Genomic DNA, 936,064 nt, shown 5'->3' on the forward strand with positions numbered 1-936,064 from the left:
AAGAATTAGAAATGGTATAGAATTAAAAAAAGGCAACGGGGAAGATTATCTGATACAATAATAAATTTGTAACCTTCATATTTTTACGTGTATCTTGCAAGCTTTCAGTTAAGTTTTCAAATAACCTTTTTTCCGGTTTTTTGTTTGGGGAGTTATTTTTTACATTTTTCCCGGTATCATTAGTTGTCCCTGACTTACTTTCCACATCTGTGCGCCATCTTTTCTGTAGCGGATCTACTGATAATATAAAATATATAAACAGCCTGCATAATAATTTCAAAGATAGATGCGAGATGTGTTTGTTCTGAAAAAAACGAGGATTTAGAAAGAGTTGGACTCTAGCCAAAATTTAGATAAGCGTTCAGCTACAACTTTGTGACTACCCAGCAAGAAATCAGGCAGGCAAATATGACGTCGTGCTCTGTGTATTAGCCTGACGACGGCGGTTTTCCTCGGTTTAAAACTGTGTATCCACGCCGCTTGTATGTGTTCGTAGTTTTTTCAGAAAAATTAAATTTCCTCAATGTTCTAAATTTAATCTACATCATTGTTATGTAATGTTTAAATTACACATGTTATGTTTCGAAAGATTACCTGTTAGGAATTTGTCTGAAGACTGTTGTTAGAGTGTGTTTGAAGTGTTTTTTTATTAACCTACAAGATAAAACTGTAAGTGAGGTTTTATATTTACCTATACAGTTTGTTAATTTTTCAGTTTTAACTGTCGTTATTCGAATGCGTTAATAAGCTGGGTCTATATATAGATAGCAGGAATCCGTAGCTATTGCACTTGAAAATTTCTTTTTATTTCATTTTATAATACCCTGACCCACAAACCGACAAAACTATTATCTTTGATCACTATAACTTAGTCACTAAACTTTGTTTCATAATTAAATATGAATTTTTAGAAAAGTAAAGATCATTGCTTTCAATTTTGAATAAATCAAATAATATTAAGTTTGAATTTCCGTCGTAAACTTCATTACAAAATTTAGTGTACAGCTAAATGACTATTGAATGTCTAAAAGCCATATATATTCCAAAAACGTAAAATGCAAAGTGAGTATGTTTTTAGATGTTATCAAAAACTATTTCTGTCATACATGAATGTAATATTAAATCTGTGTATATTTGTATTTAAAAATATACATCCATAGATCAAAGCATTTAAAAACATATTTTCAAAAAATGTTTTGTCTTTCATCAACTAAAAGTGAATGGTAATTTAAGTTAGATATTCATGGCAATGGCTTTCGATAATATGGTGTGTTAATATCCAAAATAAATGACCACACAGATTATTTATTTGATTGATTGTAAAAATAATAAAATATTTCAGAAGAAATGAGAAAAATTGAGGTAAACAAACTAAATGAAGCTTGACGAGTTCCTTGTGGCTATAAACGCCAGTAGTGTCATCTATATCACAAAATAGACGGGGAGGTCGATAAACATCCCCCGAATCTAAGCTGAACGAAAACGTGGCGACGTATGAATGGCAGCAGGGTGATTGCTGTCTCGAACGATTCCCTTGGAACACCTGACCTTACTCCGGCATGCGGGGTTCTGCTGTAATAGACCAAACTTTCCCTAGCTACTCGTGGGATTAACCATGGAGACAGATAAAAATAAGAGAAACAGAAAAAAACAGTGGGAACACACCCCCTCTTCTACGAATAAAAACTTGCGGGAATCTGGACAACCAGGAGGCAGAGATGACCCACTGATGCGTGAACTGAGCGTGGTGGTCTGCCACAGCAATGGGCTTACAACAGAGGAAGCTAGAGCCAAAGCATTGGAACATAGATTCATACAGGGGTTGAGACAGGCAAAGACTTCTGGGAAACTATAACCAGAGTAGATCTGCTGAATGTATCAGCCTAAGTAAAAACAACCTACTAATACCAATAGAAGTTCTATCGTGGCACTGTCGCCTCAACAAACACTTGAAGACGCTAGATGTAGTAGATAATGCGGCGTGCAGATTTTGTTGCACAGAGGACGAAACCTCTAACCACAAGCTCTCGAAGTTTGAAACACTACACCTGGGAGCGCTTGAAATAGAAGACGAAGATCTCTGGCAATTACAGCTATCCCAAATTCTAGACTTTTTAAAAGGAGTAGGGTTTATGGATCAGCTGTAAAAACTGGGTTCTCCAGTATCGCAGCAAGATAATTCCTTTGAACAGTCTCGGTAACTCAAATTCTCTACCCAAATCTCATTGTGTTGTCAACGTTCCACTTAATTTTTTTAATATAACCTTACATTAAAATGGTCATTGCATTTCTCTAATCATTTTTTTTCTCTATTTGTACAGATTCTCTTTTTTATTAGATTATGGTTTAAGGTTTTCACTATTTTTTTGTAATTAGCAAAATCCATTATATTTTTGGAATTCGTTATAATACAGAACAGATGTTTACTGCTATTTATGTTAGATACTCTTTGTATTATCGTCGTAATTCTATTCAACTTTAAATTAAACTGGAATCCCTTGGATTCAAAATTAATGTATAAATTCATTTGTTGAAAGCTTTTTTCTCTGGTTTGGTTGCTTCATACACTAATTAAATTCAATTCAAATATATTTGTATATGAGGTGTGTGTAAATTATAAAAAAGAAAAACGTCAATTGAATAAGGAATAATGTCTTAATCCGTATGATTTTAATAATAATGTATACAGCCTAATTGTAGAGTCAATTTATTTATGTAGATTATCTGAGTTCCTTTTCATATACACGTAGTCTGCGTTGTATTTTAGTACGCTAAAAATATATTAGAAAACCATCTATTAGTAGTTACTTTGTGCTAGATATGTATTTAGATAACTATTTATGTTCCCTTTTTATTCATCTAACTTTATGCAGCGTCTCTATCGAAATTAACCACAATTACTTTAAAATTCATTGAAACATTGTTTCTAATTACGACTACGATTAGTTTTTTATTTAAAAATATGTTCATAAAAGCAGCAAAAATACTAAAACCATAAATATTCAAACCTAGACCATTTTGAAGGTACTGAATATCATTTATCTAAATCAACATTACTCTTATCACTAATTCATTTAAAAAATTTAATATCCAGTGCATAAGAGGTTTGGGTATCTCTAATTTCTATCACCTCTAGTTTGACCATCAGCTGGTGGTCTAATTAATTCTAGGAAGCCGTAGTAGCCAAAAGTGCAATATTTTCTGTCATAAGTCATATTATTAAATTCGTTCCGCTAGTCTGAGTTATCATAACAGTTAGAATTAAAGAACGATCATTTTGTTTCAGATTTCCATAAAAGAAAATGCACCATTTGTATCCTTTAGCAAAAGGTGACCCCCTTTGTCCACTGGGCTTCCACCCTCAAGTCAGATGGCCAACTAGATGTAAAAGATGTTTTAGGTAAGATTATTTATCATGTTGAAAACTCTTGCAATTAACTTTTACCAGTATCCTACCAGTGTTTAAAATTATTTTTGACGTTTCCTCGTAAATATTTTGGTGTTTGTCACAACTTTCATATATTGTTTGCTTATTGCCAAAATTTAAATTTCAATATATGGAAAAAAGCCAATTATTCTCCTTTTTGTTTTTGTATTTGTATTCTTTGTTGTTTTAGAATTTGAACTGATGAAATATTAAAGTATTATGTCCTTTCTACTTTATTCTCAATTTCATATAATTATACTAAATTAATTTTATAACTGTTGAAAGAGTCCTTATACATAGTAAGGATAAGTCCTTCACATGATATATTTAAGAGATGTTTAAAGAGAAAGATGTTTAAGAGAGAAACAGTTTTTAATTTTTCCATTGCCGTTTAATGAAATTATTAATCATTGAGCGTTTTTGAGAAATAGGATAACGTGAAAAATCTGAATAATTGTAGAACCCAGTTGTTTCTACACCCGTATATGTAATACTCCTATGTGGACAGTTGGTATGAGTAAAAACGTCCCTACGCTACGGTGCCGACAATATTCATGATCTCTCTCGTTCGAGACACTTTATCTATACTACGCATGCTTGAGAATGCGCAGTACCGAGCTGGAACCTCGGAGGATAGAGAAATTATTGTCATTCTGTCTTCCTTAGTCGTCCATTTAAAGAAACTCTCCATATAGAAGAATTACAAAATGTCCATACCATACTCACTCTTTTTGTGTTATTGTTAAGGCATCAAGAAATTAATATTTATTTTTTATCGATATTTTATTTATCTCAAATGTGGATGGAAGTATTTTATGATCATAATTAAAAATTTTCAATTTCATGTGTGTACAACATTCACATAGGGGAAAAATGATATAATAAGATATTGTACTTTCACATTCTTATGGTAGGAGATCTATTCATCTATATATCAGAGTTGTTAATGTCAGGTCATAAACTATGCTAAAAACGACAAGACCCTTTTTAAGAATGAAACAACTAAAGGCCAATTTTACAACCTAGGGTAAAGCTGGAGATTAAGCTAACGTTTAAACTGTGGTTTCAATTCTAGTTTAAGCCAAGAATAAACAAGATCGCTCAGTTTTACAGGTCACAGTTAAAAAAACATTTTTCTGCCAGTTGTCACGAATATAACCAAATTTTTTGCTTTTGATTATCCTTGTGAAGAAACAGTCGAATCCAAAAAAAGGGGTACGGTAACTTGCAGAAAAAATTTTGGGATGAGCTGGCAAAGGATTTAATGATGAAAATAACAAAAGCGGTAATGTTTTCGATAGAACCACAACAAATTTAAAGAATGTAGGATAATTTAAAGATTCGCTTTAGAACGTTTTCTAGTTGTGTCGAAAATGTTGATAATTTCTTCATTATAATCGTCGAGTTCATCACATATAACTTGCAAATCTTCAATCATTATACCAAAACCCTTCATAATATTGTGAAAATGTAACCAATTTGAAACCGACGGTTGAGGTTTAAACTGTAGATAAAATTGGACCTAAATGCTATGAATTTAAGTTTCTTCCATTCATTCAGCCATTTTCCATTCTTTCCAAAATCTACAGCTTTTAACTACTATTTTCGTCTGTTTCCATTTACTTTATCGTTATTTCTGTCTTATGGTCTTGGTTCGCTTTGTTTCCTATGATTCATGAACTTGAAATGGCACATGACACATGAAATTACATTCAACTCATGTTAAATATCTTCTTTTTCAGCTTATTTATCTTTACTCTCTCACTATTTATCCTCTCCCTCAATTTTTCAATCATTAAGTGCTAGAATTTCAAAATTTTCTCCATATACCGGGATGTTTTTGTATTTTTTCACTATCTCCCATCTTCGTTTTCTTGTTCCCTTTCGGAATAAAATTAACTGTAGATTATTTCTTTGATTTCAGGGATTACAAAGAACATGGGGGAAAGAAAAGAGAGAGCGATTCAAATTTATACAAGGATGCATCCACTGTTTCCACACCCAGTTTATCATGGAGTACTAGGTATGTAACCATCTACTACAAAAAAAAACATTCAAGAAGACAGTAATTGAAGCATAATTTTTCAAAAGATGCGAATAGCATATTACGTGAAAATATTGGAATTTAAACATTGAAATTCAAATAATAATTAACGTTTATACGTTTGATTTTTGTAGCAATGTATAATTACTTTTAATAATTATATGTAGTCATATCTGATCCGATTTAGTCCGCGTGGACTGACTGTTAGATGTTTACCGAATTTTATACGGGGAGTAAACATTATTTTTCATCTCTTAATTTGGTATGAATGCCGTGCGTATTTGTGAAATATTGATTGTTCCTCGCAGAACTGTCTTAATATCGATATATCAAACTATCGCTATTTTTTCAAAAATTAATCGATAAATATCGTCGATATTTTTTTATCTTGAAATATCGATATTCGATATTAATTTTTGAGTATCGAATTCGATATTTTTTTAAGAAAACTTTATTTTATTTTACTATATACTAACTTCATACTAACTGCCTCTATGTGTAACCGTGACAACCATAGCTGTATTGTATTATGTTGCTTGTGTATGTGTGTGTAGTGTACAGTAAAATGGCGGTAAGCGACATTACGTGGTGTGATTTGCTGTGTCTTTTCGTTGTGTAATTGGATTTTTTTTTATTTATAATGTCTGCAGTGTGAAATTTTTTTACTAAAAATGGGAACAATCAACCTGTTTCTTGTAATTTATGTGGTAACACATACAAAACATGTGGAAATACGACAAATTTAGCGACGCATTTGAAAACAAAACATTATAATGCTTTTATAAAAAATATCAACAAATTCAAGATCACTAAAATCTGGAAATGGAACTAAGGATCCTATATTAAGTAGATATATAGATGGATATAATCATAATGTAGTCTTTACATCATGGATATAATTTATAACACTTTATTTAAATAATAAATAGAACTGACGAAAATAAAAAATGCATTAATTTTTTTAACGTTCGAATAATTCTTTTATTTTTGAAGACTCGACGATATTTTTTACGCTGCATCCATCCATATTCTTAGAATATATCAATACGATATAATCATCGATTTAATCTTTTCATTCGCCCATCCGTAGTGTCGTTACGACCTTATTATTCCTTTTTATTAAATATTTAATACATAATATTGCACCTCACTATTTATCCGCTGAAGCTGTACATTTACTGAAATTTTATAAGTCGCGCCATCTTCATCTTCCAGTTACGAACCATTCACACAACCTTCTACGCACCCAAACTAGTGTGATATTGCGCAGACACGTTCTGTATCTCTCTCTCTCTCTCAAATTCTCTTTTGTTTTCAGCGTCGTGTGAGAAAATATAAATTTCAATTCATGATATACATATAATATTTTGATCACAAGTTCTCTATTTTATTTGGAAATATAGATAAAATTGGATGTCGTAAAAGTAATATTAAATCATAAACAGGATTAATAAATTCATAATGACGTATAAGTTAAAGTTCTTTATGTTACGTTAAATTCTATATTTGATTTAAAAGAAAGAAATATGTTAAACATTTTGAAAGTGGGGTTTCTATGGTTATGACTGAAACAGTTTTGTCGGTGAATGAAACATAATTCGATTCTCTTGCTTCAATACCTGTATATATACTCGCTTTTTGATATAACGTAGTTTTTTAGTATTATTCAATGATTAAAAATAATCCATATTTATAATAGGAATAAACTTTTTCTCATTAATATAGCACCTTTTTTAAGACATTTCAGCCGAACTTGGGCGTTTTTCAATATATAATTTGAAAGTTGACAACCAGTGTTGCCATACGATGAATTCCGTGGACCTAGGATTAATACTAATACATAAGAATTAATATTGATGATAAAAAGAGCGGGATCTTGGTTGAATTATACTATCGGAAGAGAGTGAAAAAGTACTGGTTTAATAATCTCTATCTATTCGCCATTAAAATCAAAACTTGTTAATCTCCACCTTTGCCATTCCCATCCCCCCACTGAAGACAGAGAATAGTATACGGTTTTTCTGTCTCGTTCTATCAGCAGTTCGAGTCCACTTGAACAAACTCCCATACTACATTCGCTTCCTCTATCTTTAGCGGCCTTTATAATGTAATCATTCTTGCATTTCTTTTTTTAATGTAGATGTTGTTGAAACCTTTTCTACCCTACTTTTTTACAATTTTAAACATAATGGCATTCACCTGTTTCTAATTCATCACCTAAGATTTGTTTATCCAAATTAACTACATATGTTTTGATTCTATGTAGACGATAAATAGAATAAAATTACAGAGCTCTTTTTTGTTAGGGGGGGGGGGGTAAATGTCTTCTGGTACATGAATTATCTGAGTCCATTTTCAAATTAGTCCCGCCAAAAACTGTTTTTATATATTAATAAAACAATAAAAAAAACCCACGAAAAAAATGCACACTATTTATTTACAATTTTATCTATTGTCAATTATATTTCAAAAGTTCTGTGTAAAACCGACCAATTAGTAATCTACAAAGCTGCCAACTTAAATTCAAATCAGTCCTCCTAGTAAATCAGGGTAAAATCTAAAACTAACTTTTCAATACAAAAGTGAAATAAAAACAAATTTGCAAATCTTAACTAAAACTCTAACCACTATATACTAAACAAAAAAAAATGGAAATCTAACCTCAAACTCTCCAGTCATCTGTGAAATAAGCTGAACTGAGTTACTTTGTACAACAATGGTTGCTAAAGAATCGGTAAGGAGGGAGGTAGTAAATATCTGAATGTTCAAATGCAATCTCACACACCGCCCCTCGTATAACTTGCTTTTCTGTGGACTTCTGAAAAAAACTGAAGAAAGAGAAAGCGATGCTGAAATAACACCTTTAACGGGTTTGAAGGATGTCCAATACTCTTATTAGAATAAAGGATAGGAGGAGGAATGAATTATGCTTTATTACAGGCTTTTCAACACCCTGATAAGTATACATTTATGTATACCTGTCAGGAGGTTGAAGAAAACCCTATTATTTTGATCTTAACCGTCGTAATGACAGATTATGAACAACTCGTCTCTTGTAATACAAGCTCAAGCCGTTCAGAGCCCGGGAACCGGACTAACTGTTATGTAATCCACCGCTACTATTTACTCGCTTTAGCTGTATCTTTACTAAAATTTTATAAGATGCGCCATCTATATTTCCAGTTACGACCCATCATTCAGGTATACAACCTTCTATACACGAATAGTATTCTATTGCGCATGCACGCTCAATATCTGTTTCAATCTCTCTCTCTCTTTCTCTCTCATGTACAAGATCAATTAGGTTATTTCATTAAAATTTTTAATCATAGAAATATAGTTAGGATTATAAATCTATTGATTCAGTTAATATTTATAATATTTACGCTTCTATGAGACGTTACATTTTTTATGCCAGAAATGATCTATTTATTTTGTAAAAACCACTTAGATATCGTATCTTGTTGCTTCTAGAGTGTCATAAACTGGTAATTAATGCCACCCTTCATAAAACAATGCTGCTAGAAGGGCAGTTGGATATTACACAAATATCAACACATACGCTTTGATCCGCTTCATACTCCGATAAGAAAATTTTATAAAGCATTATAAAGTTGATCTATTTAATATTCCTATACTACCATAAGGGTTTTGGAAAAAGATGACGACCAAATAGTCATATATGTAATTTTAATAAGTATTATTTATATGCAAATAGTGCAGACATACATACATCTGTCTCAGCCATTTACAACCGAAATGACATGCGCATGCCCAAGAATGGAGCATGCTCACCAGCGCAAATGTATGCAATGTCATTTTATAAACCAACTGCTTATATCAATAAAAACGAGAATGTTGTTAGAATCATTACTGGAAATAACCAAAAACTATCATCGTGTGTTTCTTACTTCATGTGTATGTTAATTGTGTTACATAGATAGGTTGTTTATACAAATTCAAATATTTGATTATATATTAAATACTTTATCTATCATTTGATAGATATTAGACAGATCATATTCTTGAACCTAGATACTTTTATTTTGAGCAGGGTAAACATCTTCCAGAATAAAAACTCTCCAAAATTAACAGGAAACTTTAGAGATAATTTGATTTTCCATATATTTCTACATTTATTTCCGTTAATCCAAAAGGGGGTTAACAATAATTAATAAAAGAGTGCTTAGATATTCATTTTCTCGAGACCAATACCTTAAGGTGAACGAATTGTGTTTGATATTGTGGACTTTTTTATTTTCAAGCAATGGTATCTGTTCGATTGAAAATATTTCGATAACGCCTCCCGCTAAATCAAAAAGTGGAGTAAGAATCTAGTGGGACAGTTATGCTACGTTTACATGCTTGGCAGGCCTGTACTAGTGTCCACAAATACATATGTGTACACGGGATGTTTGGCTTGACTTGCGTGAATTTATGGCCGATCCAGGCTAGTCTTGGACAGTTCTTATGGGAAGAAACGTCTTCACGTTACGGTGCCGACATTTTCTCTCTCGTTCGAGACACTTTATCTATATTGCGCATGCTTGAAAATACGCAGAACCGAGCTGAAACCTTGGAGGATAGAGAAATCGTTGCCTTTCTGTCTTCCTTAGCCGGAACAACTTCAGCTTATAGAAACATATAGAAATATAACATATATGGTTTTTTAAGATATCAAAAAACAGCTTTTGTCAAGCTCTTAAGACATTTTTACATGTTAGCGCGGGTTTATTGTCGTTCACGATGTATCGCTGAATGGATGTGTTCACGTTGTTGCTTGGTCTGCCGAACATTTTGTATCTTTTGTTCTTACTTTGTTTATAAATATGTTGAACATAGCGAAATCGCCAACAAAACTTCCGCGTTCGCAAAGTTCGCCTGCACAGCTGTCTGTTCGGAATACAGTGGAGAACACGCAAACTAATAAATGACATCCAAGCATTTGTGGACTTTTAGCAAAGTTTCGGCAAGCATGTAAACATATAATTAAGTTACTTACCATTTATCGCAAAGTTCTCTTGAAATTTATATTGTTAGTAGATTGGAAATCCGTAATTTTTTTCGAAAAGTTGACACATTTATTCCTTTATTTATTTATCGAGTTGTTTGGTTAGGTTTGGTTTCGAAAGGCAATAATTCTACGTAAATGAAAGAGGACCACGGACAAAAACTGTGACAACCAGCGATTTCATCGAAAAAATTCAACAAATGGTACTTGTCGACCATAAGATTTTTTGCGTCGATTCATAACTGTAGATGAAACCTGAATCCACCAGTATAAACTAAACTAAAACTAAAAAACTGTAGACAGTGGATTACAAAGGGCGGACTTACTCCGAAAAAAGTAAAAACGGTTTCATCGGCCGGGAAAAGTAATTGCGACTGTTTTTTGGGATAGTCATGGAATTGTTGTCATCGATTATCTTCAAAAGTAATAGAAGAGTTTTACGCATCATTGCTTTATAATGAAAGGAAAAAATTGCAAACAGCGACCACTTTTAAAAAAAAAAAAAAGAAAGCGGCAACAGGACAACGCACCTTATCAGTTATCGTCCTGGCTAAAATTCGCGAATTGGTTGATCACCCACCATATTCACCAGATCTGACCCCCAGTAACTTTTTCCTGTTTCCAAACCTTAAATTTTCACTTTCCTAAAAGATATTTTCATCAGACGAGCACGTTATAGCATGGTTAAAAAGGAAAGTGTGGAAAGAAATGTTTTGTTTCTTTATTGGATTGGAATCTTTTCAGAAGAAGCCTCGTATGTAGTATTAGTATTTTTTCTAATGGTAAGTAATTGTAGAAAAAAATTTGTATCAATTATTTGTTACAGGGATGGTGAGAGCAAAAGTAGAAACTGGATGTCAAGTACTAATTTATCAGAAACAAATGAAAATAATTATAGTGAAAGTAATGATTTTAATTCTCCATCATCTTGGATATCTACTCCTGACTTAGCTAATATGAAAGATGATGCACAACCACTTACTACTACTGTTAGTATATCTTTACCGAAAAGAAGAATAAAACCAATAGATACTGGGCAACGAACAGGTAATTTAAATGCAAGCGATTAACTTCGAAATAGCTTAAGGATAGATTTATAAATATAATAATTTAAATAAAAAACTAAATTCCCTTCATGAGCGTACCTACGCGTCAAAATAGCGAGTAAGATAAAAACTTCTTACTTTAATTTTTTATAATAGGGGGGTCACGAAAAACACTCTGTTCGGACGTTGAGTTAAGCCGATGTCACACAATGCTACGATTACCCTTCAACGTTTGAGGCATTGTAAACAAATCTTTCGTTATTTACGCTTATGAACACGATTGAACCTTTGTTGGTATTTTCAAGCCAGATTAAAGAAATTTGAAGAACTTTCAAAAAAATTGTCGTTAGACTTGTTCCACGAATACATTAGTCTATAAATAGTCTAATAAAATCTTACTTAGTACGATCATTTTAAATATTTTACAGACTAATATAAATATTGATCTTTTATATCCATAAATTGTAAAGAACAATGAAAAAAAGGTTTGGACGGACCAAAAGATTACATAGCCGCATCTTGACATTTTTTTTAATAAGTACTTATTTGCCAATAAATTCTAAAAATTTTGTTTTATTTTAATTCTTTTCTCTCTTTTAAATCCCAACAAATTTCACGAAAATCACGATTGTAAGTTTTTTCATTTAGTAAGAAGATCCAAGTTAAGTATTCTCAACAGTTTAGTTTAGAACTCCGACGTGTAATGATGTTTCATTCACATATCGATGCAAAAATTTTGGATCGATCATGAACCCACTTTTAACAGAGATCTCACATACCCAAATATTCATTCAGGATATATGTCTGATACATTTTTTTGTCTAAGTCATATCAATCTCAAAGTTTGATATTTTCTTTAATTTCTTATTTCTTGGACCTGTTGATATATTAATGCATTTTGATGTTTTCGTTGGGGACCCACTCTTTGGGACGTCTACTTCGTGCATCATCCTCGGTTCGCATTTCGTGTCGTTTAAACCACTCCTCAATGATTGATTTTCCTGGGGCAAAGTCCGAATAATGTTTACTAAGCCAATCCATGGTTTCAATAGTGATTTTTTAAAAAACCAATGTGTTTAAACACACCATATTTTTTTATCCATTTTTTCAAACCAACATTGCCTTGCTCTAAAGCAATTGAAATAAACAGTAAACTAAACTTTCTTGGTGTTAATTTTTTAGTTTATGCAGTAAATTGAGGATAACTATAAATTATTGGTAAACCCATAAAAATTCCTTGTATGGGTCCTTTTTGTCATACAAATGTGCATAGCTCTTGACACTGTCTATCTGAGCCTAAAGGACATTACTGACTTGTAGACATTGCTTTTCCTATATATGTAGTTCTGCATGAACTGCATGAAGTATTATTTCAATGTCTTTCATCTAGTAATTTAATTTGATAGTTTAATGTTAAATTTTAATTTTGGATGCATAAACCAAGCTTAAATACTTTAACTGACAAACTAATTGTACGACAGCTGTTAAATTTATACAAATGTCTATTAGGGGTTAGGGCTAACTGAAAATCATGAATTAATACTAGTATCGCCACCTATGTGTCTGCCTACGAACTTTTTTCCACCTAATAAATTTTTGACAGCTTCTGTGCGAGTGCTTTTTGAAAGGATTTTACAGATTTTGGGATGATTTTTACTTTCTGACTAGTCTAAACCAAATCAAATCAGCAGAGAATATTCGTTAGAAAAGGTTTAACTACTAAGTACTGGCAATATTGTGATATCTATGTTAAGTTTTAATTATTTGTTTCACAAATAGGAGGACTGCAGATTTCAAAAGCACATTTATCGAAAATATTGTAGTGCATTGAAACCTCGCATTAGTTTCAGATAGCTATTCATTACAAAAAGAAAAAATATCAACAACATTCAACAGAAGTGACAGCTTAGCAACTCGAGCGAATAAACTTAGAGCAATAAAGGAATCTTCTCCAAGTCCGCCAAAAGGAAATAGAATCCAAATAAAAGAAGTTAAAACGATCTCGGAGGAGCCTACAAACCACGATGTACAATTTCTTATTCAAGTAATTCAGTGTTTGTATGTGTGAAACCTATCCCATCCTCAAAACAGCACATATTTCATAGATTAAAGAAGATATGTTTTTTAAATAAGTACTGTTTCGAAGCATAAAATACATAAATTTTTCAGAGATGTTTTCTCTATATGAAAGCCTATAGCTTTATTTATTTTCAACATAATTTTCACCAATATTCAGGCACTCATTGTCTAATTACTTTCAGTATTCCGTTAGCAAAGAATTCTATCGTCTGTTTTGACACCTACTGCAATACAGATATTGATGCTTCGTCTTCAATGTCAATATTCTCACCACTCAGGTGTTTCTTAAAAAGAACGAACATGTGGTAGTTACTGACCTGAATCTCGTATGTTGATTTGAATAGCGAAGCGAAGTTTATTGTCTCTCTATGAGGCAAAAACTTCTACCTGCAATACCTCCTTTTCCAAGATGGTACACAATGATTTGATCATGTGAACTTAACTATATAGTTGTTTTGATTCTGGTGTAACGAAGGATAAAAAGAAAATCAAAACACTGTCCAATCGCTTGGTGCCATTATTTCGTTAATACTTTCAGATAAGGATAAAGTAGTAGAGCGTCTATTCTCTTGGAGTTTTTTCCGCAAATTCGAGAGTAATGATAAGCGCTTTTTATTGTGCACATCTTTAAGCGCGCTTATCAATTTTATAACCATTCCCTACAGAGTTTTCTCCATACATTGCACAGATCGTAATGAATATCGATGGCTTTGAGGCTTTTAGCATACAAAGAAAACTGATAACACCATACTTCACAGACATTCGCAAACAACAGTATATCTCATAAATAATTTTGGTTTTACTTTGTTTATAAAATAATCATACAAAAAGTAAGCCTTCATATTCAAACCATAGCCCAACGAATTCTAGAGTTGTAACATAACATTCAGCAAGGACTTTGAGACCTTGGTAAAACCTTTATTTGTGTTGCAAAAATTTGGATCTCTCCTTTTGGATTCGATTTTTTTACCACGCCATAGATCTGAATAAATAGAAATCTGACAGTGCAGGGTCCGGACCGCTCTTTACGACGAATTCTAGTAATTGTCCTTTGCCTAACCACTATTTTTCTGTTCGGGTTGCTTAGAAAAATCGACAACTTTTACAGATTTTTTAAATGGTGATGTATGGTATCTTCAGAAGGTCCAAGGGATTTCGATAATCGGTGAGTGCTGATACTAGATTGGTTTATTACTGCTTCCCTTGTAACCTCAATATTCCACGCAGGTGAACGATCTGAGCGTGGACGATCTTCAAGCATCAAATCACCACCATTAAAACGATTACACCAACGCTGTAACGTTCGTTCATTGACTGTGTCTTCTCCTACAATTCCACATATTTTCCTTGCTGCGACATTTGCTTTAAACTTTTGTCTCCAATAATGTCTTAACAATACACAAATTACATATTTAACGCGTTCCGTACTATTTATTATGAAAACATATTACACAGTCGATAAACAAAGAAAGAATGATTAAAAGAAAGTGGAGCCATTGAAGCGTTTCTTACAAAAACGACCATAGTCCTAAAATTCGGATCTCGCGGCTTAAATTGACACTTACAAATCAGGGGCCACCTGTTTGACCGGGAAAGTCTACAAAATTATACAATAAGAACCATAGTATGGGTTTACAGCCGCCAAAAGATCAAGTAGTTCTACAAAAACAGCCATAGTCCATCCGCATTCCTGCAAAAAGCACCGTTGTCCCGGTCTGTTTGATTAGTTAGCGAGTGTTAACGATATTTGTAATGAAAGTAATGTTACAAAGTGGCAGAAAAAAAAAGAAAAAATGTGTAGAGAAAGAAATAGTTATAAAGGAAAATAAAGTACGTGGTGTGGCACATATAAATCATGTGGGAGTTCCGGCTAGAGTTACTGGCGCTGATTGAAGGTATGTCAAAAACTGAATATATATCTAAGTATTCATGTTATTATTGAATAGATCTTTTGTTTTAGGTGTTCGCGTTTAAAGTGCTTTCAAAATATTAACGAAAATCATCGACAGACTTTGATAACTCTGTTTAATAACATAGCGACAAAGGATGAAAAGTTTCTTATTTAGTTGGCTTAGTATCCATAAGTGCTCCGCTTCGACGTAGATCCAGAAAAGTTAGCAATAAAAGTGATGATGATTGAAATTGTTTAGTAACAGTGCAGTGTTTTCTTACAAGATAAGAGTGGAAGGCAAAGAATATCCAGTGTGTTTAAGGCGTTTTTAAGCATATTTGGTGTTACTAGAGGGAGAGTACGAAGACTACAAAATAATCTTTTGCTTCAAGGTAAATCACGACACGATAGAAGAGGAAGGCATAATAACAGGCACAAGAAAATACCGGAGCCCGTAGCGAATTTGAAAAACCATATCCAGTCATTTAAAGCTTGGCAATCACATTATTTAAGACTAAAAAATCCAAACGGATTATACCTTCCAGAAACACTTTCTATCAAAGCAATGTTTTTAGAGAAGTTTCATATTAATGTATCCTACAAAGCATATTGGTCAGTTTTCACAACATCATTTAATATTAAGTTTGGATTGCCGAGATCTGACATGTGTACCATTTGTAACAAATTTATATCAAAACTAAACTTGCACTGACTTAGAAGAACGTGTTAGTATCGAAACAGAGGAAAATCTTCATCCTTCTCCTTTAAGATTATGAAAGCAGAGCAAAAAGGTTTTTTAATATGACTGAAGCTCTGAAGCTATTTTTTATGCCAAATCTAAAGCCGCCTGTGAAAATAAAATCAGTAAGAGTGATGCGAAACCGGAAGAAGCTTAGTACCAAACTAATATTAAAGCCCCTATATCTAAGAAATATTGCTATATGCCTGAAAAATCCCGAGAATGTCCACGATTATCTCAACCAAACCTTGCTCAGCTCAGCACCAAAACTAGTACTGAACCTGAAGTTGAAATAGACAACGAAAACAATAGAAGTGGCCCAAAAGATTAAACAATGATGCCGATTTTCTTTGTAGTTATTACAACTTAACATTGTTTAAAAATAAACATTTCTCTTAACCTTTTGCATATTGAAATCCTCAGTTTCAAAGAAATTCCACTAAAAACAACCATTGTCCATAAAAAAGGAAAAACTACGTTGCTATTTGAAATATTACCAAAATTTTGATTAATTTTTTTTTTGGTCGCCATTCGCTAATTATAAAATAAAATATGTCTTACACAAGAAAAAATTAAATTAAGTAAAACGTTGGGCGACATAAAGTTTTTCCCACTTTCCCATAAAAATCAAAACTGGACTGTGGTGATTTTTGTAAGAAACGTATCAATTGTATTTTTCATTAAAGTAGATACTAGTCTGAACAAGTTATGACATGTTTAAATTGAGGCATAGGAATTTTCACATATGAAAACAGATATTTCGAATCGGTACTTACTTAAAAAAACATGCCGTAGTAGTAGTTGCCAAAAGTAGACATAGAAGTTAATCAAACTTAATAAATGTACAGGGTATTCCATTCCAATTAAGAAGATTGATATAAAAACAAAGTTGATCTTGTCTTTGATCCTAAACATATTTTTTTAAAATGTCTCCATATCTAGGCTGTACCAAGGGTAAGATAGTTTTCATTCTATCCAATATCTATCATTCAAACTAATTGAGAAAATCACCGATGATATTAATTCTAGGTAAATAATACTCCTAATTGAATGGTTTGTAAATAGGTACCTCGACTACACATACTTTACACTCGTTTATTTTCATCACGCACATCTAATAAACTTTCTTTCATTCTTCCATTTACTCTGATTTACAATATCTGTTGTTCTAATAGCATAATCAAATTAATGGAATATTTAAAAACAATTTCATTGGGATCACCTTGTATATTCTTATTAAAAAATTTGCTAACCAATATTATTGCTTTCTATCAATAAAATTCCAGTGTGCTCCATTTGTATAATAAATTGTATTAATATTGTTCTAACTGTATATTTAATAATTATTGTTGCTTACAATGATATTTATGTCATTATGGATCACGCACTTTCTAGAAAACGTAGAGAAAAGTTACGAATTATGTTTATCCATCAATAGAAAATGTAGTAATCACAAAAACAAAAAGATATTTCTAGGGGTTTCATAACCTAGAACTATATAACCCAATCTAATGAACGACTTAAAACTTTTTTGATGTAACTATACATCTGTATAAATTTATAAAGTTTGTTTTGAGGTATTCAAGATTAAATTCCTATAATCATATTCAACCACTATTAAAAAGAAAAAGCTGGAAAATTATTAAAGTTGAGACATTCTTTTAAAACGTTTGGCTTGTTCCAACAGAATGATATATCGTTATACTAAAATCTCAAACATAACCAAAAACGTTGGTCTTCCCAATCATCTCTACGGCTCACAATCGTGAAGACTTAGAGCTAAGGAGCGCAAATATATTGTATCGTTTGAAATGTGGTACTACAGGAAATTGTTTAGACCCTAGACTGCGAAGAGAACTGACTTCAGTCGAACTGGAAGAGTTTAGTGTAACCACCAGACTATCATCATTGTGCAAGAAAAAGTGTTGCAATATTTTGGACACGTAACTAGAAGACTGGATGACAACATAGACAGGCTGAAGATCACCTATGAAATGGTATGATCAAATCAAACAAAACTCAGACTAATCCCTCTACGTATCGTTACACCAGGCTGAAGATTGAGAAATATGGAAGAAGACAATAAAAAAGGGAGTAGAGACAATCCAAAGCGGTTACGATCCTCATCGCTGACGAAACGAGTAGAAAAGATGTTAAAACCTAAAACATTAAATTTACATAGGGATTTTCTCGCTTACTGTAGAAAAATATACCGCATCGAATGGTTGTTTTCTAGTTATATCGTCTTCACTATCATCACTATATTATTTCATCTACATTTTATCATTATCATTTAAGCTCCGGCTTCCAGTATCCAAATTGCTTGCTTCGATTTCATGGTAAAATTGAATGTTTACTGGAGGTATATATCTTAAGAAGTGGGCGATATTTGAAACTTGTTTTTGGTTAAAAGGAATTGTATTGTCGTACTTTTGTTTCACAGCTTGAGTCATCAATAAGGTGTGTGTCTTTTCATTATCTTATTGATTGACATATCAGAAACATGCTCCTTAATCATATTCGATTACGGAATATCTGTGTGCTCTTCTTTAGGATTGACAGTAACTACCCAATATTTTAGTTAAGATGAATCCGTGGTTAGAAGGAATCATGTCAAAATATTTCCCCCTTAGTAGGAATACCTAGAATTCGTATGGTGCTAAATCTGGTGAATAAGGGGAATGTTCACTGATAAGATTTTAGCTAACAAAAACTTCCGAATAAATAGCGACCCGGGAAGCTTTTACGCGATGAATAAGAGCACTCTTTTTTCGCAAAAATTTACCGGTGTTTCCACTGGAGCAAACTCTGATCGCACTATCATAAGAAAAAACAGACCATGATTCACGGGTTGTTTAAGGACAACGTGAATCGTTGATTTTCCTTTGAAATGATTATCTTGGGGTTATAGCCATAAACAGATTTTAACAATTCGTGAGTTTCTCTGGTTATTTTTCCTAAGTAAATGTCAGGTTCATATTATTCCAGTTCAGTAATCCACATTATTGCAGTAATTCAAAAGCTATAATATCGGTAACACTATAGTGACAATTCTGTCAAGAAAGAAGCTTAGAAATTGTTTTGAAAGTGTTCAACTATGACTATTAGAAGAAGTAATTAATGTGATGGAAGAAGAACTGAAAAGAAACAAGGCGGATTTGGGTGAGGAATTGGATGAGTGGAAGAAATGAAAAATAAGGCTCAACAATGCCATATAGAATTCTTCAAAACAAATGCGTGTCCACTGTTCAACTTATAATCCAACATTCGAATGAGCGAGGTGGAATGAAAAATAGACCATCATTCCTGGACTGGATTGATCACACTGACGCTGATTTCGATAACTAAGGTATAGTCTTCAGAGACTGAAACTAAACTAATGGTACTAGTTGAATTATATGAAGCGTAAGTAATTGCTGCAATAAAAGTATTCTGTTCTCAACGCAATTTAATAATTTTTGTGGTTGTTTTCAATTCTATTTTCTATCTTCTTACGACCTTGTCCAATCAGTGTCTCCCGTTCGTCTTTATTTTATAATTTGTGCGTGATCCAATTGTCCAAGATATAAAACTAATAAATTTGAAAACAATTTAGGTAAAAGCTAAGACTAATAGAGATTCATCACAAGACTCTTCAGATAATGACGATGCAGTGAGTTTGGCGGGTACCGAAACTACGGACACAACGCTGGTCGACACACAAGAAAATGAATTGAAGGAACAACTTGAAAGCATAAAAAAAGAATTGGAAACAACCAAAGCAAAATGCGATAGGCTAGAAAGAGAAAAAAGTGATATTTTACTAAGAAGACTTGCCGCCATGGAATCTACAACTAGCAAAACTAGTGCTTCTGAAGTACTGAAACTACAACAGAAGTGTAACGAACTACAACAACAGCTAGAAGACTATAGAGATGAAAAGAGAAGTTTAAGTTTGAAAGTGAAAGAATTAGAGAGTGATCTAGAAAATAGACCTACTGTACAAGAGGCACAACGAATAGCAGATGATTTGCGATCGAAGCTTTTGGCTGCCGAAACGTTATGTGAAGAATTAATGGACGAAAACGAAGACATTAAAAAAGAACTTAGAGATATGGAAGAACAAATGGATGAATTACAAGATAACTTTAGGTACGTTGAAATTGTTACGAAGTTTGTCGATATAAAATCATTCAATTCCAAACTATTGATCAATTTTCTATGAATGACTATACTATTTTTGTTATTAATAAATATAAAGTGTTTGTTTAACAAAATTCATTAATCAGATTAGTCTATACGTTGAGATTATCCATAAAAAATCTATAATTTAAATATAAATATGGATTATGTTTCCATAATACAGATATTGCCTCGTGCACTTTGGTTGAAAATGTGAATGGAGCTGTTTCTCCCAAAGGAAATTAAAAATTACCTTCGGATATTAAACATTTTAACAAGGTTCCGGTATACCGCGCCGTCGAAATACGTCTGTCTACTTAATTTGACTTAAAAAAATTGCTATACGTTTATGGTTGTTACCATAGAGGGTCACATGAAAATATTTTTTTATCGTTGTTTCGCAAACCGTAAAAACGCTAATACTTTACAGGGAAGACCAAGCAGTAGAATATACTTCTATAAAAAAAGATTTAGACCAAACAACAAAAAATTGTCGAATACTGTCTTTTAAATTAAGAAAAGCCGAAAGAAAAGCTGCACAATTAGAAATCGAAAAAGCCGAGTTAGAAAAGAAAATGAAAGATGTAAGATTGTTTTTGATAATCTGTATTTCGAAATGTAATTAAGATTTTTTAGATAACAGGAAGTGGAACAACATTATCCCAGATAGAAAAAATAAAAGAACTAGAACAGGAAATAAAAGTATCTAACGAAGTTTCTGTTCGATTGCAAAAGGAATTAGATGAAGCGAAATCGAAAATAAGTAAAGTCGAAGATACAAAGGGACCAACTAAAAAAAAAGCTCCTACATTAGCAAGTATAGGCAAAAATCCTTCAACAGATGGAGTAAGTATATATTATCAATTCAGTTTAATCAGTTAATTTACTATATAATTATATTCAGTACTTCCAATATTAATTTTATTCATAACAGTCTATTCTTTGTTAGTTGGCTAAGTTTTTAATTCCTTTTTTCGCAGAAAGTATCACGAGAATCTCTTACAAGAGGAGGATCGCAGGATGATCCTGTTCAGCTCCTAAGAGATCTTCAGGATTCATTAGAGAGAGAAGCAGACTTGAGAGAACAACTTAAATTCGCCGAAGAAGAGGTATAGTATGTAGATTGAAATATACACACTGTTTTTCATCAATATTGTCGATTAAATTATTATCTAGTCTACTGTCTCCTGAAAAAGAGTGGTTTGTTTAACGTTTTCAATTTCAATTTCGATTTACAGGCACAAAATTTACGTAAGAAAGTTTCCAGAATAGAAGATGATAATGAATCATTGGTCTTACAACTGAAAAAAATGGCCAACAGAGCCAGAAGTACGTGACTATGCAAATCCTTGAGATAATCCAATTTAATATTTTTGGTTTTCTAACAAAATCGGGATAACGTCATTATTAGTAGTTTTGTCAACATCACTTTTTACGAATCCCTTCCACCCCGTACTATTTTAATTACTTTAGGGCTTTCCGTAAACCGTGACCCTGGGTCAGATAGGGAACTTATCAGCTAATTACTAATCCTAAACCATAGAAAAAATTTTTCTAAACATTCACATCATGAGCCCTATCACATAGTTTTCGCAAAGCCCTAATTTAGGTCAAGTAACATGTAGTTTAAGAACTCTCCTCCATTACTATTCCAAAAGAGACATTCTAAACTATATTTCTGACTTTGTGACTGGAAACTTAAATTAGTGCAAAGCTTTTTGTTCTTACTTTTGATCAGAAGATCAAAAAAAATTTCAAAAATATTCTAATAATATTTGAAACTAGAACATTCTGTTTAAATTCACAATAAATAAGTAGAAAATTTTGTGAAATATGAGTAGAAAATGGGAATTTTCAAACGACATCTTACTTGACACATAAATTTATGTACTTAAAAGGATAAAGTGGCAATAAGACGTCCTTCTTTACTAATAACAAAGGCGTTTGTCTAAACTGATCACAAGTTGCTTTCTTTATTACTAGATATAATGATAAAGATACATTTTGTAGTATAGTTTTTGTACAGTATTATTTCATAGTTATTGATGGTATAACAAGCACCAGTAAATAGAAATCTTTCCACGCATCTGCTAAGAGAGTTACTTTTCCAGTTTTTACAATCGAAAAATAGATGGCGATAATAAGTTGTGGCATGTTCTGAAATTTTATTAAAATTATTGAAGTATCATTTCACTGTTAAAAACCGATTTGTCCAAATTTCAGTGGAGTAAAAAAATTAGTGCTTATACAATATTTAAAAATTATTAAATAGTTATGATGATAATATTACAAATTTATATTTTTGGGATTCAGTTTTCAAAATTTGTTCTTATTTGGATATATATTTTGTATCAAATACTTGAGTTAGTGATATTTAAATTTCGCGCTTTTAAAATAAAATTTTATATTGTTTTGTGAGAAGCTAGTATTTGAGATTTAACCCCTAGATGGCATCAATTTGGTCAGAATAAATAACAAATATAAGTAATCTGTGGTGGTAAAACTGATTGTAAAAATGACACATGATTTCAGTATTCATTTGGAAAAACAAGATAAATCTCGAATATTTGTGACAATAGAAAATTATAAAAATGAAGTTTTTTAAGTTTGGTGTAGCAATGATTTGGATCAATATTAAAAACATAAATAGACACAAATGGCCATACCCTGATCTAGATTCCGCAAAAAAACTTGTAGCGCGTTGGGAAGAAATACTAACTTAACCTAACGCTTGATGTTTATTGCTTCTAGTAGTACAAAATTTTCATAGTAGTCATAAAGCAGACATGTATGTAGAATTTATGGAAATTAAATTTTCAAATTCTCCATTGTAACATTAAGTTTACTACCCCAGCAGTAATCTTGATCACGTTCTCAAAAATTGGCTGAATGTAGTTGAAAAGGGAGAGAGATTTTCTATTGGGATATTAAAAGTATGAAATATTGATATAAAAGACAATAGGATATGAATATAAAGACTAAGCTATGCTACCTTAGTAAAATCCAAACTGGAAAAAGAAATTTAGAAGTGATAAGTGACTGATGTAAATTTTTTAACCAATACTTTATTATAAATGAAACATAATTAAAAAAATAGATCTCATAGACAAAATTTGAGTGCTATTTCTTCACTGAAAAATTGAATAAGAACAGTTGAAAACTGTCTGTTGCCATTTGTATTATATTTTATTTCTTTACATTGTTTCACCATGTACTATTTGTACCCGCTGCACTTTTAACTTTAATAAACTTTCTGAAATTACATGATTATTGCAAATCAGCTCAATACAAAACTCAAAATGCACATCAGTCAGTACATTTATGTTGATTTTTTTCTCTCTTGGCTTGAACTTTGAATTTTAACTTGTATGTCGCCTACTAACATAATCGAATCACAATATAACGAAAATTTAGAGATAACATTATTTTTTAGCTCGAAAATTGAGCCCTACAAATCAAAAGTTGTCGCTAGAACCAACAGAAAAATCAGATATTTCAGAAGATGATGATCCAGCAGAAATAAAATTGCAATTAGAATTAAGTGAGCAAGAAGCTTCAGTTCTTCGACATAAAGTTGAAGAATTAGAAGGAGATAACCATAAATTGAAATCCAAAATAAAAGAATTACAAGAGCAAGCTTCCACTAAAACTTCGAGCAAACGTACTCTATTGAATAGTGAGAAAATTAAAGAAAACTCGCTGCTAAATCAAAAACTTAAGGTAGTATTGTAAATGAATTCATAAATTATGGGTTGATGTGATTTTGGTTTCTAGTTGATTGTTAAATAATTAGTTTTCAAAATAATAGTTGCTAATTATTTTATTTAGGTCTTCTTTTCGGGATTAAGATGCAATAGTTGAATTTAACCTGAGTTGCACTCACTAGACCCCTAATCTAACCTAAGCATGATCCTGAAAAATCTTGTATATCCACAATCATTAGCTAAATTACTTATACAAGCAGTGGTTGTAGGTTAGGCACATTACCCATTGTATATGGCAAATTATTGTAAACCTCAACAAGATTTTTTGGCTGATTTTATTCCTGTGTATAAGTCCGCACAGCAATGGTTTCTTCAGATATCCTCCATTATTCATTTTCTTATTTCTTTCTTTGTGTTTAGTCCATGGAATAAGTTTTGTTTCATTTCTGCTTTATACACTTTGTATTCTTATATTAAAACTCTGTATATTTTTCTATTTACTAAATATAAGTACCTCTTCAGGTTTTAGAAGATGAAACAAATGATATACGGAAAAAACTTATAGAAAAAGAAAGAGACTGTGAAAGACTCCATGCAGAACTCAGCCTTACTCAAAAAAGATCAAAAGGCATGCAAAAAAGCAAGTGAGTAAACATATTTTCTAATTACAATAAATGACGCTCTCAACCAATATATTTGGTTACAGATCTTTGGATCTTGATCAACAAACTTTGGATCTTCGTAGGCAACTCCAAGTGATCGAGCAGGAAGCATCGGTATTAAGAAATAAAGTACAAAGTTTAGAAGTTGAAAATGAAAAACTTGATAACGAAAATAAAAAACTGGCATTAAAAACAGCCAAAGGCACTAAAGGAGACAAACATTTGGACAAATATATAGATCAAATAGCATCATTAGAAATTGAAATGTCCGAGAAAAATGAAAAAATTAAGAGTCTTGAAGAACTTCTTAATATAACAGAGAAAAAGGATAATGTTCTATTATCTAAGGTATCTAAACTAATATTTTCCTCAAATCAAATAGTAATAGTCTTAACTATAACAATTTTTTTATATATTTCTGATGGGTACGATAAATACAGTATATTTTTGTCTTTCCAATTTATTTACTCACTTCACTAGTGTACAAATAACTATTTCAAATGCACTAACTAATAATTTATATTTACTTGTTAAAATCTTTTGTTACACTAGTTAAACTACTGACTCTTCACTCCATAGTATTCTATTAGACAGGGGTGGCTTTGAGAACTAAATATGTTAATTTGTAATAGTTTTGCTCGATTATCTAAACTTAATGATTCTTCCTGAAAAGTTATTCTCGAAATTGATTTTCAATTTTATTCCAGTTATTTAATACCATTACATACCATACAGTTATATGAAAATACAGTGCTTAACCCAACCCCCGTTTGAAAGTAAAAAAAAATTTTTATCATATTTTTAGGGCGATTTTAAAAAATTCAGTCAAAGGACACCAAAAAAAATTTCAGCGCTAACTTCTAAAGACCAAATGAGGACAATGATTAGTGATTTAGAAAAAGAAATAGGAGAAATTCTCCAGGTTCTGAAAACTAATGAAAATGAAAAAATAAAACTTGAGGAGGAAGCCAATTCAAAAGTAAAAAAAGTCACTTATGAACTGGAAGAAACAAAAAAGAAAATAAATAATTTAATTGAAGAACTTGAGGATGAAAAATTAAAATCTAGTGCAGCTGTCACAGAAAAGGAAGCACTTAGTATAACAATAAACAAACTTAAAGAATCTTTAGATAAATATTCAACAGAAAAATCTTCCTTACAGACTGAACTAGATAAATTAGTCAAAGACAAAACGAAACTAAGCAACGATAAGAAGTCTCTAGGGGAAGAAATTTCAAAATTACAAGCTAATCTCAGTAAGATTATATAAAATTGTATTTTAATATTGTTATTTAGTATTTCGTCTTTTAGAATCTTCAGCAACGAAGCAAAATGATTTAAATACTTTAACACAGAAAGCGAACTCACTTGAGCAAACATTGGAAGGAAAAGAAAAAGAAATTAAAAAACTGAAAGAAGATTATAACAAAATAACTAATGAGGTTTGTATTTCAATTTTTATTGTTCAAGCATTATATAAGGTGAAAAGTTTATAGCCGTTTCTTACAAGCTGCTTCTTAAGAAAAAAAAATTGTTTTAGTGTAGATTCTAACAATGTTAGTTAATGAAACTCTAGTAACCAAACAATCAGTCATACTGCTCGGATCAAATTTATTAAATTGAGCTCTGCTATTATGTTTATTTTTAGTAACTTACACTTACTTTGGTTGACTAGTGCATTAATAGTGATCATAAAAAAGTTTAGTGTTGGTTGCTCGAACTAAATTAGTATCAAGGGGGGTATCTATCGTGGCTTTATTTTGTTTTATACCAAAATAATTGCTTGTGAGTCTCAATTATGAAGCTTCTTACACATTACTTTTTTTCAGATTGAAAAAGAACGGCTTAAACTGCAGTCGCTAGAGAAAGATCAAGCAAAATGGGAAGAAGAGAAAAAGAAATTGAACCGAAAAATAGAAACATTAACAACGAAAATAAATGCATTAGAAACTACTATTCAACAAAAAGATAAATTGGTGAAACAACTGGTAATGGAGCAATTCATTTCACAAATTATCAAAAAATTGCAACTACTTTATTTTTGATAAAAAATATAATGAAATGATTGACTGAAACTTAATTATGTTACAAAATGAAGGTCATTAGGCAAATTCAACTCTAATAATTTCACTGTTTACAATTTCATGGAATAATAATCTCATAATAGTCCAATGAAATTGGGAGTCAAGTTACCATTTTAAAGGCGACTCTGCATTTCCAATAAAGTTGATTTCACCATACATTTGAATAATTTATTAAAAAAGTTTAATTTTTATTTGGGTGGTAGATAATACTCCAAAAATAACTTTTTAAAAATATCTTGAAAACATAAATATATAAAAAAAATTTTTGGATAAAAATTGTACAGATTAAAATTTTTATCTTTCAAGTTCAACTTATTTACCATAGAAACGGAGTTATTTCTAATTAACTATTGAAATTCATAACACAGAATCAATAAATGTGAATTTTTTATTAACTTATTCAATAGTTATAAATATTTCTATTTTTAAAAGATGTGGTTTTCATCCGAAATGTTTTTAATATCAGATTAAAATGAGAGAAAACGTTGTAAAATTCACTTTTTCGATTTATTCATAAAGTTTTTCAGTATTCTATAAATTTTAATCATTAATTATTATGCTAAAATCAACTTGAAGCTAAAAAATTCAAGTTTAAATTTTGTATTAGAATATTTAAAAATCAAATTGATAGTTCTAATTTTTAGGAAACGAATTTAGAAGCTGAAAAGGAGCTTGTATCAAAAACTAACAAGAAAGTAGGTGAATTAGAAAGTGCAGAAATTGCTAAATTAAAAGAAGAATTGGACAGAGTAAATAAATCCTATAAATCTGTGGAAGAAAAATTATCTAAAGCTCAGCTCGAAAATAAAAATGGCAAATTGGAAAACGAAAAAAAAATAAAAGAAATGGAAATTGATTTACAGGTTTGCTAATTATACTCAGTTTATAATTCATCATTTAGCATATGAATGAAAGTATAATTAATTCATTAATTCTTTCACATATTTCTCTTGGTTAATTGAAATTAAAATTTTCTTTCAACTATATACATATGGGGTTATTTAAATTGTATACTATATTCTTTTGCAGAATGAAAGGAAAAAGCTAGATGTACTGAAAGCCAACAACGAAAAAGAACAAAAAAATAAAGAATTGGCAACGTTAAAAGAAAAGATTAAAAAGTTGGAACAAAACAAATCTGGATCACCAGAAACCAAAACATTGCAAAAAACTATTTCTGAATTAGAAGCTACAATTACTAAAGAAATAAGAAAATATGACGAATTAACAGCTAAATATGAAATATTAGAGGAAGAGCATGTGATTACCAAAGCTAAATTGGTCATGGAAAAAGAAACTTTAGAATCGTAAGTAGCCATGTATAAATTTTGTAATCAGAAAAATAATTTCTATTTAAATTAACATTTTCATAGTTATGGAAGTAAAAAAGTAATAGACCATGAATATGAAAGGTCAGTGAATTTGCACCAATAGGCTATGAATACTTTTCTTTATATCACATCCTCCAAAAAACTACAGCTATTTATATAGGGAGGTATGGGGTAAATTAAACGATACAAACAACCCACATAGGAATTTTCAAATTTTGTACTTATTAAAACTATTGAAGACATTAATAGTAAAAGGTTCTAACAATAATTTATTTACCCTTTTTCCTACCATATATAGCTATAGTTTCTGCAGGATTATGGTAGAAACAAAACCATTCAGAGAGGAAGTTAGATGACCTTACACACAATCTGATTGTAAAAATTATATCACGAAAAAATTACTTGGCATAAATAAATTTTAATTCTTCAATGAATTAAGGAATGAATTTAGTATTGTATTTAATTAGTTTATAATATATGATATTTAGTAGCTCAACAATTAGGCTCTAAATTATATGTAACTAAAATAATATTATTGATAAATTATAAATATTTATTTCTTTTATGTTTCAGACAATATAAAAATCTCAAACGTGAGACAGAACAACTAGAATCAGAATTAAAAACTCTAAGAGACACATATAACTTCAAAAACGATACTTGGATCAAAGAGAAACTAGAACTGGAGTCAAAATTAAAATCAAGACCAAATTCTATTGGAAGTGACTCGGATAGACAAAGACTGAAAGCGCTGCTCGAAGAAAAACAATCAGAGTATGACCAACTTAAAAAGGAGTATGATGCTATTCATGGCCAAATGGACTTCATGAGAAAAGAAAGCGATGATCTTAAGAAAAAATTAGACGATTATGACAAAGTTAATAAAATACAAAGAAATATTAATGCAGATAGTAGTGCTATGGAAAAGGAAATTAAACAGCTAAGGATAAGGTATTTTATATTTCTATTAGAGAATAGCTAACTTTTTCAAATACTATTTTATTTTTAATGGGATGGTTATCTCAAATCTATTATGAAGAGTTATACGTCGAACCCCTAGCTGGATTAGGTCCGCCTCAACGTCCTCCGACCAGCGAAGGCGTGGTCGTCCTCTCAATCGCCGTCTTCCAGGAACTACATACATGGCTCTGCGACGGTATCCATCAGAAATCGCCATGAAATCCTCCAGATTCTCCACGCACCGTTCTCGCAAATAGGGCCAAAAATCTTTCGTAGGATCTTACATTCGCAGCAGTTCAAAATCCGCTCACTTGTCGTCGTAATAGTCCATGTCTCGCATCCCTATGTAACTACGGAATGGATTATTGTCTTGTAAATTGTGAGCTTTGATTGATTTTAAGTCTTATTGCTTCAGCTGCTCGCTCGAACTCCTCAACCGCTACTGAAAGAGCAGAAGTGGTTCTTGCTATGATGTCTACATCGATCTTTGATTACCATAATAAAGGCCAGTTGGTTTAGCTAGTCTAGCAAACTAATAACATTCTTATTTCATGTGTCTAGATTTAGATCACAATGGTTGCTGTAAAATTTGAGAAAAGAAAAAAAATGTTTGTACAAGATTGTGGAGAGCAATGTTTAAGAAATTTTTCACTGATGCATTGTAAATGAGTGGGACTATTGAAATGTGGGAAGAGTCAGCTGACACATCCAAGAATAGGCCTGGCGTAAATCGCTTTTATGATGTTCAAGAAAATTCAAACGTTCATCTACAGGTGCTTATACGAGTTATCTGCAAAAATTCTTGACCAAATAGGATAAGTAATGAATACCTATAGAACATAACTGAAGAAAAGAAAATAGACATAAGGATTACAAAGCGAAAATGATAGATCCACTATGAAAACCAGAAATAAACATAACCACGTAAGTGTTTAATTATAATACAATAGGCAGAATGAAAAGAGGTAGACCTGTACAAACATGGAGAAGAACTCTCGTGAAAGAACTGCAACAGATCAACTTAAAATTGAAAGAGGCTACAGATATAGCCTGAACAGAAGAAAATGCTTTAAAAACTATAGAAAACTAGGAAACCCAACAAACAAATTGGGAATAAATCGGACGTTTGATATTTGTACTTGTTGTTGAGAATTGAATTGTTTAATGATACTCCTATTAACAGCTGAAATATAGAAGGTAATAAGAAGCTAACAGAGTATAGATAATAACAGTAGACAGCAAAAAAGTCACATTCGGATGAAGAAATCTCCAAGAAAACAGAGTATCGATTCTATTCATACTTTTTTCATATTTTTCTAATCAATTTACCACTCATTAAATTGTCAAACACAAATCCTACCTGCTAATATACCTGAAATCTATTCATGAACCTAAATCTGAATATTATAAGAAAATATGAATGAATACTTTATCATATTATATTGAAAACACATTTAAATATATATAGCCTATTTCTAATGTAATATATAGTCCAAAAATTAAAAAAAAAGTCTTCATTGCTGGCTGAGAAGCATAATTTAAATATAATTTCTACATAAACACTGACTACTATATTATATTTTAATGTTAAATAATTAATTAGACGAAACCCACATAACGACGCATGAAGAAAGCGACCTCATCGTTTCACCACAGATGCTGAAACATCGACAGGTACCCTTCGCTCCACTGGGAGCTATATGACGATGATGATGAATCACTTCTACATTTTTTTTTACATGTAACTAAACTCAGATTTAGATTCCAATGGTAGCTGTAGAAGTTGAGAAAAGAAAAGTGTTGATACAAGATTGTTGAAAGAAATGTTGAATTTAAAGTATTTTCCACAAATACATTTTAAGTCAGTGGAACTAAAATGTAGGGAGAGTTGACAAAAATTCTATCAAGAATTTTATTGACGCATCTAAAATTTATTCACTTATTCAAAAATGTAGGTGAAGATAATTTATATGAAAAACGTAGCTTCTATTATTTAAACCGTTGAGGTAGAAATCTTTACACTAAAGTTTTGTTTCTTAAAAGTATTGAAAAACTGAACCTATAATTAGGTTTTCCAAAATTACCGGCCAAAAAAATTAGAAAACTTCTCAATTTTTTTTGTTCATATGAAAAGCCCAATATGGGAGAATTTTTTCATTTTGCAGAAAAAATTGTAGCAATTATAATAAGCTTTTATTTAAATGCTGTACAACTTATGTAGGCTACACAGTTTACTACAAATCTTACAAACTGAAAATATGAAGAGTGTGGCTATATTATGGAACAAATTCTTTATTATCCAAAAAATTTACCCTTTACAAAAATCCTGAAATATGTCGATTTTTTAAATAAAATGTGAACATGGTAAGTTCACCGAATATGGGTCTTGTAATTCCTAATTTGACAGATTTTTTAATATTGTATTCAGTAATGGCATAGTTGGTTAGGTTTTACTAATGTATTCTTGGAAATATTTCACAGGCTAAATAATCTCGAGAAAAGTAAGAAATCTGACCTAGCGGAACTAAAAATGAGATATGAAAGTCAAATGAACGTTGTAAATGGAGAATTACAGTCCTTACAAAATCAATTGAGTAGATTTAAAAGAGAGAAAGATACGTACAAACATATGTTAGAAATGGCTCAAAAAACTATTGGAGATTTGAAACAGTCACCAAAATTACCCAGAACAGAGCCTAAAACTATTCATTACGATGAGGTAAAAACAAATATTTACATTTAATTTCATTTAAATGGATTTTTCTTTATTTTAGCTAGAAGAATCCAAGTTGAAAGTGGCAACATTGGAACAGCAAATAAGTTGTATGGAAGATGAGTTATCAGAAGCTAGACTAGAGGCTTCAAGATTGAAAACGGAGCTAGTTTCAGAGCGTTCATCATTTGAAGTTAGATTATCAGAGATGCATTCCAAAATAAATGAGTTAGAAGAAGAGAAAGTACTGAATAGTGGTAGGACAAAAGTGGTAGGTATAAGAACAAGAATGGAATTGGCATGGCAAAAAGAAAGAGAAGAACAGCAAAGACTGCTACAAGAAACGGCTACATTAGCCAGAGATTTAAGACAAACTCTTTTTGAAGTTGAACGAGAAAGAGACAAAGAGAGATTAGAAGCTAAACGTAAGTTAGATCAGTTAAAGAAAGCTTCGGAGGAAGATCAAGATGAAAATAAGAAAAAAGTCACAGAACTGCAATGCGATCTTTTAGAATTGAGAGATGCTCATGCGAAATTACGAACAACTAATGAGAAGTTGAGAAGAGAAAGAGAAAAATATGACAAAGAGCGAGAAGAATATCGATCAATTATGAATGGTAAGAAAAAACTTGATCAACAAGGTGACGACAGGAAAATAAATACTTTAATTGAGCAAATGGATACATTGAAACAATTAGCTCCAGAACTGTTTTTTTCTAAAGAAAATGAAGCTCCTTATACTCCAACTCCTCCAAGGAGAACAAAATCGAAATCTAGAGAGACTTCTCCTGCTCTGGAAAGGAGGGAAACTTCTATGGGACCAGAAGAGAAACAGCAACAAATTCAATATATAATGCAAAGACTTGTCCACACAACTGAAGACCTAAGAAGATTTCAACGATTTTCAGAAGACGATGCCGAAAGGGAACGTATTAGAAGAACAATGGGTGTGAGAAGAGCTACTTCCACAGAACATGACAATGTTGTCTTAAGACATAAACCTGACCTAAGAAGAAGCTCTGGACTTTCACAAGGAAATTTAAAACGTAAAAGTATCTCATTAGAACATACTATTCAGACAGAACAAAATATATGGACCAATGATAATAGTTTGTCTAGTCTGAATTCATTGGATCTTCATTCAGATGTTGAATCTGGAAGAACAAGAAGAGACGCAAGTTTGGATAGTAGGTTATCAACTGGTTCTACGCAAAGTGATTCAGGTGAAAAGAAGAAGAAGAAAAGTTTAATAGGCAAACTTAAAAAATTAACCAAATCAAGAAGTATAGATGATAAAGATCCAGACACTTTTCCACCGATGAGACCGTTATCGTCCAAGGTATTCAATTACATTTATTTTACTAATATTAACTAACAGGTTAGGATATAAAAGTTTGGAGTATGTTAAAATTGATAATGATATATTTATCTTTTGATTTGTGACTTTATTTCGATTATTATTAAATTATAATCTTTTATAGCAGGTAAATATATTTTTACTAAGCTTTACTTCCTATATGTTCATTATTTATCCAATTTCTTTATTGTTAGATCATGGTAAACATTTAGTTGTTCTTTACCCTGTAGAGGTTTTCGATACTTGAGCTTTGGGATTTCTATTTCACCATTTCTTGTGTTTTTAATCCATTGATACTTGAGGTTTTTTTAAATATAGTAAAACTTGGTTAGGTGGGCTTTGGATATTTAAGAAACCATTATTTTTGATAATAATTACGAGGTTCTGACACTTCTGCACTGAAAGACCTTTATTGCTAGGAATTTTGAAACCTTTTAAACTGATTTTTTAGATTATATATATATATATATATATATATATATATATATATATATATATATATATATATATATATATATAAATGTAACTCACTATTTTGCTATTTTAGACAAATTCGGGAGAGAGCATGGAGGACACTAAAGGAAGTAAAAAAGACTTAAAAGAAAGAATTACTGGCATATTTAAAAAAGCAGGCTCTACATCAAGGAGTAACAGGTATACTTTAAACATAAGGATTTTGCAGAAACCTTTAATTAATGCTGAAACATATGTCTACACCTTAGCTATTAGTCCAATTTCATAGAAGTTATACGAGTTGATCCTCTCGTTAATAATTTCTCCTTCTTACTCCTTTTCCTGTATTTCTGGAAAATTCACTAGCAGCAAAGATTCATCATTTTCTCCTGATTCATTTATCAAACAGAATTGAGTTGATTGCAATTCTGCTTTTAATAGGAATTAAAGATGATTATTTTTTATGTTAATGAATTTTTTTAGTGTTGAAAGAGGAATCGAAAAAAAACATGAGACTAGTTCTACACAAAGACCTTTGGTGAGGAATGGCAGTAATGGTCATTTAACAACATCCAGTGTAAGTACTTCATTGGAAAATACAAAAAGAGTATATACATACAAGTAGTATACATTTAATTACATCAATCGGAACGTCTGAAATAACCCCATTACTTTTTAGGATACTGAAAGCTCAAAATCTAAATCAAGAAGAAGCTGATACTAAGGAAATTCAAAAACTAATACATTTTCTGTAAAGAAAGATATTTTATTTGGTTTCTAATAGAATTGGTTCATGTTTATATACAAAAAGATTTATAAACAGAATAGCGTAAGAAATAATTTATTATAAATATATATAATAAAAGATTCGTCTAGTCTGGAATATTGTTTTTTACTTCTAAGATTGTTCAGACCCTTGATACGTAAAAGCTTCAAAACAAAAACATATTGATCATACCTCGTACATCCTTGAAAATGCGCTATATTCATTCAAGAAACGAAAAGTCAATTTTATTCTTCCAACTTAGAAATAAGATAGTCCCGTTGGTTTGTTTTTTTAATGGGATAGAAATATTTTTATGTAGGATAAGGTTAATTTCGGGAATGGCCCTGATATAAGAAAACTTTTCCTCTGCTGAGCTGAGATTGTGGTGGTTGTTGGGATATGTTAATCGTATTAAATTCGCTCATTGTGTGTGCGTTTGCATACCACCGTGTGAGGGATAGATCATAGTAAAGTATTGGGCGGCCAAGGATCGTTAAGCACATAGGCCTGCTAATAGACCCGACGTGCCCCACTTCAAAGTCCCAAGGAACAGTGTGCTCTGAAAAGCCAATCAGGTGCTTTGGCTTCAACTGAACTAGTATGTGATTACTAACTAGCCAAAGAGAGAGAAACTACGGTGGCTTGGTTCCGCTGTCAGATGGAGACTGCCTGATAACCAGAGTCACCACGTAGAAGGAATTCAGCGCATGTTATTCTATGAAGCCGGTGTCGGGCTGTCCCGCCCGACTCATGGTCAGCTACAGATTCGATCGTCCCTCCGATTTCGCATCGGGCCCTACTAGAGGTGCAGTGTTACGGCTTTTGGAAGCTCTATATGGAGGTTAAGGAACCCTTAGAATCCGGGGCCGTTATACCCTAAGCTGTCTCGTCAGATTTAGCCTTCTGATATTGCGGCGTTTGAGCCAGGCCTTGTCAGAAGTACCGGTCAGAGCTTCGACATAGATAGATGCCGATGCTTTGGGGTAGTGAGTTCCGTGGTGCCAGTTTGCTCAGAGCTGTCGGGGGGAAGAAGATTTGTCGGGGTCCCTGCTCTGGCAGGACCTTTGGAATTTCACCAGGGTTCCCTCAGACAATGTTTGCGACACCTGATTCGGTCTCAGGTACCATTCATCCCTCAGCACGATTGCTTCTGTCTTGGATTAAGCTCATAAAAATGAGCCGTCTTATGCACTGGTCCATCTCCTCATGCTTACGTAGACGCGCTCGATGAGGGCGGTCGCTGCGCTCCCTCACCAATGTCAAGGTCCAACGGCTTCTTGAGGGGGTGCATGATGAAAAAGGACTGAAAATAATGGGAGCAAAAAAGTGGATCGACAAACCAAACAGCTTTTGAAGTTGATTGAATGAGTGTTGTTATGTAGAGGCGTGTACAGCTGCGGCTATATTATTCCCTATCTCTAGCCATTTGGCTAATGAACGAGTTCACTATATTAGAGGAAAGTCGTAGAAAATTATTTATCCTTGTGTTTATCTAGTAAACGTATACGAATTAGGCAAATTAGAGATTAATTGTATATCAAAACCAATATTTTGAACGTTTAATTGGATTAAGCTTTGCCTTATCTGTAAAAAAATGCCGGAGAAGTTCAGTACGTCATATTTTGTTCGCTCGAATTACACCGTTGGAAATCGTTTCTTGCCACTTATACCAGGGTATTCAGTCAGATCTGGATTTAAGTGATCCTGTATATCCGTCTCTATCTCTTATATTCGTAATAATTCGTACTCCTTTGGTCGCACATAAAGTTTATAAAATTATATTAAAGATCTGAATAAAAGAAGAGTGATTTTGTACATTTTGCACATTTTCATAGAAAAACTTAAAAGCCATTAAGTTTTTGCAACAGATAATGAAAAATAATAAATAATACTATTTACTAAAGACCAAAAAAAGTGTGTGCTATGTAAATTTCTCGATTATCAATTTTAACCTATAAATGATGATTTTCATATAATTTTCTTGAATTTAATTTATATATATATATATAATATTTATATTATTATTTTAACTTAATTGTTATCCTTTTTACTTGAAAGTGCTTTTATAATATAGTAATAATGGCGAGTGTATCGTATCAAATAGCGAATCTTCTTGAAAAGGTAAAGTGGGCTTTTTGCACTACTAAATTTAAAACAAAATTGTTTGACATTGAAAATTTTGAAAATATCTCACAATTGACATATTATTCGCAAGTTTTATTCATTATACAATAAACTGTGTTAATATAGTTTAAATTGGCAGATATTTCCACCACAGAATTAATATTCAATCATAAAAAGCCAATTTGAAAATGCACATCTTCAAACTTCTTGATATGTTGCAGATGACTTCTTCAGATAAGGATTTTCGTTTTATGGCAACTAATGATTTAATGACTGAGTTACAAAAGGATAGTATTAAATTAGATGATGATTCTGAAAGGAAAGTGGTACGAATGCTGCTAAAATTACTTGAAGACAAAAATGGAGAAGTGCAAAACCTTGCTGTCAAATGGTAACTAATAATTTATTTTAATTACTTCTTCTAATACTTAATGTTTTATGTTTCAAGTTTGGGTCCACTAGTGAATAAAGTCAAAGAATACCAGGTTGAAACAATTGTTGAATCTCTTTGTACAAACATGGTTTCTGATAAAGAACAGCTAAGAGATATTTCGAGCATTGGACTAAAAACTGTTATTGCAGAACTTCCTCAAGCAACTGGCGGTCTATCTGGTAATATATGTAAAAGAATTACTGGTAGGTTAACAACTGCAATTGAAAGAGTAAGTACTTTTTAGTTTTTTCTTCAATCCTTGAAATAATTGCACAATCAACCATATGATTTTCACACATATTTTCATGATTATTAATAACTATTGTAGCAAGAAGATGTATCTGTACAATTAGAAGCATTAGATATAATAACAGATTTGTTGCTTAGATTCGGTCCAGTCTTACAAGCATTTCATGGCTCTATTTTGACAGCGCTTTTACCTCAATTATGCTCTCAACGTCAAGCTGTTAGAAAACGCACTATAAGTGCATGTAGTAATTTGGTACTTTCTTGTAATAATACATTGTATACTAAACTCATTGAACATCTCTATGATGGTTTATGTTCAGATAAAAACAGTTCTCAGGTTAGAACTTACGTTCAGTGTGTTGCTGCAGTCTGGTGAGTACAAAAATTTTTTATTTAGGAATATTTTATTATTCATGCTTAAAATTATTGTCAAATTTCCTTGATTTTGTCATATTACTTGAATATTTTGTCTTCCGATGATGTGTTAAGAAAATATTTATACATTTTGATAATTCTAATATAAGTATATTCTTATTTTCAAAATTACATTAATGAACACGTTCATTCAATATCCAATTTGGATTAAACTGAAGATTAAAAAGAAAATAAAGAAGCAAAACATGTTGTATCGGCATTCCATTCGTGTAACACATTCTAAATAGCTATAGCATGATTTTCTGCAGATCCATATAAAACTTTAGGTATTCCAAGAAGCTGATTTACTTTAATGGTAGATAATATAATTACAACTCTATCAACAGAAATTGGATTCATAATAGCAAGAATTATATCATCCCAGTGGACAATGTAAAGGTCTTCAGTTTTAAAATCTTTCATGTGATAGATTATCTAGATTATTTCTATTACTGACACTTGCTTGAGCAAGGGCAGAAGTGGGTTCAGGAGTTATAATATTAGTTTTGAAAGGTAAACTTTACTGGGTAGTAAAAACTTAACAGTCAGAAACCCTTTTCGACTGTTGTCGTTTATGTGGTAGATATTGATTGATTTTGTGAAATAATGTTATTTCTTGTAGCATTGTTACTACTAGCTGCTTGTTGATTGAGATCTATAAGGGTAACACTTATCAGTGAAGATTTCTTATCAAAAACATAGAATTTTATTGATTAGTTTTTTTGTGCAAAGTAAGCATTTACCATCAGTATCATTGGAATTTTTCATTTAATTTTTCATCAAATTCAATTGATCAATATTCTACACGTGTTAAGGAAATAAAGAGGAAATTTATTTTATAATTTCAATATGTTGTTATTTTCATAGTCGCCAGTCAGGGCATAAATTTGGTGAAAATATTGAAAAATTTGTACCATTAATCTTAGAATGCAGCCAAGTAGATGATGATGAACTTAGAGAATTTTGTTTACAAGCATTTGAAAGTTTCATTAATCGATGCCCAAAAGAAATTTCTAAACATATACTCTCAGTAAGTGTCTTATATGCAAATATTTTAAATTGTAAAACAAAGTAATTATTATTATAGATCACAGAATTATGTTTGAAATATATGGTGTATGATCCTAATTACAATTATGATGAAGATGAAAGTGCAAATGGTGAAAATGATCCATATGATGATGATGAAGAAGATGAAGAAAATGATGAGTACAGTGATGATGATGATATGAGCTGGAAAGTTAGAAGATCAGCAGCGAAATGCTTAGAAGCTATTATTTCTACAAGACATGAACTACTTCCAGAGTTTTATAAAGTCCTATCTCCTGCTCTTATTGCTAGATTTAAAGGTAAAAAACAGTTTTAAAATGTTAGTTCAAATTAAATAATTGATACGTGTATAGTTTCAAAAAGAAAAAAGAGAAGTAATATGGAGTTATGTTAAAAACTGAGGAAGATTCAGTTTGTAAAATGATACGACTTTTCGTTTGAAGATGTTTTGTCAATGGCAAAGGTTACAAAATGTATTTTATTTTTGTAAAATTATTTAGCCCTTTCATTTGTTATTTCAAACATTTGTTCATCCATATTTAATTTTAAAATGCCGAGTTTGGTACACAGCAAATCATTAATTACATAATTGATACGAGCTGAACACACTGTTTACTATCACTAAACTCACACTTGAAATTACACTGTCTAATGCTCGTTTCGATAACTAATTTATCATTTTAAAAATATCCTGAAATCCAACTTAGTAATTATAACATACGGAATCTCTAAAATGAAAATTTAATAATGAAATGTTTACTTTTATTTTATAGAACGAGAAGAAAATGTCAAATCAGATATTTTTCACGCATATATTGCGTTACTTAAACAAACTAGATCAACTGTTAATGTAAATTTGGATCCCAATGCAATGGTTATGGATGATGAAGAGGAAACAGCTATGTCTCTTCTACAACAACAAATAGAATTACTTGTGAAAGGTGTACAGGGTCAAATGCGAGAGAAAAGCATCAAAACTAGACAAGACTGTTTCCAATTGCTTAAAGAAGTTTGCACTGTATTGCCAGGTGCCTTGAGTACTCATATTGGGGAATTGATACCTGGTATACTGTATTCACTTAGCGAGAAAAATGCCAGTAGCAACATGAAGATAGATGCATTATCTTTTATTTATTGTTTGTTGACCAGTCATCAACCTCAGGTTTTCCATCCATATATTAGCATTCTTCTGCCCCCAGTAATTAATGCTGTTGGTGATAATTTCTACAAAATTACTGCTGAAGCATTGAATGTATTACAAGAACTTGTGAAAGTCATCAGACCTTTGAATACCAGTCCTAGAAATTCCGAATTTGATTTTACCCCATTCACCAAAGATATTTATAGTTGTACATTGTTGCGATTGAGAACTGCAGATATAGATCAAGAAGTCAAAGAAAAAGCAATATCTACTATGGGACAGGTGATATGTAACTTGGGTGATCATTTGAAAACTGAATTACCACATTGTTTACCTTTGTTCCTAGACAGATTGAAAAATGAAATTACTAGACTTACTACTGTAAAAGCTCTGACTAAAATTGCAGGATCACCTTTGGGTAATTTATTTTAAAATATCAATTTTGATATCATTGAAACATTTTGTATTCTAGAAATTGAATTGCCTATATTGCCAGAAGCTATGCCAATTTTGGGACTGTTTTTGAGAAAAAATCAGAGAGCTCTCAAATTGACAACATTACAATTGATAAACTGTTTGATAACAAATTATCATGATGACCTAAACGAAACTCTGCTACATCCCATTGTAGTGGAAATACCACCGCTGTTAGATGAGTCAGATCTACACATTGCACAGTGGACTCTTATTATTTTAAAATCAATTGCTGTATATCACCCCAGAGCCTTACAGAACATTAATGACACCATTATGCCTCAAATTATGGTGCTTGTAAAATCTCCTTTACTGCAGGGTAAGTTTTATGATAATTTTAAATTTTGTAATGTTATAAAAGTATATATATTTTTACAGTTACAAATATATATGCTCCTAGTCAAATGTCTTTGCCCACCTTATAGTTTGCGTAATACACAACAAATAAAAAGAGTAGGATCGATTTTGATATTTATATTTTAAAGAACATAATGTATAGATTAGAATATAATAATTTTGACATCCTCTGTAACAAATTCGACAGATTATTGTCGTCTATTTGGTTCCATTCATTTTCCAGGATATTTCAAAGATGTGAAGTGGAAGTAGAAGACTACTTTCTGACTTCCTTGTCCAATTTGTCCCACAATAACTCAATCAGGTTGGGGTCGAATGCCTGTGACGGCCAAATAGTTACTTTTAGTACATTTTACTTTTCAATTCTTTCAATTGCTCTTAGTACAGCTTTGAGAAATGCTTGTGATCGTTATCATGCTAACAGATTAATTTTCTGACCAGAACGTATATTTTCCTTTAATACATTTTAATAGCCTTCTTTTTTAAAAATCCCTCCAATTTTTACCAGGTCAATCTTCCTCCAAAAAATCCCCAAACTATCACTAAGCCTCTGCCGTGTTCTACAGTCCACTCCATAATACTCTCGCCCACTCTTTATGCATCCAGTTTTTATGTTCTTTAGCCCACTGCAACCTCTTAATTTATTTTGACATTTAAAAGAGGTTTATTTACTACCACCCTTCCAAAAAGTCAGCTTCTCTCAATCTCCTTTTCACTGTAGAAGTACTCAAAGGTAGATTCATTGATCTAAGCTGCTATCTCTGGTCCTGTGAGTCGTCCATCACGTTTACTCACCAATACGATACGTTATCTTCAGCAGTTGTGGTTTTTCGAGGTTACCTTTAACGTTTTCTATCGTGAAGTTTCTCGTGGATACATATTTTTTCACTTTGTAGTCCAACGGTATGTAGAAGTATATTTAATTCGGCAGCAATGGTACGGTTACTTTTGCCTAGACTATAAAGACTTTCGTATTCAAATTTCACAAAAACCTGTCTTGGTATAAAAAGTATAAATCACAGCACGTTCTTGCGTCGCACATAGCTAATGGGACTAAACTACAATCATAAACACCGAAGAAATAATTCACAGTTGAAGAATAAAAAACAAATCAGCCACATTAACAAAATATAAATATGTGCTTGTATAAAGTAAACAAATAACGGACACTATTATTTTTGGTTTGTAAGACACTGTTTCAACTTTCACTTGATAATATGAAAGAGAAATTTGTTAAAGTGTATTATTTTGAAATTCATTAAATGGATTATGGGATGTGTAAAAATTTTTGACTAATTTTTTATCTCAATGCCTCGATATTTCTTCTGTTTTTGTAACCTACCTGTACTTGACTGCATCTTGATCATTTTATTCATGCAGGGAATAAATTAAGTTAGGCTCAAGTTCCCCTTGTCATAGCCCTTCAAATGTTTCCGATTCCATGTTCTTAGCTCATGCGATATTTATACTATTTTTATATTATTTTTATACCTCTTCATTGGTTAATCAATTTATACAGATAATGTATTTTTGGTCAACATAAGCAGAAAGTAAGCACAAAATAAGTTTAAAATCCATAAAGAGAAAGTATATGCTTGCGGCAGAAAAAAAAACCAGAAGGCTAGGTATGGGAGATTACAAGTTCGAAGAGATTGAAACATTTAGATATTCGTGAATAATTAAAGGATGAGTATAAAGTACAGGATTCCGGAAGGAAATAGAGCATTTCGTGCCAATATGAGTAAAAACGCCAATGTGAGAATATATAAAACAAAGAAAAATCTGTGGTAACTAATACAATATGAAACTTAGTTATAGGAGAAGAAAATAAATGAAGAGGTATCAAGTCCACAACGAACTTTAAAATTTACCATTTATTAAAAAAAACATTGTAAAAAGATTTGTCTCAAAGAATTAGTTGGTATCAGTATATGTTTAGATAGAAAAGTGATAAGTAGGGAGGAAGAAAATAAAATGGAGACCACAAATAGAAATTCCAAAAGTTAGAACAGAATATAATTGGAAGAAAAAACTGATAGCAAATTGGATAATAGAAAGAATGGAGATTGGTAGATAACAAGACCAAGGCACACCAAAATCAGGACAAATGTGTTTTGATCCTACACTGAGACTGGATTAAACGAATTGCATAACAAATACAGTTTTGCAACTTATTCAATCCAGCTTACTTCTTGGATCCTCTGTAATTGTTACATCTTTTATTGCCTTTATTCATATATATCAGAACAATTAACCTTTAAACATAAGTACAATCTTTAGATGCAATAATGTCAGCATAAAATGTTGCTATTTAGTAAAAATTCAATAAATCAAAAATTGAGTCTTTACCAAACTATACAGTAAAGATAAGGTGCTGTATATTTGTTTCTATTTGCCTATGTATTATTTTAGAAAATATATTAAAATTGAGTAAATTCGATTTTTTTTCATAAATGTGGCTCATGGTAGCTTTATATAAATAAACTGATGAAAATTGTTCTCTTCTAGCTTCTCCAGTTTATGACGACAGTATTTGTGATATTATTCATGGTTTAAAATGGTCCATATTAGGAAGATTTAATTTCCAGGAAAACATACACCCTTGACCCTATTCCCTTTCATTCCAAGTCTCTTTTTTATTTCATTGTATGTATATGTTCTACATTGCTGAAATAGGCGATTCAAATAAAATATTTAAACAAACTTATAGTATTAGTAGTAATAATTATATAAATAAGAAAGGGACTATTCACTATGGGATGTTATGAAATTTTCAAATTTGAAACGCCTATAATTTAAGTGATATTATTTAAGTTTACAATTTTTTTTTTAAATTTTCCTCTGAATTAATCAAATTGCGTTTTCACGTTGAGGTCAATAATTTCCTTAATCTAATCAAATTCCTCAAAGATTATTTGATTGTAATTATCAGCAATTAATATAGTAAATACGTGATTTGACATAAATTCTGAGCCAATATTAAAGGTGAAAAATATATGCCAATAATTGAACTAATACTACTTTTTACTTTCTAGGTACAGCCCTACAGTCAATGTTAGACTTTTTCAAGGCTTTAGTTCAGAGTAATCTTCCTGGTTTAAATTATGATTCATTATTGAGACTGTTATTAATGCCAATAATGAACCTTTCGAGCAACTCACCTGCTGCATTACATAAACAAGCTTTTTATTCTTTGGCAAAATGTGTTGCTGCTATCACAGTTACTTTTCACTCTCACGCACTTCCTGTTATCCCTCAATTTATCAACGAAATTCAAACTGCAAGCACTGACTCGAAGCAAATATTTGCATTGCTAGTTGTAGGTGAAATCGGAAGAGAAATGTAAGTATTATATAATTGCATATTTACATTACTCAAGAATTTATAAACCATTACTGCTACTTTAGTAACACACAGTCTTATCATTATCTATTTTATTTAATTATTTATATATAGGCTTATATGCAGAACATTTAGGTTCATATCCTTGTAATTTCTCTCCACCTCTTTTGGTCCCTTGCTTTTTCTCTCCAGTTCTGTATGTTTTTTCTCTCTAATGTATTCTTCCACTACTTCCTTCCTCCGTTTTATTGGTCTACCTCATTTCCTCTTGCCCTCTGATATCTTCCATGCAATTCGTTTCAAAAGTCTGTCTTTGTCTATTTGTTCTAGTGATCTAGCCATTGTAACCTTCTTGTCTTTATAAACGTTTAATTGAAAAGTGTGTAAATTCCATGGTTTGATCTTCTCTCCCATCCTAAATTTGTTTTCCTCCAAAAATTCTTGTTAGTATTTTTCTCTACTAGATGTCCAATTTCTGTTTAGTTCTTTTTGACATTATCCAGGTTTCATAGGCGTATGTGAGGGTGGATCTCAAAATTGTCTTATAAATTCGAACATTCGTAGATCTGGATATATCTTTTGTTGTTAATATTCTTCTAAGGCTGCCTGCACAGCTATTACTTTTGGCAATTCTTAGTTCGATTTCATTTTCTTCTTGACATTTATTATCTAGTAGTACACCCAAATATATAAAATTTTCTACTTTCTCAAATTCTATTAATATCCCATCATTTATGTACTTAAATTATTTTTGGCTTGTTTCCACATTTATTCTTTACTCCCATAAACTTTGTTGTGTGTGGCTATTAATGTCATTTTAACTAGTTGAATTAGTTTGGAGTATATAAATCTCGTAATATTTGGATTAACTTTTTTCTATCATAAGCTCTTTTGAGTTTGTGTTTTATTAAAATTAATTGTTTATGGATGAATAACTAATTTCCACCAGACATTGGTCATTCTAACAATAATTATTTGGAATACACTTCTCACTAAAGAATTATTTTTTATTTGGTGTGATCAAGTAATCTTCCTGATGCCCAGATTTATCTCCAAATGATTTTTTTCTACAAGAATTTAAAACATATTTATTGATATGACTAATTAAAAACAGTATAATCCAACTTAATAGTATAATGTTAAATAGGTAAGAGATATGGGACTATTTCTGTATAATGGAGTTTGATATTGTTCAGCTAATTCAGAATAAAATTTTTTAATTCATTAAGCTTATTTTGGAAAGTTATTCTTCAGATATATTTTATAATAAATATTATTTTAAAATTTACATAGATTGGAAATTATTTGACGATTTTACACAAAAATTTTCCAATATATGACAAAATTTTGAAGATCTTCGTGCATTAATAATTAAATATGTTTTTGTTGTTTTGTCCCGTTGATAATGAAATTTCAAAATGTTCTTGGTTGTAACTATGAGCCTTTTACGATGCCATGTAGTGTTAATTCCTATTCTCTTTTAGGTCTCTAATTTCCACTTTTCAATAAAGCAAATTTTTATATTATCTAGATTCTCTCAGATATAACAAGCAGTCTTCGCATCTCATTACCCTACTTTTTCCTTTTTCGCAAAACATATATTTTTGTTCTCATTTTTCACTATCCTCGCTATATGTTGTGTATACACTTTTTGTTGATAAATTTATATTATTTATTACAATTTTTTTTTCATGAACATTTCAGTGTGGAAGCGGCAAGTTTGTTGTATATACACTAAATATTTTTGTTGTAGATTCTACAAGTTCGATTGTGGCAACAAAACAATGTTACAGGTATTTTAATTAAAATTTTAATAATTTTTTGTTTTTAGTGATTTAACTTCAATTCCCAATTTAAAACAAGTCATATTTCAATCATTTTCTGCACTGTCTGAAGAAGTAAAATCAGCTGCGAGCTATGCACTAGGTAGTATATGTATTGGTAATTTACAACAGTATTTGCCTTTCATATTGAAAGAGAGTCAGGATCAGCCAAAAAGACAATATTTGCTGTTACATTCTTTAAAGGAGGTGAGTTCATGACTGCATAATGATTTTTCTTTAACGTTTTACTTCTTGGACCTTTTTATTATATGTTTTTTGTGATAATTTCTTGTTTTAGATCTGTTTTCTATGAAAATCAGATATTTTTTATATACCTCTTATATATTCAGTGTTACATTCAGCATGAGTTGTCAATGTACAATAATTGATGGATTGTATTACTTTATTCTTTTGTAATTTAGGTTATAACATGTTTATCCCAAACTCCTGAAGGAATTAACCAATTGCTTCCGTTCGTGACTCCTATATGGCAACAATTATACAGACATTGTGAATGCGTTGAAGAAGGAACAAGAAACGTCGTAGCAGAATGTCTTGGAAAATTAACCTTAATAGATCCTACAAATGTTTTGCCAAAGCTTAAACGTTCTTTAAATTCTCCATCGCCTCTAACTCGAACCACTGTTGTTACTGCAGTGAAATTTACCATTTCTGATCAGGCAAGTATATGTTACTCTTAATATACTTCTAAGTATGTCTTCAAAGTAAATTATTTTATTCCAATTTCAGCCAGCTTCAATTGATCCATTATTAAGATTATGTATTGGGGAATTCTTAAATACCTTACAAGATCCTGATTTAAATGTCAGAAGAGTGGCATTAGTAGCCTTCAATACAGCTGCACATAATAAACCGTCTCTTATTAGAGACCTACTAGATACTACTTTACCTCAACTATATGGAGAAACAATAATCAAGGTGAGACATTTATTTATTATTTATTTATATTATATTAGGGGTTTTATGTTATGAGGATTCCAAAAAAGTTGTCAGTTTTCAGGAAAAAAATTATATCGAGGGGAAAATTCACTCAAGAAAATTCAATTTTTCGACAAACCATACTTTCCATTCAATAACTAATATGATTTTTGGAATCTCTGGTAAAAAATAAATGGTTCTTCAGATATACCTATATTTCCCACATTTTAGCACAAAACCGCAAGATTTTGAAGAAATGTTATACATGTTCATATATAAAATTGAATAAATCCAATATTTCGAGACATATCGATGTCTTATAGCATTAATCAATAAACAAAACGTGTACCTTACTCAATAGTCCTACTGCATTTCCTCATTTTATACATGTGAGAATTATACAGGACAGGAGAACAGGATCCACTGTTCTTTTATCTAGGGTTTTAATAAGTTAGTTACAATGATATATACTAAATTGGATTTATTTATTTAAAAAAAATGTGATGACATTGTTGAGGACAGTTTTTTCTTTTTTTTTTAGAGAGATTTAATCCGAGAGGTAGAAATGGGTCCATTTAAACATACAGTAGATGATGGATTGGATATTAGAAAAGCAGCCTACGAGTGCATGTACACCTTGCTGGATTCTTGTCTAGACAAAGTAGATATCTTTGAATTTATTAATCACGTAGAAACTGGTTTGAAAGATCACTATGACATCAAAATGTTGACCTATCTTATGGTTGCTAGACTCTCTCAAATATGTCCTGGAGCAGTTTATCAAAGTAAGAATTTATCCAAAATTGTTTGTTTGATTATTTTGATGTTTTTTTTCTATTTTAGTGTTAGATAAGCTAGTTGAACCTTTAAGGGCTACATTAACAATGAAAGTTAAGGCGAATTCAGTCAAACAAGAATACGAGAAACAAGATGAACTGAAAAAATCAGCAATGAGAGCTGTAGCTGCTCTTTTGCGCATACCAGATGCAGGTAATTAATATACATACACAAGATTTATTTTATATGTGTTATCAAGGTGATGGCCATAATTGTAAATTATTTCAAATGATTTTTTATCTAATTTTCATACAAAATTAATTTCTTATTCCTGTCAATAAAAATTGACTTTTCATTTTGTTAATTATCTCTTCAAATTATGTTCCTACATAATACTTTTTTTCAATCAACTTTATATAAAAATTGATCCAGGAATGTTGTTTGTTTAATGTTTAATTTGTTCTTACTAGTCATCTCTCAGTATTATATCCTTTAATTCTTTTCTTGAAATATTGTCAAATTTTCTGAATGTGAAAGAGAATCAATATAAAATCGTCATAAAATTGATTACAATCTTCCAGACTAAATTTCAATAGAATGTCGCTAAAATCACGTTTGATTCTACTGATTAATTTTAATGTTATAGCTTCCTAAGCTTTCATAAGGATTCATATCCAGAGGACAATATCTAACAATTGGAGTTTTGTAACGTGAAAGTTAGAAATTATTTGGAAAATGCAACAATAGTAGAATTATTTCTTCAGATGGTGTCAACAAGTGGCCTGCCAGATTACCAGATTTATCTCCATAGGATTTTTTCTCTGTGATTATTTAAAACAAAATGTTTACTAACATGGTTTTGTATGATTTACATATCTTAACGAATTAAAGGAAAAAATAAATCAACTGGTAGAACTACAGCTAAAAAATCTGAGAAATATGAGAATATCTCTGAATAATAGATACTTTTATTGTTCAACTTAAAGAGGTGGATTGTTTCAGTACTACTTATTAAGATGAGATCTGGTTTAAAGTTGGTTTTCGTCTTTACTTTCATTTTTTAAATTATAACTTCTTATAATGGCAAATCAATTAAAAATTTTTTCAAAGTTAAAATATTTATGACTATCTTTTCAATTCAATAATTATTGTTGAAAAATTATGATTTGGTGAATTCCGCGTACACCCCCCATCCTTTTTTGCATTTTGTCTTTCTATGCCAAGGTGCTATGTAATGCGACAGTGTTTGGTAAAAAGACCAAACACCAATTTAAAGTCGTCTCTGAACATCTCAAGAAAATCCCCAGATTGATTGCCATGTCAAATGAGATATTTCTGTTCATGTGTCATCCCCAAATGTGCCTGGTATGGGCATTTAGAGCTTGTGGAAGATCTGTTTATACCCATTATTTTTTTTTCGATTTTAGAATTTTTAGGTGCCCAGTCAGATTCTCTGACTTCCATTCAAATATACAGATATATTTTCAATTTAATTCCAACAGTTTCAAAATTGAAAAATATTAGTCTTATCAAAAAGAATAAATATGGTCAAGTAATGTTTTCATTCTAAATGCAAATAATTTACAAACTTTGAATTGTAAGGTCTGCCAACAGCACCATTAGTCATTATATTTCTTTTTTTCAGATAAAAATCCACATCTTAATGAATTCGTTAGCCAAATCAAGGGTTCTCAAGATTTAGCTCCAATTTTTGAGTCTGTGCAAAAAGATTCTTCTAGTTCCCATAGCGACTGTCTTTTAATGGATCAAAGTTAAATACCCATTACTTTTTATATTACTTTCTGAAATTTGTAGAGGCGTTCGTTCTTAATGATATTATGTAAATTCAATCAATTAAACCTTTTTATTTCCTGATCGATGTTTTATTACAAACCTTTAACCCATAAAAAGTCTATGGATAGTATATGCTAAGTTGTAATACATTAAACTGTTAAGTATATCCATATTAAACTCTGTTCATTACTGCTATTGCACCACTTAATTACACTGTGTGGTCCTTCGTATAGGTGTGAACCAGTGATCTATGGAAGACTCGATGGAACAGCGTAATTGTGTATGTTAGTAAATTGTACATAGATTTGAAATTTTAAGTTTGTCAGATATATCTGATACAGAAGTTTTCAATTTTTACAAATTTAAATCTACAATGAAAATCCTTTAAGATTTTCACATGTAGGATAGAGGATTTGGACAATAATAATTTAATCTAAAACTGTTGCAGTCAGACAAAAAAAATTTAAATGAGGTCAGTTGCCGAAACATTTTTTACTTCTATATCTATGTAGGATAAAAAGCAAATATTAAAAGAAATTTACGAAGAAAATCCTTTGTAACATTTTTACATGTATATGGATATAGGATTCAAATAATAATTCAATCTGAAACTGTCGCAATGTCAGATAATAAAAAAAAACTTTAGATTTGTACAAAACTTAAAAAGGGGAGTCAAGATCGATGAAAGCGATTTCTGGCATCTGTTGTATAAATTGTGCCTTTAAAAAATAAGACATAATATTCGATCCAGACTAGTGCTAGTGCATTCAAAGAAGCGCCTAGAAAACATATGAAATTACCCAAGACTGCCTTCAGCTGTGTACCAAGACTAGCTTGAGTCTATAAGAAAGCAACAGCATGGGAAAAATTATATAGGTAACCTTGAGCACTTTCAATAATCTGACAATCACATAAAGTAATAATATTATATACATAAGAAATATATTGCAAACCCACATAAATAACATTTCAGGAGTAATATTCATAAAAGAATTATTACCCACTGGTTTAAAAACTCTCCGATATTGAAACTACTCACAGGTTTATCCAGTGGTTATAAGAAATATGTACCCCATATAATTTTAGTTATCAGCATGTTTTATTAAGATAAAAAGATATTAATTCATATTTACAACGTTTTAAAAAATATGTACCATATATTATGTTAGTTATCAGCGTGTTTTATACAGATAAAAAGATAATAATTCAAATTACATATATAACCTTTTAATTCATGGTACATCAAACACGAGGTCAAAACAAAATGGATGCGTTCACGTCATCTCCCGACCCCCTCTTCATAATAATACATTTTCAGTAACCGGTATTTCATTGACCATGAAGTGTATTTTTTGTCATAGTATTGAAAAAATGTAAAACGGGGTCAAAATTAACATGTCTTTTGTTAATAATGGTGAGCTGGATGGATAAGAATAATTAACCAATCTTGTACAGTGTTGTCACAAGAAATACTATGTAGCTAACTTTATTATTAATATGGATCTGGTACATTATTTATTATGAAAAGACATTTAAATTTGAAGAAACTAATGCAGTGCTTTTAATGATCAAATTTATATTGTATATACTACCACACAATGGCAACATTACAACAATGAATCATTCTACAGATTGCTATAATTGAATCGAAAATAGATTTGTGAAATTGCAGTAGAGGGCGATATGATGCAATCCATTCCTAAGAACATTTGGATTCAGTCACATGAATTAGAATTCAATAAACAATTTTTATTCATACAATTTATGAATGTAGAATTCTATTTCTATGATACAATTACTAGGAAATTTGATATCAAATATTAAGTTTTCATAATTTCAATTGAATGTTATTAAAAAAAATGCATTTATATTTTGATCTTGTTACAATTACAAATATTACAAATACTAGTTGTTTATTGTTTCATTTTTGCCAGAAATTTGAGCAATAAAATTTTTAGTTGATTTCTTTTCAAAGATTTAGTAGGGACTTTTGTGTTTCATTATTGGCAACAGACCGTTCATTTTATCAGTTGGTAGCAGCGTGTATGGACAGTTTGGCATTTTGTGATGTGAGGATTTTTGTTGAAAGTTTTTTTAATGGAATAATACACAAATCCTTAAAAGCAATTGATGTCGTTTATAAGCTTTTATAATAATAACTTCAAATACAAAGAAACAGATTACTATGCAATGTCTTGGAGACCCAGAATAGCCTGTATGCGTCCCTTCAAATTTGGTTAAAAGATGAAAATAAAAAATGATGGAATGCAAATAAAAACATTAGAACATATGTGATGTGAAACATAATTTAGTGCTATTAAAATAAAAGGAATGACTATAAATAAATAGTGTTAATCTCAAAAGATTATAATACTGGTAAAAGACTTGATAAGTGAATGGTAGTAGTGTTAGTGCAACATGAAAGGAAGGGGTATGTGATAAAAGTGCGAAATGATCAAGGAAAAACCCGAAAAAAGTTCGGATACAACAAAAGATGAAGCTGGCAGTTCAGATAAGGAAACTGCTAGCACAGAAGTACGAGTTAAGAAAGAGGATGAGACTACCGTTAAAAAAGAACCTTGTGCGGGACCTATTACTAAAAACGGGGGTATTGTTGGTTCAACGAATACAGGTTCCTTACAGACAACACTGGATCGAAAACCTGAAATACACTCAGAGGACTCATTAAGTGTTCCCAGTACTGACAATAGTTCACTGCCCCTTAAACAAGAAGATTGTATAGATGGGGAGTTAGGAGGAGATGCATTTGGACTGGGGTTGCCTACTACTGGAGGTAGTTCACATCCACAACCTCCAGAAGGAGTGCAACCCCTAGTTAGTAATGTTATAAGTAAGCAACCTAATTCTATGGAAGTAAACTATATGCAACAACAAAGCCAGATCTTTGTATTTTCTACTATGTTGGCCAATTCAGGTGCAGATGAAGTGCTGCAAGGTAGATATCCATCAATAATTGCTTATCATTGTGCCCAACCTGGTACTAAGAAGTACTTGGAGAAGAACCCACTTAAGGTAACCCAATTTAATAGACAAAATCCAGCACAGTGGCTTTCAAACATTGCAATGATGAAAAATAAAAGTTGTACAAGAAGCCCAGGACTTGGGCCAAAACCTCCCACTACTTTAGTAGATAATTTTCTGGGACCTGACCCATTAGATGATATGGTAGGTTTGGACGAAACAAATATACCATGGGATACAAAAAATAATCACTTAGAAGGTTTAGATGCTGCCGTTTCTAATGGATTACCTGATGTGGTGCCTGATATGGATGCTTGCAGTCCTTCCTTAGCAAATGTTCAACCCTCACTGCAGGGTGTCAAAGTGCCTGACGAGAATCTCACCCCCCAACAACGGCAACACCGAGAAGTACAATTGGCAACAATAAGGAAAATGCAACAAATGTTATTTCCTGAAAGTCAAAGTATAGATGGAGTGCCTAGTGGAGGGAGTGCCGGAGGTGGAAATGGTCCTGGGGCAGGAAACAATGGACCTTCTGATCCAACTATTCCTTCAGGAGCTGCAGCACCCTCTGGTGGTGGGCAATCAGAATGGCAAAAGTTACATCAATTTTATGATGATCCTAAAAGAAAACAACAAGGTCCTGGTCCTGTAGTTCCAGTGGGTCCAGTAAGTGGTGGTAATACTGGTCAAAATATGCCAGTGGGAAGTGGGGGACCAACAGTAATGCCTAGAGGTGTTCCTGGGCCAGGGCCGAGATTACAAGGACCTCCTCCTCCGTATCACCAAACACCTCGTTCAGCCAGTGTTCCCATAGCATTACAAAGTCCTAATCCTACATCTCCTAATAATCCTACTTCTAATTTATCTTTACCATCACCTAGAGCTTCATCAGCTCTAAATTCGCCTGCAGATCCAAATAGACCTTTTGGATTAAGTAGGCATATGAGTACTGGACAAAGCCCTACCTCACAAGATTCTCCCTCTGCACCAAGACTTAATCATAGTAACCCTAGTACACCTTTATCATCACATCACCTGTCTCCCAGTGTAACTAGTAGTAGTACTGAACCAATTTCTACCCATCAGTCTACAGGTGAGTAAATATATTCTAATAAAAAATTATTTTCAATATCTGTTGTCTAAATATATATATATATATATATATATATATATATATATATATATTTGGGTTAAAAAATAAATGTCTGTGTAATAATCATTTAAAGAACTTTTAATTATTTGTCAGGTATTTTTTGGTTTAGTGGTCATATCATGATGTAATTGCTTGTAATATTATATTACTGTTATTTCATCCTAATTGTGTCTTTGAAGCTAATACTTAAAGACTAAAAATAACAATTCAAGTTATATATATGTTTAAATTTACTTAGTTAACAGCCAAAATAATGAACCTGTCATAAAAATTAACATAAACATTTGTTTATGTTATCTAGCCACAAAAATTTTGTGATGGTTTTTTAGGATATATCTTCTTAAACTTGTAACAAAGCAGATGCAATTTGTTTTCATATCAAAAAGTATACATTCTCATTTATCTAAGAGTTTAGTTAAAATTTCCAATAATTTAATTTATCTATTTCAATAGGACAAATGTAATTAGTATACAGCCCAGTAAGTCTTAAGAATTTACCATCTGTATGATTAAAATTAACTATATAATTTCAAACAACATGCTTACAAATATCCTTATTATATATAGATTCTTTTCTCAAATAATATAAGGTGGAAACGCCTTTGATAGCTCATAATAGTTTCAGGAGAAAACAACCTATTTTGATATACATTTTCAAGTTATGAATGGGAGTTAATACAGTAAAACAATTCATAAAATTAAATTGAAAATTTTGATCCAATACTTGGTTTACATGATTTTAATTCATTTGAACGTTTGAAGGGAATCTATCCTATTATATACATTTTATAAAAGACTTAACATTTAATACTTTATAAAACAAGATATTTATAAGAAGGGTTGAAATTAGGTAAGGACTGTAGTTTTTTATTTCAGTAGATGGCATGTTTGGTAGAACTTTGCAATCCATGGCACAACAAAAACAACAAATTAGTACTTCAACCACCTCCTGTGCAACAACACCAACATCAGGTGTTGGTAAAGAACCAAACCTCATGCCTGTACCTTCCCCACAACAAATACAGTATCTTAACACATTTGAAGGGCAAGAACTGATAATCCAGAAGCAGCCAAATACAAGTTTAAAAGAAGGAAACATCATATCACCTCCGTAAGTTACTTCTTTTATATAAAATATTTGATTTAATCATTCAAAAAAGAACTGTTTATATTCAGAATTGCTTTGATAATATCTGTAGTACGAGCTCTGAATTAATTTCAAAATGGTTTAGTTACTTTTCATTTTTGAATAAATTAAAAGGTTATCATTATTATGATTATTGTTTAACCAATATCTATGGCTTTAGATTTTCAGTAACATTGATTATGTCCTGATTTAAAAATTGTTATATTTATAAAATAATTACTTTTAAATATTTTCAACCCTAATATTTAGTTTTTAAAACCAAATATACACACATACATAATGAAATAATTTTAGATTACATATTAAATATGGTGATATTAAGTTGGGACTCTTTTTTTATGTATATTATTAATCATTATTTTTTGTTACTAATAACTATTTCTCAAGGAACGTAGAATTATGACAGTCTATAACTACTGTTGGAAAAACATATTCTTAAAGTAATTATCAATTACTGCTTGTATACTTTGTATTAAATTGGCTCAAATATTTTTTTTTGGAATTGAATTTGCAGTCCTTAGTTCTAACACAAGATATTCATTTTACTTTAATCTCATTTATAATATAATTTGCTAAAAAAAATTGGCATGTGTTTAATTCATAAAATTCTATTTGTTCTATTTATATATTTAAGTCTAAACATGTTCACTAAAATAGATCTATTTCAATACGTTTCCCATATTACTTAAGATTCCCCAATAGATAACCCATATTGTTAAATAGAATATTTAATTACCCAAAGGTTAAATTAAAATCCAATTTGAAAATATGAAATGTGCCCCTTATGAATAAAAAATTGTTCAACTTTTAAAACTTAAAATTCATTAAATATTTATCAATTTCAGTAATTGCTATTGGTTATTAATTAACAACATTAACTTTGTTTTTTTTTAAGTATACATGTATGGAAAAAAATAATGTGAGCTAAGTTAATTCTATTTTCACTTTTTTTTGTTATATAAGTACTTGTGCTTCTAATATGCAGGGTGTTTCTAAATTCATACTACAACATTTAGGAGGTTATTACTCTTATGAAATTAATATGGATCTTTCCTATAACAAAATTTACTCAGACCACCTCTTTCCGAGATATCACCCTTAAAAGGTGATGACTAAAGTTGATTTTCTATTTTTTTTTCTAAACATGTATGGCAATCCAGCATTTATTGTGAATCGTAATACATTTTACATCTTAACTGTTACAAGTTTTTTCTTTACAGCTATTGGTTTTGAAAAAAACATAATATACAAACACTAAAAAATTTTTTGGACTTATAATTTTATTTCATAAAACTATAATTTAAAAAAAAGTTTTGATATAAAATAAAGTAAGGGTTGCTCTTTTCACACTCGTATAATGTAACAGGAATATTGAAAATATAAGTACCCGTGGTTAGTCCTTTGCGGCTGCACGAAAATTACATAATTTCAAGTTTTTACTTCTACTGAAATTTTTGGAAAAAAAAAAATAAAAACTCAATTTTAGTCACCACCTTTTCAAGGTGATATATCGAAGAGGGGTGAGCTGAGGTCATGTTTTTACTTACAGTGTCAAAAGTTCTATTCTTTTTTTAATTTGAATTTAACCCAAGAGGTTATGGGCCCAGATTTACGTGAACTGTAGGAGTTGAATTTTATGGATGTGCCTTAATCAAGTTTGTTTTGTGAACCGGTGTGTGACTGTGTGATAGTTGATCATGAGCACGTCAGGATCATTTGATTTCAAGGATTCTATTGAGAAACTGGAGAATCGGAGCAACTGGTCGCGTTGGAAAAGGCAAATCACCTTATTGCTGAAGCATCAAAAGGTTTTAGATGTCGTTTTTGGTATATTGACTGCTGATGTTTCCAATAAGGATAAATTCGAAACCAAGAACTCGCTTGCTCAGCTCTTTTTGGTGAATACGCTGAATGCTAGCTACTCACGTCTTTTTGCGAAACGGCCAAAGATGTTTGGTCCAAGTTGAGTTCTGTGTATGAGCTGAGATCAAGTCATAGATTAGATAGGCTTCTTTGATCTTTTTTTTATGGAATCATGAATGCTCAGGATGGAATTGTCAATCATGTTGCACGCCTTCAGCGTGATTTCAATGAGCTAAATGTCAAATTGAATTAATATTGTTGGGGCGGATCATGTCAACTTTCCCTCCCCCTTATTTTGAATTTAACCCAAGAACAACAATAATGGTTAAATAATTAAATGCATTAATGTTAATATAGTTTTAAACTGTTACTTGCTAGTTTTATAAAACTGTAAAAGGTGAAAGCGACTATTTTACAATATCTATTTTTTAATAACTAGTAATCAACTAATATTACCTTTAATCAATCGATACCCCTACATAAAAAAGGGGATGACCTAATGTGTGAAAACTACAGCGCAATAAACTTATCCTCATTTGGTTTAAAAGATATACGAGAGCCATAAGAAAATACATTGAGTGAATAGAGTGCATTAAGAAAAGGAAAACAAACAATAGATAACATATACATATTAAGGAGCTTAATAGAAAGAACGAAGGATGGAGAAGGGGGTAAAACAAGGAGACAATATTTGAGTTCTTTTGTCCATACTAATAACAAATAGAATGATAAAAACAATAAAACAGAAAAACTAAATTGGCTGCAGAAACGTAGAACCGGTAAAAATAGACGGATTAGTATATGAAGATGATATAGTAATAGAATTGGATAAATTAAGATTGGAAAATGGATAAAGACAATAGATGAAGAATTGAGAAGTATATATATAAAAAATGCAAAAGAATGGTGGTAACCGAAAAAAGGATTAATTTAATAATGAAAGGACAAATAATAGATGTGATCAATATTACAAATGAATGAAGTAGCAAAGGATTAGAAAGAGGGACAAAAATGGATACAAGGAGAATGAAAACTAGAGCAAAATAAAACCCTATACTCTGAGGCCTAAAAAGAATTGTAAAGAAGAAGATTAACTTTAATCTTTTTAGTAGGCTTATTATGAGGATCAAATCTAAAATGGATTATTAATTTCCATTAGTGGTTAATTATATCTATAATCTATTCTAGAAGAAAAATTGGTTCTCATGAACAAATTTTTATATTTTAACATCATGTCTTCTATACATATACAAACAATTTTGGTTTTTATAGTTTGAGATTGAAGCCGAATTTATAAAAATATTTTGTTTTCTGTTTTTATAACTATATCTATAAACGAGTTATTTTAGGCCAGTTATGATATATCTTAGGTTTTTTTGAAACAATATCGATAGTTAATCCTGTGAAAAGCAATTATCATCAAAGTCACTCATTTTACTTTTAAAAATGTATATACGGTTTATAGATTTTTGTTTATTGGCTTCAATTATTGACAGCCAATAGACCAATTAAGACAAAAATAGCAAGAAATAATTAATAAAATTCGCACTTCATACATTACTAAAATTAGGTAAGGTTTGAAGTGAAAGCACAATGGATAATAATCCATTTTCTATGCTACGTTTAAAATAATAACAGGAATATAAAATTATTATAACATTACATTTTATATACTATTTAATACCTCATGGCTGTTTTGTTGCACTTTATTCAGTTACTTATCAATTAGTTCGACTAATTTTGTATAAATATAATTTTGTTGCTAACAAGGTAGTAAGATTTGTGACCCTCTATATATATATATATATATATATATATATATATATATATATATATATATATATATATATATATAATCATTCTCCTTTTTCTCATTAAAAAGGTTGATATTTCTCCTTCATTCAAAAATACTCTCATTATCACAGTTGTCAATTATCTAATTTCTCGTAATTTTTGCTTAGATGAATCAAATTTGTATTACCTTCTTAGAACCATATTACTGATAAAAGTAGGCATCAAACTATTAGAATAATAAAATTTAAATAATTTATTTATCACCATTATCTATGTAATATTTTTATAAATAACACTATTCTGATTATTCTCTTTTTAAATAATAATAAATGAAGACTTCCAGGAATAATATACCATTTTTTTCAGAGTCATACCTACAACAATGGACAGTGGTTTTCCAGTTACAACGCCAGATCTTCCACATTCAAGGGTCTCAGGTCCAAACACTCCTACCTCAATTGATGTAGGTCCCCGATTTCCTCCCACCCCTTCGGAGGGATGTCGCTTCCAGATACCCAGTCCTCATACACCCACTGCCGTAACAGCAGGTGAGTTCAATTAACATATTTTACTGAGTGCCTCTGTTTTGTTTTATTCGACCAGATTTTTACTGTAAAGAGTTTAGATGTGCGAATTATCTTTAACCGAAAAGTGTCTAAAAAATACTGCAACAAGAACCTAAAAAAATCATTGAATTAAATGTCTAAAGCTAACTTTCTAATTTCTATTCCCCCAGTATGATCATACAATTTAAATTATATTCAGCGACTTTGAAGTAAGTACTGATTGTGTGGAGGAGATACTGGTATAAAAACAAAACAAATAAAAAAAGTTTTTGATATATTAGCTACCGCTGTACTTCATTATAGAAATTTAATGAAAATTTTTTATTTTTTAGGTGATAAACAACCTCAACGACTTGCTGGAGCCCCAGGTTTAAGTCCACAAACTGTTCCTGGTCCAAATTCGGATCCATTGAAAACTGATTTATTTCCAACTCCGAGTCCGCACATGATGGATGTACCGAGGTTTCCAGGACCAAATGCTTCTCCAGGTGCTAAAATGGGAGGAGGTTTTGTCAATTTATCACCTCAAGCCAAACCGTTGGATATGCCTAATTACGGATGTGTTAGAGGAGACAATGTTCCTTTAAATCCTAACTGCACAAGTACGATGTCTGGTAATCCTAAAGTATCGCATTTTGATCCGATTTCTTCATTGGCCCAAATGAGTCAACAGTTAACCAACAGTGTAGCAAGTTCTCTGAATGGTCAGGGAAATCAAGGTCCTCCAATGATGAGTTTTGGTTCACCCTCAATGCATATGATGGACATGGGCGGATGCCATGGAATGAACGATATGGATCAAGGTGCAGGAGGTATGATGGGCATGCCAATGCAAGGTCCTCCCCACGGATTTCATCCAAATTCTCCGATGGGACCCATACGCTCTCTCTCGCCTAAACTGTCAGGTGCCTTTCCAAATCATATGCCTATGCCGAGGATGATGGGACGCCCCCCAGGGCCAAATCCTTATAATGGAGCGAATGTCCAAGTCAAGCCTAACGCACCAAATACTATACAGTATTTACCGGCAAAATCTCAAGTAGGACAGGCTCCTGCTCCAAGAGGACCACCTATTGTAGATTTTCTGGCACGTCTTGCCACTCCTATGAATATGATGGAATCTAAAATGCAATCACAAAATATGCAATATTTCTCTTCTTGTGGTCCCAATAATGGACCTATGCAAGGTGGTCCGATGCCTCCACATATGGGACATATGGAAGGACCTATGTCTCAGGATGGAGGAATGGGTCCAATGAGTATGAGTAGTCATATGGGCAACGGACCTGGACCTATAGGTGGTCCAATGGGTGGAAATATGGGAATGCCATCGGGTATGATACCCATGATGAGAGGTCCTATGAGACCACCAATGGGTATGAGAATGCCACAGATGGTTTTCAATGGACCACCTGGAGGTCCAGATCCGATGTTCAATCCCGGCCCTAATATGGGTAATCCATCTGCGCAAATGTTTGTTAGCGGACCCAAAGGCAGTCCAATGGGTATGGGCGCCCCAGATGCCAGTCAACCTCTTCCTCCTTCAATGGGACAAAATAATAGCTTTAAAAGTTCACCTTTTGTGTGTCCTACAACAGCTGATCCCAACTATGCACAACAGTTTCACAACTTCCAGCAACAATTATATGCTACTGGTACTCGCAGTCAAATGGGCGGACAGACAATGGGTCCCGGTCCCGGACCGCCACATATGCAACAGCCTCCTTACTACAATCCCAAATAGCAAATATGGTGCTGAGGGTATGAATCAGAGAATTTTGTTTTATTTTTGATATTACTAATGAGTAATCCGGCAATAATAAAATGTGAGATTGAGTTGTATATTAAGTGTTACGCATCGAATTCAAGTGCAGTTAAAGGTCGTGTAAAAAGTTGCCTGCCTGAAGGCTCAGTTTGCCTAAATACTTAATGCTATTCTGGATTTGTATATTTGCCATAAATCAACTAGAAAGACTTAGTAATAATAATTAAGTGTTGGACTTGCTTTAGTCCTTTTAAAGACGGAGGTTTCACTATTGCTCATTAATTTGTTTCTATCCTGTTATTCGTTTATTGTACATTTTATGAGTATGATAACAATAAAATTCTATATTATATATTATGTTCTCTTATTATTGTTTCTTCAATAATAATCATCATAAAAAAGTACATTTATATGTACTGAATATGTTATATTAGTTTGTATAATTTATTGTAAGTCAAATTTTAACGGTAAGGATATTATTAAATTACTTTCAATATAATTTGTTTAGAAAATCCGAATTAACTAAAACATTCATGTTCCTAATTCCTACAATACCCATGGAAAATCAAGTTTCAGATTAAGAAATAAACAACAGTGGATATTGAAAAATTACATGATAATTGCACCTTATATATTTTCCACATAACCCATCTATGAAAAACTTGGAAAAAATTTATCTAAAAAACGAAAATACTTCTCACAATATTTACTGTAGAATTGGCAACATTTATTTAATATAAAGAGTAAGTTAATAATATTTATTCAATGTTCAAAAATTAAATTGGTTCATGAGAATATTTGCATTGAAACAGTTTCGAAATTCCTATAAAACACTACTCCACATGAAAATTTATATCAGGAGACTTTAGTTACCAAACAACTTTTGAAAATTGGGTTCCTGGTCATACAAGAATCAAAAACCAATACACTTGCTAGAAAAGGAGCATAAATGCATTTAATTGGCCCGGACTACGAAAATGCTCCTATAAGAGTTTTGGAATAACAGAATTAAAAGAGAGGTATCTTTCGGGGCTTAAGTACTCCAAAAAATTTGAAATCACTCCATCGAAAAGTATTGGTTTCCTTGCAATGAGCATCCAATGAAATTAGCTCTAGTAAAAACTAACGAGTGAAGATTCCGTGGGGAGCAGAATGAAAATGTAGGTTACCAGTTGTAAAATAGCACATCATTGGAGGCATACATAAGGAATGCTTCGAATAAAAAAAAGGAGTTAATTATGAAACTGGAATGTAACCTGTAGATATCTGGAGCAGCTCTGATAAGGGAGCACAAAAAACTGAAATTTCAATATTATATTTAAGGGTCCTATACAAATGTTGGTGAACATGGGATATTTTCATTTACATAATCATATACCCATTACGTAAATAATTATTATTGTATTCCAAATAAATTTTTTTGTAATACATGCTCTCGTTTATGGATTTTTTCGAAGAATTAGTATTTTTTTTCATATTGATTTCTATAAAAGTTCAACTTTATCAGGGATTTATAGCTAAGAATAATGATAACTATGCCTTTCAGGTAATTGGGAAACAACTGCATATAAAGTGTTCACATTAATTATTAAAATCTACATGTTCCCAACTTATCATTGAAATAATTGAATAAATCCAATCACATTGCTGGCTCTGGTATTTAACATTATTAGCATTGGTCAAGAAACTTATTTTATTATTGATGATCTCCCTTCAATTTTAAAGGAAAAAATATCATGTCTTTCTATCCTAAAATGGAATAGAGACAACTAGCTGAGATGATTGTAGAGTCTCTTGGCATCACATGCTTTGTTTGGACTACTCGCTGTACAAATCAAAATCCGTTTTAAATAGGTTTGAAAGAAAATTGGAAAACGTTTTCAGATATATGTGTTGGTCCCTAGAAATTTTAGACAACTGAGAAATATTTGTGTGTAGAGGGACATTTTTTCGCACATTTTGATCAAAAGCCAGCTATGACAATAAGTGATATATGTCATAAACTTCAACAGTAGGAGTTGATATGAAGGTCAAACATTAATAGCCAAAGCTAGAGACACAGATTATTAGCTCAAGAAATCGTTTCTCATGGATAAAGGTAACAGCAACTTAGTGGTTTGTAGAACATAGAAAGATCGAAGAATTTTATTAGCATGGAATTCTATAATTTAAAGTGGTAAATCAGACTACTGCCTAACATGCATGGTTGCGAGCATCATAGGCTTCATTTTTGCTTATGACTCGAACTCAGCTTTAGTTCATCATTGACTTTTATCTGTAAGGTCAAAAATATGTAAAAACTATTATCAAACTTTCAGGAGTGGATGAATACAAACGCTTAATGTATTAAACATATCCAAGCAAAATTGTCTAGTTTACTAACAAGACATTCATAATTTTAACAAGTAAAAACTTTTTTTTCAAATATTTGTAACAAGAAAATAGAAAAGTTTTGAAATAGATAACTTAATAATTCCAATTTTAAGCCCTGCTGTGAATTCTTTTCCTACAGAAGATAATATTAATTTTTTGTATGATTCAATAATTGAATTATGAACATATTCAATTCTTAAATATGCATACGTTTTTTTTTTAAATTCATGAGATCCATCATAAAATATAGAAATACATATACTTCTTGCTTATAACTATGCCAATTTTCAATTCTGTACCAACAATTGTTTTAATTTATCTAGAAAAAAAAATAGTTTGAATATCCTTTCATATTAATCAAGATTTAAAAAAGTAATTTAATTTTCTCCCTGTAGATACTCAATTAACTCATAATATAAATACAGTCGACACAAACTATCCATATAGAAAAAATCTAATATATTGTTTGACCGGTTTCTGAGATAAATATTATACGGGTCATTAACCTTAGCTAAACCAGAAATTGACTAATATGACATCTACTTGTGTAAACTGTAGTTACAAAAGAAGTTAAAACTACAATGTGAACAATTTGGTTAAACGATTTTCAAAATGAAGAATATTAGTGAAAACTTCACAAAAATGTGAAAATTTTTCGATTATCATTAGCAAAAATATAATGAAGTAATAAATATAAGGTAAAAACTACACTATTTATCAGGTCAAGAACTCGATTTCTTTCACGTATGATATTCTAGAATTGGGATTATACATTGAAATTGAAAATCTAATTAAAAATAGACAGAATTCTTATTTTATACATTTCATCGTTATTTTTTTGAACTTTATTTATAACGCCATTATTGCAGGGTATTCCAGGAAAACAAAAAATATTGGTTTCTATTTATTTTGCAAGAGTTTCAACTTTAAAAAATGACTACTTTCATAACCCTTTAGCAAATGTATAAGTTTGACATGTAGCAGCGGGCACATTTGAAAATGAAAACATAAATTGCGCATGTCATATTATCGAGTGTAATCATAGTTTAGGGTTCGTGATTTAAACTTATTTCTTATATTTTTCATTTTCAAAATTATTAATAAAAATGTCAGATGCCACGTCACGAAAGGTGAAAAGATTTTCAGAATCTGATAGAAATTCCGAATTTGATGCTGCAACACAAAAAGCTTTGGAAGAAATTGATGTTTGTCAAAATGAAATTGATAGTATTAATGAAAAATCCAGTGAAGAGATATTAAAAATTGAACAAAAGTACAATCGACTAAGAAAACCGTTTTATGAAAAAAGAAATAATTTGATCAGCAACATCCCTAATTTCTGGATTACAGCTGTATCCTTTACAAAGTTGTTATATATAACCTAAAAAAATAGAATATATTTTCCTACTAATGATTTAGATTATGCTCTAACATATTTATGTATCCAATATCTTGTGTGATCAGCAGGATTTACTTGAATTACTAGTTGTAAACATAGCATTATCTATTCTCTTTTAGAATAATCAATGAGAAATTTATCCTATTTCTTTTAAGTTTTGTGTTATTTTAAAAAGCAGTATAACAACAACATATGTTTTTTTTGTCTAAAATTTATCGTATTTTTCTTAACGATTCTAAGATTATGAACCATCCTGATTTAAGTGCTTTACTGGATGAAACTGAAGAAGATTGTCTTCACCATCTTACAAAATTAGAAGTAGACGAATTTGATGATATTAAATCTGGATATTGGATAAAATTTTATTTTGAGGAGAATCCATACTTTGAAAATTCAGTTATTACTAAAGAATATCATTTAGATAGCGGTAAATAATTATTCAATTTATATGGTTTCATTTATAACATGTTCAAATTAATTTAAAAAATGCTATTAAAGCCTATTTATCCATGTAGTATTTGTTGCTAAAAGTAATAACCTGCTAAATATTTAGACTACGAGCCTAATGACAAAATTTGAGGGGTCATTTGAGCCACCATGAATCATTCATTAATCAATAGTACTATATGTAACAAACAAGTTAGAAACTATGTCATCATCTCTTATCGGAAGTACATAAGTAAGGTAAACCTAGCACTGAAAGGGGATACTTTTTAGTCAAACATATTTGTACGGCATTCAGAACTTAAGTAAGTTATACATAAAGAATACAAGGAAAATTTTTCAATATTTTTGAAAGGCATTAGGTCATATGTCATTCTTTTTGTTTTACCTACTTAAGTTCTGGATGCAGCACAAATATGTTTGACCAAAAAGTACCTCCCCTTCAGAGCTAGGTTTACCATGAGTACTCACCTGTACCGATAAGAAGAAAGTGACAGCATAGTTTCTAAATTGTTTGTTACATATAGTACTATTGGTTAAAAAGTGATTCATGGTGGCTCACATAACCCCTCAAATTTTTCCATTGGGCTTGTAATCTAATATTGCCATTTAATATTTCTGATATGTCAAAATGTCCAATCCTCTAAGTAAATTACAAGGATATCCCATAATTTAGTATCTTCCCTATAAAATGATTATTTCAGTTATATTTAAATGATCATTTGACATCTATTGTAGTAGAATAATTTATCTAATTTTGGTAAAATATACTTTTAATACAATTTGGATTTGATTTTTAGCGACACCTACTTCAGAGAGTACTCAAATAATCTGGAAAGAAGGTTGTTCTCTTGCTCAAAATGTTGAGGCAAATAAGCCTGGGAAAAAGCGTCGCCATGAACCTGCTAAGACATTTTTTAGTTGGTTTAATGATAATGTAGATCCCTATACCGATGACATAGCTGAGATTATTAAGGATGATCTTTGGCTCAATCCCCTTCAGTACTATCTAGTACCTGACGTTGAAGGAGATGGAGAGAATGGTGTTGATGCTGAAGAAGTAAGTAGCAGTGAAGATGATGAAGAAAGGGAAGCAGGAGAAGAAGAAAGTAGGAATCAACGCAAGTAATTTCCTTGTGAAAAGTATCTTCGGTGGCTATAAATTTTTTTATTTTGAGAAGTATCACTTGATATACAAGTCATATTTTCTGCATTCTTATATTATTAAACAATATTTACAGTTGCATTTATTCAATAGCAACTGTCATAAGTAGTTCATATCTTAAATGATTAATGATAAAGATATGCATTAATTTTTCAATTTCTGCATAACAAAATTTTTAAATACATGAAACATATCAACAAACAAAATGCAATGTGTCTTAGAGTAATGTCAGGAAAATTAATATTCCCATCATATATTCATATTTACTGTATTTATGGAAACGTCAGTTATACAAATATTAAACTTTACTACCAGTATACCAACACTCACAAAACACTGTCTAGTCCTTTGAGTCTGGTGTGAACCAGTAATCTATGGAAGTTTCCAAAAACCAGATGGTGAACAGTGTGTGTAGTATATTTGACAGTGAATAAGGATACAAATATAATTTTCTTCAAATTTCAAATTTGTTTTTGACAGGAACAAAAATAAATTTGATTGCATCTTAATCTATTATTGTTTTCTTTACAAAATTTTATTTCTCTGAGGCTATTTGCTTTGGTTACAATGATTGTGAAATGCTGCAGTAGATAGCTATTATGTAAATCTGTATTATAATTATTATAGTTTTACTATTTTCAAAAAAATTCAGCGAGTTGTGGTCAATCTGCAGTGAGAAATATAAATGTACATTATGAAAATATAACCAAATATTTACTAATAGATTAACGAATAAAAATAACTAAAGTAATTTATCAAACCGTTGATAATATTCATATTGAACACACTAAGTAAAACTTCCATTACATTAAAACTCACAGTAGTAACTGTATACCTTCAGTCTTGGTTGATTGAAACGCTCCTCAGACAGTGTAGTGGTAGTAATGAGTGTGTTCATTATGAGTACAAATAAGTAAAACTCTATAGTGTAACTAAATTATTGTCCTTCCTAGTATGTTATTTCGAATGGTGGTGTGGGTTGAGGACTCAAAATAAAACTGTCTAAGAGTTTTTTAAAATGCTAACGTTTCGACAACACATATGGCAGAGAGCCTCGATAAAGATCAATTAAAAGATCGAAACGTTGGCATTTTAAAAAACTCTTGGACAGTTTTATTTTGAGTCCTCAACCCGCAACACACACACATATATATATATATATATATATATATATATATATATATATATATATATATATATATATATATATATATATATATCAGTTATCAGTTACATATTATTCGGTTCCGGGAGGTGCAATTCAACTATGTATTAAAATTGTAAATTCTATCACGTGCTCTAGAAGCTGCAGCTTCCAAAACTTGCATATCCATAGTTTATTCAGATGCTCTGCTCAACATGAGTTGGTGTTTGCCTACTGTATTAAAATTTGTTAATCATGAAAGTTTTTTGAAGATCACAAGTAAATCCAAAGTCAATTGCTTCACTTTTTCTAACCTACTCAACTGTATAAATATTAAGAAACTGATGAAATATTAATTTGTATATAATTAATTTGATCAGTATCGTATTATTATCAGTTCTTCTTGTAAGGGTCATGGGACTAGGTGAAACGTTATTTTGTTAACTAATTTGATTTCAACAAGGAAATTAGTTTCTGTTAGTATTGAAAATATGAATATATTCGTTCTGATGCTAATATGTACTATTTGATTTAAGAATTTTATGCATCTTTGCTAGAACTACTTTTTTGGTAAAACATGACAATCGATTACCGCAAATAGAAAGTTTTAAAATCAGGCATGTTAAATAAGTTTTGTTTTTATATCAAAATGTGCAGTTCTAGTTGTTTAATATTTTTTTTGTCCATTTGGGTCTAATCAGAATTATTATTTGATTTTTTTTGTAATTGTTCTGTTTGGAGTGTAAATTTTAATATAAATATAGCTTATTGGTGTTTTATTTATTCGAATTTCAACCATCACCTACATTATCTATGATAGTGATACTGAACGCGTGTCGTCAGGCAGTTCGTGAGTGTTATGTAGTCCAGGAAATGAAGCTCAAAAAAGGCAAAACCTTGCAATGTTTTCATCCTGAATCGATTTGTCCAAAAATTTGGATTTAGGCTCATTTCACCATTTAGTTCATTTTCCACATTGTGCCGTTGTACGCTTTTTGTTTCTAATGGTGAAAACTTCCTAACTGTAAAAAATTATAAAATAACATTTTAAACCTTAAAATTGGTAAAATCTGGCTTTGATTAGTTAAATAAGGATTGTTTTAACTGTAGGATACAATTTCATAATATTTCAACCCTTTAAAACCACCCTTAATAACAGTAATTCTTATAATATAATTCAATTGATCTATAACGTTGGCAACAAAGTACTTTCGCTTTTTGCTGATAGAGAGCTTCGCTTTATTTTTGGAATAACTTATGTTGGTGCTGTGCTTTGCCGTTTGTCACATTGATGTAAATTTAGAAGCAAGTAGTGCGTGAGTTTTATCAAAGCTATTAATTGTTTAGTAAATTTAAAATTGAGTGCAGAAACGAACACTTTCGTCATATTTTAGTTTTTTTATTTCCGTAATGGAAAGAAAGCTGCTGCGGCTCACAAAGAAATATGTGAAGTTTATAGAAGTGATTGCTTAACAGAGCGCACGTGTTAGAATTGGTATAAAAAATTCCGTTCTGGAGATTTTTCCCTCGAAAGATGAGCAACGTTCTTGTCGGCCTACTGAAGTTGATGATGACCAAATCAAAGTCATAATTGAAGAGGATCGTCATATAACTGTTGGAGAGGTTGCGAAGAGGATACATGTAACGCACACAACAATTGAAAAACACGAATTGGAAGAAATTCATTCAACACAAAGAATCAATATATGCGATATGCACCTTTAACGAAATGAAACTGATCCTTTCTTGAAAAAAATCATCACTGGTGATGAAAAATGGGTCCTGTACAGTAACATAGTTCGAAAACGATCATGAACCAACACAAACCACATCGAAAGCTGAAAAACAACAAAAAACTATTGGAGTTTAGCTAGGAAGTGATGCCACATCCCCTAAGCTGCAGAATTCTTTGAATGGTTAGGTTAGGACAGTTAGCATACTGTAGAGTTCTTTGAATGGTCAAACTTTCACAGATAACGATGATCTTCAATCACACCTGGTTCAGTTTTTTGCCAATAAGGACCAGAAATTTTATGAGCCCGGAATCATGAAGCTGAAAGGTCAATGAGCAAAATATTAAATATATAATTGATTAAAAACTATTCTTTGTTAAAAAAAAGTGTTTTATTTTATACTACTACTATACTATACTATTTTGTACCAACCGAATAAATAGAAAAAAATACATTAACACATACATATTCATGCATTACATACAATGAAATATACAAATATGGTTCATTAATTTTATCTAATGGATCAACAGTGGGCAGAAGGGAAATTATCACAGCACTTGTCATTTCTTTCGAACTTTAGAACACACTAGTGAGGAATCAACGAAATATATAAACTAACACATGCAGTCACGAGCAGATATTGCTTCTTTTCTATTTCGATTTGAGTGAAGTAGTTTGAAGGGATCGAATAAGGAGGTGTTTGCTGGTAAATAGAGGTTTTTAACGGCTATATCTCGCCAAATATTCCTTGTGTACAAAATCTACAAAAAAAATTTAGTCCTTAAAAAAGCTGTTATTTAGTATACTATTATTTTTTCGGTATCTCCAGTATTTTCGGAGATATTTTGAAGTAAAGGGTGAAAAAATACTAAATATTAAATGCCAAAAGAAAATAGTCTGATGTTTTATATATTATTCTTCACACAGCTTATCACCATCTCAGGAAGAAAATTGAAGGAATTTCGAATTCTTAGCTAACAATCTTCTCTAGTTGTTAAGGCTTGGGAGTAAACCTCTTGTTTTATGTGACCCCATATAAAAAATCTAAAGACGTCATATCGGAAGAACGAGGGGACCACCGAAAAGGACCATTATTTACTAACCACCTGTCTTCAAATTGCTCTTCTAAAAATATATTTATGATGAATAAAAAAAAGATTGTTTAATTCGTCTGGTGGCAAGGTCTAAATAATTTTGTTTTAAATTTCTTAAAATATCAAGATATCTTTCACCTAAAAATAAAACAAATAACATTAAAAAATATAAAAACAACGTTTTTTATATTATTAATTAAGAATAAATTAATTGTGTTCCCTAACCATTAATTCCCATCGTAGAAATGAAGTATTTGATTATTTCTAATAGCACAAAAGACATTGAACTGCCACCGATCTTTGGTTAAATGAAGATTATCTTGACTCCAATAATGGGAATTAAATAATCCATTTTTCGTGATTTTCGATGCGTCGCACCAAATTATGTTTTTTAAAAAATCTTCGTCTTCCTGGCATTTTATTATTAAAAATTCAACAAATAATACTCGTTTAATAAAATCGGTTGGTTTTAAATTTTGACACAAATTGTAAGAATAGGGATGCATTTTATGTTTTCGTTAAATACGGTAAATCGACGATTTGCTTACTCCAAGATATCTTACGGCAACAAGTATTGATACTTCTTCAGTCAAATGAACAACAACATTAATTTCGGCATTATTATTGTTAATAACGTTTAATTCGATTAACTTTTTGGTTCAAATGAAATAGTGTAAACCCAGCTTAACAAACATGTCTATTCGATATCCACATCAAGTTAACACGTATTTAAATGATATTTGTATATACATTTTTGGATAAAAATATATATTATATAATAAAAAAAATAAATATGATCCAATAAACAGAATATTGATAAAAATAAATATAGGGACCTTTTTCTAGATGCGGTTGGGTTAGTAATTTCAACCGTTAACCGTTCAAGTATTGAACATTCGTCAAAAATTCAACATTTTGACATTAAATGACAGTTGGTAGTTATCTACTTTACCGATTGAGGTTTCTGATTGTTTCGCGAAGTGTGCGTGATGCGTTGAAAATAAATTAATGTAACAATAAAATGTAAACTTTAAGGAAAACAGAAATGGGTCGATCAAAATTTCCTGGGAAACCCTCTAAACATATTCTTAGAAAGAGGGTAAATGTTCTTCCACCAACAGGAGAAATAACTAATGTTGAATCTAATAGTTCACTGACAGTTAGTTCTGTTGTAGAAAACAAACAGGTAAACACTTATATATTTGCAAATTTTAAGATATTTATGGTACTATATTTATGTAATTGACTAGACAATTGTTATCTTAAGCGATTTAAATTTATTATATGTTTTATAGGATGAAGATTTGACCGACAGTGATGGTGAAAGTGCACATACTGAAACTACTATAAACAAAAATGTTTCAATCAAAAGAAGACTGACTAGGAAGCTAAAATCTTCAATACGAAATAAAAATGTAACTAAAAGAGCCTTGTTATCCAAAATGTGCACTAAAGCTTCTGTGAAAACCAAACTAAAAACATCTTTATCCAGAAAAGCAGTACACACTTATAATACATCTTGCCATGGAAAAGTGACAAAAGAATCTACTAATCTTGTCGGTAAATTCGTTTTACCAACAAGAAGTGTACATTCTTCTCGTGTAATTAAACCCAACAAAAGATTTATAAGTGATATGAATGAAGCTGTAACTTTGAAAAAGAAGGTTACAATTGTGAAAAGGCATTGTGTGAAACAAGAAGATAGTAAATCAGAGTTTTCAGAATCTGGCAGCTTAAATAGTGATAGTGATAAAACAACGTTTACAAATGGACATAAAGTAGTACTCAGACAAGCCAGACTTAAATTACCTAATGAAATAGGCTTACAGGGTCCTTTCTCAAGTAAACCCAATTCATCTTCAGGGATTGTTACTTGTGGTGTGTGTGGTGCAGTTAGATTTTACAGGTAAATACATTTTCATACGTTTTGCACAAATAGTAGGTGTGACTACTGAGTTTCTGTTGAAATCACTAATCATGATATAGATAAAGAAAAGTGTATTTGACATAGTTATTTGTTAGTTTAATAATCAAGTTTTCAAGAAGCTCTAATATTGTCAACCATTTTTAATATCTATATGAAATTGAAAATAATTCAATTATTTTGAATTCATCATGATGTGTTTTTTAGATTTCTCAAGCAAGCCAGAAAGTTTAACATCTATAGTTGTGAGTCATGTAGAAAGTTTATTGCAAAAATGATCAAAAGGCAAGCATGCGGTAACAAAAATAACCAAATAACTTTAGTTTGCAATAAAGGACAAGGCAACTGCCATGTACCTACAGCTGTAAAAAACCAGCAATGGAGATTGAGTAAATGCGGCTATAGATGTCCAGCTTGCTGGTTAAAGATATGCCTTCGTGCATTTCAAATTCCTCCATCAATAAAGCAAGGTCTAAGTGGCATGTTACCAAAAAATATGCAAGGGTCAGATATTGACTCAAACAATTCCCAACCTCCCTCTTTATGGCAGGCAAATGTTGAAACAAAAATAGTGATAGAGAAACCACAAGAGACAACGACTTTAAAACAACGACCTGTAAGATTTAAAAATCCAAAAGCTCAAGCAGCACCTTCCCTTCCTATTTCTAATTCAGATATTAAAAGACAGAAAATAGATCTTAAAGGCCCCCGGGTGAAGCATGTCTGTCGCAGTGCTTCAATAGTATTAGGTCAACCACTTGCCACTTTTCCAGAAGGTGAGAAGAAATGTGATAACCAAGAACAAGTTAATGATATTAAAATAGCTGATGAAAAGATAGTGGGTGATAAAACCATAAGTGATGTTAAATTTACTATCCCTAATAAAAGTGACTCAATACTTAGTGAACCAGAATCAAATTGTAGTGATAGGACATCAAAAAATTCTAGCAGTGATTCAACCGATTTTACCACTAAGAGGGAGAAACTCTACAGAAATGCTACTTTTGTACCGCAAAGCTCTTCAGAGGTATGTTGAAACTTTAATGAATATTTTGTAGGTTGTAGATTTATTTTCTTTAATTGTGAAACTATAATAAATCTTCATTAAAAACTCGTTTATTACAGAATTTATTTAGTTGATTTATAAGTTTAAACTTATTTTAATTGTTGTGTAATGTCATTTAAACCTAAACATGTCAAGATACTTCATATTCAACTTTGACTACACTGCTTTTGGATATAGCAGACCTCAGGAGTGTCTGAATTATTTGGTTTTTTATACTTTTAACTTTTATTTTAATTATTGATGTATTCAAAAATTATACTTTATTTATTGAAGAAAAATAGTAAATTAAAACATATTCACCAATAGTGCAGTGATCAGAGTTGTAAACACCTAAGCCGAGCATGTAACAGGACCAAGTTTAAGAAATAATTTGCAGTTTCATACAGCAGATTAATAATATAAATTATAAATATATATGCATAATTATTATTAAAAAATATACAATATATAAAGTTTGGAGTAGCAGAATGCAGAAAAATCTTTTGTGTTTGTGTATTGAAACATTAAAATAAAATCTTCATTTTTTACCTCAATTAACACATACATAAAAGATTTTTCCACATTCTGCTATTGTAACTCCAGAAAAAGAATATTTTATAGATTTGTATCTATAAGGCTCACTATTGCTTTTTTAATATTTGACTCCACATTTTGCAATTATATTAATGTACTAAGAAATCCTAGCAGAATTTATCTTGTGTTTGATCTTTTTTGTACTGAAGATCATAATTGTACTTGGCATCCAATATTACATTTCTGTTTAAGGTTGCATATCTGACAATTTAATTTAATTATTTGTGATGGCAATACCATTTAAAAATTCTTTTAAAGAAATTTACATTACCATATCAAATTTAGAGAGGTATAAACTTGTTGAAATAATGTGAAACTAACTTCTGATTCTTGTAAATTAAGCACAATGTTAAGTAGATTAGATAATTTATTTAGTAGCACTAGTTCCTGAACATTATTCATAATGACATGAGATAAGCAAAATTCTACACAATAACATAAATCATATTTATTAGACAGAGATATCAAATACTGAATCAGCAGGACATTAAAAAAATAAATACATAACTGATAACACATTGAATGAGACCAAATTGATGGTGGTGAGAAAAAATGCTACCTAGAATTATTTCCCAAGGCAATAAAAAATATAAAGAATTGGTTTGGTGGATATGAATTGGTTACTCAAATCACATTTTCAATGACAGAAATGCACTCAATACTTTTTTGACAAAAATCTCAGATGTTAGACATTGCTTGATTTTGTTCTGCATCATAAAAAGATGTATATAAAGAAAAACATTTCAAATATTAAACAACTTATTTGATTCAAATCTTTTGGGCTCAGAAGTGACAAACTTTTCTTAAAATAAATAAAACTTCAAGAAAACTATTCCCTGAATTTTGAAAAGTGTATTTAAAGCAAACAACCTAGTTGTAACAACCTACTTTTGTATATTCAAGAACTATTTTTAGATTTCTTAATATAAAACTACTCCTATGCTTCTTTTATTTTTTTTCTTGGGTTAATATCATTCATTCTATTTTAAAAATATTTGTTACCTCTTAATTTATAGATCTCTATGATATTTATAATACAAAGGAGATGATTTGAATAAAATCAAACTGGTGATCTCACTCTTAATAAATAAATAAATGAATTTTATTTGGTGTAAATTAATTTTATTATAACTTCTTCAGTTTTACTGATATATACACTATTTTACATAATTTTATTATATTCTCTACATATATTTTGGTGCAAATATTTTGATTAAAACCACTTATATTATAGCATATTTATACATTTTATAATGCAGTGCAACTGAAAAGATCTTATGTATCTATAAAAATTGCCCCAAATGACAGTACAACATCCCACGAACAAATAATTTATGTACTTTTTCAAATGTGCCTGAGGCACTTTCTGTGAAAATATGTTGTACAATTTTGTCAGATTAAGTGTTTTCAACATTCAATTCAATATGCCCATACCATTACAAAAAAAATCCAGATCAGATGACAGAGCTGGTCATTGGATTTTTTATATTACATTTTCTGAACATTAAAAAAATTATGATCCACTTATTTTACCTTATCGTAGATTATTTGGAGGGAATGTACATATTTTATATTCTTCAATAATGACAATTTTGAAAATGCCAAAATACCTTGATATTTTGTTTTGGATAGATTATTATTTTTTTGTATTCCTTGAAATTAATTATTTAGTTGAAAAATATATATTTGTTGTGTTATGTAATGCAAAAAATTCCCACATTTATTTTTTTTAATATCTCCAAATACATGGTTGAAAATTGCTTTAAAATTTCACCAAAAATGTGTATGCAGTTTCAACGCAAATTTACAGAACAAAATAATTTAGTTACAGAAAATTACAATACATTTTGTAAAATTTACTAAACGGTAAGAGAAAATTTGATTAGTAACTTTACTATATAATTTTTTAATTTTATTCAAAAATTCATCATAGCGATACTTAGTAAATTTGAAATGCATTGTTGTGACTATACAACTCAATTTGAAAAACTCAAAAGTTTTTTTTTAATTTACTATACAATAAACAAACTATCTTTCTCTGTGAAGCTACTATGTTTTAGGTAGAATGATATTGTTGTGGTTTATTTCAGTTTTATTTTGATTATTAAAATCATCTCATCTAAATAAGAAATTTGATAAATTTATTTAGAAATTAGAGGCTCAAGTGTTTTAGACTCAAATATACTAGACATAAATGCAAATGGCGTAGGTAGCGCCATTTATCAAATGTTTCCATTGTAACTCAAATTACAAAATAATTTTGTAATTTTACAGTAAAACAGTGTTAATCAAAATACTAAGAAATCTTATGAATTTTCAAAGATTGTTATTACACCTCATCTCAGTAAATTTTCTCAAATGTTTAAGAAAACTACTCAAATTGTATTATAATTTGAATTCATACACACTCCTATCTTTAGCAAAACATTACCATTGTATTACAGTGTGAATATAGACAGAAAATAAAAAATCTTGAATATAATTAATATCTCTATAAAGCGTGAATTTTAAACTACAAAATAATAGTTCTTAATTTGTTTTTGGTGATTCGTGATGATGTAATGGATAACCTTGAATTTTCAAGTTTAGAGTTTATTGTACCCTAAATATTACAAATTCAATCTAATTTAGCCAATAAAATATTTAACAATATCATATAAAGAAAATTTACCAGGAAAGGTAATGAGAACAAATGAAAAAGAATGCAGTATTTCTTAGTACATGTGTAAAAAAGACCATGATATATTGATAGTTTTTATATCTAATTATTCATCATACTTCTTATAAGACCGTTAGTAAAAACTTTACATAACTGTTATACCTTTTTATATTATGTTTTTGTAAATGCCTACCCTTTCAGGGCTATTCCAAACATTTTTTTGACTTCATTTTCAAATTGTAACAAGAGACATTGGCTCATGTCTTCAGTTTAGGTAGTTTAGCACATTGATAGCAAGCTACTGTTCTCTAATATTCCAACAACAAAAAGTGCTCAGTGTTTACTATTTATTCTTTGATGTATATCAATTTTAATATAAATCAATGAAAATTCCAGAGATTTTTTAATACTACATATTTTTCTCTAGACTAAAGCACCTGAAAGAAAGAAGAATCTCGTCGACCCTCAACTAGGCATACTAACTGACTTCTGGGATGGTTACGATCCAGAAATAGTGTGTCAAAATGGGTTCTGTATTATTGGATCTGAGCAATTTACCATGTCATCAATATGTTTTCTTTGTGGAAGCGCTGGGCAAGAACCTATGCTGTATTGTTCCATTTGTTGTGAGCCATATCATTCCTTTTGTCTCGAGCAAGCTCAAAGTTCACCCATAGACAAGAGTTTGAAATATTATATGTGGATATGTCCACGATGTACCACTTGCACAGAATGTAACAAAGTAGACAGACAAAAAATCAGTTGTCAAAAGTGTTTGAAAGCATACCATCCAGAATGTTTCAATTCCAAATGGAATAATGATGATAAATCAATGGTAAATATTAAATTGATGTTTCATTCTAGTTTTTAATTAATATGAGTTTCCCATTATTTAAAATGGACAACAATATATAAATAAAATGTTTAATTCTTGTTTTTATACAAATCGGGGTTCTGGAAATAAAGTTAAAACAATTGATTAATGAAACATGTATTAATTTATCATTATATATATTATTATTATTATATTTGAATCTAAAATACACATGTTAAATTCTTGTGTACCAGTTATTTAATTATTATTTTTTTTAGGTTTGTTCAAAATGTATGAAGTGTAAAAGTTGTGGAACTTTGAGTATAACAAAATTTGTTGGGAATTTGCCACTGTGTATAACTTGTTTCAAATTGAGAAAAAAAGGAAATTTTTGTCCAGTCTGCCAACACTGTTATGATGATAATGAATGTTGTTCGAAGGTAATTAATATTTACTAAATTACACACTATAATTTTTAAAATAATGATAAGAAAAATAAATTTCAACTATTTTAGATCTTAAAGAGAAACTGTTTTTCAGATGATGGAATGTGCAAAATGTTCAAAATGGGTTCATGCAAAATGTGAACATCTAACAGAAGAGCAATATCAAATGCTGAGTATTCTCCCAGAGTCAATAGAGTATGTGTGTGCTATATGTTCTAAAACATCAACACCATTGTGGAGGAAGGCTATTAATAATGAAATGAAGATGTGCTTTAACCAAATTCTGCGCCAGCTTAGTAAGAACAAAACGGCTAGGTATTTATTGAAGTTGAGTCCGCTGAACAATACAACCTCATTAAATAAAACTATAACAAATGCTAGAAAAGTGCAATTTATGGATGAAAGTATGGATGTTGATAATAATAACAGCAGCAAAGAACCATTAGATATAAATAAAATTTATTCTTTTGAAGAAAATGAAAAGTATGAAGCCAGCCTTAGTAAAGTATCTAATGTGTTATCTGTAGTAGATATAAAAAATAAATTACTCTCAAATGAGTACACATCCATAAGGGAATTTAATAAGGAAATTGAAGAGTCGTTAAAATTAACAAAATCTGAGCAGTTATTGAAAATTTATCATTCTATATTTCAAGATGTATTCCCTTGGTACAACCAGTCACAAAATGACGAATTTTCTGGAGTTTTAGAAAAAGATCCTGATAATGAATCTCAAAATATGATGGTAGATGAAAAACCTTTTGTGAATCTTTCTTCGATAGTTGTAGATACTCGAACATGTAGTTTTTGCAAGGGTGTGGGAGATGGTGTTAGTCATCGAGAATCTAGACTTTTATATTGTGGGCAAAATGAATGGGTGCATGCCAACTGCGCTCTTTGGTCTTCAGAAGTTTATGAAGAAATTGATGGATCTTTACAAAATGTACAAAATGCTTTAAATAGAGGACGTATGATTAGATGTGCTCATTGTAAACAAAAAGGAGCAAGTGTTGGATGTTGTTACAAAGGATGTCATGAAACTTATCATTTCCCATGTGCTAGATTATCCAATTTAAAATTTATGTATGATAAAACTGTGTATTGTGCAACTCATGATTTACCTAAAAAGAGTCATACCATTAACGCCGATAAGGATTTTGACATTGATAGATGCGTGTTTGTTGAGTTGGATCAAAAGAAGAAGAAATACTCAGAAATAGATAAGACGACTGTTATGATTGGGTCATTATGTATAAAAAACTTGGGAAAAATCGACCCAATTGTTTCTGATACATCTGAATATTTAATACCAGTAGGATTTGTATGCACAAGATTGTTTTGGTCCACAGTAGAACCCTGGAAACTAGTACCCTATACTATTACCACTTCAATTAAGAACACCATTAACAATACACTTGTTATCGATAAAAATTTCACAATTGATCATTCCTGTGACAAAATCATTGTAGATAAATTAATGCGAGAAATAAATGCGTGGCAAAGAGATATTGACAAAAAAGTTTGTGATACAGAGTTTGATGATGACGAAGAACAGCAAAATGGTGCTGATATTCTATCGCCAGAATTAACTGATGCTATTTTAGAAGAGTTACCTCATGATCTTTTGGATGGCATTTCAGTACAAGATATTTTTCCAAAATTTTCTTATGACGAATTGATTGATTATAAATCTGATTTGAATAATTTAGAGGGCCTTAATGAACCATTAAAAAGAACTGATTTAGATGAGGATGTAGATACATATTTAAAGAGTAAAGATACTAAGAGAGGAAGGATTGATCCAAATAAGATTGATTCTCTATGCAAATCCCGTCCATGTCCAAAAACGTGTAGTTTAACACTGAGCTGCAAATTAGACAGTTCATTGTCTCCTGCAATGAAGAAAAGAAAAATGGCACCTGCGCGAGATAATAACGTTATTTATCAGCTACTGCAGGTTGATGGAAATTTTGATGATAGTAGTTCCAGTGAGTGTGGATCTCCTACTGGCTTAACTACCTCTAATCCGTGGGGAACTTATATTTCAGAAGAACCAGTGACGTGTAATAAGTGTCAATCTACTTATAGAACCCAAGCCAGTTATCAACGACACCTAGAATCATGTGAAATGCTTTGTACAAGTGATAGTGATTCAGAAGTAAATACTGAACAAGAAATTGTAGCTACATACATTAATCAAAATCCTAGTTTAGTAGAAAACCAAGTGATGGTAAATGCTAGCGAACCAGTTGTGATATCTTCATTTGAGTCTTTCCAAAGTGAAATACATACTTCAGTCCTTAACACTCAAAGCTTTGTAGCATCCAAATCAGCATCAGAAGTAATTCCTGCCGAAATAGTTATTCCAAACATAACACAAACTACAGAACAAAAAACTATATTGCAAGCTCTTCCAATAAATACAGTGACTCCTATAACATTAGAAACTACTCAGTCTGATCCGAATTACCAATCAACTATAATAGGTGATCCTTCTATTTCAATTCAAACTAACCAGCCTCAGTTTTGTGTGAATCAAACTGTGCCTTTATGTGTAAATCAACCAATTACCCTACAACAAAACAGTATTCAAGTTAATCCTACCTCAACTTATTCCGGAAATCCCATTTTATCTATAAATCCTAGTGGTTCTATATCGTTAAATCCAGTTCAGTCCAGCAATTCTATAACCATAAATCAAATAAATCAGCAGCCCATTCAACAACCCATAGATTTCCATCAAGCACAGTCAGTTACTATTCAATCAATTCCTTATAATAACCTCTTGAATGTAGGATCTCAAAATCAATATACGTTGAATAGTAAACTATTAACAAATCCAGTATTACAATCTGTCAATATCCCAAATACACAGTGGGTAAAGCAAGTTACTAAACCAACATTAATAGCTCAAAAAGCTGTGAAAACTAAGACTCGCAGTAGAACTTTAGCAGCTAAACGGTCTCATTTTGAAGAAGGAGAAACAATTATTCTTCCTCAAAACTCCCCTGGTCAAGTAATAGTGCAACATTTGCCGTCCACGAATTATGTACCGTTTGTTGATACATTTCAACAACCAGGTCAAAATGTACAATATGTTGCAACTATTACTCCTCAAGTTAACACTGTGCCTACTCAGTCCTTAGTACAAATACAACCAGATAATAATATCATAAGCATAGTTCCTGGATTACAGCAAGCTATGTATATTCAGCAACCTCGAGTCGAAAACCAATTAGTTGTGGATAGTAATGGTACACTTGGTTGGTCCCAACAACAAACAGTCCAGCCAGTATATTATGGTTTTGAAACTATAGTTCAAAATACTGTGATGCAGTCTCAACAGTTCCTGCCAACAACGATGCCTGGAGTTTTAACAGCCAACAGTAGTTACTCAACTACTACTCAAGTCTTTCAAACCAGTAAATTGGAACCAGTATTGGATGTATCGTCTAATAGTTTTGTTTTAGTGAATCCAGGACAATTGGTAAATTCACAATCAATCGTTAACTCGCAACCCATAGTGAATTCACAACAAATTGTAAATTCTCAATCACAAACTATTATTAATGCACAGCCGATAGTTAACTCGCATCAAACACTTAACCATCAACCTGTGGTCCACTCTCAATCGATTGTCAACTCACAACCAATGGTACGGTCACAATCAATAGTTAACTCTCAACCAGTAGTTAGTTCACAACCAATAATCAACTCTCAGCCGATAGTTAACACGCAATCTATCAATCACCCGATAGTCAATTCACAACCAGTGGTCAATTCGCCGTCTATAGTAAATTCACAAACAATGTCTAGCCCACAGTCAATAAGAAATTCTCAACAGCTCCATAGTCAGCAATTGCCGGTCATTTCGCAACCAGCAGTAAGTTTGCAGCATATGGTGAATTCTCACCCTTCATTAGTTAATAATTCACTCCAAACACCACAATCATCCAATAATAATAGTCATACTTTAACGAACCCAGTAATATCTCAACCGCTGATTATTTCTCATCCTGTAGAGTTTCAGCAAGCTCAATCTATAAAAACAACATTAAATAACGTGTTACCTCACAGGCAAGAATTGAATAATGTTTTGCCTAATAGACAAGAAATTAGAATACAAGAAGTAAATAATGTAGTACCTCAAAGACAAGTAGTGAAAACATCACGCCCTCAAATACAACTGAAACCATCACAACCACAGACAATTAAATATTCTCAAGCATCACATAAACCCATGACCCCTGTGATAGGTCATGGAATTTCACTTCCAACTGCTCCTTTTGTATCAGAACAACGTATACCTACAAATATTGTTACACCAATTCCTAAACCATCTTCGACTCCTAGTCGTCCAATGAGTAGGGTGTTGCCAATGCCCACAAATAACACCAAAGAAGCAAAAAAGTTTATTTTCGATGATGAAAAACTTTTAATTTCTGAAGAAAAGAAAAGGGCCTTACAAGTGCAAAAAGTTCATGAGATTAAAGCTAACAATATAAAGACTGTAAGTAAAATAGATTCTAATAAGAGAATTGAAATAGTAGAATCCAAAACTATTAGACCGGCTTTCAAACAATTACTGCCACCTAAACCTTCTCCAGTATTGAAAGAAGAAAAGAAAGACGAATGCGTCAAACCTGAATTGACTAAAAACTGTGTCAGTATTGAAAAAGTAAATCCGTTAAAAATGGAACCTTTAAAAATAGAACCTATTAAAATAGAAAAATGTCCAAAGAAAGAAATAATAAGAGAAGAAGAGGAGGAGAAACCCGTTGAAATATCTATACCTGAAGATACAAGATTAGATAAATCTTTAAAATTGATATTTCAAAAACAAGGGCAAGATGGGACATACAAAATCAGTTCTAATTTTTTTACGAGACAACCTATACAAGTCGCGCCATTAAAACCAATTAAATCAAGTATGTGTACTCAAAACCAACCAACTTCATTAAAACAAACAAAAGAATTAAAGTCAAAAATGAAGGAAGAACCAAAACCTGTAGAAAAATTAGAGAAAATTGAAGATACTCTCAAACCACAAGTTACTAGAAAAGAAAATGAAAATACTCCAACAGTTCTGTACACAATGGAAACTCAAGATGGCTTTAAATATTCTTCATCATCGGTAGGAGATTTATGGTCGAAGGTTTTAGATGCTGTACAATCAGCAAGGGCAGCTCATAACATGCCTCCTTTACCGACAAATAATGGCAGCATGCTTAACTCCTTGCAGATATTGGGCTTTAAGCCCAATGGTTCGAAGTATTTAATAGAACAGTTACCTGGAGCTAATAAATGTACAAAATATAAATCAATTTTCAACTTCCCTCCACATCCTAGTGATATAGATAATGATTTAACCCAGGACCATATACATGGAGCAATACGTTGTGCCCCTTACGAGAATAAAAAAGACGAACCATTTGATATGTTTGGGTGGCTGTCTTCACAGCATCGACAGCCAGAAGAAATATCTTTGGATAATTTGGAAATATTGCCCAGGTAATATTTGTTTCTCACAAATTTTGTTAAATTCGAAATTGAATTACTAATTAAGTTAATTATTTCATAACCCGGTAGTATTATCACTTCATTATTTTTGTATTTTAGAAGGGTGATAAATCTGCCGATGGCTATGAAGTTCAGGCAGTTGAAACTAACTTCCAAGTATTCTGTAGGAGTTTATCGATCTTGTATACATGGAAGGGGCTTGTTTTGTTTGCGTGATATAGAAGCGGGTGAGATGGTTATTGAGTACGCTGGAGAGGTAATTTATACATATTTATTGGTATACTAATAATATACATCTTGGAAAGTGCTTTTATATTGTCGATAAATGATATCAAAGAAAGTTTCCATTATTCATAATCATTAGTTTCAGAAAATATCTAAATCACTTTTTCTTGTCAGTTCATTATTTAAATTGTATATGAATTTTCATACTTTTTTCTGTATTCAATTGATGGTGCTCTAAGTATCAGTTTTGGGGGCAAATAAAATAAATTATATTTCCATTGTATGCAAATATTTACTTATTTCTCTGATTCTTTGATATTATTTGTTTCATTAAAATGATATTATTATCGATTATAAAAAAAGTATTTATTTAACAAATCACTCATTAAGTCGTGTGATTAACCAAGAAAAACACATTTTTTTGTCAAAAATTAATTTTATGCATCAATATAATCTCCTTCCAAGAGCAATACAATCATTCTAATGCTTCTGTAACTTCCCAATGCCATGCTTTTAAAAGGATTTGTCTTTTGCTTGAAAATAGGCTTCAGATTCAGCAATTACTTCTTTATTTGAGCTGAATTTCTTACTGGCGAGCATTTTTTTGAGATCAACGAATAGCCAGTAGTCACTGGGAACCAGATTTGGACTATACAGTGGACGAGAAAGCAATTCGAAGTGTAATTCGTTCAATTTAACCATCGTTACCATCGACTTGTGAATCGGTGCATTATCTTGGCGAAACAGTGGTTTTTTCTTCGTCATATGTGACCGTTTTCCCTTTATTTTTACATGCAAATGATTCAACAACTCTATGTAGTGTTCGCTATTGATTGTCTCTTCCTTTTGGAGATAGTCGATGAACAAAATTCCATACGCATCCGAAAATACTGAAGCCTTAACCTTCCCAGCTGCCTGTTGTGACTTTGGATGCTTCTAACGTGGTTCTAACTGACATTATTTTTTTTTTCATCAAGAAATGGCTGTCACTTTTTTCTGACTAATCGAAATGTCATGAAATTTTTTAAAGAGTCTTTTGAAATTCAGTAGTTCATGAACGTTGATAATCGTCGAAACGTCATTGATAATGGCAGTGTCAGTCACATTTATCTGTTGTCCATTTTAACATGATTAATTGATTTTCAAAAACTTAAAGTTATTTTTTGTTGCATTTTAGGTTATTAGATCGATTTTGACTGATAAAAGAGAAAAATACTATAACTCTAAAGGTATTGGTTGTTATATGTTTAGAGTGGACGACAACTTTGTTGTTGATGCAACTATGAAAGGAAATGCAGCCAGATTCATCAATCACTCTTGCGATGTGAGTATTCGTTTCGTATATTATTCATAATGTATTATTAGTATATAGTGAAATTTAAATAATTCAACTTGAATTTTTATGAAGATTTTTATTGATTCATGATTATCACTTCGAATGGGATGGTTCTGTCCATAATGCTAAGCATTTGATCCATTAGTTTGCTACTTCTTTTTAGCTTTATCGATCTTAGAATCTTCAGGTGACCTGTCAAGTTCCCTGACTTTAATTTTTCTCTCTGTATTGGCCTATGGTCTTCTCTAAATTGCTATTTTTCCACTATAATGTTAAATTAAGGCAGGCTTAGCAGCGTTTCTTGTGAAACAAACAGATCATCCTTTGATTATTATTCACTTTGTATTGAGCTATTATTTGTTCAGTGTTCAGCCACCAAACAAGTGATGCTTATATGATCATAGGCTTGATGCCATTTGGTATGCTCAGTGTACCATCTTTGGCTTAAGTTCCCATGTCTAGGAGTTTGCAACAAGTCCATAAATTCGCAGTGGCTTTGTAGATTACCTTGTTTATATTATTATTTCAAGATTTTTAAATTATCAATTGTGTTTGTATCCTAGCAGAGATTGCTTGTCACATACTACCACTACCATATCATAGGCATAGCCTAGGACTGTGAATCAAGTCTAGAATTTTGTTCATTACCAATGACTTCAGTAGGAATGATAAAATTGCGGACAGCCCTTCACTGTAGTAATAGTGGAGGTGTTCTGTTCTCTTCTGTCGTTACTCTTCACTATTGTACGAGGGTTGTCTATAAAATAAGGTTCTGAAGATGCTGCGGACGCTAGGAACGCTGTTAGGCGAGATTGGCGTGTAGCTTGTCTCCCAGTTCTCGCTCCAGCGAGCTTAGATTTGGATGGAATACTATCTCACACCCTCTTTACAGCCCAGACTTGCTCCCTCCCTGTGATTATCTCTTCCCTAATTTAAAGGAATACTTGGAAGGGACGCATTTGAAAATCTATTAAGAGCTGAAAGAAGAGGTTCTAAACTATCTTTGCGGTACGATTCGGGCATAAAGTCGATTTTTCATTGTGAAAATTCGTTTGTAACCATTTTTAATGGTCAATCCTCATAGCATAACTTCTGTCCATTTGAAATGAAGGTATATGCAGTTTCCATTACTCTAAAGCCCTTTTTATTGGATTGAGGTGAGATGTTGTCAGATCATTTTATGCCAATTAAGGCTACTAGAGCTATACTGTTTATAGCATTTTCTATGTCTTTAACTAGACAATGTAGTGGACTTGCCTTATTGGAATTCTATCAAATGTTTTCATTCTCTAGTTTCAGAAAAGTACTGTTAATCTTTTTTACTATTTCAATGTTTATTGATCTATTAATCTTTTCGAGGAAAAGATATTTGTGGAAAGCGAATGAATTTTGAATTTAATTTAGGAAATAAATGTTTCGTTACTATTATAAATTTAAATTTTTTTTATTTAGCCCAATTGTTACTCAAGAGTGGTTGAAATCCTTGGTCACAAGCACATTATAATCTTTGCATTACGAAGAATACTTAGTGGAGAAGAACTAACATATGATTACAAATTTCCTTTTGAAGAAGATAAAATTCCGTGTACATGTGGCTCTCGAAAATGTCGGAAGTTTTTGAACTGATTTACAGTGAATAAACCTGTTAATATTTGTAAATTTTTCATTGTATTTATACTGTATATATCTCAGAATTTTAAAATCTTTTGTTATATTTCAAAAATGTTCTACAATTCAATAGATAAAGTGCATGTTTTTAGTTACCTGTATGAATTCCAAATATTCATACTAAATATTTTAAGTGACTAAAATATAGCATTAACATAAAAATATTAATTTTTTGGGCAAATATAATCTTAATTCATGTTTTTTTGCATATTTTTATTTGTAAAAATGCTAGTAATTGCATAGCTGAGGATTTTGATCAATTTTCCATCTTATATTTTCTCATTTATCATTATTTCCAAGTGGTTTGCTACAATTTTTTCAATTTTATTGTTTATTCATATATTGCAGAACAAATGACATTTAGGTATAAGAATTACTAATTAAATGTTTATGTTTTAAGAAATTAATATGTAATCAAAAATTAATCAAAAGTCGACTGTGATTCTTGTAAATTTCTTCACTTTAATATTAAAAAAAAATCTTCATATAATCAAGTATCTTGATTTAAACAAGAATTGACATGCTATTTTGCGCAATATTTCAATAGCAGTTTCATTATATATTTTTGAAATATAACAAATTGTAACTTCCTTCCTGATGTAGCACCTATTATGGCCATTAAAGATTAATAACATTCTCAAATTAAATATAAGTTTTTGTAAAGTCAGTATTCAAAAATTTTGTAAGCATTTTGGCTGTGAGGATATATATGCATTTGTGCCATTGGCTCCATAGGTGCTATATATAATAAATTTTGATAAAATAATACCATGTGATATGTTGTGCATAATATTGAGGAAACTTTTTCACTTAATACATTTACATATTTCAACGTATTTAATGCTCGTTCTTTATTTGAATTTAGTTTGTTTTTCTCGACATTGTGTAAAAAACGAGCTAGAAGTAAGTTTGTTTTTGACTGTATTTTGTGAATAAAATATTTTGTTTATACTACGTTTTCATCGATATACACAATTTTACAAGCTTTCACGTCAAAGCCTTTTAATACATTGCCACACAATTTTAAAAAATATTTTTTTATCACGCCTCAAGTTTTATAAATTTCGTATTTATGTTATTTCAGTGTTTTTAAACAGAAGTTTCTGAGAGATAGAATGTATCTTCATGGGCAATACTAAAAATATTACCAGACTTTTGGGTTAGAAAGGTTGTAATGGATTTTAAACACAACATAACAGTGTGTTAGTGTATCCTTGTATACTGATAGCCTACTTTTTGTGACACTTATCTGTCATTACTGAAATAATACTATTTCTTCTCATATCACATTAATTATCCGTTATTGTCGAGATAATATATTTCAATATCAATTATCCGGATGAATATTTATGTATTTCTTCTCAATGATTTAGCAGCAATGAAAGCGCTGTTGAAATATGTTGAATTGAATACATTTAAAACTTCCTAATTTTCATAATTTTGTTTTCAGAAATACTTAACTTTCATTAAGAATCCAATTGCTAAAATAGTGAATCACCTTGATATATTTATGCATTTACCAATGTATTCATTACCCGTGGTAATGCTCTCTACTATAACTGTTTTATAAAAGCAGCAACGGCGCCAGATATTGAAATTCAGTTACCTTATAACGTGTTGATCCGGCTTAAAGAATCAAAATAAGTAGGAGTACACTATTATTGATGTACCAAACTCCCATACTTAACCTTGCGCAACTTAAATGATTGATTGTACCATACAAGCTAACATCAATCTCAGAGACCTTTATATGAAAGTGGTACATCGTTAGAAGGCAAAGTGTTGATAATGTATCATTCATAGTAGAGAATAAAGCATTCTTATTCATAATCATTTTCTTTATTTATCATACATAATTATATTAAACGGAATTAAACAAATTTCTGGAAAATTAAAGTAATGAACTTCAGATAAAAGTTTAAAATTGAAAATTTATTATTATTGTAGAAGAAACCAAAGTGAGGATTTCCTAAATGTCAGTCTTTCATTTTAAAAGCACAAACTATAACAATACATTCTTTGCATGCTGACGTTACATGTTGCAAACATAATTTTTTTACATTTATAGCACTTTTATTTGGTCTTTTTACTTTTCTTACTTGAACAATAATAACATCGGATACAGAATCTAGTGGAACCTCATTTGCGGTGTCAGAAATTTTGTAAATATCCCCAATTCTCATCTTTATGATTTTTAGAATGTTTTTGCTATAGAAGCATAGCATGTCGTTCAATCAACCGGTTGCACAGAAGAACACTCTTCTGGGTTATTTTCACTGTACATCACATATAAGTTAATAGCTGCTATATTTAGTGCGCCATAAAAAATTACCATCGGCCAACAGCGCGAAATTCGCGTGGAGTTGTATGCTGCGCATAATTTATCTACGGTGTCTACGCCACCTTTAGTTGAGTTGTAATCAATAATCATATCAGGTTTAACAGTTGCTCTGTCTATGATATCATCTCTATGCATCGTAGAAAGAAGGAATACATTTTTGTTCTTTCGTGAAATATATGGCACCAGATGTCTCATGAAAAGCGAACATAGAACTTTTCTCAGGATTTTTTAACTTCATCTCTTCTGGAATCTTTGGTTTATTATTCCTTAGGGTACCTATGAGTGTTAAGCTGAGTTCCTTGAGAAGTTTAGAAGTCAAATCAGTGCTTGTGAAAAAATTATTCATTGTTAAGTTGCTTTAGATCCCCATACTGGTTCACACAACCTGGGAACTAAAGATGTGTCAAGACAATATGGACCTGCTGGTTATCGTCCAACATATATTTCCATTTTACCCATCATATTTTTGTCGTTCTGTTCTTGTTGTTTTATCGTCAGGTCGGAAATTTTGAAGTAAGAATTTAAATCTTTCTAATGACATTGTCAGCCTGAATATTTCGGATACCATGCCATCTGTTCAAAAGAGATCGAGAATGTTGTGATAATTGTTTTTCATTTTACCAGCAATATAAAACAATCCAAGCAGAGCTTTTATTTGATCTCTGTCCGTTGGTCTTGCCGTTCTGTTCGTTTCTGAGTATTGCTTACTTTCAATCTGCATATTTGTGTGTGCTACCATATTTTCTTTCATGCCATCTGCGATAAATAGACCATATTTCAGTTGATACTGTCTTATTTTTGGATTCTCCTTTTACTCCTGGCAGCTGAGTTGTCAGCACGAGTTTTGATATTTGAACATTTTCTTCCATTTGGTGCCATCTTTTGATATAAACAAGGTTCACATGGTCTTCTCAATTCAAATGCATCTATCAGATATGTCTTGTTCTGTGTCAGAATTCTCATCTTGAATTTCGACATTATCTTCTTCAAGATTGTTCTCACTGTCATAAGCTTCTTCAATTCCACCTGATTCAGCTTCATCCCAAAGATGCCGGAGTGAATTGCAAATACTATTTAAAACATCTATTGTTAGTCTCACGTATTACTTTTTTTTTCGGCTTTGTATTTATAGTAACTAAATTTTTGTATTAGGCACTGTAGCCACTTTTACAGAAAACATGTTTTTTATTTATATTATTTTACTATCAGTGGATTGAAGATAGGTTATCCTTAACTCCTTTGAACTTATTAAAAGTGTTAAAAATATCGTAGTATATCCAGTATTTACCCAAAAGATATGCGTTTTATTTTTACTTATAAAAAAATTGTGGAAAATGTTGTTCTGAAGTGTTTTTATTTTGGAAACTTCGTATGTGAATCTTATCTTTTAGGTTTCATACCATAAACTTTTCATTGACCTCGGCTTTTATATGTATACTCAACAATGTAAGGTTTATGGTAAAAGATTTTTTTTTAATTTTTTTTATATACAAGAATTGAATATATTTTGTAAAAAATAAAACAAAAATAGAGTATTTTATAAAAATATATTTTAGATGTTTAGAGTTTTTCGCGTTTATTTTGCTGTTTTGAACAATTCGTATTTGGATAATTTTACAAACACTTTAAATTATTTTAATTATTGATCAAATAATAAGCACCACTTAGTAAGGGTTTGTTTTCACTGGTTAAGTTACCAAAATAAAAATTATATCTGTGGAGTTTATTATAATTTCGGACAAAATTAAGGATATAGCTACTAATTGTAAATTATAATATGAGATGCCTATGCCTCGGTGGTTGTTTGACATAATTATTTGAAGCCAGTAACATTTTCTCCCATTATTAAAACAAATCAATGTCTATTGTGTTATTCGTAGGTAGTTTCTCTATTTCTTAGATCATATTAAATGCTCTCCTAGTGATCAGGATTGACGTCGGTCTTCAGGACAACTCTGACCATGTAGGCATAAGCTATACTGACAGAAACAGCCATTTGAGCGCGTCAGTGATTCTTGCTTATAAGTCAAGGCTACCAAGGTAAACATGAGATATTACCTCCGATTTCCATGAACCTGCATTGATTTGCATGAAAATATGGAATTAAGCTTGACTTACCCTTATCTTAAAAATTACCCCTATGCCAATATTTGCTTATTACTCTTAGGTGTGAACACTACCCCTTATTACAAAAATCAATAAAATGGTGAGTATAATCATTTAATGAGTAGAAAAATAATTTTAAGGTCTTAATAAAACTTTTTAAATATAGTATTCATAATTTTTTAACCCTGTTTGATGTATTTCATCCATTATAGAGCACCCCCGGTTAATATAAAATTCTCTTATTTCGAAAAAATTTAAAAAAATTATTAAACGTATTTATTCATTTTGATGATTTATTTATTTTAAATGGTTATCTTTTTGTCTGTTGTGACTTGAAAATTTGATATTTAGAATTTTCAATCCCTATAAATCATCTACTATTTCGAAAAAGATATTCACAGAAGTACTTATACAATTTTTTGATTGATTTATTTCAAATTGATATTTTTTATCTCTTTTAACTTGAATATTAGGTATTTAAAACTTTCATCCCCTAAAAATCATCCCTTATGACAAAAGTATGATGTTTTGTCTCGTGTATCTCCGATGCATACTTTCAAAAATTCAAAATCTACCTGCTCCGAAATTAAAATAAAAAGTGTATTTAGTTTTTTTGGTAAATCTTGGTTAACTTTTAAGCAAATTAGTCGCGCAACGCGTAGGAAATTTTATAATCGTTTTGAATTTCTTTAGCTCCCTCTTTTTTAAAGGGCGACGTGTAAAGGGTTCGAAAATGGTATCCATCATACGTTAAGGTACGATTTGTAAGGTCATATATCAGTTATTTTAGAAGTTACAAAAAATTCAAAAAAAGCAAATATTTGCTTAAAAAAATATTAACTTTTTGTTCACTATCAATTTTCATGTATATTCTATAGTTTTTCAGTATTTTTAAAAAAAGGAGAAATATTGAAAAATTTCGAAAATGATTTTTCGACTTAAAACATAATTTTTCTCGAAATGATGCATATAAACTTCCAGAAATCATTATTAGTGGACAAATAAAGTAAATCATCACTGGATTATATTTTTATTGCAATTTGGGTACTATTGCTAACGATAAAATTGAGGGTTTTTTTCTACAAAAAAAAATATAAATCGATTTTATTTCGGACATAATTTTCTTAGTTTTTATGCTATAGAATGCCACTATCTCTCATTTTAAAGCTTTTAAAAAGATAATATGCAATTATCTCGAAAAGTTGACCGTTTCTAGGAATATTTTTTGCTTGAAATTTGGTCCTCTATCAATTTCCGCGGTTATTTTAAACATAAAAATTTTCACCTCCTAGTTGGGGTGGATAAGGCAAAAGGCGTAGGGTAAATTTTTCTTTTTGAGGTATTTCCTGCATGCTGTCAAAATTTCATTAAAATCGATGTATGTTCATAGAAATCGGAGGTGAAAACCTTGGTATCTTGGATTGTATCCAATGCTTAGGAGAAATATAATATGTATACACATAGAACATGTGGCAACAGCAACTTACTATGTGGAATCTATCTCATGTTTATATAAAAATAATGAATGCAAAATCCGTCAAGACACCACAGAAAGGCCTTAAAGTTAATTTTTACAGAGCATAGGAATTGAATATTTTTTTTACTTGCCTAAAAGTACTTATTTAAGAGATGAATTGGCGTGTTTAAAATTTAGTATGGTTTTCATTAAATAAATTACAGTTTAAAATTGGCAAATATAAGTGATATTGCATTTACATATTTCATTTGTATTAACCAATTTGAAATCTTTCAATTTGTTCCAAATTTATGTCAAATTCCTAAGATGAAAATAGTTTATACACTCTACAGTAAAACCATATGAACTTGAATAAATATTTATGTAAATTTAGAACTGTTATATACTATCTGAAGTGACAATATTAACATATCAATACTATATTTAGTAGAATACGATTATTCTACAGCGTGATAAGTGGCCTTGTAATGTACATACATCAATATGGATTGATTTTTCCAGTGTCTTAAGATAATGAATTTTAACAAAACTAATCATACCCTATTTGGTGCTTACTACTTGTATTTTTTTCAGCAGCTGTGCTATAAACATGTATTTACTTTGTCAATAAAAATTATTCAAACACCATTAACGTTATTTATTTTACCTAACATTGCCACACCAGCAATCTAGATTCACCAACTTATTAACTAAGGGCTAGAAATGTTTTTAATAGACAATATTAAGGAAATGGTTCTTTAAAATAGATTTTCTCTTTTGAAGAATATCTGGCCACTTGATTTCACTACTGCACATTACTCCCAAGAGAGTAGAAAAATTGGAGAATTAACTTTTTGAAATTATAGTTATCCTGATGGTTTAATCTTATAAATTATTTTATCAAGAAGGTAAAGTTGATTCTCTTCTGATGACATGAGACCTTACTCCACGGTACGAAAACTCACTGGTACGGGAGGGGAAAATGAACTCTTGGTTCATGAGTACAACTAATACTTTATAGATTTGATGATATGTAATACTAGGAGCGATGATGTCAGGCCAATCACAGAACAGGTACTTTTTTTGCAAGGTTATAGAGATATGGAAAATGAAAGGCATCAGCAGCCTTTCATTTGTCTCATTTCTGAAGCCCAATTGAAGATGAAAGTACATTTAAGACAAACTTTCGTCCAGTTACTTTTCGAAACAATTCAATGGAGTTGTATCAATTAAAATGATAGTGATGGTTTTGGTCGATACAACTCCATTGAACTGTTTCAAAAAATAACTGAACGAAAGATTTGAATTTGAAGTATGCTGCCAAAAGCAGAAAGGAAACTGTTGTTTAATGTACGTTTAGTAGTGCTCATGAACCAAGAGATGGCGCTGAAACAACTCGAGTTGGCTATCTATAGGATGTGGTTCACCTGTCTTACTCTACAACAGGATTAGTGTTAAATTCAAACATTGTCATTGGGAGACAAATAAAAAACAATATATAATAAAGAGAAATTTATTTAAACCTATTATTATGATATATAAACATAACTTAATATTACATACAAATCACATCATTGCTAAAATGAAACAGTTAGTTAAACTTAGCAGTTAAGTGTTTTTGCATTTTGATAAAGAAAAAAATCTCGACAAAATGTAAGATTTTATTAAATTAGGAGCTTTTATTGTAAAAAATAAGTAACAATAAGAGATCAAGCCCTTCATGCAGCAGTCGGCAGTTAGGGGCCATAATATGTACAAAAAACGAGCACAAAAGGCCCCACCAAAATTACGATAATCTACAGCTACTACCTTAGATCTAAATTCAACTAAAAATTATACACGTCAATATTACAACATATTGCGATATACAGAATAATCCAAAATTCTGTAATGTAGCATTTTTTGATTTTATTAAATCATACAGCCATTTTAGAGGTTGTAATCAATTAAAAATATATACGGACTGGTACAAAAACAACCAAGGAAAACTTTGAATTTGGAATATTCTGAAAACTAATAACCACTTTGTATGCAGAACTACATAACAGTGCGAATGTCTTAAATATACAATATTTTGTAATGCTGCTTGTATTTTTTTGTTTCAAAAATTGGCTCCAATAAAAATAGTATTCATATACTATTTTCACAAAGTATTGCATAAAATTATGTCTCAAATTTTTATTAAAAATAATAACTTAACAAATAATGCACTGTATATAATACGTCCAAATTAATTATGATAAGTAGACATCTGATATATGATATATACAGGGTAACACAGAATTAAATCATTAGACATATAAATATCACACTTCACATTTTAGATTCAGAATCATATTTAAACCAAACAAAATAGAACTGATAGGTGTCAATTTCGAAAATTTTTCTAATTTTATTTTGCATTATTTCTTTATCTATGTACTTGATAAATTTTTGATATGTTCTTGTTTGGTACTAATAAACATTTCATTTATAGCTAATTAATTTGTTCGATTGCTATTCTAGAACGATTTTTAAAATTTCATATGTTTTACTACTAAAATGTGAGGTTTGAATATACTTGTAGATATTTTTAAAACCGGTCTGTTTACCTTTTTACCCTGGATACGTGTACATCAGAAGATACGTTTATGATACACATCTCATAAAAAAGAATTGCGTAAATTTAATTTCAACTAATAAATTAGATAAAAGTAAAATTAAATGACGAACACATGAACATATATTTCGAAAATGCGTTGACAATTATAAATAAGTAAAAATATTTGGTACATGTCAAATTAGAATAAAAATACTGCGCAATTATGTATAGTTCGACTAGGTAGTATATTCCAACTATATGATGTGCGGATGCGAATCACAGAAAAATAATCAATCATTTAAAACAAATTTCCTATAGGATATATGTATATACATAATTATATGTATAATAAATCAGCTGCAGCTACTAAAGGTAGTAAATTCAGTAACATAATATTATTTAACTGCACAAAAAAGTTGATATATCCCCTGAATTGGACACCATAAGCTGAAAAACCTTTTTTGGTTTAGAAATGCATCATTTAGGACATGAGCATATGGCAGTGAAACATTATTTGGTATTAAATAAAAAAACTGTGTATTGTTAATAATAAAACATAGTTTTGACTATTATTTTAGTTTTATACCAAAATTGATAAATCAAACTGTATGCTAAATACGTTGAATTATTTAAAATTGCAATTGTTTTTAAGCTTACAATGTTCCAGATAATTATTACAATATTTCAAAAATTCACATAACATTTTTACAATTTTCAATAGGGTGAAAAAAATAAAATAAACAATATCAGTGGATAACTTCACATAAGCATAGTATTCTTTTTGAATATAAAAAGATAAATTTGAATATAAAGAAAAATGAAGTTGAATGAATAAAAATAAAGATACAATCAACTCCCGTTAATTCAAATCTGCGATAATTCGAACCTCTCTATGATTCAAAGTTATCACGAGTTCCATACAAAATCACTTTATATTTCGAACTAAATCAATACATTTTTATGTACTTGGTAATTCGAATGAAAAAATCATTGCTATAAAACAAAACAACGCGTTAATTCGAACTCATAGGCGCAATCACTCGACAATTCAAAGTTGCAGAGAAAGAGGCGTAGTTTGACTATTTGACACACACGTCTTACGAATGAGTTTGATCAGTTATTCAGTTACTGTTACTCTTTCGTCGGTATACTGATAAAAAGTTTGTCTTAGTTATGAGCTCTAGAAAGTATAAATGTTTAACGATTGCTGAAAAGAAGAAGTTAATCGAAAAGTAGAGGAGGGTGAGAAGAAAAGTGATGTTGCAAAAGAATTTAACATTGCTCTGAGTACTCTCTGAACCATAATGCAGCACATGTTTTAGTACGGAAAAGAACTACTAAAGGTGAATTTCCTCGTCTGAAAGAAAGCCTGGTCATTTAGCTAAGACAACGTAGAGGACAAAAAATGTCAATTAGCGGAAACTTGTTGAAGGAAGAAGCAAAAGAGTTCGCGTCTACTCTAAGCATCAAAAACTTTGCGGCAAGTGAAGGGTGGCTTACAAATTTCAAAAAGGGAAATGGAGTTGTTTAAAAAAATTTGTGGGGAAAGTGGAAGTGTTGATGATGCAATTTGCTTAGATTGGCACGGTAAATTGAAGTCCTGGATTGAAAACTATGATACCCAAGACATTTTTAATACTGATGAAACTGACCTATTTTTCAAATGTTTACTGGACAAGACGCTTACTTCTAAATATGAAAAATATCATGGGGGAAAGCATAGTAAAGAGAGGTTGACACTTACTTGCAGTAAATATGGACGAATCGGAAATACTTAAACCCTTAGTGATAGGAAAAGCAATGAAACCGCGATGTTTCAAAAGAAAGAAATCGTTTCCTACTGATTACCGTGCTAACAAAAAAGCTGGATGACGACAGAACTTTTTAACAATTGATGGGGACATGAAACGACAACATTGTCCAACGTGGGATTCTACTTGTTTTCGCCAAATACAACTTCCAAATTGCAACCATTGGATTAAGGAAACATCCATAATTTTAAGACGTTCTATCGCTAAGCTCGTTTTAGAATATCTCGACAAGCAGCCAACTGCAAATATCACAGTTCTGACAGCTATTTTACTGATTGATAAGACATGGAGAGCTGTAACACCCCTAACGATTCTCAACTGCTTCAAAAAATCCGGCTTCTTAAAAGAAGATCTTCCAATACTTATGAATGATAAAGAACCAGCAATAGAACCATTCGTTGATATCAGTGGTGTGAGTTTTTCTGACTTTGTTCAAGTGGATTAAGATTTTGCTGTCTCATGTTCACTAACCGATGGCGAAATTTCATCTGTGACAGATACGAATGAAAAAAGGTAACGATGAAGAGGAGGACGATAGATCAGAACCTTTGGCAGAGGTGTCAGTTAATGAAGCAAGAATCTCATTCGATACCTTACAAAGCTTCTGTCTACAAAACGAAAGTGATGAAAAAGCATTTCAGGCATTTTTTTTATTAAAAAGTTATTGAGCAGCAGCAATGTGTTTTGGAGTAAACCAGTATAACAGAGTTCCTTCGAAAGATTAATTAATTTATGTACGTTATGAATACATGTATGTACCTCTAAACTTTCGACATTGTTATAGAATGGTAGTTAATAAATAATAATTGATCAACACTTAATAACTCGAAGTTTTATTTATTTTCTCTCACTAATTTCGTACCATTTGATATTTCAAACACTCGATAATTCGTAATACATTTTAAAAATTTTCAAGTTAACGCGTGTCGACTGTATGTATGTAACGAAACCAGAAACCTTATTGCAGTTCGAATAGTTAAACATTGGGTTAAATTAGAGGAAAAAACTCTTTCTATAAATACAAATTCAGCTTAAAACTTTTATATCCTTTTATAAAAAATTAAGTTTTCTTATTGAATCGAACACATTTTATACCTTTTGTTGCTTCTGTATTTTTATCCACTGATTAAAAAAATTAAATAAATATATACTACGATTATCACAATTTAATGACTTCATCGAATGAATATGATAAGAGATGTCACAAAAACGTATGAGATTACCGAAATGAGCTGAAGGGAAGTAAATACATATGTGCGTTTTTGAGATATACCTAATATGCTCAGTCAAAACTTACCTAAAATTAAAAAATAGTAATCACACTTCAAAAGTAGCGCTTTAACATTTTATTACCGATCATTTATTGGTAATTTGACATTTTAAAATAGGAAACATAAAATTAAAAGTCGAAAAACAAATTTTTAGTTAAAATGTAGGTTGCCTAGTTAGCAAAAAACAATATTGTTCCTATAAAGTAACAAGTATTTAACCAAAAACTAGAAAAAATGCTTATCAATATATACAAATAGTTACAAAATTACTTTCAAATATACTTTTTTAGTTAAAAACTTGTTACATTAAATTGTTGATATTTACTTATTGACTAACTAATAAAAAATCAATTGTTCTTTCATTTATAAAATTGTTAAATGGTGATATTTGATACATCAATTAGGCCTCTTATACAAAAGTAATTGTGACAAAGAAATAGCTTCATTATATTTAAAGCAACTTTGATGAGCGAGTCGACATTAACAAAAAATTTGGAATTATTTACTGATGTTTTAAGCACATGTCTAAAGGCGGTATTGTTACACAAGGGAAATAAGTATGCGCTAGTACCAATAGTATATTCAATTGTTTCAAAAGAAACACGAACTTTATACTTAATAAAATACAAAGATTACTGCTGGAAATCACTATATCACAAAAAGAATTGTGATATGTGAAACCTAAAAATATCATTTTACCGTTACTCTAGATGAAACTTTGATGACAAATTTGTCAATGTTATGAATAAGGAGGGACGTAACTTTTTATATACAAAAAGTATTTTCAAATTTAAGCCGAAATACGAAGTTCCACAAATATTTAAATTGATGAAACACTAAAATTTTGATAAAAAAACTGGCAAACTGACAAGGATCTCGATGCCTGTTGATCATTAAAAGCTATGAAAGGATTTTTTATGAACGGCGCCGAACTGTCTACGATATAGAGAAGCTTGAAGAACGACCTCAATGGTGTCGGGACACAAATATAATAGAATTTTCGCATTTAATTATATATTTTCAATTCTATCTTCCCCCATATCTTGTCTGCATGCACTAAAAAAATACAGAAGATCACGAAGACTCTAAATATAAAATTCTGTGAACCACTTGCTGCAAAATATCTACAAAACCTAGAGAAAAGATTTGATGAGTTTTACACTCTTTCGAGTGAAACTAGTAAATATGCAGCTCTGTGTTACCCAAGATTTTTAAAAAAAGTGGCTAGTATATCTAACTACCGCTGATCAAAAGAAGTGAACTTTTTAAAATCAGTCGTAGGGAAGGAAAAATCAGAAATCCCAGAGCTTTAACAGTCAACACTGCAGCCAATAAACACTCCACCAAGAAGACGAGTTTTTTTATTTTAATTCCGACTCTGGCAGTGAAGCGGAATCAGTTGATGTTAAAAAGAGAGCGGATATGATCATTTCAAATTTTTTTGCCGAAGGAAGCCAAGAACGAGAGCTTCTACAAAGTTATCCTGTTATCCTAGGCAAAGTGTTTATTAAGAACAATACTACACCAATCCCGTCCACTGGCTCGGTAGAAAGAATGTTTTCTTTTGCAACTATGCCAAATAAACCTGGGTCACACAAATTATCTGACGACTTATTTGAAAAAAAAGTAGTTGTGAAATGTAACTTGAACATCAAGAAATCAGAAATGTAAAGATCGGAGGTTAGTTGATTGAAGATATTCTTCAAAATTAATATTCAGTGTATTTGAACGTTAGAAATTATTTTTTTGTTCTTCGAATAATTAATAAAAATCATTTAAGAGATGTGTGTCATTATTTTCCTTCATTCCTTCTATATAGAATTAATAACATTGATTGATATATTAGTTCAAAATCAAGTTAATCAATTAATGATTAACGTCAATAATCATGATTAAGATTACTTTCTTAATCATGATTAATGTAATAAGATTGAACTTGATCAAATCAATTAATTGATTGAAAAATTAATGGATGAATGCCAACACTGGAGCATAGTCGAACTACAAGCACTAATATGTCTCCTATACTTGGGTGAAGTAATAAGAATAATTGCATGAATACTGAAGATCTATGGAGAGTCGATGGTACTGTTGTTGAAAGATTAGGCTTACCATGTCTCTACAAGATTTTAATTTCTACTTCGACATTTGCGGTTTGATGAGTGTGACACACAGGAAGCTATAAGGCCTCTAGATAGACTGGCATCGACTTAAGATGTTTTCGACATGTTTTAAGAAAAATGTAAGAGGATTTACACCTTATCATTATGTTATAGTAGATAAAAAATTAGAGAAATCTAGTGGTAGATGTATTTTCCATCAATACATATCTGGTGAACCGAATAAATATAGTTTAACGCCTTTTGTGATTCTAAAGATTTTTACACTTCCGACAAGGAAGTATATATTGGCAAATAAAGATCCTTCAAAGCCCAAAAGCAAATGTTACAAATAAAAATTATTTTTTATATATAAACTATAGAAATAAACTTGATCAACGTAATAAAGTGTGGTCAATTTTAAAAATTATTATTAGTACTTTCAATTTTTAATATAATCTTTACAAAAGAAAAATTAGACGTGGAAAAAAAGAAAATATATTTATATTTGTATTCTTACTGCATTGAGAATAAATGAGAAAATATGAAATTTCATTCCCGCGCATGATGTACAAAGGAAAAATGAAAGTTAGTCACCTTGTTAACAAGACCAGAACTAAAAGTACCACAAAATGCCGAAATTTTAAGAAAATATAACTTTAAAGCAACTAAACGGTACTGTATAACAAAATATATTTGAAAAGGATAATCATATATTTAAAATCACATAACGAACAACTGATTTATAGAATATATAAAAATATCCTTACATAAGTAGTAAATGTTTAGTTAACACAAATCCTGTGATTCGATAGATCGTTTATTATAGTTGACAATCATATATATACGAAACGACAATACGCAGATTATACGAAAATTTTTGAAATAAAAAATTTTTAATATTTTTTTTATACGGGACCTTGACACTTAATACAAAACCACGCATTAAATGTCATCTTGAATTTCATTCTAAACATCATTACGTAATTCCTAACAATATACTTACGTTGGGGTAGCAATATAGTTACAGACAAGCGAATATGGCATTTTTATTTCATCCAAAATGTACACTAAAAATAAATGATAAATCAAGTTGACAATTTACTAATTGTAGAAAATTCCTTCAGATTCACTCCGCTGACTGCCGGTACTATCCAGCAAAACACAACGCTACGTGAAACATGTTTTAAAATGTTGAAAAAAGGCAAGCTGAGAGAGAGAGGGTGAGTGACACATCCTTAACCTAGGTAGGTAGGCTTGGTTATATATACCAAACATATGACCAAATTCATTGCGCCGGCGACTTTGATAAATGAACCACACAACTGTTGACTGCCGGTACTATCCAGCAAAAAACAACGCTTCGTGACGAAATCTTTGAAACCTTGAAAAAAGGCGAGTCAGGAGTATACGAGCATAAAGAGGGTGAGTAACATATATTTAGCAAGCTTTCTAGAACGCGCAAAGGAGATATAGGAAACATCTTACTTCTATGAGGATACGCTTCTATTATGCATACCAAGCAAGTAGCCAACTGCGGCCCAACGGTCGACGACCCGACCAAGCTAGAGTCAATCAAATGCTGACGACAGAAGCAAAATCTTGAAGTGCAATTCCATAGGTCAGAACAGTCTCTAGACTGAGCGAAAAAATACTACAGCTGAGTTGAGGGGTGATGTTAAAACTCAGGAACACATCAAATCCCAGAACACGGGAAAGTCGGTTGTCACAGATACAATACAACCAAGGCATTTCATCCGACCAACGGTTTTTTTTGTGATAGAGAAGAAAACTACAACAGGCATGATATAAAACCCTTAAAAAGGCGAACTGCTCGGAAGAATAGTACATAAGCGCAAAAGGGTGGATGACACATATTTCTAATAGAAAGTTACGATTCTGATATGCACGCCAAGGAAGATACGCTTGGTATTGCGTAACAAACTAATTACCATCATGCAAGCGCCCAACCGTTTGAAGACCTGATCAAGCTAGGAGTTAATAAATTGCTGACAGAAGCCAAACCATGAAGTGCGATTCCATAGGACCGACGAATCCTCCAGACTGAGCTGCAGCTATGTTGAGGTTGTCAAAACTCAGGAACATCAAATCCCAGAACACGGGAAAGTCGGATGTCATAGATACAATACAACCAAGACGTTTAATTCGACCCTCCGTTTTCTTTGCAATAGAAGAGATAACTATGACAGACATAATCTAAAACCCTTAAAAAGGCGAGATGGCTGGGAGGAGAATATATAATCGCAAAAGGGGTGGGTGACACATATTTCACCTAGGAAGTTACATTTATGGTATGCATGCTAAGATAGTCGCTATACTCAATGAGGGCCATCGGACGACGACCTAGATAAATGTAGTGGCTGTACTCAGTGGAGGCCATCTGCAGAGGGCCTGGATAAGTTTGTAGCAAATAACAGGGTCCCAATTTGCAAAGCTACTCCATAGGTTAGATCAATCGCAGGAGAAGAAAAAGTTGCTCATTTCAGATACAATACAAGCAGGGCCGCAGATCCAACCACGCAGTGCGACTCCATAGGTCAGAGCAATACAACGGACTGTTCGTAGGAAATATTGAATTTGATTGAGAAATAGCATAAGACTTGGGAAGGCCTAATTGCAGGAAAGCAGAAAGTTGCTTATTTCAGATACAATAAAAGCAGGGCAGACGGTTCGGACTACCAGTTCGTTGCAATAGAGAACGAAACCACAATACTTATTCTCTGACACTTTTTGAAAAGGTAGGCTTGGTGGAGCATGAATATACAAGCGTAAAGAGAGTGAGGGATACATCCTTACCCTAGGAAGGTAAGCTTGATAATGCATAACATGGATAAATCTAGAGATACAAAACTGTTTAGTATCAGCAAAGGACAACACTACGTGACACACTCTTTGAAACCGTGAAAAAAGGCGAGCTGATTGGAGCAAGAGGGTGAGCGACACATCTTTATCCCAGGAAGGTGCGATTGGTTATTGATACGAAAGTAATTACCATCCCGAATGCGCCCAACGACCTAGCTGAATCTAGAGATACAAAACTGTTTAGTATCAGCAAAGGACAACACTACGTGACACATTCTTTGAAACCGTGAAAAAAGGCGAGCTGTTTGGAGCGAGAGGGTGAGCGACACATCTTTTCCCTAAAGAGGTAGGATTGGTTATTGATACCAATGTAATGACCATCCTGAATGCGCCCAACGACCTGGCTAAATCTAGAGATACTAAACTGTTTAGTACCAGCAAAGGTCAACGTTACGTGACACATTCTTTGAAACCTTGAAAAAAAGGCGAGCTGATTGGAGCAACAGTATACGAGCGCGAAGAGGGTGAGCGACACATCTTTACACCAGGAAGGTACGATTGGTTATTGATACCAAAGTAATTACCATCCTGAATGCGCCCAACGACCTGGCTAAATCTAGAGATACAAAACTGTTAAGTATCAGCAAAGGACAACAAACACTACGTGACACATTCTTTGAAACCTTGAAAAAAGGCGAGCTGATTGGAGCAACAGTATACGAGCGCGAAGAGGGTGAGCGACACATCTTTACAACAGGAAGGTACGATTGGTTATTGATACTAAACTGTTAAGTACCAGCAAAGGTCAACGTTACGTGACACATTCTTTGAAACCTTGAAAAAAAGGCGAGCTGATTGGAGCAACAGTATACGAGCGCGAAGAGGGTGAGCGACACATCTTTACCCCAGGAAGGTACGATGGGTTATTGATACCAAAGTAATTACCATCCTGAATGCGCCTAACGACCTGCCTGAATCTAGAGATACAAAACTGTTTAGTATCAGCAAAGGACAACACTACGTGACACATTCTTTGAAACCGTGAAAAAAGGCGAGCTGTTTGGAGCGAGAGGGTGAGCGACAAATCTTTTCCCTAAAGAGGTAGGATTGGTTATTGATACCAAAGTAATTACCATCCTGAATGCGCCCAACGACCTGGCTAAATCTAGAGATACAAAACTGTTAAGTACCAGCAAAGGTCAACGTTACGTGACACATTCGTTGAAACCGTGAAAAAAGACGAGCTGATTGGTGCGAGAGTATACGAGCGACACATCTTTACACCAGGAAGCTAGGAGTTAATAAATTGCTGACAGAAGCCAAACCATGAAGTGCGATTCCATAGGACTGACCAATCCTCCAGACTCAGCTGCAGCTAAGTTGAGGTTGTCAAAACTCAGGAACATCAAATCCCAGAGCACGGGAAAGTCGGATGTCATAGATTCAATACAACCAAGGCGTTTAATTCGACCCTCCGTTTTTTGCAACAAAGAAGATAAAAACGACAGGCATGATCTAAAACCCTTCGAAAGGCGAGATGGGTGAGAGGAGAGTATATATTCGCAAAAGGGTTGTATGAAACATATTTCACCTAGTAAGTTACACTTATGGTATGCATGCTAAGATAGTCGCTATACTCATTGAGCGCAAAAACAGATGGTATTAAGATAAGTTAATGAAGATAAATATGGAGAGTGCAGACGCAACAAAAAACATTGAAATAAAGAAGCGAATGTTAAAAGCATGTCAGAAGATAATAGGATGCGATGACGCGACCATAGAAGTTTTGACAGAAAACTCCGTCTGTAACATACGGTCTATTGAAAGAAATTCTAGATCAATAAAAGACCCAAACCCACTCATGTCAGCCATGTCAAATGTCAACATGAAATACCCAATAACTTATATACCCGGGTTACTCCAAAAGGGTTGAAAATCAGACCCTAAATTATTTTCAAATATAACAGATACCAGAAGAAGAGGGAGAAAACTATGTAAAATGGAAGCAATTAACCATTTAGTTGTTCACTCACCGCCCGTTTCAAACACGAACAAAGAAGCAATTGATGTCTTGATGAGAACCAATGTTAAAAGGCTGGAGTTAATAAACTCTATTAATTGGGAGAGAACACGCTTTACAGTAGGTGAGACCTCATATTCAAGACAGTTGATTCCCACAAACCTAAAATGTGTGGAGGTGCCAAAAGAAATTAGGAAACCAGCTATAGCCAAAAGCTTGGATCTAGAAAATTACATAGAATATGAAGACAACCCAGAATATTACCCGAGAAAAGTAAAAGACATAATTGGGACCAGTTCACTCTCACTAACTTCCATAACAAACATAATAAAATTTTGTACAATCCCATATGGACCCGATATACAAACATCTACCAATAATTCAGGGAATGGACCCCAATGAAATCCACCTCGCTCATGCAATTGTTACACCTAACTATAGAATTACTGGAATCAGAGAGTTCTTTAACAAAACCACAACCCACAACAAAATAATAATAAAATTCTGCATGAACATATTAAAGCACGCTCAAAGAAACAAATCAGACTGCCTAGTAATAAATAAATTGATTGATTCAGGGCAGGGTTTAGTACCAGCAAAGGTCAACGTTACGTGACATATTCGTTGAAACCGTGAAAAAAGTCGAGCTGATTCGAGCGAGAGTATACGAGCGCGAAGATGGAGAGCGACACATCTTTACCCCAGGAAGGTACGAATAATTATTGATACCAAAGTAATTACCATCCTGAATGCGCCCAACGACCTGGCTGAATCTAGAGATACAAAACTGTTTAGTATCAGCAAAGATCAATGTTACGTGACACATTCTTTGAAACCGTGAAAAAAAGCGAGCTGTTTGGAGCGAGGGGGTGAGCGACACATCTTTACCCTGAAGAGGTAGGAATGGTTATTGATACCAAAGTAATTACCATCCTGAATGCGCCCAACGATCTGGCTGAATCTAGAGATACAAAACTGGTTAGTATCAACAAAGGACAACACTACGTGACACATTCTTTGAAACCGTGAAAAAAGGCGAGCTGACTGGAGCGAGAGTATACGAGAATAAAGAGGGCGAGTGACAGATCCTCATCTCAGGAAGATACGCTTGGTATTGCGTAACAAACTAATTACCATCCTGCATGCGCCCAGCGGTTGACGACCTGACCAAGCTAGGAGTTAATAAATTGCTGACAGAAGCCAAACCATGAAGTACGATTTCATAGGACTGACCAATCCTCCAGACTCAGCTGCAGCTAAGTTGAGGTTGTCAAAACTTAGGAACATCAAATCCCAGAGCCCTAGCAATCATACTATTGATAAACCTGAATCTAGAGATACAAAACAGTTAAGTATCAGCAAAGGTCAACGTTACGTGACACATTCTTTGAAACCGTGAGAAAGGCGACATGATTGGAGCGAGAGTATACGAGCGCGAAGAGGGAGAGAGATACTTCTTTACCCCAGGAAGGTACGATTGGTTAATGATACCAAAGTAATTACCATCCTGAATGCGCCCAACGACCTGGCTGAATCTAGAGATACAAAACTATTTAGTATCAGCAAAGGACAACACTACGTGACACATTCTTTGAAACCGTGAAAAAAGGCGAGCTGACTGGAGCGGGAGTATACGAGAATAAAGAGGGCGAGTGACAGATCCTCATCTCAGGAAGATACGCTTGGTATTGCGTAACAAACTAATTACCATCCTGCATGCGCCCAGCGGTTGACGACCTGACCAAGCTAGGAGTTAATAAATTGCTGACAGAAGCCAAACCATGAAGTACGAATTCATAGGACTGACCAATCCTCCAGACTCAGCTGCAGCTAAGTTGAGGTTGTCAAAACTTAGGAACATCAAATCCCAGAGCCCTAGCAATCATACTATTGATAAACCTGAATCTAGAGATACAAAACAGTTTAGTATCAGCAAAGGTCAACGTTACGTGACACATTCTTTGAAACCATGAAAAAAGGCGACATGATTGGAGCGAGAGTATACGAGCGCGAAGAGGGTGAGCGACACATCTTTATCCCAGGAAGGAACGAATAATTATTGATACCAAAGTAATTACCATCCTGAATGCGCTCAACGACCTGGCTGAATCTAGAAATACAAAACTGTTTAGTATCAGCAAAGGTCAATGTTACGTGACATATTCTTTGAAACCGTGAGAAAGGCGACATGATTGGAGCGAGAGTATACGAGCGCGAAGAGGGAGAGAGATACTTCTCTACCCCAGGAAGGTACGATTGGTTAATGATACCAAAGTAATTACCATCCTGAATGCGCCCAACGACCTGGCTGAATCTAGAGATACAAAACTATTTACAGGGTGCGGCAGCATAACTTCCTTTTTTAAAAAGTTCGCCATTTAGTCGGTAGATGTCGTAACGGAGTGCTAGTGGTCTCGTTCGAGAGGGGGGACTATAAAGTTTTGTCCCGGCACAGTTCAGTCGCCATCATGCGTTGGAACAGTGAGGAGCGTGCGTTTGCCGTTGAGGTTTACTTTTCGAGCGGATGTTCTGTGATCGCAACCCAGCGCGCCTTTCGGAATCGCTTTAATTTAGCCCCCTTGGCCCCTGTCCCGGACCGGAAATCAATTGTTACGTGGGTCACTACGTTCAGACAAACTGCAAGTGTGACAAGACGAAGAACTGGAGTCCCTCGGCCCATTAGATCACCGGAGAACATTGAGTTAGTTAGAACTTCAGTGTTGCGATCACCACGGCGTTCTGCGCGCAAACATGCGTCTGCCCTTGGACTTTCCGATCGTTCTGTGAGGAGAATACTTCATGATGATCTTCATTTTCATCCATACAAGATGGCAATTGTGCAGGAACTTTCTGAACGTGACTTCAATTCTCGGAGGAACGCGTGTGAGGTTTTTCTGGAAGTCGTTCCTGAGGACGCTATTGTTTTTTTTAGTGATGAAGCCCATTTTCATTTGTGTGGATCCGTAAACAAACAAAACATGCGCTACTGGGCTGATACCAATCCTCGACAATTGCATCAACGGCCTTTGCATTCACCTAAAGTGTGGTGTGCAATTTACTCACGTGGAATTATTGGTCCCTGGTTCTTTGAGGAAAATGAAGTCACAGTGACAGTGAATTCGCACCGGTATGTAAACATGTTACAGGAATTTTTTTTTCCACGGCTAGATGAGTTGGACTTAGGGGACACTTGGTTCCAACAAGACGGAGCAACGGCACACACTTCAAGAACATCGATGGCTGTTTTGAGGGAACACTTCCCAGAGCGCCTTATCTCAATTAGGGGCGATTTGGAGTGGCCAGCCCGCTCTCCCGATTTGACCCCTTGTGATTATTTCCTATGGGGTTTTTTGAAATCCCGTGTGTATGTGAACCGTCCAAGGACCCTACAAGATTTGAAGACGAACATCCAGGAAGAAATTGCCAACATAACGCCTGCTATGCTGGCAAGAGTCATGACAAACGCCAGAAATCGGTTTACTCAGTGTATGGAGAATGGGGGACGTCACCTAACTGATTTGATCTTCAAAACTCAGTAAAACAAAACTTTATGTATGTGCCTGTATTATAAAAAACGAATAAAAATTTTCTGATTCATACAATAAGTTTTATTAACTTTTGAAAAAAGGAAGTTATGCTGCCGCACCCTGTAGTATCAGCAAAGGACAACACTACGTGACACATTCTTTGAAACCGTGAAAAAAGGCGAGCTGACTGGAGCGAGAGTATACGAGAATAAAGAGGGCGAGTGACAGATCCTCATCTCAGGAAGATACGCTTGGTATTGCGTAACAAACTAATTACCATCCTGCATGCGCCCAGCGGTTGGCGACCTGACCAAGCTGACAGAAGCCAAACCATGCAGTGCGATTCCATAGGATAAACCAATCCTCCAGACTTAGCTGCAGCTAAGTTGAGGTTGTCAAAAATCAGGAACATCAAATCCCAGAACACGGGAAAGTCGGATGTCATAGATACAATACAACCAAGGCATTTAATTTGACCCTTCGTTTTTTGCAATAGAGAAGATAAATACGACAGACATGATCTAAAACCCTTTAAAAAGCGAGATGGGTGGGAGGAGAATATATGTATATTCGCAAAAGGGTTGTATGAAACATATTTCGCCTAGGAAGTTACACTTATGGTATGCATGCTAAGATAGTCGCTATACTCATTGAGCGCAAAAACAAGATGGCAAAAACAGATGGTTTATTTTAAATTAAGAAAAGTTAGTGAAGAGAAACATGGAGAGTGCAGACGCAACAAAAAACATTGAAAGAAAGAAGCGAATGCTAAAAGCATGTCAGAAGATAATAGGATGCGATGAAGCGACCATAAAAGTTTTGGCTGAAAACTCCGTCTGTAATATACGGTCTGTTGAAAGAAATTCTAGATCTATAAAAGACCTAAACCCATCAATGTCAGCCATGTCAAATGTCAACATGAAATACCCAATAACTTATATACCCAGGTTACTCCAAGAGGGTTACGAACCAGACCCTAAATTATTTCCAAATATAACAGCCACCAGAATAAGAGGGAGAAAACTATGTAAAATGGAAATAATTAACCATTGGGTTGTTCACTCACCGCCCGCCTCAAACACGAACAAAGAAGCAATTGATGCCTTGATGAGAACCAATATTAAAAGGCTGGAGTCAATAAACTCTATTAATTGGGAGAGAACACACTTTACAGTAGGTGAGACCTCATATTCAAGACAGTTGATTCCCACAAACCCAGAATGTGTCGAGTTGCCAAAAGAACTTAGGAAACTAGCTATAGCCAAAAGCTTGGATCTAGAAAATTACATAGAATATGAAGACATCCCAGAATACTATCTGAAGAAAGTAAAAGATATAATTGGGACCAGTTGACTCTCCCTAACTTCCATAACAAACATGATAAATTTTGTACAGTCCTAAATGGATCCGAAGTACCGCCATTTTCCAATAATTCAACCTAACTATAGAATTACTGCAATTGGGGAGTTCTTCAACAAAACCACAAGCCACAACCAAATAATAACAGAATTCTGCATGAACATATTAAGGCACGCACAAAGAAACAAATCAGACCGCCTAGCAATAAATAAATTGATTGATTCAGGGCAGGGTTTAGTACCAGCAAAGGTCAACGTTACGTGACACATTCTTTGAAACCGTGAAAAAAGGCGAGCTGATTGGAGCGAGAGGGTGAACGACACATCTTTACCCTAAAGAGGTAGGATTGGTTATTGATACGAAAGTAATTACCATCCTGAATGCGCCCAGCGGTTGACGACCTGACCAAGCTAGGAGTTAATAAATTGCTGACAGAAGTCAAACCATGCAGTGCGATTCTATAGGACTGATCAATCCTCCAGTCTCGGCTGCAGCTAAGTTGAGGTTGTTTCCAGAATACGGGAAAGTCGGATGTCATAGATACAATACAACCTCCGTTTTTTTGCAATATAGGAGATAACTACGACAGACATAATCTAAAACCCTTTAAAAAGGCGAGATGGGTGGGAGGAGAATATATATTCGCAAAAGGGGTGGATAACACATATTTCACCTAGGAAGTTACTAGGTGACTCCATAGGTCAGAGCGATACAACGGACTGGTCGTAGAAAATATTGAATTTGAAAACGAAATAGCACAAGACTTTTGCAGGAAAGTAGAAAGTTGTTCATTCCAGATACAATAAAAGCAGGGCAGCCGATTCGGACTGCCGGTTCGTTGTAATAGAGGAGGAAACTACGATACTTATTCTCTGACACTCTTAAAAAAGGGGAGCTTGCCGGAGCAACAGTATACAAGCTAATAGCCATATTGCGGCACGGTGGCCGATGACCTGGATAAGCTTGGATCACATCAAGTCTTAGCAGGTACCAAGCTTGCAGTGCGGTTTGATAGGTCAGACCAATCCATCAGATTGGTCGAATAAAATATTGACAAAACAATGCCTAATCGAAGGAAACGAGAAAGTTGTTCATTCCAGATACAATACAAGCAGGGCGGCTGATCCGGACTGCCGGTTCTTTGCAATAGAGGAGGAAACTACGATACATATTCTCTGATCCTCCTAAGAAAGGGCGAGATATACAAGAATATACAAGCGTAAAGAGAGTGAGTGACTTATCTTTACCCTAGGAAGGTAGGAATGGTTATGCATACTCACAGACGCTACTTTACACATTATCTGAAACTGTTAAGAAAGACAAACCGTCTGGAACAAGAGTATGCAAGCGTGAAGCTAGTAGCCCGTTCCTTGAATAGAGGAGGAATTTCCGATACATATTTACTTAAATTCTTGAAAAGGGGAGTTTGCTGGAGTAGGAATATACATGTGAAGGGGGTTAAGGAATGCCGGTATATACAACTGAAATTGTCAAAACTTTCATAGGAAACGGAAGGAAATCAATGCTTTAAGCCGGTGACGCTCGAAGAATGGTAAAACAAATAGATTATCCGCGTATTTAAGACTGACTAGTTATACAGAAAATGAACTTAATATCAAAATCTATCTAGAAGTCAAGGAAGTATTAGCAAATATTCACGGTTGAGACTTCTGACATATTTTCAATACGCTGGAAGGAAAGTGTATACCAAAAATCTCTATTTATAATGCTAAAATGACTGAACTATATGTATGTCTCAGCGTTTAATCAATTAATTTTATTTCGGATGAGTCATTCTGCCACCTGGTATAAGAGTTGTCCTTCAACTAAAGACTAAGTTGAGGAATAGTGTAGGCTAAAACACTGAAATGGATAAAAATAAGTTGATAGGAATGAACATTTTGGATGTACATGAATGGTGGACCAGTGCAAATCCCGTTTTTGTCCCAAAACTATGCATCATTGACAGATTACATTTGGTGCGTAGTGTTTTAAAATCTACAAGTGCAACTTAAAAATAATTTGTTTGCTAGAGGCACTATCTGTACACAGCCAGGAGAGAAAGCATAAACTCAAAACATATAACAAATCGCAAATTTCAAAAAATTTCCGATATCACAAATATAGTATTTTTCAAAAACACGGACTACATTGACCGATTAATAATTATTTGTGTACATTCAATGGGTTCTGATTTATGTCAGAATACGATGGGATTTAGTTTACAAAAATTTAATTGGTCATTGTTCGTATTTCAAATATTTTATTATAGATAAAAAATGTATTTATCGTAAATGACAGTGTTTAATGTTGAAACAATCTTTTAACTCAATCAATCACTCATACATAGTATCGATTTAAATCAATAGTATCAATAAGAAACAAATTTCCAGAAAAAACACCATACTAGAAATACTTTCAATTCTTATCAAGTATTCAAAAGTATCTATTTCTATTTGGCAGTTTATTTAATTCGTTCATACAAATAAATTGAAAACAATGCATATGAATCCTCAATACAGCGAATTTGGACGTAAAAAAATTCCGAACTCACTGAACTTGATCTAAAAAGGTACAGTTCATTCCAGCTTTGGTTTGTGAATTGGGATTTGCTAGAAATATTAAATTCTTAAACAATTAAAACTATTTTTAGTGCATATTCAAATCCCAATTCATCCTTTTATTACTACAACCGTATTTCTACTACAAACAGTGAATCTACTTTTTTTAAATATTGATATTGACTTTTAATTGATACGTTTTCAGGTTATGTACATATTATTACTATTTCAACTTTAACTACTGGAATTTACTCACATTTATATGCATTTTATATACCTATTCAGTTATAAATTTTTAAAGTTAATAAAAAAGAAATTCCTTCCATATACAAAACTTCTCCAATATGTATTTATATTCTTTGAAATATTCAGGATAATTCTGCAAAACATTCAATTATGAATCTAAAAAGGGCTATAATTTATTTGTAGCCAGACAATTTAAGTACCCACATATTTTTACAAAAATATTGATAGGTTATTAACAGAAAAATTAAATTTTTCAATTTGGTATATTATCATTACCTAATCATTAAAATTATTTAAAAAAACAGGTTATACAGTAGTATGCATTAATCTGATTATAAAATTTCTAAAGCTCCATCAAGGTGCCGTGATGAGTAGGGTTGGCAACAATATATCGATAAATTTTATATATCGATATTTGAATAAATGTATCGATATATTTATATCGATACATGAATTGCGGTATATCGCGATATAAATCAGTAATTTTAAAAATATATCGAAAATTATTATAAGATAACCAACATCGCCGCACACTCACTGCCATCTAGTACTACCCTGAAGAAGTGTAGGTTACAACCCAACGTTGTTGCAGTAGGGAACTAAACACCAAAATTGTCACTTGAAGACGCCTGATATTTAGCTAATTAGGTTTCTCCCCTTACAAAGTTGATATATATTTGTGATAAATACGCCAGCAATTGTTTTTTCGATAATACCACAGTTTTCATCTACTTATTTACAGAGTTACAAACGTATTCATTGTGAAAAGCGAAAGCAGTGAAAAGAGTGGATACAAATAATGTATTTGTTTATCGTTCGTTAAAGTAAAAATGCCACTGACAATATGGCTCCACCGCGAAGTAATATTTGGAAATATTTTCAAAAAGTTAGTGACAAAAATGCTAAATGCAGCATATGCCTAAAAGTTTTGAAAACTTCGGGAAACACAACAAATTTACAAACACATTCATCTATTTTGAAACACTTAACTGATGACGGATTTGATTACGATGACCCACAGACATCTAAGAAAAGAAGCAAAACTGTTGGAAGTAGTCCTACACTAAGCCAAGATGAGGTAAAGCTTGATATGATTTATTTTGTCTTATTTAACATTTAAAATTTGCAGGAAAAGTTAAATCTGTAAGATAGTGCTCACCATTCTTCAACTTCAACTATAACAAATTCGGATTTTGAGTCAGATTCAGAACCAAGTACTAGTGAAGGAAATACAAACGTGAGTTCGGGATTCCAGCAGACTACAATTTCGTCTACATTCAAAAACATTGCATTATACCAAGGTACATTTTTTATCTACAATGCATCACCTTTTGTGATTTTATTTCTGTTTCTTTTTAGACGGTGGCTCTAAAAATGTGAAGGTGACAGATGCAGTAGTGAAATTTATTGTCCAGGACAATTTTCCATTCAGTACTGTGGAAGGAAAGGGTTTTAAGGCCTTGATGAAGCATATAGTACCTCTCTACAAAGTACCAACTAGAAATACAATAAAAAACAATGTGGATAAGAAGTATGAGGTGATTTCAACAGCATTTAAAAATATCTTGAAGAAATGTAAGTATTTTACCATCACTACCGACATATGGACTGCAGATATGCAAACTAAAAGCTTGGGTCTGACTGTTCACTTTGTCTACGATACAAAGTTAATGTCAGCAACAATTGGCATTGTGGAGTTAACACAGTCTCATACAGCAGACTATATTGCTTCAAAATTAGGCGATATTCTTGAAATGTGGGGAATTGATTCTAATAATATTATTGCTGTAGTGACGGACAATGCAGTTAAAATGGTTAAAGCCATACATGACAAATTTGGAAAGAATCGGCATATTCCGTGCCATTGAAAAGGTACGATCGACTGTCTAACAGAGCAGTACAAAAGTTATTCGCCGTTGTATGAAGTAGGTGAACAATTAAAAGCAACTTTATTGAGAAAAATTGATAAGAGATTCGGTGCCATCGATAGATCTTACCTACCAGCTATTTTCACAATACTGGATCCTCGATTTAAACAAATAAATTATCATCGGAATCTTCCGAAGAAGGAAACAGATGATTTTGATTTATGGGAACACCATAAAAAAAGGCTCACGCCAAAAAAAGAGGAAAAGTCAGGTCAGGAAACGACACCGAATTGGCTAAATATTTGAGCTTGCCAGTAAGGAATTTAAAGGATGATCTTCTCCAAACCTGGGATGAAATGAAAAAGGAATATCCCTTCTTATCCAAGTTGGCCGAAAAATATTTTTGTGTGGTGGCGACATCCGTACCGAGTGAGCGGCTATTTTCCAAAGCTGGAGGCACCGCTACTAAAAATAGGAACCGTCTCACGGGAAAAAGACTGTCGAAATTATTATTTTTGAGTTACCTGTAGTAAGGCCCTACGTGAAATCGGAGGGACAAGCCCGGTAGTTTCACGGAAGAACAGCTTTTGGATTGCATTGTTGCGTTGACTGAGGTCAACATGCGGTTTTCATCCAAATTCATCAAAATGTTTAAGGTGACATTGGACATTTATCATTGCTTCTTGATGGGAAAAAATATTGTACAAGCTCAGCAATTGTTTCAAAAGTATTATTCGGACTCTGTTCCATCGAAAAAAACCTTTTGTTATTAGTTTGCCGAAGTGGGTGATGCGCATGGAATATTGTTCATCGACTATCTCCAATAGGGAGAGACAATCAACAGCGAATACTATATAGCTGTTGGATCGTGTAAATGCAAAAATCAAGGAAAACGACCTCATATGTCGATGAAAAACCATTGTTTCACCAAGATAATGCACCGATCCATAAGTCAATGACAACGATGGTTAAATTAAACGAATTACACTTCGAATTTCTTCCTCATCCACCGTATACTCCAGATCTGGCCCCCAGTGAATACTGGCTATTCGCTGATCTCAAAAAATGCTCGCTCGTAATAACTTCAGCTCAAATGAAGAAACAATTTCTGAATCTAAGACTATTTTGAGGCAAAAGACAAATCCTTCTACAAGTACGGCATCGAAAGGTAAGAAAAGCGTTGGAATTATTGTATCGTTTTTGAAGGAGATTACATTGATGAATAAAACCTTTGTTAGTCATACGACTTATTGAGTGATGCGTTATGGGGTATTTTGGTTTCACTTCTAGACAAATAAAAGAAAATTTAAATGTAAAAGAAAAAAACACGATCTATTCCAAATTTCAATTTTATCTTCATACCACGTATACCTGTTAAATAATTTTAATCATCTCATTCCAATTATTAACAATGTTTCAACATTAATTATAGTTATACGGAACGTATGTGAGTGTCATAGTGTTTAGAAGCCTTATCAACATCTACTGACTTATTCCCATCGTTACTATCCTTCTAAAATATTTTTTTATCATTGACCAAATTAAATGGTTATGTTTAATTTTTAAAAGGAGAAATTTTCACTATCTACAATTAACATAGCTTTATAATGAATATTTCCGTCGTATGTTAATGAAATGCGGGACAATGATCAACCGGGGATGGTTGTCGTCCAAAATCCCCTACGACACATATTGCTAATTGTATAAGGCTTTTATTGGCATCTTTCATTGCGTGAGTATTTGTTGTGCTACTAGGCCGTCGTAGAAAAAAAACTATTGAGCTATTGCTACCAGTGATTGCTGAGCTGGGTAACCAGTCGGCAGCCAATACGTGGCTACGCGACTGTATCCCTTCGTGTAATAAGTTCTAGTCAACAAATTCAAAAACGTGATAAATAGAGATGAAGGTCCTAAAAATTAACTCTAGACAAATGTTTTTGAAGGATTTCGGTGCAAGTAAAAAATTGCAAATGTTACCAACAGAACATGAAAACAAGATGGTATTTAGTTTTTCGGTAATAACTCGAAAGATATTAATATTTGAGCAATTTTGAAAAAAGCTCATTAAAGAGAAGGAAATCTCAGATAAGAAAGTCATAACTCCGGAAACTCTAAATCCATTATTTATAATTTTAATTTGATTATGAAAATAGGGCTCCACCCGTAGTTTCTTTATAGCATGATATGTTATTTTAAAAATTTTGGAAAAACTCTCTGGAAAATTACCTCCTCTTTAAGGAGCTTTTTTCAAATTTGTTTAAATATTAATATTTTTCGAGTAATTAATGGAAAACTAAATACCATCTTTTTTCATCTTATTTTGTTAATAACAATTGCAATTTTTTACCTGCACCAAAATCATTCAAAAACATTTATTTTAAGTGATTCTGCATCGAATGAGATATTGCTTATATTTTTAGGACCTTTATCTCTATTTTTCACGTTTTTGCGTATAAGCGACTAGTTACACAACTTGACTGCCTCGCCTAATAAGGGCCTTAGTTATGACGAAGATTTTTTGGTCAAAGCCGGAACAACATTTTTTAGTTGTAAACTAAGACTTCAAGTCAGACTTGAGGGTTGACCTAGAACCTAGTATCGCCGGTGCTTCGACGTTTGACTATATAACGTATACAAATTATCAGTTGTTTCCTCACAATTATTTTACGAGGGTGAATCAAATATAAACGAGACTTTTGGACCTGCGCGCGCAATAGTGGAAGAACGTTCCGCTGTTATTGGCTGTTAGGTTGGTTTGTCAGGAGTGGGGGAAGCACGTGACTCATCATCATAGACTCGCTCAGTGTCCATCGTTACGATGTCCGAGCAGGAGGTACCTCCCTCTATTGCGCAACGTATTGTTATAAAGTTTTTAGCTGCAGAAGGTGTAAAACCTGCCGAAATCTTGAGAAGATTGACTGCACAGTTCGGGGAAAAGACGCTGTCGCGAGCTAGAGTGTTTGCTTGGCATAAACAGTTCGTGGAGGGCCGTGAACGTGTTGAAAATGAGAGCCATGACCGCAGACCCCGCACCAGCATTACAGCGGGCAACATCGACAGTGTTCGTCAACTTGTTGAAGGTGATAGGCGTCTAACAACTTCGGATATTGCAATTAAGGTTGGAATAAGTTATGGGAGCACTTACTCTATACTCTCAGAGGAGCTAGGGTATCGCAAGGTGTGTGCCGGGTGGGTTCCTCGTCTTCTGACAGTTGACCAGAAACTGAATCGTTTTCAAGTGTGTGAGCGTCTTCTTGCTCGATTTCGGGAAGAAGGAGACTCATTTCTTTCTCACATTGTCACCTGTGATGAAACGTGGGTGCATCACTACACCCCTGAGTCGAAACAAGCGAGTATGGAGGAGAAACCGGACCAGTGAAAGCCAAGTCACGATTATCGGCTGGCAAGGTTTTGGCTACCGTTTTTTTTGACCAGTGTGGCCTGCTGCACCTTGATTTTTTGCATGAGCGCAACAATTAATGCGGCGTACTACTGCAAAATTTTGACTGAGGTCAGACTTGCATATCGCCGCAAAAGACGACACCTTCCAATGAGAAAAGTGATTCTCCTCCATGACAATGCTCGCCCCCATACGGCAGCCCTGACAGTACAAAAATTGGAGCAACTGGGTTGGGAGACACTGGAACACCCTCCATACAGTCCAGACCTGTCTCCCTGCGACTTCCATGTCTTTGGTCCTCTCAAGGAAGCTTTGGGAGGGCAAAAATTCCACAGCGATAATGAGGTTGAAGCATATGTGCGCAATTGGCTACAAACACGACCTGACTCTTTTTACCTGGAAGGAATTAAAAAATTACCTATACGCTGGGAAAAATGTGTTTCTAAATCAGGAGATTATGTAGAAAAATAAACTATGATTGTTTGTGCGTTTAAAATCAAAATAAATATTTTAAAAAATAAGTCTTGTTTATATTTGATTCACCCTCGTATATATTTTTTTAAAACCATTTAATTTGAACAAACTAGTAGAAATATAATTATGCAAAAGCGTTTACGATTCATAAGAACAAACAATCTCAAACATTTTTATGTGTTTGAACTAAAAACAATATTTTATTTATTTATTATTTACAGTAAGTTTAAATTCTCCAAATACGGGGTCTGGCTATTAAATAACGACACTGCGCGTAGAGGGCGCCCTAGACGGGTGGGGTAAAAAACGAATAGTGCGTTGGTTATCTAGATATCTTATCTATGCACGCCCCAAAAACACGTTCTGCCACTATTATATATAAAACCATGTAAGCAACGTATCAATCTCAAATTTCTCGTTAAATTAAAAAAAAAACTCCAATTGAGTGCTATAAATTGTTGCGAGAGTACTATGGGGACAATTCTCTATCACGTGCGCGTGTTTTTGAGTGGTATAACCGCTTTAGTGAGGACCGAGAGAGCAATGAAAATGATCAGCGCCAAGTTCACTCCGTAACTGTTTCAACTCCGGAAACAGAGCCCAAAATCAAGCAAATTGTGCGTGCAGATCATCGAAAGAGCATCCGGATGATTGCCGAGACGTCGATAAAGAAACGGTTTGAAAAATTTTACATAAGGAATTACACATGACAGAAGCCTGTGCGAAGTTGGTGCCAAAAAATGTGACACCTGACCAAAACCTATTGCGTCAACGGATCTGCTCAGATTTCCTTGAAAGCTTAGAAAAAGATCTGCTTTGAAAGGGACCCGATGGAAGCGGTAGAGCAAAAAACGACAGAGCTTCTTGAAGCCCTCACCAAGGAAGACATCCAGCACTGGCTTCGATGAATGGGAAAACGTATGGAAAGGTGTGTGGTACGAAGAGTGGAGTATTTTGAAGGGGACCATTCGAATGTAGAATAATTTTTATAATAAAACCCTTATTCGTAACAAGTCTTGTTATTTAATAGCGAGAACTCTTATGACTAAAACAATATCAATTAAAAGGTTCAGTTATTGGCTCCAGCCAAACCGAAATACTAAAATTCATTCCATTTCGCTTTCACACTATATAATGAGTGATGTAACACTGTCGAAGAATGTGCCACTGAAGATCAACTCTGAGCTAATTGATCGAATTCCAACTGGGGCAGATTTGGATTGTAAAAATTATAAAACGCCGTGGGAGACCTTTGACGAGCAACATTTTAGCGAGTGGGAAGTAATAATGCCCCGAGAAAAGACAAATTGGTTACACAGCACATGCAATTGTCCAATGTTTCTCAAATATTATATTTGCAAGCACCTAGTTGTAAAAGAACTGACTTTCACGATTTTTTTAATAAAGGATTATTGAAATTGTGAGAGTTTTATTTTTTAACCTTTTGTTGAATAAACTCGAAACAACTGAACCGATTTGGCTAATTTTGGTCTAGAATTATTTGTCCAGGAAGGTTTAAAAAGTGAATAAATATGAAAACGCTCGATATTAAATAAAAACAATAGTTTTGTATTTCCTTGATGTTTTGTCACAAATTAAATTTCTGGACGCAACCACAATATTTGACATTTGGCAACCAACTAATATGTCGATCGATACCTCAGACAAAGAGTGCAACCTTCTATCTTTATGAGTGACGATTACCACTACGTGCGCGAGAATTTTTTTTATTTCGGTTATTGTGACATTCCAAGTTATGTGATCTTTTTTTGTTGATCTTTTGTGATAGTAACACTTTAATGCTAAGTGCACGAGAACTTTTCTCACTTTGATTAATTACAATTTACGGTGCTGAGAAGAAGACCTGATGACCAGAGAGAGGCAGATCAAAAAAATAGTCGTATTGCTATGTCAGGATTGCGAACAATCATAAAGGAAAATACAAAAGAGAGAATGTCTGATTCCGCCTATACCGATGATTCAAACGGATTTACCATTCGATTTAAAACGTTTACAATTTCAGGTACGTCTAGTCTTTGCGATGACCATAAATAAATCGAAAGGTCAGTCATTGGAAGTTTGCGGAATCAACTTGGAGTTTCCCTGTTTCGCGCGTGGACAATTTTATTTATCGATTGAGGCAGTACGAAATCTGCTAATAAAATCTAAAAAACAGCAATGAAAGAGCGAACTTGGTCATCATAAAGGCATCAGATTGTTTTTAGTTACGAGAATCAAGCGGGTTAAACGTGAAAATCCAACACAATTATTTGGGGTCAATATGTATGGTCTTCATTGACGGTAACCTAAGCACAGCTGGTTACAATGCCAATGTGCTGGAAAAAGTTGCGCTTCCATATCTTCATGAATTGATAGAAGCTACAACTCGTTTTTTGGTACGGCTTGATTGAACTTATCGCAGGTGCGATCTGTAAGGGACACTCTCCAAATTAACTTACACATCATGGGTGCAAGAATCTTCGGTTGATAGAGATGACTTGATTGGTAGCATGTCTAAACGAAGGTACTTTTCAAATTTTATTCACTACTTTATTTCGTGAAAATAGACATTAAACGTTGAAATTTAGAGATGGCAGCGGTTTTTGAAATGTACTTTGCAACTTACTTGGTTCATTCTCTTAGAGAATAATCAAGTTTTTAATATAATTAATCATTTGCATCACATGAATTTAAATTCGATTAACAGTGGAAATTCTGTAAAGGTACCCTGTATAATGAAAACCGTTAGAAGTAAAATTCGTTGTAAGGCACATTACTTATTTTTCAAAGTAATTTGTAGAGAATTTCTGTTACTCTATTGAACTTAAGTTCTAATTAATACGTTTATCATATGCAGTTTGTTCTGACAGTAAAGATATGCACAAATTGATGGAGATCTTTGTTCAAACATTGAAAATGGTTGTCGATGTTATTGAACAGTTTATCAGCCACATGAAAATTGCGAGATGGAAAAATAGTAGTACACAATTTAATTAATTCTTTGTCTTTGATTCACATAAACCTTTTAAAAGCTTTTTCGTAAATGATCAATATGTCCGTTATTGCTACAAGTATATTTATAACTTCCAATGTGAATGTAATGAACAATGTTGGTATTTAAACAGTTGTTTAAAATGACAAGGATTGTTTGTTTCAACACATTTGCGGCCTATAATTTTTAAAAATTAAATAATATTACAGAAATGTAATTTTTTTCATAAATATATATCCATCACGTTGAAAATAATTAAACTGCCCAAAACTTGGTAGGGATCAAAGTCATTTTTTTTTGTTTTTCCGCAAGTCCTTTTTTGCTTGTTTGTATTACCTTTAGCCAAAATTTGATAACCAATTTCATGTTTATTGCCTTGGTTTTGGTTATCATTGTAAAATATGCCTCAAAGACGTTTAGAGCCTATTCAAATGCATTAAATTATACAATAGATCACCTAAAGGTTACCGCAATGTGAAGTTTTATTCGCATCAATAGGACGTTAAGTAACACCACTGATAATAATTTCAAAAAAATAGAAGAAGATTACATGTGGAGGGTTTAAATGCAAGGAGTGCACCATATCCACATACCGCAACTGGATGATCAACGGAAATGTTTATTCACGGTCCACGAACTTGGTTTGAAGGGAATGAAGCCAGAAATATAATGAACGATTCATGGTTCTCATAACTATTTTTAGTGGAAGTTCTAACAACTTTGGAGTGGAATTCGTTCTAATGGCCATATAGACTAGATCGTATTTAACAATGTCACAATGACTGCTCAGAGAAGTAAAAACATAATTATTGAACCAATTATTTTGTCATTTGCATGTGGAAGCCAGGAAAATTTTGTTTATCTTGGTGGCGAAAACGTACCACAATTTAAGTTGAGAATAGACAGTTACTGCAATAAAAACCCAGCTTATAGTTCAAGCCGCATCAATAGAGTATTAAGTAACGGATGGCTTAAGGGCATAAAGGAGACTAGACTATCAACTATCTTGATTTGAAGGAAGAAATATAATGGGCTTCGAAAACTGTTTTGTTGGAAATTCTATCACGGTATGACTGTTCGTAGAAGCAGAAACATAGTGATTGAACCACGGTATTGCAAAATGCATACAGCATGTCTGAACCGCAACGTGTATAATAACTGGATATCAAAATTGATGATTTACCAGAAGTTTTCTTACAAAGCTGGAAAATTTTATCGCAAAATCAATTCTATCCAGAGTAAGCCTAATACACACCACTTGATCTGCACATAAAAGGATTAGCAGCTAAAAGTGCTCCCAGACTGAGGGAAACTGGGCTGTGGAAACAATCCAACTATGTGCACACAAGGATACTAAGGGAGATAAAGAATATGGCCGATACAGTAGACAAAGGTGTGTCGAAACAATGCACCGACTACACTACCGCCAGACTGACTTTTGATATAAATTTGAGCATCCTCATACCAACGAGAAAGGAAGAGAACCCAGGAACAGTAAGTAACTCGATATTCACGGACGGGTCCGTAAAGGACGAACGGACGGTAGCGGAAGAATACTCTGAAGTTCTGGAAATAAGGGAATCCTTGAGGCTTGAAAATTGCTGCAACATACTGCAGGCCGAGCTGCGGGCAATAGAACGAACCGCGGAACTAATCCGATGCAGAGATGAAACGGTGCGTGACATCACAATCTACACGGATAGCCAAGCGGCTCTGAGATCACTAGCCAAATTGGGAACGACCAGGAGCGGGGACGAAGCGGTGGGCTTGCCACTACCACCGATCAAATTGCTGAGAAATGATAGATAGAACATTAAGAGGGAGAGCACGGCAAGAGATGGAGTAATAGAGATGACTGTGTCATTTCACGCTCCTTGTAGCCGGTGCTACAGAAGAGGAAGACAACAGAACTGCTAGGCTATGGGAAAGCCTCGATCCGAAGGGTGCAGTGATTACCGGTCACTGCACAGTAGGCTCTAGACTCAGAAAAATGGGTATCAGAACCGACGATCCCTGTACAGAATGCAGTGAAGAGAAAGAGGCAGCGGAGCTGGGTATTGAGGACCTGATCACTTCATTGCAAACTGGAAAAGCTTGGGAAGGGGGCAAGGACCTGGCAACGGAAGAGATAGGGAAGGGGGGTGAAATGGTGCTGACTGGAAAGTCAGCAAGGGCATCACAATGGGCCTAAGGCCTCCGAGTGGATCTCGTCTGAAAAGTGGAGATCACCCTGTTAACCTAACCTAACATAAGCCTAATACATTAAAACTTATGATCCTTAGCAATTTTTGAGCATTGCATTAACAATTGAATAAATATTTAGCATTTGAACATTCATTCAAATAAAAATAAATTGAGAAAAAATTGAGCAACATTCAAATGGAAATTAAAAATATAATCCAATTCCAAAGCAATATTAACTATTCTCCAGTATGGAAAATGATTTTTAGGTTATATTGATTACAAGTAAGATGGATTTTAAACTAAAAAATTGCAAGTATTATTTTGTTATTTAGTTCCAGTGACTAACATCTTCAACAGCATTATCAGAAACTATGTAATACAACTAAATTATGTATTTGGGACTTGACAATGGGTTAGATATTCAGAAAGTTCTTTTAGAGAGGATTGAAGAAAATAGAAGCATCGGAAAAAACTCACTGAGGAAAATCAAAATATGACAAACCTCGACTATGATGTGCTTTTCGGAACCGCCGCCCATGAGCGGAACGACTGCGTAAATATGACAGGTGAATATAATAAAATTTGTTTTTTCCTGATAGTTGTAGATAAAGTATAGTATTCTATTCGCGAAAAATGGCGATTAATAGCTTATTGAATATTATTAATATCACTGATTTAGGTGAATATTGGTTATTGTGCATTATAGAATTGGAAATACTAGTCACATTTCGGGAGATTACGAGACCATTGAAAACAATAGAGAAAGTTGGAGCAAAAAGAAACATTTAAATTGAAAGTATGAAATAGATTTATCTGAGTATAACAGCTTATCGTACCAATTGGAATCTTCAAAACATAACCAACAAATGTCGAGTTTAGTTTTTTTGTAACATACATTAAATGTATTTGATTACCAGTAACAAAATACGTAGATTCTTGGAGAAAAATTCATATCATATTTATACCTTATCTGTTTTGATTGTACAGGATCCGTCACGGGAAACGAACGTTTTTTGAGTTGGTATTACGCATCCGGTAGAGTTCAACGCCGCTTTCGTCGAAGGTTTAAAGTTCCTCGGCATGGAGACATATCGAGCCGAAACATCATTTTGCGATGGGTTGATGCACTTCGTAATGGAGGTAGCCATCGGGACCACGTCGCACAGTTCGAGCTCCGGAGAACATGGAGCGTGTAAGACAGGCTATTTTAACTAGTCCAAGACGTTCAGTTTGTCAGCATGCTGCCGTTCTACGAATATCCGATAGTTCAGCGCGGCGAATTCTACACAGAGATTTAGGTTTTCACCCTCACAAAATGTCAGTTGTGCACCAGTTGAAAGAGGGTGACTAACCACAACGTGCAGCTTTTGCTGAAGCGATGCTCCGAATTCTGGAAGATGAAGCTAATGCGATTTTGATAATGAGCGACGAGGCTCATTTTCATCTCAATGGTGTTATGAAACTTTAAAACTTCCGATACTGGGCCTGTGAAAATACTCTCACATTACATGAATTACCATTACACAGCCCCAAAGTTACGGTATGGTGCGGCGTCCGGAAATTTGGTATCGTGGGGCCCTACTTTTTTGAGGAAAACGGGAACACAGTAACCGTAACAACTGATCGTTACGTAAATATAGTAACCAACTTCTTGAAACTGAACTGAGACGACGACGGATCAATCTGCCAGATGTTTATTTTCAACAACATGGAGGCTACTGCCCGAGTGTAAATGGCTGTAGTTAGACAAATGTTCCCTAATCGCATTATCTCTAGATTCGGTGATCTGCTTTGGTCCCCTCGTTCTCCATACCTTTCGATGTGTGATTATTTCTTGTGGGGATTTCTAAAGTCTCGTGTATATGAAAACAAGCCTCTTACGTCGGGCGAACTGCGACAAGCTATAGAGCAGAACGTCGCTCAGATCGATCTTCAACTATTGGAGAGAGTGGAAGCTAACTTCAGAGAGCGTCTCCACATTTGTCAGCGTAATAATGGACACCATCTTAATATTATTTTTCGTAAATAGGTTAATCAAATTGCACGTGCAATGTGCCAATAAACTATTTTTAAACTTAAAAATAGTGGAGTGTGGTCCATTTGAAAAACATCCGTTTCCCGTGGAGGACCCTACAATGTAATTATTTTTATCTCGTACCTTATGCCGTCTGAGTCTGAGAACAGTATGTGTTAAATCTTGACATCAATAAACGAAAATATATTTTTTACTACTTTTATCTTGTTCATTACTGTAAACACCGATTTACTTTTGATACTGATTAGCTAAAGATGAGAATTAATTAATTATATCTACCAATTAAGAAGCAACTAAAGTCTATTTATCAAGGAAAAATAGTAGACCAAAACAATGATCAGTGCGTGATCAATACGTGAACAACCCAGGCGAAACGCGGCGTGGTATGGTTATAGGCACAAATCAGTGGCACCATAATGCACCAATAATAAAAAGCCGCTTGGGAGGGGCTAGCGCCGCGTCACTGAGAAAGCCGTTAGATTAATTGTGGTATAGGGACGGCATCGTATTATCGTACTTCAATGATAGTGTTTATATTTTTCTATTGCGTAATTTTTTTAAACATTGATACAGCTTATGAAGTTGTTGACATTAGCTATACTCCGCCTAAGAGAACTAAAAAGCTTCATTCAAATAATGAATATTTATAAAAATGAAAATCATAAAACTGTTGATGATATTATTTCCAAAACGGCAAATATCTCGAAAGTATATTCTTCAAGTGTTCAAGGTTGAAACCAAAATGTGGAATATAGACCATTGTCATTGATGTGCAGGTTGAGCTCAATGTCATCTGATGGGGAATAAGAAATTTGTTTATTGAGATTAACCCTGCTAGGATGCGTCTAATTGGCCGTAGGTATGTGTTTCAGCAAGATAATGACCCAAAGCACACATCTAAACTGTGTTTCAACTATTTAGAAAATAAAGAAGATAGTGGTGAGTTTGAAATAATGAAATGGCCCCCACAATCTCCGGATCTAAATCCAAAAGAACTATTGTGGAATGAACTGGATCGGAAAGTTAAAAAATTGAATCCCACTTCTTTGGATGAAATTTGGAATGCTCTTCAAACGTCTTGCCAAAAAGAATGTCACGTGTGGTTAGAAAATTAGTGGCGGCCAGAGGCGGTTTCTTTGATGAAAAGAAAGTGTAGCAGTATAAAATGAAAGACAAAATATGTTCATAGTTTTAATCGTAAAATTGTTTTAACTTGATTTATTTTACTTTTAATAATTATTATTCTAATAAATTTTCATTTTATCTGGAAACTTTTTGTCCACAGTGTATAATCATTGGAAAAAGTAGAAATTTTAATATTAATACCTGAATTTTCAAGTGAATGTGTTCCATATTTTTGCCGTTCACTTTGTATCTATTCCAAACTTCACGGTAACATTGTATATTTTTGTAATAATAATTATTCATAATTATTATGCTGTTTGAAACCCGCAAATAATTTCTTAAGTGCGGAGTGCGGTCCTGGTAAATGCCCAGCTTTGGCGTTTTGGTTTACTATTTTTATTCGATAATTTTGTTTAAATAAGGTAGTAAATTCAATAACTTTCATTTTGCCTGGGTACTTTTTGAATTATTCTTCACTTTTGCCGTGAATACTAAACTATCATTTTCAAAATATACTAACACAGGGTGGGGATAAATTTGTATAACAAGCCGAAAAATAAAAATATCCACATAGAAGTTTCCTACACTTTCAAAGTTTGTTAGGTTACCTTAACAAACGTTCTCCTTGTATAAAAATACTAAAAGAATTTAAATTCGTCCTATTCCTTAGTATAATATAATTTACCATTTCGGGACAACCTACATATACGATTTGGAAATATTACGATGAATAATGGAAGAAATCAATTATTTGTGAAAAAAATACAGATAAAAGACAGTAGAATATTTAAAAAAAATTGTGTAGGTACTAAGCAGGTTTTTTTTGAAATATCGATTTTCATTCATAGTAAGATCAAATTGCAAATTTTATAATTTAATTGTAATACAGGGGGAATGAAAATATGTTGCTAATAATTGGGATAAAAATAATGCCTAAAGACCCTTATGTTAGAAGTCAAAAATTAGTAAGTATACAAGGAAAATATCTACAGCATATAAACTACAACGTTCATTTTATTTTTCGTTTATACTTCAGTTCTACAGAACAGAATTGATTAAATATTACTATTACTGTGACCAGTAAGCAGTTTAACTACTACCATAAGCTACCCCTAGTTTTTTCAGAGATTACATTTTTTTACATATGCTTCATATATTATAATTAAAAACTTTTTTTTCCTTTTAATCTTTAAAAAAAGCATTGTCAAAAATTTATGACAATTTTGACGTGAACTGTTTCATTTTATAATTTCCTAGATTCCCCTGTATATTAGGATTCTGAGTAAGTTCTGACAAATCAATATTTCTTAATAATCCTTTGACGTTACAAAATGACAATCTCAAGCAAATATGATTAATATAAATTCAGGATTAGTAAAAAATAAGGGAGATATGGGCAAAAATTTGCTCAAAATATACTCAAATTATAGGAATTTCTATATTTTTATGAAATTTCGCAATTTGTTAATAATATGAATGAATAGACGATAAAATAAAAAAATAACCAAGCTTATTAAAGTAAAAAAAAATCCAAATATAATAAAAATATATACACATATATATGTATATAAAAATAAGAATTATAAATGATATCCCCCTTCTTCGTATTTTTATTTTTACATTAATCATAGAAAAAACATATGCGATTAGAGCTTCATAATTCAAAGAAATCTTTGAAAATATCTCTACGTATTTAAATGAATCTTACAATCTACTCTTAATATCATTTTATACAAATTTTCCATTTACATACTACCAATATGTAAAAAATACAAGAAACCAATGAAGTGGCTGTGGTTTGCTTCGACCACATGTTAAGATCTTATTTTCTACAAATTGATGCTTCTAATTTTGGGTCAAATACTATTGTGGAAGAATTGCAGCTTCAATAGATTATTAGTCGCATATAATTAAGCCACAATATCCTATAATATATCCAAATATTTTAATTTATTTAATTAGTTTTTAATAATTGTATCTATAATTATTACAAGTGCCCTCAAAACTGGGGCAATAACAAAAAACGAATCATTTGAGGAATTTTTAATAAGTGATGGGGTAAGGATGGACTCTCAGCAGTATTGTTTAACATTGGAAGTTGAAGGTATGTAATATCAATAGAAGTATCATTAATAAATCAGTACAAGTAAAGCAAATATTGATGGTTTATTTTATTAGCAAGGAACTGAAAATTGTCTTGAATACACTTAAGGAAAAAATGTGAAGAGAAGTAGGAAAAAGATTATTGAAAATAAATGAGGAAAATACAAAATATATGGAAATTGAAAGGAAGTTCACAAACAAGAAAAAGTATAAAGATAAGTGACCTCATCTTCAATATAGTCAAAACCACAATGATAAGCTAGAGAAATGACACAAAGAACGAGACAAGACAAAGAATTCATGAGGGATGTTAATACAAAATTATGATTCAGAGCAAGAGGATAAGCTGAACAACTAAATTAAAAGACTGTGATAGAACCAGTAGTTACATACGCCACTGAAACTATGAGACTTACAAATATACACAAAGAACAACTAAGGATATATGAGAGGAGAATAATTAGAAAAATTCATGGACCAGTGAAATTTGAAAATAATGGGAAAACAGGACTTATGAACTATAAAATTAAGGATATATTAGAAAATGAGGATATAGAAACAAAATTAAGAATTCTCATTGTGCATTAAAAAAATGGAAAAAGGGTACAAGGAAAGAAAATCACAGAATGGAGACCGAACGAGAAAAGATTGTCTGGTAGACCAAAAAAAAAATAGATGGGAAGATAAAATTGTATAAGATATGCTAAATCTGAGAGTATGTGACAGGAACAAACAGATGCAGGACACTTTATGTCCTGTTATGAAAAATAATAGTTGACGATTCAAAAATAATTAAAATTTCTAATTTTTCATATAAATTTAGTTTATGAGATTTTGTACAAACATGATATCTCATTAATTTGTAGATTAAGTTATTTTAATACTAAAATTCAGTCATCACAATGAAGAATTTAATTATTTTAATTTTAATTTGTTCAAGTTATTTTGAAGAAAAAAAAATTGTCATTTATCTTACTAAAATATAATTTTTAATATCTAAAGTTTTCTTATCCCATCGTTCAACGAACCATTTAAAGACCAAAATATAGTTTTATGTTACAATGAAAATAATTTGTACAAAATAATATTATTACAGTAGCTTAAGGGTGTCTTTTTATAAATCTTATTCTAAACTCGGATTTGTTGTGTTTGATCATATTTTTTAATAAAATTAATAATGAATAAGTGTGGTTAAATAAAGACAAATCGTCACTTCAGATCAGAACTAGTCTATGTCCAAAATTTCTCGAAATTAGCTTCTAGCGCCACCATACTCCAGCGTTCAGTGCAGAAGTAGTCTAACTGCAGAGCGCTCGATCGGCTCACAAAGCTAATATTGGTTAGAAGTCTATGTCACACAACGATATAATATTTGGTGCAGAAGAAGCCTAAGTGCCACTGATAGTCTATGTATCTTCGAACGGTGGACATAAGATAGTTCTAATAAACATGCGATATTAGAGTGCAACAGTTTAAACGGACTTTCTGACTCAACAAGTTTAGACTCTCAAAAATTGGTAGCGGACGTTCTGTGTATTACGTAATTGTGCAGTTTTAAACACACTAGAAAAAGATGTATAACGCAAGAACACGAAAAATTTTTGATGCAATTCAAAATAATTATTCAGAACCGGCAGAAAAAATAGGTATGTACTCTGTAAATTTTCGTTGTTATTAATGAAGCTATCTAATAGCTAATTAGTTATTGTATTACATTTTTGAGAAAAAAGATGATTTTGATAACATTAGATACTTCATCATGATAATTATGTCAAAAATATGTAATCTTGTACTCGTATTGATAGATTCTACGACGAAGTTTTAACGTTATCTGGATCATTATTGCTACACTTAAACAATTCTCATTCAAAATTATTCCCTCTACCCTCTTTATTATTTTCTTAGCAAGTAATATGTATATTTTTCTTCATATGAAAAGTATAATGTAGGAGAGAAAATAAACAGTGTGTTGTTTTCAGGTTCAAAAGTAAAAGTAACGTTGCAGAATTCAGCTAAAATTAAGAGACCTTTAGTACTTGAAGCGTTAATGACCAATAGTACAAACTTGATATTACCTCCGGAAGAGGACAAGAGTCATTTATAATTTTAAATCTGCTAGAGAAGGGTAGAAAAAAAATGAAAAGCGTTACCCATGAATACAAATTAAAGACATTGTATAACAAACCTACCCCACTTACCAAAAAAAAATACGATCATTTGATATTCCTTTGTGAAAAGGGTATTATTGGTAAGTCATATCATGAGTTCTTTCGGAATCTACCATTTTGTAAGCAAGCAGAACAGAATTATGATTCTGATAGCGAATAATGGTCATTGTCTCTTTTCCATGTCCTGTTTATTTTGGAGGACTTGGCGTTTTTTTTGTATTAATTAGGCATCATTTGAAAAAAGTTGTGTTAATATTTCTGTAACTATATTTCTTTTTCCTTAATATCTTGCAGGCCTCACGGTATCGTTTTTAAATATAAATGTTGTACGCATAATTTTTCTTTGTATTTATTACTATTATTAAAAAACTAATTTAGCACCTTGAATTTACCTATTTTTTGAAAAATTGTTTGTATTATACAATGGTGTTATTAATTAGTGATTAAAATGTTCTTTGCAATTATGTTTTGTTTTTCTTTTATAGTCTTAGGCGTTTAAAAATTAAACTTTACATAGTCCAAATGTTAAAAATTAAAACTATGAACTATTCTATGTCCAATGTATTTCCAAATCCAGACCAAATCCCCAGTATCTTATAGTGATGGACATAGAATATGTATCCAACTTGCGTTAGGTAGCCTATGTCCATTAGTTTTTAAAAACTATATAATAGGTAAAGTGTGTTATATACTATTTTGTTTTAGCCCCCCCAATGACGATTGGATTTAAATTAGAGTAATATACTTCAAAAGGTTTTTCGTTTATATGTGACATTGGCTAGTTCTGATCTCAAGTGACGAAATATGTTTCTACTATTTTGGAAGCATGAAATATTTTATTTGTATCTCATACCAAATTGTAAAAGATGGAAATGCACTTTATTAATAAAAGGTAAAATGAAATTATTAATTATATCATTAATGAGACAAATTATGCCCAATAATGCCAGTTCCGAGAAAATCAAAATTCGAAAACGTCATAAATTTGAATTCAAAGAGAATATTGTCAAAATTTAAAATGCATCTAAAAGTTGCAATTTATATATATTCAAAGAATTATTTTTATTTGTCACCAAAAGATTAAAATATTTAACATTATTGGCAATATATCCGGCTCAATATTTTAAATATCTTGAGTTTACTAGAAACAACTATAAACCATGATGAAAAGAGTTGTGTTTAAACTTAAAATAAAATGTCTTAGCTATGAACATTTATTAATAGAAATTATATTAATTATTCAAGGACAGAAATACTGTACAAACTAGAGTTGTATCAGTTTTCAGTTTTAATATTTTTTAAATGTATGTATTCTGGTTTTTGAAGTATGACCCATTAGGGGATATCATAAATATATTCAACAAAAACACGTTAGCAGAATAATCAATTTCTGTTTAAAATCGGATTATTGCACGTCGTTACCATGAAGGAAATCATTGAGAAACAAATTGAAAATGAAAATCAAATCACAATATTCTAAAAGTACGAATATTTATCCGGAGGATAGACGGACCGAGGCCTAAGGGCTTATCCAAAACACGCATTACAAGCTAAGTAATGTATACACAATAATTTCTACCAACTGACTCGATTTCTTTTAAACATGATGCAATTATTTTTCAAAACAATGGTTTCAGTCATATTTCAAAACCACTAAGCATATTGTTAACTGTATTTTTTGTCCATATTTCTGTTATCGATAAATATGATTTGAGACAATAAAACATTATATTAAAGATCACTAAAGGAAGACGAATAAAAACTTTCAGGCCACAGGGTAGCTAGATTTGGATTAGAGTTTCAACTAATTACATAAAAAATAAAATGAAAATGCTAAGAAATGAAAATAGATGTGATTTTAAATTAATTCAAATTATCTCAACTGATTCTAAAAACTGGATAAAAATCTAAGGAGTTTCAAATCAACCAAGCTGTGAAAACATAACCACAAGGTCAAGAAAAATTTATGTTTTATTATAGATGTTTTTTTCGGTATACTCAGTTAAAGCACAACAAATTTTCAATTTGTGCCATTAAATAAATTGGACAGTTAAAAATTTGAGCCACACTGTAGAAAGTGTGAAATAGAAAAAGGTAGTAAAAACATTTTACAAAAAAAATATGATAGAATTATTCAATGCTGATTGAAAGAAAAAATTTTAATTTACTATTATAGCAGTAATAAAAGTTTATGTACATATTTTAATCATTCTACTGTATAGAGGATTCAATTTATTATAAAAAAGTAATTTAGTTAAGTCCTTGAATATTCACATATATAAACTGTTAATGAAATAATAAGATATTTCAAAATAGTGGAATCTCCAGATAATAATGCAAATAAAGGGTAGAGAACATTATATGAATCCTTTATGCAAAAGCTAACGAAGCAGAAATATGAATGAATGAATAATGGAAATCATTAGAGGTTATAGAGAGCTGATGGTCTACATATAAAATAAGAGTGCAATTATTATCAACTTTGATATATGAAGAGGTACCTCTGACACTCAACACCCAGCACTGCAGAGGAGCAATTTCTAGATCAGGACTCAGCAGAACAAATCCTCCTATAAAAATTTTCGTTATCCTACCAAATTTTATCCAACGAATATATCTCTCTAGACTCAATTCCTTCAGCTCCAATGAACCAAAAAACATATTAATGTTATTGAGTACCGATTAAAAATGAATGATACAGACTTGATTGTAAATAAAATGAAAAAGTATTACACCTAGAAATTATATATTATTTGTTAGATTTAATGTTTTACTTGTCTCAATACTTGAATATCTTAAATTAAATGTAATAAAAAATTCAGTTAAAATTAATCCTGTAGGTCATAGGTTTTAGTAATAATTAAAATTTTTTGTTACATAAGCTAATTAGAAATATTAATTTTTTGAAATACATATAATTGGCCTTGAAAAAAAATATGCATCAGCGTATGAAGAAATGCAAAAAATTATAAAGTTGGACAAACAATTATCTAAAAAAAATAGTAATTGATTCAGCATTTAGTCAGTTGGAATAACTGATGTAAAATATATACTTCCGATATAAACCTAAATTTAATTTCTAACCTGGATGAGAGAACTAAGGAAGGATGACGTTTGGCTACGTGACTGGTGGTAATTTGCCCGAATGTAGAGTTGACGATCTGTCATCATTAAGTTGAACACGATTACTTGAAAAAATTCCAGTCGATTTAGGGGTTCTAGGTCCTGTAGGTGTTGATCTAACAACCCCCGCACTGTTCTGTTCCTTTTCATTTGGAGGTCTCGGTAGTCTTCTTCTAAGCCAACCATGTCTCAGCGCAGCACTGGGTGTCATCCTAAGGTCTGGATCCCATTCTAAACATCGTTGTATAAAATCGAGAAACAAAGGGTCATCGCATCCTTTTAACGCCCGTTTCAAGTCTTTTGAACCTGGTGGACCCCTAGGTTTACCTCTCCTACTTAATCCACCACTTAAAATAACTGTACCATCTGGTAGTGTCGAACATGTACAATATCGAGGAATACCCTTGGAACTAATAAAGTTTTTTGCACGTTTTGATTGGTCTAATAATCTCTGTGGAGGCAAACCTAGGAGTTCCATTATACAAGCTAGTTGATCGGCTTCATCTTCTCCTGGCAGGAGAGGAAAACCGGTCAAAAGTTCGGCTAAAATACAACCCAGTGACCACATATCAATTGGCATACCATACCGTGCTCCTAAAATTACCTCTGGAGCCCGGTAAAATCTCGACTGAATGTACGTGTACACTCGATTTTGCTCGTAACATGAAGAACCAAAATCGATCACCTGAAACAATAAAATCAAGTTGCAAATTACATTTGCTGAAGCGATATAATAGCGAAGAATCTATTATAAAAGTGAAAACTTCGACGTTAGAGAGAGTTCTTGATCTAGCATTAAACATAAAATTATAAATAATTACTTATTGATAATCGTAAAATAAATTATATGTTAGATGAGTTTTATAATCATAAGTTTTTTCTAATAATAAATATATTTTTATTTCAATTTAAAATATCTAGTATAAATTGTTTAGTTTATCAATGTCACCAATTGAATTCAATAAGATACACCCAATATTAAATTTGAATTTCAATTATTCACATTAAAATATATTAAAGAATGAAACCTACTTTTTTAATTAAAAATAATAAACGTAAATTTAAGATAAACAATCCAAGTTGAAGTATCATTTGACTTTCCTATCTTTGGATAGTATTTGGTATGAAATTTAATAAAACAGCAATTGAACTCACATGAAAAACCTGTAAAATAGAAATAGTTTTTTTGAAGACACATCCAAGACCTAGTTCAAGAACAAAATGATGATTTTTTCCACCATAAGAGAGGGTAGTCTGAAAAGTTTCCGTTCTAACAATGAATTTTCAAAATAGTCTCTTTTTAAACCTATACACTTTTTTCAGCGATGCTTAAACCTTCTTAATCGTTTCAAATAATAGTTACCGTCTTTTTCCTCAAAATATACGTTTACGTATGCGATAATGTCCACCTGTGATGAAAATCTCTTCCGCAAGTAAAACTTTAATGTTTGAAAACAAGAAAAAGTCTGGAGCAATGACGCGATTAACACAATCCCATTTAGTGTCCTAAAAACAAACATTTTAGTCGTCTCACTTACACAATAGTCATACAGAAACTAGCGTTCAAAATGGCGAAAATTTTAGTGAGAATCTTTAAACGCATGCGCACACATATTTCCTCAGAAACCTTATCAAGCAATGATGCGTAATACTCTCCTGTTTTACCTTTTTTCGGGCAGTCGATGAATACAATCTCATGATTATCCTAAAAACGGTCACTGCTCCGGCTTATGAAACCATCTTTGCCTCGTCGTCAGTAAAGCCGATACGGCCATATTCGAATTCAGTCTCCTACAATTTTACGGTCATAAATGATAGTGCAGTCTCCATACACGATATCTAATTCGTCTTTCAATAGCGTAGAGGTTTTCATTGTTTCAAACACAAACATTTCATTGCAGTTCAATACTCATTTTATATATTTTCAGAAAAAACTTCATAGCGACACACACACACGATGGTCAAACAGAAACTAAGCGTCCAAAATGGCGGAAGTATTGAGAATCTCTCAACGCATGCGTACATAGATTTCTCCCTCCACCTCATCAAGCAATATTTCCTGTAATATTTATCTCCCCAATCACCAATTCAACACCATCCTCCGTTTCATAGAAATAATAAAACTTATTTTTGATAAATGACTTGAAAGTATGAATTTCCCTTTTATATTGACAAGTGATTTTTAGTTTTAGGTTAGAATACAATGAACTAAATGAAAATTTCATTTTGTCATTCCATTTGACCTACCATAATATTAATATGAGAAAATGTGAGCTGATGAAATCAGTTCAAAGTGAATTAGATCATTCGCAAAAGAAAAGTTATTTTGTTTTACCTTTTCGAAGATAGTCGATGAACACAACCTCACGATTATCCCAAAATACGATCACGTTTCCTGCCGTTGTTACCATCTTTGCCTCGTCGTTAGTCAAGCTGATACGGTCATGTTCGAAATCAGTCTCCCACAATTTCACTATCACAAATGATGGTGAAGTCTCCATACACATTATCTAATTCCCCTTTCAATTGCGTAGGGGCATTGTTTCAAACACAATCATTTGATTTCAGCTTAATACCAATTTTTTATTCCATTTTCAGAGAAAATTTCACAACGATTCACTCACACAATGGCCAAACAGGAACTAAGCTTCCAAAATGGCGGAGATATTGAGAATCTCTCAACGCATGCGCACATAGATTTCCCCCCTTCACCTCTTCAAGCAATCATACGTAATAATTTCCTGCGATTTGAAGCCTTCTTTTTGTATGAGACCTCAGATAATTCAAACTAATTTAAGAGTAGCTCATTTAATTCCACGTTCTATTTAATTTCATTCCAATAAGATAATTAAAATATTTACCTCTCTCATTATGGATTAAACACCAACCTCTGTTTCACGGAAACAACACCTACAGCTTATTTTTGACAGATGACAGAGTTTGAATTTCTCTTTTAATTTAACAAGTGATTTACAGTTTTAGGTTAGAATACAATAAACTGAATGAATATTTCATTTTGTCATACCATTTGACCTACCATAATGTCAATGTGAGAAAAAGTTAAATCAGATCATTCACAAAAGAAAAATTATTTTGTTTTACCTGTTTGAATATATTCGATGTACACAATTCCACGCTTATCCCAAAATATAGTCACTGTTAGGGCCGATGTAACCATCTTTGCCTCGTTGACAGTCAATCTGATACGGCCATATTCGAATTAGTCTCCCCCAATTTTACGATCACAAATGAAAGTGCAGAGTCTCCATACATAATTTCTAATTCCTCTTTCAATTGCGTAGGGGTATTGTTTCAAATACAATCATTTGATTACAGCTTAATACCAAGTTTTTCTCAATTTTCAAAAAATATTTCACAACTCACTCACACAATGGTCAAACAGAAACTAAGCGTCCAAAATGGCGGAAGTATTGAGAATCTCTCAACGCATGCGTACATAGATTTCTCCCTCCACCTCATCAAGCAATATTTCCTGTAATATTTATCTCCCCAATCACCAATTCAACACCATCCTCCGTTTCATAGAAATAATAAAACTTATTTTTGATAAATGACTTGAAAGTATGAATTTCCCTTTTATATTGACAAGTGATTTTTAGTTTTAGGTTAGAATACAATGAACTAAATGAAAATTTCATTTTGTCATTCCATTTGACCTACCATAATATTAATATGAGAAAATGTGAGCTGATGAAATCAGTTCAAAGTGAATTAGATCATTCGCAAAAGAAAAGTTATTTTGTTTTACCTTTTCGAAGATAGTCGATGAACACAACCTCACGATTATCCCAAAATACGATCACGTTTCCTGCCGTTGTTACCATCTTTGCCTCGTCGTTAGTCAAGCTGATACGGTCATGTTCGAAATCAGTCTCCCACAATTTCACTATCACAAATGATGGTGAAGTCTCCATACACATTATCTAATTCCCCTTTCAATTGCGTAGGGGCATTGTTTCAAACACAATCATTTGATTTCAGCTTAATACCAATTTTTTATTCCATTTTCAGAGAAAATTTCACAACGATTCACTCACACAATGGCCAAACAGGAACTAAGCTTCCAAAATGGCGGAGATATTGAGAATCTCTCAACGCATGCGCACATAGATTTCCCCCCTTCACCTCTTCAAGCAATCATACGTAATAATTTCCTGCGATTTGAAGCCTTCTTTTTGTATGAGACCTCAGATAATTCAAACTAATTTAAGAGTAGCTCATTTAATTCCACGTTCTATTTAATTTCATTCCAATAAGATAATTAAAATATTTACCTCTCTCATTATGGATTAAACACCAACCTCTGTTTCACGGAAACAACACCTACAGCTTATTTTTGACAGATGACAGAGTTTGAATTTCTCTTTTAATTTAACAAGTGATTTACAGTTTTAGGTTAGAATACAATAAACTGAATGAATATTTCATTTTGTCATACCATTTGACCTACCATAATGTCAATGTGAGAAAAAGTTAAATCAGATCATTCACAAAAGAAAAATTATTTTGTTTTACCTGTTTGAATATATTCGATGTACACAATTCCACGCTTATCCCAAAATATAGTCACTGTTAGGGCCGATGTAACCATCTTTGCCTCGTTGACAGTCAATCTGATACGGCCATATTCGAATTAGTCTCCCCCAATTTTACGATCACAAATGAAAGTGCAGAGTCTCCATACATAATTTCTAATTCCTCTTTCAATTGCGTAGGGGTATTGTTTCAAATACAATCATTTGATTACAGCTTAATACCAAGTTTTTCTCAATTTTCAAAAAATATTTCACAACTCACTCACACAATGGTCAAACAGAAACTAAACGTCAAAAATGGCGAATATAAAGCGAATATCTCAACCATATAAGTAATACATCTCTATGGACTGTTTCTATAAGAGGAAGCTGGCAACCGTTGCCTGGCAACGATTTTTTTATCCTCCAAGGTTCCAGATAGGTTCTCCGCATTCTCAAGCATGCGCAATATAGATAAAGTGTCTAGAACGAGAGGGGAAATTAATATTGTCGGCACCGTAACATAGGGACATTTATTCCCATACCAACTATCCATATAGAAGTATTACATATAGGATCTCAACGCATGCGCAAATATATTTCCCAACTTCTATTGATAAGTACTGACATCTTCAGGCTGATGTTGGAAGCTTACTAGATAATAGTTGCATATCTGGCAACAACACGCTGCCAGTTTAATAGAATTAGGAATTATAAACTTATATACATTTTCTTAAATTAGTTATTTTTAAAACCTTTCAATTTTTATTTAAAAATAATACATAGTAAAAAAAGGCAGATATTGTCCGATTACCTTGAAAACAGGTTGCCCCGAGAGAAGTGTGAAGTATATAAAATTAACGATAAGTACAGAATTTAACGTCACCCAAAAAACCTGCTACATAGAAATCAAAAACTGATTTTTTTATCAATAAAACGAGAAAATGATAACTGGCCAACATGCCGAACTAAAGAAGACTGAGCAACGATTGTGGAAGAAAGTAATTTTGTTCCATCTCGACAATACGTCTACCAATTCGTTTACAAGTGTTGCATAAAAAGCTCCAAAGTTATGAAAATCGATTTCACGATAATAACGAGGTGATAGCAGAAACAAAAAAGCTGATCTGGAGTGTATATGGCTAAAATAATAACATCTTTTTCATAGAATTGTCAAACCGCCCTCGTAATTAAAAAAAATTTAATAAAAACAGATATAAAACCACCTTGTACTCGTTAAGGCGTAAATCAAAACCTGAGCCCTTTCTGTAACAGCAAAATGAAGAAGAGCCACCGACTTAGCACCTGTTACTTCCTGCTTATATCTATAACTGTACCACCGGTATGTACATCTGATATTCACTGTCCATTCACATAATGTACGGAAGTTGATGATTCCACAACGCAGAAGCGTTACAAGAAGTTTTTAAATAGGATTCGTATTCAATTTCTAAATTAATGTCTTTCCATCTAAATGAGCGGCTTCTTAAAAAAAAGTAACTGCGTCTGGGTATCTCAATAACAACAAAAGTAAGACTGTTTCAGATTAATGTAAAATATATTTCGGCAATATAGGGCCGAAACTTGGACATATAATAGAAATACGTTGCAAAAAATTCAAACGTTTATCAACAGGTACCTACGAGTTATATGCAATTTTTTTGGCCAATGGATGAATAATGAAGATCTTTGGAACATAACGTAAGAAGATACTTCAATTCATCTACAATTGCTACATTTATGCCAAACCGACCTCATCGTTTTACCACAGCTGCTGAAACACCCACAGGTATCCTTTTCTCCACCGAAAGCTATTTGACTTTGATGATAAAGATTAAAGTTTTAGTGTCTACTATTTCAATTCCTTCATATTTCTCTGTAGATAATCCCAAACCGAGAAATTCCCTTCTCTTTCCTCTGAACATTTAACTAAAACTTATGCCCAGATACCCAATAAAGAAATTATCGATACATTTATCGATTTGAATTTAGAGCCGGCAAAAAATTGATAATATGATCTGTTAATGAGCATCTGAATATCCTTGGAATCGTTTCACAGATTGACGTTGATATAACCGTTAAATATTAGCAAAAATTTGTTATTAAGTACTTTTGGTAAATCAGTTCATGATGCATATGATGTTAAAAATAAGAGATTAACATTACACGATATTTAAATTGCACAAGTGAAGGTATTGTTTTCAACTAATGAGACTTCCGTGAAGGGACAGAGAACTAAATAAAGCGCAATTTCAGTAGTAACCTGTCGATCTGATATTGCGATATATACGAGATGTTATCAAATATGTTGCGAAAGAATCTATAGCAGCGATTTCTTACGGTTCATCTATTTCAACTAATATGTATCATATCTTCATGTGTTAAGACAAGTAGTGACAGGTTTTAAATCGTTTAGTTTTGAAAGTCTTCTAGTATAACAGCTTTAGTGAAATTTGCAGTATCTATGGTGAAAAGTTGACAAAAGAATCTGGTGAAACATTAAAAGTTGTCTATGGTGACAATGTAGTGACTATGAAGACTGTTTCAAAGTGGTGTCACGGATTTGCAAGTAAAAAATGAGTCAATTAAGAGCGAAGAACAGTCGAGACGTTTTTCGATATAAAAACATTTGAAAATGTACAAAAAGTGGGCTGACTTTTTAATTGGTACACCTGATTCAGCACCATGTAACTTTTTGTCAAAAGAGAAGCGTTTTTTCTTATCAAATAAAGACTCTGGGAGGTAGAGAAAAAAATAACAATCTGTGTCTATGAAATATGCGCGCCACATAAGAACAGGTAAATTTTAAAGAAAGCTCCAAATATTATTAAGGCCCTGGACAACGCAAGTTGTTGAAAGTTTCAATAATGAACTATGATATTAAATTTTTAACTCTACATACTTCAATTCATCTACAATTGCTACATTCATGCCAAGCCCTTTGTCTACACCAGCGTCATTCTGGAAGGTTCTTGAACTATACTAAACATTTTTTCAACTTTTCCCCCATATGAGATACTCCTCCTTCTTTCTACCCTCCATAGTTATGACATAGCAGATGTAAGTTTTTGAGAAATGCTTCCAAATCAATTAAAATGTTCTGTTACTTTTTTAGAATGTTATCAATAAAATGATTCATAGTATTTTTGTTTGATAATTTTTTTGATTATGCTTAAATGATATCAAGAAAAAATAAATTATACAAAACCATAAATCCTAATTTTTTTTGACGAAACCATGTATCAGTGTAGTCTAATCGAGAGTGACTAATAATAAAGAACCTCCAATTTCTGTTGCCTGATTATACAACTGACATTTATAAGTTATGTGAACAATTTGCTTTTGATTACATGGTTAAATATATCCAAGTAGTAAAAATCAATATCGTCTCTAACGTATCATGCCAATAATTTAAAATATTCAAAATTTTCAACTAAAAATGTCATTTCAATTTTGTAATATACCTAGAATATTAGAGCCGGACATAAAATATAGTGTTATCTATGAATTTTCCAATATATTCTAGCAAACGTTCTTTACAAGTAGAAGACATGTTTCCAGTACAATTCAGTTTTTCCCAACTCCTTTAGAAAGTATTTAAATTTTCATAATATTAAAAAATTACGTAACCAAATTATCTTAGGCCAATAATTTATACCACTCCTCTGTAAACATTTCATAACACACATAGATACCACATTACTCAATGAGTCGTGAGACTAACTAAGAAAAATACTTTTTTGCCAAAAATCGATTTTAATCATCAATTTAACCTATTTCAAGAGCAATACAATCATTCCAACGCTTTCCTAACTTCTAGATGCGATGCTTGTAGAAGGATTTATCTTTTGCGTCAAAATAGGCTTCAGTTTCAGCAATTGCTTTTTCATTTGAACCGAATTTCTTGCCGGTGAGCATTTTTTTGAGATCAGCGAATAGCCAGTAGTCACTGGGGGCCAGATCTTGAAGCAATTCGTTCAATTCAACCATCGTTGTCATCGACTTGTGAATCGGCGCATTATCTTGGATGGTTTTTTCTTCGCCAGATGAGGCCGTTTTTCTTTAATTTCTACATTAAAAGGATCCAACAATTCTATGTAATATACGCTATTAAATGTCTATCCCTTTTGGAGATAATCTATCAACAATTTTCCATGCGCATCTCAAAATACTAAAGCCATAACCTTCCCAGCTGACTGTTATGCTTTTGAAAGCTTCTGACTGCATTCTACAATCATGATGATCTTTTGATTCCAGACTCAAGTGATGGATACATTGTCGCAAAAAAATCGGATTTATTACGTATAAACAAAGACGAGCACTGTTCTGAATAATCAACAAGTTGTTGTGAGTAAATGAGGCACCTACTTTGAAAAAAGCTTTCTTATGGTCAAATGTTCATGAATAATTGTAAACACACTGCCTTCTGATATCTTTATGGCCTCAGTTATCAGATGCAATTTCAATATACGGTTAAATATAATCAATTTGAGGACTTTTTTGATATTTTCTGGAGTAACCACCTCAATTGGACGACCAGAATGTTCACCATAATCGGTATCTGTACGACCACGTTTAAATTCAGCAAACTAATAAACAATAATGGTTATTTTCGATGGAACAGAGTCTGGATAACACTTTTGAAGCGATTGCTGAACTAGTACAGTATTTTTTCATCAAGAAGCAATGATAAATAAACACACGAAATTGTTGGAATCCATTGTTTCGAAAATAAAGTAGCTTCACTTAAATGGCTGTCATTTTTTTCTGACTAATCAAAAGGTCATGAACTTCCACACATAGCCTTTTGATTTTGAAAGTTGGTACTTCATATACGGTATATGACTAATTGAGTGATGTAATAAATATATTAGATTTTCATAAACCAAAGATTGGATCACTACTAGGTCCAAAATAAAAGTATCAGTGAAAATCTATAGAATGTTTAAATACTCATTTATCTATTCTGGAAAATATATAACTTCTAAAGAGAAGTTATATTAAATGACAATTAACTTGATTTATTGGATATAAGTGCCCTGATGTCGATGCAGAAAAATGACATACAATGTTCGCATTATCATTACAAAGGAATTTGGTTACAACATCTAACACTTGTATACACTGACGAAATTATTATTGCTTGTAAATCGATGATGAAGTACCAGTACCCCCTAACTAACATTGTTGCGAATTTCGGGTTCTAATGTAGTTAGACATAAACGCCATTTTTGATTGAGCTGGTGAAAACACCTATGTGATTGTCTGAATAAAAACACAAAAAAGAGAAATATAAATATCTTCCAAATTAGAGCCTATTTTCTACAGAAACTATTCTACCATTATATTCTATCTGAACAGTAGAAATTTAATTTTTCATTTCCTCACTGCCAATATCTCCAAACTACAGGTACAATTTGACTTCAAGAACTTTTGCATGATTTGTTATTAATTACTTGAAAAGAAACTAGATGTAATTTTTTAAATGGTTGTACGAATCAAAACAGAAACTTCTTTCTAATGGACAGTACCTACTAGTATAGTTTCTACCATCAAGTTAAAAAAAAATTGGATGAAGAATGAAGAGATCTCGCACAAGAGGTTTTCTACAAGTTTCATTCCTAAAAATTCTTAATATCATCTGAAAAATCTAATATTTACAAAAATTATTAACTGGTATTACCAGTAGATTGTCATTCATTTTATGAAAACTTGCCCCATGATGATTGAAATATTTATTTTTAAAGTCTGAATACCATTTTTTTGTTATTGTTGATTGGTTTAGGACATAATTTTAGATTTACAAATGGATAAGTGGAGGTATTATGACTAAGAATGTTAAACTTTTCACTGTACTCAAAGAAGAATTTTTTTGATACCAATACATGTTTTTGCACCCATAATATACCACCTAGTTTGCCTTACAATCATTAATCTTGTATAAATACAAGTTTTAACAAAATGCATCTTAGTTCCCTTGAAATAGATAGTATAGAGTATTATTATTCCATAATTCAATGTAGAATACAAATTTTACAATGTTTATTCCCGTAAAATTGCATTTTTGTAGATCAGTGTTAATGCTACTTCATTGTCGACTTTTAGATTAAAATGGATCAACAAAAAATGAATTCAATGGTACAGGGATATACTGAGGATGATTTAATGACCCTTTTTTTAATTGGATCAAGTTTGAAGTTATGATAAATCACAGCTTGAAAGTTTTCAGGTGATTAATTTTACAGCTTAGTCTAAAAGTACTTCAATATGTTCTGTTTACCTACAATGCGAAAAATGTCGAACTTCAAGATGACAATGACATAGTGTTCCTCCTATATATTACATTAGAATTATTGCGACACTATAAGAAACGCAATTGTTTCTGTTATGACATACTTTTAATTCATGTTCATTGTTTTTCAAAATTATGAAGTAAAACTATTGTACTTTATATTGAATCAATTATTATCCACTGAATTCAATTAGTTGCTACTTATATCATTTTACTTAATATAGGTACCCTTAGAAATTTTAGTATCTTTGAATGATAAATTTATTAACAATAGACTATTTGAATAAGTTTATAGCCCACATAAATATGTCATTTAAATATCAGCTGAATGAATAGAGATGATCATATAAAAAATTTTTATATTATGTTGAGAAGTTGCATCTTAAATTATTTATTAGTCATTTTTTAATTCAAGCATTCTTGCTTATCCTTTTTAATACTAATTTCCTATAGTTTCTCAAAACAAATATTCCACATGATTCTATGTAACGATTGAAGGATAGGCTAAATATTAACCAGATACAAATTTTTTAGCATACAAATCTTGTATCATATCATTAATTTTAATTAAACTACCTTTGTAATGCATTAAAAGCTATTGCACATTAAAATCTACTGAACTTTTATTCAAAAAAGCAATTTATGTATTCAAACCTGTCATTTATGTCAACTTCAAAGTAGATTAATTTTGTGTGTAAAATGCTCAAATTAGTATAATAAATTTTCTTATATACATTCTTAACATAGCTAACAACTCTGGAAGTATATTAAACAAACTATTTGAGAAAGAAAATCTCTGAATTGAAATCTCTTATGAGTATTTACTTTTACTAATTTAGTATTAGATTTTGCAAATAATCTGAACTATTTCAATACCACATCAAATTATAACCTTTAACAGTTTATAATATTACACATTAACATGTTAACCCTTAGCAATTGCTAAAGCTGAAGCCAATTTTGAGGCAATAGACAAAAACAAGCATGACATCCAGTGTTTTTCTTAGTTAGTCACACGACTTATGAAAAATTCCAGAAACTAATTTTTTTTTATTTGAGTTTTGTAAGTGTAATAAAATTGGAAATTCCTAACAAAAATTATCTATGTTTGTACTTATCTATGTAATTAGAAAATATATGGCAATTCCTGCAAAAAACCACAGGAGATAATATTTACATATTACATATTTTTAGTTGATTTAAAATTATAAATTTATGAATGGAATGAGATTATAATAATTAGTAATAATATCATGAGGCAAGCCACCTTTTAAAGATATAAAATATATATTGATAATTTGTGCAATCAGAACTTAAATAATTTGCTGATATTAAATGGTTAGAAGTAATCTTAGCTTCTTCTTAAGAGAAAAATATATTCAATTTGTAATTGCAAACAAACAGTATATCAAATACTTGTAAAATTAATGCCAGCCATTTATATATATTTTTATGAGTTTTCTATCATTCTAAAAACTTTATTCAATAAGAATTTGATATAGCTACTGATTGCAATTAATGCAATAATGTATGAATAAGGAAAATGATACATATATTATACCTACTCAAACTTACATCACATTTTTATCTCTTATCAAGGTTGCAAGAATGCTGATAACACCAAAATGTTTATTAATCAGGGTTGCTCTTAAAATTTTGTTGTTAATTATAATTTTTGATATTGGGTATTGATTACCAACTTATATTCTAAGTATGGTACAAAGTAATAATATAGAATATATAAATACCTTGAGACCACTTCTGCCCTGTTGTTTAAGTAATACATTTTCTGGTTTCATATCGCAATGGATGATTTTATTCCTATTAAGAGCATCCAAACATTGAAGTAATGAATGGCTAAATTTTCTAACAAGCTGCAAACTAAAACCTTGAAATTTGTTCTTTTTGATAAGTTCATAAAGATTGATAGAAAGTAGTTCAAATGTAATGCACATGTGATTTCTGAATGTGAATGAATCTAACATGTGTATAATATTCATAGTGTTATCTTTATCTTGTTTCCTCAAATGTTCTAAAATACGGACTTCTTCTTGTGCTTGTCTATGAAATCTTTTTTCATTTCTCACCATCTTTAGTGCCACATGCATATGATTTTTATGATCATAAGCCTTAACCACCTGTCCAAAAGAGCCTTTGCCTATCACTTTAAGAACCTCATATCTATAGGCTACATGGTCATGGGGAATGTGTATATAGGAGCCTTGATCATTGTCATAATCACAGTTATTTGGATTGCCAATAATACCAGGCCTTTTCTTTGCATTGGCACCAATAAAATATACTTGAGGATAGTTGAATATCTCATGATGTTCATAAGGTGTTAGTTTATTTATGTACAATTTCATAACCTGTTCTGGCGTTGCGACCATTGTTTTAGGTTTGCATTCTGTTGTTGTAACTGGATTAGCTGAAGTCTTGACTTGGGATAAAGATACACCTCTTGTTAGATGGGACTGCATACACTGGAGAACACAAGTGCCCCCAACTGATAGCTCTGGAAGACCAGCGGAATTTGCTGAAGAAGCTGTGGAGGCAGCAGGAGGGCTCTGTTCTTTAAGTGAACCTTTGTTTAAAGGTGGTAAACTTCCTCCACCGCCTTCTTGAATATAAGAATGTGATGAAATAGGAAATAACTGTGTTTTAGACATCGGCATTTTCACAGAATTTACCACAACAGCACTAGACATCTCTAGGGCAATGTTAACTCTCCAAGAGGTTGATGGCCAACCATTAGAGCGAGCCCGAGCACCCGTATCCGTAAAAGCACCGTGGCCACAAATCCATTCACCGGCCAATGCAATTATTGCTTCTTCGATGCAACACGCCACTTGACTTGATTTTCACCACTCTCCGATTCACGAAATTTCACCCCTCTTGCTTCGAGTATCCCTCGTTGATTCACACCACACCATCAAAACCAAAACACTTCAAATTTTCATATCACACACATTCTTCTATTCTAAATTTGTACTAATTTCTTGCCCTTCAACTATTTTTATTGTACTTTTCATTCGAAAACATTGCGATTGAAACAAAGGGTCATTGGTTACTTTACAGCCATATTTCCATTCTAGCCACAATTGACAGGTTTTGTAGTAGGGGACACAACAGAAAAGCGGAGGGGGCGCTCGCGCCGCTTTCTTTCGATCGACACATCGATACCTATCGTCACTTTTCGTTTCCTTGTGTTGAAAACCAGAGTCGTATCTTTGTGAAAAAGGGGATTAGTTTTGAACATTTATTATGATATAAACCAGTTTGGTTAGATTCTGCATTTACAGAAACTGATGTTTCATAGCTGTGTTCATATTTACAAAAATACAAAAAAGGACCTGAGATTTTGGATGCATAATTATTTATTCTCCGTAAGATTGAATAATATGTCGAATGATTTCACCCATAAAATTTCGAATGCGGTGCATAATTAAAATTTTTTAGTAGAAGCCTCAAAACATTAACTCATACTTTCTCATTATATATCAAGATGAGGACCAAAATTATGTATATATTACACTAATAAACTAATAAAATTCCTTTATAAATATAAATTTGTTGTTTTGATAAAAGAAAAATTTCGAAAACCAGTTATTCTCGGACGTCACGTTTTGTTCTACTTTCCTATAAACTTTTATAGAACGGATTAAAAATTATTTTCTTTGAAATAATACATTTACTAAACACCTCTCATATTATACCTAGATATGCCACTGCTTTACAGTTGATGATAATTTGATTGGTCAGAAACTTCGTCTGATGATACGTCAAAGTATATATTCCGCGGGTAATATGAAATTAATTTTGTGGTTTACGTACAACTGAAATTCGGTACATTGTCCTTGACTAAATATATGTGTAGGTCATTGAACTATTTTTAGTGTTTTCAACCGATGCAACCGATTATGTCAATATTCAAAAAACAGTAACAAAGATACATCAGTAGTAATTCAATTAAATGTTTTTTAATTATCCACATGTACAAAGCAGTATAGATTTTTCATATAAATTTTTTTAACATTCTTAAATATTAAATTGAAGTTGTTCGTCGACCCGTTTGCAGTTTGAAAATTTGTTGCATTACCGGTTTTTCGATGCAAGCAAAAAGAATAAAAAAGGCAGACAAAATAATGTCACATATTTAAATGTTAAGATAACTGTAAAATAGTTTAAAACTATAGAAGGTATTGTTGTGATTATATCAATGTTTTATAAACAATAGATATAACCAATAATTATTTTAGAAAGTTGCTACTAAATTAATGTGGGTTTGAATTAACACTTTATTTTTGACAAAACAAAGGTATACTTAGTTCAGAGTATGGTAGGTGTATCCTATTTTTATATACTTTAATATGAATTATTCTTAGCCAACATTTCAAACTGTTGATAGGACCAATGTTTGATGTATATTTGGAAGTAGAATAATAAAAAATGCATATATTCAAAAGTGGGAAGCAACAATATGTTTAGGAGTCTTCAAATAGAATCGTAAAGTTTAGTATCATCCTAACTCCTCTATTTATTAAACCAATCACGTTCACGACCACGATCTTTCCCATTCCACTTAGTCCAGAGATGGTCCAGAGCATTATAATAATCGTAAACCCAAGTGGAATGGCTTACGAGGCATTTTGAGCGTTGAGATAAATATTAAGTAATGTCAAAACAGAAAGAATAAAACGAAAATTTTAACAAGATATGTTATAATTTGTAAGTTATTGAATTTTTAGTGGAGTGGTTAACTAATTTACATTAAAGTAAAATCAAAATATCTTCTGCGGCGATAGTAAAATATTTATTGATGCTTCAAAAGTACTTATAATATCCCATATCGCATCAAATAATGAGGTAGATTCTCATGGTTGCTATCTGCGCTAATTCTTTCTACGCTCACTTCGACCACCTCTTGACAAGGAGCGTGGTGAACGTTAGGAATGGTCACAGAATATACCCTAACGGTACGGGCATATATGTAATACTTCCATATGGACAGTTTAAACGGGAAGGAATGCCCCACTATTAAGGTGTCAACAATATACTTTTTTCTTTTTCGTTCCAGATACTTCGTACAGGCTGCGCATGCATGAGAATACGTAGAACCGAGCTGGAACCTCGGAGGATAGACAAATCGTTGCCATTATGTCTTCCTTAGTGGGAGCAGCTTCCACTTGTAGAAACTGACCATATAGATTACATATATGGGTATGTTCTGTGGTAATAGTCGCATTCAAGGTGTAATAGTCTCTATTACACCATGGTCGCATTCAGTGGACGTAGCGTTTAGCGCTACTCACAGAGCACACCCATCTTAGCGGTAGCAAGCCGTTTTCGATTTATGTCATATATGTAATACTTACATATGGATAGTTTCTATAGCTGTTCCGACTAAGGAAAACAAAATGGCAATGATTTCTCTATCCTCCGAGGTTCTGCGCATTCTCAAGCATGCGCAGTATAGATAAAGCATCTGGAACGAGAGAAAATGAATATTGTCGGCACCGTAACGTAAAGACGTTTTTTCCTATAAGAACTGTCCATTTAGGAGTTTTACATATATGGTTCAAATGGGTTCTATAATAACCCATTAAGGTTTTTTTATTATTTTTCATTTCTTCAATAGTTGTTTTAAAAGGTAATAATTCCATTATTCGTCGCCAAGCTCTACTTTGCGTTCCGCGATTGTTGAAACTTTGTAGTTTCGTATCTCACAAACATGGTTCTATTTGCAGAATCTCGAGAAATGCAATTATTTCCCCGTTACTCCCCTCCATAGTATGTATTTCAAAGACAAACACGTGCGATCCCGTCGCGCTTACGACGCACACCTACAATACGTAGTATGGCTGCTTCATGGCATTAATTCCCGCGTTAACCTCTTAGATGTACCGCTACTTGAGCTATTGCCTAAAGCCAAACGGCAATGTTAATGCCGTTGTTAAATTATCACGTTAAGTCGTGGCTACACCTACGGTTAAGGTCCATTATCGTGATAATTAATGGCATTTATCGTTAATGTGGCCCCAAAGTAAGAAAGGTTACAACTGAGGTTTGAAACATGGCGTTCTCTCCAGAATGTGTTGAATATGGAGGATAGAGGTAAAGAGAACCTATGCTACAGAAAGTGTCCATCAAATCCTTTACGTTAGGGAGGCGCTACTATAGCGTTAGTGTAAATTTTAAATGAAGCACTAGAAATTTAAGAATAAGGATAGAGAAGGAAAGAAATACAAAAATTCTTACAAATTCACAATAATTAACATTCAGCGTTATGCCACAGTAGCTTTTCTAGGTTATATTTACAAAATTATTTTGGAGTACGTGAATAGTTTAGATTTTGTATACTAATATTTAATTAACGACTCTAGTCATTTGAAATATTAAATTTTCTAACACTACATACTTCACTCTATCTAAAATAACTAAGTTCATATGATATCTCGTCCGACAGGCGCACCATTCTGGTCAAATTTACCGTCTACAAGCGAACAGTTTTTAAGTTAAACCCCCATATGAGATAGTCCTCCTTACCTCTACCCTCCATAGTGTTGAGTTTGTAGTGTATGTGTATGTGTCACCGAACGATTCCTAGAATTGTACAACAGTTTCGCCCCTTGAATGCGATCAATATCTGTTTTTATCCAAATTGAGTGATGTCCTATGAAACTTTGTTAAATGTTAATTTATAGACTTGGCAAAACAACTTCAAATTTTTTGAAACGATCATATTCACAAGTTATAATTGGCATTATCGCCCGCTAGGTGGACAAGTTCCTAAATAATGTCTATCCCTATACCTAGTGTTTGAAGTATATATTAGCATATTTTAAATAAACTGAGTGAGCACAAACAGGTTCATATAATTTCAATTATTAAGTAAAAATAAATATCGATAAAGCAGGAATGGTTTTATTTAACATCAGTATAAATTCATATCACATTTCAGTAACGCAAATACATTTCAGAGATCTTGCATCACAAAATCCAAAGGCAGTAGTAGAAGGCAGAATTAAGGCAGCAGTCTATCCCAATGAGGTATCAAGGAGTATCGATTTTTCACATTACCTAAAACAGCTGCTTTCGGTTTACCCTTATTCATATGATTCAAAGAAATAATATCCTGAAAAAAAAAATGAATTTATTAAATATTTGTTTGACTTTCCAGTTATTACTTTAAAAATTAAATAAATAATTTCAGCTAGACAATTAGTTAAGTGTTTATGTCTTGGTAATAAACAGTGTGAATATAACTAATTCTCTATCTAAGATAAAGGAAGTAGATCATAGAGTTTTGAATATTTATTTTGAAAATCCCATCAATATAATCCGTTGAATGATTTCGGTGTCTCCGAAACGAACTGTTGGACGCAAATAGTTCCGTTTTCGACAGCAAAAGTCGTGGCATTTTGTGGGGATAATGTAAATGTCAATTTCGGAGGTGGAGCTACCCGAGGAACTAACAATGTGTTGTTATGAACGGGTCCGCCACATGGGCCACGAAGCCGGTCCCATCCGGCTAAAATCAATTTCGAAAATTCGGCGATATACGTTTGATATACCGCGGAATTCGTTTGATATATGTTTTATTTCTTTATTTTCTAGAATTTTTGAGAACTTCTTATTAGATATATAAACGAGTTTGTTTAGCGGAATGAGTTTAGTTTAAAATAAATAGTAATAGTGAGAAGAACGAAATAGAAAAGTAACCGAATAATGTTAATAAATTATATAAGTTAGTTATGTCTAGTGTTAGTGTTTAAATAAATTAAGTTAGTAAAAGACAGTGTTTATAAATTCACTCGAATATGCGAATAAAAAGAGTGTAAATAAATAAAAAACATAACAGAATTACAATCATCTATGGAAAAAGAATTAATAGGTATTGGCCCATGTAATTCAAAATGCAATAAAATCTGTTGCAGATTTGCTACCCGTAGATTACGAAAGTGCTATTGGTATTCATTTTTTTTATATTTTCATGATTCAAATGAAAGCTCCAAAGAAGTTTTGTGCCGAAAATGACACGGAATATCAATAAATGCTCGGTTATAGTAAAACCAGATGGCTTGCTATTATGCCTGCCTTGAAGAGGGTTTTAAAAATATATCAGTGTTAAAAAGCTACTTTTTGAGCATTGAAAAATGTTTCCTTCTACTAAAAAACTTCTTTAAAAATCCCACATCCGAATTGTTTTCATTAAACTGTCTAGAAACTTGAAGGTGAGACTGTAATGGCAATTGAAGCTGCAAATGAAATCAATAAATTAATTTAAGTTAACTTAGAAACAAACCAATTAGTTTCTTCCATTTATGGTCCGTCAATTAATGTTAAAATTAAAATATAATGGTACTGATGTCAATGAAGAGTTTGTGACGGTTACAGAATTTTATAAAACACGCCGTGAATATCTAGAGCAGTGGACTTGCTTTCTTACCAAAGAAATGGGAGTTATTTTATTGGGCAGATTTAAAAAAGATCCCCACAAGAGAATACATTCAAAAATCTCTGGAAGTATGAATTGAGAAGCAATATATTGACTGTAATAAAGATACTTAAGTTTTTGAAGAATTTCATCGTTTACTTATTACATTACATAGCAAAAAGTAACAGAATGGAAATAATTTAAATGTTTCCACGAAAACCGTTGGGTGGAAGTATTTAAGCATTTTCACGCCAACAATCTTCAGCATGAAAACTTTTTATTTTAATTGAATAAATTTTATGTTCAGTTGCCACATATGATCCAGTAGAAAGAGTATTTTCTATTATGAACAAATTGTGGATATCTGAAAAAACCCAGTTACAAATTTCAGTTGTAAAGACGAATATTAATATTTTTAATTTTAATTCATCCTGGAGCAAATCAAGCAAAAATTCGAAACAAATGATGACCCAAACATAAGTTTTTCATGTCATAAATGACTGAACACAAAGATAATTATAGAATATTGAAATTCCTTTACTGACAATTAAGACAAGTCAAATTCAAGTACAGTTTTCAACAGTTGATGATATCTAAATTGGAATTTCTGGAACCGTTGGTGATATTCATACTGAACACACTGTTTACACTTCACCAACACTCACAATTACACTGTCTGACGCGCGTTTCGGCAACCAAGTCATCGTCTTCAGAGACTGAAGGTAAACAGTATAACTTCAATCCCTGAAGACGATCACTTGGTTGTCGAAACGCGCTTTAGACAGTGTGAATGTTAGTATTGGTGTAGTGCGGAATCAAAATGGGTACATTATGTTGCTATTTTGTATACAGAACCACGTTTTTATTTTTTTAATGGAGCCAAATACGAGAGCTATATTATTAATATTAAGGTGAATATAAAAACAACGTGCTAAGAGTTTAATTTGTTCTTCTGATAATATAACTCAATGTTTTAAGTACCTATATTTTTTGAAAAAGTGTTTTTTTTTTCATTGACTACATAATATTTGACCTAAATAAACCTACGCCCCGTTTTGAGTCAAAGAATAATTGGTCACGTTACATATACTACATATTATTTTGTATCAAAGCATATTGTGTATTTTGCTGATACTATGGCTCTAAAGGTACATAATGAGAAACAGTCATATATTTAGCTTTATGCTTGAACAAATACTGTATTAAAACAAGTCAACAGACAGCTTTCCTTTCCAGAGTCATTAGGAGACCTATATTACATCACTCAAGAAGTCGTATGACTCACACGCAGATGGCGCTGCCATTGTCAAATCCATATGACGTTAATGAAGTACCAACATTTAAAAGACTATGTGTAAAATTTTGATTAGTCAGAAAAAAGGGACAGCCAATGAAGTGAAGCTACTTTTGTTATTTTCAAAATAATTTTGTATGTTAATTTATCATTACTTCTTGATGATAAAGAATACTGTACTAGTTCAGCAATCGCTTCAAAAGTGTTATCCGGACTCTACCTCTATCGAAAAGAACCACTAATGGTTATTAGTTTGCTGAATTTAAATGTGATCGTTCAGGCACTGATGATGGTGAACGTTCTGGTCGTCCAATTGAGGTGGTTACTCCAGAAAATATCAAAAAAGTGCACAAATTTGTTATATTTAATCGTAAATTGAAATTGCGTTTGATAACTGAGGTCGTAAAGATATCAGAAGGCGTAAACTCACAGTCGATCAAAGGCAACGTGTTGATGTTCAAGAGCAGTGGACTGCACTGGGGGAACCACGTCCAAAGGCACAACAATCAGCTGGAAAGGTTATAGCTTCAGTATTTTGGGGTGCGCATGAAATTTTGTTCATCAACTATCTACAAAAGGAAGAGACAATCAATAGGGAATACTACATAGAGTTGTTGAATCGTTTGAATGTAAAAATCAAGGAAAAACGCCCTCATATGTCGAAGAAAAAACAACTGTTTTACCACGAGTAGGTTCCGATTCACAAGTTGATGACAATGATGTTTCCTCATCCACTATATAGTTCAGATCTATTTCCCAGTGACTACTGGCTATTTGCTGATCTCAAACAAATGCTTGCCGGTAAGAAATTCAGCTTAAATGAATAAGCAATTGCTGAATATGAAGCCTATCTTAAAGCAAAGGACAAATCCTTCATCAAGAACGGCATTGGGAAGTTACAGAAGCCTTGGAATGATTGTATTGCTCTTGAAAGATATAACATTGATGAATAAAATCGATAACCCGTTACATTAGAAAAGATACTTTTTTGATTTAAAATGTTTTATAAATAGTTTCAAATATAAGTAGGAAATGAATCAAAAAATTATATGTGTTTTTATGTAACAGTTATAAAAATCAATGGGTACACTGAATTTATTAGGGTAAATGTTTGAAGTGAACCTGAATACAGTCAAAATTTAAATTTATAATGGAATTAGATCAATTTATTTATTACGAACATAACATATTGAAAGTATAGGCAATGTAGACATGAAATTTAAGATATTAATTATAAAATTTATTAGATATTCAAAAGTTTTTCATTCAACATTATTTTTCTCATTTTATAGAAGTCAAATTTTGCCTGATTTTGTAATTTATTCTGTATGGAACTACTGATACCAATGTAATCCATTTTTCAATGATGTTACCTCCACCTGCTTCCTATTTATATCAAATAGAAACCAACGTTCCAGTATTAATAATGAACTCTCTACATGACTAAAAATTTAATATTTGTAGTCGGTAATGTGACTATTGAATTTGAAACATCAAATGAAATCATTAAAAGTTACAGTCTGTTTTTTTTCTTTTCATATTTGATTAAGGAAATCCTGAGCATTGGATAACTTAAAATTTTCTTTCTAATCTTATAAGTTTACTATAATGATAAATAATATTTCCTAACACATGTTTTAGAACCCTGTTTTTAGTTGCTTTTATGGAATAACCCAGTTAAAAATTATATGTATTTGCGATTATTTCAAGCCAAAAGATTATCCAAGGTAAGGAACCACAATAAAATATGATAAGAAGCACATGATCATTAGCGAACATTGTTTTCTAAATCAAAACTTTATAACTAGATGTCAAATTGTCAATAAAGAAATGTTAAATAAAAGTTCTTATAGTATAGCATTGTTGGAAAAAAAGTTTAATTTTATATTACACAAAAGGGAAATCCTACCTCTTTATAAGGTATATATTCTTCTGGTTCTAGTTCATATGCCATTTTGCCTATGTGTACTTCGACCTTCCCAGATTTCCTGACCAAAATTTTACCTATCTGTCCTTCTTGCATATCTCTAAGACAAAAATCGAATATTTTTTTACAATTTGGATCATCACTCAATCCTTTCCCAGCGAATGATGGAGGCATCTGGAATAAACACAATGTTTTCATAAAAAAGTGAGAAATTATAAGGGGGAATCCATTAATTATATAAGCCATTTTTTAATTAGTTTAGACTCCCCTAGCGCTTAGGTGAGATTTGCCTGGATCCTCCCCACCCCTTACCTGAGATGGACGCTAAAGATATTTTAAGCAAAATTTTTAATATTCTGATAGTTAATTATAATGGGTAAACAGTATTGTTCCATCGAAATAAAGCCACCGTGATTGTGTCAAAAAAGGAAACAAACCTATTAAAAAAAGTCTGTACACAAATATTTATGTAAAAGGATTAACTCACTCCCTCATATGTGGACAGAAAAAAATTGAATGTGTCAAAAAATAGAAGGAAAGTGTCCCACTGAAATAAATTACTGGGGAGGGCAGTAGCAAGTTCCAGGTTTCAATGAGGGTGATCTTTATTTCTATTTCAGATTGAAATTGTCTAATATTGTTATATACAACCCGTATCAAGGATATCCACACATATGTTTGTAATAACACAATGAGTAAATGACGATTGTAACCACTGAGAGTTTTTTCAGAAAAAACGTAGTTAAATGTGATAATTTTCATTTCCAATCATACAACTTATGTTAAATTTCATTAAGTGAGTATATATATAAAAAAAATCATACAATCTTTGAAGCAAAATTAAAAAAAAAGGTACTTATAGACCAATTTGCAAAAAGGGACATTTAGGGATCAAAATAAAAAGAGGAATTTTAGGTATTGTATCAATGGTTTTATCACCTGCTATATTACTCTCAACTGAATGATTTTAACAGCCATGAGATTTATTTTAGCTGGCAAAATGAAGTTTTAAAATAATTTTTCGTTGATATCTATAATATTTTTTATTTTGTTGATTTCCAATTATCCCCCCTGGGTTTAAATAAGATTTGTGAGATTTCGATGAACCCCCCTTCAATATTCTGAGCTCATGTAATTAATGGATGTCCCCTAATATATATTTCATGAGAAATTTGTCAATTTCTCATTTCAAGTTATTCACTTCTTGGATTCTTCAACTAAACATTCAGAGATATCAATTTCAATTGTGCATCAATATATTTAAGTTTAGTAGAATTATTTTGATTTGTGTCCATCTTATTTCATTATTCAATGATAATTCTCATATATTACTATTAAAACCTAATGTATTAATATAGCACTTACAATATGAACTTTTTGCAAGATTTTATAAATGTACTTACAGCCCATAAAGACATTGAAGGATGCTCAGTGTTCAGATGTTCTTCCTTGATAAACTCATTTGATAATAATTGTTCAGGTTCCAGTTTGACTGTAAAAAACAATAAAAAGAGTGGTATTGAAGAAGCAGCACTTGAAATACTTACTTTTTTTTAAAATAGGTGTTAGTGTTTTTTCAGATAAGTTGTTTTGTTCAACTTTAATTGAGTTTTCATTCTTGATTAAGGCTAAAAAATTATTAATTACTTCAGTTAATAAATTTGTATGTATTTTTGTATGTCTCACATGATTTTTTCAGTTGATTTTGCCAAAAAATAGGTTTAAAAGGCAGTTTTTCATCATCACTTTCTTCATCACAGCCAGTAATTTTATTGAAAACATTATCTTCTGTTTTCTTGTCAACCTAAAAATACAAATTATGGATCATTATATTCAAATATGATTCATATAAACATTAAACCTGGAACGAGTTCTTTTTTATAGTGGGCATGGATATAATTGGAGCATTGTCATTTTCTTTATCGCTCCGGCTTCCTGTCCACCTATTTGTGCGAACATCACTTCCCACTCCTTCAGAAAACACTCCAGATGATTGAACATATTTGGAGGAATTATCACGATGCTTTTCTTTCTTTTCTTTAACGCGCTCTTTGCCTCTTTCATCTTTCTTATTGAATCTAAAAACTCATAGTTGGTTTTCTAAAACTATCATAATGTAGAGAACTTACTCTTTTGCTTTATCCTTATTTCTTTTTACATTCAAATTGGGCACAAATACTTTTTTGGTTTGTTTAGGAGCTCCAAGATTTAACTCACGAGGTAGTTTCAATGATTGTAATCGTACATGTGTACCAGGTTCCTCCTTTATCATTTTTTTCAAATCTGGAAATTTGTTTTTATTCAATCCTGCCATAATTTTGAAAAATGTGTTAAGTATGCTCGATATTCAAACTTCTACTTTGAGGTTATGTTCACCTCGTGCACCACAATGTCAAAACACAAAATGCTATTCAACTCTCTCTTTAACCAAACTATGATTGAAAATCTCAAATGCATTTGAAATGTGGCATTCAACTCAAGATTTTTGTTATCTTTTGAAAAATTGAATGTTGCAGAAATTTCAGCTTTAACTCGGAATTCATCATATTTTACATTTGAGTATATTATTTACTTATTTTATTATTGTTACTGAGTGTATATTTGAAGATAAAATCAACTCTATACACTGGAACATCTTGAAAGTAACGCTCGTTTTTAAAAGCGATATTGCCATCTTTCTCCATGTAACAGTTTATTCAATTGCCTAAAAAATAAATTAGAAAGAAAACCGAAAAATATATATTTAATTTTCAACTATAATTGAGTTACTTTGTGTGCTGTATTTTTAATTTGTATATGTTGTTTAAAAGGTTTTAGAAACAAATAATGAGCAAGGCTCAGACAAAGCACTATTTTGGAAGCATCGAAAAAATAAGAAATATTATAAGCTATTCAAAGCTTGCTAATTCTATAAAACAATTTAACATCCATGGTTTTTGTAGAAATGCTGAGGAGTATGACCGTATCTTTTACTAGAATCATAACTTTTGAAATGAATTTCGTGGGAGTTGGACCAGTTCCACTTATATCTTACAAATTTTTTTCTACGCTTAACTGTATTTGTACATATTTTTAATTTTTTTAATATTTTTATACAATTATGACAAATTAAGTTACGTGAAAGTGGTCTATACATTATCATTGATATATTAGTAATAAAATAAACTTGACAACATGGATTTACAAAACATGCGCAAAAAGCTCTGTATTTAATTTTTATTCCCCACTAGAGGATGTATTACTGGTTGCTTGACCAATCTTCAATAAATTTTATTTTTGTTTATTGTAAATTCAAAAAGTATATTCGTATATGATTACTAAAAAATAGTAATAAATATGAAGGTGCTATTCCGAACTGATCTAATTATTTGAATTACTCTTTTCGCTTTCAAATGACGAGTAATGCTGTATTCAGAAGTTTAACGTCTGAAATGTATTAATAAATCCCTTTACTACATTCATTGCTATTGAAGTGATACGTTCAATTCATTAATTGGATATTTGATTCAAGCAGATCAGTATATTAAGATAAAAGCTTGGTATAAACAGCGTCCCGGCGCGCCGGCGTCGGATTTGTTGCGACATTGACGTCCACCGATGCTGCTACAGTAAAAGTATCTAGTATCCACTTCACGCCTCTTTAATTATGGCAGAAATTACAAAGTACTACAGGGAAGAGATATTAGTAACAAATGTAATACAATAAATTTATCAAGCTATATAATGTAGAAGAAGTGTCAGTTAAACAACAGGTGAGCGAGAAATTTTTGGTGAAATTAAGTTTTTCTTGATTTTGTATGATTTGTGGAGTTTGAATAGTTGTCTTCTCATTATTTTAGATCAGCAAAATGTTTGGGAATAAACTGCGGTCTTGGATGGAAGCAGTGAGGTCGAGAAAAAAACAACATAGGAAAGAAAAACAGGGAAAAAGTAATAATCTTGTTTTCGGTCATAAAAATACTGTTAAATGGGATACTAATTGTGCCACTGTTCTAAATGAACACACAGTAAGTTTTTATAGTATATTTATATATATTTAAAGGAATTGTGTTAGATTTAATGTATATTTGAGATTATTATTTTATGTTAAAAATACTTTATTTTTTATTTTATTTTAGTTTTCATAGAAGAGGGATTAAGGATTAATTATTTTTAATATAATAATGTGATATATTTTAAAGACATATTTTTCATAAATATTTAAGTACGAGACACACAATGTTGAAAAACATCATTAAAAACATCATTTCACTCATCAAATTAATTCAGTAAAAACCACGCAATTTGGTTAATAGCGTCAACCAAAGTGAGCAAGACAATTATTTGGACTTTTCATTTTTTGAAAATCGATGTAAAACAGTAGATAATTTAAAGACCAAGGGAAACATTAAATAGTTTGAGTTATACCTAGAGGTTTTTACTTACTAAGGGTTTAAGTTAGAGTTCTTGTTGGTTTATATTTTTACTTACAAAGGTTAAATGCAAATGAAACTTTGACATATTAAAAGTACGAGTACATAAATACTTTTTTTTCAGATTTAAAGGTACATTTATTGAAGGTTATTTTATTCTACATAAAAAATTAATAGTTTAAGTTTGTCTGTACCTATAGAATTTGTGTGTTTCCCTCCATGACATTTTTCATTTTTAAATGTTAATGTTTTGACAGGAAGACGTTTGAAAAATAGTCCCGTTTCGTCAGCGTTAAAAACATCATCAGTGTCGTATCCATTCAATAAACTCTCCAATTTACTTTTGCATTCTGTGCAAACTTCTTTGCTTACGCTTGCACTTTCACCGCAAACTTTTGTGAAGGCCAGAACCAATTTGTAGTGATTTAGCAAACTCATCAGCCTTTTCCATTAGTATAAGTCTTTCGTGTATTACCCTGTTTTGCAACTTAAGTTTAAGTCTAGTCATCTTCAAATACTTTTTTACCAAATCAAAAACATTCTATTGGGATAATCTATATTTTTTTTAAATTTTGTTTTTCCTTCAAGTTTTTGAGTTAGAAATTTTTGAAAAAATTGCACATTTTCTGTAAGATTTACAACTTTTCTATCGAAACACCACTCTTTAAAACAGTTATAACGAATTTTATAGTTTTCTTGATTTACTAGATAATAAGTTTAATGACGCGGTGTTTGTTATTTCACTAACTTCTCGTGGAGCGACAACAAATTCTTCTTCATCACTATCATCTATTTTTCCAATAATATTACTCATTTTTAAACTTTCTTTAATTGTCAAAATTTATTTTTGACTGACATTTCTAGAACTGCAGAGTTGTATAATCCAAATCATAGTAGTCGTGATCGCGTATATTTGAGGCATTTACGTTTGTGTTTATAAATTTTAATCGAGTAATTTCGTAATACAGTACATAATAAATATGATTGATAATAAAATAAAATCCGCAATTCTTTGAAACGTATTACAATCTCCCTAAAAAAGGACTAAATATTTCGCTCCTTTGAATGTTTATGTTTGTCTTGATCACAATCCTCTGTACTAGTGCGATAAAAATCCACTATTTTCAGTAAATCTAGCTCAATGAACGTAGAAAAATTCCTTCATCACTCTATCTTTGCTTAGATTGACTGGACTGAATTTTTTTATGGAATATTTGGAACTACTAACAAAAAATAAGTCTCTAGATCTATTATACTTTTATTATTTATTTTTATAATTCATTCATCTGACAAATTATTCATAAATTACCTACTGTTTTGGAAAATTTGATTAAACTAAATATTTCCCGATTTTTGGTTTTTAGACAATAAACTTCATGCTTTTCATATATAAAAAACGATCCATTAACCCTTGTCGTGAACAGATTATATTTTTTGAGTCTTTCAATTAGTTGCTGTTGGTGAATTTCTAATATTTTAATTTGAGAGGTAGATATCCCAGTTTACTTTGTATTTGATTTATTATAACTTGCTTCCACAAGGTAATTAATCAAATCTTTATGTCAAAAGTTTTGTTGAGAGAGGGCTGAAACCTTAAAATATCTTGTAAGATGGGAATTAAAGTATCAAAATGTTTTCTGCTCAATCAAGCACAAAAACGTCACAAAAAAACATAAAATTTAATATACCAGAAAATATCTTTTTTACGATACATTTTAGTAGGAAAAACATTACTTGAGATAATGCTAATTCGCCATAGGATTATGTGATGTATCAATAGTATACACGCGAAATGTTATTATACATAGTGTTTCATAAGATACAACATATTTATTCTGGAATTGTGTCAGACCTATTTTTCTACTTTTGTTTGAGTTGAGTAACATTCAAAGCAATAGCATTTTTCCACGCGATATATAATTATAACGAGTGTATAGAAATGTAGTAATGAGACGGATTGTGTTTATTTTGGCACTTTGAATGTATTTTATCGAAACTATTTTCTGATTTCATTGGTCTTTATAGTGAATAATTAGAACAATATAGCTCCATTGCACGCGATATGTAAATATTCAGAGTGGTTGTTGAAAATAAGATATATTTGGAATTTATTCTACTTTGTTTTTGTTGGCGTTTAGTTATAAATTTTTTGCGATGTCTACGTTGAACATATGCATTGTGAATAGTAGAGAGACGAAGAACAATCCGTGTATATGTTCATAGTTCATAATTAATTGTGCCCATGTCCTTTGAGAAATCGATCAAGCGCTTTGATTTGAACCCTTTCATATCATTTGGCATACACCAACGGCACTCCAAATTGTCCGTGATGCCCATGGTGTGCAGATGGTGTCCTAGATTGCAGTGCCCGGTTAGAAGTCTGGTCACACATTTCGCGCCTGTTTAGTTGGAGCAGTTGTTTGGTGTGGAAACGCACGAGGTCCATCTATTTGTGCCTTCGTTTGTCTCATGCCAGGTGTCACTATCCATCTCTGCCGAGCTTGCCTTGCAAGTACACCGTTGAGAGATACGCAAATTTATAATATGCGTTGATTAAAAGTTATGATCTTTATTATTCATAATAACAGTTACGACAATTCATTTGCCTAATTATTTGCTCGGTTGCGGGTACATGAATTTTTATTAGATAGTTAAACTGTATCGAGTTCATCTAGTATATCTCATTAAGATACGTAGTGACAACTTCGAATCCGCTCCGGTTTGTGAGTCTGCTACTATAACAACTTTGGTGAGACTGCGCTTGCATGTGTGTTGTGAAACGTGGATCTTAAACAAAATTGTATTTTAAGTTGACCAACATTGCCAAAGAAGCTAACGATATGTCGAAATCTATCATATTGGAATAAGTAGCCAAGGACAAAAGTTGCATTTATATGTTATCTTTTTAATACTTCAGTGTATTTTCTATCACATCTCCAATAACAGTACAAATAGTTTGATTCATTTTTCCAGGGGAACGAGAGATGTGCTTCCAAGAATCATCCGCATAAAGAAAATCAACCTCAAACCGGGACTTCATCAGGAGTGTCAAATTCGAGATATTCAGCTAACAACTTATCATCTCCAGAGTCGGCCTATTCTACTGGTTATTCTACAGATGGTACATCACCTGGAGCACCTCCTGAAAATCTATTAAATACGTCAAAAGTACCAGGTAGGAACTAGATTTCTTTACATAGCTCTGTTTGGGATTGAAAATTAGTAATACCAATTTAGTTATAATAATTCTCACTTAAATTATTTAAGTTAAAAATTTCCTGTATTTGTTTACATATCCTATTCATTTCGTTGCGCATTTCACTTTGTTTTCCCTAATTTCCTACGCAACTGAAAATGTGCAAAATAGCTAATAACAACCCTTCCAGATTGTTACCCCTTCGCAATAATTCTCAGATACCTGAACAAGAATGTTAAGTTTTATTATTTACTCGCCAGCGTTGAAAATGTAAGAGGGTCTAATGTCTACATTGGATCGATAACTGAATTCATTTTGAGCTCATCATCGGAATCTTTTGCATTCAACACGTTCAAATAAGATTATTTGATATCTACGCTAGGGCACTTACGAAAAATGGCTTTTGGTGATAAAATTAATAGTCGAAAAAAAAAAAACAACCCCATCGTGTTCTAAGGGTTAAATAAAAGTTATGTGCATAAAATTTTTTGTCTACGTGTTATTTTTTTAAACAATAAAAACATCAAAAAATAGGTACAAATGTGGTTTTTGTGTTTTGCGCTGAACCTATGCAAGACTCGTCTTTGTTACTATGGGCAATATTATAGAGAATTGAAAAATCTTCAAAATAAGGTTTTATAAATTAACTTTCGATAATTTGCTGCTTAGATAATTTAACCGAGAGAAGAAAATTTTTTAAATTGTTCATAATTTGTTCAATTTCAAATATAAAGGTTTCTTATTTACTGAAAACCGAGATCTCGATGTACTTAATCCATGCTCTAAAGATTGGCCCTGTGGCCCCAATGGTTTTTGTAAAATATATATATATATATATATATATATATATATATATATATATATATATTTCTCCTTTTAACTTTACGCATTTATTCCAGCTAATTTTAAATCATTTCAAAACTAATCTTTCGCGAAATACACGTTGTTGTCTCTCCATTGACCTCCTCAATTACTTGAGAATACTTTCCATCAACCAATTTTTTCAGTTTATGAACAGAAATCGGAGAGAACTAGATCAGGTGAATACGGCGGATGAGACAGCTTTTCATTTTTCATCAATAACAGCTTTGTATTGGATATCGAGTCAACCTTATCGGAATTTCGGTGCATGACTAAAAAAGGTTACCGTAATGATCGAAACTTCCGGTCATTTTGAATAACATTACAGTATAATCTAAATATTTTCCTAAAATGCTCATAAATGTACCTGAGCTACAATATTTTATAACAATAACCTGTACACAGCAATAGAAAAATGTTTGGACAGGCCAAAGCCATTTATTTTGGAGATTACAAGAGTGTAACATAAGATTTTTTTCAATAAGTACCTTTTGGCTAAAATCTGATGATTTTTAAAACTGATCCTCGTTCAAAAAAGCTACTAACATATGATATATGCTTAGAAGTGTCTGTACATAAGAAAAACTAAGCAAGAATTAAAATAAATATGAGTGAAATGGAAATGTGAAATTACGAGTATAAAATAATTGGGAATCGTGTCAAAAAGATAACCTCGAAATTCGAACCTTCCCTGTATATATTTCTTCCTCTTGGGGCAATTGATTGATTCAATTGAAGATAAATTTCTTGTTATCAATAATTTTTTTTCGAAAAACTGATAACATTTGACAAATTTGCACTTAAGCGCGATTTTTGTTGGTTTTCAAAACATTTGGAAAACAAATATTTGTTTGTTGAGATTTTGTTGAATATATTTATTAATTTCATGAACATTTCTACTGGCTTTGATAAATTTGATATTAAAAATCAGTACTTCTTACAGTGTCTGATATTTATAGAGTTTATTATATAATGATTTCTTTTTTGTTCACAAAATTTCCCATACAGAAATACAATGAGCCTGTCAAATATTTCTGGCACTCATAAATAACTCAATAGCCAGAAGGAGTTTTAGATTCTGTTATTTTTAGAATACTTTGATTGAGAGGCCGGAAGCACACTTTTTGTTTTCTGTTACTTTTTTGTATGAATTACGTATTGCCATACATTAAACTGTTTATACAGGGCGTCAAGATGATAGCAAAGTAACAATTAAGCTTAAATTTCTGAAACCGTTGGTGATATTCATACTGAACACACTGTTCACACTACCACTACACCAACACTCACAATTACACTGTCTGATGTGTATAGTTTCTGATATTCATAAGATATTCCTTATGAATATTAACAACATTTATATTTGATTGGTTTTGATAAACATTCTTCGTTTTTAATCAATTATTTATCAATTCTTCCGTTTAATGGGACGGTAATAGAAAAAAAAAAAAAACCTAGAATTGAGCCTAGTAACATAATGATGTATTATTTCAGATATCTGCCATCCTCGTATTGCAGTCTTAAATCCTATTCAAAATCCCAATGGAAATCTTAAAGTCCCTGCGCAGCCCAATGTATTACCAAGTTCAACAAACGCATTACCAAATGCTCTTAAAGATCACCATACTCCAGTTTTTAAGGTAAGCCCATTACATTTAGTTTAATGTTATATAAGTTTGTCATGCAAATATTTGATGTTAAATAATGCATGTTTTAATCTTGTAGTTTGACTTGCAGAATTATATGTTGTTATAATTGGTGTGGTTAAATTTATACAATTATACTTATTTCAATAGGATCATGATATTTTATATATTCCGACCTTACATGTACTACTGAAGGACACTGTTCACACCACCACTACATCAACACTCACAATAAGACTAGGTTTGTTCCAACCTGCTAGTCTTGGAACGGTTATTGGAAGCTTTTAAATGATATTTCCTGCGCAACCTCCGGCTATGCAAGGTTCTTGCAACTTGTAACTTGCTATCAACCAAGTATCGTAAAGATCGTCCTGGAAAAGGTTCACAAACGATACCTAAGTCAGTTGGTACACAAAACAAAGTCGCCAAGTTGGAACACGTAATTTCTATTGCGCATAATCGTTATTGTACCAAGGACGGTTTTTTGATAGATGGGAACGAACCTACTGTCTAACGGGCGCTTCTACAACCAAGTTATCGTCTTTGGTCTTTGAGTATGAATAACATTAATGGTTTCTGAAATTCCAACTTAGTTACGTGGATTGAAACTTTATTTAAAAGGACTAACGAGAAAACGATCTGGCACGATTCCGCTCGATTCTATATTCCATTGCCTGCCTTTAATCACTACAAAAGATCAGTTCATGTAACTGTTTGCCCATAGATTGTGACGTTTCATAATTCAATTTAATTTTTAGACATATTTATTCGTCAAGCATAAAATAATAACTATAGCAAAGCTACACAAGATTTTTTTTTATTTGGATTCTCGGTTATTGAGAAGGAAAACGGTTATGTACCTAGAACAGCCTTTTACTGATTGGAAATCTTTTTGTAACATGAGAAAATGAACTTACAAAAAAGACTATGAAAAAGTTCTTTCGGAACCTAATGCTGCAAGTACAAGAAATATCTGGATCGTAATAAAAAATATGTGGCATCTTCTCACTAGATTTTATCATCTCACTACCGACTCAAAAAACATCTAATGAGTCTAGTAGAAAATAATCACAGACTTTGTAGAGAAGAGAAAGAAACTCCGGATCATCTAATTACAGAATGTCCTACCGTAATAGTCAAGATTCCACCGCTTGATATTGCAGGTATCTGTTTTTTTGATGAAATTAATTGTAAAGGAATCTTGAGGATGTATGGAATGGATTCAGGATAGGTTTCCTTGTAAAAATTAGCGGCAATTACTTGTAATTAATTTTAATGTCATTAAAATATTAATACGACTTGCAGCTATATGTTTTTTCAGTCGATCTTATAGCATTTGAAAGAAAATGATGTCACAAATCAAAATAAAAATGGTGGCCAAGAGTAAATAGATATGTTATTGTTAATTAACTGCATTCACCGGTTTTTTAAAGAAATTTTCATGCAAAATTGTTTTATATACATTGAACATGAAAATCCATGGTTGCCAGTTGCACAATGGCCGCAAACAGGGGTTGCCATGATTTTTGTGAACGACTCTCGCTCCAGGTAAGTGTTTACACCTGGAAACCCTAATGCTGCGGCCGACTAAGAGCTGGCAACCATTTGATTTGTTACATCATTTTCTTTCAAATGCTGTAAGATTGACTTAAAAAACATATAGCTGCAAGTCATATTAGTATATTAATGACATTAAAATTAATTACAGGTAATTGCGGCTAATTTTTACAAAGCAACCTATCCTTAATACATTCCATACATCCTCAAGATTCCTTTACAATTAATTTCATCAAAAAAACAGATATCTGCAAGATCAAGCGGTGGAATCTTAGACTATAATAAGATATCACAGAAACTGCTTACTCCTTGAATCGTAGAGTGGGGAGGTTTTGAATGACCAGCGATGAAGGTAGCTCCGATGGGGGGTTTAACTGAGTGCAGCATTACCCTTTATAGATATATTTAAATTTTTAAATCTACGTCTCCATGAACTAGAAGACGTTTTTTGCATTGATGGTTTTTTAAAATATACTGAAAGTAGATAAGGGAAAGTAACAAAAAAAGTTTCCATCTGATTCCTTGAAAATGCAGAAATACCAAAAAGATCAAATTGTTTCAGATTGTAGGTACAGAAAATGCCATAGAGCATTATGGTGAAAAATTTAGAATAAAACGTGAGATTCGTAGATGGTTTTATAAGATATCTGCTAATTATAAAGGTTTTTATGCATGTTGTGGTATATTTTCGTTGTAGCTAGAAATTTTTCTGTATATTGATTGATTGTACATAGATGGCGTTCCGTGTCCGCATGCTATTATATATTTAATAATAACTCATAAACTGGAATACTAGCAGAAAAGAGAAGTGGATGAATCAAAATTTGCGGCAACCAGTAGAATCAAAGAGAAAATCATCGGAAATCTAAGCCCTGCTCTCGGAATAACTTCGCCAAGGCAAAGAAACCGTATTAGGACCAATCCATGGTTACCAGGAAGTACACTGAGTCCGAGTCCTGTGAAACATAATCACAGCAAAACAATGGTTCCAGCAAAATCAACTAGAGACAGTAGTCCGTAAGTTATTATTCTATTTTAAATTAATATACATGTGTTGTATCCTTTGTTTTCACACTGTTGATTCTCGTCGCCACCGGTGAGCTTCGTTTCCTCGTTCTATTCTTTTCGACCTATCTTTTGTTGGTTTTTAACACTATTTCCATACTCTATGTTGATCATATATATTTTTTCATTTTATAAACAGTCAGGTCTCAAGCTGTTTATTTCACTTTGTAAGTCAAATGTTGTTTCATTCGATCCTTAATTGTAAATTTCAAAGGACTTCTGTAGTTGCGTTCTGTAGTATGTAGTTGATTTTTTTCATATTTTTCACTGATAATAGTGCAATACAAGCTTAGGAGCTATTTCAGATAGTATACGAGGATATATTCTGAAAAATTCTTAGCCTACTATAAAACCAAACAAAATTTCAATGTCAAAATATTTTATTACTCAACATATTCTCCTCTTAATTGGATAAATTTATTACAGCGAACCTGCAACGTCTCTAAACCTTTAAACAAAATATGTTTCTTCTTGCTCTGCAAACCAGACCTCCACAGCTCTTATTACCTCCTCGTTGGAAGAAAATTTACGACCTTTTAAACTTCTTTTCAGTTGAGGGAAGAGATTATAGTCGGACGGAGCCAAATCTAGTGAATAAGGGGGGTGTTTTAGTAATTCAAATCCTAAATCACGAATTTTTTGCATCGCAACATGAGATTTGTGTGCAGGGGCGTTGTTCTAGAAAAACAAAACACTTTTGGATAGTTTTCCGCGTCTTTTCTCTTTAATTTTTCCTGTAGAGTGGTCAGTAATATCGAATAGTAATCTCCAGTTACTGTTCTACCCTTATTTAAAAAATCAATCATGATTACTTCATAGCAATCCCAAAAAACTGAAGCAAGAACTTTTCCATCAGTTTTTTGAAACGAAATTTCTTAGGTCTTGGAGAACCAGAGTGTCACCATTCCATCGATTGTTGCTTAGTTTCTGGATCGTAGAAATGTACCCAAGTTTTCAAATCGAGCACAGATCGAACGCGATGCTTCTACCCTTCCACACTTTTGGTCAACATTCAAACATTTGGGGATTCATTTTGCAGCAATTTTTCTCATGTCCAAATTGACGTGAACTATATGAAGGACGCGTTCGTATGAAATATTCAGTGCTTCAGATCAGATCCGTTTTAGCCCAATTCGACGGTCTGATAAAATCATGTCATGAACTGCATCGATATTTTCGGGGACTGACATAGAAACTGGCCTTTACGATCGGTCATCATTTTCAATGGAAAATTTACCTCTTCTGAAGCTTGCAGTCCAATTTTTCACAGTCGCATACGAAGGACATTGATCACCAAGGGTATTAAGTATATCTTCGTAAATCTGCTTATCTCTTAACCCTTTTAAATACAGGTACTTGATGATGGCTCGATTTTTTTTTTCTTTTAATTTATGGCGTAAATCTGGTTTACTTTTTTGACGTAAAACTTTACAATGACACTTCTAATAAGTTATTGTTCGTTGCTATGGTAATGCAATATTATGTTCATGCATGGAAATGGTCTAGGCTAACTAGATATCAATACATCCTCGTAAATTTAATAACGAGTAACTATTTGCCTTTAATATATTTTTTCTCTCCTCTAGTGGTATTCTTAACCCTTTTAATGAGTTTTGCAAAAAATTCGTCAGTGATTTGTGAGATGATTCTTATAATTTTGTTTCTACAGGAAACTTCGTAGGTTTTTAAGTCCTGCAGCAAGTAGACGACGGTCACTATCGTCTTCATCTAGTTCTTCACTTAGCGCAACTAGTATTCAGTTGGAAGTTCCTCGACCAAAATCTCTAAGCGACGAAGACTGCACATTGAACGAAATGATGGGAAAATATGATGAAAGTTACGTTTACGAAAAAGAAACTGATATTTTAAGTGATAGCGATCCGACAGATTGCGAAACTGACATTGATACAGGTCAAGATGGTGGCGATGAAGACGATCCTTTTGAAGGAGAGTTAGATTTCATCGACAATGGTTCTTTCTTAGATTATGAAGCTAATAGAGCAGATTTAAATACTGGCCATTGTTCTTATTACAACTATGATGTTCAAAGAAAGATTTCGTCTAGAAGACGTACACAGCGCAGGAATAATAAAACAAATGAGAAAAAACGTAGGTCTTGCTCAAGTAAGAAGAGACAGTCTAAACAGTTTGAGAAGGAGAAACGTATTAATATATATATCGATGGTTCTAAAAGTGCTGGGGCTACTCCCATTTCCGTCCGACGTGCCAATTGTAGACCCATTTCTAAGTTAGCACTAGATGATGGCCTAAGAAAAAGATCAAATTCGGTAGGTTTTTACCGAGATCCCATCAGTACAATAGATAAAAGAGACAAAGAAGCTGATTTAAAATATAGAGAACTAATAACCGAAGCTGAACAAATTCTACATGCGATGAAAAATAACGGGTTATCACCTAGAAGATTACCTGGCCCTGCAAACAAAAGAGTGGAGCTATTGAGGATAACCGAATCTGCGAAACCTGAGATATTTGTAAACAACAGATCAGCTACTGAGGACACTGTAATCACTAATCCCTTTTGTTCTAAAATTCCGTCCAATAGTGGTTACAATTGCCCTAGATTTAGCCCTAAGAAGAATCATATCACTAAATTCATTATAAGTAATTCACCAGTTCTTGCTAAGAGAGAATGTGAAATGCCATCACATATTTACAATTCTCCAATATCTAATAGGAAAACGGCAGCCCATGTCTCTTTGAAAGATAAACACACTGAAGTTGTTAGGATGAGTCCAAAACACAAGAAGAAAATAACTAAACGTGTAACAGATTCAAGTTCTGACTCGGATGACGTCCTTAGACGAAATAAATTGAGTGGTAGCTGCCCACAGAGTGAACCAGTTCGAAGAAAGGTATACTTTGGCAACCAAAAAACAATTGGAGTAAAAACAGTAGCCTTCAATTTGACAGCTAAAACATTAACCCAAGCAGAGTGTACCGTGAGTAACGAAAATTTACGACAGCAAGTTCTTTTAAACACAATAGTGAGTTTGAAAAAAAACTTGGAGGATCATTCAGCTTCTTTGAAGCAAGTTTATAGGAGCTCTCACAATATATATGCCTAGAAGTTTCCATAGGGTACTGTGCAATCATATATTTTATACCAAATACTCCCAAAGAAGCCTATTTATTATATGATCAAGGTAATATAAATACTTTCAAATATTTGGTGATACCAAATAGTAGGAGCCTACTTTAGAAATATGAACAGATTTTAGCAATACTCTACTAAAGGATTACTTAAGGTCTTAGATACAATAATAAATTACTTCAGTATAGATGATAACAAAATAATAATTAACATTTTATTAGTGATTTTTTTAACTCATTTTGAAGTATTTTATCTTCATTTTTATAAGTGTTTCAATACTATTTAATCTTTAAAACTGCCCAGTCTGATTATACTCAGTATTTTTGTCATTTTATGCACTGGTAAGTGATTTATAAGAGAATCATCATCGAAAGAGTCTGTTTCCTATATGAAACTATGAATGTTGTTTTATATTTTTTCACCCTGCATCTATGAATATCAAATGTATATCTCCCGATCAAATCCATTCCTTTCAGAATGCAGCACTTGAAGAATAAACGGAAAGAGCTATATCATCCCCGATTTCATTTGATGGGGTAGTCAGCCTTCACTGTTCTTTACTCTCCCTTCAACTTTCCTAGGATTGATGTAATTACGAATATCTAATAATTTACATTATGTTTTGACTTTCGCGTTAGTATGTGTTTGTCGTAGCCAAACAAATTTGCGCACTTATTACCAGTAGAAATACTCATATAGAATGGATCCTCTTGTTAAGACAGCAGGCCCTCTGATGAGTAGTTCCTCTTCTTTATTTCTTTAGGGTCTCTATTAGAGCATACGGAATCAGTCGGATTGTTAGTTTATTTCAATTTTAGAAATAGTTAGTTTGTTGTGATGTATCAGGGGACATCAATTTCTTGCCTCAGGTTGATATTCTGCTTCTAATGTGTCTTCCTTTTTCTTGATTTTTTAGTTTTATCTACTAGGTAGTCGACGTGGTAATTCCTCTTCCGCAATCTATGTTATCTTTTCGTCTCATTGTACTTCCTGAAGAGTATTGTTTCAGTCTGCGTAGGCCCTCTGTACCACATCTATGTCTACCTACCTTTTTTTAATTGAATCTTAGTTTCTTTGAACTAGAACACGCTGATATTCTTTGAAGGGATACGTTCCCACTCGGATTGTACTGTGTGATCGAGTTTTCTTGATATTTCATCAAAAATAAATGGATTGGGCGTATAATGAGAGTGGAATAATTTTTAGAAAATGAGTATATTTCAACCTTACATAAATAATTTCAGGAAATACAAAAAAATCGTTCATTTATATATCAATAGATATGTTTATATATGATTGAAAATGGTTGATTCGATGATTGAAAACAAAAGACTGACATACCGAGTTGCTGATTTGAATAAGGTACAAAAATAGCTAGTTTTTGAGCTAAAGTTTATAATAGGTATTTCTAAAGGAGACTAATAATCGCCTACTATGGTAATGTTATTAGTTAAATATTCTTTTTTGTAGAAGTGAATTCCTCTTAGTGAAGGGAGAGCTCTTTATAGAATTTACCAAACGGGGAAATTCATGTATCATTATCACTAGTAATAGATATATTTTGTTAGAATTGGATAGCCAGCCTGGCATCTTTTTATGCTAGTTAATGTTAAGCAATATCTGAGGAATCTCTATTTTTGTTTGTGACCCTACCTTTGTCGTCATCTTTCCTTGCATTATTCAATATGAAACAAGATCTCAAAATATGTTCACAGTAATGAAATTTATTGATTTTAATGCTGTTCACTATTTCCTTTTCACCCCTGTTAGGACCTCAATAACCGTGATTCGATGTAACCATTTGATTCTTAGTGTTCTTCTGGAAGCCTTATGACAAAATATTTATTTGACAAACTATTATGACTCAAGAGAATGCTATGTTGCGACTTATTGCAGTTCAATTTCTTTAAAAAAAATTAACATACTTTCACCTTCAGATTAGAAAGTTAGTAATTTTCTCTTTTAAATATCGTGAAACTTATATTATTTGATTAAAAACACAAGAAAAACTTTTGAGTAACGTCATCTCTAGAATTATACATATTTGAAAAGACTTTTTTCTTAAATACAAAAACAAAAACAAATAACAACTTGTTTCGAAAAAAGGCAGTTACTAATAATAAATAAAAGTTTGTTTTTGAAAAAGACAGTCACTTAAAACGAATTGCTTTTGCAACAAGCAATTTCTCAATACAAATAAAGGTTTTTTTGTAGAAGGCAGTCTCTTGAAACAAATGTTGATTTGCTTTTCTAACAGACAGTCTCTAAAGACAAATGTTAGTTTGCTTTTGTAACAGACAGTCTCTTGATACAAATAACAGTTTTTTTGTAAACGGTAGTCTATTGAAACAAATGTTGTTTTTTTTGGAAAAACCAGTCCCTAAGGACAAACGACGATTTGATTTCATAACAGATAGTTTCTGAATACAAATAACAGTTTTTTGTAGAAGGCAGTCTCTTGAAACAAATGTTGGTTTGCTTTTCTAACAGACAGTCTCTAAAGAAAAATGTCAGTTTGTTTTTGTAACAGTCTCTCGATACAAATAACGCTTTTTTTGTAAACGGCAGTCTCTTGAAACAAATGTTATTTTTTTTTGGAAAAAACAGTCTTTAAGGGCAAACGACGGCTTGCTTTCATAACAGACAGACTCTCAAGACAAATAACAGTTTTTTGTAACAGACAGTCTCTTTATACGCAGTTTTTGGTAAACGGCAATCTCTTGAAATAAATGTTGGGTTGGCTTTGTAACAGAGAGTCTCCCAAGACAAATAACTGTGTTTGTAACAGTCTCTCAAAATTTTTGAAAATGGCAGTCTCTAAAAACTAATAATGGTTTGTTCCTAGACAATTTCTTACAACAAATATCGGTTGGTTTTTGAAAGCAACAGCATGCGAAATCGAATGGTTGTCATTTTAGTTCAATTTTAATATGACGAATGGTTAAATTCTTCCTCTTTGCTATAGAAAGGATTATCTGTATATTCGGTTTTTGTTTCCAATAGTTCTTCGCAGTGAAATTTAGTTTTTTGTGGCTGATTTTCATTTAGTCTCACTTTTTTTGGAAAAAATCATAACAAGCAATCGCAGTATATTTCTCAATACTTTTGTATTAAAACGTGCTAAACATCACTTCTCTGTTTCGAAATCTTCTGCAAAATCCAAGGCGCGGCTTACAAGATTTTATTCATAAAACTCTCATTCCAATAAATTGTTAGTTTCGTTTATAAATCTGTGCAAGGAAATTAACGATATAAGACCAATGAAATAACCATCACAATGGTTGATATGTCCAGAGAAATGTTGGTAATGGGATACCATAAAACTATCATATTGCTTCTAAAAATGTTTTACAGAAAATTTGTACCATATTGCATTCACATGAATATCTCTGTTTGATTAATCTCAAGAGTCTTTTATAGTGTTTTTTTTTGTTGAAACTATGTAGAAATATTTTTATTTATTAGTAGAAGTTGAACATTTACTCAGTAGTATAATACTCTAGCATTAGAAAAGATTAGTTACAGCATTAGTTTTTGGCTCACATTCAAATAATTTTAGGTACAGTGTTAGAATGTTTATGTTTTGGGTGTATTGTTATTTGTTATTACCAAAAATATTGCAGTTAGCAAGTAAAAAAAGCATTGTTGAAGTTTTCGTGCAATAAAATATTATATGTGGGCCACAATTAGTAGTAGTAGTTTACCGATAGTATGGTTTGATCTATGTACTTAATAATACAAGTATATAACAAAAGGACGTTCATAGAACATGGCAACAGCTTATTTTTGGAATTAATTTTGTTTTTTTTCTGAAGTCTACTATTTTATTGAGCCATAATTGTAAATATTTCATCATTTTTATGTCAACGCATACCTGCCCGATAACCTTTTCATACAGTTTTGTGTGTGTCCGTGTGTATGTTCCGAATGAACTCAAAAACGAGTCAACTGATATTCATGAAAGTTGGCATATACAGTTTGTCAACTTATGTGGACACACTGTATATGTTATTTGGTACAACTTGATAGGATAGAATAGTTATTATTTAAATTAATAGTCTCAATAATTAATAATAAACTGATCATCAACGTTGATTCTTGTTATTAATCGTAGTTTCCATAAGTCTGGAACAGATGGCGCCTTAAGCGAATTTCTTTACAAAGAACTGTAAAATTTTGTCCTTTGCACTGCATAGATGACGCCACACTTTATATTTATATTTTCTTAAACTACACACTATACATGTCTTATTTTGCCTATACCACTTAAAGTCGCTTCTTTCAAATCACTCTTCATTTTGTCTTCGTTGCGTACATAACTTGGAATTATTTGTTTTTCCTTCTAACTTACAGTTATTCAGAGAACAGCGAAATTCATTCACATTAAAAATCAATTACTATTTTTAGTAAAATGCCATCCAAAAAATCCAACCTTAATGCCCGTAGCAAGAAGACTCGATGTGCACGTGTTGAAAGAGCTCATGAATCAGTCGAACAGAGAGCAGAAAGAAATGCAGCTAAAAGAAATCGCACAGCTGACATTCGTGGACGAGAACAGCGTGATAATCGTCGACAAGAAAACGCATTGAGAACCAGGGTGGCACGTCAACAAAACATAGATGCATATAGAGAATAAAACCGAGGAAATCATCGAACCAACCGTCTTGCATTTAATTATGAACCAGACATCAATTACTCGGCTGATTCCTAAGTTACTATTGGTGCGATGGAAAAAATATGCAATTATGTCAGGCGTCAAAATTTCGCAATGAAACACCCGGCGTTTATTGCGCATCAGGAAAAGTTGTATTGTCACCACTTCCTACTCTACCTGAAACTTTGAAATCCCTTCTTTCTGCCATCTCAAATGAATCAAAATTATTTTCGCGTAAGGCCGGGACTGCTAGTATGTATAAACTACAAAGGGTCATGTATTGAGACAAAAGGCGACTATAGTGAGATACTGTTTGCAGTATGGTTCTTGAACAAAAAGTTTTCCTCGAAATTGAAGAAAAAGTTCATACAATGTTGAAATCTGCTTGAGGTAACTATAGTGACTTTTGAGATTGTTCACCAGTTAACGAGTAGCGAATTTGACCTCAAAAATAGATTAAAATTTACGTGAAGTAGTTGAAACAAACATTGGTATAATTTCTAAACGGTGTACCAAGAAAGAGGTTCAATGGCTCTCTTCTATATCATAGCAACGATCTGTGCCACCACACTTTTGTTTCGAGTGTTTATCCACTTTACTCACCAGATTTAACACCATACAAATTCTGGTTACGACATTTCGAAAGAGGAGATTGTGTTTCAATGAAATAATTAACTATATTTTTGATTATAAATATCAATGTTAATAATATTAATAACCTACTGATTATTGTTTATGAGTTATAGAAGGTGTCCCATGACGAGTTAAGACAATCTGTATATGGCAAAATATTTATAGTAGTATAGTAAAATCATGAAAATTTCTACGTTTGGGCTTTCGGATACGACATTTTTAACTAAAATATTTTCAAAGATGGTCGACTTCCGGAAGTTCACTGTAACTTTGTTATTTTAAATAGAATACCCTGTATATTAATACATTTTTGAAATCTATGTAAAATTTTAGTATACTTTCTTCTAAAAACTTTATTCGAAAAATGCATACTTTTTGTGTTATTAATTTTTTAATTTGACCGTTGCAGACCCTTATAAATTATTTTTTTACGAAGATACCCTTAAAGATATGAAAGTGGTTTCTTCATTTTCTCAATTTTTCCATTTTAATGTATTCAGGAGTCAAAAATAAGGCAAATTCATGTATACTTTCCTATACCTAAACCTCACCGTTATCCATATATTAATGATGTTTACAGATGTTTTCTGTAAATTTTTAAAGATGGAGGTGTGGTCTAAATTTTATTTTGACCCGTTAATACAAGCAATTTTTGGGACTAAAATAGCTTGTTCACGTGCCACACATGACTAATATAATTAGCTTTTAAATCTGGAAATATACTTTCAATTGACGCATCTTTCGTATTCACTATGTTGCGCAGAAATTTTCTGGCAATTTGATGCATTCTGTGTCTCCATGCAATGGTATTCTTCCCTTTCTTATGTTGAGCAATTGCTCAAGAATGGAGAAGGAGTCGTTTTGCAGTTGAGCACGTATACGAGGTCGGACTATTAAATAACGAGACCGGTTACGAAAAAGGGTTTTATTATAAAAATTATTCTATATTCGAATGCTCCCTTTCAATATTCTCCCTTCCTTTCACCACACACCTTTCCATACTTTTTTTTTATTGATCGAAGCAGTGCTGGAAGTCTTCTTTGGTTAGCGCCTTTAGAAGCTCTGCCGTTTTTTGCTTTACTGCTTCCATCGACTTAAATCGGGTGCCTTTCAAAGCAGATTTTATCTTTGGAAACAAAAAAAAGTCGCACGGTGTCAAATATGGTGAGTACGGCGGGTGTTCGGAAACTGGAGTGCGCTTACTGGCCAAATAATGCTTCACAGACAGTGCGTTATGGGCAGGTGCGTTGTCCTGGTGCAAAATAGGGCCGTTATTTACGAACTCATTCTCGCAGTGTTGCCGAAACTGACAAATAGCAAGTCTGGATGACAGTACGACCCTCTGGAACCCATTCATTCATCACGATACCGTTAATGTAGAAAAAATTGATCAACATTGCGTTGGATTTGGTTTGCTCTTTCAGCCCTCACTAAAGCGCTTACACCACTCAAAAATACGCGCACGAGATAGAGAATTGTCCCTATAAGCCTCTCGCAACAATTTATAGCACTCAGTCGGAGTGTTTTGCAATTAAAAGAGAAATTTGAGATTGATACGTTGCTCCTGTTTTTCGGCGCGAGAAAAAAACACGTTCGCTATTGGACAAATACTATAATAGTGGCGGAACGTGTATTGGGACTTGCATCGATAAGATATCTAGATACCCAACGCACTAAACGTTTCTTACCCCGCACGTTTAGGGCGCCCTCTAGGCGCGCAGTCTCGTTATTTAATAGCCAGACCTCGTAATTGTATTTAGACATAATGTACTGATATAGCGCGTGGAATGACCGGCAACGTCTGCCTAAAATTACCGAACAGCAGCAATAAAGCACCGCCTGGTGTTATTATTTAGATTTTTTATCATTCTATCGAGAGCTTCAAGTGAATGCTTGTGGGCCATTCATTCCAGATAATATGTTTGCATTTTTGCAAAACTTTAGCCATACCGGAATATATTTTGATGTTGCACGCTGCATCTGGATTTGTGTGAATGTTCAACAGCAACTGGAGTGTTGATTTGCAGTCGGTCCGCCATCAAGAAAGGTGACTGCATTACCTGATGAAGCAATTGCTAACGCTTTTCCAGTGTCACTTGGTGCGTTCAAAAAAACAAGATTCTACCTTATTCTGCTACAATTGACAAATTAATTCGATCGTATACATTATATTGTTCATCAGTGAGTAATTGCAACTACATCTACCATTCTGATTTAAGTAACTTTTCCAGGCCGCCACTTGAATACATACACAAAAATTCGATCCAGCCGTTTAATTGCAATATAGATAAATAACCTAGATATCGATTTGTGGAACTAAATCGTCCAGACCTCCACTTGAACATATTAAAAAAATCATTTAAATCAAACCAGCCGTTTAGTTGCAGTAAAGATAAATAACTTAGATACCGACTGCAGCGCCATTTGCCCATATCTGATTTGTGTATCCAAACTATCGAGGGCGCCACCCAAACGCATACGAAAAAATTCACTCAAATCCGTATAGCCGTTTAGGAGGAGTTCAGTGACATACACACGTACAATGGAATTATATATATAAAGGTAAGTAATTTGAATCCTACTATAGGAAAAGAAATAATCGGCAGTAGGTATAATTTTATAGAGTTTAGATGAATGATTTATACATTGATTTTTTTTATTTTCTCTTATATTCAGAGTGCGAATTTATGTTTTAAAAAATCTAAATGAACAATACGCACCCTAAATATTTTTTCTTCATTAAACATTCCAATTAGTTTTGCGAAATAATTAAATACACATTCCAGGTTTAGTATAAACGAATAATGTTCCTAGCCCATACAATACTAAAAATATAAGTTCTATGAATGTCTTAATATATTCACTATTGTGTATTCTATCAATTTTTAGCGTGGGTTTTTGAAAGCTGTTATCCACAGAAACCAGTGCTTACCAAATATCTACATTTATATTTTCATTTCAAGAAGTGTCAAAATTTATTTAACTGTACAGTAGAGTTGAACTGGCGCCTTAAAAGCTGAACATGCAGTTTGCAGTTAAACCTCGATCTGATGTTATTAATTGGCTGTTCAATAAGTTATGTCGTTCGATAAGAGACGACGCTGTCAGGTTCGTGTAAAACCTCTTCAAAACCATAAAGTTTCATATAGATGAATAAACTCATTCATATATTTCCAGTGGTCCAAAGCTGACTCATCACCATATTTTTGCATAAAAAAAATATAAGTAGCCTTGGATATCAAATTAGGTATTGTGAGAAAAGTTTTGAGTTACAGAAAGATCTATGTTTTATAACTATAGATGAGGATTGAGTCCACCACCAACATTCTGGAAAGGATAAGAAGTGGTGGGAACCGCTGCATAGAGGACAAGAAAGTTTTAGCATTAGATTTTTGCTTATGGATTTCCTCGACATTGGTGAAACAAGAAACGTAGATTGAGTGTGAAAATTACGAGGAAAAATATCTGGTCTACAGAAGCATAATGCACCCTCTCACACAGCACAAGAAACCATCCACAAAATTAGTGACTTGAGTTACGAACAACCTCTCTATTAGCCAGAATTGGCTTCCTAAGATTTATGGTTATTTTCTCACCCGAGAAAATTCACGCTTGGAAAAGGATTTCCATCTCACTTCTAGAATATGAATTTGTTAAATTCGAACAATATCGCGTTTATCTTGACGAACGGAAAAAACTCATTGAACAACAAGGTGGGACTCTTAAAATTCGTTTCCACCGAATCATAATGAATAAGATATCCCTGCAAAAGAGAAAGCAGCAAGGAAGACTGTTATTTGAAAAATAAAAAAGGTTAGCTAGTTCAACTTCTGTATACCATATATTAATAGCTCCCCTCAATGTACTTAATAAGTAAAACTCCAGGGTAATAAGACTACTACAAATCAAGTGAAGAAGTCTCGTGATTTGAAAAGCAATTATTTTTTAAATAAAACCTAAAATGTGTTTGGTTGTTTTATAATTGATTATTTTTAATTTTGAGAGATATGTAAATATATTTAAAATATTTTGTACATTTTTCTTGGACTTTCGGTTTTATTAGGGCTTCTCCACGAATTCTTCCATAAAAAATGAAACTATCCATAAGTAATGACATTTTGAATGTCAATAAAAAAGTTGAATCTGAAGTTTTTGTTTGTGTCTTCCTCATGTAAGAAATATTATTGTGAATGTTTTCAAAGACAATAAAATTTCACCATCTATATTTGTCTCTTGTACATTCGCAGCCTAATATTATCGGAAGTTAAAAAATTCAAACCCTGTAAGTAATGTATATCGAACTGGCCTATTTTTGATGAAAAATTAACTTTAAATCCAAGCATAAAATATTTTCTAAAATACATCAGGACAGCAAACTGAGCTTACTAATTCATGTTGTGATCTACATAGATATTTCATTGTTAAATTTTTACATTGTTTACTCCGTAAGTACAATAAACTTATATAAACAAATATCTGTTTCATTATTTTCCATATTTTAGTACTGAATACATTTAAATCGTCTATTTCATTTTAAAAAAGCTGAAATGAATATATAACATGAATCATAAATACTCCAGAACATGTCAGTTGTGATCAATTGAGAGAGTTTGTCATTTTATTGATACGACGGCTGCTATTTGAGTTTTGAGATAAATAAATAAAAACAAATATAAATAATGATAAAGAGAAAGATAAAAAGAACTATAACAGGTCCAGCATAACACAGGATGGAGAAAAGAGAGCAAAGAAAAAATAGAGAAAGAGCTGGGGAAGGAAAATATAGTGAGTTACATAAAAGCACAAAGACTCAACTAGGCTGGGCAAATATAATGAGAAGAAAACCAACTGAAATCATCAAAAGAATAACCCAATGGATCCCATTGTGACTAAGGAGAAGGGACAGGCCGAGAAAGACTTGGAGAAACAGAATAGAGGAAGATATAAGAGCACTTAATATAGATGGAAATAATAACGAAAGCAGTCAAGACAAACGATAAACTAAATAGAACAAAAATAGAAGACGATAAGTAATCCACCTCAAAAAAAATAAAGCTATAAAACCGATAGCCATAATCCAAAGCCTTGATGATGATTATATAATTAGATATGGCTTTATCGTGTCTCAAAAGATTCTCCATTAATATGAATACACTCTGCATGCGTTTAAATCAATTGTCGAAGCATTTTTTCCATTCCAACCACTTCTTTAGGTGTAGAAGAACGTTTGACTGTTCAAAAACGTTTTTGTTTGAACTGATGTTATAGTGAAGAATGGTTCGTCTTCTGAGTTTGGTTTTCCTGATTTTTTCGAACAAATGCAGGTGTACCATTCATAATTGACCGTTCTACGTTGCTCTAATGCTCTATATAAAAGGTGGCGACATGTTCAGTTCTTCCGAAAAAACATGCGATCATTTGTTTCGAAGTGCTTCTTATTGGATTGTATATGCATAGATCCAGGATTCGTCGCCTGTCACGATCTTTTGAAGCACCGCAATTGATTTTTTCATAATTTCTTTGTAAATTTTTGCGAATGGAAGTATGCCTCAATCTCACGTTGTGTCACATGACGATCTTGTAATATCAGTGCACGGACAGCATCGATGTTTTCTGGCACAACAGCTGATTTTGAACGACCAAAGTGCGATCACTATTGAATTCGGGCCACCAGAGAAACACGGTGGCCGGAGATAGTGCTTCATCACCAAAAGTCGAAACGAGTTCATCGGCGCACTGCTTTGGTTTAATCTGCGTCAAAAGTCATAGAAAATAATCGCATGAAAATGTTTGCGATTCAATTGCTTTTTTTGACCAAGATTAATGTTCCAAGTATCTGTGAACAGCTGAAATAGTACTTTCATCATTAAAAATTCTTTATAATGATAATGTCAGATTTGACATATGCAGTGTTGCCATATCTCAAAACTTAGGTAGCAACTGTCGTATTAGGATCCTAACAAGTTTTTTTGTACAATTTTTAAAGTCTAGAAAGTGATAATTAAATGAGTTGAACAAAAAAACAAATTACACGGAGGCGAATTTGAAAATTACATATTACGGAAAAATTTTGATTCTTTTGAGTGGAGATATATGACGATATTTGTCATACAGCAGTGTGCGGGTAGGTGGTAAAAACTACCACTTCCCAAACGGTTCGGGACGATTTAAATGTCCAGACCGGAACTTTGAGTAATTTTTATGGGCAAACAAAGAGTCTGCATTTGATATTCACAGGATCTGCCACTAAGTATTTCGCCCTCTTTCATTTAGTTATTCTTCACAAAAATCAAGAAACTGTTACATGCTAGAAGGCCCACAATTCATATAACCTATATCTCATTTCAATAACCTGATACTTTTTAAATACAATTCTCCATTGTTTTCGTTTATACGGAGTGATCCAGGACTTTATGCAAAAAATTCAAAAGTGAGTAGATGACGTGAAAATAATGTTGTGTCATGAAAAAAAATTTCTCATAGTTATTTAAAGTTGCGCATTTAAAGTTGCGAAATCAGAACTTATATTTAAGTATATTTTCTAAATTATACATTCGAACATTACGAATTTTTAATGGATGATTATTTATATCTATGTCGTGTGTTTGGCAGAATAAATAATTCTACAATACTCTCTAAAGGATAGAGGCGGCTCATGCCCAATGGTTGACAATCGGTAACTTTTATAGGGACAACCTGTGCAATCTAAAGATAGCAAAATAGAAATTTTTCAATCGATTTTCAAGCAAAAAAGTTCTATGTTCAACTCGACAAAATTTATGGTTTAGGAGGTATGTAGATTTTTAGATCGTTGTAAATACCAAAGAACCATTCGCCATAAAGAGACATTCTGAAGAAAATTATCATGAATTGTAATTATTTATTGAAAATAGTTACAGGAGGTATTAAAAATAATCAAACATTCCTAAATGAACTGTATGGAAGATTCTGCCTTATAGCGTCATAATGGAAGTTTATTATATCGATCAAATCATTTTCTGTGTTTACAGGTGTTACATATACCAAGATTTTAAGATATATCCCAAAAAATTAATTCATTATATTTAATTAAGGGGAACGTGGGGGCTATGCAAATGGATCTTCCCGACCAATCCATCTATTAGGGAAAATGTTATTTTTTACATCATTCAGGAAGTGGGAAAGGGAAAGAAATGTCAAATAACCTTGGGAATAACCGTGGGAAATCATTTTGGAGAAATTGTAAGTATCGTGAACCATTCAGGTTATTTTAAAAAAAATATGGACCTAATGAATTTTTACCTACTATTCCTGCCCACAAATTAACGCAAAATCGATGTTGATTCTTTATCGAATTGTACCGTGAAGATTTTCATCTGCCCATAAATTTAAATTATGGGGATTAATAAAACCCTCTCGTGTGAAACCAGTAAACCAGTACTTTTCGAATAAATGTATTTATTATCAACTCGTTGTTTCTCTTTAAACAAACGATTGTAGGCCAATCTTGCTGGATAATCCTCTCCTTCCATCGCAAGCACTTTCTGGATGTGAAAGGGGTGAAGAAGCTACTCCTGAAGAATCTTAGTAATAGTTATGGTAGATACGATGAATTGTAGTGACATTTTGCGTACACTAGGTGTGGGATCAGCATCAACTGCATCCATTTTCTTTGTCTTTAAAGCTGGTGTTCGTATTATTCATTGTTGACTTTATATAAAAAAAATGAAAATTAGTTTACTTAATTTATGTAGACAAACCTGTTTTCAATATGCTGCGATCAACCCTAACAAAAGTTCTACAGTCGGGTATAATTCTGCCCGAAAAGCGTTCAGCATACAACATTCTGGCTTCTGACGAATTACCACAAGCCAAACCATACATCAAATGCAGCAAAGGTAAATTCTACCATATTGAAACTTCAAATATGATGTGATATCAATAAATAATTACAATTCATTATAATTTTCCTCAGAATTTCTCTTTATGGCGAACGGCTTCCTTGGTATTATCTTTTTGTTAAAAAATCGATCGAAAAATTTCATTTTTGTTTAGATTGTACAGGTTGTCCCTGTAAATTACGGTTTGTTTGAAATAGGTAATCATCAATAAAAATTCATAGTATTCGAATGTATAATATAGAAAAAAATGCTTAAATATAAGCTCTGATTTCGAAACTTTGAATGCCTATAATTCAGAAACGAAGGGTCGTATGAGAATTTTTTTTCCATGTTACAGCATTATTTTCACGTTATCTTCTCACTTTCGAATTTTTAAAATTTACATAAAAATAAGCAAATTAAAAGAAAAAAAAAGTTTTCCGGAATGATAGGGAAATTTTATCCTTCAATAACACCCTTTAAAAAGGTAAGTCAGGCTGGAAAAAATTGATAAGCCAATTTTTTTCATTAATTCACAAAATTTCCTATCGAATAGACCGTTTTTTATCGAAATCCGCGATGACGGGAAAACATTTTTGCTTTTTTCTAAATAATTATTTTTTTTCATACTTTTAGCCAAATAAATCGACGCTTACCGAGTGCATTTTGTTCCTCTAATTGATAGCTGTCGATTTATATAAAAATTTTGCAATTCCGCGATCACGGGTCTTTTGAGATTGCCGGCTCCGGACTATAATCACTTCACATCATCCTTTGTGACCAATCCAGAAAACGTAAATTGTTTATTCACTAGACTATTGTAGATAATGAGGTAGCTATAGAAAGAAACAATTATTATAAATGAAGACAACAAACGTATATTTTATATTTATTTTATATTTGACAAGTGATCTCGATTAATTGTGTTTCTATATTGAGAGGTATACTGTGTAGTGCTAGTTGAAAAAAGGATGCAGGTTGGGAAAAAGATTGTATAAAGGGTTTTGGGGGCGTTGCCTCGCCGTGGTCGAAGATACATTACGTAATATATCACATATTTAAATATTGTAAAAACTCGGCGGGACTTATGACGTAGGAAACTTGGAATGGTGTCGAACAGAAACTATACAGTATGCCTAAATTCATATTCGGTTTTTTGGATTACTCAGTATATATATATATATATATATATATATATATATATATATATATATATATATATAATAATTCCGAGAGATTTTCATTTTCTACAACAAGCATCTTTTATACTTTAATCTAAAAATCTAAAAGTCCCAACACCAATTTCTTTTTTCCGTCAATACACAATTTTTTATATTAAAATTGACATCTAATATGCATTATGCATAATATGCAATTATAATTTGAGAGTATTACTTTCGATTTACTTTTTGTACAAGACGTTATTGCAATTGGTGTGTGGCCATTTAGTTTGAATAAACAAAGAAAACATTTTAATCGGTTGTTTGTTTAAATAATTCAAATATAAAATTGCTCTCAAGTATACTAGGATTGTTCTTTTCATGAGAAATAAAGTTTATAATTATTTATCTTCTATTTATTTTATTATTATTTCTATTTAGCAATCAACGAAATCTATGAATAAACAAACGAAAGATGCTGATTATAATCTAAAACGGTTGTACTTTATCAGAATGATATGAAACAATAAAATAAGTTAACTAACCTAATAGGGATGCAACAAGAAGAAAGCATGTCGTCATTGACTTCCTAAATAAAATTTCAGATGAAGGAGTCTTTCACCTTATGTAGAATCTTGTGATATTTTTCTAATAAATCTCAGTAATCCCGCTAAAATATGTATCAAAAATATTAGTTAATTCAAATGAATGTCACTGCATTGTAACATACCACACCGAAAATTTTAGTATCAAATACAACTCATAGATGGCGGTTGATTTTAGAGAGTTCAAATTTGGCGTGTTGATAAAAATGACACTTGGTCAGTTTGTAGCATTTCTGTTACATTGAGTGAGTATGGAAATATTAATTGTGATTTATGTATGTTGATATTGATGTGAAATTGTTTTAAAATGGGGTCAAACTTCCTGAGGGATCGTGAAATATGTAGCATCCTGCGCCAATATGATAGCGAAGATGGATTAGAAGACAATAATGACAGCGGCACGAATACGATTTCCGTGGCGCCTTGATTTGACTATGCCACAAAATAAGTTGAAAATATGGAATAAAATTTTTCGATATCTCGCTTCGTTTTCCATATATATACCGATACTTGAAGTTGGAAAAAATTTATTTATTTTGAAATTTTTGTTAATATCAACCTAACTTAACCTAACCTAACCTTCTCGTGGTGCATTTTGAGTGCAAAAAATTCAAAAATCGTGAAATTTTGCATCCAAAATTGTCTAAAAAAAATTTTTCTTCGCGTGAGGATTATTCTAGTTTTATTTTATTATTATTTTTTTCATGGGACTTCGCCCCTCGAGCCCACCAGCGGCTCCGCTCCGGACCCTGGTCTGGCCAAAAGCCACAGGCAGCGAGGAGCGGGTGAGTTTGAAAAGTGGAGATTGGGGGCAGAAAAATTAAGAGCGGGTAGATGTGCAACAATTTTTTACGGTCCTTTTTCTTATTCGGTTGATTTTGAAACTTTTGAAAGCATTCAGAACGTACTTTTTGCTCGAAATTTTTACATTAAATTAATAATTAAATTTTCAAACTATCATTTAATATTTTTTTTATTTTATAAATAATGAAAAACAACCGACAATTCTTTATGATAAACATCAAATTATTCATGTATTTATCGTATGTTAAGTTATACTCATCACAGAGTAATGAAAGTTATCAAAAATGGCTCATTTTGCTATAAAAATCTGTTTTTTTCAATATAATTTTGAAGTATCAGGGTAAAGAATATAAAAATTAAATAAAAAATCTTTTGTCTATTGAATTACAAGATTCATATTGAATTTGAAGTGATAAAATATTCTTTTGAAACGAAGTATTGAACGTCATCTGTTCAATAGAGCTAATTTGGAACTACCGTTTGATTAAACTTTAAGTATCGATATCTCGAAAACGAAGCAACATATTCAAAAATTTCAATCTTCATTTTCGATTTATTTTGGCTTAATTAAGCTAAATTCGCTGTTAAATCGCGGCGCCACGAAAATCGTACTCTCCCCGATCCAGATCCAAATTCAGAACGTGAATGCAGTGAGCCTATTACTGGTCCCTAATCTGCAGATCCTGGACAGCAAGATAGTCATTCAAATAAAGTTTCCACTAATCAAAAGCGAAAATAGCGGCAATTACATGGAAAAAGGAAAACCTATTTCTAAACGATAAGCAGTTATGATTTACAGAAGCGTTATGCTACAATAAACAAAATAATTGTTTTAAATCCTTCCATACCACATAAGTAGATTTTCTTTCTAATTTTTGGGAAATTAAACAGTAATTTAAAATTTTATGATCTTCGACTACAAAGGAGAAGATGCAAATAGAAATGATAATTACAACTACAAACAGGGGGAAATAAGCGAAACTTTGAGTCAGGGAAACCCCTGGGAAACAAAATAATTCGAATATCTGGAAGAGGTCAAAGACAACATTGACAGTATCGTAATTGCTTATCATATTAAGTTTTTAATTTTCAGTAGGAAATTTTTGCATTAAAGTGTTTTAATGAAAATGTTTTCTTTGGTTTTCTAATAATAAACGAAAATATAATATAAAAAATTATAATTAAGTTATAAGGATTGTTATGTAAGTTTAAGTGTTTTGATAGAGCTACAAAAAAATCTGAAATTTCAATTAATTATAAAACTTTTTTACACCAACAAAATTATACAACCCTTTTCAGGGTAGAGACAGTAATACTCAGAAATTAACAAACTATTTCAAAATTATAGATAATACTTTTGAAAAATCTTATTCTAGTTGTGCGTGTACCCCATTGGTGTGTTTTTCATTGATTGAAATAGAACAGGTTTGCCAAATAGTATATATTAAGTTCAAACATTCAATCTTCTAGTTTGAAATATCTAGACAATCTGTCATTATTCACCAACATCCATAAGGTTTGTCCCAACCCATCAAAAAGCCGTCCTTGGTACGGTGACGATTCTGCGCAATAAAAATTACGTGTTCCAACCGGGCGGTTACCGTTATAAGAACGATTCTTATATGTGTTCCAACCGACTTAGGGATCGTTTGTGAACCCTTTCAGGGACGGTATTTTCGATACTTGGTTGATAGCAAGAACCGTGCATAGTCGGAGATTGCACAGAAAATATCCATAAATGCTTTCCATAACCGTTCCAAGAATGGTCCAGACTATTAAGTTGGAACAATCCTATATTCAAACATGGTCGGAAACATTTAAGACTTCTAAGATGATGAATGGCCTTCTCTAGATATTCCTTGGATAGAACGTTTAACATTAGATAATGTAGTATGTGATTTTACTCCGGAAATGTAAGTAATATAAGACCGTGGAGTAAGAAGGTAAGAAATGTTCTATATACTTATTTTATGATCGTCGCCAAAAAACGATACGAGATATGGATAATGAGAGCGGATAGTGTATTAGTTTATCTTCCAATTTCGCGCTTGATGACACATAAAATAATATCTATAAGGAAGAGAAGAAAAATCAGGTTTTTAACCCTTCTAAGGTAAGGTTAGGTTGGATCCGACACTAGCGTCAGTTTTTTATGAACAGCAATCGCGCAATAGCTTTGAAGGGTCTCTGCACTTTAGGTATCCTATCCTACTTTCCACCTTCCCCAGTTAGTTGAATCTTTAAAATATCGCTTAATGTTTTGATCTTATTTATTCGAACTACTATGGAGATGAAAAAGTATATTTCAACACCAGAAGAAACTTAGAAGAAATGCGACATTAGCAAGAGGAATCCCAAATGAGGCTTTTCTGTCTGTTGAATCGAATTCTGATGATGAAGATTGCGTTCTAATCAATATATAATATGATTCACAAACCATTTCATAAGAACTAGAAGTTTCGAGTTTCCAGAAATACTGTTCTTTATTTACTTGGGCCGAAAGAGGAATCAGATGTGAATTGAAACGTTTTTTATTTTTTATAAGCAAAGAAATCATCGATTATTGTTCATCATGAAAATGAAGGAATAATAAGCGATACTATTGAAATCAAACCCTTAAAAGGGTAAAAGTTATTTCTGAAAGTACAGGCTCGGATCCGATCTCATCTTACCATGTACGAGTCTGAAATTGACCTTACCCACAGAGGGTTAAGAATAGAAAGATTGTCGCGGTAGCTCCATTCGTATCACTAAAACATTCAGATTTGAATAGAAATGAGTATTAGTTATCATACAATTCGTATCAAACCAAATAATGAGAGATTGCATTATGCCTATGTTGAAAAAGGTTTACGTGAGATGTTCTTAACAATCAATCTGCACTTATTTATACTAAAATTTGTACTTGTTAAATTCATTCATTTCCACAATTTTTCACAAGTATTGAATGTTACACTTGATTGTCAATATACGCCAATGATTTTAAGTACATTTTCACGTTTCTCTGAAACTAATATTCAACCAATTGGTAAAAAGTAATATTAGTTTAGTATATCTAAAGTCAATGCGAAGATATTAAAAACAAGGTTATCAAATATATTTACTATAAGTGCCTATAAAATAGTTTTCAAAATTACAGGAAACATGAATAATTGAAACGTTTCGGAAACATTTTGACATTATCAAACTGAGTACTGAAGTAACAGGATAATTAATGTGGTCTCATTAAATATTTTGCTTTGGTATGAACCAAGAACTGTTGACTTTATGGTATTCTAAGCCCCCTTTTACACCAAACGAATCCGAATCAATCTGGAGCACTCCGAATCAAGTTGAATCTGAATCGTCATCTCCACTCTTTCACACCAGCTGAATCAACCTGAATCTATATATATATATATATATATATATATATATATATATATATATATATATATAATCTTTCCTCCACACAGAAGATATGAGATTTCTGCTGTGATCTATTTTCATTAACTTTTAAAATTAGTAACTCCACGTCCATCTCGTATGGTTGTTGATTCAAGACTGACCGGACGAGGAATCTGACAGGTTGAATCAAGTGCGACCTCGAATCAAACCTGATTGAACCAGATTCGTCCGGTCTGAAGGCGGGAAAAGTTCCTTCACATTTAAACGGAGCGCTCGAAGCCGAATCTTGGTCAATCAGATTCAACTTGATTCGGAGTGATTCTGATTGATTCGGATTCGTTTGGTGTGAAACGGCCCTAAGTAGGTAGAAAAGGTCCAAATCGCCGTTTGGGGACAATTGCACATCTACCAGCTAGTACTATTGTTTTTATTATTATATTCAGCAGTAGCAGCTCGTCGTCGTTGGTATCCAAACAAACATGTGGATGCCAATACAAGCTTCCATGCCTCTAGCACCCCCGGAGCTTATAAAATTAATTTTCTGCAGGTGTAAAGGAAATTGTGGAAGCATATCTAGCTGCAGAAAAGCAGACCTCAAATGCTCTGCAGTATGTCTTAGAATATAAACTTCCAACTATGACTCCAATTTTAACTCCCGTCATTCCCCAAACCTTTACTTTTGACACAACCTGGACCATCAAAAAGAACTAAAATAGAGGTAGTACAAAATTTCACATAAATTTAATAATTGTTCAAATCTCTCTCACCCACAATCCATCTGTGAATTAGGCGAACTGGGGATACCACGTAAAAAAACGCGCCTATGGACTCTACCTCCAAGGTGGTGGGGAAAAGAATTTATTAAAAATAATAAATTATATATAAATCTTCAGAAAAATGTGTAAAGAAAAGAAAAATGAAACATGGAAATGATAAATATTTTGTTTTTGGCACAATGTGGTGAGCATAGACACGCCTCGGCACTTTTGGAGCGCACTATCAGCCACAAGAATGAGTGGAATTCCAAAAATCCACATATAAAATTAATCCTAAAAGAACGATCTAAAAAATTGTTCTGAGGTAATTTTATTGGAAAATTAAAAAATTATTGAGCGAAAAAGAAATTGTTGACAAAATGTTTGCACTTTTTTGCTCATAACTTTTTAAATTCGTGGTTAATGGCAAATAGTGTCCAAAACAATTGTAGGCAAAGCGATTTGCCACAATTTATGTCTTTAGGAATTTTTTGTAGGGATAATAGTTCGCGAGATATCGGAAAATAAAATTGCGTCCTCAAAAAAACGCAAGGTCCACTATAACATTTCAATGGACTAAAAGTGTTTCTCTGTGGCTTTTCAGCACTAATTTTTTTTCTAATCGATTTGTTTTTATTACAACTATTTCCTGAAAGTCGAGAAGTTATAAATATAGTTTACTAGTAATTAATCATCTTCAAGAGATCAATTGTTCGGAGAGATCTGTTGTGAGAAGCATCACAATTAATTGATAAAAAATGGTACTGATAGAAGAGCCCAGAAAAAATTCAAATTATTTTGTTCTGAATATATATGAGTCTTTGAGAAAAAATAGGATTAGCAACTCTACAAACTTGAGAATTCATATTTTTTAATGACTAAATATTTTTTTGGGTACGTAAATTTGTTAATAATTATCATTTTATTGAATATTGACTAGTACTACAGTTGAAGAAAATAACTGAAATTATATATTTCTATACCTTAGACCTTCTATATTTATATTTATGTTTCTAAATCTAAATTAGTTTTTTTTATATATTTGAGAGAATAGTTTTTTTCATATTTTTTGTTAGACAGATAAAAATTTGACTGAAAGTAGTCGAAACTAATCTCTCAAATGGCAATGGACAGGACTCTTGGCAAGCCACGAGACATTAAAAGACCCAGAAGAAGACGAGACCATGATATAATAAAAGCTAGCAGGAACAACATGGGCCCGACTAACCAACGATAGACATCAATGGGCTGTATATATTGGAACGAAATAGTTTATGAATTTGATAGTTGTGGGAATGTGGCAATCAAACACTAAATTGTATCTACGTTTTTAATATATATTCTCGGCTTATGAATACTTATGTATTCATCATCAAGTATTGGTAATATGGTCTAAGTATAATGTGAAAATATGTTCATTGTACAAAAGAAGAACAAGATTAAAAATTACTTGCATTAATTAATGGAGAATTGTCGTTTCTTGAAATTTTCAAAAACCATTAGATTCACGTAAAAAACATTCTAAATGACACTTGACATAAGTGTGGAGTTTGTTGATTCTTGTTGCTATTAAGTTGTTATGAATGAATTAAATTTTCATAGGCTAGATAATGGATGACAATAAATTTTCATAGGTTAAATTACGTTAACAAATTGATTATTTATAGATAATCAAATAAAGAGCAAATAATAACAAAAATAAAATAAAGAGAGAAAAATATAAGAATTAAAAAAAACATATTCTTACTAATCATATACCTCCCAGTGGTGGGTAGACAATTTTCCAAATGCACAGTCTAAATGAGCTTTATCTACAATAAATTGTATCACAAATATTGCGTATTGATTTAAATTAACTTAAATAATTCAAACGAAAAAAAATATATAAATATAATTTTCGAATTTTTAACGTTATTAGGCGACGTGTGACATCAACATCACTCATCACATTGACTTAAGGTAGACTATACATTTCTAGTTAATACTATATATTTTGTTTTATAAGAAATACATGAACCGGTAGTAGACTATTAAAAACAAATTTAAATTCTATTTATCGAAGAAAAATAGTAAACCAAAACATATTCACGCATATCTCACGTGATCAGGGTGCAAAACGCTACGAGCATGTAACAGTACTGCACTCCGCACTTAAGAAATAATTTGCGGTTACTCTCAGAACTCTATCCACTATAGTTGAGTCGTTAAAAAAATTGTGGACAATTGGTCTGATGGCGCTTCTGCCGAAATCATCAATTGAATCGTTAATCCGATCCGGTAAACACTTGACGAAGATACTCCCGAAATATTTGCCTCCTTGCAAATAAGGTCTTTTCTTTTCATTTTTATAAATATTCACAATCATTTGTTTTCCACTAGTATTATGATGAAGCTTTTTAGCTCTCTTCTTAGGCGGAATATAGCTAATTCCAACAAGCTGTATCCATGTTAGACATGTTTGACATTATGGTGCCACTGATTTGGACCAATAACGATGCCGTGCCGCGTTTCGTGTTCACGTGCTGATCATTGTTTTGGTTTACCATTTTTCATCGATAAATAGACTTTAGAACGTGGTGAACTTTACAGAAACAAAAATAAGGATAACCAGTTCATAATTTTAGAAAGAACATACTTTACATACTGTTACCAATTATTAACTAAAAAAAAAAACAAAAAACAAAGCAATATTACTTGAAAGTTAGCTACTTGATATATCACATATAATGTAATTTTTACTTAAACATCTATTTGTGGAGATGTGTAATGGTTCAATGTCAAATCCTGAAAATTGTTTTCATTTTTCTAGGATAAAATTAACAAAAACATGATGGTTAGTTGTTTAAGTGTGCCAAGTAATGTTGATTTCCAAAACCCGTGAGTTCCTGTCCTGTTCGGAATGTAGTGTACAATTATTAAAGGTGGTACCTAGAATGCTGATAAATATCAGATAATACATTTTGAGACCACAGTATAGAAGAATTTCAAAAAGATAGGCACTATATATTGGCTTTTTTGTTTATTTGAATATGATTTTATTAATATTATCTTATTGCATTATGGTATCTTTCTAAATAAAGTAATTGAGAATAATACTTCTTAGCCGTTCAATCCTTTCATTTTGGAAATTCATTACCCATCCTTTTTTTCACAACTATCGAAATGTAGCAACCATAGTCCTTAAAATTTTGGGTAAAGACACATGGCAGCACCATCTTCTAATCTCGTACTTTCAAGTGGAATATTTGGTATTTGTTGTGTTCTTATCTGTGATAATATCTTGGTTATTCATGACACTATGATTTAACGGACTTGTGTGATTGTGTCCTCAAAATAAGATACTGGGATAAATGGTTTCCTTCCATTCTTAGCTCGAGGCGTTAATTTTCTAGTTTGATAACATTTTCCATGAACAGTATGCTTGAAATTTTCTACCGATCTCATTAAGTTTTTTATATGATCATTTCTTGGTACTTCCCGGATTATAGGCACTAAGGCAATTGTATTACTTAAATACATTATACACTTCACAGTGTTATAATATTAGAGGTGATCTTATTGAAGTAATGAAGCCCAGATGCTCTAATTAGTTCAAGTGCTCATATATCATATTATATTATGTTCAACAATGTAGTTTAAGAACTTTGGAAAAACCATGATTGAATCAAAGGATAAGATTTTTGATTGGGTATCTCTAAAATAATCAATTACATCTTCAAATTCAACAGGAATTAATAAATTTTTTATACATGAAGTTGTATTATTAGGTATTCTCAAAAATTTCAACAATCAGAACGTGTCAAAGTGCGAAGAAAATTGAAGCTGCGGAATGCTTGGCGGAAAATTATTTTGCCAATAGTTCATGAAACAACTTACTTGTTAGGCGAACGGTCCCCTACAAACCATTGAGCGAAAAACGTCTGGGATCTTTTCGAGAAACATTGGTGAATCAAAAACAGTAACTGCTGAATAGTATATCACAAAATGTGTACCGGTAGATGATGGAATAACAAACAGCGTCCAAGAACAGATTTGCGTGGGACTGGCATGATAAAAATGATCCTGCTCATGTTTCTGCAAGAACTATCAATTTTTTCGCTGAACGGGGAGGTAAATTGCTTTTTTACTTCTTAAGGCCGGACATACCTATCATTCATCCTTCCGATTGGACTACGATCATACAGGACTAGGGTTTGAGAGGGAAATGATGAGAGAGTTTGAACAGCGATACGTGTCTGATACCACTTCTAATCGACTCCGATCATGCAGGATGCGTATCCGTTGGAATGTGTAATAATTATTTTTTTAGTTTTTGCAGTGTTTGTTTCTTTTTACTAAATTGGCAATAATGCCGGGTATAAAACCGAAAAGCTTATTGAAGAAGAGAGGAGATATCCAGTATTGTATGATCAGACAAACGAGCAGTATCGGAAACGTCGACTACAAAGACATGATCTGAAAAAAGTTGCGAAGGAATTAAATGTCAAAGGTACACTACAAATTGAAATATTATCCTTACTTTTTATATAAAAGTAGAGGAATCATCACAATTAAATAAAAAAGAGATAAACAATTTTTTCGAATAGGAAGCACATTGTATTTCTGTTATAAATCAGGACTATAATAAGAAAATAAAACGGTACTCAAAATCTGCATTTTCCTCTGTTCTCTATGAAATGTCTCTGGTTTTCTTCTTCTTTTAAACAAAATGCCATTATGACTAAATCGCTGTTGCTGAAAGCATTTCGCTGGAGTTGGAAATCGGAAAAGCTCGAAAGCGTATAGGATACTCCTTCCGATACCGAAACGATCCTGCACCGATTCGTTTTTTGATGCAAAATCGGACCGCAGTCGAATCGGAATGATGTATGACAATTGTGTCCCGGCCTTTATCGTTGAAGAAAAGCTACGTGGTCGACAAATAAATTTCAGAATAATGCTTGTCAAAAGTTTTTGGTGGTTTTATCGAAGTTTATAGAGTTTAAGGGGGATTCTATTGAAAAAATAAAAATAAAATTATTCAAAATAATTTGTTTAAGTATCTAAACATGTTTAGCATAACCATCGTATATTATTTGGTACAAAACGTATTTAGTATTTCTTCAATAAAACAGATTAACTTCTGAATTAAATATTATTGACAAATTTTTTTAACTCTATTTTTTTCATAGTTTATATACGGATGAGAGTATTTTAAATATTTATTTATATAACAAAAATATAAAATATATAAGAATGAAGTACATTAAGACCAATAAATGGGATGATATATTATTATTTATTGTAAAGAATTTTGAAAGTAAATAATGTAATATGGCCAGAGTACTTTGTTTAGATCGTGAATACATTATGTTAGATTTTTTTCTTAAAACATATAAGATTCACGATATTTGTTTATGGGAAGCTTTCGGTAAGCATCCAGAAAATCTCATTTTACGTATACCGAGCAATCTCCTACACTAATACTTATATACCGTATTTGTTTCTATTACTCCCATCCCCAGAGTCGGGTAAAAAAGACTTGGACCCTAAAGTTTATCAAAACTAACTAAATTTTTCACAAGTGGAATAGGTTTTCTAAACAAATGTTCATTATAAAAATATGAATAGAAGTGTTTGAGCATAAATTCTCATTTATACTTACCTAATTTTTGACATCTAAACTCGTTCTTTTACAGGCCTATAGTACCTATCACCTACTTTTTTCAGGAGCTTCTGCACCATTATCTATTTTAGGTTATTTTCAGAACGAAATTATTTGCAAATTGCAGCTCTAGCAATTACATTTAGCACTAAACTAATAGAAACATTCGGAAAGTCGTATTCCTCAATAACCATGACATGTTATAAAAGTTTTAGTTAGGTGCAAAAGAACCTTCACATTGTTTTTGTTTACATATTAAGTTTACTTATTATCTAGCTCCGTTGTTGAAAATTTTGTAGAAAAATGTGGGAAAAATTAAGCTCTCTTTTCTAACAAAAACTGTTATTGGGCTTAAACGCAATCTTAAAGACTGACATCCAAGTTACATTTCTCATTTTGAACATTCTAAGTACATTTAACATCACATCTATATAATATATCCTATAAGTCTTTACGTTTCAAAGCAGCATTAGTTACTTATTATTTCCAAAAATCCATCAAAATATTATCACAACTTATTTCAACATAACTTGTATACTATATCGGTAATAACTATCATAATAATCAGTTTATCTATGTATTCAAAGTGATTCGATAACTTACTATATCTTATCCAATTTTGAAATTGGCAATAAGTATTAACATTCTATTACATCTTATGTATCTGACTACAGTTTTCTCGATAAGATTACCGGGCCAATGTGTCTTAAATCATATCCTAGAAAGATAAACTCAAATGTCAGTTATTATTGAAGCTACTTTTGTAAAACTCAAATAGCGTCTGTTGTAGATATGCTATATGTAATATGTGGTTAGAAGAATTTGAAAAATTTGTTGAGAAGCAATCATTTGTATTCAAAAATGAGTACGATTTTTCAAAATCGAGGATGCCAAAAAAGTTTAATTTTCGAGAACGACGCGACGATAGAAATTGTGATGTGATAATTAGGATAAAGTTGATCAATTGATTTAAACACTAATAATTAATTAAGCTATTGATGATGGAGAAGAAGATTTATCACCTTATGTGGACCCAATATGAAAACAAAAGAGACCAGCCACTTTTCTCCCAAAAGTCAATTTGAACCGCGAAAAGGTGTCTAGAATACCGAGCTTTAAATTTAATGTAGGAACAACTACGAATTATAGCCCAAACTTTGGAAATGTCAATATTTTTTGAAGCCGAAAAGACTCTTTCAACCATATTACCACCGCTTATAGACGGGGAAGATACGGCATCATTTTATGTTTAAAACACCACTCCCAAAATAATCTCAGAAATACAACGGGACTAATAGCAGCTAGTAGCACGTGGCTAGAAGTACTGACGCAAATTTTCGCAGATTTTCGAATAACTTATTCATAGCACTTTCTCTCACAAACAACATAAGTTTTGAATAGTTGTTATGATTAAATTAAGATTGGGACAAATATATCTTACATACTTCCTATCCAACTCCGATTATAGAAGCGGGCAAGTGTCTGAGGAGTAAATTGTACTTGGGTTCCAGTGGTGCAGTTCACATTTTTCTAATATATTTCCGAACAGTCTCCTACTTGTCTCCGATCATGCACCAATGGTTCAGTTTATTCGTTGTATAATGGGATGTGTGTCGCTGAGCTTTTTTTGTCGATATCACTGGAAGAATGTTCTCCAGCAAATAATATCCTTCTGTAGATCTTGTTTTCTAAGCAAAATATACCAAAAATCTGCGTTTTCTGATATCCCCAATTAAAGATAGATAACACGCCTATCGAGCAAGTGAAGACGTTTAAATATCTAGGGATAACTATAAATGAGAAATGAGACCCTCAGCAAGGCAGGCATTCATTAAATCGATGGTTAAATTGCGAAAGCTCGTAGGTCGATTTGTTGAAATTTTATAGAAGGAAGTCTACTAAAGAGGTTTCTTTCTTTATATATTTTTCATATCAATCTTGCTTGTCACTACAAGTACTAAGAACTGTTCGTGAACTTACTAGATTTTGCAGTTTAAAGGAATAATTTATTTAAAAAATTTTCACATTAAAAACCCATAAATGATGAAAATTGACGAGGTTTTGCAATTTGACCATAAAAATTTAAACCGATGTTGTATAACCGTAATATCTCCTTTGACCTTCGGTTTAGAATGGAAACATGCATATTGAAGATATCGTCCTTCAATAAACTAGAAGCCTTCGAAATGTGGATCCTTCAAAGAATGTTGCGTATACCATAGACAGACAGAGTGAGGAACGAGGATGTACTAAAAAGAGCGGGGAGCAAAAGGTCGGATAATTGGGTCACGTTCATAGAGGAGAAATGTATACAATACCCCAATTGATCATACAAGGAAAGATCGAAGGAAAGAGAGGCGTAAGCCGAAAACAAATGCCATGGCTACGCAATATAAAACCCTGGACAGGCATATATAATACAATAACACCGTTGAGCTGTGTAATGCCGCTATAAACAGATGTCTCACCATGAGATAATCGCCAACGCGCTGTAGATGCAAGGCAATAAAAGAAGAAGGAGATTATCTTCAGCTTCCTCTTCCAAACAGTGCAATAATTGCCAAGTACTAATTGTTTGAATCAAGACTAGTGATAGTTACGGCTAGTTTAACCGAAAATCGGACTTGAGCTAGAAGCTTGTATGATATATATGTTTAATTATACCAATCCCGCACCGATCCGCTTTGAGGGGGCACAATCGAAGTCGGATTGGAAGTGTATATGATATATAAGTCCTAGCCTTCATCCAGTCAACGTTCCATTTTAGCTCAAACATTGCTTGACAAACAAACAACAATGTGCGACTAGTGTCTAGCCTAAGCGAACGTGTACACTCCGCTAATAACGTGCTAATTTACTAGCTCTAGTAATTACGTGACGATCTCCTCCATTTCTTAGCGCTTGTAATATCAAACATGTCAAAAGCGACTAGCAGCGAGTAAACTGTTAGCGTGCGTACTAGTTGTCATTTTCGGTAGTGGAGAATTTGAACGGGTTTCATTTAGAAGCGCTAATCAATTAGCTACTAATATTAACCATGTCTTCACAGGCCTGAAAGCACGTTCACTAGTCGCCAATCGATGAGTTTACTACCTTATAGTACCCTACTTATACACATTGCCGTTATAAGCTAACATGGATACTTATGATCTATGTGAAAATATGTGGCAATATTTGTAATCGCGTTCATCTGCGAACTGTTGGTAAATTTGTAGTAGGAAATTCCTACTCGTGATTACTTGGATTTCTGATAGGGGCGCCGCTTCCACACTTATATTAAAACAGTACCAAGAACTTTGTTAAAAAGCTTTAAGTAGAAATCATATTTTACTCCAGACGAACGACTTTTATTTAGGGTAACATCCACTACGTTCCCTTGCGTCTTTAATCTCTTCGCATATCCGACAAATAGCATAGGAAAGTGAGTTTTTGATTTTGTGTTTATTTATAACGCTTCAACGTTAGACTCTCGTCGACAGTATTGACCAATCTAAGGAGGAACGTTTGCGTGAAACTTATGAATATGTGCGAATCGAAACGCAAGTTTGAGGCCTCTAGTTGGTTACTGAGCTCCCCACACCGGTTAGCAGCAAAGTTTTTCGTATTTACTCTTATATACTGAATTCAAAATCGAAAATTGATGAAAGAATGAGTTGACCAAGATAACAAAAACAAAGAGAAAAAAACATAATTCGTAAGACTAGTGCCTATTATTTGAAGCAGATGTTAACATAAATAATTTTATATTTGTATCTACACTATTAGTTTTCTTTTTTATTGCTTATTGATCATCTTATACATAAAATTTTTTATTTTAAAGAAGAAATATTATTGCAAATATAGTTGGATGATACATTTACGAAAGAGGCTGTTATTTATAATCCTATAAGAAGGGGTGATCACGCTCCAAGCTACAACATTTGAAACCTACATATTGTAGAGAAATAAAACAATTGGTATAATGTGGGAGTTTCTTCGAGATTCGATTTCATCCACAGTCAAATTGTGGTAGTCTATGGTGGAGAAGCATTCAGTGGGTATAATTCTTCAAATATCAATTGCAGAAGACAGTTATGCGACTCATACCAAATTAAGAAATGAAAAATAATGTTTACACCCCGTATGAAATATCTAACAATATGTCAGTCCACGTGAACTCATCATCTCCACTGTTTACCGATGTAAATTGTAAACATAAATGATTTTCTATTGGCTGGAGCTGTCTGAAGGCATATGAGATTCATTTAATTAATAAATTTATTTGAATAAATAGAAATATGACGTTATTTACATCAGCGGTTATAAACCTGGGGGCCGTGCCCCCCTGGGGGAGCGTGGAAGGATTTCAAGGGGGGCGTGAGCCCTCCTAGAAAAATAAAAATAAAAAATAAAGCAAAAAATTCCGCAATTAAAAGTAGAATGACGTAATTAAATTGTTTACCAGCGGCAAAAATGAAATTCCATTTATTTTTCTAGCCCAAGACGTTTTTCACTTGGTTGATGTATGAGCTTAATATGGTGGGTTCTAAAGGGGGCGTGGGGCAAAAAAGGTTTAGAGCCCCTGCTTTAGACCATGGACGAATGAAGACAATGAAATTGCACAGTGTAGTGAGAATAAAGACAGGTATGAATTTAATAATGAAGATTTATATATACAAACACAGCAAGTTATTCCAAATATATTCGAATGTTTAAAAAAGGAAAATTTTCAACAATCTGATAATGCAATCATAATAAAAATTGCTGAATTAACTAGAGTAAATAAATTTTCCGTTTATCGAGTAATCACGAAATCACGAAAGTTTGACAGTCACGATGTAGTAAGTTTCGGTTGGGTTGACAATAATAAAAATTGTTGTTTGAATGAACGCAATGCTCTATTAATATCTGCTAAAAAAATTAAAAACTGTGCCTCTGATTATCATGAAGATATGACAGAAGAATTATTTTAACTAGTTTAATGAACAGATTTTACCTAACATTCCACCACAGTCAATAATCGTTATGGACAACACATCCTACCACTCGCGGCAACTCTTTAAGATACCAAATAGTAGTTGTAACAAAGCTCAAATTTTAGCATTTACGTCTGAAAAAAATATTGTTCTTCCTGTCAGCAATCGTAAAAAAGGCTCAGCAAACAAAGAATTGCTTATAGAGTTAATATGAGCAAACGTAGAATCAGAATTACGAAAATGTAATCAGTCACCAGAATTGAGAAAAGAGGTTATAGAGCTCGTAAAGAAAGTTGACCGCCAAGAGCTTTGGAAAAACTGTGTTGAACATGTTATCAAAGAAGATGACTATGTGGTATCACCCTCTTTACAACCCTTCATAGTTCAATCAAATTGTGACTTTACTTCAGACGATTCTGACTACCATGATTATTTGGATAATTTGGAATTGAAATGTTTCTTTTCTTTTGTTTTATTTGCAAATAACTAATGTTCCTTCATGGTTTTTGCTTTGAAATTTCGTTTTCCAGAAGAAAAACGAATGGGGTAAAAAAGGACTCAGTTCACGTCTGGTACCCTATTTAAACCAAACTCCCTTACAGGCAGGTACATTTTACTCGTCTATTTACGTTTTATAATTCAATATTCAGTTGTAACAAGTTAATGAGGTGCATTGATGTTTTTTTCCAAGTAGGACTACAATTAAGTGCATCTGTCTAAATAACGGCCGTCCAATTTATAATGATTCGATTGCCTTTCACGAATACATAAGATATACACATCTTTAAAAGTATTTATAAAAATAATATAAAATGAGGTATCTAAGTCTATGATAGACCAATAAACAAAACTGTCGGCAAGGGTTTTTATATAAGTTTTTATAATCTGCAATTGATATTGGAAGAACTATAACATGTATGGAAATTGAGTTGCTTTTTTCCGTCAGGTAGACAGTCTCCACAATATAGCGAGGAGTGGCGAAGCTCTTAAAAGACAGGATCAATGCAGCAATAGTTGAAGAAATGTTTCTAACGTATTAGGTATGCATGTCTTTGAATTACTTCTTATATTTTCTACAAATTGTTAATAAATATTTTTTTTATTCGACTTGAAACCTTTTTTGACCACTCCGCGTATTTTCGATGATAATGCAGATACAATTATTACCAATAATGAATCATCACTCTGTTCTATGGCGTTTAGTTATTGATTTTTTGATTATGTTTACCATTGTGAATAATTATTTGCTAGGAATATCTTGGAAATAGTTTGATTTTCAATATAACAAGTAAAATCTGTTAATTTTTTCTTGAGTTTCAAAAACTTAATTTTATTTCTGATAAAAAGGATACAATATATACACATTCGACATTTCTTATACAAAATATACATTACAAGGTAAAACCAAGAACAACAAGTTGTTACAGAGTGAAACATACCTTTTTCTAAAATTTCCATAATTAATGTATCGAAATTTTCGTGAAATTATATGTCGTATACCAAATTTATCAGATTACTACAACATAATGAAAAATATGACTTCTCTGAGTCAAAAAATTTATTTTTGCATTGCTTCCTACATATATAGTGATTTATAATTTTCTGATTAAAGTAATTGATCAGCTAAAGTTTACAAGCCTTGGAATAATCGTGAGTTTCACGCACGATCGATATTTTTCATTCTTTATCAACACAGTGTATACAGGATTAAACAAAAGTAATAAAATGGCTGGTGAAAAATTAGGAATACAAATATAAAAGGCAGTAATTTTAATAGATTATTGAGGTAGGCGTCATTTGCTTAATCTATTTCGTTTTCTATTACAAGTAGGGTTGAATAAATCGTATTTTGAATTATAAAAAGCTTGTTGTGTTCTACACTTGCTAATCTAAGTGCTACCAACACCCACGTGATTGTGCAAATGAGCCAATAATAACAATAATTAAAAAGACTTTAATTGCGATACTGATATAGTTACCGCATAAAAAAATTTACTTATCATTTTATAAACTGAATTCGTGTTCAAAATTTCAATTTTCAAAATTATGAAAGAGCTTTAGAACGAAAAGGGTATATAAAGGTTTATTTCAAATAATTTTCATATATGATTAACTATAAAGACACATTATTTGTAACTGGTACTCTCCATTCTGGATTCTGCGGTTACAGTGTAGTATAGTACGAATAAAATTGTTTTAATTTAACGTAAACCTTATTAAGAAATCAACTATTCTTCTGGAGGTCTTCTCTTTTAATGATAAAAAAAGACATTCATATTCAGTAATTCAACTTCTACAAATTCCGAACTGCTTTTCTAAAATTTATCAGCACAATGGGATCATTATTCTTCTTTATGAATTTTCTGTGGGCACAAATGAAGATTATCAATCAAATATTTATTGTTCGAGAAATGGGACTGACTTTCGTTTAACAATAAGGTTTACGAATGAACAGTTAAATTTAAACGGTCACATCATGCATCAATATTTGACAGACGACTCGTGGCCAGAAAGCTCTGTACTGAAGGATAATCGAACCCAGGATCATGAGTTAAGTAATTTTTTTTTCGAAATTGTGACATGTTTTAAAAGGATATCATTTTAGAACTCTGTAAAACGTTCTAAAGACTGTGACCAAAAGTGGGAACAAGGATTCTCCGGTATATACAAGCTGCCCAAAGATACACCTTTGAGGGTCTTTGTCTTAATGTTGCTAATTGCATAATTGTTTTATTGCTGTAAATGTATCAGTTTCGCAAAATATCGTATAAAGTGATCATGAAAATTTAGTTAGTTCGACATGATGATAGTTCAATCGATACCATCCAACTTTTTTACCCAGCTTACAATGAGATGAATCATATTTTCGTTATTATTACACAACACTAATTTTAAGAAGTGAGCGACTATTAGGTCCAGTTCAGAGAAATATGATTGCTATTGTACAAAGTGAACATGTGCCGGAAAACTGATTTTACGAACACATCTAAATCTCACAGCGTCCTGTGTTTATGGGGTTTATGCGGCGCCGGCGCTGTGGCCCTAAAACGGTCACATGTCACAGTGCACTGTGCGAGGAATGCTCCGAAGAATCGGCGTTAGGCTTCGAGTCGGCTGCGGCAATCTTCTTTTTTGAGACGCCTTGTAAAGTCGACTGTCGCCCGCCGAGGTTATTGTCGACTGTCGTGTCTCTCGTTAGGCCGCCTTAGTTGAAAAGGGTACGGCGTTAACCGTCCTGTTTCCTGAAAAAAATATATTATTTATTTAACTATATAATTCTAACATTTTTCTACTACCGCGTAAAGTACGTACTTTAGACACACTTTCGTGTGCGTAAAACTTCACTTTACGCACTAGTGCGGTGAAAAACATACTTTAAGAAGTATTGAGTAAAGAAAATTATTAATAAGTTCTCCATAGCGTAATGGCTAGAGTACAAGGGTCACATCACAGAGATCCAACGTTCAAGTCGCGTTTATTCTAATTTTTTTTTACTTGTGTAGTAATAATTATAAAATTTAATAACTGCACAAAGTGCACCTTGAATATTAGTATAATTACTAATTGAATTCGTCTGTTGCTTTCTTAATTTGTTCCAATCTTGATTAAAATGTTCAAAATATTAATAAATATACAGGGTTTTTCAAAACGTTCGCATGCGTGTTATATCACTACATTTAGCGAAAAAAATCGATTAAAAATCACCAAACAATCACATGTCTGTAATGCATAGATTAATCGTAAATTAACAATAAGGTTTAGCCAATCAAAGCTTGTGGAACGTTTAAGTACCTCCCTATCGAGCGGTCGAGAGAGTCATAAAAGTATTTAGCTGCTGCCGCATTTTTGAACTTACCTTTGTTTCTAAAACGTACTCGAAAATTTTTCGGCGCATATTATTATCGATCGTTGAACTGCTGCTGGCTAAACCTTATTGTTAATTTGCGATTAATCTATGTGTTATAGACATGTGATTGTTTGGTGATTTTTAATCGATTTTTTTCTCTTAATGCAGTGATATAACTCGCATGCGAACGTTTTAAAAGACCCTGTATAGATTATTTTATAAGGAATCAATAAAAGCGTTATAGTTTCTTCTAAATAAAAATTAGGCTTACTTTACGCACTAGTGCGTGAAGAAACATACGATTGGTACCCTTATGGTTACTTTTCGACATAATCACCGAAGAGATTGAGACATTTGTCATATCTGTGGACAAGCTTTCCAATAACCTTTTCAAAGAAAGTTGCCGTCAATAATTTCAAGTAGAATACAATAGAGACCTTGAAACTTTTGGAAATTCCGTAGACGAAGCATTAATAGTGAATCTGCGTTTTTTTAACCATACTGTCGACTCGTTGTACCAGGTCACCTGAAACGACAGATTTGCATCCTTAATCATGCACATCATTATGGCCATCTTTAAACTTTTGACACCATACACACGACTCATTCTCCTATGGATTTCTGCAGTACTATGGCCTTCAGTCTGTAGAAATCGAATCACACTCCGCAATTCACACTTGGCGGGAGCATCAATTATGGCGGACATGTTTACGTGGTTGTAGCACAAAGCCGACTGACGCCTGAATGTCAATAATGGCGGAGTATGTAGTGCAAGAGCTTCGCAGTCGCTACAGCGCATGCCCGCTTTCGCTTTCTTCTGCCCGCGTAGCGTCTGCACGGAGCGATCGGAGGTTGAAGAAAAAAACGACCCTCGTACTTTACGTGTTAGTGCATTAGTGCGAGAAGAAAATTACCACTAAACTTCTGTATTTTGATAAAATTTTCGTAAGTAGAGAAAATAATGTGTGTAATTCATGTGTAAAGTAGCCTTTTTTCGAAAAAAGGCTACTTTACACACTTGTTACATAAATAACTATTTCAGTTTACAGTTCCATCTACGAGCTCAAATTTTTTTCAAAAATACTTTTTTGAGAGCGGATTCTACAAAATACAATTCCACAGAATGAATAAACAATGATTCTTTATTACCTTATAACAAAAGCTAACATCGATTTTTTTAGTTTAACGTTAAGAAATATAATGAAATTTTGGGTAGTTATCTAGATTAGGTTACACCCCTCCGATTTCATTAGGATTTTAGTATGTTATAAAGAAAATTACGCTGAAAGATTAGAATCAAATAATGATTTTTCAGTGGTTGTAATATTTGAATTAATCGTTGAAACCTAACCTAACCTAATCTAACCTAACCTACATACTTCTCTACAAAATGAAATCCAATCACAAGCAGGGGTTGCTGTTATCGAAAACTCTTCCATGGTTTTTTCTTGATGAGGTGGTCGACAATAAATAAAATACATCATACTAAATTTTAACGAAATCGGAAGGGTGTAACTTAATCTAGATAATTTACAAATTTTATTCAAGACCAAGACTGGTTTAGTCTTGGACCTAACCTAACCAAAATTGAAGTAGATACATGTTTCTTTTAATATAATTAGCAACATTTTTATAGATTCCAAAATTTTATTTTAACAGTGCGATAGTGACCAAGTTTTATACTGTAAGTGGTAATTGCGGATTATTTCCCATGTTTCAAGTGAACTTTCAGAATTATATTGACGTTAATTAGGGCTCTTTTGAGAGAAGAAAGCTACTGTTAGAATACTTAATTATTTTAGATTTTCCTAGGTCTTCTTTGCCTTCTTTTCTAATATCTTTTTGTTTCTGTCACTCTTCTTATTAGGCTTTGTGGGTTCTCTCTATGTTTCCGTACCAGTTTAAATATCTTTTAACTATCTTGTTTCCTATTGGCTCTTTTTTCTATAATTCTATATAATTACTTCATTTCTTATCTTATCCATCTCCGATTTCCTCGCTATTTTCGTTAGTTATTTTACCTCCGCTGCTATTATTCTACTCTGTGTCTTTTTGTTAATTATCTAAGCTTCACTTTCATATATTAACGTAGTTACTGCTATCGAGTTATATACTTTTAATTTTATGTTTTTACCTATTACTTTTTTTCCGAAAATGGTCTTATTTAGAGCACAGTATATTTGATTTACTTTTATAATAAAGTTCGCTTTTTCTATATCTGTTTTTCCGTTTTCTATGAAAATGATTCCCAGGTATTCAAAAGATATGTAACTTGATATTCACTTCCATTCTCAGTACTCCTATTATCTTTATTTATATGTCTACTTTTTCTTTCATTTTTTAAATGTATCTGCTACTATTACTATATCGTTTGCATATACTAATCCATTTATTTTTACCGGTCCTAGGTTTTTGTAGCCATGTATTGTATCAAATTATAGTTTTGATCAACGTTTAAAGAAAATGTTGGACTCAAAAATATCGATTCTAGAATTTGAACGAATAACAAATTGCGAAAAAACCTAAGTCTTGCATTTTCATTCTTGGTTTTGCAAAAGTGGTACTGCTCGGTCTTGGACCTGTTTTTCTTCAATCCAGGCTTGCTCATCATGGTGTGAAACCAATTGTATGTATAACTTTTGAAACCGTTGAATAATCTGGAGAAAGTTTTTATCGTTATATTGTTGATGAACTCAGAACGAAGCACATTTATGAAGACACAAGGTGGTCAGGCTAAATTACCATAAAATTATATAAACGAATATATAGAGTATTCATTTATGCTAGAGAGAGTTACTATGTTACTAACATTTCGAAATTCCTTTCCTAGAGTATTTAAAGCTTTTCTCACCTTAAAATGTTGAAAATATAGAGGTTGGTTATGGTTATTGATTTAAAAATAAAAATCCATAAACACTACCTTAAACCTTTTATCGCGTTCACTGCCTATATAACCGTACAAAAAAACTATAAAAGCTCTTAAAAGCATTGGATTGATTTTAACACCACGGAAGTGTAGTCATTTTATGATATACGAGGATATGTTAAAAAATTCTTAGCCTACTTTCGAACCAAATAAAATTTCAGTGTCAAAATATTTTATTACTCAACGTATTCTCCTCTTAATTGGATACATTTATTATAGCGAACCTGCAACGTCTCTAGACCTTTAAAAAAAATCTTTCTTCTTACTCTGCAAACCAGACCTCCACAGCTTTTATTACCTCCTCGTTGAAAGAAAATTTACGACCTTTTAATCTTTTTTTCAGTTGAGGAAAGAGATGATAGTCGGACTGAGCCAAATTTGGTGAATAAGGGGGTTGTTCTAGTAATTCAAACCCTAAGTCAGGAATTTTTTGAATGGCAACATGAGATTTGTGTGCAGGGGCGTTGTTCCACAAAACAAAACAATTTTGGATAGTTTTCCGCGTCTTTTCTCTTTAATTTTTTCCTGTAGAGTGGTCAGTAATATCGAATAGTAATCTCCAGTTATTGTTCCACCATTATCCAAAAAATCAATCATGATTACTCCATGGCAATCCTAAAAAACTGAAGAAAGAACTTTTCCATCAGTTTTTTTAAACGAAATTTCTTAGGTCTTGGAGAACCAGAGTGTCACCATTCCATCGATTGTTGCTTAGTTTCTGGATCGTAGAAATGTACCCAAGTTTTCAAATCGAGCACAGATCGAACACGATGCTTCTACCCTTGCACACTTTTGGTGAACATTCAAACATTTGGGGATCCATTTTGCAGCAATTTTTCTCATGTCCAAATTGATGTGAACTATATAAAGAACGCGTTCGTATGAAATATTCAGTGCTTCAGATCAGATCCGTTTTAGCCCAATTCGACGGTCTGATAAAATCATGTCACGAACTGCATCGATATTTTCGGGGACTGACACAGAAACTGGCCATTCCGATGGGTCATCATCTTCAATCGAAAATTTACCTTTTTTGAAGCTTACAGTCCAATTTTTACAGGTGCTTGATGATGGCTCGATACTCCAATTTTTCGATTTTCACAATTTTGGTGGACATCTTTTTTCTTTTATTTCATTGCGTGGCTCTGGTTTACTTTTTGACATCAAACTTCACACTGACACTTCTAATAAGTTATTGTTCGTTGCTATGGTAACGCAATATTTTGTTTATGCATGGAACTGCTCTAAGCTAACTAGATATCAGTACATCCTCGTACATAGGTAGAAATAGGTGCAAAAAAAAGATATTTTAAAAAATTAATACTGGAAAAAAATATTAAACTCGGAGCAAAAGTGTGATTTACAAATTTTGAAGCTGAACAAAAAGTAGTCTTTTATTCTGAAATAGCCGCTGAGCGTATAGATATCATCTTGTTTGTCTCTCTGATTGTAATTTTTAGGCCTGTAGCTTGCTTATTTTTCTCAAATAATGACTTATTTTTATACTTATCAACATCACATTAAGCTTTTGAATACTACTATCTCTACGAGTTCCTGCTTCTGTCAGAACTTCTTATTTATATAATATTTTTTTTTAATTATAAATCCGAGAGCAGTCAGTCTTTAGCGAGCTATCTAGAGGGGTGTACCAAAGTATTTTAAATACAGAAGGGTTGAACGAAGAAAAAACACTATTCATGTTTCATTTGCCGTTCTGAGACAAATTGTGAGGAATTTTCAAAATCTCAATTCCTGTTCTTTCAAATCTAAAAATGGATTTTTTTCCATATAACTCAGTTCTCTACAATCTACGTGATTTTCTAGTTGTTAGTATAAGAGATACGCACTCCAAAACCAAATGATGATACCACATTAGCTCAATTAGATGATCAATGTTTAACAAATACAATGGATAAAAATGGAATGTTAAAATGTGCATTGATTTGTTGCACACAATACTTGAAGTTGTCTACGTGTTGTGCCTGTATACGAAGGTGAAGAAAATAATGGCAAATATAAAGGGTGTTTCAACGATTTATAATAGACTATTGGGTATATAATTATTGATATTTGCCACTTTACTTACCCCGAAGAAGCCGTTGTGACCATTGATGTCGTCACAGCAGATTGGGGAGCTGAAGAAGCATTCTGTTGTTGAGACAATGATCGGTATAACGGTGAGTTGACGAAACGTGGATAACTATCCCTATGCATTAGGGTATATATTTGAAGTTGTGCCTCTTCAAACATTTGTGGAGTCGGTTCCACCATGTTACGATTTACAATCTCACGTACTCTCGCATCCAGCGACACCTATATCAATAAGTAACATCAAATAGCTCAGTTGATAATAATAAGTCACTATTAATAAAGTTACGATGAATATGTTATAATATTAAAAAGGAATTTGACTTTTGTGTATCGTTAAAACAAATTCTTTACTCTGAAGTTTTGTTTCACATTAATATTTTATGGAATACAAACCTCCTTGGGAGAAAGAATCGAAATATAATCTTCGTAAATAATTCTTGCTTTCTCTTCTACTGCCTCTAAATTCGTTTCCCGTTTGAGTTCTTCACACGCTAACCAAAATAATATATTTTCTTCCGAGTATTCTCCTCTTAGAAAATCCCTAAATACCTGCCGACCCGCTGAAAATATATTTTACAAGATTATTAATGAGATATGAAATAAGGTAACAAAAGTGGGAAATATATAATATTAAGCACACTGTATAAATCTTAAGTAACTGTCCAATTTTGGATGGTGTTGGAACATAATTAAATTTTTAAATCAGAGGGTGCCTCTTAAGTAATATCGGTTTTCTTATGTGAAAAACTACGCCTCAGTTTAAACATGCGTATCTTGTTAGACTGACTAGTCTCTAATTCTATTAAAACTTTTATCTTTTAACCCTTCTATCTTTGATTATTTATGAGGAAGGGCGAAATTCATGTATTGTTAAGACATCATTCGAAACAAAAAAGTTTATAATAGCCGAGGTAGTGAAGAAAATATGGGAAATTAAAGAGAAAGATACAGTTTATGGGTAGACGGCACAGCGTTGATTCAATCGTTTTAATAGTGGAGATTCGACGCTTATTCATACTCAGGTCGTACACATGCGCGGAATATTTAGGTTACAAGGGAAGTACCAGCACTCGCCGATTATTGAAGTCCTTTGTGTCTTCTAAAGAAACCATATTCAAAATTCAGGTAAGATCAATAAAATTTGTCGAATAACCGAGATTCAATGAAACGTCGTATCGAGTAAGGGTGTGTAAACAGCTTCTCATAGTACGGGATCTCGCTGCAAAATTATGACATGAAGAATGTACACAATAATCAATATTTCATTTGGAAGTATTTTTACGAGTGGTGGAATGTATTTTTCATAAGGTGCCAATTAAAAATTACCCACGAGTACTATTAATTAAAATCTAATTAATTGACTTTTAGTAATACATTTCGTTTACATCTTAAGGAAATTAAACCTATAGCACTTTACAACAGTGATTTTGAAAGATTTTAAAAATTTTAGATTAGATTTTTGAAAGATTTTAAAGTCACAGTTGCTGCTGATTGGTTAGCCATAAACTCTGAGCACCCAGGTGTAAACAAGTATGATTTCGTAAAAACTTCTCGCTCATTATGTATATTCATTTAATTTACACCACATTAAAGTTATTTTTTTTTCTGTATTTAATTTTATAAAGGTGCCTGTAAAAAAACCTCAAATCGAAGTTTCCTTAATGTATTTCACACACAAAACTATAATGTATGTGAGGAATTTATTGAATATTTTTAACCGAATCTTACAATATGAAATCGGAAAGTTTTCAATTACCTGGACTTTTCATGAGTTTTTCGAAAGATCTGCCCCAATTCCGGATCTCTTCTAACGAAGGACTGAAAATATATTTTATTATTAGAGTTATTTTAGAGTTTACATTGAAGCCATATACTGTGGAGACCACTAATAGTATGTACCGGGTGGACAGACTATATTATGGCTTTAGGAAAAAAAAATAATGGCCTCTTTCCAATATGTGAAAATTATTTTCCGAATTTCAGGCGTATTTGAAAATATGAAATTAAAAAATCATTTTTTTAAATTTACCCATTTAAGTGGCACTTTATATACGATAATCGATTTCTTCAACAAATTCTGTGCATTTTTTATTTAACAAGTTTTTGTCTATCTCTTCAAATAAGAGGGGGGAGTGGGAACGTTATTATAAAAAATGCCTGTAGGTTCGATTCCGCTTTCCGATTTTTATGAACTTCGAAGGAGCTTTTGTTCAGCAATACAAAATATATAAATTCTAATTTAATAAGTAACGTTAATGCTAGAGGGCGATGTTTCATATATTTTATATATTTTGATTTATTTAATTAACGGATGTAAATGTCTTTTTTCTTTCCCGAGAAAATTGCCACAATTTTTTTAAGCGTATAGTTGAAGCTGTTGAAGTTAGTTGTGTTCAATTTTATCTATTATTCAAAAATGTTTTATTTTTTGTCAGTGAATTAAATCACAACTGACTATTAAATATGATTCACGACGATATAATGGTAGAGTAAATCGCCATAATATGCACTACTGGTCTAAAACGAATCCCCTTTTGGATGCATAAGATCCAACATTAGGGTCATTGGTCTGTAAATGTGTGGTGAGGCTATGCGGACAAACAATTGGGCCATTTATTTAAATGATACAGTTAATGAAGAAAAATATTAGTTCTTAGTTGTCCATCCAGTACTTGGTGAAACTGGAAATATTCATAATTTCCGTAGAGAAAGAAATGCGGTTTTCTTTCCATAATTTCATTCAAAATCTCAATACCTATTATTCGTAGTTGACATGATATAGTTTGTCGAAACCACATTTTAAAAATACGAAAATACAAGTTATTTCATCAATAATACAGAGTATTGTGTCGTAGTTTTTCATTTCACAATGATTCCCGAACTATAAAGTAAAAACCAATTTTTTTTCTAATAAAATTTTTGGGAAATATTTAAGATTGAGTTTTAAGACAATCTTAAGAAGTCAATTGTGCAAAATTCATGGACAAGATGATTTCTTTCACCTAAGAATTTCTTCTAATATATAGCTCAAAATTGTTCTGTCACCTGGTTAGTTTTCGAAGAATACTGCTATCTCATAAGTACGTTATGAATGATATTTTGAATTTTGCGAAGGGATTACTAAAAATATTTTTGATTTTTATAAAATGTGTGGTAGAAAAGTATTAAAAATAAGAATGTAGACTACAAAACTCTACCTTTTTTGAAGATAGATGGATCTGACATGTAGTTCTAAAACATTCTCGCTGGATACACTGTTGTCAGATTATCTTTTTTATTGGCTGATATGTGATATTTAATCGAAATACATACTCATTACTATATTAGTAATTAATTACAAGTAAAATATGAATTATTTGGCCTTTATAGCTACATATAAATACGAGGTGGGATAAAAAGTATGGTTCGTGAATCCTTATACTTTCAACTACAGTTTGCTACTATAGTCGCTTTAAAAAAACGGTTTCTGCGCTGACTATCGTGAAATATAAATCTTAAGCAACGCGTCAAGTTTTACCTGATTATGAGAAAACAGGGGGAGCATTTGTAATCTCAGAAGTTAATAATGGTGTGTTGAAACATATATTCTCCATTGTGACAATGGCTCTTGCTAAAAATAAACGAAGGGCTGAAAGGGAAACGTGAAATGAAAAACTTCCAAAATGCTTCAGCCATAGAATTATCATTGGGCTAGGTACATTGCTAGCAGGGCAGTATGTAAAGAGATTAATTCAAATTTCATATTAGTTACTTTGTTTTAATGATATTAAAGTCTTTTTTGATGAAACCTCGTAGAAAGAAATATGTGAGTATGCGAAATTTTCACTAGATACATAATTCGACACGGTATTCATTATCAAGTTCAACATTTGGAAATTTGTTTAGAAAAAAATTTACTTATAATTATTAAAAATGGATAGAATATTTCTGATTCTACTTACGGTGGTTCTAATTCACAATTTAACATCACATCCGAATTATTTGAATTTCTATTAGGTCCGTTTTCATCGTTTGCTTTTCCACCAGGATTTGAACTGAAACAAAAGAAAACTCAATATTATATTGGTAGAAATAGTCTTCAATTTTCATATAAATTTTGTTGTACTTGGACACCTCAAATCTTTTACAAACTTCGTACACTTTTCCACGCGAAAATGAATATTTTTTCCCTAATACATACTTTTGAGGCTTGATACCAAGCATTTTAAATTTAATACTTAATGTAGGAGGATGGTCCCAGAAGTACTTGTCCCAACAAAGGAAATACAATAATTTTAGGAAAAAAAAATATTTATTTTTCAAGGTAATCTCCTTTTAGCTACATACACTTTTCTAAGCTATGTTCGATACCCTTTTTATAATAAGAATCGTCAAGCTCCTCAAAATAGCCATTAATTGCCAACATCACCTCTTCATTGTCGAAAAGTCTTTGACCATGGAGCCAGCTTCTCAAGCGTGGAAAGTGAAAATTATCAGAGGGGGCTAAATCTGTCGAATTTATTTTGATCGTTGCAATAACGGATATGTGAGCTGGTGCATTGTCTCGATGAAACAACACTTTCTTCTTAGCTAAATGTGGCTGTAGCTTTTTTGCTTGATTTCTTCGCTCAAACGTTACAACAAGTAAACAAAAATTTGGCTTTATTTCTGTGAAACAACAACAAAAACTCAATGGAAATATCTCTGTTTTTGTTCCAAACGCGGCACCCATCTTGCGCATGTCTAAATTTTCAATTAATATGCGATGTAGCGCAACTTTTGAAATTCCTACTATTTCTGCTTGCTCGTCTACTTTCAATCGTCGATCATTCATCAACATCTCTGGAGTCATGACCACATTTGGTCGACCACTGCGATGCTGGTCTTTACAGGGCGTATGGCCTCGCTTAAACTCCGCTACCCAATAGTTTACTATTAATAACGAAGGAGCCGTCTTAACTAGAATAGAATCTAGACAAAATTTTATATTGGTTGGGCGAAGGTTTTCTAAATAAAAGTATTGTATCATATAACGACGACCAATTTTTTCCATGTATACAAATTCACTGAAAATGTTCACTATTGATGGCTGCCAAACAGATACTAAACAACGTGGTGTCTTCAAACTTGAAACATATGCTTTATAGATTGTGTATTTTTGAAGCAACTAGCGCCATCTTTAGGCCAGGCCAGATACTTTTGGGACTATCGTCGTATATCATATTTTAGGATTAATTTTACTGAGATATTGAAATTCATTCACAATTTTTTTTTAAGTCAATAATCTTTGTGTGATTATTGTAAGTTTTAAGACTGAACATAATGAGAATTCGATGATAAGCTCTATTACTAGTATGAATTTCGTTGTTATAATCAACAAAATCCAATAGAAATCAGATTATTAGTAATATGTGTTCAGCTGGTTTATAGTATAAAATAAATCGATTGCTCCCCTTACAGCAAACTGTTGAATGCAATATCGTAAAGACAAAAAGTGGAATAAATTAACTTGAATTTGCAGAAGCGTAATTTGATTCAGTTTCCCAAATGCAAATGTCAATACGAATCTTCATTAGAACGTATACGACTTATTTTCATGAATAAACAGTTTATGTGGCATAAATAGGTAGAATTTATGATTAATAAATGTTTGGTTATGTGTGATTCCATTACAGTATTTTATATTCACTAAACTTCATATACTAATTTCTTTCTTTCTTCCTTTTCTAATAAATCGATTAATTTCTACTAAATTATTTGACAATTGAAAGTTGGATGTGGATGTCATAACAAAATAACGGATATAAAATATTGTTGATTAAACAGCTTTATATTTACCAAGGACACTTGCAGCAACAGCACCATAGGAGGCAACAAGGCTTTGGCCGTAGCGGAGCACCTTGAGCACTTGATTGTGGCCCATTCTGGGGAGCACTTGAAATCGGTATGCTACCCCTGGAATTCGGTGATGGTGCTAAACTCACATTACTTGCGCCGGTACCTCGTAGCCTACATCCTGTTCCAGTTACGGTTACGGTTGTCCCTGTAGGACCTGCTCCCCCTTGGGGACCCACAACTGCGCCTCTGTTATCCGGGACCCGCTCAGTAACGCTACAAGACATCTGCAATAGAAAGAATAAAAGAAATATTCTCCAATACAGTTATAAGTGGGTAATACATCCATATAAGAAGTCAGAAAATCTTTTTTTTTTCTCGAATCGTGATAGAAAAAACTTTTTCTACATCATACATATTATTAAATAAGGAAAATTTCCATTTTCACATTTGGATTAATATAAATTTCAAAATCGAGGACATATGTAAGGGGTTTATTAAAACGATTATTAGTTTGGTCGATCTTTTTTCTTATATAACAACGTAGAAAATTAGTTCAGTGTCAGGATCCAAATAAATTACAGTAAATTTAGATTAACATTTTATTGGATCGTGAAGTTTGAAATAAGTTAACGAATAATTATTATAGAACGATATAGTACATTATATTACTAGGAGTAGAAGGCATTATTGTCGAGCTCATATTCTTGCTCTGCCGAGGCGTTTGCCGAGGCTGTGCAAATTGGGCGAAACATATGATGGGTCTTCTGCTCCGAGTGACAATACTATTTTTTCTTCAAGGGTAAAAATAATGCAATTTATAAGTAGAAATAAATTGAAAACATTGTTTATATCTCAACTATTTATTAATAAAAATATGAAATTAAACAATTATGGTTTGCATAAGCATTATCTATTTATTAATTGTAATATTGAACGTGCAGTTTTGTATACTGCAGTTATTTAAATTTAGGCCAATGCCACCGCTTTCGGCTTCGACTTCACATTCTTGTCATTAGTGTAAATGTTATGTTTAGTAACGTGTTTGTCTATATTTATTATGTTAGAAATATTTTCATTTGAAAGGTTTCCTGAATGTAAATCTCTTTTGATTCCAAAACTCGAACTTGGTTGATCTTTCCAATGAAGTAATTGTTGTGCAGTTTGTTTCTTGCTGAAAACAGAATCTTCTAAGTACCCTAGAGCAACACTGGTGGATTTCCATCCATCATGTCGTTTTAGAGCGGTAATGTCCCATCCGTTGTCAACTAAAATAGTTGGTGACAAATATTATAAATGTGAAATGTAAGTTTGTTTGTAACTACTCAAGATATGATCATACAACTTTGTACACATATTCTTGGAGGTATTGGAAATAACATAGAATACTTTTTATGAAACAAAATTATTTTTACGAGTTAGTAAACAATTTTTTGTCAAAATCTCAAAACCTAGCATTTTTAACGCCATCTAGCATTCCAGTAATGGAGTTCCAGCCCTGAGTACTGTAATACCATTCCACTGTATTACCATTCCACAGTATTACCATTCCACTGTATTACCAACGGTCACGATAATATCTAATCCAATTGACTATAGTTTCAGTAAAATAAGCAAGCATAACGTTTTCTGTGTATCTTCGTCAATATTTTCTTTGCATTATTTTATAAATTTTTCATAAAAAAAATCATACACTTTTCTTGACTCCGTCGGAATTAATGTTCCAATAGTGAAAATAGCTATTTCGACTAATTCCGGAGGTGTACATTGAAATTCTTCTCCTTGAGATATTTTTACAATACACTTTTCAAAACCGACAAATATCAAATTCAATAAAAATTAAACGACAATTTCTGCCTATTGTCGCACGAGAAACCGCAGCTCTGAAAATATCTGTAGGCCGAGCCTATGTGTAAATCTTTCAGCCATGAATTTTCTCTACGGCTGACCGGCATATCGCCCACCTTTCATTATATGTCTTGAGTACTGCAACTTTATCTCCTTGATTGTCGTGAGAAGTTACCCATTTGCTGAAGGACTCTATGTTTGTCTTATGTTCCGTCCAAGATATCCGCAGCATTCGCCTGTAGGCGTACATTTCCTGTGGCCGCATCGATGGTCCAACTTTCGTATCTGTACAGAAGAACAGCAAAGATGTAACAGCGAAGCATTCTGATCAGGAGCTCCAGGCTGAGGTTGCGGTTTGCCAGAAGTGTCCTCATGTTGTTCAGAGTTTTCCGCGCTTGCTCAATTCTTGATATTATTATGAGTTTTGGGTAGCATTGCAGGTTGAAGAGCGTGCCCAGGTATTTTAGAGATGACACTAGTTCAATGATCTCTCCAGAGTCTTAGGGTTGCGTTTCTTTGTATTTTTGAGAATACCAATAGTTTCGTCTTGGACGTATTCGTATATAGGCTGAATTGCTCTCTATATTCTACAATAACGTCAACAAAATATTGAAGTTACTAGTACAATATAAGCGTTCATTATTTTACTAGTAAAAGAATAGCTTATTTCTACGCTCTGTGTTGCGAAAATAATATAGATATTATTATACGCTTGAAGAAAAACAAAATTATTCTGTATACACTTATAATAAGCCGAAAGCATCCAAGTTTAAAATAACTTAACCTTAAAATGTGTGTTTTAAATCGATTTACATATATAAATATAACCCTTTGGAAGAGTTTGTTACTAAAGATTATCTGCTTCACATAATGTGTTTTCTCAACTTAAACATGCCTTTAAAATGATGTAATCACAACAGATCTATTCGCCTCTGGAAGTTCAGGTTGGAACGAAATTTTGTTAGGAGCCTGGATATTTAAAAATGACGATTTAACGTCATCATTAAAACTTTAGTCGATTTGGAAAAATAACTGATTCAATCAAATACTGATCGATAAGGCCAACCCAAACATTAATCTCAAAGTCACGTTGGAAATGTCGAGGATTCATTACAAGAGGATTTTCATCTGAATACTCCTGATTATGCATAGTTATGTATATTTGTAATATTTCTACGAGTAAAGCAAGCCTTATCAGCAAAAAGAATTTTCTTTTGAGAAGGAATGTATTATCATAAAATGAATCGACTTATTAAACAAAGTCTTGAGATAACTGTTCAACTTTTTGGAAATGATATAGAAGGATTAAATAACTTCTAATAGCTCAGTGTACAGATGAAGTTTTATTAATAATATGCCGTTGATCGTGTTCGACAACATTGAACTATACAACTTGCGTCTCATAAATATAATAATTTGTTCCATCAGCCATATAACTCCATTCTACAGTCCCTAAATACTGCATCCGCTGTTCCTCTACGGCCACTCCGCAGACACTTGCAAACCTATCTGTCCCCCTTGCGGTGCATCCGATCACAAGCCAGAAAAGTGTTTGAGTCACACTCCCCCACATTTAAAAATTGCGGTGGATCTCACCCCGCCTTCCGCCCCTGTTGTCCGAAAAGGATGGAAACACCTAAAGCCCTCCAGGAAACTGCCCCAGTCACCCTGGAAAAACCTCAAACCCCGTACAATCTCTCAACAGACACCAAAATCCTCGGTGCTACAAGTTTTCTGCGGTTTTGCTGCAACCTGGTGAACCGGTTCTCCAGCCAAATAGCCGACAATAGGGAATAATGCAGCCGCAGCTGTACCCGCCCTCATCAAATTACACCAAATTAAATTAAAAAAAAAAAAAAACAAAAAAATAGAAAATTTCAAAAAAAAAAACAAAAAACAATATAATAAAACCACTCAAAAAAAACCGTTTTTACTTGCAAGCTCCACTTCATATTTTCGGCAAAAATACCCCGCTAGAACAGTTAGACAAACACATTACAACAAAACCACCACAACCCCAGACCTGCAGAGGAGCAATTCCTATATCAGGGCCTAATCAAACAAACCAAATTCCTTTTAAAAATCATCCTTATCCTACCAAACTTTAACCAACGTATCTCAGTCTCTCTCTCTCTCTCTCTCCATCAGCCACATAATTTTTAATAATTCTACTTAAATATTAATTTCAATATCCTTGATAAAATTTACTAATTTTTAGTTTTATATAAAAAGCGACTATAACAAATTGTTTGTTTTATGAATGTTATTGCTGCATCCGAAAAAATGTGATTGAGATCAGCACAACAATGATCATCACAGGTACATGCTAATGATTACATAATACCCAGCTTTGCAAGATGGGCTGAGTATCTCCCACCACCACACACCAGTATACTTCCCAGTGTTTGTGCCAGGATACGTAAATTTAATCTTTAATCGCATCTCTTCTTGTATATACGTTACAAAAAATTCCATGAAGTACTTAATCTTCTACTAATCGATCAGCTTTTTCATTACTATGAATTCCAATTCGTCCTGAGTGCTGATCTAAAATCAGATAAAATCGCACCCACATTTTTTATTTGACTTCAACTAGGAAAGATACTGTAAGACGGCATACAGCTCCGTAGTATATATGCTGGGAATATCAGGTAATTTGAATCGTAGAGAATCCTTTGTGTCTGAATGTTTACTGCACATCCAACTCCATCTCTCATCTTAGATCCATTAGTATATATTATTGTCTTGTCAGCCACCTCAGCTAATATGGATTTCAACATGATTCGAGTTAATGCGGCTGGCTAGATTCCGTATAATTAGGGATTATGACTTTGGATAAAGCTTGACAAGGAGTGTTATATATCGATAAATTTCTGTTGGTTCTGCATATATTATTGAATACATTCGTTTGAATCAAAGCTTCCGCCGTGAGGTTCCCTATGGAAATGCCACATAAATTATGTATCGTTATGTATCGTTTGAGTTTAATTAAATATTTCTGAGACAATAATTGCCGCCGTATAAACAAAGGAGGTTCGTTACATTCTGCCTATAATGCGTTCAATGATGTTGATTTCATTGGACCAAGACAAATTCCAATATTTATCTAGTAGTATTTAAACTCGTTTAGTACCGATAATGTTAGCCCACACAGAGTTAGGTTATCCGATCCAGTATAAAACATAATTGAGCATTTTTCAGTTGAATGGGTCATACCAGTTTCTTCTTCAGTCCACTTGCATCATATTTTCCAAGATCTTAAGACCCCCACCAGTTTCAAGTCGTTTCTGGTCATCATTAGAAGTTCCTTTGCTTTCTTAGCTGATATGGTTATGAACCTTTTGGATTGTCTTAGGCCTGGAGTATTTATTCAGTGAGACTACATCTGATTCTTTAGTGATCTGATACAAAACATGGAGTCGTTGCCCTTTTTTTGTTTTCTTGTTGCTTGGTAGCCACATTCGTATTACTTTGTTTCTGTAAGCTAGTACTTTAAGAGTTTTCATTCTCACACTAGTTTGGGCGTTAACTAAATAGCGTTCAAAATCTTCAAGATCGCTTGGTTATATGAGCGAATATGAATGTGCTTTTTAGAAAGGTTTCTATCCAAACATTACTAAGCATATTTGTTTATTCCTAACAACTCTAACTGAAAAATGGCGAGTGATACTCCTGGTGGTATGGAGAGCTTTCATTTTGTTCCACGAATTCCTAGATTTAATTTTACTCTCTGGATTAGCCCTTACTATAAGATGTATTATTGTTTTTTGAATATTAGCTCAATCGACTAAACAAAAAATTCAATATTCTTAAACAGTAAACATATTATCTTCTATATTTAGACCTGTATAGAAAACTCAAAAATATACAAGGAGGACAGCTCATGCGTGCATTTTTATAACATTTATAACATAATTTTTGTTGGTAGACACTGAACTGAGATCAGGGATATAATTGTTCTATGCGGCCGTTTCTTGTGCCCAATTGGAAAAATCCTTCTTCGGTTTTATAACGAAAGCTGAAATAGATTTGACATCACCTTTTCCTTTTTCAACTTCAACCCGACAGAGACTTCAGAATCAGATTTATCCGACATTAATTTCAATTTTTCGCGTGAATTTCTAAACATTTTCTAAACTTTTCTCTTGTTCTTTGAAAATTGAGTTCAGTAAAGCACAATTTGCACATTTTCTGCTCTACTTCAGCTTCTGAAACATAATCTTTCGAACATGATATATGGATAGGCTCCATACATTTGAAGCAAACTATATCTTCACTGCATACTATACATACAACACATACTTTCGAAATGGGATTATTCAATACTGATTGTTCAACTACTTTTTCATTATCAGGTTGAGAAAAAACATTCATTGCAGTCAAAGTATTTTGCAATTGATCTGCGTGGCAGTTGTGGACAGTCCAACTCTAGCTGTGAAACCAAATATAGCCTCGTAAAGGGACCTTTTAATACCAGAATGCAACGCTCTGTTCTCCATAAACTGGATGAATTTTAACCCGTTACTCCACGAGGTTGACTGGTTGTCTTGCATTCAAGTTGTCAATATATTTTCTATATTCAGATTTGCTCTCTTAGCACTGTCTTGGTTTGCCATACACGATCTTAAGCTCTGACCAAGTTACTTTTAAGTCATCAATAAGTGTGTTACAAAAAACAGAAATATATCAGGCAACTGTCCTGCAACTTCTTCTCCTCTCTTTGTTTGAAGAGGTCTTAAAACCAAAAACTTTGTAAGGTGATAAACTAAAATAAATTTATAGTTTCCATCAGGCTGTGATTGAAAATCTATGAGGTCAACCTGACATCTTGAATTCATATGTGAAAAAAATGGGCTTAAAAATAACGAATTTTCTGCCTGCTTTGAGTTGTCAATATTCACAAAAATTTAGGAAAATCTCAATATCGTTATGAAATAACTAGTTAAAGTATCAAATTGTCAAATTAATAACATATTACACACTTTAACGCAGACGATCAGCTAGTTATGGAATAACTAGGTATTATATAAAATAATGGATTTCATACTTTAATGTTTGTTTAGTTAGGAAAAGGATTTTGGTATCATATTTCTGTATTATCGTTCAACATAATAATTTGTATCAATTGTTCAATTCAGTATTTCTGTAAAAACAAAAATTTTGTTTGTTTTTGTTTTCAAATAACGGTTTCCATCACGAAAAACAATAATTTGTGAGTTGTTTTGTTCCGTTGTTGGTCAGTCACCTTAATGGTGTACATAAGCAATCATTACCGATAAAAATAGTACAAAATGTTTTCAAAAAAGGATTTTAATTTCTTGGGAACCAATTATTTGACTTACATATAATCAAATCAATGTATTGGATATTTCATCTGCTGTTTTACATTTTACAAACCTACCGATTCAACATTTTCGCAAATTCCGAATACTAAAATGGAATTCAAATTTATTGAAAACAGTTATTCATATACAAGTGCTCGTGGGGAATATTTTAATTAACGTGAGTATGTCTAAACCTCGTTCTCATTAGTAAAAGTAGATAGAAGATTAAAAATTCCAGTATAGGGAAAGCTGAGGGGAAACTCATCCAACAAGAAGAGGAATGGATTCACCTCACAAACTTGTTAGTCCAGAATTGCAGTAATTGAAATTTTTGATTACTGTCACGTATGGGGCGAAGAAAAGCTTGTAGAAATGCTTAAGAAAATATCCCGGATTAACATTTCGAGTAGTGTATTCATTTTGAGTAGTGTATTCTGCCTCGAAAAAAAGATTATGCTTGGAAAACAATAATCATGAGCTGAGTTACAAATAAAGTATACAATTATCGAAGACTACTATTATGAAATCCATATGATTTTCAGTCATTATTCGAAGTTTCCTCCAGGAAAATCAAACGTGGAGAAGTGGTTTCGTAAGTTTAAACGAGACTAAATGAGCACCGAGGACGATGCATACAGTGAACGCCCCAAAAAGGTTATCACCGACGAAAACATCGAAAAGTACAGGAAATAATTTTGAAATGAACTTAATGATAGCTTAGACCCTAAAGATATCAAAAGAGTGTGTTGTTGATTCAATATGTGACAATGGATTCTTTACATAGAAGCCCAATTAATAGTCAACCGATTGTATTGCACGTGATGAACCGACTCCAATGTGTGGAGAGACGCAAGTCAGCTGGCATCCGTATTTCCAAATGTACATGGTATAATATTCATCAACTATCTTAAAAATGGTAAAATTAGAAACAGCGGCTTTTATGTAGCGTTTAAGTGAACGAAATCGAAGGCACATTGAATGAATTAAGCTTTTAATAGCTTCAGAATGCACTATCTTCTCCAGAACTGGTCCACAGCGATTTTTTCTTCTCAGACTTCAAGAAGATGCTCGCCGAATAGTCATTTTGCGCCGATGAAGAGGTTACAGCCGAAACTGAAGCTTACTTTGAGACTTGAGACAAATCATACCATAAAAATGGTATTTGTATGGCATCCAGAATGGTTGTATCGCACTGAAGACAACTATTCAATCCACCTGTTATGAGGTTGAATTTTTGACTCAATTTTCGTGAGACCCTATATTAATAGCCGACGTTTAGATTGTGTTAAATTAGCAACTTACTGATATTTCTTTCAAGTTAATCAAACATCAAGCAATTGTTTTTCCAGCTGTTGATAACCTGAAAATTCAAGATTACCTGATATCACTTGTAGAACTAATCGGTCCAAAAAATATACTATTCACATCGAGGCTGTCAAACAATAGAATATGCATGTACCTCGCAAATGAAGATACTGTAGACCGCTTCATGACCTTTCGTAAAGGGCTGATCATTGTCAACAACACTTCGATTCAAGCCCGAAAGCTTATAACACCTTACGAAAGATTAATACCCTCAAATGTATGCCCCACCATACCACACTCAGCTCTAATCGATGAACTTAAAATAGGTCTCAATACACTCTCACCAATGTCTTTCCTCAAAATAAGCTCCACAATTCCGGAATATAACCACATCTACAGCTTCAGAAGACAAATCTTTAATACACCATCCACAATCCAAATACTCAACTGTCTAATGATTACACACGAGAACACTAGCTGCAGAATTTACCTATCCCAAGACCGTCTACTATGTTTTACATGCAAAAAACCAGGTCATACTGCACCAAACTGTAAAAACTTCCAATTACAAATTTATGAAGAACCCCAAATAACTGAACTACCCAACCTTACCAGCAGCCCCAAAATACCGAAGTCAATACTCCCTAAGCACACACCAAGATCCCATCAGAAACCCCTATAACACTTCATTCCCAGAATGTACCCGCCATAAACATAAAATAAATTCCGCAAAACAGCACCAAACGCAACTACGAGCAAATAATTACGCCTCCCCCTCAAACAGAAGGAATTAAACCAGAGAACCCTAAGAAACCTTCTTTCCCCAAACCAAATAGGCCAAGTAAAAAGCCTAAAAATAAACCAGACATCTCTACAGAAATTCTCATTGAACCAATTAGAAAAGTCATTTCAGAACAGAATCCTCCTTTCATATTGGACCAGAACCAGATATCTGACCTTTTTGAAAATGTCTACGGTTCATCTGATCCAATTAGTATAATAAAGAACTACACAAATGATTTTACTGGATTAATAGACATGCTAATATGCTAATAAAAATTTACATTTTCTTTGAGCACAGATCTATCAAAAGCAGATGCACTGAACTCAAGACGAAACTGTTCTCTCACCTACAAATGAACATACCAGAAACAGATCTCCCAGAAACAGAAAGTGAATAATCTCAAACAAATATTAACTGACTGAACCAATAATTTAGTTTAATATTTTTCTCCCCGTATTCTCATGGACTTTACATCTATACTACAATGGAATATAATGGCTTTTATAACAACTTACCAATGTTGCAAACCATTTTATCCAAACAGAAATGTGAAGTTATTTGTCTTCAAGAAACCAATTTCAAATACAATAACAACAAACCGCTCAGGCAATTTAACAGCTTCTACAAGAACCGAATAAATACTGAAATAGCTAGCGGAGGAGTAGCAATATTTGTGGAAAAATCTCTCCACGCTGCAGAAATCACGATCCTTACAAACCTGGAAGCCGTAGCTATCGAACTACACACTAATCCAAAAGTAAATATATGCAATATATATATCCAGCATATCAAGTAGATGCTAAAGAATTAAATGAATTATTGGAACAAATTCCTCAGCCTAGAATAATAGTCGGAGACTTCAATGCCCATAACACCATGTGGGGATCAACATCAATAAACCACAGAGGTCGCTAACTGGGAGATATTCTTGATGACGCAAATCTCTCCATCTTAAATGATGGGATGCCAACTAGATTTAACATACAATCAGAGCAGGGTTCATGTATTGACCTCACTATCTGTGACCCAACTTTGACTCCAGCTCTTTCCTGGGATCGGCTGGAGTATACCTACAACAGTGACCACTATCCAATCGTCATTCATAACAATAGAAAACCAAATCACAATCACTTATATCCAAAATGGAACTTAAAAAAAGCAGACTGGGCTCTGTTCAAAACAATTATCTCAGAAAGTTACACAGTGACAACTTACACAATTACAACAGATATAGACGAAGCTTTAGAAAACCTTATTAGTATTTTTCAACGAGCAGCAAACATATCAATCGGAAGAACTACAGTCTGAAACGACGCAATCCTGTGCCGTGGTGGAATAGCGACTGCGAATCAGCAATTAAGAGCAACAAAAAAGCTTTCAATAGATATAAAAGACAGAATATATCAGCAAACAGAATCGAATTCTTGAAAACCCGAGCCGAAGTTAGACGTACAATAAAAACTGCTAAATGCAAATCCTGGACAGAATACGTCTCTACAATAAATTCTGAAACACCCTTGACGGAGGTATGGGAAAGAGTGAGAAAAATATCAGGACTTTACAAGCACCATAATATACAAATACTAGAGAAAGACGGACGCACAACCACAGATAACTCCAAAATAGTCTCAATACTAGCTACCATTTACAAAAACCGCTCCATCACACGCAATTACGATAATACTGTTATTATCCATGAGAGAGAATAAAAGGATGAGATAATGATACAGTTCGATGAAAACGAACCCATCAATTTACCCATTACCACCCAAGAATATGATGAAGCTCTTTGAAGCCCGAAAGAAACGTCACCAGGACCAGATGAAATACCAGTTGTCTTCTTGAAACATCTCCCCTTAATTGCTCTAGAATACATCATTAACCTGTTCAATACCATCTGGCTGCAGCATAACTTTCCTGGAAAGTGGCGCGAATCTATAATAATTCCTATACTGAAACCACAAACCATTAGAACCCATCCTGAATCCTATAGACCCATATCACTCACATGTGCTATGTGCAAACTAATGGAAAAAATTCTAAACAACAGACTGTTCTGGACTCTAGAAAAAAGAAACTTTATTATACCCGAACAAAGCGGATTTAGACAACATAGATCAGCCCTGGATAACATAATAGACTTGGAAAGTGAAATCAACGAAGCATTTGCCCTAAAAAACAGCTGTCTAGCTATTTTATTTGACATTAACCGAGCTTTTGACATTGCAAGGCATGATTACATCATAAAAAAATTCTACGAATTCAACATACATGGTCACTGCCTGGATTTTATCAAAAACTTCCTGAGAAATCGAGCATTTAAAGTTAAAACCAACGGCACCATCTCTGAAAAAACATATTTTAATAATGGTTTACCCCAAGGATCAATCATAAGTCCCACACTCTTTATCATCGCAATCAACGACATCCTGAAAAACTTAAAGTTACCAGTAAAAGCTCGACTATACGCAGATGATTTGGTTGTTTACTGCAAAGGAAAAATATTAAAAACCTCTTCTCATAAAGTCAGGCTTTTATCCATAACTTAGAACTGTGGTCTCAAAAAACTGTTTTTAATTTTTCAACTACGAAAACTCGCTATATTCTTTTCTCAAGACAAAAGAACATACCAAACGTACCAGTATTGAAACTTTATAATGAAGACATAAAAATGGAAACATCAATAAAATTTCTCGGAATACTATTCGACCACACACTAAGCTGGAACTATCATATTAGAAATTTTCTCCTAGCTTGCAACAAACAACTGAACTTACTGAAAACGCTAACGAACAAAGAATGGGGTGCAGATCGACAAACATTACTAACATTGTACCGAACACTTATTCGATCAAAACTAGATTATGTATCAATTGTATATTCAACAGCAAACAAATCGCTTCTGAAAAAACTCGACAGCTTTCACAACTCAGCCTTACGTTTGATAACAGGTGCATTCATAACAACACCAGTGGAAAGTCTGTACTGCGAATCAGGGGAACCATCCTTGGGAGACAGAAGAATATATTTGAGCCTTACATATGCAGCCAAACTAAAATCCAATCTGACCCTCAAAAACTGCTTCTCCAAGAAATTCCCAAATCTTTTTTCAAATAAACCCAGAACCCCCAAACCTTTCTATGCTAGAATTCGATCATATCTAAGCGAATTAAATATCTTTATTCCTGAATGCCTTCTCAAACTCCACCATGGACAATAGAAAGCACGAAATTCATTACCCATCTCACCTCTTTCGACAAACACCACACCAACCATAAGCTAATCGAAGGACACTTAAATAACATACTCAATGAGTACAAAACTTTGTACATATTTACACAGACGCATGAATATCTCAAGACGGTACGGGGATCTCAATCATTACACCAACCTCCAAATATATGATAAAAGCTCCTCAAACCCTATCCACTTTCACTGCTGAATTATACGCTATATATCCAGCTACCCACTTCGCCGCTTCATCAAACGAGCCTAATCATGTTATTCTCACAGACTCTCTTAGCTCAATCCAAAGTCTGCAAAAAATTCACATCACAAATCCATTAGTAATCAAAATCAAGCAACAACTGCAATACATACAAGATCCCATGACACATTGGAATAAAAGGAAACGAAGAGGCAGACCTGGCGGCTAAGGAAGATGTAATTAGTGATAATGCGGAGTGCGTGAACTTTTTAACTACTACCGATATTAAAACAATCCTAAAGCGTAAAGTGTTTAATGAATGGGAGATCAAATGGTCAACATTCACACACAAACTTCGTGAAGTGAAAGACTTAATAAAACCATGGTCAATACTACCGAAAAATCGCAGAGATGAAGTTCTTCTAACACGTCTGTGTATAGGCCATACGCGACTGTCGCATAGCTACTTATTTGATGCGAAACCTAAGCCAAAATGTAGCAACTGCAATTGCAAATTGACTATAAAACACATAATCGCAGAGTGTCCATCTCTTAACTCAGAAAGATCATCATCAAATCTACCACTCGGAATAATACGAGAAATTTTAGGACACAGATCTCTATCATAAATTTAATTTAACAATTATTCATAGATAAAATACTTAATCTTTACTAAATCGCTGATAACCAGTATACGGTTGATGCGAATTTTGTAATAAAAAAAGAGCTTGCAGAACGTTGGGTTAAAACCATAAAATACGTACGTTGAAAATCGACATTATATATGAGACACCCTTTATATAAAAAGGGGTGATACCATGTAAACTCTATCACATGTTATAATGCATTAATGTAATCAGAATTTTTGTAAAAATATTGATTTAGGATTGAATGCGCTGAATTTAGTATCGTTTCAATTAGTAATTCATTCAGCGTACGTGTTCAACTACAATTTCTACCTTTTTACTAAAAATTGGCGTAGCCTCTTAATTTAGCGCCTTCTCCATTTTCCCTAATGTTATAACCTCAAGTAAATATTGTTATTATCAAAGATATAGAGAAAAGACAGAGTATTTTGTTGACAGAATTGAAAGAAACAACTAATCACGTATCTAAAAAAGTAGTCTAGGTTTCAACGCTTGAATGAATAATTCTATATATGTATAATTTACTGTGAATATCCAATATATGTTAAGATACTCTGTCGCCTGTTAACATCCATGTTAGTGGTGAATGACCTTTATTTATCCTTTTCATGACAATTTCGGTCATTCACCGGTGACTGTTATCATAGACACGAAGACTTGGTCAATGTTCATTATGACCGAAATTATGATGCCTGCCTGATTGATATAGAGAAATAATGATATGTGGAAACAGAAGTTCTGGGCCAGTATATGACTCATGAAGCCACAATAAATAAAATCACAAATAGATGCAAATTGTTTACTAATCGAAATCATTAAAACAACCTACCTGTACTAGGTGTAGGTAGGTAAGTTAGGTAAGGTAAGGTTAGGTTAAGTTAGGTTAGGTTAAACAACCTCTTTGTTACTTGTGTTAAAACAAAATAGCGCAGCGACGCATTTTCTACTGTGGTCAGTGAGTAAAGAGAGAACAGTACATATGATGTTGTCAGTTTTCGAACAAACACTGGCGTTTGTTAACTTTCACACAAATTGTGAATCACCGAATCTAAGGTTCACAGTATCTCCGTGTATGTTAACATTCACCGGTGTATGTCCAAAGAGCCACTGCCTTCTGCTTTTTGTATTATCATGAAGCAACCATTTTTCATCTTGAGTCATCAAAGAACTGTTGTGTATGGTGCCGTTGAAGTAAAACGTTACAAATGATTCATCGGCTGGCTTTGTCCTTTCCGGGTAAATTATGGGGTACTCAAATACCTGCTCTGCTTATTTTTTTAATACCGCAGATGTTCTTGGATTGACAACCGAAATTAGTTAAGGGTGTTGGTAGATTTGTCGATTGTCTGACATGATATGCTTCTACTTCTGCCCACAGCATGCTGTTTCCTAATGTTTTTGGTTTTCCGTATAGATAGAGAATCATCTTTGGCATTTAAGATTGTCTAATGCACTTGGATAAATATCGGGAGTGTTTTTGTTCGAATTTGTTGCGTTACGAAAATCAAGAAGTATACAATTCTGGTATTTGATTGGTTATTGCCCCTCTACTTGCAAAAAAGTTCAATTATTTAGGAGTGAGCAAGTCACAATAACCTCGAGAGGTTTTTGACACGAAATGAATAAATAATGATAAAATGTCAACATACAACATCACGTTCCTGTCCTTTCAATATATGATGATCAATATTTCAAGTACTTCCATATTTCTCTACTACAAAACATATTTCTTTCATTTATGTTGGGTAGAATAATTCTGTACTCTGAAGCTTGATACGGTTTTTCCAGAAAATATATATTGAACCATCACTAAAAAAATTACATAAAGTAACCGCATCAGTACAAGCCAAATGATCGTTATTTTTGAAGAAATATGATTTTAATAGAAATGCTAAGCCGATTTGTATATTGTGGTTTCAGGACTGATGCACCGAAAATAAAAGAATTTCTAACGTTAGTTGACAAAGCTTTCCAGATATCACTCAAAGTAGCTAACTGGCTCTGAAGGTGAAAAATATTGGCAGAAATTTCAGCAGTTAGTTGAGCTCAGCGTGAGCAATATAAGAAAAATTAAATAATGCGTATTTTAATAGGAAATAATTTGTAAGAAAATGATAATTTGTTTGTGAAACTAGGATGTAACAGCTCTTAGCTCAGGACCATCAGAATTTACGTAACTCTCCTGATCATAATGCGTCATGTGATAATAGTAACATTATAAATATCGGGAATTTACATTAGGATAAAAAAAGCGATTTTATCAGGATTGGCAAATAACACATGATGAACAAAATATGTATTGATTGTTTATTTAGCAGTAATTTATATTTGGAAAAACGACTATCGTGATTTAACTTTCGAGTTTAATCGATATAAGTTAAAAGCTTTGGCTCCATAGCTTGCAGTTCAGGATAATATCGATATTAAATTATATTTTAATACGCTGAAATGAAATACAATAATTTATAATATCCTTATAATAAATCAATAGTGAAAACTTAGTTTTTCTAAACGAACCATAAATATATGTTGTTTCGCAGAAGCAATGAAACATAGTAATATATATATATATATATATATATATATATATATATATATATATATATATATATATTGTTGTATTTACAACTTTTTTGATTACTGGATTTTTCAATTGTGCTCATTTATCAATTTTTTTAGTTATTTATGTTTTGATACTTTCTAAAACGTAGAGTATCAGCTTTATTTCATATATTGACATCGTTAATCGCATATTATTTGAATATACGGTCTGACTATTAAATAACGATACTGGTTACGAAAAAGGGTTTTATTATAAAAATTATTCTACATTCGAATGCTCCCCTTCAATATACTCGTACTCGCAGTGTTGCCAAAACTGACAAATAGTAAGTCTGGTTGATAGTCTGACCCTATGGAACCCATTCAGTCATCAAGATACCGTTAATGTCGAAAAAAACGATCAACATTGTCTTGAATTTTGATTTGCTCTCTTGACCCTCACTAAAGCACTTACACCGCTCAAAAAGACGCGTATGAGATAGAGAATTGTCCTCTTGGGCCTCTTGCAACAATTTATAGCACTCAGTCGAAGTTTTCTTCAACTTAACGAGAAATTTGGGATTGATTTGTTACACATGGTTTTCGGCTCGAGAAAAAAACAGGTTCGTTTCAAACCGCTATTGAACAAATACTATAGTAGTGACGGAAACGTGTTTTGGGACTTGCATAGACAAGATATCTAGATAATCAACGCACTTCTCGTTTTTTACCCCACACGTCTAGGGTGCCCTCTAGGCGCGGAGTCTCGTTATTTAATAGCCAAACCTCTTCCTAAAATTTCCATAATTACTTAGTATATCAAAACTTTCATGAAATTATATTCCAAATTTATTACATTACTTCAACATAATGAAAAATTTGATTTCTCTGTTTTATCAAAAAGTTTGGCCTAATTGTTAACGATCCGTAACTTTTACAGGGACAACTTGTAGAATCTAAAGATAGTAAAAATGAAATTTTTCATTCGATTTTCAAGCAAAAAGGTACTCTTTGTTCAACTCGATAAAATTTATGGTTTAGGAGGCATGTAGATTTTTATACTCCAAGAAAACCGCCATAAAGGGACATTCTGAAGAAAATTATCATAAATTGAAATTAATCAATGAAAATACTTACATAAGGTGTGAAAACACAATCAAACATATCTAACTGAGCTGAATACTGTCGAACAATGTGGGTAAATATTTAGTAGGTCCTCATTTTTTTATAATAACCTGAATGGTCAGCGATCTTAGAATTTCTTCTAAATTATTTCCCACCCATGGTCTATATTGGCTTTGAATATGAACATTTGTAGTGATTTGGAACGTTTATTGAGTGCTATGTGTTTAACTGACATTTATATAAAAACCATAACATTTTTCAATAATTCAACCTCCAACGGCCGCATACAAAGAGAACAAAGGAAATAATTACCTGTCAATAATAATTTACGGCAATTTGGGAAAGGCGAAATAAATTGGTTTTCTCATTTTCATTGAGAAGTGAGTTTCTACATCTATGCCACCCAGTGATTTACGGAGATTGAAAATTTCTAAATAAATTTCCACAAGAAAGCATACACAAGAGCGCAGAATTGCCACGAAACATAAAACGGGGAGAAAATCATTAAATGCTTTTTGCATTAAATCTGGAATATAACTTAACCACGTTTTGAAATTGCGTAAAAATTTTGTTCCAGGCAAACATTTTTTTTTTATATCTCTATTTATCTATGGAATATTTTGATAAAAACTGGAATTACGTCGAAACATGAAAAATATATGCCATAAAAATAATATTCATTAAAATATTTAGAAACTTAAAATCATTTATTCAAGATAATATTCATAAAAAATTCAAGAAACGTATAATTCGACAATATTTGTTTGGTAATTTGGATATACGCAAATAAAAAAAAGGTAGAGAATTACTGAAAAAAAAAATTATCAAAATATAATGATGAAGGTAAACCAGAATATTATTTATGAAAAATTTATGCACAACAAATTCCCCAAGATTAGTCCTTTCTGGGTTTCTTCGTCCTTATTTTCGCCATCATGTTCAGGGGGGTTATCTACATGCCTTCTGGAAGAATCATCTATATCCAAATTTTCGGGTTTCTCTAGCAATTCAGTAACTGAACTTGTTGGTCATAGTTGGGCAAAGGCTTGTTAACGATCCAGCTAGCAAACACGGTTCATCATTCACGTTCATCGTACTTAAATAAAATAAAATGGAGACATTTATTCACAAAAGCACCTAATACAGATATAAATATTAATATTTGAAAAAACTAATTACACGAATTACGTTTTCGCGATGCGCCTGGGAGTGAGAATCCGATGAAGCAAGTACGTTCTTCTAAATGTACGTTCTTTCAAATGTACGTTCTTTTAGATGTACGTTCTTTTTGATGAACATTCTTTTTATGTACATTCCTTTAGATGTACGAAAATTTTACGTTCGTAGAGTCTCCGTACACTAACCGTCTAACTACTACTCATTTGCGTAAGCGTATTGCCTTTCAAAAACAAATTCTTTATGACATCTCCATAGTCAGTTGTTTCCAAGAATCTCTCAATGGATAACCAAATATTTTGATTATTTTTTTAAAATTTGTATTGATCAGTGCTAATTTCTTCACGTTGAGGTGAAAAACCTTTCAGATAATCCTCCCTTGTTAATCTTCAAATTCCTTCATTGTTGAATGAATATTTTCTTTATTAAAATATATCTGATTTTCCTCAGCACCATACAAATTTATTTCAAATATTTCTCCTTTTGTTTACCCCAGTTACTTTTCTCTACTATTCAAAACTCTCAGATTTTTAAAGTTACAGCAACTTACAAATTTCTTATACATACGAATTGTCAAAATCTTAATAATAGATTCAATTGTCATTGACAATTTTGACAATGCAACAATAGGTGGCATTAATGAGTTGTGAACATTGACGTTTGTTATTGCGAAGCCAGTTGTTGATAATTAAAGTTTAAGAGAATAAAGTTTGTACAAAAATGGAAATCGCGCATGAAGGCGAAATTTGGACGATATTTCATGATTTTAGAAAAGGCCTTACTCAACAACAATCCATAGAATCGTTCCGTGCAACTTTCGGTAATGAAGCACCATTAGGGAAGACTTTTGACATACGTTTGTAGAATTTCTCCATGGTCAAGAAGGTTGGCCAAAATCGGTTGTCTTTCTGAGAAACATCGATGCCATGGTCAACATGATTGAAGAAGATCGGCATGTGACTTACAAACAGATATCGCAGGATATCGCTGGCTGCAATACAATCGATTTCTCATGAACAAGAACAAAAAACGTTGCATAATTCTTCATCACGACAATGCCAACCCCATAAAGCGCGCCAAACAACTGAATATATGAAGGAGAAAACATCGAGCTAATATCTCATTGCGTATTTTGTTCATTATCCCAAGAAGCTATTGAAGAGCTTCAGAATTGCCAGAATTGGCTTGAGCGCATGCAAAAATATATAGACCTTAAGGGCGAATATTTCGGAAAGCAATAAAATAATTTGTTTCGAACTTTTCCGTTTCTGTTTCACTTTTTGTAAAGGCCGCTTCACATGATACAAGACAACGTGCAATGCAATGCAAGACGCAATATTTCTTGATCAAAAGCATGTGCAGATGAAGTTCAGCAGATTGTTTGATGCAAGATTCCGCACTTGCAACATTATCGGGGTTTAATGCTATTTTTATTGTGGGCAAGTTGGAATTCTAGAGAGAAATGAGTTAAAATCTGTCTGATACTAGTGTTTCGCCAAGGATTTCTTAGTTATATTATGTTTTACTGTCTTTAGGAGTTTTTCAAATGTTTCTTCATCATTTCTCAAATAATTTTTGTATGTTTTTTCGTCTAATTCTATAGCTAAACCATGTTTCTCCTTCTTCTACCTAGCTAGGATCTGGCCCACCATCGCCAGGGTGCGAAGAAAAGATCTTTCCATCAGACTCCAAAAACAAGGCAACAGCACATAATGGCAATAATTATTGCCAGTGATGTATTGACACTTTTATGCTGTTTTATTTACCTAGATTTGTTATTTTAATCTTTTAACCGCCCACAATTGAATAAAATGTGAGGTTAGGGAATTGTTTACTTTTACTTAGGGAATTTTGATGAGTGGCAACCATGATGTAATGGCAAGATTCTTACATAATGTCAAGCAACGTGCAATATTCGTCTATGCAGTATACTGATCTTGCAAGAAATTACATGCAACATGTCAAGTGACCTTAAAATTTAAAAAGCAGCGCGTACTTGTAATCACTGAATTTTGTTTCGTGAATTCACAAACACCCTGTTAATGAACATTATTTTTAATAGCATACTGATAGCTTTGATATTGTACTTATATGTACAATGAAGTCCAAAAGTATCGTTTAACTCATTTTCTATTTAATCAAGTCATATTTGTATGTGCTACGAAACAAAATTACTTTCTGACGTGCTCAATATTATTCACAATAATTGAAAATAGTGATATTTTTGGAAATATTTCAAATTTTCACTAAATACAGCGTTTCCCCACTGATGTGGTGTCATGCTGGTGTTTTTATGTTTAGATACATTCGCTTATTTTGCATTTAAAATGAAAAGTTGAACCTGTTTTCTTGCAAGTTTATAGTCGTGTTTTGCAATATTTCGCAGTATTCAAATGTTGCTTCAGTTTCTTTAAATACAACACTGTAACAGTCTAAAATCACAGGTTTGATAATTCTGAACACGAACAGCGTTTGCATTTAAATTATACATAATTGTTTGGATATGATTGATACAAACTGCCATTAAAATGCGGTAAAACCGAATCAAGAAGACTATATTATAATGTTCATTTCGCGTGTGTAAAAATCGGGGTATTTATAACTTCGTTGTATACAATCTGAATACAGGATCGCTACACTATTATTAAGTTCAAGTGAAAATTCAGTGACTGAAATATGCTAGAATAAATAAGAAGTTATTTCACTAATTAGATCTCACAAACTTTTCTATATTGTAGTTCATTTACGACGTTCGATTCTGGTACTTTACATTAGTAATTGTAACGAAATTTACTTAATGACATCAAGAAGTATCTGAGTATAAATAAGCTCAATTTAAACGTTTAAATAATACATGGGACTTGAATAATGTTTGAACAAATATTGATTTCGAATGCATATTTTGACGGTAGATTAGCAAACCAGACAAATTTCTTCAATCAGTCTAATAACACTGGTCGATAAGATTTTCGTAACATAGGCGAAAACTTTAGTTTTAAAATGGAAATACCCGTCCAATAATACAGGCGAAATCTTTATTTTTAAAATGGAAATACCCGTCCAATGATAGAATAAATATTTATTAAGCCCTAATACGTACCACTTTTCAATAACTTAATTATCCCTGTTTACATTAGCTGGTAGGTAATTTTATAAAGGGGCGGTTAATGTCGGTAAATTTTATGGCCGAAAAAATACCTGAACTGTATTATTGAGATTAATAAACATGAAAAATTAGCATTCTGTTGAGTTTCATAGTAAGTTGTCCTCTGTTCATAGTGCAAAAAGTGATTATAAAGACGAAAATGTCCAATCAACCGCGCCGAGTTGCAAAGCTTCTTCTGACAAATTTTGCTATAATTGTGGAGAATTTATGGTGAGATCGCAAGCCAGGTCATTTTCCGAAAATATCAAAAAAAGCCTATTTAAAATATTTTGGTACTTTAATTGAAGACCAAGACAAGCAGTGTGCCCCCACGCATGCTGTATTAGTTGTAGCATGTCATTGGTGCAGTGGATGAATGGGAAGAAAAAAAGCATCCCTTTTGCAATTTCAATGGTATGGCGGGAACCTACTAACCATTTTGACGACTGCTATTTTTATCTACAAAAACTGAAGGTTGTATCATCAGGAAGCTCCGAAGAACAATCCACCGAACCTATTTTTACTCTAAGTACCAGCACCGGCGAGCCACATTTGATTGTTCAAAGTGAGTTAAATGATTAAGCACGTGATTTGGGGTTATCAAAGCAACAGTCTGCACTTCTTACTTCCCGTCTTGAGCAATGGAACTTCTTAGTCAAAGAGACAAAAATTACGACCTTTAGAAAAAGAAATGCTAGATTTTCTGCATTCTACAGTATGGAAAAGTCGTTGTGTGCGTGTACGGATATTGAAGGTCTAATGAAGGAACTTGATATTGAGCATAATCCCAGTGAGTGACGTCTTTATTTATTGACTCGACTATATACAGTTTAAAAGCAGTGTTATTACATATTGGAAATTTAAAACCATCCATACCAGTTGCTCATTCTATGGAGATAAAAATATTTGCTTGCTTTTAGACAAAATTAACTACAAGTATAAGTGGCAGATATGTGGGGACCAAAAAGTGATTGGAATTTTGATGGGACTTCAGGGAGGGTTTACGAAACATTGTTGTCTATGGGACAATCGGGCAGTAGATCAACACTACGTAAAAAAATTGGCAGACAAGAAGTGAGTTTCAACTGGGATCTCAAAATGTTAAGTTTATACCCCTTGTAGATCCCAAAAATGTTCTTCTGCCCCCCCTACACATTAAATTTGGATTGATGAAAAACTTAAAGGCTATGGATAAAGAGGGTGATGGATTTAAATATTTTAGACAAGTGTTTTCCCAGTTGGGTGATGCCAAATTAAAGGAAGGTATTTTTATTTAGCCACAAATAATTGCTGGACGATGAAAATGAAAAAGCTCACCAGACAGGAACTTAAAAAATGGAAAGCATTTGTAAGGCCCGCCGCAAATTGAACCTAGCCCACGAACAGCACACGCGAGGGCCAGACCCAGCCCATGTCCACGTTTTTTAATAGTAACGCATATTGAAGACAGCCCACGCCCAAGATTTGTACCCAAATCTCCATTAGTATACAGATGACAGCGAGCAAGCAACTTCTTCTCGATCTGGAGTATGAATCTGAGGATGATAAAAGATTTATTATGTTGGAACTACCAACAAAAAAAAAGTAAATCAAATGAGTATTTGCGAAAAAGAGTGAGTTATGGAGAGTTCAAGTTATCTGGTTAAATTCCAGAAAATATGTTCAAGGAGGCGTTTCGGTTAAACATTTTTGAGTCAAAAGAAAATGTTAATGGATGGTTTATTTAAAAGTAGCTATCCACGACCCACGAAACTGTGTTGCAAGTACAACTCGGTACCACGCGAACCAGGTTTGGTTGGAGCTGGTTGTGGGATGGGTTCAATATGCGCCACTCCATTTGAAACAACGTTCTATAAAATAATCCACGCATGTGCTACGCGTGTGCTGTGCGTGGGCTGGGTTCAATTTGTGGCGGGCCTTAGTAGTAGCGAGGGCATTTTTGGGCAACAATATGGACCCAAACTACCAATAGTTAGTTGATAAACTTCTAGACGTCTACAAATCCCTTGGTGTCCGAATGTCATTGAAAATTCATTTCCTCCATTTCCATCTGACATTTTTTCCCGAAAATTTGGGAGCTGTCAGTGATGAGCAAGGTGAAAGGTTCCACCAAGATAGACGAAAGTTTTTGTTTTTAATAGATGTGAGGCATGTTTATTAGATGTAAACTATAAATATTGTCTCCATATACGGTTTAAAAATCGTGAAATTATGTTTTTAATAAATATTAAATATTTTACCAATGAATACGGTTCTATTAATTAAAAACCTTACTTGTTACAATTATTTTTTTCATATTTTCGTATTTGTATAGATCCATTTAATCACAATATGCTATTCATTTTCGTGTCACACTGGTCACAGTGTAATTTTTAATTTTTCTAATAATGGAAGCCACCCGATAGTAGCATTTGCTTTTGCCAAGTGCACTACAACTGAATTACTGTTATTTTGATTGGAGTGTGTAGTGTTGTTTAGTCTGAGGTCAAATAATGATTAAAGCTATTTTATTTTCTCCAAACAGTGCCCTAAATTATTAGTCCGTTGTTTTTTTTGTAAGAAAAGTTGTACCCATTAGAAAGAAGGTTTTTCATGCTCAAATGTTCATGTAAGATGGCGTCATATGATATCTTCGTGAATTGTACTATCTCTCCACATAACTTCACTTCCGTTTTACCATCACGTTTTTTATATGTGGTATAACTGACTCTTGTTGCTTGTTCAACCATTTTTAAACTTAGCATTTCAGTCAGGGATGGTTGATTTCATTGAAGAAGTGACACCATCATACCTTTCATCTCAAGCCTTGGCCTTAATAGTATTTTTTCCATTTGAAAAACAGTTCTTAATGAATAGAGGGAATTATTTTGTTCATTGTTTACAAAAACTCAGATGTTTTTCACTTCAAAATACTCTAACAAACAAGGATATAACTTCTAACTTAGACAAGTAACGTTGATAGATCAAGGAAAAAAGGGAAAAATTATTAATGGATGTTTTATGAAATTTATTATCTACCTAGTCTTTTATTGTAAAAATTTCTTTAAAACGAATCGTTCTTCCAATAAAAAAATATCTATAATGGAAAAATACGTCTACTAATTTTATTTTGATATTTATTAACTAATAACCGAATATCGAGGATATTAAATAAAAGATAACAGAGTAAGATACAAGCAATGGAAATGGAGTAATTAAAAGAAACATTTTTAGTAGAAAAGGAAAAGGTTATAATTGGAAATATAACCATTGGAAAATATCAAACAAAGACAGCTGATGATTTAGAAACGTCAGTGAATAGCATGTAGCGTTTTTAAGTTTTTTATTTCTTTTGCAAAAGGCTCTTATATAAAATAAGATTAAATTGAATTCCCATATTTTTCAAAATATTAAGGCTGGAATTCATTTGTATGTGGGGGAACCACCGGGCTCGAGGGGTTAGAATATTTGTTGGAAAATAGTTGGTAAATTGAAGTTATAGATCAAAGTTTCTTCTAACTTTCTCGTAGAATAGTGGGTCCAGTCTTTTTGTGCTGTATGTTTTTTAGAAACGATCTAAGAACGTATTTTATAAACTAGCGAGTTTGGAAGCATATGAAACACATAGGTGTAGGACTATTCTCACCCCAAATACAATCTCAAAATTAAATTTCAAACAAGTTTCTTTTTTATATCTCCTATCCTTATTATGGACTCATTCCAAACACTTATTTTCACAAAATCCAATTGTCTCACTGATCAACGCAGAATCAGCGTATTCAAAAAATGAAGATACCATCGTCGAATTTGTGTCTGTGTCTGTCTAAAAGGAAATAAGGAAATAACCCGATCAGCATCAAACTCTATCCAAATAGATAATATATATAATTATGACTTGAAATGAACGCGTTTACTGCGCACTGCAAGTAAAAGATATGGAGTGCAATATAAATCAATATAAAAGAAATCAAACAATCAGTAAAAGCCCAACCAATACGAAACAGACCACACCAAGTAAGAATATCTCGCTCACGACAGGGTCTCAGCAATTTAACCCATAAAAATCTTATCAAACGAACTGATTAAACAAAATACCAAGCCTATGGAGGATATCTTATCATGAAATATATTGAGTATAAAGAATATGAATCCACAAGAAAGCAATACAACATTTCAGTATTTTAGTGAATAAAGCGGAGATTCTAGGTGAATTGTGCGGTTCGTGGCAAAATCGAACACCAAAGTGTACTAACTCTAATATATTTCCTGTTATGAAAAACCCTTGGTTTTCTATTTTCTATTTCTTCTTCTTCTTACGTTAGGACTAGGTCCTGTATTTTCATCAAGGGTTTGCCAGGAGTAGTTGAGATGCTGAGGAACAGCTTTCATACCACCTTATAGGTGGTCGTCCAGGAGATCGAGTTGTGTCTGGTTTCTTTTCCTTTGCAATTTTTGCTAACCGTTCATTTGGCATTCTGTCAACATGGTCTCCCCATTTTCTTCTGCGGCTCCTTGCCCATCTTACTACATCCCGAATATCGCACATGTCCCTTATTTCTTCATTTCTCTTCCGATCGAGTAACGTATGTCCTGTTATTGATCTCAAAGTTCTCATTTCTGTTGTTCTTAGGAGCCGTTTAGTGGTTATTTTCTATTTAATAGAACAAAATAAAGTTTGTTTAAGACATCACTGTATTTTTGTCTCCTTTCCATCGGACTATCTAGACCTTATACTATATATTGAATGTTTTTCCATTCCTACCCATTGTTGCTTGGTAACAATGTAAATATAAACAATCGCATAACTTTAATTGAAAATCAATTTTTAACAGCTGTAATAAGTATTTTATTGTAGCGGTTATTGATTCTAACAATACATATTTAAATAGAATTTATAAGATAGAGTCTGATAGTTTTCATATTTATTTTCCTTCCAACAACCAGAGTTTTACCAACTTTTCGATTTATGAATAAATTGTGCAACCTTGATTGATTATTTACAAATAATCCTGCGAAGACAAGCAAATAGCAATTGTTTTCTCCTTTTATACTATCATAGTTTCAGTTAACGAAATTGATTTGTGTCTAGCAATTCTGATAGTGATTAATGAAATCTTAATTTGTTTAATCATGTTGCTAAATAAGTAGACAATGTGTGCTTATTAGTAATCATATTTGGGATCTGATTCAGAAAGTAGAATGATCAGATGTCTGATTTCTTATTTTGTAGTAGTAGATATGAAAAAATAGCCCCTTGTCTATATCTCTAGTATAATAAACATACGAAAGTTGTTCGTAGTATTTAAAAAAAAACTGGTGAATTCAAAGTGCACTAAAAATAGAATTCTTAGCATACATCTTTGTACATTTGGTCTTTAACAATGATTTAAATGATAGATGAAGACGACAAAGTTGAAAACGAATATTATGAACATGAAGATGAAGTAGAGATGGCGGTAATTGCTTGAAAAATACCACTGTATTAGGAAGTACACAATGTATACAGCATATGTTTTCAAGTTTGAAGACGCCATGTTGTTTAGTAATTGTTTGGTAGCCATCAATAGTGAACGTTTTCAGTGAAATTGTACAAATAGAAAAAATTGTTTATCGTTATGTGATACGATACTTTTATTTAAAAGGACGTATCCCAACCAATATAAAAGCTAAACTAGTTAATACTCTGGGTGGGATTGCTTTTCTTCGTTATTAACGGTGGAATATTGGGTAGCAGAGTTTCAACGAGGCCGTACGACCTGCGAAGACCAGCATCGCAGTCTTCGACCGTGGTTCATCTATGGGTCGACCAAATAAGGTGAAGACTCCAGAAAATCCACAAAGCGGTACTGGATGATCATCAATTGAAAGTGCACGATCTAGCAGACATAGTAGGCATTTCAAAAAGTGCAGTACATAGAATTTGGACATGAGAAATCTGTGCGTAAGATGGATGCCACGTTTGTTTAAAATGGAACAAAAACACCATGGTGAAGATGTTGCCATCGAGTGTTTGGTAATGTTTTGCAGAAATAAAGTGTCGTTTCATAACCATGGATGAAGCGTAGGTCTATCATTTCTCACCTGAAACAGCAGAACTATCAAAACAATTGACTGAAAAGGGAGAACCGGCTTCAAATAAGGTAAAGTCCGTTCTAATTGCAGGCAAGGTCATGGCGTCGGTTTTTTGGGATGCATATGGGATAATTTTCATTGACATGAAGCTATCAAGCAAAAACGACCGCATTTGGATAAGTGGAAAGTTTGATATTGCAATGGCCAAATTTAATGAATAGAAATGAATTGCTACCTCATGCATCCCATTCGCCAAAGTTAGCTCCCTCGGCTTATTTTCTGTTACCAGACTTGAAAAAATGGCGGCAATTAATGGATATTTTGAGGATCTTGACGATTTTTATTATGAAAGGGTTATCGAAATTATTGAGCATAGCTGGGAAAAGTAGATTACGTTAAGACAAATATATTTTTGTTCAAATTTTTTGTGTTTTCTTTGTTGTGCCAGGTACTTCTGGGAACAACAGAACAACACAATGATGTTAATTCTGGACTGCAACACTTACAGAGGCTGTCTGAAAAGTAATGTCGGTTTTCATATGTGAAATTCGAATCCAAGGGACATGTTGAAAATGCAGTGCGACAATGTTTTGTATTTTAGCCCAAATAATGGTTTTACCAAGCTCTCAAATAGTACCCTAGGTAAATAGTACGAGAGGCTAAACTTCAAATATTAAGGCATTCTTCTTTTATTACTATATCATAAATACAATGGGGTACAGTCGAACTGCAAACAAAAGTTGGATAATTTTAAAAATATATATGTTATAAAATAACATCAAGGCAACTTGAAACAGTATTCTAAAAAATAATTCTGTTCTCAATAGAAATATGTAAGTACCAATAGACACAAGCAAATTTTCTTCTTATGCTGGAAACAATTGCACTTATAGCATACACGTAATTGAAACGGAATTTTTATCTTCTATTCTTGGTCTTTCTGGTACTTTTACATCGAAAATCATTTTTAGTACATTGCGGCATTTTCATCTCAAAGTTTTAGCTTCCAAATGACTTTTCATTTGTAGCTAAAGCAAAAGCAAATAATCTGGTCTGGTAGTGACATTTTCTTTATATGGTGCATTATATTACGTAAAAGAGCCAAAGAAATAAACATAATAGCTATGGGCATGTCTTTCTACTGGTAGAGTAACATAATTTGGAAATAAAGTATATGGAGTTAAAATTTCGATAACGTAAATGTTTTATATAATTCATTAAACAGAAAAATCTTTAAAAGAGAATTTTTCCGTTCATACTTCTATGAAAAATAATAATAAATCATGTTAAAAGGTTAATTCTATTTTAGATTCATCCGAAATAAGGTTATTGCATACGCACATGTTGGGTACGGTACGGTACGCCTATATTAAATTAAACCACTTTCGAAATAGATAAAACTTAATTATTACTGATAAAATATAATATCAGGAAAAATAAACGTTCTTATGAAAAAGTAGGTTGTGTAACCGATTTTTCATCAATAAAATGGATGCATACACGAGAAACATTTCTAATTGGATAACTGAGATTTCTTAGTTACTTAGTGAAAATACTGAAGAATAGAATTCATTTAATATTAAGCATTATACATGCAATTGTTGGATATAATTAAAAAATTACATAGGGTGTTTCATAATGTTGGTTTCCATTTATGAACATTCCTACACCACAAGACTAGTCTATGAATCATTCTCTTTTTGTTTATTGAGGACGAAGTGCGTTTTTATAGTAAATACTATGAACTACGATAAATAAAATATTCAAGTACTGTTAGACATTATTAGAAATGAAATATGAAGCAGTCGTGGCAGTAAAGAAAATATGTAAACTAGAAGGGGAAGACACTATCAATGAGCAACGGCACAATGTTGATTTCATCGTTTTCAAAGTGGAGATGCTTGAAGATTGTTCGCGCTCCATACGCCCATCTAGGTTGAACCTAACCAAACTAGTACAAGCATTCACCGATTATCGGATTCCTATCAATCCACGAGTATATAGTGGACAGTTGATACGATATAAGTTTAGTTGACAGAAAGCAGGTTCTCTTACAACAAGACAATGCTAAACGGGAATGTTACGCGGAATACGATCGAAGAATTTGGCGGTATTGAACTCCTACCATATTCAGCATTTAGTACCAACGTCGTACTGTCAGATCTATATTTATTCGGCGAAATTCTTGCGTGGGAGAGAGTTTTAATCCAAATGATATGTTCAAAATAAAGTGCGACAAAGCCCAAAGAAGGTACACCAAGGTCTTAGAGATTTTGTAAAACGTGAACATTGGAAGTTTTTGACCTTCCTTTGTCGTTATGAATTTAATTAGCCTGCCCTATTTGGACCTATTAGAAATGTCACTTCACAAAACAACAAAATATTTGTTTGTATCCTAGTTATGGTTGACTTTGATCATTGCTCCTGTGTTTGCGTGATCATATGACCTGGATACCTGTTTTCATTGGCTAGGTGCGGGAATGCGAGCGTCGATCATAAGTTCGCCATCTCTCAACGCGAATTTGAAACGCAAACGCCGGCTTTTGAGTTTTATTTTTGTTGAACGCGAACGACGGCGTCAGCGTATGCACGAGCGTAGAAGTTTATAAATTTACTTTTATTGTGGTGGTTTAGTGATTAAGAGTATTAGGTTTTCAAGAATTTATAATGTACATTTGGCTTTTGAAATTAGTAAATCTATTAACACAACTTTTTTGTCCAGGAGAATGCGTAGAGTGTATGCGATTCATCAGGTGTCTCAGCTAAGAGAGGTTAAAGTGTTTGGGTTATTTACCAAGATTACTTTTTTGGTGTAATATTGGATGACGTATGAGTTGAATTAAAATTTTGATAAAAATTGAATAAATCTAACCTCGAAAAAGATAAGGTCAATACTGACGCAGCACAAGGTAGAATGGCAACTTATTGCTATCTATACAGAGACAATTCTTAGGTAAAAGAATGTAGACGGTTGCCTGGTATGACGATATCATAATAGAAACGTGAAAATGGAACATCATACACGGATAGATCCACAACCTAACCAGAAGTTATATCACAGTAGTTCCTGGTTGGCGATTTAGTGTGGCGGTTTAGTTCCACATATTCATCAGTGCTCCTGATGGAATCCGTTACTTAGATTCTCCATCTTCTTAAGAAAAAAAAACGTCAATACTTCCAATACTTCTTGGTACTAACTCTATTAAAGTAAGACATAAAAACACGCATTCCATTACAACCTTGCCAGTAGTCTAGGCAAAATCAGTAATAAAATTGCGTATAATTTTTTCCTTCAACGGCCTGTGTGTTGAATACAGATACCGTTAGGAAAATTTTTTACCAAGCAAATTATTTTTCAGTTTTATACCTATCCTAGAGTCACCTTTATTTGGAATTACCTGTAGTGACAGTGGCTTTGAAAATCCTAGAACGACCGCAAAAGATTGAAGCTTTTGATTTTTAGATTTATCTGAACCCGGGCCATTGCAACTCATTGGTTTAAAGAACATGGAAGGATGATTAGTATGCGTACAGTATATCGTTGGATACGGTCATCTTTAGTAAGACTAGAAAGCGTTATATCACTACACTTTGTGCATTATATATGGTATACTATTGGATGATAATTCATTTTCTTTAGAGGTAATATGACAGCTCGAGATTACGTTCAGAAAGTAGTGGTAGCACATTTTATACATTCACATTAATAAAGATTCTATTTTTTGGCAAAACAATGTCAGACTATATTAACAAAGAATCTATAGTCTTGGTGGATTATCACCACATCTACCGTTCACCATCCCCTCCAAGATCTCCAATTGGACATGGCGCTACGTGATTGTTGAGATGCTGTTGAATTTTGAGTTTATTTGACAGATTTTGCAGCTCTTTCTCATAAAGTTGAATAAAATATACAATCAAGTTGTTTATGTAAAAAGCACTGAATATCTTTAATGAAAATTATTATAATTGATTGAACATATGTAGTTATTTATCTTTTTTCACAGTCACTATATTCGAGCAAAAAAAATACAATATGCTGAAATGTATTGAAGTAAATAAAAACACTAAATTTTACTGTACTATTTTTATTGAACTATTAGGAGAAGTGAGTTAATTCCTTATTCATCGGTCGCGTTGATACGGTATAAACTATTGTAATCAAACTATTGCGAAATGAGATACTAACATGAGGAATCAGAGTTAAGTCGATGCGAAAATCATATTAAATGGAAGCGAGAGAATATTAATATCTGAACATTAACTAAGGTACTTTAGGATTTTGTAAGCGTAATTTTCACTTTCCCTTCCCTTGACGGCATTTATTCAAATAGTTACTAAAATTTAACATTACTGTCCCAATATTCACAGAAATTTGATATCATTTTCAAAATAATTCGGTTATAGTTATACCATTTAGATGGTGCGTCTATGTATAGTTATATTTTTTTAAAACTAAACCTTTTATGTCATCATTATTTACCGAAGAATGTCTAAAAATAGAATTGCTGAAGGTGTAATCGATAAATGTTTAATGCTGGGAGTTGGATTTTTATGTTAAAGGAATTTCCCGTTACTCACACTTTGTTTTTGATAATTTTTTGATGTTAAGGCAATGGTGAACCATTTCTACATAAATTAAATAATATTGGTTAATTGTAGATTATTCTTGAATTTACAATTATATCAAGTTTGCATCAAAATTTTTAATTCATTGTTTATTTAGGGCGTATTATACATGTATATGAGAAAGCTTTTTTTTTGGAATTTTTAGAATAATAAATTAGTGTTGTTAGTGTTTTTTCTAAATTTTCCTAACAAACGTGTATGGTAGAATGAATAGTGAATAGCACAAATTTCAACTTATTCCAACTTCTTGAGATGAGAATATGAGAATTATCATCGTTGAAATGGAGGAAACACACTTATGTACGAGGCCTGGTTATTAAATAACGAGACTGTGCGCCTAGAGGGGTGGGGTAAAAAACTTTCTCGTTAAAATGAAAAAAACTCCGACTGAGAGCTATAAATTGTTGCAAGAGGCCTAGGGGGACAATTCTCTTTGTCGTGCGCGTGTTTTTGAGTGGTGAAGATGACCAGCGCCCAGATCGCCCTATGACTGTTCCAACTCTGGAAACAGCCGAAAAAGAAAATGTTACAAAAATTTTAAATGAGGAATTACACATGAAAAAAGTCTGTGCGAAGCTGGTATCAAAACATCTGACTCCTGACCAAAAGTTATTGGCCAGTAAGCGCACTCCAGTGCTCTAAAACCCGCCGTACTCACCAGATTTTGTACCGTGTGATTTTTTCTGTTTTAGAATATAAAATCTGCTTTGAAAGGGACCCGATTTGAGTCTATAGAAGCGGTGAAGCAAAAAACAGCAGAGTTCCTACAGGCCCTCACCAAAGAAGACTGCGAATGTATCCGAATGTAGAATAATTTTTATAATAAAACCCTTTTTCGTAACAAGTCTCGTTATTTGATAGTCATACCTTGTATTTTTATTTTGGTTTTTCAATTATACAATTTGTCTATAAATGACTGAAGGTTAACTTATTTTACAAACGAAAGCTAACCAACTGGCTCGTAGAGAGTATTCCTGTGGAAACTCTCCTTTAGAATACAAACAAAAATTGTTTACTCAGTCAATTCAACTTAATCTAACAGTCTTTTCAAAACTTGATAAAAAGGTCGGATGGTTTGAACTTTTTCAGACAACTTTTCTCTTTTGGTGGCGAATTGTTAAGGTTTCTGGCAAATTTTTTTGGAAATAACGACACTCTATATAATTCAAACACCTATTTGATAGTGTCCCTAACAAGCTAAAGTTTTAGGCATTTGTGTTATAGTAACGGACCACCCTGTATTACACAATAACAATCTGCAGTGTCAGTATTTTTGTACATTTAGTATATAAGCATTGCAAACACAATTTTGTAGGATTATTAATTTTGTCACAAAAGATTATTAGTTTGTAATAAATAAAGTTTTTTAAAATCTCTACGAACTTTATAACTAAGTTAATTAGCATCTTGTTTTAATCCCTTTGAATGATATACAATGTTGGCGTTACTAGCGGAGTCCTAGAGTTGTATAGCATAAGACCAAATTAGTGTGAAGATGACTTTTAATAGAAGTAATTTGTTTTCGGGACTAAGTTGTGATTACTTTCCCATTAGCCAATAGTTTTACTCCTAAATGCTTCCTTATGGAGAAGATGTGCTACTGCCAGGTTAGTCTTCGATCTATATATATACCTTAACATTTAACATGATTGAAAAGTTGAAGTAGTTAGAGTTACCGAGGCGCAGTTACCGCGTTTTATATGTCACGTGAACAGATTTGCTGCTATTGGTTTTTAAGCGCCATTTTTCTTACCAACTTTGTACTTTGTCCAAGGCTGTTTGAATATTTCTTGAAGTGATTTCAGATCTAGTACGTCATTGAGTCAACAGCGTAGGCTGCTACAAAAGTTAACTCTGTTGGTGGTAGATCAACAGTAAACAGTAAGTACAGCGTTGGCCTCAGGATACTACCTTATGGCACTCTAGTTAGTAGATATAGAAAGCAGTATTTCGTATATTTTGACTTAAAAAATATAGAACATCAATTAGATCTACAATGACATACACGGCAGAGACAAGACCCGATACAACTAAGACAAAAATACTACTAGAGACAAGGGACATGAAAGTACCCAGGAAAATAGCAGGGAAAACACTTTTAGACAGAGAAAAAGTGGAAACATAAGAAATACGTGCAAGGTAGAAAATGTAATTGACTGGGTACTAAAATGAAAACAAGAATGAAATAGTCACATTAGCAGAATGACAAGCGAAAGACTAGTGCGACAATTTGGATCCAGGAGGCTAAAACCGAAGAAGAAACAGGTTTTAAACCTACCATACAAGAAGGAAGAAGAGGAAGACTCAAAAAATCTTTGATGTAAATAGAATTTGATAATTTTACAAAAAGTATATGTTAAGTATTTGGATTTTATATAGTATAGCATCGTGCCAGACTTTATCAAAGGCATTATGTCCAGTAAGACGACACAGCAGTATCTATCACCTTGTAAATCCGTATTGATTTTGTTAATTACACGATGTATGGTTCCACGTACCGTGCTTACTTCGAAAACCGAACTGATTATTTGGTATGAGTTTTCTAACGCTCACTTTTTCTAATAATTGTTTGAGTATCATCTTTTCATTTAACATTGAAAGTATTTTTAGCAGACTAATAGGTCTGTGTGAGTTTACATCTTCAGCTTTTTTCCAGGCTGTAAAATCTTAATAACTCTCAATGGATGTGAGATTTATTCATCAGAGAACAGTCCTGAGAGAAAAAATCATTTGGTAAGGTTCTTGAATAAGTTCGTTGATTATTTCTAGATTTTAATCTGGAGGATTTATTTAATAAGGAAGACATTCATAATGTACTTTGCAAACACCGTGGGTTTGTCTGTATTAGTCCTTGCCCACCCGCTTAGAGTATTTGTATAGGTGGAATTTGTAGTTGAGCTCTCTTCATATATTTAGACAATTTCTTCCATTTTAAGATTATTTATGGAGACTCTCAAGTGCGGATATATGATTAAAAATATTTCCTATTCACAAGTAAATGGTGATCTGGCAACGTCTAGCTAAATATATCGAGAAACCCAATTCAAGTCTTCGTCTAGGTTATGATTCGCAGCGAATCAATTAGTAATTATTCAGCTTAATGTATAGAGTCAACAAATCTCCTTTTATACATTTTCATTTATTTCATCAGTAATTTGTTGTTGGATATTATTTATTAAAAGTAATATTGCCAGATCACTGCAACCGAAAATATCAAAAAGTACATGTAGGTATCTATGTAAAGAGGCTCACAAAACTAAATAGGTACTGTGAATATTATGTAACACGCTGGAAATTCAAACTATATCACTAATTTACTAACGCACTTAACAATATATTTGGATAACTTTACGTCAATTTAACAGTTACGATGTATAAATGGAAAAAGTGCAGTTCTATTAATATTTTTATACTGCACCTTCAAAAACACTTTAATCAGACAAATAATGTCCTACTAAAAATAAACAACACAAATTTATCGTATTAAAAAAATCTTTAGAGAATTGGAATAAAAAAATTAACATACAGTAATACATTTGTATTATAACAATACACAATTAAAACTTAATCTAGAGAAGCAAAAACAGATATGAGGAGGAATGGAGAAAGAAAATAGACTTTACAATGCCTGTAGTGCTAGTTATGTATGTACGAGGATGGTCCCAGAGGTACCTGGTTTGACCTAGAGATGTAGCTACTTGAAAAATACCTCTGCACTAGAAAATACACAATCTATACAGCATATGTTTCGAGTTTAAAGACGCCACGTTGTTTAATATCTGTTTGGCAGCCATCAATATGAACGTTCCCAGTGAATTGGTTCGTTATGTGATATATTAGCCCAACCAATATAAAAGCTGAATTAGATTCTACTCTGGGTGAGACTGTTCCTTCGTTATGAACAGAAAAAAATTCGGAAGCAGAGTTTTAACGAGGCCGTACGATCTGCGAAAACCAGCATCGCAGTGGTCGATCAAATGAGTTGACGACTCCAGTAGAAAATCCACAAAGCGTTACTGGATAATCGACTGAAAGTGCGTGAGCTAGCAGACATCGTATGCATTTTAAAAAGTGCGGTTATCCCATAATAACTGAAAATTTGTACATGAAAAAGCTGTGCGCAAGATGGGTGCCGCGTTTGCTCACAATGGAACAAATTAGCGTCAAGATGTTTCCATCGAGGGTTTGACAATGTTTCACAAAAAAGCCGACTTTTTGGGCCGTTTTATAACCATAGATGAAACGTGGGTCCATCACTTCAAACCCTAAACTAAAGAACAATCAAAAGAATGGACTAAAAAAGGGAGAACCGGCTCCAAAAAAGGCAAAGACCGGTATTGGTTTTTTGGAATGCACATGGGATAATTTTCATTGAGTATTTTGAAAAAGGAAAAACTATCATCGACAAACTTATTGAAACGTTTGAGCGAAGAAATCAAGTAAAAACGGCCGCATTTGGCTAAGAAGAAAGTGTTGTTTCATCAAGCCAATGCACCAGCTCACACATCTGTTATCGCAATTGCTACCTCATGCACCCTATTCGCCAGATTTAGCCCCCTCGGAACATTTTCTGTTCCCAAACTTGAAAAAATTGCTTGATGGTCAAAGTTGTTCCAAAAATGATGAAGTGATGTTGGCAGTTAATGGCTATTTTAAGGAGCCTGTCGGTTCTTATTATAAAAAGTTTATCGAACTTATTAAACATCGCTGTTGAGCTAAAAGGAGATAAAGTTTGAAAATAAATATATTTTTTTCCAAGATTTGTGTGTTTTCTTTGTTGGATCAGGTACTTCCGGGACGATCCTCATATTGCATCGTAAATTTTAAAAACTTGAATAAACGTAGGACCCCGTTAAATAATAATATTTCTGTTAAATAGATGAAAATGGAAGGTATATTTCATCAAATACAATCTCTGTGCATTTTACTTGAAAGCATATTTCAAAGCAAAAATCTATTTTTCATTTTTCAACATTATCGCACCGTCAAGTTTACTAAAAGCAAAGCTGATTCCGTCTCTCTTCCCTACACGTTTAATAGAATTTTATTTTCCCCGGATGAAAATTTGAATTTTCCTCAAGTAACAATCATTTTAAGATAAATAACAATCTTGAAGTATAATATTTCATGTCTTGCCATTCTAAACGACTTGAAGTACTTTGATGTTCAAAAGCTTTTCAAGTAATTTTCTATTTTTCGTAAATCAGTGCATTATACAATATTTCTTGTTATTTAAAAATTCGAATTACCTGTATATAGCTATATTCATTGAAAATTACCCATTCTATATAATGCCTTTAAGAGTTTTACGTTTTTCACAATTTTTCAATATTTTGGTGTGTAAACAAACAATTTTTCTGATTTTATTCTTTCTATCGACAAGTTTCTTGAATTGATGTTTTGAAGAAGGAAATAGAGTCCATTGAATTTGTTAAGTTTTATTTCTAAAGTTTAAGTGATAATTTCCAATAATATAAGCAGAGACTTTATCAATTCATTGTAAAAATCGCGAAATATTCTGAGATAAACTGACAAAATATGAATAAACAAACTCTCAAAATCTGAGTTGACGTAGAGGACGAAGAAAATATCGATAATCCGCATAAACTTGTTTTTCGGTATCTATTTCCGATACCTTTGATTTATTTGATGGTGTAGATCAAAACGCTTAGATAACAAAACTGTCATAATACATAATTATAATTTATTATATTTCTTCCAAGAGTTTTGAGAAACTCTATTAGTTCCTGTTGTATAGTTAAGTGTTTTCTTGAGGTTATTCTCCGGATTGAATGGCTGGTATGTCTTGGACTATTTTCTGTAGTAGGTGTGTGTACGATTCACCGTCACGGTACCATGACATCTATGACATCAGATAAGAGTTTGTATATAAATGAATATTACATGGCTGGTTATAATGCTGTTATACCGTTACTTCATTGCGCCAAAATTCTCGGAAAATTTTTTTTGACGTTGTGATCTACAGTTTCGTTTCCATTGTTCCCAATGTAATGGACGCCAAATGAGAGACACTGTTATATCTCAATTTTAAACTCTCGGGTGGTTCGTGAAAATATACACCCCACAAAAATTATCGCATCACTCATTATTTTTCAAATATTTTAAATGTGTTTGCCTGTTTTTCCAATTTTATTATTATTACGGATTAAAACAGCAATAGATACGCCTTTTGCAACATTTATTTTATATCAGTTTAATCTACAGAGGACAAAAAGTTTGATTTACCGAAACATAGAAAATATCGAAAAAATTGTAAAAAACATCTATACAAATAAATGAACGGTGCTTAAACTAAAACCAGCCAATGAATTTCTTATATCGTGTGTCGCCGCTCCTCGCTCTAATTACAGCTTCCATTTATCTTGGAAGGCTTCTAAATAGGTTTTGGACGTATCCTTGCGGCATGTTTTCTCAGAAGTTAAAAAGAACATTTTGAAGATAATCTAGTGTTCTTATTGGTGCCGGAAGTTGCTGAATTTGTCATCCTAGATGGTCCCAGACATGCTCTATTAGGTTAAGGTCCTTGGTACGTGGAGGCCAATTCAGGGTGGGTATTTCAACCTCTTCTAAGTACTGCCGAACCACTCTACCAGCGTGTGGACGAGCATTATCGTGCATTAGCACAGAGTTGTCACCGATATGGGGCACTATAAGGCACTACAAGGGGTTCTAGGATATTGGTTATGTACCTGTCAGCATTTAGTCTTCAATCATTCTCTGGTACTAACTCCATGCGACCCTCGAAAGAAATTCCTCCCCAAACCATGATAGAGCCACCACCAAAACCACCAAAGCTTTCAGTTTGACAAAAATTAACCTGATCCTATCGTTCACCACGTCGCCTATATACTGGTACACGCCTATCTGATAAATATAGACAAAATCTTGAATCCGTGAATAAAATATTGGATCAATCTTGAATATTCCAATTTGCGTGTTCTCGAGCAAATTCCAATCTTGCTACTCGATGTTCTCTGGTAAGACGTGGACCTCTAGCTGGCACTCTGGCTCGTATACCTGCTTCTCTCAACCTATTTAGAACTGTTTGTAGGCTTATTCGGACATTACGAGCAGCCAACAGATTTTTTTGCAGCCTTCGAGCGGTGATATGCCTAATTCTTAACGCCGTTAACCGATCATCCACTATCGAAGTTACCATTCTGCGACCTTGTCCGGGTCTTCTGGTTAGCTGCCCTCTTCCTTGGTAGCGAATAACAACTTTGGATATGGTGCTTTGTTGAGCTCCAATTACCCCGGCGACGTATCTTTGACTGCGGCCATCTTGTATGAGCGCGATGATTCTAGCGGCTTCTTCATTCGTCACATGTCTTGTTAAACTTTGAGGCACACCCATTATTAACAAAATAAAATTAAATGGTCACTATACAATAACACAATCTGCTTAGAAAGTTCTCGATCTCAATGCATTCTTCAAGACAGAAATGATTTACTCGAGCATTTATGCTTCAAAAAAAATTTGTAACAAATTGTGATATTTTTTGCCCATGATAAGAAACCAAAAATATCTATTAAGTTGATACATATACAGATTGTCCCAAAAAACTAAAATTATTAAAAATATCCTAAAATACTAGTGATGCGATAATTTTTGTGGGGTGGGTAGTTTCAATTGATTGAATTGTGGAATTCAAAAGTCTCCCAGGATTCAAAGCATATTTGGTGAAATTATAACAACGTTACAGATCATTTGACCTCATCTACTCTACCATGATGAGTGGTGTGACCCTATTTATATTAATAAAAAGAGTCACAGGAATATCAGGTCTATAGGATGGGTGCGACAATATTTTAAACAAAAACGAAAGATCCTGTCATTGAAATTTAGGTTACACTAAAAAACACGTGCTTTCAGTCTTTTCAGGACATAACATAGAGCTGTCCAGTTTGGATGGCAAGGACATATTCATAATTAATAATGCCGTGAATACCATAAAACAAGCAACGTTCTCTTCAGTCGTGATTATGATATCTTCGCTTTATCTAAACATCTTCTATTCTCTTCTAACCCACTAATGACTTTGTTCACGGATCTTGAAGTGAAACTCATTCAGCTTCTGCCATCTCTCTGAATAAGGAAAAAATAGTTTTTACTAAAATAGGAAACTACGCTTAAAGTATAAACCAAACCTATTATTGGTTCCATGCTGGACGTAAAACTGAGTTGGTTTGCTAGGTGGATTGGGACGGAGTGCGCAGTATGTTCTGAATAACTCAATATCCAACTAATTTTTATGTGCATAGGAAATGTTTGATATTGACACGATACAGTCGGTATAGAATACATTTCAATTAATTCCACGTTTATTTTTATTCTTATCACATGGTTATAGCTGAAATGTTCAAAAATGTATCAATGTATAATGAACTGTCGACTATTTGGTTTACTGTGAGTATGTTGATCAATAATTATTGTTAAAAATGTTTTCATGTCTTCAGATGAGGATGTTTCTAAATAGTCACAGTCTATCAGTATCGCGTCTGACTGTGACTGGATAAACAAACAACTGGCGATTTCTGAAAATAACGCACATTTATTTCACATCAAAGAATGAAAAATCGTTCGTGCTTTTGTCGGATAGATTTATTTTGTCATAATTCATAACAAAAATCGCAGAAATTGTGGAAATCTGAAATCATTGAAAAAATCTCCTCTTTAGACATGAATGGAATATTAATTAGTCTCAATTACATGTAGTTTGATCCATCTAAATAAGTCTAACGAAATTGGTTGAAACTCGTTCGTGAGCCGTTAATTGCAGCATCGCTTTTCGTAAATTAGTCGATTTACTAATAAATCGCATGGATGAACTAATCTGATTTAAATTATCTCGTTAAGAAATTGTTATTATTAATTATAATATATATTTCCTAATCCCCAAGTCAAATATTTACATAAAGTTTCAACTTGCTGCTTCGATTTTATTATAGTAGAGCTCGAACAACCAGTCAGTCAAGTTATTTTGAAGAATGTTTCAAATTGAGTTTCGCACTAAAGAAGGATTAACACCAACAAAAATCAGAAACAGAATAGAGGCTGTTTACGTTGACCATTGAATATTGGTCTGAGTTGTTTCGCCGGGGACAAGAATCATTAGAAGATGACCCACGTGCGGGAGGTCCTATGAAAGTGACTACTCCAAAAAAGATTATATTAGTTGCAGAAATTGTTCTAAGTGGCCGGCGTCTAAAAAACAAAAGAAATTGTACCAGAGCCCGGCATATCCAAGGATTCTACAGGAGCATTTAAATATGACAAAAATTATTGTAAGGAGGGTGTCTCAAATTCTCAGCTCAGTGCAAAAGCAGCATCGAGTTTTATCATGATCCGACACCGAAAAGAGATTCCATGGAGTGGCATGAAAAAGCAAAGGTCAAAAAATCACCCAAAAACTAGAATATTATGGAACTGTGAGGCTATGTTTTTGATGGACTTCAAGGAATCAAATACAACCGTGAACGCGGAATATTACTTTAGAGGTAGTTGCGTCGAAAAATTATCGAAAGAAAAGCTTAGTAAAATAAGCTGAGGTATATGATTGCATCATTTGTTATTGAATAACACCACCATTGACGTCGTTGAATCTGTAAATGTAAAATTCTTAGGGCAGTTTCCAAAGAACTGAACTTATTCACCTCCTTAACAGTCTATTATGCCCTTATTGAGTCGCATCTCCGATATGGGTCAGACCCAATTTGAGCGAATCTTCCTTCCTTATTCATCTTTGAATCCGTTTGCCGTTAAGCACGCTTCTCCAATTTCAGAAAGATCGTTGCTATCCACTTAGGAACGCGGAGCACGACCTACTTACTTACTCCACGTTCAGAATTAGTTAATAGCTCAATATTTTACAATGCAAAAAAATGCACAATCACTTGCTAATTGAAATCAAATCAATATCATCTCTTCCGCATTGCGCAATAATTTCAGGCCATATTTACTGGAAAGTGCCTTCTACTCTGTAAACGACTTCTAATCTGATAATAATATTTAATCCGGAAATGCGGCATATTGGTTTAATTTTTGCTATGAATTTATATACGACTTATATACTTATTATTATTCATTACTATTACTTATACATTTGTAGTTTTCTTGTGTATTTTAATTTTAACACAACGTGTCTCACTTGTTGTGTCTCAAAGGCGGGATAAGACTTTCCATTTATAGTAATAGTTACTGGCAATATGGCAAATATTTTGAGTAAATTATGTACTATTGAAGCTAGAGTAGTTTTGCCACACAAACTTAGCGCTTCAACAACACATTTCTGATATATTTCCTGTTGATTGACGTTCATATACCATACCGAAATTCCACGTAATACACCATCCCCACTGCAATCGACATCAGTGGCGTACTTGGCAACAAGTTGTTTCACTTCCTCCTCGTTCTCTTCAGGTTATGCCAATTAATCTTTTGTTGGCAATATGTATTGAAAATATTTCAACGTACCTTTGTGTTAAATAAACTGAGAATACATCTAAAAATGGCATAAATACAGCTATTCTGTTATAAACTTCAAGGTTCCTGGTTTCTACATTGCTCCTTAGAGTTAGAAGTGTTCTAAATCGCTGACACTCACTTTTAAGATGTTGTTAAAGGTTGTGTGAATGGCTGAGATATACAGAAGGGTTGATTACAGACCACCTGACTAAGGTGCCAAAAACTCATGCAAGGCACATACCGCCCTTGACGTACTCTGTCATTGACAAGACGGATGAGCAGAAGCCACTACAGCCCAAGCAGCTGCTCGGAACAAACTTTCTATGTTGTGTAGTATAAATAGTCAAATATTAAATATAGTAAAAATCAATTTATGTTTTTATCTTCCAATCTATTAGTTTGTCTTCTCATTTGAACCCTTTTTTAAGTCCTAGAACCGATATTTTATTTAATTGAAAAGCTCTCTTCCGTCAAACCTCCCTCGTATATACCACTTATATCTGCATCCATTCAATTGTTACCCCTATCCAATTGAAGTCGCTCCGAAACGTCAGTTCCAGCATGTAATGAAGTTTTTGATTATTTCATGGTCAGTTTAGCTCATCATGCTTTGCCTAAAACAGCAAATCGTGTTTGGTCACTCTATTAACCGTAAACTCAATAGAAATGTATAATGGCTTTCTGACTCAGATTATATCACATTTGTCAATTATTCATGCTCCCTGTACCTAATATCACTAGTGGCCATTATATACACATATTCAGTCTGGCTTTTCAATATGGATAACCTCCATTATTTAAGTTTTTAATAAATTTCAGGTTTTGTAATATAGCTAATATTATAGTAAAAAGTCTATTGATGTCAGATTTTGGGTTTATTTGGAAATATAATGAATATTAAGATGACTATGATTGCAACAGTAACAATGCTTCAATAAACTATTATTGTTGGTGTTCATTTATAGTTACATGGGCTCGTTTAGCCGTGCGATATTTTGAATAATCTTTATCCCAATCGAAATTACATAACAAGATCTATCATCAAATGATTTAATTGAAAAATGTGTCCAGTTCAAACTAGATAGGATCACCAACAGGAGATCATAATCCTAGCCAATAGCCAAGCAGCTCAAACTTCCAATATTATAAAATTGAAACTACTTTGATTAGGTTAGGCCTGGGCAAGAAAAATATAAGAAACGAAATAGCTGACAGACTCGCTAAAGTAGAGGCAGACAAACCATTCATAGGTATCAGCCATGATAGCGGATACCATTTGGTATCAGCTACAGACCAATAGAGTAAGTTTTGGAAAAGAAGGTAGATAAGGCCTCAATTGACACTACAGGCGCTAGATTTATCAGATAATGAAGCCTGCAGATTCTGTTGCGCAGAGGAGGAAACATCTATTCACATTCTCTGGAAACAGTGAGACACTACGGACCTCTAGAGTACTACACCTGGAAGCGTATGAAACAGAAGACTGAGATCTTTGGCAGCTACAGCCGTTTCACATTCTGACATTCTTAAGAGGAGTTAGATTAATAAATCAGCTGTAAACATTAAATTCTTCAGTATTGCAGCAATGCAGGGGAATACAATAGATCTGTACCCTAATATACACATACATAATAAGTTGATTGGAAGGATTGACCAAACTGGTGCCGTGAAAGATTTATCCAAATCAGGATTTATAAAAACTACATCAAATCAAAACTTATCTTTATATATTTGTGTGATTCTAGGAGAGGATTTATATTTGAGTTCTAGACAAATATCCAAATAACCTTGATATTACGCTAAAATCCGCAAAGAACATTTTAGGTGATAATAAATTTCCTTCTACAAAATAAACTCAGTACAAGGGTTGTCATATAACGATTGTTCAAGTTCTCTTATTCAATAACAAATGACGTTATTAAGCTTTATATTTGAGTTATCTTTAAGTAGGATTACGTCTTTATAAACATGTGTGAAGAGTCATTCTCAGTTGAGACGTTACAGTATTTTTTGTGAGAAAATTTCAACGTAACTGTAACAAAAGATTTTTCAAGGACTGAAGACAAATCATTAGATGTTTATGTCATGTTAAAACAAAGCCCACATTTGACTAGTTAACAAATCAGGACCATTATTTGAAAATGGTCCAAAGTCCATTTAGATCAATACAACAAACCATGCAAATTTCCATGTATTTATCTCTATGGTGATTTAGGAGTCTTTCATTCCTGAATATTGGCAGGTTTTGTTTTATAGACAGTGTTTTCTTAATTTACTGCACATGAAAAATAGGTGATTGCAGGGTCCATTCGATGGAATCCTTTCCATCTATATTTTGTTAAAGACACATCCATCTTAATGCAGCCAAATATTGTTGTATTGGATATTGTTCTTATTTGAAAAATCCAAATAATGAAATTTCTAATTTAAAAAACAATTAATAAATATTTAGTTGAATTTGGAAATATTCCAGCCAACCCAGATGTAATACTATCTACCAATAAATATAGATACACTTTAATGAAAAAGGAACCAATCATTTTGTTGCCTATTATTCCAGATCATAAATTAATTTATTGTTTCTCTCATCTAACAAGAACTCTACAAGTATGATTCACCTCATTCGAAAATCTTATTTAAAAATTTCGTTTGGTTTCGATCTCAATATTTTTACATACATTCGTTATCTAATGTCACACAAACATCTGAAGATTTGTTTTCGCTTTTTCCATTCTTCACTTTGGATAATTTTTGTACAGCGGCATTTTGATTTTACCAACTTACAGTAATGTTATGAGATTTCGGTTAGTATATAAATTATTAGAAAATTACCGAATTCCTGTTGACTACCCTATATGCTAATATCATTCATTCTCAAATAAACGATCCATTGCAACTATCAATAGACAACTACTCTAGTAGTTTATTGAAACGACAACGTTGTTGTAGTCATAGCATTCTTATAGTATAGAGACACACAATAAGACTGGAATCGACTTCTTTTTGCGACGAGTTCTGATCATTTTCCTTTGTCCAACTAATGAGTTTCCAAGTTCGAGTTGTTAAGATAAATTCATTTCTTACCGTAAGTAAAAATGAGTCTAATGAAACGATCATCGTTCAACAGGACAAAGCTGTTTATACACCTCTACTCAATATTTCATTTGGATCTCGGTTACTTCGTGTGGCAATAATCGACAACCTTTATAGATCTTACCTAATGAAGGAAATGGTTGGTTTTCTAGAGCTTCCCTTGTAATCTCAATATCCCACGAATGTGGATGAGCTGAGCGCGAACGATCTTCAGCTATCTAATCCCCACTAAAACACATTTAAAACGATTGAACCAACGCTGTGCTATTCGCTCATTAACTGTATTTTCCTCTTGAATTTCACATATTTATTATAAAAACGTACTCGTTCTCAATAAACAAACAGAATTGTACTCTTCATAAATTGAATTAAATTGGAGCGTAGGAATTTTCCCATATTGAAGCCCACATTGCTTATGAGACATATTACGTTTTATTTCAACTTAGGTTAAGTTATAAGGACAAAATTACAATAAAAAGGTGAATATATGTGGGAAAAACTATTTTTTATTACACTTATCTCAAAACACTTTGTTTTTTCTGTTTTTACAACGTCTTAAGGTGGCATTTTCAGAACAGCGCACGTATAATTTTTCCCGATTTCCAATTTTTTATTCCGTGCGCTAAATAAAAAAACCAATGAAGTTAATTATGAGAAAAATTATGAGAAAAACAATTTATAGTTATTTATAATACTTTTTTTAAAATTAGAGCAACATAATTAGTATCTTTAAGAATCGTTGGTATTAGTATTTACATTTATTGTACAATTTGTATTGAAGTAGAAGTTCAGTCCCTTCGGTATTTCATTCTTTAGAACTAAAGATGTGAAGAAGACGGTTCGCAGATGTTTTGATTTTCCTGATGGAATGTCACACAATTTTTGTGATACTCCTATTTTTCTTTGCATGGATTCTTCTATGTATCGTTCTGCTACGTTGAAAGAACGCCATCCTCCGTTTCTTCTTAGATTGAGCAAATCAGCGCCGCTTTTCACCAACATGCTTACCGAAGGGCGTTCTAGCCCATGTCCGATATATTCTCCAGAATGTTTTAATTTCAGATACTTCGCAACATGTTTCGGAAAAACGCTGATGGTATTAGATTCAACATGTTGGGCGTAACACCTACGATTTCGGTATGCAACAAATAATCTTCTGCTGTTCATTTTTCTAGGCCGTAGATCTGCATATTTACGGTGAAGTGCATATGGTTCGAATGTACATATCTCATTGGTCATGGTAAAAATTCTTGGCACTCCCACTTTGCATATTTGGAATAATAATTTTTTATTTTATTTATCTGTTGTTAGTTTTTAAACTATTGTCACATTCACAAACACCACCTCAACAGTCGGTTTTACAGGTTTTCTGTTGTTTCACTTTGTCTTGATGAACTCGTTCAGCTGCCAAGTGGCCAACGACACTAATTAGTGCAGCTGCAGTTCGACTGCCCCTTTCTATGCTAAAAATATGCTAAGTCGATCGGAAAATTTAATACTCAACTACCCTGCGGGTCAAGACACGCATACCCGTGAAGCAACTTAAAAGCATCCCAACTGAAATCCTGCAAAGGAAAAGAATCTCATCCATTCATTCAAATTCCGCCAAATTCTATTGTGAACATTTCTAAAATAATAAACAACACGAATCCAACCAGCATCTCTATTTGCTTTCGTTTAGCTTCTTATAAGAAAGCAATATTGTTGCATTCTTTTCCCCTATAGCAAATTCACAACTATTTATTTATTTATTTTTACAAATGACCCTTCCTACATTTGATTAAGGTTGAATTATCTTATACTAAACTAACAGATTAAATTGAAATCCCGATAATGAATTAGAGTCACACACAATATGAGCTCAGTCAACTCGACCATCTGTATAACAAAGTGTGGCATGAATTTATATTTGGAGTTATATTACTTCATGTCTCCTTTTCACACCATTAACTAAATGTATTCTATTATAAGCCATTCAGTATAGTTAGTATATGGTATCGTTTCATTTTACTTGTAAGTAGTAAAATCTCCAAATTAAACTAAGCTCGATAGTATTGAGTTTGAATTATTCATCAGTTTGTATTTATTACAAAGACGTAACTATCTGTTATATAATCAACATATTGGTATATTTGCTATTAAATTCCAAAATTCCAGCCCTGCAATACCTGTGGAAAAGTAGATCAATACTGTCTTAAATACTTGCACGAAATTGCATTTCCCAGTTCTAGAGGATTTCACTTCACTGCAGATTTTGATAAAAGTTCTGAATTTAACAAAAGACGAATAAATTGAAAGATGTACTTTAGTGAATGATTAAACCCATTATTGAATATAATAATTCAACAACACAATGTGAACATGCTTGTCTCATAGTGAGAGTATTGATCCAGACACACTTGCTTCTTATATGTATTTCTATTCTATAACAAATTTAAGGATGAAAATTCCGTATTCGAACCGAACAATATTGATGTCAAAAAGGTTATTTTTAGATATAAATGAAAGTGTCAAACATTCAGATATGTTGAAAATTGTCTAAACTGTCAATGTGCTCAATTTTATAATAGAAAGTAGTCCACGAATAATATAAACGAAATGTAATGTGGCGACCACGCCATGTATTTCTCGAAACATTTAAAAAAATACAATTCCGTGATGGCGGAGAGGTAGCACAAAAATCAAAGTACGATTAAATACTTGAAATTTTTAATACAGAAAAGTTAATATCGTGCGAAGGCCGCTGTGAAACTTGGATAGATACAAATAGTTCGGTCAAATTGGAACAAAAAATAAGAGAAAAGCTACTGAGCTGAAAATCAGTAAAATTGTTTAAAATATAATTAGAAATAAAATTTGAAAGTTCCTCATCATTCAGTATGGCAACAATTTTATTCAAAGTCAAAGGACAAAAAATGAGTTTTTCAGCAAAACGGTGAGTTTTATTAAGAAAATACCTTAGACAAAAATTATAGATCATAGAATTACCTACAAAAAACATAAGAATACTTTTTTCCTTTCAAGCCACGGTTTCTGAGATATAACGATTCAAAAAGTTCTAATATTTGTAATCGTCATAATATGCATGACTACGATACATATGTCGTATATACATATCTAGAGTTGTAATATGTGTTAAAATATTTTTCTATAGATCATTGTAACTTAAAATATAAAATATACATAAGTTATAACTACAAAAATATCCATCTAAAAAACTATTTTCTTCCCAAAACCAGGGAAAGCTCAACATCAATCGGAAATCTATTCATCAAAAAGTTTATTTACTTTTGCAAAGTGTCAAAATCATATATTACTTTAACACGCAATAATTGACTGTGACACGACACCTGCATTATACAGGAAGGGTAAAATAACAGGTTTCAAAATGTTGAAAAACAATATTTAGTTCAATGTTCTGAAGATTTTGAAAACAATCATGCAACTCGACAAGAAGTTAAGTTAAGTTCAATTGGTTTCTCTTCCTCCAACCTCAGTTGCTGGTCATTAACATCTTTATCGGGTGTATTACCAAGTTCAAATGTGGCTTATTAATCAGCTACACCCTACACACTGGGGCTAGAAGCTGGTCAACAACTTTACTCCCATCTGTACCGTAAAAACAACTTTTTGCAGCTGCCGAAAGGGCTGCACCGCTAAATGTTGTTGTAAATAAGTCAGACTGTTTTTTCTCTGGCATGTACACCTTGTCAAGGCCGGTCGTGCTCTAATATTAAATTACCAACAGTAGAGAATCAGTTTGTTTCCAACGAGGCGACATGCGATTCATCGCTATTGCCGCAATTTACATGCACTCAGAATAAAGATGAAGAAGAAGAATTTGAAATTTTTATGACTCGGACGATTAAATTTCATTTTTTTTTAAAAAACCTGCTAAGTAAGCTACCCCATAGGTGGCGTGGAAACGTGTGCATATTATGACGATTACAACTTTAACAACCTTTTGAATCATTATATCTCAGAAACGGTGGCACGTAGGAAAAAAAGTATTAATACGTTTTTTGTAGATAATTTTACGATCCATAATTTTTTTTGAGATATTTTTTTAATAAAACTCACCATTTTGAGGAAAATCGGGAAAAGATCATTTTTTTACCTTTAACCTTGAATAAAATGTTTTCCCCATACATGGTAGGGAATTTTCAAATTATATTTTACCAATTTTCAGCTTGGTGGGAATTTATATAACTTTGAATGTCTAAATTAACCGGACTAAAAATGTAAAATTAGCCGTGCCTAACCTCTAGAAGCTGCATAGCTTGGCTAGAGTTCGAGATGCGTTCGCTGCAGAGCCGGGTGGACGAATAAAAAATTTCCTCCTTCTCCAAAAATCAATCAATATTTAATGAATCCTTGATTTTATGAAAAATATTCTAAAAGCAACGGTAAACTTATAACAGGATATCGATATTTCGAGATAAGAAAACTTCTGGGTATGCAGTTGAGAAATATATAATTTGTTTTACAAAAAAAAGTGAGATATAAAAGGCTGTTGAACCCAAAAGCGAATCATGTAATCTTTTCCTTATCTCAAAATACTGAAACTCAAATAAAGTGCTAATATAAAATAATAAAACAAAAGTATTTATGAAAGAGTTGAATAAAAACGAATGTTTAAACAAGATTATTATATATATATATATATATATATATATATATATATATATATATATATATATATATTATAAACAATATTCTGTGTGATCTTATTGGCATGCTTTTCACCAAGTTGTCCAATAAATTTTGTACGCTTTCAATCCGACCATCGGAAGTGCTTTAAATTACAATATTAAATTTTAAGCCAAACTTGGAATGGGGAATAAACAATAAATTTTTCATTCATCATTCTATTCTAATTTTAATTTAGTTAGAATTAAAAACAATACATAGGAATGAATGTTACTTCCATCTTGTACATAAAAAAAATGATTCAAGAGGAAATATATTAATACTTTTCCCCCTTTTTATCATTGGAAACGCTACATACTTGAATTATAAAAAGGTGCACATACACGGTGTGTAAATATTTACTTCTGTTAGTAGATTAAGTAACGTGTTATGTATTCACCAATGTATTTTAGTGTATTAATATTTTAATCGGTGAAAAATGGTGAATCGTAAAAAAGTATCATATACATTATATACGGAACAATTTAGTAAATTCTCTTTAAAAAAACAGAATAGTACATATTCCTTTATTATTAAGAGTATTCGTTTCTTTTGCTTTTTGATAAAAAGAATTTTTTCCAAACCTTCAAATACATTGTTCATTATCAATATTGTATCGACAACTCCTTCAGACTAGAAGCAGATCAGAAGAATTTCAACATACAGACGTGAAATAATATTGATTTTATTCACGTAATAAACTAATTCCAATTCAATTTTCATTTTTTCACGATTTTGGTTTCTGTTGTAATAGTCGTTGAAGATAGAAAGAAGTAACAAACCAATGGTCCAAACGGATAGCATGATGGACAATGACCGACAATCATTGGTCAATAAAGATCGAAATGTATCTCTCTGGTATTTGAATAATTCGAAGCTAGAGCAAAGAGCTAAATTAGGCAATTTTGGACCAATATGCAAGCTTTGCATATCCCTTGTTAAATCACATACTATTTTTCAGACATTAAACATTTGTACTCAGGAGTGTTTGAAAGAAAACTCGATAGAAAGCACATTTACATTCTCACCGATAGTTAAGTGGTATTGAAAGCCCTGAAACTATTAACGGTACGTCCAATGGGAGTGTAAACAAAGTCTAAAAGAACTGGTTAACAGAAAAAGTAACGCTACCAGCCACCAGCAATGAGGAATCAGACAAGAATCAGACATCAGAACAACGAACAAGATGGCTTACGGATCAGGTTGAAGGAAAGGAAAGTAGGACAAATAACCTCCTTTTTGGAGAAATCTACATATTGGGGAGGCATGCAGAAAATATCTTCTAAGGTGTAGGTGAAGAGTGGTTAGAAAGCCAAAACGACCTCTCAAACAATCTACAACCGTTCAATTTTTAATTATGTGTCCCAAAATGCCGTCATATTTGGAAAGTTTTAAATGAAACTAATTTGCATTGTTGTTGTAACAACTTTACTTGAATTATTCTCATAACTGACATTACCACGAGCATACAAAATCAATGAATGGTAGAAAACTAGATGTTTTGATAATTAATAGTTTTCTTTTATAAATCCGTCACTGTCCGGAACATAAGATAAAATTATGAGATGCAAAGATTTATCCTCGTTTTTGAATATAATCGCTAATAAAAAAATGCCAGATAATCGTACATTCTAAAGATATTCCAAGAAAGATTATGATTAGCCAAGGAAGTGTAAGCAAAAAGATAAATATAGATTACATATACCGCTGAAACAATGAATCTTAAGGGGAAAACCGAGAAAATTTGAAATGAATATGGAAAAAAGTACCGAAGAACCTAGATTACTGGGTACTGAAAGACCTTTCAGACGATAGATTCGATGTGATGAAGTATGAAAGTGTTTAGTTATATTCAAAGATTGGAAAAAAATAAAAACCCTAAAAAAACCTAAAAATCATGTAAATAAACTCTTTGTAAATCGAGACAAAAATTCTGAAACAAACAAACGGAAAAAATACGCGAGAAAAAATACTAAAAAATTGGTAAACTAAATTTTAAATTCGGAAATCATATAATGTATGTCTGATGTTACAACTTACTTTTCGTATTATTATTAGATACGAAAAAAAAATGATTCTTGATGGTAGTATTCTTTTTTCCTGTATAATCGCTTGTACGTGAATATTTTCATCTGTACTGTATAAACCATTGAAATGTAGGAAAATATAATGGAACATATGCAAAATATCCTATATATTCTGGTATTTAGACTTGAATAAAAATTGTGAAACCACTTACAAATATTTTACATTCACTATACTATCAAGTCTGAATAAACGTGACGGTCATGTATTTATACTAAATGTAAATAAATAATAAACCTTCAACTAAAACTGATATACAGTGCTTCGGAGTCACATACTTAACAAGTGTATAATATAAACAATTAACAGTCGTGATACAAAACATATATGGTATTTCTTGAAATATTTTTCATTCGATATTGAAAAATTGTGAAATACTTAGTAAAAATCAGAAAGAACGTAAACATGCGGTTTTGTTTTGTAGAAAATATTTTCAATTTCAATAGTTATGATGTCGAGTGTCGTCAATGTCGTCAATGTTTATGTTTATCTTACGTGTGATGCATTTCGAAATTTATGAATGAAAAGAAATGTTTTGATTTTGTTTGGTCTGATTGTTGCGTGGTTTGTCGATACGAAGTTTTGAATATAAGATTTAGACATGTAATTATGTGAGGAAGTTATTAAGGATGTGTTAAGATATAAGAAATTAAGTGATTAAAGACATTGAAGCACTTGTTGCGGAAGCGCGGCTGTGGTAAAGCTCGACCGGGAAACAGGTTTAGGAGGCTCGTTCGTGTATTGATCGATTTGAAATGAGAACGTGTAAGCAAAAGCCAAGAGCAAAAGTAGAGCAAGCAAAGATAAGGGTAGCAGTAACAGAAACAGCTTGAGGTCGCGTGGACCAACTTGACGTCACAGCGTACCTTTATCAATGGCCATGGAGGTAGGTGACGGCACACGTGCCCGCTGCACTCTCTGGAAATCGGACCATGGCACAGGGTGGTCGACGGGACCACCTGGTGCTGCCCAAACAATTTCTACGGTTCAAGACACATGACAAATAAATCTAAAGCCGAAGAGACCTGTCTTTTGAGGTCGAGGGTTGTTGACTCACTCACAAGAGCAGCACATATACACAATGCCTCACTATGTTCGATTTCGACATCTGTGATGGCGGTATACCCATGACCATGGCGGGTGACGGTTTGCCGAAGACGACGGCGATCCCGTAAGTGTTGAAACTAGCCACAACCCGTTCAACCGAAATGCTTATGGGCTCGGCCGTACCGCGTTCGAACTGCAAACAGTAAATCAGATGCGCCTTATGTCTTGCGCGTTCCCAACATTCCAGGGACGCGCAGCGCATGCCGTAACCATGGCGCCGACGCCGATAGGCCACCGTCCGCGACGACGCCCGACGCCCGCCACCTGATATTCGCGTCCTTTACAAACATTAAATACAGAGCCGAATCAGCGGATGAATTTAATAAATTAAATTATTTCGTTTCTGCATAAGGTACATAATAATTATTCGATTATTTCAATGAGAAAATGAGACGTGAATGTTCTATACACGTTTCAAGGCAACTCATTAGTATTCAAAATATATTAAAAACGATGGTTAATTACAATGACAACCAATTGATTCATTCAATCTTGAAGAAATTACTTTTTATTCTGCAAAGTTCGTTGAAGAAATGTCGATATTTGAAGCAACTATATATTCCTAAAGATTATAACTAAAAAATAAAACTCAAATTAATTTTGCATACAGGATATCAATTTGGAAACGTACAACTCTTTATATTTCCGTCCTTTTGGGCTTATTCATAAGGGACTCAGTTTTAGTCCGGTTTTCAATTAAATTACATGAATTCATTAGCGCGGATGAACAGTCTGTTAAAATCTCAAATAGCAATGGCTAAATATTTTTTGAGAAATCTAGTGAAACCTTGAGGATACTTTATATATTAAGTGTTTTGAATTAAAAAAAAAATATTAAAAATAGAACTCATGTAACATTACGGAAAGCTTCTGTTCGAAGCCCTTCACAGCAGCTGTTACTATACTTTCCACATTTTCCAAATATCGAGACTATGATATCCAGAAGAGGGTTATATTGATGGTTATTTTATTTTAGTACAATACTTCAGTACCGACAATTTTGATCGGAACATACCAATTAACGAGAAAGATACAATCATCAGGAAAGCAAATATTGTTCAATATATTCTGGTTCTCAATTATATATTATGCTTTCCTAAACTATTTCGTGAGACATACCTACAAAGATGCATGAAGGGTTTTGAAGGCCTAAAATTTTATGCTGCATCCAAAACACGGTAATTATTTCTTTTTGTGTTAGCAAATGAAAAAGTATCACTAAACTCAGCTAGTAATTTCAGACCATAGTTATAATTTAAATTACTATTTAAATATCTTCCATTGAACCTCGTTGATATATTTTTTTATGGACTTCTTAGAATTTTCAAATGTGAGAATAATAAAGAACATCCAGCACGCAAATTGTACAAAAAACTGATACTGTGTAAAGTATAGTTTAGGAGAATTACCTAAAAATTTATAACTACATATTTAACTTCCAATATTATGACTATAGTTTCATAAATTTTTAATTATTGAAATGATAATTCAAAGTGTTAGTGATACCTACAACTTGTTTCACAGTATTCATTTAATTTTTTTCAGGCTTCAGTCCACACGTTTCTTGATTTTAGGGGTTGTATTTGCTCCCGTAAGAGGAATGATCTAGTTGATGACCAGTACGTTACTGCCCCCCCCTGAAAATTAATGTGACGGGGCTTTGCATGTTTTTGAATTTAATAAAGTCCACAATATAGAGGGTTATTCGTTTTGAAATTGACATATTTTTTATACTTCAAACTATTAATTGTCTCGCTTCACCAACTAATTATTGATAAGATTTCATAGTTGATAAAATATAGTTTTTCTTAATTATAGTATAATTTCAGAAGCATATAAAATGGTTCATTATAAACTGGAGGGTGTGGAAATATACCATGAATGAAAAATCAATTTCAATGTGTAGTTTATTGATTATAGTTTTGACATGATAAGAAACTTGGGACATACATCAAAATCAAAACTAGGTTTAAAATTCTTGTAGATGTATACTGGATGATAAAAACGACGTAATTTGACTCAAATCACTTGTAACTGAAACTCATTTTTACATATTTTCAGTAAAGAGATTATTGGTTATAAAATTTGCTCACAAAAATCATTTCCATAAAGTTTTAATGATACATTACCGGTCAGTGTAATCATTTTACTTTTAAATTTATTTTAAACAAAAATAATTTTTAACGAACAAAAAACGTTTTCCGGTCCTGATAGCTCTCGCGTTCGTTGCCGCTTCTCGTTCATCTTCCGTCATCCAACATCGTCACCAACAGCGATCCCACGCCAATTCACAAATCCACTACTTCATAGGCGGAGACATATGGTCCGTGGAGGGAGATTTGAAGTAATTCCTTTGTTTGCATTTACAGCGTAGGAGGGATAAAACAATTCCTCGTATTTTTTTAATCAAAATAAATTGTATTCCTTGTCTCTGTATGTAAACAACAAACATTTAAATATTTATCAAGGAAAAGAGAAACAGACATGCACTAGAAGAAATTTTGGTCAATATTTTAGATCAATCCATTAACTAAATTGAAATATCTCATGTGATGTGTCCAATTTTGGAAATATGTTTAAGGAAAAACCACTATGGCTATTCATAATAGAGTTAAATGAATAGGACATGTTTATGTAGATAAATAGAAACATGAAGAATCTTCTACAACCTCCTGAAAATTGCTAGCAACATGACACGATAGAAAGAAGGCCTGAATGGTGAAATAAGCTCCCAAAGGAATAGATAATGAAAAAATAGAAAGTTGTACTCAATAACAAAATTAATTAATGTGATAGAAAGACTGCACTACGTTATTCGTGATCCCGCAAAGTCCAATTCATAGTGCTTTGAAGGCACTTGTTTTTTCTTGTATATTGTAAGCATTGAGAAAGATGGAAAACGACAAATGACATTGGAAGGAATTATTGACAATTGACAGTTAGGTAAGACGAAAAAGAACTAGCGATCATTGATATCCATAGATGCTCAGAGGACAAAACTTTTATCCACACTCTCTCGAAGTGTGAAACACTACGTTACTTCGTGGCACTTCTCCTAGAAGCATATGAAATAGAAGACTAAGATCTTTGGCAGCTGCAGTCATCCTATATTCTGGATTCTGTAGAAAGGTGTGTTTAAACGTGCGAGTCCTGAGGGCTCTCACCGGAAATAGAAGTGGAACTCTCCGAAAGCTCTCCCTATTGCGTCACAGTAGCAGGTGTAAACGATTCTGAGAGTTACTCTCAGAAATTAAATTCTAGTTTGACTTTCTGAATGTACTCTCAAGAATGTCTTCACCAAAAAATGTTTTTTTTTTTATTTTAATTAAATCGTTTTTATTTATAAATCTTTTAAGTTTCTTCTTCTAAACAGATATTGCTTCTCTAATTTGAGTGTTCTTTTTAAAAATTAATGGTCTCATTAATTGTACTAATAATTCAACTTCCACACTTGAAAATCTACAAAAATTTCGAAGCTGCTGGGCGTCTTCTAGTTCCAATTCACGGGACAATGTGTAGTTAGCAGCTAAATGTCTTTGGACCCAAGACCATTTCTCTCAGAACTAATAGAAATCGCCCGTGTAAGCAGTTTGAGGGTACTCTCGAGAGTTGCCATGGCGAGTAGCTCTCCGAGAGTGGACTAGGGTTAATTTCACTCTCACATGTAAAGGACTCCGCGAGAGACTCTCGAGAGTACTCTCGACGAATTCCTCTCACGTGTAAACGCACCTTAATAGGAGTGGTAATAACAGATCAGCAGCAAGAAAGGGATCACAATAGATCGTTTAGATAGCAGTGTATATGATATATCAATAGATACGTGTACATACATACAATATCCATAGAAATTTATTTTTTTCATCCTCGTAATTTTATGCTAATATGCATTTTGGACGTACGCCTCTATCAAAAACACGCTGTGTGAAAAATTTTGGCCTAAGCCTTCAACGGAATCCATTTAGTTAATGTAATACAATATATATGAATAAAATAAGTTTAAGTAATTTATTTATCATGGAACTCTAGTTTATTATCTTCATGTGATAAACTCGGTATTTGATTTAATTGAATTAAATTGTAAATCATGTACATAGGAATAATAACAGATGTGGTGAGTATACGCAGAGAGAGGATAATGGTATTTTTCAAAGTTTGTAATCTTATGATTATCTTTTAAGTTATTTTTAAACGAAATAAAATTGTTTCCATTGAAATGTTTATTACTAGTAAATATATATTTAAAGTATATAAACCTATTAGATATCCAAGTAGTATAATAGAACTTGAACTCTATTTACGAGTACGGTATACACATTATCTCGAAAAAGACAGATTGCTAGTTTTTTTTACAGTTTTACACACGTATGCTATCGACTGAAGTACGCTGAAGAAATTGTATGTTCCATATATTGATACTTTTGTGTAATATCTAGAAAGGAAATGATTATAATAGTATATGTTTTAACAATCGGTAATAGAGGTTATAACTCACGCAAAATTCATCAAGTTATGACCATTACCGAAAGTTTATAATTATATTTCATCTAAAACTAAAGCAATCAAAACTAAGATTCAAAAATTTTTTTATTAATAACAGAACAACCATGAAGATATGGGTATAAATTATGCTACTATATAAGTTTTGTTGTATATAAACTGGCAAAAAAATTTTGCCCACCTAATATTCAATTCATTGAATTTAAATATGATAGATACATTTTAATATTTTCATATGGTAAAGCAAAAACGAGCTGTGATTAATGCTTTTTAGACCAAGACATTTTTTTGGGAAGTTTGTATACGAATTGTTTTCGTTCTCGCAAATTCAGACTTGTGAGTTTTAAAATGGTTAAAAACAAGGAACTATCGGTTGAAACTCGTTCATAATCTTCGTAGTTTAGGCAAAAATAGCCGTACCATTTCCGCCGAATTAAAAATACCTCGAGGTACCGTGAACTACCTCTTTTGTGGATTGCAGTCCAATTTTTCCCGGTCGCATACGAAGGACATTGATCATCAAGGGTATTAAGCATATCTTCGTAAATCTGCTTATCTCTTAACCCTTTTAAATACAGGTACTTGATGATGACTCGATACTCCAATTCATTTAATTTGTTGCGTAACTCTGGTTCACTTTTTCAACGTCAAACTTTCCACTGACACTTCTAATAAATTATTGTTCGTTGCTATGGTAACGCAATATTTTGTTTAAGCATGGAACTGGTCTAGGCTAACTAGATGTCAATATATCCTCGTATATAATACTGAAGTCTGATGATTAGAGGAATGCTCCTAATTTACCTATTTCAATTGTTTCTGAGTAATATTTTCCATTTTTAAATTTAAAAATAATATCCTTCGCAACGTATCGATAGAACAAAGATTTAAAAACTTGACAATTTTTACGTTTCCTGCGAAATCTTCAAATAACCCTAGGCAGAGTACAACTTCGTGTCGAAAACAAATTACTTATATATAAATTGATATTTATACCAATTTGGTCTTATACTGTCCCACTAGTAACTCCAACATTAATATCATTAAGAAGTATTAAAATAGATGCTACGCATAATAGTGAACACGCTATGGTACCTTAGAAACAGTGAAAGCCACAAAGACCTAATAGTTCCACCAAAAATATGTGAATCATTTAGTGCAATAGTATACAAATAAATTAGAAAGAAACCGCCAGAAGAGACAAGACGACTGGAAAGCTCAAACCATTCGAACCCTCTCACTAGGTTTTTACTAGACTAATTTCCACAAGAATACTGCCTACAAGTCAGTTAGTTAACATAATTTTGTAAAATAAGTTAACCTCTAGTCATTAAAAACACTTATTTTCACATGTGTCTCATTTGACATATTGTGTAATTAAACCAATAATAAAGTTTTTCTTTTTGTATTCTACCCATAATCATCATAATACAACTTAAAATAATGTAATTGACAAGATGATGAAAACGATTGAGTTATTGTGAGATCTATTTTTAAAAGGTTTACATCATAATATTTATTAACTAATTTCATCTGTCACGACCAAATTTAAAATAATTAAGTAAAAATTTAATTTAAAAACGTATTATTATTATTTTCCTCAATAACAATAATTCTGTATTCCTTTTCTGCCAATCGGTTTGTACAGAAGTTGACAGCCACCTTGAAATTTATTTCGTAAATAATTCAAAGAACCTTTTCCGACTCATTATAGTAAGTTATAACTCATGTTATTTGCTTATAGATACTATCAATTACTCAGAAGTAGTTGAATAATTAATATACAACTTCAGAGTCGATCCAGGTGCCCGAACGCGAAGGGCAGAAACAATGGGCGACCACAGACTGCATCAAATTTTATTATTCAAGCAAATTTTTTGAAGTAAAATCCTATATAAAAAATCAGTTATATACTAATCATGTCCTCAACAAATAATTATAACCAATTCTCTCTCCAAATTAATCTTTCAATTATTTATGAATTATATATTACCCATAAGAATAACTAGTGATAGAAAATCAACACACTTAGTAAAATAAGCTGCCGCCACCACAATTATGCCTAAAAATGAACAATAAGAACCATTATATAGTATTCAAAAGATACATCTGACAATAAAACTGAGAAAATATCTTCATTTCAACCAACCTTGTAACGCTGTCTACTTCTTTCTAAATATTGATCTCCAGCAACGTCAAGACTGAAATAAAACAAGCGTCAATGATATTCTAACAATTTAGTACCAAACTACCATTATCATTTCTCAAATACGAGTTCTTTAAAAAGGGAAATAAACTTGTACCACCTTTTGCAAAATTGCAAAATTTACATAATTAGTGTAATTAACCAATAGTAATTAAGAGGAAATGGCGGAGGGGAATGAATCGAGGTAGACCGCATAGTGAGTTGGTGAAGGATATCAATGAGATAAAAATTAAAAATTGCATAAGCAAAGGCAAAGAAGAAAAGGAATAATGAAGTCATGGACGTTCTACAATTGCATTGGTAATAACTATAAATAAATTGAAGGAAGAATAAAACGAGATAGATCAGAATGGGTTGAAGAAGGATAAAAGCTAAAAATTGAAAATGAAATAAGCAGAGCCAAAGACAGAAACAAGAAAGAAGTTAATCGAGCCTTCTACGTTTGCATTGCTAATAATCAGACATGCATTCGTAAAAGAAAGAAGAAATCGTGTTAGACCCCATCAAATATAGGAATAAATGAAATAATATATCAAGCCATTTTTTTAGAATTAAGTTCGGAATTGAAAACAAATGATTTGCCATCTCTATTTTTGAAAATTATCTTTGTACATTTACTTCAGACTGTCTCCCACTATTCTGCTCTACTTCTTTTTTGTAGACACTCGATGCTTTTGTTTTTCAGTGATTTGCAAAGACATTTTGATAAATGGGTTGAATAAAGTAGATTAAATATTTCACATCGAATAAGATTTCTGCTCGACTTTCGATTGCTACAAACTGATCCTAGCAAATCCTTATGAATGAGTCACTATTTTTATGCGACATTTTTATTCTGTTCTTGCCTTCTAATCTCGCGCTTTCACACAAAACAGTGATTGATTTTGATTAAAAATAAATATACAATAAAAATAAATATGGTACGAACATTTAATACGATTACTTTTTGGCAATTGTTAATTTAATTATATTTCCAATTAACCACATTATTACAAAAATTGGAAATTTTCTTGAAATATCTCAATTAATTTTGGATATTAAAGGTGGAAAATCGTGTAACAAATGCACCCATTTCTGATTTTTTTTTAATTAAACATACATAACTACGCATGAACTATTAAGAGTTATTAACATAGGGGGAGACATTTACAACATAGTTGTATAATTTATAATAATGAGATATTAGATTTTAGATATCAAATTTGTGTCTTTAAGATAACATAGCACTTTGTTTCTGGATGAAGAGAGAATTGATTTAAAATTTTTTCATAGCTTGTAGCGTCTTCTGTGTTGTTCATTTTGAGGACATTCGATTAGTAGATGCTTCACTGTGAGTCTGGATTGGTATGTTTGACATAAAGGCTCCGTTTCTTTTGTTAGAAGATATTGATGTGTCAAATCCTTAAACGATTAAGGATAACTTGTTCTCTTCTTTTTTTTGAGTAGTGACAGTTTTGTTTTAATTTCGAGTATAATTTGTTTTGAATTTGTTTCGGTTTCTTCCCAGATTGATTGCCATTTTTGGTATATGTGCTTTTTTATTGATAATTTGTGATCGATGTGGAATTTCTGATTTGTATCGTTAGAAATAATTCCTTCACCGGGAACTTTTTTGTTATTAATTTAAGCGATCTCTTTTACACGATTCCAAATAAATAATACTTCTCCAATGGTATATCATAAGTTAGCAACTCAGTTACTATTGATTGGGCCCCTATAGGAATATATGGAAATAGCGAAGCGGATCAAAGAGTGGAGCAAACTGAGGGACCTTGCTACACCAAATCTATACAATATGAAATCAAGGAATTGACAATACAAACTTGGCGAAATAACTAAAGAACAACGCTACCATCCAAACATGACATGGAGATGAAAAGCGGTTATGAAAGAATTGAAATAGGTCACATTTGACACATACAAGGTGTATACAGTTAACCTGTATGTTAACAGGTTAACTTTACCATTACCATATACTTTGTAATCATCAAACCTTGTAATTTTACTTCAAATAGTTAAAACATGGATAAAATTATTTACAAATAGGAAAATTTTATCATATTACTGAAATACACTATTATGGGTCAAATTTTCAAGTTTTATCTATTATTCCGCTTCTTTCTTATTGTAGTTTTAGAACTCTTCCTTCCTTCTCCGCATTTACTTCTTATCTATTCTTTTCTCAGCTTATAAAACTTGCTTTTGGTTACTATTTCTTATTATACAAATAATGTTCTATATTTTTCATAGTGGTGGTTTTCATAGAATCTTCTTAGCTTCAGATTAGTATTTTTCTTTATTCAATATTGAAATTCAACCCAATTTTGTTATGTGTCATTTAGGTATTGTAGTATTAATTTCAATTCATAGACCTACGAGGATGGTCCCAAAAGTACCTGGCCTGATCTAGAAGTGGTGGTAGTTGTTTGAAAAATATCACTGTATTAGAAAGTACACATTCTACACAGCATATGTTTGAAGTTTGAAGACGCCACGTTATTTAGTATTTATTTGGCAGTCATCAATAATGAACGTTTTCAATTAATTTATAAACATAGAAAAAGTTGGTTATCGTTATGTGATACAATATTTTTATTCGTAATGCCTTAGCCCAACTAATATAAAAATTGAACTAGATTCTACTCTGAATGAGACTGCTCCTTCGTTATCAACAATAAAAAATTCGGAAGCAGAGTTTTAACGAGGCCGTACGACCTGCGAAGACCAGCCTCTTAGTGGTCGACAAAATGAGATGACTATTCCAGAAATGTTGAAGAGCATCCACAAAGCGGTACTGGATGATCATCGATTGAAAGTGCGTGATCTAGCAGACATAGTAGTTATTTCAAAACGCCTGCGGTATATCGCATATTGACTGAAAATTTGGACATGAGAAAGCTGTGTGCGAGATGGATGCCGTGTTTGCTCATAGTGGAACAAAAACAGCGTCGTGAAGATGTTTCCATCGATTGTTTGGCAATGTTTCACAGAAATAAAGCCGAATTTTGCACCGTTTCATAACCATGGATGAATCGTGGGTCCATCATTCCACTCCCGAAACAAAATAACAATCAAAACAATGGACTGAAAATGGAGAACCAGCTCCAAAGAAGGCAAAGACCGTTCCATCTGCAGGAAAGGTCATGGCGTCGCTTTTTTGGGATGCACATGGGATAATTTGCATTGAAATGAAAAAATAAAGCAAAAACAGCCGCATTTGGCTAAGAAGAGAGTGTTGTTTCATCAAGACAATGCACCAGCTCACATATCCATTATTGCAAGGGTCAAAATTTATGAATTAAAGTTTGAATTATTTTCTGTTACCACACTTGAAAAAATGGCTCGGTGGTCAAACATTTTCCAACATGAAGAGGTGATGTAGCAGTTAATGGCTATTTTGAGGAGCTTGATGATAAAAAAGGTATCGAATTTATTGCTGGGAAAAGTAAAGTAAAGAGCTAGAAGGACATTACGTTCAAAAATAAATATATTTTTTTTCCAAAATTTTTATGGTTTCTTTGTTGGGCCAGGTACTTCTGGGATCCTCGTATATAGTAATCAATAGTAGGTCGATCGCAAATCTTAATGTCCGAAAAAAGCTACAACGATCTGTAATTTGAAAAAATATCATTTTTCAATATTTTAATATTGTACCCCTCCCAATGATCATGAAATGTAGATTTCAATGTTAAAGATTCCACAAACTAGATTCAAAACTCAAAGTATACATTTATAGATATGTGTTGAATTTATAAGCATAATTATATATTTATATTTTGTCCATTCTCCAAGCCTATTTTACATTAGGAACTGAGGTCGGCAACCTCTTTCGTGTTAAAATTTTACCTCACCCTTACATTTAAGCTGATTTCATATAGGGTGGAAAGAGGGACGAATGTCATAAAAATTCAAATCTGTATATCAAGGGTAAATTACAAGTGTGTGAAGTGTTTCTGTTCTAAGCTAAAATAAAATATAAATGCAAATTTGAAACAAAATAATTGGCGATATTACCTTCGACATATTTTTTCCATCGGAAAACAAATGATGGTCAAATATGGTTCAATATTTGAGCTATACGGATGCATTGAAGTTTCCTAAACAAGTTCATCGAATTCATGGTGTGGTGAAAAACCTTAAACATTCTCATATACCATCCATCTGTCATGGACCGTTATTATTTTTGTTTGATATGCACATTGCATCAGCCTATGAGCCAATCTTTCTGAATTAGTTGATCAAGTTCATCAGCTTTTTCAGTAAGAGGTCAGTCGGAACAATGCAAATTCTTCCCAACTAAATTTGTACCACGGAAACATTGAAACTGATTATGCATGGTACGATGAGCTACAGAATCCTTAGTATAAGTATCCCAAACATGTCTGCACGTTGGTAATGCGTTATTGTCTTTTATGTAGCGCAAAAGAATCATATAGCTTTTTTCTCCAGAAATTTCATTAACATTGACAAATATATTCTGAATAACAAATTCTACTTGCATAAAGTAGGCTCAATTTGGCAAGTGGTTTTTGATATACCGCCACTAATACCACTCGACGCTCATGAGCTTGACATAAAAGACTCAATTGGAACAAACTTTGTTGCCATACAAAAACAATGAAGCAGCCACAGCTACATCACACCCCACTTGGGACAGAAGAGGGTAATTGGGCTAAGACTAACAGCGAGAAAGCAGCATTGTTTGGCAAGCATTTGCAGACAGTTTTTACCATATGGCAAGTAACAAACGTTATCAAGACAAAGTTAAATCTACGTAAAGTCCTTGATAGGATCTAATAAAAGCTAAAATACTGCAATAATTGAGTCCCAAAGCCTTAAAATATTTAAATTATATCTTTAATGCTACGTTAAGAATGGCACACTTGCCATCACAGATCGCTATTTATTTGTTAACCATGACGAACAAATACCACTTTACAAAATGAACGCTGGAGCTCCTCAAGGCAATGTCTTGGAACAATGATGTATTCGTAGCTACATTTTCAGTTGACACCGCCATACTAACATCACATAGATACACTTTAATTGCATCTAATACATTACAGCTTCATTTCAACAAGACAGAAAAATGGCTGCAGAAATGGCGCATTAAAGCAAACAAATCGAATCGCTCCAGGTTACCAACTGCAAACGCAAATGCCCAGAAGTCACTCTAAATAATCAAGCCCTACCTCAACGTAATGATGTTAAATATCTTGGCATGCACCTGGACAAGCAATTAACCTGGAGGAAATACATATGCAACAAACGCAAACAATTCGGTTTGAAACTAAGGGATTTATACTGGCTGATAGGTAGGAAATTCCAATAATCTTTAAAAAGCCCTCAAGCCCATATGGACCTACGGAGTGCCATTATGGAGATCAGCAGCCAATTCAATTATTAAAACTCTGGACCGATTCTAATCGAAGGTTCTACGAATTATCGTAGATGCTTCATGGTTTGTGCCAAACTTTGTCATAACTCGTGACCTCCATAAGTTATGAAAATAGGTTAAGCCTCCACCCAAATAGACTGGTATCTAACCTAATGATGCCTAGTTCACCATACACTCAAAAAGTATGTCAATTTGAATTGGATTGTCACATAATTGTAATAAATCTTATAGATTGCAAATAAAGCGGGCAGTTGAAAACATTGATGCGATGTCCAAAATACAGGAAATTTGAAAATAAAGTATGAATACTATGTAAGGGTTTCTTTGATTTATACTATATATACATCAATAAGTAATAATGCAAATTCACAATGTGACTATTAATCCAAAATGTTGTTTCAGCATCAAGTACATCTAAATGAATCGAAATTGATTTGAAATGAATGCCCGCATAAAATCAATTCTACAGTTTGTGTTTAAAATACAATTTTGAAGCTTATGGAGCCAAAACATTCATGTGGTGTTTGAGTGGCTGGCAATGCTCCACGCACAGATCTTAAAAACGACAATTTGGAACAAGTGTTTGAAGCATTGCGCACCCATGGGCTTGATTGGGTGCTCAAAGTATGTAATTGGAAAGCAACTAAAATAATCTGTCAATTATTTTAATCAATTCTATTTTATCTGATGAGCAAAAGTGAATTTTCAACTTTTCATAATAACATATCGAATGAGAAAGAGAGAGAAATACTTTATTGTCAGAAAATTGTTCAATTTGTAGACAAAAGCTTGTAGAAACATAATAACTAAATAAAGATACAAATAAAATAAAGTTTCATTATGCAGACGAAAACCACAATGAGTAATAAAATTATAGGTAATAGTAATAGGTAATAATTAGTATATAAGTCCATAGCAAAAATTAAACCATTATGCAGCATGCCCGGAGTTAAATATTATTAGAATAGAAGTCGTTTACAGAGTAGAAGGCACTTTCCAGTAAATTTGGCCTAAAGTTATTGCGAAAGGCGGAAAAAGATGGTATCGATGATTTGATTTCAATTAGCAAGTAATTGTGCATTTTTTACATTGTAAAATATTGAGCCCTTAACTAATTCTGAACGTGGAGTAAGTAGGAAAAGGTCGTGCTCCGCGTTCCTAAGTGGATAGCAACGATCTTTCTGAAATTGGAGAAGTGTGCTTACGAATTAAACAAACGGATTCTAAGATGAATAAGAAAGGAAGAGTAAGAATTTTTAATCTTTTAAAGAAGTCCCTGCAGTGAGCCCTGCTGTCCGAGTAAATATCTAACAGCTTACTTTTGTAGTTTAAGATTCGCTCAAATTGAGACGCATCACGTACCCCAGAAGGGGTACGTGATGCGACTCAATAAGAGCATAATAGACTGTTAAGGGGGTGGGTAAGAGAGATCAGGGTTGCTCCAAGAGAAACTAGTATTGTCTGAAAATAGACATAGTATGTACTGAGCCTCCACATTCTATTGGATTGCAAGATGACATCGTTGTATCAACCCTTACAAGCTTCTTCTGTTGGTAAGGTATGATTTAAACCATGCGAGAGGTGTACAATTGCAATTGAAGGTTTATGGAGAAGTTACTAGTGACTGAAAATTGTCGTCTATTGCGTTTGAGAGCCGCTTAAATATCAATAACTCACGAATTAATTCTAACCACTTTTAACGATTTTATTCTAATGCAACACTCGATTAGTGCCGAATTGAAAGCTTATTTGCTCGCTCAAGATATGCTAGAGCAATCAACAAGAAGTCTAGTTTTGTGGTAAAGAATTCGTGTTTTGACACACGATTTGTCAATATTATATTCGCAGACAAATTTCTGCCAAAACCTATCATACAATTACCTTCATAAAGCAAAGTTAAACACAACTTACCTACTTTGCATACTTTGAAAAAAATAAAATAAATTTAGAGGACATTGGTTTCGTTGATCGGTTAAATATTACTCAATTCACCTAAGTGTCTCTAGTCTTAGTTTTAGATATATTAATAATATTCAATAAGGAGAAGTTGTGTGTGTTTTTGTTGAAAGTTTGGAGGATTAATTGAAGACGACACACAGAAGGAATCATCCAGTGGCAACAAATAGTAACTAAGTGAATCAATATCTCTTTATAATCACTTTATTTTCCCAGCCACCAATCAAGTAGATAATTTTTACTGTAATTTGTCGACGGGAAAGTCCCAAAAGTGACAGTGTCTGAAAGGGACAAGCTAGACTAGAAATAAGGATTTTGTGTAACGAAGAAATAAAGAATTGAGTCTAGCACGAGTCAAATTCGAGGGGAAGTTTCTGGGTCGTGGGGGTTGCTTGGCAACCAAAATATAATGAACAGGAAGGGGAGAAATCAGGGGGTACGATTCGAAGCTTCTGAGCATAAAACAAAGAGAGGATATAAATGAACACGAAAATAGAGGGTAGTAAACATACACCTACACTATATTGGCCGCATGAATGGTTGTTTTCTGCATTACGTTACATAAAATCGATTCTCTGAATAAACTCAAATTAAAATCTGCGATTGAATTATGTTTGTGAAAGGAAAACAAACTACATAGTATACAATTTTCCACAAAAATACGTTTATTCTAAAAATATATGAGATATTGTCGAATCAATTCTTCATTATAGTAGATAATAAAATATTACGGTATGTACAATATAAAATGTACAAATGTACAAATTTGATTTTGTAAGTTCGATTGAACATTGAATGATGGAATAAAAAACTTCGAAAGAGACGAGAATGTATAATTCATTTGGTTTCGCTCACAACGTGGGAATATAATACAAGGAGTAATTGAAAGAAGGTCTGTTGTATTGGAAGACGAAGTATTTAAGGGTCACAACCCGTAGTGAAGACCAAAAGAAGAGGAACCAGGATGTGGAGAATGTAACGTCATTTGAAACTTTTGCTTGCAGTTCTTCATAATAATATAAAGGGTGATTTATCAATAGCGAGTATTTCCAACAATTTTTGAAAATTGAGAAATTGCATTATCGTCGTTGCACGGGTCCATATTTAAAATATTACATATATTTTTTTCTGTTTTAGCGATATTTATATTATTGTTAAAACATATACAATTGATTGCAAAATTAAAATAAAAAAACTCTCGATTCCTATTAAGTTGGTACAAAATTACCAAAATATATAGTGTGTGTGATTATTATGTTTGCTCCTATAGCAAGTATGTTATTTTGTATAAATTCTATTTTTGTTTTAATTGACCTGAAGGCTGTACTACGTGAATCAATGTTTGATAAACGATAAATTTATTCATAAGAAAAAGCTCTATTTGAACCAATAACCTGTTCTTAAATCAGATAATACATGATTTAACATTTGAAAATAATTTTGGGTATGTGGTCAGCGCAGCGCAGTATCTCTTAGTCTAATTTTTGGCTACTTTTTCGTATGTCATGAATAACACGAATAGTGTTGGTCTCCAAGACTTCACTTCACGTGGAACCATAGAGAGGTGTCAAATCGGCAAAGATCGATGCAAATAATATCAGTACCAGCTAGGTCTTATACCAGTGTAGACCGAGATGTCAAAACAAAAATTTTCAAGTATTGAAGAGAGAGACCGCTGATGAATACATTTGGATATTTTGTCTCACTTTCGTTACAGAGGCGATAGTTTATGAATTTTCCGGAATTTTCATGTTATTGTATAAATTAGATTCACAATTTAAAAGATAGATTTTTCAGATCAATCATTATGAGCTCTATAAAAAATCAGTTCTATCGGGCTTAAAAGAATAGTTAAATTGAATTGTAAAAACATGTTACTAAATTTGAAACTGCAAAATATTATTTCTAGACTAGCATAATTACTATTTAAATTACAGCTGACCGTAAATCATGGCTCAAGCATACTTTTTAAGTGGAGTCCCTTTTAACCGTCAGGTTATTTGTAATACCGTGTCAAAATCAGAAATTATCTTGTAGGCGTCGAAACGATTTTCGTATCATATTTACATATAATTTAAAATTGATAAAAAGTCTATTTGGATGTCCAATGGATATGTTCGTTCAACCAGACCTTTATATATGCATGAGATATCTTGTTTTTATCTGAGGTATTTTTGAATCAATGGAGGCAATCATCGGACGTGATTGCACGCGTTTGTCGATATATTTAGACTGGATTGAGAGATCACTCACGACAACGCAAGTTCACGTATTTTGCCGATATTTTTAACAGTATTATTATATTAAAATTATTATCATTGTGCAAAAGACTTATTAGCTTAAAGCCTGTTATCATTTACCTATCCCGGATACTAAGTATCAAAATGATTAGGCTCGGTTTACACAATAATTGTGTAAACTGTATCTATTACAGCCTTCTGGATGTCGTCGAAGACGTTTATCGTTAATACTAGTTTGGCGATCCTATAGTGTAGGGGCTTAGACACGACGCCGGTTGCTGACGTAATTACTGGGACTATTTCCACATTTTCGCTGTGCCACATGTGTTTAATATCAATCGTGTTATCCGCGTCAGGTCTGTTATTCGTCACCTGTCTACCGGTGATAATGAACCTATCGTAGTATTACTAGTGGATGATGTTGCACACTTGGTTAGGCCGGTGTAAATAGTCGGTATTAGCTAACACACTAGAAGCAGATATTAGATGTTGAATGATTTCTGATGTTTGTTGACACTTTCTGCATTTGTCAGATTAAGTGTTCAGATCCTTATTAACATTTTGCTTGTAGTTATTCGTATTAATAACTTGATCCTAGATAGCTATCATGAAACCTTTCTTTGTCAACATGCGGATGATTGAGGTCATGATCACTGTTCTAGATTCTCGGTGTTCAATACTATATTCAAATCAGATTCTGGCGATGCGAGGCCGAAGGGTGAGTAATCCTTATCCGCCTTGGATATAATCCGATGTAGGGCTGAGGTAGTTTCATTACCTGTCAAAAGTGCAAAAGAAGGTCGAGCAATCCTCTCCCACACTCTTTTAGGGGCAATTGTTCTAATAGTGGATGGCTTCGGGTGGTGGTTGTTATTTCTCGTCATCATTGTTCGTGTCAACCTCTGAATACCCTCTAGCTTTGTTTTCGTCCTCTTCAGGATTCCAAAATAATACGTTAAAACAGGCGTGGCATAGGTATTGATTTCTGGACTAAGTTCCCTGCGTTTAATTCGAACTTCATACTTTAAGTTTATTGATCCTGGATTCTAGCTTTTACCTGCTTGGGGTCCAGTAACTTAGCCTGTTGAAATCCTAGATATTTGTATGTAACGAAAAAAGGATTTTATTATAAAAATTATTCTATATTCGAATGCTCCCCTCCAATATACTCCCCTCCCCTTGCCACACACCTTTCCATACGCTTTTTCCATTAATCGAGGCAGAGTTGGAAATCTTCTTTGGTAAGTGTCTTTAGAAGCTCTGCCGTTTTTTACTTTACCACTTCCATCGATTCAAATCGGGTCCTTTTCAAAGCAGTTTTTTTTTCTAACCTTTCAAAGAAATCTGAGCAGACCCGTTGACGCGAGAGCTTTTGGTCAGGTGTTAGATTTTTTGGCACCAACTTCGCATAGACTTTTGTCATCTGTTATTCCTCGTGTAAAATTTTTCTAACCGTTTCTTTATCGGCGTTTACAGCCTCTTCAATCATCCGTATGCTCATTCGACAATCTACACGCACAAATTGGTTAATTTTGATCACTGTTTCCGGAGTTGAAACAGTCAGAGGGCGACCTGGGTGCTGGTCATCTTCAGTAGTCTCTCGTCCCTCACTGAAGCGGTTACACCACTCAAAAACACGCCCAAGAGATAGAGAATTATCCCCATAGGCCTCTCGCAAGAATTTATAGCACTCAGTCGGAGTTTTTTGCAATTTAACGAAAAGTTTGAGATTGATCTTTTGTTTCTGTTTTTTCGTCACACATGGTTTTAAGCACGAGAAAAAAACAGGTTCGTTTCAAACCGCTACTGAACAAATACTATAATAGTGATGGAAACCTGTTTTGGGGCGTGCATAGACATGATATCTAGATATCCAACGCACTACTCGATTTTTATCTTACCCTTCTAGAGCGACCCCTAGGCGCGCAGTCTCGTTATTTAATATACAGACCTCGTATCCATTCAATATCTTTGTATAAAAAGAGGATCAGAAACGACTACGTATGGACCGAAACTTCATCCAGTAATTTAACAAAAAATTATGTTAATTTCTGGTATAGGTGAGAATCCATTGGAGCAGCGGTTGTATTAGAGTGTTTTCTAAATATATTAATACAAGACTTAGAATCAGAGATCTTACCGTAAACACCTGAGGGCTAGCAACCAATCATCAGCGATTGCCTCACCTAGTGGTAGTAAACAGCATCAATAAAAAGCTACATATCATTTTTAACACTTATTTGATTATTCCTTCGGGGTTTTGGCACTACGTAATCAGGTCATATCTAGGATATTAATAGAATTAATAGCAATAGATTGACTATTTTTTAAATCAAGGTGGATGGTGGTGATTGAATTACGAAAGTAAAATTCTTTTTTGTGACTCATCAATCCTTCCCAAATATATCAAATATGTTTATTCTCTTAGCGGGACAAATTACCTGACTAAAAGTTATAGAACGCCACGAGATGGCTCTCTCACAAATAAAGTCACGTATACCCCTAGTTTTATTGTTTTATAGCTTGATCACCTTATGTTTTCATGAATCTATAACTTGTCCGGTGAATTAACAAATAACATTAAATATAAAAGAGGCTTAAACTACGTTCAGGGAAATAATAATGAATAATGTATTAATGTAAATTGAAAATTATCATGTATGAAATTTCAGCTTTATTAATTGATCCATTTTACAAGCTCATGATTACAATATTCATTGATTAAATATATTATTGACAGAATATGTTCTCTTTGTTGCAGAAGTATTATTATGTGTTTAAATAGCTGATCGAAATTTTTCCACAAGGTATTGCAAGATTATTAAATTTATTACCGTTATATAATATGAATGTGATGAAAATAATGTATCTATTTAAGCTAGTGATGTTATAACTGATTCAAAAAATAATTTTGAGAATGAAATAATTTAGATTAGATGGGTGGCTAAGTGTTTAGGTGTAATTTTGCTTCTGATATTCTACTATCGTAAAAAAGATCGAGAACAAAATCAGGGATACTGTTGGAAAAAGGAACAATATAGAGTCGTCTAACTTCACATGGAGTTGTTTCAATTACTATGCTGGTTTACAAATAATGCTCGCCTACAAGTTACAAACTAATAAACTCAAATAGAAATAGAAATTCAAATAAATCTGAATCTTTAATACATATATGACCTACCTATGTTGGTTAGGGGATATCAAAAGTATGATAGTAATTAATCATTTTCAATAATACATTCACTTCCTCTTGGTGAAATCGCGAGTGGATCCATGGTTTTTTCCGTTAATTTCGCTGCTTTAAATACATTTCTACAACTCTTTATGGAATTTTCTAATCAAATCACTATTTATTGATCAATTTCTTTACTTAAAATTTCTCAAACTTCCTTGCTTTTGATTGACAATAAATCATACAATAAAAAAATAATGAAATATTTAATAATCGATTTTTAGAGAAAGCTGAATGTTCTATCTCAATTTTTATCTTTTTATAGTGATTTTTTTCAATAGAATTAACTTGATTTTAGAATGATCGTAACGATTTTTGCAAAATAAATTATATGAGCCTTTAGATTAATAAAGCTTCAAATGTAACATAGCTTCGATAGCTAAATGTTTCATTATAATCCTGTGTTTGGTAGATCGAATATCATTAGGAACGTTAATAAAAATGTCAATTTTTCTTTAAAATACTCTGAATTCTTCCCCTGCATCTATTTTAATTATACATTACATACTTAATTAAAATGTACTAAAGCTTTTGGCGTTACTTATGCTCAAATTGGTCTCTAAGAATCATTTAAATGATGATGACAAAATTGAAAAAGTTATTTTGAACATATATAGATGCTTTACACATGCCTTTTAGACACATAGCGAAATTTTTGTGTAGAAAAAAATTTAAATCCGAAGATGATGTTGAAAATGCAGTGCGTCAATTTTTTACATCTAAGCCTAAATAACGGTTTTACTAAGGTCTCAAAGAGCTTGCTGAATTTGGATCGGAACTATAGAATACTTCAAATATAAATTTGAAAAATTTCTTTGTGTATGATTATTTGATAAACAAAGTAAATATTGAACACCGATATTATGTCTATAATTACTCTGAGGTACATTTATTCAATGAAGTATTTTATATGTTTTTCCCTGTGTTCATCCTTCATCTTAATTAAAATATTGTTGATATTTCTTCTAAAAATCAAAATTGAAATTGTTCTTCTTTGCTTAATATTCAATCAATGTCTTCTTATACACAAAAATTTATCTCCTTATTCTCTTGTGAGGTTTCGCTTTTTTGCTACAAAAATACCATCAGTTGAAAATCCTTGATAAATTACATAATTCTTTCAAAATGCTGTTGAAACACGCACGTTAAACAAAAAATGTTTCAGAGGACGAACAATATTTACACTATATTTATAAGTAAATTGGTATCGATTAATTTGTTTAACAATTTCATGCGAATTATTAAAATACATCTAATTTTTTTGTACTGGTAGAACATAACCTTTGCAAGTAAATAACAGTTTCTATTTGTATAAGATCAGTGGCGTACGAAATAAAATTTTAAATAACTTCAAAAGTATTGCTGTTGAAAATTGGTTAAAAAAATTTACGCTGTGGAATAGCCAAATGGAATAAATTCGTTAAAAAAATGAATGTTTTGGAAAAAAAGCTTGAATATTGATTCATATTTTCATTTTAAGTGCAACTCCCTGTATATGTATGTATATGTCGAATTTATCTAGTTTATGTACTTAAGTGTAACAAATATATTTTAGTTTGTTACAAAAAAAGTCCGAAACTATTATGCCAGAAGGTTAAAGGGTTACACCCATTTTCTAGGATACGATATTTGTACGAATGGGGTACGTCTGTATAGTAGTTGGGGTACTTTCGTACGCAAAGCCGATTAAAGCCGTTAAATTTTTATTAATTATTACAAAAATATTTATTTACTAAAGAACTAACTTAATAATATGTGACTTGACATAAAGTCATGCATGACATCCTTGAAAACAGTCTTTGGCAATTCAAACTAAAGTAGGTGATTATACATTTGCTTGTTACTTAGGATCATATTGCACATTATAATTATTTAAATTAACTGCAAAACTAAAAAGTCTGGTCACTCTACCTGGTTAAGAATTAGGGAGGATCATGACGACATAGCTGATATACAGAGTGTGTATGTCTTCTATATCAGGGAAAAATAATAAAAGAATAATGATAATGATAATCCCGGTTTCTTTCGAATATAAGATTTTTATCTTTGTACCCGAATAATGACTGGAGCTTTTACGACCTAATAAATAACAGAAGTTTTTTTTAAACTTCACCTAAGCATAACAATTATCTTTAATATTAGTTGGTATCACACTTAAATTATCATTGATACTACGATCATCGATCTCTTCGTAAATTTCAAATCAACTGGAGATATTGAACTCTTCCGCAATCTAAATTGCTATATTCCAGATTCCTCTGAATCTTCATCGCTTCATATTTAATTAATTTATTTTTCTTTTATCTTGGAACAAGTTCCCTCAAACTACGTTTCAATGCTTCGGCTCTGGCTTTCCTTTCTTGTTTTTTCTGTCTATGTTTTTCGTGTAGTTCAATTTTTTCAGGTATATCTGTATATACACGGGATTTATCCGGTTTTTCTCCTTTATTGGTTTTTCTGTTTCTAGTAGCTGTAGGATAAGGTCTTACGACTTCTTGTGTTAAGGGAAGAAAAGAACTCGCTTCAGATCATGCCTCAGCCGTAAAAATGAAAGATTCACCAGTTCTGGTAACAATTACTTGAGGATTTTGCAGTAAAGAAGGCAACTGCGCACGAATATCTATTACCGGATTAGGTGGCATATGTACCGAATTATATGAAGTATACACGACAATAGGAACAAAATCTGGCTTTTCAAACCCACTTATAATATTTTTTGCGGTGAAAGATTCAAAATATACAATTTTTACCAGTTTAGGAATAATATAAATGTCTAACTGTCTGAACGCACAAAATTGAAATACATCTATATAAATATGCCGCAATATAAAAAATTAAAGCTCAAAATAAACAATCTTTACATTAACCAATCATCACCATTTTGTCAAAAATATAACAATTTTCTTTACTAAGCTTACGTAAAAAATTGGTGGCTTGTATGTCTAAGTACAAAAACGGCGTTCTTAGTTTTTCTATTATACTGACTGAGTAGGAATGGTGACCACTTTCCCCTATATCTATTTGGAACCTTATCCTACCTAAAAATTATCCAACGAATCTCTCTCTTTCTGAATAACATAAAAAAAAACAAAAAACATTTAATGTCAATGTGAGAGGTTTTCAAAATGGCTACTAAGAGTGATTCGTCTTTTTAAGACATTTGAATTGAGGGGTTTAGTTTTGTATACAATATTTATGACATTCCCACAAAAAAGTCTAATATCGTCAGATCAGGAGATCGTGCTTGCGATTTTATCGATTTGCGCCTCCCTATCCACCGATTTGAAAAAATTGGATCAGTTACTGCAGGACATAGACATGACAAGAGGGCTGCACTTCATCTAGCTGAAACCAAATAATATTCGCAGGAAGTTTGGCTTTGCGGGATCAGAATATGAGTTTGGAGCAGTTCTAAATATTCATCTCCATTTGAGTTGCCATCAATGGAATGTTAATTTGCTCTTATCAAAACATCTTCCAAATGGATCACATTCTTATCTAACATTGCCATTATTGGCTCCTATCGAAATCGTTTTCCTCTAGCTCCTGAGATGTAATTTTTAAAGAATGCATTATTGCGGTATCTGAAAACAAATAATATTTCCATTTACAGTTGTCTAGAATTTTCTGAAAAAACGAAGAAAATAAATAATATACAGGAAATTTGAAATTTTTCCTAGCTTCGATCAGCAACGAACGAAATTTTATCATTGTAATACAGTTTAATGGAAGAAAACAAATTTCAATTATACCCTTGAACCTGCGACTTCGCCAGAATACAAAACATAATGCTGCACGTTCATTTTCATTTGTTTATTGACAAAAGAAGTCATTGTATATTATATGATACAGAAGCGATTTCTCTTACTGTTTAATGAGATGATGAAGTGAAAAAAGGTGGATATTTATGCTATAATATCAATTTACTTACATTTAAGTGTATAATTTATGTTCTTTTAGTTAAAAATAAAAATCGAAACCTAAAAATTGGACCCCATCTATGTTCTCTCTAGTTCATCTATCTACAGATTGTATGAAATACAAAAACGATTTATATTATATATTTGAGAGATTTTGTTTTCTAATGAAGTGTTTTTGGATATTTATAAAATATCTTACAATATAGCCATTTTTGATATTCTAGTTTTTACTGTGACTATTTGTATGTAGATACGAACTTCTGGAGAAAAGCCGAGAGCAAATTCAGATGGATAAGAAATAACAGAATAAAGAAGATAATGGCAGTCAGACACACATTATAGATTATATCAAAACCAAACAACTAAACTGATATGGTCAGGTATAAATAATATCAGATAACAGAATACTTAGATAGGTCCTAAAGTCGACGCTACTAAAGAAAAATAGTAGAGAAAGACCCCGAAGAAGCTGGAGAGAGGGTATAGATAAGGAAATGCAGGGAAGAGAACTAATAAAAGACCTATATTAGGATAGAGATAGATGGCAGAACCAGAACCAAAATATACATGTACGTATAAAAGTTATTATTGTTGGACTGTGGCAATCAAACACCAAAATGTACTCTTTTCAGTACATATAGCAATATTTCAAATACGAAAATTGCGGTGAGATATATTTTTCATAAAATTTTAAAACCATTACGTTCAAAAAACAACCTTCAAAATGACAATGGGGCTTTAAGATAACGAATCATCTTCATTTTCCAATATGATACCAGCTAATACACTGATAGCACCTTCAAAATCTGCCATGATCACTATAGAAACACGCAAGCTAATTTCCTCACCACAGCGACTCATCGACTCAAGATAGATCATACTTTTTACCTTAACCAAAATCGCAGCGACTACTAAACCGCGTCGATTTGAACTTTACTCGAACATTAAATCAGGTTAGTTACTTCTTCAAAGATTTATTGAGAAATCTTTGACAGATTCATGTATTTCAAGATGACGGCTGACCTGCTTGTTCACAAAGGATTACTGATTGGCAAGTTGGCCTACTAGATTCCCAGACCTTACAATGATTTTTTTGTATGGGAAAGGGTAAAACAAATATTTTATCAATAACCCATTTCGAATGATAGTGAAATATTGAATAACTCTCGCAGGTTGATCAATTACTAGAGAATAAGTACAGGCAACTTTTGGACAATTCCGAAAACATATTGGAAAATGCGATATATTAAAAAATGGATATTATAGTTGACAACTGAAAGAAATTTTGTATATTGCCCTAGATGTCGATTCTAAACAGCTTTTTTTCATATTTTCTACATAAACTACCCTTTGCTCAGTTTTTTAGAAATTTGCTAGGTATGCTCAATTTTTTGTATTGTAATTACTCTTCTGTCAAAAAATTAAAATTGGAATCGAACCTATCCAGGGATACATCATGTATATTAATTCAGAACGTTTTTGATATTCTATTTATTTTAGTCAATAGACTAAATTGCCCCTTATCCCAAATAAATTTACCGTGAATGGAAGATTGCTGCGTATTTATTCGATGTCCTACAAGAAAATACATAATCGTATATTATATGCAGAATACAAACACATATTGCGTATGGGATAAAAGAAGAGTAGCTTCTTATTGTGAAAAGGGGAAGAGGTGAATGGCAACGTCGCTAGTCGAGGGCTGTATAGGATGTTAGGTGGGTGGTTGGCAAGGGTGGTCGGGCCGGGCGCAATAGTGGGGTGGCTTTGGGGTGAGGGTGAGGGGGGGTAGGAAGCCCTAGGCGGGCAGTGGGTGCCGCAGTATTGGGTGGGTCAGACATCGTAGGAGTAAGCGTTTCATGCGTTTGCTCCTCAATCATTATTTTCTTTCTATAATCTTATAATTACTGTGAGATATCGAAGTGTCACTTCGTGTGTGTGTGTGTGTGTTTTCACCGATTGTATGCAGATGCTGTCATGTTATTGTATACGTTATACAACGTGGTAAGTCTCAATGTTGATTCGTTTTACGTGACATTGGTTGAATTAGAAATATTTTTGACAATAACAACAGTAGAGTCAATTCCGATTGGCTTTAAGTAAAATGTTTTGAATGATAATTTCGATCAATCAATGAAAATAAAATTGACAGTGTTGACAGATGTCAGTGCGTAATAAGACAATATTTATTCATATGCGTTATTGAATAATCACGTCATATTGATGTTATTAACATTTGTCATACATATATTTGATGGAAAAACAAATGCATGAGCTTTCATAAATCCTTAATAGGATTTTTACTAAAACGACATAAATGCATAATTTAATTATTTATTTAGTTACATTGAAAAAAATTTCGATAATTTTTAAAAAGAGATAACAATCTTTTTGTATGTACCTATGGTTATTCTGTCAAATTCAACACTAAATCGAATATCCGTACTACTAACACAAACTCATTATTCACTATCATACAAAAATGTTTGATATCTCATACAAAAACATGTGTTAGTACATAAGCGGAAAAAAATATTTTTTTGGGTTCTCAAATGTTTTACTGAGCTCCCTTAGTATCAAAGTAAATTTGTTAAAAGTATAAGCGTTTTCGTAGCGGAAATGGCAAAATCGAATAACAAAGTGTACTAGCTCTAATATATTCCGAGCTTTCGAATACTTATATATTCATCGCCTGGGAATCTATTAGTTAATAATTGCGGTGTGATAAATTCTGTAGTATTACTTTATAACCAACAACTTCAAAATTCAATATTGAAATTAAGGCTTGATTGGAATATTTCTATTTGAAGTTGATGAATCTAATGTTTTTTGAAAGATATTATAAAATGAATCACTTATATATACACGATTGTCACTTCATGTTTATTGCTGTTTTCTGACGTGATTGAGGTTGATTCACATCAATTCTTATATATTCATGTGAATTGCCGTCTACTTTTGTCAGATATTGTCGATTAACGTTCCATTCCATTGGAGCGGATTGAGGTCGATTGTCACTTCATGTTTATTGTTGTTTTCTGATGTCTATTGAGGTTGATTCACATCAATTCTTATATATTCATGTGAATTAGCTTCTACTTTTGTCAGATATTGTGGATTAACATCCATTTAAAGCTGATTGCCATTTGATGTTATATATATATATATATATATATATATATATATATATATATATATATATATATATATATATATATATATATATATATAGCAAGAGTAGAGAACTACTAAATTTTATCAAAGTTCCTTTCTTGCTTTTATTGTTTATCTTCATATTAAACAAGAAGAGCTCTTCTTAACAAATATCGATATATTTGCTTATACAACTTCAAGTAACCCTCAGACTTCTATTGATTATAAGCGATTTGTAGAGTTTTACGTCAGCAATATGTTCTCTCACACTTGTTCAAACTTTATTATTCAAGTCTTGCATTCTAGTTTCGAGAATTCCTTTTATTATTTTCTTATCTCTCACTTGAAATTTTTTGGCCTGTAACGTTCATTGGTCTCAACCATAGACAAAGTAATACTAGACTGCGCTTTCAATAAAATTCGTGTTCCAATATTAGAATGAGAAATAAAGAAAGTTACGGTAGAGCTATGTTTGTCAAGTTCTCCTTTTAATTTCTTGTATCATACTCCTTATATTTCCTTACTCGCTTATCTCTTTTCACCGCACAGCGGAATAAGGATAGCTCTACCTTAGACCAGAGGCTGTTTCTTTCTAAAATTGGTACTACTTTTCAATATAGAAATTTTATATATATTCAGCACTCTATAATTACTATGTCTATAGTTTCATCTCTAGCTCCTTGTCATTACTTGGCCATTTATTGTTAGTATATTCTTTTCTTTGACTGTCAATTTTGTTATTCTCTCTTGTCCAGGGATTCACTGACTACAACTATTTTAACATTCTGTATTTTGTTTACTGACGTTCAAATGGGAATATTAGAAACGGAAAACGGCGAATTATTTTAGTTTCAATAAATATAATATATAGCTTACGATGGGTAGATTTTGGCAATAGAATCTTAAATAGAAGAAGGTCACATTTTAAATGGCGTTAAATTCTATTTTTTGTGAGAGGGAAATAAGCAACAAATAAAAAATCACAAATGTAAAATAGGAGATGCAGGAGAGTCAATACATACAATAATTTGTCTTTGCACGGCGAGTGCTAATTACTTTTCAAAGTTTAGAGCGCTATTTTTTGCCATTGGAAATATCATTAAATTTCCATTAAAATGATGAGTCCAAATATTACAATAGTACAAATATTATGCATTAAAAGTGCCATCTTTAGATCAAGGTTGACATTGATATTGCATAGTATTGACTAGAAGGAGGATATCATGTTTTTTAATTCATAGGTTTTGTGTATTGTTTAATTGCTTGAAATTCATGTTTCATTTCACTTTTAATTAACTAATTGCAGCATTATTCTTATAATTTGTCTAAAATATGAACTAAATATTGTTGATATTTGTCTGAATTTCACAGTTTATGATCGGAAATTTTTGAAAATCATTTCATACATATGAATATGAATATTTAACGTACAAAAAATTATTGAAACATTCAAAACTGTAGATTTTTATAAAGCATTTTAAGAGTTATCTACTATTATTATATAAATTTTAGGTTTTAAACCCCCCTCTGTGAGACGGTTTCTCCACTATGGAAGTGGCAATGCCTATGACAGGTAGTGCCATCGATTGTTATGAGGATATGTTCAAAGAGATAACCAGAAAACTCTATGGAGAAGATGGTTTACCAGAACTAAGTGCCAATGAGAGGTTAGCTTCCACAAGTACAGATCGGGGTTTAACGCCCATAGAATACGAAGTAGAAAATCCAATTCTCAAACCTGAAGAACATTTAACAGCATTTGGCTTGGCTGCTTTAATGCAAAATGGTTTCCCACCCAGCGGTATACTCAACCCTAATTTCCAATGTCATAAGCCAAACAACGGAACAATTTTAAATACTAATTGTGAAGATAAATGGATATCCAGTGAAGATAATTTACAGTGGACACAATCTAAAATAGCAACTTATAATCCCGCTCAAAAATTGTATAAATGTTCAGAATGTGATTGTGTGGGTTATCTTCTTAGAGTAGCTGAACATTGGTTAGGAACACACTCTTCAGTGAGAGCGTTTCACTGTCCCCAGTGTCCTTACGAGAGTGCTTGGGCCAGATGCGTTAGAATACATTTAAATAGGCAACACAACATTAATACTGACGAATCATGCGATACATTAACCAAAGATAACCCCGTAATTCAAGAAATTGTGAAATATTTACAAAAATTAAAAAACAAATTAGACAGTAATTGCAATAAAGTTCCAGCATCTAGTACTGTACAAAGTGAAGACTATCACAATCAATCGATTAATAATACTTCAACTATTTCAAATAATTCCCAAGTATTGGGAAATTCATCATCTGCTAGTCCTGAACAAACCAGTACTTCAACCAAACGTTATAGCTGTACTTTTTGTCCGTATGCAACAGATAGAAGAGACTTATTTACTAGACACGAAAATATTCATAGAGAAGAGAAACCTTTTCAGTGCTATGTCTGTCAAAAACAATTCAATAGAGCAGATCATGTCAAAAAGCATTTTTTAAGAATGCATAGAGATCATCCTTACGATTTGAATAGGATCAGGAGACATCCTCCTAAAAATGCGTCAGGAATGTCTTACTATCAAAAATATAATTCCAACATCACAAATCAAACCAATGATTTGTCGACAATAAGTTCCTTATCTATTCCTGGTTTTAATAATATGTCGAGAGCTCCTCAAATGAATACGCGAGTTCCACAATCCGATATAAAAACCAATGTCAAAACTGGAAATATTTCCCGAAGTAACGGAAAGAAAAAAGGAGAAAAACGTTTTACGTGTTGTTACTGTTCGTGGAGTGGCGTGGATAATTGGTGTCTTAAGAGACACATGAATACGCATTTAAAACCATTTGTTTGCAGTTTATGCGACTACAAAGCTGCAAGATCGGAGAGACTTGCCACTCATGTGTTGAAAGTGCATAACAAGAGAGCCTGTAGCAAATGCCAGTTCTTAGCTGATGATTTAACACAGTTGTCCGTACACCAACAGGAACAACAGTAAGTATAATTTTAATTTTCGGTTAATTACGTTCTTAATTTATACATGGTTGTTGGGCGTTGAGTAGTTTAATTTTAGAGAAATAAAAGTGAAAAAATTCATGCTTTTCTGATTTGAACGATGACATACCTTTTTAATAACATCCAATTTTCAATAGGCACGTTGTTTGTTTATTTATTTATTTATTGTCTAATTAGTTTTTTTCATATAAGTGGTTATAAATAGGAATGTTTCTCAACCATAAAATTTGTCGAGTGAATCTCACTACTGTTGCAATTTTAGGATTAGGTTATATAAACCGTATTTTTTTATTTTTACAGTATATGGTGTTGGTATAGTTCTTCCAATATCAATTGCAGATTACAAAAACCCTTGCCGACAATATTGTTTGATCTACCAAAGGCGTAGATATCTAATTTTATAAATTTATCATTTTTATACTTTTGAAATTGTAGTCCTACTTGTAACTTAGACAAAAATCATTATTATACCTCGTTAACTTGCTACAACTCAATATTAAATTATAAAACGTAAATAGACGAGTAAAATGTACCTGCCTGTAAGGAAGTTTGGCTTAAACAGGGTACCAGACGGGAACTGAGCCCTATTTGTACCCCATTCGTTTTCTTTTTGTGGAAAACGAGATTTCCAAGCAAAAATTAATTCTTTGCAAATAAAACAAAAGAAAAGAAACATTTCAATTCCAAATTATCTTTATAAATAATCATAGTAGTCAGAATCGTTTGAAGTAAAGTCACAATTTGATTGAACTATGAACGGTTGTAAAGAGGGTGATACCACATAGTAATCTTCTTCTTTGATAACATGTTCAACACAGTTTTTCCAAAGCTCTTGGCGGTCTGCTGCTATAACTTTCTTTACGAGTTCTACAACCTCTTTACTCAGTTCTGGTGACTGATTACATTTTCGTAAAATTGATTTTACGTTTGCTCATATTAACTCTATAGGGTTAAATATGCAATAGTAAGGAGGTAGTCTGAGAAGAGTATGGCCCTGTTATTTGCACAGCTTGCCTATTGCGTAGTCCAACAACAGAGAACCATTAGCTGTGAAAGATATTGGTCCAGCAAGCCAATGTGTTGGTCTACATATTACCAGGGATAGAGACATTTACATGCAACAGCTGATTGGTTATCTTTTAGTTTTTCTTTGAATATAACCTTTGTATTTTCTTCAGAAGTAAATAAAATTAAGTCATCCACTCATATAGCTATAAAAGTATTCTTCGTGTTCTAAATACGCCTTCATAATGAATTTCGTTGTCGCGAAGTTTTCTCTTCCAACCAGTTTCTCTAAATTAAACATATTTGAACCCATCTTGCAGGATTTCACCAGAAATATGTAATTTTCAACTTTAGACGTGGACCTTTTTTTCCAAATTTAAATTGCGACGACAATTTTTCTGATTGATGTTTTTTCACTTTCTTGATATTTCACCAACAGTACCACTTCGGAACCACGCTCTGCTACCATAAAATAATATTATTTACTGATGGCTCGGTGACATTATACATAAAATAATTTCTACTTGACATATGCACGGATGTACCCGAGTCTAGAAACCATTTATCATCTTCGATGGTTTCGTTGATGGTCGCTCAAGATGCTGCTACAAAACTGGAGCTCTCTCATTTGCTTGCAGATTGTTTCTTTGGCTATTTACAATATTTAGCAAAATGACCACTTTTATAAGAATTGGAGCATCTAGGTCCCTTTGATTTCACTGACTGCGCACTATTTCTTGTTTTCTTAGTTTTTATGTATGAAGCGGTTGACTTTGATGTATTAATCTCTTATATGAGTTTGGATTTAACTGCATCAGCACTGATTTGAATACCAGAACTCTCTAACCCCATTATCATAGGCTTATTCCTCCGGCAAGCCTGCTAACATCAAATTGCCAAGCCACTCATCATTGACATCATATCCAATGTTACGCAGTTTGTAAGCATTGCTCATTATCTTACTAACCTAATCTTCAACACTATTGCTCGACTCAAGTGTAGTATTTATCAGATCTTTAAGTAGACCTACTCTTCTGGTTAAGCCGTTGTCATCAAAAACCCTTTCTAACTTTTCCCATACTTGTTTTGCAGTTTTGTACACATGTACATACACATACACATGAACATGTACGTAATTTTGTGGACCCAATAACAGTAAGCGATTCTTCATTTGTTGCGCCTTTTTGACGATCGCTGACAGGAATAGGAATATTTTTTTCGGACAAAATTGCTAAAATTTGAGTTTTATTACAACTACTATTTGATATCTTACGAGGGTAACGCGAGTGGTAGGATGCGTTGTCCATAACGATTACTGACTGTGGTGGAAAGTTAGGTAAAAGCTGTTCATTAAAATACTTTTCAAATAATTCTACTGTCATATCTTTGCTTCCAGGGTGTACTATTATAATACGTTTCCCTATAGAACATGACCCATTAAAACAGCAATTATTACTATTGTCAACACAATCGAAATTTACTACATCGTGACTGTCAAACCATGTTTCATCTAGATAAATTATGTGTCTATTAGAACTTTTGTCTAACACAAATAATCTTGTCGCCATCGAACGATCTTAACAATTCGTTATTGCCATCCGTTTATATTTAGTTTTTTATGTTCAAAACCACATGCTGACAAAATCTGACGCAACTGGTATAATTGAATAATCTGCTACCTTTTGCTGTATTACTTCTATTGTCGCAACCCCTCTTTATAAATACTATAAATTGTCTTACGTATAAAATCTTGAGTAACTTTGTCAAATGATTTCAGTTTCAATTATTCAAAAATATAGTAAGAACCGGAAAATACAACATGGTATTTTCTGAGAATGGTACAAATATATTCTAGGATTTTAATTGACATGGTTGTCGGTTATAAACCATCCAATGCAAGAAAGAGATAAAATAATAATTAAAAAAAAAACAAAAAACCCGCCTGCATGGATAACTACAATTAAAAATCAACTGAGAAAACTGAAACAGATGAAAATTCAATGATAAGGTATTTTAAAAAAATAATGATTAGGTACTTAAAACCAGAAACATAAATTGAAACAGTACCAAACCAATGTACCTGCATATTGTACACTTAGAAATATCAGCACGGTAGTTTTTTCACTTTTTTGCAACATTATAAACAGAATTACATTCGGAGGCATGCACAAAGAGATAATAATTTATCATAGCATTCAATTTCATGCCTCCGACTGCAATTCTGTTTATAATGTTGCAAAAAAGTGAAAAAACTACCGTGCTGATATTTCTAAGTGCACAATATGCAGATACATTGGTTTGGTACTGTTTCAATGTATGTTTCTGGTTTTAAGTACCTAATCATTATTTTTTTAAAATACCTTATCATTGAATTTTCATCTTGTTTCGGTCTTTTCAGCTGATTTTTAATTGTAGTTATCAATGCAGGCGGGTTTTTTTTAATTATTATTTTATTTATGTCTTTTTAGTTAAGATTACGTAACCGGATTAATTCCTTGAATGAGTTTTTGTCATGTGGTTGATTAAGCAATTTGTTAGGGTCAAGAGAACTACTAGCAAGTCCGGAGAGGGTCTTCACTTTGCTCAAAGCAACGTAAGCTTGACCTTTTGCAAATAAGTTTCTACTTAAATCTTTCTGTCATAGTCGCGTTATATGCATCAACCAATCTAATTGTTGGGAAAATTCTGACAGCTTCTCCATCGTCATATGGCCCTATAAATGGTACTCTGCGGTTTTCTATGATAGATAACTGCTTCATTGTAAGTTCTCCAACGCGAAGACTGTTTAATATGTCCACAAAAGTTGTATCTCCAGCTTGCCTCATATTTTGGGGCAACTCACAAAAACTGAATTCCAAAGATTAATTTCAGCAGATAACCTTTCTGGCTGACGCAAGCAATAAGATCCCCCAGAAACCTTAGACACTGGAGGCAACTGCATAAGATCTCCAAAAAGTAAAACATTAACTCCGCCGAATATAGCTTCATTTTCTTTATATTGTTGAAGCCGCGAATGTACATTTCGGAGACTTAAATATGGCACCATAGATATTTCGTCTATTATTTATCGTTCCATTTAATATTAAAACTGCAAGTTATATACATATTTACAATCATTGTTTAAAATCCTTCATTTTGATACCCAACTCGATATGCTTGGTAGTAAAAAAAATTTTTTTACCTTACAACATGGCGTACAAATTCCGCCATTTTAGTTTTTTTTAAAGGCTCCTATCTAAGAACACTTGGGCTAATGAAACGAATCTAACGATACCTCATGTGAAAATCCGTTTAGCGGTTCTGGAGATACAAGGTAATAAAGAATATTACATACATACATACAAGATACGCGTTAAAAACATAACCCTTCCTGGCAGTCGGGTAAAAAATGAAGCCGATGGTATGACTATGGCTATTTTTGTACAACGGGAAAATATTCCAAATAAAATGCTACGTTTATTTCCAATTTTTTATCTTTATTCAATAATTGAACTAATCATAAACTAATGGGAACAATTTAATTTTTACATTTCGAATAATGAATTGGGTATTAATGACTGAATAGAAAGGGAAACCACATTTTCTTTCAAAAACAAAGCTCGTAATTGTTGTATTGACCTGATAATTGGTTACTTTACTTTTAAATTCTATTTTCATGTTTACTCACTCTGATTACACCGTTAACAACATTACATTATTCATTATTTTAGCCCGTTGGAACAAAGGAGTAGGACAAATAATAGTAATATTTTAAGAGCAAACACTTTTAATGGAAGCGCTTCCACATCTACTTCCAACTCTATTACTAATTCCAACCCTGGACCTTGCAGGTAAGAAAAACATGAAATTTTATTATCTCTGCAGCATGTTCGAACATTATCGACTTCCTTAATTCCAATTCGTATGTCTAATCTCTAGGAGATGAAAGTGTTTTGATTTTCATACTTTTACATGTTATATTAATAATTTTTATATGAATAAATAAATAAGTTTATAATTTGTTGTAACAAGCAAGGAATGTTTTTTCATTTCACCAATGAGGAAATCACTTTTCCTCACATCTGCATAAATAACTACGCGTACAGTAACGGAATGGTAACTAGAGTTTTGGAGGAGATGACATTTCTGTCAAACTTAATTCATATCTACACTGAATAATTTTTATCACTATCCAAAGTATTCTTTCGAAAATTTTTAATAAAAAAGGGGGTCGTCTGGCACCTTCTTGGAAAGGAATGTGAGTCCTCTGTTCAGCAATATAAAATTTTGATAATGTCTCTATCACAAAACTTTACGTATAATATTTAGAATGTATTTTACAATGTACTTAACAATTAAATTAAATGTTCAAAATGACCACCATTCACTTCATGACAATAACAGAGGCGATTTTGGAATTCTCGTACAACATTTTCTATGATCTTAGGGGTTATTCCGTTAATATCTTCTGTTGTCCTAACTTTTAAATCAGCAATATTGTCTGGTACTGTTGAAGTATACTTTAGAAATAATCAGGTATTTTCGTATCTGTTCTGCTAAATATCGCAGATTTGCATTTAATAAACAAAATAGTTTTTACTGACGAAGCGACGTTTCATTCAAACGGAACGATTAACAAACAAAACTGTTAATAGTGGCTCACACTCATCAACAATAAAATTATTGGCCATTATTTTTTTGAGGGTACAATTAATGGTGAGGTTTATCTAGAGACTTTTTCCTGATGTTAATCATTCAAATGAGATAGATCGATCTATTTACTACCAACAAGACGGATTCGAATACGTGGAACGATCGATTGGCCGGCTAGATCCGCCCGATTTGACTCCTCTCGATTACTTCTTATGAGGCTATTTAAAGTCTGAAGTATATTTCAATAGACCAGGCAATATTGCTGATTTAAAAGTTAGGATAACGGAAGAAATTAACAAAATAACCCATGAGGTCATACAAAAGGTTGTAGGAGAATCCCAAAATCGCCTCGGTTATTGTCAAGAAGTAAATTTTAAACATTTAATTTAATTGTAAAGTACATTGGATAATTCATTTTTGTGTAATTCAGTTTTGTGATAGATACATTATCAAAATTGAAATTGATTTCATACATCTGGACCACATTGTATATACACTCGTACATACATTGTCCGACTTACACTGCAGTTAATCTCCTAAACTTGGATTACCAACTGTTTTTAAAGAGAATAATTCAAGTCGGATGGTGTAGATACGAACTTTAGTGTAGTGGTAATACAAAGTGCATTGTCCATTATGAATATCAACATTTCTATAAATTCCAATTAAATAATTTTATATTTGATTTTTTATATATATGATTTCTTTCTATTTTCCAGCAGCGTCCAATCGCAAGGTCTCTTTAAAACACATGATTTGAGTACAGCAGCAGCGATGCTTCAACAAAGTAATCGATTCCTTCAGACAGATGCTAAAACTTGGAAACATCACATCCCTAAACAACATGGAGCAGCTCGTCTTTTTAGTTATATGGAAGCGAGTGATGGATCTGAACCAGAGAGTGAGCCAAGAGTAGCTGAAGATATGAGTAGGATGAATCTTACCCATAGAATTCAGTCGGATTTTCCTGAGGCGGGAGATGTTGGCAATCAGGCTGACGAAGAAAATGGAGAAGAAATGGAACTTCCCCTTTTCGTCTGCCAAACGTGCGGTTGCGAGTTTGAAGATGATCTTTCTTTAGAGTCCCATCAATATACTCACCGGCACAGTGCAGCATCTCCCGCTAAGACTGAGCATTCAAAGGAGAATGTGAACCCAGATTTAAAATATCATTGTCGTTTATGTGATGCAGCTTATGAACACCAATCCTCTATCATAGAACACATGACTATTCACTCTACTTTGAGTGCCGAAACATTAGGTCCGCCTGTAGTACCAAATCACCGATCAAGAAAACAAAATCGACCTAAAAAGTTAGTTTTGCCATTTTGGGACCCAGATGAAATAGATGTATTGAGACACTTGAGTGCAAAGCTAAGAAGATGGAAAGAAACATTATCAGCTTCCACTTTTGGTGTTAATAGGTTAGTAGATAAATATATGGCTAAGCTGGTAACTAGAAGCGGCCGGGTGTGTATATGGTGTAAAAATACCTGTTTAAGTAGATACCATACCAAAGCAACTTTAGCTCTCCATCATTACTGGAGGCATACCAGAAAAAAATTCAAATGTGAACATTGTGATATGGCATTTAAACATCGATATCAATGTGTATTACATAGCAGTCGTGTACATACCAATCAGAAGTCTCAATTCGTGCCTATGGTGCTTCCCAAAGAACCTACTCATTCAGCACTGAGTGCCGAATCTTTGTGCTCTTCCCAGGACACCAGTCTCTTCTTTAGCAACCCTCATACTGTATATGTACCTGACGCAACAATGTCTAATGCACATAAACTGGGAATGTCTTTCTTTGATCATTCTTTTATTCATCCAACTAACGCTATAAATAACCACATGCCAATTATAATACCAACATTTCCACCCAATTAAGTTTGCTTGAATTTCATTAATTATGCATAGAATTTTCCTGAAAATAAAAATGTGTAAATATATAAACTTCATCTAAAACTTCATTCATTGAAATTTGTTGTTGTTAAGTAAAAAAATATTTATTTTGATAATGCAATTGTACAAATATGTCTCATGATAACATGTAATTGTCATTTGGGGAAGTAATTTGGATTTTAGTGAATATCATTGTAGATCAATAACAGTTCAGATCAAATTTAATATCACTGTTTATTGACTCTTTAATCGTTCCCCCGCGTTCATAAAACTTTCATTTCAATTTCTAGCTAAAGGATTAGTAAACCTAACTTGAGAAGACTAACTTTGAAAAATCTGAGATCAGTCTGTCTTACCTCGGTCATTAGTAATCTATATCACAGCGGCTAAATTCTCTTATATTATATAATGTTAATCTTCCTTGTCGGTTGAGTAGAATTGAGAAAATCGTTAATTTCTTATTGCTCCTTCAAAATATAAATTTGGAAAATATCTTATGTTCACAACTGTTAGTATAATATATATGGAACTGACAAGTTTTGAAATGAAGATGTAAATTGTTCTTCCTCGTTTCCTTTCTAGCAAACATGCAAAATATATAAACTATAATCCAAACTATAAAAATCTAAACCAAGCTGAGAAAGTAAAGAATTATTAAAGACTGTTGGTAGATAGGGTTACCAATGAAAACTTGTTCACTCAGGACAAGCCTTTAAGAAAATCCGGACAAAATCCGGACGTATAATTTTTTTAGCATTGCAGCAATGTTCACATTATCTACTATTTTCATATTAAAACGAGTAGAAAAGAATTTAACTTTTTATTCGAAGCTACAAAGTAAAACAAATTAAACACAACCAAAAAAAGTAACTGGTACTTACAAGTATTTTTCGCTGCTTTGTATTTTATTTAAAAGAGTTAAATTTTATGAAAAGATAACAAAGTTATGAAACTCAAAGCAGCTTATATTTTTTAAATCATAAGTAGTCATAAATAAGTATTCCTTTCAGAGAAGATAAAAGTAGCCTGTTTTTTTCTTTAGCCCACTGGGCACCAATAAGCGAAAATATTCTCTCGACCTTGGCATTTTGAGATGGAAGTGCAAAAAGATAATTGACTGTTTTTAGTAACTGTGTAAAAAATTTTATCAGAAATACCTGCATTAAAATAGTTTGACCATTTTTCGTGAATAGATAGATTGTGGTTATCGGAATCAAAATTTTCTGATATATATATTTTTTAAATTAGATAATTCATCAAAAAATTTAACGTCATCTATTTTGACTCCTTTTGATACTAAATATAGTAATGAGGGTATAATATCCTTTTCTCAATCACACTTGGTAATATCGTTTAGGCTCATCCATTTAAAACATTGAAATTCTTCAAATGTTTTGAGCCAGTTTTTTAAGTACTAAATTAAATTATGATGCAAATAAAAATTCTAATTTTAGTTGGTAACATTCGTTCCAACCCCTTTTCAATGAATTTATTTAAAAGTTAGAGCACTTTTAAAGGTATAAACTTGTTAGCTTCTCTTTCATCTAGAGTAAAAAAACAATTGTTTCAACCACAGAATTAGAGGTTCAATTCTCTCTATATTTGTGTGAAAAACAAGCATTTAATAATGAATAAAGAAAAGATTAGCTTTTGAAAAATCGTTTTCAAAAAATGAGTGTATCAGGAGCAGCATCTTGACGTATAAAATATGCCTTAAGAGCCTCAAACAATTTTAAAACTCTTTCAATAACTGGAAACAAAGATAGTCATCCAGTCTTGGAGCGATATAAAAGATGTGTCCACAAAATTCTTTAAGTGATTCAGCTCGTACAGTATAAACAGTTAAACATTTTGAGCACTATGCATTCTACATCAACTTTTAATTTATCACACCTGTAGTGCACTGCATTATTAATTACATGAGATGGCAACCTACACCAACCAAATTTGCATTTATTTTGAATTTTCATTGTTTATTTTGACCTTTTCTATCCATACCACCAAAATTTGTATTGCAGTTATCTCCTGAGAATGTTACACATTTTTTTAATCTGTTTGTCTTCAGAACATCTGAATATGAAATCAGAAATTGTTTCATTTTGAGGGCTCCTAATATCTAATAATTTAGTTTGAATTCCTCCATGTTTGTAATCAAAATATTGTATCAGCATTGGAAACATTTTTAATGCGTTATGATTGCTTGCGTCTGTAGCTACACAAACAAATGATACCTCATTTATTCCCTGAATAGTCAGTTGAAGCGTGTATGCTTCAATTATATTATTTACAATCGCCTTAACTTTAGTCAATCCACAAGTAACCCTTTCAGCTATAGTTGAATCATGGTAAATTTTCTTGTTTGACTAGAAACACAAATATAAAAGTAATAACCTACACTACTCACATAAAATAATAACCTTCGTTGTGCAATCCATGGACTGATAAGATTGATTCTGACAGACCGTATGAAAGGCTAGCTTGGTTTCTCCAGAATTTTGTAAACCAGAAGTCCTCGCTTAAGCTTTCAACATTGGTTTGTGTTTACCCTTTTCTATATGGGTCTCAATATCAAGCTTACTTTTATGGGCAATTGATATTGAAGAATTGCAAACATTGTAAATATGTCGCTAGTTGTCTTTCTTTTCTTAAAGGAAGGATACAACCGAAACATTTCATCCGAATAAGTACATGTGTAAGTAACGTAACCATAAACCCTCGACAACTGACAAATAAATGTATCGGTGATCCCCCGAAATCCCGAAATTACATTACTCCAGTTATCGACGATTTTTATAGAACTACATTTTTTAAATTTATTATATTTTTGCCCGACTTGTGTAAATCCGGACGTTTATTAAAAATCTGCCTGGACTCACCGGGACGTAGTAAAAACCCGAACATGTCAGGATTAATCCGGACGTCTGGTAACCCTATTGGAAGACATACTAAATTTATAAATATCTACTACATATATGGTTCTAGATTTGTGATGATGTTATGAAATAACAAATACTTTTATTAACGCATTATTGAACTGAAGATATACAAGTAAGAACAATATTTTTTCATTGAAGTTGTAACTTGTATGCCTGTAATGCTCATTATTTTTCCTAAATGACATTTTTATCCAATATCTTCAAAAGATCATAGTACAATAAAATTGAAATACATATTGTGATTATCTGTTGGAAGATTCTATGTATTCATATGAATTTAATATGAATTTAGCTTTATAAACAAAATTAGAATGAAGAAAGTGACCTTCAACATTTTCTTGATTTAGAAATTTTAAAAGGTAACTCGAGCATTAATAATATTCCAGGTATAACACTTCATATAACCTTTTATAATATTTACAATAATGAAAATAGGAAGATATATTTGATTAACACTAAATATCAAATTTCTCAAATTTGTCCCATATTTAAATGTATCCTTAACAAAAGAAGACATTGCTTGAGATATTGAATATTTGCAAGTATGTAGTTAGTACTAGCACCAAATTTTCAAAAAAAACTCTTTTTCTAGAAATTATTCTCTTCTATGAACGATATAATCGATTGTAGGTTATAATATTTTTAGAAAAATCTTTCATGTAATTTGTTTGTAATTTCATGTTTTCTCAAATTTATCATATATTTCGATTAATTGTTTGGAAAATGTTTTTTATATTTATTTATTTATTCAAAGTTATCAAGCAGTTACTATTACAGGTGGGTCAGTTATTAGTCTGCGCGTAATGAACTTACGTTGTGGGTATTAAAAGCAAATTCAACTCTAATTTTTATGTATTGCAACATTTGTCAAGGGGGTTGATTAGATCTAATATAATGAAAGTATATTTATATCTTTGGTGCTAATTAAGTTGGCCAACAAGCAGAATAATTAACTTGCTCGTTTTATCTTTTAAAATAGTTTTTGGTTTAAAATTGAGAATCACATCAATACTATAATTAGAAATTTTTATTTTCCTTATATCCGCCGATTAAGAAATGAAACGTGTGCAATATTCGTTTATGAAATTTTATATCGTATTTTCGTATGTAGATGTTTCAGAAATACACAACACTTTGTTCTTGGTACGTTTTATGAAATCCAAAATATATGGTACTATGTTAGGTTAAGAGACGTGGGGCCAAGAATTGTAATTTTTACAGTGAATATTAATCAGACTCCCTATATATAGGTAGTTGAAAAGTATTGTGTTGATTCGATATATATTTGGCATGTTACCAGTTTCAGTTATTTTTTATATAGAATATAACGCTCGGGACTTGATCTCAATGAGAATAGAAAAATCAATTAATTACTAACAATTCTCAATATTTTACATGAACGTTTTCAAACTTTTTTTATATATTGACTTGTTCTAGTGTTGCATTCATGACTACAAGTGCTCTCATTATTAACTCCTTTAGATTTCCTTAATTTTCGTTACTGTCATTTTCATTGCATTGTTGACTATTTCACTAAGTCATATATGGAGTTTCTAAGTGGAGAATAGAAACTATACCTAAACATGTTTACAAATATATCCACCTAGAACCGTCTTATTGAACATACTGTTTACACTACTACTACTACACCAGTACTCATAATTACACTGTCTGCCGCGCGTTTCGATAACCTAGTTATAGTCTTCAGAGACTGGAGGTAAACTAAAACCTAATAACTTGATTTACCTGTTTTATACTAAATATTCCCGCTAATGAACCTTCTCCCGCGAAAATTAATTCCAGCGAGTAAACCTCTTTGACGGGAATCTTCACATTCATTTTTTGACTACTAAAATCTAGAGTGAGCTGTAAGGAATTGACCTTGTGTCCCTGTTAAAGCGCTGTACTTACATTTATCAATTTCAATGCGTTCAAATACATCTAACCATTTATTATTAGATACATTTTTTAACAATTTCACAATATTAATATTTATATGTCATGGTTGTGACTGGCAGCATGATCAACAGTAATCGATTTCTCGGTCCGTCCATATTTTTAATGAGTTATATGCTCTATAAATCGGACATTAACGGATCTCTTAGTCTGTCCAATATATTTTTGTCACAATCATTATAGCTAATTTAACTCTAATACAAATTTGGTATTTTATTCTTAGGATTACCCAACAATTTGTTCCTTTTTTTGTTTTCCATTTTGAGTTTGGAAAAAAGTGGTTTTACATGAGATTTCTTGAACCTATGACAGCTAATTAACCTATTTATAATTCTCTCATTATAACCGTTGAGTTCAGCTACATCCTCAATAAAGGTCCTTTCCTTACTGTATCTATCGATGTTAAGTAGAAAGTGAATTAAACGATGTACCAGAAAATGGAGACTGGCTATTTTATGTTGGATACAATGGAAATAATCAGCCGAAATGTACCTGCACGTAGCGGTGTTTTTCCTAAATACATCAAATTCAAGCCTAGTACTATTCTTAATTATTAAAATATCTAAAAATGGCAACTGTCCATTATTTTCCATTCTTCTTGTTGAATATAGCGAAAATATCATCCACATACCTGTACCATAATCTGGGAAAATACTGAAACTGATTTGCTTTTCAAAATGACTCATGAACAGTTCAGCCATAAACGGTAATGGGCAATTACCCATTGCGGTTCCTTCGTCTTTATAGAATTCATTTCTGTACTGGTAATAGTTTTTCTCCCTACCATTTTTGTTAACTGTAAATATTCTTCGATTACATCCGTCCAGAATATTCATAGTATTCCACATTTCAAAGGTTTTCAGATTTCTCATTATTGCTTTGTTTAAAGTAGCTGCTTCCATTCCATATAGAAGGATCTCTTTTTCAATTCGTTATTCAAGTTTTTACATAGAAAGAAGTTTTTCATTTTATAAAATGCACTGCGAGCAATTTCAATTCTAGACATTTGTATTTCTGTACTTTTTCAATGTGGTTATTTCCAATTTCTAACTATGCATTCTGATCTTACATTTTCGAAAGGTGCATGTATTTAGTTTTATTTAAATTCTTCTATATTCTCCACTATTAAGACAGTGTCAGCAGCATATTTTATATTATTAACTGGGGCACAATTTACTCGAATCCCCGCTTCCTCATCTGCTAGTGCTTCCTGGATAATAAGAACTGTGTTAGCGGATTTCCACCATTGAAGAAAATAAGAAAATGCCAAGCAGCCGCTAAATAGGCCGCAGCGCTTAGGAAAGGCTGTCTCAGGCAGGTTTTTCATTGCTTGCCTTGAGATTTTGTCCCGCCCGGGAGCGGAGTTCTTCCCAACTCTGCAAGTCGGCCTAACGGCATCGACTGTGAAGGTTGTGAGAAGTAGAATGTTCTCTTTTAGTTGGGTTATCCAGTGAGGGATCCGGGTTATGTGTTGGGTGAAGAAATTGGTTTCATAGGCAAAGTCCCTCAAGAAATAAGGGTTGTCAGCTGGAGTAAAAACATTTTGAAGGCTGTTTTTGAAAAGGGCAGCTTTGTCTTCGGATGATAAGTATTTTTGTCCCTGCACATTAAGGTTGCGACTAAACATGCTTTTTTTGGCCAGTAAGTCAGTAGAAATATTGCCAAAACGCACAACCTCGTCCAAGTCGGTAGTGGAGGTCCTCCACCTTCTCCGCTTCTCAGCGTTGATTTTAAGTCTTTCGCGTGATCCTATGCCTCATTATAATTACTTCGGAATATATATTAAAAAGTATCGGTGATAATATGCAACCCTGTCTTGCTCCACGTTTTATATATATTTCTCCCTCTACATTAATCTTGGCTGTCTGGTTATGATAAAATGTTTCTATTATATTGAGGTCTCTTTAATCTATTTGTTTTTCTTTCAGTATCTGTATTAATTCTTCAAGTCTGATTATATCAAAAGCCTTCTCCTAATCAATAAAGCTCGTATGAACATTTGCCTTCTAGGGGATTGTTATGAAAACGGTTGTTACCCAATTTGATGGGATAGTGCCTGTTTTATAAATAGTATTGAAAATATTTGCTAGTATTTGTAATTGGTCTTCCTCAAACAGCTTAAGGGGTTCTACCGGTAGTTCAACAGGTCCAGGTGCCTTGTTATTTTTCATATTTTTGAGTGCATGTTTGACTTCTTCTTTTGTTATATCTAATCCACTTTCCAAATTCCTTGTTTCTGATGTTAATCTAGCTATTCCGTTATCATTAAAAAGTTGTTGTATATATTCTGTCCATCTTTCTAATTTCCTTTGTCTATAATTATTTAACCATCTTAATCCACTAATAAGCTGTTCGGTATTTGCTCTGGTTTCTAATATTTCTCTTATGAAATAACAATATATACCTAATTGATAACTAATCCACGTGAATCTATTTTACAATTGCACTTTTTGTTCAATAATGTTCATTTTGTATAACAATGCATAACGCAAATCGTTCTGAAATTCGGGATTTAAATAGTATTTGAGATCATTAGAATATGGATCGTTTATTCAGAAAAGTTTCCATGCAAGCAAATATATGTTATTCAGTGCCTGAAATTCACCGGATCTGGAACGAGTTGGTTGTTTTCTTTGTGCATTTTAACAATTTCAATATAATTGCAACAAACTTACTTTGGGATGAAAAGAGTGATGACATTGGTTTTACCAATAGGTACTGTTGTACTGGACTTTATATCTTAAGATTATTCAACAGTAAAAACACAAGAGCTGTTTTTTATCGGATAAATTTCTTTTTGTCGAACGAAATCATTTTGCCAATCAGTAATTTTCCGAAAAAAAATAAAATCTCCAGTCCGAAGTTGGAGTGATTTTGTCAAATGTCAATTTTTCGAGCAAAATTACTGATGGAAAATTTTTAGTTAAAAAGGAATTTATCCTTAAAAGAGAACCTCGATTGTTTTTTGGCAAGAGAAATTAACGATCGAATATATGAATGAACAACAACCATAATTATCTATATTGATATAATTAAATTATTTAAATGAACAGTTACTAAATACACAATTGTTATAATTTGTTTGGTTTGGTGTACTGATTTCAAAATTTTCTTTCTGGTATTCACACATGTAGAATATTCATTTTGATTTTCCCACTCGAGGCTCGTAAGGAACTAATAAGATTTTCGTGATGTTCAGGATCAATTTGGAGGTAGGGTTTAATAGAAAATTATGTTGAGTGTCCTGTTACCTTTATAAGTTGTCACTGTTACTCCTGATTTGGCTAACTAGGAGACTGTACTAGCACGGTTCGAATGATTGGTAATTTTATTATTTGTAATGTCGAGTCCAATTTTAAGTGTAGTAATCGTATTAATACCAAGTGGAACAATTTTTTACCAACCGTTAGAATTTTTGTTTTTCAAAAGGGATTTGTAATTAAAAAAAGTCGTTCAGATTTTATGTTTTCATTTCTTTTTTGTTATAGTAATTTTAACAATGCAACGGGACCTTCATCCATTTAATTTTTTGTTATCCATTTGCTGTCTGCCTACCCTGTGTCGTCTTTGAAAATATTATATTGTATTCAAATCTTCTCCATTCCTCTTTTTCATATTAAAGGCCCAATCCATTAATATATCTGCTACTTTTTGTAACTTAATTATTTTCGACAGTTTGTAATTTGTAACTTAACAAAACTCCATATGACGCTATAGTATTGTTTGTGGATTGCAGGATTGCTTTTTCTATATTTTTTGTTATTTGTTGAGTCGCAACTTCCCTAAAACGACTCATGTTGTAATGTTTCAGTATCAATTAACAACAATACTTAAATAACTGTCAGGGCAGACATTAAAGTGACTAGATGTAGACGCTTAAGAAGAATAATCGTTTTTATCGGTGATAAAAAACGATGCACCTTTTTTATTGCTGTCAAAATGACGGTCGTATTTTAATGACACGTTTTATATGAGTTAATTTATCTGGAATTAACAAATATAATATGGAAACGTTTAAATTGGTGCTTCTGATAAGTAGAAATTGATTTCAACTGTAGAATATAAATTTTTCAAGAATTTTTTTTATGAGAAGAATATAAATTTTTTAGCGCCTTAAGAATAATCAAGTTGATTAACCGAGAGTAAGTCATATTGATATTAATCTTGTAATTTCTGTTAATACTAATATAATTTTCTATTTACTATACAAACCAGTTTTAACTATGTTATTGGTCACCAGTTCATTTTTGTTTGTTTCTTATTGTTTACTTGTGTTTTGGTGTTGTGTATTTCTATTTTTATAGGTATCTATTTACTGTGAAGACTGCAATATTTTACCGAATGTATGTTTTTATGTTATTGTTTTATCATTAAAATGATATTTTGTTTAATATTATATGTGTAATGTGTTTTGTATTATTATTGAAAAATAAACATGAAATGTGACGGGCTTGTAGCCTTTATATTGAAATTTTCATTTTTATTACAGTATTCTCACCTTTCCAGTAATTTTCAGTGTAAATTATAAAAAATGTTGAAATTAATTTGTTCACCTCAACTGATATACGACGTGTAAAAAATGTAGTGAATTATCTTTCAGTAGCACCTATTCAATTTCGACTAGTATCTCGCGTTTTCAATTAAATAACGAGACTGGTAGTATAAAATATTTTATTTTGATATTACGTATATTTTTTATAATTTTTTATAATCACCTTCAATATAGAGCCCTCCTTTATCGCTACATCGCTCCATGCGAATCTTCCATTCTTCGAAACAGTGCAGGAAGTCTTTTTCTATCAGTTCCTTCAGGACTCGCACTACTTCTTCTTTCACAACTTCAACAGAGTCAAATCTTGTTCATTTTAATGCAGATTTGACCTTAGGAAACAGGTAGAAGTTGCACAGTGTAAGATTCGGCGAATAAGATGGGTGGTCTAGCTCGGGGATGTTGTACTTGGTAATCAAATGTGAGGATTAAGGCACCAATTTCGCACACTTTAAAAAATCGCACGAATACTCAGCCGACGGTTAAATCGAATAAGATTACCAACTTTTTCAATATTTTCATCCGCTTTGGACGTGGAAGGACGACCCGAACGTGAATAATCTTCAACATCTTCTAGGCCATCTTGAAAACGCTTAAACATTCATTGCCATACACTTCTTTCAACAAATTATAAGTTTTAGTTGCAGTTTTTCCAGGTTTCATGTGAAATTTCACAACAATCCGTTGCTCTACATTTACTTCGATTATTTTTATGGTAAAACAAAAAATCCCCTCAATACAAACAAAGACCAGAGTTACACTAGTTTGTCAAAAGTCACGGTAGACATCGCATTTGAAAGAATAGGCTTAAGGATAAACAGCTGACAGTCGCTAGTCTTTGGCACATGCGTACTTTTTCTGTAGCAGCGCTAGCTTCGTTACTTAATAGCCACACCTCGTATATCATCAGTGTGCTACTATGTGTGCTTTAGTTCTAGCAGTGCCTATCTGGGAACACATATTTAGAACAATGTATTAACGTTAAAAAAGAAGCTCACAACATATATATAAAATATCTGTAATGGAGTAGCTTTGAAGACTATTTACAAGTAGTATGAGTTAGATGGGAGAACTATCAGCACAGTGCCTTTCCCATGGTTCCTACGAGGCCTGAAAAATCTAGAAAAGTTCTGGAATTTGGCTCTTTGTCTTGGAATTTTATTTTTTTGTTCTGAGTTTTTAATATTTGTCCTGGAACTTCAATTCCTTCATTTGAATGTTGGAATATACAGTCTTTGTTACCACATAATGTTCTCTTATTTTCTTTTTAAAGCTTTATTTACTTAATATTTTACCACACTTCTCAATCAAAAAATAATTTTTTTTGAAATATAGGTTAATTTACTGATAGTTCTTAATTTTAGATTAGTTTTTATGTTGAAGATAAGACTTTTAAAAATGGTTTGAAGAAGTCTTCTGTTTATTTTTGTTTTTGTAAATAATAGATAATAATCAAAGGAGCTATTTTTCAGTAACATTGTAAAATATGACATTTCATATTTTAACATAATTTTGCTTTTTATTTAAAACCGAATACAGTATGAAAAAAAACATATTACGATATACGTCCGTGAAGTTATTATTTCGGTACTCGATTAGATATTCTTGACTCGGCTCTTTCATCGCCTCGTCCATAAACATCTATCTCGTAACGTACTAAATCACGTCCCAAACTTATAACGAAAACCCAGAAACACTGGGTTCTCCAGTATCGCAGCAAGAAACTTTGGGTCGCAATGTATACGAGACCCCAAATCTATAAATACACACATACAAACAGTAAGGATTTTTTATATATAGGTGTTGGATAATTTGAAGTGAGCTAAGTAAATCTGTTAACATTAGACAAAGAGACTTTTTTGATTCTTTAATATGAATGAGTGCTGGTAGTATTGCCTATAATTCCGGAGTATATGAAGAAGAGACTAGTGTGAATTTAAATTTTAAGGATGTACCTATTGGGGGTAAAGTTGGCTGCTTCTATTCTGATGATTTGGAAGCTTCAGCAAACATCATATAGTCGTTGTGATAGTTCTGTATTTCTTCTAAAAGAGTGTTCAATGAGATTGAGTGGAATTTCCGTTTTTTTACCATATTGACATTAATTTCAGGTATAGGAATCAACCAGGGTGGAGGTGTTTGAATATGTTCTGGGAAAAAATTGGGAAATAGTTGTAGATCATTGAGTCTTTCGTAAAAAAATCTTGTTGTGGTGTATATTTTTTAGAAGTTTCTTTATAAGTTGGGTTTCTTTATTACTAGCGATTTTTTAAGCATATGAGAAACGCAGATTTTTGCACTGCAAGTGAGGCCAACTGAATCGATCCCAGAGCTTGATGTGCTAAAATTATCGTCAAATCGTGCTCTTAAAATAAAGAAATAAAGATCTTTATCTTGGAAAGTTGAATGCATTAATTGCGGGTAAACGAGAAGAGTCTTTTTGCCTGACGAACAAATGGCAAATATCGAAACCGAAGCACAACTTAAAAATATTACCGATACTTTTAAAACCAATATATTTAAATTATCTTGAAGAAACCGAAAACCTTATTCTAAAGGAAAATATTGAAGATAATTGGAAATCTACCACGTTTTCACATCAAGTTCTGACTAAAAAACACGAGTTAATTCCTATAAAAAGAGCGGCCGCGAAAGAGAAACAATTTATTTCCTCCTGCTCAATTGGTGATACTGTACGATGACGACCATGGTCATACATGTAACCGAAATGTGTTAGCGACTCTATAAGATTGCAAATGAAAAAAGGTACCCGTTACACACCATAATCCATTCGTAATTTGTAAAGAAAATATACTTTCCATAGATGGGATAAGTTCAAGAAAGAAGTAGCTGAAGCTAATTCAAGAAGCGGTAGACCAGGCTATACACGCTGTTATTGCAAAAGAAAGTGTTTCACAAATAAATGCAGTTGTAAAAGCAAGGGCCTCTTGTGTCAATAGCTTAATCTGTTGCAATATATAAGATTTGAATCACCTGTTTTATTAAGTCATTTGTCACTATTATTTTTATTTCTCATTTAGGCGTAGTACTCTTCTAGACATTGCTACCTTATTTCTGGGGTAGTACAAGAAAATATTTTGTGAAATGGAAATATATGAATATGGGACTACAAATAGAAAAAAGTATTGTGACAAGTTTGAGGACAAATTCGTCTTAGAGTTTTCTGTATAATTGATTTATGTTGTAAAATATAATTCAGTTATAGATAAGTATGAAATGTAATAAAACTCGGAATCGAATAACATAAAGTTTTATTCTCCAACAAAACATAATTATTATAATTTACAAGATATAATTTTATAATATTTGTTTTATTATATATTCCTAAACTGAGTTGTTGTTAAGAAAAACGAAATGCAATGTACTTTGTAAAACTAGGAAATAATATGTTTGCATACATACCATTTCTTAAATATTATTGCATTTGAAATCACACGAAGCACATTCCTAATCTACTGTTGCTTCAGTATACAGGAAAAGTAAAGATACATCCCAGTTCTGGGAAGGTACACCCGTATTTGAAATACAATCTCAAAATAACCACGTACCCACAATTTTTTTTGAACATAAAGTGTTTCACATTATATTCAATTATCATGAAATTCTCAATAAAAATTTTTATAGTCCCATAGGTAAGGCAATAGAATCAATATGTAAAAATTTTACATTAAAATTGTTAGATGAATATTTTCAAAACTCATTTTGTCGATATATGATTCAATTTGATTATTATAGAGATTGAATTTGCTTTACTATTAATGAAATTGGAAGAGAATATGTTTTTTCAGGAAACATAAATTGTAAAAAAATTTTAATTTACTAATTTCCAATAGTCATCAATTGAACTAAAAAAACTACAATTTCATTTTTAGTATAATTATATAAAAAATGGGGATTAAAAAACATTCATAACTGAGGCATTTCCTATAGTGTATTTCATATAAAAAGCATGGGAAACAATATAACAAAAACTTGTGTGTCCAATATATTAATATTTTGATAGGATTAATCGATCTTTATTTTATATTATTTTATATTGGTGTAAATGAGTTGACATTCAAGACACACTGGAAAAAAATTTAATATCTGATGGAAAGTTATCTACGATTTATACAACATTAAGTAACAAAAATACCTGTTTAGCCATAAGGTTTCAACAAGTTAAGTCTTCTTGCTATAAAAACAAAATATATGTGGTTCATCGTACATAAACTACAGACAGGTAAACTCAAAACCAATAATAAAAAATCAAAATAATATTTATTTTGGATTTAGATTTGATAAAGGTCTTACTTTTATTTTTATCAAAGCTAAATCACTGAGAGTAATTAATTAATAATAACAAAAATAGCAACTATATCCTTATAGTCCAGTTATTTTAGGTTTTATCTGCGGAAAAATTCCTAGTGACCTGAATTTTTGTATACACCTTCATTATGATGTTGTAATGAAGATGTGAAAAATCGACATCGATATCGTACCGGCTAAAAAGGGTACCTTTAGTTTCTCTATCAGTAACAGCTGCTGACAAAACATCGAGTGGACTCATTTCTAGATTCACGTCTTCATCATTTCCAACATTTGCTGACCCCGCGTTTAAGCTTGACTGGCCACATCAATGTCCATAAACTTTTGAACACCTCAATCCATTTTTTTGCATCGACATTTGCAGCCTCAACCTTTCGTACAATTACAAGAGATGGTGTTAAGTAGATCATCGGGTGCTGGTGATAATAAAGTTGTTATTGACTGTAGTATTTCATTTTTTAACTCACTATTCTGGATCAATTTCTCTTCTAGACAGGTTTGTGTTTCATAATATACTCGATAAATCTGCTGTTAGCTGCTGAAGATAAAGTAAAGTTAGATAAAGGAAGTTTCACAGCTGTACTTTGTTTTGTTACAGTATCTGAAATCATAGTGGAAAATGGATTATATCATTGATAATGACACCCCTATGGCAATTTTTTTGTTGAAATCTTTCTGTGTAATTGTTCTTTTCTCAAATATCTTCATGATTTTCAATTTTCCTCTCCAAAATGTGCAGAAATTGTATCACATCACGGCATATAGAAACAAAATATTTTTCTAGCAATGTGGATAATTGTTGAGGCAATCAGTCGAAAATATTTTTGTTACAGCAATGTTTCTTCCTGGATTTTTGAATATAAATGATGTAAGTTGATTAAGTATTTGTGTGCATGTATCACTCATTATGAAAATTGATTGAGAACAGAAAACAACTAAAATAACGTGTTTAACACTCCAGTTCAGATGAAAATTATTTTTTGAATGACGCAGTCCGACGAGCAGTCCCAAGTATAAAGGGACGGGTCTCGTAACATTGAAATACGGAACATCTTCTAATCCTCTACGCGGCCCATATTCGTCCAACTTTGGAATATTTCACGCACATTTGGAGCTTGGCTCCCAAGCATACCCTTGGGATGCTCGGCTTAATACAGAAGAGAGCAGTTCGACTTATAAAAAATCCAGAGTTGATCAAGAACTCGGACAGCTTATAACATATAAGAGAGTTGCTGACCTGATTCTGTTTTTGTTTTTAAACAATTGTTTACGGTACTTCTTGCAGAAGGACATATATTTATAGACTATATGATTTAGAAGAGTTTATCAGGTACCTTATATTAATTCATTAGGATAGTAACAATGATAAACATTGCTTTTTGGAAGTGCTACTTATTGTGCACAACCATTTTTTGAGTATTTATAAGTTCTTCAGAAAAATAGAGGCTAAGCTACTAACAGCACAATTAATATAGATTCGTTTCCAATTTTTCAATTGATTGTTTCAAATATCGTACAATTTTTTAATTACTTTGTCCAGTTAATGAATAACTGAGTCAAAAACACTGACGTTTCAATTTTAAATCAATAAAATTGACATGAATCACAATATCCCCGGAAGCGCTATTTCTTGTTTCTATGATAAATTACATTTTGTGCAAGTTTTTGGCACACGCATACATTAATCTATTTCTATAAGGGGACACTCCTAGTTAACATCAATTTAGGGATATTACTACAGTTACTAAAAACACACTACCTATCAGTACAAGTGCAATTTAGAATATATCTGGATCTGTGTACTGCTTTTTCCAGTAATCCCCATTGTAAATCCAATCCTCTTGTTTCGTGTAAGGATTAATACCCTGATGAAACCATCTAAAAAAAAAGAATAGGATTGAATAATATTGAAAGTTATTTCTATGAATTTGAGTGATGATCTAGAGCTGTTTTCGACTGCTTCAACTGGTTGAAGGAAGATTCTCAAACATTATATAATACCATCTCCATATAACTCATTTTAGTGATAATCTTTGTGATTAAATATCTTAATCTCATTATATAAATAATGATATCATTGTATATGTAGAATATTTAATGACATTTCATCAAATTTCCTGTAGATAATACTCGTACCTTATTACTTCCTTTGTCACTCTTAACGCTGGAGAAAACAATGAAAATCCTAAATCAACTGATAATAGATCCTTGGAAATACTAGCATATTACAAAATATATCTCAGAATAAATTTATGTTGATAATTGGATTTGGACCTCCTTGTTGAAAATGAACATACGAAGTGTGTGAGAAAAATAATTAGATTTATTTTTTTCAAACAGTATTATTCTCCTTAAATAAATCCTTTTGGGCAACTCTACACCAGCGGAGTCGTTCTTCCCAGTATTGGAAGTTTTCAGTTTATAAAGCTCAAAAATATTTACGCACACGTTCTTCGATTGTCTTTCTGTTGTGAGGAGTTCGCACCATTTCTGCACGAATTGTCTAGATGTGAAAAACGTTTGTTGAAATCTGATGTAGATAAGAGTTCTGACTCCATAAGCGCCCTAACATGGCTCCTTTAACAAAAAAAACATCTCCACTAATGGCACTATCAAAAATAATGTGTCAGCTGTACAGTATTGACGCTCCACCTGAAGTATCAATGCTTCTTACACACGCCATGTATACTTACTCCAACTATACGAAAAAATGAGTAATTTTTCAATAATTGATTAAAACTCAGAAGGAACATTTACAATTGTTTTGCGTATTGAAAATGGTGTGAAATATTATGTTTTTATGTCATTGTATATTTGGAACTAAACAATGTGAAACCGTTGACATATATTTTCATTGAAACTTACTAAAGGTAGATGCTCACCTTGGAACCCACTCGGGCGTTTTCTTATTTTTTCGAGTCTTGTTAACATCTCTTTGTTTTTCTTCCAATCTCGTTTTTTCAATAGCTGCACCATCAATATCACCTTGTTCGAGTTTTCTTATATCAGGTCTCAGTCTAGAGTCTGTCGGACACAGCTGCATACCTTTCTCAATTTCATTCAAAGACATAGCAAATTGAGTGAATTGGTAATACTAAAAAATGAAAAATAGTAATGAACCTATTAAAGTAAGTATGAGATTTATGTACAGATAGAATTATTAAGGAGGCGAAGACAGAATAAATAACAAAAGCAAGTAACAAAATTGAACCAATAACATGAAACAAAATAATAGCAAAGAGTATATCAAATCATCCCATGAAATTCATTCAAAATATTGTTGAAATTGATTTGAAAACTTGCAGTTACTTGTCATAAAGATTTTCACACGGAAACAATTTACCACAAATGATCATTTACTTACATCGCCACTTTGTACTGGCCTTGGATTAACTTTCCATATTGTTGAAGAATTTGGAATATCTATGGAATAAGCGGAATCACTTTTTGGAACAGAATTTTCACCTAAATCTGCAGTGGAATCGTCCATACTCTATAAAATAAAACTTCTACAATTTACTTCGATAAAATTTTAAGAATATCGAATTGTTTAAATAAAAAATATTCATATCGAGATTATGACAAAAGAACTCGGTTCACAGGTTGAACCGCGTTGGAATTTTGAGTCATCAATGATAAATATCCAATGAACACCATGGAGTGTATGAAATCCCCTATTCAGTTTGCCCCATATTCTATAGTGTCCAGACAAATCAACGTCTTTTCTTCAGAGCCAAAGAACACTTGTTGTCTGTCACTAATTCCGATATTACCTTCAGCCTTGCCCAACGTCGTGTCCCTACCGGATACACAATAGATTTCAATAGAACCAAAACCATCGACCCACTCCGCTCCTTCAAGTTCAGGATTATTCGAGAAGCTATCGAAATAGAGAAACGTCCAAACTCTCTGAACACAAGGGACTATTGCCAGAGATTACCCATACCCACAACTTGGAAATACCTTCTTGATCCACTTCAACAAATCATCCTGTTGGTAAATTTTTAATGATAAAACCTCATAACATGCTGCATTTAGATAAAAGTATAAAATTTTGTACCAACAGACACCACACAAACCAGTTACTTTAACAAAACATCATCATTGTTACCTCAGTAGTGGAGATTGATTTGTTGAATGAGCCAACTTTGAGACTATTAAATTTTTGTAGCATTTTTCTGGAAGTATGAGATGGAGAATCATTTGGACTTTTACTCTTCGAGTTGCTAGAAAATTTCGAAGAATTATCTCTTACATATTCTTCATAGGAATGTATGTCTGTACATTTAATAAACTCTGTCCATTTGCCATATATAAACAAAATTTTCTGCTTTCTAAAATAAACAAGAAAATATTATTAAACTACTAAATTCAAACATGAAGTGGAAATTAGAACGTACATAATATATATATATATATATATATATATATATATATATATATATATATATATATATATATATATATATATATATGTACTTACGACTTATCTGTGACAAATCCCTCAACTCTGTGTAAATCCTTACTGTTTCCTCCAGCTTGCTTAAAAGTTAAATGTGCTTTATGTCCAGATAAAAAACTGGAAATTTCCATAGTACCCACTTGCTCCATCCAAAGTTTACCTACAATAATGTTATGAACGCAACATTGTACGTTAGTCCACGTATAAGCTTCTTTAAGTCTAAAAAATTTGAAGAAAACTATATTACAACTTTTCTTGCATTAAGAATGGTTTAGGTTTCAAGCAACAAAGTTTAAATATACGGTTCTGTGATGAGAATAGATGCAATCAACAAAATCATGTATTATCAAGAATATTTAATATCATTACAGATATATGTCAATACAATAAATTATTTTAGTTTCGTTTGTTAGTGAATTTTTTGATTTACAGTACTCTCAAACTATATAATTTCGGACTTAATTTATACTGTTAATTCTGTATATTGATAAACTTTGTTGAAGATAACAAATTCTGTTGTATTATACTTAGGAAACTCCACGGTGACAACTCCTTTGGGTTGAATCTCGACGCTTTTCCCCCAAAACTTTAGTTTCGGATGGATAGACCCATGGAATATCCAGTCTCCATTTTCTGCGTGGAAAGCCGAGACTGGCGGATGATGACTCACTTGTTCACAAATTATCTTGAATTCTTTTCTCTCCAATTCGTATGTCTCCCCTAAAAGGGGGTTGAATGGTTTTCCAAGTCTTTCCCAATTTGAAGCCAAAGCACTTACTGCAAATCCTGGAGAAAGAAAAAGAGATCAGGCACATGAATTTGATCTAAGATTGTTTGATATTTAGACTGGCTATCAATTTATATCAAGAAAAAGTGGAAAATGGGAACGGATAATATTTTTTTCAATTACATAATGCTTTGAACTTTTCTCTAACAATTTGGAGGTAAAAGTATCGTAGATCCATCTGTATGACGACAATTAGTTTTCCGTTTTCGTAGCTTCGGACCCATAATCCCACCAACCATCTTCCAGCTTCATTCCTTAAGAATATGACTATCAGATTTGTTAGCATTCGGAGCGACGAAAGGGAGCGGGGAGGGGTTCGTGGCGTCCACCATTTTGTGGAGTTTTAGTCATGATGGAACAGTACTCGGGGACACATCGCGCATTTTGCGAACGAGCGTATTATCGTAACGATGATTCAGTAGTAACTCCTCAACGTCTGTATCGTGCGGAATATCGTACACGCCACGCGCCAAGTGACGATAGCATTAGGAAATGGATCAGGATGTTCGAGAATACAGGTGCGACAGTTAAAATTCAAAACTCTGATCGCCCTCATTCAATTCGCGATGAAGAAACAATTGAAGAAGTTGAGTCGTCGGTTCGTCGAAATCCATCTTTATCCATCCGAAAGCGATTTGATTTTAAAGGAAGATTTGCATTTAAAAGCCTATAAAATTCAATTGGTTCAAGAATTGAAGGATACGAACTATGCTAATCGATAAGATTCAGCGATTTAACAGCTTTGCACAGCCCAAAGGTCGTTGTTTGGGCCGCTATGTCTGCTAAAGGAATTATTGGTCCTTATTTTCATGAAGATCAACGAGGCCGTGCATCAATGTGAATAGTCACCGTTACTGCGATATGTTACGTAACGGCCATCATTTGGATAACATCATCTTTTCCAAATAATTTTCCAATTCATATGGTATCAAAAAACAATAAAAATTTTTATTGCTTATAAATATTTTTTATTTAGTTGAACTTACAAATACCCTATATCCTTTCTGGACACCTTGTACAAGAGAGTAATTTCTTATGCAAAATTTGATCGATCATTTTAAATATTATTACAGAATACTCTAAACATTTCCTAAATTTTTCATATATCTATCTAAACTAATACAAGTGTTCGGGTTTTTATTGGTCTTTTATAACCTCTACAGAAAAAAAGAAAAAGGTTTGAATTGGTCAAACGCTCTGTGTATTAAATATTAAGTACCTTTTTACCAATAAAAGTTATAAATTTTGTTTTATTTCAATTTCAAGAATCTCTTCCCGACAAATTTCACGGAAATACGATTTTAGGTTTTTCCATATAGAGGTCCAAGTTGTGTATTCTTAAAGGCCGCTTGACATAATGCAATATAATGTGCAAGAAAATGCATGCAATTTCTTGCAAGATCGAAATATTGCTTAAACAAATATTGCACGTCGCTTGACATTATGCAATTCTCTTGCATTGCATCATGGTTGCTTACTTACTAAAATTCCATAAGTAACAAACAAAATAACAACGATTCACGGAAGTCAGCTGATCTAAGACTAACATTTGATGGTTGTTAAGCTAAAAATAACTGGATTTCTCCGTAGAATTGCAGCAATAAAAATTCCACAAGACCGACAATGTTGCAAGTGCGAGATCTTGCATGAGCTGAACTTCATCTGCGCATGCTTCTGATCAAGAAATATTGCATATTGCATTGCATTGCACGTTGTATTGCATCATGCCAAGCGTCGTTAACAGTTTAATTTAGTTGTAACTTGAGAGGTGCAGTGTGCAATCTATTATTAATTCTAGTTTAATTATGGAATATTTGAAAGGGCCGCGTAAACAGTTTAACAGTTAATGAAAAAACCTTAGTATTTAATTGTTGTAAATCATTTATTCGAAAGTATTCATGACACAGTGAAATAGGTTAGTGGTACGCGTGGTGTTGGAAAATCTACGATTTACAGTGTTATAAAAGGAGAGAGTGTGGCGTTTATCTTTAGAAAAGAACTTCCGACAGTCGACAAAGTTCATGTCACGGTTCAAGATGATAAGTATACCCTGAACTGAGTCGAAGCACTCAAAAAAAATAGGTTGTTGTTAGAAAAAGCATTCCAGAAAGTCTATTTGAATAGAAATAAACAATATTGTATTAATATATTTTATTTAGATGAAACCTAGATCAATGAGGGACATACATAAAATAAATTTTAGCAAAATGAAGCTGTTACAAGTCAAAATATGCCGCCCTATTAGCGTATTTTGTCGAAATTTGATTAATGAGGCGAGATATGAGGTAAATTTGTAGTCTATTCGGATAGAAAAGTACCTATTAATATATTCTGTCGTTTTTGCGGCAAGCGGCTTATTCTTTATTATTACCTATTTATTATCTTTTTTACGCCGCCCGATTCGCCTAAACGCTCAACGCACTATTTTGGTATTGTTGTAATAATAAGAAAACAGTATTTCGGTGAAATGCCGCTATAAAAGAAAGGCATTTACGTCTAAATATTTTTTGCATGATGGGGTTCTGTTTTTTTTTATTTTTAAAAACATTTTGCTGTTTACCGCCCCGTGTGTTAGTGCCGCCTGGGTGCCATGCACCTCTTGCACCCCCGGCACGGTTCGGCCCTGCAAATAATTTATTTACTGGTTCAAATGCTCTAACAGGTCAGAGGCGCAAACTGATAATAATACACGTCGGCAGTTGAAACGGTTTTGTTAAAGGTGGTTTATTAACCCTTAAATCTACTCGTTCCAGTGACTACCATGAGGACTTGAATCCTAATATTTTTAAAGAATGGCTTGAACAAATGATAGATCTTCTTGCTGAAAACGGTATAATAGTAATGGATAATACATGTTATCACTCGCCCAAAACCAAATGGTTAAAAAAAGATTTACAGAATTGGCTAAATTCAATCCCGGCTTGCGAGCAGGGAACTGTATTCTTTGAATTTCCCAATAGAAAATGATTTTTTTGCTGATATCTTTTTGGCAACACTGTTTATGACAGATCACGCGTGAATCGTGTCTTGTGTCATTGTCAAACTTATTCAGTTTCGTTTATAATTTAATCATAAATCGACTTACGAACGAACGACGCTTGCAAATTATTGAATTTTACTAACAAAATTCATGCTCGGTTAAGAGAGTACTGAAGGAACTATTCGGAAGTTTGTAACTAAATTTCGAACCCAGTTTACACTATTGGACATTAAACCACTAACACGCAATCGTTCAGTGAGGACCGAAGAAAAAATTGCATCAGTAATACTGTATCCGCCAGTGTTACTGATAACCGTGAAATGTCGATTCGCCGCCGTTCGCAGCAGGCATCTGTTACTCCACTTCGTGGAAAATTTTGCAAAAGGATTTGGGTGTAAGGCCTTATAAGATACGGCTGGTGCAAGAATTGAAGCCACACGTCTAACATTTGGTGAATAGGCGCTGGCAAAGTTGTAGGAAGATCCATTTTTTTATCGAAAAATTGTGTTCAGCGACGAAGCTCATTTCTGGTTGAATGGATACGTCAACAAGCAAAATTGCCGCATCTGGAGTGAAAACAAGCCAGAAGCATTGAAAGAGCTACCAATGCATTCCGAAAAAATCACTGTTTGGTATGGATTATGGGTCGGTGGCATCATCGGGCCGTACTTCTTCAAAAACGACGATTGCCGGAACGTTACTGTAAATTCATCTCAATCGTTTGATTTAACGCCTTTGCACTATTTCTTGTGGGGCCATGTTAAGGCTAATGTCTAAAGGTCAACAATATGAAGCCTGAAAACTGGAAAAAGGTAGTAAATCATATGATTAGAAAAAAGGTGAAAACATGGAAGTTAGACAATATTACAAATGAGCTGATCGAGCCACTCATTTTAAATATTGGTTGAGATATTTCAGCTGATTCCGATTATAATTTTTAAGAAGTAGCTCTACTGATACTGATCATTTTATTACTCTCTCATTCATAAAAGTAGACTATAGAAAAAGGATCAAAACACGCCTTTGATATATTACGGCTATACCCAATTTTCATTATTATCTAATCATCTATTGTTGATATAATAAGCATTTGTTCATAAGAAATTGATGAATTCATTAAAATATATTTCGATAAACAGTTATTCGGCTTTAGCTTAGGATTTACGTAGCCTTTTCCATTCCCTCACTACCCCATTTAATTAGTGGATGTAATGCCTACATCATTAATCTTCTTTTTTCAAATACGAGTCGTTATAGAATGATATTTCAAATAAAAACGTTGAATATCTAACGAGCTTGGGACACGAATATACTAAATCCAGTACGAAATCTTGTTATCTGAACTAACTTCTATTCTTCCAATTTATCGTATCATATATATTCATACTACAACCATGTTTTATCCTGTTATTGTTATTGCGTGATGAAGAATCGTAAACAAACACCGACGGTTCGATAATCGATTTATAATAGAATGTTGAGCAAAAAGGAAGCAACATTAGTTTGAGTCACAGTTTAAAGGGTTTCTAAAATCTGATTAAAAACAAATATGCGTAAGAAATATTCTAAAACAATTTAATGTTCACTTGGAATGTTATTTTATTACTATTTGTCATCAAGATGAATATTATATGGAGAAACCTAATATCTACCCCACTCATTTTCTAATTCAACTTTATACTTGGAAAATCCTACAGAAATATTTAAATTGAAAAATGTTTCTTTGACAGCTCGTAATACTCACCTATGACATATTGCATTCTTAGAACAGGATCGTCTTGCTCTGAAGCCAATCTCAAGAGATGTGCATATTCCATGTATTCAGCCATGCGTTGTAAAAAACTTAAAGGTTCGTTGAATACAACAGGCATTGTTATCTTACTCAATTCTTTACCTATGCAATTTTTCAAAACTGACCAGATGTTGTAATCATTGTGATACATAGGAACCGGTAAGACATGTCTAAAAATACATTATTATTATGTCATTAACAATTAGTGTAGGTACCAAAAATTCTAAATATTAAGATTCTAAAAAAAATTCTAATTCTAAATATTAAGTTCACCAAAATGGTTCTTCACTACATGTAAATGTTCATTTTACTACAATATACGAGTATATATTGAAAAATTCTTAGCCTACTATAGAACCAAATAAAATTTCAATGTCAAAATATTTTATTACTCAACATATTCTCCTCTTTATTGGATACATTTATTACAGCGAAACTGCAACGTCTCTAAACCTTTAAACAAAATATGTTTCTTCTTGCTCTGCAAACCAGACCTCCACAGCTCTTATTACCTCCTCGTTGGAAGAAAATTTACGACCTTTTAAACTTTTTTCAGTTGAGGGAAGAGATGATAGTCGGACGGAGCCAAATCTAGTGAATAAGGGGGGTGTTCTAGTAATTCAAATCCTAAATCACGAATTTTTTGCATCGCAACATGAGATTTGTGTGTAGGGGCGTTGTTCTAGGAAAACAAAACACTTTTGGATAGTTTTCCGCGTCTTTTCTCTATAATTTTTTCCCGTAGAGTGGTCAGTAATGTCGAATAGTAATATCCAGTTATTGTTCTACCCTTATCCAAAAAATCAATCATGATTACTCAATTTTAATCCCAAAAAACTGAAGCAAGAACTTTTCCAGCAGATTTTTGAAACGAAATTTCTTAGGTCTTGGAGAACCAGAGTGTCGCCATTCCATCGATTGTTGCTTAGTTCTAGATCGTAGAAATGTATTCAAGTCTCATCTATAGTAACATCGTTTTCAAATCGAGCACAGATCGAACGCGATGCTTCTACCCTTACACGCTTTTGGTCAACAATCAAACATTTGGGGGTCCATTTTGCAGAAATTTTTCTCAAGTCCAAATTAATGTGAACTATATGGTGAACGCGTTCGTATATCAGTGTTTCAGATATCGTTTTAGCCCAATTCGACGGTCTGATAAAATCATGTCATGAACTGCGATATTTTCGGGGACTGACATAGAAACTGGTCTTCCAGATTGGAAGGATGGAAAATTTACCTCTTTTGAAGCTTGCAGTTCAATTTTTCACGATCGCATACGATAAGGACATTGATCAGGGTATTAAGCGTATCTTCGTAAATCTGCTCACCTCTTAACCTTTTTAAAAACTTAAATGACATTCAATATTAATCTATGAAATATTTTAACTTTGAAAAAAATTGCATGGAATCTCTTGCACGTTGTCTTGTACCATGTCAAGCTACCTTTACCGGTTTACTACTATGCAATATCATATACCTTCTAAAATTTTTTCTCGGGTATTTAAAATATATTTGAAACAATCTTCAATTGATAAAAATGATGAAAATTTAATTTAATCATTGTATCAATGAAAGAAAAGTATAAACCAAATTCTTGCAAAAAATAACTTTACTGCTAGCAACTCTTATTGGTAATCTATATCGCAAAGAAATAAACTATTTTGAATTGCTGGATTGGAATTCTTGTATTGGAAATTTTCCTAGTTGATTCATATTATCAGATACTGATCGTACTTAGCTCCAAGAAATACTAGTTATTTCAAGTGCAAGAATTCATATAATAAAGGGCAAGCAGCGAAGTTTTCAACCAAAAATCTGAAAAACATTTTACTGAACGCTAAGAGCTGGAACGTTATGTGTCGGATTGTGTGAATCTGCAACCTGTATATTAGTTCATTAGAAAACGTACTAACCTGTATATTTCGGCCCCAATACAAAATTCAAAAATATGCAAAGCCATTATTATTTATTTATCAACTAATTTAACTAAATTCTCGAAGGTTCTACACAACTTTTTCAGCAGTTCACGAGAATTATAGTTTAAGGTATCAAAAACACTTTGTGATATTGTTTCAATGAATTAAAATCAAATCTTCGTAATACCGTTAGCAGGGAAAAAAGTTTCCACCTAACATTTTTATTTTTCAACATAGTCTCCTTTTAAATCTATTCATTTAGTCCAGCGAAGCTTTAACCTTTTAACCCTTCCAAATAACATTAGTTAGCGCCATTCTTCTCAAAATAGGCATTTACATATGGGTGGTCAACCAATTTTTACTTCAAACGCGGTCGTTTACTTGCAAGTTCTCCCTTTACCATATCAATGATGCATAACACCTCCAACAAATGGTCGCAATCACTTTTCTGGACGATAAAACCTATTTTGCCATTTTAGCATCAGGCTCGCCATTCGAAATCCACTGTCTCGACTGTTTTTTTGTTTCAGAAGTGTAATAATGGTGAAGTCAGGTTTCATCTTCATTTATAAATAGACCGAATAAATTCGACTCATTTGAATTAAATCTTGTCAATAACGCCTGAGAAATAATTATTCGAATGCGCTTTTGGTCCAAGTTAGGAAACGCGACACCGAATGTACACATAGCTTGAGCATGCATAATTCTTCAGTCAGTATATTGCAAATTCGTTCTTTTGATATACCGATAGCCTCTTCTATCCCCCTAAACTTAATCCAATGGACGTCCAATAGCGTTTGGTGAACTTTTTCGATTATATAACTGGTTATTGTAGTATTTGGCCGTCTCGAATGCTCATAGTCAGTCAAGCTACTACAGTCACTTTTAAATTCAGCTTTTTCAACTTAATGCCGACATATTTATTAGTTGTTCTTTTCTTTGGAAAATTGAGGTAAGTCTATTTTGCTTGATGTTTTATATAATTATTGCCAAATTTTAATTGATTATTTTTGTTAGCCTGAGTTACCTTTTTAAAAATTTGGATAACTCATTTCATATTTAGTATTTGGATAATTCATATTTACGATATTGCATCTTGACAAAACGACCATGTGTTTTGTATTTTTTAAATTGGGGTGGGCCTGACTTTTCCACATCCAATGAAGCAAATGTCCGCAAATGAACATTTGAGGAAAATTGATCCCAAAATTTTTGTTGTATATTCTGGACCCTGAGGGGGCAGCATTTGGTACATGAATAGTTACCCAAATCAACATCTCATTTCAATGACTATAAAATTATCGACATTGAAACAATTAGCTCGAAAACAACATCTGCGGATGTTTACCTCCATCCCTAGTTTGCAAATTTTTTATGATATCTCCAACGCTGCAAATAAGTAGCTCTTTTCATAATTCCCTTTCAGATCTACACAAAGCATCAATAGTTTTATTAGAAAATAGAATTTTTATCTCTTATTATCTATTCCTTCTCTGTGTTTCTTAATACATAGAAAAACAAAACAGATCTTAATCAAATTTTCAATCCCGTTTGCAATCAAAAATATAGTGAGCAATTGAAAAAAAAAGCAAGCTCACTGGCTAAGTATATGGTTGAATTCAAGTTCCGTAACTTCTTGCTCACAAATAATATTCAACAGCATAAAAAATTTCAGTTGTAAACCAAGTAATCATAGGTTTCAGATACTTTTAGCTATCAACTAATATGAATAACTTATTTTTATTCAAGTCTTCGATAGAAAGCTTTTCAACAACTTGAATAGTATTATTGATTGATAGCTAATAGTACCTGTAGACACTTAGTTATCTGAAATTACTCTGAGTAAATTTTTTGTTGATTCAATGATAAATTCCAGTTAAACCTAACATTAGTCATACGAAAATTGACATTGAAATTATAATTGTACCGATTATTGATTTATGGCGTGGGTATCAATAGACTGATGCTAATAATAACACATAATAATCGAAATACCTTACATATTATCCTTCAACGTAGAAACTGAATAGAGACTACAACCAACTGTTGAATCGAATGTTTTACTGTATTTTATAATAGAATATATAAAAGCTCGAGGAAACATCCAAGCCCGAAGATTAAACTTTAAATTTGAGTATCACACAGCTCATAAAAGATTTTGGTGGCAGCGATTTCTCAAATTTCAAATAGCCTTCATAATTTGTCTCGCAGAAGGAATCGAAAGTAGTCGAAGGCGAAGATTTTATACTGTTTGATATAGATTTTCCATAATTTTAATGCCTGATGGAAAACCTCTGTCCCTACAAAGTTTTCTGGAAAGCGATGTGACTATGAAGTAGTGAACCTCATGCTACAACTAATAATATTAAACTTAGATAGCATAGTTTTCAATAGTTATGCGTGATTTTCTGATATACGATTTCCAAGAAAATTTTATACTGATTGAATAAATGAATAACGAAGGTTAGTTAATATTTCTTTCGAATACTGTATAGGTCTTACTGCAGAATCTAGATTGCGGAGTATATCCGTTTATTTAATACTCTCCTTTGTTCAATTAGCATCTACTGCTTTTCCAAATAAATGCCAGTATATACAAGTGAAATATTTTTTCTGTTTTTCTCCAAAGTATAACATAAATAACGATGAGATGCTTAATATAGCTACATATACTTATGGATGTTTTGAGTTCAGCGTTTTGATAGTATAGAAAAACTTCATTTACATAAACTCGATTGACTGATATTTAAATTAGTGCGGATAAAGCAGGTTTAGGACGGAGAAAATATGAAGAAAAATAAAAAAAAAATACTTCAATATAAAACGTAAAACGTAATATAGAAGCTGATATGTGGGAATTATTAAGATGCATAATTTCAATGGTACAAATTTTTAAAAAAACCTTATTGGTATTATTATCAAATTTCCCTATAATCAAATGATTTTACTGAGCACACTACGAGGATGGTACCAGAAGTACCTAGGCTGACCTACAGATGGTGGTAGTTGCTTGACGAATACAACTGTATTCGTTTCAAGTTTGAAGACGTTTGAAGAAGAAAATTGGTTATCGTTATGTGATACGTTAGCCCAACCAATATAGAAGCTGCACTAGATTCTACTATGGGTAAGACTGCTCCTTCGTTATCAACAGTAAAATATGGAATAGCAAAGTTTAAACGAGGCCATACGACCTGCCAAGACCAGCATCGTAGTGGTCTACCAAATGAAGTGACGACTTCAGAAATGTTGAAGAAAATCCACAAAGCGGTACTGGATGATCATTGACTGAAAGTGCACTAGTTATCAGACATTGTAGCCATTTCAAACAGCATATTAACTGAAAATTTGAACAAGAGAAAGCTGTGCGTTCGCTCACACAAACAGCGTCGTGAAGATGTTTCCCTCGATTGCTTAGCAATGTTTCACTGAATACAAGCAGAAACTCATTTGAATAAGAAGAAAGTGTTGTTTCATCAAAACAATGCAAAATCTCACCCATCCGTTATTTGCAATAGCCAAAATTGATTAAATGAATTTTGAATTGCTACCTCATGCATCGTATTCGCCAGATATAGCCCCCCTCCACCTTTTCACCCAGTGGTGAAATATTTTCCAAGAATGAAGAGGTAATGTCGGCAGTTATTGGCTATTTTGAGGAGCTTAACTATTCTTATTATAAAAAGGGTATCGAAGTTATTGAGCGTCGCTTACGTTGAAAAATAAATATATTTTTTCCAACATTTTGGTGTTTTCTTTATTGCGCCAGGAACTTTTAGGACCATCCTCGTACACCATCACTCACAATAACACTACCTTCAAAGTTTGTAGGTAAATAATGGATATTTACTATTTTTAGATACTTTAGATAGCCAGTCTCCATTTCTTGGTACATTTTCAATTCATGTTCCACTTAACATCGAAAAGTATTATAGGGAAAAGACTTTTATTGAGGATATGGCTGTACTTGAGGGTTATAATGAGAGAATTGTAAATAAGTTAATTAACTGTCATAGGTATAAGAGTTTTCCCTGTGAAACCACCTTTTTCCAAAATCAAAATGAAAACAGGAGCAATTTGCTCTGGGACCTTTCAATCCTGTTTTTACAATTTTTTATTACATTAAAATGCTTATTGGATAATCCCAAGCATAAAATACCAAATTTAGCAGACTAATTACGTTAATTTCTAGTATAATATTTAAAATATAGACGGACCGGAAAATCAGGTTTTGCCTACCACGCTTTTAGTTATAATAATGACATGAATACTATTAATGTAAAATTGTTAAAAAATGTTAACAAACAATAAATTGTTGGATACATCGAAAGCATTGAGATTGTTAATTGTAAAAATAGTTTAAATGGAGACAAGGGGCCTATTCCTTATAGCTCAGTCTCTAATTAATTAAATTTCCCGTCGTAGAGGTTTTTCCCGCTGGAGAGAATACTAAAAGAAAAATAAAAGTGAAGCCTATCCAAATGTAAATACAAAAGAATTCTCTCCCTTATTTAAACATATTGCAGTTTCATACAATTCACTCCAATCCAGCTCTGGATACGTTATTCTTACAAGGAAGTCATAGTCCTTGTTTTAAGATTAGTTACTAACGAACCAATATATTCAGAAAATAATAATCAAAATAACTATTGATATATTTTTCAGTCATACAACAAAACAAATTAAAAAATATATATAAATTAGCAAATCACAATCAATACTGATACTAAATAAATATTAATGTGCATAATTGATTATTTTGAACATACTTTATAAAGCTGATAACCATATATAACCTATAACACTGTAATCAAGTATTGACATATGTAAATAATATAAACTAATTGAACCATAATTTGAGAGTATTTCTAAAACATAGATGTTTTTATTCAGCAAAGTTATAGAAGAATATTGCTAAATGCTATGAAGTATTACAGGCATCCGAGACTCTATCAATTATTGAATTATATTAAACTAATAGATTCGTGAATTTATATTGAATAATTTTTTAATAATCTTAATAATCATGAAAAAAATTTACCTGTATTCCTTCTCTTCTATTTCCATTCTGTTGGTAACAAACCCTGTAAATTTGGAACAAGAATAAAATCATTTGCCTCTAATCCTTATTTTACCATCTACATGTGGTCTAGTCTACAAGGCACTGAAAAACAAACCGTTACTATAGAAGTATCGATTAACAAATTGCATCGAATGCCACCATACAGAAACTCAGATTTTAATCTCGCGGTAACTTTTTGATGCCATACATCGATCTACCCTAATTTTATTGAGAATGTATGGAAAACCCAATGTTTTCGTCTCCGAATACTGGGAAATGGTTGGGAAAGCAGAAACAGGTTTCAAGGAGATTCTCACAAGGACTTCCAATCGCGCATGCTCTCATAGAAATGATTTTTGTTATGCAGTTTATAAAATGTTACCGAGTCAAGTCCGTCTGTTCTGTCGAAAATTCAATTATAGCCTTTTAAATATTCAAATAATTTTCACATGAACAACTTTTATGAAAATAGTGAATAGCTTTAAGCGAATAAATTTATATTATAATTTGTTGTAATTATATCAGCATATCAATGAATACGAATATTTTACTTTGAATGAATTCAAAATCTCTGGAATAGATTCAATAGCTAGGATCTTTTTATATATACCTGTTAATAATAACGCACATTTTTCGTAAGAATGTAATCGACAATTTGAGGAAAAATTATGTTTTACATAACACTGTATCTTGATACTAAGTAGAATTCCGATAACAACTGTTATTATATCAGTTGATATAAAGAAAACTTCCGCTGGGGAATTGATTTATTCAATACATTAGATAAAGAGTTAATTGATTCAAAGATAATTTTCAATTCAAAAGTATATCATTTAATAATTATACAACCATTTGAGAACAAATTTCACTTCGGTGGACAAACACACGTAACTGATTATACAAATAAAGGATATATTAAACAAATATCCACATTTTATATAGATCTTTCATAAATAGGTACACAAAAGGGGAACTTTTAAACGAATCGATAAGAAAAAAATTATTTCAAAACTATTCGTTACATTTTGCACCTATTATTAAAAAAACTCAAATTTTTAGTTTTTTTTTTTAATAACCCTAATTATTGATCTACAAATTTCTATTGCGAATACGGCGAAAGTAATTTCATTCAATCCTTGCATTTTTTAGTTGCAACTTTTTTATATATTTCAATGATATTTTTAAGAAAGGGATTATTGCGGTAATTAATTATTATTATCTCCACCTCCCAAAACCTTCAAATGTATGCTAAAGTTAACTATGGAAATTCCAAAAATGTTAGAAATTTTGTGAAATTGGTAATTTTATAAAATATTTCATGTTAAATGTTGGTATCATTCGATAAACTGATGTAAAAGTGATGGCCTAAAATTAAAACCATGCTGTATGAACATAAAAGTTTTCCACACGGTTTGTGTCTGTCGCATAGGTTAACAACGTAAATCCCTGGATAAAAAACACATACCAAAGAAGCAAAAAGTATTTAACGATGTGTAATATTCTATTTATACGGGACAATGTTGGAAAAATAATAAATTTCTTTTCAGCGAGCACTGTTAAAGTGCTCAAGCAAACATTCTGTAAACATCAATAAAAATGATAATTACACGTCATGCTAAAGATATGTTTGGTATCATTTCAATTCTTCGTAATTTTATTACCACTATATGTTTTTGTACAAATATATTTATTAAAAAAATAATGAAATCATTTTGCCTAATCTCTGTCTGCTTGCAACTGAATGTTTTAGTCATAAACCATAAGCGTAGTCTTTTCTTATGACCAAATAACATAACTAGGTATTTTTATGAACAATGGCAAATTATTCAATTGATTAGCTAAACGGAAAAAAGTTTAAAAATTAAGATACCTGCAGCAAAAACAAAATGCATGACCACCTCAAAAACACCTATCAGATGCAAACTGGTTGTAGATGATGAAATTATACAACGAAAGATGAAATTTAAATATCTAGGCATAGAAAAATATCAGGATACGGTGATATCGAAGCGGAGGTAAGAAACCATGCGGCAAAAGCAGCACGAAACTCAGCTTACCTGAACGATACAATATTCTGAAACAAATATATCGGAATCGAGCCCAAATCCCGAATCTACAAGGCTGTCATCAGGCCTATATTAACATACACAGCGGAAACCAGACCAGACACATCGAACACAAAGAAAATATTAGAAACCACCGAAATGGAAATAGTGCACAGGATCGCTAGAAAAACACTTTTCGGCAGGGAGAGAAGCGAGAACATTAGAAGAACATGAAGATTGACAACGTAAACGAATGGATACTGGGAAAAAATAGAGAGTGAAACAAACACAGATCACAGCTACGATGACTTTGAAAATTTAGTATGTTGTACAGTTTTTGATGCTGAACAAGAGGGATTAGGTTAGGTTGGATTTTTCGTATTCAGAAAGAGTAAATGCACTTTTTAACGAAATGTCGGCAATGTATCCTCTAAACATTAAAAAAGTGATAATTGAACATGCTTTTTTTATTATGTCTGAACCTTACTCTTCAATAATTATAAACAAATATTCTTGTTCAGCATAAAAAACAGTACAACATACTAAATTTTCAAGTCGGAGCTATGAGAATTGAACGATACAATTACCAAAATATATAATAACAATGAAGATGTAACAAAATTTGTGTGAAGTGCCACTTCTTGGAATTCATGTACGTTTTATTGATATGGCAGTTTCGAAATTCCGGTTGCTAATAACGACCCTCTTTACGGAGACCAAGCTTTGGTTTTCTAGAAAGTTGTGCGATCGAATTCAATTATAGTTACTCAGTCCTCACTGTGTTGATTGTCCATTGGTGGAAAAGGGACAAAATTTTTTTGTCTTTCTTATATTGTGAACAATGCATTTTGACAATTACCAAAAATGTATCGATTGCCCTTGACAACGGATTGTAAGTCAACTTATAACCATTAAATTTTAAATCAACTTACCACTGAGTTTTTTTTGTCTGTCTGGGACTGGGCACTTACGTAGCTCGCCCATCTTTTTTATTCTGAATATTTATTATTTTGAATCGAGAATAATCAGACAATTTGGCAAGTGTATAAACTTCAAATTAAATCTGATTGCCCAAGTAGAACAAATTTGATTACAAACATAAAGGTGGGACTAATAAAATCATTATATGTATTTCAAATTCTAGTGCGTAATGTTGAAAAAATTAGGCAATACACGAACTTAACACTAAAATTTAACATTAATAAGCGGAAATGCCGAAAATTATAAAAACCACAAACCTCAATAACCTGTCATGTACGCTACGTTGAGAATTAATAGTAGTCAGCCAGAATAAATACTTTTTTAAATTTAAAAAACTATAGACAAATGAAACATCCTGTCAGCCGATCGCATTTATCCACTGGTCTACCTGGGTAGAAAGGATCATATCATATGATTCCAATCCGATAATCCCGGTCAGTTTCCGACCAGATTGTATACAGAATCTCAAAAGATAATGTTGATGAGAAACTTTTCAATTAATATTTCAAAAAGTGGAAAAATTTGTTTTAATATATAGGATAACTTTGATAATAATAATATATATAATGGAGGTCATATTTCTTAAGTGCATTTTCCAATTTGACTATAAAAACAGGAAAGATTCCATATTTATTGTTAGCTACGAATAAAGAAGTTTATGATATAGAATGAATAAATAAGAATTTGTCTAAATGATAATAATTGGAATTGGAAAAAAAAGTTTCAGAATAACAATGAACTATCTTATTTTAAGAATATTCCATCTTATAAAAATATTACTATTCCCTACAATAACGTAATTATGTAAGTTAGATTTTTTGTTTTCAAAAATTTTCAAATGAATTCCGTGGTTCCTAATTACACTTCAAATCCTCTAAAAACTTTTAATTAGTAGATTGTTCAATTGAAATCGTTAAACTTTAGCAAAAATAGGACGATAAAAATATCTGTTGTAGCTAGATTGTATGAGCTGTTCTTACTACATAATTGGAATGAGTCAACCATTTGATTGCTATGGAATTGTGGTAATGAAACACTAAAGTGAGCTCAGTATATATTCCCTAATGATGAATATATATATATATATATATATATATATATATATATATATATATATATATATATATATATATATATATTGCGTACGAGCGTATTATAGTAACGGTGATTCAGTGACTGCTCAACGACTGTATCGTGCCGAATATCGTACACGCCACGCGCCAAGTGACGATAGCATTAGGAAATGGATCAGGATGTTCGAGAATACAGGTGCGACAGTTAAAATTCAACACTCTGATCGCCCTCGTTCGTCCATCTTTATCCATCCGGAAGCGATTTGATTTTAAAGGAAGATTTGCATTTAAAAGCCTATAAAATTCAATTGGTTCAAGAACTATGCTAATCGACTGAATTTTGCGAACGATAAGATGTAGCGATTTAACAACTTTGCACAGCCCAAAGGTCGTTTTTTGAGCCGCTATGTCTGCTAAAGGAATTATTGGTCCTTATTTCATGAATATCAACGAGGCCGAGCAATCAATGTGAATAGTCAGCGATATGTTACGAAATTTATGATCCCAGAGCTGCAGGAGTTTGCAGGTTGCAGCTCAAGAACGTGGTTCCAGCAAGATGGGGCCACTTGCCATACCTCGAATGACTCTATGGAAGTTGTGAATGAATTATTCCCTAATAAATTTATTCGCGAAGGGGTAACATCAACTGGCCTCCCAGAAGCCCCGATATTAGCCCGGTTGACTATTTTGTATGGGGATACCTTAGAAGTGCGGTTTATCAAAATAATCCAAAGAAGCTAACCCAATTTAAGGAAAACATCAGGTCAGAAATGGCAGCAATATCAAGAGCTTTGTGTCGACGTGTTATCGCCAATATTCGTTCCCGTTTAGAAGAGTGCCAGCAACGTAACGGCCATCATTTGGATAACATCATATTTTCCAAATAATTTTCCAATTCATATGGTATCAAAAAACAATAAAAGTTTTTATTACTTATAAATATTTACTTGAACTTACAAATACCCTTTCTGGACACTTTGTATATTTGTCACTTGTAATATAAAAAATTATTTGTTTTTCAATTTATCATCCCCTAAAATGTTGAGTAGTTATTATATTGGAATATCTATTACATTTTTTAATTCACCCTGTGTTTATTAAAAAGAAGGTTCCACGTTGTTTTATATGTATATAATCCTTACATGGTGATTGTTTGCAATAAATTTCGACTAATTACATTAATATTTGATTGATAATGATAGAAACTTTTGAAACCCTAAAATGTTTTCCTATGTAATTTCCAAGAAAACTGAATATTCTTTGATAAACTGTATAGTAGTGATATTGTGAGCTAAATGAATAGAGGATGGTGCTAATGACATTTAACGTTAAAAACGTTAAGAAATCCCAAATCTAATTTATAATAAATCATTTTTCCAGACAGCCCGATCTATTTTGATGATAAAAAGTAACTGAATCGTTCATTAGTTATTAAATACCCTTCACGGTACTGAAAATAATCTATGACTGCATTTTCGATTACAGTGTATCTTTTATTATGTAATGTTGTCAAGGGCAGTGGATCAAGATCAACAAATGTTGAGAAGCGTAGCAATTATTTATCAAACGATCTCATTTTTCCTATTCACGGTCAATATTTGTTTACATGTAGTTGGTTTAATACTTACCTACCTTTTGATCATCGTTATTTATTGCGTCTTCCATTTTTATATACTTAACCGATGTGGTACCGAAATGATTTATCATTTTGTTTGAATTTGGGTAATGGGGACTCATTCAATCAGACGTTAAATTGATATAGAGACCATCCCAGTCCCTAGAAAATACGATGAAACAAACAACGAATGGGATCACTGGGTCAATCGGTTGAAACCAAGGTATTTCTCGCAACTTTTAAGATTAGAACAACAAAAAAGAAGCATTTTAAATCGTCAAGACCAAAAAAGCCACGTCAAAATCGTAGCAAAGTGAAGATAGTTGTTGTATTATGTACCACGAATATGCTCCGAGATACCACTGGATCATTTAAAAAAACTACGTGAAGCTACGCAGAAGACTGAATGACGCGGCCACAACTTTGGACAAGAGGTTATTGGCTGTTTTATAATGATAATTGAATGGGGTTAATATTTAACAAAGCACCAAGTTTTACTGGTTTTGCCGCCATCGTACAGTCCTGACGTATCTCGCTGTGATTTTTCAATTTTTTTCTAAATTAGAATGCACCTAAAAGGACGCCAAATCGACGAGAGATGGTTGAACCTGGTGCGACGAATATACTGAAGAAATTACTATATTTAAAAGATCTATATTTTTGGTTAGGTTGTACTGGGTGGGCAGCTAAGAATGGCCGTCGGTCATATCTCACGAACAGGTTATATTACAGCTTCAGGGAAACAATTATAACAAAAATGGAAATTATTTTCAGAATTTCAGGTCCAGTACTAGGCATATTTGAAAATAAGGAATTAGAAATACTTTTAATTCCATATTTTGATTAATTTTTTAAAATTCACGCAATTAAGTTACACTTTATAAGATGTTAGATCTTTCGCATCCAAAGGTTATTAGTTTGAACCAGTAATACATATTATGGCAATTTACTCTACCTATTACTATGAAACGTAGCCTCACCTGTCCACAAAATTTGTGTTCCAGGACAGTCGTTAATCCTATTTAACAGCCAATTGCAATAATTCAGCTATCTAGCAGCAATAATAAGATTATTATGAGAAACATTTATATTACTGCAGGTAGGCCATCCAGAATAAATTTTCAATTTCCGTTTGGGCGAACCAGTCTGGTAGACGTTTGAACAAAAATTTTCGCCGTTCACACATTTCATAAAATATCTCGAGACGGAAAAAAGATGTCGACATACAGTTTTCTCTATTTTAATGTTAATTTAGTTATCTAAATACCTACTTAAACTTTTTGCTTTTAAATTTGTTAAGAGAAGTCACGATATCTAAAATATATGAAACAACGCCCTCTAATTAAATTATTTAGAATGCATACATCTTGTATTGCTGGATAAAATCTCTTCAAATAACTTAAACTTTATAAAAATCGGCTAAACAGAACCGGAAGTTTTCATAATAAAGTTCCCACTCTCCCCCAACTTTTATTTGAAGAGATATGCTGAACCTTATGGAACAAAAAATACTCTAAATTTGTAGAAGAGTTCGAGTTCGAGTTCGTTTAATTTCATATTTTCAAATACTTCCGAAAATAGTTTTCATGTGTTTCTCTTTATATTATAGTTATATCACCCGTAGCTGAGATATGGCCTACGACCGCTCTTATTTGCCCACTCGGTAAATTTGTCCATAATTATGAATCCGTATCTTTTAATTAGAATTAAATTGTTTCAAGTGGAGACATGAACTATTATTTGTCTTGTAGGAAGTACCCACGAGGAAAGTCAGTGAAGAAATGGGTAAGCGATTGAGGACTGCATCAAACAATGAATGGCACAGTACCACATTATATTCAGCGCTCAATAGTTTATAAATGTTATTTTTCTAGAGCTCTTAGCTTAAATTAACTATACAATAAATAAAATATCATTAGTCAGTACTAAATTTAATATAAACTTTTTATTGACAAATTTTCTAGTAAATCAGGTACACTATATATTTCAGGCATCGAGTATCTTGTCATTAGATAAATATTAGTTGAAATTATCGTTATTTATGGTTTCAAATAATGTATTCACCCACAACGTTCCACAGTGTCGTCAGATTATGCAGTCATCATAATATTCCCATTAATCTATTATTAAATAACATCGTGCGTCCTGATAAGCTGGTCAGTGTTTCAAAGTGTATCAGTCAGAGAAGATCACAGTTCCGTTATATGTGAACAGCGCAAAAGATCTCTCTTAAAATGATGAACGATAAAACTAAAGTGTCTTCTGATTATAACTACTTTGGTGATCAAAAGAAAAAGCCTCTCAGCTTTTATAGTACATACGCTGTATCTTTTTTGTATATATTAGTAATCGGTCTATTTGTTTTCAATTTTCTTGCTCTGGCAAAGATAAAACTATTAGAAACCGAAGTGGAAGTTTTGAAACAAACCCTTTCAAATGTGAAACTTTTTGATGACAATCTTATAAAAGAAATTATTGGTTTCGAAGATGAGGAGGTGAGTGGGTTTTATTTTTGTACATTTTTTGTTCGGCCATTAACCTAACATTTAAACCTATTAATAAATAAATCACTTTAGAGATATATTCGTTAGTTTAGACATTTAGAATTTTTTGCAAAAAGATGTTTATATTTCCCAAGCTGATGAAATTTAGATATAAATAATAATTATTATTTATATAGGATATGCACTAAAGTAAAACATTCAATTTTAAATTTTTCAAAATCTATAACCTTAAAAGTGAGGACCTATAGAACACTGTTATACTCAAAAACTAACTATCTATCTATCTATTTATTGAGATTCAATATCTGATTCATTAATTATCAAAAATATCATATCTAATCTATAAATAAAAGGCATATTAGTTGGCTAGATATTTTCTATAGCCCCAACTCTCCAAATTATCAAATATAGGAAACTTTACAAAGTACATAAATTATGATGGCATTTTAAGGTACGCAGAACATTTACAGACACTTTATTCCTATTTTCAAAACCATTTCCACAAAATTAATTGATTTATGAATTAAAAAACTGAAATAGGAAAATGTTTCATTTTTCATTATTCAACCCTGTATCTCGTGAAAGTCTCTATAATCCGATAATTAGAACATGTAAAATTCATTACTAGATCGTTATTTGCTTTAAATATGGTAACAGTTATTTTACTACTATATTTCAAATATAATCTAAAGCTATAGGTTATGGGACCTTATACGTACTTAATCCCTTTGTATATTAATATAGTATCCTTAATTATGATATTGAGTAGCAATATCCTAGTCTCTTGTTACTCATTCTCACATAATCAAAAAGAATTGTAGGCTTATTGTTTGAGAAAATATACTAATTTTGAGTTTAATATTAGCTGCTTTCCGTTTACATTCAAGTGAACTGAGCCACTCGGTTATGTGAGTATCTTATACTCAGATAATGACGTCAATACTCAGTGAATAAAAGGAATGTGTAATTTGAGTTATTATTCTCAATAACCACATAAAATTCACCATTATCATTGGTGATCCAACCCAATCATTTCGCAGCGAAATAAACTCAACAACATAACTCAAATAATATTATTTACATCATTTAGTATTGTGTACTTTCTTGCTTATTTGGATGACAAGATCCGACAATGTGATGTTTTTAACCTCCCTTCCAATTTTGAGTTCACAAAACTTACTAAAGCACATGGTCTCAAGCTTGTGCAGATTGCTGGTAAAAACTCAGTTAGGTCTCACTTATGAGACTGAAAATAATCTGAGTTTTGATGTAAATGGAATCCAGCTATTGTAGACTGCTATCTCAGTACTTAAAAATATGGTTAAGAATTGATCAAAGTTAGTATTCTTGGTATATTAAAACAGACAGTGAATCGGGTGGAATTGAACAGAGAAATTAAAATATATATGGTAATAAGGACAATTACCTCGACAAAAACAAAACAGATTGGTATTATTCAAACACCGCCTCACCATTATTGCCTCAGGAAATGAATAACTCGTTATTAAGAAGAGAATAATCATTTAATATTATTACAAAATAGAAATCACCTGACATATTAACAAATGATAATTAGTTTTCTGAAATTAGAAGAATTTAAAATAATATTCCAAGTTCGGATTTATACAAAGCTTGTGTGTTGTAATGTGGACACTCAGACAGAATATGATTGTCAGCTTCTTGTAACAATGTTGGTAGAGGAGATATGCTGACATTAAATAACTTATGTGAGTCGAGTGTGGCTATTGAATAATAAGTAAAGGAAGGAGCAATAAATAAAAGGATTTGCCCAGGATATTAGTTGCATATGACGAACGGCAATATTCGTTTTACCATATAAGTACTATATAAATATATACACAGCTCGATAGGCCTTATAGGCACAAATCTTGGAATCGCTCTACTCCTTTCCTTCTTTCCTTTATAAATGTCTTGTAAATGCTTAACTTGACGACTCTTGAAATATCTTCTGATTTTAATAGTCCTCGTAGGGCTCCAAACATTCTGTTTCCTCTCGCCAGTCTTTTGTCGATTTCCCTGGTTTCCTTGTTTTGCTCTATCGTTACTTTTAATTGGTTGCAGCTATTCAGATTCCTCCCCATCTCCATATTCTTTTGCTTTCTTTTCAAAGAGTAGGAAATTTTTTTCTAGATTTATTTTCGTTGTACTTATTAGTACCACATCATCTGCGTAGGCAAGGGTTTGTGTTTTATTATAATAAATCATCACCTGGATTCGGATGCCACTATTCCCAGGATAATTTCTAATACAAGGTTAAACAGCATTGTTGATAAAGGGTCTCCTTGCTTCTAACCTCTTTTTGTTTCAAACTTTTCCGATCGGTTTTCTTCGACAGCTACTTCATTCTCGGTGTTATTCAATGTCGTTTTTACCGAATGTGATATTTTCTTAGGTATTCCGAGTGCTACTAGCTCCTGGAACAAAAGTTTTATACTTATTGAATCATACGCCTTCTGGAAATCCACAAAGAGGAGCTTCAGGTTTAATCTTTGGTCATAGCTATTGTTCTGGAATACTTTCAGTATGATCACTAGCTGACTTCCCCTTTTTAAAGACCCCCATATACTCGATCACTTCTTCGGCCAAGTAGGAGTGTTATACAAAAAGTATTATGTAGTAAAGAATAGAAAAAATGACCGTAATTTAGAAAAAACTCTATCTTTATAAAAAAAAAAAGAATATAATAATGTCCCAATGGAGTAATGTCAAAGAGCATTATATTTTTTATCTTCAAATTGTTTGATAACTCTTATTATTACTATTATTTTGTTTTTAATAAATTTCATATTTTTCATACTTATTTTTTTCTATCGCTAAATAATTTTCTAGTTTCCGAATTTATATACTTTTTAAATCATCCTTTTTTGCAAATCCATGATTTTGCTCTTAAATTTCCACATGGACTAATAGGTGTTTCTGTCCTGAATTATATTTCATTGGGAGAGGCATATCTTTTCTTTTTTAACAAACAAACCACTTTATTTTTTTTTCTATCGCTAAATAATTTTCTAGTTTTCGAATTTATTTACTTTTTGGCAAATCAATGATTTTGCTCTTATATGTTCACATGGATTTATAAAAGAACTAAGAGGTGTTTCTGTCTCAAATTATTGCATTAGTATTTTTGTTTCCAGATGACTCAATGACTCTGGCCGTAAATTTATAGTTGGTAAAGAATTTGTGCATATTGCTATGCGTGAATCTGTATGCTGTTGCGAATGTTTGAATGCTTGTAAGATAGCAAATAGTTAACCAGTGTTAACACTACAAAAAGAGAAGATTCTATAAGAGTCGATGTCTTTTTGTGCCGACGTTACAGAACATCCAACTCCAATAATTCAAAATTATCTTCATATGCATACTTCCTGTATGTATAATCAAGAACAGTTGTGTTTAGAATTATTTATTAGAATTGTATTGAATTATTTTTTGAATCGGTACATATTAAGATGGTTGTCTGACCAATCAATTTTATGTTATCTAACAAACAACTCGAAAGAATATTTGTATTTGTAAACTTTTTCATAATGACCTCTACATAATTGCAGAATGTTGAAGTCATTAAAATAGAACGTTATCACAGTATCAGCAAATAATAGATGACACTCCAAACAGTACATATTTTCTTTTGCAAAACGTACATATAAGCATGTCAAATTTGAAATTAATTAAACTACGAAAACCCTAGAAATTCGTTCCATATATTAATTTATTGATTCAAATCAACTTATACAATATCCGCACGAATTGTTTAATTAACTGTAAGAATTGAGCTTGTAAACTTACATTTTGATATTCCTAAATAATTGAATTGCGTATCTTGAAAATGTAATCAATAATCGCTCTCCCACGTGTTCAATAAGGCATACTTCATCTTTATACAAAGATTAATTGAAATAACTAAAAAGTTCTGACAAGTATACGATACAACTTTGTTTTTGTGTTTATATTTTCCAGAGTACAGTTTAAAGATGTTGTTATTTGAACAATAATTGTATCAAAATTATAAATACAAAAAGATGTTTTCATTATTTTATCGCTAAAAAACGCATACCAGAACGGTACCAGAAGTACGTGGCCAACAAAGAAAACATAAAAATTTTGGTTAGGTTAGAAAATATATTTATTTTTCAAAATTATCTCATTTAATCTCCATACAGCCGACATCACCTCTTTATTGTTGGAAAATCCTTGACCTCCGAGCCGATTTTTCAAGTCTGGGAACAGAAAATAATCCGAGGGTACTAAATCTGGAAAATGAGGTGCATGAGGTAGCAATTCAAACTTTAATTCATGAATTTTGGCCGTTGCAATAACGGATGTGTGAGCTTGTGGGTTGTCTTGATGAAACAACACTCTCTTCTCAACCAAATGCTGTCGTTTATAATTGATTTCAAACGATGCAATAAGCTCACATAATACTCGCCGTTGATAGTTTTTCCTTTTTCAAGATGAACATTATTCCACGCGCATCCCCAAAAAAATGACGCGATGACCTTGCATGTAGACTTCTGTCTGCATGCATGCGGTCTTTGCCTTCTTTGAAGCCGGTTCTCCCTTTTCAGTTCAATCTTTTGATTGGTCTTCTGTTTGAAAAGATGGATCCATATTTATCTATGGTTATGAGTCGTCACCTCATTTGGTCGACCACTACGATCTCTGCCTTCGCTGGTCATACGGTCTCATTTATACTTTGGTACCAAATATTTTACTATTGATAACGAAGGAGCAGTCTCACCCAGAGTAGAATCTAGCTCAGCAGCTTTTATATTGGTTGATATAAGACCTTTCAAATAAAAGTATTGTATCACATAACGATAATCAATTCTTTCCATGTGTACAAATTCACTGAAAACGGTCACTATTAATGACTGCCAAACAAGTACTAAACAGCGTGGCATCTTCAAACTCTAAATATTTGCCGTATAGATTGTGTAATTTGTGACACTGTGGTATTTTGCAAGCAACTACCACCATCTCTAGGTCAGGCCAAGTACTTCTGGGACCGTTCTCGTATAAAATAGAATCTCAACAAACCATATATTTATCATACTTATTTATCTATGAATATTCTACATTTTTACTCATTTTTCTTCCCTTGTAATTTCACAATTCTGTTATTCTTCTGGATTGCTACATTTATTTCTCATAATTTCAATATTAATCAATCTTCATATGTCTTGTTCTTAGTATTTTTTAACATTATTTTTCTCCAATTTCAGCATGTTTTGGTATTTGTTCAAAATATTTTCTCGGTGTGCCTTTTTTTATAAAAACATCCGTATCTTTATCTTTTGACTCTATTAGTATACCATATCGTACAGGAATACCACTTCTGATTATAACATAAGACGATTCCGATGAACTATTCAAAATATTTTTGTTCTTTGTTTTGTAATTGCCAATCTTCACTTCTTCTGTACTACACAAATATCATATGTATGAAATAATTTATAAAAGTATTGAAATTTCTCACTCTATTTAAGATCTTATCGATCATTTCGCTTATGCATATGTGAGAGCTCAATAAATTATATTTTGAATGAATGTCAATTATTTGATTAACCATTTCCGTAAGATAAATAGTGGTTATTCTGTGAAAATACAGCCGATGTAGATAATCATTCCCAGAATAATTAGATCGTGATTCATTCACTGAAAGATCTACTGTTAACTACTAATGATCATTAACTTATCTTAATGAAAAGATTGGATAGTTATCTTTGATAAAATATCTCAAAATAGACGCTTCATAGAATGTAACTAAATATGATACAGTTAAATAATTACATTGACACAAATTGTGATATTTTTTATATGTTTGTGTACCTAAATACGAGGGTTGCCTTTTAAGTTTTTACAATCGACTTGTTGGCGTTAATGAGTTGTGGTAACACTGTAAACATTGACATTTGTTACTACAAAGCCAATGGCACTATAGAAATTGACTAAGTTGTTGATAGTGAACTTAAAAAGAAGCAAGATTGTGCAGAAATTTATGATTTTAAAAAAGTCCTCACTCAACATCAGTGCATAGAATCGCTTCGTGCAACTTTTGGTAATGAAGCACCATCAGAAAACACTGTTTACAATTGGTATGCAGAATTTTTACATGGTCATGCGTCCGTTATTGATGAATGTTGAGAAGGTCAGCCAAAATCAATTATCATTCCCACAGACATAGGAGATCGGCATGTGACTTACAGATAGATTTAGGAGTCTCTTAAGATATCACAGACTGAGATACAATTTATTTGTTATGAACATTGACAAAAAACGTCGCGATATTCTTTATCCCAAAACACATCAATCTAATGCCTCATTGCCCGTATTCACCCGATTTATCACCTAATGTTCTTGTTCCCCACTGTCCCCACTATCTATACACCTGTCGTAATCATATTTTTATGATGTGCTAATAACTAATTGCTGGGCTTTTGTTTCTCATCGGTCAATAATAAGGATTATTACCTGAGGTTACGTGGATTTGTTCACAAACAATTTCAATTAGTCTGAACTTGTGGTTTTTGCAGTGAAGACGTCTGAAAATAAAAGCAAATACAAATGTGAGATTGCTTTATAATTAAAGTTTTCGAAGACTTGTGTTTATGGCGCAATTACTTCATACAGAGAGTCAGGGAGTTTTCAAGATAGTTCACGTTCGGGAAGGCCGAGAGCTACCACGTCAAGTGAAAATAATTTTATTGTTGTTACCAGCAAGAGAAATAGACGCTTAACTCACCATAAATCTACGTTGAAGTAAACAAAACCTAATTAAACCCTTATCATCGACTATAGTAAACGACGACTGAGAAGTGCGATGTTGTATGGTCGTGTCGTCGATCGAAAACCTTTGCGAAAGCCCCAAGGCAGCAAAAAATGGATGCAGTGGGCCCTTGCCCATCGAGATTGGGTCGAAGAAGATTTTAAAAAAGTTCTTTGGACCGATGAATCCAAGTTTGAACTATTCGGTTCAAACGGAATAATTGCAGTGCCCAAGAAAATATGATACCAGACTGTGTAGTCTCAACAATCAAACATGATTTGGGTTTGCTTTTCTATCCATGGAACTGGCGATTTGATCAACATTGACGGAATTATGAAAGAGGAACAGTACAAAAAATTTTAAAACAAAATGCCGTTCCTTCCTTGCGATTAATTGGGGATCGACTCATTTTTCAACAGACAATGATCTCAAGCATGAGTCCAAATTATATTTGTGAAAGAAAAAGGCACAAAGGTTGTTCGTAAACATGGTTGAGCCTCTTCAGTGCCTGCATCTCAATCCCTTTAAACTTTTGTGGAAAGAGCTTGATCAGAACGTCCGTAATAATGGTCCATCTTTGAGAGATGGAATGTTGAATGCTTCATACGAAAGTTGGAGCAATATATCACAAGACATTATTAACAAATTAATTGCTCGTATACCAAGACTTGTGAAAAAAGTCATAGGATGTAAACGTCGATTTTTTGATGAAAAATCAGTTAAGCTAACTATAGCCTTTTTTAGTATGGACTGTTAATGTTTTTCTACGCTTTTCAAGTTTATTTATTGTCCAAAAGTGTTTTATTGGATGATTTAACAGTTTAATTGAAACCTTCATGTTTTATTGGAGTTTTATTTAATTTTCCTACTTTAATTCAGGTGGTTTTAAACATTGGGCCTGCAGTATATACTCCAAGTTAATGTGGAAATCATTATTTGTTACGAAATTCTTCTCCAACTTCTTATGGTACATTCATATATACCTTCCAATATCCAGATGCAAAACTAGCAATATTAGGTTAAAGCTTTTCCTAACACTTTCAACAATTTTCCTTATCTAGCCCTCTCACTACACTTGGAGTACCCTTCTCTAAGTCTATGATAGCATATAATCAATTTTGTTGTTCCTTCCTCATCATCTAAAAAATTATGATCGTGATTCATGTCTCCAAAATCATACTTGTCACCTTTGAACCTTCCTACATTTATTTCAATTTTAATATTTTAGTATATTATAATTATTTCAATAGATGGAGTAATTCAACTAGTATTCCATTTATGTTCGAAGCTAATTCAAATACACACATCTCTTGACCGTTCTATCTAATAATCAAGTCCATTAATCACTTTTCCGAGATTTCACGCATTTTATACGTGTTTTAGGGATTCTAGATGTTATTGATGATTAATTGTAACGTCAGAGTCTAAGAGCTTCTTTTTATTTGCCATTCTGCTATTTTTATTAACAATTTGTACTATTTACCGTAACACATTATTAGATAAACGACATATTCTGATGTGTATTTAGATACTAAGTTAAGTACTTTCTTTACATTTAGTACAAATCTGAATCACAAATTTAATATTCCACTATTGTAGGATTTGGAATCTAATGATTCCGACCAATATTCTAAAGTAGTTCTCCCTACCGATTGGACACCAGAATATGATGATTACGAAACATACGATCAAAGTACACAAAATGATTCGAAGCAGTTGGATTACTTTGAAGTACTTCTAGAGAAGTTGAGAAAAATTGATAATAATTCGGATACACCATACAGTTCAACTATAAATTCAACTAACGAAGAGAAGGAGTTAAACAGATCAAAGAGAAACATCGTGGCTGCTACAGATGACGGAGTTATAATCAACAGTGAATCGTATGCAGAGAAAAAATCTAAAAATCTCACTTCGAGGTATCCTACAGGAGGAGGTACAGTAGCACAATATCCTGCTCAACCATCTGCAATAGGGTAAGCAAATGATTAAAAAAAATTTTCTTTCACTATATTACTTAATATTGTAAAAATATATTTTCATTGATCTGTTGATTTTAATACAATTTCAATCTGGAGGGTAAATATAATTGCATTTATGTTATAGCTCTCCCTGGCCTGTGTATACCTATCCCTACGGATCAACACCCTCTTACAAGGTTAACGTTAACAGAAGAAAAACGACGAAAGCTCCCTCTGTACTTTCTAGAAGGTCAAGAGTAAAACATTACGAGGATGGGAGCAAATCTTTCAGAAGAATAGTTAAAGTACCTGCATGGAAATCATTAGGATCGTATCTGGATTCATATGTAAGTTTTCTTTTCAAAAACAAAAATTCTATTATATATATGATAAATTAAAAATATCGAAAAAGTTGTGGTATATAGTTCCGTTGGATGTAGTTTAACTTCAATGGCTATCGTCGGTATGCAATACACTTATTGATCTTTACTGGAGCATGCCCCTTGGGGCTGAGATACTTCTATACCGGACACCGGAAAATTTTAATGTAGAATCGTCGAAAGTAAAAATTCTCACGTCAACTTTTAATAGACCTGGCGATAAACTTCATAAATATTTAATAATGGTGACTTACATATCCAATATTCCTTATTTTAGTATTTTCATCTATTTATTCCATTATAATATCCGACGTCTGAGAAGGGAGGAGGAAATAATTAAAAAAAAAACATACGTTGGTCAATTTTTTTTAAAATAATATTCTTATTTAGAAGATATTCTACTTAATTGCAAATATAAATGGATAGATTTCCATAAATATTGTTTCATAATCTACTATTTATATTTAATCTTACATATTACTAAAACATCTCTTAAAAAACTGAATTAAACTTGTAGTTAGATAAATATCACTTAAGTTTTGAAAAAATACATTGATTGATGTATGAATTTGGCTAAAATGACCTTCCAAAATTTGACATCCTATTATAAAAATATTACGATTGACAGTTCAAGGTATCCTAAATGACTTCAGTAGCTTGAAATGAATTGATTCATCGGGATTAGACGCAAAATTTAGGTACATCAAACCTTATTCAAAGTTTTCTTTGAGACTTTGAGACAAGAATGTGATCATATAAGTTGTTCCATTTGGTTTGTTTCATTACTTTTGGGACATTCTTTATCGCTGAAAATAATTTAAAGCTGTGGGAAAAATTGTTCAAAAATGACAGAAATCAAATTCTATTTACCTCGATAAACCATTGCCATAAAGGTGACTTACTTACTTACGTAATCCTTATTTCTATTCACTCTTACATATCTAAGATTTTTTCCTCATTAAATTTTTGTTTATAACTCTCTATTCTAATATCTTTCTCAGGTCTTCTCTATTTATTATATCGAATGCTTTTCCAAGATCGATGAATCTCTTTTCTCGTATCGCTTTCTCCACTATTTGTCTCAGTATGAATACTAGAAGAAGCTCAGTTTAGATTCCGATTCAATAGAGTCAGACAAGATGCGATGTTCAATGGTGCACGTACTTACTAAAGATTAACTAACTAACTAAAGATTAATCAGTCTATCTGTCAGATCCTGTATGTGTACTTCCGTCACATATGCAGTTGGTATCACTTCCAAATGATTTTTTCCTATCTTCATTAGAAAATGATTTTCCATTCCATATGAGTTTAATTGTACTCACGTACAGGGAGCTAGAGCTAATTTTAGACTAATCTTTAGTCTTAACAATAGTCGTGAGAATTGGAAAACCTCCAGAAATGCTACAGTCTATTGGTGAGAATCATATTTAAGAAAATATTGGTATGCTAAAAATATGACATCATCTACAAAGCTTTCGAAGTAATATCCTACTTGGTCTATGAATATTTATCATAATAAGAGAATTCAAATTTCAGTGGATATAATGTACTTCCTGACTATACATCGACAAACTCCAGTTACTTGTTAGGTCCATTCTACACGAGCGACAAAAGCGCGACCATTTAATCGCTCAAACGCGTGAAAATTTGGCTCCTTCTACACGAGAATTTTTTTTTTGGCCCCGTTAACCAACTATTAATAAAACACCTCAGATTTGATATGATTCAGTCGGGTGTGTTGTGTATCGACTAACATTATTGGGAATGTTAAAAACGTAAAAAAGCCCAACTTGGTGGGTACACATATAATTAGAAATACAGTTTATGAAGAATATGTTTTCACATTTTAATAATTTTAGCTGCAAATGTAAAAAAATGATTTTTCCTTTCCACGTCGAATCCTTACCAATATAGCTTCGGCTACATTTATCTAACATTTTGATTTTGAATCTCGGATTAAATACTTGTTGCCATTCAAATCATAAAGAGCAGGCTGCATCTCCACTACCTACCAGTCAACATACAAGATACAACTACGACAAATACACAACTAAGATACGAACAACTTAAATACTTTAATAATTATTTTTATTCGATTTAAAACGTGTCAAAATTATACCATTTATTCTATATCTATATAGTTTCGTTGACATTCTTTTCTTTCTATTAAGTAGAATAAAAAATTTATCTTGATATTCAGATCTGGTAATAGCACACGTAATTATTTGCAGCTTTTCATTTTATGCGCAATTTTTTTTCTATGAAAATTTTCTAACTGGCCTATAAAATATGTTATTTATTATATAAAAATCTGCAATCGATTGAGTGACATTCATCTATGTATATGGTTATTTTCTACTTGTTATGATGTTGATTTTAGAAGCTCTATTCAATGTTTTAATGAGTTATGGTCGAATATTTGGCGTCCAATATTCAGTATTCCCAAGTTTTAGTACGTTTTATCTCAAAAACTCATTTTTCTAATATCAATGCGTAATTTTTTTTTGGTTTTATGAGTGGATATATCATAAAAAAATTCATTTCTGATTTGAAGGAAGATGCGACTACAACTTCACCTGATTTCACAGTAGTTAACTTTAACAAAAGAAGAAGAATATTGAAACCTTTGCCATCAGCACATTATAATGGCGATACTTCAAACTATGTAAACGGCCAACATAGTAATTATTTTGGTGAGTAAAATTCAAACTTCTTTTATTGTGAATAAAAAGTACTAACTGATTATTGTCTTAAGAATAAAATTACTGATGAAAAAATTGATGTCACTATTATAAAAGCATAGGGTGCTTTTTATGACATGTTTATGACGTTTTGTAACTGATGGATCTCAGTCCGGGGACTACCTGAAGAAATTTTTCGATTACTAAATATTATTCACTAACTAGGACTTCCTTTCCATTATTCCTTTCTTTTTCCATTTTCTTAATAAGCTTAAAACGATTTATTGAAAAAATTATTTGATTTCTTATTTCAAATATTCCTTCTTTTGAGTAATTCTACAAACCTAACATCTTTTCCGCTCTAGATTTTTCTATTTTCCGTTACGTTTATTCCAATGATAGGTGAAAAAAATTATTATTTTAGTTATAAAATACGAATGCATTGGTCAATTCAAAGGTTTTGATATTAGTATAATACATTTTATCAAGAAAAATATTTTTAAATAATAATTTATTTACTTGGTATGTTATTAAAAAGTATAAATGGTACAAAATCTCGGTTAATTGATTGTGTCTGGCAATCACACTATTGAAATATCTTACACAGCAATTTTTCATAAGTAAGATACTGAAAGTTTGTGTTTTTGAGTTTTTGATATCATTTTATTCTGAAAAACAATCACAAGACCTATAATTACCACCATATTCACATATACAGGTTTTAAATAGTTGAAGAAAACGTTAATAAGCTAGAATTCTAGTATTTTATAAATGTATAACAATATTAAAAATTTAACTAAATATTGTTTCTACTTTTCGTCATCTCCGTCTGCTTCCCAGTCCGGGGACTTTTATTTTCCGGGGACTTTAATAAGCTTGAAATAATTTATTGAAAAAATTATTTGATTTCGTATTTCAAACATTCTTTCTGTTGAGTATTTTTACAAACCTAACATCTCCTTCAGCTCTAGCTTTTTCTATTTTCCGTTAAGTTTACTCTGAAAACTATTAGAAGAAATAGTATTATTTTTTCGCATATAGCAATATACTATAATAACATATATAGCTTCTTGAGCTTTCGGTATGAATCGATAAAAGTAATTTTGGTTCGCCATAAATCTTGATTCTTTGATAAACGATTTCATCATATTCTTGTCAGCTTAAATGTTTCTTTTTGGCAAATATCCAATAATTTTTCCATTTTTAGAAAATTAAACTAGTTAATCGATTTATTTTACATACGATTGAGTGCACTGTTAAGTTTAGGTGTAAATTATTGAGTTCAAATTTGAGCTTTTGCCAAGTAACCCCGCTTTGTCTAAAATTGAAATATTGACAAAACTAGTATAAATAATAATTGTATAAAGCCTTTTTACCATCAAGTTTCCAAAAATATCAAAATTAAAGCACTGCTATTTTTAATAATTTGACGAAATGGCGCATCGCTAAATAATAGCTAGCGTCTTTGTCAAATTAGAACTTGGAAGTAAAAATATTCGTATGGTATGTTATGTAAATTGTGAGAAAGTTTAGAAGTACTAGCAGTAGTGTTGAAAATGAAAAAAAGAAAATCCGAAAATTAAGAAGACAATGCAGCCATTAATAGCCACAGTCAGTTACTCGAATCATTCCTTCAAAGCTACGATCATCAAAAATAACTTATATTTTAGTCCACCAGCTGAGGCTCGTTGTCTTAAATAATTCTGTTTGTATAAAAATTATGGAAACAGGAAGTTAGATTAGCAGGAATTATCAGGCACCGCAACTTTTTGAGGAGTTGGAAACAATAAACTAAACCATTTATGTTGTTGTTTCGAATTATTTATGAAATCCTCTCAACACTTGCACTAAATATTTGACCTTTGTACATTGCACACATCGAGTTGGGTGATTTGGTTACATAGAGTTTCCATTGAGAATTAGCTTACTGTTAATGATTAGAAAACAGGGGAAAGGGCTACTGGAACATTTGCATCGCCGTTAAACTTCCTCGGGTCAACGTATTATAGAGGTCACATATCTTAAATAAACGAACTGAGGGCAAAAAGAGACAAAAAGATAAAACTATTGACCAAAATTGTACAAGTACACTTGAAAAGTTAAACGGAGAAGTAGATTTTTAGTGATTTCTCTGATAGAAGTAAACGTAACTCTTAATTGCAAAATAGTCCAGTATTTTTGGGTTTTATCTACGACAAAATTCCTAGTGAATTGAATTTTTGTATACGGTGTTATAATGAAAATGTGAAAATTTGACATTGATATCGTGCCGGCTAAAAAAGTTATGAAGGTCAAAACGTCACGAAAATCAGTTATTTGCGAAAATAACGGTTATTATAAAAATTGTTCATAGTAAATTTATCTACAAAAAAGTCTCTTTTTTTCTGTAAAATCAACCGTCTTTGGAGTAGAGCGGTGAGAATGCGATTATATGCACTCGTTTCCTCACCACCTACGAAGTAGAATGCAAGGCGCGTTATATAATTTTTTTTATTCATCGTCAACATCTTCATATTCTCTATCAGTAATAGTTGCTGACAAAACGTCAAGTGGACTAATTTTTACATCTACATCTCAACGTCCTCAAACTTTTAAACACCTCAATTCAATTTTTTTGCATCCACATTTGCCTCCACAACCATTCGTACAATAACAAGAGATGGTGTTCAGTAGATCATCGGGTGTTGGCGGTAATACAGTTGTTATTGGCTGTAGTATATTATTTTTCAACTCCCAACTTCACTGTACTGAATCAATCTCTCTTTCTAGCTAGGTTTGTATTTGATAAATATTTTTCTTGTTGGAATATTCGTACTTTTTCTCTTTTTTTTTTCTCTCAATCAGTTCACTCGCTTCTTGTTCACAAAACAAACATTTTTTGATATCGAAAGCGCTGATTCTTTTTTTTCGTGGTTCTGCTTGGCTTCGCTTAAAAGCCGCAAAACTTAATTTGTATAATTTTTAAAATAATTACTATGCACATTCAAGAAATTCACAGTATTTAAAAATTTAAAATTACCATCACTTCTAGCAATACTAGCATTTTTTAATATTTGTAAACCACGACAATTTATACATCAGATGTCCAATTATGATTCATTACATATAGACCATGTATCAATTCCTAAGCCTCTATAAAATAAGTACGAGGTCTGGCTATTAAATAACGAGTTTGCGCGCTGTAGCGGTTTGAAACTTCGACTGAGTACTGTAAATTGTTGCGAGAGGCCTATGGGAACAATTCTCTATCTCGTGCGCGTGTTTTTGAGTGAGCGCTTTAGTGAGGGCCGGAACAACAAATCAAAATTCAAGGCAATGTTGATCGTTTTTTTCGACATTAACGGTATCTTGATGACAGACTGTCAACCAGATTTACTATTTGGGAGTTTTGGCAACACTGCGAGAACGAGTTTGTAAAAAACGGCCAGATTTTGCACCTTTGCAACCAGAACAACCCACCTGCCCATAACGCGCTATTTGTGAAGCAGTATTTGGACAGTAAGCGCACTCCAATGCTTGAAGACCCGCCATACTCACCAGATTTGGCACCGTGCGACTTTTTTTTGTTTCCGAAGATAAAATCTGCTTTGAAAGGGACCCGATTAGAGTCGATGCAAGCAGTGAAGCAAAAAACAGCAGCAAGAGTATTCAAATGTAGAATAACTTTTATAATAAAACCCTAACGGTAAACAATCTGGTCGGTTTCTCAGGGCTCTACTCCGAAAACGGTTGATTTTACAAAAAAAAAATGAAACACATTTTTTGTAGATAATTTTGCTAGGAACAATTTTTATGATAACCGTTATTAATCTTCGAGCAATAGATCGCTAGATATTTGCGAAAAACTGATTTTCGTGACCTTTTGACCTTTATAACTTTTTTAGCCGACACGATATCGATGTCGATTTTTCACATCTTCATTACAACACCATAATAAAGATATATACAAAAATTCGTCATAAAGAAAAAAATTCGTTAATTAGAGGTATTAGTGCTTTTTTTAATTTTAAAATTCATTAAAAATGTTCGCAATGTAAAGATTTATTGACCCTCGTGGACAAATCAAAGGCATTACGAAGAATTTGTTAAATCGAGGAAGTAGTTCGATTTGTTAATTATATATGAATGAAGGCGATTAAATTGAAACCACATGTTATTTTACATCCGACGAAATACAAATATATTTATTTATCCATTACAGAAATGCTTATTTTAAAAATGTTGTTTATACGATTTGCGCACATTCTACTCGTAAATATTGTGTAATCATTTTTGGCAAGTGATGAACTAAATCAGACAAAGCAACTTTGAATATATCATTTAACTACGCAGCTTTCAAGCCGAGTCGTTTTGTTGATTTTTATCGATATGCTGAGCCTCGGAGTTTATTGTTATAATCAGAGCTTTGTTTATGCACAAGCACACCTGTTTCAATGTTTAATATACCGTACATTGCACTTTGTTCCATATAAAACAATGATTTAATAATCACATACTAGATTTTTCTGAAAACGATCGTATTTAAACCGAAATTTTGCGGTCGTTGACCCAAAATTATCAGCCTCGTTTCGGGAATAACAACAGATTCTTTCTTAAAAAACAAAGTTGTGAAAAGTATATATTTTTGAAATTTGTTGCAGGAAATGGTCACCTAAGACACCCGCAAAGCAGATTTATTGATTGGAAAGCATCTGACTGGGTGCAGTCCTTAGGCATGGAAGACCACTTTAATTTGAACAATGGATATTTAACTATAAAAAATCCTGGTCTATATTTCATTTACTCTCAAGTTAGTGAATTATTTTTATTACTAAATAACTTTAGAAATAGTTTAAGACATAAATATTACTATAAATTTTAGGTGTATTATCTTGATGAGCATGATACAACAGGGTATAAAGTGATGAAAAATAACCAAGGTATCCTACAATGTACCCTTACTGTTCATTCTGTAGAAAGAAGGTTAAAAGGAAATACATGCTTTACAGCAGGAGTAGAATATTTTGCAGCAAATGATAAACTCTCCATTGAAGATATTACTGAGGGCATGCTATCTAAGTTTGAAGTGGGAAAGTCTTTCTTTGGAGTTATAAAACTTGGAGATGCCAAGATACAATAAAAGATCAAAATAGTGTATAAAGCAATTTATTATTTATTATTATGTGATTCGTATGTTGTTTCTAAGATGCCATGGATTGATTTCCGCTCAGTTGTACATAATTTTTTCATAATAACATAAACAATAATAAGCTTTTATAAAATTATGTAATATATACAGAAAAATTCCATTTCTACAGATAATAGGGTTGATCAAATAACACAATTCATATCAGGATCACATTTGGAAACAATTCGAAGTGTTATACTAACACTGTTTTTTTTTTGTAAATAATAAATAGAGATAAAACTTATATACCAAAATAAGTGTCATATTATACATATAGTTTCATATTTTTTATAAGTATAATATATCGTGTTATTTCTAATAATGTTTTAATGCTGGATATATTTTATAATTTGACAATAATAAAGATTACCAATATATGCAGTTTTATTCCCATATTACAAAATTTTCATTATACTTTATTGACTATTCAGTCTATTTTATTAAGTATAGAGGCTTCCAGCATCGTTTTTTAGGAAATCCCTATTGTAATTTGAAGCCAACGAAGTGATAACAAAAATATACTGGATATGCCATTCGCTTGTTGCGTTTTTCTTGAATATTCCTTTTTTCACGTATTGTAGCATAGTAGACACTTCTGATTTATTTATTCTAACATTCGAGTTTTTGAAGAAATTTGTTAACCTCCCACTTCATTCTAAAAATTCAATAAAACCTCGGAATATATTCGAATTCTTCCTCTACCTATCTACACTTAAATCAAAGTAGATTTTAGTAAATTTGTGGTGATTCAATATCTAAACATAACTCAGACATTTGTTTGACAAGTCTACATTTTATTGGATAAAAAAGATTATCGATACTTATAATCTTGATGAAAAATGAGAACGATCTTAACAATATCTGGTTTTTCTCTAGTTCTTTCAATTCTTTTCTATTCTTCTCAATGATCTTTGCTTCCTCCTATTATTTTAGTATTCTTGCTATCGTCTTGTTACATGTTTGGCATTCACTTTCGTTTATTCTATATATATGTTCCAATTATATGTATTTTTGTTTTTCCTATATTTTCTATTCTTAATAAATGTATATCTGTCTATATATTTCTGTACTTTTTATTCCTTATTTTATCTATTTTGTGGTTACAAAATCTGGTCTTATACCTCAGCATCATTGCTTATATCTACAGTGTATTGCCCTTTTTTTTGTTCCAGAACATAACCTTACCATAATTTTTTTGTATATTGTTTCAAAATCTTTTAACCTGATCTTGCAAGTAATTTATTGATATAGGCTGTCCTATTTCTTGGTTTATGTCATCTTCTTTGCTCCCACTTTATCGATTTTTACTCCCGAGTATCGAAATATTCGTCTCTTATTGTCATTTCTACCGTTTATTTTTTGATTTATACTTTATTTCATATAATTCTAATACTTCGTTCGATATTGCTAGGTTCTGTTGCAGGTGTTCTTGCCTGATAAAAATACCGTCATCAGCTAATTCCTGTTCCAGTCACATACTCCCAGATTTTGCATATATTGCACAATTTCATCTTCCCATCTATATTTTTAGTCTACCAGGCAATCTTTTCTTGTTTGGTCTCAATTCTGTAATTTTTCTTGTACCCAAGCATTCTTTTAATGTATCCGTACCATTGTATTCTTTTTGCTGTAATTGTATATACTATTCCCTCATTTTCTAATATATTCTTAAATTAACTCATTATTTCCAACTTTCGCTGATCCATAGTTGTTAGTCTATTAGTTTCAGCGGCGTATGTAACAACTGCTTTTATCGCAGTCTTATAGACGCTTAATTTGGTTGTTCGGCTTATTCTCTCACTCTGCATTATAATTTTATACTTATATGTCTTACATCCCTCATGAATTCTTTGTTTTGTCTCATTTTTTGTGTCATTTTTGTTGCTAATCATTTTTCCTGAGTACTAAAAGGTGTTGACTATTCAAAGAGGAGGTCATTTCAATTTTCATATATTTTGTATATTTCTCATTTATTTTCAGTCCTCTTTTTTCTGCCTCACTTACAGGTTTTTCCTAATGTGCTCTTAAGACTCTTTCGGTCCCTTGCTAATAGAGTTAAATCATCAGCATGTGCTATTATTTGTAATGATTTATTAATGATAGTTCCATTCATATTACAATCACTTATTATGCCTTCAACTGCAATGTTAAGCAATACCGCTGAGAGTCCATTACCCCAGCATTTATTTCAAATTCACCAAATGGTCCGTTTTCTGTTATTACCTTTGCCCTAGAATTTAGTATACTCATTTTCGCCAATCGTATCAACTTTTGGGGTACTTGTAGTTATTCCATGTCCTTTATAATTGTCTTTTTCAGACTATCGAATGCTTGTTTGAAATCGATGAAAAGCATTTGGATATTAATTTTGTACTCATAGCTTTTTTCGATCACTTGTTTTATAGTATGTATCGCATCTACTATTGATTTTCTTTGTCTAAAACCTTTTTGATATTTCTTTATTTCTTGCTCCACTACCTTTTTCAGTCTTTCATTTATTAATGTTGCTAGTATTGTGTGTACGCTATTAAGCAAACTAATGCCTCTATAATTGCTACATATATTGGGATTTCCTCCCTTCATTATCGGTTTAATCAATCCAGTAGACTTTCTCAGTATTGCTTCTGTTTCTCATACCCTTTCTATGATCTTGTATATTTTGTATCTTAGGTTATTTTATTAGTTCATTCACTATTACGTCTGGTTCTCCTGTTTTATTGTTGTTTTATCTTCGTATTAACTGTCTTCTTCCGTTTTAATTAATTTTTTGAAAAACTTGTTCTTTTTCGTTAATATTTGTACATCATTACTTTTATAATCATTTTCCATACTATCATTTAGCCATTTTATTTTTTTTGTTTTCATTATCTTGTGCTCTCGTTTCTAATTTTTCTATATTTAATGTTTCATAGATCGTAGCTATTTCATCAGCTAATGTTCCTCCTAATATCTCTGTTCGGTTTTTTGTGTCCTACTTATAATTTACTGCTGCTTCTAGTACATATTTTAATAAAATTAACTGTTTTAAAGTCGATTTTAAACTTCCTTCTTTTTATAGTCCTTTCATTGTTTCAAACGTTTCTTGATTCCACGTTAGTTAGCTATAGAAGCTAAAAATTTTTTACTCTTTCTTCAATGATAGTTTCATTTTCATTGTATTTAGACTTTCTCTCCCTTTTTATTAGCTGTATCATATTTTTATGTCTCCTACGTTATTTTCAAAAATGTCTGATAGATTTACTAGAGGTGAATCGATAAACGACATTCATCACCTATTTATCACCTATTGCATCCCACATTTAAAAAATTGGTATTAATGAAGGAGTTATGGAAACAGGGTTACAATTACCAAAGATATACAATCTCTTAATGACGTTTTAAACTTAATTATTAAATGAATTTAATCAATATATAACATGTTTACATCCCTATTAGACGTACATTTACTAGGTATTGAGATTTTAGATATGCCGATTTTAATTAAAATTTCATCTGTATGTTAGAATATTTTCACGTGGAATACGCCCACTTGCATTAAAACGTAATTAGGAATTTTTTACATAGATGTTATCGACCAGATTCAAGAGACATGCGCATTTCTATAAACAATCCCTTATTTCAATTCTGGGCAATATTCCTCAGTAGAAATCTGCCAAACTCGTTTGGTGTTCCCTTAAGTACATAAGTTATACATATATATGATTTACTAGGGGTAAGTCGTATATTTTAGGTGTGTTTTTTGATTTACAACCCTTTCCCATTAGATTATTTAACGGATTTATTATTCAAATTATCATAAAAAATAAATTTCCTACGGCGTTTTTTATTTACTATTTAAACTGAGTAATAAAACAAATTTTATTCAACAGGTTTTACAACGAAGCTTATTGATCTGTAACATACGTTATATATTCCTATAAGATAAGTTAATTCATATAAAAATGATGAATATACCTCGTCATTTAGTGAATATTTTGAGTGGTAGTTACCTTCAATTTTTTTTTTTAAATTTATTAAGAAATCATAAATAGTAATCTTTGTCTACGAAAAAATCCGTTTAGCCAGAAAGTATATTAGATGAGAAAGGATTTTAATTGATTTTATCATTATAAACGTAATTTTTGTTGTAGCAAAATAATAATTCTTAATTTGTGAAAAATATGTAAAAAGATATCACATGAAAACCCATTAAGTTTAATAGTAGTTATTTAAAAGAAACATTTGATTTCTAATAATCCATATTATATTATCTGCTTGGAGTTTTTGGTTAGCATATGGTAGGATTATGCAAAAATATTTGGGATATCAAAAGTTTATCCTAAATTTTTAGAAATAGTTACGCAATATCTAAATAGTACTAAAGTAGTAGAGGATAATTGATTTTCTACAGTTAACTACTAGATTTCCTCAATAATGATTGTGCAAATTTGCAACCCATTTTGTTATCATGGAATTGTTAAAAGTTGATATTACGTTTCGACCCCTAGATAGTTCAAAATCTCAAATCTATTTTATTTCATTATTTCACTTTACTTATTTCCATTGCCAATATTCCGTGACGAAATATATAGGTACTAACATAAATTTCTTATTTCTTAGACCTTTTCATATATTAATACAACTAAATGTTCTTGATTTTAGGTTTATTCTGATTTAAAATTAGTTTCTCTGATAATTTGTAATATATATATATATATATATATATATATATATATATATATATATATATATATATATATATATATATATATATATATATGGGTACTAATCCTCTGTTGGTGAATAAAATCTTTATCTTTGTTACAAGTAGTTGTTATTTGATCTTGATCTTTGAATTCAATTATTAAATATGAAAAGTACCATTGTTATTGACTTCAATTTTACTTTTATTGATACTGTGTATCTGTCATTTCCACAACACTTGATTAATTTCGTTGAATATTTCTTCTCAAAATGACACGGATCATTATACAGATTTAAACGAAAACATTTAAAAATTAAGGACAATGCCTTGTGCTTGAACTCTATTCGGCCTTATATTTCAACTTTAAGGGTATATTTGTTACAGATCTTCAATTTTGAAGAAGCTGTAATGTTTTTAATGTATAAATTGAACAATTTTATATGAAAAAAAAATTTTTGTCACTTAATTATAAGTTTTTTAGTCAAAATCAAAGAGAGTTTATTTCGTTAACAGAAAAATCTATCCCATATTTCAAAGTATTTGAAACGTTTTCGAGACTATTTAGTCTATTTTATCAAATAAAGAGTCTTCCAGCATCGCTTTTTAAAAAATCTCTCTGGTAATTTGAAGCCATAGAAGAGATAATAGAAATATCTGAAAAGTATTTTAGGATTTGTCAAAAGCACACAAAAATTTCAAAAATATATCTCCGATTCTAAGCTCAACAACCTGAAATTTCTTTGAGCGTTATATTTCTTGCATCTTCAATTCTTAAACAGCTGTTTTTAATGTAGAATTTGAAGAATTTTATATGAAAATGAAATTTGGTAACTTAATTATAAATTTTGCAGCCAAAATGGAAGAAAGATTGTTTCAATTCGTTGATTGAAATTGATTTATTGGTACAATTTGTTAATAAAAAATTTTTTGATCGTTTTATTAATTAGAACGAGTTAAAAACTATGGAATCATCAATTTTTGTGTGTATTAGACTCATTTTTGTTTATATTTTCGCATCTTTTCTAGTTGTTTTGCTGTAAGATTTTGCATCTATTACAGTGCAAGTAAAATATATTTTTGACAATTTTTTAATTATAGTGTAAAATTAGGTAAAGTATACTAACGAATTATCTTTTGGAGACGAAATTACCAATATAGGAGTTTGTAATATATCAAATAGCAAGAACCTTAAAATACACAAAAATTAATAAACAATCTCGTAAATAACTAACTAATATACCCACATTAAAAAATATGAAGAGAAATGTAGATACATCTGATTTAGTTACGTAGAAATCCGATTTAAATTTAATAAACAATAAAAATTGTCGTAATCATAACAAAAATACTTTATGTGTCCGATAAAATAATTACATTCGGCTCCATCTCATAAATAAAATTTCAAGAATGTAATTGCAAATACATACTACCAAGCAGAAGGAGAATAAGACAAGGAATGGCGTGGAAAGATAGTCAATAATCAATAACCTTAAAGCGTTTGCCTGGCACGTTTTTAATCTAACAAGAATAAATATAAATACGTATAAATGAGAAAATCCAGTATTTAATAAAAATATCTTAACATCTGTACAGTCAACTTAATTGATAGAAAAATACTTTGAAGAAATGACTCGAGCTCAGCCCTATTTCATATCTTGAACCAACTACACTGTTAGTTTTTCTAAATGATGCGTTTCCGAGTCACCTTCAATAAATATATAATAATATAATAATCAATAGTATCTTTGTTGAAAAATTTATTTTCATTCAGCATTATCCGCAGCACTATGCGTACTGCTTTATGGACTTTACTTATTATTGCCATATTGAAAACTTCTATTGGCCAAGGAGATTCTTTGCGGAGTGCTTTAAATGCGATCGATAGACGACAACGAGATTTAGGTGATTATGAGGACAGTGAGTATGGTTATACTTTAGAACGACCTGAAGATCTTGTATTCCTCAATTCGCCTGGATATGGTAGAGGTAAAAAAAACTAAAGCATTTAATTATTATAAATACTCATTATTAAATGTCCGTGATCAATTTATTATTTATAATTATTCCAGAGAGACCATACGAGAGACCCTTGTTAAATTATAGAAATGAAGACAAATATGAGGCTGAAATAAATAAGAGAATTTCTTCTGCTTTTCGAGAAAGGGTTGAGGAAGATAACCAGAGACAACAGTTAGAAGAAATGGCTCAAAATATTATTAATAATATGGAATCCAGAGGAAGATATAATGTTGAAAACGAAGATTACGATGAAATTTTGAGGGAGCTTTGGGATAAATATAAAATACCCTATGAGAGAACTAAAGTTAACTTATCTCCAGTCGAGAAACGGATGATGTACCCTAGATTTGGTTTGGACAGCGTTGGTTTGAAAAAAAGGAATCCTTATGGTGAAGTATACGACGATAACTATGGAATTGGCGATGAATCCTACGATGATGATGGCGAAAGCTATTATCCGTATGCCAGAAATCGATATTATCAAGGAAATAAGATAAGTAAATTTAGACAGATGTACGGAAATCCTTATTCTCAAGCAAAACGTTTTCCTGTTACCAAACGAAGTAGTGAACTCAAAGACATTCACGAACATAAACGTTCTACAACTAAAAAACAAACTGATCCAAAAGTAGAGAAGGATTTGAGTAACATATTCGGTAACCCCAAAAAAGAGGAAAAAGAAACTACGACAAAAAAGCCTCTAACAATTAAACCAACTACTCCCAAAAAAGAAGTAGTAACTAAAAGTCCTAAAGAGACTAATGCGAAAGTAATCCCTGCGAACAATGAACAATTCACGCCAGTATCCATGATAATTGAGAAACCATTACAAATTAAAAAGAAATCCATTGACTGGTCTGATTATTTTGGTCTCGATAGACGTAAGAAATCTTCTGACCCTGACGATTTAGATAAGGAATGGTTAATTGAAAGATACCATAAATCTATCAATTTATCTAACAAAAAACGTAACGCTGACTTACCTCTATCTTCTTTTCACAATCACGACGATCCTAGAAAAAAAGCCACCACAAATGAAAAAGATAAGTATTCATCTGAAGAACAGAAAATAAATGAGATGGATGCTAAACTTCAAAGAATGGAAGACAAGATTGTAGATGATACTCTGAAATATACAGGTGCCCATGAAGGAGAGACCGATCCAAAAGAGGTACAAGAAATAAAAGATAAAGTTATTTCTAGACTTGCTGCAGCGTACAGTTTAGAAAAAATGAGAGCAGCTTTGGGAGAATATAGATTGGCGGTTGCCAAAGAAAGAGAAAAATTAAAAAGCAAAATACCGACAATAGAAGACGGTTACCTCTTTTCAGAAGAAAAACGAACAGCAGTCCCTAGAAAATATGTAATTGATAAAGATAGGGAAGAAACTCCAGAAGGAGATAATAATATTAAATGTTCAGAAGGGGACGAAGACTGCCACGAGCAAAATTATAAAACTCCAAATGAGATATTTGAAAACCATTATGGAACTGGTAAGTAACGCGCCTTATCTTCAATAGTATCTGTACGAATAGTATTTTTACAGAAGTATGTCCTGCAATTGTACGAAGTTGTAATGAAGGCGCAGTTGTTGCTGGGGATTACGGACAAGTTTTCAAATCGGCTTGCCACATGCATGAAATGTGTCTTTTATGTGTAAGTATATTTAAATTATCAAAAAGGGAAAAAAGTTGTAACTGATATAGATATTTGTCATATATTATATATTATTACTAAATCCTCTCAATTATAACACTGAAATAATATAGATCATCGCAAAGTTTATTTTATTTTACACAAGTAAAGATAAAATCATAAATAAAAGTTGATTGAAGCTCATAGAAAATTGCAATTACTCATAAAATATATTATATACACTTTCCTGCGTCAGCTATTTATGCAAATTTAGACACACCACTCGTTAATTGATTAAGAACGCTATAGCTGTGATTATAATGTGACAGAATGTCTTCTAGCTGATTACCTTTTTATAGAGAGCTCTGTAAGACCTAGACAAAACCATTCTTTGAGCTTGGATGCAAAAAAATCTGAAACTGCATTTTCAACATCTCCTTTGGATTCAATTTTTTTTACGCAATAATTTTGGCATGGATCTAAATAAATACCAGTCTTACTATGCAAGGTCCGGGTTAAATGCTGGATGTTTTAAGAGTTAAATACCACCAAGTTCATCGATCTTATTCCGCATAACTTTCACAGTATTTGGTTTAGCTTTGAGAACTATATACCTCGGCATTTATAGCTCGACCATTTGGAATGATATAGAAGTACACTAAACGCTCATAATTCCACCAATCACATAACAAGACTTTGCAATGGGATCTGGTAATTATCCTTTGTCTAACCACTGATTTTTCATATTCAGGTTGTTTATATAAATCTATTTTCCATCGCAAGTACCAATGAGTTTAATAAAACGATCATAATTCGGTACGACAAGGAACTGTTTACACACTTCTGGTTTTCTAATACTTGCCTTGTGACCTTATTGTCCCACGCACCTGCTTCAAGCTTCAAATCACTATTAAAGTGATTAAACCAACGCTGAGCCATACGCTCTCTAACTGTTTCTTCCACTTCCACATATTTTCCTTACTGCCACGGCTGCTTTAAATTTTTATTTTCAATAATGTTTTAACAATACACGGATTTCATATTTATTATAAAAACTACTACTACGTCGTCAGTTAGCAAAGATCTTCATACTCTTCATAGAATGAGATACCGGTCTTAACAAGTTGCGATATGTTTAAATTGAGACGTAGGAGTTTTCACATATAAAAACCGACATCACTTAGGAGACAATCACTACATCTACTTTTGCAGATGAAAACTGCACACTGTTTATTATGCTTGATTCGCATGCTTGTTGTACCAAATTAATATTTATTCAAAAGATGAAAAATTTTCGACTTTCACCCTACAGGATTTTGTAAAGCAATTAAAAAAATAATATAATTTCGAATAAGTCTTGAAAAAGTATGACAAACGTTGGCATTAAACAATAGGATTTATGGAAGTGCAAAATGAAGCTAAAACAGCTACGTTTATTTTAAAACAAACACTTCTTCTTTATTATCTTTTCTGTATAATGGTGATTTAATACGTTATAAAACTAAAAAAAGTTTGAAATCTACGTTTATTATATTCGATTTAAAAAATTTTACTATCTATTAGAATATTTCAATATTTTTGGATAATATAACGAATCAGGGTTTGTTTTTCCCAAGGTTTGAAGATAACGAACCCTTACATATCAAATGCTGTTCAAAGTGGCAAGGAATTAATTTAATAATTTAATACTCAGTTTGATGTCCATTATTTTTACTGACAAAAGATGGGCCAATCAAAGAGATTTTACCATGCATCAAGCAAGACTATACAATGTTGATACAGATATAAAGAGGAGAATGTATATAAAACATTTATGCGTGATATAAATGATGCCAGTACCTATTTACAATTAAATCTGTCCGATGCAACACATTAGTTCTGTAAAATTGATTGTTACATTTTTTCTAAAAATAAGATAATAGGTATTTGTTTTTTAAAGGTTGTATATAATTTTGGTCTAGAATGCTCATAAAGTTATTAATATTTTCAGAGCAACAACAGCTGGTTTCCTCCGACCCGTCAGTGTCATTCACTATTTCTAGCAAAAGCTTTTGATTTGTGCAAAGGCGATCAAGAATGTCAGAAATTCATCCAACGTTCCATCAGATACTTATTAGATGTAACACGTTTTTTACATGCAGAAGAACCTTCAGTAATCAACGACTGTGAAATGTCCTGTCCAGAAACAGAAGCTCTGTTGGAACCAACATCTAGATAAATTATCTGTCCATGTATCATTGATGTTTTCCACTATCATGTAATTTTACAATAAACCCAAGTAATTTTATTGTTACATCGACAACGGTGTGTTATTCATATTTATATAATATGTTGATTGTAAACACAAACTGTGTATACAATTTTTTAATTTGATTCATTGTTTTTGCTAATACTGTTTAGTCTTTTTTTCATATAAGTAATAATCCATCTCACTGTTATAATATATGGTTTTAAAAAATTCAAAATACGTTATATTTCCAATCACTGATATTTACATAATGTCTACAATGATCAACCACACAAAGCTTTTGAGATTTTTTTATATTTCAATGAATAGAATAGATTATTCAGTTTTTTAAATAATTACTTGACAATAAAATCAAACGCTTTAACTGAAGGAACAATCAGTACCAAGATAATAACATTCCTTCAGATCTTATAATTTACTTAAGCAAGGAGAACGAGTATGGATGAAAGTGACAGTTGACAATAACTGAAAAAATGCTGATAGAAAATATAAAAAAAAAAACACTGTTCATTAAAAAATTCGTAACAGAAGATTGTCTTTAAAAAATTTTCAGTTCCACTTTTTTATTTCAAGATATGTCCACAATATCAATTTCGAGTATAAGAAAAATTGAAAACTAGAATACTCACAACTCGTAATGAAAAAGTCGGTAAATTGTAAAGATTTGCATTTCTATACAGTAATTGAGGTGCCTAGAATCGAAAACCGCCAAGTACATATTTTTTCGAAGTTGAGTTTGATATTGTTTCTTATAGATTTTCCCATGCTGAATTCAGTACAACTGTAAGTCCAAAGCCAATTACGCCATTTTCAATTTCAAAATCCGCCAAATCCAAATCGGACAATAGGAGCACCTAGTTTCGTCACGTGACTATCCATGATTTTGAAAAAGAAGGACACTATACTTAAGCCAGAAGAGTATGAAGAAGTTCTGGGGAAACATGGAACCGATTATCATGTTGGAATCACGTCTGGAAGTCTGAATCTGAAAAAGTGCAAAAAAAATCGAACTTGCGGCACTTCAAGTTTAATCCATCAAAAAGCATTATGCTAAAAAAGAACAACAAGAAAAATAACATTCTGATCCAGTTATAGAACTGAAACTTGTCAAGCAAAATCTATCATAAAACCATAGTTTAATTTGTCTCACATAAGCCCGTCAACAAGGGGGTTAGCCTTACAGATGCAAAAATAAGGGATGTTGCGAAACTGCTAACAAAGCACTTTGGACAAGGGCGGAGAAACCACGAGACGGTAAAATTTTATCGAGATCTGGAAAACCAAAAAGTCGAAGGTCTCAATAATGAAGCTAAAGATGTCAACAATGAAGAAGATGAAAACATTATTGTTAATGAGGAAATCGATACAGATACTGTGTGATCTAGTATAAAAATAAGGACTTTGTTTACTTTTTTTATTTGTTTCGCTAAGCCTTACGTAAAAATTACAATTAGTATAACTTTTATAGCTCAACCCCTTTGCAGCCTAAGCTTATTTTTGTTTCAAATCCCGCCAAATCCCAATCTTAGTATCAAAATCCGACAAATCCACGTATTGATTTTAAATTTTATTAAATATTTATGAAACTATTTTGTTCCGAAAATTTCTTGAGATGGACTTGGTGGATTTTGATTCTAGGCGTCTCAATTCTTTTGTATATGACACTAATCTGAAAGAAAACCATTTTTTCTATAGTTTTTGCAATTATTAGGATCTCTTTGTGGTGTATAATTTCTAGCAGGGGTTGCACACTTGTAAATCCTTATTTCTTTAAAAAAATTCAGACAACCCTATTAAATTTTTACCGGATACTGTTGTATGAGGTATGATAAGAATTGTGTAAAAAATGCAGCTGGTAGATGATTACTAAGTTTTAAAATTTGATTTAGTGCCTAATTGATACAGTAGCAAAAGAAATTGCTTTAGAGAAAACGTAAAATTACATGGATAGTATTCAAATTTTTCGAAAAAATCTGGAATTTTGTTTTTAACATAAATTCTCCTGTTGTACGATTATGTCGTATCTAAGAAGAATTGAACCGAAGTTCAATGCTAATTATCATTATAACCTTATATGTACCTATAGTTAAATGTAGCTTCAGAAGAAGTATTTAAATTGTTGTTACTTGATGAAATATATAACCTAATTGTATAAAATTATTATTATTATTTACAAAACTTTTATTAATCTCTAAAAATTTAACTTGACTCCTTCATAAAGGTTTCAGATTTATTTTTATAACATATTTCCATTTTAAGGCAGCAATTTACTAGAAAAAATTAATGAATGGCTCTATCGGGATTGTGTGACCATCAGTAACTGCTGTCTTAATTGAAATCTATATTTTTTAGTACTTTTCCCAGTAGGTGAGATTAAGTTTGTCTAAATATTTTGTAATGTTAAACTTTTATTAAATGTAATAAACGCATACTGGATTTAATTGCTCACCAATATATAATTATGTCTACCCTCCAATCATTTCTGACATCTGGCGAATTTGAATAATTACAAACATAGCTAAACTGGATTATCATTTGCACTTATGCAAATGCAAGTTCTACGATCCTGGAATAAATTATCAAAAACTACCCAAATAGCATACAAATAAACTATTACTAAGTCCAACGTCACATCTTTATCTAACTTCGGTTCGAACTTAAATGGAAAGTCTATGAGGAACGTCTGCAACCGCACGACCTGCAACCAGAGCCTCATACTCACTGACTCATATACTGTGTCCCCGGATGAATGAATCGACTCTTGTAAAAGATAAAAAACTCTGAACTTGAATTTTCATTTTTTAGAGTCCAACCCTTTCCAAAAAAAAATAATTTTTCAGTAAAAGAAAGTGTTTTATGTGGCAATTAGGATAAAAAGTGGTTGAGATATATTGTTTAGAATCGACATTTAGATCTCTATACTGAACTTCAAAATCAAAACAACATCAAATATTATAGTTAACGGATAATTTTGATGTTTCACATATCAAAGAATTTATACTTGCAACAAAGATTGCAAATGAAAAATAGAGTTTCTATTCGTTATAAGAAGAAAGATACAAAAGCTTATGATGAAACTAATGCAGTTACTTTAATTCCTTTAATTTCCATACATGGAGATCTCAATATGTTGAAGAGTAATTACAAAAATAAATAAAACACATTTACAGATAATGTTTCAATATTCTACAACAACATATTTTGTTGTATTTTCACATTAATGCTATCGACAATCTCAACATCAGAACAACAAAATAAAGGCATAAATGATTAAGACATGTGTTCAACAATAAAAATAAAAGACTTATTGATCAATTGTTATTAAACTACTCATCGATAACTGAATGTGTTGATGTTGTATATGGAATGATCAGATGTCTGATAAAGTTGTTGACACAAGTTTAAAAATTGAATGATGATTACAGGTATAAAACAATCCGTAGATTAGATAAAGAATATTATCCTGATAAGAAATATGATACTGTGGTGTTTATTAGCGAAGTAGAAACATAATAGTGGTGTAAATTTGATACAAGAAATATGCAAAATGAAAATCTGTATAGCAATATGGAAAGTGAGTCGATTTTAATTATACAAAATATTAGTTCTAGTTCTGTCGAAAATGATTCAACTCAAAAACATATTTTTTTGTTTACAATAATATAATAATTTAAATATCTTGATAAAAAGCGTTGTACAACAGATATACCTACCTACAAATGGAATAAGAGTAGTAGTTATGATTTACTTTAACGGCATCATTCAATTTATAATTTCGGTTATTCTAAAAGAAAACTACATTTTTAAATGGCATATTCTATGCATATAATAATAGAATTAGAAAAATTATGAAATTTTTGAGTGAGATTATAAAAGTATTGATGCTACAATTAGTTTTTTCACACTAAAACTCTTCTTGCACATATTGAGATACCAGATTAACATTTTTTGGTTAACTTTGTATTGAAACGAAGAAAAAATAAATATTTATGTACTTCAGAGAAATTATTTTAATACAATTATGTTCATTAGCTTTGGTGAACTAATTTATCTGTGGCGTCAAATAAAATAACTTAAAATTTTTGTTGATTATACTAATATCATCATAGAATTTTAATAATCATAAACTGTTGTACATGAAATTGAATTAAAATAAGTCTGGTTTCACCGTAAATGATAATTTTTTTTGACTTTTCCTCTTTTTGGCCGAACGGAACAAGCTTTGACATATACTTTTATTTGGGTTTGTCGATGTTTCTTACTAACGCTGATTAAAAACCCATTTCACAAACATGATACATCGCAACTGATCGTCAGTAGCGATTGTTGCTTTCGCGTGTTCTTGTGGTCAGTCATTAACATGTTCTTGATGAGACTATGGAAGGTAGAGGTAAGGAGGACAATCTCATACGGGGGCTTAAATTAAAACTCTGTCCGCTTGTAGAAGGTAAACTATAATTCAAAATTTAACCAGATTGGCGCTCCTGTCGGACGAGATATCATATGAACTTAGTTATTTTATGTAGATTGAAGTATGCAATGCTAGAAAATTTAGTATTTCAAATGACTAGAGTCCTTAAATAAATATCGGTATAGAAAGTCTAAACTATTCCCGTAGTCCAAAATAATTTTATAAACTTAACCTAGAAAAGTTACTATGAGATAACGCTAAATGGTAATTAGTTATTGTGAATTTGTAAGAATTTTTGCAAGTAATTATGAAGTTTCAATTATCGATTTACACTCATGCTATGGTAGCGCCTCCCTAAAGTAAAGGATTTGATGACACTTTCTGTAGCACAGAGATGGTTCTCTTTACCTCTACCCTCCATAGATGACAGCACAGCATCGCGCTATTGCTGCTGTGTGCGTAATAGAGCGGTTAATAATATAGAGACGAAGAATAGAACGAAATTCCCGAAACATTTGATTACAATTTTTTGTGTATTTTTGGATGTTTATGGTTAGAAAATGACCTAAGTTTTCAGATCGTATCAGTGCTTCAATTTCTTCAATGGAAAGATTAATTATGGTATTTTTATTTTTGGAGAATACATAAAAACCAACACCGTATTTAAAAATGCATGATATGTTGCACGTGAAAGCTTTTTTATTGTAGAAAGCTTCCACCTTAACACCTCAACACTGATGATCAGTCCCTTGTGAACCGGGTTTTAATACGTTAATACACTTTCAAAAATTTATATGTATAAATATTCATGATGAATTAAATAAAAAGAAACTCTAGAAGAAGAATATAGAAATGTTCCTCGAGACACTTTTTAATTTTTTTAAAATAATTTATTTACAATAAACGATTTTTAAATTTACACAAAAAGTCACAAATCAATACTTTATTAAACCATAGGCAATAAGATGATGAAATGAATCTTTATTAATTACATTGAAGTTATATTTATTTAATTCGTGTTTGGAAATCCGCTGACCATGTGAATATTATTTATTTTTCACTGGAATCCGCTGATCGTTAGACAGTGTCGGGGACCTTTCATATTTCTATCTCTATTGCTAAAAGTTCCAAGTATATATATATTTTACTTACTTCGAGAAACTAACACATTAGAAATCGTTTCATGAAACTTTTTCTGTATACTTATAATTAAAATATTTTTTATAGATATTTCATTAGACCATTTTTCCATGCAGGACAATACATACCCAGGTAATATAAATCGGAATTTGAACATGATCTCGAATCGATATTTATCTATTTACATCAGTCTATTCAGTTAGAGGGCATTTATAAAAAAACAATGCGTGTTAATAGTAAAAATAAATAAGTCCATATTAAATTTACAATAAACCTAAAATAAAAATTGGAGGTTGTAAATATAATTAGACAAAATCTTAAAACTAAAAGTAGTGTGTACAAATACGCTCTTTTATATTTTCAGTATATCCTGAATATAACCAGGAAACAGTTATAACGCAACAACCGACTGAAAACAGTAAGTGAAAATATTTCAAATATTTTAAATAAATATATAAAAGATATAGTAAAGATTTTGGGACTATAAAGTATACATTATAAGGATAATATGAAATAAAACTTTTGATATAGAAAGGTTTTTCTTTTATTTTCCAGATTATCCTGGTTCTAGAAGACCAATCCCTGTCTCAGTTATTGAACAAGATTTTAGAAGAACTATATCTCCTACCAATGGACTAGGCTTTTTGCTAGATGTGAATCAATTAATAATACAACAGACTATTGAACTTGTAGATCGTAAGTATTTGAAATTATAACATAACTGAACAATGAATATTTTTCATAACTGTAATTTATTCTGATGTACATAATCCTAGTTGGTACAATAGATCATTTTTCTTATTCATGGTAAATTTACTTCATGATATTTTATCAGTTGTATCACAACAACAGTTTACACCACAATTCGTTACTGTAATTTTACAGCTTTTACATTATGAGTTCAATCAAAGAAGCACTTCTAAATCCATTTAAAAATACAATATTTTTAGTTATTGCAAACGTAGCTTCCGAAAATCGATATACAGTAAAAGTACCTCGAGGTGATACCATTTATTATGCAACCGAAAGCTCTTCAAATTTCCAAAGAAATTGTTTGGGCTCAGGTCGATCATTTAGTATGAGACTATATGATAAAACTCAACAAGAAGCTTTAATTTTTGAACGGAGACTGGCATGTGGTACTTGTACTTTTTGGTGTTATCTTCAGGTAATGGACCACAATGAAATAATTTAATGCTTTTTTTTTATTTATTAACTAAATTGATGTTAAATTCACACGATAAAGTCGAAAATCATTCAGGTCAAGTGAATGATATTATTAAATTAGGAAAGAATACTATAGGAAGTATCACAATATATTTATAGAAAGTTTGCAAGTATTGTTTAAAAATTTTATTGTAATTGTATATGCTTACATTTTTAGAAAATGGAAGTTTGGATTCCACCTGGAGAATTAGTAGGAACAATATCTCAAAATATATCGATTTCAATGAAAACTAGTTTTAACATCTGCAATAGACACGATGAAATTATATATAAAATAGAAGGTCCAAATTCTTTTGGATGCATATTAGGAAAGTCTCAAAACTTTCAGGTATGATAATATATTTACATTATTGAAATAAATATTTTCTCAGTAAATTAATGGAGGATTACTATGGAAACTGAAATTCAAAATAAAACTTGGATAGATTCCAATGACCGAAAAATACAAAAAAACTGGAATTTACACTACTTTGAAAATTGTTTTGAATGGTCAAATTTATTACCACATGGAATTATTACAGCATCGAGCACAGTATTATCTTTTACGTAAATACTGAACACTATCATCCAAAAACATAAAACACTTTAAATAAAAGTCTTTATATGTATTTATATTCAGCTAAATTACGTTCTGTCAAGAGTGACATAAACATCCATGGCCAACAAAGCACGATACCATTAAATTTATAAATATTTTTTTAATTAACACGCTAGTTACTTATTGGCAAAAAAAAATAAGTTAGAGTGCTTCACAACAAAATGCAATGTCAAATTAATATATAATTTAACAAATGTAATTACATAAGTCAGTGCCATAAAAAATTAAAAGTTCCTCTTTATTTTCATATTTCCACAACTCATAAGGATAGTTCATTTCAAGGTGCAAAATGAAACATTAATTATAAAAATATATAGTTGAGTGCGAAACATATATAATTGCAAAATATACTTTGTTAAAAATATTTTCTGTCAAATAAACATTTTTATTAAATTAGACCCAATATCATCAAATAAATCCATCAAAATTTAAATCAACGTCTCTATTAGCTGAAAATGTGAATTAATATTTTCAGATATTTAATTATGACGGTTCGACTCAGATTGGAAGTATAATATACCAGTGGGATAATATTCAAGTATCTTACAACCTCTTACTACAAATGCCGAGTAATATTACTGAAACCAGACATAAAGCTCTCTTATTGGGATCTGCGTTTCTATTGGTAAGTTCAATAACTAATATCACTTATGAAGTTCTTTTATTATTATTATTATTTTCATGACACAATAGATAAAAGCAATTTATTGCATTACTACTATCATTACTCCAATCAATAATCCCATTAACCTATAGGAAAAATTGGAAATTCATTAAATTATATGTCCCTGATAGGCATATCTTGTAAATAACATTTAGTGATATTTGTCATATGTCATTAGTTGAACAAAGACATTTTCAATTTGAGAAAGATCGGGCGATATTGGTGACCAGGGTACATTGTGGGTGTAATGTTGACCCATGAAGTTTCTTCGGCAATATGTAGTCCATCTGAAATAATAGGACCTTTTAATGTGTGATAGTGTGAAATTTACCATGGCTCTACTACTGCCTGATGTAGCACGACGCTTTTACTATACTCCAATATCATCCCATAGTGTTATTCACACAGAGTTCTCTATGAAAGTATGGATCATGGCTGCCTCTATCTTGGCTTCTCACCGTCAACGATGATGTTGAATTTTACAATTACGCCGGGACGGCACGCCATATGAACGATAGAAAAAAGTACCAAAATCATTTGACGACATATACTCTACAAATAACAATCACTATTCCTTCTTAAGCGGTCCTTTATAGCCAAAAACTTCAATCGATTAAACGGGACGCCCAGACTATGAAACTCTGTGACTTCAGCGTACTTGAACTCCTGTTGACACTTAAGTATAAAGTTGAAGGAAAATCAAGCAAGTAGTTGTGCAGTTACTATTAAATGGTAACCACTCATTTAACATGAATTAGGTTACTATCGATGGGCGAGCGATATGTAGTGACAATGCATACAACTCTACATCCAAATGAGAGGTAGTAAAAACTGTCTAATCAGTAACCCCACAAATGACTGCCTTAGTGGTATTTATTATCAAATTACTATTTGGGTGTGCAATACTTTCCTTCAACCAACAACTACGGTAATCAAGTGGTGTGGTTGTTCTGTTTAAATATTTTAATCTCACATGGGTAGAAGGTATAGAGTAATTCTTGCTTAATTTCTGCCGATAAATTTTTAAAGTAAACAAATAATGAGTTTTAGTTGGAAGAGTATAAAAAACGAGTGACAATTAGAAGTTTCATTTGTATTAAACTGACTATAATTTTTGATATTATTTTCTTCTTTTTTCTTTAGTTAAATAAACAAAATTATGAACTTTTTCATCAACGTATGCCATTGCTAAATGTGTTCAGTGCAGTTTTCACACAATGGTTTGTTTGACTTTTTTTAGCATTTCACTTAGATTAAAATCATTACTTATTCTTTGTACTTTGTACTTTCCAAATACTATTAAATTTTCATTTTTGAACGGTCTCGTTCTCGTCAGTTCTTGTAAAATACAATCAAGGTCTCGTCTATCGGCAAATCATTGTTTAATGCTCCTTTTATTTTGGATCATGCGTTCAATTCCATCCTATTTCCCACCATAATTTCAGCTTTTCCTACTAATTTTTCTTAAATACACTCCACAACATTGGTGTTTATGTCAGGATCATTGTAAATTGCATATGTTTCAATTAGTTTTTCGGTGGTGTTGGTACATTTTCTAATTCGTTCATAAAAATTAAAATTAATAAATTATCCCTTCCTTACTCTAGTAAAAGATAAGGATAGAATTAAAAAGGAAAAATAAGGAGCTTGGCACATACAGAAATTTGAAGGCTGAGTCCCATTTTTTGTCCCTCGTAGATCGTAGGTCATCGCACTATGTATTAAAATACTAAGTCGAACTTTTTATCACGATAAAGCGTAAAACTACACGACCGCACGAATCCTACTGCGACTGCGCCAATTATAAATTTCACTTTCGCAAATTTCAAAAAACTTTAGTTACAAAAAACGCTTTACAATTTTACAAATGTTAAATGAGTTTTATTAATTCAATCGTTTGAAATAAAATTTCGAAAGTGAAATTTATAATTTGACCGTTATCACCAATAAAGTCTTCTGTTGAACAGTCTTAATTAGAAAAGTCTATAATGAACCAGATTTTAAAACAGAGACAATGGCGACTAATATACTTCATGCTTTTGTTTTAGGAGTACATGTATTTTGAACAGTCCAAGAAGAAAACGTATTGCAGATGCATATGCTGAATATTTTTATAACACTTGTACGTTTGTATTACAGTTTGCAATAAATAAATACACATTGAATGTAATCTTTTATTTTAATTGCTTGTAGGACCACAGCTACAAATAAACTTTAAAACTATCAAAATATGAGGTTAAAATAATTTAATGTAAACAACAAAAATGTACACATATATATAAAATATTTTTTTAACTATTTGTATCTAAATTACATAAAAAACAACAAACCTATATCGAGTGGAAACAAAAAAGCAAGTTTTATTTTTAGAATGATCAAATTTTGGTATTTACATATTGAATGTACAGGATAATACAGAAAGACCAAAAAACTTCCTCTGAAATTATTTATTATAATGTATCTAGTGTTACGTAACTGTCTACACCTTTTCCAATATATTACATTATTATAATTTAAAAATATATCTGACGATTAGCGGCTACTTTTCTGGTCTTTTCTGCATATTTGTGAATCTGCCTATTTAATGATACAGAATGTAAATATATTTAAAACATTTGTTTGCAGAACTCGGATGATACTTTTAAGATATCAAAGTTAAAACTAAATAGAATGATATAAAGTCCCTAGTGTTGAAGTGTTTTATAAAAAGAATTATTGTAGTTAATATTTGCAGAATTTTTAAAATAAATAAACTTACTGTGACATAATTCCTTCTAATATATCTTGTAAAATGAACAATATTTTGCATCAAATCAAATAATAAACGGTCAATAAACGGAGCAAAAGGCATTACATATTCGACAATGTTGTCCAATTAACATTGGGCATTTATAGGGAGCAATTCCGTACGAGCATCGAAGCAAATTCCTCCCCAAAACATTTTAGAGCAACCACCAAAAAGAACTTTAGGAGAGATATTACAACCGGGAAACTTTCTCCTTGTCTTCGCAAAACACGCTCACGTCTATCTGGAACTTTAAGGCTAACTCTAGTTTCATCAGAGAACAGAGCCCGTTTCCAATCATTGATGGTCCAATTCTGATAGAGTCTTGTGAAATTTAATCTCCGAACTTTGTGTTCTCTGGTAAGCAAGGGTTTGTGGCTGGTATTCTGTTACTTAACTCTGCTTCATGTAAACGTCTTCTAATCGTTCGAGACGATATATCGATATTTCGAGCATCTGACAATTCATTTTTTATCAGATTGCTGGTAATTCTCCTATTACTGAGAGCAAAACCGATCATCAATTTGATTAGTGCAACGTTTTCACCCTTGTCCTGGGCTTGATGTCTTCCTAACAAACCAGGAACATATCGCATTGAATATCCTTCATTCATGAGAATCGTTGCTCGCACTGCCTCCTCCATTGACAAATCTATTTGGCGGTTCTTTTCTACTTGATATTCTCCCAAAAGAACTTACTAACATGCATGTAATACTGTCACTGTCAAATAAGGTCGATGGCCCACTTGTCGTACAGTAAGTTATCAATAAATAAAGAATATCGAGAAAAATATAAGTGATGTGTTAATTTTGGCCAGGAGTTTATTTATTCAATGGTAATAAATGATTACATTAAATGAAGTCATAATAATAAACAATGAATTTATATTACATACAATTCATTTTGGTTTATTGAATAGCTGACAAAATAGTTTAGTATGTTCATAAGATTTGGAATATGTCTTAAATTTGTTAATGAGTATGTTACTTATTTTAAAAATTCATTTGTATCTTTAGAGCAATCACGATTAGATTTGATTGTAGTTGACAAGTAAATGATTCTTATTCTCACACAGATCATTTTATAATAGTAAAAAATAATGTTGGTTTAATATAATACACTATATTATATAACAAATTGGACAGAATTATTTAAATTGGACAAGAAAAGGTCTAGTATTTTATTTTGTTGACTGGGATAAATGACGGAGGTTATGAGAATGATAAACAATATTAAATTCGAAACTCAGATAGATTGTTTATTAGGGGGCACTCTTGATATATTTGCTCCTATCAAAGACGGCGCTAACAGTTTTTACCTGAATGTTAAAGCACTAACTAATTTAAGACAACAAATAACTATAGTTTCTTGAGATGCGTTATTAGGTACGAATCAAAAATTGCAGCAAACTACAACACTATGTTTTGAATATATTAAAACTCAGAAATTTAATCGTTTACAACTAGTAATTTGTCTAGTTAGCAAAAAGCTACTATAGTAGTGTTTTTAAACTATGTGAAGAAGTGATTAGTATTGATAATGAATTGAAATAAATAAGTTAGATTAGTATTAACAATTAACTCTTGTTGTATGAACGAAATAATACGTTTTAATTTAATCAATATTTTATTTAGAAAAAAATAAAGTTAATGTTGTTGACTTATGGCGAATACCCTTCCATATGCTATTGAAAAAATGTTATTTTTATTATTCATAAAATGCAGTGTTTTATACAATATTGTTTCATAGAAGAGTACAATGAATAAAAAAATCGACAATTTCTCAAAAATAATGTTAAATCAGATTTTACAGATCTCTTTTTTTGTTATGTCGTATGGGATGACAAACACAGAGTGTATTTGAGTACAGAATTAATTACCAACATACAAAAATATGATTGTTACTTGTTAGCTAGATTATACATTTAAAAATATTCTAGTGACTATATAGTATTTCCCCCAAATTAATCTCTTATATTTTTTCTAATAAACTAAATAGTTTTTACTTGCCACCTTTTAACATTTGGAAAAAATTGACTGTATTTTATCATTCTTATTCCTTCAGTCACAGTCAGTGGACGACTAAACCTTAAAGTCGCTGAGCAGTAAATAAACCACAGAGACTAGATTATATTGCAATTCTAGAATTAGACACTTTTTCTGGAATGTTATTTTGTGAATAGAACTAAAATGATACTGTCAAATAAGGCTAAAAGCTAGTGGAAATTAATTTTCTATGGAATGTTAATAATCAAATATAGTATTAAGAAGCAATAATGAAGTATTGCACAAGAAAAACAAGCCTGAAAATATATTTTCGTGAATACATGATCCTTACTTTATAGGTATCTATTTTAATAAATTATGTATTTTACCATAGTGAATATTTTTCACATTTTGATGTTATTTTGGTCTTTATCAAAGTCCAACTTGACTGACAATCACACGAATCAATAGATCATCTACCACTCGAATATTAAAACATTATCTGTTTTTAGCTATCCTGAATTCACAATATACAAAAAGGAACTATCAATTCAAATCAATCATAGTTTCGTTTATTGAAGATTGAAATATGACATAAGATTGAAAAATATTTGGACAGAACATACCAAAAAGGTCATATTTGCACAGTACATACCAAAAAGAAGGTCAACTTGTATGTAACTCTCGGCAATACAAATTTAGTTCTGCCACCTACCAATCGTGACGCTACTGTAATAAAAATGTGTTATTACTGTCAATGTCAATATGTCATTCGCTATCAATTTTTTAATTCCTGCCACATTTCCTCCAGATTGTATGTAGAGAATATATATTGGAACTAACTGAAAAATTAACAGCTAAGTATTATTTTCTGTAATTTTCCATTTAATATTTCAGGATGGACTTGAAGGTAAGTGACAGAGTAAAGTATAGATGTAAATTTTCAAGGTGCAATAATAAATACATGGAAGGGAAGAAAAATTTTTTTACATTTGTAAAATGCTTTCCTGATGTGTTCTAAATAGGAAAAATTGTGTTAAATTAAATGCTCAACACCAAATTATCGCTTCAGTGAAAATCATTTTCTGGAAACCGATTTTACATATTTTAATATAAAACATTTGAAGTATGAAGCTATCCCATCTATTCCTACCTCTCATCTGTCTTCATTGCCTACTTTCATTTATGAAGATCACAGTTGATTGTATACTAAACCCAGAACATGCATATGTTGTAAATACAGGTATAGTAAACACTGATATGATTGTCGAAGAGCATCAAGTTGATAGTTCGAGTGTTCATACCCTAAAATCTGACAATTTACCTATAGAAGAGCAATTGGAGTATTCAAGTAGATTTTCAGATTCCATGTTACAGAGGAAATTAGTAGTTTTGACAAATAAAGAACGGTTTTTTTGTCTGTAGCTGGAACCAGCAAGAACACTTAGGGAAATGGTTATGTACAAGTTCATGAAATAAGAGCAACAAAGATCAGTTAAAGAAGATGTATAAAATTGGAACATTTGAGTGTATAGAAGAAAGTTTAAATAATGTAATGAAAGAATTCATTTATTCATAGATAAGAAATATTCTTCGACAGCAAAACGATGTACTATACATGATAACTTTTGCTCTTTCTATGTACAAAAGAAGTCCTAGGTGAGAATACCTGGTATCATGGAAAAAATGAAGCTCCATGTGAATAAAATTAATGAACTTGATCACCTTTCATGTGGGATCAAAATTTTCTTTTGCTTATTATAGAAGACTGATTTATTTTATTTTTATTGGTTTATGTTTACAGAGGGCAAATTTATTTTTGTTTACTTTAAAAGGCTGTATTATGTGTAATTGGCTTCATTTATTGTTTTGGTTTTGAGACTCGTTTTCAGGACTTTTGTTTGTTCTGTTCAACTAAATTACTGTTTTATTTCTGGTTAATATTCATTTCCCTATTACACTTTTCAATTTTTTTGTTAGAAAAATCTGTATTTTGTCAGTTTTCATTTTAAAAGTGATATTATAATCATGTCTACTAATTTTACTTGGTTTAGTTGAAAATGTAAGTCAATATTATTTTGTAAATGAACGTGTCCCAGATATAAGGTGTTTTTTTTATCATGAATTCAGGAAACTGCGAAATCGGAACTGAATGGAAACGGACAACATAGAATACAGTAGATATTCTTTGTTGTAAATTGAAATGAACCGCAAAAATCGATTAGTTCTGCCACCTACCATCGAGGGCACTGACATCGAAAATTCGCCATGTTGTTTCCACTGAAAAACAACTAAGTTTGCATTTCTTCTTAGAATACCTATGTTCTGTGAATATTTGTTTAGTTAAAACAGATTTTATTACAGTAATTATCAGAGATGTCAGTGTTTTTATCTTTTGAGACCGAAATTAGGTGGAAACGTCATAAATAAATTCTGGATTAAATGGTGCATTATTAAAATAAACCTACAATCAGGATTAAAGTTCTAATATTGACCTTGGAATGCTGAATTGTTAATTTTACTTTTATCCAGAGTGCTTAATTCGACTTTTAAAGTAGTTCTGATGCACTGAAGTTATTAAAAATATTTAATTTAAATTGACGTTTCACTAAAGATAAATATAATAAAATTAGTCAATAGGTAAAAAATCCGTATACTTCATAGAAATAAAATTATAATTAAAAGTGCCTTCCAATTGCTCTCATTTTTTTATCACAAAACAAATTGAAAGATATGACTGTAAGATTGATCCCTTGTATTAGAAAGATTAATAACCTTTAAGCAATAATTGACAATATCACTGAAGTTTTCTTCTCATAAAATTAGACATGGTCGAAACAAATTTTCACTACTATTGCATCTACATCTTTATCTTAACACTAAATTTTTCTAGAGACACATAGAAGTTAAATACTTGTTGTAAGCTACAGTTGTCTATTACAATTACATAATCCTATTTTAACTCTGTTCAAGTATACAGCAAGCAAAAAATATGTCTAAATTAATTCACAGAATATGTTAGAACCAAAAAACTCTGTGTACACTAATTATCACAGAAAGAAATGCTTAAATAAAAAAGTGGCCAATGTTGCATAGAGGAAACTAGACAACATATTTAGTGCACAACTTGCAAATATTTGCTCTGACTCCATTATTCTCAAAAATAATGCGCAGAACGTCTCCATAACAAGCCAGTTAACAATGAAAGTAATTAATTGAAAATATAACACATTGATTTTACCTGATATTATGTATCAGTTTGTCATAAAAATAGTGTATATGTAGTGATAAATGTAGGGGCACAATTATGTGGAATTATGGAGATTTGTTGAATTGTTCTTCTCTAAATACAAAAGTATTGCAACCACAAATTAGCCATAAAGTAACTGGTATATAAAAAATACTTTGTATATATATATATATATATATATATATATATATATATATATATATATCTATAATTAGTAGCATATTATTTATTCTGTTTATATTTTGTGGTAGCATTTCTTGCTCTTCATTCTTAGCACTATTATTTTGCGAAGTTTCCTTTAAATTAGAGAAAAACATGTTCAATGTTCAACAATGCCAAAGTTATCAGTTTCTGTTTCAAACAGGAGGTAGATATTTGGCTGAACTTAAAGATTCTTCTGGTGTGCAACAGAGCTTAAATATACTGTAAAAACATTTATTCATGATTTTAAGGTTACAGCGAGAGATTGTGTATAAAATTATATCTTTTTTTTTTCAAAAAATATACCTGGTCCCGCTGTAACTTTTCAATACATGGAGGCATTTGTGTGTATAAATTACTAGTAAATCAGTATAATACCAAGCCAAGTGCTCGCAGTTTTAAGAGTGCAACCAAATATGCCTAGTACAATCATCTATCGACCTAATTCTTTCTTTCTTTCTATCAACACCATAATTCTCCATAAGAACAGTGTTTTCGTTCTTGAGACCTTAATAGATGATTCTGTACAATGATATTCTATGTATATAAGAAATGGCAAGGATAAATAAATAACACTACGCCATGTAAATGGACGGCACACAGTTTGTGTCGTTAAACACGGCAAATGGCAATAAATAGGGTGGATTAATGATAAGATGGTCGAAATATTTGTCTGTTCTATTTGGCCTTTGAACTCGCTCTGGTACCTGCTGTATTCAAACCATTCCCTCGAGATTTAGTTCGTGAATCTATAAGAAAAGAACATATTAATTTCTATACTTTCATAATAAATTATATTATATAATGCAATATAAATTGATGCGGAGCATAGCAATATGTAAAATGTTTTGCTGGCATAGTGGTGGATGCAATGCATCCACTTTGGATGCATTGCACTAAGCACCCACGACGATCACGTTCACTACCACGGTATTTCCTGTTCCACTTAGTCCAAAGGGTTATAATCGTAAACCAAAGTGGAGAAGCTTTAAGAAGTTATATAGCAATTTGTAAGTCATTGAATTTTTTCCGTGAAGTGTTTAAATAATTTACATTAAAGTAAAATCGAAACGTCTTTTGTGGCGTTAGTAAAATATTTGGTTGTGCGTCACAAGAATGCTTCAAAAGTACTTATGATATCCCATACCGCATCAAAAAATGAGATAAATTGTCATGGTTGCAATCTGCGTTGCTTGAGTTTTGAAAATTCCGCTAATACTTTCAATGCTCACCTCTTGACAAGAGTCGTTAGTCATGTTAGTCATGACCTCATGAGTGACATTCTCGCCACGACCACAACGATCGTAGTTGTTATGTGGATCGCCCAAAAGAGTATTTTAAGCGCCGTGAACGATTAGTGGAATGCACCATTTTTAATGATTGTTATTTGTAATAGAAGTTATTGAAATTCACCTGAATGTTTTATTATGTAAATCTGGATTTCATAAATATATATCTTTTAGAAAATTTTATCAGTTTTCGTTACATTCCTCCTTATTTGCTTCATTTCATATAAACATTATAATTGATGATGAAAACTGTGAATATAAACTCTACTAATTATAACATTACCTTTACTTAATGAACATTTACTGTTGTTAGCAAGAGCTTCAGCTTTATCAAGCCTCATAGCACGACCTCTCCTATCCAATATCAACTTATCTGCTCTTACAAACATCCCATGTTTAGGTTTGCAAGTGAAGTAACGAATGCCTTTGATACTTCCGTCATTTTTACCTGAGATTGAAATGTATTTATAATAAAATTCTTTTAAAACTCCATATTTAGGTAGAGGGTTACTTTTAAACTTTTTATTACCTTTTGGGGCATCCAGTTCCACCCCTATCCAAGTTCCAGTAGAAAACTCAGTTTCTCCGATAAAAGCGACAACTCCAGAAGAATTATAAGGTCTAATAAGCACACTTTCTCCTAACACTACCCAATCAGGGACGGGAACGTCATGAAACTTAGTGAGGTCAGGGCGGGAACCAAAATTATCATGTTCATCTGAAATCAATTTCCATATTTTTTATAATAGCTGGTGGAAAAATGTTTATAACTATTTATTACCTTCTAGACGATCGGTGGAGCTATCCATACTATCGTCTTCAGCTGATAATACAAGATTATTTTTACTACCCAAATTATGTGCTGATTTACTTTCTGACAATAATGTCCTACTTTGTGGAAAAGATGCTCTATGATAATGACTACGTGAGCTTTGCTTTTTCCTTCTGACGACTCTTCCTGGAGATAAATTTGTTTTCACGATAGAACTTGATTCATTAAGGTCACTTCCTGTTTGATTTTGATTAGAATCACTGTCTCCACCATTAATCACATCATCTGAGCTTTCGTCATTGGGGGTCAAATTTTGGTCTTCTTCCACAGATAATCTCTGAAAAAGTAAATGAAATTATTGTTTTTGATTATTCACTATTTCTTATTCGTATTCACATGGTTAATCAAATGTTAAGATTTACTCTTATTAAATATATATGTTACAGTAAAAACGATAAATCGGTAATTATATATAATTATTGGTGATTATACAAAATCACCACCGAATTTGATATACTATTTCATATTTATCAAATTTACCAGTTAGTTTATAAAAGCTCCAACTCGTAATGGGGAATGTGATAAAAGCCCCTAACTTTAGGAAAATTCGTTCAATATTATGATATATTGGCAGTGTTTTTGATTTTTTATTTAAATCAGATTTTTTTAACAAGTCTTCAAATTTATAGTTATTCATTACTTTATATCTGTAAAAGTAATACAAATCTTAAACAGCATCATAAAATATAATTGAAGTAAATTTAATGCCAGAAGTTATGCCTTTTATAAGTATATATAACATCATTTTCAACACTGACGGATGATCATATTTAAATCAACAAACCATGCTTATTTAGTTAGTAGAATAAAGTGCAGGTTTTTTTTGAGAAGTTACTACCTAACCTAACCACTGTTTGTTTTCTTAGTATCCATAATATGAAGTAATTTGGAATTAAAACACTCAAGCACACCAGCCATTATTAACTGTTTTATTTTTGACGAGAGGGTACATGCAACAAAATTAGAACTACTTCTGAAATCGTGCCAAGCAGTTGCGCAAACTGAACGAATTTTCCTAAAGTTAGGGGCTTCACATTCTCCATTACGAGTTGGGGATTTTATAAACTAATTTATATATTTAATAAATATGAGATAATTTAACATATTTACCAAATTCGGTTGTGATTATGCATAATCACCGGTAATTTTATATAATCACCGAATTTATTACTTTTACTGTAACTTATATATTACTACTTACCTCAACTCCTTTTGAAATGTTGGTCATTTCTGATACAGGTTCTAAGTCGTTGTTCAATTTACATTCCAAATCTGGCGTTTCATCCACACTCATACTCTTCATTGATAATGAATCGTCACAAGATAAATTAGTAATTGAAACAGCTTGAGATCCGTAACCACTAGAACTGGATGATGGAGTATTGGGTTTTGGAGCAAATTCTGTTAATGAGTCCAGTGTACGTGACATTGGTAGAGATTTTTTAGCGAAAGTTTTCTTGCGTTGAACGTACTGAAATGAAATAATGAATAAATTATAATAATGATATGGAAAATGATTTTAGTCTCGAAATAAAAGTACATACGTGAATTTCTGTTTTTCCATTAATTCCCTCTTCACCTTGCTCCTCGATTGGATCGTCCATTAAAAGATCAAAAGAATGTTTTCGAGGTAACGATTTTGTTGGTTCCTCATGTAATGTTGTCATTCTCAGTCCTAGTTTTGTGTTTGCTGGAGATACCATACCCGGGAAAACTATTTAATAACAATACAAATTAAATGTGACTTATATAAAAGGTTGCAAAAAACAGGCTGCATATTCAAGAAATAAAAAAATAATCTATGAAGAGAGAGACTCGATCATTTGTTTAATTCCAACTATGGAATAAAAAAAATTGAAATACAATTTCATTTTGACAGTTTATGGATCAAATAGATAGAATTAAACTTTTTACACAATTGTAGTTCATATATTATATAATATCAATTTTTGCATAAATTACATGAAGAGAGCATGAGAAAGTATTAAAATGAAATCCTTATTTAGAAAATCTGACAGGGCGCACTATCAATTATTTCTTTACACAAATAATGTGCATCTTGTTTAGACTTTGGATTTAACTAAATGTGATTTCTATCTCATAGGATACGGGTTATAAAATTAATAGCGCTTTAAAATGTAAAATTGAATGTCATAGAATCAATAAGAGAATAGCAAAAATACCATTATATTAAAGAATCACAATCAAGTCTCACTTCATAACATAACATCTAGAAAAATAAAAAAATCACTAAATAAATAAAAGCAAGATACATTAGAAATCTTATAAACAGAATCAATAAACATGCCATTTTGTGACGAGAATCAGAAATATAAAAAAATATAATATTTAGCACACTATGAACAATAAATAAATAAAGCCCTCAACATCATAATTAGTGTGAGTATGAAAAATAAATGAAAATAACTACACCAAAATGTTACAATATATTAACATACGTTTTGTACTTGAAGGTTGTTGCAATCTCAATGAATTCAAGTTTAGGTTGAGATTTAAAAATGTGGGACGAGCTGAAATACGAAGATAATTTTAATTTATGGTATGCTGAGAAACAGATGTGTGCTTCGACATAACGATCATCATATCTTCTACACATGTTTTAAATCTTTGTTTTTATTTCAAGCCACTCGAGACTTAGTTCCCATCTAACAAAAACACAACATGCAGGTTTGCCAATTGAAAATACGAAAACGAATCTAATTTTGTACATGGACAAGACTCAGTTCTCAGTAAGACTCCTTAAATATAAAAATTCAACTTTGAAAATTGATACGGAGCGTTTTCGAAAATCTTATTGTAACAAGTCTTGTAGAATTGTTAATATTTTCATGTCTATGTTTACTACACATGCTCACGATGCACCCGGTATTTTTGGGACTGGTTAGAATAGCCTAGGTCTCCGTGACTTTAATACATGTAATACCATTATCCGCAAGGAAAACTTTGTACAATAAAAGAGTTATGAACATTTTTGTTTGTTTAATATAATTCCATTTTTAGAAAAATATAAAATAGCGAAAACGACATCGAAAATATCATTGAATTGTTACTCTTCAGCATAAAGTACACTATAACATCAAAAATTTAACTAATAATAAAATGATTAACATTCTTGGTTACTTTTTCGATATTTTATTTTTCACTAACATTTTTGTTGCAAAAGTATTGCCACAGTATTCAGCTATCCCTGAACAGAAATTATTCAATTCAAGCTAAAACTAAAATGGCCACTTATATCCATAACATGCTAGTTTTATCCATATCTACATAACAACCAACACAGAAACCTTCTGGTTCAGCTTTCTTATATGGTATAACAAAGACTTTCTTTGTGAGTTGCATCGAACTTTTGACAGTTACACCCATTGAAAATGAAATTAATACCTCTATAAAGGACATCAAAACAATATGTTTACAATAGAACACGAGAGATGGATATATTTTTATATGAAAAACCTATAGATTTGGAACAAACTTGACCACACTAAAACTTTTATTACTCAATTCATGTCTTTATATTTTCTTTAAGCGTTTCAAATATAGTGAGGATAGAATAGTCATAGCAGTCAGAGATCAATGAAGAAAGCCTTCGTTTTCTTGGTAAAGAAAAACCTTCAATAGAAAGCTTATCCTATTATTTCTGTGATAGTCTTTTTCTAACTACAGTTTTAACATAGATTTGAGATGCAATCCACAATCTCAAAACTTGTTTCCAATTTAGAAGTCAAGCAGGTGACGGTTTTCAATTGTCACTTATATTATCCACCTAATATAGCAATCTTAGTATGCAAGCCTCCATTTTACCTGAGAGAATGGAGCCTTGTGGATGCACGAAGAAAATTCAATGAAAAATTAGTAATATTTTTGAATCAATGTTTACATCAATTTATATGCTATTTCAGTGTTAAGCATCTATTAGTGTTTTTCTACACGTTTCAAACATTAGTTTAAAAAATGGAAATAGTATACATGTCATAGTGACACAAAATGTACTATTTATATGACAGGACCAAAATTAGACCTGCGTACTTTAAGTCCAAATAACTGCCAATATATTTATTATATGTATCTAAAAAAAGGAATGAATAACACGTTTTAAAAGTGAATACATATTAAGCAGTAAATATTTCACTACAAAAAAACTATAAATTCAAAGTGACATCTTTTTTTAAACCTACACGTATAACATTTGCCTGTATTACTTACATTTTAAATATATCAGTACTGAGAAAGTGCATTCTCTCCATGAATAAGACCATGAAGAACTGTGTGTCTTAGCTTGATTCTGCTAAAATAGCTTATGATTTATCCGCAAGGAAAATTAAACTTATTATAAAAAGAAAATTTAGTACTTTGAGACAAGTAATTTATCAACCAACACAAAGATAAATTTTTTAAAAATGGGAAAAAAATATATCGGAAGCTGTGATGATAAAATTTTTAACTGTCAGCCTTGGTTATCAATCGAAGTCAATCAAGTAAAGAGCAAGTGCGTCTAGTTCAAAATGGAGCCCCTATATCAAAGTCATGAAAATATTTACCAGTACTGATATATTTACGACGTATTTGGCTTCATAATGATATATTTATTGTATAGATATCCAAATTCATAGTTATAATATGACGTCACTAATGAAAACAAGAAACAGAAGAATCAGAGTTTGGAAAGCATCGTTTGGTCCAAAAGGTCATCTAAGTAAGCATACCAGAATCAAAATACCAAACTATTTGTTGAAAAATAAGCTCGATATTTCCGAACGCATCAACATTAAAAAACAGAAAAATAAACAGCTTCCAAATCCACAATTTTGAATGATTAGTGTGAAATTTTACTGTAATCAATACCAATACAAAACACTTATAATTCAATTTCCACTTTATTTTAACACATGGACATAAATAAATGTGATTTGCTATCTTTGGACAGCCGAGGTTTACTCTACCTAAGACAAATTTTAACTTACACAAATTCACAGGAGCAGACTACTAAAAATTGTATTTTCTAATATACCAATATTTCTATGTATCTTGATTCTATCACTATCTTCTCTACCAAATTTCATTTTGACTTAATTTGATATTTACTATAATATAATAATCAAGTAACATACCTAGTCCTCCAAATTTGGGTGGTGTTACTTCAGTGTCTTTTCCAAACGATGATCGTCCTCGTGATGGTGTTGTACCCAATTCACTATTGAGTTCGGAAACACTTTCTGATCGAGACATATGTAGAGACTCACTACTGAGATCTAATCGCATTAACTGGAAGATATAGTATTTGATTATTAATTTGTAACTTGTGCTGATTTTTTTGTACAATTTAAGGTGCCATGCTTCAGACAGATAATACGTTAAAGAAATTTTCACTACAAATAACTACTAAATATAATAAAATTATTTTGTAATATTCCAAATTTATAACGACAATATGTGATGCAGGGCGGCCCAAACTTAATGGACGGAATGAATTGGGCAGTTAGAGAGGCGTTGTGGATAGTTTTATCCCTCATATGTATATATATATATATATATATATATATATATATATATAATGGAGAAAATATGAAAAATTAGGATCTGAACATATATTTTTCAATGCTGGCGTAGTTAATTAATGCACATTGTACATTTTCGGCAATGTATTTATTAGAACTATTTTGAATTAAGAGCTTTAGTAAAATTACGGGATGGATGTTGATCAATACACCATATTATTTCTATGGGTATGCAGTTTTTCCACATCAAAAGTATTCTTTTCAATGAGAATTTTAAAAAACACAAAATCTAATTTCTAATTAAATTTTTATGTTGCTTTCTACTTATATAATTCAATGATTATTAAGGCGTTGTTTAGAAGCTTTCAAAATATGTGTGTATAGAAACTCTAATGCAAAGGAGTAAGAGTAAACTGAAAAGAGTAAAAATATTGTCAGTCTTTAATTGGAATAAGATATAGTATTAAATGAAGTAACGTATTAACTACTCTTAATGTAAAGCATAAAAAGCGTGACATTAACTATACACGTACCCCGTTTTTATTTTCCAAAGTCTAGGCAGCAAAAATAAATAGTTGGTTAATATGTACTAAATAATAATCAGTGATATAAGCACGTAAATACATTTATTATTTATGGTGACATATATTTAATTAATAGTGATTTCAAATAAAAAAGTGAATAAATAAAAGTAACAAAATTTCACCACAAACAGAAGTTTGTATAATATTGAAAATAATAAAACCACCAATACTAACATTACAAAGTAAAATCTGAAATGATTTGCAATTTGGAGCAAATGCAAAAAAAATTAGAGGTAATACAATAAAGGACACACATGAAGGAATGATATAAAAGATATCTTCTTGTCAGAGGATATTTAAATTTCAGATTTTCAACTTGTAATATACCCAGTAATAAATATAATAATGTCTTAGCTAAAATCCAAACACGAGAAAACTATACATTATCAAAAAAATAATTCTGTGATTATTGTGAAATTTTGTATTAAAGCCAACTAAATGTGACATAATTATTAGCGAATATAAACAAAGTGCTTACCTGTGAAAAGTTGGGTACACTGACTGTCTTTCTCATTAACGGCTGACCTCTAGCTTGTAATAATTCTTTAACTGCTACACTTTGCCTTAACCTATCCAAAGTTAAAATACTCTCAACCGCACTCACTCCTCTTGTATATTTTTCTGGAATTATATATTTTGTGATTATAAAACAATCTCTCACAATTCATTTTGTAGTGTTTTTCCTCACCTATATAAGTTTCGCCATCACACATTGAAGAATTTTCTCCAGAAGCTGCTAATTGTGCAAGACTTTCTCTACCTTCTAATTCCTCACTGGCTTTTGGTACATTGGAAACTACTAAATAAGTAACTCCGCATGACGTTACTAAATCAGTTCGAACAATTTTTGATTTTATCTGATTTTTGATTATATCTGTGAACTTCTGTCGTTTATAGACGTTTATTGCTAATCGCTTTCTCAAGACAAGATCCATTGGAGCTGGATGAGACAGCCGTACTGTTACACGAAGTATCATATATACTCGTTCGTTGGCTAAAAATATAATTTTTATTCCTGACGTATTAACACAATGAGGAAAAAAATCAAGAATGGAAAACTAAGCGCACCTTCAGTAACTTTGTTTAAATGTGGGCTATCATGAATTGAAGAATCCCAACCAGCAACTGCACAGACGTCTTTTTCTAAATGACTGAGAATTCGTAAACTGTAGAACTCTTTCCCATCTTCTTTTGGTAAAATAGAATTAACGCCTGCAATCGTTACTTCTTCTCCAGCTGGATTTGTAGATAAGTCATCAGCTAAAATCAATCTATTAGTAATTGAAAAACAATCAATGAAATGTTACTCACCATTTAAGTCTAAAAATAACACGGGTACATGAGGTTCCATACCAGGAGGGGGACTCCACATGGCTGGAGCGCCAGGTATCCCTGTTCCAGGTTGCGGTATATAAACAGCATTGCTTTCTTCAGTTAAATTAACCAATTGTTCCATTAAACTTTTTTCTCGTTCAATGTCTTGTTCTGTTTTATTAGTTTTTTCAGATAAATTTTGTAGCTGCTGATTTAGATATTGCCTTCTCTTCTGTAGGGCGTCGCTCCATTTCTCTCTTAGTATTGTTAAGTCTTCTTCTTGATATGAATCTAAGGGTTTCTGTAATCTACTTCTTACAATAACACCACCTACTTCAATTTTAATAATCTCTTGACATATTATAGGAAGTGTACCAGAGTTCTGTACTGGTTTTACTCTCACTTGAATCCTTCGTTGTTGACCTTGTCTTAGTTGATAAATGCCACCCGTCAGCATGTCTGTTCTCATTGCGACTTCCACAGCTCCATATTCTCCTTGATCATTTAATTCCTGAATTTCTACCCACAGTTCTATTTTTCTAGTTAGTTCAGACCATCTATCAAGTAATGACCTAGCTGTAGCAAGCTGTTGCTCTACTACTTCCCAACCAGGTTTATATTTTGAAAATCCAGAGCTTCTGTTTCCCCAAACTTCTATAGAAAGCGCTCCTTCAGCGCAGTGTTCCATGAACTCCTCAGATAGGTTAACTGTAAAGACTTGTGAATGATCGAATTTAACAGTTGTTGGTTGGCCATTCACATTAGGATCAGCAGTATCAGGTACAACCACTGCTTCCGGATAACCCCAGAAGGAATACTGACAGAATACGAAATTAGCAAGAGAAAGAGGTAGGCCCGACGCTTGTTTTATATTAACGCGGATGGTTACTTGTGAAGTACCTTGTTCTTCTTCATCATGACTACATTCAGATGAACTATCAGAAGCGGCCTCACAAATTCTATCTTGAGGGAATGAGCCAGATATCCTACTCAATTCAACCTAGAAATTTGTGAATTTAATACAATTTTTACTTTATATTTGATACTCTATTCATACCTGTAATCGACCTGCTACTTCTCCTTGTTGGCTAATAATAGGTGTATGGTAATCTAAAGTAACATCATGAAACAGACATTCAAGAAATATGTTAGCAACTCCTATTAAATTATGCTCTTCTTGTGATTCAAAAAATGGATCTGGTCCTTTAATCTCGTTATTGTTTTCTTGATCATTTTCTATATCTCTATGTTCTGCATAAAATTCTCTCATATCTATTAGCTTATTTTCTAATTTTTCCATCGACCATACCTGACTAGAATTATTTCGTTTCACTAAAATTGCGGGTTCGCTGACAAAAGCACCTTTCTGCAAAATTAGACAATGTTTACCAATCTAGTATTGATAGTATTTTCATTTTCACAATAATCAATAAATATTTATAATTTGAAATCAACTTACTCTTCTATTAGGACTTAAATTAGCTGGAGGAATCTGTAAGGTAACACTAAATTTAGTCTGTCGACCAATCTCTTCGGCAAGAAAGTTTGCTTCAGTAACTAATGAATTTGCTCTAAGTATATCCTCTTTTAATTGACATATACTTCGCCTAAACATCTCATCCCTTTCATGCGCCCATCTTTCCACTTTCATTTGAGTTGTGGGGGTACAAGGTGCAGTCTTACTCAAACCAATTTTAAGAGGATCATACGAATATGGAGCATAAGGTGTTGATGGAGACACCATATTACGAAGCTGTTGAAATTGCCTTTCATACTCAACACGCTGTTTTTCTAATGCCACTGTAAAATTATTTTACAATAAATATATACATCACCTTTTTCTATCTACATTCAATCGAAGTTTTTTTGCTATATTAGTTATTAGTAAATTTTACTCTGAGTATGTATCTTTTTCATATTGTCATAATTTGAAATATTTTATTTTTTCAAGAGTTCATAAAATAAGTTCATATGAATAATTTTTCAACTTCAAGGCATTTATTAAACAAGAAAGTGACTAGGAAAAATAACCAAGTAATACTTGATTCTTCGAACTAATTGAAACTGTTTGACTTTATGAAGCTTAATTTACCTTGTTTGTCTTCTTCGTGTTGTTTCTCAAGCCGGGCAATTGCAGTCTGAATTGGATCATTGCTCAGTTCATTTGTCATTAGCTCATCCCTTGCAAAATTGTAATCGATGTTTTGTGCTGGTGTTTGTGGCTCTGAAGCAGCAGCTTAAATAAAAATTATTTATATACTTGATATCCTACGTGAGAATAATTCTAAAAATATTTCAACTATATGTATAACTAGAAACCCTATAATCAACGGTAGTAAAAATGTCCAAAATATTTTCTGCCATTTATACCAGAACTTGCATTAACGAAACAATAAAGAAGCACATTACCATTCCATAAAAAGCAAACATTGGACTAGGCAAGGATTATGGCTAACAAAAATTTTAAAGTTTACAAAAATCTCCCTATTTTTGTATAATTTATGCTATTACCTCAAGTGTTGAATGGAAACTGATTTTCGTTATGAAATGAAGTTTACTGTCAGCAGAGATACTGTTGAATATTTATAAATGCTTTAATTTCGTTTATTTGTTTTAAGATATGGTAGATAAACGCACATATTCATATTTTCATACAAAGTAGGGTTGAGTTGTGAATCCTAAATTAAAAAATATTACTTTTCCACCAATAATCATGGATAATTATGATAAATTGAAAGTTTGCTCATAATTGCTTGTCAAAAATGGACATCATTTATATATAGTTCATAATCTTCATTTTTGTATACAGATTCAATTACTGAATATGTACTAAGCTGACAGCCATGGTATTAATAAAAATTAACTGTTTACTGTACCAAATATTTGGAAAAAAATACTCTTTTAATATAATAATAATGATATGATCAAAAAAAATAGTAAACTGCACAAAAGATCCCAAAGAAAATGAGAAGGTAATAAAAAAGATCTAGAAGAAGCGATACATTTTTTTAAGAAAGGAAAAGCCCCTGCGAAGATAAAATAAAATTAGAAATGTTGAAAAAGATGGGTGAACAAAGAACACATATTGCATAAAACTTGGGAAGTTGAATGAATACCAAATGATTGGAGAATGGGATAATAATACGAATACACAAAAAAAGGAAATAAACCAAATTTTAATAACTATAGAGGAATAAATTTTATAAGTATACACAAGACACAAATACACAAGTGAGTTTATAAAATTCCGAAATATACAAGATATACATTTTTATGCAAAAGGAAATTATAAACAAAGCATTGAAAGCGAAACAAACAAAGGGAGGATCAAGACAAGGAGAAAGATTAAACCCATTGCTTTCGTCGTATTTATGAACGATATAATTAAGAAAAAATAAAAAGCATGTATATGGGGCATAAATATTTAGAAAGAGTAGAAACTTCAGATTGTACATTTGCTGATGATGTACAATTAATAGCAGGGCCTGAAAAAGAATTATAACAAAAATTATATCAAAGGAAGTACTACAAGACAATGAAATGAAAATGAATATAAAGAAAACGAAGGTATTGACAATAAACAATGGAGGTTACAAAATGCACATAGAAAGAAATAGAACAAGTAAATAAAGTGCAATATCTAGAACTTGAAAAGGATGAGAACATAGAGACGGAAATAAATAAGAGAATTTAAAATTCAAACAAAGTAAAATATGCTGTGGTCAATGGATTCATAAATGAATGAGAAATATCAAGAAGAACCGAAATGGAAGTATTTCGAAGTATATTTAGGCCCATACAGATATGAAATATTCGAGAATAATGCAAGGAGTGATAAGAAAGGATATAATTAGAAACGATAATATAAGAGGAAAGCTGCAAGTAATACCAATCCCCGAATTTATTGAAAGAAGGTAGTGAAGTTGTTTGGCAAGCCAAAGGACAACAAAAAAAAACAGGAAGACCAAAAGAAATAAGGGACGACGTGATAAAAGTTTTGAGTTAACTGTCATGGAGCAATGCAAAGAAAGTTATTAAAAATTGTGAATGTACATTTTTGTACCCCTATATCCTAAAGGGTAGAAAGGAGTTTGATATATATTTTATTAATGATATGACTTACATATCGATCTAGGGCAATTGACTCTAAAGTAATGGTGGTTACCCCATACGATTCGATCACCATGACGTAATTGTGTTTTCTGACTGACTTGAGATCCATTAACGCAAGATCTAGCGTTGGCAAGAGGTTCCAAGAATAAACCATTATCTTCTATGGTAATAATACAATGTTCAGGTTGGATTCCCAAACCGGATAGTTGAATATCTGGTTCTTTACCAGACCCATTACTACTAGCACCTACTACTGTAACATCCTTTAAATAATATACTAATAATTCGTTTAGGTAAGGATCAGCATTCAAATTCACTAAATAATATTTATTTTTCTCCACTTTTATACCAGAATCTTGCACACTAATGCCCATTTTTTCTAAAGCTTGTTGTCGTTCGTTTTGAATTCTTTCCGTTTTCATTAATTTTTCTTCCCAAGTTTGCGACATTTCTTTGTATAATTTTTCACTTTCATTTAATTTTTGATGTATATCAACTCTTTGAATGTCACCAACAGGAGATCCCTAAAATGAAAATCAGAATACAGTAAACATGGAATGTGTAAATACCACATATCTATAGTTGCACAGCTTTAGCAAATATTTATCTTTCCTATGTAAAGTAGCTACAGTAATAAATATGTAGTAAGAGGCAAACACATTTGTATACACGTCATTAATGATGAATTTCCCTCTTAGAAAACTATATTGTTCAAGAAACCAAAATAATAATGGAATATTAGTTAGTAATAATTAAAAGTATTTTGAATTTTTCCCTTGGTAGTTATACTGATATTGTAGTTAATACACTGGTTATTAATATTTTTAACAATCAAAACTTGTTATAAATAAATACTATTTTGGGACTATTTTTTCATTTAATTAAATATGTATTAAAAAATGAAGATTTTTACATACTGTTGCGTGTTTAAGCATTTCCCTCAAAGCTTCAACTTCTTGTGTTAATTCTCTTATAATTCTAGCATTTGGATCTTCATTAACAACAGCATGGTTAACAATTCTCTTAGCTCGATCCGCGTACCGTAGAGTAGATAGAGTTTCCTCATAATTATCAGCTGCCGGAGATATGGTAGCAACCATGACTGTTTTGCTGTTACCCCCTAAGTTATCTTTTAGTAACCATGTTAGTACAGAATCTCTATATGGCACAAACTTGTTATCTTTATTTTTGCCCGACGATTGATCCGCTAATTTTGAAATGACTAGACCTAAGGTTGTTAACGACTTATTAATATTGGAGCCTTCTTTGAGTCTTTCTCCAACTGCTCCAGTTTTCACAGCCCGTTCTGAACCAGCTAAATCTACTAGTGACATTCTACTGACTTTCTCTCCAGTTACACCTGTTTTAGGTTCTACCAGGGTTTGGGTAAGTATTACTGTAAATACTGCGTGAGATCTTGATGATTCGCTATTCATATTTGTTGCAGCAACTGTTCGTGATTTATTACCTTCCGCCATCAAATTGTCGATGTCCTGTAAATTGTATGGATCATTTTATTATTATAGGTTAATAACCCAAATAGATATTCATTATTTTTAGTTGTACCTTTATACAATTCAGTTTTCAGAATTCAACTTACGAAAAATTTGTGCAGAAAACGCCAAAAATGTACAATAAAGAGAATTCCTAAACAATGCAAAATCTATTTAAGCCGAGTAAAACAGAAGCTGAAAATTACTGTTCAAGTAAAACAGTTTTCAATGTTTAATCACCAATGCATGATATTGAAAAGCTAGTGATTCAATTACATCAAATTGTATTCAAAAATATTTCTGTCTACCAATCCAAAAAGTTGATGTGTCATACAAGTGTTGCCTTTCAAGTTTTTACGATCGAACAATATGAGTTGTGGCACCACTGTAATTTTGAACATTAACGTTTGTTACTGGAAAGGCAGTGGCAATATAGAAATTGAATAAGTTGTTGATAGTGAACGTTTAAAAGAATCAAGTTTATACAAAATTGGAAATCACCCGGCTTACTCTGGATTATTTTTTGATTTTGAAAAAGGTCTTTCTCAACCAACATACATGGAATCGCTTCATGCAACTTTTGGTAATGTAGCACCATCAGAGAAGATTGCGCAACATAATTAAAGAAGATAGGCCTGTGAGTTACAGACAATTAAAGGCGTCTCTTTGGATGAATGATCATGAACCAAAAACGTTGCATCATTCTTCACGACGACAATGCCAACTTCAATGAAATACGCCCGATTTATCGGCTAATGACTTTTTCTTGTTCTCCGCTGCTAAATAAAAGATGCGCGGACAGGATTTTCATCCCATCAAGAAGCTGTTGAAGACTTTCAAAACAATATTTCTACGATATTAGCTTCAGAGTGGCAAAATTGTTTCCAGAATCGGTTTGAGCATATGCAAAAATGTAGTTTCGAACGTGTACGTTTCTGCTTCAGTTTTTGTAAAAACTTAAAGACAACCTTCGTAAAATATGAATGTTTATGAATATTTATGAAAACAAAATAATAATAGTTGGAGTGACCAAGATAGATAAGAAACCGGAATTTATATATACCTTATGGTAGCTAGAGACATTTAGTAAGTAGTCTTATTAGATCTGTTTTTCGAGATCAGTTCAAACATAGATTATGCCCTTGACAAATCCTAAAACGCCCACACGAATAGTAGGGAATTGAGACCTCAAAAACTTTTGAAAATGGCTTTCAAAGGGAAGGCGAAACATCAAAATTCAAATTCGAAACATATCCGAACATATTTTGAAAATACAATTATCAGTATAAAAATTTCTTATGAGAAGATGAGAGTACTACAAATAATATTTGTGCGCATGTGTATCGTTGTGTGAAGAGCGCACGATATCTTGTCTGATGGAAGAGCTCATGCGCACGACATATGCCTTGACAGACCCCTGTTTTATGTAAGATGCTCTGTTTTTATTATTGTTCTTATTAACACACGATAAAGCCTTTATTACGAGTGATTTGATTTCAAATTTGTACGCTTTCGTTTCCTTAATTCAGATTCTGATTATGTGAAAGAATTATTGATGATTACAACTAATATTTAATTACTGGTGTCTTACAGTTTAGTTCTATATTTCTATTTTCGTACCATCTTTTTAATAGCCCATATTCCCATATGGTTGAATTTTCTCTTAATCATATTGATAATAACGGGATTTTTCAAAATATTACCTGAAACGAAGTTACAGCAAGCTGTGACAAACCATCAACATAGGGTCCAAGGACATTGTGTTCTCTGACTTTTAAAGATTGTTTATTTGTTTGAGGATCTAGTAGATCATGTACCTAAAGCAAATAAAAAATATACCATTATGAAGAAATTACCGAAACAAGTACGTTAGTTTAAATGAATTGGACTTTATCGTTCTGCGGTCCGCAATATGTTAAAATAGTAAGGACAGTATTTATATTCCATTTTGTTTATTAAAAGTAAAGTTCCAATGATCGATTGAGAATGGTTACATATTTTCGTCTTTACATTTACCTAGACAAGATCCCCTTATATATCTAAGGGTGGAGGATGCAACATCTACTTATTCTGGAATAGAAAGAAAACTCTAAAATATTTGGGGTTTGTTCAGTATAAAAATTTCGTGATGCCATTGAAGATAAAGGGCGTTGAAGAATTAAAAATTATACAATTTTTTTACGATTTTGCCGCAACTACTGGTAACATTAAATTAAAATTTTGTACGAATATGTTTTGGAATCTGATACATCGAATGAATTTGTTTTTATGTCTGCCTCTCATAGAGGGCGCTAGTTGCACGGTTAGTACCAAGTAGTATTGAACATAAATTTTTTACTAAGCAGACCCTAAATATTTTTAGTTTTATTTTGTACACGATCCGATAGGAAAATAAAATACTCCGGATGGGTTTTTAGACACCATTTTTTTTATTATTTACTGAATGACATCGAGTAGCAATAGTGGTTGATTGGAATTAATTAATTTTTTAAAATTTAATTTTCAATAACAAAGAACTCATATTGAATAACTTCTTTCCTTCACCTTACCATTATCCATTAATAAAATTAAATCGGTAATTAAAAAAAAATAGAAAATTGGATACATACGAGTTTTCATATTCTAATGAAAATGGATTATATTGGGAAAATCACGTGTCTCTAGATTGTGTTGAATTTGGCTTTTATAGCGGTGAACAATACAATCTGTAAGGGTGTTTGATGCTGTTCAATTTTCTATGTGTTTTTAGTGATTTTTATAGGATTTTTTTAATTTCCGTTATTTTCTTAACGTGTTGTTGTGGTTAGAACAAAAAGTTGTATTCAAGAATCGGTCTAACAATGACGAAAATTGAAATAACCCTTCTTAACATCATGGAATATGTTGAGAGTCAGAAGCAGACTCCTAAAAGAAGGAGAAGCCGTTTTTAAAGACGGACATATAGTATTATGTGGCCTAGAAGGAACAAATTTGTGTCTACAGATGTCAAGTCTACCTTCACTGCCTAATGAATTAATCTGAATTATGTAGTTGAAGATTGGAAATGCATTTTTTCGTGGAGGAAGACACTTGATTATCTACACAAAACTATCAAAAAGCTACACAAGAGTTTTATTGTCTTCTAGAATAGTATATTTGTAACACTACAACTTTTATCACGTTTTTATTGTTTTATGGAAGTGTGGTTAGTATTACCTTAGAAACGTTCTTTAAACAGACATATTATTTTACTGTTTATACTGAAATTTCAAATAACAGTTTCTATTGTTTATAAAACAACAAAATTAGTTTGTATTCCGGCTTTGTGGTTCGACTCTATTGAAGTTTGAAATAAAATTAACAGATGTCGCACACTTTCTAATTTTCGCGAATAGTTACATCTATATATGAGAAATGTCATTGAAATGTTGCATGTTGACAACAGGTAGGTATTCGAATTTAGTGCTATAAAATAATCGACCCGTATGTGAAGGACATACGAAAAAAAAATCGCATTAATCTAGATTGGATGACGCATATTCACAGAAAATGAAATGTTTTGAAACATCTAGCTTTCGTTTCTTTTTTATTATTATTGTTATTTAAACTTGTTAGTTCGTAGTACAGATGATTACTTGACCTCTAGAACCTGTCATTTAATTGTTTGAACGGGAGCAGTTAGTTACATCGTGACAAATATCTTATCACATCTCGTAATCATCTTTAATTTAACCATCCAGATTACAGTGAAGTCATATTTTTATTTACTATAAAGAAAAATAATTAGTACGTAGGAATTTTTTTAAATAAAAACACCCATTGGGACTTATTATAACATTACAATCTAGCCAAAATAGACCAAAGAGCAATTTTATTTCAACCTAAATGAATACATTTTATATTAACGGTAAAATGTTTACAGTTTATTATGCCCTCTCTGAGTCGCATCCCCAATATGCCCTTCCCTTCTGGGGTATATGTTTTGAGATAAAATTTTGACTCTTCCTAATTCATATTTGAATCCCTTAGCTCGCTTATGTAAATTTACTGGAAAGTGCCTTCTACGATGTAAAAGACTTGTATACCAATACTAATATTTCATTTTGAACATTCTACAGACTGATTAAATATTAATATTGATTTTTAATACCATTTTTTTTACATTTCAGGATTGCCGTATATTTAATTTTTATATCTGCTTTATTCATTGAATTTGTTTTGTTTTGATAATGTATATATACATATAATGCATATTACATATAGAAATTATGACATTGTATATTTCAAAAGTTGGCTAATGGGGTTACACTAAATTTAACATGTGAAAATAAACTATGCTCTGCTTACAGCATTTTCCCTTTACTAGCCCAAATGGTTTGGTTATTTAAGTCTTGTTTCTATTCCTTGTTATCTAGCAGCTGAATTACTTCCAAATTCACATATTGAAAAGGCATTTTTCGTATCTTCTGTATAAATTCTTCAATAGTTTATATCTTCAGTTGTATACCATAAGTAGATAATGACAGTGGGATTGTGGCAAAATTAAACACAAAAGTGTACTAACTCGAATATCAAACTTTCGAGTACTTATATATTCATCGTCTGGGACTGAAATTATGGTCAACTTTGGTGTTTGATTTTACCAAATCCCACTACGATAATCTAGCTGGCAAATACTATAAATATTAGTGTTTAAAACGTCCGATGCTTAATTGCCACGTATTCCTGTCGCTGCAGTTCTTATAGATCAAATTTTCTTATTCCATGCATCCATGATAATATTGGTCTTCCAATCTTTCTGTTCTCCAGTGGGATCCACTTCATTCTTTTTTTTTTTGGTAATCTTTCCTTCCCTATCCTCTGCACGTGTCCGTATCAAATCAACTGTTTTTCTCAATATGTTCTATAATTATTAATATCAGGTTCATTTGCTTTTTTATTGTGTTCTTTCTGACCCGGTCTAACTGACGTTCTATTCGCTCTTTTTTCGGCTCCATATACTAACCGACTACTAATCATTTCATTGTAGAATCTCAATTTTCGTTGTTCTCCTGTATCAGTATTCCATTTAGTGATTTAGTTGTTGTTCTTGCTCTGTTCATTACACATTTTATTTCTGTATTATCTACCCCTTCTGTGTAAAAAATAACTCCTTAACATTCATAGTTCTAACAACTCTCTTCTGTTTTAAAATTATTATTATATTAACATTTATAAGCATTAATATATTAAAAGGTCTAGGAAATTACGTTATTTTCTAGTTGTATGCAGGTTGTATCCTCTCCCATACAAGTAATGTATCTTTTCTACGTTCATCTATAGTCCCCATTTACCATATTTTCCCTTTAGTTTGCATGTCATGTGTTCTGGCGTTTACACATATTACCTGATCACCTGCAAACTAAAATGTGTATAACCAGGTGTCATCGTCGATTTGGATTCCAATTTCTTTGCATTTGCACACTGACTTCATTTGCTAATTATGTAGAGACACGGTCGAGTTTCTCCCTATGAGTTTGTTAACGTGAGCTTGTCAGGGAAGCTTTGCATCAAGTATTACACTTAGCAAAAGCCCTGATTGTGTGCAGAAACTTCGTAGGGAGGTATTGGGTATATAACCCAAAAATCCTACTGTGGATGTACACAATTGTGAGACTAATAATTACATATGGGGCAGTGGTTTGGAGTACTAGAACTAATCTGAATACGACGAAAAACAATCTCTTAAAGGTACAAAGACTGGCTTGCTTATGTGCAACTGGAGTCATGAAATCAGCTTTTCTCGAAAGCTGTTTTAATATTTCCTCAGTTATTATGTCAAAATCTGGAGCCTTGTTTGGGTTAATATTTCCTTTTATCTCAGTAAAAACATCTTTAAGTAACTTAGGCATGATTACTTTTTGGAATTTTTCTTCTCAGTTTGGCTCTTCTTCTTTATCTTCATTTGGTTTAAATGTTTATTCTAAATGACATGCAAAAATTCCTGCCTTTTGTGTGGTGTTTGTAGCAGAATGCCCATTAACGTATTTAATAGAATGGTTTTGTTTTATCGGTTTTTTGAGGTTGTTGGATCTCGGGGCAACTAGCATTAACTAATACCTCTAAACTTGATGAACTTTGATTCATTCATTCATTCATTTGATTAGATTTTTAATTTAATTTAATTAATTGAATAGACCAAGTCAACGGTTTGACAAATAATTTGACTGACTCACTTTACAACGACCAAAACAGATCCGCTTTTTTTTGTTGGACTACAAGGTTTTTTCAATGTTTAGTTTCAATTGTATTGGACTCTACATAAACTATTCATGACTGGTAATTAAAGAGATAGATTAGTTTATATAATATCGACTAGTTTAATTCTTTACTGACCTTTTCATTGTAAATTTCCATGTAACTAACTTCAACTTTATATGTTAATTCTGAACTCTGTTGTTTTGCTATTAGGCCAAATAATGAGTCGCATAATCTTGGAATTATACCCTTATTATCTTGAGAACCCATCATGGTATACGATTTTCCGGATCCTGGAACAAAAAAATATAATTCAATTATATGCATCATAATTTTTATTATTTAAATTGTCATTTCTAACAAAATGATTTTAGATTTTAGTTTTTTAAGACAAAATGAGTATTTCGCCCTACGTACTATGGCATAGATTTTTTTTGTATTACCCTAATCTATTGAGTAGAATGTACTACACTTATTTAATTTTTCCATACTTGGGAATCACTCCATGATTTCCTTTCCCTTCAATTATTATACGAGGGTGATGCTATATATTTTAAAATACATCATCTACATTAATACACGTTTGCAAATGAAGCTTTCACAAGTTAAAAGCTTTTCATTTTTTGAAATTCTTGGGGTTCACGAGTCAGGCGGGTTGCATTTTTTCCCCTGTGATGCAAGCGCCCCCTAGCAATCAGATATGATAACTGGGCCTCGGCCATATTGTTGATGCGTTTTTCGTAAACAAACCAGGATGATCATAGCACCATATCTTTGTCTTCCTATTCTTCTAAAGAATTACTGAAAGATGGTGAACTGGGCATAGGGCAGATAAATACCTTGCTAGACTAAAAAATGGGTAGTGGGGCGCGTGAAATTTCTATCAACAATCGGACCCCTCATATATATTAACTGCTATTTAGCACAATGCCAAATTTGGGATTTTAGACTTTTCAAAAACCTAGATTGATGCAAAGAAATGTGAAGGATTATACCAAGGACTAATTACCCTTATCCTTTTCATTACATCTATTCTACACGGATCGTCAAACCATATTCTCGACGAAAATGTTCAAAATGATATAATAGAGAAAATTTTGGGATTTTGCACAGGAAATAGTAAGACTGGACAAGACTCCGTAAAAGACAGGAAACATCGAGATGTTAAAGATAAATATTTCACATATTTCGATAGAAGCGTAACTCAACGGATCTCAAAGAATACAATGTCTATTTTTAAGGGATCAACAGAAGATTATTCCAAGTTGCATGGAAACGATTTTTGTCTTACATTTCCCAATTCAACATTTATGTTGTATAAAAAACAAGTTATCGAAAGCTACCAGGGGATTTGTCGTAGGGATGAAAGCATTGTTTCAAATCATATCAAACCGTAACAGCTTATAAATTCACCAATATTGACATCTTTTTTATTTTTCAAATAAATAGAAACGAATATTTCATCCCATATCCCAAAACATTTGATAAAAAACATTTCTTCCGAGATTTTCTTGTCATACTTCTGGGCATATCGAACAGAAGAGAAAAACAGAAATATTGAACGCGAATGTATCACATGACCTTAATAAGAGATCATATTACGTTCATTTTTAATATTTTGGTTTTGATTTACCAAAAACAAAAAAAAAAACGGAAAATGTCATGTCTTTGAAGAATTAGCGAAATAATAATGAATCAAAACATTATTTGAAGTTCAAAAATATCGATGATTATCGATTATTTTGGAGACATATTTCGATATGCTTTATTTAATTGAAACGTAAAAAATTGGATTTATTGCACGATTTTTTTCTCAAAAGGAATTTTATCGAACTTGCGAATTGGTATATTAATATTTTTTGAAAATAATGTATTTTGGAAAATTGTTTCGATAGATTTTGAATTCATTTAGAAGAGAAACATATAATAAACGTAAATTTCAATACCTAATTTGATTTCAGATGAAAATGACGGCTTGAGTTTGATTGTATAGCTTTTTTCTTTGTTTTCTTTTCAAGAAAATTCTTCAAAAATATATAAAATAAATTCTCAGCATTGGAAGTATTGCACATCGTATTCTATGGTTATAACATAACGTTCTACCAGCTCTTTGGGCTCAGGTGCAAAAAATTGTCGCTCCAAATGCTGGATGTGGTTACCACCAAGTTCTTCAGTCTTATTTCGCGTAACTTTCGCAGTATGTGGTTTACCATTGTCTTATTGTAAGAGAACCAGCTTTCGGTTAACTAAACCTGTATATTTCTTCATACATTAGCATCGGCTGTTCACTATATACCTGGGCATTAATACCTCAACCATGTGGAATGGTTTCAAAGTACTCTCAACATTTATAAATTCTCCAGACACACAGCAAGACTTTCCGACCTAATAATCTTTGTTCCAGAAGTAAATTTGGAATACTTGGAATGAATTAGTGCCAAAATTTGTAGCCTGTACAAAATAATATTCCGAGTAAAGACATCTGGTTTCAACAAGACGCTACTCTCTCCTCTTTCAGGAGACCTGGTCGTCAGTATCTCCACGAATGGCCACCGTGATCCCCGATTCTCAATCTTGTGCGGCTTTTACAGACCAAACTAGCAAGTTTAATTGATTTCGCCCCAAATTATTATAAATGTTCTAAATAAATTTTGACTGGGTTAAGGATATAGTGAAATAGTCAATGTATAACATTATGAGCATTTACTGAACTGAAATAATTAAATTAAATTATTTGCCTTATTGCTTTTTATAACTTTATCATCTTGTATGATAAGGAACAAAAATTTGATTTTGAAGTATAATACAAATAGTCGCTTAACCACAACATCAACGATATGTCATTCTGCGAATATTAGTGTTATTGTTATCTATTATACAATTCATTAGATTCGAATATTGAAAAAAAATATGTGGGTAATTGAATTTATTTCAAATTACTCTATATAAAGTTTCCTTTTTTCTGCTTTTAGTGCCAAAATTTGCTCTTTTTTTTTCGTAAATTAGCAATATCCATTTTAAATACACCGCCAGATCTCAGCATGTTACTTAAATTTCAATGCTGTCTAAAATTTGTTTTATTATGTTTTTAGTGTATTCCATACAATTATATCGACAGCTACATCTGGCAACACGCCAATCGGTGAAGTAATTAGAATTTCATCACTCTACTGCCCTTTAGCTTTATCCAGAATTAAGATTTTTCCGATCTTTCCAGAAAAGTGAAAAGACATTCATCGAACCGGAAACTCATGTGAAACAGAAATGAAGAAATTCTTTTTTTAATTTGTCTTTTTACTCTTTGTAGACAGGAAGTCGGTATGGGATTTATAACTCTAAGCTACTTTAATTGAAAATTTTGTAGAATGGATTCGATGTTAAACATTTTTTTAACCGACAAAATAATTTATTCAATTTTACTGTTTTCACATGTTTAAAATGTGAATTCAGACGGATATAGGTCACAGAAAATCGTGTTATTTCCTTGAAGTACCATCTTTCAAGGTGATAAATTTTGTACTCATTTCCTCCAATAATTTGTTTATATAAATTTTTTAAAGTGAACATCCTCCGAGTTGATTAAGCATTGTTTTTTAAACGGAATAGCTTAGAATGTAGATAGTTATCGTAATGATCAAGATTCTCACCCTATCTTAATTAGCAATATAAGATTATTACATACACAATATTTCACTTGAAACTACCTCTGAATTTTTTTGTTATATACATACTATAGAAAATCATATTCCTTATAATCTATGATGTGGATTACTAAATTTAATAAAAAATTAGACTTTGTACGCGTATGTAATTTCAGAAATGATTCGCTTTCAACATTTCAATGAAATGGTATATCATTATTGCTGTTCATTTTAGACACGGTACTGAAAATTATTTATTATCGATATGGCCTAGATTTTGATCAAGTAGCGTGCTGTAAAGGTTTGTCAGAAATATAACAAGTTTCTGACTTTTCAATATGCAAGTCTATTTGCTGTTCTATATATCGATTGACAGAAAATAATCGAATCACACGAAGAAAGATTATCGATTGAAAAATGTTTAAAGAAAAACAAAAAAAATATTCGAGGGCGTGTCAATAAGTCCGTCATCCATACTGACTACCTTCAAAAAGATAAATCAATCAATGCCGTATATTATGAAAAAAATTATTTTTCTACTACCTTGCGTAAAGTACGTGTTTTAGACATACTTTTCCGTAGCGTAGTAGCTAGAGTATGAGGCTCACAATCGGGAAGTCCCAGGTTCAAGTCGTGCTCATTAAATTTTTTATTTTTCCACTTTTGTAGAAATAAATATTTTTTGGTGGCATTATGCATACCGAAGAGAAAAGGAGGGGTAAAATTAATAACTGGATAAGGTGCACCTATATTAGTATTGTTAATAAATGTTGTTTTGTTAATTGAACTGTTCAAAATATTAATAAACATATAATATATGTCAATAAGAGCGTTTCTTCTAATGAGAAATTAAACTTATGTTTAATTAAGAAATTACCATTGAACTTCTATATTTTGCAAAATTTTCGATAGTAGAAAAAATATTGTATGCATCTCGTGTGTAAAAGCCTTTTTTTCAACTCATGTGGTTTTCAGTGACAGTATTCACAATCGTCGAAAAAAGGCTACTTTGCACACTTGTTACATAACTAACTGTTTGCAACAGGACACGACGTGGGTGTAGTTTCCATAGAAAAAAAAATTAATTAGGTTACGAATTGTTTCCTATTCATCAGTTTTAGCTTCGGGTGACTATAAAATGAAACAATTTCACGAAAAATATCTATTTTGACGTCGAAAAAAAGGGACTGGAGTTGAAAAGAGCCTATGTTTCGATTAATAAGTCACAGACTTATAGACTTGTTCTCAAAGATATTTTACAAGATTAACACCAATGCTTTGTTTAAGAATCAGGGTGAGTAAATTAATAATTATAGAATGATACCAATATTATTTCATATACACTTCATAGTTCGTAATTGGATTGTGGCCGGTCAGGGACCGTTGCACATAGGCCTTTTCATAGGCATGTCTTGCATAAAAGGCCGATGTCCCTTTGGCTTTAACATTCTAACGTCATTACGCAAACTGTGAGGCTTACCCAGTTGTTTGAATCTCGTACGTGGAGTGTTGATGTGGTCTGCAGTTTTTTCTTTTTTAATGCACCAGCGGCATTCCGGATCATCCGTGATGCCTATAGTGTCTGGTTAAAAGGATAGTCACCAGTCGTATTTAGCACCTGTTTATGGGGATCGGTTTTTTGGTAAGGCAGGAAGTTCATCTATGCGTGCTTTAGTCTGTTTTACGAAGAAACTACTAAAGGGTGTAACAACCACACTTGGCTACACCAATAATGGGTTTTGGGCACATATGTATATAAACAAAGTTTATTTTGTTTGCAATTCGGACCATTTCAAATGGCGATGTGAAGCAAATACTCATTATATAACCAATAATCTTAATTTTTCCAATGCATTCCCTCCAGCAGTTATAGTCGTTGTTCCCAATCTTGGTAAGGCTTTCAACTAGTGGGTTATAAGATACAATGATTCCAATTAGTTTGCTCTCAACAAGATCAGCGGACACGTTTCTTCAATAGATCTTCTGTTTACTTTCAATAGCATGATCGTGTTATTATAAGATAATAAGATAACCTAACCGAAAAAATTATATTATGAATGTTAACAGATACACATAAGCAAACTCAACAAAACCTCTGCAGTCGTCTTTCAACGCACGCACAGAGACAAAGAAATCTTTTTTGCAGAATTAGTAACTAATAGGTCATGGATACATCCCTATGTATATGTCAAAATGCACGAGGCGATAAAAAAATGGGTGGAAAGTTGTGCAAAGGTGTTCTCTTGCATCAGGATAACGCATCCATCCACACATCTTAAAATGCAATAGTCGCAGTAGCTCAGACAGGCTTCGAATTAGTTGAGCACCTACTATATTCTTCATATTTGGCCTCCATCGATAACTACAACGTTTAAAGAACACTTGCGCGGTAAAATATTTTCTTCGGATAACGAAGTCTTATGTGCAGAAAATCACTGATTTGTTAGGTTGACTAGAGGCATTAGCAATGATAGAAAAAATTGTTTACATTAATGAAGTGGGTTAGGGGCAATATTTAATGATTGTCACCCCTTGTATATGCTAGTGAATGTAAATTACTTTTTAGAATATCCACTGATTTTGATCAACGTTCTTTTTTTGTTTATCTACTGAAGTCAATATTTATTCTCTAAATTCCTAAAGTATATGTGGCTTTTACCTGTCATCTATTTTGTACAGAAACTATTTTTGTCTATTTTATTTAAATTCTTAAAACATTGAGACAAATTACATTGACGAAACAAACTTATATAATCAGATTTTAGTTTTAAACATAAACAAAATCTGTTAGTCTATGTCTCACACAATAATTTCAAGCTTGGCTGTTTTCCGTTGTAAGAAGATCAGACAACGAGGGTTGTCTGAAAATTATATTTGCGCCTGCGTTAATGGATTATCACTAAATTTCAGTCATGTTTGACATTTTGAAAATCGTATAAGTGAGTTGTGAAGATATGAACGTGAAATTTTGGGCAGCGGAATTAGAACGTAGCAGTAGAAGTTTGACTAATGACTTGACTACGACAACCATTGAAAAAGTTCACCAAATGATACTGGATAATCGTAGAATTAAGATAAGAGAGACTATTGGCATATGAAAAGACATATATTGAGTGAAGAATTATGCATGCATAATTTATTCGCATGTTGGATGCAGTGTTTGCTCAATTTTTAACAAAAGCACATTCGAAAAAACATTCACCAGGCTTTATTGACGAAGTTCAAGTCAGAGCCTGTTTTTGCGGCGACTCATGACTGTAGATGGAACTTGGATCCACCATCATACTCCTAAAACGAAGAAACTGTAAAAAGAGTGGATTGCCTATTCTTAAAAAGGCAAAGACGGTTTCATCGAAAAAGTGAGGGCGACCGTTTTTGGGATAGTCATGAGGTTGTGCTCATATATAACTGCTTGATAATATCAAGGGAGAAATTGCAAAGTAGCAGCCGTATTTGAAGAAAAAGAAAATGCCTTTCCATCAGGACCATCAACGCAAAAAAATTTTGTTAGGTTGGAAACTTTTCATACAACCCTCGTACTTGTTAGGGAATATTTGATGGTTGTTGCTACCAATCTGATGGTTCCACTTATATTGCTAAACTTCTACTCAGAATTTTCAATGAACGGGGTATACAATTTTCAAGTATTATATTGTATAAAAATTTTGAAGTAATATCCATAAATTGCTGTTTTTTTCTATTCTGAGCTGAAATTACAAATAAACAAGTGATCTCCGCCAACACTTTCGGACTTATTTTAATATCGATTTGGTGCTTTATTCATGACCGTCAGTGCATAACTATTACATCACTCAATACGTCGTGTGATTGACACACAGTTGGCGCTGCCATTGTCAAATCCATATGACGTTTATGAAGTACCAACATTCAAAAGACAAAAGAAAATTTCATGACATTTCGATTAGTCAAAAAAAAGTTTCAGCCATTTAAGAGAAGCTACTTTTGTTATTTAAAAAAAAAGTTCGTGTGTTAATTTATCATTGCTTCTTAATGAAAAAAAAAAATATTAGTTTGCCGAATTTGAAGGTGGTCGTACAGACACCGATTATGGTCAACGTTCTGGCCGTCCAATTGAATTGCTTACTCCAGAACACATCAAAAAAGTCTACAAATTGGTTATAAATAATCGTAAATTGAATTTGCGTAAGATAGCTGAGGCTGAAAGATATCATATCATAAGGCAGTGTGTTTACAATTATGCATGAACATTTGACCATGAGAAAGCGTTTACTCACAGTCGATCAAAAACCACAATGTGTTGATTATTCAGAGCAGTCTTTTTACACGTATATATATATATATATATATATATATATATATATATATATATATATATATATATATATATATATATATATATATATATATATATGACAATGGATGAAACATGGATCCATCACTTCATACTTCACTCGAGAATAGAAACAATTATTATCTGAAAGGACTGCAGCCGGTGAACCACGTCCGATGCCTCCCTAGGCGTAACAGTTGGTTTGGAAGGTTATGGCTTCTGTATTTTGGGATGCGCGGGAATATTGTTCATCGACTATAAGAAAAAGGGAGAGAAAATCAATAGCGAATACTTCATAGAGTTGTTGGATCTTTTGAATGCAAAAATCAAAGAAAATCGGCCTTATATGTCGAAGAAAAGAACCTGTTTCACCAAGACAAGACACCGACTCACAAGTCGATGGCTAAATTGAACGAATTACACTTCGAATTGCTTCCTTATCCACCATATAGTCCACATGTGACCCCCAGTGACTACTGGCTATTCGCCGAACTCAAAAAAATGCCCACCGGTATGAAATTTAGCTCAAATGAAGAAACAATTGATGAAACTGAAGCCTATTTTGAGGCAAAAGACAAATCCTTGGACAAGCACGGCATCTAGAAGTTAGAGAAGCGTTGAAATGATTGTATTGCTTTTGAAGGAGATTACATCGATGAATAAAATCGATGTTTAACAAAAAATATGTTTTTCTCAGTTAGTCACACGACTTATTGAATAAAATAAGTTTTGAAGTGTCGCGTCTTTCTTAAAAAAATTTCTTTCAAATGATAGTTATCAACACGGTAATGGACGTAAAATGTTAAAATAATATTTGTCTAGTGTTAACCTAGAATAAACAAAGAAGTATGCATGTTGACACAAAAAGCTGACACCTAAAAAAGAAATTGAGGTTTGAATTGTTTAGAGCACTTTACAGCTAAACAAAACGAGTAATAAAAAAATTAACACATTGTAAATATAGCTTTAGAGCTACGTAAAAACCTGCTGCAATTCAGGTTTTGTTACGTTTACGTATTACGTTTTATTACGTTTCATTAATATTAATGAGAATGATATAATACCTGAAATCGAACATAGAAGAAGTGAATTATTAATAGGACGATGATGCCAACATAATTAGAATCTATAAATTATAAGATACAATTTGCTAAGGAAAGAAACTCTTTCTATTTTATTTCACGCGTGGTTTGTAGAGTGTGTGCATTTTTCTAAAGAAACTGTTTTAGTTGTTATGGTGTCGTGAAAATGACCAATTCATATTATAAGCAACGTGACGTGATTCAATTTTTGGTAAAAACTATTGGAAGATCATTTACAAATTGCAGAAGGTGTAAGAAGACAAATGTATGTCATAAAAACACATGTTTAAATGCATGAAGTTACTGATTTTTCACATATGAAACAAACAAACAAATGCGAAAAGCGATTTTCAAGGATTGTCCGCACTCGAAGTGATTTCGGAAGCAAATAATGACTGGAATGAGAACTGAATATGACGTAGAGATAAATAAACTAAATCAGCAGTGGGTCGAAATGGGCGAAGCTTGTCCAATAAAAGCCTTCAAGTCGCAACGGAAGGCAAGGTTATCATTTTTTTTTTCATATCCACGGCATTGACAATCATGAATATGTTCCTTGATAGCGTTTTCTTTTGCACCACGACAAGGTAGAGTTTTTGTATTCCCAAATCTCAATTGTCACACCTGGTATACTCGAATAGAGAATAAGGGAATCCTTCTTGTAGGTTGTGATAGGATTAGGCAAATAAACCGACATACGATCGGAATCCGCTAAATTCAGTGACCAACGTTCCAATCTTGAAATGAGATAATTTTAACTCAATGCGCAGTATAACATTCTATAGTTTTATTGGAGGCTAGATACGAACACATTTCAATACCGAATATCTGCAGTATAAAGGTAGCTTCAGCTCCCAAGGAGTCTTGTATAACAATTGAACTTTAGAGAAAACTTAGTTAATATTTCATATAGATATATCAAAGAAGTTTCGTTTTGTCTGCTAGTTTGAATCTAATCAAATTTATTTTACACTTGTGTTATCTCGATGAGAAATTGTCAAAAACCCAAAAAAATATGGTAAATCGATCAACGAATTACAATATTTATGAAAGGTTAATTTCCTAAGATTCAAACTCTTAAAACCATACTTTATCGCCAGTTATAATGCGTTTCATGATTGTGGGGTTGGAAATGACTAGCATGAAAAATTCAAATCAATTTTCAAACCCAAACAATCGCTTAAATTAGTATGAATTGCTTCACGATGCAGAAATTCCTGCGGCTACCTCTTTCAGATTTTAAACTCTGTTTTCAGTCAGCGAACCATTTATTTCAGTTGATTGTCAGCCAGAACAAGCCGAAATTTTCCATTATATTTCGACCGCTTTCAAATGCCTGTACGTATATTTTTTTAATACTCAGTCTATTCACGTTGGCACCATTTAACGTTTTCAGCGCTTTCGCATAGGAAACTTTCAACATATATTTCTATTCACTGCATGAAATTCCAAAGCACACTTGATCTAAACTGACCTTGTAGAACAAAGGTAAATTAAATGATACGCAATCAGTCTATAGAGGTCAATATTATCAATTTGGTAAAAATTCTTCGTACTCTTTTACACTGTATATATTACCTTTCAAAAAATAACTAATTAAACTCATAAATACAGGGATGTCTCATGTGTAAAGTCGATTTTCATACTATGTAAAAATTTCTATGCCTTAATTTGAACATGTCGTAACTTGTTAAGTTTAGTCTCTAATTCTATGAAGAGTTCAATTATTTTAATCATTCTCTCTTTGTCTGTTGAGGACGCAGTATGTTTTTCTAATAAATGGTACAGAGTGCGATAAATATGGAATTCGTGTACTGTATAATGAACATTGTTTTCTATTTGTAAAAAAATATGGATACCGAATCTTACGTTTGGTACAACCTTCGTATAAAATAAATTATGTTATATATTAAAATGTAAAAAAATATTCACAACTATTCATTGTATGGATCAAAAATATATTATTGATTCTACTCAAAGACTGTATTGAACAAAACATTTATTTACACTAAAATATGGAGGACAACTGAAATGGCCCAAAGTAGTCACGTAGGTACATCAGATTATTTAATTCATTTAGAACCATTTACATTTTTACGATTATACCTCATACTATGCATTAAAAAATTACTTGTGAATATGACTATATATGAGGGTGTTCCAAATATAATCCTATATAAAATTTTATTATTGAGTTCTAGAGTTTATATTTTTCACAGCTTCTGGATGCCTTTTTTGTTTTGTTTTCGATTCGAGGTCTGCCAATTGCCTCTTTCAATAGACCAAATAAATGATAGTCGCATGGCGACAAATCGGGATTATAAGGAGGGTGTTACAGTGTTTTCCAACCAGGGATTAGAACATCGCGTCGACAGGTTACACCATGTTTTTCAGGAGGTTACTATAACACGCGTCCACAGTTTTGTGTTCAGTCTCAGTCTCTTTTGTCCCCAAATACGGTACACCTTCCCCGCTGGCAATGTAAGTTTAATTGCCACACATACCGATTTTGGACGGTCGATTTTATACCAGTCGTCCAAATTCCATTAGTGAACCACTTGAGGGCATGTGACCAGTAAAATGCGTGTGAGCAGCCGTCCAATACCACTGTATTGCCGGCACTAGCGTGAAGTAGGGGCGTACTTGACTAAATACGCCCTTGCACACGCACCGGTTTTTTTGCCGACCATTCCAGGCGACTTCTCGGCGAAATAAACTAGTTTTGGTGGTGCAACTATGAACATTCTGAAGAAGTTAAAAAAATCACTACAATGATGCTTTAGTTCTTCAAACAGAAGTTTAGAATGTTCCCATGTGTTCTCTGATATGGCTGAAATTTTGCAGTTCATGAATGATTTGCTCAATACTACTTACGTTAATGCCAATCCTTCAGCCATATCGCGTACAGTACTACGTCGATATCCCAAAATGAGTTTTCATACAGCGCTGAAGCTCTATTTTGAACATTTGGTTTGAAGTGCCGCGCATGTTTTGAGTTTGCAACTAATTTTCGGTCTTTTCAGACAGCGGAACACCTATGGTTTTAAGTACACTAAAAAGTGAGGTTACGTGATCCCAGCCGTTCTTTACGCTTCGTAACAGACCAGTCTAACATTCAGTACAGCCACTATTACGACACTAAATTTTTCGCGCGTTTATTTAAAAATACCGATTTATATTTGAACAATTTCGCAACAATATCAATAGACGCAACAATGCATCTGAAAAAGGTCTGTAATATTTACGAGAATTGATTAAAAAATAATAGTAAAAGCACTTTCCCAACGTTGAACCAAGACTAGAAACATTTCTGGAATATCAAAATGGCTCTTCACAATGTTGTCTCCTTTTAGCACATTTTTTATTTTTGGGATTTTCGTATGGTACTGAATCTTGTAAGAAAGGCACATGTGAACAGAGAAGAATTTAACTAATTTTTTATATAAATCTGCTTTCCTTGTAGTTAATAATAAACTAGTTTGTGAATTGTAAAGTAAAACTTGTTCGCTACATAGTTTAGATTTTTGTTAGCAAATAAGTTACATCATTCTTAAAAATATTGTTTATTCTCTTAAATCAATGTTTGATTAAGAAACTAACAAGATATTCTTTTGTATTTAGTATTTGCTACAACTAAATATTTAGAAAACATTTTCAAAGTTTCTACTAAAAAATTTAATTTAAATGTATATTATGTTTGATATACGATACTATAACTTACAAGAATGGAATTGAAACATAAATTCAAATAAGACAAAATATTCGTAGAAGTAGAATAAATTTGTGGGTTTATTCAGAATTTTGTCCTTAGATCAGCAGAGAAGATACTAATGTAATTGTCCAACATGATAAACTTGTTGCTCAACTCGTTTTGCCAAAACTAAATGTTTATCAGGCGTGGCAAATTACCCCAGCGAAATCAATAACAATAAAGGAGAAAGTGTCTATCGAAATATCTATGTTCTGCAATAATTTGTCAAACCGTCTTTGGCCCGGAAAAATTGCAAAATAACGAACAAGGATAGTGCATTTCGACAAGTGGCGATTTCAGAAAAAATATATGCTTTTGAAATGTTCAACTTTGAATTAAATAATACCAATATTATTCGTGTGCCTATGAATGAATGAATTCATCGGTTTCTTTCTGTGAACAATGATATGATTCTATTGAACATGTTTGATTTTTTTGCGCTTGAGACAAAGATATAACATTGTTTCTACTCAAAAGATCACTGCATACAAATGGTGAATCACAAACAAATAATGATTTTATGATGAAATGTTTGAGATCAATCATCATATATGGGGCAGTGATTGGAGGTACTAGAACTAGTTTGAATACCACAAGGAACAATCTATCTAAGGTACTAAGATCTAAGAACAATAAAGAGAGGAACTATCGCAAACAGATCATCATCCTGTCCTATAGTCAAGCAGCCATTAGAGCTCTAAGCTCCAATATCATAAGATCCAAACTAGGCAAGAAAAATAAAATTGCTCTACAATGGATAAGTTCGCTAAAACGGAGAAGACAAGCCCTCCATGGGATCCGAACCCTTCTGTGGTATCATCTACAGAACAAAGGAAAAAACACTGGAGAAGAAGGTAGGTAGGAATGAAACCAATTATTGCGATAACTTACAGGGGCTGAAACAAGCAAGACTCTTCTGGAAAATTATAATATGAGTAGATCTACTGAACGTATCAAACTAAGTAAAAACAATCTACGAATACTAACAGGACTTCTATTTGGACACTATCGCCTCAACAAACACCGAAAGATATTAGACCTAGCAGATAATGTAGCGTGCAAATTTGGTTGCACAGAGGACGGAACCTCTATCCACATTCTCTCGAAGTGTGAAACACCGAGGAACTGCAGAGAACTACACATGGGAGCGCTTGAAATAGAAGATCCTTTGGGTCGCAGTGTATATGAGAACCCAAATCTGTATATACATACATATTTTGAAATAATACATTATTCATCAGTCACTCAACTTTCCTTAAATTGGAAAAGAATCGGGCTAAATGTCGCTGATTTCACAGAACCAAAATACAGCAAACTGTTGCACCACAACATACTTATCTGCAGCTTTTGATTAAGTTGGACTTTCTGGAACCGTTTGTTATATTCATACTAAACATTACATACATTACTACTATACAAATTTGTGGTTTCTTTATCCTAAAGATAATAAACGTATCACAACGGAGGATGAGGTAGATGAAGCAGTTCATCCATCATTCAAGGGTTACTGGCGTCAAGTTTTGGAGCTTTAGTTATAAAAGGCATTGATGTAGGTAATAATCACTTCGATAATGAATAAAATATTCTAATGTTCTGAAAAATGGAATTTTAAAAAGTCGGCAGAACTCTTTTGATGTTTATTTGTATAATTTTTTTTAGTAGCAGACGGTTTATTTAATAAATAACTTCTGGGAAATTCTATTTATTTATTTCTTTTGTTTTCTTGTAGATTTTTTTAGGTATATAAAAGATGTGTTAGTTAGTTTTGCATATATAATCGTAGTGAAAAAAAAAAGATAAAAGTAATCGCAGAAATTATTTAAGTGATATTTATAAGTAAATTATTGTAAGTTGAGTATATCGTATAGTGTGTAAATAAATCAAGAACGTAAGAGATTAATTAACCACACGAATAGAAAGAGTGAAAATAAATACGAAAAACGTTACTCAAATAAGCGTCTTTCAACCTCGCTGCTTCTTAACTTTTGGACTGTAAATGTATAGGAAGATCCTCAAAATTCACGTTGCTCTCCTGTTTTAAATGACTCTGTTGTACTTTTCCAGAGTTGCGTTATAAATTTTGAGAAATATTTCTTGTGCTATCTAGTAATGTATGTAAAAATATATATACACCCCACAAAAATTATCGCATCACTGGTATTTTATATTTTTAATTATATTTTTAATTTTAGTTTTTTGGGACAATCTGTATATGTATTATATCTGTACTTAATAGATATTTCTGGTTTCTTATCATGGGCAAAAAATATCACAATTTCTTACAAATTTTTTTCGAAGCAAAAATGCTCGAGTAAATCATTTCTATTTTGAAAAATGCATTGAGATCGAGAACTTTCTAAGCAAATTGTGCTATTGTATAGTGAAAATTTAAATTTATTTTGTTAATAATGGATGTGCCTCAATGTTTAACAAGACATGTGATGAATGAAGAAGCCGCTAGAATCATCACGCTCATACAAGACAAAGCACCATATCCAGAGTTATGTTAAACAGGGCAGCTAACCAGAAGACCCAGACAAGGCTGCGGAAGGGTAACTTCGGTAGTAGATGATCGTTATTTGAGGTTAACGGTATTAAGAATTACGCATATCACCGCTCGAACAGTTCGAAATAGGCTGAGAGAAGCAGGTATACGAGCCAGAGTACCAGCTAGAGGTCCACGTCTTACCAGAGAACATCGAGTAGCAAGATTGGAATTTGTTCGAGAACACGCTAATTGGAATATTCAAGATATTGGTCCAATATTTTATTCACGGATTCAAGATTTTGTCTGTATTCATCAGATAGTCGTGTCCCAGTATATAGGCGACGTGGTGAACGGCACGATGAGGTTAATTTTTGTCAAACTGAAAGCTTTGGTGGTTTTGGTGGTGGCTCTATCATGGTTTGGAGAGGAATTTCTTTCGGGGGTCGCACGGAGTTAGTACAAGTGAATGATGGAAGACTAAATGCTGACAGGTACATAACCAATATCCTAGAATCCCATGTAATGCCCTATATGCCTCATATCGGTGACAACTCTGTGCCAATGCACGATAATGCTCGTCCAGACGCTGCTAGAGTGGTTCGGCAGTACTTAGGAAGAGGTCTAGACACCCACCCTGAATTGGCCCGCATGTAGCCCGGAACATGCAATAGAGCATGTCTGGGACCATCTAGAATGGCAAATTCAGCAGCATCCGGCACCAATAAGAACCAATCTTCAAAATGTTCTTTTTATCTTCTGGGAAAACATGCCGCAAGGATATGACTAGAACCTGACATGATATGACATGACTAGAAGCCTTCCAAGACGAATGGAAGCTATAATTAGAGCGAGGAGCGGCAACACACGCTATTAGAAATTCATTGGCTTTTGTACAATTTTTTTGATATTTTCAATGTTTTGTTAAATCAAACTTTTTGTTCTCTATAGATTAAACTGATATAAAATAAATGTTGCAAAAGGCGTAGGTATCTATTGGTGTTTTAATTCGTAATAATAATAAACTTCTAAAAGCAGGCAACCTATTTGAAATATTTAAAAAATAATTAGTGATGCGATAATTTTTGTGGGGTGTATATTATACTTATCTAGACTCGCCGGTGTCAAACTCGTGTCCAAATTACTTCTATCAAAAAGTTTCATTGTGTGAGGCATTTAAAACACTTGCTCTCTTAGAAAAGCAGCATACCCTCACAATAAAAGTAACGAGAACTGTTAAAAAGTCGCTCAATACGAAACAATGAACGTTGGACTTCTTTATTCGAGTTTTGTCTTCACTATTGTGATATGTCATTCTAACATTATCACTTTCTGTATAGTTCTGACTGAATATGTACTGTTTTCAACACAATGAACATGAGAAGAAAAAGAAGTATTATTTGCTTTTCTTTGTTAAAAGATTCAACAATCTTGATTAACACACAAACTAACTTTATATGGAATCTATTATTTTGTGAAATGCTTTGAATACACGATTTATTTATCATTCATTACTTGGTTGTAATTGCATGAAATGTAATACAAAATAATGTAGAAGTAAACACTCAAATTATCGTACCTTTCTTTTTGTAAATGTAACAAACACGTGTAAAAACGATTATGGTACGAAAATAGATTGAAAATACATATTGGTACTTAAATGTTTGTTGAAATTTTCGTCGAAACAAGTTTTAAAAAAAGGTAAGGTGCAATAAAACAAAGAAATAATATATATATTTTAATATTAATATATTTTTATAGAAAAATTAACTTCAAATAAGTTAATGTAAAGAAGTAATCACACTTTAACTTCTGATCGCGCAGTTTAAAGCCTACATAACTTTAATAACTATGGGTTGAGAACATAATTGGAAGTGGTCAAAATATTCATATTGATTAGCATTGATTATTGATGACTGATAAAGTGAGAAGTAACGTCAATTTTGTAATAATTTTGCATTATATTGACGATAACTTTTTAAATATTGATTTCTTGCAAAAAGGTGTGGAGACCATTTTTATAGATCTTTTTAAACATCTTTCTTTGTTTAAGGGTTATAGCTTTATAAACAATTAAATTGTTTATATCACATTACTTGACCAGATTTGTTCTCGGCACCCTCGAAAAATCGATTCTACACATCAAGAAAACGGCTACGGGACCCCCGTAGCTGCCATACTATATATTGTAAATATTAACAATTCATTCCAACTTTTTTTTTATGTGGAAAGTGAATTTGTTGAAAATAAAAAAGAAACTTAGTTATTTTATTAATTTATATTGCCACTCCTAGCCCTGATCCTTATTCAATTCAATCTTAAATACTTTTGTTTCAATTGTTAACATTTTCTTGGGTTGTGCTACATTCTTTAGTTTATCTGTACGATTTTTTATTACTCTTACTCTCACAGGTGTTTCAACCACCTTCCGGTTTCACAAATTCCCTAGTCACTTTTGTAGTATAAGGAGGTGTATTGTCGCGCATAAACAAGATATCTAAGGTCTAATTCTGGTTTCAACACCAAATCATATATCTCCTATCAGTTATGGATGTACTGGGAAGCAAAGGAGTTTTGGTTCTGATTATAATGCCTCCCTGATCTCCAGAACATTTAAGTGCCTTCTTTTTGACCTAAAACTCAATCTGGTTTCGTGCGAAAGATTATCTAGATATGTTGTTGAAAGTGCCAGTCATTTTGTCTAACCAAATGCTTTACAATAGCTGAAGTTGCTGTTGAAACACGTGGCTTGAAGAATTTGTTTCAGCTTTGGGTAAGGAATATTCGGATTTATTTCAACAGTTTGGTACACAAAGCGATGAGGCATCGTTTGTAACTTAATGGTTCCTTTGTTTTTAATACGAATCAACCATTCAATCAATCAATGCATTGTTATTATATTATTATTCTTTTCTATTTGCACAAATAAATACTTCTAAGGCTTGACAAACATCATATGTTCAGGATTAATTTTAGCTTTAGGCGAATTTAGTTTATTTAACTGACTTATTACAAGTGCTGACAATTTTGTAAGATGACACACATATGGAGCTACTTGTATTAAATCCATATGATTCTCAATTAGCTCTAACTTTCAAAAACACAAATTCGACAGTTTTAATACTTTTAGTTTACCCTGCAGTGGAGTAATTTTTATATTAGGACCAAACTAAATAAATCCCTTCCTCAACCTGAAAAATTTCCTCAAACTATCCAAAAAAATTCGATGAATCTCTTTCCCTTCTCTACAATTCGAGATAGAATTTTGAGTGACTTATTATTTTCAAAAAATGAATAAAATCTTGGCTTGATAAATATTATTCGTACGTGGGGTTATCGCCGAAATTCAAGATTATTTTGAGGGTACAGACAAATCGCACCTTAAAAATTGTATGACCGCTATAATGGTTGTATTGCCTTCGAAAAGGCAATCTTTTAAACTTTAAATCTCATCCTTTATTCAAAGAAAATAATGCTTAAAAAATGATTTTTTATGGCGTGAATGTGAATTGAAATATAGAACATGTTTTATCAAAAATCACACATTATCCTATAAATTATTTCATATCTTATAGTTTCAACAACGTATTCATCAATATCTAACGTAATCCTGCTGTAGCAATTATTTTGTCGATAACGTTATCGATTTGTGATGATAAGTCATATCATAAACATACACGAACGAAAATAGGTCGGTTACGATTGCACTTATTTTTTTTTTTCTATATAAAAAAGATTATTGATTTAAAAAATATAAAAACTGTTCACGAAACTTAATGATTCGAACGTTCCTGAAATTTTTTGATAATGCAAATTTAATTTGTGAAAAGAACATGCCAAAGTTATAAGTTTAACTTCCGAAACTTAATTATCAAAAAAAATACAATTTTTAATTTTACAAATACTGAATGAATCTAATTAATCTCAATGACTGAATTAACTAAAATTCATTATTTAAGGTGTTCACAACAATCCTATTTATATGAAAATAAACGCTGACAAATGTTAATGAAATATAATCTTTTTGCGTTCTAATTTTTTGAAATAATCTGGATTTTTCTAAATGTAGCTCCAATATACTTTTTATTACACTGAGACAAAGACAAATAAAAAATAGATAATGGTAAAAAAACTGATTGTTTTAAACGTAACTGTGACCTTCAATTTAATGTTTTTTTAACAAATCTTGTGGTCATCAGACTGTATAATACAAGTTCTAAGTAAGTTTGTTGACACATGAAAAATTTATAAGAAGTATTGTTTCCATTAATCTTTACCACAAATAGTTACTTTTTACTTGACTTTTATTGATAATATTGCATTAGAGTTATTATCATAAATGAATAAAGTTCAACTAGGTATACCGACAAAAATAACGAGCCAAAATTGACATTAGATGAAACAAAAAACGAAGGTTGTAAGATCGATGAAAAAGAACCTCGGCAAAGCTCTCCATCAATTTTTCAATTTAGTACTAGCATGTCAATATGAAAACGGTGTAAGAAATTTGAAAAAAAAAGAGTCAAAAGTTTAAAGTAAAAAGAAATCAAGACAAAATATATGATAATGTGATGCAATAGGACAACCCATTGATGTACACGCAGCCGTAATATATAACTTCAATAACAAATTCGAAATAACTATACCAGACTGGAAGAAAAGTGCATCCCGTCGCCGGAATATTCCTGGTATACGTACTGCTTGAAGAATTCTAACTAGGACACCAAATAATGACGATACACTATTATGTGGAAGAAACCAAAAGGCGAAAGAAGATGTCGTAGAATTGTTTCGCAGACAGCCAAGCAGCGCTCGAGGTCAACTCTTATCTAGTATAACATTGTATGTGATCTAAACACGTTGGGTAACTGTAGGTTATGGTGGTCTGGGTATTAGGGCCATGAGGACAGTGGAAAAGACATTTATTGAACCAAAACCATTCTGCAGCGTTGCAAAAACAATAACTAAAGCGACAACAAAAGAAGGAATGATTATATCTCTAGGTTATGGTGGTGGAATTCACTATAGACAAGTTTATATTACACAGGAAAACGATCAGAACTATCTCATTACTAGGCTTATAAATAATTCAGTCTTTAGGATAATAGGCTGGAAAACAAGAAAAAAATCAATGGACGTGTCAAGGAAAGCTAAAATAAGAATTTTTACATTTGCATGCGTGATATGGATATTGAAGAAAGTAAATAAATACATGTTAGACAGATGGGACAGTGAAAGGCATCTACGCAGCAGAAAACATTGAAGAGGGCTCAAGACGAATCCATAAAAGAATCGAGGAAACTGGAATAAGCTTGTTTATTAGGGGGCAGAGAGCTAGATAGCTGGGGCTTGTAGAGTGACTACAAAGATAGATCGAATGTTAAATATATTACTACAGAGAAAATTAATAGGAAGGAAGAAAAAGGAAGAGATATTACCATGCTGTGGGAGAACATTAAGGTCGGGCACAAGTTGAGACACAGTAAACACGTGCAGGGCAGTACAGTTTCACAGTTTGTTGTCTATTGGGACCGCGCGAAATGAGAGGCAAAGCAAAGCTGGGCAGGGCAGTACTGCGCCGGACGTGGCCAATGTGGCATTCGGGAATGAAAATTAAATTGAAACGAAAAGGTATTTGGACAACGATTGCATACGAACTTAATTAAAAGAACGGTAAGTACCTCCAATTTTCATTTAACTCGTCATCAGAATTCTACTCAGAGCTCAAATTTAAGTGATCTATGTCAGGAAAAACTTAAAGAGGAGAAAACACGTTTACCTTAGTCGAAACGAAGCAGTGAACTGGTAACGAAAACTGTGTCTCAATATGCGGTGGCAACTGCGTCACACAGTTTTCTCGAGATGCCTTCCATTGCACTGTGTTGCCCTGCACGTGTTCCCTGCGTCTCAACTTGCACCTGGCCTTAGAATTGGAAAGAAAAAGGTGTAGACAGTAAGGAATAAAAAAAACATTGTGAGTTACATAAAGAAAATTCCAGAAGATTCTTCAAATAAGATCAAATATGATAAACACTTTGTCAGCATTTATTTTATTATGAATAACTTTTTAATGAATTTAGTGCATTCAATGAATTATAAGTTATTTCGCTTGGAGAAATTAATTTAGTTCAGTCGACTCTATAAAATTATTGTAATTTTGAGTTTAATAATTTTCGGCCATCGAAAATATAATTTGTGTGGACGATTGAAAACAAAGGACATGATATAACAAACCGTTTAGTATACAGGATGAAATATTGCAAAGTACACGAATCAAAAACATCACTAAAAACATATAGTTATTGTGTCAACGATGTTTTTTCCTATAATTTTCCTCCTAGGATAATAATCATCACACCTCTATAAAGAGTACAAATTTGGATATATCACATTGAAAGCTTGCCAGTTCCTAGATTTGAAACCTAGAATATATTCACGAAAACTGTTTATTGAAACATGGTAATTAAAACGTAATGTATCCCTCCACAATAAATGGATAAAAAAAATTAACAAACCCTGAATATTTGAAATCTATTCTTTTCTATTTGTGTAATTTCTCTCTGACATAATATCAGCCTGATTTGGAAAAAAGGGAGGATGAGAAAAACTTGTAACTGGCCTCTTCTGTCAACTAATCGAATAACACATTATATCATGAGAGATATGAGCATGCTAATCAAATAATCGGTAACTTTTTTTTTGTCTATGGCGGCCGAATCATTAATAAAATACCGGATAACATCAATCAATATGTATCTCTTGTGTATTTCATCAATTACGTAAGCAAACTGACTGAATAGAAAGTATATTTTTCGAAGAGGATGAATAATGATCTAATGGAAATTTTATACGGTGAATGAGAAATTTGCAATAACTTTATGAGGTACTCATCTGGATTCATTATTCGATATTTATTGCAATAAGAAATTTGTGGTAATGGAAACATCTATTATTTCATTAACTTACTGGTGTTATGAAATATATTTATGAATAATTATATAAATTGCATAATCATTTTTCTTTTTCAACATACTCTATACACTTTTTTCAGCGATGCTTAAACCTTCTTAATCTTCTTAAACCAAATATTTGCTATCTTTCTCATCAAAATAATCGTTCGTGAATTCGATAACGTCCTTGTCTGATAAAAATCTCTCTCTGTCACTGGGCACCAGATCTGATAAATACACTGGTGGTTGACCAATTCATGAATTTTAACCCCGGGGATCATCGAAGTGTAAGAAGGTGCGTTGTCCTGATGAAAAGCACTTTGTTTCTCTTCAAATACGGTCACTTTATTGCCAATTGATACGCGGTGGGTACCCAAACTCTTGAGCTTCCAGCGAAAATTCATTCGGTTGGAAGTTGCTTGCTGACTCAAGACGAGGCAGACTACCGAAAACAAGGTTTCATTTGAAGGAAAGAAAAGTGAAAAAGCGAAGAGAACAAGGTCAGCGGGTAAGATTATGTGTACTGTATTCTGGGACAGACGATTTCCTGCACACAAAACGTTGTGCTTCATAATACTCTAGCTTTCTGAAAACACACATGAAACCCGCATATCGTTCGAAACGGCATTACAGCGCGATTCTCCTCCATAATAATGCGCTCCTCCTTACCACTCGATACAATATCAGAACTGGGCTGAGAGATACCAGAACACCCCCCTAAACTCCGGACTTATTACCCTCAAAGGTCAAAAATTCGATGGCAAGTTTGTGTACACATGGCTGTCCGAGTTGCCCAAGGAATTCTTCGACGCCGGCATCAAAAAGCTTCCAGATTGGTAGCAAGAATGTTTAATTAGTGAGAAGAATTACCTAGAAAAAGTTAGAGCATTTGTCTCGATCCCATTTGCACTGGCCTTGTTAGTAAGTTTTATGCAATCAGTAAGAACTGATTTTTTGTTCAAGTCAGAAAGTATGAAATCTTTGGAAATTTTGATGTGAATTTGCTTCAGTTCTTTGTCTTCCATACAGTGATATACATGATAGGGAAAGTGAGGGAAGTGGCTCATTACTATAGTGGATTTTGATAAACTAATAAGGAAATTGTACTAACTCTAATAATAGAATAAAAATATAGGACATCATTAATTTAATATGTTTAAATTAACTATAGATAACAATTGTCATCTAATAATCAATCAATTTGTACTTAATTAAAGTAATATTGAACACACAAGAATGTTGAATTGTTGTACAATGTTACTAAAACACCTGACTTAATAATCAGAGCATTACAGTTGTTATAACTTTATTTTAATCGTGAACAATAAATAAATTGGCCAAATCAGATCATTTAATGCAAGCAGTTGAATATTCTTCATAGTTTCACACTTTTGAAAATTATTCGACCGATAAATTATAATGACCTTGCAAAATAATGCAACATTTAACAAATTTTGTTGAAATGAGTTTCTTGTTGTGTAAGGTGAATGATATTCATAACTACATTATTTTACATACACTGTTGAACGTAAAAATCACGAAGAAGTAACAACAATGAAAAACCTCATTGAATAAAAATAACAAATGAGGAATCAATTGAGGCTAAATCATTGGGCATAACAAACGGATCTTTCCCGTGAAAAAAATAATATACGTGTCCAATACCAGCTCGCGTCAACTAGATTTCAAATTTATAAAAATAATTGGTTGCTTGGATGAAACTCCACCCTGTCAATTTAGTATAAAGTACTTTTATACAAACGTTTTCAAGTCCGTATACATTTATCGCATTAATCTGTGATGTTTTACCAAAAATATAACCTCGAAATAATTCAGTGATTCTGAAACTAAAGTATAGAGAATTCCAATGTTCATTTGATTCTCAAATAATCATCAAAAAAACCTTAATCTTCGAAGCTTATTGTATTATATGTATTATTTTTTCCTACGTAACAATTTCGCCATGGATCTGAATAAATTTTTCGATCTTATTCCACGTAACTTTCGCAGTTTTTGGTTTAGCATTGTCTTGTTGTAAGAGAACTATATACCTCGGCATTGATAGCTCGACCATCTAGTATGATTTCAAAGTACACTAATCCTTCGTAATTCCACCAGACAGACAACAAGACTTTCCGCTCGAATCTTCGCGTTCTGGTAATTGTCGTTTGTCTAACCACTAATTTTCCATGTTAGGATTGTTCAAATAAATCCAGCAATGTAAAGAGCTCTTTAGTCCCCTCTACTCAAAATTTGGCTTGATTCTCGGTTAATTTGTATGGTACTATTCCACAACTTTAATAGATGTCACCTACTGATTTTAAATGGCGATGTATGTATTTTTAAAAGCTCCAAGGCCGATAATAGGTTGGAAATTATCACTTATTAATTTTGCAGTTAGGTCAGGCGAAAAATTCAGGTTGTTGTTATTGCAATCTGTCAAAGTTAAGGCATCTGATTGGTTAAAAATGACAGGTATAAAAATTTCGAAGCAATGTTTTATGGATTTTTAGATAACTTATTTGAAATAAGAAAACCCGTCAGAATAATTAGTTCTGCAAATGTCCTTTTGGTTGTTTTTTACATAATTAAAAACAGAAATCTGTCAGTTGCTTGAAAGTATATAAATAAACATAACATCTACCGCAGTTTGTGTCATGCAAAATCGTCAGAAATTTCAACCTCCAACGATGTTGTGCTATTTTCGAATAATATAATTTGTTATTGTCGTTAAGTTAATTGATAGTTTCTGGAAAGGCTCATCTGCTTATTTTTGTGAGGAAGTTCATTAACATTATTTTAAAAATAAATGGCGCTTCGACATTCAAACGAATTAATAAAGTAAATACATGCAAACTCAAAATTGGAATGTTGTCAGTTATTCCATTATTATACTGTTCAAGTAGGTGAATTAATACCTAACATGATATTATTTGTTGATGGTAATACATATATCACGATCGTAAATAACAAGATATATACATAGGCCATGAAGTGAGGATAGGAAGAGATAACCAAACGTGTGAGATAAAGCGTCGAATACAGTTAGGATGGATAGCTTTTGGCAAGTTGAGTAGTACCTTAAAATCAGACTTACCAATAAGCCTAAAGAGAAAAGTATATGAGCAGTGTGTTATACCGGTGATGTCCTATGGGGCAGAGACGCTTACCCTCACGAGACAAACTGCAAGAAAGATGAGAGTGGCGCAACGGGTAATGGAAAGGGCAATGTTGGGAATTACGAGAAGGGATAGAATTACAAATGAGAACATAAGAAGAAGAACAAACGTTAAGGACATTATTGAAATTATAGCCCAAAAGAAATGGAAATGGGCAGGCCATGTAGCCCGAATGACGGATAATAGATGGACGAAAAGAATATTGGAGTGGAGGCCAAGAATGGATAAGAGAAGTAGAGGCAGGTCGCCAACAAGATGGAGTGACGATGTAAAGAAAATTGTAGGAAATTGGATACATACAGCTCAAGATAGAGATAGATGGTTTAAACTAGAGGAGGCCTATATCCAGCAGTGGATGGAAGATGGCTGATAGATGATGATACATAGAAAAGAAACTCAACACCCAGGAAAATTAATCTATTTGGATTGCGTAATATGTGAATTTCTCTCCAATCGAGGTTTTGGTTATGGGTTGAAGCTCAATGATTTCTTACACATTCCCTAATGTTTCATAATCGAGTTATAATGATCCTCCTGGAGTATCTGTTTCAATGCCACTTTTATGTTAAAGAACCATCAGAATCTGAGAAGGACGCTAAAAAATCTCAACCTTTTATCGATACAATTAGGAACAAAATACAATATTACAGAGGGCAATCCAACATTTGTCTGGATATAAATGACCGCGCGATGTTTTTTTAGATGATATTCTTAATTGTTATCATGTATATCAACACTATAGTGAGTCATTACTGATTCCTAGTTGTTTTTCGCACCACTGAAATTGATATGAATGAAATAAACGATCTGTTATCCTGCTGACTCGTTTTGTGCCTTTGGCTCTTCGTGCCATTCCCAATAACTTCTGATAAGAGTATTCACACGCATGTTTATTTCACCACAGTTCCCTGAAAGTCAACAATTAGAGTTCTCTCGGACGTAATTAGCATAATTGACATTACTTCGCTCTCTAAGCATGATTAACAGTTGCGAATTGAATTATTTTCATACAACATTTAAAACAATATCACTTTATTCAGTACTTGTGACAAATTTAATAAAAACAGGCATGACAATGATATCTCTTATAACAATTTATGATAAATAAGTACGTGGAATATTTTTACATGGTATAATATTTACTGGACATTTCTATCAATACACTAGAAAAAATATTTTGATACTTCCGATCTGAATCTTGTATTTTTATCTACGCTTTCTAATTTTCGAAGTTTACAGTTCAATTGTTCATAATTGTCGATTCATGATTAAGTGAAAGATTAATTAGATTAAAAAAAACTGAAACTACTAACAAAATATTTGTCAATCTATTAATATTTATTCCGAAGAATTTCACAAAAAAGTAGTACCAACAGTTTTTAAATAACGGTCAAACATGCAATATATGAGGATATATTGAAAAATTCTTGGCCTACTACAGAGCCAAACAAAATTTCAATGTCAAAATATTTTATTACTCAACATATTCTCCTCTTAAATGGATACATTTATTACAGCGAACCTGCAACGTCTCTAGACCTATCAAAAAAAATGTTTCTTCTTGCTCTGCAAACCAGACCTCCACAGCTTTTATTACCTCCTCGATGAAAGAAAATTTACGACCTTTTAAACTTTTTTCCAGTTGAGGAAAGAGATGATAGTCGGACGGAACCAAATCTAGTGAATAAGGGGGGTGTTCTAGTAATTCAAATCTTAAATCACGAATTTTTTGCATCGCAACATGAGATTTGTGCGCAGGGGCGTTGTCCTGCAAAAATAAAACACCTTTGGATAGCTTTCCGCGTCTTGTCTCTTCAATTTTTCCCGTAGAGTGGTAAATAATGTCGAATAGTAATCTCCAGTTTTTGTTTTACCGTTATCCAAAAAATCAATCATGATTACTCCAGCAGATTTTTGGACACGAAATTTCGTAGGTCTTGGAGAACTAGAGTGAAGTCATTCCATCGCAGGCACAATTCTTCTGTGAGTATATGGTAAAAGCGTTCTTTGGATATGCTAATAGCCTTTTCTATCTCTCTAACCTCAATACGACGGTTGTCCATCTCGTTTGAATACAGCTACCCATAATTTTACGGTCTTACATCATAATGTAGAGTTGCCGTACAAACTGTCCTCTTTCATTCTTAATTTTTTTCCATTTTAAGACAAAACATCACAAGGTCCCACTAATACGATTATCAAACAGAAAATAAGCATCCAAAATAGCTGAAGTTTTAATGAGAATCTCTCAACATATGCGCAAATATATTCGATAAGAGCTAACATCTTCAGGTTGAGGTCGGAAACTTTTCAGAGAACCTTGTAAAATTTTCTTTTCATCTTAATTCGCACAGATTTTAAAAATGTTATTGTTTATTGTTGAATATTTCGAAAATAAAAACACGTTGAAGAATCGAGGGATCTAGTGTTGAAATTTCACATTAGAATTATAAAAAGTATTCAAAGCAGGATTGCGTGTAACCTGTATTAAATCTGCTGTACAATATAAATTCCGTTTTGTTCATCCGTATTTCTACAACCCTACGTTTTCCCCACATTATTACGCTTCAAGACAATATAGCATTCATTAGATAGATTACAAGGATCGTGACCTACTAAAAATTACGAAAAAGGACAGGGATTAAAGATAATTCATTTATAACTTAGTTTATTTACAGATTTGAGTAATCCACAAGGACAAAGGAAAGGTAGATTCTTCTTTCACATAATATATATGAGGATTAATTTTTTTTTTGTTGCAAGTGATATTAGATTTACAGGATTAGGTTACAGGTCTGTAAAAGATTTCTACCTATCTTAACAAAGATTCATTAACAGAACAGCATTCGATGTTCGATTGCATTATTACAGGTAATGAATTTGGTTTTATCACTACGAGTCAATAAAGGTTATTACCAAATGATCCAAGAACAAAAAATCTCGCATGAACAATCCGAACTTGAAAACAATGCTACTTTGACATCCGTTACGTAATTTTTGAGAAGTTTTTTCCAAACTGAATCAAAGATTTTATCGTGAATTATTTGTTTGACTTTGAAAAAAGGTCCAGAATATTTGGCACTGCATAAATACAATGCACCCTGCCAGTGCGTGTGAAGTTTTATCTTTTAGAAAGATTTCAGTGTTACCACAGTCACCCTATTCGCCAGATTCATCGTCCTGTGACTTCTTTCTCTTCTTTAAAACCAAAAAAGTCGTAAAAGGAACACATTTTGAATCGATTGAGAGCGCCCAAATAACTGTGATAAGGGTGATGTCAAAGGTTTCAGTCAGAGAATATTTTCCAGAGCAACAGTCTCAGTTCTCTATGAAAAGAGTCAAAAGCTGCTTGTGTTATTACTCATAGTAGACGCAGCTCTTATTTTTTTTATTAGATTTTTTGTTGTTTTTCTTTAGCTTTTAAATTTTACTTTATACTTTATTAATTACTAATACGAGGATGGTCCCAGAAGTACCTGACCTGACCTAGAGGTGGCAGTAGTTGCATGAAAAATACCACTGTATTAGAAAGTACATAATCTATTCAGCGTATGTTTTAGGTTTGAAGACGCCATGTTGTATAGTATTTGTTTGGCAGCCATTAATAGTGAAGGTTTTCGGTGAATTTGTAAACATAGAAAAAATTGGTTATCGTTATGTAATACAATACTTTTATTTGAAAGGCATTAGCCTAGCTAATATAAAAGTTGAACTGCTCTGGGTGAGACTGCTCCTTCGTTATCAACAGTAAAATATTGGTAGCAGAGTTTAAACGAGGCCATACGACCTGCGAAGACCAGCATCGTAGTAATCGACCAAATGTGGTCATGAGTCCAGAAATGTTGATGAATTATCAACGATTGAAAGTGTGCGAGCAAGTAGAAATAGTAGGAATTTCAAAAATTGCGGTACATCGCATATTAACTTAAAATTTGGACATGAGAAAGATGTGCGCAACATGGGTGCAGCGTTTGCTTACAATGGAACAAAAACAGCGTCGTGAAGATGCTTCCATAGAAAGTTTCACAGAAATAAAGCCGAATTTTTGCGCATTTTCATAACCATGGATAACAGGTTGGTCCATCGCTTCACACCCGAAATAAAGGAATTAAAACAGTGGACTAAAAAGGGGGAACCGGTTCCAAAAAAGACAAAAATCGTTCCATCTGACGACAAGGTCATTACAGGTTTTTTGGAATTCGCGTGGGATAATTTTCATTTACTATCTTGAGAAAGTAAAAACTAGCAATGGCGAGTATTATGCGTATTGTAACGTTTGAGCGAAGAAATCAAGTAAAAAAGTCCGCATTTGGCTAAAAAGAAAGCGTTGCTTCATCAAGACAATGCATCAGCTCGCACATTCGTTATTGCAATGACCAAATTAATAAATTTAAGTTTGAATCTCTACCTCATGCACCCTATTCGCCAGATTTAGCCCCTCGGATTATTTTGTGTTTCCAGAATTGAAAAAATGGCTCAGTGGTCAAAGATTTTCCAACAAAGAAGATTCGTCGGTTATTTTGAGGAACTTGACGATTCTTATTATGAAAAGGGTATCAAATTTATAGAACATCTCTGGGAAAAGGGTATGGAGCTAAAAGGGATTTACGTTGAATAATGACTAGATTTTTTCCAAAATTTTTGTGTTTCCTTTGTTGGGCCAGGTATTGCATTCGAAAATCCTTGTGATCTTAGCCTGTTTCTCAAATTGTGAACTAGTAAAAAATACTGAATAATTCAAATGAATAAAAGAACTTTATGGATATTGATAAAGAAAGATCAATATAATATATTTATATAATTTTATTTTTAAAATTTTTATTACACTATTTCTTAAGTTAAGTCCTCAAGCTATTTTTAAAAAGAGTTATAAGATATTCCAAGTTAACAATGTACCATTATAGACTTAAAACCAAAATCTTAATTAATCTGCAATAATTTTTTGTACAAATATGACACCTTTTATAAGTTTTTGATCATAGTTTTTGCCAATTTAGATTAATGAAAATAGTGGTCAGATAGGCTCATTTGGAATATCGTTTTCGTAAGTATTACGATTTACATGAGATTTTTGAAACAATACTGCTCTGGAATGGTAACTCTTAAGATCCACAACTTTGGTTTCAGATTTTTTTTGACAAAACTTACCGTTTTCGAGAAAAATCCAAAATTTTTACATTTGACCCTGAATAACTTTTGTTATTTTAAATGTCTATATTGATCGGACTATTATGTATGTAACGGAATCTTTTTGATTTTTGAGCACTTCAAGATCTCGGACTCATTTGAAATGTAGTCGCTGAAGAATGACGTATGAGGAACAATAAAAGTTGAATATTATTGCCTCGGTTATTTTAAAGAATTTGCCACTTGAACCTTGTAGGTAGAAGTTTGACTCAATAACATATTCATGAGTTCGGGAATCTGGGAACATCACTTATTTAAAATTGCCTCAACTCATCATCGTTTCGATGAAAATCTAGGACAACACACAACTTTTAATGTTTACGAGAACTTTGAAAGTTAGCAGAGAAAGCAGCGAAAGTGAAGATTAAAAACGTATCACTCACATTAATTCCCAGGAGAGGTTTCAAATCGAAGACTAACAGCAACTGTATAAATAATTTATTCGTAGTCATGTTCCCGAGGGATATTCCCTGCTTATTAGCAGATAATGTTATTTAAGATTCAAGATCTAATTTAAATTAATTTGGATGAATTATTTTTTATAAAACATTTGATTATAAGATGGTTTGTTCAATATTTTATAGATTACTGCATATCGATAGTCTAACTCACAAATGTGAGTGTGAAATAAATTATATACAGTGATGAGAAAACAAACTTTGAGCCCAAATGGTATACGGTATGGAATAATTTTTTTACAAACTAAAAACTAAACACTTTAATGAACTTAACGCTTTTGTGTATACAATAAGTAACATTTAACTTTGTGATAATTGAAGAATTAAATCTCCACCTGACATAAAAATAAAACAATTAAGAAAATGAGCGTCGATCAGGTCAGCAATGTTAGGCGTTGTTGGAATATTTTCTATAATAGCAGCGTAGTCATCCCGAATAATGGTTTACACCAGTCATGCCGTATCAATAAGGCCTGCGATCGCAGTGTATCACAAAAAGAAGAATCATGCCTTCCATAGCCAAAGCCACATAAAACGACGAGTGCGTCGGAGCGACGTGAGTCAATTGAGTCGAGTAATCGGAGCGACGTGAGTCAATTGAGTCGAGTAATCGAAGCGATACGGTTGGAGAAAGATTTTAATTGTACTGCGAAGTAGTGATTGTGAAGGTATTGTGGATTTGTTTGTGTCGTGCGCGTCGATATCCATAATTATTGTGTCGAATTCTATAATTGTTACGATATTGGCATAAAAATGTTGATAGTGAGGGCAGAGTTTTAAGTCTAAATGGGAAATTGCATATTTTTTCATAGAATGGAAAGGTAAACCACTGTGTTTGATTTGTAATAGAACAGTTGCTGTTTGCAAGGAGTTGTATATGAAGAGATACTATGATATGAATCATAAGTCAAAATTCGACTGAGAAAATAAGAATGAAAATATGAATATTCTCAACTTCTGCAAAATTTGATTACGGAATTCAACAATCGTTGAGACAAGACAAAATGAATGAAATGGCATTCCCAATTTTCAACAATCCATTCAATTTTGAAGCTTCACAGGCACCAGTTCATTTGCAAAAGAAAAATTTAATGAGATTAACGCTCTTACATTTTATACACAATATTTCAAGAGTTTGGATAATTACCCGGAATTAAAAAAGCATGCAGCACGCATTCTCTGCATGTTTGGTAGCAGATGTTTTTCGTCAATAAGAACAAACATCGCACAAGACTTACGAATGAACATCTCCAATCAATATTATTAAAATAACTACAACTCATAGATACCTGACATCAATGAGCTTGTCAAAAATAAGAGAAGTCAGGTATCTGGATCCTTGAGCTCAACATAAAGCTTTTGCACGGTTTTAGAACTTTTATGATGGCTTCTGATTCGATTCGATATGAATTTTTTCAAGTGCGGATATAGTACTAAACAAAATTTCAGAGGAAACTTCGAACAACAAGTAACAGGTGTGGACATTTCTCGTCTGGAAGGACTATTACGTGAGCCTGTAAGAGCGCAGTTACGAGGGAGGTTCAACATGTTTTTTCAATTGGATGATGCGATTTTCGGAAGGTTATTGAGCTGTACCAACACCAACTTGCTATGCCTGGTTGGCTCACTGAAAATTATTGAAAATTCCTGTTTTATTAAAAATGTCCCGTAGAATCCCCGGTTTTTCTCGCCTCTGCGAAATTCCGGTCCTTTTCCCAGTTTTCAAGGCTCCTGTTACATTAATAATAAGAGGATAAATCCTTTCTCTTTTTGGAACACTCTATTGAATTGAACAGATCTCTAATTATACCTTGACCTGCACTTATTTAATGAAGAAGCAATTTCGTAAGCTTAATTCATATTTATATAGTGTGTGAGTGACATTTCTGCAAGCACAGTCAGTTGATTTTTATCCAATATTCAAATTGTATACCCTAATGTGTTAAATGTAGTATATCTAACAGTCACTTGCAAAATAGAACGGGCAAAAGAACTTGAGGTAAAAAGATATAGCTCAAAAATTCACCCCCTTGTCTGCCATTACTCTTTATTATCCTCCTCTTTCATTCTATCAATTTTTTCTCACGACTTTTATGATTATTACATTCTTTCCGAAGCAATTCATTCTTTTCGGAAGCCTTAAATATATTACGTATAGAACGCTTGTCTTTTTTGGCTTATAAAATAACAACTTGGGCTTAAATTCATGAAACATCTTTCCATAAATAGAATTGATGCATAAAAATCATTGTTCTGAGTCAGGTATTGTGTCTCGGAATGCAATAACACATATGTGCGGTAAACTATCAATAAATTCAATTAAATTATCTTGATTTTGTTTGGCCTCAATCTAAAGAGAAACCATCAAAATTATACTTTTGAGTTCGGGTTAGTAGATCTAGTGATGATACTGCAAAATAATAGTTCTTCTATATTTTTTTTATGTTTGAAAATTTATAAAAAGCCTTGAATGTGATACACTCAAAGGTTATGGGTAACCTTTAAAGCCTGGATGAGTTTCCATCTTATCTTTTGACATTCAGTGATGCTGTTTCTATTTCAACTTTTGTCTGCTATTTTAGTACCTCATATGTGAGATTCTGATTAACCAATGTCATTTAAAAGGTTAACTGTTTCCATTGATTGGCAATAAAAAATAAATTTTTATCTAGTTCAAAATGTTAGCATCTAATAATATAAAAAAAATCGCTATAATAGATTATCTACTGATAATTTTTAGTTCAATTACACATCAAAATTGTCAGTACATGTAATATTTTAATATAGAATGATTAGCTACTTTTGTGCCTAATATTGCATCATTTTAAAGATCGATCGCATGCGCACTTTCGAAATTGTCTTTGTTAGTTAAGTAATGATTTTTAGTGACAGTTCCGTGTTACATATCACATATCTCATTAATAATTGATTAGGAATCAGTTGCAGCAGTTCTCGTGTTTTTGTTTTTGATGTTCGCGGTGAATCAACATCCCGAATCAAGCATGCGCATTACAGCGACCTTAAAACTAGATTTACCTATAATTAAAAATGCAATGATGTTTGTATTATTCATGACAATATTTTTATGATCAAGATCTAAAATGAAAATGTAGTTGTGATCAAATATTTCATAGTTTTTATTTAAAAATAAACAAATTAGCAGTTACAAATATTTTTTTTAAGCTACGGCACATTTTAACTTGGTGTTCGCCACATATTGATTTTTGGCATTTCGCACACTATATTGTTGTCATTATTTTCTCAATAGTAGGGTATTCATGACAGTATTTTTTATGACCTTTATTAATGGTTTTTGTCTTTGATCTTCCTTCACCTGACATTTATTTCCCAAAACATCCTCAATAATAGATATAAACAATTCAACAGGCCTTATAGGCTCAGAGCTTGGAGTCGCTCTACTGCTTTACTTCATCTATTTTTGTACATGACTGCTTCACACCAGTTCTTTATTTCTATTCTTTCTAGATCTTCTCTACATTCTTCCCTCTCCTTCTCCCCTTAACAAGAATCTATTCATCCTTGTGACCTCATCCATTCTGGCTATATGCCCCATCCAACGGATTTTTTTTCTCTGACTAAATATCCCATCACAACTTGACCATACACTACTTTGATCTCGCACTCCTCTTCTGTTTTCTTCTATTTTGTTCATGATCCAACACTCAGTGCCATACACCACCGTTGATTGTATAACATCTCCATATATTTGGTCTTTTGTTCATTTATGCGCAGTCCATATTCTTGCTTTCTTTTTAAAGAGTAGGAAAATTTTTTCTAGATCCTTTTCCGTTCTATTTATAAGTACCACATCATTTGGGTAGACAAGGATTCGTGTTTTGTTATTGTAAATCATCCCCTGGGTTCGGATGCGACTACTTCTCAGGTTAATTTCTAATAGAAGGTTAAACAGCACTGTTCATAGTGGGTCTCCTCGCTTTAAACTCTCTTTTGTCAAACTGATTATATATAGAATTCTTTAGAAAATATTAGTTAAAAACTTAAATACAACTACGCTAATGGTTGTAGAATTGTATTTGTAATCTTTTACTGTTTTAAAATGTTTGAAATCGCTTTGTGATAATGTGGTTATGATTTATTTCTCCACGTACTACCCGAAATTTTAGTTCTTGAGTTTATTCTGAAAAAACAGACGCAGCGGGGGATCTTGTTTTATAATCTGTAGTGATAGTGGCATAAACGGTAATCAAAATCGTGACATTCAATTTTTATAAAAAGTAAATTCAATAGCTTAGTTTACAATAAAGAATAGACATCAGATTTACCATCCATGTATATACCCGCATGTTTGAACAATGCTTTTGTTCCATTGATATTGAAGGTGTTGAAATAACCTTAAACAATTGTTCATTTGTATTTAATAAAGTGGCTTGTTATGAATGATATGTTAACTAAATTATCTGTAAAACTACTGACCCAATACAACACCGAATATACTTTTTTCTAATTACTTTTTATATTCAGTTTATCTATACAAGATTCTTTATTTTTCTATGTTAATATTAATATCGAACCACTTTAACAACCAATTGTTTGTTATATGGGAAAGATGTCGTAGTTTCCGATTACTTTGTCAACACTATTACATATCAGTCATAAACGATCTAAAAAACATTTGAATTGGTTGGACACTTCGAGTGATATTCGTGGCAGGTATCAACATTGTAATTGATTGATTTAGACAAGTGATGGCTTATTGAATTCTTATTGGAAAAAGTCTGCGAATATCCCAATAGAGTAAATGTTGATTTGAAAACTTTGTCATGGTTTAAATTTGTCATATCATTACAAACAAAGGATGTCTCATAAGTAATGTCACTATTCGTATGTGACAATTCCCAAGGCTCAATTTAAACATGTCGTAACTTGTTAAGATTAATCTTTAATTCTAATTGCCGCTTGACATGATGCAATACAACGTGCAATGCAATGCTAGGCGCAATGTTTCTTGATAGTTCTCGCACTTGAAATATTATCGGTTTGGTTCCATTTTTATTGCGTGCAGGATGCGATTCTAGCGAAAAATATAGAAAAACTTTTGATTTAACAACCAACCTATCTATAGGCTCCAAATACAAGGAAACTGACTTAAGTTTTGTTTTCTCATTTTTGAACCGGTAACAAAATATTGAACAAAATTTGTGGTTAGGAATTTGATTACTTTTACTAATGAAATTTTTGTTAGTGGCAGCCATGATGCAATCGCAAAAGATTTGAATAATTTCAAGCGACGTGAAATATTCATTTATGCAATATTCAACAATTTCTTGAACGTTATTTTGCACCATGTCAAACGACCTTTAAAAGGATACAAAACACAGTTATACCTCCCTTTACGTGAAAAATGTGTTTCGATCAAATAAAACACGGTTGGCTTCACTGTTCGAACTTTCCAACATCTCTAGACCATAACAAATTTTTGAAAGTACTTCTTGGATTACATTTCATGATAACTTCCTTTCTTCTGACGGTTCCTTTGCGTTTATTTGCGAAGTATTTTGCATTGCCATAAATACTTAATGAAACAAAAATGTCGTGAAGATGTTTCCATCGATTATTTAACAGAAATAAAGCCAAATTTTTGCGCTGTTTCATAACAATAGAGGAAACGTGGGTACATCACTTCAAACCAGAAACAAAAGAACAATCAAAACAATGGACTGAAAAAGAGAACCAGCTCCTAAGAAGGCAAAGATCATTCTATCTTTAGACAATGTTTGAGCGAGAAAATCAAGCAACAACGGCCGCATTTGGCTGAAACGAAAGACAATTCACAAGCTCACACATCCGTTATTGCAATGGCCAAAATTAAAGGCCATTGCCAAGGCCGCTTGACATGATGCAATACAACGTGCAATGTAATGTAATACAACGTGCAATGTAATGCAATGCAAGACGCAATATTTCTTGATCAAATCATGCAGATCAGCTGACTTTCCTAAAACTTAGCTTCGTTATTTTCATTGTTAAACTATGTACAAAATATTATTAAAAATTTTAAGTTAGGAAATTGTTTACTTCTACTGTTTACAGAGACTTGCATGCAATTATATTGCGTTATGTCAAGCGGCCTTAATAAATTGAAGTTTGAATTGCTACCTCGTGCACCTTATTCGCCAGATTTAGCCACCTCGCATTAGTTTGGCTATTATGAGTAACTTTACGATTCTCATTATAAAAAGAGTTATCGAACGTTATATTACGTTTAAAAGTAAATATGTTCTCATTCAAAACTTTTGTGTTTTCTTTGTTGTTGCATGTACTTCTGGGACCATCCTCGTACTATTATACAAAAATGATTATGAAAAGAAACTCTCAAATTTGTAACGAAAATATCCAAAAATTAAATGTTCCACAACAGTAACTGAAAGTTTTTTCAAGATTTTAGAAAGAGACACGTAACAAGGGTAAAGTAGGCCGTATAATATTTAAATTTCAAAAATGAATTTTCTAATCGATTTAATATTAAACAGTGTTTGAACAATTTTGGTTTATTATCCTTCATCAGTCAGATTGAAAGTAAACTACTTTTTCATTACATAATCAAATAAGCAATAAAATTATTTGGAAACTTACTCATTATTAAAAAACTGTGTAATTGAAAATTGTTTTCCGTTGTTAGGAAATGTTTACGAATCCGTTGTGCAATATAGATAAGTAGTTAAGTCGAATTCAAGCTCCCATAAGTAGCTATATTATGTAATACAACATCTTATATTCGTGGCATTAGTTTAGCAACTAAGAGACTGAAGTTGAGACTCAATTGGATATTAGGTTATAAAACTCCCCGTGCCCTTTCAACTCAGTTATTACTACTATATGTTAATAAAACCGAGAATTGCCAATAAATATACGTAGAAACCACTTCCCAGGCAAATTCACCGTTACGATCGCACCTGTTCCATTTCCAAAAGGATCAAAATTAAAGTCATCCTAATCCTAGAATATAATATGAAGATGTATTCATACAAAATTAAAATTACTTTTCGATCTAAATGGACCCTATATAATAAGTTTTGGGAAAGTGCTTAGTCAAAGATGATGGTTCGGAAATGTGTCACGTTTAGAGAAACAAAAATTTCCGCTACACACAGATTGAGAAAAATCGTGAAAGTGAACAAAAATAAAGAAGGAATAACAAACCTTTGAAAGACCAAACCAAAAATATCACTAGAAGGAGGTAAAGAAGAATAGTGAAATAGTTCCAGTACCGGTATCTAGCTCTAGGTCTGCACGATATTTTATTGTCACAACCCCACAACTTTGTTAACAAGTCTTCCGTAAGACGTTAGATAACACACCTTATTAGCAATTCAGCTCCGGTGATATCGATGTGGTTCGTCTGCAGTAGTTTTTGAAGTTGCAGTAGCTACTTTATTATTAATTCGTTTTTTATAATGCCAAGTTCAAATCAACAACGTGCAGTTGTGGAATTTTTTCAATTCTGTAAAAATGCTGCTGGAACTATTTTAATGTTTAAAACAGCCTTAAAAGATTCGAGATTTTGTAGTCACGGGAAGCAAGAAGATTGCGAAAGAGTGTTCGTCAAAAAGACTATTTTACCCTACGCATATTACTCGTATGACTTGGCCCCATGTCATTTTCTCATTTCCACGCATGAAAAAAAGCATACAAAAGCGTCGATTTCACAACATTGAAGAGGTCAAGAAAAACTCGAGAAAAAAAGCTGTCAGTGATGAGCATTAATCTTGTTTCACACAGTAGGACAAATGTTGCAGGTGATTTATCCATACACGTGTCAATATTGGATTATATTTTGATAAAGACCGACGTTAGGTCTAAACTTCACAAATATTTTCTGTTTAAAAATTAATTATTGACTAGAAAATACCTAAAATCAAGACCTTAGTCAGCAAAACATATAAAAAAGTCTAATTTAGAAAATTAGAGAAACCATATTTTCATATATATGTATGAAATTGAATTACGAAATATATTTCTCGTTTAAAAATCTATAGACTTTATTGATTATTTCTTGTATGAAACACCCTCGCGTGCCGCGGCTGTCATTTTAAGTAAATTGAATTATTGAAAAAGTTGGCTGTTTACCCGACTCTTCAACCTGCTGTTCATAAACCATTCCTCATTTATTATTCTATTTCTGTACAGCACATCTCCATTTTATTAATATGACAAACAAACATGTTTTTTTAATGATTAAACCTTCCGGATTTTATCAATAATATTTTGTCATTGAGATGAAATCTTCAATGTCGAATCATTTCGAAATAACTACTTTTTATAGTTAATAGTTTGTATATTTTCAATAATTTCATTAGTATTTTACATACAATGATTTTTATTTGAAAATATTCTACACATTCGCTTGACGAATCCAAGTTGAATTTTCAATACAAGAAATTAATTTATAACACATTATCCATCGTCAATGACATACTTTTATTAGTTTCAACTGTATTTTACTGACTTTTTAACGACTACCAAGCCGCACACAAAACACTTTTCGAAAATCATGATGCAACTATCAACGCATCTGTACATATTATAACCGGGTGAAAATAAAAGCAAAAAATAAAATACATTTTAAAAACTTTTAGCGTTAGTTATACAAAGAAGTGAGCAATACAATCGACTCAGACGACAGCCCTGCAATAGCTGTTAAAAAAAATTGAACTCGAACATTTATTTTTCTTAGTAAAGCCTTAAAGCTAAACGTATTAGTTTCCAAATCATATAAAATATTGTACTGTTTCTTTCTTTCACAGTACAACAATACGTTATGGTTATGAACCGTAACTACCCTCTATATGTTTGTTTGAAATGGTGCTAATTAGCCCTATAACTCTTATAAAAGGTTATCTACCTGACTCATCACTATCAGTTAGCCATTAAACGTCAACCGGTACACATCTCCGTTAATAATAAACAAGAATTCTACCTGAAAATGCAAACAACAAATGATAAAGCTGCTTATAAGGTCGCCCTATTGCGACAAGGCCAGAGTCAGCGAAAAGTGGCCAGTGCGCTAAACATGAGTCAGTCTGCTGTTTTCAAATTTTACCGTTGTTATCAAGATAGTGAAACTTTTATCGAAGGCGCGGTCCCGGAGGAAAAGGTGCGCATCCGAGAGAGATGACCGACTCAATGTCAGCACATCGAACCCTCACTACTGTTGTCCAACAAGAGCACAGAAGAACGCGAGGAGTTGCTGGACAATCAGAGTAAGACTTGCTAACCATGAACCAAAAAGGTCAGCTACTGGCACAAAATTAACCCCAGCCCACCGTGCAACCACTCTATGATTTGCCAGAGAACACGTTAATTGGACTGATGACAATAGGGCTCCGATGAAAGTAGAGTCTGCTTGCATAATAGCGATAAAAGAAGACGAGTCTTCAGAAGAACTGGAGAAAGATTCGCGAAGTGTTGCAAAAAAGAAAACGTGGCTTTTGGAGGAGATTCCTGGATGGTTTTGGTGAGCATTTCAATGGAGTTGTTTTTAATTGAAATTGGCGGTGGAGCGGGGGTATTAACGTCCACATGCAGGATATCCAAATGACCGGCTATGGATTGGCCAGAGCGTAGCTCAAACTTATATTCTATCGAACAGTCCCCCGACTGAAAATCAAACTCTGATCTATTGGTTACAAAACGCAAAATGTAATAAATTTTATATTTCAATTTCGTAGTTCAATAGTAAGTAATTACTGTATTTGTATCACATAAATAGCGAGAAGATGTTGGGAAAATTGCACGTTCCCCCTGTAGATAAGATGCTAAAGACCTCCTCAATGAGATTATTTTTAGAAAAACCAACATATGTTCGTTGAAACGTAAGTGTGTACGTGTGTGAAGTTCCAAGACTGTCAAAATTAAGCGGCTTGTTACTATAAATAAAAACCATTTGCATAAATCAAACATGTATTTGAATATATTTATCTCAGCAAAATGAAATCATAAATGGAAATTTTCAAGATTGTGAAATGATTCATATGTTGGTGGTGCCAAATAAATTATTGATTTGATATGTGGCTATGATGAAGGTTGTTCGTATTATTCAGTGAAAAGAATGTTTGTAACATTTTTTTATTATCTAAAGTCTATTTATCGAAGAAAAATAGAAAACCAAAACATATGCAGGCATAGTGCATATGATCAGTGTTGAAAACGCCAAAGTCGAGAATGTAACAGGACCGTATTCGGCACATAAAAATTAATTTGCAGTTTCATACAGCAGATTAATAAAATAAATTATAAATAATTATACACAATTATTTCTACCAAAATATATACGAGGATATATTGAAAAATTCTTAGCCTACCATAGAACCAAACAAAATTTCAATGTCAAAATATTTTATTATTCAACATATTATCCTCTTAATTGGATACATTTATTACAGCGAACCTGCAACGTCTCTAGACGTTTAAAAAAAATGTTTCTTCTTGTTCTGCAAACCAGACCTCCACAGCTTTTATTACCTCCTCGTCGGAAGAAAATTTACGACCTTTTAAATTTTTTTTCAGTTGAGGAAAGAGATGATAGTCGGACGGAGCCAAATCTGGTTAATAAGGGGGATGTTCTAGTAATTCAAACCCTAAATGACGAATTTTTTGCATGGCAACATGAGATTTGTGTGCAGGAGCGTTGTCCTGCAAAAACAAAACACCTTTGGATAGCTTTCCGCGTATTTTCTTTTCAATTTTTTCCCGTAGAGTGGTCAGTAATGTCGAATAGTAATCTCGTTTTTGTTGTACCGTTATCCAAAAAATCAATCATTATTATTCCATGGCAATCCCAAAAAACTGGAGCAAGAACTTTTCCAGCAGATTTTTGGACACGAAACTTCTTAGGTCTTGGAAAACCAGAGAGTCGCCATTCCATCGATTGTTACTTTGTTTCTGGATCGTAGAAATATACACAAGTCTCATCCATAGTAACAATTCAGTTTAAGAAGTTTACATCGTTTTCAAATCGAGCACAGATCGAACGCGATGCATTTTGCAGCAATTTTTCTCATGTCCAAATTGACGTGAGCTATATGATGAACGCGTTCGTATGAAATATTCAGTGGTTCAGATATCCGTTTTATATTTTTATTTTTTCGGGGACTGACACAGAAACTGGCCTTTTCGATCGGTCATCATCTTCACTGGACACTAAGTTATTGTTCGTTGCTATGGAAACGCAATATTTTGTTTATGGATAGAACTGGTCTAGGCTAACTAGATATCAATACATCCTCGTAATGTAAACCTGATATATTTTGAATTTGGAATAATATTCGAAGTTTTACTTTTTTCAATGATTATATATAGCCTCTTATTGCTAACACCGAATACAGAAATCGAAAAATAATATTTAGTATTGATACATTAAAATTAATTCTTAATTTTTTACCACTGTAAACACATTTTTTTATTCCCCATCAGCTGACATTGAGATTCCACTGTCATCAATATTTATAATAAGGGGCTCACCTTGGATATCAATGACAATCATTCCACATTTTGATTGAAATTTTCTCAAGTTTCCTTATTTTCGTTAACTACTCTCAAAACTTTATCCACTGTAGGTAACTCATTTTGAAAAAATAATTGTGCACAATTCTCTTGATTGCGCTCCTGCCGAAATCATCATTTGAATTGTTAATTTTTTTTCTTGATAGACACTTTTTTGGGTCGGCCACTGAATGATTAGCTCTGTACTCACGAGCGATTCGGTAGAAACTCGAAGAAGATACTCCCGAACTATTTGCCGTTTTGGAAATAACGTCATCAACAGTCTTGTCATTATTTTCTTGTATTTCATTTTTATAAATATAAACAATCTCACTGCAGTACGATAATACGATGCCGTCCTGTACTACACCTGATCTAACGGCTTATTCAGCGTTGCGGCGCTCACCCCTCCCACGTAGCTTTTTATTAGTGGAATATTATGGTGACACTGATTCAGACTAATAACGATGCCGCGCCGCGTTTCGCCCGGGATGTTCACGTGTTCATCACGCACTGATCATTGTTTTGGTTTACTATTTTTCTTTGATAAATAGACTTTAGTAAAAAATGATTTCTCATGTACAATATGTTATGTGAAACGAATAAAAATTCTCGATTTCAAATTATATTTTGGAAATATTTGGCGAATATGGAAAAAGTTGTAGAATTAATATCTAAGCCCATATACCAAATTTTGTAACCAGTGTTAACTATATTCACAATTTCTGTTATATTAAAAAATTCACAATTAGCTTATTACTACTGGCTTAAAACTAATTAGTGATAATTCAATTAAAGTGTGTTAAGAACCTCAGGTTAAACATTAAGCCCCACTAATCCCTCTTCTATATCTGTCTAAATCGTCCAATAGCTGCCTTTATTTGTTCTCTAGGAATTGATTAAACTACGAGTCATTCTATTTTTCAATATGTCACTACTTTTGGAAAGTGTCTGGAACTTTTTCGTTTTATCCTTCCCCATTCAAAAAAATCATTTATTGTACGGTCCGAAGATCTATCAAGCGAACTGATTATTTAGCCAATCAGTAATCCGTGGTGTAGAATGAACAGGGCAGCCGTCTTGCCGTCAAAGACTGAAGACGATAACCCGAGTCAGACAGTGTAATTGTGAGTGTTGGTGTAAACACTGTATTCATTATGAATACCACCAATTCCAGGAATTCCAACTTAGACGTAAATTAAATATTAATAGACCTTTTGAAAATATATTTAATTTATTCAATTAATCAATTCCAGTTCACAAAAACTGGATTTCTTTTGTATGTATTTCACTTTTTAATTTATATAAAACTCTAGAACGTCTTATAAAAATGAATAAGTGTACTACTCTTTCTTTTTCATTAAGTGGATCCGGTTTATTTCCAAGAATAAAATTAGAGACGGTGCGAAGATCCGCTCGTTTGGGAGATGAAAAGGAGAAACTTTTTAAGCTGAAATTTTATATTTTACCTCTACCAACCCTTTTATTACACAACCAATGGAGTTTATTAAATTTCAAATGTTCATAATATTTGTATTTCACTTTGCTTGTTATAAACGAATGCCTTAAGAAGATTAGGTTCTAATTGAAAGAAATTTTGATACAAATATCAAGGTTTCCTGTATTTGTAATTGACTAACTGGTTAATAGTGAACGCTTAAAAAAATATAGTTTGCGCAAAAATACAAATCACCCGTGGAAACTCTTGTTTGATGATGATCATGATATTGAAAAAGCCTTCCTCAACAATAATGCATATAATCGCTTCGTGCAACTTTTGGTAATAAAGCATCATCAGAGAAGACTGTTTACAATTGGTTTACAGAATTCCGTCATGGTCGTGCTTCCGTCAATGGTGAATATCGGACAAAATCGGTTGTTATTCCGAGAATCATCAATGCTGTGTGCGACTTCATTAAATAATTTCGGCATGTGACTCACAGCTAAGAAAGCTGAAGACGTCTGTTAGGATATCACAATACAATGATTTTGTATGTACATTTAGGTGTGAGAAACATGAGTTCATCAGCAAACTTCCATAGAGCACGTCAAACATCTAAATATTTGAAAAACGTCGAATTAAAGTCTCATTGTCTCATTCTTGTTCTCAACTTTATACCAAAAGATGCGCGGACAGCGATTTTCATCCCCTAAAGAAGCTCTTCAGGACTTAAAAAAAAATGTGGAATGTGGGGAAAATGTTTGAAGAATTTGAGTTTGAGCGAATGCAAAAATACTTCGTGAAAAAATGAAACAATTTGTTCCAGAACTTTCTTTTCTGTTTCTTGGGAAAAACCATCGTATTGAACAATGAGTATCTATTTTCAATAGTTGCATAGGTAATTTCAATTGAATGACATGAATCAAGCAAGTTTTTAAAAATTCAAGCAGATCAGAATCTGGCCAATAAAAAACCCTTTTGAAGATATTATACAAATACTTTTTGTCTCCGATAATTTGAATGGTTTTATGTGTTCTACGAGGTATATCCACAAGTGCTGCGATCGCAGTTGCAAGCAGAAGAAATGTACACTATTTAAGCTTCTACTGACGTGTTTTTTGTAGTACTTCTTCATGAAAAATGAAATCAGATCTATGATTCATTTTTTAAATGCAAAGAAAGTGAAATTTTTCGGCAAACTTGCGTTTTACTGAAAAAATTAGGGATTCAATGATTAGATGATGAGATAGGCAGTTCAATAAGTGTATGATGGAAAACGATGAGGACGCCCGCCTTTGATTACTGTTCACGCACTCAAATGCGAAACCTAAGTTTGCAATCAGTGCTTTTGCTATCGATTTCCGGAAATCTCACGTTCACTAATTCACGGAATTATTATTGCAAAACTGAAATATTCGAAAGCCACCATCAATTTTTGTATAATGAATAAATTTTCTGTATCTGTATACAGGAGGGGTACATATTCATTTACTGTATATTTTGCTCACACCTCGTATTCAATACATACTTTATAAACATCTTTTTGTGTGTTTACACAACAATCAGACCTAAGTGTCATGTAATAAATATCACACAGAAATAGCAATGTAGAAAATGAATCCTCAAATAGGTTGGTTCCCGAATTTTCGAAATAAGTGAACTTTGAAGTGTACGAAATGAATTTATCAATTTTTTTTGGAATAATCGAGCAGGAACAAACGATTGAAGGAGTTTTTGGGAAAATGGTGAAAGTTGGAAAAAAATAAATGTTGATCATTTAATGTTTCGCAATTGGAGGTGCTAGAATTTAATGATTATGATAATTATAGTTTAAAAAATCATAACTGGATGCAAATTGCAATGTTCAAAACATTATGAATCATAATTTCAGATGTTTTTTCAAAATTTTTTATAACTAAGTAAAAACTGAATGAAATTCACTCTTCCATCTGCATAACTCAATGGAATTAAATTTTTAACCAATAGATTAGTGTCTGATTCTCAGTAAGGGGTCAGTGGAATAATTTTTTCCATCACATGGTTAAAAGTTAAGACGATTTTTAATAATAATATCAATTTTTTATAACTTCTGAGTGTTTTTAAACTGAATTTTATTTAAACTATAATTTATTTTTAGTAGAATTAACTGTAAGTGCGAGCGTGTTTCTCTGTGTTTTTGAACTGATTTGCTATTTTGAACCCGTCTATGATATGTACAGATGTGTTGATGGTTACATGTTTTCGAAAAATGTTTTTTTGTCAGTTACTAACATACTGGTTAAACTAATAAAAACGTGTTTATTAATTTAGCATATTGCTTAAAATTTTCAAAACTTGTCATAATGTGGTTAATTAATAACAAATTCATCATTTTGTTTTGGAAAATTGATAAATGTTCAACGAGTTATATATTTTTAATATTCACAACAAACAATTTTCCCACCCCTTCCCAGAGGATAAATCTAAAAAAATCTTGATTAATTCGCGTTTGAGGACACATTTTATTAGACCAAAATTTTTACCCCACCAATTTTAAGTGTAAATAAGCAGTGTATGAACATGAGTAACCGGTAATGAAATTCCATTGTAGTAAATGCGTCATCCATGACTACTGCTATATTATGCACTACTTTGTGATAAGTAGACTAGTTCCTTTTATTACAGAGTAACCATTGTGCAAAATTTGTATGCAGTTACAATAGATTTATTATTCTGCACTAACCTTTAATCTTTCTAAGAACAACGTACATCACAAAATACAACTCATCAAATTTTTTATAGTCCTTCAGTAGATAAACTGTTTTGGAGTTGATTAAATTTATACACCCCGAATAGCCTGCCCTTGTCATCAATTTTTTTAATGTATGCAATGAATGGAATGCATGATGGTAATTCCTTTAAACCTTCTGTAGATTAACATTATGCACAACGTTCGATATTTGCTCAGTTTTTCCAATATTATCTTAAATGAATTTAAATACATTTTAAAGGGAAAATTCTTTTCAATCTGAGGGTTACCATATATGATTACTTATTTAATAATTCTCTAAAAAAGCGTTTTCAACAACGAGAAGCACGCTTCTCCAATTTCAGAAAGATTGCTGCACGGCTATCCACTTAGGAACGCGGAACACGACCTTTATCTACCTACTCCATATTTAGAATTAGTTAAGGGCTCCTCAATATTTTACAATGCAAAAAAATGCACAATCACTTGCCAATTGAAATCAAATCGATATCATCTTTTCCCGCATTTTGAGGGCATATTTACTGGAAAGTGCCATCTACTCTGTAAACGACTTCTATTCTAATAATATTTAACTCCGGGCATGCTGCATAATGGTTTAATTTTTGCTATGGACTTATATACTAATTATTATCTATTACCTATATTGATATTTTCTTTTATTTGTATATTGATTTAGTTATTTTTATGTTTGGTTTTTAGTTTTTACAAGCTTTTGTCTACAAATTGTAACAATTTTTTGTCAATAAAGCATTTTTCTCTCTCTCTCCCTCTCTCTGTCCTTTAACCAAAAGCAGCGCCACTCGAACGGTTTATTTTGTAACTAGTTAAACTATTTTAGAGTTGATTAAATTTAGTCATACACCCCGAATAGCCTTGCCCTTGTCATGAATTTTTTTCAAAAACCTGACACGCAATGTGTGCAATTAATTGAAATAAAAAAAAACACGCAATATCTTATATACCTTCTGCATCGAAATTTAGGTCTTGTTTTTTTACGTAGTGGAGAATTTTTTTTACAAAGCGCAAGATAGAAATTCGTTTAGACTTTCTGTAGATAAACATTATGCACAACTTTGCTCGATATTTGCTCAGTTTTTTTAATCTCTCTTATGAATTTAAATACATTTTGAAGGGAAAATACTTTGGTTTGGTTTGTACTTGATGTATTGAGGATTTTCTATAATAAATTATAAGGGATTTAATAATAATTACTATAAAAATTGCTACATAAAGTGATTATCCTTTCCAAGGAAAAAATATGTTTTTTAAAAATTTGCGTGAGAGGTCCTTCTTATAATTCTATTACTCCTTTTTTTTTGTAAATAAAGAAGTGGTGAACGTTCATGATTATATTTCTTGGAATGAATTGTTGAGGTTAGAAAAAGTGTATTTGGAATCTTAAAAAGCCAATTCAACGCCACATATATTTTCTAAATTATACATTTGAACATTAATAATTTTTAATGGATGATAACAGAATAAATAATTCTACAATACTATCTGAATGCCAGGGGCGGCTCATGCCAATGTTTAACAATCCGCCACTTTTACAGGGATGAATTTTTAAATTGATTTTTTTAACAAAAAGGTTCTATTTGTTTAATTTGATAGAATTTATGGTTTAGAAAATATGTAGATTTTTAGGTCGTTGTACATGCCAAGGAAACTGTTCGCCATAAAGAAAGACTCTGAAGAAAAATATCATAAATTCTTATTATTTATTAAAAATACTTAGAGAAGGCATTGAAACATAACCAAACATTTCGCCGACTTGCATTTGATGTATGATTTGGGTAGCAAATAAGAAAGTAACTGCTCATTCTCCATTATCAATGCCTTATAGACAATCTTCAATATGTACTCTCAGTATTTCGAAAAAATTTGCTGTAATGAAGTATATTGGGAAAAGTAGGAACTCTGTTAATGTCTGGTTAAAAGCGCATCTTTAAGCGCTCATTTAAGATACAGATGGACAGCTACAACAAATGTAGGTTAGGTTAGTACGGGCAACTTCGATCCCTCGGAGACCTGGGGCCCATTGTGTTACCCATTATTTTCCTCAAATCTGAAACTTTGATAAGTAGCTAACCAAACTTTATTTTGTATAACTTAATTTATGTTTTTCACTTTTCCATTTCTAGTTCTACTATTTTTTCGCGGCTATCTACTGTGTCCTTCTACATTATTTAGCGTCGTTTTACCGTCAAGACAGGGCATCGACAAAGCAGATGCTTAATCGTCTCTTTCTCTCCGTTATCACTTTCCATTTCTGGAGTTTTGTGCTAACAGTATAAGTGATCATTCCAATGGTCTCCTAGATTGAGTATTTCGTGATTCTTATCATCATTTTTGTTTACTCTTCAATCATCCTTAGTCAAATCTCTCTGAACATTGTGTAAACTTTTCTGTTTGACCATATATCCTTATATTTGACACTGATTCCTGTGTTAATAGCATCTTCTAACAATTCTATCAGTTTTAGTAAGCCATTTGCTTTAGAGTTCCCTTCCACTTCAAGGTGTCCAAGTGCCATGAATAATGTAATATTGTTTACAATTGTATTCAGCATTAGATTGTGGGATGCATTTGAATGTACTGAGAATGTCAGACGTAAGAGTAGTTTAAATAGCAGTAAACAGTGTACTCAGTGAAACTTTACACATGCAGTTTATAAAATCAGTAAGTTAATTAATCCATTATGTTACTCACATGAGTCAACTTGGCGTCTTAGTTTCGTTTAAAAATACTTTGTATACAATTTTTGGAAACATTCTAATGTTTTGTTTCATCTTTTCTCTCCATGTTGCGCCACTATTCTGTTTACGCCACATAATAGATGGATGCATATCAACAACAAATACAAAGATGTTTGTGTTTTGTCTACTAAACTATACATTACCGTAATGAGTTCCACAGAAGCTAAATCGTCTTTACATATCAAGTGTTAGTGTAAACAAAGCTCTTGCGAGAATGTTCAGAGTTGTAGATTTTAAACAGCCAGAACTTTTCTGGGCTTTTATGAATATACTGAAAAGTAGGACATTACCTAATTAAACTTGTTTTTGAGAGAAATATCTCGAGATAGCATTTCAGGCATCATCCAATTGTATTGCCAATAAAATGGCACAAATGGAGAACCGAGGGTAAAACAATACTTCTAGCCCCTAGTCATTAATGGCGGGATAACGTCTATTCTGTTGATGCAGGATACTTTTCGATTTAAGATTGATTCACTCAGTTCAATTCTCACAATAAAAATCTGCATTAACAGTTTGTCGAGGTTTCCGCACTACTAAATGAACAATGCCGCCACCAACCACACAGAAGTGCGTTTTGGAGATGTGAATCCAGCTTCGTAGTACTTCGTGGTGATTAATTTGGACAGAGCCACTGCCTTTTGCATTTCGAATTATCATACAAGACCAATTTTCCGTCTCTAGTAATCAAAAAACGATTTTGTATGGTTACATTGAAGCAATAAATTGCACGTGATGGATCTGTTGACTTTGTTCTTTTTGGATAGATTATGAGGTAGCCAAACACCCATCTTGCTTATGCTTTCAATCTATTGCAAATATTCTTGGATAGTGGATCAAGCTTGATTAAGGGTGTTTTATAATTACTAATTGTCTGAAATTGATTTTCTCGTTCTCTAATTTTCTCTGCCTACCTGATTGACGCGAGTCATAAATCTATGGGCGCTAGTCTTAGTGTCGAGGGTAGTGGAGAAGTAGCACAATAAACAAAGTTGGAGCTAAGTCTCCTGAAACGACGCAGCTTCGATTAGATCGAGATTTGATAGCTTCGCGGTCTCGAGGCAATGAATTTCTCCACGATTCCAAACGCCTCGCCTGGGTTCGTGTCAGTATGGAATAAAGAGCAGGTAGAAGGTATTTGATTTCTCCCAAAGTCAGGTATATTGGGCAGGAATAATTTAATTGTATGTTAGTTAGATATTAAGAAGATTACTTGGAATTTCCTGGGTCAGGTATCGGTCACTCAGGTGTAGACATTTTATTGAGGGAATGCGTTCGGGGAAATGTTTACCAGTATTTATAAATGCAAGGTCCCATGACGTGGTCGACTTCAATCAAAATTACCAGATCTGAACTTAGAGAACCATTTACGAACATTTAAACATTGCACATATTTTCGTTGCAGCTGTTTTATTACCAATGGTATTTGTCTGGCAATTTCACCCCAAATTTCACCAAAACTTCAATATTCAATTATTAAGAAGTGGACAAGACGTTATAACCTTAAAATGTTTGACACGACTCCAAGGTACACAATGAGCTGACATATTATAATCAAATATTGTGCAGAAACGACATTACTTACTTGTTCCCCTTTTACTAATAAGGGAAACCCTGGTTTGTCTAAAGGGGGAAATTGAAAGGAGTCTGGAAAGATAATTTCGGGAAGCGAGGATGCTCTTTTTTGAGTGATATCGTTATGAAAATTTTCGTTGACGAAGATACAGGCCCGAAAAAGTGATTCTCATTAAAAAATTATGAACCATGTTGCTCAGTGAAATCATATAACTGTGGTTCAAATTCAATTAAATTTATATATAGGTGCTTCACGGTCCATACCGAAATTTCGAAAACAAAAATAAAGTTAACAGTTACACTATGTCCAAGCCAACTTTTTCACGAAATCACGGGTCATTTTATTTATGTCAACTGGTTCTTGATTTCTATAATTGACAAAGACCAATTTTTATCAATACTTACCAAATAAACTACGTGGGAAGCGAAAAATGGTAATGTACCATAAATAACTGTATTGTTTAAAATTTCTTCAAATCATATCCTAAACTGCGATTTAAGTTTCGCATTATGCGGAATATATATGCCAAATAAAGTGTGTAGATAGATTAGGAGGATGGGAGTGAATGGGAGAAAAGCAGATGGAATGGTGTATTCGGTATAAGAATAGGGGGAGTTATCTTAGAACCAATAGTAAAAAAAAGTTTCGAAGAGCTGCTGTAATAAGAAATATGAATAAAATGAAGAATAATAGTGCCCCTTGATGAACAATTGAAAAAAAATTGATTAGAGAGGTACAAGGATCCTTATTATAATCAGTATCGTTTAACGAGATTAGGAAGAAACATTAAGGGTCATACTGTTGTCATGAATATCATAAATTAATTCTTACCTGTTTGACCATATGCGAAAATACATGCATTGTATCCTTGGAAGGCATTATCCAGGATATCTCGTCCCAAACAATCAAAAACAACCTCCTGGGAAGCGAAGTCCTTTTTAGTTGGATCCACTGAACAAAAGCAATGATCGAAAGCAAACGTCTTTGGTTGCTTTCTGTAACAAATATAAAAACGATGCTATTAGTTTGTGGATTTGACCACAGTAAAAAATAGAATAGATTTGTTCTAAAGCGAAACAGGGTAAGAATATGATAAGCCACCCCACGACGATCATCATGAAACTCTATACACAGACTATTGATATTACGAGAAATCGATTTAACGTATCTATTTTATGCGGAAACATTTACTTCCGGAGACACTGGAAGTGGCCATTATCTCAGGAAAGCTAACAGATATCGAATAATGAATAACTTTATTCCATAGATCTCATCAAAATCAATCTGTGTGAAAAGTCTTAATAATTGACGCATGCGCAGAAGAGTTTCTGTGAAAAAAGTATGCAAATGTATAATTTTTTATCAGAAAACCTAACCTAACCTAGCCTTACAAAAATTACTAAATTTTCATTGTATCTATCGATTTTTCGTGAAAATAATGCATATGCATACTTTTTCCACAGAAACCCTTCAGCGCATACGTCAATCTCATGACTTTTCACATACAGATAGATCTTGACGAGATCTATCGAACAAAGTTATCCATAGTTCGATATCTGTTAGCCTTCCTGAGATAATGGGGACTTACGGTATCTCCGGAAGTAAATGATTCCGCATAAAATAGATATGATTAATAGATTTCTCGTAGTATCAATAGCCTATGTTGATCGTTGTGGATTGCTTATTTGTGCTCGAAACAGATTTTTAGATGTTTCTAACACACGTAGATGGACCTTCTGCCTCTCTTAGCAAACAACTGCTTCACTTAAATATGCACAAAACTCAACGACTAGACTTTTAACCGAACACGGTGATCTAAGGCTCCATTTCTACAATTTGGGCATAACGGACGACTACGAGTTTCGCTAGTCCATGAAGGAGGAAGAAACTGCAGACCATGTTATCTTTGAGTGTCCAGCACTTACACAGGCGCGGTTTCAATACTTGGGCAAGCCTCACATTTTGCCTAGTAACTTTCAAAAGTTCAAGTCTAAGTGCTTGATCGGCATTTCAAGGTACATCGGAATTTGGTAATTTCAATTTCATGAATATTGAGTTGGCGACAAAGTAATTTCGGTTTTGTAGTATAAAATAAAACACTTTTTTTTAATAATGTATAGTTTTAAATCAATTATTTAGTTTCCATTTTGTTCAATGAACTTTTGCCATTTTTCTTTCAGCTTCATGATTCCGCGCTCATAAAATTTCTGCATATTAACAGGTACGATTGTCATAAACATTTGTGAAAGTTTGACCATTAGAGAATTCTGCAAACTTCGAATGGTAATCAGATGGTGCCAGATCAAGACTTTATAGGGGATGTGGCATCACTTCCCAGCCAAGTTCCAATAGTTTCTCACAAGTTGCCACAGTTGTGTGGGATTCCATTCTTCAATGATTTTTAGTGATTTTCTGTAGTGGATTGGTGCCTCTGAATAACAGTTTCATTTCGACAGCTCTCTGGACGATGCATTATTCAATGGCAATGGCAGATCTTTATATAGAACAATTTTTTCTCTACAAAGTGCAGAGGATTTTTCGTAATAATATGCTTTTGGAGTTGAATTATTGCGAAAGATAATTAAAGAGCAATTTCCATTTCTATGATATAGGCATAGGAGGTCGAATGATGAATGTAGCTAAAAATCGAGAAGTCGTCGAATCGAAAAATGCAGTTTAAGTAGAAAGGGAGCTTTCAAGAATTGTCGCTTTTTGCAATTGAATTCACACGAATCAATTTTTAACAAGTGTTTGTTTTATGTTTGAGTGAAATATGATCCGATAGATTGAAATTATTATATGCTACTCTCTAAAGAGGTAATATAATGGCGTAGAGGCTACGTCTCGCAATTCTGGTCATTAAGCTTACAGGATTAGTTTTTTTCTGACTCAAACAAACTTTTAAATTCAAATAATATTTCCAAAGTCAACTGTCAAACATGAATCAATCCTAATAACCGACCATCTACGATGTAATTTCCCTAATATATATTTTCAACAATTTTTCTATAAATAAATAAACAGAGAAAATACAGAACACTCGTAACAAAAGGCCATTCCAGGCCACTCGATTTACGCGCTCGTATCGGAATTTGGAAGCTTTGTTAAAATGAAAAGCTTTCTGTTACTTTATTTTAATATTGTATTGTCAACCGCTTTTTGATGAGGATTTGAACAGAAATATTAAATTTTATGAAATAATGAATAAATTATAATTGAAAATTATATAAATCTACAAAATATCTACTTAACTGATGAGTGTACGTTTTTTTAATAATCATGTTGACAAGCAAATTATCTTTATTACGAAGATATATTGAAAAATTCTCAGCCTACTATAGAACCAAACAAAATTTCAATGTCAAAATATTTTATTACTCAACATATTCTCCTGTTAATTGGATACATTTATTACAACGAACCTGCAACGTCTCTAGACCTTTCAAAAAAAATATTTCTTCTTGCTCTACAAACCAGACCTCCACAGCTTTTATAACCTCCTCGTTGGAAAAAAATTTACCTTTTAAACGGAGCCAAATCTGGTGAATCTAGTAATTCAAACCCTAAATCACGAATGTTTTGCATGGAAACATGAGATTTGTGTACTGCTAAAACAAAACACCTTTGGATAGCTTTCCGCGTCTTGTCTCTTTAATTTTTTCCCGTAAAGTGGTCAATAATGTCGAATAGTAATCACCAGTTATTGTTCTGCTCTTATTCAAAAAATCAATTATGATTACTCCATGGAAATCCCAAAAAACTGAAACAAGAACTTTTCCAGCAGATTTCTGGACACGAAACTTCTTAAGTCTTGGAGAACCAGAGTGTTGCCATTCCATCGATTGTTGCTTTGTTTCTGGATCGTAGAAATGTACCCAAGTCTCATCTATAGTAACAATTCGGTTTAAGAAGTCTACATCGTTTTCAAATCGAGCACAAATCGAACGCGATGCTTCTACCCTTGCACGCTTTTGGTTAGCATCAAACATTTGGGGATCCATTTTGCAGCAATTTTTCTCATGTCCAAATTGACGTGAGCTATATGATGAACGCGTTCGTATGAAATATTCAGTACTTCAGATATTCGTTTTAGCCCAATTCGACGGTCTGATAAAATCATGTCATGAACTGGTCTTCCCGATCGGTCATCATCTTCAATGGAAAATTTACCTTTTTTGATTTTTTTGATCCAATTTTTCACGGTCGCATACGAAGGTCATTGATCACCAAGGGTATTAAGCATATCTTCGTAAATCTGCTTACCTCTTAACCCTAAATACAGGTACTTTATGATGGCTAGATACTTCAATTTTTCGATTTTCACAATTTTGGTGGACATCTTTTTTCTTTTATTTCATTGCGTAACTCTGGTTTACTTTTTTGTCGTCAAACTTTACACTGACACTTCAAATAATTTATTGTTCGTTGCTATGGTAACGCAATATTTTGTTTATGCATGAAACTGGTCTAGGCTAACTAGATATCAATACATCCTCGTACATCTATGAAGATCCGCGAGATCTTAGGGTATGTCATACATATTACCCAATAAAAAATGAACATTCCTTTATTCCCTAAAAATCTAATTGGTGAGCTCCAAGAAACAACAGACCCCTATCCACATAAAAAATGTGACGTATCTTTGGATATTTCTGAATTTTCTGAAATATAGAGGATGGTAAATTTCAAATCAAACAATATAATAACGCAAGAAAATAATAATTTTGATTACAATAGTTTCAACCCTGTATCACAAAAATCATATTTCTGTGACGAACTGATGACTGATACCCATGAAGACATTACCTGGCTTTCTACTTTTAAATTTACATTATTTCCTTTTTTAACTGTATATTTCAAACACCACTCAGTTCTATTTATTGGATGTTTATTCAACCGATACTAGTGATATTTCTTTTGCATTGAAGGTTTGATTGCAAGGTACACTTTAACTTTCAAGTTTCTAATTTATTATTAAGAAATTGTATACAGTTAACAAAATTGCAGGTTAACTACATTCATTCAGTTCAGTGATTCTTAACCTTAAATGACAAAATAACTAGAAATGGGTAATTGTTAACTAAATAAATACCCCATAGTATATGGTTGAGATTTTACATATTTACGTCACCAATAAATGGTAATTGCAAAGTTACTAGCTAAATTGTTAATTGCTCAAGGCAGTTTGACATGGCGCAAGACTACGTGCAAGAAATTGCATGCAATTTTTTCCAAAGTCAGTATTTCATAGAGTGAAATGAAAGTGAAAAGTGAAACGAACAAGAAAAAAGTAGTCAGTGAATAAATGTCAATAATGATAATTGCAACTTGCACGCAATAAAAATGTAATTAGATTGATAATCTTGCAAGTGCGAGTTCTTGCATGAAACAATCTGCAGAACTTAATCTGTGCACGGTGTATTGCATTATGTCGAGCGGCTTTAACAAACTCAAGTAAATATATAAATGATCAACAAATTGAGGTTTCACATTTTACGCATTCAATAAGACAAATGTCGATATTTAACAAACTTTGAAAATGCCGTATTGTATCTAGGAAAAGACTGAAAAGCTCTGTTAAACTTCTTGCCATAACTACCAGACTAAAGTAATCTAAATGAAGTTAAATCCTTGTTGAACAATGTAGTTCACCGCTTCGACTGGCATGTCACCTAACGCTAGACTAGTGCGTGTAATCGAGTTAGAAATCTCAAAAGTAATTTGAGAAGGAGAGTTGGAGCACGCTATGTTATTGATAAATTGCAGTAAGGATTCGATGTTCTTTCCATTTTGTTTATTGTTTAGATAAAAGTTGGATCGAACCAATGAACGTCAGTACTTGGGAAAGAGATTAACACTGATGAAATGATAATCTAATGTCCAGAAATAAAAATATTCACTCATTATTACCGATATTTATGAATTACTAATCAATACATAGTAAGTCATCGTATAAAGCTATAACACCCCTATAAAACTACTTTCCAAGTAATGATCATTTAGTGTGCGGTTTTATCATCATGTGATAAACTAGATACGCCGATTCTTGTTCCGTCTCAAAAATTGCCCGATACTTTAAAGAAAGCAGGACCACAAAAGCAAAGATCAGGTTTCTACAGAGGTCGGCATAAGTCAGGGAATTCTCTCGAAAAATCTGTATAGATCCGGCAACGCTCTTAAGTCTGACAACATGGTCCAAATAAATTAAAACGAAGGAAGTTCGTGCTTGTGTCATGAAAACCTGTGCTCGTCGAGTAGACGCGTTTTGAGGATACAAGTTCATGTTTCCAGAAAAATTTTTTTGTGTTACGTCAAGTTTCAACAACAATTTCGGAATTCGTTCAATAATGTGGAAGACGTACTAGAAATTGTTAAAAACGGGCCCTGTTGCCGACGCGCCGCGTTCTGGACGACTGGTATCTATAATAACTAATGAAAATATGAATGAAAAGAGTTGCGCCGGCGTTAGTATTTTGCGAATGGTACCTCGAATGCAGACAGAATTTATGAACGTCTCTTTGGAAAATACTGGATTGAATTTTATCACAACCAGCAGAAATAAAATTGAAATAACCAAATTGTAGTTTGCATCTGGATCAATATACATTCACAATTATTTGATTTGCTTCCATATTTACGTGTTTTGGAGTGGGAGTAAAAAAGAAAATTTGGGAAACTTAAAAAATCGGAGTATACTTCAAAAATTTGTATTGTCGGTGGATAATAAAAGTTAGTCCGTGAAAATGCGTGCATCTAGCAGCTACGTCTTCAATATTATTGGGTGTAGGTCCGAAAAGGTAAGCCTTCCGATTTTGCTGAGATTTTTGCCATCTTGCTTTTGATTAGAGAAGATATACCTAAAAGGGTTTTTAATGACAAAGCTACGTTTGCCCCTTATCCCCATTCAAAGTTATAAGAATTATTCTAAATATCTTCAAAAATATTGATTTTAGAAAAAAGAGGGTTAAAACAAAAAAATGGGGCTTATAGAAAGCTGTACAAAAAAGGTTCTTATAACCCAAAAAGATCAAGCTTTGGCAAAATTTTCACCAAAATCGAGGATTTATTTCTCCTTATAATCATATAATAAAAGGGCATAATATGATACTTGAAGTTTACTGTAGTTTGAAGTCGATATTTTTTGGTTAGCTAAACACAATAAGTATTTTTCTGACGTATTCAAAAATGTATCAATATGAATCACTGTTTTTTGAAAAAAAAAAAACAAAAGATACAATTTGCATTATTTCTAGCTTTATTCTGGATACGGGCCATTTACATATCTATAACAAAACAATAGACCCAATAACAATATCGAAATACTAAATACTAAAATCGATATTCAAATTAGGAGAAAACTGCGTTGGTGGAAATAAGCGGAGAACTGAATAAATTCAAGCGTAAATTTCATACCAAGTGAAATGTCACGAAACTTTCTATTTACTAAAGGCGCAAATTAGAATTTTTGGATAATTTATAAGCCAATAACAAAATTCAAAACATTTTACAGTCTACAAATTCAAAATTTGTCATAATTTATAAAATTGACGTTCAAGTTTGAGCAAATGGTTTTAATTAACTGAAAAAGACCCAGTACATATGTTTCTGGGGTGGTGAGATATATTTAAAATTCTAAAATATGCGGTAAAGTAAAGTAACCTCCATATATGGCCAATATGATGATATTTAGGTATATTTCACTCAATTTACTTATTATGATTTGTATTTAAAAATTGAAATAGAAGGAACTCATTTATATTTTCAATAAATTATCAAAATCTAATTGAAATTAAATTTTGTGTTTTTATTACATACAAAAACAGATATTATTATCTGGTATTCCAACATTTAGAGTCACAAACATTATATATTTCCGACTGAAAACAGTATATCAGTAAATGACAGTAGGAATCATCTCAATAAATGTTATATTTAGCAAACTGAACAGTGGTTGACTAACCAAGAAAATATATAGATTTTTCTCAAAGATATTTTATTAGAAAAATGTTCATATTTACAAGCCTCTTTCTAAATAATCAGTTATTTTACTTGAATAATTGAATCAACGACGCTCATTATACATAATATCATTATAAGATTTTGAACACATCATCTTACCTATCCATTTTATCCAAAGATGTTGGCTGATGGAGGATTGTTTGATCCTTTTCGATATCAACAACACTTGGCGCCCTCATCTCAAGCTCTGTAACAATTTTTTTAATCTCAAAAATGACAAACAAACAAATTTATAAAAAATATTCCCATTTACGATACGATAATTATCAGGTTTCAAATATTTTGAATGAATTTTATATAAAAAGGGTGAAACAAAAATCATTTATGACGAAGAGAAGGCTAAGTTGAGAAACATATCTCATGAAAAGCAACTAGAACCAAAAATAAAAAAGCAAAGCTGAATTGTCTGAAGTAGAAAATATCTATAATGCTTATACAATAAACTTCAGACATGCATGAAATTTGCAGGTGGTCATACAATGGTTTTAACTATACAGCTGCACGCCTTCAAGCACTGGTTAGACAGCGTGATTATAGACAATATTTTTTACCAGCTGATCATGTATTATTCCACAAACCCCATAAAATAAGTACATATCCAGTTTGTTCCTATATAGTAACAATATTTTTTCTTCAACATTTCACAATATAATAAAGGAATTTTCTTTATGGTATGGTACTGAATGAAACTGCTTAAATTATTTATTAGTAATTCTTTGAATAACAGCTATATTCTAATTTTGAAATTTATTATTTTATTTAGATACCTATTAAAATATAATGAGGTGGCAATTAACTACTTGCGTTAATAGGAAATTTGTTCTAAATATTTACGTTAATGAATCATTTTTCCATACATATGGCACATATTATTTATAATACCTAAATCTGAAATGTTTGGATCATTGAAAATCTCATGAGTGATGACTTTTAATTAAGGTACAATATTTGTTATGTGGTTTCTTGGATTTGGCTAAATTTATATTGTTTTTTTCCCACAGTTCTTTTTAAATCGATTTATATCTATGTACCGCAAAGGTCCGTCTTTACAAATATATTCATAATGTATCCTACCCAATCAAGGTAAGTGATAGTAAATATTAAATATTATCAAAAAGTGACTAGGCAAAAAGAGAGATAGCTACATAAATATACCAATGTAGTGTCGAGTTAATATACAACCTTTGTTATGTTAAAAAATAAAAAAAAAACATCAATTTATTATCTATTTTTATCTTAATTTTGACAAAGAAATAAATATCGTTTATTTACAATCCAAAATGATGAGTTTATTTCAAGGTTTTCAAAAGAAACCTCCACACCTATATTAACTATAGCTTAAGGTTGATTATATAGAAAGGTGTGAAGGTGAAATATCAAGCTTTCCACACTTTGGAAACAAAAATTGGGATGTTACATGTTTCATTTTAGTAGTGACAATAAAGTGATTCATCACAAATACATCAGCATGTAGACGAAGTTTCTTACTAAAAAAAAATCTGACACATGTTATTTACTAACAAGATCATGGGGATGTTCTTATCTTATGAATAACATAAACATAAATACCTCTTCTGTTAAAAGGACGGAGCCGAACAGCAACTTTTATTTTGTCTGTAGACATTTTTATTTCTTTTCACTAAATTAACAACAAATACGTATATTTACACTATTATCACACTTTCTTTGTATAAATAATTGCTTAACTATCCATTTTCAAACATAGTAAGTCACAAGGTAGCACTTATCACAACACGTAAATTCACAACTTTCGCCATATTCGAGAACGCAATATTGGACATTGCGCTGTAACACTCATTTTCTATGGACTGCGCAAATTTTGTCCATATTCAGTATTTCCATTCTTCGATGATCCATTCTTCAGAGACCTCTGCCCTGTATCGATTGAACTTATTAACGCCCCCTAAAATAAACACTCAAAACTCACTGTAAAAAACTTAAAAGCAATCTATACTCTAATATTAGTACCATCTCTTGACTAAAATATGAAGCTTTAATCTAACAATCAAAGAAATTTTTAATTTTATTTTTAATAAGTTTATAGATGCAAATATTATTTGGAGATATCGCAACATTTCTATTATTCACAAATTTACTAAATCTCTTTCCCTTTAACAAGTTCTAACTATTTTTTAATAAATATTTTCCATATTAGATAGAAATATATACATTATTGTGTTTAATTCTGTTTCTTACCACTTTTGCCATCTACTCGACAGATCCCGAAGCTTTAAAAAGGTTGATTAAAGACTATGGAAGAATGATGTAATGAGAGCGCTCTATAGGTGTCTTCGTATTTTACAATAATTTAAGATGGCGCTACTGTATCAAAATTTGGAAATTTATAACAAAGCACCGAAAGTTTTTGGTATAGGACGGAATTAAATCTTCGTTTACAAATTTATAAAATAAAATTGTATTTTCATATATGTGTTTTATACCAATATAGTCCATGAATTGCTTGTGACGGATTGTTAACCATCGAACATGAGTCGCCTTTGGCCTTTAGATAGTAGTGTAGAATTATTTATTCCGTTAAACATACTACATGGACATACGTGATCATCCATTAAAATTCATAATGTTCGAATGAATAATTTGGAAAATACTTAAATACAAGTTGTGATTTCGTAATTTTAAAGGCCTACAACCCAGAAACGAGGGTTCGTATGAGAAAATTTATTCACTTCCGAATTTTTTTCATCAAGTCTTGTAACACCCTGTATGCACGTAGGAATATACAATTCATTGTAATTAAGTAAAAATAAAGTTTTGTTAGGTTAGTGTTGTAGAATGATTGTAATAATGAAACTATAGTGCATTATTTGTACTACTTATAATTAAATGAAAATCAAGAGAAAATATATGATATAATAGAGATTGCTAGAAAAACCCAAATTTTTTGAGACGCCCCTTTGTCAAAACTTCCATTATAACATTATGATAACCAGAATTACGTAACAAGCTTCTTAAATTTCCAATAAATTTAAATGATTAATATACGAGGATACTTTATTCTATTATCTAGTCCTCATTGTTAAGCATAGTTTCATGTATTGTCAAATTGAGTACTCGTGAAGAATTCTCTATTATTTCTTCTATTGATTTGAGTACCTAGTAATAGTGTTTGAGTAATTAAAAGAGTAAAAAGTCGGTTGAATCCATATAAGGGCAATACGTTGTTCGATAATATTATTTGAGTATTTGATCAAAATATTTGCACAATTTGGGATCTTCCATAATGGTATTGTCGAATAATTTACGAATCGATTAATTTAAACCTTAATGTTGATTATCAGTTACCATTTCGTTCGTTAAATTAAATTCACGACCTAATCGTGTAAATACATACCGTTCATTAGTACGTGTTTTTAATCAAATCAACAAACCTTATACGTATACGAAGATGGTCCCAGAAGTACCTGGTCTGACCTAGAGATGTCGATAGTTGCATGAAAAATACCACTGTATTAGAAAGTACACAATCTATACAGCATATGTCTCAAGTTTGAGGACGCCACGTTGTATAGTATTTGTTTCGCAGTCATTAATAGTGAAAGTTTTCAGTGAATTTGTACACATGGAAAAAATTGGTCATTGTTAAGTGATAACAATATATTTGAAAGGCATTAGCCCAACTAATATAAAAGCTAAACTAGATTCTATTATGGGCGAGACTGCTCTTTCGTTATCAACAGTAAAATATCGAGTAGCAGAGTTTAAACGAGGTCATACGACCTGCGAAGGCCATCATCGCACTGGTCGACCAAATGAGGTGACGATTCCAGAAATAAGAAAATCCACAAAGTGGTACTGGTTGATCCTCGATTGAAAGTGCGCGAGTTAGCAGATATAGTAGGCATTTCAAAAAGTGCAGTCTATCGAATATTAACTGAAAATTTGGACATGAGAAAGCTGTGTGCGAGATGGATGCCGTGTTGGCTCACAATGGAACAAAAATAGCATCGTGAAGATGTTTCCATCGAATGTTTGGCAATGTTTCACAGAAATAAAGCCCAATTTTTGCGCTGTTTCATAACCATGGAGGAAACGTGGGTCCATCACTTCAAACCAAAACGAAAAGAACAATAAAAACAATGGAGCACCGGCTACAAAGAATTTCATGGCAGGTCATGGCGTCGGTTTTTTGGGATGCGCGTGGTATAATTTTTATTGACTATCTTGAAAAAGGAGAAACTAACAACGAGGAGTAGGAAGCGAACTTATTACAACTTTTGAACGAAAAAATTAAGCAAAACCGTTTGCATTTGGCTAAGAAAGAATTGTTATATATATATATATATATATATATATATATATATATATATATATATATATATATATATATATATATATAACAATTCTTTCTTAGACAGATTTTCAATTTTATTCTTTATATTACTTATCACTTGGTGTAAATTTGTGATTGTGAATTAAAACTATTTCTAATAATTTCATAAATTTATTTGAAACAACATAATCTCGAACAATATTTAAAATTCTAAAACAGAATAACAGTGGTCTTCATATTACAAGCCCAATCACATAACGTAAAAAGTTTTTTAAATACAACATTTGGCTTCTTTAAACTAATAATAATAAATTGAATCTTTAAAATTTGAGCTAAAAAGGCACTTCATTTAAGTTACCTTAACAACATTACTGATATAATAAAGTACAAAGTAGCAGCCTAACTTCTTGTTTAGATTTACAAGAATTTCAATGACTTGTAGAGTATATCTTCACTACCAAAATGATTCTTATTGCGTTTCTAATTTATATATATTTTTATATATATATATATATATATATATATATATATATATATATATATATATTAAAATTCATCAATACATCTAACAGAACTGAACAATTAATTTCCATAAACTTTTTCTATTAGAAATTGTAAATTGAACATCTTAACAACATATGGCCATATAACAAAAGTAAAAACAAAAAATGTAGTTAAATATTTAAAATACTAAGCACAATATAAAAGACTTAAAAGTAATTATCCAGTTCCGATCTATTTGTCTCTAAAAAAGTACTGGTATAGGTTATTCACAATGGCTAACAACATTTATGGAAAATGTAGGGCAAACTTTTTTCAAGTTGATTTTGGATTCTATTGTAGGTATTATTATGGAACAATTTTGAAATTAGAGCGCTATTCTGAAAATATCTGTTCCAGCGCTGTCGAGTTTCAAATATGTTGTTGATCGTAAAAATCACTAACTCATCATAAACATTAATTCTTAATTAATAGCAATATAATAAATATAAAAAAATCACACTTATGTTAATACAATTTGCGGGTCGTCGATTTGGATTTTCTTTAATTACACAACTAAAAAAAAAAAACGAATAATATACAAAATGTAAAATTTAATTGATGATATGGAGTTATGCTTTTTATTTCGTAGTTTTACTACATAATAGTTTGAATAAAATTAGCAAAATATCAAAACTGGTGATGTAAATAGCGCTCTTTAATAAGATACAGGGCATTTCAGTTGAATAAAATATAATCTATAATCAATATAATATATTCATAATACAGTGAATTTAATTATTGCATTATTAGGTATGATATTTAAAGCTGAAAAACCCTGTGTGTATAGATTGAGGTTGAACCTATTTATCCAATCAGCATTGTGATTACTGTTCGACAGACATACATAATACCTTTTTATGTATTCTAAAAATGCTACTAAAAAGAAGAGACTAAAATGTTTGGACAAATGAAAAACAGAACACCATAGGGGATACTTCGCAATCCACATTCTTATATATTAGCCTCCAGAACATGTAGAAACATTGATTTTTGAATTTATTTAATTTGTAGTTTTAAGTTAATCTACCAAACTGTTCAAATATTCATAATAAATAGAAATTTATTTTAAATTGCCAATTGAAGTAACAAAGTTACTTTAAACTTTCACCTGTATTTAGTTGATCTTGATAAGTTTGTGAAATCAAATCTTTGTACATTGTCTCATATGTTTATTTTTTCATTTCGAGTAATTATTGAATACATTGGGAATATTTGATACGATTATCACAACAAAAGCTATCATTATATGCTTTCATATTATACATCTATTATTTTAGAGGATTATAATACAATCTCCATTCTGTTTGTTTTTAATTACTATTCAGGTGTGCCACCACAGCTACAAGTTTATTTATTTATTCACAATAACTCACCTATTTCCTTTATAAAGGGGCTGTAAAACTCTTTTAGTGGTTACGAGGTCTCACGTCATTTTATGGGGAGTTTTCGTGGTAAATTTATTTTAAGATCACCAATAAAGGCGTGATAGGATCAAAATACATTTATTCATAGTAATATAATAATAAAAGATCCTTCCAGGGTTGTTGTCTTCGATATTATGTGCTATTAACCTTAATGATTTTACAAATCGAGGCACCTGCTTGTTTTTGTTGTCTATTGTGTATATTATAAGAAAAATATTCTGTGATTATAATTGTGAATAATGGGTACACTATTTATCAAAGAAAAATAGTGAAACAAAACAATGATCAGTGCATGACCATCACGTGAATGTCATGGGCGAAACGCGGCGCAGCATCGTTAATGGTCTAAATTAAAGGAACCGTTATATACCACATCTGAAAAGCCGCGTATTAGGGGCTAGTGCCGCATTGCTGCAAAAGCCGATAGATTATGTGTAGTACAAGGTCGGTCTGTTGCATAATTTCCTTGTCTGACACGGATACAGATGATGAAGTTATTGTCGTTAGCTATACTCCGCCTAAAAAAAGAGATAAAAAGATTCATTATAACGCTATCGAAAACAAATGATTGTGAATATTTATAGGAATGAAACGATTAGAAAGAATATGATGAGAAGCCTGCTGTTGAGGCAATTTCCAAAACAGCATATATTTCGGGAGTATCTTCTTCAAGACTGTATCGAATCGCTCGTGAGTACAGAGCTAATCATTCTGTGGAAAACCCAAAAAAGTATCCATCCAAGAAAAAAATTATCATCAGAAGAATTGTGCAAAATTTTTTCTGTCAAATGGGTTTACAGTGAACAAAATTCTGAGAGTAGTTAACGAAGATTAAGAAAATTTTAACATTTGCTACAAGGAAAGCAGGTATTCAAGAATATCGATTTTGATTTACTTCTAAAAATATCGATTTTGATGAAACGATGGTTAAGGCATAACTTTTAGAATTTGTCAAAGAGCATAAAAATAAGTATAACATTATTGATGAAATAGCCAAAAATCAAAATAAAACCATTTTACAGTTACCGCCCTACCATTGTGAACTCAATCCCATTGAGTTGATATGGGCAGATGTGAAACAATATGTTGCAGCAGAAAATACAACATTTAAATTTTCTGAAGTTAGAAATATTTTTAATATTGATAAGTTCAAAAAGTGTATTCAACATGTCCAGGAAAAGGTTGAAATCAAAATGTAGAATAAAGAGATTGTCATTGATTTGCAAGTTGAGCCCCTTATAATAAATGTTGACGACATTGGAAGCTCAATGCCATCTGTTGTGGAATAAGAAAATATGTTTATTGAGATAAAAAGTGAAGATTTTATTTTGATGTTTCAATACACATATTTTTAAATTTTTAAAAAAGTGTGTTCCATATTTTGGCCGTCTACTTTGTATCTATTCCAAACTTACGTATAATTTATAATTTATATTATTAATCTGCTGTATGAAATCAAATTATTCTTAAATGCGATCCTGTTACATGCAAGGCTTTGGCGTTTTCAACTCTGATCACGAGCACTATGCGTTAATATATTTTGATTTACTATTTTTCTTCTATAATAAGCGTATGATGTTATTTCAGTGTAGGATTCCACTAATATTATAAAACGAAGTTTTAAAGGCTGCTTTACACGGATCGACAACTTATAATAAATGCAATTTCTGGAAAGATCCAAATATTTCACTATTGATTACATTGTTGCTGCCATTAACCAAACCTAACTTCTTCTTCTGCTGTCTGGCAAGTGCAGAGTGCAAACAAAAAAATCACGAATCAAGAGGTTTACATTCACCATAGATGACGAATAAGTAGATTTATATAAGTGCTCCAATCAATCGGTTGATTCGACTAACAATTGGTTAATTATTAAATTAGCAGTAACTAGATTTCTAGCTTAAATTGCAATGAAAATAACAACAAACCAAATAAAGTTGCAAGTATAATATCAAACATCACTTAATCACCTCAGCTTAATGTGCTCTTGCTAGATCAAGACGTATCACGTCTAGCATTGCATTGAGCGTTTTGTTACCTGTCAAACGATATCAAGAGAAATGTTTCATTCTTCCTGTATCTCTATGTAAGCATAAAAATGACAGTTTATTTGCGGTAGATATTTGTAGGTAATTTAAATATTATATTTTGAAGTCGATAAATCTAATGTTTTCTTAAAATATATTACAAAATTTATCACACCGCCAATCTCAAGTAATTGATTTCCAGATGATGAAGGCATAAATATTCGATAGCTCGGAACACATTAGAGTTAGTACACTTTGATGTTTAGCTTTGCCAGATTCCCACTTAGAAAAAGCTCATAATCTAGTTGGCAAATATTTCGTTTCAATGGTTAACAATGAGAGGACAAATAATAATGATTATAAAATTTTTCTTGGAAAGTGTGGCTTACGATCATTGCAATAGCAATAATTTTATTTGATAAAGCTCTAAATGTACAAATTTTTGTCACATTTCGAAGCCCAGTTAGATTATATATTTTATTTGTACTATTTTTGAAGTCTTTGAATTATCATATTTTTTTGTAAGTAGCATTTTACTTTTGAAACTTTTTAGATGGTGTCTCTGACAAATATTTGTTTCATATGATTTGAAATCTTTTTCATAGTCATTTCTACTATTAATGAACTCTCTATGTAATTGTTTGACACATACTAAATCCAAATTGCAAATACACGATACTAAAATAATTCAATATTTTGGGAACGCAACACAGTATTCGCAAATAAATATACTTAGTTTTATCTTTTAAAGTCGTTTCAAAAACGTTCATATGAATTATTGAAAAGATAATTTTATTAAGTTCTCTTGCCAACTTTTAACTTTGTAACGAAAACATGCATTCAAATTTGTTTTTAAAATTGAACAGTTTTAGCAATAACTCATAAATATATAACTATCTATAAAAAAATTATTCAGGAGTCTAATATATACGTTTTCACCTGACCAGAAACTATAATCTATAGTCTATAACACTGTTGCTGTTCACTATGCAATCATATCCATATCCAAGGTATCTACATCTTGATCGATGTGACTTGTAGGTGTAGGAGTTGGAAGACGCTGTTCGCAAAGGAGAGGATCTCCAGAACTAGGATGCGCAGGTGAAGCGAGTAAAGCATCTGCTTGTAAGGCATGAGGTGACGACAACATTGGATCTCCATTTACACCATACACAAGGTCATCATCGTCCATTCCTTCTTCCATAGCGGACAGATTTAAAGAGGCCTCGGAAAGTGCATCAGATATCACATCTGGCATCTGTAAAGTACAAATCTTGTTGTAGTATATGCAGGAATTGTTGAACTTAATTCTACCACCAAGTATCAACGACAAATGTTATGATGATTCTACCAAATGGTCCCAAAACTACCTAGCACAATAAAGAAAATACAAAAATTTTAGAAAAAAGTATATTTATTTTTTAACTTCATCTCCTTTCAGTTTAATACAGTTTTTTCAGCGATGTTTAAGAAGTTCGATACCCTTTTATAATAAGAATCGTCAAGCTCCTCAAAATAGCCGATATCACTTCTTCATTGTTGGAAAATTTTTGATCTCTAAGCCATTTTTTTGAGTCTGGGAACAGAAAGTAATTCGAGCAAATATATTGTTATCACTTAACAATCAATGACCAACTTTTTCCATGTGTACAAATTCACTGAAAACCTTCACTATTAATGACTGCGGAACAAATACTATACAACGTGGCGTCCTCAATCTTGAGACATATGCTGTATAGATTGTGTACTTTCTAATACAGTGGTATTTTTCATGCAACTATCGACATCTCTAGCTCAGAACAGGTACTTCTGGGACCATCTTCGTATACGTATAAGGTTTGTTGATTTGATTAAAAACACGTACTAATGAACGGTATGTATTTACACGATTAGGTCGTGAATTTAATTTAACGAACCTAATGGTAACTGATAATCAACATTAAGGTTTAAATTATTTAACACCACCATTATGGTCCTAAATTATGAAAAAAATTTGAGGTGTGTTTAACAATGAGGTCTAGATGCATTATTAAAAAGGGGTTATTACTCGGAATGTGATACAATAAAGTTTAATTAAAAATACATTTTCTAACGGTAAATACAACTATCGAGTTTACAATGCTACAACAATATCCATTTGGTTGTTTAATTATTAAACATAACTACTTATTTACTTTCAATTCTTCCAACTTCTGCGATTCAAAAAAATCCGTTGATTCCAATTCTTCTGCAAAATAATGTTGACTCACCTTTCGACAAGGATCTGGTAACACAATTGGAGGTAGTAATGAAACAACTGAGGACTGGTTTTGTTGGTTACTATATGAATTGTATGGTGGTGGTGAGGTTACCGGCATATTCTGCCAATTGAAGTCAGATACTGGAAGACCATGAGATTTTGCTTGCCTCTCTAGTTCCTGTAAAAATATTCATCACTTATTACAATATTATCACTAATCGCTAGTATAAATTACTATACAATACTTAGTAAGTATAAAGTCTCTTGATGAAAACAAATTGAAGGATAAACTTCATTTTTTGTACTTAAAGCAAGCAAAGTACTTTGTCTTGTTTTTATCAGAAGTTCTAAACCAAATAAAAGTAACAGGAATGTTTTTTTTTTATATGATTTGCGCTGATTTTGACATTAACACTGCTCTATTTGAACAATTTTTTACTCAGATCACATTTTGATGTATGGATACTTTTTGGAAAAAACTAATTGCTTGATGATTTTCGGATATATACTTTAAGACCCACTCCTAAATCTGATTTTGAACCATTAAGAAAAATTGTGCATAATTGATAAAAGCTACCAAATTTTCCCTAAAATTGATTTTTACTTATTTTGGAACAATATATGCTGAAGAAGTTTAGAAAATTGTAACTTCAGCTAATGTTAATGCTGACGGAATGAAAAAGACCACAAAAAATGAAATATTCATATCAGTTTGGTCTAATTTATCTTTATTAACAGAACGAAAACATGGATTCAAATATGTTTTCAAAATTGAACAGTTTTAGCAAAAATTCATATATGGCTGTCTCTAAAAAAATCATTCAGAAGTCTAATATATACGTTTTCACCTGACCAGAAACTATAATCCATATCTATAATACTGTCGAGGTCACTATGCAATCATATCCACATGAACTGTATCTACATCTTGATCGATGTGACTCGTAGGTATAGGAGTTGCAAAACGCTGTCCGCAAAGGAAAGGATCTCCACAAATATAAACATATAAAACACATAGTTGAGAGAGAACAAATATGTATGGATAGAGCAGGGTTTCCACATTATACAGTAGAAATTTCATTGTTACTACGAGTGCAGCAAGAGATTAGTCTCAAAGACTTAGGAAAAATAGACAATTGATGTATGCTACGAGTATACTAATATCTCTATCAGGTAGATATATAATGATGCCGAATTATTGAACATATAAATTGTATCCTCACAAACTTATAGTCCTACAGGAATTACTGGAAGATGATCATGATAGAAGACTGCAGTTTTGTGAACAAATTAGAGAATGTTTTTTGGTATGAAACTCTAGATCAAACCGCAATAATAATGAGAGAGATTAGTCTTGGTCTCACGGTCTGGCAGTAGAAGCTAGACCAAGACCAGCTTTAGGTCCGCAAGACCAAGATCAAGACCGAGTACTACAAGACTAAGACCGAGCATGGAGGTCTGTTGCGGTTTTGCGGAGCTTTTATTTGTTCAAATATTACTTTTAATTACAGGGTCGAAATTTTTGATAACTGAAATCATTATCCTGGCCTGGGTTCTTCACACAAAAGATGTTTAAAAAGAATAAGAATTAGATATTTGGTATTTTGGATACTATAATAAAAAAAACGTTGTATTTGTTCAATTCTAAGCAAAACCATTTATCTATCTTATCATTATAATTATAGTTTATGAAAAAGTGGCCGATAATGTTATAGATTATAGATTAAAACATCTGCTTCGATTTCGGGCGCTCTATATTTTTGATTTTTAAGTTCGAAAAATTGCCTACTATGAAAATCTACCAAAAAAGTGCAAGACTTTCAAGAGTTGTGGTGCAAGACCAACAACAGGACCAAGAGTGGACCCTGTGCGACCAAGACAAACCTGATCTTGGTCTTGCATTTATTCATCACTAAACCGCATGCATATTTAGAACGAACCCTTTAAGCTTATATTATCAAATATATTATTTAAATTGAAAAAAAAAACTGAATACCTAATCCCGATACAATTTTGTAATTAAATATATAGTAACACTACCCAAATATAATAAATTTAGATAAATAAAGGAAATAAAAATTTCTCGTTGCCTTAATAGATTTGATTCTACGTTGGCCAAGGAACTAAAAGGTGATGAAAAAAATCATTTTAATTTTTGACACTTTTGGCGTATGTAACAATTTGTGAGTAGGAAACCAAAAGACGTTATTAGACCACTGAAACTCACTAGACTGGAAAAAATGACTACAAAATATAGGTCCGTTAACAACAAAATAAAAATATATAGAAGTAGTTAAATAAAAATAACTGCCCTATAGGTAATTTTTAAACCGACTTACCACGAAAGCTTTCGCGAATCAAGCGTAAACGGCCACTCCCTGGTGCAACAAAAATCGAAAACCAAAACTGTTGAAAAAATGCGATAGAAAAAACCCAAGACAAAACAGTTAAATCTTATCAGATCAATCACGAACTCTAACTGCCTTTTGAACAATGACCCTCCCGAATAATAAAAGTTGAGTTCAAGTCATCTATATTATTCTAATTATCTAATTAAACCACGGTACCGATGGGAAATAAACACTCAAGTTAAGTAACAAAGGACTCAAAGCTAGTTAATATTATAGTTTTAAATTGCATGCTTTAATGAATTTTAGTTAGAGGCAACTTCTTTAATACCAATTAAGATAAAAGGATGTTCGACACTTGATGTAGATGTACAGAAAAGCTGCATGTTGAAATTTAAGTGACTACTTCGTAGTAATTTGTAAGTTCCTAAACTAGTATTAACTTGGACGTAAGTGTGTATATTTTGTTGGCTTGTTATTCAAAGATTCGTACCATAAATGTTTAAATGTAAGACCATTTTTCATGGAAATATAGGTTTAACAATAAAAAGTTTCGACATCTGGTCAACCTTTATTTTATTAGAAAAATATATTCCTAAAGTGTCTGAAGATTGATGCATACCATCAATCAAGAAATTTTAGTAATATTATATTAATTTGAAAAAAAAAACCATGAAATATTTGCATATCTTTCAACATTTTCGAATCGATTTTTGAGGCATACTTAAATATTTACACTACTATATTGGTTACAATTAGTTACCTTCAATTTTATAGTGGATAGATAATTAATTGGTCTAACCTGTACTCGCAACTGAAGTCTTCTGTTCATCGATTCCATCTGTTTTTGTCTAGCTTCTTGTTGCTTCAGCCTGTAAACCTCATTTTTCAGACACTTAATGTATTCCACTGAAGATTTAAGGATAGTTCCTTTATTTGGACGGACATCTCGGACGATTTCATAATAAGGATCATTATTTTTCGGCAGAAGCGTACCAAGTTCTTTTATTCTGTCGTTAATATTAAATCTCCTTCTACGTTCAACTGTAACATGAAAAATTTATATTTCAAATTCAATATTTTCACATCAGTTGAATAAGAAAAACTGTTACATTTCGATAAGTACCGTTGAAAATGTTAGTATTTAAAATATCCAGACACGATGAAGTCTGAATTATGTTTCTGTTTGTACTTGGGTATATTTATGTTATTTCGTTACCCACATGGCATACTTGCTTTCGTAGGCTGGTCTAATTTATTTCATTACTATATAAACAGAGTAAAGGAATGATTCAATTTGCTTGTTTACCGTTTTAAATTAAGACTCATGATACACGGCCACTCTCTAATTAAGAACTGGATAAAATAACTTTAAAATATTATGATAGATATACGAGGATTATCCCAGAAGTGCATGGCCCGAAAAAGAAAACACAAAAATTTTGGAAAAAAATATATTTGTTTTTAAACGAAATCTTTTTTCAGCTCCATAAACTTTTCCCAGTAAAATCGTAACCTTAAAATAGCCCTTAACTACCGACATCACCTCACCGAGCCATTTTTTCAAGTCTGGGAACAGAAAATAATCCGAGAGGGCTAAATGTGGCGAATAGGAAGCACAAGGCAATTCAAACTTAAATTCATTAATTTCGGCCATTGCAATAATGAATGAGTGAGCTGGTACATTGTCTTGAGTAAACAACACTTTCTTCTTAGCCAAATGTGGCCGTTTCTACTTGATTTATTCTTGCTCAAACGTTGTAAGATGTTCGGATAATACTCGCTGTTGATAAGTTTTCCTTTTTCAAGATAGTCAATGAAAATTATTCCTCGCGCAACCCAAAAAACCGACGCAATGACCTTGTCTTTGGAGCCGGTTCTTCCTTTTCAGTTTTGATTGTTATTTTGTTTCGGGTATGAAGTGATGGACCTAAGATTCATCCATGGTCTTGAAGCAGCTCATAAATTCGGCTTTATTTGTGTGGAATAATGTCAAACACTCGATGGAAACATCTTCACGACGCTGTTTTTGTTCCATTGTGAGCAAACGCGGCATCCATCTCGCACACAGCTTTCTCGTGTTCAAATTTTTGGTTAATATGTTAGGTACCGCACTTTTTGAAATACCTACTATGTCTGCTATCTCGCGCACTTTCAGTCGACGATCATCCAGTAAAGCTTTTTGGATTTTATTCAATATTTCTGTAGTCGTCACTTCATTTGGTCGACCACTACGATGCTGGTCTTCGCAGGTCGTACGGACTCGTTTAAACTCTGCTACCCAATATTCTACTGTTTATAACGTGGGCGCATTTTCACCCAGAGTAGAATCTAATGCAGCTTTTATATTAGTTGGACTACTGCCTTTCAAATATTATATTGTGTCACTTAACGATGACCAATTTTTTCCATATGTACAAATTCACTGAAAACCTTCAATATTAATGGCTGTGAAACAAATACTAAACAACGTGGCGTCTTTAAACTTTTTGAAGCAACTACCGCCATCTCTAGGTCAGGTCAGGTACTTCTGGGGTCATCCTCGTATTTTGATAGTCTGACTAGTGAAGAATTATCGTTTTTTTCGATATCGTTTACTCGATATACGATATGTGGGTTTTGTTGAAACTTAAACAGCACGTCACACATAACAAATTCGCGAAACTGCTTGTCTATTTTACTAATTGTTTCCTGGGATACAGGCGGCGAATCAGGAAATTTCTCATAAAATAGGCAAATCAATTTGTAGGTTCATGTTCAAGACGAGTAGATTGAAATATTTTTATGAAGAATATCTCTAATTTACATTTGTTATCACAGATTAAAAATCATCGAAATTGTATACAACTACATTATATTTGATATACAGTTGTTCAGTTTTGTTATAATTAGTAGAGAAAAAAGTAGGTGAAAAAACGATATTGAAATTATCTTAATAAACAGAATTAAGAATATTTGTTTCAAACGTAATAAATAAACAAAACCAACACATGGTTATATCGTGACCTGGATAGCATTTGCGCTCTAAAACAGAGTATCAGGGTAAATATTGAAATCGTTTGTACATTTAAATTTAACTTCAACCTAAAATCTCTCTTTCAATAAATAAAATGATTTTTAACAGTAAGGAATAGAATTTGAAAATATAAACAATGAAAAGAAACTCAAAAAACAACAAAGAATATGACTAAAATTATCATCAAGGAAAATGAAGTGTATAAATCACATTGTGCTGCTGAATCATGAACAAGAGGCTAGAGATCTGGCGAGCGAATTGGAAAGAAAACGAGAAACAGTAATAAATGGAAATAAACAGCATCGATCAACTTAAAAATAATTAATTAGTAGCAATTCATAAAAAATTGAACCCTCACATCAACATAAGACCAATAATTTTGTATTTTTCTCACAAGTCAAACAAAAGCTAATAATCATAGATACTTCAAATATTACATTTTAAAACTGAATAATTCATAAAAAAATGTTTTTGTAGCCATACCGAACAGTAAATTTCTGCATAGATCTCAGCGGCCCGATGGATAAATTTTGAACTTGAAGAAGTATAAAATAAATGTAAATGAATAGCACAGACATTTGTAGAGGATCATCGGTAGCTTATAAGTCTTCAGATCGAAGTTCTATACAATAGGAACCACATCGTTTTATATCTAACCTTTCTACACTGATATATGTTTACCCAACTGGAACAGGTTTTTAGAAGAAAGCATAAAGTATTTTTCACTATAATTCACCTCTTATTTTCATTTTCACTCAAAAATATACATTGTTCATATATAAGAAAAACGTTTTGTTCAATTTTTTGAGAAATGTATTGAACAAACTTGGATGAATTTCGTGACTTGTGTCTCATTCATCAGCTTTGAAATCGACACCTCTTTTTTATTAACTTTTTTCTTAACCTTCGCTTTTATTTTCCATCACAAAAAACAGTAGATGATCCTTTCTTCCTTATTAATGGGTAACAGCTAAATTCAAACGTACCAGATTGACTGGCGACGAGCTCTCTGGACGGTCAAAAGCTGCAACAACCAGCGATATCATAGAAAAACTTCACCACACGGTACTGGACCACCGCATATGAAAAGAACGCATTTACCACATACTGACTGAAGAGTTATGCTTGCGTGGGCTATTCGTGGGTTAAATGGCGCATTTGCTTATTTTGGAAAAAAGCGCATTTGAATGAATATTTTCCATGCCTTATTGACCTGGTTTAAGCAAAATGTTTCTTGAGATAGTCATGGTATTGTGAGAGCATTACTTAATAAGGTAAAGCAAGAAATTGCAAGAATCGAATATTATAATCTTTGGTTGATATTAAATCTGATTTGAAATGAAGAACTAAGATCAGAATAATGAATGTCACAAAAACGTTGAAACTCTTGAAATAGTATGAGTTCGAAAATGAATTGAACGCAAGCAAATTTGCTCAGTATTCCATATTTATAACGAAAATGTATTAGCTTCCACATTTCTATTGTTAAAGAGCGTATCGATTGTCAAAAGATGCGAATATAACCGTAAGCGTAATTAATTGTGAAAAGCAAAATAATCGAAACGATTAAGAAAGAAAAAATTTCATAACCGCATTATGGATTGTTCTTATAATTACACAAATTACAATGAAGGTTAATATTATATAAGAAGTGAAATTTAAAAGTTTTCTGAAGGTAAACGAATATGCTTGTCTGTATACTAAAAAATTTTGAAAAAATTGCTTATTGAAACTGTTTTAAGGAAATTACAAATTAAGTATTCAGAATAGAATATTATAAAAGTAATAGAAAACATGATCCATTGTAAAGTTCTTGTCGAGATACTGTCCTCCATATTTCTACAACTACAGAATATTTTCAGTGGTGTTGTGCTAATTTTTTTTATTACTGGAACGCGTATATATAATTATATAGATTTTCCCCAATTTTCGCCCGTTGCCAGGATCGGCCATGTATATAGCATAAAAAGGAAAGGAAACGAAAATCATTACGAAACCCATTTTGTATATACAGTAAAAGTTCCTTATTAGCGCTTCCTTCATTCGCGTTTTCACTATTCGCGGAGTAAAAAAATGTAACCCAATTCCTATATTCGCAGCTAAAAATTTGTTTATTCGCGGATCTAATAAGTACATACATAATAATAAAAGGATTCCAATAGGTATCCAACCCAATATCCTTTGTAAATGCCGTCAAATGGACTAATAAAAAAATAAAATAGATCTTAAAAAACTTTGTCTAAAGTATGTTGTTAAATGATATTGCAGACGACTTTGACATCAGCCGCCTTCGCCGCAATCGGTGTTTGTTAGAATGTAAATAAACAGAATGAAAGCAACCTTATTATTCAATGATGAAGACATATACATATTTTAAATGTTGCTGTTCCGTTCTATGGTAAAAGTCGCTTTGCGTGTTTTATTTTTTCCTCTTTCACATTCGTTATAAAAATTGTGATCGAGGACAAGATGGGTTCGAGCAGATAGAATCAAATGACATTCAGGAATTGCTTGAATCGCAAGATGAAGATTTGACTGAAACCGACTCGGAGGAAATGTTAAATTCACAGCCTATTGAAGAAGAGGCTTCAACAAGCACTGGAAACGTGACATTTAATTTGAAAAATCTTAGTGAAGGTTTAAGAATGGCAAATGAGCTTTGCGATTTCTTTATGAATTGAAGGAACTTTTAAAAACTGCCAAGCAAGAGAAAATTACAAAATTCTTCAAACCGTTGTCTAAGCCTAAAGATAATTGATCAAAATGTTCAAAAAATAAAATTAAATATTTGTTTTTTATGTATTTATTTATTTTGTACTACATTGAGTTTATCAACTTACTCATGTTGTGGTTATCTTTCTTTTGACGATCTTTGGCGAGAGCATGTAATTCAGCGTCACTGAGTGGATAAGGTTCATTCTTAATATTGAGATCACTTCCTGTAAAGGAATTATCCGTTTTAAAGCCATCGGACGCCAGAGAACTGGATTCTAGTGATAATAAGTCATCTAATAAATCTTCAGCCTGAAAAAAATATACAAAATTAATAGTACTCATTTATTTTTGCTAGTTATATGGTGTACGTCACTATTAATATTATGAAATGTATAAAGGAAAATGAATCAGTGATTTTGTGTAAATTGAAAATTGATAATTGTCGCCTTTAAAACGCAGATTTTTATCCTCTATTTTGATAATAATAAATTACTCTTTGAACTTCAATTATCTCGAGTGTAATGAACAGAGATGGATGTGGCTTTTGCGTATTTTAATAGTTTGAGGTATTTATTTATAATAAAGTCTTGCTTCAGACTATTTGATAAAATAAAATTTCATTCCCTCTATTTTCGAGTAATATATAGGGTGTGTAATAAATACGTCGGTTTCCAATGTTCACTTTATTAAATAATAATACAAAATAAAATATAATATTCCAATAATAACCAATCATATTCTATGATTTTAAAGGTTAAGCAAACTCTTTGAGACCTTGGTAGAACCAATCATCGGGTTTAGATGCAAATTGCCCTTGGAAATCGAGATGGATATGAATATAGTATAGGTAGTAATCTGACGGTGTAAGGTCCGGAATTTTGAATGTGGTCGGAGCTTAATACCATCAGGTAATTTTCGCAGTATATGGATGTATCTCGGATAAAACGTCATTCATTCATATCAGCTTTCCACTATATACCTCCGCATTTGTAGCTCTTTCATCTGGAATGATAAACCTGGAACCGTCATAATTCCACCAGGCACACAACAAGACTTACCGCTCGTACCGCTCGAATTGATGGGTTCTGTTACTTGCCCATTTTTCATCGGAAGTAACAATGAGTCTAAGAAAATGATCATTTTTGGCAGGTCAACGAGCTGTTTACATACCTCTCGACATAACGATTGAATCTCAGTTAATTCGTGTGGCACTATCTTATCCCCTTTCACCAATCACCGCATAGTGGAACAGAGATAGCTTTATCTACCAGAAGCTATTTCTTTCTAGATTTCCAAAAACTTTTCAGTATAGGAATTATATCTCGTATTCAGTAGTCTAGAATTACTATGTCTATGCTTTAGAAGGTTCAAGGGAGTCCGATAATCGGAGAGTCTTGGTAGAAGGTTGGTTTTCAATTTCAATCCCTTGCTGCCTCGGCTGTTTTAATATTTTGTTTCCAAAAATATACGAATTTCATATTTTCATTCTATTTATTATAAAAACGCACTGCGGTGTCAATAAACAAAGGAAGTATGATTAAAAGAAAGTAAAGTAATTATAATCTTCATAAAAATAGAGATTAGTCTTTACAAATTCCGATATGTTTAAATGGGGGCGTAGAAATTTTCACATATTAAAACCGACATTATTTATGAGACACCCTCCGTATTTGAGATTGACTTCTTTTTTCTTAAGAATGTATTGATTAATCGTACAAGGCCGAGTTACTCTATGGGCGAGTAGGTAATAATTCTGTCAGGGACGGTTTTCAAGGTGACGGATAACGTGTCAAAAACATGACAGCACGAAAAAAGAAGAGGTAAAAAAGAGAAAAGGTAGGTAGTTCTAAAACAACTGTAGTTTCACTTGAAAACTGACTAAAACTTCTAAAAATTACGTGTAGAATTACTTTTCCGAACGGAAAGAAAATTTGTGAAAAGGCGCACGAGCTTTTTGAGTGTAGACGGAAACTGTCTACATAGCCGAGTGGTACAGACACAGTGGCAAATGAACGAGTACATCATTGGTGGGAAGCCCCTAATGCGGTCGAATTAGACCAAAAAATAACTGTGAAGCTACATAAGTTCCCATCAAGCTGAAAATCAGTAAAATTGTTTGAAATATAATTGAAAATAAAATTTGAAAGTTCCCCATCATTCCCTTGTATGGACAAAATTTTATTCAAGGTAAAAGGTCAAAAAAATGAATTTTTCACGATTTCCAGCAAAACGGTTATCATAAAAATACCTCAGAAAAAAACTGTAGATCATAAAATTATCTACAAAAAATTTTTTTATTACGTTTCTGAGATATAACGGTTCAAAAAATCTACTTTTGCAAAGTGTCAAAATCATGTATTATTTTAACACGCAATCACTGGCTGTGACACGACATTTGCATTTTAGGGGTAAAATAGCAGTTTTCAAAATGTTTGAAAACGTGTTGAAGTTTTTAAAAATAATAATTCAACTCGACAAGAAGTTACTGCCAACGGCATTCGCTTTCTTCTGTCTATGACGCTGTCTAAAAAACTACTTGTTTAAATAAGTATCGATATGCACGTTTCGTTAAAATTACTAAAAGAAAAAAACAAGTTAAATTGGCTTGTCTCCCTTCAACCTCAGTTGCTACTCATCAACAACTTTTTTAAGTATACTACCTAGTTCAAGTGTGGTTATCAGCTAGACCCTACAGACTGGCGTTGAAAGTTGGTCAATAATACATTAGAACCCATTCAAACTGTACTCCCACCTGTACCAGAAAAACTGCTCAGCACAATTTTTTGCAACTGCTAAAAGGAATAAAGTGCTACATGTGGTTGCAAAAAAATCGGACTGTATTTTTCTCTGGCATGTACAACTTGTCAAGGCTGGTCGAGTTCTAATATTGAATCACCAACAATGGACGATCCGTTTGATTCTAACAAGGCGACACGGTATTTACATGTACTCAGAATGAAGATGAAGAAAAAGGAGAAGAATTTGAAAGTTACGACTCCGACGACTTTTTTTTTAATATAAATCGCTTTTATCTTTTCAATCTCTGCTAATTTTCATTATCTTGAAATAGTTTCAAATGAAACATTTTGATAATCTCATAGGTGCCGTGGAAGCGCGTGCATATTACTACGATTACAACTTTTACAACTTTTTGTATCATTATATCTCAGAAACAGTGACTCGTAGGAAAAAAGTATATCTAGATAATTTAATGATCTACAATTTTTGTCTGAGGTATTTTCATGATCAAACTTACCGTTTTGCTGAAAATCGCGAAAATCTAATTTTTTTGACCTTTGACTTTGAATAAAATTTTTTCCACTAACGGGAATGATGAGGAACTTTCAAATTTTATTTTTAATTACTTCTTAAACAATATTACTGATTTTCAGCTTGGTGGGAATTTATGTAGCTTCGAATTCCTAAATTGACCGGACTACCATCTGGAAAGAGAAAATAGAACCTATTGTATCACTCACAATTTGCTCGGCCAACTACATTGTGCATACTCCGCCGAGTACTCTGTAGGTGTAATTGTACTTTTCTAACAAATGAAACTTACAATGAAATCCAAAATTTGTGCAAGTTATTCTATGAATCAACTTGTTAACGAAGAAGTGTAAGAATAAATTAATGGTGTTAAAATCTTCAAAAAACTATTATCTGACGCCAGTCCCTGTTAAAGAAATGTTGAAGGTCGTGTAACAATGATACTATAAACTTTCTTGAAATCCCTATTGTAATTTGTTTTATACAGTTATTAAAAATAGATTTATTTCAGAGGATTTTTCACTTCACAATCAGTTGTCTCATTATTTGCACTTCATAATCGGGAATTTATTTAAAAATTATAAAATTAAACAGGATGTGATAATTCTGGGTAAATAAAATTATTATTAAGATGGAGATAATGAAGAACAATACTTTATTATCTCATATCATTATTACTTATATTATTTAACATTTTTTTATGAAAATTGTTAATTTAATACAATACATATAATTGATCATTTTGTTTATTCGAGAATTCTAAATCATGAGAATATTAGTTCCCTCCACCATTATGTTAATTACTCGGGTACACATCGAGGTGTATTAGCGTGAAGAATTAAACAAAACATTAATATTTCAGTTCAAACTCTCGAATCTTGTCAACTTATATGCTCAAAGTTAATTATGAATGCATTTAAGTTTTATTAATGAGAATAAGATCACGCTTCGAGCAAGGAAGAAATGTCTTTCTAAAAATGAGACAATTGTTTACATCCCGAGCACTCAACCTTAAAATCCGGTACCAGATGGTGAAATGCTTTGTATACAGCAACTTATTATACGGAACGGAGACTTGGACCTTTAAGGTGAACTTACTAAGGCGCTTAGAGAGTTTCGAAATGTGGATCTTTCGGAGGATGCTCAGAATTTCCTGGACCGCTCATATTAGTAAAGCAAAGAATAGGCATCGAAAAGGAACCTTGAATCTGGGACACATATATAGAAATGACAAATACAGACTTTTGCAACTTCTGAACGAAGGGAAAATCGAGGGAAAACGGTGGTCCTGGTAGACATCAGGCTTCATGGCTGAAGAATATTCGCAAATATTTAGACTCTCAGACGCTGATAAGAAGGGCAGAGACGGAAATGACTTTGCTGGGGTTATCGTCAACCTTCGTTAGAAGAGGGCACCCAAAGAATAAGAAATTAGAATAAACTTTAGATATCACTCTGTTAATAAACCATAGTACAATTTTTATCAAGGTATGCAATTAACAATTACTTTAACAATACACAAAGACATTTTTAAATTAAAATTGAATGATTAATACAAATCTGCAGTTGATAATTTTCACAGCTCTTGTGTGTTGTCATCTTTTAATCTACAATTTTATATACACGCGACCTTCCTCCTTTTTCCAGTTTTATTTCGCTGAAAGAGTTGATCAGCTTCTATTTCGATAAATTAAATACTGTCAATCTCGTTCTTGGTTCAAAAATGGCGCATAAGTTGAGAATTCGTTATGTCTCGTTCAATCATTGGCAATGCCAGTATTTTGCTTAATTTACGCATAAATTTATTGTTCTTGTAGGAAGTAAAGTAATCTACTGATGAACATATTAGAGAAAATTAACATTAGCCACTTTGAAAATCACCACGACATATTTGTACCTTTGAACCATTTGATATTATGAGCAACCATGTATAAACAATAGAATGAATCTTCACTCAATTATAAATAAAATATTTCAAGTAATAACGCCGCAAACTGTAGATTTGCAAAATGTTTTAATTCCACACGGAAAAACTTGAAGAATTGATTTCTTAACTCGAAATATTTTTCCAGTATTGTTAGTTGGAAAAAATTACGTAAATTACACATTAAAATTTGACGTCGGAGTTCTTAATGTTTAAAAGCAAAAATTTTCATATTAACAAATACTTTCAAATTCTTATTTTTTAATCCTTTATTCACTTTGAAAAGCTATTTGTTTTCAAACTTTGAAAAATTGCCTCCAATAGAAATCTACCAAAAAGACCCAAATTAGTCCCGCAATAACAAGAGTGGACTCTGTAGTAGCAGCTGGATCCTGTAATACCAAGACCAAGATCTCTTATCGTGCTGCAAGACCAAGACCACAAATGCAAGATGAAGACCAAGACTACTTCTTCTTGGTCTTTTACCTTACCTCACCAATTGGCGCTACGGTCCTTGAAAAACCTTGGCTTTCCGTACCTCTCGATGTTGTATTTTTCTCTGTCAGTTTAGGACGCATATTTCTTTCAGGTCCTATTCTATGTTGTTCTGCAATTTTATGCGTGTTTGTTCTGGAAGTCTGCGGCCATCCGGGTTTTGCCGGTGTGCAGGTTTAACTCCTCGACTCTCCGGCATCTGTTCGACGTGACCAATGATCTTAGTCTCGCACTCTTGATCTCCGACTGGGCACTTTATATAGGGCGTTAGTCCAGTTGCGTCATTCTCCTTGGTCTTAAATTGGTCAATAGATACGCCGAAGTACTTTCCTCTCCCAATAGTTGAGTCTCAGTTCATCTCTAGCTGTCATTGCCAAGGTTTCAGAAGCATACTTGACAACTGGCCTTAGTAGTGTACGGTAGATCCTCTCTTTTGTGCGCCTACTCAGTAGGCGGAATTTCATCATCTTCTGGGCACTGTAATACGCATGTTTCCAGCTTTCATCCTCTCCTGTATGTCCAGTGCAGTCTCATTGTTTTCAGTTATGTGAGAACCAATTTATGTGACGTTGTCAACACGCTCGAAGATGTTGTTATTTACCGTAAACGCTGTTGGGTCTGCGAAGTCTCGGCAGCGCGATATGAGCATGTACTTCGTTCATACTGAGTCCTGCTCGATTGGATTCTTCCTTGAATGTCTGGAAGTCCTCTCTAAGCTCTATTCCTCTTCTGCTCAGCAGGTCAACATCATCTGCGTAGGCCATCTTCTATCTTAATCGGTTGAGTAGGGCTCCTCCCGGAATGGTCTGCAGCCTCCTAAATTTTCTGTCCAAGGTCAGCTTGAACAGAATATAAGAAAGAGCATCACCTTGCTTCAGATCTCTTTTGACGTTTAATCGGCGTGATGTTCTGCCGGCTACCTTCACCTTGTAGTTGGTGTTGCATTGGGTCATGACTACCATTCTTAATGGTAGTCATGGCACTAAGAATACTCAGTGTTTCATCAAGGTAGGTACGTCTTGGACTTTTACTTATCATTATTAATATCGTTAATAAATATCAGGCCTAAAACTGAACCTTGATGGACACCAATACTGAATAGTAGAGTCGTAGATATTCTTTAGATTGTTCTGCCAAGTTTTTGTCTATTTTCGAGAAGTATTTAAACCATTATAAAGAAGTAGTATGAATGTCTTATGATTGTAGAGTTTATTCATCATTAAAGCAATCAAATTTTTTTTATCAGTATTTCTGCTCTTTGTTGGGTAAAAATTCTTGGTTTTTCAGTACTTCTTTACATTCGGCTATAGCAAAGTAAATGCTTCTGTGTGAAATATTTTGGTTTTGAAAAATGCGAACTATATCAGGGTTAGGTATTTTATTTCCAGCTTACAACTTACAACAATAGTTAAAATCTAGGTGTTGACGCGCTGGGCCAAAAATTCAACTTTCGGGCCAAATAACGTCAGTCATTAACATGGTATTAATAACATATGATAGCTGAGTTAAGAAGTTACCTACTCAATGTTAATTGATTACTTCTGACCCACCTTTTCTGTTGCAGTATTGTATTTAATATATACTGTTAAACTTCTTAAAAGCTAGACTAATGTTTATCAAATGCGTATTTAATAGAAGAACATTATTTATTCTCAATGTTATTTAATTTTTACTTAAATTAATTGGAATAATATTTTAATATTAGAATATAAATCCTTTGATTGATTACTTCATAATATTACAGGCCTCTTAAATGTATTCTCTTCCCTATATTAGAAAAAATCTGGTTTGTGTTCCTTTTACACAAGCACTGAAGCACCATCTCTTTGTTTAAGGCTAAGAAACGTGTTATTTGATAAATAAATGCTCACCCTAGTGTTCATTATCTTCAAAGTCAAACTTTTCTGTTGTTTGACTTATGTAGTGTACTTTAAAAGTTTGTATTGACACTATATCGTCTATAGGTTGTTTTATTTGAATTTTTGGTGTCCTATTTCAGGGTTTTAATTTGAGATCTCTTAAATGCTATTTTATTTTCTATGGTTATGTGATTTTATCACGGCATCAGCATGATTATATAGTTCTCTATAACATTCAATCAACAATAAATGTTCAATACGAGTTAGGTTACATAATGTTCGAGACGAATACTTAGCATAATCGTTATTTCTGTTAAAGTGGTACAAGTTAAATATGTAATTGTAAAAATTATGCTTGATGGCGGATATGCATTACATGTTGCTGGTTTATAGTTTTTTAAGGTCATATTTGGATTTTCGAGGTCAAAATCGTCGGGTTAATAATTACTCATTTTCATAATTTTAATTCAGACCAATAAGTAGGTACACACGTTCCAACTGCTCTCATGTTTCCCATCACTATGTTAATAATACCTACTGGTCAAATTAACCGCTCATCTGCATCGGTTATAACAAAACAATGCCTAAAAGCTAGAGGAAACGATAAGAGGATGTGAATATCAAATATTACCACTCAATGATTACATTCAGGTAAAAATTCTGAAGTTATTGAAGCGATATTTATTTATATTTCTATTTGTATAATAGTGAATAATGTACCTTATAACTGCGCCAGAGTGATAAATTTTTGCGCCTCTTGGAAAACCATACAGGGTGTTCTGGGATTTGTGAAAGTAAAGCTGTCACATAGAAAAATTTTCTCATACGACCCCTTGTTTCTAAGTTAGTTATATGCCTTTAAGGTTGCGAAATCAGAACTTATGATTAAGTATATTTTCAAATTAGACATTCGAACATTATGTGTTTGACGAAATAAATAATTCTACACTACTATCTGAAGGTCATCGGCAGCGTATGCCCAATGGTTAACAATTCGTAACTTTTACAGGGACATCCTGTACAATTTACAGATAGCAAAAATGATTTTTTCAATCGATTTTTTAACCAAAAGGTACTCTTTGTTTAACTCGATAAAATTTATGGTTTAGGAGATATGTAAATTTTTAGTTCGTTGTATATACCAAGGAAACCGTTCACCATAAAAAGACATTCTGAAAAAATTGATTATAAATTGTGATTATTCATTGAAAACACGTACAGGAGGTATTAAAAAGGTGGATTGGTTTCAGTTCCGTAGACTCTAGTGTAAAAGTGCAAAGTACTTACTTCGATATTTATGAAAGTTTTTTTTTTGTTTTTTTTTGATAATTTGTAAGCTAATCAAATGAATTTTTGTACATTTTTTTCTTAAGTAAGTAACACGATGTTCAAGAGTATGTAGTTACAATAGAAATGTTTGATTGTGTATAATCTTCCTGTAAGTATTTTCAATGAATAATATTTTTTTTCAAAGTGTCTCTTTGTGGCGAACGGTTTCCTTGGCATGTACAACGATCTGAAAATTAACTGTAGATTTACAAAATGTTTTAATTCCACACGGAAAAACTTGAAGAATTGATTTCTTGACTACCTCGTCTTGGTCTTTTACCTTACGTATCGCCTAACAAATTTTCTAGAGTTAAACAAAGAGTCCCAGTATAAGTTATAGTAAAATATTATCATGAACATTATTTTTTTCTTTCGTTGTCGTGTAAGTAGCTCCACCCTGTATCAAGAGGAGTATAGGTTCTTTTCTATTTTAAAAATATTAAAAATTTTATCACGGTAGTCAGTGACGTGGGCTGAGAATGAGACAAATGTTAAATTTACATATATAAGATAAACTGAAATGTAAACTACGAGCGGAATTTGAAATTATAATTGTATTACAAAAACAAACAAGAAGTGTGAGTTTTCGAATAAAGTTTAATACACCTTGACGAGAAAATCCTATGTAGGAGCCCCCAGAGTTAAACGACGGGACTTAGCTTGGGCCAACGTTAGGAAACCCGGTCTTGGCAAACCTATAGTGGCCAAAGCCAGGTTGAAGTCTGGGTAACTTAGCCCCGGCCATTCTACAGTCAGCCAAGCCTGGCTGAACTGAACAATATATTAAAAATCTATTATTACAAGTAACCAGCCTGGCCCAGGATTGCAGACCAGTATTGGGTTTATCTAGGCAACCAGGCTTGGTCCAGGCTTGCAAACCAAGTGAGGGACATTGTTATCACCCCAGAACTCCACCAAGTTTGAGCCAATAATGACTTACAAACTAGGGCCAGAGTTGTACATACTTGACCCAAGTCTGGGCCAATACTGGGCCCATCGTAAAATCCTATATGGGATGTGATTGAATCTTTTACAAGGTAATTTTGAATATAAAATTATAATCACGATTTACCAACACCTACACCTTAGTGATCATTAACACTTCTCTTTATAGAAGTGTACGCACAAATAGAGAATTTTTACTTTTCACTTTGTCGAAATTTTTCGAAATTTTTCGGCAACCTGCCATAAAAGTTAGATTTCCTAGGTTTCCGAGAATGTCATTAGATTGAATCAATCTTATTCATGTGTAAATGTCTCATTAACACATGAAAAATGAGTTACAAACAAATTCAGCATGCCAGAAATATTTCTGAAATTTCTCTAAATTTGTTTTTAAACTCACTTTATAAGTTTATTTTCAGAAAGGAAATACTAATGCGTGAAGAATTTTTTTTATTTGAAATACCAATGATCGACATACAAGCATTATTAGAATTAAAAGTTTACACGAAATCCAAAATTGTTTAAGAAAGTTGCCACTTACATTCACCTCATTCCCCACTTATCAATGTTAATATACTTATAAAATAATCAGTGACGTAGAAACTCGAACGCCCAGTAAATATCAGAATGTGAGCTCTATCATTTGCAAATTTCTGTTAAATTATTGTTTTCTTTAAGTATTGGACGAACTGGCTTGTTTAAATATTAAAATACCAAGTGTTTAGTATGTAAGTATGTATATATAGACTTGGGGTCTCGTATGCACTGGGACCCAAAGGATCTATTGGGTCTCCCTTTCTTGCTGTCATACTGGAAAACCCTGTATTTACAGGTTATCCGTTGATCCGACTCCTTTTAAAAAGTCTAGAATAGGGGATGGCTTTAATTGCCAGAGATCTTCGTTTTCTATTTCGAACATACCCAGGTGTAGTGCTCTGGAGTTCCTTTGTGCTTTACACATTATCTGCTAAGTCTAGCGTCTTCAGGTGTTTGTTGAGGCGACACTGCCCCGATAGAACTCCTGTTGGTATTCGTAGTTTGTTCTTACTTGGTTGATACTTTCATCAGATCTTCTCTGGTTATAGTTTCCCAGAGAAGTCTTTGCCTATCTCAGCCCCTGTCGGTTGTCCCAATAATTGGTTTTGCTCCTATCTACCTTCGTTTCCAGTGCTGCTTCCATTGTTTTGTAGCTGATACCACAGAAGGGTTCGGGTCCCATGAAGGGCTTGTGTGCCGAGTGTTTAGTAACTCAGTAGTTTACAGAAAATGCAAGGGTCATTCGAATGTGGAATGACAACAGACGGATAAGAAGGTTCAGACTTTTTTTCATATCGACCTTAGTTACCTTCAACTGTGGACCATATCCACCTCAGCGATGCCAATTTCAAATACTATTCTCTTCAGTGATAAATCCCAAATCTGCCTAGAAATACTAGAGTGAGAAGGTGGGGCGAATGCTGTAAGCTCATTTTTTCGTTAATCGGCATTGTAGGGGTTACTTACGTCTTATGGACACCTTCAGTCCGTATCAAAGGTGATAATTTGAATACACATTGATATTTACATTCACAAAATATTAAAATCTCAAGTACTTGCTAACGAGAGGTGACTTCAGAAGGAAGATGAGCCGCGATATAGTTTAGACTATTTGCAACGGGTGGGATACGATTTGAAGAAGGTTAAGAAGTTTACAGTGTCTTCCTCAATCCTCATTCCGATTAAGGTACCTCCAAAAAACATTAACCACTTTCTCAGGTGCAGAAAAATGTTGACCTTGTAATTTATTTTTAATTTTTAACTCTTCAAAAACGTTTTTGTTTGAACTGACGTGTGAGAGCTCGTATTAACGAAATAATTCGTTTTCTGCAATTGGTTTAATGGACGGTGGCAACATGTCGAGTTATATCGGAAAAACAGGCAACCATTTGCTTCGAAGTGCTTCGTACCCGAACAACTTTTGTTGGATTTGGCTAGTCTTGAAAGACCCATACAGTCGATTGATGTTTAGTTTTGAGTTCATAAATGCATAGATTCGTCGCCTGTCACGATCTTATAGACGTCTTTTGAAGCACCGCGTTTCTTTGCAATAATCGAGCTTTTTTTGAGTAACTGTCAAATCATGCATTATCCAACACGAACAAATTTTCATGCTATATTAAAGGTATGCGAGTGGAACTAATTTCCAAGTATGCCTCAATCTCACGGTATGTCAACTGACGATCTTACAATACCTGTTTATGCACATCATCGCTATTTTCTGGTACAAAATCCGATTTTGGACGACCATTACGAAATTCGTTCTGTAGCAAAGTGCGTCCACGATTGAATTCAGAAAACCAGCGAAATACAGTGGTTCGAAATGGTCCTGTATCACCAAAAATTTTAGCGAATTTATCTGCACACTGCTGTTGGTTTAATCCATGTTGAAGGTCATAAAAGATCATCGAACGAAAATAATTCAATTCCATTCTTTCACAAAGTCGAATGTTTCAAGTATCTGTAAATATCTCAAATAGCACTCGTGTGACAACACGTTCTAAGTACGTTCACCATTGAAAATGTCAAACTTGATGATATTTGACTTGATGGCAGTATCAAATTTGACATATTCGCATCAGTGTCGGTCTCAAAACTTGAGTAGCAACCCTCGTATTGCTTATATTTACAATGGGTCCCCGACTGTACAACGGCTATACTTGAGAGGTCTTTTTCAAACAATCACCCTCTATTGATATTGACCAGTTCAATTATCGAATTTAACTTTAGTCAATTTATTATATCATTAAATTGCCCAAATTACCACATCATTTGAAAATGGGATCGGTAATTGAAGAATGTTAAACTTGGCAATATCAGAATGACATATTCACTCAAACGCAGTGATAATACTAAATATTTAATATTTTGTAATTAAATTACAGATTTATCTACAGCACTGAGAATGTATTTTCTCACAGACCCTGGCAACCAAACAGTGCCGTGTGCTATTATTTGAATATGAAGACGCCAAGACAATTTTATGAAAGCTTCATAAACCTTTGATTTAAAGTTGTCTCACTTATCGGTAAGATAATATTTGCGAAATAAATGTTGATAAGAAACTTTAGTTTTTATTTATTACGTAGTCTTCCATTAACAAAAGTTTCCTAGCTTATTCAACTTTCAACATAATAACTTCATTTAGAAAAATATTATTTTATTGTTTCCCATAAATTATTTGATATTTCATCTCACTTCTCTTTTTTTATAGGAACTAGAATTGAAATTTATGATCCTCGTTATCTGTTTTTATGTTTGTATATATACAATTGTAGGTACAATATTTGTTGTTTGAGATGCTATAAATTACTAATTCATTTTATATTTGCTCAATTTTATCATCTATCAATGCACGTATACAATTTTAAATTATCTCCAAAAAAGCGCTTACAGAATGTCATTAACAATCATGACGTAAACATTCAAATGATGGTATCAACTATATAGTATAGGTATGTGTATTTAAATCCTTAAGATTAAGATTAGATATTCCATTGGATATTGTAGGTATTGATATATATTTCAGTTGAGCACCGGTGCGGTCCATAGGCCCGCAACTAAACTTCCCCACAGCCCAGAGTATTTTATTTCAATCCTTTTCCACGGCTCAAGGGACCGTATTTAAATGTGTTTTACAGTTTGGTTGAATTGTCCTGGATCCTTGGTACATTACCATTCACTTAGTGCACTTGATTTTTTTTTCATGATCTTTAATTTTATTGTAAAACAAAAAACTTTAGTTTTCATATTTTTTTTGGTTTTCTTCATTGATATTTTCAATTTGTGTTACCTTCACCTTACATTCACCTATTTTTGTTAATTTTTTAAGGTAAAGTTTTTCTAATAAAATATTTCAATATAAATACAACAAAAAATATTTTTCCGCAAAACACGGAATACAATAATGTGAGTTTTCAAAAAAAAATAATCACTTTTTCACTTCTGATTTTACAAAATTTATTTTTTATTTTTTTTACTTCATCCTACACAATATCTTCTCAATTTGTAATTTAAATTTTCTTTCTTCACTAGGTAATGAGTTTTTTTGGTATTGGCGTCTCTTTATCAGCAACATCCGTAGTTTCTTCTTCTAGTAACTACTTTCTTACACTGATTTGGAATAAGTAATTGGTATATTTTTTGTGTTATAGTTTGTAGTGTTGTAACTTACTATTAAATCAACCACTGATGATCGTCTGTCACTGCTTACTGTTTCATCAGAATGTTATGCAGAAAGCATCAAGAATTTTTGTGCCCAGGGAAGGGTTAATCAATTTTTGTTAAGTTGCCCAAATTTCTTGAATAATTCGACATTTACAGTACGTACAGATCCCACGTTTTCTTTCTGTTACTGTGTCATTTTTTTCCAACTTTTTTCATATTCTGTATCTCCTTGTAACGTTTAGATTTTCAAATATTGAACACTTCAATGATACCGAAAACAGCTTCCACGATATCGATAACTTCTGATTTGTAGAATTTGGCCTAAAATATGTTTTACTGACAATGTTATTTCCAATAGATTAACCTCTACATCTAGAAAAATAGTGAGTATTTTTGGTGTAACGTTCTCTATATCTAATTGTCATTATTTCGAAGTGAATCTGGTGGTATTCAAAACTGCTAGCTTAAACTCTTCTGGTTTCGAATATAAAAATTGGCCCTCGTAGTCTCAAATGTTACTTCAACATTTCTATCCCCAATGAACATATTTTTCATTACGGTTTTGTTTTAATAAAATAGGTTCGCAAGGTTCTTCTATCTAAGATTTTGTTGGGTATTTTATAACTTATGGTTTGTGAAGGTTTTTTAGTATGGCTGATAATATGGTAGTTTTTACATCATTATCTTGTACAATAAGTCGTTTATCTGAGAAAAAACGAAGTGAGTATGAAACCTCAAAAATCACATTTTATAAACAGTCTAGAAGCAATTTTTCAAATATACTTGGAGATAGATAAATGTATATTTAAACTCAACAGAATTGCGACAAAACCAACTTCAAGAATGCTGTAGATCTAACCAAAAGAATATTTCGAAGGAATCTGCATCCTCTGAATATAAAAGAATATATACGTCAACTTCAATAATATCATTAGCAGGATCAATGTAATGGTTGGAAAATTTTATATTGGTGACCTTGTAGGAGATTATGAAACAGTAGTAAAAATCGAAATTTTATCGTGAATTTTAAAGATTTTTTATCATTTATCACGTTCTTGCACAACTCTCAAATTTTATTATGATTGAATTTTGAGTCACAACAGATTCATTAATGCAGGATATTAATTATAAAGGAGATTGGCGCTCATCGATAGTTGTTTATCGATATTTTTTAAATTTCTATTTATTTTCCACTCCGATTATATTTTATAGTGTATTGGATACGAAAGCTTTAAAAATATGCTTCTACTGTTTCCTTCTTTGGAAGTATTATGCGTTCGTCACAAAGACGGTCAGATCCTTAAGGGCTACTAATACAATGTTAGAAACAAGAAAAAGTGACCAGATTTGTACTAATAGCTAATAATTGTCGATTTCTATGTTTTCGAGGTCGCTGAATCCGAATATGAAGTTTGTTTTGCAATTAAATTCGGAGGAATCTTGTCAAAATCGACGAAAACTTATTTTTTGCGTTCAACTCGCGGCAATTCAGCGAAAAATCAATATTTCTTTATTAAAATTCAATAGTATATTCTCCAACTATTTTGTGAAGTATCAAAAGCTGTCTTTCCGACTAACTAGACGTCTCGAAAAACGAATGCTCTGTATACTAGACGGATCTTGAAAATTGACATATTTTTTTCTGATAGAGAATAAGGGCTGGAATTTTCTGAAAACCTTCTTCAAACTATATTATTTTAGACTGTATATGTAGTGATGGATAATTAAAAACTTTGTCACTCAACATTTTCATTTTAATGTGAAAAGTCATACTACCATGAAAAAAATTTTCCAATATTTTCCGATCGGCCGAAAATGCTTGGGAAATATCGAACAACAATTGAACGCAAAAAATGATGACTCAATGTTCATCGAAATTTTTTCTCAAAATTTGATTTTGAGGCTTCGACCTCGAAAACATACAGATCGACGATTATTAGCTATTAGTACTAATCTGGTCACTATGCATTTTTGGGGGTGGTTGCTGCTCGCCTATAAATCAAGTATACGTTATTTTAGATGATAATTAGTTTTTTACTTAAGTTGCATACCCTTTATGAATATTTATTATCACATTGGTTTTTATACAAGAAAACTACGTTTTTTCAAACCTTCTAAAATATCGAACAGTAATTTTTGGAATGCTTCCACAAAATTAATAATTGGTTTCATCTATTTCATCCTCCATCGTGAAATATCGATATCAATGTCGCAAACGCTTGATAGGTACATCTGGTATCTTCTTAGATGATATATACCATTTTCTAAGTGTTTTATAACAGTAACTGAAGAATAGGACCTACCAGCATGTACCTCAGGACTAAACGATATCCGTCCTCTTCTGAGTCTGAATATAACAGCGATATGTGATTGCTCGTGGAAGATTTTCATCACCAAATGCGCGTTGTAACTGTTTAAGACGTTGTTGTTGCCTTGAAAGCCTAGTACGCACATGATCTCTTCATAAATTCATATTTCGATGGCAAATCCTATGTACCACTATTTACTCTGTGATAACAACGACTCAACTGCAGTCAGAGCTTACTACTGGGTTTTAAAATGCAGTATTTGTGTCTGTAACCTATATAGTTCCGTGACATAATATACAGAATTGCCCTCGTTGAGTCTCAAGGACAGGATATTTTCAATCAGTAATCTGCTTCCAGTATTTTATATTTGGACTGGTACCTCAATATTTCTGTCTTCAATAACCGTTTGTTTCAGTAAATTCATATTCTTGGTCTCATTGTTGCACTTGCATACAAAATGAGAGCTTCAATAGCCATAAAATGGCGTTTTTTGTTAATAGAATAGGTTTGCAAAGTTCAGCTATACCTTTTCGTTTATCAAAATTTGATACGATTTTGTTGTATACTGATTAACTTCCATTCTAATTAACATCATCATTGTATTAACTATATTATAACGTTATTTATTGCTTTTTACTAGCAGTACAAAGAAAAATCACCTTTAGACCGTTATTTTATTCGTTCAGGTTTCAAAGTTACACATTTTTCATTCTAAATATTTCAAGTTTTATGTTAAGTGAATATAATAAATAATGTGTCAAACAGTGTATGGGATAACTAGATTGATAACACGTAATAACTTGTTGTAGAACTACATTAAATTCGAAATATTTGAAATTACTTCGGCTGCCGTAAATCATATTGTCTGTATGTATAGAGATAATCCTCAAAAAATATTAATTTATAACTACCATGTTGCAAACTTATAACTTATCTATGTTTGGAAGTGAAAATATAGCTGTAATAAAAATATATTAGAATATTGATATTATATATATAAGAGCGGGTTTTTATTGGGAACGTGGCAAGGAAACACCAAAGTGGACTAACTTCAATATATTTTCCGTCTGGAACTGACATTATGGTCAAATACAATATGCATCTTATGCATCTTAATGTTGTTGATTTTAGGTCTCTTCTGTTTTAAAATTCATTTTTTTTATTAATTTTTGGAAGATAAAATTTGATAAAGACTTTATCTTATTAAATTAAAGACCTAAAATCAACAACATTAAGATGCACTGATATATCAAAAGGTCTAAGAAGTAAAAAATTAAAGAAATATTTATATATATATATATATATATATATATATATATTTATGGTGTAACAGACAAATTAATTGAGGTGTAACAGAGACAAAATATCCAATAAATACTATGGGGTGTATGAAATTCCCTACTCAGATTGGCCCAGTTCCAATATTGGCCAGACAAATCGACGTATTTACATAAGATCCAAGGAACACTTATTGTCTGTCACTAATTCCGATATTTCCTCCACCTTTCCAAAACATCGTGTCCATACCTGACACACAATCGATTTCAATAGAACCAAAACTATCGCCCCACACCGCTCCTTCAAGTCCAGGATTATTCGAGAAGCTATCGATATAGAGAAACGTACAAACTGTCTGAATACAAGAGACGATAGTCAGAGATTGCCGGCAACTTGGAAACACCTTCTTCATCCACTTCGCTCCAATACCACTCCAGTCAACAACAACATTTTCTCTAAAACTCCACGAGAAGCTGATTTCTATATATTTATTAACTCTCCCATCAATGATATACTTCCCACGCGTTCCAAAATCCTAAAACCCGCCAATAGGTCCTATAATTATAAGGTCCATGCGACTAACTTCCCAGTCAGCAGTGAGTGTTCTTGATGGTAATCACATTATATTTTTTTTTGCTTCGGAATCAGCCAGGAAAAAGGGGGGATTCGTTGCGTGGAATGTTCTTGATTTTAGGTCTCTTCTGCTTTAAAATTAGTTTTTTTTTTAATAATTTTTGAGAGATTGACAACAAAATTGATGTTTCGACTCAACTTTAATCTTTATCAAAATATTTAGATAAAGGCTGAAGTTAAGTCTACGTCTAAGAATATATTTCGGGCTTTTTCAAAATTTTACCTGACGTTGACAACACTCAGGTATATGAATTGTTGGATCACTCACCATATGAATATCAAAATATAACCACACAAAAATTTTCCAACCCCAATTGTCAAAATTAATATTTTATGACATTTCGAAATTTTCCGTTATTTCTTACATGGGAATCCAATATCTTCCAAACTTTTAATATTCTATTATCTATCTATTTTAAATCTATGTTCTTTTACATATACCGATTTCCAGAAATCAGTTTTACTTTGGGCTCTATTCAACTAATGATTTAGTTCAATCAATTTTATACTACCAAATGCTTCCAACAATATTTTCTTTACTCATTTCTGTATTTTTTTTACTTCTATGTTCTGAACCAAATCCAAACTAATTATCCTTTCGTAATTGTTTTCTAGATGGTCGTACCTATTTTTTATATATTTCAATACTTTTGGACAAATAATTGAATCTTTTTTTGTTTCAGAATTAACTGCGAAATGATTTTGTTTCATCATCTGTACTTTATTGCAAATATTACAATTGAATACAATAAAAGATACCATTTGCAACACGTTTTGTCAATTGTATTTTTATGATAAGATTGCGTTATTAAATATTTACTTGATCGATATTTAGAGTAAGTTAGTGATATTCCTTGAGTGTACTCAAGCTACCATTTACCAATATATTAAATAAGCCATTGACAATATATCTTAAAGCTCATTCTTTGAAGCCAGCACTATCTACTGTTATATTTCGTCATGGAAGTAACAGCCCAATTCACAAAGTAAAAATAAGACCTACAATAAGATAAGATGAAATTGAAAACTTGACATCGGTTATTATCTGATGTGAAAAACTGATTTTGAAGCAAGACCACCTGCCTAGCTATTAGGAAAGATGACGACAGATTATACAAGGTAGATTAACGAAAAGAATAAAGAAAGTTGGTATACTGCTTGTGGAATAATATAGCTTCAGGACTGGTCACATGATTGTGGTTGGTTTCAGATTAAGGATAATGTCTATAGTGGTCACGTTTAACCTGAAGAAAGCTTTTGATTCAGAATGCCATGGGAAGCTAGATACAAACCCACAAAAGTTGATACGTCCACGCTTTTTTAACAGAGCGACAATAGACAAAACAAACTGATACTGACCCTCGTTCGAAATGATAGGCTCTAAGGCAGAAAAACGATTATGTTTTAAAATTTATTAGATTAAAAATTTCATTCAACCATATACAAAATAGGTAATATAGTCAAAAGTAGGTCAATAACATAGTGCGTTCATCTTTAGCACTGATTTTTCAACATAATCACTACAAAAACAAGCTAACAATGGGAATCACAAATATGAACTTGTTTGAAACAAGTTTTATAACATGTAATTCATAGTACCACAAAAATTACAATGGTAATAAAGTAAAATGTATTATGAAAGTTGTTTTCAACTACTTGTACCCAATCTTAATAATCTTAATTCCTATACTATAAAGTTCTGATGAATTTAATTTAAAAAAATTCGATCAATTTTTCGTAATATGTGGCCGTTGGTTAACTTGAAGCCCGTTCTAGCCTAACTAATTGCACCCTATACCTTGCATTTGTAATGTTTATATACGAGGATATTTTGAAAAAATCTTAGCCTACTATAAAACCAACTAAAATTTCAATGTCAAAATATTCTATTACTCAACATATTCTCCTCATAATTGGATACATTTATTAAAGCGTATCTGCAACGTCTCTAGACCTTTCAAAAAAAATATATCTTGTTCTGCAAACCAGACCTCCACAGATTTTATTACCTCCTTGTTGGAAGAAAATTTACGACCTCTTAAACTTTTTTTCAGTTGAGGAAAGAGATGATAGTCGGACGGAGCCAGATGAATTCAAACCCTAAATCCCGAATTTTTTGCATGGCAACATGAGATTTGTGTGCAGGGGCGTTGTCCTGCAAAAACAAAACACATTTGGATAGCTTTTCACGTCTTTTCTCTTCAATTTTTTCCCGTAGAGTGGTCAGTAATGTCGAATAGTAATCTCCAGTTATTGTTCTATCCTTATCCAATCCAATCCAAAATCAATCATGATTACTCCATGGTAAACTCAAAAAACTGAAGCAAGAACTTTTCCAGAAGATTTTTGAACAGGAAACTTCTTAGGTCTTGGAGAACCAGAGTGTAGCCATTCCATCGATTGTTGTTGCTTTGTTTCTGGATCGTAGAAATGTACCCAAGTCTCATCCATAGTAACAATTCGGTTTAAGAAGTCTACATCGTTTTCAAATCGAGCACAGATCGAACCCTTGCAAGCTTTTGGTCAACATTCAAACATTTGGGGATCAATTTTCCAGCAATTTTTCTCATGTCCAAATTGACGTGAACTATATGATGAACGCGTTCGTCTGAAATATTTAGTGCTTCAAATATCCGTTTTAGTCCAATTCGACAGTCTGATAAAATCATTTCATGAACTGCATCGATATTTCTAGGGACTGATACTGTTTTTCCATACTTCAAAGAAATATAAGCAGAGTTTAAACGAGGACGGAACAAAAGAACAATCAAAACAATGGACTCAAAAGGGGGAACCGGCTCCAAAGTAGGGAAAGCCCTTTCCATCTGCAGGTAAGGTCATGTCGTCAGTATTTTGAGATGCACATGTGATAATTTTCATTGACTATCTTAAAAAAGGAAAAACTATCAATAGCGAATATTATGCGAATTCATTGCAACGTTTGAGTGATGAAATCAAGCAAAAGCGGCCGCATTTTTCTGAAAAGAAAATGTTGTTTTATCAAACCAATGCACCAGCTCAAACATCCGTTATTGCAATAAGCAAAATTAATGAATTAAAGTTTGAATTGCTACCTCATGCACCCTCTTAGCCACATCTAACCCTCTCAGATTATTTTTTGTTCCCAGACTTAAAAAAATGGCTCGGAGGTCGAAGATTTTCCAACAATGAAGAGGTGATATCGGCAGTTAATGACTATTTTGAGGAGCTTGACGATTCTGACTATAAAAAGGATATAAAAATTTTGTGTTTTCTCTGTTGGACCAGGGACCATCCTCGTAGGATGAAGTCTAAGTGAAATTTTTTGACTGCGTCCAATAAAACACCACATTCAATCACATCTAGATAGTAAGGTTATGACGAGTGAAACGCGATGTATGTCTCTAGGGCTTGTATGTCAGCGGATTGTGGATCCTACCCCAGAACGAGATTTAGATCGCAGTTTCCGAACATCGTGTTCAATTTTCGATGGAAATTTCAAATTTGCATGATATACAAGATTTTTATTATTAAGTATAAAAACCATAAACCTCAGTTACCTACCAATTATGCTCCTCATGAGAAATAATAGTAGACAGTCATCTAAGTGGAATAAATAATCTTTAAAGTTAAAAAAAACATAGACAAATGAAACAACCCATCAGCTGATCGCATTTACCCACTATTCTAACAATGTAGAAAGGATCATATGAAAATGAATGTGATCCGGGTCAAATCATAATCCCGATCAGTTTCCGAAAATATCTCATATAGGTAAGTGTGTGTATATGTATTGGTATCGTAAGTATATGAATAAAATTTAACTGTCTCATCATCGATTCTAAATTTTTGGAAATATTGGATTGTTAGCATTTTTTGTATTGCGATTGCGGTTTCGTCGACTAATTAACTGTTATCTAATATTGATATTTCAATAGTAGCCGTAAAACAGTTATTGGACTATTTTGGAAAAATATCTATAAATCAATAAGTATGACTTATCAAATGAAAAAACTGATTTACATACGCATTGATGATATTATGTAACTTAACAACAAACAATAATAACATCCTGTGAATGAAAACAAATTCTCATGAAAATTATATTTCAATGAATGTGTAATTACTGAATGATTTTTACACTAAAATAGCCTTGACTTACAAATAGGCTTGTTTAAAATAATCATCGCTCACATTTGAGAAGATAATGTAAAAGTTATTAACCTACATTGCAAAATGTTGATCATAACAAAACCAGTTTGATTTGATCTAAAGCAATCAGTATCTGGACTCGTTTTCGTTGATATATTAAAATTTCACTTTTTCTTTCGCATTTTAAACTTATTGATTTCTACACTTGTAATTTTTTCAATCTTTGTTCATTAAAATTATCTTCCAAATCGCTTTTTCCAGGTTCTTCTGGTTATTTTATTATTTCTCGCTTTCTTTGGCAACGTTTTACACCTTAATTTTTTCCCTTCATTACTTTTGATATAATTTTTTTTAAATATTATCCCTACCACGATTTTGAAATTTTGAATTAAAACGCTATTAATAGGTTAGTTCAAACTACACAGGACTAAACTCAAAGTCTAATTGAAATCTGTATTTCGTCTCACTCTTGGTGCCATTACATATTTCAAGGACTAAATATTTGCAGAACTTATAAAAACTGACATTTTAGTGTTTGTAAACATCTTACCATCCACTACCACGCAAAATCGTCTTAACGATTTGGACATTTTTATATTTATTTAATAGCCAGACCTTGTACGATAGACTGACCTGTAGGGAAAGAGTCCAAAAACTGGACATGATATTGCAGTTAGAGCGGATTAAACTCTTATACAAAATAATAAATAAATCAGTGAAATCTAATACCAATGAATTGAACAAATTGAACCCCTTGTCTTGGGTTCTCACATATTTATAATCCCCCCTCCTGATGTGATGTCATACATTCTTCAATTATATGCATGTATATAAAAAGTATCGAGAGGAAAAAGCATTTTCATTTTTTGTTTATATTTCTATTAAATAATCTAATAAAATCAACATAAAGTCCAATATTTCAGATAACCAAAAAAGTAAACGATTGGTTAAAAAATAATGAACGACTAATTTAATTAGTAGTAGTAGACATGTGACGTCAAAAACTTTTGAATACCCCCCTTGTCACACATTGTCATATTTCGATGATACCCCCCCTCCACATTAACGTATAACGTAATAACTGAATAAACCCAGAACATTAAAATGGGGGTTTCTAGAACTCAATGATTAATTTTTTTTCCAATATCAAAATAAGAATAAAATGAAAATAGAACTTTGCTCTAATAAATAAATAAATTAAATTAATTAATAAATAAAATAAATTTTTATTTTTCCTCCTCCTTATATCTCAAGTACGTAGCAGTAATCAATTAAATTATTTGTAGTTCTATTAGAATCTAAATTTTACTTAAATTATTTAGGTTTTTTTTTATCATTTAAAGCTTTTTCGTTCTTATGAATGTGAACCATTTCTAAAAATTCTCTTTTTCGTGTATTAGATTCAGTTTCAAGAATTTTCGAATATTTATAGTTGATTTTATATTTTTTTGATATTTCATGGTTCTATTTTTTTATCGTGTTGATGACCTTTTAGTCCATTTTTTAAATACTGAGATGTCTGCCCTCTTTAGACAGCGTCACAATTAGTACAAGGCACTTGATATATCATCTTACTTCTTTTGTTTTTTGGTGTTTTAGATTTTAATTGTGTGAAATATTTGCATAATGTATTATGTCTTTTATGACTTATACTAAAATCATATTTATTGAAATAATTCGATAATTGTTGGGAAAGTCCTTGTACATATGGTAAGGAAAAATGTTTTATGTTTTCATATTTCGTTTCTGTTTTGTTTTTAAAATGATTTTAGTAGTTTGATAGGCGATTATATCAACGGCAAACAATTTTCATGAAAAAAAAATTGGACTTCTTCGAACATTAAGCACAACGCAATAGAAGCGTTGCGACGTGGCAAGGCAATACTTTGAGCCCTACGTAGTCTCGTTACTGTATGTTCCGACTCGTTTTGTGAGGCAGATCCTTTATAAAAAAATTGGAATGTCTTTGGCAACCCTAAACGATGTTCCAATTTTTTTGAACATGAATCACATTAAAAATGTCATTCTTCAAGTTGTAGCCAATATTCCTGTCGATATGTTATTTTTCTATTAAATTTCCAATTCCACTCGTTATAAATGAATTTACTTGGATAGGGATTGAGTTAGTTTTATGAAGGGAACTTCCAGTATTGATAATTTTGATGCGTCTGAAAACATTGTGGAATATATTGTTGAAAATTCATTCATCATAATAAAGGTTGCATATTGGCCAAGTTTAATATTTATCTTTAATACTCAAAATTTTGTGTTTTAATAATTAAAATATTATGTTCTGCTTCCTCTACTCACATTCACTCATATTTAGAGATAACAATATCTTTTTTATTATATTGTTTAGAGGTTTTCAGAGCAATGATTTATCGAAAAACGTAGTTTTTATTCATATAGTTGCCCACTTTCTACTGAAACCCAAACACACTTTTACGATGGTTATAAAAACCTCATTTATTCTATGAAAAAATTTAGTCAAAATACTATAGAATTGCATCCAATTAATATACAGGAATTTCCTGACAGCTTTAATTACATTCAACCTTTGATCACCTCATTCATATTAATTATCAGATGTACGAAGTATGTTCAATATATATATATATATATATATATATATATATATATATATATATATATATATATATATATATATATTTATATGGTTCGTAGGAATATAAGCTACAATCAATATTTAAAATACCATTTATTTATTTATTTTTAAAATATGATTGTGTTTTAATAGCATAATTTCTGTCTTAAACAAGCCGTGAAATAATAACTAATTTTGTTATCTCAGATTATTAAATTTCAGTGCTGTCAAATTAATTCGAGACGTAATAAAAATAGTGATCGATTGAAAAGTCGGAGCAGAAATGGTTGTTTTAAAAAGTTAAACTCTATTCTTATGAATCCTTCAACTATCTCACCAGTAGTTCATAAAAACATACGATTACTTTAATCAAAATACTAAATTATTAACTAACCTTGAACGCTACTGACCTTAACAATATTTCTGCTACGTTTTTTCTTTCGATATTTAAATAGTACATACTATTCTTGGTAATAAAAAATAAATAATTAGTGATTTCCCACGTTATATTAATTCAAAAAATATATAGGAATTGTTTCTTTATGAATTTTCTGTACAATGAATTTACATGTGTTTCAATTAATAACTTGAATAATTTAATCCATTGGTCAGTAAGAAACCAGATTTTTGTTTATAAAATAAATAATAGGGACTTGAAACGTGAAGAACAGATATAACAGAAATAAATCAACATTAACATCATGAAATGACTGTATGAATTGAGCCAGCAGAAAGATTTCACGACTAAACAAAAAAAAATTTTGTTCTTTGTCCTATGCTTAATTTTATGATTTTTCTGTTGATTATGTACAACAACAGAAAGGAAATAAGTTCTTTTGGTTTAAAGTTTGTTTTTGTGATAATTATTGTATACTTATAATACTAATTTTTGAATCTTTTTCAGAAATTTTGACTAATTTTAATACATTCAATAATACAACGCAATCAAAGTGGGTTTTTTACATTCTCATAGCACCGCTACATAGCAATCGAGAAATAAACAACAATCAAGTGTTTAGTACAAATATTTGTGTTTGTCGTCGTTGCAAAAGTGGAAATATTCTCATCTCTTGATTTTAATAACTTGAGGAGTTTTACATACACCAGAACAACCAAAACCCTATCTTAAAAGGACAGAAGATATCAACAAGTTTATTAGAGTTTTAAATTTGACAAAAAAATAATGCAAAACATTAATAGAAGTTCCAAAATTTCTTTTCCTCGTGAAATACATTAAAAATACTTATTACTAAGTATTCTTCCGTTGTAGAGTTTCCCGTGGACTCCTTGGGGTACACCTGTTTTATTATGAAAAGGGAATAAGTTCCCAACTCTTCCAATCGCTTAATTATGACAGAGCTGAAACTTCGTTTGATTTTGTAAAATATCTCGAATATAATTGACGGCTGATTATATTTTAAATCGGTTAGATTTTTAATGGGATTACAGAGCAGATATCATCGAAAAAGTTCACTAAATGGACGAGGACGATAGAAGAAGCTATCGGCGAACCTGCTCGGAAAAAGGAAAAACGGTTTCATCGGTCGGAAAAGTGATAGTATCTGTTTTTTGGGACAGTCATGGGATTGTGTTCATTGACTATCTTTCAAAAGGTAAAACAATAAGAAGAAGTATTAGGCATCATCGCCTGATATGATAAAGGGAGAAATTCCAAAATAGTCGCATAATGAAGAAAAAAAACTGCGTTCTCATCATGATACCGCACCTTCTCACACTTTGGTAATGGCCATGACTAAAACATTAGAATAAGTTATATATTTAAAAAGTAGTTCGGAAAATTTTCAGGCAACCTTCGTACCTCTCACAATCTTCGTATTTGTATCTTCGAATGAATTGAATTGAATATCTAGCAACATATTTCAAGTTCTAGAATCATATTGGTATTTCTCGGTTTTGTTTCTATGAAATAATAATTAAAAGACAAATATTTTGAGAATATCAGCTCTCAATGCAAACTATGAGAAATAAAGTTCAATAATTCGGTCTAGCAATTTATCAGTTTAAGAGAATTGGGTTAATATATTGAGAAACAATTTAAGAATCATGTTCACTGATTAGTACACTGAGTTACCAATGTGACAAGTAGATTGTAGGAAAGTAGTTTTGTGATTCCTCTTCCATACTTATGTAAGTTATTATTTAATAACCAGCAGAAATTGCAGTTGTTGATAAAGTGTGAGTATAAAACTGTTGGTCTATATATTAATGTTTTGGTGTATAGATCAGTTTGCCACTCAGATTAATGTAAGGCTTTTCTTATTTGTTTACAATTTTTTTATTCGTGGGGTGAATTTATAAACACTGTATCTTAATTCTTAATTTATTTAAACACTTTACAATACACTTAACTAACTTTATATAATTCATTTAAATTCTTCAGTTTCTTTTCTATTTCGTTCTGTTCACTATGACTATTCATTCAACTAAACTGCGCTAAACGAACTCGTTTATATATCCAAACGAAGTTCTTACAAATTCTAGAAAATGAAGTAAAAAAACAAATAAATAAATAGACATTCCTAGAACTTAGTTCAAAAGAAACAATGTAAACAAATCGCCTGCTATGATAAAAAAATATATAAAAACAAACATCAAGCAAATTCCACGGTGCCGCGACTTCGCTGAATGTTAGAATTCCACTACAACCGGACAGGACCGGCTTCAGAACCCATATCGCGAAGTTATTCGTAACATTAATAAAAAAATTCCCTCTTTGTTATTTATATAATATATAAATATTTAAAAATACGTTGGACGTCATTCAACTTCTTGAATATATTCAAAGAATCACATAATTAGTATGACGTAACACTAATATAATTTTGTCTGTTTTTAACATCAAAGTACTAATTCTGTCGAAAATTTTAATTGTTCACGCCCATAAAATGTGAATGTAACAGTTGATATATTAACCTAATTCAAGTTGTACGATATCAACAAAAATTATATAGTATATGACTCGAAAACTGGATCCTGTACTACAAAACATGACAATTGATATATTGGTTTCGTTATTTCATCCACAGCAATTATTTTTCAAGTTACAATATATCTTGATCAACGTGGGAAAAATATCTGATGTAAGTTAATCAGTTCACGCACATTTTTCTCCTACAAGAGTAAGGATTCTAGTGAAAAATAAAAATATATTGATATATGCTGATAAAATTGAGTTGTGTTATGAATATTATACTAATTGAATAATGGCGAGAAGAATAGCTGGAATAACAAAAAAATGGTTATTAAACTTGTTATGCAACGTTGTGTGGTTTAATGATGTTTTTAATGCTATACAGAAAGATTTCCCTGTATTATTAACAACTAATAGTTGTGTTATTATTCACTGGATAGAACTTTCCAAGATTTTGAATAAAATTTTTTCTTATATATATATATATATATATATATATATATATATATATATCATTTTTGCTAAATATTTAGACGTTTCAGGCCAGAAATTACTGTATATCCAAATCATTTCACGTGAAATATGCGGTCTTCGTTTGGAAATTAACATCAATTTAATAATATGGAATCGAGAATATAATATTTGAATTCTAAAGAAGCAATTTTTAAAAAGTTTTCATATATTTACATATTCTAATTGGTTGTAAACAAATACAGAGATGGTTTAATATTATAAAAACTAGCAGTACTTGCCCGAAAAGCTCCAGATCTATGGGTAGTGAACTGATCTGTATCAAATGTACAGTAAATACGAACTAATGTTGTAAAAATATTTCTAATATACCAATTGGGCTATAACTGTGGAACAGTGGAATTGTTTTCCATTAAATGAAATATAATGTTTTTAATATATACAAAGTTCATCTATAAGGAATAGTTAGTACAAAAAGCTACATACTAATTGAAATATATAATATGTACTTACATCATTTTACTTAGATTATGTAGATTTTTATTTGTAAAAACTGTATTGTTAATGAAAATTTCATTAAAACACACTGTGTGTATGACAATGACAAACACAAAATAATTTCTTCAAAAAAAATTCATTAAAAAAATCACTGATTCTCGACTGAAGAAGTTTAGAAATTTTTTCGTTGAACCTGCTCTCTGATTGAGTTTCGTTCCAAGAAATTACAGTCTCCAATGACGTGAATGTTCTTCAACAATTGAGGCATTCTAAACTTCGTAACCCATGTCTGTCAATTTATAATTATAATCCAAAGCGGTAGCCTCATTGCAATTATCAAAGGCATGGAACGGCATAGATCTACTACTTCTTTTGCATTCTCGTTTTCTTCCTTTTTGGTGTCGTCTTCACCAGCGTTTTCATATATATTATAATTAATGAGGTTACGTTTAGTAGTAAAACAACATTTCAAATTAATTGGGTTCGATACATCAATAGAAGGGTGCGTCATACACTTTTCTGTACTTTGTAAATCGCAGCAAGTTCTTTTGCCTATAACCAATCATCCTTAGCGCCAACAATTATTATTGGTCCCACAAAAATAATTTTTCCTGAAGGACGTTCAGCGTTATTAATTTCGGGTAACTTTTCAAAGACTAAATTTCATTCTGGAGCAGTGTATTCATAAAAAAACTGGATATATCTCAAGAATCTCTTTCGACGTTGTCAGGTGCAAAAGAAATAATCAAGAAGAACAACTTGTTCGGATGTTAGAAACAAGAACTTAAGTTCTATGATATTTTATCACTTACATTATATTCATGGTATATGAACACTTAATTTTTATTTAGTTAGTTGTAGTTATTCATGCAATTCGTTAGTTGGATGGAGCCTTTCTTATCAATTTTATAAATAAGTTCGATTTTCCATTTGTCAATGTCATGTGTTACATTTGGAAATCAAATACCGTGAAAACCACAAATTATTTTTATGCCATTTAGTTGTACTTGGTCCACTGCTTTGTAACATTCAATTTATTACAAAATGATATTAATTTGACATTGAATTCTCAATTGGTTTATTAATGAACACACGGTTTCAAAAAATTTTGCACACTAATTTACCTTCACAAAACCGTGTTACCGAGATCAATGTGTAAATATCTTCAAGCTTGTTTCCCATTTAAAACTTAGTGACATCAAAATAAAAAGCCCCAGAGAGAATAATTTCTCGACATTGACCATCATAATCATATGCAGGATATGATAATATTTTATCTTGGACCATGCTTACAAAAACAAATTTTATATATTAATTTCTTTCTTCAAGAGGGCGGTGGTGAATTCGGCAAGGTAGCAACTAGTTTACCTTTCGCTGTGGTAAATTCGATCAAAGAAATTTTGAATGCAATATTAGTACATGTAAACTCAGCCAGATTTTCTGGTGATATTTTAAAAACAGAAAAAACTTGGATATTATAAAAATATTTCAATTGAGTAAGGAAATTGAAGTATACAACTGTCAGATAGGTATATTTAAACTTATATTTTGAGAAATATAAAAATACATACATATACAATAAAGTTTGAAAATAATTAAAACATCTAAGTTAACCGAACCTAGTCCTGTATTAACATTTAAATTAGAGTGTACTCATATAGTGAACACCATTGTTTCTCTCCGTTTTCGGATACTTACCTGTCTCCTATACTGTGACATGAGCAGAATTGTGGCCTATCGAGATGTTCATTTATTCTATCGCGAAATTATCTTCTTAACTGTACTACTGTGACGGTTATGTGTGTAACTAAAAAAAGGTAGAGGAATACGAAGAGAAGTCTAGCTTGTTACCAGAAACTTTAACACTAAGCGCCAGGATAGAAGCTTCTAGCAGCTATATCTACAAGACGTTAAGCTACTTCTTGTAAATTTGCTAACCAATGGTTTGGAGAAGATAGATATGTTACTATTCGTACAATATATTGTCGTATATAAGCATTTGTTCTGTTCCCATTCCTCCACGATTAGTTTTGCCTGCGGACCACTGTTGTGAACATCTGAGCATGTACAGTGCACTGATCGATCATCATTTATTGGAGGTAGTATAGAAGCTGGGTCTTGCAGTTTCTTCAAGAATCGTTTATATAAAGATAGATAAGAAGAGGCAGTTCAATTTGTGCCACCCTTCACAAGCGTAGTTGGAACAAGTTACAAGAGATACTTAGATAAATACAGGAGTGTATTCAGCTATGAGGCTGCCCGAAAGCATTAATAATATTTTTCTGAATATCTGTTCTTAAAATAATCACCAAAAAAATCAATGTCGAAAAATTATTACATCTGTTTGTAACAGTCTGATGTAAGTATATTTTAGCTTGTACAATCTTGGTATGAATAAAAATACAACAAAATAAAGTTCGATTAGAAAGGAAATGAAAGGCAGACAAATTGTTTAAAAACTATAAGAATGTGGTATGAGGCTTTAACAAAATAAAGATAATTTTCGGTTAAGGGAGATATAGAGTAATATCATATTCAAACAGTCCAATGATCACATTAAACTAGTAATTTTGTATTAATAAATCTGTTATTTACCTATTTTTAGTTTTTTTTTCCTCGCAAACATGTTATTCCTTCCTTCTTTAATTATAAATTCCAATTAATAAAATAATTATCAAGCAGTCGTTGGAAAGGTCACACATCTTTGATTAGAAATTACACACAATTTTTGCATAACGATTGCAATCTTATATCTTAACATGTCATTTGTGGAAAAAGTCGAAAAAGTGTCCAGCTGTTGTAACTTACAATTGAAAAACATTCCAAGATTGCGCACGTGCAGATACGGTATGAATATAGCTGTTGTAGACGAAATGAAATATATCGAGTTATCAAATTCAATATTTTTGGCGATCGTTTTCCTTACCCTTCACACTCCATATTTCCATAACAAGTTTCACATTTTCATTGTTCTGATCTATACACGAAATTATTTCAAGGTATTATATTTAAGTTTATATTTATAAGTATTATATTTAAGTTCCAGTTAGTGTGTCATATGTTTTTAGAAATCATCTTCTTTTAAAACAAACCCATTTTTCGTCTTTTACAAAAACAAACCGAAATAACTTAAAAGGTCATTTTCCTATTTTTAAGATTTTCAAAAAATTTACCTCATTTGCATTAATGCTTGAGTCTAGATGACAAACTCTTATAAGTCTTCAGAGACTGCCTTTTACAAAAACAAATTACCATTGTCTTTCATCAAATCAATCCGTTCTTTGTCTTTAAATACTTTCTTTAAAAAAAACACACCCTTGGAAACTGTTGTTTATAGAAAATACCATTTGTTTTTATAAACTGTCTCTTTAAAAAAAACCATCATTTGTCTTTAGAAACTGTCTTTTCATGAAAATTATCTTAAAAAATGGTAATCTTCATAGTTAGAGCTCATATTTAATAATCAATTGGTATTACAGACTTTAGATTAGTCGGTAATTTGAACACTCTTCTAATTACCCAGAAAATGCGTCGGGTTTGATGATAAAATTTTATTAATTTATTATCCTCTTCAAATTGGTGGCGTGGTGGTGAATATAAAAATCTGTGGCTTCAGGTTTACGAAGTATAAGATGTACTCAATATTCTAGTCGACAGTTTAATAGCGTGCCTTGTCCAAGATGTAGTCCAATTCGACTAAAGTATCATGAGGTAGTTCGGTCTTGATGCAAAAATAATAATGCTGCGACATAAGAAACATTTTCTCATACATAGACCTTTGAAGTTACGAAATCAAAAATTATATTTAAGTATATTTTCTAAATTATACATTCGGACATTATAAATTTTTTATGGATGATAATGTATGTCCATGTACTGTGTTTGACAGAATAAATAATTCTACAGTAAAAGCCAAAAAAAGTTTTTCATGTCACATCATTATTTTGACGTCATCTACTCACTCCCGAATTTTTTATATCAAGTCCCGATACAGATACAGATACGTTGTCTAATTATTGGAAACTTTTAAAAAACTTTTAATTAAACTTAAAATGGGATGATGGTATGAATATAATTTCAAAGTTAAATTATATATATAGAAATATTTTTTTGAAAATAGGCTTGGGAAAACATAGTGGGATTAGATTGTATCTTCAGCTTTGTGACTATGATAATTGAAATGGAATTGACACCTTTCTATATGATGAATAATTAACACGTTGAACCCCAATCAAAATTGATAAACTTTCCCCATGGCCCATATGGGGTGTGGATACAAGGCAAAATAATAAAAATATTTATTTCGAATGAAAAGTGCAAAAAATAATGTTTTTTGTGTGTATTATACAGGTTTGGAGTTAACCAGAAAGCTGCAAGGAAACCAAACACATTTATTGGGAACATTGCGAAAAACTAGGACTACCCATAGGTATTGTTCAAAAGAAGCTGAAGAGATGAAATTACTAGCAAAGAAAACGATAAAGGAATACTAAAATGGAAGGATAATGATGCTTTTTACAAAGTATGCTGATGAGACAATAATCATTGACAGACGATCAGAAATGGTTGTAAAGTTTTAAGCCGTGGTCGACTATAACAAAGACAAATCTTCTATACATTTATCGAATCGAATGCCAAGCTACAACACTTCTTTGAGAAGGACGTTGAAGAGGCATAGGAAAATTGCTATTGAGCTGTTATTTGGTACAGAAATAGTAAATACCAATAGTCTTTGTAAAAGAATAACAAAAAAGAATATAGCAATCACTGATTCTCAAATCAGTGTTGGTAGCAAAGAAGTTACTGACGAAAGAAACTACGGCTGTTGCTGATTAAGACACGCCAAAACCAAAAAACCCATTGCCTAGTGAATAAAGAAGGTCCAAGTCACAAGGTAAGGAAAGATTGTGTAGGGTATAGTAAAAAAATCTTGAAAAAAACAAAAGGACCAAGTGTAAGGTATTGTTTCAAGGACCAAGAACGGTTCAACCAAATTGTAAAACACATTTAAATATATTCCCTTGGGCTATGGAGAAGTTTCGAAATAAAATACGTCGTGCGGTCCATAGGACAGCTCTGGGCAATGGAGAAAGTTCAGTTGCGGGCCTATGGACCGCACCGGAACTCAACGTGTTAAGATTTCTTCAATCTCCATATTATACGGTGGAGTAAGAAAGTACAAAAAATTTACGAAATACGAAAAAATACGAAATTTCAATTTAAATAGAAAATATTGGTTATTAGAATAGAACAATTTCCAAAATATTTGTTGTAAGAAAACTATACTAATTGATTCTATTGGTTATGCGTAAACCCAAAGAGTTCCTGTAGTTTATTTTGTAATTATAATAAATACTATTTGTATCAAGTGCTCATATAATTTTATGTATTTAGATGTAAAAAGCAAAAAAAATTTATTGATAACTGAAATAATAAACATTTTTGCAATAACGCGTTTTAAAATATTAATGTAACACTGAGTCAATAAATGTTACATTATACGTAAAAGTAAGATGTCGTTTGATAACGCGGAAAGTAAACAGTGCAATAACAATTGTCAATATACTATCATTAGGAGAAATATTATTTCAGAAAAAAGTAAATAAATATCTTATTTATTCATGACTTATTTCAAGAGAAAGGGAAATGTTAAGGAACTGGAATACATTTTGAAAATATGGAAATAAGCTTCTACGTGACGTGTACGTGAGCTTTTTTGACTACGTGCAATAAAGCACCACTTTCAATCTGGAGAGTGAGGTTATGACGAGTGTAAAACAGATGCATGTCTCTAGGACTTTTCGGAGACTAAAATCTCAGGTCATATAGGTCGTCTATCAGCTGATGGTGGATCCTAACTGAGAACGAGATTTATATCATAGAACGTCGTGTTGAATTTTTTATGGAAATTTCAAATATTTCTGAAATTTCATAATCTACAAGAACATTTAATTTGTTGTAGTTTACTGAGCGTTAATACTTCTATGATATTTATCCAGTTATATAATAGATCAAGTTAACCCGATCATAGTTGCAGGAAAATCCCTCTAGCAAATTTGTCATGATCAATAGCCACTGTTTTAAATTGAGCGCAGATCTGTTTTTTCACAAAATAACCTTTAGATGTTAATACCAAGAGACTACAGTCACCTTCAAGTCATTAACGGTACATGGGTTGTTAATATGAAGATTTTCATTTTAAGATATAAATAATTAGTTCATATTTCAATTTTTTATGGTACAAAAAAATATCATTTTAAAATACGAAGTTTGTCTAAAAATTTCTCGACCTCAACCTAAGGATGTCAGCACATTTCAATATAAGTTAGGAAATATATTTGGGCATGCGTTGAGAAATTCTAACAAAAATTTTAGTTATTTTGGACGCTGTTTTTTAATCATAAAAGTGAAGATTGTTCTAAAAATGGGAAAAATTTCATATCAAGCTCTCATTAAATATTTGATTTTAAAAGGAGATATATACCTACGCAAATAAAAGAGTTAGAAATTGTGTACGAATACTCTGCACAATTATTTAACATTACAAAATTTTGGGCAGCTGAATTCCAACGTGACTGTAATAATTTGACTCAAGACGAGCGTTCGGGAAGGTCAAAAACTACGACAACCAACGATATCGTAGAAAAAGTTCACCAAATGGTATTGGACCGCTGTTGACACATGAAAATAATGCATTTGTCACATATTGACTGAAGAAATGAGCATGCGTAAGCAATCCCAGCATTGAGTAACGCATTTGCTTACTTGTACCAAAAGCGCACTGGCGCGAACACTTCGAATTTGTTAACTATTATTTGGAAGGGTTGAAAAAATTTCTTGTTTTATTGTTAGATCGGAATCTCTTTAGACAAACCTCGTATGCCTAAAATAGAAATCATTCATAAGCTATTCGAGCGTTGGGTGACGAATTTGCTCACTTGGACCAAAAGCGCAATTGCGTCGACTTCGAATTTGTTAACCACCCACCATATTCACCAGATCTGGCCTTTAGCGACTTTTTCCCAACCATTTAGGAGAGAGATTTTTATCATTAACGCATACGTAAACGTCTATTTTGAGAAGAAAGAGTATTATTTGGAGAAGTTGATTTGTTAGGTCGGAATCTTTCTAGACAACATTCGTAGGTCTTAAATAGAAAGCGTTCATTCAAAAAAAATATAGCAATAAAATAGCAATTTATTTGTAAGAGAAATTTATATTTCTTCATCAATTACAATAATAAAATAAGAGTAATCAAAATATATTTTTTATTCTATCTAATATAAAGCTGTTAGTGTGAAATATTCAATCTCATTTTTTCTCTCGTCGATGATAAGAACGAATCATTCCTAATAACTGAAGCACACACATTATTAGAATGGTATAAACGTTTCTGTTAAACATTTGATATGCTGTCCTTGTAAACATTGTTTGTGATGTACGTTATCAATTAAGAATATAAGAGATGTACTCGCCATCAAAACGTCCGGTGTACTGACCTCATACAAAAAAAAAGTCACATTTTAATAATAAAACCAGTTACTGCAAATCAAGAATAGATAACAACGAACTATTTTATTTATTTTTCTTCTTCCAAAATTATTCTCTGAACAATAAGAATTTTTCATTTTCCATATAACAATTCCCAAAAATAATCACAATAAACATCTAGAAAAATAAATATTAACATTAAGCTAATTTGAAGCATTACGGATTATAATATGAACCTTTTTTAATTGTAGTATCTGGCAAACTTCAATTCTGTCTTAGTACATCATTAGTGAAAAATTTTCTAAACCATTATGTAATGTTAACAAAGAAATGTTAGTCCGATTCTGAATATAATTCAGCAGCGATGCGTTGTGGCTGTGGCGCTTCTATGACGTTTATTAATCACTTAACGTAGTTTGTTCCGCGAGATTATTTCATCTCGGATGTAGTTTATATGCTTCATCTTTATTGCAATATCAGACATATAGGGGTCCATTTAAAAAATGAATTAAAAATGATTAGATGTTGCGAGGGGGTCAATAAGTCTGACTTTTTGAATGAAACACTGATTTTTGTCGTAATCTTCTATGAGATCTGTACATAACGTTTCTATTTTCTCCAAACCGTTTCTTAAGGTGTGAAAACAGAAAATATTCAGGGCTAAAACTGTTTTTTCTTTCCGAAATGCACTCGTTTTTTTAATCCGCTTGACATCGATCAAATATATTAACTTAATATTTACCATTGCTTTTTCCTCCTCTTTGAAGTTTTAATGTGGATTCAAGTTTCGCCATCATGTACTAACTATGTATCATATACTAGCAAATTATTGAATTCGTTCCTTTCTAATAAAGGGTGGCGCAAAAAGAATGCATGAATTTGAGTTGAGTTGTTTTGTAGATTAGTGCGTTCAGTTTCAGTAGCAATGGCGCAGTGGACCGTGGCGCGTCGCGTTTTCTCATTTGAACATTTCTTCAAAAGTAATGAATCTGTTTTACTGTTCAAAGGATTTTCCGCACAGAGTTCAATGTTCCACGAAATGGTTCGATACCAATGCTTAGTACAATTTCGTACAATTGGATCAGTTATGAAGCAGACGTCGTCTGATCATCCACGTACGGCGCGAACTCCACAAAATGTCGATAGGACGTCGGTTCTTCAAGGACCTCGCCGCTCCACTAGGCGGCGCGCTCCAACTCTTGTACTTGTATAGATGCTCGCTACAGCGCATCCTGAACGATGATTATCAAAAGTAATAGAAACCTTCGAAGAAAGACTTTTGATGTATATCGACTCCATCTGTCTAAAGTAATCTTCTAAAAATGATCAATTCACTACAAACAGTGCATATCGATATTCCAATAAACATAAATTGGATAATCTAGACATTGTATTCATGAGAGTTCATTTTGTATATAATTAAAATAATGCAAATGTACTGGTTTGAAATTCATACATTCTTATTGCGCCACCTTATATAATAGAGAAACAAATGATTTTTCAATACTTGCTACATAGCTCTCTCGATTCTGAGATATCTAACTAATCATTGATATCATATTTCCTCAAATTAATCCAAAACTTTTCAGGAATTATTTTTCATGAGAATAGAACTAAAGAACCCACTTTCTTTATCTTGATATTTGTATCAAATTTGAACAAGATCTCCATTTTTTGGTCACATAATGCTGTAATAAGTGTTTTTTTTTGATTTTCTATTTGTTCTTAAGCACGTATACACACGTGGCTAGTTGACAGGCGGTTAATATTCGCTATTAGCAAAAACTAGGCATATTAGCGAGAATATTCCAAAATACAGATGACTTTTGTATTGGTGCTAATTTTGGCGCTAGTCAGCTACACATGTAAAGTGTCCAGTAGTTGCAGTTATTGTATTCTTAAAAATGTTTTCTGTTTCGTTAAAACGCCGTATTCTATAAAAAATTGTAAGAGTTTGCGTAATGGAAAGGAAAAGGAACTTAACAAAAACAGACAGTCTTTGTAGGTTTGAAATTAGATTGAGATTGATGCTTTAAATACTCTTTTGAAAAAACTAGCAGATGGAGACCCTACAGAGTACTGTGAGCTTCCTGAGAATGGATCCCCATCACTGGGTTTTATACATCTCCTGTTCCTGTCCCACTCTTCATTGATTTTTTAACTGTTTAGTTCAATCTAATAGCTGTCCAATAAAACTGTCATTTTCGCTAGTGTAGCATTTACACGTGACTAATTTAGAAGCGCTAATCAATTATCTAGTCAATCAATAGTAACCACGTCTACAAGTGCCTTCAGGGTTTTACACAATAATTTCGCTTTATGATTCATTCTGAAGGATTTTCTAACAATTCTTCAATACTCATTCAGGATTCTATGGTATAAAATATTAGATTTATTCTTGTTTTACTTACTTATGTGATCAAATGAGGATATAATGTGATCCTTAAAATGATAATTTGAAGGAAAAACCTTCACTGAATTCTTATATAATTAAAAAAAATATATTTTATCCAATTAATTGTTCTAATGAACTGTATCGATTTTCGTAGTTCTGTCAATAATGCTCAATACATTTGAAGGATGGTGACACACTTTTTTGTTGATATTTCACACTTTCATAATTACCAATGCCTACAAATGCAATTGTTGAAAAAATGTACAAAAAAATCTATAGGTTTCTAGTGTGATAAATCGTTCGATCCACCAACTTTTTTCAATAAAGTAATATTCTTATTAAAAAATATATTCAATTATAACTGATAGTGTAGTTTACATTAAATAAGGGTACCAAAAATTACATAAAAAACTCATAAACAGATAAAAATGAAATATATTTTTTTGTGAATATCATAAGAATATTAAACAATCGATAAATAGAAAAAACTATTGTTGAAGAGGAGGAAATTTGCAATGGAAACAGATTTCGGTAAGGGAATACGACACATGAAATGAATTTTTTATACTATTGAATATTATTCTAAAATTTTGAAACAAGTTTGGTGTATTCTGAAAATTTATTTATCATTGGAAAGAAATCAATAACTGAACACATGCCACTGATATCTAACATTATACTATGCTAGAGTGAAGAAAACAATTTTTTCTAAAGTAATTATCCTGCTTCTTATATTAATATGCCTATTTAATAAGATCAAGTAAAAATCTTGAAATATACATCCAGTTTATTGAATTTTCTTAATTTTTCAAATTATATTCAATGGTTGAGAAAATTGTCTCTTTGAACCTGTTTATTTTCCAGATTAAATTTAAAATATGAATAATGGATACAGAGTCTGCAAAGTTTGTCTTCTACGAGAATGTTTTTTTTAATTTTATATAATATGGAAGATATTAGGTAATAACTGAACGCGAGCCTTGATCTCTATTGTTCAGCATTTTTAAGTCATCCAATACACCAATAAAAATAATGCGAATATTTGTGTTATTTGATTGAATTATTCCAGGAATTTGGATGAGCAAAAATGGTCTTTAAACTTTTTCTCTTAAGCTCGTATTTTCCATTAAAAAGCGGATGCATGTGCTAATATATAAATTACATCATAATAGCCGCAATTGAAAGAAATTGAGGAATTTTTGCATATTTTTATAAAGTACTTGGCTGCATTACGATAAAGCACTGTGAATTAATTTCTAGACAACTCAACAAAATTTATGGAATAACAACCTACCATTCCTTCAAATTAAATAATTATTAGAATTTCCAGTAATTATTGTTGTATATCAAATTTAAAAGAAAAGCTGTCGCGTTATGAAACTGTGAATTATCATCAAAATTTCAACTATTTTGGCTAGATTTTTAATTTCTACTTCCTGGTGGTACTTTTGTACCATTTCTTTTCAAGCTTTTCTAGGCACATATTTTCAAACAACTGGGACAGATTCATGAATATTAATTGGAAAAATGTTTTAATGAATGAAATAGCTTGGAGTGGGTGATTTATTTGGAAAGGTATTTTGGAAAATGTCATAAAATATCAAATTTCACCATTTTATTCCAAACCATTATTTCAATTCTGATGTGTTAACTAGTATTTTAATATTTTTCCTCTTTTTGTATATTTTCTAATCTTCTGTTTTTATTGATAGATGTGTTTCCCATTCTCTTGTTCTAATTTTCATTTATGCTTTTATTTTTGTTTTTTTTATTTTGGCCTTACATACTATCTTTACTTAACACACTGTTTACACTACCACTACACCAACACTCACAATTACACTGTCTGACTCGGGTTTCTTAAACCAAGTTATCTTACTATCTTTATTGTGTACATTAAAATTTCATATTTGTAACGTAATTACATCTTTTCTATTATTGTTTTTTATTTCTCATGAGATTTTTGTTGTTCATCATCATCTTGTCCGTCTATATTTACCTGAATCACTAAACCACCGAGCAGTTGAAAGCCCTTCCGGATGAAGCCTTTCAGAAATTATTTTTCCAGACATGGATGAATGCATTGTTACCCAAGTGCAATACTATGAAGTAAATTAATTCAAATTTTATGGTATAGTTTTATTTTGTTTTTAATAAAATAATTCACCGTATTTTTTTATTATATCTCGAAATGTACGCGCTGATTTCTCGGATCGTATATACTCCCACATTTATCGACCTGATTGCGAATATCTACTACAATAAAAAATAGTGTAGGCATATGTTTGGGTTAGAAAATTCAATTTTTCCAATAAATTGTATCGAACATTTTGTTGAATCATAATTCTTAGATAAGTATATCTAAAGCATTACAAAATCATTCTAGTTATTTATATCCTGAAAATTTGCGACATTGCCAGTTTTACAGTTAGTTATTATGGCTCACCCTGTTTTATGTGTCCATATATAAGACTGGAGATTATTATATAATAATTTGGGTAGAATAGATAGTATTAAATAGTTTATGTCAACTATGAACATTATTTTTATTAAGGATCTTTGAATATTACTACTGCTAGTTTGGTTTTCCCTATAATTGATTTTTACTATAGTTCGATTAACCTCGTATAATTCTGATAACGCCTAAATCTAAATATATAGTCTTGAATATAAGAAGTTGAATAAATCAAAAAATAGGCAGACTGCATTTCAGATTTATTCGATCAATCGTATATTTGACGTTGACAATGTCATAAATTTGTTGTATCGATTTTATATTTATTCAATTTTTATTATCACCTCTCTAGGTTTGTTATAGTTTTCCCAATAATAATAATCATATTTTTCATGATTATTTCATCGTAGTGCTCATAATTCCATATTTTTATAGTAACAAAATCATTAATCTACATATTTTATTCTAGCTTTCTTATATACAAAACAAATTTTCAGATTTATTATACATACACTATCAATTCAATTTCTGTGTATTAGCTTCTTGGAGTAATAAAAAAATAAGGATGTACTTTTCCTCGTCGTTACTCCTGTAAACTAACTAAGAAACCGTATATGTAAACATTGTTTGTTATCAATTAATAATATAATTATAAGATGTACTCGTTATTAAACTGTCCGATGAGCGGTGGCGGCTCGTAGTAAAGAGTATAGATGTTCTGCAATGTTTCCTAAAAAACTCACCTTGTAGAAGTTTTGTCATATTTTTCAAATTTCTCTTGATTTTATCGGCTTCCGTTTAGAAATAATAGATTTTGAGGTGCTACACAAGAATTACAAATTACTAGGCATTACTTCACATCTTTACCAAGGTCTTTACTATACTTTAATTTTATTGTTTTCGTGCATCTAATTCAAGTCTAAGAACTATATTACAATCATGGGAGATTAGTTCAAATGATACGCAAAATTTGATATAATCAATAATAATTGACAAGATATACCCATTGTTCGACAAATTTCCTTTTTTATCTTCAATTTTAAATGGTTTTAAGTGCCCTCGAGACAATCAATTAAATTGACAATTACGATTGACAATCGGTCTCATCGATTTGTAGTCAGAAACGATTGAATGGTTTAACGGCGATTGAAGAATATTTGATTGAAGAACATTGACAGATTTGATAGAAACGCAAGATTGATCGTCTAATCGAGCGATTTACAATGGACCAGCGGCTTAACAGCCACGATAATGCCTCATCTCGCGATCACCCAAAGTTGTGGAAAGTAAAACGTAAAGATTATAAAGATACAAATAAATCAAGTATTTTTTGTTTCATAAAAGTATAAACCACATTTTACCGAGGTGAAATTGTATAAGAAAATGTATATCCTACGAACAAATTTTAGTGGAGTTCCAGAAGGTAAAGGAAAAAATAGATCAGTGATGAAATTCCTGAGCCTACATTATAGTGCGAGTGGTTCACTGAGCAATTGACGATTGATAAAATATTGAAGTGTTCATTGAAGCCCCATCAATCGCGATTGTTAATTTAATGGGTCGTTTCGGTGGCACTTTAGATCGACGACCACTATTTTCATCCAAGCTTTATAGCCACCAAAAAGTAAGCAAGGAAAAAGAAATGCATTTTTTGGGTTACAATCGTCTTTGACATCAACCGTTTTTCTATAACCTAACCCATCGTGTATTACGTGTTGCGCTGAACTTAATTCAACCAGCTTCTCCAGTTTAATCATGCCGCAGGAAACTGTAGAGTTTACCTTCAGTCTGTGGAGACGATAACTTGGTTATCGAAACACTCGTAATGTGTGTAAGTAATAGTGTAAGTGTTAACAAAGTTATGGAAAATGTTTTTTGCACTTACCGCTGCTGGTAAACTGATTCTTATAGAGGATCTCTTATCTTTATATAGTGATTTAGATCGAATAATAAATCTAGGGATAATACAAATCAGTAAAGGCTCACAATATTTCCTAACAATATCTTTATTTATCTAATACAAACTGTTTGTTTATTGTTGCTAGGAAGACATGTCTCATTCTCAACATAAAATTTGATCCGTTTCATTATTGAGCATTTTAGATAACAGTAGTATCAAAGTTGGTAAAGAAAAATTATGGTACCAGTAAAATACTTCAAACTACAGGCAAAAACAGTTCACATTTAAATTGAGAAAATATCAAGTTTAATGCTCAATTTTACAAGTGAAGTTTGAACTTAAAATTTAAGCTACAGATACTTTTAATTTTGTTTTATAGATGGCGTTTTCTGACAAACTTCGGTACAAACGTTACCGGCAGTCTGGGGGTAGTTTAAACTTCAGTTTAACATGAAACGGTGGATCCGAACCCAACTATTTCAAATTGTTCATTTTTCGCACTTTATATTTGATAAACTTGAGGATGTTGATGTTGAAGAAATTATCAACATTGTCGACACGCCGAGAAAATAAAAAATTTTTCATTCTTGTCTATAAAACTTTCTTAGACAATTCAATTTGAAACAAATATCGGGAAATTTTTGGTTATATTTGTGACAATGTCTGTTTAATATGTGACTTGGAAAATACAGCAACCTTGTTTATTCTTGGTTTAAACTAGAGTTCAAAATATAGTTTAAACTTTAGTTTAATCTCCAGATTTATCCAAGGTTGTAAAATTTGGTCTAAAATTAATAGTTTTAGTTTATTCACAATCTTTCCTGAATCGATATTTGATCTAATAATATTTTAGAGAATATTTATTATAAATGATAATTCCTACGTCCTCGTAGATTATTTCATTTGAAAACTAATTTTAATATCCTGATGTCATCATCGATTTCTTATTGTTTGTATGAATGAATGTTTAATAGGCCACCCAGGATAACATATACGCTTTAAATAAAGTTGCGTGTACGAGAATAATTATTCGTCCGAAATTATGAAACAACTCATATTTCAATTGAAAGTAGCCGACAACAACAGGATAGTTTCAAGTTAACTCTTTCATTTGGCCAATCTCCCACAATATTTATTAATTATCGCAGTAATTAAACCCAAGCGATACTATTCATTTTGTATCGTGTAAAATACTTCTGATTATTACTGGTTAACCGATTAAGAATGTTTTCTAGTATTGGACAGGATGCTTTATTGATAAGAGATTATAGGAATATAAATTGTATGTAATTGTTTATTTTCGACACGTCATTTTTGTGAACAAAAATGTACTGAAAATCTAATTCTAAGCAAAAACGAACCCTCATGTATAAATACATTAGTTTCAATTGAGTACAACTGTTATTTTGCTTCTTCCTTACTAGTTCCACAATTCTCACCGCTTCCACTGTCTTCCCTCCCTTCATGCTCCCTTCTATTAAACTTCAATATAAGTCTACTGCTACGGCATCGGTAGCTCTCCATCTTTTTCTTTTCTCACTAATCTGTAATCTTCTGATCTCATCACATTCGCGTTTACACTATCGTCAATTCGGCATTTTGTCACCTCCTCCAAACTCTTGTTGTTTTTTTTTGAGTTCTAAATATCATTCTATGAATCTTGCTTCCGAAAACTACAAGCTTATTTATTTCTATTCGTTTAAAATCCAATATCGATTAGCAAAACCTTCCGTTAGCTCGTCGCTTTACACTAATTACGTGTTCTAAGATAAAATTTGTGAATCGTCACTTTAAATGAAGCTAGAGAAATTATTATAATCATTCGAGAGATTTATGCACCATTCAGATTCGAGCTGGTATCATACAAAAGGATTATACTCGGTTTACACAATATATACAATATCTCCGTTGGGTAATTGCACATTTCCGTTCATGAAATGCCTTTCCCAATGTGTGGTTTTTGCACCCAAACTCAACAGTGAAGAATCGATATGTTATATCGAAAAGGTTATTGATTTGACGCTCATTTACTGCATATAGCTTGATGTTATCCATGTAGAGAAGATGAGAGATGGTACAGTTGGTGTTTCTGGTAGCTTTGATATTGAAACCATTCTTCGTAACATTGAGCAGTACAAAGCAGAGCCACAACGGGATCAAAGAATCACCTTGGTATATTTAGATGTAGGTTTGGTTTTTTCGACATCCTTTCATCGTTGTTAAAAGGAAGCTTACACTGATTAGGTGGAATTTGTGAATCTACAAGACCTCTACAAGCCAGAAATGAGATGTTTTCCGCGTCGTGTCTATAAATTCTGTTAGTGATTCAAGCTTTAACTGTCTTATATAAAGCGAGGAGGTGCGTGATAGGTCTGTGATAGGTCTCTTTGGAAGCATATGAATTCAGTGCTAGAAACGTTGGAATGTCTTCTGGGGTGTGTAAGAGGTAGGCATAGAAATGGGAATTTCTCATATCAGAAATTTTGGATATCATCAACTCCCGGTATTTTACAGTTGTTGGAATTTCGGACTACTTCAGTGATTTTCCTTAATGTGAAATCATTATGTGCACATTTAATTTATTATCGAGGTTTTCCCGCGACTTTACTTATTTCGACATGACTTAAATATTCAATAGTATAACTAATATAACAATCAGAGTGTAGTATTGATGACGTATTAACGTGATTCACAAAATAATAAATTAAAAATAAAGACCTTCACTAAATTCTTATATAATGACAATATTTTATTCAATTAATCGTTCTAATGAACTGTATCGATTTTCGTAGTTCTGTTAATAATGTTTAACACATTTGAAGGATGGCGACACACTTTCCTGTATTGACATTTCACACTTGATTCATAATTACCAACACAATTAAAAATTATATACAAAAACTTGCATCTACATATCGCCAGTGTTATAATTCATTCGAATCAAATACTTTTTCCTTATCTTAGAAAGTGTTTTAATGAAACAGACAGGATTAATTTCAAAAGCACGATGATCTCCATAATATCATAAAATATAGACCTTATTAAATTCGTATGTAGATTTGCAAGTTTTATCAACGCAGCCTGCAAATTTAAAAAGCAAGTTTAGTCAGTTTTGTATGAAGTAATGAGTATGATCGAGAAATCATTGAAAAAATAAAGATTTTACTCTGGGTGCCTTCGATAACGTAAAAACAGAGTCGATAAAGGATGTATGGAAGATCTAGAAATGAACAGCATCCAAAACAGGAAAAAAACTATTAGAGGAACTCCACAAATGGGAAGTAATATCACCCTTATTATGGCTGATAGATTGGAAAAACCTGGAAGGAAGAAGACTTAAATCAATAGCGTATGCTGATGTTGCAGTTGTACATATTGATTTCGGTAGAGACTCACAAACAATCAGCGACATCATAGAAACGTCTTTATAACTTTCCTGGAAAAAAAATGTGGACATAATTGGAAGAAGGATCAAAAGTTTCTACACCTGTTTGTGAGAAAATGGGGACTTTAACCAAAAGTAATATATTAGGCTATCACAATCTATGACTCAGTACTGTAGAAATCTATGTGCAATGAAATAATCAAAAAGAATCTCCCGAAAGTGCAGAGGAAACCAGCACTGGGAAAACTGGCAAAAATTAACAACTTTCAGTTACAGTTTAAAAAAGTATATTTGACGCATTCGTGTATGGACTACTTAGAGTGTCAACACAATTGAAAAGCAGTGTAGGAACTTCATCCGTTCCTAACTGATATGCACACTGTTATATGTTGGCTATTGGATCTTTTTTCCACTTTTCAAACGATCATATTCAACCTAGCCGTAGTAACAAGCTTTGGACTTTCATGGTTCCACTTTATCGCACCACCCTACTTACCAACTACAAAGAACGCCCTCACGGATACTGGAAGAATATGGGCAGAGTTTGGAAACGAATCGATCAAGGCTATTGCAATGACTTATTGGAAGTAGGGATGCAGAAGCGTCGTTTGGCTCTAATTGATGTTAAAGGAAAACATACTAATTATTAACGTATGTATGTTAATAAGATTAAAATCAATCAGATTGTTATTGCAAATTGCAAACGGGGTATGATTAACTTTACGAAGGAGTGAATTTAAAGAAAAAGAAATTTATATAACTTATAATATAATTGGTTTTAAATTTGTGTTCATTAATAAATTGTTCGAGCTAATGATTGAAATAATCATCAGTACCATTCTTACAACAAATATTTGTCAAAATACCATGGGCTCCGATGAATCTTATATAAAACATATATTCTCAAAATAATCTCGATTGTGGCTTATTATATATGAACATCGATGAAAATATATTCATTTGTTGATCCTTTGAATCGTTTTATTAAAAAAGAGATAATTTGACATAAATAGATAATCTGGCAATACAAGTTTTGATTAGGTAATCTAAATATTAAAGAATTAGTCACCCTTCAGATTATAAAATGTCTTTATGATTTAATATACTATTAAATGAAATTATCTGTAAACACAATTATTCTTTTAATCCTCATCCGAGGTTATTTGAAAGAAATGAAACGTAGAAAATAAAATTAATGGTATATGGGAGGAATATGTTACTACTTTCCTAAACTAATCATTTACCACGAATGGTGTACGATTGACCCTTTTCTTTTAAAGATAAGTCGGTCAATTCAACCACAGTTTCTTTGCCACATATTATAATTTATAAAAATTGTTTCTTCTGATTCTGTATAATATTTTAGTATATTCTGTATAGATCAAATCTACAATTACAGAATTATCATGTCAACAATAGTTAATTGGATTTCATATTTAGGAGACAGCTGCTAATGGTGGAAATTCTTTTTTGCAATCTAATTGTTTGTGATCGTCACTCTAAGTGGTAGTTGTTAAGGTCGAAATTGTATAAAAAAACTACCGCATTCACAACGTTTTTCTTTTCCTTTTTGATAACAAAATTGTATAATAAAAACATTATAATTTATAATCGTTGACGTCTAAGTTTAAATTAATGTACATTGATTATATTGTGATCATTTCAGTTATTCTTTACGTTATATAAAACTATGTGAATGATACTTGACTGCATCACGATAACTCTTCTCAGAAGTCATTATGAAGTAATTTATTTTCCCGAAACTGAAATTACTAATTCAATTCAACTGACAAAAAGATAATTCCACTGTCTGTAGGGCTTCATACGAGACGAGAGATACCGAGAAAAAAAGACTTGCTCAAGTCTCGATCTCTTCTCGTCGTTAATAAATATAATATAAACTAAATAATGAATGATTTCTAATTTATTACGCTATTATACAGAAATATTTTTACATGTCCATAAATTTAACGAAAACCAAAAACAAGATTATGGGGTTGCCTTGTATCGCCCATAATATTTTCCAAAAAGTTTCATATCGACCCGATAAAGCGAGACGAGAACGAGACGAGAAAAATCTCGTTGTCGTGTGAAGCCTCAATTATTGTCTGATGCGGAAAACAGTTTTCCTCCAGTCGCCTTTTGTCTATAGTAACACTGTATATGAATGAGTGATACATATTTTATGTTCCATTAGGGTAATATACATTTTTAGCTCCACCAAACCGTAGCCTGATGATTCTACAACTTTTTAGTTAGAGTTCTAAAAGTAACTATTTGGAGTTTCATAGCATTTCTTGTCAACATTAGACGTTTTGGATTTTTGAACTAATTAGCCCAACCGATTCTATAGGTATTTAGCGTAGGATATAACTGAGATGTATATCGTACTAATTTTTTTTATTAGATATTGTAGGTAATTTCAAAAACACTAGTAACTTATTTTAATTAGGGAAATGAAACTTCAATATTGAAGAATTTGTTTATTATACTAAATAATTTTATATCCTTAATCAAAATAAGTTACTAGTCTTGATAATAATAAAATTCTGATATTATATCAACAATATCTTTTGATTAACTAGTACTTGAATTTCCTTTCGATTAACTAGGTCAGATATAGGTTCAGAGTACTATGAACTCTATTTTATAATGAATGGATATTTTTTCTTGCAGAATATTCATTTTTATCATCATAGAAATGATATAAAAACTATAACTATTGAAAAGTAGTTGAAAATATGGGGCGTATTAAGATTCCCAATTTAAAAAAACTGGCAGATCTAATTTATCATTGGTGGGAAAAATTAATCGATCATTAAAATAAAAATTTTGATGGTCTGAAAAAATCCCTATATCACGAAAGCTAGTATTCTGAACTTGACGATAATAGGGATAAATCTATTTCGAAATCCAGAATCCACCGACTATACTGACTTTAATTCAGGTCTCTCTTCGATCATTAAGCAGTGCTAACAAAATTTTCGGTAAAATCGAATACTAAAAATGCTTCTTGCAAATTATGCCGTATTTTTTCGGAAAAAAGTTTCCAAAACTTCAAGTACCGTTGTCAAACAACAAACTGGAATATGCTCTCGGGTGATGTGGACTGGGAATTTGCTAGATTTATAAAAAAGTTTGGCATCTAATTCATTTCCTCTCAGGCGTATTAAAAATAAGCAAAATAAAAACTTGTCTGCTAAAAGATAACTTTTCCTAATTGTCTTAGGACGGCTATAATTATACCTTTGCATAAAGGAGGAGATAAAAATCAAACATCGAATTATCGCCCAATTGCACTCCTTCCCACGTTATCAATTTGGGTTTTTAAGTAACAAATACACAAATGATGCTATATTCTCCCTCCTAAATCATGTTTACTCTAACCTAACAACAATGATACAACGATGTCTTCTTGCAAGCCAATAGAATGTGAAGTGCCCCATGGCTCAGTACTAGGCCCTATTTTGTTTCTCCTATTTATAAACGACATCGCCTATCTAGATATCAGTGGTGAAATATGTCTATTTGCAGACTAGTTTCTCTTGGAACCACCCTAATCTGACGGCACTTCATAGGACTATATTTAGTGACCTAATCACCCTTAAATCATGGTGCTTTGAACCAAAGTTTTATCATATAAAAATACATTGCAGACTTTTTGATCAAGTAACACCACCATTGAGTAAACACATTAGTTAAGGGCTCAATATTTTACAATGCAAAAAAATGCACAATCCCTTGCCAATTGAAATCAAATCGATATAATCTTTTCTCGCATTTCGCAATAATTTGAGGGCATATTCACTACTCTATAAAGAACTTCAATTCTAATAATAATATTTAATTACCAGCTTGCTGCATACTGGTTCAATTTTGCTATGGACATATATACTAATTATTACCTATTACCATTACCTATAATTTTGTTATTCATTGTGACTTTATTCTGTGCATTAAAATTTTATTTGTATCTTTATTTAGATATTTTTATGTTTGTTTTTTAGTTTTTACAAGCTTTTGTCTACAAATTGTAACAATTTTTTGACAATAAAGCATTTCTCTTTCTTTCAAATAAATAGCTTTCGGATTGAATATTTGCAATTTTTCTTGATTTGTAATGACTTATTGCATTGCATTTTTGAGAGGTCAGAGGTCAGTCATTTCAATGTGACCTATGAAATAATGTAGTAACTGGTATTGAATGAGATGTTTCAATTCAAATATTATTTGGATTCAAAAACCTCGGAAGTTGAGCCCTCAAAAGTAAACCAATAAATTTGGCGAAGCTATGGGAACAAATCATGCACGATTCTCTATCAATGTCTAGAAAATAATGTCTACACTACCTGTCGTTAGAGTACTGACATTTTAAATAGATATTGTTTCAGCAACATATTATTGAAGGAAATACATGAATGATTATAAACTGTACATGGTAAGGATCTCTAGGAAACTATATGTACAGAAAACATATTCTAAAGAAGTTATGATAGAGAAACTTCACTAAATGCTTGCGCTTGCTTCAGCAGTTGTTAGTGTATGATTTGCTTCACTTTTATGCAAACAATACAGTTATTTTACAACCTGAGGAACTAGTAATATACAAAAGATAAAGCCTTTCACTTAACAACTACCGATAATGGACATATACACAATACCTTTCTAAAATTTTTCAAATTATACTTTTGAATGACTTACTTTCATATTATCTACGAAATTGATAAACCATGGATATACATTATTACAATTTTAGCACAGTGATTATTTTCATGTATTACATATTGGATAATTATCCGTATGATTACATAACTAATATAAAGGATATCAATCTTTTCGATTTAAAATCAAGTACCTATTGTTTACAATTCTGGTAGCGGGCCAGAACACATTTTCACGCTGCCAAATTGATGCCGCAAATTTGTAATGACAATAAAAAAATATTATTGAATATTGAAACCATCCAACTTACAATCATAGTAACCAATAAAATATAATGTGATTCATTACGTTAAGCTAATCGGTTTTCAGAACAAAAAAGTGTCACCGTGAAGAAGTTCGTATGTTTAGGACGATTTTTCACAATATTTTTACTATAATACAAAAAAAACTAGAGAAAATTTTTGTCTGCAGCTTGTATAATGTTCATTATACAGTCATTAACGCTCCACCTGCCGAATGTAGAATTAGGACCTTCTCACGATGATTACTTTGAGCATGCTCAGTCCAATTACGTCTCAATCAACTTTTAAAACGTGATCGCAGGTTGTCTGCCGTTTTAATATCTAAAAGTGCACCATTTTTTCATTAAAGAACTAGTGGGAGTGTGGCAAATCAAACACCAAAGTTAAAATATATTCCGAGGTTTCGAATAATTCTTATTTATGTATTTGTTAAGGTACGTGGTTAATCAAACAAATCACCCGTATTAACAGGCTCTACTGCCTGTTAATAATAACAATAAAAAAAATTTCTGTACAATAGAATATCTTACATAGGGTCTGTTAACCCATACAAGAGATCATGCGCTCTCAACAGTATTCATCATAAAATTTATTTCTTTATCAAAATTATCACGTGTCAAGTTGAATTTTGTTGTTCGAAAATTACGAATTTGATAATTTCGTTAAAAGAGAATAAATTTCAAAACGCCACAATCCTCAATTATTTCCCCGGTGATGAATATTCGAAAGCTCGGAATATATATTGAAAAGAAGACAATTTGGTGTTGGATTCGCATGTTGTATTAAAGAAGCAGCTCCGACAAAGTATTAGAAAACATTTATATACATTTTTAAATAATAATTACTTTCTATTTAGTTTTTTACCTCTGCTTTGCTGAAATATTACAAATTTTCATAAAACTTTAGTAATTCTTTGAAAAGCAGTAGGAACCTGAATAAGCCATTAACAAAATATTGAAACGGTAAGCAGCTTCGATCACGTTTCTTAGAAGTCATTTTTGACGTTTTTGAAGTTAACCCAACCATCGCTAGAGAATCTCCTATGGTTACTTATGGTAGACACTTTGCTGAAATCAATGCACATATCGAAATGAAGCCCCATGCTACAAAATAGGAAAAAACTGTTAGAATGGATGATGCTCACTTCATGACGAAAGCCGTCCAAAATCGTTATGTGACATACCGTGACATTTAGGCATCTTTGGGCGTTAGTATGACTAACATCAAGAAAATAGTACATAATTATTTAGTTTTAAAATTGAATCCTGCATAAACTGACCAATGATCCTAAGAATGCTCACTTCGATTGCTACATGGAAATGCTGAAGACAAAAATACTAAACGTGCTTGGAAGGCCCCGAAACAAAGCAGAAATCAATTTTATGAATCTACCGAGACGAGCATTTCAAACAAAAGTTGTTCGCGGAGGAAGCATACGGTTAACTGTTTCTTTTGAATTACTTTTTCATGTGTCAACTATGGCGTTAGAGATAATTAACAAAACAAAAAGCAATGGAGAAATCGGAAAACGTTTAAGAAGTGAACAATCATTTTTTATGCATAATCTCATACCGTTGATCAAACAATTGAGTCTTTAACCAACCAGAAGGTCCAGGCCCTCCACCATACTACTTTGATTTGGCTCTCATTGAATTTTTTTTGTGGTCAAAAATTTTTAGCACCAGAAAAAGTTAATTAAAATGCATAATTTGGATCTACCTCAGTCGCAGTGGCAAAAATGCTTCTAAACTGATTCTAACGCATTGACAAGTATATATATATATATATATATATATATATATATATATATATATATATATATATATATATATATAATACTGAAGAAATGTGTTAACTTTTCTCATTTTAACTCATTTTACATTTTTTACTTCTTTTCTCGGCATTATTATCAATAACATTCCATTGGCGGGTAAATATAGCAGAAATTATATACCATACAACAATTATATGAAATAAACTTAAGAAAGAAATGATGGAAAATAATTAAATTAGCAATACTCATATGTCATATCAGTTCAAATTCATAATAAAAATTTTTTGTAAAAATTGTAACATGTTCTTTCTAAATTTACTATGTTACATAATGTGCTAATACACTTCATGTTAGATAAGGTTCATCCCAGATCATTCGTTCTGCACTTACATCAATTTATGCTTATTTGGTGTTAACATATTTCAAACTACACTACGTAAAGTAAACAGTTTAATATATCACGACTGCTCTGTAAATATTTAAGTACCATATTTTCATATTAATATATTCACTAGGTGATATAATACTAGTTGACTGAATTACGTTTGAAATTTATTACGATTTTTTAAAACTTGAAACTAGGTTAAAATATTAATCTCAAATTCCAATTGTTATCATTAGTCATTACTCCTTTAAAAAGGCGAAGTCTATTATTTGGTTTATACCAACGCAGCATTGACAGCCAGGATATTGTCCATTCTGTTTTAAACGCGATAAGAAAATATAACAGAAAAAATATAATACCAATATTTGTTGAATATTGTGATATTAACTTGACCGTGAAACGGACACATGAAGATAAAAAAACTGCAACGGTTCACTCATTTCAGAACACAAAAGTATTAATCTCTTCTGCAGTAACAACAAAAGATAAAAGAAATGGGGAGAAGTAAAATAAAACTCGTTCTAATATTAGAGATATAACTTTCATTTTTCAAATAATCTATACCTGAATAAGTTTTTTAGTTGTGGTATTATTTGGATTCTAAATGAATTAATTATTTGATTTTAATGAATATAGGTGATTCGGAATATTATATTTTCAGCTCTGATGAAAAATGAGATACCAAATAAATTGAAATTCATATTTTCTAAACACCTAGTGTATACTTATAAAAGCAATAGCTAGGAAATAGCAAGATAACGATCATTATAATGATCACGACTAAAGGGGTGTTCGATAATATTTAAATCTTGTGACCTTGATAATAACAACAAAATATCATGGCCATTATCAACATAAAGCCCAGCCGTTATACTGGAACGAAAAAACGGCGATCATATTTTAGTCTAACACAGAAAAAAAGATCATAAACCTATTATTGTTTTTTAATAAATTCTCCATTTATTTCCACACACTCTGACACGTCTGACTAAAGCTTCTTTGCCATAAAAATATGATGCATCTTTAAAGTCAAAATGTTTGTATATCGCCTGTTTAATTTCATCGTCGCTGTTAAATCTTTTACCCTTTAACTCGGGCTTCAGCTTATCGAACCAAAAATAGACGGGCCAGGGCTATATGGTGGGTGTTCAATTTTTGTGAAACCATATTCGTGTACAGTAGCCTTGAAAAGAAAAGCAGTGTAGACTGGAGCATTGTCATGAAGTAAGTTCATACCTCTGCTGATTATGCCGTTCCTTTTTTCTATGATTTTTTTACGCAACTGCCTTAGTAAGTCAAAGTAATATACTGCGTTTACGGTTGTATTTGATTCCTTGAGGTCAATGCAAAGGATACTCTCGCAGTGCCAAAATATTGTAGCCATCACATTTTTGGTGCTTTTCGAGACATTGATTTGTTTTGTCAAGGACACTTATTTCCGATGCCACTCTATTGAATCCCTTTTGGATTTCGGATAATAGTAATGTTTTCGTGTCTTCTTCTAATGATTCTCGTCCCCAGCGAAACAACTTAGACCAATTTTTAATTGTGGAAAAACAGCCTCCATTCTGTTTTAGATTTATGTTGGTGTCAATCCGTCTTCAGTAACAAATTTTATAACTACTCGGAACTCAGTTTGAAATATTCTTCAAAACAACTTAAATCTCTACTATAATAAAATGGATCGAAGCAGCAAGTTGAAACTTTGTGTAAAGCTTGTCATTGACGTGCGCATAAAGATTTTTGCGAACGCACTCTATTTATTATATGAGGCCAAGACTTCATGGACGGCACTACAATCTTAGAAGCAAACACAATATAACGTATTAATCTTCTACGTGTACCTGAAAACGAAATAATAATCGTGGACAGTATAAAAGACACCAAAGGCTTGAATGTGGTAATACAGGCATAGTAAGAGGTCTTCCTTTCTGTTCAAACCCCTGTCGACAATTTTATTCTTCTCAATTTCCCAATAGCTTTCAACATTATGCTTTAATGAGCTGATCAATAGTCGACAAAACTTATCCTGAACTCTCCACTAAACTACTATGAACGAGGAAGATTATATAATCTACAAGTGCAAAAAGGCACGTAATTGATCAACTGAAGTTATATATATATATATATATATATATATATATATATATATATATATATATATATATATATATATATATATATATATATATATATATAAAAGTGCCCCGAATATTCGGTTGCACTACAAAAAACTGGAATTCTTAATAAAAAATAGACCTATTCATGAGTAGAAACAGTGATATCGTTATCATGTATTTTTTTCTAGGCCATGACCGTCAACGTTATTTTATTTTAATTATTTCCAAATGAAAAGTAGATTACAGCCCATTTTTGTAACAGGAGTAGCTAGAAATAGAAGCATATCTTACAAATCAAGTAATCTAAATAATAAAAAATATATTGATGAAGCTGCTTGCATAATGTCAAAAAACTTTGAATCAGCTATAAAAAAATTAGCTAAAATATATTTACATTTACCATGTGATCAAAATTTGGTCAAAAAAACACAATTTTTAAACAAATCTTCATTGTTTCAAAAAGAAGAAAAAGTTATAGGAAGCCAAATCTGGCGAATACGGTATCTGACCGACGACTCTCGTTTCGTGATTGGCCAAAGAAGCAATCACAATCTTGCTGGAGTGTGACGGCGCATTATCGCGATACAAAATGAATTGCCGACAAATGACCGGATTAATGCTTACGATCAATTGATTCACATGGATATCAGAAAACGTGCAAGTAGTACTCTTTTTTGACAGTTTAGCCCTCTGGTGAACCACACAACGATAATTGATGAAAACGAAAAGCATTACCATGATTTTAGACTGACTTCCACGTGTTTTCTACGGTTTAGGCTCATTTTCTAAGCAGTTTATACGACTTATTCATAAACATCATCAAGTCGATTCATAAGAGATGTTGAAAGCTTCTACTAACTCTCAGATACCTATAAGACGACTTTCGAGCATGAACTCCTCAATTTTTTTGATGTTATCATCGTAAACACATAACACAAGTTTGCCACTCAAATACTCACCTTCGCGATAAAGTAACTCCCCAAAACATTTTTAATGATTTGATATCCGTAAATTCATTGGAAATACAAAATTTTGAGCAAACTCGTTGCTCACCTTTTCTTTCCATAGTCAATATTGCTGGACAAAGTTTTCGCATTAAAACAAAAAGCTGACAAACGCACACTAACAGAGATATGGCCGTAGAAATTGATAAAAACACCAATTCGATTCTCATTAAATGCACCAGTCCAGGTCAAATATGATAAAACCGTGTATATATACAAGGGTTGCTGCTTAACTTTTGAGATATGGCCACATTGACTTGAATATGTCAAATCTGACATTGTCATCATGAAGTTTGACATTTTTAACGGTGAACATACTCAGAGCCTGTTGTCATCCGAATACTATTTGAGTTGTTTACAAATACTTAAAACTTTCATCTTGGTCAAGCACCATCTCGAACCCCCTAGTTTTGAGAATTTAACAGTGATCGCACTTCGCTACAGGATGAATTTTGTGAAGAACAGACTGTTCTGCCAGAAAAAATCGATGCTCTGCATGAACTGATATTGCAAGATCGACATGTGACACACCATGAGATTAAGGCATACTTCGGCTTTGGTGCCACTTGCAAACATTCGTGTCGATTAGTGCAATGAAATTTAATCGTCGCGTTGAAAAGTCAATACATCGAATTGATTGGTCATCCGCCATATAATCCTTATTTGGTACCCAATGATTTTATCTTCTTCCCGCAGATCAAAAATAAATTTCGATGCAAAAAGTTTATTGATCTTAATGGAAAATATTTTGATTAACAATAAGGCCATATCCATATATAAATATTTGTTTTTATTTGTATCTCAAAACTTAAGTAGCAACCTCGTAGGTAGGTAAGTTGAGAAGTAATATCAACCATACCTAGTAAAACTGGGAAACAGTCTTCACTAAATAACTAAAATAAAACTTTTTAAATATGCTTTATCAAAAGCTGGCATCCTCAAGATATAAACTGTTTTTCTAACCACTCATAACCAGAAATACAACACTATTATCACTATGAAAAACCTCGTTATATATTCTATTAAAAAAATATTTTTGCAACAGAGTTTTAAAAATTTCGGCCATTTGTTTTCCAACAATAGCCTACCGATGTACATTCTTAATCACATAATTTATAACTCTTGGACATTCCGTTGGATACTGTAGTAGACAGGACGCAAACTTTAAACCAAAGTAAATATATTTATTATGTGTCTTGTAGTAACCTTGTATTGTCAAATCATAGAATTATCAATAAAAGAGATAGTGGCATCGATAATAACTCTGCACAAGTTGTCTTAGTGGTGGCCGTTATAATTCGCGTGGACCTCCTGGCTTTCGAGCGTAAGAGGATATACAGAAGCAGCTCAGAAATAACACGACAAGATGCGGCAACAATCGAACGCGCATTAGAATAATACAGAACAACGATGGACAGAAGAGAAATCAGCTGAATGGACGACTAATAATGCAAAGAGAATTCTTATACAAAAGAATGTAGACGGCTGCCTGGTATGACGATATCATAATAGAAACGTAACGAATAGAACATCATACACGGATAGACCCACCAACATCAGTCCCTGGATGGACGAAGATGACAGAAAATGGCGGTTTAGGGGGCATCTATGGGAGTCCCACATGTCCATCAGCTCTTCGGACAGTATTTTCTTAAAAAAAAAAGAATTCATGTGCCTTAGCAATCCAATTGAAAACAGAATTTTAATTCTAATAAAACATTTTGGAACAAGGAATGAACATAGTCGATAATATATTCTATGCATATATTATGCATATATATCTCTATATTACATCTCAATAATAAAAAAATATCTACAATACACATAAGACTCTCAACAACTAAAATGTGAAATGTATCAGATACTTCTGAATTTCCGTTGCCATAATTTCTTTCTTATTTATTTTGCCCGATAAAGTACTACTCCGCATTAAATCAAAGTTTTTTTATATGTTTTTATGTCTTTTACCTCATGGCGATAAGTTCAGTATACGTATTCAGTATTGATTCTTTCTTCTTATTCTAGTTTCAGTTTTCTAATCGTATACTAAAGAGGTAATACGTTTCTGAAGTGTTTACAATACTTTTCATCAAACAACAATGATTGTTTTACGAACAAAAGCGTGTCGAACCCTTCGCGACATGAATCTCATACTATGAGATTATGAGTTATACATTGGTGGGAACTTTATATAAAGGTTTTGGGTTGACAAAATTAGTTAATTAGAGGTATTTATACTTTTTCTTGATAGTTGAAAATTCGTTATAAAGAGGTTGTTCGCAAAAAATGTTCGTAATGTAAAGGTATTTTTACATTGACTCTTATGGACAATTCAAGGGGATTACGAAGAATTTGTTAAATCCTGGAATCCTTATATTGAGGTACGTACCATGTGTTTTTTACATTTCCAAATGATAATGAAGTTTCATGAGAACAATAACCAATAAAATAAGATTTATGAATGATTGCAAAATACTTCATATAGTTCATAAAATAACGCCATTTCACATTTCAAGTCAAGTGCATGTAGTTACTCCAAATATATCATCGTTACATTTTATTAGTTTCATATACTTCATTCTTCTTCGAAGCTGCAAATAGGAGAAAGAAGAATAGTTGAAAAAAAATATGTTTGCCTTATTTTGAACCGTAAGTTACATCTGAAATTGATGAGGTAACAATGTAAGAGAATTTTTATCCAACAGCAGCTAATAAATTATTAATAAAGTAATATAATAACGTACATACGTCTATCTCGCACTATATTACTATTATCTTAAATAGGTTACACCAGTTTTTCGTAAACGTCATAAAATACTTACCTTAATAAAGCAACTAAAATTGAGGTGAAAACGCAATTTATGGTACTTTTATAATAAATATTTTTTTTAGGTTTGTAAATGTTTGTTGTAATAATTCATCTTACATTTTTACAACGCTCTATTCATATTTTTCCATTCAGGGCCGTGGTTTTCCACTGCTATTTTATAACTATAGTGAAAAATAAAATTCGCTATATTCACATTACCAAAACAGAAAACATCGCGACAGATTCATATATTTTTTACATTCATACAACTTTTTAGATATTCACCGTATATGAAGCTGATAAATATTACTAGTTTGATCAACCTTAACCCTGATTGTCCTTCAAAAAGTTATTGAAATCTATTAAATTGTGCCAGTTCCACTTTTGTCACCGCAAAGTCCATTGTTGCTAGTTTAGCAGTAAAATATTACGAAACTGTAATTACAGTATTATATTAAGAGTTGCAAGTATGAATTACACACATCAGCAATGTTGAATTGTTAAAAATCAAATATCCATTTTTGTAATGGTTTTTATTCATAGCAGAATACAGGGACATATTGAATACCAATAGACAATTTTATTTTATAGCCTCTATTTGTATTGAACTATAATCATAGAATGTATAAGTATTTGATATATTGATTTTTATACAAGTTTTATAGTGATGCACATAAGTGAACAAGAAAAAAAGTAACTAATTCCATAATTAAAAAATTCTAAAATCGTTTCTTTATATATATTTTCATAACCACAAACTTTACTACAAAAGATATTATTTAAAAATATCTAACTAGAAAATTAACTTGTTAATTTGTCGTTTTAAGACCGGAAATGGATTAATTTTGTTAAATATTTTGCGAGCTATTGTGGAAAGTAGGAAAGAGTGGATAAGGTGCGCGCCATTTCAACTTGTAAACTGGCGGCCCCAACTTTATCAAAAAGTTTTAAAAAAAATTTGATCAAAACTATTTGATAATTGGTAAATGTAAATGAATTAAAAAAAAATTTCAAGCCAGTTTTTTGCGTTGTTGGCGGCACTCGAGTAGGTGGAAAATGAGTAAGCGCTATAAAATCAAGCGCGCGATAAAAAATGATTATATTTCAGCGAGTTTTCATCGTATCTTGGTGATTTTTATTTTCACTTTTGGGTAGCTCAACCGATATTTTCAATAGAGGAGACATCAAAAATAATTTTCCATTGAGCCTATTACGAAAAAATTTTCATTTCAAAAATACGCCAATTTTCTTCAATTTTTTTCGGGGGTTTTCCGACCTGCAAAAGTTCTTGCGCTATCATGCCGCTCTTAGGTGAGACCCCAAAAACCTAATAAGAAAGTTTCGCGCGCGCACATTATGAGGTTTTTCAGGTGAGTTTTCCGGCACTTTCGATCACTTCTTACGAGGGTTTTCCAGCCTGGAAAACTTCTTACGAGGGTTTTCCAGCCTGGAAAACTTCTTGCGCTATTATACCGCTCTTATTTGAGGTTTAAACCCCACGTTAAAAAAGGTTTCACGCGCGCCTTTTATGAAGTTTTTCAGCCAAATTTTTCGTTCGGGAAAACCGGCTAGCATTTTCATATCCGACCTGTGCTGACTTTAAGAAGTGGCGTTCCGTGATGTACTAAGTTGGGGCCGCCAGTTTAAAAGCTGAAGTGGCGCGCACCTTATCGACCTTGTTTTTTGTAGCCAGCTCTGTGACTATAAATGCCTGGGAATTAGTTAATGTCGGAATTTTACTTATTTTTATAATTCAGTTTTGTTTTATACAACAATATCGACTATCACATAACAAAACTTAAATTACGTAATTGGAACAATAGGAAAATAAAAACTATAAAACCACAGAATAGTCGATACTATACCTATATAACATTAAATATTGTCCTTCATATTGATATCAATTCAAAATAATTGAATATATCTACTGCTTTTCTTTAGTATTTTTACTAACATTCATTTATTATTTTTTGACACAAACAATATTTTTATCATTAAATCGCAAATGTATAAACTTTAGGTATAAAAAAAATTATATCAAGAGTTTCATTGTCACTTCTCACAACTATTTATTACACTTAAACCTCACGAACTTTTTAAGCACAGATGACCGTCATACTTTAAATCTACTCGTAAAAATACCTAGATAGAATCATTAAAAACATTCTATTGCAAATGAACTCGCTTCCAAACCATTTTCTATCATTTCTATCATCATTTACTTAGAACGCTGGTACAATAATATATTATGAACCCGCAAATCATCATGCATTCATTGATACGTCTATGTTTGGTTCAAATAAGTTTGTTCATATCCTATTCCAAACTACCCTGAATGCTGCTACGGCCTGTGGAGGATACTGCAACAACCTACACCAGTCATGTTGATTTGGAGACATTCGAGCGAACTAAGTGGCCAAGGTAAACGATTGAAGTTGTATTGATCCATAAAGTCCACGGATTGATTGAAAAATGTAATCTGGCAAATCCTTGCTAAAAATTTTTGACGTGCGAAGATATGAAATTGTATATATCCACTACTTTCTAAACGTAGCGCTGGGTGTCATGTTCCCTCCAATAAAAACTAATGATGGTCTGCTATTGTACCCAAATTGTACGCAAACTATTCGTCCTTCCCAGCTCTTCAGGCCGCTGCTTCGCGATACCCGGTCGCTCAGAGCCAAAAGCCTCATACAACAATCTTGTCGTTCATAACATCGGCCTGTAGTGTGTAAGGATTCTTGACTCAAAAAAGCTTTACAACAAAATTCATTATTTGCAAATGTCGCTGATAGGGACTACGATTCTCTGCAGTCACTATAAAAACTTGCTAAGCCTAAAAATTCAAATATTTTTTATACGTGGCAAAAACATTTAGAAATTTTGATGAACGTTTAACAGTTCATCATATGAGTATATATATATATATATATATATATATATATATATATATATATATATTACTTAATCGTTTTCTTATTGGAAACGTGGCAGTGAAACGCCAAAGTAGACTAATTTTAATATATTTTTGGAGCTTTCGAAATACTTATGTTTTCAAAATTTTAAATTCATAGGATTCAAACTTCAATATTCAAAGTGAATTAAAAATTTTTACAAGAATTTATACGACTCAAAGCCACCACATATCTGAATTAATTATTTCCCAGACGAAGTCTACTTTGGTGTTTCACTGCCACGTTCCCAATAAGAAAACGCTCATAATATAGCTGGCAAAGACTTCGTTATAATTCATATATATATATATATATATATATATATATATATATATATATATATAGACCTTTTGATGTTTATCGATCAAAATAATAATATCGATTTTCATGATATCACATTATATAAAATTAACAATAACATTAGAACATAATGGTACATGAAACCTACTTGTTCCTCAATATATTTGAAATTCAATTCGTGTTATCCTATGTTACAGAAAAAATCAGTGATAATAAGTTTAGCTGATAGATCTATCCAACTATCAGATCCTGAATTTAGATGCTTATCTATTCAAAAAGCAGAAATTGCATTAAAAGAAAATAATTTTAAAATTATAAACAATATATTCTAGAAAAGGATAAACAGGTACCTACTATAATCAATTAAAAAACAAAACAGAAACAGAGCATCAGAACATAAAACATTTATCCTTACCATATTGTACCAGGACTTTCCCAACAACTATCGCATTATTATAAATAAGATGTTAGTATAAGTCATAAAGGACATAATACATTATCCAAATATTCCACTAAACTAAAATCTACAACACCAAAAAATAAAAGACCTTGTACTAATTATGACGTTGTCCACATAGGGCAGACATCTCAATATTTATAAAATATATTAAAAGGTCATCAATACGATAAAAAAAATTAAAACTGTTTTAACGAACTACGAAATATCAAAAAAACGTGAATTCAATTAATAACACTCAAAAATTTCTGGAACGGAATCTGATACTCGAAAAAGAAATTTTTTTAATGTGGTTCACATTCATAAGGATGAAAAAGTTATAAATGATAAAAGAGACCTAAATAATTTGAGTAAAATTTTTATTTATAACTCTAATACAACTACAAATAATTTAATTGATGACTGCTGGGTATTTGAGATTTTTTGTTAAAACAAATTTCTATGTTGAAATTGTCTGTGTCAATATCTTAGAAAAATATGAAAGAAATTAATTTTAAATCAGAAGAGGATTAAAATCAAGAACATATAATGAAGTACAAACCATATGCTTTCAGAAGAAAATACATGGCACGTTCAGACATAGTAATAATTTGATAAATAAAAGAAAAACTATAAAATAAATATATGTTTAGCCAAAAAATCTAAAAATAACTGAAAATTACTTATGGCGGTGTAGTCATATTCGAGAAAATAGATCTACAAGGTAAATATATGTAAGTATGTATATGTATGTCTATTGGTCAGTACTTTTTGACGTACAAAATTAGTAAAAATATGTAAAATACAAGAGCTATAAATGACAACATTATTAGTGATTGCTATTTTTATATATCTGATATATTTAATATAATCTCTTATATTAAAATTCCGTCTGATGTACGTTTGTGATTCATCCTATGAAATTGAGAATTCGATTTAATATTTGGATTCGAATCAAACAACGATTTTAATCCCTGATACCCAAAGTAGATACATTTTATTGCGCACTTTGATTATAACAAAATCTTTATTAAAGTTTAGCCGCAAAATCTTTTATAATCAACAGAAACGAAATAAAAGTAATTTATCTTCTTTTATGATTAATGTTTATGCGTACTATCCTCATTGAATTTACCCCAATCAGTTAAATATATTTGTTTACTCCGTGATAATATTAATTTTTAAATGTTATTGGAGCCGACTAATTTATTTTTACAAATATATCCGAGTTCAAACTAATGAAATACCTATCATTGTGAAAACATTATTCAGAGAATAATTAATAGGTAACTCATTTCACAATTTCAACTCTGTCTCGGGGATCATTGAGAAATTGAGAGCTGTTTGTATCGAATTTAAAGTAGTACAGTAACAAATCAAAAGTTTCCTATGAGGACCTGCCACTAGGCTGTTGAAATTTGGCGATCTGTCCGGTTTGACAGTAGATTTTCTATGTAAAAAAGCTGGAGGATGCTTAAGCCCCCAGTTAAATAAAAAAATTATCAAATCTCTTCATGCTCCATGGGAAATGTTAAACCACATAACTTTGCAACAATCGTTTATTTAAATGACAAATTTGTTGCAGTTGAAGTTTCCCTGCTACATACCTAAGTCATATATTTAACCAATTTCTTGTAATACACAGAGTTATGAAGTAATGAATAAAATTAGTAAAACGTAAAACGTTTGTTTTAAAAATATGTTACATTAAAAAAAACTTGGAGAATTAATAAGAAACAAGATTAACTTGATTTTGAATTTATGTACAAAAAACTATATAATTAAAATTTAATTTAAGTTGCTTAAGAGCATGTGTTGTTACACATATTCGATTATTTTAATAATTAGTATCATATCAATTGTTTATTATAGCTCTTTTAACCTAAAGATAATGGTAGCAATTCTAATGATGGTTTGAACAAAACACACACAGCTCTCCAAAAAATTAATGTTTAGGTACAAATCATCAGGGGAAGATTTATTAGTCCTTATTTCATTCACTATAATATATTAGATGAGCGATATTTAGAACATCTTATGGGCGTGCTTCCAGATACAAAAAAAGAGTAAAAATTGGATTTGCTGCATCACCAAATTATGGTCTTAATGTTCCAAGGTTTCTGAATAACCAGATTAAAGGATGGTGGATTGAAAGGCGTGGACAATGAAGGGTACACCTAGGCCACCTGATCTTACTCCCTTGATTGTTTTTTTATGAGGACATTCAAAAAGTCTAATATACATTAAGCGACCAGATAATTTAGAATATTAAATGGAACGGATTAGACATGAAATGATTCGTATACAAGGATGTATTGATATCTAGTAAGCCTAGGCTCTGGTTCTCCAAAACCTAAGAAGTTTCGTGTTCAAAAATCTGCTTTTTGGGATTGCCATGGAGTAATCATGATTGATTTTTTAGATAAGGGTAGAACAATAACTGGAGATTACTATTTGACATTACTGACTACTCTACGGAAAAAAAACTAAAGAGAAAAGACGCGGAAAGCTATCTAAAGGTGTTTTGTTTTTGCAGGATAACGCCTCTGCACACAAATCTCATGATGCCATGCAAAAAATTCGTGATTTAGGGTTTGAATTACTAGAACACCCCCCTTATTAACCAGATTTGGCTCCGTCCGACTATCATCTCTTTTCTCAACTGAAAAGAAGTTTAAAAGGTCATAAATTGCAGAACAAGAAGAAACATTTTTTTTGAAAGGTCTAGAGACGTTGCAGGTTCGCTGTAATAAATGTATCCAATTAAGATGAGAATATGTTGAGTAATGAAATATTTCGATATTGAAATTTTGTTTGGTTCTATAGTAGGCTAAGAATATATCCTCGTAAATTCGCAGACGGTCGAAAACTGTTTGACGTTTTGACATTTTTTAAAAATGAACGTCATACATTTTATGAATTTTGTGCATTACTGTATGATAACCCCTATATAGGTAGTTTCGTATATAAAATGTAGAATAAAATCCAATGCAGATATAACAATATTTATCATTGTAGTTTTTTCTAGGCTAATCTTAATGTTACGATGCAAACACCAAATTTAAATCTTTATTATTTTCGAATCCACTTATCGCTTTTTTGTGTTTTTCAAAATAACATATTACATAAGAACAAGTTTCATGTGAAAGTGGCAGAATAGTATTACTCAAATTTTAATATACAAGATTCAATACTCTCAATTGAATATTCCGTACAGCAACTTCTTGAAATTAATTGTAAGTGGGTAAATACGTTCCATTGGCGTTCATATTGTTTACTATAGACAACGAAGTTTTTTAATACTTAACATATCTGAAAATCTGTTACGTCATGCCAATAATTTTGAATTAATTACTATGTTCTCGGTACTTCGTTCTGACATTGAAACATTCTGGCTTCCTCAGTTTGTTTATATAAGTTTAATATGTTTTTTTTCCATCATAACAAAGCAGATATGCGCTAGACATGTTATTCGTCAACGTCGGAGAAACCGGACCAGGTACGTGAAGACATTTTTTCAAAATCAATGATCAGCACATCTTTAATAACCCATTACAGATATACTGGGTACTGATTCTTGCTTAACAACAAAAACACTTGATTAGTAATTAATACTGAATATAACTATATAATTTGCCAATTGGCATATATATTTAAAAGCATATATATGCTTCTGAATGTTCTTTGATTTTAGGTCTCTTCTGATTTAAAATTAGTTTCTTTAATAATTTTTAAAGGCAGATGAAAATTTAATGTTTCGACTTCTTTTAGTCTTATCATATTTTGATATATCGTTAGATAAATATTTTTAATTTGGAAAAACTTCTTTCAGTAGTGTAATTGTAACTGGAAGAGTCAGAAATAGAAAGCATGCCTCAGGAAAACTTGACGCAAGCCAATTTGATTAGTATCAATTCGGTGAGTTTCTTATTGGAATGAATTTTCTGAATTTCGTATTTCAAGCATGGTTTTTATTCTTTGTTTGGTTTGTTGTGTGATGAAGGGGTTTGCGTTTAATATCTCTTCGTCCAACCACTAATTCATTAAGTGAATATCTTTGTAAAGCAAATGCTTTATAAGCTTTCTTTGCTTCCGTATCGAAAACTTTTCCTTATCGAGTGATACTGACCTACGCCACTACCCGTTCATTTTCTCATGTTAGAACTTGTTTATAAAGCAATACAAATTGAAATAATTTTTGGTTTGTTTTATTACTTTTAAATTATTTCGTGAACTAATTTTATTTCATATAATCGGCAACTACGGCTCGAAATACCTGGCTGATAGTTCACAATTGGAAGTGATAATAGCGTCAATGAGCGTCTGCTAGTGTGTGTTCAATTACACAAACCAACTAGCAGTGGTGGCTTGTTTTGCTTTCAGTTAAGATTAGAGCTTCCAAATAAGTGAGTATTACATCGATCTGAAGAGATCCAAAAGCATGAAAACCGGTCAACGAGTTATACATATCTGTTTGCAATTTTGAACCACCAATAGAGATTCATATTGATAAAATGTCGCTAGGCGTTGCGTTCATCTAAAGAGATGTAATTCAATATACCAACTAATTATACTTGCTTCTTTCAGTGGAAAGAAATTTGAATTTGATATTTAGATAAAGAAAATATTAGTATGACTGAATCACATTATGTTGATATTCATGTGGTAAGTGATCTGTTAACTCATGTATACGAGTTGCATTCTCAGATAATAGTCTAATAAAGTTAGGTGGGAACTTTAAAAATGATTTCTGTCGTGTTCTATATGTATATAATTCAAAATTATTTGCAGTATGCGTATTTCCAAACTTGATTAACAACCTTGGCCTCTCACGATAATGTAAACTTGAGTCTCTGGTTGATATAAATGTATATAATACGCAAAATATTGTCTGTAGTGATACTTTCCAAAAACTATCTATTAATATTGTGAACTATAATCTCATGAGAATGCAATATCAGCGTTGTGAGTGAACAATCGGCTTTTTGTAAATGATTCAATTAATTGTTTCTAAAAATAGATAGATAGATATCCGTTTATTGACCACTTTTACATAACTTCATATAATTGAAGTCACTATTGGATAAAAATATGAATAAATGTTGTTGACGAATTCAATAAAATATGACAATTTACGTCAAATACAATAAAAATGTTCACAATTTGAAAACAAAAATTAAGAATAAATTTTATCTATAAGAATATCCATAACTATGGAGGGTAGAGAGAAGGAGGAGTATCTCTTAAGAGAGAAAAGCGGAAAAAGTGTATACAATAAATAACAGTTTAAAAACCTTCCAGAGTAAATAAAGGGTATATTATTAATGTAGCAATTGTAGATGAATTCAAAGTATGCCGATATAAAAATTCATTTTTGACTAAAAGACTCGATTGAAAATTTCAATGACTTGCGTTGTACAAAATGATGTAGTAAATATAACCTAAAAGAAATTTACCCTGATCCTAATGTGGCGCCACCCTTATATAACGTATTTCACACTTTTTATATTCACAAATTGTTCTCCTTTCCTCTAGAATATTGACAAGTAATTATAGTTTCTACTCTTGTCAATTGAATAATATTGGTAATTCGATGGAAAAATATTATTCAATTGTCAACAGTCAATTCAAAATTAAATCATATTTTGGCGAAAGTATGTGGTACGAAGTATCATCTATAGCGTATAACATGCCATTCAGCTGGTTCCGTTTTTCTTTAAATATTTTGAATATTCCTTTGTTCACATATTGTAGCACTGTAATCACTTCATTCTAACATTCAAGTTTTTGGAGAAATTAAATTATTATCGACCTCCCACTCCATTAAAATAATTTGATAAAACTCCAGATTTATTGCTAAATGTCACTATCTATTTACATTCTACAACTAAAGTTTGAAATAAGTAATTTATGTAAATTAACAAAAACGGAAGCCGTCACCATATATGACTAAAGTAAGTCAAGATTTTACACAGGTTGCATTAATCGTTGGTTCAATGGGAGCCTACTGCACAGCTCTTATAGTTAATATAACTGTCACCAAAAATATCTTTCACTACGACCATATCAAACGCTCTATTTTTGAATTATCAGAATGTTTAATGCGCCATACAAAAAGCTGAGTGCAATAGGCAAACAAATTGGTATATTTCTAAAACTGGAAAATCCGGATCACGGGTCATTCATATCGTCGCAACAACTTGTGTAACCGGGGGTGGTGACGTCACAACTGTGAAAAAACTAGGAAGTTGAAATTGATCTCAGTTGCCGAAGGTTTTTCTACTCATAATATGACGGATAAAGTTAATAGAAAATGCTCATTCAGATGAATTACACCTCATCTTCATGTGTAATAGTAATGATTCCTCGCTCAATGCATAATATACTATTATCTAATATCTTTACCTCAAATCCTCTGTAAAACCTAAAGGGAAAGGGAGATACTATTCCTCATACCTCATATCTCCGCTGATACTGTAAGTTCCATGAGTGGCTTTCAAGTAAGTATTTTTGTTAAAACTGTCAAACGAATTAAATAAACTTAATGTTAATTTTTACGTCATTTAGAGTTTATTCACAAATTATTATAATTAAGTTGCAACTTGTTTACAGATATCATTAAAACGGATTCATTAAAGAATAAGATAAGGCGTCAATTGAACATCACAGATAATAATGAGAAATCAGATTTGATTTATCTTTCAAATATCTGCATGTCTCTCTGTTAAAATTACTTCGCAATTTTGAACTAAAAATAAAAAATATTTTTTGTCTTTATATTTGAAATAAAACTGGTTGTACAAAACAGAACAGAATATTCTGATAATTCACATCTATTTTTCTTTCTAAGAATTACGAAATCGTATTACTAGAAGGGAATGTGGGATATGTTTTGTTTTAGGAATAGTCCTGATATAGGAAAAATTGTCCTGTGCGGGGCTTTGATTAAGGTAATTTCTTGTGTTGCATGTTTTTTTATTTGGCTTTCGCTCAATTTGTGTGTGTCCACGTGGAAGTTGGGTTCACTAAGTTTGAGGGAAACGGTAGAAATACCGATGAGTCTATAGGACTTGGAAACTATAATCAGGTTAACGAACCCAGATCACATTCATTGTTATTTGGAAACTGATCGCAGTAATCGGGTCATAGCTATATGATAAGATCCTTTCTGCTCGTGGATAAATGTAATCAGCTGACGGGTTGTTTCATTTATCTATGGTTTAATGAAATTATTTATTGCCTTCAAATGGTTTTCTACTATTAATTCTCATTAACAACGTACTTGATAGGTTACTGAGGTTTATAGTTTTTATACTGTTCGGCATAAACTTATTGGTATCAAACTCTAGTGACAAATCCGTATTACTCCGAGAGAGTAAATTGTTGATAACTGCTCAATAACAATTATTAAACGTCTAAAAATTCTATTATACATCTAAATAAATATCATGGAAGAATTAACGCACAAAAAAAGATATAGAAATCAAAAATTCTTGTAGATCATGTTTTAAATTTGGAACTGCCACCAAAAATTGAACGTGATGCTCGGAAACTGTGATTAAAATCTTGTTTTGGGTTAGGATACGCAATCAGTTGATGGGTGATCTATCTAACCCAGGATTTCTGAAGAGCCCTTATGACTAGGATAACACGAACATATACCTATCTACCTACACTTTTAAAACCCATGTATTTAAAGTTCCATTTCTATGTAATTTGAATTAACTATTTTATTAATCTTGTACTCAAAGTCGATTGCGATAAACCCCCATTATCGATAAGAAAAAATCTTGATAAATACTTGCACAAAATGTTTATAAATCAAGGTTTATACCCAATTTGTATTATTTTATGTAAAAAATCGAGCAAGATCATTACAATAACAGAGATCCATTACAACATAAAGAGAAATAGGTAACAGCAAGACAGGAAAATGGAGCTTGGTTAACAAAAGTAACATGTGGTCATGAAATAATCATGGTCCATTAAATAATATTGAACAAGTTGTAATACAGGTCATAACTCACGCTGATGAAGTGTGTAATACATCAAGTAAGTTATGAACATCATCGCAAGTTATGTACTTGATCTATGACAAAAATAAATATGAAAATATAAGTACAGAGAACTTGGTTAACAAATTTTAATAGCCACTTATAACAATGCTATAAAGTTGCTATAGTTGTAATTACTAATTTTGGTCATTAATAAAATTAACTGTAAAATTTCAACAACCCGTAAAATGAAAATGTTGGACTGAATTATGCAAGTTTATTGTTTCTTTTTGTGTTTATTGCGTATCAGTTGCTGATGTTTTGGTTGAGTAATTATAAAACTATAGATTTTATTTGCAGTATCTGTCCTATTATTTTGGGAATCATCAACGTATCCTGCAACCACAGTAGTTGAGCGTCAACAGCCATGGAGTTTCAGTGCCGATATATCTACTAATAAATTTGAAATAGCAATAACTTAAGTAACACCAATTTTTTTTAATATTCTCCATTTTAACATTTCAAGAATTATGCGATATATCGATGAGACGAAGATTCAAATATTTCTTAACTATTTTTGTATTTGTATTTGATACAAATTGATACCGTAAAGTTGATCTATGATCTGTTTTACTACATGACATGACATGATTTAAAAATGTTATTTCAATATTTCAAATTGTTTGAAGGCGGCGAATCTTAGTTACGTACTGTGGACCCAGTAAAAGAGAAAAATTTTCACTTAGCTGCACTTCCAAAAAGTTTTTACAACTATCTGCATTTTTTCAACCAAAAGTGTTTCGATTTCTATACAGAAGTATTAAAAGCAACTAGAAATTACAAGTAAAAATTTCAATTAAATTAAATTAAAAATTAGGAAACGTACTTTATGTGCACTAACCATAAGATAAGATAATTGAGATCCTTAGAAACTAATTTACATAATACTAAACCACCTCATATAATGACATTCTCATCCCATAAACTTATTTTTATAAGATGTGGTATCTCCGTCTTTCAGACGTACCAAGTTTTTTCCTAGAAAATTAATATGCAATTTATATAATTGGTAATTGGAATGAAAAATTGACAACAAAAGATGAAGTTTTGTATATTTTAGAAGAACTAACTAAAAGTAGAATCGAAATTAACGGCTTGGTACAGACGTAAAAATGAAGGATAACAGAAATATATTATCAGTTTGTGCTAAAAGGGTCATAAATTATTTGAGTCGTCTAAATTATTATCTAATAATAATCGTAGACTGAGATCATTTGATAATTAATTATACTTAGAAGATTTGATATAAATAGAGAATCACAATTATGAAATATTTGCTATTTAATTTTTTACATGTAGATATGTGATTCGTCAGCGTTTAAATAATAAAAATATATTTAAAAATACAATAAACAATACAAATTTGGTGGATTGATAAATTGAATAATTTCTAATATTTCTTTTTCGTAACCTAGTTCTACATGGATTTTATTTGTTCAAACCACGATTGAAATAATACTTTGTTGGTCTCTGTTTTGACTTGTCCAACGAAGTAGCTCTTTCAGACCTTGGCACACAAATAACTTCGCTGTTGAGCTAGAAAAACATATTTTTCTAAATTTCAGTGACTGTCTATTGTTTTAAATTTATTTTTAAAAACTTAATTCAACTTTATTATTATTTTACAATTCACAATTTGATACGTCGGGACATTTCAATATATTGTATCAAATGTTAGATACAGCACAATAATTAAATGGTTTTTTCGTGTCCAGGCATCATTACTTCGAATTTATATTAATTGAACTGTACTGTAACAATGTAACAATTTTACCTAGAGGCATTTTTGCTTATTCTGCGATAGAATTTTACAATTTATCATAGACTCAAAAGATTAGCATAAATCAATTTAGTGTGAAGTAAGATATATGTATTATAATTACTATTAATATATTTTTATATTATCTAATATAAAATTGTGTCGTTTTGTCCATAAAATTGTTAAGTTTTCTAATGACAATAAAGCTTATCCCTCTCTAATGCTATTTATCTATGCTACGACTGCCAAACAGATTCTAGATTTTATTTCATACCCATCTCACCTAAAATTATTTCCTACCACGTTTGAAGGTCACGCTGTTAAGACAGCAATCATATCTCAAATAATAATATTAAAAACTGAAAAAAAACTGCTTATCCCGCGTTAAAAACGGTAATGAAAAACGAGTTATAGGGAATAATTTAGCATTTCAAGCTTATACAATGTACCAAATTAATAAATTTTCCTTAAGATACTCATAAAAACGTTATCTTCAAAAGCTGCTAGCCCCCTTTCAGTTAAAAGTGAATTAGGTTAGATAGAAACAGAATAACATCTAATATCTGTAGTTTGTTTGGCTGGAGAGTTTCTAAATAAACAAAAAGAAGATATAATAATTATAATTTCAAATGATATAGTGAATTATCTTTTAATATTTTTAAATGTAAATTTTCTAATGCTTAATTTCTTGGAATATATAAATAATAATCTTATAAATACGTCCCATCACTTGTTTTATCTTATTTATCTACGGTTTAGTCCAAATTAACCAAAAACAATTCTTTAATAGTATCATTTGTTTTAATTATTGAAAACTTTGAATAAACTCCATTCTCATTCTAATTATTCTAACGAATTTCTAGTTACTTTTTATCTGTAAGGAACATTAGTTTTATGAATTTGCACGAGTGTAAATAATTTAAACCTTAAATAAACACGATAATAACTTGAAATTAAATATCTTCAACATCGAAAGTTTGTCCATTGTTTCTATTCCTTCGTGAAGAAAAGAATATGGAAATTACTATGTATTTTGGAAGGATAAGAATCATATTTTTAATTCTAATACCCATGACAAGTTAACATAAAATTATGTATATATTAAATTCGATCCAATGTTTCAATTGATAAAAAAAGTCAAAAGTAAAAAACCTTAAGAAGATATTCGAATATTGTATTTTTTCTGATAGAATCAATTAAGATATCTTGCATATCATTTTTTAATATTTGCAAAGTAGGTATACAACAATTTATCTTTCTATTTCCCAAGAGATAACATTATCTGGTTTTTAAATCTACGTAAATCTAGAATAGTATATAGACATTTAAAGCAATTAGGAAAGAATATCGCAAATTATATAAAACCACTGGAAACAAGATAATAATTACCACCTACATTCACAAAAAACTTTTAATGGAATATTTAGATATTTCAATTTCCAATTTAGATAGTAAATTATAATTCCTCGCAAATTATAATTCATGTAGTTTTATTTGATAACAAATAGATTTTGAACGAAATACGTAAAAAGATAAAATATAGTTGTAATCTCTGTTCTGCGATATAAGTATGTAGATATGTATCACAATAGCGGTGTTCAAGAGAGATTGTTTAATAGATTAATACTCCACTGTACCTTACACCTCCTAGTGATGATGTTGTAAACAGGCATTTTTCGTTGTCTAGTTTTCCTAGTCATTCGATACGAATTATAACGACTTTGGTTAATCTAGCACCGGACAGTCGACTATGCAACTTAAATCATATTCCTTAATTGCCGCACAAATACGTCACTTAAAATAAGAAGTCTGTAAACGCAAGTCACTTAAAAACCGATAATAAATACTGAAGAGATACGATTGTAGTAATTTAAAGAGAACCCCGCTATCGATGTGGGTTATCGCGCTTAGTACTGAATGCGAGTACTCGAGTCTTGTTCAACATAAGCACAACGAAACTAAACGTGTTTTAAGTAATAATGCGCACGCACCACGTGCTTCAGATACACTGGAGGTTGCGTCAGCACAAGCGCATTTTTCCGTATATATGTTTGTGGAGCCTCAAGTGATTAACTTTATATCCATACACAGTCATCCTTCTACAATAATATGTTTCACATCTGGTCAGTTCGAAACTATTTTTATCAATTAATCATATCCATAACTAACATGTTGACGATGAGAATATTTTTCTTTAACTTACATGTTGACGATGGAAAATTGTTTACACACACACACATACAGACAAAAATGGATGTATCTTTATATTAAATTTCACCTGTATGTACTAATATTTTCACACATGTGTGGAAAAGTACTTTTTTTACACCTGCTGAGGAAAATGATAGATTGCACATTTATTTTTACCTAAGAAAGTAGCTTATTTCACACATGTACTAAAAAGTAACATACATGTATTGAAATGCTTCTTTTTCTTATGTTATATATGGTCTCGAACGATAGAGGAAATACGCGAATACAATATGAATCTGGCTGAATGCCGAAAAGCAAAAGTCCAAATTAAAAAGACTGAAGAAGTAGACGATATGATTTTTTGAGGTTATATTAGTGTTTACAATAAAAATTGAAAGTTTGTTGTGATTTGTATTCAAATATAAACTAGTGTCTGCAAGATAATTTGAACGTTTAAATTAAGTGTTATTACTATTACTGGGTAATGTATAAAGTAGATGAATGAAAATTATTATTAAAAAATAAAAGACATTTTGAAGGTTTTTTAACTTTTCAGCACGCGTGTTTATATACTTTTCAATATATGTGTGATATTGTTTGAAAAATACGTTTTTTAAAAAAAATTTCTTGCGTGGTCGTAGGAAAAATAGTGTACACAACTCGTTGGAAAGTGTATTTCACGCTCGTCATGTCCCATCACTCACCGCTACTCAGCTCGTGCAAAATAGTGATACGAAATGTATCACTTTCCAAACTTGTTATGTAATATACTATTTTTAGAACTGCTAAGGAAAATAGCGTATTTTTCAAAGCAAAAAAATTGGCAATGAGAATTTGTTACAAAAAGTTGATATAAAGTTACGACATTTTATTATGAATATTGAATTCCTGGATCGGTTGCAGAACAAAATATTTAGATAAATATAATGCTTTTAGTCCTTGTAATATGATTCACTATCGGGAGAACGACTATCCAAATCTAGTTGTTAAACAAATTGAGAATGAAAGAAGTTAAAATTATTATACGAGGTCTGACTATTAAATAAGGAGACTGATTGAGAAAAAGGGTTTTATTATAAAAATTATTCTACTTTTGAATACTCCTCTTCAATATACTCCCCTCCCCTCGCCACACACCTTTCCATACGTTTTTTCCATTGATCGAAGCAGTGCTGAAAGTCTTCTTTGGTGAGGGCCTTTAGGAGCTCTGCCGTTTTTTTGCTTTACCGCTTCCATCGACTCAAATCGGGTATCTTTCAAAGCAGATTTTATCTTCGGAAACAAAAAAAAGTCGATCGGTGCCAAATCTGGTGAGTACGGCGGGTGTTTGGGCACTGCAGTGCACTTACTGGCCAAATACTTCTTCACAGATGGCGTGTTATAGGCAGGTGCATTGTCCTGGTGCAAAATCCACGAGTTATTCTTCCATAACTCGGGCCGTTTTTTACGAACTCGTTCTCGCAGTGTTGACAAAACTCACAAATAGTAAGTCTGGTTGACAGTTTGACCTTCTGGAACCCAATTCATTGTTATCATTACGATACCGTGTATGTTGAAAAAAACAATCAACATCGCCTTGAATTTTGATTTGCTCTCTCTAAAGCGCTTACACCACTCAAAAACACGCGCACGAAATAGAGAATTGTCCCTATAAGCCTCTCGCAACAATTTATAGCACTCAGTCGGAGTTTTTTTCAATTTAACAAGAAAGTTGAGATTGATACGTTGCTCCTGTTGTTCGTCACACTTGTTTTTCGGCACAAGGAAAAAAACATGTTCGTTTCAAACCGCTACAGCACAAATACTATAATAGTGACGGAAACGTGTTTTGGGACGTGCATAGACAAGATATCTAGATACCCCACCCGTTTAGGGCGCCCTCTAGACGCGCAGTCTCGTTATTTAATACCCAGACCTCGTATGTAGCGATAAATTGAGTGAGTTGGGATGTTACAAATCAACATATTTTTCGCAAATATATCGGGTGAGATTGTATTTTTTTGTTTATAACGATCAAAACCTTGAATAGTTACTCCAAATACTGGATTGAGAATTTCACAAATATTGGAAATATAATTAAAACGTTATTCCAAATGATACTATTATCTAATTCAAATACATGCAACTTATTTACCCAAACTAATAAAAATAAACAAAAATTAGAATGAAAGTAGTCCTAAAAGTTGCTTCAGAGGTTAACTAAACTTGACGACATTAAACATAATACCAAACCACTTTGTTGTAACGCAACCATTGCTAAATTCAAGTTACCATAACTTTGTTGCGAATTGGATATACAAGGTCAATTCATTCATATTTATTTTCTATTTGGTAATAATAATGTCCAAGCTTTCAACCTAGATCACTCAGTACTACTAAATTTTAATTGATAGTTTCTACACATCGGTAAACGTAAAAACTACTTTTTATATTTAATATGAAAATAGCTACAACTAATTTCACGTTCTTATATTATATCAATTATATTCTTTATTAACAATCATCATCCTTCTAAAGTCTTTGTGCGCTTTTCTACTTGTTTTCCCCATCCTGTCATATTTCTCACTAGTGCATTGCTTTTTTTTACGTGGAAACCACCAAATTTTAAAAAAAAAATACGCTCCACATCATTGAAATGAGATAGAATAACTTTTATTATTTATACGGATGTTTTTAGATAGTTTTCTGTATTTAAATTAATAACAGAAAGTGATATAAAATTAATATATTGCCAATAACATCTCTTGCAGTTGTTGAAGATTAGCTGATCTCAATCTTCTTTAAATATTATCAGTCTCATGTTCAATAGAGATTAAGTACGGCTGCATGCAGGCTAGTCTAAAACTACAATATTTACCTCTTGAAGATACTAGTGTTCTAGAGAGAACATGTAAAGTGCCAATTTTGTGTGAGCCCTTAAAGATAGTTTACCCCACAACACGCTAGACTCTCCTCCAAAATTTGTTGAAGGTCTTATATTGCGAGGAAAATACCTTTCATCATCTATTCGTTAAAAAATATTTTCCGATTTGATTTACATAAACAAAAGCTGGAATCTTCTGTGAAAAGTAAATTACCCCAATATTGAACATTCCAATTCTCATATTGTCGCGCTAATCTTAATCTAACTGCACGGTGTTCCGTGGACAGTTGAGGATCAGTACCTTGGATGTAATTGCAGCATTTCACGTTTTGTGAATTTACTTGTACATTTCAAGCTTCACCTAAATCTTGTTGAAGCTGTCTTGCCGTTATATTTTTTGTTGATGTAGCTTGCAGTCTCAAAAATCTGTTGTCTTCGGAGGTAGTTGCCGGCGGCCGACCCCTACACTAGTATTCTATCCTCCGGTGTCTCGATATCTCACAAATAAATTCCGAATCAGTTTAACACCGATTGCGTGCGTATTTTCAAAATTGTCGTTCGCAAATCGTTGAGTTCAACCAGTACATTTCCCCACGAAGGGCGCATGCAATCAGTTCTTAACTGATTCGGATTGGGTCGTGAAAACAAATTCTGTGTATTCTCGATCTGTGCCGAACAAAAACTAATAAGAAGCAAAATCCAATTAACATTTCTCTTAATTTTTTTTCTGAAAATTTAACTAATCGATATTTCTCTTGCCTCGTTTCTAGTAGTGTAAGGGTTCAATCAGACGTTGCGCAATGGACGTGCCTCACGACTATTGCGTGTGAGAGAGTGAGCAATCAGCATTTTGACGCATGCGTCACTGAATTCCGCACCCGGCGCGTGGCCAGAACGTGTGCGTCATGAAAGTGTCAAACGTCACATCGTTCAGTTTGTATTTTGATGTTCTGTGTACTATTTATGTAATGAAATAAATTATCAATCTCACTTTAGAAGTGTATAATATGAATAACCCATAAAATTAATGTAAGTATATATTTTTTCCTAATTTTTTCTTAATTTCATGCTCTCTCTGATTTTGTTGTTTTCCAAATAATAACTGAATTTATATTTTTGACGCTTTGACGCAGTTGGCGGGACGCTTTAATATGTCCACTATTTTCACATAATAGCGGAAATGGTACGGGATATGTCCAAATTATTTCAAAAATGAACTTTCACAATAAAAAAATTATTTCGCATATATTTAATTTGATTGAAAATGTTGATTAGGAATCAAATGACAGTAATTTTTTATTATAACTATGATTGATTTTTAGTCAAATATTATTTCAATAACAAAAAGATAAGTAAAAGTGCTGCTTGGCTCACTCCGTTCGACAATAGTCGTGAACACGTCCATTCCGCGCCGTCTGATTGAGCCCTAACAGTAATAAAATTCCACTTAGGCTGATTTTGTGAGCAGGGTTGCCATTTTTATAGGTGATGCGATACTTCCTTGGTGGACCGTGTTTTAAAATAGTTTCAAACTAATTACATTTTAAGTTGACGTAAAGAATTGTTCAGCAAACATATATTTTTTTGATAAAAATTTGATTCGTACACCCTATTTGGTTGTTAATAAATTTATTCAAATATGCTGCTTTTTAGTATTGCGAAATAATAAATAAAACAAATAACAGTACATAATCTGATAACGGGACTTTTTTTCGAGTGGAATAAATAATTAGCTAAAATTTATCACTCTCTCTTATTTCAAAACAACTGGAAGGTATTTTTGTTTACATTCTTGTTTGCAAATTGTGTATCTGGGTTTGGCATTAAATTTGCCAAGTTAATATTATTCCAGTGGTTACATCAAATTTCACAACCGCTATATTGATATTCTAAGTTAGTACTTCAATCATAAGTAATTATTTCGACAACGTATTGATATGAATACTTAAGCGTTCTATGGCAACCCACTTCTACTACTAAACGACTTTTCTTTTAAATATGGGAAAAACTGTAACCTTAAAGTTTCAAATGGTTTTACATAAGGAATATTGCCCCAGATTCAATTGAAGAAAAAGATAAAATTATAGTAGTTATTATTGAATATTAGATTTTACGCGAGCAGTTTCGGAATTATTTTATTTTACGATACCTACTACTGAGTAATCTAGTTTCAAAGCCAACCAAATATATTTCCCTAAATTTTTAACTATTCACACCATGTGACAGTCTACACTGCTTTGCACATGTTATTATTATCAGATTCATCCAAAGCAATGGAAAGCTTATTATTTCATGAAAAACCTTTTATAGAAATTGTACGACTCAGAAAACCCCGAAAAAGTAAAAAATAATGAAAAAACCATAATTTTTTTGAGGTTTAAGAGTTAACCTGTAACTTATTAGTTTAGTTTCTTTTCACTTACCTCCATACCTAAAACACAATCGTTGTGAATTTCAAAAAAATATAATATTAAAAAATGAAAATGCATTTTGTTACTGCATAAGAATTGAGTTCAGTTAACTTTATTTCATTTAATATTCAAAGGAAGCCAGTTCCAAATATTATTTTCCAATATATTATTTGAGTTACTATTAAAATTGCCTGCCAACTGAAGTTTAGCTTAGGCAATAATTTAAACCATATTAGGCTTCACGAAACCTGTATTTTTTCAGTTTTCTGTAAAATTGGGCAAATGAATTTACCTGGTTTTGAATCTAGGCCACTTAAATAATTTTTCACTCCCAACGAATGAAACTTGAATTAAATCAAAAATCAACATTTACTATGAAAGACACAGCTAGAATTGATCGATCTGTTGAAATATATTTTGTATTGTTTGCTATGAAAATTAAATGGCAAATTATTAATTTTATTCACCTACAACCAATTTCCACTTAAATATTTTCGCCATGAGTAGAATTTAAAATTTATATTTTTGTTAACTTAATATTTTGCAGTCAGCAGACTATCAATAATACCTATAACACTACGGCCTCATTTTAAAGGTTTAATTTCAATTATTTAACTTTTATTGTTTATGATATTGTCAAAAACGAAAAATCATAACACAAATTACAAATATATCATTATTAACACATTATTAAATTTTTTTAGCTGTTGATTTAATTATTGAGGAAAAATAGGTAAATAATAAGAAATAATAATGGTCAGATGATTTATGATATTTTGAAAATATTTAAAACCAGCTCTAAAAATATTTATCATCAGCAGACATTGAAAACTAACTTGTTATGATGTGCACGTGTAAGACACTACTTGAAGATCAATGCTTATTCTCACTTATAATCTATTATAATTGAAAAGATAAACAGATTGAATAGAATCGGAAAATCTGTATTAGAACATAATATAGCCATTATACATAATTATCATTAAGTATAATATTGTCGAAACAAGATGCAGTAAGATGTTTATGCAGTTAAATACATTAATTTCAAATTCATAAAATTGAATGTAGAAATGAATGAATTTATGGAATGCTGAGAAAGAAAATTGCAACATAAAAAATACAAACGTTGTAATAACAAATATTAATTAAAAGATATCAAATTCAAAAATAAACGCAGTATTTATTATCAATAAATTAATAGGATAATACTATTCAATGATTAAAACGTTTTATGCTACAAACAAATAGACATAGAAACGGAAAAAAGAACAACGAAATGCACTAGAATAAGGAACAAAGAAAATGGAGGATTATGTATCAATAACCAAGAAAATACGAAAGGTATAGTAAATTGGTAAATTTCTTTAATTTCTTAGACCTTTTGATATGTATCTAAATCTTCTGTTTCAAAATTAGTTCTTTTAATAATTTTTAAAAGATAGATAAAATTGACGTTTCGACTTTCCTTTATGTCTTTATCAAAATATTATATTGACACTGACAATTTGCGTATTTATATTGATCAATATATCACCTACATCACGAATATCAAAATAAGAATAAAATCAAACTAGAGCTTTGTTCTAATAAAAAAAAAATTATTTTTCCCTAATCCTTACATCTCAAATATATACCAGTAGTCAATTGAATTGTTTGTAATTTTATTAGAATTTATAAAATAGAGCTATAAACTTTACTTAAATTATTTAGATCTTTTTTATCATTTCCACCTTTTTCCTTCTTATGAATGTGAACCAATTCTAAAAATTCTTTTTTTTGTGTACTAGATTCCGTTTCAAGAATTTTTGAATCTTTATAATTGAATTTATGTTTTTTTGGTTCGTTAATGCAGTTCTATTTTTTTATCGTATTGATGACCTCTTAGTCTATTTTCTAAATACTGAGATGTCTGCCCTATGTAGACAACGTAGTACAAGGCACTTGATATATAATATTATTTTTTTTGTTTTTTGGTGTTTTCGATTTTAATTTAATGAAATATTTGGGTAATGTATTGGTATAGATCAGTGGTGGCAAAGTGTGGCTCATCGCTCATTAAGTGTGGCTATGGCACAAATATCTACGTAAAGTGCAATAATATTTCCATTTAAAAAACTAGGTAAGAACAAAATTACATCTCATTTTGACAAATAAAAATTTTTACTTCAAGTTAAAAGATAAGTAGGGAAAGGTAGGTTTTTATATATATGTTAAAAGAAGTAATAACATTCGAAATAAAATTATCCATTTTGCTTAGGATTTTGAAAGGAAACCATTGTTTCACTTTCTGACCCTGCTGAAGCATCCCCAAGAAAATAATTCCTCTATTCATAAATACCATTTTAAACAACAATAATTTTGAATATAAAAGGAAGCATTTCTCAACGAGTTTCAGGAATTTGAAAACAACCTAGCAGCTTTAAAATTTGTCAAAAATCCTCTAAATGCTACAACAACCGAGTTGAAATTTTCTCTTTTTGAAATTAACATTGATAGCTTTGAAATACGATTGGTGGATTTTAAAACAAGGAGATAAGGCACTTTAAATACTAACGTCTTTGTGTTGAATTGGATATATTGGAGGTAAAAAATGTGACACAACACAAATGTTTTGCTTTTAATCACCTGGAGGAGGAAGAAATGATCATTTTCAACGCTTACGATCAGCTAAAAAGATCCCGTTTGCCGTTCTTTCCCTTTTTGTTTCTATATATATATATATATATATATATATATATATATATATATATATATATATATATATATATATATATATATGCGAACAATCTTTTTCAAGCATGAAAATGATTAAGAGGTATAGGAGAAGTCGTCTTACTGATGAGAACTTGGAATTATGCCCTTAAAATCAACAAAACACAAACTTGACTTACTTAAACTTACCAAGGAGATACAAGCATATTATTCTCATTAATATATATTTATTAAGTATGAAATATAGTTTTATTTGGTGTAAAGTGATGTGGCTCCGATTTTTTTTTAAATGGTTGTGATGTTCGACCATTGGTATAGACATAATATTATAATGATAAACTAACAATCCGATGTGTGCAAAGGCGTAAGGAGAAAAGGAAGTTGTGGAATAACATTTTTAGGAGAAGATTTTCTCTAAATTGTCAAAGCTGCCCTAATTTCTCTGTTTCCCATATCTTAGTTGTTCTGTTTATTTTCATTCATTTAAGATTATTTATTCCATTAGTTTTAGCTTATAATTTTAAATTACGGTTTAAAAAATGCTTAATGTTATAAATTAATTTTAGTTTGTTGAGAACAATGCTCAATTTTAGATTGACATATTGGAGGAGTATGACCTAAAGTAATTGAAACTTGATGATTACTAAATACTTCTTTAGTTCGTTTAACTTGTTTTGCTACAAAATTAATATCTGTGGTTTTCGTTAATAACATTTAATCTTTTGCATATTAACAATTGAATTAATCTTTTTAAACTAGTAATGATAGGTACAAACTGGCCAAGCACATGTAATAGCGGTAATTAGTAATAAATATATATGTATAATATTTTCAAAGAATCTCTTTCAAATCCTAGCCGCTGTCTATATTAATTAAAAATAATTACATCTATCCTGAGGTGGATAAAACCTAATCTTTGTATTACGAATAAACAGAATGATTAAGAGCTTTGATTTGCAGCTACTGTAACTGATTACTGAAATTTGAATAATAACATTCAGTGTGTGATGTAATTTTTTCAAATTGCTGTGTCAGCTTTCAGTTTCATTTTTTATGCACTATAAGACGAATATTTACCAAAATTGAAATTAAATTCTTTTGTTTCTCATACCTAAATTCGCTTTTTATATTAGAATTCAAATTATCACATTACCAGATAGTTTTGTGTTACATTCCTATCTCTTGGAATCCTATCAGATATTATAAATCTCAATTATCACTTCACAAAAAAAACTTCATCGAAACAATCTCTAATATACTCTAATTTTAAAATACACTAATTATTGTAATGTCTGGTCATACTTCCCAGTAATTTCGCTTTTGGAAATACTTGTTGCATATAAAGGGATCATAAAAATATATGAATGTGAAGTAAAGTCGAAGCAATGTTTCCAACGTTGGACGCAGCGTGTGGTCGTAGTGCGCATGTCATTCGACGAATGTTTTGATTCCAACGTTGGCATTGAAATTGAAAGTCGGTTTTTTGGATCCGCGTCAAAAATCTACCCAACATTGGAACGAAGTTGGAACCAACGCTTGTGGTACAACCACACACCTCTTACGCGTGAATGCTACGCGTTTTGTATAAAAAACCAAAGTTGCCAGTTTATTTTAAAAAAAATTTATCTGTCGTATGCCACGTTTTGATTTATTTCATTCATTTCTACAAGGAATACGTTTATACAGTACATACAATTACGACAGTGTTTACAATAGATTTTTCATGTTTTTCTATGTTGTTTGGTGGGTATTCGTTAAGTAAACAATTGTATTTTCTTCTTCAAATAGGATAAATTTCATCCAAACCCTCGAATTTCTCGAACTGTATCCAATTCTATGAAATAGCCCTGGTCATCAGAACCTTCTGTTGGATGCTTAGAGAAAACTATCGAGCGAATTCAGTACAGGGATAACAGTAATGACATTGAAGAAAAAAAAGAATCACTAATGTCGACGTACCAAAACTTGAGAAAGATAGTCACTGAGTCAGAAATGACTGGAAGCAGGACAGAGGATATGTATCGTCCTAACTGGTTCGCATACCAACTAAGTATCCCAAGAAAATAGTACTAATTTACAATTTTCAAGATAATTATATGTATATTTGCAACCTAACGTTTTTGTACTCTTGTTCATTTATTCATTTATATTTCGTATAACACATAGAGTATTAGTCAAGTATTCTTTCTTATTTGTATTTCATCTTTTAGCAAATCCATAATGGCCTAACAAACATCAGGTACAATAAGGCTTATGGCCTGCTGTGATATCTATCTAAATAGATATGCAAGGCTACTAAAGGAAACACCATTAGTGAAAAATCCAAGAGTGGCTGCTTACTGTTCTTGAATCGGTATTGCTTTCCTCATGTTGGTATCTTCTTCCCTTATTTTGGGGTACATTTTTTGAGGAGATAAATTCAAAATCTTCTGCTGATATTCGACAAAAGATTATGAATTTTCCTAATGGTTCTTTCTTCAGATCAAGAAGCCATTGTACCAAGCAAATCTACAGTAGAATGGTCGTATTTTCCAGCCTGCGAACTTTTAGTTTCTGAGCACGCGTATATTTTTTCACGCTTGTCTACAGCGCTGCGTCCAGTCTTCTCATCCAATTTTCAGCAAACGTTGGAAGGTGAATGTTGCGCATCGTGCAGTTGCAGCAATGCATCCGGCCTTTCTTTCAACTATCGGACACCATTGGAATACGAATGTTGGCACAAACGTTGGACGATCGTTTGGTACCGACTGTCTCCTACACGCCCAAGCCAAAAGGTTAACTAAGGTTAGTTTGATACTATAGCAAGAGAGGGTTAAATGTCTGGTAAGAAGCAATTTGTTCATCGACAATTTTGATAAACCTTGGTATTTAGAATAATTACAACATGGATGACATTAAAATTTTGATAAATTGTATCAAATAAAGTTAACTGAGCATTGTTTATATTTTTAATGTTTAGAAAAATATTATTGATAAAAAAGTTCATTTTATCGTCACTACCATAAACAAATGAGGAATAATTTCTGTTATAGAACAAATTTAATAGAGTCTGGAAGACTCCTCCCACAAATCTTGGTATATACTGTAGTATAAGCTGCACATCGGTACTTTCTATTAAAAGATCCATATTTTTATACAAAATTTTCCGAAAAATATATATAAAAATATACATGACGAATTTCAATTGTTTATATTTTTCGCAATGTAATAATGCAAATAAAAATCGCACTAATCACGTGAGGATTTACTGAAGCACGAGGAAGTTTTTATTATTGACATATGATTCACGTGATTGAAATTATTCAAATGAAATAAAAATAGTGAACATCAATATTGATAAATGGATATAAACTTGTCGTGAAATATTTCTTTTTCTCAAATATGCCCAATATATTCTCTCATAAATCGTTAACAAGGAAAACCATTGGAAAATCTATTTAAAATACATTCATATGATGATATCCAGAGGTGCGATCATGGTGGTTATTGATTGCTGCTCTTTCAGCTGCTGAGCGATGAGATTAACATTTCATAAGGAATCCTATTTCGAAAAAAAATCAATCAAATCCACTTCATATGAACAACTGTTAAGTTTCTCATTGTGTTACATTGCTTTTAGCTTTAATAACGACATGGTTTCTCCTGGGCATTGTACTGGAATTTACAAAGACTGTGATTCGTCAATCTGGGGTAGAGGATAGCTGTCTTTGTTGTTTAACTGGCGCTATTTCACGCAGAATCTCGTTGTTCCATCCTTTTTCTTCACGAGCACTAATGGAGACATCCATGGACTAGTAGATTGCTCTATTACTTTCTCCTCTGTCATCACTCGAATGATTTTTTCAGCTTCCTCTCTCTTTGCTCTTGGCAGTCTGCAAGCTGATTGTCTGATTGGCTTGGCATCACCAAATAAGTTTCGACGCTTCAAGAGAAATTCTCTCATTCTCCTTTTCTCAAATCAATTAATCTTTTCGAATCGGTCATGGTAATTTTCGGTTGTCGTCGTTTGGTGGACTGTAGACGTTACTGGTACGCAGAATCCCAACATGGTTTCCTTTTTAATAGTAATCGTGTAATCGTTTACATTTAAAACACTGTGAATCTATACTATATTTGACAAAACGTAACTTTTTGTTCATACATCGTGGGTAACAAGCGTTCCAATAAAATGATTTAATATAACCGACATCTTTGTTCGACATCGACTCACACACCAAACTGATGTTGGGAATTTAGGTTTTCGTTTCTGACAATCTACTTAAAACGTCTCATTTCTTTCACGAAAGAGTCGGTGTTTGTTTGATTCCTAGCCCATTTAAATCTATTTTTTTTGTGTAGAGGGTCTTGACACACGCCCTCCAATCCCAATTTTTCGTTTCAAAACTCTTCAGAGAATTTGCTTTTATTTGTATTACGTGGTTTTGAGGTCATTGAATTGTTTTTCTTTCACAATGTGCTTATATTTCAAAAACTGTACCTTGATATGTCCAACAATTTTCTAATTTCCATTTACATATTTAATAAATATTTTTGAACGTTTAAGTGTTATTCCTTAATTAATTATTAAAAAAATAGATATGAAGTAACATGTTTGAAGTTAACTTTAAAAGTTTAGTAGGTGTACTAATTAAAACAGGAGGAAGCAATCTACAACGATTAATAACATCCTGGCAGATGAATAAAGAAAAGAAGATATTCAATTACCAGGAGCTTCACGCTTCCAGTTATTTTGAAGATAAGATTAGTATGTTAAGGCAAATAATTTATATGTTTCCAATAAATGTTTCCAATAAATCAAAAATTGAAATTTGAACAGGAAAACAAGGTTTTAGGTTATGGTAAATATTCTTTATGTATTAAAAAAGAAGGTTGCTATGCCTAGTTTCTAAGTCTTTTATAAATACTGGCTGTTATTGGGATTTATCATATTTTTCTTGTCGTTTATAAAGAGATTGTCACTTTACTCTTGACATAAATTTCAATTATATAGAAAAGATATACATCATATTGCCACTGAATAACTTTATCTTATCGTCATCTTGCAAAATGTCTTTATGTGTCCCACAAATCCAGTTTGACCATTGTTTATTTTTCCTAATTTGTTTTTAATTAATTACTCAATACTTCTATAAAGTATTTGATGTATTATTGAAAATTAACATACAATAATCTAAATAAACTAAATCATTCGTACTTTATTATTTTATCAGTTAGTTTCAGTTTCAGCTAGTTTCAGTTCAATAAAAAGTTCATAGTTGACAGTGGCTTTATAATTTGAAGATATAGTAGTATAGAAAATGTCAGTATAGGCTACAGCTGAAACAAATTTTGTCATTATTGTCTTTTGTTGGCTGTGCTAACTAGAAAAGGTATAAACAATAAGAAATAAGCCCAGACGATCAGACCGACCTGCGAGTGAAAGATGATAATCCCAGAGCAACACACTAGTTGCTAGAAAGCTATGTCCTTAATTAGAATATTAGTAAACTCTGTGAATCGCGGTGTATAATTTTACAGAAAAGTGGAAAAGTGCATCAATTTATGGGAAAATTTTTGGATAAAGGTAGAAGATTTACGAAAAAAATAACTTCTTTAAAATGAGTGATGTTAAACATTTGTTTTTGGTGATTTAAATCATGTGAAGCCTGAAAACTGGGAAAAAGCGGTTCATACATTTACAGAAAAGAAAATGTGGACAATATTACAAATTAACTGATCGAGCTACTCATTGTAAATATTAGTTCATCTTCTAATTTGGATTTGTAAAAGTAGCACTACTCACACTGGTGAGTTTTTATATTAAATTATCATTTATGAACTTAACGTTGCTTAAATCCTTATACCTATACAACCAGTACAACACAATTTTCTTAACAAATAAAATATAGAAAATATTGCATTTTTGTATTTTTAACTGTTTAGAAGTAATAAGTAGATCAATTAGATGAACATATAAGTGTATACCCGATATTTTGATTAGTACATTCATACGAATGTTATTTCATACGAAAATACTCGAGGTAAAACTTGTAATGCTTTATTATTTTAATACTCTTTCATTCATAAAAATAGTCCTCTTCAAAATAAAAAGAGGCATAGAATAAATCCAGTATTAAATGAAATTTTAGTAGTATTAGAACTGGAGCAAAATTCAATAAACTCGATGAGTATGAGAAGAAAATTGGCTAGTGTAACGGGTGTTCATCGTTAATGAATATAAAAAAGTGCAATTTATCTATATTATTGTATGGAGGTTGTTGGATAACATTTTCAACCTTTACTTCCATCATAAAGTAAGTTTGTAGGAACATTCGTATTAATCAGATTATGTTTTTAATAAATATTTCTTAAATTTCTGTCGTTTAGTTTGGGCCCCTAAAGCTATCACTTGAGAACAAGGTCTTGATATACAAAGTTATTCTCAAACCAATCTGGTCATATAGAGTGCATCTAACCTAACTATTAGAGTAATCACCTTGGTTTGCGCTTAAGGTAATTTTATATTTCGCGGTCCCCTCGTTTGTTGGCTCTAGAAAATCGAAAAATCATTCGATTTCGTTGAATTTCGTTTTTTCAAAATCTTCGTTTTTATGACGGATTTACGAAAAAAATTATGAGAATAAAAAAATGAAAACTTATATTGGTTTCAGGGCTTTAAATGTTTATGAAAATGCACTCATTCACGTATAATTGTTGATAACTTTTTTCCAAATAATCAAATGAAATTGTTATATTTTTTTTCAATAATCTACAAAAAAACAGATTGAAAAAAAGTTATACAAAAATGTTGATATATCATGTTTTTACTATTAAAAATAATAACATTTTCTCTTAAAATTGACCTTTTCTCACATATAATCGTTTGTACCTTTTATTTATTATTTTTCAAAATATTCGTTTTTTTTTGTAGATTTTTGTTATGAACGATTATCTCAAGAAGTGCATTTATGACCACATTTAAAGTCCATATAAACCATATAAAATCTTGTGAGATATTTCCTACATTTTTTCACATAAATTCGCCGTAAAACAGAGATTTTTTCAAAAAATTAAAAGTCAGAATTTAAAGTCAGAAAACCATATGAAATCTTTGAGTGAGATAAGGAATAAACAAACATTTTTCAATTTTTTTCCAAAATATTCGTTTTTTTTTGTGTAAATTAACAAAAAAAATATATGAACTGCGTTTGATGCTTTGTAAAAAAGTTATGAACTTGAAATGCGTTTATGATCACATTTAAAGTCTCAAAACTATATGAAATCTCCAGGTGAGATATTTCCCATATTTTTTTTCATAAATCCGCCGTAAAAACCGAGATTTAAAAAAAATCATTGAAATCGGATGATTTTTCGATTTTCTAGAGCCAAAAAACTAGGGAACCGCGAAAGTATAAAATTATCCTAATAATGCTATTGCTCGTAATCTGAATGTTAACTGAGTTAAAAAAGAAATCAAAAAGTTGAGTGAAAACTATAGTAATGGGCTTTAAAGGCATCCAAACAGACTTGCTAAAAATCTAGTGTCTTATTTTACTCCATACGACTTAATGGATAGTTAATGGATTTTAAAATAGTGATTTTAATCTTTAAATTTTAGAATTTTAAACCTCACGCCTTTCTCTTATGAAGACTCTATCAATACTTTTCTTTTAGTCTGTCAAAACTTGTCTTATCCCTAGTGCTTAAGTAGTTGCGTTGTAACTATAGGTCAGTAGGAAATAACCACTGGGCTATTATTCCTACATGTCTATTCAACTATTATTCAAAATATTTACTTGTCGCTCTATTGTGAACAGATTGTAAATTAAACGGGATAATAAAAAAAAGTTTGGGCAAAATTTCCTGCGGCAGAAGCTGGTCCATTCGCAACAAAGTTTTTGTTATCAAAATCGTTTCCTGATTAATAAACCTTGAGTAGCATAGTGTAAAAGTTATTACGAAACATGGTAATTAATTTAAACTCAAACTGAAGAGCAGCTACTCGTTAACATAAGATTCCAGCCTTCTTCCAATGTTCAGCCGTACGTTGGAAGCTTCGGGTGGTACCGGCTTGTTGTTCATGCATCGTCCAACTAATTGTCAAGAATTAACATATAACTCATTGTTTAGTGGATAGTAGCAATGTATCGATATCTAATAACGAAAAATTAAATGTTTATTTTTATGCAGGAAATTTATTAGAAATATATAGTACACACAAATTACCTAAATTGTGTTATTCAATTCAAATTGATATACAGTTTATTTAATTTAGGTAATTCTTTGATAAGCGATTTCATGACAGTTATGGTATACTATAAATTGTTCAACCTCCATGTTACCTGTTAACATTTATGAGTACAAACAAAATTATAATAATTACGTAACTTTTTATCTTGAAATCATTTAAGGATAATCATTGTTTCAAATCAATGTTATATGACATACCGCAACTAATACATACCGCTAAATGCAGGATGAACGATTTCATTATTGTTTTCAAATTATACAGAGTGGCTTGTTTAGTTTTAATTTCACATTAGCACTGAACAAGCGATTTTTAAAACTTTACAAAACATTCTCCAACGTACCCACATTTAATTTCTGGATATTGGCAGGTTTTGTTACATAAACTGTAAATAGAACTAACAGCAGATACAAAATTTCGCACCAAGGAAATCGGGGCTAATCCCTTATAAGGGTCACACTGTAACACAGTTGGCTCAGGGCTTCTATTTAATAAAGCTAAATGTGGGGAGCTGTAAAATACAAGTTCTAGTTAGTTAACTAAGTTTTTGTAAATGAGACATACTAAGAAGTATCTACTAAACCAGATATAACTAGCAAAGTTATAGTTTGTCTCTTGACAGGTCATGGCAAGCTGGTGTAAGATTACGACAGAATCATACGATACATTTTAGCGATTCGGAATGTTTGACAGTAAGCAATAAGAAAAGAAAACTATAAATTTCTCATTGTATAAAAATATTGAGATTTGTTTTTTGAAATATTTAAAAAGCTTGTCGTCTTATGTTTGTCTTTTACAAATTTACGAAATCAACTCTAACCTCTTTCTCATTTGTATTATAATTACAAAAGTTATCATCATGAAGATACAAAACATAACGTTCATATACAAAACTACTTTGAATTACATTGGATAGTAAACTATGGAATGCAATACACCTTAGTAGATAGTACATTTGCGCTTAGGTTTTTCCTACCGTCAATTGTAATATATGTCTTTTAATGAACATGAAATAACATATACATATTTCATATAGTTACGGTTTATTAATTTTAAAGCTTTATATGTATAGATATAAGCGTTTTCCTAGTGGGATTGTGGCAAAATTAAACACAAAAGCCTACTAATTCTAATATATTTCCAAGCTATCGAATAGCTATGTATCCATCATCAGGGACTAAAATTATGGTCAAGTTCGATTTAAAAATATCTATAAAAGTATAAAAATAATAAAAATGAATCAATTTTCTAATCAATGTAAGTAATTTTTATTATTGTAATACTTTTATAGATATTTTTACAATATTTGTACTTTGACCATAATGTCAATCCTTGAGGATGTATAATAGGTATTCGAAAGCTTGGAAATATACTAGAATTAGTACTCTTTGATGTTTAATTTTGCCATAATGCCACAGAAAAAATTGGACCTTCCAACATATTGCGGGCTTTATCAAAATATAATTTGACACTGATAAAATAAAGAAATTAAAAAAAAACTCATTTTCTTGATTATTTAAAATTAACAATTTAATTGAAAACATATTGTATGCAAAACCAACTTGGTCCTCAAGATATTTAAAGTTGAAATAAATGTCATCTTATGTCACAAAAGAGACCAATAATTATTAGTTTAGCTGATAGAGCTATCCAACTATTAGATCCAGAATTAAAAATTAATAAAGCTATTACAAAAGCAAAAGCTACATTAAGACAAAATAAGTATCCTAAGAAAATTATAAATAACGTTTTCAAAAGAATGATAAACAAATACTATAATCGGAACAAAACCGAACTTAAACATCAAAATGTGGAACAAATTTCCTTGCCATATGTACAAGGACTTTCACAACAATTAGCAAATTATTTCAATAAATATAATATTAGAACAAGTCGTAAAGGATAGGTGTAATCTATCTCTAGGTCTAATCAAAATTATTCACGAAACTAAAATGTAAAACAACCAAAAACAGAAGAAGCGAAATTGTATATACCTTATAGTGATTCTGTTTACATAGGACAGACAACTCCAAATTTGGAAAATAAAAAATCGTCAATGCGATAAAAAATAAAACTGCATGAAATATCAAAAAAATTCACAATAACAGACCTAAATAATTTGAAAAATACATAATTCTATTTAATAAATTTTAATTTAATTATAAATAGTTTAATTGAATGTTACTACTTATTTATTACATAACATACGAAATTATTTAGTTTATAATAATTTTCATATTGATATTCATGTTGTAGGTGGTCTATTGATTAATATAATTATGAAATATATCAATGTCAAATTATTTTTGATAAAGACCGCAATAGATCGAAACTTCAAGATATTAAATGAAGTTTCAATTAAAGTAGACTTAAAATCAAGATACGTCACAACAAATTATATTTACATATATACGAGGATGGTCCCAGAAGTACCTGTCCTGACAAAGAAAACACAAAAATTTTCCCTCATCTCTATGTCATATATGTACGTAGGAACATTCATAGAATTAAATCGTTTTAAAACTCATCATCTCTTTTGCGTCACTATGTTACTTGGTTCTCAATTTATTAATTAGTTGATGAACATTCGAAAACCAATGCATAGAGACATAATATAAAATTGTTTTTTTTTTATTTTTCTAAGAGTTATTTTGTTAACAACGTTTAAGTAATAGAATTAAAAATTAATAGGAGAATGCGATGTCGTATATTTAAATGATTAACTTGTTAGATACTTTATCATAACTTAGAAAAAACACTCAAATTTATTTACTATTGTGAATATCACCAATTAAAATATTAAAAATCGATTAGTATCCTCGAATAAAAGTAATGAACATCAATTATCAATAATAACTAATACATTTTATCAAATAAAGTGTTTTAGCTTATTTTAATATCTAACACCGTGATTCCCAAAATGGTCCAGATGGAGACTCGACGAGAGTCTAGGTTGAGCGTGACAAAAAATAGGAGTCCACAATCGTAGGCGGGGGTCCATGATTGAATTTGTTTGGTTTCGATAGTGAAGAACCAAAATTTTCGCTTAACGACTATTACTTGTAAAAACTTCATAATCCATACTTAGTACAACGCGGTCGAGACTTGCTGTTGCCGCGCCGGCTGCCTTCTCGTCCGCAACGCTTGTTCAGATGTGCAAATTAATACAACTTGTGGTGAATGTGCCTCCAATCTTGCATGAATATGTTTGATTTTCCACCAATATAAATACGGGGAGATTTGCAGTTTTTCCTTACAAAACTCAAAGCAAATATTGATCATTTGCTGTCAATCCATCAAGTACATCCCTTTCATTAAAATTATATTTTTTATAATTACCATGGCATTTCCAAGATTAATTTTGTCAAAACAACTTTCCAATGTCAATTTTGTCAAATTGACATGTCGTGTTCCTAATTTGAATAAACCTTTGAGTCAGACAAGGTGACGCACTATCAACAACTCTATTTAATATAGCACTAGACTTGGTAATAGAATAATGCAAGCTAACAGGTACAATTACTAATAAGGACATCCAAATATTGGCATACGCAGATGATCTCGCGATAATAACGCGAACGGTAAATAGCCTAAAGGAAACACAAGATCGACTAGGAAGCTAGGAAAAAGGGACTAACTTAATGAAGGGAAGACTAGGTATATGGAGTTGAAAAGAAAACAAAATGGTGCTAAATACAAGAATATAGCGGTAGAGAAATAAACGAAGGCCGTTTTTTTTCAACCTCCGATGATCCATGCAGACGCTACGCGGGCAGAAGAAAGCGGACATGCGCTGTAGGCGATTGCGAAGCTCTGGCACTACACACTCCGCCATTGTTGGCATGTAGGCTTCAGTAGGCGTTGTGCTACAGTCACATAAACATGTCCGCCATTATTGATGCTCCCGCCAAGTGTGAATTGCGAAGTGTGATTCGCTTTCTACAGGCTTAAGGCCGTAGTTCTGCAGAAATCTGTCGTTCCAGACGACCTGGTTCAACGAGTCGACAGAATGGTTAAAAAACCGCAGATTCAACATTTGTCTACGGAATTTCCAGAAGTTTCAAAGTTTGTTTTGTACTCTTTTGTTATTGAACGGTAAGGCTACATTGGCGGGAACTTGTTTGAAGAGGGTATTGGAAAGGTTGTCCACAGATATGACAAATGTCTCAATCTCTTCGGTGATTATGTATAACCTATCAGAAGTTGAAAAAAAACGGCCCTCATGGGGGTTAACAATTTTAAATACTTGGGAGTAACAGTTAACAACCAAAATAAAAGAAGAGGAAATCACTCAAAGGATCCAAGCAGGACACTGAACATACCATAAATTCTGACCTCTAATGCTATGCAAAAAAATAATTAGACGTATTAAACTGAAATATACAGAACAGCAATAAGGCCAACAGTAATCTCTGAAGGAAAAACGATGAATTTAACAAAGAATCTGATGAAGAAAAACTCAACACCTTCGAAAGAAAAATGATACGAAGAATATATGGACAAAAAAGTTGGATGACGGACAATATAGGATCCTTATGATTGCTGAAATTAGATAAAACTTTAATGAAGAAAATATCACCAGATTCATAAAATCACAGCAAATAAGATGACTAGGACACATAAAACGAATGAAAAGTAATAGTGAAGTTGAAAGAATAACAGAATGGAAACCCTTAGGAAACCGGCTCAGAGAAAGACAAAAAAGCCAATGGGAAAGTCAAGTAATGAATGATCTGAAAAGGGAGTCCTTGGACGGTGGAGTAATACCCAGGGCAGGAAAAAATAGAGAAAAATAGAAGAAGTCAAAACATGCAAAGAACTTCAGTTAAAAAAAATGAATAGAACGTGGATTGACTCACCACATAAAACGAGTCAAAGAGCTCTTGATTGAGCGGTTACTATTCCTATTGGAATCTACAACCGATTATATATTTCAATTTCTTTGAGTAAGTAGTGAGTTTGATGTAATTTTTATTCTTTGTTTTGTATGTTTCACAATATATTTACTTTTAGTTTTGTAAAAGATCTAAAGAAAAGACCGAAACGTCATTAAATTGTCTAAACGAATAACTTATCTAATTATTTCAATCGACCAATCGACAATTCTGGGAACGTGGCAATGAAACACCAAAGTAGATTAACTTTCATATATTTTTCGAGCTTTCGAATACTTAACTTCTGGGAAATAATTAATTAAGATTTTTTGTGGCTCTAAATTGTATAAATTCTTGTGAAAATTTTAAATTCATAGAATTCAAAATCCAATATTCAAAGTGACGTTGATAGAAATATTGATTAATTTAAGTTAGTAAAATATATTAAAGTTAGTTTACTTCGATGTTTCATTGCCACGTTCCCAATAACAAAACGCTCATTATATATGTATATATATATATAATCACTTTTTTGTTTTTTCTGATAATCCCGAAATGCAAGAAATGTTGGATGGGTATCTTTTCCGAAGGATAGTTAATAATTTCATAATGAGGTAATAGGTTAAACGAATATTTTCAATTTCAATCAATTCGCCACGTACTACTCCGCATCTTATCGAAAGATACATATTAATTATTTTATGACTGACACCTTTGTATCAAATTATTCAATAACTATATATTTCAAAGATATAAAACACCGCGACGTTTAATTTTAGATAATTGATAAACTCGTAGGTTTCAATAGTTACTTAGAGTTATTTGATTGCGTATGAAAATCGTAAAAATAAACCAAATGAAAATAATTTATGCTTCTAAAAAGTTTGAACCTCTTATACTTATAGTACGTGGGAAGTTAGTATGTTATCGAACACATTAAAGTACTAAATGAGAATATCATATATTTTATTGAATATTACACAGAATGATCGAATATCAGTGCAACTATAAGATGGACTTTTAATTTTACAAAGACTGGCAAACATTCAACCGAGTACGTTACTTACTCTATGAGCACCAATAATTCGGCAGAAAAATTTCAGTCAAATTAGTCGATGTGGGTAGCGTTTAACTAAAACTCTGTAATCGATTATCTTTAGATACTACATTTACGCAAAAAGAGGAGTTAGACACTTAGACTTTGCACCATCATATACGACCATTAAATTTATAGCAGCTAAATTCAAACTTAACCGTATCAACTTGAATGGCTATGAGCGTTCAGTATGGCCAAAATTACGACAACCAACGAAAAAGTTCCCCAAATGGTACTGGACGACCGTCGGATTAAGGTTAGAGAGATAGAAGAGGCTTTGGGCATATTAAAAGATCGCATTCTTCATTTACTGATTGAAAACTTATGCATACGTAAGATGTTTAGCGTTTGCTTATTTTGAACCATAAACGAATTTACCAGTTTTTATAAATGCGGTTTAAGCAACATTAATCGGATTTTTTTGCGTCAATACAAAACTGCAAATGAAACCTTATGGATCCACCACTACACTCCTGAAACGAAAAAACAGTAAAGACACTGCATTGGAATGGGCGAAGCTGTTCCGAAAAAGCCAAAAACGGTCTCATCGGCCGAAAAAGTGATGGCAATTGTTTTTGTGTTCATCGAATATCTTCAAGCTGCTCAAACAATTACAAAAGAGTAGCCCGCATCATTGCTTGATAAGGTGAAAAGAGAAATAACAAAAAAGTATTTAAAGAAAAAGAAAATGTTTTTTCATAACGACGAACCATCTTCTCACATTTAGTTGCCAAAAATTCACGAATTGCACCTCAAATTGATTGAAAACCACCGAATTCGCCAGATTTCACCTCCAGCGACTTTTTCCTGTTACGTAAATTTTAAGTTTCACTTTTAAGAGAAATTCTCAACAGACGCGGACTATATCAGGTACGTTAACGCCTGTTTTTAGGAGAGAGATGGTAACCATTATTTGAAAGGGTAGAAAAGGTAGAAAGGAAAAGGACTAAGTGTATAGACTTAGAAGGAGACTATGTCTCATTTAGATGCACTATAAGCAGTGCCGGTTTTAGCATCACCAGTACCCTCGGAGAAATTTCTGTGGCAATCCTTAACCGCTATTTAAATTTACACGTGAAAGGGTATAATGAAAAAACCAATTTTTTCAACCATTTATTAAAAAAAACTGATAAAATTTCACTCTTCTAGCCTATGGGCGGAGTTATCAGTGGAAGTCGATATCCGCAATTTCATTTTCGATTGAGATCGTTGCCGAGAAATCGAAGAATGTTGAAATTTATTATGAATCTAACTTTAACCTTTTACCTTCTAACTTTTCAAAAAGTGAATATATTAAAAATTTGTTAGGAAGCTTTTTGTAGAGCGTTAATTTTTTCACAAGAATAAATCTTGACCATTTCAAAATCTCGTGCCCAAAATGAGTTACCGAATTTCAAATCGTCTTTCTCATGTCATTGAAATGAGAAATGGAAATTTACCATTCGGCACTTCTTAAAATTAATTTTAAGAGCTCTAATTTGCACAGTATTTTTAACGTCATTTCCAATAACATTTCCGGTATAGAAAGAAAACAAAAATTCATCGATTTTTGTTTATCTGTAGTTGCGGAATCCCCTCTTGTCTGCTCAGCTCTCTTTTAGAGAGTTTACGTTATAAAAAGATAAATAATTTGTTCATTTATAGTAGGATATGCCCGTTGAAATAAACTGTATGCAGTGCAGCGATTGGAGAGTGCGTTTCATTCTAATGCTCCCAACATATCGAATTTTTCGGAAAGTTTAGGGGATTTTCGACAAGACAACCTCGATGAAATATCTCGCCAACAGCGCTCTTTTATGCCTGGTGCCCTGGGTGGTCACTCTACCGCGACCTACCCTAACTCCGCTACTGCCTATAAGTATGCGCCTCCCTGTGTTTTAACAATTAGGTGATTAGTACTGATTAAACTACTAGTAAACGGATTTCTTTCATCGTGTTGCATTGGGAGAAATCGTTTTCGGTTTGTTTAATTATCAAAATAAAATTAAATTCAATTCTCGTGAGCCACTGAAATAAGTTTATACAGTTTTTTTAAGAAAATTTTCTCATACTTATTCAAAATAAATAATTACAATAAAATAAGAATATTAACAAATAACTTGTGGATTGTTTATGCAACATTCATTACGAGCTGACTAATTCTATATATTCAGTACATTGTAAAAATAGTTGGTAATTTCAATGAAAATTAATATCTGCAACAATACGTAGTCAAATTCTTCAAAACATACTTATACACAGAAGTTAAAAAAATTGAGAGGAACGTTTTAGATAAATATTTTATTTTAGTTGAAACGCATTTTTTCTAGTTGAAACTAATTTCGGTGAAAAAATATAAAGAAATGTTTTCGAAAAAAGCACAAGAATCAAACAAAAATAAATGAGACAATTTAAATATTGTCTCTACATCGAATAACTTTTTGTTTTCTCGACGCATCGACATCTTGATAATTTTTTTATCATCATCGTCGAGTTCATCAAATATAAAGTATAAATCTTTAATCATTTTATCCAAACCCTTTATAATATTGAAAAAATTTGAACAATTTGAAAAAGATATGTTCGGATCCTCCGTTTTATGTTAAACTGAAGTTTAAACTAACTCCAGACCGCCGGTAACATTTGAACCAAACGTGAAAAAGTTGATATCTGTAGTTTGAACTTCACTTGTAAAATTGGGACTAAATACATTTGTTAAAACAAAAATTTCTTAGTTAAAACTAGAATTTACCACATTATCAAAACTAGTTCTAATTTTGAGCCTCAGTTAAAACTAGTATTTTGGAACTTAAAGAATGAACATTTTTTTATCCACGAAGTGAATATTTTTTCAATGAATTTTCTAGTTGTCGAGAGTAAAAAATACAAGAAGCAACAAAAGTCAATAATATAACAGCGATTCCCACTGAAACACATTTTTAAGCAGCATTTAATTCTAGTTGTAAGGCATTTAGTAAAACTAGATTGAACCAGAGACAACGCGTTGTGACTAAAAACTGTAATACATATATATTTTTAACCTTAAAAAATATAGGGTCTAAGTAATTCAAGGTCTTTTATAATGGAATATGAAACTATCCCAAAGAATATGTTATGTGGTCGGTATTTCCAATTGCGTAACGTCGGATTAATGGGTTTTCATAATATAGGTTCATTTGGTACTACATGCATTAAATAAAGCAGTTCCTCAATATATCAAATATATTTTCTCAAAACAAATGAAAAGAAACATACTTTCAATGTTGCCGTATGGTAATCCACACATTTTCGCGTTTGGATTTCCGTAGACACCAGTTGAGCGTCGAAGGTGAACAGTATTTAAAAATAGGTAATTAGATAATGTATACGGAAAATCTTTTAAAATAGATCACTAGATCACACTGTTACCTTACGTCATATCGTTTTTAAACGTGTATTTATTGTATTTGGGAACTATTTAACTATTGCATATTTGCGAATAGTTTATAAATCCGTTCCAAACAACATAATCTATATTTTTGTACTATTTAACTCGGAAATGAAGTTAAGTCGAATATAAATAAAAATTAAAATAGGATGTGAAGTAACCAAAGTGTTTAAAGAAACATGTACATCGATATTTTCAGTGACCCCTTCGTTCCATGAACATTAGTTGTTTATTATGATATTAGTTTAGAGTTTAGAGAGAGTCTTTTCATTTTTATTTCCATAAATTTTAGAATTTGTTGGGAAGAAAAAGATTCGGTCATGCTTTCTGATTAACTTCTTTTAAACACTACAAAAAGAAATTCGTAGGTTTCAAACAAAATGAAAAATTGATTTATTGCTCAATTGAATTTATTTCAATTAAGATACTAATTCGAAATATGCTCAAATAACTGGTTTCTCACTTAATGGAAATCATAAATCTCATTTAAAATGGTATGCCGTTCTGTCAATGCCAAATAAATAAACTTTAGGTAAACAACTTCATTTTTGCCAGATTCTTGCATATGAGTTCAATTAGCTTAGTGAAAATTTTAGAATTATCCATGCTACTAGCTTTATTGATCATTTTATATTTCAATATTTAATGAAATTTCAGTTACACTGATAGGCTCGTATTTACGAGAACGAATTTATTTAGAAAACACTTCATTCAATCACAACTGCTTACTTAATTTTACTCTAAAATTTATATTTGGAATACTATATCAATTAAAAGAAAGCAAACATTTTTTTTATTTACCAACTTGTAAACTATTTCTATTAATATTTAGAAAAATTTCTTACTTCTTACTAGATTGGTATTTTTCACAATTAGCTGTATTGTTGAATAAAACTAGATAGATGTGTCGATACCAAAATTTTTCGATTTTCGATACCGATACAATCGATGTATAATAGCCCCTTGTAAAAAAAGTTCTCTTACTAGAAACATATTCATAATTTGTTTGAACAACCTATAAACCAATTTTAAAATTATCTATGCCTATACAGGGATAAATGAGGCAATTTCGCAAATAAAAAAAACAATGGTTTAATTCTGAAATCAAATTGGAGCAATCCTTAACAGATGGAAACGCATGGTCTACGTTAAGCTCTTTGGTTTTTTGGTTGTTGTATCAAAAATCAAAATCATTATCCGAGTTATTTTAAAATCAGGATTTTTCTACACTCTACACCTAATATATCAAACACGATATGGAACTACTTTGTCGGTGCAATAAATGTACCGAGGCAGCCAGTTGTTTAAACAAAGACAAATATTTTATCAAATGATTTTTCAAAATATGATAATCTCATTATAAATTGGACTTTCCGTCCATTTACTGGTATCGGTGTCGACTTTTTGCAATAGATTCTCGATACCGATACCAATGTCCAAGAATCGGTGGTATCGAGAATCGGTATTGAGAATCGACTCATCTCTAAATAAAACAGTAGGTACTATGATGGAAAACTTACCTCGGAAGTACAACTAGTAGCACCAGAACTCAAAGCAGGAGACATAGCAGGAACATCATAATTTGGCGAAACTTGTCCTTGTGGATAATATCCTTGAGAATTTGAAATATTGTTAATATTGCTATATCCGTTAGTATTAGCACCGCAAGTTGGAGCACTATGAGTTTGATTTAATCTATGATTCGAAAGCGCGGCACTAGGTACTTGAAATGATTCACTCAAATACTGTTTCACTTGGTTTTTCTGTTTTTGCATAACATGGTACTTTGTGGGATTTGCTAATTTGGTTTGCACTTGTAAAACTTGAGGAGGTACTTCTGCTATACTGTTTAAGGGAACTTTTATGTGATTTTCAGGAATATTATGGTTTTGTATATTGCTATTATTATTAATTGGACTAGAGACTACATGATTAGATTGTATGGGTTGGTGTTGAGGATGAGGTGGTTGGCGTTGAGATTTTTGTTGATTTTGTCGTTGTTGCTGTAGAATGGCGTGATCCCTCATTAACTGTAGCTTCAATTGTGTCCTTGACACCGGATTAGTCGTTTTTAAGTTTGGAGTGCTAAAAATACAAAATAAAGTCAAAATTTTTGTTGAATTCAACACAACAATAAACAAATAAAAATATATAAATAATTAACGCTGAACCCCGAGGAAACGTTGACGAGTAAAATGAAGAGTCTAGTGAAACTTTATACACTGATGAGTAGCAATTCAATCACCAAACAATTAATTTTGGTTTGTAGGTTTGGAACAAATAAAACAATACTACATCATTAGAGGAAGAAGAAATAAGCCATTGATGATAGAAGATGAAAAAATTACATAGATATGAAACAATTAATAATCATTTTGTAGTTTGAGTAGATTTTATTTTCTAGAAAAAATATTAGTTGCGACTCATGCATTAATGGACATAAATAACTGCAAAACTAATATTATTACATGCTTGGTTGACATTATTACAGTCCCCAAAGCATTAGTATTGCATAAATATTTTATTACCCATTTAATTTAATTAACAATGAAATATATTAACGTCATTAAGAATTACAGTAATCTTAAGTTTCATATAAATATATTCACAATATATAATATTTAAGTATGATTAATTTTTGTATTTACATTTTTTATGCTTACCTAATTTTGAGTACCTAGTAGCTAGTATCTACAGATACAAAATTAATTAAAATATGAAAATTGATATGTGATATAAATTATGTAAATTTCAGATTCGTATATGTCCAGCTAATTTTGGAATTTTTTGAGGTATTCATCAAATTCCATACTCCAGAAATATTTCCTTGAAGACTAATCTAAGGTTGATTCGATCGATTTTCATTTTACTTTTGTTCGTTATACATTATTCCGTTTATTATTTATCCTTTCACGTCAACATCAACAATTTTCAAATCTTTCAATCTCTTACCTAATAAATTTCATACATTATCATCAGTATGAATTATTACCGTTACTGCATTTTTTTATTGTGGTAATATACTGTTATTTTTGTGGATTATTTTAACAAAAATGAAATATTAGAAATAAATTTTACGATTAAATTCCATTAAAAGCAATATTTTAAAAACAAAACATCACTAAAAGTTTGATTTTAAAACTGCCTGGTATAGTATAGCTGGCAAGGCGATTTCATTTTATTAAGGTCATATCCATGAGTTTATCACATGTTTTGTTGCCACTGATTGTGCCACTGGTTAAAGTAATAAAGACTGTGACGTCCAATAAATTTAAAATGAAATATTTGACTTCATTGTCGAGAATGTCTACAAGAATATAATTACTTAAGAAAAATATTTTTTGAATACTGGATCATCAGACTTTATGTTTTTGTCATCCTCATTTTTTTTTTTGGATTATTACAAAATAAATTTAACGTACCGCTAATGGTTCACTGGTTTACAATTGTAAATATGAAATATATAAAATCTAATTGGAACACTGATTGAACTTTTTTCTTCGTAATTTAACAAACGTTCATACGAAGTTTGTCCAAAACAGAGCTGATACCCTACTCCACAAAATTTCCTGGCTGAAACAATTCACCGCTAAAGAAAATTCGCATAATGAAAAAATCTCTGTTCCATCTCCAAAGTAAACAACACGCTATTAAAATACTATATAATGATCCAATTATACCTACCTAGTCGGTCGAGAAAATAGAAGATAATTCTATTCAATTACGTGCCCATTACTCGGCCGATTACATTATGGCTTACTAGGCCGAGTGTTCTGTGTCTAACGAGTACTAGGTAGATGTATAAACAAAGTTTTGAGGTTTAATTTTGTGTTATTCTTTTAATGTAAGAATGTAATGTAAATGTAAGAATATATTGTATATATATCGTAAATTGTTTTTATATCCTGACAACTAATTTTAACACTTTTTTTTTATTTATATTCTTTAAATTTTGGAACTATTTATTCAAGATTTCGATCAAAGCAAGTTATTAGAAATGCCAAAAACTACTTAATATTTCTACTCCACACTAGCATTCATTACACAACAATGAAGTTATTTTAAACTAATGAAAGTATTTCCACCTGTTGCGTTCAAATATCGCTCATTTCGTATTTCTGTTTCTAGACATTCTATGGTTGTTAGGGTTATTGCCCAATGTTTTAGTTACCTACTTCTATTTTTTTAAATAAATTCAAGTGAAGATGTAAACGAAAAACTAGCGAAATAGATATTTTGAAATCAAAACACAAATTCCTCTGAGTAAGATTTGACACACGTGAATTATTGACTTCCAAGTAGTTAATTTGGGAACAAATCCAAGGGTAAAACTGAAGTATTTATTTCATTTATTATTTATAATACCATTACAAAATTGTAAAAGGTATTTTTTGAGAGTACCTCTAAAAATAAGTGATATAAATATCACACTATTTTAAAATTAGAGATTCCAACATTAACACTATATAAATATATAAATATTCTATAATTTCAATACATTAGCATTTTTAATCGCATTATTGTCAATTTGTCATGTCCGTGCCGTATATCAATAAATCAATTGATACCACGTCTTGATTTGAAATCTATGTTGATAAAAAATTAGTTCAAAATAAAAGGTCAAAAATTTTACGTTCTGCGGTCAACTTATGACAATTTGCGTAATTATATTAACCAATACATCAATCTACAACATAATTACCAAAATAAAAATAACAATCTATTTTAACCAGAAAAATCAATTTTCTCGAATTTTTAAAATTGAATGGATGTTTTTTTGATATTTCATGGTTCGTTAATGCAGTTCTATTTTTTTAATGTATTCATAACCTTTTAGTCTATTATGTAAATATTGAGATGTCTGCCATATGTACACAGCTCCGTGAGTATTAAAAATTATTTTCTAATGAATCAACTCCGCCTATGTCGAGGTGTGTTTGTAGACCTAAATAATATATTTTTACTTTCGATTATTCTAAGAAGAAAAGCATTAACTACCTTCGCAAGCATCGACCACCTTGGCCTACAATTTTCCATAAACTCAACAATCATTTGCAGGTTATATTTAGGAGGGTCGGTTATTTACGCTACGCGGTATTGTAAATATAAACAAACATTTTGATTTATGGATTTGTGAAGTCGCAACATTGAAATTTCTTATCCATTAACTGAAAAAGATGGAAATACACTTCAAGTAACATGTGAGATATTATAAAAAACTATTATCACTCTCGCACTTTTCTCTTATAATAATGCTAGATTCTTTTTTAACAAAACAATTATTTTGATATACTCGTAATTGTCAAAATTGATGTTAAGATCAGACAATAATCATTCAGTGAATTACTAATATATGCCATAGAGGAACAATTCATGTTTTTAGTCATCTAAAAGACATTTCAATAAATTCCAACATCCAAAAATTTCTCAAAAATTGTAACTTTATCACTCCATATGCTCCAAGAAATTTCATGCATAATATCTATATATTTCCAAATGAAATGTACGTACGAGAATCCTTCTAGAAAGGAAGCGACTGTAATTTGGACTTGGATCTATATAATTTTTAACTAATTAGTTGATGATGAATGGCAACAATGTTATTTTGATGGCTATTTTCATAGGGGGTGTAGAAAACAGCAAAATATCAAATTGTAATATTATTATTTAGAAGTGATCAAATAATTTAATTCATCTATTTCAACTGAGTAAATGATCATAATATACTTTAAATTGGCATTTCTAATGACTTGGATCGAAATTAATCAACATTAATCAATTCTTATTCTCGCTTTTGGCTTTTCAAAATTAGCCGGTTATTCTTAAAAACTTTCCAAGTACCCAAGGATTGAGATCTGGTAATCTCGGTGTCCATTGAATAGGTCTCCTTGTATTTATCCATCTGCATAGAAATACTGCATCGAAAAACTCACGAACAGCTCTTGCGAAATATAGAGCTCACCATCTAATTGAGACCAAATGTCTCTGCTCAGGAAATCAGCATGTACAGAGTTAGACAACGATAAACAGCTTTATTTTCTAAAATCTACACCATATGTTTGAAACTAGTCGATTTGTTCACAAAACTACATTCTTCTATCATAATCATCTTTTAGTAATGTCTGTAGAATTGTAAGTTTGTAAAGATTTAATTTATTTGCATTAGGAATTCTTACTACTGACGAGCTAATTTCAACATTATAAGATATCTGCCTGGTAGAGATATACTATTTTTATAGTCTTCTTTCTTCAAACTCCTTTCAATTTTTACCAAGTGCCCAGTCGCCTTTTCTCCAAAACATCCCCATTACGTAGCCTCCGTCGTATTTTACAGTCGAGATTACACATAGATCTAACATCTGTTCTTCCTTCAACTTCCCCACAAACTCTCTCTCATCACTCCTGAGTCCATGAATCATCGATAACATTTACTCATCAATACAATACGCTTATCTTCAACGGTTGTGGTTTTTCCAGGCCGCACTAAACATTTACTATCGCCAAAGCTGCTGGTGGATGCAGATTTTTTTCACGTTGTAGTCCACAGTACATCGAAATATTTTTAATTCGGCTGCAATGATACGATTACTTTTACTTAGACTATGAAGACTTGTTATTAATGCACGAGTTTCAACCGATAGTTCCTTGGTGTTGCCCGTTTTAAAACTTACAAGTCTGAATTTGCGACAACAGTTACAATTCGAATACGAACTTTACATAAAAAGTTCAAAAAGGTCTACCTGGGACTAAACTACAATCATAAACACCGACGAAATAATTAACAGTTAAAGAAAAATAAACAAATCAGACGGTACTTGCAAGTTTTAACTTGTCACACTCAACGAGCGCTTCTATAAAGTAAACAAATAAGGGACACTGTTATTTTTAGTTGGTAAGACACCGTTTCGAACTTCGCTTGATATTATGAAAGAGAAATTTGTTAAATTGTATTATTGTGAAATTTAATGAATGGATATTGGGCGCGTGCAAAAACTTTTGACCAGTAGTGTATATTGTCGTAAATTGTTTTATTTGACTTGAACTACTTTGCGACATGGACATCAGTTCTGGATATAGATACGTAACTTGTGTCTGTGTTTTGCTCTCTCACGTATATGCACATTTTCGAATCTGGACACTTTTAATTATGATAGAATTGTTTGTAAAATTGCTCTCCCTCCTAACATTTCTACAGTACGTTTATGATCGAGTAATGTTACGTAACTGCTTTGATGCAAAATTGTGCAAAATGTAGGTATCTCACTCATTATTAATGACTTTCCTTAGTTACGATACTTTGTAAGGCTGAAAAAAGTAAATGCAGTCCGCTTATGATTAATTGACAAATTGGGTGCGAAACCATTCAACAAAATTTTGCTATAAATCGATAAAATTTCTCGTAATATCAGGTGCGTACTAGGAAAATATTACCACTAGTTAATGCCCGGAACTTTTATATACATATATATATATATATATATATATATATATATATATATATATATATACATATTAAACATATTACAATATTATTTAAATAGCATTTTAGCTTGCAAGCTATTATATTGAATTGTGTTTTATACACAGTGAGGTAAATAATTATGTTTATCGTATTAACAACAAATTGGATACATTAAATGCTTTAAAAAGTGAAATGAAAATAGTCTTGATCAGTTGTATATTCCTAACAATACGAAAATTCACTGAATTTATAACAATCAAAGAGAATTTGTTTACTATAATCTGATTCTTAATAAATAAGCCAATGGGATGTAATTGAATGGATTTTTATACTATAATGGACCACCTTCACTTATTTTCTAGTCTTGCTTTTTGCTCCAAAGATATTTAGGTACCTTTGAGATATAAAAATCTTTATTTCTTGTTAAATAAATGAGAATCATTCGAAATGGTTCTACCCCAAGGTTACTGCAATTTCATAAGTAAAAAATTATTCGGCATTTAAATTAATATAAAAAATAAAATGAATTAATCACGTACACTAGATCCTCTCTCTGTTTAAACCAATTATTGTGTCTAGTGAATATTCAATTCAAGTAAATCTATAAAGAGAATTTCTAATTGATTGAAACTTACATTTCTTACCACTACAAATTTTTCCAAATTATTAACTTAATTTATACACATTTCATAGAATTCGCAAAATTTATAACAAAAAACCCGTACCGATTTACGAGAAATATTTTTATATTTTATATAATTTTTCATTACAAAATTCAAAACCTTTTAAAAAACATTTTACTTGAATATTATCAGCTCTGGTGGTTATGTTGTATCAAGTCAAGTTGGTTACTAACCCTATAAAAAATCTCCTCACATTTGCCTATTTTACTTTATTTCTTATATTATTTTTTACGACTCTTATTGTCTCACAACTTTCTGTTCTGTTCTGTTCGTTGAGGAATGCATGAAGCAGTATGAATGAATAATGAATAAATTTATTTTTTTTTTTCAATTTGAACTTAGTTATTGATTCACACTACTACACTAGAAAAGGTGCATTAGCACATCCTTTCTTCAACAGAATAAATGTCATAGGCAGCTTAAATCGTCAACAAGTAGGAGGATGGTCCCAAAAGTACATGGCCCAACAAAGAAAACACAAAAATTTTGGACAAAAATATATTTATTTTTCAACGTAATCTTCTTTTAGCTCCATACATTTTTCCTTGCAATGTTCAATAAGTTCGATACAATCAAGCCCCTCAAAATAGCCATTAGTTACCAACATCACCACTTCATTATTGGAAAATCCTCGACCACCGAACCATTTTTTCAAGACTGGGAACGAAATACTGTCACAAGGGGGCTAAATCTAGTGAATAGGATGGAATTCAAACTTCATTGATTTTGTCCATGCAATAACGGATGTGCGAGCTGGGGCATTGTCTGATGAAACAACAGGTTCTCCTTAGCCAAATACGGTTTTTTTACTTGATTTCTTCGCTCAAACGTTGCAATAAGTTCGCTTAATACTCGCCGTTGATAGTTTTCCCTTTTTCAAGATAATCAATAAAAAATTATCCCACGCACGCTTTAAAAAGCCGACGTCATGACCTTACCTGCAGATGGAACGATCCTTCTTTTTGAGCTGTTTCCCTGTTTTCAGTCCATTGTTTTGATTGTTCTTTTATTTCTGCTGTGAAGCAATGGACCATGATTACGAATCAGCGCAAAAATTTGGCTTTATTTCTGTGAAACAATCGATGGAAACATCTTCACGACGCTGTATTTTTTTCATTTTGAGAAAACGCGGCACCCATATGGACACAGCCTAATGTGTCTGCTAGCTCTTTTAGTCTTTTCTTCAACATTTCTGAAGTTGTCACCTCATTTGGTCGACAACTGCGATGCTGGTCTTCGCAGGTCGTACGGCCTCGTTTAAACTCTGCTACTTAATATTTTATTGTTAATAACGTAAGAGCAGTCTCACCCAGAGTAGAATCTAGACAAGCTTTTATATTGGTTGGGATAAGTCCTTTTAAATAAAAGTATTGTATCACATAACGATGACCAAATTTTTCTATGTTTACAAATTTATTGAAAACGTTCACTATTGATGGCTGCTAAACAAATACTAAACAACATGGCATCTTCAAACTTGGAACATATGCTGTATAGATTGTGTTATTGTGTTCTTTCTAATTTTCTAATTTTTCAAGTAACTACCACCATCTCTAGGTCAGGCCAAGTACTTCTGGGACCATTCTCGTACAACATACGCGTTATACTATGTTGTTAGTTTATCACACTTTTGTTTATTTTCTGAAAAATAGTAGTGTCATTTCTGAAAAAAAGTAGCAATCGTGTAATCCGTCAAAGAACTAATTCAATATTTGGAACTAATTCTTATATGGGTAAGTTGTAGTATTAAGAAAAATTTTTAAAACAGCTTAACATGACGCAAGACAATGTGCAAGAAAATGCATGAAATTTTTTCTAAAATCAAAATATTTCATAGAGTGAAATGAGAGTGATATGAACCAGAAAAAAGTTTTGGAGCCTGATAGACAGGTTAGTTGTTACACGAAAAGTAACTAGACTTCTCCCTAAAATGGCAAGTTGCACGCAATAAAAATGGCAACAAATCGATAATGTTGCAAGTGCGAGACCTTGCATGAAACAATCAACTGAACTTCATCTGCGCATGTTTTAGACCAAGAAATATTTCGTCTTGCATTGCATTACACGTTGTATTGCATCATGACAAGCGGCCTGTATGAAAATATTTTTTATAGTGGTTTACTCGATAGATAGCAATATGTAGTTTCCTCTGCCTCTTCCCTCAACTACACCTATTGGCAATATTAAAATAGATTTACTAAATCTTTGTATTTGTTAAACTACTGAAACTGTACTTTTGGCAATATATCAAAATTTATTAGATTTAAACCGGTCTCTAAAAATAGTGGTATTAAAATAAAAATTAATCCGCTCAACCTTTTTGAGTCTTGTTACACATGTGTAAATAAAATTATACAAAAAAATATACGTGGCATACGTTTTAAAAGCGATAACGATGAGAATAAATTGCCCCAAATAAATATAAATTTAATAAATACTAAAGATTTGGTATGAAGACATTTTTCCTCAGTGTTTAATTGTTCATAGATTTTGTAAACATTCAACTTGTATACATATTTGCGTCAAATATTTGTAAAAATTACATTGCATTATAAATATAAATTAGCACCTTGTCTACGTAGAACGTAAGCAAGTTAACGCAAAACGTGATTTCAAATTAAAGAAATATTAGAATAATTCAATTTTTATTTAGTTGCAATCTACACGAAAAAAAATTATAAAGAATACTGGCATTCCCCAAGAATTATGTGAGAGTCAGGAGAGTCAAAATGCAGCTCATGGTATAAGGAAAAAGTAATAATCAATTTATTTTTCATAAGGAAATGTTTTAGAAGGGAAGAAAGAGGTTGCTGACCTTCTGTAACCCCCGTTTCAAATCATACTCATATTTTTGGACAGCTTTATGATGTTTGACAGTACATTGCCTTGTATACTCATATTTGGATAAACAAAGAATGATTAGTACCTAATTTGCAAACAGATTCAGGTATATGATTACCTAGTTAAATTATTGCTTTTGAAAAAGATTTTGATTTAAAAAAATTGAAGTTTACCGTGTGTAAACAAACTAAATATCATCAATAGAGTAAGTTCGCATTTTATTACTGATATTGTGATTTATGAAAACTCGAATCCTTCACAAAATCCACAGTAATTATGACAATGATGATTTAGTAGCATCTACCCAAATTTATCGGAAGCTTTTAATTAAAACATAAAGAAAATGGAAAAATGACTTATGCTTACCGAAATTTTTAAAAATATAATATAATAACAGTAATTAGTTTCACAAAATCAAATTTAAAAATTATATTTTCAGGTAAATAATTTGGTGGTAATAATGAGAACAGTTTGTGTAACTAACAAAATTATCCAATCATAATCAAATGACGCATTTAACAAAAGTCCGGATAATCTTTATTGTACTAAATTGTTTCATGAAAAACAAAATAAATAAAATTTAAGCTTTTGAGTTCCTGTGACAGTTTGAACAGACAATAAATATTAATAAAATTTCGTAAACGTAAAAAATTATAAAAGTCTTGAAATATTATTTTCTCTATTGAAATATTAATTAAAACAAAGTCAGATTTAACGTTATGAATATGTTTGAATTAAGAAACTAGTAAAGCAAATAAAATTTGTGGTGTATAAGTTATTTTTGATATTTTCATAAATGAAATTGTGTGTTTTTGGGAAATATAATGACAGACCAAGAAAAAAAAACAGTTGAAATAGCAGATGACTCAGTAGTCCTCGGCTCACCTCTCCATAATAGGCATTGTTTTAGATGTAAGTTCATAAAATTCCTGATTTTTCGGAGTTCCCAAAAGATCATCGAAATCAATAGCACTTTCAATATCAAAATCCTCAGAGAGGAGTGCAGATAGATCATATCCTATATCAATACCTGACTCAGCCATTCTTTTATCACAGTTTGTTCACAAATTGTTATTTAAAATAAAAAAAAAACGAGATAGACATTGCGATTGCCGCATTATACCACGCCATCTTTAGGGAGTTGTTAGTTCGAATGCAACTGATTTGTCTTATTTTAATGCTGAGGCAACGCAATGTCAGGGCCAAGCGTGATGTGCGCTACTCGTACTTGGACGTTCACTCTCAAGTCAGTTCGCGTGGGAAATGCGAATTGGCAAAACAACTGCGGATCTCGGATCACGACGCACTGATACGGATTCGTCTAAAAACGACGACAACTGAACTGCGCGCTGATGTCTTCAAAATCTTGGCATTATTTTCAATTATTTCCTTTGAAAATTTCCACCTTAACACCTTGTCCAAAGTAAACAATCTCAAATACAAATTAATTATATATACAGGGTCTCACAAAAAAAATGTAAATGAGAACAATGTTTCTTATTATTGAAATTGATAAACAAAATGTAAAATTAAATAAAAATTTCAAATAATATAACATTAAATAATTGGGTTCGAATATTCTAGATACTCCAGATTTTATTACATTCCGAAATGGATTTTAGAATCATAAAAGTCACATTATTGTAACTATTTGTATATGTGAACATAAATGACGCTCTTTGTCCCTTTGAAATGTAACACCACTGCTCAAATGGCTGTAATTTATATAGTATAAGCAAATAAACAAATTGGAGAAGTAATTTTCTATTATTATCAAAAAAACGCAAATTCAGATAATTTCGATCAATAAATAGAAAATGTGCTGACGTAAATTTGATTTCATAAATCCCCCTTTCGAAATTGAAGAAATTATATTATCATTTTTTAATTGAGCTGGAGTTTGCAATAAATGCTCTCCAATAAACATTTTTAAAATGTTTTATTATGTAAACTAAAAAAGTTCAGCTGCTCAAAAGAACATATCATAAATAAAGTGTATATGAAACTGTTGCTGACGTTTATCTTGTAAGACAAAAATTCCTTTCTATTTACTTTTGCTCATATAAAAATTAAATTTTATAGTAGATTGTGATTTGATAAAAAGATAACATTTACGTCGTTTACAATTACGTAATTGCACTGCATTCTTAACTCAAGTGGGGTTCAAATATTGAAAAACATGTACGGGAGTTTTTGATTATTTCATCGCTCAAGTATTTTCATATAGTCAGTTAATAATTCTACAAAGAATGGTTATTCAATTATAGGTATACAAACACGACATTTATCTACTTCTCAAGTGACTGTCCAATTATTTAAAAAAATTTATTTAAGCTAAATGATCCACCAGCTTAAATCCTACAAAGATAATGCTAGAATTATGACAACCATCAAGCAAACAGATTTTCTTATTGGGACCCACTGATATAACTTCAAAATTAAATTACTCCAGTTCACTTTTGGTATTTTTCCTGCTTCCGATGCTGCTCATCCATTTATTGGTTCTTGTCTTATTGATTATGACCACTTCATCAACTTTCTTAATTCGAATTTTCTGAATATTTCCATATATCCTTAGTAAATAGCATATTGTACATAATTTAACAATCTTTGAAAGATATTGAGCTTTGGCAGGCGTTTTAAGACAAATACAATTGCCATTCTGCAGCAGGTAATCAAACGGTTCAATGAAAATGTATGGGTATTCCCAATCTGAAATTTAAAATATGTAAGTCGTTTCAAACCCTTAAGTTCTGATGAGCGGTCTGCATTCTGCTCTTATTTATTTTATGCTTTTGTAGAAATAACATAGAAATACTAAAATATTATATCAATTTTATATTGCTTTTAAAGAGTTAGAAAAACCAAACGCACTGACAGTGGCCAAATGTTTACAAGAGACTCTTCCAACATTTTTTCTTCTTGCGCTTGTTCCTGGAGATAATTTATTGCTCATTTTGTCTGATACGTCACCTTACATGAAAAAGTCTGGGCAATGTTTGAAAATCTCTTTTACCCCAACTTAATACATGTAACATCTCTTTCCAATGCTTTAAATAGGGTTGCTGAAGAGATTAGAAAACATTTTTCTATAATATATATATATATATATATATATATATATAATTTAATTTCAGACATGAAAAAAATCTTCCTGAATTTGACTTTAAAGGTTCAATTCTATAAAAAAAAATTACCCACTTCCACCTCAACCTATTATTACAAGACAAGGGGACTTCGTTCGAAACCGATTTTTATTGCGAGAATTTTTGTTATGTAGAAAATTTATTTCAGAATTGTCTGGCGAATCTTTTTGATTTTATTGATGTTAAGCAATTATTGGAAAACTCAAAAATAGAACAATTTTCGTTTATAAAAACCAATTATAGCTTTGTTTCTAGAACAATACCACAAATATAATTCGCCATTAACCCGAAAAGTAAAACTGATAAAACTGAGGCAGCCTCAGACAGGAGGCATAATTTTGTAATTGAACTTCCAAAAACATTTAGTGATTTACTTTTTTCGTAACTAACGACAATATGTATAATAAACACATACTTAAGTATCTACGTAAAAAAAATTGAAATCTCTATTTTCAATGAATCAATAAATTGATGTATGAGAATTTTTTTGCATATTCTCAAAATGTATTTTTCCATTCGCATATTTGAGATTCCTGGATAATGAGAGATATATTACAAATTGGTCTACCCTCTTGTCCATAAAAATTCTATGAACCTTGTTAATTTAGACTTTCCCAAGCATTTGAGAGAGTCTACCGATATAAATTGAACTGAGCAACATTATGTCAGTCTAGAGCAGTGGTGTAACTCAGGGTTGCAAGTCGACATGACATTTGCTTGGCATCTTGGAATGTTTCGCCAAGAGTATATACTGCCTGCATTAAGATTTATGTTCGTTATATCTGAAAGACGTTTTCGATCCTCTTTTAGACACCAAGTAGAAACGTCATTTTGTATAGAAGAACTTGTTGACATAATACAGAATCATTTAGTTTCTTCAAATTTCTCTGAAGTGTGCACAGTACTTTTAATATTTATCACCATTTCTGTGAATACAACAAAAGTCAAGAAATCATTTTCAAAAATGAAATTAAAAACTTATTAGAATTTCTCATTAACACTTTTGCTGAACATAAAGTCCGAGGAAAAGAATTTTGTTAATTAAAAGTGTTTACTTGAACTACAATTGTGATTTCAGTAAGTACACTTCTATTCTTTGAAATAGCCTACAAGGGATTTTTGCAATCTTTTAGTAGAGTAAATTGACTAGACATTTGTTGTCATGTTTAACAATATTAATTTATTAGGAAAGTATTAAAAAAAATTCATTATACCATAATTATTAACCCTTTCAATTCAAACTGAAGTTAATTATTGAATTATCTGTCACTGACAATGACAGTAACATTAGGTAGGAAATTCGTTTTGCATAGGTAAAATGTAAGTTTATGCTTATTAAACTCTTACAAGTAAAAATGTATAAATAAGTATTATAAAATAAAAAAATACTATTCTTGTTAATTCAGATTTTTTATATTAAAGTGGCCCATCCTACGAACTTGCCACGTGTCTCTAACGGTACAGTTATGCCACTGGTGGGAAGAAAGCGTTATCTTTATGTCTCTGAAGCAAACTATATTTTTCATTTCTTAGATTAATTTTCATGTTTTGATATATTTGTTCCGGTATTATTTCGCTGAATGAACATTTTCACTACTACTCCATTCTTGTTTTCAATAATTTTTAATCTCAACAATATTACATTTTACGACATTTCCTGTTCTTTATATATATACAGTGTTTCTTCTTCTGAGATATTATTTTGTTTTTTTCTTTCCGTTATTGGTTTGCAAAAATTCATTCTACATATTTCAATTCTTACCATAAAATGAATGTATTTGATTTAGATTTAAGAACCTCACTCCCCAATCATCTTCGTACTAGTGAATATCAAAAAATGCTAAATAAATCAACTTATATAATTCATGCAAAAGCTAAAACCGCCTCTGCGTTATAGCTAACATAACAGTTAAATAAAAATTTAAATATAAGCAAAATATTACACAATATAAACATTTCGATCAGCGAAAATCAAACACCTTAAATTATTCACATACTAATGTAGTCCAATATATTTTAGTCAAACAGGAATATCAATATGAGATATTTGTTAAAGTTAATATTGTTAGTTTTAATAATTACGTCTGTACTTGCTGATATTTATTACGATTATGTCGATTCGACAGTTAGTGATTTGGACAAAGAGTGGGAGCTTTTCAAGGTATTGAGCGAAAATTTAAGCTAATTTGTACAATAAATACAAATTAATAAATGTATTAACAAAAGACACAATGCCAAAAAATGGTTTGCTATCTTAATTCTATCTATCATATCTACTTTTTCCAAGTAATTTTCAATGCTATGTTAAATATGGATTTTTGTCAAAATTTATAATTATACGAAAATTAAAAAAAAAATAATAATAGCAATAAACATTATATTGGAGTGTTTGGTTCGACACAAATCAACAATGGATTACGACTCAAGAATTTCTCAATTCGAATGCCTTGAGCAGTGAATGACATAATTCAAGATTGGTTTTAATATTGATTTTCTGCTTTACATCGTATGTCATTCATGTAGGACATCCTGCGCCCTGTATAAATGTAATCTACGTCAACTTATCACTCTTTATTGTTTAATTCATGACAATCATTAGATGAAATGAAGTTGGAATTTCTGGAAGCGTTGGCGATATTCATACTGAATACACTGTTTACACCACCACTACACCAACACTCACAATTACACTGTCTGACGCGCGTTTCGATATCCAAGTTATCGTCTTCAGAGAGCGAAGGTAAAATGATATTTGTTGAATCTCTCAGTTCTGTCGTCCGCAGATGCTCCAAATTTCATGGTCGTATTTGCTACCTCAAATATTTGTTTTTTATCTAGTATGGTAAGTCGACCCAACCCAGAATACTATGGTACACATTTTACTTTTTCCTCGGCATTTTTCTTCGTTAGTAATTTTGTCAAAATCTAAATAGACTTTTCTTAAACACCGTCACCCTATTTTCTTCTTCAAACAGCTTTTTCTTGTTGAAACCTCCTTAGTTTATAATAATAGTCAAAATTCTAATTATATTTCGTTTTCATGTTGTGTTTACTTTATTATATTCTCCCTTTACATCTCTTGTTACCTCTCTTACTTTGTTCGAAAAGAAATACTTATAGTAAATTAATTTTTTAGGATAAATTTAATAAAAGTTATTCGAAGTTTAACGATTATACAAGACGAAAAGCATGGGAAGAAAATTTGGAAAAAATCAGAAAGCACAATGAGGAAGCTGCTCGTGGACTTCACTCATTTACGATTAAAGAGAATCATCTAACGGATATGGTGAGCAGAATAGAATCTATATTTTTAAAATAATAAGTTACAAATCTTAGAGAATTGTATATTTCGAAGAAGCTATAATCAAATTCCTAATTTTCAAATCAACCAAAAATATGTATGTTTGTAGAAGGAATAAAATAAAATTTAAAACCCGTACGATCCAGATTATTTTCCTATCATATGCTTTTCGTTATTGTTATAAGGAATAATTCATTCACTTTCAGTCTAATTACCAGTATTTGACACACATGATAAAATTAACGAAGAGCAGACATAGGAAGGTTGATCCAGAAGAGGTCGGAGACATTTATGGTTCAGTTTTGGACATACCATCAGAAATTAATTGGGTTGAAAAAGGATTTTTAACTCCCGTTTATAATCAAAGAGATTGTGGATCTTGTTATGCATTTAGCATAGCCTCAGCTATTCAAGCTCAAATTTTCAAAGAAACGGGAAAATTAATACCATTGAGGTAAGAATGTGTGTGATAGTAAATAGAGCAAATTTTAGATTATTATAATTAAATAATATATTGGTTGACATAAATCTTCATCAATTGGCTACAGAGTAATTAAACAAAAACGAAATGAAGGATAAAATATATGAACTAATTAAAAATTTTATATTGCATTGTTTAGGATATCAATGAGTTCAAAAATTATTGTCATGATGGAACTTAATTAACGGTAATGTTTTGGTAAAAAATGTTATATGTGGAGATACTTCAATATGCAACTAACATTACATCTCAATAATTCAACTTATTTTGTGATACGATTCAAGTTCAAGATAAAAGCTTTGCTCAAAAATGACAATAGGTCGTATTTATAAACAGAAACCTTTACTTTTGCTTTCAAAAAAATAAAACGAAAAAAGGATAAGCTTCGATGAGATTACTCTAAATAGGTTTTTCGGTTTTAATATTTATTAAACAAAGTATTTGTTCCTTAGAGAAGGAATGTACGTTTAAACAACTTTTCTCACCCTAACTTTTCTGTAGTTGGACAGCTATCATTCAGTTTACAACCATTGTAAAAACTTATAAGTGACCGTTGTCACAGACTTCTAAAAAATTAGGATGTACGCAGCTCACAATTTCGAAAATATTTTATGAAGTGCTTGATCGGATCGTACATCACTCCGCCGAATATATCTACACAGGAAATAAAAGTTGACAGGTTCCATTTTCCAACAGCTGTTGGGCTTTTGACCACACGCTCATTACCTAATAATAAAAATCTATATCCACATCAAACAATCACCCCTGCGTTACCTTCATGTTCAGTACTACTTACGTTAACCATTTTAAACTTCAATGTTCGATTTGTTTGTCAAAATTAATCTCCGTACCTTTTCATTTATCCAAAGTAAATATTATGAATAAGAAGTATAGTATACAAACTTTTAGTTCTACTTTTTCTTCGAAGAACGGTTAAGTATATGTCTAGTAAAAAAATGAGCTATTTTTTTTAGTGAACAACAAATAGTAGATTGCAGCTCATCATTTGGAAACTATGGATGTGCAGGAGGTTCGTTAAGGAATACACTAAGATACATCGAAAAAGCTGGAGGCCTCATGGCGTACACGGATTACCCTTATGTATCAAAGGTGAGAAATTTTTAAAAAGATGTAAAAAATTAATTTCATTTTGAAAATATGTCTAAACAAATAGCAATAAAGATTGTAACTGAGTACAACACAATGTCTGAATGTCTTTCTATCTAAAATTTTTGAATATTTCATTTTATTTTATGTAGTGGTAATTGAGTCTCTATTCATTATCCTTTATTAAAAATATCAAAATTACTTATTTTCTGGATTTTTTTACGTTTAAACGTATATTTATATCCATTAGCCTGACATGCACACCATAGGTGTATATACTCAATTCTCAATTTCAATAGGTTATATGTAATATTAAAAGCATGGTAGTTTATCCACTTCTAATATTTTTCAGAAACAAAAATGCAAGTACAAAAATCACCTGACTTTGGTTAATATTACTTCTTGGAGTGTATTACCAGCACGTGACGAAAGAGCATTAGAAGTTGCCTTAGCTAAAATAGGACCTGTGGCTGCTTCAATTAATGCTAGTCCACATACATTTCAACTATATCAGTAAGTAATATCTCAATTTTGCGAGCATTAAGACTAGTTGGTACTAATGAATAAACGCCAAAAATAAGGATATAATAAATAACAATTTCTCACTTTTATTATATGCAATTTAATAAAATCCCCAGATTCTTATTAAGAATAAATAAATCTCTTTTTCAAATCGTCTTCTTCTAGTCCGTTAACATCTTCCTCTCTACCTCACTATAATGGAACTGTCGATAATAAGTTGTTTCATTATTGAATATTTTTATTACCACACTTTACCAAACTTAATCTGTTAGTTTGACTGTTTTAATCATCCTATATGGCATAGTTTCTCGCTGCCGATAACATGATTTAATAAAAAAATTTTAATGAAATTATCGTGACATGAATAAAAAAAATATTTTTCTCTAATACTATTTGGTCTTATAGAAAATTTCCATTTCGTAAGAAATGCTATACATATTTTTATGTGCCCCTATAAAACGAAATTAATGGAAGTCAGATCTAGGCATTTCACAGTCAATTCAAAAAACGCCGGAGTGCCATTTAACTGCAGCTATATCTTTGTTTTGTTAAGTGCAAAAAATTTGTAGTTAAATCAAAAACTGACAATTCCATTGCAGATCCTAATGATGTGATGAATTTTTCATTTTATCCACCATCCTTACAAAGTTTTTTCCTTATAAATATACCTATTTTGCAGCTTTGCTTGAAATAGACCTCAGCAATTAGTATCATAAATGTGGCGTGGCACTATCAATGTTAAAAACAATTTGTTTCTCTTAGTAATGGCAATTTTTTTTTCAGTAAAGGTATCTACGACGATAAATCTTGCTCTTCAAATCATGTGAATCACGCCATGCTTGTTGTGGGTTATACTAAAAATTTCTGGATTCTGAAAAATTGGTGGGGAAAGCATTGGGGAGAAAATGGATATATGCGATTGAGAAGGAATAAAAATCGTTGTGGAATAGCGAATTATGCTGCCTATGCATTGGTTTAATATAATAATTTTTTCCACATGTTTTGAATCATGATTTTATATACATATACAAAACCACCATCTCCCCGTTAGAGAGCTTAATATTTTTATCACTTACATAATTATGAGGTTAGGTTAGTTGTGAAGATGATCTATTGCCTCGGCAAATTCTGTCAATGTGAAGTTCTACTTCATACTGAAAAATAATTGAATTTTTGGCGATAATATTCAAGTGTTCATGTACCCATTTGGGCTGATCAGTTTTGCTTATGCACCATAGTGTAATTGGCAATAAGATGAGAAATGTTTTCTTCTCATTAATACAAAGGAAATGATTTACAGAATAAAAGTATATTTATTATTTCAATTATTTATTTGAGATGACATTCAACAGTATATAAAGAACAGTTTATTACAAATTTAAAAAATACTATATAATGAAACCTCTATTTAAAAATCAATTCATACTTACAAATTAATATACAAAATTCATTCAACCTCATACAAACGGTATTTAATGATTGCAAAAGTTTTCTAAAATCTTATTACAGCCTATATTTTATGCAACCTGAATTGAAAATATGAATGTGATAAAGAATAAGAATGTACCATTAAGAGTATATAGAACCTCAATTAAAAGTCTAAAGAAATATTTTGTGGTTACACCAACAATACATCATATATATTTCTAAGATAGCTTATTCAATAATGAAAACATTTCTTCCAAGTGTAATGTGTAAAATATACTTTTGTTCAAGTTGACATAATATATTATAAACTAATATTGAAAAAATAATATAAGAGATATCAAAACATACTTCATAGAAGGACTAAGGTTCTTAGAGAATTAATTATAGAAACACAGAGATTAGTAATAGTTTAAAAATGAAGTGAACAAAAAAATGGAACGAAATGCAATTTTTGCAGCTCAGAAATTAACAGCTGTCATCATCATTCATTTGGTCGATTGTTTATTCCAAAGTTTTCGGTTATTTTCTGGATACGAATTTATTGTTTGATGTAAATATGAGTCATGTAGAGGAGCCGAAATAATATTAAATTCAAGGAAAAAAAGGAATTTCGAATTGAAACTGTTTAAGAATAAATATTATTATTACAAAAAGAAGGTCATCTCTGAAGAATCAAAAGGAAGTAAATTACCTAGGGACAAAAAACAATCATCCAATGTTTCAGAATTTCGCCAATTTCATTACAATCTAAAATGTATTGGTGTAGTTAAGCTTATGCTTTTTTATATTTTATTTTCAGTATTTACTTTTTTTCCTCTCTCAAAAAGTTTGGTCTCATAAACTCATAATCTTTCAAAAATACCTGATTACTTGTCTTCGTCGCTTGCTATATATTTCAGTAGGTTATTTCTCTTTGAACAACATTTTTCGTCACGCTCATGCCTATTCTATTCATTCCAAAATCAGTGTACACATTAAATTGATCTAATTACATTGATCAATGTTGCATCGTTAATAGAAATCATGGGTGTTATTTTGTTTTTCCACTTCCAGATTTGATGTTTGTAATTTCGTGTTCCTTTTATACACTACTTCAAAACTTTTGAAAACTCTTTTTTGTTGTGAATTGTTTGGATTAAAAAAACCTTATGTTATCCTTCGACAAATCTATTTCTTTTATATGTATTACGGAATTATCGATGCGGCGATTTTAACAAAATCGACTTCATTTGTGACGCACAAGACACCATTAATAGTACTCAAGTTAGTACCGTCTTTTAATAAAGGAAGGTATTAGCTTTATTAACTTCAGCCTTATGGTTCTCTTTTTAAATCGATAGCTAGTTGCTTATTTGATGTGTTTTCAGAAATGAAGACAGAAACAAGATTAGTTTTAATACATAACCATATTGTGTTTTTAAAAGAAATCGTGTCTAATAACCCTATAGTTAACAATGTTCCGATAACTCTATTTTTAAAGTCGACTTCATTATTCATCAAAAGTGAAAGCGAGTGAAGTCGCCTTTAATAAAATTGCCATTATTTCTATAATTCCCTTATTGGAACATGGTCGCATTTGACACAGTTGGTCTTTCTAACCTGAAATTTTGTCTTTTTTACAAAGTGGTGGTAGTTATGAGGGTCAACTAAAGGGTTATTAGTGACGATTTACTTTAACACAATATCGTCCTCATAAGGAAACCAATATTCATTTCTGAAAACACATGAGACATACATAGGGTTGCCAGATGTCCGGTTTTCGACCGGACAGTTCGGTTTTCTCAAGGATCATCCGGTTGAAAAATTGTTGGTAAAACAGACAATCACATATAATTATGAAAATTTTTGCAGAATTTTCGATGGCTAAGTTTGTTTAAAGCACTTGATAGAGTACTCTCATCATGGGAACCATTAAAACGGTATTTCTTAAAACAAGGCCGCGAAAATTGTCCTACAGCACTTTGGGGTATTTATCAGATCAAAAAAACGAAATCGCAAATGAGACCAATCCTACTTATAATGAACTGTATTTATATTTTACTCATAATTTTTTGATGTCTATCCAAGAAATTTTGCTTTTGCTAGAAAAACAGCAGCGTATAATCTGTAAAATATAATGATTAAATTCAGGAACACTCTTTAAAAAAAAATAAGCGACCAACATTTTGGCATAAAAATACACATGACCTAGAAGAAAGGCTATCTTTCAGAATATCATTCTAAACAATTTGTGACGAATGCTCTAAATGTTTACCAAACAGCTCTGGTTTACATAGCAAAGTGGTATAGCTTCGAAAATAACCATTTTAAGACTTTCAGTTGTTTAAATTTAGAATCCGGAATATTGCCCACCCTGGATGAATTAATAGATTTGTGGTTAATTTCTCCTTGGTAACAAGAGCAACCTTCTGAAAATCTATATGAAGAACTGGCTGCACTGCACACCGTGTTTCCCGTACTTGAAGGTAAAACAGTAGATTGTGGTGTATCTTCTTCGAGAAAGAGGTAGCACCAATTTTGTTGAAACTTGTACAATATATTTGCAGCATTCCTTTATCCAATGCCTTCATAGAAAGGATATTTAGTGTTATGGGAAATGTTTGGACAAACGAAAGAAATCGTCTCTCTGTAGAAAGCGTTGAGTGTGAGCTCTGTGTTTTTTTCAACATAAGCAGTACTTGCATCGAATTTAAAAATGAGATATCAAGTAATAGGGAGTTGTTAAAAGCATCGGCATCTATGTGAAATATATTAAAAAGTTTTATTTACCTATAAAAATATTAAATATTCTTTGTTTTTTTAACTTTTTATTATGGAATAAAATAGCTTTATTTTTTGAAATTAGAAACTCTTCGGTTTTTTTTTCGTGCACGTCTGGCAACCCTAGACATATAGGTCGGGTAAACATAGAAGAACCATAAAGCACTTAATTAATGGCACCTTGTGCCGTTTCGATTATTCCCTACTGTTTTTAGATTTAATTAACGTTTCTGGTTTAACCATTAAAACACTTGAGAAAAACGTTGGTATCTAGGAATCTGAACTGTAGTATGAAAATAAGAATATCTGAATATTTCTATGTGAAAAGGAAAATATTGGAAGAGCAAAATGAATACTTTCTCCAATTACTGCTACTTCGTTTAATGGAATATACACTTTCTAAAGAAAATAAGCCACTTTAATGCAATAACCACTAGAACACAGTTCTGTTTATTTGTTAAAATCATAAAGCAAAGTTGTAGTAAATATTTTTATAAAATAAAAAATAAATTACTACTTTGTGGTGCCAATGAAATATAATTCTTTATAAAAGAAATATGAAAGAGCTTCATTGGTATTTGCTCTAAAATTTAGGCCTTTTACACTACACAAAAAGTGCTGATTAAAACGTCGGGATAATTTCTCATTTTCATTTGACAGACATAAAATAATTAATAGAAATCTATTGAAAATACGGGTATAAATTAAGAACTGTTGAATCATCAATTACTTCAAATTGCTCTTTAAAAGTACAATACATTACACATCGATTATAGTAGCATTTAAACTGTAAAAAAAACATTCTAGACACGTGGTAATATCAACCGAATTGTCTTAAGATTATGCACTAAAACCAATTATAGATATTAAAATTTACAGCATAATAATATAGAATATTTCATTTAGATGATTTGAAAATAACAATATAAATTTGTACCATTTAAATTTATGAAATTACTTAACCACTTTTTTATAAAAAAAACATTACTCCAATAATATGGTTTTTAGTTAATAAACATTGTAATTTCAGTACACAATTTTCATTGAAATCCAATTTGAAATTTTTAATATCACATCTTTGGTCATTTTCTTAACTGATTCCACAATGATAAATTTCTTAATTTATGTCTTTCATACAATTTTTGACAATATACTTAGAACAAACCCATCTTAAAATCCACATATTTGTTATACAAATTACTCTCTTAAAATTTGTGTGATTTGAAAGAAGATTCAAAAATGTGCAGCTTAATTTGTCAGAAATGTCATCGCTCAGATATTCATTAGATAAATCTTAGTGACTAAATTAAATTGGAAATTTAATACACGTTTTGTAAAAGTGAAATTTTGAATGAGCTGATGGAATAATTGACTCTAAAATGAGAAAAATATGATTGTGCTATCATTTAAATTAAGTAAATTTATAGTTAATGTTATATATTTCTTCAGTTATCAGTTTATATTGATGTAATATTGTATTTTGTAAAAGATTCAGTCATTCTTTCAAATACAATTATTAAAGGTGGATCATTCTATTCAAAACTTCTAAATAAAAAATTCATATAAAGCAAAACTGGGCAACTAGAAGTTACCTATTTATGGAAGATTGTACTCTTATATTAGCCAATTTCATTTTACAAAATTAATAATAAAATTTTTACATTTAGTGCATAATCCTTAAATACAAAAATTCTATTAGTGGTATAATTTCATAAAAAATGACACTTCCTATAGTTTATTGGCAAATTATTAAATACAGAATAAATACAGAAATAAGTGATCTCCAAATATGAAAATTTTCGGCAAATTGAAAAATACAAAACCTATTTCTGAGTATCTACTATACAAAATCATGTTTTCATTCCATTAGTCCGAAAGGTATAAACATTAATATGGCACATTCACATATATCATATTATATTATTTTCACAAAAATTTAAGAGTTTCCAGATTATTTTTTTAAATGAAACCAAAAGATACAGCATTAATGAAAAACAAAAATCATGTATCACAAGGTAACAAAAATTCACATTTTTTGAACCCAATAATACATCTATTCAAATTTTAATAAACCTACAATAGAAAAAGTTGAAAAAATATAATATCAATTCATTTGTTACCATGTAAACATAAATTCAGAAATAATTATGCTTTTGGTTAATGCTCTAAGAAATTTGAATTTTAGCTGAATAAGCTGACAGTTTACACATAATAACATGGGGTCTATTCTGTAACTTTTTGGTTATTAATGTATTTATAACTACATCGATATAAAATTAAACCAGTTAAGTATTCTGTATGGTTCAGTTTTAAACACCTGGTTAATTTTTAAGTTTTAACGATACAGTTAAATTTAGGTACGGAAGTTGTGTTTTTCTGATTAGTATGGAGAAAAAGAGAGAGCGATCAACCAAAATTGTCGGCATTAATAAATTAAGTTGAAGAACATATAGATTTGATTTACCTTCCAAATGAAGCTGCAAAGTATCAACAATAGAAAAAAATTGGGAAAGAGTAACAGAACTACTTGATTGATGGGCCAAAAAAAAAATGCCCAACAATGGGAATCAGTAAGTTTGTAGTAACTAAAATTAAACTTATTGAACTTAAAACACGTTTTAGGTATTCGCCGATTTCAAATAAAATGCTTAAAAAACATAGAGTAGAACATATACATAAGGAGGGCCCAGTTCGGAAAAGGAGATGTCAGACAGTTTGATCACAGAATAATTCAACTTCTTAATCCAGTTGTGGTAGATGGGTAAAATATTCCTTAATATGGACTTCAATGTGAGCAAAAAAATTTTGTTGTCGATAATGAACGATTTTTGGAGCCAGTTTCAGAAAGTAGTAATGGTAAAACAAATTTTTTTATTTAAATTATGATAATGACAAGGACAAATTGTATGAATAACGTCAACACATGATTATACTATGTCAGATTTATGATTATTATATTTTGTGTAGTTTCAGTCCCGATCTCTAGTGATAATGAGAACGTAAACAATGAAATACCAGTTAATAGAAAAATAGAATACAAAGAAAAAAAGGAGTGTAATTATAAATACCTGTGATAGAATATTGAAACAACTTGTCACAAGTAAATATGGAATTGCAAGTGATCTGAATAATATAGCAAAAGCTTTAAGAAACAATGTGTGAAATATATGTAGTGATATAATAATTATTGTAATAGTATTTATAGCTTTTTATTTCCCGACCGATATACTTCCCTCTACAGAGCAATATTACGTTACAAAAACAATGAAGTAAGAGTAAATTCAATATAATGAATAAAATTATCAAAATATAATGGAACAACTTTTTCTATTAATTATTAGGTAAAATATTCATTACATATTAAATCACATTCCCTTGGATACAAAAATTATGATCTCGATCACCATCTTGTACAATGAATAACTTCTTCATCAGGAAGGACAGCATTGAAATGTTATGACATATTGTGTGTTCCAAATGTTGAATTTGGAAGTTGAAAAACGTCGCTTATTTCTCGAAAATTTCAGTTCATTAGACGTGCAGCCAGCCATTTAACCTCGAAACAAAATGTTATTGTAGTTAAATTTTATTCTTTATCCTTTCACCTTGTTGATATAAAAAATACTATAACCAACACTATAATAGTTACATGTACAACCAGAGTTTTGATTATAGAATACGAACAAAGATTATACACTGCGGTTAAATATAACCATTGATTGTTTTTAACCAAAAAAGTTACAGAATAGAACGCTTAGAACGCCTTAGAACGCTTGCTTATACCCACGATGGTAGTTTGACAAAAAAAGATCAAAACAAAAACAACCATAGCAACAAAGAATTAAACGTCACATGGTTTCCTTTCTAATTAAATATTTTAAAAATTCTATCATATCCATAAATAGTATTTGTCTTGGAGCACTAACCAAAAATTTTATTTTGAGTCATGTGAAGGTCCATTTGCAAAATTTTATGTAATAGAATATAATTATACCATTAAAATATGATGATGATAGCAACACTGTAAAAGAATTATTTTGTCAAAACCAATTACAGTGAAGTGTTACTAATCATAAAAAATGTATATCTATTTATTTGAATATTATACAACAGATTGAACATCCTTGTATATATCAATAATAGGTATATTTTATAATAAATTGATTTTTTTTTCTATGGAAAGAGGGTTGCTATTCAAATATCAATTTCTTAGAACATATTATTAAAGATCTATCAACTGTAGTCTTTTTTTTTTATTTTAGCAATAGGATCTTCCATTTTTTCTTAAACATCAGCTTCGCTTTAGCTTCAATTTAAAAAAATATGGGATGACAAACATAAAATATGAAAGGTTAATTAGTAAAAAATACTTCTTTAAAAAAATATTCTCTCTCTCACACACACACGACATACGAACGTATGTATATAAATTTGATGTATAAAAATCTGTAATAAAAGAAATTTCTTCATTTCTAATATAACTAAAATATACATTATTGATAATAATAATATGTTTATCAACATATTATATCTAGAATGCTTTTTAAAAAAATCAAGCAAATTATATATCAGTAAATCAGCAGTGTAAATCACAGCATACAACAAATATTGAAGCTTGTTACTAAGTTTGATTACCATTCATTCTTCTTAAATTTTAACATTGGAAATGTTCCAAAAAACCTTACGTTTTGAAAATAAAACACTAAAAACCAATCCCAAATAAATGCTAATAATCAAACTCAAATTAACAACTTCTACATATTGACTTGATCATTAGTAAAGATCACCAAAATATAATATACAGCAGGAGAAAAAAACTAAATTTTCTCTGTTGAATTAATATCTAATAAACAGAGACTTCTTATGTAATACATCGAGAATAATTCAAAACAATGGAGCACTTTAAGAGACTTTCAAATAAGAAGAAAGTATACATCACTGGTTAACTCTGCTAGTTTATTTGTACACATGGAACTGTTTGTACAGTACAACGTCAACAGCATATATAGATACACATTGTTAACTAATTAATGGAGAATGTGTAGAAATATCTAGTTTTTTTACTGTACTGTCATTGAAAAGTCTCCATAGTAATTGAAACATTTCTGTTACCAACCCACAACTTTGTTACTTTGGCCAATACACTTTATTTCGCCAAGTATAAGTACATGTGAAAGTCATCTTTAGTACATTATCACAGTATTTAACCCGGTGTTGAAGCAAAAGAGTGTATTCAATTGTAAAGCAAGTCACGTAAATATTAATTTTATGTATATATATAATATATATAGAATGCAATACATAAATGAATAAAAATTTGTTAAAATCGTTTCTTTATAATTATCATCCTAAGGATATTTTAATAAAGGAATATAAAAGTCAGTTTTTTATCACAAAACTCTCATGGAACGTATATGCAACTGTCCCTATTATGGTTACCATTATTAACCGCGTTAATGGGATAAGCCAAAACGGTGTTCAGAAGATCGTTGTGAATTTCTAAAGAATTTGTAGCATAATGTAATACCAAATCTTTTAATGTGGGATAAATATTGTATGGTTCTGTAAATCCAAGTCCTTTCTGGGTTTCATTGATAATACAATGATTAGTGCTTCCATTACACTGTACAGAAAGAGCGAATTTGTTCATTTGTCTGGATTTTCTCAATAAAAATGTGCCATCAGGTTTTCCTTCCAACAGTTTTTCTGCGTCAGTACGGGAACAATTCAACATGAGCCAAGTTTTCTCATCATTATGTGGTAATGAATCTGTATCTACTTCACAGTCCCCTGTCGTTTCTTCTGCATTTCTATTCAAAATTTGGTTCACTTTACTAATAGAAAAGCCTCTTTGTTGTAGCCATCTAGTGTGCTTGTCTCTTTCTCGTACCAAGTTGTGAATTTGCGGTTTTAAAGCTGTTAATTCTCTTTCTAATGCTTTCCTATAAGCTTCTTTCTGTTTCAGAATTTCTTCTAGTTGTTCACAGCTTTCAGACATTAACTTGAGACGTTTTTTAAGTAATTCGGCATTAAGTTCCAGATTTTTAATTTCGTGAGGTTGTGCTTCACTTTGAAATTTTTCTTGGACAACAGTTTGGTCTCTAAATACTTGTACCAATTCTTTCAATGCATCAAGAGCTTGTCTTTTAGTTTGTACTTCAATTGATGTATCATTAAAGTCTTTTGAAACCGTTTCAGATACTTTATTCTTATCGGCCAAACTTTTGTTTAAAGTTACCAGCTTTTCTACTAGTTTTTCAATCTTCTCTGTTTTCGCCAATTCCTCTTCTTGATTGTTACGAGAAACTGGATAGAGTAATTTTATATCTAGAGAAGCATTGTACTGAGATAAAGAATCATGTCTAAAGTGATTAATAAGATCTACAACAGATGGAAACGTGTAAGGTTCCGTAAAACCGTACATACCATTCCGATGGCAAATTTTAATGAGCTTATTTGCACCACCTTTCCGGAGAGTCAGAGTATATTCACCACATTTACTAGATGCATCCCGAACTAAAAATGTACCGTCAACAGTGTCATTAAGCACTTCGTTCACTTCCTCACGTTTGATGTCGCCCCAATACCACTCTGCATCCTGGAGACACATCGCAGCATTACTTTTTTCCTTATCTCTTTCTATCATCGTATAATAGGCACTACTACCCATACGAGAAACTTTCCTAGGGGGTATAGCTGGTGCTGAAGCAAATTCTGGTAATTTTTCTCCCCAATCACAGTATAGTAAAAGCAGTTCTACAATGCGGTTGTGAGCTTGTGTGTTGTAGACGACTTGTCTGAAAAAAAAAACATATTAGTAATTAAGATATACTTTATCTAGTTGCTAAGTTCTATATCATTTCAAATATGTATATAAAAAAATTGTAAGATTATTATCTTATCTGGGTCAACAATACAACTGATTTCTCTTATCAGGTTTTAATGGGGATAAGACTCATTTTATTTAGCTGGGAGATAATGAAGTTTAATTTTAAATATAAAATACATAGATAAATAATTTAGCTGTTCCAGGAAAAGCTTGTGCAGTCTGTAGACAGTATGTCTATTGAATGTATTCTATATTTTATTCAATTATTTATTGACAAAGTATTAATTAAAACTGACAACAAACGATATTAAAAAGATGCATCTTTTAATAACTAAAAATATATTATGGCAAATTTGATAAACATATTGAGGTCATTTATTCAAAAGTGCAAATTTGGGTCATTGTAATCATTGTAAGGATAAACATTCTGATGATTTAAATTTTTCATGGTTAAAATATTGATATTTGTAATTTCTATTTAATAAGAATTGACAAGCTTTAGTTACCAATTGCGGTCAAAAAATCTTAAACTCATTCAAATTTTTTCATCAAATTATGTGTTAATTAACTAATTAGTATCTTAAAATGAATCCATATGCTCCTAAACTGAATAAGTAAAATGTAATGAACGATTCATAACTATTTAGAAATTAATTTTTTGTTCTATAATTTTCCACTCTAGGTAATTTAACAAACTTATAATATATCCTTAGATATACACAATAACGATTTTATTGACTCTAAATGAGCTGACGAGTAAGTTTTTGTTGTTAATCAATAGTTGGAAACTTTTCCACTAGTTATCAACTGGAATACTTTTGAGCCAACAAGTACTCAACACTAGTAGGAAAATAAGTAGTCTATACATTAGAATGATGTAATGCAATATTATTTGTTTATACATAAATATAAGAAATAAGAAATAAAAATGAAGACAAAAAGTTGGAATGGTATGATCAAATTGCATCACCCCAATTAATGAGATTACTGATAAAAAGGATTAGATAGTTGGAGATAAGAAAAGGTTACTCTGTAACATTAATCCTCATACAAAGGATAATAAAGATATTGTGAATTATTCTATTAGTAAATGGGGTCAATATGACACAAAGATAAAATTTAATAATGAAATTATTGCAGATTCGAGAAAATTGCCAATTAATATTCTTCTGCATATATTAGGCATGTTAAAATGAATAGTAGTACATAATTTATAAAGAATATTTATGTTAAAGCATTGAATTAAGGTATTTTGATCCTGATTGGACCCTGAAGGTTTGGGATGATATTTTGAGCGTGGTCATAAGATTTGATTTAAATATATCATTTTTATGAAACACTTAAGTTAACATATAATATGTGAAAGGAAAAATTGAATTACAGATAAATTGAAATAACTTCTGATTAGATTTAAGAGAGTTTTAAATAAACAATTATATGATAGGTAAATTTTCTTCACTATAATTTTTTATTACAAAGTTGATTTTAATATATACCCAATAGAAAACGAGTAAGCATTTACAACTGTTTTAATATCCAATATAGAACAGAGAAAAATATATAAAAACATCAATTTTAATTGAAAAGTCTCAGTTTGGAAACTGTTCCTTATTAATTTTCAATAAATTTAATCAATCGAAAAGTTTTAAATGTAGTAATTCTTTTAAAGTATCAATTTTTGATTATAGGCAATTTTGTTTTTTGTAGCTAGCAATCTGCTAGTTATTACCTTTTGTATTTTATAAGATAGTGATGCCTTGTCTGTTATCAACTGATGTCACACATTTCAATATCATTATACAAAAATTGTTTTAAAATTTGAATATCCACATCATGTTCATTACATGAAAGTTTATGGAATGTGCAAATTTTAGATGAAATTTTTTAAGATAATTTATTTTCCATCAGTTGTTTGCAGAAATTGTATAATTTAAAAGAATGTTAAAAGTTGATACCTATAAGGAGAAATCTAAAAAACATGACACAAATACCCAATATAAGTGGCGTAAGAATAAATTTGTTAAAATATAAAATGATTTTATCAGTAAAATTATTATTTAAATATTGAGCCCCATTAAACTAATGGAGCTCATAAAAACCATATCATGGCAAACTAAAACTGAACAGATAACTAAAGATGCAGAGCAACCTTAAAATATAACATACCTCCATATAATTACTTTCTCGATTTAACAAATTATTCATAATCCACTTCAATTGTCCATAAAAGTCAATGTAAAATATACCTTAACGAAAAATTTTTGAGATCACCCTCATTATAACGCATTTTAAACTATCAAAAAAAAGTGTGAGTACCTCTAACTAACTTAGCCACTCATCATCAGAAAATAAAAAAACGCGACGTTTTAAACATGTTAATAATCTGCATTAATCAAGGACCATTGCAAACTGCATCAAAGAAAAGTGTGTTCAACGTAACATACGAAAATGAAAAAGATGACTTTCCACTCGCCGAAATTGATAGGACCTGGCAAAAAGATCAAGAAGAATTGCACTTTCAAGAGAGTTCAATGAATTCGTTACCTTCAATATATTTAGCCATATGTGGAGAATTAACTGATGCAATGCTGATATTGTCATATCTATGTTGCAAGTTACTAATATAGAAGTGTATGAAGGCGAAGAAGAAGGGGGTGAAATTTATGAACCTGACGGACTAAGATGAAAAAAATTAAGAATAAGCTATCTTGATACCTACTTTTACAGATTTTACTGCATTTAATTTTGATAATTTGTCTAAGTGAAACATATCTTTTCTACTTAATTGTATTTAAATAGAAAATACAGTAATTTGATAAAAATGTGTTATTCATGTAAAAGAAGTTGTTCGTTACAAGATGAGTAATATTGAGGTGAATAAAACTATTTTTTCAACTCTTTAAAACAAATTGTAGATCAACCTAATGTTAATATAACAAACCTCAGTTTAAAGAATGACTTAATATAACGAATATTTGTTACGTATGCCAGTAACAAAGACTAAACACTAGAGAATTCAAGATGAAGAAATAATTACTGAAGAATAAAATTCTTGTAATCGCATAAATGTGTAATTTTATCAAAATGTATCAACTTACATAATTCTCTCCCATGGTGGTCTTAGGAAAATATGACACATAACTTGAACTAAGACAGTAGGTGGGCTTTTGTTTCCTCTAGCATATTCTAATTGACATATTCTACACAAATGTCCCATAATAAACCTCAAGGTTGATTTATGATGCTCTGGAAGTTCTTCTATTAGTTGTTTCAATATGGTAGTACACTCTTCATCATTTCTTTTTTTAGATGCTTCCAAAAATTTATCATACCACTGTACAGGAATGAGCGGATCAGGTAATTCTCTTAAGTATTTTTTGAAAACACTAGCAATAGACACGTGGCTGTATTCAAACCAGTTTATGTTGTTAGGATTTTCTTCTATTTTCTTAACCAGAGATTGCAACTGATCTGCAGGAGGTGTGGCACAATATAAATTATATAATTCAAGAGATTCATTATTCTTAGCACGTTTCTCAATTTCTAAAGCACAATTTATGATGAGCATTGGTGCTGGTGTTTCACTTAAATTGAACTGGCTGCAAAGTCCCTGACCGAAGAATGATTTAAATTGAATAAAATGAGAACTTTCATCCATTGGACGGTGAGTGCAAGACGGAAGTTCAGTTGCTGCACATGTACGATGGGAAACTACACCGCAATCTTGACAAATAAAACCTTGGTGAAGGAGTCCCCGAAGATATTTGTTACATTTATCGCATCGTTCTAATGAACTAAAGCTGCGCTGCTTCAAATTGTGAGTATAAGTGGTGTCGGTGGATACTGTTTCCTCAATTTCATTTCGTAGAGGGGTTGTATTGTCTGGCTTATTTAATAATTCATCTATACAGGATAATAAAGCTTTCTGGTGGAATTCATCTTTTATGCCCATAGCCTAAAACATATAAATGCATTAATATAAAAATAAATGAAAAAGTTATCAAATAATATTTAACATCAAGATTATTCCTCGTAGCTTGTCAGTTATTGATAAAGTTATGAATTTGGCTTATGTATACAATACCTAATATTTAAAAAAGTTTAGTTGGTATAACTGTATATCCTGTTAAAGCAGAGTTTTATGGTCATCTGCCATACACTTTGTTTACAGTGTTCTATTTTATTTGTTGATCTCAAAGTTTTTTGTAAAAGATGAAAATAAAAAATAAATAATCATTGTAATAATCATCTGCAATGTACATGGAATCCTTAAAATTCGGACAATAAAATGAAGACTTCAAGAAATAATTGCGTAATTTAGATCTTAAATGGAAAATTAACAATCTTTTACATATGGTATCATATACAATTGGTGAATTATCTGACTAACTAATCAGGCCATCAAGAGGCAAACAGACGAAATACTCTAATTGAATACAAAACCCAGACATCCATTCAAACAAAAAATATTTCAACGATAATGATTATTTTCCTAAATTATCGTCAACAAAAGCAGCTTAATGAAAATATCCAAAATATAAAGAACATTTTAGATTTTCCTTATAAGCGAAAAATGGTTATGTAACTGTGGAAGAATCACAACAAATCATCTTCATTTCAATTTGTTATTTACGTGAATTTGATCCAAACAATTTTCATTAAGTTTGAACGAAATAAGGTTTCATTATGTTATCATGCTCCATTATTCTATAATCTTCTTCGCCAGATGAAATTTCCAAATATGATTTAAAAAGTTGTACATATTTACCAATAAAATAGTATTTTCAACTTGTAATTTTTTACGATATGTACTATTTGATGACATTAATCTCAGCTTCTTTCGTTCCGAATTTGTAAACTAAATGTATTAGTATAATTTTTATCTTTATTGTTTTGCTGGTGAATTAATCTAATTTCAACTCGATACACTTTTCCCAGAGATGTTCGATAAATTCGATACACTTTTTATAAAAAGAATCGCCAGGCCCCTCATAATAGCCATTAACTGCCGACATCACCTCTTCATTGTTGGAAAATCTTTGACCACCGAGCGGATTTTTCAGGTCTGGGAACAGAAAATAATCCGAGGGGGCTAAATCTAGCGAATAGGGTGCATGAGGTAGAAATTCAAACTTTAATTTATTAATTTTGGCTATTGCAATAATGAATGTGTGAGCTGGTTCATTGTCTTGATGAAACAACACTTTCTTCTTAGCCAAATGCAGCCGTTTTTGCTTGATTTCTTCGCTTAAACGAGTAGAATTCAGTTCAGCTTATATTGATTGGACTATTAATTGCTGCCAAACAAATACTAAACAACGTGGCGTCTTCAAATTTGAAACATATGTTGTATAGATTGTGTACTTTCTAATAAAGTGGGATTTTTCAAGCACTACCGCCATCTCTAGGTCGGAGCGAATTAGAAGTCCTGATTGTTGTTTTCTACAATTTTAACTAGAGCTTCTAAATGAAACCTTGTACCGTTCCGAAAGTAATCAATAAGATCGAAATTGGTCAACGGATTATGACCCTCTCGATTTGAGACACAAATATTGTCAGAGAAACCTCGCTTGAACATTGAGAATTGAGCAAACATGAAAAAACTTTTGAATTGTTCTACAACCATAAGACTTATGGTGTATCAACAAAATTTGATACAGTACACAGATAATGTGGTTGCTAATTGTTAACGACAATATCATTCTATATATATGGAAGTCGCAAAACAATTTATGAAGTTGAAATTATACTTACAATTAATTTTTCCCGATCAAGATGTAGTAAATCTGCACCTTTTATATCCTTACATCTAAAAACGTCTGCGTAAGTGTATAAATTTAATGCCGCCATCCATTCTATTACATTTGAACAAGTCCACTCGGATATTGGCTGGAATAAAAAAAATATTATATTAATTTCTAAATTGCAGATTATTGGTGCCAATTACGCTAAATAATTCCACAAACGACGACCACATTGATAAATCTTTTTGGCTTTTGATCAAATGAAAATTTCATTTTAATACACGATGATAACAAGAAACAGTTTCATCTTTTACTTGGCACTTTAGATTTGAAAAAATAATAGGTAATTATTATATAATATAATAAAAACATTTAAGTGATAAATTTCGATATTACACAAGCGCGTATGTCAAACGATCGATACTATAATATTGAAAATAAATATAAGGAGGATTTATTATAATGTATCATCATAGTTTTGGCCGGTAATGTGAAGTGAATGAAGCAAAGCAGCTCAGTAAAATCCAACGAAAACATCTGAATTTGAGAATGAGAATGTTATTATATCGCGACTACAATTTTTTCAAAAATCCTTCATTTAATTTAATTTGTTCGCTCAGTCGTAGGTGTCACAACTCATGGGAGGTCAACTTCACAAAAAAGGTAATTGAGATGTTAATTTCATCATTTTTTACATCTTTTCAATGTTAAATGCTTAGTCCATGAGATATATTCACATACTAAAGTATTTTTTCCTTGTACATTTGTTCATTTCTCGACAAGATTTAAAGCTTTGTATCGTCACGCCAAGGCAAAATTTGGTTTCACTGGTTCGGTTTTTATGCGCATTTGCCGGTTCTAATCCATATTTTATTAAAAAGCTGATTGTTAATTTTGGTTATTTAACTACAATAAACATCCAGAGATACCTAGTAAGACTTTTTTTGACTCTTATTTGAATGGGCGTTTCTCTTAATTTGTGGTGCAGTCAACATCAAATTTTTATTTTATCAGATCTTTTGCTATATTCATTTTCCCCAGTTTCTTGTTTCCTTGCAGGTAATAGTGTAGAGCAGAAAAATTCTATACTGTTATAGCATGATTTGTTGTTGTGTTTTGATCATTTTCAGAAACAGTCAAATTAGTAATCGAAATCTTCCAGATGCAGAATGTAGTATTTTCACTTTCGTGTATTAAGGTTTAAAGAAGGTTAAAAAGGTAAAATCCAGAAAATAACATGAAAATTTTTGAAACTGATTTGTATATCATGTACTTTATCGATTATATTAAGCCATTTTACAGATTCAATATTATCACTGAAATTATTTGTTAGTAAAAGCAGTAAAAATTAAGTAATAGTCGTAAAGTTGATAAGAACATATAAAAATGTCCTTCATTTAATTTTTCAATGGGTCAAATAGATTCTTCAATTACGTTAAATAGATTGTTTAATAATTTTTTAACTAGTAAGTGTTTGTGTAGCGTATAACGAAATTTTTATGTTATTTTCATTTGCAAAGTTGGGGTGTATATTCAGATTTATATATATATTTATACTGACGTTTAAATTACTACAATTGTTGTTTAGTTATTCAAGAATGTGCTACAAATTTTAAGGGTCAATATGTTGAACAGTTGATTCATACGAGGTCTGGCTATTAAATAACGAGACTGTGCGCCTAGAGGACGCCCTAGACGGTTGGGGTAAAAAACGAGTAGTAGATATTTTGTCTATACACGTCCTAAAACACGTTTCCGTCACCAATATATTATTTGTGCAGTAGCGGTTTGAAACGAACATGTTTTTTCCTCGTGCCGAAAAACATGTGTGACGAAAAACAGGAGCAACGTATCAATCTCAAATTTATCGTTAAATTGAAAAAATTCTGACTGAGTACTATAAATTGTTGAGAGAGGCCTATGGGGTTAATTCTCTATCTCGTGCGCGTGTTTTTTTAGTGGTGTAAGCGGTTTAGAGAGAGCAAATCAAAATTCAAGGCAATGGTGATCTTTTTTTTTTCGACATTAACGGTATCGTGATGACTGAATGGGTTCCAGAGGGCCAGACTGTCAACCAGACTTACTATTTGTCAGTTTTGGCAACACTGCGAGAATGAGTTCGTAAAAAACGGAGGTGGAAGAACAGCTCGTGGTTTTGGCACCAGGACAACGCACCTACTCATAATCCGCTATCTATGAAGCAGTATTTGGCTAGTAAGCGCACTCCAGTGCTAGAACACCCACCATACTCACCAGATTAGTTTTTTTGTTTCCGAAGATAAAATCTGCTTTGAAAGGGACCCGATTTGAGTCGATGGAAGTGGTAAAGCATAAAACGGCAGAGCTCCTAAAGGCCATCACCAAAGAAGACTTCCAGCACTGCTTCGATCAATGAAAAAAACGTATGGAAAGGTGCGTGGCGAGGGGAGAGGAGTATATTGAAGGGGAGCATTCTATTGTAGAATAATTTTTATAATAAAACCCTTTTTCGTAACCAGTATCGTTATTTAATAGCCAGACCTTGTATAACCATTACTTTTGACACGTTTTTCAATTTGGAACATTTTAATGTGTTTCACCCAATAAATATTATAGCAAAATTTTTAGTTTCCAAGATTCCACAAATCTTCGAAAAGTATAATATCAATAACACGTAATAATAAGGTTGGTTATTGCTAATTTAACACTTAACTGTTATGATTTATATCTTCTTAAAATAATACGATATGCTTGCCAATAAAATAAAACAATCCTCAGTTAATTTCGCCTTCAACACGGTTGTTAATAGCAAATGCAATATTTTTATATTTCAAATTACAGTTACCTTCAAAGCAGAAGTTACTGACATGTTTGAAGCCTGGTTTCTAAGATATTAAAATAGGTATAACAGCAAAAAATGTCCTCGTATACATCATGAAAATGGTATCAATTCTCTATTTTATGAATATTAAATTAAATATTAATAGATCAACGATAATAAACGTTACGTTACCTTATACAATGACAGTTTATGGCGTTCTCTAGCAATATTAACACTTTTGTTTAAGAATTTATGAATTGGTATTATGCATACGCATAAAAATGTCTTATTTAAAAACAAGTATAAGTACGTTATATACAGTGAAAATAATAGTCTCAAATCTAATAAATAAATTTAAATACCAATAACACTGAATTGAAATTGAATTGTAATTACTAAAACATAAGATGACATTTTACATGGTCTCTAAACATTTATAAAACAATTTCTAAATCATATCATTTAATAAATCATTACTAATATTGATATTATGTCAATAAAGAATTTTAGTGATGAAAGATTGTGAATACAAAATATACTGTTAAATTTTTCATACTAGAAAACACAGCATTTTTTAACACACTATACACTAGACCGATGATAAATTATTCTTTTCTAAAAATAGTTAAGAACAATTTTGCTAGTTTTATTATCAGAAATTTAATTATTTGGAAGTTAACGGAAGTTAACAACGCAAAAATTATTAAAAAATTAAGACTGGGCCAATTTTATTTCATCAAATACGAACTAAGCTACCAACTCCTGTATATCTAGAAGCACTACTAAAAGCAACGTTGCCAATATATGCAAAAGTAGGTCACAACTCAGATTTAAAAAAACTTAACAGATTTCTATAAATACTAACCACGGCAACGAATCTTTTATAGTGTTTACATTATGAAATGTGTATGAATGGCTTTTTCTAAAAAGGCACATCGACAACACTTAGGTATAATATTTAAAAGAAAGAACAAAAGAATAAAAGTATTCCGATTTTCTCGGGCTTATTGATAACTGATGCGTTCTGACAACAGCGTATAAAGTAACGAGTGAAAGAAGAGTCGCGATACGAAAAAAAGAGATAGGAAGACGGTATACGGCCGCATAGCAACGTACAGAGTCTACTATTGGAGGACAAACCACCTATCAAAACACAAGCACTACAAAATCGAGAGTGATTTCCACAGAGAAATTATGTACAGAGTGTGTGTGAATGTATATTTTGTATATTTTGTATATTATGGTTCAAAATTAAACTAAATAGGTATCTAAGTGAACACAGCGATATAAATGTTTGTCTCTTCGTTTTCAGATTATTTATATCGTTGTTCGGTCAAATTAGTTATTTATTTCAAAACTGTAGAACAGTAATCTCAATTAAAAATCCGGCAGTGTGTCCCAAGATGATGATGACGACATATAGTTTTTTAAATTTTCTCAAACTTTTTAATTCTTAGGCATTTTTATATTATTTTTTTCCTCATGATTTATCTTGGTTTTAGATCTCTTTTGATAGAAAATCAGTTGAAAACAACAGATAAAAATTTCCCGATTCAAACTACTTCGGTCTTTATCAAAATTTTTAATTTCATTATATACTCTACCGTCATGGTTTCAAGCAGTTTCATTTTCATTCTTTCAATTTTTCAACATAATTAGATTTTACTGCTTGTATAACTTCAGGAGCATTAATGATAATTAATTGAAAAATAGTTGTACACTAGGAATTTTAAATTTTCAATTACAGATACTTTACTTTCAATATATAGAAAATTACCTAGAACTGTTTAAAATATCAAGTGTTGAGTAACTCTTTTCGAAATATAATTGAATCTAGTTAACTACCAGGCGAAGTAAAATAGAGTGCAGTAAGAAGATAATATAGAATTTAAATCGATGTCAAAGTACTGTCTTCGGTAACGAATGCACTTATCCCAGCGTGGAATCCATGACTGGAAGGGTTCTTTTCGAATAATTTTCATTTACTCTATCGTGGCCTTCTGAACGTCAGGTATGATGTGAAAATGTTTTTATGTAGAACAATTTTTTAGTATAGGCAAGATCCAAAAGTTAAATGGTGTGGCTTCTAGCGGCCAAAATCGAATCACAAGTGATTAACGGCACATCAAGAGGAAAGCTCATTTTTAAGGCCTCCAAAGCTTCATCTCATGAACCTGTAGGAGATTTCGAGTCTTTTACTAATTTATAGATTAATCAATCACTTTTTTCAACTAATAGATTTATCCACTTTACATAAATTTTCATATGTTCTTGAGGTTGAAGGATCGAATAGTGTTGAATGTGGCTTTTAGCCAATAAAAAATGATTTCAGTTCATTTTTCAGGTCTCCAAAGCTTCATCTTATGAGCCTGTAGGAGATTTCACTAATTTCTAGATTGATCACTTTTTTAACTAACGGGTTAATCAAATAACAACGAGAAAATATGAAAAAGAAATAGAATACAGTGAATATCTGATTTCAATTATACTTCCAGATAAGAATGAGTATATACTTATATGTTAGTACTATTTTTTAATTAATTCACTCAAGCCTTTATGCAATATGACCATTTACAATATTTGTTATAAATAAACGATATTCGATAGACAAAAAAACAGATCACTCATGATTTACTTCAAAATTAATTGAAAAATTAGCTTAGCTGGTTCGGAAACATTTAAAAAATGAATGAGAAACGAAAAGTATCGTAAGGGAAACAAAAAAACCCAAAAGGAAGGTCTAGAAATTCAGGACATATAATTAGGGGAAAAAACAAGAAAATTTAAAATGATTAAAATTATATTACACCTTGAGGTATTTTCGGTGTATATACTAAAATGGCAGATCAATCAAAATATGTTGATAATCACGAAAATTAAAAAAAAAACTAGTTTATATAGCAGATTTCAAAAAATGTTTACAAAAAAAGCAAAACAAATATTAATCATAACTATTGAATAAAATAAGATAATTAAAAAAAATCGATAAAAAGACTTACTGTTGAACTAATTGTAACGATAATCCGAAAAAATTCGATAATCACCAATAGCAATACAAAACCAATGCACACCACCGTGAACGGTAAGATAAAACTTGAATGACAAAATTAAATTAAATAAAAAATGTCTAGCATACAAAAAATGTACTTGAGAAGGGGGATACGATCACTCCAAGTAAGCAAAAAAAATCCTTATCAAACAAAACACACCGTCATACTAATTTATCAATCTATAGCAACTGACTGAGCGCCATATTCAATTTGATTCGATCGGAACGTATAAAAAATATACTTTCAAATCGTATTGTCAGTTGATTGATATTTGATCATCGAAGTGTATTAATCAAACTATTTACAATATTTATTTGCGATTTATTCGAAGAAATCTTAAAACATTACAATATAAAGACAAGTCAATACCATATAATGTGGATTATTATGGAATTGTTAGTGAGTGGGAGAAAGAAAAGTTCCTTTGAACCTATGATTAGGGGTGGGCAAAATAATCGATTAATCGAAAAATAATCGATTAATGGATGTGGACAACATCCTGTGAGAATTTGGTTTTATAAAATACAATGTTTCTTGCCTATTTTCATTCTCAAAAATGCATAATGGTTTTGGTACAGTTTAATTGAATTTAAAAGAGAGTTTTTAAGTGGCTTTATTACAAAGTAAAAGACTGAAATAGTTATTTGTATGCTTAGGCCGCGAAATACCTTTTTAACTTACCAAAAGAACAGTTATCGCCGAGACCGCTTGCGGCCGAAGCAAGATAATCTTGAGGTCGTTAAAAAGTTTCGCGGCTATGGCATACACACTATTTTTCGTATAATCATTAAAATAATCAAATTATATCAATTTAACGATTAAAAAATTTATTTTCTGAATAATTATCTCAACATAATTCAGTATCAGAATCTTACTTTCAAATATAATCTGTAGGTTCATTGTTTGGTTTGTTTTTATTGGGAATCAAACCATAATGTCTTCTGTATGTTCCTAGTGGTATACTCGCTCTTTATCTTATTTATTGTAGGAATCAAACCACAATCCTTCTTTTTTGAAGCTTTATTTCCGATTTTCGAATAATCGAAAATTGATTATTTCCGATTTATCCATTATTTTGGATTATTTTCAATCAATCGATTAATCGAAAATAATCTATTATTTTATATAATCGATTATATTTTTTGATAATTGCTCAGCCCTACCTATGATAGCCATAACGCGTAAAGTTTGATACTAGTGAAACATCATGGCAAAAAAATACATAGAGGTATTTAAATAAAACATAAGCGCATATTTTTTCAATTAATGATTCTAAAAATATTCTATGTAAAAAAGATCAGAAAACATTTAGTAAATACTTTAATACATGATTACAGTAAATTGGAAAATGAATCTAATTCTTTTTACTGAACTTTTCATGAATAAGAAAACTTCTAACAAATTAATATTTTCACATTTTTCTTTTTTGTCGTCAACTTATAGGAAATATTATTAAAGAAATATTATTCCTGTAGAACGAGTGTCTACTTCTCTGATTAAAATGAGAACAATATAACCTAAAAATACTTGAAGATGTACTTTTCGTTAATTTTCTCGTGGAATGTTCAAAGGAAAGTTTTACAACGATATCGTTTTGCTAAATAATTACATCGTGGGTCACAACAATGTTAATCTGAAATACTAGAATCATTTTTATCACTGTATTAGTTAATACAATATCGAGCCCTTCAAAATTACAATAATACATTTTATAGGATACAATAGCGAAAAACAAGAATCTACAGTATTTTCCAAACTCAAAAATGTGCATATATCTAGTTTCAAAAATGGAAACTTAGGAGGAGTACTCGTTGAGTTAAATTCTCAAAGGAAACGATTTATTATAGTCATTGTCAGTGTAGGTATCAGTAATTATAAAATTAATGAAATTATATATAAACAAAACATCAATTTAACAACTGGAACACGATTAAGCGATTTCCTTAGAAACAACATGAAGTTAAGAATTATACAAAAGGTCAGGTTAGTACAGGCAACAACGATCTAAATTGACCTCAGATGTCTGAGGCGTATTGGGTTACTCTTTACTTTGCAGATTTGGAAACATAGTTAACTAACTAACCACCTTCTTATCTTTTTTCTTCTTATAGTTCATATTTAATCATTTCACCCCTCTTCCTATTTCTAATTTTGAAATTGTTCGAGTCAATCTATCGTCCCCTAGCATTTGAAGTTATTTCTCCGGCAGAGCAGATGCTCGATAGTCTTTGCAATAGTTGTTCGTTGTTACTCCCCATTTCCGATGTCCTGTGCCAACAGTACAATTTCTAGTTATCACTAAAAGACTTCTGGATTGAGTATTTCATTCTTTTTAGTTTTCTTTCCATTGATCCTTGGCCAAATCGCTCTAGATGTCGTGCAATCACTTATGTTTGACTATATATCCCGATTCCTGTGTCCATAACATCTTTTAACAATTCCATAGCACTTTTAAGGTCTCTTCGAGCACCTGTCCACTTCGTAGTGTCCAGGTGGTACCCAGTAGAGTCTTAATCCAATGTCACGAATCCAGGAGAGTGCCTTGCGACAGCTAGTTACCACTATTAATTTTATCATTTTTGATGCTATTGTTTTTAAGGCTGTCTGCCATTTATATAAAAAATGGAAATCAGGGTAAAACGTAATTTCTTAATAACGATAGAATGGCAATCCATAAGTTCAATATATCAATCGTATGCTGTTTAAATTTAAAAATAGTTATGACCTAAAAATAGTAACGAACATTTCTAAATTATTCTTTTCCACAGCTGCTAAAAATATTATGAAATTGATATTCAATTGAGATATTATTTCACAATTTATTCGGCCCATGTCGGTGAGAATGTTTTTTTATTTTTTATATATGTCATACAGCTGTATATAAAATGCGAGTTTAGAAACAGGCCGAAATAACATGATGGTGTCTCTATGAATCCATTTAAAACGTGCTACATCCTATTACTGAGAGTTGTGGCAATAGAAAGTTTACAAAAATATTCCTCACTAATCGGAAATTCAAAATAATAATTTTATATATCAAATTTATGGCGGTCAAATTCAATATAAAGGGACCGAAAAAAACACAAACTATACTTTTTCCTAAATCAATCGTTTTCGCAAAGTGGAAGGGACCCATGTAATATTCGATAATAACGCTGATGAAATGAAACATTACTTTTCTAAAGCAGATGATTTAGATTGTAACAAAATTCCTGTAGTGATGATTTTATTGGATTTTGAATATTGAAGTCACTGGCGATTGTTCATTGACTCTTCAAAAACTATCTTAAAAGCATTGTTGCTATACAACGGAAACAAATGTCCGATTGCCTATGGTCCTGATATGAAAGAGACTTAAGAGAACATGGAGTTTCTTCTTGAAAAAATTAAATACAGTGAACATTTTCGGAAAATTTGTAGAGATTTCAAAATCATCCCTCGTTTGCTTGGGATACAGCTGGGTTCCACAAAATATTGCATTTGGGAAAGGGATAGCAGAGACAGAAAAAGTTACACAAAGAAAGTATGGCCCAAGCATGAACCCTGACGACATTCGTTTACCACCGTTGCATATAAAGATCGGCCTGTGAAAAATTTTGTAAAAGCTATTCCTAAAGATGCCAGTGGATTCTTATATCTGAAAGAGAAATTTCTCAAACCCAGCGAGGCAATAATTGAAGAGAAAATATTTATTGGTCCATAAATACGGGAAACTAATGAAGGATACAAAGTTTGAAGAAGAGCTGAATGATCTGGAATGAGTCGCTTGGAAATGTTTTGAGAATGTTGTCCAAATTTTCCTAGGAAACCATACAAAGACTCAATTAACGAGCTCATAATTTTATATATAATTATAATATCCTGTACTCTGATTTGGATTTGTTCCCCGAGAATTTGGGTGCTGCGATTGACGAACTAGGCGAAAGATTTCATCAGAACATTTCCTTAATGAAAAAGCAGTATCAGGGGAAAAAAAGTACAGGGATGCTGGCAGATTATTGTAGGAGACTTAAAGGAACCTACCAGAAGCAAAACATTCATGAAAATCATAGCTACTTTTTGTACACTAAGAAATATTTATGTAATTTTTTTCATTGATATATTATTGTTTGGTGACCATAGTACATTCAAAGTTTGGTAAAGTTTTCGTGTGACAAAAAAAAAGGTTTAAAATTTGTTAACTAGTGTGATTTATTGGGAAAATCAAATGGTTATTAACCGAGTTATTTATGCAAGTAAGTAAAGTAATAATTTTTTTCACGAATAGAACTGTAATTTCTACGAGTGAAAAAAAAATTCATACAACTACGTCAGTAGACTTAAAAAATTTGACAACACTTTTATCAATTTTTATTTTGAAATATGTAGTAATATTAAAAGTACAACTGTGTCATACTTTATGCATGAGATACTGATTGTCTGGAGCTTGCAACAGAAACTTATTAATTTCTTCACGGGCAAATGTTTTAGATTTTTTGGGTCTATACCCAACAGATTTATTTTTCAAATATACAATGAGTTTCAAGTATTTACTAATGTCTACGTCGTTATTTACCATTAGGGTGCCTTTTAGTTTTGAATAAATTGATCAAAGTGTTGAAGACTTCCACATTTTGTATTTAATTTCAAAGTAAGCTAGTGAAACTGTTTTATGTCTTTTTTAGTACGCTACTCCAAAAAAGAAATATATTCCTTTGAATAGTGTTTCCTGGATTTCTCAGGGAGAAAATTCATAGTCGCTGCAGTTGCCGATTCAACAACATCTTCTGGTGTGCAATTTAAACTTTCTTCACTATCACTCTCCATCACTAATATTAATACTACACTCCTTTTAATTAGACGCAAAACGGATTTTCTTAAAGGAATATCAAGAAATAAAAGTATGACAGTTTATAGGAGAAACGAAGTGACATGAGAAAGAAAGCGTTTACAGCTCACTATTTTGATAAAACAATTTTATAATTGCGTTGAACAATGACACGTACGGCACTTTTTTTAACTCAAAAGCTACGGTACTTTTTTCACGCTTTTTGACCGATTCAGAAATTACATTCTTTATAAATGCAAATGAATGAGAAACAAACGTGAATATTGTAACGAACGTAGAAAAAATAAATTTTATCTGTAGATAAATTTGTCATTCTGCAAATATATCAAATAATTCTTGTTGCCTTTAAATAATATAAATAAAATTTAGTTATTAACCTCAAAAAAGCTTAGATAAAAATATTGACCCCTACATCTACGGAATACAAAAAAAATAGATTATCTAGTCTTGAACAGATAATTCTTAACTCGGTATTAAAAGAATCGGTCATGAACCACTGACATATTCATACGTTATTTCAAAATAATATATATCGAAATCTTATTAAATTAGTTAACTATAGAATGGTTACTTGAACATAACGAGATTATAGTAACGAAGCTTTTCAGAAACGCACCTGCTACCATTTTAGAATGTATACCCACCAATTATTAAATTATGAAGTTTCTAATTATTCAAAAATTCAGTGAAGTTACTTTTATTTTACATTTGACCATGCTATTAAAAACTTATAACTTCAAAAAATACAAATATAATATTAAACTGTTACGAATCACCTTGTATTGTAAAATTTATTGTTGTTTCAATGAATAGTTGTTTTATTTAACAATTTTCGGTTTTCACAACACAGAAATTTTAATTTAACACTTTAACCAACTTACATCCAAATCATCGTTCAATTATATAAATTAAACTCTTTGGATAAATTGAACATCAATTTTTATCAATCTTACAAAAATTATTAAAAAAAACTAATTTTGAAACAAAGGTCTAAAATCAAGAGCATTTAGATAGAAGCATTAATATATGAAAAGTTCTAAGAAATAAGAAATTGAATAAATTTAAACTCTTTATATACCCTACCTTTACTTAGAAACAAATCGATCAATATTAAAACAAATGTAGAAAGGCAGTACATCAAGAGATATTATCAAACGGATGAAATGTGAAAATATGATGGAAAATAAAACGCAAACTAGAATTTGGAAAAACATTGTTCATCGATGAAACTAAGTTTGTAAACCCACTAGCACAATTATACGGACTAAATTATAGGTGACATCGTAGTCCTTTTTTGGAAAGTAATTTTAATAACAAAATCAAGCATATTTATCTCAAAAAGCTTTTATTATAAAATAGTCTGTTGTAGAATTACAGGTTAATCACTGAACAGAACGAATAAAATAGATTTCTGGCTAGTCAACTTTTTAATAAATAAGCTTAGTTTTTGCATATGTTAGAGCATAAGCTTCTTTTCATCTAGATCTGTTCTACCTACTCATTTTCTATGTCATTTCTATTTGTTTCCTCATTTTTTTGCGGCTCTGTAATTTCCGGGTTGAAGTAACAAATTATCAAACAGCTACACCACATCGAAGGCAACATCTCCACAAATTTAGACTACAATTACGGCTGAAACCATCTCGGCTCTCTTTAGTTAAGTTTTATTTGGCATATGTTATTGTTGTTTTAACTTTACAACTTTATATCCGTTGCGACTTCTTAAATATGCAGTTAATGTGAGCTTTATTTCCCTTTTTAATTAATATATTATAGCTGAAGATTTTTTTCAGCAATTAACATGAATTTGGAAAATATTCGTTAATGTCACGTCAAGTTTTTAGGTATGTGTAGCTTTTCCACCTTTTTCTTTCATTTCAATTTCGATTAATTAGTTGGGGACGTCCAATTTAAATATCAATTGTTCACCTCATCTGAGTACAAGTTACGTATACACTTTAAGGCCGATTACAACTTCATGAGAAAGTTTCTAGCCGGGAACTTAATTGTTCAAAGTGGTGCAATATTTGAAAAATTATTACAATAAGATTTTATGTTCAATATTTATTTTAATTTTTTAAAAATTTGTTTTATTTTTTTTTCAATCTATTTTTTAGAATTCACTTTATTGCTTATTTATGTGGACTCGCTCTTGTTTTAATAAGTAGTCTGATCAAAGAGCGATTAAGAATCTAATTGAATTTATTATGATTAAACGCGTTTTTCTACAGAAATTTAGTGATTTTTTTTTAATATCGTATACAAGTACATTTACCTATAGTTTACCTCAATGTTGTTTCAAAAAAATTGAGGATATTTTATTAAAATGCCTATTAATAGATTTTTTGAAATCTTTATGTATCCCATGTGTTCATTTAAATACATATATATATATATATATATATATATATATATATATATAAAACTGAAATAACCTTTCGGCTATCAATCTGTAGAATTATTTTCTATATCTTTAATGTTCCTCTTAAATTGTTGCCAAGTTTGAAGCATTATATAATTCTAAAAACTGGCCCAATTAAAAGTTCTACAATGATCAAAAACTTTGAAATGTGAAATATTATTTGTATGGAAATTTTTATTGCAATAGAACATTTGAATGAATACACTAGTATTTTGGAAAATGTACATTTTCTTTGCAAAATTGCGATGTTTCATTTTGTCTAAAAGTATTCAATAAAATTGTGAAGGGTCATTTTTGATTCTGTGTCATAATTTGGATTTGTTTACAATTCAATATAACAGGTAACTAGGGAAAGAAGAAATATGTGAATTGACCTATGAATTTCGCAGCTGCCTTGAATTAAGCTAAAAAAATATGTATGTGACCGGATATCCGGAAAATATGTTTGGAGTAATATCATATGAGAAGGGGTGAACAATGTATGTGATAAATAAAAATAAAATATAACTGACAGTTTAAATATAAACTTTATTAATGTGATTCTAATCTTGATTAAATATTTAATTTAACGTGTCATATTTCAAAGTATTAAAATATTGCCTTGTACGCTGTACAACAAATTATAAGAATGTTATATAATGATAAAAATATTAGTTAAAATTAGTGAAAATATAATTGAGAAAGTGACAAAATGTCCGTTTAATTTTATGCTGATTCTAACAAAAAATTATCTCAATTGACAACAAGCAATATTTTAATTTTGTTTTCATTTTAAAGAATTCCATGCAAAATAGACCGCGAAGAAAAAAATGCGGTTTTATATTGAGAGTTTTCGCGCGAAAAAGGACCTACGATTTCTATGACGTCTTTCCTGTCTGTCACTTGTCGTAAATGTTCATAGCTGGCTTTCATATTTGCGCATATTTTTTCAACTTTTAGGGTAAATTGTCCGACTGGACCTTCTGACCCAAGACTTTTAAAAAAGTGATTTCAAGCTGCGGGAGAAATGACAATTATTCCCCCTAGACCATGATTCGATGTTTTGAAGATCATTTTGACGTCAGTCGGCGAATATACGATAAAAGTTTAAAATATGAGCACATAACTTTAGAATGGCAAAATAGAAATATTCCACTGAAACCTAGATTAGTAATACTGAAAAGTTCTTGAGCGCAATGAAAATTCACCAGTATAATTTTGATTTATTCTTTTAAATTGATTATTATAATACAGACAAACTTTCAAATTTTTTATAAAACAAGTATAATGCGTTCTAATGACAAAAAGTTACAAACATGTTAGCACTAACTCTGGATAAATTCCTGGAGTTCGCTTTGATGAACTCAAGTTCCATTTCTATTACAGAACGCAATTAATATTCCCATTTTTACGACCATAACCTCAAATAAATTATCGTGGAGTGACGTCACCGCGGATTGGTGGTTTTAAATACATTTTGTTTGAAGTCATTTTAATTTTTTAATTATTGTTTTTATATTTTTATAACATTCTAATCATAAAATTATCATAAATATCACATTTGCATCTTCCCTGTTATATAACCGATTATTGTGCCCTAGTAAACTTAGTCTTAGAATTAGCTCTCTACTTATTTATGTCTATGTAAAAAATCTTGTTTAGTGCACCTTAACCATCGTGGAGCTAAACATAAAAAAATCGATAGGTTCTAAAAACGTTAAGTATCAATAAAATGTTATGTCGTCGGTTGTCACAACAGCAGGCAGTAAAACATCTACTGTACAAAGAACATAAACTGTCATACACACAGAAAAAACGTGTTAAATACAGAATAATCCAGAAGCAATTACATATAGTAATAATATGTAACCTGTAGATGATGAATAATTATTATTACGCACCTTTTGCGGGATAACTTTATTTACAGATGATCATTCGTAATAAAGAGTAACTACATATATTTCAAAAACTACAAATGCTAATGAGAAAATATATATGGATTTTATAAAGTCCAGCAGTTCGAAAATCTGCAAGTGACAGTGAAAAACGAAGTAAGTGAAAAGGAAATAAAAAAAAGGCTGGCAAAACAGAACAAAACGCTTGGAGCACTAGGTCAAAAGGTTTTTCGAGAGCTTCCAAGTTACGTCAGTTATATAACTAACGGTGCTGTATAGCAGTGAGTGTTGGATCATGAACAAGAAAGAAAAAGAAGATAAATATATGAGAAACAAAGGTAGTGGGAAGGATTTTCGGTGGGGTGCATGAGCTAAAAGAGTGGAGAGGAAGAACGGATGCAGAAATCAAAGTACTGTATGGTCAAACTGAGATGATAGGTTATGTAATCAGAGCAAAATATTGGAAATTGGCAAACGAAAAAGGTAGGTGCCCACAAATTTTATCAACTTTCCTACAAAATGTCGCACTTTGACGCTTGCAATAAACAAGTTAATTCATTATTGAATAGAATGAATCGTAACTGATAAGAAGAAGAAAATGTTTAGAAACATTAACACTAAGGGATAGGTAAGCTGGGGTTCCAATTAATTTATTTGAAGGCAGTGCTACAATAAAAGAAGAGCGGTACTGGCAAAACTTTATGGAACTTTAGGAGAGCAGTTCAAAACAATCACAATTAAAATTTTGTTTCTGTATGAAAATGCCAGACATTATATTGCAAAACGCAGTCAAGGACTCCTTCATTCATTCAAAAGGAAAGTTGCACCTTAGGGTTTTATTCTTGTTTTCGCAGCGCTTTGTCGAAGATAAGGAGCTGTGAGCGCGTCATTGAGTTGCTGAGGTTGCTGAACGGGAATATAAAAGCTTGTGCACTGCTATAAAATGATTAGCTTATGAAGAAAAATTAGAATTTCATTTCTAGATAACATTTTTTTCCTGGTACTTCTTTTTTGTTTAATTTCAATTTATTTGTTATTCCTAAGACCATAAAATATCAACTCTACTAATATTCTATGACTGGATAGATTAAAAGATAGTGAAAAGGTGAACATTTAGAGACGAAATATAAATTTTGGTTTTATATTTCAAGAAGAATTTTTATTTAATTTGAGTTTGTTTTTGTTTTATTGACGAATACAAATAAATTCTTTCTACTTTTTTTACCAAAAAAGTTATTTTCTTTTTTGAAATTTATTTAGTTATTAGAACATATTTAATTCATAACTTTTTAATTTTATTACAAATGAAATACTAATTGCGAAACTCAGCGATGACTATCAATGGATTAATAAAAATATCGAGGACAGGACGCAAAAAGCTTTTCAAATATTGAAGTAGCTCTGTTATTTAATGCCATTATCGAAAATACTAGATTAAATTATTCCCTTAGTGCCCAGGTGTGCACATTCTTTCAAAAACAATATAATAGGCACGTCTTTTATTACATTCTCTTAATGCCTCTGGAAATGACGGCGAGTAGTACAAGAATAAGCCTTTTGATGTTGAGTTCAGCTTAAAAATTATGTTACATGAAAATAACAATATATAAATCAAAATAAATGATTACTATAGTTTTGAAAATATAATCAATTGAAATGTCTAAAGAAGAGATGGATTCCATTCTATTAATATGTAAATTTTCGTAGATCTTCTTATATGAAATAAATATTATTTCAAAAGTTCCGTCAGGTCCTTTTCACATTCCTAGTTCTATTTCAGTTTTATAGTTTTCAACAAATTCATTTTAATAATGAATTAAAGTAAAAACATTAAACTGTATCAAATTTTCATGATTTATCTAACAGCGTTAGTGGAGTATTGGAAGATTAAGGACACATAATTGAAAATAATATAAAATTTTATAGCCACTTAGTATATCTTTGCTTGGGTAATTGAAATGGTCGTTACTGTCATTTATGTACTTGAAACAGTAAAATACTAATGACCTAAGGATTATTTTATAATATTACAAAAGGATTTTAATCTGTTCTTTAACAGCGTGGTTGTACTTTTTCTTAAAACGATATTGGAGGTTCTTTTGTAATAGAAACTATTTTGACGATTCGATATTTATCAAAGTATTACTTGATAACAACAGCCCCGGTATATAAAATAATATAAATCACCACAATATGAAAATACAAATATGCTTGTTGCAAATACTTTCCGTCCTTAATTGTTAACATTAAATTTTTTATATAAGAAGAAATACTTATCGAATTATTTATAATTACTATGAAATTAAAAAAATAAAAATTTTGTTCAAATTGTATTGTTTAAATCATAATATGAACCATTTTCAAAACTTTTCTGTATTTGATTCTGTTTAAAGGATTAATGATTATTTATAATGTATGTTTTTTGTTACAGCATGGCTTGTTCATGCATATGTTGTTTTTAAGATATTGGTGACTTTTTGATCTATTTACTATATATTGAGTCTGTCTGTCCTACATATATATTTATAATTACAATGATATTTAAATAGAATTATGAATTTTGTTCAAATAATTCAGGTATTGTTTATCTTATGATTTGTACCATGTCCAAATTTTCTTTTTGCTATTTGACTCCGTTTAAAGGACTATTGAATAGTTATTATTTTATGGTTTGTTAATGCAGATTTATGTTTTTATCTTCTTAATGACTTTCTACTTTCTAAATATTGCGATGTCTGTCCTATGTGAACAACATTACAATTATTACAAGGAACTTTTTCACTTTATTTTTTTGGATTCTAGTCTGACATATTTAGATTATGAAGATTTGTTAGAGACCAAAAACAACAGTTTAAAAATGTGAAATAGACAGGGATCACATGACAAAAAAGGGAAAGAAAGGAAGAACATCATACAAAATTAAGTTCCTGGATAAAATTCTATAGCTTAATACAGTGTGAAGAAATTTCAAGCATTATTTTAAAAGTGAAAACCGAAATACACATTAAAGTTATCGTTTTCATTTTACCTATACACCTAGTGAAGTATTTGTGGTATCGCCATTGTTACAGAGACCGACTATATAGACTATTCGCATAATTAGAAAAAAGTGTCGGTGAGTCATCAATAATGACTGAGGAAAATTGATAAAAATGATATTATGCATACGTTTTATCAACATTTCAATTACCATAATTTTACAGTACTATTCCTAGACATAACGTACAATAAGTAAAACCAATGTTTAGTAGCCCATTAAAATGTTCACAATTACGAATCAATTTAGAAATTACGTTTAATAATATAATAGAAAATAAAAAATTCCATGTAGATTTGGCACTTTTCACATTTCCTTTATTTTGGCTTGTATCCAAATTACTTATCTGCGAACAGAATAAAAGTTATATCTATTTGCATTTGAGAACACGTGTAAACTTTCAACTAATTTACTGTTTGTAGCATGATAACAGAGGTCAACTTTTGAATTTTTTCTTTTGTTATCAAATTAAAAAATGTTTTAACTACATTGACTTATCAATTCACACTATAAAAATTGTGATATAATTATAAATTGACTAATAATTAAGATATATATAAATATACCACTCTATCTTTGTTTTTTACATAAGTATTTTCAAGGTCCAAATGACAAAACTTCTGCCGAAATATAATGAAGATACCATAAACATCCTGAATTGAAACCTTAACTGAACAGAGTAATGAAAAAGGGGCGAGCTAGAGAAAAATAATGATACAATATTTATATACAGGATTATTTGAAAGAATAAACATCTACAACAACCATAATATAGAGGTAACACCGACTGCATAATTATCTCAAAGTTCTTAGGACAAACTTATCGATAATATATATGTAAATTATCACCAGGACATTTTCAAATAAAATGCAAGTGTCGTAGCGTATTAATTTTCATAACATGACCTGTGTATACCAATTTAATAGTACCGAAAAGAAGTATAATTTCATATCATTTGCAAAATGTCTTAATACATATTCCGTTCCAAGTAACGAATTAAATTACTCAAATATACAAACGTGTTTTATAAATACAGTATCACATCACGTCTCTTATTAACTTCTTAACAAAAATAAGATTAATGTTCTCTCAAAGACCGGTGAACGGTTTCCAAGGAAAATTGGGGTTGATAATATACCAAATACCTACATTCTTTTTTCCGCTTCCCTTGAAACACAATATCTTCTGCACGATTTGGCAACACCGAAATATCGTAACAAAGCACACAAGATTTCGACAGGAAACTCGGAATATAACCTTGACGACCATCCCAATCTTCTTCAGGGGCGTAGTTTCGGTAATTTTTTAGACAGTAGAAATTTATTCGGGTCAAATATATTTCATATGCTTAGTGTTTACAAAACTATGATTATATCATGTTTAATATGAATATCATTATTAAGAGGACTTTTAGTTACAGAACTTTTTGAATATTTACATATGACGATAGCAATAAATGATATATTCGTATATATATTAAATTCAAACAATGCTTGTAAGTAAAGCCCTACTAAAAACATTCAACTCGATACACAATACTGCTATTCGATTATGTTTAGGTGTTTAGCCCCGCTAAAAGCCTTTATTGTGAGGCTAATGAACCCCCACTCTGGCTCAAAAGACAATATCTCCTACGCAGCTTCTATTTCATCCAATCCGTCAAATCCGGTGCATCCTTCGATAATATCATCCCAATATCACAATCTTCCACTTAATTTAATCGCACGTCTACTCCCTTTACTAGTCCAAACCTTAATCAAAAATATAAACTTATCTCATACCAGACCAGTGTACTACTTTCGAATATACCACCTTGGTTAAAAATTTTACCTCTATCTGATATCTCCCTCGCAAATTCAATAAGGAAAAAATTCATATGTTTTGCGGTCAACTGCTGGGTAGAGAGAAATACAATATCGTCCTCTACACGGATGCCTCAAAGATCAAAGTTGGAGTTGGATGCTCTGTAACATCACTAGAAAAACACATCGAATCCTATAAAATCTCCTCTTTGTGTAGTGTTAATACTGGTGAACTATTCGCAATATTACAAGCGTTTAAACATGCTCAACAGCATACAAATTCATGATTAGCAATATGCACGACTCCTACTAATACTTTCAAAATTATTATATCCCTGCTCACGTTGGTATTATAGGTAAAGAAAGAGCCACTTGCCTTGCAAAAGAACCCACTTCTCTCACCTACATGTCTAACCTCCAAATTTCTGGATATTTGAAAGCATACATAAAAAATCTAGGTCGTAACACCTGGTAAAGTCATTGGAATCAAGTTACCTCAGCTGTACGTGACATTCAACCAACAGTTTATAATTCCACTAAGTTTGATTTATGTCAGGATCTTCTCCGCCAAACTGTCAGCATTGCCAAACGAAGCTGACAGTGAAACATATTCTCTCGAGTGTCCAAACTACGCCATGAGACGCAATCGGCTTGGTATAAAATCGAACTTTTATTCAACTTTCAATTCAGCATGTGAGATGAATAAAGTGAATCAGTTCCTCGTAGAAGAACAACTTATTTCCAAAATATAATATTCAGAAATTAGACTCAAATTAGTTGCATTTTACCTCACCTAATAATTCTGTGTATAAAAATTAAATATAATAAAAAAAAACTTCAAACAAAGACAATTTATTGCACCGCCCGCCCCTGATATTATTCACTGAATTTTAATAGGTCACCCCGAGACCCGGTCCACCCCCTTTTCGGTCGCCAGATTACAACAAACAGTGTTGTCAGTTCCTATTTTCGACCTAAAATACGTTTACCCAAAGGGCTTCCGCGATACTTTCTGCCTCCGTCCTTTGTACACTAAACGACTTTCAACCCCCCATCGGTGAAATGAGGTTGTACTCCCTTTTTAGGGTTCCTGACATGAAACAAAGGAATCGGGATATATGGTCAAGATTTGTTTTTGTTCTCTAAGAATTTAGTATCATTCACGACATTGAAATACAAAAATATGAGGCCCTTAATGTCAGATATTCTAATAGAAAAGAACGAGGGAAAATCGATCCCCTCATACCAGAAACTTTATTGAGGCTTAGTCAGATGGTTTCATGTTCTTTATTAGAGCCTGACAAATTAATTAAGGTAATAAATAATGCTATTTCTGTCCAACGTATTTTTCAAGGAATATTTTTTTTGAGAAGTTTTTTTCCTGAATACATTTGATCAACTTTGTGGTAGTTTCTGACACCGTTTTCAACTAGTTGTCAATTTACTGAAAGTGTATTTGTTAACCGATCAACTAGATATTAGTCACAAGTGAATTGTTAGTAGCCTCTTAGTTAGTTCCATTGGGTTAAAACGCTTCAAACTTAGTACCTCGTTTTCTGTGTTGAACAAGCACGTAATTGTGAGCACTATTTCTGATTTCGTAACTTTCACTATAACGGCTGACTTCGGTTTTCACAGATGGAATTTCAAGATCTCGTTCGATTAGTAGGTTTGTGACGTACCATGGAGCACTGGTAATGATGCATAGTATCTTGTTATCAAACCGTTGTAGTATTTCAAGGATCAAATTACTGGTTGTACCACATAACAGTATTCCGTAAGCCCATATTGGCTTTGATATAGCTTTATGTATCAGCAACGTATTTTCCAGATTTACGAATTAACCAATAGTCTTAGTTTCATGTCTAACTGTTTCTTTTTCATCTAAGTGGATTACAAGATACTTTACTTCATTTTTTTATATCTGAGATTGATTATTGGACACGAATCTTTCTTTAAGATAGAGGTTACATGCACATATTTATTTCATTTGCTTCAATTTTGCATCTGTTCAACCATTTTGTTAGTTTATTCAGATGCAATTGAACATGTTTAGATTTTGATACGACGCAAGCAAACCTGTGTCATCTACAAATGTTGCGATGGTTGGGAATATACTCGTGGGTGAATCGTCTGGTTAGATTAAATAAAATAGGGGACCAAGCACGGTACCTTGAGGAACCCCGAATTTATTAGATATAATTCTGTGTATTCCGTTTGATATTTCATCAGAAAATATCTGTTCTTTAAGTTTTATTTGAAGATACTGTAGAATTGGTGTGGTACGTACTAGTTTGTTTAGTTTACCTTGCAGGCCTTTGTACTATATTTTATTGAAGACTTGACTTAATATTTATAAATGCAAACGAACAATATCTTTTGTTTTGAGATTATCGTTGATTTGTTTAACAATTCTGTAACTGCGATAGTTTCACCTAGATAATTGTATCTAATTAATCTGTAAAAAATTTTGGTAGCACATAAATTATTTTCGATTTTCGATACTGGAACAAATTGCCAAAGTTGTTGATTTTCAAGAAGTTTTAAATAGTAATTTCATCAAATACTTACTAGACTAGAGCATAGTCGATTTTTCTGAATTGATATGTAATGACAGGTTGACAACTAGGGGGAGTAGGTGGGGTTTATTAAAAACACGTCTAAATTAATTCTTGGTGTTTAACAAGTGATTGTTTTCTCATTAATATGTAAGAAGCTGCTAAAACACGATACGCTTTCTTATATGAAAATGAATCGATTCAGAGCGGACGTGTATTCAAGTGTCGTTTCTAGGGCTGCTTCTACAAAGTAAAGATCGTAGACTCATATCAAAGAAAAAACTTATTTTAAGGTTAAACTCTTAGTAATGGAATTGGAATGAGAAATATAAAATACTGTTTTTTGGATCTTAACCAATAAAGTTTGTCTATGCCGAAATTGTAAATAAGAAGAGCTTTTACTATTTTCCAGTGAACAACTTTATAAATTTAAAATGTCAGAAATACGAGGATGGTTCCAGAAGTACCTGACTCAATATATAAAACACGAACATTTTAGAAAAAAATACTTTCAACGTAATCTCCTTTCAGCTCCAAACAGCGATGTTCAATAGGTTTTATAATAAGAATCGTCAAGCTTCTCAAAATAAGCATTAACTGCCGACATCATCTCTTCGTTGTTAGAAAATCTTTGACCACCGAGTCATTTTTTCAAGTTTGTGAGTAGAAAATATTCATAGGAGGCAAATAGGGTGCATGAAGTACCAATTCTTTAATTTTGGCCGTTGCAATAATGAGGATGTGTGAGCTGGTGCATTGTCTTGATAACAACACTTCTTTCTCAGCCAAACGCAGTCGTTTTGCTTTATGTCTTCGCTAAAACGTTGCAATAAGTTCGCATACCCGCCGTATGCGTAAGAGTTTTTCCTTTTTCAAGATAGTCAATAAAAATTATCCCACGCGTATCCCAAAAAACCAACGCCATGACCTTGCATGCAAATGGAACGGTCTTTGCCTTCTTTGGAGCCGCTTCTACCTTTTCAGTCCATTTATTTCGGGTGTGAAGTGGACCCACGTTTCATCCATGGTTGTGGAGCTTTATTTCTGTGAAATATTGCAAAGCACTCAATGGAAACATCTTCCCGACGCTGTTTTTGTTCCATTGTGAGCAAACGCAGCAGAGCTTTCGTCCAAATTTGCAGTTAATATATGATGTATTGCATTTTTTAAAAATGTCGACGATCACCCAGAACCGCGTTGTGGATTTTCTTTAACATTTCACATTTCTAGTTACTCGTCATCTCATTTGGTCGACCGTTGCGATACTGGTATTCACAGATCCTACGGTCTTGTTTAAACTGTGCTAAACATTATTTATCTTACTGTTGACAACGAAGGAGCAGTCTCACCCAGAGTAGAACCTAGTTCATCTTTTATATTGGTTGGGCTAATATATCACATAACGAATCAATTCACTGGAAACGTTCACTATAGATGACTTCCAAACAGATATTAAACAACGTGGCGTCTTCAAACTTGAAACATATATAGATTGTGTACTTTCTAATACAGTGATATTTTTCAAGCAACTACCGCTATCTCTAGGTCAAGCCAGGTACTTCTGGGACCATCTTCGTATAACTACGTAATCAATTCTTTGTATTGGACATTTTTTAGCTTATACAGGTATAACAAAAATGTAAATGACGAAAATTAATATTAAACTTATTATTAGTACATTCATAAGATGTAAAAAAAGTGATACAATGCGTTGTGTGATTAATTTAGTGAAAGCAAATGAATTTAAAAGTAATCTTAACAAAATGATTTGCATTTAGCTTATCCATAGTGGTAATAGAACTTTAGGTATTTAGAATTTAATTTCCAATCTAATCATGTCAAATATTGATTGGATTAGAAAACCATTATACACAAACAGAAGCCATTTATTGACAAATTTCGAACTTAAACGTTTCGTAAAAACTATATTGTTTGATATTTGTTAACGGCACAATGTTTAAATAAAATTTCAGTCTTTCTCTCCTAAAATGCCTTTGCAAATATGATAAAAACTATTTCGCAGTAAAATGATTCAGGGTTATTATAGCAAAAGTAAACATGAAACTTTAAGGATTCATTCAAAATGTTATTTAGAGTTTTTTTTACAAACATTTATGGTATGTTTTCATCACATCACTAATTGTAAATTGAAAAATTAAATTCTAATTTCCAATGCTTATTATAACTTTGATACACTGAAATGTTGCGGGAGCTTAACAAATGTATATAGGGAATATTTGAAATTATAAGAACAATATACAATTATTCTTTCATTCTTTCTATACATTGCTTCCTAGTTCACGTATTTTTCTTGCGTCTTTGTTTTGGTTTTTGTTCTCATTCCAAAGATTCTTATAAGTTTTGAGTATTTTCTCGGAATACAGCACTGTATTATATTTGATTCGTTCCTTCAAAATGAGAAAATGAATTTTCTCAATTAATTTGAAGATATCTGGTATTATTCACATTTGTAAATTATTAACCAAATATATTTTTAGTTTACTCGCGTGCAATAAATCGATGTATAAAGAATAAGTTTCTTTTTGACAACAATTACAAATGTTTATGGGAACTCTTAATTAACATTTTTAACTTAGTTACGTTGCAATGTTTATCGAAATAATTTATAAAAAGATAAATTACTCTTATTGACTTGGTTACCTATTAACTTTAATTATAACTGACTATAAAAACGTACACTCTCAGTGTACCAACGGTTCTTAACAACTGGAAAATTCAGTAGACATAGCAATTGCCACTTCAGAGCGAGATCAGCGTTTCATGGTATCTACAGCTTTGTTCGCGTGACTGATTCCGAAAGAGTTTAGGCTACCGACCGCACATCGTCGCTTAAGTTCAAAAAAATACCTTTTCTTGTTAATCAATAGAGAAACGAAAGTTGCGCCTCTAAACAAAAATCTAGAAATCGATCTATGTTCATAAATTTTTAAAATATATATTAATGCAATTCAAAACCAGCGAAAACCTTAATTATTTCCCAGACGATGAATACGTAAGTATTCGAAAGCTCGAAAAATATATTAAAGTTAGTCCACTTTGGTGTTTCATTGCCACGTTCCCAATAAGAAATACAAATATACAGATTTGGGGTCTCTTATACACTGCGACCCAAAGGATCTTTTGTATCCTCTTTCTGCTGCGATACTGGAGACAGTGTTTACAGCTGATCTATTGATGGCTTCAATTGCCAGAGATCTTCGTCTTCAATTTCAAGCGCTCCCAGTTGTAGTTCCTTAGTGTTTCACACTTCGAGAGAATGTGGATAGAGGTTTCTTCCTCACTAGGTCTAACGTCTTTAGGTGTTCGTTGAGGTGACAGGGCTCCGGATAGAACTCCTGTTAGTATTCGTTGATTGTTCTTATTTAGGTTAATACATTCAGCAGATCTTCTCTGGTTATGGTTTCCCAGAAGAGTCTGTATTTGTGTCTGTTCCTGAATGATCACGATATACCGATTACCAACTGATTCGGAGTCCATTTTAAATTTGATCCGCGATAAAACACACAAGTTTTTGCACTTTACTCCTATCTGTGGTGTGACTGTCTCTTGTATGCTTGTTTCACAAACCAAAATTAACCACCGCAACATGGACTATTTAGTAGCGGAACTATGCACTAACAAAAGTATAACAAGACACGAACAACAACTTGAACAGGCTTATAATAAACAACGAGTTGCTTTTGGAGGTTGGTAGAATGTTTTTGTGGTGGGATTTATTTAGAAGGAAGAATATATTTTAATTCAAAGCCAGTCAATAAAATGATTCCAAGTGCTTTTTGAGTATTATTTAAATAATTAAGCTAAAAACCTTGTCTCACAGCCACAGATCCCTATAAGCGTAGCAATGGAATAAGTTAGATGAAAGCTATTTTAAGAATGTGGGAGAAGCGATCCAAAGAAACACATGTTCAATTCCAATAGAAATAAATGTTGATTGATTTGTTTTGCTTCTTTTGATTTTACCTACATGCTTTAAATCTTCTGGACGGCTGGGTATTTTTTTAATTACGTTTGCTGACCGAGTATGTAATATGATGTTTTTCAATATTAAATTCAGTTCAATATTCTAAAATGAACTTAATATGGTTCAATTTAGGAAGTAAAAATTGCTGAATTATCCACTTATAAACCGAGCAAATGTAATATTAGATTTGCGGCGAATTCATGGAAAATTGTAGGTCAAGGATTTATGTAATTTCTACGTATTTCTGGAATTCTATATTTATAGTAATCAATTTATTTTAAACCATACATTTCTTGACGGATATTTATTGTTTATACAGATGGGTATAATGAGAAAACGGTGAATAGTGGAATGGATAAAAATGTAGATTTTGCTCTATTATTTAAATATGAGTAGGTGAATTTCTACGAGGCATAAATTTAACTAGGTTCGTCTAAATATTCAAATAGCAATATTAAAGTTGGGATGTAAAAAAGTATGGCTGCCTTAACACTCTTAATCGTTTAAAGTCAATATCGAATTGATTGAATAAATTTTCAATTTCGACCAATCAAATCAGAGTGAATTGACATTTGCCGGGGAGAGTGTATCAGTCAAAGGTCGAAGTATAGTTTCGTTTGAAGTTTCCACTTGTAGTTTTAATATTATATAAATTCAAAAAGATGAATTGTGGTGGAAAAAGAGTAATCAGAGTATCAGATGAATCATCATTACTATTATGTATCTATCCAAAGTAGACTGTTACGTATAATTTTGGGAGAAGATGATGACGACATCGTTCAAATGGTTCAATTAATAAAAAATTATATATAAGTTAATTTGATCTCACGCAAGCCAAATTGAATAAAAATTGAGGTTAGAAAGTACCTTTCTCATCTTGGTTGACACTTCAAACTGAATTTTCGTTACGGTTAAACCAACCCCTGGCTAACGTTAATAATACGTAAATTGTTGATAAAACGTGGGTTACACAAAATAATATTTACATGCTATCAGCTGTAGCCCTTTGTTAAATTATTGATACATTATTTTCATTATTAATTCAGTCTACAACATTTTTTGCCACGATGGATCTTGTTTGACACCACTAATTTTTAAATTCGGACATTTTTTGTTTACGAATAAAAATATTCACATTTTATAACATGATCTAATTTGTAATCCTCGGTGTATTCTATTTTTATTTTCATATGTCCTATCAGTTTTCTAATCGATTACTGTGCCAAGGTACTTAAACTCGCTAACTAAATCATGATATATATTTATAATTATTTTTGATAACTTTCGAATTACCGAGAGGGGTGTTTTATAATATCTTTTGTGTCTTGTTTATATTAATTATATATCTCCGAAGGTGTATGGTTAAGTCCCATCATCCTTTTCATGAGTAACTCCATTCTTTTTTATGTTTTTTGCCTTAGTTATTGCTTAGTGCCAAGCTGTGACCTGTTTTATCCAATATCCATTGTTGGTGTTCTGCTTTTTATTGTTTGTCATTATCCAGCTGTCACTTACTTATGTTAATATTGTTCGGTATACTATAAACCGTTATTTAAATTTTTCCAATGATTTCTTTGTGGCCAATGAAAGTGCATGATAAAGTTTCGATGCAATTTATTTTCTTTCATTTATTTCCGCGTCGTTAGTTCTTGTGATATGTATATCTATTTCAACCTGTTCCATTTTCCTCCTTTCGGTAGATGCACATATCATGAGGGCATCTGCAAAGGCCCATCCGACAATTCTACTGGGTTTAACCTCCAATATCCCATTCTTACTTTTTTGGTTTGTCTTTTTGTCGCTTCAATTATATCATCTATAATTTTTATAAACAACAATTTTAATTAAGTATTCCTCTAAGCCTTAGTCCGTCTTTTATTATCAGACTTCCAATAGTCGGGGCCTATGGTCGTTTTTCATTGAATATTTTCACTAACAGTTTTTTCCGTATTTACCTAGATTTATTATTATCTCATTATCTTGTATTATCCTACCGATTTACTCTCTTTAGTATTTCAATACTTTCTTCAATCTATTCCATTGTTATTGGTTCTTGTCTTTGTTATGCTCTTCGTATTTTTCTCCTTCTTCTCTATCTTTCTGTAAATATTGATGATATGATATGTTATCATTTTGTTATTTTCACCCTTTACTTGCTTTGTTTCATAGTGTTTGTTTCTCCTCACGTTCTACGTATATCAATATTCACTAATAACATGATTTGATGTGTTTGAATTTATTTATCTTTTTTTATAGGATCGAAAATTTTGTGTCCATGAGGAATGTCCTATTTACATGAATTTTTTGTGGCCATTATAAAATTAAACTGAGTGCGCCCCTGTTTAAATATTTCGCACGTTGCCAGGGGCCTATAATATTTATGAAAAATCATTTTATAAACTTGTGTGTTTTAGACATGACAGATTTGTAAGTTGTTAAAAAACACATGGCTGTTTTCAGAAGAATGTAGACATTTTGAAAATTAATCTGTATTCATTTGAAAAGGAGCTGGATTCTTTCCAGTCAACACGTAAAGAATTTGCATTTTCTAAAAAGTAATTCTTTATTCAGTTTGGACGAGTGGTCTATATCTTGTTGATATTCGGTGCAGTTTGTCAGTTATTGAATTGAAATTTTTAAATATTTTAAAAACCTAAACTGAATTTCCATTTCGTGTTTATATTATAATATATAATATAGTTTTTTATCTCAAAACTATGTAGCAGTAATCAATTGAATTATTTGTAGTTTTATTAGAATTTACAAAATAGAACTATAAATTTTTACTAAAATTATTTAGGTCTTGTTTATCATTTATAGCTTTTTCGTTCTTATGAATGTTAATCATTTCTAAAAATTTTCTTTTTTGTGTATTAGATTAGAATTTTCGAATCTTTATAACTGAATTTATGCTTTTTTTGATATTTCGTGGTTCATTTTTGCAGTTTTATTATTTTTTAACATATTGATGATCTTTTAGTCTATTTTCTAAATTTCTGAGATGTCTGTCCTATGTAGACAGCATCACAATTTTGTTTTTTGGTGTTTTAGATTTTAGTTTAGTGAAATATTTGGGAAAGTCCTTGTACATATGGTAAGGAAAAATGTTTTATGTTTTGATGTTTTGTTTCTTAATTGATTATAGTATCTGTTTATCCTTTTCTTGAAGAAGTTGTTTAACATTTTTTCTGGATAATTATTTTCTTTCACTGCAGTTTTTGCTTTTTGAAAAGCTAATTATCTAAATTCAATATCTGATAGTTGGATAGATTTATCAGCCAAACTTATTATAACCGATCTTTTTTGTGACATAGGATGACATGAATTGAAGTTCAAATATCAAATTTATTTTATAATTTTGTTCTGTTTCGAATTGAAGTTATTTATGATGATAATTTATGTTTTGAATTTGATTTTTTGGTACGGCAGTAATGCAATGATCTATATAACGGAAAAAATGGAACACGTATATTTTGCTTAGGACAGTTTCCTCAAGATCTTTCATTACTAATTGTGCACTTGAAACGGAAAATTCATGTTTAGGAAATATATTAAGAAATGTATTAAATTTTGGTTGTTGCCTTTTCCAAGGAGGATAGGATGAGAGAGAAATGGGTGCTGTTTCAGATAGTTGGATATGAGTGATGATAGATTTGCTGGAAGTTGTAAGTTGTCTTTTTAAATTATTAAAAAGAACTAATTTTATAACTTATATGAATTAAACGGTAGATGTTTTGTTCCTAAGAAGGCCCTGCTTATTTTAAGATTAATTTAATGAAAGACATCTAAATACGTAATGATGTTCGATTAGAAAATGTTGTGTTTTATAGTGTTGTATTTTATCGAATTATTTGATAAATTGAATAAGGAAGTCCAACATACGAATAGGCACTTGATAATATGGGATTTACTAATTGCATGGAACTGTTTACATCCGGCTCTGGTTAATGCAAATTTGATACACCATTAATTTGATGTGACACGAATGAGAAGAGTTTACCTATAATCCAAAATGATTTCATCTTGCTTATAAAATATTAACAAAATAAAGTAGAAGTTAAAATTTTATACAATAATGTTTTCCTAGTTAATAATAATCATGAGATATAAATGTAATAAAGATGTTACCGTATACTCACTACTGTATTATTAGACCATCTTGTATAAAGTCTTACCTGTAACAAGAAAAGTAAATTTAGAACCTGAATGTCAAACAAATGGAAACTGTTTATTTAAGTAATAAGTTTGTTCAGGATAGTTAGAGATACGAGCATGATCACAAAAATACGCATCATACTGCAAAGAAATTTTTTCCCGTTGTGGGGAAAGATGGCGCTACTTGTCATAAAACTGGTGTTCGAATAGGTAGAGACAGTTTTCAGTTTAGAATGATTTATGGAGTCTAGAGGTAAGGAGAACCATTTTGAGTGAGGAGGGGTAACTGAAAAATGTCCATCTGTAAACAATAAAGTATTATTCGAAGACTCACCAAAATAGCGCTAGTGGCAATGATATGAATTTAGTAGTTATAAACAGAGTAAATGTTGCTAGGTTGTAAAATTTATTATTCTCCTTGACTTGTGTAGTTGCTAAATATGCAGTATTTAAAATATTAACTACTTAGGTGGATAGTGACAGTGCATTTCTATTAAAAAATCATGTCAGAGTCCGAATATTATATGAACTAAGTTTTAAAAGTACGTATAGTGTAGAGGTTATCATTTATTTCCAATCATATATTATATATTTTATATACACCTAACAAATTGATTTGTATACACCCCACAAAAATTATCGCATCACTGGTATTTTAGGATATTTTTAATTCTTAATTTTAGTTTTTTGGGACAATCTTTATATGTATTAATTTAAAAGATATTTCTGGTTTATTATCATGGGCAATTTCTTACAAATTTTTTTGGAAGCAAAAATACTCGAGTAAATCATTTCTGTCTTGGTTATTTTATAGTGAAAATTTAAATTTATTTTGTTAATAATGGATGTACCTCAACGTTTAACAAGACATGTGACGAATGAAGAAGCCGCTAAAATCATCGCGCTCATACAAGATACAGTCAAAGATACGTCGCCGGGGTAATTGGAGTTCAACAAAGCACCATATCCAGAGTTGTTATTCGCTACCAAGAAACAGGGCAGCTAACCAGAACAAGGCCGGTCGAGGCCGCGGAAGGGTAACTTCGATAGTAGATGATCGTTATTTCAGGTTAAGAATTAGGCTCGAAGGCTGCAAACAGATCTGTTGATCTGAAGGCTGAGAGAAGCAGGTATACGAGCCAAAGTGCCAGCTAGAGGTCCACGACTTACTAGAGAACATCGAGTAGCAAGATGAATCAAGATTTTGTCTGTATTCATCAGATAGACGTGTCCCAGTATATAGGCGACGTGGTGAAAGGCATGATCAGGTTAATTTTTATCACACTGAAAGCTTTGGTGGTTTTGGTGGTGGCTCTATCATGGTTTGGGGAGGAATTTCTTTCGAGGGTCGAACGGTCCACGAAGTTAGTACCAGTGAATGATGGAAGACTAAATGCTGACAAGTACATAACCAATATCCTAGAACCCCATGTAGTGCCTTATATGCCTCATATCGGTGACCACTCATCCACACGCTGGTAGACTGGTTCGGCAGTACTTAGAAGAGGTCGAGATATCCACCCTGAATTGGCCTGCACGTAGCCCGGACCTTAACCCAATAAAGCATGTCTGGGACCATCTAGGATGGCAAATTCGGCAACATCCGGCACCTATAAGAACACTAGATGATCTTCAAAATGTTCTTTTTAACTTCTGAGAAAACATGCCGCAAGGCTATGACTATAACCTGTTTAGAAGCCTTCCAATACGAATAGAAGCTGTAATTAGAGCGAGTGGCGGCAACACACACACTTAAAAATTCATTGGCTGGTTTTAGTTTAAGCACCGTTCATTTTTTTGTATAGATGTATTTCTCTGGGTCGGATTCCTAAGGCTTTCCATTCTGTTATTCTTTCAACTTCACTATTACTTTTCATTCGTTTTATGTGTCCTAGCAATCTTATTCACTGCGATTTTTCTAATTTCATTATTCATTGTCCGTCATCCAACATTTTTAGTTCATATATATTCGTATCGAAGTGACTACTGCGCCACAATACGTGAACAAAGGAACATTCAAAATGTTTGAAATAAAAACGTAACAAGTCGAATGGTATGTTACAACTTTTAAAATTATTAACCTCTTCGAATATATATTTCCTTATCACTATATTCTTGTATTTAGCACCATTTTGTTTTCTTTTCAACTCCATATACTTAGTCTTTTCTTCTTTATTTCTAGTCCCCTTTTACTAGCTTTCTGTTAAATAAATGAAGCACCATCAAATAAAAAAGGTAATTTTGTATTCAAGATTCCTTGTAATATTGTTTACGAAGAACACATATTCAGAAAATTGATTAAAAAGTCATAATAATACCATAAAATAATATGCAAGTTCTAAAATAACTAAGTTCAAAAAATGCTAGTTTACAACGTCGCGTCGTTTTAATAATTTTCATTAATAGCTCATAAATGTCTCAATATTCGGTTGCTAACATAATTTCAACGCAAAAAATTACCATCTCGATAATATGAAATTTGGGTAATCCAAAAACATATACTGCTTAGATTAGGATATCAGTAACCTTCAAATAGTAATGATCCGTTACGGCATTGAACAAATACCGAAATATATGAACTAAATAAGGAATAGACCTAATTACTAGTTCAAGACACTTTTCTTGAAATATTCCACCTTCTACCTAACTCATCAAAAATACTTTATACGTTCATCAGATAGAACAAGTTGAAGGAAAATTTTACAAGCGGAAATAACAGAGATCTACTACTAAATAGATGAAATCAAAAGAATATATTGTTATTTTAACAGCGTTAAAAGCATTCAATTTTAAAGTGGTCAACACTGAACTTTTATTGGATTGTGTATATGCTCTAAACACGTTGGGTGAAGTCATTTCCATAGATACCAGGACACGAGAGTCATAATGGTAACCAAATAGCAGACGAAAGGGCTAAACAAGTTGTGTCGATGCCATCAATTTGAACCAGAACCTACAAAAGACTTCATAAGAAGAACGGAGCTGGGAAAGGAAATCGCGATTTAGAAATTTGTCTATCTATTATTATGATGCTTGTGTTACAGTTAATGGATAACTGCATGTGGAAAGAGTAGAATATTGACAACAGTTGAAATAGAAATGTAAAAGCTTTCATCGGAGGAATAAATTTAGTGTCAAGTTTTTCTATTATATCAAATAACAATATTCTATCAATATATATCTCATTGTATGTACACGCACTGTTTGTTTGTTTAAGTACGAACCTTTTAAAATCTGCTTAGCTATATTTTCCTGTCAACAGAATAATATGCAGAGCACGTTTCATCACGTAATACATACGCATGTACACGATATGAAAATTAGGATTTTCAGTGGCACAGAGTAAATTGAAATGACCCCCAATTAGATCCCCTGCCTATGTTTTGCTTTGCTTTTAGTTAATGCTATAATAAACATATTGTTGGTGACAATCGACTAAAACGTAACCTAATTTTCTTGGATAAACCTTTAGTTAATCCTTCTAAATAACTATAACCTTCTAGTAATCACGTGCTATTTGTGTGCGTTGTTCTATTACGGATAAATTCAGTTTGGTTTAAAAATCTCATCAGCATGTGTACTCAATTCCATTAATTGAGAGTTGTTTTTGTGTCACTGAGGTGAATAATTTACAATTGTTCAATTATTACATAAAAACAATCCGTATTAGAACGAATCCAGAATAATTGATTTTTTATCTAATTAAAATATTAAAATATTTTGAAAAAAATATGTTTCAGTTGAATTTCGGACTCAAAAAGCGAACCAACAGTATTAACACTTTTCAACTGTTCATGGTTAATATTTTGGTGCAGAATTCTAAATAGTCATCAGATCTATTATTCAAGATATGCCGCACATTTCTTAGGTTTATTTTAACTTGTGTATATTTTACGTTATCAAATGTTACTGGTTAAAATACAAAAACGAGGATATATTATGAAATTCACATACAATAGACACTAGGATTTAGTAGAGTTGTCTCCAACAGTACCAGGTTCTTTTATCAGTTTTCAATAGTTTAATTAACCTGATATAAATATTAGTCTATGTTCTGTACTGCAATAACTAAAATTTTTTGGAAAGCGATCTACGTGGCAGTGGAGATAGTGAACCTTTCTGCTTATATTATATTCGAGAATTTGAAAGCAAGTTTTCTCTAATTTTCTCTTTTTTGGTTTCGAATAAAGTTTTGTACTTCTTCAACAAATTAACCAACCAAACAATATATTCAGTCATCAGGATGGTTACAAGCATCTTCCACGGTAAATATTCATCACATTTTTCACACACGTAATGTGGGGCTCAAGATATATATCCCGATCTTCCAGATGTATGCCAAATAGGTCTAGTTTTTCTTATATCTAATAATGCAAATTACCTAGCGAAAATTAGATAATGAAACGATGTTCCCGATTTAAAAATTAGTTCAAATGGGACAAGCATGGGAGGCGCAGGGTCATATACAATTCAAAGAGCATAACTAATTAGTTTGGGATTGAGGAGGTCCAATTAACTTAGTTGATTCAGATGTATATCTAGATATTTAGATTCTAATTTCGAATAGAAAATTCTTATTTTGACAATGAAATTTTGTTTTGGGCTCGAATCACAACTAACATCAACAGACCTTTATCTCAAAAACTATAGCTAAGACAAAAAACTGGTGGTATTTTTGAAGTCAGTACATTACAAAATTTGAAATTGACATATATAAAAATATTACATTCATTATGTAATACAAATCTGCTTAGATCTTTTTTATTAATCATATATAATAAAAACGTGTTTTTGCTATTTCAAACGATCAATACCGTTTTATTTTACTACCAAAGTATGTCCCGAATTTTCTGATGTTTCCATTCTGAAAATACACGGTTATTAAAATATCAAAATTTACACTGGAATACCTAAATATTCTTCATAAAAAGTAAATGAAGTCCAAAAAATTAGGGAAGTTGTGATTTCTTCTGGTTATAGCTCATTCCAAATTTCTTTTTTTTAGTATTCAGTGTAAAAATGATTTCGGTGAAATCACAGCACACGTCAACTAACCCATACAGGAAACACAGAGTTGACAAAGGGGCAAAGCAAGGGCCAGTTCTGGGAAGCCTACCTTCGGCGTACCTGTATTGGTCCATGTGTGGGCTACTTAACTCAGCTTCGGCATAACAATGATTACCCAAGCTTGGGCCAAGCCTGGATATTCCAGCTTTGGCCATTCGTTGACAACCCAGCCTTGGACCAAGGTTGGGCCAATCCTGGTTAACCCAGCCTTGACCATTCAACGGGGACCCAAGCTTCGGTTGTTCGGTCACATACGTCGTGCTTCGAGTATTTTCGTCCGTCGGCAGCCATACTTTTTTTTATTATGGGTCTGATCAATCCGATCTCTAGTTTATTCAGTGTGTGTGTTTCTTATCACACTTTTTGTTATTTATTACTACTAAAAGTAACTATGTCTGATGCGTATCTTCGAGTTCAAAGATGGCGTGCAATAATTGAGAAAAAAAACTCAATTGTGAACGCGTAAAGCTTAAATAATTAAGTGTGAACATCAGCTCTGTGAGTGAGGTTAACGATAGTGGTACAGACTTGTGCAATCTACAAGTGTTTAATATTTTTATTTAACTAATTAACTGATATTATTTATATTCTTAGGTAATTACATTAAGAGTAAGATTAAATATAAAAATTTATGTTTGCTTTTTTTTAAAATCAAAAATGAAATAAAGATAAAGAAGGAAAAGTTATGTAATGAACAGGTCTTGGTATTTAATCTTGGCCCAGTCCTGGCAGTTAAGCTTGGCCCAAGCTTGGGCCTTCGTTATCACTCCAGAGTTTTACCAAGACTTGTAAGCCAGGCTTGGCCCAGAGTTCTACATGGTTGGGCCAAGCCTGGACCAAGCTTGGGCCCTTGGAACTTTCCTCTATGGGAACCCATCTTGATAATTTTTTGAAAATCAGTGAAATACTCGATATTCCTTTACATTATCCATAAGGGTAGTAACTTAAATATTATAATATCAAATTTATTAGTATTATAAAGAATGGCTTTATTTTACATCTGAAGTTGAAATTGACAAACACAGAAATGGAGGAACTAAAACTGTTTTACCATTAATTTTCTCTGATAATAATGAAATTTTTAGTTTGTATCACAAACGAAACGTTTTTTAATATTAAATAACAAACATGCATAAATCTAAGTACTTGAAACGAAATTTGTATAGCCTAGATCTGTCAAACACTTGTGATAACTGCGAAATTTATTTGATATAATTGTGATTGTAAAGCTATTATTATCTTAAGCTCTGCATTGCCATTATTTAAAAAACTCTTTTCCACTTATTCAGGTCAAAACACTTCAATTAATGTATATTTTTCTAATCATTATAATTTGCTAAATGATACACCGAATTAAAATCTAACTGAATTTGATAAAACAAACATTTAATATTACAGTCGATTATGACTTCAATATTAGAACCATATCCATGGAGTATAATTCCAAGACAACGATATAGTTGCTAGGTAGTTCTGAATTATACGGTGGATGAGAAAATAATTTGAAACAAATTTCGGGTATTTTTAGCGTTGAAACCACCATCGATTTAACACAGTAGATCTTGTTTCTTTCTTCTATATTTACCATATGCACAATCGTGTTAGGTATAATATATTTTAGTGAAAATGTATGAAATTTCAAGGGGTCTTACTAGATTATTCAAAATATTAAACTGTCATCAATACGATAACATATATACGCCAAAGTGTACTAGCTCTAATATATTTCTGAGCTTTTGAATACCTATGTATTCATCGTGTGGGAATCAATAAGTCAAGAATTGTACCGTTTCAAATTTCTTTGTTTTCTTTAAAACTATAAATTCATCGATTTCAAAAATCAATCAATCAATCGACAGTTCATATTAAAGTTATTGATTTTTGGAATCGATGATTTAATGTTGATTAATTGTTTCCCAGACGATGAATACGAGGATATATTGAAAAATTCTTAGCCTACTATAGATCCAAACAAAATTTAAATGTCAAAATATTTTATTACTCAACATAATTTCCTCTTAATTAGATACATTTATTATAGTGAAGCTGCAACGTCTCTAGACCTTTCAAAAAAATGTTTCTTGCTCTGCAAACCAGACCTCCACAGCTTTTATTACCTTCTCGTTGGAAGAAAATTTACGACCTTTTAATCTTTTTTCATTTGAGGACAGAGATGATAGTCGGATGGAGCCAAATCTGGTAAATAAGGGGGGTTTTCTAATGATTCAAACCCTAAATCACGAATGTTTTGCGTAACAACATGGGGTGTTCTATCTATGGGATCCATTTTGCTACAATTTTTCTCACGTCTAAATTGACGTGAACTATATGATGAACGCGTTCGTATGAAATATTCAGTGCTTCAGATCAGATCAGTTTTAGCCCAATTCGACGGTCTGATAAAATCCTGTCATGAACTGCATCGATATTTTCGGGGACTGACGCACAAACTGGCCCTCCCGATCGGTCATCATCTTCAATGGAAAATTTACCTCTTTTGAAGCTTGCAGTCCAATTTTTCACGGTCGCATCCGAAGGACATTGATCACCAAGGGTATTAGGCATATCATGATGGCTCAATATTCCAATTTTTCGATTTTAACAATTTCGGTGGACATCTTTTTTCTTTTAATTCATTGCGTAACTCTGGTTTACTTTTTTGACGTCAAACTTTTGCATTGACACTTCTAATAAGTTATTATTCGTTGCTAAAGTAACGCAATATTTTGTTTATGTATGGAACTGGTCTAGGCTAATTAGATTTCAATACATCCTCGTACAAAGGTATTCGGAAGGTCAAAAATATATTAAAGTTAGTATAATTTGGTGTGTGTGTGTGTTTATATGTATAAACTAACCTAACAAAAACATTCAATGTCATTTATAATACAGTTAATGAAAATCTGAATAGAAATAAGAATCAACAAACTCCATATTCATGTTACGTGTCATTTTGAATATTGATTTTCGAATCGTATGAATTTGATAATTTTTTTAAAAGAAATACATTTTAAAACATTGCAATTTTCAATTAATTATTGTAGGTAATTTTTAATATTGTTATACTCTTATACATATTTTAACTTTGTATTACTATTATATTATTACTGAAGTAAGTTTTGCCACAATAAATTCATCATGAATACTCAGTGGAATGGTTTTTGGTTTAGGTCAACAGTCATAAATCACAATTGCATTAACACCGACAATATATGCAGATCTGTACTATGAAAAAAATCATCAATATTTATATTCAATTTAGTTAGCAATACTGCATTCTATAATTGTTATCTTTTCATTACACCAAATGCAATTCGCGAATATATTTCCACGTTAATACGAGATGAGCCCTAAGATCAGTCTTTTCAGTAATTTCCATCCTGCTTTTATTATTTGCAAAATGAAAGTATCTACCTGGCATTGATGATGGTTTTACCAAGGACTGTTTTCAGTCGACAACATTTTTGTCTAAAAGGAAACATACAGTTAGTCTGGAAGTCATCTATCATTTTTTTATTCCCAGTATTCCATTTAGTCAGTTCGAGGTTGTAAGTGAAATTTGGTGTGTAGTCCTAAATTCTGCTTACGTTGAATCGATTTGATAAATAACACGTATAAGTAGTATATATAGTAAATTCAAAACTTTACCAAAATTACATCTTTAAAGAAAGAGATAATTAGTTGCAGACGAAATGCTCAATGAATCTTTCCGATTATCACCATTATTGCCGATGACATTTTCTACATGTAAAATCTCTACCACTTCGAGGTACCAATTTTTACTTGATAGAGACTTTTTTGACCTAAATTTGTAATTTTATTGTATCCACTTTTTCGCACGCTGTTTTAGACATCGATTTCGATGCTGTGCTTGATGTTGAAATAAAATTGGTACCTGCAACTTTTCAACTGTTCTTGGTTAAAGTCGCTTGACATGATGCAAGACAATGTGCAAAAAAATGCATGCAATTTCTTGTGAATGTCGTTTGACATTATGCAATATAACGTGCAATCCAATGAAAGTCCAATATTTCTTGATCAAAAGCATGCGCAGATGAAGTTCAGCTGATTGTTGTGTAGTAAATTCAACCATATTTCAATTTTGTTTTTGCTTATATTTGTTAACAAGGTCGAAATAATTTGTTTTACGAAAATCAGTTGATTCTAGACTAACATTTGGTTGGTTGTTAAGCCAGAAGTAACTAGATTTCCTCTTAGAATTGCAACTTGCACGCAATAAACATGGCACAAGAAATATTGCTTGTTGTATGCATTGCACTTTGTATTGCTTCATATGAAGCGGCCTTGATTGTCAAGATATATTCGTCTATCCAATATTTTGATCTTGTAAGAAATTCTATGCAACTTCTTGAACGTTGCATTGCATCATGTCAAGCGGCCTTTAATATTCGGCATTTTATTTTTTCATTCATCTACTCTTTCAAATATTCATCACATTTTTCACACACCTAATGTGGGGCTCAAGATATATCCCAATCTCCCAAATGTATGCCAAATAGGTCTAGTTTGTCTTATATCTAATAATGCAAACTACCTAGCGAACAGTCAATAATGAAACGATGTTCCTTATTTTAAAATTAGGAAATCAATTATCTAGGGTATTACTCATTACTGGTTGGTCGTAATTTTGATTAAGTAATTATGAATTAAAAAGTAGGCAATTTAACGTATTTTTTATCGACCCCTTATAGATAAAATTTTATAACATATTTTGTAAATATTTATACATTCATAATACTACGTAATTAAAAGAAGTGATTATTAATATTTACATATATTGAGGAAAAAGTATGTATTATATAACAATTAATGTAAACTTCAGAACCTTATAAAGTGCCTGAACTCGAAGATTTCTATCGGAGATAACCTTTGAATGCACAAAAGCTACGAAATTGCATTATATATATTCAAAACATTGTAAATAACAAATCGAAATTAAAAGAATATGAAAATATGAACGAGCCCCATTGGTTTATGTATAACAGCCAAAAATATATTTAAACTCACCCCTAACCACAAAAAACACATTCAAATAAAATCTTTAGTTTTCGTAAATATTGTACTTTGTATTTTTTGGATTCCTCTATTTCTAAATGTCACTTACATTTTTAGTATGAACTTTATATTCTTGAATTGCTGTTCTGCCTGAATATCGATGCTGTGCTAGAGCTGTTCATATAAATATTGAAATAACATTGCTAGAAGTGCATCAGATAATAGATGCCAAAGTAGCATATGATCTCAAACCAAAATAGCAATCAAGTGTGTTGGTCTTTTAAGACGAAGGAAATTCAACAAAAGGTGGTTTCAAAATAGGTACATCTAAATACATTGATGCCGACTTCTTTGCCATTATCCGTCATGTGGCAACGGTGGTGTAGACGGCCAACTCTAAAAGATATGCAACCATTTGTTTACCAGAGAAAATTCGGGCAAAGATTATTCTTCTTCATGCCATTGCAGATCTCTCAGCTGTGCAAAAAATTGATTTTTTAACCAACTAGGAGGTCAAGTAGATGGATCAACCGTCATACATCCAGATTTGGTACACGGTAATTTTCTGTTTTCGCATATGAAAAGCAATCAACAACATTTAAAGTTGTTTTTGCGTTAAAGAATCATCTTTTAGAGCGGAAAAAGTAGTTTGAAAATTGGTGCCAATTTTAATGGAAAATATTACGAAAAACATTAAAATTTTCATCAAATTTTAATTCCTTAGATCTGCTTATATGTTTTTCATGATTCGTCTCTTTTGACAGTAAATCAGTTGGTAATAATAAGTAACTAATTATATTATACTAATATACATGAATAATCAAACTAAAAATTTGTTGGGACCCGAAAAATTATTTTTTTTTCAAAAATATGTAGCAGCCATCAATCGAATTATTTGTAGTTGCATTGAAATTTATTTAATAGAACTATGAATTTTACTCATTTTCATTTTTTCATCATCTGCTTGAAAATAGAGTGAAGTTTTATAAATTTTGTTGATTAATATACAGGGGTTATTAATTTTAAATTACCCACCTTGCATTGTTAAAAAAAACATTGTTGGAAAATATACATGGTATTAAATTTGAAAATATTGTTCTGTATAATCACAACCTAATTCTAAGAAAATTTTAAGTAAATTCTGAGGTAACCACACAATTTTATACAATAATATTTATTGAATGGTACCGAACGGTTGTCTGAAAATTTGTGACCAAAGCTATTTTTTATGAAAGGTTATAATTAGAAAGCATTATGTGATGGCGCCACTGCAATCATGTCTAGAGATAAGTGGTCGGTACTAGAAGTCTTAAACCTGTTTTCGACGGTCTAATGACTCTCTTTCATACTTTTATTATAAGAATGAAGTTTTCTATTGCAAATAATATTCAATATGTAAAAGGAACTATTATTAATTCAACTATTATTATTAAAAGAAGCGTACAAAACAGGAAATAAGATTAGGAGAGAAGTTTCAACAACTTATTTTTTTTTATTAACATTTAGTAGTTAAGGTGCAACCGCATGACAACCGCAAACACATGTATACAAGATTTAAATTAAGTATTCATCTAGACCAAGTTTTAAGGCCGATTCATAAACTTGATTTTCCGTTTGCCGTTGCCGTTCGCGGGCGACGTTTGCCGTTTGACGTTCGTAGCAAATTCTACAACGTTTTCATAAACTTGACGTTGTTATTCTTTTTGACGTGTGTGCTGCTTTGTTTGCGTGATATTTTTGTGTTATTGTTTATAATCCGGTATTTATGGAAGATATTATGGAAAATAAAGAAGAGAAAACATGCAAAGCCAAAATATCACCATAAACAAACAAATAGAAAGAGAAATATTCTCAACATCACGTTTTATCGTCATATATATCACGTCATTAATGTAATACGTCAAAATCACGTGACAAACGCAAACGGATGTGAGTGGCTCTTTTCTATTGTTACGAACGGCCGATGAGAAAAGATTGAAAGCAAAGGTTGAAAGTCGCTGTTACCGGTAGAAAGAATTGATCATAACAAGGTAATATTCTTCAGGTAAATTATATTTCCAATATTTCTAAAGCAGATAAATACAATGCCACTATTTTTACAAATCAAAGGATATGTAGGTAGATTTGTTCCAGAAAATTGATGTAGGCATAACATACAGAAAATCAAAAGCTCAACTATCGAATAAAGTTATTCACCACAGATCGAAACAGTAGAACCTAAAAATTTCACCATTCGACGACTTCATATTCTGTTCATATTATTAACTGCAATGATACTTCTGTCACTTATGGCAAGTCTCACAATTTCCTTTCCAGATACTTCGAAGGAAATGAATGCAGGAAATAAGAAGTAAAGAATTAAGAAAAATGTTACTTTATTCCAAAAATATATTTTTAATTGACATTAAAAGGTTTTAAAATGAGAGGAATATATTCCTTTTAAAATTGGACCTCAGGGAATTTCATATACCAAAACTTTCGTGTATACTTCAAAGGTACGAACTTTCTGCAACTTTCCACTTAAAAAGTTAATGTTCCAACAGAGAGATTTTGCGAGCATACTGGATGGAAATTAAGTTAGATTTCAAATAACGCATCTGCTTCATTGATTTTTAACAGAAACAAGACGTTGTAAAAGCAGGAGAAATAAAAGCTATATACTACCATATTCATAAAATGAAAAAATTCATAGTTTCAAAATAAGTACAAAACTGTTTTAGTGGATCCATAATCATAATCAAAGAGTTTTTAGTGTAAATTAGGGCGTATTGATCATTTCCATTGAACGGGTACGTTTCCCAATCGGACAATTAACAAATCCTTTAAGGAAACAGGACATGTGGGAGCTTTTACAAGATAACGGAGAAAAAAGGTACATCCAATTTTCTTATAACATTAACACGTTTTGCAGAGATAAAGAAACAGTGGCATTACGTACAGATGCACGACGAACTGGCAAAGTATTAATTTCCGTAGAAAAATCAGAATTTGTTGTTTCGAATAAGCTCCGGACGAAGAAGAGTCGTGTTTTGTTGAAGATTTATCAATAATACATATTGCTTGTGAATACCTTCTCAGTAGCTCACAATTTCATATTCTATACCCAGATTCATTGCTTGACAATGAGGAACAAGAAAAGTTATTACATAATTAATCGGGTGAATAATATATCAAGTTTGGAGTTTTTTGATGTAATAGAAGTTGGAATTGTAGTGATTAAGAAAGACGCCACGTTTTTTGTTCATGCTCATGAACAATCGCAGTAGGCAGCGCAATAGGATTGCTAGCAATCGTATTCAAGTGAATTTTTTCTTTGATATGTGACAATGATGGAACTTTGGTGCACCATTATATCCAAGAAACAAAAATAAAGACGAAATAATAGATCTCCACCAAGGAACGCGCTCTCAATAAAGCAAAACCCCTCTTTTGGGTCAGAAAAGAGGGAAACCATAACTGACCAATATAATGTTGATTTGCTGATATATTTTGATGCCGCATTTAAGAAAAACCGACTACATTTGTTGAAGAAATGCGTTCTGTTCCATCAGGATAATGCCAATTCGTCCGCTATTGTTGTAGAAAAATTAGCGTTACGATTTAATGCCTCATCCGGCGTATTCACCTGGCTCCCTCCGATTATTTTCTTGCCGCAAACTAATGGCTAGATGAAACACCATTAGAGATAAATAAGAGAATGGATATTTCGCAGAAACTACTTTTTGAATGGTTTGTAAAAATTGGAAAAACGATGGACTAAGAGTAATCTTCCGTCAAACCGTCCTCGTATATTAATAGAATAGGCACTATTTGGAAGTATGAATCTATCAGTTGTAATTGCCATATTGAACATAACATCGATGTTACAGTTTCTATAATCAATATATTTGTGTTTAACAAAATATTAGATGTTATGTCTAGAAAAGTAGCGATTTAATGGAATGGAAGTACAAAAAGATATAAAAATTTAAATCAAAGAAATTTAATGGGTTTGAGAGAAATTATTTCCAATATAAATCTTATATTTTACATGTCAACCAAGTGCTAAAGTTTATCTGAACCATAATTTCTCATGAACCGCTGAATAAAATACTATAATAACCTAAGTTTCAAAATTGTAACTATTACTTACCAAGAACAGATATTTTTGGAAAGGAGTGATAAACACAAAAGAAACAATATTGTCAATGTATTGAATGAGGGATCATTCGTCACTTTCTAGCGAGGACAATGAACATAATTAACCTGAGGCTTACGATAATTGCGTAAAATATGATTTATTGATAAGTAGTTCAATACAATGACCAATTCCTCGCTGTCTATTCTTCAAACTATTTTATGAATATCTACTGTTACTAAAACGCCGAATCGTAATAAACGTACCGCTATCAAATTGATAACAAAGATCAACAAACAAGTAATTAGCCAAGTTCAAATTTCAACAGGTGAAGTTTTATTGTTAAAGTTGATCAACAAGTTATAAATACTTTATAAAATGTAGTTTACCCATAGGAATCTATTATACAGACGGTGTCTCACAGGTAATTTCGGTTTTCATATGGATCAGTTTTAACATGTCGTAACTTGTTAAGACTAGCTCCGATTTTATGAACAGTAAAATTGCTTTACTTCCTTCCAATCATTTTTCTTTGTTTAATAATGACGGAGTTCGTTTTTATAATAAAAAGTGTAGAGTGCAATAAATATCAAATTCATGTATTGGAGACAAAAGTGTAAAGCTGTCGTGGTAGTAAAGGAAATATTTGAAGGAGAAGAACGGCACAACTATGTTTAATCGCTTTAATAATGGAGATTTGACACTTGGAGATCGTTCGTGCTATGATCCTCTACATGCATGCGATATTGAGGTAACAAGAGAAGCAGCAGTAGAAAACAAACCTAGCACCAGCAGTCATCCATTATCTAACTCTCTTGGACCTTCCAAAGATACCATACATAACCATTTGAAATTATTAAATAAGATCTATAAAAGTTAACAAGCTATAAATGCCGAGGTATACCGAGGACAACTGATGCAAATGTTTGAGGTTTTATCGGAGAAATATCCAGGTTTAGTTAACCGAAAGTAGAGAGAAAATACAAAACCAACACCAAGAACCAAGAAATTTGAATCAAAAATGCAATACGACAATTTTTTTGAATCCAAGCCCAAATAATGGCTTCCCCAAGCTCTTAAAGACCTTGCTGAACGTTGGGTTACAACCATAAAATACTATGGGCTAACCTTCGAAAATAGTAAGACCTTCTTTTTGTATTGATTATTCAATAACCAAGTAAACATTGGAAACTAACATTATTCATGTGACATGTGACACGATCTATATTTTTGTATATGATATCAAAGCCGATGGACTGCCTTTACACGAAAGGTCTAGACGAGAATGACCTCAAAATAGATCGCATAGAAATTATAGGAGAAGATTATAGCTTTAACATCAACATCAAAAAGACCAAAACCATGATTATCTCCAAGACATTTAACCATCCTCCCTGCCCCGATAAAGAAATAAATTGTTTGAACAATATTTGTAAATAAAACTTATAGAAGTAAATATGGAAACATTTTGCGGAAAGACAAACTGTGAATCCCAATATTTAAATGGAGGAATTGAAATTTCAAGACAAAGAATGAAATTGCAGGACTATTTCGGGTTTTCCAGGACGCGTAGGAGCCCTGGTGGAATTTATTAAAAATAAAAGTGAGTTTGACTATACAAAATTGAACAAACTTCACCACTAACTATCATTTCAAATAAAATATTCAACACATTAGAGATAGGATGCCCTAGTTCTATTTCAGTTTTACTAACCATAAAAATAAATAATAAGTTAACTTTATCTGTAACGTCAAATTTGTGCAGTTGTAGAAGAACTATAGTGTGCAACATGAGGGGAAAGTACTTTTCTCACTAGAGTGTTCACAGCAGTCAAGAGAAAAGTTGAACTTTTGCCACACTATATACTATTGTTGTAACAACCAAAGAAAAGTAAAAGCCATTATTTCAAACAAAGTAACGATATTAGTGATGAGACAGTACCGAAAATGCACCAGAAAATCGAAAGTAGTAAATAATAGGCTACTTCAAATGATGAAACGAAAAAAAAAAAATTATAGAATGTTTACAAATTTGAGATTAGGTTGGGGAAGAAAATGCCTTGTTTTTTATGGAATTAGCCATTATTCAGAAAATGAATTATAAGAGACCAAGAAACTTTTAATACACCTGCCGCGAATAAAAATAAATATAACATGAAATCTTAGAAGTAAAAAGTGTAATTAATTTTTGAATGAAGAAATTCATGATGGAAGTTAAAAAGACAATTCTCGTTATAAAACTGAAGGTAAAATTTTCATTTTCATTGCATACGATGTGAAAACACTTATTACAGTCAATAAAACTTTTGAATAATGCATAACGGAATTTGATTCACGGAAAACAAAAAAAAATACTCTCAAAGTTTTTAACACTTTTTCAGAACTCCTAGTTTCTACATTGGAGTAATAAAGACTAACGACAACAATTACAATAAAACCAAAAGACCGCAACATCTTTAAAGCGAGTTTTATCTCAACATAACAAACAAAATGTTTCTCTAGGGATGAGCAAAGTTTATTAAATTAGTTTTGGCTGTTTAACCCATTTGAATAAAGAAAACCAATCATCTTTAAGCACAACCTAGTTTATTTGGAACAAACAGGTCAATAAATTAGAATTAAGGTGAAAATTGACCTTAAGAAATAAATTTTTTTATAATATTGATGAATATTAACAGTCAACGATGAGAAAAATCATATGAAACATATTATCAAGTTTTTTATTATTATTACCTACGGTCTATTTGTATCCAATATTTACATTTAGTACGAGTGAATCACGTCATGTCATATTTTTAATGCCAATCAAAATTTACAAGTTCAAAGCTTTTTTTTAATAATTAAATGATTTTTATTTGCAAATGCATACGTTAGAGACAAACGTTTTCTGAATGAAAAACAATTTAATTCCCGAAAAAATGGTAGAAAGTAATCTGGTTACCAACTGACCAGTTTTTTGGTAGATTAGCATTTTATACGTCTACTAATCCAATGATCGCACATATTGAAATTTCTTATATGTATCTCATACTTCCACTTATATTAATAAATTTGTGTTCGTCCAGTTGTCCTTAACAAATCATGGATTGAACAAAAGCAGTTGCTGTTTTTCTTCTAAGCTTGAAATTCTATACAAAAGACGTTTTCAGAACTGCCATTTGGGTCGAGTACATGACTTCAAAACCAGAATAAATAAAAAAGAAGAAAGTAGATTACAAAATTCCTTTGTTGTCGATATTTTCATGGAAATAAGGCTTTGCAGATAAAAACTTTTTAAAGTAGATATTTTTGCTCTTTAAAAAATTATGCAACGACGTCTGTTCGAAAGATTGGTTTTGAAGATTGGATGACAACAATGAACTTTCAATATGAATATTATAATATGAGATAGTTTTTTAATGACAATAGACAACTTGACCCGAGTCATTTATATATACTTCAAATGTTACATTCAGTCAGAAATGTTCATTTCATCACATGTACTTAATTAGTTAATTTGAAACGCAAAGAATAAAAACTGATATACTACGATTAAAAAAATTGGAAGCGCAAATGTTTTTATACAAAACAAAAAGTCTGTATGCTGTAAAAATTAGCAATAAAAAGTTTTACGACCTTTTACGATTGTTTACATTAAAACATAAGGGATATCCTCCCACATTCATCAAGTTTAATAAGTTCCTTAATTTCTGTTTTATGGTCAAATCTGTCAGATACTTTCTTTTAAGCAATTTCGTGGTTTTATTTGGAATATTTGACGGTTTTAAGTTTAACGTTAGTATGAATAAGTTTTAATTAGTGCAATATAATGATGATTCTATAGCCTGTTTTCAAACTAGTAGAACTGATTTGAATTAAGGTTGGTAATTCTGTAGATTACTGATTGGTTTTACATAGCACTTTTGACATATTTTATGATTAACAATTGTATGAATTGTCAACAAATAGTGCCCATTTCTTGCGTTCTTGTTATTTTTTTATTGGAATATAAAAACAGTTGTTGTCACGACTAATTTGAAAATAGACTCAGATAATATTTCAAGTACTAGCAGATATCATTCGTCCCCCCAAAAACATTGGGGGGACGAATTCTAATACCACTGTATTAGAAAGTACACAATCTATACAGCGTATGATCAGGTTTGAAGATGCCATGTTGTTTAGTATTTATTTGGCAGCCATTAATAGTGTATGTTTTCAGCAAACTTGTAAACAAAGAAAAAATTAGTCAACGTGATGTGATATAATACTTTTATTTGAACCAATGTAAAAGCTGAACTATATTCTACTTGGGGTGAGACTGCTCCTCCGTTGTCAACAGTAAAAACAAAATCAGATCAAAACAAGACCGTAGGATCTGCGAAGACCAGCCTTGTAGTGGTCTACCATATGAGGTGACGACTAACCAGAAATGTTGAAGAAAATCCACAACGCAGTACCGTATGATCGTCGACTGAAAGTGCGCGAGCAGACATAGCAGGCATTTCAAAAAGTGCGGTACATCGCATATTAACTGAAAATTTGGGTATGAGAAAGCTGTGGGTGCCGCTTTTGTTCACGATGGAACGAAAACAACGACGTGAAGATGTTTCCATCGAGTGTTTAGCAATGATTTACAAAATAATAAATTTTTGCGCCGTTTTTATAATCATGGATGAAACAAGGGTCCATCACTTCCCACCAGAAACAAAAGAACAATCAAAACAATGGTCTGAAAAAGGGAGAACCGGCTCAAAAGAAGCAGAAATCGTTCCATCTGCAGGCAAGGTCATTGCGTCGATTTTTTTGGGACGTGCGAGGAATAATTTTCATTGACTATCTTGAAAAAGGAAAAAATATCGACGACGAGTATTAAGCGAACTTATTGCAACGTTTCAGCGAAGAAATAAAGCAAAAACGGCCGAATTTGACTAAGGAGAAAGTGTTTCATTAAGACAGATAACATATCCGTTATTGCGATGGGCAAAATTAAAGAAAGTTAGAAAATACAGAGTTAAACAATAAATAAAAATAATCATTACACTTCTCTGTGAAATGAACTAACATAAAGTTACCACATTTCTGGAATAAACCAGTAATTAAGGTACGAAATCAAGCTAATCTCAGTATTTTCTGTTAAATATCAAGAATAACATGTTCAGTTTGTTAATTTCTGAATATATAATAACCTTCAGCTCGAGTCGAATATGAGCCGGTTCACATCATGCCGAAAATGTTTCAAATCTCTTCGTGACATTGCATCTATTTGTGGTTCGCAAAGATATAGATGCTTTTTGGAAACAAAATGATATTCAAAAAAAGCCTCTGTAAGGCAGCTAATATTATATATAACTTCAAATGAATAAATAATTAATTCTTTCTATAAAATTTCATTTTCTAATATCACAATAACAAGAGAAAATGATAAGTCTCGACATTTATCGGGTTAAGATAATATAGGGAACGTTTACAAATTCCGTAAGGCTTATTGGGGGGTAGGTGGAGTTAAACATTCCTTATGAAACCTGACATGAGGGTGGAGGGTGAGATTCACTTTTTCTTACGTAAGGTCATTGATAACATACATATGCTATTTTTCGTAATGATTTAATAAATACTAGCTTAATATATAAAACGCGAGCTCAAGCTTTCAAGAAAGCACGTGAATGCCGAATGAAACTTGATGCATACTCCATACAAAACAAGCGCCAACGGCGGCGCCATTTGGGAGTCATATTTTATATATCTAACCAAGTAGTGTCACTATACAAGAATTTTTTTATGTGATTTGAATACCTAAATATAAATATTTTCAACCATATTTCTTTCGTAAGAAAGGGGGGGTTGATATCTTCAAACCTGACGTTTCCTTACATGGGGGTAGGGCATATCCAATATTCCAGAAAATGCCCTACGTAATTTGTAAAAGTTCCCATATCTGATTTTCTTTCAACCTTACCAGTACATTCCTGTTAAACTCTTAAAAGAGGACAATTGCTTATTTCGATATTTTTATTATTACATGTAGTTCAATATGAATTACACTGGTCAAAAAAACCAAATTTTGAATGTACTACGGTCAAAAAATAATATATATATATATATATATATATATATATATATATATATATATATATATATATATCAGGCGAGGCTTTATATGCAATGGTGGTAAAAGTATGTCCCCAGGGTTCACTAAATGATCATTTTTAAGATACTTCTGCCCTGGAGTAAGTGATACACACTTGGGCCATACTTTCTTTGTCTAATGACTTTTTCTGTCTCTGCTGTTCTATTCGTAAATGAAGCAAGCAGAAATATTTTGTTTAACGAAGCTTTAGCCCAAGCAAACGAGCAAATGACAAGTTTGCGTACTGGACAGTATGTTCGGACTTGTTTGTGACGCCTTTTCTTCGAATCAAACAAAAATAACATCACAAACATCACAAAGTTAGTATGACAAAACCAGTGTTATTAAAACAGCGAATCAAATATTTTTGTATTATAATATAAGATAATATAAGATAATTATTTACGTGGTGGGATAAAAAAATATGCTGTATCTATTTCAAGTTTCATATTCTCATATCTTGAGACGAACAGCGAGAAGTTTGAACTCGTTTCGGCTACTATATCCGGTTTAGGATGATAGTGTTTGTGCTAAACTATGGAGTTTGAATAGCGCGTTAAGTTTGGTTTCGAGTTGAAAAAAAGGCCAAGGAAACTCACGTAATGTTAAAATGATAATGCACGTTTTGTTTAAATATGTTTAGCGTAGATAAATATACATATTTGCATACATTTTTTTAGTTAAAATCCTGTTTATTCTCCTGGATAATACCTTAGCACTGGTCCCAAAAGAGACGGATGGAGTAACTGTATCATGGGAAATTTAAAGATGGTAATGCGGGTACGAAGAGAGGTCGGGATGTGCTTCGGTTTAAAAAAAAACAGAGCAAATATTGAACAAACTTGTTTTTATAAACATGCGATGATCACTTGAGACTTTAGCAAGCCTTCCAGTAATGGGTAAATCATATCTAGTCAAGGCAGTACTCTGAATGACATCAACTGTACAGGAACTTCAACTCTGTTTTTAATAAAAAAAATTTGATTACACATCGTATTATTATAAAATAATATTTCAATGAATCTTTTTGAATATTAATACCATAATGAATATTCTGTAAAAAAATTTAAAAAAACTGGTACTAATTGAAATTCAAAAGAACTTAAACAAACAAAGCAATAAAAACATAACATGATACTTTAAACACTTGGAAATGGATTAATTTGATTAATAAAAAAGCTGATCTGACAATGTTGAGGTTCAAAAGACGATTAATGGCTTATATTTTTCGAAAACGAGAAAAATGCAGTCTGCGTTAAGTAAGGTTTGAATAATCATCATTTCGAGTTTAGGTTATTACACTTGTTTGTTTGCGTTAATAATATTTTGTCTAGCCGTAGTGGAAAAATTGTCTGAAGTTCAAATTACTTGTTACAACATCGGTTATAGCGAAACAAAAATTTACCGAGGTTCTAATTACTTGTTATAATAAATCAAAAATAACCCCACACAAACCTTCTATATTGCTGAAAAGTTATGGAAATATTTTATTAAACTGATTTCGTGGCTGTTGCAAATTGTGAAATGGAAATTAGACTTGGAATAACAAATTGGATTTGAAAGAATAATGTTGATGTTTAAGTAAAATTTTAGATAAAGGTGTGTCAAGTATTCAATAAACTATAGAAGTGCATTAGATTAAAACTATTTCCTTAATTAGCCACAGAAAATAATCAAATCTGTTCAATCATAGACATAGTAATTCAAGACTGCCGAATATATATAATTTCTATATGGAAAGTGGGGCCAATTTTAGATAGAAACAGCCTCTGGACTAAGGTGGGAAAAATACTATACAAGAAATTAAGAGAAATACTTGACAGTGTATCTCATTCTAAGGCTGGGTTTCTTCATTTCCTAATAAAGTTCCTACTAACTATTATTTACCGAACAACCAAAAATTCGGTTTCTTCACCTTCTGATAAATTAAACCTCCGAATAAATCGAGTTATTTGCCAAGTAAGTTATGAGGCAGTCACAACTATCATTTTTGGAAATATTCGACATACAAATAAATAAATATTTAATATGGATACTTTCCAAGGTTTAGAAGATTAGTTTGATGAGGACTTGATTGAGGAAATACATCAAATTCCAGCACAAGGAGCTTATTCCGTTCGTCATAAAATTTTTGGTCCGATGATGATTTTTTTTCCATTCCTATCAATTATTTTCAATACAAACGATAATTTTCATACCAACAGAGCTTTCTCCAAGTAGCGACTACTTCAATATAACCTTAACAAAACACTTGCAAATTCAATCAGATCGTTGTCAAAAAAAATAGATCATAGGAAACCGTCAATAAAAGAACATTTTTTGCTTACTTCTTTCCTTATTTAATAAATGGACGATTACTATAAAGGCATCTTTCATAATGTTACCAACAATAGACTATTTGTTGAGTACTTAATAAAGTGACAAATACTTATTAGTTCGGATTTAAGCAAACTAGGGTGAAGAAACGGTGAACATTTATTCGACAATTAAAAAAGTTCCTACATTCCTAAAGTTATGAGGTTAATAATTGTTTGGTACTTTATTAGAAGGTGAAAAAACTGGAACTAATAGTGGAGCACGAATTTTATTGAAAACGCAGTCTAGTATTACTTTGTCTATGAAAAGACTACACGATTCATATACTTTCTACAGACAGAAACAGCGCCTAAGGTAGGGCTATCTTTATTCCACTACACTACACTACGCTCTCGTGGAAAGTGGAGTATGATTTGAACTTTTGGCTTAAAAGAGAGCATGCGATACTCACTTAAACCAAACATTATACGCATAGAAATATTAAAAATAATACACTTTAAAAGCCATTAGTATCCATCAAATCTACTTTACAAATGATCCAAAATTTTTGATATAATTGTTTATGGTATCAATCAATCAATCGTTCAAAAATATTTGTCAATGATTCCATGAATACTTGATTCCAAAAATATTTACCCATCTGCCATAAAATCTGGAATAATCTTCAATTGAAAATCAAATCTCTTTAGTCTCCCTCGCGAAGGAATTTCTGAACATTTAGAACTATTTTATTTTTATGATTATTTAGTTTATATGTTAATAATTGCAATATAATAATTTAAGGCTACAAGATATTGTATATATAGTTATGTGTGCTGATATAGCAGCATAAAAATCCCGGCGCAACGTTTCTGTATTGGGAATATGTCTGTTCTGACCCCTACTATAAAACAATTTTACTTTTGGAAATAAATTGAAATAGAAAACAGTCTTATAAGAAATTTTCCATGTAGACCAGTTACAAAATAATTGGTTCGAAATATAATGGATATTACATTTTTTAATCAGAAAATCACAAACGGAAATGTTATATTATTTCAACTATTATATTTATGTCCTTTCATTTATTACTTTGTTTGGATTGAGTTGAATTGATGAATTATTTCTTTAATGTTTTTCCCAAATCTTTTATCGATTCACTGAAAGCAACTATATGCAAATGTTTTAACTTCAAATATTCACATTTATTTATTGTAGTTCTACACGGATTGTCTCAGGAGAAAGTTTATATTTTGTGAGTAAATAAAATAAAAATTAGATATCTAAAAAACAGTATTTGGGTATTTATTATTTCGAAATAGTATTATCAAATATTAACCGTCGCGTTGGCGACATTCGTTCAGTCAAACATTAAAGAATTTAGTTTATCATGATAAACTTAAGATTTTAGATCCGCTGAGATAAACCAGGACTGGGAAAATCAATTTGCCATGATAAATTCCATATAGTCTTATCAAAGAGGTGTTGCATTTGTTTGAGGTTTCTTCTTTCTGGTGAAACTATGTACATTGGTTGTAAACAAAGCTCTGGCACCAAGAAATTTCACATAACGTTCTGAATTTACTCTTCCCAAAAGAGTGAAATCCAATAACTTCTCGCGGCGACCAATATAGTTTATTCGCGTTCTCATTAAGATGGAAGAAAAAACTATCTGAAAATAAGACTTTTAACATGTGAACTGCATAAATACTTGGTTGTGTGCACCAATTGGTTTTTGTACTGGTAGAATTTTAGATATTTATGCAAAATGCGGATGTAATTATGTACATATGAAGCTCTCACTCGCTCTCACACTTGGAAGATTCGGATCCTCATAAAGAGACAGGATTGATTATACTTTCCACGTTTTCTGCCGTTCTTGATTACCTTGGCAGCTTAGATTTCAATTTTTTAGCCATTAAACTAGTTTCTGATGCTTCATAGCGAATTAATTACTAGACGTGCTATAACGAGAGTTGTTTGCAAAGTTTCCCACCTAACTATGAAACAACAATTTTTTTCCTATAATTTTTATTTTTCTACAATGCCTTCTTTGCAAACTTAGTCTATCAATGCTCTAACTTTTTTAACCTTTAACCAAATAATAGTTGCTGTCTTTCTCCTAAAAATTGGCGTTTACGTATGCGTTAATATCTTTAACTGATGAAAATTTCTCTCCTGCAAGTGAATCTTTAAAATAAGAGAATAGGAAAAAGTCGCTGGGGACCTTATCTAGTGAATACGGTGGGTGGTCAACCAATTTTAAGTACAATTTGTGAATTTCAGCCTTGGCGATTGCCGTGTGAAATGGTGCGTTGCCTTGATGGAAAAGCCTCTTCAATTGCAGTCGCTTTTTTGCAATGTCTTCTTTTATCTTTCCATAACTATCCCAAAAAACGACCGCCAGCACTTTTTCGGACGAAAAAACCGTCTTTGCGTTTTTGGGAACAGGTTTACCTTTTGCAACCCACCGTCTTGACTGTTTTTCGATACAGGAGTGTCGTGGCGGATCCAGGTTATATCTACAGTTAGTATCGACGCAAAAAACCAGTTACATTTTGTTTAAACCGTGATTATTCTAATGTGGGGATAGCTTACACATGCATAATGTTTAATGGTAAATACCATTTTTATATGCTGACAGCCTCTTCTATATTTTTAACGTTAATCCTTCTAGGATTATTTGGTAAACTTTTTCGATATTATACTACTTATTTCTACTTAAAATTTGGTGCAGAGTCTCTTTATATAGTGTGTAACTCTTCTTTCAATAGTGTTAAGTTCGGAAACTTTATATTGAGACACCTTGTACAATATACGCTTCAAATTGATGAAGGTGATAGTTTTTGTTTTGCTTTGAAAAACTTGTGAGGAGTATAAAGTGATATTTTCATTAGTTAATAAGAACCAGTGATATATTATTTGAATTGAGTGGACGATTAGAATTTTTACGAGTCTTTCACAACCGTTTTCAAGGTTACATTTGCTAATAAAATTGCATAGTAAATTATTTTAGAAACGCTAACAGTCTATTTTGACGGGAACGCATTTCCTGATTAAAAAACAAAACATTATTTTTGCTCGTTGTTTCGATTGTGTATTTTCGAAAGCGACTTTTAACATGATTTAGTTGTGAAATATTTGTTGCACTTAAGCACGTTCTACGTCGGTTAAAAAATAAATTTAGCAGCTAAATATATGTTATCCAGAATAATTCTGTGCCATTTTTTATCAACTTTTATTTTGACGGTCTCACAATTACATGTTTTGATATTTAGATTAAAAATCTTATGTGGATCACATTCCTTACATAAAAATAAGTTCTATTCACTGTGTTGTTGCTACAACCCAATCGTATAAAAGAATTAATCAATGTAGTGAATAGACAAAAAAATGACGAAGTATAATTAAGAAATCGCAACCAAGATTGACTTTAAATCAAAAATATATCAAGTATTCGAGATTCGAAATTTTGAATTAATTCCAAAATTAATTTATCTGAAGCATTCTGCGGTAATGGAAACTTTGAATTGCACGATAAGTTTTAAAATTCTGTTATTTTTGCCAAAAAATATTGTAATATATCAGCGTCGACTTTAGTTGAGTTTCTAAAGTACGGAGTTAGTCACTGAAAGGGATTTTTAATTGAGGAACACTAGTAGGCGAATAAGAACAGATATAGTAGAAGAGCTGGCGCGAAACTTTCTAGTAATTCGTAAGGCTTAAATAGGTATCAACCATCAGGGTAATCTCTGATCGTGGTTACAAGGGGGTGGCGGCCGTTAATATGTAAAACACGCGCATCTTTTTATTATTTAGTTAAGGCTAACATGATAATGTCGATGAAATAAAGTTTTATTATATAATTGGCTTATATCAAATTCATATTGTTTCCTGATTTGATAAAAGAAACTCTTTCAAGAAGATTAAAAGGTATATATGAAGACAAAGCAATATACGAAAATGTTCTTGTATAAATTGAATTTACAAAATCTATTTCAGTAATATATAAAGTAGGTCAAAATATTTTTTACAAGGAAACAAACTATTTCAAAGTCATAAAAATTTGGTGAATATAATAAATTTATCACGTTTCTATCTTTGTTGGCCCAGAGAACGTCAACTGCTTTTAAAATATAGTCTACTAAATTAGATTAATTCAAATACAACCCAATTTTTGGGTTGCTACATAATTCCACGTTTCTGGTATCAAAAAAGATAATAGAAAATATTTATAGAAAATAATATGGTACGTATTGTTCTATAATTGCATCGCAGAAGACTAAATGTAAAAAGCATCATGCGATCTATATTTACAGTGGTAAAAATATATTTTGAACTGCATTAATATTCGGAATAAGCCAAATATATGAATATGTATTTGTTGTTGTTACGTTAATTTCCATAATATTTTGTATCTGTTCCTTAATTCCAAGATAGAGCTCGAGCCATACGCAAAAGTGCGAAAAATATATAATAAAAATATTTCCTCATCTCTATTGGATCCTTAACATCCACAAACAATACATTGTTTTAACAACTACTCATGTTTTTTCGCAAATAAATTCACTGTTACAAGAATTACGATGATTCGAGATAATATTGACCAGTAGTGTTAAATTGAATCCAAACTTTTTGTCCTCGTAGGTCCCTCTCAAAATAATGGTTTCTGACTCTCTGCTACTATATTTTTACCATATCCCCAAAACTCGTCAGACTATGTAATTATCATATCTAACGATGAAAATTTATGCAGATTCTGCCGTGGACCCAGGGAAGTTTGCCTGGAACTTTTTGGGATTCATTAAACTAGATAAATCCAGAAAAATAATAATACGCCGATAGAATAACGTTGTGTCCCCCATGTTTTGAGCCTCAAGAATTCGTTTAATCTAGATGTCAAAGAAATATGAAGTTAACCATTAGGAAAAAATGTTGCAGAGGTCCAAACATAGAACCATTCCATACACTTTATTACATAACGGTAAAAAGTCAAAATAAGAACGACCTATTTCGACTTCGCTTTTTTAGTGATTATTTCATAATATTACTCTAGTCATACCAACAAGGGGGTTTTTCTCTATGAGAGTCAGACATAAAATCAAATCATCATCATTGGATGTATCAGCTTCGAAAACAAATTCGTATAAATTTTCGATACAATGTTGCAATTTTTTATCTTGAATACGGAAAACGTTACGAAAATTTTTTACCGATCAAACCATAAATATTTTTCAGTTTTCTACCTATACTAGAGACGCGATCACCTTTTTTTGAAACAACCTGTATGGCGGGAGAAAAAATCAACTGGACGACCAATGACCACGCCGACAAGATAATAAAGGTAAGAGGATGAAGTCGAAAGACGCTTCGAGCTGAAACTTACTACACTCTATGTATATATAAGCATATTGAGAAAGAATTATATAAGAAACGCGAAATATCTTTTAGGGACAATTTTTCTTTAAATCACGTTTAATGGGACACGCAATAATAATCGTATAAATTAGAAATGTGATTAAAATGTAAATTATAATGAAGGTACTGTACTAGATTTAGAATAATCATAAATAAGATTTCACGATCGTGAAATCAACAGTTAAAACTAATTTCCATATAAATATCTCAATATACATTATTATCAAAAATTTAAACACCTTAACATTTTATTTTAACATGTTAATTTATTATAATCTTTTTTTTAATTTCCATCAAATTGTAAATGATTCAACCGACGATAATAATTATTAGGTAATAAAGAATTATTAATAAAACAAGGGTAACGTACTGGAAAAATTTGACGCCGGATTAATAATAATCCAATAATGGAAAAGCTTGTGTTAATAACATCTCTATAGATCTTGCTCGAGTCAAGGTAATAAACATATTTAGTTGAAGTTAGTGCTACCTCTTAGATCCTTCGAATAGATTAACGGGAAATATAAATTTTTAAATATAAATAGACCAAAAATGAGTGTAGCAGTCAATCAACCCAAAAGTACTGGGAAGTCATTTTCTCAACTAAATTTTTTTGTCCCGTGTAGATTCAAATGTTATTCTAAATTTAGCATAAATTTTTAACAGCATAATTTAAATGATGGTATAAATTACTATCCAGTCCAAGATGTGAGCAAAAAACAGTGAATCATTTTACCAAAGTACAAACATCCGAAATATATCCACAATATAAGTTCAGTTTAAATTTCTATCAGTGCTCTGACTGACAGTACTCTGACCAAAGCAGAAGAAATGTACGCCAACCAAGTGAAATTTATTGGCAAACTGCAAGGTTTACGGTTACAATGCGATGAGTGATTTAAGATAGGTCAGGTAGTTCAATGAAGGACGTGATCAAGTCCACGATGAAGAGCGATGTGGACGCCCGTTTGGTTCACGCACTCCAATGCAAAACCGTAAGTTTACCTAAGAAGTTTCGGGTCCAAAAATCTGCTGGAAAAGTTGCTTCCGTTTTTTGGGATTGCCATGGAGTAATCATGATTTATTTTTTGGATAAGGGTGGAACAATAACTGGAGATTACTATTCGACATTACTGACTACTCTACGCGAAAAAATTGAAGAGAAAAGACGCGGAAAGCTATCCAAAGGTGTTTTGTTTTTGCAGGACAACGCCTGTACACAAATCTCATGTTGCCATGCAAAAAATTCGTGATTTAGGGTTTGAATTACTAGAACACCCCCCTTATTCACCAGATTTGGCTCCGTCCGACTATCATCTCTTTCCTCAGCTGTCAAAAAGTTTAAAAGGTCGTAAATTTTCTTCCAACGAGAAGGTAATAAAAGCTGTGGATGTCTGGTTTGCAGAGCAAGAAACATTTTTTTTTGAAAGGTCTAGAGACGTTGCAGGTTCGCTGTAATAAATGTATCCAATTAAGAGGAGAATATGTTGAGTAATAAAATATTTTGACATTGAAATTTTGTTTGGTTCTATAGTAGGCTAAGAATTTTTCAATACATCTTCGTATCAGCAAGCAACTAAATTATAAGTAAAATTATTGATAATGTGATCTTGAACAATTTTCGGTATATAAGAAATATGTATAGGAGAAGCGGAGACCTAGAATTAGTAATGCAGTGTAACCATGACGATTTTTTTTATCTTCAATTCGACAACAAAACGTTTCAGTAAAGGAGCAAAATATTGATCAGTTATAATTTCCCCTTTTTCTAAATAAATAAACATAACACCCTTAGAATCCCAAAGTACTCTAGTCACGATATTATTGGTCGAAAAAACTTTCTTGGGTGCACATTCCTCCAATAAAGCCGATTGTACTTTTATCTTTGAGGTATAATTGTGTACCCAACTTTCATACTATAGAAAAAATATCCCTTTAAATAAGTTTGAAGATACCAAAAATTCGTTTTAATTTTTAATGCGAGCAGATAGCTTTTCCACATGTTATATGTGCTTGATTAGTTACAGCCCTGGATATTCAGCAACTACTCTTAGAAACAGATTACCACTCACAAATCAACCCATGGAACGGAGTACATCAAGAATAATATATACGTAACTTTCGTCCATTTTACCCTTTTCACCCAACGAAAACAGTTTTCTTTATATGAGATTTAAGCAAAAATTGGAAAAAATACTAACAATATTATCACCATAGAAAAAGTGTTGTCAATTTTTGAAAAGCGACTCGTAAAGCGTAATTTACTTCACATTTAAAAATAGTCCTAAATGTTGTTAATAAATTTGAAATGCATTTAGTAACAATGAACTTCTCATATTAACATCAATCATACTTGTAAATGTTGCATAAAAACTAGGATGATTCAGGATAAATTGACTTTTACAAACAATTTTAAAATATTTAGTAAACCGTACATGTATATTATGAATGTGAATTTAAAATTTCCAATGGACGGCGTGGAGTAGATTTTATTGTAATCAATACAGAGTCAAAAAACTTTTGTCTCAAAACAGGCCTAATATCCATTCAATATATTCTAAAATGCTTATAAATAATCGAAATTTTTCAAGTGACCTTTGAATATTTTAGTAAGCGTTTTGATAATCAAATGATCTCCAAAGTCATAGAACTGTTGAAACATGTATAAACTATGCGGCGTGCACCAAAAATTACAAGGTCAAAAATATATAAAATATCTTCAATCTCACAATGTAATTTATACAATGATGTAGTTTCAAGGCAGATTTTTGGAATGTTTCATAGAATAAATCCAGTTATTTTGGCAGAAAATACCGTCATAGTAGCATCATGGAGAGTTCCCAAATACTAACATATTTGTATTTTTATCACAATCCTGTTGCAGGGAGTACAAATGAAGATCTGTGGGCGGTTTTTTTAACAAATCAAAATATTTGGTTAGGTATTCTAAAGTATCATCAGTGTAAACGCCGTTGACATATTTTCTAGTGCCGAACAGATTTTCTAGTTCATCAAGTTTGTGCAGGAAGAAGAAGACGCAGCTGGCTTTTCTAATAGTGAAGAGGCATTTATAAATGAAAAACATAATGGACCAGATTTGATTAGTCAATCAGAATTACATAACCTTGTCATGAGTTCAGACTTTACCAAAGAAAAATAGAAGACTAAAACAATGGAAGCTATTGCAAATTGGAGTTAAGCCTACAACTTATCGAAAATGTCTTATCTTTTAAGACACTTTTGATTCAAAATAGATGAAATGATGTTCTCAATCAGGTCACATGCGTAAATCAAAAGAGTGAATGGTTTATTGCCGAATCAAAACGAAGGCATAACGATAATTATTTCCATATTTGCCTATAGCATATTGTGCAGTTTGATATTTTCAAACAAATTCTGGAACCGATCAATTATCGAGAACACGATTGGCATGAATGCGTAGATTAATATCTACGCATTCATGCTTAATTCAAGATTCCCTTAGACTAATAAATTGCTAGAAGGGTTTGATCGCTTCCAACGAATTGCAACATAACTGAATAATCTACAAATGGGTTGGTTCATTTGACATGACATGTTTTTATCATAACATAACAAATTTAAAGGAGTTGTTTAACGGTCAATTCGATAAAAAAAATTGCTTGAGGTTAGGAAGTGATAAGTATGCCCCTCTTATCAGTTTTGAATTATTTAAGACACATATTCATATTTTGATAAATTTAAGACTATCGATTTATACTGAATACTGAGCTTCGTAAGAAATGAAAACTGAATTACTTTTGACAAAAGTCGAAGAATTAAGCTACCATTATACTAGGATGGTAGCATCCCAGTATGAGTCGAATTTGTGCTATTTTATTTTAATTTTTTGCCAGTCGTCAATATGGCCCCAACGAATAAAGAGATGTTGTTGCTGATGTTACTAATTAAGAAAAGAAGGCGTCGTTCACAAAAAGGAAGTTTAGTGTGAGCCCCTTTTTAGCTGTCCATCATGTTAAAAGCCTGTATTTTACATTGTTCGATGAACTGTGTAAAAGTGAAACAAGATCTTTTAATTACTTTAGAATGTCACTTCCTTCTTTCAAAGAGATTCTAGGCTACATCTCTAAACAAGATACAAGATTCCTCAGACCAATTTCACCCGAAGAGAAACTAGTCATAACTCTGATCAAACTGCGCGCGCGCTCATATGTCAAATAGAGCGCCTGCTCGGATGCTAGCAGCCTAGTATAATGCGCCGCATTTGAACCAATGCAACACAACCGATTTTGTGCATCCCGGAATGCAAAAAGCGACCGGCTGCTCGCATTTCAGCATCCTAGCCGGGATGCACAAATTCGAGCCTCCGGGTGGCTGTTTTAGCATCTGATGCTGGCATCCCATTTGATATAATGCCCCGCTAACCTCCCATATTTTAGAAATATGTTCATCCTCATCTGTACAAAATGCGATGAAAAAATATGACAAATAAATTTTGTTTACTTTCACGCTACATTTACTTCAACTAGAATGTCATAAACCATCATGTGTTGAAATAAGCAAGGACATATTTAAACCCGTTCTGGCGATTTGAAATTGAAAAAAATGAGTTAAGGATGAGATGTCCTTCGACCTCAAAAGCAGATAAATACTCAAAAAGTGGACAAACCTGTGTTAAATCAGTCAATTAACTATTCTAGACCTTACTGTTAGAATATATGGAACGCAACCAATTTTTATTTAACTGTCAAATGTTGGTAATGTAAGTTGACGTCTGTCAATCGATCTAATCAATCTTGCTCTTTTATGTGTAAGACTGAAATTACAATAAATTGTTTGTACTGAAAATCATATCAGTTATTATTTTCAAACCACGTAATTTTCCTCTAAGGTAGCAGAGCGTGGTTCCGTGGAAATAACAGAAGACTGAAGGAAGTGATTATACAACTGTTAAAATTAAGTTTAGTAATTTGGAGGTTATAATTATAACGTGCTTCTCGTCAAACTTCATCTTCAAAATGGGTTCAAATTCGTTTAATTTGGAAAAACTAGTCGGAAGAGAAAATTTTTCCACTTGGAAATTCAGTATGAAAACAGATTTACAGCATGAGGATTTGTGGTGTTGTATCAAACCGTCTGATAACAAACCAATTGAAGCAAGTAAGGATGTAAAGGCCAAAGCCAAGTTGATTTTACTTCTGGACCCTCAAAATTATGTTCATGTTCAAGATTGTTCAACTGCAAAAGAGGTATGGGAGTGTTTACAACAAGCTTTTGATGATAAAGGGCTTACGCGAAGAGTTGGCTTACTAAAAGACTTGATAAATGCTACATTGGAATCTAGTAATAGTGTTGCAGAATATGTGAGCAAGATCATGAATACTGCTCACAAGCTGCGTAACATTGATTTTGACGTAAACGATGAATGACTTGGTGCTTTGATGCTGTCAGGCTTACCAGATGAATACAAGCCCATGATTATGGGGCTTGAAAGCTCAGGCATTAAAATAAGTGCTGATTCAGTTAAGTCTAAGCTAATACAAGAAATTAGTACATCAAAGTCAACAGTCTTTTATACAAATTATAAGAAATCCAGAAGTAATACTCAGCAAGTTAAAAACAAAGAACCAAGATGCTATAATTGCAATAAATATGGTCATTTTGCTAAACTATGTAAACAACCAAAGAAGTCAGCGAATAAAGAGAAGGTTCAGGTTTTGTAGCTGCTTTCCCAGTAACTGTTAAACAAAATGTGAGTGATAAATGGCTAATAGACACAGGAGCATCTTTGCACATGACTTGCAGAGATGACTGGGCGAACTGTGAAAAGTGTTACTGTGGCAAACAGAGAGCCATTAACTGTAAAAGGATTTGGATGTGTGGATATTCAAATAAATCAGAAAGATAAAATACAAGTTAAAAAGTGGTAGTGGATCGCCTGCGAAATAATGTGCGTATTAAGACCTAAAAAATGGGTCACCAGCTTTGTCTTCCAACATGACAAAGCGCTATGTCAAAAATCGATTTTGATTCGTGAATTTCTGTCAACTAAATGTGCTTAGAGGGAAGCTAGTTGACACCACATCTGGTATCGAGAAGACCACGACAGAGCAGATGAAAATCGATCTGAAAAGGTCTTATAGAAATACTTACGGTTATTATTTCAACATTATGATAAGTACATTACTTACCAAGAGTAAATAAATTGATTTTTATATCAACTTTGTAAGATTAGCAATGCGGATTGACATATATACTGATTTATATAACCTATTAACATAGTCAACTAATTAGAAATTGGAAAATAATTGTAAGAAGACCAGACATTTTCATCAAACGGTTCTGAATCGTCGACTTAAAATTATCAGAGATACGTATATTTCAAGAACGCGCTTACTACATATTGACTAAAGAAGCTATCAGAGCTTTGAGTGCCGCGTTTACTCACTTAGAATTAAAGAAAGTATTCGAATATATCAAGATCTTTTGAATGCAGAAACTTGGATCCAATACTACACTACAGAACAGTCAAAGCGGTGGATTGAGAAGACGAAGACAATTCTAACGGTCGGGAAGATGATGGCTAGTGTTATATACATATATTGGGTGAAGCAATAGAGAGAGAAATTAATAATCTGATAATAGAAAGTGAACCAAATCGCGTTTAGAAAACTAAGTACCACTTTGATTTCGTTATTCATGCAGCGTATTCTCTACATCTGAATTCTAAAAATTTTGCCTTGGAAAATATTATTTGAAAGTAGGAGAAGATTAACAATAAAACTAAATTGAAAAAAATGAAATTAAATTTTCATTTAATGCAGTTAAACACACAAGATGGTGAGTTTGATACAGAAGATAAAGTAGTTTTACATTTTACAGTTTGTTTATACGAGCGTACATTAAAAATCGGCTGATTAACTTTTTAGGTTTATTGGTATTTGAAGGTTAAAGTTGTAAACTGTAAATTACTAAAGGAACTTTTCCTTACTTATTCCAAGTAGTAATACACGAGGAAAAAAACAAGGAACCATAGAAAAACAAATGAAAGATCACTAAGATAATAAAGAGAGTATACAGAAGTTAAGAAATGAAGACAACAAAGGACGACAAAAAAGAATTGTTGTAGAGACCAGGAGACATCTAAATAAGAGGAATGAAGGGATACTGTGGTCCAAAATGATGGAGAAGAGGAAGTATACACAATTATAAATAAACTGAAAAACAATAAAAGTGGAATCTCCGCAGAAATCATAAAAGTACAAAAGAATATAAACAACCTGCCACTAAGATATATGAAGGAAGGCATTAAAATGCTTGATTTAAAAAAAGGCGTTAAGACTATGTGCGAGGACATAGGTTGAGGAAGTAAGACAATATAGTTTGAGAATAACAAGGAGAAAGCAGAGAAAGCTACACTATTTGCAATCCACCTGAGGAATATTTTGAAACCACGTTAAACTGAAAATCCTTACAATAGTGAAGACATCCAACAGTTTTAAAAGTCACTCTTACAAATGAGCTTACCTTTAAAAAAGTTCAATATAGCTAATATCAAACCTGTAATAAAAATGATCTAAACCCTAGGAGAGCTGTGGGCTACGACCGAATTACTGGTACACTGTCCAAAGAGCTGCCAGGTGTATGTATGAAATTTTCAATGCTATTTTAAAACTGAACTACATTTCTACGCAATGGAAAGTAGCACAAATCATACCGTTTCTAAACCATACTCATTCCAAAACCTGGCAAGCCCGCTTAATAACCAACATCGCAAGACCAATTAGTCTACTACCAGTTTTGTCCAAAGAACTTGAAAAATTTCTCTTAAAAAGAACGACGCCCATACTAACTAGAAATAAAATCATTGCGGACCACCAGTTTGGATTTTGACACCAACAATCGAGCAAGTACATAGACTAACTGAAAAAATTAGGAATGACCTTGAATCCAAAATATACTGCTCGGCTGTCAACCCCGATGTGTCGCAGGTTTTTGGAGTGTGGGATGCAGACTTGCTATACAAACTAACATGTCTCTAGATCTTGACCTAATACTTAAGTCTTTTTTTAACCGACAGTTACTTATATTATTTTTAAATTTTAAAATGGAAAATATTACTCAGAAAAAATTGAAATTGGTAAATTAGGAACCAAGGAGACATTCCTGAAATCATCAGACTTCAGTATTATATACGAGGATCTATTGATATCTAGTTATCCTAGACAAGTTCCATACATAAACAAAATGTTGCGTTACCATAGCAACGAACAATAATTTATTAGAAGTGTAAGTGTAAAGTTTGACGTCAAAAAAGTAAACCAGAGTTACACAATAAATTAAAAGAAAAAAGATGTCCACCGAGATTGTGAAAATCGATAAATTGGAGTATCGAGCTATCAAAAAATACCTGGATTCAAAAGGGTTAAGAGGTATGCCGATTTACGAAGATATGCTTAATACCTTTGGTGATCAATGTCCTTCTAACTGGACTGCAAGCTTCAAAAGAGGTATATTTTCCATTGAAAATGATGACTGATCGGGAAGGGCAGTTTCTGTGTCAGTCCACGAAAATATCGATGCAGTTCATCACATGATTTTATCAGACCGTCGAATTAGGCTAAAACGGAAATCTGAAGCACTGAATATTTCATACGAACGCGTTCATCTTATATGGCGACACTCTGGTTCTCCAAGAGCTAAGAAGTTCAAAAATGTCCAAAAGTGTCCAAAAATCTGCTGGAAAAGTTCTTGCTTCAATTTTTTGGGATTGCCATGGAGTAATCATGATTGATTTTTTGGATAAGGGTAGAACAGTAACTGTAGACTACTATTCGACATTACTGATCCATCTACGGGAAAACATTAAAGAGAAAAGACACGGAAAGCTATCCAAAGGGGTTTTGTTTTTGCAGGAAAAAGCCCCTGCACACAAATCTCATGTTGCCATGCAAAAAATTCGTGATTTAGGGTTTGAATTACTAGAACTCCCCATTTATTCACCAGATTTGGCTCCGTCCGACTGAAAAAAATTTTCTTCCAACGAGGAGGCAATAAAAGCTGTGGAGGTCTGGTTTGCAGAGCAAGAAACATTTTTTTTGAAAGGTCTAGAGACGTTGCAAGTTCGCTGTAATAAATGTATCCAATTAAGACGTAAATACGTTAAGTAATAAAATATTTTGACGAAGAAGTGGATGCCCAAAGAAAAAATGGCTGCAAGAAGTCAAGTGAGATATAAAACAGGTAGAAATACGCGGGAGATATAGCAAAGTATTAAAGGAAGTGGAAAAAAGCGGTATATAAATATAGTTTAAAAAACTGTAAAGCACATCAACCTAAAAACTAATTTTTTAAATAAGCTTTAAATAATAATGAAACATTCTATACTATTCACCCACTTCACTCTGAAGCTTCTTGTGATAATAAACAGTGGGAAACAAGAAAAAGTCTTTGGGCGATCTATCGGGTGAATATGGGCAATGAGACATCTTGTTTAATGATGTTGCGCACAGCATCGATGTTTCTCGGAATGACTTGCTTATTTTAAACGTTGAATTTAAATTGATTTCCAAACATTTTCATATATTTTTATTCTGTTGTGAGTTTTTCATAGTAATAATAACCCTTTTATGTAAAAACCATCCTTTTTTATATTTCGAAACAACTAACTAATACAACAGTGTAGTTACATTAAATTTTAAAAACCAGATACCTGGGAGATAAGAAAATCTATTTGTCAAGGTAACCTGATATACTTTTAGATAAGATTTGCAAACACTCTGTAAAGATTAGATCAAAAAAAATTCATCTGAGTAAGTTTTTTTTATCAAAGTAATAACGGTTTTGCGAGAATACAGATACTCAAAATCCAAGACACCAATCAAAAAATCGGAACATTTTCATGGAAATTATATAATTATCATTTCCATACTTAGGACATATTAATCATCAGAATATTGAATCTAAGAAATTCAGTTGATTCCTAAGAATGACTATCGATTACTTATAATTTATTTACCTTGATAAAAATAAACACTACTTGAGGAATAGTCTGTATATTATGATAATATAAGAGAAACGGATATTTAAAGAATAGGCCAGATATATATTAAAAACATTTATTTATACTAGGTTGTTCACAAATTAAACGTGTAGGAGTAGTACCAGAAAATAATGAATTCAATTAGAAATTCCGAAATAAACTGCTGCCTCAATATACTCAGATACACTAGAAGATAAGATTTGTGAAAATATTATTTACTCAAAAAAACAAAATAATGTGTTTGGCGATCCCGAACCTAGATTCACTGCTGTACTTGTTGCACCTCGGTCCAAGCAACATCGTGGAATCTGTGCATAACTTTTAATGCACAGATATTCGATGGAACTTTAACCTGGCAACTGAAGTGATCACGGCACAAAATTAAAGTCAGTTCTCGAAGACGTTACATAGTTCGACGTACATTGTCGTGCTCAAACAGGGAAGTATTTTGAAGCACATAATGAACACACTATATCAACGTTGGAAATACGAGGATGGTCCCAGAAGTACTTGGCCCACTAAAGGAAACACAAAAATCTTGGATTACGTTGAAAAATAAATATATTTATTTTTCAACGTAATCTCTTTTTACTTCCATACGCTTTTCCTAGTAATGTTCAATAAGTTCCATACCCTTTTTACAATAAAAATCGTCAAGCTCCTCAAAATAGTCAAAAACTGCCAACATTACCTCTTCATTGTTGGAAAATCTTCTACCACCGAACAATTTTTTCTAGTCGGGAAACAGAAAATAATCCGAGGAGGCTAATTCTGGCGTATAGGCTGCATGAGGTAACAATTTAAATTTTAATTCATTAATTTTGGCAATTGGAATAACGGATGTGTAAGCTGGTGCATTATTTTGAAGAAACAACACTTTCTTCATAGCCAAATTCGGCTGTTTTTGCTTGATATCTTCGCTCAAACGATGCTATAAGTTCGCATAATAATGGTCGTTAAAAGTTTTTCCCTTCTAAACATCGTCAATGAAAATTACTTCACGCGCATCCCAAAACCGACGCCATGACCTTGCCTGCAATTGAAACGGTCTTTGGAGTCGGTTCACTCTTTCAATCCATTGTTTTGATTATCCTTTTGTTACAAGTATAAAGTTATGGACCCACGTTTCATCCATGGTTATGATGCAGCTGGAAAATTCGGTTTTATTTCTGTGAAACATTGCCAAACACTCAATGGAAATATCTTCACGACTCAGTTTTCGTTCCATTGTGACCAAACGCGGTACCCATCTTGCAAACAGCTTTCTCGTTTACAAATTCGCTGAAAACGTTCACTATTGGTGGCTGTCAAAAAATAAACTAAACAACGTGGCGTCTTCAAAATTAAAACATATGCTGTATAGATTGGTATCGTGGTATTTCTAAGCAACTACCGCCATCTCTAGGTCAGGCCAAGTACTTCTGGGACCATTGTATTGTAAAGAATATACTGCCGTAGAGAAAAATTTTAATGGTAGCCGATCACGGTACGTGTTATGCTGACGATATCCTATTAAACCAATTCACCGCTTTATCTAAGAGGGCGTCCACAAGTTCTTTTTCATCAAGACCACCCACGTTCACAGATTAAATTTGTTCTAGAAGACTGTCTCTAACTACTTGATAATGCGCTGTATGGAAATTCCGTTCCAACAATATCAAATTCAAGTAATGGACAAAAGGTTTTACGCTACAACAATAAATTGAACTTGTTTATAAGTAGTTCCAGAAGAGCAAAAATGTTTTTAATACATTTCGGAATATATGAATTCGTGCATGTCGTCACTTATTTTATATCGTGTGAATGATCCAGTGACACAATGTATAGAAACAAAAATGGCGATTTTCTTTTTTTACCAGTATTCCGCAGCAATTATTCGGTTTGTTCTGTTTGTAACAGATTATATATTTTCATAGTTTATTCAATGGACTTAATTTCTACAATAATTCATTTTGATATTATTTTCTATTTATTTCTGCACTTTCATGACGACGGCTAGGAGCTGAGAAGGTTACTGAATGGCAGAGATCGCGGGCGGCAGAATTCTATGACGAAGTCCAAAAAGTTCTTCACTTTCTGTAAAGCCCTCGTACATCTAAATTGACTTTGCATTATGATGATTAGAATATAGTGAATATGTGAAATAAGACAACCTTGTATGGACGTTGACAGTATAATTCACACGTGTACCAAGGAACTGAAATTTGATTCCTACTCATTTGCAATTGCAATTTTTTAAAACATTTACATACATGAAGTTAACATGAACATTTACCAATTTCCTTCAAAGAATAATCTTTGCTCGACAATAAATTTATTCCTTTTCGGAATATTTATACGAGATGTGTAAAATCTATCACATTAACGTACTGGTTCATTGTATGTTCAAATGCAAATTAAAATAAAACATACGGATGTGTTGTTATGTATGTAATTCTGTCTACTTAGTCATACAAGCAACTAGCTAAAATCGATTAACATTTCTAGTCAGAATCTTTTCGATTCGAAAGAAAAAACGAAATTACGAAAAATTAACAGAAAAATCGAAAATTTGCGAACAATTAAAACAAACAGCCGTAGATCAAAAATCTGATAATATTTCAATAAAACGAAAATACGATATGTCGTTGAGAGTAGTGAATAGAGAATTACAATATGATCATAAAAGATTGGAGAAATTCGAGGATTTAGAAAAAACTAGTAACAGCAGTTCGAATTCTTCATCAAACAATAATCATACGATCGATCAACAAACTCTCATGAAACATATAGTGAAGTTACAAAAAATCGGCGCTAAGAAATCGGAAAAAATCGATTTTGGCTATTGAATTGCAAAAGAAGTCAAAGTTGCTTCAAGATTATGTTCTGAGAGAACAAAAGTCTTCGGATTAAAGGGACAGTACTAAATTTAAATCGCTTTATCGCACTTATAACAAGTAATTGAAATATCTAGGTACATAATATAATAAAATTAGCGAATGAAAGATAATGAGAACTGTAAAAGGCCCAAACATAACACAAGAATGAGAAAAAAGAGCAAAAAAAAACAAAGAAATAGAGGGAGAACTGGGGAAGGAGAATATAGTGAGATACATAAAGGAACAAAGGCTCAACTGAGCCGGGCATATAATGAGAGGAAAACCAATTAAAATGATCAAAAGAATAACGCAATAGATCCCATTGTGACCAAAGAGAAAGGGCAGGCCGAGAAAAACTTGGAGAAACGAAATTGAGGAGGACATAAGAGCACTTAATATAGAAAACTGGAGAGGAAAATGCCGGAACCGAAAAGAATGGAAACTAATAACAAAAGCAGCCAAAACAAACGACAAACTATAAAAAAAATAAAGATTAGAAAACAAGGGGTAATCCACCTAAAAAAAGAAAAGGATTTAAAACGCCAAAAGCGATAGCCATAATCTACATGTGATTAAAAGGCTTGATGATGATGGTGATGAGGTATATAATATACAGGGTGTTCCAGGACTCGATGCAAAAAATCCGGGAGTGAGTAATGAGTAACTCAGAAACGAGGAATCGTATGAGAAAATTGTTTGTATGGCACAACATTATTTACACGTCATCTACTCACTTCCGAATTTTTGCATCAAGTTCCGGAGCAACCTGTACCTGTATTTTTCAAGATAAATAACTAAAGAATATGCTATATAATAATTACTATCAATTTTTTAAACTTCCTATTTTTCTCAATTCTCTTTTCCGCCCCAGCTTCTCTTCTCTGTTCCACAATCCTTATATTTTCCTATTTAAGCAACGTTATGTGCAAACCAACTTTTGATGGACAGTATATGAATAAATAATAATTTGATTCCATTCGATTTGACAAAGATTGAAGAACTTATGACATTGCTGTGTGTTTAGCTGTAATTCGTGGCTGAAGAAAATAGTATCGCATAGTATTTAAAAGTTTATTAGGAAACAAAACAAAAAAACAGGAAAATCGCTGATAGAAGAGAGCCCTGCATTTTAGAAATGAAGGTACATTAACAATTTTTTGGTAAAGTTATTTTGGGGTAGTAATTTACAATGGAAGAGAGCTTGTTCAACATACAAATTTAACCGTAAGGGCGCCGGTATCTACGTAGAAGCTCACTAATAGATTTATACTAATAGGTAGGAATTTGACTAACTCAAATCAAAAATTTCAACGAATACAATAATCGAGTGCATTTCTTAAACAGTACGGGATTGGTGGAATGGATAAAATCCTGTTGTAGCTTCTATTTACGAATTTCATTCAGTTTAATCACATTTTCACAAAGACAAAGAACGTGTGTTAAATTTTGTACAATAGACTTTCAATATGAACGAATTCCTAGACAAAATTATGGCTTAGATCTTCTATACAAATTACCAATTCGAGGAATGTGTTTTAGTCTACACAAGAAATTTAGTTTCTAAAACTGGAAAAGTTTTCCAAATTTTTTTATGTGATGAATTCTTTTTATGTGGGGTGCTATTGCATCAACTTAAATAATAATTGTGTTTTAATTAAAATATTGTATTCTCAAAATCGACTATTATACAATGTCACATACTTTTTCAAGGCTACTTGATACGGAGTAAAACGCAGCAGTCAGTTAATTGTTTTTGCAAAAAACTAAGTAGTTAAAACTTATCCACGAGAAAACTAAAGTAGTGAAAATTTGATTTGGCGCTTATGACTTTAGTTATAAATTAATTTTACAGACAGATAAACTGAGATGTTAACGGATATACTTCGTATGTTTTATATATATATATAAAAAAATATATCACGAACCTGGGGCGTATAATTCTCTTTGTTATCGCGAAATGAAAATAAAAATGAAATTATTATATCCCTAATTCTTTCAAAAGATAACCGCAAACCAAATTCCGGTGAGGTTTAACTTTTGGGAGTACTTCATATTTGCTACAGGTTTATTACATTTTAAATTCAAATTTCCATTAACGGCGATACAAAGCCTGAAAAATATACAGTTTCGTAGACTGATGGAATTTATTCTAACTATATTATATTCATATTCGTGGGCGTGTTGGCCAAGGAGAAAAAAAAAGCTAACGTGTATAAATCATGTAAAATGGAAAGAAAAGAATCTTTTTTAATATGAAAAAAAATCAACCTCCGGTTGCTGAATTTTGAACATGAATATTTATTATAACAATTCAACCAATAATTTGTTTTGGTACGATGTTAAATTTTCTGGAGACAGTTAAGAATTAATTAGACTCATAATTTACGTTCTATAAAAAAATGCAAATAAAAAAATATTCAGGAAGTAGAACAAACTTTACTTTACGAGCTAAAATTGTCAAGTTCCTCTACCAGAAGAATGAAAACAATACCAATCCCATCTATTTCCAAAAAATGATTTACCAGAGAATTTCTTTCCACTTCACTATTTTATCCAGGGTGTTTTAAAAATAGAAGATCCCGTTTTTAGGACAGAGAAGAAAATTGAAAAATACGCCATCCGTATTCGAGATAAAGGGTGTTGAAGATACACATTTTTTACGATTTTGCCGTGACTACTGACAACACTGTATTGAAATTTTATACGAACATGTTTTGGAAGATGATACATCCAATAAAATTCAATAAGGTGTTCGAAATGTTCTTCCACAAATCTATCCTTTTTTCTAAATAATCCATTAATTTCCTAAACGGTTGGGAGTCAGCTATGAATCCTATCTCTCAATTCTTGAGGTGAATTTACCTGTGAAGCTTGTTCTTTAAGATACAAGTGTAACCCAAGGGATTAAAATCGCATGACCGAGGAGGTCAATGAATCGGAGCTTCTGCTCCTCTACCAATTCATCGATTTGAAAAATGGTTACTCAACCAATTACGACACCTTCTATGGCCTACCAAAATTTATTTTTTCAGTCCTCACATTCCTAGTTTCTCTACAACGTCGTTCAATGGCTCAAAATGTATTTTTACTTGGTAAGTTTCTTCGAGGAAACTTTCCTGCATAACGCGTAACAGCTGTACTAGAGTTTTCTAAACACTCGTCTAAGGCTAATAACATGTCAGTTTATTCAAAATTTAAGTACATTTTGATTAACAATATTTGATTTAACAAATAACAGTTTCAGAAATGTAATTATTATTGACTCAACGTCATAACTATCAATGAATGACAGTTTTCTATACCAAACTCAAAGAAAATGCCATTGCTGTTTAAAACTCAAAGTTAACTCAACAGTTTGAGTCCCAGAACCGCAATGCATGATCATCAAATTGATGTTTGTTTCACACCAATAGCTCAGTGCCCATACTTATTCAACTTTGAAAAACAAAATCCTATGCTGATTGGACTGGATTTTTGCAAAACGTTACAAGAAACGAAAGCTCTCAGACCCGATTTTTTTAATGTATCCGTTTTATCGATGGGGTCTCATTTAGGTAATAAAAAAATTTTAATTCACATAATGCTTACTAAGTAATAATACGAGGCATATTTTTTAAGTACTGTTTTGCGATTCCGCCGCCGCAACCACAAGATCGGCGTTCCGCACATGCGCTTTGGTTACCTGTCTACGCACTGACGCCATTACAGTCTGATTCTTCATTGTGTACGTTATGAAGTTCGGGCTGTTATACGATTTCTACAAGTACCTCAATATTTACGGAAATTATGTAGAAAAGTAGATTAAGGTACAGGCTTTCATGTAAAAATAAAATTATTGCGATATCTTTGCACTTTTTTTTCAATTCCAAAACGGTACTTACTTAAAACATATGCCTCGTATTTAAAATCAAAAGCAAAAAATTTTTCACTGACCAAAAATATTTTTCTGTTTTCTAGCTATCCTAGAGACGGGATCACTTTTTTTTTAAACAACCTGTAGTTTAGAAATAAAAATCTTCTATTTCTGTGTGTTCCATAAGTAAATATTGGATTACTTTGTTATCGATAAATATGTGTTTAATTGCATGGTACCCAATCGAGAATCAAAACGGTGAAAAGCTTGCTCAAACTATTTTTTCCACTTACATTAATTCTGTATGTTATAATATAAATATTTTTGGTAGTAGAATTTACCACGAACATGATTATATATTTTGTGATTTGAATCCTAAAGGGTTTAGATAAATAATGTATTTGTGATGTTTACGTGTAATAGGCACGTAGTAAAAATTAAATACTGAACTTACATAATTCCATGAAATAATATATTGTTAATCTACATATCTCATATAGCAGGTTGGTTTCTTTGCATTTAATTTCCATTTTTTGTTTAATATAAATAATATAATAATACATAAAATAAAACTAATATCAATTCTTTAATCTTCTTTTTGAAAGTCTGGAAACAAATTCCTTCACTGGCCACTTGACATTTGTATTTATATTGGTAAAAAATCAAAACAAGTTCATGTAAGATTGTAAGCACATACATTACAAGTCGTATTAATTTGCACGTTGCGGACAGGACGGCGGCCGGCGCGGTAACAGCAAGTCTCGTCGCGTTGTACTGAATATGGAAGATGCAAGTTTTTACAAGTAACAGTCGCTGAGCTTAAGTTTAAAATATTAACCGCCTATATTGATAGGAGAAATCAAGCAATCAACATTTTACTTTTTCACTAACGAAACCAAATTAATTCAATCATGGACCTCTGCTTATGATTGTGCACCCCCATTTTTTGTCACGCCAAACGTAGACCCCCGTCGAATATCCCGTGGTCTACCCTGACCAGTTTGGAACTAACAAGGGTCTAATAACTCACTATTTGCCTAGAACTTCCAATTTCATCTAGCCTAATAGGCATATTTTTGTACAATTGATAATTGATCTTATTTAAGTAAGGATTTACAGTCAGAAATGGATGGTCTAAATGCGTTAGGGTACTAGCATAGAAATTATTGTAATCAAACACTGTAAATTACGGTATGGTGGTTGTAGTGATTCGCCATTTATTTTGTTTGAGAAAACTAAAAATACTTTATTTAATCGAATGTGATTTATATGTAACAAAACAATACGATTATGTATCAAAGAAACAATGTCCCTTCATATGCGTGTGTGTTTTCTACGCATTCTTCCCTCCTGCCATCTCTGGAGTATCTTCAGAGATTCTCGAATAGCATTGACATAATAAGTCCCCTACTATTAGGCAATCAGGATTTGCATTTAAATAAACTACGAGTGCGAATCACTAAGTACGGATAAACACTAATCCCTTATTGTTAAATCTTTTCTTGAGCTCCAATTATTTTGGAAAAAATCGGGTTGTATCAAATCTTTCAATTGGCTTAGCATTTTCCGAAAAGTGTACTTTATATCATGTTACTTCCCTCCTCTCCAGGTTACGTCGAATATCATTATTTTTGCCATAAATAGAAGAATTATTTATTTCCACAAACGGGGCCAGATCAGGGTTATATGGTGGGCGTTCAATCTCTGTTAAGCCACATATTCGTTTGCAGTAGCCTTGGAAAGCGAAACATTGTGCTTTTTGCTATAATTTTTTGACGCAACTGCCTTAGTAAGTCAGCGTCATAAAAGTTAATCAAAAGAATACCCTCGCAACCCCAAAAATATTGTAGCCTCTTCATGGAATCTCTTTTGTTTAAAAGACCATAGATCGTTCTCCCGTTACAATTAATTATATACCCTCTTGGTCTTCGGGGCGAAGCTCTCAAAATCGCTCACAATATTCTACTTGACACTGCTTTTACACTACACCAATTTTTGTCATATTATACGCTAATATATGTTTCTTAGAACATTTGTTTGGGAAATGTCGGTCTGCGCTGAAATTTCTTCCGCTGGTTTAATGTTTTTTGGAGTAAACACCGTCCCAGGGCCTCCCGCACTTGGCTCATCATAATGATTCTCGTCCCCAGCGAAACAACTTACACCAATCTTTAATTATTGAAAGTTACAAGTCACGATACAAGGCTTCCATTCTGTTTTTGATTTTTGTTGGTGTTAATCTTTGTTTTAATCAAAAATTTTATAACACAGCAAAATTCAATTTGAGACATCTTTCAAAACAACTTGACTAAGTGGTTGTTCGAGATTTACTATAACAAAATGAAAGCATAAAGATTTTTCCTAATGCAGTGTACTGTAGTACTATATGAGCCCTAGAACTCATGGACCGCACTACGTATACGCCTTTCTTATAAAAGCAGTTGAAATGTGTTTTCTTTTATCCTGAATCGTTTTGGTTCAGCTTTTTTGCCTCCAACGCTTCATTTTTTTGATATGTCTCACAGATTATCAACTGAATTTTTGATATGACATTTTTATGAAAATAATTTGACGTTGACGTAGTGCATATTTATCATTTATTGGTAAAAATAGGTAAATAATTATCATTATAAATGGGGAAGTGTCATTAGTTCCTAGTATAGTGTATTAGTAGGATAAATATTGTTGATAAAGTTTCTGATGAAACAAACAATAAACTAACTTTAATTTGTTCTCCAAAAATTAAATGTGTTTTAAATTAAGTCTTGGGTTCATAAACACGTAGACTGTCTTGTATTTTTTAAGTGCTGTCAGTATAAATATTTCTGATACATAATAATTCATAACATATTTAGAACAAGAAACAGGTGCTTTAGTTATTCATTAAACTGAGGAACGTTTCAGAACTTTAATATATCTTCAAATTATCAGTAATGTTGTTAGTTCATTGCAATTACAGGTTATTTTAGACGTCCCCAGTCCAACTATTTCCTCTCTAAAATAGTTGAATTGAAATCAAATCTATTGATAATAATATTTTATTAATAATATATTACTTTTTTTGTTTGTAGCCTTATGATCCAATCTTATTTTTATTAATGTTTTTGTTGCACTTCATCGTTGAATTTCAATATGTGTGCAAAACGTTGTTTGCTTATCTATGAGTACTAACATGTCAGTGTTTTCATTTTCTCAACTATTTGTTTAACCAAAGAGTGATGTTACGAGGGTTGGTCACAAATTTTAAGATAGACAAATAAACACAAATATTTACTCTCGATATGGCTTTATTGTTTTTCAAAGTATTCTCCATTAAGATCAATACACTTTTTCATGCGTTTGAACCAATTCTTGATGCATTTTTTCCATGTCGATTGGGGTGCATCCAAAACATGTTAATGTTAATTTGAATGCATTGACCGCTTCCTCAAGTGTAGAAAAACGTTAACCACGCAATTTATTTTTGATCTGCGGTAAAAAGAATGATCCAATAATTCGATGATTCTTCTTCTGCGATTGTTTTCCCTAATTTTTTTACTTCGTGCAAACAAATGCTGTTGTACCATTTAGAATTGACCGTTCTACGTTGCTTTAACTCTAATAGAACGGTGGCCACATGTCCAGCGATTCCGAAGTGCCATTTGCAAATTGCTTCGTGCGCGAACAACTTTTGTTGGATTTGGCTCCTCTTAAAAGATCCATACAGTCGATAGTTGTTTAGTTTCGGTTTCGTATGCAAAGGTCCATGATTCGTTATTGGTCACGTCTTTTAAAGCACGACGATTCTTTGCACTAGTCTACACGAACTTTTTTGAAAGATTGTTAAATTAAGTGGTATCCAACACGAACTAATCTTTTTGACAGCCAAATTTTTATGCAATTTTGAATATATGCGAGGAGAACTAATGCCCAAGTATGCCTGAATGTCACGGTATGTCACATAACGATATCAGTTTACGGACAGCTGATTTTGGACAACCTTCACGAAATTCATCTTGTAGCGAAATTCCACCACGAGTGAATTAGAAAACAATAGTTCTTAAAGAAATGTATGAGAAGCGTGTGGATTAGACGAGTGAATCCGTTAAAGGACGTCATCTACAGAATCAAATACACCAAGTAGTAATGATCAGGGCATCTAGTGAGAAGTACTGACAATAGGTGGACCATAAGTATAACACAATGGTAGACAAGAGGCGCCATAAGAATGAACCGGCACTCAAATGTAAGATGGCATTATCATATTAGAAAGGAAAGAACTTTTATGAAATTTTTCAACAACGCAACACATGAAAGAGATATTTGTATATAAAGATACCACAAGATTTATAGGGATAGTCCTTTGGTAAGAAGAAATTATTAATGTATGGAAAGTTTGATTTTCTAAAAAATAAACAGAACAACTATCGCCTTGCTTCATTACTTTCTTCTAAAGTGAGACTAATTTAGACTTAGTAAGATTAAATTCTGAAATTCTATGTAAATGTTTATAATTAGGCTTCGAATTCCAAGTAACATTTTGGGATTTGCTTTAATTAAATTTTAAGCAACTAAAATTCCTGCACCATGAACTTTTGTATCTTCCTTTTTATAATAAATGTTTACTGTTGTAAGAAATCTCTTGAACAAACGCCAAGTAGTACTTTTGTTCATTGCAGTATTTGTATACTATGTAAGTGCAGACACAGTGCGGCTGAGACTGAGGGGGCAGGCATGAAACTCCTGGAAAGGCATCGAAGAGAAGCGATTATTTGCCGATCAGTATTCTCATTCGAGACAGAGTGTGGAGACGACCAGGGGAGCGATTTGCTTAATGTACCATTCGTAAATTTGAAAGGAGATCATTTATGGTTTGGAGTGGAATTAATTTCCACGCCCGAGCTGAACTGATTTTCATAAATAATGCAGCTCTGACTGCTCGGAAGTACATCGAAGTTCTCCTAGAGCCTGTGAATTATTGGTGAGCAATTCATTTTAAAGCAGTATAATACTCGTCCACATGCCGCCAGAATTGTTACGGAATACTTGGAGCAAGTTGGAATCACAATTGCGGACTGGCCTACACGATCTCCCGATATGAATATCATAGAGCATTTGTGGGATAATTTAGGGAGGCGTGTTAGACGTTGTCATCCTCCTCCTAGTGATTTAAATTAGCTCCAAATTGCTCTTCGAGAAGAATGGGATGCTACGCCGTTGGAGTACGTCCAGAATTTAATTTCTTCGATGCCTGACAGGGTTAGAGCCCTTCTCCGCAGCAGAGGGAGTAATAACCGCAGTTAGAATTACATAAATTGTTTAGAAAACCTAATAAAAATGAAGAAAAACTTTTTTTAAAAAATGTGTTAATTTATCATTTTTTCTTTATTTTGTATTTTTTTGTAAATAATCAACAAAAATTATACACTTTTGGAAAATTTCGTTTGAATAACCTATAAATTAACCAATTCTTACCATAAATATCCGTTTTTTTGCTTTGCTTATTTATTGGTGGAATAATTCATTTAGACTAAAATTAAGTTGAAGATTTGACAACCAATACAATGAAAACAAAATCGTTGCCAAATATGCAAATACAATTATGAAGTTATACAAGGGCGTCGCCAACGGGTGGCAGTTACCCACCCCTAGAGATCAAATGTAGCTAGCCGCAAAGTGACATAAGACCGTGACTTCCTTACCTATTAATAAATTCCGCATCACTTGACAAATTAAGGTTAAATGTTTATTGTAGAAAGTATTGAACATTGATATCCGTTTTTAAAATCGCCGTCATTTTCATCACGACTATATCAGATTTGCAAAAACGCAACGCCATTAAACAGTGTAAAAATATATGTGTGTGCATTGCATTTCTTTCTATGACAGCCGTTCACCAGCATTCACGTTAGTTTTGTATAATTTGTGCCCAATCTGTCCCAAATGATTTTACTTTTAATTAAAAAGCACCGTGAAAATCCGGAAAAAGTGTTTTGCTGAAGAAAACACGCCATCATTCCTATATCTAAGTTTTATGATTTAATGAAATCGAATTTGGAAGCAATTGTGGCACGATAGGCTTAATTTAACAAATCTAACAGTTATTGAAGTCCTAAAAGAAACAAATTCCTTCTTTCCCGAAATGGAAAAAGCATTAAAAATTTTGATCGCTTTACCATGCTCGACCTGTACAGTAGAGCGATCCTTCAGCAGCCTGAGAAGACTAAAAGAAGCACCATGGCAGAAGATCGCCTCTAGCCATGTTGAGTGTACACAGAGCTAAACAGAAACTCAAATTATTTTAATGATAAAGTGATTGAAAGTTTTACAAAAAATCCCCTCAGGTTATGTTGGAATTAAATATTATTTTTGTTAAAATAAATAATTATTACTATGTTCAAAAGTTTGATTTAGTTATTGTGCTGTTGAAGGCTTGAGAAAATTTATATATTGATATTAGAACCGTTCTTATTACAATTGTCATCGAGGCAAAGGCTTCCAAAATGCAGCGCTTCATGCTCTCGACTGTACCAGGCGTCCTTATTTTTTATCCTCCATAATATTATACATAATAGTCATAAGCTGGCGATGCCCTTGAAGTTATATTCGATCAATTAATAATCTTACAATGAAAAAGCGTCCAAATAGAATGAATTCTACCTGACGTGTTGAGCATCAAGCTTCCAGTATCTGGTTTTTAAATGTTGTAATTAATTCCTACCTCCTACGTAAAATATTGATAAATCAAGCGTGTTATCAATTCCTTCAATTTAACTCGAAACATTATTGGAATATACTTAAAATATGACAACTCGTTTCCATATTATCCATATATTCCATATATTTACATTAAATTAATATATATATATATATATATATATATATATATACGTATTAAAACGAGAAATTTATTATTCAACTCGAAATTATTGCAATGAAAGGAAATATTAATTTAAACTGCATATTCAATAATAAAAGTGTTTTTATTAGGTTTTGATCATTCCTAGAGTACCAGTAAATGAAATGAATTTATAATAAAATATTTCCATTGGATTGAAAGTTTAATACGCAAAAAATTTGTTATCTCGGAGGATAACTAGTATTGGCAGTCGATAAAGGGGAAAGAAGTCAAATATTCAATGTTTTTATTGTCAAAATATTACTTAATTCAAATAACTAAATGAGGGCGTGTTTGGAATAAAAGTTGGACATTGGCCAATACCAACTTTACCAATTTTAAAAGCAACCCCCCGTATATTATTTATTCTTGGGATTCTTTATAAAATTCTAGACATAAATGATGTACATTGTTCTATACCAATCTTCAAGTGTTTCCAGATTTTCTATAAAACTCAACATTAAAAAAAGAAAATTATTTTATTTCAAAAATTCACTACATTACACTAAATACCTAAGAAGTAATATTGTTTATTTCTTAATAAGGGTTTGGGACAGGAAGATGGAGTTTACGAAAAATATAGTATAACTGAGAGAATGAAGGTTAGAAAGATATCATTAGTGAAGAGAAATTTCGTGAAATAATTGACCATTACATTAAAAATATTCTTGAATAGAAAATTTTCAACAAAAAAAACTCATTTCCTGATCTCCATTATTAAAAAAAAATTGGATCTAACGGTGAAAACAGGCCAGTCAATTACGTGATGCGGACGTTAATCATATAAATAAATGACCAAAAAATAATTTTTTTTCAATGCAATGATTGTTTTCTTCCACTAAAAAAACTAGATTTTTCATGTTCATTAAAATATTATAATAAATGAAATATATCAAATTTTGTAACTTAATATAATCAATTGGGAAGATAAAAAGACTCCGCGAAACAAACAATTACTTGGCCAATTATTTTAACATTATTTGTTGCGAGGTCGCAGATAAATTTCTTTAATTAAGGAACATTTTTAAGTAAGAACCAATTGAGCATCGTCTCTCCCGATTTTGTCAAGTGATGTCACATATAAGTCTATTACTCTTTCCCAGTCACCTCCAAGAAGTAAGGCCCGCACACAAGTTACAAAAATTTTGAATTTGTTTAGAGGATGTTCTAGATTTGTTATGCTGTGTTCCAGAACCGCATAGGGCTGAAAATGGAACTTTTATAACAAAAATGAGAAAAAAAACTGCACCGCATTTTCAAGATATCGCAATTTTGATGTTTGTTCTGAGTTGTTCTAGGACTGTTCTATGTTGTACCAAAATATAACGTTCACAAATTCCATAAATGACGATTATAATAGTTGCTATGAATTGTTTCAAGTTTGTTCTCAATTGCTCTGGAATTTTATTTTCGGACAAAAAATATTTTTTGAAAAGTTAATGGAAATTGATTATATTATTTAATTAATATCCCACTGACGCTTGAATTTCAACAAATCGATATTACTATATTCCGAAACATCACATTTTTAGCGGTTGTTCTACATTTTTCCAAAATATCTCATTCGAATAGAAAAAGATTTCAGCCTTATTCCGTGCTAGAACAAAGTAGAACAAACCTAGAACAACTTTGAACGACCGTGAAAAAGCAAGAACAACTCTAAAATAGCGATTTTTCGAAATTCGGGTGGTAGTGAGGTATTAGTTGAATAATATAATCAATTTTCTTAAAATTGGAACATTGGAATACTGGAACAACTGAAAACAAACTTAAAACCACTCAGAAAAACGACTAAAATCGCGATTGCTCGAAAATGTGGTGCTATCTCAAAAATTATTTTTCGCGAAATTTGCGAAAAAAAAATTTTTTTGACACTTTATTTTGTTACAATATAGAAAAAACCTAGAGCAATTGCCAAAATCGCAATACCTTGAACATTCTGTGCCAACTAAAAAATCGTTTGTTCTCAAGTTTAATTTTCAGCCCCATGCGGTTTTGGAGCACAGTAAAACAAGCAGGAATATTCAAAATTTTTCAAACTTCAAAGTGCGGTGCCAACATCTTTGGGGTTTGCTAGTATCTCACTACGACGCCATTACATTATGATCAGCTACTCGATTTTTAATGCCAAAAAATTTCGTCCTGCTGGAATTCACGGTCAGCTTCTTGAATATTATGTTAAAGGTGCAAAAATGATGGAAATGTGCATAAATGATGCAGAAAAAACAAAGTTTGATGAGGAAATCGCATACAGCCAACAGACTTTCATCTGTTTTAAAATTCTTGGTGGGAAACGCTTGGAAATGATGACAATAGAAAGAAACTGTTAGGTGCTACGTGTTGATGTTAAAAATGGAAAATTTTTCATATTTTATTCAACATTACAATTCTACCTCCATAACCAAATTTTCTCCTACTCACTACAAAACGGTTATTACTTAAAAAATAACCCAGCTTGTTAGAAAATTCACTCAAGTTTCATTTAAAACTATAATAAATTCTTTGAAATCTTTATACAATGTGTTTTTGTGCTTTAAAAATTTCATATCACGTACACCTTTTAGAAGCCGCAACCGGAAATTGATGCACTTTAGAGTATTTTCAGCATTAAGTTGAAATTATTAATAATAGAATTTCGAGAGGTGGGACTAACCTTTCTATAAGAACCTTTTTATATCTTCTAATTTATTAATTATTCATATATCATTCCCGATCGAATGAGCTTTCGTACGTATTTTTAGGAGCTTTTTCTCTATTTTTCGTCATTACATCTAGTGAACTAAACCATTTATTTACCATTAATGGTACATTTGGGGTAGGATAAAAAGAGCTTTATAGAGAAATAAAATTGTTCGTTTCAATCATAAAAAAGTTATTTTTATTTGAGTGAAATTGATTGTATTAGATATTAATACACTACTCACTATTGTAAATATAAATTTTATTACCATACAAAATCTCAACTATTTTATATACACCTCAATCTTTCATTTTATTTTATCACTCAAATTTCGTGTATAACCCCACAAATTTGAAGAATTAATCTTTACGTAATTAGGCACGACAAGAAAATTATGAAAGATACGAAGCTAAGTCAGTATTTCAAATTTTTAAGAAAAAAGTTGTGTTTGAACATTACTTTCATTTCTCAATTCAACTTAAAAAGCTTTTCAATAATCGCAAATAAAATAATTGGATCACCTTATTACCAATGAAAAAAATTGTTTTTCGCTGTATCCCGGTGATATTAGTTACCACTATTTTTGTACATGTTTCTTTAATATGCTTTATATGAATCTTACTTCTCTAATATGCTCATTAATTTTCTATTGGATTGATATCAGAATTCTAGGATTGACGGAGCAAGAATTGAAGCTCTTGCTCAGTAAACCTTAACTTTGGATCTGAATTTTCACAATTTATAACAAATTCTTCTTTAGTATTCAATGCTATGTTAATGTTTTTTTTCTTATATCATTCTTATGACTTCCTAATCTATATTCCAAATATTGAGATGTTTGTCCTATGCGAACAGCATCTTTTTTAATTTTTAGGTGTTTTAGACTACTAAAATCTTCCGATTAAGTATTATATGTCCTTTATGATTTATTCTAATTTTATATTTATTGAAATAAATCGATTTAATGAATATTGTATATAATTTGACAAAGATTCATTATTTATCAGGGTTCTAAAAGTCGGTTTGTATTTTGATTAAAGCCAGGCTGAAACGTCAAAAATATTTTGCATAATTTTATTATGCAGGTCGAAGAAGTAAGAAATTTGTATATTTATACGGCAACTGCTGAAAAAATAGATAAGCGGTAATCGAAAACCACTTTTTTATCCACCTATAACCATAAAACTGTATCTGAAAGAACATAAAAGACAAAGAAGGGCTTGATGATCTTGCTATACTAGAAAATCGTGAGGGTTCAGAAGGGGTGCAGCTCAAAATTTATTTCCACAGTGATAATAGTGACAGTTTTAACGGGCTTCACAACATTCTTCCTAGTCAAGGTCATTTTTCTAAAAATATCCTACACTTTGACTGAATTTTCTATTGTTTCTCGACATATTGGAGCTTTACATTTTACAGAAATTTTTATAAACGAAATATTACATATTTGATTTAATACGTTTTTTCAATATTTTCTTTTTAAAAACTTATAATTAATATAGACATCAAACATTATCATATTATTGATGCAGAAATTGATGAAGATAAAGTAGTTCCGGGAAAGTATGTTTGGGCTATACGGAGGCTAACGAAGCTGCACAAATGAAGCGTATAGTTGGCACACACGAATGCGTGCAACGAGCGCACAGATTATATAGGAGGGTGCATCGAGCGCACATTCCTAGTTAAAAAGACGGTATCTTCGATCCCTGTATTTAGCTTCAAATGTTTATTACCGTGAATAAAAGAAGAAAAATTATATGCATATCAATGCAATTATAGTCTCCAAACTTAACCTAACCATTCTTAAATTAAAAGGCTTTTTTGTGGAAAATTCAAAATACACAATTTTTTAATTATTTTGAACCTAATACCAAAAATGCATACATTCTTAGAAAAAAAAATTTTTTACCAATTTTTGTTCAATATTTTATATATTATTTGATCATTTTGGACAATCTTAGATGTTGCTGATGGTTCTTCGTTTTGTCTTAATGATTATTCGAAAGTTTGTATTTTGGCCCATCTCTAGGACTCATTTCGGCAGATCAAATTTTCTTGTGCGAACGATCTTTCGGATTCGACACAGGTAGTGTGCGCTATATGCACGAAATATTCCCTTAGTATGCCCGTGCGCTCCTCGCACCTCATCGGCGCACACACACACACATACACACATACACACACACACACACACACACACACACACACCTTCAGAACAAAAGAAAATAGTCAATATCGACTCCATTTTGGTCCTACTTTGACTTGCGTTTTTTAGTTTTGGTGATCTGGAATGATTCCACTGTAAAGTCTAATCACAATAACAAAATGGAAGAGCGGAAAACACTGACAAACGCATCGCGTCCATGAGCTTACACGTCCAGTCGGTAACTATGAACACCAAAAAGTTCCCGAAGACATATTAGTAACGGTAATGCCTTAAAGAGTTTTAAATAGATGCTTTTGGGAAAAAATTCGTAAGTTATTACTTTAACTGAGATTTTATTACCATTTAACGATATATTTGGAATAATTAAGAATGGTTCAGGAGTTATTACAGCTGTTATAAGAGGTTTCAACAAACTCATTCGAATAGAGATCATATTACTAGTATCTAATCTAACAAGAACTATAAAAATCTCGAATATACAGATTTACATCACACATGGAAGTTTTAATTAACAATGTTGCTTAATGAGAAACTGATTTTCTAAGAAAATAAATATGGAAGTCTGGGATAGGTTGGAAAACACGTTATTCCCCTGGCTACGTTCCTGATATTATGTTGTTAATATATTAATTAGTCGAAATGAATATTTCTCTATGTAAATGAAAATTTTTTAAGCCGAATCGAGAAACTTTATTCAAATATTTTAACGATGTCAGCTCTCGTATAACTGAAACATGCGAAAGTTTATTAAATCAAAATGAAAAATGAAGAGAGCTAGCTCTTAATTAGCGCCGACGTAATTGAACGCCCGAATGGGATCCGCTTGTGCTTCTAAATAAAATGTTTTGCAAAAAGAATATGACATTTATTAAAAAGTAATCCTCTTGATTCAATTGATTCCGATTTTCCATATACCTTGTTAAACGCAGCAGAGTTAGCATTAATAAAATTCCTTAAAGGCATTTGATTATGATGTTGAATAATTTTGATTATATTATTGTTCAAGTTACGACTTGACGGGAATCGTCCCAATTTGTTAATTCGTTCAAGATTATATAATACTTTTTGTACTTGAATTGAGTAGATTACAAATTAGATACCTTATGGGAAAATAGTTATGGAAAAATATGAAATACGATGTGCAGTCGTCTAATTATACTTATTCCAGAAAGTAACCACAGTTCACTGGTCTAACAAATTGTTTCAAATTTATTACAATCACAAGGCAATTATAAAGTCAAGAATAATTAAACAGAGATGTAAATATAATTATTGAGTACAAAGTTTTTTAAAGCAAATAGGAAAAAAGAAGCTGTGAAGTGGATCATCTTGAAAAAAATAAAAAATCTACTGAAAAACATTCTGATTCTGATCAAAATTCATCCAAGTACAAACTAAATTAATATTTTTGAGTTAAATTCCTTATTTTTTGGCAGATTAAATAAGTTATATTTCAAGTAATTAAAACTTATTTATTTGATCCTTTCTAGTCTCATCTCGACCGAAAATAGAATTACTGAATAAACAGGAACCTATAAATTCAAAAACACTGACAACAAAATTATATAATCTTGCATCAGCTGTTAGTAAACGACCTAGGTAGGCATGTAACTTTCGATTTTCACCCTCACAGCAAACAAAAGGTTCGAGGATCGTGGATACACAGTAAGGGATTATTCAACGACAGTTCGTCAGTCACTGATGCCGTTTATAGATATTTAGTAGATAATAAACCACAAACGTCTAACAATAATTTGATATAATAACATCCACAATATATAAACAAAGGATTTGTTTAAATCGAACTAAGATGGCGGACAAAGCTCAAAACTACCCTTATATATTTTTTAAATGTTTCGATAATGTTTATTAAGATGAAATTATATTAAAAATCGTTGCTGCCTGTACCAGTAGTTAATGTTATACTGGCATTCTTAGAATATAACACAAGGGTGACAAAGAAATATGTATGAAAACAAAGAAAATGAAATTTTTGTAGAAATGTATATACCTACAATTTTGAATAAATATTTTTATAATCTATTGATTAGGTTATTTAAAAAAAAAACAAAAAAAAACCGGTTGGATTAGTTACTACTAAAATGCACTTTGGAAAAAAAATTTAAAAACTCACCTTGTCATAATCTAAGGTAACTGGAGGAAGGGCATCATTGTCCTTCTGGCACATGTACTGAAGGTTGAACTTGAGGCAGAAGTTGTGGAAGCAAGCGTGACAATCTGAAGTACATAAAGGAACACAGTTACAACAACAAGTTAACTCACATGAGCACAAGAGATTGTGGAACGAAACAATTCGAGCGCAGCAAAATTCAGCACCAATTTCATTGGTACTATATCCCCAATAAAGTTCTCTATCACGAGATTTAGAGTTCAGTCCCATGGATGTAGTTCCCTGTTGATTGGTTTCCCCATCTGAGTACGTACCCTCAGCTGATACAACAGTCATAGAGGCCGGCCGGCCGATTCCTCGTAGCATGTAGTTTTCAGCATCAACAGATAATATATTCGAGAATTTTGTTTCTACTGATTTTTTTGGCATTATATTTCTACTATTATCGTTGTCCCCACTTTCTTCGTTTATGCTCATATTTATTTTTCATTTATTTCGGATATTAACTAACTCAGCGACACATTCACTTAGACATCTACATCCCACAACTTCACACTTCAGACTACCGGGTGGCAGAACTCGGAACTGGCCCTACTCGCACAACTAACAGGATACTGCCATGCGCAATCAACATTAAGATCACGCTGTGGATACAACCGCGCGCGCCCCGCAGTCCACACTTCGTCTACTTTTGTTCCCAAGAGGCAGATAGCCTCACGTCATTACTTTATATAAAACCGGTCTTTCGATCCAAACCTCTGTGCTCTCTCACTTAAAACTAATATACTTATATCAACGTGTACTGAATAATCAAAATTATTATTTCGTTTTTACGTCTAATCTAATAAATTTGATAATATATTTATATTACAACATTTAGTTTGAATACAAACATTTTGGCGACTGGCCTTTCAACTATATCAGTGCCATTAGCAAAAAAAAATATAAACAAATATCTTCAACGGTTTTAAATGAAATTAGTGTGAAGTATATACAGATTCATGATAAAATAATGCACAGAATTCGTAACATGTAAATGAACGTTCATGAAAAGAAATCACGTCACGTAAGAAAAAAACAGAGAGAATTAATAAAAAAACAAAAAACAAAACAAACTTGATTTTGAATTTATGAAAAAAACTACCCAGTGAGAACATTTGTTCTTATCAATTTTTTCGATTGTGTTAGTACAACCGTTTGTAAATGTCAGTCTCACAATTAGCATAATAACACATCACTCAATAAATCATGTGACTAACTAAGAAAAACACATTTTTTGCCAAAAAACGATTCTATTCGTCAATGTAATCTCCTTCAAGAGCAATATAATAATTCCAACGCGTCTTGTAACTACTCGATGCCGCGCTTGTAGAGGGATTTAACTTTTGCGTCATAAAAAGCTTCAGTTTCAGCAATTATATCTTCATTTGAGCTGAATTCCTTACTGGCGAGTATTTTTTTGAGATCAGCGAATAGCCAGTAGTCACTGTGGGCCAGATCTGGACTGTAGGATGAGGAAGCAATTCGAAGTGTAATTCGTTCAATTTAGCCATCGACTTGTGAATCGGTTCGTTGTCTTGGTGCAACAGTGGTTTTTACTTCGACCGTTTTCCCTTGATTTTTCCATTCAAACGATCCAACAACTCTATGTGGTATTTGCTGTTGATTATCTCTCTCTTTTGAAGATAGTTGATAAACAAAATTCCATGTGCATCCCAAAATACTGAAGCCATAACCTTCTCAGCTGACTGTTGTTCCTTTGGACGTTTCAGACGTTGTTCACCGGCTGCAGTCCACTTAGATGATGATCGTTTTGATTCCAGAGTGGAGAGATAGATCCATGTTTCATCCATTGCCACATATGGACGCAAAAAATCCGATTTATTAAGTGTAAACATGGCCAAACAGTGCTCTGAATCATTAACACGTTTTTGTTTTTGATCGATAGTTCTGCCTTCTGATATCTTTACGGCCTCAGCTATCTCACGCAATTTCAATTTACGATTATATACATATAACCAATTTGCGGACTGTTTTCTGGAGCAACCAACTCGATTTGACGAACAGAACGTTCACCATCATCGGACCACGTTTAAATTCAACAAACAAATGGTTCTTTTCGATGAAGCATAGTCCAGATAACACTTTTGAAACTATTGCTGAGCTTTTTCAGTTTTTTTTCATCATCAAGAAGCAATGATAAATTAAAACACGAAACTGTTTTGAATTCATTCTTTTGAAAATAACAAAACCAAATTCACTCAAATGGTTGTCAGGTTGTCTGACTAATCGAAATGTCATGAAATTTCAAAAACGTCATATGGATTTGACAATTAACCGAAAGATAAGGGTAGAAATTCTAATGATGTCTAAGTCATGAAGAATCTTGAGAGACCTTCAATTTTAAAAAGGGGGAGTAAGCAGAATTTTTGAAAATTTAATGAATCTGGAAGGTTGTGCACATATAGAGTTTAATTTGTTCACGAACTCTGAGGAGATGATCCGGACACAGACGTTTAGAATTTTATGAAATCATTAATAAATCCAATTTTTCCTAATAGTGTAATATTTCCACACTTTTACAACGTGGTACAATAAATCGACACAATTATCGCTACTAGCTTGGGAAAATTCCTACTGGATTCAGACAAAACACACCCAGCGCTCCCCAAAAATTATTGTTTGGGTCAAAGGAAAATTGATTGGTTCTTATTACCCTAACATCTGAGCGATATTTGAAGCATCTTTGTATGGCAATGTTTCCGGACCTAATTGCGGATCCAAATAATAGGGAAAACTCAGATCCCATTATTTGGCTCCAGCAAGACTGTGCCTAATTTCATTACAGTTTTAATTTTAGCACGTTTCTAGGTAACCAGTCTGAACTAAGGTGGTTTGGAAAATAATATTGATGACGTCATAACTTTGATAAATTTCACGTTTTATTTTTAGACTTATGTTAAAAATAAACTTGAACATGTTTTAACACTTCTTTCAAAAACGAATATTGCACATTTTATGAATTTTATGCATTATATAGTTCACCATAAAAGCTCATAAAACTTAATTAGTTATGTTCAAATTATTTATATAACGAAATTACGATAAGGTTGATTAAATTGATTGAGGTTGATAAAATATTTTTTTCATACCGAAAATTCTTTTAGCATATTATTTTAAATGCCTCATTAACCACGATTACGACGTTAACTATGATATACAAGAGATTCCAAGTTTTTCTTTCTTCAGAGAATGTTGCGCGCTACGCAGTACTGTCAACTTAAAGTGGCTAATTATAAATCCCTGTCGCTTATTATATAAAGCCAACGAATATATAAACATTCTGTACATATTATTATCTGAAAGTGGAATACTATTGTCAAATCATATAAGTTCATTACAGACCATTTGTCGAAACGAGACTATACCACAATATTTTATGCAGATATGACATGATAATCTAAAATCTAAATAAAAAATTCTCTACACCTTTGGACTGCTTGAAGCTTGTTGATTTTCTATAAAGTCTGTACACGGCAAATGAATCAATACAATACATCATTGTGTGCAGCTATGCGAAATTCATGATTTATTCTAAAACACAAATGAATTACGCATCAGAATTCAAAATACCTTTAGAAATAAGTACGCCACATTTAATGTCAGAATAGAAAAATATAAATGTTATTAAAAGAGAAAAATATTCCTATATTCAGAATAATAGAATACATTTAAGTTATGAAATTAGTTCGCCTTAATACGTATAGGAGAGATTGAAAATTTATTGCGCTGATTTTCAACAATGTGTTTGTTTTGTGGGTATTCTAGTTATTGCAGAGAACGTAGGGTCTAAGTCCATTGGACTAATCCCTTCAGGATTAGTAAACAATTAGATAAAACTCAAATTTGTTTTATTTGTCATGAAATTGATTTACCTGTCAGACTTATTCTAAACTTTAAGACTTATTCTAAACTGTAAGTAGTTTTTCGCACATTTAAGCATCTTTAATTCGTTAACCAAAACTTTTCTCTGATTAATATACATGTTTTTTTATTTTGATCCAGAATAATGGTTCTTTCAAATGTTGACATAGCCCTTGGCCAGAGAAAGCCGGAGCTTACGGTACATTGCTGAAAAGCTTGGGGTAACGAAGTCTATCATTCACGATGCACTCCGACGTCTCCGGAAGACTGGTAGCTACGATAGGACGGCCTCCAGTAGACGACCAAAGGCAACCACGCTGTAGACTATCGATTTGTCACCCTGAGGTTCGGGAAAGACTTGAAGTGGCTCGAAATATACGTAAGTACAGACACAGTGCGGCGGAGACTGAGGGAGCATGAAATCTTATCAAGACGACCCGCGACAGGGCCCCAATACCTGGAAAGGCATCAAAGAGAAAGATGATTATTTGCCGATCTGTATTCTCATTGGACTCCGGAGCAATGGGGAACTGTTTCGTTCACAGATGGTCTATACCACTCAGACGATCGAGACAAAGTGTGGAGGCGACCAGCGGAACGATTTGCTTAATGTACCATTCGTGAATCACGGCCTTTTGAAAGGAGATTTTTATAAATAATGGGGCTCTGACTGGTCAGAGATATATCGAGGAAGTTCTCCTAGAGGTTGTGATCCCAGTTGCTCCATTAATTGGTGAGCAATTCATTTTAATGCAGGATAATGTTCGTCCACATGCCGCCAGAATTGTTACCGAATACTTGGAGCAAGTGGGAATCACATTTGTGGACTGGCCTGCACGATCTCCCGATATAAATTTGTGGGAGGCGTGTTAGAAGTCGTCATCCTCCTCCTAGGGACTTAAATGATCTTTAAATTACTCTTCGAGAAGAATGGGATGCTATGCCGGTGAAGTACGTCCAAAATTAAATTTCTTCGATGTCTGACAGGGTACCCGCTATTAGAATTACATAAATCGTTAGAAAACCTAATAAAAATAAAGAATAATGTTTTTCAAAATGTGTTAATTTATCATTTTTTCTTTATTTTGTAAATTTTTTTGTAAATAATTGCTAAAAATTATTTACATTTGGAAGATTTTCTTTAAATAACCTATAAATGAACCAATTCTTACCGTTAATTAAATATACTAATATATTTCATAAAATTAAGACCAAATTTAAGTGTTCGATTTTTTTTTCTGTTGAGTTTATAATTTGGCGTTATAAAATGAAAATCACTTATCTTTAAATATGTAAAGAGAATAGATACGTGGTTAATTTATCGAAAACAAAATAGCGAAATCAATGCGTTCCAAAAAAATTTCATTTTATTGGTGGATCACCTAATCTTGAAATTTATGGGCGAACAAAAACGAAATACTGACCCAACTGAATGATTAACCGCAATTTTTTTACTAACATTAAATATTACAGTATTGAGTTATGGTCTATTCAATTTTAATGGACATTTCGATGAGAACCATCATGTAATACAGACCAATTGAGCAGTTACCCCGCTTATGTTGCTTTCAAAGGCTTACACATACATAATAACATTACAACTCTAAAATATATTTTCAATGATTTTTAATAAAATATTCATACAAGTTGGTTCCAGATGTTGACGTTTTAGTCTCTGATGGATATATTCTACAGCATGAAACACAAATCGAATCTGTTGCTCAGTTGTATTTCCACAGAATATCACAAATCCTTTCTTATGTTTTCGTATAGATCTAATATCCTGTAGTCCAATTTACCTTAGCAGAGTCCTAAAAACAGCAGTACAACGATTATTTAATCGTAAACTCTGCTTCTCTTTTGATGAAAGGCATTTTGCTTATCTTCAATTGTTCAGTATAAAAAGACACTAATACAACCAGTCAATTTCATATTGACTGGATATTTGAAGCGTCTGCTTTACAGCTTTCGAGTATATTACATTTTGAATGATTTTTGAAGAAACATTTAAACATGTGGTTTCCAGAAGTTGACGTTATAGCCGCAGACGGATATCTTCTACCAGCGTGACTTAAAGCGATTCTGTTGGTCAGTTGTAAATTTTTCACAATACTGCTTTGTCCTGTTTTCAGAGATTCTTAATTCAAAATACCTTGCATACGTCTTTGATGTCAAACGGCCATTATCTCAGCTATCTATTTCTTTGTCCTTGTTCAATGGGAGCAATAATTTTCCCCTCTACACATCTGTTAGCCCACGATAAGGCATTATTATCTTATTTAAATCGGAATAAATTTACCGAAGTAACTATATTTTATCACTGGATACAAAAACATCTTAGTTAGGTATATCTAGTCTTTTCTTTACAAAATATCGTGTCGCAAATACGGAGATTCCATATCAGTGTGTGTATAGAGTGTACTTTGTGACCTATATTTTTGCTACAGCATATACAAATACAGATCAGGTATAAAAACAAAAACATATGGGAGTAATTCAATAAACAATTACTTGTTTTACATTGTATCCAAATTTCAAATAAGTAAATTTTGACTAAAGCAATAGATAAAAGTTTGAGAGTATATGAAGAAAACTTCGGATACTATCAATGCGGGTTTAGATCTGGAAGATCAGTCACAGACCACATTTTCACTCCTAAGCAAACTCAAAGAATGTATTCATAGATTTCCAGAAATCTTTTTTTGATAGGGACGTATTTAGAGGCCGAAAACGAGCGAAACAAAAGCGACTTGTACGGTGAACTAACCAAACGGCTCATTTTTCGTGTCCCTTAGCATATGGTTTCGCAAAAGTTCCAGTAAAATTGAATTTATAGTTCTTCCTCTTGAATCAAACTCTTGATTACTATAATCTTGATGTTCGACTTCGATTGAAGATTAAATTTTCATACACTCGTTCAGTAACAATTTTCGTGACGAATTACGAATTTAAATCTCAATTTTCTGCAAATTAAAACATTATTTTCTTTTTATTCATCTGTTAAAGCTTTCGGAAGAAATTTGTTCCCAACTTATCACTGTTAAAATGTTTTGCAAGGACCTGTCCGAGAATTTAAGCTTTCTACTAAGCCAGGAATGGGAAACTCCGGCCCGCAAAGCGTTGAAATCCGGCCCGCGACCAGCAAACAAAAGTTAAGTACAATTTTCTTTTTTTCAGAAATTACATTCTCATGAATTGGCAGTAAAGGCAGTACACTTCGGGTATAAAACCCGTAAGTCCGACTGTCGTTGAACGCACTACCCATTTGAGCCAACTATTTTTGAACACCAGCAAATCGGAATTTTAGAAGTCCTTATCTAGGACACAATACCCAAATATAGTTTCCCACGCCCAGAAAATAATGGCTATGTTTCGTACAAGCTATTTGTGCGGACAAACGTTTTCAATAATGAAAAAATGGTCCTTTTTTCATTGTTAAAAATTTCAGCATCATAAATTTTTCGACTAACGATGAAGTCATGCAGAAACAAAAACAGTTCCACATGTCCCCACAAAGACTAGACCCACAATTAGTATTTCAGAAAAATTATGGCAATATTTTTATTTTAGTAAATAATGTAATGCCTCAACTTGGCCCGCCATATATTTCGCTGGCAAAAATTGGCACGGGAAGAAGAAAGTTTACCATCCCTGTACTAAGCTATCAAATTGTCAATTTGAATGCACACGTCTCCCAAAGTTACTATATTATCCCTATAGACAGTTTTTTTGGCATTTTTTTAATTTTAAGCAGAACTTAATACTGAAGCAGCTAAAGTAGGTAAATGACTAGCCAAAACTAGTTTAAACTTGTCATTGCTTGTCGTAACATATAAGGGTATAAAAATTTTAATTTAAATAGATCAACCGTGATGATTACTGCTATAAACATTCATTGACCGTATTTTGTATTACAACTCTTAGATATCTCAAGATATGCAAAAATCTTTCATTTTAAGGTGATTATATAGTGATAAAGCTTCATCTTACAATTCTGTAACACATGGCCGATGACATTTCAGGACGAAAGACGTCTAAAATCTATCGTTAAAAAAAATTACCTTGAAAGATAAAGGCATTAATATAACTAGCGTTAGCATGATATATTATCATTTGGCTATAAAAGAATTGTTTCTGAGCGATGCGGAAAAAATATACTGTATGTGGATTCTTTCAAGACGAGTCAAATCCAAAAAAGTTGTTCGTAGTAGCGGAATCAAATGGTTGCCTGCTTCCTTGGCATTACGGATCATGTGGGAATTTTGGCGTGATACGGTCAGTTCAGCACAATCTTTGTTATACTGGAAAAATTTGGAAAACGTCGAAGAGAGAGACTAATGATTTCCCGTTATGATAGTGAAAGGTCTCATAGCGCTCCTCAAACAATTGAATTTTAACCAAGCCCAAGAACGGATTGATAGGATATCTCCATCACACAGCCAATATTCCATACCTACACTAACTGTTTCAAAAAGGCGTATTTTGGAGCTGTCTACGTCGAAGTGATTCAAAAACTGATTGACAAGTATATTTATCTTAATGAATCGTTCAAAAAACAATAATCATAAATCCTTTTTTTTTTCATCGCCAAGCGAGAAATATAAATATTAACTCTCGTAGTGAAATAAGAATAATTGATAAAAATATTTTGTTTACATTTAACAGCAATAAGAGACGTTTCAAATTCTTTTTGGAATATACTTTGTTTTAGTTTAAACATAATTTGCTGACTAAAGAAAAGTTTCTGTGAAGGCAAAATAAATCCTCGATTTATAATTATAGAAGGAATTTAATAAAATGTGAGGGTAGGCGTACAAGAAAATACTTCTAGCTATTGGTAATTATAAATTCAAGAAAGATAATTTGTATTGTGTGTTTGAATTTTAAGTGTGAAATTCGAATAATGTTGCAATCAATTTTATAAGCAAAAAATCTTTAAAAACAACGCCAAGAGAATATACACGCAGCTCGTATTAACATCACGAATACAGTTTCAATCAAAACGGGTATAACTTATAAAATATTGCGTGTAATGTTGAATTCAACACGATTCATCTTACAACACAGGATTAAGTAACACAATATAAGCAGAAATCCATAATTTAATGTCTCATTTGTCCTCACATGAGTCACCTTGGGGAATACTTTTCAGCACTGAAATACTACATAAACAAAAAAAAAATGATGATTTGAATAAAATTCTCACTTATTGCTTAATCAGCTAGAGAATTAATAAATAGAGCACTGATTTTTTGTAAAAAATAAATTAGAATAGTTGGGACTCCAATTTTTTTCTAGATAACCTGGAAGGTTGATATGATCATTATCACGATCAATCTTAAATTCCTATTAATGTCTGTGAAATACGGGTGTTACTCATAGAAGTTCCTTCAATTATTATAACTATAATTATTATTATTTACATTAACACTAATATGTAAAAATTTCGCACTTTGCCTTGATCTCACCCCAAGATAGCTAACTCAAAAGGTTTGATCCTCTTCAGTCTTCTCTCTAGGTTAGTGTTGCTGGATTGCCTCGATGTTTACATGTTTTAACAGCCGCTGTTCGTGACTCTTTGCAAATTTAGTGGATACCTACCTCCAGTGTCTATCAGGTCCCGATGGAAGTACCAGGGTGCCTTAACACTTTATTTTGAAATATTTTGATTTATGTAGATTCACATTTAATTCAAGCAAAACACGTGAAGTAAATACGATATTAAGTACAAGGTGTCTGTTATTTCGTTAACGAATGGTCCCAGAACTATCTGGCTCAACAAAGAAAACAGAAAAGTTTTGGAAAAAAATGTATTCATTTTTCAACATAATCTCCTTTTAGATCCACACACTTTTCCACGTTCAAAAAGTTCGACACCCTTTTTATAATAAGACTCGTCAAGATCGACAAAATAGCCATTAACTGCCAACATCACTTCATCATTGTTGAGAAATCTTTGACACCGAGTAATTTTTTCAAGGCTGAGGGGGATAGTTCTGGCGAATAAGGTCCATGAGGTAGCAATTCGAACTTTAATTTTGGCCATTTCAATAACAAATATGTGAGCTGGTGCATTGTCTTCATAGAACATCACTTTCTTATTAGCCAAATGCGGCCGTTTTGCTTGATTTCTTAGCTCAAACGTTGCAAATTATTCGTATGATACGCGCCATTGATAGTTTTTCTTTTTTCAAGATAGTCAATGAAAATTATCCTACGCGCATCCCGAAAAATCGACGCGACGCCATGACCGTCCCACTAAATGGAACAGTCTTTGCCGGTTCTCCCTTTTCAGTCCATTTTAGGCGTTTTCTGTGAAACATTTCCAATCACTCTTCACGAGGCTGTTTTTGTTCCATTGTGAGCAAACCCATCCTGCTTTCTCGTGACCAAATTTTCAGTTAATATGCGATGTACCGCACTTTTGAAATGCCTACTATGTCTGGTTGCTCGTACACTTTTAGTCGAGGATCATCCAGTACCACTTTGTGGATTTTCTTCAACATTTCTGGAGTAGTCACTTCATTTGATTGACCACTGCGATGCAGCACTTGTAAAAAAGTCTATAGAACGTTTTCGAGCAAAAAGGTTGGCAATATGAACTGCTTTATTAAGTGGTGCCCTTACGTACTGATAGTGGATGTCCATATCACCAGTTTTCTATGGAAAACTATTGAACTGAACAACAGTTGATTGAACGAATATCAAAACACGCCTCAACATCAAATGCGTATTGCACATTCGCACATTGCTAATTTTCCTCACCCCTAGATAATGATAAAATTTTGTATTGAAGCAGAATCTTCTAAATGTCTTTTACCCATACTATTTTCTGATTTTTTTATCAATTCTAGTGAGAAAAGTCAATTATCGTGTATGATTAAACAGTTTTTACTTTGAATTTTTTTTAGGAAAATAAGGAGAATACCGAAGGTACTATTGTTTAAAATTTTTCATTTGTTTAAACATATTTCAAATTTCATTCATCTATTGTATTCACAACATATAAATTATTATCGGTAGCATCATGCATCAAATAGTTTAAAATGTGATGAAGAACTTTCGCGTAATTTTGTGATTGTATGTTTGGCAATAGTGAATAGAAAAAAATGTTGGAATAATCATTAAACTAATTAAGGGAAGTTGATTATCTGATCAGAAATATTTTTGAGTTTTCTTTCGCTTTATTCCAGCGCACATGAGAAATGGTCGCTTTACTTTCAAGATAGCCTAACTAAAAAGAACTCAGTCATTGATCCTGACTTCATCTTTCCACCACGAGATAAAGATCCTTAACATTTCTCTTAACTTCGTCAGAAAGTTTTGTACAAGGAAATCCCGCGGCTTTCATGATTTTGTCATTGTTTTTTTGTGTTTGTTTTTATAGTAGCAGCAATCAAATATATTCAATGTCTCTTATATCTTCATATCGCCAGCCACTGAAGCTGTCAAATATTAAAAATCAAATTCATTCAAAGAAATTGTTCGAATTAACTTTGTTCGATAGTATGCAAACACAACCAATAGCCATTAGGCATTATAGATTCAACATATTACGGAAACTTGTTTATTCAGAATATACACTCATTATTACGCAGAAGATTTAAAATATAGTAGGCTCCTTCACCTTTCAACACATAACTTGATTCTATAATTCTAATTCAAATTATGCAGGAATATAATTAACACTATAATTAATAAGCTAATATTATAAAATCATCTATAGAATATCTCTTAAAATCGCCCACACAGTAATGAGTAGTAAGTGACCAGTCAATATTGTTCGATGGAAGGAAATATTTGCTAAATTAAGATAAGTATTTTTAAATGCAAAACTCTTCAAATTAAACGCATTAGTCAAATTAATATTGATGATTGGTTTTTTGTCGTATCAACTGCAAAGGTTATTTGCGACATGTCAGTTTATAGTTTGTGGTACAATTGAGTATCTCTCCTATCCCCTAGTCCCGAACGACGTAAGTACTTTTCGGAAAGTCTAACCCGGTTTCTGGTAGATTTTTTTTTATTTCAGTTTAACGTGCCTCGACAGCGATGGTCATTGGCACACAAAAACAATCATAAGTTAAATACATTCGAATTAAATAAAAATAAAATTACAGTTACATACAAAAAATAAAATCTGTTACAATGTATAAATTAAATTATATTTTCTTGTACAGCTTGGTGGCTTTAAGGAACTACACGATTTTCCTTATTTCCGTCGGGCAGTTAAGTGTCTCCAGGAGGTTGGTTTTCATATCAAACTGTTGATATGCGGTGGCATATTCTCTGCAGTCGGTGAGGATGTGCTAATAGTCACAGAAATTTGACAAGTTCGGCAGACAGGACGACTTTCTGACGACATCAAATAGCCGTGAGTAAGTTTCGTGTGGTTGATGGTTGATCTTATTGTCACAGCTTCTCTCCTATTCAGAAAGTTTAGGGAAATGTGAGAAGTAGTTGGGTGGATTTGATGTGGTGCTGTAGTGCTCTTGCTCCATGTATCGTGCCAAGATTTTTTAGTGAGGTGTTTGAAAGTAATCTTCAGATCATTGGCCAGCTGTGGCGTCTTTGGCATGGCGATCGGCACATGAGAGATACTGTTATATCAAGAGCAGTGAGAGTTTGGTAGGTGTCATGAATGTTTTGGACTATTGGGTGGTCGGTGAATATGGTTGTGATTGACTGTATGGATGAAAGAGAGTCAGTACATATGGTGATATGTTTATGGGAAGGAGAAATATATTTGAAAGCTTAAAGGATACTGTATAGTTCACCAGTGTAAACACTACACGTCGAGGGTAAGCGGAAAGAACTTATGAGTTCGTGTTTTGTAGTGACTGCGCAACCCACACCGGATTCAGCTTTGGAGGCATCCGTATAGAGAATTAGGTCGAAGGAATTTTTATGCATAATTTCCAAGAATGCTTTCTCTACAAGAACGCTAGGGGATTCGTGTTTATTGTAGATGGTTAGTGAGGTATCTAATATGGGAATATTTTTTATCCACGGGGGAGAAGAAGGCAAAGAAAGTGAAAAGGTCAATGTGAGGTTGGTATTTTGGAGTAGAGGTGTGAGCAATTGAGGGATTGAAATTACAGTTGTTCCTGAGTTGTTAGGTATGGAAATGGTGGTAAAAAGCGAATGGACAGGATTAGAAGGATTGGAAGATACTTTAGCAGCATATGACAGGAGAGGAGATTGTCGTCTTAAGAATAGTGGTGGCCCATTAGCTTCAACATTGACACAAGCGAAAGGCACCAAGACAAAGGCGAAGAGCGGTGTTGAGTTCAACAAGTCAGTTTTAGACTTGGAAGCGGACATATAGATAAAACAATCATAGTCAAGCTTTGAGCGTATGTGAGCTGTGTAAACTCTTAGCAGTATAGTTTCATTGGAGCCCCATTGAAGGTGGCTGAGGGTTTTAATTATGTTCAGCCTCTTTAGGCAAATACCTTTTACATCATGAATATGATGATTCCAGTTGACTCGAGAATAAAAAGTCATACCAAGGATTTTGCATTGATTCACAATAGGTAGAGGGGAGTTATCAAGGAAAATTTGGGGTGAGTGAATAGATGTTCTTCGAGAGAGTTTTATCTTCTATTGATTATTTTTTCAAGGAGTTTACAAGTAGTTCAAGTGAGTGAGATTGGACGGAAAGACTTAGGGGATGATGTGGATTTACCTGCTTTTTTAATTGGAATGATTATAGAGTTGCGCCATGCATCAGGGAATTGGTGAGTATTCCAAATAATGTTATAGATGTCAAGGAGCTTGGAGAGGGACGAGTCGTATAGTTTTTTGAGAAATATATACAGGACATCATCAGGACCGGCAACAGAATTTTTGCAGGACGATAGCGCGAATTTTAGTTCTTTTAAACTAATAGGAGCATTGACAGACGCAATATTGAGAGGATTTAGCTGTAGTGTGGAGGAGGGCTGAATATATGAGTTATGAAAATCGGATGCCGGATTGTGGATACTGAAATTTCCTTTAAAATGTTGCGCGATTGTGTCAGAGATTTTTTGGCTGTCGGTGATAAGCAGATCGTTAGATAGTAAAGAAGAAATTTTGATATTAGTTTTTTTGCCTTGAATTTGTGCAATTTTTTTCTAAACTTGACTGGGGTCTGTATTGTGGGTAAAGGATGAAGTATAACTTTGCCAAGCAGATTTCTTACTTTGCTTGACAATAAATTTAGCTTTAGCTTTAAGCCTTTTATGTACAATAAGGTTTTCTTGTGTTTTGTGACGTCTAAACCTATTAAGAGCATGTTTTGATTCACGTATGGCATTCGCACAATCCGGACTCCACCACGGAACAGCCCTATATGCCGAGGAAAAGACCGTTTTACCAATGTGAACCCCGGCAGCCGCAGGTATGCTCTTAGTGAACATATCTAGCGTATCGTTTATATTCGTAGAAATGATCAAATATGATAAGTATGCTTCGGAGAGAGGTAAATGCCAGTTTGCATTTTTTATTTGCCAGAAGTTTTTGGCAACAGTTTCTTTATAGGGATTGGATATAATAATAGGAAAGTGGTCGCTATCATGTAGGTCATCGGAAACTTGCCAAGAGAAAGTGCAGTTTTAGGGTCACAGAAGCTGAGGTCAATAGCAGAAAAGGAACCTGAGGAGATGTTAAAGAGGGTTTTGGTTCCAGTATTTAACAGACAGATACCAGTTGAATTTATGACTTTTTCTATTGTGTTGCCTCTAGTGCGAGTTTGGGTGGCGTCCCACATAGTGTGATGTGCATTAAAGTCTCCAACAAGAATGTATGGTTGGGGAAGCAGACGAATTAGGTCTGTTAACTCTTTTTCATCAAGGGGGTGGTCCGGTGGAATGTATATACTGCAAATGGTAAATTTATTGGGGTTATAGTTATAGCTACTACTTCAAGGTTTGTTGATAATGAGAGGTGGGATGAGTATATGTCGCTGGGTACAAATATTGAAGTACCGCCACTGTCTCTTATGCAGTTGGTACGGATGTAATGATATCCTTCAAAGTTTCTCAAATTGCGTTTATGATCCATTTTGAAGTTGGTTTCTTGGAAACAAAGGAAGTCAGGTTTATGGGAGGAGATGGTTTTCTGAATTCTTTCTAGTCGAGGATAAAATTCATCGCAGTTCCACTGTATCAGAGAGAATGTACTTGTTTAGGAAGAAGGGAGAGAGTATTTACTGAGGTAATGTCGAGGAGTCAGTGGTATTCCCATCATCAGTAATAGACATTTCAGGAGGAGTGAAGTTTAAAGTTAATTCTATTGATTAGACGTGTAATACGGTTTTTTAAAGATCTTTCTTTTATATTAGGATAAATTAGGGACAAATCCTTCAGAAGAAGGGTTGTGTCGGAAATAAATTTGTTGGCTTCGGGGAGGGGGTCATTGATGTCATACGTGTTTTCAAGAAACGCAATAAATTGGGTGCCTGTAAGGGAAAATCGTTGAATTGTTTATGTATAACGGAGCGTGATTCAGGGCTTATGAAGTGACAATCGTTTTTAGTCAGTTTAGATTTTTTGGTCTTCTTTTTCGCAGGGTTTCTGGAGCTGGATGTTGAAAATTCGGGGGGAGGCATTGGATCTGGATGAAGATCAGTAGGAGATATAGACTGTGGCGAGTCAAGGCTGCTGTCATTTGAACGGGGACGTTTTTCGCTAGTTTTTGATAAGGAAATTAGGGAGGGAAAATGAGAAAGCATTCAAGTTTGTCGGTAGAAATGAATATTCTGTATGTTGTATTTTCATGACTAATGACAGTCGAAGTTTTCAGAGAAAAATCATTATTGGTTGGTAATACGTAAGTTACTTGGCGGAAGCTGAGCACATGTGATAACCCTAGGTCTTGCAGTGCTTTCTCAATGACGGAATGGGGAATGGATGGACAAACATTGGAAATGAGTATTCTTTTGGTTGGAGATATAAGCCGACGTATAGGGATCAAATTGGAATTAACTAGAATACTTTGGTTGGTTTTTAGAAGTTCGTCGACTAGAGTCGTCGATGATAAATAAATGCATATGCGTCCGTGTGATATTCTGGATGCGAAAATGACATTTTTAGGAGAGGCGATGCTACCTATTGATTTGATGTAGTAGTTTTTTAATTTTCATTGCGAGCGAGCTTTTCATTAGCATCAAATAATCGTGACACCTCACCTTCCAAATAGTTTTTTTACACAATTATTTTTTCTTCATTTTTACGACATATTTTTCACTCACTTCGCTATCTACTTTCTGTTTTCAACTATAATTGATTTTTTAAGGGAAAAGCTAAATGTGATATTCTGAAAATGGAGCATTGTCTTAATGTCAATAATGCTATAAAAGTATGTTTTTTTAATAACATCGTTTCACCACATCGCTAAGAAAAATAGCACATTCTCAAGAACTTTCATATTTTTTCCAAGTTGTACGAAACCCTATCAGAAGGTGAAATAAACAGCATCTTGTTATAATTTCAAACAACGAAAGAAAGGTCTCAAGGGTACAATTAAACCCAAATCCTTTTTGTCAAGTAAGGACGAAACTACGCTCAATTTTCTTATGTCTACTTTGGTGTAGTAAAAAATACCAACTCAAAATGATTAACGATACAACTTCATATTTAATTATTTATTTTAATTCAATTAATTTTTATTGGGGTAGTATTGATTCCTTTTTTTTATTATTTATTGTTGTTATTTTTATTAGAAAAAGAGCCACTGAAAATATATATTTTTCAGTAACAACAATTGCGTTCATTATTACGTCAACCTTGTATTTATTGTATTTGATGAAATAATTAAAAAAAATTTTTTATATAAACATTTTTGTTTAATTCTATTTGTAATCAAGTTGAGAGAAAGAGAGAGAGAGATTCGATGGGTATTTTTGGGTGGGATAAGGAAAATTTTTTATAGTGAAAAAGCTTTGTTGGATTTGGCTCTGGTATAGGAGAGTTACTCCTCTGCAGGACTGGGGTTGTGGTGATTGTTTTAGATTGTGATGTCTAGGCTAGAAAAATAAAGAAAAAACGGCGACCAAGTGGCTCAAAGAAGACGAAAAGAGATTCAGCGTAAATAAATACGGCTCTTTCCAATTTTGGGCATATATTTTGTAGTTTTCTTTATTTTTTGTTATTTTTCTGTTCTTTTTTATAATTTTTTTCGTTTTTCTGAAAATTTTTCATTTTTTATTTTTAATCTGCTAAATGGTAATTGGGGGACGGGCGGGTACAACTGCGGCTGCATTATTCCTTAACCTGTTCAATTGTCTGCAATCATTTTATATCTGAAAGGAATGGTCAAAAATCTTAGTGGAACGTACTATTCATCAGCTGTGTTTTGCAAATCACTAATAAAATGGAAACAAGATTTCTGGAGCAAAAGGCTGCTTGCCTTAATGAACTGTTTTCATTACTTAGTCCCTATTTGCCTGATAATAACTAAAAGAAGTAAAACAAATTTTTTTTTAGGAACAGATTACAAAAGTAATGAAAACTACGCCTTTAGGATAAGAGAAGCTTGGAAAAATCGTGACAAAAATGTAAAAAACGGTTTATACGCCAGATGAAGTATTGGCGCTCTTTGTTGATGCAAAATTGACAAAAAGTCAGTACCAAAAAATAAGAATAGGAGTGTAATTGAAAAACGCAGATATATATCCCAGTTATACCTTACCCTACAGTGCAGAACAATGGAAAAAGATAGATAGGAGCAAAACCAATTATTGGGACAACCTACAGAGGCTGAGATAGGCGAAGACTCTTCTGAAAAACTATGACCAGAGTAGATCTGTTGAAAGTATCAACCAGGTAAGATTAGTCTACGAATACTAACAGGATGTCAATCGATGTCATTACAATGGAATGCTGAAAGAATGTACAAGATCATGTACAAGACTTTTGAGTTGAAATATTCCAAAGATGTCAGAAATACTTTGAAGTTTTTCGAATAACTCATTTTTTCTTACATAATATTATTTTCATACGTTCTATTTTCTCCTCTCTTCCTTTAATTAGATTATGATTAGCAAAGCTGGGTATTATACAATCATCAGCTGGTACCTGCGAAGATAATTCTTGTGCTGATCTCAATTACATTTTATTCGGATGCACCAACTACCTTCATAAAACAAAAAAATTGTAACTTGTCACTTTTTAAACAATACTAGATAACCGACGTATTTTAGAGATCTATTAGTAAATTTTATCAAGGATATTGAAATAATATTTCCTTTCAAACGCACACACACATGATTATCAAAAACCATAAAAAAATAACCTCACATCTAGGTAATAGAATGGATTTTAAAAACAAATTTCCTCATTATTTAGGCACTAGAATTCACAGGTGTATATTATGTTTAAATATTTGTTCTGTTTAAAATTAAAATATAATTGTTTTATTTAACTAATTAGTAATGAATTCGAACATAATAAAACACTATTGTATTTTTTAATGTATTGTTTTGCATAATCATGATTGTTCTTTTTATTCTATGTTGATGTTTATATGATGATTTAATTTTGATAACTTAAGAATCTTAGATTAAGGCACAGAAATTTATAATAACCAGGGATAACATCCCGGTAATTATCATTAATTTTATCTAGGTTCAAGTAGGTATTGATAATTTCATTGAATGTTTATTTTTATTTTTCTAATTAAAGATAAAGAATTTTTGTGTTATGAAGTAGTGGGAATTTATGAAACAACAATCGGGATAGATCGATAGCGCGGGACTTAAAAAGAATACTGACAATAATCAAATGACACGGATGTTCAAACATGAAAGATACTTTGAAATGGTTGAACAAATACGAGATATAACAAAAACAATTCGACACGATTGCTTCACAGAAAATGTTGGAAAATAATGGAACTGGAGAAATATATCTTTTCTTCGTTATTTTTGTACGTAATGAGCTTCACTATTATTACTAGAAACTAAATCTGTCTTTTCTCATAATTGAGAAGTAGATAATTTTACTCAAATTATTAGTTATAAAAGTTGGATATACATAGCAAAAATATAGTACCAATAATTGGTCATAAGATCTGCCATTAATAAGCAAATTCGAAAAAGTTTTACCACTTTTAAAAAGGTTATTGTATGTAAAATTTCAAGAAAAAGATTTCTCACAAGAAAATTCACATTAAAAGAAATTAAGAATGGTAACGAGTTTATTGAAAAAATGTTTGATAAATATTAGAATACATCGCCCATAGGGGTGAAATCGGGACTGCGTGGAGGCCAACTTATGTCACCTCTCGCGGAGATCCAATTGTCACGAAAAATTCCACGAATTCGTGCCAGAGACCTATTAGACGCGTGTGAAGTAGCTCCGTCCTGTTGGAATCATGTTCTTTGGTTATAACCAGTTTAATTCTGCAGTTCGGGCTCGATAAAGGAGTCTAACATCAGCGCATAATGCTCTGAACTCACTGTAATAATGCGTCCCCTTTCATCTTTAAAAAAATAAGTGCATATAATTCCTTGCGCTGAGATCGCAGTCCATGCCGTCGCTTTAGGCGAATAAAGGGGTTTCTGATGTTTGTGTTTTGGATTGATTGCACTTTAGTAGCGGAAATTGTGTTTGTTGGCGTGTCCATTAAGATAAAAAGGAGCTTCATCCGAAAACAATGTTGGTAAACGCTGGAAATCATCTAGTTTACGAAGTTAAGTCTCTGACCAGTATCCTAAGGTTTCAATTCTTGCACCAACTGAATTTTGTAATAATGCAGCCTCAAATCTTATGTAAAATGTGATATAATAATGATTTATGCACGTTCAAAGGAACAATAGACGAGTCAAGCTCGTTACGAACAGATCGAGTAAATCTATCTACGTTTTCGACCGGATTTTGGATTGTCTAGTATTGATCTGGTCTCTTCAAAATCGATTCTTCATCGCACAACGCATGGATCGCTCCCGAGAAACGCTAAATTCCCAAAAACCGGGCTACTTCCCGCGCCCCTGCGAATAACTGCGTTCACGCAATAAGCAATATAAAGGTGAACTTTCTTTTGACACCTTGTATATAAAATTATAGATATGAAGTGAGTTTCAATTATAAGTGAACAAATAGGAACAAAATATTCGATGTGGTTATATTAATATTACATCGCATATTCTATATGGGAAAATGAGGCACCTAAGTCTCTCAATAAAACCCGAGGGCAAATACGTAAACAAATGTGTGTATGTCTGTATATATGTGCAGTTCAGGGTGTGAATTCAAAGTCTTCGCCAACTTGGTAATAATAGTGATTGTTATGGGGTTGTGGCAATAAAATAACGAGCTTTATATACGTTAATCATTGGCGACTGAAATTATTGCTACGAATATAATGTAAATATATGAATAGTGTACATATATAGAAAAATTAATTAACCAAAGAATGTGGTATTTCCATTTTGTAATAAAATATTGTGGCGACCACGTCATGAGACACTGCATTTAAAAGTATCTAAGACAAGTAGAACAAATTCCCTCAATAAAACGATAACCCATTCACACCTGACTTTGGAAACAACCAAAAACCTTCTACCTCCTCTTTTTTCCATACTTGCACGAACCCAGGCGAGGCGTTTGGCGTTTATTGTGTTACCTCTGCCTTACCCTCAAAACTAAGACTAGTGCCCATAATATTGATTTGTTTGATTAAAAATAACTACCGATAGATATAAATTTTATGTTGATTACTTCTTTTTGAAATTGATAATTGGACGGGTAATTAGTTCGAGAAATGTAACATTGTGAGCGGTTAAGGTGCCGTCGAGCACATAAGCCTTCAGATAGATCCGTTGTGCCCCACTTGTTGTTACCAAATTCAGAAGCCTATCAGGCACTTTGGCTACCACCCTTTGTTGACATTAGGCAAGATGTAAGGCTTGCCCAAGTGTTTAAACAGCGCTCGTGTGAGTGCAGGGACTCACAGATGACGTGGTTTGCGGTTTAAGGCTCCTCTATACACCAATGGCACTCCGAATCGTTCGTGATGCTCATGATATAGATATGGCGTCTTACATGGCGTTCCCCTATCATATTTTAAGTAAATCCCTTCTAGCTTCGTAGAAAATGTATTTAATGTTCATTTGGGAAACAGGACGAATAGAAATGATTTTTGTCTGGTTATATTTTATATTCTCGATTTTCTGATATTCAACTGCAGTTGCTAGACCACGGGTAGGTTACTATAACGAATTACTGCTAGACCACCAACCGTTAGAGCAGGTTAACAACCCAGAAAAGTTTCTTTAAACTTATTTCTAACATTTATAAATCTAGGAATGGTATAACTGCAGGTTTCTTCATTTATTCCTGCAATTTATATCAATTCGAGAGCTCATTTTTGGGGATATTTTTCAACAATTGGAATATTATGTTTTGGGGAGAAGGGGCGTTAATCTTGAGACGCCCAGCATTATATTATGCAATGGTCAAACAACCAGACTATCTAAGTTGTCGTGTTCTATAAACAAATGTGGTTTATCATTTGCAGTTAACAAAATCATTTATATTTGTTTTAATTACAATTATCTAACGAATTACAATAATTTATTGTAATATACTGGTCACATTTGTATCGAAAATAAAATTCGGAGTATGGCTATTAAATAACGAAGCTGGCGGTATAGAATATTCCATTTTGATTTAATATATTTTGAGTTATACCCCCATTCATAAGAGCTTAACATTGTTTAAAACAATGCTTAAAGTTTTATTTCGACGGCTTTTTCAGGACGAGTGACGCTTTCTCTTTTACAGCTTCATCAGATTTGAATATTGTTCCTTTCAATGTAGATTTATCTATTCAACCAGATAAAATCGCGTTGACCTGTAAATGAGATGCTGAAACCTCTTGATAAAGCGAGCATCATCAGTCACTTTATTTAATAGCTACATCTCGTAGGTATATATCATAAAAAAAGTTCGGAGTTTATATGAAAACTGTAACGTCCAAAATTCGTGAAAAACAATTATGAGCTTTATATTCTCTTTGTTGGATATACCCTGTAGATATCTTATTGATTTTTTATCTAGAAATATCCTGAGAATTTAATATCCTTGTCTAGCCAGTATAACTTTCACCCAAAATCCAACAAATACCTAAAAAACATAAATATCATCCCTACAGAGCATACCAATGTCACGAGACAATCTCTAAATATACCCAATTTATGTTTTTAGTATCTTAGTCGAGTACAGTTTCGATATTAAAACAACATAGAACCGGCATTTTCAAGGATTAAAAAGGTCGACTTATCGACAACGCATTTATTGTGTAATATCGTAGAAGCGGCTATCCGCCTGATCAAGAACCAACATTTTCGTCTTGTTCGAATGCAGCGTAGTCAGCAACCAACAACACACACCGAGGAGATATTGCTGTTGCCACGTTAACATTATTTCAAATCGTTTAATACATTCGTAAAAGTGATACATAATTAAATTTATATATATATATATATATATATATATATATATATATATATATATATATATATATATATATATATATATATATATATATATATCGTCCTTGAACGCCAAAAAACCAATGTCATTGTTGAAGTATGTACTATACGATGAGTTCAGACAAAACAGATATGTTACCAGAAACGATACTTAAATATTTCAAACAAATAAATTTTGTATTTGATATGTCATTTAGATTGACAAATCAAAGATACAGCTTTTTCAAGAGCACAAAGTGATTTTTAAATATTACAAAGTAGGCGTAGATTTGTTGAAGAAATATAAGACGTAAAAAATACAAAAAATATGAATATTTGATATTTATAAGAAATAGTAACATTTTTAGTAATATTTAATTTACAACTGAAAGAAAATCATCAATATAAAAAAATTATTTATTATTATAGGTGTCTTTCATTTTATGAAGGTACAAATTTTGAGTTTGGCAACACCGGTAATAGAATGGCAACAATACCGCAGCTACTGTTTTGGAATTTCTAAAAACTAGATACTGTGAATACGTCTGAACCGCTTGAAAGTACATTATTTTCTTTATTAAAATACGCCAAAATTTTATTTAACCTTAAACTGATTCAATTTATATCAATAAACAAAAAATTCAAAAATTTAGGCAAATAATTTAGTTTACTCTGAGTATTAATTAAAGCTAATATCAATTGCAAATGACAAACTAAAAAAATTTAATTTTGATTCTAATATTCAGACATTTTTTGTTGTGATGTACCTCTACCTACTGGATCAAAATGATGGAATGTGATTTGATAATTACATGAGACAGTAATGTTAATTGAAAATATTAAACGGTATAAAGAAATATAACAAATCTAAATGAGCTTTTGAATCTGCGTTAATTTATTTTATTTTTCATTGAAATTTTAAATCGATTACTGAAAGCCTTTTCAATATTTAGTAACCAGTTAATAATATGCGGGTTCTTTTTGGACAATCAACTATAGATTGATTCCGCTATTTTGGTCGCTTAGGTCCAATACACATGGAGCAATTGAAAAGAAACTAAACTCAAAAGTGACTGAAGTCACGAAATTGTTGCCAAGATTAGTGACATGTCTCTACACACAATAGACCGCAGAACAAAACCTCACTAACACCCCATAGTTAGCAATAGTTAATTTTGGTTCAGAACAGTTAATTTAAATTTTGAGGTGATAGGGGCTATTCTACATCCCCTTTTCAAGTTTAAGTATTAAAAAAATAGATAACCTCACGTCGAACCAAACAATCCAGTCCAAACTTCTTTTGCAAATGTACAAACTATCTTATTCGCCCATCTTTGGAATATTGCTCACACATTTGGAGCTCGGCTCACAAGCATACCCTTATGATGCTCGACTCAATACAGAGTTCACCATCTTAGAGCATAGAATAAAAGACCTGACTTTGTTCTACTGATACAACCACGGCAAATTGTCTTCCGAGTTATATCCCACCTAGGGCAGTTTTTACAAGACCTACTCGACAGGCTCATGAGCACCGAGTTCGCCTGCAGATGCCCTTAACGTCAATTTACCGGGACTCCTCTTTTTGGAGAAGTGCAAACCTGTGTAATCAGCTATCAAGGCACGTCTTTCTCGAGCACCACAATCTACAAAAGTTCAAGATCAGTATCAACAGGCATCTCCACTCTTGAATGTAAGGTTTAGCATCTTAAGCTTGCTTTTTAGATAAAAAAATAAGAAATATAGTTCCAAAATCCAAAAATAAATGAATTATTAACAGTAATTGTAGTCGTGATCAGATTGAAAACAAAGTAACCTCCGTCCATTGAAACCTTTGAGAGGCGGGTAATCCAAGCGGGTGATTCAAGTCTGCGACTCAATAGGTCGAGTTCCTTAGCAACCTTAAGCCGATTGCCAACGCGTTGCCGACTGGTCGGCAACCAGTTGCCCTGTCTGTAGTTCCAAATTCAAATACAAAGGTTGTTACTTATTACAAATTGGTTAGTGATTTGCGACAGAAATGAGTGTCTTTTGAGTTTGTCCTTGTGTATTCGGCCGTAGTTTCTGTTTGACAATCGTATAAGCAACTGAATGTCAAGATTTATATCAAAAGAGGTAAAAATTTATCATCTTATTATTAAATATTGATTTTCAAAAGGCAATTCGTCTACGCATACGAAAGAGGAGTTAGACAATGTGTTTGGAGATTGTACCATCATTTACAACGACAATCAACGATATCATCAACAAATAATACTGGATGAACGTTGAATTGAGGTTAGAGAGGTAGAACATGCTATCGGTATATGAAAAGAATGCATTTGCCCTACTGTGCATGCAGCGTATGCTCACTTTGGACCACAAGCTTATTCGAATGAACATTTCCCACAACTTATTTATGTGGTTTGAATCAAAATGAGTCGGATTTTTTGCCTCGATTCATGTAGATGAAATCTGGCTCCATCACTACACTCTTGAAACTAATAAACAGTCAATGCTTAGAGCGAACCTGCTTCGAACAGGCAAAGATGGTTTTATCCCCCGGAAAAGTGATGGTAAACATTTTTTGAATTAGTCATGGGATTGCGTATCGAGCATCAATGCTTAATGAGGCAACCCCTTTCCCATTTGGACAACGCATCTTCTCACATTTCAGTGGTCGCCATGGCAATCGCACTTCGAATTGGTTCACCACTCACTGCATTCACCAGATCTAGCTATCAGCGACTTTTTCTTATTCTTTTTTTCTTGTTTGATAACCTAGAGTTTCATTTATAGCCCTAGAAATGGTTAAAATGGTTAGAGCATCGATCGACAAGTGTATAGGAGAATATGTTGAAAAATAGAAATAATTATGGAGGTAAAATGTCACGTATTGATAAATGTGCTTCTATGAGAACATCAAAAGGTAAAATGCGGCTCTGCTACGAATTTCGAATTGTAATTGAATATATCACACGTCCCTCTTAAGCGGTTAGTTCGTAATATATTGATCTACACTTTTCAAGTATTGCTCAGATATGTCATTTTCAGGCTTACAGAGTGGTTTATGAATTAATATTGAGAAACGCATCTTAGTCGACATTTCATACTTTAATTAGTTAGGTTTGTGATATGTATTTGGAAAAAACGTTATTGCAAGATAACAATCATCGATAAGGCTTTGTCACAATGTTAAGTAGAAAGAAATATTCAATAAGAGGACCTATTACCCATAAATAACATCAAACGTAACAAAGACGGTTCATAATCACGACAGAAATTCTATCTGGTAGAAATTATTGTGATTAAACGATGTGTGGATATGAACCTGCAAAGAAACTGCTAGAAATATTATCATCAAGCTCCCATGTCATAAATTCAAAGTCGGACAATAGGACATTCAATGATTTAAGCGAGGACAGTAATATCTTATTGGTTTGGGTCCTCGGTCATTTAAAAACGAGAGAAATGAAGAAAAAGAGCACAAAAGCATTTTACTGTCCCGGCACTTCCTGCAGTATAGGAAAATGCTCTTACAAGAGTTTTGTGAGATGAAAGAATATTCTCAATCCAAAAAGCATTCGCGGCTTTAAAAATGTAAGATATAAGTAATATCTGAGTCTGTGGTAAACTTATAAGCAACTGATGAGACTAGGGCCAATGGATGGAGTTTATCTGAGGAAAAGAAGCTTGAAGGATCGGGGGCGTGACCTCCTCGAAGCCATCCTAGAGCTGTGGAACTGGAGGGCAAGTTGTAAGGTAGATCTGATTCAATTACAGAAGTACAGATAGTGTATATCATTTTTTATAATATTTGTAAGAAGGAAACGCAAATTCGTTTTGAAGCTGTTCACAATATTATTTCATTTCAGCAGTCATGGATTTCTAATTTAGAAGCTAACTATGAAGTATTATAACCCTCCAAAATTTTCGATTTTATACAGTGAAAAATAAGCAAAACAATCAACTTTACGACTTTTTTCGATTGTTTACAAACAAATACATTCATTGAATTTCAAGAAATCACTCCATTTTTAAGAAACACGTGTTTTATGACTCAATCCGCCGGGTGCATTCATTTATGAAATGTTGTGAACTTATTGAAAATATTTGGTCGAGTTTATTCAGCCACACCTGTCCTTTGGCACGTGGAAAGTGTGATATCACTTTATCTGTATTCGATTAATTTTAACTATTACTGTACGTTTTTTTTATTGATGAAAAAATACTGGCAAATATACAGGGTATCTCAAAAAAAACCAACTATTTCAAGAGTGATCGAGAAGCAAAAAAGGCGCGGGGGAGTGGCGGCGCGGGGGTCGTTTACTAGCGCATTTCTTGAATTTTTAGTGGCCATCATGCCGTACACGGGAGAGCAACACTCGTTTTGCGTGCGCGCGTATTTCGAAAACAATCAATTATTTATTCGAGTTCCACTTTTGTATCAGTTACATTATCGACTGCGCAACATTGCGGAAGCTCCAAGCGATGCAACAATTTTGGCTTGGATCGAGACATTCAATACTATTGGAAACACTATTCGCGAAATTCATCACGGCCGTCCAAGGACAGGAAGAACTCCTGGAAACATTCAGTGAGTAGCCGACAGCTTCGACTTAGCATCAGAAAGCGGGAGTCTCAACTGGGATTATCAAGACCGCATAATGCGATCTTATTTACACCTAAAGGCCTATAACAACATGTACTTCAACGATGAGGCATACTTTCAGTTGGACCAATACGTAAATCGGCAAAATTGTTGTTTTTGGGGAGAAAAGAATCCACAAACCTCACATAAACGCCCGTTGCATAGCCCAAAAGTTACCGTGTGGGTCGCTATATCGGCGAACTGCATTATTGGGCCCTACTTTTATGAAGATAACAGAGGACCTGCACTGACTGTTACTTCTGCACCCTATGTCGACATGTTACGAATTTTTTTCGGCCCTCAATTGCAACAATGTGAGCTTTATAACCGGCGGAAATGGTATGGGGTCACCACTATCAACTCTTTAGCTGCATTGCAAGAATTGTTCCCAGATTTCACGAAGAGGTGATAATAAATGACCACTTCGGAGCCCCGACTTAACCCCACCTGATTTTTTCTTGTGGGGTCTACGAGAATAATCCATGAAATTTGACATATTGAAGAAACAATATTGAAAAAAAAATCAGGAGTATTCCTCGACAACTTTTTCAAAAAGTTTTTGAAAATGTACGCAAACGGTTTAAGGAGTGTCGTCAAACATTTAAAGTATATCGTGTTTAAAAAGTTGAATATTGTTTCTTATCTCTGAATTGATACCAATAAATACATATGAAAATAACTATAATGCATTTTTTTTCCAACTATAATGTAGTTGGGTCGTTATGAGACCTCATGTACAATCGTATAAACGCTACGAGGTATGATAAAAGAATATGGTGGATGGTCAGATTATTCAAAAAACTACATATACTACTGAGATAGTTTCTTATGGAGATTTTGAAAATCAGTTTTTGAGTCCGACCGATAGTTCGCGAGAAAATTGAATTTTCATGTAATTTTCCACTTTTCTTAGTTAAAGAAATTTGGATATACCGTCCAATTATTCAAAAAATAGTAAGTGGACATTAATCATGAAGAAATCATAGTATACAGAAAGTGGGGAACGGAAAGTTTTATCAAATTCTGAAACTAATTTGGGAAAATAAATGATCAAAGAATCTGGTATCAAACTTCACTCTTCCTACTTGAAAATATATAAAAAAAATCGAGGTAACCGGTATTATGTCAAAATATGAAATATTTTAATCCTATCGGCATCAAATTCTTAAACAACGTTTGCACCCACTTACTAATTATTATGTAACATAATATTTTGTGGTCGGTATCTGTTACATCGATTTTTTTGTCACATCTATTATAAATAGGATATCATAATGGATATTGATTTTTTGCTATAGCTGATCTTCATTGACACAGTGACGTAGACGTCGCGATTTTATTAAATACCATAATCGTTAATTGCAAGTTATATATACAGAAAAAAATTATTTTGTGGATCGTTAAGACACGGAGGGTGACTTATATGATAGACAAAAATCGGGAAATTCTAATAAGGGACTGGAAAATGATATTCAGGGGTGGGTGAACCGTGTGGAAAAAATTCAATATGGATGAGCCGGTGGGTCGTTTTTTATAGTGGTATGATGTAGTCTTATGAATTTAGAAACGAAACAGATTATATTAATCATCAACTAATAGCTAATTTTAACTTCTAACACTATATATTCAGATGTTGGGATATAATCAGATTTGACTCTGTTTTTAGATAACGTTGAAGACTATTGATTAGCGGATATAAAGGTTCCAAGAGAAATAAATAGAAACCTGAATATATTGAGTCCAAAAAAAGGAATTATAGATAGAATTATAGAATTATAGATAAGCGCAGAAAGAGAATTAAATAAATCTACTCTCACAAAAGGTTAGTCTTAGAAAATAAGTATTGTGAAATAATAAAGGCTCTTAAACGAGTTTACTAGTTACTAATGGGCGAAACGGTTCACATTATCTTACACCCGCACCACTCTTCTTTGACTTTTAAATTTCAATTTGTATCAAGTAGATTTTTTTTATTTTTCTTCACGTTTTTGAAATTACTGCGTCCTTTAAATGTGTCTGCGGATGAAGCATCACACAGGTAAGGATCATTTCGATATAAATCTAGAAATGTTATAAAATTTTTGCCACACCAATTGTTATCTACCATATTGTAAATTGTTAATGTTAATTACAGAAAGTAGAAAATACAGTATTAAGAAAATAAATAACAAAACTAAGAAGACTTATTTCACCATCCGCTTCTGCGGTACTAGGTATTCACATTGGTTAGTTGGCACCAGCCAGAATATCACGTGACTGCCAGCGAAGGGTAGATAGTAACAGGTTCAATTTCTGACTGCGGCTAGTGAATATTTACCTTCTTTATCAGACTAGGCTGGCTGCATACCGCCAATATTACCAGCGATAAACTAGCTGCGAGTTATTTGGAAAAGAAGTAGTTTCCAATGTCTATCTAATGAGCTACGTTGAGAAAGTTATTATGTAGCTGGCTCCGCATGTAAGCCCGAAACATATAAGAAAGGGCAAGAAAAGACATTGACGTTATTATAGAATGAAATGAAATTCCACGGGAGCTTTGGAGATATTTAGTTAGCGTCATAATTAGGTAACTTCAAACCACAATATTTTGACTGGATACCATGTTTTAGAAAATTTTATTTCGGTTATTGAAAATTTACCGTTTAACGTTTCATATTCCAGCAGCAAATCGGCACATCGTTTGAGAGACTGTAAAATTTAAACACAAGCCAACTAGAAACTACGTTGCACCAATCCCAATCGATTGTCATTGCATCGGGCGGGTCAAAGCCTCGAATGATTTATGACTTTTTTTACTTTTCTTATTTACGTTGCCTCCCACAAATAAAGAACCATGACGTGTAAATACAGGGTGTTTTTGAAAAAGGTGATCCCGTCTTTTGGATAGATGGAAAAGTGAAAAATACTTTTGGTTTGCACAGTAAAAAAATTTAATTTTTTACGATTTTGAGGCAACTATGTAACATTGTATTGAAATTTTATACAAAAATGTTTTGGAAGCTGATACATCTAATGATTTTCTTATTATGTCTGACTCTCTTAAAGGGCGTTAGTTACGCGGTTCGTACAGTTGTATTGAACAAAACTTTCTCAATATTAGATTTATTAAAAAAAATTTCAAGTAAACTTAAACTTCTTTTAAGTTTACACCAAAAAGGTACTCTTGATAAAACTCGATACTGTGTACAGTTTTCGGAATATTTTGATTTGAAAATTATGCTGCCAAAATCTATTCGTTTAAAATTTCAATACAATGTTGCCAGTAGTTGCTACAAAATGGTAAAAAATGTGTATATATATTTTTTTCTTATTTAACCTAACTTAACCTAACCTAATCTAACATAACCTAGCCTAACAATTTCATATAACTAATTCTAAAGCTATGAGTTATTCTCAACACGAAATCAATTCCCAATCACCAAAACACTGTTGTTTAGATTCGACAACAAACGAATTTACACAAAAATACGGCGCCGTTCAACTAATCTGCACGCGAGGTGCGTTCCGTTCTACAATTTGATAGATTATAATCTACTGAAAAATAATGCATTAAATTGTAAGGAATATGTCAAGGTCCACAGTCTTTCGATATTTCAGAATCTCGCGAAATAGATTTTCAATTTTACGATGATATATACATTCATAGCTCTCGACTCTTGACTTTTTAGTGACTTTTCAATTAACATGGTTGAAAACATATCTTTGGTTATCCGACTTTTCCTTGAGAATGACAAGATTTTATGAGCAGTGTAATATACTATTTGAATAAACTGATAGATAAAAAACTTTGTGAAATTTAAAAATTAGATCACCCCTAATTAACCCTCAGAATGGTTCGACCGCATCGTACTCATCATTACTAAATGTCTTCAATAGTCTCATAGAGTTTATCAAATTTGGTATTTTCAAGTTAAAGCAATGTAAAGGAATTCATTTTTTTCGAAATTTGAACTCCTCAGGGATACAATTTGGTATAGATGTAAATTGCCTCCAAGTAGTTCATATTCAGTCACTTATTCCTTTAAATAATTGAATATATTTGTAAAACAAATGTATTTACTTTGGACTGAATTACGTAAGATTCTCCATGAAGTTGTATTTACATATGCCGTAAATTCAAATAATATCAAATAATACATAATTTCTTTCGTAAAATAATCTTAATACATTTCTCTCACACTAGAAAAATTGGTATGGTATAAAAAATTATTTTTCTTACCATAGACTGATATCAAAATTTAATACTTTATTTTATAAGGAAAATCGTTGCCAGAAGGGAATTGAGTTTTTTATTCATGAAAACATCAGACAGAATAAATTTACCGAATGTTTAACACATGGAAAAATTATTTGATAAGGTAGGAGATTGTTATACCTCCGGTTCTTTTTAATTCTATTTTATGATTTTGGATGGATAAGAATTCAAAATTATTCAGGGTACGATGAGTGAATGGAGCAGTGAATACATCTACAAATTAGTGAACGAAACACTTTTTGCATAAAAATACACTTTATCCAACCTTTTTGGATATTTATAGAGGTCATCAAAATCGGTATTCATTTCGAGTTGATTCCATCGTTAGAATTTGATTTCTTCAGTACCACGAATGTTCAAATTGGGCTGTATTCGAAGAATGAATTATGGAATCTCGAACTAGAAACTTCCGATACACGCATCTTAATATCATCCTAGTGTAAAAAAAATTTTTGAATTAAAAAAAATCGATCGGGGCTAAATCTGGAGAATAGAGAAGATTATGGAGCAATCCGTTAGGTAGGTAGTGCGGTCCATGAGTTCTTATCCTACCCCTTAACTCGGCATTCAGCTTTATGAACAAAAAAATAATCGGACGGGGCCAGATCTGAACTATACGGTGAGTGTTCAATCTTTGTGATGCCACAGTCAGAGAAATATGCCGCGTTCAGAGTTGTATTCAATTCCTTTAAGTCCATCAAAAGGATAACCTCGCAGTCCCAACATATTGTAAGCATCACTTTTTTGGTCCTTTTCGTGACCTTTGCTTTTTTTAGCATGGACTCCTATGCCACTCCATGGAATCTCTTTGGGATGTCGGATCACACTAATAAACCATAGTTTCATCATCCATTACAATGAATCAGATTACACTTCCTTAGTCCTCTCAAATGCACTGCGCTGAGAATTAGAGATACCTACTAATCTTTGTCATATTGGAATGCTCATTTAGGATCCTCATAACCTTTGTTTTGGAACTGCCGGTTTGTTTTTATTAAATATTTTATAGAGTAGTCACTATTACAGGACCTCCCGCACTTGGGTCATCTTCTAATGATCCATGTGCCTCTATTTACCATATATACGAGGTCAAGGACTGTGTATTGTGGATTATTGACATTGTTGCAAAAAACATTTTTCTTGGCCAAATGCGGTAGTTTTTCTTCATAAGTTGACATGATATTAGAGATTTATTTGGTTCACTCTTTAGAAGGTGGTCAATATCATTGATACCACGTTCAGCCCATATGGTTCTATTGAGTGACAAACCCACCAGTTCACTGTTATGTTGGCCTTTCAGCCTATGGTCCATACTGCAGTTGAAGCACACAAACGAAGCATCCATCTTGTGGACATCGATCATTTGAAATTGAAACCACTGAGTTACGTGAGATGCCTGTGACTTCTACAATCTGTTCTTCAACGTCACATGGAAATGAAATAACAACGCAAAACCGAGATGTAAAAAACAAATATAAGTTTTGATTATGTTTTAGGCGATTTTAAATTTGCCTACTTTGTGAGGCAGGAGTAAATCTGAAAAATGTAACAAGGTGTAATAGGGACCGGGACAAGATCAGTAGAAAATCATAAGGCTTTTTATCGGTCCAACAATGATTTGCTAGTTATCAATAAAATCACTCATATCGTAATTAGCACGCACTACTAAAACTAGTTTATATCACCTCAAAGTCGACTGGAAAGGTAGGTAAAAAATCGGAGCATGTGTAAGCGTGTATTAAGTCACGTCCAACACTACTTCCTGGTAGTGCCGGCGATACAGTGGCATTAGACGGCTGCTCACCGTCATCTTACCGGCACCGATTAGCGATCGGCGTGTGTGCCAGGTGTGATTATTTTCAAATACTCTCTGTAACAGGTACCCCCTTATTCATTAACTACTACGCACGCTTCTGTCTTGGAAAAATTCTTCATGTAAGATCTTACTATAGTCTATTTGGAAATAATTCGCGTCATTTCCGAACAAGCAATGTAGAAATGTCATAGGTTGTCCCAGTGGTTTTAAGTCATAAAAATATGAAGATAGTCTTCATATTTTCATGATTTACGACAACAACCCCCTTTTTCCTTCTAATGATACGCCTATGACATTTCTTCATTGCCTTTGTCAAACAACTTCTTCCAAACAGACTAAAATAGCGTTCTCGAACAAATGGTCACGAACCAAAGTTCCCTTTGGAGTCATCGGTTCGCAGCTCCTGACCTGGAGGAGACCCGTAGAAAGGAACCTTCACGTCTAGTTCTTGCCGCGAACCGGCTCGTGAAGGGGATTCGAAATGCTCTGGAACCGGAGCGGCTTTTTGTTAACTTTTTAACCCACAAAAAAATGCAAAAGAAGCGCCCCCTAGTGGATAAACGCTGAACTAAAAACGAACGCTGAACTATTTTCGCCCATTTTCCGCTAGAGTTCGTTCACTAATGGAATTTGGAGGACCTAAAATGCTGTGACGTAATTTATCGATGGCATCTTTCAATCTGTCGATTGCTCGATGGCATGGCGTGAAATTTTTCGATTGTTTCGATTGTATAGACCAAATAGTCTACTTTGAATAGTTTTGAAATGCAAAATAACCTAGCTTTTTCTGATTTTGACAGGAATCAAATGACATATGCTTATAGACAAAGGCATTGTTGCAAAGTTTTAAAAAGTCACAAACCTATTTACCCGTTTTGGTATATGATGAATGAATTGATATACAGGTTAATCCTGTCGTAGTTGTGACGGTTTATAAGTAACTTATGAATAATTGCATTTTCTAAAAATAGTTTTTTACGACGGGAAACATGTAATATAGTTTCTAAGCCAATTTAATTTAATTTTGACGTAATATGCTAAATTTCACTTTAAATCACTAAATATATTTTTTGTTTGAATGGTAGAAAGTCCCGTAACAGGCGTTAGTATTAGTTCGTCCATTTGTACCAATTTTCTCCAACTCAAAAATCGTCTGTCTCAATTACTTTTCATTAGTTCCTTTTTTCAAAACAACGTTAAAGACGCCTGTGATTCCATAATGTCATCAATATTTTCGAATCCCTTGAGAATTTATTTTCCTCCTTTTATCCACTACTCTCTTTATAGGAGATTTACGTTTAGGGGCTTTATTTGTTTAAGTATGATTGGGAATAATTCTTCCGTCTGTACATACTGACAGAAAATTAATGGCGTTTGCTGATAAAACTGATGTGTACCACAAATATTCGAGTTTCAATTTTGTACTGTCATTGGAACGCATATTCCATTGGGAAACTGATTCAGGAATAACGCATTTTAATAAAAATGCGATTTATTTTGCCTTCGATATCTCCTTTATAAACCATTCCTCTTTGACTTTCTCCTTCGGTATTCACTGTATTCACTTCCCCTTAAGCAAGGGTTCCTATCAGCACCAATTCCATGAACTAACTTTGAATATTAAATAACGCAAAAATTGCGAGACATTTGAGAAGATATTTGGCGATTCATTAAAAAGTTTTAAATGAAACGAAACAAAAGTATGGAAACGAGAATTTTACATCCAAACCTATCAGATAAGAGAAACATGTATGCTTGAGTGAAGACATTTGGTACTTTCATTAAATACCAACCTCTAATATCAAAATTTACTGAAACTGACGCCATTATTTCCCCCGACAAGTTTTAATGTGTTGTTACTAAAAAAAGAAGAATTTATAAAAATGTGTTCGTAATAAGTAAAATAATATTAAATACATGCCTCGATAGGAAACTAATTAAATTCCATCCAATATTTCGATAGATTGGAAATAATGTCAAATGACAATTACCTGGTAACATATTATTTAGTGACATCGAAATTCAAAAGAAGCCAAGTAACAAAATATCTCGTATTATATTCACCAAACAAGACCATCGAAGCCCTATTTTACAGAAGAAACGTGCAGCATGACACATTCTTCACTCAATTTTTCATTGGAGCAGCATGCGACAATGACACGTGTCACATGTTTATCACCCATTCGCATGAGTTTATTCAGTTACCATCGCTTCCGGGAAACTTGTATTCAGCATGTATCAAGAAAACTATTTTGCTCTTTGGATATCATCATAATTATCTCTTATCATGGAGTAATGACTATGATGCTTCTAAATGCGAAAGATTTAAGAATAGTTGAAAATGATATCGTTAGAATACAAATACACTATGCTTGAGGCATAAAAGGAAACTATCTATTTTGAAAGAAACAAACAACATAAATCGAAGAAAAAGAAAATAAGATTTCCTATAAAATGATACATGAAATGCTTAGTTAAGATATCCGGAGCAGGTTAATTCCATTAATTCCGGTAGCCAAATGGTACTAATAATCTCATGGGTTGGTATTTCACTTAAGTGAAATATTTTCTAATAAGTATTCTGTGTCAGCAATCATTAACTCTTCTTGACCAAAATATAATTCTCTTCTCCACTAATTCGGTCTACTTCTATTTCAATTTGAAGTTAGTACCAGACGCAGTAGGTGCAAACTGTAACACTAAACGAACATATATTGCATAATATTGCTCCTGTGAAATAGCGCCTTTACACAACGTGTGAGTGACGTTCAGTAGACAACTTTAATTTCCTTAAATGTGACTCTAGCCACTTAAAGGTTGACATTTGACAGTTTCACTTCGACGATTTTGCATAACTTTTTTCTACCACAAATACGAATCAATCAACAAATTGTATCGAAATCACAAACACATCTACACAGATTCCATCAACATCTAATAGAGATATACATTATACTGTTCAATAAATAAAAAGTTTATAATTTTCTATTATTTATTTTTTTTCTTTGGTGTAATTGAGAAAGTTTTGGATCTTATCCGTCGTCTAAAAAATGTTGTGTACGCCGCGGCTGAAATACTACTTTGCTGGACTCGTCTGTTTCAGACTTGTCCAACAAAGTAGCACTTTCAGTCTTCGGCATACAAATAACTATTTTTCTTCAAATTAGATTGTTATAAAGTCATATAGTTCTGAATGTATTAGACAATATTTGATTTTGTGGGTAGTATAAAACCTCCAGTTGTAATTTTTTTTTGTATTGGTGAGGTTAACACACAGCGATGGACCCTCCAACACTTTATGTTAGGTGTATTGTCCACGCTTACTTTAATCGTTTGTTGTACTTTGTACTTTGTGAGTTTCTATGGATTTGTGATGTGATGATTCTTTCTTTAACAATTTGTATTGTTGGTACATCTAGATCTACATGGGATGTTGTGGTTCGATACATACCATAAGGCATCTATTATTTGTTGCTATATATGGATTGACATCTCTAGATGATTTGTCTATATACAGGGTCATGGGAACCGGATGTTTTTAAAATAATCATAAAAAATTGAATATTTACTTTAAAAAAGTACTTACTTACTCACTTACGAAAAATTATGTCCGGCAAGTGATGTCATGATGATTAGGTTCAAACTTTTTCTTCTTCTCCTTAAAATATGGTTGAGGATTCGAAATCGCATGTAGCGAGTTTTTGAAAGAATTGAAAAACCGCTTGCAGAAATTACAATAGTTATGAAGAATTAACTGATTATATTATGATTTATTCAACTTTCTAACGTCTAGCGTCGCGACGTAAATTATTGGTAACAAAGTGAGGATTAACAATTTTTCAATTCCCTCGACGGGAATATATCCTAAAGTCTTTGAGTAATAGCTGTGCGAAAAGAAGAAACTCTGAGATTTTTAATTTAAAAATTATTTTGCATTCTTAACATTGAAGCTACAGAAAATTGTTAATTAACTAATGCATAACTTATTGAAAATTCGCAATTTCGCTGACGGATTTTTATTTATTAATCCAGTGTTGGATTTATCAGTAGGCTGTAGCTTATGGCGGCAGGTTTCAAGGGGCGGCAAATTTTGTATTATGAATATGGATCAAGACTTTTTTTTATAAAACTTACTGTTTTTTAACTTTTTTTTCAGGTTGTATCAGATAGTTTTTGAGAAGTAAGCCGAAACCAAGCCCCTTGTTTATAACTCCTGCGATTTTTTCGAACGACCTTTCAACTTTTTCAAAAATATATTTTTAAGAGGAAAAGTTATTTTGCCACATTAAATCCGCTGTATTGATATACTAATAGAATTGATTCCGCAGTGCGTAAAAATTCCGTCCAAGTCTATGTTCTCATATTTTTTTTTTAAGTTTGTCTAATCTATCGTGAAATATCAAGGTTATTAACCTCTGCACTAATTATTTTTTGAAGTGATAAAAAATTTAAGCAATTTTACCTAAATGATATTTGAAAATTAATATCTTAATGATAAGGAGTGTTCTTAGTAATTTATGTCGTTATTAATGACGCTGAAATAGTGATTTGTTTGTTACAGATGGATAGGTAGATAAAGGTATTTAAAACCTAGTATATTGTTAGAAAATTTTTATACATTTCAGGAAATTATGATCCAAATCCAAATGAATGCGGCGTCATTTGTGTTTCTCAAATTATAACGATTCCTACTGATAAATACACTATTCAAGTCAAATCCCAAGAAAAATCTACTCTTATTAACAGAAATTTATGGTATGTGTTGCAGATAACATTAAAAACAAATAAATTATAATGTATTTACCGTTCAAATATGTGCTCCGTTATTCTGTAAACAATATTAATATATTTAAATAGCTCCTTAGAAGTTATGTGCCATTGTCGACTAATATATAATACTGATTATCATGATTCAATAGCTTGACAATAGTTTTTTCATCCATTGTCGTACCACTAGTGTATTATTAAAACCTAATTTTTGATTCCAAAAGTTCGCAGTCTTTTATAACCGTAAGCTGTTCAGAACAATAGAAAATTTGTTTTATTTCAATTTCCAACATATTTCACCGAAAAAACAATTGTGAATTCCAGTGTGATTATGACAAAGGAAGGACTACGTAAATGTCGAAAAATTAGTCTTTCAATGGTTAATGAGAAAACATAATTTTGTTTTAACTCATACACAGACAAATATTTAGCGTGCAAAAGTTGATCATAATATCTCCATTATCATTCATTGCATCTTTGTAAATGCGCTGTTTGACTCCTGGTACGCCTTCGTTGCCAATTCGTACATTGAAGTCCCATAGAATAATCAACATTTCCTTGGTTGGTAATGCTTCGATCGTGTCTTGAGTTGATCGTAGAACAAATCCCGCTCATGCCTGAATTTATTATCTTCCGGTACATATACTGATATTACATTGATTTTTTGACCCTTTCCTGTTTTTTGACCCCACTGTGGATCATTAGGTATTCTTCGAATTGTTTTTGGCCTTTACCTTACTTTTAGTTTTCTGTACGGCGCAAATGTCGAGGATGTGATAATTTAGTTCCCTTGTTATCTCTTGTTCTCTAGTACTAAGGGATCTGATGCTTTATGTTGCAAATCGTAGTACATTTTTCTTTTTCCATCTCTGTGCCCTTTTTCTCGCGTGTGTCATCAGCTTTTGTTCAATCCGGTTCCGAGGCAGGCTGTCGGTTCTATGAGCTTTTTTGACCTCAGGCAGGGTGCTAACATAACCTGGGAACCCTCCTCCTTTATCCGGGCTTGCGACCGGCAGCACAACTACTCATGAGTTACTCATTCCAACCAGCAACCATGCAGGAAAAAATGCAGATTGGAAAATATTAACGAATGGGTACTGAGCAGAAAGCGCGAATGGGACGAACACTTGAGTAGAATGAGCGGGGAAAGAATAGTAAGGATAGCACGAGACAACTCATCACTGGGAGATGAAGTATGGGAAGGCCACGAAAAATATGGAGTGATAATCATATCAAGTTATTCATTAGAAAAGAATTTCCGACAGTAGACTGCCACTTCTTGCCACGGTTCGAGATGATTAGAGAAGATTACCATGAAATGAGTCACTATGTAAAGAAAGCATTCCAGACAGTCTATTTCAATAGAAAGAAGAGTAGTATAAAGAAGAAAAGAAGAAATAACCTAAGGACTATAAAAGGAATGAGAAACCAGAGAAGAAATATATTTTATTTGGATAAAACATGAATCAACGAAGGACATACACGAAATCAATTTTGGCAAGATGAAAGTGTTACAAGTTGAAGACAGGCTTTTTCAAATAATTTAGTTACTGGTTTAAAATCATCATTAGAAAATGGGGCGCGAACTTATAATAGTACACCTCGGCAGTTCAAACGATTTTGTTAAAGCTGATTTATTCACTTTTGAATCTACTCGTACCGGAGACTACCATGACATGAATGCTGATGTTTTCAAAGAATGGTTAGAACAAATGATAAATCTTCCTCAGAACTGTATAATGCTAATGGTTAATGCAAGTTATTACATCACTCAATAAGTCGTGTAACTGACATACAGATGGCGCTGTCATTGTCAAATCCATATGACGTTTATGAAGTACCAACTTTCGACAGACTATGAGTAAAATTTTATTGAAATTTCGATTAGTCAGAAAAAAGTGACAGCCATTTAAGTGAAGCTACTTTTGTTGTTTTCGTGTCAATTTATAGTTGCTTCTTGATGAAAAAAAAAACTGTACAAGCTGAGGAATCGTTTCAAAAGTGTCATCCGGACTCTGCTTCATCGAAAAGAACCATTTGTTATTGAGGTGGTTACTTCAGAAAACATCAAAAAAATCCATAAATGTTTACAATTATGCCATGTTTACATTTGACCACGAGAAAGCTTTTTTCAAAATAGTTCCGCGTTTATTCCCAAAAGAACAAAAACCAACGAGTTGATGATTCAGAGCAGCAATGCTTACACGTAATAAATCAGATTTTTTGCGTCGATATGTAACATCGGATGAAACATGGATCCATCACTTCACTCCGGAATCAAAACAATCATCATCTGAGTGGACTGCAGCTGGTGAACCACGTTCGAAGCGTTCAAAGTTAAAACAGTCAGAAGCGAAAATGGCTTCTGTATTTTTGGATGCGCATGGAATATTGTTCATCGACTAGCTCCAAAAGAGAGAGATAATCAATAGCGAATACCACATAGAGTTGTTGGATTGTTTGAATGCAAAAACTATTGTTTTACTAAGACCGATTCACAAGTCGAACACAACGATGGTCAGATTGAACGAATAACTTCGAATAGTCACCTTATCTACCCTACAGTCCAGATCTGGTCCGTAATGACTACTGGCTTTTCGCTGATTTCAGAAAAATGCTTGCCGGTACGAAATTCAGCTCAAGTAAAGAAGCAATTGATGAAACTGAAGCCAATTTTGACGCAAAAGACAAATCCTTTCAAAGAGAAATTTTAATATTATCCATAAAAATAAAATTTTCCTAATTTGGCTTACGTAAATGTTTAGTATACAAAATGGGATTTACGTTGGATAACCTGTCTTTCGTGTCGTCCTGGTTCTTCTCGAACCTTAAGACGTCGACTGTCATTCGTAAAACCTAATTGTATAATCGAGGCAGTAACAAATTCCTAAAACTGTAAGAGAATAGCCTAAAGACCTTTTCAAGTAAACGCTCTTTTGAACCACATATTTCCGGTAGGAAGTCTTCGCAATGGCTCTTTGGTAGATTAACAAGTGCTGTTATTTTTCGATTTTGATGATAGAAATTGTTAAATATCTCTTTCATTGACAACCCAAAACGAGCTGATTGGAATCTCATATCAATACTCTTCATTCCTTGATACAAACGCACTATTTAAATGACGCGACCCAGAAAGTCTTTTGAAAATTTTATGATTCGTCATTATAAAATGATACTTGCTCTTGCTCTATAAAATGCAGAAATTGCATACGATTTCTTAATTCCAGTTAAATATCAATATTTTTGAAGAATTTTTTCTTGTATGGTAGTAGAATTTTGTTAAAAACCTTTTTTTTTTCGATATTTTTCAATATTGAGTACTAACAAGTCTTTTCAGTAGATCAATTCTCAAGGATGTAACTTGGGCCCCTTATTTATTTAACGTTTTCATGAATGATACAATTGATGATAATAATATCAACTATTTACTATATGCTGATAACTTTGGAATATTCTGCCAACTTGATGATATAACTGATTGCGTCTTAATTTAAACTAATCTGCGACGTATCGGTGTAACAAATTGTATAACATCACTCAATAAGTCGTGTAATTATCTAAGAAAAACATTTATTTTGCCAAAAATCGATTTTATTTACCAATGTAATCTCCTTCAAGAGCAATACAATCATTCCAACGCTTCTCTAACTTTTCGATGCAGTGCTTGTAGAAGGATTTATCTTTTACGACAAAATAGGCTTCAGTTTCAGCAATTGCTTCTTTATTTGAGCTGAATTTCTTACCGGCGAGCATTTTTTTAAGATCAGCGAACAGACAGTAGTCACTAGGGATCTGGATTATACGGTGGATAATGAGGGAATTAAAAATGTTATTCATTCAATTTGACCATCGTTGCCATCGACTTATGAATCGGTGTAATGTTTTGGTGAAACAGTGGTTTTTTCTTCGACATATGAGGCCGTTTTTCCTTGATTTTTGAATTCAAACGATCCAACAACTCTATGCTATTGATTGTCGATGCTTTTGGAGATAGTCGATGAACAATATTCTATGCGCATTCCAAAATACTGAAGCCATAACCTTTCTGCTGATTGTTGTGACTTTGGACGCTTCGAACGTGCTTCACCTGTACTCAATTCAGATCTTTTTGACTCCGGAGTGAAGTGATGGATCCATGTTTCATCCATTGTCAGATATCGAATAAAAAAATCCGAATTATTACGTGTAAACATGGCCAAACACTGCTCTGAATCATCAACACGTTGTTTTTGCTTGCCTTCTGATATCTTTATGGCCTCAGCTATTGCACGCGATTTCAACTTACGATAAGATATAACCAATTTGTGGAGTTTTTTTATGTTTTCTGGGGTAACCACATCAATTGGACGACCAAAACGTTCACCATCATCGGTGACTGTACGACCATGTTTAAATTTAGCAAACCAATAACAAATGGTTTCTTTCGATGGAACAGAGTTTGGATAACACTTTCAAGCCGTTGCTGAGCTTGTGCAGTATTTCTTTTATCAAGAAATAAGGATAAATTAGCACACGAAATTGTTTTGAATCCATTGCTTTGAAAATAACAAAACCAAATTCACTCAAATGGTTGTCACTTTTTTCGGACTTATCGAAATGTCATGGAACTTTTATACATTGAAAGTTGGTACTTCATAAACTTCACATGGATTTGACAATGGCAGCGGAATCTGTGTGTCAGCCACACGACTTATTGAGTGAACAAGTAAATGTGAAGTGAAAACGTTTTTTTTGCAATATTATAATCTAATTATGAAAGTTTTAATGTTTTCTCGAACGTCCAATGTTGATTTAGATTTCTTTTTTGACTTTAAATTTTCTATTATATCTCATATCGAGGATATTTTTAGCTGCTAACAAAATGTAAAACTTCTTGGTAGAAAACTAGTGTGACTGATCGACATATTGTACAAGGGTGGTCTGAAAAAATTCAGATACATAATAATCTTCATTTACAACATAGTCTCCTTATAAGTATATATAATTGGTCGAGCAATGCTTCAATTTTTTAACCCATTTTATAATAATAGTTGCTGCCTTTCTCCCCAAAATAGGCGTCTCCGTATACGATAACATTCCCGTTTTATCGAAATCTCTCTCTTGCAAGTGAAATTCCAAGATTAGAGAACAGGAAAAAGTCGCTGGGAGGCAGGTTTGGTGAATACAATTGATAGTAAATCAATCCGAAGTGCAATTCGTGAATTTTAGTCATGGAGAAGGTGTGTTGTTCTGATGTCAAACTCATACGATTACGTCTGAACCTGTCCAAAATTTTACGGTCGTAAATAATGGTGCAGCGTCTAATTCCTCTTTTATTTGCGTAGGTATATTGCATTTCAAAAACAAACCAATGGCAGCTCGATACTCATATTTGTCCATTTCCAAGAAAATCTTTGCAATGATTTACTCATACGATTGTCAGAGGGAAACTATTTCTCAAATTATATTGAGAAATCCTGAAATCTTATCGTGAGTGATATTTTTATACGAAATCGTGATTAATACAATCGGTGAGTCCAATCTGATTCATACACCAAGTTTAATATTAGTAGCTTCAAGAGTTGATACTACGTTTTATCTTCGAAGGTTTGACCACTCACAGGATTTGTAGCATTGTAAGTTACCATATGGATATTTTTCTTTGTCAGATCTCTCCGATTAAACAGTTTTTCATTTTCATCAACTATCTAGAAAAAGGAGAACTGATCAACGAACGTTTGAGCGAAAAAATCAAGCAGAAACGGCCGCATTTGGCTAAGAAAAAAATGATGTTTCATCATGACAATATACCAGCTCATACATCCGTTGTTGGATTATTTCCAGATTTCAAAAATGGCTCGATGGTAAAAGATTTTCCAACAATGAAGAGGTGATGTCGACAGTTAATGGCTAATTTGAGAAGTTTGACGATTCTTGTTACAAAGAGGGTATGGAATTTATTAACATCGCTGAGAAAAGTATATGAAGCTTAAATGAGATTACGTTGAAAAATAAATTTTCCAAAATTTTTGTGTTTCCTTTGTTGTATCAGGTACTTCTGGGACCATCCTCGTATTAGCAAATTACGGTAACATTATAAATTTCATATCGTCAGCTAACAATATTTATAAGCCATTTGGATGGGTCAAGAGTCTTCTAAAAATTCAAATATTTTAGAATACAAGGCAGGATGGATCTGAACGATGTCAAGTGGTAGTTTTTTGTAAGCGAGGTTTGGAACATCTTCAAAAAGAGATTAAAAGTGTTCCAAAATCACAAAAGCAAGAACAAACAGATCATTTTTGAAATCTACTATTGAGAATAATAAAAATAAGTTTCAAAGAATTTAATTTTCGCGAAAAAAGGGATGTTTTGAATAATTATTTCTAGTTGAACAACAACCGCATATAAATAACTGATACTAATTAAATCATAATTAATAACATCCTTATTCCTTTCACCTACTTATTATATTTCCATTAATTCTGGATCATTAATTTCTATAACACGATCAGTAATAATTATGAAGTGATGAGAGCTCGGTTTGAATTAACAAGGGTATTGTATCCTATTGAGGGATGAAATGAGTTTAGAGAAGCTATTTGCCTACGTACATTTCAAATACGATGTACCTTTTAATGAATTCCAAAGAAAATACTCAAACTCTACTTAGGAAACGGGCAAATTATTTATTTTTAATTAAATATATAATTCATATATATATATACAAAAACAAAACTTTGACTAATAGCCACTTTACATCCTGCCAAGGATTCATTAGCGAGTCAGTCACATTAAAACGCGTACTTGCTACCCTCTCCTTGTTAATGGTATCTGGGTATCATATTAGAATACGTACAATTAAACTAATGAACTACCTTAATCTTCTTTTGCGTGGTTCAATGAAAAAGTGTACATGAGTGTGAATACAATGCACGATTCGAATTTGAAAAACAAAAAGTTATGTTTATCTTATATTAATTAAATATCTTATTGTGCCTTGTCAGGATCCCGAGACGTTGGTAATGATAATGGTGATTTGATCTCTATTTTCAGCCACTTTGAACAATTGTTCCTCACATAAGAGATATAACGATTCAAAAAGTTGTACAAGTTATAATGTTTCAGATTTCACTAGAAATACCAATGCTGCATACCAACATCGTCGAGCTTTAGCAACGTCTTTGTCAATTGATAATTTATTTGATGAACTTATGACAGTTCCAACCAGTCAACAGAAATTTCTTAGAAATACAAATCTCGGTTCATTTCAATGTTGTAAGAAAAGTTTACTACTGAAAATATATTGGATAAATCATTGAATACAACTTTTTGAACCATTATATCTCAGAAACAGTGGCTTGTGGGAAAAAAGTAGATTATTTTATGATCCACAATTTTCGTATATGGTATTTTTATGATAAAACTCACTATTTTGCTGAAAATTGCGAAAAACTAATTTTTTTGACCTTTGATCTTGAATAAAATTTTTTCTATACACGGAAATGATGGGGGAAATTCAAATTCTATTTTATTTTAAACAATATTACTGATTTTCAGCTTGATAGGAATTTATGTAACTTCAAATGACTAAATTGATCGGATTATTAGTAAGACAGACTAATATGCATTTGATTGAAGTCAATCAAAAGGATACCCTCGCAGTCCCAAGTATTGAAGTTATTTTTTCGGTGCATTTCGTAACCTTTTTTTGACGCAGGTTCCTCTTTCCTATGCGAATATGGAATATCTTTTGAATTTCAAATTGTACTTCAAATTGGTTTCCTAACATCAAATTTTCACTTACGGTAGAGAGATTTTCGTCAAATGAGATTAATTGGAAGGGCTAAAAAGGTTATGGCATCTTTGAACTGAGTGTATAGACTTGAAAGGACACTATATTGAAAACTAGAAATGATAAGGTGAAAACTTGGGGCGGAAACTTTTCAGACAACCCTTTATTAAATGGATCTTAGATAATATTGGCAGTGAATCCTTTATAGATAATATATTATTTTCAATTGTTTCACATGCTCTAATATTTTTTTCAATCCATGTTTCAGCCTCTAATCGATTTGGCTTTTAATGATTGTTGCTAATTTCACAATTTTCTTTCTTTCGTCTCGCATTTCTCACAATTAATAAACTTCTAAAAGTAGGTATATTATTATTGTTACTAAAAAGGAAACTTGATAATAAAAAAATTAATTTTTCAATTTATTGGGTTAATTACAAAATATTTATATAGTAATAAAATAAAGATTGTAACTGAAATTACTAAAAGCTATCTCTTAATGAGATAATAAAAATTTAATCGACGTTAAATTAAATGAGTGGAAATCGTAAGTAATGAAAATATCGGTTTAAGAATTATACAAAAAGTACTTGTTTTATTGTAAAAGAAAAAATACGTTAGTTAGTGATTGAATGATTCTTTAAGATAAACTACAACAAACCTGTTTTTCTGTGTGTTCGATACGCCTTTAGTAGCTTAGTATGATGTATGTATGTAAAGAGCTCTTCAAACTCGATTTTTCCCCAAATTTGACAATTTGCTTACATTTTAAAGACAGACCCTTAGAGTAGGAACAATAGAGGAAAAAGGAGAAAATAATGAAGCATCAGAAACAGAAACAACAAACAACAGGAATGATAAAAAACAGAAGCGTGGAAATGCACCAAAACTCGAAAATTAGTGTATGAAGAGTTATGTCAGTTGCTTAAGGACAGAATAATAATGTTGAATATAGTAAGATTGTAAGCTGTAAGATTGACTGAAAAAACATATAGCTGCAAGTCATATAGTATATTAATGACATTCATATTAATTACAGGTAATTGTGGCTAATTTTTACAAGGCAACCTATTCTTAATCCATTCCATACATTCTCAAAATTAATTTCATTAAAAAAAACAGATACCTACAAGATCAAGGGATCTATATGGGGTTATATTCAAGATAGTCTGCAAATCATTCAAATATTTCGAAACAAAGAACTCAGGAATATCGTGGATGCACCTTGGTACTATCGAACAGTAGCCTCTATAAGGATATGGATATAGACTCTGTTAACCAAACTATAGTGTAATTTGCCACGAGTCATGAACTACGACTTGATCACCATAACAATGCTGAGGTAATCCAGTAAGATATAAGAGAATTGAATAGCAGAGTAATTTGAGTGTTGAGATGTACGAGGTGTACAAAATGTGTCAGAAATTCAAGGATGCTGTTGAGTAAGACCTTAGCTAGTTACGTAGTAGTAATTTAAGTTAGCTGTAGATTGCTATTTAATCTAAAGATTAGATTTTATAAATACTTCTGAATTTCAATATATCACATGATATTCTTAATCATATACAGTAATTCAATACACACATTATTCAAAATTATTATATCATCCTGATGCCGTGTTAGAAGAAAATAGACATGGTGCCTGATTGGAGCATTAATGATTCGTACCTACGAACAATTCAATAGTATTTTCAGCACTTTGGCACCCACCCTCAAATTAAACTCTCCCTTACTAGAAGCTTGGAATAGTTGTTCCATGGAAAATTCTCATTTGGAAATTGCTGCTAAACTCAATATATCCCCAGTTCTAGCTAGCCAGTAATTAATATCATTATCCTTGTCAAAAACAGTAGGATAGCATGTAACTATTGTGGATTTATATTTTCCAGAAAAAATATGCCTGTAAACAATAACCACTTCTACTTTATGTTAGATAGAAACGTCAAAATTTTTCTTTTTATAAAATTGTACAAAATAATTATTAAAAGTTGTTGTAGTAAAATGGAAATTAAACAATCAGAATGGGTCATTCACAGGGTGCCATTACACGTTTTGCATATTTATACTGACACATTTCATTGTTGTTTATTTGAATAAAATCAAAAATCATATCAATGGCGATGCAAAACATTAGTTTATTTAAAAGCTTATTAAAAATATTGAACTAAAAACAAAATATTAATGAAATTAGAGCATTGAATCTGATAAGTTAATTTGTTCAAATTCTCTACCGATTCGCGGTATACTGTTTCACGTGTAATACAAATGGTGCTGTATTCTTCCAACATTGTCTGGATATTAAGAGCCGTTTTTTTTTCAACAACAAGTTCATATAAAACAATAATTTTATTACCAAAAGATTGGTACACGTATGGTTACTTTTCGACATAATCACCGAAGAGATTGGGACATTTGTCATATCTGTGGACAAGCTTTTCAATACCTTCTTCAAAGAAAGTTGCCACCAATGTAGCCTAACGGTTCAGTCACAATAGAGTACAAAACAGACCTTGAAACTGCTGGAAATTCCATAGACAAAACAGTAATGATGAATCTGCGGTTTTCCTTAACCATTTTGTCGACTCGTTGAACCAGGTCGTCTGAAACGACAGATTTGCGTCCTTGGCCTCTTTCATCATGCACATCATTACAGTCATCTTTAAACTTGCGACACCATTCACGCACAACACCATCACCCATGAAGTTTTCCCCATACACATGACTCATTCTCCAATGGATTTCTGCAGCACTATGGCTTATGTAACTCAACAGGGTATACCACATATTTTAAATAAAATATCTTGAATTTTCAGAGTTTACAATTAATTTGGGTAATTTGATACTTTCGCGGTCCTCTCGTTTTTTGGCTCTCTAGAAAATCGAAAAATCATTCGATTAGGATTAATTTTTTCTTAAAATCTTAGATTTTACGGTGGAGATTTCATATAGTTTTATGACTTTAAATGTGATCATAAACGCATTTCAAGTTCATAACTTTTTACAAATCATCAAACGCAGTTCATATATTTTTCAGTTAATCTACACAAAAACCGAACATTTTGGGAAAAAAATGTTTGTTTATTCATTTTTTATCTCACTTAAAGATTTCATATGGTTTTCTGACTTCAAATGTTATCATAAACGCTCTAGAAAATCAAATTTATGTGAAAAAATATAGAAAATATCTTACGTGAAGATTTTATATGATTTTATGACTTTAAATTCTCTTTAACAGTCAACCTTAGTAAGATACCATTTTTTAATGGTGAAAATTTTCAATTTTTCACAGTTAACTTTTTAAAGTGTAAAATTGATTACAATAAGTGATTTTAAGAATTTTTTTGTTCATATAAATTTATTGATTATTAATAAAAAAGGTACAATTATATGTGAGAAAAGGTCCATTTTAAGGAGAAATTGTTATTATTTTTAATTGTAAAAATATCAACATTTTTGTATAATTTTTTTTCAATTTGTTCGTTTTTTAGTATAGATTATTGAAAAAAAATATAACAACTTCATTTGATTATTTGGAAAAAATTTATCAACAATTATACATGCATTTTCGTGAACATTTAAGGCCCAGAAACCAATAAAAGTTTTTATTATTTTTTATTCTCACAATTTTTTTCGTAAATCCGTCGTAAAAACCCAGATTTTGGAAAAAAAATTTCGATGGGGACCGCGAAAGTAAAAAATTACCTTAATTTGAATAAAATATTATTCGAAGCAATGAATATTATTAAAAAGTCTACATTTTCTGTTATTTTTGTAACTTTTTTTGGAAACAAAGAAAGTCGGATCAGAAATTATCAGAGTTGGATTGAATTATATCTCAAGCTGGCTTAAAGTACTTTTTATTTTGTCTAAAAACCTCCAAACGGCGCGGCGTTTTCCTTGTTGGTTTTGCGAGGAAACTTATTTGAAAACAAGTTTTTTTATACTGAAATTCTTGTAAATACATCGTCGTGAACATTTTGCGGATTTTTATCACTATTTTTAGGGCTTTTTCAAAGTTTTTCAAAGTAATCATATCTTTTGGACGTCCTAATTGTCGATGCTTGTACAACCACGTTAACATCGTATACCAATGATAGTTTTTTTTCGCGGCTAAACCTTCCCTTCTACGGTGTTTTTTCCGGTTGAAAAACAATTATACATCAACAAATCTTTTTTTTTCTTGTTTTCGCTTTAAAAGATTCTATGGAGCTAAGCTGATATACATCGTTTGAAAGTTGGTATTTCAAAAGAAAAATAAAAAAATATATAATTGGTGGTGACCTCTATCAGTCAGATCAGGGACTTATTGATCAATGTGTTATGCTGTAAACTATTCAAAAAATTGTAATAATCGATAAATTATTGGATATTTTAATAAATAAAATGTATATTTTATCATTGATAGGATACGAAATAATAATTTATTGTTCAACGATATAATCCAGGTACAAAAACTTTCCATTTCTTCGAGTGCACGAATTACGTAATCATGATATGGTATAAATTAGAATTCGAATTTATTTAACCATTAAAATAGCTCTACTTGACCTACACTTTTTTTGTATCTTTTGATTTTGTTATATGAATTCATTTCCCTGGCTATATTTACTTCAACCAATTTAATACATCATAAACCGGTTCATTTCTACAGGATATAAGAACATGATTAATTAAACTACTGAAAATTATTTAAAAAATATGATCGAACGGTCATCACAGCGATAAGATTTTAACGAGAGAAGCCAAGATGGATAACCTCCAGAAAACGGAAAATTCGTCAGCATAAAGTCAGCGAGGTTTTTTATAGTGACTGCATTTTTAAATGGATTAAATACGTTGTTTTTGGTGTATTTTCCCAGACTGTTGAGATTCTACATATGAATATATAGATTGTCTCATAGATAATATCGGTTTTCAATGTTCAATGACCTCAACGTTCAGCAATCTCTTTGAGACCTTTGTAAAACGATGTTTTGGGAACAGATGGAAAAAATTGTTAAGATGCATTTTCAACATCTCTTTTGGATTCGCATTTTTTCCCACACTAGAATTTCGGCATTGATGTAAATGTGGTAGGAGCTCGATACCATCAAGTAGCAAAAGAACCTGCTTTCGGTTAACTAAACCTGGGCATTGATAACTCTACCATCTGGATTGATTCGGAAGTACACTAAATCTTCATAATTCCACTAGGCACACAACATTTTCCGCTCGAATCGACGAGCAACTTTTTCTACGAGGGCGGAGACTGATTCATCATTTGTGATTGATTTCCCTGATTCGAAAATTAAAGGCAAAGAAATGCTGGTGTACTATTCAGAAATGACCGTTCTGCGTTGCTTTATGGAACGGTGGTGACAGGGCCGGTTATTTTAAAAAAACGGGCGGCCATTTGCTTCGTGCATCGACAAGGGTTTTTCTTTCTTAGTTTTAGTATTAGTTTGGAGCAGTTTTAGTAAGTTTTAGTGGAAATGTCTTACCGATGAAGCATATTGAAAACAAAGTATCAGGAGAACTTACAGTACAAGGAATCCTTGGATATATTTCGTATTGAAAATTTTGAAGATAGACGAGCTGTTATATATAATATGTACTACAATTTGTTTGTTAGATGTTATTAGCTTGTGTCAGACAAAATGAAATGAAGCGACGAATTTATTGTTAATTACAACAAAGCAACGCTCATAAATTATGAATTGACGAATGACTCAAGGTGTGGCAAGTCTTCTTTGTATTTCGTTCTCTCTTAACCATTTTTACCACTTGAAGCAATCAAATCAATGGAAGTATTTCGAACCCACACTAACATATGACTGCGAATCATGGATGCTAAATCAGCAACCAAAAAGTAAAATATAAGCTACAGGGATAAAATATTACATAAGAGTAAATGAGTAATAAAAGAAGATAGAATTAGGCATGAGAATACATTGGGTAATTCTAGACAAGGAAACAATGTGTGGCAAGCTAAAGGACAACAAAAATAATCAGAGGAAGACCAAAAGAAACAACGGACGACGTGATGCGAAAAGTTTTGAAGAAGAAAAATTACATACAACATCAAAAGATTCATTTTCGTATACAATACCCTTAACGTATTCCCATAAAAAATGAGCAAATAATTAAGTGCAGGCTATCACGTTGGCCATTCTATATATGTTCGCGTCCTTATTCATCAATTGGAGAATAGTGCATTGACGTATTGCCGGACATTGCGTTAGTAACATTTTGGTGCTTCATCTTGCTCAAACCACTAGAAGTTGATAGTTTCCTGGATAGGAAGAAATGTAAGTTGGAATTACATCTTATTGGGACCAATGATATGTTTCCCAATAAATCCCTGTCTGTCTTTTAAGGGTATTGCATATGTTCTTACCTCATCCAATGATGATTTTGTGTTGACCAGTAGCAGGAATATTGCCGGTTAGCATGATTGTTCAATGAAAAATTGAATATTTTGTATAATTTTATAGGGTAGCCTTTTATTTTCTTTTAATATGTTTACTATCGACGTATGGCTAACACTAAATGTAGTGGATGCCTGTCTACTCGATGTATGCGGGTTTTGCTCAAACTTAAGAATCACATCTAATTTGATTTCATCCCTCAGTGCACTGGTAGCTGCTTTTTTATCTACCCTACATGACCAAACTCGCGAAATTGCTTCTCTATTTTAGTTAGCGTTCCATGAGATTTTGGCGATTAGTCAGGAAACTTCTCATGAAATAGGAAAGTTACTTCCTGTTGTGTTCGGGTTTTATTTCTGTACCCAATCATTCGTAAAACTGCGATTTTATGCTTTTTCGTTAATTTAACAATTTTTCAGAATTGAAGTAATGAATTCCAAACTAAAATTATAATGCGGAAAATTTATAACTGTAAAAAAATTTGCTGAGGCTTTTAAACAAAGTAACGTTGCCATATAAAGTGTTTTTAAGGAATATCTACTAAAAATCTGATTAAATTATAACGAATATATGTAATCATTTCACAAAAACCTAAAATCCATATATTTTTTTATATATCAGCTAAAGCCTATATTACCCATTTAGAAAATTGGGGTTCTACCTGTAATTTCAAGGAAGTTGCGAGAATGGTCCCAGATGTAACAAGCATAAGGAAGGAAACACAAAAACTTTTGAAAAAAGTATAGCTCCATACACTTTTTCCAGCGATGTTCACTAAGATCGATACCGTTTTTATAATAGAAATCGTCAAGCTCCTCTAAATAGCCATTAACTGCCGACATCACCTCTTCATTGTTTGAAAATCTTTGACTACCGAGGCATTTTTGTAAGTCTGAGAACAGAAAATAATCCAAGGAGGCTAAATTTTTCAAATAGGGTACCTGAGCTATAAATTTAAATTTTAATTCATTAATTTTGGCCATTGCAATAACAGATGTGTGAGCTGGTGCATTATCTCGATGAATTGAAACTCTTTTCTTACCCAAATACAGCAGTTTTCGTTTGATTTCTCTGCAATAAGTTCGCATGATTGTCGCTGTTGATAGATTTTCCTTTTTCAAGATAGTCAATGGAAATTATCCCACGCGCATCCTAAAAATCCGACGTCATGACGTTGCTTGCAGATAAAAATCTTCTTTAGAGCCGGTTCTCCCTTTTCATTCTATTGTTTTGAATGTTCTGTGGTTTGGAGTGTGAAGTGATGGACCCATGTCTCATCCATGGTTATGATCTGGCGCAAAAATTCGGCTTTATTCTGTGAATCATTGCAAAACAATCGCCAATTTTGTTCCATTGTGTGCAAACGCGGCACCCATCTTGCGCACAGCTTTCTCATGTCCAAATTTTCGGTTAATATGCTATGTACCGCACTTTTTGAAATGCCTACCATGTTTGCTTGCATGCGCACTCTCAGTAAAAAATCATTCAGATTTTCTACAACATTTCTGGAGTTTTCACCTCATTTGGTCTACCACTGCGACTCTGGTCGTCGCAGATCGTACGACCTCAATATTTGACTGTTTATAACGTGAGGAGCAGTCTCATCCTTAGTTCAACTTTTATATTAGTTGGGTAAATGCATTTCAAATAAAAGTATTGTATCACACGGTGAAAACGTTCACTATTGATGGCTGCTAAACAAATACTAAACAACGTGACGTCTTCAAACTTGAAACAAATACTTTCTGTTACATTGATATTTTTCAAGCAACTACTGCCATCTTTAGGTCAGGCCAGATACTTCTGGGAGCACCCTCGTAAATGTCAATTTATGATTTAAATTTTATGTGTTTTGGGATTGTAAATTAATTTATACAAACCAAAATATAGAATTTATTCCATTTGGATTTTATTTGTACATGATTTTAGTATTTAACGACCAATATACCCCGATCATATTAATTATTATTAATTAAATTCATTGAGAGAATCATAAAAAATCCCAAAATAAATTCTATAACTCTGGAAATCAAATGTATTTAAGTATTTAAGAAATTTGAGTCCAAAAACCAACGACCAGCAGTAATACTAAGCTTATATGGTATTTCAAAAGTTCGATTTATTAATATTAACAAATAATCGAACACGTGGAACAAATTTATATTAAACGACACGCGTATAGCTTATTATTGCTTACTTTTATGAATTTGAGCTTTCTTCCTATTCAAATGTTGAAATAGTAAATCGTATGGGGTGTAAATAAATCACTAGAAAATCAATGACTGCTCCCGATTCAATTATTGCTTGTTGTATGCAAATTAATACAACTATCAATAATATTAGTCACGTTTAGTCATCCCTTTATTATTTTATGATGACAATGGCAACTTTCCACCTAGATATATTGCAAAAAAATAAAAATATTCTTTGATTAAATTATCAATAGAAAAAAGTTTTATACATGTATTACTCACAAGCTGGGTCTTATTATTATCAAAAACACATCTATTGATTCATAGAGGGTGGCAATTCTGAAAATTTCGGAAATTTTTGGTACGTGATTATAGAATCCTTTTCTATTCAATTTTTGTGCACAGAATAGAGAAGTAATACTCCCTTTTAGAAAATATGAAAATTTCTTTATTCATGATATAAGAGTGAAATGAATTAGTACACAAATCGACAAAATAGACATTCTTCTACCTCCTGGATTCTAGTAGTGAAAAAGCTACCCTTCACAGATATCCAAGTCCAAAACATCTTATTCTTTGTGTTTTTATTCTATTAACTACATCTACCCCTTCAAGTTCTCCATAATTCAAAGGTTGTTTGTATCTATTTTTAACAATTCTAATTATATTTGTTTCTAATATTCTTAACTTTTTTGTCATTGACGTTGTTTCTATGCATTCCAACACGAGAAAATGTCTTATTCACTACAAAAATCAAAATTGTATCAAGTGTTAAACAAAGTAGAGAGATTTTAAACATGTAAATTTAGTATATTGTTTTTGTTTTTTCTTCCCAATTACAATATTTTTCAATAAACATGCGCAAGCTTTGATCACTTAAAACGTACAAAATTTTGGGAATTGCTAAAAATTTTAGAAACCCCATGTATTATAGATTGAAATCAATAAAAACTCATAGCAAAATTATGTTCATTTAAGTGAATTTCTAAATAGATCAGAAAAGGTGAAGTTGATAATGAGAGTTAATAATTCTTCACAATCCACAAATTTCACATTGTTGAATTGAATTTTACTGGGATAAAAAGCGAAACAATCGTTATATCTGGACTTGGTATAGAAACAGTTATATTCTTCTAAGAAGTCTAGTTGATTGGAAAAACAATGTAAATTCATATATCCTATATTGCTAATTCAAGTAATTGGAAATGTAGCCCTTGCATCCCTCAAAGAACGATGCAATTCGAGTAAAACTTCCTACCCCTGAGTCTTCTTTACCGCACTGTCGTTTCTACTTCCAGGGGTTAAATTGAACTATCCGGCTATCCTTTCCTTCAGGATAGTGCCATGCACTTCGTTTGACGTTCTAGGTATGTATGTGTTTTCGCATACTTTTGAAGAGAGAGCTAACACTGTCTTCACACGAAATCCTGATAATATCCAGCAGGCTCTCTAGTAGGTGGCTTCTTTTCTTCCGTTTCCGTTATTTCTCTTGATTTTGTTAGTCGTAATCCAGCTGTTTTCTTGGCCTTGGTCTGAAGTATTCTATCAGCTCCCCTATCTCATTTCTTCGAATCCTGATGTGAAAGCAGGTATTCATTTTTCTGCTTAGTCTGATGTTCTGCTTCTGTCAATGACTTTTGGAAGTGTATCCGTCTTCCTAGTCTTGTCCTCTAGGTAGTAGACGTGCTTCATGAATCCCGGACGATTCCTAGATATTAGGCCTTGATGGTCCATGGTATTATTTTTCCCTTTATGTCCAAGTTGTCTTCTGGTAGCGTGGCACGTGAAGTGAAACTAATTATTTATTATTCTGTTTGTTTTGTGGAAACGCTACGACTCTAGTGGAACTATGGGAGAAGCGAAAGCTACCCTCCAATCACAGCTTAATATTTAATCACAGTTACATATGCATAAGTGTCGGAGAGTGCGAGAAAAGGAGAAATTCTTTATTGTCAACAAATTGTTACATTTTGTAGAGCTTGTAAAAACTAAAAAAAAAATATACACATAACTAAATAAAGATACAAATATAATAAAATTTCAAGATACAGAAGAAAACCACAATGAGTAATAAAATTATAGGTAATAGTAACTCTATTGAACCAGTGTGCAGCATGCCCGGAATCAAATATTATTAGAATAGAAGTAGTTTACACAGTAGAAGGAACTTTCCCTTAAATATGCCCTCAAATTATTGCGAAATGCGGGACAAGATGATATCGATTTGATTTCAATTGGCAAGTGATTGTGCATTTTTTGCGTTGTAAAATATTGAGCCTAAGAACTAATTCTGGACGTGGAGTAAGTATGTAAACGTCGTGCTCCGCGTTCCTAAGTGGATAGCCGTGGAACAACCTTTCTGAAACTGGAGAAGCGTGCTTACGAATTTGGCAAACGGATTTAAAGATGAATTAGGAAGGGAAAAACATTTTTCCGATTTTGTTAATACTGCTTCATGATCAGTGAGATCTGAAGTTATCACTTATGTATAAGATTAACTTAACCTAACATAATTCTAGAACAAATGAGTTGAATCTTTTACCATATTCGATATTATAGAAAAACTTCCTACCGCTGTGAGTCTTCTTTGTTCCGCACTGTTATTTTTACTTCCAGGAGTTAAATTTAACTATCTGGCAATCCTTTTCTTCAGGATAGATAGATAGGAAAATATTACAAAAAAATACTTATTGGATAATGATTTTTTAAGAACATTAAATTGCTTAGGACCCTAGATAAGACAAGATTCGGTCTTTTACAAATTTGGAAAGTATATCACGCAATTTTTTCAGCTTTTTTCACTTCATTTGTTTAACAGTTATTGTGTTATTAGCTATTAAAACTATATATAGAAACCAATCTGTTATCCGATACATAATAGTAAATTATTTGATGAGCATATAATTATGGCTATTATTTAGGAAAGTTCTAGTAAATAAACCTCCTTAGTGGATAATAGTCATTATATTGCTCATAACTAGACTCTCTAAAATATTTAGTATGGATTCAATTTGGATTACATGAAATTCCAGACTAAACTAAGAACTGAAAAATGTTTTAAAACAAAATTAAATATTTGAAAATATCAAACGTAATATTTTTTTGAATATTTGGATATTTTTAAAAAAACCTATTCAGCAAATTGACAAGTTGTTTAGAAACAACATTTAAGCCCTTTCAGCTTAATACTTTTTAGACCTTTTTATTTATGTTTCTTGATACATCATCATGATTATACTTCTTTTTTGATAAGAAAATTAGTTCTAAAAAACAGGTAAAAATTGACGTATGAAATGTTTTGATATTGACAACTTGCATTATTATACTTATCAATAGATTACAAACAACACGAATATCAAAATAAAAATCTGTTTTATACAGTAAAATTATTTGTTACATTTCAAAAATATCTAGCAGCCGTCAATTAAATTATTCGTAGTTACATTGAAATCTATAAAATAGAGCTAAAATTTATTTTATTTAAGTTGTTTAGGTCTTTTTATCATTTACAGCTTTCTCCCTTCTACATATGTGAATCATTTCTAGAAATGTTGTTTTTATAGTATTTGATTCCGTGTTAAGAATTCTTGAATTTTTATAAGTGAATATTTGGTTTTTTTGGATATTCCATGGTTTGTTAATGAAATTTATGTTTTTTTATCATGATGATTTTTTGATCTATGTTCTAAGTAATGAGATGTCTGTCTTATATTTATGTTTATTTCACAAATCAAAGGCTAATATTTATAACAAAGACTCTCCAGAGACTCTTGTTAATGAGGGTGAACCACTTAGAACTCCTGGATCTTCAGTTCTTGCCATCCATCATGTAGCTTTAATTACTGTTTGGCTCTTAGAGCATTTCACATACCGGAAGCAAAGGATAATAGGATAACTAGCAAGGAATAAAACGTTTATTCTACGAAACATGTGAAGTGAAATACGTACTTGACACATTCTAAAGTATAATATTCATTTGAGGTTTAGAATAAACTAAACTAAAATTTTTAAGTTTGGATTAGCGAAAAGTAATGTTAACTTTAGTTTATGCTCACACTATATACAATTATTAAAACATAGATCACCATTTTTATTTCTGTATTAACTGTAAATAGTCTATCTATATAACAAAATGAGATTGAAAAATTATAATAAACCATTTTGACTCAAATTATACGTACCCAGTTAATATTCGTTAAAATTAATTAAAAACCTTTCAAGAATTCATTCAGCAAACGCTTTCAATATATAAAAAAATTTAAAATCAACATAATTTAGTCTAAATATTTATTTCATTATCAATACGCTGTTGCTGCTCATTCAATGAAATTAAAAATAAATAATACCACTGAATGTATCAGTTATCTGTAAATATCTACCGGTTTCTACGAATTTCAATCAAATCTGGCAAACTTCAGTAAGACGAGCTGTGGAATGGTGTGATGAATGACCTTGATATGCACACGCGGTCGTGGATTGCGACAATGTTGCCACGTCTAATCCAACTCGTCATGGTCGAACGTCAAGGTAATCAAATGACCGCCCAGAACGATATAAATCATCCATATATCATGAAATTTTAATGGCAGTGAATACTAGCACGAAATAAGGATATTTAACATATATTAAACTGAACGTTAACACGAGTTGAAATGTGGTTTCAAATACCTTTTAGTTAATTAGAATAGTTTGAAAAGAAAAATACCTAATAATAGTTAGGCATAAAAACACAGTTTGGAAACGGATTCTTGAATCTATTATGATCCTGTAACACATTTTAGATTGTGATTATCTAGAATATAAGAGGTGGACTATAACCAGGAAAGATATTACATTCCACAAGAAGATAAAACAATAAATATTTTGTTATAACGTTCACCTCTATTACAGATTGTATTTCTATCAAAATACTGTATTTTTAATTTTGAAGTAGTCCATTTGGTTTTCCATGAAAATTATTTTGACATTTGACATTGTAATTTGAAGCACTTTGATCGATTTAAGTTGACATATTTTACGCAGGCTTCTGCTACATAACAATTTAGTATTCAATGCTTACTCACAGTTTACAGGTGGGATGAAAAGTAGGACAACATCTTTTTTTGATAGGATTTGGTTTTATTATTCAACATAGTTGATTTCGATTATAGTTTCATACAATTTATCCATACAATTTTTATAGTACGATTTCTCTTTAACTCCAAAATAGTCTAGTTTTGGTAATTACCTTTTTATCGGCTTAAAATGTCCAGCAAGCATACTATTGAGGTCTGACAACAGGAAAAAGTCACTAAGAACTAGACCAGGGATGGGGAAACTACGGCCCGCGGGCCGTCTCCGGCCCGCAAAGCGTTGAAATCCGGGCCGCGACCATCATACAAAAATCAAGTACAGCTTTCTTATTATCAGAAATTACATTTTCTTCAATTGGCAGTAATGGCAGTGCGCGTCGCACATAAAACAACATGTGCGAGCGCGGACGGGGATATGAGCGAAAACCGAAAATGAAGCTCGAGTAGGTGCGTCTGTCGTCGAACGCGCTACCTATTTGAAGCAACTATTTTTGAACATCAGCAAGTCAGTTCATCACTTGCAATTGAATCTATTGGATTCTGGTGTAAAATGATGAATTCATATTTGGGTTCAAAATTCTATAACTGGGTAAGAATATTGTGGTTTGTTATGTTAGCCTTTAGTAATTTGCTGGAAAAAAATCAGAGGGTTTAATTCAAAAAGTTCGAAAGAATTTTTCTTTCTAGCATCTTAGTCCCTTGCCACTCTTATATATGTGAGGATGGAATATTTTTCATATCTAAATCAAATCAAAATCTTGGTCACAAAGAATATGTCGATAATCGCTAAAAAGTAAAAAAGCATATATATCGTCAAAAAGAGGTGCTTTCAGAACCATAATCGCTAATGATCATTGAAGAGAAAACAGAAAAAATTATAAGACTCAACTATTGCAAACAGGGTAGCCGAAAAGAAACGATCGAGCGTCTGGTCTACCCAGCGCCCTGCCTTGGCCGAATACTGACTTCAAGTGCCAACTCGACAAATCGAAGAAATAGTAGATTTTGAAATAGAAAAGTGAAAAAAATTCTTGATTGAAAATGCTAAATAATAAGCTTTAAAAAAAAATTGAATGGTGCTTAGGTACTTAGCTAAAGGTGACATCACACGGTTCACTTTTTATTCCTTAATAAATAAATATAATAAATAAATTAATTTATTAATGGACCAATCCAGCGATGTTGGATTTCGGCATTCGGCATCAATCACTCGTACTCCGAATGAACGAAAAATTGAAAAATGAAACGTATGAACACGAAGAGAACGTTCATTCGAGTTCGTTGAATGACATATTCGAGGAAATGAGCTAATAAAGTTCATTTTGTGTGGAGTGAAAAAAAAAGAGAACATTCACTTGAGTGATCATTCATCCGAATGAACCGTCTGATATCACCTTAAGTTTCTAGATTGTGGATAATAAGTTCATACAATAGGCCTCAGGCTTAGTAGTGAATCACGACTCATATAGGTCGAGGTTGGCCGTATCAACCTAACAAACCTTATTTACACCAATGAAACTGATAATGTTTTAAAACAGCATAGAATACAGGACTCAATAGCATGATTTACTGGCAGGAAGTAAAAAGAGTTTATTTTGAGTAACTATTATAAACGAATACTACTTCTTGAATTTGTATTTAGAATGAACACACTGTTTACACCACCACTACAACAACACTCACAATTACACTGCCTGATGCGTGTTTCGATAACCAAATTATCGTCTTCAGAGACTGAAGGTCAGTTTACCTTGCATCAGACCAAACACCAAACGTGCGTCAGACAGTGTAATCGTGAATGATGGTATAGCGGTGGAGTAAACAGTGTGTTCAGTATGAATATCGCCAACGGTTCCAGAAATTCCAACTTAGCTGTAATCAGAATGATAATTGAATACTTTTTATGAATTCAATTTAACTACCATAAAAGTAAACATTGAATACGTTTTACCAATAATTTTGAAGATATTTAAACAATATTCAGTTCCTAGAAGAACAATTAAAATTGTGCGATGATGAACATGAGAAAAAGGTAATATTAGAGATATTTGAGGTAAGACAAGCAGTTTTTGAATCCCAGGACCGATGATCAAAAAAACTTAGCTTAATTGGGCGGAAGCACCGATCGGTTAATTAAATTTAAAGTAGGAACAAAAAACGAGACAAAAAGATTAGTTACCAGGTATTTGAGTATTTTTATTAGTTTATATGTTTTGTTTAGACAGAAAAGTTTAACTCTTTATAATAAGTGAAATGGGGACGCCGTTACTCGTGTTAGATAAAAACAGGAAAAAAGAAGAATGGTAAAACTTTATCTAATTGTACAGTTAGTAAGTGTGATCACAAGTCTTTCAGTCGGGAAAAGTTTATTTCCAACAATTTAACTACCGTCCGAAAGTTTGGAGGCACCTTTGTTTTAAAACAAATGATTGCCGGCTATATGAGGTAAACATTTGCAGCAAAATTAGATTTCAAGATGGTTCAACCAATTTCCAGAAAGTTCAAAGAATTTTCTTGTGTTCCTTTTAGGATTTTAGATCAAAGTTTAGAAATTTTTTTAATAAATAATAATTCAATAAATAACGTATTTTTTTAGGGTTAAATTTTGTCATAATGCTCCATAAAATGAATAGTCTGAGAAGTGAAATTTCAAAGAAATTATATCATTTTCATCATTTTCACACATACATCAAATCCATAACCAGTACGAAGTTGGCTATTGAGCAACGAGACTGACAGTGCTACAGAACCAGTGAGCAGGTGCCAAACTCATTCAATCGACAGCTTTTGTCGTTGTTACGAATTAAGTGAACAAATCCGTTTAGCTGCAGCCTTTATTCGCTAGAATTTTTTTTTCAAACAATGGAAAAGTAACAGTAGACCAATGAACTGATGTAAAATTTCACGTGAAACCGCAATTCAAACTTTTATTAACGCGAATATGACGTGCGCAAGACGTTCATAAATGTTTAAAACACGCCCCAAATTTAAAAAGTGCTGGTTCGCTAGTAAACATAACCTTAAAAGTGCCTGTATATAAAGAAATTTTTGACTGTGATCATTATTTTGAAGTATTTTAATGTTTTAGACACTTTCTTTACTGTATGAAATAGATAAAAAGCGTTATTTGATACGGGGTTGGTGGGTGAGACCCCTCAATTGGAATAGAAAACAGACGAAAACATAGATGAATGAATCGGGGTTGATATGATCACTTATTGTGCAGAGACTCAAAAAAACATTCAATAAAAAATACCTGAGTTAATCACCAGTTTTTTCATGGCAATTTCTAAACATATAAAAATATAAACACTCATGAGCACGTACAAATTCTATCAGCCTTTCACTCAGAGAAGTGAAATATTTTGGAAATACAAAATATACTAGAAAAGCGAGGTTATATTTTTGACGTTCAGAGACGATCAGCGCGTAAAAAGTAGAAAGTTGGTTAACTTCGAAGTCAAGAACGTGTACCAGCTCAATCATTGTGCGCGTTATTACAGTTTCACAACAAGTTGAACTATCTTTGACATTTATGAAAGTCTAGAGCGCGTCATGCTCCCGTACATTCTGTTTACCGCTTTAAACGTTTTCAAGATGGGCGAGAAGACATCCGGGTGGCCGTTCCATGCCCAAAACTGATAACAATATCGAAAATATCGTTAACCTAATTCAATCTAATTGTGGTTAATCAGACCTGCGGTTAGTGAAACTATAGGAACTATTTCCATACAAATTTCAGCATGTAAAAAAGTTAAAATTTTCACATTTGAACAACAAGAAGATCGCAAATATCTTAGAAAAAGTAGTAACATGTGATTTACATTGAAAATAGTAAAATTTGATTCAATTTTTCCGAAAGAGAAAGCAGCACGCGTTCTCAACGAGTTAACACGAGAACTGTGAATAAAATGTTTTACATCGTCTTGTTATTCAAAAGCAATACATGTGTTGATGTAGTGAATCAGTTCGCGATTTGATTTTTCGTTTCCTTTCCCAATTTTATTTATCAAATCTTGGAACATCTTCATTTTTATGCATATCATTTACGCATCCAAATCAAATCAGTTGTCTCCTTTCAATTTCTACAGCTTAGATTTTTACTCTGATTTTTTCGAGTTTTGATTGCCCGAAGATCTTTCAATAAAGTTCATTCCGGTTTTCAATCCATCTTTACTATTTTCGTGCTTGGCTCTTCTATAATCTTTGTGTGTCTTATCCACATTTATATTCTCGATTTTTTTCCTAATTTTGACATATTGAGAATTGATCCGGCGCAGCGATTTAAATTTCCCATTCGTGTGTATGTGTATAAAGTGGGTTTTAAACAAATTATCCGATTTAGAAAAATCATCTATGAATCCAATGTTCCAATCCAACGCTCAGCTGAGTAGTTTTCTGCGTTATATGATTTGCTAGATACGAATTTGTGACTACCTTGCAACGTTTGTAGCCATAGAATCGATCAAGATATGTTAGCTAAGGTGTGGATTGAATTTGAGTATCGGACAGACAGATTTAGTTACTCAAATGCCCCGTACATTTTTGTTTTTATTACTAAGGTTCTTTTCTACTTTGTTTCATATTTCACATGAACGTTCTTTACCGTTGTACATATTCCTCACTACGCTTGCATAATTTGCAGAAGTGCTGTGTATCCATGTAATACTGCATTCACACAGATTAATCCCGAATGTGGTTTAATAAATTTACTATTGGAATCCAGTTTAGTCAATTTAATCAATTGAATCTGCTTAATTACGACCTAAACTTACAATAACATGGCTTTCCGTGAAACTAGTTCATTCCTTAGTATGTACCTATCTGACTCCGATCTGAATGGTGCTATCAACTAAGTTTGAGTCGTAGAAGTTTTAGAAACAAAAATCCGTTAAGCTCAAATAAAGAAGAAGGATAAGTTAGGGTAAAATCAGATTGAGGAAACTATACAAAATATGCATTTTTTAATAAAATAAAATGTTGAAAATGAAATTACAAATTACAAACGCATCTTTATACAGTTGAAAGGGATTACACAAAATAAACCCAGATTGGACTTCTGAAATCAATCATTATAGAATGTGACAAACTTTATCTACAACTAATCAATTTAACAAAGGTTCAAGCAGGGTTGAGCTAGGGGCCTGATAATTTTGAATAAGTGTTTGACCCAGATGATATTTTATAGGTAATTTTGAAAGGCATGTACTATATAGATCTCATCGTATTATTTTGAAATGATAACGATTTGTAACTATAGGTATCATAAAGGGGTCCCATTATGCTCTAAAATATAGTTTAACTTATCGGATATACAATCTTAAGCAACTACTATAAATAAGAATGTTTATACATGAGCCAGGGACGTACTTTATTTCTCGTATGTCAGTTTTATTAATATAATAGCTAGCTCAAGATTTGTACTAATTTATTTTTCATAATAAAATCATTACTCCCACTGAGAATATGATTTGTCACAATTGTATTCTGATGATAGACTGATCAATGTCAAGAATTCGGAAAATACTAGAAGGATAATAATCCAGATTCGATCCTAACTTTCAACTAAATATATAAAAGGGCCGATAAAAGAGTCAGCAATCTTTCAATGTTGATATTAAATGAAATTATAAAATAAGTATTCATCTCACCCCTCAAATAGGGCGAAAAGAGAAGGTAGGTGCATTTTAATTTAAAAATTGGCTTATGACTGATATGATTCACAGAGTTTGCTGAACATCGACGGCTCACTGAAAAGGATTTTCGATATGTTTATCAGTACTTTTTCACACCAATCAATTCAGAAATTTTGCAGGTAATTTGCACATATGTTCCTTGAATGACTAAGCACGCAATAGAAAGGATTTAGAAAAATTCTAACTAAGAATCATTTTTATTTTTGATCATATTTTCAAGTCTATACACTTTTTCCAGTCATGTTCTAAACTCTTATTCAAATACATTATTTTGCTTAACCCTTAACTACTACCCACTGGGTCAAAATAACTCAAGGCATATTCACTTACACTGCATAAGTTACCAGATTGAGGCAAGATTAGTACTGACGCCAAATTATTAAAAATAGTTAATTCTTTCTGGGAAGATCTGGAGTTCAGAGCCGATTCTGGAGAAAAGTGACTCTGAAGAATATAGTGAACACGACACCGGTAGTGAAATCGAATGAAAACTCGAGGATAAACAACTTGGCCAATCAGAGAGATTGAGAAGCTCCAATATTATTAAAATACTTCTAGGTTTGAAAGATCCTGCTAGTCAGAATCCTCTTTATCGGAGCTAGAATCTTGAAGGCTTCTCATCACACAAATGAAAAAATTAAGACCATGCAAGGACGGAACACAAAGTTCAAGAAGCGTAAAAATATTATTTCTACCAGTCTTTAACTAAGAGACAAATAAATTTTGGATAAATGCGTTTTTTTGGCTTTTTATATTTACTAGGTTATTTTAAATCCGGACACGGTATACCTACGGTATCTATGGGCTGCCGATGCACAGTGGGGCGAATCTGTGCAGTGTTCTTCTTAGTTTCTATTATCATTGTCCAACATCAGTGTTTTTAGTTAAAAATTTCCATTTCTTATTAAAAAGATCATGAAAAATGTACTTTATTTGAGTAACACAACTATTTTGACGAACCAAAATTAATGAATCATCTTTATTACGTATTCAACTTTATCATCATGATTTAAATTTATACAGCTTGAACTTTTTAAAATATTATAGTTCCTTCTTCTTTCATTCCCTTATCCGTTGCGAACGTTGGCTATTGACAAAGCTATTCTTATCTTGATTACTGATTGATTACTTTGCCCTAGTCCTTTCTTACGATGACTAATTCACATTTCGAAATATTCCAATCTTTTTGATGTAGCCTCTGTCGTGGTTCAAGTATAGGAATAGGGTCAACCTAATGCGATCCTAGTGTGGACCTAGTCAGGATAACCTTATTAGAAATAGTCTTTGTTTTAGTAAGGTGATCCTGGAAGAGTTTCCTTGCATGGACATGACCAGGAAAGCCTGAAGAAAAATTAATTTATTTTCAAACGGTTCGGCCTAATGTGATCCTAGTGTGGACCTCGTCAGGATAACTTGATAAGAAATAGTATTTATTTTAGTAAGGTGATCCTGAAAGATTTCTTGCATGGACATGACCACGAAAGTCTGAAGAAGAAATGATTCATTTTCAATAATTTCTAAATCAATTTGGAAATTATCGAAATCGAAAACATTTAAATGCATTAATATATCAAAAAGTCTAGGAAATGAGAAATTGATGAAATGGTTACTTGAGAAGAAAGAATGAAAGCGGATTAATCCGGATTTTTAGACATTAAAATAATATAAAGAATTTGGTGAAATGTTTGTGACGTTTATGAAATTCGAATCTATGCAAATGGTTATAGTAAAGGAAACAAGACTGCTGATTTCAATCGTTAAATGGCAAGAGAAGTTATTTAAAAAGTGGTGGAACCATTTCCATAAACTTTTCAATAAACTGATGATAAAACAATTTAAAATCTTTGATATCAGAATGTTCCCTCTCTCTGCTGTGGTTGATTAAAAATATCGTGAACAAAGGCATACGCAGTCAATTTAATTTAATGAAAAAAGCCGACCCTCTTCATTTTTCTCTTCGTATCATTTGTTTCTTTCATTATAATAAAGCGAGATTCTATTTTATCTCTACTTTAAAGCCTTTTAGCATTTACGTAAAAATACTTTTTTGTAAATCCTCAATCAAAGAAATATACTTCACAATTTTTTCTTTTATATGTATATCTATAGTCATTTTTATCTTAGCGCTAATCTCTTCGAGTGGAAAATAATAATTTTAGCACAAAACAAAACTTGTTATTACACAACATTATTATTAAAGATAGAAAGGAAAAGATAAAATATATAGAGTGGAACAAAAGTACCTAATTATATCCAAAAACAATATGATATACAAGTCGTAATAAAATAATAGTAAATTATAGTATTAGGAGTGGAAGGCGCGTATTTGGTGTTAATCTCAATTTTTTCTGCTGAGGCATAATCTGGGCGAAACACATAAAGAAACTTTATTCAAGTTATATACATATATATATATATATATATATATATATATATATATATATATATATATATATATATATATATATATATATATATATGGTTGAATGATTATAGTTTTGAAAAAACGCTTTTAGTAATAATCAAACTAAAAAGTAAAAAATAATTCTTGGTACAAACAAGAATAGAGGAACAAGAAGAAACTAGAATTTTAACGAGACTAAAATTTTTTTCTCATCTCTTTGAAACATAATAAAGACCTTATCAAACCGAGGTCCATGCCCATAGCGCATCAGGATAACTTTATTTAAAATAAATTAATTTTCCATATCAGGTCCATTTGAGGAATCTATTAAGATTATCTTCTTGAAGAGGAAAATATTTCTTATCAGGTTATCCTGACGAGGTGCACACTAGGATCACATTAGGTCGAACCGTTTGAAAATAAATTAATTTTTCTTCAGGCTTTCCTGGTCATGTCCATGCAAGGAAACTCTTCCAAGATCACCTTACTAAAACAAAGACTATTTCTAATAAGGTTATCCTGACCAGGTCCACACTAGGATTACATTAGGTTGACCCTATTGAAAGTTAATTATTTTTCATCAGGTTTTCTTGACCATATTAATACGAGGAATCTCTCAGGTTGACCTTACTGGAAATATATTTCTGCAATTACTCCAATTAATTCAATTAAACCATCTTATTTGAACCTCCTTTGAATATCAATGCAATAGTTCTCCTATTTTACTTTTAGAAGTGGTTTATTCTTTTTGGTGTTGACTTGGAGTGTCAATAATATAAAGAGAAGTTGATATCAATCTAAACCATATCTAAATCTTCGTATGAATAGAAAGTTCTTAATATAGTTAAATCATAATATAAAATTTATCGCTTCTATTATTTCATCAGTATTTATATTGGATGCAGTTGTCTCTCATTAGTTTACATCTAGTTGTATGACATTAGTACTGTCAAATGTTATCTCTGCTAATCATTTTTCTATTTATTTGACAGTGAAAGTGTTATAATGGAAATTTATTGTGTTCGCACGTCTTTTCTATGAAACAATAGAAAACCAGGTTCATTTTATACAAAGAAACCTTAAAGTTATGAGTGGGGTGGGAAATGTGAAAAATAACCTAAAGAAACATTTAGATAAAGAAGTGTAGTGTTTGAAAAATAATTTCTGATTATCTAAAGATTATTACGGTGTATGTGTACGTTGGTGATCGAGCTATTGCTTTGGAAATATAAAATGAGCATAGCGTGACCTGCTTAGACTTGACGTTCATATATATAACAACAGCTCGTGCCTACCGAAAGAAAAAATGAGCGAATGCGTGCTTCGAGCGCACGGTGGTCAAGCATCGACAATACGCCGAATGGTAGGTTAAATAGACAGAAGTGTATCTAAATTAAATTGACGAAATGTATGCCCAAATTTTAGCCAACCGGATCTGTAGAAGATGTGAAAATCTGGAGTATGCTCAATCACTCTGTTCCCAAGATCGAAAAGCAGTGCTGTCCTTCGTGATAGTGTGCCAGTAGAGCCGTTAACCTCGACTAGATATTGTCTTCAAGGACTCCAACATCACTGATACAAATTTTAAAGGAATACTTGGATTTATATGCTTACAAGGTTGATTTGACACAAGAGGTGGAGCTTACTGACCATTTCAAGCTTCGTCAATACTCCGAATGGTTGGTTAAACAGGCAAAAGTTAGTGATGACATTTAGGCAAATCAAAACCCATGATGTAAAGCCAGTGCATCCACAAAGAGTGACTGTTTGTTGCGGTTATAGACTGGCGATATCATTTTCTTCAAAATGATAAATGATAGAAATTGAATGTATGGAGACAGACGATATGTGGTTCTAAAAAAAATTCAAAGAGCGTGTTTTTGGCTTGAATCAGACACCAAGATCTTTTAACACCGACGGACTTTTTTCGGCAAGGGGGAGGTAAAGACTTAAGTTCACGTTAATAATCTAAGAATAATTCAATAGCTGAAGATCGGATAATTGGGCACATTAACGACGACATTGAACCTCAGATATCGCTCAGCTTCATTAAGAACATGGATGATCGGATGAAGGTATAACCGAAATATCATTATAAAAAATGTTTTGTTTTATTTACAATTAACATCGTGTGTTATGGTTGGATCACTCTTTATTATTGGCAACTTTTTAAATCTTATTTTCAATTTTTAAAATTTTTTCATTATTTTTAGTTTTTTAGTAACCAAAAGTTTTTCGACTACCATTATTGTAATAACAACAGACTGGGGATTTCTTAGAACTTTACGGTTCTAGCGAACAAATACCCTTATTTCAGTTTAGCTTTTGTGATATTGATTCTGTAAATACTAGAAAGTACTTTCGTCCCGAACTGGCCATTGTTTTCTTACATAACGTTTTTTCCTTTTTCAACTGAAATCAGTCGATACCCCAATTCTCACTAAATTGTTATTTTTCCAGGAAGTGAAATATTGTTGACTAGTATCTACGAATTCTCTCTATATCCGATTTTGTGATAATTTTTTTTATTCCATATTATCATTCAAGGTTGATACGAGTGTATAGAATCTGAAATAAGTATCAGGCAATTATTATTGACTTGCAATCAACATATAAAATTAAGCAAGACATGAATGTTAATGAATTAATATTTCGTATGAGGCTGTTACAAGGGATCGTTGAAATGAAATGGGGTCACTGTATATACAAATTAAAAAATATTTTGCCTTTTACAAAAACCGGAACAAATTGTTCAATACCCAATATCTATCAAGACGTATATTAAATTTATATTTTATGGTCATGATCTCTACATTGTTCAACGAAAATTAGAATGATGTAGCCATCAAAAATAAATAGAGATAAATCACTTTGAAAGGATTAATCACAATATAACAAATCAAAATTCCAAGATCAAGAATATAAAAAATATTGAGAATACTATCTCCACACAAATTCGTCAAATTTTTGTATACGAGGACATATTGAAAAATTCTTAGCCTACTATAGAACCGAACAAAATTTCAATGCCAAAATATTTTATTACTCAACATATTCTCCTCTTAATTGGAAGAAAATTTACTTCAATGCCAAAATATTTTATTACTCAACATATTCTCCTCTTAATTGGAAGAAAATTTACGACCTTTTAAACTTTTTTCAGCTGAGGAAAGAGATGATAGTCGGACGGAGCCAAATCTGGTGAAAAGGGGAGTGTTCTAGTAATTCAAATCTTAAATCACGAATTTTTTGCGTGTCAACATGAGATTTGTGTGCAATGGCGTTTTCCTGCAAAACAAAACACATTGGGTAGCTTTCCGTGCCTTTTCTTTTCAATTTTTTCCCGTAGAGTGGTCAGTAATGTCGAATAGTAATCTCCAGTTATTGTCCTACTCTTATCCAAAAAATCAATTATGATTATTCTATGGCAATCCCAAAAAACTGACGCAAAAACTTTTCCAGCAGATTTTTGGACCCGAAACTTCTTAGGTCTTGGAGAACCAGAGTATCGTCATTCCATCGATTGTTGCTTGGTTTCTGGATCGAAGAAATGTACCCAAGTCTCATCCATAGTAACAATTCGGTTTAAGAAGTATACATAGCTTTCAAATCGAGCACAGATCGAACACGAATCTTCTACCCTTAGCCGCTTTTGGTCAACATTCAAACATTTGGGGATCCATTTTGCAGCAATTTTTCTCATGTCCAAATTGACGTGAACTATATAATGAACGCGTTCGTATGAAATATCCAGTGCTTCGGATATCCGTTTTAACCCAATTCGACGGTCTGATAAAATCATGTCATGAACTGCATCTATATTTTCAGGAACTGACACAGAAACTGGCCTTCCCGATCGATCATCATCTTCAATGGAAAATTTACCTCTTTTGAAGTTTGCAGTCCAATTTTTCACGGTCGCATACGAAGGACATTGATCACCAAGAGTATTAAGCATATCTTCGTAAATCTGCTTACCTCTTAACCCTTTTAAATACAGGTACTTGATGATGACTCGATACTCCAATTTTTCGATTTTCAAAATTTCGGTAGACATCTTTTTTCTTTTAATTTATTGCGTAACTCTGGTTCACTTTTTCAACGTCAAACTTTACACTAACACTTCTAATAAGTTATTGTTCGTTGCTATGGTAGCGCAATATTTTGTTTATGCATGGAACTGGTCTAGGCTAATTAGATATTAATACATTCTTGTATCATGAGTATAGATGTGCAGCTGTTTGATCGTTTCCTTGAGGCAGTAAGAGGAACCATTTAATGAATGTAGAGGACTTTCTTGATTTTTATTACAAAAATGAGAAAACAACATATTTCAAGGAAATTGAAAACTAATAAAGACCCTTTTATGATATCAACAATTGTATGGCTATGGAGAATTAGGAAAAGTCTGTTCTCTGGCCTGAAGTATCAATATCGAAATATTGTGTAGGGATTACTTAGGTAGTAGATTATACAGTTACGTTTTGCGTTTAACAGGTACCGTTTAACCTTCTATTAGTGCCTTTGCAACTCTATTTCAGATTCGCCTTTCCTTTTTACGAGTATCCTACTGGCACGCCTTTGGCACACTATTTTCAGTGTATGTGGGCTAAACCCATATATTGACCCCAACCCGGGTGGTACTACCTACTACTTGATAAAAAGAAAGAATTTTACAATGAAATCAATGCCAAACTATGAAAGTGGCTTAAATATCCGTTGAGTCACTCTGTGGTTCATTTGCATACCTAATGAGGTTTTATTACTCTATACCTTTCTGAAATAAACTATAAAAGCTTAGTTCTTATGATTTTTTTAAGAGAATGTTACGCGCTTTCTTAAAGTTTTGTGATAACGTAGTAATAATTACGTAAAATAAATCATTATCAAATCGATAACCGTTTAATTTTCATTTTGAGCCACAATAACGTTCAATATTTCCTAATTTTTGAGAGAAAACATTTTTCATAATTGGGGGAATGACTACAATGTAAATGAAACTATTAAAAAGATATTTGTATTATGAGCTTTTAAAAGAAAGTGAGATTAAGGATTTTGGAGTTTCCTGTAAAGTTTATTTGTTTTTCTACTACTTTTTTTTAAAAGATGTGGAATCCAAGTAACGGATGGATATGTTAGACTCCCGTAGCCTACCCACTAAACCGCCATCTTCTCTCATCTACATCCAACCAGGGACTATTGTGATATTACTTCTGGTTGATGGGTCTGTCCGAGTATGATGTTCCAGCCAATTAAATGGCACTTTATTCACTAGGAGATTGTGCGTAATACTTTAGACTGCAACCTCTCTATAAGCTCAAGGTAAGAGTTGCCTGTTGTTCCCCATAAGTGGATCCCATGTTGGTTTTAAGGCGGGTTTGTACACTAGGAGTTTATTTTGCAACAATAATTTGGATTGATGAAGTAACTAGTAGTGTTTATTGAATTGTAATATCACGTTCTTGACTTCTGTTCCATCAAATTAATTTAAGATCCACGGTGGTATTTTCATCACAGAATATTCTACCTGCGACAAAACTGAAAATTCGTACCGACCAATATTTCCTTTCATAAATTTTAATTTACCCAGTGAAGCTGAAATTACACCCTTTGTTTCTTGTTTGAGGCTGTCCCCTTGTAATTGTGAGTTGAGGTCATTGAATTTTTTGAACAAATTTGTCGAATATGCAAGTCGTATTAATTTGCACGTCTGAACAAGCGTTATAAGTATAGACGTGTATTGATAGGAGAAGTCAAGCCAATATTTTAGTTCTTCACTATCGAAACCAAATACATTTTCATGGATCTCCGCTTATGATTGTGGGCCCATATTTTTTGTCACGCCAAACGTGAACTCCCGACGAGTGTTCCGTGCACTCCTAGTGGTCCGCCTAGACCACTTAGTGAATCACGGGTCTAGAAGGATACTTAGGTATTCACACTGTGCGTTTATGGTAGGGTTTGTCCGTTTGGCTGTACTGTAGGGGTGAGTTCACTACATTTTATGAAGGTGCTTTGTGACTTACGATCTTCTAGCTCTCAGATACATTATTGTTACTCATGATTTCAACAACAGATGCTCTAAATGAACGAACGGTTAACAGTTTTGGGTTTTCATACTTCCATTTCCAAACGTGATTTTTTACACAAAATTTTATTCAAAAATATTTCAATCAGCTTAAAATTGAAGGAGATACATTTTACAAAGTAAGCAAAGATAAATTGAAATGATGAAGAACATCAATTCTTTTTGTATAAAATACAAAGAAAATATTTTGAACAATTATAAATTAACGAATAAAATAAACTCTACTAGCTTTAAACGTTGTGGAATAAAACATTTTTTCATAGAACCGTTTGTCCTTGTTTTCGAAATAGAATTCAGTTTCCACAATTACTGAAACAAATTCTTCCCTGGAACATTCTTTGGAGATCAGTTATTGCTAACCAGATCTGAATTAAAGGATGATGCATATACAATTCGAAGTTAAAATTGTTCATTTTGACCACTTTTTCCATTAATTTGTTGAGCTTGGACCATTTATTGTTTACTTTTACATTTGAGAACATTTTTTCTCAATTTTCATCGGTCGATTCCAATTGCACAATCTAATGTTTAGTATAATTAGTTTTGTCTTTTATAGGGTAAGCAATTATAGTATATCCATTTTAATCTTCTAATACGAAAATTACGCTTTTGCCAATTTTTGTGATGGTTAATTATATCAGTAGAATAACGAATTGACATGTGACACCTGTAATAGTACAATTCAAACTCAAATTTTATTGAAAGTGTATAACAGTGAATTTTTTATCACATGGCTGAGCAGACCTTGCAGAATAACCACCACGTTACACCGGCCGGCGACTGCCTGGGCGACCGCGCAAACAATGGCTGGGTTATGATGATTTTTAGGAGCTAGGTATTAGGACGTGGAGACGCTGAGCGTTGGACCGTGATGACTGGAGTAATGTGGTGGATGAGGCCAAGGCTCTTTGAGGGCCGTAGTACCAGTGGTACTTACACTGTTAGAGTTGCAATTCGACCGAGAAAGTTGTAAAACATCTAGATGATTCTATATTATTTTAGCCACTCTAAATGACTACAATAGAATGAAAAAGCATTTTCATTGCTTACAGGTATATGATTTTTACAATTGAAAAAAAAATTTAATTGTTTTAGAAGAATCGGAAATCGTTAGTCTTGAAAGATGTTTTACCACTATCTTTTTGCTGGTCCTTTTCTCTCCTAAATATGTACCTAATCTATAGAAACTTACGTTTTAATGAAAACAATTCTTTTCCACTGAGATTCTGCATACTTATAAGTCTGTATGTGTTATACTAGTATTCAATGCAGGATTGAATATGTCAAGAAATTAACTGTGTTATTGAGTGACCTATGTACCGTCATATACTCATATCTCAAATAAAATGCTTATGATTTGAAACAGAACTATCAGATTCAAGCAGCTATATCGAATTCAATAAGAATAATTTTATGTTAATCAATTTATTATCATTTATATTCATTTAATAAATATTTTTCCACGACCCACTACTTGTTTTTATACATTTCCACGTCGTGGAACGGCGACAGTAATATTGTGGAAAAAAATATTTTATTGTTGACATTGAATAGTACTACAATTATTTCAATAAATGTTTCCATTTCAACTTTATACAGACGTAAATATCGATTTTACTGATTCTAATATAAACGTTATGCAATCTCAAATATGAATTTATGAAATATTCCTCATTCAGCGCCAAAGGTGATGAGAGGAAATTTCCAATAAAAGGGTTTTTTCCAAATGTCCATGACATATTGGACATAAATCATAAATGAATCAGTCATTTGAGGCCCATATCCAAAAAAAGGATATAAAAAACCGGTTTATAATTTATTTAATTTATTTTTTGAGTTTTTTATGTTCCTACAGTGGTTTGGTGAGCTAATTCTACGAAAAGAAAAATTTTGTTAAGATATTTAAAAAAATTATAAGCATTGTTAGACATGTATTTTTTATTAAATAACTGAGCAAACGATATACGAGGTCTGGATATTAAATAACAATGGGGTGAAAAACAAGTAGTGCGTTCGGTATCTAGATATCTTGTCTATGCACGTTCCAAAACACGTTTCCATCACTATTTGTGTAGTAACGGTTTGAAATTGAAATTTCTCGTTGAAATTCGAGAAAGCACTGAAGATGACCAGCGCCCAGGGACTGTTACAACTCCGGAAATAGTGACCAAAATCAACTAAATTGTGCGTGCAGATCGTCGAAAGAGCATCCTGATGATTGCTGATGCTGTAAACGCCGATAAAGAAACGGTTAGAAAAATTTTACACGAGGAATTACATATGACAAAAGTCTGTGCGAAGTTGGTGCCAAAAAATCTGACTCCTGACCAAAAGCTCTTGCGTCAACGGGTCTACTTAGATTTCCTTGAAAGTTTAGGAAAATATCTGCTTTGAAAGTGACCCGATTTGAGTCGATGGAAGCGGTAAAGCAAAAAACGGCAGAGCTCCTAAACACCCTTACCAAAGAAGACTTCCAGCATTGCTTCGATCAATGGAAAAATGTATGGAAAGGTGTGTGGCGAGGCGAAGGCGAGCATTCGAATGTAGAATGATTTTTATAATAAAACCCTTTTTCGTAACCAGTCTCGTTATTTAATAGCCAGACCTCGTAACAATGTCTACATGCATATAACATATCCTTTGTACGATTTTTATCACTAATTTCTAATGAAATTCTTTCAATTTTTTAACATTAACAACTTTAATCTGAGTGTAGGCTATAAATTACAATAAATAGAGCACGTGGTAACAAAATTAACGGAATTTCCTTGATACATTCACAATAAGCACCGTTTCGATTACTCTTGTATACGTAACCTTACCTAACCCAACTCAAAAATTTATCTCCCTAAAGCTCTAATCAAAAACTCCTAAATTCCCCACAATTACTGGGGATTCCTCCTAACAAAATTTTATTATTTAATAAATTAAATAATTCAATATATTTAAATAAATAATATTAAAATTAATAAAATATCATTAAACAGATAAAAATTTTCAAACAATCAGTAATTTCATTCAGCAGAATCATTTTTAAAATTCTTTATTCATAAACTGTTGAGAACTTCAAATGACATTGAATAATTATGAATATTTTTGCGGATGGTTGAAATGTTGTGCATAATCCACCATTCCGTTGCAATGTGGATCGAACCATTATTATATTTTGGAAAATTTCAATCGATATTCTGTTACGCAACTTATTCTTTACACTATTATATATCTTTATTTGAAGTTATAAAAATCCCTAAAGATACCTCTAAAAAACAACCCATCTTACATTTTCCTCCCTAAATTTGGGGGGAAACCCCTAAGTTAGAAGCCCTGGTGAATGCTGTCTTCTTTCCATTTATCCAGTAGAGGATGCAACTTCTTAAAGTTCACGCATTCTATTGTTTCATAATTTTTAATTTTAAATAAACGAAACACCTAATTTGAGTTTAAGCGACTTTCTTGTGTTATTCATTTTGCGAATAAGCACTGGTTTTAGGAAGCCTTCGTGAAGCAGGTCAAAAGTTCGTTCCAACACTAAAGCTCTACACTTTAACTTGTCCTACATGTTTATTAGAGTTATGAAACTCCCATAAAAGTTGAAATCAAATCCAATAAAGCTCAATCACAAATTTGAATCCTGAGCTCAATACTACTTTCCCTTATCAAAAACATGTTGACCTTATTTCTCTTGAATATTACATTTTCAAGCATTCCATCTAGAATGAGTAATGACGCGACTTATTTTATTTAATTTGATAAATATCTGTCAAGATATTTCTGTATTCAGTATGTTAACATCGTTGTTAAAAGCTATTGACATACTCTACATGTTATATCCACTCTTGGCCGGGGTGGATAATAAACACAAGGGTAAATTTTAGACATACTTCAAGCTCAACAGGAATGTTCATAATGCCCTTGCAATACATGAGTTTACAAAGGAATTTCGTGCTTCTTAAATCTCCAATAATCTCAAACTTTTTTATTTAACCAAATCAAATTTATCAATCATATTTGATTAACATCAATTTGTAATGTTATTCAATATTGACGTTAATATTACAAGGAACATCCAGAAACTCGGTTTTCTACCAACGCCGCTTGGTTCTCGGAGATAATGTAAATGTGCTTTCTATAGAGGTTTTCATCCAAACATTTCTAAAGGCCGTTTGATATGATGCAATACAACGTGCAAGAAATTGCAAATACAGCAAAATATTGCATAGATGAATAATGCACGTCGCTTGAAATTATGTTTTCTTGCATCATGGCTGCAACTAACAAAAATTTCGTTAGTAAAAGTAAACAAATTCATAATCTCACATTTTATTTAATATTTTTGACGTACTAAAGTAAATAGAAAAAAGTGGCCTGTGAATCACTAGCAGTAATTATTTCTATTGCTGCATTACGAGATCTTTTATGACACAATTAGCTGAACTTCATCTGCGCATGATTTTTATCACGAAATATTGCATCTTGCATTGCATTGCACGTCAACAAAGACCTACTCCATCTGTATACAAGAGTTGCCTGAAGCACCACTGTATTTGTGAACATTGAAATTTGTTATTGCGAAACCAGTGACAATTTACAAATGGACTGTGTAAGTTGTTGAAAGTGAATGTTTAAAAGAAGCAACGGAAATCACCCGCGAAGGCAACAAATAAAAACGCTTCGTGCAACTTTTGGTAATGAAGAACCATTAGAGAAAACTGTTACAAAAGAAGATCGGCATTAGGATATCGCAGACTGCAATACCATTGATTTTGCTTGAACATTTAGATGTAAAAAAGATATGTTAACCTAACCAAATAGATTCCGCATGTCAGTTTCTTCCATAAAGTACGTCGAACAACTGAATATTTGAAGGAGAAACACATCGAATTAATATCTCATTATCGCATGACTTGTTTTTGTTCCCAAAAAAAAATGCGCGGACAGAGAATTTTATCATATCAAGAAGTTGTCGAAGACTTTCAAAACCATGTTTCTACGATATCATCTTCAGAATGGGAAACATGTGGAAGGCGAATATTTCGAAGATGCTGAAACACTTTGTTACGACCTTATTCGTTTCTGTTTCACTTTTTGTGAAAACTTGGTAACCCTCTTACCCTCTTTTGAACTTGCCTAAGATCTTTATTGACCTAAAATTGGCAGTGAGTGATTGCCACTTAGAATGCTTTGGTCCTTTGGATTATCAATGCTTTATCAATTCAAGAATCTTTTGATGTCGTGCCAGATTCTTAGACATCAACTTTTTTCTGATTCAGTCGATGAATACATCGTTTTTTACTATAAGAAAAAAGGAAGGGATCCCATCTTCAAACGACACCTTGATGTATTGATGTGAGGTGTTGTCTTTAAAGTACAATGGTCTTGCATGTTTGATAAGCGAACTGTTTTATTTGAAGGAGCCGTGCTTCTGAAGTTTTATTCCTCAGCCTTCATTATGATTTTTAAGAAAATTTGGGATGGAAGAGAGGTAAAACTTCGATCTTCTGGTCTATTGTTCGTTTTGGTATGAACACTCCTTTCGCTTTTTTCCCTATTTTGGATATATAGCCTAGAATTGAGTTGGTTTAAAACACTTTTGATTACTTCAAAGCTTTTCTATGGCATGATCGAAAAAACGCCGTCTATGCTAGGTGATTTGTAAGGTTAAAGCTCTCAATCGCTCATTTGTTTATTTATAAGATTTTTTGTCAAAGTTTTCCTTCCCCTGTTAAGAACGTTTATCCCTTCTTCCTCGTTCTATTCATGATTTCTAGATTGGGCGCGTAGAGTTGAGATATTATGTCGGAAAATAAATATTTTTTTAGGGTGAAGTAAAAAAATCACGTTTCCGACAAACAATGAAAAATCTAATAGTATCAAGCTGCCCCACTTATATTTACCTTTGAATTATGGAATATGAAGCAGTGAAATTATATGAAATGAATAGATTTTTTGTTAGTTATATAAAAATCATTTCATCCATTTTCTAATTGGAACATAAAACGAGTCGACCATTAAATTTTTTTCATGACTTCCATTATTTAATAGGCCATAGGAGTGACATTATTTGATATTAATGTGACACTCATGTTCTTGATTTTTATTTAAACGAACCGTTGTCATGTAAATATATTCTCAAATTATAATTATTACCTGTATACACGCAACTTTCTTTTAATAGTGAGTTATTAGGTTGATTCATATTGTATCTATTATTTTCAGAATTTTATTGTGGCATACTATGATTTATTAAATTATATATATATATATATATATATATATATATATATATATATATATCTGAAATAAATTGGAAATTTAATATTTCGAAAATATATTCTGCCGTTCTTCAAATGAGAAAACAACTACTTTCCTGGTTAATGTCTCGACGAATATTGAATTACATCTCCTCTGAAGAGCGTGATTTCAATCAACCTTTTTGTCCCCAATGGGGAGGGGGTAGTTACAAGGTAGGTCTCTTCTGTTTTAAAATATCAAAAGGTATAAGAAATAAGAAATTAAATTAAAAATATATAAAAATATAGTGTGACGGAATCACACATTTGTATAGACCACGAAACCGACCCTGTCTAATAGTATTCACGTTTGGCAAATGCGAGGGCATTCCTAGAAATCGAATCTTCCAGAAAGAACAATGATATGAATACGGGAAGCTTAGAGTAAGTTCAGTATTAGTATTTCAACTAATACGGGAATTTCTATCAGAGAATATAAGTGGTAAGTAAAGCTCTACGAGTTTGTGGTTGAGACAGCTCAGCTGATATCACACAAATTTGTATACGAGTCTGTTGTAAAAAAGAAAAATAACCTTGTGCTTACCTAATGTTATTCCTCCAAAGTTCCATGACTAATGGTAAAAGTGATTCAGAGTAGAATTCCAATAGTTTAGTGTTGACTACATTGTGGTACATTCCATTTTAACCAAGTGTGTCTTCTATATATGTACAGGAGAAGGTGTAAAGGTAAATATAATATGCTTTTTGAGCATATTTATTATAAAATTCTGAGTTTTCTATACTTGACATTTGCGAGCGAGTAGTAATTGATATTTGAATAGCTCAGTTTTGGTTGTAAGTCCACGATATGATTGTCAAAAATGCTATCAATTAAAAAATTCTCTGGTTTTCTTCTTTTAATTTGAATTCAGTTTCTAGTAAAAAACAATCTTGATTTCGCGCTTGAACAACCAACAGTAAAGGTACTGATCCATTCGAGGTAATTTGACAAGCGTTAATAACGAAGCAGACTGATCATGATTTTTCTTTAGAATGCTCAATCTAGTTGTATAAAATTGTAGACTTATAACGATATTTTAGTTTCGATGGGAGATTATTTCTTTCAACACTAATTCTGTTTGTAATATGAGCAGAATTATTCTGTTTAATAATGCATTGATTGTGAATTCAATTTCTTTGGCAGGCGTTTTGAAAGATGTGATGTTATTGGTTTGTCTCTTTTCAATTTCGTATGAATTTCGTCTGGAAATATTCTCATTTGTATAGACTAGACGTATAAATCCTCAAACTTGTTTTTATATTGATCGTTTTCAATTTTAATATTCTTATAAAAACTTAATTACATCAACTATTATTACAAAAATTTACAGTCACTGATGAACTTTTGTATAAGTACCAGCGTCTTGGGGGTAAAACAAATAAAATTGGTTCTTTTTACACAAAAAATGAATCGTTTGATTTAGCTGGTGGTATAAATTGTATATACCGGTATTTAAGTAATGGTATCAGTATGTGATGAGATAAATTAAATTATCTACGTTAAGGACGCTGATTATTAATGTGCTCTAGAAATTAACATTTGAGTTATAGTAACAAAAATTATTTGTTGAAAAAAAAAACAGTGTGTTGTAGATCACGTACACATTTAGATATATTTATTGTTTCAAAAACTCTCGATAAGTATCAAGGTTATTTGATGAATGTATGGGTAATTCTCATGAAATCTGGAAATTACCTATCAATAAATTAAAGAAAAATATGTGAATTAATTCATCATTATTTGCCCTGAAATTTGTACTATTTATCTTACTAGAAGTGAAAAATATCTTAGTCCCCAGAATGAATGAGTTTTAGAGGAAGAGCCAGTGACCAATGAAACTTTCCACAATAAATCTTCTACCCCTACTGAAAATGAAAAGGCACTTCTGGCAGTCCTTGTGGCTGAGGTAGACTACCCTAAAAATTTAAGAAGAGTAGGAATTAAGACTTACTTCAGTTAAAGTATCAGCCCTAAAATTTTAGGAAATTACTTTGGACTTCATGAAACATTTTCCAGAACATTTACACTTCTCCTAATTGTTAACAGAATGTCATGAATATTAATCAAAAAATTCAATTGTGTCACTTTATCGGTCTTGAAATTTTAACAAAAGATATAAAATATATATACAATGAATAATTCACAATGCCAGAACGAAATTCCATCACCAATAATCTACCAGAGCGAAAAACGTCCTCGAGCGAATGCAAGTAAGATAGAAATATGGAAACATGTGGGTTAGAAAGATGGTGAGTAAAATAAAAGATGGACAGAAGAAAAATAGTTGTTTACAGGAATATATACAATTTGAGATTAATTTTATTATACGAATTAAAAAATGATGTTTTTTCGAAAAAAAAAAAATATATCCAAGTCAATTAGGTTTATTCTAAAAACTTCTAGGACATGCGTTTCAATATTTCATAATAATTACCCGTATACTTGATAATAAGATTCTAAGGGCACCGTCAGTTAAGACAGGTTGGCTCTTTTAGACTTTTTGCTTATTTTGGTCCCTTATTTTACCAAGTTTTTTTTAGTTTAGAGCAATATCACATAACCGTCATCACTTCCTAAAAGATGTAAAAAGTCATCTAAGAGGTAGACTGGTCCAGGAAGTCCATTTTCATGGCCACCACGTTCCCCTGAATTGAATACAATGGATTCATTTTTTGGAGATACCTTGAAAGTTATACACAAGGAACGAAATGATCGATAGAATAAACTTCCATTGTGACGCTAGAAGAAAAAATCTTTGATTGCTCTTCAAGTGTTAGGTGCGAACTTCGAAAATTTATTATAATTTTTTGTTTTGTTTTTATTTTATAAGTTGGAGGCTTACCAACCAAATTTTTCTAAATTTCACTTTTTCCTTATTTAATGATGTTCAACAGTACGCATTTCAATTTGAAATATTTCAATACGTCCTGTTAGTATTTTCCATAAATAATTACAATTTATGATAATTTTCTTCAGAATGTCTCTTTATGTACAACAATCTAAAAATCTAGATATTCCCTAAACCATAAATTTCATCGTGTTAAATATAGGGTATCTTTTTGTTGAAAAATCGATTGAAAAATTCATTTTTGCCATCTTTAGATTGTACAGATTGCCCTTGTAAAAGTTGCGAATTATTAACCATTGGGCTTGAGACGCTTCTGGCCTTCATATAGGATAGTAGTGTGCAATTATTTATTTCGTCAAATACGTCAAATACAAATTTGAAAATTAAATTCTCTACAGAAATAGTGTATTAGCATCTTTTAGTATCTCACTTAGTTTCTACGATATAGTGGAAATTTTATATTTTTTATACATTTCAAACTATGCTAAATACAAGATATACGATTCAAAGAATATTAGTAGTTAATTTAGTTTTATTTATAAAATTTATCAAATTTTTTACATATCTCTGATGAAGTCTAGAAAAAGTATTTTAATCAGTATCAAAAATGTAGCCTGGCTCTTGATTGTAAGACAAAAAAAAGATGCGACTTCAATTATATATGATAAATAAAAAAAAACAAATCGAAGATAATAATTTCACTGCCCTCAATATATGAAAATGTCTGGTTTTCATGGTTTACGATAAAAAAAGGTAAAAAAATAATATACAGTTACTACTAACCAGCCAAAAGTGAGGGAAGACTTTATAGTTTTTCCAAATAACTACTTTTAACGTGAAACTAATCACTTAAGAAAACTAATTTTGAAATTCCCGTTATAATTCAACGTAAAAGTTTATAAATCATAAAATAATTTTCTCACGACAACATTTTTATTACTATAACGAATCCTTTGAATTGATAGCAGGATGAGAAGAAGAGAGTACCCGACTTAAGCACGAGGGATTTTTTCATTCTATTTTATTTAATAAATTTAATACTTTTAACAATTTTAATCAAAAAGATCATTGAAAAAATCTTGAGTTTAAATATATCTATAATTAAGAAGATAACCATATATTTAAGTTGAAATAAATCAGCAAGCATGTTACGAATATTAGAAAGGTTGCAATGTTGTAAATAAAAATACTGAATAAATAACCGGGTACAAATTGGGCTCATGCACCGGACGGACAATTTAGGTACAGATAATTCTTTCGTTGACATCCACGACCAGGTTTGTCTGAAAAGATTCTGATCTAACAAAGGAACAACCCCTTCCAAATAATAGTTGCAGTCTTTCTCCTCGAAACAGGCGTTGACGAATGCCTCTTTGGACGAAAATCTCTCTTCTGGGAGTTAAACTTTAAGGTTAGTGAACAGAAAAAAGTCGCTGGGGGCAATTCGTGAATTTTAGTCACAAAGATCACCAAAGTGTAGGAAGGCTAGTCGTTTTTTTGAAAGTTCTTCTTTATGTTATCAAGCAATTATGCGTAATACTCCCCTGTTATAGTTCTACTTTTTTGATGGTACCCAATCAATACAATATCAATATACAGAAAAAATTAGTGAATTTTTATTATCGATTCTAACTGGAGCTATCATTGCCAATGTCATGATTATTGAATCGTTTCATCTATCTGACCACTCTCAAACAACAACGCACGCTCTTGACTCAAGTTAATATTATAAACTCTGAAGAGGATCAAAGTTCTATAACAGTATATCAGAGACAAGGGTTAATTTTAACTAGTGTTAATACATTTAGGTAGGTACTAGAAGATAAAATTTTACAATGTTACGAATAGATCATTTTATACACTGTTTTTAAACTTCAATTCATGTCATCCTATGTCACAAAAAAGATCGGTTATAATAAGTTTGGCTGATAAATCTATCCAACTATCAGACCCTGAATTTAGATAATTAGCTATTCAAAAAGAAAAAACTGCATTGAAATAAGATAATAAACAGATACTACAATCAATTAAAAAGCAAAACAGAAACTAAACATCAGAATATAAAACATTTTTATGTACAAGGACTTTCCCAACAACTATCGAATTATTTCAATAAATATGATATTAGTCAAAGTCATAAAGGACATAATAACACCAAAAAAAAAAGAAGTAATATTATATATCAAGAAATCCTTATGATTTTTCATCTAATGTTCCCTATACCTAAATCCCATAATTTCGCAATTATAGCTACATTTACATTACGGAATCCAACGAAATGGATTGGAAGGCGTGGTTTTATCGTATGGCCCCCGATATCACCCGACATGAATCCTTTAGACTATTTTCTGGGTCACACCATTGTTTATAAAACAAAACCAGCCAATATTCAGGAATTAAAAGATAGGATTCCCACACAGTTAAGAAGAATTGAGTAATCAGGGATGTTGCGAAATGTGTTGCAACAATTTTAAAAATCGCATGACTGCACCAGTCCCTTCAATCGTAGCCATCTAAACGAACAATATTTATTGTAACTTTGATGGAATGTTGCTATAACTATAACGAAATTGTGGCATAGAGAATATTACATTAAAAATAATCAGTATTTCTTAATGATTTCTAAAAACACAAATTATATAGAGTGATCCATTTGAAATAATAAAGTTCATTATTTTTCCGGAAAAAGGAAAGATCTGACAAAAATGTAGATACCACCATAACCCCGGTCGTATCACAAGACCCTTGTACACAAAAATGTATAGAAATCGTACAAGCCGTTTCCGAGATAATTGAGACGTTCCATACATAAAACTGACTCTGTATATATTTATCTAAATTTGACTATTACGTTGGGGAGTACCTCATGGTGTACTTGTATCTTTTTCACGGTTCTCAATGAAATACCTGATTCAGCTGCTCATATGTAAAGCTTCTTTTAAGTCTAGTAAACTTTACGCTCAGTAAAAATCTTGAAAACGGCGATAATTTGAAAAAAAATCATAACATCGAGACAATGAGAAACAGTAGAAAGCACTACCAAAATACTAAAGATTTTACCTAACTTTGGAGCAACTAAAAGCAACCAAAATTTTGTTATCTACGAACTTGGGAATAAAAAAACGGGCAATATTTTCTGAAGAAAGAAGAAAGTTGACCCATTTAAAAGCAGAAATATGCAATTACAAAAAAAGTCCACTTGGCGTCTTTTAACTATCTTGAAAATGGACATAGTTTTCTTTTTCAACCTCTTATCTTCGTTATTTATGGGACTAGTACGTACCATTGTAAAGATCCAAAAATAAACATTAAGAAAATGGCGTTAAGTCTCGATTGAATGCAAACCTGGACATGGTGTCTTTTACCTCCGGGGCACAATATACTTTTTCTACTTCATCATCTATGATTTAAATCATTGATTTAGACCAAATGTATAGAGATTTACGCAAAAAATCTTATTTTTTAGTGTACATTTTATACTTCATTTAGTTTACATACCACAAGAAAATTAAGATATTAATTAATATTGATCATTAAGATATTAATGTACAAGATGTCCAGAAAGGGTATCGGGTATTTGTAAGTTCAAGTAAACAAAAAATATTTATAAGCAATAAAACCTTTTATTGTTTTTTGATACCATTTGAGTTAGAAAATTATTTGGAAAAGATGATGTTATCCAAATGATGACCGTTACGTTGCTGGCACCTTTCTGAACGGGAACGAAAATTGGCGATAACACGTCGACACAAAGCTCTTGATATTGCTGCAATTTCTGACCTGATGTTTTCCTTCAATTGGGTAAGGACCAATAATTCCTTTAGCAGACATAGCGGCCCAAACGACCTTTGGGCTCTGCAGGGGTCGTTCATGCTTTCGTCTCGGATTCTCGACTGCCCAGTACCGACAATTCTACTTATTAACATGACTATTCAGGTGAAAATTTGCTTCGTCGCTGAACAGTATGTTTTCAAAGTTGTTAAATCTTATCGTTAGCAAAATTCAGTCGATTATCATAGTCCGTATCCTTCAAATTTTGAATCAATTGAATTTTATAGGTTTTTAAATGCAAATCTTCCTTTAAAATCAAATGATTTTTTTATCTTTAAAGCTTGGCTTAGCTTTCGGATGGATAAAGATGGATTTCGACGAACCGACGCCTCAACTTCTTCAATTGTTTCTTCATCGTGAACTGAACGAGGGCGACCAGAGTTTTGAATTTTAACTGTCGCATCTGTATTCTCCAACATCCTGATCCATTTCTTAATGCTATCGTCACTTGGCGCGTGGCGTGTACGATATTTCGCACGATACAGACGTTGAGCAGTCACTATTGAATCACCGTTAGGATAATACGCTCGTACGCAAAATGCGCGATGCGTTCCCGAGTACTGTTTCATCGTGACTGAAACTCCACAAAATGGCCGACGCCACAAACCCCTCCCCGTTCCCTTTCGAATGTGGCGCGAAAACAAATACGCGATACTCTTTTTGGACACCTTGTATGTATTTATATTTCAATTCTGTTAACCATTTATGAAATAATATATTTGTAATTTGACAGATGTTTTTAGACACACTGTAGTAGATAACGAATAATAAATTTAACTTGATTTAATTCTGCGAATATCTTAATAAAGACTGACGCTTCTGTAATACCAAATCTTCCCGAATAAGTGTTAATTAATGTAATTTTGAAGTTTCTACGCAGTAAACTAATTTAAATGACATACAACAATTAGGAGGATAAGAGAAAATGACTCTCAATTAAATACCCACCAAAACGGCACTAATTTCTCCATCTCTACTATTCAAATATAGCAGCATGAAAGAATTATTCAAATTGGTTAATTTGACTTCACTTTGAAGTCATCAGATGATATTTTGTAGAGTTGAGAAAGATAAATGAACATTATTTCATTCGCTCGTCAAAGAATAACATAATTATACTAATTTTTTTATTGTATTCTTATTCACTGTATCGTTTTGAATATGGAGTATTGGAGAAATATTTACAAAATATAAGTTTTCACTGTTAAACACTGTTTTTGTCATTCGAGTGATTATTTGTATTCATGTTAGTGTATTCTCATTAACAATTTTAATAATTTTGATTCAATCACGTCCAGTTTTTTTTGATAGCTATATTCGAGTTATATACGCACCTTTTTTTGAATAACTTTTTTTTAACAAAGAATAGTTTTTAATCAATTATACATGTTCTATTTTGATCAACGCTATTTTGCTAACTTTCAATTTCATGATTCCGCGCTCATAAAATTTCTGATCCTTATCAACAAAAAAACTGAACCAGTTGCGATTGAAGATCATCGACATTTGTGAAAAATTTGAGCATTCAAAGAATTCTGCGAACTTCGAAATAAATGGTAATCAGATGGTGCCAGATCAGGGCTGTATGGGAATGTGGCATCACTTCTCAGCCAAGCTCCAATAGTTTCCCATGAGTTGCTAAAGATATGTGATACCTCGCATTATGATATTGGAACACTAAACCTCTCCAATTTGGCAATTCTGGCCGTTTTACTTTGATTGCTTCATCCAGTTTCATTAATTGTTGACAGTAAACATCAGAATTGACCGCTTGGTTCCTCGGAAGCAGCTCAAAAAACAAAACACCTTTGTAATCCCACCAAACTGACAGCATGAGATTTTTTTGTTATTTCTCAGCTTTCACGTCTTAGCATTGAAATTTCACATCATCAATTTTGATACTGCTATTAAGACTATTTTGAATTTCCATAGAGACTGCTATTAGTTTGGGCTAAACAAGAGCCAAGGCATATGCCAGTTGCAATACCAATTATTTGGACCGAATCAAAATTATATTTGTTTGAGTCAAACTAAAGGCTTTACAACCAAGTCCAAATAGACTATCCAGTATCCACACTTGTCTTCGGCCAACAAACCCACTTCATATAGAGCCGACCTGCTTGTCTCCAAATCGATCAGAAAGTCAGGATTCTACTCCCAAATAAGGTACCTGAAGATAATGAAGCAAGTTATGCACAGTCAGCTTCAAACGAACCGCACTTATTGACAAAAGGTAATTGGAATACGCGATTTGAATCTGTCTGAAAACCGGGCTGAGCTCTTGAGGACTAGATTAAACGATTGAAGATCACTTTATCCTGATACGAGATTTCCTTATTTTCAACATCGTGACGATAAAATAAAAAGTTACTTTTCTAAAGCAGGTGATTTAGTCTATTGTGATAACGTTCCTATTTCGATGAACTTATTAAGATTTGAAGATGATCCATATAACTAGAGATGATTCGTTGAGTCCATCAAAATCTAAGTTGAAAGCAGTGTTGCTGCATAAACTTCCTCCAGTGCCGGTTGCTCATGGTTTTGATATGGAAGTGACCATGTGCTTATTTTTTTTTTCGACAAATTTGTCAGTGAGAACAAGGCGATAGATTTCCTGAATAGAGAAGCGCTATGTAAGGGAATGGAGTCAAATTTATTATTGGAGACATAAAATAGATCTTCCAGAAGTCAAATGTTCACAAAAATCTTATGTAGGTACATATTTTATATTCAGCAATAATATCTCTAATTGTAGCTCATGTTTGTACTTTTTACAAAAATATATGTTTGGATGTCACAACGAAAACTGACGTGTTCTTTTCCATTCAATATTATTGTCTGGTGGTGAAAAAAAATTTGGTCAACCATTGTTGTCGAGGAAAATACAACTTCGAATCTTCCAATGTAAATTTCAATAGAAGGTCGGGATAAATCTACTGGATTCTCCCTAAACATCAGACACTATAACTTTAAAAAAAGGTGAAAAAGTACGGGTAAGAAAATGGTATTTTGAGAGCCACTCATATCAACAAGAACAAATGTTGATACTGGCACTTTTTCGACCCCCAATTTAGGCAATTTATTTGATCATTCTTGGCGTTCATACAAAAAACAAAAGGTGATTTGTCGTGAACAATGTTTTCAGAAATACATGATAGTTTCGAATACATTTTCGTTACAAGATCAAATCCTTTGGAAAACATACCTTCCATAGTTGGATCAACTTCATTGAGACAGGATTTTTATAGCAAAAATTTAAAAACAAATCTAATACTTACCTTTACATTTTACGCCAACATGGCCCTGGCCCCAAATATAATCTTTACCTGCAAAAAAAAGTAAAAAATAATCAATATACGAGGGCCAACTTTCGAGACACTGCAGACTGCAGGTTATGTATCATTAAACAAATCAGCGGCTTCTTGTAACAATCTCTTTGTAACTCGTGAAATTAAATATGATGAAACAGTTAAAGCAAACCGGAGTTTCAAACTTTATTGCGTTATTCGGATTTACGTAAAGACCAATTTGAAATAAGTGTGATTTGATACAAACGTCAAAATGGATAAAAATTTTTCGGCATACTGCGATAACTAGGATATTAATAATGGTATTAACAATTGAATTTGATATTGTTAAATGGTAATTCGTGAATCAGAGACCCACTAAATCTGGTATCACTAGTCAGCAATATCATTTCCACTAAAAAATTATATATAATTGGTGATGCATTCAAATTCTTACTCGTTGACTTCATATCTCAAAAAATGTGACATAAACAGAAAATTTGCAGAGTGTACAGAGCATATAAAAATTTTTAGTTGAGACAATTTTTCATAAAACTCATAATTAAATCATAAGTGTTCCGCCGATTTTGCCCCATCCTGTATATAATTCCATAGTTTTAGAGATAAGTTTAGTTTAGAATAGGGTGACCAAACGGCTCGGAAAACCGGGATTGTCCCGGTTTTTCATAAAAACATAAGGTGCCTAGAAAAATTATCCCGGGACGCACAAAAGTCCCGGATTTCAATTTTGAATCAAGTTTTCAAACAAAGTTTTAAAGAGGAAGTTGACAAGTTCTATGGCACCTATGTGGAATATTTAAGCAAGTGGAGCATTTCATTTTAACCATTGTTAGTTTTCGATTGGATATTATTGAAAAACGTGCCAAAATGGCCAAAAGTCTTGAAAATACAGTTGCTCATTTGAAAGAGAAGCAAATTGAAATTGACGATTCCATTCTATTTGATCAGTTTGGAATACTAAAAATTTCACTGAAGAAAACCTTGAAAAGTGGAATGACAACAAGGAATCCCCATTGCAATGTCATGAGAAATGGGTGAGTTTTTTTAAATATTGTGACAGTCCTCACCAATACTCCGATATTGTAAAAATTGCACAATATCTGTTTGCAATACCAGCCCACAACGCATACGTAGAAAGAATTTTTTCTTTCATGGCTATACAATGGACTGATAAAAGAAGCAGGATGGAAGTGGAGACACTTGAGTCAATCTTACAAATTCTTTACAACTATAAAATGGACTGTGTAGAGTTCTACAATTATGTTTTGAAAGAAAAGGAAATGATTAGGAAGGCCGGAAGCAGTACGCAATACCCTTTCCTTTAAGACAGAGATAGAGCCACTCCAGCTATTGGCAGTGATTGTTGAGAAAACCCAACATTTTATGTTTTTATTTTTATTAAATTATATTACATTACATTATAGGCGGAGTCCCGGTTTTTTCTGAAAATGATTTGGTCACCCTAATCTAGAAGATATATTATTATTATTTGGACTCAATCAACAATGTCGAATTACTTTAGTGAAATATCTATTCCGCACAATCTTTGATAATAAGATATTTACAAGGTGATTGCCCTAGTTAAATCAATCCTTTTGGTAGACTTTGTTCACGTTTCAACTATTTTTATTTCATCATCATTATCTATTTAACGCCCTGCTTTTTGTCTCATATGTGGATGATATCGAAAGTACATAGCCCAACAAAGAAAACACAAAAATTTTGGAAAAAATATGTTTATTTTGCAACGCAATCTCCTTTAAGCTCCATACACTTTCCCGGCTTCTCAAAATAGCCATTAACTCCAAACATCACCTCTTCATAATTGAAAAATCTTTCACCCCCGACCCATTTTTTCACGTCTGGGAAAAGCAAAAAAATCCGAGGAAGCTAATTCTGTTTAATAAGGTAGCAATTTAAACTTTAATTCAATAATTTACCATTGGCCATTGCAATAACGTGAGCAATGTGTGAGCTGGTACATTGTCTTGAAGAAGCTTCACTTCACTCACACTTCCTTCTTAGCCAAATGCTTATTGCCAACGCTCAAACGTTGCAATAAGTTCGCATAATACTTGCCGCTGATATTTTTTCCTTTTTAAACATTGTCAATAAAAATTATCCTACGCGTATCCCAAAAAACCAACGCCATGACCTTGCCTGCTGATTGAACGGTCTTTGCTTTCTTTCACTTCATAATTTTGATTGTTTTTTCGTTTCGGTTGTGAAGTGATGGATCCACAATTCATCCTTGGTCATGAAACAACGCAAAAATTCGGTTGTATTTTTGTGAAATATTGCCAAACACTGGAAATATTATCTTGTCGCTGTTTTTGTTTCATTGTGAGCAAACGTGGCACCCATCTTGAACACAGCTGTCTCATGTCCAAATTTTCAATTAATATACAAAGTTCCGCACTTTATGAAATTCATACTATGTCTGCTAGCCTCGCGCACTTTCAGTCGACGATTATCCAGTACCGTTTTGTGGATTTTCTTCAACATTTCTGGAGTCTTCACCTCACTTGGTCGACCACTGCGATGTTGGTCTTAGCGGTCGTACGGCCTCGTTTAAACTCTGCTACCTAATTTTTACTGTCTCAGTTAGAGTAGAATCTAGTTCAGCTCTTATATTGGTTGGGCTATGGTAATTTGTTAGCATTACTAGTTAGTAATAAATAAAAAAGTTTGAACTTTTTATAACTTTCAATAGACTCGGAGAGAGAGAAATTGCCTCTTATTAGATCTGATGATAATTATTGAATATAAATAGAAATATAATAACAATATAATTATTATTAATAATCAAATCGAAACTTATGTTATTTATAGATATACATTGTCAATTTTGTTGATTGAAATAATGTAATATGACAAGGCCGTCTACTTCAAAGTCATCGTACTGATGTCAATCAACCAGATAACTGAAAACATGCATTTAAATTAATGTGGAAATTCATAATAGTACAATGACATAGACTGAAGTCTCATCATTTTTTTCTCTGATTAATGACATTTTTAATTCTCTTCAAATATTTTAGATTTCAATACATTTTACAACACTATGCTTTAATGTTTTGACCTTTTCAACCAGAGTGCTGCTCTAAGAGGCTCATTTTCGATGCATCAGAATGATTAGTCCAAAATCACGTTTTATGGTGAGGGTTCTGGATAGTTCTGAATACTATGTCGGGTACGATTCGATCTAAAATGAAGTGCTAAGATAGTTTCAAATAAACAGCTACTTTTTTAGACCAAGGCATAGACGTGTAGAGTGATCAATTCTAGTAGGATGTGAAATTCTGTAAAGTATCATCGAATCCAACCAATGTCACTCCAAAAACTTATCGCCTAATATAATCGAGGAATATACTTGAGTGCTGAGTTCTGAGGGTCAGATTAGATTGGGTTACGCTAGATTAGACGATGAGTTTTGGAGGTAGACTGGTGGCACACTGGAACTCACAGTTCAGTCATATGTGACTTGACACGGTGATGCATTTTTGGAGTGGGATTGGAGGTATTCGACGACACTCTGGCAGCACTTTACATCACACCAGGACTGACCATTCTGCACGTCAATGCCTAGGTCCTCGACCTTGGTCCTTCTGCCCTTGTAAGCCCAATCTTTCCGTAAAAAAATAGCATTCTCGCACCCTCACCATAAAACGTGGTTTTGCACTATTTTTTTGTGATTCCGGAATTCTTATTTTACAGAGATCAATAAGAGAAGGTCTGATGATTACTAGCTTGTAACATACGGCACACCAAACATTCACTTGATTGAAATACTACACCTTTTTGCTTTAATTACGTAACATGGATTGCCTTCGCTCCGATATTGACAGTTTTGGGAAGACGAAACACTATTTATGGTATTTCACAAAAATTATTGATTAATGAAAATATCTGTTCTCCAAAATCAGATCCCCGTAACACAAACAGTTCGTCATCTTTTTCTAAGTTGTGACACATTTTGACTTTTCACAGATAAATTCTGTTAGCATCATAAATTGTCAGTAAATTTGTTTTACTTATATCTGTTTTAACGTTTGGATATCTGAGTGACATTTTGGAATCTGTAACTATAGTACTTGTACTTGTAGTTTCATAATAAACTTTCGTATCTTTTGTTGTAAGAAATCTGTTGATCGAACGACAAGCAATAATGAAGTTCCCTGCAGTATTTGGATACCTTCCACTGAACAAAACATTTCATTCCATAACATTGAATCATACAAACATTTTATACAAAGGTTACCATTGTATTTAAAACTAGTTTAAGTCTGATAAAGAAGTGTTTAACAGTTCATTTCAACATAGGTTTGTTCCAACCTGCTAGTCTGGACCGTTCTTGGAACGGTTATTGGAACCATTTGTGGATATTTCCTGCGCAATCTCCGACTATGCACGGTTCTTGTAACATTACTTGCAATCAACCAAGAATCGAAAAGACTATCTCAGAAACGAATCCCTGAGTCGGTTGGAATACAAATCAGAATCGCTCGTTTAACTGTAACTGCTCGATTGGAGCACGTTATCTTTATTGCGCAGAATCATCACCGTACGGAGAATGGTTTTTTAATGAGTTGGGACGAATCTCATATCAGTATCATTTGTTTTTCCATAGTAGTATTTGTTGCAAATATTAGTTTTTGATTTGTGAGATGAAATTGAAAAAAAATTTAGTTCACCGATACTCTAGAAGTTTTGTAAGAGATCTAAATGTTGATAATAAAGAACTTATCTCAATCACTTGTTGTATTTGCCACATTAAAGGCAATTTACATTAGAGAGAAATGGGTTTTTTGGAATTTTTGAAAACTGAAATTTTGTTTGAAATTAATGTTCAACCAAGCAGGGCAGAATTTTTTATCTTTTACAACAGTCGTGTCACCCATCCTGAAGGCAATCTCACTGACTAGGTGTTTAGCCCAGAAGTCTCAGGAGCTTGTTCTGATCCGATTTTTCGAAAGTTTCCTTCTAGTATTCTTCAAGCTATCTCCTTTACATCACGTATAATGTCTCCCCACTTGCTAGCACCGTAACTTTGACCTTTGATCTACATCAGTTTAAGACCTAGTTTTAATTCTCTTTCGAGGTTTGTAAAATTTCTGTTACCTTCATTAAATTCTACATTGTTGATCAATTTCTTCTTCTTCCACTTCTTTTTCTCGTGTGCTTTTTAATTTAAATCAGTTTAAACTAACTTCGGAAGACTTTAATTAGTTATCTTATTCTCTATATAACACCATTTTTTTTTTATATACATCTTTCTAAATGAACTTTTCGAATAACAAAATTATCTTCGTAAATGTGAAAATTGCCTTTCAGAACTTACATAAGGTGTTTTTTTATTTTAGCAGAAAATCATGAAAAAAAAAAACAATTTCTTCTGTAATAACGATTCTATTCAGACAGGATCTGACAATTTCCGGTTTCCAACAGAAATGTGCGCGGCAGATATAGCTGATGGGGAAACTCTTGGATACATTTTTTAATACAATTTTTCTGAAGTCTCCAATACGTCAAAGAGGAAAGGCAAAAAATATCTCCGAACATTTTTTGCCTTTCATCAAATTAACTTTCTACGCTTTCTACACGTGTTTCACTAATTGTGTTAACAATAGCGGAAAAACATTCACAATAAATATATGGTTTTAACGAGAGACGCAGTAAGAAAATAAAATTCGGTTGGTTAAGCCGTGAAATAATGATGGGAGTATTCCTGGGAAACACTGTAATTTGTTTTGCTGGAACTTATTAGAACTATGGGCTATTTTTATGAATGGAAGAGTAATAAAATGATAGAACATTCGTAATCCATAGGCGTACTTCTTTCAATAGACAGTTAAAATATTCTTTCAAGTTACACCTCAAGTATTTTCGTATGAAGCAAGGTTTGTATGAATATATCGAGTGTATATTCACCCAATTAAACCTTATAACTCAAGGTAAAAACGTTCAATTTTTTCTAAAATAATTTTTCCGCAAGGTATGAAGAACGTTGGTTGCATTCAGCAGACGAAAACGTTGTACAACCCTAGCAGAATCATTAGGTGACATACGCAACAAACTGAACACAGTCTGCTGGAACAAATTTTATATGTGAACGTGTGTAGTCTTAAAGAAAAAACTTGTGGACACCCTCTTAGATAAAGCGGTGAATTGGTTTAATAGGACATCGCCAGCATGGCAAATAGCCCACCTAACCAACCTTGTGCATAGGCTGTTCAAAATCAATAACATATTGTTCTCTATGGCAGTATATTCTCTGCTCAAGGAGTACCAACTTGACGTAGAGATGGCGAGAGTTGTTCAAAAAAATGTCATTGTATTAGAAAGTACACAATCTATACAGCGTATGCTTCAAGTTTGAAGACGCCATATTGTTTACTATTTGTTTGGGAGCGATCAATAGTGAACGTTTCCAGTGAATGGAAACTGGATGATCGTCACTGAAAGTGCGCGAAGCTAGCAGACATAGTATGTGCGGTACATCGCACATTTACTGACAATTTGGTGTGCGAGAGATAGGTCCCGCTTTGCTCGCAATGGAAGATGTTTTCATAGAAATAATGCCGAATTTTTCCGCCATTTCACAACCATGTATGAAACATGGGTCCATCATTTCACACCCGAAACAAATAAACAACAAAATATTCTGCAGGCAAGCTCATGGCGTCGGTTTTTTGGGATGCGGGTAGTATAATAATAAAAATCAAGCAAAAACGGCCGCATTTGGCATGTTCAATCATGACAATGCCCCAGCTCATACATTTGTTGTTGGATTATTTTCTGTTCCCATATTTAAAAAAATAACTTGATGGTCAACGATTTTCCAACAATGAAGAGGTGATGTTGGCAGTTGGCTATTTTGAGGAGCTTAACGATTCTTATTTAAAATAGGATATCGAACTTATTGAACAGACCTGGAAAAAGTGTATGGAGGTAAAAGGAGATTACTTATTTTGTGCTTTCTTTGTTGGGCTAGGTACTTTTGGAACCATCTTCGTATAATATATCTGCCCCTTATCCTTATGTTAGCTGTTCATGACATTATTTTAGTTTTTTCAGTTTTGTCTAGCTCTTGTATTAAAAATACATTTAATTGTAATTAAAATAAAAGTTTTCAATTTTACAAATATTTATCCCGGATGTTATCAGTGATTGACTGGAAAAATAAATATTGTAAAAAACATCTTCTGAAAGTCATGTGCTGATGCTGAAATATACATCAGAATATGGCAGAACAAAGAGCCGATGATTACGATGCATAAACAATAAGCCGAATTTTAGCCATATAAACAAGCTCAAGCGACATGCTGACATATACATAAAATTTGAAATATTTTTTTATTTACTTAAAAATTTCAAAGAATGTATTGCCATTTAACGCCTGTTGCATTATTCAGCTGATTTCAGTACTTCAGTACCCGGCCGCTATTGTCGACAGTTAGTGAAACTAATACCCACACCCGCCTCAAAATGTGTTAAGGGCGGGAAATTCTCTAATCAACTTATGTCTATATGTTATATTAATATATTTTTTCCGCAAATCGGTGTTTTAATTATAACCATAACAAGTACAAAGTATGTCAGAAACTATATTCTTATATACCTATTCTCATTAATAATATATCATTTTTATGGTTTTTTATGGGAATCAAATATTTACAGTACGTATCACGTGTCCAATTTATCAATTTCAGGGAACATATGTCGATGTCATGAGGTAAAATAGTTCATAACACTTATGCAAGACAATGAAAATTGAAATTAGATTTAGTTTACCATTGACTTTCATAGAAGGTTCTTGCTTAGAGCTCAAGTGAAGTTTTTAGCTTATGAAAAGTTATTTATAGATTAGCTATTTTGATTATAAATAGAATAATCAAGGTCTATACACAGTATACAAGTCTCCATATGGGAGGACATATTTTTTACGATCGAAAATGTTTTTTCTAATGGGACACCAAATTTGATTTTCACCTTTCATAAATGTGTATTTATAGAAACGGCACAAATATGACTATTGATATTACGAAAAATCAATTTATCCTATCTATTTTATTTTATTATTTTATTTATTAGAAAAAATCCTGAAACAAATTTAAATTAAAAATTGACATTCTTCAATGTGAAAATGCGATTCAACTTTCAAACCCCTTCCAATGACATGTATATAAGAAAATATTGAAAATTTTTCTTTGAATACGATTAGCAACACTGCATCGTTCATGCAATAGCCGCCCATGTCATCGCCTAATTGAAGAATTTTTCGTATGGAAACTGCCTAATGCAGTCGCTTGTTATTTCAAATCCTCATTACGAGAGTTATATAAAAAGTTTCCGCCCAAATTTTCTGCCTCAATCATTTTTTTCTCAAGATAGTTTCGTTTTGTCTATACACTTTTTTTTAGGATGCTCCAGCCTCCAGCCTTTACCCTTCCAAATACTAGTTTCCGCATTTTTTATCAAAATAAGCGTTTACGTATGTGATAACGTCCTAAAATCTATCTCATTCAAGTAAAACTTACAGGTTAGGAAACAGGAAAAAGTCGCTGAGATCCAGATCTAGTGAATACGATGGATGGACAATCGATTAGTTAATTTAAGCCATAGCGATCACATAAATGTGAGAAAGTGCGTTTTCCTCATGGAAAAGCAATTTCTTTTTCTTCAAATGCGGTCACTTGCCATTATCCTAAAATAATTGCGTAATATTCTCCCGTTATTGTTTTCCCTTTTCGAAGATAGTCTCAAAAAAAGATCGCCATCCCTTTTTCGACCGATGAAATCGTCATCCCTTTTTTCGGAGTAGGGTCACTTTTTGCAATCCACTGTCTTGACTATTTTTTCGTTCCAGGAGTATAGTGATGAATCTAAGTTTCACCTACAGTTACGATGTAAAAAATCTGACTCATTTTTCTTGAACCGGGTCAATAAGTCCAAGGAAATGTACATTCTTCTATCTTTCTAACCTTAATAAGACCGTCGTCCAATACCATTTGGTTTCGAATATATTGCGGGTTGTGGCAGTTTTTGGTCGTTCTAATCACTCGTAGTCAGCCAAGCCGCAATTGAAACTTTGAGAATAGGAAGAAGGCACTCAACGCGCCAATTGCTTCGGCATGCCTATTTTTTTGGTCAGTATATGGCACATTAGTACCGAACGCTTATTTATACGACCACGTTTAAATTCAGTTTCCCGGAATGTTACAGTCGTCAATGATGACGTAGAGTCGTCTCCGTACGCAGTGTCTGACTCCACTTTCATTTGTGTAGGTGTATTGTATTCAAAAAATAAATGAAATCAATTTTTTACATTTAAAAAAAAAATATTCATCACTTATACGATTGTCAAACAGAAACTAATTTTAGTGAGAATCTCTTAATGGAACCCTAAATATTTGTTCTCAAATTTATAAGTGCTGGCATCTTCAGGTTGAGGTCAGAAACTATTCAGACGGCCCCTTGGCATAATCGCCGTTTATTATTTTGCCCTTTTAATCGTAGTCTACGTGGATGATATAGTGTACATCAAATAAAACGGTAGCCATGAGAAAACCAACTTGGCCTACTTTAGCGCTGATTCACCCCGTGAAATCCAATGTTCCGACTACCATTTGGTTCCTGATGTGCCGCGGACATGGCACCGAAACGGTGAAAAAAATAGTCCATAATGCTGATAAGCAAAGTCAAACACTCCTGGTAGCAAACAATCTTCTGGAGTAGTTGGTCGAAAATACCTCAAAAAATTATGCTTAAGCAGCATACGAAATATAAACTAATTGAAAGAACAATTTTGACACGAACAGTTTTCCTCTTACGACTAAGAAACGGGCAATTCCAAAAGTCACGAACTCTTCGTATTATTCAAGTTTCAGATCTACTGTATTTTTAGTCATATATTAAGATTTAGATAAAGTAACGAATGTATTTAAAGAAAGAGTCCGGTTTCGATTTCTTTGCACATTTATTTAGACCACTTACACTAACTTTCAATTTATTCACACATTTCACATTCCACATAATAACTAACATTAACTATATGCTAATATTAACTATTTACAACATTTACAATGTTTTAAGCATAATCTGTGTGCCAGTATCCGTATGTAATGATGAGATTTCTTTTTTCACTCGAAAGGGTCAAATTTTGATTCAGAAAATTTTTATTTTGACATCTGCGAAGCAATTATCTGCCTTGCATTAACTGCATTTGCTATCTGACTATATTATACATTTTTTATTTGATATATAATTTTCGTTGGGAGCAATATATCCTAGCATAGTCACATGGCGGAATTGACTAAAGTAGCTTCACAACAACTTGCGAGTCCTACTTAAAACCAAGAAACTATATACTCCGCAACAGCTTCTTATCCCCTACAAGGCTCAGATTCGTCCATCTTTGACGTATTACTCGCCCATTTGGAGCTTAGGTCTCAAGTATATCCTGAGGATGCTCGACTCAATACAGAAAAGAGCAATTAGATTTACAAGCGATCAAGAGTTGCCCAGAACGTCAATTTATCAATTAACTCCTTTCTTTGGAGAAGTGCAAGTCTGTGAAACCAGCTATCAAAGCAGTTCTTTCCCCAACAATACAACTACAGAAGTAAGATCAATATCCACAGACATCTCCACACGGCAGGCACCACTCGAAGTAGTCGAATGTAATAGGGTTTACCCTCTGGTGCTTGCTTTTAACTGACTTTTAACTGAGGATTAGAAAAAAATTTCAATGCTTACAGGAGAATCAACAATAATTTTAATTGTTTTAAAAGGATCAAGGAATCGAGATTGATTGTCAATTCCTAAAAAATTAATCAGAAAATAATATTTCTTTTCTTTTCGATAATTTAAAAGCAAAAAATACGAATACATGGAATGGAATCGCTTTTTGGAAAATTGATTTCCCGATTTTAAGAAAGCGAATCGAAAATCTCTAATGAATGACGTTAGGTCTAATATATCTTCCGCCACTTTCCTTTTGCTGAAGAGAATAGGATAGTAGCAGTCGATGAAACTTTATATCTAAGGAAAAATCCTGTTTCACTGTAACTGATTGAAAATTCCATGTTTTAGTTAATTTTAGTTGAATTAATAAATTTTCAAACAATACCCCCTGTCGAATTTGTACATTTTTGGTGTAACATTGAATGATGTTTGGGTTCATAAGTTAAAAAATTTATCTTTAGGAAGTTATGACTGAAATTATACAGTGCGCGTCCTGTAACTACCGTCCTGTACGAGAGGCAGATAAAAAATACGATGTCTAAGCAACCAGAACATTTTGTTTATTACAATATTTTATCTTTTGGAATTCTATATAATTTTCTACAGAAATAATGTTTCATTCTTGAATAATATGGAAACTTTGTAATTCTAAGTTAAATTTTTAACTTTACTCCCACGCGGAATACTTGTATAGTTATTAATCTTGGAGAGAAAAATCAATAGAGCTATTTTTTTACCCTATAAACACTTAATTTGATTTCAGAAATTTGTTAGTCAAATTGTTGCGATCAGCTCAGCTGTTGACATCAAATTAGGAGACTTTAAGTTCATAACAGACGTTAATTTAATCAACCGCCGCGCCGTTAAATTGTGATAGAGAGAAACTATCAACTACGTTGCAATAATAAAATTACAAAAAATTGTTAAACGAAGCAAGAAAAAAAATAACATCAGTTCGAATGAATTTGGTAACCTTTCAAACTTCTTGATGATAATATACATATTCTCTTCGTCCGAAAATATTTTATACGTTTAAAAAAACGTAGATTATCGTGAATGTGAAAACAAATGACAACTGTACAGTATACAGGGTGTCCCACGACGAATTAAAACTATCTATATATGGCAAAATACTTATTGTAAAATCATGAAAATTTCTTCGTTTGGGTTTTAGGATGCAATCTTTTTAACTAAAATATTTTCAAAGATGGCCAACATCTGGTTCTACCGGAAGTCGACTGTGACTTTGTTATTTTAAATGGAACACCCTTTATATTAATACATTTTTTAAATATACGTAAAATATTAGTATACAATTGTCTATAAACTTTTTTCGAAAAATGCATACTTTTTGAGTTTTTTGTAAAAAATTTGACCGTTGCAGACCCTTAAATTAAATTAAAAGGTGGTCCAACTATAAGCAAGTTTTTTGCCCAATGAATTTGACATTTCTTTGTTTCAGTATTTAACAAATTCAAGCATGGAGAGGTACACAATTGAGCAGCGCGTTAAGATTGTTGAAGTCTTTTACGAAAATGGGCGTTCAAATCAAAATGCATTTCTTGCACTTCGTGATTTTTTTGGTCAGCATAATCGACCAAATGTGTCCACAATCTGGAGAATTGTGCGCAAATTTCAGCAAACCTGGTCTGTAGGAAATGTGAAAACATCTGTGCATGCTCGCCCTGTTCGTTCTGCGGAAAACATTGCTGTTGTTCGCGATAGTGTGTCAACCTCGACTCGTCGTCGTGCTCAACAATTAAACATCTCACGAACATCACTGATGCGAATTTTGAATAAAGATTTGAATTTACACGCTTACAAGGTTCAATTAACTCAAGAGCTGAGCCTGCTGACCATTTCAAGCGTCGTCAATACGCCGAATGGTTGGTTGAACAGACAGAAGTGAATGGTGACTTTACAAAGAAAATCATCTTCGGCGACGAGGCACATTTTCACTTCAGTGGATTCGTTAACAAGCAGAATTGCCGCATTTGAGCTAATGAGAATTTGTGATTGTTGAAAAGTCGATGCATCGTACTTCTTCGAAAATGAGGTCGGTCAAGCAGTTACCGTGAATGGTGTTGGCTATGGCAAGATGATAACGGACTTCTTGTGGCCAGAAACTGAGGATGTGGACCTGGACAATATGTGGTTCCAACACGATGGTGCCATTTGCCACACAGCCAACGAAACAATGGCTATTTTGCGCGAGAAATTCAATGGTCGTCTTATCTCACGTCGTGGCGATGTTAATTGGCCGCCACGATCATGTGATTTGACACCTTTGGACTTCTTTCTTTGGGGATAGGAAGAAAATGTGTACGTCATTAAGCCAAGAACAATTCAAGAGCTAAAGGATGAGATAATTCGGCACATTAACGACATTGAACCTCAATTATGTCTCAGAGTCATTGAAAATATGGACCATTAGATAGAGGTACGCCACCGAAGCCGTGGCGAGCATTTGGCCGATATTTTGTTTCACACATAATTGTCCTAGATTCTTTATTTTTCAAGAGAATATCCTTAAAGATATGAAAATGGTTTCTGTTCGGTTCCTTTCAAAATACTTATTAATAGTTTTAGTTCATACATTTACACCATATTTCCAAATCGTTAAGAAATCAGATCTAACTATGGAAATTTAAGTATACTTCTGTTGTAAGGCCTCCCGTGGACTCCCAGGGGTACTTTGGGAATCACTATATTAAACGTAATATAACCAAATATAAATGACGGTGGGGTGCGAGGAGTGCACCTGCATCGAACGCATAGGAACATTTAGAAAACATTTCGTGCCTCTAGCGTACACTACCTGTGACAAATCCGAAAGATCTTTCGAAGAGCGCACTAGAAAATTTGATCTGCCGAAGTGAGTCCTGGAGATGGGCAAACATACTAACTAAACTTACAAAATAATGTTTCGTTTGTTTTCATTCAACTTTTCAGCTGTTTTTTAAATTAAGTTATAACTTAGTAAATAGGTACATAATTGTCGTACAAATTATTGTGATCTATCGATGTTGAGACTGAGACTGATAGTTGTATGATTAATGATTAGATTATATACATTGATTGATTACTATGTAAAACCAAAGTGCTAAATAATAGATCTCAAAAAAATATTATAAAATATAAAATTAATCTTATGAATATTATGAACGCAATAATTGTAGTCTGTAGTTTTTATCTAAGTTTAACTTGATGTTGTTTTTTTACAAGTTTACTTCCAAGAGTAAATCTTCAATAGTATCTTGGGTTTCGGTTTCGGCCGAAACTGAGACCAAGGTTTCGGATTCGGTTTCAGCTGAAAAATCTATTTCGGTCAGACAATAGAGTTAAGTAATCCAAAACAGCCGTTTTCACATATATTTATTATTATGATCTCTAAGGTAATTAAGTTATCTTTACTATAAATTGTGTGTGTTTAGTATTTCTGTCACTTTTATAGATTCAACTTCAACACCATTAAGGTATCATCTTCAAATATTTATTATTCAATTATTATTAATGAACCATTATTATATTTATTTAATTTTATAATTATTAATGTATAAGATAGGAAATAATATATACAGAAGTCTGTAAAACTAATACTGGGTTCATTTAATTTGATATTCGTCTAGTATGCCAGTCAGATTAGTGAAACTTTAAATTATTAAATCCTCAGTTTGCCAAATAAATTGTTTTTAAAAAGCAAGTTGGTGAATTGAGTTATTTAATTATAGTAAAAACATAATATAGAATTTCAAAAAATGGTGTTTGAACCGTACCTGTTTAAAATTGGTCTGCACATAACTATTAAAAACAATTGAGTACAGTGATGTTATCAATTCACTAATAGAACGTCACTTTTGCGCAACACTGTATTTTTAACAGGATAAAAAATAAATCAAATGTAGAAATATATTCCTGATGAAATGCCTTAACAATAATAACTACAATCTATTAGCAAATCGCTTCAATATGTGACTATATGACGATACTGACGTTCATTATAGTCTGCACACTAAATTTTATGATTACTTTATAAATTGCCACTACATATAATGTTTATTTATTTATTAGAAACATCCTAAAAATAGTATAGCTTATAGTCAAAAATTTCAGTGTAAATATTTATTCGAACTATAATTTTTCAATACAAACGAAATTGTAGCAAAAGTGTGATTGGTTATCACCAAGAATCTTCAGAGTTTTAGTTTCATCAAGTTAAATCTCTTTTTGAAGAAATTAACGACCATGGTATACAAATAACATGACAAACAATAAAATTAACACAAATCCATCTACTCCAACACTTGATTACTAAATTATTTGAATAAGTACCAAAGTTTATTTGCAACTTCATATTAGTCGATGGCGTTCACAGTTTGCTTGTATAGAGTTAGTTTACGCAGACATGGAAACATACGAGGTATAATCAAAAAATGAATTTTTACATCAGCAATTCCTTCCCTCTTTTAAGTGAAGGGATCCTTAAACTAAACAGAAAATGTTTAGTATACGTATAAAACAGTGTGTGTGGTCATAAATAAAAAAAACTGATAATTTTTCAATATATTCTCTTGCTTGATTTCATATTTCACCCTTTAACTCGACTTTCAGCTTTGCGAACAAAAATTAGCCACACGGGACTAGATTAGGGCTATATGGTGGGCGTTCACGTCTTAACTCAGACTAATATGCTACGTTCACGGTTGTATTTGATTCCGTAAAGTCAATCAAAAGGAAATCCTTTCAGTCCCAAGATATTGTAGCCTTAATTTCTTTGGTAATTCTCGTGACCTTTTTTGGCACGGGCTCTCCTTTCAGATCTCACTCTTTTGGATAATAGACCATAGTTTTATCACCCGTTACAATTGATCGGATTACACTTTCTTGGTCTTCGAGGCAAAGCTCTAAAAATCGTTCATAACATTCTACTTAAAGCTGCTTTTGCACTAAGTTAAGAATTCGATCATATTTGAATTCCCATGTAGAATCTTGGGAACATTTATTTTGGAAATGCCGGTCAGTGCTGTAATTTTTCATGTTTTTAGTTGGCTGCTGTCCCCATTAACTGGAACCCATAGGTCCACATTGGCTTGAAGGCCACATCGTCAACTAGGAGTTTATTTTGCAACGGTAATTTGGATTTACGTCCTAGTAACCAATAGTGTTTGCTGAATTTAATTCCTAACTGTTTCCTTTTGCTAAGGATATGTGATTTCCAGGTGAGTCCCTTGTCCAGATACCCAGGTGCTTTTCGCTGTCTGTTTCTGATAGGGTTTGTCCGTGCTATAAACAAGAAGAATCAGCTAACGAATCGATGAGAAGATAAGGGAATAGTGTCAGTACGGAAATATGATTTTATTTTTCATCGTACAAATCCCTTTTGATGAGACATGCGTGTCTTGACTTTTAGACATTATTAAAACATATAATTCTATTTATTTAGGATGCGATCTTCCTCTGCGTATATTCAAGTTAATATTATAAATCTTGAATAATTTATAGGGTAGTTATGTAAACAAAACTTCGGTGTTTGTAGAATATATTTTTAAATTCGGTACGTCTTCCAACGATTCTGTGATAACTAGAAAGCTTAGGGAACAGTTTAGTATTATGCTGACAAGCACGTTTAAACAAGATGTGGATACAACTACTGTTTAAATACTACTGATAGTGGTATTTAAACGGCATTCCTCATCTTTTCATCAACAATATAGCGACATTACAATATGATGTAAATATCTCTGTGCACGCGTTGGCCCCATATGCAAATAAGGTCATTGACAAGTATAAGAACATGAATTTTACATTTAAATCTCACTAGAATCAATATTACTTATCACTACACGAGAAACATATCTGAACATTAAAAAAATCATTATTTATAATGAGATCGAATAATAATTTGAATATAATAGTATCTAAATATTAACCACCTCCTTCCCCATTGGATTAAATCAAAGTAGATATCGCATATCCCTTTGATAACCGTCTAAGTCAGAAAACAAAAAAATGTATATGTGCATAAAAGGGGTCTAATACAGTCTTGTCAAAGAAACGGCCCGCGCATGTTTTCAATACACGTACTCTAAAGTCTACGAATGTTTTTAAGTAATTTCAAGGGCAACGCGTGCCTAGACAAGCGAGAGAAAGACAGTATCGCCATCTCTTAGCAGCAAGCAGAAATATCCTATTATTTTTGTCGAGAACGATAGAATTTTCCACGCACTTCGAGTCTAGACTAGAACCTTCCTTAACCATATTAAACGAGTGCGTCGGCGCGACGTGAGTCAGTTGAGTCTAGCAATCGAAGCAATATGGTACTACATCAACAAATGATTTTTATTCTGCAACTGAGCATTTGATAGCAGAATATGAACTCGACTAGCAGCACAACTACAGATGGCGCTCCTGTCATGGCTGGCAAATATTCGGGCGTTGTAACTAAATAAAAACAAAAAATATCAGGGAATTTTATGGGATTTCACTGAATAATTCATCAGGAATCATTGAGATCCGAACATTTAAAAATGAACCATGTCATGCAACCTATAATTAAAATTGTAAATTTTATAAGGAGCAGAGGACAAAATCACCGAGAGTTCAGCAATTGTTACAAAATTTGGACGAAGTTTTCTGATGTCTCTTATTTCACCGAAGTTCGTTGGCTCAGTGAAGGAGTAGATTTTCAAAGATTTTTTGCATTACGTGACCCTATTCAAGCTTCATGTTAAAAAGGCAAACCAATTTATTACGACAATGACTGGTGGATTGATTGTGCCTTTTTGGTAGACATGAATAAACACTTGACTGATCTGAATATAGAGTTACAGGGTAAAAATTTGTCACTCGAATGTATTCAAATACTCCAGCCTTTGAAACAAAGTTGTGGAAAAATCAGGTAAAAAATCAAACTTTGGACCATTTCCCTCATTTAAAATCATTTGGCACAGTGAACCAAAAAAATTGGATGATTATTCTCAACTTCTTCAAAATTTGATCACGGAATTCAACAATCGTTTTGAATGAAATGGAATTCCCAATTTTCAACAATCCATTTTGAAGCTTCACAGGCACCGGTTCATTTGCAAATGGAGTCGATAGATCTTCAATCGGATAGTATTTCGAAAGAAAAATTGAATGAGATTAACGCTCTTATATTCCAAGAGTTTGGATAATTACCCGGAATTAAAAAAGCATGCAGCACGCATTCTCTGCATGTTTGGTAGCACCTATTTATATGAGCAGATGTTTTTCGTCAATAAGAACAAACATCGCACAAGACTTACGAATGAACACCTCCAATCAATTCTCAAAATAACTACAACGAATATGATACCTGACATCAATGAACTTATCAAAAACAAGAGAACTCAGGTATCTGGATTCTCGAACTCAACATAATTCCCTACCATCTTTTATAACTGATAAGATTTTTAACAACCGTATATTATATACTTGTATAATTTAATATATAAAATGTTATAATAAGTCCGTTATTTTTTTTTTAATTTTCAATCCACCTACGAATTCAAAATTTAATATATGGCCCTCTGCAAAATTGAGTTTGACACCTCTGGTCTAATACTTGATGTCTTTCATCTAAAAAGAGTCTGAAATTCAGAAAGCTGCCATTATTGCAACAGCTTTGACGTAGAATATTTCAAAAAATTCGCGAATTATAATTTAAATCGTGTTTCTTGTAAACTATATGTTAACAAAAAAATGCTGAATAAATGAATTAACATTAACTTTATTTCGTTGTGTCAAAATTGCACTACAAAATTTTTCCGAAAAATTTTGCTACAAACGTTAGGTCTATCATTTAGTATAAACCCATATATTGTTGAGATATGATTCAACACCTAGCACAGAAAAATAGAAATTTCATATATGTTTACTGTGAAAAATTATTTTATAAATATTCCAAATGGTGGCCTTGATAAGATGGATTTATGGAAGTGTGACAAAGAAATTCAAGATTCTTTAAAAATATTACATAATCATAAATTATTATTGTGAATTATTAATTTATATTGTTGTGATGGTGGACGGGTTTCCTAGGCTCCCTGTATTTTTAACCGATTGGCGCCATAAATTGTCAGTAATCCGCCTTGTTAAGTGATATAAATGAATCTTGTAATCATTTTTATTGTCAGTATTAATTCTTATATTTTACATAAGAATGGAAATAATTTCATTCAAATCGGAGATTCTTATTTTCTTTCGTTATTATTTCAATAAATTATATTTGTGCAATATATATTAGGTAATATAATATATACATAATTCGGGTGTTTCCTCAATTATAATGATGACGTATATTATTGAACAGTGATTAATAGTTGAAAATAATGATCAATATTCACTGGGCGTGGCCATTTCTGTTCACAAGACCAAGGTCTTGATCTGTTATGAATACTGAAACATAAAACAGTTTAATAATATAGGAGAACCTTGATGTATGTATGAATTGGGGTATCATATACACTACAATTCAAACTTTTTCGACCCCCTTTCTTGCTGCGATACTAGAGTGTTCACTGTTTACAGCTGATCCATCAATTCCACTCCTTTTAAAAAGTCTAGAATGTGGGATGGTTGTGATTGCCAGAGATCTCGTCTTCTATTTCATACTCTTCCAAGTGTAGTGCTCTAAAGTTACGCAGTGTTTCGAATTTCGAGAGAATGTGGGTAGAGGTTGCATCCTCTGCAACAAAATCTTCACGCCTCATTATCTGCGAAGTCTAGCAGCTTTATGTGTCTCTATAGAACTCTCGTTAGTATTCGTAGTTGTTCTTACTTAGATTGATACATTCAGCAGATCTTCTCTGGTTATAGTTTCCCAGGACCTGTAGGTTATCCCAATAACTGGTTTTGCTACTATCTACCGTGTTTTCCAATGCTTTTTCCATTGTTCTTTAGCTGATACCAGAGAAGGGCTTGTCTATCCTGGCTTAAGCGAGCTTATCAGCTTCATTTTCCTTCAATCCAGTGTGTCCGGGAATTCATTGCAGGATAACTTCATTATTCTTGCCTAGCTCGTTTAATTTTTCTAGGAAATCCCAAACGAGTTTAGATTTTATAGTATTGAAGCTCCGATGGCTACGATAGAATGATAATCTCCTGTTTGCGATAGTTTCTTCCTAAATTGAACTGCATATATTTCTGCTTGAAAACTGTTTGGTGTGTTACCCAGACTTTTGGTTCTGGGCATGTTCACTCCTATTCCAATTCTGTCGTCTGCTGCTTTAGATCCGTCCGTATACCATTTAATGGCATTTCTATTCATTTCATATATGGATGTTTTGGTTCAGCTAGAATTGAGGTAAACTTTATAACCCCTTTGAATTCATAAAACTTTGTGTTTCCTTGCCTTTAGAGACCAAAACTTCTTTAGTTAAGATACGAATCCTGTATAAATTAAACGAATAATGTGGGTATTCCACTTCAGTAATAGTCTAACGTCCTTTGTAACTCCAAGATTCCTTGTAATCAAATGTTATTTCTTACCATGTTTTCCAAGTGTCTTCATATGGCGCTGAGGCTAAGTACAGTAACTTATCATTAGATGTACATCTTCGTTCTCTTTGCACACTATCAAAATGAATTCAATATAAATAAAATTTTTATTCGGGTCGACGCATTATAGAGGTAGGAGTGTGTGAAATCGCTTGAGCGCAACAAAGTTAAAGAGAGATGAGCGGAGAAATAGTATATGTCGTTGGCAAATATTATGGTAAATCTCGACAAACGGAAGATGGAGCCACCAAGTTATTCTGCGGGTCAGCTGCCTTGACCCAGATCCTCTCTGGACGCGGATGCTTCAGAGAATACGTCCACAGGTTCAAACATAAAGGTATTTACGAGGATGTATTGATATCTAGTTAGCCTAGACCAGTTCCATGCATAAATAAAATATTGCGTTACCATAGCAACGAACAATAACTTATTAGAAGTGTCAATGTAAAATTGGACGTCAAAAAAAGTAAACCAGAGTTACGCAATAAATTAGAAGAAAAAAGATGTCCAATTAGAGTATCGAGCCATTATCAAGTACCTGTATTTAAAAGGGTTGAGAGGTAAGAAGATTTACGAAGTTATGCTTAATACCCTTGGTGATCAATGTACTTCGTATGCGACCGTGAAAAATTGGACTGCAAGCTTCAAAAGAGGTAAATTTGCCATTGAAGTTGATGACCAATCGGGAAGGCCAGTTTCTGTGTCAGTCCCTTAAAATATCGAAGCAGTTCATGAAATGATTTTATCAGACTGTCGAATTGGGCTAAAACGGATCTGATCTGAAGAACTGAATATTTCATGCGAACGCGTTCATCATATAGTTCACGTCAATTTGGACATGAGAAAATTTGCTGCAAAATGGATCCCCAAATGTTTGAATGTTTACCAAAAGCTTGCAAGGGTAGAAGCATCGCGTTCGATCTGTGGTCGATTTGAAAACGATGTAGACTTCTTAAACAGAATTGTTACTATGGATGAGACTTGGGTACATTTCTTGGATCCAGAAACAAAGCAACAATCGATAGAATGGCGACACTCTGGTTCTCCAAGACCTAAGAAGATTCGTATCCAAAAATCTGTTGGAAAAGTTCTTGCCTTAGTTTTCTGGGATTGCCATGGAGTAATCATGATTGATTTTTTTGTATAAGGGTAGAACAATAACTGGAGATTACTATTCGACATTACTGATCACTCTACGGGGAAAAATTAAAGAGACAAGACGCGGAAAGCTATCCAAAAGTGTTTTGTTTTTGAAGGACAACGCCCCTGCACACAAATCTCATGTTGCCATGCAAAAAATTCGTGATTTAAGGTTTGAATTACTAGAACACCCTCCTTATTCACTAGATTTGGCGTTTCAGTATGCTTCGTCACACCTGAAAAGCTGCACTTTGATGAGAAGTAACGCCTGAAAGTATATTCTCAACAGAGTCTACCTGATTAGCAACGAGAGGAATCTTCGCTGTGAACAGAAGAAAAAGAAGAAGCACAATCGAGAGGGAGTAAAGCTAGGTCCACCGAACGCGAGGTAGAGCATAATGTGGGTCCCGAAGAGGACACAGAAGTCAGAAATATAGGATATTTTTTAGTCGATATGGACAATGTTCCCAGTCCAATATAGTAGGCAGAAAATATGTAAAAAATATTGAGAATAATGTTGAAGTTACAAAAATATCCGTCTTAAACGATATATGTCACAAGGAATGTCTTAATTAGGTGAATAATGTTTTAAACATTTTTAATTTGAACATTTTCCTCATTTCCATTGAACATATGTTATTTGGCTTTAGATTACTTCTATTTTCAAACAATTACATTTTCTTGGAAAAAATTTAATAATTTTTGCAGGCCTGATTTTAAAATGCATTGTGCCTAGGGCAGGACAAAATAATCCACCCTCTTTCACTGAATATACGGCAACACCGCACACACATACACATAAGGCACCTACCGATAAATATCAAAATTCCACTTCTACGCCACTCCTTTTTGTCGGTTTTGGGTGAAGGTGATTTTACCCCTAATTCTCTATATTATCGGCGTTATATTTTTTCCACCAAAATTTGTTTTAATTCACGTTCCTTTGCGCCCTAAAACTTTGTATATGCTTTTGGTTATAACGAAAAGGCGACAGAAATTTTGTAGGCCATATTCAGCGTCCAATTAGCTACATCCCTGCGGGTTTCTTGACACATTTCCATAACTGCTTTGTCAGTATAATTGTTGGTTTCAACATGCATATTATGCGTTTTGCATATTCCGTCGAATTTATTCAATTAGATTGAATTTATAATGTAGATTAGTGGGTAAAACAAACGATGACCTAGGGCTATCGGAATATAATTTTATCAAGATAAACACTTTCAGTATCTAATGAAGGAATTATTGTTAAAGGCCTCTTGTATAACGTTTGTATACACACTAAGTTCCTAACCAACAAAATTTCATTATAATCAATAATATTTATGTTGTACCGGATGTCTAAAAATTTCGACTCGTTTCAATGTTTAAATTTTATTGTGTATCTATACTTCTTTATAGAATAGAGCCTTTTCACGTGATAGGAAATGAATCACTAAGAGCGTGAAGCAATTGTATAGATTTAGTCTGTATATTGGGAATAAAGTTTAATTTTCTTCTTACAACTAAGTTGAATTATCCAAATTAATTTAAAGATCATAACTTAACAGTATTTATGATCGAAACGACTTTTTAAATAATTCTCCGTTAGATTATATCATTTTTCCATGCGTTAAGACCTATTTTTGAAGTATTTTTTTCATTCCAAGGGATTAGCTCTAAAATATGCGTTTTGAACGCACAAACGGCTTCGTCTTATGTCGACTTTCCACCAAGCGCACAGGTCCGTTTGTGATAGTCCATGATCAATATAAGAACTGTTGGAGCGTTCTAAGATAGTCCACGACTTGAGTTTTCATTAATACAAACAGTGCCCCGTCGAATGTAGGTAACTTCAAAGGTTCCACGTATTTTAGGAATGTTTATCAGTTTGGTGTAAACGTCCTTGAAATTAGAATCAGTTTGTTTTTATTTTCGTTGTTATTATTTAACGGTAGTCTGATTCATTGCGTGAAAGAAACAAGTCGCAATGTCTAATGTGAGTAATTTATTTTATGAAAATTAACCTACAAACAAAGGTGTATTCACTTCTGAATACTAGAAATATGGCCAGTAGAAGGAACTAAGATCTTGCAATGGTTTAGGCGTAGAATTTCATCCTTTTGGCATTGAAGTTAGCCTACTCCAAAATCGACGTTTACTTTTGTTATTTTTAATTATGAAATATGCAACTCCTAGCAAAAATAAATCCTCTTAGTCATGTTTTCTCCAATTTGCTGCGAGCCCATTTCCACAACTGCATGTCCGATGTAAACTGAATAAATATTGAACTTTTTTCCAGTTGAGGAAAAAGATGATAGTCGGACGGATCCAAATCTGGTGAATAAGGGGGGGTGTTCTAGGAATTCAAACCCTAAATCTCGAATTTTTTGCATGGCAACATGAGATTTGTGTGCAGGGTCAGTAATGTCGAATAGTAATCTCCAGTTATTGTTCTACCCTTATCTAAAAAATCAATCATGATTACTTCATGGCAATCCCAAAAAACAGAAGCAACAACTTTTCCAGCAGATTTTTGGACACGAAACTTCTTAGGTCTTGGAGAACCAGAGAGTCGCTATTCCATCACAAAAATAGGATGAATGCACACGCGTTGGATTGAAGCACAATGGACGTATTCAGAGCACATTCGGACTTAGAAATCTGTGCTCAGTGATTTTAGTGCTTTATTAGCATACACAATTTTAAACTTCGCACGAATCTGTTGACATCTTGAATATCTATTGCGAACAAAGCTATTGTAATTTACGTGAAGCCATTGGGTGCGAAATCAAGGCAGTTGGTAGATGACCTATCCATGATTGTACAAGTAGCGCTTCGGATTCGTTATGTGAGAAAACTCAAACAAGTTAATCCAGAACAATAATATTCAACTGGAGAGAAATTTAGTGCAATCCAACTAATGAATACATTATTTCACAAGAAACTGTAAGACTTTGATGAACTATAGTATTCTCTAATAGTCCTGTGAGAGAATAGAGACAGTTGGACCGAATCAAATGAAACTGGAAGAAAATGGAATACAATCTAACTGTGAAGGGAATCAGACGAACTAGAGTATTGTCAAATAGGAATTAGATCAAAAACTTCAGACTTAAAGTATTCTCACACAGTTATTTGAGAGAACAGAGATAGTTTGGGTTTCGGAAGATACAAATCATAAAAAATCCAGGACAATTAGAAACTCAACGCAGCTGGAAAGAAACCTAGCACAATCTAACTGGTGAATAAGTAATTATTCCCCAAATTGCGAACATCAGTTGAACTTTTCTCATAGAATTCTGGGAGATAACAGACAGTCTAAGTTAGGGATCAAAATTTCGGGACAATTAGAAATTAAATGCACCTGGAATTAAATCAAGCGCAATCTAACTGCAAGAATTAGTATTCTCAAATAACTGACGCAGTTTAGGCCGATGAAAACACATATAATGAAAAATCAGGAAAATTGGAAATCGAATTCCGAATCTCTTCAATCACTTCTGGTAAATAAATGTTGTGATTGAGATTATGTTCAACTATACGCAAACTTCAGACTAGAACAGTCAGCGAACTGTCATAAACAGTCGTTGTCAGTCCAAGAATGTAAATAGCAGCTCTCGTAACGTATATTAAGCTGCGGAGGCCATTTTGGAGTGCACGTCCTGGACCTGACTAAAAATTTGTTGCTAATTTGTTACATGATAATTCAGACGCTCCAAGAAATGCGTGGTCCCCTACCGTAATATTAACTTAGGGTAGCCAAGTCAAACTCACCATCGAGACTTCTTGCAGTATTCAGTTACGGTAGCAAAGTGCGATATCTCGGGTGAGCTGGCGACAAAAACCGAGCTTCAGATTCGGTTGCTATATGATGGTGTAATTAAAAAAACTCTAAAAAATTTCCTTACTACCAAACCCACTGTTTACTCGGTATTAAGCTACGGCAGTCTAACATGGAACATTCCGGAATTTAAGCTGCCAATCAAAACTAACATTGCTACCGCGATATTAAGCTGCGGCAGCTTTATCTCTAGACTACAATTAGTTGCTACTTGTCATATTTTGTTGCTATACAGTTATTATAGAATATAAAATAGCTTTATCAAGAAATTATAAAAACGCACACTCGTCATTTTGCAAAGCAACAAAGTGGTTGCCAGCTCAGCGCGCTTTCGAGATATCGTAGTTATCTACCGTAATTTAATTCTGCAAGTAGTCGCGAGAGTGAGGTTTGGCAATTTCGATAAAGCCCCTTTGGTGCAATGAAATATGCGGCTTGGTTTGTTTTGGTAGCTGGGCTTGCTTTAGAAATATTACGGTAGGGAATCACGCATTTCTGGGGAGCGGCTGGAGCAACAAAATCAAATATCAAGTAAAAAATTAGCTACAAATTATAAGCCAGGTCCAGAACGTGCCCTCCAAAATGGCATCCGCAGCTTATTAATATATGTGCTCTCGTACTAGAAATATTAGAAAACACTTTTTGTATTTTCTCTGTTTAGATCGGTTCTTCTTATGATTGATCATTGGGTTATGCGATATGCGATATGCTCGCGATATGCTTTGTCTCCCAGTGTTCGCTTAGCAGCCGTCAGAGATCAGAGAGTTCATTGCCCTACCGCTAAGTGCCAGGTTTGAGCAGCAACTCCGTTTCTCCACGCAAGAAAGTTAGCCCCTTTGGAAATTCATCGACAACTAACTGCGATTTATAATGAAAAGTGCACGTCCGTTCAGAACGTCTGCTAATGGTGCGAGGCTTCTGCTGAGGCTCGCACGGAAATTCACGATGAAGAACCGCCGGCCCAGATGCGATTGTCCAGATGATCACCAGTGAGCTGCTCAAAGATCAAGATCCGTGAACTTGTTGAACGCATTCCCGAAGCAACGTCTCGACTGTAATCACATCTTTGTTCAACAATATGAGGGGTAGGCGGCAAGGAGAAGTTGTGACAAGAGTGACAAGAGATGAAACGTAGGCATTTTGAACACCTCCGGAACAAAACAGCAATCTAGTCAGTAGAGTCACTTTGTCGACAGGAAAGGTTATAGCCACTGGGTAATTCATCACTTTCAAGCAATCTTGAACGACAATAAATCAAAACAAATATTGTGGAACTTTGACCAAACTCCGGCAAGTAATCCAGAATCTCAGAAGAAGACGACTGACGGAGAGACAAAAAATAAGGATGAATTGTATGTCCCATCTTCTGTACAGCCCTGGGTTATCCCCCAGCAATTATAACCTCTTCTCCAAGCTAAAGGACCACTTAGGTAACAAACTCTTGACTTGAAGAGCGACGATGGAGTCCAAGCAGAGGTCATACGCTTCTTCTACGGATTGGCGGGAGACTTCTTCGACTTGTAATAAGAAAGCTGCAGCACCTTCTTTAAAAGTGTGTGGAAAAAAATTAAAATTAATGAAAAATAGACAACAGTGTAAGTTTTCCAACGATGTGTGTATAAGTTATGAACAATACACAATTTTTTCTATTTGTAAAAAATATGGGAAAACTTACTTTTGGTGAAACCCTCATATTTACAGTAAGAGTCAATGTTCACAGCAGTACCGAGTACAAAGGGAAACGTTTCGAATTTCGAGGTTATGATTGTCCTAATTGTTCTGTTTACTTCCCAGTTTCAGTACACTCTTTAGGTTTTTTTAATGTTTTTCTGTGATTTTTTGACATTGATAATGTAGATTAGTTATTTTGTGAAACGTTTTTTTTCTAATACTTGAGTAAAGAGAAATTGGAAAATGTAAAAAAATAGTCAAAACATGAGAAATTACCTAAAATTAAAAAATTATCCAGAACAGAAACATCTTCTCAGATTTCATACTGTCAGATAAATAAATGCTGATACCACTAACCATTTATTTCTCACATTCGTTAGTAACATCATGAAATAATAACAGGTTGGTGAAAATAGAGGAATTTTACTGAGCCATCGCTGGAATTCCACTGGCGTTTCTAGATACTATCAAACTTGGCAAATTAGAACTAGTACACGTCACCAATGAGTTCAAACCTGATAGACCCAGCTCTATCATCAATTCAGTCTGTTATCTTAAGTAATTAGAAAAAACTGAGGTATGAAAACTCAGCATACCAACTATTATTATTATGACAGGTAACCAATAATTTACTATATAGTAATTTTATATGCTCTACCCAATTATCGATTAATGTTTTCTCAGTGTGAACTTGTATAATAATAAATTATATTTGTTTTTTACCGGAAATAAAATTGCGTACATTACAATAACTCAATGAACGAGAAGAAATATTTGTTATGAGCTGCATTATTATTTACAATTACAGGGTGGTCATATGATCTAAATTTTTACTATATTACATAGGAATACCCACCAGTAATTCTAATCAACAGCACCTAAAATCACATAAGTATTTTGAACTCTTCCCACCCTCAATATTGTAACATGTGAAATGATTTGGTTCGTCGAAGAAAGTAATCTAATAGTGTTGAATCTGGGAATATTTGTCGCCATTCAATTGAACCACATCGTATGTCATTTTCAATATCTGTTCTCTCTGCTCATTTTTCCGGCCTTCAAGATCATCACCTTCTTGATCATGTCTCTTTTTTTGTCTCCTTCCATATTTATCGATCTTCAGGTGTAATGATACGTGAAGGGTTGGTCTGTGACTTCTCATATGCGATCAGCCTCTACTTCTCTTTCCCTGTACTTCCCTCATCACTATAATCCTGTCTATATAGTATGAACAGTGTTTTTAAATAAATTAGATGTTAATTGTTGGTGGATAGTGTAGTGTATTGAATGTTAGTGAATAGTTTGGTGTGTGAGTGTTAGTGAATAAATAAATTACGTAAGTAAATCACACTGTGTGTATAAATTCATCCCATCCGCTTTGTACTTTAAAAACTGTTCATATAAATAAGAAAACCTTACAATAAAATTCTCCATCTCTCTTTGCTAGCAATGTAACTAATATCCCAACGTTAACTCCATTACTGGAAGCATCTAGAAGGTTTTCGGCTGATTTATCGTGGCCTTTTCCCTGACAGGTCTCAAAACATTTTTACTTTCGAAAGGAGCCAAAAGTCACATGGTGCTTAATTTGGAAGGTATTCAAGACACAGCACGTTTTCATGATGAAGAAAAGAGCCGTTGGTCTTTTTTCAGGTCTTTTTTTTCAAGCAACGTTTCGTAAACACATTTTAAACATTTTCATCTGTTTTTGAGGCTTAAGATTCCTCGTCCTTAAATGACTCATATTTATTTTTAACACTCTCATACTACTTGTCAACAGTCTTCAAAGTTCCTAAATTATCATCATAGACAAATTTCAAGATTTTTGAGCGTATTTGGCAGTTTTTTTCAATTTGAAACTAAACTTAATGTAAATAGAGATATTCTAAATAAGATCTGACTAAAGTTCTAGCAGTAGCAGACCGACAAGCCAGTTTGGGGTCAAATATGCGGCTGCTTGTCTTAAGACATCAGGGTATATTAGACATATCAGTTGAAATAGGTACCGCATGAATAACTGCTTCTATAAAGATGAATTCACACTTCCTCTAAAAGGATACGACTCATTATATTTAATTAATTAGAATCCAAAAAAATGGAGGATATATTATTTGATGCTTGCATTTTCCAGTCTTAAATTCCTCTCTCTGTCTCTCTTAGGTCTTCCATCACCCCCGCGTACCATCTTTTCCTTGGTCTTCCTTTTTGCTTCTTGTTCTATGTCCATCATTTTTTTTGCTGTTCTAAAATCTGGCATTCTCTGTTTGTGACTCAGCCACTCTATTCTTTTGGATCTTATTATTTCGTTACGTGTTCTTGTCAGCCCTAATTCTACCTTCTTTTTTCCCCTAGTATCCTCTTGAGTATTTTCTTTTCCCATATATCTAACGTCTCTTCCTCTGCTTTGTTAGGAATCCACGATTTGCTTCCTTATCTCATTGTTTAGACGTAGTTTAGCCTTTCTGCAGATTTTTTTTCAATTTATCAATTTATTCAGTGCTCCCAATTGTTTACTTCCCTTCGTCGTTATTGCTTCTATATCTCCTCTCTCGTCACTATGGTCCTTGATAATCCACCACATAACTTTGAACTTGTTCTCTCATTACTTTTTCATCATTCAGTTGTATTGAAAAACTTCTCGTCCTTTTTTCTTTCTGGTGTTGTCATTATCATGAACTTCGATTTATCTCCTCATGCTCCTTTTCTGACGTTGAAAGGATTACTACATCGTCTACGCATGTCAGTCAAATGGAGGTTTTCTAAATAAGATCTGACTTAAGTAAGCAGTAGCAGACCGACTAACCATATCAGGGTCAAATATGCGACTCCTTCTTTCAAAACATCATCATTAAATCTATTAGTTTAAATAACGATAAAATTTGAAATAACCAAAGGGTGCGGCTCATTATATTTAATTTATTAAAATCCAAAAAATGAAGGATATTCGAAAAGGTAGATAGATATTTTAAAATGAGGAACAGTCGATCCAATGAATACTTTGTTCTACAGGTTACAATATGATGTTGTATAAATTAAAATTGGTCATCCTGTAAACGATACTGATATTATTTTATAACTACTAACATTAATTTTTTAATATGTAACATGTTCACCTTCTTATTAAAAATATTGTTGCAATATATTTACTTCAACATTCTTTCTAGTGGAAGTTTCAAGTTAATATCAATGTAGGGACCTTCTATTCTTACTAGAGAAAATATTTTATCATTAGCATTTTAACTATAAGTTTCTGAAGATAAAATGTTTACATGCAGCGGGAGCAAAGAAATGAGAGTAATAAAAACTATATGGAGTCCTTGACATATTTCGAGAAAATCAACATTGTATATTTTATCAAAGGGAAAATAATTTTTGTTTCGACAAAGGGAGAATTGAATTTCTAAAACACAGTAAAATACAATATAAACTAACAATGTACTGGGTGAACCAATGAGCGTATCCCTATTGTAACTGGAAAACTATTGTGCGAAAAATTTGATTGCATAGCTCTACAAAAAGATTTCCCAACAATTACTAATCCGAAACTTAGTACGGTCATTTTAAATATTATTACAGAATATCTAACTATTTCCTAAAATTTCTATGAATATACCTGAGCTAATCAAAATTTTCGATCTTTAATAACATAAGCTGCGCAGAACTATAGAAAAAGATTTAGAGGCGAAAAGCCGTTTGTATGAAAGATTATGTTGATAATTGATCAAATTGACAACTGACCTGACCTATCCCAACCTTGACTCTATCCTTACCTCGCACTATTTTGTTTTGTATAGATTCAAAGTTGGTAACCATGTTCGTGTTAATTTTTAATTTGGTTATGTTGGTAGGCAATAAGCATTTTTTTATATGTTCCCGGCATCGAAAAAGCGAAATGAAATGGCGACAGGCAAATGTGCTCCAATTTGTAATCTCTAGAATTGTTAAGTATTTTGACAAGTATTGTCAAAAAGGTATGTTCATTTCGTATAAAATTAAGCTTTATTTTTGTATTCAAATTTGGCGCCACATGTCAAAACTTTGTTCATTAATTTTCTTTCACAGACTTGTGAACAAACAAATAAGTTGCTTCTATATAAAGTCCTGAATATTTTTCTTATTGAAATTGTAACAGTTAGATACTGATTTTTGTGTACATTGACAGGTACCTTTTGAAACTCTATTCAATAAACTGAACATTTTGTCAACTTTGGACTTCATCATTTCTCAACAAAGAACTCAAACCCACTGAAAATAACAAACTATTATCTGTAATTTAATAGCTAATAAAATTTGTAAACTTGGAAAATCCAAAAATTAAAACCTGGAATTCCTAAATCCTTTAGGTTAGGTAACTTACCCTAAATTCACAATTTTTAAATAATACAGATCATTTAAAAATTTTACGACGAGAATATTTTTTATTGGACAATGATTTAACTAATAACATAACTACATTTGGATCTGAAATTGTTTAAGAAACTCAGCAACATTTTACATGGATATCACACTTTTAAATACTGTCCAAAGTACTTTTTTCAGTTTTTGACCTGACATGGCGTTCACATTGAACATTATATTCCGTTGTTCTTTTGCCTTTTACCATATAACCTTTCAACAACGTACATAATTGAAACCCCGAGCTGTATAATCTTCGTCACGAGTTGTCTAATCTTCATGACAACCACTATCACGAGTTAAGTTTCTGGAACCGTTGGCGATATTCATACTGAACACACTGTTTACACTACCACTACACCAACACTCACAATTACACTGTCTGACGCGCGTTTCGATAACCAAGTTATCGTCTTCAGAGACTGAAGTGTAATTGTGAGTGTTGGTGTAAACGAGTTGGCGCACGCCCAAAAGAAGTGATATGCCATAATTTTATAACTTTCTCAGTCATAAAAATGGACTATAGACGTACCATTTTTTTCACGGTATTTTGTTTCAATTCGTTAAAATCAAAATTAGATGTGATTTTATTAATTTTGTATCTAATGTATCATAATCGATTTTCGTTTTATTTTCTTTATATTAATAGATTACTATATTTTTGTTTATTATAATAAAAATTTCATCTGCTTCTATTTAGGTATTTTATTTTTGTAAGATATCTGCGAAGATCTCTTTCTAGACATGAGACATTTTTTTTGTGAGACAATAGAAGATTTTTCTAAGACAAAGGGTTAACGACGTCCTTGGCAACGGATAAGAGAAAAATGATCTCAGCGCAAAAGAGGAGGAACTTAATTTTTTAGATGAGGAATTGTTCACAGTAAGCCCTAAGAATTTCACAGATTCAACGACTTCAATGGTGGTTTTGTTTAATAAAAAAGGCTGCAATGTATTTTTATATGATGAAACTTTGATTTTAGAAACGTTGAGGCAGAGGAGATTAATTTAATTTTATTCTCACGCCAGATGCAAAAAACGTTTTTGCGGTGGACATTCATTCCAAACTGTGTGAAGTGTATGAGGAGCGTATAAGACTATTGGTCACTTATAAACGTCGTCGGCTGCGTACAGCGTCACGCTGAACGCCGCGTCACGTAGCTCACTATAGTAATGTACTGTTTTCACACGCTGACATTGATGTGTGGACACCGTAGGCTTCATTCAAATGCTTTGCGCTGCGTCTCTAGTTATTTCGAACCATTACAGCGTAAGCGTCGTATTTGGCGTCAGCACAATATGTCGAAATTCGATAATTTCGACGAATTATTAATTGAATAAGTCCAATGTTATTGTGTATATACAATAAAAGTGACAAGCAACTTTTTCTTCAGGTGATATGGGCTTAGGATGCCTTTTTGATGGCAGTTTGATTGACAGGAAAATATTCAATACATTTAGTTGTCTTTTAAATGTATTATTGTCAAAATCTGGAAGCATCCTTCTTTCTTCCTCTTCATAAATACTCGGCGCCCCGATTTTTTTTTTCATATGTAATCGTCTTGTGCCTCCTCTCCAATTAACACTAGCGCGCCAAAAGTGTCGAATTTGTATCCATTTTATATCACAGTGAGATGTATTGACCGCCGACGCTGTGCCTGGCGTTCAGACGTCGATCGGAATGTTGTGAATGAATAGTGCAGAGAATTCAAAGACGGAAGAACAATGATCAGAGCAGCCATCGGTTTCGGATAAAGTGATGCAATGCTGAAAGATCGAATGGTGGCGGTTCAGGACATCAGCAAGATGATACCTGATGTCAGCAAGTTTTGCATGGAGCCATTTCACAGACGATGAAAAGCTGAAAGAAAAGGTTTTAAGCTATCTTCGCGGCGAAGTAGCAGACTCAAGCATGCAAAAATACATTGATCTGAACGGCGACTATATCTAAGCTTTCTAAACATGTATTATTAAATGCCAATAAACATGTTTTTTTGTTATGAAAATTCATTGGGAACCTTATATAATGAACAAGCCTCGTATAAAACATAATGCCTGTAAATTTATGAATGAATATCCAAATTAGACAATTTTTTTTATATGAAATTCCAATATTCTAACAGCTGATATGTTTAGTCGCGGTTCACATGTTGTTACCATCAGCAAAAGTTTTTTCAACATTTACGATGAGTTTGATGTACACATAAATGTATGTGATAATTAATTTTACTACAGAATATGGAAATAACGAGTATACATTAAAAAATCAGTGGGAACTGTTTGACATAAAAGTCAAATTACATTTAGAGGTTATATACCATCAAAAATTTCACAGTACATCTGATTAATTTTTTTAATTTTATTTTAAGAAAAAATTTGAATATTGTCATATGTTTTAGTATTTACAAGCAATCGTAAACATTTTTTGTAATTAATTCGATTAGTTTTAACTGTTTTCATAATCCAGCTAAAAATTGTTAATTCATTGTTTATTAGTTAAGAAGAAACATTGTAAGAAAATCCGTCACCGCTGATTTAAGAAATCTTTTATTACTTGCAGGTCGCATCTACTACTAGGGAAAAAATTATAAATTATCCTTTTGGTAATGTCATTTAAATATTTTGAAAATTTCTGGGTATCAATTTCTGAAAAATGCTTCTTTTACATTGTAATTAATATTAATCTAATTTTTCAACGCTTGAATTCATTTCACTCATAAGGGTGTCGGACGGCGGAATGGCGTTGGGAAAAAAGTGGTTCTGTACTCATGACAGCGCTAGACGCCGCGGTTTTGCTCAATCAACCCCAGTCAAACAATGGAATTTGGAGAGTTAACATAAGTTTTCCAAGTTCAAAGGAATCTCGTAGAATATATGTACTGATGTCGCAAATTTAACTGCCTATAACTCAGAAACGAGAGGTCGTATGACTATTTTTTTATGTCACAGCAATATTTTCACGTCATCTACTCACTTCTGAATTTTATGCAACAAGTTCTGGAAAACCTTGTATAAATACATCAAAAGCCTCTGCTTTAATTTTGAGTGTATTGATGGAAACTTGTTGGCAAAATTCACAATAAAGGCAAAAAATGTATACACTAGTAACTCGAAACGCCATGAAAAAGTGACGGTTAGACTGAAAGTGTCAATAGTCAAGGGACTAGATTGCAAAGGGCGCACCTGCTCAGGAAATTCAAAGACGGTTTCATCGGTCGGAAAGCTGATGTTCATGGAATTATCGACTAAATTCAAAAAGGTAAAACAACAGGATAGTATTACGCATCATTATTTGATAAAGTATAGGAAGAAATACATTTTAAGAAAAAGAAAGTGCTTTTCCAACAGAGCAACGCAGGATTCCATGGATTCCGATGGCTATAAAGCACACATTGTACTTGGAGTTGTTTTACCACCCACCCGATTCACGGGAACTGGTCCCCAGCGATTTTTTCCCATTTCCTAACTTCCCAGTGTCACTGCAGGATTTAAAGTCTCATCGAAAAAAAGACAACAACCATTATTTGAAAGGGTTAAGAAAGTTCGGAGCACTGAACGCATAGACTCTAAAGGAGACTTTCTTGAAAAATAAATGATGATGACGACAAAAAAATATATTGTTTCCTTGTTAGGTAGGAAACTTCTCAGATAGTCCTCGTATATTATATTCCGTATTTTTATCTAGAAATTTTTATACACATCTTTTGGATTTCATACAGACAAACATAATCATAATAAAGCATAAATACTAAATGGGATTTTTTCACAATTAGTAGGAAATAGCCGAATTGAATAAAATCGCGTAAAACCATGATTCTTATTTTACGATATTTTCTCACGGGTTATAAATATACTTCACGTTTTCTCACAGCAAAGAAACTGTTCTATAATTTGATATAAACTCTAAAAGGTTTTATTTCATTGCTATAATTCTATCAATATTTGAAAACTGTTTGAAATTGGCTATTATTGGATCAGAAAATAAATTTAATATCATCATAAAAGTTTATTACGGAATATAATCGCTTGAATCGTTACCCATATAGCGAATATAAAAATTTAGGTCACTTGAGAACTGTTCGCGATTTTAATAACAAGAAACAGGATCCGTACCCTGTTCAAATAGTTACTTGAAAATATTACCGTTGGGGTTGCTAAGTCAAATAACTTTATCAAATTTATATTTACCCATATCCGAATTAGCATAATATTAAAGTTTATTTGAATTCAGCGTCAGTTTTGCTAATGTAACGAACTTCGTGGCACAAACTAGAACATTGAGTAGTATACATAGTGTGATCTAAACATCACCAACTTTAACTTAAGCAATTATATGTAACCAAAATTTGGGCATAATTCAGATAATAAAATCTGTGCACCAAACTCTTGGACACCCCTCGTTATATACATTATACAAAATCTAGATCAGCATTTTATTCACAGAAATATCAGTGAGAAAATGGCTGTTTTGCAAAAATGAGCAGATAGTTATGGCCTGTTTTTAACACAGAGATTACTTAATTAAAATTTGTTAGTTAGTTTTAAATTTCAAAACAAAAAATTCATCGAAAAAATGCTTAGGCGATTTTTGATATGTCAAGACTAATCACTTTGCATTAACAATTTCGATAAAACCGCCAAATTCTTCACAAAAGGTATTTATATTATAAAAATATTATTACTCGTAATTGTTGATGAAGAGTTTTTTTAGAATGCCAACGTTTTGATCTTTTATTTGATCTTTATCAAGGCTCTGTGCCACATATGTTGTCGATAGGTTTAAAAATCCAGGAGATGTCATTCTTGATATTATTGACCTTCCTAGTATGTAATATATATGTATACATAATCACCTAAGTGTAGTTTACCCTGTATATACTATAACGTGGAAAACATTTACATTATACTTGAACCATATCGTACAATATGTCACTATGGATTATTTTAAAAATATGATCATTATCAGTCGTTGAACTTATCGCATTTATCAATAGATTTTTTTTGAAAATATCTAATGCATAATCGATATCGTTAAGGTGTGTCATACTTTGAGGCACCCAGGTAAATATAAAAAAAAACTGCATAGTCTATTATGTCAGCGCTAAGTTTAGTGATCTCATTAGTTAAGAGCTTTATGTCATCGTATACATAGTTTGGTTGCCCTTTTTTTACAATTATACTAATAGCATTATGTGAAAATGTTTTTAGTAGAAACGACTCAGATATTATAATTGTTTAATTTCATTATGGAATAATTTCTTAGGTGGAAATTGTCGTTGGAAAAATACATATGGATAAGTCGTAAATTTGTTGAAATTCAACAAAATAAGGTATATAAAAACATTTTCATTATCGTCCAAAGTTTGGAAGTAAAAAAAAAATTCGCACTATACGCAGTGAAAAAATTAACTTTGACCTCAATGCAAATTTCAGCTATGGGTATAAACTGTCTGATTCCCAAAGTGGTTCAGGTGGCACCAGGGGTCCACGAGAGACTCGACGGGGGTCTACGTTGGGAATGACAAAAAATGGGGGTCCACAATCATAAGCAGAGGTCCATGAAAATTTATTTTGATAGTAGAGAACTCAAATGATAATTTTAAACTTTAAGCTCAACGACTGTTTCTCGCATATTCCATATTCAGTACAACGCGTCGAAACTTGCCGTTGCCGCGCTGGCTCTCGTCCCGTCCACAACGCTTATTTACACGTGCAACTTAATACTTGTAGTGTATCTGCTTGAAATATTGCATGAACTTGTTTGATTGAAATCCACTGCCTTGTTTTATCATTTTAAGAGTGTATTGGTGGATCAAGCTGTCATCTACTGTTACGAATTGACGCAAAAAATAAGTCCTATTTTTTATCTGATTCGATATTACCGTCACGTTTGAATTCATCTATCCAAAATTTCACGGTCATAAATGATAGTGCAGAGTCTCAGTATACAGTGTCTAACTCAGTCATGTCAAAGATACGGCCCGCGGGCCGATTCCGGCCCATGGGCCGTATCAATAAGAGAGAGAAAGGCGGTATCACCATCTTAGCAGCAAAGGAAATATCCTATTATTTTTGTCGAGAACGATAGAATCTTCCACGCGCTTTAGACTAGAGCCTTCCTCAATTATGTAAAACGGGTGCGTCGGCGCTACGTGAGTCAGTTGAATCGAGTAATCGAAGCGATATGGTTGGAGAAGGATTTTAATTGTACTGCGAAGTAGTGATTGTGAAGGTATTGTGCATTTGTTTGTGTCGTGCGCGTGCGCTATCCATAATTGTTGTGTCGAGTTACATAATTGTTATGATTTTGGCATAATGTCACAAAAATGTTGATAGTGAGTGCAGAGTTGTTAAGTCTAAATGGGAAATTGCATATTTTTTCATAGAATGGAAAGGTAAACCACTGTGATTGATTAGTAATCGAACAGTTGCTGTTTGTGAGGATCTTGATTTAAAGAGACACTATGATACGAATCATAAGTCAAAATTCGATTGTTACACTGAAAAACTAAGAATCGACACATTGTCATCTTTAAAATTTAAACATCAAGGTCAACAATCGATGTTTACTAAAGCTAATACAGAGAGCGAAGATGTTCTGAAATCAAGTTTTATTATTGCATCAGAAATCGAGCAAAGATCAAAATCTTTCACTGATGGTGATTTTATCAAAGATTGTATGTCGAAAGTTGTCGATGTTTCATTTCCATCTCAAAAGTCAATAATTCAAAATATTTTCCTCTCAAGAAACACTGTTGCTTCAAGAATAAATGATATATCTCAAAATTTGGTTCTTTAACTAAAGAAGAAAATTGAGGAATTTACATACTTTTCACTGGCTGTCGACGAGAGCACTGATACTGTTGATACTGCTAAACTTGCTGTTTTTATACGAGGCATTAACTATAACTTTGAAATAACTGAAGAACTATTAAAGTGCGTTCCATTGATAGGTGCTACAACAGCAAATGATATTTATTCTGCAATTGAGCATTTGATAGCAGAATATGAACTCGACTGGCAGCAGACAACAGCAGCTGCAACGAATATGATACCTGACATCAATGAGCACGTCAAAATCAAGAGAAGTCAGGTATCTGGATTCTCAAACTCAATTTAATTCCCTACCATCCTTTATAACTTTGATATGATTTTTAACAACGGTATATTACATAAGTACTTGTATAATTTAATAAATACAATACATAATAATTCGGTTCATTTTTTTCTATTTTCAATCTGACCCATCTACGAATTCAAAATTTAATATATTTCCTTCCATTTTCAGAAAAATCTTTTCTGGTTGTATATAAAAAAATTTAGTGGAAAAAATTTCTTAAACCGCACGTTATTAAAAATGACGACAAAGTGAAGAAAAATTGATCATATAAGAACTATAATTTTCTAATAATTAGCCGAAAAATCTGCTATTGAATAAAGTTAAAATTAATAAAAAATAGTTGTAATATGTGACAAAATAGTTAAAAAGGAAATGAACGCAGTAATACCATAAAATGTAGGCCTTTAATGTACACTGCGAGTGCGGGAGTACAGGGGTCAAATTTTTATTATTACTATTATGAATTTTTTACACAAGAAATTATTCAGTTTTGCCTTAAAAAATTATTATATAAGCTATATAAAAACGGTATGTATTAAGTTAAATGTCAAAATCACTCTAGAGTAATTATGATCGATTATACGGCTTTACATCAAAATCCGTATTAAATAATGGAAATTCTAATTAAAGTACAGAAAATCTAATTTTGTGATTCCAGCTTTCACGTTATCTCTAATTTGCGATTTCTCTCTCTCTATTCGCCATATCCGACGAATTTTTCCAATCAAAAGTTACGATTTCGTTTATTTACTATTTCAATGAAACCGAACTAAAATCCTGTCAGATTTCCATAGCAACAAGCATCACTTGTCCTTCGAGTTTCGATTTTACTGCAAAACAGGAGTGTTCAATTTGTCGATACCGAACTTGTTATTCTGTTTATCTATCAGTTCACATTATCTAAATTGAAGAACATATGTTTTGCAATTAGGTATACACAGGGTGTCTAGTAAAAATTGAAAATAAAGTTCCTGTCTTTCTCCCGGTTTTTCCAGGTGGGTTTCCCGGTTGAAATTTCGTGATTCCACTACACTTTTATTATGATGAACATCCAAGTTATTTTTTTTATTTAACTAATCCTTATTCCATTGTTGCAAGCTGTTTTTGAGAGTCTTCAAGGATTTTTTTGTTTCACAGTTTCACACAGTTTTTCTAGTTTCCACCAAATCTTGTAATTTTTTATCTTTTTTGCTGCCCCATATCTTAATTAAGCATTCTTCATAGAGAGTATCATATTTTGAAATATCTGAACTTTTTAGTCCACTAATTTTTTATAGGGAATCGTAAATTAATCTTTGGCCTATAAGTGATTCTTAGAGTTGTATCTTCTCTATCATATCGGGAATAGTATTTCATCTTATTTAGTGATCTAAGTAGTCAGAATAATATCTCTAAAAGCCATGTCTGCTTCTTCTAATGTAGAGGCATTTCATCTGTTTGCAGTCAACAAAATGTCAAATGCTTCAGGCATCAGTTGCACGTATTGTTCTGGATCGTTGCCAATCGACAAAAAACGTATTGCTTCAGTTAATTTGGATACTAAGAGGCATTTTTTAAAAAATTTGAAAACCGTATACATGGAACAGTTTCTACAACCCTTGCGAAATCTCAAGTCTTTTGAACCCCATGCGACATACCCTAAATTGATATCTAGCACTTTTTTGAGGTTGCAGAATAAAACATTGTTAACCTTTTTGAAAATGTCTATTTTAGAAATAAGAGTGCTTTGAAGAATTTCGGCTGCAACGAACCTCCTCATTAAGTTATTCAGAACCGAAAGAAATGGAGTTAGGGGTCAATGACTGAGCGGGCTGAAGTCTGTGAACCAGGACTGAAGTGTCCAAAAGCACAACAGTCAGCTGGGAAGGTGATGACTTCAGTTTTTTGGGATGCGCATGGAATATTGTTCATCGATCATATCTAAAAGGGAGAAACAATCAATAGCGAATGCTGCATAGAGTTGTTGAATCGTTTGAATGCAAAAATCGATTGAAAACGGCCCCATAAACAATTGTTTCACCAAGACAATGCACCGATTCACAAGTCGTTGGTAACGATGGTTAAATTAAAAGAAGTACACTTCGATCCGCTTCTTCATTCACCGTATAGTCTACATCTAGCCCCCAGTGTCTACTGGCTATTCGCCGATCTCAATTAAATGCTGAATCCAAAGCCTATTTTGATGCGGAATACAAATATTTTTACAAGCACGGTATCGAGAAATTAGAGAAGCGTTGGAATGATTCTATTGCTCTTGAAGGAAATAACATGGATACATAAAATCGATTTTGGCAAAAATTGTGTTTTTATTAGTTAGTGACATGACTTATTAATTCGATCGTTTCTACTGTTGCAAAATCCATATGAACATTCTAAAATGGTAGATCTCCACTATTACGATGCAGTAATAAGGTATTTGGATAAGTATTACTGTGATGAATGGATTAGACGATGAGGAGCAATGGATTGGCCTGCTTGGTCACCTGATCTAACAACTTTGATTTTTCTACATTCAATGGGGTATAACAACAATTGGAATAAGAATATAACAATCGAGAAAAAAAGCCAAATTGTCAGTTAATTTCTATGAATTCAACTAAGAACAAGGATTAACGAAAAAAAATCCTATATATAGATAATAGCAGTCACAAGATACTATTGACATTACTTAAAAATTTAAGGAATCTTAGGATCTTTCGCATTCCAATCAAACGGTTCCACCAACCAAACCACCAAGGTGCTGTTGGAGGAATAAATATTCAACAAAGTTTTTGAAGAATACCAATTCCTTTTTTTTCAGTCAAAATGATGTATTATCTACGTGTATGGTCCTAGAAATACCTGGCATAACAAAGAAAACACAAAAATTTCTCAACGTAACCTCTTTTTAGGATAAGAAACGTCAAGCCTCTGAAAATAGTCATTAACTGCCGACATCATCTCTTCCTTATTGGAAAATCTTTGACCACCAAGCTTATTTTTTCAAATCTGGAAATAGAAAATAGTCCGAGGAGGCTAGTTCTGGCGAATATGGTACATGAGGTAGCAATTCAAACTTAAATTCATTTATTTTTGCCGTTGCAATAACAGATGTGTGAGCTGATTCAATGGCTTTATGAAACAACACTTTTTTTCTTAGCCAAATGCGGCCGTTTCGCTAAAACGTTGCAATAAGTTCGCATAATACTTGCCGTTGATAGTTTTTTTTTCTTTTTAAAGATAGTTAATGAAAATTATCCTACGCGTATTCCGAAAAAACGACGCCATGACCTTATCGGCAGATGGAACGGTCTTGGCTTTCTTTGGATCCGGTTCTCCCGTTTCAGTCCAATGTTTCGATTTTTATTTTGTTTCGAGTGTGAAGTGATGGGCCATGGTTATGAAACGGCTTTATTTCTGTCAAACATTGCCAAACACTCGATAGAAACACCTCCACGATGCTGTTTTTGTTCCGTTGTCAGCAAACGCGACACCCATCTTGCGCACAGCTTTCTCATGTTTGAATTTTCAGTTAATGCAATGTACTGAAGTCCTTGAGTCAATCTTACAAATTCTCAACAACTATAAAATGGACTGTGTAGAGTTCTACAATTATGTTTTGAAAGAAAAGGAAATGATTAGGAAGGCCAGAAGTAGTAAGAAATACCCTTTCCTTCAAGATAGAGATAGAGCCACTCCATCTATTGCAATAGTTGCAATAAGTTCGCATAATACTTGCCGCTGATATTTTTTCCTTTTTAAACAGTGTCAATAAAAATTATCCTACGCATATCCCAAAAAACCGACGCCCTGACCTTGACTGCTGATGGAACAGTCTTTGCTTTCTTTGGAGTCGGTTCTGCCTTTTCACTTCATAATTTTGATTGTTTTTTCGTTTCGGTTGTGAACTAATGGATCCACAATTCATCCTTGGTCATGAAACAACGCAAAAATTCGGCTTTATTTTTGTTAAATATTGCCAAACACTGGAAATATTATCTTGTCGCTGTTTTTGTTCCATTGTGAGCAAAATCGGCGCCCATCATGCGCATAGCTGTCTCATGTCCAAATTTTCAGTTAAAATACGATGTTCCGCACTTTTTGAAATTCATACTGTCTGCTAGCCTCGCGCACTTTCAATCGACGATCATATCCAGTAGCGCTTTGTGGATTTTCTCCAACATTTCTGGAGTCGTCACCTTATTTGGTCGACCACTGCGATGCTGGTTTTCGCAGGTGGTACGGCCTCGTTCAAACTTTGCTACCTAATATTTTATCGTTGATAACAAAGAGTAGTCTCACCCAGAGTAGAATCTAGTTCAGCTTCTATATTAATTGAGCGAAGTCCTTTCAAATAAAAGTATTGGATTACATAACGACCAATTTTTTCCATGTTTATAAATTCACAGAAATCGTTCACTATTGATATTTGCTAAACAAATAGTAAGCAACGTGGCGTCTTCAAATTTGAAACATGCTGTATAGATTTATATAGTTTCTAATACAGTGGTATATTTCAAGCAACTACCGCCATCCCTAGGTCATGCCATGTACTTCTGGGACTATTCTCGTAAACCAACAGATGTTCTTGCATTATCACTGTAGATGATAGACCTTTGGTAGACCTTTTCTTGTAATAATACTTTTTAGTTATTGAGTAAATGCTTCAATTGGCAATGAAGAAACTAGTTCCAAATCAATTGGTCTAAGATGGCAAAAGTGATCAACACCATCCATACTCTCATCTTTTTCTTCAAGGCACAATGTACTTCTGCAATTCAAATACTTTGACTTCTAGTTCTCAATTTTTTGGCAAAGTAACAAGACATTAAAACGTTGACATATTTTACATATCACCGATTTAACTGTTCCTCTACATTTTAAAATCCAAAACTATTGTCGTAAATGGTTAATTGTTCTGCATGATTATTTTTACAATGAGTTTCATAAATTAGGTTTTTGACTAGTTCGTGACACATGAGGATGTAAAAACTTATCGATTTCTACTCTCGCTGATATATTTGTCTCTACTCTGACAGGATAAGTAATTAGATAAGTCTCTACTTCTAAAATACAGTGCGATACAGTTAATTAATTTGCTATAAAATTGCATTTACTTTTACACATTTTACGAACTAGATTATAATCATTATTTCATATGCATAGGTACGTAATAAATTTAATTATATTGTTTATCGCTCTAATGAATTCAAATAAGTGGTATTTATTTAATTTTATACATTTATAATAATGCTGCATTAACAAAATGTTCAATGCAAAATAGCAAGTAGATTAAATAGTGCAATTATAGCACTGTATTTAAAGAATTTCATTAAAATTGTTAAACATTTCATCCCAAATCTGCAGGCTCATCAAAATTTGAATTATAAATATTATATATAACTGACCTCTCGATTTCACTTCTTCTTACGTATCTACTGATAACTGAATGCCATATTTGTCATTTAAGTGAATTAACAACACTATTTTATTTGGGTATTACGGGGGGTTGATTGTTATTTCGGTGATATCAGATGTAATAATAATACCAACAACGTTTGCAAAGTAAAGTAGTAAACAGGCAGTAACATTCGAAGCGACGTACGTTCTCCGATTGGGCTCTGGAAAAGATGCGCCAAGATGATCAATTTCATCGCAAAATCATCTTCAGTGACGAAGCTCAATTCTGGCTCAATGGGTTTGTCAATAAACAAAATATGCCGTATTGGGCGGGTGAAAATCCACATGTGCTTAATGAAAAACCACTTCACCCAAAAAAGATAACTGTTTGGTGCGGTTTGTATACCGACGGCGTCGTTGGGCCAAATTTTTTCGTCGACGATAGTGGTCGCCACGTTACTGTGAATGAATATGGACTTAAACAGCATGTGGTTTCTACAGGACGGCGCCACAAGCCACACAGCACACATTACAATTTATTTATTGAAGAACAATTTTGATGAGCGTGTTATCTCAAGAAATGGACCAGTCGATTGGCCGCCTCTTTCGTGCGATTTAACGCCTCTGGATGTTTTTCTTTGGGGTTACGTCAAGTCATTGGTCTATACTAATAAGCCGACGACGTTGGAAGAGCTCAAAGCCAACATTAAACACGAAATAGCAGTCGTTTCGGACGAAATATGTGGCCGAGTCATGAAAAATTGGGTTCAACGAATCAACCGCTGCAAATGTGCCCGCGGTGGCCATATCAGCGAAGTCGAGTTCCATTCATAAATATTTTGAATCTACTTTAACCCGATAACAAAGTTTTTGGAATATCTCAAATGGTTTTCATTTTACTTTGAAAAAAAGTTGTCAAGTCCTTATTGGAAAACCCTTTACTAGCCATAAAGTGCGCAAGTTTATCATGTGAAACGAGCCTAATCCTTTTGATACTTGGTATCCGGGATAGGTAAATAATACCGGCTCTAAGCTGAGTAGTACATAAGTCTTTCGCATAATAATAATGTTTTTCTACTCCTTGTACAAGCAAATATTGTGAGTTATGATATACTCACTAGAATAAGTCGACAAAATTTGTCCGAATTATTTACGAAAAAATTCCAAGATGGTTTTGTACTTTTGTGAGAACCGATTGGCCGAAAGGGAACACTCCATTATTGTTATTGACATCGTAACATCCTCCACTTGAACAACACGATAAATGGTAGAATATGGAATTTAAGTTATCTGATGAATCTGTCTAATACTAACGTAAGAACGCACTCTATTTATCATAGGTTTGTTCCAACCTGCTAGTCGGGAACGGTTATCGGAAACGTTTATAGATATTTTCTGTGCAATCTCCGACTATACACGGTTCTTGTAACAGTACTTGCTGTCAACAAGTATCGAAAAGACCGTTCCGAACCGGTTTAAAAACGTTGAAACACAAAACAGAATCGTTCGTATAACGGTAACTGTCCGGTTGGAACACGTAATCTCTATTGCGCAGAATCGTCACTACCAAAGACGGTTTTTTGATGAGTTGGAACGAACCTTATATATCACAAGTAGTGAATAGAAAACTTAATTCCTGCCAAACATTTACAATAAATTAATTCCATGTCATCATCTACCCTCAAAAGATATAAGCGACTTCAATATTCAAGTTTAAGTATATGTAGGAGACAATTTCCATGAATAAATTTTAATGAAAAATGTGATGTAATAAACCTCACTTAATTGGTATTTATATGGAACGGGGTGAATGGTAATATGAAATTAATTATCTTTCCCAAAAAAAGAAATTTCTCAATTCACCCCTTTGAAGAGTTGTATTTCTCAATTATTTATTAAAAAATCTGGACCACATTATATTTTTATTTGACCTTTCAAAAGTTTTAAATAAATGTTCAGTTGATTGGGAAGCTACCACCAGAGCTTCTTTGAAATTATGTTCTTGTTAAATTTTATTTTTTATACTTGACTACATGTATGCATTAATTAGATTCTATGTTGATAGATTGACCTACTTTTGTAATGACAATAGACGAATCAATTAACATTGTATTATATTCTAAAAATAGTATCATACATTTCCGAAGATTTCTATACTTTTTATTATTCATTTCATAATGAACTGATTCATACAATTAGATAATTTTTTCAATATAATTCAAATACTGTTTTTACCGTTTTTTATATTTAGCTTTTTGTGTTGGTTTATTCATGAATGTGTCTATCTATTTAAATATGCGACTTAATTTAATCAGTCAAAATTTGATAAATCTATGACTCTTGTACACCATGAACAGCTACTCCTATACTCCCCAACAAAAGTATAGTAGAGGTAGTGGAAATCGAGTAGAGCTACGAGTCATACAATTTTACGTTTGAAATAAGATCCTATTACCAATCTTAAAAACTTTGGGCAATTTCAATCTCTCTTTCGTTCTCTTGGATTCTTCCGATTCAGAATATTTTAATATTGCAGTGATTTTCGTTTCATTTACGTCAATTCTTTCTTAGTTTCTGGTTATACTGGGTATTTAAAATATTTACGAGGATATATTGAAAAATTCTTTGCCTACTATAGAACCAAACAATATTTCAATGTCAAAATATTTTATTACTCAACATATTCTCCTTTTAATTGGATACATTTATTGCAGCGAACCTGCAACGTCTCTAGACCTTTAAAAAAATGTTTCTTCTTGCTCTGCACACCAGACCTCAACAGCTTTTATTACCTCCTCGTTGGAAGAAAATTTACGACCTTTTGAACTTTTTTTCAGTTGAGGAAAGAGATGATAGTCGGATGGAGCCAAATCTAGTGAATAAGGGGGGTGCTCTAGTTCAAACCCTAAATCACGAATTTTTTGAATGGCAACATGAGATTTGTGTGCAGGGTCGTTGTCCTGCAAAAACTTCTTGGGTCTTTGAGAACCAGAGTGTCGCTATTCCATCGATTGTTGCTTTGTTTCTGGATCGTAGAAATATACCCAAGTCTCATCCATAGTAATAATTCGGTTTAAGAAGTCTACATTGTTTTCAAATCGAGCACAGATCGAACGCGATGATTCTACCCTTGCACGCTTTTGGTCAACATTCAAACATTTGGGGATCCATTTTGCAGCAATTTTTCTCACGTCCAAATTGACGTAAACTATATGATGAATACGTTCGTATGAAATATTCAGTGCTTCGGATATCCGTTTTAGCCCAAGTCTGATAAAATCATGTCATGAACTGCATCGATATTTTCGGGGACTGATACAGAAACTGGCCTTCCCGATCGGTCATCATCTTCAATGGAAAATTTACTTCTTTTGAAGCTTGCAGTCCAATTTTTCGCGGTCGCATACGAAAGACATTGATCACCAAGGGTTCTAAGCATATCTTCGTAAATCTCCTTATCTCTTAACCCTTCTAAATACAGGTACTTGATGATGACTCGATACTCCAATTTTTCGATTTTCACAATTTCGGTGGACATCTTTTTTCTTTTAACTTATTGCGTAGCTCTGGTTTACTTTTTTGACGTCAAACTTTACACTGACATTTCTAATAAGTTATTGTTCGTTGCTGTGGTAACGAAATATTTTGTTTATGTATGGAACTGGTCTAGGCTAACTACTATACATCCTCGTAGTTACTAAACTAGGGGTTGAGTCCCCGCTTCGGAGCGTTTATCAAGAGAAGGGTGGGGATAGGGTGGTTATTCGTTCATTGGTAAGAAGTGATTTCAGCCTACTCCTTGAAATTTCACCGAGGAAATGAAAAGCATCGAGAATACTGTTGATACTAACACAATCGCTTGAGCTAATTGGTGGGCTAGTCGCGTGGACTTAATGTAACTGTAATTATAAGGGACCTATTGGCGGGTTTTGGGATTTTGGAGCGCGTGGGAAGTGTATAATTGGTAGGAGAGTTGATAAATGTGTGGAGATCGACTTCTCGGGTGGTTATATAGGAAATGTTATTATTAGCCGGAGTGGTATTAGAGCGAAGAGGATGAATAAAGTGTTTCCAAGTTTTCGGTAATTTTTGGCTATCGTCCTTTGTATTCGGACAGTTTGGACGTTTCTCTATTTCGATAGCTTCTCGAATAATCCTGGACTTGAAGGAGCGGAGTGAGGCGATGGTTTTGGTTCTATCGAAATCGATTGTGTCCGATATGGACACATTATTGGGCAAGGGTGGAGGAAATATCAAAATTAGTGACTGACAAAAAATGTTCCTTTGCTTTGACAGAAATACGTTGATTTGTCTGGCCAATATTTGAACGGGATTCCATACACTCCATGGTGTTCATTGGATATTTTTGACAGATCTGATTAGGTAAGAGAGTTTAATTTGGTGAACTTTTGTAGACAATAATCTGTGAAAATATTTAGTAAATTAATTTTCTTGACAGTAAGGGTAATACGACGATGGAAAATATAAATGCTTAAAAGTACCTGTGTCTAAAGGTCAAAGGCTTATTATCTTACATACTGGAGATGGAACAAGATTTCGGAATGAAAACTGGACACTATCACGACGACATGAAAAACACATGTTTTGTCAAGTGGTTGAAAGAAAAATTCAGACCCAATGCTCCAAAATGCGTATTGGTATTAGAAAATGCCTCTTATCACAATGCACCGTTGAAACCCATTCCAAATTTTTCATGGAAAAAAGGTGCAATGCAGAAGTGACCTACCGAAAGAAATATTTTTATGAGTTAAAATCAACTAAAGCTGAACTGAAGTGATGCATTTCCCAACTCATTTTGTTGAGATAACACCAAAAAGTCTAGATAATTTAGTTAATCCCACGAAAATTAATGATGGTAAATCTTCTATAAGAAAAAATTGAGATTCACTCATTGATGATATGCTGTATTGGAGGAATAATATTAAATAAATAATGTATTCCTCGCAGACTAGCGCGTAAAGTATTTTTATATCACTAGTACGTGAAATATATTTCCTATACTATTGGAAAACACCTAAAGTAAATAGAAAAATAATCATGTGATTGTCGCATGTCGTAGAAAGGTAGAAACGAATCGCAACCTGTGAAGAAGAATCGTGAAATCAGTTGAAGACCGATGAAGAAAGAAAAATAAAGGAATGTTATACTGTAAATTTATGTTTTTTTGTCATTGTTTTGGCAGAAATCACTTAGTCGAAAGACACTTTTGTAGTAGAATAGTTTGAAGCTTTAGAGTAAATAAAGCAGCGCTGTAGATGACTCATTATGCACTTTCACTATTGAAAAACAACTACATGTAGGACTTGGCGAGTTTTGTTAGTTTATAGATCGGTTAATTTAAAATAGATTGGTGTGAATATATGAAATTGCTAAACATTGGCCTTAGTGACTTATACCAGCTAGTTTATGAGTATTATCGTAGTGGGTTTGTGGCAAAATTAAACACCAAAGTGTACTAACTCTAATATATTTCCTAGCTTTCGAATACTTCTGTATTCAACGTCTGAGAATTAGTTAAAAATTGTGATGTGTAGTGGGATTGTGGCAAAATTAAACACCAAAGTGTACTAACTCTAATATATTTCCGAGCTTTCGAATACTTCTGTATTCAACGTCTGAGAATTAGTTAAAAATTGTGATGTGTAGTGGGATTGTGGCAAAATTAAACACCAAAGTGTACTAACTGAACGCGTTGTGGTTGTTTTAAACGGCCACTGGCCGTTTTCGATCTTTGAGCGTTACATATATATTACAAGTATATTTTGGAGTGCAACATGAAACAAATAGATTACTTACAATGTTTACAGAGAATCGGTGTCAGGAAATAAACATCTTCAAATTTATGGTCGGGCTTATTTTCCATTTCTGAAAGATAAGAAAAACAGAAATTAGTTTTAACCCGATACTGCATTGATGATTTTGAACAAACAAGGAACAATCATTTGCATTATTTAGTACACCCATAGTGTAACAGTAATTTCATTAAACAAGTGGTAGCATTTGGGTCATTTGCAAAAAAGGATTCGATTTCACATATTTCACCGTTGAAATGTTAATAAGAAGACATAAATGTAAACTGTTTATCATAAAATACCGATATTGAGATATAATATAGGATTTATAGTTTCCTTTTCCAAGTTAATTTACTTTCAATATGAATATTTCATAGAATAAACAGACGATTGCGAAACGTTTTTATTGTAGATTCATTTACTTTCGATTACCAAAAATTGTTTGAAAACAAGGTGTGTTTGTATAATTTGTAAGTGAAAAATTTTAAAAAACTGTACAAATATATTTTATCATTTTTTTCGTTTAACATAATCGCATCTAAAATCAAGTAGGATTATCTTCCTTTGGCCAATATGTTATAGAAGGAGAAAAAAATTACAAGAAATATACAAAAGCACAAACACCAGAATCAATTTAACCCCCAAAATACCTTCACAATGGCTTCAAAAGTTTTTGCTGATTAGATCTTTATCCCCTTTCGAAAATGCTTCATTATTCAAAGAAAGTTCCACTGAATATATTTGTGGTAAATACTATTCTAATAACAGAAAAAACAATAGTTGGAACATACACAAGGATATAATAAATGGGATTACATATTGTTACACCCCGTTTAATTCGTATCGTACCAGTGGTCGGCAAAGTACGGCTCCAGAGCTGCATGGGGCTCTTAGCTCCTTAAGTGCGGCTCTGGCACAAATATCTACGTAAGGTGCAATAATATTTCCATTCAAAAAAACAAAATTACGTCTTATTTTGATGAATCAAAATTTTTCTAAAAATCGAGAGTATGTGCAATTTTTTTGTAAAAAGATAAGTAGAGGAAGGAAACTTAATTTTTTTATATTAAAAGAAATAATAACATTCGGGAAGAAATTATCCAATTTTTACAGAAATTTGAAATAAAAACATTGTTTCACTTTTCGACTCTGCTGAAGCATCCCCAAGAAAATAATTCCTCTATTGATAAACACCATTTTAGAAAACAATAATTTTGAATATAAAGGGAAGCATTTCTCGGCAAGTTTCAGGAATTTGAAAGCAGCATAGCAGCTTTAAAATTTGTCAAAAATCCTCTAAATGCTACAATAACCGAGTTGAAATTTTCTCCTTTGGAAATTGACATTGGAAGCTTTGATATACAAGTGGTAGATTTAAAAAAAAAAAGGAGATATAGCACTCTAAATACGAATGTCTTTTTTGTTGAATTGGAAATATTGGAGGAGAAAAAATATGATCTTAATTCAAAACACAAGTGGTGTGCTTTGAATGACCTGCCGTTCTTTCCCTTTTTGGTTTTATATACATATGCGAAAAATCTTTTTCAAGCATGAAAATTATCAAGAGCAAACTGAGAAGTCATCTTATTGGACTTGGAATTGTTCGTTTTATATAGGATGTTTCTAAATTCATGCGACAAAATTCAAAAATTCCTCGGCCCGCCCCTTTCCAAGGTATTTCAGTAATACTAGAAACTTTAAATTCTGTAATTTTCGTACAATCCACAAAGGACTGACCACGGGTTTTTTTTCAATATTCCTGTTAAATAGAGGTGAAATTAGTAACCCTTACTTTATTCAAGATGATATTTTTTTAATTAAAATCAGAATTTAAAATTCTTGTTTTATTTAAAAATTTTTTTTGTTCTTAATTTTTTTTCCAAAACCAATAGCTGCATTATTTTTTAATAAATTGAGTGGAAACATTGAAATGTAATACGATAACAAAATAACCCTTACAACCAAGAAGAGATTATAAAAGGGAAATCAGAGCAGAATATCCGGTAAAGCCAAATAGTTATTAAGAGCGGTCAAGAATAGAGAATCCAGGGCAGGTTCAATATCCATGTATCTAGGAAAAGTGAAAAAGTAGCTAGAAATAGCATATTGTGAAATTACATATTTTAAAATTCCCGCTCAAAGGTGGTACTCTGACGTCTTAACTCAAAGAGACCTAACTGCTTGAAACTTGAACTTAGAAAAATCGATTTTTCTATTTTACGCCATCTTAATTTTTCAATTATGAGAGGGTTTTTGGTGGCTGCTATTGAAAAAGGTGGTTGTTTTCATATTACAAAGGTTCGTATATAACAAAACAAGAGTCATTATTAATTTTGACAGGCACGCCGTTTCCATCTAACACTGTCTATGTGGCTCTACATTCAAGAGCCTAAGCTTCATTTTTATTGGCTTACGTTTTCATTAAAATAAATCCAATAAATAAAAACAAATTGATAAGAAAATAATATTTATTTCAAGTAAGTATACAAAATAATTACTTATAAAGAGAACTTTGATATTAAAACTTGATATTTTTCTGTTTTCCGGTATAAAAAAATTGGCAAGCGTCATTAAGATCAACTCAATCATTAATAGTTTCTATATTATAAATAATTTCGAATGGTATTGCGGGTTGATGACTCAAAATAAAACTATCCAAGAGTTTTTTAGACTGCCAACGTTTCGACCTTTAGTTTGATCCTTTTCAAGGCTCTGTGCCATATGTGTTGTCGATAGATTTGAAAAACCCAGGAAAAGATGTCATTCTTGATGTTATTGTCCTTTCTAGTATGTTATTTCGATTGGTGTTGCGAGTTAAGGAGTCAAAATAGAACTGTCTAAGAGTTTTTCAAACTGACAAGGTTTGGATCTTTTTTTTTAATTATTAATAACTGGATGACCTTCCCAAAATATCGGCATTAATACTGCTTCTGAATAATTATTGCTGTTCCTAACCATTATGCACTATGGTTATTTTCTATTGCCATGATTTGTTATTGTTTTTGGGCGTTTTTCTGTAGACTGGAAACCTCATTGTCCCAGATAAAAGATCCTAAATATTTCGGAGATAATTCCAAAGATCAATACCTCAATTTACCGCTGCCTAACATTAAAAATCCTTTAAAATAAACTTTATTAAATTGAAAACTTTTTTATAGTTCTTAAAAACCAGTCCCCTGACATGTCACCAAAGCAAGACTAAATTAATGGAGAAAGTATCTATTAATTAATCTTCTAATCTAATAAATATTCTACAATTTAAAAAAATCCAATGGAACTTTGTCTTCGAACTTAGTGAACAGTCAATATTGTAAATTACGTATCACGTAGCCGATTTGGCGTTGGAGCTAGGTGCAAGAGGACTGCAGATACCCTGGTAGCTGTTAGATAAGATGTCGAAAATCTAGGAAAATTTGTGGAAGCCATTGAAAAGAAATGTCCTACAATTAGTTTGAGCATTATAGCAGATGAAGCGATTGAAGAAATTAGCGCTGAAATCGATCGAAAAGTAACCAAAATGAAAAATTTTGTTGGCACCCTCAAGGTCCATCAGGTCAATGGAAAATTCTTTAATCCAACGGAAATAAAATCAAATTCTACTTATGAAAAGTGATGAAAATTTTAAGCTGTTTTTGCGACAATGATTGTTGTATGCACTTTAACACGTTGACTGCCAACTACAAAACAACTCATAATTCACCTCCCCTGAAGAGTTTTTTTGCATAATTCAACTAAGAAATAAAAGTTTTTTTAAAATTCTACATTTCGTACACTTTTCAGTGATGACTTCTTATTTAAATTATCATTTTCAATGATTTAATGCTATTACTACTACTTCGCCTAGTAGTTTGAGTGTTTATACAATAACCAGGAGAACTATCTGCGTAAATGATAAATCTGTTTGGTTCCGAACAATTTTCCAACCATATAATGACCACATCTAGATTTCAGGGAGATAGACCATAGCTACTGGAGGGATTTTTGAACTTTCGATAAACACGAAGCTTGCATTAGATGCTATTATACGTGGCATGTACCATATTTCCTCGAGTATTGCATCTTGGAAGCATAATTACCTGGAAAAAAGTATATAGGATATTAAAAGTTAGTACCTACCTTTAAGAAGGCGTTATAGATTCATAAATAGACGTCGACGTTTTTGTATCGGATTTACAAGTTCTGTTTGCGATTTTTACAAGCTTCATACTGAGTACTATCAAGTTTGTTAGCATTAGCAAATTTTTGGCAAATGAAACATTCTTCATATTGAAAACCAGTCCTTGCAAGCAGGCATTACATAAATATCAAATTAAACATGTAGTACATACTTATATAAGACACTTACCATTCTTTGAATGATTTTCCTTCATATTTTCGAATTATTTTTCGATAACACATCACACAAAAACAAGCACCAGAAGTTTTGAAAACAAAATTAATTCATCAGAGACAAAATTGCGGCAGAAACTGGAAATAGTTTCAAAAAATGTTTAGTGAAAAGACCGTAACTACAGAAAATCTTGCAGTTACGCTTTTTACCACTAACACATGCAGTTGCTGTTTTTTGATTTAACGAAAGATTAGAAAAATCACTTGCGCCCATATTTTTATAGTAAAAAATACATTGTTTTAATGTAATGGAAAAAGTTAACCGCCAATTTTAGGGACAATTACAGATACACTCTTTTGTATTAACATGGCAGTATTGGTAACATTGTTTTAATAAATTGTCAATTGTCAATTGTCAATGAAATTCTTATCATATCTACAACCGTGTATAGGAGACTATCGGCGGAAATCTCGTGTCAGTAGATGGAGCTGAATTTATGTGGGTAATGTTAGCCCAGCCTTTTTCGAAATTCAAAAAAATAAAAGTTGTGCTGAATTGTGCTACTTGTGGTGAGAAACGAATTTTTTTTTAATATTGAAAGTTCTATGAACTGATGAAACGTGTTTTTGTGGTTAGAACAAAAAGTTGTGTTTAAGAATCGTTTTAAAAATGACCAAAATTCAAGTAACATCACGGAATATATTAAAGTTAGAAGCAAACCACAAGAAGAAGGTGAAGCGGTTTTTAAAAACCATTAAAAGTTTGTGTCTACAGACGTCAGGTTTAACTTCCAGCTCCATAAGATAACAATTAATCTGAATGATGTAATTAAAGATTGGAAATGCATTTGTTCTTGGAGGAAGAGACCCCAAACTACCAAAAAGGTGCACAAGAGTTTTATTGTCCACTAGAATAGGATTTCAACTAGTAAATTTGTAATAGTACAACTTTCACGACGTGTTTATTGTTTTCCTTATGGATGTGTGGTTGTTTTCATCTCAGATAAGCACTTACATTAACACAGGTATATTATTTCACAATTTAGACTAAAATTTCAAGTAACACTTTCTATTACTTATAAAACAAAAAAATTAGTTTGTATTCTGGCTTTGTTGTTCACCTCTATTAAAGTTTGAAAGAAAATTAACAGATGTCGCCCACTTCGTAATTTTCGCGAATTATTACACGTTGCTGTTTATTGAATATTTTCTTTGTGCATTGTTGAAGTGAAGGTTTTCTGGAAAAGTTATTAGTAATGATATTGCCTTTTAATATGTTTATGATTTCAAATCCTCTTGAGTTTAGGTCTCTTCTATTTCAAAATTATTTTTTTTTTAAATAATTTTCTAAAAGAATAACAAAATTGACGTTTCGACTTTTTTTCAAGTCTTTATCAAAATATTTTGATATACTTCCAGATTTAAATTGAAAACGGTTAAATCTATAAAAATTATTACCAGAGAACATTTTTTAAGAAGAAAAGGAAACAATTTTTAAATAAATTCTTCAATAAACTTAAAAATTAGAAAAAAATGAGGTTATAATCTTCAGTCGCCCTACAAAATTATCCAGTATCGATATAATTCAATAATAAAAATAGTTTGACACATATTTGAAAAAAATAAGGGTTACGATGCACCATTTTAAAGAATTCTACTTCATTTTTTAAAAAGTGTATATAAGGCAATAATTTTATTTTTAGAGGTACTATCAGTTATAGAAATTAATCACCAACTAACTAAAAATAAATAATCCACGTGGAAGGAGTTTGTGAATCTAATCTTAAGAGATTCCGTAAAAGTTTTTTGACATCAGGTGTCGCTAAGATATTTATGAAATTCTATGAGGTAATGTATTGGTTTCAATTGGCTGAATAAGATGTTTATACTGTTTTTCATTGGAATAAGTTGCTGTTTATTTACCTGATACTGATAGTCCCTGGATACGTCTTGATAATCCTAAAACAAAAAAAAGTTTTGTGATTAACATTAGGATGAACAAGCAGAAAAAATTAAGAAATTGAATTTGCCACCAGAAACTTTGGGGTAACTAACCATCAATTGTTAATTGCTAATACAGTGTAGTGCTAAAAATGTAGGAAAAAAAATTAATGATACTGTCTAACCAAATCTGACAGATATTTAGGGTTTCAAAATCTCGTTATAGAGAAAATAATCACCTTGTTTATCCTTTGTGTGAGTTATCTAACAAAAGTTCAGAATTAACTATTGGCGATATTCATTATGAACACACTGTTTACACTACCTCTATACCAACACCTACAATTACACTGTCTGACAAGCGTTTCGATAACCAAGTTATCGTCTTCAGAAACTGAAAGTAAACTAAAATCTAATAACTTGACTTACCTGTTTAATACTAACTTTCTTAATCCTTAGGAAGCTTAAAAAAGGACAAAGGGCGAAATCCTTAGAAAAAGCTTAAATAAGGACACAGGGCCAATTCCTTCCAGATCCTATTAGGTTTTAGTTTACCTTCAGTCTCTGAAGGCGATAACTTGGTTATCGAAACGTGCGTCAGACAGTGTAATTGTGAGTATTGGTGTAGTGGTAGTGTAAACAGTGTGTTCAGTATTCCACACATAGGTTAAAATTGTATGTTGTCGTACTAGTACTTGTTTATATTATATTTAAGACGCTATCCACTGAAACCATATTTGTAAGACTCTCATTGTGCTAGTCATTATGCTAATAAAATTACTAAAATTGTAGACATATATATGTCTCTTTATTATTTCAATTTCACATGTGTATTTTAAAAACTTGACAACAACTTCTATATAAAAATAAAATGTACATAACAGAAATTTTAAAACAGTCTGTATAGAAAGAAGAAGAAAAGTTTGACCGAGGTTATTTCTGTCGCCAAAGTTCATGTTGGCGTCTTATCCTGTTTACTTGAATTTCTGCACCAATTCTTAAATTAAATGTGTGACAAACGGCGTCGAAAAGTCTAGCTACATATTGTGCGAAACTTGTATATACAGGCTACGGCAGAAAATGTATGGAATTAAAAGTTGAAATAATAGAGAAACTACAATAAAATTACGCTAGACTTTTTTTAGAATTCACAAAATAATCAATATGTACTGCAATTGCTTTAAAACAACGTCTCATATATTGAGGTGAATAATAAAGTAAGGAAATGTACCTATATACTTAGCAACCATATGTAAGGTTTGTAAATTGAATTCTTGGGTTCACGAGTCATGCGGATTGCATTTTTGCCCTAGTCACGCAAACGCCATGAAGCGGTCAGATACGATAACTGGACGCCATTTTGTTGATGCGTTTTTCGTAAACAAACCAAGGTGATCGCCATACCGTTGTCTTTAAATAATTTTAAAGAATTAAAACTGTACTGAAGTGGTGAGGAAATTGTGAGCTTCTAAATTTTATAATTCTTCATAGTCTCTTTGGCTGTAAAGTCTAGGTACTCCAATCTGTCTAATTCGGTCACGCGTGGCCACTGGTCCTTACCTTCCTCCATATCTTCGTACCGCAGCTCAAATGGGTCACAACCACACTCCTGAACTTTCTTCTAATAGCGCTCACGGTCATGATGAATCAATTTCTCACTATGTCCCTTTAAAAAAGCCATACTTCATCAAACAATAATCACTAGCAATGCTCCCGGAATATCCTCTTTCCTTCAAACCCATCAACAGGGCCGACGCCTTGTTGTCATGACTGCTCAATAGATGGCGCTCGCGTCGCGTTGTCCTGCCTCGCGCAACCCAAGGATATAAATAAATATGAAAAAGTCAAGACTTATTTGGTACATAAACTCATAAATGTTGGCATATTGAGGCTTATCTAATTGTATATGTCTCTGAGAATGTCATGAATATGGATGTGAATTTTATTCAATAGTCAATTAATGAGAATCAAGAAAGGTCCACTAAATAATTCATACATATCATCTACAAACAACTAATTTTCAAAACCAATACATCAGAATCGAAATTCTTATCATATAAGTTTTAAAATTTTCCTTTTTAAATGGAGACTTTCCATGAGAAGCTAAATTTGCGACAAGAACAGAAAAATTTTAATAGGAAGCCTGTTGAATCAAAGAAAGTATTTTTTTTAAATTTCTATATCTACCCAAAATACCTAGCTTTGGTAACATACTTGAATACATTTTCATACAATGAACTGTGAAACATGTGAAAAATTTATGTATAACCGAATATTATTATTATTTAATTATAGAAATTATAGAAATGTTTGGTAGTTTCTGACAGGTTCCATAATTGTATAAATTTATGAAAAGGAAAGAAAAAAAAATGCAAAGTTGAAAAACATGATGGCATTTGAAGTTACAAAAATAGATATTATATGATATTATATTCTACTAGTTTTGGTGAGAAAACATAAATAATTTTGATATCTGCTGTGCTTTCAACGGTTCTTAGTATCAAATCAACAAAATTCAATAAAAAATTATGCAGCTTTTTTGTTGCTATTTAGTTGCTAAAACCGCAACTTTGTTGCTTGAGTCGGTCGCAAAAAATCGCAGTTAGTGCTAAATTCATATAAAGCTAGCATAAAATTGTAATTAAGCAAAGAATATGTTGCTGCAAGTAAGTACTACCAAAAATTTAAAAAAAAGACCTGATGAATTTTTGCTCTTATCATTTATCTTATCAACACATGCTAACTTGAACTCGAGTTGCTGAACAAAAAATGCTTAAGAAAGTTTGTTGCTACATTGAACAATGTCCAAATGAGTTTAAAGAACGAACAACAAAATAGAAACTTAAAATCAGTTGATCATCAGGGTCAGTCACGATTTTTCCTATAAATGCTAGCTTGAACTGGACTTGCTAAATAAAAGGAGAGAACAATTAGTTGCTACATCGAACAATGTTTAAATGTGCCAAACAAGTAACGAACAAAATATAAATTGAAAATCGGCCCATTTTCAGTTTCTTTGTTTTCTGCTTGGTTCAGCAATTCAAGTTCAAGCTAGCATGTGTAGAAAAAATTCAAACATTGTTCAATGTAGCAACAAACTTTCTTCAGCAAGTCGAGTCCAAGCTAGCATGTGTTGAGAAATCATTGCTGAGAGCAAAAATTCGTCATCTTTTTAATTTTTCAATTTTACATAGTACCTACTTGGAGCAACAAATTTTGGTTCAACAGTTGACTCGATATTCTTTGCTTTGTTAAAATTTTATGCTAGGTTTATATGAATTTAGCAGTGATTGCGTTTTTTTGTAAACAGTTCAAGCAACAAAAATAAGCTTTGAAATAAAGGAACATCAGATGAACTAAAAATAAAGTTGTCACCGATTTTAAGAAAAAATTGACAGATTTGTTACTTATAATTCAGTTTCACGAGCTTGTATATTCAATGAAAATAAAAAGCTTTATTTTTTTGAAAAACTAATTACCAGATTTAACATTGGATACTTCCACTCCACATGCTGATGGATGATGGATTGTTTTTCCAACTTCAGAGCCCAACAGCTTGACATATTCCACTAAAATAAAAAATATAACAAATTAATTAATTAATTACATTTAAAATCTCACAATGTCTAATTCAACTAATTTTAGTTGTGTAAGAAGAAAATATACTCTTGAGTAGGTCCTCACTTAGCTAAAATGTATAGGAACTCATAACTAATAATATTTTATCAACTTTTGTATATTTTGATAATGTTTGTTAGTATCTTATTGAAGACAACATAACTATAAAATCTTAGGTTGCTTTATGGTAGGATATTTTTACACCAAAAGAAATTTGGTATAGGTATAAAAATCTTGTTTTTGTAGTTCACTGAAACTCCATTGGAACGTTTCTTTCTTATCCACTAAAATTCATTGTGGAATATTTGGAAATTAAAAGCTATAGGTAGAGGGATATTGATATGATTATACATACACTGATTGAACTAAAAGGGAATGCATTGTAACATTAACTGTTACAACATAATATATAATATTATCATCATAAAATACCTGGTCTGTTGTTTTTGCCAGTGCTGTTCAACAAATACAAGATAAATGAGCACACAACTGTCTTTACCAGTTTTTTAAAAGTGCATTTGAAGAATTTTAAATTTTTCAGTGAAATTTGAACTAGTGTCTTAGCTAAATCTTCATTGAATTGAATAGATTAAATCAAATATATATATATATATATATATATATATATATCGTAGATTTTTAAGTTTTGTAAATATAGATTTCTCATGGTGGGAATGTGGCAATATTAAACACCCAAGTCTGATATATTCTAAGCTTTCAAATACTTATGTATTCATTGTCTGGGAAATATTTGGTCAAAAATTTTAAAATTGTTTATTCTTTTTAAAAAACATTAAATTCATTGATTTTTGAACATATTCTAAAGTTATATTATTTTTCACAGAAAGCAGTTTCTGTATTTCTTTGTTTTTAGAATTTTTTATCCTACAAATTATTTAGTTATATAATTAGCTACAGGAAACAGGAAAGATAAGCATTGAAATGCTACCACTAAGTGGTCTTTGAAATAAGATAACACCACATCATTTCCTTATGAGATGACATGAGTATATAAATAAATATATATATATATATATATATATATATATATATATATATATATATATATATATATATATTGACCATATTAACAGAAAAAGAATTAGTATAAATAAATTACTATGAATTTTCAATCTCTAAACCCACCCAATTCCATAATGATGAATATAAGATATAGGAGTTTTATAGTGAGTTGTCAAGAAAAATTGTAAATAAAACAAATTATTTATCAGAATGTATCAAATGTATTTATGGATGATTAAAATATTAATGTATAAGATGAAACATAGAATAACAGTACCTGGGACATATCCTACATCATTGGTTCTCCTACTATAAGCAAATAACCATCCAGGACGATCAGAATGACTGGTTTCAAAGGGACTTTGAACAGACACTTCAAAGACATCTCCTCTTTGAAAACTCAGGTCTTCATCATTAGAAGAAGTAAAAGATTTAAATGCTTGGTATAATTCATAATCCCCCATTTCAAGCCAAATTCGGTCACTCTCACACTATTGCATATTTTCTGCATAACTCGCAAATTGAAGAAATTCAATATATATGTTTCCAATATAGTGTGATAGGTCTGGGACCTATAAGTACCTATACAAATTTGAATTGATTGATAATTATTTGGAGCCAACTTCTTCCAACCAATTGCCACCCATGTATTTAAACGTCCAAAAATCACAATTCATTATTTTTAGTTGTGAATGACAATTAAAGTTCACATTAAAAACATTTACTTTTTCAGTAAAAAGTAAATAAAAACCACAAATCAACTAGGGAGCCTTTTCTTCCACAGGTAATATGAAATGCTGGTTTGTTACACTGACTGACTTTTATTATTACCATTGAGTAGAACGTTGCTGGAAGAAAATGAATTCAAAATAGAACTTTTTACTTCATTTTTTACATCACATTTAACGATCTGCACAAACAAAACAGCAGAAAAAATAAAAAATGGCGTCAACGTCAAGAGTTATCAAAAAATTGTCAAATGTCAAACAATTACCAACCCATAATGTACAAATAACTATACATTTAAAATGTTTATTATTTTTTATATATAATTCAACTATATTAATAACAGATATCATACATATCTTTGATATCTAGAAAATTATTGGAAACACTAGTTTAAAATATTAAATATTTTTATTTCAATAACTATTGTATCAAAGTGGTTTAATACACAATAATTTAACTTATTATCTAAGCAATTTTCAGATAGTTTTATATATTCAAAAATTTGTATATGTATATATATATATTGTTCTCCCGATTAATCATGTGAATTCCTCCACAGATGATATAATTCTTTATTATATTTTGTTTACATGCTGAATCAGCCAGAAATAATTAAAGAGAATTGAGTGTGCGCCGAGTCTATTTTTGACATTTAGCATTATTTGTCTATGTTATTATAAATATTGTAAAAGTGTATTATCCAATTAGTATTGGATAACAAAATCATAATAAAGGTATATAATTCTAAATTTTCACCAATTATTTGGGTAATATATGACTTTTAATTTTCTTTGTTTTATTGTAGGTTATGTCCGTGTAAAGAATTAGTATTTATGGCACATGGCTTGTTTTTGGTCCAATCAAAAGGAAGCAAAAATAATGATAGTATCTACCAAAGAAAATAATAATGTAACTTTTTACAGCATAGTAGTTTCTGTTGGGGATTTTAATTGGACCGTGGAACATCGCTACAGTGAATTTTATGAACTACATAACCAACTTGTATTAGATCATGGACTGCCAAAAGATATCTTACCGTCAAAAAAAGTTATTCGGAATAAATGTCCAATTTTTATTGAAACTCGAAGAAAAGGTCTAGAAGAGTACTTACAGAAAACTTTGGTTTTTTTAAAACGAACCATGCCCAAAGTATTCGTAGATTTTCTTAATTTCAATTTTTATGATATATTTTTTTTATTGCAAGATCTGGCACCAAGATTATTCAAACATTCAGATGTTTTTCTACAAAAAACATCCATGTTTTGTATGACAACTTTAGAAGTAAGATTTAATTCATAATTGATCATAAATTTAAATATCAATTAATCCCTATATCCAAATATCCCTAGTGAAATCCACAATTATAATTATAATAAATTCTTGTTGGTATTTATCAAAATTTTAATAAGTAATTTATAAATCTTTATTTATTTTTAGCTTCATGCTTTGTGTGAGTTTTTGAAAAAACCATTGTTGGACCAAACTGAAAATAGTTTAGATATTAGTCCAGTGCTAGATACATATTCGCAACTTCAGTGTGTTACTATTCGTGGAGCATCAATACCATATTTGCAGAGTAACATTATTTTAAATAAATTATCATTTGATTTTTCTGCATTCAAAGTAAGTGAAAATAGATATGTGTATATTGTAGTTAACTTCCATGATATTTCTACGGTAGCTAATAGGGTGAGAAGAAGGTCCAATGTGTCTTCATGCATGTTACCAAAATACATAAAATTTAAAAGAAAATTTTTTAACAATTTTCATAAAAGTAATTCATTTGCTTTATTAAAGTTCTTTTTCTAAAGATTTGTAATTACATAGTTTTTGCAGCGAAAAATGATTGAATTAAGACTATATCTAAACCAGATAGTAAATCATGCTTTACACTGTGTTTTCAATGATTTTTATATTTGAGAAAATTCTTTCTGCAAGCATAAAAGTGATCAAATAATTTTTTCATCTGTAGTAAAGTCTGGAAGCATTTAAAGAAGTCTTACCTCAAGCTATGCCCCTATCTTAACATTTGCTGAACAATGAGTTGTCTTTATACAGTGCTAGTGTATTTTTTTGTACAAAAGTTTCATGTGTTGATATATAATAATTCATATAACTTCTGTTTCAGATTTTACACACATTAATTTTAGAACATGTTTCTTTCGAAAATATCACTTCACTTGGAAATTTAAGAGATACTGTTCACAAGCTACAAGTTAATAATACAAACGTAACTTCCATTTCTCAAATTTTACAATGTGACGTAATTCATAAGGATAATATTGAAGGAAGTCAGGTATTATCAATATGTTATTTTGTCTTTTCACACACACACACACACTTTTTTTGTTTTAAATACCTTTTTTTTCAGCCAAATCAGAGTATAGATTGAGTTGACATATTTGTTAGGTTTTATATAATAGTACAACTGATTTCCACTTGATAGCTAGAATCATTCTAGAGGTATTAATCAACTTCAAAATAATCCTTTTGCACCTTCAAAGACTTGAGACAGAGTACAAGTAATTGTAAAAGAGATTTAAATAGCCCACGTTAGTTTCCAACTCCAACAAATATTTTTCTTTTGGGGGCTTGGAATAAAACATTTCAATTTTCTCAGTGAGAATAAATTTGCAATTGAATTGGAAACAAGTATTCTATTAGTTATAATATAATTTTTCTTCAGAAACTACTGGAAACACTTTTTTAATTTTCCTGTTTAATTTACAATCTGTTCACAATAGAGTAATAAGTACATTTTTTGAATACTAGTTAAATAGACATGTAGGAATAATAACTCAGTTGCTATTTCCTATTGAGCTACTTAAGAATTAAGGACAAGACAAGTTTTGACAAGCTAAAATAATAAAAATATTGATAATATATTTATAATAGAAATGCGTGAGGCTTAAAATTCTAAAATTTAAAGATTAAAATCACAATTTTAAAATCTATTAACTAAGTCTTATGGAGTAAATTGTTTGATTCTACATCTTATAATACGTTGCGACACTAGATTTTTAGCAAGTCTGATTGAATGCCTTTTAAGCCTATAACTATAGTTGTCACTCAACTTTTTGATTTCTTTTTTAACTGAGTCAACATTTACATCACAAGCGATAGCACAATTAGGCACAAACTAAGGAGCATCAGTTATTACCCTGACAGTTTTTGCTTGAAACCTTTCTAAATTCGAGTTTGATGCCGAGCCCCAGAGTTGAACTCCATATGACCAAATTGGTTGGAGAATAACTTTGTATATCAGGACCTTGTTCTCAAGAGATAGATTGGAGTTTCGTCCGATAATCCAGTAGATTGTATGCAGCTTGAGGCCAAGTTGTTTCCTTTTAGTGAAGATGTTTTTTTTTATACCTTAGTCTGTGGTCCAAGAGATTTCCTTGCCGTTAAGACTCATGGGTAGGCAATTTCTTCTTCTATTTGTGAATGTTATATGAAGCGGTTTTGTTTAATTGACTTTTATTTTTCACAATTTTATCCATACATGTAGACTATCCAGGTGTGATTGTAAAAGTTGAGATGCTATTTGAGGGTCTTTGTGTGAAGATAAAACGGCAGTATCGTTGAGCAAATGTGGCCGTAGAAGAGGATCAAGTACACTTCGCTGTGGAACTTCAGCTTTTATGGGATGGAACTTCATGTTGACATTTAATAAGGAATTGGCGGACAGTTAAATAGGATTTAAGGATGAGGAAGAGATTAAGGGGAAAGAGCTTCTTAATTTTATGAACAGTCCAGTGTGCCAGACTTTGTCAAAAGCCTGGCTCACATTCAAGAAAGCAGCAGAACAATACTTTTTATCTTCTAGAGATTGGATTATTTTGTTAGTGGCCCATTGTACCTGTTCAATAGTGGCCAAATCAAAGTATAGATTGAGTTGGCATATTTATTTGTTAGGTTTTATATAATCAATGATGGTTCAACTGGTTTGCACTTAATAGTTAAAATCATGATAGAGGTACTAATCAACTTCGAAATAATCCTTTTGTCCCTTCGAAGATTAGAGACAGAGAACAAATAATTGTTAAAATAGATTTAAATAGCCCACGTTAGTGTCCAACTTTTGATTTTTTTCTTGAGTTCAAAATAAAACATTTCTATTCTATTAGTTATATTTTTTTTTCAGAAATGGAAAGTACTGGAAACACTCAATTTAAATAATAATAATATAACAGAGATCGACAGCACTATTAGATTGGCCCCAAAGCTGTCATATTTAAGCTTAAATGACAACAAGATTTCTACAATAAATAATTTGTCTCATTTACCAAATTTATCAGTCTTGAGTTTATCTAACAATCTAATAACTGTATGCACAGATCTTAATACGAAGGTAGGTAATATTCGATTATTAAATCTGTCACAGAACAATATTTCCGCGTGTAAAGGATTCAGTAAACTGTATTCTTTAGAAACACTCGATTTAAGCAGTAATAAAATTACAAACATAGAAGATATTAAGTTTCTTGGAGATTTACCATGCTTAGAAAATTTATTGCTAACGGGCAATAATGTAGCCACTACAATTGACTACAGAATAAGAGTTTTAGAATACTTCGGTGACAAAGCAAAACAGATTTGTTTGGATAATGAAAAACCAATACAAGCTGAGCTTGATAAAGTTTCCGTTTTGAGAGCTTTAAGAATTGTCAAAGAGGGAAAAACACCTGATTTAAAATCCACTTTTACACAATAGGATTATTGGGAATATTTCATATTTACTCATATACATATTATTACATTAAACGAATGTTCCTGATTTTGGGTCTGTTTTTAATATAGAAATTGGTTAACATGTAACCAAATTTTTAACCTTATAAAACTTTTATTTAATATTAACATCCCTGATATATGAATCAATCAATACAAAAGATATTACACTGGGTGTTCAGGGTTTTACATAATTAAGTGCAGGTTGGAAATCGTCAAAAAAGGATTCAGATATTGGTTCGAGTGTTTTTGTCTGCAGATTTTCAAACGATCCCAAATATATCAATCAAGTTGACATTATTTCAGTTGTTGATAGAAGTATATGAGTTTTAGAAAAACCTGATTATAAAACTATCAGCTTAAACATTAGTCCAGTTGCTGGAGGTGAAAGTTACAAGCAAAACATCAGAATTTTTTTTACTGGTACTTTAAAGTAGACTAATTGATATAAAAACAATTTCAGAGGTCTATCGATTCTCATAGTAAAACAAAATTCGAGAATTATTTTTATTTTCAAAATTTCCCATTATTTCAGTCTGTGGTGAAGATAGAAAAAAATAAAAAATACGAAGTTGTAGGGTAAATTTTTCTCGATATAAAAGGTCCTTTAAACTTTTTTTGTAAAAGCTATAGTCTCGTTTTTGTTTGTAAAACTTTTTTAAACAGCTCAACTTCAATTCAAGTATCGGGAAAATTTTGGTTATATTTGTGACAATGTGTGTTTAACTGTAACCTGTAAAATGGAGCAATATTGTTCATTCTTAGTTTAAACCCTAGATTAAACTTCATTTTAATCTTGAGTTGTAAAATTGGCTGATATTATCAGCTCAGTTTGGAAAAGATCAGATCATTTGCAAAAAGAAAGCTGTAGTATCTTCAGTGGATTAGAACCTTTATCATCTCTAGGGCGGCGATATCAGGGCTGTCAATGTCAAATAAAATTTTTATAAAGGCGCTAGTCGTCAGGTCGAAACGTCAAATCTTTTCTATTAAAAAAAACTTCGATTGAAATAGGATACTTGATATTTATTTTTAAAAGTTTTTAATATGAAATGTCAAGAAGTAAAATATTTAATCGAAAGTGAACAAATAATATCTAAATATTTAATTGGAGATCGCGAAAATTTCAAATTTTCAACTACATAAGAAAACAATTCTCATTGGTTTTCAGTTGTGAGATCATAGGTTTAATAAAAAAATTGAGCAGTTCTCTGTTTGATGATCACGAAGTTATTGTTGTCTGCAACGTAGCTAGTGCTGTTATAATAAAGTTTTCATTTATTAATTACGTATAAATGAATAACATTTTTCTATATATAGATTAAGTTCTCACATTATTACATAATCACATTAAAAATTAAAAGCATAATGAACTTGATTACTGTAAAATATTAAAATAAGTTAAAATTGAATCTTACTTACATTAAAATTAATCTGACAACAAAAATAATTACATCTCACAGGATCGTCAAAACGACCAACACTTTCAAACCATTTTCGTTGCATATTCAAATTTCATGACATTATAAAAAAACTTTAGTTGTTTTAGTCGTCGTATTTTTACATCCTGGCACAAAACACGATTTATATACCGTTTGTCGAATTAATCAAAGTTTAATAATATGTTCAGTGTTTATTTTATACCTATGACATCACGCAATATGGGGGTCTTACTGAAATGTTTAAAGTTCCTACAAAATTTTTGAACTTTCAATAATTTTTTTCTCTATAAATATTGATCAAAGAATTGAAAAATTAATTATAATAAAAGTTGTACATAAACTACCCAAAACTATTTTTTTCTCAAACTATGTAAGTACCTTATTACCTAAAATTTAAAACATATAAGTAAAAATTTAAATTGAAGAATTAAATGTATTACTATATCACTTAATTATTAATATCTAATATGCAATGATGAAGCTTTTATCGAATTTATTTTTATGTGATATAGACAAATATGAAAATTGATATTATTTTTCAATTTCTATGATAATTTTATTGTTGTAATTATAGTATTGTTAGAAGTATTATGTTTATCAATACTATTTGGTTCTGACACTCCTCGTTATCTTCTAACTTTGGTTTGAATTTGTAATTGTTTTAATCTCAAATCAGACAAATACATTTTGTCAACTATGCTATTTAGAAAACGCCCAACGCTATTCCTTTATACAGTTAGTATGATGGTACGGGGAGTGTCAACTAGATAGAATAAATTTATCTATTAAGGTGTAATTTCTCTTGGTGATATTCATACTGAACACACTATTTACTACTTCCTTAAAATTTCACTGTCTCATAAGAGGCGTATCAAGGGGTGCGTAGGCCTCAGGGCAAATTATTTTTATGGGCCACCACACTAACCCTTGTCTATTCTAAAAGTATGTTGAGACATTTTTCAAAGACCCAAAAATATTTTTTGTTTCTTTTCTCTTGGGTCACCCTCCCATTTTGTTCTACCTAATAAGAGAAACTTACATTAATTTTTTGAAAAAAGGACGCTACTAATGATTTATAAAAACCAATATTTTCTCAAAAAGTGATTATTTAAAATGAGGTTTTAAGGTCCATATATGTTACCCAAAGCTAATTTTGTATCATATATGTGTTACAATTTGCTTTCGGGATGTGAACAAACAAGAGGAAAATTCGACAAAAAACACAGATTTTCACAAAATTTCTTTAATTATCACAATTTTGAAAAAACTTGTTACAAAATTAATATAAGCTTATAATAGTTGTTTAGAGTCCTCAAAAAAATTTTGATGCACAATTAACACGTAAAAAACTCATTATGCAGACAGCAAAGTTGTTGGTTTGTAATTCGGGAACTGCATCAGGTGTGAACACCTGCACCGATCATAGATAGCCACTACGACTACACTGATAAGCAGTGAGTGGTTGTGTGGTTAGATTGGAGTCTTCGTGGCATAAAAATAAAGCGATAAAGTTTTTTATAATATTCAAAATTACTAATGAAAATTATATTGAATTTTAATATTTTTTATGAAAATGGGAGGGTGAACCGTTGAATTTTTTAACTCTCATTTTCAAGCATCACCCTAATAGGTACATTAGTATTACGTGAAAAGTAAGGAAACAAAAAAATGTTTTATCAAGGATAAAACCTGCCTAAAATTATTTTGATCTAACAGTTTGCAAATTGACATTTTCTTTGACCGATGCATCATTTGATATCGAGTGTAACAAAGTTAAGGGTTAAAGTTACGGGTGCTCTTCAATATATTTTATTGTCAAATCGCCTAGAGTCTCTATGCTAGATATTTACCGCTAGGGGAGGACCGATTTTAGCTATGCCCTTTTTCCCCCTTTTCACAAATCCTTCATTGATTACCCGTTCTTTGCATGGTTTTTTCTTTTAGTACAAGTAAAATAGGATTAAACCCGAAATTATGGGCGTTTCTGATTTTCTAGATGCTCAAAGGATTTTGGTCACTGAATAAACCTAGCAACTCTTAACAAAATTACGGGCAGGGGTTTTCGAAATTTTGGAAAAAATTTTGAAACGCGAATAACTCGAAAACTAAGAGGAATTCGAAAAAAAATGACCGAACAAAACATGAAGAGCATAAAATTTTCTACAAAAAAGGTCTCAGGTCTCCAGCCATTTCTTCGTTGGAGCCACTATTTCTGAGTAAATCTCCCTCAACGCAGAGTCGGAGCAACCGCTCGCGAATTCCCGCCAGTACGAATTCAAGCCAATTTACACTCAAAATGCATCATGATGATTAAGATCTTTATTTTCTACTCGGGTGAGCTAGAACAATTTTCGAGTTGGAAAATCTTGCGAGATGAAGAGGTTTATTGGCCAAATAAGCACTTAAAGTTTCAATGGATATATTTCATCACTCGCCATATAAACAAGCAAATCCAACGGGAGATTTGTCGTTTGTGTTATTATCAATATTATAATGTATATAACACACATGAACTACTTGTTGGTTTCAAATGAACTAACTTAAAAAAAACGCGATCATGAACAGTATCTTCGATCTCGGTTAATTATTATTTCAATATTCACAAACTTCTTAATAGTTTCTCTTTAACAAAAATGTGGGTACTCATTTTGTGCTCTACAGTTTTGGCTCCGGCACTTTTTTTTCGAATTCTACGTAGTTTTAGTGTTATTCGCGATTCAAAATATTTTTGAGAGTTCAAACCTATTTTATAATAAACATTTTTAGGTTAGGAAAAAATTAAAACCTCATAGTTTTCCAGAAATTGCTTTAAAAATAACAAAACCACATGTTACAAACCTTTCTTCCACTCATTTTCCTTTTGTTAGCAATATAAACTGAAATATAATAAAACAAAATTAAATGAAATCACACGTTTATTGCAACTGCAATAAACAGCGGAATGACAACTTCAAACTCGTTTTCCTGATAGTGAGACTTGTTTATTTATGACAGATATGTTTTTTTATGCAATGGAAATTTAAAACACAGACACGATCAACTTAAAGTGAATTCGTTCTTTTATATAATTCTGGAGCCTTCGATGTTATGATGGAAATTTCCATCATCATGCAAAGAAGGCTTACAGTATTCACTATCGTATTTATCAAGGTATAATAGTCAGTTTAGTATTTAATTTAATAACAAATATACTACACTCAATTTTTTTCTCAGTATTTGTATTTACACCGAGAAAAAATATAAAATAATATGCAAAAATAGAAATATTCTCAGTGAGAACGAAAAATACTTATTTAAGCACCCCACTCTACAATATTGTTTATAAATTGAAAAAAACTCTTGAAATGTGGCTGGAAATAGTAGGAATCAAATTACGAACGGCTAGGTCGATCTGGGATTCCCGGAATTACGTTCGGAAGCTGGTCCGTAGTTGCCAGACACTCTGAACGAATATTTAGCGTGGGTAATAAGGTCTATTAGTTATTTTAGATATGTATAAGGACCGTACAGTAATTATTATCTTTGATTTACATACTTATTCCGATACAAAAACGCTTAATATTCCGCAGCATCTTGGGGCTCTTGGACGCTGGACGCCAGACCTTCTCTAGATGATATGTCCGCCTCCGTGTCTGATGCTCGTTTTTATAACAAAGTTGTTTTGAGAGACTGAAGGTAAACAGTCAATTAATTCAGTTGTGTTGGTGTTGTAGTAAAAAGTGTGTTCAGTTCTTTTAATGCCAATAAAATGCTGAAACATCTTAAACTGTTTCTAATTGTGATTAAATATTTGTTGGTTCCCATAAAACTGCACCTTAGTGCTTCATTTTTTAATTGTAAAGGATAATTGAAATATGGTAATTGTGTAATTTAACAAATTTTCTCTTTCGATGTCACTATTAATGCTTTCTATTTACTCAATTACACTGAAATGCATCCATTTACAGATAAGAAGTTTTGCGATTTACTAACACACTGATATGTAAGTGTGTAATTCTGGGTTTCATATACATTGCAACCCAAGGAATCTATTGTATCCCCTTTCATTGCTACAGCTGATCTGTTAATCCCAATCCTTTCAGAAACTTCGGGATGGGGGATGGCTGAAGCTGTCAAAGATCTTCATCTTCTATTTCACACTTGGAGAGAATATTCCTAAATTATTTTTACTTAAAATGGTACATTCGATACATCTTTTTTGGCTATTGTTTTCCCAAAAATATATTTGGCTATATCAGCCCCTTTTGATTACTGATGTCATAAGTTGAATTGCACTCAATTGCATACATATCCGCTTGAAAAATACTTGGTATATTGCCCAAGCTTTCAGAGGGTTTGGCTCTATGCTGCACACTCCTATTCCAGTTCTCTCTGTTGTTTTGGAGCCGTCCGTATATCATTTGATGGCATTTCTAGTCTGGTTTTTTGCAGCTTAGTATTGAGGTAATTTTTTTCTCAAAGCTATCTATGTTGACTCCTTCTCTGAGCATTCTTAGTGAGGTTATTCCTCAATTTTCTAATAATAAAAGGAGAGGTGGAAAATCTCGTCTCATGCAGCTGTTGGGCATGTTCTCATGGTCCCAGTGATATATATGCAGGTCAGTCTTTGTACCTTCGAGAGATTGATTGTCGTGTTGTTCGTACCAGTTTTAGCGCCCCATACGTGATAATTGGAGGCTGTGTACAACTATAGTAAAATCTTTCGGTTACAACCCCAATTTTTACCAGTAAAGTTTTTACACACTATCAGGTCTTACGTGGCTTTGCTAACTACTTCAGACTTATAGAGCTGTGTCTTGAAACAATTGAAATAGTTTAATATGTGTCTGTTTGAATACCTGTGATACAGTATGTATGTATATAATTATGTACCATGTTGTGAAAAAATGATAATATTCCTTTTTACAAATTATTTGGACACAAATATCTATTATAATGATGTATATTAATATGAAAAGTATGTGAATGCTAGGAAGCACTAAATTTATATGTGCATATATTGATTTTAGAATAGTTATATATTTTGAAAAATTTTGTTCTAGATAACGTAGTGAAACATGTATATTTTTCAAATCTAATAAAATTATATTCATAACTCGTGTATACATTTTATTAAAATAAAGATTATTTATTATTTTCGTTATTGTATTTGTTTTTATACAAAGTATATTATTAATCTGTTGAATTTTGAAAAAAAAATAACATCTTATGAAACACAAGTTGAAATACTCCTTATTGTGATATAATTTTGGTTCAAAATTTATTCTTCAATTTTCTCAATCCCAAAGGAAACAAATACATTATGTTCAAGTTATTTTTTCCTATTTATTACTAGGAACTAGCTAAAACTTCAATATACAGATTCAGGCATACTCCACGCACAACGACGTCACCAATCTTCAACTATCTTGATCAAAGCAATGAACCAACATCATTGCGTCTACACCATTTTCATGGATGTCCATAAGGCATACCGGACTTGTTAGGAAATTTCTGGCTATAGCAGTAATATTAAAGGTTTATTCAACGTAAATCCGACAATGCTCACAATATTAACATTACTGTTTATACGTGAATTTTCCTAAATGAACTCTTCCACGATTTCAAAATTGTAAAAAATGAGAATTTTTCGTTATTGTGCGAACTCCTGCAACGTTTTAATAAAAACCTTATCTGGCTGGATATTTTGATTTAGATGATCTGAGGTGTTACAATAATTGTGATCGCTAAATGCATTGTACATTCCACTAAAGAGATGCACAGATTGAACGCGAACATGACGCTGGCTCGCTCGTAAACATAACCTTGAATGTGCATGTATATAAAGAAATTTGAACAGTGATCAACGATTTTGAATTATTTAAAATGTACTTACTGTATGAAATACATAGAGAAATATATACAAAGCGTCATTTGACACGGCGTTGGTGAGTCAATTTGATTAGAGGTTGAGAGATGAATTGGGGTTTTTCAGGGTATCTGCAACTACAAATTACACTAGAAAAGTGAGATTATGTTTTTGACGTTTAAAGACGATCACGGCGTAAAAAGTAGAAAGTTGGTTAATTTCGAAGTCAAGAACGCGTACTAGCTCGATTATTGTGTGCTTATCACAGTTTCTAAACAAGTTAAACTATCTTTGACATGCTCGCGTTCAGTGTGTTTACCGCTTAAGCGTTCGCACCGCCAGAAATACTCTTACGTCACTTATGAGGTCATGACTAACGTTCACGACGACCCTTATCATGAGGTGAGGCGAAGTTCAAAACTCAAGCAACGCAGATTGCAACCATGAGAATATATCTCATTATTTGATGCAGCATGGGATATTATTAGTACTTCTGAAGCATTTTGTGACGCACCACCAAATATTTCACTATCGCACCATAAGATAATTTGATTTTACTTGTAATGTAATGTAAATTACTTCACCACTCCACTAAAAAATTCAATAACTTACAAATTGTAACATAACTTCTCAAAGCTTTTGCTCTATATTTTCTATTTTGCTATTCCTTAATATTTATCTCTTAAGCCATTCTACTTGGGTTTACGATTATAACGCTTTGGACTAAGTGGAACAGAAAAGATCGTGGTCGTGAGTGCTTAGTGGAATACACCCTTAAAAGCTCATCGTATGATGAAATCTGTGTGACATTATTATTGACACTTGACATCTCATATTTTTACATCATTCAAAATGTTTCTTTCAAGTTTTCGCATGATTTTAAGCAAATAATTGCTATTACAAAATTCTAGTGTTTCCAAATTTTTAGTGGAAAATTTGATTCTATCATGCGGGTAAGCCGCTTAGATGTCTTATATAGAAAACTTCTTTTATCCAAATTTTTTACAAAAGGATGGGGATCACCTGAGAATATGCATAGGTTAGTTCTTGAAAAATAAATATATTTTCATTAAGATACAGCTATATATATATACCAATTTATACACAATTATAAAATCAAGAATTCGTTTTCAATGTGCACATTTCTTATCAAATAAAGTTTATTAAGATTTTGAACTTCATTAGAAAAGTTATGAGGGATTTAATCGTAAAATGATCAACCTTGCAGAAAATTTTTATTTGCAAATGTTACATTTAGATCAGCTCTAGATTACAACACGAGACTGTGTATTTCGAATCTCGTGACAATCGCTTTCCACAAATATTTTGAACTTTTCCATATAATTTTATACATATAATAACATATTAGCCCTTTCAATACCCTCTCAACAGAAAAAGGTGCCAATTATTCCATAATTTTATTTATAGTGGTGTACCTTACAACATAAGATTATTCCGAGCATTGATTTTGCATATTTCAATAAATGTTCTTACTATAAAGTAAAATACTATGAATTTTTTAGGTTGTTCGATTTCAGGCACATCATTTCTGACAGAAATTCTTGTTACAAGTTAGTACCAAAAGATTTTCCTGTTAATGTAATAAATGTAGGTATCATTTGCTGAAGTTATTTTACAACATATTTTTTTAAGTATACTACATTAATGCATTTTAGATAGTTAGAAGGTCAGATTGTAGAATAATAGAAGGTACATTTAGAAGCCCTTTTGCTTTACATTTGCCTGGTTTGGTACCTGAAGAAGTCCAAGATTGTTATTTTCAAATGGTACTTCCTTTAAAATGGAATAGTAACTATAAACCAATATGCATACATTTGGCAGGAACAGGTGACCATGTAAGGTGAAAGGTAAGATATACCCATAGTAGTAATTGTCATCCTTGAATATTTGTAGTATTTTTGGAGGAGGAGAACTATGATGGCTGAACCTCTGTTAAAGAACGGAATTGGTGCTATAATTTTAGAAAATCCTTACTATGGAGTTCGAAAACCCAAAGATCAGATAAGATCTAGTGTTCATTATGTTTCTGATATATTTGTAATGGGTGGTTGCCTGATATTAGAATGTTTAGTTCTATTAAATTGGTGCGAGAGACTTGGTTTTGGTCCTCTTGGTGTTACTGGGATTTCAATGGGAGGCCATGTAAGTATCTATATTATTCTGTAAGAATTATCTATTTATATATTGCCACAATAAAAATTCAACAACTAGGTTTGTTATATGTTAGTGGTTAACATTTGTATAATTTTAATAAGTTTCTTAATAATTATAATTAAAATCTACTTGAAGTAGTAAATAAAGTTCGATTTCAAACATCTAGTATTTGAATATGATAGCAAAATAATTATAAAAATAATGGATAATTACAAACGATATGTGACAGAATCAACAAATTTATTCACATTTATGTATCTTGTAGGTATCAAAATGATTAATATCAACTTCTTACCATAAGATGAATAATTATGGCTTTCTTATTATTAATAACGACAAGAAAATAGTTAACGTACTGTAAAATTTTTTTTTTCAGAGAAAGAGTTCTTAGTTAATATGGTATGTTCTATATTTTGTACACATATTTTCATTAAGCTATTTACCTCAGTTTGTTTTATGAATATACAGCTTAACGTTGATTTTATAAGATGAAAAATAATTACAAGACATTTTTTATATAAAATTATTATAACAAAAAGGATTTTGCTGTTATTTTAGTAATTATGCTGTTTTATCATAATTTTTATGTTCTTAATATGCCGTGAAAACTTTCATATTACTTCTGTTTTTTATAACATTAAAAAATTCAAAATTTGATTATTAGATATTATTTGGAGTTCAAACAAGGTACACATCCATTGTATGACAAACCAAGTAACAATTATGTCTTTGTATCTCTTTCACACATTGAAAATACGGACTGCACAAGCCATAAATACTTGAAAATACAGAAATAATTTTTTGTGTTCACTATGGAACTATTGTGCCAAATGTAATTTTGAAAAGAATGCAATTCAATTGATCTCCACAGTTTTTTATTTTTATGGAGATCTATAAATCTTTAATTCAATACTTTCTTTGGTAGACACTGAAACTTTTAGTTGCTTTCCAATACTGATCTACACCATGTAGTTTAACATATTAAAATTTCACAGGTATATTATGAAAATATAAAAATTGCTTGTAAGTTTGTTTCACTTCAATGCTATTGAGAACAAAAACATTTCTTTTTTCAAAACATAAAGCTTTTAGTTTTTCAGACAGTAAAAAGCATTTGAGCCAAAAATTTAGCCAGAAAAGGGGTAGAGAAATACAATATTCAACAGAATGGTAAGTTTTACAAAATTATTGATATTATTGTAAATATTTTGTGTTTACAATGGGGTAATGAGTGAAATTCAAGTATATCAACACATTTATATTAGTCTAAACTCTACATGAATATTGTGTTTAATCAATTTTTAAAAACTACTTCAACTTATATTTTATTTATTAAACCTACTGTTGAAACTAAAATCTTCAATAATTAACTAATAAAAAAGAGGTTAGCGTTTAATAGTATATTATTCATGAGTATATAATGAAGATTATTATTTACGAGGTGAATCTTACTGCTACGAGCGCTAGAGAGTGACATAAATCACCAACTGAATAATAACTCATACGCGAGTAGAATACTATACTTTATCCACGACTACTAAATGTAGTTCAAAATTCATATCCCATATTATATACTTTCCTCGTTCTTCCGGCAATAAATTTAGGCAACTTCAGCAGTTTCTCTAATTTCTGGTGGTGTTAAAGAAAAGTCTTTCATTTTCTATATACGTTTTCAAATGTTTTTCAACACACAATTCAATATAAAATATCAAAACATTCACAAATCTACTCATACAAACAGGTTTGAGTCCAATTTATATTGCTATTTCATTTTATAAATTGTTTAACAAAAATAGATACACGACAAACACATTTAATGTCGATGTCAGTATTAATGGGTACATTATAAAACAGTGGTGGATAAACTTATTTATTGTAGTGTATTATTTTGTTACTCTATTAGTAGGTTTAAAATAATCAGAATTCCAGGTATATTTACAATACTTTATATGATATATATATTTTAATAAATTCTAGAAAAAAATACAGATTAAGCTGTCATCAACTTGAAACACTATTACCATGTTGTTCTTGCATGCCAAAAGATCTTTCTTCATACACTTTTTAATTATTGAAAATACTATTAGTAAGAGGTGATTTATTACAAGTATACTTAAAAAATTCACAAATGTTTATTTTTTATAGAAGAAAAATTTCAAGTTCTCTCCTTTTCTGGCAATGGGCAGAATATATTTAGTTTATTTTTACACAATTTAATTTTTATTTTATAAAATCAAAGCACATTTCTTTAGATGGCTTCTTTGGCAGCATCCAATTGGCCCAAACCTTTAGTGCTAGTTCCCTGCTTATCATGGTCTACTGCATCCTCTGTTTTCACCGAGGTAATTCATTCTGCTCTGATGCTTCAAATATAGTTTCTTACAATCACTTACACAATTTTTTTTCAGGCTAATTCAATCTAACCTTATGCAACCTTGATAACCCAAAAAAGTTTTTGTTTTAAATCAATTTATATAATTTTTATTATAATTATGTATTTTCTACTCTGTTATATTTTTCCAAGCACAAAATAAATAATATAATCAAAACAGCATTGACTAAGACAAAGAAAATATGTGGAGAAAGATTCTATGCTATAGATTGGTATTTCAATTTGTTCTACTCAGACCTCATTTCGAATATAAACTCGCAATATCAGATAGGATTAACTCACCTTTGGTGGAATGTATCAGTTATATTTAGACGATCCTCCTTTCTGAAATGTAAGATTGTTTATGTAAACGAATTTACGCCATTTTTCCAACTAACTTTCTAACGTTTCAATATAGGCTTAGTTACAGCCTCATATGTATATTGGGTTTAATTAAAAATAGACAATAAATGCTTTGATTAGCCCCAAATTGAACCTAACTGTCAAAAACAAAATTTCTTAAATTACTGTAAGAAACTATATTTGATTTTGAAACTTTAATTGCAATTTTACCCACATAGATTTTATTGAATATGCTAGTTTTACGCAACCAAATCTGAATTTTTGTGGTGAATTTTTTTCGTCAAACCTGTAAAACTATGAAAAAAAATTAATAACTTAAACGAGACTTCATAAATATCGACCAAAAATAATCCAAATTCTATCAAGGGTAAACTATATTTTACTTTAAGCAATTTTGGTTTGCGTAAAACGAAAAAATATATATTACAATTTGTACTTTTTTATAGGGAGTAATGAGTGAGTCTATAGACTGGGAAATGCTACAAATTCAATATGAAACCAACAAATTGTACTGTGATACTCTCTCTAAAAGGTGTAAAATTGTTGATAATCCATTTGCATGTGATTTAAGTCGATCTGTACCAGGTAATGCTTTCATTAAAACAGTGGAAACCAAAGTAGAAGCAAGTAGGTTTATTGAACTAAATATTTTTCTCGGCTTTTACCATCTTTGCTATGGTTTGCCAACTGAATGGAATTGTACAGAATAGTTCATTTATTCAAACAGCTTAGAAAATTAGATGATGTCAAATCTGCATCTCATATTGTTGTGTAAATGATTTATTTATTTATTATTACTGTAGTAAAAAATATAATTTTTCAATCTAAACAGCAAGAAATTGGAACTGGTAAAACTACAAACATATGTTAATTACTTTTTTTCTTTTCTAGAAGGTGCATTAGATCTTCCTATACACCTATTCGATGATTTAAATGTAAGGAACATAACACCTCACCAATTAATACATTTCTTAAATTGCTCAACAAATTGCCGTGACATAACTTACAAAATATCTAGTCAAACAAAACAATTACTGGCATCTAGAGAATTCGCACTACTCAATTTATTGAAAGAACCACCCCCTATTGGATATAGTAAAAAAACTAGAGAAATAAAACGTAGAACTAAAGAAGCATTGTGGTTCATGAGAGGAATAATGGATGAATGTACTCATTTGAAAAATTTCTCTGTCCCTTATGATACATCTTTAGTAATATCTATATGTGCAACTGCTGATGGTTATGTTCCTAGGAGTGGAGTATCAAATTTAGCAGATATATGGCCAGGGGTAACAATAAAGTATGTCGATTGTGGACATGTCGGAGCTTATGTTTGGTATAGAAAAATATTTAGGTAACTACTTTTTATAAGTAATTATTTTGGAGAAAATTTTAAGCTGACTAAGGATATTTTTCAAGATTGTACAATTGAAAAAATGTTGAACACATTGTTTACTACCATTATACCAACAATCACAATTGCAGTGCCTGGTCCTTTGAGTTAGATATGAACCAGCTACCTATGGGAGGCTCGAAGGACCAGAACAAAAATAGTAGTAAACTGTGTATTATCAAGTTTCAAGGTTATAAATCACTGAGGGAACACAAGGGACATATCCCTTTCCATATATAATATATGGTAATATAATTGGTACAAAATTATTCCATATCTTAATTATTATTAGTTTAATTGAAAAATGTTATACAAATTTGTATTGAAAATCTAGGAAAAAGTGGGTAGTTTTTCCTTGCTACATAAGGCAATAATCCTATGTGACAATTTTCCATGTATTGTTTACAAACACATGAAAATTATTTTTAGATATTGAGCAAAACAAATGTTTACACAGTACACAGCCGAGCTTGTAATATCCTTTATAAATTACTGTTGATTGGCACATTTCCAAAAAATATAAATATCAAACAGGACCGGCCTGAGTAAATTCTATATTAATAAGATTAAATTTGAAATGGTTATGGAAGTTGAAGTACTGAATATAAATTATTAATATAATACTGAAGTTATCATTGGGGTGTACAAGGCCCCGGTAGGGCGAGGCGAGCGCCATCTATAATAAATTCAGGGTCTCAGATCATCTTTGACATTTCGATATTTCCAGTCTTTTACGGAGTCTTGCTCAGTCTCATTATTTCCTGTGGCGAAAAACCCAAAATATTCACGTTGAACGTTTCCATCGGGAATGCGGATTGGTGATCCGTGAAGAGTATATGTAAAAAAAGCAATATGGGTAATTAGTCCTTGGTAGTATCCTTCACACTTCTTGCCATCAATCTAGTCTTTTGGAAAGACTGAAGAACGAAATTTGGAGTAATGTTGAATATGATGCTATGATCACCCTAGTTTGTTTACGAAAAACGTAACAATATGGACGCCTTGTTGTATCTAACCGCTAGATGGCGCTCGCGTCACAGGGGCAAAAATGCGATTCGCTTGACGCGTAAACCCCAAGAATACAATCATTCTTTTTATAAGCTTGTCATTTGTACAATTTTTTTGGACACACAAAAGATTTCAAATGACAAAATCTTCAATTTCTTGAGAAATGAATTAAAGTAACCTCATTCAAGAATCTTGGCGCGATATATGGAGCATTACATAATATCCACCCTTCTACTTCTCTGCCCCTAAACCTTTTGAGCTGGAGAGAACCACACAAAATTTACTCACGGCTATTTGATGCCGTCAGAAAGTCATCCTATGTGCCGAAGTCGCGTTCCTATGTCTCTTAAGAACATCCTCACTGACTGCAGACAATACTGTATTGTATACTATCAGTTTGATCTGAAAACTAACCTCAAGGAGACACTCAATTGCCCGACAGAAATCAAGAAAGTTTCTTAAAAGTTACGAAGCTGTTTCAGTAAATATAATTAATATAATTTATGTATTGTAATAGATTCTGTAACAGTCCTTTATTCAACTCATGTATCATACGATTGTTTTTGTGTCCAGTGCTGTCGAGGCACGTTTATCTGAAATAAAAAAAATTTAAAAATTGTGGTAGTATGTATCTGATGCAAATTAAAACCGATTTTATGTGCGCCATCAACAAGAAATAAGCAATTATACAATAAGGAAACGACTTAAGAGAGTTCAATTTGAATATCAGAATGTCTCTGGATCTCTGTTAACCCAGCATGTCAAAGTGCAAGACTACAGCTTATTAGAGTTATTTAGATTGGGATAACCATCTTCTCAGATGAATTAAAATCCCACCTATTGGACAATGATGGGCAATATATATATATATATATATATATATATATATATATATATATATATATATATATATATATATATATATAAAGATGGTGGATTCCATAGACATTGTGATTATTGAAACTGGTCACCTTAATTCTTACAAGCCATACCCTTTGCTTTCTTTTTAGTAGCAATTTGATATTCATGACTTCATAACAAGAATACTTACAAATGAATCAATTAAAATTTAAGGAATAGGGTCTTTCGTTTCAATTCCACCTCTATATAATTTTTTGATCAAATTCATTGCTGGGGAAGTGTATTGGTGAATTTTAATATAGATGTTTTAACTTTTTAGGGAGGCTATTATAAGTGCTTTTGAATTAGCAAAGAAAAAAATGGAACCGCCATCACCTTCATTGTATGAAATATGACTGGAATTAGAGAATTATTAGACTAACAACCACTATATGTGCCTTCTTTTTACATACCTGTAATATATGTACATATTGTATATTAACAAATCATATGAAATTTGTAATAAATTCCTAAATAAAATCGATACATTCAGCTAGTCAGTTTTGTTTTGGTCTGAAGTATAGATATTAATACTAATAAAGTATCAATGAATGCATAGAAATTCATTGTTTGAAATTGTTGTAAGTAAAACAAAGAAAAAAGGACTTAAAAAAGTGCAGGTTTCAATTAAATATATATTGTGAACAATATACAATACATATATAGGTGCTTCACACAGGCCTTTTAGACCCATAGTATGGTAGTAGTTACCTTCCACTCTTTTCTATATTTTGATTTCGTTTTCCAGTTCGAATTTCTCTCCTCTCTGTACCATCTTTTCCTGTCCATTATTTTTTCGTTGCTCCAGAATCTGGGATTCTCTCTATGAGACCCAGCCACTCTATTCTTTTAGATCTTATTATTTTGCTTAGTTCTGCTTCTCCAAACAGATTCCTAATTTCATTATTTGTTCTCCTAAGCCATACCTCTCTGTCCTTTTTACCGCCTAGTATCCTAAGTATTTTTCTTTTCCATATATCTAACTTTTCTTCCTCTGCTTTGTTAAGAATCCACGTTTCTCATTGTAGCTCACTATTGGTCATATAAACAATAACACAAATAAATTAGGAATAGAAGTTTAAATTGGAGAAGGGTTGAATGGAAATCATCATTACGAGCAAATATATTTGAGCATAAGTATCACCTATACATATGAAAAGAAATATATACATAATTCAGATTTAAAGATCAGCTGAAGGAACAAAATAGGTATCAAGTGAAGTTTTTAAACTAATAATTAATCAAAGACAAAGCATGAATAATAATAGATTGAGAAAACATCTAAAAATAGATAAGATGTGATACCCTCCATCGATATTTGAATAATCATTATTTATGTATTTACACCACCCTACAGCCCAAAAAACAGTAAGTATAACAGTCTTGAATCCCATGTTAACTCTGCCAAATACCGATAATAAGAAAGTTATAAAACGGAAAAAAAATTCTTTTTTATGTTAGAAATAGTGCTGCAAAAAATATCCAGAGAGTTCTGCATTTCACAGTGATACTGATTAATTTGATGTAATGGAAAAAATTTGAGAACATTAGTTCTAACAATTGGAAAGTAGAATAAAAAGTGGGACCGGGTGGCGACTCGAGGAGTATGTATACTTAAACGACCTAACAATTCTGGACAGTCAATTTTGTGAAGGAATAACAAGGAAGAACACATAGGTCTAGTCGCTAGGTCGTTTAAGTTAAAACGTTCTAACTGTGTGTTTTGAGTGGAGGATAAATATTGTCAGACCTGAACCACATATATTTAACATAATTTCTGTGAATATTATTTATTTTTCTGATATGTAAAGTAAAGATACTATATCTTTAACTCCAACAAACTACCTAGAGTTTCTCAGTACGAAATCGAGGTTTCCAAAGACTCCACCAAAGATAATATTAATATGCTGAACAAAGTTTAATTTACTATCAAATGTAACACCAAGATCTTTGAATATTGCAGAAGTATTAAGCACATTATTAGAAATGTGATAATTGAAATGAAGGGGTCAAGTTTTCAAATGAAAGATAAAGTTTTACATTTTGAAATGTAGAGAGGAAGTGCATTTTTATTGCACTAGTCACAAATTTAATCTATATCAGATTGAAGTAAGTGGTAGTCATTGATGTTAGAAATGAAATGATATCACTTCAGATCATCAGCATAAAGGAGAATATTAGAATTTAATCCTGAGACAATGTCGTTTATAAATATTAAAAAAACAGTGGCCCAAGAACTGAGCCCGGGGGCACTCCAAAAGATGCGTTAATTTCTATGGAGTTGAAACCATGTTTATATCTTTATATTTTATAACTTTATACCCATGAGATATGACATGAAAAAGTTGGCAAATTATTTAATTAAACCTATGTTGGATATCTTAATAAGAAGAATGGCATGATCTAGGCGATCAAAAGCTTTGGAAAAATCTGTATAGATGCATCAACCTGATCACCGCTGTCCAAATGTGCTGCTGCATATTACATTAAGCACATTAAATTCGAGACCGTAGATCTATAAGAATAAAAATCATGCTGTTCATTACATATGGATAGTTTCACATGGTGGAAAAGAACTTCATAAAGCAGAATTTCAATTACCTTAGTTCCTACAAATTACATCATTATATTCCAATTATTTGTCCAAATAATTCGTATACGCTTGTATTGATAACCACTTGTATTCCATTATCTCAACAAACTCTGAAGCCAATTCCTCAATTTTCTGTGCATTTGAATGTTTAAGTTTTGAATTGTTTTAAATTACCAAAAAAGGATACATTTATGAATAGCTTTCTAATCGATATAGAATCAAGATGCTTTGAACTTGAATATAAAATGAGAAAAACTTAGTACATACTGGCAGAAAACCATTTGCATTGAACAGTATATCGATTTTAAATAAATAGAAAAAAGAACTTTGGGAGATATACTGGTGAGCAAAGTATTGATAGTACATGTAATTGATTATCCTATTTAATACTCTAAAGGGAAAGACTGCATAAGATGCTGATTTAATTTATATGAAGATAATAAATAAATAAAGTTTTTACTTTGCTATTCACAGCAAATGAGGGTAACCAAACTCGAAATTATTATATTTCTTAGACCTTTTATACATTTATGTTTCTAAATCGTTTTGATTTTAGGTTCCTTCTGTTATAAAATTAATTTTTTTATAATGTTTGAAAGAAACCTGAAATCAAGACGATTTAAAAACATAATTATTATTTTCTATCTCAGCATATTAAAATACGACTAAATGTTGAAGAAAAGTTATTAAGAATTAAAATTTGAATAATCCTTTTTATGGTTTTGGCCCTACATTTGTGTGATGTATGATTCTTATTTCACAAATTTTCTCTGTGCAAAAATACATGAAGCAAAACTAAGATTTTCAACAATACTATTATACTTTAACGAATTATTCATTTTACTTACCATGAGATACAACAGTTTTGTACTTTGGAACGATATAAAACTTAATTACTAAAATCCTATTATATTTAAACATAATATACATCACCTAAGAGATCTGTTCTTGAAATTATGATCCGATACTATTGTAAAAATTATTTTCGTTTTAATCTTAAAATTAAATTAACCTCTAATACTTTTTACAGTTTTCTATCCTTGATTTAAAAATCGCCCTCTATATTATTTTGAATATAATGCCCACTAAATCTTATTTGTTTATTTTGGTATTTTTATGTGGGTTGTGATTGGCGTAAGAGATCACGTGGACCCGCGCCGTCATTGTTGAAAAAAGATGAACGCAAACTAGATGTTTGTTGTTTCCAACTGATTGTCAAGTCACGTACGCCGAAAAGTTGTGTTTAGTACGATACGTACTCAGAAGTTCTTGTGAATTGTTAACAGAAGTAAAATACAACGATTTGAGTGCTGATATCGTTTAGTTTCTTTGTGTTCTAAAGGAATTTAAACATGTCATCTACAAAATCAAGCGTAGATGATCTTGGAGGTAAGAATTATTGTTTATATTCCCATCTGGTATGTCGTGTGTCATTGCTATTTGTATTTACGACTGATCTTGACTGTAAATATGCCTTATTTCTTCATTACTAGGGTGAAATATTCGTAATATTATAAGGATTCTTATATTTAGGATATTTTATAGTATTAATATAGATAATATTGACTTTAGAAGTAAAAATTTGTCAATTTCGAAAGGATTATACCAACAATAAAAAGCTTTGTGTGTAAATAGCACAATGTTTACAGTCTGATCGCTCAAAAATAGAATAAATTTAGGTTTACGATATAACAAACTATATTTATCATTATTCGAACAGACCTTGTTTTTTTGCAGTGAATATGAATAGAAATTTTTATGTTAAGTATTCAATTTAATATTTTCCAATGTTACTGACTTAAATTTATAACTATGGTATTAGTCTTTTGTACAAAAATTAATATTATGTTCATGCGCCAGCATTTCATACTAAACAGATCTGCAATTCAATTTAGAAACCTGTTTAATATACGTACTTATATACATTTATTTACATATACTAAACTTGAAATATTTACAAAGTTTTACTTAGCATATTTTCAAAAAATATTACCAATATAGTTGTCTTGATAATATGATGATATCTGTATAAAATGATCAAACCATTAGGTACATTTTTTACTAAGATGTACAAGTATGCAAGCATAATGTTAAGTTAAATAATAGGTAAGTTCAAAACTATTTAAGAAATATTTCTATATGTACATCAAACAAATAAAACTTTTATTAATTTTCAAGCATAACAACTCCGAAGATTATTGGTATTAGTCTCTAGTAAAAACAAAATTTGGACTTCTAAAATTACACAAATATGTTTTTACAGAAGCCATAATTTATAATCCTAAAGTAATTTACATGGTTTTATATTTACTCTCTGCTTATCCATTTCACTTTCTGAATTGAAACAATATTTACACAAAGTCGCTTTTCATTGTGCCTTATTTATAAATGTGTAAAAATTATATTAATTAGCCTTACTTCTTTTCTGTAAATGATACTAAAAATAATTATCACCCTATTAGTTTCGTACCCTTTAATTGATTATTAGAAGAAGAAAAAAATGGACTGAATATAATTAAACATTAATATTATGTACTATATAGGTATTATATGGTTTGATATAAAAACTTGTTTTTCTGAATGACTTTTCAGAACCAGTTTCAAGACAATCTCAATTATTATTTTTGAAATTAAGGGACTCTAATAGTTGTCTATTTATTTTACTGAACAATTTAAAAATGTGCCTGAATTAGATGAATGGAAAATTGGTGACAGTTATTTGTATTATTATAAATCTGTCACCATTCTCTCTGTATATTATATACTTTAGGTTGTCATCATTTTCTGTAAACTTAAATACAAAAAGATGCACATTTTCTTTTTATACATGCTTTTTTTTGGATTCCTTTTGTCTTAATTTACTTTATAATATTTATATTTATTTTATAAATATATTCATTTATTAAAATATAATTTCTATATACCTACTAATGATTTTCTTCGAAAGTTCCTTGTCATATTTGTAAATTTAATTTCTTTATATATACCTATATTGTAATTTCTAATCAAATATACAAACAGTTGAGGAATTCTCTCCTTGCTCATTTACTTTTTTTATTGATGCATAAAATCAGAATTCTATTTTGTGACCCCCAATATAATTTCTTCATTGTTTCAGGAATTTTGTACAGTAATGTTTTTATGTTACTTTCAAATCTGAAGCATTAATGAACAATTACTTTTTATTATGCACATTTGCACACTTCAGAAATTTGTGATTTGAAATTTGTAATGGATATTAATACCCATTAACACTCTGCCAACAATGTAGTGAAGGTTGCAAAAAAATTATTAATTGTCTAAGTGTCTAATAGGAGTTTATCAGATATTGCTACAAATTGGATAGTATTTAATTTTAATTAATTTTTATTGTTAAAGTAACCAAAACTAATACAGATTTGATTTCCGTAAATTATTTAATAAAAAAATATTTTTTAAGATATACTTTCATTCCTGAATTAGGATAGGAACAGTTTATAGGTCCTCAAAACATCATATTATAAATTAATTCAATCTTTCCTTCTCTTCAGCTTACGAAATCTGTTTCAATACTGAAAATTAGCAAAATATCTTGATGTGGGTTGATCAATAATTGATTGAAATGTGAATTACTATTATCTCAGTAATCTATCTACATCTACAGAACGTCCATTTTTCACATTCAACTTATAGGAATTAAGATTTTTTTGAAGAATTCTATAGGAAACATATTTCTGTATTGTAATCACTATAGATTAGAAATTAGCTTTTGGCGATGATGATATTTTACATAGAAACTCCCATGTATTGCATTTTCTTTGTTGTGCATATTTGATCTCTGTATATAGGAATTTTTCTATAATACTATTTGTGCAAGTTATGTGAATAATGGAAGAAGACAGTGAATATGAAGATGATATAAGTGACAAGAAAATAAAGAAAAACCGACTGGAGAGGAATGTAATGGCATAATCAACAAACTGAAACACAATAAAATAGGGGGATTAGACGAAATAGTGAATGAACTAATAAAATAATCTTAGAGACAAAATATTCAAGATCATAGAAAGAGTATGGGAAACAGAACCAATAATGAAGGGAAGAAATCCTGATATTGTAGCAGCAATTATACCAACAATAATAATAAATTAAAGACTGAAAGAGGTAGTGGAAATAGGGGAATATCAAAAAGGTTTTGGACAAGGAAAATTCACATTAGATGCGATAAAACAAGTAATCGATTACAAACAAGCATTCGACAGGACAATTATAAAGGACATGGGAAAACTACAAGTACCCCAGATGTTGATACGATTGGTGAAAATGACTATGTTAAATTAAATACAAGGGTAATAACAAAAAACTAACCATCTGAGGAATTTTAAATAAATGCTGGGGTAAGGCAGGGTGATGGACTCTCAGCGGTGTAATAAGGGATGTAATATCAATGGAAGTATCATTAATAAATCAATACAATATTATATGATGATGATTTAACTCTATTAGCAAGGTACCAAGAGAGTATTGAGAGCACATTAGAAAAAATTGTAAGTGAGGCAGGAAAAAGAGAATTGAAAACAAATCCTGATGGATATAGGGCATATAAGTTCAAAATTATAATGCAGAGCAATAAAATAAGTCGAGCAACCAAATTAAGAGTCTACAAGACTGTGATAACCAGTAGTTACATACACTACTAAAACTATGAGACTAACAAATATGGATGAATAACAACTAAGGATACATAAGAAAAGAATAATTAGGAAAACTTATGGACCAGCGAAAGTTGAAAATAATGAGTATAGAGGACTTATGAGCTATGAAATTGAGGATATATTAAAAAATGAGAATATAGTTAACATAGTTAAAGCAAAAAGAATACAATTAAACGGACACATTAGAAAAAAAGAAAAATGGCAGGGTTTAAGGAACATTACAGAATAGATAGGGAATGAGAAAAAATTGCCAGGTAGACAAAAAAATAGATAGAAAGATCAGATTGTATAAGATAAGCAAAATCTGGGAGTACGTGACTGGAACAAACAGATGCAGGCATAAATAAATGAAGAACAATAGTCAATGCTGACTATTCACAAAAATACACGGCCAAAAGAGCTCAATTTGAGTGGCTACAATTTTCAATAGAATATAGAATAGCCTTGTTTATAATATATGTGGGTTAATTTCGTATATATATTCATCAAGGAGTTAACCAGTTATGATATATTTTAAATATCAGAAACATTACAAGCGTCACTCTTCTCTCATAATGTTAACTGATAATTTTGTGATCTCAACCACATTCTTCACCTTAAATATTTATTTTCAGAATCATGGGTTGATGTTAGTGTTGGATCAATATGTGGATCCCAAGGAAGTGCTACCCCAGGATCTATTACCCATACTATATCTGTAGAAGACTATTTAAAACTACTCAGAGAAGCTCAAGAATCTAACCAATCATCTGCTCGAGTTTCCTTGGCAGGATCAAGACGAGATACCCCGAGAAGCAGCCCAAAATCTCCACCAAATAGCCCAGTACAAGGCCCTGTTATGAACCTTGAATGGCAAAACTATTATATCAACTCCGAAGGTAAAGAGGTAAGTTTATAACCTATTAAATAATTACTCTTTGGTAGTATATTGAGATCAATGGAACAAGAGACACATTGCATATACACTTCTATTCAAAAGTTTGGAATTATGTTGTAATTCGTAAAACTTCGCGATTTCACGTTATGTACATACTCCCATACTCCAGGGTAGAACCCTTTAAAAATAATAAAGAGTGAAAAAAAAGTAATAGTAGAATGAAACCTATTGGAAAAGGAGGAGACTATAATAAAAATAAAAGGAATAATAATTTACGGGCGATTTGAGGTCGGAAAGGGAAAGGGAGTGAGTTTTTAAGGGTAAAAAATATTTTACCTCTATTTCCGACAAATCTACAAGTCTTATGGAAAAAACATAAATAGCGAAGTTGTACGTAATAAGAAGATCTACAACTTGTATTTACACTTTTTTCACATAACCTCAAAATTTATGTGAAAAATTCAAAACGGCCAAATTTTATGAAAAAATTTTCAATGAAATTTGATGAAAAATTATCTTATGTTCCAAATATACTGTAATTTATTTGAATTGAAATATTTATTTTTATATAATATCGAAAAAACACCCCAATTTTCGAAACAAAATTCTCCGTCATAATATCTGCTTTTTTTAAAAAATTTTGGTTCGTTGAAATCTCTACTTATTGATGGTATAAACAAATATTACCACCACCATGGTAAACTTTCTCAGTCAAAAGGCAAAAAAAAGGAAAAAAATTCGCATCCAAAAATTTCATATGTACAATTTTTAGACATTTATTAAAATTTTACAATCCTATGACTTATATTTATCAATAACATGGAAACTCACGTTTTTCGTGTAGTTAGAATGAAAAACTTTAATGTATAACTAGAATTTGAAAAAAAATCGGATGCGAGTTTTTTCTGTCTTATTTTTTGCCTATTCTGAGAAAATTTACCGTGGTGATGGTAATATTTTTTACACTAACAGAAAGTAGAGATTTCAACGGACAAAAATTCCACCGATTTTTTTTAAGAAAGCATATTTTCGTTCGAAATTTAAGGTGCTTTTTTGATATTATGTCAAAATAACGTGAAAAAATACACATTTCAAATTAAATAAATCATAACGTAAAAAGGTATCCCTTCACAAAATTTCGTGGGAAAAAATGCTTTTTGTAAAAGATAAAAATTACAAACGAGAAACTTGGTTTTTTGTATTTTTCACATAAATTTTGAGGTTATGTGAAAACAGTGTAAATACAAGTTGTAGATCTTCTTATTACGTACAACTTCGCTATCTATCTTTTTTCCATAAGACTTGTAGATTTGTCGGAAATAGAGGTAAAATATTTTTTACCCTTAAAAACTCACCCCTTTCCCCTTCCTGACCCTAGATCGTCTGTCTATGTTTGTGCTAATTGTTTTCTTTTGATTCAATCTTCTCCAGTTTTTTTTTTAAATGTTTATGCCTTTGTTTTTGTCTATTTTAAATTTATCACTTTTGATGATTTGATATGGCAAACAAAAATATTGGGTAACCTGTAGAGATTTTAATAATTTATGAATCTGATGACCTTGTAGGTACTGTTGCTCTGTACATAAAATACGTTTTCATCAAAAATACGTATTAACAATTCATCATTTATTATTTTATCATATTATCTTCAGAAAATATATTTTTTGTACAAAATTATCTTGACATTAGCCTAACCTTCAAAGTATTGAAAACAAAATACATTTTTGATGGAAAATATGTAGAAACTTAAACAAAACTATGATTGATTTGTTCCAATGCTGTAATAATAAATAACAGGAACCTAAGTGGTCCATTTAAAAAAAAAAGATTTTATAATTACACTATAATATGATTATAATTAAGAAGAATGTTGGAAATTAAAAAGAAAGTAATGAATATTTCCCACTTTTCTTTAGTTAAACAAATCTTTAGATTACACTATCTGATAAACAGATTGTATTATTCATAATAAAGGTCTAAAAGTTGCCCCGATCTTACAAATATTTATCATTGAAACAAATAGACTCAAAAAACTGTTTTCGTTCTTCGAACATAATCTCAAATACATGATTTTGTTTGTGGGAGCGAAAGATCTTACGCTGAAAATATGGACCCCATATCTATAAAGACTGCAGCTTGGTGACAGAAGTCAAGAGGGCCAGACTTAGATGGCTAGACCACTTGAAGCTTATGCCCAAGGAGAAAAACCAATTATTAGAACAACCTACAGGGGCTGAGTCAGGCAGACACTTCTGGGAAACTATAACCAGAGTAGATCTGCTGAATATATCAACCTAAGTAAGAACAATTAAAAATACTAACAGGAGTTCTATTGGGGCAGTGTCGCGTCAACAAACACCCTAAGACGCTAGACTTAGCTGATGATGTGGCGTGCAGATTTTGTTGCACAGAGGACGAAACATCTATCCACATTCTCTCGAAGTGTGAAACACTAAGGAACTCAAGAGCACTACACCTGGGAGCGCTTGAAATAGAACACGAAGATATTTGGCAATTACAGTCATCCTACATTCTAGATATCTTAAAAGTAGTGGGATTAATTGATTAGCTGTAAACACTGGATTCTCCAATATCGCAGCAAGAAAGGGAGATAATAGATCCTTTGGGTCGCAATTTATACTAGATCCCAAATCTATATATATATATATATATATATATATATATATATATATATATATAGATTAGATCCTCCCAAAGAGGATCTTTGGGAGCTAGATGTGAGGGGGCTGAGACGCTGAGACGCCGTGCGTTGGACCGTGATGACTGAAGACCAAATGTTGTAGTGCAGTTAGATCAAAAAAGTTGACTGTTTTAGAAGTAGTTTGAGCTTTGGAAATTCCAATTAAGCATTAAAATAAGCAACAACATAATTACTCTAATATTTGATAAGAAAGGAGCATCCGGTTTCTTGCAATACAACAAAATTATTTGTAATCCAACGAAAGAGCTAGATAAATCACAATTTTTGTTTTTTTTTCAAGTAACTGCTTTGGAGGAATCATACCATACCTGAGTCATCAAAAGACACTAACCAAGTTTCTGAATCTATCTCATGTTCAGTTATGGACATTATTTTAATTTGTGCACAATTGAGAAGTCTCGTTCTTTTGATATTCTTCTACTTTTTTCATTACTTACTTTGTTATTTAGAACATTGCATTTCTGTTATCCTAATATAAGACATATTTTGTCCATGTTTGATGAGGTAGTCCATAAAATTTGTTCTTTATGTCTGGTGAATCATACAAGTTTATTTTTTGTTTTCATTGATTAGAATCTTTGTTATTAATTTAAAGGCATATAAAAATACCTTGTTATTATATTTAGTTTGTGATTAATACTACAAATAGAATTTTTCTTATCAGTCCAAATATATACGCAATACATTTTTTCCAGACAGAGTGTTTTTAAAATATCTAATCATCATTGTTGTGAATGGAATCAGAAAACGTACAATATTTTAATAAAAGCAATTAACATTATGGCTTTGCGTGAACTATGTTTGGAAAGTAATCCGTTCACTGGCGTTAGGAAACTAGACAAAGTGAATGGGTCATAATCATATGATAAGATACTTTTTACTCTAGTAATGGAATCCTATAAGATACCCAATTTTCTGTCTGGAAAAGGGTGGTAAAGTTACTCTGGTCCCCTGACATAGGGAACTAAGAGAGAACGACCGAGGAGATTGCATCCAGGCTACTAGGACAAGCAAAGCCTTTCCATTCTTAGTAATACGAAATATTCTAGTATACAAATTGGTTGATTTGATCATTCGTATTTATAAATTCCTCATACATGGTTATCAATTGACATGTTACTAAGGCTTGTCATTTTTGTACTTTTTAAGTTTTTCGAAATGAAAATATCTTATTGGTATTACAATTTGGTGCTAAATCCGTGTGCGTTGGTAAATTGTTCAATAATTATTATTTAACTTTAAAAATCCATTATACAACTGAAAAAATGCCTACAGACAAAGAAAAATACAATGTGGCGGATGTGAGCGGTTTCGAAATTCGTGGAGTTTTGACTCATTACGTCATCTCCCTTTTCAATTTTTTCAAAAGTGACAGGTGGCTGCTGTCGATAATAAATTTTTCAAGCTTTCTGTTCAATTCTTTAATAATTTAAAAAAGAAAGCAAAAACAATTTTTCACGAAACTCCCACTCCAAGTTGGCAACAAATCTGTAGGAACAAGTAAGATTAGTTTTTATGAAATTATTTAAAAAAGGAAAAAAAGATTCATCCCAAAACCAAATTTCAGTTTTGGTATAAAGATACTTTAGCTGACAAGAAAATTATGTGAAAAAATTAAATACAGTGGACATGTTTGGAAAATTTGTAGAGATTTTAAAATTCATTGTTCGTTTGCTTGAGCTACAGCTTGATTGCACAAAATATTGCTGTTTCATTTGCGACAGCATAGAAGAAAAAGTCACTACACGAGCTTGGATTACTTATTCCAGGACAAAAGAATGTTAAAAATGGTCCTTTAGTGAACCCTTACCACATACTATTACAACTGTTACATATAAAGCCCGGCATGATAGAAAATTTTTTAAAAGTTATGTCTAAAGACGACAGTGGATTCTTATACTCGAAAGAAATTTCCAATGTTTCTCAATAAGTCGTGTGACTCACACACAGATGGCCATTATTAAATCCATATGATGTTTGTGAAGTACCAACTTTCAAAAGACTATGTGTAAAATGTCATGTCAAAAAAGTTGGCAGCCATCTAAGTGAAGCTACTTTTGTTATTTTCGAAACACTTTCGTGTGTCAATTTATCATTTATTCTTGATGCAAAAAAATACTGTACAAGCTCAGCAATGGCTTGTAGTGTGATCCGGACTCTGTTCCATCTAAAGAAACCATTTGTTATTGGTTTGCTGAATTTAAACATGGTAGTTCAAATACCGATGATGGTGAACGCTCTGGTTGTCCAATTGATGTGGTTACTGAGATAATTGAGGACGTAAACATGTCAGAAGACCTTTTGTGTACAATTATGCATGAACATTTGACCATTAGAAAGCTTTTGTCAAAGTGGGTGCCGAATTTACTCACAGTCGATCAAAAACAACGTGTTGATGATTAAAAGCAGTGTTTGGCAATGTTTATACGTAATAAATTCGATTTTTTGCGTTGATATCTGACAATGGATCCATCACTTCACTTCGGAATCAAAACGATCATCATCTGAGTGGACTGCAGCCGGTGAACCACGTTCGAAACGTCCAAAGGCACAACAGGCAGCTGGGAAAGTTAAGGCTTCAGTATTTTAGGATGCGCATGGAATATTGTTCATCGACTATCTCCAAGAGAGAGACAATCAATAGAGAATACTACATAGAGTTGTTGGATCGTTTAAATACGAAAATAAAAAAACGGTCTCATATGTCGAAGAAAAAACTACTTTTTCACCAAAACAATGCACCGATTTACAAGTCGATGGCAACGAAGGCTAAATTGAACGAATTACACTTCGAATTGCATCCTCATTCACTGTATAGTCTAGATCTGGCCCTCAGTGACTATTGTCTATTTGCTGATTTCAAAAAATGCTCGCTGATAAGAAATTGAAGCCTATTTTGAGGCAAAAGACAAATCCTTCTTTCACAATCGTCATCAGTAAGAGAAGCGTTGGAATGATTGTATTGTTTTTGAAGCAGATTACATTGATGAATAAAATCGATTTTTGGCAAAAAAATGTTTTTTCCCTACTTAAGTTTTGTTGATGTGTTAATGACTCCTCAGAATCACTGAATTTTATATAATTTCTAGATATAGGGGTTTTTTAACCTTCAATATCTAATGTATCATCATTTTTTTTGGTTCCAAATAAAACAGTAATTTCTACTTTTACACTGTTCACTTCCAGTTTACGATATTTTACAAACAAATTATTTTTATTTCAATTTTATTTGTAATTATAATTAATCATGTTTACAGTTTGTGATTTTATTCGAGTTTAGTTAGTTACAGATATTCGTAAAATATAAATATCTTTAGTTTTTGAAATTATTTTGGGATTACCGTGAACTGTTCCAATGTCAATAACACTTGACTGATTTTATCTGCATTACGTGTCATTTTCTCCCATTTTAAACTAACTTTTATTTTTCGCAACCGTTTGGTACATTCCTAATATTTCTATTACACACAGTTTTTCATATTTCCATTCAATTTACAGGAAGCCAATCATACGAATGCCAATATTTCCATTAAACTAAATATAGTTTTTATAATTAATTCCAGGACTATTAAAATCTGTTGCATATCCATTACACATATAACAACGAAACCGGATAATACATGTAATGTTGTTTCCAACCCAATGGTGGTAATGTTACAGTGAATAAACAGAATGTAATTAATCTGTGGTTATTTAATTGAAATAATATCAATATCGTAGTGTTATTCTTTTGGTTTCTAATAGACAAAGGGTTTATACAGTTACATAAATATCGTGGTTTTATTATGAACTGGGCATCAATAAAGTGAGACGAGTTGCGATTTGCGTAAAATCATCAAATTTCCATGAAAATAAATAAAATTTCCTCAAGTAAGAAGAAGCTTTAATACAAAACAACTACTACAATGATTAAATCATACCTTATTTAGACTAGCATACTCCATAGCAATAAATGAAAAATTTATAGAAATTGCTTGGGGATTGTAAAACCGCAAGGTTATGTTCATTTTATTGGTAGACTAGTGCCTTAGTTTATGGTGTTTGCTAGGGCTACTGGTGCCCAGGTATTCATGAATCATTTCTATTTCTTACTTGCTGCGTTTTTTTTGGAATCATCACTTTGGCGGTATTAATGACATCTCAATGTCTATACCTTGTTTTTAAATTGGGAGGACCATTTTAGGAAACCTGAATCACACCATTAGAAAAGGTACTAGATTGGACATAAAATACTAGTCGTATTAAAATTGTACTCTCTGGAAATGATGAACCACAAACTAAATAATAATAATGGTCGAAAAAAAAAATTATTTTGTAGTACCACAAGAATGAAAAATGATTGTAACATGTAAGGTTTTTATGTTACATTTATAGAACCATATTCATTGGTAAAATATTTGATATTTATTAAAAAAATAATTTCACATTTTTTAAATCGTATATATTGACAATATTTATAGTTTACATCTAATAAACATGCCTCACATCTATTAAAAACGAAAAATTAAAAAAAATCACTTTAAATATTAATTAGTTCTACTTTTTCCTTTTATGAGGGGTTGCACTTTCTCATTTTAAAAATCAACAGTAATCACCGATCATGGCCGAATCCCATCATTCTTGATACCGAATTTACATTGTTCCAATATCTTGGTGGAACCTTTCACCCTGCTCATCATTGGCAGCTTCCAAATTTCCGGGAAAATGTCAGATGAGAATGGAGAAAATTTCCAATGACATTCGAGCACCGAGGGATTTGTAGCTGTCTAGAAGTTCTGTTTGTAGTTTGGATTCATATTGTTACTCAAAAATCCCCTAACTACACTAACAAATGCCTTCACATTGTTCCTGACTGGTGAACTTTTTTGCAAAATTGTCATCGTCCAGCAATTTTCTTATTTGAGGCCCAATAAAAATACCTTCCTCTAATTTGGCATCACTGAATTGGGGAAAGACTTCTCGAACGTTTTGAAAGACCCGATATTTTAGGTAATTTCTTCTGCATCTTACAATATCGTTGTATTGTACCAAAATATTCTTCCTGTTTTGTTTGAAGTATATAAAAAATGTAATTTTTCATTATATTATACCATAAAATAAATAAATGAGCTTTCAATTCATATAAAAATTAGTATAATTTTTGGGTTACCCAAAATTTATTTCTTTTATTTCAGTTACAAATTTTATTCAAAGCTGGTGTTTCATTAAAAAAACTATGGACAATGCGTCGAATTATATTTTTTGTTTTATTATCGAAGATTTCAACAATTCCTGGATGGTTAAAAGAGACAATTATTCCAATATTTCTAAAATCTTTAATAATTCGAAACTCCTAATAAATAAAATTTATATCTGTTAATTTCATACAAAAGTGTTATTTTCGATGACGTACCCAGCGTTTTTACAATTTTAAACACATTGGCATTCACCTTTCAATATTTTTCATCATTTGAGATTTGTTTATACAAATTCACAAGGTTTTTCCTCACTTTAATACCGATAAGTGGCCTAAAATTCCGGAGCCCCCTTTTTTGGGGGGGCGAATGATATCTGCTAGTACTTGGAATATTATCTGGATCAATTTTTAAATTAGTCCTGACAAGAATTGTTTTATATTTTAATAAAAGAATAATAAGAACAGAACAAAGAACAAAATGAACACTATTTGTTGACAATTTGTACAATTGTCAATCATAATATATGTCAAAAGTGCGATGTAAAACCGGCTGCAATTTGACCAATGAGAACTTGAATTCAAATAAGTCCTCCTAGTTTAAAATCTGGGTATAGTTTAAAAACAGGGTATAATTTACTTTTTTGCAACAACTAAGAATAATTTAAAAAAATATATTTTATTTCTACACTAGGTATGTTAATGAAACAGTAATTTGGATACGCAGGAAATAGTTGTTAGAAAAACATGTCGCCCTTGAACAATACACCTAAATTTAAACGTCATTGATTTACAAAAGGGTTCATAACTAAAATGTATTTCTATGTTCAATTATTTCGAATCAACAATTGTGTATTTAAGTGTAACAGTTACCTCTTATTTCTTCTTTGTTTCATATGGAATCTATTACAGTGGAGAAAACAATATTAATATCGAAAGCATTTACATTTACTACATATTTTTTTGTTTTCAAATGACAGCTACATTTTTCGATTATATTTGAAAAACTCCAAACTACAATAAATGTTTTTCGCAAAGGTAGCCACAAGAAGAGGTTTTGTACAAATTTATTGACTTTAAGAAGCGTAATCATTGTGATTAGAAATAATAATAATCTTATGTTCATGACAGGAATGAGAAAAAATGACAGATTGGCTTTAGAAACCCTTCCAAATTTCAAGATAAAAGTTACATACTTTGATTTCCCTTGTTTTGCAATATTGCATCTTCATTTTGGTTCCAAATTAAAATAATAGTTTACTATTCAAAAATAGATAATTTATTCAATCAAATTCAATATTGTTTAGTATTTCTACATAGTGGAATTTCAAACTATGGCTACAAACATGGCAATTCAGGAAGGAACGTGATGTTACTCATCAAATTATGAAATTCAAATTTGTGTACCTGAATTTTTTTCTTATAAAAATATATTACCTTCTTCTTTAACTAGCTCTGTTGAGTAGTCTATCCATTTGTCTTCTGATATTTGACTTGATTCGCAAAGCTCTGTTATTTCTTTCCGTTGTTGTCTTATCACCCTCCATATTTGTATTTGGGCGCTCCCCCTTCGAGAATAGTTCCCAATGACCGCTTTTCATCTGCATAACTAGTAAGTGAGTTTCGTCCCTAATCAATTTGTATCTTATGGTGTTTGTAATTCGCAAATTTTAGTTTTCAATATTTTTTATATATTCACATGTTGATAGTCAAAAGCGTTTTTTAAATTAATATATTTTCCATGTTATATTTCTTATACCATAAACAAATTAAATACATTATTGATTTAACAACTGTAATAACAACATATGGTACACAAATTAAAAACATTTTAAACAACCAAATTATATCTGAATTCGTTTCAAGAAAAAATATACATAAATGAATGACAGAAGAATTGAAAGAAAATTTAAACAGCTGCTTATAAGATGATGGTCCCAGAAGTACCTGGCCTGATCTAGAGATGGCGGTAGTTGTTCAAAAAATATCATTGTTTTAAAAAGTACACAATCTATATATGTTTCAAGTTTGAAGACGACACGTTGTTTAATATTTGTTTGACAGCCATCAATAGTGAACGTTTTTAGTGAATTTGTAAACATGGAGAAAATTGATCATTGTTAAGTGATAACAATATATTTGAAAGGCATTAGCCCAACTAATATAAAAGCTGAACTAGATTCTAATCTGGGTGAAACTGCTCCTTCATTATCAACAATAAAATATTGGGTAACAGAGTTAAAACGAGGCCGTAGGACCTGCGAAGACCATCCTCGTAGTGGTCGAGATGTTGAAGAAAATCCACAAAGCGATACTGGATGATCGTCGACTGCAAGTTTGCGAGCTAGCAGACATAGTAGGCGTTTCAAAAAATACGGTACATCACGTATTAACTAAAAATTTGGACATAGAAAGCTGTGCGCAAGATGGGCTCCGCGTTTGCTCACAATGGAACAAAAACAGCGTCGTGAAGATGTTTCCGTCGAGTGTTTGGCAATGGTCCACAGAAATAAAGCAGAATTTTTGCGCAGCTTCATAACCATGGATGAAACGTGGGTCCATCATTTCACACCCGAAGCAAAATTACAATCAAAACAATGAACTGCAAAGGGTGAATCGACTCCAAGGAAGGCAAAAATCGTTCTGTAGGCAATATCATGTCAAGAAATTAAGCAAAAAGAAAGTGTTATTTCATTAGACAATGGACAAGCTCCCTGTTATTACAATGGCTCAAATTAATGAATTAATTGATACCTCGTGCACCCTACTCGTTAGATTTAGCCCCCTCGTATTATTTTCTGATCCCAGACTTGAGAAAATGGCTCGTTGGTTAAAGATTTCCCAACTATGAAGATATTTCGGTAGTTAATGGATATTTTGAGGACCTTACCGATTCTCATTATTAAGAATATCGGGAAAAATGTATGGAGCTAAAAGATTAGGTTGAAATATGTTTGTGTTTTCTTTGTAAGGTCAGGTACTTTTGGGAAGATCCTCGTACACTTGAGATTTTTAGATATATATTCTCTAGTACCGACACTTTTGTGTATAAAAATAGCCCCAGGATTTTGCGTTGTAGTGTTGTATGTTTTTTTTTTATAAATATATAGGGACTATGACCTTTATGAAGCAACAAAAATGACGCAGTTTATGTCAAATATTATAAATTATAGTGACGAAACTGAATATTTAGTTTGTGAGATTGTGTTCATTCCCAAGTACTTATTTAAAACTGAAAACTATTTCGAGGGTTAAAATTTGCTTACATATAAAAACATCATTTATAAATCACAGCAAATAAAGCATACAATTCTAATAATAGGAAATGCATTGAAAATATCTGTCATTATAAATAAGAGATGAACTTATATCTCATATCTCATTGTTTTCTATTAAAAACTTTTGTTTTCTTTAAACAATATTTTAAATGTGATAAATACTCGTCTTTGTACTGTTTTTAATTGTGTTTATTAATAAACACACCTTCACGTTTATGTTCGGTTGTTTGTACGTTTTTATTGTTTGCTAGCAAGCTTAAGCTATTTTTAGAATAAATAATGAATAAGGAAAAACAAAAATAACTACCACCATTTTTTTGCAACGTGTAACGATAACAATGTACAAGACTTTAGTTAGTTGGTGGTATTGATTTTTTAAGATCGAGGAGATTGACATTGGTGGCTAGACACGCCGCACGGCGCCGGGAGAAAATCTCTATTTACGGGCAAATGATTGAGCTTAAAATGGGTTCATCCTTGTTAGACATCGCGCAATTTAAGTGTTTGTTAACCTTCAACGAAGATCTAAAACAGATGTAAATAAATGTACCAGAGGCAGCCATTATTTAATTAAATATTCTAACTTTAGTATACCACTAATTATAAAGTAGAGGAACATTATTTTATTTTATGCTCAATCAAGAGCTCTTTCACTAATTTTTTGTGGTGATTCAATCCACGTTCTAACCCATTTCTTTTTTAAACTATAGTTCATTGTACGTTTTGGATTTTTCCGCTATTTTTCTCTACTTTTTCCTTTCCTGGATATTATTCCACCATCCACGGACTCTCATTTTATTCATATCACTTGTTACTTGACTTTCCCACTGACTTTTTGGTCTTCCTTTGGGCCGGTTTCCTAAGGATTTCCATTCTATTATTTTTTCCATTTCACGATTATTTTTCATCCGTTTTATATGTCCTAGCCACAGTATTCGCTGCGATTTCATATATCTGTTTATTGTCTCTTCATTTAAGATTTCTCTAATTTCAGTTTCACTTAACATTTTTGGCCCATATACTCTTATTTTTCTTTCGAAGGTGTTAAGTTTTTCTTCATCAGCTTTTATTAGATTCATTCTCCTCCATAGGTTACTGTTGGTATTTTATGAGTTTCATGATTCTCTTGGATTATTTCAGGGTTTTTCTCTTCAATATCTGGCATTTAATTTTCTTCTGTATAGCATTATAAGCCGGAATTCATGATATGCTCGGTAGCCTGTTTGGATCCTTTGAGTAATTTCCTCTCCTCGTTCATTATGGTTATTAACTGTTACTACTAAGTATTCAAAAATGTCAACCTCCTCAAATATATATTTCCCTATATCTATATTCTTATGTTTGGTGCCATTTTCTTTTCTTTTCAACTCCATATACTTCCATATACTTCCCTTCATTTAGTTCTAGTCTCCTTTTACTAGCTTCTTGATCGATCTTTAGGTTCTTTTCACTTCTCGTTATTGTCGCCAAATTATCTACGTATGCCAATATTTGGATGTCCTTATTAGTAATTGTACCTGTCAGCTTGCAGTATTCTATTACCCCGTCTAGAACTATATTAAATAAAGTTATTGATAGTCCGTCACCCTGTCTGACTCCTCGATTTATATCGAATTCTCAAGCTTCTTCATCTTTCGTAATTACATGTGATTTAAACTCAGTCATCATCATTCTGGTGAGCTCTTTCAATGTTTTTGGGACGTGCTATGTCTCTTTTTAAGCTGTCCAAAGCTTGTTTAAATAGAATGTGGATATTTGTATCTTGATTGTAACAATTTTCTATAATTTGATTTAAAATATGTATTGTTGATCCCCCGGGTCTAAATCGATTTTGATGGAATTAAAAATCTTGTAGACCGTGTATAGTAAGGCGACAGGTCTGTAATTAGCGAACATTTTTGGGTTTCCTTTTTTGAATAGTCCATAACACAGTTCTTTATATTATCACAATGAAATTATTGATTGGTTCGTTTCCTGTTTAACGTCGTTTATAGCTTCATCAAATTGTAACGTAAACTATAGACGAGCATCTCTTTACTAAAATCTAACATTTATGATTCTCTTGTTGGGGATTTTCCGTTGAATTGATCGCTATTCTTATCCAATGCAATTGAAATGTATTTATTTAGCATAAATGATCTGTAATCAATAAATTATAATTAGGTTGCTTGCTTAACAATCCAAAAAGTATATTTAACCTAGATAAATGTGTTTGCACTAATTAATATTACCCAAATTATAGTCTTTGCATTGAACCATTAAACCACTTGTGTCGTGACGTTATGTAGTATGTAATTTTTCTGTAAAATATATAAATACATTAGAATATTTTCTTTAAGCGAATGGAAGATAAATTAAGTAGCAAATGAAATTAATCAGAAAATGGAAAGAAATTATCTTATAAAAGAATGTATAAAAAGCAGTGGCGGCTCGACTTTTGAAAACTTCATGAACAACTCGAGAAGATTTAACAATTAACCATCTTGAGCAATGGCGGATTTATAGATTTGGCGCCTGAAGGCTATCCATCTTTTGCCGCCTCTACTTACCTTTGAAACTCACAATCATATAATTCACATTTTTCTTCAATAAAACATTTTAATTTGCTTATCTGTTAATAAAGCCAGAACTATGGAAATGTTTTAAAATGATTAGAGTAAATGTATGATTCAAAAAATGTTTGAAAAAATCCTCAAATTGTAGTTTATGATATTTATCCTTTCAACTACCCCTTGGGCACTTACGGAAAGTTATTTGATTCTATGTAATGTAAGCAAAATTCATGAAATTCGTGTAATGGAACTAGACAACAACATTTTAGTGGCTTTATTCTCACACAGGCAGCATCTTCTTCTTGTCTATCGACAAATTATACAGTGGGATTCTTTCGCCAAGGCTTAGCTTTCTATAGTATTTTCTTGGTTTCCTCTTCCTTGATGAATTATTCACGCACAGAAATTATTTTCGCCATCATGTTCAAGAGGGTTATGTATATGCATACTGGAAGAAATTGAGAATCATCCACGTCCAAATATTCGGCTTTCTTTAGCAGTTCAGCAACTGAAAGTAGTTTCTTTCTAAAAAAATCAGAGTTGTAAGTAGTTCGATAGATAATTCGTTAACGACCCAACGAACAAACACGGTTCACCTTTCACGTACATCCTATTTAAATACAATAAAATGAAGACTACATTCACAAGAACACCTAATAAAGACATAAATATTATTATATGAAAAAAACTCATGACGCCGAAGCTTCTTACCAATAAAAGTTTGAAAATAATATTTCTTGTTATATTTACGTTTGTAATTCGCTAGAAACACATGTATGCTTTGGTGAGTCACACGGGGGGTGAGAATTCGATAAAGCAACTATGTTCTTTTATATAGACGTACTTTTTGTGCAAAATTTTCGTTGCAAGGTCCGCTTCTTCGTGTTTATTAATTCGGCACAAAATCACACAAACTCTATTATAGTATAATGTTATGCAATTTAAATAGTCCTAAAGAACTAGGCAGTCTGGAAAAAAGGCGAAAAAAGGTATTCGGCGCCTAACCCACAGTGTGTTACGTGTTGCGCTGGACTAAATGTATCCAGCTTCTCCAGTTGAATCAGCCACATCGTTTTCAACCTCCAGGATTATAACGTAGGTCACAGAAAGAGTGCGCATAGCACGTTCCTGTATCCAAGGTAATTGATAATACTGCAACAACGTAAATTGATTCTTACCAATCAACTGCTCTAATTATATAGACGTAAAATCTGAATAGACTGGACTTTTAACTAGATGCGATTATCTTAGATACCATATCTACACCATGTGCATCATGAACGATCACGAGTGCCGCTGATGCACGGAGAAGGATTAAATTGTACATCACGTCATCTGTAAGTGCCTAGCACTCACACGACCGCGATTAAAACACTTAAGAAAGTCTCACAGCTTGCCTAATGACATCAAAAGCTCAAAGCGCCTGATTAGCTTCTCAAAGGACATCGGTAATGTCAACTGGGGCACGATGGGCCTATCAGAAGGCTTATGTGCCCAACGGCCCTTGGTCGCCTACTCGCTACTATGAACGTAAATCGAAAGCTGGGTGGATAATTCATCCTGTCAACTCAAAATTTCTTATTATTTACATTAAATAAATATTCGAAAATAAAAGGTCGCCATTTTGTTGTTTTTAATACCAGTGAGAAGGAAATATAATATAATAATGTCCGATGAAAAAAATAATGTTTTTGAAAAGCCGAAATGTTATTTAAAAATCAATTTTCTACGCAGAATCCAAATGAACTAATTCGTTATTCAAAATTTAGTAATCCTAACCTAACAATTAAAAGATACGATATATTTGAAGTTATATGTGTAATTTCTCATTACAAATACTTTATTTATATAATACCACTATTATTCTTCTTCTTTTTCAGTAATAAAAATGATTTATTTCAATATTCTTACATATTTCTATTTGTTTTAGTCAAAATCATTACGTAACCTCAATTCGTTAATTTGAAATTAGTAATAAAGGTTTTTATTATTGATGAATACATCAGTTTTTAATATTTTCACTAAAATAACACATCGTACAAAGTGATCGCGAAGTAACAAAAAATTTCTGTTTTATCAATTTATCATTTTAAATTAGAACTAGCAGCCCTCATGCAGTAGCCGCCCCTGATACAAGGATTCATTACTAACATCTGATCGGTTCGGTTTTTGTATAAATTAAAATTTGCCTTGACCCGACAAGTCAATATCAGATATCGTCACCGTGTGGCGTCTGTGGTTTAGTTTTACTATAATATCAATATTTTATCATCCTAGAGACATAACCTAACAAAATATTTGATTATCATATCTATTTACAAATACAATATAGTTATTGGCGTCAGTTGATCACATTGCCACGTTAACTATAAATTTTTTATCTTTTCAATATATTCTAATAGTTCAAACTAAACACTTTAAAACGCTGATAACGGAATTCATTGCATACTGAATAAAGTTATCACTCGCTTTAATCCTTTTTATGGAGTAATAAAATCATACAATGTACAAAGAGCGATGTTCACTTATGAATGAAAGTTAAGCCGAGTTTACACGTTTCAATTAGGTAAAGCTAAAGTCACTACAGCCAGTAACTAAAATTTAAGTCCGGTTTTTTAGCACGTGCCTACATTTTGATAAGTATTCCGATTTAGTTGTTATTTAATACTGTGGAATTAAACATGGCTGAAAATATGCGTGCAGCAATACGGCATTTGTATCATGGACATATGTGGTGAATTATCAGAAACACTTGCAGAAGAAATGAAGAAAAATAAAAATAAGCGTTGTTGGGTACGAAAATGAATCAGTCGAAGAGATGTATATGGTGCTTCTTCTATTTTGTTAAGAGAATTAGCAACTGAAGACGCACCAGAATATAGAAATTGGTTGAAGATGAGTTTAAAATACTACTGGCTCAAATGACGCAAAACAACACAGTAATGAGATCGGCTATTGAGAGTAAGTTGACCTCAACGCCCGTTTAATTTCGGGCACTCCGAATCCTTTTATGCCCATGATCTCCTCAATTTCTTTATACACCGAATCCCGAGCTTGTTTATTTTCATAGGGGATAGGCATCGCCTTTCGCGATATTCTTCTTCGAACTTTTAATGTGGTCGCTTCACTCCAACGAGACACTTTTTAACACGCTACCAAATCAAATAAAAATAATCCCCTCACTTTGTACTAATGAACTAGACTAAACCAACCTGTCTACACTCGTTTAGTCGGCGTTTTAGTTGCCGGAAAGCAGTGGTGGGAGAAACTACTTGCTCGAGTATATGGAGGTAGGGGTAAGGAGAACCATTCCTGTGCTACAGTAAGTGTCCATCAAATTCTTTACGTTAGGGAGGCGCTACTATCGCATGTGTGTAAATTTTAAATAAAGCGCTTGAAATTTAAGAATAAGGACAGTGAATTAAAGAAGTGATAATTGATACTTTCTTTCTAGAATATATTCACAATAATTAATTAACATTCAGCGTTATCTCACAGTAGCTTTTCTAGGTTATATTTACAAAATTATTTTGTACTAAGTGAATAGTTTAGATTTTGTATACCAATATTTAATTAACGACTCTAGTCATTTAAAATTGTTTAACATTGCATAATTCACTCTATCTAAAATAACTAAGTTCATTTGATATATCGTCCGACAGGAGCGCCATTCTGGTCAAATTTTGAATTATAATTTACCGTCTACAAGCGGACAGTTTTTAAGCTAAGCCTCAATATGAGATGGTCCTCCTTACCTCTACCCTCCATAGCTCAAGTAAATAGAAATTGTTTCTATTCAATTGACTAAACAGTTTACTAAATTAGGTACTTACGCAAGTACTCAATCAAGTTGTTTTCACCATACAAGTAACTAAATTGAGCTACTTGATTTCCTAATTTGCTTTAGCTACTTGACACGTGTAAACTCAGCTTCATATTTTGTTTTTGTTTAAAAAAATGTTTTTGCTCAAATTTTCCTAGCACATAAAGACTGAAGAAACGCGATAGGTTAATCTGTATTTGTTCAGCGTTTTACAATATTTGTTTTTACTTACAGGATTTGTCTGACTGGAGTAGTCGTCCTGCCTCCCTGCCTCCAAAGAATTGGACCTTCCGTCCCCACAACAGAGATCTCAGTATTCGATATGCACGCTTTGGCAAAAATAGTATTTTTTCGCGTAAAGGTCTTTGCACTTTATTTCTGACTAACCTCGTATCCCTTCTACTTGGAACAGGAGTTGGTTTATGGTTGAGTAAGCACGGATTTTTTGTTTCAGCCATTAAATTTCGTTAAACAAAAATATAATGGTCAGTGTTCCAAGTTATGTTTAATTTTTTATATGGCTTTTTTTTGTTTTCTGTTTAAAGTGACCTAACATACAGATGATTTTGTCTTTGTCATGCGAATTTGAAAGTATAACGTACACTATAATTATATATATATATATATATATATATATATATATATATATATATATATATATATATATATATATATTGAATATAGTTAAGACGGGATATGAAACAAAAAAAAGTGTGACAATTCTGTTGTACCAAATTTTAGTATGTATCTAAATTAAATGTTAGATCACATGAAGATTCATTGAGTATTGCATCCTATTTTTTTTCATTAACTCACTTTGTTATTAATAAAAGATGTTTAAAGTATAATTTTTTTATATTCCACTTCGTTTTATTCCTTATAGATAAATCCGCCATAAAATATTATTTATATAGAACGAATTAAAAACTATGAATTCTTTGTTTCTTTATTGTATATAAAAATTATTGTTTGTACAGAATTTTGACATATCTATTTCGTCCCACCTGGTTTATCATTTGTAAATTAGATGATGTGTAATACTGGTAGCCACTGATTTTTTGGAAAAAACATATTAAAATAAACTGTTATACTCAAAACAATTATTCTGAAACATTTAATATCCTCTACGGGTCAAAAGTTTTTGCCCACTCTCTTTCGTTTTCGTGATACACAACATATAGAAACAATACGATCGATTCTGATATTCATATTTTGAGGAACATATATAAATAATAATATAGTAATAGTGAAACTACAGGCTGTAATTTTCATATTTAAATTTTTTATTCATTGATGTAACCAGGGTTGTCAGACGTCCAGGATTTCAAGGGACAGTTCCTTATTTCCCTAACTAAACCTAAGTGAAACGGGACGCTGTTTGTCGAGTGACAAAATTTAAAAAATTAAATGAAAAGTTATATAAAATGTAAACATTGTATTATCCCGCAACAAAGAACATTAATATTGGCGCCACCACCCCACAAAGCTATATCATCCATTACATCAATCGTTATGTACAATGATTCATGAAGAAAAAAGGAAAAGTTGTAGCACTGAAGATATACCAAAGAAAAGGTAGTGCGTATTCGGGGAGAAGTGGATTAAAGAAGAAGAGTGGCTCAAAACATGTACAGGTAATGTTCATAAGACATCAAGCAAATATTGCAATAAAGATTTTATATTGCTCATGGAGGCAGTAGTGATGTTACTCAATATTACAAAGTGGAGAACACAAAGAAAATAAAGTTACTGTTGCTTCCATTTCCTGAAAGTGACAGGCTGGTTTTGGCAGAGTTAACCTCTGTATTTCATACACTTAACATAATTTATCTCATATGTCAATGGATTGTAGTCACAAGTTTTTACCTAAACTATATGATGACTCAAAATTGGTCACAAATGAAGAACTAAAACAGAATGTACTATGCCCAATGTATACAAAATCTGTATTGATATTAGGGAAAGTTTCTTTTCTATTATAAAAGACTCATCGAACAAAGAAAATAGGAAGCTCCATCCATTGTGCGTGCAATTTTCACTAAAGAAAAAAAGCATTGTTGGTTCAAAAAGCATAGCGTCTCATATGGCTAACTTGGATTAAACTACAAGCATAAACACCGAAGGAATAATTCACAGAAGAATAAAAAACAAATCAGCCGGTATTAAGGACACTATTATTTTTGGTTCATGAGATACTTTCAAACAATAATATGAAAGAAAAATTAATGTATTATTTTGAAATTAAATGAATGGATTATGGGGTTAACAAAAACTTTTGACCGTTAATGTATATTAATATTTAAGTTTAAATTTTTTTTTTCAATTTCCTTTCAAAATCTTCCTCCTTCGATCTCCCAATTTTCATTATTTACTAAGCATAAAATTACTTTCAAACTCTTGTATCAGTTGGTGTATCATTTATTTTGTTTTTCAGTTTCCTTCTTATGTTAACCATAGTGTCCTGCAGTACAACTAATGCCTAAAACCTCACCAACCTCCAATTGCTAATAGTATAGGATTAACTGTGCTTTTGAAAATGATTTAAATTGCCCTCTAGAAACACAATGATTCACCTACATATCTGAAATTCAATGTTATATTTGCCTTACTTTCCACCAGTAATCACATCTGAAGTTGAATTAATTACATCAAAAATCACAAAGCTGTTAATTAGAAACGGGTACTTGCATTTTTTGAAATGTATTCATTTTTTTGTTTATTTTACAAGTTCTGATATGAAATAATGTCAAAAAGTATAATACTTAATTAAAAGTGCAAAAATAATTTGTCTGTCTGTCAGTTGTCTGCTTGATGATCAAGAAATTATTGTTGCTGCAACGCAGCGTGTGCTGTTATAATACAGTTTTTATTTATTAGCTACGAACAAATATGCAATTTTTTAGATTGACCCAAGTTTAATAATAACGATTATTTTAGAATAACAGATGTATTTACTTTGTGTCATTTGCCTATTTCATACCTATAATGTCACGCATTATGGCGGCCTTACTGAAAACAAAATTTTTGACTTTACAACTATTTTTTTCTCTATAAATATTCATCGAAGAATTGAAAAAAATTATTATAAATGTTGTATATAAACTATCCAAAACTTTTTTTCTCTCAGTCCATGCAAGTACCCTTTTATAAACAGGAAAAAAAATTCTATGAATACAACGTCGAATATTTAGTGGAATATACAAATTTTTTTGTATACTTCTAATAAAACGATATATCCATATTGATAATGTTATAATTTTAACTATAGTCAAAATATTTTCTCCTAATAACCATAAATCCTTCTACCTCTCCCCTGAATTCTATTCATTTCACAATTTTTTGCAGCTATTTAATATCAACATCATTAAAATGTAAATTGGGGAAGTTCTGTGATGAAAACATCTCAATATCATTTTTGTTATAATTTTTTTAATTTCTTGAGGAGGAGGAGGAACCTTGAAAACATTTTTGCCTCCTTATTGTGTAAGTACTTCTGTTTGAATTTGTTAAATTCATTTAAGAAGTCAATATAACACGCACTAAAGATATACATTATCAAAAGTTATGTCACAAGATCATATTTTGTTTTTTAAAAACAAATTTAGTAGTATAATCAGGACAAAAGAATATGTAATATCAAATTTGATTTGGAACATGTACATTTAACTCTAAAATCAAAAATTTTTGTTTCTTACAAATTTCCAAATTTTAATTTTCTAATAGCTTGTGAACGCTGCCTTGTAATGAGACTGTTGTACTTTTGAAATGTAGTGGGTACTGAATTGCCACATGGAATGGCTTATTTTGTATGTGGGTACTGAATTGCCACATGGAATGGCTTATTTTGTATGTTTATTAGAAAAATTTGAAATTTCGTATTTATATCTGTTGTTACTTTTATTGAAAATGATTAATTTATCCTAATGTTAGATATAGTTATGCTCTGACATTTTGGTCAACGTTTATGTTTTGAATAATTGAACCATTTTTGTTCATTAAATTGAGGGAAGTATTTTGATCAAATAAATAACTTACCAGTTTTAAATAAAATACAATCTGAGAATATGGAATCATTTGCTTGCATTGTTAACTAAAGGGTATGAAAGTGATGTCAGTAAAGAACTATGTCATTCGGTAACACATTAACCAAGTTGGAGATGTTTTAGAAAATGTAAAAACTGGTCTATATTTCTATTGTACTATATATAATGCTTTCCAATTGATGAATGTACAGATATGATAAACAATAATGGTTAAATTAAAAATATGTATGTCAGTGTACTGTCTGTGGCTGGAGGTATAAAATTAATAATCTTTTTTAAAATATTGCTTTCTACCAATTTTTGTTGTATCTATTCTCTAGTGAAAACTGGAAAAAAATTTTTTCAATTAATAAAAATTTATTTCTAGATCTAGGATTACTATTTAAGATTGTCGTGTTTTGAAGTAATCTTGAATAAATTTTCTAAAGAATACTTTTTTTTCAATTAACATTACTCAAAAATCCAACTAATTCTCATTAAATATTATGGAGAAAATTGAATTTTCGAAAAAAGAAATTAACGAACAGAAATAAATAAATCTATTTCCAATAGAAAATAGGAGCTACTTTACACTACCTTAAGGTTTATTTGGCTCTTTAGTATTACATCACTCAATAAGTCGTGTGACTGACATACAGATGTCGCTGGCATTGTCACATTCATATAACGTTTGTGAAGTACCAACTTTCAAAAGATTATGTGTAAAATTTCTCATGACATTTCGAATAGTCAGAAAAAAGATACAGACATTTAAGTGAAGTTACCTTTGTTATTTTCGAAACAATTTCGTTTGTTAATTTATCATTTATTCCGGATGAAAAAAATTATGTACTCAGCAATGGCTTTAAAAGTGTTATCCGAACTCAGTTCCATCGAAAATAACCATCTGTTGTTGTTTGCTGAACTTAAACATGATCGTACAGACACCTATGATGGTGAAAGTTCTGGTCGTATAATCCAGAAAACATCAAAAAAGTCCACAAATTGGTTATATCTAATTGTTAATTGACATTGCGTGATATAACTGAGGACGTAAAGATAGAAGACAATATGGGTACAATTATGCATGAATATTTGACCATGAGAAAGCTTTTTTCAAAGTGGGTGCCGCATTTACTCACAGTCGATCAAAAACAACAACATGATGATGATTCAAAGTAGTGTTTGGCCATGTTTAGAAGAAATCAGATTTTTACGTCAATATGTGACAATGGATGAAACATGGATCCATCACTTCACAATGGAATCATAACGATTATCTTCTGAGTGGACTGCAGCTGGTGAACCACGTCCAAAGGCACAATAGTCATCTAGGAAGGTTATGGCTTCAGTATTTTGGGATACGCATGGAATATTTTTCATCGACTGTCTCCAAAAGAGAGATAATCAATAGCAAATACCACATACAGTTGTTGGATCGTTTGACTTCACAAATCAAGGAAAAATGGCCCCATATATCGAAAAAAAAAAAAATTCACTGTTTCATCTAGACAATGCACCAATTCATAAGTCGATGGCAACGATAGTTAAATTGAACGAGATACACTTCGAATCGCTTCTTCATCCGCCGTATAGTCCAGATCTGGCCCCTAGTGGCTACTGGCTATTCACTGATCGCAAAAAAACTCTCGTCGGTAAGATATTCAGCTCAATTGAAGCCTATTTTGAGGCAAAACACAAATTCTTCTACAAGCACGGCATCGAGAAGTTGAAATGATTGTATTGCTCTTGAAGAATATTACATTGATGAATAAAGTCGATTTTTAGCAAAAAATGTGTTTCTCTTATATATTCACACGACTTATTGAGTGATGTATTATTTTTTAATTATCCTTGCAATGGCAAAATATGATAAGACTAGGTAATCGGGAGTTTCTTCTCTCTAAAGGATCTACACTCATTGCTTTCCACTAGACCTATTCTAATTAGGAGAACCTAATAATTTTTGTATCAGGTGGTATTGGAATTCAAAAAAAGAACAAATGAAATCATCTCACAGCTAAAGTGCTTCTGGTTAGTTAAAGCCTTCTTTCTAAATTCTTTTTCCCTCCACCACACAAAGACTAATAAAAAGTATCTACGCTTCCAAGTATATTGGCTTCTTTTTTATCTTTGATTTCTGTGAGACCAAACTAAAGAGAATTTGTTACTTCCAATTTGCCAAAATCTTCTTACAAGAAACATATAGAAATTCGTCAAGCAAAATGAAACAATTTGAAAATAGATCTTTATTTTTATTTCTAAGATAAATGTTTGTAACTAGCTCTGGTAATGTATATAAACGTATAAAGTAGTTATAAAATATTTTCAACATTAATGGCAATTGTGATAAGGTACAATTTGAATTGTATTTTTATATTTTCCTTGTTAGATTCATTCAATGAATTTAAGTGATAATGCCCTGGATATGAAAGCAAAGTAGTCTGTCACCTCTTCAATCTAAAACAAAGAATATTCTTTCAGTATTACCGAAACTTCAGAAAATATTTCATTTTTCATTATAAATTTTTCTATCTAATTAGAAGACTAATTATTGTAATTAGTTTATTTTACACACTTACAATTTTGGATGTGGGTTTCCCTGCTCCATGACCAGCTTTAGTTTCTATGCGGATTAGTAAAGGATTTTTCTGAAATGGAGACCTGCCTGCTCTATAATGTAGTTCAGCTATAAACTTGAGAGAATGCAATGGCACCACTCGATCATCATGATCAGCCGTCAACAGAAGTGTTGCTGGATACTGTTGTGTTTCGTCTACAAAAAATATAAATTTAAAATTCCATTTTATAAATAAGTCACTAGCAAAACTAAAAAGAAATCCAATAGGTTATTTCCATCTAATTGGTTTAAACATACCCTATAGTGTGAATACCAAAAAATATTTTCCAATAATTCTTATTTGAGAATTACTGTTTTTAGCAATTTTATTGTTAGGAATGTATATAAGAACAAATTAATTAAATTTTGTGCCAACTACTTACTAAGATAATTTGTGATTGCTTTATATCTATTTAAAATTGGCATATTCTGCATCATATTAATTACCTTGTGGCACCCGAATATTATGCAATGGTGAGTACTTGTATAGATAATTAAACTGATCTTCTTCTTCAGAGTTGCCATAATCTGATTTCCATGCATAACCTATGGTAAACTTGTGATAACGCAACATATCTAAGACACCAACTTGACAAATAGCGGCTCCAAATAAATGAGGAGCTTGATTTATACAAGCTGCTACTAGTAGACCACCATTCGAACCTCCTTGTATGGTCAGTTTTTCTACAGATGTATATTTTTCTTTTACCAAGTATTTAGCTGCATACTGAAAATCATCAAAACAGTTTTGTTTATTTCCAAAACGACCTCCGTTATGCCAGTTATCTCCATATTCCCTATAATAAAAAAAATGAAAAATTGTGAATGTTTATATAATTAAGTATCACAAAAGCTAACTGAATATCAGGATGGATATAATATAGACTAAGGAAAATCTGAGACGTGAGATACATGACACATGTGTGACAAATGTGTGGAAAATCGCTGAAGATTTTGGTAGTTATATATAAAAACAGCATAACAGGCTTCAGTGGTAGTAGTTTCTTCTGTAATCATGAATGTAGAACAAAAAAATGATGTAATATATGACTAACCATGGACAAGTCTTGATGAAAATAAGGTTTTGCATAGTTTCGAAGAGTTTAACAGAATTCTGAATTACTTACCCGCCTCCTCTAATATTTGCTAGAGCAAAAATGCCGTCAAAATTGTTTATAAATATAAGACGAGAAACTCCAAATGATGGTGTCAAATTAACATTAAAGCCTCCATAACCATACAACAGACAGGGTTTTGTAGCATCTTTAATCAAACCCTAAAATATAAACTGAATTAATAAAGCTCTTGTATAGTATAAATTATAGTAGTCAGTGAGTCTAGCTACAACACTGCAATTTTCAGTTGGAAGATATGAGAATGTACTAAGTTGGAATGGGTGATATTCATACTAAACACTCAGTTTACTACCATTACATCAAGTTGTCTATACAATTGCCATTTAGCTACCTAATTTTCCACTTTTTTCTGTACGAATTTCCACAATACCGTCAAATTAATAATCATCTTTTAATTTACCCTAAAAACTGATGTACATAATTCTGGGTCATTTTTTTAAGGGGAAACTGAGCTAATACAAATATCAACACAAAAAGATTATTTAAGACTTTTTGTAAATTGCATGTGGCGTTAATTTGTACAAAAATGAGCTAGTATTATGGAATTCGCTATCTTCCTACATAAATTCTCATTCTTCGTTGAATTTCTTTTCCAAACTTCGACTTTTTCCCATATTTTTCATTATTCTCATTATATTCTATATTTCTTCTCCATTCCTCACAATTTTTACTATTCTTCTACAAAAATGTACACTTCCTTTTCCACAGTTTTTACTATTTTCTTCCAAGACATATAATATCTCTTTTTCCACATTTTTACCATCCCCTAAAGATTCCCACGTTTGCTGTATTCTCCAGTCTTATTTCACATTTTCACTATTTTCCTCCAAAGATTACTGCTTTACCATGCTTTTCTTCAGTCTCATTGTCTCTTTTTCCACATTTTCCTTATTCCCATTATGTCCTTCATTTCCATTTTAATATTTTTTCTCCCTCAAAAGATTTACATCCATCTTTTTCACTATTACCCTCGATCTCAGCAGATTTTATTTTGATTATAAAAATCAGCATTAGAAAGTGTACTTATGTGTGTTATATTAAATTAATAATAAATAAGTTATTGAAGTTGTAGTGCAACATGATTAAATTCTAGATTAGTTGATTGATGTAACTATTTAACAATAGTAATAAATAAATACCTTTTTATTTACTATGAACATGGGAATTTCGGTACCATCCTTACTTTTATAAAATACCTGCTGTGTTTCATAGAGCGAAGCATTAAAATCACCAACTTTAGTTTCGTGCCAAAGCTGTAATAATTTAAGCAATTAAATATTCGATTAGAAATTCATGTTGAGGTAACTTACAGATTCCTTGATTTCGTTGTTATCAAAGTTTACTTTGTAAATAATATTCGGAGTCAAAAATGAACAGAAGCTGTAAAACATTTCTTTATGGTAACGTTTACCTGATATGGCAGAAATAGTTCCAACATCTAACTTGAAATCATAAATCTTATTACCAGTCTTAAGGTCGTATATACTCATGGCGTTCTGTAAAATTATTTCACCACATTTAAAACAATTAAATATTTATTAAATCTGCAAGCAAGTTGGTGTAAACTAACAAGTTGGAATTTCTGAAACCCTTGGTGATATTCATACTGGACACACTCTTTACACCAACACTCACAATTACTCTGTCTTCAAAGAAATTTTCTTGGGGTGTAGTTTCAATTCCATTAATTTCTTACTTGAAACAGATTTGTTCTTAAATTTTGAATCAATGACCCTAAACAGGTTTCTTTGAAACTCACCAGTTTTCAAATTTTAAATCACTTAAACTAAGTGTTAGTTTTTTGTCAAGTCCGTATGCTTCTATTTCAAGGATACTTCATTTACTGTTCAGATATTTGATTTCTAGGTCTAGCCATTTCCTTCTGGTAATCTTCCGAACTCTATCTGAAACCATATTCTTGCTCACGTCAACTTTGATAAAAACTGGAAAAACACTTAACTTACAGCATGATTTAAGAAATCAAATATCAGCAATTACCAATCTCATCTTAATACTAAGTTTTACCTACCTCTTCTTTCCATTGACCGTGGAGTCATAACAACTAAGTTGGAATTTCTGGAGCTGTTAGTGATATTCATACTGAACACACTACCACTACACCAACACTCAAATTACACTGTCTAGATACAAAGTCGAATTAGTTGTTTGTTGGTAATCTTCATTGTGTTCAGTAGGTACTTAGTAATCACAAACAACTAATTCGAGTAAGTACCTAGACATTGTAATTGTGCGTTCAATATAAATATCACTAGCGGTTTCAGAACTTCCAACCTAATTGTCATGACTCTACGGTCAACGGAACAGGTACGTAAAACTTACTATCTATTGAATCAGATTTATAAGTTTCTCAAGTCGTGCTGTTGGTTGTTTTTCCAGGTTTTATTAAAGTTGACATAAGTAAGAGTAAGTAAGTAAGTTTCAGATAAAGTTCATGTTTGCAAAAGGGAAATGGCTGGACCTAGAAATCAAATATCTGAACAGTAAATGAAGGATTCTTGAAATAGAAGCATACGGACTTTATAAAAAATTGACACATAAATTAGGCAATTTAGAATTTAAAAACTGGTATAAGTTCCAAACAAATATGTTCAGAGTAATTGTAACTAAGTAAGAAATTAAAACTGCACCCCAAGAAAAGACGGTGTAATTGTGAGTGTTGGTGTAAACAGTATTTTAACTATAACAAGCTTTTAATAAATTTATTGAATTAAATAAATCAATGCTGTATAATGAGGTATTAAAGTGGAATATATCAACAAAATTTGGAAAGTATTACCTTTACATCTCTGAGGTAGCAAACAACTATCATATTATTGTTAATAATGTGAGCCCAGTCCAAAACATCTTTATGGTGCTCTGGAATCAAATCCACCCAATTGTCTTCTGAAGGATTTTCAAAATCTATAATAATTATTCTGTAGTTTGGTGCACTTTTGTTTGTTCTAAATACAAACTTCGAATCCAAATTTGTTAAATACTGGAAAATAATCAAAACTTTATTCTGTGAAAACAGAATCAAGGATTTGGCTTTATTATAACTATATATCCAAGAACAGGAAATACTATCAATTTTTAGTACAAATCATAATTGTATTTATGCCAAATCCTTCTCTTATGAACTACAAACTTAAAAATAAAATCAACTTTTTAACAAATCATTCTAGTTATTAAAGTTTCTACATCAAGGTATTTTTTTCTTAGTAGTCCAGAATTGTGTGCACTCATTTCTAGAATTTTTGAAAATAAGGGCATTTAAAATATTCTTTAAAACTCAATAATAAGATAAATAAAATAATTCAAAGAGTCAAAGCAGGAAATTTAATTTATCAAATATAAGCAAAATGGTTTCAAGAATCTAAATTTTAGGAGTGAGTGGTATTAAAATCATGTCATCTCTTACCCATTTCATTCAAATACAGTGTAGTTTTGGAGTGTAACCAAGAGTTACTAAGTCATATTTTTCTCAGAAGATATATGCAAACTCATTCGACATTTTGCACATATAACGTGCCCTTTTAATAATTGGATAGATATCGCCATTTTTCAATTAATTTAAAGGAGATATACAAAACTGAAACTATCCTGTATTCATCTGAAATGGAGTATGCAGTGACATGAAACTAATTCTATATCACATTATATATATATATATATATATATATATATATATATATATATATATATATATATATATATAAAAGCAAAAATACACAGTGAAGATTTTATTTTAAAGTACCTACTTACCTCATAATCAGCTTCTAACTTTGTAACAACAGGAGTAAGTTTTAGTGTTCCAGTAATCTGTTTACTATCAAATTTATTGAAATAAAGTAAATTGTTTTTACAACCTTTAATTGGAGTAACCACTAAGTAATTTCCACAATGGCTAACATGTGCACCCCTAAAAGAAGAAGGAAATACCTAAGACTGCTGCCATACTTTTATTTTATCAAAGTCCTACACAAATTAAGAACATGACTCAAATCATAGATATTATTTGGTTTAAATTCATTTATTGTTTCTAATTTCACTGGTTTTAATAACAATAAATGCACTTGATTAAAATATGTTTTGATACATTCTATATAAGACTATACTAGATGATATAAAAGAATTATCCATAAATTTTGATTGTATTCTGTGTTATATGAAAGATCATATTTCATTTCAGGTTCATATGAACTGAGACAATATTGTAGGCTTAGTACAACTAGGTAACTTGTCTTTTTTGGAAAATTATTTACATACTGATTTGTAAAGCTATGATTCAGTTCATTCTAATGCTATTACCAGATAAGTCGTACATTTCAATTGGTGGCGCTAAATATGTTTAGAAATAGGTATCTCTTGAATCAGAATAATTCTTGTTACTACAGCAGGTATTTCAAGTTACCTAGTTCTTGCCGGACCTAGACCTCACTACATACAGTTATCTAGTTGTTTGATTATCATATTGTAAATAAACTGATTATATGTTTTTCTATGCGGTCTCAAAGTTGTGCAAAAATATGATTTCTAGAAGCAAAAAGGTATTAGAAGCAGCCCTTAAAAACCGCAATGTACGCTCTGGTAAGTAGTTTCTTGTTTTATACTTTTGACTATGAGAAAAAACAGCAATTTTTTACTGCCCAAAAAAAGTTTGTATGAGGAATCATTGCCAATATCAAATGGAAAGTATACTGATTTAAACTCTCTTTTTACATCCATCCCTACAAAAATAAATTTAGAATGCAAACCATTTTATGAAAATATTTCTCCCAAAGAAAATACCAAAAATAAGAAATTTAAAAACTCATGTCACCAAGAACTTGAAGAGTCTCTAGACTGTGAGTGACTAGTTTAATTATTTTTTCAAAGATTCAAAATGTTTTGTTTGTTTTTTTTTATTGAGGATTTAAAACTCAATGCTCTATGTTCATGTAACTTTTTTTATTTATTTTGATAACTTTTTTACATTCAAAAGTAAATAATGCATTGACCTTATTAACAGCTAGGTAACTGGATAAAATATTAATTGAGTTGTTAATATCACAAATGGATAACTTATTTTGACTTCAATTAATATGCTAGGAAAAAATTCTTATTAATCTAAACATTACAGTTTATTTAATAAACAAATACAATAACAACCCATTATTCAAAAGCAGGAAAAAATGAACAACCATAAAAACTACCAATTTTTTTCACTAGGATTTCCCAGAAAAATTATTTTTCTAGATACCTAGTTGATGTACTGTGTAATAATAATATCTAAATTCAACAAAATACATACATTCTAAGTTGGTGATCATCAAACTCCACAGCCATAATATCATCAGACTGGTTTGTACCTAATCTATGATAATAAAGTTTTTGGTTTTCACTGGATTTGGTTTCAGAACCATCAGTCTTACCAGTTTGGTGTAAGTAACCCTACAACAAAGTAAGTAATATGCTTTTAAAAAGGTGCCAGTGTGTTACATTTACCCCATAGAAGAATCCTTTGTTATCATGCATCCAAGTCATTGGTGAATATTTCACTTTTTTAAGAATTTCGTCATAATCTTTACCTGTAACAAATATATGTTTCAATACAATTAATTTAAAGATATATTTTTTGGCCATATCAATAACCTTCAATGCAATAACAACCACATTCAATAAAAAAACTGGAGTGTTATTGTATTTTTCTGGAATTATTACTATTCACATTTCATTTTTTGAGAAATACTTAGTAGATATATAAAACTTACCAGTTTCTACATCTCTAAATTTAATCTCAATCCAGTCTGACCCACTAGCACTTAGTCCATAAGCAAAAGTACTACCATCTTCAGAAAATGCTGTGCCAGATAAAGCAACTGTTCCATCTTCAGAAAAAGTATTTGGATCTAAGAATACTGTAGCCTCTGTATCAAAACCTTCTTGCACAAATATTACACTTTGGTTCTGTAAGCCTATAAGGATAATCACTTGATTTGAGTAGGAACTAAGTTGATTTATAGTATTTAATTAAAAAATCACTTATAAAAATAATAGAACCAGTTCATGAAGATGTACTAACCTGTATTTCTGTATTGGTAATATTTTTGTCCATGTCTAAATGGTGCAGAATATTTAGGATAGTTCCATAGATTTGTAATTTTTTCTTTTATTTGATTTTTATAAGGGCATTCGTCTAAATATGGCCCAGTAATAGCGTTTTGAGCATTAACATAAGCTTGTGTTTCTTTAGAATCTGGATCTTCTAGCCAACGATAGGGATCGGTAACCTTTAATATTATTTATAAATACATCAAAAAATGGGGCAATAATATTATAATACCTCAGTTCCAAAATAGTTGTCTTTGATTGATTCGTCTCTACGAGCTTCTGGATATTTGAAAGACATTCTTCTTGTTAAAATGAATACAAAAAAGTTCCTAAAATTTGATTGAACTACAATATTACCAAAGTTCGTAAATCGGTTGTTACCTATTTTTTAAGAGAAAATGCATGAATGATAAGAAAATATGTTAAAGATAGAAATGACTGTTTTTGGTTATGCCGATTTGAAGTTTAAAGGTTTTGACATATTAAAATAATTTCTAATGGGGGTAGTGAAACCGTCACAAACTTCCTTCAACCAATAAACGTTGAGTGCAATTAAAAAAATATATATAATCGTATATCAACTTGCAAACTTTAAGGCTGAGGTCTCGGTGTAGAAATACTATGATACTAAAGAATAAAGTCCCATTCTTTTTCTAAATAATGATAAATAATTATTAGTGTCAAAAGTAACAATTTTCTTTATTCTTCACATGTGAGCACACCCTAAGCTAATGGAAGTGGCTACCCATTCATTGAACCGGGAGTCGGGATGATATATTAGGTTCTATTTTTTAATAACAATGATATATGGGATCAATTGTTGAAAAAACGTAAGAAAATGTTACAACATTAAAATTATTTATTTTATATACTATATAGGAATATAAGAGCAGTATCACATATTTATATAGTACACTTTTTGAAATGAAAATATTGCAATACACATTACACTCCATTATAGAAGTTGTCTACTTTTATCTTAGCAACGGATCTAACATTATTTTTAACCCATTTATGGAGGGCAAAAAGAAGAAAGATATCTCATATGGGACAAAAATTGAAAAAATTTCCAGTATACGGTAAATAACATTTCAAAAACCTTCCAAAGTGGTGCTGATGTAGACAAAGGGTTATGAATGTAGTCACTGTAGATTAATTGAAGTATATCGTTCCAAGAAATTTAATATAGTTAATTATTGAAAATTTCAACAACTTGTTTTAAACAAATGTGTGAAAAGTTATTCAAGGCCTGAATGATATTTGGCGCTTGTTTTAAAATTTACCCAGAGTGTAAATTAGGTTTTAGTTCATTAATTTTATATGGAAATTAAATGCCTGGTTATGGTTTTATTTAAATTGTTTCATTTCAAAACTAAAAATTGCAGAGCATTTCTGATCTTGTCAGACAATTTTTCTTTGTGTATTTTTTTAATATATTCAGGAAACTGAATTATATGACTAAAGATATTTAAAATTAACAAACACTGGTACTCATGAAGACAATAAAACATTGTAAGTATTACAGTTAGAACCAAAATTACTGTTTAAAAAAACTTGTAATAAATACAATTTATAGTGAAAATAGAATCAGGACTTATAAGTAGATAAAAAATGATAACAGACCACTATGAAATTTTAATAAAAAAAAAAATTATTAATATCTTTGCATATGTCAATCATATTCTTCTAATGTGAACTAACTTTTAATCCGAAGTACACACTTTATACTGATTTTTTTTAATAAAGTTGGATGATTTCTCATCGTAACATCCGGTATTTCTGACAAGTTTTCTTATCAAAGTATTCAAACAATGTGATGTGTCTCTTATACATATTAATTCACGCATTTACATTCCTTTTAACAACGTTTAACAAATAAGACGGAAATTATTCAGAATTTTCAATGTAAAAATAAAGACGATTAAAAAAATATCTGAATCATTGTTTTCGTATATTATTCGAAGTCACGTTGTGTCTTTAATCAAAATAATGTTCATATTCATTTGATAGGAATACATTTTCGCTGAATTTGCAGTCTTATTAATTATCATAAAAGTGCATTCCAATTTGATATAGACACAGAATTGGACTCTACATGACACAAAAGTGAAAGTATTGTTTTGGAATTGAAGAAAAAATATATGAACATTTAGCAATGTTTTATGACATTTTTTTAACAAACTATATTTATTCAACCAAAGTATTATTGATAGATTCAGTTTTTTTGTAAAAACGATTAAAAATTTCGGTAATTCATGCAATTTACAAATTTTATTATTCATTAACAAAAAATATATTTATCGAATATTTGAGATTTTAAACAGGAATACATGTAAGTAATTCTGTAATCGGAACATTTTTGTTTTGAGTTTCTAAGTCTAACATTGAAAAAAGCATCGAATCGAAATCGAAAAATCGAAAATAAATGTGGTTTCAAAAATTACTGACATATGATCTTTTACTTGCAAAGTCGCTTATTCACTATCATCGGTATGCCAGTGAAAAAAATTGTTAATTTTACCACAGGATATGAGAAATACTTTTCACAATTAACACAGATGCATTTAGTCTATTGTTTCAAATAAATCTACATATTGTTATTAACAATAATTCGATTAATAAATTTGAATTATAAATTCCTCAGTACCTTACTGTACAGATTAGTTATTAGGTCATTACTACAAATTACGCATACATTTTCATAGTTGAATTGTTTTGTATCAAACTGTAATTGTAATTGAATCGGAATTTTAATTTGCGACAACTGGAAGATTGCAAAATTTAAATATTATCTATACTGAAAATCCGATGTATCAGAAATTTATGATTTCCACGAATTATTAGATTGTAAATAATAACTAGTAAAACTATCTCTCTTCTGAAGCTCATTCTCCGATATCGGTTATCTGGGTTATCTCTGTGAACTTAACTCACTACCGAAAAAAACATTGGCCTGCTCATAATGAGCACGAAGTAGGAAAATACAATGTTAAACGGGAAGCAATTGTCGATCTCAAAACCCAATGCCACCATTACATATTAAATTTAGTCTTGATAAACAATTTGTAAAGGCTCTTAATCATGAGTCTAAAGCTTTCAAATATTTGAAAAGTTTTTCCCAAAGCTCTCAGAGGCGAAAATTAAGGCTGGAGTCTTTGTAGGTCCTCAAATAAAAAAAATTGTGGTTTTTGTAGAGTTAATCAGCAATAAAGAGAAAAAATCCTGGGTCAGTTTTAAGGCAGTAGTTCATGGTTTTCTTGGAAACATAGAGTTGAAAAGTACGGAAAGCTGATCACTGACATGATCACAAATTTTTCTATCATGAGATGTAGAATGTCTCTAAAAATGCATATGTTACATTCTCATCTAGATAAATTTAAAGATAATATGGGAGCTTATTCGGAAGAACAAAAAGGAACGCTTTCATCAAGACATAGTAGAATTTGAGACGTGACCAAGGCCAGTATACTGAAAGCTTGATCTATATTTGGGGGTCAATAAGAGAAACTTGTACCGGACATGACAGAAAAAGTAAAAAAAATCATTTTTAAATTTCTTAATTTCATTTTAAAACTGTTGTTTTTTGATATTTTTATTTCTAGGTATAAAAGCAATAAATATAAATAACGTATAACCCGTGCACAAAAATTTTGTATCCCGGTGTTATGTAATAAATAGTTTTGGTATACACGAGGATATATTGCAAAATTCTTAGCCTACTATAGAACCAAACAAAGTTTCAATGTCAAAATATTTTATTACTCAACATATTCTCCTCTTAATTGGATACATTTATTAAAGCGAACCTGCAACGTCTCTAGACCTTTCAAAAAAAATGTTTCTTCTTGTTCTGCAAACCAGACCTCCACAGCTTTTATTACTTCCTCGTTGGATGAAAATTAACGACCTCTTAAACTTTTTTTCAGTTGAGGAAAGAGATGATAGTCGGAAAGACCCAAATCTGGTGAATAAGGGGGGTGTTCTAGTAATTCAAACCCTAAATCACGAATTTTTGCATGGCATCATGAGATTTGTGTGCAGGGGAGTTGTCCTGCAAAAACAAAACACCTTTGGATAGCTTTCCAGTAGAGTGGTCAGTGATGTCGAAAATAGTAATCTCCAGTTATTATTCTACCCTTATCCAAAAACTCAATCATCAATCAATCAATTTCAATCTCAAAAAACTGAAGCAAGAACTTTTCCAGCAAATTTTAGGACACGAATCTTATTAGGTCTTATAGAACCAGAGTGTTGCCATTCCATCGATTGTTGCTTTGTTTCTGGATCGTAGAAATATACCCAAGTCTCATCCATAGTAACAATTCGGTTTAAGAAGTCTACATCGTTTTCAAATCGAGCACAGATCGAACACGATTCTTCTACCTTTGCACGCTTTTGGTCAACATTAAAACATTTGGGGATCCATTTTACAACATATCTAAATTGACGTGAACTATATGATGAACGCGTTCGTATGAAATATTCAGTGCTTCAGATATCAGTTTTAGCCCAATTTGATGGTCTGGTAAAATCATTTCATGAACTGCATCGATATTTTCGGGGACTGACACAGAAACTGGCCTTCCCGATCAATCATCATCTTCAATGGAAAATTTACCTCTTTTGAAAATTGCAGTCCAATTTTTCACGGTCGCATACGAAGGACATTGATCACCAAGGGTATTAAGCATATCTTCGTAAATCTGCTTACCTCTTAACCCTTTTAAATACAGGTACTTGATGATGACTCGATACTCCAGTTTTTCGATTTCCTCAATTTCGGTGGAGATCTTTTTTCTTTAATTTATTGCATAGCTCTGGTTTACTTTTTTGACGTCAAACTTTACACTGACACTTCTAATAAGTTATTGTTCGTTGCTATGGTAACGCAATATTTTGTTTATGCATGGAACTGGTCTAGGCAAATACATCCTCGTATGGTATGGTATAGTTGTTCGTGTTTCACCTTTCCCAAATTTAAGAGAATGCCTTTCCTAACAATATTTTATTTAGACAATATTATTACACTTATTATTCACTGTAACTGAATTTTAACTACTTATAACATCCGCTCGATCTTCATCATAGTATCATATATCTATATATTTTGTTATATTCAAGTTTAGGTTGAATTAAATTGAACCATTTTTTTTTCATTACAAAAACAAATAACTTTCCATTTCCGCGTTACAAATTTATCATCTATAGACATTATTAATGATCGAATATTGTCAAACATCCTTTTTTGTATGCTGTTATTGATATATATTTGAAAGTATAAAAACAAGAATAGATGAATATGTTTAAAATGGGTAGGTAGGTGTGTTGCTATAAATCCTAGGCACGCAACTTTCCGTAGGTATACAATATAAAGGGACACTCCTTGAAATTAATAATTAACAAGTTTCATCCACCTACCAAATAATAAAAGAGCACAGTTGAATATAATTTTGAAATGACACACGCGCTAATTACCACGAGAATGTCTAGAAAACTAAGTACAAAAGCCGCTATTGTTAAAAGGTATATATCATTGTATAATAATAACTCTAATTTTATCTATAATACCTCCTTATAATTGTGTACTCAACAAAATGTCCTAAATACTTTGTATTATAGAGTTAATTCAGTATGCTGTTTGTTAGGAGTGTGGAAGTTTTCTATACAAAAATTCCTTCGTTTATATATCAATTATGAAAAATATTATGACCTCCTGGGGGTAAAGACCCAAAACAATAGATAAAAGTATCAAATCGGAAATCAATACTTTGATAATAGAACGTTGTAGATGCCGGTCTATTGATATTCCGACAATTATTTTAGGAATGAATTAACTTTCCGTGAATCACGTGGGGTTTAATAAACCCGAACGAACCAGAAATCACTATATCTCTTCCAATGTCCACGCGAACACTTCGAAACCTTATTAAACCAAAAATTAAACATTTTGTATTTTTTTGTTTCAGCTTTCCATTTCCTCGATGAAATTTCAAGGAGTAGGCAGATTGAGACCACGGAATCGGATCTCTTCTCACCAATGAACGAATCATCATTCTATCCCACCCGTCTTCTGTTCATATGTATATACATATTTATATTTTTGAAATTCTCGACGTTTTGGCTTCCACTTTTCTACTTTGAAGCGTCCTCTACACGCATCCGCCAAACCATCCACACTTGCAAATCGGGATTTTTTGTGATGTGAGTGTAGAACCTGCTTAAGGGTTTCGCATATTTGAAGCTACTTGAACCTTTTTCGTGATAAAATATTTAGCCCAAATTCGCTACATACTTTTTACAGAAACATAAGTCCAAGGAAAGGCGAATTGTTTTTTTATCTTTCAAATAATATACCACGCTGTATGTTACAATATAAAATAGAATGAAGGGGATTATTGGAGGTTTATAAAATTATGTACAAATATAGTGAATTCAATGACACAGCAGTGATTATATTTAAACGAGCTTAACATTTTTATATTTACACAAAATATACAACATTCCATATATGTCTCCATTATTGTTAAGGTGAAATGTTGACATTGGAACAAATATAGCTCACTCAAAAAAAATAAATTTGTTTTGGAAGTTAATCAGATATAACAATTATTTACTAATAGAGAAAATATTATTCGTATCGTTTTTCGATTTCAATTTTTTTTTAATAAAAAATTAAAGTAGGTACGAGCCCCGTCCCATTTCAGTTGGCCCACTTAGAAAAATTCAAAATTATTAAACTTAATTTTAAAATGCCAAAAAGTAGCTGTTAGTAAAATGTTTTAAACTTTTAGTTTTACGTCTAAAATAGGTTTTGGATGAATATTGTCAAATATTTTGAGTGATATTTAATATGATGGAAATAGATAGGTCTTGTTGATAATAATTTTTTATGCATATACAAGGATTCATTGTTTCCAAAATTGTTTCATTAGATCTAAAATATGCAAATAATAAAATAGGCTGTGTAAGTCACATTTTCACAAAATGTTTTTTTAAGTGACATATAGATTTTTGAAGTAATAAGGTGAATATAATTTTTAAAATGGGTAGAGGAAAAGTTAGAAAAAAGAAATCGCGAAAGTTGTAAACATGTCAAAATACTGTATTTTGTTCGAAATATAGTTCGCTTGTATAAAGCAAATGGTGCTAACTATGGTCAACTGAGTGTACTTTGGAGTAATGCAGTGGTTGGGCGGGTTTCAAGATCCACATGTCACAGAGAGGCTCAAAAATTAGGATTTCGGACATATGTAACACCTTAGTTTAATACATATTTTTCTAAATTTAAATTTTCTTTACATAGGCCAAGGAAAAGCCATTATTGACTCAAATCCAAAAGAAAAATAGACTTAAATGGACCAAAGAGCATAAAAATTGAAATTTTGAACAGTTGAACTGTATACATTGGAGTGATGAGTCTCGTTTTGAAGTTTGCGTGAAAAGTTCCTGGATATTTTAGAAGAATTATTGTTGCCAACAAGAGAAGTAACTTTAACCACTGGGAAAGCCTTTATTTTTCAGCATCATGGAGCAGCATGCCATAAGTCAAAAAAAGCCTCTAAATGGTTCTCAGACAACAATATTCCACTTTTAGAGTGGGTTTTAAGTAGTCCAGATTTATCACCAATAGAAACACTTTGGCATGAAATGAAAAAGCAGTTGCGTGCAAATCCAACTAGAACTGTCATGGAATTAAAAGAAAAACTACAAGAAATTTGGGATGATTTTACTCCCGAATACCGCCAGAATTTAATAAACACCATGCCTCAAAGAATTACGGCTGTTATTAAAAATAAAGGGGATGTTACGCAATGGTAACTTTTAAAAGTATGTTTAATATTTATGCTTTCCTGATTACAATTGGTTTTTTTTTTTTTTTGGTTTGTAATTATAACATATGTTAAGACTTGTAACTCCTGTAAAAGTATCTAAGATGTTTATAGAAAATATAAAGTGCTCAAAACGAAACAATTTGCCGGTTTTTAATAGCCGAAAAAGCAATAATTAGTAATTTTTTTCAATTGGACCAACTGAAATGGGAGGCTCGTAATCGATTACTGATTTAAAAGATTGAACGATCTTTTATTCAATTCAGGAGGACATTATACAATAACTAAGAGGTGAGATTATATGTGAACCATACAAGGTATTCATTTGAAAATGTATCGCTTTCTGTCGGCCTCTATAGAAAATTCAAAAATAGAAAGCCCTTAAAGTTCGAATGGAAAGGGGTTTGATTTATACCTCATTTCAAAGATCTTTTAACCCACATACTTGACCTTTCTTCGTGAGAAATCTGGTGAAAACCAGTTTTAGATATTTTGATGAATTAAAATGAATGAAACTACTTATTGGAACGATAAGGAAAACTTTTTTATTAGTGGTTTTATGAAAAAAAGTTATTCTTGATAAAAAGTTCTGCATGGTCCAAAAGTTAAAATGCAACCATCATTTTTCTTTATATTGCAAGCTCAATAATCTTTAGTAAATTTCTCCATTTGATTCTGCCCTGTGTTATCTTTAAATTTTTCGTTTTTTATCTTTGGTGTTTTCGGTAACTTCTTTTATCTTTAACGCATCCTTGAAGTTTACCGTCTATTAAAACGTGGTCTATCTGGTTCGAGGTCTTCCATCAGAGATGTACAAGTAGATATGTGAAGCTGTGTGACATAATTGGGTTCTTACTATTCTAAATTTTTATTGCTAATTCGACCAGCAGTTTTCATGGCATTTCATATTCAAGCTCTGATCTCTTTGCTTCACTTATTAGAATTTTTATGTCATATTTTTATATTTTAATAGTGATTTTTCTACTATTCTCTCTTTATCGTATTAATGAAAGATTGAGATTCAACCGCTCTGTATGTCCATTTTTTTCTTCCTGTAAGGAAATTGGCTTAATTATAAATTTTCTGGCAGGTGAATTGATCAAGGAGCAATAAAATGGTCACCAATAAAGTCCGGTTCAACGCTTCAATATTTCTTCTCGCAGGGGCATTTAAAATCTACGTGTAGAGAGCTTCAGGAGAAAGTTTTTTGAAATGTTAAAAAGTAAACATAGGGTCGCTCGTTTTCAAATTG

At 31.9% G+C, this 936,064-nt stretch overlaps 21 protein-coding genes and 2 long non-coding RNA genes across 46 annotated transcripts; 13 read left to right on the forward strand and 10 right to left on the reverse strand.

Moving 5' to 3' along the window:
* The first annotated feature begins 284 nt into the window (after nt 1-284).
* Nucleotides 285-34,545, forward strand: LOC130897008 (myosin heavy chain, striated muscle). Of its 8 annotated transcripts, none has more exons than XM_057805498.1 (24): nt 285-669; nt 3,287-3,400; nt 5,352-5,450; nt 11,309-11,529; nt 13,373-13,554; nt 19,833-20,368; nt 20,829-20,982; nt 21,035-21,244; nt 21,379-21,507; nt 21,637-21,727; nt 23,832-24,118; nt 24,625-24,746; nt 24,809-25,112; nt 25,570-26,020; nt 26,061-26,206; nt 26,594-26,752; nt 27,493-27,711; nt 27,878-28,155; nt 28,753-29,130; nt 31,621-31,858; nt 31,914-33,191; nt 33,757-33,863; nt 34,146-34,239; nt 34,342-34,545. In XM_057805498.1, exons 2-24 carry the CDS (start codon nt 3,303-3,305, stop codon nt 34,378-34,380), a joined length of 5,820 nt encoding a protein of 1,939 aa, XP_057661481.1. In that variant the 5' UTR covers nt 285-669; nt 3,287-3,302; the 3' UTR covers nt 34,381-34,545. The 8 variants fall into 8 exon arrangements, with proteins under 8 accessions (XP_057661481.1, XP_057661465.1, XP_057661473.1 ...); XM_057805482.1 differs by having other exon boundaries at nt 374-669; nt 13,373-13,572; XM_057805490.1 differs by having other exon boundaries at nt 374-669; nt 13,373-13,572; nt 26,076-26,206.
* Nucleotides 34,546-36,176: 1,631 nt separating this feature from the next.
* Nucleotides 36,177-49,426, forward strand: LOC130897048 (cullin-associated NEDD8-dissociated protein 1). 2 transcript variants are annotated; one of them, XM_057805555.1, is made up of 15 exons: nt 36,177-36,549; nt 36,774-36,943; nt 37,001-37,214; nt 37,314-37,606; nt 38,516-38,678; nt 38,736-38,997; nt 39,472-40,257; nt 40,312-40,632; nt 43,706-44,012; nt 45,844-46,042; nt 46,258-46,515; nt 46,586-46,774; nt 47,316-47,559; nt 47,618-47,764; nt 49,197-49,426. In XM_057805555.1, the coding sequence occupies exons 1-15, from the start codon at nt 36,508-36,510 to the stop codon at nt 49,325-49,327; spliced, it is 3,726 nt and encodes a 1,241-aa protein (XP_057661538.1). In that variant the 5' UTR covers nt 36,177-36,507; the 3' UTR covers nt 49,328-49,426. The 2 variants fall into 2 exon arrangements, with proteins under 2 accessions (XP_057661538.1, XP_057661547.1); XM_057805564.1 differs by having other exon boundaries at nt 36,179-36,549; nt 46,258-46,519; nt 46,590-46,774.
* Nucleotides 49,427-51,352: 1,926 nt separating this feature from the next.
* On the forward strand, nt 51,353-60,970 carry LOC130897057 (protein BCL9 homolog). 2 transcript variants are annotated; one of them, XM_057805579.1, is made up of 4 exons: nt 51,353-53,423; nt 54,360-54,594; nt 58,654-58,835; nt 59,186-60,970. In XM_057805579.1, exons 1-4 carry the CDS (start codon nt 51,797-51,799, stop codon nt 60,595-60,597), a joined length of 3,456 nt encoding a protein of 1,151 aa, XP_057661562.1. In that variant the 5' UTR covers nt 51,353-51,796; the 3' UTR covers nt 60,598-60,970. The 2 variants fall into 2 exon arrangements, with proteins under 2 accessions (XP_057661562.1, XP_057661573.1); XM_057805590.1 differs by having other exon boundaries at nt 54,363-54,594.
* Nucleotides 60,971-63,978: 3,008 nt separating this feature from the next.
* On the forward strand, nt 63,979-67,922 carry LOC130897079 (protein SET). Its single transcript, XM_057805667.1, has 3 exons — nt 63,979-64,343; nt 64,631-64,817; nt 65,635-67,922. The coding sequence occupies exons 1-3, from the start codon at nt 64,098-64,100 to the stop codon at nt 65,961-65,963; spliced, it is 762 nt and encodes a 253-aa protein (XP_057661650.1). The 5' UTR covers nt 63,979-64,097; the 3' UTR covers nt 65,964-67,922.
* On the reverse strand, nt 67,905-70,650 carry LOC130897087 (uncharacterized). Its single transcript, XR_009059661.1, has 2 exons — nt 70,199-70,650; nt 67,905-70,111 (listed from the first exon to the last, which is right to left on the reverse strand). It is a non-coding gene; the product is annotated as an uncharacterized LOC130897087 (long non-coding RNA).
* Nucleotides 70,651-70,903: 253 nt separating this feature from the next.
* Nucleotides 70,904-92,755, forward strand: LOC130897058 (histone-lysine N-methyltransferase trithorax). The gene is made up of 9 exons (XM_057805606.1): nt 70,904-71,159; nt 71,269-71,879; nt 72,105-72,924; nt 76,623-77,030; nt 77,288-77,449; nt 77,550-82,966; nt 83,075-83,231; nt 84,378-84,524; nt 85,989-92,755. Exons 1-9 carry the CDS (start codon nt 71,019-71,021, stop codon nt 86,160-86,162), a joined length of 8,037 nt encoding a protein of 2,678 aa, XP_057661589.1. The 5' UTR covers nt 70,904-71,018; the 3' UTR covers nt 86,163-92,755.
* A 23,961-nt stretch (nt 92,756-116,716) lies between these two features.
* On the reverse strand, nt 116,717-147,842 carry LOC130897070 (dual specificity tyrosine-phosphorylation-regulated kinase 2). Its single transcript, XM_057805640.1, has 2 exons — nt 146,453-147,842; nt 116,717-134,562 (listed from the first exon to the last, which is right to left on the reverse strand). The coding sequence occupies exons 1-2, from the start codon at nt 147,410-147,412 to the stop codon at nt 133,873-133,875; spliced, it is 1,650 nt and encodes a 549-aa protein (XP_057661623.1). The 5' UTR covers nt 147,413-147,842; the 3' UTR covers nt 116,717-133,872.
* A 3,766-nt stretch (nt 147,843-151,608) lies between these two features.
* On the reverse strand, nt 151,609-158,990 carry LOC130897077 (DNA-directed RNA polymerase III subunit RPC4-like). The gene is made up of 7 exons (XM_057805654.1): nt 158,492-158,990; nt 158,224-158,440; nt 158,049-158,166; nt 157,910-157,990; nt 157,766-157,854; nt 156,345-156,536; nt 151,609-151,839 (listed from the first exon to the last, which is right to left on the reverse strand). Exons 1-7 carry the CDS (start codon nt 158,674-158,676, stop codon nt 151,729-151,731), a joined length of 993 nt encoding a protein of 330 aa, XP_057661637.1. The 5' UTR covers nt 158,677-158,990; the 3' UTR covers nt 151,609-151,728.
* Nucleotides 158,991-159,948: 958 nt separating this feature from the next.
* LOC130897059 (uncharacterized) lies at nt 159,949-181,971 on the forward strand. Of its 2 annotated transcripts, none has more exons than XM_057805630.1 (6): nt 159,949-160,114; nt 160,202-160,369; nt 163,748-163,949; nt 166,326-166,471; nt 168,834-169,051; nt 170,769-181,971. In XM_057805630.1, exons 2-6 carry the CDS (start codon nt 160,211-160,213, stop codon nt 172,183-172,185), a joined length of 2,142 nt encoding a protein of 713 aa, XP_057661613.1. In that variant the 5' UTR covers nt 159,949-160,114; nt 160,202-160,210; the 3' UTR covers nt 172,186-181,971. The 2 variants fall into 2 exon arrangements, with proteins under 2 accessions (XP_057661613.1, XP_057661604.1); XM_057805621.1 differs by having other exon boundaries at nt 159,961-160,114; nt 168,831-169,051.
* Nucleotides 181,972-194,859: 12,888 nt separating this feature from the next.
* On the reverse strand, nt 194,860-270,967 carry LOC130897094 (regulator of G-protein signaling 17). The gene is made up of 7 exons (XM_057805684.1): nt 270,567-270,967; nt 217,349-217,632; nt 215,473-215,565; nt 213,288-213,349; nt 211,925-212,091; nt 211,527-211,753; nt 194,860-205,909 (listed from the first exon to the last, which is right to left on the reverse strand). The coding sequence occupies exons 2-7, from the start codon at nt 217,630-217,632 to the stop codon at nt 205,894-205,896; spliced, it is 849 nt and encodes a 282-aa protein (XP_057661667.1). The 5' UTR covers nt 270,567-270,967; the 3' UTR covers nt 194,860-205,893.
* A 25,005-nt stretch (nt 270,968-295,972) lies between these two features.
* LOC130897103 (zinc finger protein Xfin) lies at nt 295,973-308,575 on the forward strand. Of its 2 annotated transcripts, none has more exons than XM_057805696.1 (4): nt 295,973-296,260; nt 298,922-300,414; nt 305,151-305,270; nt 306,792-308,575. In XM_057805696.1, exons 2-4 carry the CDS (start codon nt 298,958-298,960, stop codon nt 307,963-307,965), a joined length of 2,751 nt encoding a protein of 916 aa, XP_057661679.1. In that variant the 5' UTR covers nt 295,973-296,260; nt 298,922-298,957; the 3' UTR covers nt 307,966-308,575. The 2 variants fall into 2 exon arrangements, with proteins under 2 accessions (XP_057661679.1, XP_057661688.1); XM_057805705.1 differs by having other exon boundaries at nt 296,026-296,260; nt 306,795-308,575.
* A 12,100-nt stretch (nt 308,576-320,675) lies between these two features.
* Nucleotides 320,676-339,593, reverse strand: LOC130897113 (oxysterol-binding protein-related protein 2). Of its 3 annotated transcripts, none has more exons than XM_057805729.1 (9): nt 339,363-339,593; nt 338,732-338,854; nt 331,724-331,941; nt 326,740-326,998; nt 326,234-326,431; nt 325,862-326,084; nt 325,115-325,243; nt 324,633-324,844; nt 320,676-323,628 (listed from the first exon to the last, which is right to left on the reverse strand). In XM_057805729.1, exons 2-9 carry the CDS (start codon nt 338,755-338,757, stop codon nt 323,529-323,531), a joined length of 1,365 nt encoding a protein of 454 aa, XP_057661712.1. In that variant the 5' UTR covers nt 338,758-338,854; nt 339,363-339,593; the 3' UTR covers nt 320,676-323,528. The 3 variants fall into 3 exon arrangements, with proteins under 3 accessions (XP_057661712.1, XP_057661722.1, XP_057661703.1); XM_057805739.1 differs by lacking the exon at nt 339,363-339,593 and adding an exon at nt 338,917-339,095; XM_057805720.1 differs by lacking the exon at nt 339,363-339,593 and adding an exon at nt 338,912-339,050.
* A 6,939-nt stretch (nt 339,594-346,532) lies between these two features.
* On the forward strand, nt 346,533-364,324 carry LOC130897124 (protein eiger). The gene is made up of 6 exons (XM_057805753.1): nt 346,533-346,961; nt 355,357-355,733; nt 355,864-356,065; nt 358,656-358,794; nt 363,423-363,571; nt 363,644-364,324. The coding sequence occupies exons 1-6, from the start codon at nt 346,701-346,703 to the stop codon at nt 363,899-363,901; spliced, it is 1,386 nt and encodes a 461-aa protein (XP_057661736.1). The 5' UTR covers nt 346,533-346,700; the 3' UTR covers nt 363,902-364,324.
* Nucleotides 364,325-367,577: 3,253 nt separating this feature from the next.
* LOC130894789 (uncharacterized) lies at nt 367,578-384,740 on the forward strand. The gene is made up of 13 exons (XM_057801775.1): nt 367,578-367,661; nt 370,405-370,619; nt 370,703-372,145; nt 372,199-372,308; nt 374,278-374,502; nt 378,052-378,109; nt 380,174-380,218; nt 380,451-380,504; nt 380,642-380,782; nt 381,037-381,254; nt 381,471-381,641; nt 382,387-382,536; nt 384,624-384,740. Exons 2-13 carry the CDS (start codon nt 370,421-370,423, stop codon nt 384,678-384,680), a joined length of 2,871 nt encoding a protein of 956 aa, XP_057657758.1. The 5' UTR covers nt 367,578-367,661; nt 370,405-370,420; the 3' UTR covers nt 384,681-384,740.
* A 1,423-nt stretch (nt 384,741-386,163) lies between these two features.
* On the reverse strand, nt 386,164-473,121 carry LOC130897132 (kinesin-like protein KIF13B). 5 transcript variants are annotated; one of them, XM_057805763.1, is made up of 24 exons: nt 472,835-473,121; nt 471,365-471,452; nt 464,078-464,241; nt 412,295-412,449; nt 407,644-407,757; nt 405,365-405,940; nt 404,458-404,971; nt 402,427-402,570; nt 401,794-402,134; nt 401,392-401,700; nt 400,332-401,334; nt 400,089-400,280; nt 399,709-400,014; nt 399,499-399,641; nt 398,970-398,990; nt 398,050-398,203; nt 396,743-396,757; nt 395,377-395,448; nt 394,462-394,631; nt 394,119-394,388; nt 392,867-393,194; nt 392,615-392,803; nt 392,369-392,533; nt 386,164-391,545 (listed from the first exon to the last, which is right to left on the reverse strand). In XM_057805763.1, exons 1-24 carry the CDS (start codon nt 472,887-472,889, stop codon nt 391,475-391,477), a joined length of 5,559 nt encoding a protein of 1,852 aa, XP_057661746.1. In that variant the 5' UTR covers nt 472,890-473,121; the 3' UTR covers nt 386,164-391,474. The 5 variants fall into 5 exon arrangements, with proteins under 5 accessions (XP_057661746.1, XP_057661766.1, XP_057661756.1 ...); XM_057805783.1 differs by lacking the exon at nt 398,970-398,990; XM_057805773.1 differs by lacking the exon at nt 396,743-396,757.
* Nucleotides 473,122-475,728: 2,607 nt separating this feature from the next.
* Nucleotides 475,729-603,068, reverse strand: LOC130897146 (transcription factor EC). Of its 4 annotated transcripts, none has more exons than XM_057805823.1 (6): nt 602,610-603,068; nt 592,259-592,823; nt 490,015-490,198; nt 484,961-485,202; nt 481,821-481,988; nt 475,729-480,829 (listed from the first exon to the last, which is right to left on the reverse strand). In XM_057805823.1, exons 1-6 carry the CDS (start codon nt 602,765-602,767, stop codon nt 480,557-480,559), a joined length of 1,590 nt encoding a protein of 529 aa, XP_057661806.1. In that variant the 5' UTR covers nt 602,768-603,068; the 3' UTR covers nt 475,729-480,556. The 4 variants fall into 4 exon arrangements, with proteins under 4 accessions (XP_057661806.1, XP_057661799.1, XP_057661814.1 ...); XM_057805816.1 differs by having other exon boundaries at nt 481,746-481,988; XM_057805831.1 differs by having other exon boundaries at nt 481,746-481,988; nt 602,755-603,033.
* Nucleotides 603,069-606,856: 3,788 nt separating this feature from the next.
* LOC130897172 (procathepsin L) lies at nt 606,857-611,279 on the forward strand. The gene is made up of 6 exons (XM_057805897.1): nt 606,857-607,031; nt 608,007-608,156; nt 608,378-608,625; nt 609,627-609,762; nt 610,112-610,272; nt 611,065-611,279. Exons 1-6 carry the CDS (start codon nt 606,909-606,911, stop codon nt 611,258-611,260), a joined length of 1,014 nt encoding a protein of 337 aa, XP_057661880.1. The 5' UTR covers nt 606,857-606,908; the 3' UTR covers nt 611,261-611,279.
* Nucleotides 611,280-611,593: 314 nt separating this feature from the next.
* Nucleotides 611,594-867,420, reverse strand: LOC130897164 (phosphatidylinositol 3-kinase regulatory subunit gamma). Of its 2 annotated transcripts, XM_057805858.1 has the most exons (9): nt 866,721-867,420; nt 865,282-865,371; nt 861,785-861,820; nt 855,537-855,605; nt 805,897-805,944; nt 716,170-716,273; nt 627,053-627,187; nt 624,397-625,253; nt 611,594-621,266 (listed from the first exon to the last, which is right to left on the reverse strand). In XM_057805858.1, the coding sequence occupies exons 1-9, from the start codon at nt 866,905-866,907 to the stop codon at nt 619,871-619,873; spliced, it is 2,922 nt and encodes a 973-aa protein (XP_057661841.1). In that variant the 5' UTR covers nt 866,908-867,420; the 3' UTR covers nt 611,594-619,870. The 2 variants fall into 2 exon arrangements, with proteins under 2 accessions (XP_057661841.1, XP_057661852.1); XM_057805869.1 differs by lacking the exons at nt 716,170-716,273; nt 805,897-805,944; nt 855,537-855,605; ... (1 more) ...; nt 865,282-865,371; nt 866,721-867,420 and adding an exon at nt 632,842-632,923.
* A 352-nt stretch (nt 867,421-867,772) lies between these two features.
* Nucleotides 867,773-878,437, forward strand: LOC130897167 (nischarin). The gene is made up of 5 exons (XM_057805884.1): nt 867,773-867,906; nt 867,978-868,453; nt 868,610-868,795; nt 869,301-869,468; nt 871,317-878,437. Exons 2-5 carry the CDS (start codon nt 868,013-868,015, stop codon nt 871,884-871,886), a joined length of 1,365 nt encoding a protein of 454 aa, XP_057661867.1. The 5' UTR covers nt 867,773-867,906; nt 867,978-868,012; the 3' UTR covers nt 871,887-878,437.
* Nucleotides 878,438-880,004: 1,567 nt separating this feature from the next.
* LOC130897180 (protein ABHD18) lies at nt 880,005-887,896 on the forward strand. Of its 2 annotated transcripts, none has more exons than XM_057805909.1 (8): nt 880,005-880,229; nt 880,714-880,798; nt 880,867-881,046; nt 881,105-881,353; nt 883,618-883,707; nt 884,546-884,726; nt 884,991-885,453; nt 887,681-887,896. In XM_057805909.1, exons 1-8 carry the CDS (start codon nt 880,138-880,140, stop codon nt 887,754-887,756), a joined length of 1,416 nt encoding a protein of 471 aa, XP_057661892.1. In that variant the 5' UTR covers nt 880,005-880,137; the 3' UTR covers nt 887,757-887,896. The 2 variants fall into 2 exon arrangements, with proteins under 2 accessions (XP_057661892.1, XP_057661901.1); XM_057805918.1 differs by having other exon boundaries at nt 884,546-884,684.
* Nucleotides 885,448-890,980, reverse strand: LOC130897192 (uncharacterized). The gene is made up of 3 exons (XR_009059669.1): nt 890,842-890,980; nt 888,112-888,432; nt 885,448-887,093 (listed from the first exon to the last, which is right to left on the reverse strand). It is a non-coding gene; the product is annotated as an uncharacterized LOC130897192 (long non-coding RNA).
* A 131-nt stretch (nt 890,981-891,111) lies between these two features.
* Nucleotides 891,112-917,585, forward strand: LOC130897196 (BCL2/adenovirus E1B 19 kDa protein-interacting protein 3-like). Its single transcript, XM_057805936.1, has 3 exons — nt 891,112-891,382; nt 895,302-895,573; nt 913,347-917,585. The coding sequence occupies exons 1-3, from the start codon at nt 891,346-891,348 to the stop codon at nt 913,581-913,583; spliced, it is 546 nt and encodes a 181-aa protein (XP_057661919.1). The 5' UTR covers nt 891,112-891,345; the 3' UTR covers nt 913,584-917,585.
* A 1,791-nt stretch (nt 917,586-919,376) lies between these two features.
* On the reverse strand, nt 919,377-932,470 carry LOC130897204 (prolyl endopeptidase). 2 transcript variants are annotated; one of them, XM_057805956.1, is made up of 14 exons: nt 932,402-932,470; nt 927,216-927,312; nt 926,955-927,162; nt 926,644-926,847; nt 926,378-926,460; nt 926,184-926,323; nt 924,656-924,812; nt 923,688-923,888; nt 922,201-922,386; nt 922,030-922,143; nt 920,882-921,030; nt 920,202-920,551; nt 919,717-919,910; nt 919,377-919,594 (listed from the first exon to the last, which is right to left on the reverse strand). In XM_057805956.1, the coding sequence occupies exons 2-14, from the start codon at nt 927,279-927,281 to the stop codon at nt 919,529-919,531; spliced, it is 2,118 nt and encodes a 705-aa protein (XP_057661939.1). In that variant the 5' UTR covers nt 927,282-927,312; nt 932,402-932,470; the 3' UTR covers nt 919,377-919,528. The 2 variants fall into 2 exon arrangements, with proteins under 2 accessions (XP_057661939.1, XP_057661931.1); XM_057805948.1 differs by lacking the exon at nt 932,402-932,470 and adding an exon at nt 927,365-927,711.
* Nucleotides 932,471-936,064: the final 3,594 nt, after the last annotated feature.

Source organism: Diorhabda carinulata, chromosome 1 (genome assembly GCF_026250575.1).
Source record: "Diorhabda carinulata isolate Delta chromosome 1, icDioCari1.1, whole genome shotgun sequence".
Classification (NCBI taxonomy): Eukaryota; Metazoa; Arthropoda; class Insecta; order Coleoptera; family Chrysomelidae; genus Diorhabda; species Diorhabda carinulata.

Coding starts and splice junctions, on each gene's coding strand:
- LOC130897008 (XM_057805482.1), top strand. CDS start 3,303: ATGCACCATTTGTATCCTTTAGCAAAAGGTGACCCCCTTTGTCCACTG. Junction 21,508..21,636: donor TTAAATTCGCCGAAGAAGAG/GTATAGTATGTA, acceptor TTCGATTTACAG/GCACAAAATTTACGTAAGAA. Junction 31,859..31,913: donor AAACTATTCATTACGATGAG/GTAAAAACAAAT, acceptor TCTTTATTTTAG/CTAGAAGAATCCAAGTTGAA.
- LOC130897048 (XM_057805555.1), top strand. CDS start 36,508: ATGGCGAGTGTATCGTATCAAATAGCGAATCTTCTTGAAAAG. Junction 36,944..37,000: donor CAAAACCTTGCTGTCAAATG/GTAACTAATAAT, acceptor TTATGTTTCAAG/TTTGGGTCCACTAGTGAATA. Junction 44,013..45,843: donor GGTGAAATCGGAAGAGAAAT/GTAAGTATTATA, acceptor TTTTGTTTTTAG/TGATTTAACTTCAATTCCCA.
- LOC130897057 (XM_057805579.1), top strand. CDS start 51,797: ATGATCAAGGAAAAACCCGAAAAAAGTTCGGATACAACAAAAGATGAA. Junction 53,424..54,359: donor TTCTACCCATCAGTCTACAG/GTGAGTAAATAT, acceptor TTTTTATTTCAG/TAGATGGCATGTTTGGTAGA. Junction 58,836..59,185: donor ACCCACTGCCGTAACAGCAG/GTGAGTTCAATT, acceptor TTTATTTTTTAG/GTGATAAACAACCTCAACGA.
- LOC130897079 (XM_057805667.1), top strand. CDS start 64,098: ATGTCAGATGCCACGTCACGAAAGGTGAAAAGATTTTCAGAATCTGAT. Junction 64,344..64,630: donor CTAATTTCTGGATTACAGCT/GTATCCTTTACA, acceptor AACGATTCTAAG/ATTATGAACCATCCTGATTT. Junction 64,818..65,634: donor AGAATATCATTTAGATAGCG/GTAAATAATTAT, acceptor TTTGATTTTTAG/CGACACCTACTTCAGAGAGT.
- LOC130897058 (XM_057805606.1), top strand. CDS start 71,019: ATGGGTCGATCAAAATTTCCTGGGAAACCCTCTAAACATATTCTTAGA. Junction 82,967..83,074: donor AATTTGGAAATATTGCCCAG/GTAATATTTGTT, acceptor TTTGTATTTTAG/AAGGGTGATAAATCTGCCGA. Junction 84,525..85,988: donor TCATCAATCACTCTTGCGAT/GTGAGTATTCGT, acceptor TTTTTTATTTAG/CCCAATTGTTACTCAAGAGT.
- LOC130897070 (XM_057805640.1), bottom strand. CDS start 147,412: ATGTCTAGTGCTGTTGTGGTAAATTCTGTGAAAATGCCGATGTCTAAA. Junction 134,563..146,452: donor AGGGCAGAAGTGGTCTCAAG/GTATTTATATAT, acceptor TTATTGTTTCAG/GTGATCGATTTTGGTTCTTC.
- LOC130897077 (XM_057805654.1), bottom strand. CDS start 158,676: ATGGCAGGATTGAATAAAAACAAATTTCCAGATTTGAAAAAAATGATA. Junction 157,991..158,048: donor AAATCAACTGAAAAAATCAT/GTGAGACATACA, acceptor ATAATTTTTTAG/CCTTAATCAAGAATGAAAAC. Junction 156,537..157,765: donor CTTCAATGTCTTTATGGGCT/GTAAGTACATTT, acceptor TGTTTATTCCAG/ATGCCTCCATCATTCGCTGG.
- LOC130897059 (XM_057805621.1), top strand. CDS start 160,211: ATGTTTGGGAATAAACTGCGGTCTTGGATGGAAGCAGTGAGGTCGAGA. Junction 160,370..163,747: donor CTGTTCTAAATGAACACACA/GTAAGTTTTTAT, acceptor TCATTTTTCCAG/GGGAACGAGAGATGTGCTTC. Junction 163,950..166,325: donor AAATACGTCAAAAGTACCAG/GTAGGAACTAGA, acceptor GTATTATTTCAG/ATATCTGCCATCCTCGTATT.
- LOC130897094 (XM_057805684.1), bottom strand. CDS start 217,632: ATGTCTTGTAGCGTTACTGAGCGGGTCCCGGATAACAGAGGCGCAGTT. Junction 215,566..217,348: donor TGTTGCTGCAAGTGTCCTTG/GTAAATATAAAG, acceptor CTTTTGTTTCAG/TTCAAATCCTGGTGGAAAAG. Junction 212,092..213,287: donor AAAACTCATGAAAAGTCCAG/GTAATTGAAAAC, acceptor ATATATTTTCAG/CGGGTCGGCAGGTATTTAGG.
- LOC130897103 (XM_057805696.1), top strand. CDS start 298,958: ATGGAAGTGGCAATGCCTATGACAGGTAGTGCCATCGATTGTTATGAG. Junction 300,415..305,150: donor GTACACCAACAGGAACAACA/GTAAGTATAATT, acceptor TCATTATTTTAG/CCCGTTGGAACAAAGGAGTA. Junction 305,271..306,791: donor TCCAACCCTGGACCTTGCAG/GTAAGAAAAACA, acceptor TCTATTTTCCAG/CAGCGTCCAATCGCAAGGTC.
- LOC130897113 (XM_057805729.1), bottom strand. CDS start 338,757: ATGGAAATAGAAGAGAAGGAATACAG. Junction 331,942..338,731: donor ATAGAAGAGAAGGAATACAG/GTAAATTTTTTT, acceptor ATGTATTTTTAG/ACATGTCTTACCGGTTCCTA. Junction 326,432..326,739: donor GTCACCGTGGAGTTTCCTAA/GTATAATACAAC, acceptor CAAATTTTTTAG/ACTTAAAGAAGCTTATACGT.
- LOC130897124 (XM_057805753.1), top strand. CDS start 346,701: ATGATGAACGATAAAACTAAAGTGTCTTCTGATTATAACTACTTTGGT. Junction 346,962..355,356: donor TTGGTTTCGAAGATGAGGAG/GTGAGTGGGTTT, acceptor CCACTATTGTAG/GATTTGGAATCTAATGATTC. Junction 363,572..363,643: donor TATATTTCATTTACTCTCAA/GTTAGTGAATTA, acceptor TATAAATTTTAG/GTGTATTATCTTGATGAGCA.
- LOC130894789 (XM_057801775.1), top strand. CDS start 370,421: ATGCGTACTGCTTTATGGACTTTACTTATTATTGCCATATTGAAAACT. Junction 372,309..374,277: donor ATGAAATGTGTCTTTTATGT/GTAAGTATATTT, acceptor TAATATTTTCAG/AGCAACAACAGCTGGTTTCC. Junction 382,537..384,623: donor TGGGATCTGCGTTTCTATTG/GTAAGTTCAATA, acceptor CTTTTGTTTTAG/GAGTACATGTATTTTGAACA.
- LOC130897132 (XM_057805763.1), bottom strand. CDS start 472,889: ATGTCTACAGACAAAATAAAAGTTGCTGTTCGGCTCCGTCCTTTTAAC. Junction 412,450..464,077: donor TTTCGCATATGGTCAAACAG/GTAAGAATTAAT, acceptor TTTTTGTTCCAG/GATCCGGAAAATCGTATACC. Junction 392,804..392,866: donor CTCCACCGATCGTCTAGAAG/GTAATAAATAGT, acceptor AATTGATTTCAG/ATGAACATGATAATTTTGGT.
- LOC130897146 (XM_057805816.1), bottom strand. CDS start 602,767: ATGGCTGAGTCAGGTATTGATATAGGATATGATCTATCTGCACTCCTC. Junction 481,989..484,960: donor GACTTCAGTTGCGAGTACAG/GTTAGACCAATT, acceptor ATATTTTTACAG/GAACTAGAGAGGCAAGCAAA. Junction 480,830..481,745: donor AGAAGTTGGAAGAATTGAAA/GTAAATAAGTAG, acceptor TGTACTTTACAG/ATGCCAGATGTGATATCTGA.
- LOC130897172 (XM_057805897.1), top strand. CDS start 606,909: ATGAGATATTTGTTAAAGTTAATATTGTTAGTTTTAATAATTACGTCT. Junction 609,763..610,111: donor ATTACCCTTATGTATCAAAG/GTGAGAAATTTT, acceptor AATATTTTTCAG/AAACAAAAATGCAAGTACAA. Junction 610,273..611,064: donor CATACATTTCAACTATATCA/GTAAGTAATATC, acceptor TTTTTTTTTCAG/TAAAGGTATCTACGACGATA.
- LOC130897164 (XM_057805858.1), bottom strand. CDS start 866,907: ATGGGGGATTATGAATTATACCAAGCATTTAAATCTTTTACTTCTTCT. Junction 865,372..866,720: donor TGATGTAGGATATGTCCCAG/GTACTGTTATTC, acceptor TTTTTATTTTAG/TGGAATATGTCAAGCTGTTG. Junction 855,606..861,784: donor CCAGGGACTATCAGTATCAG/GTAAATAAACAG, acceptor CTTATCTTTCAG/AAATGGAAAATAAGCCCGAC.
- LOC130897167 (XM_057805884.1), top strand. CDS start 868,013: ATGGCTTGTTTTTGGTCCAATCAAAAGGAAGCAAAAATAATGATAGTA. Junction 868,454..868,609: donor TTTGTATGACAACTTTAGAA/GTAAGATTTAAT, acceptor ATTTATTTTTAG/CTTCATGCTTTGTGTGAGTT. Junction 868,796..869,300: donor TTGATTTTTCTGCATTCAAA/GTAAGTGAAAAT, acceptor CTTCTGTTTCAG/ATTTTACACACATTAATTTT.
- LOC130897180 (XM_057805909.1), top strand. CDS start 880,138: ATGCGGGTAAGCCGCTTAGATGTCTTATATAGAAAACTTCTTTTATCC. Junction 880,799..880,866: donor TTCCTGTTAATGTAATAAAT/GTAGGTATCATT, acceptor AATGCATTTTAG/ATAGTTAGAAGGTCAGATTG. Junction 884,727..884,990: donor GGAAACCAAAGTAGAAGCAA/GTAGGTTTATTG, acceptor TTTCTTTTCTAG/AAGGTGCATTAGATCTTCCT.
- LOC130897196 (XM_057805936.1), top strand. CDS start 891,346: ATGTCATCTACAAAATCAAGCGTAGATGATCTTGGAG. Junction 891,383..895,301: donor AAGCGTAGATGATCTTGGAG/GTAAGAATTATT, acceptor ATTTATTTTCAG/AATCATGGGTTGATGTTAGT. Junction 895,574..913,346: donor TCAACTCCGAAGGTAAAGAG/GTAAGTTTATAA, acceptor TTTTACTTACAG/GATTTGTCTGACTGGAGTAG.
- LOC130897204 (XM_057805948.1), bottom strand. CDS start 927,387: ATGCATTTTCTCTTAAAAAATAG. Junction 927,163..927,215: donor ACAACTATTTTGGAACTGAG/GTATTATAATAT, acceptor ATAATATTAAAG/GTTACCGATCCCTATCGTTG. Junction 926,461..926,643: donor ATTTAGAGATGTAGAAACTG/GTAAGTTTTATA, acceptor TATTTGTTACAG/GTAAAGATTATGACGAAATT.